The sequence below is a fragment of the Bubalus kerabau genome, chromosome 16 (assembly GCF_029407905.1).
Source record: "Bubalus kerabau isolate K-KA32 ecotype Philippines breed swamp buffalo chromosome 16, PCC_UOA_SB_1v2, whole genome shotgun sequence".
NCBI classification, from domain to species: domain Eukaryota; kingdom Metazoa; phylum Chordata; class Mammalia; order Artiodactyla; family Bovidae; genus Bubalus; species Bubalus kerabau.
Window position 1 is genome coordinate 13,614,526 of NC_073639.1, and position 1,088,491 is coordinate 14,703,016.

At 41.6% G+C, this 1,088,491-nt stretch overlaps 4 protein-coding genes, 2 long non-coding RNA genes and 1 other non-coding gene across 35 annotated transcripts; 3 read left to right on the forward strand and 4 right to left on the reverse strand.

Annotated features, from left to right (window-relative positions):
* The first annotated feature begins 67,431 nt into the window (after positions 1 to 67,431).
* NR3C2 (nuclear receptor subfamily 3 group C member 2) lies at positions 67,432 to 507,738 on the forward strand. Of its 12 annotated transcripts, none has more exons than XM_055550824.1 (9): positions 67,432 to 67,688; positions 74,005 to 75,769; positions 285,286 to 285,425; positions 369,640 to 369,756; positions 414,730 to 415,074; positions 417,327 to 417,471; positions 459,202 to 459,332; positions 469,805 to 469,962; positions 494,650 to 494,892. In XM_055550824.1, the coding sequence occupies exons 2-9, from the start codon at positions 74,007 to 74,009 to the stop codon at positions 494,845 to 494,847; spliced, it is 2,997 nt and encodes a 998-aa protein (XP_055406799.1). In that variant the 5' UTR covers positions 67,432 to 67,688; positions 74,005 to 74,006; the 3' UTR covers positions 494,848 to 494,892. The 12 variants fall into 12 exon arrangements, with proteins under 12 accessions (XP_055406799.1, XP_055406804.1, XP_055406802.1 ...); XM_055550829.1 differs by lacking the exons at positions 67,432 to 67,688; positions 494,650 to 494,892 and adding exons at positions 68,078 to 68,378; positions 502,016 to 502,123; XM_055550827.1 differs by lacking the exons at positions 67,432 to 67,688; positions 494,650 to 494,892 and adding exons at positions 68,078 to 68,378; positions 500,895 to 501,237.
* A 6,792-nt stretch (positions 507,739 to 514,530) lies between these two features.
* ARHGAP10 (Rho GTPase activating protein 10) lies at positions 514,531 to 905,313 on the reverse strand. Of its 16 annotated transcripts, none has more exons than XM_055550840.1 (23): positions 904,578 to 904,979; positions 806,265 to 806,360; positions 806,130 to 806,191; positions 777,489 to 777,560; positions 762,660 to 762,761; positions 753,741 to 753,851; positions 750,902 to 751,006; positions 741,628 to 741,757; positions 736,164 to 736,270; positions 733,319 to 733,413; positions 699,505 to 699,586; positions 697,538 to 697,583; positions 695,401 to 695,466; positions 669,791 to 669,865; positions 663,388 to 663,475; positions 653,828 to 653,886; positions 642,157 to 642,262; positions 640,632 to 640,791; positions 589,008 to 589,155; positions 553,572 to 553,731; positions 521,835 to 521,987; positions 520,430 to 520,521; positions 514,980 to 515,208 (listed from the first exon to the last, which is right to left on the reverse strand). In XM_055550840.1, exons 1-23 carry the CDS (start codon positions 904,729 to 904,731, stop codon positions 515,120 to 515,122), a joined length of 2,358 nt encoding a protein of 785 aa, XP_055406815.1. In that variant the 5' UTR covers positions 904,732 to 904,979; the 3' UTR covers positions 514,980 to 515,119. The 16 variants fall into 16 exon arrangements, with proteins under 16 accessions (XP_055406816.1, XP_055406815.1, XP_055406814.1 ...); XM_055550839.1 differs by lacking the exons at positions 514,980 to 515,208; positions 904,578 to 904,979 and adding exons at positions 519,958 to 520,109; positions 905,183 to 905,313; XM_055550838.1 differs by lacking the exon at positions 514,980 to 515,208 and adding an exon at positions 519,958 to 520,109.
* On the forward strand, positions 533,713 to 533,784 carry TRNAC-ACA (transfer RNA cysteine (anticodon ACA)). The gene has a single exon. It is a non-coding gene; the product is annotated as a tRNA-Cys (tRNA).
* A 1,083-nt stretch (positions 905,314 to 906,396) lies between the features above and the next one.
* LOC129630320 (uncharacterized) lies at positions 906,397 to 921,160 on the reverse strand. The gene is made up of 5 exons (XR_008703640.1): positions 920,694 to 921,160; positions 919,853 to 920,002; positions 917,868 to 917,918; positions 911,407 to 911,593; positions 906,397 to 906,510 (listed from the first exon to the last, which is right to left on the reverse strand). It is a non-coding gene; the product is annotated as an uncharacterized LOC129630320 (long non-coding RNA).
* A 23,962-nt stretch (positions 921,161 to 945,122) lies between these two features.
* On the reverse strand, positions 945,123 to 955,470 carry LOC129630319 (uncharacterized). Its single transcript, XR_008703639.1, has 3 exons — positions 955,212 to 955,470; positions 951,145 to 951,297; positions 945,123 to 945,328 (listed from the first exon to the last, which is right to left on the reverse strand). It is a non-coding gene; the product is annotated as an uncharacterized LOC129630319 (long non-coding RNA).
* On the forward strand, positions 953,926 to 987,663 carry PRMT9 (protein arginine methyltransferase 9). Of its 3 annotated transcripts, XM_055550836.1 has the most exons (12): positions 953,934 to 954,327; positions 956,628 to 956,776; positions 958,939 to 959,175; positions 959,682 to 959,849; positions 963,334 to 963,436; positions 964,442 to 964,548; positions 969,627 to 969,819; positions 972,221 to 972,404; positions 974,928 to 975,645; positions 981,334 to 981,487; positions 986,126 to 986,248; positions 986,537 to 987,663. In XM_055550836.1, the coding sequence occupies exons 1-12, from the start codon at positions 954,139 to 954,141 to the stop codon at positions 986,750 to 986,752; spliced, it is 2,541 nt and encodes an 846-aa protein (XP_055406811.1). In that variant the 5' UTR covers positions 953,934 to 954,138; the 3' UTR covers positions 986,753 to 987,663. The 3 variants fall into 3 exon arrangements, 2 of the variants coding, with proteins under 2 accessions (XP_055406811.1, XP_055406812.1); XR_008703638.1 differs by lacking the exon at positions 981,334 to 981,487 and having other exon boundaries at positions 953,926 to 954,327; positions 986,537 to 986,673; XM_055550837.1 differs by lacking the exons at positions 958,939 to 959,175; positions 959,682 to 959,849; positions 963,334 to 963,436; positions 964,442 to 964,548 and having other exon boundaries at positions 953,937 to 954,327.
* A 587-nt stretch (positions 987,664 to 988,250) lies between these two features.
* TMEM184C (transmembrane protein 184C) lies at positions 988,251 to 1,019,083 on the reverse strand. The gene is made up of 10 exons (XM_055550856.1): positions 1,018,358 to 1,019,083; positions 1,010,566 to 1,010,696; positions 1,010,406 to 1,010,442; positions 1,009,534 to 1,009,739; positions 995,786 to 995,860; positions 994,218 to 994,311; positions 991,218 to 991,330; positions 989,885 to 989,984; positions 989,204 to 989,375; positions 988,251 to 988,984 (listed from the first exon to the last, which is right to left on the reverse strand). Exons 1-10 carry the CDS (start codon positions 1,018,574 to 1,018,576, stop codon positions 988,719 to 988,721), a joined length of 1,413 nt encoding a protein of 470 aa, XP_055406831.1. The 5' UTR covers positions 1,018,577 to 1,019,083; the 3' UTR covers positions 988,251 to 988,718.
* Between the last annotated feature and the right edge of the window lie 69,408 nt (positions 1,019,084 to 1,088,491).

Here is a 1,088,491-nt window from a genome sequence, read left to right on the forward strand (position 1 = left end):
ATTTACAAGCAGACAGGATTCTAATCTAAGCCAATCATCAAACAAACTGCACCTCAGTTCCCCTTCATACAAAATGAGACTTTTACTACTCACTTGGCCTGGCTGTAGTGTAGATCATGGACAATACACATGTGCGTGCACACAGCTAGCATCCAGAAGAATATCTGATACATAGTACACGACCAATAAACCAAAACTATTTTTACCCATTTAGTACCTAGATTGTTCTATTAAGTAAGTTTAAATTAAATGCTAAGCCAAAGGCTACTGCAGTCTTTCATAAATGAGAAACAAATTGTCTAAAAAGAACAAGTGATTTGCTGAAGAATCAAAAATGAGTGCTCTTCAGAAGGATGGAGCCTGTACCAATACCTGCTGAAGGCAAGTTTCACGGGATCAGTCCTCTATTTTTAATGGCATAGCTATTTTTGGTAAATTCAGCCTATGTTTTCTAAGACCCTGCAAAGCTAAATATATGTGGATCAGTTTCTTTAATCTTCTTTGATATTAATCTTAACCCCTTATATTTTTATAACTTCTCTGTCTTTGAAACAAGGTAAGTAAGTTTAGCAACTTTACATGGAGTCAGTTCTCCCAATAGTTTTAGCATGTATCAATTCAGGTTGTCATAAATATATCACACATATTGGTTGAACTGATCACTTCAACTTTTTTTTTTTTGATCCAACACTTCAAGTTTTTAGTTTAATGAAGAGCTCAGTAATAATTGGTAAAACTCTCTCATCTTAGCAAAACACTAGAAGGACTTAGTCTATGCCTAACATGTGCTCTGATACTGTTGGATGGCATCTTGCCACTTTGCAGAGGCCTCAAATCACAGTATTCTTTTTAGCAAATTACAATAATCCTGGGTGGCTTGGTAACATCTGGAGAAGCTTCAGCTCCTGCTCTTCTGAGTTCCCTGCCCTGCAGCTGCCTCCTGTGCTTGCTTCCACCATGCTGCCATCGTAACTGTCTACTCCACCATCATTGTGTGTTTTATTCGTGCTTCTCCAATCACTTGAACCCTAATTTGCTGTGTGTAGTTAGGAGTCTGAACCCTCAGCATCTTCATCTAGTTGTTACTGTTTGTCACTAAGTCATGTCCTACTCTTTGAGACCCCATGGACTGTATGTAGCCTGCCAGGCTCCTCTGTCCATGGGGGAAATCTTTATCTTTTATAGAGGCAACTGCAAAATCCAGCAGTGAAACATTTAGAACAGTGAAAACATAGGACTTGGGGCAGATTCTCCTGGAGTCCTGTTATGCACAAGCAATAAGCCTTGACCATCCTTAGCTTCTTTGACTGAGGCTGCCTCATCCATGTATCAAGGGTGGCAAAAACATGGATAGTTGCAATTCCTTACTCAGAGGTTCTAAGTCTGTGAAAATACTCTGAAAACTGAAAGTGCTCTCCGAATACTGGTGGCTTTGGAAATTCTTACCAAAAGATCTCCTTCACCTTGGGTATACTTGCTACAATGAAATGGATGTTGATAACCACTAAATTGGTGAGTAATAACACCATTAGGAAACTTCAGTATGTAGATGTAAAGTGTATTAGTCAGCTTGGGCTGCTATAACCAAACACCATTAACTGGGTTACTAAAACAACAGTCATCTATTGCTCACAGTTGTGGAGGCTGAGAAATCCAAGACCAAGGTGCCACCAGATTTGGTACCTGGTAAGGATCTTCTTTCTGGTTTGCAGATGACTGCCTTCTCGTTGCATCCCCTCACATGATAAAGAGAACTCCAATCTCTTCTTCCTCTTATGGTGCTGGTGGTAATTTAGTCACTAAGTCACGTCTGACTCTTTGTGACCCTATGGACTGTAGCCCACCAGGCTCCTCTGTTCACAGGATTTCCCAGGCAAGAATAATACTGGAGCAGGTTGCCATTTCCTTCTCCAGGGATCTTCCTAACCCAGGGATCGAACCTGTGTATCTTGCATTGGCAGGTGGATTCTTTACCACTGAGCCACCAGGGAAGCCTTTTCTTCCTCTTATGAGGACAATAATTTCATCAAAGAGGCTCTACCCTCATGACTTTTCCTAAGCCTGATTACCTCCTAAAGTCCCCAACTTGTAAAAATCATCATTTTGGGGTTAAGGCTTCAGCACCTGAATTTGGTGAAGGGGAACACAAACATTCATCTTTAACATAAGAAGTCAAACTATTATGAAATATCCAAAACATCACATATATGAATGCACTGAGCTAGCAGCTAGGTGTAGAATTTTAATTCAGACTTTTTATCTTGCTCTATAAACTGGGAAAGCCACTAGGCATGTAGCACACGTGTACTATTTCTAATCTTAAAGTATTATAGCAAAGGAAATAGAATTTTCCTGTTTTGTAGTTGAGATTCCACGTGGCTTAGTAGCATGGCTAAGATTACAGATGTACTAAACAGAAACCCCAAGATTCAGACCTCATTCTGTTTCCAAAATCCCCTTCCTTCCCCACTTTATCATGTTGCCGATTTCTTCCTAGGTTGTCTTATCTGTGAATTTGATGGTCACTCCAAAGGTTTTCTTAGGTCCTGTTCAACTCTAAAATGTGACAATTGACTGCGGGTGATGGGTATCTAGACTGCTCAGATGAGTCAGTAAAGTAGCTCTAAATAGATCAACCAGGGTACCTACGAGTGGAATTTAAGTGTGCTAAAAGGTAAAGGCTCTTTGTTCTCCGGCTCATGGGAAGCAGGTTCGTGTCCAGCTCTACCTCTCTGAGCATCCTTCCCCTTGATTCCAGTCTGCTATGCAAATTAGGCGATTTGGGCATATCACAACCAAAAGTGTTTGGGAATCTCTGCAATAAATGAACCATCTGACTACATATAACAGAGAGAGTGCTTTGTGGCTTGAAACTATTGAACCGATATTATCAGAGTCATGCTGTAACTCTCAAAATGACTTGATTTCCCCAGGAAAAAGTCATAACATAATTTATGCATTCTCTAGCATGTACAGCTGAAGCAGCAAATAAATTGCAAAAGCAACTGGCAGAGCCGAAAAAAAAACTAACCAGTGATCTTTTGAGCATTCCTAAGTTACTGTACGTATGTGAAAGCTTCTTTAAACAAATAATCATGCTGCATTTTGAAGACTTTATTAGGTAAAGCAGGACATATTTTCACCTTCCACTGCTGACCAACACGTTCTGTGATGCAGTACAAAATTCTGCTTGTATGATTCTAATCTTTCCTTTCCATTGATTCTGTCATTTTCAAAGTACAAAGTCCTGGAGAACTATGCAAAGTAGTCACCACAGAATACACTCCTTGACCTAGGTGATGTTTAAAAGTTTATCAAGCATGCATATCTTTGAAATATTAAGATTAGAGTTACCTGCACCAATTGGAGAGCTGGTACTTCCTCTTGGTTTGTAGGTCAGCTTCTACATTTTACAGCCAGAAACTGACCTTGACCTTCTTCATAGAAACAAAACTCCGGAAGTACAGGCTGCTGTGTTTCCTACAATGCCCTCCTTTCCAAGCAGCCTTCCAGGAATGGGAAAGACACTAAGGGACAAGGAAGAAAGATGCAAAATGTAGCGTCCTGTGGGAAAACCATATCCATGCAATTCACTGAAAGCCACAACTTCTTAATGGGAAAGGTGCCCTAAAACCAGCTCTTTCAAGAAACAGTGAATCTTGCAAACTGGGTGTGACTGCACCATACTGCTTCAGTCTAGAACAAGTAGATATACTCCCCTCACATGCAAAAGAAGCCAAAGACCCATTACTTCTCTCTGTAGTCTTTTGCCATATTTGTGTTTGAGACATTATGGCTTCACATAAAAACACACTTCACATAAAAAACGTTCTGACTCATTCATGTTGAACGTTAAGAGGAAGGTGGACTTTTCTCTAATAGAGAATAATAAAATTATTGGCTTTAATTATGTCATGGAGCTTCCCAGGTGGAGCTAGTGGTAAAGAACCTGCCTGCCAATGTAGGAGACACAGGTTCAATCCCTAGGGTTAGGAAGATCCCCTGGAGGAGGAAATGGCAACCCACTCCAGTATTCTTTCCTGGAGAATCCCATGCAGAGGAGCCTGGCAGTCTACAGTCCAGAGGGTCACAAAGAGTCAGGCACAACTGAAGCAACTTCACACACACACAATTATGTCATAGATCACATTGCCTATTAAAAGCGGTTAGTGATTTAGGGTGTCCTTACTTAACAATTTAAAACTGGATGCTGTTAGTCCTGTGAGATTTTTAAAAACAGTAATTCATAGATACAACAATGGCAAAGATTTCCTTTTTTTTTTATTTTATTTTATTTTTAAACTTTACAATATTGTATTAGTTTTGCCGAATATCGAAATGAATCCGCCACAGGTATACCCGTGCTGCCCTTCCTGAACCCTCTTCCCTTCCCATACCCTCCCTCTGGGTCGTCGTCCCAGTGCACCAGCCCCAAGCATCCAGTATCGTGCATCAAACCTGGACTGGCGACTCATTTCATACATGATATTATACATGTTTCAATGCCATTCTCCCAAATCTTCCCACCCTCTCCCGCAGAGTCCATAAGACTGATCTATACATCAGTGTCTCTTTTGCTGTCTCGTACACAGGGTTATTGTTACCATCTTTCTAAATTCCATATATATGCATTAGTATATCACTTATATGTGGAATCTAAAAAATACAAGAAACTAGTGACTATAACATAAAAGAAACAAACTCACAGAGACCGAGAACAGACTAGTGGTTACGGGGGAGCAGAATAAGAGGGGAGTGGAGATACTGATTATGGCTCCAGGATGTACTGTAAAATGGGGGATGTGGCCAATATTGTAAAAATCAAATCCCTCATGACTATACATTGGAAGTGAGAAATAGATTTAAGGGACTAGATCTGATAGAGTGCCTGATGAACTATGGATGGAGGTTCATGACATTGTACAGGAGACAGGGATCAAGACCATCCCCAAGAAAAAGAAATGCAAAAAAGCAAAATGGCTGTCTGAGGAGGCCTTACAAATAGCTGTGAAAAGAAGAGAAGTGAAAAGCAAAAGAGAAAAGGAAAGATATAACCATCTGAATGCAGAGTTCCAAAGAATAGCAAGGAGAGATAAGAAAGCCTTCCTCAGCGATCAATGCAAAGAAATAGAGGAAAACAATAGAATGGGAAAGGCTGCTGCTGCTGCTAAGTCGCTTCAGTCCTGTCCTACTCTGTGCAATCCCAGAGACAGCAGCCTACCAGTCTCCCCCATCCTTGAGATTCTCCAGGCAAGAACACTGGAGTGGGTTGCCATTTCCTTCTCCAGTGAATGAAAATGAAAAGTGAAAGTAAAGTTGCTCAGTTGCGTCCGACTCTTCGCGACCCCATGGACTGCAGCCTACCAGGCTCCTCCATCCATGGGATTTTCCAGGCAAGAGTACTGGAGTGGGCTGCTATTGCCTTCTCCGTGGGAAAGACTAGAGAACTGTAAATGGGAAGTAACCTTTAAAAATTGTACACAAAATTTTAGAAAAAAAAATTTTAAGAGTTTACCAGACCAAGAAGAAAAATAATGGCTTTCTTTTTGTTTTAATATATGATATATACTAATAGTATAATTACATATACTAATCTATGATAAGCTATAAATCAGGTGGTTACATTACCAGATTGTTATGTTTAGGAAATTTAGATACTATTAATCTTCACTACTGATTATGGCTCCAGGATGTACTGTAAAACGGGGGATGTGGCCAATATTGTAAAAATCAAATCCCTTAACTACTGTTTGTTCTTAAACAAGGAAGAAAGTTTTTGATATCAAATATTTTTGCAAAAGGTAAACCAATAAACAAGTAAATATGTGAGGTGATGGGATATGTTAATTAATTTGGTGGGAGGACTCCTTTCCCAATGTATGTGTGTGTATACATATATATGTATATATAATCATCACATTGTACACTCTAACTATCTTACAATTTTATTTGTCAAGTATACAATAAAGCTGAAAAAAGTGAACCAAGTTACCAACTGGGGCAATCAATTAATTAGTTTTTCATTATATTTAATACCACAGATAACTTGGATATATCTAGAAATTCAGAAATACCTACATTTTTGTCATTATATTAGTTCAGTTAAAACCTACTTACATATTTTCACTCCTAAATAACATATAATTGTAAAGTGATAGAATTGATTTCACATGGCATATGCAAAATTTCATCTTTATTCTACAGTCATATTAGCTGTGTGCTTTTCTTTGTCTGGAGATGCAATTCAGTAAACTACTCATAAATGCCAACCATGTGGAAATGAGAGTGTTTGATGATCTCAAGGAGATAACGATAAATCCCTGACTTCTAGGAACTTATAGTTTAGCAATATGTAAACTATATTGTCTTTGTATTTTTCCTGTCTTCTCCCCCTCTTTTTTTTATTGAGAGTGCCCAGGAAATTTAACTAGCAATTTTAGAGGCCTATAAAATCAGAAGCAGATTGACTCTCAGTCTTTAAAGATTTTAAGCAGAATTATAATGGCAGCAAACAGGCGGATATGGCAGTAAGAAAGTAATTTTTATAATGTAACACTGTCTCCCCGATTCACTAGCGTAGATTCAGCACCTCCATGTTAACAAAGGTTAACATGATGCTAGACACGACTGAGCGACTTCACTTTGACTTTTCATTTTCACGCATTGGAGAAGGCAATGGCAACCCACTCCAGTGTTCTTGCCTGGAGAATCCCATGGATGGAGGAGCCTGGTAGGCTGCAGTCCATGGGGTCGCTAGGAGTTGGACACGACTGAGTGACTTCACTTTCACTTTTCACTCACATGCATTGGAGAAGGCAATGGCAGCCCACTCCAGTGTTCTTGCCTGGAGAATCCCAGGGACAGGGGAGCCTGGTGGGCTGCCGTCTCTGGGGTTGCACAGAGTCGGACATGACTGAAGTGACGCAGCAGCAGCAGCAGCAGCAGCATTACCACAATCTCTGGGGAAAGTTCTTCCTGTTTGTTTTCTGTTATTGGCGTTGATTTTTAAAGTATTTATTGAATTTGTTACAATATTGCTTCTGTTTTATGTTCTGGTTTTCTGGTCTTGAGTCATGGGGGATCTTGGCTCCCTGACCAGGGGTCCAACTCATTGGAAACCAGAGTCCTAACCACTGGACCACCATGGAAGTCCCTGCATTTCATGTTTTAACTTGTAGTAGTGGAGCCTTTCATCCTGCGTATACACTTATTCCCCTCATTAATTTTAGTCACTGTTGAACAGCAACCTTTTTGTGTGTATTCAGTCAATGGCAATCCAGGATGTCTTTGTGATGCTCTTTTCAGATTGTGAATCATTTTAGCCAATAGAGAATAAATCGACTCTACACAGTTCGACAGTTTCTACTAGAGGGCCATAATACAGATTTCCTATGAGAATAAAGACCCTTACATCAAAGTACTAAGTATGGTGTATTAGTTTGCCAGGGCTGCCGTAACAAAATACCACAGACTGGGTGACTTAAACAACAGAGATTCATTTTCTCGAGGTCCTGGGGGCTGGAAGCCGGAGATGGAGGCTTTGGCAGGGTGGGCTTCTCCTGAAGCCACTCTCCCTGGATTATAGTTGACTGCCTCCATGCCGTGCCCTGACACAACCTTTCCTCTGTGGACACACTGCTGGGACATACTCTTTTATAAGGACATCTGTCATAGTGGATGAGGGCCCCACCCTTTATGACCTCATTTAACTTTATCTCTTTATAGGCCCTATTTCTAAAATAGGGCCATCAAGGGGTTATGTGATTTTTTTTTTTTGGTGGGAGGAACACAATTCAGTTCCTAATGTACAACCCCCCAAAACCTTCAGTCTCATGAATATTATAATCCCATTGAAAGAAACTTTCCTTAATATTTAGGAGGATTATTTCAAAACCTCTGAAACAGTAAATTAGGCAGAATATAAAATGCAGCTGTCATTAATTTTACTCCACATCTCAAATTTAAGAAATGCCACATTTGTTATTTTTCTTAATGTTATTGAATCTGAACCATAGGCTCTTGGAAAATCAGTTGTGGTTATTACTGGGTCTCCATCACCCTGCCCCTTTCATCCAGGTTCAATGGAGATCAAGGAAGGCTTGATCTTGGAGAAGCTCACTGGTGACCACTACGCTGGTCATCATAGTGGGTAGGCTTCTCATTGCCCAACCCACATGGTGGCCCCAGAGCTGAGACACGGTACGGATGCTTGATGAGGGTGGGAGCTGAACGCCTATGGTCCTACCTCCCTAGGGAGCACAAGAGAGTTCTACTACTCTTCATGCTTGCAAACCACCAGCTTGCCCCCTTTCTCAGATTCAGAGACGATCCTCCACCTTCTCCCAGCCTGCTGCTAAGCTGCTAAGTCATGTCAGTCATGTCCGACTCTGGGCGACCCCATAGACGGCAGCCCACCAATCTCCTGTCCCTGGGATTCTCTAGGCAAGAACACTGGAGTGGGTTGCCATTTCCTTCTCCAGTGCATGAAAGTGAAGTCACTCATTCGTGTCCGACTCTTCGCAACCCCATGGACTGTAGCCTACCAGGCTCCTCCATCCATGGGATTTCCCAGGCAAGAGTACTGGAGTGGGTTGCCATTGCCTTCTCCCACTCCCAGCCTAGCACTTCTATTTCTCTCATCATTTACCCCTCTGCAGTGGGTCCTCCCCTCACCTGGGTTTAGAAATCCAGTCTTCTCTCTACAGCAGTCATTTTTTTTCTCACTAATACAAAAATAAAAAATAACAAAAAGCCTGAACTGAGCTGTCTTGTAGGCTGACTTATTCACTAGAGATGACAGCTGAAATCTACACAATCCCAGAAAATGAAAAGTTCCACATCTGTCTCCTCATAGCAACCAGGAGAACACGAATCCATTCTAAGAGACAATGAGACGTCATAAACTAAAAAGATAAAGAAATTGAATGAGTTTCATTATAGGCTCTTTAAATGTCTTTTCGACTGTCTATGTTTTACTTTCTTCAACCTGCCCTGCATTCTAAATTTGTGAGGCATGTCAAAATGAGCCTTCAGTCTCTTTCATGGCGAGAGGAAAACTGACATCAAGAGAAAGGTGATAGGGGAGCGATGTGATTTCTGCCACCAACACTGTTTTCCCCATCACATATGACTCTGTTGTTCTAACTGGATCCAAATTTCAGAGATGGCACTTGGGGAAATCTCAATGGCCCAGTGACCATTCTGGAATCAAACAAATTCCACAAATGTGTTGCTAAGGAAGTGGACTGATCGAACATGAATTAGGTAAACAGAGTTGAAAGTATTTTCCAGCTAAGACACCAAATCAGCATTTGTACTACTGGGTATCTTACTTATTCCTTCTAGCTAGCTTACAATAAATGAATAGGAAGAACCAAATTAATTTTTGTTCTCTTTGACATTACTCAGGATTTCTACATTCAGGATTTTTATAATAAGGAGATATTTTACATACCTATTTTTTTGAAAATTAAATCAAATATAATTTAAATGTCATAATTTTTAAAAAGAATTTGTCCTGTCAAAAGTATTATCACTAAATTTTCCCATATTAAGCTTCTTTTGTCAAAGACTTACTTTGTCATATTTTGAAGAGATGTAAAGGATGAAATAATATGATTTCTGGGATTTACTTCAAAATAATCTGGAACTAGCAGAGAAATGAAACACAATTGACCATGAGATGTTAATTTCAGAAGCTTTTTGATGATTACATGGTGGTTCATTATAGTACTCCCTCTACTTTTTGTATATAGTTCAGATGTTCTGCAATTGAAAAAGGTGAAAACAGGAAGTAAAACTTCAGAATTGAATTTAGTACTCCTTATGAAAAATAAAGACCAACAGTAAATCCAATAGAAGGGTAAATGTATAACTTTACTAGAGAACACTGGACACCTGTCAGGGTGATGCAGGGAATTTCAACTTCTTCTTCGAAGTGTTCAGAATCCCCAGGGAACCACGCTCTTTTGTCTTCTGTCATGATTGTGAAAGCTGATGGGTGTGTGGTCACCCCTGAGAGTAGTGCTTTGGGGAATAGCATCCTTATGCCAGCTACTGCCAACTGGTGCTTGTGTTGTTTCAATATTCTCTGAGGTCTTGTCAACCAGCAGCTGTACTTCTGGAAAGAATCTAAAACCTAACCCCAGTGGCAACTCTCCCTGCCCTCGTAATCTAATAATGGGATAGAGAAACAGCAAGAGGCAGTGCAGCTGACCCTTCTCCTGTATTTCCCCTTAATCTTGGGGTCCCACTGAAGAAAAATATACTCATTCTAGACTTATTCTTTAAATGATAGAGGGAGCCTTTCCAGGTGTTACAAGATACACACAAAACCGTCAATCATTTTCCCTCCCTCCAAAAAGCTTACAACCAAGTTAGAGTCAGAATACACAAGGATGAAATAAGTTAGAAATGCAAGGTTGTGTAGGATGCATGCCCACTGAATAAAACAGACACCAAATACCGTACTGTGGCAGGGTAGGGAAGACCCCATCGTGGAGGGAGTAAACTGGAAAAGTTTTCATGAGAGGATGGCATTTAAATGGAGGCTGTAACCACACCTAAATTCATACAAAGAGGGACTTAGCTGGTCATACAGTGGTTAGGAATCCACCTTCCAATGCAGGGGAAGCAGGTGTCATCCCTGGTCAAGGAGCTAAGACCCCACATGCCACGGGGCAACTAAACCTGTGCACCTCGAGCGTCATAACTAGAGACGCCCACGTGCCACAGCAAAGACCCAGAACAGCCAAATAGCTAAATACAATTCACACAGAGGGTGAAGGACTAAGCTAGTGACACATTATATAGTAGAAAGAGCAGAACTGAAGCCAGACAGATCCACCTCCGATCCCCACTGTCATCTCTGAACTCTGTCCACTCATTTGTGAATCACGCAAGGAGGTTGTAAGAACTGAAAACATTAACACTTGGCATTATTGTTGTTGTTCAGTCACTCAGTCATGTCCAACTCTTTGCGACCCCATGGAGTGCAGCACGCGAGGTTTCCCTGTCCTCACCATCTCCTGGAGCTTGCTCAAATTCATGTCCATTGAGTCAGTGATGCCATCCATCCATCTCATCCTCCGTCACTCTCTTCTCCTCCTGCCTTCAATCTTTCCCAGCATCAGAGTCTTTTCCAATAAGTCAGCTTTTTGTGTCAGGTGGCTGGTGTTTTGGGGGAAAGCCTATTACTAAGTAGGCTGCTAATAAATGATTGCTTTTTTCTCCATTGTGTAGGAAGCCATAGGAAAAACATTTCTAAATAAAAACTACAGCCAGATTGTAGAGACCCTGAACCTCAGACTAAGGGGTTTAGACTTTATAGGTGTCCAGTGGATTTCAGCAGAGAAAGTCATGGTGAAAGTTGTATGTGGAAAGATGATTACCCTTACAGTGATTAGGCAAGGTGGTTGAGAAGGGAAACTTGATCTAGAGAAGTTACGCTAGAAAGTTAATACCATGATCTGAACAGTAAGTATTAAGGGTGGGAATGGGGTTGTGGCCAAAGATGAATTTACTATGGAGCTAATGAAGCTTCATCTTTGGCCCCTTACTTTGAAGAACCTCATCTGGGGCCTCAGAAATGATATGAAGATGGCAACAGCTTTGCATAATCATGTCTGTGTTGTCAACTTTTGCAAAAATAAGGTATTAACTGGTGAAGGCTACTGTCTCTTCCTAACTATTAGTTTGGACTTCCATAACAAAATACCGTAGACTGGGGGTGCTTCAACAAAAGAGATCTATTTTCTCATAGTTCTAGAGGCTGGATGTCTGAGACCAGGGAGTCAGCATATGCAGGTCTGGTGAGAGACCTCTTCCTGCCTCTTCCTGCCTTGGAGAAGCTCACTGTGCACTCATAGGGCCCTTCCTCTGTGCTCAGGTGGAGAGAGAGAGTTCTCTTCCTGTTGTTGTTTACTCGCTAAGTTATGTCTGACTCTTTGTGACCCTATGGCCTAGAGCCCACCAGGCTCCTCTGTCCATGGAATTCTCCAGGCAAGAATACTGGAGTGGGTTGCCATTTCCTCCTCAGGAACTGAACCTGTATCTCCTGCACTGCAGGAAGATTCTTTACCACTGAGCCACTTGGGAAGCCCCTTCGTGCTCTTCAGTTCAGTCGCTCAGTCGTGTCCTACTCTTTGCAACCCCAGGAACCGCAGCACGCCAGACCTCCCTGTCCATCACCAACTCATGGAGTCCACCCAAACCCATGTCCATTGAGTTGGTGATGCCATCCAACCATCTCATGCTCTGTTGTCCCCTTCTCCTCCCCTCAATATTTCCCAGCATCAGGGTCTTTTCAAATGAGTAAGCTCTTTGCATCAGGTGGCCAAAGTATTGGAGTTTCAGCTTCAACATCAGTCCTTCCAATGAACACCCAGGACTGATCTCCTTTAAGATGACTGGTTGGATCTCCTTGCAGTCCATTGCACTCTCAAGAGTCTTCTCCAACACCACAATTCAAAAGCATCAATTCTTCAGCACTCAGCTTTCCTTATAGTCCAACTCTCACATCCATACATGACCACTGGAAAAATCATAGCCTTGACTAGACAAACTTTGTTGGCAAAGTAATGTCTCTGCTTTTTAATATGCTGTCTAGGTTGGTTATAACTTTCCTTCCAAGGAGTAAACATCTTTTAATTTCATGGCTGCAATCATCATCTGCAGTGATTTTTAAGCCCCCAAAAATAGCCACTGTTTCCACTGTTTCCCCATCTATTTGCCATGAGGTGATGGGACTGGATGCCATGATCTTAGTTTTCTGAATGTTGAGTTTTAAGCCAACTTTTTCACTCTTCTCTTTCACTTTTATCAACAGCCTCTTTAGTTCTTCACTTTCTGCCATAAGGGTGGTGTCATCTGCATATCTCAGGTTATTGATATTTCTCCCAGCAATCTTTATTGCAGCTTGTGCTTCCACCAGCCCAGTGTTTCTCATGATGTACTCTGCATATAAGTTAAATAAACAGGGTGACAATATACAGCCTTGACGTACTCCTTTTCCTATTTGGAACCAGTCTGTTGTTTCATGTCCAGTTCTAACTATTACTTCCTGACCTTCATACAGGTTTCTCAAGAGGCAGGTCAGGTGGTCTGGTATTCCCATATCTTTCAGAATTTTCCACAGTTTATTGTGATCCACACAGTCAAAGGCTTTGGCATAGTCAATAAAGCAGAAACAGATGTTTTTCTGGAACTCTCTTGCTTTTTCGATGTTCTTATAAGGACACAAATTAATCTGACCTTGAGGTCACCACCTTTATGCCTTCAGTTCAGTTCAGTCGCTCAGTCGTGTCTGACTCTTTGCGACACCATGAATTGCAGCACGCCAGACCTCCCTTTCCATCACCAACTCCCGGAGTTCACTCAAACTCACGTCCATCAAGTCAGTGATACCATCCAGCCATCTCATCCTCTGTTGTCCCCTTCTCCTCCTGCCCCCAATCCCTCCCAGCATCAGAGTCTTTTCCAGTGAGTCAACTCTTCACATGAGGTGGCCAAAGTACTAGAGTTTCAGCTTTAGCATCATTCCTTCCAAAGAACACCCAGGACTGACCTCCTTTAGGATGGACTGGTTGGATCTCCTTGCAGTCTAAGGGACTCTCAAGAGTCTTCTCCAACACCACAGTTCAAAACCATCAATTCTTCAGTGCTCAGCCTTCTTCACAGTCCAACTCTCACATCCATGCATGACCACTGGAAAAACCATAGCCTTGACTTGACAGACCTTTGTTGGCAAAGTAATGTCTCTGCTTTTGAATAAGCTATCTAGGTTGGTCATAACTTTCCTTCCAAGGAGTAAGCGTCTTTTAATTTCATGGCTGTAATCACCATCTGCAGTGATTTTGGAGCCCCAAAAAATAAAGTCTGACACTGTTTCCACTGTTTCCCCATCTATTTCCCATGAAGTGATGGGACCAGATGCCATGATCTTAGTTTTCTGAATGTTAAGCTTTAAGCCAACTTTTTCACTCTCCTCGTTCACTTTCATCAACAGCCTCTTTAGTTCCTCTTCACTTTCTGCCATAAGGGTGGTGTCATCTGCATATCTGAGGTTATTGATATTTCTCCTGGCAATCTTGATTCCAGCTGTGCTTCTTCCAGCCCAGCGTTTCTCATGATGTACTCTGCCTTTATGCCTTAATCTAATGCTAATCACTTCCAAAGCCCCCTCCTCCTACCTATCACATTTGGCATTAGGACCTCAGCACAGGAATATTGGAGGGACACAAACATTCAGTTCATGCACCCATACTTCCCTCCCTTGTCACTTTCCTCTTGTACTCTACAGAAACTGTAGGCATTTGGGGAATGAGAGTAGGGGGAATTTGAATTGAAGAAAAATTTAGTTTGGGTTTAGTGAGGCATATTTATGTGGTTTTCATTCACCCCCCATGTATGTAAGTTGTTAGTATCTTTCCCTATGCAGAAACAGTTTCAGAAGTCCTCCCATGCCTCAGTGCTAACTCAACGGAAGGTGCAGGACCACAGATTATAATATAACATAACATCCCTCGAGGCCCTTAGGATCTAAGGGTGCACGTGATGGAAGAAAACACATTTTGAAATGTACGGAGCCTGTAGAAAGTCAGTGAAAGATTCTTGCAACCATCAGGTGTAGAAAGTTGGAAGTAGATTATTTAGTTCTCATTGGTAACTAGTCATAATAGATGGTCTCTCCTATAGGGAATTTATTCAAGAATGCAGCATATACATTATAACTGTTTAACTGTATTATAACTGTAGACACATAATATTTTGTCTCTTTTTAAATCATAGTTGTACAAAGTAGAATTTCTCAAAATTCCTAGATTTATATAACACAAACCTTCAGTACCACCTTACAGAAAGTCTAAAACAGATCATTCATGGGACAAAAAATTGACAGTTTTTTCCTAAATTTGAGAACAACTTACAATTGAAAACAATTTACGTGACATTTCCCATAATGATCTGTGATGCTGAAGGATACATTTATAAACTATTAATTTTTTTAAATTTCAATCCATCAAGTTGGAAAAACGACCTACCTTTCTAGTCTCTCTCTAGTAAATGTTCCACAACCCTTGGCTTATAAAAGTTGATCAACAACAAGTATGCATCCAGGAAAAAATGGTTCTGGGGGCGGGGGTGGGATTGGGCTGCAGAGGATTATTTAAAATGTTTTGTGTCTTAATGGAGTTTGTAATGTTTGTTGTATTTATATCTGATCCTTTTTCTCAGTCTACATATTGGATTAGCCAAAAATTTTGTTCAAAAAAGCTTACGGAAAAACCCAAAGGAACTTTTTGGCCCACTCAATAAAAATTAACTTCCATTTCTAATTTTATGTTGATAGCCTCTTTTGTTTTTTTTTTCTAAAAGGGGATTCCTAAGCCTAGATCTACCCTCTGACTATAGCAATGAAAATAAAACAAAAAGCATGAATCCAGACATTGAAGACACTTCAAAACATCTCTGTGAGTTCTATTTGCTCTACAGGAAGGGACCTTATCACTCTGTGGCGTGTGTGCTCAGTCACTCAGCTGTGTCTGAATCTTTGCAGCCCATGGACTGTAGCCTGCCAGGCTCTTCTGTCTATGGGATTCTGCAGGCAGGAATACTGGAGTGGGTGGCCGTTTCCCGGGATCTTTCTGACCCACGTGTCCTATGTCTCCTGCATTGGCAGGTGGACTCTTTACTGCAGGGCCACCTGAGAAGCCATATTACTGTCGTAGAGTAGGCTATTTTATTGGCTACAAAAATATTTCCCACCCCCCTTCAGTGCTAGACTTTTCCGAAACATGCTCTAATGACACAGTTTGAAACACTCAAGTGGAAAATAAACAGAAATTCACCACATTTCCAATGTCTCACAACACATTCTTTCTCCCCTGCAGCAAGCTACAAACTCATCTTTCTCTCTGTGACCTTATCATCACCACCCCCAGACCATTTTCCAAACTCTGGACAAAGTTATTTTTCTAATATGCAAATCCGGTTATATTGCCATCTGATCAGAACTCTATTACTTTTAAGAAAAAAGCACCATCTTTAACAGAGAGACGTAGATATCGGGGGATCCTTTCTCACGTAATTGCTCCTGTGTCATGTATGGATGTGAGAGTTAGGCTGTGAAGAAAGCTGAGCGCCGAAGAATTGATGCTTTTGAACTGTGGTGTTGGAGAAGACTCTTGAGAGTCCCTTGGACTGCAAGGAGATCCAACCAGTCCATTCTGAAGGAGATCAGCCCTGGGATTTCTTTGGAAGGAATGATGCTAAAGCTGAAACTCCAGTACTTTGGCCACCTCATGCGAAGAGTTGATTCATTGGAAAAGACGCTGATGCTGGGAGGGATTGGGGGCAGGAGGAGAAGGGGACGACAGGGGATGAGATGGCTGGGTGGCATCACTGACTCGATGGATGTGGGTCTGGGAACTCCGGGAGTTGGTGATGGACAGGGAGGCCTGGCGTGCTGCAATTCATGGGGTCGCAAAGAGTCGGACACTACTGAGTGACTGATCTGATCCGATCTATTTGATTGACCAAAAAGTTTGTTTGGGTTTTCCCATAATATCTTACAGAAAAATCAAAACAAACTTTTTGGCCAACCTAATACATGACTTGCATGGGATCTTTCCTGGCTTCAAGTCTGAGTCATGTGCTGCTCACAGCTGCTGGTCTCCTGTGCAAAGACTTAGCTCGCTATATGTTGTTCCCTGTTCGTTTCCTCCACAGTGTACTTGTTCACCACAAACCCCTTTCGAAAAAAGGTGGTAACTATGACTGCTTTATTTGTGCTTCTCTTCTCCCTGACTCACACATGTCAGGCACATATGAGGCTCTCAATATATATTTGCTGAATAAGCAAGTAAATTAGTCACTCAGCATGGGCAAAATTGCAATAAATGAATGGAGGGTGGAATAAACATTCATGAAACCATCCCCCACCTTAACAGTAGAGCAGCGCTGGGACCTAGAAACTCCTCTGTCACCATTTCTTCACCTCAGCACCCAGAGTGCCCTGGAGTCACCACCCTTCCAAAGTTTGCTTTCCCTTTTCTCCCTGGCTTGCTTGCTCCTTAGGATCATATCATAGATGTAGGTAAACCAAAACAAGAAAAAAAATGTGTTGCTTACTTTTAATGATTTCGAACTTTGTAAAACTGGCAGCATACTGTAATATTCTGCAACTTGCACTCTTAATGACATGGTGTTTCTAAGCTTCATCCGTTAATAATGTGTGTAGCTGTAGTTCGCTCGTTTTCACTACTATATGGTACTGCAATGAGTAAACTTACTACTATCAACTTATCCATTTTGTTCATATTCTTCCAGCCACCCAACTCCCTAGATCCTGACCGATTTTATTTTCCAAAGATGGTACATCAGTATTCCTCATGCCGTATGTGACATCTCCTTTATCCATTCTATCAATGGACATTTAGATCATTTCCATGTCTTGGCTGTTGTAAATAGTGCTGCAATGGACATAGGGGTGCATATATCTTTTCTAATTATGATTTTCCCTGGATACATGCCAAGGAACAGGGTTTCTGGATCATATGGTAACTCTATTTTTAATTTTTTTAGGAAACTCCGTACTATTTCCTACACCGGCTGTACCAATTTACATTCCCACAAACAGTGCAGGAGGGTTCCCTTTCTCCATGCCCTCTCAAGCATTTGTTATTTGTAGATGTTTTTTAATGAAGATCATTCTAACTGGTATAAGGTGATACCTCGTTGTAGTTTCGATTTTCATTCCTCTAATAATTAGTGATGCTGAGCGTCCGTTCATGTGGCTCTTGGCCATCTGTATCATCTTCAGAGAAATGTCTGTTTAGGTCTTCTGCCCATTTTTCAATTCGTTCTTTTCTTTTTTGGTTAAGCCAAAAAGATTTTGGTGTAGTTTGTTTTATAGCAACTTGAATAACCTCTTTAGGAACTGTCCATTTTCTGGGCCCCCTGTCTTTCTGGGGAAATTTTCCCTTTGCCTTCAAGGCTCTTCTAATTCTAATCAACCAACGTCCATTTTTCCTGATACCCATCATAGCTCCATCTAACCAGATTAACTCATAATTGTTTATTAAAATTCTATATTAAAAATATTCTATAGAATGTTTCTGTTAAAATCATTTCTCCCTGCCCTCACCAATGTCCCAGGACTCCCTGCCTCCTGCTCGAGCTGGATCGCCATTTGTCCTTCAGTACAACATTCAGCTTCTTTAAAACTTCTTTACCTTTGAGTAAGTTTGGGCTAAACAAGATTTCTCACAGTGTGATCCACTGATGATCTGCCTCAGAGGCACCTGGGTCCTTATTGAAAACACAGACTCTGGACAGCACCCCAGAAAGGCTGAATCAGGATCTCTCCAATCGTATCGAGCACGCCAGGTGCGCCTTAAACACATTCAAGTTTAGCAATCCTCAATCTCCTGGGGACATTTAGCAGGGGGGATGGGAGTAGCACTTGGCATAAATTTGAGAAAAGAGACCTGGGAGAACTCAGGCAGAAATCCTTTTCTTTTTGCCAGTTAAAACAGTTAAGTCCAGTGCTCTATACCTCCAGAGCCTGCTTCTTTTCCCAGACAGTGTAAAACCATGGCCTCAAGTTATATAGCAGATGTGCAGAAAACATAGTAAATGTTGAACTTGATTAAATAAATAAGTAAATGAAAGGATCTAGAACTTATTGTCCACAAATCTTACAAAAGAGGTTCTGATTTTCAGATCATGGTGGGAGTTAGTGTAGAAGCCAGGGAATATATTAATAATTTTCAGTGATACTTAAAATTCATGATGCTGTTATCTATAAACATGCATGAGTAAATACTGTGTGACTTTACCCCAGGAATGGATATTTCCATTAAAGCTAACTAATCCCCTTGTAGACTTTCTCTCTCATTGTGTATCCTGTGGTAGACATTCTCTCAGTTGTTTTTCATTTCCTAAGTTGTTTATTGGGGATACTGAAGAAGATTCTTGGGAGGCCCTTGGATTGCAAGGAGATTAAACCAGTCAATCCCAAGGAAAATTAACCCTGAATATTCACTGGAAGGACTGATGCTGAAGCTGAAGCTCCAATACTTTGGCCACCTGATGTGAAGAGTTCTTCATTCAGAATAAGCTCATTGGAAAAGACCCTAATGCTGGAAAAGATTGAAGGCAGGAGGAGAAGGGGATGACAGAAGATGAGATAGTTGGATGACATCACTAATGCGATGGACATGAGTTTGAGCAAACTCCAGAAGATAGTAAAGGACAGGGAAGCTTGGTATGTTGCAGTTCAGGAGGTTGCAAAGAGTTGGACACGACTTTGGACACAATTTTGAAAACTCCATGTATGTATAGAAACAAAAATAGATGTCAAGGGTATTCCATACTCAGGCCAACTGTTCCCCAACATTAGAGAAGCAGAAGCAAGGAGCCAACTTCTCTGCATTCTTGTTTATCTGATAAAAGTATAAAATTTGCCTGTTGCTTAACTTGTCATGAAAATACCTATAATAGTGTTTGAATTGAACATTAAGAAATGCGTTCTTAGCGATATTCATGTGGTGCTGTAAGTTCCTCCTTCTTCAAAGTCAAAGTGAAGTCACTCAGTCGTGTCCGACTCTTTGTGGCCCCATGGACTGCAGCCTCCCAGGCTCCTCCGTCCATGGGATTTTCTAGGCAAGAGTACTGGAGTGGGTTGCCACTTCGTTCTCCAGGGGATCTTCCCGACTCAGGGATTGAACCCAGGTCTCCTCCTTATTGGCCACTATTTATCACTGTGTTCTTCTTGTGCCTTTATGTATGCTAAGTTGCTTCAGCCTTGTCCAGCTCTTTGCGACCCTGTGAACTGTAACCCTCCAGTCTCCTCTGTCTGTGGGATTTCCCAGGCCAGTATTCTTGCCATCTCTTCTTTCAGGGGATCTTCCCGACCCAAGGATTGAACTGGCATCTCACGCATCCCCGGCATTGACAGGCAGGTTCTTTACCACTAGTGCCACCTGGGAAGCCCATTCTTCCTGGAAGCCACCTCAAAACTTGTGTGCAAGAGGCAGATAAACAAGAAAGAAAGGAAAGAGAAGGAGAGAGAAAGACGGAAACCATGTAGAGAGAAGGATTCCTTAGCAGAGAAACCAATCTCAATATTGTAAGAATCAGTGAATTCTCAGATCCCAGAGATGATTCAGCAGACTGCTAACTGCTCCATCATCTGACCTTTGCCTTATTTCCTCTTATACTCTACTCTTCCTGCAGACTTCTAGTGTTTTATAAATTCTTTGAAGGTACAATATGCTTTCACTGTGAACCTCAAGATTATGGCACTTTTTACATGTCCTTTAAGCTTTCTGTCGGAGAAGTTCTCTCTTTTTATGAAACATAAAATAGTTTACTTTTTGACACAAATGAACGTACCTATAAAACAGAAACACACTCACAGACAAAAAGAACAGACGTGTGGTTGCCAAGGGGCAGGAGGCGGGGGGTGAGAGAAGGACTTGCAGTTTGGATTAGCAGATGCAAACTAGTGTATATAGGATGGATAAAGAACAATGTCCCACTGAATAGCACAGGGACTATATGCAATATTCTGTGACAAGCCATAGTGGAAAAAACATGAAAAAGAATATATATACATACATCCATATACGTGTATAACTGAGTCACGTGCTTGTGCAGCAGAAATTAGCACAGCATCGTAAATCAACTATACTTCAATGAAATTAAAAATAGTGCAACACTCAAAAAGAAATAGAAGAATAAATCTTATAGCACTGGCAATGCTAGTTCAAGAAGACAATAAATGATAGCTTTATATATGTATATAAATAGTTCATTTTGCAACAATAAACCATAAAAAATACTCGCTGTAACAGCACTGCAGATGGGTATAATACATAACAATATTCAGATCACATATATTACTTTCATTTGATGCTTATAACAGCCATGTAATGACGGTGGGAAAAAAGGCTATTTTTTTCCCCTCAAGCTTCTTATTTGTGTCCTGCCTTCTTCCTGCAACACTCTTTGCCCTGATAGACACATTGATTTCTCCCTCATTTCTTCCAAGTTTTATTTAGATGTCACCTATTCAGAACCATTCCTTGACTCCCCCAATAAAACTGCATCTTCTTCCCTAACGGCACTTTTTGTCATCTAACAGCATGTGGTTTCTGTCTGTCTTTCTGTACTTGAATGAAACCTCCATGCAGGTGGGAATTCATTTTGTTCTCTACTATTTCCCCAGTCCCCACACAGCACCCAGCGTACAGCGGATGCTCAGTAAATAAACAAATGAATGCATTATTCCCATTTCATAAATAATGAGTTAGGAATAGGAGGCTTAAAATAGTCGACCATGCTGGGGCACCTAATGAGTGACACATTAGGTTCTGGATCATAGATGGTCAAGCCAAGTCTTGTTATATATTTCTTTTCTATTATGGCTTATTGTAGGATGTTGACTCTAGTTCCCTGTGCTATACAGTAGGACCTGTTGTTTATCCATCCTATATATACTACTTTGCATCTGCTAGTCCCAGATTCCCCCGACTCTTGGCAACCGTAAGTCTGTTCTTCATGTCCATGAGTCTGTTTCTGTCATTACATTTTCAAGACCATTGCTGACACATTGTACTAGTCTACACTGCTGCTGCTGCTGCTAAGTCACTTCAGTCGTGTCCGACTCTGTGTGACCCCAGAGACAGCAGCCCACCAGGCTCCCCCATCCCTGGGATTCTCTAGGCAAGAACACTGGAGTGGGTTGCCATCTCCTTCTCCAATGCATGAAATTGAAAAGTGAAAGTGAAGTCGCTCAGTCATGTCCGACTCTTAGCAACCCCATGGACTGCAGCCTACCAGGCTCCGCCAACCATGGGATTTTCCAGGCAAGAGTACTGGAGTGGGGTGCCATTGCCTTCTCCACTACACTACACTAATCTACACTATTGACTTCACTGGCACGAATTTCTGGAACAAAGGAAAATCTGGACACTTCATTATCATTTCCTGAGTGTTATCTGGAGCAAAAATGAAATTAAAGCCATTACATTTCCTGACACTGGATGGTGAGAAGACCTCTAAGCTATGGGGGAGGGGACACCCCACTGAGAGCCCATGCATTTTCCTGATTGTTAGTCCTATTCGCGTGGTCCCTGAACAAACGCTTGGCAAACCATTCCGAAGCACTCTTTGTCAGTAAGCAGACAGTTATTTCAGCTAAAATCATAGCATCTTAAGAGATGATGTTATTAAGATAAAGAAAGGCACTGGCTACTCTCAGTGGTAGACCATTTAGCAGCCTCGCAGGTATGTGACGTCACATGAGCTGTGGAGAGGGGAACAGGCCTGGCACATGGGCCAAAGAATTGCAGTGCTACAGTCTGATTACATGCATAGCAATAGAGCAGACCGTACATAATTTTAGATAGCACTTTCCCCTTGCTATTAAGGATGATTAAACACTTCTGATACCAAGCACAACTTCATTTAGCAACTTGCTTAGAAATTGTAAGCTCCCCATTGACTGTCATTCTATTAGTCTATTAACCAGCCTATTTCCTGTTAACCAGCACTTTCAAATAGACCCTGGAAGCAAATGTTAAAATTGCAAGAGGCCTAAAAGATTATCCATTAAAAGTCCATGATTTTAAAAAGGAAGACATTTAGGCTGCTTAGACTTGTCAGTTATACCCAGCCAAGAAGCAGTATAGTCACGCCTTAAGTCCCCCCAAGCCTCTTTATACTGCACACAGTGGGCCCACACTTTGCACAGGATCTGGCCTGCCATTCCCAAACACATTGTTAAAGAGATAGAAACTGAAATGAAAAGCCTTGAAGCATAGCAACTTCATAAAGTAATTCTGAGTGATTTGTACATTGCTGTGCAGAATAAACATCAAATTCTTTCCATTACACTGTTAGTGTTCTTAGGACAGTGGTCTATCTCTGAACTTTTATAATGTCCATAAGAATTATATATAATGAATATGAATAAAGAAAATATTTGGCTAAGCTGTAAAATCAGTTTCCTTACCAGTGGTATAACTGGTCATATGGCATAATGTTTTTTCTTCAATTACAATGTTGGAAGCCAGTAAGAAATTTGAATGGTAGGATCATACATTGGCAGAGACTTAACCACAGCTAATGCCCATTCTGTAATAATCAAGTTGATTCATTATCACCTTCCAAATGTATATACTAATCATTTCCATGTGCCAGTGTGGAAAGACTTTCACTGGTAGCTCACTGGACCATTTCCCTTTTCCTCCTGGGCACAGTAAGATGACTGTTTTCAGCAGCCATGTGCCTGAGTCGTGGCCAATGGCTTGTCAACAGCAGTGATGTATGCCATCAAACCCTCATACATGTGTTCCTCCATTTACCTTCCTCATCTTCTAATCAGATGCATAAATCTAGTGGAACACTGAGCCGCAGGAGATGGCAGAGCTAAAAAGAGAAGGAGCCTGGGTCCCTGAGTCAGCATTTGAGGAGAGAAATAAGTGCTCGGGGGACACAGCAGAAATCCTTCGGAAAGACTACTCAGAAATCATATCAGAGAATAGCATTGAATTAAGGTTTAAGTTGGAAGGAAAGAAAGCAAAGTCACCTTGGATAGAAGAGGAAGCTTACACAGAGCTTCAGTTGTGAAATCTTGGGTTCAGTTGTATGAATTAACATTGACTAACATAACTGGTCCCATCAATTCATGGGAAATAGATGGGCAAACAGTGGAAACGGTGTCAGACTTTATTTTTGGGAGCTCCAAAATCACTGCAGATGGTGATTACAGCCATGAAATTAAAAGACGCTTACTCCTTGGAAGGAAAGTTATGACCAACCTAGATAGCATACTCAAAAGCAGAGACATTACTTTGCCAACAAAGGTCTGTCTAGTCAAGGCTATGGTTTTTCCAGTGGTGATGTATGGATGTGAGAGTTGGACTGTGAAAAAAGCTGAGTGCTGAAGAATTGATGCTTTTGAACTGTGGTGTTGGAGAAGACTCTTGAGAGTCCCTTGGACTGCAAGGAGATCCAACCAGTCCATCCTAAAGGAGATCAGTCCTGGGTGTTCATTGGAGAGACTGATGCTGAAGCTGAAACTCTAGTACTTTAGCCACCTGATGCAAAGAGTTGACTCATTGGAAAAGACCCTGATGCTGGGAGGGATTGGGGGCAGAAGGAGAAGGGGACGACAGAGGATGAGATGGCTGGATGGCATCACCGACTTGATGGACATGAGTTTGGGTAAGCTCTGGGAGTTGGTGATGGACAGGGAGGCCTGGCATGCTGTGATCCATGGGGTCGCAAACAGTCGAGCACGACTGAGCGACCGAACTGAACTGAACAGAACTAGAGCACAAAGGAGAAACAGGCAACTATGTGAGCATTGAGACCAAAATTGAGGAGGGGGTAAGATTATGAAGGAATATCAGTGCCCAACTAGAGGACAGCTTTTATGGTGTGCTGCTGCTGCTGCTGCTGCTGCTAAGTTGCTTCAGTCGGGTCCGACTCTGTGCGACCCCGTAGACGGCAGCCCACCAGGCTCCACTGTCCCTGGGATTCTTCAGGCAAGAACACTAGAGTGGGTTGCCATTTCCTTCCCCAATGCATGAAAGTGAAAAGTGAAAGTGAAGTTGCTCAGTCGTGTCCAACTCTGCAACCCCGTGGACTGAAGCCTACCAGTCTCCTCCATCCATAGGATTTTCCAGGCAAGAGTACTGCAGTGGGGTGCCATTGCCTTTTATGTTACAGGCAGCAGAATCCAGAAAAGGTTTTAAAGCTGCAGAGTGGCAAAAACAAAACTCTCCATTAGCAGGTATGCTCTGATGCAAAGTGGAAAATAACTTGGAAAGAGAAGCAATTGTGAGAGGAAGACTAGTTACCAGACTATTAGAAAAATCTGGGCAGGCAGATATTGCAAGATTTACTGCAAACTGATCTAAACTACAGTAGAAGAAACTGACCTGAAAACAAATACAAGAGACCAAGCAGAGGAGGCATTTCAAAAGTGTAAAGTTCAAGTAGCTGTTAGGTATAGAACTTAGAGTAATGTTAACTGAGATGGGAAGATGAGAGAAGATACAAGGTAGAAGGAAAAGATGATGAATCTGCTTTTAAATATGTTGGATTTGAAGTCCAAATTCAAGAAGCTATCCAGTGTGCCATTTGTATTACATATGCAGAACTCAAAATTGGAATTATAAATTTGGGAGTTGGCAACACAGGGATGATGGTTAAGCCATGGGAGTGGATGAAATCTGCCAAGAAATGTGTATAGAGTGAGATGAAAAGGAAGAAGAGATTTCACAGGATACTTGAAAGAGTGGTTAGGGTAGTATAAAAAGCATCAGGAGAGGAGAGTATCATGAAAATTAAGGGAGGAGAGGCTTTAAGATTCCTACCCACACAGGAGAGATCAGACCAGCAGAGAAACCAGGTATGCTAACGAGCCAGCAAGTGGGACTACGGTGCTTGAAGCTCTATCAGACTTTGCGGGCATGTTCTAAAAATTTGCCAGAGAATGCAAATCTGTTGTCAGATTCAAGTGATAAACATCAGCTGGAAATCAAAGATGGAGCAAGAGTGCAAACATCAAGTAAATGCAGACCGAGGGAGGTGAAGTATCAGGATGGGAAAAAGCCAAAAAGTTCCAGGATTTTTGATAGAGCTGCTTCTTATCAATTTCTGGCCAGGTGGTGGACTGGATCAGAACAAACACAAGAGATGTTCAATCATTTCCAGGAACAAGAGGCCTGAAGGGCCACTGAGGGGTTCCAGCAACTTGGTTAGTTTGAGAGGTCGATATCATGCTGCCCTGGAGTGAAGGAGAGATTGGTAAGTGAAGGCAATGAGTGGAGATGGAATGGAATTTATTGGAATTTTGTGATGGAAGCCTGAATAGCAGGCAGAGTTCAAAGAAAGCGTGTTTAGGATGTTTGTAAGCTGAGAGTAAGCATCTTTCTTGGGGAGGAGGAATGGGAGACTGAAGGAGCACATAAGTTAAGGAATCAAGGTGGAAGCCAGCAGTACCTACGGAGAAGTGCAGTGTGCCAATTACATCATATCTTGTTTCCTTTGTTGCTTTACAGAATATGAAGAAAGTACAGATGAAGGGTGAGGGGTATTGAGGCAGCTCATACCTGGTGAAGTGAGACCGAGCCATCCAGGAAGAGAGCACCCAGGTAAAGGCTTGAGAAAAGAGTAACATACTGGAATGGCAGCTGCAGAGAGACAAGGCTGTCTGGGGTGTGAGGGATTAGATTTTCCCTGAAGGCCCAGCTCAGGCAAGAGACAGATTTTTATCCAGCCACAATCGGAACCAGGTCTAAAATCAGAGACAATAAATAATAATAAAAATAGTACACAGGTATTTTCCAGGTGGAAACAAAGGAAAGCATAGAGGATAAAGAATCCAAAAGTGGTCAAGAGGGCAGACCAGGCTACCCTGAGTCATTTCAGGCCTAGGATAATGGTCTATCACATGTCCTACCATAGTGCCTGACACACAAAAGGCACTTAATAAATCTGGAATGATGCGCAAATGAACAATTAAATGAATGCATGAATGAATGAGTACATACTTGAAATTCAGGCTGTTTATGGAGGAAATGAAGTAAGACATTAATAGACTGAATGACTATAAAGGATTTGAGAAGCAGGATTGTGTGATGAGGCAGAAAGAACAGGTTTTGTGGGAGTCAAAGAGTTGGAGAAGAGAAAGAAATTATGGGCAGAAAGAGTTACTTCAAAATTCAGATTTTCAGAAGAGCAGTTCCACGTGATAAAAGGTCCAAAGTGTGCTTCTGCAAATGGGGCTGGTAAAGTGGAATGGAAGTGACTGTCAGTATGAGGGCAGGCTGTTAGAGGGCTCATCAGTACATAACATGAAGTCACTTAAGACGACAGCGGATGCTGGAGTGAAGAGAGAAGCTGTGAGCCAAGTTTCAAAGTCCTTGAAGACTGAGAAGAAATGCCCCAGAGGTAACACTAAAACGCACCTGTATCTTTCATCAAGATAATATTGGCTGTCCTTGCCACCCAGCTTCCTTGTGATCAAATAAAAGGATAATTATATGAAGTTTTTATTGTTAGGAACCAAGAGATAAAAGTGGGCAGCATATCCTTCAAATAAGGAGAGATTTTAAATGAAAACTACTCAAAACTGCCAGGAAGCTGCAGGGAGACAGGATAAAGTTGAGTCCTTTTCAAGAAGCCAAAATACAGGAGCAACCTGTAGAGTGTTCTGGGGGAAGCAGTGACACTGAGAGTCAATATGGGTCTCAATAAGAGGAAACAAGCAGAGAAAATCACTTGAGCTGCTAATTATGTGCTAACTTCTGAGAGCTTTATCTATATCATCCTGAATTCCCACAGCAACCATGCAAATTGGCTATCAGTACCTTCAGATTACAAATGAGGAAGCAGGGACTGTGGTTGAGTAAATTTCCCGAGACTACACAGTTATTAAAGAGTCGCAGAAGTTGAACCCAGCTCAGGTGGACCACATCCCATCCTATCTCCACTCTACTCCATTACATTAAAACTTAATGTGTTCAGAGCTTTATAGGGGAATTGAGAACATGACGGACAATGCACGAAGAACTAGTGGAGGACAGAGGGAAAGATATGGGAAAATGAGCTGGAGGAGATTGGAGTATGGTCAAGGGTCACTGACAAGAGCGACCTTCCGTTATTGATTAATAATGACTCTGGGTATATAGGAAGCTGGGAAGTGAACAGAAGAAGAGCAAACGAAACTAACCAACCTTGAGTTTCAAGTGGAACTTTGACATTCGGTGGTTGTAATGTCTGTGTAAAGTCCATTCCCATTGGTAGGGAAGTTAACTGACTGCTTTTTTAAACATTTATTTGAATAGTCAAACAACCATCTTGCCATTTAACAAGAACCCTTGAGGAATCAATTAAAAATTCCCATCTCAGAGGACTTACATATGTACACAACAGCTTGGGTTAATTTACTAATTCATCTAATCAGCCTGCCAAATTATTAGCCAATTTCCCTAATCTTGTAATAATTCACACTTTAAAAAGGCAAAGTCTTCCAATTATCATGCTACAAAATTAGAGAAAACATATAGATACATCCTTTTAGATCACCAGTAGTGACTTTAATGTGTTTTATGGAGGACAATTGATTAGACTGTGTTCCTAAAGTATTTAGGATGTTTAAAAATTGCTCTTTCAAGCATTTTGAGTGTCATTTTTATGATCTTGTTTGTGCAGTGTATTTCTTTGACAAATCTTTTATATATAGCACAGAGATATACATCAGCCAGGTCCCAAATGGCTCATCAAGAATTCTGAGTTAGAGAATTTAGGATGAAGAGAACTGTTGTTTGATATAAATGCCGTGAAGCAGGGGCTGCCTTTCTAGCCAGAGATTTTTAGATGTGCAAGGAATCTTATGTAACCCACACATGACTGGGCTTTTGGGGGGCAGAGCTTCTTTCCTCAGGTCTAGTATTGGTTTGGCCAAAAAGTTTGTTTGGGTTTTCTGTAAGCTGTTAAAAAACAACAACAACAAAAAAAACCCAATTGACATTTCTGGCCAGCCCAATACATGTGAGATCCCCTAGATACATTTGGTTATACTTCTCAGTCTGTTCCCTACCCCTTCCTAATCTGCCTCAACATTTACTCTAACTCTGAAAGTATTGGCAATATTTATGGGGAAACTCTCATAATATCCCAAAGAAGCATCTCCAAATTCCTCCATTAGACATCTTTTATCTGTCTATGGGATCTGTCCTCTCTCTTTTTCCCCTTCATCATCTCTCAATTCTTCTTCACCATCTTTTAGAATTCAGGGACGAATTATTATAATTGCCCTCTCACACAGAGAAGTCATGTATACCAAAACTCTCATTTTCTGATAAAAAACTATTGGCTAAAGAAGATCCATGTGACACAGCCATTAATAGAATAGGGTAGTACTCTTGCCTGGAAAATCCCATGGACGGGGGAGCCTGGTGGGCTGCAGTCCATGGGGTCGCTAAGAGTCAGACACGACTGAGCAACTTCACTTTCACTTTTCACTTTCATGCATTGGAGAAGGAAATGGCAACTCAGTCCAGTGTTCTTGCCTGGAGAATCCCAGGGACAGGGGAGCCTGGTGGGCTTCCGTCCATGGGGTTGCACAGAGTCAGACACGACTGAAGCGACTTAGCAGCAGCAGCAGCAACAGCATTCATATACTATTGCTTTTTCCACCACCACACTTAGAAACCTCCGAACTGCCTTCTAACTTTAAAATTCTACCATTTGCGCGCTCTGATGAATTTGGACATTGATCTATAATGGCTGAAATAAACGTGCAGTAATTTGAAAGTTTTGGCATGGTGGGAGAAGAGGACTTAATGTCTCTGCTTTGATAGCATGGTGCTTGACTGATCTGAAATGCCCAGATACAGAAGAACCGATGACGTTTCATAATGTTATGTACACACCTTTAGCCTTATTATTTGGTTTCCAATAGGCCTGTGGGGTTTGTTGATTTCATCTTTTTTTGGTTTTGTTTTCAACTTTATGTAATCTGTGGAACATGTTAATTAATCAAGCAAGAACACATTTTTAATAGTTCTACACAATGGAAGAAAGTAAAAAATATAAATATAAATGTTTTTTATATGGTAAACAATTTTTAGAAGTTACCAAAAGTTACTGACGATCAGTCTGACTTATGTATGGCTTTGCAAAACACAATGTCAAAGATAGTTTAAAGATAACAGTCCATACAGAGATGTGGCTTCACGTATTTGTATCCTGAATTATGTCTCAGTTTCAGGTGCCACAGCACTAATTGGGGACAATCGGTCATCATCAATTTACAACAAATTTGTCTTAGCTGGCCATTTATTTTTCTCATGGTGATTTACGCTGAGCTCAGCTGAGCTTCTCGATCAGCTATAACTTTGGGTCAGATCTGAAGCTTCAAATCAGATCTTGATCTTAGATGGCTTATCTCACCTGTCTAGGGCCTTGGCAGGGAGAACTAGGCTGACACAGCTCTGGTCTTTGAGGTTCCTCACTCCCTGGCTATAAAAACATGTCTTGCTTATTGGATGGAGGAAGGGGTCCCCAAAGAGACAAGTCAACAAAGTTTCTTAAGTCCAAGGTGGGAACTGGTACACCATTGCTTGGGCCACATTCGACAAGGTGAGTGCCAATTAAAGGAGTGGGGATATGGACTCTACCTCTTTTTTTTTATTAATTTATTTTTAATTGAAGGATAATTGCTTTACAGAACTTTGCTGTTTTCTGTCAAACCTCAACATGACTCAGCCATAGGTATACATATATCCCCTCCCTTTTGAACCTCCTCCCGTCTCCCACCCCACCCATCCCTCTAGGTTGATACAGAGCCCCTGTTTGAGCCATACAGCAAATTCCCCCTGGCTATCTATTTTACATATGGTGATGTAAGTTTCCATGTTACTCTCTCCATACATCTCACCCTCTCCTCCCCTCTCTCCATGTCCATAAGTCTGTTCTCTATGTCTGTTTCTCCACTGTTGCCCTGTAAATACATTCTTCAGTACCATTTTTCTAGATGCCGTATATATGCAATAGAATATGGTATTTATCTTTCTCTTTCTGACTCACTTCTTTCTGTATAATAGGAATAAAACCACCATATGACCCAGCAATCCCACGCCTAGGCATATACCCTGAGGAAACCAAAATTGGACTCTACCTCTTGATGAATAGAACTACAAAGCACATAGCTGAGAGCATAGATGTGGGAAGTCCCCTACGTATAAACAAGTTATGTTCTGAGAGCACGTTCTTAAGTCCAATTTGTTTGTAACTCCAACAAAGTTAGCCCAGGTACCCAACTAACACAACTGGCTATATAGTACTGTACTGTAATAAGTTTCTAATACTTTTCACACAAATAAAACATAAAAAACAAACACAAAAATAAACATTTTTAATCTCACAGTGCAGCACCTTGAAAAGTACAGTAGTACAGAATAACCACTGGCATACAGGGGCTGGCATCGAGTGAACAGGCAAGAAGATTTACTGACTGGAGGAGGGGGAGGAGGGGGGAGATGGTAGAGCTGAAGGGCTGTCAGCGATCAGAGAGGGAGGGCAAGCTGCAACTTCGCTCATGCCTGACGATGGCCCAGGTTCTGGTTGCTTGTTGGATTCAATTCTATCTTCCCTCTTGCAAAACCGATCCGGTGATGTCTGGATAGGAGCATGCTGGCATCTGTGAAAGTCTGCACCTTGAAGGTTCGTACGTTCCAGCATAGAGGCGAGTAGGAACAACGGTACAGGGAGACTGCTGTGAGTGACCTGCCCCACGGTGCTTGGCCTCACCAAAAAGTGTTTGAGTAGCTAATTGAATAAACATAAATGATCCTACTACCTTAGAGTTACTTAAATTAATCATGTGAATGAGACTGCGTTCTTCACTCCTATTAAATAATATTTCATAAACACACAATGCAGTGTTGAAATTTCAGACAAAATATATATATATAGAGAGAGAATATATATATATATATATATATATATATATATATATACATGGTTAAATATATATATATTTACATGGTTCTTTAAACTCCCATTTCCTCAGACACTGGGACTTGAGCATTCCCCAGTAACATGTGGAGTTGTTTTACGCTTTCCTGAAGGCAGGGCAGAGGAAGCAGCAGCATCGTCTGATATGATATGAATTTTGGTCCTAGAAATTTTTAAGTACACAGACTCCTGGAAACTCACCCGGCCTCCTCCCGGATGCTGGTCCAACCATCTTTATCAACTAGAGATGGAAAGGATTAAAGAACGTAGCTCCAAAAACACTTCATTGTACCAGGTAATGGGATCTCTGATTCTTCATCCTGGAGTTTATATCCTAAATGCTGTTTGAAAGCAGTATTTCGTTAAGTGCTCCATGATAAGTAGTTTGTTCAGATTAAGCTTCTGAATTATTTTCATTCACATTCATGTGATGAGCAAGATAACACTGGAACTCAATTTTGAAGAATCTTTCTCTGTACCATATAGCTTTATTCATCCTGTTTGTGCTGCACAGAGATGTTGAACTGATGATATAACAACACAAATGTCTATTTACCTGCAATTTGAAAACGCTGTATTGCTTTTTGCTGCACAAAAATGTGAAATGTACTTTTCTAAGTAGACCGTCTTATATCCTTGTCATTTTAAAAATCTCACTCTATGGAGCTTTTTGTTTGTTTGGTCAGTTGTTTTATAAGCTTATTCTTTATATCCTAATTTAGCATCTAATGAGAGTAGATTTAACAGTCAGATTTCTTTCAAGATATTCAGATGTAAGAAGACATGGTGTCCTTAATTTGATTTTTTTGATGGACACTGAATTATAAATCAGGAATGGAGAATAGCTGTTTACTGGGGTTTTAATTAGAATCTCACTCATCTCCTAGTTGTCTTAATAATTAAATGCTGTCTAATTTAATATAAGAAGTTTGCCAAACTGGCTGCTGATTTATGAATTTATAAATGTATTCAACTCTCACCTTTAATAGAGAACAACAAACTATATTTATTACATAGTAAAACTTTGATTCAGTTCAGTTCAGTCTCTCAGTCATGTCCAACTCTTTGCAACCCCATGAATCACAGCATGCCAGGCCTCCCTGTCCATCACCAACTCCCAGAGTTCACTCAGACTCATGTCCATCGAGTCAGTGATGCCATCCAGCCATCTCATCCTCTGTCGTCCCCTTCTCCTCCTGCCCCCAATCCCTCCCAGCATCAGAGTCTTTTCCAATGAGTCAACTCTTCACATGAGGTGGCCAAAGTACTAGAGTTTCAGCTTCAGCATCATTCCCTCCAAAGAAATCCCAGGGCTGATCTCCTTCAGAATGGACTGGTTGGATCTCCTTGCAGTCCAAGGGACTCTCAAGAGTCTTCTCCAACACCACACTTCAAAAGCATCAATTCTTCGGCGCTCAGCCTTCTTCACAGTCCAACTCTCACATCCATGCATGACCACAGGAAAAACCATAGCCTTGACTAGACGAACCTTTGTTGGCAAAGTAATGTCTCTGCTTTTGAATAAGCTATCTAGGTTGGTCATAACTTTCCTTCCAAGGAGTAAGTGTCTTTTAATCTCATGGCTGCAGTCACCATCTGCAGTGATTTTGGAGCCCAAAAAAAGAAAGTCTGACACTGTTTCCACTGTTTCCACTGTTTCCACTGTTTCCCCATCTATTTCCCATAAAGTGATGGGACTGGATGCCATGATCTTCGTTTTCTGAATGTTGAGTTTTAAGCCAACTTTTTCACTCTCCACTTTCACTTTCATCAAGAGGCTTTTTAGTTCCTCTTCACTTTCTGCCATAAGGGTAGTTACACCCTATCAGATATGAAATATTATATGAAAGAGACAATGAAAACTCAAATAGAAGACAAAACCCAGACTCAAGATTTAAATATTTATGAAGGGAAGTATCTATGATTCAGCTTTTAAAATACAGTTTAACTTTCCTTATCTAGTTACATAGTCTATTTTCAGAAAAATAAAGCAAGAAATTGATTTCAGAGTGATACTTTTCAATTAAATGTAGCACTGAAATTAATTTTTAATAGAAGAAACATGATTTTTCATCATTATAATTTTTTTTTAGAAAGAAGAGTCTCAGAATCAACTTGCGAATTTTCTAAGAATTGTGACTAATCTCCAACCAAAGTGATATGGAAAACTTTAGCTCAGCATAACCACTTGCTCTTTTTTCAAACTGGAAAGTGAGAGTGAAAATGTTAGTTGTTCAGTCCTGTCTGATTGTGACCCCATGGACTGTAGCCTGCCAGGCTCCTCTGTCCATGGGATTTCCCACACAAGAATACTGGAGTGGGTTGCCATTTCCTTCTCCAGGAGATCTTCGAAACCCAGGGACTGAACCCAGGTTTCTTGCATTGCAGGTAGACCAAATTGGAAAACTGGCCTACTAAGCAGACCCAAGACTTTTGGAAGCTGTTGGGTTGGCGGGGAGCACTGGAGAAAGGAAGAAAGAAGGTGTTAGAAATGGTAATTTAATGTAAGCACAGATAACCACACAAAGGCATTAATTACTTCAGTTTACAGATAATGGAGTTCAGGCTTTTTTATCCTGTGGAGGGTTTTTTTTACTCTACTTTGAAGGCAATAGAAATGATCAACTATAGTGATGAAAATAATGCCCACTCGAAATTTCAGCAGCCATCCCTCATTATTTAATTAAAACTCTATTGATAGGATTTTATTTTATATGTAGCTTAAAAGTAATTGAGCTTCCCTGGTGGCTCAGATGGTACAGAATCCGCCTGCCATGTGGGAAACCTGGGTTCTATCCCTGGGTTGGGAAGATCCCCTGGAGAAGGGAAAGGCTACCCACTCCAGTATTCTGGCCTGGAGAATTCCATGGACTGAATTGTCCATGGGGTTGCAAAGAGTCAGACACGACTGAGTGACTTTCACTAAAAGTAATTAGTATATTTATGATGATACCGTGAATTTTATTCTTGAAAGTTAACTCTTGGTTTTTATGACATGACAATCTTGCATGGTACACAACTTCAGGCTGACATAAAATATGCAGATTTCTCTATACTAAAGAAAAGCCAACTAAACAATCACAATGACTTTGAACTCTTCATCCCAAAGATGCATTGGGTGCATTTTTTATACATTGAAATAATAAATAATAGATTGGGTCTAAAAGTAATTTGTGTTTTTGCTGAGCCATCGACTCTCAAAATATCTGGGTTCTGAGTCTGTAAATCATTACATCGTGAATTTTAATCCTATCTCAATCTATCTGTGTGTAGGCAAAAGCAAGACTTTGGTAATTTGGTGTTTCTTTTAAAGTTTTTGTCTATTCTTCCTGTCTGCTAAAATAGTTTCCTTTTCATTCAGAACACATACAAAGGAAGAAGAGGAGGTTAGAAATTATGTAACATTCTGCTCCAGCCATTCCAGGTTGTCAACCACTCTAATTTATTAAAATATGGAGTTTTCATTCAAGAGAAGTAATTCCTTAACTTCTTTAAATTCTGTAAGAAAAAAAAAATTATAAAGGCACAGGCAGCCGTCTGCCCTGCCTCCTCATTCTGAGTGGGCCATTTTCTCAGCCAACAAGCTATCGTTCGCTGCATTGACAAGATAGGCAGGCATTTTTTGAACTTTGCCAGATTGGAAAACTGGCAAGAATTCTTTTGTTTTCTGACACCATGATGGAAATGTACAGAAATGCTAATCACTGTAATTGTTTGTGCCTAATTCTTTGATATCACACTTCAGGTAAGATATTCAGAATGTTATCAAAGAGTGAGTCTTCCATGACTCAGTGAATCCTTGATTCTTGGATCCAATACATGGTGTGTGGACCCCAAGTCTGGCCCTCATTCATGGTGTGATTTTTGACATCCTTAAGGCTCTGTCCATACCCACTCATTTGGCAGTGATTATGTTGTATATTGTTCTGCTTTCTACGTGTCTGCGTATTATTTTGCAAACATACTGTCAGCCTTAGGTGGTTTATGTGATAAAGGACTGCATATCACAGTCACATCACAAATAAACACATATTTGTGTTTTCCAGTCTATAGATATGATTTGTGTGTTAGCTGATCTTAAAGCCAAGTGAAAGTTTTGCTCTTTCTCTATTAGAGAGAAAGGCTTGTAGAAAGGCTTTCAGCTCTTGAACCCACTGTACATAAGTCCCAGCTCCTTTCTCTTCATTTCCAAGTAGACCCGCTGGATGTGTTTAATTTGGCATGGAAAGAAGGAAGATTGCTTAGGGCAGAGTTTCCAAAAATGTGTTCAGATGTTAATAGATTTTATTTTTAGGGTTCCATAGTCAAATGAGTTTGTGAAATGGAAGATTAAAATTAGTTAAAGCAGGTTTCTTTATGGAAAGACTGTTCTGGAAATGTAATATGCTAATGAGCAATTATAAGTCCCTGAGAGAGTGATGAAGTGTGTGGTTTCCCACCTAGTTGACCATCAAAACCATGATTTTGGAGAGCAGCTCACACAACCATGACAAGTTTTCTGAAGAACACTTTCATTTTGTGAAACCCTGATCTAGGAAACAACGCAAGGAAGACAATTAAGTAAATATGTGTAACAAGCAAAGGAGAGCTCAAAGATGGCAAGAGTGATAACTTGAAATCAAGAGACAGTATCAGTCAGGATACCTAGGTTATTGTACATCAGTGTCAAAAAACAAAACAAAACCCAATGTATTATTGATTAAGAACAGAGAGAGTGTATTTTTCATTTATGCCTACTGTCCGTCACATGACAGCTGAAGGCACCCCTCCACACAGGCAGCAACCCAGACACGCAGGTGGAAGGGCTTCCACAGATCTAAAATGTCCCAGATCGAATGAAAGAGGAAGGGACTCGGGAGAATCACATTGCACTCTCTTAGGAGTTTCCACTCAGAAGTTGTGCTCTCACAACTTCTGCTCATATTCCATTGGCCAAAGCACATTACATACCTAAGTCAAAGGACGTGTGGATGCACAGTGTTATAACACTTCTAAGAGAGGAAAATCAGAATATTCATGTGAACATTCTAATGACTGCACAGAGACTGAGGACATCTGCCCGCCCCAGGGTCATGCACCTTTCCCACATCCAGGGACTTGTCATTGCAGATGTGTAAAGGCCAGGGCCCTCACCCCAACTCAGGATAATTCTGGGGAGCAATCCCAGCTTCACAGGCTTTCCAAGGGGTTGACAGAGGCCATTATTAAGACCCCATCTTGGCCCCCCATCATGCCCAAACCCTCCCTCTGCCCAGTCCTGTATCCTTCACTTCCTTCCCAAAAGATGTTCCCAGGGACTTCCCTAGCAGTCCAGTGGTTACGGCTTTCCCTTCCAATGCAGGGACTTGGGTTTGATTTCTGATTGGGGAGATCCCACATTCCTTGTGGCCAAAAAACCAAAACCTAAAACAAAAATGATATTGTAGCGAATTCAATAAAGACTTTTAAAATGATCCACATAAAAAAAAAAATCTTAAAAAAATAAAAGTGTTCCCAAAGGCGCTCCCTAAAGAGCCTCCTGCTCGGTAATCACTATCTCAGAACCTGCTTTATGGGGAACCTGGTCCACTACACTATACAACATAGGTCTTGGAATAATAGCAAAAATTGTTCTGTGTATTTTTAAACTTTAGGTAAATGGTATTGCATTATATTCCATAATTTGCTTTTTCCTCTTCAGATTATGTTTTTAAGGTGTATTCACATTGACTCACATAGCCCTAATCTATTTATTTTAACAGATTTTTGGAAAATAACACATGTACTTGTTTATTCCCCTATAAATGAAAAATTTGGGCTTTTTTCTAATTTTTATAATTATAATTTTGCTGATATTCTTTATATATATACTTGTTCACATACATAAGAGCTTCATATATATAGATAATATGTATATGCATATATATATGTATATATATAGCTTCTCAGGTGGCTCAAATAGTAAAGAAGCTGCTTGCAATTCAGAAGACCCAGGTTTGATCCCTAGGTTGGAAAGATCCCCTGATGGAGGGCATGGCAACCCACTACAGTATTCTTGCCTGAAGAATTCCATGGACAGTGGAGCCTGGCGGGCTACATACAATCCATGGGGTCCCAAAGAGTTGGACACAACTGAGCAGCTAACACACAAATACACATATGTGTGTGTGTGTATGTATACACATATATATGGATATATATACCAAAAGAAGAATTACAATATAATAGAGTATGTGCCTTCTCAACAGTATTAGATGTTGTGTTTCCCTGAATATTAATAGAGTGAAACTTAGATGGCCATTATTTTTCTGTAATCACCTATCTCTTTGCCATCCTGATCTTTCTCTAATTGAGCTTTAAAATGTACATTCCTGATATCATTCTTTGTCAGATATATGACTTGAAATATCTTTTTCCAGTTTGTAACTTGCCTTTTAATTTCACCTTTTTTTTTTTTTTTTCATAAAAATGCCTCAAATTTGAATACAGTCAAATTTATTTATATTCTTTCCTTTATGACCTATGCATTATCTGTGTTATTTAGAAAAATTCTCCCATGTCACATCTGAAAAATATTCTGTATTTTTCTTGAAATTACTGTTGCTTTTGCTTTTGACATAGTGACCTGTTTATCCACATGGAATTTATTTCAGTTTTGATATCATGAATATACTTCTAGTTTCATATGGTCAATCAATTGTCCCAACATCATTGTTTCACAAATTGATATTTTCAGTAATTTGTAATGCCATTTCTGTGTATGAGTGTGTGTGTGTGTGTGTGTGTGTGTGTGTGGAAGGTGGGGACCCCTCTGTTCCATTTAGTCTGTTTGTCTATCCCTGGACTAACATCGTTCTGATTTCATTACTATGGTCTTACAACAAATCTTGATATCTGAAAAGTCTAGTCCCTTTCCTTTGCTCTTCTTTAAAATTACCTTTGCTATTCTCAGCCTTTTTCACCAAGTGAATTTTAGACTCAGCCTGCTAACTTTCACCAGAAAAAATTCTCTGTTGGGATTTTTATGGGAATTGCATCACATTTTAATTCATTAATTTGGGGATAAATGATATGTTTATGATGTTGAGTATTTCCATTATAAAAATTATGTACTTTGTGAATGGTATATCTTTAGAGAGATTCATTTTACCATATAAATGCTCAAGTCCCACTTTTTCAATACTGTGATACACGCAGAAGAGCATGGAAGTGAAGGAGCAAGCAATGCATATGCATTGCTGCCCTGTTTTCTCTTTCTGTATAAATAGATTAAATTTGGCACAAATGTGATTTGAAATAAATGCAGTGCTTTCAGAATGATGGATTCCATAATAAAGGAGCTAGGTAGCACCATGTGAAATTATCTAAAAGACTGAGAAATCCAACAAAAAAAAGTTATTAGATTCAAAAGAATTATGAAAAGTGAAAGTGAAGTTGCTCAGTCGTGTCCAACTCTTTGCGACCCCACGGACTGTAGCCCACCAGGCTCCTCCGTCCATGGGATGAGAAGGCCTTAAACATTAGGTGAGAAAGACAAAGTAAAAAGACTGGTCTTCCCTGCTGGAAGCCTTAAAGATTGGCAGACTGATATTCGTTCATTCATTAAACAAATATTCATTGAGTACCTACTATTTTCCAATGTTCTGACACTGGGGGAAGAATTTGTTGTTGTTCAAATGCTAAGTCCGACTCTTTGCAATCTCATAGACTGTAGCGCGCCAGGCTCCTCTGTTCTCCACTATCTCCCAAGAATTTTCTCAAATTCATGTCCATTGAGTCAGTGATGCTGTCTAACCATCTTATCCTCTGCCTCCCCCTTCTCCTTTTGCCTTCAATCTTTCCCAGCATTGGGGTTTTTTCCAATGAGTCAGCTTTTCGCATCAGGTGGCCTAAGTATTGGAGCTTCAGGGGAAAGAATAGGAAATCAAATAAAACTGCTGCCTTTTGTGAATCCACTTAGAGGAGGGGTATCTTAAATGCTTATTTAGTACTAAGCACCTGAGGGCTTCCCTTATAGCTAGCTCAGTTGGTAAAGAATCTACCTGCAATGCAAGAGACCCTGGTTTGATTCCTGGGTCAGGAAGATTCCCTGGAGAAGGGATAGGCTACCCACTTCAGTATTCTTGCCTAGAGAATTCCATGGACTTGTATAGTCCAATGGGTCACAAAGAGTCAGATACAACTGAGTGGCTTTCACTTTTCAAGCACCCATTGTATGAAAATGATAACCATTCTTTCAATACTTAAGGTGCTTGTGAGACGATTAACCATCGTAAGATCACTAGAGCATTAATCAGTGCTATGTGGCATGGTCCAAATTATCAATGCAGTTAATATGAGAAGAAAGATAACTGCAAATTGATTGAAAATCATAACAGGTTTCCTGAAGGAACTGGGTCTTGTGCTGGAATTTGAGGACAAGCAGGTCCTCAAAAAATAAAGACATGTGATATGAGTACACAGGAGTCCTCAACGTTTCTCAGAAAGAGAATCCTGCTGGATAAGAGAAGGTGAGTTTGGGCAAATCAGATGAGGCCAGATAAGGGAGGAGTTTGATCACCAGCAGAGAAGTTAAAAATGGATGCAGAGACCAATTATAGACGATCGTCCTCTTCCTCCTCCTTCTTTTCCTTCTTCTTTTTTCCTAGATCAGGAAGCCAATATGATAAAAGAAAAATTGTAAGAGTCATTAGCCTAACATTGCTATGGAGGAAGCATTGGAAAATGAAGAGAGGAATGATATAGAAACAGCTCTCTGAGCCTGACACAGTCTGACAGCATCTGAGGCAGGGAACAGCATGGTCCCTACTTATGAAACGTACAGTCATGATGTGGGAGGCGAGACTGATACATTTAACACTAAATTAATAAACAGTCATAGCCCAGATGTTGGCTGGGACCTTTTATCCCTTGGCTTGAACCCCCAAATCCAGACCAAGTTGGATGTCAAAACTGTTTTCCTTCTGCTTCTGTTCCCTACCCCTTGACAATCTACACCCAAAACCCATCCCGTCACTAATTTCCATCAACTATACTTGCTCTCTAAGCATTTGATGAGTTTATTTTAACTTCCTGAGCAACTGAGGATCATGGAGAATGATCACAGTGGACTATCCACAACCTTCTCTTCACTGCTAATGGCCCTTTCCTCCTGGTCTTCCCTCTCTGCCCCTCATTTCTCCTTTCCTGAATTGCTTGCTAGAGCCTCATATTCAGCACTCTTTTCATGTAGATCAATTCAATGCTCCCTCAATTCTTGCCCCAAAGTTTCGTACCCAAACAAATCAAAGTGCCAACAAACAAAGGGGAAGATAGCATGTCTGTGTGTGTGTGTGTGTGTGTGTGTGTGTGTGTTAATTTCTCAGTTGTGTCTGACTCTTTGTGACCCCATGGACTGTGGTCCACCAGACTCCTCTGTCCATGGGATTCTCCAGGCAAGAATACTGGAGTGGGTTGCCCCAACCCAGGGATCAAACCTGGGTCTCCTGCATCACAGGTAGATTCTTTACCATTGGAGCCACCAAGGAAGCCCTAACATTTCTTGTGTTTATGTGTTAGTCGCTCAGTCATGTCCGACTTCTTTGAAACCCCATGGACTGTAGCCCACTAGGCTCCTCTGTCCTTGGAATTCTCTAGGCAAGAATACTGGAGTGAGTAGCCATTCTCTTCTCCAGGGAATCTTCCTGACCCAGGAATCAAACCCGGGACTCCTGCATTGCAGGCAGATTCTTTACTATCTGAGTCACCAAATGAATAAGTAATAAACCAAACCAACAATCCTCTGACACAGAAAACACCAGAGAGAACAAGGCAGAGAAAGAAATATGTTTCAGACAGCATGGCAAAAGCTGGGTAAATAAGGGCTACAGTAGCTCAGAGAAGGGAAAGATCAATCAAGAAGGGTTTTAATGGAGGAGATAGATCTTGAAGTGGACCTTGAAGAGAGACCTGAATTAGTACTGCAGAGAGAGGAGGCAAGAGGTCATTCAAGGTAAGGAAATAACTGTAGGAAAACCACAGAGGGAAGAAAGAGCCTGGCATCTGGAAGAAGGCAGCTCTCAACTGAGAATTTAGAAAAAAGATAAGGCTGACTGGGTGCTGGAAATGCTGGATTGTCAGACTCAAGGGTTTGGCCTCTTTCCAATAAAAATCAAAAGACACTCTAACAAATGCTTTTTGGAAGGCAGACGATGAAGGAAACTTTGGGAGGGGGGACGTCTCAGAAACAAGAACCAAGGGTTCAAATGCTATCAGAATTCTCTTTGTGAGCTTTGCTTCTTTCTGGAGGTTGGCTTTAATTTCTTCTCTTGAAAATCAGCTTTCTCTACCCAGGGATTGTGGTGAATCAGCAAATTCCTGCCTTCCCATCCATGAAGAAAAGACTCTTACCTCTTGTTCCAGCTCCAGAAACCAAGAGAAGGATTCTATTTGGCTTGGCTTGAAATAATTACCCATGCCTAGTACCAGCCCTGTGGTCAGGAAGGTTAACTTGTGGAAGAAGATGGCAATTTCTAATGGAGGACATAACAAAGCATGGCCAGATGTGGCTGGCAGGCAGAGGTGGGGGAATGGGGAGTAAATATGGAGGATGAGGCACGGATATCACCACTGGGACAGTTTTGAGTGAAGAAGCAAATATAGTTTGTGTCTAAGGTTGAACTCACTGGCAAGTGTTACATAAAGAAAATTGATTTTTTTTTTTTTTTTTTTAGCCAGCATTGATTTAAAACCTACTAGTCTTGATTTTTTATTAAACCTTTCTTATTTTTTCTCATTTTCTTCTAATCTAAGTCATTAGCCAGTATTTTGTGTCCTTCTAAAATGGCACCCCACTCCAGTACTCTTGCCTAGAAAATCCCAAGGGCGGAGGAGCCTGGTAGGCTGCGGTCCATGGGGTCGCTAAGAGTCAGACATGACTGAGTGACTTCACTTTCACTTTTCACTTTCATGCACTGGAGAAGGAAACGGCAGCCCACTCCAGTGTTCTTGCCTGGAGAATCCCAGGGATGGAGGAGCCTGGTGGGCTGCAGTCCATGGGGTCTCACAGAGTCAGACACGACTGCAGCAACTTAGCAGCAGCAGCAGCAAGTCACCTTAAGTTTGGGGGGATGGGGGAATGGGAAAAAATAAAATCAATTACTGAACAGTGGTTATGAACCAACTGTTAAGATATAGTTGCTGTTTTCGAGGAACTTAGTCTAGGAATAAAGATATCATATATGCAAATAACTGTGGGTAGGAAATAATAAATGCCATTAAAGAGGTATAGATAAATTCTATGAGTTCGGAGTTTCATACTATAATAAACAGTATTGTTGAACTGATATTTTGAAGTAGAATGCAATAGATCAAATTAAGACCTGAAAATGTTGCAATGAAAGGCTTTCTATAGGGAGGAGCTGCTTGAGACTAGAAGAGCATTGAAGTAATAAAGAGCAGAATATCTGGTGAAAACAGTTTATATTTGACAGGATGGACTTGGACTTGACTCTAAAAGGAGACAGGACCACAAGGAGGGGAACACTTCCAAACCCATACCTACATAGTGAGATTGCCTTGGGAAGGAGACAAAGAGCTACACTGAAATTTGTTTAGAAAAAAATATATGGTGGGACTTCCCCGATTCTCCAGTGGTTAAGACCCCACCTTCCGATGTAATGGGTATTGGTTCAAACCCTAGTTCAGAGGCTAAGATCTCACATGACTCTTGGCCTAAAAACCAAAGCATTAAACAGAAGCAATGTTGTATCAAATTCAGTAAAGACTTTAAAAATGGTCCACATCAAAAAATTTTAAATTTGAAAAAATGTATGGGATATCATATCTTCCCTGGTGGCTCAGAGGTTAAAGCATCTGCCTCCAATGCGGGAGACCCCGGTTTGATCCCTGGGTTGGGAAGATCCCCTGGAGAAGGAAATGGTAACCCACTCCAGTATTCTTGGCTGGAGAATCCCATGGATGGAGAAGCCTGGTAGGCTACAGTCCACAGGGTCGCAAAGAGTTGGACACGACTGAGCAACTTCACTTACTTACTTACTTATGGAACATCATGGTAGGTTAATAGAGGAGCAGGTACAATGGAAAAACCAAACAGACTGAGATTTTGAGGATAAGGGAGAAGAGAAATTAGCAGTGTCCTGGGGCAGATTTACATAACATCATAAAGACCATCCTCATGATGAGAAGTGATCACCTTCCGTTTTGAATGGCCCTGGATTCTAATCCTAATCCTCTGAGACGCACAGGAGAGGAGAAGAGCACCTCATACCAACCTTTGGCAGAGCTGGTGGTGCCTCGGTGTAGTGTATGGAACCCACAGGTCATAAACCTTCAGAGTATCAGTAACGGTGCCACAGAGAAGTCCTTGCCACTTCGGATCCACACGTGTGTGTTAGTCGCTCAGTCATGTCCGACTCTTTGCAACCCCATAGACTGTAGCCCACCAGGCCCCTCCGTCCATGGGATTCTCCAGGCAAGAACACTGGAGTGGGTTGCCGTTTCCTTCTCCAAAAGGAACTACAGAAAGAAAGAGAAGTGGCTCAGTCATGTCCGACTCTTTGTCACCCCATGGACTGTATGTAGCCTACCAGGCTCCTCCATCTGTGGAATTTTCCAGCCAAGAGTACTCGAGTGGGTTGCCATTTCCTTCTCCACATGAGAGAGGTTCAAACCAACAATCTACTCCTTGTGGAAGTCCAGAGATTTTTGCACAATCCAGGTGAATACACTTACCTTGGTTCTAAGATGCCTTTTCCTCTGAATTAAGTAACCTTTCCACATGAACTGTCCCTGTTCTGCTGCATCAGCCCAGCTAAGGAACTCATTTTTTCTTTGAGGGCTCCAAGCTAACTGCCCTCACGAGGTGTTGATGTTCACGATCCATCTACTGAAGGTTTGGTGAAACAGAAGGGTGTTGTGTTCCTATAACAGAAAACAGATTCAAAGGAGATTTTAGACATGTCTGATTTTTAAAAGGCTTCAACCATCTGACAGCTAAGAATTTTTCAGAGGCCGTTTCACCTTATAGAGTGTCCAGTCTTGGACTATCTATAAGGCTGCTCCCACCCCCTAACCACCCATGTTTCCTGTTCACTTCTTCCCGGCAAGATTTCAAACCCTTCCCGTTTTATTATATAGAGTAACATTTCTCAGTCAAGGGTGGCTTTGCTCCTCAGGGATGATTTGGCAATGTCTGGAGACATTTTTGGTTTTCACTACTTGGTGGAGGGGGTGGTTACTAGAGACACCTAGTGGGTTGAGGATGGCCACACTGCTAAATATGGCCATACTCCTACATTGTGTGGGAAAGCCCCCCACAACAGAGAACTATCTGATCCAAAAGTGTTCATAGAGCCAAGGTTGGAAAACCACCATATAGAGCAAATCAGTTCTCTCCAGCCTCCATATCCCAGACTCCAAGTCTCCCCCATCTTTGAATGAACACAATTCATGAGACGGTCCCCTTCTTTTAATGAAGGAGCCCCCAATTCTCACTACGACACTCAAGAAAACAGAGACCCTGAAATCTTTAACATGAGCTGCCCTTCTCAGAAAAAGCTGTGGTTTTGAATAGAATTTTTCCTTAATACATATAAAGTTCTCATCCATACTCAACTCTACTTTCTCTGCCAGAAAGAGAAAGAGAGAAAGAGAAGAATGTAAATAGTGTGGGTGATTCTGTCCCACGTTCCACTCGAGCATATGCCCCAGAGGCGCGCAGGAAGGGAGATGTGAATCTGATGTTCCTTCAGTTGGTCTCAGTTCCTGAATCGCTCTCATAGTATGAGCAGCTCACCATACTGAGTGTGATTCAAGTGTTTAAAGATACATTTTTTTTTCATACAACATGGCCCCTAAATGCAAGCCAACTCCTTCATCAGGTGTTTAGCTGAGAAAACAGCAATCTGTTCTGACGCTGGAGGAAAAACTGGCTGAGTTGGATGCTATAGTAGCTTCGAATGCACATTAAAAGGGCCATATATGTTGTACTTTCCAAGTGAATTAAGAGATTTTTGAGATATAATTTTCCACCTTGATCATTGACTTTAGAACCAAATTCTATGTAAAAATGTAATTACCTGTTAGAAGAGTGGTAGTGAGGAAGCAGAGATCTTAGGGTAGAGATTTGAGGGAAATTAAAGGGTGGGAAGATGAAATGGTTAGATAGCATCACCAACTCAATGCACATGAATTTGAGCAAACTGTGGGAGATTGTAGAGGACAGAGGAGTCTGGCGTGAGGCAGTCCATGGGGTTCAAAAGAGTTGGACACTGCTTAGCATTTGAACATCAACAACATGATGAGAATAAAGAGAAAAGAAATTGTGAGCTAAGATCAGAAAAGCAAAGAAGTCTGAGAGACCAACGCCTTGTCTATCCATTTACAGGGCCATCTATTTGATAATTGAAAGGAAAAGCTTACTAATTTTATAAAAGGCAAGCTGCACCATAAAGGGCTTAGTTTGTTGCAATATTGATTTTTTAAAGACATTACTGCACAATGTGGGTTCAAAATTCTGTAAACTTCCAATGTAATAATGCCTGTTGAATTGTTAACTCTCTTGTCTATGGCGTCTAAGGTGAAATTTTGCCATATTGGTCTTTTAACATAATTTAATAAGTTATGTGTTAGCTTGTTTTTTAATTTAAAAGCTGCCAAATATATGCCATAAATTCCAAACCGTTTTAAAATTATTAAACAGCAGGGGCCAATGGCAGCTCTTGTGGGTGTACCTTTGAAGTCTGTTGATATTGTGTGTGCAAGTGGCTTTGTGTGAAAACAGGTTAAAAAACAAGTGGTTGCTAGTTATCTCTGTCTTTGCTGGTGTATGTTCTGCCAGTGGTCCACCCTCAGTAATTTGAATTAGAGAATATTTTTCCTGTTGTTAAGATGAGATTGGGAAAAAGGAAAATTAACTCATCAATATTGCATGGGTCAAGAATGCTGTTTGAGGTTTGGAAAGATAAATTCTATGGTATTTAGAATTCTATGGTATGGTATTCTATGGTAAGATAAAATCATGTTCAGAAATTCCCGTTTTAATTACAGACAGTATTTTCAGAATTGTGCTGTGGCACATGGCGCATGGCACAGGCATTCTCTGGCTTGGGGGCTTTCTGAATAACGCACCAAATACAGGGGAGATTGTTCTCTGCTAAGCACTGTTTTCAACACCAAAAAAAAAAAAAATGTAGTGCTTTCCTTTTATTTGGGCACACATTAAGAATATAGTTGGGCTTCCCTGATTGCTCAGTTGGTAAGGAATCTGCCTGCAATGCAGGAGAGCCCGGTTCAGTTTCTGGGTCAGGAAGATCCCCTGGAGAAGGGAAAGGCTACCCATTCCAGTATTCTGACCTGGAAAATTCCATGGACTGTGTAGTTCATGGGGTCTCAAAGAGATGGACATGACTGAGCAACTTTCACTTTCACTTAAATATATAGATACTTTGTTTGGACCTAAGTGTTACCACTTTTGTTGCTCCTGTAAAGTCAAATTTATGAAAATCAGTTTAGAATGGAGAATCACAGAAACTTAACATTGGACTGGAAATATTGGAATACTGAAAACGGATGAAAACAATTTCCGAATAGGGTTTAGTTTATTTATCCCATAATGCTACTAAAAAGAAAGCATCATTTGAATTCCAATGAAAGAACACATTATAGTCAAGGTAATAAGTATTTGAGACAGAATTTGAATCTGGTTCAGTGGGATTCCCTGGTGGCTCACACGGTAAAGAATCTGCCCGCAATGCAGGAGATCTGGGTTCAATCCCTGTGTTGGGAAGCTACCCTGGAGAAGGGAATGGCAACTCACTCCAATATTCTTGCCTGGAAAATTCCACGGACTTAGGAGCCTGGCAGGCTACAGTCCATGGGGTCTCAAAGAGTCAGACATGACTGAGCGACTAACACTTTCAGTGGGATTCCCATCCATATTCTTTTCTCTACAACATTCTGCTCAGCTAGCTAACTGAACTCCACGATGAATTCGGTAATCTTGAATATACGAACCATTAGGGTACAAACACATTCAAACTTACTACAATACTATTCACTATAGGCTTATACTCTGTACAAATATTCAGTACCTGCTGAGTTAATCAGGGCAATGTACCAAAATCTCATGAAGTACACAGAATAAAGATATATTTATCAGTTACATCACAGTCCAGTGCAGTTTGGCAACTCTCCTCAGTAGCTTTCCTCCACAAGATGATTCAGAGATCTAGTCTCCTTCCATTCTGTGATGTTGCCATCCCAGACTTGAGACCTCCCAGGCATTAATAGTAAGGGAAGTGAGAGCTGAGACAATCATTCATGAGTGTTATAACCAGTGAGTACATCAAACATTAGGACGCAGACCCAGGCATATGGACCCAACCTAAGTGCAAGGGAGCCTGTGCCATGTAGCCCTCCTGTCCACTTGGAAAGAGACAAATGAAACTGAATTTGGCAAGCTCATAGCACTGTCTCTTCCACACCATTTAAGGGAATTTATTTCTTCAAGTAGCAAAAACACCCAATGAACTTTATGGACAGGTCAAAGTTATGACGTGGACACTAGGTTACAGGTCACAAGAGTAACATGTTTTTCGATGCAAAGCTTGAAATATACGAGAAAATCTTCCTGGATGTTAATGGGAGGAGCTCAAGCAGTCAGTCCTGAAAATCAAATAGCCCAGGAAGGAAAATACCAAAAAAGAATTGATCAAATAAGGTCAGAAGCCAAGCTTGGAGAGTGCTAAAGAATATGGGTAGAAGAGTGAGTGGGTGTATATGGTTTAGGATTAAAGGGATGTAAAAATATCATAGCTAACGTTCATTGTTTACTATAAGCAAGAGTTAGGTTCTTAATCCCCATAACAACCATATAAGGTAAGTTGTATTATTTTATAGGTGATGAAACTGAAGTCCAGAGTTTATGTAATTTACCCATAATCCCACAGCTAGTTGAAAGCAGAGCTAGGATTCAACCCCAGGCTAAGTCTGGGTCCAGGGTCTACGCTTTTAACCTTTCTTCTTTATTGCCACTCTTAAAGACAAACACTGCTGGATTTCCTCTTTTATGTGATACCTGGTTTCTGACTGAGGGGCAACTTTTCTGAAGAAAACATAAAAGGCTGGATGTTGAAGTTCCAATGTACTTTATCACCCACTGATTCATCAGGCTATATTGTGTGTTTCTTTTTCCTGATCTCATTTCCTCTTTGCAAAGTAATTATTTATTTAAAAGGCTACACAAACCAATAGATAACCCTACTCCATCACCCCACTCACAGACCTCTGCCTTTGCCATTCCAGCTCAGAGGAAATCCTACTTCTAAGTTCATCCAGAGTAGAAAGTTCACAGCTTCCTTGGTAATCTGTCTCAATATTTTGTAATCTGTAGCCAGAGTAGATATACAGCATTTGGAATGTATAGGAAATCAGAAATTTTTCATCAAAATTCTGGGAAGGCCAGTAAATTCAGAATAGCATATGAACCAAAATGGCAAAATGTATGCTTTCTGCAGACCCTTCACACTCAAAGAGAAGTTGACAAATCGATCTGGGTGTTATCTTTTTCTTTCTCCATTTTAACTATTTCAAATGCAGCATTATTGCAGACTGGAGGAGAAAAACTACTGATTTTTTTTTTTTTTTTTTAACGAAACTTCTTCCTTGGCCCTTTGTGGTCTGAACATCTTTCAAGAAAATTTTGAATAGCCCCTGAAAGCAGGGGTAACATTGATAATATTTAATGACCTGTGTGGACTTTCCTGGTGGCTAAGCAGGTTTCAAGCTGGTTTTAGAAAAGGCCGAGGAACCAGAGATCAAATTGCCAACATCCACTGGATCATCGTAAAAGCAAGAGAGTTCCAGAAAAACATCTATTCCTGCTTTATTGACTATGCCAAAGCCTTTGACTGTATGGATCACAATAAACTGTGGAAAATTCTGAAAGAGATAGGAATACCAGACCACCTGACCTGCCTCTTGAGAAACCTCTATGCAGGTCAGAAAGCAACAGTTAGAACTGGACATGGAACAACAGACTGGTTCCAAATAGGAAAAGGAGTACGTCAAGGCTGTATATTGTCACCCTGCTTATTTAACTCATATGCAGAGTACATCATGAGAAATGCTGGACTAGAAGAAGCACAAGCTGGAATCAAGATTGCTGGGAGAAATATCAATAACCTCAGAAATGCAGATGACACCACCCTTATGGCAGAAAGTGAAGAGGAACTAAAAAGCCTCTTGATGAAAGTGAAAGAGGAGAGTGAAAAAGTTGGCTTAAAGCTCAACATTCAAAAAACTAAGATAATGGCATCCGGTCCCATCACTTCATGGGAAATAGATGGGGAGACAGTGGAAACAGTGTCAGTCTTTATTTTTTCGGGCTCCAAAATCACTGCAGATGGTGATTACAGCCATGAAATTAAAAGACGCTTGCTCCTTGGAAGGAAAGTTATGACCAACCTAGACAGCATGTTAAAAAGCAGAGACATTACTTTGCCAACAAAGGTCCGTCTAGTCTAGGCTATGGTTTTTCCAGTATGTATGGATGTGAGAGTTGGACTGTGAAGAAAGCTGAGTGCTGAAGAATTGATGCTTTTGAACTGTGGGGTTAGAGAAGACTCTTGAGAGTCCCATGGACTGCAAGGAGGTCCAACCAGTCCATTCTAAAGGAGATCAGTTCTGGGTATTCTTTGGAAGGACTGATGCTGAGGCTGAAACTCCAGTACTTTGGCCACCTCATGTGAAGAGTTGACTCATTGGAAGAGACCCTGATGCTGGGACGGATTGAGGGCAGGAGGAGAAGGGGACAACAGAGGATGAGATGGCTGGATGGCATCACCGACTCGATGGACATGAGTTTGAGTGAACTCCGGGAGATGGTGATGGACAGGGAGGCCTGGCGTGCTGTGATTCATGGGGTCACAAAGAGTTGGACACAACTGAGCGACTGAACCAAACTGAACTGACTGAAGCAGGTAAAGAATCTGCCTGCAATGCAGGAGATTGGTTTTGACCACTGGGTAGGGAAGAGTTCCGGGAGGTGGAAATGGCAGCCACTCCAGTATTCTTGCCTGAAAAAGCCCACAGAGAGAAGAGCCTGGTGGGTTATAGTTCATAGGGTCCCAAAGAGTTCTTTGAGCGACAGAGCACAGTACAGCAATGATCTGTACACTTGCACTGTCAATGGGTATCAGCCAATCAGAAGGAACTAGGGTGGGGACAAGAGCCCAGCTGTCCTGGTATTGGCCACCTGAACATCAGTCCTACCCTTTACCTTGCTCTGTAGTGTTCTGACAGGCAGGCTAACGGAGACTGTGGTCTCCTGCAGATTGCCCCTGTGCTAGCAAACCATGGGCTACATGCTAGCTCTCTGTCTCTCTCTCTGTCTCTGTGTCAGGCACAGGTCAAAATCTGAGCATTTCTGGCTTTCCGTGGAATAGTATAATTTGCTTTTTCAACCCTGCTGATTTATATTATACAGCTGAAATTCTTGTTATACGTCAATGATTTTTTTTGGAAATTGATTTATATTGGATACATTTCTTCCCACTCTAAAAAAATAATCATTAATTGGATCAAGGTGGTTCTGCAAACTTACCATGGGGCTCAGGGAAAGATGAGCCTATCTTCAGTAGATTATTTAGTTATCTGGTTCTGCTCTCTTGGTTTATAGCAAAAGACACCTTCCCCCACCCACCCCCCCACCCCCGCCAACCTTAATTTTGAGGGTATCACCTTTTGGTGATCACAGCATCTATATCCCCACCCAACATTTCTTGCACCCCTCCTTAACCATAACCTTAGGTCTTTGTGCCACAGTTAAAGCCCCATCCCATTTTCTCCTTAGGATTTCAAGGTGGTACTAGTGGTAAAAAATGGGCCTCCCAATGCAGGAGACACAAGAGACCTGACCCTTGGGTGGGGAAGATTCGCTGGAGGAAGGCATGGCAACCCATTTCAGTATTCTTGCCTGGAGAATCCCATGGACAGAGGAGCCTGGTGGGCTACAGTGCATAGAGTTGCGAAGAATCGGACATGACTGAAGAGACTTAGCTCGTATTTTCTACTCTGTTCATTGGAACTGGTTATCTCTTAACAAAGACTGTTAATTGGCCCCTCTATTTATTTACCCCTTCCTCCTTTTAGTAGAACTCCAGTTTTAGCAGGGAACACAACCAGTTAACCTTCTTGAAAATTGCTCTGGCATCAAGATGCAATGGCACCCCACTCCAGTACTCTTGCCTGGAAAATCCCATGGACGGAGGAGCCTGGTAGGCTGCAGTCCATGGGGTCGCTAAGAGTCGGACACGACTGAGCGACTTCACTTTCACTTTTCACTTTCATGCATTGGAGAAGGAAATGGCAACCCACTCCAGTGTTCTTGCCTGGAGAATCCCAGGGACGGGGGAGCCTGGTGAGCTGCCGTCTATGGGGTCACACAGAGCCGGACATGACTGAAGCGACTTAGCAGCAGCAGCAGCAGCAGCAGCAGCAAGATGTAAACATCTAGCTGTGGCAGGTGGGGAATGGTCTCTACGTGCTGGCTTCTTATTGTGGTGGCTTCTCTTACTGCAGAGCAAGGCCTCTAGGGCACACGGGCTTCAGTAGCTGTGGCTCCCAGGCTCTAGAGCACAGGTTCAGTAGTTGTGGTGCATGGGTTAAGTTGCTTGGTGGCATGTGGGATCCTGCTGAATCAGGCACCAAAGCTATGTCTCCTGCATTGGCAGGCAGATTTTCATCACTGAGTGACCAGGGAAGCCCCCAAAATGTTTGTTTTTTAATATAAAACTGTGGATACGATTCTAATGACACAGCCTCCACCATATAGATAAGGACAACACTCTGCAGAATTGGGGTGCCTCAAGGGATATGGGGGTCCTAAAGACCCCACACAGAAGAACCACCTGTCTGCCATGGATAGGTGGATCACATTCATTTTTCTCAATTTTATGTAAGATAGAATTAAATTTCTTTCTTATCTGAGCTACTGTATTGTGGGGGTGTCTTTCTACAGGAGCTTCATGTATACCTGACACCAGAATATATGATATACCCAAAGATTATTTCTAAGCTAAAGGTCAATATATTGACAAATGAAGTGAGCCAGATAATGGCTAAACACTAGATTCTTAAGCCCTCTCATTATGATCTGAAATTTCCTGTCCCCCTAGATTCATATCTTGAAACTTTAATCCCCAAATATGACGATACAACACACGAACCCCCTAGATACATGTGTTGAAACCTTAATCCCCAAATGTGATGATAATCCCCAACTGAGAATATTGAGCAAATGAGAATATTCCGTTCAATATTACGTAATAACCTAAATGGAGAAAGAATTTGAGAAAGAATAGATACATGTATATGAGAAGGCAATGGCACCCCACTCCAGTACTCTTGCCTGGAAAATCCCATGGATGGAGGAGCCTGGTAGGCTGCTGTCTATGGGGTCCGCACAGAGTCGGACATGACTGAAGTGACTTAGCAGTAGCAGCATATGTATAACTGAATCACTTTGCAGTACACCTGAAACTAACACAACATTGTTAATCAACTATACACACGTTAATATAAAAGACGTCTGTTCTTCAGAAGAGTCCTCATTCAACCAGACTGCATCCTGATCTTGGACGTCCATGTCCAGAATTGTGAAATGTAAATTTATGCTGTTTATAAATTACCCATTCTATAGTATTTTGTTATTGGAGCCCCAACAGACTAAGATAACCTGTCCAAATTGGACTGAACACTTGTCTCTAGGATTCGAGTCAAAATACTTAACAGCGCATACAACATGGGCCAATAGAACTAATCAGAAAAGTTCTGGTAATGACTTAAGATCAGCATGCAATGATTTATATCATCCCTGAATTTCATTGAGGCTATTAGAATTACTTGGGCTAGGAGGAAATATGATTGGAAAGTGACCCAAAAAGCAATACTATTGAAATGAACTGGACTTGAATTACTTCCATTGTTAGAAGGATCTAACACTCCTTTGCAAGGATCTGTAGTTTTCTAGGTGGGCAGTTCTCGTGGTGCTGAAGTCATCTTCATTCTTGAGAATCTCTGAGAGAATAGTTTGACTTTTCTTTTTTCATTTATTTATTGGCTGTGCTGGGTCTTCATTGCTGTGTGAAGGCCTTCTCTAGTTGCAGCGCTTGGACTTCTTTTTGCAGGGTTTTCTCTTGTTGCAGATCACGGACACTAGGGCGTGTGGTCTCAGTAACTGTGGCCCACAGGCTTGGTTGCCTTCTGACATGTGGAAGCGTCCCAGACTAGAGGTCAAATCTGTATACCCTGCTATGGCAGATTCCTAACCACAGAACCACCAGGGAAATTCTGAATTTTACATCCCTGCCCTCAGTGAAAACCATGAGTTGGGATTGGGATTATCCACCAGCCCCTCTTTGGATGTTGTTTGGAAATATTAAGAACTAATTCCCTCTCATTAAGATCTGTGTCTGAAAATGCAACACTCAGGGCTTCTAACAATGGAAGTACTACTTCCAGTTGATAAGAGACAACCCCTATATTCTTGTCTCCCCTCCCCTTCAACAATAACCCCATCAAGAAATAGGAATGTATCACACTCATGCAATATTTTATACTTCTGCAGCAAATATGACAAAATGTTCCCACTTTAAGGAGAGTGGTAGCTACATTAAAGCCTGTTGTTATTTTTGGTGTACTTGAAATATTTTATGAAACATTTGTAAGCTTATGAAATATGTTATGACTTATAATACTATAATTAAGTATTAATATAACAATATCAAAGAAGCAGTCAAATACTCTTAAGTGATTTTCACACTAGCAAAAAATAAAATGAACTCAATGGGCTACCGGATTTTTTATGAGGTCACTGTTTACTAGGTTAAGGAAATCTATTTTTTCATGTATCTCTTAGTTTGTAGAACTGTTAATGATGTTTGTCCTTCTTTCTGAACTGTTTTCACAACCTATGGATAAAGTAATGCTCCAATCAAGGTCTATTGCGAACTACTGGATTGGTTAAAAGTTTGTTCTGGATTTTCTGTAAGATGGCCAACCACCTTATATTTGGCCAACTGAATATAACAAGTTTCCTCACATGCGCTATATTCCACTCTTTTTTTTACAATCTCTCTCACCCAAGATCAAGTTCAATTTAAGTGACACTAGGAATGCAGTTTTATTATCTTCCTGTCAGCTTTCCTTGATTATTCTTCAAATTCATCTGTCTAAATTCAGGGGTTTCATCTATCTTGATTCAATTACATTTTTCAACTTCTTCAGTTCAGTTCAGTCACTCAGTCATGTCCAACTCTTTGTGACCCCATGGACTGCAGCAAGCCAGGTTTCTCTGTCCATAACTAACTCCCGAAGCTTACTCAAACTCACGTCCGTCGAGTCGGTGATGCCATCCAACCATCTCATCCTCTGTCGTCCCCTTCTCCTCCCAACTTCAATCCTTCCCAGCATCAGGGTCTTTTCAAATAAGTCAGCTCTTTGCATCAGGTGGCCAAAGTATTAGAGTTTCAGCTTCAGCATCAATCCTTCCAGTGAATATTCAGGACTGATTTCCTTTAGGATGGACTGGTTGGATCTCCTTGCAGTCCAAGGGACTCTCAAGAGTCTTCTCCAACACCACAGTTCAAAAGCATCAATTCTTGGGTGCTAAGTTTTCTTTATAGTCCAACTCTCTCATCCATACATGATTACTAGAAAAACCATAGCTTTGACTAGACAGACTTTTGTTGACAAAGTAATGTGTCTGCTTTTAAATATGCTGTCTAGGTTTGTCATAACTTTTCTTCCAAGGAGTAAGTGTATTTTAATTTCATGGCTGCAGTCACCATCTGCAGTGATTTTGGAGCCCAAGAAAAGAAATTCACTGTTTCCACTGCTTCCCCATCTATTTGCCATGAAGTGATGGGATGGGATGCCATGATCTTAGTTTTCTGAATGTTGAGTTTTAAGCCAACTTTTTTGCTCTCCTCTTTCACTTTCATCAAGAGGCTCTTTAGTTGTTCTCCACTTTCTGCCATAGGGGTGGTGTCATCTGCATATCTGAGGTTATTGATATTTCTCCCGGCAATCTTGATTTCAGCTTGTGCTTCATCCAGCCTTGCATTTCACAATATAAGTTAAATAAGTGGGGTGATAACATACATCCTTGACGTACTTCTTTACCAATTTGGAACCAGTCTGTTGTTCTATGTCCAGTTCTAACTATTGTTTCTTGACCTGCATAAGTCGTCTGGTATTCTCATCTCTTGAAGAGTTTTCCACAGTTTGTTGTGGTCCACACAGTCAAAAGCTTTGGCATAGTCAATAAAGCAGAAGTACATGTTTTTCTGGAACTTTCTTGCTTTTTCAATGATCCAATGAATGTTGGCAATTTGATCTCTGCTTCCTCTGCCTTTTCTAAATCCAGCTTGAACATCTGGAAGTTCACGGTTCACATACTGTTGAAGCCTGGCTTGGAGAATTTTGAGCATTACTTTGCTAGTGTGTGAGATGAGTGCAATTGTGCAGTAGTTTGAACATTCTTTGGCATTGCCTTTCTTTGGGATTGAATGAAAACTGACCTTTTCCAGTTCTGTGGCCACTGCTGAGTTTTCCAAATTTTTCTGGCATATTGAGTGCAGCACTTTCACAGCATCATCTTTCTGGATTTGAAATAGCTCAACTGGAATTCCATGACCTCCTCTAGCTTTTTTCATAGTGATGCTTCCTAAGGCTCACTTGACTTCACATTCCAGGATGTCTGGCTCTAGGTGAGTGATCACACCATCGTGGTTGCCTGGGTCATGATCTTTTTTTGTATAGTTCTTCAGTGTATTCTTGCCACCTCTTCTTAAGGAAATTAAATCATACAATGTTGACATCATTTCTTAATAAAGCAATGAAACTGTTATAGAAGTAAACAGGAAGACTGGCAAGGTAAGTGTTAGTCGCTCAGTCATGTCCAACTCTTTGTGACCCCATGAACTATAGCCTGCCAGCCTCCTCTGTCCATGGGATTTTCCAGGCAAGAATACTGGAGTGGGTAGCTGTTCTCTTCTCCATAGGAACTTCCTGACCCAGGGATTGAACTCTGGTCTTCCTATATTTCAGGCAGATTCTTTATCACTTGAACCGCCAGGGAAGCCCAGGAAGCCTGGACTCCTGACAAAAATATAGGAAATCTCCTCACATAATTGTTGGTTCAAAACTAGGAACAACCACTATGACTTTGTCAAAAGCTTATCACATCTGATTTAACTAATGTTCCCTTCTGATCTGATGAAACCTGAAAAAAAGAAAAAGCATCAGTTAAAATCTAACTCAAGAGTCAGGGGTTCATCTTCATGACACACTCAGAACAGAGGGAGAAAGCTGATCTGAACTTGACCATGGTGTACTATGTGCAAAGGTAATTGAAGGAATGTGCTTTGCCAATTCTGACTCCCCTCCCTTGCACTCCCAAATAACCAAAGTTAATGCCTTAAGATAATACAATAGTAAACTAATAGGTAATTTAAGAGCCTGAAAGTGGTAAAGTACTTCCCAAATACTTATTCAGAGGAAGAATTTAGACATCATGAAAAATCACTGTAGCACTATTTACAATAGCCAAACCATGGAAGCAACATAAATGTCCATCCGCAGAAGAATGGATAAAGAAGATGTGGTACATACATACAATGGAACATCACTCGGCAATTAAAAAAAAAAATGAAACTTGGTCATTTGTAGAGATGTGGCTAGACCTAGAGTCTGTCATACAGAGTGAAGTAAGTCAGAAAGAGAAAAACAAATATCGCATATTAATGCATGTACGTGGAATCTAGAAAAATGGTAGAGGTGAACCTATTTTCAGGGCAGGAATAGAGATGCAGATGTAAAGAACAGACATGAACATGAGGGGTAAAGGGGGATGTTGGGTGAAATAAGAGGTTGGGAATGACATGTATACACTACCATGTGTAAAATAGATAGCCAGTGGGAAGCTGCTGTATAGCACAGGGAGCTCAGCTCGGTGCTCTGTGATGACCTAGAGGGGTGGGATGGGGGTGTGGTGGAAGGGAGGTCCAAGAGGGCGGGGATATATGTGTAACTATAGCTGATTCACTTCATTGTACATCAGAAACCAACACAACATTGTAAAGCAACTATATCCCAATTAAAAAAAAAAAAAAAAAAGGAGGTCATGATAGATCAACATATAGTCCAAGGGGCTGTGGAGATAGAGTTCTCACTCAGCAACAGCTAGCCCGCCTCTGGATTCTAATGATGCCTGACTGTGAAGACCCATCCCTGCCCCTTTCAACAATTACTGACACTTCCTTTCTTTAGTCTCCTACTTCCTGCTTTTCATCTCTCCCTGGGGCCCACCCCCCTCTCCTCCCTGCCCCCACCATCAGCTGCTGCCAGCAGTAACTTAACCTTGCAAAGTAAGCAGCCTGGGGGCAATTGCTTCTTTTCCATATTCTAGGGTGTGTGTGCAACATGCTTAATTGCTTCAGTCTTGTCTGACTCTTTGTGATCCTGTGGATCTAAGGATCATAGCCCTCCAGGCTCCTCTGTTTATGGGATTCTCCAGGCAAGAATACCAGAGTGGGTAGCTATGCCCTCCTCCAGGGCATCTGCCTCACCAGGGATCAAACCTGCATCTCTTATGTCCCCTGCATTGACAGGTGGGTTCTTTACCACTAGCGCCATATCTGGTTCTCAAAGAGTAGTTCCTAGAGCAGCACCGGCATCATCTGCCTGGGAACTTGTTATAAATATAAATTCTCAGGTTCCACCCCATACCTACTGAACAGGAAACTCTAAGCATGGGGCCTAGCAAACTTTTAACAGACTCTCGCAGTGATTCAGATGCATGATAAAACTTGAGAATCACTGTTCTAGCGAAGAGAATTCTTAGAATTCTGAAGCCCTTGAAGACCTCAGGTTAAAGCTCTGATTCTTGCTGCTGCTGCTGCTAAGTCGCTTCAGTCGTGTCCAGCTCTGTGTGACCCCGTAGACGGCAGCCCACTAGGCTCCGCCGTTCCTGGGATTCTCCAGGCAAGAATACTGGAGTGCATTGCCATTGCCTTCTCCAATGCATGAAAGTGAAAAGTGAAAGTGAAGTCACTCAGTCCTGTCCAACTCTTAGTGACCCCATGGACTGCAGCCTACCAGGCTCCTCCATCCATCTTGAGGGACCTCAAAACCCATTTGAAGTGTAAGAAAGATTTTGAATCCTCAGAAGAATCAACTTTGAGTTTTCTATGACAAAACTCTGGAGGTACACATTTAACACTTTTGGGGAGCACTTACCACATCCAGGTACTGTGTCAAGTTCATATCCATTTATGGTATCAGTTGTCTCTTGTTACAAATAAGGAAACTAAATGTAGAAAGACTAAGTGATTTGCCCTGAGTCATATGGTTAGGAAGCCATGGATCCAGGATTCAAAGCCATGCAAGTGGATTTTACTGCACTGTTTGATTTGCTGTATCTTTGAAAAGGGGTAATGAAATACAGCTCCAGGCTGAAAGGCACTGATTAGACTTTTCATTTAAGGAGATTGAGCCTCAGAGCTCTTGCTTTTTCCCTGGGCTTTTTGAATTATCTGTAGAAGTTAGTGCTTGCTTTAATTTCTCCCTGTAGGTGAGAAATTGTGATTAATAATCTTGACTTCCCCACTGGATCCCTAGTTTGTTTATTAACATCCTAGTAGTTGTATCCTAGGAGGAAAATCATCTGGTACCATGGAAGTAACATAAAATCGATAAAAAGATACGTGTATATGATCTTACAGTTTGTTCCTTGGCAGTTGTTACTGAATTATAGCAATGTTTGTTTACAAATAAAGGTAATTAAAAAAAATTTATTTTCAACAAAACTTCAGTTCATGTCATATTCAAATTAGAAATAGAGCCATATAATTTATAAAAGAACAGAGTAATAGCATATATTGAATTGATGTAGTGATAAAAATAATTTTCCTGGATTTTTCTCTTTTGAGATAGATAATTATTATGAAAATATGTACTTTTTAAAAATCAAAACAACATAAAAGTTACATATATAAATGTGTTAGAAGAATCCCAAGACTTTATTTAGGTGCTTACTTGATCCTTTATGTAAGCTAGCAATCTGTACTGGCAAAAAGTGGCATTGTAAGTCTACACAGTTTTACTAAGACGACGTGGTTCCACCACATTTATAGTGAAGATCATTAAAAAGCTTTTTTTTTTTTTTAAAGTAATGAACTAGCTTAAATTTCCACTTACTTTGATAAAATATTAAAGTCTAGCTATAATTAGCAGTAAGCACTTCAAAATAGATTGTGGTTTAAATATTAATAATTGATGTGACCTGTACCTTCCATATAAAAGATGTCGATACATGTTTCATTTTTACACATGGGTATTTAATGTCCAAAATGTATGCACTAAGAAAACCATGTCATGCTCCTTGAAAGACAATCAACACTAAAAGATTTGCATCTGGCAGGGGTTTGTGCAGGGCGAGAAGAAAGGATATCTACTTCAATTTTTATGACAACTGCACGTTTTGTTGAAAAAAGTCCTACCAAGCAAGGGAGAGGTAGTGAACTGGTACCCCCACAAGGGTTAGGAAAAAAATGCAATATAATTGTCAGGCAAATGTATGCTCCTTGGTTCTGTCTCGTTACAACAAAGATTTGGAGCAACAGACATTTAAGCCCTCGGTGCATCACAGCTCTCGGGTCTTGGACAAACCGTGTTATAGCTCTTAGACCAATCAGTGGTACAGCTCTGTTTTATTTAGAAGACAGCAGGAGAATCCATCCTTGAAGCGTGAGGGCATGCCAACCCAAATTCGCGAAGAGAATGGAGGAGCGTGCCAGCAGGCATGGGAGACAGAGAGGGAGAGGGAGAGCGAGAGCCCGCGCCCTTTGGCTCCTCTTTTTATGTTTTTCCTCCCCCTGGGCCTGCCCTATGCAAATTGGGCTAGCCGGGAGTGCTGTTTGTTACACCTGAAGCCTTCACTCCAGTCCTCAGACCTTCCTTTGACCTCCTTTGTTTTATTTTTGTGGGCTTTTCCCTTCCTACTCTTTTAGCCACCGCCATTTTGGACTTCTGTTTCCTATTCTAACTACCTAACAATGATAAAAATATCATTTGATCTAAGAATGCCTTCATTCCCCACCGTGCCAGCTAGATGAAGTGGAAATACTCAGCTGCCTTAGTTGGGACAAACTCAAAACATGGATTAGGTCCTCGAAATGAGCAGATGACCTCTGGATAGGATGATTCAGTAGGCTGCTTTAATAATATACCATGACTTCCCTTAGAACAGAAACCACTCAGTTTGGGGAGATTGCAGGTGAAAGGGAAATTTGACACTTGCAGAGCTTAGTTTTAGTTTGCTTTGTAATACATTACCCACAGCAAATTTACCTCTATCTTTAGAAATAAAGATGACATCTGTCATGAAGCCTCTTACATTTTTTTCTATCTGCTATTTCCAGTGTCATATATCTGACATGTGATAACCTCCCTTTATAAACTCAAATGTTAGGGACAAGATTTTATTCATTTCGGGTGCCCACATGGCTATTCTTGACCTACTTGCAAATACATGACAAGATCCACTGCACATTCTCTTATACTGAGGTTTCCGTTTCTGACTCTGAACACACCTTTCAAGCCTAAAATCATCTTTATTATACGTACCTAGGAATCAGAAAATTAAACCTTAAAAATCCACTCGGCTTCATTTTAGGTAGATATCTTTCTGCCTGCCCTTGAGGCATTAACATTTTACGTCACAAGAAAGTATCTTTTTTGGTTTGTTTTTCAGAGCTGAACATTTAAATCTTGAAGCACTTTGTTTCTTTGCAAACATCTTTGTTAGAATTAAAAAAAAAAGTGTTGATCAAAATGTTGTCTTAGTTGTTACTGACAGCTGTTAAAATGCTGCTAAAAATACAGCGCCGACTACTGAAAAGCTAACTGCTCCTGTGAAGTCCTAATGAGAAATTCTAAATGAGTTTTTCATCAAGTTCAGCAGAGACTCTTATTTCCCACACCTGACCCACTGGATTGTTTCACTTTTCTGTGGTTGTTATTGCCCATAATATCAGAAAAGCAGCCGGATGCATAATTCTAATGAGCTCACAAACCATGCAGTTATTTATGTAAGATTAGCACAGTTATTTAAAGGTGATGAATTTCCTGCACTAAACCAAGAAAAAGAGAAGAGAAGGAATTGCAAATATCTTTATTTTTATTAAAATACATGGCTCTGAGTCCCCCTCCCCTTTTCAACCCCTGTACATTATTTCTAAATTTAGAACATCAGTGTATGCGCAGTGCAATCTGATTTGCCTCTAATAATGTGGCACGCTAATTGTGATGCATGTTCTGTTTGGTGCTCTGTCAGCTCAAAATCTGGTCATCGAGATGGATGAGGTTTGTGTGTTTTCTGTTTAAAATGACTGCAAATGAAATTAAGGTAGACAGATGAATAGTTAGGTAAACAAATATGGAAATTAATGAGTAAGCAAAGCTAATAAAAATATTCCAAGTAGTCCAGAAACTTGAATTGGGTCTATTTTGGGTATTAACAAACTCTGATATGTTTTGTATTTCTCTTCTGGTCCACAATTTCTTATTTGCTTGCAATGTTTATAAACTGTAACATGTGTGTTTTGCAATAAACAAAGAAGAAATTCTATTTTATATTATTCCCCTATTCATCTTTTCTCTCCAACACCGCCCGCCCTAGCCCCGCCTTTCTCTCTCTGACTCTCTCTGTCTTTCTCAACTCTTCCTAACAGCTGGTAAGAGGGGGAAAAAAAGCTCAGCTTTTTTGAAAGAAAAAAAAAAAAAGTGCCAGCATGACTAGGCTTATTAATGAAGTTATCTATGTCCAAATGCTTAGCCTTCAACTTTTTAAGATTATTGAATACAATTAAATTATATGCTACTTAACGGGCTTTACTTTCCTACCAGTAAATAAAGATCTAAAGGAGATCTAATACATTTCAAAATGTATTCATGGGGGCGGGGGCGGTGTTGCTTATCATTTCATGGCTTAAACAACTCCATGCGTTTTTGGTTTTTTTTTTTCTCCCCCCAGTGTCAGCTGTTGGATGAAGTGAGATTTGGATCAGAGATCTAAGGGGTTGCTCTGGTAAAGCTTAAATAAAGAGCAAGGGAGGATTTTTTCCCAACACAAACTTAGATGATATTAGGCTTTGTATCTGAAGTTATATAATAGAGGATGTGATGTCACATATGTAAATTGCAAACGCTGAGTCGTGCACTTTAGGTAGCAAACCTCAGGGAGCTTAACGCTAATGGGTTGAGGGAGGGAAGTGTCCTGAGGTACAGGACTGTGCAAGGAGGCTGAACAAGTGTCAAAAGGGAAGAGAACGGATGCTGCTTCGAGGTTTCAGACTATTTGGCAGCTGTAAGTAGTCTCCAATAATTTGGAGATGAAGTTAAGGTCCTTTTCTGTGCTTTTACTTCCTTAATACTCATTTTTCTTAAAAACACATTTCTATCCTTTTGCAAAGAAAAATATATCTAAAAGGATCAAAGAATAAAGTTTGTTATGAGCTTAAAAATCAGCAAGTAATGACATTTCCTAGATGTACGTTTTCAAAGTTGATAGGACTCTTTATTATCAAGCATTGGAAACCAAGAGTATTATGAATAACCAAAAAACCCTGCATCTCCATTTTTGATGGAGTCTCTCAGAGACATCATTTGTGGGGTGAGTCCCAGTAACGCCAGTGCCACCATCTCTTCAGATAAGGGAGCCGAAGATTTTATCTTGGAGCTGTTTTCCTTCTAGGGTGGCACAAGACCACCTCTTACAGCCAGCAAAAGAAAATAATTGTTAAAAAGTTTGGGCAGATACTCAAATATCCAAAAATAAAGGTTTGCCTAATAGTAATGGCAAGATCCCCTAATATCTCTGTTGACGGATAAGAGAAATTGATATACATGGATGTCCCCATAAGCGATTTTGGTGTGCAAAAGTTTCAAAAGAATATACGTCAATGCTTGAAAACTCAGTCTTAGTTTTATAATACCAAACTGCTTTAAAGCATGAAAGATTAAAATTTGAGATTGGACAGAAGGAAAACGCAGGAAGAAATCTTCTAGATTTCTAAAATGTTGCAGTTACAATAACCCCACTTTACATCAGAATCTGCTGCCTAATAAATTGTCCGTAATAAAATTAGTGATTAAAATAGTGGAGGAACACCTAGGTAAAGTTTAAGTAAAATCATTTTATAAAGGGGAAAGGAATAATCAAATGCCAGATTTATCAATTCTGTAAACTGAATTTGCATTATAAAGATTACCTTAAAGGAGAGTTTGTTTTCTCTTAATACTTCATTAGGAAAAATTTCAAACACAAAAAACCCACTACCAAGTTTCTACCACTAGTATACAATGCCTTAATCACATTAACTATCCATCCTTCTGTCTGTGAACTCATGACTGTCAATCCATCCTATTTTTGATGCAGTTCAGAATTCATTTTTTTCAGTCAGTATACTTCTACATGGTGATTCTTTTTAAAGTTCATTGAACAATTATTATGTTAATTTTCTTGATTTCACCTAAGCATAATACTTTAAGAATTTCACCTTCTCTACACCTAAGGAAACAAGCAAAAGGTTGTTCGCCACAGGCCAAATGCCACTTTAAGACCAGGGGAGTGCCAACACTGTGTGGGTGACTCCGCAATGGACAGCTAGAGACTGGGGCAGTGGGATTGTGGGGCTGTGATTGTTTTAACAGGGCAGTTCTGCGTTTAACACGGTGGGAAGGGATTACCAACTTCCACAGTTCCTTAGGAAGAAAACCGGGAAGGAGCACAGCAAAGGGCAGGGGGAGGGAGTCAATAAAACCTGTAGGAAAAGGAGTGTAAAGCCGGGACAGGGACCAGTGTGGTCAGTTTCTGGAGTTTAACTGAGTGATAAACGACAAGAACAGGGGAGCCTGTAAGTGGTCGTGATATTCACAGTGCGTCCCTCCTACCCAAAATCTTCCTCTAACAGTGAGATAGAAGAGTCTGGGGCTGACGCTCGTGGACACGCGCGCGCACACACACGCACACATTTGCCCTAATGGGGGTGATTTGTGTGGTTTGCCCGGGGGTGGGGGGCCGGAGATGTGGGACTTGGGGAGAATCCAGAGCCAGGAGGCGCAGGCGGCTCCACAAGGCAGCCGGAGCCGGAGGCTCCCGGGATCGAGGGTCGCAGCTCCATCCCCCGCCCCGTGCCGCGCTCCCGGGCGCCGCCGTCCGCCCTCCCGGCTCGGTCGCCCCCCTTTCCCTTTCGCGTCTGCGTAGGTGTCCGCCGGAGCGGCGGGAGGGCTCGGGGGCGCGCGGGGCGGCGCGGGGGCGCGCGGGGCTCGGTGCGCGGCTGGGGGAGGGGGCCTGGCGCCCGACCGCGTCCTAGGCTAGCTCGGCGGAGCGGGCGGCGGCGGCCCGGGCGCTGTCAGAGCGAGGGGACAGCCGGCGACCGCCGCTGCTTGCCAGTCTCCCCCGCGCGCAGACACCCGGTCCTTCCTCGGCGCCCCCCCCCCCCCACGGTGGGGGTGGGGCAGAGGCGCGGCGAGCCCGGGAGAAAAGCGGGGGGGCGGTGGAGAGACGAGCAGCCTCTCCGGGTGGGCAGCGGAGGAGCAGGAAAAGAAACTTTTCCCTCCCGCCCCCCGCGCATGGTCCCTAGCCCGCGTCTCCCCTCCCGGCGGCTGGGAACTGCACCTGAGGCCGGGGGCGCGAGGTCAGGGCTGGACTTTGGGGAGTCGTGGGGAGGGCTGTGGGGTGACGTGCACTGGGGTTCCGTTTGCCATCGGCCTCCTAGCAGCCAGTGGCCAGGCTGGGGAGGGGGCCACGGGCGCCCCCGGCCCGGTTTCCCCCCAGACGGTGGCCGGACGCTCGGCTGCCTGCTCCTTCTGCGGAGGGTGTGACCCGGGGAGGGGGCCGCGGCACAGAGGGCTCCCCCTACGGCCACCCCCCTCAAAACACACACACGCTCTGCCGCCCGAGCTGTCACCGGTCACCCCAGGCCTGGGGAGGGGGTGCGGAGAGCCCGCTGCGGGGCGGCCGGCGCGGGGTCAACCCCCCTAACTTCCCGGCTTCCAAGGCAGCCGCCGCCCGGGAGACCGGCAGCCCCCGCCCGGGAGACCGGCAGCCCCGAGAAAGGGCCCGCCGCCTAAGGCCGGGCCGCCGCCGCTGCTGGGGGCGGGCGGGCGCCCGCGTCCCCCTCTGCGCGATTTGGCGCCGCCGCCTCGTCTCCTCCTGCCGGGTAACAACACTACGGCTCTATTGCTCTACCCACCGTCAGTAGGACGACTGCCGGGAGTCTCTTCCTCTCCATCCTTACCGCCGATCTGCTAATATCGGACTTGCTGGCGGCGGCGGCGGCGGCGGGAGCGGGAGCCTGGTTGCCCCCACCCAACCCCCGCCCCGCGCCCCAGCCTTCCCACCATGTCCTAGAAAAGGTGAGTGTACAGCGACAGTCACTTGGCGCTGACAGCCGCGGGAGGGGTCCGGGGAGCGCAGGGCGGCCCCGGGGAAGGCATGTTCCGCGCACAGGGCGCGGGTTGGCAAGCCGAGGTGGGCTGCGGGCAGGAGACAAGGTTCCCACCCGGCCGCCTCCGGGCAGGGTTGTTGGGCGGCGGGCGAGCAATCGTGGCGGCCAGTCCCTGCAAGATTCTAACCTAGATTTTGCAAGAAACTGAGATCCAGGGCAAGACTGGCCCTCCGTAAAGGTGGTAAAAACTTAGTAAAAGAGACACGTCCATTCCTTTAATAATGAATAATTTGGCAGCGCAGGCGGAGCCGTCTTCTTCTCGGGTGCCCAGGCGCTAGGTCCGGGACTCCCCTCCTTCCTGCCGGCCGTCTGCGCTCGGGCCCGGCAGCTATCGATGCCCGGCTGCTTGCTTGGCCCGGAGAGCGCGCAAGACCTCGGGCCCCGCGGGAAAGTTGGGAGACTTGCGGGGACTCCCGGCTGCGGGGGCGCCGGGAGCCGCTCAGAGCGGGGACTGCTGAGCACAGGAGTCGGGGGGTCGCAACCAGTTCTTGTGCGCCGCCGCCGTCTCTCCCGCGGCCAGGGAGTTCCCTACCTGGAGCGATTGAGAGTTCGAGTCTTCCTCGGTTCGGGGTCTGGAATCCCGAAGCTTAATGAACTGTAAGGAGAGGAGGGGCCTTTGGGCACAGGGTGAACTCCCTCCCCCCCACCCCACTTCCGAGTTTGGCTGGTGCGGGGCACGGGTGAGGCGGGAGGACGCACAGCTGCCGCCGCCGGGCTGCGGGTCGCCAAGGGCCCGGGGACCGGATTTAGGTGTGTACGTCACCGGTGCTGACTCTGGACCAGCCAGGAATATAAAACGGAGCCTCATACTCCGAGCCTCAAAGTCCTTAGAAATCAAAGTTAAGAAGCCCATCCTTTTGCTTAGTAACTACAGCCTTGGGGTGGGCGGGAGGAGAGTCGAGGTGGAGGCGGCTGGAGGGAAACCGAAATTTCTTCTTGCAGACTCTTGATCCTTAGAAAACAGTTTTGTTTCCTTCCCCCCCTCCTGATTGTTTCTCCCAATGATGTGCACCCCCTCCCACCCATTATTAAAAAGTGACTATCCTCGATGGTCAGCTTTCTTTCAAATTGAACTACTGGAAAAATCCAATACGAAAGCAATAAATACAGCCATAAAATTGTAAGGAAGGAGTGCTGCAGCTCTTGACCCTGCCAAAGGTGGAAGGATGAGGGGGGGTGGGGGGATTGAGGGGGTGGGGGGGTGGGAGAGAAGCCGTGTTTAAAGGGCTTTGGCTGCACTGAAATCACTCGCTTTCCCCGCACGGTTAAAACAAGGAAATTCAAATCGAGTGGGAACGTGATCCTCTTGCTTGCTGGCAGCGGACGCTGCGGCTGCTGTGTTGAGAGGTAACTCGGCAGACTGACGAGTGGGGCGGAGAATGAACCTCCGGGGTCGGGAGAAGCCCACTGAGGGTCCCTCCCTGCGCGCGGACGCTGTGGGCGGTGCCTGGGCTAGGGCTGCCGCTCACCTGGCGCTGCAGGTGGAGAGCATCAGGGAGGACACCTTGACTGGTTTTCTAAAAACCGACTTCTTTAGCGTCCCTAGACTTTAAGCGTCTTTCCAGACATCCTGGGGTAGGCCAGGAGGAGAGCCAGGTGGGCGTGAGCAAGTTTGGGGTAGTGAAGCGAGGGGCGTGGGGGGGGGCAGCGAGTCGTGAGTACCTAGTGGCGTAGCCGCTGCCCTGCACCCCGAGCGGCCTCCGCTTCTGCGGCTTTAAGGGAGCTGCCGAGTCCAGGCTGTGTCGCAGCAACTTTGTATCAGTCATGTCGTCCTCCTGGTGACTGACAGCCTGGATTGTCCAATGAGAAGCCCGCCTGACCCGTGCAGCGTGGAGCCTTGCTTCCCCCCGGACCAATGGAAAGGGCCCAAGGGGGCGGGATAGCAACCTGAACTTTTTATCTGGACATGTGACCCGCTTTTAAAAGGGCCGGCCCTGAAGCTGGCCCACTCCCCCTCCGGGCTTTCGCCCGCCCTCTCCTTCTCTCTCCCTCCCAGCTTCCCCCGCCCTAGCCCTGCCCCTGCCCCTGCCCCCTCCTCTCCACCCCCCCGCGCCCGGGGTGTCATTGGACGGGTGAGACGCAAGCCAACTTCAGGCTGCTCCGAGGAAACCCGTGCAGTCACCTGGGTGCAAGAGCATTGCTGCCTCGGGCTCTCCCGCTGCAGGGAGAGCTGCACTCGCTGGCCTGGATGTGGTTGGATTTAGGGGGGCTCCGCAGCAGGGGTGTCGTGGCGTTGGCGAGCGCTGCAACAGGTAGACGCCGAGAGACGGACCCCGGCCGAGGCAGGTGTGTAGGGGTGTGCGGCTGGGCGCCGCTTGCCCGGCTCTGCGTGTGGCCGCGGCGCGGGAGCGTGCACTTTGCAGGGAGAAGTGGCTGCGTAATCCGGAGGCACTGTCAGTAGGGTGCTGTGTGCTTGTTGTTTTGTTTTGGTTTTCCACTTTCCCCCCCTTTGGCCGCCAGAGGACTATTTTGGGAAAGTTTGGCCACTTTGGATAAATGCCCTCTAACGAGCAGCTTTCTACCGCCTTTGGCAGTGGGAGGTCTGTCACCCTTCCCTTTCCCCAAAGATGAATTTCGGATCGTTTTTATTGTACAGTTTTTAAAGGACGTTTGAATAATATTTCTTTCCTTTATAAATTGCGGAAGCACCCAAATCTCAGCCAGAGGTGTAGTGGAAAAAGGGCAGTTGAAGGAGATACAAATCCCGACAGATTCTGTAGGAAAGGGGCTCTGGAAATTCGTGCATTTCCCGTGCCTTAGGATTCACGAAACTCCTGAAAGAGATTATGCTTTATGTGGCATCAGTTCGAATTCTAAAAGCAGGAGAGAAAGGATGAAGCTTCTTTCGGTGACATCCGTGCCCTGCTACTGAATTTAGGTGCACAGCTTTTCCTAATGAATTTTAGAAGACCAGGTTTAAATCGTAATGGTTTACGGCACCAAAAGGTTTAAGTATTTGTTATAACATAGAAGTTAGGAAAACTTTGATGCCAGACAAGTTTGGAAACCACTGAATTTCAAAGGCAGTAAATTGCATTTTCATATTTGAATTGGCATTTCTCTAGGTGCTGTTATTGATGATATTTACATAGTAATGCTAACAGCATTCTCCATTTGTGAAATTCTGGGAAGTTTTCATTTTAGATTTGACTTCATGACAGGCTATCATGGAAATGCTTGAGGAAAGAAGTTTTTTAAAATAATAAAAGGGGAGCTTTTTCCTTTAAGGGAGAAATAGTTTAGTTTGGGGCTTTTGGAACGATCAGGTGGCTCAGTGAATTAGGTGAGTGAATAGAAATCAGGTGTGTTCAGTTCTAACTGGTTCTCTGGCTCTCTTAGGTGACCTTGGGCTGATTTCTATCATTTATTTCATCTGTTAAAACAAGGAACATGGTTATAGTTAAGTAATAGGGATGACAGCAAAAGAGTTACAGTGAACTTTTACAACTATGCAACCAATACAAATTATAAAATTCTTAAGGTTCTGTCTTGAGGATGTAATATTAGAGTCAGATAACTATAGAAAATGATGTATTTGAAATGGAACTGTGTTTGGGAGGTTGTAAAAGTGAAACTGTTTTCGGATAAAATATAAATTTGCAAGATTCTTTGTTAATATTCCTGAAACAAACAAACAAAAAGAACTACTTCCTTATGGGAAACTGCAGTTTAACAGAGTCTGTAAGATATAAAAATTTAAAGTCAGGTTTTCCTTTTGCAAAAATAGTGTTTAAGAGCATATATATGACAAGGTAGAACTGTCAGTATTTGTCCTTCCTTTCCCTGTGTGAAAGTTCCTTCATTTTAAGAGGGGAGGCATTTGCCTGAATATTAAGGGACCTTCATGTTTTTTGTCTTTGCCCCAAAGGGAGTATCTGTTATAGTTTCCATTGTAAGAGAGACAAGCCTGATTTTACATAAGTAGATTTGTATATCAATATCTGTTTAATCTTATACTTTAGTAACAAAAACTTTACCTTTACCCTCTGGATATTAAGTTCTATGAAGATCATATTCATCAACTAATATTTTCAGTATTTACTAGTGATTGACTAAAAATCTGCTCAAGCCATGGAGCTTATGCCAGTTTCAAAAAGACAACCTGGATTTCCTGGACGACATAGGAAATTACTTCCTAACTGATCCATTTGTTTTATAGAGAAGATCAATTAAGATAATATAGGACAGAATAGTATGGAAACTTACACACTACCATATGTAAATAGATAGTGGGAATTTGCTGTGTGACTTAGCAAACTCAAACCAGGGCTTTTGTGGCAACCTAGAGGAGTGGGATGGGGTGGCAGGTGGGAGGTAGGTTCAGAAGGGAGGGGATATATGTGTACTTATGGCTGATTCATGTTGATATATGGCAGAAACCAACACAATATTGTAAAGCACTTATCTTTCAACTAAAAATAAGTACATTAAAAAAAAGAAAGGAAAAGATAATAGGGAGAATTCAGCATAAAATATTTCAATAATCATATTTTTTTAAAAAAAGCCTGATCCTTAAAAATATTTCCAGTGGAAGCCATGCAGGTGCTAGCCCTAGCCCTAGATATCTTCCGTTCTTTATTGTTGGTTGCCAGCCTTTATATTCTTTGTTGAGAGGTGTATTAGGTTGACAGATCAAAATGTCTTAAAGCTAATGTAGATTTCAGCAAAGCCTTTGCAAATTCTCTAATGATAGCCTTGTCAATAATGTGGTGAAATGCAGGCTGGTTTGTGTTATTGTCAAGAGAGTTCAAGGCTAGCCAAACAAGACTTGGAAAGTTGTGATCAGCTGCATGATATTAGCTGATAAGGTACTTCCTTGTACGAGTGCTTTAAGATGGTTCTTGCCTATCAGCGCTCTCATAAAGGTTCTCTTCAAATCTTCATATAGCCTTATGTATCTAAGACACGGCTCCTGGCTTGAGGCACAGTGATGAAAATTGTCCCTCAGCATATTAGTAGATGTTGTGTGAGAAAAAAGAAAACAGGTGCAGTGGCCAAATTATTTAGGGAACTCTGAATTAAAAAGGAAATGGGTTTCTGTACCTTAGAACTTCCAAGAGTTTTAGCATGTGAATTTCCACCATGAAGCTTCAAAACAGGCAGTGAGTGATTATCCTTTCCTAAAGACAGTTTGGAGAAAGAATTTTTGGAGAGAAGTCTGGATGACGATGATCCTTCAGACTCAAGGCAGATGGTCCTGTTGTCTGGGAGACTGTAGGTGTGGGAGTGGGGAGGGGTGAACTTGTGGAGACCTTTAGTAAGGGTGCCAAGGCAGGGGTGATTTCTGGGCATTTGAATAGATGGTGGTACAATTCACCAAGACAGGGAATGTGGGTTTAGGAATAGGATTGGGGTGTGGGGGGATGATACACAGAATGTGTTCAGTTTTAAACAGGAATAGACACATTTCTTGTGGTTTGATGAATTTGGGACTGAAGTATCTATCTGTACCTTATCTATACTGTTCCAGTTTGGTATGGGGAAGGCTGAATATTTTCAGAAGTAGAAGCAGCACATATTTACTGGTATTTTTCAACCCATGGCTATTACTAAATGGTTTTTCAGTAAGGTACAAAAGGCCAGTATTAGCTGTTTTGGTCCCATTTCTCTATATTCAGTTCTTGGCTTTCATCCACACTAATTTTTCCTGCTGGAATTATCAGATTACCTTCTCAAACTTCATAACTTGGCTTACTTTCTACTGTTTTGTGATTGGGAATTTATAGAATAATGTTCTTTAAGCAAAAACATGCTACATAATTGGGAGATTTCAATGTTCACAAATTACTGGGTATTGATTACTTTATAATAGTTTAACTTTTTTTATTTGTACTATGCTGTCATCTTGGGGTGCAGTGGTAAAGCTGATAAAGTTTCCTCCTCCTGGGAACTTAAAAGCCTAGTGTAGAATACAGAAAAGTAAGAGGTAATTATGATCTTCGGACAATTTGGGCATTAAATTTTGCCAGAGAGCCCTGTGATATCTGATGCCAATTTATTTAGTAGAGTCATTATATCATTTTTTCCATGTTAATATAATTTCTGGAGCAAAAAGTCTTCCTACTCTCTTTTTAATGAGAAGAGGGTAGGGTGGATGAAGATCATGAGTGGCAGAGTGGGGGGAAAGGACTGAGAGGTCTGAAGTAATATGTGTTCAGCACTGCAGAAACTGCAGCTTTTAGGTCAGGACCTTTATTTGGGTCAGAGATTGTTTATACACCTGAAAGGATTTGAAAAATGCATAGTTAAAGATTTTAAGAGTTCTACGCATGAAAATGGACAAATGAAATTTTATTGAGTGAATTAATTTTCTTTGAGAGATGTTTCTTTAGAGTGGTGCTTCTCAAGCCAGGGGTGGTTTTGGCCCCCCTCCCCACACCCCTAGGGGCTTTTGGCAAGGCTGGAGGCATTTGGGGCTGTCACAGAGGGGCAGGAGGAATGCTACTGGCATCTAGTGGGTAGGGGTCAGGGATACAGCTGTACATCTTACAATGCACAGGAGAGATCTCAACAAAGCATTATCAGTAGGGCCATGGTTGAGAGACCTTGGTGTAGACACCTGGGATCAAATTCCAGCTCTGCTGTGTGGCTTCTGCCTCGGTTTTCCCAGTTATATCATTTGGGACAGTACTTCTGCCAATCTTGTAGGGTAATTTATAAGGGTATGTACATTAATATCTGTGAAAGGCTTGTAATAGGTCATTGAACCATATCATGCATAAGAATTATATAAATACAGCCTGTTATGATTATCTATAGAATAAATTTATAGAGAGAGCCAGTAGATAAACTAGTATGTCTAAAACAATCCTGGGGACTCCTTGAGGATGGGAATTGAGGCTGTTTTGTTTATCACTGTAGATTCAGTGGCTAGTTGTAGGCCCAGGATGCAACACACACTTGGTGAATCTTTGTTGAATGAATGAACACATAAATTGTCAGGACCCATCTCAGACTTCCTCCATTAACTGTTGAGAATGAAACTGGCTGGCTGGAGTCTTTTCAGCAGAGCTACCACTAGGTCAGGCGCATGTCAGAGTCCTTGCCAGGACTGAAATACAGACTAGAGTCCTGACATTCTCAACTTGTCATTCAGCCTCTTTGAGTTATGGACTAGCTTAATTAATCAGGATATATGACTCTTCACTGTTCAGAATTGACATTAAATTATCTTCACCAAAATCTATTTTACGAAAATCTTACTGTTTTGAAAATAATCCTCAAGTTATCTTGCCTGTGGTCATTCACGGGATGACTTTACATTGGGAAATGGTAACATTAATTACATTTCCTCATTGTTTTTTAATCAAGTCACATATTAGCTATGAAAAGCAGCTTCCATATGCTGGAAAGACTCCAAAGACTTTGGCATTAGATTTAGTTTTAAACCTGACTTTGTCACTTACTGTGTCTTTGACCTTGGGCAAGTTGCCCACTTGGTTAAACCCTCAGTTTCCTCTTTGGATGCATCAGGAGTCCCCAAGATTACTTTGCATATTAAATAAGTTAACATTTGTAAATATTCTTTGGAAACTCTACAGGCTGTATTATAGCAAAGATGTTTTATATGTAAAATTTCCTCCAAACTCCAAAGGCTGTAGTATATAGTAAAGATGTTACTTGGATGCAAAATAGTTTTATTGCTTGCTCTGTTATAGCAAAGATGTTGCTTTTATTTAGATGGGAAATAGTTTTATTGCTGCTTATATTCCGGTTTCTGGACAAATTATAGTCAGGACTCTGTTGTATCAGCACCTAAAAAGGTAATAACATGAGTATAACGGGAAGTATTGCTTATCATCAGTAGAATATGTACTTATAGCTCAGTCAGTACAATTTCAGAATGTCTTTTAGAGTAACTGTGCTATCCACGACTCTAATTCGATTTTTTTAATATAAATTTTTATGTTAGCTATGGAGACCAAAGGCTACCACAGTCTCCCTGAAGGTCTAGAAATGGAAAGACGGTGGGGTCAACTTTCTCAGCCTGCAGAGCGTCCTGCCCTAGGACCCGTACCCACGGAGCAGCCAGATGAGAGTAACTACATGGAGATCGTCGACCTGCGCTGCGTCTCCGGTGCTATTCCAAACAGCAGTACTCAAGGAAGCAGCAAAGAAAAACACGAACTACTCCCTTGCCTCCAGCAAGACAACAGTCGGTCTGGGATTTTACCATCTGATATAAAAACCGAGCTGGAATCAAAGGAACTTTCGGCCACGGTGGCCGAGTCCATGGGCTTGTACATGGATTCTGTGAGAGAGGCCGACTACGCCTATGATCAGCAGAACCCACAGGGAAGCGGGAGTCCGGCAAAGATGTATCAAAACGTCGAACAGCTTGTGAAATTTTACAAAGAGAACGGCCACCGTCCTTCCACGCTGGGGGGTGCGAGCAGGCCCTTGAGGTCCTTCCTGCCCGACTCTGGGGGCTCTGTTAATGGCGGGGTCATGCGCAATGTGGTGAAGAGCCCCATCCTAGGGCACGAGAAGGGCCCGGCAGTTTGCAGCCCTCTGACCCTGTCATCCTCGGGTTGCAGCCCCGCCAGCATCAGCTGTGTGTCCTCCACTTCAGCCGGCTTCGGCAGTTTCCCAGTGCACAGCCCCATCGCCCAGGGCACCCCTCTGCCATGCTCCCCCAATGTGGAGACGCGGGGCTCCAGGTCACACAGCCCAGCGCATGCCAGCAACGTGGGCTCACCTCTCTCCAGTCCGTTGAGTAGCATGAAATCCCCGATTTCCAGCCCCCCGAGTCACTGCAGCGTGAAGTCTCCGGTCTCCAGTCCTAATAACGTCACTCTGCGATCCTGCGTATCCAGCCCTGCAAACATCAACAACTCAAGGTGCTCCGTTTCCAGCCCTTCCAACACAAACAACAGATCCACGCTGTCCAGCCCAGCCGCTAGTACTGTGGGGTCTATCTGTAGCCCTGGAAGCACCGCCTTCAGCTACACTGCTTCAGGCACCCCGTTGGGATCCAGTGCAGCCCGAGACGTGGTTCCCAGTCCAGACACCCAGGAGAAAGGTGCTCAAGAGGTCCCCTTTCCTAAGACTGAGGAGACAGAGAATGCCATCTCCCATGGTGTGGCTGGCCAGCTTAACATCATCCAGTACATAAAGCCGGAGCCCGACGGAGCTTTCAGCAGCTCGTGTCTAGGAGGAAACAGCAAAATAAATTCTGATTCCCCCTTCTCAGTACCAATAAAACAAGAGTCAACCAAGCATTCATGTTCTGGCCCTTCTTTTAAAGGGAATCCAGCAATCAACCCCTTTCCATTCATGGATGGCTCATACTTTTCCTTTATGGATGATAAAGACTATTATTCTCTATCAGGAATTTTAGGACCACCTGTGCCGGGCTTCGATGGTAACTGTGAAGGCAGCGGGTTCCCCATGGGGATAAAACAAGAACCGGATGATGGGAGCTTCTACCCAGAAGCCAGCATCCCTCCATCTGCCATCGTTGGCGTGAATTCAGGTGGACAGTCCTTTCACTATAGGATTGGTGCTCAAGGTACAATATCTTTATCACGATCAGCTCGAGACCAATCTTTCCAACACCTGAGTTCCTTCCCTCCCGTCAATACCTTGGTGGAGTCGTGGAAATCACACAGTGACCTGTCATCGAGAAGAAGTGATGGATATCCGGTCCTAGAATACATTCCAGAAAACGTATCAAGGTAAGTCGGCCTTTTTCACCAGTTTTGAAAAACCATGGCTGTGTGAAATGCTGAAGGTTAGCATTATCTTTGCTGTGGATAAATTCAAACACATTTCAGTCTCCTGTTTCCTTTTCAGCATGGTCATTGTATGCTTACCCTTTAGCTTGTTGGTGTGTTAGAAATGTATTGTTGAGTCACTGAGTTGTATCCGATTCTCTGCGACCCCATGGACTGCAGCACTCCAGGCTTCCCTGTCTTTCAGTATAGAGAAACCAAAAATTTTGAGTCTCAAATGTTTCCATCGATTTGGAAGGAGCACGTGTAGGTGTTGTACATAGGTCTTCTTTCCCTTTTGCATTGCTGCTGGTAGGTAGGTATTTAAGATAAGTTTGTTTCCTAATGCCTGCTATTATGTATGCTTTAGCAGACTAGTGCTAGGTTTTTTTTTTTCTTTAGCTGTATACTGGTTCACTAACATTGCTATAAATTGTTTGCTTTGTGGTCATAAGTCTTTTTTCCCTGGAGTTTTCTTTATTAATCACTTCATTGGTTGTGAAAAATGAAATGAAACCCCAAATCTGTTACCCACAAGCTCCCCACCCTTTTCATCTTTTTCTAGATTGGTTAATCGTATGTAAGTTGTGGTCTTCAGCACAAATAAATCATTTCCTTAACTCTGGAGAGCTTTTTAAAGACTCAGCACATCTAAAATTACTAAGTGGCCCGTTTTGCTTTCCTACTCTTTGGAAGTGAAGTATGTCACTGCAGTTTCAGATTGGTATATTTATAACTTTTAAGATCTGCAAGGAGACATACTTTACTTACTGTAAAATATCTTCTTGGCTTTCCTTCTTGTAGATAGCATATTGTATATATTTAGAAAAAACAAGGGAGAGGTTTCAGATAGGACTGTAAAGGGTGGTTCTAAGTAATACAGTGAATACTTATGTTGGACTTTGCTTCAGTACTGTTTTTATTACCTGGATATGGTCAATGATCCCTTTATTGAACATATAAAGAATAGATTTCCTAGATATAGTTCACAGAGGCTTCTAGGAAGATGTGGCTATTTTCCTTAAAAACTTGTTTGGTGGTGAAAATGTCCATTCCCATCAACAAAACGTAAGATTGACGTGCATTCTGTGTTCTTTCTCCTTTGGTTTTTTACTGAAGCAAAAGCAAAAACTTTTCATTTGTGCTTCCTTTTCCTCTTCATTGACTCATACCTCACTCCTCTTGCTTTTATGGAAGCAACACATTCCATAAAGGAGACTTACACGCTCTTACAGTTCTCAGTAGCATGACTAGTTAATCCTAGACTCACACTGTTGCTCTCTCCTAAATTCTAAACTCTCACAAATGCTGAAATGGCATAGCTTTCGTCAGAACCAAGCTCAGCAGGTGCTTTGCTTTCCTTTCTGAGAAGGATGGTTTGCATTAAGTGATGTTTGTAGTGGGTTAGTTGGAGGGAGTTTGGCCTGGTAGTTAAGAGCGTGGCTACCCTGGTTGAAATCCCCAGCTCTGCCCCTTAACTGCTTTGTGACCCTATGCACATCTCTTCACCTCTCTGGCCTTCAGTCTTCTCATCTGTAAAAAGGGAATTCAGTAGTCAAGACAATGAGTTAAATTATGAGAAGCCCTTTGACTATCATCTGGAATACAACATGCATCATAGAGTATTATATACATTTCAGCAATTACTCTTAGCATTTAATGGGATTGTTCATAACCTTTAGTTTCTATTTCTTTTAGTGTTCTCTTTTGTACATTAAATGAAATTCCATACAGTCTTTTAAAAAAATGTACAAAGTGTAAGGAAATAGTTGTTGATAAATTCCTGTGATTAATTTCTACCTTTTTATAGCTAGGCACTCGACGTCTCTATTTATGCTCTTTTAGTTTTGAAGACCATTGCTTTGGGTAATGATTTTTCTGGTAGAAACACTAGCCAGATGCTAGCTAAAATCATTAACTCTCTTCCGGTTGTTCTGTATCCTATTTATACTGTTTTGTTATTTCCGGACTCAACTCATGATGCCCCTCTTGGTGGTCTTGGGACCCCTATAGCCTTACACATTCCTATGAATCGGTGACTTTGAGCCTCCTCTGCCTTTGTGGGAAACTGGGGTATTGTAAAGTTTTAGATTACTGATTTAATTAGATTACTAATTCCTTACAGCTTTTCCTGGTGAATATTACCCAAGTCTATTTGTTTTGATCATTCTCAGAGGAAATACAGACTTTTTTTCTGGATTTCAGTCTACATTTTATAATATTTAATTTAATCTCATCCAAGCTTCATTATTGGTTTCTTGTTTTGTGATTTTTGGACCAAAATCCAACTTTTCTGCCTACTTTGTAATTTATGATGATGTTACCTCATTCCAGGTAATGTCAGATTAATGAAAGATTATAAAGGATCAAGGCAGGTTGTAACTGCTTCTAAGTTTCATAACATTCTTTATCTTTAGGTTGAACTCTGTTTTCTAGTAAATGTCAAAGTATGGTTTGGGGTTTCTGAGACCTTATCCAGGAGGGCCACAAACTCAAAAATTGTGCATTGGTAGACGAGCCATGCAAAATGGAGGAGAGACCAATGGTTTTTCTAAAATAGTGCATGAAAAGTTCACTGATACAGTTCCAGATTCCGTGTGGCAACTAAGCTTTAAGAAACCACTGACTGTCTGTTTCCACTGTACTGAAGGATCATATCTCCATTGATCTGAGATGACCATTAAAATGCTTCTCCTTTTTTCAACAACATATCAGTGTAAAGCCAGATTTTCTTCATATCCTTGAACCAAAACACATTAACCACAGAAGTAGAAATGAGAATCTGGCCGTCGTCTATTAGGTGAGACAATAGACTTACAAAAGTTTTTCGTTCTGGGAAACACAGGTTTTTTTTTTTTTTTTCCCCCACTTATGCATGTTTACGTTAAGGTGTGATGACTTATTCTAAGTGATTGAAAAGAAGTACTCGTTTTAATTTGTAATAAGGTAAATATCAGTAGATAGAATACACATAAACAAAAGATCTTGACCTCAACACATTTCCAAGAGTGGAAAGGTGTCCTCAGACTCAGAAGTTGAGAACCGTTGGTCTATCCTATAAAACTTTGGTGGTTCATGCAGAAAGAGGATATTATGTTATTTGCCTTAGCTTAATTGAATGTTATGCTGAAGAAGCGGTGCCTTGTCCCTGCAAGGACAGTGATTCTCATCCAGGTGAGTTTTTCAAGCTGATTGAAGTGAGTGATGGCCACAGAGAGTGTATCTACTGCAGCCTGTGAATGTTCTGTGAGAATGTGACCAGAGGCAGCTCTCAGAATTTCCAGCAGGTGGATTGTCTTGTGCGCCACACAGGGAAGGACAGGGTTGGCCAAAAAGTCTGTTCCAGTTTTTGTACCATCTTATAGGAAAAACTCAAACTAACATTTTGGCCATCCCAATATATGATGACGAAAGTTGACATAAAACTCTGTGGTAGACGCTGGACCCAGTTTGGTCATATAGATGGAGGGTCCTCTGCGCACTTGGACACAGACGGAGCTGTGCGCTTGAGTGAGTGGCAGTGTCTCTTAGCCTCCGTTTCTTCATCTGAGAGAAAGTAAGTTGACCGAGATGCTCTCCTCTGAGGACCGCCAGCCACCCTACTGAGTGTCTGTATAGTTTCCTTGGAGTCGTGTATGTTAAGAATGAAAATAGAAAAATCCCTTCACATATTTACTAGTCTGGTTTCAAGTTTATCTTAATCACCAGTTCAGCTCTGTAGTTTCCAGGGCAGTTGTAATAGAAAAATATCATTATCATTTAAAAGTAAGGATGAGTGAGGGTGACCTATCATTTTGCTTGGAAAAGCCATTTTATTTTCAAATCAGAACTTTTCCTTTCATAAAACTTGACACTTATATGATGAGTTTCCTGTTCTTTTAAATTTGCAATATTCCTTTTGGAAACAGGGTTAGTCTGTTGACATAACACTGGGTGTTTATGGCAATGGTCATAGTCACTTTGATAGCATCATAACACAGTGCTAACATTGACTTAAACGTTCGAATATAAAGTTCACTGTTTCAAAGGGCACATTCTCGTAGGTTTCAAGACACGTAATCAGGAATTTATCTTAATATAAACTACACTTTTTTTTCCATGATAGAAGGAAACAATTTCGTGATAACCTCCAGTTGGTTTTCTCTTTTTCCCAGTGATCCCTGAAGTTTTTCAATACCCATCTTCCGTAATAAGCTAAAAGCTTCAGAATCCAAGGAGTTTGTTACAGTTTGCCATGTCTGTCAGTAAACTTCTGTAAATAAACCATTGAGATAGAAGTATCTTCACACAATGCAAAGTTTGAAAAATGGTGGGTTTTGGAAGGGAGAGATTGATTATTGGTGCTTATTTCTATAATAAATCCATTACAGGATAACTTAGGTCATTTGGAAATGAAGGCATGGACACTTTCTTTTTCTTATTTGTCTCATAATGTTTTGATTTTGAAATTGCTAGTGTGCTTAGAATTTCTCCAGGTTAGTGTTCTAAATAGTATTTTTAGAAATGGTTTAAAAGGAGACTCGCTTCTTCTGATGATTCATTCACTTTCATTCATTTATGGTATTTCCGGTAGAAGTAGTGGTAATTTTATGGGGGAAAACCCCCTTATTCCTCTCTAATAAGCAAATCACTATGCAGTCTCCTTCCTTACATTTTGCTTTTCACAAGTATCCCAGATTTATATGTCAGTGCGTTCACCTTTTATCATCTAAAGTGTTATTCTATTTAAAACTGTTTACTTCCTATGTAAAGTGAAGATAAAAGCCCTGGTTTCAGTTAAATAAACTCAAATTATTCAACTTAAAGCAGTCCTCATACATAGCAGCGACATGCTGAATCTAGGACCTAGATATGTATCATTTATGGATTTGATTCCTTTCGCAATATTGAAATTCTGGGTGTGCCTGATCTTTCCTATCCTTGTAATGTTTAGAGTAAGAGCAGATGTTCTATTGATCACCAGTAATTTAGGCGTATTACTTCACTTCCCCTGATATCGTTAATTTTTTTCTCCAAAATAATGCTTGCTTTCCCAGACTTTCAACTGTTGCTGTACTTGCATACAACTGATAAAATTTCATCTCTGCTGCTAAGTAATTTATTTTCTTTCATTTACTAAATTCAGATTGAGAGAAAAAAATGTTGATTTCTTGAATCCATTTAAATCATTAAATTGTATATCTTTGTGGACTGCATTCCAAAATTTATTAGTATCCAGGAAATATAAGTGTGTTTAAATGGATAGTGTCTTAATCTTAAATTTTAAAATTTTGAGTTTTAAACTTGTCAAATATTGGCTTTGTTTTCAGTTTTAAGAGTTTTATGTTGTTTTTTATATAATAAGGCAATGATGAAGTTAAAATGTAAATATATGTATGAACATGTTACCTAATTAATACTCTGGAAACCTCTGGATTTACGATTGTCAGTGGTATGGCCAAGGCCAAAATTTCTATGTAGAAAATAGGGAGAAATTTTTATTTATGCAAGAAATAGAACACTCTAGTCCAAGGAAGGAAAAGAGGATAAACAAAAAGTAATTTGGATACTTACAAAGTTAACACCCAAGGGAGACTGATGTGAGCTGATGACTGGTCCTTTGAATTCACAGCTGTGACCATGACTTAGTTTATCAGTGATGGGTACTTTGATTGACATGTATTTCCACCTTAATATCTTTTTTGTTTTGTTTTTGTTTTTAATTTTATTTTATTTTTAAACTTTACATAATTGTATTAGTTTTGCCAAATATCAAAATGAATCCGCCACAGGTATACATGTGTTCCCCATCCTGAACCCTCCTCCCTCCTCCCTCCCCATTCCATCCCTCTGGGTCGTCCCAGTGCACCAGCCCCAAGCATCCAGTATCGTGCATCGAACCTGGACTGGCAACTCGTTTCATACATGATATTTTACATGTTTCAATGCCATTCTCCCAAATCTTCCCACCCTCTCCCTCTCTCACAGAGTCCATAAGACAGTTCTATACATCATCCACCTTAATATCTTAAAAATTGTTAATAAATATACAAAAATCATAACCTAAAATAGAATGAAATAAGGTTTGTAATGGACAAAACCAACTTTGAGTGTTCTAACAGGAAAGGATCTGGGCAAGATTTGGAAAATGGGGAGATGGGAGGATGAGAGTTAGTATTTATCGTTAGTCTTGAGAAATTTGCACGGTATTGAGCAGGGGGACACTTCCTGGTGAAGGGAGTTGTATGAGCAGAGCCCGGATGGGCAGAAAGCCCTGAGTGTGGCCCAGCTGTATGGCTGGCTGTGATATGGGGGACTGGGGGAAAGACGGCCCAGAAGAGCTCAGTTGGAACTAGAAGCCCGTGGAACTTGAAAGTCACATGAAGAAGTTTGTACTTAATTTGGCAGGTAATGAGGAGTTACTGAAATGTTGGCACAGGGAACGGCCTGAGCTGAAGTGCACTTGGGAAAAACCTTAATTAGGCAGTGGTTGTAGGGTGGATTGGAGCGTAAGGAGCCTTGTTAAGAAGTTACTGTAACAGTGCTGGAGGATGGGAACTGGGTCTCTGAAGTGAGGATGTCAGAGCTGATGGAAGAAAGGGGTATATGTGATGTACTATAGAAGACTTTGTAGCAGTTGATTTTTATGTAATGGTGTTTTTTTAAAATAGTTGCAGACACAGAAAAAAATCGGGAGGCCATTACAAAGAATGATGAACAAGGATAGTCTCGCACATAAGCACAATACAGCCACTGAAAGCCAGAAAGTAACATTAAGTTACTGATATCGGGGGGACTTCCCTGGTGGTCAGTGGCTAAGAGTCCAAGCTCCCAGTGCAGGGGGCCCAGGTTTGATCCCTGGTGAGAGAACTAGATCCCGCATGCCTCAACTCAAGGTCCCATGCAGCCAGATAAAGATACTTTAAAAATGAAAAAGTTACTGACATCTTGATTTCTAATATCTTTCCCAGTGAAAGGACCCTGGTACAGAATTGTGTTTTGTGCTTTCAGCTGTTAGGACTCTAGTCCCTCTCAGTCTAGGACAGTTCCCTGTCTTTTTCTAGATTTCATGACTTGACTTTAGGGGATGACAGGCCAGCCCTTAGTAGAAAGTCCCTCGATTTGGGTTTGTCCTTATTTCCTCAGGTTTCTGTTCTGGCGCTGCCCCCTAGGCAGGAGGACCACAGACAGCAGGCTGTATTCTCCTCCTGCTTCCTGCCACATGCCAAGCCATTTCCCTTCGTGCCTTTATTGCCCGTCTGCAGCGCTCCATCCAGGTGTTGTCTGACAGGCTTCCCCGCAGTCAAGTTATTCTTTGCCCTTTACAATTAGGAGCTATTTGGAGGAGCAGTACTTTGAAGTAGTATACACATCCCAATCCTCATTGCATTTTTGTATTTATTAAATTAGCCATAGGTGGCTCAGATGGTAAAGCATCTGCCTACAATGCGGAAGACCCAGGTTCGATCCCTGGGTTGGGAAGATCCACTGGAAAAGGAAATGGAAACCCACTCCAGTACTTTTGCCTGGGAAAATCCCATGGACGGAGAAGCCTGGTGGGCTACAGTCCACAGGGTCGCAGAGTCAGACACGACCGAGCGACTTCACTTTCACTTTCTTTTGTTGCTTCCCTGGTGGATCAGCTGGTAAAGAATCTGCCTGAAATGTGGGAGACCTGGGTTCAATCCCTGGGTTGGGAAGATTCCCTGGAGAAGGGAACAGCTACCCACTCCAGTATTCTGGCCTGGAGAATTCCATGGACTGCATAGTCCATGGGATCGCAGAGTCAGACAGGACTGAGCGGCTTTCACTTTGGGGCATCACTGTTTCTTCTTTTAAGCAGTGAATTATAACCTCGTACTGCCCTTATTTTTGATATTCAGTTTGTTCCTGATTTCGCCAGTGGGAACTCATCCATGCTGGTTTCTGTGACGATTTTGCGATGTTCCTGTCACTTCTCTGAGGGCTACCTTGCTTTAGGCCCACCTTGTCCTTTTACTTCCGCAGGCCTGGAGTCACCCCTTTCTTCAGGGAATTCCCCCATGCCCACAGACACCTTCCTGTCTGTGATTGGAATCTAACTCCACATTCAAGGTCACAGGGCCACACCCCCTCCACCCTCCCTGGATGCCCTTCTTCTAAACTCGGGCCTTGACTCCCCTTACTGGGATGTCCTTACACTCCTTGAGTTATAAGACCCTGCACTGGACCAGAGAGCTCGTGGTTTCCCCCTTCCTGCTGGGACTCTTGACTCTCTGCCTGGGGCTTGCTGCCCCACCGTGGGCCCCTACCCCCCACTGTAGGTCTCTGCTGTACTATGTATGGCCTAATGACATTAGAATTAAATCATTGAGGATGGATAGTAGAGGAGTTGAGGCTTCCCTGGTGGCTCAGACGTTAGAGAATCTGCCTGCAGTGTGGGATACCAGCTTCGATTCTTGGGTCAGGAAGATTCCTTGGACGAGGGCATGGCAACCCATTCCAGGAGAATTCCATGGACAGGGGATTCTGGAGGGCTACAGTCCATGGGGTCCCAAAGAGTCAGACATGACTGAGCGACTAACACACACTTTCAGTAAAGGAGTTGATATTTGAGTACAAGGGGAAAGATATGTGGAAGCTCAGTGAAAACTCACAAGTTATGAGCTTGACCATCATGGAGGATGATGAGCAGTTAAAGAGAAATGGAGAGGTCGAGAAGAAGTGATGAATTTATCTTGGTTCCCTGAGTTTTACATTCCAGACCACTTCTAACTGGAGGAGTTCTCTGTAGAGGTAGAAATGCTGGTGTGGGGTGTGCAGGGCCTCCTTATAGACATGGCCATGGAGGGGCAGCGCCAGTGCGATCCAAGGAGCAAAGGTATACGTGATTCAGTATAGCGTGAGGTGCCTTTGCTAGGAGTTTGGAGGAACTGAACGCCATGTAGGAGATGAGCAACAGATGCTAATAAAGGACACAGGCGTTGTTTTGACAATCAGATGCTGCATCATGGATACCAAAGGGAGGAATCATGGCAGCCTAGAACTTCCAAATTAGAAGGGCCCCAAGGCTGTCTCTAAATCCAGCCCTCTGCCGGCACGAATAATGAAACTAAGGCCCAGAGAGATTGTATACCTCTTGCAGTCTTATTCAAAGCAGTTAGTAACAGAGCTTTCCTTCCAGTGGGAGATGATGTTTCAAAACCCAGAGAGAGGGTGGAGACGACCAGGAGTTAGGCTGAATAGTTGGGGCTGGTGGGTTTTCAGGAAGGAATTCTATAGAAAGGTGGGGAATGGGACTCAGATTGATTGGCTGAGGAGTCGGTTAGGAATGAAGAGGAGCAGCCTGGAGGCGAGGGGACAGCGCTCACTCTTGGAAGCATCTGTCCAATGCTGGAGGCACAGGGGTCGAGGGGAGAGTTGGTGGCACAAAGAAACAGAAGGATCAGAATAAGGGTTTTGCTGGACGGGTAAGGTCTGAAGTGGGCAGTGGACCTGTGCTGAGATTGAGGTTGAAAACGTCAGAGGGAGGGAAGGTGCTTGATGGGGGCCATGTCCTGGAGAGAAGGTGAGGATAGGAATGAGACTGCGGTTAGCCAGGGAGTCAGATTTTAACTGCCAGCTTGAACCCACAGGTGGAGGCCGTCGATAGTATCTGGTGGCACCATTTTACAGACCTGGAAACTGAGACTCAGCCTGTAAACATGATCCGTCTAAGGCCACAGAGCTAAGGAGGATGAAGAAACAAGCCCTTGAGCTAGAGAAGACGAAAACGGAATGTCCTGGAGAAATAGGCAGATGGGTCCTTTACTAACATAGATCAGATTGGGTGGCAGATGTATAGCCCTCAGGCCCCATGTCATTAGAAGCAGCCTGAAGTAGAATAACTCAGGGTCTGCAAAGCACTGAGGTACCAGGCCCCTGACAACCTGATTTAAGATGCTTCCTCCTTGCTCATTTCCCACACTGACCTTTCTGGGGCTCAGTCACCCAAGCCCCTTTCTTCCTGGGGCCTCTGCTCGCTGGTCCCTCTGGCAAGAAGGCTCTGCCTCCAGATTTGGGTTTGCTGCCGTCTCTGATTGTCACTGAGGGGCTTCTCTGATGGCTTAGACGGTAAGGAATCTGCCGGCAGTGCTGAAGACCCGGTTTCGGTCCCTGGGTTGGAAAGATTCCCTGGAGAAGGTAATAGCTCAAATGTCACTCTCTCAAAGAGGCCCTTCCTGACCACTCTGTTTAAAGTGATGACCCCTGCTTCCTTCCTCACTCTCTTTCGTTGTCTTCAGAACACACACCTTTCAGAAATTATCTGTTTATTTCACTTCTCTAAGTAGAATGGCAGCTTCCTGCAAGCAGGGACCTTCCTTAGCTGCCCTGTTTTACGAGTACCTTTGCTACACTTGGGATTTCCTGATAGCTCAGTTGTCAAGGAATTTGCCTGCAGTGCAGGAGACCCTGATTTGATTCCTAGGTCAGGAAGATCTACTGGAGAAGGGATAGGCTACCCACTCCAATATTCCTGGGCTTCCCTTGTGGCTCAGCTGGTAAAGAATCTGCCTGCAAAGCGGGAGACCTGGGTTTGATCCCTGCGCTGGGAAGATCCCCTGGAGAAGGGAACAGTTAAAAGTCGGACGCGACTGAGCAACTTTTGCTTTCACTTTTGCTACCTGCACCAGGGCCAGGCATGCTGTGGATGCTCGGCAAAGCCTGATGGACTGGACTGAATGCCTTGATTAGCAGAGGGGCATGGGGTGACAAGATGAGTGTGGGCGATTGGATAAGATTATTGTTACATAACAGTGAATTCTACTGGGTTTAGCAAAAATTCTTGTGACCTCTCAGCATATTTTTAAGGACTTTCAGAAAATAATCAACAGATGCTGTTCTTATTTTTTCTAATCTCGGCATCATAGAGGAGTTGGTAAGGATGTATTCCAGGCTCTCTGGTGACATTCTTAGTCTTCTTTATGAGGTCATTTATTTAACTTTAATTTATGAACAGTAAAATTGTCTCTTTCGGGTGTACAGTTCTTTGAGTTATGCCAAATGCAGAATCCTGTAACCACCGCCCACTCAAGATACAAAATAGTTCTATCACCCTCCGAAATTCTCTTGTGTTGACCCCTTAGAACCCAGCCCCTCTCCTTACGTCAAACCCTAGTGACCATTTTTCTATGTTGCCCCTCTCTGTAGTTCATTTTTTCTGGATTGTCATATAAATGGAGTCATACTTTATACAGCATTTTAATTGTTGGTTCTTTCTTTTTGTTGTTTTTTTTTTTTTTGTACAATTAAAAAAATATTTAAGTATAGTTGATTTACCATGTTACATTATTTTCAGGTGTACAGCATAGTGACTCAGTATTTTTATAGATAATACTCTGATTAAAGCTATTACTAACTAATGGTTCTATTTGCCTGTGCTGTACAATATATCCTGTTGCTTATTATTTTTTCAACACATATTTAATATGTGTGTATGTATTTATTTTATAGTAAATCTTGTTGGAAAAAAAGAAATATCTTGGTCCTTTCATTTAGCTTAGTGCACTTAAAAGTTGGTGGAGTTGCAGGCACTGGTAATTAGTTTCCGTTCAGTGCTGAGTGATATTCCATCTATGGCCATACAGTTGTTTGCTCATCCATTCCCCTGTTGCTAGATACTTAGGTTGATTCTACTTTGGACTGTTAATAATAAAGCTGCTATACATGGTCACATACAAATCTCTGAAGGGACGTTTGCTGCATTTTTTTTTTCTTCAGTAAATACCTACAAGTAAAAATACCTAGGTCATGTAGTACATGGGGTTTTAATTTTTAAGAATGTATTAAACTGTTTCTCTCCAAAATGGTTGCACTGTTACATCCCCACCAGCTGCAGGCGAGTTCTGCTTGTATTACATCCTTGCCAACACTTGGGAGAGTCAGTATTCTTCATTTTAGACGTTATTAGAGTACCCATGACTCACTGTGGTTTGAATTGGCATTTCTCTAACGTCTGCATGATTCTGAACATCTTTTCATGTGCTTACTTCCCATTCATGTACCTTCCTTCCAGGCCTGTTAACTCTCTTGCCCATTTTTACTGGGTGGTTTTCTTCTTTTTGAGTTCTGTTGTCAGTATCTTTTTACAATAAGCTTTTCCATAGAAGACCTAAAACTAAGAGAAAAGTAGCTTTTAAAAATTTCTGTGTTGTCAGTGGAGAAAAGTAGTAGGCAACTCTCAAATTGTTCAGTATGTACTGTGTTCTTAACATGGGTGAGCAAACCAAAAGAATATGAAGCAAACCAGGTATCCCCCCTGTATTCCCATCTCATTGAGGGAGAGGACTCATGTGAGTTTATGCAGCCCTTCTTCCAGTGGTTCCCTAATTATGTGTTTGGTTATGTGATGCAGATAAGAAGTATTATTGATTCCAAACTCTAAATTGACATATGTATACTACTATATTTAAAATGACCAACAAGGACTTACTGTATACCACAGAGAACTCTACTCAGTACTCTGTGATAACGTGATTGGGAAAAGAATTTGAAAAAGAATAGACACGTGTATATGGATAACTGAATCTCTCTGCTATAGACCTGAAACTAACAAATGTGGTTAATCAGCTATACCCTCATGCAAAGTAAAAATTTTAAAAAAGAAATGTCACCAAAAATTAGAAAAGAAAGTGTCTTATGTGGGCTATAATTGATAAGGAGAGCCTCCTGTAGGAGGTGAGAGTTCAGTTGAAGTTTGATGATTGGTGGTCTTTGGTTAGGAGTAGAGAGGTGGCATGGGCTTCCCTGGTGGCTCAGATGATAAAGAATCCACCTGCAATGCAGGATACCTGAGTTTGATCCCTGGATTGGGAAGATCCCCTGGAGGAGGGCATGGCAACCCACTCCACTATTCTTGCCTGGAGAATCCCCATGGATAGAGGAGCCTGGCGGACTACAGTCCATGGGACTCAAAGAGTCAAACAGGGCTGAAGTGGCTTCAGCACCGCACAGAGAGATGTCATAGGAAGAAGTAAAAGCACAGGTCACATGTATGGGCACAGAGCAAACAAAGCCTGCTTGGAGGGTTTATTGGTAGCTGGGGGAAACTGACTACAGAAATCTGTGAGGATGAAAAATAAGTGCTTACTAGTTTTAATATAGTACTAGTAAACATTTTTTTTTTCAAACCTAGGAATAACATAAAAGGGTAGAAAGGTCCATCTGGAAAGGGGGATAGAAAATAGTGATAGAAACAAATTTTAGAAAGCAAGGGAGGGACTTCCCTAGTAGTCCAGTGGTTAAGATTTCACCTTCCAAAGCAGGGAGTACAAGTTCAATCCCAGGTCGGGGAACTAAGATCCTACATACGTTATAGTAAAAAAACCAAAAAAATGTAGAACAGAAGCAGTGTTAGACTCAATAAAGACTTTAAAAATGGTCCACATCAAAAGACAAGAAACGCAATGGAGAGGCTGTCATATTGGTAATTTAGACTGAGTTGTTGGAGTGGTGAACATGGGATAAATATTAGTCAGTTTATGTGAAGAAGTCATTGGAGATCACATTATCTGACCCAAAGCCTGTTTCTTCCACCTACTCCTCTCAAGCCACGTGTGTTAGCAGCCTGACAAAGAGTGGATTGCCAGAGATCCTAGGGAAGAAAGAAGCAGAGTTTATAGTAACGAGGAGAAATTTCTGCAGAATCGTAACTATTAAGAGCAAAGGAGCACCAGACAGCTTGGTTACTTGGGCTTTGTTTGTGCCCAGTCACTCGGTCGTGTCCGACTCTTTGCAGCCCATGGACTGTAGCCCGCCACACTCTCCTGTCCGTGGGGATTCTTCAGGCAAGAATACTGGAGTGGGCTGCCATGCCCTTGCTTACTTGGATGAAGGTAAAACCGATAATTTCCATACCAAACTAGAATACTTTTTTATTAGACTATGGAAAAGTACCCCCGGAGAATGGAGACAGGAAGAGCCAGCTCCTGGCTTGACAAAGTTGGAAAGCATACTGGTGACAGATTATGTAAATGAATTAGAAATAGTGACATATGGAAATCTGATATGCGTACAAAGATATAAAAGAACAGAAGACTCTCAGCTTGTTGGGAAGTCCATTTATTTTGTCCTCAAGTAACTGGTGTTTGAATTCACAGGGCTCTTTCCAAAAGTGGAAACATGCTGATTTTCCTCAATCACATGGTACAGTTTGTATTTACTTAAAAAATACTTTTCTGATAAGTTTGAGATGAGATTCCAAGTGCAAAGTTTGGGAGTGTAGGGATGTGATGGGAGCAGATATTCTTTTATTTACTCTGGTTTGTATTCTCACTGTAATTTTTGAAATGGAAATTGTGTTCAGAGAGGCTTTTGTCCTTGGAAACTTGAAGGTAGACTGAAGAACTTGTGGTTGTACAAAACAAAGTGATTTTTTCTCCATCTCTCTGTCATTTTCAGACTCAGGCGAGGTAAAAGTGTTCATGTGAAGTATTCCTTTGAGACCTCTGGAAGCATTTGAGTTTCTGTATGTGGCAGAAATATGATAATTTTGTTGACATATACCCTGTATTTTGGACTTGGTTGCTATGATTCAGGTGAAAACAGCACTTTTTTCCTCTTTTAAGTACTGTTTTTTAAGGAACTGAAGAAATTGACAGAGGCCTGAAGTGGGGGGAAAGAGGAGTTACAATCACAGCAACCTTTTCATGGTGAAAATCTGAAGCTGATAGCTCTTGCATTTACATGACTTCGGAAACATTTAGCTCCATGGGTGGTTCTTGAAAGTTCATCGGCGGGGATCCCCAATTTTAGAGCTAATGTTCATTTAAAAGCCAAAGATTTTTATAAGAGGGTATAATTGCCTGAACGGTGCATTTATTTTTTGAAGGATGGATTTGTCGCCAGTACCCGAGGATGGAAGAAGTAAAGAATAGAAATCTAAGTGTCGAATGCGATCTAGCCTCTAAAATTTCATAACACTGATGAAATCTGCTTTTTTAAGAAATTTGATTCTTGCCAATTCTACTCTAGCAGAAATAATCAAATTTAGTATCATGAGGGTTTTAAGGAAAGTAGACATAAAACAAATGTTAAGAATCAATGTTTTATTTAATGGGGAAAATGACTACATTTCCAAGACAGTATCAGAGTCCCTACATAGTAGGTCTCCTCCAGCCATGGAACTGATGCAGAGCATGCTAACCCCGAGTTATTTAAGGCTCTTAATCAATGAAGAATGACTACAGTGTCCTTGTCATACTATTCTTAGACAGTGTTGATATTTCGGCGGCTTGGCTTTAAAAGGGGGCGCCCTTCCCTGGTCCTTAGCCCAAGAGAGACTGTGCAAGTCAAAAAATATGGGGATTTTTTAAAGAGGCGTGCGCTGCTACCTTAAGTGACTAAATGAAATACCGATTCTGTTTACTGAACACCAAGGAGTCTGTAACAATAATGCACTTACTTGGAAGTCTATAAATAATAAAGCCTGGAGAGGTTATGGAGAAAGAGGAACCCTCCTCCACTGTTGGTGGGTATATAGGCTAGTGGTTAGTGAGCCACTGTAGAGAACAGTATGGAGTTTTCTTAAACTAAAAACAGAGCTACCATGAGATCTGGCGATCCCACTCCTGAGCATGTATACAAAGAAAACTCTAGTTGAAAAAGATACATGTACCCCAGTGTTCATAACAGCACCATTTACAGTAGCCAAAACACGTGCCTGTGTGTGTATGTGCTACGTCACTTCAGTCATGTCTGACTCATTGTGACCCTAGAGACTGTAGCCAACCAGGCTCCTCTGTCCATGGGACTTTCCAGGTAAGAATGATGGAGTGGGTTGTCGTGCCCTCCTCCAGGGCATCTTCCCCACCCAGACATCGAACCAGCATCTCTTACATCTCCTGCATTGGCAGGCAGGTTCTTTACCACTAGTACCACCAGGGAAGCCCCAGATAAGACATGGCAAAACCTAAATGTCCATGGACAGATGAATGGATAAAGAAGATGTACGTATATACAATGGAATATTACTCAGCCGTAAAAAATGAAATAATGCTGTTTGGAGCAACATGGTTGGATGGACCTAGAGATTATCATATTAAGTGAAATAAGTCAGATAAAGATGAATATCATGTATCACTTATATATGGAATCTAAACATAGATACAAATGAACCTATTTACAAAACACAAATAGACTCAGACATAGAAAACAGACCTACAGTTACTGAAGGGAAAGGTAGGGGGCAGAGAGGGCTCAATTGGGAGTTTGGGATTAACAGATACACGTGCGTGCATGGTGCGGGAAGTTGCTTCAGTCATGTCAGACTCTTTGTGACCCTATGGACTAGAGTTCAGCAGACTCCTCTGTCCATGGGATTCTCCAGACAAGAATACTGGAGTCGGTTGCCATGCCCATCTCCAGGGGCTCTTCCTGACCCAGGGATCAAACCCAGGTCTCCTGCACTGCAGGCAGATTCTTTACTGCTTAGCCACCAGGGAAGCCCCAACAGATACACACTACTATATATAAAATAGATAAATAACAAGAACTGTTATATAGAGGAACCTACTATATATTCAGTATCTTGTAGTAACTGGTAATGGAAAGAATCTGAAAAAAGTATAGATGTATTTAAAAAAAAAAAAAAGTACTTACTTGGCAAAAGTTCTGGTGATTGATGGTGGTAATGATTATTACATGAATGTACTTAATATACTTAAAAATGACCAAACTAGTAAATGTATGTATTTTATCACAACAAAAATAGCACCTTGTCCTAACAGAAATGGGGGTGCTTTGCTTTGATGAAATTTAGCACACAGTGAAAGAATTGAGGGTGCCCTGAAGGTCCAGTGTGGGACCTCCTTCAGGAGAGGAGGCAGGGACTCTGTCACACAAAGCTTTGACTTTTCTACACTTATATATGCAGTGCCATGTGCATGCTGTGTTCAGGACCAATTTCCACTCAACGAGCCTTTATTGAGCACGTGATTCTCTGAGGGCAGAGTCCTGGGTGTATGTATGGTCAGAGCAAGAATGGGAACTTCCTCAGCCTTTGGAACACCCCATCTGGACCCAGCCAAGATCCCATCTCCAAGTAGATTGTGGTGAGTCCTTTTCGGGACATACCAAGTAATGTTTTGAAAACGTGGGCAAGGAACATTTTGACAATATTCATTTCATTAATAAAATTACATGATGGCCACAAGCGAATTGAATGTGATTAGTCAGAACTCTTGGTTTGTAAACAGCACAGGAAACCATCTCATACTAATTTAAACAAAACGGCATCTCTTGGCTCACAAAATGGGAGAAGTTCAAGGGGTAAACCTCAGGCTTGGCTGGATCCCAGGTTTCAAATGGTGATGTCATGAAAATTCCTTTGTTTCTCCATCTATTGGAGTTTTTCTCTTTTCATTCAACTTTGTTTTGGGGAGCTGTTGCATTTTCGTTAGTTACTGATTGTGGTAGAAGGAACAGCCCCTTTCTTGATAGATTCTCGTTGGCCTGGCTGGGGTTTCGTGTCCAGCCTTGAGTAGAGGTGGTGCATGTGTACATGTGTGTGGGCAGCAGGGTGAAATGCTTGGCCTCGTGCAGCACTGAGGTCTGCATGAACACAGTAGAATGGGGCTCCAGAGTGTTCTGGGCTAACAGAGTGTGCTCTCGATCAGTACTTTCAGAAACTGATGATGTAGTCGGTTACTCGTGATCTCTTATTGAAACAGAAATGTTAAGCACAATGGTTGATTCTTTAAGCTTTATCATTGATGAAGCTTTACTGTATTGAAGTGAACTATTTAGTAATGTCGAGAACTTGTGGAAGATAGAAAAATAATGATTGGAAAGGGCCAATGCATTATTTTTTAGAGGGAGAGAAGATCCGATGGTCTCTTTCATGGAATATATTTACTTATGCTTTGATAATGAGAAAATGTAGCAGTAACAAGAATGTGTTCCAAAAGCAGTATACTGCAGATTCAATCCTACCCTCTGATACAGAGGGAAAATTGGCAGTAATATAACTCCAAAAAATTTATTAAGTTGACCCCACTAATAAATACAGTCCTAGACCATTCAGAACTAATTATCATCACCCACCTAGGATCACCTAAGAAGTGCCTTATATTGTGTTTTCTTTGGCTTGTTCATTGAGAGTGTCTGCCATTCTTGGTATAAATTATATATATATATATATATATTTTTTTTTTTAGTGTGGGAGGATTACTAATAAAATGGATTTATACCTGTTCACCAGTACAGTATGCGTGTGTACTTATACATGCAGTTTTGCATATGGCTTCAGAAGATTGATGGATCATCTCATGAACCTATGGACTGCAGGTTAAGAACCACTCCTCTTGGTCATTGTTAAAATATACTTGCATAACTACAGAATGAGGACTTTCGTGATCAACTACCAATCAGACCTCTACAGTTGAAAATGCAATTGGAATTGTGTGTTCAACATTAGTGCCAGGTTGTAACTTATGCACTAAATATTTATGCAAAATGGCTATCTGGGCCAAAGAATCCCACGAAATAGGGAATCCTAAGTGTCTGGTGTAAACAGGCCAGAGGTGTCAGTTGACCTGATTAGTTGACATCTGAAAAAAATGACAATCAATAAGCTTGCAGATATTGACAGGTAAAGATAGTATCATTTAGGAAAAATGCTCAGAAGCCAGAGTAATCTGGTTAAATGAGAGGAAATGTAGGAATTGAATATATAGGAGACAGACCAGCTTTGAGGTCACACTTCTACTTGCTTGGTGGGTGACCGTGGGCAGCTTACCTACCCTCTCTAACAGTGAGTTTCTACATCTTTAAAAGGATGACAATAGTCCTCACTATTAAGGACTGTGACTGTGGGAAATATATCTGAACGAGTCCATGTAAAGTGCTGGCATATAGCAAGTGCTCAATGGAAATCCTAGTTCTTACCATTATTGTTATTATTAATAGTTTCAGTTATAATGGAAGTTGAGGAATAGGAACAAATAGGAACCCCATGTGTAAATAATTGCTCATGTGAAAGTATGAGCTAAGAGATTCCATCATGAAAAGAATTAGCAATGTAGACTTAATAAATTCAACCACAAAACATTATTTTAGAGTGAGGAAATTCTTCCACTTCTTTGTACCCTCATGAGATCCTTAATTGAGAACTCTATTCTTCTCTGAATTCCAAAAATAGACGTTATTGTGAAGATAGTTTAGACTAGCGATTCTCAATGCTTTTTCAGAGCAATACAAATTAAGATTAATATTCACACATATCACATAGTCCATGGCAGATTTGATTTAAAAGCATTGTGTGGGTATGTGTGTGTGGGAAGCAAAGCAAATAGCACCATGAGCTTTTTGTTTTGTGGTATTCATAAAAATCAATACTCGGCATAAAAGTATTATTCACAAAGAGTTGCTTGCTGTGGGCTGTCGCATAGATCAGACAGGCTGCGTGGTGATATACTGGGACGGTTTTAACTTCCACCTCTTCCCACCTGTGAAAGCATTAGGATGCAAATGAATACACAGCTACATTGTAAGAAGAATTGTGGACCTGTTGTGTGTTTCTATTTTGAAAGTAAATAGTTCATAAACATCAGTTTCATTATTATTAACAAATTACTTGCCACACTGCTCACAGCTGATCATGCCCTATTGTATGGTACTCGGGTATAAAGGAGAGTCTGAGACATCAGTAAAACTGCTACAATCAGTCCCCCCTGCTGCCACACACACACAGTTAAAATCACTCACTAGAATAATGCTGTTCAAATCAGAACCATTCAATTGATGGAAGATATATAGTTGCTGTCTTCTTTGGACAACAGAATAAAACAAGAAGAAATCCTGTTAGGGATTGAAATCAACTATGAAAATCTGCTGACTTTATGTTACTGTTAAACATTGGGCTAGAATTACCGTTAGGAGAAGATCCATGACAGCTTTTACTCTGCCAGTATTTAAAGGTAAGGATCATTTTCATGTTTGAGATGATTTTGATGCGGCTGTAACCAGAATAGAAGTGTCTTAGATTATAACTTTTCCTCAGATTGAATAATTCTGCTGTAATAAGTCAGCATATGTTGCTGTCTAGTCTAAAAACTACATGAGGATAAAAACATGTTATGTAAAACCATCCATAGTATCAAGTCTCTCTCAATTCCACTCTGTTGAAGATTTAATGCCAGCATCACACACTAGATAATTTCCAGGTTCTCTGAAAGAGAGCCTCAATCGAGAAAAAATATTTGAACATATATCTGAATCCTGGAGGGAGAAGTTGTGTATTTAGTTTGATTTTAGTTTGACTTTAGGTTTCAGGTCTCAGAAAGATAGACTTTAATTTATGAATCATTTCTTATATTGAAAAATGCAGTTATGTTGGTGCAATAATCTCTGTTAATCCAGTAGATTACTGTTTTTAAGGGTGGGGGGTACAGTTTTATTAACATGTGCTTTGGTTTTTGCTGTTTGTATGCAGGTCTTATTTATTCTTTTTTTTTTTTAATTTTATAAGTATGTATGTATTACATGCATTTCCACAAATAAGCATACATATAAGCCAAATATATGAAAATGTCAAACTAATAGTGGTGTTAGTACCTGTTGAAATTATAGGTCATTTACTTTCATTTTCCACTTTTTTCAAAGAGAGTGCATTTTTTTGGGTAATACTGAAAAGGGTTACCACAGGAATTAATATGTATTAAACATAACAAGTAACTTTTGGAAATAGACCTGAAAATTTAAACTCTGCCCCTCACCAGCTGTAGGACTGGGTAAATTAAAGTGATCGAACCTCTCCAACCGGAGAAGGCAATGGCACCCCACTTCAGTACTCTTGCTTGGAAAATCCCATGGATGGAGGAGCCTGGTGGGCTGCAGTCCATGGGGTCGCTAGGAGTCGGACACGACTGAGCGACTTCACTTTCATTTTTTCACTTTCATGCATTGGAGAAGGAAATGGCAAGCCACTCCAGTGTTCTTGCCTGGAGAATCCCAGGGATGTGGAAGCCTGATGGGCTGCCGTCTCTGGGATCACACAGAGTCAGACACAACTGAAGCGACTTAGCAGCAGCAGCAGCAGCAACCTCTCCAACTGAGCTGGTTTTCTCACTTGATACAGGTGGACAGTAAATTTCTTCTTTGTGAGGACTGAATGATGCCACATGTAAGAACTCATTTTGGTTCAGTTCAGTCGCTCCGTCGTGTCCGACTCCCTGCGACCCCATGGACTGCAGCACGCCAGGTCTCCCTGTCCATCACCAACTCCTGGAGTTCACCCAAACTCATGTCCAATGAGTCAGTGATGCCATCGAACCATCTCATCCTCTGTTGTTCCCTTCTCCTCCCATCTTCAATCCTTCCCAGCATCAGAGTCTTTTCAAATGAGTCAGCCCTTCGCATCAGGTGGCCAAAGTATTGGAGTTTCAGCTTCAACATCAGTCCTTCCAATGAACACCCAGGACTGATCTCAGGTCTTATTTATTGACTGAGACTATATTTCACAAAACATATTGAACAAATAATGTTTTTGTACATATTTTTATTGAGGTATAATTGGCATAGCATTATAATTTTCAGATGTGTAACTATGTTTATATATATATCATAACTTTTGTAACTGAAAATACATAGCTTTTGACCCCCTTCACCCACTGCAGCCCCCACCACCCACCAAAAATTGATATTTTTGACTTTAACATTTCCTTATAATTGTCATTTATAAATACAAATTTAGACAAATCAGTTTATATACCTATGTAGCTTTAATTATTGCTATTCTAAGCAGATCTCAGTTGTGGACTTAGAGGAATTTCCAAGGTTAACGTGTTGATAATAAATGTAAATTTTTAAAAAAGACTAGAGAAATAGAAGAAAGCATACACATGTAAACTGAGCATTTTGATTATATAAAAATTCAAATTGCCTACGTACCAAATAAAATTAAGATAAAAATGAGAAATGGTGATTAGGTTAATTATCTCTATATTAGGAGCTAATACAGGGACTTCCCTGGTGATCCAGTGATTAAAACTTCCCCTCTCAATACAGAGGGTGGGATTTGACCCTGGTTGGGGAGCTAAAATCACATATGCCTTGTGGCCCCCAAAAAAAAAAAAAAAAAAAGAAAACAATATTGTAAACAATGAAGACTTACAAAATGACTCACATAAAAAAAGAATCTTAAAAAGAACTAATGCAAGCCAATAAAAAGACCATGGATACTTCCAGTAGGGATTGGAAAAAACAGACAAAGTACATGAACAGACAGCTCATAGAAACGCAAATAGGGAGTGTGTGAACTGCTAAACTGTCTAGTCATGCTAGAAAGTAGAGAGAGAAAGAAAGGAACAGTCATTTTTCATCTGTCAGATTTTCAGAGAGGAGAACAAATGATGGTAAATTGATACCTCTGTGAAGGATGTCAACAGGGAGTTAGTATAAAGAGACAAGTAATTTGGCAGCAGGTACCTGGTGGGCTACAGTCCATAGAGTTGCAAAGAGTCAGACAAGACTGAAGCGATTTAGCAGGCACACACTCATGCACGCACCATGGGAAGCAGTTTGATACAATTCCACAGCATCAGCTCTTCAGCCAGAAGGCCTTGTATGAATTTCAGCTTTACCACTTACTGGCTCTGTGGTCTTGGTTACTTAACCTTGGTTTTCCCACCTGTGAAATGGAGATAATTATAGAATTTATTAAATGGAATTGTTACAAGGGATCGATCATTGAGTTTGTATATGTAAAGGGCTTAGAAAAGTACTTGGCCTATAGTAAGCCCTATTTTTATGCTTTCAAACTGTGGTGCTAGAAAAGACTCTTGAGAGTCCCTTGGACTGCAAGGAGATCAAACCAGTCAATCCTAAAGGAGATCAATGCCTAACATTCATTGGAAGGACTGATGCAGAAGTTCCAATACTTTGGCCACTTGATGCGAAGAGCCGACTCATTGGAAAAGACCCTGAGGCTGGGAAAGATCAAAGGCCAAAGGAGACAGGAATGGTAGAGGATGGTTAAATAGGATCACTGACTCAGTGGACATGAATTTGAGCAAACTCTGGGAGACAGTGGAGGTTAGAGAAGCCTGGCATGCTGCATGGGGTCACAGAGTCGGACATGACTCAGCAACTGAACAAGCCCTATATAAGTATGTTTGCTTTAGTGTTCTTATCATCATTGCTTTTATATACCTAAGAAAGTCCAATTTCTAGGACTGTATCGTCAGGAAGTTATACATATGGACAAATATTAGTTTATAATGGTGCTCATTTTAGCATAATTTATACAAGTTTTAATAGCCCCCCCCCCCAGTTAATTGGGGATTAGCAGAATGATGGTAAATTTATTTTTACTATTATCATGTAATATATACAGTTATTTCTATGGAGCAAATTTAATAACTTGGAAAATCATTAACATCTAATTTTTTCATTTAATATATATGTAACTATTTACAGAATTTGTGCACATTTGTGTACATGCACATTTTCATTCCCAGTGGACATAAACGTGTATATCTCATCCTCAATGGAAGGAAAAGTCTCAAAATCAGAAGTGTTTATCACTGAATAATAGAATTTCTGTTTCACTAATTGGTATTTACCCAATTCTTTGCGATAAGAATGTATTATTTCTACAGCAAAGAGATTACTAAGAGAGCACCGGGAATGATCTTGAGAGTATTAATACATTTCTCACATGTAGAAACAAGGTCGTCTCTGCCTCCAGATGGCACTACCGTTTTCACAGAGAAGTAAACAGTCCTCGGCTGATGGGCATTTTGTTTCTTCATGCCCTGTGCTTGATGGATATGTGTGCCTTGCTCTCCAGACCAGCCTTAGAAGACCCAGTGGGTGCGGGAGGAAGGTTGGAGGGAGAGAGGTGGACAGGCCCTACACACGCCCATCAGAATGTTGCTCTGTTTCTTGCAGGTTTTACCTGCTTCCAGATTCTCTAAGGTTGTAGGACCATTTGTTGTAACATCCATTAAAACTACTTGAGAGTAAATTAAATTGTTACATTTATAATTATCTGAATAAGCAAGCATGATGAATAAAGTAAGTTTTCCACAACACAGTTTATTTCCTAAGCTAATAAAGGAACTAAGGAGCTATTAGGGCAGAATAAAAATGTTGCATAAAAAAAATCCATTATCCTCACATTTATTTCTCCTCTACCTTAATGATCTTCCCTCTTGTTCCACCATAGGGTCCCAGTTTTATCAGGCCTGAAATTCAACCCCCTTTATTTCCTTTGACTGTGTAAGAATGGTTCTTTAAGGGACTTAGATAAGCTGGATAGTCTTTTGATTTTTCTTGTCCTTTCCATTTTTGTAAAGTTGTGCTATTCTCACATAATGATCCTTGAGCTTAACAATATGAAGAAAAGTTACATGTGAATGAACAGGAAAAGTTATATTTATTAATTGGGATTAGGTGATCTGTGGAACTTTGCAAGCCTCATAGATTTGGGAGGGGTAGACTAATCAGTTGATAAACATTTTAAAGGTTGAATTTTATGTATAAGTATGAAATTCTTGTTTTAAAAACCCCTGAGATTAATAATGTCATGGTTTGGAGTTGTTCTGCCGAGTGGATGTTATATTCATGGAGGCTCTGATGACCATGGAAGTATTGACATGTCTAGATTTATATTTGTAGTTATTAAGCTGTTACTGTTAACTAGTGTTTTTTTGTAGTAAAAACTAGATTTTTAATGAGATAAATTACAGGAAATGTAATTTATACATAAATTTATTTTCAGAATCCTTCATGTTTAAGTATGTATGACAAATTATCTTCCAAAAGACCTTAATGTATTTGTTTGACCTACTGGTAATTTTGGGGTGTATTTTTCCAAAGTGGCATAAAGTTCAGAACCTAATTACTTAAGGTGGGCAATAATCAAGGTAGATCACAGTTACCTCCCTGGAAGTGAATTAGTTGACCCAAAAGCTAGATCATCTAGATGGGGATTAGGAATTTACACTTGATGCCTTATTTGTCCCTTTCTTTATTTTAAAAATTAAACCACCAAGGACAATAATAATATCCATATTTTACCACCGAGTTAATACATGTTCATTTGTCATTGTTTCAGATCTGTCTTTAAATTGTTAAACACAAAATGTCACGGTTGAAGTTCAAGTCCTATTTGAATCCCTCCCCCTCACCCGAGCTTTTGCAGACAGTTGAGTCAACGTCATATGTATTGTCTGCCCATATTTTTATCCTCTACACATATACATATGCATACATTTAACAATTTTATAGAAATGGAATCTCGCCCTTGCACAATATCTAACAATTTGTGAGCTCCACGTGTGACAATGCATTTGATTTAGTTCTTTCCACTTTCATTACTTTATGTATTTGTGGCTTATCTGGCTATTCCTGGGCATTGAGGTTGTTTGTGCTGCAAAGACCAGTTTTGTAAATGTCTCCTTACAAAGACATGTCTCCTTATATGAACAGAGATTTCTGTCGGATGGACAACTGGAAGTAGAATTTCTGGGTAATGGAGAATGTGTGAATCTTGAATTTTGCAAGTCTTTCATGATGTGGGGCAGTGTGTTTATACTGACTTACATTGTCAACAGTGTGTGTAAGGTCCTGGTCTCCTCACTTCCTTGTTGACACTTTGTGTTGTGAGTAGGAAATAGCGTCTCATTTGTAGTTTGTGAATCTCCCCATAACCAGCGAGGTTAGCATATTCTCCTAGGTATATCAGACTGAGTTTCCTCTTCTGTAATTGCTATTTGTTTCCTGTTTACCCAGATTTCCTTTGGCTAGTCTTCTGTATTTTGATTATAAAAGTGATTCTTCTGTACATTAACCCTTTGGTTATGTAAGTTGAAAATATAACTTGCAGTCGATGACCTGGGCTTTAATCATCTTATGGCATTCTTTTTTCATGCAAATGCTTTACATTTTGATGCAAAATTTCATTTTTTTCTCAAGGTTTGTGCTTTTTCTGTCTTACCCAAGAAATCCTTCCCTAACGTACATTCATAAAGATATTTTCTAATATGTGCTTTCTGCAATATTTCTGTTTTAAGTCTCAAAACTCTTCACGTAGTAGTAGACAAAAGGATTTATTTTTCAGAAATGTGGTTACTCTAGAAAATATTCCACGGCCACCACCATCCTCTAAAATAATTTTCACAGCAATAAGGATAATTTCCTACCATATTTAAGGAGCTCAGACCATAAAACACTTACTCACCGACTTACCAAGAGCAACAGCTACATAGCTATTTAGAAGTTTTTTCAATAAACACAAGGTAAAACAGAAGTCAGGACTGTGTTTATTTCTGATTTGGTTTGAAGGTTCAAATATTTGTGAAAATAATACATGGGTGTGGGAAGCTTAAATAGAGGAAACTTCTGCTTTTGATGATCCCAGTTCAGGGTAGATTTAGATCGTTATCTTAAATTACGTGGGAAATGAACATTAAGGCAACACAGACTGGAAAAGGACAAATGATGTAAATATGGGCTCTCTTCTCCCAATACTCTGTCACCAGATGGAGGGTAGAGGTGACCAGGAGCTCTTTGGGCGTGACCCCTAATTCAGACAACTTACATTCACAGTGGGGTGGCTTGGGTCAGAGAGGGGAGCTCTGTCACAGACTCACACTTGAAAAATTACTCATTTTTAGAAACCATAAGTAAAAGAGAGTTCATAAGACTGAAAAGCACTGGCAATTGAGTTTTCGAGGCTACAGTTGGTGTTGCTGTTATAAGGCTCTCAGACGAACCTGTTTTTCCTTCCTAATAAAGGAAGGAACATGTCTTTTTAAACCATCTTTCTCTAACTTCTCTTGTTTCTGCTTCTCTCTTCAATTTAAATTACCGATAGACACTGCCTGCATTATATCGTCGAAGGGCTAAATCTGAATCCCCAAACTGTGACTACTTAGCCAAGAAGCAAGTTAGAATTCCAGCTCGATCTTTTTTTTTTAATTTCACTTATATATTCTAGCACAAATGGAGCCTTCTGAAATTTAACTCAGTTGAACTACACTTTTAGGAAGAAGTCAGTCTCAAGAAATCAAATGGTTCCACATGAGGGATTCGTTGCTTCCTTAGCAGTACGAAGGGCGTCACGGCACCCGCCTGTCCACACTGCCTGCAGTCATCCCTGCCTTCAGGGTTGCCTGTGGACCTGTCCCATGCCTTGTGCGTGGGTCTCGGTGGCGACACCTAGAGACCGGTGTGCTGCGTCGCTGTCGAGAGATGCTTTTACCAGGCTGCGTAGACTGTGAGACTTGGATCACACAGTAAACATGGAATTGGGCTGATGACATGGCTCTGACAGACTCTTAAAAAACCCTTTCTTGTTTATACTGTCTTCTTAATTAAAATGAGCAGAGGTTTTAGAATTGTATGACTTTGTGCCTTGGCATGAGTGGCTTCTCCAATTCCTGCTTGGGAAGATGCAGAGTCGGAGAGCAAGAGCCTTGGGATTCTTGCTGTGTGCTTGCAGAGGAGGCAAGGTGAGGGAAAAGAGCTTATGTATTCCTGCAGCACTGAATACTCAGCGTTGCTTGTTTAGTCATTAATCTTAGAGCTTAGTTTGGATCTGGATGCAGATAGTAACCTCCATAAGTGTCTCATGTTGTTCAGTTCAGTTCAGTTGCTCAGTCGTGTCTCTTTGCGAACCCATGAATCACAGCACACCAGGCCTCCCTGTCCATCACCAACTCCTGGAGTTCACCCAGACTCACGTCCATTGAGTCAGTGATGCCATCCAGCCATCTCATCCTCTGTCGTCCCCTTCTCCTCCTGCCCCCAATCCCTCCCAGCATCAGAGTCTTTTCCAATGAGTCAACTCTTCGCATGAGGTGGCCAAAGTACTGGAGTTTCAGCTTCAGCATCATTCCTTCCAAAGAAATCCAGGGCTGATCTCCTTCAGAATGGACTGGTTGGATCTCCTTGCAGTCCAAGGGACTCTCAAGAGTCTTCTCCAACACCACAGTTCAAAAGCATCAATTCTTCGGCACTCAGCCTTCTTCACAGTCCAACTCTCACATCCATACATGACCACAGGAAAAACCATAGCCTTGACTAGACGGACCTTTGTTGGCAAAGTGATGTCTCTGCTTTTGAATATGCTATCTAGGTTGGACATAACTTTTCTTCCAAGGAGTAAGCGTCTTTTAATTTCATGGCTGCAGTCACCATCTGCAGTGATTTTGGAGCCCCCAAAAATAAAGTCTGACACTGTTTCCACTGTTTCCCCATCTATTTCCCATGAAGTGATAAAGACAACATAAGTAGGACTACACTGTCCAAGAGGTTGGAGGGTGGGTCTCAATGGCACTGTGTCGAGTTTTTTTTTTTTAAAAGGAAAAAACAAAAGTAGGTCATAGAGCAGTACACATGAAGCCATTTGTGTAAAAATTTTAGAGCATATAGGATCACACAGTAAATGTGGAATTGGGCTGACGACATCGCTCTGACAGACTCTTAAAAAAAACCCTTTCTTGTTTATACTGTCTTCCTAATTAAAATGAGCAGAGGTTTTAGAATTGTATGACTTTGTGCTTTGGCTTGAGTGGCTTCTCCAATTCCTGCTTGGGAAGATGCGGAGTCGGAGAGCAAGAGCCTTGGGATTCTTGCTGTGTGCTCGCAGAGGAGGCAAGGTGAGGGAAAAGAGCTTATGTATTCCTGCAACACTGAAGACTCAGCGTTGCTTGTTTAGTCATTAATTAGCCATTTATTATTCATATGTGTGTGTTTATAGCGAAGTACGAACATATGGGACAAAAACCAGCCTTTCATTATTGCTTGCTCCTGGAGAAAGAGGGACACACAGAGACATCACCCTTGTCTGTAATGTTTTCATTTTATATTTGGAAAAGATCCGAGATGGGTTTCATGAATGTTAACATCTTGAAGGTGGTAGGTCTATAAGCATTTTGTTACATGTTTATACTCTTGCTTCTACTTTTCTGTATTTGGATTTCCTTCCGCCATTAACCACCACCAGAAACGTGATGAGAAGCTACTGATAAATGTGCCCCTAAACAAAACTCTCTGGGACCTAGAACTAAAGAATTCTTTGATTCCTTGTTTGGGCTTTGGAAAAGAGACATCTGCTGTGACCAGCCGAAAGGAGAGATATTGAGCTCTTGCCAAAACTAAGAGTATGTAGTTGGGATGTGATAAGAAACTGTACTTCAAGCCCCCAGATTGTGTCAGGGTGGCGTTGACTTGAGAGCTGGTTACTGAAGATTATCCGAGGCATCGCTGCATGTGCTGGCTTGTGGCTCTGGTGGCTGTATCTGTTCTGTATCTCTGGGAACTCGGGCAGTGAGCTGCAGAGCACACCTTGTCACTGCTTCTGGCCGAATGGCACGTGACATCACTGTGCTCTGTGGACACAGAAGCGATAGAAGCACAACCTCCATTATTATGGCGAGAAGGAAACTTGGATGACCAGCCTGTAAGTACTCACTGCTTGGATTCAGTTTTCCCCTAGCGTCTGAGATGGTCACGTTTACTTCCAGATAGGCAAGAAAAATCATTTCTTTGAGAGAGAGCAAAAGGTCTCCAACCATGTAGGTAAGGTCACAAGACACTCATTTGTATTTTAATTTTATTTCTGTTATCTTAAATTTTTGTTTAAACTTCTGCAATTAAACTGCAATGTGATATTAAGAGTTCTCTGAATTTAAGTCTCTCAAAATTGGAAGCTCGTAAACTCCAGTTATTGCACCACTAAAGTGGGGGATGCTGTGAACTCCAGGATGTGAGAGAATCAGATTTATCTTGCAGAGGATGGTCTGGCTTCTTGGTGCGTTCTCTGTCCCTGGCCTCAATTTCACAATGGACTTTTATTGTAAATTTTATTAGTGGATCATTTAAGGACTTTCATTTATTGGAAGCACAGGTCACCTGATTTGGAATATCATGGGTGAGAAACAGCCAGTTGGTTTAAGATGAGCTTAGTTCCAGAAGCAATTCTTATTACTTATATTTAATAATAACAGGAAATTTACATATACAAGATTATTATATTTTCTAAGACCTCTGCCAAGGTTTTTGAAATGGACAACCCATAGATTGAGAAATGAATAAATATAAGTTGTTCTTTAAAGAGTTTTCTTTTCCTTTTTGTTAACAGTACGGTAGCCCCTTAAAAGTACCTAATTTTTTATTGTTTATTGGAGGACAGTCGCTTTACAGTTTTGCATTGGTTTCTGCCGTACGTCAACGTGTATCAGCCATAGGTATACATATGTCCCCTTCCTCTCGAAACTCCCTCCAAGCTCCCACCCCATCCCACCCTTCTGGGTTGTCACAGAGCACCGCGTTGAGCTCCCTGCATCATACAGCAAGTCCCCACTGGCTATCTGTTCTACATATGATGTATAAGTTTCAGTGCTTCTCTCTTCATTCATCCCACCCTCTCCTTTCCTCGTTGTGTCGACAAGTCTGTTCTCTTTGTCTGCATCTCTATTTCTTCCCTACAAATAGGTTTATCAGTACCGTTTTTCTAGATTCCATCTATATGTATTAATATGCAATACTTGTTTTTCTCTTTCTGACTTCACTCTGTGACAGGCTCTAGGTTCATCAGCTTCACTAGAACTGACTCGAATTTGTTTATTTTTGTGACTGAATAATATTTGATCATATATGTACTAAAACTTTTTTTGGTATTCGTTTCTTTTTTATTATTTTTAAAAAATTTTATTTTCTAATTAGAGGAAAATTGCTTTACAGTGTTGCATTGGTTTCTGCCGTACAACAATGTGAATCAGCCGTAGGTATACGTACATCCCTTCCCACTGGAGCCTCCCTCCCCTCCTACTTCAGATCATCACAGAGCACCGTGCTTGGCTTCCTGTGTTTATAGCAACTTCTCACCAGCTGTCTGTTTCACACGTGGCAGTGTATGTATGTTGATGCTGTATTCTGTATTCGTCCCACTGTCGCCTTCCCCCACTTTGTCCAAAAGTTTATCTGTATATCTCTGTCTCCATCCCTTCCCTGCAAATAGGTTTATGAATACCATTTTCTAGATTCCATATATATGTGTTAATATATGATGTTTGTTTTTCTTTCTCTGACTTACTTCACTCAGTGTAATAGGCTCTAGGTTTATCTACCTCACTAGAATGGACTCAAATTCATTCTTTTTTCTGGCTGATTAATATCCCATTATATATATATATATATATATATATATACCAGAATTTCTGTATCTGTTCATCTGCTGAGGGACATCTAGGTTAATTCCATGTCCTGGCTATTGTACATACTGCTGCAATGAACACTGGGGTTACATGTGTTTTTTTCAGTTAAACATAAATATGCCCAGGTTTTCTCATGGAATATGCCCAGCAGTGAGATTGCTGGGTCATATGGTAGTTTTATTCCTGCTTTATTGAGGAATCTCTCTACTGTTCTCCATAGTGGCTATAACAATTTAAATTCCCAGCATCACTGCAGTATAAGTCCCTTTTCTCCACATCCTCTCCAGCATTCACTGTTTGTGGTTTTGTGTTTTTTTTTTTTTTTGACGATGGCCATTCTTATTGGTGTGAGGTGATACCTCATTGTAGTTTTGATTTGCATTTTTCTAGTAATGAGCAATGTTGAGCATCTTTTCATTTGTTTGTCGGCCAGCTGTATGTCTTCTTTGAAGAAATGTCTGTCTAGGTCTTCTGCCCATCTTTTGATCGGTCCTTTTATGTGTTGTTGAATTCTGCTTGCTAGAATTTTGTTGAGGATTTTTGCATCTATGTTCATCAGTGATATCGGTCTGTAATTTTCTTTTTCTGTGGTTTCTTTGTCTGATTTTGGTGATGGTGGTCTCGTGGAATGAGTTTGAAAGTATTCCTTCCTCTGAAAATTTTTGGAAGAGTTTGAGAAGGGTAGCTATTAGCTCTTCTCTAAACATTTGGTGCAACTCATGTGTGAAGCCATTTGGCCCTGGGTTTTGTTTTTTGGGAGATTTTTGATCACAGTTTTGATTTCAGTGCCTGTGATTGACTTGTCCATAATTTCTGTTTCTTTCTGGTTCAGTCTTGGAAGGTTGAACTTTTCTAAGTATCTGTCCATTTGTTCCAGGTTGTCCATTTTACTGGCATGTAGTTGCTTGTAATAGTCTCTTGTGATCCTTTGTATTTCCATGTTGTGTGTTGTAACCTCTTTTTTTGTTTCTAATTTTGTTGATTTGAGTCTTCTCCCTTTTTGTCTTGATGCATCTGACAAATGGTTTGTCAATTTTGCTTATCTTCTCAAGGACACAGTTTTTAGTTTTATTGATCTTTGCTATTTCTTCCTTTATTTCGTTTTCATTTATTTCTTTTTTTTTTTTTCATTTATTTCTGATCTGATCTTTCTGATTTCTTTTATTCTACTAACTTTGGGACTTTCTTGTTCTTTTTCCAGTTGCTTTTGGGGTCAGGTTAGGTTGTCTACTCGATGTCTGTCTTGTTTCTTGAGATAGGATTTCATTGCTATAGATACCCCTCTTAGAACTGCTTCTGCTGCATCCCATAGGTTTTGAGTTGTATTTTCATTGTCATTTGTTTGTGTTTTTCGATTTCCCCTTTCCTTTCTTCAGTAATCTTTTGGTTATTTATAAACATATTGTTTAATCTTTTTGTGTTTATGGATTTTTTTTTTAACAGTTTTTTTCTTTCCCCTGTAACTGATATCTAATCTCATTGGATTGTGGTCAGAAAAGATACTTGATACAATTTCAAGTTTTTAAAATTTACTAAGGCTTGATTTGATTTGTGACCCAAGATGTGATCTATCCTGGAAAATATTCTGCATGCACCTGAGAATGTATTCTTCTGCATTTGTGTGGAATGTCCTGACAATAGCAGTTAGGCTCCTCTGGTCTAAGGTGTCATTTAAGGTTTGTGTTTCTTTATTAATTTTTTGTTTTGATTATCTGTCCATTGATGTGAGTGGGGTGTTAAAATCCCCTACTATTATTGTGTTACTGTCAATTTCCCCTTTTCTGTCTGTTAGTGTTTGCCTTATGTATTGAGGTGCTCCTATGTTGGGTGCATAAATATTTACAATTGTTATGTCTTCTTGGATTGAGTACTTGACCACTATGTACTGTCCTTTCTCGTATTTTGTAATATTCTGTATTTTAAGGTCTATTTTGTCTTATATGAAAATTGCTACTCTGACTTTTTTGAGTTTCCATTTGCATGGAGTATCTTTTCTCATCCTCTCACTTTCAGCCTGGATGTATCTCTAGGTCTGAAGTGGGTCTGTTGTAGACAGCACATATATGGGTCTTGTTTTTGGATCCATTCAGCCAGTCTGTGTCTTTTGGTTGGAGTGTTTATTTCATTTACATTTAAAGTAATTATTGATATGTATGTTCTTATTGGCAAAAAGTACCTACATTTTGATGTGACTTTTACTTGACAGGTTTATTAAAAAACATGTGAAATGCTAGTTTATGGACTTAATCTTCAAGTTTTTTAAAAGATAGGATAATTTAAAGGCTTTTATTTACATTGTTATTTAGAATCATAATATCCTCTTGTGATTGATTAGAGTATCCTTCTTAAACCCACTATTACATAAAGGAGAATTTTTAGCAAAGAGAAAGTATGTTTTCCTTAAATTCCGAAGGAAGATCACTGGTAAAAACAGACTATAGGAGGGTGGGAGTAGGTGAAATGGGTGAAAGAGGTCAAACGGCACAAACTCCCTGTCATAAAATAACTGAGTTCTGAGGATGTAATGTATAGCATGGAGTCTATAGTTGATAACACTGTAGTTATATTTGAAAGTTGCTAAGAGAGTAGATCTGAAAAGTTCTCATAAGAACAAGAATTTTGTGATTATGTAAGGTAATGGGTGTTAACTAGATTTCTTCTGGTGATCAGTTTGCAATGTTATAAATGTATTTTACACCTGAAACTAATTTAGTGTTTTTTGTCAGTCTATTTCTGTTTTAAAAAAAACAGGATTTAGGACTAAGTAAGTTACTTTCCTTAGAACATTTTACTGTGAACTTATTTAAGCTATGATAGTTGAAAGAACCACCTAGATAATCACATCTTTATATGAAGTTTCCATACAAGATTTCAATTTTACTAATATATATTTTTAGTTTCAACATTTTATCATCTTAATTTACAAAGAACCAAGCTAGAAACTGACTTATTGACTTAATAATCAGGGGCAATTTTTAGGTAATTCTTAGGAAGATAAAAATAGCAGTTAAAATATACTTACTAAAACTGGAGAAGTATTGGGTCTAAATGCTGGAGTCTTGGTTTAGAACTTTTGACAAAAATAACATTGTGGCAATGAAAACAAAGACTAAGGCTAGCAGATAAATACTTGGAAATGCATAGTTACCCTGAAGATGTCAACATATGGATTACTGAAATTAGGCTGTGAATAGTTTACAGTTCTGAACAGTTCATGGCTTATACTAAGGAAAAACACAATTTTTGTGCAGAAAGGGAAAATATAAATGGCTAATAAACACACTAAAAGTTGGTTTATCTCACTACTAGGGAAATATAAATTGAGATACTAAACATCTATTGCTTGCTTTCCATATTGCTAAAAATTTTAAATAAATTGTATTTTTTGAAATGAGTGATACACATATGCTTCTAATGAGATTACAAATTGGGATGTCTTTTCTGGAAAGCAGTTTGGCAATATGTTAATAGCCTTGTTTTGTTTACCCTTTGACTCATTATCCTCACTTCTAGGAAACTATCCTTAGGGAAAAATGTGAACAAATTTTTATAGTGATTTATTGCAGTATTAGCATGACCAAGAAAACAACAACTGATAGGGGAATTCGTCAACAAAGTTTGGTGCATTCCTATTATTTGGGACTTTATAGCTATAAATATTTTCCAATAACTTTCAAGAGAACAGAAAATAATGAAAAAGCAGAGTTTAAAATAATCTATATAGCATGACCTTTTCATGTATTCATATAGGTAAAATATACATTCTTAGTTTTATTCATAGATGAAATACAGTATTTCTCTGGGTGGTGATATATTATGGTTTCACTTTTCTTAACACTTTTTATATTCTCTATTATCTATAATTAGTGTATTATTTCTTTTTTTTTATAGGACAGGAATGTGCTCCTGTACATTTTATTTATTTATTTATTTTTAGAGTGATAACCTTTTAGAATTTTTTTGTCTATTTTATTTTTGGCTCTGCTGGGTCTTTGCTGTTGCGTGGGCTTTTCTGTAGTTGCAGCAAGGGGGGCCACGTTCCAGCTGCGGTACACGGGTCTTTCACTGCAGTGGGCTTTCCTGCTGCAGAGCACAGGCTGTAGGGCGCATGCGTCTCAGTAAGTGCAGCACATGGGCTCAGCCGTTGCAGCTCCTGGGCTCTGGAGCACAGGCTCAGTAATTGTGACACATGCGCCCGGCTACTTCACAGCATGTGGGATCTTCCTGGACCAGGGATCGGACCCTTGTCTCCTGCACTGTCAGGGGCATTCTTTACCACTGAGCCGCCAGGGAAGCTCCCGTCTATTGTTTTTATAATCAGAAAGTTAAAACAGCTTCCCTTTTATTTATTTAAAATTTTTTTCAATTGAGGTATGGTTGATTTACAGTGTTAATTTCTGGAGTACAGCAAAGTGATTTGGTTGTGTGTGTGTGTATATATATATATATCTCTATTTTCTCCTTATGGTTTATTATGCAATATAGAGTACAGGTCCCTGTGCTATACAGGAGGACCTTGTTGTTTATCTATTTTCTGTGTAGTCTGTTTCTCCTAATGCCATGCTCCTAATGTATCCCTGCCTCCGTCTTTCTTCTTTTGTAAACATAGATTTGTTTTCTGTGTCTCTGAGTCTGTTTCTGTTTTGTAAATAAGTTCATTTGTGTCATAGTTTAGATTCAACATATATATAAGTGATAGCACGTGGTATTTGTCTCTTGATTTACTTCACTTAATATGATAATATTTAGGTCTATCCATGTTGCTGCAAATGGCATTATTTCATTCTTTTTTATGGCTGAGTAGTATTCCATTGAATATTTGTAGCACATCTTCTTTATCCATTCATCTGCCAATGGGCATTTAGATTGCTTCCATGTCTTAGCTATTGTAAATAGTAACATCTGCCCTTTTATAAGCAAAGAAAAGCCATCTAGCATTTAGAAAAATATTCTTTGAATTGTAAACTTTTAATGGATGATTTGGTTATTTCACTTGAGTTTTAATTATTGAGTTTGATGCTATGGAGTATAAAGAGATATAGTATGATATCCATCTTCCAGGAGTTTAAAATATAAGAGAAGCAAGATAAACCTCTGCTGAAAATCCTACAGGTGCTCTGAGTTTTCAGAACCTACTTCTATATATATAGTTACATGAAATAAGAGTATTTATAACCACCTGATAACCAGCAGTGATTAATAGAAGTATTAATTTGATTATGTAATTAATTGAGGCCTGGTTTGGCCCACCTCTGATTACATGTTACACCCTGCCACTCTCCCCTTTCCATTTAGGTTAAAACATAAAATATCTTTTCCTTCAGGTGTTGGGTCCCTGCCAGTTCATGTGTGACTGATAATAAAGGAACCTTCTTATTTTTTAGCTAAGGATATTAATTTGGCCACATGTTGGTTTGCCTGCTACTCAGCACAATAGCAAAAGGAGGAAGGTGGGAGGGGGGATTCTTCTAAGTTTTTTTCTTATCTAAAAATTGTTGCCTTTTAATTTCCAGGAAGGCATTGCTGAGGGCCTGTCACCAAGTGGTTGGAATTCTCTTTATTTCAATTTGCTAGCCAGGTATCTCAGTGGGTAAAGAATCCGCCTGCAATGCAGGAGATGCGGGTTCAATCTCTGGGTTGGGAAGATCCCCTGGAGGAAGGCATGGCATCCCACTCCAGTAAGCTTGGCTGGAGAATCCCATGAACAAAGGAGCCTGGCAGGCTACGCACAGTCCATAGGGTTGCAAAGAGTCAGGCATGACTGAAGTGACTGAGCACACAAGCAACCTGCTATTCGTGTTAACATTCTAGATTGGACATTCTTCTAGTCATAAACAGTAATGGGGCAAAGGATACTGCTCTTTTGTTGAAAGAAGTGTGGCATTTTTAATACTAAAATAGTTGAAAGAGCTGCTAACTAATGTAAAAATGCGATGGTGAACTAATGTCTTTAGAAGGATGTATTCCTAATGAAGTGGGACTTCTGTTAGATTTGAGTGATTTACAATTCATTTAGATTCATTATGTGCATATGCTTGCAAATCATATTCTAGAACTATGAAAAAAGATATTTGGCGTGCTTGCCAGTCTGGTGAAATCCTGTCTATCAGTGGTAATTTATGCAGACTTTAACACTGTTTTCTTTGCAGAATAAACTGTTTAATGAATGGATCAATACAATTTCACAAAAGTAAACCATTCAATCAAAACTAATTATATGTTTGGGAGGCATGATAAAATCATTTTAATATGGGAAGCTATATGAAAAGAGAGCTTTTTTATGACCCCTCTATACAGTTTATAGCCATATACTTCGATTTGAAGACTTTGTTTGCTTAAATAAAATATAATTGAGTGAAGTCTGCATGTTACAGCGTTTTTGTTGTTGTTGCTAATGAGCTATACTTCTCTTCGATTATAGAGATCATCTTCCTAGCAGACATCTTTGACTTTGATTGCTGTGCAGTGTTGGGAATTGAAATTGCACTGCCTTGTATTTGCATTCTGGTTCTGGATGGCTATTTGGCTTCCCTGGTGGCTGAGTGGTAAAGATTCCACCTGCCAGGGCAGGAGTCATGGATTTAATCCCTGGGTTGGGAAGATCACTGGAGGAGGAAATGGCAACCCACTCCAGTGTTCTCGCCTGGGAAATCCCATCATCAGAGGAGCCTGATGGGCTATATATAGTCCATGAGGTCATGACTGAGCATGCATGTACTTTGGATGGTTGTTAGTGCTGTGACCTTGGGCAAGTCATTAATTTCTGTAAGTGTCAATTTCTTCAGTTGTGAGAATCTACTTAATTCGTTGGGATTGTGAGGAATAAATGAATAATACATACATGGTCCTTAGCACAATGCTTGGCACTGATGTCAGTGTTCACTCTGCAAACAGTTCCCATTATCAAGACACACATTTTTAACTACTTGGTATCACATTTTCTTAGACTAAAACATGTAAGTCCAATAATCATGCAACTTAAATTCGCATCTCTCTGAAATTGCCAACTGTCTGATTTCAACACTGAGATATATGTCTGTTTTGTGTTTTCCAGATCACGTATTCTGGTAGTCAAGAAATTGAAAAACAGTTTTTCCTTAACAATTATTTTGTCTGATAGTGAATTGTCTTATTTTAATGTTCTTAGAATTTAATATTTGAAAGGATCCTGTTGGTCAGAATCTCTCTTTCAGCCTTTTTGGTGGCATCATATTGCCATTCAGATAAAAAGTCCAGACTTTCTATCATGGCCTTTAAGATCCAGTCAAGCTCTCTTTTCTCCTGTTTTACTTTCTCTCTCACAGCTCAAGTGTCTCTGGGCTGAATTTCTTCCCAGTTTTCCAACAGTGGGCAGTTTTCTCTGCATGCCTCTCAACCCCACAGCTGCCTTGCCCCGTACCTCATAGGACTTCAGGGCTCAGCATACCATTTCTCCATCAAGAAGGCATTCCAGGGCACTTCCCTGGCGGTACAGTAATGAGGATTCTACGCTTCCACTGCAAAGGGTGTGGGTTCAGTCCCTGGTCAGGGAACTAAGATCCTGCATTCCGCCTGGCACAAGCATTCCAAATTCTATGATCTTAAATTCCCCTTCTATGTATTCTTACTATTCTTCGTACTTTTCTGTCAAGGATACATTAATGCATTATCAGTATTATGAATATTAGTGCTACTAATAACAAATGCTTTGTCATTTTGCATCACGTAACTGTCTTCCCGTGTAGAATGCATACCCACGTGAGGACAGTGCTGTGACTCTTTTCTTACTGTGTTTAGCATTTGAACGCTGGAAACCTCGGAAAATAGTAGCAAGAACTGCTGGCAGTGGATGGGGCACTCAGCCCCTGGCAGGCAGCTGCTGTGTGGGTGCTTGTGCACACAGGTGCCTTGCTACCGGCGCTTGTATGAAGCAGGAACTTCCCTTTAAAAACTTTCTCTAACTTACCATTAGAGAGACCTTGCATTTGTAAAATGGTTTGTAGTAGTATCAAAGGGCTCTCAAATTTTTATTAATACAGAGCATACAAACCTTGCTGGAAATAGGCAGACTCCTCATAAAATCTAGTTATAACTCATTCAAGGACTAGTCAATATTTTGTTGCAGTGGGAATTTTGTTAAAACTTGGTAACTTCCAAAAGTGAAATCCCTTTGAAGAGGGTGTGGTATATATTTACAATGGAATATTGCTGCTGCTTCTGCTAAGCCACTTCAGTCGTGTCCGACTCTGTGCAACCCCATGGACGGCAGCCCACCAGGCTCACCCGTCCCTGGGATTATTACGTGGCCATAAAAAAGAATGAAATCTTGCCATTTGTGACAACATAGATGGACCTAGAGAGTATTAAGATAAGGGAAGTAAGTCAGAGAAAAATAATGAATGATTTTACTAAAATCATTCAGTTCAGTTCAGTCGCTCGGTCGTGTCCGACTCTTTGCAACCCCATGAATCGCAGCACGCCAGGCCTCCCTGTCCATCACTAACTCCCAGAGTTCACTCAAACTCACGTCCATCGAGTCAGTGATGCCATCCAGCCATCTCATCCTCTGTCGTCCCCTTCTCCTCCTGCTCGCAATCCCTCCCAGCATCAGAGTCTTTTCCAATGAGTCAACTCTTCGCATGAGGTGGCCAAAGTACTGGAGTTTCAGCTTTAGCATCATTCCTTCCAAAGAAATCCCAGGGCTGATGTCCTTCAGAATGGACTGTTTGGATCTCCTTGAAGTCCAAGGGACTCGCAAGAGTCTTCTCCAACACCACAGTTCAAAAACATCAAAAGCAAATGGAAATGAACAAACAACAAGAGAAACAGAATTGTCGATACAGAGTAACAAGCTGGTGTTTATCAGAGGAGAAGAGGGTGGTAGTATAGGAGAAATGGTGAAGGGGATTAAGAGGTACAGACTTCAGCAATACAATTAGTTACGAGGATGTAATGCACAGCATAGAGGGTAACGTCAGTAATACCGTAATAACTTTGTATGGTGACAGGTGATAAGCAGACGTTGTGGTCATCATTTTGTAATGTGTAAAAATATCAAATCACTCTGTCGTACATCTGAAACTAATATGATATTTTAAGTCTTGATACTGCAATGAAAACTGTAAGTCCCTCACCAGTGAGAAGTGAGTGAAGTTTTTGTGCCTCTGTTGTGAATGTCTGTAAGAAGAGTCGATGATTCTGGGGGTTGAGAGATCTATCTTAACCTGCTCTCTTGGCTACTCCCAGTTGGAAAATATGAGACGGATTTGTGTGCTACACATGCGTGCAGTTGGTGAAAGATTTGCAAGGTATTTTCACTCGAGAGCTGGAGATAGAAAGGTGGTGGCTGTAAATGAAGCCCTTCCCATAAGCTTTTGGTGAGAACTGGGTATCGCTCTGTCAGAGGCATATTGCATATCAGATTGTCATAAATATGATTTGTTATTTCCATGTACTGAATTTTCTTTAAGCAAAATAAGTCTGGTCTGGGTTTGGATATTATATGAGCAGAAGACGGCTTCTAAACCATTACTATCTTATTAGAAATTAATCTTCAAGAATATAAAGTATTTGGAACTTAACAGTCCACTGACTTTGTACACTGAAGTAATTTGCTAAAAGATCCAATATATGAAGTTGGAACCATTTAGTTCCTCACATGCATTTTAGTTTTATAAGCTTAGAGTTTCTGATGCTTTTATTTCTTGTTATTTTAAGGCAGCTAAATTTGATTATAATTTTTTCCTTCAGGTAACATTCTGAGAAGCAAATATTACAAATAAATTGTGAATGTAAATGAAAAACATTACACAGACTTCCATCATTACTGAAAATATGCCCCTAAGTATATTTCCTCCTTTTTAATTATTTTTTTATGCTTTGGTGTTATGTTTTTAAATCATTTTATCATTTTCCTTCCAAAAATTCATCAAGATCCATGTATATTAGTTCGAATTTGAATTTCTAGATGAGCCGCTAGATCATCAGTGTTAGAAAATGATTCCTTGAAATTAGCAAGAGCATTACGATAGCATCATATTTATGCTGTGGCAAGAAATCTGAAATCTTTTCTGTTTGCTTTTTTGTGCGCATACGTTTCCCTCCACCCCACAACACACATACACAGCCTTGTACCAAACAAAAAAACGAAGGCTCTGGGAGCCTTGAGATAATCTTTGGCCATTAACAGAATTTTGACTGTTAAATATTAGTGTACACCATTTGATAAATGGGTTCTGATTCCTTTTTGTGAATTTAAGTTCCATATGTCGTATTTAAATTTTATTCAGAAGAATTTAATTTTTAAAATCTTTAAAATTGTATGCTAAAGAAAAATGTTATCTAAGATAAATAATCAGTGAATCATTTGTGATTCACTGATTTGTATAAATTTTTATAAACTTGTATTTTCCATTATTTTATGCAAGCATACCAGGTTTTTAAGCCTGAGCTATTAATTGAAGACAAATCAGACATAAATTTATACTTCACAAAATAATTGCAAGTCAAAAGCATCAGAGGCACAGATTTTAGGGATCAGATATATTGATTTTAAATTCTGACGCAGCCTGAGCAAAATATAAAACTGCTTTCACTCTTGTATGTCCATCCAAGAAATGAGGATATTACTTACCGAAAAGAGAAGACAAATAAATATGTAAGTTTGTTGAAGAATGTGAAACTTTATAAATTTAACAAATTATCACCGGTCTCTTCTTGGTAAACAGTTCCCCTGGTATATGAGAAATAGAAAGTATATAAAAGAGCATGTAAAAATATTTGGATTCCAAAAAGACTTCAGAAAATATACCTTCATTGGAAACATAAGCTAGTTATCAAAGGAAGGATGAAACGTGCTCCTAACTTTTAGAATCCTGAGCTTCTGCTGGTATTTATTTTCCACTCTGTATTATTTAGAGGGGATTCCCAGGAGGCATAGTGATGAAAAATACACCTGCTAATGCAGGAGACTTAAGAGATGGGGGTTTGATCCCTGGGTCAGGAAGATCCCTTGGAGAAGGAAATGGCAACCCACTCCAGCATCCTTGCCTGGAAAATTCCATGGACTGAGGAGCCTGGCAGGCTGCAGGCCACAGGGTTGCAAAGAGTCAGACACGACTGAGCATGCACACACCTGATTAAGCCTAGTAAAAGGGTTATCTTATTTTCATGGCCTCATTTTTCCACCAGTACCTGGCTCGGTAAAAAAGAAAAAAAAATGTGTTTCCTGAAGAGTGAGAGTAATTTGTAAAAATATTCTGAAATAAAATTGAGTAACATTATGTAGAGAGGGAAGGCATTGAAATCTGCTAGAAGTAGATATTTTTCTCCCAAGTCGTGAGAAAATAGAACGTCTCCCTAAATTTCTATTTTTCCTTTAGGCCTGATCACCTTCCTTTCAACAGTTGACTTCTTTCTAATGGAAGATTTCCTTCTAAAGCCAGGAGGGATTTAGTCTGTAATAATGATATTATTACCCAGTAAATGGAAAGCAGACCGTAACAATGAATAAAAAATTAAGAGCTAGTGAAATAGAGAGACCTCTTCCTATTTCCTTTTTAGCATCCAGTATCTTATTTGGATCTAAAACAGTTATTTATTAAAACATGCAATTGAAGCTTTATGGTAGTATGAGAGAGGAAATGTAAGGATTTCATATTATACACTTACTTTTTGTTTTTATTTCAATTTTGTGATTAAACTGAGTAATACCCATCTTTTCACTTAGATTCCTCAAATGATTAAAAACCTATTTTAAGTGCATTATTATCGAATACATTTTAAAAATATTTATATATGTTTATGAGCATATATATAGGTGTGGTTTGTTTAGTCACTAAGTCATGTCTGACTCTTTTGCAATCCTGTGGACTAAAGCCAGGCTTCTCTGTCCATGGGATTCCCCAGGCAAGAATACTGGAGTGAGGAGTCATTCTCTTCACCAGGGGGTCTTCCCAACCCAGGGATCAAACCTACATCTCCTGCATTGACAGTCAGATGTTTTACCACTCAGCCACCAGGGAATCCCTCTCTCTCTCTCTATATATATATATGAATTATATACAGTAGAAACTTCCTTATTGCTCCATACTAACAACAAAAAAAAATACCCTCAAAATCAAAAGAGCCCCTATTTGGTATTATATCCTTTCGGAGATTTGTCGGTCCATTTAACAGTTCCTTATTTTTCTGCAACTTCCATTTTTCGTTCAACAGTAAATTTTGGACTTTTTTCCATATCAGGAAAGCCTCATAAATTTCTTTCCCGTTGTTTTTACATCTCAGTCTTAAGGCATTTATTTCTTCGTAAAGTAAATATTTATTGACTACCTATTGTTTGCCTGGTACTATGGACATAGGAATGAAGATGTAGCTCCCTGGCCTCAAAACAGACTTACATAGTGAATTTTTGTGTCTGTACATGTAAATAGCATAAATATGGAAATAACTTTCTAACTGCCAGTTTAACAACCCTTAGACGTCCAGTGAGTCTAGAGCCGCTGTATTAGTCTCTGAGGTGCTTTGTTCCCAGATACTTCATGTGAAATTTATGTCTATCACAAAACCTGAAAGCTAGTGAATACAGCTTATTAATTGGAATATAGCAAATGATAACCTGGCGAGATAGTTCATGTTCATAAATCATCTGCTATAATACAGATTACTGATGATGTTTTCCATATCAGATAGATCGTTTTGTTATTATGAGCTTCGCCTTGATTAGCTCCTCCACTTGCTCCTATCTCAAGTTATTCCTGGCTCAGAATAATTCAGTTCAAGTTCAATTCAGTCGCTCAGTTGTGTCCGACTCTTTGCGACCCCATGGACTGCAGCATGCCAGGCCTCCCTGTCCATCACCAACTCCCGGGATTTACTCAGACTCACGTCCATTGAGTCGGTGATGCCATCCAACCATCTCATCCTCTGTTGTCCCCTTCTCCTCCCACCTTCAATCTTTCCCATCATCAGTGTCGTTTCAAATGAGTCAGTTCTTTGCATCAGGTGACCAAAGTATTAGAGTTTCAGCTTCAGCATCAGTCCTTCCAATGAACACCCAGGACTGATCTCCTTTAGGATGGACTGGTTGCATCTCCTTGCAGTCCAAGGGACTCTCAAGAGTCTTCTCCAACACCACAGTTCAAAAGCATCAATACTTGGGTGCTAAGTATTATTTACAGTCCAACTCTCACATCCATATATATATGTCTACTGGAAAAACCATAGCTTTGACTAGACAGACCTTTGTTGGCAAAGTAATGTCTCTGCTTTTTAATATGCTGTCTAGGTTTGTCATAGCTTTTCTTCCAAGGAGCAAGCATCTTTTAATTTCATGACTGCAGTCAGCATCTGCAGTGATTTTGGAGTCCCAGAGTATAGTCTCTCACTGTTCCATTGCTTCTCCATCTGTTTGCCATGAAGTGATGGGACCAGATGCCATGATCTTAATTTTCTGAATGTTGAGTTTTAAGCCAGCTTTTTCACTCTGCTCTTTCACTTTCATCAAGAGGCTCTTTAGTTCTTCTTCACTTTCTGCCATAAGGGTGGTGTCATCTGCATTTCTGAGGTTATTGATATTTCTCCTGGCAGTCTTGATTCCACCTTGTGCTTCAGCCAGCCTGGAGTTTCTCATGATGTACTCTGCATATAAGTTAATTATGCAGGGTGACAATATACAGCCTTAATGTACTCCTTTCCTGATTTGGAACCAGTTTGTTGTTCCATGTCCAGTTCTAACTGTTGCTTCCTGACCTGCACACAGATTTCTCAAGAGGCAGGTCAGGTGGTCTGTTATTCCCATCTCTTTCAGAATTTTCCAGTTTATTGTGATCCACACAAAGGCTTTGACATAGTCAATAAAGCAGAAGTAAATGTTATTCTGGAACTCTCAGAATAATTACTGAAACAAAATTTAGTCTGGCTGTTTATTGTGAAGAATTCAAAGACCAGAAGGTAATTGCATCTGTCTGCTGTTCATGAAGCTTATGACTATACATGTAACAATGACTGCTGCCCTGGTCTCAGATTAAACACCTGCAAGAGCCTGACACCTGTGCCCCATTTTGGATACTTCCACACTTGAAAAATGCAGGCTTAGGTATTAAAATGTAAGTGAATAATAATATGGTAAGTGATGGCATGGCATTCAGTGGAATGTCATGGTGACATTTGAACAGTCATGAAGCTCATACAAGTGTGATGAATGGTCACTGTGAATCACACGAAAGTACCTTATATGTCTTCTCAGTAAAAGTAGTCATACCAGGACACGTACACAAAGGCCAAGGGGAAGAGAAGGTGCGCTGTTTTAAGGGACTGAAAGTGGTTCTGAATGGAAGACTGAAACATTGACTTTGAGCTGCACAGTGTGGCAAGTATGACCCTGCAGAGATAAGCAGGAGTTGGTTGATAATGTCTTGTCTGTGCCATCCTAAACATGCATTTGTTTCTCTTCCTAGAAGGTTCTCCCCTGTCTTCTCCTATGACTGCTTCAGACTGTGGCTCAGCAGGCCCCTTCATAAAGGGGCTCCCCAGACACACCCTGAACTCATCACCCTCATGCAAACACCCACATACACACATTCAAAATTTCCCTCCCTCCCTCCTGCCATGGTGGGTATGTCTTTCTTCACTTATCATACTTGGTAATCATTGAGAATCTCTTAACTGCTTATCTCCCTGCTGCTGCTGCTGCTGCTAAGTCGCTTCAGTCGTGTCCGACTCTGTGCGACCCCAAACACGGCAGCCCACCAAGCTCTGCCATCCCTGGGATTCTCTAAGCAAGAACACTGGAGCGGGTTGCCATTTCCTTCTCAAATGCATGAAAGTGAAAAGTGAAAGTGAAGTTGCTCAGTTGTGTCCAACTCTTCGCGACCCCATGGACTGGAGCCCACCAGGCTCCTCTGTCCATGGGAGTTTCCAGTTTTCCACTCCAGGGAGTGGGGTGCCTTTGCCTCCTCCAGCTTATCTCCCTAATAGAATATAAACCCCATGAGAGCAGAGATTATCTCCATTTATAGATCGATGGCTGTTCCATATGGAGCATTTGGTAAATATTTCTGAATGAATGAATCAGGAGTTCCAAGTCTCTCCGCAGGCCATTCCTTATTTGCTGTGAGTCTCTCATGTACAGATTTGGAGTATACTTATACTTTAGGTCCTGGTCTCAGATGACATGATGTCAAAGTTTACATCATGTGACTGCCAGTGTGACAGTATGTCTTGGTAGCCTCTGTGAGATTGGAGCTCTGTGTATCCATGGCCCTGATGTCAGCTGACAGGCCCAGGCCACGTGGTTCTTCGGTGGCACGGCCAGGATGAGAACCCAGGGCACTCTGGCTCCAGGACTGTCCACATTTTCACTGCACAGTCCTGTCTTGAAAGGGATGGTGATGAAAGCGCATGACTCCCCAGGGTTGGGAGTGGGCCCCCTGACCGTGGGGGATACAGGGCCCAGCCCGGTGCTCAGAACAGCCCGTCAAGGACTGAGTGGGGAGGGAGGCTGGTCCGCTCTGGCGTTTCCTACTGTGGCTTCCAGGAGGTTCTGTGAAAAGCAGGGCTTTGTAACATGGTATATAATCCATGACATAAAATAACGAAGTAGCTGTTCAAACTGTAAACCTAAACAGGGTTCACGTGGGAAATTTTTATATTGGAACTTCCAGAGGACATTTGTAAATGACAGTTTATATTTAATACGTAAAAAACTTAGAATCTCTCAAAAAGAAACTCTTAAATGTCTAACATCTAAGAAGAAAATACTCATCACCTTCTCTAAGTTGAGTTGTCCTTTATATGGCGACATGAGGCTTGGAGAAAATCACTTCCTTTGTGTAATGCATTTATGTTGTAAGGAAAAGTTTAAAAAGTTAATGAAAAGATTAAAAATTGCTTCAAAATTATTCAAAGTTTACTAGAGTATATTAAGTTTTCAGCTAATCAAGAACAAGTTTTATTTCATGGAATGCGCTCAGATGAGCTATTGTGTACTTTCTAAATGAATTAAAAAATACCTTTTAGTGCCTACAGTGTTTTCTAAGGAGGTAATTTTATGCAAACCTGTTTCCAGGGACTTAGACTTTTCTGTCCCTGTATTATCATTTAGGTTGAAAAATATCAAATTCATGGTATGAAAATTGTGCTTATTCTTTATAGTTTAATGAAACTTTCTACCAACTTAGTTAACTATGGAAGGAAAATGATCTCTTTACTTTTTGTGCAATTAAATTCAAATAAGGCTTCAATTATTTTTCTCAAGCCTTTGTTAGTTAGAGGTGCTTAGTTATACGACGTTGAGGATAATTTAAATGTATACAGAATGGCTGGATATAAATTTTTCTCAAATTGCCTTGAACTCTTAATGGATAAAATGAAGAAACTCTGCCCCAGGGAAAGCATAACCATTTCAAGTTATATTACTCATAAGTACTAACATACGAATTTAGTCTCTGTTTATATATGTAATTTATTTTATGTGCTGCTTTATATTTATATGATGTATCGTGAAATATTGCATATGATATGTTCAGTACAACTTTGGCATTGGGATTGTTCCAGGGAGCTGAGAGTTTGCTTAAAATTCAACACTGTTTTGTTTTAGACATTTGGAAAAGAAGTCTGTCTAAAATAAATTGCCCGTTTTCCTGTCTTCTTAAATAGATTGCACTGAGCAAAAACCTTTCCTTAATGAATGATCAAACGATGGTTTATTTTGAGCTCCTTGGGAGCTTAGTTGCTGTCGCGGGGGTAGTAAGATGCCTTATCCTCATGTCTGCTGGACCTGTTCGTGTGTGTAGGTCCCTGAGGGTAAGATTAGCATTGTGACGGACAGACACCAAGCATGGCACACGGTCAGAGCTTTTAGTTGAATTAATGAAACTAATGCCGAAATACAGTGCCCTTCGTACCAACTGGTACATTTAGGGTACTCTGCCATAAAATAAATGACCTCGGCCTGCTCTCACTGCTTCCTGTTTGGGGGCTATAATCTTGTCTAGCTCATTCTAGATACCTTTTCCTTTTGGCATGAGTCTGGAAAATTTAACTGAGTATCCCTCAGTTGCTGTGAGAATCCATACGCTGTAAGTAGGTGTCCGTCACTCTGCATGAGTGCTTTTGGCACATGAATTCGCAGTCATCAGTTTTAACCACGGAGGTCTGCTTTTCTTAACTTTTCTACCATTTGCTTCCATCCTTTTCTTTTTTTTAATTGATTTAATTGCTCATCATTGCTGCTGCTGCTGCTGCTAAGTCGCTTCAGTCGTGTCCAACTCTGTGCGACCCCATAGACTGCAGGTCACCAGGCCCCGCCGTCCTTGGGATTCTCCAGGCAAGAACACTGGAGTGGGTTGCCATTTCCTCCTCCAGTGCATGAAAGTGAAAAGTGAAAGTGAAGGCGCGCAGTCGTGTCCGACTCTTAGCGACCCCATGGACTGCAGCCCGCCAGGCTCCTCCGTCCATGGGATTTTCCAGGCAAGAGTACTGGAGTGGGGTGCCATTGCCTTCTCCCTGCTCATCATTAGAGAAATGCAAATCAAAACTACAGTGCAGTATCACCTCACACCAATCAGAGTGGCCTCATAAAAAAAAAATCCACAGACACTAAATGCTGGAGAGGGTGTGGAGAAAAGGGAACCCTCTTGCGCTGTTGGTGTGAAGGTAAATTGGTACAGCATCTATAGACAGCAGTATGGAGATTCCTTAAAAACTAGCAATAAAACTACCGTATGACCCAATAATCCTATTACTGAGCATGTACCCTGAGGAGGCCATAATTGAAAAAGACACATGTACCCCAGGGTCCTTTTCTTTGGAGAAATGGATCTGTGAGGGTTGGTATACAGGCATATCCTTTGTATACCCTTGGGGCCAAGTTATCATCCCAGGGCTCCGTGTTGCTGTGCTCCCCACTTTGATGGGAACTTGAAACAGATGCCAAGTTTCTAAGATGGGAAGTGAGGTCTTGCCTGGGTGGCTTATCTCATTGCTGCCCCCTTTTCCACCTGGTACTCCTCATGTGGAAGAGGAATGCCCATCTTGGAAAATTTAATGGTGTATCCCAAACCACCAGCCACAAGAATAAAATTTATTTGCAGTCTTAACATTTACCTTAAAAAGTTGATGCCAATTTAGAATCTATACATAGTATATTCATATTTGTTTAATGTAAAGCACTATTTTAAATAAATAGTAAAAAAAACCTTTACATCTACATACACGTGTGTACACTTAAGTATGTGTTTTTTTAAGTATTACATGCCCACTCTGCCCTAGCACATGTGTACGCTCATGCACGCGCACACACACACACACATACACTGAGTCACAGAGGTTATCTACCACGCTGAAAACTTTGAAGATGAGAGGTTTATTTTCAGCCCACCAAATCCGAGCTCTTTTTCCCTTACATTCTGCTTGCAAACTGAACAATTCCTTATTTAGCTCCTCTTTTCTTTCCCCTGTGCCTTTATCAGCTACAGAAACCAAACTGTGTTTTCAGCATTCTTTCTAGAGATCTTCTTGGCCAGATCAACCAGTTCCTTAGGTAGGTTTTTATCTTCCACATTATCGCAGGCAAAAATGTCATCGGTTGTTTTGGCACAACAGGCCACTGTTTTTCCAACCTTTAATTACCTCTTTATGAGTTCCCCGGCTTCTGTCTACCACCCAGTCCAAAAACTGACTCCACATGTTTCCAGTGTAGATCATACATTTTCCCTATCCGGTTTTATTATGGCAGCACTCTGTTCTCAGTACAGCTTCTGTATCAGTTTTTGATTTTTGCTGATTCAGCCTCCCCAATGTGGCATGGCTAAAGCAATAGCTACTTGCTCATGATTCTGCCTTTTGGGTGGGCTTGGCTGGGCAGTTTTCTTATCTTAACTGGACCCATTCAGGAGGCTGTGGTCATCTGATGCCTTGCCTGGCTGGGCTGGATAGCTTCAGATGACCGCACCCATGTGGTGGGGCGAGTGGGCGGGGTGGGGGGGCCCTTGGTGCTGGGGGCTGAGCATGCTTCTCCCCAGGGTTCTCTCATTCACTGTCTCCTGTCCCAGGCGTCCTTACCTGGCAACAGGAACGTTCAAAGCAGGGAGAGGGGAAGGTTGCAAGGCTCCTTGAGGCCCTGGATCTGGAACACACACAGTATCACTTTGCTGTGTTCTAGTGGTAAAAATAAGTCACAAAGCCAGCCAGACTCAAGGGGTGGCGAATAGACCACTGTCACTTAATGGAAAGAGCTGCAAAGTACTGTGGCCATGTTTTTCCAGCCTCCTCCCCTCCACACCCTGCCATGACATCCCTTCAGAGTGCTCCAGCTGAGGAGCAAAACTTAATCAATACTGTAGATCTTCTGAACCTGAGATCAGACTGCCAGGGCCTCAGTGTGATCATTGGCATGTTTCAGCAGTTAAAATTCAAGACATTTTTCCATTCAACTGAATTTTTTAAATTTTTTAAAAATATTTTTATTGGAGTATCATTGCTTTACAATGTTGTATTAGTTTTTACTGTATAGCAAAGTGAATCAGCTGTAAGTATACATACATCTCCTTCCTACTGAGTCTCGCTCCCACATCTTTCCCCATCCCACCACTCTAGGTCATCACAGAGCACTGAGCTGAGCTCCCTGTTCCATACAGCATTCCCACTAGCTCTCTGTTTCTCACATGATAGTGTATATGTCACTGCTAATCTCTCAATTCGTCCCCATGCCCATTAACCACCCTGAGTCCACCTGTCCATTCTCTCTGTCTGTGTCTCTATTCCTGCCAGGGCTTCCATTTTGCTGAAGAGAAAATAGAATTCCATTGTATTATTCAACCAAAATCTTGCATTCTGTCTTCTCTTTAGTAAAACGGAAGCCCTGATTATACCAGGCTTGCATCTCGACATTCCCAGGGAGCCGGAGCTCAGTAGGTGGTATCTTGCACTTTGTCGCCGTCCCCACCACTGACCCGTCTGGTTGATGTGACCCACCCAGCGGCTGAGGCATCTGAACCTGTGACAGCTCATCATCAACCAGGGCTTCGTCAGAACCATCTGTGCAGCTTCTAAAACTTCAGAGTCCAGGGCACCACCTAACAGAATTGATGTTTTTGAACTGTAGTGCTGGAGAAGACTCTTGAGAGTCCCTTGGACTGCAAAGAGATCCAACCAGTCCATCCTAAAGATCAGTCCTGGGTATTCATTGGAAGGACTGGCATTGAAGCTGAAATTCCAATACTTTGGCCACGTGATGCAAAGAGCTGACTCATTAGAAAAGACGCTGATGCTGGGAAAGATTGAGGTCAGGAGGAGAAGGGGACAACAGAGGATGAGATGGTTGGATGGCATCACCGACTCGATGGACATGAGTCTGAGTGAACTTCAGGAGTTGATGGACAGGGAAGCCTGGCGTGCTGCGGTTCATGGGGTTGCAAAGAGTCAGGCACAGCTGAGCGACTGAACTCAACTACTAAAAAAAATGTCATGTGCTTTCACATTTATTTCATTTTTCCTCATAATTCCTCTGATGAACATAAGATAGGGAAATTAATTTGTGAATTGCTGGCAAATTTAATTTTGTCTCCCTTCTCTATATTAAAAAAAAAGTCAGCATTTATTGCAGCTTCAGGGCTATTCCACTTATAGGAAATTCAAATAAATAATAAGTTTTAGTAGTGATCTTTTTATTAATATTAGCACCTGAATCTCTACCTGTTGAGAAATATCTTTATAAACTCAGACCAAGAGAATGAACTTATGGTTACCTGGGAGGGAAGGGATAATTAGGGAATTTGGGATTGATATGTACACACTGCTATATTTAAAATATATAACTGTCAAGTACCTACTGTTAAAAAGAGGGGACAAGAGAATGATATAGATGAGAACAAGATGGGAGAGAGTTGCGAATACTAAACAGATTTTGATTACCTATAGAAGATGCTGGGGTGATAGTACCACTCACCTTGAAATGAAGGTAAAGCCTTAAATTATGTTAAAGGGATGAGCAGGCATGCAGACTTGGTTATCTCTGCTCTGTGTCTCAGAAGGCAGCAGCTTCTACGGCATTTTATGTTCATGAATTACTTTTCATCTACCATAGTAAAATTTTACAGTGTTTTGGATGTGGTCAGTGCTTATTTGAGATTCTTTCAAAAGAACCATGTTTTTTTTTTTTTTTCTTTTCATTTTTTAAACAATATGAAACACTTCATGAATTTGCATGGTATCCTTGTGCGGGGCCCATCGTCATTTTCTCTGCAAAGAGAACCAGGTTTTAAGGTTGGCTTTCGTTTTCTTTGAGCTGCCTTCTCATTTTGTCAGCCCCGTCCTCTCTGTGCCATACGTACCCATGGAGTCACCAGCAGGTGCTGGGCTAAATTCTAGGGACAGTGGCCAGATACGCTGCAAGAACAAGGGGAGCAGGAAGTTAGAGTGTGTTGTAAATACCCTAAGAGAGAGTCAACAGGAAAAACACAATTTACATCTCGCTGATAGCAAACATTTCAGAAACACATTAGTTCCCTAGAACTCGGTGCAATCTGAACCTTAAAAGGGGGTAAGCATAGAACTTTGTTTCGGCTTCACATTTTAAGGTGTTTATAGAAAATCGGAGTCGATAATATGACCTGAAAAGACTTATAAATTGTTTTCCTTAAAATTTCTACCAAAGTGCATCTCTTCTGATTGAAGTTTCTCTGTTAATATTTGGTGAACGATTCTAATTTGCCCTGTCCAGATCTTTGGAGCTGTGTGCATTCAGTATATTTGGCTAACTAGATCCTTTTGGAGCTTAGGAATATTGCTTCAAATTTCAGGTTTGGTACTCTGCTTAATCCAAGCACCTGATATTATAATCAGCTTTGCACTTAGAAAACTATTCACTGTTGTGAGACGTGCGAATTTCTTTTACTTCCCCAAAAGTTTTCTACCATTTTATTAATGATGATGATTTATTATTTAAAAAATTCTCAAATAGCTTGAAGACGTGTGACCTTTTATTTAAGTACTGGACATAATGCTTATTAGTATGTGGTTTCTCAGCATCCTGTTAAATTGGGATCAGGGCCATGAAATAGTCTCATCTCTTTGGGGAGAAGTCTCCATTTTACTTACACCCACTAAATGTTTACTGACACCAACTAACTGGTGGATGGACAAATTTAAATAAAATATCATTAAGGCCAAAGACAATATTTTATAAATTATACAACACGCTATTAAGATTTTTTCTAAAATTAAGAAAACCTTGATTTTTTTTTCCCTTACAGACTATTATAGCTCACTTTACATATGTAACTCCCCGACTGTGAATCAAAAGTAAGGAGGAGGACAAGAAAACCAATTGTGTTAGCTATTTCAGGTATTGTTACATGGCGTGGTTTTGTGAGAGAGATTTTGTGAGCCTTGGGATCTAACGAGAGGCCCAGGCCCTGTTTGGTTTATAAATACGTGTGGGATATTGTTTAGGTCTTCAGAAATAAAAGCAGAGAATGGTTTCCTTATGTTATCAGTTCCTCTATGGGAAAGCTTATTAAAATGTAGAAAATATAATAGTATATAATTTAGCAACATAATATACAATGTGGGTTGAGAGACGATTACAGTGTTTTATTTCCCTATATTTTCCATTTTAACTGAATGCATTTTAGCAACAATTGGTTTCTGGCTGTAACATTACTTTAGCTGTTTCATAAAGCTTTATAGCAAATTACTGTGTGTACCAGATAAAATAAATTCCTGACTTCACTCTTAAAAGTACTATTACGAGCAGGCATAGTCTTCTACTTTTCTAAGTAAGCATGTCTTTGCTAACAGGTTTTTTGTGTACTGTCAACATCTTAGTTTAAGATTGTTGTTTCTAACAATATTTTAGTAGTTTCCTCTGTGTTTGAGGTTTCATTTTATGTGACAAATGAGGCATCTTCCTGCTTGGTTCATAGTAAGCCGATGTAAACAATTCTAAAATCTGGGGTCACACAGCACCAGGTGAATAGCATCTTCTTGAATGGGGCCTTGTGTTTCCCACACACTGGGCCGGTAGTGCTCTGTCTCCCAATACAGTCCTACTCTGCCCTCTTTTCAGGTGAGACTAGCCCTGCTCTTCGATCCTTCTAAATACCCTTCCTGCCTCTCTCCTAAAACCTTTGAATCCTTCCTGTAGTCTGGCACTTCTCACCTACCCTCAGATGCCACTGGGTCGTGTTTTCACCTGAGAATATTGCAATTTCATCCCAAGATTTCTTTCCATACTGAAGAAACTAGAAACACACTCACAAAATTGTCCTTCCAGTTTGTCAACATTTTGCATATTTACTGCAGTTTCTTTTTTTTTTTAAAGGAGTGTATAATTGAAAGATGCCTAATCACGTTTCCTTTTCTTTTTCTCAGATGTTACCACTCAATTGGTGGTCCCCCTTTCTAGCACCGAGTTTATGCTTTAGCACAGTCCTGTATCCACAAGGACTTCCCAGGTGGCTCAGTGGTAAAGGATCCACCTGCCAATGCAGGAGACGTGGGTTTGGTCCCTGAGTTATGAAGATCCCCTGGAGAAGGGAATGGCAACCCACTCCAGTATTCTTGCCTGGGAAATTATATGGCTAGAGGAGCCTGGTGGGCAGGCTACAGTCAACGGGGTCCCAAAAGAGTCGGATATAGCTTAGCAACTAAACAAGAACAACAACATGTATACACCATGTGAACTGTTGCATTACATATTCATAATCTGACATAGGTAAAGATACTGATTTTTAAAATGGAGCCATTACATTACAGATGAACTTTTTTTTTTTTAAATTTTATTTTATTTTTAAACTTTACATAACTGTATTAGATTTGCCAAATATCAAAATGAATCCGCCACAGGTTTACATGTGTTCCCCATCCTGAACCCTCCTCCCTCCTCCCTCCCCGAACTTTTAAAGACTTTTTAAAAGAACAATTTTAGATTGACAGAAAAATTAAAAGGAAGGTGCAATGCTTTCCCATACATCCTGCTCCTCTTCACACACATAGTCTTCTCGATTACTAACATCCCCCACCAGCATAGACCTACATGGACACCTTTATCACCCACAGTTGGCAGTTTCCATTAGGGTTCACTCTTGTTGTTATATGTTCTGTGAATTTGGACAGATGTATAATGATGTGTTGGGACCATCATAGTATCATACAGAGTATTTTAATTGCCCTAAAAACCCTCTTTGTTCCACCCGTATCAGCCCGCCCCCAGCAACCACTGATCTTTTTCCTGTTTCCATTGTCTTGCCTTTCCCAGAATATCATAGTTGGAATCATATAGTATGTTGCCTTTTCATACTGGCTTCTTTTGCTTAGTTATATGCATTCCTGAGGTCCCTATATGTCTTTTCATGGGTTGATAGCTCCTTTCTTTTTCAGTTGAGTTCAGTTGCTCAGTCATGTCCGACTCTTTGTGACCCCATTTCTTTTTAGTGCTGGGTAATATTCTTTTGTCTGGATGTACCACTGTTTATTCATTCACCTACTAAAGGACGTATTGGTTGCTTTCAAGTTTTAGCGATTATGAGTAAAGATACGATAAATGTTTTCGTGAAAGGTTTTCTGTGGGCATGAATTTTCATTTGGGTCAGTACTAAAGGGTATGATTACTGAATCATAGGCTTAGAGTAGTTTAGTTTTGTAAGAAACTGCTTAACTTTTCTCCCAGAGTTGCGGTGCCTTTTGATTTACCATCAGCAGTGAATGAGAGTTCCTGTCGTTCCACTTTCTTGCCAGCATTTGATGTTGTCAGTGTTCTAAATTTTGGCGTTTCTAATAGTTCTGTAGTTTATCTCTTTGTTTTAATTTGCATTTTCCTGATGACGTATCATGTTCAGGTGAAAAAACTTGAATAATATGACTATTATTGCTTAGCACTTAAATTTCTTGTGTGTGTGCTGATTCTCTCAGTTGTGTTCAACTCTTTGCAACCCTATAGGCTGCAGCCTGCTAGGCTCCTCTGTCCATGAGTTTTTACCGGCAAGAATACTGGAGTGGGTTGCCATGCCCTCCCCCAGGGCATCTTCCTGACCTGGGGTTCGCACCCACATCTCCTGTGTAGCCTGTGTTGGCAAGCAGATTCTTTACCACCGCACCACCTGGGAAGGCCTTAAATTTCTTAATTCGTTTAAAATATGAAAAGTAGTTTGTGAACATAAGTTTTTAGCCTCAGCTGTACCCTTTATTCTTTAAAATATTTAATTTTTGCTCTTCAAGTTTTGTTATAGTTGATAACCAATAGCATGTCTTCTGTATATTTAAATGAAATAATATACAACTAAGACCTGATTATTCATATTATATTTATATAATGTAATCACTATAAAATGCACAAAGGATGCAAGATATTTATCTGTCAGTCCAAAGAATGTACTTTTTTGTGCAGTCAAGATTTTAAAATGCTTATCTATATAGATTGTCTTATTAAAAGTTAAACTGACACTCTCTAAATGAAGGATTTTTCCTGTAATTGGGAAGAGAGGAAAGCCTCATATTTTACAAAAGTAAGACTCAAGAGATAAATGGGGAAAGAAAAATGCAAAGGGCAAGAAGATTTCTAAAACTGTGAAAAAGTGTATTTTTAAAATACAGGTACATTTACAAAATTAATGTCCCGAAAATGGGGCATTTACAGTGGAAACACCCATTTTTGAATCCTGCAGCTGAGGCACTGTAGCTGTTCATTGTAGAATCACAGCAAAGCCCCTGCCACATTTCTTTTCAAGTATAGGTGAGCCAGGTTCTCTCTGCAGTGAGTTCTTTTTCACCGGGGGCTCCACTCTTTCTGTAGGATCTGGCCAGGCCCCTCAGTGCATTTAATTGCAAGTTGGGTGGCTTCAGAGACCTGGGGGTGTGGCTAAGAGAGGCTTTCCTGGTGTCTTAGGAAGAGCCACATGTGATGCTTTGGTAGATGAAAGTGGAACTCTTAGATAAAAGCTAAGTCTCAACATTGAACATTGAATCAGTTGAGATATAACATATGTCTTTAAAGTTATTGACCTGTAACCTACCTTAGTTATGATCTTAGCCAAGCAAAGCTTCCTCTGTAGGCCAGGGTGCTGGAGACTGCCTGCCAAGGCAATGCCTATGAGTCCATATGTCCCTTTCTAACCTGCTTGCCAGAGATATAAGCTGCCCAAGTCCTCTGCCTGAGGATGGCCAGGCTTCAAGGGAGTCAGAGAAACTGCACTTTCTCCTTTGAGTCTCCTACAAGCCCTGTGACTGCAGCTGTCCCTCCTGGCCCTTCCCCTTAAAATATTTAGGCAAGACAGCAACTAAATGAAGGGCTTCCCAGGTGGCACTAGTGGTAAAGAACTTGCTTGCCAATGCAGGAGACATAAGAGATGCGAGTTCCATTCCTGGGTCAGCAAGATCCCTGGAGGAGGGCATGGCAACCCACTCCAGTATTCTTGCCTGGAGAATCCCATGGACAGAGGACCCTCAGTTCAGTTCAGTTCAGTTGCTCAGTCGTGTCCGACTCTTTGTGATCCCATGAATTGCAGCACACCAGGCCTCCCTGTCCATCACCAACTCCCAGAGTTCACTCAGACTCACGTCCATCGAGTCAGTGATGCCATCCAGCCATCTCATCCTCTGTCGTCCCCTTCTCCTCCTGCCCCCAATCCCTCCCAGCATCAGAGTCTTTTCCAATGAGTCAACTCTTTGCATGAGGTGGCCAAAGTACTGGAGTTTCAGCTTTAGCATCATTCCTTCCAAAGAAATCTCAGGGCTGATCTCCTTCAGAATGGACTGGTTGGATCTCTTTGCAGTCCAAGGGACTCTCAAGAGTCTTCTCCAACACCACAGTTCAAAAGCATCAATTCTTCGGCACTCAGCCTTCTTCACAGTCCAACTCTCACATCCATACATGACCACGGGAAAAACCATAGCCTTGACTAGACGAACCTTTGTTGGCAAAGTAATGTCTCTGCTTTTGAATATGCTGTCTAGGTTGGTCATAACTTTCCTTCCAAGGAGTAAGCGTCTTTTAATTTCATGGCTGCAATGACCATCCGCAGTGATTTTGGAGCCCCAAAAAATAAAGTCTGACACTGTTTCCACTGTTTCCCCATCTATTTCCCATGAAGTGATGGAACCAGATGCCATGATCTTTGTTTTCTGAATGTTGAGAGGAGCCTAGCGGGCTGCAATTCATAGGGTCTCAAAGAGTCGAATGGCACCCCACTCCAGTACTTTGCCTGGAAAATCCCATGAATGGAGGAGCCTGGTAGGCTGCAGTCCATGGGGTCGCTAAGAGTCAGACACGACTGAGCAACTTCCCTTTCACTTTTCCCTTTCCTGCATTGGAGAAGGAAATGGCAACCCACTCCAGTGTTCTTGTCTGGAGAATCCCAGGGACGGTGGAGCCTGGTGGCTGCCGTCTGTGGGATCACACAGAGTCGGACACGACTGAAGTGACTTAGCAGCAGCAGCAGCAAAGAGTCGAACATGACTGAAGCGACTTAGCACAGCACACATGTGACTAAATGACATGCATTGTTAAATAATAGGGTTACTTATTTCCAGATAAATGAATGTTTAATATTTTCCTACTTACAGCTAGGCATTTTGTCACTTCCTATATGGTTTTTTTTTTTTCCTATATGGTTTTATACATTGAAATAGGGGCTGACACTTGATACATTTTTATGTGTAGTCATGATGTGATACAAGTACACTTTCTGAGGAGTAAAATTGGTATAATTTATACCTGTGGCAGAGTCATGTTGATATATGGCAAAACCAATACAACATTGTAAAGTTAAAAAAAAAATAAATAAATAAATAAAATTTAGAAGTGACTGTCTAAGGCTGAAGTAGCCTTGCAGGACCTTATCATTTTACCCTAATGTATTGGACTTTTATTTACTTACCTAATACTCTGAGAAGTAAACTACTGTAGCATATAAGTTATTTTCCGAAGCCATCTTCTCCTTTCAGCTTATTAGAATTTGCAAGTGAGACAAGAATTAAAATGCGTCTGGCAGATGCAGAGGTGGTAGCAGCTGAGAATTTTGGGGAGGTCTCAAGAAGGAATCTGGATGCAGAAAATGGTTTATTAAAAATGCAGTGCAGGGAGCAGGATGTTCAGGGGTATGTTCATATTCTGATTGTGTTTCTGGCTACACAGTATTTGATAAGATGTGGGTAACTGGCTGCTTGGATGTTCTTTGCACCATTGATAATACATTGCTTGCTTTAAATTTGAGAATTTAGATATTGAGAAATCGGCTCTTTAGAATAAAAACACATCCTTTTGAGAAAACAGCATCCCCAGTTCATATAGGGGATATTGTGTCCCTGTAAAAAATTCTTAGAGATTACCATAAGTTACTGACCCAGTTTACCTTGACTTTTCTCAGGAGACAACCATATTTAGCACTTTATGCATTCAGATGACTGCATTATTATTATTATTATTAACAGTGGGACACATTGAGAACTCTTCATGTTATTTCCAGTAAGTTAGATAGCACTCAGTGAGTGGTTGGTCTACATTCGATCATAAAAAGTTTTTTTGAACTATATAATTGAAAATACACAACTGTGATTGTTTTTCTTGTTCATGGTGACATCTATTCATCTGTGTGTAACTGAAAACTCAAGCCACAGTGGCTTAATCAAACAGAGGTCTTTTTCTTTGATTTAGAGAAAGGCAGCCCAGGGTAGGTTGATCTGAGGATCTTTGACTTTCTTTTTTTTTTTAATTTTTTTTTTTAAATTTTATTTTATTTTTAAACTTTACATAACTTTATTAGTTTTGCCAAATATCAAAATGAATCCGCCACAGGTATACATGCGTTCCCCATCCTGAGCCCTCCTCCCTCCCCATTCCATCCCTCTGGGTCGTCCCAGTGCACCAGCCTCAAGCATCTAGTATCGTGCATCGAACCTGGACTGGCAACTCGTTTCATACATGATATTTTACATGTTTCAATGCCATTCTCCCAAATCTTCCCACCCTCTCCCTCTCTCACAGAGTCCATAAGACTGTTCTATACATCAGTGTCTCTTTTGCTGTCTCGTACACAGGGTTATTGTTACCATCTTTTTAAATTCCATATATATGTGTTAGTATGCTGTATTGGTGTTTTTCTTTCTGGCTTACTTCAGTCTGTATAATAGGCTCCAGTTTCATCCACCTCATTAGAACTGATTCAAATGTATTCTTTTTAATGGCTGAGTAATACTCCATTGTGTATATGTACCACACCTTTCTTATCCATTCATCTGCTGATGGACATCTAGGTTGCTTCCATGTCCTGGCTATTATAAACAGTGCTGCGATGAACATTGGGGTACACGTGTCTCTTTCCCTTCTGGTTTCCTCAGTGTGTATGCCCAGCAGTGGGATTGCTGGATCATAAGGCAGGTCTATTTCCAGTTTTTTAAGGAATCTCCACACTGTTCTCCCTAGTGGCTGTACTAGTTTGTATTCCCACCAACAGTGTAAGAGGGTTCCCTTTTCTCCACACCCTCTCCAGCATTTATTACTTGTAGCTTTTGGATCGCAGCCATTCTGACTGGTGTGAAATGGTACCTCATAGTGGTTTTGATTTGCATTTCTCTGATAATGAGTGATGTTGAGCATCTTTTCATGTGTGTGTTAGCCATCTGTATGTCTTCTTTGGAGAAATGTCTATTTAGTTCTTTGGCCCATTTTTTGACTGGGTCATTTATTTTTCTGGAGTTGAGCTGTAGGAGTTGCTTGTATATTCTCGAGATTAGTTGTTTGTCAGTTGCTTCATTTGCTATTATCTTCTCCCATTCTGAAGGCTGTCTTTTCACCTTGCTAATAGTTTCCTTTGATGTGCAGAAGCTTTTAAGGTTAATTAGGTCCCATTTGTTTATTTTTGCTTTAATTTCCAATATTCTGGGAGGTGGGTCATAGAGGATCCTGCTGTGATGTATGTCAGAGAGTGTTTTGCCTATGTTTTCCTCTAGGAGTTTTATAGTTTCTGGTCTTACGTTTAGATCTTTAATCCATTTTGAGTTTATTTTTGTGTATGGTGTCAGAAAGTGTTCTAGTTTCATTCTTTTACAAGTGGTTGACCAGATTTTCCAGCACCACTTGTTAAAGAGATTGTCTTTAATCCATTGTATATTCTTGCCTCCTTTGTCAAAGATAAGGTGTCCATATGTGCGTGGATTTATCTCTGGGCTTTCTATTTTGTTCCATTGATCTATATTTCTGTCTTTGTGCCAGTACCATACTGTCTTGATAACTGTGGCTTTGTAGTAGAGCCTGAAGTCAGGTAGGTTGATTCCTCCAGTTCCATTCTTCTTTCTCAAGATAGCTTTGGCTAATCGAGGTTTTTTGTATTTCCATACAAATTGTGAAATTATTTGTTCTAGCTCTGTGAAGAATGCTGTTGGTAGCTTGATAGGGATTGCATTGAATCTATAGATTGCTTTGGGTAGTATACTCATTTTCACTATATTGATTCTTCCAATCCATGAACATGGTATATTTCTCCATCAGTTAGTGTCCTCTTTTCAGCCCTCCTTTCCATCATCCAGCTTTCACCCTCATGCTTGTTGCCTCATGGTGACAAAGTGGCTGCCATGCCTCCAGGGTCCTCCTAGAAATGAAGAAGTTGAAAGGAAAGGCGCAAAAGGCAGAAGCCAGTCAAATCTCCTCCTTTTTAAAGAACTTTCTTGCGAGCTCTCACTGGCAGCTTAAAGCAGCTCATTGGCCAGAGCTAGGTCTCTGCCATCTGTAGCTGAACCAAAGGTTGGGATATGTCATTTCTTATCTAGAAGTTGCTGCTCTGAATGTAACAGAGGTTGTGTCTCTAAAGAAAAAGAGTAGACTAGACAGGCGGGTGGAAGAGCTGCCCCCCACCACTTGTGTGCAGCAGTGTCATGGCAGAGAGGTCAAGACAAGACCCCAGAAAACGGCATGTAAGAGGGAACTACTTTTTTTTTAATCTTTCCTTTAGAAACAGGATAAAGCTCTAAAGAACACTAGAATAGAAGAAGTTAACATTCTGTAGTCTTTTCTTTTGAAATTGACTCCAGGAAGTTCTCGAATTCCAGCAATCTGTGGTGTAATAGCAATGCTTGTACTCATGTGCAGTCGTGTCCAACTCTTGGTGACCCCCTGGACTGTAGCCCAGCAGGCCCCTCTGTCCATGGGATCCTCCATGTAGGAATACTGCAGTGGGTTGCCATTTCCTCCTCCAGGAGAATCTTCCTGCTCCAGGAGAATCTTCCTGGACGAGGAGTCGAACCCATGTCTCTTGCCTCTCCTGTGTTGGCAGTTGGATGTTTTACCACTGCGCCACCTGGGAAGCCCCCAATAAAAATGCTACAGACCCAGGATTAGGGGAACATGGGGTCTGACCCTTTGAATGCCCATGTCTGACTTAGATCTACTCAGGAGGCTCTTCATTCTTAGCATAAGGGCTTCCTCCCTTTGGCCTCTAAAATGAGGGAGCGGAATGAATCGCTGTGATTCCCTCCAAGGTTAAAGATGCTTTGACTGTCTCAGTGTGTTGCTGATACCTTACTCAGTTTGACTCCAAATCTAGCTTGCTTTTACACCCCCCACGTGAGGTTGATGGTATAGTCCTGGTGGCCATTCTTAGGAAACATTGCCATCAGGTTGCTTGTTAAGGCTTTTGTTTGTGTGAAAAGCAAAGCCAAGGTGTGCTGTTGGCCCAGACTGTCACCCCTTTGAGACTCCTCTGGGGCTCAGACCTGGGTCCACACCAGGGAGTGGCCCTGTGTGTTTCAGTGTTAAGACTTGAATTTTCCTACTTAGATGCTCAGAGCCAGGGAGAGAGAGATGGGAAGTCCTCGATGTCACGTGAATGAGGGGACCTAATTCGCATGCATTCATCAGACTGGTATCAAGAGTGCAGACACCAGAGCAGAACCCCGGCCCCCCCACGCCACCGTGCCCTGTACCTCCATACCTCTGTCTGCTTCTCCAGCAGAGAACACCTTTGGCTCACCTGCATATCAGAAATAGGCAGATGATTAAACTGGTGATAATGGCTCTGTCTTTAGGGGCAAAATGTGCCCAGAAGCAACTCAAGGAGACAGTGGCATTATCACTGATGGGCAGCCACATGGAAGCTTCTGGAAAGTGCCTAGCAATGCTTCAGTTAGCCTTTGAGGCTGCAGAGGGCCCTGGACCCTGAGAACAGCATGGGCGCATGGAGAAGGCAAATGGGCTGGGAGCATGCACAGCCAAGGTGCAGAAGGAGAGGCCCCGGGGCAAAGTCTGGTCAAGAGGTTTGTGTGATTTTCAATGATGACATGACACATCTGTCTCTTCTCCTTTTCTCTCCTTTCTTTCCCCCCTCTTTTTCCACGTGTTTCTTTCGGGCTTTAATTTAGTATCTTATTCTGAACAAATAGATCTTTGTGTTCTGTTGAAAATCATAGAAATTTTGGTCTCTTAAGGCATTTGCCTTTGAATAAGGGGGGAAAAACAGGATTTCAGATAGAAATCTGAGCAACCTGAGGTTTCTATATGGAATGTAAGCAGAGTTGCGATGAATAATTAAACAAGTTATAGCTAATAAAATATACAGCACATTGCTTCAAACTAAAACATTCTAACTCTGCCTTGGGATGAATGCTTTTCATTATTTTTTAATTGTTGCCAGGGTTTGACCTTGAAGGTCTTTGCTGGCAGATAATTTGTTATGGTAAGAATGAGATCACTAAGCGTTTTAGCACAAGCCGCATGATGCATCGGGATTCTTCCTATTATATAACGCTGATGTGATAAGTCTGTTTTCCTCAGAATTTGTTTTTTCATTTCCGTGGTAGCTTCTTTCTTGGGCCCCTGTCCTTGGCCATCTGTGTTGCTGTACTAGAGGAGGATCTTTGTTCCTCCACGGCAGCCAAGTCATATCTGTGCTTAGAGGCCTGCTGGCTACTCTGATGGACCTGTGAACAACCAGAGGCATGACCCTCCACTTTGATAAAACAGACACAGGAAGATCTAGGATCTCCTTTCTACCCTCAGCATCCTGTTGTCCTGGGAGATCATTCTTCCAGGAATAGAGTTGTACAGACTTTTGCCCTGATGACTGCTGCTCACTCTTGGGCCTTCCTTTGCAGTTGCTATAGGACCTGTGATTGCAAAGGGCTTACCAGTATGCCTAGTTGCCAGTATTTTCAGAAATGTCTTTGAAAAGAAGTGGTTCAGTGTGATTAAATGTTTTATTATTAAATTAATTCACAGTTCTCCATTTATATGACATCTTAGGAAGAACAGGTAATAGTTGACTGTAGAATTGATTTACACATAGCAAAAATCTGTAGTTTTTACCAAATAGAGTAAGATGAACCTGTTGTATGCAGTTTGGGGAATTACCTTTAGCAGATAAGAGTTTCTTATTTGTTTAGAATGTGTACTGAGTTGTATAGGCTTGAGGAGTAAGTTCAAAACCATGTGGGGTTGGAGGACAAAATATTAGTAGGTTTTACCTAAGGTATTTGAATAAAAAGCTCAATTGATGGGGTCATATGTTATGTCTTTTTGTCAGTAACATTTAGGAAAAAATAAATTTGAACTAAATTTCTCATGATACTGTGAAAAAATTTAGCTTCAATTATTACAGGTTAAAAAAAAATTTGTTTTTATATTAATATTTTGGGTAATAGAAAACATGTATTATTTATCATGTGTGATCATCTGAATTCTATTTTGAATATGTTGAACAGTAGATGCCAAGTGTAGTCTACATAAAATTTATTTTGTTTCCTTCCCAGAAATTGCCAGTGAATCATGGTTCTTAAAAGACAAAAAAAAAAAAAAAAAACAAAAAAAACCCTATCATTTTACTAAGTGTGTAGTTCCTTATTGCTGTCATTCAGCTTTTAAAAGGTGCTTATTTATAGACCCTGTGAAGTCAAACTGTGTCCTTGGATTATGGCGTTAAAGTCATAAACGTAGACCCTTTGCACTGGTGATGTTCGTTTACATTGTGGTATGGCAAATCCCTAGTCAAACAGCTGTTGTTTAACATTTATAAAACTTCAAAAAATTGCGGCAGAGTTGTCATGTTTAATTTCAGACACATACAAAATATAGAAAACCCATAATTGTTAACCAAAGACTCAAGCATGAAATCATCCTAAAGGAAACAAAGATCTACTAGATTTCTCTGCTGCTGTATGCTGGAGCATAACAAAATTATAGCTACACTGTCTTGATTTACATGAAGGTAAAGTGCCTCTTAATACAGATTTATCTCCACCCCAATCGCCTAAGGCTTGGTTTGCTCAGCTCAGAAAGGAGAATGCTAAGAAAATCGTTGAAAAGGGCTACTTTAGTTCATATTAATGTAGCCACTTTTTATACAGTATTATGAAATATGCAGCGTGATAGTTCATGCTATTCTCCATGTTATCATGCATTAAAGTAATCAAGTTGTGAATATTTTAACTCTTGGCACAGATTAATTTTGAGAATATTCTGTTTGCTTATTATCTCATTTATAGACCTTCTTATTTACACTTTGGGTAAATTGTCTTTATCTTGTGGTGACAAGCTAGATTTGAAAATATTGCCTCTAGGGAAATGGAGACTTTACCATTTACATTTTTTTTTAAGGATATGGGTTGGGAGCAGGTCTTTTTCGTTGGGATAGAAGAGGTCATACTGTTTCACAGCTTTATGTGTAGTCCTACTTTAGTTACGAGATTCTAATTTTCTCCTTATTTTAATATTGGAGTGACTTTCAATTTTAATATTGGACTGTTTTTTCCCAAAACAGATCTCTTGATTGGCAGTAAGAAGTTAGTAACCTATAAATAGATGATGTTTTAAAAATTTTACTAATTACTGCCATTTGTAGTATATTTTTATAATTTTTCAAAAGATTGATCATTTTTATAAAGTATTTTATAAAAAAATTAGGTTATAATTTATAATATTAAAACTAGACTAGCATATTTATTGTATAATATGTTAATTATGGATACTAATTTATGTGCTATAAAATACATATGATTGCATCTATATCAGATGAGATCAGATCAGATCAGTCGCTCAGTTGTGTCCGACTCTTTGCGACCCCATGAATTGCAGCACGCCAGGCCTCCCTGTCCATCACCAACTCCCGAGTTCACTGAGGCTAACGTCCATCAAGTCAGTGATGCAATCCAGCCATCTCATCCTCTGTCGTCCCCTTCTCCTCCTGCCCCAAATCCCTCCCAGCATCAGAGTCTTTTCCAATGAGTCAACTCTTTGCATGAGGTGGCCAAAGTCATGGAGTTTCAGCTTTAGCATCATTGCTTCCAAAGAAATATCACCAGTCACATCCACAGCTTGGTATTCTTTTTGCTTTGGCTCCATCCCTTCATTCTTTCTGGAGTTATTTCTCCACTGATCTCCAGTAGCATATTGTGCACCTACTGACCTGGGGAGTTTCTCTTTCAGTATCCTATCATTTTGCCTTTTTGTACTGTTCATGGGGTTCTCAAGGCAAGAATACTGAAGTGGTTTGCCATTCCCTTCTCATAACATGTATTTTATACTTTAATACATTCCTCACTAATTGAGTTGCTTCAGACTGAGATTGAGTAACTTTGGAGTTAGACGGATTGTTTTTTTCCCCAGATTTGTCTTTTGATCTTGGCTTGAGTACTGGTTAGTTTTATGAGTTTGGACAATTTCACTTCTAAGGCTGTTTTTTCTCAGCAGTGGATAAAACAGTAGGGTCTTTTGTGAATATTAAAAATATAGGCGTACCTCTTTTTATTGCTCACTTTTATTGTGTTTTTTACAAATTGAAGGTTTGTGACACTCCTGCATTGTGGAAGTCTTTCAGCACCATTTTTCTGACAGCATTTCCTACTTCATTGTCTCTAGGTCACATTTTGGTAATTCTCACATTTCAGACTTTTTCATCATCATATTTGTTATGGTGATCTGTGGTCAACGATCTTAGTTATCACTAGTAATTAAGGGTTACTACCACACATATATGAGTTGGTGAACTTAATGTTGTATGTGTTCTGACTACTCCACAGACCAGCCATTCCCCTGTCTCTCAAATCCTCAGGCCTGTCTGTTCCCCAAGATACAATAGTATTGAAATCAGGCCAATTAATAATTGTGCAGCGGCCTGTCAGTGTTCAAGTGAAAGGAAGAGTCACATCTCTCGCTTTAAATCAAAAGCTGCAAATGAAGAAACTTAGTGAAGAAGGCATGTTAAAAGCCAAGGCAAGCCAAAAGTTAGGCCTCTTGTGCCCAGCAGCCAAGTGGTGAATGCAAAGTTCTTGAAGGAATTTAAAGATGCTCCTCCAGTGAACACATGCAGTAAGTGAAACAGCCCTATGGCTGATATGGAGAAAGTTCTAATGGTTTGGCTGGAAGAGCCGACGAGCCACAATATTCCCTGAAACCAAAGCCTAGTTCAGATCAAGGCCCTAATGCTCTTCCATTTTCTGAAAGCTGAGAGAGGTGAGGAAGTGCAGAGGAAAAGTTTGAAGCCCAGCAGAGTTGGTTTGTGAAGTTTAAGGAAAGAAGGAAGGCACTTCTCTAATATAAAAGTGCAAGGGGAAGCAACAGGTGCTGATGTAGAAGCTGCAGCAAGTTATCTGGAAGATCTAAGTAAGATAAGTAATGAAAGTAGTTACACTAGACTTCATATTTTGGGGAGATGAAACAGCCTTCTTTTGGGAGAAGATGCCATCTAGAACTTTCATAGCTAGAGAGGAGAAGTCAGTGCCTGGCTTTAAAGCCTAAGTGTATATTGACTCTTGTTAGGAGCTAATGCAGCTGGTGACTTTAGTTGAAACCAGTGTTCACTGACCATTCTAAAAATCCTAGAGCCCTTACGAATTATGCTAAATCTGTTCTGCCTTTGCTCTATAAATAGAACAGCAAAGTCAATGACAGCACATCTGTTTGCAGCATGGTTTACGGAGTATTTTAATCCCACTGTAGAGACCTAATGCTGGGAGAAAAAGATTGCTTTCACAATGTAACTGCTCACTGACAATGTACCTGGTCACCCAAGAACTCTGATGAAGGTGAGATGTAGGGAAAGATTAATATTTTCACATCTGCTAACACATTTAGAAAAGGCAGAGGAACCAGAGATCAAATTGCCAACATCTGTTGGATCATCGAAAAAGCAAGAGAGTTCCAGAAAACATCTACTTCTGCTTTATTGACTATGCCAAAGCCTTTGACTGTGTGGACCACAACAAACTGTGGAAAATTCTGAAAGAGATGGGTCAGGAAGCAACAGTTAGAACTGGACATGGAACAACAGACTTGGTTCCAATTTTGGAAAGGAGTCCATCAAGGCTTTATACTGTCACCCTGCTTATTTAACTTATATGCAGAATAAATCATGAGAAACGCTGGGCTGGATGAAGCACAAACTTGAATCTAGATTGCTGGGAGAAATGTTAATAACCTCAGATATGCAGATGACACCACACTTACGGCAGAAAGCAAAGAACTAAAGAGCCTGTTGATGAAAGTGAAAGAGGAGAGTGAAAAAGTGGGCTTAAAGCTCAACATTCAGAAAACTGAGATCATGTCATCTGGTCCCATCACTTCATGGCAAATAAATGGAGAAACAGTGGAAACAGTAAGAGACTTTATTTTGGGGTGGCTCCAAAATCACTGCAGATAGTGATTGCAGCCATGAAATTAAAAGATGCCTTCTCCTTGGAAGAAAAGTTATGACCAACCTAGACAGCATATTCAAAAGCAGAGACATTACTTTGCCAACAAAGGTCTGTCTAGTCAAAGCTTTGGTTTTTCCAATAGTCATGTATGGATGTGAGAGTTAGACTATAAAGAAAGCTGAGCACCGAAGAATTGATGCTTTTGATCTGTGGTGTTGGAGAAGACTCTTGAGAGTCCTGTGTTCTGCAGGGAGATCCAACCAGTCCGTCCTAAAGGAAATCAGTCCTGAATATCCATTGGAAGGACTGATGCTGAAGCTGAAACTCCAATACTTTGGCCACCTAATTTGAAGAACTGACTCATTTGAAAAGACCCTGATGCTGGGCAAGATTGAAGGAAGGAGGAGAAGGGGATGATAGAGGATGAGATGGTTGGATGGCGTCAGCGACTCAATGGACATGAGTTTGAGTAAGCTCTGGGAGTTGGTGATGGACAGGGAGGCCTAGTGAGCTGCAGTCAATAGGGTAGCAAAGTCGGACACGACTGAGTGACTGAACTGAACACATTTTTGTTCTGCAGCCCATGGATCAAGGAGCAGTTTTGTTGCCATAGATAATGATTCCTTCATGGATCTGGGCAAAGTCAGTTGAAAACCTTCTGGAAACAATTCACCATTATAGATGCCATTAAGAATGTTTGTGATTTGTGTGAAGAGTTCAGAATATCAACATTAACAGGAGTTGGGAAGAAGTTCATTCTGAATCCTCATGGATGACTTTGAGAGGTTCAAGACTTTGGTGAAGGAAGAAACTGCCGATGTTGTAGAAATTGCAGGAGAAATAGAAGTGGAGCCTGAAGAGTTGACTGAATTCTCATGGTAAAACTTTAATGGATGAGGAATTGCCTCATTCATGAGTAAAGAAAATGGTTTCTTGAGATGGGAGTCTATTCTTGGTGAAGATGCTGTGACGATTGTTGAAATGAGAACACTGAATTTAGAATATTACATAAACTTAGTTGATAAAACAGTGGTAAGGTTTGAAAGGATTGATTTCATTTCTTAACTGAAATATAGCAGACGTACTATGTTGGCTTGGTTCCAATTTTGAAAGAAGTTCTACTGTGAATAAATGCTATCAAACTACATTGCATGCTACCAAGAAATCGTTCATGAAAGGAAAAGTCACTTTGAGGCAGCATACTTCATTGTTGTATTATTTTAAGCAATTGTGACAGCCACCCCAACCTTGAGCAGCCGCAACACCGACCAATCAGCAGCCATTGACATTGAGGCAAAATCTGCCACTAACAAAAAGATTATGGCTCTCTGATAGCTCAGATGTTGGTTAGCATTTTTTAGCAGTAAAATATTCTAAAATTAAGAAGTGTACATATTTTTAGACAAAATGCTATTGCACACTTATAAACTCTAGTGTAAACATAACTTTTATATGCTCTGGGACACCCAGAAATTCATATGACTCACTTATTGGGTTATCTGAACTGAACCCAGAGTATATCCAAGGTACAACTGTAATAGTGGAGATGTGGAGCAACTGTTATATGGTAAGTTTTTGGCTAATATTAAATATTGATTAAATGTATATTCCATCTTGCTATCATTATCCTTGCATGCATGCATGCTCAGTCACTCAGTCATGTCTGATTCTTTGCAACCCCATGGACTTGTACCCCACCAGGCTCCTCTTGTCCATGGCATTTTCCAGGTAAGAATACTGGAATGGGTTGCCATTTCCTCCTCCAGGGAATTTTCCCAGCCCAGGGATGGAACCCACATCTCCTGTGTCTCCTGCATTGTAGGTGGATTCTTTAATCGCTGACCATCAGGGAAGCCCCATTTTTATCCTTAGGGTCCATTTAGGAAGAGGTGGAAAAAATGTTGAATAAATGAATGAATACATAAGAGCAAATTCATTCAGAGGTCCTGGAAAAGGACCTTGTCCAGGTCCTTTGTGCAGCTACCCTTGTGCCCTCTAATTTGGAGGCTGTTCTTTGTCCTGCTTCCAGCTTCATAAATGTTTATGGAAAAAGGGATGTGTCCTACATAGTCAAACAAATGAGAAATGTAGGAGTCATCCTTGGTTCTTCAAAACCCAGCTCCTCTTACCTACCTGTGAATTTAATTGCCCCAGCTGATATTTGGTATAGCTAACTGTTCAGTGGAGGAAATAGTTACACCAACAGCTTTATGTAAACTTTATGGAGTTTGTATTGGATGCAGTTAGATGGCAATGGTGTAGAAAAAGAAGACTGGAGAAAAGAAAATTCCAGACAGGGAAACTTACATGAACCGATGTATTAAGGCTAGAAACACAAGGTATATTAGGGGGGATTTAGTGGTTAGACCTAAACACCTGAAACATACACACGAAATACTAACAACATTCACTGAATGGGTGTGGTACTTTCACTGGGAAAAGCTATGGCATCATTTGCTGAATGATCAAGTGAGCATACCCTGAATGAGTTAAATATCATAGCTTGAATGAGTTACTTGTGACCATCAGCGGTACTTTGAGCTTTCAACTTCTCCTTTTAGATTTTGAAAAATCACAACAGTTTGATTTTAGCTTCCATGTTTTAAACATCAGTCTCCATCCTAGCTTTTATTGTACAGAGGTCTTAAATGTCATGAGTGTGGCCAGTAATGTATGGTGTCATATGGGGAAGTATGCCTTCCAGTACTTAAAATTCATACTGAGTGTTTCTGCATATAGTTTACATTAATGTTTTATTTTGGTCTAGCACATAGGTCACAGAAGTGATTTCAAAGCAATTTTAAAACTGATTCATTTCGATGTTTGGCGGAGCTAATACAGTATTGTAAAGTTTAAAAATAAAATTTAAGAAAAAAAACTGTTGCAAGTAATGAAACTTTTCATGATTGTTTAGAATCATAATTTTTCTACAGAAATAATAAATGGCATTTGAGCAACGAGGCTAGCTACTTACAACCATTTTCTACTTTGCGATACAACATATTAAACTGGTTTTTCCAAACTTTATTCTTACACTAGTGTTCCTTTGATCAACCGTTTTTGCTAAAGAATAACAAAGTGTATGCATGTTATAGTGTATACATGTATACACTTCATAAGTATATAAATGTTTAAAGTCTTATATCAGTATATGTACTTTTTAAAGATTTACTTTTTGATCTTCTAACAATTTCCTTACTCAGAAAAAATACTCATTGACTATATAAATATTAGTGAAGTCTAATTATGAAAGGAAACAGTGGAAACAGTGGCTGACTTTATTTTTTGGGGCTCCAAAATCACTGCAGATGGTGACCACAGCCATGAAATTAAAAGACGCTTACTTTTTGGAAGGAAAGTTATGACCAACCTAGATAGCATATTCAAAAGCAGAGACATTACTTTGTCAACAAAGGTCCATCTAGTCAAGGCTATGGTTTTTCCAGTAGTCATGTATGGATGTGAGAGTTGGACTGTGAAGAAAGCTGAGCACTGAAGAATTGATGCTTTTGAACTGTGGTGTGGGGTGGTTCTTGAGAGTCCCTTGGACTGCAAGGAGATCCAATCAGTCCATCCTAAAGTAGATCAGTCCTGGGTGTTCATTGGAAGGACTGATGTTGAAGCTGAAACTTCAGTACTTTGGCCACCTGATATGAAGAGCTGACTCATTGGAAAAGACCCTGATGCTGGGAGGGATTGAGGGCAGAAGGAGAAGGGGATGAAAGAGGATGAGATGGTTGCATGGCATCACCAACTCGATGGACATGAGTTTGGGTAGGCTCTGGGAATTGGTGATGGACAGGGAGGCCTGGCGTGCTGAGGTTCATGGGGTTGCAGAGAGTGAGATACGACTGAGCAACTGAACTGAATTATGAAGGAAACAGTTATATAAGAGTTAACTAATTTATTATTGTTAACAGCACTTGTTAAATCAATATAAGCTATATTATTCTTCTAAAAATCTTTGTGCTGAAAGATGCTCAATATTATTAGTAATTACCAGTTTGTGGCCACTAAGACAGCTACAGTTAAACAGAGGATAACAAGCGTTGCTGAGGATGTGGTAAACGGGAACTCTCATGCTTTGCTGGTAGGAATGGAAAATAGTGAAACTCTTGAAAAAAATCTGGCAGTCCTCAAAAGGTTAAACGTAGAATTATCGTATGACCCGGCAATTCCAAGAAAACTGAAAATATTTATGTTAACACAAAAACTTACAGATGAGTGTTCCTCGTAGTGTTATTTCATAAATACCAAGAAGTCCATTGGCTGAGAAATGAATAAACACGTGTTGTACAGTGATACCGTGGAATATTACAGAGTCATAAAAAGGAGTGGAAGTACTAATACTGCTACAACATGTGTGAGATTTGAAGTCTTTATGCCAAATGAAAGAAGCCAGGTACAAAGGCTGCATATTGTATGATTCCATTTATTTGAAGTGTTCAGAGTAGTCAGTTCCACTGACATAGAACATAGGTTAGTGGTTGTCAGGGGCTACAGATGGGTGGCAGAGAGGGAGTGGAAGGGTAGGGAAGGGAGTGTGGGAGGGACTGCTAATGTGTAGAGTATTTTGGAGGGTGTTAAAAATATTTTGGAATTAATTAGAGGCAGTGATTGTATCACTTCATGAATATACTCAAAATCACTGAATTGCATACTATAAAAACACAAGCTGTATGGCATATGAATTATATCTCAATAAAAACAAAGGAAAAAGTTTATGTGTGTACCGAGTAGCACTGGTCCTATATTTACCCTAAATCACTGTGTTTTAAAAAGATATCTAAATTTCCCATGTGCCGTTTCGAATAATATAAAAATCATCTAAATCTATTTTTATGAACTTTTTCATATAATCTTTAATTTTTGTTTTCTAAATTAGGTGAAAGGAGAGGATTAGTTGGTATTAAAGTGTATTCATCCTGAAATATGGGCTTAATAAGTGTGCATTTATGAGGAAGACTTAAGTACGGAGGCCCAGCTTAATGTTATCTTGCTTCTGAATATCCTCAAGCTTTTGAAATAGGTTTTTCCAATTATTCTTTGAACCCTTCATGGCATCTCATCTTTCTCTTTATCATTGGCATCCAGAGAAAATTGAAGTTGCTTGTCTAGTAGATAATATGGGAGAACGCTATACAATCCTGTTTTTCTTTTATTTCAGAATTGGCCTGTCATCTCTTGTCAACTCTTGTTTCTGAATAGAAGCCCAGATAGTTGTTCCAAAGGGATGGTTTCTTAGATCTTTTTACAGATTGCACCTAGGCATTCCGCTGCTGCTTCACTGGTACGGGACCTTGTTTTGCAGAGTAGAGACAGCCTGTCTCCAGTGGGAGGGTGAGCTTCCCGCGCACGTTGCTTTTATGCAGGAGGATCTGCTCTGCCCGTTGGCACTACCAGGATTGACTCCTTCCCTTCCTCATGCAGAGGTGGAGAGACCCCGTAAACTTGCCTGGTTTTCCTGATGAATTCTTGGCCACCCCTATCTGAGACTGGCATAAAGAAAACTTGATTTACATCGAATTTCTAAATAGAAATTATATAAAAATAATAATATGCATATTCCAAAAGAGAAATCTAGATTTTCTACAGTTAAATATAGACATATAATTAACTTATGAGGTAAAATTTAATTCCCAGTCCTTTTTCATTAGATGCTCACTCTCCCACTAGTGTTGTTTTCCAGCTCTTACTCTTTGTATTATACTGTGTGTTGTTATTATTTTTTTGGCTGCACCTCAGGTCATACAGGATCGTAGATCCACTACCAGGGATTAAACCCATGACCCCAGCAATGGAAGTATGGATTCTTAATCTCTGGACCACCAGGGAAGCCCATATTTATTTTTTAGGGTTTTTTTTTTTTTGTAACTTGCATTGTTTGTTCATCTTTTCTTCTTCTTCTTTTCTTTTCAGATTTTGCTGGTGCAGATTGATCCCATGAATTCGTTTTCATTGCTCTTTCATATCCTATTATATAAACATAATTTGTTTCTTTTGTTTCCTTTTGATGAAAATGCCTTGTAATTTTTCTTTAAACCATGATGCAATGCATGCTTTTATGCGTTTCTGTGTACAGAGACACAACCATTTTTCTGGATCTGTTCCTGTAAAGGAAATTGACACGGCATGGACTGTGCCTGTCTTCATTATATTCTAGTTGTTGCCAAGGTCTTTTACAATTTATAGCCCTACCAGCTGTCTATGAGGGTCCTTCCAGTTTCACATTCTTGCCCACACTGTTATTAATGAGTTTAGAATTTTTGCTACTATGATGGGTATGAATGTTTTCTTATTGTTGCCATAAAGTTACATTTTTCTTTCCCAAGAGCTCCTAAACAACCAGGTTGGAAGGAAATTGGATCCTCCTCGTTCATACTCATTATTATTCCTTTAACTTCCTCCATGGCTGATGTGAAAGACCCAGAGGTTTTACCGCTTAGGACATATGGGGAGGTCCTCCAGCTGTCAGTCTATGCTTTCCCCTCACGTATCTGGTGTGTCTTGTCCAGATCCACATCACCCCTTCAAGGTGACATGAGTATTTCCATGCCAGGTCAGCATAGTCTGCATCGCAGCACACACCCATTTATCTCTTGGGGCCTGCTATTTTCCTGGGTACTGGGAAGCCCAACAGCCTGTGTCCCAGAGAATTTCCTTCCCCCATCTGTCCCCACAAGGAAGGAAACAAAACAAAACACTGGAAACAGAACAAAAATAAAATCTCAGTAAACTACCCTGCTGTAGAAGTATCCCGGTGATTCCTCTTCGTAGCTACTCAGACTCTCCTGAGAAGCCTCTTCCAGGCTGCAAGAGTTTATACAGACTCTCTTTCCAAATGTCTAATGTCCAGCTATGCAACTGATTATTATCATTAATATTTAGGCCACTGCCTCAAAACCTTTTCTCTCCACATCATTCGCAGCTGTCCATGGCTTTTCCTCTCCCTTTTTCATCTGCTTTGTTTTCCTCTAAATTCCTTTGGTCCCTGCACGAGCTCCTTTGTCTCATTTTGGGAACAGCACTGTGTTTAAAGAAGAGGCTCTCTACTGTTCTCCCTCCTCCTTTTGGGAAGAGCTAGCTTCACAGTCTTCCAGAAGACTTGCTGATTCTTTCGGAAACCTCATTGTGTGCTGGTGATACCCAGAGGGTTGATTGCCTCTTACAACTCCAGACATACCTTCCCAGACACCGTCCCTAAAATTGCACCCGTCTTCTTCCTGCTCCACCAACTCGTGGCTCCCATTCCTTCTTTGTGTTTTCTCCTCAGCAGTTTGCATTACCTAATATCGGTCTATTACACTTATTCAACTTTCTCTTGTCTCCCTTCTCCACTTAGAATGTCAATAAGGAAACTAAAAGTTAAATCAGGCATGTAGTCCCATCACATTGATATTTAAAATAAATTTTTTTTTGGCTCAAGCAAATATGTAACCATCGACATAAAGAAATAGAAACTGGCTTCATCTTCATTTATTTACATTGTATTTGGGCATAGTTTCAAAAGAAGTGTCACTTCGGGGGAGAAGAGTTTTTGTTGATTTTTATGCTGGTCATAAAACTGTCACTTTAAATTTTTACTTCTGGAAACAAAGTAGGAATGCCCTCTATTAAAATAGATGTTGAGTCCCTAAATGTAATTTTCCTGGTGTCATTCCGTTCATTTTATCAGCTAAATATGTGTCATAATATAATGGAAAATATAGATACTCAATCTCACCAAGAAAATCATAGCTAAGTTTCATGTTTTAACTGTTCTCAAAAGACAAGAACCCGCCTATCTTGTTAAACATCATGTGCTTGTAAGCTTTGGAAATTTGAAAGTTCAACCTATTTATTTATTAGATATGCTATCTCGGCAAATAAAATAATTGGTTCTTTAAAGTTTCAGCAAAAACTCTTAGCCCAGGAAGCTTTCTCTTGCCCTTTTGGAGGCTCTTGTGACTATAATTTGAGAGTCATTGAGGAGAGAGAGCTGTAAAGAGGAGAGGGTCTGTTGCATGTGGGGAGACATTCCTTCCCTCCACAATATTTGAAGCACACAAACCCAGCAGCACTACACTGCGTCCTTTGTTCTTCCCTTTGGGCAAAACACTAGATAGCTTACTGTAAATATGGCCGGCTGCCAAGCTGTGGCGCAGATGCTTTTTTTTAAATACTGTAAACTGGCACCAGCTCAAGAATTACAGTTCTTCCTCTTATTTACTTTCCCCTTCTTTACTGAAGAGTTTCATCTATCGGGAGATAGAAAAATACTTGTTGTGGTCTGGTCTGGGGCGGGGGTGGGGGGGGGGTGCGGTGGAAATGCCCAAACAATCCTTTTTTTTTTTTTTCTACTGCCTTCCTCCTCCTCATGTCGGGTAGATTTCTGATGAAACAAGTAGAATCCTTTCATTGCTCTTAACTTTGAAAAGAACAGTGTCCTCTGATGACACATGGAAAGTGTGGAGCGGGGTGAGCTGAGTTGAAGGCAGACCACTGCTGAACATCATGCTGCTTTAAAAATGGATCCTGCGTCGCTGTTTCCCTGCTTCCTTGGCATCTTGGCTTTAGTTGTTGTTGTCCTGGGGTGTTTTTGGTTTTCGATTCTCGTTTTCAAGGGCCCTGCTATATTTCTGACGTTACGGAGTTGCCTTCCCTTGTGTTGGAATTTGTGTGGCTGCAGCTGAATTGAAACGAGGTGGAGGGAAGTGAAGGGTGGGGAGTTCTGCCTTTCAACTACAGGGTGTGCCCCTTTTGAAACTTTGTTTTTAATATAAGTAAAAGCTTGGGAATGTATTTTTGAAAGGATTATTTGCTATGATATTAAAATCAAGGTGCCAGAAAGAAGTGGATATCCTTTTTTTTTTCCTTTGATATAAATGTCATCTTGTCAAATGAAAATTTTGCAGCTTTCTTGATTTTGCACATAGAAACTTGTAGACCTAAGTAAAAATTAAATGTATATTGTGATAATTTTTTTGAAAAAAATCAAGCTAAGAGTGAATGTACTATCCTTGCCTACTTCACTGACAATAAAAATATTCAACATGTTTACTTTTTTCATTTTGTTCATTAGTCTTTGTTCCTTAAAAAAGGAGAAATTTCACTAGGATGTAATTGGAGGTTATTTGTCTTATTTCTAGATACAATTCACAGTGGAGGATATTATGTTGATAATCAGATTTTATGACATCTTTTTAGAACCTGTGAAAGACCCGAGAGTATAAACGATTGAGAGAGGAAAACTGCTTCTATGAAGAGACTCTCAGTTACTGTGATGAAGTTTCTGTATACCCCAGTATGTCACTGTTTGAGGGAGATCGTCATTGGAATGATTAAAAATAAATTTAAAATTTAGGCAAAATATATCGGTTTATTTGTGCATCAACTCTCTCATATGAAAATTTAGATCATTATTCTAAAGTGTAAGGATCCAGTTTCTTTGAGCTATTGACATATGTAATGAGTAATTCTTACTTTCAGTGTTCCTCTAGAAATGCGGTATATAATTATACCAGCGCAGTGTAATTATAGTATAACCAGTGGACAGAGTAATTGGGTTGGTGTTCAAAGGGTCCAGGTCTTCTCTGGGCCTTTATTAATAATAATATGACCCTGAGGCAGTTGGCTCATTCTGGGTCTGGTTTCATCATCTGTGAAATAATCGGGAGAACTAGTTGATCTTAGATGTGTCTTCTAACATGAAGAATCTAGATAACTCTCTGTGATCATTTTGCCTTCTTTATAGACTGGAATTTGTGAATAATGAGAACATGGTATTCTAATGTACAGAAAATTCACAGTCATAGAATGTAGGTGTATAATTTTGTCATGTATAATCTGAAGAAATTTTTCTTATCTCCTTAGTTCCTACTGATTTTAGGATCCCTTGTGTTTATGATAACCCTTTGTTGTTTGATGTCATTTATAGAGAGAATGTGAGCAAAATGGCTTACAGATGGGGGGTATCTGGTAGTTTTGGAAGAGCTCTAGTGCATGTTAATACTGCCAGATGGGGCATACCATTTCTTATCTTGAGCAGCAGCCTCAGAGCATCATGCCATGAGACTTTTGAGTCTGGACCCTACATTTGAATCCTGGTTTTGATTTTCAAAATTTGAGGCCCTGGCATAATTTATTAAAATACTCCAATTCTGAGATTTCCTTGTCTACAGTATGGGGATATCAATGACATTTCCATAGATACATTGTATTAACTGGTCTTAAATTAGATTGTGTGTGTGACTACCCTTAACTTCAATTTTAACATTTTTGAAATATCATCTTTCAGTTTAAGTCAGCAAAGTTTTGTTGAATATCTAAGTTACCACACTCAGGTGGAAGTGTGTTTGTGCCTAGATAAAAATATGGAAAAGTTTGTTGTAAAATGGTGAGTGAGAGTCAAGTACTGTAGAGTACATTCGTTTCAACTAAGATTGTGCAGCACTGCACGAGAAGGTCGATTTGGGCCAAATAGAAGTTGGTTCAGGAGGAAATCAACAGTAGCATAACTTTATGTCAGAAAACATCGTGTTTAAGCTCCTTAGGAATTGGAAACTTACATAAAGTGCTGGTTTACTCTAATGTCTTATGAAAGATATTTACCTTCTCTGGATAGTTTTGCCTATTATGTAACAAGGGTATATATTTAGAATCAGATATCATCAGGTATTGCTGAAAAATCTTTCAATTACAAGTGGTACATAAATTCTTCTTGTAGCAGGGGAGTGTTATACTCCTGATATTTTTTAACTAATTAGGATGAAAAAAGTGCTTTAAAGGGATGAAACCATCTGAAGCATATTCAGAAAGCAGAGGAAGGATTGGAGTATTTAATCTTGGTTATTATCACTTCAGCTATAACTGAATCACTTTATTTGGAATTGATCTAGTCACTGTCTGAGTTTACATGTTACTCATTTTGAAGAATTAAAAAGTTAGCAGCTTTTTCCTTCTGTATACCTTTTGGTAACAAACCATTCTTAATATAAAATATATAATAAACATATTATAAAATATATTCTTTAAAATAAGATACTCTAAATTAGATTGTAGATACATTGTATTACTAATTGCCCATATAAAATGTTTTTCTGAAACCTTGAGTTAGTTTATTTTCTTACATGTTAAGAAATTTTCTTTACTGTTTGATTACATCTGTTCAGCTTTTGGGAATGCTGAGATTATCAGTCACATCATCTTAAAGGATGTGAGTAGAATTACTGAGAAGAAGTGGTCAAAGCCAGGTCTTTTGTGTGAAGAATATATTAACAGAACATAAAAATAAAGGGAATGTAGCATATGCACATCTTAAAAACAGGAGATCACAGTTGTCATGTCTAGAATTCTATTTCTGCCATTGTCATTAACTCACTAGGATATTTTCAGAAAATGAGACATTTTTCTGCTTTGCTTTATTTATCCATAGAACACCTTTTAATGTGGCGTATGATATTAATGTTGTTTTATCAGAGGATAGATCTTAATTTATATGCCTTATGGTTGAAAAATTAGTTTTCATTTGCTAAAGCTTGATGCAGGTATATTTGCTTCTAGGTTTAGATACAGTGTATTAAAATTATAACCATGAATTTTTGGTACCTGAGCAGTGAAGTGAAGTCGCTCAGTCATGTCCAACTCTTTGTGACCCTGTGGAATGTAGCCCACCAGGCTTCTCCATCCATGGAATTTTCCAGGCATGAGTACTGGAGTGGGTTAAGTATTCATCCCTTATTTCTTTTCTGTCCAGGGCATCAACAGTAGTAGAATGTTTACAGAATGAATAAATGAAAAATCAAGGGCACAGAAATAACGATTTTCATAGAAAGAGTCGAAACGTTGACTTTCTCCACCTTGTTCTTTTAATCTTATCCTTTTTGGGCGCTATCACTCACTAGCTTATGACCATAAGCAGTGATCTTATTAATGTGTCTAATCTTGAGTTTCTCCTTTTGTGTACTCTCTGTCATAGTACCTGCCTCTCAGGTGGGTGAGGGTTAAGTTAGATCATGTTTTCATTTTAGCAAAATTTTAAGCAAAATGTTCCATATAAATTTGTTTGGCACCCTCCGAAGTTCTGAGTGCTTTAAATGCTTTTTGCCTTCATTTTTTTTTTTTTTCTGTCTGGTGAGTTGGAGACTACATTTAAAGGGACTATTAATACACAAGATTATTGCTATAAAATTTTCACTTGCTATAAGACAGGTTATATGCCGATATGGATTTAATTCTGTGCTGTAATAGTGTCTTTGAGAGCCTCTTTTGCCTCTGTTTATATTATTTATATAACTGTAGAATTATAAATGTTGTCAAACCAGTGGGTCCTTGGGCGTTTATCTAATACCCTCTGCAGACAGGTCCAGAGAAGTTCTTATCAGCTGTCCTTTTTCTCTTACGATTATAAGAATAAAGGTAATGAAGGGAACTTAACATTCATAACTTATTTTCTAAATAATACTTATTGGTAGGGTTGATTTTTGCGTTTTATTTTAAAGTAAACCTGGCTATGAGTGTGTCTTTTTTCCCAAATTTCAGCATCCGCTTCCCTTCATTCATTTATATTTCTTAAAAACTGCCTAGTTAGGGAGACTCTTACCTAGACTTCCTGATTTTTTAAAACATGCCATGTAATTTTACCCAAAAGCATACACATCTTTTTCTTTCACATGTAGGCTTACATGTAGGCTTACACTCGTACATACATGTTGAAACAAAGTTACATAACAAGGCTAATATTTGACTCTTCTAATGGTACCGCTTTCAGGATTACCTTCACATGAAAAATTTGAGCAAAATAAATTGAGTAGCAACCTTGGCATTGCTTAGTAGAGTTTGTTGTTGTTTTTTGTTTTTAACTGTTGAATTATTGGTTTGAATGAAGTGTATGTTGAGCCATAGGAAAATAAGTATTGAGTAGATGGAAAAACTGTCTTCTGAACTCTCAGGTCAGTTGCTGTGCTTCCTATCTGACCTGTTTGACCGGGTCAGTTCTGGAGTACGTGGGGTCCAGGTTTTCCTTCCAGAAGGAGCAGGAACTCTGCTTTGTTCTCTGGTCAGACTGCATGGCCCAGTCTGGCCAGTTGTCTTGCACCTGTCCCTGACCATCCATCCCCACGGGACAGATCTTCCCATCCATCACCAGTGCTAGCAAAACACTTCACAGCGCATGCCTCCCTGCGGACAGGCTGGCCGCACCATCTCAGGCTCTGGGAAAGTGGGCTGTGACTGATTTAGAAAGCTGCTGCTGGATTCCAGCCCTTCCATGCCATCAATCGCGTCTGATTCTGTGTGGCACGTGGAGACACCGACAGCCAGCACAGCTAACCCTGAGCTCAGAGGCATGCCTTGTTGCTTTTTGCGCTGTAACTCACCACGCCTTTCCTCCTCTGACATTGCTGTGCTTGTTTTGTCTTGTTCTCCTCATTAAGATCCTGCCAAGGCGGGGAAAAGATGTCTCTGGATAAGAATTTCTTTACTGACATTCAAGTGGGCACAATCCATTTGCGGTAAAGAAATGGCAGTTTACGCTTTAACATTTAGAGAAGCTGAAGGATTTAAGAGGAATGGTGATCATGGTCTGATTATACTTGTGCTGAGCAAATAATTCTCAGTTTTCAGATCTGTTACCAGTTAGGTTCTGTCTATCGATCTTTTTTTCTTTTTTTAGTCCAACTCTTAATTTTTCATGTTTCAAGTCTAGTGTATGTTTCTGATAATGCTGCCATTTGGGACATTTAAATTTCTATGGGCAAATGCTATAGTCGTGAAACATGGAGGGTGAATACAAATGAGGAGCATTAGATGGTGACTTGTAAATCTCAGTGTGAAATTGTATTGTAACTTATTTTTAATTCACATCGTGGGCACCTTAAACAAAATTACAAAATAGCTCTAGATTCTAGCCATTTATAGCCAACACTTTTAAACCACATAAACTCAGGAATGCAATGCCACATACAGAATCACAATTTCAATACTTGCTTTTGTAATCCATTCTGGATCATTTTTGTACAAACTCTTTTAAGGGAAGTGTTCCCCACCTGCCCCCAACCCCTGGATAACAGGTAATTGCCAAATGTGAACAGTCCCATGACTTGCAAGGAACTCTAAATTGCTGACTCCATTTTTACAGAAAGTGCTTAATGGCAGCAAGCAGTGAACGAGACATAGACCCAGAGAGAAGCTGAGTGTAACAAGCAGAGAAAAGACAGAGAAGGATATACCCAGAAGATATCCTGAGTATGGTGGGGAAAAAACTGTGCACAGGGCTGTGTCTTTGGGAAAATCACCCCAGACAGAGTGGAGCAGGAGACTTACGAATTGAGATGACCACTTCCCCAGGTCTCCCTGTAGACACACCTCCTAAATAGTCATTTGTATTTTTTATATGGCTTCCCTGGCAGCTCAGCTGGTAAAGAATCCGCCTGCAATGCAGGAGATCCTGGTTTGATTCCTGGGTTGGAAAGATACCCTGGAAGACGTATAGGCTACTCACTCCAGTATTCTTGGGCTTCCCTGGTCACTCAGATGGTAAAGAATCTGCCTGCAGTGCAGGAGATCTGTGTTTGATCCCTGGGTTGGGAAGATCGCCTGGAGGAGGACAGGGAAACCCACTCCAGTATTCTTGCCTAGAGAATCCCCATGGACAGAGAAGCCTGGTAGGCTAGTCCATGGGGTCGCAAAGAGTGGGACACAACTGAGTGACTAAGCACAACACAGCACATCTTTTATATTGTCCTGTGTTTTCTTTATTTTTTCTGGTGATGGCCTGGTTTAATTTGTTTTTCTTTATTAATTTTTATTGGAGTATAGTTACTTTACAATTTGTGTTAATTTCTAGTACACATTAAAGTGAGTCAGCTGTGAGTATACGTATATCCCCTCTTTTTTTGGATTTCCTTCCCATTTAGGTCATCACAGAGCACCGAGTAGAGTTCCCTGAACTACACAGTAGGTGCTCATTAGTCACCTGTTTTATATTTAGTATCTTTCTTGGGTATTAGTTATAGAAGGTCTTATAGGTCTTCATAGAACCTTTCAACTTCAGCTTCAGCATTACTGATCGGGGCATAGACTTGGATTACTCGATACTGAATGGTTTGCCTTGGAAACGAACACAGATCATTCTGTCATTTCTGAGATTGCATCCAAGTCCTGCATTTCAGACCCTTTTGTTGACTATGATGGCTACTCCATTTCTTCTAAGGGATTCTTGCTCACAGTACTAGATATAATGATCATCTGAGTTAAATTCACCCATTGCAGTCCATTTTAGTTCTCTGATTCCTAAAATGTTGATGTTCACTCTTGCCATCTCCTGTTTGACCACTTTTAATTTGCCTTGATTCATAGACCTAACATTCCAGGTTCCTATGCAGTATTGTTGCCTCCAGTAAAGTGATGGACTTTACTTCCATCACCAGTCACATCCGCAGCTGGGTATTGTTTTTGCTTTGGCTCTGTCTCTTCATTCCTTCTGGAGTTATTTCTCCAGTAGCATATTGAGCAGTTAGAACTGGACATGGAACAACAGACTGGTTCCAAATCAGGAAAGGAGTCTGACAAGGCTGTATATTGTCAGCCTGCTTCTTTAACTTATATGCAGAGTACATCATGAGAAATGCTGGGCTGGATGAAGCACAAGCTGGAATCAAGATGGCTGGGAAAAATATCAATAACCTCAGATATGCAGATGACACCACCCTTAACGGCAGAAAGCGAAGAGGAACTAAAGAGCCTCTTGATGAAAGTGAAAGAGGAGAGTGAAAAAGTTGGCTTAAAACTCAACATTCAGATCATGGCATCCGATCCCATCACTTCATAGCAAATATATGGGGAAACAGTGAGAGACTTCATTTTGGGGGGCTCCAAAATCACTGCAGATGGTGACTGCAGCCATGAAATTAAAAGGCACTTGCTCCTTGGAAGAAAAGTTATGACCAACCTAGACAGCATATTAAAATGCAGAGACATTACTTTGCCAACAAAGGTCTATCTAGTCAAGGCTATGGTTTTTCCAGTAGTCACACATGGATGTGAGAGTTGGACTATAAAGAAAGCCAAGTGCAGTCCATCTTAAAGGAAATGAGTCCTGAATATTCATTGGGAGGACTGATGCTGAAGCTGAAGCTCCAACGCTTTGGCCACCTGATGGGAAGAACTGACTCATGGGAAAAGACTCTGATGCTGGAAAAGATGGAAGGAGGGAGAAGGGGACGACAGAGGATGAGATGGTTGGGTGGCATCACCAACTCAATGGACATGAGTTTGAGTAGAATCCGGGAGCTGGCGATGGACAGGAAGGACTGGTGTGCCACAGTCCATGGGGTTGCAAAAAGTCAAGACAAGACTGAGCGACTGGACTGGACTAAACTGATACTTAGTATCAGTAGTGTATATATGTCAATGCCAATCTCCCAATTCATGCTGCTCCCCCCTCACCATTCAGTGTGGTATGCTCCTGCTGCTCCTGCTGAGTAACTTCAGTCATGTCTGACTCTGTGCGACCCTAAGGCCTTCAGCCTTTCAGACTCCTCTGTCCATGGGATTCTCCAGGCAAGAGTACTGCAGTGGGTTGCCATGCCCTTCTCCAGGGGATCTTCCCAACCCAGGGATCCAACCTGGGTCTCCCACATTGCAGGCAGATTCTCTACCACTGAGCCACCAGGGAAGCATGGTATAGATGATCTTATTTGCAAAACAGAAATAGAAACACAGAGGGAGAGAACAAACCTGTCTTTTCTTTCCCTCACACGCTTTGTTCCAATGCCGGCTACCATACCCATTCAAGTCTTCAGATCCCTTCTGCTGCTTCCTCCCTCCCCGGTGGTTAATGAACCATTCTCACTGATAGAATGTATAGGGTTCCTATTGTCCTCAGTGTAACCAGGACCAGGGAAAGATGCACTTTGTGACTGTGTATGTTAAAGTACCATATTAATTTTATGAATAATAAAAATACGCCACCATTGGTTACTTATGATTATCATCAAAAATGATGATGTAAGAATAACGATGTAACAGCCATAGCAGGGATGGCTGCTATGGGGTACACTGGGAGCTAAACCACCACGCCATTCAAAGTGTGACTGCGCAGTCCAGGGCTCCGCTCCCTCTCCTGGGGTTCTCCTCTTTGAGAGGTAGTAATTCCATTGAAAGCCTTTCTTCATATTAAAAGCACATCCCCATCTGAGGAGTTAGAGCTCTCCTGCCATCCACAGTAAGTGACTTTAAGGGGAAACTGGAAGTGTGCGGAGGCTTGGGGGTGAGAGAAGCTGCCGCCCTGAGCAAGGGTGGTAGTGATGAGGGAGAGTGGAGAAGACATGCCCGGGCTCACCTGGGCAGAGGCATGGCCACTGCTCTGGCAGGGCCCCAGGAGAGGTGGTGGATCTGGCGGACAGTGACATGGAGTCAACAGGGTTTGGTGAGTGGTTGATAGTGGAGGTCAGATGATACTCACACCAGTTTTGTATCTGGGTAGATGGCTCAGGAAATACAGGAGGAGAGCAGGTTTGGGACAAAGATGGCCAGTTGCTTTGGTGTGTCACTGGGTGGATACCTACTGGGTCATTTTCAGTTTGTTGTGTTTTTTTTTTTTTTTGGTTTTGTTTTTTTAAAGAAGGGTGTACTTCTGTTTTTCAGTATGTTGGCACTGAACATAAGAAAAACAGGTTTTTTAATGTTTTTTTTTTTTTTTCTTTTTTTAAGTTAGCTACTTCCTCAAAGGCTTTTCTGGGTTTCTCTTCACTGTCACTAAGGTAATACTGAACATAAATCCTTGTGATGTAGATAATAAAAAATTTGTGTAGTTCTCTACACTTAAGAGGTACGTTACATCTGCCTTTGTGCCTTTATGGATATTAGGTTGGGATTGCAGTTAAGCTAATGAACTGAAGAACTCAGCCTGATAGTCTCATCATTCAATCCAGCAATGTGTCTTAAATTTCAGGCTAATATCTATCTATACATGATTGCTTAGCTAGCGTTCTTTTGGAACGTTAACATTTTTCATATTAAACCCCAGTTGAATTTTAATAAACTTTTTTTTTTTCAGTTGGAGAGTGCCTTTAAACTTTTTAATATTTTATAGATTCCAGTTAAATGATAGCATTATTGATTTAATATTGTGATAGTATGTATGTAATATGATCTAGACCAACAGAACAATTACAGTATGTTGAAAGTGTTTGCCTAATATTTGGATTGCCACATCAGCTCAAACAATTGGAGTCATTGAAAATCACTTTTTAATTTTTAGGTAGCTTTTGAAATGTATGTATATATAGCAGAGTGACTCTCAAATGTAGAGGTGCTGGAACCTTTCTGCACTTTTCAGATATGCCCAGACTTGCCAGTGAGTGTCCAGGAGTCTCCAGCAGAGGCATGGGTGGGTGGTGGCCTGCTGCAGGGTCGTGGGCACTGAGTGTGTCAGTGTGTGCAAGGGATCTTGTGAGGAGGTCACCATTATCTTCATTATCTCCACCATAGTTTGGTCTCAGGTCAAGCAACAGGGAGGGAACAAGGCCTCACCCATCACCAGAAAATTGAATTAAAGATTTACTGAACATGACCCTGCCCATCAGAACAAGACCCAGTTTCCCCCATAGTCAGTCTCTCCTATCAGGAAGCTTCCATAAGCCTCTTATCCTTTTCCATCAGAGGGCAGACAGACTGAAAACCACAATTACAGAAAACTAACCAATCTGATCACATGGTCCACAACCTTGTCTAAGTCAATGAAACCATGAGCCATGCCATGTGGGGCCACCCAGGGTGGGCGGGTCATGGTGGAGAGTTCTGACAACACGTGGTCCCCTGGAGAGGGGAATGGCAAACCACTTCAGTATTCTTGCCTTGAGAACCCCATTAACAGTATGAAAAGGCAAAAAGATAGGATACTGAAAGAGGAACTCCCCAGGTCAGTAGGTGCCCAGTATGCTACTGGAGATCAATGGAGAAATAACTCCAGAAGGAATGAAGGGATGGAGCCAAAGTGAAAATAACGCCCAGTTGTGGATGTGACTGGTGATGGAAGTAAAGTCTGATGCTGTAAAGAGCAACATTGCATAGGAACCTGGAATTTTAGGTCTGGGAATCAAGGCAAATTGGAAGTGGTCAAACAGGAGATGGCAAGAGTGAACATTGACATTGTAGGACTCAGTGAACTAAAATGGACTGGAATGGGCAAATTTCACTCAGATGATCATTTTATCTACTACTGTGGGCAAGAATCCCTTAGAAGAAATGGAGTAGCACTCATGATCAACAAGAGAATCCAAAATGCAGTACTTGGATGCAATCTCAAAAATGACAGAATGATTTCTGTTCATTTCCAAGGCAAACCATTCAGTATCACAGTAACCCAAGTCTATGCCCTGACCAGTAATGCTGAAGAAGCTGAAGTTGAACAGTTCCATGAGTACCTACAAGACTTTCTAGAACTAACAGCTAAAAAAGATGTCCTTTTCATATAGTGGACTGGAATGCAAAAGTAGGAGTCAAGAGATACCTGGAACAGGCAAATTTGGCCTTGAGGTACAAAATGAAGCAAGCCAAAGGCTAACAGTTTTTCCAAGAGAACACTCTGGTTGTAGCAAACACCTTCTTCCAACAACACAAGAGAAGGCTCTACACATGGACATCACCAGATGGTCAATACCGAAATTGGATTGATATATTCTTTGCAGTCAAAGATGGGGAAGCTTTATACAGTCAGCAAAAACAAGACTGGGAGCTGACTGTGGCTCAGATCATGAACTCCTTATTGCCAAATTCAGAGTTAAATTGAGGAAAGTAGGGAAAACCACTAGACCATTCAGATACGACCTAAATCAAATCGCTTACGATTATACAGAAGCAACAATAGATTCAACTGATTAGATCTAATAGACAGAGTGCCTGAAGAACTATGGACTGAGGTTCATGACATTGTACAGGAGGCAGAGATCAAGACCATCCCCAAGAAAAAGAAATGTGAAAAGGCAACATGGTTGTCTGAGGAGGCCTTACAAATAGCTGAGTAAAGAAGAGAATCTAAAGGCAAAAGAGAAAAGGAAAGATATACCGATTTAAATGCAGAGTTCCAAAGAAAAGCAAGGAGAATTAAGAAAGCCTGCCTCAGTGATCAATGCAAAGAAATAGAGGAAAATAATAGAATGGGAAAGACTAGAGATCTCTTCAAGAAAATTAGAGATACCAAGGGAACATTATGCAAAGATGAGCACAATAAAGGGCAGAAATGGTATGGACCTAACAGAAGCAGAAGATACTTTTAAGAGGAGGCAGGAATACAAAGAAGAGCTATACAGAAAAGATCTTCATGACGCAGATAACCACAATGGTGTGATCCCTCACCTAGAGCCAGACATCCTGAAATGTAAAGTGGGCCATAAAAAGCATCACTACAAACAAAGCTAGTGGAGGTGATGGAATTCCAGGTGAGCTATTTCAAATCTTAAAAGATGATATTGGAAAAGTGCTGCCCTCAATATACCAGCAAATTTGCAAAACTCAGCAGTGGCCAGAGGACTGGAAAAGGTCAGTTTTCATTCCAATCCCAAAGAAAGGCAATGCCAAAGAATGTTCAGACTACTGCACAATTGCACTCATCTCACACGCTAGCTAAATAATGCTCAAAATTCTCCAAGCCAGGCTTCAACAGTACATGAATCGTGAAGTTCCAGATATTCAAGATGGATTTGGAAAAGGCAGAGGAACCAGAGATCAAATTGCCAACATCCATTGGATTATTGAAAAAACAGAAGAGTTCTAGAAAAACATCTACTACTGCTTTATTGACTACTCCAAAGCCTTTGGCTGTGTGGATCACAACAAACTGGAAAATTCATTAAGAGATGGAAATACCAGACCACCTTACCTACTTCCTGAGAAATCTGTGTGCAGGTCAAGAAGTAGTGTTTAGAACTGGACATGGAAAGTGGACTGGTTGAAAATTGGGAAAGGAGTACATCAAGGCTGTATATTTTCACCCTACTTATTTAACTTATATGCAGAGTACATCATGAGAAATGATGGGCTGGATGAAGCACAAGCTGGAATCAAGATTGCCGGGAGAAATATCAATAACCTCAGATATGCAGATGACACCACCCTTACGGCAGAAAGCAAAGAACTGAAGAGCCTTTTGGTGAAAGAGGAGAATGAAAAAGTTGACTTAAAACTCAACATTCAGAAAACTAAGATCATGGCATCCAGTCCCATCACTTCACAGCCGATAGATGGGGAAACAATGGAAATAGTGACACACTTTATTTTCTGGGGCTCCAAAATCACTGAAGATTGCATCCATGAAATTAAAAGGCACTTGTTCCTTAGAAGAAAAGCTATGACCAACCTAGACAGCATATTAAAAAGCAAAGACATTACTTTTCCTATAAAGGTCTGTCTAGTCAAGGCTATGTTTTTTCCAGTAGTCATGTATGGATGTGAGAGTTACACTGTAAATAAACCTGAGCACTGAAGAATTGATGCTTTCAAACTGTGGTATTGGAGAAGACTCTTGAGAGTTCCTTGGACTACAACGAGATCAAACCAGTCCATCCTAAAGGAAATCATTCCTGAATATTCATTGGAAGTACTTACTGATGCTGAAGCTGATGATTGGCCACCTGATGCGAACAGTCTCATTGGAAAAGACCCTGATGCTGGGAAAGATTGAAGGCAGGAGAAGGAGATGCCAGAGGGTGAGATGGTTGGTTGGCATCACTGACTTGATGGACATGAGTTTGAATAAGCTCTAGGAGTTGGTGATGGACAGGGAAGCCTGGCGTGCTGCAGTCCATGGGGTCACAAAGAGTCTGACACAACTGAGCTACTGAACTGAACACTTAAAATTCAAGACTGGGTTCATGGAATGTAGCATATTTTATGAACTTTTTAAGGACTATTTTTTCTTACTAACAGATCATGCAATATTAGCATGTGAGTGCTAGGTCACTTCAGTCCTGTCTGACTCTTTGTGACCCAAAGGACTAAAGCCGACCAAGCTCCTCTGTCCATGGGATTCTCCAGGCAAGAACACTAGAGTGGATTGCCATGCCCACCTCCAGGACTTCTTCGCAACCCAGGGCGAACCCACATCTCTTATGTCTTCATTGGCAGGTGGGTCTTACCACTAGCGCCACCTGGAAAGTCAGTGTTAGCCTAGCATTGTAGAAAATAAATCACCTTACATAAAATATTAGGACTTCCCTGAAAGCTCAGTTGGTAAAGAATCAACCTGCAATGCAGGAGACCCCAGTTTAATTCCTGAGTTGGGAAGATCCACTGGAGAAGTGATAGGCTACCTACTCCAGTATTCTTGGGCTTCCCTTGTGGCTCAGCTGGCAGAGAAACCTACCTGCAATGCAGGAGATTAGAGTGAAATTTTTTTTTTGTAGATTGGCATCATTAAATTACATTGCCAGTGTAATTGTACATCTGGCTATTGTTTTATTAATAAAATCCAAGAATGATCATTTCACTGATTTGATATTTTAGAAAATTCCATTTCTTTTATAGTTCTTGGAGAGTTTTTTGTTGTTGTAATTTTAGCTTTTGATATTAGGGTAGCTCGTGATCTCTCTGGATTTAAATTGTGTGGGAGAAAGAGGAAATCAGAATTTTTTTGATGGTTTGATAGGTCTTACCTTTGCCTTCTAGGTGAGGGGGGCTTGTGAACTGATGAAGAACAGAGACATCTGTTTGGTTTGAACTGTACAGTATGTAGAACAGGTGTATCTGCAGGTGTATGTACAGGAAGGTCACCCATTCTCTTTAGGAGGGAAAAGAACCTGCATGTGTGTGCACTGAATCATCCCTTAGGGGTTTTCCAGGAGCCTTTTTGGTCTAGTTGTCCCCACAGTTACACTTCTGCTGCTTATTTTGAGTTTTGAAGCTGTGGTCACTATATCGACAAGGAATGAGTCTGGGGCTATTGCGAGGCCTCTCTCCATGGATATCTTGGTAGAGTTGTACAGGATGATATTGAAATCAGCGAGTAAGCAATGTGTTACAGAAGTCTTGGGGAAAGATACAAACAGTGTGGGAGGGTCACAGTGGAGGGGACCTGGGAAAAGGCACAACACGAATACATCCTGCTTCATAATATTTAACGTCCTTGTGTTTAGATACACTTGCTCTGTTAACTTTTTCTTTGATTTGGAAACTCAAGGACATTTATCCAACTAGGTTTTCAGCACACTAGGTACGCTGAAATTCCATATTTCTTGAAATCTGTTTTAGAGATTTATGTAAAGTTTCAGAAAATTAAGATTGGGGAGGGTTAGAAAATAAAACTTGGAATTTATGAAACATAGAATTTTCTGGCTTTATTTTATTTTGGTTTGGACAGCTTTTCTGTCATGTATTGAAATGCTTTGAAACGCCTGTGGTCATATTATAAGCTGGTGAACTTTTTTGTGACAGTTGTCAAGGGTCCAAGTGGCACCAGTGGGTAGAATTTCCAAGAGTTTGTGAGTTTGGGTGAGGGAAAATAATTATGCTTTCATTTTCATTAATAAGTAAGTAAGGTTGCTCAGTTGTGCCCAACTCTTTGTGACCCCGTGAACTGTAGCCCACCAGGCTCCTCTGTCCATGGGATTCTCCAGGCAAGAATACTAGAGTGGGTTGCCATTTCCTTCTCCAGGGGAACTTCCCGACCCAGGGATCAAACCCAGGTCTCCCGCATTGCAGGCAGACGCTTTAACCTCTGAGCCACCAGGGATTGAGCATTTCCGTTAGTAAGGAACATGAGCAATAAACCATAGTTACATTGACAGCCAGTGACTTTGCCACTGAGAGAAGTCACAGATAGTTTCATATCACATTATAGTTGTTGCAGATATATCAAAATACCTAAGCTTGTTGCTACTTTAAAATTGCATATCAGAGCCACCCTTGTTATTTAATAGATTGATAAAGCAGTACATTACTTGATCCCATTTTAAAATATTTTGGTAACTGTCCATCTTTTTGGTTTTTTATGTAATCTAGTTATACACTCAACAACAGCAAAAAAAGTCCATTATTCTGAGAAGGGGGTCCATAGACTTTACCAGACTGCCAGGAGGATCCATGGTAGAAATAAAAGCCTCTGGGCAGGAGAGCCCAGCAGATTGATATTTTCGATCCAGTCTTACCAGCACCTCACTGTGTGATCTTTGCCAACTTTTCATATGTGCCCTATAATGACACCACCCATCAGCCAGGAGATTACTGTAGAGAAAGAAAAGGGAAATTGTTTTGAAAAATGTTAGTGTACGTGTATGGAAGATTTCTAAAATGGAATTGGGTATCTTTTCCTTTGTACATGTGCATATTATTATTGTTAAGAGCATAAATGAGGCATCTAATAGAATTTCTGCATTCAATCTCCCATTTCACAGTGTAGCTCAGCATCATTACGCTTTAGGGTGAACGGCTACAGGGACACACCAGTTTCACTACTGCTCCAAAAACATTACTGTTCATGGAAGCAAAGAGACTTACTTTTCCCTAAACATTTCTTTTTCAATTGATTCCTGTAGTCTCCATTCCTCTAATCCAAACCAGCGGGCTTCAGTGCTCCCCACTGTAGTGTGTCAGTCAAGCAGATCACGGGAGAAAAGGGCGTGCTTCGTCTCCAGCAAGCCAGAGGGTAGCAGCCCGGTGAAATTCCTCTATTGACTCAGTATTTACTTGGTATTATTAATCAAGAAATGTAAGACGTGGAAAGAGGAAAGAACAAAGGTATGGGAATGATATTTACTGTTTTATAAAAGTTTCATTTTTATGGTGACCAAATGAGCAAACGAATAGGTATCAGCTTATTAAATGGTCATGTTACTCAGAAGTTACCAAATTCAGCTTATTGTTCAAGACTAACTGTAAAGCTATTTAACTGAGTAAAACTAATTAGACATTAATTTTGAAATGTGAGATTTTTTTTTCCTTTTAGAATTTTCTTCCTCTAATATGCCATCCATTTTTTCACTGATGCCTGAGATTGATTACACAGTTTGAGAAGGAGGATATTTTGACCTCTTTGAAGTTATAGGGGAGATGATATATTACATTAACCGAAAAGTTCATTTGGGGGTTTCTATAATATAACATAACATCTTATGGAAAAACCCCAAATGAACTTTTTGGCCAACCCAATAGAGATATGTGAAGAGTTAACTTTAGTTATTATGATTAGTGCCACATTTTCATTTTTCAAACCCTGTCCTCTCATGCCTGTGACTTCGGTGCATAAAGAACATATTTGAAAGGTCTGGTAAGTGAATGAGTGACTGGAAGGAGGAAGATATGTTGTGTTGTGATGGTGGTTGACTTGGAGATATTTAAAATGTTTTTTCATTCAGAGAAAGCTAACATAGTGGAGAGACCACTAAAGATCAGAAGAAAAAAGAAGGAAAATGTAACGAGAGAGATAACTACACACAGTTAAGTAGCCCCGAGTCCCCAGGATCTCTGGCCTGTGTCACTTACACCCAGTCTCGTTCCCGGGGTCTCTGGAGTAGCCCCTCAGGCATCTGTCAGGTTTACAGGTGAGATGCAGAGCTGGGTCTCCTGATTGAGTCTGGCTGTGTGTAGACCTATCCACCTGCTGTGCTGTGAGAAGGGAGAGGGACTGTGGGGAGAATGGAAGGCGGTAGGAAGAAATACAGGAGCGGGTAGTAAAGAGACACACCACGGGAACCTTGCTGTGGGGACCGAGGGGGTCTCCTTCAGCCCTTGGCTGACTCGCACATTCCTATGAAATGCTTCCTGGTCTCCAAGGCTCCTCGGCCCTCCCCTCTGCTGGATCTGGTTTCTCTGGGAGGTGATGCAGTCCTGTACTCCCCAGCAGTTATCCCAGTTTGTAATTATTCATTTGAGTAATTGTTTCTTTTTTTTTTTCTGACATAATTTATTCCATTTTCTTTTTTTTAAATTTATTTATTTTAATTGGAGGCTAATTACTTTACAATATTGTATTGGTTTTGCCATACATCAACATGAATCCGCCACGGGTGTACACGTGTTCCCCATCCTGAACACCCCTCCCACCTCCCTCCCCATACCATCCCTCTGGGTCATCCCAGTGCACCAGCCCCAAGCATCCTGTATCCTACATCGAACCTGGACTGGTGATTCGCTTCTTACCTCTTTCCTCTGTGTGTGAGAGAGATGTCTCCTTTATCTAAAAATGAATGAATAGAACAAAAGAGAAACAGGCACACTGACAGGTCAAACCAAGGGTTAGCAGGGGTGAGAGGGAAAGGGGGCAAGATAGGGGTAGGGGACTAAGAACTACAAACCACAATATAGGAAATGATCAGCTACAAGGATGTGTTGTACAATAAGAGAGTATAGCCATTATTTAAAAAGTTTGAGTGAGTATAATCTGTGCAAGTGTTGACTCACTCTGTTGTACACCTGAAGCTCGTTTAATAGTATAAATCAACTATACTTCAAAAAAAAAAAAAAGCCTCTTTCTCCCTCAGGAGTCTAGATTGTAAATTCCATAACAGTGAGAATGGTAATCATCTCTTCCCTGCTGTAGTCTCACAGCATAATGTCTGGTATACTGAAACTTTTATGAAAGCAGAGATGGATATATAGGATAGTTTCAATGAGTGGAAATAAAAGAGTGGCCAATATGGAGATAAAGACTCGGAAGGACTTGTAATGAAAAGAAGTGCAGACAGCTTGCAATGCTGGGGAGTGCCCTGAACCCTGAGTTCTTTAGGAAATCCATCTTTTAAATATTAGTCTAGCTGTGTGGTTATGTACCCAAATTTGGGGTTCAGAAAGCATGTTTACCTCTGCATTAGTGCCTTGAAGGGAAGGTGCACCTTAAAAGGAAGGAGGAAAAGGAAGGGCCCTGAAGCTAGAATGAGTGCTCATTCAAGCTCTGCCATAGCCTTCGGTGGGTAGTTTATCACAAACTTGATAGTTTCAGAGATGGTAGACCAAAGAGATTGAACTTGTCTAAGATTCAGATGATTAGGTGTGAAAGCTGAGATGGAAACTGGAGTCCATGATTTCCCATAAATTGTATCGTATTTGAGGAGGATGGAGAACAGTGTAGGAGGCTTGCAGAGCTGCTGCTGGGTCAAGTTGCAGTGTGGTCCTCTCCTTCCTTGCCTGATGCTGTCCGTACTTAAAGCTGTCCCTAGTGAAAGTGAAAGTCACTCGGTCGTGTCCTACTCTTTGCAACCCCGTGGACTGTAGCCCACCAGGCTCCTCTATTCATGAATTCTCCAGGCAAGAATACTGGAGTGGGTTGCCATTCACGACTCCAGGGGATCATCCCGACCCAGGACTCGAACCTGGGTCTCCTGCATTGCACACAGATTCTTTACTATCTGAGCCATCAGGAAAACCCCTTGAGTTCTGTATAATAAGTGGTGTTCACAATAATTACTGGTCATTGGCAGAATGTTGAATTGTATTACATTTGAGAAAGAAAACTATATCATAGTGTAGGGATTTTTCTTCAAAGTGATTAAAGTTTTAGCACTTTAATTCTGTTACAGAAGAAACTCATGTAGAAATTGATCCTGTGTAACTGATGTGGGCTATCAATTTAGAGGTTCTTCCTTTTCATTTACGGAGAAGGCAATGACACCCCACTCCAGTACTCTTGCCTGGAAAATCCCATGGACAGAGGAACCTAGTAGGCTGCAGTCCATGGGGTCGCGAAGAGTCGGACACGACTGAGTGGCTTCAGTTTCACTTTTCGCTTACATGCATTGGAGAAGGAAATGGCAACCCACTCCAGTGTTCTTGCCTGGAGAATCCCAGGCACGAGGGAGCCTGGTGGGCTGCCGTCTATGGGTCGCACAGAGTCAGACTCGACTGAAGTGACTTAGCAGCAGCAGCAGCAGCAACTGATGTGGGCTATCAATTTAGAGGTTCTTCCTTTTCATTTAAAATTCATTCTTGATTTGTATTATCTTTGCATTTTTTAAATCCCCAACAGGTTATCTGTAAACAAACATTCCATTAAAAAAATCATCAGAGATTTATTATCAGGTACCAGTTAATATATGGCTTCTGCTTTGTAGGAACTTATATACCAGAGAGAGAGAGAAAGACATGTACATATTTACAGTCCTAGGGATTGAGTGGCATCCTAAGAGGCTTGTCTACAAAGGTGACAGCTGTGGGATCCCAAGACACATACTCCATTGTCCAGGGAGTCCCATACACTGTGGATTTAAAATGTAGTTTCTTGTCAGTCTGTATTCAGTATTGTGTTATGAAAGATGTTGTGTGCGTGAGTGTTCAGTCATGTCTGACTCTTTGCAACCCTATGGATTGTAGCCCACCAGGCTCCTCTGTCCATGGGGTTCTCCAGGCAAGAATACTAGAGTGGGTTGCCATTTCCTGCTTCAGGGGATCTTCCTGACCCAGGGATCGAACACGCATCTCATGTGTCTCCTGCATTACAGGCGGGTTCTTTACCTGCCAAGCCATTGGGAAAGCCCCCATGAAAGATGTTAGCGTTGTATAGTTAAAATGAAAACTTATGTGAAAGCTCCTATTGAAATAACTGGCACATAGCATTTCGACTTGTTAAAAAATCTCTCTTATAAACCCAGTCAGTTACTATGTGAATTGGAATATTCCAGAGTCTGAGACTATTCTACCAAACAGTGATTCAAAAGCATATTTCTGTTTATAGCCCAAACACATCCTAAAACCAAACAGGAATGATTAATCGTTAGTTAATATGTCAGATGCTTATAAATTTAAAAAGTTCTTTAGGGAAAAGTGGGTTTGTTACTGAAGAATGCATACTTCTAATTACAATAGAGTTTTTGTGATGCTTTTGGCTGAGCTGTTTGCCGTTCCTATGAGCCCACAATAAGATCCTTGAATACCCATAGCATACAGTAAGACATTAATGAGCATACTGACTGCAGTTACATAGCGTATGGATCTTGGCCTGTGTTACTATGATCCAGTTTCAGTTAAAGCTTATTTTTGGTTTTGTTTAAAGAAGAAAACACACACTGTCATGTGGAGAAAAACATGCGTACAGTCTACTTACGCGCATGTGTGTATAAATTAATAGTGTTAATTATATAATTAGTTTTATTTTTATAAACTTCTCCACAGTGCTTGGTGCTAAATAAGCAAAATGAGGACAAGCCAGGGGGAGATGAAAAATGCCTCTGTTTTGCCAAGATTTTTCTAAATGACTTGTGATATCCCTTCTATATTTCTGTGCTTGAACAGGCTGCCTGAGGAAGTTCCGTTTCTTCTTGTCCCTGTCACTGAACACTTCCTTTCCTTTTCACTTTGCCGCCTGTGCTTCCTGTGTGAGAGTGAGCAGTGTGAAGCCAGGCCCCGTGTGGGCCTCAAGTTCCCGTCCACACCTCCCTGCCGCGGTCCTTGTCCTGGGAGTTCAGTCTCGGCCCAGTAACCAAGTACACAGGATAATCCAATCGGTTGTGTGTGTGCAGAAACTTAGCTCCCCATATACATTTGTCACTGCCCTTTTTACAGTTTACAGATTGTTAATTTGGGGCCCTCTATGAGCTTCTTGAAATTATATCTGACATTCTGTGCTACCTGTGTGAGAGGAGTGGGTGTCTAGCTGTTCCTCAAAGGGCTGAGACCCCAAAAACATAGGGAAAAAATAGGAGCTGACTCTTAGGTCTCCTCCACCTCCACCAACACCACCATATTCTCTTTAAAAAAATAATAATAAGCTGTGGATCTTGAGCAAGTGTGAAAAGCTGTAGTGATGATTCATTTATTTTGGCACCTATCAATTTTATTGGTACTCGTTTGTTTTTCATCTAGTTTGATAGCTGTATTTGGCAATTTTCGAGTGGGAAAACTGAAGGTAACTAGAATCCTTTTGCTGGGAGGGGAGGGGAGGTACAGGTCTTACACATACCCGAAGGGGATGTGAGAAATTAGAGGCTATAAAATTGCTAAGTCCTATCGGGAATAGAAGAACCATGTGAGAACCATGTGGTGCAATAAATTCTGGTTGTGAGGTGCTCAAATTATTAGATTTTCTTTTCTTTTTTCTTTTAAATAGCTATGGTGAGGACAAGCCAGAGGACTCAACGCCTTTGCTCAGATGGTGAGCGCAGTTGCTCTAAGGGCACTGGCTTATCTTTTCGAATGATAGCCAAGTTGACTGGTCCAGAAAAGAAGATTAATAAAGTGAGAGAACTGTGTAAGGAAGTTGGTCCAAAATTACAGATTAGAAAAAGCAGTTCATTTATTCTTTCATTCTAGCATGACCTTTTCCTTTATGTAGCTCTCCTCTGGCATGATAATCCCAAGGAATGGAGCTTGAAAAATAGGTTACTTTTGTGACCCAGCAAGTGAATCACATATGTAGCATTTTGGATTGTTTTTTCAATCTGTGTTTTTTTGTGAGTTGTGGTTTAGCTTATTTTATCTGTTCTAGTTAGCATTTTTGTACCTGCTTCCCATTTTCCTAGACTAAACTTAGTTTATAGAAATACTGTTGTTAGTATGCTATTATCCTGTTTAAAGGAACTTGCCAATTAAATATTAACCTACTGGCCAAGTACTCTAATGGATTAGGATAAGCACAGCTATAAGTGTCTTGAAAATGGAAGCTTTCTTTTTTTTTTCCTTGAGATTCTGGAACCTACTACTTTTAGAAACCTCAGTGATTAAGCAGTTTCATATAATTTAAATTTAGGAAACAAAGAACTGAGGCATGGCATTTTAATAAGGGGTTTACCTTGTATTGAGAACACATAGTTGAATAAATATAGCCCTTTGGAAAGAGAGTACTTTCAGTGCATTTTCATAATTTCAGGATACTTGTTTTTGGTTTTCTCTTATAATAATACTCTATAAGCCGAGAAGCAAAAATTTCTGGCCTCTATGTGTTTATTCCCTTTTTTATATTTATTTATCTGTGTCTTTATCTGGCTGCATGGGGTCCTAGTTGTGGTAAGCAGGATCTTCGTTGCAGTGCATGGGCTTCTCTGTATTTGTGGGTCAAGGGATTAGTTGCCTCACCACGTGTGGGATCTGAGTTCTCTGACCAGGGACTGAACCCAGTACCCCAGCACTGGAACGTGAATTCTTAATCATGGGACCCTGTTTATCCCTTTTTTGACCCATCCCTCACCTTCATAGCCTTTGCCTTACTTTGGATTTTTACATGCCAGAAACTTGAGTGGGTTATACTCCTATTCCATTTTCTTTTTAAGTGAGAATTGAAAACAAAAGTATATCATGAGGATTGATAAACAGAGAAAAATTAACCATCAATATGCTTCAGTTTAACAGAGATAATTAATGTGAAATAAAAAAGAGCCATTGATAAAAGTTTTATCTTAGAAGTTTATCTTGTTAGCATTTTCCTATGTTCATCTAGAGAGAAATTAATTTTTTTCTAGATATTACAAAAATGCTTTATATTTGGAGCCATATGTGTATGACATTTGTTTAACTTTGATAAAGTTATGACTTGTGGGGCCCTTCCATGTTATAACTGCCATATAAAAAATACTTACAGTCTAGTCATTTAGAAAGGTACCTTAGAGTTCAGTCCCCTCACTATAGGGGAGGATGAGGAGGAAGGTTATGACATTTGAAAGCATAGGTACTTTGTCAGTAGGTAAATAGGCTTGTCTTTTATTATATATGCTAATTTTAAAGATTTACAGCTAAGATTCTCCCAGAATTATAAAGTTATGAGCAGAAAGTTGTGGGAAAGTGAAATTTAATTCGGGTCGCAAGACTTTTTTCTGTGACAGCATTCTTATAAATGTCTGTTCTTGGGATATGTCCTATACACACAAGGAAGAAGTGGTCTTCTACTTGAAGAAGTGGTCTTTTTGTCTTGAAATAATGTTACAGTACTATAGAGGTCCTAAGTATCTCTTTTGCATGCGTGCTAAGCTGCTTCAGTGGTGTCCAACTCTGCGACCCCATGGACAGTAGCCCACCAGGCTCCTCTGTCCAAGGGATTCTCCAGGCAAGAATGCTAGAGTGAATTGCCATGCCCTCCTCAAGTATCTCTTTTAGCAAATGCCAATTTAGAATGGATAGGTTTATATTACATTCCCGATGTATTCTATTTACATGTAGGAAATTATGGGTCAATAAGTTACAGCCTAGATCTACTTATGGATGAAACTACTGGGAAAAAAATATTCATTTTCTTACCGTGGGTGTCTGCTTCACAGGTGTCTGTCTTCAAATGAGACATTGCTGTTTCTACGTTCATATAGTTTTCTTCAGAATTATATAATGTACATGTAAATACAAGACACATACAGTTTAACACACACAGTTTAGCAAAACCATTTGTATACTTTTGAGAGAGTTTTATCAATATTTTAAGTACTTTGGATAGAATTTTTTCATGTACAGAGAGCATATTTTCCTCATTACAGCAACAGTAGCTTCCATTGTTTGATGAGTATAATATATAAAATACTTTAAAAGGTGTCTCTTTTCATGCTTTTACTAACTGGCATGATGAGAGTTTTATCCTGTGTGTCTGAGGATTGTGTGTGAACATTATGTGGTATCAGGGGCACTCAGGAAACACTAGCTTATGTTGGGTTCTATTCTAAGAACCTCATGCACAGGAGTCATGTAATAGACACTTAACCCCGTGTGTTGGGAATTTGCCCTGTCCCCATTTTAACACCAAGGAAATACAGGTGAATTCCAAAAGGTGAACTAACTTGGTCAGGTCAGGTAGCAGGACCAGGATTTGATCTCCAAAGCCGAAACTTTACTTTTCCTCTTTGGATTTCTGACAAGAAGCCTCTTCAATTCAAAGTGTTCTTCTTACCATTTGTTTTATTCACTGGTAGCTTGTCGGTCTCCTCCCGGTGATCACAGTGGGATGCCCACGCTTTAGAGAACTTTGTACCGTGTTTCTTGTTTGCCAGCTCCCGGTATGAATGCAGGGAGCTGGGAGGGTCCCTCCCTCCCCACTGGGAAGGATGCTGCCCTTAGGGGTGTGCTGCAGGTCACCAGGGGCTTCAGGAGTACTGCCCCAGATGGTGTGGGCATGTGCGTGCAAGTTCTGTCGCTAAGTCATGTCCAACTCTTGCGACACCGTGGACTGTAGTCTTCTAGGCTCCTCTGTCCATCAGATTCTTCAGGCAAGAATACTGGAATGGGTTGCCATTTCCTCCTCCAGGGGATCTTCCCAAACCAGGAGTCGAACTCACATCTCCTGCATTGGCAGGCAGATTCTTTACAACGGAGCCAGGTGGGAAGCCCTCCTAGATGGAGCACTGCCTGGGCAAGGCAGGAAAGCTGGCTTTACACCAGGGTGGAAGTTCACCGGTTATTGATCTGGGAAAGAATGGGGATGAGAGTTGAGAAAGGTGTTCTGGACAAAGGAAAGAATAAACAGATCAAGAGACAGAGCATTGTGGTGAATGCAGGGCCCATCAGCAGGTTGAGACTTTGGTCTGAGATGCTTTTCTTTGAAAATATTCTGCTCAAAAAGTAAAACAACCTAAGGTAACATGCTGTCAGTTAAATGGGACTTTAATCTCTGGCACCCCTCACACCCCAAGAGGTCTGTGGACCTCACCTTGAGAACGTTGATGTTAAGATACCTTACTGATAAATTGCTTAGGGAGTGGAACAGTGCGACAACTCATTAGTTTATGCAGAACAATGACGTCTAGACAATTTCTGACAAAAACAGCACGTGTTAAACTCTCTGTTATTGAAATAGGTAATAGTTTGTTTAGTTGCTGAGTCGTGTCCAACTCTTTGCGACCCCATGTACTGTATAGCCCGCCAGGCTCCTCTGTCCATGGGGTTTCCCACCAAGAATACTGGAGTTGATTTCCAGGGGATCTTCCCTACCCAGGGATCAAACCCCTGTCTCCTGCATTGCAGGTGGATTCTTTTACTGCTGACCTACTGGGGAAGCCCCAGGTGATAGTTTAATTGTATTCAGTTCCATTAAAAGCTGTTATTTGATTGACCCCTTCATTGAAATAATTAATGGTATTATGTGATGGAGGTATTTTTTTTTAATATAGTGTGAACTCAGTATCAAATCATGAAATCACTTCTTCATTTCCTTTGCTAATTTGAAGTTTAATGTTTTTGTTCTTGTTTTATATTTATCCTAGCTACAAAAGATTTGTTTAATTTTATACTGCTAAAGTGAAACTAACCTTGGTTGAGGCAAGCCTGTATCATTTTTAATTGGGTGTGGTGCAATTTTATGATATTTTCCTTAAAGACAGCTTCATGAACTGTATTTCTTTTGGAGATACTTTGTATACCCAAAGCACTGAAAAAAAAAAACTTTTATTATAATTATTAGCTTCGTATCATCATTTTTTGTCAGGATTTAAAAATTTTTTAAATACCAAGCATAAGTTTGAAAAGTAAATATGCCTTTATAATCATTTATCCTATAGAGTGGACTTCCCAGGTGGTTCAGTGGCAAAGAATCCACCTGCCGACGCAGGAGACATGGGTTTGATTCTGGGTGGGGAAGATCCCCTGGAGGAGGAAATGGCAACCCACTCCAGTATTCTTGCCTGGAAATTTCCAGAGGAGCCTGGCAGGCTACGTGCAGTACATGGGGTTGAAAAGAGCAGGACACGACTGAACGTGCATGCATCCTATAGAAAAATGTAATATGTTTTGTAATACATTCTACATACACTCTAAAAATGTATTTCATTTTTTTCTTCTTTTCAGTTATTTCTCCTCATTGGGTGAGTGGCTATTTGCATGGTTGATTAGGTTTAAAATAAATTTTACATGTCCAGAGGTATAACTGATAACTTGTGATTTGTGTAATAATTTTTCAAAGCTGTGTGATACTAATTTTAGCAGGGTGGGAAAAGGGGTTTTCATCCTTAAGTGAAAGAGCCATGAAGCTGAACCCTTTTATATATAGTGAAACATCACTAGGATGTGGTTCCTTATTTACAGGACATGGGTTGGCCGAGGGTGAAACACTGTCCTATAAAACAATAAAATCTTAATAAAGCATGTTAAGTCAGCAAGGAGACCGATACTATATCCTCTACTATACCTCATCTACAGGAAGTCTGTGGTTTTGAGTAGCAGAGGAATAGTATGCATTTTTCTGAAAAGTATAGTTTTCTGCTTTATAAAAATATATATTTTTGTAGGTTATTTTTGTGCAGTCTTTTCATTACCACTTGCATTTACTGTATCTCATGTAAGTTTTTCAGTGTTGTTATATATTCTAGAATATGTGTGGGAGATATATCTATACTTATCTTGGTATATTTTAAAAATCTCCTGTTGATAAATAAGCTGTTTCTTATGGTGATTTTGGCAAACTAAATTTAGCACTGACTCTGATATATTTCCATAATGTAAAATTATGATAGATTTGCATTAATAAGAATATATTGGTGCTTCAGTTGTATACTTTGCCAGGTTTTGTAATTAATTTAGGATTTTTATTGTAAGCCTCCTTACAATTTTTTGGAATAAAGCAGTATATAAATGATATAAATATATATATTAAAACACAGTATCTGGTTTAATTATATCTTGGGAGCATTTTGAGATTAATTTCACTTATTTAGGCAGAAGAGATCTCTCTGGTTTTTTGAAAATGGATACATGCCTTATAGTGAGTACTTCGCTTTTTTGCTACCTGAAATCTATGCAAAAACATCTTGAAGGAGTTTTTTTAAATGTTAAGACCTGCTTTGTCATCTCTGGGGATCTCATTAATGTTTATTCATTCACCATTTGACCTTATATTTTATGTTATTTCAGAAAATGTGTTAAGTAACTTGTTAGCTGCTCTATGTTTTTAAACCACATTTATATAAGAATATTTATTTTTCAGGCATTTATTTGTGTTTAGCATTCCCATTATTTATATATCTATACTTGCTGGGCATTTCCAAGATATTTGGTAAGATAAGATTTTTAAATAGGAAGAGTCTATAGTTGTTCGCTGTTGGATTCATTGTGAAGGGAGCTAGTTGCTGATTGCTTTTAGGAATGAGAGATCAAGGGCCACAGCTTCACATCCTTTCCTGATTGCCCAGAGATGCCAGGAGGGGACCATCTGCGATGCAGTATTGGGGTGAGGCCTTTCATTTCATCTGAGCAGCAGCCTACATGAGTCACTGGGTCATTGGCACCTGTGGCTGAAAGAATCTGAGATGCCAAGCAGCATTTTGGCCAGATGAACAACTATGTATATATTCATAGTTCTATGTAGAGTTAAGATTTATGATTTTAATTAACACAGACAAGAGAAATAAAATACTCTTAAGTGACCTCAAAAAAAAGTAGCATCCCATAAGAAGCACCCCATACATCACCCTTTCTCAAGATGACTTCCAAAAACTGAGAGAGAAATCTAGAAAAATATCTTCACATGTTTTACTGCTGGAATATGGGTAGGACTCTGTTGTCCCAGGATCAGTATTGCAGAATCCATTCTCGGTTTAAGGAACAGGTCTGATCTCTCGTCAGCCCTCCTCCCTCCAGCAAGGCAGGAAGAATAAGTAACTTCTGTCTCCGTTGGTCATTTAAGAAGATCCCATAATTTCTTCCTTTTTCAACAAAGATTATTCATCCTTGTGGTATCCCGAGTATAGGACACTGAGGAAACGCCTTATGGTACTTGAGCTGCTAAAGCTTTAAAACCAGAATGGAGACTGACATAGATGCAGAGGGTAGATTGTTGGTTACCAGAGGCGGGGGTGGGGGAGATGGGTGAAGGTGGTTCAAAGGTATGAATATCCAATTATAAATCCTGGGGATGTAATGGGCTTCCCTGATAGTTCAGTTGGTAAAGAATCTGCCTGCAATGCAGGAGATCATGGTTTGACTCCTGGTTGGGAAGATCCGCTGGAGAAAGGATAGGCTACCTACTCCAGTGTTCTTGGGATATAATGTACAGCTTGGTGACTGTGGTTAGCAATACTGTGCTGCACATTTGAAAGTTGCTAGAAGAGTACATCTTAAAAGTTCTCAACACAGGAAAAAAATATTTTGGAACTGCATGTGGAAATGAATGTATTTAAACTTAATTCAAACAATCATTTTGCAGTATATACATATGTCAAGTGGTTATATCATACATAAGCAAATACAATGTCATGTCAGTTATATCTCAATTAAAAAAAATAAAAAAACAGAGACTGAATTTTGAGAATGCTTCCTGAGGCAGTCATATCAATGATAATATCTAATATTATAGGCAGCCTTTATTACCTTTTTATGACTGAAGAAACCTGGACTCAGAACTGGTCACTGTGAGTCAATTCATTTGCTTTTGTTCATTCATTTACTCAACAAGCATCTGCTGATCACCTCCCAGCTGCCCTGGGAGTGAAATGCCTGCCACCTTGCCCTCAGGTGGCTGAAAGCCTTCCAAGCTTGTCACTAACAAGCGGGGCCTGTGTGGGGCTCTTGTCTCCATGGCATTTTAGCTAAGAAAGCAGAGGGAGGGGTAGCCACGGGCAAGGGCAGCGGTAGATGTCAGAAGATTGTTGCTGGTAGACAGAAATTACCTGGTAGAAAAGACAAATCAGCCCAGAATATGAAATTGCTGTTAAAACAGGAGACTTGAATTTCCTTTGCAGAATTTTTTAAATATTCAGGGAAAAAAAAATAAAAACATGAGTCTGGTAAGGGCATTATATTTATAATTACTTATTTTTCAAGTTGAGCACCAACTACTCATGCATTCAGAGATGTATACATGGTTTCTTATTCTCAGGATGGAAACAAAGGAATAAGACAAGAAAAAGAATAGTAGAATGATAAAAGAATATTTTGTGCCAAGCTTAAGGCTGCTGTCAGTAAACCTTTATTGATCTAATAAACCTTTTTTCTTGCCCTTGAGTTCACAGCCATTTTAAGACAGGTGAGTGATGAGTGCCCCCCAATAAGCACTCTATATCCCATGCCAAGGAGACAGAATTGTGTTCTGACTATGAGTTTAAGTTTAAAACGAGCTGTTCTTATTGACAGAAATTGTCTAGATGTAAATGTTCTTTCCTCTTTTAGGCAGACAAGAGGTAGTTTTTGAATTTGAATTTTAGTGTGGTGGCTATGAGGAAAAAAAAAGAGATCTTTTAGGAAACTAATCCAGTAATCTCATATAATAGCATGGCCTGAACAGGGGTGCAATTTGGAAATTGAATTTAAGAATGAAAAAAAAAAAGTCTGTTAGAGATATTTCTAAACCTTTGATTTTTTTTCTATTAAGGTATTAATGCCAGTTATTTGAAGAGTTAAGTGGGGGTGTGTAGTTGGTATTGTCTATTCAAATATATAGTATTTAAAGTCTTATTTGGCACCCCACTCCAGTACTCTTGCCTGGAAAATCCCATGGACGGAGGAGCCTGGTGGGCTGCAGTCCATGGGGTCGCTAAGAGTCGGACACGACTGGGAGACTTCACTTTCACTTTCACTTGCATGCTGTGGGTATGAACACAGAGTTTCAATCCCACCACATGAAACTTCCTGGAAATTCCCATGTTCAGCAGTGGGAGGTGAGAGTAGAGTGGTATCAGGATGGTCAGCATACAAGGGCAGTAACTTTGGAGTCAAACAGACCTTCCCTACTTGGCAGTTGTATTTCCTGGGCAATTTAGTCTTTCTCAGCCTCAATATTCTCCTCCATAAAATGGGCATAATGCTGTTTCCTGGTGTATAGAAGGAGTAAGTATTAAGATGATGATGAACACAGAGCATCTGGCACAATACTAGCTCACTTTCTAAGCAACAAGCAAGCGTTTCTTGGTTTTACTTATAATAAGGTACTTGTCTTTCAGGAAAGGCAACTGTGTTGTAATTTGGGGCCGCTGAGTTTATTTTGCCACTTGTATAATAGGACCCTTGTTTGCATATTTCCTCAATTTTATGTTTATACATCTTTTCTTCTTCCTGCAAATGTTTTCCTTCAGTCTCATAGCGTCGCCTTGGGAGCAGTACACTATAGTGTTACTTGATACCAACAGTATACACCATCAGCCTTTCCTTTACACTATTCTGGGGACTCAGAGAAATTTAGCAAATAATGAGAAATTGTCTAATGGGAAATGAAAGTCATGAAATTAGGATATTGCATGTCATACGTTAACATTGACAGCAAAAAATCAAATGCGTTGTAAATACTAAGGAAAGTGGTCATTATGAACTGTTTTCCCAAGCAACCAGTAGAGCCTTCATAAAAGGGAAATAATTCTCGTTTAAAAAAATTTTGCTCAGTTTTTAAACCAGGAAGCATCTGTGAACCCTTGTTTTTTTTGTTTTTTTGTTTTTGGTTTTTTTTTTTTGTAGGTACGCTTATGGGGTCACATGGGCTTCCCTGGTAGCTCAGCTGGTAAAGAATCTGCTTGCAATTCAGGAGACCCTGGTTCAAATCCTGGATGGGGAAGATCCACTAAAGAAGGGCTAGGTTACCCACTTCAGTATTCTTGGGCTTCCCTAGTGGCTCAGCTGGTAAAGAATTTGCCTGCAATGCAGGAGACCTGGGTTCGATCCATGGGTTGGATAGATCCCCTGGAGAATGGAACGGCTCCCACTCCAGTAATCCGGCCTGGAGAATACCATGGAGCGTATAGTCCATGGGGTCGCAAAGAGTCGGACACAACAGCAACTTTGACACTTATGGGGCCACATAAGAACATGCTAGACGTTTGTCATATGCCTTCCCTCCTCTGAGTTTAATTTCTTTTTTTTTTTTTTTTCCAGCCTGCTTTCTAGCTGACTTTAACAGCCTTTCCAACAGGCAAAATCGTGAGCTGTCCCTGGAACGTTGCTATATCTCAGATTCAAGTTATAGTACAAGTGAGACGTAATGAAACCAGAAAAAGTACTGTAGAGACAGCCAAACAAAATAATCAGTGAAAAGGAAAGGCTCTTGTGAGAGAGAACACTTTAATACCAGGAATATGATGACTTATTTTGCACAGTATGTAATGGAATTTTCTATATTGAAAGGTGACATGTTCTGAATTCATTGTTTTATCCAAGTCAGAGTCCAAGTTAGAAAGCATCTCCTTTATGCCTTTCAGAACTGTTGCCACATCTGTGTAATTAAGTGGATAAATTAACAGTACATGTTCAGCTATGCTGTTTTCTTTCAAGTTGCTTTTATTGTGTCTTTGGTAATACTGCTTTGAATGCAGCAAAAGTCAGGAAACGAGTTAACCTTAGGGCGTGAGAATGGTTGAAAAGTCAGAAGGAAAAAGGAAGAAAAATCATTCTAGTAGTTAAAATATATATCACAAAATCTCTGCACTATATTCCATGCCCTAGTGATAAGGCCAGTAAACATGTATTAGGTTTCTTGGATTATCATGTATTAGGAGCAGCAAATTAGGGCATGAGAACAGACATATCGAAAGTGGTAGGAAAGGACATTAAAGCCCATACAAGCACTTAGCACAGCAATTAGGGAGCCATTTGTTATCCAGGCAAACGACCCTGCAGACCTCATTAGCTCCTGATGGTATCACTGCATTTACAACCCAGAACAAAAATTAGAGCCCACAGTGATGACCCTGGGAAGATACAGTTGCATCCATTCTGCACAGTACATCAAGGCAGACACAGGTGAGAAAGTTTTCTTAGAATGGTAAAAATACAAGTTTAGGTCTATACATGAATAAATTTCCTAAATTTGGAAAATTTACTTTCATTCATTTAACTAATGGTTTCTGAGCACCTCCTATGTCCCAGGTGTGTGTTTTTTTTTTTTTTTTTTAAGTGATAAGGATATAAATCCTTGATTCAGATACAGTCCTTGACTTTGTGGACTGTGCAGAACAGTCAGCGAATCAGATGTAGATCACGTAGGATAAGTAATCACCGTGGTGGGTGCAGCTTTGGGCAGACAAAGCATGTTGTAACATCAAGTTTATGGCGAATATAGCTGGCTGGGGGATGTCACGTAGATCCCCAACCAAGAGGTAGAGTGTGGCTTGAGGGCTGGCTGCTCTGTCTTGACTGTTTCTTCATAGGCTCAAAGAGTGACCTAACTCATGAATTAATTGCAAGCATTAAATGAGTAATAGGTGTAAAGGGCTTAATGGTGCAGTTATTGCCAGTTGTAAGCCTTCTAAACCACTGCTGCTGTGAGAGTTCTTCATCTGCTGTTATGATTATTACTATGAAGCAGTGGTGTTTATTTTTTGTGCCACTAGATCATAAACTCAGTGAAGACGGGTACTCTGTTTTGTTCACTGCTGTGTCCCCATTGGGACACAGCATAGGTTCTCAAAAAAATATTGGCTGCATAAATACTTTGGGAATGCTAGTAGTAGCAGAGGTAGTAATAATAATAATAGTAACGACAACCAAAGGTCTTTGAATCCGTTCGCTCTTCATCGTCAAGGCCAGCTGCTTGGACCACAGAGCCATCATTTCCCATCTGGGCTTTCGTAACGGCCTCTGACCTGGTCTTCCTGCTGCAGTTCCCGCTGTGACGCCACGTTGCCCAGAGTTCCTGCCTGGTTCTAGCCATCCCTTCACCGTTTAAGGTCTTTCCATAGTTTCCCTTGCTCTTGGGATAAAATCCAAACATTTTTATTGTGTCTATCAAGGTCACTTCCTGCCTCCCTTTCCAGGCTTCGACACCTGCCCTCCCATTTCAGCCATGCTGACGTTTCTTCACTTCTCACTCACAGCTTTCTGCCTGGAGAATTCTGCTCTCTCGTCTTGGGCAGTTAACTCCAATTTGTCTTCAGTCGGTTTTGGTAGAGAAGTCTTTCCCTGCCCCGGGCCTAGGGTTCTTGTTAACATCCCGGTGGCCCTTGTGTTGTTAATAAATTCTTGTATTTAATCTTCCCTATTGGACTCTGAGCGCTAAGAAAGGAGGGACGGCGACTGTCCTTTGCTCTGCTGTATGTAAAGGGTGTAGTAAGTTACCTGACCTTTAGCTAGAAATTCATGAACCAAACAAATAAAACAGAAACAAACTCACAGAGAACAAAGGAGTGGTTACTAGCCCTAACTGGGTTAGGGGAAGTAAGATACACATACTACCAATTATAAGTTACAAGGATGTGATGTATAACCCAGAGAGTAGGGTCAGTAGTTTATAACTTTGTGTCTATATATTTTACAGTCACTTTGTGTAGTCTATAAAAATATCAGTCACTGTGTTGTACACCTGAAACTAATATCATATTGTAAGTCAACTATCCTTCAGTAATTTTTTTTAAAAAAATAAAATATTTGAAATGATGAATGAATGAGCAAATCCAAGAAGAATACGGTGTAGTAGTTTCCAGGTTTAGTTAAACTTTACCCTGTACATGCATTACCTTTGGGGCATCCCAGCCTCTGCTCGAATACTAGCAATGGAAATGTAACTAAACAGATGGGCATTTCTTCTTTTAAACAAGTCATTATTTAAACGTTGTTTCATTGTATAGAGAAAGAATTTGTCTTATATAAGTAAATTTTTTGTAAACTGTGAAACGTTCTACCCCTCCAAAGAAAACCCTGAGATAAAGTTTGTATTATCCTCAGTATTCTGTTTTGACTTACGTGCTATTGTTGAGTTTGGTTAAAAGTTGCATCATGAGTTTCATTTTCCATTGAAAAACAGAACAATGTATGTATGTATTTTTTATTCTTGCCAATTAATGTCTACAGTGAAGAGAAATGAAACACACATTAATTCATCTTCTGTCTTATTTACATGTCTCTGTCTATGTGTTCATATGTCTGTGTATGTATTGTCTGTTTCTCCCTGGAGGGGAAAAAAAAAAGTGATCGTTCTAACTATAAAGCATCCAGTGTTTTCCATTAGGTCTCATTTGTTACACATTTCTGCTTTTAAATTACTTCTGAACCACAGAATCTGGCAGGCCTCATTGGAAGGCATTTGAGGATAACTACTCTATCTGGAATCCAGCCATTTACAGTATTTGAAAGCAAAGAACAAAGCAAAGCAAATTGAGATTATTTCACTGAATGTTTAAAAGTTTTGGAAAGAACAATTAAAATTAAAAGGAAATCCTCCATTGGCACATGCTTTGGAAATGCCAACTTTTCTCAGTCTTTAACTTTGTGCATCTGAAAACCAATCTGAATTCATTCACCTTTAATCTTTTGCTAATCAGTGGAAAGGTTTACCTTCTGCCAGGTGATGGCAGAATTGCTGATCTTATATGGCCCTGGAACAATGTTAAAGAACCAAGTAGTTTATTGGGTTAATTGTCCTGCTCTGCACTCTTAGAATCAGATGCAAATCTAGCGGAGAAGCAAATCTTGGTCGTGTGTATATTACCCCAGTTCATCCTCAAGGGACTTCAAATTGCATCATTTGGTTTTAGAATTTCTAAACCTCTTAATAATGTTAAGCATGTTGAGCAATAGTAGCAGTGCTGACCTCAGACTAATAACAGAGAAGCAGTGGAAAAACTCAGGCTTTGAAGGTGGACAGATGCAGACTCTGCTGAGCGCGTCTAACATACGCCAAATGCCGAGGTGGTGCAGGGCACTGTGCTGGTGCCATAGGTGCGTTATCTCATTGAGGATGGGGGCATATATCCACTTCATAAATTACCAGGCTTCAGTCACTTGCCAGGTTTATGTAGCTCCAAGTGGAGTCTGACCTCCAATCCTGGTGTCTGGCTTTAAAGCCTAGGCTGTTTCCAGCCATACTGTCTGTGTTCAGATTTCTTGAGTTACTCACTTTGTCATCACTTACAATACCAAAGTTGTGTTTTAATTGAGCATAACATAAGGGACACGTTTGAGTATTATTCAAGAAGTTTAAAATCTGTAGTTGTTAATATTTCTGAAAATACTGACCTGCAAGGAGCCATTCCTTAAGAGAGAAATTGGATGGAAATTTCTTTTCCCTGTTGGAGTATAGGCAAAAGAATAAGGGCTTTAGAACTATTCTTTGTGGAGTTTTAAATAAACTTGAGTCTATTGTCCTTTCTCTAGATAAAGCTTATGCCTCTGTTGGCATTCAGCAACCAATTTAAAGCTATATCGGGAATTGTCAACAACTTTAGTCTTGCTTATCATTCTTGAGGCTTAGCAAACAAGAACGCAACCAGCCTTGTAATTTCTGTGGCTCAACCAGGAACCACTCTGCAACCTGCTTTTCTTTTTCTATTAAGATTTTTTGATGTGGACCTTGATTTGTTGGTTTATGGCCGCATGGGGTCTTAGCTGCGGCACTCTGAATCTCTTGTTGCGGCGTACAGGCTCTCTAGCGGTGGCATAAAGCTCAGTAGTTGTGGTGCATAGGCTTAGTTGCTCTGCGACATGTGGGATCTTAGTTTCACAACAAGAGATTGAAGCCACGTCCCTTGCTTTGGAAGGCAGGTTCTTAACCACGGGGCCACCAGGGAAGTCCCTGCAACCTGTTTTTCTATGAAGAAGTTATAATTTAATGCCCCCCCCCCCCAATTCTGAATGTCTTGATCTCTGAAGGCTAATAATTATTAGATTTTCTTTCTTTCTTTTTTTTTTTTTGAGTGTGTGTTTGTGTGTGGGAGAGGTTTATATTACTCAGGGACTTTTGTTTCCTCATCTGACTTTAACTTTTCTCAGAGATATCTTTAAAGTTCTTCTTTGGGGAGAATTTTCTCATTGATAGAAAGGTTTACTCGCTAGTTTCTGAACACTTTGGTGGAAATTGGCTACAAACACAATGAGAAATCAGGGCTTCATACCATCCAGTTCCATCCCAAATGCTGAGAATTCAAAAATGAACCTAGTAAAATCCCAGTGACTGAAAGCGTGCCAAACAGGGTGGGTATCGGTAGGGAGAAGGCAGCCCTGGAATGCCCTACTCCTGCCCTGATGCTTGAAACAGAGAGATGCAGAGAGGCTGAATTGCTCAAAATTCTCCAAGCCAGGCTTCAGCAATATGTGAACCATGAACTTCCTGATGTTCAAGCTGGTTTTAGAAAAGGCAGAGGAACCAGAGATCAAATTGCCAACATCCGCTGGATCATGGAAAAAGCAAGAGAGTTCCAGAAAAACATCTATTTCTGCTTTATTGACGATGCCAAAGCCTTTGACTGTGTGGATCACAGTAAACTGTGGAAAATTCTGAAAGACACGGGAATACCAGACCACCTGATCTGCCTCTTGAGAAATCTGTATGCAGGTCAGGAAGCAACAGTTAGAACTGGACATGGAACAACAGACTGGTTCCAAATAGGAAAAGGAGTTCGTCAAGGCTGTATATTGTCACGCTGCTTATTTAACTTATATGCAAAGTACATCATGAGAAACGCTGGACTGGAAGAAGCACAAGCTGGAATCAAGATTGGTGGGAGAAATATCAATAACCTCAGATATGCAGATGACACCACCCTTATGGCAGAAAGTGAAGAGGAACTCAAAAGCGTCTTGATGAAAGTGAAAGTGGAGAGTGAAAAAGTTGGCTTAAAGCTCAACATTCAGAAAATGAAGATCGTGGCATCTGGTCCCATCACTTCATGGCAAATAGATGGGGAAACAGTGGAAACAGTGTCAGACTTTATTTTTCTGGGCTCCAAAACCACTGCAGATGGTGACTGCAGCCATGAAATTAAAAGATGCTTACTCCTTGGAAGGAAAGTTAGGACCAACCTAGATAGTATATTCAAAAGCAGAGACATTACCTTGCCAACAAAGGTTCGTCTAGTCAAGGCTATGGTTTTTCCTGTGGTCATGTGTGGATGTGAGAGTTGGACTGTGAAGAAGGCTGAGCGCTGAAGAATTGATGCTTTTGAACTGTGGTGTTGGAGAAGACTCGTGAGAGTCCCTTGGACTGCAAGGAGATCCAACCAGTCCATTCTGAAGGACATCAGCCCTGGGATTTCTTTGGAAGGAATGATGCTGAAGCTGAAACTCCAGTACTTTGGCCACCTCATGCGAAGAGTTGACTCATTGGAAAAGACTCTGATGCTGGGAGGGATTGGGGGCAGGAGGAGAAGGGGACGACAGAGGATGAGATGGCTGGATGGCATCACTGACTTGATGGACATGAATCTGGGTGAACTCCGGGAGCTGGTGATGGACAGGGAGGCCTGGACATGGGGTCGCAAAGAGTCTGACATGACTGAGCAACTGAACTGAACTGAACTGAGAGGATTTAAAGTCTCTCGTTGCTTAGCAGTTGTCATTCAATAACATAGACACTGATGAAGGTGAAATAATTGAACCTGAGATAAAATAATAAGGATTTGATTTGCATACGGGGAGGGATGAGGGTTCAGGATGGGGAACACGCATATACCTGTGGCGGATTCATGTTGATATATGGCAAAATCAATACAATATTGTAAAGTTAAAAAATAAAAAAAATTTTTAAAAGTAATAATAAGGATTAACAGAACCAGAGATGGGGATGGGGTATAAGTACTTAGCCATGACAGTAAGGGGGCTCCAAGGTGGCTCAGTGGTAAGGAATCTGCCTGTAATGCAGGAGACGTGGGTTTGATCCCTGAGTCAAGAAGATCCCCCAGAGGAGGAAATGGCAACCCACTTCAACATTTTTACCTGGAGAACCCCATGGACAGAGGAGCCTGGCGGGCTGTATACAGTCCATGGGGTCGCAAAGAATTGGACACAACTTAGCAAATGAACAACACAACAGCTTGACAGTAAGGAGTGGAAACGCCATTTGTTTGGCCTTAGATCCTGCAGGTGCTGGCGTGGTGGATGTGTCTGCTGTACAGTTTCCAGAGATTGAGCTACTTAGGAGTCTTTCCTAAGTCTGATTAGGAAAAGAGCCATAATACTTATTTTAATAATTACCATGGGCTTCCCTTGTGGCTCAGCTGGTAAAGAATCCACCTGCAATACAGGAGACCTAGGTTCAGTCCCTGGGTTGGGAAGATCCCCTGGAGAAGGGGAAGACTACCCACTTAAGTACTCTGGCCTGGAGAATCCCATGGACTATATAGTCCATGGGGTCACAGAGTAATGGCACCCCACTCCAGTACTCTTGCCTGGAAAATCCCATGGACGGAGGGGCCTGGTTGGCTGCAGTCCATGGGGTCGCTAGGAGTTGGACACGACTGAGCGACTTCACTTTCACTTTTCACTTTCATGCATTGGAGAAGGAAGTGGCAACCCACTCCAGTGTTCTTGCCTGGAGAATCCCAGGGACAGGGGAGCCTGATGGGCTGCCGTCTACAGGGTTGCACAGAGTCGGACACGACTGAAGCGACTTAGCAGCAGCAGCAGCGGAGCGACTTTCACATGGAGTCAGATGAATGTCATTCTGTATCAAACTATCATATAAATCTCCAAATTGGGTTCTATTTTTTGTTTCAGGATATGGTGGCTCAGTTAGTGAGCCACCTCCTCCTGCAATGCAGGAGACCCAAGTCCAATCCTTAGGTGGGGAAGATTCCCTACAGTAACAAATGGCGACCCACGCCAGTTTTCTTGCCTGGAAAATGTCATGGACAGAGCAGCCTGACGGGCTACAGTCCTGGGGTTGCAAAGAGTCAGACACAACAGCAACTAAACCACTACCACCATATGAATCTCCAAATTGGGTTCTATTTTATGTTCCAGGAATGGGCTAAAAATCAACCCTTGTCTTTAGTAAACTCCAGAAAGATTACTTTGTATCTTAAGTAGTTGCATTAGTAATGGATTCATTCCAAGTTCTTTGAAGTTTTCTCAGAGCCTTTGAAAGATGTCAATTAACCTTACAGCCAAAGTAATTTATGGTAAAAATACAGACGAAATGACTGAAACAGGATTTCCGTGAAAATTGTACTGTGACTTCTTTGTTAAACAGTGAGATTTAGAAATAAGGTAAGGTTTTTGGCAGTTCTTTAATGCTACAGCATGATAATTGTATGTGTTAATAGTAAAGGTATAGCAGGGGATAAGAAGTTCTAGTCACTGCTAATAGCAGTTTAAAAAAATCCTGCAGCAGGTTCGGATACGTGGGGAAGGATTATCGTGAAAGCACAGCTTAGCTCATAAGGGGCTTATTACGGATCAGCAACCAGAGCCGCCTCAGGTATGAAGTACAGGTGCATTCTCAGAGCTGTTTTCCTTTGTGCCACTCGATACCCATTGCAGCACATGTTTGGAGTGCTGAATAAAGAAGTTTCTAATGTGTGTTTAATTGTTCAGTCTCTTGATGGTTGCTGCTTTTAGGTAGCCATGATGTTAGAGAGATAGTATGATAGCTTTTTTTATAAGCCTTTCTCTTTATGCACTTTCTCAGCTAATGTATCCTGTTTCGTTGAAACTTCTTCTCCTGAAAATGGACCCTCCTCCACTGTTGGTGGGGATGTGAAGTGGTGCAGCCACTATAGAGAAGGTTTCTTACAAAGCTAAAAATAGAGCTGCCATATGATCCAGCAATCCCACTTCTAGGCATGTATTTGGGAAACATGAAAACTCTAATTTGAAAAGATACATGCGCCCCAGTCTTCATAGCAACACTATTTACCATAGCCAAGACAGGGAATAACTCAAGTATCCATCAATAGATGATTGGTTTAAGAAGATGTGGTTTAAGAATATATATATACATATGAAAGTTCATTTGGATTTTCTCAGCATCTTATGGAAAAACACAGATGAACTTTTTGGCCAACCCAATATAATGGACTATTACTCAACCATTAATAAGAACAAAATGATGCCATTTACAGCAACATCAGTGGACCTAGAGAATAATTGCATACTAAGTGAAGTAGGGGCTTCCCTGTTGGCTCAGTTGGTAAAGAATCTACCTGCAATGTGGGAGACCGGGGTTCAGTCCCTGGGCTGGGAAGATCCCGTGGAGAAGGGAACGGCTATCCACTCCAGTATTCTTGCTTGGAGAATTCTATGGATTTTATAGTTATTGGGGTCACAAAGAGTTGAACACAACTGAGTGACTTTCACTTTAAGTGAAGTAAGTCAGAGAAAGACAGATATTGTATTTTTATCACTTGTATGTGGAATCTAAAAAAATAACACAAATGAATAATATAAGCTAAACAATAAGAGATTCATAAACATAGAAACCAAATTTATGGTTACCATAGGGAAAAGGTGGGAGTTAGGGATAAATTAGGAGTAATGGATTGACGGAGCCAAACTACTATACATAATATAAATAAGCAAGAAGGATTTACTGCACAGCATAGGGAACTGTATCTTGTAATGATAACCCAGAATGGAAAATAATCTGAAAAAATATATATAGAACTGAAACTTTGCTCTACACCTGAAACTAATACATTATTGTAAGTCAACTATACTTTAAAAAGAAAAAGGAAATTCCCCTCTTTGCTTTGGAGAAGGCAATGGCAACCCACTCCAGTACTCTTGCCTGAAAAATCCCATGGACAGAGGAGCCTGGTAGGCTACAGTCCATGGGGTCATGAAGAGTCAGACACGACTGAGCGACTTGACTTTCACTTTTCACTTTCATGCATTGGAGAAGGAAATGGCAACCCACTCCAGTGTTCTTGCCTGGAGAATCCCAGGGACGGGGGAGCCTGGTGGGTTGCCATCTATGGGGTCGCACAGAGTCGGACATGACTGACGCGACTTGGCAGCAGCCTCTTTGCTAATGTGAATTGCAGTCTTCTTTATTATTTCCCTTGATGGCTGCTATGTCACAGAGCTTGACTCTTTAGGAAAAACTATTTGGTATAAACTATAACCTTTGTTCTTATGCTTCTAAAAGTAAAATTTGGAGTTATTCTGATATGAGACATGCAGGCTTTCTCACCTTATTCAATGTATTTGAAATCTAAATCTTTGGAGTGAAAAAATAAAAAGATCCCAAATTTTTAAGTGAAACAGGATACTAAATAATGTTGAGAAGTGAAGATTTAGAAATAATTTCTTTAAAAACTCACTTAGTACTGTTTTGGGGGCTTCCCAGGTGTCACTAGTGGTAAAGAACATGCCTCTCAATGCAGGAGTTGTAAGAGACACAGGTTCCATTCCTGAGTCAGGAAGATCCCCTGGAGAAGGAAGTGGCAACCCACTACGGTATCCTTGCCTGGGAAATCCCGTGGACAGAGGAGCCTGCCAGGCTACAGTCCATAGGATCACACAAAGTCAGAGACACGACTTAAGCAGCTGAGCACACACAAAAATGTTTTATTTATTCAACATTTTCAGTATTCTTGTTTTCCCCACGCTTAGAAATTGTATATCTCAGAGAAATAAATAACTGTAGCCTAATAACAGCAAAATGGACGGCATCAGTTCTTAAATGCTAACTCACTGTGAGTTGAGGAGGACAACGCCGGGCCTGTCCGTCTGCGACTGTTCTTTGGGCGCTCTAGGCTGGAGGCTAATTGCTGCTGCTTCTTTCCCTGACCCTGTTAGCTAAGAGGGAAAGCCGAGCCCCGCCGCCTGCTCTCATCAGAATGTGGCCTCAGCAGTGGCAGAGGCAGCCTTAGAATCTGGCCTAGCCACAGCAAAGGTCTGATCGTAGTTACAGGGCAAACTTGGAGTGACGGCCTGATTGGAGCAGACTTGGTTTTTGATCCAGTCAGTGATAGCTAAAATCCTTAAACGTGACAGAGTCATAATTTTTTTTTTTTTATTTAACCTGGTATCTGTAGTCATGATTCTGATTGAAAACAAAACCAACCTCCTTATCGCTACCATTAGGAACTCTTACAGGTTCAAATCTGATTTTCTGGAAAGTTTGAGTGTTTAACTGCTTAGGAGAAAAGCACGGGCTGGTTTTGGAATTGTGAGGCCCTTCAGAGATGTAGTCTAACCTATAATGAAACATCAGCTTTTAAACTAATTCTTATCCAGTATTTATATAATGGCCCAGGGCCTTGCACATGATAGATTTCTTATAAATGTTTGTTGAGTTAAGCAGATATCTCTTGGAATGTAATGCTAACCATCATGCACCTGTGTCCTAAGACCCCAGGGCAGCGTGTGCACGCGTGCGTGTGCACAGCAGTGTATTATTTGCAGCACTGGTTTGAACTATTATGCGTGTAGAAGAGCCGTCAGGTTCCTTTGGTAAAATGCCTTACAGAACTTTGAGCTTTGTGGGTCCTGCTGGGCAGTGTGACCCTTCACCAAGGGTCCCAGGCTATGACTGCTGGTAGCTGTCACTCTCTGACGCTCTTCCCGTCGTTTTGGAGTCTTGAGCGTCAAGTCTGTTGTTAATCAGTGGGACTGCCTTCAGCAGGCCCGTTCCTTCCAGGTTGATTACAAAACATGTAAAACCAGAGTGAGAAAAATTAGCAGGGGGCATCCAAGATATCTGTGTAAGGTGTTAATTTAACCTGGTATAGCCCTTTTGTTTGTTGGTTGGCTTTTGACTGTGTTGCAAATAGGCGATGTTTGGGGGGTGTTTAGATTATAAATACATGATTTATTATTCTAGTTTTCAGGTACTTTTTTCCAGACTTAAAAAAAAAGTGTTTATATTAAAAGAGATGTGTACACACACAGTGCAACTTTTAAATATTAAAAATGTATATATTTTTCTATTTCAAGCACTCCACAAAGGATGTTACTGAAAATGTTTAAGGTGATTGGGATCACTCCGGGGCAGATGTCACAAAACTGGCACACTCACCAAATTTGGCCCTGCAACGTGTTTTGATTTGCCTCTGCATTGTAGAAATTAAATGAGTGCATAACTTTTAAAAATTGAGTTATTTCTGGTTCTCCACAGCAGGGATGGGGGAACAGCAGAGACCAGACTGTCTGGTGCTACTGGTGTTGAATTCTGCCTTGTCCAGGGCACCGCCTGCTTTTGATGGGACCCATGTCCCTAGGTCACTGCATTTGCCCTATTGCTCCTCTTGTTCCCTATTGTTCCTCCTTGCTAAGATCAGGGGTCGATCTGCTGTCATTCAGCAACAGGCTTGCCCTGCCCCAATCTCATACCTTTCCTCCTCTATTTTACCTAACTCCTATAGCCATTTGAATTTTGACCCCTGATTTTGACATGAATAAACCAATCCTAGATAAATCATGAAAAAGGTTTTTGTACCATGAGCAAAGGATAATTTATAGACAGGTCCATCATCAGATCAGATCACATCACATTAGTCGCTCAGTCGTGTCTGACTCTTTGCGACCCCATGAATCACAGCACGCCAGGCCTCCCTGTCCATCACCAACTCCTGGAGTTCACTCAGACTCATGTCCATCAAGTCAGTGATGCCATCCAGCCATCTCATCCTCTGTCGTCCCCTTCTCCTCTTGCCCCCAATCCCTCCCAGCATCACAGTCTTTTCCAATGAGTCAACTCTTCACATGGTAGCCAAAGTACTGGAGTTTCAGCTTTAGCATCATTCCTTCCAAAGAAATCCCAGGGCTGATGTCCTTCAGAATGGACTGGTTGGATCTCCTTGCAGTCCAAGGGTCTCTTCGAGAGTCTTCTCCAACACCACGGTTCAAAAGCATCAATTCTTGGGCGCTCAGCCTTCTTCACAGTCCAACTCTCACAGTCCAACATCTCACAAGAAAAACCATAGCCTTGACTAGATGGACCTTTGTTGGCAAAGTAATGTCTCTGCTTTTGAATATGCTATCTAGGTTGGTCATAACTTTCCTTCCAAGGAGTAAGCGTCTTTTAATTTCATGGCTGCAGTCACCATCTGTAGTAATTTTGGAGCCCAGAAAAATAAAGTCTGACACTGTTTCCACTGTTTCCCCATCTATTTCCCATGAAGTGGTGGGACCCGATGCCATGATCTTCCTTTTCTGAATGTTGAGCTTTAAGCCCACTTTTTCACTCTCCACTTTCACTTTCATCAAGAGGCTTTTTAGTTCCTCTTCACTTTCTGCCATAAGGGTGGTTTCATCTGCATATCTGAGGTTATTGATATTTCTCCCAGCAATCTTCATTCTAGCTTGTGTTTCTTCCAGTCCAGTGTTTCTCATGATGTATTCTGCATAGAAGTTAAATAAGCAGTGTGACAATATACAGCCTTGACGAACTCCTTTTCCTATTTGGAACCAGTCTGTTGTTCCATGTCCAGTTCTAACTGTTGCTTCCTGACCTGCATACAGATTTCTCAAGAGGCAGGTCAGGTGGTCTGGTATTCCCATCTCTTTCAGAATTTTCCACAGTTTATTGTGATCCACACAGTCAAAGGCTTTGGCATAGTCAATAAAGCAGGAATAGATGTTTTCCTGGAACTCTCTTGCTTCTTCCATGATGCAGCGGATGTTGGCAATTTGATCTCTGGTTTCTCTGCCTTTTCTAAAACCAGCTTGAACATCAGCAAGTTCACAGTTCACATATTGCTGAAGCCTGGCTTGGAGAATTTTAAGCATTACTTTACTAGCGTGTGAGATGAGTGCAACTGTGCGGTAGTTTGAGCATTCTTTGGCATTGCCTTTCTTTGGGATTGGAATGAAAACTGACCTTTTCCAGTCCTGTGGCCACTGCTGAGTTTTCCAAATGTGCTGGCATATTGAGTGCAGCACTTGCACAGCATCATCTTTCAGGATTTGGAATAGCTCAACTGGAATTCCATCACCTCCACTAGCTTTGTTCGTAGTGATGCTTTCTAAGGCCCACTTGACTTCATATTCCAGGATGTCTGGGTCTAGGTCAGTGATCACACCATCGTGATTATCTGGGTCGTGAGGATCTTTTTTGTACAGTTCTTCTGTGTATTCTTGCCATCTCTTCTTAATATCTTCTGCTTCTGTTAGGTCCATAACATTTCTGTCCTTTATCCAGACCATCTTTGCATGAAATGTTCCTTTGGTATCTCTGATTTTCTTGAAGAGATCCCTAGTCTTTCCCATTCTGTTGTTTTCCTCTATTTCTTTGCATTGATCACTGAAGAAGGCTTTCTTATCTCTTTTTGCTATTCTTTGGAATCTTCATTCAGATGTTTATATCTTTCCTTTTCTCCTTTGCTTTTTGCTTCTCTTCTTTTCACAGCTATTTGTAAGGCCTCCCCAGAAAGCCATTTTGCTTTTTTGCATTTCTTTTCCATGGGGATGGTCTTGATCCCTGTCTCCTGTACAGTGTCACAAACCTGAGTCCATAGTTCATCAGGCACTCTATCTATCAGATCTAGGCTCTTAAATCTATTTCTCACTTCCACTGTATAATCATAAGGGATTTGATTTAGGTCATACCTGAATGGTCTAGTGGTTTTCCCTACTTTCTTCAATTTCAGTCTGAATTTGTCAATAAGGAGTTCATGGTCTGAGCCACAGTCAGCTCCTGGTCTTGTTTTTGCTGACTATAGAGCTTCTCCATCTTTGGCTGCAAAGAATATAATCAATCTGATTTCGGTGTTGACCATCTGGTGATGTCCATCATATCACTAATACAATTATGTAAAGTTTAAAAATAAAATAAAATTAAAAAAAATAAAAATAAAACATTGAAATGATCTTTTTAAAACAACACTGTTCTAAAAATCATATTACATTTCACTCTTAGAGATCTTCTTTTTGATTTTTAGTCTGTAAATGCATTGTTTGAACTTAAAAGATTTTTGGTAGACCCAGATGCCTTAACTTTAGAGCACTGCTGCTGCTGCTGCTAAGTCGCTTCAGTCGTGTCCGACTCTGTGCGACCCCATAGAGGGCAGCCCACCAGGCCCTCCCGTCCCTGGGATTCTCCAGGCAAGAACACTGGAGTGGGTTGCCATTTCCTTCTCCAGTGCATGAAAGTGCAAAGTGAAAGTGAAGTCGCTCAGTCGTGTCCGACTCTTCACGACCCCACGGACTGTAGCCTACCAGGCTCCTCCATCTATGGGATTTTCCAGGCAAGAGTACTAGAGTGGGGTGCCATTGCCTTCTCCAACTTGAGAGCACAGAATCTACTTAATTTGTCATTTAAGTTTTCTTCCTTAATTAATTGGACTAATATTGTAGTACAATAAAAAGGAGTTTATACCTTAGTGTGTTTCCTTCTAAAGTAGTTACCAATACTATAAGAAAGAAATTTCTAAGGGAAAGTGACTTCTGTGAGTTTCACAGTAGTTTTGCTGTTCCCCATAATGAAGAGAGGCTTTCCTTTTTGAGAGCAAGTCCTCTTCCTAAAAATAGCAGTAACAGTGGAGTCATATTGATGCTCACCCTGTGCCCATGAACATTACATACAAAGATACTGTATTTATTGATTTAGATATTGTCTTTAATCCTGATAGTATCTCAGCGAAGGCAGTTCTTATTATTATCCCAACCCTACAGATGGGGGACAAATGAGATAAGGAAAGTTCAGAAAATGTATACCTGGTCACAAAGCTGATTAGAAATCCAAGATACAAATCTAGGTTTTTTGTCTTTGTGAGCATTGACCCACCATGATGTTTTTCAAAATTGACAAGAGAGTCACCCTTCCTTTGGCTCCTCTCCCACCAAAAACAAACAAACAAACAGAAGGTGGATTCCCACTTTGTGTGCTGAAATCCTTGCATCATAAGTGTATTCGTGAAAATACGGTTTATTTTCGGCCTGAAATGTTAACTTGATTTTGGCATGTGCCATATATGTCTTGTCTGAAAATCAATTTTTAACATTGATTTTCCTTTGCATTGTTTAAAACAAAGGTAGCATATATAAACATATACCAGTACTGAAACCAAAGCTTTTTCGATCAAATCAAATTCTTTATGAAAATGGATAAAGTATGTTTAGACTTGTTATCAATAGCAAATCCTAATTCTTAAATATATTTGAAAATTCACATAAGTTTATATAAAACTTTAATTAAAAGACCTTTCTTCTTAATGTTTCTACTTTACAGTGTACTGCTTAAACAATCACTTAACCAAACCAGCAAACTAACCACTAAACTATAATTTCTACATTAACAAGAGATACTACGAATGTTGGAGATCATAAAAATAATCAACAGAATGCCAAATGAACCAAAAATTTAAGTTTGAAAGGAAGGAGTATCCTAATTGTGTGTGTTTATCTTGAATGGTTTTTCCATTTTAAATGTAATATAACCATATTATAGGAGAAAAAAAAAGGAATATTCCCTCTCCCCAGGCCACTGAAAAAGAGGAAACAGCGGCTATTGGCATTTTGATATATTTCCTCACAGGCATTTTTCCTGTGTGTACGTCATCAGACTTTCACCTGTTTTTTTATTCTGCCTTTGTTTCCCATGATGTTTTACAACATTTCTTGGCATAATTATTGTTGTAGTAGTTGTGTTAGTCGCTCAGTCATGTCCGACTCTTTGTGACCCCATGGACTCGAGCCCGCCTGGCTCCTCTGTCTGTGGAATTCTCCAGGCAAGAATACTGGAGTGGGTAGCCATTCCCTTCTCCAGGGGATCTTCTTGACCCTGGGATGGAACCTGGGTCTCTTGCGTTGCAGGCACATTCTTTGCCATCTGAGCCACTAGGAAGATCCCATAATTAAATGTGCATTTGTGCCATTTAAACGGTTAAGTAACATAGAGGATTCTTCATCTGAGTCTAGAGTATAGAAGTCCCTTAGACATAATTTCTTTTAAATTGTGTAGACTCCGCTCTGACAGGTTGGAGAAGGGACATTCAGCTTGTCGCCTGCTGCTTTCTCCTCCCAGGTCCTGGCAGAGGCCCTGTGGTGTTTGGGTGTGGAGTCTCTCATAGTCCTGCGGAGGTCCCCCATCTAGGGGTCCTTACGCCCTCCCCACTCAAAGGCCTGTCATCCAAGCCACCATGCCCCTTCGACAGCTGACAGATCTACATCTTCACTGGGCATGGAAATCCCGGCAGGTCTGCACCCTCTGGATCTTGGACTTCTGCCCAAGTAGACCCCTCAAACTACCATTTCTCCTAGCAGATCGCCCTCTCCCAGAGGCCTACTCTGGCTTTCAGAGGTCTCTCTTATGACCTCACTGCTCTCAGAGTCATGCACCTCTCTTCCATTACCACCCCCAGGAGCACAGAGTCTAATCCCACTGAGGAGTGCAGGATTCCAGAAGATGTAAGGAAATCCCATTTTCTGCCAGCAACAACTGCCTCTGGCTCTGAGGCAAGGGAGGGACAGAAGATGCACTCAGGTGTTAGCCAGTCACAGTTGCAGGGTGTTACCTGGACCGTACTATACTTTGCTAACCATTCCCCTGTCTTAGACGGTTGTCATCCGTTCTGTTTCCAGTGCTGTAACACTGCAGGGCACTTTTTGTGCATATACTTACTTTGCTATTTGTGATTTCTTTGGGGTTAAATCCTCAGAAGGAGCATTTCTGGTTATGAAAAAAAATAATGACCTTTTAGATACTGTAGAGCCAAAAGTTTTTCCAGTGCTGATTTTGAAAACTGAGTAGAACATTCTGTAGGTTACAGCTCTGTAATGAGGAGAGCAGGTGTTCAAAGTCTTTCTTAAAGTTTTTCTAAAATGATGAATATTCGAGTAATTCTCATCCACTCACTTTCATCCAGCTGTTCCGGGAATGAATGAGAATGACCATAGCATCTTACCAGTGTTACAGGTCTGATTGTGTCCTGCTAAAACGCACATGCTGAAGCCTTAACCCCTCAGCACATCACAATGCGACTTTACATGGAAATAGTCCCCACAGATGGAGAAGGCAGTGGCACCCCACTCCAGTACTCTTGCCTGGAAAATCCCATGGGCAGAGGAGCCTGGTGGGCTGCAGTCCATGGGGTCGCTAAGAGTCAGACACGACTGAGCGACTTCACTTTCACTTTTCACTTTCCTGCATTGGAGAAGGAAATGGCAACCCACTCCAGTGTTCTTGCCTGGAGAATCCTAGGGACGGGGGAGCCTGGTGGCTGCCGTCTGTGGGGTCACACAGAGTCGGACACGACTAAAGTGACTTAGCAGCAGCAGCAGCAGTCCCCACAGATGTAATTAGTTAAGGTGGAGTAGGGTGGACCCTCTAATCCAGTATGACTAGCATCCTTATATACTGGGGTAATTGAGACATAGACTCTCACAGGAAAATGCCATGGGAGGATGGAGGCAGAAATCAGAGTGCTACAAAAGGGGCCAGGAACACTTGAGATTATCAGTAATGAGTTGAGGTCAGGGCAGAAGCTGGGACTGATGCCCTTCCGTGGCCCTCAGAAGAAGTCAACCCTGATGAAAGCTTGCTCTTATTTGTATATCCTCCAGAACTGTGAAGCAGTACATTTGTGTTGTTTAAGGCAATCCAGTTCATGGTTCCTGGTACAGCAGCCCTAGCAAACTAATACACCTGTTCAAGAATGTTTTACAATCATCTGTTTGATAACCATAGGTCATTTTTTCTCCTTTTAAGTTGGTCGCACCTGTTCTTTGTCATCTAGAACAAATTATGGTCACATCAATGATGAAGTTTCTAAAGTTTCTTTTTTTTGTACTATCCTCCCTATATGTCTATTCTGTTACCGTCCTTGAAGGATGCTTTAAACACATTTTTATGTGCTCTCTGCTTTCCCTAAAAAAAAAACAACTCTCTCATTTTAGCTATAAATGTCTCTAGTATTCATCATTTTCCTGAAGGCTTGTATGATCATTGTGGTTAGACCAGTTATGGCATTTCGTGACTTCCAGGTTTTGCCAACATATCTTACTGTTTTGCGTATTCTTCTGTTTCCACGTCACAATTTCTGTTTTCTAATTATCAAGCCAGAGTCCCAGGTAAAACCAAATTTAGAATTCTTTTGATTTTTAAAGTGTACAATCAAAAGTAGAAGCCAGTCACTGCTTTGTAGGCAGTTTTTCAAAGCTAGTTTCAAAGACAGCTGCCTGGGTGTCTTCAAATCAGTTCTGAAATCATTACTTCCAGCTTTTTGACTCCTTTGGCCCATTCCTAGGAGTGGGTCAGTGAGCAGGGTCCTGGGACAGTCTGTTCTTGTAGCAAAAATATCGGTTTCACTTTGAAACAACTCATATGAATACTGCCTTGCTTGTCCTGATTTTATATCAGCAGGGGTTAGGTTTAACTACACACACAAAAATAGTAGTTTAAATAAGGTTGCTTTCATGTAAAAGAATCTCGAGGGTGGCCGTCTGGAGAGATCATGTTGGTTGTACTTGGTTATCAAAGACTTGTGGTCCTCTCAACGCTTCCTTCTACCACTAGGGAGAGTTTAAGGAGCTCCACGAGCAGCTCAGCTAGTATCTCATTGGCTACAACTTACTCACATGGTCATGTCCGCTGCAGAGGAGACTGGAAAGTCTAGTCCTTTGGGAGGCAACAGTGTGCCCAAACTAAACTCAGAGTTATTTTACTAAGATGGGAGACCAGATATCGGATATCCACTGGTGGTGCAAAACACCACTCTTTGTAGCTGTTTACAGCATAGAATGGTTTTGTTAAACCCTGGGATTTATTTTTTTGCAAGCAATACACAAAAGTCATATGAAAAAATAAATTTCTATAAATTTTAGTTGTATTCTTATGTCCAGGAAATAAGACAAAACAAAATACCAAGAAGGAAGCTCTGGGGGAAAAAAAAAAAAAACCCACATACAAAACCAACCCTTAATTTGGAAAAGATTTAAAACTTCCTCTGAAACTGAATAAAATCAGTGTTCCATGAAGGCATACCACCATATCCCATGACTGTCTCAATGTTCCTCTTTGGGACACCGGCAGCCGCATGTGAGAAGCAAGGCTTTAAGGTCAGGTAGAAGGCAATGGCACCCCACTCCAGTACTCTTGCCTGGAAAGTCCCATGGACGGAGGAGCCTGGAAGGCTGCAGTCCATGGGATCGCTGAGGGTCGGACACGACTGAGCGACTTCACTTTCACTTTTCACTTTCATGCATTGGAGGAGGAAATGGCAACCCACTCCAGTGTTCTTGCCTGGAGAATCCCAGGGATGGTGGAGCCTGGTGGGCTGCCGTCTGTGGGATCACACAGAGTTGGACACAACTGAAGTGACTTAGCAGCAGCAGCAGCAACTTACTATAGAGGTGTGATGTTTTCACTGAGGTCAAATGCCAGACATTAGTGTACTGAGAACAGTCTGCTGACCATTTTTTTTTAATATTATAAAATTAGGTATTTTTAAATTTTATTTATTTTATTATTTCTCATAATATCTATCACTCTCTATTGTCACTGCTGTTTGATCTTACCTATGTTAATGTAAGCCATATATGTAGTGTATACTGCTGTACCCCAGTCTGCTGGTCATTTTAATATAGGACATTTTGACAAAATTCAGCAAAGCAAACAAATCTTTCAGTGATAGCTACTGCTAACAAGTATTTGTGTATAGTCTTCAAAGCTTGATAAATGGGGCGGTGTGTGTATATTCATATAGGTGAGTATATTCATTCATGTAAGAAAAAAAGACATTTCCAGTGGAATCCTGCCTTAAAAGTTATAATTATTTAAATAGTAAAGCATTTTAAAAAGTGGCCTTCTAAGAGATTGAATTAATTTACTTTACCAGTGGCAGTAGGCATTATAAATATTGTAATCTTGGGCAAAAGAAAAAGTGTTTATTTTTATTTGTGGTTTTTTCCTTGCCGTGATTATCTATTTACATAGATTTAGTAAGTGTCTTTCCCCATTCTCTCTTCCTTCCTTTTCTGCCTTCCTCCCTCCCCATTCCTCCCCTCCTTCCCTTTTCTCTCTCTGCAGAGTTTTGTTGAGATCTAATCTACATATCATATGATTTGCCTATTTAAGGTATATAATTCAATGTTTCTTAGTCTGTTCACAGACATCATCACAACATTTCTTTTTATAATTTTTTAACCTTTGTGTTTCTTGTTCAATATGATATGAAAGAGTTTGGAATTTAATTATCACAATATGTTGCATTTTTACTATTTTCAAGTTCGTAAGTTGTCGATATTTTTAAAGTGTTTTTTTTCTGAAATATAATAGGTGTCAACCTTCATGATTCCTGGTTTTAGTGACAGATTTGCAAAGTTCTTTCTAACCCCAAGTTCATAGAACAGTTCTCTTAAATTTTCTCTGACACTTTTATAAATCATCGAGCTTTCAGGTTTTTTTTTTTTTAAACAACTAATGTGTGAAGCAGATATTCTTACCCCAGCTCTCCTACCTCCTGAAATGGAGCTATGAGGAGGAATGGATGAGCCCCAGGGGAAGAGTTGACAGTTGAACTCATTACTTAGTAATAAAAGATGGTATTTATATGTGACAAGGTCAGATGTCCTCTGTGAGGTGCCATGCTTCATTTTCTCACACCTTTGTTCACTTGGGTGTGGGATATCAGAATACACAGATGATACACATTTAGTTTATAAACATTATTACCTAAAATATAGGTATTACTATATTTAAAAGATAGGTGTTTCTGAATCTAATGTACAGATGGTAGTATATCTAATATAGAGACATTATTATGTCTCTTTGCAAGTCACTGTTCCTCTTTCACTAGAAAACCTTTTGCCTTCTTTTGTTCTAAAATCAAAGTGTATCTCTGTGTTTATGATAAAGGCAGGTTTTCATTGGATTCATGGGACTTTTGCTGAAGTGTGGGAGAAAGCTTAGGTTTAAACTGTTGCTTAGAAAGCTTGTAGAAATGTCGTTTATGCAACTTCCATCCTGGACTTGCCTCTGATAGGTAAATGTTTTCTAATTGTCATGTGTGTATTTGTTGAATGAGAATTCCCTTGGATCTTAAATGTAACATTCCCAGTGGAAAGAGGCTACCATCTCTATGCTGCCCCCTCTTGCCGATGTGTGTTGTTGACTGAGGGGACTTTAAAGCCTTATTCAACTGATTTCTTTCCATGTTTGGGACAATCTTTTTTGTCAATCAATTGTTGTTGTCTTTTAACCCATCCTTTTTCCTGTAAGAAGAAAATTCCACTTCTAGGTATAAGTTTTGCTACTAGCAGAATGAACTTTTTTTTTCCCCTTTGCACCTGTCAAGAAATCTTTTAAGGGTCAAAGGCTAGGATTAGATTTACTTCTATTGACCAATTTTGGAGACTATATATATATCATTCATATACTACGAGTGAACTTCTGAAAATAGAGTCCAGTAGGAGAATAGGAGTATCCAGGTATGTCTCACAAAGGTATGTATGTACCTAAAGGTTGGAGTTTAAAAAGAAAAAAAAAAAGGTGTGTGGCTTATTTTCAAACTTTAATTGCCAGAATAAGAGAAAGAAAAATACTGTTAGTAAGGTACAAAAAGGTTAAGCACAATAAAAAAAGTTATACTTTGTGGTCTAAGTTGGATCACCTCTGCTTGTGACACATGAGTTATTTTCTGGGATGCTGTGTAATCAGTGGGGAGGGAATGGAATCTTTGTGAAACACTGGGTTATAAGTCAGTGAAGCTTGTTATTTTATCAGGACGTAGATGGGCCGGTTGTGAATCTAAGGCTATATTTCATAATGTTTTTGAGCTGAAGACCTCATAAATTTTGAAACCACAACTTGTCTAGTTTTTAAATGCCTGTTGAGAGTGAATTTGACCTTATGCATATTGTGGGGTTGATTAGTTAATATTGGCTAAGCTTTATGAAGTCGAAAAGCACATGTAGGTGCTCAGAGGTATACTGAGATCGTTGTTTTCCATTCTTCTGAGAGGTTAGCCTTAGAAACTCTCAGCTGAATTTCCAATTCAGTCACTCATTTCTTAAACTCGCTCTCAAACCAGTATTGTAGAAATCTTTACATTGTTGAAACACAGTCTTCCTGGATAGTCAAAAGTAGGTAAGAGGGACTTCTCTAGCAGTCCTCTGGTTAAGAATCTGCCTTCCAATGCAGGGGATATGGGTTCAATCCCTGGTTGGGGAACTAAGATCCCACATGCCGTGGGGACAACTAAGACCCAATGCAGCCAAATAAATAAATTTTAAACATTTAAAAAAAGATGCTCAGAGGCCAGGTATATAAAGGTAACAGGTGATCCCAGAGTGAAAATCTGTGACTTAGGTTTCAAGTGTTGCTGCTGCTAAGTTGCTTCAGTCGTGTCGGACTCTGTGTGACCCCATAGACGGCAGCCCACTAGGCTCCCCGTCCCTGGGATTCTCCAGGCAAGAACACTGGAGTGGATTGCCATTTCCTTCTCCAATGCATGAAAGGGAAAAGTGAAAGGGAAGTCACTCAGTCGTATCTGACTCTTCACGACCCCATGGACTGCAGCCTACCAGGCTCCTCCGCCCATAGGATTTTCCAGGCAAGAGTACTGGAGTGGGGTGCCATTGCCTTCTCCATCAAGTGTTGCTAACAGTTAAATAAAACTTTTTTCCAGTTAACAGATTCTAATTTCATGGGAGAATCACTCAATAGTTTTATCTGAATGAATTGTTGAGTTTAGAATTGGTCAGAATTCAATCCCAGTATCCACCACCTTGGCCAAGTTCCTTGAGCTTTCTCTACCTCAGTTAGCTTGCATGTAGAATGTAGAACATCCTACAGACTTTTGTAGCTCCCCCGGAGTTGCTTGAGGCTGTTGTATGTAAATCGACTTGTGGTGCCACCGGGAGCAAGGGAGATGTTCAGCAAACGCCAAGTTGTCTTTCTCCCTTCTTTTTTCTTAAAAGAAGTGCCATCTCACAGAGATAATCTCTTGTGATATCAAATTGGTATTGTGGGGAAAAGGAACTTGAAATTTTAGAAGAAAGAACCAAAAAGTACAGAATCTGTAAGCAGTGTTAATGAAAGAAATCCTCATCGTTCTTTGAAGAACTTGGAAAATGAAGATGTCCCATTTTAGATAATTCAAATAAAATGAGGAGTTGGGATTTAAGTATATTGAAAAATAGTTGATACGGAACATACACACCTCTATGAAAGTGAAAGTCCCTCAGTCATGCCCAACTCTTTGCGACCCCATGGACCGCAGTCCATGGAAATCTCCCGGCCAGAATACTGGAGTGAGTAGCCTTTCCCTTCTCCAGGAGATCTTCCCAACCCAGGGATCGAACTCAGGTCTCCCGCATTGCAGATGGATTCTTTACCAGCTCAGCCATGAGGGAAGCCCTGTGTATATAGATGAATATTGACTTCCTATCATACAGAATTTTCTAAGGGTGAATCATATTACAGTCAGTAGGGGAGGCAGAACAGAAAAGAGAGCAACATGAGAAAAGAGAAAGGAGTAAATGTACAGCACCCGAGAGTCCTTACAGTGGAAGGGATCTGTAGACCCGTGCCCATGGATGCTGAGAGGAAGGACCTGGCGCCTCTCCAGTGACCACAGGTCCCTATACCCTGGAGCATTATCCCTCAGTCCAGGGACCGCATTTGCTTGATGGGCCACCAGACCCCAGAAGGTGTTTGTACTTTACACCTTCATCCGATCATTCTGATGTGTAGTCTTTCACAAATTTAAAGGTCTACAATTTCTACAAGTATAGAGTATAAAAGGGAAGAATGGACAAACAGATTGTATCATCAAGAAATCTGGCAGGAGCATGGTCAGAGATTGGTTGAGAATGTGTGCCTCTCATAGATTCTGAAATAACTGAGAGTTCATCTGGAATCAGAAAACCCAGGGTTAGAATTTACACTCCCCCATTTATCAGTCACAGGGCCTTGGATAAACTCTTGGAGCCAGCACAGAGCCTGGCTCTGGGTGGCAGTGAACTTGTCATTGGTGTCTTCCCTTTGTTGATTAAGAATTGAATATAGTTCTGCACTGAGAACACTCTCTTTACAATTCAGACTAGAGGATACAAACAAGAATCTGGATTGACTGGGCAGGTAACTCCTGAAAAGTGAGAACAGATAGCTCCATTGCTCTTAGCGGGGTGAAGACTTTTTCTTTTATTGTCTCTTTCGGTAGTTGGAGGCCTACTCTCACCCCTTTAAATTGTGCAAAATTAGCCATCGTTTCTGTTTCTGTGCTAGAACATGACCAAGGAAGATGCTCTGACCTACCCTCAAGGCCCAGTTTTGGCTTTGTACCTTTTCTCCCCGTGGAAGTATGTGTCCACCTTACATAGAGGAAACTGCAGAGGGGGCGTGTCCAGTGTCACAGGGATGCTGCTCTCTCCTGGAGGTACACCGCCCCACCCACACACACACTGACTCTTGTGCCTTTAATTTCGCCTCCCTTTTTTACAGCGGGAACCAGGACCTTCCATCTACAACCCCTTCACGCCACCGCCCTGTGCAGGCTTTGAGTGCTACAGGCAAAAGGAAGGAAAGTAGAGCAGTTTGTTCCTCCTGCCACTGCCCCCTCTCTCCTCATCCCTCCAGTCCTTTCTACAGCCAGTGCAGCTCTGGCTACCAGTGGCGGAGCCTTGGCAGGAATCCAGTTTTAAAATAAATACCCATGGTTGATGGATCCCAATTCTGCCTTGGGTTTCCCTGATGGCTCAGACAGGAACGAATCTGCCTGCAATGCAAGAGAGCTGAGTTTGATCCGTGGGTCAGGAAGATCCCCTGGAGAAGGGAATGGCAACCCACTCCAGTATTCTGGAATGGAGAATCCCATGGACAGAGGAGCCTGGTGGACTACAGTCCAAGGGGTTGCAAAGAGTTGGACACAAATGAGCGACTAATCCTTTCACAGTTTCTCGATGTTGCCTCTATGAAAGGAGAAGCTGGGGCATGGGATTGAGGCAAGAAAGCTCAACTGCAGAGACTGAAAGCCCTCTACAAGAAGGAAGAGGCTGTAGGGAAAAGGGATATGAAAATACTTTGCCATTAATGGTTGGGCTCCCATGTGTCTGTCTTGCTAAGCTGTATAGCTGCAAGCAGGTAAGGATGTATATGTGAGGGGCAGACCCTAAGGAATGGAGAGAACAAGGTGAAGTCCAGCAAGTGCCACGGTGATGAGACCATAGAATCTCATCCCATTACCAAATCCTCGTTATCAAGAGAAATTACCAAGAAGTAATACTAAGTTGCCAAACCCCTAGCAAAAACAGCAGGTCTTGTTTGACTTCTGTAACAGAGCCTGCCCACCTTGTCCCATGGACCAAGCATATTCACTCCTACCCCTTGACTCTTTCCACTCACTTCAGTAAAATCATTAGGAGGGTGTCATAGGCAGGGTCTTGGGAGCTCCAGTGTACTCACATGTCAGCTGATTACTGACGGTGGAGAAGAACAGGTCTTCCAAAACCCATGATGATTGTATGTTTGGAGGTGCTCCATGCTGCAGATGTGTTTTTGCCACAATAATAGCCCCCAGGATCGATCCCATGATACTCTTAAGATGAGGGTCGCCAACCTCTGGGATCTAATGCCTGATAATCTGAGGTGGAGCTGATGTAATAATAATAGAAATGAAGTGCACAAAAAATGTAGGGTGCGTGAATCATCCCGAAACCATCCCACTCCCGCTCCATGGAAAAATTGTCTTCCACAAAACCAGTCCCTGGTGCCAAGAAGTTGGGGACTGCTGCCCTAAGGGGCCCCTGGGGTGAGTTTGAAGAGGATGTGGGCATGTCCATGATTAGCATGTTTGGTTTTTTGGTTTTAGATTGGGACTGTACATGATTGAGCTTGAATTTGAAGATTCATATATTTTCAACTAAGTTAGCTCCATATCCTTAATTTTTAAAGTATTCTTTTTCTCCCGTCCAGTTTTGAACTTTCAGAAATTGAGGTGTTTCTTTGAATCAATAGAAACATGTTGCATAGATTTCTTTCCAGATAAATCAGTGTTACATCTTACCATTGATAGTGACTTAGAATTGAGGAAATTTGATATTTTTATTTATATTCTTACTGCTGCTGCTAAGTCGCTTAAATCGTGTCCGACTCTGTGTGACCCCATAGACAGCAGCCCACCAGGCTCCCCCATCCCTGGGATTCTCCAGGCAAGAACACTGGAGTTGCCATTTCCTTTCCAGTGCATGAAAGTGAAAAGTGAAAGTGAAGTCGCTCAATTGTGTCCGACTCTTCGCGACCCCATGGACTGCAGCCTCCCAGGCTCCTCCACCCATGGGATTTTCCAGGCAAGAGTATTGGAGTGGGGTGCCATTGCCTTCTCCTATTCTTACTGAGCGACCCCTAATTCTTAAAGATCATTGTACAGTGTTTCAGGTTTAAAAATAAAATAAAATAAAATAAAAAAATAAAGATCATTGTCCTAACCCTACTGACATCTTTTTCCAGTTTAAATTTCATTTCTTCCCATTATGTAGCCTCTCCTTACATAGAAAATCTAGAACTGGGTTTATCAGACAAAATAATTCTTACTCAAGTATGGACTTATCTTACCTGGTGTATCTGTAAAGAAGTATTTAATAGGATTTAAGATGTATTTAAGTTGTGTTTTATAAATATAATGTATTCTTGATAGTATTACTGAGCTTTTATGTCTTCTGGTCATTTTTGTCTTTGTATTAATTTACAAAGCAGATATTCATTTAGAAGAAAAATTCAAATATTTACACTTGGTTGTAAACATTACACGCTTTCTCAGCAGTATGGCACAATTTCCTTTCATGAAAAGTAAATATTGTTAGTTGTGGTGAAGCCTCACTGTCCCAAAGGTTAAGTTTATCAGTCCTTGTTCTAAATGTATTGTTTAAATCTGTGTGTTATACAAACAGCTGGGGTCCAAATCTTTCAAGCCCTAAAATAAAAAGCCTTAGAAGCTCAAGTCTCAAAGACTGATAGCTTGCATGCTAAGACAATGAAAATAACGGATGATAATAAAACACTATTACCTAGATGGACTTTAGCTGTGTGTAGCCTTCTCTTTCGGAGAAGGCAGTGGCACCCCACTCCAGTACTTTTGCCTGGAGAATCCCATGGATGGAGGAGCCTGGTAGGCTGCAGTCCATGGGGTCGCTAGAGTCGGACACAACTGAAGCGATTTAGCAGCAGCAGCAGCAGCCTTCTCTTTAGTTCTTTTCCCTAAAGAACTCGTTCAGTTTGCAATCCTAACACTGGCAAACTTGAGGCTTTATCTAAAACTTATAAAAATGCTTTGAAAAATACATATTTTTAGAAATGAAACATAGTTATTATCACAATCTGAATTCAGTGATCTTGCTGTTTGGAGTTTACATCTAACCTTAATTGTAAATTACAGATTAAATGTATTTTGGAGGATCAAACTAATTCATCCATAGACTTGTTAATAGTGCTGCGATTCATGGAACAAAAGGAAAATAAAGCTTACAGAATCTGAATCAATGCAGCTAAAGTAGCACATGCATGTATATTTCCTACTTAACAGACAAAATAAGATCTTAGATTTTATATTGTAAACATCTTATATTGTAAGGATCTTGTTTTGAATATATTTAAGGAGATCAGTTGCTCACTCTGATTATTACATAATCAGGAAGCAAAAGGAAAATAAAGCTTAACAGAATCTGAATCAATGCAGGCAAAGTAGCACATGCATGTATATTTCCTACTTAACAGACAAAATAAGATCTTAGATCTTACATTGTAAGGATCCTATACTGTAAGAATCTCATTTTGAATATATTAAAGTTGCTCACTCTGATTATTACATAGGCAGGGGGAGGTGTTTTGATGACATAGTCATTGGGGGAAACCATTCACTACCCCCTTGCTTACTTAACAGCAACAGGGAATTCTGGGTTCTCTCTCCCTGATGAATAAATCTGCTTTGATCTTACCCATTTTGTGCTATAGCACACTTGGTAGATGACAGTCATGTGTGTGAAACGGCCCCCTCTACCTCTGTGAGAGAGAACAGCCATATTTCTTGCCGAGTTACTGTACTTTACATGTCATAACTTCCTGCTAATAACTAAGTCCAGTTATGTCTTTCTCAGTAATCTATAGCACAATGATGTGCTGTAACATCTCTGCTCTTACAGAGAAGGCCAACCACAGGGACAATATAGTGGAGAGAGAAAAGAGAGAAGGTAAAACACGCATACAGACGAAGACTGCTGTGTAATGTTACTCAGTTTTCTTTTCTCCCACCTCCTGTAATTTGGTGGTTCATCATATCTAGTCAGGGCAAGACATCATTTACAGATGAGGATTCCACGATGCAGGATGGCCTGCTGAGGGTTACCAGGCTCTTTGGTAGCAGAGCTGAGAGACTTGGGTGTGAAGAAGTGTACTCCTGGTGGTGCCCTCTCCCCGTGAGTGCACTCACCCCCATTCTCCTGGCTTAATCACAGCAGCAGACTTCATGATGCTTGTTTTAGAGAATTGTTTTGGTGAATGTATGCTTATACAAATGATCTAGTATTCTGAATCCTATTTTTATACTCATGATCTTATAGTCATTGTAATCATTGATCCTGTAATATGGTTCTGACTTTTTTTCTCATGCCCATTAAGTTTTGAAATAACACTTGGCTTTTGCCACAGATGTTTTGCCATGTATTTATTTATGTCTTTAATTTACCAACTTGTGAACAGTTTTGAAAAAGAGAGGCTTCCATATAGTTAAGGCACGTAGAATGTTCCTTTATTCAATTAAAGAGAGCTAGCCCTTCTTAGAGGTATGCTGTCTTCTCTGGTTGATAATGGAGCATATAGGAAGATTAATGCGACTGTTACCATGCTGCTCTCACCAGCTAGTTGTCATTCTGCACTGGGATTTATGTTTATCTTTGGTAGAACCATATAGAGGTTTGAAATGAGTAATTTGTGAAATGAAAACAAATGTAGGCATTTTAAAATTATATCATGTTTAGAAAAATCTCAGGATTGTAGACTTTTTTTTTTAAAAAATGAGACATAATTTTATTTTTTTTAACTTTTCCTATAGATCCATTATTTTTCATTTTTTACCATAACACTTCTTCATTTGTTCATATATTTAAAACAATGCCAAAATGATTTATGATCTCTATTTCAAGGAAAAATTAAAACAAAATACCTTTCTCTTAGAAATCATTTTCTGGTTTCTTAATTTTTTTTTTTTTGCTTGTTTGTATTAATATGTTTATCATCCTTAAACCCCCCTGTGCTTTCTCTGCAACTTTATTATAACCATACTCATTGTATTTTCTTTTATTTAGCTTCTAACCTTTTTATGAGTTACTCAAAATAAGTACAAAGCAACCTAGTTTAGTTATATTTAGTTGGGCTACCACAGTTACAAAGAAAACTGATAAGATGATACTGTCTCAATTTTTATAATTGGAAAATTTTGAAGTATTCTTTTTTCCACTCAGAAAAAGATCTTTCATGAAAATCTTTCTAATATATGAACTGAATTTCTAGTGTCTTAGGTCAATAAATTCCTAAGTATTCATAAGACTATGATTTTCCTTTTAAAAATGCTGATATAGAACATTTGACTTTTACGTTGTGGGTCAGGACTCAAAATGAACATTTTCTTAATATAATGTGAAGTGTAGATATATCAAATTGGAGTCACATCAGTAAATAAAAAGCCTATATAATTCTAAGCATAATTATAAATTTATCCTTCTTAAATCAAAAAGAATTTCACAAATACCTATTGATTTTTATTTCTTAAAAATTCTAATGAACACATTTATGTTAAATTATGCCAGTTTCTCCACTCTATCCTTTCTGTAAAAATGTGTAAGATATTTTTCTCTCATATTCCATATGAATTGGCACTTTTAATAAGTCAGTGCCTATAGAAATTTGTGCACAGCAAATTCAAGCCATATTTACAGGATTTCCCTGGTAGGGGAGCTGAGATCCCACATGCTGGGCAGCAGCTATGCCCATGCGACCGAACTGCTGAGCCTGAGCTCCAACTAGAGAATCCTGCACTGCAAGGAAAGATTCCGCATGACCCAACTAAGATCTGCTGCAACCAAATAAATAAACAAAAATAAATATTTTTTAAAAGCTACATTTACATGGATTGTAGTTCCCAGGAGGTAATTTCCCTTTTTAAAGAGGTAATAAATGCAATAGAAATTCAATATAAATATAGTTTTTAAAAATTGTTATATATAGTAACTCCTACTATATATATATAGATAGATAACTAAAGATAAGCACGCCAATATTATTCAGCCACACCAGAAACAACCACTAAAAATATTTTTAAAATTCCTTCCAGTTTCTTCTCCCTGTGTATGTGTGTTTTGTGTATTAACTTACATATATTGAATATAATTGTGATTGAGTTTTATATTTAGTCATTTTCTTCTTTTTTCCATTGCCACATCATAAGCATTTTCAATTTAAAAATATTTTTAGTGCTTGGAAAAAAAAAACTAATATAGCCTTTAGAATCTGCCTGCCAGTCCTGGAAACGCTGGTTTGATCCCTGGTCGGGAAGATCCCCTGGAGGAGGAAATGGCAGCCCACTCCAGTATTCGTGCCTGGAGAATCCCATGGACAGAGGAGCCTGGTGGGCTACAGTCCCTAGGGTCGCAGAGTCAGACGTGACTTAGCCACTGAGCATGTAGCATACGTGCATCCTGTATCATATTGTACTGAAGTTTTCACTTTTTGACCATTTAATTTCACATTTGGTTTTTTTCCTCATATAACTTGTGGAAAGTGCACATTTGTACTTCAGTCTTTCCTGAATTCTGACACTTGAAGATAAATTCCCAAAAGGGGTCTTGCCAGATCAAAGAGTGAGAATTTTTGAAGGTATGTGTCATAAAATTGTTTTTGTAAATGTAGTACAACTTACATTACCATCAGCATTACTTTTCAGAGTTCTATGAGAGCAAAACATCCCTATAAGAAGCTGCACCAAGAGTAAATATTCAGGAGGTGTTGCAGGATCTTACAACCTCAAAGCATCGTTGTGAAGAAACATTACTTACTAGTTATAGAGTAAGGGGTTCAGAGTTTTCCAGAAGAGTTTATTTGTAGCTCAGATTGTAGCTAGGTGTTGGGTAGTTGAGAATACTAACACCCAAACGTGGTGCTTGGGAATGATACTGCGGGTCACTTTGCACGACAGGCGGGCTTTGGCACCGTGACAGCTCCTCAGAGTGGCCGTGGCTTCCCGTGGAGCGGACATCACAGCGACTGGGAGCTGGGCACAGCCAACCCCGAGGGCACCCTGTCGGGCTTTGTAAGTAACTGGCTGATCAGAGTGAGTGAAGAGTGAGCCAGGATGTAGGAGGGGATCCAGCCCCGGCCCTAACTATTCCGGTCCTATGACATACTGCCAAAGCCATTTTGTAAAAATAAATTCTCACAGCAACTTTGATCCTGTCAAAACATTGGCTATTTAAAACTTTTCACTTGTCTGAGTTATAGATAATCAAGTTTTCCACATTAAAAAGTACATCATTGTCATTTATTGTTAGGATATTTGGAGCATGCTTGTTTTCAGTGTTAGAATTTTCCATAGTAGAGATTTTACATCCTTTTCATCGTATAAAGCACTCAAGGTATTTACCGTGTGCACTCAAGATTCTGTGTCACTATCTGATGTTTGTTTGCTTAGTTGTGAGAATATTGTGATTTATTTTGATGTCAGAAATAGGCATAGAGGGACTTCCCTGGCAGCCCAGTGGTTAAGACTTTGAGCTTCCACTGCAGGGAGACAGGTTCCATCCCTGATTAGGGAACGAAGATCCTACATGCCATTTGGTGTGGACAAAAAAAAAAGAAATAGGTATAGAATTTGCAATTGTTTTTACACATGAGTGGCAATAGATGGCTTTGGATTTAAATTTTTCTTTTAGAATCTCCTGGATTATTAAGAATTCAGAAACTAAGTTTTTGCTTTAGAACCAATGTGGACATTATCTCTAAAATCAGTTATCCTTTCTAGGAAATTACAGAACTGTTTACAAGTGATTATTAATAACCCCAAAATCATGTTTAAAATATATGGACATGTAGTTTTATAGTATTATACTTCTGTAAAATACTGTACAGAATGAAGGTTTTAGGTACTCAAGTGTCATTACTGTGTACATTTTAACCATAGATGTAAAATATAGTTTTATTTATAGGCCATTTGTGGGAAAACATGTAGAGCAATGTTCATTGTTGTTTTAGTCATGGGGTTTCCCAGGCAAGAATACTGGAATGGGTTGCCATTTTCTTTTCCAGGGGATCTTCCTGACTCAGGGGTTGAACCCATGTCTCCTGCATTGGGAGACAGATTCTTTATCACTGAGCCTCCAGGGAAGACCAAAACCATGTACGTGATGAGCCCATAATATCTTTTCCGTGACTGATACTGAAGCAAACTCTTAAATGTAAAATGGTCTCATATTTTAAGCCTGAAAACATCATAATAGTTTTTATGGAACTAAAAAATGGCCAAGTTTAATATCATGCTGAAAATTGTGCGCTTACATCTGAAAGCGTGTTGATTCCTGGTGACGTGTGCCAAGATGGATGCTTCATCTCCCTCCATAGTCTTGCTCTTTTCATCTCAAACTATGTGAGATTTCTTTGGAAGATCTTTCCCCCACGTGCTCCTTCAGTTCTTACTTTTAACTGAATCCACTCTGTTGCTCTCAGTAGAGTCTGCTTCCTAAGTCAGATTTGGAACTGCGATGCCAGGCACTTGCTCTTATAACAAAGTACTACATCTTTCAAGTAGAAGTCAGAATATTTGCAGCTTCTGTATGTGAGACCCTTCTGTCACCTGCTTTCCTCCTAGAAAAGATGGAAGATGCAGGGTATATTAGCCATTTCCATACAACCTAAACGAATGTGCTAGCAAAAAAAAAAAAAAAAAAAGCTAGCCATAGAATTTCAGGATCTGAGTTTTTACCATTGAGTTTAGCAAGAAAATTGCTTTGCCTGGGGGTGTGTTTACCATTTTGCACAACAGAGTACACAGAAGAAGGGGAAAGCCAGGCTGCAGCAAGGATGTCAAAGCAAATAAAGTTTAAAAACTGGAATATGAAAAACAGTTGAAAACTCAGCATAGCATAGTAGAAACAGCAAATAATTCAGGGCTCAAACTGTGTCCCATTTTCGTACCTTACTGTGTAGTCTTGGCCACGCCATTTACGTTCATTGTTCTTTCATTTCTAAAACCAAGAATAAACCCCAGGTCTGTCCTCAGATTTCAAAGGATTTTAGCTTTTAGCTAGATTTATGTTTTGCTGGTTCTTTTTAGTGCAAAATGTAAATTGAATGATTTTTTAATCAGTACAAAGTCTAGTAGGAGCCATACCCAAGTGTTTTATTATTGTCCCCTAGGTCAGTTTTCTTGCAAATGTAACATGTTGGATGGTTTAAAAATACTTTTATATATCAAAGCTTTCACTGAGTGAAATGGGCTTGTTATACATTTGGAGTTCTTTGGGACTAAGTATGGCTATGTTAAAAGTGACTGTGTTTTATAGGTTTTTTTTTTTAAACAGATCATAATAAATCTGCTTACTAATCACAAGATAAATGTCATTGGACTATAGCCCAAGGACTTTCTAAAGACTGAAATTTTTCCTTTTCTTGGTAACATATCCATCATATTTTGTCTTATTTTGGTATGGCTTATTCCTCGCAGTTGGTAGTAAAAGAAACTCCCAGGTCATTTAAACAGGTAATTAAGAGGGCCATTTACTATTTTTTGCCTTTGAAACATGTTAATTTTATTTGTTTTGGGTTGATGATGCACTTACTGTCTATGCTTATAGCTGCCAGTAGCTCAAAGGTGAATCATTCCAACAGTTAAAAAAAAAAAAAAAACTCTGTATATTTAATTATTATATATTTTTAACTAAAAACATGTGGTTTTCTTTGTAGAAAAGTTTCTTTATAAATTTGCTGAAATGCAAACTAAACAAAACTCGGAGGCAAGAATGTATTTCTTTTAAAAGTCTGATTATTTGTCTGGAAAAATGCCAACTGTAGCTAAGTTGAATCATCATTTTATGAGACATTTATTTGAATTAATGGGATGTTATTTAGTAGAGTACATATAAAACTGTATATAACTTGTCAAAGAGAAAAAATTGTAGTTTTGCAATTTATTTCTTCTTCTTATACTTTTGCAAATGACTTTCAGGGAAGCTCATTCTAGTAGCCCTTCCATGTTTTAATGCCTGCTGTGTTCCGAGCACTGTAGTGGCTGCTGAACTATTGTGTAGCAGAGTCAGGCAATTAGTGCAGAGCTCATCATGGTGAGTGTTTAACAGCTGGCTCTCTGGGGGTGAAGAAAGGCCTGATTTCTAGCATTTGCTGATTTCTGTGGTGTAAATACTCCCACCATAGCTGGTTTCAAGCAGTGAATGTGATGTTACTGAATTTCAGGTTAAGAAAAGGGGCTGAGTAGCACGTGGTTATGTAATATCTCCACCGGAAGAATGTAGAGAAAAATGGAGTAAAATAATTAGGAAGCAATGAGTTTTTTTTTTTCTTTTCTATGTTTATGTGTAAGATGTGCTTAAGTAAAAGCTTGCCATTTTAGTAGAGTAAGCATTGAAAAGATAGCACTTTTATCTTTGTGGCTTATTATAGTTTGTGGAAAGTTAATAGCTTTAAGATTCTTTGTAAACAGCTGATTCTAAGTTTTATATAGAAGTTTTATTTATAAATAGCAATATATAACTTGAAAGTGAAAGTATGTAAGAGTTAGTTGCTTAGGCGTGTCCAACTCTGTGCGACCCCATGGACTGTAGCCCATCAGGCTTCTTTCTGTGGAATTCTACAGGCAAGAATACAGGAGTGAGAAACTATTTCCTTCTCCAGTGGATTTTCCCAACCCAGGGATTGAACCCCAATCTCCTGCATTGCAGGTGGATTCTTTATTGTCTGAGCCACCAGGGAAGCTCATAACACTTGAAAGCTATTCTTTATTTTTGGTAACAGAAAAATGTTACATTTTTGTGATTGAAACTCTATTATTGAGAACTTGTGATGTTCCACACTGTGGGCTAGTTTCTGGGAATATAGAGTTGAACAGGACAGATAAGATTTCTTTTTTTTTTTTTTTTTGAATTCTTTTTTTTTTTTTTTTTAATTTTATTTTATTTTTAAACTTTACATAACTGTATTAGATTTGCCAAATATCAAAATGAATCCGCCACAGGTATACATGTGTTCCCCATCCTGAACCCTCCTCCCTCCTCCCTCCCCATTCCATCCCTCTGGGTCGTCCCAGTGCACCAGCCCCAAGCATCCAGTATCGTGCATCGAACCTGGACTGGCAACTCATTTCATACATGATATTTACATGTTTCAATGCCATTCTCCCAAATCTTCCCACCCTCTCCCTCTCCCACAGAGTCCATAAGACTGTTCTATACATCAGTGTCTCTTTTGCTGTCTCGTACACAGGGTTATTGTTACCATCTTTCTAAATTCCATATATATGCGTTAGTATACTGTATTGGTGTTTTTCTTTCTGGCTTACTTCACTCTGGATAATAGGCTCCAGTTTCATCCACCTCATTAGAACTGATTCAAATGTATTCTTTTTAATGGCTGAATAATACTCCATTGTGTATATGTACCAAAGCTTCAGATAAGATTTCTGTGCTTACTGTTTATAATAGCCAGGACATGGAAGCAACCTAGATGTCCATCAGCAGATGAATGGATAAGAAAGCTGTGGTACATATACACAATGGAGTATTATTCAGCCATTAAAAAGAATACATTTGAATCAGTTCTAATGAGGTGGATGAAACTGGAGCCTATTATCCAGAGTGAAGTAAGCCAGAAAGAAAAACACCAATACAGTATACTAACGCATATATATGGAATTTAGAAAGATGGTAACAATAACCCTGTGTACGAGACAGCAAAAGAGACACCGATGTATAGAACAGTCTTATGGACTCTGTGAGAGAGGGAGAGAGTGGGAAGATTTGGGAGAATGGCATTGAAACATGTGAAATATCATGTATGAAATGAGTTGCCAGTCCAGGTTCGATGCACGATACTGGATGCTTGGGGCTGGTGCACTGGGACGACCCAGAGGGATGGAATGGGGAGGGAGGAGGGAGGAGGGTTCAGGATGGGGAACACATGTATACCTGTGGCGGATTCATTTTGATATTTGGCAAATCTAATACAGTTATGTTAAGTTTAAAAATAAAATAAAATTTTAAAAAAAATAAAATAAAATAAAAAAAAAAAGATTTCTGTGCTTAATAAGAGTTTAGAAAGAAAATTATACAGTAAATACTTATCAACATCATTTAGTTTATCAGAGTTATAAAGCTGAGACTACTACAAAAATGTGCATTAGAAGAATTGTAGCCTCCTAATTGAAGCCTCCAAGGACGTATAGGAATTCTGTTCCTGAAGGACATGTATGAGTTAAGTACACAAAGGTGGTGTTAAGTTGGGAGGAGTTGTTTGCATCAGGACAGGGGAAAGATTGTGGTGGCTAAAGCCGCAAAGGGTGGTCCAGATTGTTGAATTTAGCAATGTATTTTAAAGACTTACAGTCCATAAAATTTACATTGTAATAAATATCTTGTGGGTGAGAGATATGTGTGTATGTGTAGGAAGCTCTTGTGTATGAATATGTACATATATGTGTGTGTGTGTGTAGAAAGCTCTTATATAGTGTGGGGGGAAAATGATGATAGCTAGAACTCATGATGGAAAGAAATTTTTTGATTCCAGAAATATTTAGGAGGTAGAATCTACTGCTTAGGAAGCAATGAGTTTTGAGTACTTATTACTTTTTTGTGCTTCCCTGGTGGCTCAGTGGTAAAGAATCTGCCTGCAGTGCAAGAGACCCAGGTTCGATACCTGGGTTAGGAAGATCCCCTGGAGAAGGACATGGCAACCCACTCCAGTATTCTTGCCTGGAGAATTACTTTTTTAAATGCAGTTAATTATTTCTAAGTTGATAGAAAGTAATTTTTAATAATAGCTGTCTGATAACAACCAATTGGCAGAATTCCTGAAAATTTACAATTTGGTTTCATGACCCAGGGAAAGCCGTCTCAATGCACTACGAAGGGACAAGCCAAATAAACGATGAAAACGTGGTATGTTCAAAGCAGTGATTGCCACACATGTGTGTGTGCACATGTGCCCACGTACTGCTTTAGGAAGTGTGGTCACTAGTGACTTTATCGAGAAATGGCCATTTCAGCAACTTCCCGAAGGAGGTGAAGGAGACAGTCACGTAACCTTTAGGGAAGGACACTCCAGACAGAGTGGACAGTGAGTCCAAAAGCCCTGGGCAGGAGTGACTTGGCACATAACACATTCATTATGGAGACCAGCGTGGCTGTTGCAGACTAAGTGATGGCCGATACATAGGCTCTTGTTGGCTGTTAGTAGGACTTGGACAGGTAATTGCAAGGAAGGAAAATATTGGGAACTTCTAAGCAAATGAATGATGGTGTCACAGGATGGCTCTGGCTGCTCCTGATTCTAGGGGATGAGGACTAGGTGTGAAAACCTGTTAGGACACTAATGCAGTAATCGCGCAGATGATCGTCTGGACGTGGTGCTATCGATGGAGGTGGTAAGAAGTGGCCAGATTCCAGATCTATTCTGATGGTACAGTTGATTGGATTTGCTGACAGTGGGGTGTGAGAGAGAAGACCACGACTCCGAGGCTTGTCCTTCAGCATCTGGAAGAATAAAGATACAGTTAATTGAGGTGGGGAAGGCTGCTGCAGATTTGGAGGGGAAAAGTGTTTTTTTTTTTATATATATGTTATGTTTGAAGTAGCTGTTAGGCATTTAAGTAGGTACATTGAGTGGGCAGTTGGATTTCAGGATCTTCGGAGAGATTGGCTTTGAATATAGAAGTCTGAGAGTCCTGAGAATAGAGATGGGTGAGGTTACTAAGAGAATAGAGAAAAGGTCAGGAGTAATCTAACAGAGTGGGAAGATGGGGAGGTGATGAAGTAGCCCAAGCTACATAGCCTGGCATTAGAAGGCAAATAAAGGACTTCCCTGGTGATACAGTGGCTCAGACTCCACGTTCCCAATGGAGAGGGTCCAGGTTTGATTTCTGCTCAAGGAACTAGATCCCACGTGCTGCAGCGAAGATCAGAGATGCCATGTGCTGCAACTAGGACCCAGTGCAGCCAAATAAATACGTAATAATAAGGGGGGAAAAGACAGTTAAAGGGCATGGTGTGGGAAAGCAGGTGAAGTGCACGTTTCAAGAAGAGAGTGATCAAATATGCTGCAGGTTATAGGTCGGATAAGGTAGGAATTGAGAATCCTCCGGCACACCTGGAATGTGAGGGTCATTGTTGATGATGGTGAGAGCATGACTGATCGTGTTCAGAGAGGTCACGAGAGTACGGGAGGAGAGAAATTGGAGACCCAGAGCACTGGGATTTTCTCCTTAGTTTTGCTGTGAAGGCAAGCAGAAACATGGGTGGTAGCTGGCTGGGGAAATGGAGTCGGAGTGTGTTTCTTTAAAAAGAAAAATGATTGCATCCTTGTATGCTAATGGCAGTGAACCTAAAGGTGCAAACTGAGGTTCAGATTCATTTCTGAGCAGGCATAAGGATATGAGGAGCTGGGACACCAGTGGACACTGACACTCGGCATTCACTAGAAGCATCATTGGGGCCTCTGTGGAAACACAAGGGAATGTGGAGTCCATGAATGCAGGTGGGCAGATGCCCTGGTAGACACCTACAAGAGGTCTCTTCCAAATGCCTGTGTCTTCTTAGTTAAAGGGAAAGTGTGAATTAGTCGTCTATGTCTACATAAGAGCAACTAGAGTAGGAAACTGCTCTGGGCATCCGAGGAGATTAGGGGGCTGCACTGAGGTTCACATGCATTTGTCAATCTTGAAATTAAAATGAAATCCACCTTCTTCGTGTTTTATCTAGCCATGTTCAGCAGCATGGATGCAGGGGTGGAATTGGTGGGTGGAGACTTGGATTATAGCTATAGCAGGGTTAGGGTTTTGCTAGGCAAGTATGATGAAATGAGATAGTAAGAGGAACTGAGGATTTATGCAATAGAAGAGATTAAAATGTGTATGGGAATGAAATAATATAATTCTGGCAGAAGTCTATGCTGGTATTTTAGGAGGTAGCTCAAAACAATTTTTGTTAAAAGAACCATTGCAGTTATTAATGTGGGTGAATCATATCGCATTTATTTATAGTTCTTAGAGGCAAAGACAGTATTTTTATAAGCCCTGTGATCCCTTTTCTAATTTTCTCCTTCACCCCACCTGCCACCCCACCAGGCAAAATCTTTATATCGGGTTGACCAAAATATTAGTTTGGTTTTTCAAAGGATGTATGGGAAAAACCCAAATGAGCTTTTTGGCCAACCTAATATATCTGTTTGCTCATTTCTGGCTCATTAAACTTGTATTGATTAAATGCCCATGATGGTCGAGGAGTGTCATCTAGGTGTTCACTTGACACATTCTATGAGTTTCATAATCATTGTGATAAGAGATCAATAGGGAGTCAAATTATTTAAATTCACATACCACATCACTACATGTGAAATTGAACAATTCCCATGGTCTTCCAAGGTCTTTTGAAGATTTCTGAAGTCTGTTCCTGCTTATAAAAACACTATACCCTTTCCCCCAAATTTCTTTATTGTGGTTAAGTACACAAACATAAAATTTATCATCTTTGCCATTTTTGCATGTACAGTTCAGTGGTATTAAACACATTCGCAGCATGCTTCTGTCACCACAATCCATCTTTGGAACTCTTTGCATCTTTTAAATCTGCAGTGTACCCATTAGACACTGTATCTTTTAAACACTGCATCTTTTTTTTTAATTTAAGTACAGTAGATTCACTGTGTTGTATTAGCTTTTGGTGTACAACAAAGTAATTCAGTTATACATATACATATAACAGATCAGATCAGTCACTCAGTCGTGTCCGACTCCTTGCAACCCCATGAATCACAGCACGCCAGGCCTCCCTGTCCATCACCAACTCCTGGAGTTCACTCAGACTCACGTCCATCAAGTCAGTGATGCCATCCAGCCATCTCATCCTCTGTCGTCCCCTTCTCCTCCTGCCCCCAATCCCTCCCAGCATCAGAGTCTTTTCCAATGAGTCAGCTCTTTGCATGAGGTGGCCAAAGTACTGGAGTTTCAGCTTCAGCATCATTCCTTCCAAAGAAATCCCAGGGCTGATCTCCTTCAGAATGGACTGCTTGGATCTCCTTGCAATCCAAGGGACTCTCAAGAGTCTTCTCCAACACCACAGTTCAAAAGCATCAATTCTTCGGCGCTCAGCCTTCTTCACAGTCCAACTCTCACATCCATACATGACCACAGGAAAAACCATAGCCTTGACTAGACGAACCTTTTTTGGCACAGTAACATCTCTGCTTTCGAATATGCTATCTAGGTTGGTTATAACTTTCCTTCCAAGGAGTAAGCATCTTTTAATTTCATGGCTGCAGTCACCATCTGTAGTGATTTTGGAGCCCCCAAAAATAAAGTCTGACACTGTTTCCACTGTTTCCCCATCTATTTCCCATGAAGTGGTGGGACAGGATGCCATGATCTTCGTTTTCTGAATGTTGAGCTTTAAGCCCACTTTTTCACTCTCCACTTTCACTTTCATCAAGAGGCTTTTGAGTTCCTCTTCACTTTCTGCCATAAGGGTGGTGTCATCTGCATATCTGAGGTTATTGATATTTCTCCCAGCAATCTTGATTCCAGCTTGTGTTTCTTCCAGTCCAGCGTTTCTCATGATGTACTCTGCATATAAGTTAAATAAGCAGGGTGACAATATACAGCCTTGACGAACTCCTTTTCCTATTTGGAACCAGACTGTTGTTCCATGTCCAGTTCTAACTGTTGCTTCCTGACCTGCATACAGATTTCTCAAGAGGCAGATCAGGTGGTCTGGTATTCCCATCTCTTTCAGAATTTTCCACAGTTTATTGTGATCCACACAGTCAAAGGCTTTGGCATAGTCAATAAAGCAGAAATAGATGTTTTTCTGGAACACTCTTGCTTTTTCGATGATCCAGCGGATGTTGGCAATTTGATCTCTGGTTCCTCTGCCTTTTCTAAAACCAGCTTGAACATCAGCAAGTTCATGGTTCACATATTGCTGAAGCCTGGCTTGGAGAATTTTGAGCATTACTTTACTAGCATGTGAGATGAGCTCAATTGTGCGGTAGTTTGAGCATTCTTTGGCATTGCCTTTCTTTGGGATTGGAATGAAAACTGACCTTTTCGAGTCCTGTGGCCACTGCTGAGTTTTCCAAATGTGCTGGCATATTGAGTGCAGCACTTGCACAGCATCATCTTTCAGGATTTGGAATAGCTCAACTGGAATTCCATCACCTCCACTAGCTTTGTTCTTAGTGATGCTTTCTAAGGCCCACTTGACTTCACATTCCATGATGTCTGGCTCTAGGTCAGTGATCACACCATCGTGATTATCTGGGTCGTGAAGATCTTTTTTGTACAGTTCTGCTGTGTATTCTTGCCATCTCTTCTTAATATCTTCTGCTTCTGTTAGGTCCATAACATTTCTGTCCTTTATCCAGACCATCTTTGCATGAAATGTTCCTTTGGTATCTCTGATTTTCTTGAAGAGATCCCTAGTCTTTCCCATTCTGTTGTTTCCTCTATTTCTTTGCATTGATCGCTGAAGAAGGCTTTCTTATCTCTTCTTGCTATTCTTTGGAACTCTGCATTCAGATGTTTATATCTTTCCTTTTCTCCTTTGCTTTTCGCTTCTCTTCTTTTCACAGCTATTTGTAAGGCCTCCCCAGAAAGCCATTTTGCTTTTTTGCATTTCTTTTCCATGGGGATGGTCTTGATCCCTGTCTCCTGTACAATGTCACAAACCTGAGTCCATAGTTCATCAGGCACTCTATCTATCAGATCTAGGCCCTTAAATCTATTTCTCACTTCCACTGTATAATCATAAGGGATTTGATTTAGGTCATACCTGAATGGTCTAGTGGTTTTCCCTACTTTCTTCAATTTCAGTCTGAATTTGTCAATAAGGAGTTCATGGTCTGAGCCACAGTCAGCTCCTGGTCTTGTTTTTGCTGACTATAGAGCTTCTCCATCTTTGGCTGCAAAGAATATAATCAATCTGATTTCATTGTTGACCATCTGGTGATGTCCATGTGTAGAGTCTTCTCTTGTGTTGTTGGAAGAGGGCGTTTGTTATGACCAGTGCATTTTCTTGGCAAAACTCTATCAGTCTTTGCCCTGCTTCATTCCGTATTCCAAGGCCAAATTTGCCTGTTACCCCAGGTGTTTCTTGACTTCCTACTTTTGCATTCCAGTCCCCTATAATGAAAAGAACATCTTTTTTGGGTGTTAGATCTAAAAGGTCTTGTAGGTCTTCATAGAACTGTTCAACTTCAGCTCTTTCAGTGTTACTGGTTGGGGCATAGACTTGGATTACTGTGATATTGAATGGTTTGCCTTGGAAACGAACAGAGATCATTCTGTCGTTTTTGAGATTGCATCCAAGTACTGCATTTCGGCCTCTTTTGTTGACCATGATGGCCACTCCATTTCTTCTGAGGGATTCCTGCCCGCAGTAGTAGATATAATGGTCATCTGAGTTAAATTCCCGCATTCCAGTCCCTTTCACTTCGCTGATTCCTAGAATGTCAACATTCACTCTTGCCATCTCTTGTTTGACCACTTCCAATTTGCCTTGAATCATGAACCTGACATTCCAGGTTCCTATGCAATATTGCTCTTTACAGCATTGGACCTTGTTTCTATCACCAGTTACTTCCACAGCTGGGTATTGTTTTTGCTTTGGCTCCATCCCTTCATTCTTTCTGGAGTTATTTCTCCACTGATCTCCAGTAGCATATTGGGTACCTACTGACCTGGGGAGTTTCTCTTTCAGTATCCTATCATTTTGCCTTTTCATACTGTTCATGGGGTTCTGAAGGTAAGAATACTAAAGTGGTTTGCCATTCCCTTCTCCAGTGGACCACATTCTGTCAAATCTCTCCACCATGACCCGCCCGTCTTGGGTTGCCCCACAGGCATGGCTTAGTTTCATTGAGTTAGACAAGGCTGTGGTCCATGTGATTAGATTGACTAGTTTTCTGTGAATATGGTTTCAGTGTGTTTGCCCTCTGATGCCCTCTTGCAACACCTACCATCTTACTTGGGTTTCTCTTACCTTGGGCGTGGGGTATCTCTTCACAGCTGCTCCAGCAAAGTGCAGCCATTGCTCCTTACCGTGGACAAGGGGTATCTCCTCACCACCGCCCTTCCTGACCTTCAACGTGGGATAGCTCCTCTAGGCCCTCCTGCGGCCGCGTAGCCATGGCTCCTATGTGTGTGCATATATATATATACACACACACACACACACACATTTGTTTTCATGTTCTTTTCCATTACGATTTACCACAGGATATTGAATATAGTTCCCTGTGCTATACAAGACCTTGCTGCTTATCCGTTCTGTATACAGTAGTTTGCAATTGCTGGTCCCCAACTCCTGATCAGCACCCCCACCCCCTGTCCTTGTTCTTTGTCAGCCTGCTTCTTTTTCATAGATGGGTTCATTTGTGCCGTATTTTAGATTCCATGTAAAAGTGATGAGCCACCTGGTAGCTTAGCAGTAATGACTCTGCCTGCCAGTGCAGGAGGTATGGGTTTGATCCCTGGGGCAAGAAGATCCCCTGGAGAAGGAAATGGCAACCCACTCCAGTATTCTTGCCTGGGAAATCCCATGGACAGAGGACTTGATGGGATGTAGTCCATGGGGTCGCGAAGAGTCGTATACAACTTAGCAACTAAACAACAACAAAATATAAGTGATCTCATATGGTATTAATATTTGTCTTTCTCTTTCTGACCTACTTCCTTAATATGGTAATCTATAGATCCATCTATGTAGCTCCAAATGGCATTCTTTCATTCTTGTTTATGGATGAGTAATCGTTCATTGTATATATGTACCATATCTTCTTTATCCATTTATGTGATTTTCGTGTAAAAGGTATTTTAGTAGTTGTTCTTTGTCATGCACAGATTTCACATGCTGAGTCTCTTCATTTGTCAGCTGTTACCTACCAGTCTCTTTTTCCATCCTCCTGTTAATCTGTAAGTTAAAACATCAGGCAATTATGTTGAAAATTATAAAGTATGATAGAAATATAATGCAGAATAATTGATTAATTTCTTCACTTGCTATTTAATTTTTACATTCTAGTAGAATACATTTTAACTGCAATCATAAGTTAGATCTGAGATTGTCAAAAATGCTGCAAGAGAGGATTCAACAGAAAAAACTATCTTAAGAAGGAAAATTCCTTCAAAGATAGTTGTCATTTGGCTTTGCCAAGTTTTATCTTGTTTTATTTTTTTACCTAATATAATACAATAATAAATTCTCCTAGTGTTTAAATATAACTTGGTTTCTTATTAGTGAGGGAGCAATATAAAAAATTTAAATTCAAAAACCCTAATCTGTCACAAAAATATTTGTTAAAAGGAAAATCTTTGCTCTTTTACTATGTTTGGAATAGAACTATGTCAAAAGCTATCACATTTAATCCACTCATTTTATTGAAAGGGACACATAGTTGTAAACAAATATTATCTCTTATGAGTTTATCTACTACAGAATTGCTTTTATCATTTCATTTGCCCCATAAGGCGTATGTGCTGTGATCTATTTTTAATGCTTTGCAGCGTATTTATAGGGTGAAATTATGCATTTAAAGCTATGGTATGTGTTCTGAAACCATCTGTTAGAACTTATTGGAAACCATAAACTTCTTTTATTAATGTGTTTCCTTATTTGGGGGGCTTAAACATTAGGCTTCCCTGGTGGCTCAGATGGTAAAGAATCTGCCTGCAGTGCAGGAGACCTGGGTTCAGTCCCAGGGTGGGGAAGATCGCCTGGAGAAGGGAATGGCTGCCCACTCCAGTATTCCTGCCTAGAGAATTCCAGGGACAGAGGAGCCTGGTGGGCTAAAGTCCATGAAGTCACAAAGAGTCGGACATGACTGAGTGACTAACATGTTCACACTCCTAGGCCAGAACTGAGAAAACGAGAAACACTAAAAATGAGTTATATTGTGTTCCCACAAGGGGATTCAAATTGCTCTGTGTTCAGTCATATTTCATAATCATTATTGTATAAAAAGAAACTCTTAAATGATTTCCCAAAGCAGGAAAAAAAAAAGTGTGGCTGGTTAATAGTAATTTGGTATTTAAAGTTCAGGACATGTTGGAGGGAATATTCACAATAGACTTGTCCTCAGATTTAGGAATGATACATCTATTTATTTGAAAATTCTCTTAGCTAAGTTAGAGAGGGTACAATAGGGGGTGGATTCACAAATGAATACAACAGAGTCCCTGATTTTAAGGAAGTTTAACTGAGCTATAAAATAGGCATAATACTTTATAACCAAGAGTTATGATGTCTCAAAAGACAGGTGTTAAGAATTTTCTACAAATTGATCATAGTTTGTTTCAACGTGATCAGTAAATATATAGGTAATGATGCTAAGAAAAGTATTCTACTTACCTTTTCTTGACTTTGATCCCTTTGGAAAAGATAAGATGTGTTCCCTTTTCTCTCAATTTTTCTTTTTTATTAACTGGGAAATTTTATCTCTGTTTTGAAAGTATATTAAATCCCTCCCTTCCCCCAGTTGTGGAAATGTTTATGGATGACTTTCAGTGTTAAAATAAATATACTCCCTCAAGAATTGCAAGTGCAAATATTTCATTGATTTACTGCAAAAAGTTAAGGATGAATGAGGAGAGAGGCCTCCAGGTACAGTTCTCATCATTGCTGTATAACAGCCAACAAGAGAAAGAGACAGACACCACTGATTCAAAATTCATCTTGGCACTCCTATTTCAAGTTCATATATAAATGTGTGTAAGTGAAACGCATGTGTGGAGGTGCTATGTAGAAAGTGATGACAGAACATACCTGGGCCAGCAGACCCGCTTCAGTTCACTAAAATCAAGAAGCTTATGTCTCAGAATCTTTCATTTAATAGTCATTTCATTTTCTTCTTCTCTTAGTATTTTTCCTGAAATTCTTCTGGATTTTCAAGTGTGAGCAGAAAGGAAGGTGAAATATAGAAATTCATTTTACTTGCATCAGAGTATGAAACAGCCATGTTGTTATTTTTAAAAAGTGAAAAACAAACAGAAAACCCATTGGCATCCTGAGAAAGAGATGGTTGGGCTTTAGTTTCCACTACAAAATTTAGTAAGCTCCATTTAGGAATCTTATTTCCCAAGAGATCTGGAATATAAAATTGTTCTTGAGCTTTGAAAAAAAAATCCAAACAACAAAAAACAAACAAAAACAAAGTAAGGATTGTACAGAAAACTAAAGAAGGGAAGTGACGGGTCTGGTTTTCTTTGAGTAGGAGTGTGACAGACTAACCTTGCTCCTGGTTCTTCCCCAACAATTACTTGAATAAGCAAGGCCTTTGAGGTGAATTATCTTTATCTGCAAATTTTTACTGTAAAGTCTGAAGATCTTTTTAATTTTGGGGGCATAGTTGATTTACAGTGCTATGTTAGTTTTAGGTGGATAGCAAAGTGATTCAGTCATGCCTTCCGTTATGCACAGATACACACATTCTTTTTCAGATTCTTTACCTTCCTTGGGGGCTTCCTAGGTGGCGCTAGTGGTACGAGAACCTGCCTGCCAGTGCAGGAGATGGAAGAGATGCATGGGTGGTCCCTGGGTGGGGAACATCCCCTGGAGGAGGGCATGGCAAGCCACTCCAGCACTCTTGCCTGGAGAAGCTCATGGACAGAGGAGCCTGGCGGGCTACAGTCCACGGGGTCACAGAGTCGGACATGACGAAAGCGACTTAGCTAGCACCCATATCTTAATCATGGGATCATGGCCTGCTGTTTCTGTAGGTTGTATGAAATGCAAGTTCCTTAGAAGTATTTGGTAAATAATTGTAGCAGAATCTGGACCAGAAGGTCTGTATACTTGGTATTGATTTTTTTGTTGTTGTTTAAAATTGTTAATGCTTATCGTCAGAGATGAAATAATCTGATATGTTTTATGTTTCCTGACATGACACAATAAAGAAGGCCCAGCATCACCTTATGTAGAATTCTCATAAAAAACAGCTTGTAGGCTGGATTTTGGACCCTGTTTACTAAGTCTGTTTCCTGAAAAAAGATGGCTTTTTCCAAATGCAGTGAATAGTCCTTGGTTGGGTCCTTAACAAAGCAAAGTACAAAAGACATTTTGGGGACAGCTGGGAGAACTGTAATATTAACTATATGTTAGATACTACTGAATTAAAGCCAGTTCTCTTAGGTATGATAATAGAATCATGTATATGTAGGGGAATGTTCTTAATCTTAGAAGATACATATTGATATATATGAGGTATGAATTTATTATGTTTGCATGTATTTTCACATTTCACCAGAGGGGAAAAGCTTTGTGTATTCATCAGGATTCTCTAGAGAAACAGATCCAATTGTGTGTGTGTTTGTGGACTGATTGGTTGGTTGATTTTAAGGAATTAGCTGTTATGATTACATATACTATTAAATCCAAAATCAGACTGGAAACCCAGGCAGAGCTAAGGTCACAGCTTTAAGTCCAAAGGCAGGCAGAATTCCCTCTTGCTCAAGGGAAGTCAGTCCTTTGTTGCATTCAGAATTTCAACTGATTGGATGAGACCCATCCATGATTCCCAAAATTTTCTTGTGATCTAGGCTCCCTGATACCCATGGCATCTTGTCACCCCAGTTCCAACTCTAGCAGGCAGAAAAGCTAAGGTGCCCCAGGTGTCTATCTTAAAAATAAACCAGAAAAAGGGAATTCCCTGGTGGTCCAGTCATTAGGACTCTGCCCTCTCATTGCCGAGCCCCTGGGTTCAATACCTGGTTGGGGAACTAAGATCCAAGTTGCAGGACATGGCCAAAACAAAAAATTTTTTTAAAAAAGTCGTTTCTTTAAAAAAAACATCAAAAGAATCATCTTCTCTCCTAAGTCCCAACATGTCAGCAAGAGGAACTTAAGAAATTAACAGAAGGAAAAACATTCTGAGTCAAATGCATTAGAATCCAGAAAAAGTCTATATGTCTCAGTCTCTAGTCTACCTCTTGCTTCTGGACATTCACTTAATTTATGTCCCCTTTTGGGGGAAAATGTAGGTGATACTGCCTAGAATAGTTGGTGATAGGCAGCAGAACAGTAACTCAGTTTGTGAAAATGTGCCTTAAACTGTAATGTGCTACACAGACAAATGCAAGGCAGTGATGTGGCAAGCACTGTGGGCCAGACGGCTCTCATGGACTTATTTCATTGTAAAATAGAGTCAGCTGCTGTCCTGTTCGGAGAAGGCAATGGCAACCCACTCCAGTACCCTTGCCTGGAGAATCCCAGGGACGGAGAGCCTGGTGGGCTGCCGTCTATGGGGTCGCACAGAGTCGGATACGACTGAAGCAACTTAGCAGCAGCAGCAGCTGTCCTGTTGTTAGTCGATCCTCAGAACCCCTTCCCTGGCCCTCCAGCTCCTGCAAATCTGTCTTTTCTAAGAACTCTGGGAGCAGTCACTCACTTAGCCTTATAAAGCATCTAGAATAGCCAGCACACATATTGAATCTATAACTTCCATGAATTTTTATAAAATATTCATAATCTTAAAAGAATGTTCACCTGTTTTCATAGTAGTAACTTGTCTTTAATTTCACATCCTCAAATTGAGTTAACCGCCTGTAAGCACCAGCTTTTTCCAAGCTCCGAGGCATACGTGCTCATGTATAAATAACGTGCTGTTTTGCTCCATTAGCAAGGAGCTCTTATGTGGACGATTATAGATCAAGGTTGTCCTAAAGTTCCTCCAAATAGCCTTTTCTTCATTTTGGAGATTTTCAGAGGAGTCTTGGAAGTTGTAACATGTTTAAAGAAAGAACGGGAGACCTGACAAAAGGATCAAGTGGACTCTGCATGGATCTGCAGCCTTACCCCTGACCACCCGTCCCAGTGTGCCCAGGCCTGGGAGTAGGGGCAACAGGTGGGACTCTGTCTAGAGCCCCTGGGAAAAGCTGCTCTTCAGCCTCTGCCAGCCTCTTTTGACTATGGCTTCTGTCTGTACTCACTGGCTGTAAAAGAAAATTGTGGAGTTTTTTGTGTTTTTTTTTTTTTTTCATTTTTATTTTATATTGGAGCACAATTGATTAATGTGGTGTTAGTTTCAGGGGTACAGCAAGGTGATTCAGTTATACATACACATGCATCTTTTCTTTTTCAAATTCTTTTCCCAATTAGGTTATTACAGAATACTGAGCAGAACTCCCTGTGCTATACAGAAAGTTCTTATTGGTTTTTATAATTGAGGGGATTGGAGGAGAAAACCTTTATTTCATTCTAGATTCCTTGAGACAAAGTTAAGCAAGAATCCAAATTAATTAGATGGAAAATGAATGACTTATTATTTCTCTTTTCAGTGTATATGTACCAGAATTTTAAATTATGCCAGTGACACCAAAAACACTTTGCACTTTTTTCACTGTTTTGTGAATGAGAACATTTTTCTTTTATCATTTCACTGACTGTCCAAGAACTGCAAGAAATGGTAAATTAATGGCAATATTATATTCAGATTGCTTAGTCATTATGGATTAATTCTAAATATGAAAGCCCTTATGGAGAAACACAACATATTGTAATAGCCTTTGTAATTTCTTTGCAGCAGAAAAACTGGAATGTCTGTGCCTTGCTGAACTGGGATAAGTTGACAGTGGGTGAGGAGAGACACATTTGTTCTAAGACATCTACACAAATCTTTTGATCATCTTGTCATATCTCAGTATCTCAAGTCTCTATTACTGATTTTTAAACTAGCTGTGTGATTGCCAGTAAAGAGAAAACTCAGTTAGCAATTAATTTATTCTTCTTTTATTCCATTTCTTAGTTTCAGTTAAAAAGAAAATCTATAAATTCTAAAAGTAACAAGCAGCATACATCACCTCCAATCATTCTTTCCCCTTATTCTCTTCCAGAGGCAATCCCTGCTCTGAGTTTTGTTTTGCTTCATTTTGTTTCACCATAGATAAGCTTTGTGTGTTCTAGAACTTCGTATCAGTGGAGTCCTATAGTATGTTCTTGGTCCACTAATCATAATTATGAATAATGAGATTTATTCATATTGTGTAAAAAAGTGGCTTTTTATGGCGACATAGTATGCCATTGACCAAGGGATTCACTGGTGATTCAGTGGTAAAGAATCTACCTGACGATGCAGGAGACATGAGTTCAATCCATGAATCATGAAGATCCACTGGAGGAGGAAATGGCAACCCACTCCAGTATTCTTGCCTAGAAATCCCATGGACAGAGGAGCCTGGCAGGCTACAGTCCATGGGGTCACAAAGAGTGAGACCCAACTTAACTAAACAACGCCATCATGAAAATATACCGATAGTTTACCTCTTCTGTTAATAGACACCTTGGCTGTTTCCAGTCTCTGTTGAGAATGAAGTGTCAGTCAGTGTCCTGTATAGGGCTTTCTGTAGACGTGTTTTCATTTTCTTGGATGAATAACTAGTAGGGGAGTGTCTTGCCTGGAGAATCCCAGGGACGGGGGAGCCTGGTGGGCTGCCATCTATGGGGTCGCACAGAGTTGGACACGACTGAAGCAACTTAGCACAGTAGCAGCAGCAGGGGAATTGTTGGGTGATAGGGCAGGTATGTGTTTAGTCCTCTAAGTAACTGCCAGACATTTTCCTAAGATAGATATAGCATTTTACACTCCCTCCAGCCTCAGAGTTGTTTTTTTTTTTTCCCCTTTACATCCTCACCAGCATTTTGTGTCATCTGACTTTTTAATTTCAGCTATTCTGGTGGATATAGACTGTGTAACTTTTTAATATATGTATAGGAATATTATTTTAAGTTATACTATCTACATATTTTTGTGAATTAGAAACTAAATGGACTCTTCTCAAATTGGCACAGATATTTTGTTAATTGGTTTGAGTTGAGATATTCAACAGAGATAATACATAATAATTAAGGATAAAAGATGTTGAAAGATAACTAGGCAATTATGAATCTTTAGCACATGAAATGTGGAAATTTATGTTTTTATAGGTTTGTTTGTTCATAAGCTAAGTCATTTATTCATTGACTCATTCATTCATAAATCACTTTTTATTTTTAATATTTTACATGATTCTGTGACAGTGCTGTCTGATAGAACTTTCTGTCCTGATGGATGGACATTTCATTCTGTGCTGTTATGGCAACATGTAACAACTGAATACTGGCTCATTAAGTGCTATTGAGCAGTGAATTTTTGTATTTTGTTTTAATCATGGCAAGTGGATACTATATTGGATAATGCATGTCCAAGCAAGTGTATTCAAGTATTATCTGGTCTTATATTGTAAAATAAAGAAAATGTCTTCCTTACTTATATACTTGGAAGTGCAAGCCTAGCTGTAATCATTGTTCCTAATGTCACTTACATTTTTATATTTGGAATTTTTAAAAATTATTTTTATTGACACTTTTATTGAGGTAATTATTGATTCACATGTAGTTGTAAAAATTAATAAAGGTCCTTTTTACCAAATATATAAAGAAGAAATAATACCTATCCTTCTCAAACTGTTCAAAAAAAATTGAAGAGGACAGAACACTCCCAAATTCATTCTACAAGACCATCATTATCCTGATACCAAAACCGGACAAAGACATTACAAAAAAAGAAAATTATAGGCGAATGCCTTTGATAAATATAGATGCAAAAATCTTCAAGACAATAGTAGCAAACCAAATCCAACGATATAAAAAGGGTCATACACCATGATAAGCTGGACTTTTTCTAGAACACAGGACAGTTCAACATTAGCAAATCAATTACTGTGAAACTTCACATTGACAAAAAGGAAGGATAAAAACCCATGATCATCTTAACAGACTCAGAAAAAGCATTTGACAAAATTTAAGTGGCGCTAGTGGTAAAGAGCCTGCCTGCCAAAGCAGGAGACTTCAGAGATGCAGGTTCAGTCCCTGGGTCAGGAAGATCCCTTGGAGGAGGGCATGGCAACCCATTCCAGTATTCTTACCAGAAGAATCCCGTGGACAGAGTAACATGGTGGGCTACAGCCCATAGGGTTGCAAAGAGTTGTACATGACTGAAGCAACCTGGCAGAGCACAGCAGCAACATCCATTCATGATTAAAAAAAAACTCTCAGCAAAGTGGGTAGAGAGAGAACATATCTCAACATCATAAAAGTTATTTATGAGAAGCCCGCAGCTAACATCATACAGTGAAAAGCCAAAAGCCTTTCCTCTCATGCCCACTCTTGCCACTTCTATTTAACATAGTATTAGATGTCCCAATCACAGTACTCAGACAAGAAAAATAAATAAAAGGCATTTAAGAAAGAAGTAAAATTGTCACTATTGCAGATGACATGACACTGTGTATAGAAAACCCTAAAGCTTCTTCCCAAAAACTATTAGAACTAATAAATTAATTCAGCAAAGTTGCAGGAGAAAAGATTAATATACAGAAATCTGTCACTTTTCTGTACACTAATAATGAAATATTAGAAAGAGAAAGTTAAGAATTCTGTTAAAAGTTTCATCAAAAAGAATAAAATACCTAAGAATACCCTTAATCAGAGAGATGAAAGACCTGTACTCCAAAAACTGTAAAACATTGATGAAGGAAATTGAAGATGATACAAAGGAATGGAAAGATACCCCATGCTCTTGCAGTCATGTTTAAAAACAGTTGGACTATATGATGATCTTTTACTTTTATGAAGTTTGTTTCACTTTTTCTATTCATATACAGTGCTTGTATTTCGTTTAATTTATGTTTTCCAATTACTCCATTGCTTCTTTTTCTTTTTTTTGATGCTTTTTTCCAAGGCTTTCTCAAGTGTAGTAGAAATGCCTTTGTGTGTGTGTGTGTGTGTGTGTGTGTGTATATATATACACACGTATAAAATATTTATTTTAAAAAACTTATGAATTTTTGCCCTGCTAAAAAAATTATGACAGTTTGTTTCTACTTGTTTGACTTAGTATGAATAGAATGCTAGATTTCTACTTTAATTTAAAAAAAAAATAGATACACAGTAAGCAACAGAGGTTTACTGTATAGCACAGGGAATTATAGTCAATATCTTGTAGTAACCTATAATGGAAAATAATCTGAAAAACAATATATGTGTATATATAACTGAATCACCTACCTGTGTACCTAAAACATTGTAAGTTAACTATGCTTCAATAATATATATATATATATATATATATATATATAAAGAAAAAAGATATCCTGTGCTCTTGGATTGGAAGAATTAATTTTGTTAAAATGGCCATATTACTCAAAGCAATCTATAGATTTAATGCAGTCCCTATTAGAATACCCATGGCATTTTCTACAGAACTAGAATAAGTAAGCCTAAAATTCACATGGAAAAAAATAAAATAAAATAAAATTCACATGGAGCCACAAAAGATTCTGAAATGCCAAAGAAATCCTGAAAAATAAGGACAAAGCTGGAGGTATCATGCTCCTAGATTTCAGACTGTGTTACAAAGCTACAGTGATCAAAACACCAGTGTCATATTGGCATGAAACCAGACACATAGATCAGTGGAATAGAATAGAGAGCCCAGAAATAAACTCACATACCTAGGTCAGTTGACAGAGGAGGCAAGAGTATACAACGAAGAAAAAATAGTCTCTTCAATAAGTAGTGCTGGGAATACTGAACAGCTACATGTAACCGAATGAAATTAGAACATTTTCTAACACCATAAACAAAAATTAACTCAAAGTGGATTAAAGACCTAAATGTAAGACCTGAAACCATAAAACTTCTAAAAGAGAACGTAGGCAGAACACTTACTTGACATAAATCATAGCAATTTTTTTTTTTGCATCTGTCTCCTAAGCCAGAAGTAATAAAAGCAAAACTAAATAGGACCTAATTAAACTTAAAAGGTTTTGCACAGCAAAGTAAATCATTAACAAAATGAAAGAGAACCTATGTACAAAATGGGAGAAGATATTTGCAAATGTTCTGATCAACAAAGGATTAATTTCCAAAATATATAAACACCTCTGCTGCTGCTGCTGCTGCTGCTAAGTCGCTTCAGTTGTGTCCAACTCTGTGCGACCCCATAGACGGCAGCCCACCAGGCTCCACCATCCCTGGGATTCTCCAGGCAAGAACACTGGAGTGGGTTGCCATTTCCTTCTCCAATGCATGAAAGTGAAAAGTGAAAGTGAACTTGCTCAGTTGTGTCTGACTCTTAGCAACCCCATGGATTGCAGCCTACCAGACTACTTAATTTCAAGAAAAAAAAAAAAAAAGTGGCTCAGATTTTAAACAATCTTCCTGCAATGCAGGAGACCCAGGTTCAGTCCCTGGGTTGAGAAGACCCCCTGGAGAAGGGAATGACAACCCATTCCAGTATTCTTGCCTGGAGAATTCTTTGTACACAGGAGCCTGATGGGCTACAATCCATAGTGTTGCAAAGTTGGACACGACTGAGTGACTAACACTTTCAACAGCAGTGAAGAAATGGAAAGAAGACCTGAATAGACATATTTCCAAAGAAGCTACATGAATGACCAACAGGCACATGAAAAGGTGTTCAACTTTGTTAGAGAAATACAAACGAAAAAAACTAGATATCTCCTCACAGCTGTCAGAATGGCCATCATCAGAAAGAAATCTACAAATAGCAAATGTAGGCAAGGATGTGGAGATGAGGGAACCCCTGTACATTGTCAGTGAGAATGTAAATTGATACAACCACTGTAGAAAACAGGATGGAGGCTTCTCAAAAAACTAAAAATAGAATTACCATTGTTGTGTAGTCACTGTCGTGTCTGACTGTGTGCAGCCCCGTGGACTGCAGCATGCCAGCCTCCTTGTCCTTCACCATCTCCTGCAGTTTTGCTCAGACTCATGTTCCAATCAGCTCATCCTCTCTCACCCCCTTCTCCTACCGTCAATCCTTCCCAGCATCAGGGTCTTTCCCAATGAGTTGGCTCTTTGTATCAGGTTGCCAAAGTATTGGACCTTCAGATTCAGCATCAATCCTTCTAATGAATATTCAGGGTTGATTACCCGTAGTATTTACTGGTTTGATCTCCTTGCAATCCAAGGGACTCTCAAGAGTCTTCTCCAGCACCTCAATTCAAAAGCGTCAGTTCTTTGGTGCTCAGCCTTCTTTATGGTCCAACTCTGACATCCGTACGTGACTACTGGAAAAACCATAGCTTTGACTCGACAGACCTTTGTCAACAAAGTGAGCTACCATATGATCTAGCAATTCACTCCTGAATATATATCTGGAAAAAGTGAAAACATTAACTTGAAAAGATATATGCACCCCGGTGTTCATAGTAGCATTATTTACAATAATCAGTATATGAAAGGAAGTAAACCAGTCGCCCATGAACAGATGAATGGATAAAGAAGATGTGTTGTATATGTATACAATGGAATATTAGCCAGCCATTAAAAAAGAATGAATTTCTGCATTTTCAGCAATGTAGATGGACCTAGAGAATATTATGCTTAGTGAAATAAGTCAGAGAAAGACAGATACTGTATGATATCTCTTATATGTGGAATCTAAAAAAAAATAAACAATTTATATGCAAAACGGAGGCAGACTCACAGATATAGAATACAAACTAGTGGTTACCAAATGGAAGAAGGAATGGAAAAGGGATAAATCAGGGAGGATATGAAATTAAAAGAGAAACTGCTGCTGCTGCTAAGTCGCTTCAGTCGTGTCCAACTCTGTGCGACCCCATAGATGGCAGCCCACCAGGCTTCTCCATCCCTGGGATTCTCCAGGCAAGAACACTGAAGTGGGCTGCCATTTACTTCTCCAACACATAAAAATGAAAAGTTAAAGGAAAGTCACTCAGTCATGTCTGACTCTGCGACCCCATGGACAGCAGCCTACCAGGCTCCTCCATCCATGGGATTTTCCAGGCAAGAGTACTGGAGTGGGGTGCCATCGCCTTCTCCGAAAAAAGATACTACTATTTAGGAAATAAGCAACATACAAGCTCTATTGTATACCACAAGGAATTATACCCATTATCTTATAATAACTTTTAATGGAGTATAATCTATAAAAATACTGAATCACAGTGCTGTACACCTGAAACTAATATAATATTGTAAATCAATAAATAAAAAGATCCTAAATGCCCTTCATCCACTTTCTCTCACATTTTGCAGAACTACAGTACAACAGAACATCAATACACAGATACAAACAAACCCCAAATTCCAAGTACTACAAAAGTATGTTTTATGTATATTTGATATAACTCAGTTTATTTAGAACAGTAACAGCCTATATAAGCATTCATTCTGCTGGTCAGTTGTTCCTGCATCTAAAATGAAATAGCTGATTCAGACCTCCTCCTGTTTATACTGTTAGAAGCTTTTCATATGTTCCTTTTATGTTTTAGACACATACGCTTTTTTAATTGGTTAGATCATTACTGAGCAGATTGAAGTCATAAAGACAATGAATTATTAAAAAAACAATCCAGTCTTCTTAAGAATGAAGTCATTTGGTTTCAGTGGTGATGTGTTTCTGAAAGGTATAATGTCTTGGTATGAAGAAAGAAAAAAAATAAAAAATCCTAATTGGTACTCTCTTTTACTATTGAATATAATGGGACAAAATAAAATATTACTTGTTTTTTTCCCCCAATCTAGATTCTTTTATAGATTTTAAGGAATACTACCTTTTTGGGTCAGTCCCCAGAAATGTGGTAACATTTTAAGCGATGCTGTAGTATAGATAAGTTGACAGTAAAAATATTACTTTTTCATACTTCAAAATAATCTTTTAAAATAAGAGATATTTGTTTTGATAATGGATTTAAGGAGGATGTGGGTCTAATATATTTTGCGACCTTCCTAAACACATCCTAGGTCTGCCTGTCCCTCTGTTCCTCCCTTTTCTCCCTCTCAGCTGATATTAACTATCTCTGTTTCAAGAAAAGTATTAACTTGAACAAGAGAGTCCTTGTTTTCCACACTTGCTGCATTTCCAGATGAAATGGCTTGATGCTGAGACTTAAAATGCACCTTTCCTAGCTCCTGTCAGCTCTGGTGTCTGTGCTCTGAGCTGCACGGAGGTGAGTGGCTGACCTGGGAAGGCAGGGCGACATCACCTGCCGTTGTTCAAACCCCTTCTGGGTGCCTCTGCTGGGGCTTTTGCTGGGGGATGTGGTGAAGTGAGGGTGAGTGGTTGAGAGGACTATTTCATGTCCTTATTCAGCTGAGGTTCAAACAGAATCAGACAGGTGGGGGTCAGATGAACCCCGGGTGGTGCCAGCAGTAAGGGTGGGAGGAAGAGACCCACCTGCACAGGCGCTGGCCTCTGGGCATAGCCTTGCAGGACGGGCAGGATGTTTGATGAGCAAAGATGGCAGGAGTAAGCGTTTTAGATGGAGTGCATGATACGGAAAATAGTTCAAAGGCTGGAAACATCAGAAAGGTCTGTCCTGGAGTAGAGGGTACAGGAATTAGCATGAGGATGGAGGGAGTTAGGAAAGCTGGAGTCTCATTGTGAGTTTCCAGTCAGGGCTGTGGCTTGGGGTGGGGACACAGGGCTTATTTTCGTACTTAAATGTACTTCTCAATTCATTTGGTTTTCTCACACTTTCTTCTCCACTTTTTTTCTGATTATATCAGCATTTTAAAAGTACTGGGTTCCAGAAAAAATGATCTTACAACCTATTTCAAAGAGAAACTTTCATTTGGTGGGATATTTAAAATCAAGTAGAATTTAATGATCTTTCCATTTTCTTTTATAGTTTTCATTTTCTAATGAATGTATTTAAATAGATTTCTGAATATTTTACCTTTTGTCAGTATTTAGATCACATGAGAATGCTATTTCTTTGTTATTTGATTAACAGTATTACAGAGCAACCTAGTTTTATGTCAGTGAGGAACTCTAAAAGGAATTCTTGAACGAGGATGAAGGTACAAGTGCTATAGTATTAGATTAAAATTCAGATTACCCACTGTTGAGGTACTTGCATTAAATTACAGTAGAAAACAGGGCTGTTTTGTGAAAGAGTGGGTCATGATAGGCTTAAAATATTTCCAGACAATTTAAATACAATATGGTCAAAAATAACTTTGCACAGGTTGTGTATGGAAAACAGAGTAGTTTTATGTATAATATAGCGGAAATCACCTGGAATTCATTAAAGGCTGGCACTAGTTCAAGCCTTGTTCAAGTTTAGGACATGTAATCGGAGATTAATACCAAGTGCCGACCACGTCTGTAGTCCTGCTCTAAGTGTCTGTCTCGGTTAGTCCTCCAAACTGTTAGGAGCTTGAGATGAACATATACATACTACTCTATATTAGATAACCAACAAGGACCTACTGTAGAGCACAGGGAACTCTGCTCAGTCCTCTGTGACGACCTAAATGGGAAAAGAATGTGAAAAAAGAATGACTGTGTGTACAACTGAATCACTTCGCTGTCCCTGACACTAACACAACACTGTAAATCAGCTATACGCCAATCAAATTTCTTAAAAACCGGTAAAGCAAGTAGTATCCCCATTCTCTGGGTGAGGAAACTGTGGCTCAGAGGCAGCACATGTTTAACTCACGATCTTCCGTGACTAGTGAGTGGGACGCTGCAGGGTGAACCCAGCTCTGTTGCCCACAGAGCTGGTATTGCTAACAATCAGTAATTCTCCTGGCTCATAAGAGTGTATAGGCTGGCCTCCAGCTGGTTTAGGACAAACGCAGAAAGCACTCATGGGTAGCTCAGATTTTGCGGCATGAAGAGCAATACCAATTGTGATTACACAGGGAAAACAAAATTCAAAATTTGAGTGTCAGCATATTAGGTGACTATATTGGGTTGGCCAAAAAGTTTGTTCCGATTTTTTCATATAATGTAACATAAAAACCCAAATGAACTTGGCCAACCCAATATTTATTATTAGGCATTTCTGATCAGTAATGGATTGGAGAAGGGACCAACACCAGCCGTGGCACCCCTGGCACTGCCAGTGCCTGGGAGTTTCTGAGCAGTCTTTGTCTCTAAATTTCCTAAATGTTCATAGCAGGGTCTGATAAGATGCCCTTCTCTCCAGTGAATTCTGATACCTGAATCTGGCCTGAGAACGACTATTAACAAAATTAGTCCCCTACACATACCCAAGCAAGGAATTTGATCTTCTAAATAAATGGTTATAAATTAGTTCAACTTTTGGGGGAAAATGTTTCTGTTCAATCTTCTCTATGGCCCGTGTTCTGGTATTAATATGTATTATAAGTGAATAATATTTATTAGAAATACGTATTGTATTTGTTGGAAAAGAGTATAGATTTTTACTTATTATAATTCTAAGTGAAACAACACAGAAATGATTGCTGTGAGTTCAGATGTTCTTATTTTGAGATTTTTCTCAAGGTCTACTAACCACGAAGTTAATTGTTAACCTTGTTTCATATCATGCATTCTTTCAAAAGCTCTAGATCAACATATATTTTAGTGTTCCGTACAGCTGTTACTCAACATCATCTCTGCATCCCTTTTACCTATCACAGCCCTGGTGCCTGGAAGGCAGTGAATATGCTGTGAATTGCTTGTTGAACAGAGTGTATAAAAATAAATACATTCTAAAAGGTTAGCTGTCGAATCCTATTTTTATAAACTTCAACTTGTCATATCAGAATTATGTTCCATTGCCTAGAGTCTGGCAACAGCCCTGACTGGTCTCAAGACCCGTGAGAGTCAGGGTTGGGAAAAAATTCAAGAACTCAGCTATTTGACTTTTGAAAAGTCCTTATTCAAATTCTCTATATTCTAATCCTTCATGCTCATTCAAACCACAATCTGAAGGAAGCCTCAGACCGTGGGCACCAACCTGAAATGGATTACTTTGGACAGCAACTATCGTAGGGCAGGGAAAGGAGAACTGCTGTGTTTTCATACATAGGTCTTTACTTTCCAGTTTTACAAATCAGTATAGCAAAATGTGTAAAATACTAGATTTTCTATTTTAGATCCTTCTACAATGCATTGTGTATTATAATCAGGATTTTAGCAATATCAACATGGCGTTTTATATCTATACATCAGTCTTCTTAAAGAAGGATATATAAAACAGCAACTATTTACTGGGCATTAATACATGCCAGACAGGATTTCAGTTAAGTAACTGTGAGATGTGTATCTAGAACGAGAGTGACAGTTCTTGCAGAGAATATCAGGGTAACAGCTGATTTTACATGAATCAAGCAAGTTTACCCTTTTGATGCTATGAATGACATCCAGAAATAATGGTGATAGAGTGTAATAAAGATCAAAGGAAGAAAGAAAGGGAGGTAATAGGAAAGTATGCAAAGACAATTAAGGCTATTTCAAATAAAGAAAAGTGATACGTAGGCATAAATACTACAAAGTAAAGCTGAGCTTGACAGTGCTACTGTTTGCTCAGTGGTGAGCTTGATTTCCAGGGTTGGGTCTCCTTGCAGTCCAAGGGACTCTCAAGAGTCTTCTCCAACATGCAGTTCAAAAGCATCAATTCTTCGTACTCAGCTTTCTTTATAGTCTACCTCTCACATCCATACATGACTACTGGGAAAACCATAGCTTTGACTACACGGACCTTTGTCAGCAAAGTAATGTCTCTGCTTTTTAATATGCTGTTTAGGTTGGTCATAGCTTTTCTTCCAAGGAGCAAGCGTCTTAATTTCATGGCTGCAGTCACCCTCAGCAGTGATTTTGGAGCCCAAGAAAATAAAGTCTGTCATTGTTTCCATTGTTTCCCCATCTGTTTGCCATGAAGTGATGGGACCAGATGCCATGATATTTGTTTTTTGAATGTTGAGTTTTAAGCCAACTTTTTTGCTCTCCTCTTTCACTTTCATCAAGAGGCTCTTTAGTTTCTGTTCTCTTTCTGCCATAAGGGTAATATCATCTGCATATTTGAGGCTATTGATGTTTCTCCCTGCAATCTTGATTCCAGGGAGAATCAAGCCTGTGCTTGATTTGTGCTTCATCCAGCCTGGCATTTCACATGGTGTACTCTGCACATAAGTTAAATAAGCAGGGTGACAATATACAGCCTTGATACTCTTTTCCTGATTTATAACCAGTCTGTTGTTCCATGTCAAGTTCTGACTGTTGCTTCTTGACCTGCATACAGATTTCTCAGGAGGTAGGTCAGGTAGTCTGGAATACCAGACTACCTGTATTCCAGACTACCTGGAATCTCTTGAAGAATTTTCCACAGTTTGTTGTGATCCACACAGTCAAAGGCTTTGGTGTAGTCAAGAAAGCAGAAATAGATGTTTTTTTGGGAACTGTCTTGCTTTTTCTATGATCCAACAGATGTTGAAAATTTGATCCCTGGTTCCTCTGCCTTTTCTGAGTCCAACTTGAACATCTGAAAGTTCACAGTTCACTTACTGTTGAAGGACATCAGGGTCAGGGGCACTGAATACAACAGCGTGGGCATAAGTCCTTTTGAAGGAAGTGGCCATACCATGGGTACAGTCAGTGCCCATACCATAGTTTGGCCTCAGGCCAAACAGCAGGGAGGGAACACAGCCCTGAGCATCAACAGAAAATGGGATTAAAGATTTACTGAACATGACCCTGCCCATCAGAACAAGACCCAATTTTCCCCACAGTCAGTTTCTCCCTTCAGGAAGCTTCCACGGGCCTCTTATTCTTATCCATCAGAGGGCAGACAGAATGAAAACCATGGTCACAGAAAACTAACCAAACTGACCACATGGATCACAGCCCTGTCTAACTCAGTGAAACTATAAGCCATGCCTCGTAGGGCTGCCCAAGATGGTGTCATGATGGACAGTTCTGACAAAACGTGGTCCACTGGAGAAGGGTATGGCAAACCACTTCAGTATTCTTGCCTTGAGAATACTATGGACAGTATGAAAAAGCAAAAAGATAGGACACTGAAAGATGAACTCCCAGGTCGGTAGGTGCCCATATGCTACTGGAGATCAGTGGAGAAATAACTCCAGAATCAATGACGAGATGGAGCCAAAGTGAAAACACCCAGTTTTATGGATGTAACTGATGATAGACGTATAGTCCAATGCTTTGAAGAACAATTTTGCATAGGAACCTGGAATGTTAGGTTCATGAATCAAGGTAAATTGAAAGTGGTCAAACAGGAGATGGCAAGAGTGAACATCGACAATTTAGGAATCAGTGAACTAAAATGGACTGGGATGGGTGAATTTCACTCAGATGACCATTATATCTACTACTGTGGGCAAAAATCCCTTAGAAGAAATGGAGTAGCCCTCATAGTCAACAAAAGAGTCCGAAATGCAATACTTGGATGCAATCTCAAAAATGACAGAATGATCTCTCTTTGTTTCCAAGGCAAACCATTCAATATCACAGTAATCCAAGTCTGTACCCCAACCAGTAACACTGAAGAAGCTGAGGTTGAACGGTTTCCATTATGACCTACAAGACCTTCTAGAACTAACCCCCTAAAAAGATGTCCTTTTCATTATAGGGTGCTGGAATGCAAAAATAGGAAGTTAAGAGATACCTGGAAAACAGGCAAGTTTGGCCTTCGAGTACAAAATGAAGTAGGGCAAAGGCTAACAGAGTTTTGCCAAGAGAATGCACTGGTCATAGCAAACACCATCTTCCAACAGCACAAGAGACAGCTCTACACGTGTCCAGCACCAGATGGTCAATACCAAAATCAGATTGATTATATTCTTTGCAGCTGAAGATGGAGAAGCTCTATACAGTCAGAAAAAACAAGACTGGGAGCTGACTGTGACTCAGATCATGAAGTCCTTATTGCAAAATTCAGACTGAAATTGAAGAAGGTAGGGAAAACCACTAGACAATTCAGGTATGATCTACATCAAATCCCTTACAAATACAGGTGAAAACTAAATAGAGGATGATGCTTGTAGACATGAATTGAATTTCATTGACTAGTAGCCTACTGAAATATTGGTAGTCACAGGAAAAGCAATAAATGCTTTTCAGACCCTCAAAAAAATCAATAAAAATAATACATATAAAAACTAGTATACAGAGCAGTCCTCTATGATAGATTTTATTGCCTAGAACTTAAGCACAGAGGCATTTTTGGAAAACACTCTGTCAAAGACTAAATTAAAGATATGATCCATAAGTCTTTCCTTGTAGCAGACTAGAAATTCCTGGCATAAAGGTTTAAAGGAATAAAGACTGTCTTGAAATCATTAGTTAAAAAAAAAAAATTCTAAGTCATAATCTAGTTACAGGCTTACAATTAGCAGGGGGAAAATTAAATTGGATTGAAGAGAATGTTTTCTTGGTCTTTAAGTAATGTTGACCATTCATTTTCATTAACAAACAGAATAAAGAGTGGATGTCAGTATAAAAACCTGATGTGTTAATTTGTACCATCTTGCAATAAAAACACTAATTTACTTGAGATGGTTTGTAAGTGGATAAGCATTGAAGGAAGTTTTTTTACACAAAATAGAATGAAAGGCAATTAATAATACACGGATGATAAAAATCATTTTATTGCTCATTCTGCTGGTCAGTACATTCTAATGGGTTATTATAAATCTAAAACTGAAAATATTTTGCAAAAACAGAGCAGAGAAAATGACTCTTCTCTCTTGAAACTGATGAAATTCAAACTTCTCAAAATATTGCATTTGATGGTGTAAGTGCAAGAAGTACTAGAAGTGATAATAAACTTGAACCTCTTAGAGAGGAATTTGAATCTGAAATTGGTGTTTACCAGATGGAAATGCTCCAGATTTGTGCATGACAATAGTTAAGCAGTTTTTTTGCCTTCAAAGGACATTTGTCATTTCAAATACATTTACCTTTAAAGCCAGGAAAATGTGAAATTAAAAATGGGAGTTTGTTAGCTTTACATTCATATGAAAAGTTTTAATGAAGTTGTTTTTTACTGGGCCCAGATGGCGAATGGTAATGATGCTAAAGCTGAAATTCCAGTACTTTGGCCACCTCATGCGAAGTGTTGACTCATTGGAAAAGACTCTGATGCTGGGAGGGATTGGGGGCAGGAGGAGAAGGGGACGACAGAGGATGAGATGGCTGGATGACATCACCGGCCCAATGGACGTGAGTTTGAGTGAACTCTGGGAGATGGTGATGGACAGGGAGGCCTGGTGCGCTGCGATTAATGGGGTCGCAGAGTCGGACACAACTGAGCGACTGAACTGAACTGAATAACTATTTTACCTAGTATATTGGTTATGTCACCACGTATCAAATAATTCCAAACATTTGTGGCTTGAAACATTTATTATCTCATGTTTTCTAGAGCTCAAGAATCTAAGAATAACTTAGTGAAGTCCTTTACTATAGGGTCTTATAGGCTGAATTGTGTCCCTCCCAAAATTTGTATGTGGAACCCCAAACCCTCAGTACCTCAGAATGTGACTGTATTTGGAGATGAGGTTTTTAAAGAGTAATTAAGTTTAAAATGGAGCAATTAGGGTGAGTTCTAATCCAATATGACTGATGAAGGGGAGAAAATTTGGACACAAATGTGTATGCAAAGAAAAAAGACCATGTGAAGATACAGAGAGAACACTGCCATATGGAAGCCAAGAAGAGGCCTCAGATTCAACCAGGCCTAGTTGAATCTGCATACTTGATTGCATACTCCTAGCCTTCATAACTGGAGAAGGCAATGGCACCCCACTCCAGTACGCTTGCTGGGAAAATCCCATGGGCGGAGGAGCCTGGTAGGCTGCAGTCCATGGGCTCACTAAGAGTCGGACATGACTGAGCGACTTCACTTTCCCTTTTCACTTTCATACATTGGAGAAGGAAATGGCAGCCCACTCCAGTGTTCTTTCCTGGAGAACTGCAGGGACGGGGAAGCCTGGTGGGCTGCCATCTATTGGGTCGCACAGAGTCGGACACGACTGAAGCGACTTAGCAGCAGCAGCAGCAGCCACCTTTGTAACTGTGAGCAAACACAGTGTTGTTTAAGTCACCCAGTCTGCGGTACTTCTATGACCATGGCCTAAAACAAACTAACCCAGAGTTTCACAGGCTACAGCCTTCCCAAAGTGTGGCTGTGGAGGGATCGCGTTTAGTGGTTGGCAGGATTTTAAACTGGGAGCCCCAGTTCCTCATAAGCTATTGTTCTGAGGGAATCGGTGGGAAGCCTCCAAGGGCGGCTCACTTACAACATAGCGGCCGCTATATCAGAGCCAGCAAAGGGGAAAGACCAAGCAAGGGAGGAGAGTCCACAGGCCCCAGTGTTTTATAATCCAGTCTCCAAAGTGAAGTCTCATTGCTTTTGCTGTATGCTGGGAGGGATTGGGGGCAGGAGGAGAAGGGGACGACAGAGGATGAGATGGCTGGATGGCATCACCGACTAGATGGACCTGAGTTTGAGTGAACTTCAGGAGATGGTGAGGGACAGGGAGGCCTGGCATGCTGTGATTCATGAGGTTGCAAAGAGTCAGACATGACTGAGCAACTGAACTGAACGGTTAGAATCCTGAATTCTGATGGTTTCAAATCCTGAAAGATGATGCTGTGAAAATGCTGCACTCAATATGCCAGCAAATTTGGAAAACTCACCAGTGGCCGCAGGACTGGAAAAGGTCAGTTTTCGTTCCAATCCCAAAGAAAGGCAATGCCAAAGAATGCTCAAACTACCGCACAGTTGCACGCATCTCACATGCTAGTAAAGTAATGCTCAAAATTCTCCAGGCCAGGCCTCAGCAATATGTGAACCGTGAACTTCCTGATGTTCAAGCTGGTTTTAGAAAAGGCAGAGGAACCAGAGATCAAATTGCCAACATCTGCTGGATCATCGAAAAAGCAAGAGTGTTCCAGAAAAACATCTATTTCTGCTTTACTGACTATGCCAAAGCCTTTGACTGTGTGGATCACAATCAACTGTGGAAAATTCTTCAAGAGATGGGAATACCAGACCACCTGACCTTCCTCTTGAAAAACCTGTATGAAGGTCAGGAAGTAATAGTTAGAACTGGACATGGAACAACAGACTGGTTCCAAATAGGAAAAGGAGTATGTCAAGGCTGTAAATTGTCACCCTGCTTATTTAACTTATATGCAGAGTACATCATGAGAAACGCTGGGCTGGAAGAAGCACAAGCTGGAATCAAGATTGCTGGCAGAAATATCAATAACCTCACATATGCAGATGACACCACCCTTATGGCAGAAAGTGAAAAGGAACTAAAAAACGTCTTGATGAAAGTGAAAGTGGAGAGTGAAAAAGTGGGCTTAAAGCTCAACATTCAGAAAACGAAGATCATGGCATCCGGTCCCATCACTTCATGGGAAATAGATGGGGAAACGGTGGAAACAGTGTCAGACTTTGTTTTTTTGGGCTCCAAAATCACTGCAGATGATGACTGCAGCCATGAAATTAAAGGATGCTTACTCCTTGGAAGGAAAGTTATGACCAACCTAGATAGCACATTGAAAAGCAGAGACATTGCTTTGCCAACAAAGGTTCGTCTAATCAAGGCTATGGTTTTTCCAGTGGTCATGTATGGATGTGAGAGTTGCACTGGGAGGAAAGCTGAGCGCCGAAGAATTGATGCTTTTGAACTGTGGTGTTGGAGAAGATTCTTGAGAGTCCCTTGGACTGCAAGGAGATCCAACCAGTCCATTCTGAAGGAGATCAGCCCTGGGATTTCTTTGGAAGGAATGATGCTGAAGCTGAAACTCTAGTACTTTGGCCACCTCATGCGAAGAGTTGACTCATTGGAAAAGACTCTGATGCTGGGAGGGATTGGGGGCAGGAGGAGAAGGGGACGACAGAGGATGAGATGGCTGGATGGCATCACCAACTCGATGGATGTGAGTTTGAGTGAACTCTGGGAGATGGTGAAGGACAGGGAGGCCTGGTGTGCTGTGATTCATGGGGTCACAAAGAATCGGACACGACTGAGCGAGTGAACTGAACTGAACTGAATGGTTAGAAGTTGTCTCCAGGTCCATCCCAGCACTCAAGTGGAGATGATTATACAACATTTGACCATCAGAAAATGGGCCTCATTGGGGCCGCCTGGTTGTCTGAGGGTTTTACAGCCCATATAAGTATACGTTTGCCATTAAGTTTATTCATAATCATAAAAAAAAATCAGAGCATGGTAGAGATCCTTCACATGGTAATAATTCTGTATAATTTGCAAACCGTCTATTCTTTATAGTGGTAAGTCATTTTGATATTTTTAAAATATGCTTTAATTGGATTATATAACTTTTACATACAAAACTAACAGCTTGTATATAGTGTTAACTCTTGTGTCTTCGAAGGAGGTTTAAGGCCTGTTAGGGTCAATAAATGCCAATAGGCTTTGCACATACTGTATATTTTGAAACTTTTTAATGAAATATATTAAATGTACAGAAAGGAGAAGTATACAGTGCATACTCATCACCAGGATTTAACAGTTGTTGACTGTCATGTTTATATTGCTTTCTTTTGGCTACAGCCAAAAAGAAGTAAAATTAGAAATAAAATTATATTATGGCATTTCATTTCTAAGTATTTCAGTAGTCCTCTGTTAAAAAGCGTGTTTTGAACATAGCATAGTATTGTAGTAATATATGACAAAATTATTACATACAGCTGACTTATTCAAAACCAGGAGTCAGTCAAGAACCATTATTCCATTTGGTATTTATGTCTCATAAATTTCTTTTAGTGCGTTAGAACCTTTGTCCCGTACTCATTTCTTTTTTCTGTACATCAACTTGATAAAGAATGGGATATGTTTTAAGTCAGTGCTGTTTCCTTTTTCCTAAGCCTGTATTCCTTTAGTGCCAAAGTTATTTATTAATACCAGAATCTTGCACCGGAAGTCTAGTATGTTAAGTAGAAACCATAAAGCAGATAAAATCTGTGCTTTTTGAGGCAGAGCAGAGAGACCTTTCCCCCTAGCTTCCCCATCCCTACTCCTGGCCACCTTCCTGGCTGAACTCCTGTGTTTGGCCCAGTCTGAGGCACTGTAGTTTAAATCATGGGTGGTTGAGACTGAAAGAGGAGGAAGAGTAGAAAGTAGCAGCCTGAGAGAACAAGAGCGAAAAAGTGAAGCAGCCGGCCCAGATTCAAATCTTCCAGCCTCCTGTCTACTCTCGAGCCATTGGCTGGTAGCCAGCAACCCTGTGGTGAATGGAGGGGTGAGGCCAAATTGACTGAGGGGCCACTTGTTGGCATTTATGCTGTTAATACAAGCTCGCATCTTCCCGATTAGTCCTGCTTTGGATGATGGCTCTGGGTGGGCACTGCTGAGAACAACGCCTGGCTCTTCAGCATGCTTAGTTAAAACTGGCTGCATAAATCTCACTGTAAATGAATTATGTGTGAACTGCCATTTACAGAGCTCACATTTTATATCAGTTATGAGGCTTCCCTAGTGGCTCAGTGGGTAAAGAATCTGCCTACAATGCAAGAGACACAGGAGACACAGGTTTAATTTCTGGGTTGGGAAGATTCCCTGGAGCAGGAAATGGCAACCCGTTCCAGTATTCTTGCCTGAGAAATCTTATTAACAGAGGAGTCTGGTGGGCTGCAGTCCATGGGGTCGCAAAAGGTCAGACACAACTGAGCACTCAGCACACACACACGCTTGATGCTGGTCACATAATTAGTAAGATTTTCATGTGTTACTAGATCTTTATCAGGTAGGTATTATTGTCACCAACTTTCATATAGAGAGAAATTTGTCTCAAGTTACCCAAAGTAAGGTCCAGCAGATTCTAACATATCTATTACTGGCTTTAGTGGAACTAGAAACAAGAGAATCAGATTTTAATTTCAGCATTTCTTCATGCTATTTACAGAGAGTTTTGTTTTATGGAAATAATTTTGATTTTTTGCTCTTCAATTCCTTTATGGAAAATATAGGTAACTAAATATGTTTTATGGATCAGTTATGAAGGTAAATTTGATATCAGGAAGCACAAAAGTAGTTTAGGGAGAAAAAACCTCACGCTCTTCTCTAAGGTATTATTGACTATGTATTACAATGTTTAATATGTGCTTGGCACTTAAATTTTTTGTCTGACATTAATAACTTCTGAATGACAGAGTGTATACGGGTCATTTTGTGCATGCTGTGTTTTTAGGGCTGTGTAACCAAAGCCATTACACTCTTTTCTGGGAGTTACTATGTAAAAATAATATTTGTGACACACATCCAAGGAACTGTGTGAAATATTTTATACTGGAACCTAGTTGAACTTGATAGTGAACTGAAATGCAAATAATATGGTACCTGATTACTTTATCACATAGTTTCCTTTTAATGGTATTTGCCTTCATAGAATTTCAATTTTTTAAGTATAGTAATTTTATAGGAAAAATTTGAGAGTTTAAGTTGGCAATTCCAAAGCAGCCCACTCATTGTGTTCACTAAAGTGTTCTTCCAAAAATAAATGAGTAGGCTGGCATTGTGTTTTAAACATCAAGCTAATTTTGGTTAATTATATAAATCTAAAAGCCATGGGCAAGGCAGCAATTCAGTCTTACTAGATGATGATCAGTGAAATTGTAAGACAGCTTGCTGAATGATGCCCATCAAGCTAATAACCTGAATGCATTGTGTCCAGAAGGACAGTGCCTGGCAGAGGATCAGATAGGAAGCCTTCCCAGTGCTTTAATAAGGGGCTTGTGAAAGCTTGCAAAAGAGGGTACAAAGTTAGAAACAGTAGTAACAGCTCTGATCGGAATTCAGAAACATTAGAGAAATAAAAAAACATGGTTACCATGCATAGCTAATAATTGTGTTAAATAATGGAAAGCTGGCTTGAGCAGTATGGTGGGCCATCCCTGCCTTGCTCCTTATCTCTAGTTTTTGTTTAAACAAAATGACATTCTACATTATGTGGGGCTCTCATTGAAATTAGTTGAAATTAGTATTCTGCCACAAGTGAGCAGGAAACACAGATGCAGAATAAGAATGCGGTTGAGGGCAGGGGAGTTTAGAGCACTTGATTCTCTAACAACTTTGCCATTCAGACAAGAATCATGACTCCTTTTGTACATGGTTGTAAAGTAATGATGAGCAGAAGTTGTTGCTCGATTTTTGCTGCACCCAAGCTCAATTGGTGGATTTATGTTGTATCTGTGAAATAAGAGGTTGGATTTATTAAAATGCTTTTATGATTAGACATAGACTAGCCCTCATTCCATCTTATCCCTAGAAAAGGCTTATTCTCTATTGAGAAAACTTCTGTGTATTTGTCTGTTGCATGATTTCTTTATCTCAGTTGGATAACCTGTGGTTGCCTCTCAGATTTATTTGGGAAAGAGCTATGTTTCTCCTTCATCAGGATTTCTTCAGTGACCCCAAGAATGACGTTTCAGGCTATTTTATTTCATGAAGTAATAGATTTGACTGAACTTTCTTTTTCCAGTGACCATATGGTCATTGGGAAGATCCATGACGTTATTTGTAGAAATGAATCACAGAGAAATTATGTTGCTGTAGAATCTCAACAGTTGATTCATATAATTAGGTTATTTTCCTCAGCTTTGGTACAACCTGGTTTTTACTAACCTATACATTCACCAGCAGTTAAGTGGAAGTGCTTAAGGAGACAGACAGACTTAAAAGCCATTCACAGTAACTGGGTTTTTAACAGTGATGCCTAGTTTACTCTGTAACTGTTATCAACCATCTGCCTAATGTTGTAATATCCTAACAGTTCAACATCTCCCAAGAAAATTGCATTCCTCTTCACTGTGATCTTTCATAGAGTTTGAACTGATGGCAAAAAATTAAATAAAAATTATTTGTGCCACTTACCCAGACTTATCCTGCAGTGTCACTTAAAGAAAAAAAGTCCCATGCAAACTATTATATAGAGAAGGGATAAACAACAAGGTCCTATGTAGCACAGGGGACTGTATTCAATATCCTGTGATAAACCATAAAGGAAAAGAAAATGACAAAGAATGTCTGTGTATGTATAACTGAATCCCTTTGCTGTACAGCAGAAATTAACAGAGCATTGGGATTCAACTCTAATAAATTTGTTTTAATTTCCCAGTTATCCCTATTTAACCCATTGCTTGCAGACTCTCCTAGTCATATTATTTATGAAACAAATGATATATAAAACTTCATTTACTTTTAATCTTCTTTTTAAACACATACTGTAAAATCATTCTTTGAGTAGAGTTAACATGTCAATATGTTCCTCTGGAATAAGTTCTGTGGAAGATAAATGTATTTTATAGCATACCACATGTGTGCAGTAGATGGATAGAGATTACATGAGAAAGCATCGTGCTTCTTAAGTGTCACTCAGTTTGACTGTGACTGAAGTTTATATAGGACTCTGGTACCTCGTCGTATCCCCACACGTAAGGGGCAGAAAGCAACTGTCGGATGCAGCCACGGAGGGCGTTTTTAATTCCAGAAGATGAAATGTGCTTCCTCTCCTGACTTCTCTGTAAAACCAATGTGTTGTTTCTCTCCTTGGCACCCCCAGAATCTGCCCAACCTCAGCCTCATTCTTCAAGGAGAGTCCATTGTTTTTTGTTTTTTTCCTTTGTCTTCTGTGATGTAAGTTACAGATCAGGAAGCCCTGAGCATTTTTTTTTTTTTTAATGCATTCGCCCCATGCAAAAGGCTGCAACAAAGGTAAAAGCACTACCTTCTTGGAGCAGGAAACATCCTGGACCCTGTTCCCTTCTGATATTCTCAATTCACTTTGGGGACTATGAAATAAACACACGACAGCCCTAGAGCAGGACTCTCAGGGCTGCCATAACTGAGATCAAGCAGTCTGGACTTTGGAAATGAGTTCTATGTTATACAGTCCAGAGAGATGTCAAGAGAGATGTGGCTTCTTAGTCTTACCCACCCGCATTCAACTCTGTCTCCTCCAGGTACTCACTCTGTAACCACAGAGTAGTTATATTTCACTTTTTCTGAGCCTGAGATTTTCATCTATAAAATGAGAACCACTGTCTATAGCAGAAAGACTTGTTTGTAGGATGAAAGTAAAAGACTGCGCTTTGACTCCAGCCCCTCGGTGCTTTTCAGTTCAGCATGTGTGAATTTCCTTCCTCCTCCCCTTGAAGGTCAGAAGGTTGAGGCAGTTGGGCTGGGATCACAGTGCGGTGGGCTAGTGTGCCATCTGATGGCAGCACATGCTCACTGGAGCCCTGTGTGTCAGTATCAAATGAAGCTTGGCTCACGAGACAGGAAGTCATGGCTACTTTCACCTTCCCAGCTGGTCGGAAAGCTGTCACAGTAAGATTCTGGACACCAAGACGAACCAGCAGGAATCCTTATGGAAATAACCTAAATGTACGTATTCACCTACCTGATGTTGTTACAAGAAGAAGCAAATTTAATATTCCTCTAGATAAAAGTAATGATCGTTTAGGCAGGAACCAGATTTGGTTTTGCCATGAAGATGTGAAGAGTGTTCATGATTCTTTGCTGCACTCGTTCATGCATTTATGTCGAAGAAACACGTACTGAGGATAAAGATACGTCAGACCTTTTACTGGGGCGCCAAAGATGAGAAAGTTAGCCTGTACTCTGAAGAAGTCATGAGGCTTCTGGGAGTCACATGTATGCAAAGAAGAACCCAGAGAAATAAGGATCAGTAGAGGGAAATATGGGTTCTTGATAGCTCCATTGGTAAAGAATCTTTCTGCAATGCAGGAGACCCCAGTTTGATTCCTGGGTCAAGAAGATCCACTGGAGAAGGGATAGGCTACTTACTCCAGTATTCTTGGGCTTCCCTTGTGGCTCAACTGGTAAAGAAACCACCTGCAATGGGAGAGACCTGGGTTGGGAAGATCCCCTGAAGAAAGGAAAGGCTACACACCGCAGCGTTCTGGCCTGGAGAATTCCATGGACTGTACAGTCCACGGGGTCACAGAGAGTCATCTTTGGGCTTTTCTCAAGCTCAGTCAGTAAAGAATCTGCCTGCAATGCAGGAGACCCAGGTTCAATTCCTAGGTCAGGAAGATCCCCTGGAGAAGGAAATGGCAACCCACTCCAGTATTCTTGGCTAGAGAATCCCCATGGACAGAGGGGCCTGGCAGGCTACAGTCCATGGGGTCGCAAGAGTCAGACACAACTTAGCGACTAAACCAACCGACCAACAGAGGGAGGTAGGTCCACGCTGAGCCCTCCTAGGGGCCCCTGTAGTGCTCCATCCCTGTGCGATTGCACTCTCCAGTCCTTTTCTACAACGTGGTTCCTCATATAGTAGAAGATCAGTAAAATAGTCCTTAAATGAATTGAATTGACATAGGAACACCTTGGAAGTCATAATTACTCACGTGGTTAGAGATGAGCTGGTAACCATTCTCACTGTTAGTGGTCTCGTGTGTGACCTGAAGAGGTTCACGGTGCTTTTGAATTTTTGTCCTGACTCACTGAATAATGATTTACCAGAAACTGATGTAATCAAATATGAATTAATGAACTAAGTTATTTGTTGTCCTGGCCACAGTTATGAATTAACCAAGAACTGAATTGTAAGTCGCTGGTTTTTTATTGCTATAGATGACATAAGTTTTAGCGCTTTTCTTCTATATTCTGAAAATGGAGGGAAATTAACAGTACCTTTTGCCAATTACGTTACAGAACAAGGTAGATAAGGAACTGAACCTGACTAGGTATGCAGTTCAACTGAAAAATTACAGTCATCTGTAGTTAAGGTTTTTAATACTCTTAAAATTTCTTGATAGTCTTTCAGGAATCCTAAAACGCTTGTCAGCATCGGTCACAATGAGGGCGAACACCCTGGGCTCTTGGGGTCATGGTCACACATGTGTTCCCCTTATTAATGGATTCTTTATAAAAATATCTCTTGACATAAAGGAAATGGTATTTATAAAACTGGCATCATATATTTAAAATTTAGTATTCTTTTGAAAAGCCTTACCCATTTTATGATGTTATGTCTATAAAATTGAGACTGACCTATGGTGTTTGTATTTTTCTGATCCTTCCAGTTGTACATGATGACTAAAATTGGCTTACCCGACCATATTCTGAAGCAATGTTATTTTAATTTTTATTCACTTATAGCTGTCTTCCTTCATATGCTCCTTCTTACCTTCAAAATGACCCACTTACTCTGTTTACTTCTTTCATATATTTCCACTTGTAGCACATAAAATATCTGATTTTTTTCTAAAAGATTGCCAGGTGTGATTTTTCTCTTTCTCAGCTCTGTTTCCTTTTCCTTTTAAGACTGTCTCTCTCTTCTTTGTTGTTTTCTATCCCTCACATTCCCTGCAGAGTCCTTAACGCTCATCCTTCCAGACCTTCCCCGTCTCTCTTCTCAGTCTTGTGAGTTCCACTCTTCCTCTGCCTGCCATCTTTTACTGTGTCTACCTTGTGTTTCTTCTTCGCTACTCTGTCCTTTCACCTACCCCAGTCTTTCCTTGCCTTTTCTTTTCCTTCCTTCATCTCCACTCCTGGAATTCTTTACTCTTGCCAAATGAGTTTTAGGCAGTTTCCTTGATATTTTTGTCCCTTTGGTTGTCTACACCTCTCTGCACGCATACACATACCCAGAGTTTAATTTGGGGCTTGCTCTTTGTTTCCCTGCTCCTTCCCTGCAGGGACTTTGTCACCATCCTCTGTATCCTGCTCACCTGTTCAGTGAATGTTTGTTGAAGGAATAACTTATTTGGCTTTTAGACTTGTGTCTCTACTGCCCATACTCTTACGCTGTTGTACATGGTAGACTTGCCTGCAGTATTTTGAAAATAACACACTTTCTTCTAATATTCCTGTTAAATAAAATGGTTCTGTTTTTAATTGTTGTGTGAATCGACCATGTAGTAAAAAAATAATCTAAGAGGGATATTCAGATTAATGAAAATGTATGCTTTAAGGCTCACTTCAGGTATTTCTGCTTCTAAATGAATTAATGTCTTCCTACTTTGTCTCTGTGATACAATTTCTGTAAATGATATAGCATTAATAAATATTGTTTATAATTACCTTTACACATATTTGTACTTCTGTTACTTGAAAAAATAATCATTTTTCCATCTCCCAAAACATTTACCACCATTCCCTGCATAGCATAGATGCTTGTTGAATATGTTAGACTGAATTGAGAGGTGTAGAGAGCAAAGAAGGTGAAAATTCAGAGAATGTTGATATTGACCAGATCTCTTCATAAGGCATAAAGCAGAAAGAAGCAGTGGATCTAAGGAAAAAATTGGAACTTAGTACATTGAGAAAGCACCAAGTATAGGAAGTAACTGAGGAAACACTGCTTTTTGAAGGTTGAAAATACACAAATATTTGAATGTTTTGCAGTGGAATTTTCTCAATCATGAAGAAGAAAATGTAAATAAAAATATTTGGTAATGACAGAAAGTACCCACATGTAAATAAAATGTTTATTTTTTTTTTTTTCATACATGATATTACACATGTTTCAATGCCATTCTCCCAAATCTTCCCACCCTCTCCCTCTCCAACAGAGTCCATAAGACTGGAAACAAAACAGAGTAATTACAATATATAGAATTATAGAATGTACTCAGTAATGTTTGACTGAATTGAAATTTTTGTTTCATTTACACACAGTTCACTGCAGTTCAGCAGTTACCCCTGCATTTTCATGTACTGAGGGGCTCTAGTTTTATAAAGGAAAATGAAATTTCTCTCATCTTTTCCCCACTTTTTCCCCATGGGGTTAATTAGGTAATGTCATCGTCTGTCTCCTCTCCTTTGAGGATCGTAATTAAACAAAGGGATAAAAGAAAAACAGATAATGTCAAAGCTGGGACAGTTTGGACTCAGAGAGCTGGGGAGCAGGAAAGGATGAAGTGTCGGTGGAGAGGAGGGGGAGCGTCAGGCTGCGTGGAGTTCCAAGGAGGTGGCTCCTGGGGCGCCTGCAGCTCTGGCCCAGCGAGCACGCTCAGTGTTTCCCCAACTGGCCTCGACTCATTGTCTCAAACACATTTTAACATAAAAAATCAGCATCTCTCTGTGTTAGTCACTCAGTCATGTCTGACTCTTTGCGATCCCATGGACTATAGCCCGCTGGGCTCCTCTGTCCATGGAATTCTCCAGGCCAGAATACTGGAGTGGGTTGCCATTTCCACCTCCACAAAATTATCATGAAAGGGGAATTAATGCATATGAATCTGTTTCTCTTCCCTTAAAATGGGTTTATCAGAGAAAATATCATACATATACCCTAAAACAGACGTAATTGTTTCTGGATATACTAGGCCTGAAAGCACGGTCTGTCCCATTCTTGGCATCTGTAAGTACACTGACTTTTTCTTTGCTATAACCGACATTCTTTTTGGTATTGTTCATAACTTTCTTCCCATGTTAACCCTTCTAGCTGAACAGATAACTATATTTATAAACTGAAAAATTGCAGAACACATCATTTTTATTTCTTTGGGGAGGTAGGATCATATTAACTCTTACAGTAGTTAGCAAAAAGTATACTTCAGAAAAACTGTGAGGATACCTTATGCTTTAAAATTTCTTTAAACAGTTGTTGAAAACCAGATTTATTCTCCCATAGGAACTCAGTGAAATTCTGTTAAAGGATACACTTATCTCCTGTTACTAAGTTTTCATTTTTTCTGATGTAGACCGATTGTTTTAAGGTGAAAATAAGATATTTTTGTCAGTTTGAAGCCAGCTAAAGCTGCTACTTTACAGAGTATGGTAGGTAATGGAGGCAATGCTTGATTTGACTCCAATTAAAGTCTTAGTTCATCCTATATCAAGGAAAATAGACACGTTTTATGTTTGTGCATATGGTTGTCAACATGTACATTACAATTTTGTAAACACTCTGCCCCCTTTACAGTTGATTGTCTGAGCTAGAAGATGTAGAGCCAGGCACTACTCATATTTTTTTTTTTTTTTTGATTGTTAGTCATGAGTCTTTAGACTGTATTGTTTCCTCTTTCCATAAGTCTGGCATAAAATGCACATTCTTGATCATTATAGTATTTGCAGTAATAGAAAGAAAAGAAATTAAAGATTGTGCTCATTTAGTGTTCTGTTCTTCACCAAGTTTTGGTCTAATGTAATCAATTTTTGTTTTAGCATAGCAATTTCTGAAACGTTTCCACCAACATGGTAGGGTACTTTACAAGCCAAGAAACCAGTCTTGATTTTTTTTTTTCCCTTTGACAGTTCAATTCAGTTCAGTCTCTCAGTTGTGTCCGACTCTTTGCGACCCCATGGACCGCAGCATGCCAGGCCTCCCTGTCCATCACCAACTCCGGAGTTCACCCAAACTCATGTCCATTGAGTCGGTGATGCCATCCAACCATGTCATCCTCTGTCGTCCCCTTCTCCTCCTGTCCCCAATCTTTCCCAGCATCAGGGTCTTTTTCAAATGAATCAACATCAGGTGATCAAAGTATTGGAGTTTCAGCTTCAACATCAGTCCTTCCAATGAACACTCAGGACTGATCTCCTTTAGGATGGACTGGTTGGATCTCCTTGCAGTCCAAGGGACTCTCAAGAGTCTTCTCCAACACCACAGTTCAGAAGCATTGATTCTTTGGTGCTCAGCTTTCTTCACAGTCCAACTCTCACATCTATACATGACCACTGAAAAAACCATAGCCTTGACTAGATGGACCTTTGTTGGCAAGGTAATGTCTCTGCTTTTTCTTTCTTTCCAAGGAGTAAGCATCTTTTAATTTCATGGCTGCAGACACCATCTGCAGTGATTTTGGAGCCCAAAAAAATAAAGTCAGCCACTGTTTCCCCTGTTTCCCCATCTATTTCCCATGAAGTGATGGGGCCAGATGCCATGATCTTAGTTTTCTGAATGTTGAGCTTTAAGCCAACTTTTTCACTCTCCTCTTTCACTTTCATCAAGAGGCTCTTTTGTTCTTCACTTTCTGCCATAAGGGTGCTGTCATCTGCATATCTGACAGTACTTGGGTTTAAAATTCAAGATAAAGCCATAATGTTTTAAATATATATAGTAGTTTTCATTTTAGAGAATACATATTTGTTTACATGGTAGCATGAAATATGGTAATCTACATGTGTTATATATGTGCATACATGTATTTTATGTTTAAAAATTCAGCGTAGTTCTCAATAGGTAAAGTTTCTTAAGGAGTTATTTCCTGACAGGGTCATAAGAAATACAGAGCTTTCTTGAAAAGTGAAGTGTTGGGGTGTGGTAGGAGAGAAGAGCCAGGTATTATCCAAAACTTAAAAAAAATATATGTTTTATTTATGTTCATGGGTGCATTTTCAGTCTTCCCAAGTTATCATCTGTAATCAGACCAGGATCTTCTGAAATTTTTATGCATTATTCAGCCAATCTGAATGCAAGCAGTTTTCAACTTATAAAATAAGTTTTATCTCAAAACTTGATTCCATACGTCTTTGGGAGCATGTCCTTAAAGATAGTTCCTTAACCACATAATGTTAATCCATAGCACAGAGTTCCATTCTGAGATGCTAGGAATTTTTTTTTTTTTCATTTCCTTTTAGAAAATATACCTGGGCTCCCAGGAAGGTGATTTAGAGAATGACTGAAGTTGTGGACTTTTCTTTTATGAGGTTCTATAGGTATAGAGGGGTTTCCTCACTTCTCAAGTCTTGACCTTCCCAGTAGGCTTTGGGTCACAAAGCTCATAGGATGTCTAGCCTGAGTGCTGGGATGGTAGGGAATGGCGGCAGGCTTCAGAGGTGGGGATTATTCTAAATTCGGCACCATTTGTAAAACTTCTATTTCCTGTTACTTGCTTGAACTTTATGGCATAAATAAAAAAGAACACATATGATTTTGATGTAGATTAGTTTGAGGCTGTTTAGATACTTTATTGTAATGTTTAAAATCATGTGGTATGCCTCATATGCCTACGAGGACGACCCATAGCCATGATGATTCCAGGACACATTATTTTCTTTATAGCGATGATTGATACTGTTTTAATAGTCTTTAAATGTCTTCTTTGGGTATTCATTATTTTGCTTAATATTGCAACATAACAGCCTAGAATTCTTTCAGAACTGAAATTTAAACTTTTAATATGAAAATATTCCATTTTGTAGGATTTTATGCTAATACTTATCAAAAATTGAGGTGAATACTGATCTTTAAGTTGCTAATATGTATCTAATTCCCCTAAAATGTTTGATTATTAAAGAACAATCCAAAAAGTATTATTTATGAGTATTTTCATTCCTTTTTGAAATTGGATATTTACTTTTAAAATCTATTAGATGGTATTATGAAGTCAGTCAACACACAGTAAATTACTATCAGTCTTTATCTTACTTGATATAATGTACAAACACATGTAATTAGTTATTTTAACTAGAGTTAAAATGGCTGTCAGAATCCTTGAAACTGTTTATAAAAGAAAAATTTATCACTGGGTTATGATATTAATGTTATAACTCAGCAGTAAACCATTTCATGACATGAAAAAAATAGAGTGCCTCTCTACAGTATTACCACTGTTTCTCTTGAACAAATAATAGGAAATTGTGGTACCCTTGTGAATGAATGGCATTTGTTTCTCAGGAGCAGCCTATGTTACTAATTGTGGGGAAGGGGGGGTGTCCATCCTTATCTATTTTATCCAGTCACACATGCTAAACAAATACCATAAGTAAGTGTTACCATAGGTGATCTTTGCTCTGGTTTGGGGTGAGGTTTGCTAGGGCTGTACCTATTGTTAGGAAGGGGAAGTCCTTGTCCCCGTGTTACTGTAATGCCCTTATTTGTTTAGCTCTCGAAAACTAGATCTTTAAAATTTTTGCAACTGTGAGTAATAAGTGTAAACTGCCCTCTCTGTGGTCTCTCATGACTAGATTCTGGGTCAACTTCAGGATCTGTGACATGCACGTCACAGGACCCATTACATCACAGTTGTGTGCATTTTAAAAACACCCCCAAAACACAGTTAGGTATATCCAAGTTAATCAGAGCCCCCCATTACTAATTTGTATGCAGAATTTCAGTAGTTAACAGGAAACCGCCAACCAAATAGCACCCCACCCCGGTGGCCTCCCCACTCCCTGTTCCCAGGTGAAACATGTTAAGACCCTCCTCAGGTGTTTACAGTAAGGATTGTAAGGTTCTGAGGGAGGTGAACATGTTCCATGGAGTTTGCTGCACTCTGTTTATTTTAGGATGGTTTTCATACTTGTTTAAGGAAAAAGAAGTTTATGAATAATAATCAAGTAGGACTATGAAATCCCACAAACCAAATTATCCCATGTCTATTACAATCAAATTTTATATTATTAATATATAATGGTTTGTTTAAATAAGCCTGTTGAAATACTTTTCCCTATTTCAGGAATTATAAATCAAATTAGAAATTTGTTCAGAGTTGCTTGCATTTTGTTGACTTTTAGAAAAATCCAGATTTTCTTCTTATTGTATGATTGGCTTCTGGTAATTATTTTCATTATAATTTTACATACATAAGTACATTTTATATACATACATTACTTCTTTACGTATTTTATATTTTTCATATGGTTTATAATATAAGGTTAGCATAATCCACCTTATAGCAAATTTAATCCCTCATACACTTCTGTGTACTTCTATAATTTAAATCTTGAAAATAAAAGTGAACCAAATTTTTAACTTTTATTTTAGAATTCACAAAATTATATTCTTATTTTACAAACATGGTGGAAAATTCTTCTGTCCTAACACATCCTTTTTTCTGCTTTTAACTTCTTACATTATCACTTTATCATGATCTTTCCATTTAGTATGGCTATAATTATTGCAATAAACAAATAGTCTTCTCTGCCCAGAAGATAAACAGTGAACTTGAACACATATTTCAGAATTATGTTTCCCTCTGTCTCAGATCAATGCCTACCATTATTTTCCTTGGAAATACAGGCTATGTCTAGGTAACTATCCTGACTAAACTTGTATATACCCACCCTTCCAGAACTCCAATAAATTATTTGCCCCTTGTCTCTTTGTCCATCTTGTCCATCTGTTCTTAACTGTAGTTCCCTTCAAACACTTAACATATTCGGAAAGTTCATGCTACGTGCTTTTGTTTTATTTTTTTAAAGCTTTTCTCTCCTGCCTTTCTCACCGGCATGAACTTGCCGTTTTTCCCGTGCACCGGCTTCCTCCTGCCTATTGAACATGGTGGCCTGTCTTTTGCTGCTTGTTGGTCTGGGCTGAGGGCAGGGCAGGCAGGGCTCCAGTGCCCCTGGGGAGGCTCCCTGGGTGAGGCAGACTCTGACACCACAAGGTTTACCTGTCCCAACACTGTGATGGGCTTCCCCAATGGCTCAGACAGGAAAGAATCTGCCTGCAATGGAGGAGACCCAGGTTCGATCCCTGTGTGGGGAAGATCCACTAGAGAAGGGAATGGCAACCCACTCCAGTATTCTTGCCTGGAGAATTCCATGGACAGAGAAGCCTGGAGGGCTACAGTCCATGCAGTTGCAAAGAGTCAGACTTAATAGAGTGACTAACACTTCCACTTTCAAACACATCTGTATTATGTTCCCTCTATTTGAAAATATTTTATATTAAACTTTACCAAAGAGATTGGTAGAGTATTTCAAGCTCTAGAAAGGGAATACTGATACAGATTTTTTTTTAATTTAAAAAGAAATTTTTATTCTTAAAAAACATGAATCTGCTATGGGTGTACACGTGTTCCCCATCCTGAACCCCCCAAACAGGTATTTATGGTACAGTTTTGAAAGAGGATATATGCAGTGTCCTTGAAATCAAGTTGGGACATCTAGCAATCCTAGTTCTACAGCACTGAGATAAAATATAGGAGGCTTGGTAAATCTTATTTTAGGGAATTCCCTGTAGTAGAGAAAGGCCACTCATTCCCTCAGGCCTCTGACATCAGTCGTCAAGGTGGTATCATGGCCATCCGTCTGTTTCTCCTCCTGCAGCAGTAGTTGACATGGAGACATTTTTGAAGCAAGATAGATCTAAGCGACTTGTCCACTGCTTCTTGCCTTGTTGCTGTTAAAACCAGAGGAACGCCCTTCCTCAACATCACCACCTTTCTTCACTATTTTTAGGCATTCTGAAATTTTTTTCACCAGCTCTGGTGGAACTACTTCTGACCACTAAACAATGGCACATTTGCTTTGATATCAATGCCATTTGCCTCATTTTAAAAACCTGCTACATCTTTTCTCAGATCCGTTCCAAAAGCAAAAGCCTAACTTGATTTTTTTAAACTTTTGGGAAATGCTTCTGTGATTGGTTTTAAGAACGTCAGGAAAATGATTAAAGTTATTTCGGTGCAAGTTAACAGTTGTCTTTCGTTAAGTACAGATTTTCACAACCTTGGAAGATAATTAAATGGAGTATTAATGCCAACTGTAAAAATATGAGTACCTTTTATTTGAAGGACAACCACATTTCACTGAAAGCAGGAAAGACTGGCATATTTACTTAAACAAATTCCAAAGGCATTTTCACACACACACGCACATACCATGACTAAACAGTGAAAGTGTGTATTTAAATCCTGATTCAGTACTCATGGGGGCACTTTGTTTAATCTCGCGTCTCTCATCTCAGTTTTAAGAAGTAGAAGTTACACTGAGTTAACTGAATCTAGACATTTCATTTTGATTTTTCTTGGTTTGAGGAAGCACTCTTTCAAGCAAGCTTGATATATTTTGTAAGAGTGAGGAAAATAATTTCACATGGACTCAGAAGTTAACACATATATCAGTATTCCTCTACTTTCCAGTAGAGATTTGTCCACTCCCCTGGCCACACCACCCTCATTCCTGTCCAAGAATATGACTTCAAACTGTGGGGATTTTAGTGGATTTTGATAACTGGTCAAGGACTTAGAACAATGCTGGCATATGCTCGGTACTTAGCAATGGTGTCGAGTAAGTGAAAGGAGGGACGGATCAGCTGTTCAGCACCTACTTATTGCCCACAGCCCGTGACCTCTGTGCTTGGAAAAAGACCTGGAGGTAATGAGAAAGGAAGTATAAGTGAGGTAGCTAGACGAAAAGGTGGCTCCCCTACTGGCAAACATCTAAATGCCCCTTTCAGTGTAAATATTTAAGCACGTTCAGTGTTTGCTCTGTTGTTGTTTAGCTGCGAAGTCCTGTCCGACACTTTTGTGATCCCATGGACTGTAACCCACCAGACTCCTTTGTCCTTGGGATTCTCCAGGCAAGAATACTGGAGTAGGTAGCCATTCCCTTCTCCAGGGGATCTTCCCAACCCAGGGATGAAATCCATGTCTCCTGCATTCCCACCAGGGAAGCGCTAACGTCTGTTCTATGAAGACCAAATATACTCTCATCTCTGATGATGATAGTAGCTTTTTTCTCAAAGCCAAAATATGTACGATAGTGGGGTTAGGCAGAGGAAGTGAGACAGAAGACAGAGCTGGAAAGGAAGAAGAAGCAAAGTATTTGGTAGATATTTTTTCCTTTATTATTTTTTTTCCTTAGGATTAAAGTAGGTTACAAGATACCTGAACAAAACGATTGCTCAGGAAATAAATAAATCATGCATTTTTATGTACCTTTGTTTTTTTATGTACCTCGTGGAGCAACATTGAGTCAGCACATGGGTGCGTATGATCTTTGCTAGCCAAAAGGCAGCCTTTCTGAAACCTTGGGCATCACTTATTTTTGGAGGGAGGCAATCAAAGAAACAGCCCCAAACATCAAACCCTAAGAATAATAAATCCCCAAAGAAAGTACACAGGATTCTGTCATTGTTCTGTTCATGTTAGGTCAGGAAATGAGCAGGCAGTTTTATTTATTAACTTTTTTAAACTAGCATTTCATCTGAAAAAACATAAAAGTGATGAAATTGATCAGAAAAAAAGTGAACAAAGTATGACACAACATTTTTTTTTTTAAATTATAGCCAAGATTGCTGGGTTATATGATAATGGAAGGAAACTCAGTGGTCTGGGTGTGGAATAAGCAATAAGGAATTGGAATAAGCAATATTAAAGTTCACTTCAATACTTGAGTGTGTTCCTTTGAAGACCTGCTTAATAGAATGCTGTTGCCCACCTAAGAGTAGATGATCATTTTGTTGATTTGGAAATGCTGTACTGTGATAGACCCTAGTTTTATCATTAAAGCCTGTGGCAGAAATGTGTTAAATGAAACTGTAAGAAATGCCTGAATTGCAGGTAAAAAGCACAGGAGCACAGCAATTTCACATGGCTTGATCCTGCAAACTGTGCTTGAGTGGGAGAAATTTGAAAGGGAGCCCTGTAGGCACTTCAAGGCAAGCACAGGCAACTTTTGATGGAACAGTATAGCATTGATCCCTGGTGCTGAAGACTATGGGGGCGGGGGCGGCGGGGCGCCTCTGAATTTCTTTGCAGACTCAGTCACCAAGCCTACTGACTAGTGCCCTGTGCTGGCTCCTACTTAAGCCTCTGTTATTTTCTTCCGAGGGCATTCCTAATGAAGAATACCTGCACAGCAGGATTCCTGCATGTTCGAGGGTATGTGTGCGTTCCTCTTGAGCTGTCTGTGCACACATGCCTTCTTTTCAGAGCTTATCAGTGAGGTCGGTCATGTTCTGGATCAGCATTTTGCAGCTCTGACCAAACCTCTCTTTGTGGTGCTGTCTACAGACAGGAGCAGCCCCTAGTCACCCTGCCTTCAAGCAGAATGAGGACAGAGTGGCTCTTTTTGTGTGTGGTTAGACTTAGGCTCCCATGAAGAAAACCCTCATAACTAGAAAAATTCCTTAGTGTTTTGAAAAGGGACACATTTTTTTTGCCTGTTAAAAGCTAAGGTATGAATGGGAAAGATTTTTTTTCCTGATAGATTCCGTATACCTTTATTGAAAGATCATTTCAGGTATTAAGCTTATCTGAATGCAGTGATGTCATTTCACAATTACAGAATTAACCCTAAGAAAATAAGCTTATTATTTGGGATTTATTTTTCATTTTTTCCCCCTAACTCTCAAATGATGATGCCTCATTGATTATTCAGACACTGAGATGATAAAGAATGAGTTTATTTGATTCAGTTAAAATAAGCATTTCTTCAGACGTTTGATGTTGTACTAAGATGCTGTTTTCGAAGTCATGATTACCAAAGGGGAAAGGTGGGTGGGAGGGATGAATTAGGAGGTGGGGATTAATATATACACATTACTGTATATAAAATAGATAATCACCAAGGACCTACTGTATAGCACAGGGAACTCGACTCAATATTCTATAATAACCTATATGGGAAAAGAGTCTGAAGAAGAATGGATATATAAATATGTATATCTGAATCAATTACCTTGCTCTACACCTGAAACTAACACAACATTGTAAATCAAAATAAAATAAAAATTGTAAATCATATAAAATAAAAATTAAATGTAAAAAAGATGCTATTTTTAATATTTCAAGGGTGATAACTCTGCTCAAAATCAGATATTGAGTAGATTTGAAGTAAATATGGCATGGTGCCCCATCAGGAAAAGTGCTAGAACATTGTCATTAATTTATAGATTTTGCAATGAGCTTCTCTAAATCTGTCACAAGTAAATTGTTGAAATAATGAAGGCTACCTCTCTATCCCATGTGAGAATCCTGAGCATGAGGCAGGTAGCATACAAGGTCGGAGAAGGCAATGGCACCCCACTCCAGTGCTCTTGCCTGCAAAATCCCATGGATGGAGGAGCCTGGTGGGCTGCAGTCCATGGGGTGGCTAGGAGTTGGACACGACTGAGCGACCTCACTTTCACTTTTCACTTTCATGCATTGGAGAAGAAAATGGCAACCCACTCCAGTGTTCTTGCCTGGAGAAGCCCAGGGATGGGGCAGCCTGGTGGGCTGCCGTCTATGGGGCCGCACAGAGTCGGACACGACTGAAGCGACTTAGCAGCAGCATACAAGGTGCCATTTGCGAAACCTCTGTGAACTTACAAATGAAGTCTTACATTGCAGCGGTCATAGCTGAATCAAGTTGGCAAATCAGAGAGCAATACCAGTGGTGATGAAAACGATTATTTCTAGAATTGAAGGCAACTCAGAGAAAAGCAGCTGGAGTTTTGGACTCATTACTTAAACTTGTAAAAAGAAGCCATATCCTGTTGCTCAGAGAGGCCACGATGAAGCATGTTTTTTCATCAACTTCTTGCAAATGTGATAAACAAAAGACATACGGAACTCAGTAATTTCTAAATAACTCAGGCTCAGGCCCCATAGCTCGGCCCAGTGCCCGGCAGCGCTCAGTGTCACAGACTCCTGCAATGGCATCGAAGTCCGTGTCTTAGCGTAACTCAGGGAAGAAAACTTAAATCGGGTTTAATACTTATAGTACGTTTGTTTTTTCACAATTTTCGTTTTTGTTTACTTTTCCAATTTAATTTCTATTTTATCTTGGAGGCTAGCTGAATTACAGTGTTGCATCCGTTTTGGGTGTACAGCAAAGTGATTCAGTTGTATGTATACATATATTCATTCTCTTTCAGATCCTTTTCCCATATAGATTGTTACAGAATATTGAATAGAGTTCCCTGTGCTATACAGTAGGTCCTTGTTGGTTATCTATTTTTATATATAGTACAGCATATAATTAATTCAAACCTCCTTATTTATCCCTCCCCTTTGGTAACCATAAGTTTGTTTTGTAAGTCTGCGAGTCTGTTTCTGTTTATAGTATGTTTCAAAAGCAAAGTCACTGTGATTAAAAAGTCAAGCAAGCAGTTTGTGATAATCTTCTTAAAATAATAACTTTATACACTCAAGCAAGTATTTGGAGGTAATCTCCTTCAAAAATACTTTATAAAGTACTGACCCACCGATTGTGTGATTAGCTCATGATTCCTTCTAAGGGGATTCTAAATACATTTGTTGCTGCTGCTGCTAAGTCGCTTCAGTCGTGTCCAACTCTGTGCGACCCCATAGACGGCAGCCTACCAGGCTCCTGCATCCTTGGGATTCTCCAGGCAAGAACACTGGAGTAGGTTGCCATTTCCTTCTCCAATGCATGAAAGTGAAAAGTGAAAGTGAAGTCGCTCAGTCATGTCCGACCCTCAGCGACCCCATGGACTGCAGCCCAGCAGGCTCCTCCATCCATGGGATTTTCCAGACAGGAGTGCTGGAGTGGGGTGCCATCACCTTCTCCACTAAATACATTTACTAACTTATAATATACATTTACTAATGTATGACACACATGCCAGTGATTACAGAGGCAAAATAAAATGTGGATGCATTTTTTAGCACATATACTTGGTCATTGTATTAGCAACCACTGATTGGCATATATATGCTCAATAAGTGTTTCTGGAGATGATTTGGTGTTAGAGCTTTAGAGACTTTTTATGTGCTCAAGTTACAAGGTAATAGTTTTATGAAAAAAACAATTGCCCTAAATGTGGAAGCTTCTTAGCAGAAAAGATGAAGATTCTTTTTCATAAGGCTTATGTGTGTATCTTACATATGCAGGAAAAAGCACCATCAGTAAGGCCAATAGTGACCACATCCCAGCTGTCCTCCTTTAGTCTTGTTCCCTTGATGGCATCAAACACTGTTGGTCTGCCATTCTTGAGCTCCTCCCTTTGATTCCAAGAAGCTGCATCCTCTGCCTTCTTGCCTCTTTGGTCTTCTTTCCTCAGGTTGGTTAGCAAATTCTTTCCCCACCTAACCAGAAATGTGTTTTCCGTAGATTTCCTTTTGTGACCTTCTTTTCTCCTAATTTCACCTTTTGCCTGGGTGACTTCATTCATTGTTCATGAATAAAATCTAGAGTTCCCAATCTCAAAGAGTCACTACCTCTTTAGTATGTCCCAACTTTTGTCTTCAACATGTTTTTCCTGCTTCCTCTTTTCAGTGGTCCTTAGTTTCCTTCCAATTTATCAGCTCTTTTTGCTGCCATTGTCTGTACTGTACGTATTAAAGTTGTCATCAGTCAGTTTGTGTCTGTCAGCGTGGTCGATCTTTGTACCCATCTCTCTTTATTTTCTGTGTCACTGTTTTAATTGTTTACCAGGTGTTTCAATTCATAATCCTAGAATCATCTCTAGCTACTGAATCTGGTCTTAGAGATTCATGAAGTGGGCCTTTCTCCATATTTGTCAGGGTATAACTCATCGAGTTCTGGATTCCAGTGCATTTGTCCTCGTCTGGACTTTTTTTCTTGGTCTAGCTCATTTTCACCTTGCCCAGTTTCTTCATGAAGTTTTCCTTCAACCCAACTGAAAGTCATTGGACTCTCTGTGGATTATGATTTCTTTTCAAGCCATGAAAAGTGAAAGTTGCTCAGTCATGTACGACTCTTTGCTACCCCATGGACAGTCCATGAAATTCTCTAGGCCACAGTACTGGAGTGGGTAGCCTTTCCATTGTCCAGGAGATCTTCCCAATCCAGGGATCAAACCAAGGCCTCCCACATTGCAGGCAGATTCTTTACCAACTGAGCCACAAGGGAAACCCAAGAATACTGGAGTGGGTAGCCTGTCCCTTCTCCAGTGGATCTTCCCAACCCACGGATCAAACCAGGGTCTCTGGCATTGCAGGTAGATTCTTTACCAACTGAGCTATCAGGGAAGCCCTTTTTAAGCTATGCTGCTGCTGCTGCTAAGTCGCTTCAGTTGTGTCCAACTCTGTGCGACCCCATAGACGGCAGCCCACCAGGGTCCTCTGTCCCTGGGATTTTCCAGGCAAAAATACTGGAGTGGGTTGCCATTTCCTTCTCCAATGCAGGAAAGTGAAAAGTGAAAGTGAAGTCGCTCAGTCATGTCGGACTCCTATCGACTCCATGGACTGCAGCCGACCAGGCCCCTCCGTCCATGGTATTTTCCAGGCAAGAGTACTGGAGTGAGTTGCCATTGCCTTCACCAATTTAAGCTATGGATGACTGCTTTTACACAGTGACTTTAATATTTACCCGTCTCCAGGTCTTACCTAGAGTGTAAATTCATTGAGAATAAAAGCCATTTGCTATCTTTGTGTTCTCAGAAGTACTTTCACATAGCTTTTGTTTAGTAAAAAAAATCATTTGAATAAAATGATTCATTAACTGCACAGTGGCCAGTAATTATATTTGATCATTTGTTTTGTTAGAAAATACATTTTCAGCTAGATTTTAATGTTTTCCCTATTTCCCAAAAAATAGACTTTGCATATTTTGATCAAATGTGAATTTGTTTAGCCATAGTTGAAGGATAAAAAGTCACTTGAATGCCCTTCTATCATAGATTCTTATCTTTAAAATGAAATTTTGCCCATATTAGGGTGGGCTTAAGCTTCCTGTAATCCAAAATATTCTTGCCTTTTTCTTCCTTTTAGATCTCTACCAAAATACTTCCCTGCTGTGCTGAAGCTACCCTCTGTTGATTATTATTTTAAATCTTTTACAGGAAAATTGCATTCACTTAAATGAAATTTAGTGTGTAGAAAATACTTACCTTATTAAACAGAGCCACTGTAATGAATATTATTAATGGTGTAAACTGTTGTGAAAACAAACAAAAGTAAATTGAAAAGACTAATCAGCCATTGTTGTGCTTTACATGTTCTTTTCCAAACTATTCATATCCTTGAGGTTTCCGTATCAGGTAGCTATATGGTAACTACCTGTAAATTTTATTTATGTACCTGAGATTGGAAGACGTGAACCAAGTATTTAATTCCTGTCTATGGTACACTTTATGGTACATTAAAAAGCAGAGACATTACTTTGTCAACAAAGGTCCGTCTAGTCAAGGCTATGGTTTTTCCAGTGGTCATGTATGGATGTGAGAGTTGGACTGTGAAGAAAGCTGAGAGCCAAAGAATTGATGCTTTTGAACTGTGGTGTTGGAGAAGACTCTTGAGAGTCCCTTGGACTGCAAGGAGATCCAACCAGTCCATCCTAAAGGAGATCAGTCCTGAGTGTTCATTGGAAGGACTGATGTTGAAGCTGCAACTCCAATATTTTGGCCACCTGATGTGAAGAGCTGAGTCATTGGAAAAGACCCTGATGCTGGGAGGGATTGGGGGCAGGAGGAGAAGGGGACAACAGAGGATGAGATGGCTTGATGGCATCACCAACTCAATGGACATGAGTTTGGGTGAACTCCGGGAGTTGGTGATGGACAGGGAGGCCTGGTGTGCTGTGGTTCATGGGGTTGCAAAAAGTCAGACATGGCTGAGCGACTGAACTAATATGGTATACTATGAATTGCATCTTAAGAGAAGGAATCTTATTTAGTGATGAATCATCTCCTGAGACATTAATGATCTTATTGTCAAAAATAATACCATTAAAGAAAATAGACCACAAGAATCACTCCCAAACATTCCTCCTAAATAATGGGAAAACTACAGTGAGATCAGATCAGATCAGATCAGTCGCTCAGTCGTGTCCGACTCTTTGCAACCCCATGAATCGCAGCATGCCAGGCCTCCCTGTCCATCACCAACTCCCGGAGTTCACTCAGACTCACGTCCATCGAGTCAGTGATGCCATCCAGCCATCTAATCCTCTGTCGTCCCCTTCTCCTCTTGCCCCTGATCCCTCCCAGCATCAGAGTCTTTTCCAGTGAGTCAACTCTTCGCATGAGGTGGCCAAAGTACTGGAGTTTCAGCTTTAGCATCATTCCTTCCAAAGAAATCCCAGGGCTGATCTCCTTCAGAATGGACTGGTTGGATCTCCTTACAGTCCAAGGGACTCTCAAGAGTCTTCTCCAACTCAGGTTAAAAATTGTGACTCAAAATATATGTTTATTAAAACGAAAGGAAATAGCAAAAAAGTGTTGTTTTTTTTTGCCTAATTTGTGTGTAGATGAAAATAAGCATTTTAGTAAACTAGTTATTAAGAGTTGATTTGTTTTTGAAATGTATTTTTTGTATACTGAGTGTTCTCCAGATTCTTAAATTTATTTTTCCTTATATAAAAAAGTATGTGTTTGAATCTCAATAATTGTTTATCCTAATGACCTTATGGGGCTGTTCCCAGTTGCATGTACAGAAAGAGAGGAACCAGAATTTTTAAAATGGATGCTTGAGTCTATATTCACACAGGACACTGCCTATACAGTAAATAATCAATATGGTTATTGTTGTACCATTCTCTTATACAGTATTTTTAAAAATCTTTTTTTTTTCCTGTCGCTAACCAATGTTATGCATGCTTGTATAAATTTACAGCACTACAGAAAAATATGATATAGAAAAGTAGAATTATCTGTAGTTCTGTTACTGTGCCAGTCAATAATCAGTTCAGTTCAGTTGCTCAGTCGTGTCCGACTGTTGCGACCCCATGGCCTGCAGCATGCCAGGCTTCCCTGTCCATCACTAACTCCCAGAGCTTACTCAAATTCATTCCATTGAGTCGGCGATGCCGTCCAACCATCTCATCCTCTGTCGTCCCCTTCTCCTCCTGCCCTCAATCTTTCCCAGCATCAGGGTCTTTTCCAATGAGTCAGCTCTTCACATCAGGTGGCCAAAATATTGGAGTTGCAGCTTCAACATCATTCCTTCCAATGAACACCCAGGACTGGTCTCCTTTAGGATGGACTGGTTGGATCTCCTTGCAGTCCAAGGCACTCTCAAGCGTCTTCTCCAACACCACAGGTCAAAAGCATCAATTCTTTGGTGCTCAGCTTTCTTTATAGTCCAACTCTCACATCCATGCATGACTACTGGAAAAACCATGGCTTTGACTAGATGGACCTTTATTGGTAAAGTAATAACATCTCTGTAATACCAATTCATACTGGCTGGAATTTAAATACCACTAAATGTGTGACAGTGTTGTAAGTGCTCTTGAGTATATTGATTAATTTAGCCATAGAGAAGAAAGAAATAATGCCATTTGCAGCAACATAGATAGATAGAGCTAGAGATTATCATACTAAGTGAAGTAAGTCAGAGAAAAACAAATACCATATGATATCATGTATATGTGGAATCTAAAATATGACACAGATGAACCGATTTATGAAACAGAAATAGACTCATAGACCTATAAAACAAATGTATCATTACCAGGGGAAAGGGAAGGATAAATTAGAAGTTTGGGATTCGCAGATACAAATGAGTATATACAAACTAAACAACAAGGTCCTAATGTATAGCACAAAGAACTAGATTCACTATCGTGTAATAAAAAACCATGATGGAAAAGAAAATACTTTGACAAAAATACTTGGTATTTTTTTACAATAAAAATCGGATTCCTAAAAAAATATGTGTATATACACACACATATATATGTTTGTTTTGATTCATTTAATCTATAAGAACCCTATCAGGTATGACTTGTTATCACTGCTTCTCAAATGACAGAACTGGCCCAGAATGGTTAAGTAACCTGATATACTTGTTCCCAGTTTTTTCTTTGGGTAGATTATCATTTGATATTATTGCTATTGTATTATTTACAAAAATAGGAACAGAACATACTGATGCTGTTTTAACACGGTCAGGTCCAAAACAAACTCCCCTGAACCACCAAAACTGCTCCTCACTCCGCTATGTAAATACAAATAGCCCCAGCATACAATTTTTCTGCAAGTCTGGTCAGTACTATCTACTTAAAGAATGAAAAGGCCCTTTCTCACTGTCTTCACTCCTTTAAGCGGAATCCAAGCTGTTATCATCTCCTGCCTGGATAATTGCCGGAGTCGTCATGGCTGGTCTCCCCACTTCCAACATCACCCACTCCTGTAGTCCATTCTCCAGGCAGCAGCCAAAGTCTGATTTTTAAATGTCACTCAGATCATGTTACCCTTCTGCTTAAAACATCTCAATATTCACATCCCTCGTGATGGTACTGAAAATAGCACCCTGAGTCATCGTCATAGCCCTGGAGACCCGTGTGGTCCCTCTCTGTCTTCTTGGGCCCCACCTCCCACCTCCTCCCATCTCCCTGCCTCCTTGCAGCCACATTTCCATCTCTGGACCACGTCATGCTCATTCCTACCTCCGGGACTTTGCACTTTCTCTTCCCTTCGTTGTCACTTTTGCACGGTCGGCTCCTGTGTCCTTTCAGTCTCCCCAAAGCAGCCTTCACAGGCGACCTTTCTAAAGAATCCTAACCCTCCAGTGCCCCATCCAATCTTGATCTCTGTCATTTTCTTCAAAGCACTTACCACTATCTGAGTTTATTTCCTTATTTCTGTATTGTCTTTTTCTCCTTCTGTGGGAAAAACTCCATGAGAATAGGAATTTTCTCATTCATCCGAGTGCCTAAAAAAGGCGGGGCATATCAGGCTTTCAATGAATAGCTCAATTAATGAACAATTTAGACACCAGCAATAGGAGGATGTTTCCTGAAGTATTATTTGCAGATGCCTCTGAATTCTCACTTTACTCTAGATTGCTGAATGAATGCTTGAATTGATTGCACAGGGAAAGAAACTTTTCAGCAGCTACGGATGTTGGTAAAAGCATCTCTGATTAAATTAAAGTACAAAAGACAGGTTTGCTTAATTCTTACTGAGTGGGCTTCAGAAATGACACAGAGTATTCTTGTTGTGTGAAGAATCCTGGTCACTGAATAGCGAACCAATCACTGCAGTGTTGTTAGGTAATTGTTATGAAGATGGGGAAACAACACAGTGATTCCTGGGAAAGCAGAACATGGTATATTAGCATTCACAGCCAGATCCTTCAGTTATATTTTGATCAGTAAAAGTTCCTTTTTCTTGCACAGCTTCTTATTGCTTCTCCCTAAACATCCAGCTGTTTTGAGAAGAAAGCTAGCCCAGTAAGTGCTTTTAATGATGGGTTAGTATAGCCCCTTCCAGTTGTCACAAAAATCAGTATGAACCTTTGATTAACCTCTTCAACTCTTCACTGAATCATTAGAACTATTCTATTTGATACTGAAAATACTTGCATCTTACTTGTATTTCCCAAAGAGAGACACTTGTCTTTACAAGTGGAAATACAATGCTCACTCATTGCTGCTTTAATGATATTTTAACGTTTATGTGTTAAGTCCTATGAACTACTTTGTCTGATTATAAAATTCTTTCTGAGAACAATATTTCTTTGATTACCAAGACCAAAAATGACCGGGTTGGGAAATTTTCCCCAATTCTTTCATATTAAAATGGTTTTTAGCAGGTAGAGTACCATTTGAGTGCATACATGTATGAAGAAATTTCAAGCAAAATCAGCATAGCACTCATATAGCTGCAAGTAAGGTTTTAAGTGCCATAGGATTAGCTATTCTAGAAAGAGTAAGTTTTTACATGTAGATGTTTTTCTGCTGAACCAGATCAAAGAATGGCTGTGTATAGGACACTGTCTGTAATTTGAACTTGAAGTCCATTTTTTGGATAAAACTTCATTATGACAGGCTGTTCCATTTATCTTTTGTACTCATCTTTATCTTAAAAGGATATCTTAAAAAAGATCTTAGAGATCACCTATTCAACCTTTTTTATTGGGAGAATTATAGCCCAGAGAGGAAAGGTGGCTTTGTTAAGGTTTTAGCAGTTAGTGGCTAAGCTAAACCGAGAACAGGAGGCTTTCTTGCTAAGTCCCTGTTCCTGCCTTTACCCCTGTATGTTTGGGACTCATATCCAATGAAGATGTTTAGCTGTAGTAAGATGTTAATGTCTTGTGCATGCTATAAAGAAATTCTGACATTCAGAGTCACTCAATGAGCTTTGTGTTCTGATAAAACTCAACATCTAAGAAAAGTTCAAGACCTGCTTCCCTCTCTTGCTCTTCCTCTCCTCCCTGCCCCCACTTACAAAATGTGCCAATGCATTTCCTAACACTGGATGGATACCCTCCCAACCATGTACCATCTTTCAGTTTCAGAGATATCACATCACAGGATGTCAGTGGAGACGGGAGTTTTCCTGACCTGTCCACCCATCATGGCCTGTCTTCTGTGTTAATAATGCACTTGGTTGTGGGATGGCTTGCTGAGCTTGTGAGGATAGTCTGTCTCCCTGGATGCCTTTCTCCCTGCTCTCTGCAAAGCTAAATGAACCATAGGGGAATTGAACCTATAACCTTGGCCTCATTAATTTACCTGCAGTAAAAATCTCCTTTTGGAAATGTATGTTCTGCTGTGATGAGATTAAGGGTGTGATTTCATTCATTCAGTAAATAGTCCCAGCATGACAGTAATGGCAGCATAGAGCACAGAGAGGCAGAGGACAGGGTCTTTGCCCTCGAGGGTTTGAGATGAGTGCTCCAATCAAGAGTGTCAGGGCAGAAGTGATGACCACGCAGGCAGCGGGATTAGCAAAATGCAAAAGTAAATCATGAGAACAGAGAGGGTTGTGTCCTGCCGGGAGAACCTCAGGGACCCTTGAAGGATGGACGGGTTTTCCAGGAGTTGGACTGGGGGTGGGTATACAGACGGTGGTGCCCAAGCCCGTGGACGGGGAGATTGCAGTGTGGTGAGCACAAGCGCAAGAGGACCTGCAGGAGAAGGCAGAGAAGGAGGAGGCACACAAACATTATCCTGATGGTGGTATTGGGCACAGGGATGATGGAATATTTCTAACCTGAAAAGTAATAGAATCAGAGCTCTGTCACAGGAAGTGTCTTTGTCAGCCACCGTAGAATGAATTGGAAGGGAGGCTAGGGTTGAGGGAGAACCCTGAGGAAGTGATGAGGGTCTGAAGCAGGCTTCCCAACAGGGTGAGGGGAAGTGATGGAAGTGGGTCAGGGCTGGACCAGCAGGGCTTGGTAACTGAGTAGATGTGATACTGAGTATTTGTACCTGGGTGCCTAGCAGATGGCACTATCCTTCCCAAAGCCAGGAGAAGACAGAGGCAGGGCAGTTTTGTAAAGGAAGTGAACACATAAAATTGGAACATCGGGGAGAGGTTGGAGTGGGATGTAAAGATTCAGAAAGTCGTTCAGCAGGAGAGCTGTCTGAGCTGGGATAAGTGGATGAGATCATCGAGATACACTGTAGAAATGAGAATTAAGATGTCCAAAGGTAGAATACTGAAGAAAATCTACACTGGCGATCAAGACCGTAAGAAAAGAGCCTCAGAAATAGAGTGAGCTCAGTAGACCATTACAGACACCGAAGAAGCAGAGCACTGCTGAGAGGTACGTGGAGGCGCTCTTGTAATTGAGAGATGTCAGCAAACAAGAAGGGAAAATAACCCAAGTTTGCTTTAATTCTGTCATTGGCCAAATCATTGTTTTAATTGGGATTTCATAATGCATCTTTTTGATGCTTCTCTTTGACTTTATCTTAATTCAGTTCCACCATATACTTTTCTCGAGAGAGAGAGGGTTAAGAACCAAGCACATTCTTGTATGTAAGGAGTGCAGTAGGAGTTCAGAATTGATGATGGTTGTGAAAAGGCCAGTCATCTTAGACCCCTCATTTATCCCAAGTGTTAACAGGAGCCTTATACGTACCAAGGACTGTGCCATGCCCTGCAGACACAGTGGCAAAGAACCACAGACACAGATCCAAGCCCCTGTTGAATTTACCTTCTTGTGTGAATGAAGCAAAATCAAGAGGAAAATAAAGAGACTAAAGAAGGAAAATAGACAACATGTTCAGTGGTGACATGTGCTAGGGAGAAAATAAAGCAGAAGAGGAAGGGGGTTCAGAAGAACGAGTTTTCAGTCGAGAGGTCAGGGAAGGACTGATTGAGGAAATAACATTTGGATGAAACCCTGAAGAAGCAGGGGACATACATATCTAGGTGAACAGAGGACACCACGTGCCAAGGCCCTGAGGTGGGTGCATGCCCAGTGTGTTTGAGGTCTGGCAAGGAGACCAGTGTTGCTGAAGGACAGCAGGCATGTGAGAAAGGTTAGTAAAGTTATAGGAACCATACTGGGGCCCTGTGGTCATAGGTTGACCCTGACTTTTCCTCTGAGTGTAAGGGAAAGCCCTTGGATGGTTTTGAGCAAAGAAATAAATAAGAATCATTCTGGCTGCAGGAGAAGGAAGAGGAGAAGGACAGACAGGAAGATCAGTGAGCAGGCTTCTGCACATCCTGGGAAGAGGTGTTGGTGGCATGGACTAGAGTGGTCCCAGAGGAACTATGGGAAGTGATCCAAATATGTATGCTTTCGGAGGGTAGAGGAAAGAGAAGTTAACAGATTGAGAAAGAAAACAGAGGCAAAGAGTCAGGGATGAGTCCAAGTTGCTGTATTGGTCTGCTAGGGCTGCGTAACAAAGCACCACAAACGGGTAGCTGAAATAAGAGGAATGTATCTTTTCATGGTTCTGTAGGCTTGGCCATGCTTAACGTGTCGGCTGAGTTGGTTCCTTCTGAAGGCTGTTGGGGAGAGTCTGTTTCATTCCTCCCTCCTAGCTTCTGGTGGTTCGTTGGCCTTCCTTGGCTTGTAAGAGGATCACTGCCTTCATCTTCACATAGCGTTCTGCCTGTGTGTGACTGTGCTCCAATGTCCTCTTTCTAACAAGAACATCAATCAAACTGGACTAGGGACCCACCCTTCTCCAGAAGGACCTCATCTCAACCAACTATGTCTGCTGTGGCCGTATTCCCAAATAAAAGTCCACTAAATCCAAATAAGATTTAGTTGTAGGTGAAAGACTAAAAATAAGATTACCATGCAATCTAACAGTCCCACTCCTGGGCATAAATCCAGACAAAACTGTAATTCAAAAGGTATTTTGTACCCTCATGTTCATAGCAGCACTATTTATGAAAGCCAAGACATGGAAACAGCAACCTGAATGCCAATTGAGAGATGAATGGATAAAGAAGACGTGGTACATATATGCAATGGAATACTACTCAGCCATAAAAGAACAAATTAATGCTATTTGTGGTAACATGGATGCAAGTAGGGATTATCATCCTAAATGAAGTAAGCCAGAAAGAGAAAGACAAATACCATATGATCTCACTTATATGTGTAACCTAAAATATGACAAAAATGAACCTATGTACAAAACACAGAAACCAGCTCACAAACATGGAGAATAGACTTGTGGTTTTGAGGGGGTAGGGAAAGGATGAATTGTTAATTTGGGGTTCGCAGGTGTCAATATCACGTGTAGAATGGGAAAACAACAAGGTCCTTCTGAATAGCACAGGGAATGGTATTCAATATCCTGAGAATAACCATAATGGAAAAGAATATATATACGTGAATAACTGAGTCTCTTTGGTGTTCAGCAGAAATTAACACAGCATTGTAAACTGACTATACTTCAATTTTTGAAAAAAGATTGCCCTCTGATGCCCTAGGGGCCAGGACTTCAATTTACGGATTTGGGGTGGGCAGGGAACACAATTCAGTCCATAAAAGTTGCCAAGAAAATGTGTTTGGAGAGAAGAGGAGAGTTCCAAAGACTAAAGTTAAGAGGCTTTTAAGTTTGAGGACCCAGATCAAAGTTCACAAAAATGTTCATTACAAATCCCATGTATGCTTGTAGTTGTGGAAAAGCACTTACATGTTAGTAATGACTTTTAAGCTATATTCTAATTGTTTATGGCTTCCTGGTACTTCCCTGTGCAGCATAGGAAAGTCAGACAGAGTATGGATTGAGTTTTACTGGCAAATATGCCAAAGAATTTATTGGTGCTGAAATGGAATGTTTTGAATGTCATAAAGAAGTCAAAGGACACTAATAAAAATAATAAAGAGCACTTTTCTCAGAAGGAGAAACAACTTTGGAGAACATCATTTCAGCCCTTGATTTAAGAAGTCATTTTCTAAAAAGTCAGTCATGCTACAGTGCTTGAGCAGTAGCTCCTTCATCTGTTTTTGATGAGAATGTAGTTAAAACATATAAAATCATTTAAAAAAATCATCAAGGCAATAGTACCACATTTTAGCTAATTCGAAAAATAGAGAAATCATCATGGTAACTTAACCATTCTAGCCTTTTGATAGGTTTTCTTTGAGTCTCTTTTTCATGTTCCTGCTGTTTAACATAGAGACAAAAGCTTGGATAGCAAGGTGATGGTAGAGACATACAACAAATCTACCCGACATTTCCTCAGCACGTCCAGCTCAAATTTCTCTTGCCTTCCAGCTCATATTGCTCATTCTGCCTCCTCTGCCCCATCTTTGTCTGGCTAAGGTCTAATTATCCTTCAAAACTCAGAAGGCTTTGGGGAAGCCTTCTGACTGGTGTATTCCCACCCTTACTGGTATGGAAAGCTATGCCGCCATATTACCCCACACCTAAGCACATACCGTAATACTCCACGCCTTCACCAGCTTTGATGAAAGGAGCTGGGCAGTTATTTCCTCAGGACCTTTTGCAGGACCTGTGGGTAGATATTCAATAAATGCATGTAGACTAGGAAAGAAAAAATTATTTGCCTGGTCCACATCTGCCTCTGAACCATGAGACCTTATTAGAATTTAAAATCGTTTTGTTCAGATTGTGCCATAAACCAATACAGGAATATGTAATATGTCTTGAGAACAGTCTCCTTAAAAAGTGTTCCATGTATATTGTTGCTTCAGGGGTTAAATGTATCCCTCAAAACGGAATCCTTCAGTTTGTAGCCGTGAAAGTCACCTTAGATAGTTATATGTGGCTTGTTATTAGTGTTGACTATGTCCCTTCTCAGGTGGCGCTAGTGGTAAAGAACCCGCCTGCCAATGCAGGAGATGCAAGAGATGGGGGTTCAATCCCTGGGTCAGGAAGATCCTCTGGAGGAGCACATGGCAACCACTCCAGTATTCTTGCCTGGAGAATCCCATGGATGGAGGAATCTGGGGGGGTCTACAGTCCATAGGGTCGTAAAGAATCGGGCACAACTGAAGTGACTTTAGCACACACACATGTCTCTTTAAATTAGTAAACACAATGAACTGAATTGAACATGCCTAGGTAAGTTAACGTGGAAAAAATGCAGGAGCTTAGAGGTGAAATTGCTGGCAAAAGAGACAAGAATTAATTTTAATTTGTGCATTGCTTTGGAGAGGGGAGAGTTTTTCACCTGGCATAATTGAGATACAATCTGAGTCCAAGTGAAGAGAATTGAGAAGTATTGCAATAGCCCTTTGATGCCAAAAATACTTTCGTGATGACTTGGCTCAAGATTTCTCTCCTCCCTGTTCACCTAGAATGCAAATAATATTTTTGGTACGCAGTCTCAAAATTAGGAAAAGGAAGAAAAAGTTTACATGAGATTGTTTATAGTTTCCTAGTACTGAGAAGAGGCTTTGCTATAGGGGATTCTTGATACATTACTCCTCTTATGAAGGTTTGGCCTTCATTTCCTACATGAGATGGGACCTTATTGAATTGATTTATGGAACCAGGATGAATGACAGATATTGAGCTAAGCTGTACAGCATGTCAAATGTGCCACTGCAGTGTAGTTACTTAAATCTTGATTTCTTTCCCCAGCTCTACTTTACGAAGTGTTTCTACTGGATCCTCAAGACCTTCCAAAATATGTTTGGTGTGTGGGGATGAGGCTTCAGGATGTCATTATGGGGTGGTAACCTGTGGCAGCTGCAAAGTGTTCTTCAAAAGAGCAGTGGAAGGTAAATGTTCATGTGGGTGTCCTTTACACATTTTTTCCTCGTGTATAGTTTACTCGCACAGTTAACTCTATAGCATTATTGAGAAATAATCAAAAAGTGTTTTTAGATATAATCTGTCAGTGAAAAAGAATAATAATGCCTTGCCTAAAAATCACTTGGAGATTTTTCACTGAACCATATTTAATGGCCAAAATTTGAAATTGTGGATTGGGAACAACAGTCAAAAACACTGGTTTTTTGGTTGTTGATTTATCTCAGTTTGTTTTTCACTGAGACTTAGAGAAATAATTATATGTCACCAGAATTTAATTTGCATGATCTAAAAGGGCGTTTTTTAAACAGGATGTCTGCCTAGTCTGTGTTTCTATATAAATATATGTGTTTGTGGCAAGTTAAAACATATCAGGATCATGTGTGTAATTTAAGTTGTATTCCTCACGGAATTATGTCATTTAATAGCTGCTTGAGATTCCGTGTCTCCATCTGAGTCCTAGTTTTGTTCTTACTGAAAGTTTTCAAACCATTATATTAAATGAAAAATTGTACTGAGATTCAAGTATACGCAGGATATCTTTTGCTTCTGTCCAAGTAATCGTACTTCCTGAAAAGAAATGGTCTTTTGGTTTGTTTCTGCCTTACTCCAGCCTCACATCCAAGCAATTAATTAACATCATATTCAGGCCAGATGGTTTAATTAATGATGAGCACTAAGATTGGTCAAAGTGTAGAATTTTTTGTTATCAGGAGAAGTATTGTGTTATAAGTATTATCAACACTTATTCTCACTAAAGAGTTCAGCTTCAAGATATCTGCAGGTATATTGCTCAGAATATTTTTCTGAGAGATGAATTGGTGCTTTAGAGACTTTTAAGCATACATGATTTGAATGTTTCATCTTTATTTTGCTGATTCTTTAGAGACTTTTAAGCATAAAGGATTGGAATGTTTCATCTTTATTTTGCTGATGACCACAAGAAATGTCCTTAGTTCTCAGATGAAAAACGCTGACTGAGTAGTTATGTCTGTGCTTCTGAGATTGATTCTGCATTATTTAATTGATAGCACATGATTCATGTTATTTACACAATTAATTATTTAATAGTCCCCAAACCCAGCATTGAATTGATAATAGGAGTTCTGTATCTATTTCTCAGGAGATGCACTCTTGTTACAGGTGACAGAAAATTCCACAGAAACTGGGTTAAGAACAAATGGAAATTCATTGGCTCACATAAGTGGAAAGTACTCTTATGGGTGTGGCTTTGGGCAAGCCATGGTCTTAATCCGGGTCATTCACACGCAATCTCATTCTCTCCATCGCTTGACTTTGCTCTGGCTCTCTTTTCATGTATTTTCTCTCATGATGATGAGACAGCCACCAGACCTCCTTTAAAAAGGGGTTTGAAGTTCCCAGGAGTTATTATAAAACCCCCCAATTGAATCTCCACAGTCTGACTTGACTCACACGGCCCCCTCCAAATCAGTCACCATGGCAGGGGAGGGCAGCAATCTGATAGGCTGGTTCTGGCCAACCTGAACCACTTAGACCAACTGTGGAGATGAGCGTTTCCTGGAGAAGAAGGTGGGGTCTATTATGAGAAGGCTGATTTCTTCTTCTGAAAACAGGGGAAAGAAGTATGTATAAAACTGAAATCAATATAATTTTTTAAGACTGTCTACCTGCCACCCTCTTCTTTCTTAACTCTGTGATTGACTCAGTAATAGAAAAATAAATAAGGTTTGACTCTGACATCTTTCTTATGCCACTATATACCTTCCAATATAAGGGTTCCCCCCCAGGCTCATTAATGTGTGAACAAAGGTGATAAGTAAAAATAAAGCAGTGAGAGAAGGGCGTTTAGAGTGTCCTGTATTACCCTACCTTCAGGTCAGCTTTCATATCAGAGCCCACATTTTGGCTATTTACAAAAGCTGCCCTTCTCTGCGAAAAGGTTTTCTAGATGTTTTTGCTTAGTTATTGTTGTTTTAAGTAGTTTCTCTAGAAGTAGCTAAGGAAGGAATTGTTTTTATAACTGAGGAACATATAAATATGGAAAAGCCTAAACGTGGATACGCTTTTGTTTCATTGGAGTGCCAATCAATAATAATGGATAATGAACTTTGATGAGTGCCTTTTAAAACTTTTATTAATATAGCATATTTACTCTTTATTTGGTAATTAGAATTTATCACTCAAATATAAACTTCATGAGAGTAATGACTTGTTTTTGTTTTGTAATTTGTACTTGCTTACTCTTATCTCTTATCATGGGTGCCTGTGAAAGAAATAGGACCACCTTTGAATCAGAATTTTTTGGTTTAATAAGAAATTATTTTTAAAATATTTTATCTAATTCAGGGGATTAATTTCACAAACCTATGGTATATGAGAAGGCAATGGCACCCCACTCCAGTACTCTTGCCTGGAAAATCCCATGGACGGAGGAGCCTGGTGGGCTGCAGTCCATGGGGTCGTGAAGAGTTGGACATGATTGAGTGACTTTGCTTTCACTTTTCACTTTCATGCATTGGAGAAGGAAATGGCAACCCACTCCAGTGTTCTTGCCTGGAGAATCCCAGGGTCGGGGGAGCCTGGTGGGTTGCCGTCTATGGGGTCGCACAGAGTCGGACACGACTGAAGCGACTTAGTAGCAGCAGCATGGTATATGAGTGTTATTCTTATTCATGTTTTTACAGATGAAGACATTTGGGATCAGACCCAGTCAACTAACCTGTTCAGAATCATAAGATCAAACTTAAACCCATATTAGAGTCATAAGACTCCAAAGCTAGATCCAACCAAACGCCTCATAACTAAATCTCATAATCTGTTGTTTCCATTTTTCGTAATTATCAAGTTTGTGAAAACCCTACTCTATATGTCATGCTTTATGCCTGCTCGGTGACCGTGGTGGCAGTGATGTAAACACTGAGAAACTGTCCCAGTGTGTGTGCACACACACGTACACAAGTGTGTATATATGTGCTTTTATATTTGAATATTTACTAAGGTTGTTTTCTGGTTTTAACCTTAAGCTCCTCCTTAGAATATAAAAACAGGGTTCTAAGCACTTGAGCATAGAGGGAGCTGAGAGAAGGGGAATCTGCTGAAAGTCGAAAGGAACTGCCAATACTGGGGCCACTTGAGAGAGAATGGGGGAAAAGCCAACAGTGTGAGTTTTGAGCTTGTCGGCTTAAGACCTTATGCCCTAGAACATGCCTCTCAGAAGCTTGGTCTGACAGTGTACTGGTGACTACATAGGGGACTGCACACCGTTTAAGTGTAAGTTATGTTCTCTGTGTTCTGTCTAGTGGGGTATATAGATGTGCTTTTTTTTTTTTTATTCATAAACATTTAGTATAAACCCCCCCAAAAAAAAATAAAAAATAAATAAAAACCTTGAGAAGCCTCATCTGGAATACCTTTTTTTTTTGGCCAGTAATGTCACTTCAGAGTCATATTACTTTACCTTTCAATGGAAATGTACCATTTTATTTTTTCATTTGAATTGCTTTTTTGCCTTGAATGTTTGTTAGGACCTTTCCTCTCTGACAAAAGAGAAAGAACAAGCGTGCGTGCGTGCGCACATACACACACACACTCTCTCTCTCTCTCTCATGATTACCCACCCCAACACATATATTTTAAACAGGGTTCTCCCTAGTGGTGGAAAGTGGAGCTGGCTTTAGGGTCAAAAGACTTGGTTTAGTTTGCGGATTTGCCACTCAATAGATGTGAGATTATTGCAAATTATATAGCTTACCTGCGGAGAAGACAATGGCAACCCACTCCAGTACTCTTGCCTGGAAAATCCCATGGACAGAGGGGCCTGGTGGGCTGCAGTCCATGGGGTCGCTAGGAGTCGGACACGACTGAGCGACTTCACTTTATTTTTTCACTTTCATGCATTAGAGAAGGAAATGTGTTCTTGCCTGGAGAATCCCAGGGACGGGGGAGCCTGGTGGGCTGCCGTCTATGGGGTCGCACAGAGTCGGACACGACTGAAGCGACTTAGCAGCAGCAGCAGCAGCAGCTTACCTGGGCCTCAGTTTCTTTATATACACAAGGAAAAGGTAACATTGCCCTACTTAATGCTTTGAAAAATTACATGAAAACAAGATCTTTTTGCAGATTTTATAAATCATAAAGTGGCATCAAGCTATTAGATCTTGACTCTTCTTTAAAAACAAAATGCTGAAGTTCTTTGGCCATGTCTGTACACAGGGACCATGTAAATGATTCAGTAACGTTGCATGGTTAGGTCTGCATTTTTTTGTCATTGCAGCTTCATTTTTCCCATAGTACTTTATTTTGCCCATAGAACTGGGCTTTGCAATTGTAAGATCTTTCTAGACTAGCAGTTCTCAAAGAATGTAGGGGCCAAGGGTCAAGCGTGCGGGAATGGAGGGTCTTTCAAATTTCCCTTTAGGGACTTTTCCACATTTTCCAACATGGACTGAACTACCAACATTCACCCCCATAACGAACCTTCAGAGCTGACTGGGTCAGCGCCACCTGGGAGGGCTGCACAGTAGAGAAAATATTGAGAGATACCAAGTGAAATTTCAGCGTCCCTGTTTGATGTCTTTAGGACAGGAAAGGACCTTATCTCTGGAACCTAGCAACACTGCAGATGTTTATTAGCCGCTAAAAGGATGTTTGAATGTACCCATGAATGGACCTATATGACATAGAGCATTCCAGGTTAAATGACTCCTCTCCTCCCTGCAAATCAGTAAATTAGCAGTAAACCTGGCCCAAGAATTTACACAGGCCTTTTGACATCTAATCTGCAACTTCTAATTCTACTCTGGAGTTTTTACTGTCTTTGTCTCTTTTCAACTGTAAATTGCCATTGGTTTCATCACATGTGTATTTTACTTCTCGATCCCTCAATGAATAGAGCTGACTACATTCAGCAGTCTATTTTATAACCTAATTTTGTTTCTGGATGCTCAGTATACAGGTAGTGTCTGAAAGACACAGCCACCACAAATCACTGCAGTGTTGTAAGAGAAGAAGAGAGCTCATTATTATGTAAAGTCAGCTGGACTTGTATTTTTGTAAGCAGACCTGTTAGGCTAAAGAGTCCATATCTTGGTATGGCCAGTCAAATCATATGATGCCTGTTTCAACACTCAGACCTTTCCCTTTAAGTTAAGAGACTTATAAATCTATTTCCTGAAATGACACGGCTTTGAAAGACCTAGTTGCAGATTAATCTCTGGAGTCCTTGGATTTGCAGTATTTAAGGTATACAAATCTGGACATATACTCCTCATCCTCCTCCTGTGTACTTCACAGCATATAGATGAGAAATCTTGCATATCATCAACAGTATCCTTTGGGGTGAAAATGTTTTTAAGGATCTGTAATGGTTGCCTGAGAGTTAATTTTCTTCACTTTTCTAAACTTGAATGAGTAAACTGAACAGAGGGAAGTATGTCTCGCTGTTTCATGGACCCAAGTTATGCCCGTCAGGCTGTGTACTCTTGAGCGAAAGGACCAGCAAGTGAGAGTGTGAGCAAATGTGAGGTCTTGGGGGCTGGACGATTGATTGACAGTGAGATTATCCTGCAAAATAGAGCACTTAAATTGAGTTCGACACAGGATTAGGATGGTACTACACAGTAATTAATACAGCTATTGCCTTATAATTGGCAACATAAAATTAAGGAAATAACACATACTTTATTAGATGTCTTCGGTCATGGTGTGATATATTCCTCCGTGTGCCACATACGGGAATCTAGTGCACACCAGAGGCCATGAGCCTCCTGTGAAACTGCTGTCAGAGGTCGCAAACCAGAGACTGTTCTGACTTAGAGTTTTCTCATGAAACACTTTAAAGATTAAGTCTTTCTTTTTCCTTGTACCAGAAATTAGGAACCAGGTAACCTGATTCTAGCTACTTAAGCACTTAAATAAATACCTACCTGGTTGAACATATCTAGGACTTTTATAGACACTTCTTTCCTCCTGACCTAAGCCCAAGGCTTTAGTGGTTTTTTGTTTGTTTGTTTTTAATTTTTATTGGAGTAGAGTCAATTTACAATGTTGTGTTAGTTTCAGGTGTACAGCAAAGTGAATGTTGCACATACACATATATCCACTCTTTTTTAGATTATTTTCCCATATGGGCCAAGGCTTTAGTGTTAATTGCAAATGTTTGCCCAGATTTTTTTTTTTTAAATATCCTTTCAGTTGGTTGCCATGGGAACAGCCATGACATTTAGGCCAACCTGGAAGGTCAGGGAAGCTTCTTAAAGAGTTGACCCCCAAACTGAATCTTGAAGGATTGAGATTGGCAGTGCTGAGGGGGAGAAAGGACAGGCTGTCTGCACAGGGCACCAGAAGCAGTTCCGTGTTACCCCTGGGAATGTGTGAGATGCAAGGAGATAGGAGGCGAGACTAAGGTGCGGGTTGGACCCAGGCCCTGGACTCTAAGGAGGGACCTGCATTTATTCCTGGAAAAAACAGACCCTCTCAGTGTTTCCATGCAGCAGAATGGTGAGCGCAGGTTCACATGTAAGATCTGGCTGTAGGGAGGTATGCTTATTTAAACAGGGTAAGCTTCAGTGGCTCTTTCAAGTCATTTTCATGAGAGATGACGAGAGATAGAACAGTGTTAGGGGTAGAGAAGAGCGGACAGCATGTGAGGACTGTCGGGAAGTAACATTGGTGGGTCTGTATTGGACGTAAAGAAGCAAAGCTTTGGGATGTTTCCTCAAGCTTCACTGCTTCTGCCCTCTGCTGAGATTGGGGACCTGGAGTGGGAGCAGCTTTGGGGTTATGGGAGGCAAAGGTCATTCATTCAACAAATATATATTCTGTATTCACTGAACGGCAGGCACTATTCTAGACAAGGTCTTCTCAGGTGGTGCTAGTGGTAAAGAACCCACCTGCCAATGCAGGAGATGTAAAAGATTCAGGTTCAATCCCTGAGTTGGGAAGATCTCCTGGAGGAGGGCATGGCAACCCACTCCAGTATTTTCGCCTGGAGAATTCCATGAACAGAGGAGCCTGGCAGGCTATGGTCCATGGGGTTGCAAAAGAATCGGACACAACTGAAGCAACTTAGCAGCAGCAGAATTCTAGACAAACCTATGGACTTCTTGGATGAAGATCAGGTGAACAAAATAGACCAAGATCCTTGCCACGGTGGAGCTTACATTCCAGTGAGAGGTAGTGGAGAGATTAAACATAATAAATGAGTTATTTGTGTAGCATGTGAAAAGGTGATAGCTGCTCAGGAAAATAAGCACTGCCAGAATTAAGGGGGTTGGAATGAGATTCTGTTCAGGACAGTGAGTTTGAAATGTCAGTAAACCTTCAGACGTGTCTAACAGGAAGTTGAATTTGTGATTTGGAAGCTTGGGGAATAGGGCAGGATGGAGAATAAAGGTTTATAGAATCATCACCCATGAAAATAGATGCATTTGCCCAAGACATAGACAAGGAATAAGGCAAGATTAGAACCTTAGAGAACGTAAATCTAGTGCATTGTGTTTGTGTGTGTTACACATGTGTGAATAATGTCCTCCAAGTTGTACACAGAAAATTTTTAGTTACTTTGTCTCTGGTTCTTCCAGGTTGAGCTGAACTTCAGATAATTGCAGCTGTGGAACTTTCAATTCCAGTTTTTGCTCTTTATTTATCATTAAGCTTGATTCTTTTTGAATCTCAGCCAGTCCAAAGCCCCCAACCAAACATGGTAGCAAGGAAATTTGATTTGCCAACCCTGGACAGAAATAATGCCACATATGTGGCAGATGCTCAAGCCACATTTGTTGATCAGTGATCACCATAGTGTGTGTGTGTAGGATTCCCCTTGATTCTTTCACAGTTTCTCTGAAATCAAAACTATGTTGAAGTGATTTATTTGAAAATGATTTTGAGTAGGGACATGTAAACCAAAAGTAAAGTAGTATTCCAAAGAGAAGTTCTTGTTGTTTAAAATTTTAAATGAAGAACTTCCCTGGTGGTCCAGTGGCTAAGACTCCAAGCTTCCAATGAAGGGGGCATGGATTTGAACCCTGGTTAGGGAACTAAGATCCCACATGCCCTGTGCTGTGGCCAAAAAATTTTAAAAATGAATAAATAAATTTAAAAAATGTAAATGAAGGTGCACTTCACGTAGCAAATTTGAAAAGTCTAAATTGGAAGCACAGTAATTTTCAGGTATTTCCCGTGCCTTGGTGTTTGTTTGCAACCCATCTGTCTAGTTCTAAAGCAACTCACAGGTTTCCATGAGACAAAATGAAATTTCTTCTAAGTGAAATGAAAAGCAGGACAAAGGGAAGATGAGAACAAGAGAAAGGAGAGTGAACCAAGAATTGGGATAGAGAAAGTATGCCCTTTGACCTTGGCAGAGATCAGCCACATACTGAGCTTCCTCATCCCAAGCCCACAGACATTGGTGACTTACCTGACTTACAGTGTTCTTAAAAACTAGATTAGGAAAGCACCTATTTAGAAGAACGTTTTCATGAGCTGCTTTGGTTGTAATGTGCCTCTACTTTTCATGTGAATTATAACCCTGATGCTGGGAAAGATGGAAGGCAAAAGGAGAAGAGGGTGGCAGAGGACGAGATGGTTAGATAGCATCACAAACTCAACGGACATGAGTTTGAGCAAACTCTGGGAGATAGTGGAGGACAGGGAAGCCTGGTGTGCTGCAGTCCATGGGGTTGCAAAGAGCTGGACATGACTTCGGGACTGAAGAACAGCAATAACTTGAATTTTTTTTTTTTAAAGCAACTCTCCCATTGGTATTAATGGAATTGTTTGGCTTATCTTAAGGTACACTGCTAGAAACATGCTTTATTCTGTCAACTTCCTGCACCTATAGTAATCACTGTTATTCGTGGAGCAGTTACTCAACCTAGGCAGGAACTGTGCTAAGTCCTCCATATTTTGTTTCATTTTTTCCTTGTAACCACCTTGTTCAGTGTGAATGTTTTGCACGGTACGATCTTTAAAACTGAGCCCTTTAAGTATCTTTATGACAAGGAAGACAGTGACTATTTTTTAGCAAGTCTTAATGGTATGATCCTTCAATTCTTAAAATTAATAGCCACAGTAGTAAATATTTGAGTACTTCTTTTGTGCCTATTACACTAAGAACTTTATTACACATTATCATTTTAATCCTCATGATAATCCTATTAAATAGGTATGATTATTATCTCCCTCATGTTAGTAGTTAGTCATCTGAGGCAGGTGAGAGGCGAGTAAGTTAGTCCGAGGTCACCCAGATCAAATGAAGTGGTGGAACTGGGATTTGAACCCTGGAAGCCCAGGCCTGCTGACTCTGTCCACTTAGCACACAAGCTGTACTGCCCCACACAGAGGCATATCAGAGCCCAACTATTTTTACCCTTCGAAAAGTAGGGCAACGTTTCTGGCTTTAGAACACTTACGAAGAGCACATTATAATTTAACAGTTACCTCGCTATACCCTAAATAATTAACTCCTAGCCATTCCAAGTTGAAACTTTCATTTGAATTTCTGTTGCCCTAATGGGAAAGAAATTGGGTAGTCTCTATTTTTCTTCTTAAGGAAAGAACTCCCTATTTTTTAAAAAATTACCATTACCACCCTAAAGTACTTCTTTAACATCTTAATCTGAAGCCTTATGGAAAAGTTTTATCTTCCTGTGGTTCATTTCCTGTGTGTGATAAAAATTAGATGTAGCCTATCGGGCTCAGAGAACCACTGCCGGAAGAACCTTTCTTCCCGAAAGCTGAAAGCCCCAAACCCTTCAGCCCTGCTGTCCACTTGATGCCTGGCGGCTCAGAAACTGACCCAAGAGCCGGAGGACGCAGGGCTGCTCTCGCAGAACCCACACCCAGGACGTGATTAGGATCATACTGCTTCTGTGATTCCCTCCTGAGAATGATTTGACATCGAAAATGAAAATTGCTCAATTGACTGCAGTCAACATAGCTCTGGAAGATGGGAAGGATGAGGAGGCATTTAGGCTTTAAAGTGGAGGCCAGTGGTGGAGGGATGGGAAGATGGGGGCTTGAACTTGAGTCTGATCAGTAAGGCAGTTCAGTGAGGGCCTGACCAGTGCCCAGAAATGGAGAAGGTGGCTGAACAAAGACACAGGGGCCAGGTGAAGGCTGTCATGGTGCAGTGAGAAGTCTCAGTCCTTCTTAAACCCCGTGAGTCTTCTATCAGGAAAAAAATCATTGCAGGAGTCCCTTGGACAGCAAGGAGATCAAACCAGTCAATCCTAAAAGAAATCAACCCTGAATTTTCATTGGAAGGACTGATGCTGAAGCTGAAACTCCAATACTTTGGCCACCTGATGTGAAAAGCCAACTCATTGGAAAAGACCCTGATGCTGGGAAAGACTGAAGGCAAAAGGAGAAGGTGGTGGCAGAGGATGAGATGGTTGGATGGTATCATTGACTCTTTGGACATAAGTTTGAGCAAACTCTGGGAGATTGTGAACAGGGAAGCCTGGAGTGCTGCAGGCCATGGGGTCGCAAAGAGCGGGACACAACTGAGTGACTGAACAGCAATAATACAGCATAGGCAGGGTTGCCCCTTGGTGTCTATGCAGCGGCTCATGGCAGGTACTGCCTGGAGGAAGAGATGACTGGGATGGGATTGTGGCTGATGGAAAGTGGAAAGGGCCTAGCTTGGGATGGAATTGGGGCAACTGAACAGAAGGCCTGATGGGAGAGGTGAGAAGGAAGAAGGGGCAGGACCTCATGATGGGTTAGTTCTGAGCAATGTTGGAGGTCTCTGATGGAGATTTGGGAAGAAAACACTTGGGGAATGGAGAGAATGAGAAGCATTTAAAACTGTTGAGATTGAATCACCCAAAGAGATAAAGCAGTCGGTATGGAAAAGCAGAGACAAAATTCTAAAGCAGTTCAATTTTTACCTGGAGATATTTCCTTGTGCATTTTAAAGTGCCCAACTAGGTATCGGTTAGTTTGGCAGATTGGCTTAATTTTAGGCAACAGATGTCAGCGACTGCTTAATTTGGTGCAGAACATGGGAAGTTAGGCAGTGGAACTGAAAGCCTGGTGAAGGTGCTGGGTGCTCAGCACTGGTGAAACAGGCCTGCGGGGTATGATGATCGTCGGGTGGACTTGTGCGACTGTTACTGCCCATATCAGAGGCACTAAATGATGATTTTAGCAGCTCATGACGTCACAGGAAAATACAACATGAGATACTAATGATAAGGAAGGCAGAAACATTCTGTAGCCAAAACAAAATGCCCATGTTTCAGGTCTCCAAAAGCTTTGCTCTAATTTTTTTGCTCTTTAAAGACAGACATATTCAGCATAGTGACTTTTTTTTTTTCCTTTTACCCTTATTCCTTGGGTATTTTTGTTCACTGCCCATCCTGACTTCTTAGGGCAGGAAGAGAGTGAGACTTATGATTTCTGGAGAGATGAGATACCTGTAAAAAAGAGTGTATATGTTTAACTGATTTACTTTGCTGAACACCTGATACTAACACAGCGTTGTAAATCACTCCACTCCAATAAAATCTTTTTTAGAAAGATGCCTGTAACATGTACACGTGCAAGCACGCAGTGTGTTCAGAGCTCTGCCCCACCTCACCCTGTCACCCTGTGAGAGGCATGCTCAGCGGAGGGGGAAAGCGCGAACACCAGCAGGAAGACTCCAGAACCACCTGAAATGATCACAAAAGCATCTGTGCACATGGTCATCTCCTCTGAATCTCTCATAATTATGTACCTCCTCCCTCCGATATCTGAGACCAAATCCACTTCTAGGGAGGTCACCCTCAAGAAATGAAGCTCACCCCTCTCAGAGCAGAGCAGCTTATTGCCCGTGGCCCTCGGGTTGGCCCTATTTGAAGCTCTTTTCCATCAGTGTCAGCACTTGGAATGTGTTGATTATGACATTAGATTTACAGAAGCATCGCCTTCCTGTCCTTGCCATGTTGCTGATTAATAGTGAACTCTTCCACCATGTAGAAGAAAGCCCGATCCCTCCGGAAGAGTGAGAAGTGTGTTGGGTTGGCCAAAAAGTTTGTTTGGGTTTTTTCATAACATCTTACAAAAAAACCCAAACAAACATTTTGGCCAACATATTTTCTCCTTATAAGTATCAGGCTAAAGGCTCTGTGAGAGCACTGGCCTTTGACAACCTGATTCAGCTTCACAGAGAGGTTCTGTTTACTTGTTTAATGGTAAGGCCAAACCTGGGCCTCCCACATCGCAGGCAGGTTCTTTACTGTCCGAGCCACCAGGGAAGCCCTAGACCACAAAATCAAGCAAATGAAATAAAAGATTAAAGAATAAAACTCTAGGGGGTCATCATAAATGTGAACAAGAGTTGAAAAGTCACTTGTGGCAACTTAGGGGGCATAAGTGGGATGAAGTTTTTAGAAAGTTGAATTGAAATTCACACACATAGCACTGTAGATGAGTGAAAGTGAAAATGATTGTGGCTGTCGTGTCCAGCTCTTTGCAACCCCATGGACTGGAGCCCACCAGGCTCCTCTGTCCACAGGATTTGCCACGCAAGAATACTGCAGTGGGTTTCCATTTTCTTCTCCAGGGGATCTTCCCGACCCAGGGATTGAACCTGGATCTCCTGCATTGCAGGCAGATTCTTTATCATCTAAGCAAATATATAGGCTCAATAAATTATATTTGTTTCAAAGGAGTCAAAACTGTGTAACTGGCAGGGGCACACAATTACCTCTTCCCTCCGAATCCCTTCTTTTATTTTCTTCTACAGTTCTGAAGGAAGAACCAGGGCTTAAGTTTGGAGATTCACACCATCCTTTTAGAAGCCATAATGACCACTTAATGTCTTAGTGAAAGGCTCCCTGGCTATTATCCAGCAGTTGAAACCCTGCAGGAGTTCTCCAGTTGTTGTTGTTCAGCCGCTAAGTCAAGTCCGACTCTGCAACCCCATGGACTGCAGCATGCCAGATTCCCCTGTCTGTGTGATAATACATCACCAGCACAGGCTCTAGGGTCATCTTTATATTAAGTTATAGCGTGAGTAGAGAGAGAATAGACCCTGGGGTCAGACAATCTGCTTTGAGTCTGGAATGATTTGAGCAAATATGAACTTCTGTTTCCACTTCTGTAATCAAGAGAAAATAAATCTTGAAAGCATCTGTCCTACCCATGTCTCAGAGTGAGGAGGATAATAGTTAGTTCACCTGTATTGAAACTGCTTTAGAAACAATTTTTGTAAAGGGTTTGTAAAGGGTTACTTTACAAACACTGCATTTAAAAATCAGTATGCCCTTCTGAAGTCATTAAATTAGTATGCCTTGGTTCTCAATAAATTATAGAATATTTAATTCCAGCTACTTTTTGCATATGTTAAATATTTGCTTTGAAGGGGTAAAAACAGTAAAAATTAAAAGAAAAGCATATTTCACTTTAGGTAAGACTTAGGCAGGTCCATATTGCTCATGGACTGAAGGGTAATACTGGGAAAACCTTTGTATTTAAATCAGGGTTTTTTTTAACTTTTTATATTATGTAGGAGTATCTGGTGATGCTGGCGGTAAAGAATCCTCCTGCCAATGCAGAAGACGTAAAAGACACAGATTCTATCCCCGGGTCAGGAAGATCCCCTGGAGGAGGGTATGGCAACCCACTCCAGGATTCTTGCCTAGAGAATCCCTTGAACAGAGTAGCCTGGCAGGCTATAGTCCATGGGGTCCAACACAATTGAAGCAACTTAGCATAGTTGATTAACGATGTTGTGTTAGTTTTAGGTGAACAGCAGAGTGATCCAGTTGTATTTATTCTTTTTCAAATTCTTAGTTCATTGTAAGACCAGGATTTAAATTTAATCTGCCTAAATACAGGATCAGACAAAGAACAGAGAGAGTTTTCACACTCTTTTTACATCTTAAACAATTTTGGAGATCACAACTACTTTTTACTTTCTTCCTATTTTAATTAATTGCACCAGGATTTCTAAAACACGCTGCATTCTCCTGCCCTCCCACCCATGCTGACCAGCTTAATTGGAAAACCAGTACAGAATTAGTCTAGGTTGATTGTTTTTCATCCGGCCTGTACCAAGCATTTTCCCAGTTGAACCAGGCTCAGCAATTTGATATTGCTAACATTACATGAGCACTAATTGTCCTGTTTTTTTATTATCCAGTTTGAATTGAAGTTGCATTCAGAAAGAGAATAGGAATGAAGATTATTAGTAGCTATTAATTAGAAATCTTAAATAAAAATCACCGTTTTTATTTTATTTATTTCTTGAGGTTAATTTGTGCCAGTATAACTACAGTGGACTACATACAAACTTTTTAAATCTAAAAAACATTTTTCATCATAATACAAAAACATGTATATAATATTGTATATTATATAATATATAATTATAATATATAATTATATTTTATTTTATTAAATTACAATTATATTAATATATAATCAATATATGATTATATGTTATATAATATTTTATACATAATATGGTCTATATTTTGTATGTTTATATGTAATATATAAAAATAAAGTAATGTATTTATATGTTATTACATACAAAATATTATATAAAATATTATGCATATAATATATATACATATTTATAAGTGAAACAAAATTTTAACCAAAAATGTCTACCCTAAGTGTTAATTCTTCTTTGAGACTTCTTTTAAAAGCAGTTTTAAGTTTACAACAAAATGGACAGGAAGGTACAGAAATTCCCCATGTACTCCCTCCGCTCACATTCATAGTCATTATTAACAGAGTGATACATGATACCTTTTTTTTTTCTGAGTTGAAGATGAGCTGCATTGGCACATCATAATCGAGAGTCCACAGTTCACCTTAGAGTTCACTTTAATAAAATAATAGAAAAATCACTGTTTTTCAAGGAGAATAGTGGGTAAACCATTACTGAAATGTCATTAAATGATAATAGATGAAAAGGTCCTTCAAACAACCTTTGATTTCAGTATTTAAAATTAATTGTTGACACAGGGGAGGAAGGAGAGGGTGGGACAGACTGAGAAAGTAGCAATGAAATATACACATGACCATGTGTGAAACAGATAGCTGGCGGGGGGTCTCTGTGTAACACAGGGAGCTCAGCCTGGTGCTCTGTGATCACCTAGACGAGTGGGATGGGGTGTGGAATGGGAGGGAGGTGAAAGGCCGTGTATATGCTTATGGCTGATTCACCTTGTTTTTATAGGCAGAAGCCAGAACAACATTGCAAAGCAATTATCCTCCAATTAAAAAATAAAAATTAAATGTTCTTCAGACACATCTGATTAAGGTGTATTTGAAGACCGTTAGTTGCTATCACTGGTGATACTTAAAATTCAAATTATTCATATGACATCACCCAAATATTGAGATAGCTGACCTGCACCTAATTTAACTAGCATTTCACAGAACAGAGCTGTAATCATGGCTAAGGTCAGATGTCAGTGAAACATGAAGAACTTGGTTCAGAACTTGAAGAATCAAACCAGGAGCAGGTGCTCAGAAGACAGTGGAGGAACTTCTGTGGTGGTCTGGTGATTAAGACTTCGCCTTCTAAAGCAGGGGATGTGGGTTTGAGCCCTAGTTGGGGAGCCAAGATCCCACATGCCTTGTGACCAAAAAAAATCAAAAAGCATGAAACAGAAACAGTATTGTAACAAATTCAATAAAAAATGGTCCACATCCAGAAAATAATAATGAAAAAAGAAGTAGACAATGAAGAGCATGGGAACCAACAGGGCCAGGGCCAGTGTGGGGTAGAGCAGTCATTGAAAATGGAAAGGAAAATGCCATATATGTGCCCACAGTGTAGACTCAGAAATCAGGCACTTTCCTTCAATTCAACCAGCATCTGGTGGATACTTAAAACTAGGTATTGGGCTGGGTATGGGCTACCGTCCATTTTTTTTTTAACAGAAAGGCATGGAATGCTAGATACCACACTTTTTTGTCTAAGCAGCGTATCTCCTTAGCCTCTGGTGGTGGTGGTTTAGTCACCAAGTCGTGTCCGACTCTTGCGACCCCATGGACTGTAGCCCGCCAGGCTCCTCTGTCCATGAGATTCTCCAGGCAAGAATACTGGAGTGGGTTGCCGTTTCCTTCTCCAGTTGTTATCCTCTACCATATCTCAAAAATTATCTATAAAGCAAAAATAATCCTATAAAGCCTTAGGAATTAACCTTGTCTTTTTCTGTGAAGCAGTGCAAACTGTGCACAAGGGAACCAGAACTAGGAACGATTTCCCTTTTTACAAAGTTTCTCACTGTCAAACTGTTTTCTAGGCAGAAAATTGGTGTTTTCAGGTACTGATAGCTATTTTCTTTAATAGGCTGAGTGAGTTATAATTTACAGTCATGACCCACAGGGAGAGGATGGGAACAAAAAAAATTATTTTAGTAGTGAAAATTAACCTCTATTGAGCCATTACACATCCTTTGTCACACAAGCCAGGAAATTAAAGTGATTTTTAAATTACTTGAAAAATCAAGCAAATTGTCTTTCCTCTAGTGAGGAGAGACTGTTATGAATGTAACTAAAAATTGTATTTCTTCATTTATGTAATAAAACAGACTAGGCTGTCTCTCTTGTCTTTAACTTTCCATTACATAAGTACTAATTCTCCCCCCCCCCTTTTTTTTTACTATCCAATATGACCTGAAATTATAGCTTATAAAAGAATAGTAATCTAAAAGGGTATTCAGTAGATGTTAATCAACATATCTGATTATGATCTTTTGAAAATCATCAGTTGCTGGCTGGATTACAGGAAGAATTTTGTAATTCTTCTGGTTTTAGATAATCACAAGTATCCATTTTAGATACTTGTGATTACTGCTTTCAGTAAAGATTTTTAAAAAATCAACTCTGTATTAAATACTTTAACAGCTACTGAAATATGTTTAAGATTTAAGTTGAAACATTAGTAACCTTTCTTCACATGTAGGTAGTTTTTCCTTTAGGAATTGCATTAGGACATCATTCTGCTATATGTTCTATGAGATTTGTTTTGGGAAAAACAGTTACCAAGAGCAACAGAGGTGCAGAGAGGTGTGTACCTGTGTTGCATTCATGCTACTACCATAGACCAGGTCTTTTATTTTTTTTTTTTTAATTTTATTTTATTTTTAAACTTTACATAACTGTATCAGTTTTGCCAAATATCAAAAGACCAGGTCTTTTAAAATAGAAAATGCTGTGTCTAGAATCACAGAAAGGGCCCTCTGCCTTCTTTCATCACATCTGATAAGGCGATGCTGACCATTTTGTTACCTACAAGTTTCTAGAACACATTGCAGGGGCCCACTTATTGTTATTAAATAGCTAATTAAGAAATCAGTTGGAAATTAATCCCAGGGAGTTATTTATTTATTTATGTATTCATATTATACAGGTAAATCATAGGATAAATAGTCTTCCCACTGTTTAAGATTCTACTAAGATCTCATAATAAAACAATTCTGTTATATTTAAAATAGATCGTAATTCCATTTCCTTGTATAAAATTTCCAGCAAAGACCGTGCTTCCAGATTCGGTCTCATAAAGCTTAATGTTTAATTTTGGCTTTAACTGTGGTAAAACACACACACAACCTAAAAGTGTACATCTTACCATTTTTTAAATGTACAGTTCAGCAGGAGCAAATGCATTGACATGCTTGTGCAGCTGTAACCACCTCTCATCCTCATAACTCTTGTCGTCTTGTGACACTGAAACCCTGAATCCGTTAAACCATCATCCCCCAGGCTCCCCTCCCCCAGCCTCTGTCAACCACGATTTTACTTTGTCTGCATAGGTTTTGTTTTTCTAACATCTGCTTTTTCTTAATTTTAATTGTAACTGAAATTACGTTGATGGTATCTCATTTTCCAGATTCAGTGTAGACATCCCATGCTAGAGCTGGAATCCTAACCTTAGGAATCTGTGTTCAAAGTCCAATGTCACTGTCTCTAGTATTCATCATGGTGAACATGTATGAAAGGCAGCTATGATCTGGGCACTGAAATGGACAGTCTCTGATTTCATTTCTGTAGTGTCTGTAGGTGTGAAGTGGTATCCTTGTGTTTTGATGAGAAAGTTAATCAGAGGAATTAAATCATGCATCCACAGTCACACAGCGAAAGACAGAGGTACGAATGGCAGTTGGGTATTCCTGTCCCCGACTCTATGTTCTCCAGCTTCACCACGTGCTGGGCAAGTTCTCCCTGATTCCCTGCTGTAGAATGGAGATGGGGAAGCACCTTGCGTATCGTGATGTTTTGGCAGTGGGAGGTGGTAGGTGTATGCCGATTGCCTGGCACATTGTCAACGTTAAAGAAATGATACCTGTTCACAGTACTTTTATTACTTGTCAGGCTGAACACATCCTGCAGAGTAGGCAGAGCTCCCTAAGTGGTTACTTGATGGAATTGTATCTAGACGTCAGGGGGCCCGTAATTTTATATGTCCGATGCCAAAACCCCCTGCACACATGTTAAATACAAAGTGTGTGTTTGAAACCAGTAAAGGGGCTGCTCTGAATCCTGGTGAGAATAAATGCCACTGAAATTGGATGTAGACCGAGGGTGAGCAGCTTTTCCAATTGTTAAAATAGCTCTGTTTTATTATCAAGTCAGTGATTGATGACATTAAAAGCTGTAATACTGTTTTGTAGAAGAGATTCACTGCATGATATGAGGTGTGGGCACAGATCAGAAGTCCTAAACTGTTAGATTTCTCAAAGGAGTAACCTAAATCCTAACTTGAAACAAAAGTTTACTAAAACTCTGCCCACGTACATCTAACGGGGAAGTATCCATTAAAAATCTTTTAGAAGAAAAAGCAAGGAATGCAGTAAGTTGATGAAAATGCTAGGCAGTTTCTCTCCATTCAAGACCAGATCTCCAGAAACCAAAATACAGTGGCAGCCAAAGTTAAGATCCTGGAGGCTCTGCTCCTGAGAAGAAATATACAGGGAGGTTCACCTCCGTTTGGTTGTGTACCATTGAGATAATAGCAGTGTGTTTGTGCACATCATCACACGGGCAGACACTTGCCATTGAGCAGCTTCAGCAAGTGGCAGAGCTAATCAGTGACAGAGGCTGTGTGTGTGCTCAGTCGCTCAGGCCTGTCCGACTCTTTGCAACCCCATGGACTGTAGCCTGCCAGGCTCCTCTGTCCATGGGATTTTCCAGACAAGAATACTGGAGTGGGTAGCCATTTCCTTCTCCAGGGGATCTTCCCGAGCCAAGGTTATCTCTAGCATCTCCTGCGTTGGCAGGTGGATTCTTTATTACTGAGCCACATCAGTGACAAAGCTGAGACTCAAACCCAACTCTGACCTCAAAGCCCTAAGTAGCTAACTCTGTAAGCATGGTTTATGGAGAAAAGTGGAAAGAGGAGGGGTGTTCTTGGTTAAAATTTTCAAGCTGGAGTTGATTTCCATTGTCCCCAAATGCTTTCATAAACTTCTGATGGTTTTCCCTGAAAACAACCTGAGACGCCCACCATTCTCAGCCTAAACCTATACTGACCATTTAGAAACAAATATATAAACGGAGATTGAGAGCTCTGTTAGCTGAGGATGCGGTTTGTGTCGCTGACCTCTCATGGGAGTCAGTAAATGTCTCAGAACATCTACCGAGGTTGGTGGTTTGTCAGGTCTGCCTCTACATGTGGCTCAGTCTCCTGGTACATGTTAGCAAGAATTTATTGTGCTATAAACTCGATCTCTTATGTCAGCGACTGTCCTGGAAACTAACCCATCTTAAGAACTTTGTCCATAGTGCCAGTTGTAAAGGATGTAACCGCAGGAAACGTTTCTGTTGCAGAAGTTACAGCAGTAATCATTCAGCACTCTTCAGTGAACTGGTACCGACGTCAAAATTGGCACCCAGTTAAGAGCAACAGATGATTTGCTTTCCAAGATGTCCCAGTGCTCTGCATCATCGTAAGGAGTTAGAATGGCTTTAATTGTAACTATGTCACTGTAGATTTGGGGGATGATACTTAGGGCAACAACTGGTCAGGATTACTTTTCTCAACTGTTCAAGTGTATTCCGTTTCAAGAAAGCCCAATCTGTAGAAGTCTGTATTTGTTGACATGGAAATGATAGAAATGATCAGTGAGTCTTCAGTTGGTATATTCCATTTATGAGTGTTGTAAGGAGGTGGGTAGAGCCTTTGGAAATTCAAGGAGACAGGTCTAGTCTCAAACAGAACTCAGGACATTAAGTGCATACTAGAAATCCTTCTTAAAATTAACCATTGAGGCAGGGAAATGAAGTAAAAGTAACTTTGCTCTGAGTTTTCTTTTTTTATAATCGTAATCAGCTGATGAGCGGTACTTGAGGAGATTGTATTTATCATGGGATCATCTTTCTCAGAGTTTTTTTAAAAAAGCCTGTATAGGAAGAAAGAGCCAACTACCTATTTTAAATGAATAAAAATCCAGAGAAATCATGCTACCTATATGGTAACCTTCTTGTGACCAGTTAATGTTCCTACTTTTATTAGGATCATTTTAATAGTATTTCATTTTGCCTTAAGTTAGTCTCATTGAGGAGACATAAAATTTTTGATTTGACACGATATTTTGGAAAATTAAATGTTTGAAGCTTAATGTGGTTCACTCACCCTCATTTCTCAGCTTCTTATATGTTCTCACTATTTCTCTTACTTTGTAATAGACTTTTAAACTTCTCATCCTTAAGAAGTCGATTTGATGATAAAATTGCATTGGTTAGACAGCTTTTTAGTAAGTAGTCTTTTCTTCTGCTTATGTAAGAGAATATTTTCTGTAAAATTTTAGAAGGAAAAGAATGAGAAAGACAGAAAGCATTTATGCTTTGAGCTTGGCAGGGAATTCGATGAGAGTCAGTTGGTGTTGTGATGTCTGCTTTCCTGCCCAGTAAATGCATGGCCCACAGGAATGCAAAGAAATACATGTGCTCTCAACTCTTCTCACATGGAGGGAGAATGTTTCCACGAAGATGTTTCCTATAGATGTCCTTATATATTTTTTATATTTGATAGGCTTTCAGAATAAGATTTCTGAGTCAAATGAGGATTTTAAATTTTAAGAAATGTTGCCAGATTGCTTTCCAAAAAGCTAAAATCATTCACATGTCCACACATAGTTTATTCGAGTACCCTTCCTTCATCCCCACCAACAACAGATACTGCCACACTTTTTGTTTGGACTTTTTCACTTTTTACTGCTAGTTTGATGAGTAGGTATCACTGTTTTTTTTTTTTAATTGTGGTAAAATACATGTAATATGAAATTTACCACCTTAACCATTTTAAGTGTACAGTTCAGCAGCCATCCCTACCTTGCATCTCCTGAACTCTTTTCATCTTTCCCAACTGAAATGCTACCCAAGAAAGCCTAACTCCTCACCTCCCTCCCCGTAACCCCTGGCAACCACCATTCTGCTTTCTGTTTCTAGGCATTTGATTTGTCCTTTTGTGACAGGCTTATTATTTCACCTAGCAAAATGTTTTCAATAAAAATATATTTTCTACGATGAAAGAGAACTCCTCAAGACCTGAGCAGCACTTCCCGACAACTAACGAGTTGCCATCCCCTGCATTTGGGTGGTTGTCATGGTACCCCCCTTTTTAAAAAGATTTTTTTGATGTGGACCATGTTTTTAAGTCTTTATTGGACTTGCTACAATATTGCTTCTGTTTTATGTTTTGGTTTTTTGGCCCCAAATCATGTGGGATCATAGCTCCCTGACCAAGGATCGAACCCACACCCCTAGCGTTGGAAAACAAAGTGTTAACCACAGGGCCGCCAGGGAAGTCCTGGTGCTCTTCACATATGAGGAACTTGGAGATCACTCTCTGCTCACTTGTGATGCTGCTCCCAAAAGTCTAAACCAGAGGCAGACTCAGAAGTCCTCAGCGGTGGGTAGATAAGGAATGTCAGTAGCCAGGTAAAGGAACAAATGGGACCCATGGGCGAACCAAAGACCCCGTGCCTTGCAGAAGGCCTACAAGTCCCACGTGCTGTGAACTGTGTTGACCAAACTCATCTGGCCAGGCTGAGAGTCTGGCCTTAGTTTGAAAGATCTGTTATATTTAGTAATGCGGCAGAAGCACCCCTTTGGCTCCCTGGGTGGGAAGGGGGCACTGGGGAGAGGGAACAGGGAGAGCAGACGAGCCTGCCTGGCATGCAGTCATCTATATGGCTTGACTTTGCAAGAGTCCTCAGAATTCCTCAACGTTGTACTTGCGCTTCGCAGCCTGCCTCTCTCTGTAGCTGGGTCACTTCCTGCTTATGCCTCAGAATCTGTTGCATACCTGTGCTTGGAGTCTGAAGGCCTCTGTCCCTCCTGTGGGTGTGACGGGCTGCCCGTCCCACCCCGCAGGCTTTGCGTGTGTAGTTCCATCTGTTTGATCACCCCTTCATCCTCCCTGTCTCTGATCTGTGCCAGCCGGCTTCTCCCCAGGCTTCAGTTCTCAGACGAGAGGTGGCTGCCTCTGGGAGGCTTCCCTGACTCCTGGGTGTCTCTTCACACTGAGCTCCCCCCATGACAGATCTGAAAGTGGCCTGCATATGTCTTCCCACTGTAACCCAAAGAGCATGGATGCACCTGGTTTCATCTTTTATTTCTATAAGTAACGCAGTATCTAGTGCATTGGTTGGATGGCATCACGGACTCAGTGGCCATGAGTTTGAGCAAGCTCCGGGAGTTGGTGATGGACAGGGAAGCCTGGTGTGCTGCAGTCCGTGGGGTTGCAAAGAGTCGGACATGACTGAGTGACAGAACACCCACCACCTAGTGCTTTGCAGGAGAATAAATTAATAGGCTGAAAACTCAGACGTCAGGGTCTCCTCACAGTCATGTGTAGTTTTTGAACGTGTGTCTTAGATCTTGGAAAATGCAATATTTAAAAATTTAACTGTGGTAGAAAAACGAAAGCTGATTTTCTTGAATAGGGTCTCTGCAGTCAGTATTTCACGGCGATTATTTGATGTAGTTGATATCTGTTACTATCTTTCAGTTGTTCTCACACTTTGGATGGCTTTCTTCAGTTCCTTTTCTATGTTGGTTTCTCCTTTGTCTAGCAAAATGACTTTTTTTTGTTGCCAGCGTTAGAGGATTTTCTCCAATTTCTCACATTCTTACAAATGATATTAAGAAACTAACTCCCTTTTGACTTACAGGATCAGTCCAGTGGTAGAATTCAGCTGAGGGGAAACATAGTTTTGGCTTAGGGAAACAAAGGTAAATCTTAAGTGTCATTTCCACCTGTGACTAGGTAGCCCTTCCTGCTGAGAGGCTTTTTAAGTGAATCGCAGTTGCCTTTCTCTCATCTTGACCCATGTACTGGGCATACCAAGTTCAGTTCAGTTCAGTTCAGTTGCTCAGTCATGTCCGACTCCTTGCGACCCCATGAATCGCAGCACGCCAGGCCTCCCTGTCCATCACCAACTCCCAGAGTTCACTCAGACTCACGTCCATCGAGTCAGTGATGCCATCCAGCCATCTCATCCTCTGTCGTCCCCTTCTCCTCCTGCCCGCAATCCCTGCCAGCATCAGAGTCTTTTCCAATGAGTCAGCTCTTCGAATGAGGTGGCCAAAGTACTGGAGTTTCAGCTTTAGCATCATTCCTTCCAGAGAAATCCCAGGGCTGATCTCCTTCAGAATGGACTGGTTGGATCTCCTTGCAGTCCAGTCTTCTCCAACACCACCAAGAGAGGATGCCTAACAGTTGATACTTTTGCAAATAGCGTTTGTCATTTTAAACAGAAGTATAAAATAATGCTAGCAGTAATTATCGTGATCAGTTAGGGAAAGGAAAATATATTCAATGGTGTCCTCAGATGGTCTCATTTAAATATTAGTCAAAAAGTGACATTGAGGTTTCTCATTTGGGGTCCTCAGAGTGTATCTCCATTTCTCCTTGTGATGTCTTGTAGGGATGGAATAAACTGTCAGAATCCATATCTAAACTGCTGTCATCTTACTATCAAGAATATTTAAATGAATGATAGTAATACTTTCGGACATTCATTTGGAAATAGTTTTAGCATGTATGTTGCTTTTTTCTTGACAGGAAAATTCACATTGCTATTACTCATCTATGAGAAGTAATTTTAGCATCACAAGAAACGTAGCACACTATTCTACTCTATAAAATGCATCAACTTCACACAGTGGTATTCTTCACTTGATGTTTTTAATGCCATGTATTTTCTTTTGTAATTGAATTTTTTAATGTTAATGATTTTGATTTCTACATAAAAAAGCAACAAGAAAAAACTTTCTCATTTTGTTTTTGGGCAGTGCTCCAACTTATAAAGTTATTGAAGTGCTGCAGAAAGTAAATTCACTTAATTGGACTAATAAGTTCATAAAATTGTGTCACACTTCATTATAATCTCTTTACCAAAGTGGAAAAACCTTTAGGTTTGTAAATTCCAGCTGTTTTTAATTTTGTATTTTGATTTTGATTTTAACATTCATGGATACAAGTACTGCTGAGAATTTTAATTATGACACTTGTAGGGTGAGGTGACCTCAAAAGAAATTGAAATGTTATTCAAATTCTAGGATTATCGAAATGAGATATATGTAAGGAACACCTCCAAGTTCATTCTTTTTTTGTGTTGGATTTCTAATTTAGGCATACACTCTGAATCTCTAAATTGTTGTTGGTATTTTATAGTCCTACTGGGTTTTGGCAGGATTTCTTAAATAATTAAATTGTCTGATTGGGAAGTGAAAGTATTCTTCCTGGAATTGGATGTTGTTCTCAAAATATTACAATTAGGTGGTTGTCATAATTCTCATTTGATAAATTATATTTTACTATATTCAGTAAGATACATTAAAGTTCATAGTTCAGTGACATATAAATATAAAGATAAGGATGTTAATGGTACAGATATAAAATATCAGAATCAAGGGATAAGATAAAAAAAGAAATCCTTTTACTTTCTCCCTTTTAAGGGCTTCCCTTGTGGTTCAGCTGGTAAAGAATCCACCTGCAATGCCAGAGACCTGGGTTCAATCCTGGGTTGGGAAGATCCCCTGGAGAAGGGAAAGGCTACCCACTCCAGTATTATGGCCTGGAGAATTCCATGGACTGTATAGTCCATGGGGTTTCACAGAGTCTGACATGACTGAGTGACTTTCACTTCACTTCTGATGGCTAAGCTTTCCAAAGGTAGAAACTTGAGAATAACTATTGGAGACTTCATTATAACCCACAAATTATTGAGAGCTGTAGATGAGTCTCATTAATCTTAAATGTTTCTGTGTTGAATTGGTAATAACTAGGATGATCATAGGTCCCAGTTTGCCTGGAGTAGTTTTGAATTAAGCCTGTCTTCCTGGTGTAATTTTTAAGAGCATCTCCTTTCACACTCAGTCGTGTTTGGACAATAAATGATGTGGTTATTCTGTGTACGATGCATGTGATTGTGACTATGAGGGTCTGTGTACCACCCTCCCCCCAAGTAATTTCATTTTCTTAAATGCTCAGAACAATGAAAAATGAGTATTATTGTTGTTGTTGAGGTGCTAAGTCATGTCCAGCTCTTTGCAACCCCATGGACTATAGCCTGCCTTGCTCCTCTGTCCATGGGATTTCCCAGGCAAGAATACTGGAGTGGGTTGCCATGTCCTCCTCTAGTGGATCTTCCCAAAAGGGACAGAACCCACATCTGCTTGGCAGGCAAATTCTTTACCACTGAGGCACCTCAGAAGCCCATGAGTGTTATTACTCATAGTAGAATCTTATATATTTTATTTATGGTGTTTCCTAAACCTTCAAATAAAAGTCTTCTGAAGTTTTATTTTTAATTTACAGAATATCTATCGTGAGTTTTGTATATTAACAATATATGTCCAAAGTGAATTGTCCTAATACTACTAAGATTAATAAGTTATCTTTTCACCTATATGAAAAGCCAGTAGGATTTCATTAGACAAACCAACCATTGTTTTTCAGTTGAGACTGGAAATTTGAAGGTGGGAGCACAAATGCCAATTTCTAGAATGGATACTAAGACAGAACTGTTTGCATAGAAATGGCTGTTAGAAACCATTGTTTCCTAGGTGGTAATTTACCTCATCCTTTACAACGTGAGTGGGAATGATGGTGGAGAAGTAATGGTACCATTATAGTCAGACCTACTTTAGTGTATTCAGCTTTTTCCCGCTTCTTGAGAAGTGGGAAAGATAAATTATATTCTGCTCTTCGCAAGAGAACCTTAGACGGGAGTGTGGGAACCCTAGTCTAGCTTTACAACACAGGAGTCAATTCACATCTCTTGTTTGCCCACTGCTACTGGCCATGGCCATCTGCCAACAGAGAAGTTACATAGAAAAGGGAGAAATGTGTATTTCTTCCTCATAACTTGGCCAGGAGGAAATATATCAGTAAAGACAGAGGAAGGAAAAGATAGCTGTAGTCGTAGTCTCAAAATGTAATTGCTGATAAATTCTGTTTTTATACTAGTATTTCAAGCTCAGTTGGAAAGAATCTGCCCGCAATGCAGGAGACCCCGATTTGATTCCTGGGTCGGGAAGATCCGGTGGAGAAGGGATAGGCTACCCACGCCAGTATTCTTGGGCTTCCCTTGTGGTTCAGCTGGTAAAGAATCTCCCTGCAATGCGGGAGACCTGGGTTCGATCCCTGGGTCGGAAAGATCCCCTGGAGAAGGGAAAGGCTACCCACTCCAGTATTCTGCCTGGAGAATTCCATGGACTGTAAAGTCCACGGGGTCGCAAAGAGTCAGACACGACTGAGCGGCTTTCATCATCATCATCATCATCATCAGTATTTCAAGACTAGGAAAACAGGCAGGGTTCTAAAGCATAACTAAGCTGTTATGCCAAGCATCATTCAAGTAGAACTTTTTCTCAACAAAAAAAATACTCAAATTTTTCTCAAAAATAAAAAATTGTAAAAATTAAAAAAAAAAACAAAAAAAGCAAAAACATTTCTCTTGTTTGAAATTAGATCATTGTTCTGGTGATTGTACAACTGTAAAACCAAATGAAAATCAGTGAACTGTGTACTTACAGTGGGAGAATTGTATGGATATCGATTGTACCTCAATAAAGCAGTTAAAAGTGAAAAAAAAATCCAATTTCAGGATGGTTTTATTGTGTCTTAAAAAATCCTCTGAACCATTCTGCTCTTAATTGCTCATATTTTAAAATAAATGTTTTTTAACTTCATTATGGAGAATTTTTTTAAATATACAAAGGTATATAAAATAGGGTAATGAACCACGAGGTTCAACCATTATCCGTATATTCCCTTTGTTGCCTTTCTGGATTATTTTAAAGCATGTCCTGGTGTCCATAAGTTCTTCAATTTGTATCTTTAAGAGATAGGATTCTTTTAAACATAGAACTAAAATTTAATTGTCACTTAAACTGTGAAATGTAATTATCACTAAAAGAACAGTCATTGAAAATTTCCTTAGTTTTTTTTGGCAAGGAGGAAATAATTTTTTTTTTTATAATTGTTGAAATCAAGAATCAAACAAGCTACACAGATTTTAACATCCTGAACAGCATTTAACTAGGAATTTATCAGCTGCTGCTGGTAAGTCACTTCAGTCATGTCCGACTCTGTGTGACCCCATAGATGGCAGCCCACCAGGATCCCCTGTCCCTGGGATTCTCCAGGCAAGAGCACTGGAGTTGGTTGCCATTTCCTTCTCCAATGCATGAAAGTGAAAAGTGAAAATGAAGTCGCTCAGTCATGTCCAACTCTTCACGACCCCATAGACTTCAGTGTACCAGGCTCCTCCATCCAAGGGATTTTCCAGGCAAGAGTACTGGAGTGGGTTGCCATTGCCTTTTCCAAGGATTTTAGAAGCTAGGAGCTATAATTTTAAATGTGATTTAGGAACCACACCAAAGGTCTTGCACGTATTTTCATCATTTTGTAAAACAGCAGATGTAGTTTAGCCTAAATATCCTGTGAAAATATTTTCATGTAGAGCAGATCTAACTTGTTTTAAAAGTCATTATAACATCACCTTCCTAAAATCTAATGTGGAGAGACCATACATATTGATAAAGTGTATTCAGCGTGCAGATGATTCACCATATATGACAGAAACCAAGCTTGCATATGGAGGTTGCTTCTGGTGACTTGCTTGTGGATGGTGGTCAGCCTCATAATTATTGAGTGAATATGGGCCATTTATCTCAAGTGATTTGTCAGTATGTTATTTTATCCTCATAATAAGTGAATATTTATTGGTTGTTGTAGCAAGTGTTGTTTACTTTGGGGATGGGGAGGGGGCAAAAAAGCTGAGTTCAGAAAGTTTTAATTAGTCGTACAAAATCATTATTAGTTGTTTTCCTAGGCCTAGAATCTAGGTTTTTCTTGCCATAGAGAATTATGTTTCTTAGAACATGGTCCTTCCAGTCATCACTTCAAGGCACTGTGCTTCTAACTGAATACTGTCTAATACCTGAGATGATTCATTTGTCTAGGAATTGGAATTCTTACCAAAGGGTGAAAATCAGCTTGACAAATAGCTTCTAAGATCTTTTACATGGTCCTAAAAATAAAAATGTGTCTTATTTTTTAAGCATATACACAAGACCACCCCTGTGCCTGCCTGCCCATTTACAAATTTCACATCTTAGAATTTTTATTTTGAGTTTATATTGCAAAAGCTTATTTTCAGTAACTGATATTTAAATGTTGAAAATTCGCTGAGCACATCTTTCTCATTCTCTAGCTTTTGTTAAACGTTACTGCGATCCTAGGAACCACCTGATCTGTTGAATTTAGGACTAAGACTTATAGCATAATTATATTCTCACATTTTTCCTGTGGAACTTGTGCTCACTGCTGTCCCAGCCTATTGCGTGGTTAGGACTGAGCAGGGAAGCTTAAGTGAAATGCCGGAAGAAAGTCCTTAACTGAGGCAAAAGTATTGGATATTAAGTAGCATATTCTATTATTTAGAATGCTTTTGCTGCTGCTGCTAAGTTGCTTCAGTCGTGTCCAACTCTGTGTGACCCCAGAGACGGAAGCCCACCCGTCCCTGTGATTCTCCAGGCAAGAACACTGGAGTGGGTTGCCATTTCCTTCTCCAGTGCATGAAAGTGAAAAGTGAAAGTGAAGTCGCTCAGTCATGTCCAACTCTAGCGACCCCATGGACTGCAGCCTACCAGGCTCCTCCGTCCATGGAATTTTCTAGGCAAGAGTACTGGAGTGGGGTGCCATCGCCTTCTCTGAGAATGCTTTTGGCTGTAATTAATTTTCAAAAGTCCAACACACACAGACTTTGATAATGCAAAATACTACTTGTTCACATTCTTGCAAATTCAGAGGGAAGGAAGGCGTCAGGATTGGTGAATAGAGAGTAACAAGATCAGGATCCATGCTATCATCCAACCTTCGTTCTCCCCACTAAGTGAGGGAAGTGAAGTTGCTCAGTCGTGTCCTACTCTTTGCAACCCCATGGACTATAGCCCACCAGGCTCCTCTGTCCATGGGATTCTCCAGGCAAGAATACTGGATTGGGTTGCCATTTCCTTCTCCAGGGGATCTTCCCGACCCAGGGATCAAACCCGGATCTCCCGCATTGCAAGCAGATGCTTAGTGCCTGTTTTGCCCCCAGAAGCAACTGGAGCTGTGTGCTTTTCATTTCTGTACAAAGGGAGATAGAACTCATTAAGAAAATAAGTAAGTGCTTTGTTTTCCCCAAAGTCCTCAGCAAACCTTTGGCCTTAGAGTTGCACACTCAACTGATGAGTCATTCTCGACATGGGAATTGGTATAACCTGTAGGATTAAGAATTTTCCTGGGGCTGAGATGGGAGTTGGATATCTTGAAGTACAAATCTGGGTGGGAAGGGGTGGAAAGGGGGCATATTTAGAGATAGGAAGGGAAAAGGAGATGCGGGAGGCTGTGTGGGCAACAGTAGTGACCCCTACAAGGTCTTTTCAGTTTCAAACAGCTTATGGAGAAGTCCACTTTCTTCTGTTTGCTTCTTTTCATTGAAGTATAGTTGATGTATGGTGTTGTGTTAATTTTTGCTGTGTAGCAAAGTGCTTATATGTATATATTCTTTTCCATTATCCCAGGATATTGAATATGGTTCCCTGTGCTGTACAGTAGGAGCTCACAGTTTATCCATGCTGTATATTAAAGTTTGCATCTGCTAACCCCAACCTTCCAGTCCATGTCTCTCAACACCCTCCCCCTGGCAAGCCCCAGTCTGTTCTGTATGTCCTTGATTCTGTTTCTGTTTCATTGATAGGTTCATTTGTGGCGTATTTTAAATTCCGCAGATAAGTGATATCATATGGTATTTATCTTGCTCTTTTTGACTTACTTCCCCTAGTATAATGATCTCTAGTTGCTCTTCTAACTGTTTAAATTGGGACCTGTGGCCAGGGGTCACCCTGGTGATTTCCCTTTGGTGTCTTTTCTCTTTGCTGTAGCAGATTGTAGGATGGGGAGACCTGGGTAGGATAGGAGTGTCTGCAACCTGTCACAACACGCATTTATGAGTGGAGAATGTCAATAGTCTCTAACCAGGCCTCATCCCTTTCTGCCAGGAGAGCCACAGGCCAGATAGCATTTCTTTCTTTAGAATCAGGTTCTTGGGATCCCCTCCAGCCCCAGAACTGGCGTGTATACGGGTCTCTAATCTAACTTAATTTGGTCTACTTTCAGCAAAAAGCTGAGAGGTGGATTCTCAGCCTAGACTTTGTCTCTTTGTCAGGAGTCTGTTTTCATGGAGTCTGGACCACATGTTTCTCTTAGTACTCAGATCTTTCACTGCAATTGTTCATCTCTTCTGTGCTTGCCAACCCTTTTATTGGTGTTACGCAGAGGTTTGGACTATGTCCTTGCCTTTCTCTCCTGCCAGCAGTCTGGCTGCAATGGAAAGATTCTGTTTCTCTGAATGCTGTTATTATATAGGCTTGAATATAAGGTTTCTTAAGCTGTATATTTACAATGTGTATAGCTGACCCATTTTTTAAAAATAGGTATTTAGATTTCAGTAACTCTGCAGACTTAAAACTTTCTTCTGCTTTACTGTCTTTTCATAAAAAATTGGGGCCTCATCAAAATTTTAACTCTGTTCATCAAAAGATACTGTTAAGAAAATGTAAAGGAAATAGAGGTTGAAGAAAATATTTACAACATATATCTTACACATCTGACAAAGGGCTTGTTTATATAAGATATATGTATATTTTTAAGAAAAAAAATGTTTAAATGCAAAAATTAATTGCAACTTTGCATATTGTAACAAAATGTTGGAAACAACCTACATGTCCATACATAGGCTGCTGCTGCTGCTGCTGAGTCGCTTCAGTCGTGTCCGACTCTGTGCGGCCCCATAGACGGCAGCCCACCAGGCTCCCCCGTCCCTGGGATTCTCCAGGCAAGAACACTGGAGTGGGTTGCCATTTCCTTCTCCAATGCATGAAAGTGAAAAGTGAAAGTCAAGTCGCTCAGTCGTGTCTGACTCTTAGCGACCCCATGGACTGCAGCCCGCCAGGCTCCTCCGTCCATGGGATTTTCCAGGCAAGAGTATTGGAATGGGGTGCCATTGCCTTCTCTGCCATACATAGGAGAGTAGCTAAATCAGTCATGGTACATCATCAATACAGTGGAGTATTATACAGTTTCATGAAAGAATGAGAAAGATCTCAGAATTGACATGGAGGACATTTTGATGAGTGGAAAAAGCAGGGTACAAAAGTGCATCTATGTAATGCTACTGTTTATTTGAGAAAAATGAAAATACAAGATTTAATATAAAAGTATCTGCATATTTGTACTGGAAGCATAAACCAGAAACTAATGAAAGTGGTTTCAAATAAGGGATGAACCCTAGACTGTTGGATTGGAACAGAAAATAGTATGAACTCATGATTTTTAATCTTTATACAGATATATTTGTCTTTTTTATATACACATACATGCTATTTTGTTCTATCTCCTGAGAAGCCCCAAAGCAATGACACCAGTAGCAATGAGCACACCATCCAGATCTTGATTCTAATAAATACCATTCTCCCACAAAAAGGTCAGAATCTTTGGAGGAATGGTTGAAATTAGGCTGGGGTCAAAGCACACAAGATAATCCTGGAACACTGTGTGGCACCAAGAAGTAAGTGAAGTGAAGTGAAAGTTACTCAGCCTGTCCAACTCTTTGCGACCCCGTGGACTATATAGTCCATGGAATTCTCCAGGCCAAAGTACTGGAGTGGGTAGCCTTTCTGCTCTCCAGGGGATCTTCCCAACCTAGGGATTGAACCCAGGTCACCCGCATTGCATCAGGATTCTTTACCAGCTGAGCTACTAAGAAGTAAGGAAGTCTTTAAAAAAATATGATGCTGTTGGTGTTCAGTTGCTCAGTCACGTCCAACTCTTTGCAACCCCGAGGACGGAAGCATGCCAGGCTTCCCTGTCCTTCACCATCTCCTGGAGTTTGCTTAAACTCATGTCCATCGAGTTGGTGATGCCGTCCAACCATCTCATCCTTGTTGTCCCCTTGTCCTCCTGCTTTCCATCTTTCCCTGCATCAGGGCCTTTTCTAATGAAACTCTTTGCATCAGGTGGCCAAAGTATTGGAGCTTCATCATTAGTCCTTCCAGTGAATATTCAGGACTGATTTCCTTTAGGATTAACTGGTTTGATTTCCTTACTGTTCAAGAGACTCTCAAGAATCTTCTCCAGAACCATGGTTTGAATGGATCCAAAAAAAAAAAAAAGTGATGGGAGCATGTCAAAAACACACAAGAGCCAATTTGAAGGAGCTCCCGGTGGCAAATTATTATAGACTTGAGCAAAAAATGACTGATAGTAATGGGTTATAACCCATGGCATAAGTAAAATTTCCATATCCCATATATACTATATGGAAATGAGGTGAAATAAATACTTCTTCTTGACAGTAAAATTCCATTAATTCATGTAGAAGAAAGGAGGGAAATAGAGAATCACCTCTATTACTGCCGACACTGCTGCTGTTGCTGCTGCTAAGTTGCTTCAGTTGTGTCCGACTCCTTGCACCCCATGGACTGTAGCCCACCAGGCTCCTCTGTCCATGGGGATTCTCCAGGCAAGAATACTGGAGTCAGTTGCCATACCCTCCTCCAAAGGATCTTCCCAACCCAGAGATCAAACCCACATCTCTTATATCTCCTGCATTGGCAAGAGGGTTCTTTACCACTAGCACCACCTGGAAGCTGACACTGCAGTAATAATTATTGCAAGTTAAAGATGCTAAATTAGTGGATGAAGCTATAAAAAACAGGATACAGTGGTCCATCAGTATCTGCAGGAGATTGCTTCCAGGACCCCCCTACAGATCATGGTATCCGGTCCCATTGCTTCATGGCAAATAGATGGGGAAACAGTGGCTGACTTTATTTTTCTGGGCTCCAAAATCACTGCAGATGGTGATTGCAGCCATGAAATTAAAAGACGCTTACTCCTTGGAAGGAAAGTTATGACCAACCTAGATAGAATATTCAAAAGCAGAGACATTACTTTGTCAACAAAGGTCCGTCTAGTCAAGGCTATGGTTTTGCCAGTAGTTATGTATGGATGTGAGAGTTGGACTGTGAAGAAAGCTGAGTGCAGAAGAATTGATGCTTTTGAACTGTGGTGTTGGAGAAGACTCTTGAGAGTCCCTTGGACTGCAAGGAGATCCAACCAGTCCATCCTAAAGGAGACCAGTCCTGGGTGTTCATTGGAAGGACTGATGTCGAATCCGAAACTCCAATCCTTCGGCCACCTGATGTGAAGAGCTGACTCATTTGAAAAGACCCTGATGCTGGGGAAGATTGAGGGCAGGAGGAGAAGGGGATGACAGAAGGTGAGATGGCTGGATGGCATCACCAACTCGATGGACGTGAGTGTGAGGAACTCTGGGAGTTGGTGATGGACAGGGAGGCCTGGCGTGCTGCGGTTCATGGGGTTGCAAAGAGTCAGACACGACTGAGTGACTGAACTGAACTGATGTACATTCTCCTCTGTGCTTTAAATCACCTCTGCTGCTGCTGCTAAGTCGCTTCAGTCATCCCTAGATTACTTCAAATACCTGACACAATATAAACAGTTGTAAATTCACTGTAAATACTATGTAAATAATTGCTAACATATGGAAAATTCAAGTTTTGCTTTTTCGAGCTTTCTGAAATTTTTTTTTCCCCAAGAATTTTTGATTTATGGCTAGTTGAATCCGTAGATGTAGAGTCCGTGGGTATGGAGGGCCAACTGCAATTTTTTCAACATTTTTATAAGTCTGAAAGCATTTCAAAATTAAAAGTTAAAAATACTAGCAGAAAGACTTGAACACACAACCCCACCAAAGATGCTGGCCAATAAACACATGAAAAGATGTTAACATCATTAACAGTCAGAGAAATACAAATTGCAAAGACCTTAAGTCACTATTTTACGCCTATAAGATTTGATGATAAAGATGAACATCATCAGATATCATCAAGGGTATACATTAGCTGGAACCCTTGTGATTCAGACGGTAAAGAATCTGCCTGCAATGCAGGAGACCAGGGTTCAATCCCTGGGTCAGGAAGATCCCCTGGAGAAAGGAATGGCAACCCACTCCAGTATTCTTGTGTGGAGAATTCCATGGAGAGGAGCCTGGTGGGCTACAGTCCATGGGGTCACAAAGAGTTGGACACGACTGAGTAAGTAACACTTTCACTTTCACTTTTCATATTTGCTGGTGGGAATATAAAATAGTATAACTGTTTTAGAAAGCAGTGTTTTAGATTCCTATAAAATTTACATGTACCCTATGCCTACCATATTTATTCAAAGCAATGAAGACACATATACGCACAAATATGTGCATCAATATCGATAGCATTTTTGTTCATAATATGATAGACTATGTTCATGTAATGAACTACTACTCAGCAGTGAGAAAGAGTGAGCTAGTGATACATACAACACTGTGGGTGAATCTGAACAGTTTATGTTGAGGAAGTCAGACACAAAAGAATATTGACTGTGCAGTTCCATTTACATGAAATTGAAAAAAGGCAAAAACCCAGCTATGGTGATTGAAATCAGAATTGTTACTGTCCAGTGGTAGGTGGGGATTGGCTGGAAGAGGGCGCAGAGGAATTTTCTGGGATAATGAAAATATTCTGTATCTGATTTGATGGGTGTATGTTTTTACCCAAATTTATTAACTTGTACAGTCAATTTTAGCTCAGTTAAACCCAAAGCACAGAATGAAACAAAATGCCTGATGTTGAATAAGCTCTTAAGTGAAATTTGCAAGGAATGATAACTTTAGCAAGAATGGCATGTATAAAACTGGAACCTTAAGTTAATATTCATGTAGGTAAAGCTTTCAGTAACTGTTCTGTGCTAGATACTGTAGGAAATTTTATTCTATATTATTTTTTATTGATATATCTTAGGAGAGCATCAAGACAGTATATCTAAATTTTATTCATCTATTTTACATTATGGATTGCAAACATCTGAAAATATTCTCACTTCAGTAAACTTCTGTATAAAGCTAGGACATTTATTAGTAAGTCAAAAACAATCCATTTTGAAAGAGGTAAAATGGCCCAATGAATAATAGACTAGAATGCCAGATGTCTGAGTTCGACTTAAGGAAGAGTATAAGAATGTTAGATTTATAATCTTCCAGATGAGTCTGCTGTTAAATTCTTTGCATCCACTTTATTTCCTCAGGAGGTTGATTTTTGTTAATAAAAATGTTTTTCATGTTATTTCAGTGGCATTTTTCTGGAACTGAGTCAATCTGTTAATAGTATAGAAGTGATACCGAAATTCTCTTTTCAGAAGAGCTCTAATTATTTCAAAATTAGTCAAGTTTTAATATTCACAAATTACATGTAATTCATTAGGAGCTGATGGGAATGAATATTTTCTAAATGAATATTTGTGTCAGTTTCAGCAGAGAAGAAAATTAAAACTCCTACAGAATTCATAAAATTATTATGTATAAACTTTGGAAAACAAAGTTCTAAAGATGAGGGAATTTATATTTTTCTATTTTTTGAGGCATGATTTGATGTGTTTCATAATGAATTGTATTTGCAAACATTAACTCATATTTTCTAATATGTAGATGAATAAGATTTGCTAGAAACTCACATAGCATTTGTATAGACTGCTGTTTTATTGATCATTCAGCAGAAGGTGTCTGTCAGCTGCCAAGCTTCAGTGTGTTTCCTGTCGTCCACCAGAACCCTATGTATTTGGTGATAGAATTTTCTAGAATCTTGTGTTAGCTGGGGTAGTGGGTTAAGATTGGATTCCAGTTAGAAGAGAAGCCCTTCATGGGAGAGAAAATCAATCGATGTTTTGTCAACAACATACTATATATCATCATATTTTCTTTTCTTCCCAGTGAAGATTGAAGGTTCCAATTTTATACGTGACATTCTTACTCAAGTTATAATTCCTTAATATTTAATTCCTAGTAATATGTTCCTCTTTGTTCATCAGTTTTGCCTTGATTCAGCAGAGGGAGGAAAAATTTGATTAAAATGGAAATGAGATGCTGGAACCTCAACTCTAGGAGGTTTTGTTGTTTTTGTTTTTGTTTTTTTCTGCAGGTAACTTTACTCAGATGAGAGGGAAATAAACTAATTTCCTTCCTTTAGCCAGGTCCTCCCACTTATTTTATCTCTTTTACTTCTCATAACAATCCTTTTAAATATTATTACCATTTTTAAATGAGGACATTGAAGTTGTTACTTCCAGAAGCTTAAGTTTTCAAATAAATGGCAGAGCTGGGGACTGACCCATTCTGTTCACCTCCCAAATGGAAGTAGTTTCCCGCATGCCACATTATGGCTTGAAGTGTGGAGTATGTTGACATCCGAAAAGTGTGATGACACTTAAAATGTTCTGCAGCTATGGAATAGAAATACCGAGTTTTTGCTGCTGCATATGCTTTTCTCTAGTTGCAGCGAGCAGGGCTTCTCCCGGGTTGCAGTGTGTGGGCTTCTCATTGCAGAGGCTCCTCTTGTTGGAGAGCACAGACCCCAGAGCACAGGCTCAGTAGCTGTGGTGCAGGGGCTTAGTGCTCCACACCACCTGGGATCTTCCCAGACCAGGGATCAACCCTGTATCTCCTGCATCGACAGATGGATTCTCATCCGCTGAGCCATCAGGGGAGGCCCCAATCATAACTTCTTGACTATAACAGTTCGTTATGTTGATTGCAAGATAACCTACTTCTTGAGTATAGGCTCTTTCAGGCTGTCTCTGCTAGTTCCCTCTTTTTCTTCCACTATTTTTGGGGGGGAGTTCCATTCTTTCTCCAGTACATATTCCTCCCACCTAACTTGAGGTTCAGACTCTGTGGTCTTACCCTTTTTTCACTTAATCCCTTTGGTAAATCCAGTCAGTGTATGTTTATAAAACTATTTCTCTCTCCAGTTTCAGTTCTCAGTTATGTTTTTTTAAGTTCCTGTGCTTGTAGAATTTTCCTATGCCTACATTTCTCAAATGGTTATGATATATATAAGTTGCTAATATGTATATAAGCATAAGCTATAGATGTAAGCATCTTATGTATATCTTATACATTTGTTGTTGTTCAGCCACTAAGTTGTATCCAACTCTTTGTGACCCCATGGACCGAAGCATGCCAGACTTCCCTATCTTATACATTGGGTTGACCAAAAAGTTCATTCAGGTTTTTCATAACATCTTATGGAAAGATGCTTAAGCATCTTATATCAGAGGAAATTTTAACTTCTGAACTCTCCTGCAAAAGTGGCAGTTTTTTTCCAACTTCCACATTACTATTAATGAAAACACCATTATTATTCCAGACACCAAGGTTTATAACCTTGAAGTTGTTTGGATTTGTCTCTTGCTTTTGTTCTTCCTATAGAACCAGTCTCCAAGTCTCAATTACTCTTCCTTCACAATGTCTCTGCTCTCCCTCCTCCATTTATCCAGGTATTTCTCCTCCATCACTTGGAAGAGTCCACCCTGTCCCCAGACTAAGTGGACCACTGCTCAACTAGTATTTCTCCAATGCTGATTCCTTTGAGCCTTCCTTCAATAAGAGCTTATCGTAGCTCAGTAAGAGTCTGACTTTTCTCCTAAACCAGATTCTACCTTAGTCAACTACCAGATATTTATTGAAAGCCTGCCAAGCACTGTGGGGAATACACAGATTTACCTAATACACAGGCCATGTGCTCAAGCAGTCTTATGGTCTAGGTGGAGAATTAAAACATAACGTGTGAAAACGACATTAACAACTACATGGGAGGGTGTACTGAGGACCAGAGTAGGGGCTTCCTTATGAGGCTTAAGCTGAGCCCTGGAGAATAAGAGCAGGCAAGGAAGTGGGAATGCATTTGAGACTGGGGCAAGAGAATCAGTAGAAATTGCAAGGACTGTTAGGAGCTGAATGCACAGCTCTGGAACATTGCCTCAGGGGAGTCTTGGTGTAGCATGGAGTGGATGATCAGGTTAGAAAGTGGGGCTGGAACCAGAATGCCTTTGGCTTCTCTCACCATTCAGTTTCTACTCCCTTTTTAATATGCTTTCTTAAGTCTTTCTAAAGAATTCCAGTTCACTTATTTTTGTTCCCTTTTACCCAGATGCCCATGTGAATCTACTGTACATTTTTACCCTCTATAGCTTTTTTCTTCCTGCCCACCCACTTTCTTTTTCTTCCCCTCCCACATGTTGAGGTATAGTAAATCCCCTTTATATAAGGGACTTGAGCCTCTGTGGATTTTGTTTTCTGAGGGGAGTCCTGGAACCAGTCCCCTGTGGGTGTGTGTAGATCGTGACACGTCCAGTCTATTCTACAAACTCCAAAGGTGTAATATGCTGTCTGAAATATCTTTATATTCCCATAGCATCCACAAAGCTGGTAGACACAAAGTACATGATCAGTAAACACTTACTTTAACGAATTGTGGCAAAGGAAATACCAAAATTTCTACCTTCTCTGCTTCTTCCTAGTGAGTGTTTCAAATGGCAAGCTATAAAATTATCTGAATTAAATTAAGGACTCTCAGTCAAACAGAGGGTAAGAGGGTATGTCCTGGATTTGAAATTGTACTGCTCTTTCTTATGTTGTCTTAATTTCCTAAATGCTGCCATTTGTCATGGAAAAGCACTGCACTGGGAATTTTCAGTCTTTCAGTGGTCAGTAAATCAGAGTCTACCCTACTAGGTACATTGCTTCTCTTTCAACTATTACACTTAAAACTTTTTTTAATTACTGCCCCTTTTTTAGAGAAAGAGAGCAGAGCTGCTATTGAAGGTAATAAGATCTTTTGTCTTTTTGTGACTTTTAATTCCTTATTTTATTTTTTTAAGTTTTTATTTGAGTATTGCTTTACAGTGTCATATTACTTTCTACTGTGCAGCTCAGGTAATAGGAATTTGTCCAGCTTCTTAGTAGCATTGGGTAACCAGAGTGAATTTCTTCCAGGTAAACATTGTGGGCTAAAGTGGCATCGGGGTTCATTGACTAAATCAACAAGCTTTTATGTACTTACTTAGCACCTGACACCTTCCTAAGAAATAAGAATCTATTGGGGAATTTTAATTGTTCATGCTCTCCTTATTGCTCATAACTACAAAGAATAGAAAATCTGTCACTTTAGATGATGTTTTATGGCACTTCATAAGATATGTCCTGATTCCAATGACATTTTGTTTCATTTCAAGGCAATATAATGGTGTTCCACAGATTAAATAAACAAAAATCCTATTTGGTATCCTATTTGGTATCAGTGAGTTTTCTTTTGTATCAATAACAACAATGATAATAGTGAACACTTACTGATTGCCTACTTAATTAGTGATTGAGTAGTCAAGTAAGCTTCGTGATTGCCAAACATGGTTCTAGCTCTTTATATATTAATTCATTTAATCCTCACAAACATGTTCACATACATGCAAATCTGTAAGTTAGGTTACTATAATTATTCCATTTTAGAGTATAAGATTATAATACTATTTTTTTAAACATCAGAATATGATTTTTATTTCCATTTTCTTCTACTCTCTTAGGCAGTTTTATTTATTTTTTTTAATTTTTTTTTAAACTTTACAATATTGTATTGGTTTTGCCAAATATCGAAATGAATCTGCCACAGGTATACATGTGTTCCCCATCCTGAACCCTCCTCCCTCCTCCTTCCTCATACCATCCCTCTGGGTCGTCCCAGTGCACCAGCCCCAAGCATCCAGTATCGTGCATTGAATCTGGACTGGTGACTCATTTCATACATGATATTTTACATGTTTCAATGCCATTCTCCCGGATCTTCCCACGCTCTCCCTCTCCCACAGAGTCCATAAGACTGTTCTACATCAGTGTCTCTTTTGCTGTCTTGTATACAGGGTTATTGTTACCATCTTTCTAAATTCCATATATATGCGTTAGTATACTGTATTGGTGTTTTTCTTTCTGGCTTACTTCACTCTGCATAATAGGCTCCAGTTTCATCCACCTCATTAGAACTGATTCAAATGTATTCTTTTTAATGGCTGAGTAATACTCCATTGTGTATATGTACCATAGCTTTCTTATCCATTCATCTGCTGATGGACATCTAGGTTGCTTCCATGTCCTGGCTATTATAAACAGTGCTGCAATGAACATTGGGGTACACATGTCTCTTTCCCTTCTGGTTTCCTCAGTGTGTATGCCCAGCAGTGGGATTGTTGGATCATAAGGCAGTTCTATTTCCAGTTTTTAAGGAATCTCCGCACTGTTCTCCACAGTGGCTGTACTAGTTTGCATTCCCACCAACAGTGTAAGAGGGTTCCCTTTTCTCCACACTCTCTCCAGCATTTATTCCTTGTAGACTTTTGGATCGCAGCCATTCTGACTGGCGTGAAGACTGGCTGAATGGATACAAAAACAAGACCCCTACATATGTTGTCTACAAGAGACCCACCTCAAAACAGGGGACACATACAGACTGAAAGTGAAGGGCTGGAAAAAGATTTTCCATGCGAATAGGGACCAAAAGAAAGCAGGAGTAGCAATACTCATATCAGATAAAATAGCCTTTAAAACAAAAGCTGTAAAAAGAGACAAAGACGGTCACTACATAATGATCAAAGGATCAATCCAAGAAGAAGATATAACAATTATAAATATATATGCACCCAACATGGGAGCACTGCAATATGTAAGACAAATGCTAACAAGTATGAAAGGAGAAATTAACAATAACACAATAATAGTGGGAGACTTTAATACCCCACTCACGCCTATGGATAGATCAACTAAACAGAAAATTAACAAGGAAACACAAACTTTAAATGATAAAATAGACCAGTTAGACCTAATTGATATCTATAGGACATTTCATCCCAAAACAATGAATTTCACCTTTTTCTGAAGCACACATGGAACCTTCTCCAGGATAGATCACATCCTGGGCCATAAAGCTAGCCTTGGTAAATTCAAAAAAACAGAAATCATTCCAAGCATCTTTTCTGACCACAATGCAGTAAGATTAGATCTCAATTACAGAAGAAAAACTATTAAAAATTCTAGCATATGGAGGCTGAACAACACACTGTTGAATAACCAACAAATCACAGAAGAAATCAAAAAAGAAATCAAAATTTGCATAGAAATGAATGAAAATGAAAACACAACAACCCAAAACCTGTGGGACACTGTAAAAGCAGTCCTAAGGGGAAAGTTCATAGCAATACAGGCATACCTCAAGAAACAAGAAAAAAGTCCAATAAATAACCTAACTCTACACCTAAAGCAAGTAGAAAAGGAAGAAATGAAGAACCCCAGGGTTAGTAGAAGGAAAGAAATCTTAAAAATTAGGGCAGAAATAAATGCAAAAGAAACAAAAGAGACCATAGCAAAAATCAACAAAGCCAAAAGCTGGTTCTTTGAAAGGATAAATAAAATTGACAAACCATTAGCCAGACTCATCAAGAAACAAAGGGAGAAAAATCAAATCAATAAAATTAGAAATGAAAATGGAGAGATCACAACAGACAACACAGAAATACAAAGGATCATAAGAGACTACTATCAACAATTATATGCCAATAAAATGGACAACTTGGAAGAAATGGACAAATTCTTATAAAGGTACAACTTTTCAAAACTGGACCAGGAAGAAATAGAAAATCTTAACAGACCCATCACAAGCACAGAAATTGAAACTGTAATCAAAAATCTTCCAGCAAACAAAAGCCCAGGTCCAGACGGCTTCACAGCTGAATTCTACCAAAAATTTAGAGAAGAGCTAACACCTATCCTGCTCAAACTCTTCCAGAAAATTGCAGAGGATGGTAAACTTCCAAACTCATTCTATGAGGCCACCATCACCCTAATACCAAAACCTGACAAAGATCCCACAGAAAAAGAAAACTACAGGCCAATATCACTGATGAACATAGATGCAAAAATCCTTAACAAAATTCTAGCAATCAGAATCCAACAACACATTTAAAAGATCATACACCATGACCAAGTGGGCTTTATCCCAGGGATGCAAGGATTCTTCAATATCCGCAAATCAATCAATGTAACACAATACATTAACAAATTGAAAAATAAAAACCATATGATTATCTCAATAGATGCAGTGAAAGCCTTTGACAAAATTCAACATCCATTCATGATAAAAACTCTCCAGAAAGCAGGAATAGAAGGAACATACCTCAACATAATAAAAGCTATATATGACAAACCCACAGCAAACATTATCCTCAATGGTGAAAAATTGAAAGCATTTCCTCTAAAGTCAGGAACAAGACAAGGGTGCCCACTTTCACCATTACTATTCAACATAGTTTTGGAAGGTTTGGCCACAGCAATCAGAGCAGAAAAAGAAATAAAAGGAATCCAAATTGGAAAAGAAGAAGTAAAACTCTCACTATTTGCAGATGACATGATCCTCTACATAGAAAACCCTAAAGACTCCACCAGAAAATTACTAGAACTAATCAATGACTATAGTAAAGCTGCAGGATATAAAATCAACACACAGAAATCCCTTGCATTCCTATACACTAATAATGAGGAAACAGAAAGAGAAATTAAGGAAACAATTCCATTCACCATTGCAACGAAAAGAATAAAATACTTAGGAATATATCTACCTAAAGAAACTAAAGACCTATATATAGAAAACTATAAAATACTGGTGAAAGAAATCAACGAGGACACTAATAAATGGAGAAATATACCATGTTCATGGATTGGAAGAATCAATATAGTGAAAATGAGTATACTACCCAAAGCAATTTATAGATTCAATGCAATCCCTATCAAGCTACCAACGATATTCTTCACAGAGCTAGAACAAATAATTTCACAATTTGTATGGAAATATAAAAAACCTTGAATAGCCAAAGCGATCTTGAGAAAGAAGAATGGAACTGGAAGAATCAACCTACCTGACTTCAGGCTCTACTACAAAGCCACAGTCATCAAGACAGTATGGTACTGGCAGAAAGACAGAAATATAGATCAATGGAACAAAATAGAAAGCCCAGAGATAAATCCACGCACATATGGACACCTTATCTTTGACAAAGGAGGCAAGAATATACAATGGATTAAAGACAATCTCTTTAACAAGTGATGCTGGGAAAACTGGTCAACCACTTGTAAAAGAATGAAACTAGAGCACTTTCTAACACCATATACAAAAATAAACTCAAAATGGATTAAAGATCTCAACATAAGACCAGAAACTATAAAACTCCTAGAGGAGAACATAAGCAAAACACTCTCTGACATACATCACAGCAGGATCCTCTATGACCCGCTGTCCCAGAATATTGCAAATAAAAGCAAAAATAAACAAATGGGACCTAATTAAACTTAAAAGCTTCTGCATAACAAAGGAAACTATTAGCAATGTGAAAAGACAGCCTTCAGAATGGGAGAAAATAATAGCAAATGAAGCAACTGACAAACGACTAATCTCAAAAATATACAAGCAACTCCTACAGCTCAATTCCAGAAAAATAAATGACCCAATCAAAAAATGGGCCAAAGAACTAAATAGACATTTCTCCAAAGAAGACATACAGAAGGCTAACAAACACATGAAAAGATGCTCAACATCACTCATTATCAGAGAAATGCAAATCAAAACCACTATAATACTATTTTTAAACTGACCTTGCTGCTGCTACTAAGTCGCTTCAGTCGTGTCCGATTCTGTGCGACCCCATAGACGGCAGCCCACCAGGCTATCCCGTCCCTGGGATTCTCCAGGCAAGAACACTGAAGTGGGTTGCCATTTCCTTCTCCAAAACTGGCCTTACAACCTAATAAATATATGGTTTGCGTTAGACTTCAATCTGTAATTATTGGAGGTTTTTTCTAGTCTCAATAAAGAGGAAAAATGATAAACTTTCATCGATTTGTTTAGAAGAAGCTTATCTAATTTCCTCTTCCAATTTTCTTCATTATTTACTTTTTCACTGATAATACTTCATGACATATGATGACCAGCAATTAAACAGATAATCCCCTTCGAACTTAAGGATGTATGAGAATAAAGTGTGGTGATTGAGAAAGACTTAACTCTTAAGACTTGTACATCTATGTCATATGACTGCATAGTGTTACTACACTGTTGGGAAAGCTTGTTTGAGATTTAGCAGATGTATTAAAAAAAAAATATGATCGGTAGATTCAAATAATAATATAGATTTACAATTTACCTTTCAAACTCCTCAGTCACTGTCTTCTGACAGGAGTGTCCCAGGAGGTAGATGGGACCAACATCACATTAACAGGTTTCAACAGTAATCTCATCAGAAATTGGGCTCACCTTCAGATAGTCTTTCTCTGTATTTTGTTGTTTGCCAGCTTCTTTATTCTCCTCCTCAGCATGTAATGGCAAACCCCTCAGAGCCTTCAGAAACGTTAGTTGAATCTGAAGTAGAGAAGCAGACGTAAAAACCTGGGATTAACCAGGGTCCACTCTGTATGTTTTCCCTCAACGCACTGCTCTGTGCCCACAGCCCTGCATCCCGCCCACCCTGGTCCAGGTGAGGAGCCAGAGCAGAGAACCTTAGCACCAGCCCCCACCTAGCACTCACCATCTCCAGAGTTGTGCCTTTCTGGTCTGCTGCACCTTCCGCTCGACTCCATGAGGAAATTTTCCTTTGATTATAGGTTTAACCAAAATGCTTTCTGGTAGTTGCTAAGTTCACAGGCCACTCCAGTATTTCCTTCACTTAATGGTTTTTATACCTCAGTGATTCTCAAGTCTTGGTTGCAGAGTTCCTTGATACACTCAAAAATGTGGAAGAGCTTTTGTTTATGTAAGTTATAGCTATTTATAGTTTTCATGTTAGAAATTAAAACAGACATTTCAAAAATGTTAATTATTTTAACAATAAAACCCATTCCACATTAACATTAATTATATATTTAATTATATATTTTATCAAAAATAACTTCTGGAAAAAGCGAGAAGGATGGCATTGATTTACATTTTTGTGAATCTCTACTGTCTGATTTAGTAGAAGACAGCTGGATTACCACGCTGTTTTGTTTGCAGTATATAAAGGCAGTGTGGCCTTACCCAGATATATAGTTGAAAAAAGGAACAGTATTTAAGAACCTTATCAGATAATTGTAGGTACTTCTAGTCTCTAAAAAACTTCATTGCATAATTATAAAAGAATGAGAATGAAAAAGCCAAATAATGTCTCAGTGTAGTTATGAGAATACTTGGAACCTAGAACCCCACTTAGAACAACCACCCCTAGTTGTTTGTAAGATGACAAATAGCTTTTTTTTTTTAATGAACAAAAATTTGGAATGGATATACATTAAAGAAGACACATGGGTGGTTAACAATTCCATGGAGAGGTGTTCAACATCATTAATCATCAAGGAAATGTGAGAGTTCACTTCACACACACTAGAATGGCTGTAATAAAAGTGCAAAATGAAACAGATGATATTAAGTTTAGTGAGGATGTACAGAAACTAGAACCTGGTTGTATGTTGGTAGTAGAAATGTAAAATGGTGTTTGAAAAACAATTTGCCAGTTTCTTAAAAAAGAAAAATAAACAGAAACTTACCTTAAAAGAATCCCAAAATTCTACTCCTAATTTTCTAAGAAAAGTGAAATTTTATGCCCACACAGTTTTATATACAAATGTTCATATAAGCATTATTCAGTACCACAGTAATGTAGAAACCCTCCAGTGCAGAAACCACCCAGTCAGTGAAGGAACACACTGTGGGGTATATCCATATAATGGAATACTCTTAAGCAACAAAAAGAAATTAACTTCTCTTGCATGCTGCAACACAGATGAACCTCTAAAGTGTGCTAAGTAAAAAACACCGAAAACATCTATTATATGATTCCATTATACTTGCTTTAGACAATTCTAAAGAGACATAAAACAGATTAATGATTTATGGGGGTAGGAGAGATGAGAATTAACTGCAAGTGAGCATAAGACACCTTTTTGGAGTGGTGGAAATGTTCTAAAACTGGATTGTGGTGATGGTCGCTCCAGTCTATCAATCAACTCATAAACATTTGAGTCATACACTTAAAATGGGTGAGAAAAAACCTATTGGTATTAAATGTGTACTTGAAAAATACGACAAGGGAAATATGCCAACATTTTAACCAAAATAAAACAGTAGAACTACTATAGACTAATATGAAATCTTTTTACCTGTGAGAGAGTATGTGATTACATCCTCTAACCTTTTGGATCCGCTAGAATAGGAACATTTCCTATGATTCTGTCCAGTTGTGCTTTAGTGTAATGGACGGTACTACTGTGTGCTTTTTGCCTGAAGATTCTCTTTGAGCCACACTCTCAAGATATTATCTTGTTTTCAAGATACCAATTTCCAGTGATGCCATGCACTCTTATCATTAACATCTTCTCTTGTTTCCATTTTTTCAATGGCATTATTAATAGGCATCATTGCAATACAACATTTACCATTGTTTTTGTACTTAAGCTTATAGCAAATTCACAGCCTTGACACACTTCAGACATCGGGTTCCTAGTACCTTAAGAAGTTAAGATCAAATATTGGTAATATTTTCTTTTGTACCACTCTGCTGAAGTTACAGGGTTCGGTTCAGTCACTCAGTCATGTCCAACTCTCTGTGACCCTATGGACTGCAGCACACCAGGCTTCTGTATTTATCACCAACTCCCAGAGCTTGCTCAAACTCATGTCCATTGAGTCGGTGATGCCATCCAACCATCTCATCCTCTGTCTTCCCCTTCTCCTCCTGCCTTCAGTCTTTTTCAGCATCAGGGTCTTTTACCCCTTAGAAAATTAAAACAAGACAGCAAAACTACCTATCTGATTGAGTAAACCCTCCCAGCAAGGAAAAACATGTAGCTGCAGTAGATTTGCTCTGGTTTTCAGAGGTTTTCATTGTCCTGTCTATTCAGTGGTGCCATTGTTGAAGTTTCTTGCTGATGGCAACAGATGTTCATTATAAGAGCCACAGTTCATTATACATGGAGTCTGTCTGCCCCTTTAGATATATAGTTATTCTCCGTATCTGTCTTCTCTGTTTATTGCTCTTAGCTTCTTGAGTACTTGATAAGCAGGAGCACACAATCCCAGGTTTCCCTTCTGGCTCAGCTGGTAAAGAATCCACCTGCAATGCAGGAGACCTGGGTTCAGTCCCTGGGTTGGGAAGATCCCCTGGAGAAGGGAAGGGCTACCCACTCCAGGATTCTGGGCTGGAGAATCCCATGGACTATACAGTCCATGGGATTGCAAAGAGTCAGACACAACTGAGCAACGTTCACTTTCACACAATCTCAGTGAGAAGGTGAAAAAGTTAAAACTACTCTGGGTCCCAAGGCCCTGAATCTATATTTGGGGCCAGAGACTTGTTAATAGGAAGAGTGACTGACTGGTGTCAACAGAGACAGTGGCCGGCGTATCAGCACAAGTCATCAGGAAGAAAAGATGGAAGGAGGCAGAAACTCCATCACAGTAGGAGTGTGGATCCGCCCCAGGAAGGCTTCAGTAAAGACAGTCACATCATTTGTGTGCGTTGCAAAAAATCCATTGCATGAATGACGTCTGATAAAGGGCAGTTCAGGAAGACATGACTGGCCCTGACCCCAGGTTGAAAAATCTCTGAGGTGTATAGTACCAGACTGGATTCTGTGGACCATGAGGGATTTTTTGTGCATGTCCTGGAAGCTTTATGTATTTTTATCCTGGGTAGAAATCTATTCCCTGAGCTGACTGTTTTCTTTTGTGATTTCCATTGGGTTAAATCTAGCACGGATATCACAAGAGCTTCTTGAGGTGTGTTTCTTGCTGAGCCAGAGACTTTATTACTTCCCAGAGGCAAGAGGAAATTCTGACCATTGGGAACCCACGGCAGTCATGCAAATAAGCATTTATCTATGATCTGTTTCTCTGTCCATACGATTATCCTGTTGAAATGTATTATTTAACATTCTTGCGTGATTTGTATTGCCTTTTCTAGACGTATTGCTACTTTTTGCTATTGATATGGTTCAGGCATCCCAGTTTTAGTTCAGCTTTGGCTCATCCCCACATCCATGGTAGCAGTTTTCAGCAAATAGGTCTTTGGCAAGAAGACTCCAGGCCCACAAGAATCTGACACTTAGCTTCTTGTGAACCTGACCTGTACCTTTAAAGAACTTGCCTATGATTGTGAATGTGAATTAAGTAACAGGTCCAAATAGCAGTGACATCCATTCAAGATGTATTAGATATAAACTCTTTATTAGGAAGAACATGGTTGATAATACTTGGTGCCACAAAGCAAGTGTCTAGGCAGATAGTCATCCTCTTTATAATTCCAGAAATACTAGTGGGAAACTAAGAAAAGAAAAAAAAATCAAGATGTCTGACTCCCATGTCCCGTGATTCTATTAAATCCAATGATTTAACACATTGGGGGAATTCGGGTATCTGCATTTTTGAAAATTCTCCAGTAAGGTTGCTCAGCCAGGGTTGAGAACCACTGTGAGCATATGCAGCTCCAGTGTGTAGCATGGAGCCCACAACCAGTGTGTTTGGGTTCACATCATGTCCCTATACACTTAGGCAAGTTACTTGACTGTGCCAAGGCTTAGCACTCTTTATGTAAAATAGAATGAGAGTGCTTCATAGGGTTGTTGTCATAGTTAAATGATTTATGGTAATTGACCACAAAATGCTGTTTCCTCTTGTTTGTTTTATTCCTCTGGATGAGTGGCCAGATCCGGTTCACTAATGGGTCCTGTATGGTCTTTGAGCTAAGAATGGAAAGGAGAGGGGAATTAAAAGAAAAATATTTTGTGATACATTAAAAATACATGAAATTCACACGTTGATGTCCACAAACAAAATTTTCCTCGAACCCACAGTCATGTTCATTCATTTACATGACTGAATTGGACTCATTTACATCCTTTATGATTGCTTTCCTACTATAGTGGCTTCGTCCCACAAGGCCTAAAGTGTTTACAATTTGGCCCCTTTACAGAAAACGTGTCTACCCCTGCTCTGGATCTTTGCAGTGCTCGGAGCCCAGTTGGGTTAATCATCAGATCAGATCAGTCGCTCAGTCGTGTCCGACTCTTTGCGACCCCATGAATCGCAGCACTCCAGGCCTCCCTGTCCATCACCAACTCCCGGAGTTCACTCAGACTCATGTCCATAGAGTCAGTGATGCCATCCAGCCATCTCATTCTCTGTCGTCCCCTTCTCCTCCTGCCCCCAATCCCTCCCAGCGTCAGAGTCTTTTCCAATGAGTCAACTCTTCGCATGAGGTGGCCAAAGTACTGGACTTTCAGCTTTAGTATCATTCCTTTCAAAGAAATCCCAGGGCTGATCTCCTTCAGGATGGACTGGTTGGATCTCCTTGCAGTCCAAGGGACTCTCACGAGTCTTCTCCAACACCACAGTTCAAAAGCATCAATTCTTCGGCGCTCAGCCTTCTTCACAGTCCAACTCTCACATCCATACATGACCACGGAAAAAACTATAGCCTTGACTAGACGAACCTTTGTTGGCAAAGTAATGTCTCAGCTTTTGAATATGCTATCTAGGTTGGTCATAACTTTCCTTCCAAGGAGTAAGCGTCTTTTAATTTCATGGCTGCAGTCACCATCTAGAGTGATTTACCCTCTATCTAATAGGACAGAGAGTGAGGAAGCCTTTTTGCCTTGATGGTCTTGTGGTTTTGAAGCCCCATGTTACTTACCAGAGTGGGTTGAAGGAATAACAGATTCAACAGCTACTTGGATCCTGAGGTTACAGGTGCATATCTTGGGTCACGTGTGGCAGTGCTGTGATCTGAGTTAATAAATTGCCTCCACCTCCCATCTTGTTTACCCACAGCATTTGCTGTCTCGCAGGGAAGGCCTGGCTCAGCTTCCAGAAGCATGCCACGCACAGTCACCACCAGCACACAGCAGTCCAGGGGTAAACAGCTCAAGGGCATTTCATAACATTTGCAGCTTAGTGAACTGGAATGGTTTTCCAGAGAACCGAGATTCAATTTGAATGTTTTTCCCAATACTCCGTGAAGCACCAGAGGCATATAGCAGTGGATCCCAAGGACGTAAGGCTAACAAAATTCGGGGACATGCCGATGTTGTAGATACCCTGTTTTCCCTTCTCATACGCTGAACAGGGCTTATGTTATCTACCCTAATACCAATTTCCAGGGTTTACTCTGAATTCTTCGCCAGGAAAATACAAATCCAAGTACAGAAGGCCAGTGCCCTGCAGTGCTTCAGCAGAGAATCCACTCCTCTCTCCAAGTTCCCATCTGGTTGTTAAAGGCTGCAGGCAGCCCTGGCCCCCACACCTGGATATGCCTGTCCTTTCAAGGCTTGCCTTGAATGTGACTGAAATCCAGCCTGCCGAGGTGTGATTTGGCCTATATAAATTCTTTTTTTGAATTAGTTGCCAGCATTTAAAAATCAGGAAATTTCATGTGAAATCCAGATACCTAGCCTCTCTCAAAGCAGTGCTGGTCTGGCATCACCACCCCTGTGTTCTACATGCCAGCAGTTGGCATGCCCTGAGTAGCAGCTGTAGCCGCTGCTCTCTGCTTGGCCGAGGCCTGCCATCCCCCGGGTGCTGCCTCCTCGCAACTTGCTGGGCCACACCTTTCCTAGATGTGGTTCAGGGAGCTCTTTGCAGAGTCCTTGATTCCTGGAATTTTCAGTTGTCACCTAACATGCTAAAGAGTCATGAAGCCAAATCATTCATTTTGACCTAAACTGTCATGTGGGAAACGTTTTTGTTTTATTTGGTTCCTCAGTTTGAAAAAACAACTCAACTTGTAGGTAGTGGGTACATGGTTATATTACACAGTAGGTTTTTGTTTTTGTTTTTGTTTTTTTTTAACTTCTCAAAAGAAGAGCAGGATAAAAACAGCCCAGACAGTTTGGTGAACTGAAGCTAGGAGATCTTGGTTGGTTCTGGCCTCAACTTTATAATCCATATTAATGCTATGCTATGCTAAGTCACTTCAGTCATGTCCGACTCTGTGTGACCCCATAGACGGCAACCCACCAGGCTTTCCCGTCCCTGGGATTCTCCAGGCAAGAACACTGGAGTGGGTTGCTATTTCCTTCTCCAGTGCATGAAAGTGAAAAGAGAAAGTGAAGTCGCTCAGTCGTGTCTGACTCTTAGCGACCCCATGGACTGCAGCCTACCAGGCTCCTCCATCCATGGGATTTTCTAGGCAAGAGTACTGGAGTGGGCTGCCATTGCCTTCTCCGTCCATGTTAATAGCTATGCCGTTTGCAAACTTATTGCTAAGTACTAGACTTGACACCTTAAATATGCTTTTTCCCCCTGTCCTTTGTAGTAGCAAAATAGATTGTATATTTACAGTTGTACAGATAAAGAAACTAGCCGTTAAGGAGTGAAGTAATTTGTTTCAAGTCACATAGCTAGTGACCAGATGAATTTGATTTCAAATTCAGGTCTTTGGATTTAAAGTCTAGCATCTTAGACATATGCTTGCATTATAGCATTGCAACCTTATGAAGTTAGCGTTACTATCCTTTTTTTTTTTTTTTTAAACTGGTGAATAAAATGAGACTAATGCAGTTAAATCAATGGAGGAAGCTGAGTTATTTTTTTAAAAAAAGCAAGTCCAGCATGGGTTTCCCTGGTGGCACAGATGGTAAAAAAATCTACCTGCAATGTGGGAGACCTGAGTTCGATCCCTGGGTCAGGAAGGTGCCCTGGAGAAGGGGATGGTTACCCACTCCAGTATTCTTGCCTGGAGAATCCCAGGGACAGAAGAGCCTGGCGGGCTACAGTCCATGGGGTCACAAAGTCATGGACACGACTGAGCGACACACACACACACACACACATCTCGTTATCTCTGTGACTTGGGTAAGCCCTCGGTTGGAGTGAACTATTTCCCTCCGGCTCTAAAATGATATAATTTTCTAAAATAAAGAGACCAAAGCTCTCTATTTTCTTCAATAAGAAACAAAACTTTCAATTCAACAATTGAATGTGGTATCTGGGACTCAAGCTTCAATGAGAGCCATTTGTACCATTTTCTCCTGCCTTCTAAGAGTTCAAGAACAAGAAGGCTAAGTGAGTTGACAAGTATTCCACAGTCAGTGACTGTGGCTTAGCTTCATAGCATATTCATTCTATGGTTTTACTGGGTGAAACAGAATCAGATTACAAAGATCCCATTTGCAAAAATTCTGAGACCCTTGCATGCCCTATTGAAGAAAATTTTATTTTATCTTTAATCAGAATTCAATTTAAATAATTTAGAGTATTTTTAGGCAGAATGGCTGTCTGAAATGTAATGTCTTCTGTAAGCATTAGATTGTATTGACTTAAAGGTTGAGTACATGTGAAAGACCATATTCTTCAGAACTGCTGCATAATAATGCTCAGCTTTAATTTCATATGAGAGAAACATATTCAGTTCAGAGTACTATAAATATTAACGTGGAAGACTGGTTCTTCAGTAAGTTATCCTGTAATTCCAGACCTACCAGGAGTGCCATCAGCTTAGGGGTTCGGTGTCTCACCTTCTCTTTGACTTCCTAAGACTTAAGAATCATGTCAGTGACAATTTCTGTTTTCCCTTGGATTTGGCAATATGACTGTCTCCATATACTCACATCTTGTGGATATCTTTATGATACTGATGTTAAAGTTAATCCCATGATGCCATTGAATGTCACCATCCAGTTATTTTACTGATTCATTCCAAGTCCCGGGTAGAGGGCATTGTACCTGTCCTGTGGGACCATGTCAAAGCCCCTGTGATCCTGTCTAGGGAGATATGATCTTGTCTGAAAGAAAGCGTCACCCTCTCCCTTCCCAGCCTGGGGAAACTGCATTTCTTCTTTAAGGTCTAGATAAAAAATGACCTCTTCATCAAGCCTCTCTGCCCCCATATTGCTGTATCTCCTCCCTTCTCTCATTAAGTTCTTCCTCCTCTGTGATCTCCTAATATTTTTTTTTAGCTTCATTGAGGTACTACTGACAAATGAATTTGTAATATATTTAAAACTATTTAAAATGAACAGCATGATGATTTGTTGGATATATACATTATAAGAGAACTCCCACCATTGAGTTAACTGACGCCTGCATCACTTTGTTTTTTTTTGTTTGTTTTTTTTTTTAGTCATAACAAAAGCTAACATTTATTGAAGGAGTCCTTGTCATGTAATATCCAGTATTCTAAGTACTTGGCGTGTGTTAATTCATTTAATTCTTTTTTTTTTATTTTATTTTTAAACTTTACTTACCCTTTTAAGAATTTTTTTTCTTTTCTTAGGTTCTGCTCTCAGCAGATTTCATTTATGCAATACAGTCTTATCAGCTATAATCACCATGTGCTTAGTCGCTCAGTCAAGTCCCATGGACAGTAACCCACCAGGCTCTTCTGTCCATGCAGATTCTCCAGGCAAGAATACTGGAGTGGGTTGCCATGCCCTCCTCTATAATCTCCATACTATATATTAAATCCTTAGGCCTTATTCAGCTTATAACTGAACCTTTGTACTCTTTTACCAGACTCTCCCTATTTTCCTATCTCCTAGCCCCTGGCCACTATCATTCTACTTTCTGTATCTATGAGTTTGTTTTTTCTGTAATTCCATGTATAAGTGATAGCATGCAATAACTGTCTTTTTCTGATAGTTCTCTCATAGTATAGTGATACAATGCACTCTAGGTTCATATATGTTGTTGAAAATGGCAGAATTTCCTTCTTTCATACGACTGAATAATATTCCATTGTGTTTAGGTTGTTTCCATACCTTGGCTTGTAACTAATGCTGCAGTGAACATAGGAGTACAGATATTTCTTCAAGATAGTGATTTTATTTCCTGTGGATAAATACCTGGAAGTGGAATTGCTGATCGTGTGGTACTTCTATTTTAATTTCTTGAGGAAACTCCACAGTTTTCCATAGTGGCTGTACCAATTGCAATCCCATCAAGAGAGCACAAGGGTCCCCTTTTCTCTGCTCCTCATTATCTCTCATCTTTTTGATGATAGCCATTCTAACAGGTATGAGATTCATAGCACCTTTTATACCTTTTTTTTTTTTTACCTTTTATACCTTAATCGTAAGTGTACTGTGAACACCTTGTGAGTAGGTACTTTTCCTTACAACCATTGTGTGCTTGATACAGATGACATCTGTCACACAGTAGGTGCATATAAAGAGAGAGAGGCTAAAACCAAGCAATTAGAAAATACTTCTGTTATATGAGAAATCATTTTGTATCCTAAGATTAAACTTTGGTTAAATGAGAATCTTTTTTTTTTTCCATCTTGTTGCACACCACTGAAAATAGTCAAAATGTACTTAAAAAATTTTTTTTTCGTTTCATTCAAATGAAGTTCTTCAGTTTCAGATATTTTCTTGCCTTCCTGTGTGTATTAGCCTTATTATATGGTGATATGATAACTAATGACTCCTCCAGGGCAGGGTTTTAAACATTAGCTCTTACTACTCTGCCAGCCTGGGCGTTGCAAGGTTTGGGAGGCAACAGCAGTTCACAGCACAGGGTTGGTGCATTAGCTGGGAAGAGGGGGCATTCCTGCCCCAGATACGAGCCCCTTGCTAAACAGAACCACACGTGCTCCTCCAGAGGGTGAGGATGTAAACTCACCATGTACCAGGCTTCCCTTGTAGCTCAGTCGGTAAAGGATCTGCCTGCAGTGCAGGAGACCTGGGTTCGATCCCTGGGTTGGGAAGATCCCCTGGAGAAGGAAATGGCAACCCACTCCAGTATCCTTGCCTGGAAAATCTCATGGACAGAGGAGCCTGGTGGGCTGCAGTCCATGGGGTCACAGAGAGTCGGACACAACTGAGTGACTAACACTTACTTGTGTACTACGCAGGGGCTTCCCAGGTGACTCAGTGGTAAAGAATCTACCTGCCAGTGCAGGAGATGCAGGAGACGTGGGTTCAAACCCTGGATCAGGAAGTTTCCTTGGAGGAAGAAATGGCAACCCACTCCAATATTCTTGCCTGAAAAACTCCATGGACAGAGGAGCCTGGCAGGCTATAGCCCATGGTGTTGCAAAGAGTCAAGTACGACTGAGCAGCTGAGCACACAGACACACACACATGTTCTAGGCACTGTGGCCCTGGCCTCTCTTGATACATACGGCATGCTCCCTCCTTGAAGGTATTTTGATACAGGTATCACGAAAGGTGGTCCTGGTGATAAGGAATCTGCCTGCCAATGCAAGAGACGCGGGTTCAATCCCTGGGTTGGGAAGATCCCCAAGAGGAGGAAATGGCAACCCACTCCAGTATTCTTGCCTGGAGAATCCCCATGGACAGAGGAGCCTGGCAGCTACAGCCCACGGGGTCACAAAAAGTTGGACATGACTGAGCACACACACAAAGAGATGAAGAAATGATGTACAAACACTCAACCTTTAAGTAAGGAAAAAGCAACAACTAGTAAGAACTTTCCAGAGAAATAAGAACAACATGAAATGGGAGGTAAGTTTAACAGTGTACAATGTTCTTGAAAAGCTTAATCAAGGTAATATGATGCCATAGGGCCTGACTCATAATAGTTATCAGCCGATTAGCTGGGTCCTTGAGGTTAAAAAGCTTCTTGATAAAAGTGAAAGAGGAGAGTGAAAAAGTTGGCTTAAAGCTCATCATTCAGAAAACTAAGATCATGGCATCTGGTCCCATCACTTCATGGGAAATAGTTGGGAAACAGTGGAAACAGTGTCAGACTTTATTTTGGGGTGCTGCAAAATCACTGCAGATGGTGATTGTAGCCATGAAATTAAAAGATGCTTACTCCTTGGAAGGAAAGTTATGACCAACCTAGATAGCATATTCAAAAGCAGAGACATTACTTTGCCAACAAAGGTCCATCTAGTCAAGGCTATGGTTTTTCCAGTGGTCATTTATGGATGTGAGAGTTGGACTGTGAAGAAAGCTGAGCACCAAAGAATTGATGCTTTTGAACTGTGGTGTTGGAGAAGACTCTTGAGAGTCCCTTGGACTGCAAGGAGATCCAACCAGTCCATCCTAAAGGAGATCAGTCCTGGGTGTTCTTTGGAAGGAATGATGCTGAAGCTGAAACTCCAGTACTTTGTCCACCTCATGCGAGGAGTTGATTCATTGGAAAAGATCCTGAAGCTGGGAGGGATTGGGGGCAGAAGGAGAAGGGGACGACAGAGGATGAGATGACTGGATGGCATCACTGACTCAATGGACATGAGTTTGGGTAAGCTCCAGGAGTTGGTAATGGACAGGGAGACCTGACGTGCTGCAGTTCATGGGGTTGCAAACAGTTGGACACGACTGAGCGACTGAACTGAACTGAGGTTGAAATGAAGTGTGGAAGTGTTTTAGAAAGAGGAGGTATATCTGTCCAAGGTCAGTGAAGGTTTCGGGCAAAGTTCAGGGTTAATCAGTCATGTATAGAAAGGAGGTGAAAGCGTTCTGACCTTAGTCTCTAGAAAAGGAGAAAGAATGAGTTGATATTAATGGCCAAAGTCTCCTTTGCATAAACATTTATATTAATACAAATTCCATATTTTTTTTAATGAAAGTGAAAGTCTCCCAGTCGTGTCCAACTCTTTGCGACCCCATATACAGACCATGAAATTCTCCAGGCCAGAATCCTGGAGTGGGTAGCTGTTCCCTTCTCCAGGGGATCTTCCCAACCCAGGGATCGAACCAAGGTCTCCCACATTGCAGGCAGTTTCTTTACCAGCTGAGCCATCAGGGAAGCCCCGGAATACTGGAGTGGGGACCTATCCCTTCTCCAGCGGATCTTCCCGAACCTAGGAATCAAACCAGGGTCTCCTGCATTGCAAGTGGATTCTTTACCACCTGATGATGGTTGATTCTTATTATGGATAATGAACTAAGTCCCCCAGAAGATTGAATCAGTCCAGCTACATTCACACTGCTGGTATCTGGTGAATGCCATCCACCTTATTTTGACAGATGGAATTCAGAGCTGGGAAAAAGTAGGCTATTTTTGGCCTGCAAGCTATATTTTGTTTATCACCATCCTGATTCTTAGAGGCACATTATCTCACAGAACTTGATTTCAGGTGTTAACCACAGCACCTTTTTCTTTAATATTCTTGCAGCAAAGCCACAGCTCATCAAGTATAACAATCTCTCATTTTTCTTTAACTTGAAATAGTACTGCTGGACTTCTTAACACTTCTTTTTAATCAATTTTTGTAATTATAATATAAGATAAAGAAACTAAAGCACATAGATGTATATATAAATACATAAACAAATATCCTCCTTAAAAATTTCTAGGACTTCAGCAAGCAGAGAAGAAAAGGGAACTGAACCTTCCATTTCTGTATTTTTCTTTTCATCATGGAATACCTAATAAAAATGTTTAGCTTTTTTTTTTTTTTTTTTTTTTTTTAAGAACAGAGCTTCAAGTCTGTAGTTTGATGTCTTTTTAACGTTCAACCCTGTTGCAGTTACTTAAAATATATGTATGAATAGATACCTGTACTCGACTGTCTACAACCTTGTTGGTTTTTTTTATCTCCTGGAGTACTTTCCTTACAAGTTATTTTCGAAAAATAGAAGTAACTTCCCGTATCTTTGACTGCCTTTCTCATCAAAGGCCATAGTGACTGCTTTTGAATTCTTTTCGCTCATTTGCAATTCTGAGACTCTTATTGGGATAAGGATGCTGACTGCAGCTCCCTCTCCTGTCTTTAGCAGCTCCCTGTTCGTCCGCTCTGCCTGCTACTCTCTGTATTTACAGGGGCCACCGGGTGTGACTCCGTTGCCCTGTTTACTGCCTGTTCATTCTAATGCTGACATTCTATCTTTCCCTCAGCAGTTCTTCTTTTGGACCATAGAAGCCAAGAGAGAGAGGGACAGAGACCATGGAAACCATCTAATGCCATGTCCACACTTTACAGAGAAGAGAAGGGATGTAGAAAGGCTATAACTGGACCAGGGTAACCAGCATGGTAGTGATTTACAGATATTGCAGAGGAACTTATGTATGAAAACTCTGAACATAGTAGCACCATAATTTTTTGGTACTTGTGGATAATAAAGGCTTAAAAACCACATCATAATTGCTTTGCCCTTATAGCTTAGAGTTTCTTCATCCTCACAGCATGACCGCATGCTTCTAACACATCTTAGGAAAGATTGAAAAGGTTGAGAGTGGAGGGGTATGCAGTCCCCAGGCTCAGTCCAGGAGAATGGATGATGTGATGCTTTGGAGATTGCAGAGCAGATGAGCAGGGCTTAAGAGGAAGAATCCAGGTAGACAGCTTAAGCCACATGCAGGATACAGGGGTAAGCAGTGGGGACCACTAAGGGCACAAGAGCCACGACAGACAGATCTCAGGGAAAGTGGCTCAGATGGGCACTACCACCAAGGCTCAACCTTGCCTCAGACCCTAGTTCTTTTTCTCCTATTAGGAGTATGCACAGGGACACTGACCAGTGGGGAAGCAAATTACCTTGCTTTTTGTTTTTTGTGTGTTTTTTTGGCCACAAGGCATATGGGATCTTCCCTGACCAGGAATTGAACTCATGTCCCCCGTGTTGGAAGCGCAGAATCTTAACCACTGGACCACCAGGGAAGTCCCGCAAATTACCTTGCTATGATGCACTGGGCTTGGATCCAAACACTGCTGGAGAAAATTCTTTTAAGAGAGTCAGGATTAGTCAGGCATCCCCCCACCAAAGCAGTCCTCTCTGTGCCCACTTTCATTCTCTACTAGCAAAAAAGGTACCATCCTCTAGACTGACTACCAGACCCTCCTCTGAGGAGAAGAGGATGGGAAACAGAGAGGCCATGCTGACTTAGGACATGAGGCCCAGTAGGGAAACCAAGGCCTGGGAAACTTGTCCAGTGAGACAATGATGCAAAAAAAACTCAGCCTCTGTGCTCAGATGCCAAATTGAATTTTACAGACAGGGTTTTGTGTGATGTGGAAAAGAATAGGTTTATTGCTTTGCCAGGCAGAGGGAGACACAGTAGCCTCATGGCTCCAAATCTGTGTGTCCCATTGTGGGAGGGTTTGGTGAAGAGTCTTATAGCAAATGGTTCAAGGGTAGGCTTGCTAATAAGGTTAGGGTGTGTGCAGGACTTGCTCTCCTTTGGCCTCCAGTGGTCTCCTGATAAGCTTCTTGAGGTTATCAAACTCGGATCTTCTCTGGAATGAAGAATGCTAGCATCTTACACTGGTGGGCAGTTTTAGTTCTGTAAGTTCAGTGCGGGTCCGTCGCTTAGTCGTGTCCTACTCTTTGCAACCCTATGGACGGCAGCACACCAGGCTCCGGGAGCTCACTCAAACTCAAGTCCATCAAGTCAGTGATGCCATCCAACCATCTCATCCTCTGTTGTCCCCTTCTCCTCCCACCTTCGGTCTTTCCCAGCATCAGGGTCTTGTTCAGTGAGTCACTTCTTCACATCAGGTGACCAAATATTGGAGCTTCAGTTTCAACATCAGTCCTTCCAATGAATATTCAGGACTGATTTCCTTTACGATTAACTGGTTGGATCTCCTTGCAGGCCAAAGGACTCTGAAGAGTCTTCTCCAACACCACAGTTCAAAAGCATCAATTATTCGGCACTCAGCTTTCTTTATTATCCAACTCTCACATTCATACATGACTACTGGAAAAACCATAACTTTGACTAGACGGGCTTTGTTGGCAAAGTAATGTCTCTACTTTTTAATATGCTGTCTAGGTTGGTCATAGCTTTTCTTCCCAGGAGCAAGCGTCTCTTAATTTCATGGTTGCAGTCACTATCTGCAGTGATTTTGGAGCCCCAAAAAATAAAGTCTCTTACTGTTTCCATTGTTTCCCCATCTATTTGCCATGGAGTGATGGGACTGCATACCATAAATGTTTAGTTGTAAGCCAACTTTTTCACTCTCCTCTTTCACTTTAATTGTGAGGCTCTTTAGTTCTTTTTTGCTCTCTGCCATAAGGGTGGTGTCATCTGCATATCTGAGGTTATTGATATTTCTTCCAGCATTCTTGATTCCAGCTTGTGTTTCATCCAGCCCAGCATTTCACATGATGTACTCTACATATAAGTTAAATAAGCAGGGTGACAATATACAGCCTTGACGTACTCCTTTCCCAATTTTGAACCAGTCTGTTGTTCCATATCTAGTTTTCACTGTTGCTTCTTGATCTGCATAGAGATTTCTCAGGAGGCAGGTAAGGTAGCCTGGTATTCCCCTCTCTTAAAGAATTTTCCACAGTTTGTTGTGATCCACACAGTCAAAGGCTTTGGCGTAGTCAATAAAGCAGAAGTAGATGTTTTTCTGGAACTCTCTTGCTTTTTCAATGATACAGCGGATGTTGGCAATTTGATCTCTGGTTCCTCTGCCTTTTCTAAATCCAGCTTGAACATCTGGAAGTCACGGTTCATGTACTGTTGAAGCCTGGCTTGGAGAATTTTGAGGATTACTTTGCTAGCATGTGAGATGAGTGCAAGTTGTGTGGTAGTTTGAGCATTCTTTGGCATTGCCTTTCTTTGGGATTGTAATGAAAACTGACCTTTTCCAGTCCGGTGGCCACTGCTGAGTTTTGCAAATTTGCTGGCATATTGAGTGCAGCACTTTCACAGCATCATCTTTCAGGATTTGAAATAGCTCAACTGGAATTCCATCCTCTCTATTAGCTTTGTTTGTAGTGATGCTTCCTAAAGCCCACTTGACTTTGCATTCCAGGATGTCTGGCTCTAGGTGAGTGAACACACCATCATGGTTATCTGGGTCATGAAGATCTTTTTTGTACAGTTCTTCTGTGTATTCCTGCCACTTCTTCTTAATATCTTCTGCTTCTGTTAGGTCCATACCGTTTCTGTCCTTTATTGTGCCCATCTTTGCATGAAATGTTCCCTTGGTATCTCTAATTTTCTTGAAAAGATCTCTGGTCTTTCCTTTTCTATTGTTTTCCTCTATTTCTTTGCATCGATCACTGAAAAAGGCTTTCTTAATTCTCCTTGCTATTCTTTGGAACGCTGCATTCAAATGGATATATCTTTCCTTTTCTCCTTTGCCTTTCACTTCTCTTCTTTTCTCAGCTCTTTGTAAGGCCTCCTCAGACAATCATTTTGCCTTTTTGCATTTCTTTTTCTTGGAATAGACTTGATAACTGCCTCCTGTACAGCGTCACGAACCTCTGTCCATAGTTTTTCAGGCACTCTATCAGATCTAATCCCTTGAATCTATTTGTCACTTCTACTGTGTTATCATAAGGGATTTTATTTAGGTCATATGTGAATGTTCTAGTGGTTTCCCTACTTTCTTCAATTTAAGTCTGAATTTGGCAATCAGGTGTTCATGGTCTGAGCCACAGTCAGCTCCTGGTCTTGTTTTTGCTGACATATTGAGTGCAGCACTTTAATTGCATCATCTTTTAGGATTTGAAATAGTTCAACTGGATTTCCATCACCTCCACTGGCTTTGTAGTGATGCCTCCTAAGGCCCACTTGAGGTCTTGTTTTGGTTCTGTAAAGGTATTTAGTTTTGGGGGCTCCAAAATCACTGCAGATGGTGACTGAATCCATTAAATTAAAAAGTGCTTGCTCCTTGGAAGAAAAGTTATGACCAACCTAGACAGCATATTAAAAAGCAGAGACATTACTTTGCCAATAAAGGTCCATCTGACTTTGTCAGCTATGGTTTTTCCAGTAGTCATGTATGGATGCGAGAGTTAGACCATAAAGAAAGCTGAGCGCCAAACAATTTGATGCTGTTAAACTGTGGGGTTGGAGAAGACTCTTGAGAGTTTGTTGGACAGCAAGGAGATCCATCCAGTCCATCCTAAAGGAAATCAGAAGACTCTTGAGAGTTTGTTGGACAGCAAGGAGATCCATCCAGTCCATCCTAAAGGAAATCATTGGAAGGACTGATGCTGATTCTGAAACTCCAATACTTCGGCCACCTGATGCAAAGAGCTGACTCATCTGAAAGGGCCCTGATTGAAGGTGGGAGGAGAAGGGGACGACAGAGGATGAGATTGTTGGATGGCATCACCAACTCAATGGATATGAGTTTGAGTAAACTCCGTGAGTTGGTGTTGGACAGAGAGGCCTGGTATGCTGCAGTCCTTGGGGTTGCAAAGAGTCCAACAGGAATGAGTGACTAAACTGAATTGAAAGGTATTGTTGTATGTATTCCTTGAGGAGAAACCAAGACCCTGCCCCAAGGCTGCACTATTGTTTCTCGGCTGCTCCTCTTTTGCCTCCACCTCTCCTCCCTTCCCTGATTAGCAACTTTTTGAATCCTTTGGAACTCAGGGAAGGTCATGGAGGCTGGAGTCTTTGCCCAACAAACAAGAAACGGGTCAGAAAGCCTTCCTTGTCCAGGAACCCCACAGGGTCCTGGTCACTTTAAGAAGAGTATACAGCAGTGCTTCCCACATGGCACTAGTAGTAAAGAACCCGCCTGCCAATGCAGGAAACACGAGAGATGTGGGTTCAATCCCTGGGTCAGGAACCCCCTGGAGGAGGACATGGCAACCCACTCTAGTGTTTTTGCCTGGAGAATCCCATGAACAGAGGAGCCTGGAGGGCTGCAGTCCACAGGGTCACCAAGAGTCGGACGCAGCTAAACCAACTTAGCATGCATGCACGCACATGCAACGGTGCAGCTCAGAGCAAACCCAGGGGGCCAGCAGCATGGATTGGGAAGCAGGAGTAGGGAAGGGCAGAAATGTTCTAGAAACTTCTCGCCTTAAGCAGGATCAATCCAGGACCTAAAGCTTCAGGAGACCTGGAAGTAGGAGTCCAGGAGGATCAGGGGAAGACCCAGACAGTCCTGGAAATAGAGACAATCATCCAAGGCCTCTTTACGTTCCCTCAATGAGCTAAAAGTCAGCTGACATTTTCCAGTGACCTAGGCTACTAAGATGAATGTGTGTCTCATTTACAGGTGACGGCAGCGATGGCTATCAGCTTGTGAATCTATACACTGTCTTTATGATTGAGTAAAGCAATTTGGTATCTTCCTCATGACAGTTTTGGTCTGTTCCTCATGATGAGCTCTTGTTTTTGAGAGAGAAAAAAGATAAACTAAATATTGTTATATATTTCTATATATGTTTTATCTCTTCTGTGTAAGAGAAATGGTAATGAGAATTAGAGGAAGTACATATATCCTTTGAAATTAACTAAGGAAATAATGGAGCAGACTGGAAAGTCCTGGGCTTTGAAACCATGCCTGCCCCCCATGGTAGGACAGTGATGGGACCTGGGAAGCACAGGAAGGTGCTGCAAGGAAGCACAGTCCAGAGGCAGAGCTCAGAGGCCCCTGTGATCTGGATGAGAGAGGCATCGATGGTGGTCTTAGGGATCATCAAGGGACAGGTAGACTCTTGAGAAAGGCAAGTGTCAGAGCCCCAGTCTTCAGCTGGACTTCAGAGGGAACCAGGTTATAGGAATTTGAAAGTGTTAGTCACTGAGTCATGTCCAACTCTTTGCACCCCCATGGGCTGTAAATCATCAGGCTCCTCTGTCCATGGGCTTCTCCAGCAAGAATACTGGAGTGGGTAGTCCTTCCCTTCTCCAGGGGATCTTCCTGACTCAGGGATGGAACCCAGGTTGCATTGCAGACAGATTCTTTATCACCTCAGCCACCAGGGAAGCCCTGCAGGAATGTGAGTGTGTAAGAGCTCGGAGTACAGCAGACTCCAGAATAGGCAGTGGGACATATGGGAAGGAGGCATAAACCCAGGTAACAGAAAGCAAACCTGAGGCACAAGCATAGTTAGAAGAAAAGCGACTTAACTCCGAAATCCCAGTTTAGAGTAGAGGGACTGGATCCTTGCTGCCCAAAGTCTAATTTGGAGTGGACAGGGCTGAATGCAGCTGGAAGAGAGAGGCTTTGTTACTGCCCCCGTTGTATAGATGGGGAGGCTTAACACTTCATGAGGCTGGCTAACCCCGGGTCTTGCAGTCAGGGTTTGGGAAGACCAGCTGGACCCAGCAGTCTGCTCCAAGAGCAGTACTCCACTTCCTGATCTCCATCCCTAAAGGCATGACCTTGGGGAAGACCAGAACCTTTGTTCAGGCATGGCACTAGGCTTTTTAAATACACCACCACATTTATTCTTGATAATCCCCAGGGAGATCAGTTTTGTTCCTCTCCCTTTATGGATGAGAAAATACAAGACTGAATGGCTGGCTCAGTGTCACACAGCTGATAAGTGGCAGAGTCTGGATTTTCGCCACATGTTTCTGACTCCAAACCCCATTACTACATTAGGAACTGTTAATACAGTTAACAAGCTTCCCTGTCCAGAATTTTGGCTGTAAGTAAGGACTAAGCTGTCCTCTAAATGGGAAATTCTTTGATTTTAAGCAATTTATTCAAATGAGGAAATGTACAAAGTTATAATGTATAAGTCCAAAGCTTTCTCAGAAAGCAAATTGAGATATTTTTGTGCATGTTGAAATTGCCAGATTGCTTCTGCCCGATTTGCCAGATGAGCACGGGTTCTTGTAAGACCTGGGTTTGAATCCTGGGATCACCTCTGGCCACATGAAGCCCTGAAGACAGCTGCTTAACTTATTTCCTTGTCCAGGACAGGAGGATAGTATTACCTGTTAGGAAGGTTATCATAAACATTAAATAAGGAGAGCATATAACTTTCCCAGCCTGGGAGCTTGGAACATATAGACACAAAACAAGCATTAGTCTTCTTCAATTCTGTCTCATGCTGTCTGCCATATTTCTTGGCTGCTGCTCACTCTTAGGATTGGCTTCATCATCCTGCCCTGCCTTTCTTATTCTCAGCCAACAGAGTGAATGAAATCTGATCACGAAAAACCTAGCACACAGGAGTTTTCACTGCCACAGGGCTGGGCACGTGTATGCTTTGAAGTCTGGGGTCTAGAGGTATGTTTGGATCCGGCAAAAAGAGGTGGATTACGCAGTATGGAAGTTTGCCGTCCTTAGCACACTTCAGCTGAGGCTTGGACTTGCAGGTACAACTATCTTCAGGCAGTTTTTTGTCCATCTGTCAGAGTGGTTAGTGATGTTTCCATGTAAGACTTACGCATTACAAGGCAGTGTTTTCCACTGCAGAGATCCTGTTTCTGTTCTGTATGACCCTCTAGGTATAAATACCTAAGGATGCTTCTAATATGTCTGAAGCCATAGAAAGAACAAGTGCTGTAACAAAAGAATTCCAAGTATGAATCCCAGCTAAGCTAGTCACGTGATTTAAATTATTTTTTTTATTTATTATTATTTAGTTCTGGCTGTGTTGTTGCTGTGTGTGGGCTTCCTCTAGTTGCAGCAAGTGGGGTCCACCTGCTTGTTAGGGTCCGTGGGCTTCTCATTGCGGTGGTTTCTCTTGCTGTGGAGCATGGGCTCTGGGGCACAGGCTTAGTCGCCCCACAGCATTTTGCATCTTCCCGGACCAGGGATCTAACTGGTGTCCCCTGCATTGGCAGGCTGTTCATAACCACTGGGCAGCCAGGGAAGCCCCTAGTCACATGACTTAACCTTTCTGTGTGTCTATTGACCAAATGGAGATAACAGGACCAATCTCACAAGGCCTCCTCCCCATAGGATTTTAAATCGCAGATTAAATTATATGATTGGGAAAGCACCTGTCACATAATAGGAATTCAGCAAATGTTAGTTCCCTGCCCACTGCCCTGAATAGCGTATTAGTTTATCTAGATAACAGATGTTTTTGCATAGTCAAATACAACTAGGTTAAATTCCTACTATTAAATGTGTAGGATGCAAGTCATGCCTCCTGAAAAAAAAATGTTCCTTGTTCCATGGTGATAAGTTACTTGTCTTTTCTTATTACGCATCATAATAACATGTTTCTCAGGGTTAAAAGCATATAGCACTTGGCTTCTGTTGTACAGTATTTTCTTTGATTATCTTTTACTAAAATAGGCAGCAGGCCTAAAATTTAAATCAGTATAATTAGAAGTTTTATATATATTTTTTCTTTTTTTTAATGAAAAACTAACACCTTTCACACTGAGAAAAATGTTTATCTGGGAATCTTGTGCTGACCCACATGGGAAGAACTCTTATAATACCACAGGGAAAAAAATATATGTCCATTTTGACTTCTAAATTAAAATCTTAGACTCCCCAGATCACAGCTTCAAAAGATCTGCGTTTAAAGGTGGCAGAGGCAACCTGTACTTACTTCTCAAGTGAGTTTTTTCCCCCCCTCTGGCGTTTTAAAGCCTGTTAATCCAGGCTCCCTCATAAAGCTCAGCAGTGGGGGATCATTGTTCATTGGTTTATTATGGGCAGACCAGACTGGTTTCAACTGAGCAGAGGAAGTTAATTATCAAATGTTTTAGCTGGCTCGAACAATGAGTAACCAGTTCTTGTTGGACACCCTCTGGCTCACCAGGCAACATTATAAGATGGGGGTGGGGCTGGGGGGGGGATGAGAACTCACCCATCAGAATCTGCTATGCGGGAATTTGCTGGGACTGCCCTAATCTGTTTCCCAGGTTGTTCCAACCAGTTCAAGAGCAGTTAAACAAGGTTATGTAAGTGTCATGTGATGTAGCCCAAAATAGTGACTGCAAACACAGGCTGCTGTTGCTGGGCAGTTGTCGAATGCTTTAAAAAAAAGAAGTCCTCCAGCTGGACAACAAATGGACCTCTGAACGTGAAAAGGAGATTTTTTTAATTTTTATTTTTAATTGAAGGATGTTTGCTTTACAATGTTGATTTCTGCTATACATCAGTATGAATCAGCCATAGGTGTGCCTACGTCCCCTCCCTCTTGAGCCTTGCTCTACCCTTTCCCACCCCTCCAGGTTATCACTGAGCCCCAGTTAGAGCTCCCTGAGTCATCCAGCAAATACATATGGTACTGGATATGCTTCCATGCTACTCTCTCCATTCATCTCACCCTCTCCTTCCTGCCCCCGCCCTTGTCCATAAGTCTGTTCTCTATGTCTGCATCTCCATTGCTTCCCTGAAAATAGGTTCATCATCTATCTAGAGTCCATATATATGCTTTAATATACAATATTTGTTTTTCTCTTTCTGACTTCTAAATGTGAAACGGAGATTTAAGCAAGAAGTTCATTTTAAAAGGAATTTGGTCAAAGTGCCTTTCTGAGGCTGAAAATGCATGACATGTTTGGAAAAGCATATGATGCTGCTGCTGCTAAGTCGCTTCAGTCGTGTCCAACTCTGTGCAATCCCATAGACGGCAGCCCACCAGGCTCCCCCATCCCTGGGACTGTCCAGGCAAGAACACTGGAGTGGGTTGCCATTTCAAGATCTGGTTATTTTAAAGCATCCATCAGGGGTAGTTCAGTGAAAAGGATTCTTTAAAAGTTTGGTTTGCCATTAAAATGCTTATGTTCTAACGATTTAAGGAATGGCAACAACAAAACTGTCAGGTTTGCTCACGGCTTCGGGCGTATAACAAAGTTATTGAGCAATATTTCACTCAGAGACTGATAAATATTAAACTATTTCATGTTACTGTCCCTCTTAGTTAAATTCTGTGGTAGCTTCAAGGTGTGAAAAAGAAAATTACATTTCACGTAGCACAGTAGGCATGAAAATAGGTTTTAAAGGAAAACAAGATTCTGTGGTGAAATGTAGTTGACAGTTTTTTTTTTTAAAGGGAAACAAAAACAACAGAAGAAAGTTTAAAATCTGCCTTAACTGTCATCAAGAATTTGCACCCTAAGATGTGGATTCCCACAGTGATCGCATCCACTGGGTTGCCTGCCTTTTAAGAAGCTGTGGATTCGGGGAGGGGGTGGTCGGAGATCCTGAAGCAGGCTTCCCAGGAGGTTGGCGGAGGGGACCATGGAATCCTGGGCACAGAATTTGCACTTGGGAGGCCACCGGGTATCTGTCCCTGTGGTTGAGATCTGGGTCTCAGAGCCTTGGTTCTTTCGTCATCTGGAAGGGACCTGCGAAATAGCCCTGCTTTTTCCCCACCTGGATTCTGAACAAACCGAAAATTAAAGAAGTGGTGGGTGGAAAGGAAAATAGAAACTTTTTTGTTGTTTGGTAAATAAGTTGAAGGATATGGCTTAATGGTAAGAGCGGAAAAAAAAACCCAAAAACCGAGGGAGGGCCCTCCTGCCTGTGTCCCAGATTTAGATGCAGGGACAGGCAGCGGCACTGGGTCATGGCAGGGCCCCCAGGACTAGAGGCCGTGCCTGCTCCCCGAGGGAGTCCTCCCGGATGAGGAGGAGAATGGCGCTGAATCAGGCAAGTCAGACCTTCTTAGACGCACTAGTCAAGGCAGAGAGAGTAAGGCAGACAGAGAGGGGCCCTAGGTGTGGCTCCCACGGAGCTGCCTTTGCCTAGAAGGAAGCACTGGGCTGGGGATGGGGGCAGAGGCCATCCCCTCTGGGATGCCCAGTCTAATCCCCAGGCATGGCTTTTCTGGGAGGATGGGAAACGACCTGGCATGCTAGGCAGGGCCAGATATCAATATTCAGTGCGATGAGAAGTCATTTTGTTTTTCAAGATGTAGAATTTGGGGCATCCTGTTCAGTTGAAAATCACTTTTATTCCCTGCCTGGTGAAATGCCTGCTCCTAAGATTGAGTTCAACCACCTCCTCCGTGCCTCTTTGTTTAAAGATTCTAAAAGGTATTCATGGGCTTTCCTGGTGGCTCAGTGGTCAAGAATCTGCCTGCCAAGCAGGAGATGCAGCTTTGATCCCTGGGTTGGGAAGATCCCCTGGAGAAGGGCATGGCAACCATGGTATTCTTGCCTGGAGAATCCCATGGAGGAGCCTAATAGGGCTACAGTCCATGGGGTCATAAAGAGTTGGACACGACTGAGTGACTAAACAACACCACCACCAAAAGATATTTTGTTGTCTTTCAGGCTTCTAGATCGTGGTTCTTTCCATATCTAATCTGACCTGAGAACTTCAGTATTTTACTTGGTAAAAGGGGGCAGTCTTGATCATCAGCCTTGCGTAGCTCCCAGGTGGAAGAAAAGGAGATGGAGTATTTCCTAGATGATGTGGTTAGAGGCACAGATCGTTGCTAAGGACCTGAAAGAGGTGTGCGTGTCCATAGACGGTGCTAAATATGAGATTAGTGAAGCCAGAGAAGAGCAAAGATAGGACTCCTTCCTGAGGCCAGAAAGAGCTGGGAGGGGGATGACGATTCACAGGTGCTGTCCCAAACTAGGGCTGAACGTCCGCCTCGGTCAGCCAGCCTTAGGATGCCTGCAGCCTTAGGATCTCTCTAAGGATGGTGCTTGTGATACAGACTGACCTACATGTCTGTACATATGAAGTGGAATACAGATATGCACAGTGACCGATCTTCTGACTTTTTCCACTTTCTTAAAATAAGCCTCAAAATACATTGTTGTTAACCCCAATAATAGTAGTAAAACACCAATAGTAAAAACACCAGCGAAGATAATGATCCAGGGTTACTGTATCAGATGCCCCTGATGCACACTGGGCTTGCATTTCCCCAAATGGCAGTCAGTTTTGTTCAGCACATCCTTGAGCCCTGTCTCCCTACCTCTCTCCCCTCTCCGAGCTCCAGAGGCTCAGTGTCACTTTGAATATGTAAGAGTTTGGACTTAAGAGTTTAAGTAGTGAAGGGCCCGAAAAGGCCTTTAATCAGAAGGATGAGCTAATCAGATGTGTGATTCAGAAGGCTCACTGTCCAGACTGGGCTCATGGCCCCGAGTGGCTGCTTAGAGGAGACCTGGGTGTCCAGGGGGTGCCTCCTGGATCACTGCTGGGTACAAAGTGGAGGACTGCACCAGGGAGCCTCCCTGGCATTCATTTCAACCACAATAGCTCTGCTTTTCTGGTTTTAACAAATTGAGGTCTGAGTAAGAGTTAATTTTTTTTTTTTTTTTAGAAAGCTTTTGAAGGTTAAGACTTCTTTGATTTAGAAATGGGGCAATAGTAGAGGCAGGTAGACTTGTTACTAGTCCCTTGATATAATAAAGATAATATGGAATAATGGATGAAGACAGCAGTAACACGTGACAATAGCAATCGTACAGGGATAACAACTGTGACCAACCTGGACAGCATATTCAAAAGCAGAGACTTTACTTTGCCAACACAGGTATGCCTAGTCAAGGCTATGGTTTTTCCAGTGGTCATGTATGGATATGAGAGTTGGGCTATAAAGAAAGCTGAGCACCGAAGAATGATGCTTTTGAACTGTAGTGTTGGAGAAGACTCTTGAGAGTCTGTTGGACTGCAAGGAGATCCAGCCAGGCCATTCTAAAGGAGATCAGTCCTGGGTGTTCATTGGAAGGACTGATGTTGAAGCTGAAACTCCAATACTTTGGCCACCTGATGCGAAGAGCTGACTCATTTGAAAAGACCCTGATGCTGGGAAAGATTGAAGGCAGGAGGAGAAGGGGACGACAGAGGATGAGATGGTTGGATGGCTTCACTGACTCAATGGACATGAGTTTGAGCAAACTCCAGGAGTTGGTGATGGACAGGGAGGCCTGGCGTGCTGCCGTTCATGGGGTCGCAAAGAGTCGGACATGACTGAGCGACTGAACTGAACTGAACAACTACCACCAGTCATTGCACCCTTACTGGGGGCCTGTGACCGTTCCCAGTGCCATGTGTGGTGTACTCGTCCTCAGGGGAACTCATGAGGTAGACACCTGGATGATTCCCATTTAACAAAGGAGGAAACTGATGGACAGAAAGGTTGCATCACTCGTCTGAGGTCATACAAATAGTAAGCAAGACTCCAAACTCCAGAAGTTTAACCAAAAGAGCCTGAGAAAAAGAGCAAAGGTCCTGGTGAACATGGAGAGGATTCAAGGCAAGCTTGAGGGAAAGATTGTGGGGATCTTGTGAGGATCTCAGGGAGCGGGGTGTAAACCAGGCGGCTCCTGATTGGGACCACTGGTCGAAGCTTTAAGGATAAGGAGAAGCTTTAAGGTTAAGGAGAAGCTTTAAGGATAAGGATTTGAGGAGGCTGGAAGGGGGCTGTGTGAGTCGTAGGGTTGTGAGGCTTAAAGTGTCGGGCGTTCAGGTGGGGAATTCCACAGGTACGTGCTTATGTGGGTCTGAACCCCAGAAGGCAAGAGAGGGCCCAGGAGCCCGAGGGGCACTGCCAGCCCTGGGTCGTCCTCTCGTCACCAGCGTGTGTAGATGCCCCTGGCTCCTCCTCTGAGCCCCTGCCCTCCTGGGCGTCCACCCGCCAGAGCAGTTGCTCACTGAACATGAAGCCGTGTCTCTGCCTTCCCTGTGCTCATCCTTTGCTGGGGGTGCCTGATGTCTGTCCTCTCCATGTTTCAGACCCACAACATTCTTCAAGGCTTATGTCAGATGCGTTCTCCTTCTATAAACCTTCCTCATCTCCCCATTCAGGTATAATCTTTTCTGCCTTTAAAGTCACAAGAGTACCATATGATTCCTCTTAATCCTTTAAAATTTCCCAGCCTTTAGAAAGTAAGGTCTTGGAAGAAACGGACCATGTGTTGTTTCTTTATATCTTGGTTTAGCTATCTCTGCTGAATGGAATTAAATCATGGTCTGGGAACTCACTTTAAATCAAGACATAGAAAACAAACTTACAGTCTCCAAAGGGGAGTTTGGGATTAACATATACACACTACTATATATAAAGCAGATAACTAACAAGGACCTACTGTATAGCACAGGGAACTATATTCAGTATTTTGCAATAACCAACAAGGGGAAAGAATCTCAAAAATAAATATGTGTATGTATAACTGAATCATTTTGCTGTATACCTGAAACTGACACGACATTGGAAATCAACTGTACTCCAATAAAATCAATCAATCCCAGAACCTCTTTTTGTTCTTTGCAAGGGTCTTTATTTTTTTGGGCTCCAAAATAACTGCAAATGGTGACTGTAGCCATGAAATTAAAAGACGCTTACTCCTTGGAAGGAAAGTTACGACCAACCTAGACAGCATATTAAAAAGCAGAGACGTTACTTTGCCAACAAAGGTCCATCTAGTCTAGGCTATGGTTTTTCCTGTGGTCATGTATAGATGTGAGAGTTGGACTGTGAAGAAGGCTGAGCACCGAAGAATTGATGATTTTGAACTGTGGTGTTGGAGAATACTCTTGAGAGTCCCTTGGACTACAAGGAGATCCAACCAGTCCATCCTAAAGGAGATCAGTCCTGGGTGTTCATTGGAAGGACTGTTGCTAAAGCTGAAACTCCAGTCCTTCGGCCACCTTATGTGAAGAGCTGACTCATTTGAAAAGACCATGATGCTGGGAAAGATTGAGGGCAGGAGGAGAAGGGGACGACAGAGGATGAGATGGTTGGATGGCATCACTGACTCAGTGGATACGAGTTTGAGTAAACTCCGGGAGTTGGTGATGGACAGGGGCTGCTGCAGTTCATGGGGTGGCCAAGAGTCGGACACGACTGAGCGACTGAACTGAACTGAACTGGAGGGTCTTCTGTTCTCAGTTTGCTTGCTGCTAAGTATCTGCTATCCTTACCAGGCACAATGGAGTTCAGTCTCGCAGATTCACCTTTTGCCTGTCCCCGAATATGTGTGCCTGCTGTTTGGGTATTAAGTTTGGGTATTAAGTTGTAACAGGAAACAGGCAGGGGAGATGAGGAACAATAATTCAAGGGAGCTATAGCTTTCCAGCATCTTATACAGCTCTTACAGTTTGAAGCACTACTCTAGAATTCTTAGCTGAGTTGCAGACAGCTCAGAAAGTCCTGGCTTTTTGTCCTGTGCTGACCTTAAAGGACACGACTGAGTGACTGAACTGAACTGAACTAACCTTAAAGGATATAGTTCTCCATTCTCACACCCTTGCCAGCCTTTAGAAAACTTTCAGGCTTGAAGATGAGATCAGAGCTGAGTAGTATTTGTCCAGTCTCAAGTGGACACTTTTCATCTAGAAGCCTTCCTAATTCAGTGGTCATATTTGCTTCCAACAGGAAATCCTTTTCTTATATTTAATTAAGGTTTGACTGTGTTTGTTCTTTGGAATTTCTCATACCATTTTTTTTTTTTTGAAAGACTGAACTAACCAAATGAATGATGGATGATAACTATCACGTTTTTATTCTGAGTCCTTAGCTCAGGCCAGGCATTGCACTTCTTGTTTATGTATATTAATTTGAATCCATCTAGCAACCTAGTAGGGCTTCCCAGGTGGTGCTGGTGGTAAAGAATCTGCCTGCCAGTGCTGGAGAGGTAAGAGACGCAGGAGATCACCTAGAGGAGGAAATGGCAGCCTATTCCAGTATTCTTACCTGGAGAATTCCATGGACAGAGGAGCCTAATGGGCTGTTACAGTCCATGGGGTTGCAAAAGAATTGGACACAACTGAGTGGCTTAGCACAACAATGTATAAAGTAGGCATTACTGTGCCCATTTCATAGATCAGGAAACTGAGGTTCAGAGCCATTCAACGGTTTTTGGCAAAGAAGCTCATAGTTCCGTATTGACTGAGGTGGGATTGGTATCCAGGGGTATCTGATTACAAAGTCATCCCTTCCCCCTGGGTCTTTTCCTTGCTGCCTTCCATGTTTCCACCTTTTCCATTCTAGCATTATTGATGCTTTGAGACAAGATCCCTATGTTATACAATCTGTATTTTCTCATAGGGGATCATCCCAAGTATAACAAAAATTTGTTTCTTGATTTCAAAGTAATTGACAGTTTTAAAAGACACTGTATTGGGTTCGGTAACTTTTTAAAGAATAAAATTTAAACTGTTAAAAGCAATATCATTGTTGAAAAAAGCAGAATTATTCTACAATTAAAAGCAATATCATAGTTGAAAAAACAGGAAAATTGATACTTTTTTAAATTTTTGAATTCAACTTTGGTTGTTTGGGATTTTGGTTTTTTTAAGTCTGTATTTCCCCTTTGATATGAGTACTTGTTTCCCTATAAATTAATATTGTACTAACTAATCTTCCTGGTGCCCCATCCAAATTTACTCTAACCTTGGCAGCTTTCTATTTTCAAGAATGGCTTCCTTTTCTCCTAAAAGTAACCACTCCCTCAGGCAGGAGGTACCTTGAACTAGTACAACAGATGGATGAGTGACTGAAGTTCCCTGAGCCCTGCTGGACAGAATCGTTTTCTTATACAAGATGCTTTTACATCTAACTAACTCTGCAATGGCTATAATTTAAGGCAACCTAACCAATGTCAGGATGGGGGGCAGGCGGAGAAAGGGACGACAGAGGATGAGATGGCTGGATGGCATCACTGACTCGATGGACGTGAGTCTGAGTGAACTCCGGGAGTTGGTGATGGACAGGGAGACCTGGCGTGCTGCAATTCATGGGGTCGCAGAGTCGGACACGACTGAGCAACTGAACTGAACTGAACCAATGTCAGTGGACAGTGATGTGAGCCTTACAGTAAAAGTATTTAAGACTAGGACACCAAGAAGGCACATGTATCTGGCTTGGGATTATGACCCTGCTTTAAGCTGTTTCTGCCTTTCACAGAATCCTCCACTGCCTTCTTGCGAGCCCTCCGAGGTCTTTTTCTAAACTCTTACATGTGTAGACTTCCCCTCTAAATTGTTATATGTGAAGGTATGGTGCTGGAGATGGGACAGAAATGATTTGTGTATTATATGGGTCTTTTGTAAACCAGTGCGTTATAAGCCAGTAGGTCATTACTGCAGGTTTGTGTCTGTATACAACATTCCAAATGAATGTAAAAGTTCTGTTTGTCAAGCAGGATACTGTTTGTACCATATCTCTGCTTTCTCAATTAGTTTGTGGACTAATACTCCATAGTGTTTCTCCGAGAGTGCTTTAGTGCCTGCGGATGGATACTTGGCCCGTTTGTGTAAAAGTTTTACTTTAAAGGAATATTTTGAAATTTTTCAATCATATCCCATTTATTTTAAGCTTTTATTTCTCTCTATGTTGTGAAAATATGCATTTTTTTCCCTTTGGAGTATCTGTTACAGTGCTTGCTACCAGGTAGCTAGACCAAACTTTCTCTAAATTTTTATGAGGAAAAATGATCCCCTCTAAGCTTTAATTTATTTACCTTCCATTTATGGGGGTACTGGAGAAGGCGATGGCACCCCACTCCAGTACTCTTGCCTGGAAAATCCCATGGATGGAGGAGCCCGATAGTCTGCTGTCCATGGTGTCGCTCAGAGTCAGACAGGACTGAGCGACTTCACTTTCACTTTTCACCTTCATGCATTGGAGAAGGAAATGGCAACCCACTCCAGTGTTCTTGCCTGGACAATCCCAGGGACAGGGGAGCCTGGTGGGCTGCCATCTATGGGGTCACACAGAGTCGGACACAACTGAAGCGACTTAGCAGCAGCAGCAGCAGTAGTATGGGGGTACGGATTCTTGAGTATGTATGCGTATTATTAGGGTACTGACATTGACAAAATAGGTTATGGGTTTCGGGGATTAGGGGTGGAGTGGTCACTGGATTATATTCTTTATTAAAATAGCCAGAGATGTTGATTTCTTTCCTAAAAAATATAGTAGTTGCTGGTAGCTTCTCAATAATGTTTTGAAAAGTTTAGCTATTTATAGAAAGGGCCCTCACCTTCATCCATTAAAATTTGTCCCTCAAAAAGCAATAATGTAAGTAGTTTAATACTTCTGAGAGGAAGTAATAGAAAGTTGAATCTTATGTTCTCATCTCCCTTAATGGAGGTAGTCTTCAGTGAGGTTCCTCATTTGTTTCTAGCTCTTTGAGTTCTGACAAGAGGTAAGCTTACAATTCTAGTCTCCCTTGTGCTTGAGTCGGGTCATTGGACTAAATCTGAGCAGTGAAGGGTGAGTTGCCCACTCTAGGCTGGAGCGGTGGGTTTCCTAAGTCAGACTCGGCAGCTCCTCTGCCCTGACTCCCAGCACTCGCTGTGCTGGCTGTTCCCGTCAGCCTGGGGCCACAGGGAACGGAATTCCCAGCCTGTCTGCTGATGCCTGATTAATCTGTACCAAAACCCAACTTTTAGCTTGGTTTATTTTTCTCTCTTGCTTTTTTTCTTTCTCACTGATCTCTACACTATAATTTCACTCCTATTTGATTTGCTTTTAGTTTTTATTTTTTCTAGTTTTTTAAGCTAGAATCTTCAGTCATCAATTTTAAACCCTTCTCCTTTCCTAGACTAAGTATATGAAGCTAAAAGTTCTACAAGGACTGCTTAAATGTATTTAATAAGTTTTATGTTTTCATTATCATTCATTTGGAAATCTTTGCTAATTTCACTTGTGATTTCTTCATTGACCCATAAATTTTTTGAAGTATGTTGCTTAATTATCAAATATGGGACTTGTCTATATATCATTTTGTTGTGTGATTTCTAATTTGGTTCCTTTGTGGCCAGCAAATATATTGTACATGATTTCAATCCTTTCAGAATTTTAAATTTGTTTTATAGCTTAGACTATGTCTGCCTCAGTGAATACTTCTTGTATACTTGAAAAAAACATGTGTATTGTTCCGTTATGTGCCTAAGTGTTAATTGATCCAAGATGTTTGAAAATCTCCTGTATCATCACTAATTTTCTGCATAGTGGTTATTCTATCAATTGCTGAGAGAGGGGTTTTTAAACCTCCAACTATGATTTTGGACTAACCTTTACTTGCCTTAATCCTGACAATTTTCTTGTGTGTGTGTGTGTATGTGTGTAATAAAGTTTTATTAAAGTATAAAGGAGATGGAGAAAGCTTCTGACATAGACATCAGAAGGGGGCAGAAAGAATACCTGCCTGCCAGTCTTTAGCTGGATGTTATATAGTTTAAAAAGTAAAAGTAAAAAGTCGCTCAGTTGTGTCCGACTCTTTGCAACCCCGTGGACTACAGCCTACCAGGCTCCTCCATCCATGGGATTCTCCAGGCAAGGATACTGGCATGGGTTGCCATTTCCTTCTCCAGGTGACAATTTTCACCTGATGAATTTTGAAACTCTGTGGTTAAGTGCATTGATATTAGGGCTGCTTGTATCCCAGCCTAATAACTATGAGTGGTAGTTTTTATCTTTTGTGATACTTTTCTCTCGAAGTCTACTTTGTCTGACTTTAATGTAGCCACATCAGCTTTCTTATGCTTACATTTTTTCATTGTATATATATTTTCCTTTTTTTAACATTCACCCTATATGTACCTTTCTATTTAAAATGCATCATAACACATGCTTAAGTACTGTCTTTTTTAAAAAATTCAGTCTCCCATCTTTGACTTTTAACTAGAGTGTTTAAACCACTTACATTTAGTATAACTGTTTCTATACTTGAACTTCTCTCTCTTACCCTAGTGTTTCTTTGTGTTTCCTCCTTTACTTGTTCCTCTGTTTTTTCTTTTCTGTCCTTTCTGGTTTGAGTACTTTTAGTATGCCATTTTTTATCTTTATTGTCCCTTAAACTACACTCAGTGTTTTTATTCTGCTGGCTGCTTATGGTAGTATTTCTCAAACATTAATATACATCAGAATCACATGAAGCGTTGCATAAAACACATATTTCTCTGTCCCACTGCAAAATTTCTGAACTAGTGGGTCTGAAATTGGGTTTATGGATTTTAATTTCTGATAAATTATTAGGTAATGCTGATGCTGCTTGCCCAGAGCAAGAAAATCATTGCTTGAGGGATTACAAGATGTACTCTTAACTTATCATAGTCTACCCTGAATAACTTAGGCCATTTCAAGTACGATGTAAGAAACTTAGAGCAGTAAAATTTCATGTATATCTTTTCCTATACTCTGTGCTATGCTTTTAGATATTTCACTTATATATATTTTATAAATCCCATAATACACATTTACTTTGTTTTAAACAGTCATTTGACTTTCGAATTTAAGAAAAGAAAGAAAATTTCTCTAAAATTTAGCTGTCTGTCATTTGTAGTTCTTCTCTGTACATCCAGATTTCAAATTTCTCTCTGATATCATTTCCCTTTAGCATAGAACTTTCTTTTTTATTTCTTATAATGTGATTCTATTATCAGCCAATTCTCTTCACTTCAGTTTATCCAAAAATGTCTTTATTTTACCTTCATTTTGAGAAAAGTTTTCACTGGTGCTACTGAATTTAAAAATAATTGTATGTTGTTATCTGGCCTTGATTGTTATAAAGAATCAGTTTTTACTCTTACCTTTATTACCCCTTTACATACTGTAATTGTTTTTTTGTTGTTGTTGTTTGTTTTTTGTGTTTTTTTTTTGCTTCTGGCTGCTTTTAAAATTTTTTTATATTTGTTTTCAGCAATTTAACTATGTTGTACCGTAGCAGTTTTCTTTGTATTTATCTCTTGGGGCATTTGCTAAAATTGTTGTTTTAGTCAATTTGGAAATTTCTATATATTATTTTCTGATGTATTCTCTTTCTGGGACTGCTACCACAAGTATGTTAAATTATTTAATGCCACCGCATAGGCCACAAGTACCTTGTTCTTTTAGCTTTTAATTCTTTTCTCTTTGTGCTTTAGTTTTTATGATTCTATTTATATTTCTTTAATTTCACTGATTTTTGTGTCCAATATATTGTTAATTTCAACCCCAAATGTTTTGTCCTCAATAGTATATTTTACAGTTCTTTGATTTCAATTTGTTTTTATAGTGTCCAGATCTCTTCTGAGAGTTCCCCTTTTTTTCATAGTTTCTTGTGCTGTCTAAAATATCAAATTAAAAATCCTTATCTGCTAGTTTCACACTCTGGATCATCTGTGAGTCTGTTTCTACTGACTCAGTTTTCTTCTGACTCTGGTTTGTATTTTTCTAGTAATTATTATTGTATTCTAGACATTCTGGAGACTCCAGGTTCTGTTATATTTCTCTGAAGAATATTGCGTTTTATTCTAGTAGTCAAATTACTGACAGATCATTTTGAACTTACAGGGCCTTTGCTCCATGATTTTTTAGGGATGATCTGTTTTTGTTATACCTTTAACCCTAAAATTAATGCCTTAATCCTGGGATACATTATTTCCTCCTAAGGCAGGGACCTTCTAGAATTTCAATGGAAAGCCTAAGGAAATGGAAAGATTGAGTCCTTCTAATTTAGTGAGATTCAAACTCTTTCTCCTTGTGATTGATAGTAACTAAAATACCCTGCTTAACTGTTTCAAGCATTAAATTATTTCACCCTTTGACTCTTTGGAGTCTCATGCTCAATTCAGAGGTCAGCTGAAAATTTGAGAGGAATTAATATATCTATTCTTTATGATATCCCCTCCTTTCTGGACTATCTATCGTTCTTTAATTTTTGTGGTTTGGTTGCTAAGTCATGTGTGACTCTTTGCAACCCCATGGACTGTAGCCCTACTAGGCTCCTCTGCCCATGGGATTTCCCAAGCAAGAATACTAGAGTGGGTTGCCATTTCCTTCTCCAGGGGATCTTCCCGACCCAGGGATCAAACCCACGTCTCCTTCTTGGCAAGCAGATTCTTCACCACTGAGCCACCTGGCAAGCCCTTGTCAGTTTCTGGCTGTTCCTACAGTCCCAAAGGGGCTTCCCTGGTGACTCAGCAGTAAAGAGTCTGCCTATAATTCAGGAGACGCAGGAGATGTGGGTTTGATCCCTGGGTCAAGAAGATCCGTGGAGGAGGGAATGGCAACCCACTCCAGTATTCTTGCCTGGAGAATCCCATGGACAGATGAGCCTGGCAGGCTACAGTCCATAGGTCACAGTCAAACTTGACTGAAGCGACTGAGCAAGCATGCACATATTTACAACATCCCAAAGCCTGTTCTCTGCCTTCTCTGGCAATTAGGACTTAGGATTTTGCTTGGTTTCCATTCAGCCTCCCCTGAAGGACCTGAGAGTCCAAGACCCTCAGGAAGAAAATCCATTCAAACATGAGTCAGTCTATGGTGTTCTCTTTGTTCTACAGTCTTCTTCCAGCTTCTGCTTGCTTTTGGTTGCTCCCCAGGGCCTTCACATCTTTTTTCTCCCCTTTTGTGGACAGTTATAATTGTCCTCTATAGGAGGTTTATCTGATTCAAGTTATTCTACTACTAAAACTGAAATTCTCCCCCTAATGGACATATAAGTGGAATGAGAAATCTTTGTTTCCTTTACCACTAACATTTTTTATCCATAGGATTATTCCTGTGGCTATATATTCTGACTCAAATAGAGCTATTAACTTGCACAGAGGCCATCTCAGAGAACCTCCAGTTGAAAGTGGTAGTGTCTGCTACTTCTGTTCTACCTCCTTAAGACATAACCTTCAGATTAATATTTGTAAAATACACCTGTGGACTTCACATCCTGTAAGCAAGAATCTCATCATCTGCTGAATAAAATGAGTTTCTTAACTTGTCATTCAAAGCCTCTACTGTCCAGCCCATGTTAACATTGTAGTAGAAAATTACTTACCTTCAAAAGCCTGGGTTATGACTTATTCTGGATTAGCTATTTTTATACCCGGAGAGCACAGTGTTTTTTTAAAGACATGATCAAAAGTTTTTTAAGTCTTCTAAATGCATCCTCTTATTTTCATTGTGGTTTTTTGGTTGTTTATTTTATCAATATAGATTACTGGACGGGATACATATTGCCTATTTGTGTAGGTGTGATTCAAATCTTTCATGTTTACAGATTTAAAAACACAAATGACAGATAAAACTAGTATGGCATCCCCCCCAGCTGGCCTTTGAACTCTCCCATCCTGTTTGGATGGAAGATGGATTGGTGATTGTGACCAATTGCTGGTTTCTACTAACTGGTAGAAACCAGATACAATAATTCAGTGTATGTGGAAGGACGTTTTTTGCAGCTCTTACAGTAACATGAATTTTTAAAAGGTGTTCATTAAAAAGAAATCCCCGTAGTACAATCCTAACTCTTAGAAGTCTGTTTTTGAACACCCAGAAAGGGAAGTTTTCTAGTGTGTGTGTTGGAGAGTGGGCATTTCTTATGCATTATTGTATGCTTACCGCTAAGACACTTTGTCATATTTTATCATGGATTCTCAGAAATGGAAGGAACCATAGACCACCCCAGCCCGTTATGCAAATGTTTTATGGCCTTGCACACGTAATAGGTTCCCAATAAATAACTGTTGAATTGAAACCAAAGTTACATTTAGTTATTTTTGGGGGCATTGAAGTTTATTCAATTCAATGTACATTAGAGGTGAAATTTCTGAGTTTGTCTTTAATTTCACACCACGAAAAAAGGCACATAATGCTGATTGCCAGTGAAAATACTGGGTGACAAAATAAAGTATGCCTCATTCAAATAATGTTCCTTTGCTTATTCTTTCCAAAGAGCATTCAGCATCCTGTTGGGCCACCAGTAAATTATATTTCAAAATCGGCATTTAGAAAAGACTCTGACCTTGAGACACAGCAGCATTGCCCGAATTCTGCTTCCAATTCCACCTTTTGGGGAGGTCACCTGATCAGTTCTAGTATGAGTTTCTTCTTGTGAACAATAGCAGTAATAACTGCCTTACCTATGTCGTAGGGTTGTTATACGACAAATAAAATAGTGCTATAATAGGCCTTAAAATTTTATTTTTATGGTAACTTCTTAAGATAGTGTGCAGCATTGTGAAATGTTATATTAATTGGTTCTAGTCTTTCCTGTGGGTATTGATTGCCTTTTTGTAATTATCTACACCTACCTATAGTGACTAAGAGCCTTTCAGTTTTTTAAGAAGTCATTAGATTATTGTAATGATGGAGTTTCATTTCTTCCCTTTGATAGATTTCCCTATTCTATTACTGTTCTTTTATTGTGATCGTCATTACTAAAATTTACCATAATGTTACCGAGAATGAGCTCTAGATTAAATTATTTTAATACCATTAGCAATACACATTATATTTATTGAGTACTTCCTGTAATTTACTTAGTAATTATCAACCAAGGGAATGTGATGGTACTGGGTTGAAGAAGGGGTTTTGGAACCTGTTTCCTGCTTCACAGTTATCACTGAGACTCCGTTTGCTTAGTCTGCATGTTTTCAGAGACCCATGACTCAGTCCTCACACCTCTTCCCTTTACAGTCTCCATATGATCTCATCCAGTCTCATGGCTTAAAATAATGACCACAAGCTGATTACATCTGCATCCCAGACCGCTCCTGAGCTCCAGGTCTCTGTATCTAACTGTCCCCTACCCCGCCCCATACTTCCATTGACATACCTCTTAGCATGTCCAAGACCAAGCCAGAGTAATTCCCCCTAAGCCATGGCTCTTTACTGTCTGCCTCATTTGAATTTACAGCAGTTCCATTTTTCTGTTTGTGCAGCCCAAGAGTCTTACTGCCTCTTTAGATCCCCTTGTTCTCAGACCTCTCAGCAGATTCCAGCAGCCCTGCCTTCAGAGTCTATCTTGGACCTGAGCACTTCTCATCGCTACTCCCCCATCATCTTCCCCTGAAGTACAGGGACAGCCTGCTACCCATTCCCTCTGATCCTGTGCTCAGTCCACTTCAGTCGGCTTCTTACACAGTAGCCAGAACAGTCCTATTAAACATGAGTCACATCAAGTCTCATCTCATCTCAAAGCCCTGGAAACCCGTGGTTTCCCATCTCACTGAGTCGACGTCTTGAACATGATTGATAAGGCCTTACATGGGCTGACTGAGGTTAGCTCTTTTTCCTCATCCCCTCGTAATGTTCACTGACTCTGTCCACTTTCACACTTGGCTGTTCCTTAAACCTGCCAGGCGCCCTCGCACCCCTGTCAACCCTCGTTTGCTTTTCGCTCCACCCTACTGTATTTTCTCCCCAAGATGTCCACACAGGTAGCACCTTCCTTTGCTTTAGACCTTTATTTTAAAGTTGCTTTCCAGTGGGGTTTTCCCTCCATTCTTTCTAAAATGTCAACACCCTCCTCACCTCCACCGCATTCTATGCCCTCGTTTTTCTCCTGAGCACCTGTTACTGTCCAGCAGTAGACCATTGTCCCCAATTACTTTGTCTGTTGACTCTCTTTCCTTCATTAAAAGGTCATAAGAGCGGAAACTTTGGTCTTTTGCATTGCTGCCTCTAACAGAGCTGATCTCTAGTGGAGGTTCAGTTAATACGGTATGTTAATTTAGATATGTAAATGAATAATAGAGCTAGGGTACAGTTTAGCATTTTTCCAGTAGATGCCACCCTCTAAGCATATTCCACATCTGAATTATTTTGGTGCCAGTTTGACTTGCAAAATGAAGTTGTTCTGCATTTCTAGTTAAATGATTTGAAAGTCTTCCCGTTGGAATGACATGTACAAATGGGAGCAGGCAGAGCAGCTGAAACAGCAGCAGCAGCTGGGAGTTTGGGCTGAGCAAATGTAAACTGGTCTATGTAGGAAGGATGAACAACAAGGTCTGCTGCATGGCACAGAGAGCTATATTCGGTATCCGGCGATAAACCATAATGGAAAAGACGGGGACAAGAATGTATATAGATTTATAGCTGAATCACTTTGCTGTACACTTAAAACTAACACAACATTGTAATCAACTATACTTCAATAAAGTACACTTTTTAAAAAAGCTGAAGCAAGGCCTTTGTTTAGTTTGGTGCTGGGTGATGTCTGGATGAAATGTGCACCATTTCCTGAAAGGAAGCATGCCAATAAAGTCAAACAGTGGGGAGTGCAGCTCTATTTCTTTGGAAACCTGTTGGAAGTAAACATAGTTTTAAGCTTATCATCTGCAACCTGAAGTCTCACCTGTATTCAGCTGACCATTCCTGTGCCTGTAGTATTTGCAGATCATGTTTCTCTTCTACTTTTTTTGACAAAGACATTTTAAGGCGGGAAAGAGGATGTTTCATTACCTGATTATACATATTAGTATTTTATATTAATATTGTAGTCTTTATTTTAACAATTACTCCTTATTATTTTATTCAGGGCAACACAACTATTTGTGTGCGGGAAGAAATGACTGCATAATTGATAAGATTCGGCGGAAGAATTGTCCTGCGTGCAGACTTCAGAAGTGTCTTCAAGCTGGAATGAATTTAGGAGGTAAGGTCTGTGGGTATTAGTTTAATAAGAACTGTTAATATGCAATGTAACACTACTAGACTCTATGTACTCCCAAAATTGAAGGTGAAGCTAACGTGAAGCAAAGATTTTTAAAAATCTAGTAAGTTCTATATTCATGCTAAAACATTTTAGGAGAAAAATATTTCTTAGAAAGAGTTAAAAACAAGTCTGTTATGTGGCTATGGTCATAGTGAAGTTTTCTTTTCTTTCTTTTATTTTTTAATTTTATTTTATTTTTAAACTTTACATAATTGAATTAGTTTTGCCAAACATCAAAATGAATCTGCCACAGGTATACATCAACTCTTGAGTTTGCTGAGATTTCAAGAACTGGGTGCATAAACAAAGCCAAAACAAAAATGAATGACATTTTGTACAAAACTGTAGCTAATAGTTTTCATTACCATGTGTGTTTAGAAATAAGACATATTTGTGCTGCCGTTAGCCAGATAGGAATATATTGCTAACTCTAGGAGTAAATGTAGTAAAAGAAGGCCTGTATGAAAAAAATGTTTAATGTTCTAGAAGTTCAGCAAAAGAGTGGAGGAGGTAAAGACTTGTAGCACAGAAGTATACAACATCCATGGATGGGAAGATTCAACATCCTGAAGGTGTCAGTTTCCTCTAAGTTAATTTATGAATATAACAGAAGTCTAACAAAAATACCACTTGGTGATTCTAAATTCTTAAAGAACAGCCAGCAAAATTCTGGAAATGGGGTATATAATGAGGACAACTAGCTCTGCCCCATAGTAAAGCATGTGACAGCTACAGAAATTAAAATGATCCGTGTATTTGTTTATTGATTGTCAGATCAGCAGAAAGTCAAGCAATGAATTCAAATAATGTGAGAAGTTTGTTTATAATAAAGTTGGCATTTCAGATCAGTGGGGAAAGGATAGATTAGTTGATAGGAATTATTGTGACAACTAGGAAACAAGAAAGTTAAATCCGAATTCTTATGATCCTCCAAGATAAATTCTGCTCTTTCAAAGATTTAAACTTTGAAATATAACACAGAAGTACTAAAGGATTTTTTTTAATATTCTGCAAGTGGAATATTATTTTATACTTTTTAATTATGAAATAAACCCAGAACCTATAAGAGAAAAGAATTGAGAAAATAAACCCTACTTATAAACCAAATGTCATCACAAAGACAAATAAAAAAAACTGGGGGGAAATACTTGCAGCTTATAGACAAAGGGTTTATTTCTCACGTAGATAAAGCACTTCTGTAATTTCATAAGATAAAGAAACCAACTCATTAGAAAAATGAGGCTGAATAAGAATATGAATAAAATATTCATAGGTAAAAGAATAATAAAAGAAATGCAGTTGGTTCTTGAAGCACATGAAAAGATTCTCAATCTAAACCCAGTAAGAGAAATGTAAATTTAAAACGTGAGATATAATTTCTTACAAATGGCAAAGAGAAAACATTTTTCTAATATATTGTTTGAGTATAGAAATAAAAGTGAAAATAAATGTTAATCTCGTGCATTTTAGGTGGAAGTAGAAATTTATATAACCCCTATGGAGAGCAATTTAGCTATTTCAATTAAATGTTAAAAAGTCACATATCCTTTGACTCACCAATTCCACTTTTAGGAATTTATCCTAAGTATGTTCTGGCAATGTAAGAAGTGATATGCATAATATGTCCAGCGTAGCCTTGTTAAATTTCAGGCATACACTAACTATTTATCTGTTCAAAATTGATTAAATAAATTTCAGAATACTCTTCAGACACTAATAACAATAAAGGGAGCTCTATATGGACTGATTATCAAAACTACTCGAGTGAAAAAATCAGGTTGCAAAATAGTATGATTTGTATATTACACGTAGTATATCTGCTTTCAAAAAAGAATACATATATATTGTATACCACATTTCTGGAATGATATACAAGAAGCCAGAAATGGTGGTTAGCTTAGTAGAAAGGAGCAGATAGCTGGGAGACAAGGATAGGAAGGAAAATTGTCACTGTCTATTCTTCTGCGCTTTTGAATTTTGCATTGGATTAATGTGTCTTTTGTGTATTCCAGTTACCTACTTAAAAGAAAGTAATCCAAAAAAGAAGCACATTTTTCTAGATTCCATAGATATGCGTTAGTATATGATATTTGTTTTTCTCCTTCTGACTTCTCTCTATATGACAGACTCTAGGTCCATCCACATCACAACAAATGACCCAATTTCATTCCTTTTTGTGGCTGAGTAATATCCTATTATAAATATGTACCAAGTCTTTTTTATCCGTTCATCTGTTGATGGACATTTAACTTGCTTCCATGTCCTGGCTTTAATAGTGCTGCAGTGAACGTCAGGGTACTTATGTCTTTTTGGTACAGATGAACCTATTTGCAGGGCAGGAATAGAGATGCAGATATGAATAACAGACGTGTGGACACAGGGAAAAGGGGAGGGTGGGACAAATTGGGAGATTAGGATTGACCTATATACATGATCTCCATATAGTCAAGGTCCATATAGTCAAGGCTATGGTCTTCCCAGTGGTCATGTATGTTTCTGAGAGCTGGACCATAAAGAAGGCAGAGTGCCAAAGAATTGATGCCTTCGAACTGTGGTGCTGGAGAAGACTCCTGAGAGTCCCTTGGACTGCAAGATCAAACCAGTCAATCTTAAAAGAAATCAACCCTGAATACTCATTGGAAAGACTGATGCTGAAGCTGAAGCTCCAGTATTTTGGTCACGTGATGCAAACAGTTGACTCATTGGAAAAGTCCCGGATGCTGTGAAAGATTAAGGACAGAAGAAGAAGAGGGCATCAGAGGATGAGATGGCTGGATGGCATTACTGATGCAATGGACATGAACTTGAGCAAACTTTGGGAGATGGTGAGAGAGAGGGCAGCCTGGCGTGCTATAGTCCATGGGATCGCAAGAGTCGGACACAACTGGGCGACTGAACAACAATAACATATACACTATTGTGTACGAAATAGGTAGCTAGTGGGAACATGTTGTATAGCACAGGAAGCTCAATTCAGTGCTCTGTGATGACACAGATGGGTAGGATGGCAAGGATGGTGGACGGGAGGCTCAGGAGGGAGGGGACATATGGATACATATAGCTGATTCACTCCACTGTACAGGATATCAATACAACATTGTAAAGCAGTTATATTCCAGTAAATAAAAGACAAAGAGACTTCATTCTCTGATGAATGAACCAACTGGCTGATGAGTTAGGCCTGGGGAGGAACGTGGCTACACGTAGAGCAGAGCAACCCTTGGGAATCAAGAGGAGGATGAGCTGTGGCCAACCAGAACTGCTCCTGTGAGAGCCTCCTGGGTGTCCTGACCTCAGTCAGAGCAGCCCATGCTGGTCCAGAGGGTAGGCTCTGGAGCCACAGTGCACGGTGAGACCCCTTGATCTGCCACTTCCTGGCCTGTAACCTCAAAGGCAGGCTGCCACCTTTCCATGCCCCTGTTTCCTTCAACTCTCCTTGATCAGCATACCTACCTCCCAGGCTGTAGTGAGAAGTAAATAAGTCAGTGTAGAGTGACCACTCAGTACATGTCTCTGGAGTGATCACTCACTGCACGTTCCATAGTACTTTTCACACATGATTTGAGGGACGTGACTGCCCCACATGTCGGTGATGTCCAGGGGAATTAAGAAACATGCCCCAAGATGCCACAGCCAGTGAAACGAAGATACATCTTGGATCTCTGGACTCCTGGTCTGAGTTTCTTCTCTCTTGTCTGACATCCAATCAATGCAAATGTGGTGCAAAAGATCACCTTCTGAAGCCTGTGAGTGAAAATCTGGCAAGATATCAGCAACTTAAAATCTAAGTGGCACCAGGGTACAGCTATGGGTCAGAAAATGAGTTTTAAGTGCACAAACTGCTGAAGTATGTGTATCCCTATGTAATTTTTGTATAACTATATAAATCTTATATATTATTATTTACATATTCTATATATGTATGCATATGGGGCTTCCCAGGTGGCGCTAGGGGTAAAGAACCCTCCTGCTGATGCAGGAGACATAAGAGATGCAGGTCAATCCCTGGGTCTGGAAGATTCCCTGGAGGAGGGCATGGAAACCCTCTCCAGTATTCTTGTCTGGAGAATCCCATGGACAGAGGAGCCTGGCAGGCTATGTAGTCCATAGGGTTGCAAAGTGAGTCAGACACAACTGAAGTGATTTAGCATGCGCTACATGTGTGTGTGTGTACACACACACACACACACACACACACTTTAGTATAAATACTGTATCATCACACTTTATATAAAGTACCATTACTGGGACTTCCCTGGTGGTCCAGTGGTTTAAACTTCGCCTTCCAATGCTGGGTGTGCAGGTTAGATCCCTGGTTGGGGAGCTAAGATCCTATATGCCTTGGGGCCAAAAAAACAAAATATAAAACTGAAGCAGTATTGTAACAAACTCAATAAAGACTTTAAAAATGGTCCACATCAAAAAAGTCTTTTAAAAAATACCATTACCATTGGTTACCATAAAATGCTATGAAATAGTGATACTTATAATCCATGTCTTATAGGGCTGTGTTAAGAATTAACTGAGTCCGTACATAACCTCTAGAACAGAGTTTCTGAATCTCTACTCTGTTGACATTTGAGGCCAGATAGATCTTTGTTGGGCTTCCCTGATACCTCCACCTGCAATGCAGGAGACCCCGGTTGGATTCCTGGGTTGAGAAGACCCCCTGAAGAAGGGATAGGCTACCCACTCCAGTATTCTTGGGCTTCCTTGGTGGCTCAGGTGGTAAAGAATTTGCTTTCAGTGCAGGGGACCCGGGTTCCATCCCTGGGTTGGGAAGATCCCCTGGAGGAGGACATGGCAGCCCACTCCAGTATTCTTGCCTGGAGAATTCCCAGGGACAGAGGAGTCTAGCAGGCTACAGTCCATGGGGTTGCAAAGAGTTGGACACAACTGAGTGACTTAGCACAGCACATCACAGATCTTTGTTGTGGGGCCCATCTGTGTGCTGTAGGATGTTTATCAGTATCCTTCATCACTACCTATTAGGTGCCAGTCCAGCTGTCCCTGCTCCCTCAGTGTGACAACCATAAACATTTCCAAACTTTGCTAATTATCCCCTGGGTGGCATTGGAATCCAGTGGTTTGCCAGTAGTAGTAAATAATTGTAAACTACTTAAGTGTGAGATAGTTCCTGCTAGAATACATGTTCCATCAGAAGGAGAATTTTGGTCTGTTTTGTCCATTGCTTTATCGCCAGTGACTAGAACAGTGCCTGGCACGAAGTAGGTGTTCAGTAGTTGTTTGTTGAGGGAATGCATGATTAACTGGCCCTTTTAAGGGTTCTGTATTGTGAGCCTTCTTCTAAGCCCTTTATATGTGTCAAACCTCACATAACGTTGTGTGATCATACTATTAATCTGCCCATTTTATTTTTAAATCGATTTCCATTGCAGTATAGTTGCTTTACAATGTCGAGTTAGTTTTTACAGTACAAGATGAATCCGCCATATGTATACACATCTCCCCTCCTTTTTGGACTTCCTAAGAAGTGAGTTCATGGAGGTTCACAGAAGTTGAAGAGCTGGCCCAAGGCCCCAGCCCAGGGAGTAGCAGCGCCAGAACTGAAATCTCTGTTCCTGGCACAAAAGCTCATCCCCAGCGTCACTCTTCTGCATGACACGGGTCCACTGTTTATAGACTGACATTTAAAAATAGGCCTGCCTATCTGTTAATGGCAGCTGTGGCAGCAGGCTCCTCACTTGTGTCCATGCTGGTCTCTGAGTGAGGCTTGGCCCAGTACACAGTTCAGGTTCACCTAACTTTGTTGTTGGTTTCTCTGTGTATGCAGGATAGGTTTTATGGATTTCGGTAAAACATTTTCCTAGAGAAAAAGCTACCTTGAATCCCGAGGTCATTGAAAGTCGTGAGTGGAAAATAGGTAGAGTGGAAATTAATATTCATAACAGTAGTACTTTCTTTAGGTTCAAGTTACAATATAACTCCTTCTGGTTCCTGGGTTAAATAATTAACTTGTATTAATTATCCAGTTGATGTAACATACATTGTCGTTTTTCTTTTATTACTTATTTAGAAGCCTTGCTTTCTGTTTCAATGTGGGCAAAAAGAAATGCAAACAATTTTATTATTTTAAAAGAGATAATACTATAAAATAGTAGTAAATAGATAAATAGATTAAAAAGTTTAATAGATAAATAATAAAATAGATTCAAAAGTTTAATCTTTTAGTATGAAGCAGTTTTTTAAATGAAATATGTGAATTAAATAAAAACCTATTATACATGTACCAATCCCACCCCTGTTTTCCTAGCAGAGCAGGCCTGCTGGGTCTCCCTTTATTCACCCTTCTTTCCTGTTACCTCTCTTGGGAGAAAAGGCAGGTGCAACCTCATATAATACTTGGAAGACATTTTCTTTAGTAGATGATCTTGACCTCAGGAACAAAATTTGTCATTCCCCTTCTAAAGACAGGGCTTCCCTGTGGCTCAGATGGTAAAGAATCTGCTTGCAATGCAGAAGACCGGGGTTCTATTCCTGGGTCAGAAAGATCCCCTGGGGAAGGGCGTGGCTACCCACTCCAGTACTCTTGCCTAGAGAATTCCATGGACAGAGGAGGCTGGTGGGCTACAGTTGATGGGGTCGCAAAGAGTCGGACACGATTGAGCGACTAACACTTTCTAACACACTTCTAAAGACATTGACAGTTCAAAATATCTCAGAATTTCTTTTTCCTGTATCCTATCCACTGGTTAGCGTATAATCCTAACCATGTCCCCAAACAGCCTCTCTGTTAGAAAGTGGAAGGAAGGAGGAGGAAAGAGTAGGTTTATATTTATCAGAAACCAAAGCCATTAAATGTGCCTCTTCCCCTTTCTCTGGATCCACTTCCTTCCTCTTATTACAAGCTCTATCCCTTTTCTTTAAAATCCTGCTGATGTATAACCAATAACATTATATTATATCTAATTGTTTTGCTCTCCTCCTCTGAATAAGTTTTGGGGTTATGGATAAAATAATTGCTTAATTAACTCTTCAAAAAAATAAAACCAAAACCAAATACCTTCTTTAAAAAAAAAATCCTGCTGATGTTTACGCGGCATGCAAAGGAGAATAGAACAGAAGATGCAAGAATATCACCAGAGACATGGAAAGGAAAATAACCGTTTTTCTGCCCCCACGCTGGGCCACACACTCTTCTATAACCCCTAAGAGTAGATCTAAAAAAGGTGTGGTTCTGGTTCCATGAGAAATTACTATTTTGCATAGACTCCTCCTAAGAAATCCATCACTTTGCTTTTACTGCTAGTGATCTAAAGAGGATGATTTATGTATGTGTTTTTGAGCTGCCCCTAAAATATATAAAGCACGGCATTAAGGCTCCGTGGCCCTCAGACCAGGAATGAATCCTTTGGGTGTTTCTAACTTGACTGTACTCTGGCTGTAGAAGATAGGATCTTGGAGGTTTTCCTGTCCCGGTCCTCCACTCACAGATGAGGAACTTGGAATCTAAGATGATATCATCAGAGACCTGAGAAATGCAACCTAAGGATTCTAATGCAGTTGTCTTTCCTCTTTTTCAAGCCACCACCCTGATTCATTTTTCATCATCTATGCTAAAGCCCAGTTTCATATTCCTTTAATGAAGACTCTAAAATATTCAAATCTTGCTTCCTGGAGCTTTAAAAATGTAAATTTCACAGATCATGGAATAGTCCCATTTCTGTTTTCAATTTACTTCCAAGGCTCCCTGCATCCATCATTTTACTTTGTTGAGCAGGAGCCTTTAAAGGGTTGCTGTCTCAGGTCCACCTTTTCCTCTTGGAATGGAGCATGTCATGTGAAAAGAGAAAAGACCCTCAGACACAGGGAGCAGTAGCAACAGCAGATCTCATGGTTGCTTTTTTGAAGGCTGGAAAGAAAGCAGCTAGGTGAGAAAGGGAGACATGAGGTTAATTCTGGAAACTATTCAAAGAAACAGATAGTCTTATATTCCTGATGAGAATGGAACCAGAGAGAGAGGAAAATATTTAAATTAAAATCCATCCACGTAATGCAATATTAATCAGGCAATAAAATTATGGTTATGAAAATTCATAACAAAATAGAATACTTTCTGCACAAAAGTAATAATGAAAAATGAGTATGCAAAATGATTTAGGTTCCTATTATGTGATTACAGCTCTATAGGAAAAGATTTGCATGAGTCAGGAGACTAGGAAGAAATGGAAGGATACGAAAAGCGCTTATATTTGTAAAGTAAAGTGACAGATAAGGTTTTTCTTGCCTCTTTTCTAGTTTATCAATCCTGATGAACATGTTCTGCAATAAAATGTTTTAAAAATAGCATTCACAATTTTGAACTAGAAAGGAGGGAAACAAGATTAATTGTGCTACTGAGCAGAAGAGGTAAAGAATTTGACGTACAGAGGGACAATCAGGAGGGAGGTAAAAAGGAGAGAGGGAAAAAAAAAATACCTAGAGGCATCTGTAATTCTTCGGCTGGGAAATGCTTTGAAAACTGAAAGGGAAAATGAGTGAAAAACAAAAGACCCAGAGAGCAAAGAATGACAGTGCTGTGACTGACGTGGGAAGTCCTGAGAGAGAGATCTTTTTACTTGAGGAAAATTGGCTTTATCTGCCAGCAGCTTCCTCCAACTAGCTCATCTGGTCACCTGCAAAATTCACACACAGTGAGGTCTGGGGAGAGAAATCACAGGATCAATGCCAGTGAGAGAGAAGGTTTAATATCTGAAATCCAATAAGAAAAACAATTTTTGTATCTTTAAGGGTCTCCTGAGGCCGGATAGGCAGTAGTCTGTAGAAGTTTAGAAAACCCAAGTGTACCGAGTTTGATGAAGAAATACCATTCCTTGGGTTTTTTTCCCCTTTCTGTTCCTCTTGCTTGTAAACAGTAAGAATTTCAATGGGACTTCTGAGCAGGAAAGTGGAGCGGAAAATGACACATTTCTATAAATCAGTGAAAGTATGGATTCTGAACCTTCATATATAAGTTAAGCCTTATTTATTGTCATAGTAATACAACTTGAACTAAACAACTGGTATTTTTACCTTGTGAAATTTCCAAAGGAGAGTTTAGGATCAGTTCTGAAACAGGCAGCATTTCAGAGTTTACTATATTTCTTCAACTCTAAGGCATTTTTTTTTCTTGTAGGTTTTTAACTGTTGTGGTTACAATTTGTAACCAATATGTACATTTAATTTTTATTAATTCCCTTCAAAACTCTAATTAAATTGGAATCTGAAAAAGAATAGACTTATGTATAACTAAATCACTTTGCTGTGTACTTGAAACTAGCACAACATTGGAAATCCAATATAAAATAAAAAATTTTTTAAAGGAAAGAAAAACATCAAAGCTAAGCAAAAGGAGGGGGGAATTAATGTCTTATTTTGTTACGGATAGTGTCTTAGAATGGAAGCAATACAGACATTCAATGTAAATGCTCTTCTCTCCTGAGAATATATATACTTGTAGATGCTCACGTGAGCCTTGTTGAGCTTACCCAAATAGGTTGCTTATTTTGGGTCTTTTTAAATATAAAATCCAGGGATGTTGGAAACCTTCCACTGGGTATACATGCGTGCTCAGTCACTTCCGTCACATCTGACTCTCTTGAGACTCCATGGACTATAGCCCGCTGTCCATGGGATTCTCCAAGCAAGAATACTGGCATGGGTTGCCACGTCCTTCTCCAGGGTATCTCCCCAACCCAGGAGCTTAGCCCTTGTCTCTTGTGTCTCCTGCATTGGCAGGTGGCTTCTCTACCATTAGTACCACTTGGGAAGCCCAGATGCCCATTTTTGCTTTCATTTCCTTTTTTCATTTGCAGTCTGTCCTGGTAGGTCATCATCCCAGTCATGCTTAACTGGCCAGTGGGCCTCAGCGCTTAACCTGTCTACCTTTGGGGTCCAGGGTATCTTACATTTGTGGTTTCAATAGGGCTGAGTCAGAACTGTCCTTCCGAGAAGCGTCTCAGAGGTTCAGGTCTCTGTAATCTGGTCTGCAGCAGCCCTACAGTCTACACACACTCACCCATATTTTCTGTAATACACAGTTGTTTTCCTAACTCTCTGGTAAAATAGTGGAGATTTTGTTTTGTTTAGGTTTTGTTCATGGTGTTTTATATTATTGTTATGCTCTTTCGAGTTACCTCAGATGATGGAGTTTTATTATAAAAATATTGCTAGTTTCACGTTTAGTCTTTGGGAAATATGAGGATGTCATTTAGGAGACAGTAGGTTTCCAGTTTTTAGAGCTTTTTCTCTTTGATTTTTTTCCCTTTTTTTACCAGCTTCTTTCTGCCACGCTCTCTCCTCCCTCCCTCGTTTGCTTCTTTTTATTTCACTACACCTGTTTCTACTTACTGCCTCCTCTCTGTCAGCGTCATTGTCACCTGAGTATCCTGGATTCAAAATTCCCCAAAGAAGGCCCGGCCAACTGGTTGGTCACCGTGCGGAACAGAGCTTCTCACTGGGTTGAGATGAAGACAAATGGCTGCCTTTGACTCTGCTGCCCCACCTTACCCAGCCCGGCATGGCCAGTTACAGGTCACTATGGTCCAAAGCATGACAACCTGTGACAAGGAGCCTTTTGATCCCATTTTTCAAAAAGGAACTGTTAAGTGTAGCTAGCGATCCAAGTACTGTGAATGCCATACAGACTCCCAGCCATTACAATGATCTCTTCATTGTGGAGCATCTCTTAAACCATAGCACGTTTTCCAACACCCTGAATTTATTCTGAGCTATCTGTATGTTTAGAAGTAAAAAGTGTCCATTTTTAGAAAACTGATGGACAAAAGGAAATAATAGCTTTGTATGCTTCTTGGAACAGAACTGCTAGGGCCTTATTTTGGAGTTTAAGATTTTTTGACATGGCTTTTTTGAAAACACACAAACCAAGACATAACACAAAAAGCATAAATAAAACAAATCTTAATTTTTTTTAATCATTCAATGTGTAAGATGGGTATTGTCTTATAGAATACCTCTGTAAATCTGAGCTATTCTCTGCCCCTAAATGCCAGGCTGTAGAATTTTGGGTGAGCTCTGGGCTCATGGGAGAGGTAATTTGGAAAGAGGGACAATCCACTTAAAACCAAGTGTCATAGGTTGTCTGCACTCAGTCATCTTAGAAAGAGCTGAACTATCATGCCAGGTAAAGTCCCACCTATTCTGTAGGTATCATCAACCTCACAGGCTCTGATTTCTCAAAGTTACAATCATTTATTTCATTTACTTTCAATTTACAGGTATGCACTTTAGGGAATATAACTTAGTCTTTTTTCTTGCATTGGAAAAATCTTAGAGACCAGTGATCTGAAACTTGTTCACTCTTGATAAATATCCTCTTCTCCCCTCTTCACCTATCTATATTCCAGTAAAGTCTCTGTTCTTACCTCTAAGATATACAGAAAGCCATTCAACTGCTTAATATGTAACTATTAGAAAACAATCCTTCATATCTTGTGATAAACCATAAAGGAAGAGAACATGAAAAAGAATGTATATATGTGTGTATAACTGAATCACTCTGTTACACAGCAGAAATTAACACAACACTGTCAATCAACTATACTTCAATAAATTAAAAAACAGAAATCAGACCCCTAGTCTTCAGGAATAAGTAAGTATGATATTTAATATCATAGATGATGATTTTTCTGGGACAGATAGCATACCTTTTAACAGCTAATGCAATTCTAACAGATTTTGAAAATATTTTTATTATCAAGTCATAAAATACATAATCATTACAGTGATTAATAAGGGAAAGGGAAAGTTGTTTGTATTAAATTGGGGGAATGAAGGTGGAAGAAGAGCCAAGACTTGCTAATTAAAAAATAATGATTTACATTTTGATGAAGAGACTCTTAAAACCTGAACTAGCAGAGCTAATAAAAAGTTTCTTCTGAAAGTGGTGCTTCATTATTTTGAAAAGGAGATCTGTCAATAACAGTGTAAAGCCAGTTGCTGAGTTAGGTCATGAAAACAAGAAACTCCAAAATATAATTGTTCTGTATTCCTCCTTCAAGGGTTTTATACAATATTTGTTTTGAGAGCATAATGATGTAAAGTATGTTTAATAGTGATGCAGATAAGCAGTTATTCTGCTATCACTTAATTATTTTTATATTAAAATTAATCTAGCCTATTATAGGAGGGGATCATAGTATTCAAAAAGTGTACCTCTGGGACTTCCCTGGCTCCAGTGGTTAAGGCTCCATACTCCCAGTGCACGGGGCACAGGTTCGATCCCTGGTCAGGGAACTAAGATCCCGCTTGCTACATGGCCAAAGCAAAGTGCATCTCTGATGAAGCCATCCATTGATTCTTCATCCAGCAAATATCCATTGCATGCCTCCTAAATTCCATATGTTCCCCCATGATGTTGCCAGTGTAGCTAGGTGAAGGCAGGCACCGGCCTTTTTTGAAAGGGCTAATCTCTAAGAAAGAGGAAACTTATTATGGGCCAGATAAACATTAGAAATGTACAGCACTGTACTTAAGAGCACCCTCTGTGTTGATGATAGCCTGCATCAGATCTTTCTCCTTGCTGTAGAGTAGTGTCAGCCTCCTGACTTCTATCTATCAGTTAAAGTAGTGGCATGTCAGGATGCCTTTCTCTGACTCTGTCCCTCAATATTTGGAGAGGAGGGCATTTATCCTGGTTGCATGCTGTGTGCATCAAAATGATCAAATGGTCCTATGGCACGAACTGATGCTTGTGTGGGATGTCATCTGGAAAGGAGCAGTTCTGCATCGTGAAATCAGAAGACCCACGCTTCTCCCTACCTGCAGACCACCTCCATTCTGACCTCAGCATCCATCCATAGACAACATTCTTCATTTGATGTTGGTGCTCTGAACTAGGACTATGAAAATCAACCCTTCCCATTCTTACCAAAAATTGAAGACAACTTGACTTAAAGTTTCTGGCCATCTTAGAGATTTTTAGGGCTTACCAGGAAGCTCCAGTGGTAAAGAATCAGCCTGCAGGAGATGCAAGAGATGCAGGTTTGATGCGTGAGTCTGGAAGATCCCCTGGGGAATGAAATGGCAACCCACTCCAGTATTCTTGCCTGGAGAATCCTATGGACAGGGGAGCATAGCAGGCTACAGTCCGTGGGGTTGCAAACAATCAGACACAACTGAACGCACAAACACAAGAGATTTTTAAATCATTTCTAGCCTGGGGATCATTGAGGCAGTTCTGGTTGGTGTCTTTGGAATGCGTGCCTTGTCTGTCTTTTGCATCTCTTGTCAGTCAGTCAGTTCAGTCGCTCAGTCATGTCCGACTCTTTGCAACCCCATGAATCGCAGCATGCCAGGCTTCCCTGTCCATCACCAACTCCCAGAGTTCACCCAAACTCATGTCCATCAAGTCAGTGATGTCATCCAGCCATCTCATCCTCTGTCGTCCCCTTCTCCTCCTGCCCCCAATCCCTCCCAGCATCAGAGTCTTTTCCAACGAGTCAACTCTTCGCATAAGGTGGCCAAAGTACTGGAGTTTCAGCTTTAGCATCAGTCCTTCCAATGAACCCCCAGGACTGATCTCCTTTAGGATGGACTGGTTGGTTCTCCTTGCAATCCAAATAGGAAAAGGAGTATGTCAAGGCTGTATATTGTCACCTTGCTTAATTAACTTATATGCAGAGTACATCATGAGAAACGCTGGACTGGAAGAAACACAAGCTGAAACCAAGACTGCCAGGAGAAATATCAATAGCCTCAGATATGTAGATGACACCACCCTTATGGCAGAAAGTGAAGAGGAACTAAAAAGCCTCTTGATGAAAGTGAAAGAGGAGAGTGAAAAAGTTGGCTTAAAGCTCAACATTCAGAAAACTAAGATCATGGCATCCAGTCCCATGGGAAATAGATGGGTAAACAGTGGAAACAGTGTCAGAATAAATAAAAAATAAACAGTGTTTATTTTGGGGGGCTCCAAAATCACTGCAGATGGTGATTGCAGCCATGAAATTAAAAGACGCTTACTCCTTGGAAGGAAAGTTATGACCAACCTAGATAGCACATTAAAAAGCAGAGACATTACTTTGCCAACAAAGGTCCGTCTGGTCAAGGCTATGGTTTTTCCTGTGGTCATGTATGGATGTGAGAGTTGGACTGTGAAGAAAGCTGAGCGCTGAAGAACTGATGTATCTCTTGTAACAGACGCTAAGAAACACCTGTAAAGATAGGCTGTGACTCTTGGGAGCCATTTGGTGCCAGCCGACCTCCTGACATCTCCTTTCAGTTCTTGACCCACCCCAACACCTCTCTGTGCCTCTGGAAACTCTTCAAAACTCACTTCAGTACCACCAGAGAAACTGAGAGACACCTTGATGAGGAATTTTGTAAAATTTTTATAATTGAAGATTTCTTTCAACACAGTTTACTTAGTCTATCAATCCTTAGAGCAAGCCGTTCTTCATTCTAAAATTAGACTAATTCACCAGTGAAACTTCCAACAGTTACATCTTCATTTGCCATGTAAGTGACAGGAGTTTCATGTTAATTACTTAGAAACATTTGCATATGTTAATTAGCTCAGTTTTTACATTTTTAAAGCCAAAATTTAAATCCCATAAAGTAAAAACACTTTTACATTTGTAAATACTCATATTTTTAGACAAAGTTGAGTCAGATGAGAAATTTTAGGCCAGTTTCTAAAGGTGACTTGTAAGAATGATGGGAATTAGGAGGACTGTACAATTAGCTGTCTTGTGGGGCTGCTGTTCCTCAGTTCTCACTGCCTCTCCAACTCATCTTCAAATCTTTGTTTTATTTTTTAAAAATTATTTTATTGAAGTATAGTTGATCTGCAGTGTTGTGTTTCTGCCGTATAGCAAAGTGATTCAGTTATATACATATATACATTGTTGCATATTCTTTTTCATTATGATTTGTCACAGGAGATTGAGTATACTTTGTGTGTGTGTGTGTGCGTGTGCGCGCGCACTCAGTCACACCCAACTCTTTATGACCCTATGGGCTGTAACCCACCAGGCCCCTCAGTCCATGGGATTCTCCAGGCAAGAATACTGGAGTGGATTGCCATGCCCTTCCCCAGAGGATCTTCCTGACCCAGAGATCGAACCTGTGTCCCTTGCGTCTCCTGCATTGGCAGGCGGCTTCTTTACCTGGGAAGCTAAGGTGGCACTCGTGGTAAAGAACCCAGCTGCCAGTGCAGGAGACATAAGAGATATGGGTTCAATCCCTGGATCGGGAAGATACCCTGTAGGAGGGCATGACAACCCACTGCAGTATTCTTGGCCTGGAGAATCCCATGGAGAGAGGAGCCTGGTGGGCTACAGTCCAGGGGATCACAAAGAGTTGGACACGACTGAAGCACCTGAGCACAGCACACACGCTGAGTATAGTTCCCTGTGCTATCCAGTAGGACCTTGTTGTTTTTCTGTTCTATATATAATAGTTTGCGTCTGTTAACCCCAAAGTCTTGATCCTTCCCTCCCCAACTACCGCCTGCCCCTTGGCAACCACAAGTCTATTTTCTGTGTCTATGAGTCTGTTTCTGTTTTAGAGGTAAGTTCATTTGTGCCATATTTTAGATTCTGTGTATAAGTGATATTGTATGGTATTTGTCTTTTTCTGACTTACTTCACTTAGTATGATAATCTGTAGGTCTATCCATGTTGCTACAAATGGCATTATTTCATTCTCTTTATGGCAGAGTAATATTCCATTGTATATATGTGTGTGTGTGTGTGTGCATGTGTATGTGTGTGTACCGCATCTCCTTCATCTATTCTTGTGTCAGATATTCAGGTTGCTTCCATGTCTTGACTACTGTAGACAGTGCTGCTATGAACATAAATGTGCATGCATTTTTTTGAATTAGAGTTTTGGTTTAGATGGACCCAATCCCAGGAATGGCATTGCTGGATCATATGGCAACTGTTTTTAATTTTTTGAGAAAACTCCATACTGTTTCCACAGTGGCTGCACCAACGCACAGTCCCCCCAACAGTGTAAGAGGGTTCCCTTTTCTCTGCACCCTCTCTAGCCCGTCAAGTCCTTGTTGTAAACACACTCAGCCATGCCCTGTGCCTGGAGACTCTCATGTGGTAAATCTAGATGGAGCAGAGGCAACATCTTTCCTTTATAAAACTCTAGACAGTGCACATCATCTCACCGGAGCTGAGAACGACTATTCGAGAGCTTGCTATAACATTGGGAGCATTTTTCTTAGGATAAGAAAACCCTTCAATTGGTTTCATTTTTTAAACCCTTTATTTTTTTTTTCCTATTTAATGTTATTTCTATTTTTCTCAAGTAAATCTGGTAAATATTTCCTCACCAGGAGAAGGCCCCTAAAAATATCTTAAGTTAGTATATTTGAATTTTCTTGCAAAAAAAAAAAAAAACTTACAAAGGGCCATGTTAGCTTTTAGTCCACTAACTTGACTAGTTTTATGTCTTACCAAGCAGTAACTTTAAACATATTTGATAAGCTGCACATTTAAATGCTGCACATCCCTGGGGCAGATTGTTCAGAACTCAAAGATGAAGGTAGGTTCCTTATCCCCAGAGAGTTGTGTGTGTGCTCAGTTGCTCAGTTGTGTGTGACCCCATCGACTGTAGCTCACCAGGCTCCTCTGTCCATGGAATTTTCCAGGCAAGAATACTGAAGCGGGTTGCCATTTCCTATTCCAGCAGATCTTCCCAAGCCAGGGATTGAACCCTCGTCTCTTGTGTCTCTGGCATAGGCAGGCAGATTCTTCACCATTATCACCACCTGGGAAGCCCTCCCCCGCACCACCCCCAGAGAGAAAGTTACTGAAACAGTGATTCTGACTTTCCATATTGGGGAGACATAAGTGAGGTAAGAAAGAGAAGGTGGGAATAATCCCAGGAAGGAAATAGAGGGGGGAAGAGCGGTCCCTGGTGAGGTTTATGATTTGTTACAAGAGAAGAAACAAATTTAGAAATGCCACCCCGTGTCGCCACACTTCTGCTTATGTGCTCCCACCTGGGCACACCCTCGACGTGTGCAGACATCTGTATCCGTTGTGGAGAGGCAGGAGAGGAGAGAAGGAAGCTGGGTGGCAGCTCATCCCCCGCATGCATAGTTCTCAGGCCCCACCATGGTGGTCTTCTCTCACGCTTATGGGCAGTGGGTTAGAAGGGAACCCCTGTGTATCTGGTGTCTTCTGAGCCCTCAGGAGAGTCTCTGCCCAACGTTTGTTCTTCACAGTAAGTAACCTCTTGACCCACGTCCCTGTCTTTACTCGGTAGAGTTAGTTTGGGCCACATCATTAAACTTTTTCAGATAATATTAGTGATGGCACTATTGTTGGCTTTCCAGCTGTTTTGTGGTTAAAGAAATGTTCTTATCAGGCTCAGGATATGATATAAAAGCTTTATTGCAATACTCTTATTGCAAGACTTGTATTGCAATTGAAAACAGGTTCAAAATAAAAGTTAAAAGAGCTTAGCTTTACTTGATTCATTTACTCTAAGGCTCACTAACCGCTGTGTTCCCAAACAGGCTTTCTTTTCCAGTAGATCGATTTTTTTCAATATATTTGACTTATTTAAAAAGAAAGAAATCTACATCTCCTCAGGCTATTTGAAATTCAGAAGTAACGAGATCCTGTGACTCCTCATAAAGCAGTGTGCACAATGCTGATTTGCCTCGACTCCCCCCGACACGCATCCCTCTCTGCTGCTACCGGCTCCCCTGCTCTTTGGAAGGTTCTGAGCCACTTCTGGGCATCGTCCTGTGTGACTCGTCCTGCCACCTGCTCTGCTGTGCCCACCCATGGTCAGTGACTTCTCCACCCTGACTCCTCTTTCTGGTTCAGTGCTGTGGACAGTTTCTGCCAACTCCCTCTTGGTGGTTTTTTCAGCTCCCTTTTTCAGGCCTAACAAAGGCCTCTCATTTGCACCAAACATAGGAAGGCTAAGAGAGTTTTCCCTTGCTGCTGTGGCAAAGCAACGCAAGCTTAAAATAAGGCAAATTTGTTACCTGACAGTTCTGAAGGTCAGAGGTCCAAAATGGGTCACATTGAGTGAAAATCACTGTGTCAGCGGCCAGTGTTCCTTGGTGGAGGCTCAAGGAGAGAATTCGCATCCTTGCCTCTTCGAGCTTCTGGAGGCTGTCCTCAAAGCCGTATCATGTGCATTCTGCCTCTGCTTCTGTTGTCACATCTCTGCCTGTCCTCCCTCCATCTCTCACTTAAAAGGACCCTTGTGATTATATTCGGCCCATGTCAACAATTCAGAGTAATTACTTTATCTTAAAATCCTTAGTTCAGTTAAGCCTGCAGGGTCCTTTTGCCTGTAAGGTTACATGTTCATAGGTTCTGGGGATGAGGACGTGAACATCTTTGGGAGACTTTTATTTTGCCCATCACCTATGTTATGGTCTATGTCCAACAAAACTCTGGAATTTTTTATTTTTATTGAAGTGTATTTGACTTACAATATTATGTTAGTTTCAAGTGTACAGCTAAGAGATTCGGCTATATGTACTCTTTTCTAGATTCTAACCATCATAGGTAAGATATATATTACAAGATACTGACTATAGTTCCCTGTGCTATACAGTAAATCTTTGTTGTTTGTCTATTTTGGGTATAGTTGTGTGTATCAGTTAATCCCATCCCCCTAGTTTATTCCTCCCTCTGCCCATTTCTCTTTGGTAACCAGAAGTTTGTTTTCTATCCTTGTGAGTCTATTTCTGTTTTGCATATACATTTGTTTATATTACTGGGCTTTCCTGGTGGCTCAGAGGGTAAAGCGTCTGCCTACAATGCGGGAGACCCAGGTTCGATCCCTGGGTTGGGAAGATCCCCTGGAGAAGGAAATGGCAACCCACTCCAGTATTCATGCCTGGAAAATCTCATGGACTGAGAAGCCTGGTAGGCTACAGTCCACGGAGTCGCAAAGAGTCGGACACAACTGAGCGACTTCACTTTGTTTATATTAGTTTTTAGATTCCACATATAAGTAACACCATATAATATTTGTCTTTCTCTATCTGACTGCACTCAGTATGATGATCTCTGGGTCTCCCCATGTTGCTGAAAATGGCATTATTTCACTCCTTTTTATGGCCCAGTAATATTCCACTGCATACATGTACCACATCCTCTTCATGCATTGATCTGTCTCTGGAAGCTCAAGTTGCGTCCCTGTCTTGGTAAGCAGTGCTACTATGCACATTGAGGTGTAGGTGTCTTTTTGAATTAGAGTTTCTGTATTTTCCAGATATGTGCCCATCACTCTGGGATTTTTGCATGCCTTGCTGATTTTGGGCCTCTACATACTCACCCACCTCATCCCTGCCTCTTCTTACTCCCTGACACTCCCCTTCCTTGTTGAAAAGCCACTCGCATCACTGGTTCACAACCTTCTGGTTGTGCCTTTGTCTGCACAGTTCTTACATGGCCTGCATATCCCTCCCTTGTGCTGATCAGTCCCTGTTACCCATTCCAGACTGAACTCAAAAAATTCATCACTTCCACCTCTACTTAAATTGTACCCTGCACAGTTCTAAGATGTTATGTATGTATATACATTTGCTTTTCAATGTTTATTTATATTCATTTATTTGACTGTGCCGGGTCTTAGTTGCAGCACTAGGGTTCTTTAGTTGTGGCATGTGGGGTCTAGTTCCCTAACCAGGAATTGAACCCAGGCCTGGGAGCATGGAGTCTTAGCCACTGGACTGCCAGGGAAGCCCTGTACGTATATACTGTATTAACATGTCTCCTGTAAAGCTTTTTATGACTTGTTAAGGTCACATTCATTAATGCCTCCTCTGTGCTTCCAAAGTTTCTATTGTAACACTTCATATATTTTATTGTACTTATTGTTTATAGGTATTTCTTGCCAAATAGTCTTTGAGTTTCTCAGGAACAGAGTTATCCTTTTGTTTTCATATCCAGGGCATTTAGCATGTAGATTCTTAATAAATGCTTATTGAATGAATGAATGAATACATGAGTAGGAAGTCAAACCTTGTTCATACATTCAGTTCAGTTCATTTGCTCAGTCATGTCCAACTGTTTGTGACCCCATGGACTGCAGCTCACCAGGTCTCCCTGTCCATCACCAACTCCCAGAGTTCACTCAAACTCATGTCCATTGAGTCGGTGATGCCATCCAACCATCTCACCTCTGTCATCCCCTTCTCCTCCCACCTTCAATCTTTCCCAGCATCAGGGTCTTTTCAAATGAGTCAGTTCTTCACATCAGGTGGCCATACATTAGTAAGCTGAATTTAGAAAAAAAAAAAAAACAAAAACCCTTGTTTGGTTATACTATTATTAAAGGCACAGTGGATTTCATTTTAAAACAAACTTATGACTATAACAAAGATTCCAAGGATGGTATTTTAAGAAAGTTCTGTATAAATACTATTTTTCCATTTTTGTACCAGGAAGGTGCAGTTTACATCTTGAGCTTATATTGACTTATATACCTTAACTCGGCAACTTCTTAAATAAGAAAAAGTCTTGGCAAATCTCTTCATTCCCTGATGAGAATTTTAAAGTGATGTCTTGATTATTCTCGTTGAACCACAGTTTTTGTCATGAGCATGGGAGGGTGGCATTTGGGCACAGCTGTTGTTGTTGTTAAGGTGGGCATTCTAGCTCTGATCCAATAGTTCATAGTGACATATTAAATTCAAAGTCAAGGCGAGGTAGGATGAAAAAGCTAGGGTAAAAGAGCTAGAGGACTGAGCCTCCAAAATAAATGAAAACACAAGAATGAGAAGGAATGGAAAGAAGAGAAGACAAAAAAAAAGAGTGAGGCAAACCCAAGAAGAGTAGGTTAAGACAAAGATTTGACTGAGGAGGTTAGTGGAGTATATTCCAAGGATCATTAACTGAATCAGTGGAATGAATTCAAGTGTAATACAAGGTCAGCATCAGGGCGAAGTGCTGGTTTCAGAAGAGAAGAATTTGTCTCCCCAAGAACTTAGCCAAGATTAACAGAAATGCTTCACCCATATTTGAAGGGCCAGTTGAATAAAGTGGAAATGAGCAATGCTGTGTCCATGGCCATAAATACAGAGACAGTCTTTCAACCCCGCTTCTGGGAAATAAGTCTATCATCTAAAGAAAGACAGTGTTATCAGGGAGGATTCATAAGACCTTCATTCTTGAGATAGATGTGTGTGTGCTAAGTTGCTTCAGTCATGTTTGACTCTCTGTGACCCTGTAGCCTGCCAGGCTCCTCTGTCCATGGGATTCTCCAGGCAAGAATACTGGAGTGGGTTGCCATGCCCTCCTCCTGAGAAAGAGGAGTGCCTACATAACTGAACGGCATGAAACTTCACAGGTGATTGAAGACACTCTTGGCAGGCCATACCTAAAAATCCCTTTACACTGTAGTCGTGTTTAATTCTGCACTTAAGTTGGTGGGTACAGGGCTACCATTCCTGGGTAACATGCAACTGGAAAAGGTGCAACTTCCAAGATGAGAAACAAGCTGTAAACCTGGGGATGTGGACCTTTTTCCCTCCAGGTGGTATCAGCAGGAAGTCATCCATGGGGAACAGTGCCAGCCACACAGCTGAAGGAAGACTGTTTGGGGAGGGCGTTTCATTCCAGGAACACATATTCTTTTTAATGGATGGTTAGTAAGGATACCTATTGTAGGAAGCCCAGCTTGAACTTTAATGTAAGAATGTCGAAATCGCTGAGCCATTACTCATTTATTTTTTGAATGAGTGCAATAACATACAGGTTGTGTGCTTGTCAGTCAGTGGACACACGCAAGTGGTGTGGCCATGCCTGTGAATCCTAAACCCGTTGGCTGTGATTACATCAGACTGCAGGAACCTCTCTGGCGTGCTGTAGCTGGGTGCCTGTATTGCTTGTAAATTACGTTTGTAGTTTAAAAGTGTGGCGCTGATCCTAAAATTTGTATTTCTAAGAAACTAAATGTAATTTTAACCATATGGATAGGTTCTCATCTTTTACAAACCCCATAACCTATATCAGAAATTTTATGCAGAATTTACCTCTGTAAAGTGTAAGGGGAAAACTTGAGTGCTCCATTCAAAGGGAATGGCCAGCTATCTGTTTCAGCTATTTGTTGTTATAGGGGAGATCAGGCAGATATGGCAAGTTTCCTTTCTTTTTGAGATACCAGAAATACAAACTTTTGTGCAAAATATGCCAAATTCTGTATTAGTTTTGCCAAACATCAAAACGAATCCACCACATACAACTAATACAGTGTTTCAGGTTTAAAAATAAAATAAAATTAAATTAAAAATTAAAAAAAAAAAGTCACAAAAGGAGGTACTGGGAACTTGCTGATCACTCTACCACCAAAGTGAATATTTACTGTTCCTCAGCATTTCTCTATCAAAGTCAGCCCAAGGAAAGGACCAAAGTCAACTTTTATTCTTCTTATTTTGTTTCCTATAGTACAATATGTTCATTATATTAATTTTAAATATTGCTAAATTTGGAGATGAAATAAAAGACAAATGTAAATTAAAAAAAACTATGCCAAATTCTGAAAGATAAAAAGGAGTTTTGAAATTAACTTCAGCTCACTTTCTGGTTTATGACTTCTGCTAGCAAGGAAACTAACATGCAGAGTGTAATGAATTAGCATGCTTCTCATCTCAGCGCTCACTTGATTGTTTTTGGTTTTGTTTTTTTTTAATATAGTCTAGGGATTTAATTATCTTTCTAGCTTACTGTTCTTGTTTTTATCAATTTCCTTAGTGCAGACCAGTGGTTTTCAATCAGGGGCAATTATACCCCCGGGGGGATATTTGGAAAAGTCGGAAAATATTTTTGGTTGTCACAATTTGCAGTGGGAGGATGCTGCTGGCATCTAGGGATTAGAGGGCCTGGCATGCAGCTAAATATTCTATATTTGCACAAGACAGAACCTAACAACAAAGAATTATGTGGTCCATAGTATGCATAGTCATGAGGTTGAGAACTCTGATATAGGCTGTATTTTTATCCCTGTTTATCCTTCCCTTCCTCCCTCCCTTCTGTATTTCTTCTAAAGAATCTTTTCGCAGATTCTGTTTTTCCGTCTTTCTCTAATCTTATTCAGGTTGGTAGTTCTCATTTTCAGAATGCAGAAATACACTCACATGGGAGTATTTAAAAATGAAGAGTCCCAGCCCCAACTTGTAGGCATGCTGACATGCAGATCTGGGATGGCTCAAGATTTTGCACCTTGAGAAAGCGCCCAGGTGATTCTAAGAAAGACCGTCCTTGGACCATAGAGAAGTAGTAAGATAATCTTTGTTTTCATAATCTCTGGCCCTACTCTTTTCTTCATTTTTTTAAATCCTTTAGTAGTTGAAGTTCTCAATTACACCCTGTTGCTTTGATTAAGCCCTTAAGATATACATAGCTTTTAACACTTCAACTTTGGGAAATAAGTAAATTTAAATGTGTTTATTGATAAAGAGTTGAAAGTATAATTTATTTGGCTTCTCAGTAGTATAGAATCTTCCCACCAATGCAGGAGATGCAGGTTCGATCCCTGAGTTGGGAAGATCCCGTGGAGAAGGAAATGGCAACCTGCTCCAGTATTCTTGCCTGCACAATTCCATGGGCAGAGGAGCCTGGCAGGCTCCAGAGTCAGACAGGACTTAGTACACACACATGCATAATCATATTTGGTCCTTACAAGTTATCCAAGTAGTTAGGTAATATATCTTAGAGTTTTTCCCCAAATTTCTAATCTCTTCCCTATTTTTGTCTAATACCATATGTTTTCCCCGTAAGATGCTCATTGATAGTGGTTCCCTAAAAATTTGTTTGGGGACTTCGCTGGTAGTCCAGTGGTTAGGAATTTGCTTTGTAATGCAGGGGATGCAGTTTCAATCCCTGGTCAGGGAACTAAGATCCCACATGGTGGGGAGCAACTAAGCCCCCATATGAGACAACTACTGAACTCCATGTGCTCTGGAGCCTACATGTCATAACTAGAGTCCATGCACCACAAGGAAAGATCCTGCACGCATCAGCTCAGACCAACGCAGCAGATTAGGAAGATCCCCTGGGGAAGGAAATGGCAACCCACTCCAGTATTCTTGCCTGGGAAATCCTATGGACAGAGGAGTCTGGTGGGCTACAGTCCTTGGGGGTGCAAAAGAGTTGGACACAACTTAGCAACTAAACAACAACAACAAAAATAAATATTTTAAAAATAAAATTAAAAAAATATTTTTAAACACGAACTAGTCAAAGCATGGACATTATGGCTGAAAATGTTGAAAATAGTTCATGTTAGTGACTTCTTAACCTCACTTATGCATACAAAATGTTACAAAAGATTGACTCCCAGGAAGAATTAGTTTATTCTATGTGCTTTTTCCATGAAGGCAAAAATGGTGAGGGCAGTTGTAAGTTCCGTAAGAGCTTTTCCTCTAAATCCTGATTGGCATTTAGGAAGACTGCATGTTTATGTCCCTGTAGGTCTCTTCCTTCAGAGGCTTCGACTCATGTCTGACATTCTATGTGTTTTAATGTATTGAATTCAAATCACAGGGCTTTGATAGTCAGGAATTCAATGTCTTCTTGAAATTTACAGCTAGAATGATACATGGCAATGACTGGGTCATTCATTAAGGACCGTCCTCTGGTATGTGATTCATTATTGTTCTTGTTTAGTCACATGCCCAGTGGCATAGGAATAGTCAAATAGGAGAATATTAAGTTAGAAACTTATCCAAGTGCATATGAATTTTAAATATAATAAATATGACTCTATAATATATGGGATAAAGTGCACTTTATTCAATTACTGGCCATCTGGAAAAAATAAATTATATCATATTTAATACTGTACAATAAATAAATCATACATTTTAAAAACTAAATGCCAAAAAAAAAGTCTAATAGTAGAACATTTGAGATATATGTTTAACTATGAGAACAGAAGATAATTTAAGAACATTGTGAGGAAACACAGACACGAAGAACAGACTTTTGGACTCAGAGAAGAGGAGGGTGGGATGGTTTGAGAGAATAGCATTGAACATTCCATGTGTATATTACCATATGTAAAATAGACAGCCAGTGTGAGTTCGACGCATGAAACAGGGCACCCAAAGCAGTGCTCTGGGACAACATAGAGAGATTGGGTGGAGAGGGAGGTGCCGGGGGTTCAGTATGGGGGGACACATGTATACCTATGGTCAATTCATGTTGCTGCTGCTGCTACGTCACTTCAGTTGTGTCCAACTCGGTGCGACCCCATAGACAAAAACCATCACAATATTGTAATTATCCTCCAATTAAAATAAATTAATTAATTTTAAAAAACATTGTGAAGCCCAGAGTCCATAAAGAGAAGTATCAACAGATTTGAGTACATACAAATTAAAACTTTCCATCAAAATTCAAAAAATAGGCTGGGAGAAAATATTTTCTATATATGACAAAGCTTATTATAAAAGAAAACGGCTGAATAAATCACATTTTAAAACTTAACATTATACAGCTTCTTAAAAAAATGTTATGAGATCTGTACATATTAACCTAGAAAATGGCCATATCTTTTAAGAAGGAAAAAATGTGATTTCTGTCAAGATGAAGGCAGGAGTAGAGCTTTCAGATCTAGAGCACAGCTTTTTGTTATTGCTGTTGTTTGTGGCGAAGTCATCTCTGACTCTGTGAACCCGTGGACGGTAGCCCGCCAGGCTCCTGTATCCATGGGGATTTCCAGGCAAGAATACTGGAGTGGATTACCATTTCCTTCTCCTGGGGATCTTTCCCCACAGGGATCGAACCCACGTCTCCTTCGTTGGCAAGCTATCCTTTACCCCTGGGAAAGCCCATAGGCTTGTGTCATCTTTGGCAATTGCAGAAGTGAAAAGTCATTATGGGGGTTAAAAACTGCGTTTTACCTAATATGTGACTTAGAACCACATCATCCATTTGAAAATCTTAGCATAAAACTGGCCTTAACCCAAGTCAGCAGTGAAGAACTGACTGCTGGTCAAGGCATCTGCTCGGGGTGACAGCCGTGGGCCACCCTGTGACTCCAGAAGAGGATGTTCTAACACTAGCAAAGCCATCAATGAAATCCCTCAATGGCAGCATCCATTCTCCAGAGCTACGTATGGGGCGCTGACATCACACCATGCTAACAGACTGTTTTAAAGGAACCGCAACCTATCTTTGCAACAGAAGCAGAATTTTAATAGGAAAAGGGGAATCCATTTGTGAGAATAAACAACTAAGTGCTTTGTTAAATCTCTCTATTGTAAATATGATGTTACCTTAAAAATTACTAACAGTGAAAGTCTCTCAGTCGTGTCCGACTCTCTGCGACCCCATGGGCTATACAGTCCATGGAATTCTCCAGGCCAGAATACTGAAGTGGGTAGCCGTTTCTTTCTCCACAGGATCTTCCCAACGCAGGTCTCCCGCATCACAGGCAGATTCTTTACTAGTTTGATCCCTGGGTTGAGAAGATCCCCTGGAGAAGGGAAAGGCTACCCACTCCAGTATTCTGGCCTGGAAAATTCCATGGACTGTATAGACAATGAGGTCACGAAGAGTCAGACATGACTGAGCGACTCAGAGTGACTTAGATGTTAATTGCGGCCTCAGGGGAAAATCTTGCAGAAATGGCCCGGTTATCCCTCCTTCTTGAACTGCTTCTATCATCTCCAGAAGACAGCTCATCTTCCAGCTTTGATGGAGAAGAGCTCACTTGCTCCCATCCGGTCTGTGGTTCAGTCTTATATGTGAAGGAAAAATATCACTGAAAGTAAAAGGACATTTAAGATTTCCTTCTCCTAAAAGTTTCTTTTTAACGAGTTAGCTTCATATTCAGAACTTAAAGTCTTGGACTCTTTTTTTTAAGCACAGCTAAATGCTGTAAATTTAAAGAGTCCTTTGAAACCTAAATGGAAGACATATTCTTTTAAAAAATGCTTTTTCTCAGCCTGCTGAGCTAGGTTTGAGAGAGTCACCAGAAGCTTTGGAATTTACACTGTGGCAGAATACCAAGTGAAAAAAGAGAGCAGTGTGTCTTCTCAACAGAGCTAAGAGGTCAGACCTGGGCATCGGCCCTACCCTGGCACCACCCCGCTCAACACCAGGCAGCTGAGAGGGCTCCTCCCCAGCAGTGACCTGCACCTGCCAACACCAGACATCATCAAAGGGCCTCTGGGTGCTCCAGCGCAAGCTCCGTGTGCACAGAGAAGCTGGAAGGAAAACACGAGAAGCGAATGCAAAAGAATCACTTATTCACAAAAGGCCATTTGGTTTGGCTCAGCTTTCTCTGGGAGTTTCCAAACCAATTCTGCCTGTATCCTGAAGAGATCCTAGCCTAGAAAAATAATTTTCTTCCAAGCCTGCGCATCATTGGCGACTATTAATTCTTAAATTCAATGCATTCTGATAATGTCAGGGGAATAGAATGTGGAGTAATATTTACTGAAAATGCATAAGAACTAGCAACATTGGCGTTTGTTTTCTTTTTCCTCAGGCCTATTTAATTTTTCCCCCAAACTTAAGTGGCAGCCTGTTAACTCATTAACATGTCCTCATTCTACTCATTCTTTTTTATATTAGTGTTTAACATGAGGATTTTTTTCTGACTCTGCTGACCTGCTTTGTCTTGCATTTGTAAAATGTTCTTAATACTAGAGTGATAATATTTAGAAATACAGAATATTTTCTGTGTTATACCAGCTGTGAAAAATGTTTTTGTATCAATTCATGGGATTACTATTTTACATTTGCTTCACTTGTTCTTCTGAGGCAGTTTTAATCATTTTTAATCATTCAGTTATGATCTCAGCATTAGTAGTCTCAACTAAAATTCATCCGTTTACTTTTCAGTTAAATAAGGTAAGGCATTACTTATAATTTGATTTAAAAACTGAAGGTGATTTTTATGTAGAACATGCTGTTAAATAATAGTTTTTGAAAGAATACTTGTAATGTGGCTCTTAGTAATTATTTTATAGTAAGAATATTGAGCTAAGAGGGATGAAATATTTTGAAAAAAATTGGTCCTGGAAATAGAACTGTTTGACCTCTATATATTTTTTCATTCCACTTCATGGTTTTTTATGTCTCATATACACAAATACTAATTATTTTAAAAATCCTGAAACTGAATTTAGGCAACTTCCTTGGTTGCATTAGAATTCTTGGACACTTCCACATTGTAAGATCAATCGTAAGGCTACAATTAAGGGGACCAAGGTGAGGAAACCACTGCAGTGAAGTAGCAGCAAATGCCAAGAGAGAAGAACAAGATAATTTATGACAACCTAGAGGGGTGAGACGGAGAAGGCAATGGCACCCCACTCCAGTACTCTTGCCTAGAAAATCCCATGGAAGGAGGAGCCTGGTAGGCTGCAGTCCATGGGGTCGCTAGGGTTGGACACGACTGAGCGACTTCACTTTCACTTTTCACTTTCGTGCATTGGAGGAGGAAATGGCAACCCACTCCAGTGTTCTTGCCTGGAGAATCCCAGGGTCGGGGGAGCCTGGTGGGCTGCCGTCTATGGGGTCGCACAGAGTCAGACACGACTGAAGCGACTTAGCAGCAGCAGCAGCAGCAGAGGGGTGAGATGGGGTGGGAGATGGGAGGGAGGTTCAAGAGGGAGGTCACATATGTATACCTGTGGCTAATTCATGCTGATGTATGGCGGAGACCAAAACAATATTGTAAAGCAACTATTCTCCAATTAAAAATAAATAAATTTTTAAAAATACCTAAAAATGATGTGCAAACAAACATTCATGCATTATATTTTATATGTTCTTTGAGAGCTTATGGGAGGAGTCTTCCATTGATACTTTTATAAAGGAAAATGGCATTACCCAGTGTAAATATCCTCCTAATATATCTGTTGGGTAAACCCTTATTTTTCTATATATAATTTTGCTTAAGGTAGATCTGCTTAGCCAACTTGCCAGGTGAGACGGCTTGCTTGGAACCATCCGTGTGGGTTTTCTGCATGGCATGTGCTCCAGTTTCTGACCACTTCTTTTAGGTCTGAGCTTATGGAGGGTCACGCCAGGCCTGGGGGAAAGCACAGTAAATTAAGCTGGGTGCCATCGTTCGTTTCCGGGTCACTGCTTTTTGCCTCTTTCTCATACCTTGCTCACCCTTTGACCTTGTTAGAGCAGTCACGTTTCTTCATAAAACATTCTTAATGAGACTATTTACCGTGCATACCCAGTGAGCTCGTACTTCATGTAATAAATTTTCTGTTCAAACACATGCCAAGAAGGCAACTCTTGGACCTATTAAAGTATTAACTTTTTAACCAAGAGACGGCCCTTTGGCTGGGTGGCCACAGCTATCAGAGTGCTCTTTTTCTCATTTTAAGTAGATTGTAAAACTAGAGGGAGATTTTCTCTCTTCTTTTTTGCTTATTTGCTTGTGTTGTTTTTTTTTAAACACACATATTTCAGTCTTGAGTGTGGCATCATTATTCCCAATTCATTTGACTTTAAAAAATATATTTGTTCAAACTCAGAACTCAGATATCAGTTGCAGTGGCGTGTAGGAAATTTATTTTTTACCTAAGAATTCTATTTTTTTGATATTGCAGAAATAAGATGATGTGTGAAGTTTAGCTAAACTCATCCTTATAAAAGGTGACATTTTGATTTGTACATTGATTAATTCATCTCTACTAACCATTTCAATATTCCTGAACATAGGAACTTTATTTTTAATCAGAAGTAGTAAGTCCTTCTCACACAGGTCCTGTTTTTTAATATGGATTGGTTTGATTTCTGCCTTTGATTTCTCCTCCCATCAGAGTTAAGGTGTCCATACCAGATGCAAAAGCAAAAAGACGGGCTTATCTGCTATGGCAACAGCCCCCAAGTACACAGAAGTTGACTGTCCTGCCCAGGGGATTAGGACAGAAAGCACCTGCGTATTGGTACAGGTTGTCCTGTGCCGTCTGTTGAAAAGTCTGATCTCTTTACTAGAGATGCTACAGTGGCTAGCTTGCTGATCAGCTAAAAAGCCGCTTGGGCTCTCGGTCCTTTTCACACCCCTTTGACCTGTCGAGTTGATGCTGTCTGCACATGTGATGGGATTTCTCTATTCTTGTTTCCTATGCCATTACAATAACTCACCTTCTCCTACCCTGCCACCCTAACCACATACCATCCTTGTGACCCTGTACAAACTGTTTACACCTGTGTACAATGGTACTGACAACAGTACCTACCTCGAAGGGCACTTATGAGGATTAAGCAAGATTTTTTAAAAGATTCTGTTTATTCTAGACATACAGATTCTCAATTAATGAGAGCTCTTTACCATGAACTCTTCTCCCCACTTTAAAAAAATTAGTTAATCTCAGGATTAGGAGAAACCACAGAGCCCATTTTAAATACAGACTTGAGCAAATAGTTTTGTACCTTAGATGGTAAAACTGAAAAAAAAAAACACACACAAAAAAACGTGTGAATGTAGAGTAGAAGGGAGTGTATAGAACTTTAGGGGGTTTCCCATGGGTCTGGCTGTCCTTCCAAGCCTTGTTCAGAGATCATAGTATTTGCCCTGAAAGTATACTTTGGAAAAATATTTCTAAAATTATGTCTCACCACACTTACAAGTGTAAAGCATTTAGTCCTGTTTTTTAGACACAGATGAGACAGAGAAGTTCCATTCAGACACAGGGAGGCTGGAAGGTACATGGGAAGTCGTATTTCCTTCCACTGTAGGGCCACGGCGTCTCAGTAACTCATTCTATCATCCTTCCCCCGCAGGGCAGAGCTGCACTCAGGCAAGTAGAGAACCTGCCTACCTGTTTGTTACTTTAAGAGTTTTTAGAAAAGAATATTACATGTTCTTGCCCGTCATGCATTCCAGGCTCTCTCCATAACACATTCCAGAAAACTTGAAGGAAATTCTCCTACTGTCTCATCTAAATCCCTGCTTCTGCCCTTTAAGCCCTTTAGATCTTATCTTGACCCCAGCAGAAATAGAAAATAGATGCTCACCATGATTTGGCAAATGTCAAGTTTTTGAAGTTGCTACTTGGTTTTTCGTATTTCTTACTTTCTCCTCTAGGATAACTTAATCCCCGTCTTTTCTCACATTGTTTTTCCATAAGCATTTTTTGCCCAAAATTTTTGTGCATGGAGACTTTGTTGTTCTGTCAGTCCCTTCTGATACTTCCTGGTAGTATATATCAACACAGCAGTAACAAGGCCCAGGTAGGAGGTGTTCTATGTAATAAGCCCATTGTCCACCTGACCTGGCCATGGGGCGCTGGCTACCTCCCTTCCCCACTACTGCCTGCAGTTCTTTAGAACTGTGCTCAAAGGAGTTTTGGAATTACAGTGGCCCAGCACCCTGGCACTCAGTCCAGTGGCATTCTCTCTCATTTTAGTACCAAACCAGCAAAGGTTTCAGCAGAAGAAAGTACTGGAAATTTTCTCCATTATTTAGAAGCTATCACCAAGAGGCCACTTCTCAGACCTTCTATCTCATCTTCTTCTGAGATATTTGCTTGGTTTCATGCAGTCCCTGGTGGCTCAGACAGTAAAGCGTCTGTCTACAATGCTGGAGACCTGGGTTCGATCCCTGGGTTGGGAAGTTCCCTGGAGAAGGAAAAGGCAACCCACTCCAGTACTCTTGCCTAGAAAATCCCACGGACAGAGGAGCCTGGTGTCCATGGGGTCGCAAAGAGTCGGACACGACTGAGCGACTTCACTCTGCAGTCCCGGCCTTGCCAGCCTCAGACACATGTTGCCTCACCTTCAGAACCCTGGCCAGAGATGGAACCCACCCCTGGCACATCCTCTCATGTGCAGGCATTCCTGGTTCTGATTGGCAGTAGAAGGAAAAATGGGAGGTAAAAAATGTTTCTAAGTATTAAAGGAGAAAAAAAGAATATAGTCACAGAAAATATGAATGCCATAAAAACAATCATGTTAATCATCCGTCTAGCCCAGGGAGTATCCCACAGGCAGCTGCTGGCTTTGCCCCTTTCTGAATCCCTGTCTCCAGCAGGGAAGGTATCAGAATATGTCTGTTTTCTATAACCTTGTCACTGTGTCTGTGAAATCAGCGGCCCCTTACTCAGTCTCCCTCAGGTTCCTTGCGTCTCTGCTCGGATCTGGCTTCTGGTCTGAGGGCCTCTCCTCTGAGAGTGTGTCAGCCGTGCTTAACGTGGAATGGAGCGGGCCCTCAGTGTCCTGTGAATCACACCCAAAGCGCACCAAGGCACAGTGGGAATTAACACAGAGGGATGCAGGAAAGTAGGAATGCTCGTAGAAACGTAAAGCAACATCGCCCTGCCATTGTCTGACTCAACACATGTATAAATCAGGAACACTGACCCCAGACTTATCATAGCCTGCTTTATAAACATAACTACTTTCTTATGTATTGATCCAGCTTCCCCAAGATGGTAAGCGATTGTCTGGGCTTAGATTTTGTTATTTTTGTTATTCATCATCACATTTTCACAAAACCAGGGCACTTTCTACACAATGGGTGAATATTAGTTACTCATGAAGTGATGGATAAATGTATGCTACAACCATAGTGACAAAATTATGTTTATTATAGAGCTAGCTATGGTTATCTTTATATACACAATAAAAGGTAATATATGGGGATCCTACATATACCTATTGGAGAAGGCAATGGCACCCCACTCCAGTCCTCTTGCCTGGAAAATCCCATGGACGGAGGAGCCTGGTAGGCTGCAGTCCATGGGGTCGCTAAGAGTCTGACACGACTGAGCAACTTCACTTTCACTTTTCACTTTCATGCGTTGGAGAAGGAAATGGCAACCCACTCCAGTGTTCTTGCCTGGAGAATCTATACCTTCTGGGCTTCCCTGGTGGTTCAGATGGTAAAGTGTCTGCCTGCAATGCAGGAGACCTGGGTTCGATCCCTGGGTTGGGAAGATCCCCTGGAGAAGGAAAAGGCAACCCACTCCAGTACTCTTGCCTGGAAAATTCCATGGATGGAGGAGCCTGGTAGGTTACAGTCCATGGGATTGGAAAGAGTTGGACACGACTGAGCAACTTCACTCACTCATTCATATGGAGATCCATTAATCTGGATGCCTCTGCTCCAGATTTAGTGAGGTTATGATTGACAAAAGTTATATATATTTAACATGGACAGTGTGGTATTGTAGCAGCAATATACCTGAGTAATGAATCCTACAATTGAGCTAATTAATGTGCCCATCACCTCGCATAGTTACCACTGGTGTGTGTGTATGGTGGTCCAAGGTTGGGTTTGAGTTTGCCTTAGCATGTTTTTTATACTAATAAAGATCAATAATGCCTGTGATATACATGATTTGTTAAATTATGTATATTAATGTGAGCATATCTAGGGATACTTTTAAGAACACTCGGTTTTCAGGTTCCTTAACCACTCAAAGAGATTTACAAGCAACTGGAATGCCACTTCCTTATTATCACTTGAGCAGCTAATGATTTATTCATAAAGCAACGTGCCCCGGACCCTTACACCAGTTCTGTTCATGTGTGTGGCTTTGAGAAACATAGATGCTCTTTTTTCTGTTAGTAAAAACCAGAGAAGTTTTCCTGCCAAACAGTTAAATCTGTTGGAAGATGACATTCCTTCATTTGGTGTCAGACATAAAAATACCTAGTTTTTTTTCCCTTTAACTCGGAGCATCTTCCTCCACTCAAGGGAGAAAGGGAGAAAACATGTGGATAAAGAGGATGAGGAAAATAGGTAAGCACGATTAGGAGGAAAGTAGCAAGAAACACGGTCTGTGAAAGAGAGAAGACGGGCTGGATGCTGGTATTGTCCTGTGGGTTTAAACGAGTAATTGCATTTGGCCTGTGAACAGAAAAATACATGTTTTCATATAACCTCAATATATACTCTCTAATATTTACTGCCAAGACCTAAAATTTCAAGACATGACATGAGGCATTTCTAAAATGACACAATTCTCCCTTGAAATCTTTCCAGGGCAATGTTGTGATTGAAAAAGCTCCCCATCAGTCTTTTATTCTACATCAGATTGGAGGGGGACAAAAAAAAAAAAATGTCCTGATGACCCCTCTAGACGTCTATAGAGAATCTGTAATTGAACACACTTGACAAAGATCATGATGAAAGTACCATGATAGTCCTGTGTATCTCATCATTTTACTGGGAGATGCAGAAGCTGTCTGTATCATTCCTAGCCGGCCATTGTTCTGCACACTGAACATTGGTCAAAAGGATGTGTAGCAGGCCAGGTGGGCCTCAGGAGGCAGAGCAAACCAGAAAGGAAGTCAGGGCATGTTTCAGGACCTTTGTGCATCTTGAGACCCCATCGGGAACTTTTCACAATTTTGTAGGGTCCTACCAGCTGCTTCCTGCCTGCTGTTCAGCTTATCAGTCTGGATAAGAAGCAGGGCCTCCATTTCACAGCTCCTGAGGGAATAGTTCCCGGGCAGTCTATAGTATTCTGTCCCCCAGCCATGCCAGGAGAAAGTGGCCCCCAAGATTCTGCTAATAATTAAGGACTTGGTAGTGGGGGCAATTGCTAAGTATATAACATTACTGTGACATCCAGGTAAACAAGTGAAAATTCCTCTAGGCCCATGTGGGACTAGAGATGTTCACAGTCATATTAATACTCACCCACCCAGCCTGCAACTGTTGCTGGCAGTTGACAAATGAAGTGTGTCTGTGGGCCACCTGGGAACATGAGTTCCCAAGCCCAGAGGTCATTAACTCCATGTTAATTTAGTAAGGTGGTAGGTAGTGATAAGACCCCAAATTTATGTTCATGGATGCTCTGGATAATAGAAACATGCCCATTAAGTATCTTTGGCCAAAAATGTTCCTGTTTAATTAGCATACATCTTAATTATACACTTGGATTTGAAGCTGATGCTAATCTTTAAGTGTTAAAAAAAAATTAGATAAAGAGAAAGGATTAGGAGACTGCTTATCTTAGAGGTTAAGAATGTGGGCTCTGGCTTTATCCCAGGGATGCAAGGATTCTTCAATATTTGCAAATCAGTCAGTGTGATACACTACATTAACAAATTGAAAGATAAAAACCATATGATTATCTCAATAGATGAAGAGAAAACCTTTGACAAAATTCAACATTCATTTATGATTAAAAAAAAAACTCTCCAGAAATCAGGCATAGAAGGAACATACCTCAACATAGTAAAAGCCATATATGATAAACCCACAGCAGACATTATCCTCAGTGGCAAAACATTGAAAGCATTTCCTCTAAAGTCAGGAACAAGACAAGGGTGCCCACTCTCACCACTACTATTCAACATAGTTTTGGAAGGTTTAGCCAGTGAAATCAGAGAATAAAAAGAAATAAAAGGAATCCAGATTGGAAAAGAAGTAAAACTCTCACTGTTTGCAGATGACATGATCCTCTACATAGAAAACCCTAAAGACTCCACCAGAAAATTACTGCTGCTGCTGCTAAGTCACTTCAGTCGTGTCCGACTCTGTGCGACCCCATAGATGGCAGCCCACCAGGCTCCCCCGTCCCTGGGATTCTCTAGGCAAGAACACTGGAGTGGGTTGCCATTTCCCTCTCCAATGCATGAAAGTGAAAAGTGAAAGTAAAGTCACTCAGTCGTGTCCGACTCCTAGCAACTGCATGGACTGCAGCCTACCAGGCTCCTCTGTCCATGGGATTCTCCAGGCAAGAGTACTGGAGTGGGGTGCCATTGCCTTCTCCAAAGAAAATTACTAGAGCTAATCAATGAATATAGTAAAATTGCGGAGTATAAAATTAATACACAGAAATCCCTTGCATACCTATACACTAACAATGAAAAAACAGAGAAATTAAGGAAACAATCACATTTACCATTGCAATGAAAAGAATAAAATATTTAGGAATAAATTTACCTAAAGAAACAGAAGACCTATATATAGAAAACTATAAAACACTGGTGAAAGAAATCAAAGATCCCACAAATAGATGGAGAAATATACCATGTTCGTGGATCAGAAGACTCAATATACTGAAAATGAGTATACTACCCAAAGCAATCTATAGATTCAGTGCAATCTCTATCAAGCTACCAATGGTATTTTTTGCAGAACTAGAACAAATAATTTCACAATTTTTATGGAAATGCAAGAAACCTTGAATAGCCAAAGCAGTCTTGAGAAAGAAGAACAGAATTGGGGGAATCAACCTGCCTGGCTTCAGACTATACTACAAAGCTACAGTCATCAAGACAGTATGGTACTGGCACAAAGACAGAAATATAGATCAATGGAACAAAATAGAAAGCCCAGAGATAAATCCATGTACCTATGGACACTTTATCTTTGACAAGGGAGGCAAAAATATACAATGGAGAAAAAACAATCTCTTTAACAAGTGATGCTGGGAAAACTGGTAAACCACCTGTAAAAGAATGAAATTAGAACACTTTCTAACACCATACACAAAAATAAACTCAAAATGGATTAAAGATCTAAATGTAAGACCAGAAACTATAAAACTCCTAGAGGAAAACATAGGCAAAACACTCTCTGACATAAATCACAGCAAGATCCTTCATGACCCACTTCCCAGAGTAATGGAAATAAAAGCAAAAATAAACAAATGGGACCTAATTAAACTTAAAAGCTTTTGCACAACATAGGAAACTATAAGCAAGGTGAAAAGACAGCCTCCAGAATGGGAGAAAATAATAGCAAAAAAAGCAACTGACAAAGAATTAATCTCAAAAATACACAAGCAGCTCATGCAGCCCAATACCAGAAAACCAAATGACCCAATCAAAAAATGGGCCAAAGAACTAAATAGACATTTCTCCAAAGAAGACATACAGATGGCTAACAAACACATGAAAAGATGTTCAACATCACTCATCCTAAGAGAAATGCAAATCAAAACCATAGTCAGGTATCATCTCATGCTGGTCATAATCGCTGCTATCAAAAAATCTACAAATAATAAATGCTGGAGAGGGTGTAGAGAAAAGGGAACCCTCTTCCACTGTTGGTGGGAATGCAAACTAGTACAGCCACTATGGAGAACAGTGTGGAGATTGCTTAAAAAACTGGAAATAGAACTGCCATACGACCCAGCAATCCCATTGCTGGGCATACACACCAAGAAAACTAGAGTTGAAAGAAACACATGTACCCCAGTGTTCATCGCAGCACTGTTTACAATAACCGGGACATGGAAGCAACCTAGATGTCCATCAGCAGATGAATGGATAAGAAAGCTGTGGTACATATACACAATGGAATAAAAACACCAATACAGTATACTAATGCATATATATGGAATTTAGAAAGATGGTAATGATGACCCTATATAAAAGACAGCAAAAGAGACACAGATATAAAGAACAGACTTTTGGACTCTCCGGGAAGAGGTGAAGGTGGGATGGAATAGCACTGAAACATGTATATTCAGTTCAGTCGCTCAGTCGTGTCCGACTTTTTGCAACCCCATGAACTGCAGCACGCCAGGCTTCCCTATCCATCACCAACTCCCAGAGTGCACCCAAACTCATGTCCATCAAGTTGGTGATGCGATCCAGCCATCTCATCCTCTGTCGTCCCCTTCTCTTCCTGCCCCCAATCCCTCCCAGCATCAGAGTCTTTTCCAATGAGTCAGCTCTTCACATGAGGTGGCCAAAGTATTGGAGTTTCAGCTTTAGCATCCGTCCTTCCAGTGAACACCCAGGACTGATCTCCTTCAGAATGGACTGGTTGGATCTCCTTGCAGTCCATCGGACTCTCAAGAGTCTTCTCCAGCATGTGAAATAGATGACCAATCCAAGTTTGATTGTGCATGAAACAGGGCACTCAAAGCCAGTGCACTGGGACATCCCAGAGGGATGGGGAGGGATGTGGTAGGGGTTTTGGGACAGGGGGACACATGTACCCACATGGCTGATTCATGTCAATGTATGGCAAAAACCACCACAATATTGTAAAGTAATTAGCCTCCAATTAAAATAAATAAATTAATTAAAAAAAAAAGTCTGTGGGCTCTGAGCTATGACCAGATTCCAAACCTAGCCCTGCTGTTCAGCAGCCCTGCAACCTTAAAGAAACACTATCTCTGTGCATCAGTTTTTCCACCTGTAAAATGAAACTAATAATTGCCTAACCGTAGGGTCCTGGTTTGCATTGGAATGCTTAAGACCATTAGAAGTTGTTTTGAACTGTGCTTGGTACATAAGTGCTCAGTAAATTGAGTTTATTATTATTTTAGTTGTGAGATTTTCAGAGTAATAACTTGATAGATTGAAAAGGAATAATAACAATTTAGGAATTTTATCCCAAAATCTCAGAAACTTGTCTGCATTTCCTGCACAGAAGTAAATTAATACATTATATATATAATAGCTTATTCAAATGTGTTATAATGTGAAGATGAAATAAATTTAGTCAACAAACATATTATCGAGTACCCACAAGCATCACAGAAAGTGATGTTATAGAAATACATGAGACATTAACAACTTTCAGGAACTTTAATTTTAGAAGACAGCATGTGTTGAAGAACAGTATAAAATTTTCAAGCATTTTAGAAGGGCTACTTTGAGTAATATGATTATTATGTAACTATACTCTTTTAGAAAAAGATATTGGCTGAAACACTTGGCTGAAAAATCTACACACTGAAAATATTTATTTTCTTGAACTATTTAAGGAAATAGAGGTAATTACTCAATTACAGGTGTCCCACATATAAGATTATAACATAAAATTAAATGTAGCTGAAATGCTAAGCAATCTATAGATAATCTCAGTAGGCCCTGCTACAGGCCACAACCTTGTGTATAAATGCTAGAGAAAATATTAAGCATTCTTCTTCATGTTTCATAGCATTGACCTTAAATCAGTCATGAAAATAGATGCAGCATTATAGATTGAACGCCTAAAACAAGTATGAATCTCATAATTAATTTGCAAGCAAATATAACTTTTAATAAAATTTGAGAATACCACCCTTAGCTATTTGTCAATCAAATGATAGCTATCATTAGATGTAGTCTTCTAAAGAGTAAGGACATTTTAATGAACTGGAATAGTTTTAATATCTGTGAAATTATGTAAAAGAATGAAAGTAATGTTGAAGCACTCTTTCAGATGTTAATAATAATTTTCAGCATTGTTTTAGTTTTCTTATCCATGTAGCCCTCTGTGAAATCAGGGATAGAAACACTATCATTCTCATTTTTTGGATGAATCAGTTGAGGCTTAGAGAGAACTTTATGTGACACAGAAGCAGTTAGTTCCAAATGTCTGACTCCTCAAATGGCTAATCTGTGCAATCGAGGATTTTCTCAAGCTCTTATAGAGTCATCCATTGACCAGCATTTGGGATTATCTGCATGTTTAATTCTTTTCTTCTCCTTCTCTGTTTGGCCTAGTTTTTGAGGCATTTAGTGATGATTTTTTCTTCAGTTCATTCACTCATTCCTGGGCAATCCACTCCAGCACTCTTGCCTGGAAAATTCCATGGACAGAGGAGCCTGATAGGCTTCAGTCCGTGGGGTCACAAAGAGTCGGACATGACTGAGCGACTTTCACTTTCACTTTCATCAGAAGCATCTTGGTTCCCTGCTGTACACTCAGAACTGCTGGGCAGTACTTTGTCAGCAGCTCTCCTTTAACATATGTAAATAGACTGCATCTGCTGCTCATTCAGACAGTTCTAAAACTCAGATTTTCCTGCCTCTTTTATTGAAGGAGACAGTCCATGAGAAATGAAATGACCTGAAATAATTGAAAATTTTAAACTGTTAATTGTTAATTTCAAACTCCTTAAAGATAGGAATGACATTTTGTTCATCTCTTAAGCCCAGCTTCAACATTTAATGAATGGGTGGCAGATATGTCTGTGGTTGGATAGTGACTTGTCTTTTATCTGTATCAGTAAGTGCTTTTGTGATGAAAGTGGTATTAATGACAAACATGAATGGTTATTTTGAAAATCAAGTTAATCGGTGTGGCATCGGTCTCAGCTCAGTTCAGTTCAGTCTTTCAGTCGTGTCCAACTCTTTGCAACCCCATGGACTGCAGCTCGCCAGGCCTCCCTATCCATCACCAACTCCCAGAGTTTACTGAAACCCATGTCCATTGAGTCGGTGATACCATCCAACCATCTCATCCTCTGTCATCCCCTTCTCCTCTCGCCTTCAATATTTCCCAGCATCAGGGTCTTTCCAGTGAGTCAGCTCTTCGCATCAGGTGGCCAAAGTACTGGAGTTTTAGCTTCAGCATCAGTCCTGCAATGAATATTCAGGACAGATTTCCTTTAGGATGGACTGGTTGCATCTCCTTGCAGTCCAAGAGACTCTCAAGAGTCTTCTCCAACACCACAGTTCAAAAGCATCAATTCTTCTGCACTCAGCTTTCTTTATAGTCCAACTCTCACATCCATACATAACTAATGGAAAAACCATAGCTGTGACTAGACAGACCTTCGTTGGCAAAGTAATGTATCTGCTTTTTAATATGCTTTCTAGGTTGCAAAGCTCTACTTTATGTTAAATTTGTATCCTGTAAGTTCCTCATTCATGTTAGAACTAAGTTGAAGATGTCTGGTACTTCAGGAGTTTGAAAATAAACTACTTAAAAAAATGGAAAAGCTTACAGTTGCAAATCTAGTTATTACCAGAGTTCTAAACTCATTTGGATGTGAGAGTTGGACCATAAAGAAAGCCGAGCACTTAAGAATTGATGCTTTTGAAATGTGGTGTTGGAAAAGACTCTTGAGAGTCCTCTGGACTGCAAGGAGATCAAACTAGTCTATCCTAAAGGAAATCAGTCCTGAATATTCATTGGAAGGACTGATGCTGGAGCTGAATGCAAAGAACTGATGCAAAGAACTGACTCATTGGAAAAGACCCTGATGCTGGGAAAGATTAAAGGCAGGAGGAGAAGGGGATAACAGAGGATGAAATGGTCGGATGGCATCACTGACTTGATGGACATGAGTTTGAGCAAGCTCTGGGAGATGGTGATGGACAGGGAAACCTGGTGTGGTGCAGTCCATGGGGTCACAATGAGTCAGACATGATTGAGCAACTGAACTGAATTGAAATGAAACTCATTTGGCATTTCTGAGCTTTCTCTATTATTCATTTATTCACTCATTCACCCATCTTTCCCCTTATCTAGTAAACTCTTCATCAACACCACCCACCTGCCATCCACCCACCAATCCTCCCATCTACCTTCCAGTTCTCCTACCCCACCCCCATCTTTCTTTTACCATCTCTATCATTGTTGCTCTTGTTTAGTTGCTAAGTTGTGTCCAGCTCTTTTGCGGACCAGGCTCCTCTGTCCATTGGACTTCTTAGGCAAGAATATTGGAGTAGGTTGCCATTTCCTTCCCCAGGAGATCTTCCCAATCCAGGAATCGAACCTTCATCTCTTACGCCTTCTGCATTGGCAGGCAGATTCTTTAGCACCACCTGGGAAGCCCAAAGTTGTTCAATACAAAACCAGAAATCCACATTAACATCACATTGATCACAGAAGAAAAAAATCCACTCAAACAAAGATAGACTTCTGTTATTAAATCGGTACCTTTTCCTGGACAGAACTGGAGTACCCCCATGGAAAGCAGAGAGAAGACTCACTTGTCAAGCAAAGAGGGGTCTCTTCTGCATGACTGAGCCATCAAGAGAAATGTGAATGAAAAGCAGTTGCTATTGCACCATTTACAATCGCCAAGACATGGAAACAACCTAAATGTCCATCGAGAGATGAGTGGATAAAGAAGTGCTACATATATATGGTGGAATATTACCAGTCATTAAAAAGAACAAAATAATGCTATTTGCAGCAACATGGGTGGAACTTGAGATTAACATACTAAGCAAACTAAGTCAGAGAGTGAAAGACAGATACCATATGATACCACTTACATGTGGAATGTAAAATACAGCACAAATGAACCTATCTATGAAACAGAAACAGACTCATAGACATAGAGAACAGATGCGTGGTTGCCAAGGGGGCAGGGTTGGGGAGAGGGAAGTTTTGGGAGTTTGGGATTAGCGGATGCAAAGTACTGTATATAGACTGGATACATAAAAGTCCTATATAGCACAGGGAAATATATTCAATGTCCTGTGATAAACCATAATGGAAAAGAATATGAAATATGTATGTGTATACCTGAGACACTTTGCTGTACTGTGGAAATTAACACAACACTGTTAACATCAATCAACTATACTTCAAAAAAAAATTTGTAAGCAGTTGCTTAAAGTTAATACTGATTCTTTGGTTTTAATTAAGATGAACGCATTATTTGTTGTCCAAAATGTGGTACTTGTAGGAGTAAAAGGGGGCACTTACTAATAATCATGCTGGAAAACAAGCATAAACCAAATTGATCTAAACCAGGACTGTTCTAGATAAATTAGAACATGGTCTCTTGTATATATATTCTCCTGGAACTCTAAAGTAGTATTCCTGTACAGTATTTTGTGATCTTTTTAAATTATAGACCATGTGATATGTGTATTATTTATTGATAGTAAAAAAAATAGAGATTTTTAAAGATTGTGTAGTGGTATAACTCACACCTGCCTTTTTTAATAGCATTAATTTCCTGTACGTTTAGTAGTTAGCACTCCAATTTGGAATCGTCTAGATACTTCATTTCTTCTCTTCTGTTGTCTTGCTTTGGGGTTGATTGCAACCCCATTCATTCAGTGGAAATGTGTAAATTATTTGTGCAGGCGTAACATTTACCAAGGTGATATGGCGGCTGTCAAAGAGGAGGAACACTCAACCCTTATGTCTCAGCAGTTCACAGTATAGCTGGGGATCTTGGTCTAACAGCATTTGCACAAAATAACTACTCCGAGTAAGCAATTGGTTACATGTCAGATCAGATCAGATCAGATCAGTCCAGTCGCTCAGTCGTGTCCGACTCTTCGCGACCCGATGAATCACAGCACGCCAGGCCTCCCTGTCCATCACCAACTCCTGGAGTTCACTGAGACTCACGTCCATCGAGTCAGTGATGCCATCCAGCCATCTCATCCTCTGTCGTCCTCCTGCCTCCAATCCCTCCCAGCATCAGAGTCCTTTCCAATGAGTCAACTCTTCACATGAGGTGGCCAAAGTATTGGAGTTTCAGCTTCAGCATCAGTCCTTACAGTCCTGGAGATCCCAGGACTGATCTCCTTTAGGATGAACTGGTTGGATCTCCTTGCAGTCCAAGGGACGTTCAAGAGTCTTCTCCAACACCACAGTTCAAAAGCATCAATTCTTTGGCTCTCAGCCTTCTTCACAGTCCAACTCTCACATCCATACATGACCACAGGAAAAACCATAGCCTTGACTAGACGAACCTTTGTTGGCAAAGTAATGTCTCTGCTTTTGAATATGCTATCTAGGTTGGTCATAACTTTCCTTCCAAGGAGTAAGCGTCTTTTAATTTCATGGCTGCAGTCACCATCTGCAGTGATTTTGGAGCCCAGAAAAATAAAGTCTGACACTGTTTCCATTGTTTCCCCATCTATTTCCCATGAAGTGATGGGACCAGATGCCATGATCTTTGTTTTCTGAATGTTGCGCTTTAAGCCAACTTTTTCACTCTCCACTTTCACTTTCATCAAGAGGCTTTTTAGTTCCTCTTCACTTTCTGCCATAAGGGTGGTGTCATCTGCATATCTGAGGTTATTGATATTTCTCCCAGCAATCTTGATTCCAGCTTGTGTTTCTTCCAGTCCAGCGTTTCTTATGATGTACTCTGCATATAAGTTAAATAAACAGGGTGACAATATACAGTCTTGACGTACTCCTCTTCCTATTTGGAACCACAGCAAGAAGATTAGTGGACTGAGAATCACCAAAGGGGAACAAGTCAAGGGCCAGGGAAAGCTAATTAGAGGGAGCAGAGACAGGGCTCAGACAATAAGTTCACTCAGGTCAGACTAGCTCTTGTTGCCAACTCTGGTGGATAATAGGTGGGAATTTTTTATTTATAAAAGATTTGGTTGTGGCATATATAACTTGATAGCATCTGAAGTAACTTATCCTTCCTCTGAGCTCTTACATCTATTTTACATATGCTAGCTGTGTGATCTTGGACAGACTTCTCAGCCCTCCTGGTCTCAGCGTCCTCATTATAAAATGAGAATTTTAATAGTACCTAGTCATAAAACTGACTAAGTTGTTAAAGTGGTTAATTTATAGAAAGCGTATAGGACAATGCCTGGTATCATAAAAATGTTGGAAAAGGACTGTTCCTTCCAATATAGCAAGACATCTTTAGAGAAAAAATATGTTTTCATCAATATAAGTCAATATTTGATTGCAATTTACCTCATGGGCAGTATCCCCAAGATAACCTTTTATTTAACTCTCTTTTTTTGGTACTGTTTATTTCATTTCATTTTTATTGAGGTAATAATTGACATATAGCACTGTGGCAGGTCACTCCAGTATTCTTGCCTGCAGAATCCCATGGACAGAGGAGCCCAGTGGGCTGTAGTCCAGGGTCACAAAGAGTGGGACACTACCATAGCGACCTGAAAGAAAGAAAGTGAAAGTCGCTCAGTCCTGTCAGACTCTTTGCTGCCCCATGCTATGGAATTCTCCAGGCCAGAATACTGGAGTGGGTAGCCTTTACTTCTCCAGGGGATCTTCCCAACCCAGGGATAGAATCCATGTCTCCTGCATCACAGGTGGATTCTTTACTCGCTGAGCCACCAGGGAAGCCCAACATGCACTATATATACGTTTACAGTGTGGAGCTTAATGATTTTAATGACTTTACATTATGAAATGATTATCCCAGTTTAGTGAACAGTCAGACCCTCATATAGACAAAATGAAAAAATAAAATTTTTTCTTGTAATAGCTTTTTCTTGTAACTATTAACAAGATTCATTTATCTGTAACATACGGAAATGCTGTACTTGACATATCAGGCCAAACATAATCTTAACTTGCCCTTATTGTTTATCACTTTGTTTTTTTCAGCTCGAAAGTCCAAGAAGTTGGGGAAGTTAAAAGGGCTTCACGAGGAGCAGGCGCAGCAGCCTCCACCCCCACCCCCGCCCCCCCAGAGCCCGGAGGAAGGCACTACATACATCGCGCCTGCACAGGAGCCCTCGGTCAACTCGGCGCTGGTCCCGCAGCTCTCCACAATCTCGCGAGCGCTCACACCTTCGCCTTCTATGATCCTTGAAACCATCGAGCCCGAGATTGTATATGCAGGCTATGACGGCTCCAAACCAGATACAGCCGAAAACCTGCTCTCCACCCTCAACCGCTTAGCTGGCAAGCAGATGATCCAAGTTGTGAAGTGGGCGAAGGTACTTCCAGGTAAGGACGGGCTGTCCTTTCTGGGTCTGCATCCTGGACTGGGCGCCTCAGGACCACAGAGGGCGCCATATGCAACGGTGCGATTGCGTTAGCGTTCGTCTCAATCCTGGGACCCAGTTTTTTGTTTTTAACTCGATGTCAAATTCAGGGTGTAGAAAAAGTCTGGTGAGTGTGCTCATCTCTCTTGAGAAGTTAGAGTTAAGTATTCTAGTGTTCATATAATGTATGCATTTCTTATGTTGGGGATTGAAATGGAACATTTCATCCCAGTAATACTAATAAGGTAAAACATATTCTAGTTGTCAAAGCCCAAAATAAGCCCATTATTAGCAGCTCATAACAAGAGCTAATCTAAGCCTAAACCAGGTTAATTAAGACATACACGCTACCGTATATAAAGTAGTTATATATACTATATATGGGCTTTTCAGGTGGTGCTAGTGGTAAAGAACCCACCTGCCAGTGCAGGAGATGTAAGAGACCTGGTTTTAATTCCTGAATTGGGAAGATTCTCTGGAGAAGGACATGGCAACCCACTCTAGTATTCTAGCCTGGAGAATCCCATGCATTGAGGAGCCTGATGGACTATGGTCCACAGGGTCACAAAGAGATATGAATGAAGCAACTGAACATGCACGCACATACTATATTTATCTATATATAAAATATATATAGCACAGGGAACTCTACTCAATACTCTGTAATGACCTCTATGGGAAAAGAATCTTGAAAAGAGTGGAGATATATAGATAGATAGATAGATAGATAGATATCCTGATTATAACTATATATATATATATATCTCCTGTATATAAACTGATTCACTTTGCTATACACCTGAAACTAACACAATATTGTAAATCAATTATGCTCCAATAAATATTAATTTTTTAAAAAGACCTGTCAAGTAGGCTTTAGGGGACTCTGCATCTTGCTGAAAATATCGTCTTACCTCCAGCACCCTTTAAATTGTCCTTGAAATTCCTAATTTAGTTATTTTTTATGCTGTAGAATTTTATTGATAAGGTCCCTGTTAATCTATGGAAACATCACTTAGAATTGCAATCACATTGTCCCAGTTCATTAATCCAAAGCCATTTCTTAGATGACCTATGGTCACCTAGCAGCCATAAAACAAAAGATAATCAGAAGCCCTAATTCTTTGAAGGGAGGCTTGCCCAGGTGAAACTACATGAACAGAAGAATACCCTGGTGCCCCTTGGAGTACAGAGGGTGGAAAAAGAAACGAATGAAGGATTTGAGGCCCAGAAAGGGAGACTGTGAGTGAGGCAGGACCAGCACCAAGGATGCTTGAGGACATGCGTGCTCAGTCATTCAGTCGTGTCTGACTCTTAGACCGCCATAGATTGTAGCCTGCCAGACTCTTCTGTGTTTGGGATTCTCCAGGCAAGAATACTGGAGAGGGTTGCCATTTCCTCCTCCAGGGCATCTTTCTGACCCTGGAATTGAACCCTCATCTCCTGAGTCTCCTGCATTGCAGGCAGATTCTTTACCATGGAGCTATTGAGGAAGCCCTGCCAAGGATGCGTATTCTGCCTCAAAAGTCTGGTTATTCCCAACTAGGGGGAAGCAAGGAATAAGACTTTTTAAATGTCTGCAAACTCATGAAAATTAACCAGGAAATCAGGCTTCCTTGATGGTTCAGACAGTAAAGAGTCTGCTGCAATGTGGGAGACCTGGGTTTGATCCCTGGGTTGGGAAGATCCCCTGGAAAAGGAAGTGGCAACCCACTCCAGTATTCTTTCCTGGAGAATTCCATGGACAAAAAAGGCCATGAGGTCACAGAGTCAGACTTGACTGAGTGACTAACTTTCACATCACTTCATGAAAACTAACATCTTCCACCACTGTTTCAGGTATGCAGTAGTAGACAGTCATTAAATTATCTTTGGTTTTGAGAATACCAGTTGTGAGTAGGCTGAAGCAAGTGGTGCAGGTTAACACAAATTCTTTCAGTCTCACTAAGGGTGGTAGACCACCGTCCACAGTGAAACGTCCAGGACATCTTAGTTTTCTTTGCCCTGGCAGTTGATGCTTCTTGAGAATTTAGAGTGAATTTAACATAAAATGTTAAACAAGGCCAGGTCCATGATAGGTACTCTGGAAGGAACTGTGGAATTGCTTTGAGTCGATGAGAAGAGAGGGGGCAATGGGGGTGGACTTAAGAAGCTTCTTCCTGGGATGTACTTAAATGCTAAGTGTTTTCTGTGGTAAATTGTTCTGTTCTTCAGGATTTAAAAACCTGCCTCTTGAGGACCAAATAACCCTCATCCAGTATTCTTGGATGTGTCTGTCGTCATTTGCCTTGAGCTGGAGATCATACAAACATACGAACAGCCAGTATCTCTATTTTGCACCAGACTTAGTCTTTAATGAGTAAGTACCTATTCATTAGCCTTCATAAAATAAACTGAAGAGTTTTTCATTATGCTTTTTTATGATTTCTTTCTTTTTTTTAAGTGAAGCAAATGTTTTATTGAAATCAGTTGTCAAATCACAGTTTATCCAAATGAACATAATGCTACATTGTTCTTTTTTTTTTTTTTGCTACATTGTTCTTAAAAGAGTAAGCACAAATATGGCACAGATAACAATCCAGCATCTATCAAAATACCATTTGTAAAGACCCTGACTTATTTTGTGCTGTGTGTGAATGGGGGTCCAGCATGTAAGGTCAACTCAAAAGCAGTCGATTCTTTTCTTGATAACGTGAAAACATTTCACTACTTTGCCTCAAAATGAAAGCACACGCATCCGTCCAAACAACCATAGCAATTAGGAGAAAAGACTCCAAATGATTTCTGAACAGATGTGCCTTTATGAAAGAATACCCTGCTATGTGTGTGTGGTTTGGTTGCGCTGGGTCTTCATTGCCGCACGCAGGCTTTCTCTAGTTGCGGTGAGCAGCACCTGGACTTTCTCTGTTTGCACTGCATGGCCTTCTTGCAGTGACTCCTCTGATTATAGAGCTTGGGTTCTAGGGCATGTGGGCCTCAGCAGTTGTAGCACATGGGCCCCATAGTTGCGACTCACAGGCTCTAGAGTGCAGGCTTCAGTAGTTGTGGCGTATGGGCTTTAGTTCCTCCATGGCATGTGGAATCTTCCTGGACCAGGAATCGAACCCCTATCGCCCGCATTGGCAGGTGGACTCCTATCCACTGTAGGGAAGTCCCACCAATATTTTCCAAGAGTTAAAAAGCTATCAGGACTTTCCTGGTGGCCCAGTGGTTAAGACTCCCCATGTTTCTTTGCAGTAGGTATGGGTTTGATCCTTTATTGGGGAACTAAGATCACACATGCCATGCAGCAAGGCCAAAAAATTTTAAAAATTAAAAAAAGCAAATAGAAAAGGCTATCATTTGAGAACTTAAAAATTACTTTTTATAAAATTATAATGCACATGTCTGAGTATGTGTAAGAAATTGTCCCAAAGAAAGACAATCCAATTGGCTCCCAAAACTTGATTGGTACAAAGCCACAATTAATAGAAAGGCGTCTCTTTTGCTGTCTGCTCCAGTTGGGAAGACTGTCTAATTTCTAGGAAATGTGAGCATACAAAGTGCCAGTTTTTGAGCACGTTCATAGAATGATTCTTTTGTTAACAGTATACAGCTGCTCAATGTGTTTTCATGACAATCATAATTACCCTTCTTTGCAATCGTAAGAGAAGCCAAAATGTTATTCTGTAGTGAAACATTTTTAGTTTTATGATGCATTTTAAAAAGATTGAAAGAACTGTAATAGACTTTTCTTTGGCCATGAATTCCTCCCTATGTTAAGTTTAACATTTTAATATTGTTTGCATTCTACATTAGCACATTCCGTTTATGTTTATATCTAGCCATGCTTCTTTGTAATTGTTGGGTCAAGAAATACTTAAAATAAAAAGGAACATGTGAATGATGATGGTAACCACAGCCATATTCTAACAGATGGCTGTCTCTAGAGATATGAAAATAGGGGAGGAAGCAGATGAGAATTAGATTGGTGAGGTAAGAGAGAGAAGGGACATGAAAGATTCACAGTGGATACATAGTGCCTAAATACCTAAATTGTACTGGTGGTAGTTTTCCTGAGAAAATCACTTCACCCGAATATAGTGGACCAGAGAGGCAGTTTTAGTTCAAGATAAATTAGTATCAGTTGTTGGTTCCTGGGGTGACCTTTCTTTTGGCAATCAGAACAAATCATTCTATGAGTACATAAATTTTTACCAAAAGCATGAGGTGCACATTTTAAATTGTTTGTTTTCCTCAATAATCATCTGATATTATTAAATAGGAAGCTTGTTTTTCAATGTGGTCTATAAACCGAACGGAAAACATTTTGGGGTTCCCCGAGGGTCCACTGGTTAGGCCACTGTGCTTCCACTGCTGGGAGCCCGGGTTTGATCCCTGGCTGGGGAACTGAGATCCTGTAAGCTGCTCAGTGGGACCAAGGAAAAAAAAAAGCATATTAAGGAGGGTCTTTGCTTTAAGAGGACATGTGGGTAAATTAGAATCTCTTAGTTCCATCCAGATGTTTCCTTTAGGTTTTAACAGAAGATTCACATAATCCATTTAATCTTATTCAGCGACTCTTTTGATTCTTTATTGTAAAATGTGTTTAATATAAAATGTTCCTCTTTAACCATTCATGGTGCAACACTAGCATTCATTACATTGACTTCATTGTGCTCCCATCACCACCCATCTCCAGTACTTTTTTCATCATCCCAAACAGAAACTCTAGACCCATTGAGCAATAACTCAGCATCCTCCTTTCCTCCAAAGCCCTGATAACTTGCCTATTCTAGATATTTCGTATAAATGGAACCATGTAATATGTGTCCCTTTTTTTGGGGTCTGGTTTATTTCACTTAGCATAAAGTTTTCAAGGTTCATCTTTACTGTGGCAGGTATCAGAATTTCATTTCACGGCTGGATAATACTCCATTGTATGTGTGTAGACTTTATCTCATTATTTGCAGCTTCTGTATTTGTGCATTGGACTTCTGGCACGTTTATCTGTAAACCCAAAGTCAATATTTGCCGCACAGAGAGGCAGTAAGCTTGAGGTGCCTGGCATGTGCATTTCAGCTGAGACTTTGCCTTCTTGTTTCAGTTCTCATACGGTAAACAAGTATCTTTTACGTGGTCTATTTGGTACCAGTTTTTGCATTGTTGTGCTTTTTTCTGATGATTTCACTGTTTAAAATGACCCATGAACAGAATGCTGTAGCACTTTCTGGTGTTCCTAAGTGCAAGAAGGCTGTGATGTGTGTGATGTATTTTTTAGGGAAAAAAGACAGATGTTCGATAAGCTTCTATCAGGCATGAGTAACGGTACTGTTGGCTGTGAGCTCAGTATTAATGAATCAACAATATATGTTAGTAGGGTATCTTTTAAACAGAAATACACACAAAGCAAGATTAGGTGTAGATCAGTTGGTGAAAATGTTATGAGCGATAGCTCCCAGGAACCTCACCCTGTATGTCCCCTTGAAGGAGACAGCTCAGTATTAGCTATTTTTGTGTCTACTGTAACTTTATAGAACATAATTACCATATTTGTTTCTTTTGTTTTTACCAAATAGAATTGACCACATTTTATCCATTCACTGGACACTGATAAAATTAACGTCATTGAAGGTTTTTTAGAAGTAGACAAGAAACCGAAAACAAAAGAAAAGGTCATATAAGCTCTATGCATTTATTTGTTCTAGAAAATATTAATAGAAATAAAATGGAAATAACCAAAAAATTCCATTCTAATATTATAAGTTATTAAATAATATGACATTGTATAATTACTAGAATTAACATTTTGTTCCCTGTTCTTAAAACCTCTGACCTCAACTGCAGCCTAGACTTACTACGTTTTCTCTCAAGTAGAAAGAGCAGGGCAGGAAAAAAAAAAAACTTTGCATTTTTCAAAGCAGTGAGGAAAACCTACTCCCAGGAAACATTTGGAAATGGCATAAAGCCTTTTGGTCAAATCCCATCAACAAATAGAGTTGTTGTGGTAACTCAATCACAAGGTGCTCTCACAGACCCTATATATTTTAGGGAAATTAATAAGTTGCAGAGTATGGGGTACAGCTGAAGTTTATATATACGTACTTCATCCTGCATTTGTTGAGGAAATATTTACTAACACTCATCAATCTTCTAAACAGTGATTTTCGAATTGTGAAATATATGAATATACCCTGTCTCATGGAATATATAGTCTAGTGGAAGAGACAGACATTATCAAAAAATTCTAAGATCATAATTGTGATAAGTACTGAAAGAAGAGTACTTTGAGAGCAGTTAAGGAGAGGTATTGGTCTAGACAGGAAGGATTCTGCGGGATTGATGAAGCTAGTGTCATCCAGGGGCAGGAAGTACAGGAGGAGGAAAGTTGATTTAGGCTGAGGGGCCAGCACTGAATGCAAGGCAGCATCACAGTGGACCTGGATACAATGCAGAGATGCCCAACGGCAGAATCAGCTTGAGTTGTGGGCGGTTGGATTCTGAAAGAAATCGGAGAGGAGGAGGAGGAAGTAGGTGTGTAAGATGACTTTCAGGCCTCGGCCATAAGTACCGGGGAAGACATGGCACCACTCACTGGGTTAAAGAGCTGGATTAGAGGACCAGGGTTTGGGAGGGAAGAGCATGAGGCCAGTTTTAAATGTGTTAAGATTGAATTGCCTTTGACTCATAGTCTAAGAGGAGATACCAAACGGGCAGTTAACTGTACAGATCAGAAGCCTAAAGAGAGGTCCTGCTGGAGAGAGAAATTTTCAAATACATTTTAGAGGTGGGGGTTAAAAGAAGAAAGATAGGAGAGTGTTATCTCACAGATTGCAGTGAAAGAGAGAACTTTGGAAAAGGAGCTGTGGTGACCAGTGTTAAATGCTATCACAGTCCCAGTAAAATGGGGGCTGGGAGGCTTGAACATGCTTCTCCCAGGCCTGCCAACAGCTTACATATTCATGTCTTCTGAACATGCCCCCGTGTTCCCCCCAGTCAGTGCCCATACCTCATACCTTTCACCAAAGAGGAGACAAGGTGCCTTTTTGTGCCAGGGAGTAATGCATGCCATTCAGCGGAGGGTAGAATGCACTGATGGGGCCCACCCTTGCTCGCCCACGCACCCTCAACTGTCTGGGACCCCTTCTCACCCTGGCAGCTCTTTGTAGGTGTCCGTATCCCTCCCCTGTTTGATAGCACCTTCCTCCTTGAAATCACAGACTCTGTCTTAATCATTTGTTAATTTCCAGCCCTTGGCATTGTGTCCAAGGCATAGCAGGTTCTCCATAAATATTTGTGGAATATATGAAGTATTGAGCAAATGCAGCAAACAATCTATTCATCAAGAGAGATTTCTAATTATCATTGCTATTTATGAGGTTGAAGTTTATGACCAAGAACTATGATGCAGAAATGATTTGTTTTCACCAAAAGAGGTGTAGCTATATTTAAAATGGAGAAGAAAACTTGAATAGTTGATTGTGTGTTTGCCTTCAACTGTGAAATGATTCTGAGAGTTCCCAAAGATCTTATCCTTCAGCTGTTATTGGAGCTAAAGGAAAGAAGCGAAGTAGGGAATAATAAGGAGAACATTATTTTTAAGTTTTTATTAAACTTTGGGGTGAAGATATGCGTTAATACTTTAAATTAGAATACTAGAATTTTTATTATAAACTCAAAACTTTCAAATATGTATTAAATGATTCATTATTCAATTTTGCCTTGAAACAGCTTATCAAATATGGCTTCAGATCACTGCAAGTATTCAAATTTCTTATCAATTTCAATACACATATTAAAACTCCCATTTAAGCCTGTAATGAAATTTCTTCAAATTTTTTTAATTTCTGAAATGAAAGTTCAGTGTTTTGTTCTCTTTTAAGTCTAGCCAATAACACAGATGGGTCATGGTAGAGAGTTCTGACAAAATGTGGTCCACTGGAGAAGGGAATGGCAAACCACTTTAGTATTTTTGCCTTGAGAACCCCATAAATAGTATGAAAAGGCAAAAAGATAGGACACTGAAAGATGAACTCCCCAGGTCAGTAGGTGCCCAGTATGCTTGGGCTGTAGAGATCAGTAGAGAAATAACTCCAGAAAGAATGAAGAGACATAGCCAAAGCAAAAACAACACCCAGTTGTGGATGTGACTGGTAATGGAAGCAAGGTCTGATGCTATAAAGAGCAATATTGCATAAGAACCTGGAATGTTAGGTCCATGGATCAGGGCAAATTGGAAGTGGTCAAACAGGAGATGGCAAGAGTGAACATCGACACTCTAGGAATCAGTAAACTAAAATGGACTGCAATGGGTGAATTTAACTCAGATGACCATTATATCTACTATTGTGAGCAAGAATCCCTTAGAAGAAATGGAGTAGCCATCATAGTCAACAAAAGAGTCCAAAATGTAATACTTGGATGCAATCTCAAAAATGACAGAATGATCTCTGTTCGTTTCCAAGGCAAACCATTCAATATCACAACAATCCAAGTCTATGCCCCGATCAGTAATGCTGAAGAAACTGAAGTTGAACGGGTCTATGAAGACCTACAAGACCTTTTAGAACTAACACCCAAAAAAGATGTCCTTTTCATTATAGGAGACTGGAATGCAAAAGTAGAAAGTCAAGAAACAGCTGGAGTAACAGGCAAATTTGGCCTTGGAGTACAGAATGAAGCAGGGCAAAGGCTAACAGAGTTTTGCCAAGAGAATGCATTGGTCATAGCAAACACCCTCTTCCAACAACACAAGAGAAGACTTTACACATGGACATCACCAGATGGTCAACACCAAAATCAGATTGATTATATTCTTTGCAGCCAAAGATGGAGAAGCTCTATACAGTCAGCAAAAACAAGACCAGGAGCTGACTGTGGCTCAGATCATGAACTCCTTATTGCCAAATTCAGACTGAAGTTGAAGAAAGTAGGGAAAACCACTAGACCATTCAGGTATGACCTAAATCAAATCCCTTATGACTATACAGTGGAAGTGAGAAATAGATTTAAGGGCCTAGATCTGATAGATAGAGTGCTGATGAACTATGGATGGAGGTTCATGACATTGTACAGGAGACAGGAATCAAGACCATCCCCAAGAAAAAGAAATGCAAAAAGCAAAATGGCTGTCTGAGGAGGTCTTACAAACAGCTGTGAAAAGCAAAGGAGAAAAGGAAAGATATAGCCATTTGAATGCAGAGTTCCAAAGAATAGCAAGGAGAGATAAGAAAGCCTTCCTTAGTGATCAATGCAAAGTAATAGAGGAAAACAATAGAATAGGAAAGACTAGAGATCTCTTCAAGAAAATTAGAGATACCAAGGGAACATTTCATGCAAAGATGGGCTCAATAAAGGACAGAAATGGTATGGACTAACAGAAGCAGAAGATATTAAGAAGGGGTGGGAAGAATACACAGAAGAACTGTACAAAAAAGATCTTCACGACCCAGATGATCACGATGGTGTGATCACTTACCTAGAGCCAGACATCATGGAATGTGAAGTCAAGTGGGCCTTAGGAAGCATCACTACAAACAAAGCTCGTGGAGGTGATGGAATTCCATTTGAGCTATTTCAAATTCTAAAAGATGATGCTGTTAAAGTCCTGCACTCCATATGCCAGCAAATTTGGAAAACTCACCAGTGGCCACAGGACTGGAAAAGGTCAGTTTTCATTCCAATCCCAAAGAAAGGCAATGCCAAAGAATGTTCAAACTACCACACAATTGCACTCATCTCACATACTAGTAAAGTAATGCTTAAAATTCTCCAAGCCAGGCTTCAGCAATACGTGAACCGTGAACTTCCAGATGTTCAAGCTGATTTTAGAAAAGTCAGAAGAACCAGAGATCAGATTGCCAACATCTGCTGGATCATTGAAAAAGCAAAAGAGTTCCAGAAAAATATCTACTTCTGCTTTATTGACTATGCCAAAGCCTTTGACTGTGTGGATCACAATCAACTGTGGAAAATTCTGAAAGAGATAGGCATACCAGACCACCTGACCTGCCTCCTGAGAAATCTGTATTCAGGTCAGGAAGCAACAGTTAGAATTGGCCATGAAACAACAGACTGGTTCCAAACAGAAAAAGGAGTACATCAAGGCTGTATATTGTCACTCTGCTTATTTAACTTCATGAGAAACGCTGGGCTGGGTGAAGCACAAGCTGGAATCAAGATTGCCAGGAGAAATATCAGTAACCTCAGATATGCAGATGACCTCACCCTTATGGCAGAAAGTGAAGAACTAAAGAGCCTTTTGATGAAAGTGCAAGAGGAGAGTGAAAAAGTTGGCTTAAACTCAACATTCAGAAAACTATGATCATGGCATCTGGTCCCATCACTTCATGGCAAATGGATGGGGAAACAGTTGAAACAGTGGCAGACTTTACTTTTTGGGGCTTCAGAATCACTGCAGATGGTGATTGCAGCCATGAAATTAAAAGATGCTTACTCCTTGGAAGGAAGGTTATGACCAACCTAGACAGCATATTAAAAAGCAGAGACATTACCTTGCCAACAAAAGTCTGTCTAGTTAAGGCTGTGGTTTTTCTAGTAGTCATGTATGGATGTGAGAGTTGGACTATAAAGAACACTGAGCACTGAAGAATTGATGCTTTTGAACTGTGGTGTTGGAGAAGACTTGAGAGTCCCTTGGACTGCAAGGAGATCCATCCAGTCCATCCTAAAGATCAGTCCTGGGTGTTCATTGGAAGGACTGATGTTGAAGCTGAAACTCCAATACTTTGGCCACCTGATGTGAAGAACTGATTCATTGGAAAAGACCCTGATGCTGGGAGGGATTGATGGCAGGTGGAGAAGGGGACGACAGAGGAGTTGGTTGGATGGCATCACAGACTCAATGGACATGAGTTTGGGTAAACTCCAGAAGTTGATGATAGGGAGGCCTGGCGTGCTTTAGTCCATGGTGTTGCAGAGTCGGACACGACTGAGCAACTGAACTGAATATTTTATAATTAAAAGTATATATGTATTTATTAATTTTATTGAGGTATGGTTGATTTACGGTGTTATGTTAATTTCTGCTCTACTGCAGTGACTTAGTTATACAACTATATTGATATATTTTTTTCATATTGTTTCCCATTGTATTTATCATAGGATATTGAATATGATTCCTGTGCTATACAGTAGGAGGTTGTATCTCCCTCCTATATATACTAGTTTGCATCCACTAGTCCCAAACTCCCAATCCATCCCTTCTCGCTCACTCTCCCCCTTGGCAATCACAAGTCCGTTCACTGTGTCTAATCAATACTTTAGATTTCACATATATATATATATATATATATATATATATATATATCGTATAGTACTTGTCTTTTTCTGTCCAAGTTAGTTCACTTAGTATGATAATTTCTAGGCCATCCGTGTTGCTACAGATGGAATTGTTTCAGTCTTTTTAATGGTTGAGTAATAGAGAACAAAAAGTGTTATTTAAAAAGCATGTTTGTATCGTTTCAAGTCAGAGCCCAATTTCTTTTTAAATGTATTTTGGTTGATTTTTCACTGACTTTGTAGCTCTGAACCTTTGATTGTTTGGGTTCAGAGACTGTTGGTAAGAGAGAGTTTAAGCCTCCTTGCCCCTTTCTGAGTCTCTCAGATAAGAGCTGAGTGTGACTACACGGGGGACCTTGTTTGACCAGCTTGTGAGCTCAGCCCACCCTGCCCTCTTGGCTCAGAGCTGCTCGTCTGACGGCAGTGCCAGTGGAGAAGTGCAGGAGGCAGTTATCAGCCGCTTCAGACCATGGAGGTCTGCCTGCCCTTGGTTTGTCCCCACTGAGGGCCGCCATAGTCCAGCTGACTTCAGTGAGGGGCTCTCCCCAGGCTGCTCTGCCCAATGAACCATCCCTTCAAGATCCCTCTGCACCTAAAGTCCTAAAGGTCCAGGAGGCTTGCCTGAGAGGGGCTGCATCTTCCAGGCCGGTCCAGGTTGTTTAGGCTGGAATCTGTGCCCCCATGGGGGCCGGAGGGTTGGAGTGAGACTGAGACATGCCCCACCCTTGCTTCCCGAGGGGCTAATCAATATTCCTGAGCCACAGGAGGTAACTTCAGTGCCTAGGCTTTGATCCAGCCAGGCTGGGGCAGGTGACTGAGAGGGGCAAGGTGTGGGGTGTGCCTGGCTCACACCCCCAGCACTGGCTCCCTCTGCTTCCCTCTCTGCCCAGCCTCTCCTCCCCTCCCCTATTCCCTTACTCCTGCTTTCAGGTCTGATTTCTTCCCTCCTTCTGTTACACTGAACTATTGTGGTAGTTTCTAGCTTCTGACCACCTCCGTTTCCCCCTCTCCTCCCCACTTTCTCATCTCTTCCCTCCTCACCTCCCCACCTCTTCCTGCTTCCTCGTCTTTCCTTCCTTCCTCTCTTTGTCTGTCTGTCTGTCTCTCTCTCTCTCACACACACACACACACACACACACACACTCCTACCCCTTTTTTCTTGCACTTAAAAATCAGCAGTCTTCTGAGATTTCCACTGTTTCATTTTTCACTTCTGGGGCAATATAGGGGAATAAACTGTATAAGAGAAAAGTCCTCCTTCTGTCTCCATTAGCCCCTCCCATGCCCCAGGCCCTGGACCAGAAGCTGGAGGGCCAAGGCCCTCGGTAGAGCGATCTGAGCGCTTGGCTTGCCAAGCAGGACTCGGAGCCTGCACTTAGATAGAACAAAAGCTGCTCATCTCATCACATGTCTCACCTCCACGTGCCCTTCTGCCCTCCTCACCCAGGCCCAGCCTCTGTAGATGGTTGAGTGCGAGACTCCTGAACGAAGAAAAACAATTTCACAAATAGTAAGTGATAATTCCTTGTCTGCAAGGGACAGAAACATTGCAGAATGGAACTAGCTTGCTTTTGCACAAAAGTGGGCATAAAGGTTTGACATAGTTACTCTTCCAAGGAGCAAGAGTCACTTAATTTCATGGCTGCAGTCACCATCTTGCATTTACTTTGGAGCCCAGGAAATTGAAATCTGACACTGTTTCCACATTTTCTCCATCTCTTCGCCATGAAGAAATAGGACTCTTGAAAGTCCTTTGGACTGCAGGGAGATCAAACAAATCAATCCTAAAGGAAATCAACCCTGAATATTCATTGGAAGAACTAATGCTGAAACTCCAATACTTTGGCCACCTGATGCAAAGAGCCGACTCATTGGAAAAGACCCTGATGTTCAGAAAAATTGAGGGCAAGAGAAGGAGGGGGTGACAGAGGATGAGACAGTTGGATGGCATCACTGACTCAACTGACATGAGTTTGAGGAAACTCAGGGAGATATTGAAGGACAGAGAAGCCTGGCGTGCTGCAGTTCATGGAGTTGCAAAGAGTCAGACACAACTTAGTGACATCAAGGCATAAAGGACATCTTGCCATTGGAAGGGGAACAGGCAGAGGGAGCTGCAAGGAAGGTGTAGTGGAGTCTTGTTTGTAAGCAACAAGCAAGAAATAGTTAAGTTAGGGGACTTCTCTGGTGGTCCAGTGGTTACCACTGCAGGGGCCGCAGTCATCCCTGGTCTGGGAACTAAGATCCCACAGGAAGCTTAGTGTGGCAAAAAAAAAAAAAAAAAATGCTGGAGGAGGCATGACATAACTTCTGTTTTTGACATATTTAAATACTGTTCTCCCCCTCCCACATTTGTATAGATTGGTATAATATAGTTAATAAGCTTTATTTAATAATTGAACTTTATACCCACCAAATAAAAGAGACTCATTTAAAAAAATGCTCAGTTATATATGAGGGCAGGGGAAATGTAGGGAAAGTTCCAAAACAGAAGGGACTGTATTCTTTTTTAAAAAACAATATTTCTTCTTTATTTCTCTTCTTTTTTAAAAAGTATTTCTTCCCCTTTATCAACCAAGCAGGGTGATGAGAGGTACAGTTGCAATCAAAAGTTACTTTCAGATATTTCAGCGGAGGAAGCGAAGGAAGGAAGGTTCTTGATGGAATGGATAAGCTGCTCACATCAAGAAAAGTTCATCATGGGGAATTACAAGCAATATCCTGTCATGAATAACAGTATGAAACCACAATGGAAAAGAATATGAAAAAGAACAGAAAGATGTGTATGACTGAATCACTTCTGTATAGCAGAAAGGAACACAACATTATAAATCAACTCTGCTTCAATAAAAAAGAAAAGTTCCTATGGAACTGGAGGAATAAACCAGCCTGATTTCAGGCTCTACTACAAAGCCACAGTCATCAAGACAGTATGGTACTGGCACAAAGACAGAAATATAGATCAATGAATGGGACAAAATAGAAAGCCCAGAGATAAACCCACGCACCTATGGACACCTTATCTTTGACAAAGGAGGCAAGAATATACAATGGAGAAAAGACAATCTCTTTAACAAGTGGTGCTGGGAAATCTGGTCAACCCCTTGTAAAAGAATGAAACTAGAACACTTTCTAACACCATACACAAAAATAAACTCAAAATGGATTAAAGATCTCAACGTAAGACCAGAAACTATAAAACTCCTAGAGGAGAACATAGGCAAAACACTCTCTGACATACATCACAGCAGGATCCTCTATGACCCACCTCCCAGAATATTGGAAATAAAAGCAAAAATAAATGGGATCTAATTAAACTTAAAAGCTTCTGCACAACAAAGGAAACTGTTAGCAAGGTGAAAAGGCAGCCTTCAGAATGGGAGAAAATAATAGCAAATGAAGCAACTGACAAACAACTAATCTCAAAAATATACAAGCAACTCCTACAGCTCAACTCCAGAAAAATAAATGACCCAATCAAAAAATGGGCCAAAGAACTAAATAGACATTTCTCCAAAGAAGACATACAGATGGCTAACAAACACATGAAAAGATGCTCAATATCACTCATTATCAGAGAAATGCAAATCAAAACCACTATGAGGTACCATTTCACGCCAGTCAGAATGGCTGTGATCCAAAAGTCTACAAGCAATAAATGCTGGAGAGGGTGTGGAGAAAAGGGAACCCTCTTACACTGTTGGTGGGAATGCAAACTAGTACAGCCACTAGGGAGAACAGTGTGGAGATTCCTTAAAAAATAGAACTAGAAATAGAACTGCCATAAGACGAGCAATCCCACTGCTGGGCATACACACCGAGGAAACCAGAATTGAAAGAGACTCATGTACCCCAGTGTTCGTCGCAGCACTGTTTATAATAGCCAGGACATCCATGTCCATCAGGAGATGAATGGATAAGAAAGCTGTGGTACATATACACAATGGAGTATTACTCAGCCATTAAAAAGAATTCATTTGAATCATTTCTAATGAGGTGGATGAAACTGGAGCCTATTATACAGAGTGAAGTAAGCCAGAAAGAAAAACACCAATACAGTATACTAACACATATATATGGAATTTAGAAAGATGGTAACGACAACCCTGTATGCGAGACAGCAAAAGAGACAGACACAGGTGTATAGAACAGTCTTTTGGACTCTGTGGGAGAGGGAGAGGGTGGGATGATTTGGGAGAATGGCATTGAAACATGTATAATATCATATGTGAAACGAATCGCCAGTCCAGGTTTGATACAGGATACAGGAAGCTCGGGGCTGGTAAACTGGGATGACCCAGAGGGATGGTACGGGGAGGGAGATGGGTGGGGGATTCAGGATGGGGAACACGTGTACACCTGTGGCGGATTCATGTTGATGTATGGCAAAACCAATACAATATTGTAAAGTAATTAGCCTTTAATTAAAATAAATAAATTTAAATTTAAAAAAAAGTTCCTGAGAGGAATGTGCAAGGGCCAGGGACCCCCTCACCTGAGAAGGATGAGTACATTGAGGTTAACAGCCTATGTTTTACTTTGTAAAGTTTTTGTTGGGATATAGTTGCTTTGCAGTGTTCTTTCAGTTTGTGCTGTATAGCCCAGGGAATCAGCTACACGTGTACACACATTCCCTCCTTTTTGAATTTCCTTTAGAAAAAACACCACATTTTCTTTCCCTCCCGTTCAGGTCACCATAGAGCACTGAGTAGAGGTCCCTGAGCTATACAGCAGGTTCTCGTTAGTTACTTGTTTTATATATGGTATCAATAATGCATATATGCCAATCCCAGTCTCCTAATTCATTCCACTCCCCCTTTCTTCCTTGGTATCCATACATATTTTTTCTCTACACCTGTTTCTATTTCTACTTTGTAAATAAGGTCGTCTACCAATTTTTTCAGGTTCCACATAAATGCGTTCCATATTAATACGATACTTGTTTTTCTCTTTCTGACTTACTTCAGTCCATACGACCGTCTCCAGGTCCATCCATGTCTCTACAAAAATGACCCAACTTTGTTCCTTTGTATGGCTAAGTAATATTTCATTGTATAAATATACCACACCTTCTTTATCCATTCCTCAACTAGAACTGAAGGTAGGCATTCTGATTCACTTCTTGTCCCATCTTGTCTTTCCTTCTCCCTGCCTCTCATTTTGGACCACTCTGAGGAGGAGAAGTGATACTCACTCAGTGCATTCATTCCACAAGCACTTCGTGAGCAACTTGAATACACCGAGCATTGTTCTAGACACTGGGAATTCAACAGTGGGCAAAACATGGGGCTCCCTTACTAGTGCCAGGTGGGTGGAACTGTGGAGAAAATGAAGGCGATGTCAGGCAGAAATCCCACCTGCCATATCCCCAGGGAATATGGCTTAGCTAACATACCATCATCCTCATGGAAGACCATGAAAAAGTGGTTCTGAAAATAGGGGTGATTTGAAGGAATTCTCTCAGAGGATTTGCTAGTACCTTTGGTTAGCCCCATCGATGACCTTTGGGTGCTTTGAAAGATCCAAGGTCATTCCTGACTCAGGCCCTCTGTGCCGGCTGTCCCCTCTGTGAAGGACGGTGGTGGTTTCTTACCTTGTCTTAGCTCAAAGTATTCCTCTTCAGACAGATTTTCCCTTAACCCCAGATTTGGGTAGACACCCACCCTGCCTAACCCCTCCCGTCACGTCCCACGTTTATTTTCTCCAGAGTGGGTCCCCTGACCCCATGAGGCAGGCTCAGGGAGGGAGGAGTCTGACCTGTGTCGTTCACCATGGCCAGCACCTTGGATGCTGTCTGGCATTAGTAAGTGCTTGATGAGCTAATTAATTTTATTTTTTTCTGTGGTTTTTTATTTTTTATTGGAATGTAATTGATGTATAATATATCAGTATCAGGTGTACAGCAAAGTGAATCAGTTATACATATACATATATCCATTCTTTTTTAAAAATTCTTCTCCCATATAGGTCATTACTGAGTATTGAATTCAGTTCCCTGTACTATACAGTATGTCCTTAGTAGCTATGGTTACTGGAGTAGGGGAAGGAGAGAGGATAAATTGGGAGGTTGGGATTGACATATACACACTGCACTATATGAAATCACAGGAATTAGTTTTTAAATACTATTTGCAGCATTATTTCCCCACGGAAACTCTGTAGCGGCCAAATGACCCTTCCTTCCACATCCCTTCATCCTGTCTTGCCACTGCTGTGCCTTTGGTTCTGTTTTCCTTGCCCCTCTGCCCCAAGCCCAAGCCAGAGGGTGCTTCCTTGGATCACTTCTCTTACCATCAAACTCAAGAGTGACTTTTCCCAAAAACCTCTTTTCTTCTATCAGTTTTTTCTATATCAGTCCTTTGGTGCTTCCTTTGTCTTACATACACACACTTTTACTCCAAGTATACTGTAAACTCCTAGAGTACAGGAATTGTTTTTAAATTTTTTCTTCAACGTCTAGCAAAATGCTTTCTATATAATTGACACACAGTGGTGATTTTTAGGTTCGTAATGAATCTTATTTCCAATACAAGGGTCAGAAGCAAGAATCCTGATGTGGGTTGACCCTACAGGGCTTTAAGGGCTTAGCGTGTGAATTTCATGAAAAGGCTCTTTCAGGATTGACTTCAAGAACGTACATGCTGTAATTTATTATTTCTTGCCTAATGTTTCTTGTAGTGTACTTGAGAAATTTCCTAAGTAGTTAATGAAGCTGAGTAATTGTCAGTATAGTATGAAATTAAAGTAAAACAAATAGACTGCAAATGAAATGAACTGTTTAAGCTATTTTTAACTATATTGAAATCACAGAGTAGTGATGATGCAAGAAATATGTCCCAGCTTTCCTGTGGCTAACTAGAGGGAGCTATTTTTCATTTTGAATAAAAGTCAGAACCACTTTAAGATCATATGTTATGTTTAAAAGGCTTAGTGTGGCTAATATTAGCATGTTGTCCTTTATTCCAGTTAATGTGCTCAAGGACTGTGGTCTCTTTGGCTAAAAATACTCTCCTTTTCCACACAAAATAATAGCACTGGAATTAATTTCTTTATTGAAAAAATAAAAGAGAAAAGTTAGTTTTGATGCAGTGATTCTATTGCAAGATGGGGCAGATGACAAGGAATGGATTAATTAATTAACACAATTAAAGAGGGCTCCTGGCTTCCTCCCTTGACACAGGTCATAAGATACAAAGATGGTACTTTGATGGTGCACCTTTCATTGAAGGAAAACAATCTTGTCTTGATATATAAAGTATTTTCTGAACTTGTGTCTCTAGACACTTTTAAAACCCAAGCCAAGCCATGTGATTAGCTATTTTTATTGTGTCACACTGAGAGATGATCTTGGTTTTAGATCCCTCACTTTCACCCATAAAGTCATGAACTAATTTAATAGAGTTGTTTATAGAGGGCTCTGGAGAAGTTATTTAATTTGTCTTAAGTTTTGAGATTGATACTTTTCTGAAACAAACAAGTGGAGAAGGAAGAAAAGTCAAAAAACCCCGTATGTGGAGACCCTCTGCCTCCTTATTTAAAGCTCAGCCGTGTATCTGGGTCACATGTACCTGCGCTGCAGCAAGAACGTCGTCTCAGACAACATACACGGTTACAGGTGTCACAGGCTTCGTCCAACTGGGCCCATCTCGGTCCGTCCACCTTGGAAAAGATGCTGTCTATTCCATAGTCAGTGTGCTGAGCAGTTATAAACTCTTAATTCCCTTCCTGCTACAGGCATGGTATCCCTCTCTGTCTTGGCACCTCAGGTTGCTATTTAAAAAAAAAAAAAAAAGGTGTGGTGGTTTACACAGCAGGCATTTATTTCTCACAGTTCTGGAGGCTGGAAGTCCAAGATCAGGATGTCTGCGTGGTCAGGCCTGGTAAAGACCTTCTTCCTAGCCTTCTTATTGCCCTCATATAGTGCAGAGAGGAGGCTCTTGGGTCTCCACTGCCCCCATCCTGGGGGCTCTACCCACATGACCTCACCCAACCTTAATTACCTCCCCTGAACCCCACCTACCGATACCATCACATCCAGGATTAGAGCATCATCAACATATGAAGGGGGAGGACACAAACATTCAGTCCATAACACTACCCATTTACAAGGACACTAGAGTGCAAAAGTTATTAATAATCAAGTAGTTTAGAAGGTGGAGAAGGCAATGGTACCCCACTCCAGTACTCTTGCCTGAAAAATCCCGTGGATGGAGGAGCCTGGTAGGCTGCAGTCCCTGGGGTCGCTAAGTGTCGGACATGACTGAGCGACTTCACTTTCACGCATTAGAGAAGGAAATGGCAACCCACTCCAGTGTTCTTGCCTGGAGAATCCCAGGGATGGGGGAACCTGGTGGGCTGCTGTCTCTGGGGTCGCACAGAGTTGGACACGACTGTAGTGACTTAGCAGTTTAGAAGGTGAATTTGAAGGATGATAAGCTGATGCCGAGAGCTGGTTAAAGGCTTTATGCTATAATGTACACCATCTCCCACACGTTATCCTATTTCATCTTTACAGCCATGACATGGGAATTTATTACCCTTTTTTCAAAGATGAGACAGAGGCTCAATGTTTCAAGCCCAGATGTCTCTCAGTCCAAATCTCAGAATTTTTCAGCTACATCAAGGCTTATATCTTGACCATGGAACTTGATTTCTCAGGCAAGACTTTTGGCGTTAATATTGGTTTTGTTAGATGGTTTCAGAGACTGTGTATATTTGGAAACTTGACTGACCAAACATGTATCATCTTTCATAAGAGTTTCTCTCTAAAATAGATGAGACCATGCCAAAGGTATAAAAACACAAATGGGAAATAAAATATTCTTAGAAAAACTGGAACTGTGATTTGGAGTGTGACTCAGTCCTCCAAATCTGTCTCCTTGCTCTCTGACATCGCCACAGTATTCAGGAGCTCCATTGTTGACAACCTGGAGCTCAGTCCCTGACTTTGCTGAGTCCTGCCGTGTTGTCAGGTGAGAGATTCACTTCACGAGACCCTCTTCTCCCATCGACAGAAGGAGGGGATTGGATCAGATCAGTGGCTCACACACTTTTTGTTCTCAGGACCCCCTTTACGCTCTTAAAATCATCAAGGACCCCAAAGACCTTTTGTTTATGTAAGTTATAGCTGTTGGTGTTCACCTGTATCAGAAATTAAAATAAATGTTTTTAAAATGTTGATTCATTCACTTTAAAATAACATTGACATATTACATAAATAACAGCATAAACATCCAGCGATACATATTTTATGAAAGATAACTTTTTCCTAAAACCAAAGAAATTAGAGTGACACTCTTTTGCCTTTTTGCAAATTCCTTCAATCTGACTTAAAGGAAGATAGTTCACCCTCTTACCTGTTGTGATAGGTTGTTTGGCCAAAGTGTAGGAAAAATATTTGGCTCCACCCAGATGTGTAGTCAGAACAGGAACACACAGGGAAGGAACTTCACAGACTCCTGGGAAAGGTCCTGGGGGTACTCCTGGGTCCTCAGACCTCACTTTGAGAACCCATGCTGGAGAAGACTCTTGAAAGTCCCTTGGATAGCAAGGAGATCAAACCAGTCAATCATAAAGGAAATCAACCCTGAATATTCCTTGGAAGAACTGAACCTCCAGTACTTTGGCTACATGATGTGAGGAGCCAACTCATTCCCAACCTTGGCTGGGAAAGATTGAGGACAGAAGTAGAAGGGGGCAACAGAGGATGAGATGGTTGGATGGCATCATCAACTCAATGGATGTGAGTTTGAGCAGACTCTGGGAGATAGTGAAGGACCAGAGAGCCTGGCGTGCTGCAGTCCATGGGGTCGCAAAGAGTCACACATGACTGAGTGAAAAAACAAAAGTCTAGGTGATGTTTAAAACCCAGCCCAGACTCTGATTTTCCTTGTCTTTCAGGACCCTTCATTCAAAGTCTGCCTCCTCCAGAGAACCCAGGGCACTAACACCTGTGAAATACGAGCTGTAACTCTCTTTGCTCCTAGGTGATGAACACAAAACCCCAATGAATCATTTGTTTGTCAGTAAAGAGAGATTCCGTGGCCCTTCATTTTGATTTAGGGGAAGTTCAGAAGTTCACAGAATTTCTGAGTGAAAGAGGTTAGAAAATGTTAGCTATGGTCCTTGGCTGTCTTGACTGGCAGCTTTCTACAAGCAGATTAAAAAAGAAGAGAACTGTGAGGCTCCCCGTTGAATAAGCGTTGCGCGGCTTTCACTCCGCGTCTGTGTGTGTATGTCCTGGTGTTGACATTGTGCTGCCGGTGTGCTGGCCTGGGGTGGGATGCTGACCCCACCCCGTCCTGAATGATGCAGGTGTTCACAGTGTCCTGAACAAAACCTGCCTGGTGACAGATGTTCAGAATCGGTAATAAGAAAGGACGCATGGCTCATCTCCACTAAATTAATCAAGTTGAACATGTTTTGTTTTTTAATTTCGGCAGAATAAAAAAAGAATGACATAATGCCATTTACAGCAACATGGATGGACCTAGTGATGATCATATTATGTAACTCAGGGAAAGACAAAGATCATATGATATCGCGCATATGTGGAATCTATAAAAAATGCTACAAATGAACTTATTTACAAAATAGCAAGAGACTCACAGACATAGAAAAGAAACTGATGAAGACAAGAAATGGGTAAAGGTGGTAGAAGAGGGATAAATTAAAAATTAGGGAGTAACAGATACATGCTATTAACACAGTATTTGTGTGTGTGCACGTGTGCTCAGTCTGTCGTGTCTGACTCTTTGTGACCCCATGGACTGCAGCCCACCAGGCTCCTATGACCATGGGATTTCCCAGTCAAGAATAGTAGAGTGGGTTGCCATTTCCTCCTCCTGGGAATATTTCCCACCCAGGGATCAAACTTGTGTCTCCTTTATCTCTTGCGTTGGCAGGCAGATTCTTTACCACTGAGCCACCTGGGAAACCCATGCCACGATATATGTATAATAGATCATTTATAAAGACCTACTGTATGGCACAGGGAACTCTACTCAGTATTCTGTAATAACCTATATGGGAAAAGAATCTGGGAAAGATATATGTATACATATAACTGAATCACATTACTGTATGCCAGAAACTAAACATTGTAATTCCACTATACTTCGATAAAAAGTTAATTTAAAAATAAATAAATTTAGGCAAATGGATTTATTGGCTTTTAGAATGAGTCGAACAAGAAACTGCCATTCCCCCAGAATTATGGCATTATGGAAAATGTTTTCTAGGTCCCTGTTTGGTTAATGAGTTGAAGAGGGTCTGTAATAACGATCACTGGAGGTTTCAGTTCAGTCACTCAGTCGTGTCCGACTCTTTGTGACCCCATGAATCGCAGCACGCCAGGCCTCCCTGTCCATCACCAACTCCCGGAGTTCACTCAGACTCACGGCCATAGAGTCAGTGATGCCATCCAGCCATCTCATCCTCTGTCGTCCCCTTCTCCTCCTGCCCCCAATCCCTCCCAGCATCAGAGTCTTTTCCAGTGAGTCAACTCTTCGCGTGAGGTGGCCAAAGTACTGGAGTTTCAGCTTCAGAATCAGTCCTTCCAAAGAACACCCAGGACTGATCTCCTTTAGAATGGACTGGTTGATCTCCTTGCAGTCCAAGGGACTCTGAAGAGTCTTCTCCAACACCACAGTTCAAAAGCATCAATTCTTCGGTGCTCAGCTTTCTTCATAGTTCAACTCTTGAATCTGTACATGACCACTGGAAAAACCATAGCCTTGACTAGATGGACCTTTGTTGGCAAAGTAATGTCTCTGCTTTTGAAAATGCTATCTAGGTTGGCACTGGAGGTTTAGCTGCTTTCTTTTTTCCAAAGCAAGACTCTGAAGGTAGAAGAAGGACTCAGTGATCCAGTGGCTCCCCACCTCCTACACGTGCATCCCCATCCTAGCACACACATTGCTAAGGCCACCTCTGCAATGGTGAGCTGCTCAACTATTGCCTTGGAAGCACAGCTGCACACCTAGGCTTCATCAGAGTGAAAGACCTTCTTTATAACCCAAGACTGGTTCTGGTTCTAGAAGACTGTGGCTTTTGCCTCAGGAAGAAAATAACTCCAGAAGTTGCAGTTTAATACATAACTTTTATCAAACTAGGAAGAAAATGATTTGCTGTCACCCTTTACTCAAGTAATAGTCCAGTGACATTCTAAATTCATCAATTCACGTTGTTTACCTTCTTGAAATTCAATAGTTCGCAAGCAAGTCAGGAAATGCTGGTCATTTATTGAAATGAAGCAGTGTCTTTAAGTATGTACCTGAAATGCCCCCGTTTGAGGCACTAGCTCATTGTAGGTTTTCTGCCTTCTGTTGAACCACCTGTCATCTTCATACTGTTGCATTTCCAGAACTTTACTATTAAAATCTACAGCCTACAAAGTGAAAGTGAAAAGTGAAATCACTCAGTCGTGTCCAACTCTTTGTGACAGCCTACAAAAATGAGGCTTAATAATTAAAAAAAAAATTTCAGAAGTAAATATTTTTCTTCTGTATCCATTCTGCATGCAGAGCAATTCTTGTGATAACTCTTAACATGGTTAACCCTGATGAAGTCTCATAAGGTTCAAAGCACACTGTTGGGTGTTTTAACCTGAATGTAACAGTCGAATGCAGGCTCTGAGACCCAACTGCTTGGATCCGAGTCCTAGAATACAATTTTCAGTGAGGGTTGCCTTTCTCGTTTATACTTAGAATTTTATGTGGTCAAGAACTAGAGCCTGCTCCTTTGTTAAAGACACATACACTTCGTTACCAAAATCCAGAATCTAAACATTTGTGGGACTTCCCTGTCAGCCCAGTGATTGAGACTCTGCCCTTCCACTGCAGGGGACATGTTTGATCCTTGGTCAGGGAACTGACATCCCACATGTGCCATGGTGCAGAAAAAAAAAATCAAAATATTTGATTTCACTAGGTCGTAAAGTGTCCGGGAAATAATCAGGCCACTTTCTGCCCCTGGTAGAGTGGCTGCTGTCAGGAGGAACACACGGCCTGCAGTATTCACCTGTTTGCCTGTGCCAAGTTCAGTTGCACACTCAGTCGTGTCCAACTCTGTGACCCTATGGACTGCAGCATGCCAGGCTTCCCTGTCCACCACCAACTCCTGGAGCTTGCTCAAACTCATGTCCGTCGAGTCGATGATGCCATCCAACCATCTCATCCTCTGTCTTCCCCTTGTCCTCCTGCCTTCAATCTTTCCCAGCATCAGGGTCTTCTCCAATGAGTCAGTTAATCAATCAGGTGGCCAAAGTATTGGAACTTCAGTATCAGTCCTTCCAATGAATATTCAGGACTGATTTCCTTTAGGATTGGCAGGTTTGATCTCCTTACAGTCCAAGGGACTTTCAAGAGTCTTCTCTAGCATCCAGTTCAAAAGCATCAATTTTCAGCACTCAGCTTTCTTTATAGTACAACTCTCACATCCATACTCAACTACTGGAAAAAACATAGCTATCACTGGATGGACCTTTGTCAGCAAAGTAATGTCTCTGCTTTTTAATATGCTGTCTAGGTTGGTCATAGCTTTTCTTCCACGGAGCAGGCATCTTTTAATTTCATGGCTGCAATCACCATCTGCAGTGATTTTGAAGCCCCCAAAAATAAAGTCTTTCATTGTTTGCCCATCTATTTCCCATGAAGTGATGGGACCAGATGCCATGATCTTGGTTTTTTGAATGTTCAGTTTTACAACAGCTTTTTCACTCTTCTCTTTCACTTTCATCAAGAGGCTCTTTAGTTGTTTGCTTTCTGCCATAAGGGTGGCACCATCTGCGTATCTGAGATAATTGGTATTTCTCCTGGAAATCTTGATTCCAGCTTGTGCTTCATCCAGCCCAACATTTCACATGATGTATTCTGCATATGCAAAGTTAAATAAACAAGGTGACAATATACAGCCTTGATGTACTCCTTTCCCAATTTGAAACCAGTCTGTTCCGTATCTGATTCTGACTGTTGCTTCCTGACCTGCATACAGGTTTCTCAAGAGGCAGGTAAGGTAGTCTGATATTCCCATCTCTTTAAAATTTTCCACAGTTTATTCTGATCCACATAGTCAAAGGCTTTAGTGTAGTCAGTAAAGCAGAAGTAGATGTTTTTCTGGAATTCTGTTGCTTTTTCAGCTATTCAGTAGATGTTGGCAAGTTGATCTTGGTTCCTCTACCTTTTCTAAATCCAGCTTGAACATCTGGAAGTTCACAGTTCACAGACTGTTGAAGCCTGGCTTGGAGAAATTTGAGCATTTACTAGCATGTGAGATGAGTGCAATTGTGTGGTAGTTTCAATATTCTTTTGTGTTGCCTTTCTTTGGGATTGGAATGAAAACTGACCTTTTCCAGTCCTGGGGCCACTGCTGAGTTTTCCAAATTTGCTGGCATATTGAGTGCAGCACTTTGACAGCATCATCTTTTAGGACTTGAAATAGCTCAACTGGAATTCCATCACCTCCACTAGCTTTGTTTGTAGTGATGCTTCCTAAGGCCCACTTGACTTTGCATTCCAGGATCTCTGGCTCCTGGTGAGTGGTCACACCATTGTGGTTATCTGGGTCATGAAGATCTTTTTGTATAGTTCCGTGTATTCTTGCCACCTCTTCTTAATATCTTCTGCTTCTGTTAGGTCCCTACCATTTCTGACCTTTATTGAGCCCATCTTTGCATGAAATGTTCCCTTGGTATCTCTAATTTTCTTGAGGAGATCTCTAGTCTTTCCTATTCTATTGTTTTCCTCTGTTTCTTTGCATTGATCACTGAGGAAGGCATGTGGTCTCTCCTTGCTATTCTTTGGAACTCTGCATTCAGATGGGTATATCTTTCCTTTTATCCTTTGCCTTTAACTTCTGTTCTTTTCTCAGCTATTTTTAAGGCCTCTTCAGACAATCATTTTGGCTTTTTGCATTTCTTTTCTTCAAAATGGTCTTGATCACTGCCTCCTGTACAATGTCACAAACCTCCATCCATAGTTCTTCAGACACTCTATCAGATTTAATCCTTTGAATCTACTTGTCACTTCCACTGTATAATTGTAAGGGATTTGATTTACGTCATACCTGAATGGTCTAGTGTTTTTCCCTACTTTCTTCATTTTCAGGCTGAATTTGGCAATAAGGAGTTCATGATCTGAGCCACAGTCAGCTCCCGGTCTTTTTTTTTTTTTTTTCTTTCCCGCTGTCTGTATAGAGCTTCTCCATCTTTGGCTGCAAAGAGTATAATCAGTCCGATTCCTGTATTGACCATTTTGGTGATGTCTATGTGTCGAGTCTTCTCATGTGTTGTTGGAAGAGGGCGTTTGCTATGACCAATGTGTTCTCTTGGCAAAACTCTGTTAACCTTTGCCCTGTTTCATTCTGTACTCGAAGGCCAAATTTGCCTGTTACTCCAGGTATCTCTTGACTTCCTACTTTTGCATTCCAGTCCCCTATGATGTCAGGAGGAAGACAGTGCCTGCACCTGTTTGCCTGTGCCACAGTTTATAGGTAATACATAGAGAGCCATAATTCTTGTAAATATTCTGCAGTTTGCTGTGTTCCTGACTTTCCTCTAGTGTGAAGTATTAGTCACACATCTCAGGGACAAATATGTCATGAAAAGTTGCTTCAAAATCACTTTTTTAGTTTTACTTATTTTTTATTGAGGTATAGTTGATTTACAATGTTGTGTTCATTTCTGGTGTATTGCAGAGTGACCCAGTTATACACATATGTACATTCTTTTTTATATTCTTTTCCATGATGGTTTATCCTAGGAGACTGGATACAGTTCCCTGTGCTATGCAGTAGGACTTTTTAAATGAATTATATCATAACTGGGCTGTGGAAATTCATAATGCAGTGAATACTAAGATTGACTTGGTCAGTCCAAAACATTTTTGTTATGCAGGTAGCCGTAATTAACTTGCTCTAGAATGCAACCTTTTCACAGTGGATTATGGCTACATGTTTCTTTCTCTACCAAAAAACATGGTCCTGTACGCAAAAGAAATGGTCCTGTATAAGTATTTAAAAATATAAGGCACAGGGTTATTGTTACCATCTTTCTAAATTCCATATATATGCGTTAGTATACTGTATTGGTGTTTTTCTTTCTGGCTTACTTCACTCTGCATAATAGGCTCCAGTTTCATCCATCTCATTAGAACTGATTCAAATGAATTCTTTTTAATGGCTGAGTAATACTCCATTGTGTATATGTACCACAGCTTTCTTATCCATTCATCTGCTGACGGACATCTAGGTTGCTTCCATGTCCTGGCTATTATAAACAGTGCTGCGATGAACATTGGGGTACACGTGTCTCTTTCCCTTCTGGTTTCCTCAGTGTGTATGCCCAGCAGTGGGATTGCTGGATCATAAGGCAGGTCTATTTCCAGTTTTTTAAGGAATCTCCACACTGTTCTCCATAGTGGCTGTACTAGTTTGCATTCCCACCAACAGTGTAAGAGGGTTCCCTTTTCTCCACACCCTCTCCAACATTTATTGCTTGTAGACTTTTGGATCACAGCCATTCTGACTGGCGTGAAATGGTACCTCATAGTGGTTTTGATTTGCATTTCTCTGATAATGAGTGATGTTGAGCATCTTTTCATGTGTTTGTTAGCCATCTGTATGTCTTCTTTGGAGAAACGTCTATTTAGGTCTTTGGCCCATTTTTTGATTGGGTCATTTATTTTTCTGGAGTTGAGCTGTAGGAGTTGCTTGTATATTTTTGAGATTAGTTGTTTGTCAGTTGCTTCATTTGCTATTATTTTCTCCCATTCTGAAGGCTGCCTTTTCACCTTGCTAATAGTTTCCTTGGTTGTGCAGAAGCTTTTAAGTTTAATTAGGTCCCATTTGTTTATTTTTGCTTTTATTTCCAGTATTCTGGGAGGTGGGTCATAGACGATCCTGCTGATGTATGTCGGAGAGTGTTTTGCCTATGTTCTCCTCTAGGAGTTTTATAGTTTCTAGTCTTATGTTGAGATCTTTAAACCATTTTGAGTTTATTTTTGTGTATGGTGTAGAAAGTGTTCTAGTTTCATTCTTTTACAAGGGGTTGACCAGATTTCCCAGCACCACTTGTTAAAGAGATTGTCTTTAATCCATTGTATATTCTTGCCTCCTTTGTCAAAGATAAGGTGTCCGTATGTGCGTGGATTTATCTCTGGGCTTTCTATTTTGTTCCATTGATCTATATTTCTGTCTTTGTGCCAGTACCATACTGTCTTGATGACTGTGGCTTTGTAGTAGAGCCTGAAGTCAGGTAGGTTGATTCCTCCAGTCCATTCTTCTTTCTCAAGATAGCTTTGGCTAATCGAGGTTTTTTGTATTTCCATACAAATTGTGAAATTATTTGTTCTAGCTCTGTGAAGAATACCATTGGTAGCTTGATAGGGATTGCATTGAATCTATAAATTGCTTTGGGTAGTATACTCATTTTCACTATATTGATTCTTCCAATCCATGAACATGCAAAAGAGACATTGATGTATAGAACAGTCTTACGGACTCTGTGGGAGAGGGAGAGGGTGGGAAGATTTGGGAGAATGGCATTGAAACATGCACACTATCATGTATGAAACGAGTCGCCAGTCCAGGTTCAATGCACGATACTGGATGCTTGGGGCTGGTGCACTGGGACGACCCAGAGGGATGGTATGGGGAGGGAGGAGGGTTCAGGATGGGGAACACGTGTATACCTGTGGCAGATTCATTTCGATATTTGGCAAAACCAATACAATATTGTAAAGTTTAAAAATAAAATAAAATTAAAAAAAAAAAATATATATATAAGGCACAGAAGAGTTTTACTAAAAACTATCTATAGAATGTATGGTTAAAAATAAAACATCTGTAGATTTCTAAGACCGTTGCTGGTCAATTACAGTTACCATCGTATAACCATGCCCCTTCTAGATTTTTTTGATGGGCACATATTCTTTTGATCTGTGTAACATTCATTAAAGTCAGTGAAATTGTATGGTTAAGTCAAGGTCAGTTCTGTGAAACACATCTCTTCTGGAACATAAATTAAGGTAACAAGAAAAACACTGAACCAGCTTTTAACTGTTTCTGAGCTTTCACCATGTAAAATTAATGGGGAATACATGAATGTTATGGAGATGGTGGGGAGACCACTCCCTTGGGCACACCTGTCCAGGAAAGCAAACCACAAGCAACATTCTCCAGCAATTCTTGAGCAGCTGAGTTCTGCCCTGGCTGTTAATAGATGATGTCAATACTGTAAAAACGAACAGACATCAAAACTGCAACTAGCAAAATGGTCCTCCTACAGATATATTTTGTTTGTCCATTAGGGAAAAATCTAGTAAGACTATGAAAAAAATAAAAACCATAAACTGGCATCATTTGAATGCTCAAATTGAGGTCATTTTTATTCTAATTAAGATTTGAAAAAGAAGAACTGTTTCTGCATGCTGTTTTTAGGAAAATAACAAGCTGGAGACAGGGACCATCTGTTAGACTGACCATGTAACAAGATGTTAGATTTATTCAGACATAATGATGTGGTTTGCAGTATCAGATATAAGGTCTGGTCCTTCAGATCTGCTGTAATTATCTGTGTGCACTACCCCACTCAAATTATTTAACTCTCTGCTGTAAGATTGGCACTACTGATGAGTTCATTCCAACATAGCACTCAGCATACACATACACACGCGTGCATACAGCTGGAGCAATTGATAGAAGTAATAGTATGTTAGCAAGCAGGTTTATTAAGAAACTTCTTCTTGAGATTTCAGAGACTTAAAGGAGTTCAGCCCTGAGTGAGCACTAACTTTGTATCTATATTTGAGGAGCAAGCAAAGTCTGTGAAATTTGTTGGCTTCACCTGTTCTCTGTAGCTATCAGATGTTTATTTAGCACTCATGTAATTTTGGACCTGTGCACTGTACAAAAGATATAAAGGCACACTCATATAAAGATTTGTGCTTCAATCAATCTCCACAATATATCAGCAGCAATACCAGAAAAGCAACCCAATCAAAAAGTGGGCAGCAGACATAAACAGGCATTTCTCCAAAGAAGACATACACATGGCAACCATCACACAAAAAGACGCTCAGCATTGCTCATTATCGGGGAAACGCAAATCAGAACTACAATGAAGTGTCACCTCACACTGGTCAGAATGGCCGTCGTCAAAACATCTGCAAGCAGTAAATGCTGGAGAAGGTGTGGAGAAGAGAGAACCTCTTGCACTGTCGGTGGGAATGTAAACTGAAACAGCTTCTATGGAGAACAATATGGAGAGTCCTTTAAAAACTAGGAATAAACTTACCGTATGACCCAGGCAGATACCCTGAGAAACTATAATTGCAAAAACACATGTATCCCAGTGTTCATAGTAGCACTATTAACAATAGCCAGGACATGAAAGTAACTTAGATGAACATCAACAGATGAATGGATAAAGAAACTGTGTTACAAATGTACAATGGAATATTACTCAGCCATAAAAAGGAACACATTTGAGTCAGTTGTAATGAGGTGAATGAACCTAAAGCCTGCTATACAGAGTGAAGTAAGTCAGAAAAACAAATTTCATATACTAGTGCATATATATGGAATCTAGAAACATAGTACTGAGTACTGCTGACCCTGTTTGCAGGGCAGGGACAGAGACCCAGACATAGAGTACAGACTTGGAACACAGTAGGGGATGCAGAGAGTAGGAAGAATTGAGACAGTAGCATTGAAACATCTGCATTACCTTATGTAAGTGGATAGCTGATGGGATGTTGCTGTATAACACAGGGAGCCCAACCCCGGGCTCTGTGGCATCCTAGAAGTGTGGGATGGGGTCAGAGGTGTTAGGGGGATTTAAGAGAAAAGGGACACATGTACTTACGGCTGATTCACACTGTTGTATGGCAGAAGCCAACAGAATGCTGTAAATCAATTATCCTCCAACTAAAAATATATTTAAAAAAATGATATGTGCCTTAGTATCCAGAAGAAGGATACAGACTTTCCAGGTGATGAGAGTTGCTTGTTGTTTGATTAAACAAAAGGATTCAGTTGGGTTCAGGGGTTAAAGTGAAATATTTCAAAGACTTAGTTTTCTAGTTTCTTACTAAGTAAAGTGACGTCTACACACTGAAAAGGTGTTTGGGTGATGAAGGTACAGTTTGCCGCAATATTGCTAAAGGATATTAAGTTTTAAAATATCACTGTAGTGTCCATAGGCTCCCATAGGTGGAAGGGCTAGGAACTTCTGCTTTGGCATTTATGAAATCAGCCAGTGTAAAACAATTACGTGTATCAACTGTGAGTTCTTGGAAAGAGAAAGGAGTGATAAAGGTAGCTGTATTTCCTGTTCCTCCTTGGGTACAAAAACAACAGCAGACAGGCCTTTTGAGAACATTTCTAATTTTTAAAACTATGGCTTTTGAAAGAATTTTCACTCGTCCTGCTTTCAAAAAGCATTTAGTGCAGCTTATAATAAAAACACCAATACAGTAAGACTAAAAATGCAGCAAAACACAAAAGGCAAATAGTAAAAATGGAGGAAGATTATTTATATATTATAAAAGAAGAATAAATAAAAAGCCTAAACTGTAAGAGAAGTTACACAATTAAACACAGATCTTAATTTCTAATCTCCATCAAAGCATAGCAGATAGGATGATGAGTTGCAGATTTTGTTGTTGTAGTTGTATAGATAATGTGGGCTTCCCAGGTGGCTCCGTGGTAAAGAATCTGTCTGTCAGTGCAGGAGACACAGAAGACGATTTGATCTCTGGGTCAGGAAGATCCCCTGGAGGAGGAAATGGCAGCCCACTCTAGTAATCTTGCCTGGGAAATCCCATGGACAGAGGAGCCTGGCAGGCTACAGTCCGTGGGGTTGCAAAGAGTTGGCCACGACTGAGCACACACGTGCTTAGTTAATGCACAGCATTACATAACTTTCAGTGTACACCACAGGGATTCACAATTTTTAAAGGTTTCACTTCATTTATAGTTTTTATGAAACACTGGCTTTATTCCCTGTTGTACAGTGTATCCTTGTACCTTACCTATTTTATACAGATAGTTTGTGCCTCTTAACTCCCCTAACCGTATCCTGCCCCTCCTCATTTCCCTCTCCCCGCTGGTAATCACTAGTTTATTCTCTATATCTGTGAATCTGTTTCTTTTTTGTTATGTTCACTAATTTGTTTTTTGTTTTTTTTAGATTCCACATTTAAATAGTATCATATAGTATAGTTTCTTCTCTAATGTATTTCGCTAAGTATAATACCTTCCAGGTCCACCGTTGGCTGTTGGAAATGGCAAAACTTCATTCTTTTTTATGGCTGAGTACTATTTCATTGTATGTATACGTACCCCATCTCCTCTACTCACTCGTCTTTTGACAGACACTTAAGTTGCTTCCATAGCTTGACTGTTGTCAACTGTGCCTCTGTGAACATGAGGGTGCATGTTTCTTTTCAAATTAATGTTTTCACTTTCTTCAGGTATATATGCCCAGGGGTGGAATGGCCAGGTCTTGTGGTGGTTCTGTTTTTAGTTTTTTGAGAACCCTCTATACTGCCTTCCACTGTGGCTGCACCAATTTATATTCCCACCAGGGTTCTCATTTTTCCCACGTCCTCACCAGCATTTGTTATTTGTGGTCTTTTTGATGATAGCCATTCTGCCTGGTGTAAGGTGATATCTCATTGTAGTTTTAATTTGCATTTCTCTGATGATTATCAGTGTTGAACATCTTTTCTTGTACATAATGGCCTGATGGTCTCCTTTGGAAAAATGTTTATTCGGGTCTTCTGCCCACTTTTTAATTGTGTTGTTTGTTTTTGATATTGAGTTACATGAACTATTTATATATTTTAGACATTAACCCCTTATGAGTCATAATTTGCAAATATTCTTTTTTAATTAACAGTCTGAGTTCTTGGAAAGAGAAATATTGTTTTAATTAACAATTTTAATTGTGATAAAATACTTGTACCATACAATTTATTATCTTAACCATTTTCAACTGTATAGTTCAATAATGTTAAATACATCGACACATTGTTATATAAACAAGTCCCTGCTGCTGCTACTGCTGCTAAGTCGCTTCAGTCGTGTCCGACTCTGTTCGACCCCATAGACGGCGGCCCACCAGGCTCCCCCATCCCTGGGATTCTCCAGGCAAGAACACTGGAGTGGGTTGCCATTTCCCTCTCCAATGCATGAAAGGGAAAAGTGAAAGTGAAGTCGCTCAGTCGTGTCCGACTCTTCGCGACCCCATGGTCTGCAGCCCACCAGGCTCCTCCGTCCATGGGATTCTCCAGGCAAGAGTACTGGAGTGGGGTGCCACTGCCTTCTCCAAACAAGTCCCTACTCCCCGCTATTTCCAGCCCTGATAACAACCATTCTGAACGCTTCCTATCTCTTTGAATTTGACTACTCTAGGTACCTCAGAGAAGTGGACTCACATGGTATTTGTCTTTTTGTGACTGCCTTATTTCACTTTGCATGATGCAATCAAGTTTCATCCATGTTGTAGCACATGTCAGAATATCCTTCCTTTTTAAGCCTAAATAATACTTCAACATATGTATGTGGCACACTTTATCATTCATCTGTCAATGCACATTGGATTGCTTCCACTTTCTGGGTATTTTCAGTAGTGCTGTTATGAACATGGGTGTACCAGTATCTCTTCAAGACCCTGCCTGCTTTTGATTCTTGCAGAGATTCTGTAAGCTGAAGCTAGCTTGCATTCTCCTTGTAGATGGTCACAGCATGAGGAATACCTGTAGCTGTTCAGGCTAAAACTTAGAGCTTCTGAGTCCTGTGGTACCTGTAGCCTGGAATATTTTGTGGTTTGGGCTTATCAACTGTCTGTTTCTATCAGAGCAGAACATAAATGTGATTCCAGGAATGTATTTAGTTAGGACAATAATTTCCTAAGTCAGCTGTGTCCAGTATGGACCTCCAGATAATTGAATAAGATTTTCAAGCACATCTTTAGTAATATTTTAGTAGACCAGTACTTGAATACCAAAACAAGAGTGTTCCTTCTGACAGCCATTGGACAGTAGGTTAAATAGGCTATTCTCATAATGTGAAATAGGGCAAAACCATTATCATATAATAATGGCAAGAACACATGGATCCCGTAGACACACAGTGGTTCACATCATTTAGCCTCTAAGTTAAAAGCAGGCGACTACCATGCAAATCATTTAAATTGTGAAGCCCTTCCCACTCTGGCTTAAATGGGCCTTTTTCTAAATCCCACTCTTTTTTAAAGTATGTATTTATTTGGCTGCATCGGGTCCTGGTTGTGGCACACGAGCGCTTCATTGTGGCGCGCAGACTCCTCTCCAGCTGCAGCTTGCAGGCTCGGCACCTGCGGCACGAGAGCTCAGGTGCTCCAAGGTTTGTGGGGTCTTAGTTCACTGACCAGGGATTGAACCCAAGTCGCCTGCACTGGAAGGCAGATGCTTCACCACTGGACGAGCAGAGAAGGCCTCCAATTCCCACTTTTATTACAAGAGTAAATTCCATATCCTACTCAGAATTCTTTCCAAAGGAAAAAAAAAAAAAAGTATTTTCTCATTCTTTGATTCTTCACTTTTGTTCCAAGTAAATCAAGTTTAGAGACTTTTAGATTATTTTAATATACTATCTTAAAACTATTTCCAAATGATCATATGATTTCAATTTAGTGTAATAGGTGTCCTAAGAAAGGACCAGATAAAGTTATAGCTGTGAATAAAATTGGTTTCCTAGTTGGCGAAAATGATAAGACAATTGAAATGTTTCTTTCTCTTTCTCTTTTTTAAGAGTTTCTTTGAGAATATTTTAGAACTGTCATTCTCATGGATTTAAGCCTAAGGTCTTTACATTGAAACTGGGTCTCTGTGACCATTTTGTTATTGTGTTTATTTAAAATTGGAGTTTGTGCTATTCCTATAAATGAAACGATGTTTATAAACGATGTTGTATCCACGTTTAGAAGTAGAGACAAATGAGTGTCAGGTCCGATGTTCACCTTAATACAGGGCTGTTTCCTACATCAAAAATCTCCTACTGGCTCTATATCAACCCCACTGTTCACAGGTAACTTTTGCATTTACTTTTATTTTTTGTACAAATTTATACAAATGTCATCTCTTTCCCAAAGTAGTCTGTGTATTTTTACTTTTTTTTTTTTTTTAGTCAAAATGAGGTAAGATTATCTAATGAATAAAAGCAGGTAGCAGAGATAACTTTTATGTTGTTGTAAAATTAATCCCTGTATCATGCTGAAAAGATTGTCCTTGTTTCAACTTCTTTGGATGTACATTAAATTTCTGTGCATTTAATCTAATTGTGCAAAAAATGATGTGATGTAAAATGCATCTTTAAGATGGCCTATTTCCTTGAAATTTCAAGCTATATTGAGTACACAGTACTCTTCATTTAGAGAACTCAATTTCATGCGGTGGCAGCAGCAGTGGAATTGGAAAAACACAAAATCTTACCACATAATGGGGAGCAAAATATAAACAAGGGAGCAAATGTAACAGCAAAACATTTGAGGTACCAAATACCTCTTTACAGTTGTAAAGAGACACTCTGAAGGAGAGAGCTGTAAACGACTAAGCCAGCAACGTGGAGAGAGGAAAGGCCTGAGGGATTTTTTCCCCTTTTTATTTATGTATGGCCGCACTGGGTCTTCGTTGCTGCATGCAGGCTTTCTCTAGTTGTGACGAATGGGGCGACTCTTTGCTGTGGTGCCGGGGCTTCTCATTGTGGGGGCTTCTCTTACTGCAGAGCGTGGGCTCAGCAGTTGAGGCTCACAGGCTTAGCTGGGGAGCCGTGTTTCTGATGGAGGTAGTTGAAACGGTCAGCCATAAGTCTCTGAATTGGAACTACAGAGTGAAGAAGAGTGAAGTCAGTGCGACTGGGATGTTAACTTGGCTGAAAACAGCTTCAGGTGGTTCTCTTGAGTCAGGAGCCTGAAAGCAGTCCAGTTCCCACCATCTCATGGCGTGGACTTAAACAGAGTGGAGAGGATATGTCTGTCAGAAAGGAGTCCATCTCTTGGAGGTCTATTTTAAGAACATCCTAGCCTCATCAGTGCTTCCCTTGTGGCTCTGCTGGTGAGGAATCCGCCTGCAATGCCAGAGACCTGGGTTCAGTCCCTGGGTTGGAAAGTTCCCCAGGAGAAGTGAAAGGCTACTAATTCCAGTATACTGGCCTAGAGAATTCCATGGACAGTATAGTCCATGGGGTCACAAAGAGTTGGACACAGCTGAGCGACTTTCATTTCACTTCAGTAGCCTCGTCAAGTTGTCTTTTGAGGAACACTGTTCATAATCTAGGATCATTTTGGCTTTATCTCTTAATTCCAGTCACTGCTGTGGCGACCAATTCAGTACAGATTTCCCCCAGTTTCATGGATACAACTCTTACGAGAGTGCTGTGCTCTTCACTGCAAGTCTTTTCCACTTTCTGCATCATGGGGGAGGGGGTCGGGGGGGTCCTTCAGGAATTGCTTGGCTCACAGGCAGAGGCCTGTGTTTTGAAGAAAAAAACCTGGGTTTAAGTCCAAGGCTCCATTGTGTACCTAAATTATTTCCTTGTCACGAACATGAGAATGAGTCTCCACAAGGCATTATGAGAACTAACAAGACGAAATTTTGGTATGGTAGGCATTCCATAAGTGATAGCTCTGAAACGATGGGGATTATTCAGGTAATAATGCCTCAAGAAAGAGTTAAAGAGATGCTTTTCCCATACAGGTGGCAAAAAAGTGGCTTTTTTTAGGTGTGTTGTTACACGTTCTAATCTGTTTTTCAAGTAGAATCTGAGGTCTGTCTGTACACAGTCTTTAATCTGTGTGTGGACGTTTTGCTAACACTTCTGGTAACAGAAACACTTTGACATGAGACCTTTCATCCTCCTGTTCTACCCTGGGCAAGTCACATCTACCTTCTTGAAAATCTGCATCCTCTCTGGTTTTTCTCTTGATTTATTTACCATGATGTGTGTAGAAATAACAAGAATGCAGTCTTATTTTCCTGAAAAGTAATTTTAAGAATTTGATTCTTTCTTGGTCTGTTTAACCAAAATGATCATTGGTCTCTCAAGAAGCATTTTGTTCTCCCCATGACATCAACAGCAAAAGCTAATGTTCATAGAGGGCTTTATAATTTAAGAACTTCCATACAGTTGGTCCCTACATCTCTGCACAGTGGGATTTAGTGTTAAATCCCAGTTTTACATATGATAAGCCTAGATCTCAGAAGTGACATGATGCCAGGCTCATAAAACCGGCACACTCAGGGGCCCATGGTCCATGCATTCCTACCCCCTACTGGGGCAAAGCCAAGGATGTCTGTTCTGCCTCCTGCGCAGGGAAGCTGAAGGGATCAAGTGCTTAGGAGTGCACTTTTAAACTGCGTGTCATCAAATATGTGTTGTATTATATTCCACAGACATCCAGATTTGCTATCCGCTTCATCCCGTTTTACAACCTATTATCTCTCCTTTTGTTCTTAGAAACTTTTCAAGAACTTAACAAAAGCAGTATCTAGTTTATCAGCCACTTGATCTTTCTGTGAATTTTCAGTGTTACCTTTCTCTGATCATCACTGTCACATGTACATCTGTGTGTCTGTCATTCATTTGGTTGTCTTCGCCTGTCCTCTTTCCTTTTGGCTTTCCTTCTCTCTCATTCATTCATGAAACACTTTTGCATAAAGATGGACACAGGGCACTTGCCTATCAGACTCTCTTTGACCTTCACAAAGGTCAATCGGACATGGATCTTGCCTTTAAGAAGCTTAAAGATAGCAATTGGAATGGTGAAAGGGAATTGAGCTTTCCCCCCCCCCCATGTACAAAATACATAGAAATTTTGTATTTTAAAAGATCTTAAATATATAACCAAGCTCAAAAGAAAAAAAGAACAGGTGTAAGAACAGAGAATTCACAGCCAGAGTAGTTCAACTTGGAGTTAAAGCTAGCTACACATGGCCCTCCGACTTTTGGATGCAGAAAAGCACCTTAGGGATGGGTATTAGAAGATGAACAGGAACAGGACAGGAGGATGTACACTCCTGCAAGACTGGGCCTGCAATGGAGCCCCCAGGCTCTAAAAAGATGTCACTGTCCACTCACAGGGACAGTAAACCCAGCAAGCCAGCCAGCCCAGGGACGTGGCAAGGAAGCCGAAAGAAAGAAGAGCCACAAGCCTGCATCACATCAAGTGTGGAGTCTAAATTTAAACTACACGAGTCTTGCAAAAAGCAATTAAGCTGAAAATTTAGCATGAAAACTGGTCCAGATCAAGTGAAATGCTTGTACCCCTGATAGCTATAAATGCTAAAACTTCCCGTAGAGTCCCTTCCACAAGACAGTGCCCCTGGGATTCACCTAGAAAACAGTATATGCCTTAATAAAACATGCTGGACAGGCTTATGAACATCCTCCCAAAATGAATTTAAAACATTTTAAACCAACTATAAACATGTTGAAAGTATTTAGAGATATAATAGATAAGGTATGATTTAGAGAAAGGACATATAATAACCATCAAGTAAGAAGTATCTCATGGAAAATAACAGAAATGTTTGAGGAAAAACTAAGTCAAGCGTTTCTAGGCACCTAGCCTGCCATTTCCGAAGGAGGAAATGGCAATGTGCTCTAATATTCTTGCCTGGGAAATCCCTTGGACTGAGCAGCCTGGCAGGCTCCAGTCCGTGGGGTCGCAGAGTCAGACACGATTCAGCAGACAAGCACAAGACATGAAAAACATTAAAATCAAAACGCTGTAGACATTAAACAGATTACACCGAAACAGAAAAAAAATATTAGAAAATAGATGAGAAAGTCACCTAGAATGCCGTGCAGGTGTGCGTGCTAAATCGCTTCAGTTACGTCGACTCTTTGTGACCCTATGGTCCATTGCCTGCCAGGCCCCTCTGCCCATGGGGTTCTCCAGGCAAGAACACGTGAGTGGGTTTTCATGCCCTCCTCCAGGGGATCTTCCCGACCCAAGGGTCAAACCCACATCTCTTTTGTGTTCTGTATTGGCACGCAGGTTCTTCACCGCTGAGCCACCTGAGACGCAGTACAAAGAGATGAGAAGATAGAAAATATGAAACAGTGGTTAATGCAGAAGATTCAGTGAAAAGGTCTAACCCACGAGTAGGAGTTCAAAAAGGAAAATAGGTGGGGTGGGGGTGATATTTGAAGAAACAATGTCAAAGAACATTTCAGAACTGAAGAAATAACTGCATCTTCAAATCAAATAAGGACACTGAATCCTGACCAACAGGAATAAAAATAAGTGCATAATTGAGTTCCTCGTATTGAAACTGCAAGCATCAAAAACAAACAGAGCAAGTTTTTATTAAGCTACCAAGGAAAGTACTAGTTCTCTACCTATAAGGGAAAGACAGACCGACAAGAAAGAGAGACAGTCTTTTGGACTCTGTGGGAGAGGGAGAGGGTGGGATGATTTGGGAGAATGGCATTGAAACATGTATAATATCATATACGAAACGGGTCGCCAGCTCAGGTTCGATCGATGCACGATACTGGAAGCTTGGGGCTGGTGCACTGGGACGACCCAGAGGGAGGGTATGGGGAGGGAGGAGGGAGGAGGGTTCAGGATGGGGAACACGTGTATACCTGTGGCGGATTCATGTTGATATATGGCAAAACCAATACAATATTGTAAAGTTAAAAAAAAAAAAAAAATCCCAGAAGTGGTGGTGAAGATCCAGGTGTCGTGGAATCCTATCTTCAAAGTACTGAAGGAGGTTGCTACTGCTACTGCTGCTAAGTCGCTTCAGTCGTGTCTGACTCTGTGCGACCCCATAGACGGCAGCCCGCCAGGCTCCCCCGTCCCTGGGAATCTCCCGTCAAGAACCCTGGAGTGGGTTGCCGTTTCCTTCTCCAATGCATGAATGTGAAAAGTGAAAGTGAAGTTGCTTAGTCATGACTGACTCTTAGCGACCCCATGGACTGCAGCTTACCAGGCTCCTCCGTCCATGGGATTTTCCAGGCAAGAGTACTGGAGTGGGGTGCCTTTGCCTTCTCTGCTGAAGGAGGTTACCACACTAGAAATCTATAACGTGTTAAACTGTCATTCCAGAATGCAGGTGAAATAAAAACACTTTCAGGCATAGCAAGACTGAAAGATTTCAACATTCAGTGACTGACTGCTGCAGAATTTTAATTATATATGTATGTATATGTATATTCTTCAGTAGGAAATTGAACCCAGTAGTAAGGAGTGAAGCGCAGTTGACAGCAGTGATCAAAGAAATACATCTGTAACTCTAAACAGACGCCAGGTGTGGATGTGCGAGAGAGGGAGAGACTTGGGCAGTAATTTGAAAGCAAGTGGAAGTTTAAATACTGAAGAGGACACGGTGAAAATGGGAGGCAGTAGGCCAAAGATAAAGCACTCTACATTTTTTCTGTTCCTCGTGGAAAAGCTGCTGATTAACTTTAGATTTTTAAATATGCAAGTTCATAACTTAATTATTTTAAGAGTAAAAATAGAATGTGAACCTTCTAAATCCAGTAGATGAGCAAAGAAACTTTTTTTTTTTTAAGCTGGACCCATTTAATGAAACGAAGTAGAAAGGAGGAAAGGAAGTTAAAATGGTAGGAAAAAAATTCCAAATAAATCAATAATTATGATAAATGAAAACAGATTAAACCAAGCTATTATAATACAGAGACTCTCAGACTTTTTAAATTCAGCTTTTTGCTGTTTGTAAGCAACATGTGTGAAATATAATTATGTGGGGACTTTGTAAACAAGGGATATTTTTTAAAGGGCATTCCAGGCAAATTCTCCCCCCCCGCCCCCCTTTGACTGCAACCACGTGGCCTGTGGAATCCTAGTTCCCTGATCAGGGATGGAGCCTGGGCCCTTGCAGTGAGAGCACAGAGTCCTTACCACTGGACCACTAGAGAAGTCCCTAGGCTAATTCTAAAAAGAGAGCAAAAGAAAGAGACAGGAGGGAAGAAAGAGCCAGAGGGAATGAAGAAGAAACAATATTAATATCAGACAAAAATTATAAGGCAAAAAAATTATGAATAAAGATTGGTGATAGAAGGAGGCAAAAAGCTTAAAGTATTTAAAGATATGAAAAGACAAATCACAAAACAAGAAACTCAAATGGTCAAAAAAACATTTGAAAAATGTTCAGCCTGCTGGTGATCATGACCATGCAAATAAAGGTAATAGTGGGGCTAACCTTTCAGCCCTCATCAAGAAGCGAAAACAATTCAAATGGGTTAATGATGAGTGTTGGCCGGACTTGGAACAAAAGGACATTGCATCTCCTCCTGGTTGGAATGAAAGCAGCAGCTGTGCACACATCCATGACTCAGCAGTTCTGTTTTCATCCTATATCCTAGAGAAACACCCACGGATGTCCCTGGGGCCTCATCTGTAATAGCCATAAAGCGGAAGCAACCCCAGTGTCCATCCGGAGTGGAAGGGATTAGTAAACTGTGGTGGGTTCAGACAAACGAAAGGCGCTGCAGAGAAAACGACTTCACTTTGAGTTACCTGTGTTAAAACAGACACATCACAGATCACAACGCTGAATAAAAATAAGTTGCAGAAGGATGTGCATATCTAATTTCAAATTTACATAAAACAAAGTGGTACTGGGTGCTGTTTTCATGAATACATACATGTGTGTAAAGTGTACATATCTGAGAGGAAATGGGAATCTCCCGTGGTGGGTGGTTCCCTTCTTGAATGAGGAAGATGAATGGGGACAAGGAGGGAGGCAGAACAGGACTTAACTAGGCCTTGTTCACTTTTTAAAGATCTGAAGCAAGTATGGCAAAGATATTAGCATATATTTGCATTCTTAATTCTTCATGGTGGATCCGTAGTCTCCCGCTGTTTTTCTGTGTGTGTGTGTGTGTGTGTTTGGGTTTGGATGTGTGTGCAAGTGTTTTGAAAATATTTCCTTATTTAGAGATAGCTCCCTGAAAGATGAATACCAAGTGATATCACTTATATACGGAATCTAAAATATGACGCAAGTGAACCTACCTATGAAACAAAAACAGACTCACAGATACAGAGAATAGACTTGTAGTTGCCAAGGCGGGTGGGTGGGGAAGGATTGGAAGTTTGGGATTAGCAGATGCAAAGCATTATATATAGAATGGATAAACCACAAGGTCCTACTGTAGCGCAGGGAACTGTACTCGATATCCCACAATGAACCATAATGGAAAACAATATGAAAAAGAATGTGTGTGTGTATATATATGTATAACTGAATCACTTTGTGGCAGAGCAGAAATTAGCACAGCATTATAAATCAACTATATTTCAATTAAAAGGATTTCCCCGGCAGTCCAGTGGTTAAGACTCTGTGCTCCCAATGCAGGGGTCACAGGTTTGATCCCCAGTAGGGAAAATAAGATCCAACATGCTGCATTTTTTTGTTAAAATTTTTAATTAAATTTAAAATTTCATACATTAAAAAAATTGTTCTAATTTTTAATGGTTAAAAATATCTCCTAGCTTATTATGGGGAAAGAAAAACATATAGCAATAATACCAAGAAAAATGCAACGTGTTCTATGATGAGTTTTTTACAAATGGCTTTTAGAGAGAATTTTGCCATTGGAATCCAAGAGTGCACCCTGGAAGAGGAATCCCAGGGTGGCTTTGCCACAGACACTCCCCTGCGTTCAGTCACTCATAGAAGTGGATCAGCCATCATCAACTCCTCTGTGTCTATGGCCTGAGTCAACAGGCCTGTTTCTCACTAGTAGTCTCTTTTTCACTCATTTCTTTCTGGTTATCATAACTTGGTACTTACCCAGGGCCTCCCAGAGGATTTATCACTTTGAGGAAAAACATCTGAACAATTAAATAATACCTGCCTTCCTTCTCACGGAAAGAGATAATCATGGCTTGTGTTGTAATATCTTGTGGATTTTTTATGGAAACACTTGGATTTTGGCATAGAGAGTGGCTCTGTTGGTTGGTTGAATGGACATATATGTTTCACACAGATTCCCAAATCATCTTCTCCTGGACCAGAGAGGTTCCATTTGAGGAATCTTTTTAAATGTTGTCTGATTTCCCTTCACTTTTCAAAATTCATTTTCTCTTTCTTTTTTTAAGTCTTTATTGGATTTGTTATAATATTGCTTCTGTTTTATGTTTTGGCTTTTTGGCCACAAGGCATGTGGGATCTTAGCTTTCTGACCAGGGATTGTACCCACATACACTGCCTTGGAACGTTAAGTCTTAACCACTGAACTTCAGGGAAGTGCCTGGTTTGTCTTGTTAAATGTGTTGCTGCAAAGCATTAGTAGGCACATTTCACAACCTCTATGGGAGGGCAATGGAGGTCTCATGTGGAAATGAGACTGGTCATCCTTGTCATGTGTCCATAGCATCTAACACAGCTCTTCCAAACAGTAAGGGCTTCGAATCTCTGGGCTTCACCCCACATGCTGCTTCACAGCAGCATCTCCACTCCATGGATGATCTCAGGATCACACACAGCACCATCACACATTATCACCCTTGATGTAAAGTGGAGTCATGGCACACTTTGAAAAAGGTTGGTTTTGGTGCCTCTGACATTCTCCCAGGGGACGAATAAACAGCCTGGCTAGGTTGGTCGAGAGGCAGTTTACCAGTCACCGTGCTAGGCAGCTGACTTCTCTTTTGCAAATACACACCTACTCTGCATTGAAGCCAAAGGCATAACTCAGACTCGGATTTCTTCATGGGCTCCCTGGGGCTGCTGGTCTGGGTCTGGTCCTGGACCTTCCAATCTCAGACATCTTTGCTTTTCCTTTGCAGAGAGAAGATGCACCAGTCTGCCATGTATGAGCTCTGCCAGGGGATGCACCAGATCAGCCTTCAGTTTGTCCGGCTGCAGCTCACCTTCGAGGAATACACCGTAATGAAAGTGTTGCTGCTGCTGAGCACAAGTAAATTGATGTCCAACTGGCACTTTTTTATACTGTCACATCATCTTCCCTTTCGGAGACTAGCCTGTTTCTAGGGCCAGATAGTCAGTATTAAAAAGTAAGAGGAGGTGGGCAGAGGGCTTTGGTGCAGGATGAATTAAGTTACTTGCAGAGTTAGAAGCTTTGGGTGACGCACCTGCCTTGATCCCTTCATCCATCCAGCCACTAAGGATTCGTTAAGTGTCTGTTATGTATATGGTGGGACTGGGCAGTTCAGGAACTACCAGAATGAATGAGGCACAGTCTCAACCCTCGGGGAGTTTTGTTTTTGTTGTTCAGTCACTGAGTCATGTCAGATTCTTTGCGACCCCATAAACTGCAGCATGCCAGTCTTCCCTGTCCTTCACTGTCTCCCGTAGGATAAATTCAAGATCATTTTAATACACTGTGGAAAGTGATTGTCTGCCATGATAAAGACTGTCCTGGGGGCTCAGAGGAGGGAAGCACATTCTTGCTTCTTGGCATCAGAGGATTCTTGATGAAGCTTCATCTCAGAGAGCTTTGCCAGGGTGAGGGATTGAGTCCGAGGCATGAGCTGACCTCCCTGCTGGGGAGCGTGAGAGAGCATGGTGGTGTGGGAAGCAGACGCACATAATAGTGCTTAGCTCTGCGGAGTTGTTTTGCCTGTTTATGATTTTTGTTTTTTTATCTCATTTATGTATCCACCAATTTTTCAAGGCATATCAGGTACTATTGGACTGGGGAGGCATGGTTGCCCTGTAGATTGAACCGGAAGATTCCCACCTGTTGAGGACATCTGCTGTCTATTAGGCAAGCAGGGGAGTGTGGTCCAGAAGGCTCTGAGCGGTGGGCTGACATGGCCAAAGGGGTCCTTTATGGCTTCATGAAGATGTGTCTGGCAGTAGATAGACTGAAGGAAAGGGGATGGGATGAGGATAGAGAGAGGCCAAGTCAGACAGAGAATTGAGCCAGACTGGAAGCCCAGAGACCTGCTGTGAAGCTGTTGAAATAACAGCCTGAATAATGGTGTATTCTTGCCTGGGAAATCCCACGGACAGAGGAGTCTGGCGGGCTACAGTCCACAGGGTCACGAAGAGTCAGACATGATGAAGCGACTACACTTTCACTTTCTTAGTGGTGGTGGGCAGCTTGCTGACAGCACCAGATGCATTCAAGACACACTGCAAAGTCAGCCTTGACGAGAAGGGGTGCAAAATAGTCTGGATCAGAAGCAACTTGGGTTTTGAGGGCACAGATGATTGTGAGGTGGTAGTGATACTGTGAGGAGAAGTGCATTCTTGTTGGGACTGGAGCAGATTTTATGGAGTATAAAATGACTTCTCCAGGTGGCTGAGTGGTAAAGAACCCACCTGCCAATGCAGGAGGTACAGGAGATGTGGGTTCCATCCCTGGGTCAGGAAGATCCCCTGCGGGATGTGATGGCAACCCACTCAAGTCTACTTGCCTGGAGAATCCGATGGACAGAGGAGCCTGGCGGGCTTCAGTCCATGGGGTCGCAAAGAGTCGGACATGACTGAGTGACTGAGCACGCGTAGCCTCAGAGAGAGGCCTAAAGAGGGGGAAACTGGAGGACTTGAACTCAGAAAACAAATTTGGATATTGACATATAAGCTTGACATGATCCTTGTAGAACAGGAAAGTCCAATGGCAAGTGAGGGTGCCGAGGCACAGGAAGAAGAGGGAAGACCCACTGAGGTGCATGAAAGGAGGAACGCAGTGCTGAGGGACAGGGAGAACCATCAGGGAGGCAGAGGAGCTGGCAGAGGGCCAAGAGGTCAAGGTTTCCCAGAGGTGTGACTTATGGCAGAGCTTCCAGTGGAAGCCAGGAATGCTGACAGAAGCCTACTGGGGTTGACCATGCGGCATCAGGCAGGTGCCAGACAGCCAGGGACTTGCAGATTGATGGGAAGCTGCTTCGGGCATCTGGAACCAAGCATGAGAGGAGAGAAGTCGATGGCAGAAGGAGCCAGGAGAGACAAGGGAGGCAGGATTAGCCTTGGCAAGGATGCTAAACACTTCTTCCCCAGACAGCGGCCCAAGCCTTTCCAAACAGAGGGGAAGGAATTTGAGGAAGCTCTCATCAGATGAAGGTGAGGCTGGGATGATGGCAGGAGACAGGATAGAGAGGAAATCTCAGAACTGAGTGCCGTGACCACTGAGGAAAAGGAGAAATGTTCTGGGTGCCAGGACACCAGGGCAAGTGGTGCCAACTTCATAGGAGGAGAGGCTGTTGAGTGACCCCCTGGAAGCTGAAAAGAGCATCTGAGACATGCCCAGCCCTCCCCTTGGCCCAGGAATCAGTGGCTGCGGTGAAGGGTTTTCAGTAGAGCCATTTGGAAGTGAGTAGCGTGAGCAGCCAAGCATTGAGGATAGAATGGGTAAGAAAAGCTGCTGATCCCAGCATGGAGGAATTGGGTCTGGGGAAGAGTGAAGCCTGCACCTGGTAGGGCAGGGAGGGGAAGGCAGGGGCTGGTGTGTCTGCATCTGCCCTACACACATCTGGCCTCTCTCAGGTTTCCAAAGAGTTTTTCCATCTATCATCTGATTTAATGCTGCAAGACTGCTAACTTGTCTAAAGTGGACAAAACAGAGGCATGCAGGTGTGACTTGTGCAGCCTCCTTGGTGAATTAGGACTCAGACCCAGGGCTTTGGCCTTTCCTTCCAGCTGGATGCAAGGGTGGAAGGCAGGCTGGCAGCAGGGGACCCCCAGCCGCAGGAAGAAGGGAGGGTGAGCCGGCTGGGCTGGACTCCAGCAGCGAAGACAGACCAGCAGCCTGGGAGGGCGGTGGGGTCAGCGTGTCTCAGCTGTGTTTGGCTTGGCCAGCAAGGCTTTTCAGGTTGCTTTCGGCCTTTTGTCGTGTTTGATTTCCACGGACTTTGATTGCATAGGGAGCCCACGCTCTCCCCAGTTTACTGCAGGCCCCACCATCCTCGGTACCCACCCCTCCTCACTGTACACTCAGCCCACATTCAGGAGCTTGTGTTTGCAGTCCTCCGTCCACAGGCTCAGTAGAACCAGGCTCTTCTCCCTGCTCCATTGTTCTTCAAGGTTTCTGAGGCTCCCAGCTTATCCTTTCTAGAACATAACTTGGGAAATGTACTTTTAGTTCCCTACCCAGGGATTGAACCTGCACCCTCAGCTGTGAAAGCAGAGTCCTAACCTCCGGACTGCCAAGGAATTCCCTGGAAATGTACTCTTTAAATTCAGCAACAGTGATTTTAGTCCTCTTTCCAAGCTGTATCATTAACCGTTAGAAGAAATTTAAAAAAAGAAAAAAGGAAAAAAATATCAAATGGGTGATAGAATTTAAATTTTTTTCTAAAAATGTTCATGATAATAATCCTTTATAAACATTGGCCACTCAATTGTTATTGGTGTCTTGTCCTTTTACATCCATTTAATCAGTCAACCTTATAATCAATTCTGATATCATTTAGCTCCCTAAATTAATTTATTAGCTTCCAGGTAATTCAGTACATTCAAGGCTGATTTTTATTGATGCAGGAAAAGCAAAATAAAAAAACAGGAGAACAGAAGTAAAGAATTGTATAAATCATGAAAACTTCAGGCTTTAGTAAGCTTATTTTGCTAATCTCTGATAGAATGTGTGAAAATTTTTCTTCTTATTTAGAAGGTTACATTACACACCTGATGTCCGGTGTATGAGGAAAGTTAGGCTGTGACATGAAGAAGATCATGTTGTTTTTGCTCACACAGGAAAGCAAACCAGCTTCCCACCCAGCTGTCTTTTTGCTCTTCTCCAGCCCATAGATTCTGGATGATTTCCAGGAGCCCTGCTGCATTTAATAAGTAAATTCAGAAAATCTAGGCAGACCTCCAAAATTTGAGGTTTTGCCTAAGTTCTCTTTTATTTGTGGGTCTGTTTCAACTTCTAAAATATCTGGCTGGGAAAATGGTACAATATATTTCCATCACAGCAGTAAAACACAAGTAATATTTGACACAAGTTGTTCTTCATCTTGAGAATTTTTGATAACACAACTGTCAGAAGTATGAAAGCGTTTGGTTAATCTCAGTAGCTACACCAAACAGCACTGAAATACAGTCATGAAATGTGCTCACTCCATTCTCATTTTAGGTAATGTTTTAAATGTGTAATATCCGTAAGTATCTGTATTGAAAAATGAAAGGTTTACTCCATAACATTTTGAAACTTTAAAAAAAAAAGTGTCTCAATAGGTGGGCTGTGAAAGCGTGTATATATAAACTCTCAGTTTATTTTATAAAGTTTTGGGTTAACCTGAAGATTTTGGTAGAAAGCGCATCTGTAGTTTCACAGTTAACATTCTACCTATTACCATCCTTCTTTATGTTTTTGTATACTTTTAAAACAAGGGTTTAATTTGAAAGAAAAAAACTGTTACATAATGAAGGCCATCTAATTCTGAGTGTGAATGTCAAATATTTGAAACCACAACTAATATTGTGCAGCCTCAGGAATGTGTGCGATGCCTACAGGGATTTATGTTTTCCCCAGAAAAATAGAGTTAAGATAAACCACAAACCAAAAGCCTCAACAATTAAAACTCAAGGAAGTCATTACATCATGTGTGAAGTTAATTTGCAAGATAATCCATATCTTTATATAGGACAACAGGGTTTATTTGGGAGCAGTGGTATTCTTGACTCCCGGGGTTACATGTAGCACTCAAAAACATACTTCGCTGTTCTAAAGAGCTGATGACCCAAGTGAATTTTTATTGATACCAGTTATAAATGAGCAAGGCAAATCGGAAGTGGTCAAACAAGAGATGGCAAGAGTGAATGTCTACATTCTAGGAATCAGCGAACTGAAATGGACTGGAATGGGTGAATTTTACTCAGATGACCATTATATCTACTACTGCGGGCAGGAATCCCTCAGAAGAAATGGAGTAGCCATCATGGTCAACAAAAGAGTCCGAAATGCAGTACTTGGATGCAATCTCAACAACAGAATGATCTCTGTTTGTTTCCAAGGCAAACCATTCAATATCACAGTAATCCAAGTCTGTGCCCCAACCAGTAACGCTGAAGAAGCTAAAGTTGAATGGTTCTATGAAGACCTATAAGACCTTTTAGAACTAACACCCAAAAAAGATGTCCTTTTCATTATAGGGGACTGGAATGCAAAAGTAGGAAGTCAAGAAACACCTGCAGTAACAGGCAAATTTGGCCTTGGAATACGAAATGAAGCAGGGCAAAGACTAATAGAGTTTTGCCAAGAAAATGCACTGGTCATAACAAACACCCTCTTCCAACAACAGAAGAGAAGACTCTATACATGGACATCACCAGATGGTCAACACCGAAATCAGATTGATTATATTCTTTGCAGCCAAAGATGGAGAAGCTCTATACAGTCAGCAAAAACAAGACCAGGAGCTGACTGTGGCTCAGATCATGAACTCCTTATTGCCAAATTCAGACTGAAATTGAAGAAAGTAGGGAAAACCACTAGACCATTCAGGTATGACCTAAATCAAATCCCTTATGATTATACAGTGGAAGTGAGAAATAGATTTAAGGGCCTAGATCTGATAGATAGAGTGCCTGATGAACTATGGAAGGAGGTTTGTGACATTGTACAGGAGACAGGGGTCAAAACCATCCCCATGGAAAAGAAATGCAAAAAAGCAAAATGGCTGTCTGGGGAGGCCTTACAAATAGCTGTGAAAAGAAGAGAAGCGAAAAGAAAGGAGAAAAGGAAAGATATAAGCATCTGAATGCAGAGTTCCAAAGAATAGCAAGAAGAGATAAGAAAGGTTTCCTCAGCAATCAATACAAAGAAATAGAGGAAAACAACAGAATGGGAAAGACTAGAGATCTCTGCAAGGAAATTAGAGATACCAAGGGAACATTTCATGCAAAGATGGGCTCGATAAAGGACAGAAATGGTATGGACCTAACAGAAGCAGAAGATATAAGAGGAGGTGGCAAGAATACACAGAAGAACTGTACAAAAAAGATCTTCACGACCCAGATAATCACGATGGTGTGATCACTGACCTAGAGCCAGACATCATGGAATGTGAAGTCAAGTGGGCCTTAGAAAGCATCACTACGAACAAAGCTAGTGGAGGTGATGGAATTCCAGTTGAGCTATTTCAAATCCTGAAAGATGATGCTGTGAAAGTGCTGCACTCAATATGCCAGCAAATTTGGAAAACTCAGCAGTGACCACAGGACTGGAAAAGGTCAGTTTTCATTCCAATCCCAAAGAAAGGCAACACAAAAGAATATTGAAACTACCACACAATTGCACTCATCTCACACGCTAGTAAAGTAATGCTCAAAATTCTCCAAGCCAGGCTTCAGCAATATGTGAACCGTGAACTTCCAGATGTTCAATCTGGTTTTAGAAAAGGCAGAGGAACCAGAGATCAAATTGCCAACATCCGCTGGATCATGGAAAAAGCAAGAGAGTTCCAGAAAAACATCTATTTCTGCTTTATTGACTATGCCAAAGCCTTTGACTGTGTGGATCATAATCAACTGTGGAAAATTCTGAAAGAGATGGGAATACCAGACCACCTGATCTGCCTCTTGAGAAATTTGTATGCAGGTCAGGAAGCAACAGTTAGAGCTGGACATGGAACAACAGACTGGTTCCAAATAGGAAAAGGAGTACGTCAAGGCTGTATATTGTCACCCTGCTTATTTAACTCATATGCAGAGTACATCATGAGAAATGCTGGACTAGAAGAAGCACAAGCTGGAATCAAGATTGCCGGGAGAAATACCAATAACCTCAGATATGCAGATGACACCACCCTTATGGCAGAAAGTGAAGAGGAACTAAAAAGCCTCTTGATGAAAGTGAAAGAGGAGAGTGAAAAAGTTGGCTTAAAGCTCAACATTCAGAAAACGAAGATCATGGCATCTGGTCCCATCGCTTCATGGCAAATAGATGGGGAAACAGTGGAAACAGTGTCAGACTTTATTTTTCTGGGCTTCAAAATCACTGCAGATCGTGACTGAAGCCATGAAATTAAAAGATGCTTACTCCTTGGAAGAAAAGTTATGACCAACCTAGATAGCATATTCAAAAGCAGAGACATTACTTTGCCAACAAAGGTTCGTCTAGTCAAGGCTATGGTTTTTCCAGTGGTCATGTATGGATGTGAGAGTTGGACTGTGAAGAAGGCTGAGCACCAAAGAGTTGATGCTTTTGAACTGTGGTGTTGGAGAAGACTCTTGAGAGTCCCTTGGACTGCAAGGAGATCCAACCAGTCCATTCTGAAGGAGATCAGCCCTGGGATTTCTTTGGAAGGACTGATGCTAAAGCTGAAACTCCAGTACTTTGGCCACCTCATGCGAAGAGCTGACTCATTGGAAAAGACTCTGATGCTGGGAGGGATTGGGGGCAGGAGGAGAAGGGGACGACAGAGGATGAGATGGCTGGATGGCATCACCGACTCAGTGGACTTGAGTCTCAGTGAACTCTGGGAGTTGGTGATGGACAGGGAGGCCTGGCATGCTGCGATTCATGGGGTCGCAAAGAGTCGGACACTACTGAGCGACTGATCTGATCTGATAAATGAGCAAATAGCATGTGCAATTGAGAAATGAAAGGAAGAGCAATTTCAGACTCAGACTATTAATATCACAAGATGAATTTTTCTCATCTTCATCTTCCAAAAATGAAAGTTCTCAGTGACTTTTTCTTTTTTTTTAATTTTATTTTATTTAACTTTACAATATTTTATTGGTTTTGCCATATATGAAAATGAATCTGCCACAGGTATACACGTGTTTCCCATCCTGAACCCTCCTCCCTCCTCCCTCCCCATACCATCCCTCTGGGTCGTCCCAGTGCACCAGCCCCAAGCATCCATTATCGTGCATCGAACCTGGACTGGCGACTCATTTCGTATATGATATTTTACATATTTCAATGCCGTTCTCGCAAATCATCCCACCCTTTCCCTCTCCCACAGAGTCAAAAAGACTGTTCTATACATCAGTGTCTCTTTTGCTGTCTCGTATACAGGGTTATTGTTACCATCTTTCTAAATTCCATATGTATGCATTAGTATACTGTATTGGTGTTTTTCTTTCTGGCTTACTTCACTCTGTATAATATCAGGGAAATGCAAATCAAAACCACTATGAGGTACCATTTCACGCCAGTCAGAATGGCTGCTATCCAAAAGTCTACAAGCAATAAATGCTGGAGAGGGTGTGGAGAAAAGGGAACCCGCTTACACTGTTGGTGGGAATGCAAACTAGTACAGCCACTATGGAGAACAGTGTGGAGATTCCTTAAAAAACTGGAAATAGACCTGCCTTATGATCCAGCAATCCCACTGCTGGGCATACACACTGAGGAAACCAGAAGGGAAAGAGACACGAGTACCCCAATGTTCATCGCAGCACTGTTTATAATAGCCAGGACATGGAAGCAACCTAGATGTCCATCAGCAGATGAATGGATAAGAAAGCTATGGTACATATACACAATTATTACTCAGCCATTAAAAAGAATACATTTGAGTCAGTTCTAATGAGGTGGACGAAACTGGAGCCTATTATACAGAGTGACTTTATTTTTCAGAGTTAAAGCATCAGTACTTATTGGCTGTAGTGAACAAAAGCAACCATGTAAGTGGATTTTCAAAGGGAGGATCTGTAGTTTACGCTCTGCCCTCCATCTCCTCGCAGAATGCAGGCACAGGTTGCTCCCTGTCTGCATAAACTGTGTTCACATGTGTCCTGGGAAAGATCACCTCCTTTGCGGTCCCAGAATCACTTATTATGCTTACAGTTGCTGAATTTCAAAGTATTATTTTCAGTGAGATGTTTTTCATTTAATTAGAAAAAACTAGCAACTCTATAGGGCTTCCCTGGTGGCTCAGATGGTTCATAAGAATCTGCCTGCAATGCAGGAGACCCAGGTTCAGTCCCTGGGTTGGGAAGATCCCCTGGAGAAGGAAATGGCACCCTACTCCAATAGTCTTGCCTGAGAATTCCATGCATGGAGGAGCCTGGCGGGCTACACTCCATGGGGTCTCAAAAGTCTGACGTGACTGTGTGTGCGCGCACACACACAGGGATGCTCTATACAAGGAAAGAAGAAAACATACTTCTTAATTTTCTCTTATTGAAGATAAAGGTGAATGTGATTTCTTCCCTTCGGAAGGTTGTGATCTTGTTTTGTATGTACACACTGTCCTCTTACCCATCACACACACAAATCCGGGCTACAGACCTGCTAGCAGGCTGTCTGGGTGGTCATGTGACAGTGCCTCAGTGGTCATGTGATCTTAGAGCAGGGAGAATAGGAAGTGCTTCTTTGCAGCATGTCCTCCCCCTGATAGACAGCTGGTTTCCCCAAGTGTCTTTGACATTTGAACTTGAATTTCTAATTCCAGCCCCAGCTTAGATTGTCTATGTTTCTTCCAGTTGTCCTGAAAAATCAAAGTATATTTTCCTACATCAGAGGTATTGGCAAGTTAGGGTTCATAAAATCTTTGATGACAGGCCACAGGATAGTGTAGCATTGAGGTTAAGAGACAGGCATTGGAAGCAGACCTAGGTTTCTACTCTTTCTCTGCCATGTATTCATTGTGTCCTTGGGCTAGTGATTAAACCTCCAATCTTCAGTCTCCACATCTGTGAAATGAGGATAATATAATGATTATGTCATAAGATGTCATAAGATTGATGTGAAGATGAAGCAAGTTAATATAAGCAAAGTGCATTCTAACATACACCTGCTAAGCCAGTTACTCTCTTGTATATGTGTGTATACAGAGGTTAACCATTATGTAACTGCCATATTTGGAGAAGGCAATGGCACCCCACTCCAGTACTCTTGCCTGGCAAATCCCATGGACGGAGGAGCCTGGTAGGCTGCAGTCCATGGGTTCGCTAGGAGTCGGACACAACTGAGCGACTTCACTTTCATTTTTCACTTTCCTGCATTGGAGAAGGAAATGGCAACCCACTCCAGTGTTCTTGCCTGGAGAATCCCAGGGACGGGGAAGCCTGGTGGGCTGCTGTCTCTGGGGTTGCACAGAGTCGGGCACGACTGAAGCAACTTAGCAGCAGCAGCAGCAGCAGCTGCTGCCATATTTACTCATAAGGGATTCCCCAGTGGCTCAGTGGTAAAGAACTCTCCTGCAATACAGGAGATGCAGGAAACGCAGGTTCAATCCCTGGGTCAGGAAGATTCCCCAGAGAAGGAATTGGCAGCCCATTCCAGTATTCTGGCTGGAAAAATCCCATGGACAAAGGAACAGGGGCCTGGCAGGCTGCAGTCTGTGGGGTCACACAGAGTCAGACACAACTGAACACACACACATTCATCAATGCAGTAAGCAAGATGCAGTGTCAGTCTCAAAGTGTGACCTCGTGACCTCAAAATAGCCTATGCCATTTAACCACGAAGATGCTAAAGCTGATTTCCATTTTGAGAACTTACATGTCTGTATTCCTTCACCACAGTTCCAAAGGATGGCCTCAAAAGCCAGGCTGCGTTTGAAGAAATGAGGACAAATTACATCAAGGAGCTGAGAAAGATGGTAACAAAGTGTCCCAGCAACTCTGGGCAGAGTTGGCAGAGGTTCTACCAACTGACCAAGCTTCTGGACTCCATGCATGACGTAAGTAGAGCCTGTTGGTGTCTGTCACCCACACACTGTGGACCCAGAGAAACCAGAGAGCTGAGAAAGTTCTTGAGGCTTTGGGAAGAACAGGGGTATATCATCCACAGGAGGCAACGAGAGGTTAAAAACTGACCAGGGGACTTCCCCTTCAATCCAGTGATTAAGACTCTATACTTCCAATACAATTCCATTCCTGGTCAGGGACTAGGATCCCAACATTTTTAATTAAAAAAAACTGATTAGGAAGAAAATTATTTTTTTCAGAATACCTTTGAAACAAACTTCATTTAAAGTGCAAGGTGTGGCTCTTTCCCCTCCTGAGCAGAGTGTAAGAGAAATGTGCGCCATCGTGGCAAAACCCTGAGCGCGGGGCCAGAGAAGGAAGGGCCTCAGATTTGCTGCAGGTGTCAGGTCAGGTTTCTCATTTCTGCTGGCAACTTAGGAAATGTTTGGTTAATGGGAATGTTTGCTTTAGCATTGCATAAATAATGTCCATCTTCTACAACTGTTCATCTAATAACCCAATCTTTCAAAAACATTATTAGTGGTCCAGGGCCAGCTGGGATCATCGCATTCTTTGCCAGATTTGGAATCTTATATTCACTGTTCTTCACAGGAGTCACCTTTCTTGTCTTGTGTAAATATGCAAAGTAAACTCTTGAGCTTGTTTCTAATTTACTGAGTTACAGATGTAGTCAAGGTGTTAGCACTTTCTACAAAATACTGATTCGGATAACTTGGTTTGTCATGCCACTTAAAATGTGCTTCTCATTTCATTTTGCAAGCAGTTTCTTCAGTTCTGGTTCAAAAAAAGTTGTACACGGTCATGCTAATTTAACATTTTTATATTTGCTTTCTTTTGGAACATTTATGGCCCAAGTTCAGCCCATGCGATTTGGATAAGAAATCCTTTTTCAACTATTTCCTTGTTGCTGAGGACAATGTTGACAGGCTTGATGACCAATATTATAATCGTGTTGCTACTGAAATAATGGGTCATCCTTTAGAGATTTGTCTATGCCACTGGAATGATATGTCTTTTGAGGTTGGTTGATAAAAGAATGTCGCTTTCCAGGGTTTTACACTGAAGACCCAGTGCATATCATACTGGCCTTTACTTTCTCTGAACATTTCACATGATAAGAGTCAAATTCCCATAAGGTGAATTCAGTGATAGATAGTTGGGCTAGTTATCAGTGGCCTCAAAGCACGACTTACAGGAAAATCTCAGTGATAATAAATGATGGGCTACAAGGCTTTGGGGAACACAGCCAACAGTGCTCTCCACAACTCTCACAAAAGGAAGTAAAGGAAAGTAGAGCATGAGGCAGGGTCATCCACCCAAGAATCAGGAGCACTGTTAACTCTCTCTTGTTGGTTTTGTTGAAAGCCTTTCTTAGTGGAGCTGTTGCAGAAAGGGGGGCTCCTTCCAGGATCGAGGGGCTTCCCTTGTACCTCAGTCGATAAAGAATCTGCCTGCAGTGCAGGAGACCTGGGTTCCATCCCTGGGTTGGGAAGATCCCCTGGAGGATGAAATGGCAACCCACTCCAGTATCCTTGCCTAGAAAATCTCATGGACAGAGGAGCCTCGTGGGCTGCAGCCCATGGGGTCGCAAAGAGTCAGACATGACTGAGCGACTAACACTTCCTTCTTCCTGGATCGAGAGTGGGCTCTTGTCTGACACTCAGAAATGAATTATCCAAAGACACACACATGCTGACAAAGCCAGAGACTTTATTGGGAAGGGGTGCCTGGGTGGAGAGCAGGAGGGTAAGGGAACCCAGGAGGACTCTTCTGCCACGTTGCTTGAAGTCTTGGGTTTTATAGTAATGGGGTTAGTTCCCAGGTTGTCTCTGGCCAGTTATTCTTTATTCTGACTCAGGGTCCTTCTTGGTGGCGTGCACCTCATTCAGCCAAGATGGATTCCAGTGAGGAGGATTCTGGAAGGTTGTTAGGACGTGTGGCATCTCCTTTTGACCTTTCCCAAACGCTTCCAGTTGGTGGTGGCTTGTTAGTTCCGTGTTCCTTAACAGGCCCTCCTGTTGTAAAATAACTCATGCACATAGTTACCATGGTGGCTTGCCAGGGTGGGCCGTTTCAGTCAGCGTTTCTCCTAACAGACCTGGGTTGGAGCAGGGGCCAGGGAGCAGAAGGTGTGATTCTTTCTTGATGAGTTATGTTATTCATGCAGATGATTGGCAGGTACAAGTGCAGTTGTAAAATGAATGTGTAATTGGCATCAGGTAATCTCATGAAAAAGATGATACACTTTGAAGTACTTGGCATATAATGAGACTCAACAACAGAAGTTAAAACTTGTTTATCTACAGCCTTAAGGAATCTCAATGCCTTTGGGAATCTCAGTGCACAGTGGGATGGTGAAAACCCCCAGAGGCCACACCAGTAGTCAGAGTGTCAAACTGTCCTCCGCTGGCTTGTTTTTAGCACCAGCTCAGTGAGCTGCTTGCCAGTGGCTACTCAGTAAGCAACTGTCAAATGTCTAAATCATAAATGATGATTTTCTGCCAGATCCCCCCAGAGCAAATCATTGTCTTGTTGTTCAGTCGCTAAGTCATGTCTGACTCTTTGCCGCCCCATGGGCTGCAGCATGCTAGGCTCCTCTGGCCTTCACTGCCTCCCAGAGTTTGCTCAGATTCGTGACCTTTGAGTCGGTGATGCTATCTGACCATCTTATCCTCTGCTCCTCCCTTTCCCTTTTGCCTTCCCAGCATCAAGATCTTTTCCAGTGAATCGGCTCTTCATATCAGGTGACCAAAGTAATGGAACTTTGGCATCAGTCCTTCCTATGAATATGTTTTCAGTATTTTTTTATTACAGTGAAATTGATACAAAATAAGCCGAACATAACTTAAAGCGTACCATTTGGGATGTTTGAGACATGTATACACCCATGAAACAATTATTGAAATCAAGAGAGCAGACATCCCCATCACTCCAGAAGTTTTCTTGCGCCCTTTTAAAAAATCAGAAGTATACTTGATTTACACTGTTGTTGATTTCTGCTGTACAGCAAAGTGCCTCAGTTATGCATATATATATATATATATTCATTTCCACTATCTTTTATCGCAGACTGTTGAACACAGTTCCCTGTGCTGTACAGTAGACTTCGTTGTTCATCCATCAGCTGTTCTGCTGCCTCCTCCTCCCCAGTTGCTTTCTGGCAGTGTAGATTGGTTGATACATGTTAGTGTTTCATACCCATGGAATCACAGTATTATAGTATGTAGTCTGCTGTATCTGGCTTCCTTCACTTGACGTAATATTTGGGGACTCATCCATGCTGTTGCCGTATAGCAGTACTTCATTCCTACTTACTGCTGACTGACCTCTCATTGTGAAGATATTCCACAGTTTGGTGGTCCCATCACCCATTGATGGACATTTGGATTGTTTCCAGGTTAGGGACAGTTTCAGAGTAAGTTGGGCTTCCTTAGTAGCTCAGCTGGTAAAGAATCTACCTGCAGTGCAGGAGACTCCGGTTCGATTCTTGGGTTGGGAAGATCCCCTGAAGAAGAGATAGGCTACCCACTCCAGTATTCTCAAGCTTCCCTGGTGGCTCAGACAGTAAAGAATCCTCCTGCAATGCAGGAGACCTGTGTTCGATTCCTGGGTTAGGAGGATCCCCCTGGAGGAGGGCATGGCAACCCACTCCAGTATTCTTGCCTGGAAAATCCCCATGGACAAAGGAGCCTGGCGGGCTACAGTCCATTGGGTTTCAAAGAGTCGGGCACGACTGAGCGACTAAGCACACACACGAAGTTGTGCATCATGTATATGTCTATATATGGACACTGCTTTCTTTTTCTTGAGTGAATAACTGGCGGCCATGGAAGACCTGGGTCATGTGGTAGGTGTGTAACTATTTTCCAAAGTGACTGCATAGTTGTACAATCCCTCAAGAAGTGTGTGTGAATACAGATTGCCCCACATCCTTGCTGACATGCAGTATCATTAGTCTTTTTAGTTTTAGCCATTCTAATAGCTATGTGGTGATGTCTCCCTGGAAAGTAACTGTTAGTCGCTCAGTCGTGTGTCTGACAATCTTTACGACCCGTCTTTGTGACTGTAGCCCTCCAGGCTCCTCCCTCCATGGAGTTTTATGGGCAAGAATCCTGCAGTGGGTTACCATTTTCTATTCCAGGATAGAGTTGTTGAGAAGATAACAATAGTGGTTGGTTAGTCACCAAGTCATGTCCGCCTCTCTGCGACCCCGTGGACTGTAGCCCGCCAGGCTCCTCTATCCATGGGATTTCCCAGGCAAGAATACTGGAGTGGATAGACATTTCCTTCTCCAGGGGATCTTCTGACCCAGAGAGATCAAACCCTGAGTCTCCTGCATTGCAGCAGATTCTTTATTGTCTGAGCCACCAAGGAAGCCCCAAAGTCTCCCTATGGTTTTAATTTGCATTTCCCTCATGATTAATGGTCTTTTCTTATGCTTCTTTACCATCTCTATATCCTCTTTGCTGAAATATCTGTCCAACTATTTCTCATTTTTAAAAACTAGGATGTTTGCTTGTAATTGGATTGTTGAGTTTTGAGAGTTCTTTGTATATTCTGGATACAATTCCTTTATAAGACATATAACTTGCAAGTATTTTCTCTCTGTGGCTTATCTTATCATTCTTTTATCAATGTCTTTTGAAGAGCAGGGATTTTCAGTTCTAAGAAAGTTCAGTTGATTATTTTTTCTTTCATGAGTCATGTTTTTGGTGTTGTAGCTAAGAATTCCTTGTCAATGCCAACATCACAAAGCTTTTCTGTTTTGTTCTAGAGGTCATTGTCCTTCATTGACTGATATGCAGTATCTCAAAAACCATTTTTGTGTTGTTTTTGGTGGAAGGGTAGATTTAATCCACCTGACTCCACTTTTGCTGGGTGGAGAACATTCTTTGGGGAACCACTGGAATCATTTTAAGCCTGAAACCTTTCTTTTTAAACAATCAGAGATGTTTGCCCTCAGAAGTAGCTTAACAGAAGCATCTTCAACGCTCTATTTATTAATATATTCCCATCCCAGACAGAACATTGAAAAACGCATTGTAAGTCTGGAGGGACCTTTCTAACATTCACGCTTACTCAGACTTGAGACTGCCTACAGCTTTTTCATTAGAGTAAATTAGTGAGTCAACATTTGTGGAATTTTCTTCCAGGGAACAAAGAGCCACAGGAGGACTGGCTCTGTATGCAGAGCCTTGTTCTGGTCACTTGATGGAAAAAGAGCATGTGTTCCTGAGAATCACACAGACAAGAACCTTGTGCCTGTAAATCCAAGTTCTGTTTAAATAGCATGCCTAGTATGCCCAGCCTCGGGACGCACATATCTGGGGACATGTGTACACGATTCTCAGGACATATGGTTTTCTCCCACATGGTGCACACGTGTGTTGGCAGAACAGGGCCAGGGTGAGTGAAGGAACAGTGTCTGAAAGATCAGGTTGGCAGTCAAGTATTTGAACTGGTCAGCAACTTGAATGAATCCCAAACCCTCCGAACACCAGTCTCCCTCCCAAAAAAGGCTCAAAGAAAGCAGTTGTGGCCAGGCTTCTAGGGATGGGTGTGTTTTTGCATTCTAAATGGGTGTTATATGTAAAGCACACAAATTCCTTATTCTTCCAGAGAGAATTGAAAATTACTAGTCACTTTCTTCCCCAATGGCTCAGCAGGTAAAGATCTCCTGCAATGCAGGAGACAAAGGAGATGCGGGTTTGATCCCTGGGTTTGGACAATCACCTGGAGGAATACTGGAAATGGCATCCCACTCCACTATTCTTGCCTGGAAAATCCCATGGACAGAGGAGCCTCGTGGGCTACAGTCCATGTGGTCACAGAGTTAGACATGGCTGAGTGACATGGCTGAGCAACTCGGTACACACAGTTACTTTCTAGATATTGCTAGGAGTGGCAGTTAATTTCCTATTAGTGAAGAAGGCACATTTCTCATGAATTTATTGGTAGCGTCTATTCATTCATGGAGATCAAGGCCTATTTATGCTATGATCAGGGTGTAGAACAGCTAGTAAAGGTTAAAGGGTGATATTAATAGTATTTCTCAGAAGCAAAAATGTTACCCTTTCTCTGTTAAGTAAAATCAAGGCCATACTATTGTAATTGACTTTATTTCCGTGTACATAATAGGTTGCCTCATGCCTAGCAAACCTGTGACTACAGAGGATACAAAATAACTATAGGACACCAACCTACCCCTCAAACTGCTTAGAGTCTAAAATGAGGCAGCTAGAACACTCCACAGGGCAGAAGGTAACTGTGGACAGAGCGATCTTTGAGAGCACACATGCCGTGCATTCATTCACGTGTCTGCGAGCCCCTCCTGTGTTCCAGGACGAGAGGTACAGATAGGGACAGAATACCTGTCTTTAGGTACCACTTGCTCTTAAGGGAGAGCATCCTGTTCAAAAGGGGAAGCAGGGGGATCTGTTCAGATGCCTCAGTACCTGTGTTATTTCATGCCCTTCTAAAAACTCCCTGTAAGATAGGTATTATTCTCATTATTCCCATTCCTGTCCTTAGGATTCCCACTTGCTCTGATAGAGGAAGAGGTTCATCTAATTCAACAAATACATTAGCGTCTAAAAGCGTCAGGCATTGCAATGGAGGGAGAGACTCAAATCTGGCCTCGGGGAGCTTTCCGCGTGCTCAGAACCACCAACAGCACCGTCCAGGGCAGGGGCTGGGAGCTCTGCAGACATGAGCACACTGGGCGTTGTGTGCTCACGGATGTTTATTCTGAGTTGCTGGAAAATCTTGTCGGATAGGTCTAGGAGCCAGTCGTGCTGGGCAGGGGTCATGGAAGGCTTCTGGAAGTGGAATAAGGGTGTCTCAGAGAATCTTTATTTCGTGGAAGATGAGGCAGAGATCCAGAGAGTGACTTCTTGGGGTCCCTAGGGAGCCAGTGACAGCTGGAACCCTCTGACTGTCTGGTGCTCCCCATACCCCACGTGCGATGCAGGAGGGTCTCAGACTGCTGGCTGCCACTGGGTCCCAGGCTGGGCTGCGTCTCCCGAGCTCAGAGAACGAGCAGCAGGAGTACTACAAACGGCAGCTGCACTGCTCTCTGACTCTTCAGATGCATTTGGCGCTTCCCTGGCAGCTTCTGGAATGCATCGTTTTGTGAGGCACGGGGTTGCATCTGAAGGCAGTGAACCTGGTGTTATACTAAAACATCATATATTTAGCAGTTCCCAAAACCACATGTAGGGTCTGCCTCACCGTAGGCTGAGCTGGTTTCAGGGCGGAGGGGAGGTTTTCACCTCTGCTAATGATCATTAAACAGTAAACCAGGCTAAGAACCTACCCATTGCTGGGGTGGGCACCGGCGAGTCCCTGGGTGGGACCAGAAGGTCCTCTCCCTCTGTGATTGCTTTCTGTGGTGGCAGAAGGAAGGCTGCACAGCCCAGGTGGCTCTCAGAGCTAAGCTGCTCTTCTGCACGTGGGAGACGGGCACAATGGGAGCAGACACAGCGATACAGGACCCACCCCACGGGCACACCGGGAGACTCCCTTCTTTATGTGGAGAGGGTGTGAATTTCAGTTTCATGATCATCAGCAGAAGAGATCGCTGCAAGCAGCCATGTGTATTAAATTATTCTGAGTCCCCCGTTGCGCCTTTAATGAGCGGGTGCTTTCATGTCAGGCAGCGATAGTGGCCATTTCCACCGTGACTGCACTCGAGGTGGTTTTGAGAGCGATTCAGATCCGCTGCTTCCCGCACGCTGGAGCATGCCAGCCCTGAGCCGGCTGGACCCACCATGTGAGCTGCCTGCCGCTTTCCTGCTGGTTCTGTTCCACATCTTCACGGTCAGTGTCCCCTCCAGAAAGGTTCTGAGGCCCACATCAGAATCTGCCACAAAATGATGACTGCTGCGTTCAACAGTAGAGTGTAGCCTCTGCTCCTCCACCAGCATTTCTCTTGGGCACTCCACTTACATTTCTTGGTCCTCGGTTTCTTCAGCTGTAAAATGGGAATAATACCTATCGTACTATACGGGAATTTTTGAAGCGTGTGAAATAACACAGCCACAAGGTAACAAGCGCCAAACAAATGTTCATCGTTTTGCTTCCGCTTTTCCAGATTGGGTTTGCATTTCCCCAAACCATGTCTCTCGGAGAAGGCAATGGCAACCCACTCCAGTACTCTTGCCTGGAAAATCCCATGGAAGGAGGAGCCTGGTAGGCTGCAGTCCATGGGGTCGCTAAGAGTCAGACACGACTGAGCGACTTCACTTTCACTTTCACTTTTCACTTTCATGCATTGGAGAAGGAAATGGCAACCCACTCCAGTGTTCTTGCCTGGAGAATCCCAGGGACAGTGGCTGATCTAGAGGGTCTATTGGAGGAGAAGCAGAGGGCCAGTAAGGATGCCGATCTGGTGGTCCAGGTAAGAGATGGAGACTGGGCGCTAAGGTAGAGCAGGGGCAGGGGGACCGCGGACATATTCAGGTAGCGGAATGGACGGTTCTTGGTGGTGGATAGGACAGAGGGGTTGAGAGAAGAGGGCAGGGGTCTAAGATGACCCAGGATTTGAACATAGGTTGTTGTGGGGCGGCAACGGGGCTGAGTGAGGAGATGCGGAGGAGGAGCTTTGTGAGGAAAGGCGATGGGCATATTTTGGACGTGCTGAGTTGAAGTGCCCTGAGGAATCCCAGGAGAGATGTCAGGTGAGCTCAGGGCTCTGTGGAGATGAGGATGAGTGCTGATATAGCCTCCGGAGGTACAGCACATGGCTGTCCATGCAGCCCGGGGGTCAGGGGAGCTGCCCAGGCATCAGTGTGGCTGTGTGGTGGACAGAACCGAACCTCGAGGAAGAGACCCACCAAGGGACCAAAACCAGGAGGGCGCCTGCGGAGAGTCTGGGCAGGAGCTGCTGCCAAAGTGAGATAAGGAGGCAAAGATACCGACAGGAGCCGGAAGAGAGTGAGTCTCACTGTGCAAACTCGGGGGTGGGGCAGAAGGTGCCTACGGGCCAGTCAGCAAACAGACTGAAAGCTGTGCAGTAGCCATAGCAACAAGGAGGTTATTGTGAGGAATAGCTGATTGATTCAACTAGGTTTCCAGTAACTCACCTCTCAGAAACCACAGAGTAAACAGGGACTCCGGGAAACTCGGGAAAAGGTCAAGGTGACATCCGGTAAAGCTCTTTAATAAAAACCGCTTTAAGAAGACGGAACTCTGAGTCTTTCTGTGATGTGATGGCATGGATGTAAGATAAGCATTTCTGAATGTGGTTGAGAGAACTTGCAAAGGCTGTGTTTATGTGTTTAAATACAACAAAGAAATCACAGTAGCTTAGCAAACTTTATAAAAAGCCCCCAAACAAATGATTATGGACCTAGACCCATGTTTGAATAATTTTTAATCAGTGAAGGTTTATTATGTATTACATACATACATATATATATATATGTATATATATGTATATAATCACAATAAACTGGAAAATTCTGAAAGATATGGGAATACCAGACCACCTGACCTACCTCTTGAGAAACCTGTATGCAGGTCAGGAAGCAACAGTTAGAACTGGACATGGAACAACAGACTGGTTCCAAATAGGAAAAGGAGTATGTCAAGGCTGTATATTGTCACCCTGCTTATTTAACTTATATGCAGAGTACATCATGAAAACGCTGGGCTGGAAGAAGCACAAGCTGGAATCAAGATTGCCAGGAGAAATATCAGTAACCTCAGATATGCAGAAGACACCACCCTTATGGCAGAAAGTGAAAAGCCTCTTGATGAAAGTGAAAGAGGAGAGTGAAAAACTTGGCTTAAAGCTCAACATTCAGAAAACTTAAATCATGGCATCTGGTCTCATCACTTGGGAAATAGATGGGGAAACAGTGGAAACAGTGTCAGACTTTATTTTGGGGGGCTCCAAAATCACTGCAGATGGTGACTGCAGCCATGAAATTAAAAGACGCTTACTCCTTGGAAGGCAAGTTATGACCAACCTAGATAGCATATTCAAAAGCAGAGACATTACTTTGCCAACAAAGGTCCGTCTAGTCAAGGCTATGGTTTTTCCAGTGGTCATGTATGGATGTGAGAGTTGGACTGTGAAGAAAGCTGAGCGCCGAAGAATTGATGCTTTTGAACTGTGGTGTTGGAGAAGACTCTTGAGAGTCCCATGGACTGCAAGGAGATCCAACCAGTCCATTCTGAAGGAGATCAGTCCTGGGTATTCTTTGGAAGGAATGATGCTACAGCTGAAACTCCCAATACTTTGGCCACCTCATGTAAAGAGTTGACTCATTGGAAAAGACTCTGATGCTGGGAGGGATTGGGGGCAGGAGGAGAAGGGGACAACAGAGGATGAGATGGCTGGATGGCATCACCGACTCGATGGATGTGAGTCTGAGTGAACTCCGGGAGTTGGTGATGGACAGGGAGGCCTGGCATGCTGCGATTCATGGGGTCGCAAGAGTTGGACACGACTGAGCGACTGAACTGAACTGATACATATCTAATGTACCATATGCATGTGTGTGTACCGTTTATACACATTGATGGTGACAGACTAACAGGTAGGTAGGTGGTAGATGGTTGGATGAGTGTTCAGCCCTGAAGAGCTATAGATACACATGTGAGAATTTGGCCTCTAAGGCATCCATGATGCTTTGGAGCTGGTCTTGTGCTTCAAGTCATGATTTTATCATAAGGTTAGTCCTGAATCCTTTCTCACCATCACTTTCACATCTCAACATAATTACAATAACAGTAAATTTCCACTTGCAGTCACATAACTTTATCTCCTTTGGTCATTTGTGTTTGCTCATGGCTTTCTATGGCTAACTTAATGCAAAATCTGAGTTATCTCCAAATAATGTGAAATGATTTAATGATGTGAATGTTTTAATTTAATGATGTGAAATGTTTAAATATTTTTAGTGGCTAAGTTTAGACTATTTCAGACAGTGCTTACCAACTGCCGATCAATCGCCTGGCAACATTTTGATGCAGTTGAACTTGACTTTAGAGAAATGAGGAAAAAATCTTCAATATAAGAGCTTGTCATTCCTGTTTTTTTAAATTATGGCAAAATACGCAAACATAAAATTTACTGCTTTGGCCATTCCTAGCTATCGGGCCGAGTAATGTTAAGCGCATTCACGTTGTTGTGTAGCCAGTTTCCAGAACTCTTCATCTTGCAGAACTGAAGCTCTGTGCCTGTTAACTCCTGTCTCCCCTCCCCACCCCAGAACAGCCACCATTCCACTTCCTCTCTGCACCTGACTAGGCGCCTCATCTATGTGGATGCACACAGTCTTTGTCTTTTTGAGACTGGTTTATTTCACTTAGTATTAATGTTATATCCTCCCTTGTCATACATGTTGTAGCATGTGTCAGAATTTCCATTTTAAGGTAAATAATAATCTGCTCTGTATATAAACCATATTTTGTCCGTTCATCCACCAATGACAACTTGACTTGCTTTACCTCTTGGATATTATGAATAATGCCACCATAGACATGGGTGTGCAAGTATCTCTTTGATACTCTTTTGGAGGTGTAGATCTAGAAATAGAATTGCTGGTCATATGATGGTTCTGTGTTTAATTTGTTGAGGAATTGCCACAGTATAATGTAGTTTCTTATCTTCCCATTAACTGGGCACAGGGTTCCAGCTTCTGTACTTCCTCACCAGCACTTTTTATTTGTTGGGGGGTTTTTTTGGGTTTTTTTTTTTTTTGATAGTGGCCATCCTAACAGGTTTTCATGTAGTATCTCATTGTAGTATTAGTTTGCATTTCTCTAATGGTTAGTGATAATTGAGCATCTTTCCGTGTGCTTATTGGCCATTTGTATGTCTTCTTTGGTAAATTGCCCTTTTTTTATGCATTTTTTTAAAACTGGTTGCTTTTCTGTTGTTGTAGGATTCTTTATATATTGTGCATCAGTTCAGTTCAGTTGCTCAGTTGTTTCCGACTCTATGACCCCATGGACTGCAGCACGCCAGGCTTTCTTGTCCATCACCAACTCCCAGACCTTACTCAAACTCATGTCCATCAAGTCAATGATGCCATCCAACCATCTCATCCTCTGGTGTCCCCTTCTCCCGCCTTCAGTCTTTCCCAGCATCAGGGTCTTTTCAAATGAGTCAGTTATTCACATCAGGTGGCCAAAGTATTGGAGTTTCAGCTTCAGCAACAGTCCTTCCAGTGAATATTCAGGACTGATTTCCTTTAGGATGGACTGGTTGGATCTCCTTGCAGTCCAGTGGACTCTCAAGACTCTTCTCCAAAGAAAAAGAGTCTTCTCCAACACCACAGTTCAAAAGCATCAATTCTTTGGCGCTCAGCTTTCTTTATGGTCCAACTCTCATATCCATACATGACTACCGGAAAAACCATAGCTTTGACTAGACGGACCTTTGTTGGCAAAGTAATGTCTGCTTTTTATTATGCTGTCTAGGTTGGTCATAGCTTTTCTTCGAAGGAGCAAGTGTCTTAATTTCTTTGCTGCACTCACCATCTGCAGTGATTTTGGAGCCCAAGAAAATAAAGTCTCTTGCTGCTTTCATTGTTTCTCCATCTATTTGCCATGAAGTGATGGGACTGGGTGCCATGATCTTAGTTTTCTGAATGTTGAGTTTTAAGCCAACTTTTTCGCTCTCCTCTTTCACTTTCATCAAGAGGCTCTTTAGTTCTTCTTTACTTTCTGCCATAAGTGTGGTGTCATCTGCATATCTGAGGTTATTGATATTTCTCCCAGCAGTTTCAGTTACACCTTGTTTTGCAAATGTTTTCTACAATTCCATGGGGGTTTTGTCTTGGTGTCAGAAATCTTTCTCCTATAAATTTATAATGATAACAGACAGTAGTTTGCTTATTAATCCTTGGCGGGCAGAATTAAAGGTTATGTCTGATACCAATTTATTTAAAGGGGTGGGGAAGCACTTTTCTTACGATAACCATTTCTTTGGCTTCATTTTTCATTTCATACATTTCCTAAGTCTACCCACAGAACATGCGCCCTTGTTCACAGCTAGTTTTGAAACTCCATAAGAGAAGAACATCCTGTAGGAATGCTGGGGATAAGTACAGACCTTGCCTTGTTTAGAGAGGTTAGGGGAATTGTGCATTCCATTTCCACCTGACCCCGTGAGATTTATGATGCTATAGGGTAGCTTTCAGGGGAAAAAAACCTCAGCTAGAAAGAGCCACTGAGGGTCTGGGAAAATGTCCTCATAGAAAATCACATCTGACATACAGGAATCTTGTACTAATCCAAAATCTACCTAGGGAAGCTTTTGGAAAACTATGTCATTGTCTAACACCTGTGTCCATAAATCCCCCCCTCTTAGGCAACCTAAATCCCTCTTCTTACATATAAAATAATTCTATAATGCCTGGGATTTACCTAGTGCCTTTTTTCCTCAGTCTTGTCTATAAATCCTTCTAATAACTTCATGAGGCAAGGATGTGTAAATATTACTATTTACACTTAATTACCTCATCTTAACTCCTTTCTCTATGAAAGGAGAATAATAGTAATATTTACTCAATCTTTTTTACCCTTTTTATAGAGAAAAGAAGGCAAGGAGTGATTAAGTGGGTTTTCACTGGTTCATGAGAGAGGCAGGCCCAGAAGGCAGGAAAGAAGGGAGGAGAAGCCCCTGCGGGGGACAGGAGTGCAGAGCCAGCCCTGCACCTGGCTTAGCCCTGCCGCCCCCTGTAGCTTCACTCTCCCTGCGGGGCCCTCACACAAAAAAGGGCCTCCATCCTGGCTTAATGGTCTACTGTTGCCATCTTGAAATTCTTAGCAAACTTTGAACAAGGGGCCCCGTGTTTTCTGGCACTGGCTCCACAAACAGTGCAGCCTGTCCCGGGCATAATAGAATCTGTTTAAGATCCTGTTGATCAGAGGAGATGCTGAGTGTGAAGAAAATTTTGCAGCCTGTGGTGAACTGTGCATGTGTGCCTATGAAGGAAGCAGGGGTCAGGGAGGCAGAAAGCGTCAGTAAAGCAGGGCATGAGCACTGAAGGGAGTGAGTGAAACCAATGCACGGGAAAGGAACCTTAAAACTAAGATCATTTTAGGAACCTCTGCCTGCAGTGTGAGACAACTTAGGTTCTCACGGATCCCTGGGTTGGGAAGATCCCCTGGAGAGGGGAATGACTACCCACTCCAGTATTCATGCGGTCGCAAAGAGTCGGACATAATTGAGTGACTTTCACTGGTGGTCCAGTGGTTAAGACTTTACCTTCCAACGCAGGGAGTGCAGGTTCAACCCCTGGTCAGGGAACAAAGATCCCACATGCCGAGGGGCGTGGTCAAAAAGTAAAACAAACAAAACACCTGAGATCATTTTAAAAGCTGGGAGGATGCCACTGGATCACTTTTATTTATGAAGGTCATGGTTCGTGGGACTAGAAAGTGTATAGTGTTTCACACACACAGCCGGTCATCCTTACTTGCAGATTCTGTATTTACGAATTTGCCTGCTAATTAAAATGTATTTTTACCCCTCAAATCAGTAATTCTCAGGGCACTTTCACAGTCATTCACAGACATGCACAGAGCAGTGGAAACTTCAGGTCACCCCCAAGGAGCATGCTCCCAACAAGGCCAAATAACGTGACGTTCTGCCGTCTTATCTCAGCTCTTGGTACAGTGAGTGAGTGTCCTTTGGGTGGACTGTTCAATGCCACTATATTTTTGCATTTTGGTTGGTGATCTTGCTGTCTACAGTTGCCCCCAGATGTACTGCTCACACACCGTCTTGTGCGGCTCCGTGCAAGGAGTCTGCGATATGCCTTATGGAGATGATAAGTGTGTTCACCAAGCTTTGTTCAGGTGTGAGTTATAATAATGCTCTTGACCATGAGTTTAATGTGAAGGAATCAGCAATATACATGGAATAAGTTGTCTTTAAACAGTTATGTGGCTTCCCAGGTGGCACAGTGTTAAAGAATCCACCTGCTAATGCAGGAGATGCAAGAGACAAAAGTTCAATCCCTGGGTCGGGAAGATCCCCTGGAGAAGGAAATGGTAACCCACTTCAATATTCTTGCCTGGGAAATCCCATGGACAGAGGAGCCTGTTGGGCTGCAGTCCATGGGGTCTCAAAGGGTCAGATACAACTGAATGTACACACAGAGACATAATAAAACAAGATTATGTATTGATAGTTTAATGTTGTGACCAGTAGCTCATGGGAACCTGATCCTCTATATCCCTGGGAGCAAAGGGTCTGTAGTCACTGATTCACTCCTGACATTGATTTTATAGGATATAACTACTGAGAACAATTAGAATCAACTGTAAATGTGTGTAACCCACATGACATGAGTGATGGGACCTCTCCACTTAAATGAAAAATTCTGGATCCTTTAAGCTGGGCCATGTCTTCGGTTCCCTAGTTTATCCCCTTTATGGACAAGGATTCTTCCTAAAGCATTTCTTAAAGGCTTAGAGAATCTGTATAATACTTGGAACACCAGATCCAGCCAGAACCATATCACTTGATTCACAGACTTTTCCCCCCACATTTAATGTTTCTGAAATCAGGAAACATTTTATACTGGATTTATTTAACTAACAACCAAAGCCCTTTCTCCCAGAGCCATTAGTGAATCCCTGGTGCTCCTTCCAGTCCAGAGCCGGCAGACTTTTTTCCATAAAGGACCAGGTAATAAATGCCACAGTCTTTGTGGGTCCCGTGGCCTTTGCCATAGTTAGTGAGCCACAGATAATATCTAAATGAAGGAGCATGGCTGGGTTCCAGTAAACTTTCTCATATAAATTTCACATGTCACAAATATTCTTTAGGTTTTTTTTTTTCTCCAACTGTTTAAAAGTATAAAAAACAAAATGAAAAATTCTTACAGACACCATTATTAGGTCAGATTTACCCTGGAGGCCATAATTACCGACCTCGCATTCATTCAGTGGCCTCATAGAATTAAAGGGATAAATTCAGCCACCTTGGTGTCTACTCGAGAGTGCCTGTTTGGATTAGAAGAAGCCTTTGGTCCTTAGCCAGTAGTGTCTGCCTCTTGTTACTCAGTGATCCTTTGCTTTCAGAGACTGAAATAAGGATTTAACTGCTTCATCTTGATGTAACCAGATATTAAAGTTGGTAACTTATAAATATGAATTGGTTTAGATTTTTACACTGCTCCATGGAGCCTGTATTTCCAAAAGGGATCTAGGAAATATTGAAAACAAAAGTAGCAAAAGTTCATACTTCTATATACAGTAACATGCCAATGCATTTCACACACAACCCTTTCATTACATTTCCTTTGTTCAGCAATGTTCTAATTACCCCTTTATCTTTAAGCTCTACTTTCTGCTTTTCCATTGTGTCATTTTTCTTTGTGGTTTTCACACGTACAATAGACCTTATTCACAAGAAGGCGGAGCTGCGATCTAGAACGAGGCTAGTAATACAAGGAAAGTTAAACAGGGTGGAAATTAAATAAATTTAAGGACAAAAAAAAAAAATCAGGAGGAAATTGAACCCATCTTGTTTTAGCACAGCATCCAAATAACATATTTTGAAGATTGAATATTCATCACTGACCAGAGATGGATGCCTGGTGTTGAATTTATTATAAAAACGGTGATGAGAAATGAATTCAGATGTAGCCTCAGATAACAGTCAGATACTAATGGATGGGGGCAGTGGAGGGTGCTCAGAAATGCCCTTGGCTTTTCACGACCTCCTTCTGACCCCCGCAGCCAGCCATTCCTGGGCACCTGGTGTGGCCCAGCTGCTCGAGCCCATACCAGCCTAGACTCGGGAGCCGGCCCTCTGAGGCCACACGGGACAACCCTGCCTCTCTCCCTCATCAGGCAGCTGGGCCTCTGGAAGCAGAGCCAGAGGTGCCCATTTGGCCTGAAGTCACCCTCACAGGGAGTCCGCTTGTCTAGAATTTGCAGGCAGAGCTGACCACATGAGCAAGCAGCCGCATAGAGGCTTATCTCCTGCTTCCGGGACACAAGTGAACCCAGATGCCTGTGTCCATGCAGGCTGGCCCTTGGCAGAGGAAGGCAGTTTTTTAAAATAGGGAATCCAGATACCCCTCTTGCAGATGGCAGCTTTCCTGCCAGTGGTAACTCAGAACCCCAGAACGTCCTGCTAAGTTCCCCAAATGCCTCCCGTAGGCCGAGAATTTAGTTGATATGCTCGGTATATTCACTTCTAAACTGGCCAGGAAATGCCTTTTGGTGAGTGTTTAAAAAATAGCCTTTCTAGATATTTTTCTGACCATACCTTTTTTTTTTTTTAAGTGTAGTTGATTTACAGTGTGTGTTTATTACTGCTATACAGCAGAGTGATTCAGCTATATATATATATATATACACACACACACACACACATTCTTTTTTATTCTTTTCCATCATAGTTTATCTTAGAATATCAAATAGAATTCTCTATGCTACAGAGTAGGACCTTGTTGTTTATACACACACACACACACACACAAATAAGTTTACATCCACTAACCCCAACTTCCAACTCCATTCCAACCCCCACCCCTCTGGAGACCATCAGTCTGTTCTCTGTGTCTCTGTTTTTGTTTCATAGACAGATCCATTCGTGTCATATTTTAGATTCCACATGTAAGTGATCATATGGTATTTGTCTTTCTCTCTGATTTAATTTCATCTGATAACCTCTAGTTGCATCCACGTTGCTGCAGATGACAATATTTTGCCCTTTTTATGACTGATACTGCATTGTGTATATGCACCACATCTTCCTGATCCATTCATCTGTTGAACATTCAGGTTGTTTTCATGTCATTGTGAATAGTGCTGCTATAACATAGGCGTATATTTATCTTTTTGAAGTCTAGTTTTCTCTGAATATATGCCCAGGAGTGGGATTGCTGAATCATACAGTGATTCTGTTTTTAATTTTCTGAGGAACCTCCATACTGTTTTCAGCAGTGGCTGCACCAACTTAAATTCCCACTAGTCATGTAGGAGGGTTCCCTTTTCTCCACCCACTCTCCAGCATTTGTTATTTGTAGACTTTTTAGTGATCACCATTCTCACCAGTGTGAGGAGGTACTGACTACCCTCACTGTAGTCTAGATTTGCATTTCTCTGATAATTAGAGATGTTAAACAGCTTTCCTTATGCCTAATGGCTGTCTGTATTTCTTCTGTGGGAAATGTTTATTTAGGTCTTCTGCCCATTTTTTTTTATTGGGTTGTTAGTTTTTTGTTGTTTAGTTGTATGAGCTGTTTGTATGTTTTGGAAATGCAAGTCTTTGTCAGTTGCATCATGTGCAAATATTTTCTCCCATCCTGTATGTTGTCTTTTCATTTTGTTTATGGTTTCACTTGCTGTGCAAATCTTGTAAGTTTTATTAAATCCCACTTGTTTGTTTTTATTTCTGTTGCCTTGGGAGACTGACCTATGGTATGATTTATTTCAGAAAACGTTTTGCCAATGATCTCTTTTAGGAGTTTTATGGTGTCAGATCTTATGTTTAAGCCCTTAAGCCATTTAGAGTTTTTGTGTGTGTGTATGGTGGGAGGGTGTGTTCTAACTTCATTGGTTTATATCCAACAGTCCAACTTTTCCAGATCCACTTGGTGAACAGCCTTTTTCCCATTGTCTATTTTTCTCTTCATTGAAGATTAATTGATCAAAGGTGTGTGTTTATTTCTGGACTCTGTCTTCTGTACCATTGATCCATATGTTTGTTTTTGTGCCAATACAACGTTTTTTTGATTACTGTAGCCTTGTCATATTGCTTGAAGTCTGGGAGAGTTATGTCTCTTTACTTTGTTTTTTTTTCTTCAGGGTTCCTTTGGCAATTCTAGATCTTTTATGATTCCATATGAATTTTAGGATTATTCTAGTTCTGTGAACAATGTCATAGGTAATTTTTCAGGGATCACATTAAATCTGTAGAGTGCTTTGGGTAATATGTTCATTTTAACAATATTAATTCTTCCAAACCAAGAGCATCGCATATCTTTCCATTTCTTTGAATCATCTTCAGTTTCCTGTATCAGTTTTATGGTTCTCAGCATATAAGTCATTCACTTCCTTGGTCAGGTTTTTTATTTTGGGTGGTTTGATTTTAAAAGTTATTGTTTTTATTTTTACATTCCCTTTATGATATTTTATTGTTGGTGTAAAGAAGTTTCTGTATATTAATCATATATCCTACCACCTTGCTGATTTTCTTTATCAGCTCTAGTTTTTGTTGGAATCTGGGAAGCACCTAAGGGTTTTCTCTATATCATATCATCTTCATATGACAATTTTACCTCTTTCCTTCCAATTTGGATATGTTTTATTTCTTTTTCTTATCTGATTGCTGTGGCTAGGACTTCTAGTACTGTGTTGAATAGAAGAGATGATAGTGGGCGTCCTTGACTTGTTCCAGATTTTAGCATGAAGGCTTTTCCCTTCAATACCACTGAGTATTATACTGGCTGTGGATTTGTCATAAATAGATTTTATTGTCTTGAGTATATGTTCCCTCTAAACCCACTTAGGTGAGAGTTTTTATCATAAATGCATCCTTGAATTTTTTCAAATGTACCCTTTAACAACATCTGTTTGTCTAAGTCCCTCATCCCCCTGGTAACCAGTCTTCTACTCTTAGTTTTTAAGAGTTTGGCTTATTTAGATTCCACGTTTAAACAAGGTCATACAGTATTTGTCTCTCCCTGGCTCATCTGACTTAACATAATGCCCTTGCAGTCATCAGAGTTATTGCACATTTCCTTCTTTCTCATGGCTGAAAAATGTCTCTTATGTGTGTGTGTGTGTGTATCACATCTTCTTCATCCATTCATCTGTTGACTCTTAGGTTATTTCCATATCTTGACTATTTTGAATAATGCTGCACAAGAGTGGATATATCTCTTTGATACCCCGTTTTCCTTCCCTTCAGCTACATAACCAGGAGTGGGGTTGCTGGATTGTAGGGTAGTTCTAATGTTTTGAGGAACCGCTGTACTGTTTTCCATAGTGGCTGAACCACTTTGCATTCCCACCAGCAACAGTGTGCAGGGTCTCATTTTCTTCACATCCTCACTAACACATATCTCTTCTCTTCTTGGTGACAGCGATTCTAACAGGTGTCGTTATCTGGTATCAGTGGAGTTGGTATCTCATTGTGGTTTTGATTTACATTTCCCTGATTAGTGAGGTGGAGCATCTTTTTCATGTACTTTTGGCCATTTGGATGTCTTCTTTAGAAAGAAAAAGTATATTAAGTTCCTCTACCCATTGTTCAATTAAATTGCTTCTTATTGAGTTATGAATTTTTAATATATTTTGGATATTAACCCCTTATCTTCTATATGATTTGAAGATACTGTCTCCTAGCCTGTCGTTTCCCTTTTCATTTTTTGATTGTTTCTTTTGCTCTGCAGAAGCTTGATAGCTTGATGCAGTTGTACTTGTTAAACTTTGCTTTTGTTACTTGTGTTTTTGGTGTCAATGGACATGAATTTGAGCAATCCAGAAGATAGTGAAGGACAGGGGAGCCTGGAATGCTGCAGTCCGGGGGCCACAAAGAGTCACACGTGACTTAGCAACGGAACATCAGCAACTGTTGTCCTGGATAGGATTTCTAGTACTATACTGATTAAGAGGGGTGAGAGTGGGCACCCTTGCCTTGCTCCTGATAATAGAAGAAAAACTTTCAATCTTTCTCCATTGAGTATAACAGTAGCTCCGAGTTTGTCGTATGTGGCCTTTATTTTGTTCAGGTATGCTCCCTTAATACCCAGTTTGCTGAGAGATTCTTCATGAAGGTGTCAGGGGTGTTCGTAATTTCCTCGGTTCTGTCTCATTGCAACAAAAATTGAAGCGATGGACAGAGCAGTGTTACAGCCCCGTGTAATTTTCTCGGACAGACCAGTGTTACAGCTCTGTGTTATAGCTTAGTTTTATTTAGAAAGCAAAGGCAAATACATCCTTGAGGTGTGAGGGTGTGCCAACCCAAAAGCCACAAAGGGAAGAGAAGCCCCCAGGTCAGTTTTGGCTCCTCTTATATGTTTTTTTCTCCTCCCCCTGGGTCTGCACTATGTAAATTGGGCTAGCCAGGAGGGCTGTTTGTTTTACCTGAGGTCCTCACTCCGGTCCTCGGACCTTCCCTAGTTCTGTTTTCATGGGCTTTTCCCTTCTTTGTCTTTTAGTCACTGACATTCTGGACTCTTTTTTCCTATTCTAACTACCTAACAAAGGGATGTTGTATTTTATGAGATGGTTTTTCTGCATTTATTGAGATGATTATATAAGTTTTAATTCTGTTAATGTAGTGTACTACATTCCCAGGTGGCACTAGCAGCAAAGAACCTGCCAGTGCAGGAGACTTAAGAGATGAGGGTTCAATTCCCAGGTTTGGAAGATCCCTAGAAAGGGAAATGGGGACCCACTCAAATATTCTTGCCTGGAGAATCCCATGGACAGAGCAGCCTGGTGGGCTACAATCCATAGGTTCACAAAGACTCAAACTTGACTGAAGCGACTTAGGATGTACGGACCACATTTATTGATTTGTTTATGTTGAACTATCTTTAATCCCAGAGATAAATCCCAATTTGTTGTGATACTCCTTTTACTGTTACGTTGAATTCTATTTGTTAATATTCTGCTGAGAATTTTTGCATCTATATTCATCAGGGATATAGGTGCATAGTTTTGTTTTCTTGTAGTATCTTTGGCTTTCATGTTAGTAATGCTGGCCTGGCAAAAGGAATTTGGAAGTATTCCCTCTTCTTCAGTTTTTAGGAAGAGTTTGAGGAAGACTGGCATTAATCTTTAAATGTTTGGTAGAATTTGCCAGTGAAACCATCTGGTCCAGAGTTGTCTGTATTTGGAGATTTTTGATTACTGTTTCAATCTCTTTACCTGTTATTGATTAATTTAGATTGTGTATTTCTAGGAATGTGTCCATCTCTTTCAAGTTATCCCATTCATTAGCATATTATTTTTCACAGTAGTCTCTTATAATCCATTGTATTTTTGTAGTATCAGTTGTCATGTCTCCTCTTTCAGGTTTTGAGCCCCCCCCTTTTTTTTTGACTCTAGCTAAAGTTTTGCCAGTTTATTGTTTCAAAATACTAGCTCTTAGTTTCATTAGGGTTTTTTTTCTTACTGTTTTTCTGAGCTCTATTTCATTTATTTCCATTGTGATCTTTGTCATTTCTTTCATTCTGCTGAACTTTGTTTTTCTTCCCGTTTTCTTGAAGTGTAAAGTTAGGCTACTGATTTGAAATCTGTCTTCTTAATATATGCATTTATCACCATAAAGTCTTCCCAGAACTGCTCTTGCAGCATCCCATAGGTCTTGGTATACTGTTTCCATTTTCATTTGTTTCAAGATATATTTTAATTTCCCTTTTAATTTCTTCTTTAACACATTTGTAGTTAGGAATGTGCTGTTTAATTTCTACAGATTTGTAGATCTTCTGACCTTCCTTGTACTGATTTCTAGTTTATATGGTCAGAAATGATACTTTGTATGATTTCACTCTTCTTAAATTTGCCCAGACTTGTTTTGTGACTGTCATATGGTCAATCCTGGAGAATGTCCCATGTCCCCCAGAGATGAATGTATATTCTACTTGTGTTGGAGGGAATGTTCTCTTAGGTCTGTATGGATTAGTGTATGGTTCAAGTCCAGTGTTTTCTTAGGGATTTTCAGTTTGGATGATCTCTTCATTGCTGAAAGTAGGGTGTTTAAGTCCTTTACTGTTATTGGATTGTTGTATATGTCGCCCCTCAGATATGTTACTATTTGTTTAATATATTTAGGTGCTCTGATATTGCATATGTAAGTATATACATACACAGTGGTTATGTTTTCTTGATGAATTTACCACATTACCATTATATATTGACCTTCTTTGATTCTTGTTACCATTTTTGACTTAAAGTCTATTTTTTCTATCATGAGAATAGTTGCTCTCGCTTTCATTTGGATTCTGCTTGCGTGGAACATCTCTTTCCTTCCTTTCACTCTGAGCCTGTGTGAGTGCTGCCTTAAAGCTGAAGGAAGTCTCTTGTAGGAGGCATATAGCTGGGTCTAAATTTTTTATTCATCTAGCCACTGTGTCTTTTGATGGTAAATTCAGTCCATTTATACTTAGAGTTGTTGTTGGTAATGTAAGGACTTAGTAATGCCCGTCCTGTTCATTGTTTTCCGGTTGCTTTGTATTTCCATGGTTTCTTTTACTCTGCTTCTGCCTATCTTTGTAAATTGGTAATTTTCCATTTTGGTATGCTGTTTCCCTTTTATCTCTTGTGCATCTGCTGTAGGTTTTTTGGTTTGTGGTTACCATGAGGCTTACATAAGACATTGCATAGATTAAACAGTTCAAGTTCATAGCAACCTAACTCCACTTGTATATTTTTATGTCATTATCTGCCTCTTCTTATATTGTGTCTTTAGCACATTGTAGTCACTATAATGATTACTTTTAATATTCTTTTCCTTTGACCTTTATAGTAAAGTGGTTGACATTCCATCCTATTACAGAATTGGGATTTTCTAAATTTGACTGTATATTAACCTTTTACCAGCGTGTTGTATAGTCATGTGTTTTCATGTCACTGATTAGCATCTGTTCATTTCAGCTTAAAGTAATCCTTTCAGCATTTCTTGCAGGGTGGGTCTTGTGGTGATGAACTCTCTCAGTTTTTGTCTGTCTTGGAAAGTCTTTTTCTCCTGCATATTTGAAAAATAATTTTGCTGGGTAGGTCTTGGCTGGTAATTCTTTTCTCTCAACAGTTTGAGTATGTGATTCCACTCTCTCCTGACCTGTAGGGTTTCTACTGACAAATCTTCTGAGAGCCTAATGGCTATTTTTAGAATTCATTATTTTGGATGTTTGACAGTTTCATTATAATGTGTCTTAGAGTAACCTTGTGAACTTGGACATCCATTTTTCTCTCCAGGTTTGGGAAGTTCTCAGCTATTTCTTTAAATAAATTTTCTGCCCCATATCCCTCTCTCTTCCTTCTGGAACCCCCTGATTTTTCTAACGTTAGGTTTTTTGATGGAATCCCAATCCCATAGGCTTTCTTCAGTGTTTTTCATTCTTTTTCCTTTGTTTTCCTTTTACATGGGTATTTGAAATCTTCTGACTCACTTGTTATTTCTTCCTTAATTCTGCTCAACTGCTGATGCTCTCTATAGCATTTTTTTATTTCATTCCATGAGCTCCTCAGCTCCAGAATTTCTGCTTGGTTCTTTTTTTATGATTTATGTTTCTTTGGTAAATTACTCACTTTTAACCTGTATTTTTTCATAATCTTGTTAAATTGTCTGAGTTCTCTTATAGCTCACTGAGTTTGTTCAAAACAGCTCTTCTTGAATTTAGCTAGATTGCAAAAGCCCATGCTTTTGATCTCAGTTTTTAGGGAATTACTGTCTTTTAGTGATGACACGTTTCTCGATTTTTCATGTTTCTTGCAGTTCTGCATTGCATTTTTTTGCACTTGAAATGGCAGATACTGCCGTAAACTACTGCCGGTTGCCTTCAGATGGGATATTCTGTTCTTTGGTGCTCTTACTTGGAATCTGTCTGCCTTTGTGTGGGTACATCTTTCCACACCTTTTGCTTCCTGTGGTGGCAGAATTCTTCAGCTTTTCTGTCCTGTTCTTACAGCGCCACAGGCTGACTACTCGACCCTTCTTTTGTTTCCAGAAGGTGGTGCTGCTAGAGAAGCTTGTGGTTTCTCCCTTGCCCACAGATCCGGGCCTGTTTCTGAGCACGCTTCCTGTCTACTGGAGCTTCCTCCTGCCGCACCACATTTGGGACTGTGCACGAGATGCCAGCCGCAGAGTCAGGGGGAGTTGCGAGTTTAGCACTTGGGGATTTGGGGGGTACTTGTGGACTCTCTAGGGAGATCTCCAGGTGTAGTATTCACAGAAGCTCGTGAGTGGACTTTAAAGAATGTGTGCCTTTAATGTCCTTTGATATTCCTACCTGTCTCTTTCCCAATCTCCTCCCTCCTCCTTCCGGTCATGGAGGTCCACCTCAGTTCTCTGGGTGTTACTGTAAAGAAACAGGTTTCTCCAGCTGGGACCTGCAACAGCAGGGTAGCCAGGCACTCACTCACCTTTTCCCCTAGGGATGGGTCGCTGCCACCTGATAATTTGACCCCATGCGGTGTTGCCCGGGGTTGGAGGCACACTAGTGAACTTCTTTCCATCTCCAGTACTTACAGACTTGCTTGGGTTTATTGCTGCAGCGGTATGCTGGCATCTCCCCTTGGGAAGGCTGGTTTTCTGCAGTTCCTCCCTTGTCGGTGGGTATCTGGCCAGCTCAGCAGTCTCCGGGTATTTTCTCAACCATGGCAGGAGGGCTCCAGGCAGGCCCACTGCTCCTCTGGTTCCGTAGTCCTTGCCAAAATACGCCTGCCTGCTATCAGACACACAGGTGGGCAAGACTTCTCCCAAGGATCCCAGAGTTCCACAAAGGAGCTTTTGTTCACAGATGGATGACTAATTCTTTGCTGCAAAGGGGAGACAAAAAGGAGGATGCATGATGTTGATAGTACTCTGTGATGGTCTCTTTCTGATACTTCTCTCGGTTGCATCTAGGAGGCCCTTTAGGACTCTCCTACACGCAGCCTCTAGGAGACCCTGCCAGGAACACTCAGTAGGGTAGCCTCACTGCAGGGCCTGGGTTTTCCATGGGAACCCACAAATAAAGAGTCTAACCTTGTTGTTACAGGTTATATTTTCTTCTGGGTGTAGAAGCAAATGCTACTAAATCAGGGCAGGAGGGGGCTTTGTTAACCATCGCATTTTGCTGAGACACCACTGGCCAGAGAGAAGCAGCCCTGCCTGGCCACAGAGGCCCCACCTGTGTACACCCTGGCATCTCCCACACTAGCCCACGCTGGGTGGAGGTTGGGGGGTTTTGAACAAAGGCCAGACTCCTTGCATCGTTGTCCAGCACTCACAAGGCTCTTGCTGGAACAGCGAGGGTAAACAGTTGCTGATTGTTTCTATTACTGCTGCAATATTGAGAGCCAAAGCTGTGTATCTTTTGCCCCCTATCAGTATATCTGGCTAGAATTCTGATCTTCCCAAATAAAGCTTAACCACCCACCCCGCCCCCCACCCTACCCAATGCTCAATTCAAGCAAAAGCTCCATCCTAATTAGGTGAAAGTTCTGGAGTCAGCAGCTAATTTATTTGCCGTTGAAAACGCAGGGGACCCTTCTGCAGAGAAGCTGTATCTTTCAGGTGCTCCATCACTGCTCACTGGTTGTAACCTTAGAACAGCAGGGCTGGACCCTCCTTGTGTCCCCCCCACAAACGACCTCAGTTCATGGTGGGAACAGGGCCCAGCTATCAGCCTGCCACAGGCAACGATGACTCATTGGAGAGAGTGGGGAAAAGGCACTGACCAAGCCCAGTAGCATCCAAGGCGAGCAAGCAGAGCCACTAGTCCCCGTGACCTTGCCAGGCTTCTCTGCGCCTCCCTCCCCTGACAGCTGTGGCCCTGACGTGGGCTCTCAGTCAGTCATGCTGAGCAGGCAGCTAAACTTCTGTGCCCCAACCAGATGCATTTTGTACACAATGAAAAGTCAACACAGAGGGCTTTCTTTGATTCCTAATAATATGGACTCTTTTTAAAAAATAAATTTATTTATTTATTGAAGGATAATTGCTTTACAGAATTCTGTTGTTTTCTCTCAAACCTCAGTATGAATTAGCCATAGGTATACATATGTCCCCTTCCTTTGGAACCTCCCTCCCATCTCCTGCCCCATCCCACCCCTCTAGATTGATACAGAGCCCCTGTTTGAGTTTCCTGAGGCATACAGCAAATTCCCCCTGGCTATCTATTTTACATATCGTAATGTAAGTTTCCATGTTACTCTTTCCATACATCTCACCCTCTCCTCATGTCCATAAGTTTATTCTGTTTCTCCATTGCTGCCCTGTAAATACATTCTTCAGTACCATTTTTCTAGATTCTGTATGTATGTGTTAGAATACAATATCTTTCTCTTTCTGACTCACTTCATTCTATATAATAGGTTCTTGGTTCATCCACCTCATTAGAACTGACTCAAACGTGTACCTTTTTTATGGCTGAGTAATATTCCATCGTGTGTATGTACCACAGCTTCTTTATCCACCCATCTGTCGATGGGCATCTAGGTGCTTCCACGTTCTAGCTATTGTAAATAGTGCTGCAGTGAACAGTGGGATACATGTGTCTGTTTCAATTTTGGTTTCCTCATGATATATGCCTTGGAGTGGGATTGCTGGGTCATATGGTGGTTTTATTCCTAGTTTTTTAAGGAATCTCCATACACTCTTCCATAATGGCTGTATCAATTTACATTCCCACCAACAATGCAAGAGCATTCCCTTTTCTCCACACCCTCTCCAGCGTTTATTGTTTATAGATTTTTGATGATGGCCATTCTGACTGGTGTGAGGTGATATTGTAGTTTTGATTTCTCTAATAATGAGCAATGTTGACCATCTTTTCATGTGTTTGTTAGCCATCAGTATGTCGTCTTTGGAGAAATGTCTGTTTAGGTCTTGTTCCACTTTTGTTTGTTTTTCTGGTATTGAGTTGCATGAGCTGCTTGTATATTTTGAAAATTAATCCTTTGTCAGTTGTTTCATTTGCTATTATTTTTTCCCATTCCGAGGGTTGTCTTTTCACCTTGCTTATAGTTTCCTTTGCTGTGCAAAAACTTTTAAGTTTAATCAGGTCCCATATGTTTACTTTTGTTTTTATTTCCATTACTCTAGGAGGTGGGTCATAGAGAGATCTTGCTTTGATTTATGTCATCGAGTTTTTCTATGTCTGTCTTTTCCTCCAAGGGTTTTAAAAGTTTCTGGTCTTACATTTAGGTCTTTAATCCATTTTGAGTTTATCTTTGTGTATGATGTTAGGAAGTGTTCTAATTTCATTCTTTTACTTGTAGCTGTCCAGTTTTCCCAGCACCATTTATTGAAGAGGCTGTCTTTGCCCCATTGTATACTCTTGCCTCCTTTGTCAAAAATAAGGGAACCATAAGTGCATGGGTTTATTTCTGAGCTTTCTATCTTGTTCCATTGGTCTATATTTCTGTCTTTGTGCCAGTACCATACTGTCTTGATGACTGTAGCTTTGTAGTATCATCTGGAGTCAGGAAGGTTGATTTCTCCAGCTTCATTCTTTCTCAAGACTGCTTTGGCTATTCAGGGTCTTTTGTGTTCCCATATGAATTGTGAAATTTTTTGTTCTAGTTCTGTGAAAAATGCCATTGGTAATTTGATAGGGATCGCATTTGATCTGTAGCTTGCATTTGGTAATATAGTCATTTTCACAATGATTCTTCCTACTCAGGAACAAGGAATATCTCTCCGTTTGTTGTTTTTAATTTCTTTTATTAGTGTCTTATACTTTTCTGTGTACAGTTCTTTTGTATCCTTAGGTAAGTTTATTCCTAGATACTTCTTTTTGTTGCAGTGATGAATGGGATTGATTCCTTAATTTCTTTCTGATTTTTCATTGTTAGTATATAAAATGCAAATGATTTCTGTGTATTGATTTTGTATCCTGCAACTTTGCTAAATTCACTGATTAGCTCTAGTCATTTTCTGACACTATCTTAAGGGTTTTCTATGTTCAGTATCATGTCATCTGCAAACAGTGAGAGCTTTACTTCTTTTTTTTGATCTGGATTCCTTTTATTTCTTTTTCTTCTCTGATTGCTGTAGCTAGGACTTCCAGAACTGTGTTGACTAGTAGTGGTGAAAGTGGACACCCTTGTCTTCTTCCTGATCTTAGGGGGAATGTTTTCACTGTTTCACCATTGAGAATAATGTTTGCTGTAGGCTTATCATATATGGCCTTTACTGTGTTGAGGTAGGTTCCTTCTATGCCCATTTTTTGAAGAGTTTTGATCATAAATGGATGCTTAATTTTGTCGAAGGCTTTTTCTGCATATATTGAGGTTATCATATGGTTTTTATCTTTCAATTTGTTAATATTGTGTATAACATTTATTGATTTGCATATATTGAAGAATCCTTGCATTCCTGGAATAAACCCAACTTGATCATGGTGTATGAGTTTTTTGATGTGTTGCTGAATTCTGTTTACTAAAGTTTTGTTGAGGATTTTTGCATCTATGTTCATCAGTGATATTGGCCTATAGTTTTCTTTTTTGTGTGTTGTTTTTGTCTGGTTTTAGTATCAGGGTGATGGTGGCCTCGTAGAATGAGTTTGGAAGTGTTCCTTCCTCTGCAGTTTTTTGAAAGAGTTTTAGAAGGATAGGCAAATGTTTGATAGAATTCTCCTATGAAGCCATCTGGTCCTGGGCTTTTGTATTTTGGGAGATTATTGATCACAGCTTCAATTTCCATGCTTGTAATTGGGTTGTTCATAATTTCTATTTCTTCCTGGTTCAGTCTTGGAAGGTTGAACTTTTCAAAGAATCTGTCCATTTCTTGCAGGTTATCCATTTTATTGCCATATAGTTGTTCATAATAGTCTCTTATTATCCTTTGTATTTCTGTATTGTCTGTTGTAACCTCTCCTTTTTCATTTCTAATTTTGTTGATTTGATTCTTTTTTTCTTGTTGAGTTTGGCTAAAGGTTTGTCAATTTGTTTATCTTCTGAAAGAACCAGCTTTTAGTTTTATTAATCTTTACTATTTTTTTTTCATTTCTTTTTCATTTATTTCTGCTCTGATCTTTATGATTTCTTTCCTTCTACTAATTTTGGGGGATTTTTATTCTTTTTTTCCCATTTGTTTTAGGTGTAAAGTTAGGTTGTGTTCAATGTTTTTCTTGTTTCTTGAGGTAGGATTGTATTGCTGTAAACTTCCCTCTTAGAACTGCTTTTGCTGCATCCCATAGGTTTTGAGTTGTGTTTTCATTGTCATTTGTTTCTAGAAATTTTTCATTTACCTTTTGATTTCTTCAGTAACCTGTTGGTTATTTAGAAACATTATTTAATCTCCATGCGTTCATGTATTTACAGGTTTTTTTTCTTGTAATTGATATCTAATCTCATAGTATTGTGGTCAGAGAAGATGCTTGATATGATTTCAGTTTTCTTAAATTTACTGAGGCTTGATTTGTGACCTAAGATGTGGTCTATCCTGGAGAATGTTCCATGTGCATTTGAGAAGAAGGTGTATTTTTCTACATTTGGATGGAATGTCCTGAAGATATCAATGAGTTCTATCTCATCTAATGTATCACTTAAGACTTGTGTTTCCTTATTAATTTTCTGTTCAGATGATCTGTCCATTGGTGTAAGTGAGGGGTTAAAGTCTCCTATTAATGTGTTACTCTAAGTTTCTCCTGTTATGTCTGTCTTATGTATTGAGGTGCTCCTGTGTTGGGTGCATAGATGTTTACAATTCTTATATTTTCCTCTTAGATTGATCCCTTGATCATTATGTACTGTCCTTCCTTATCTCTTGTAATATCCTTTAAGGTCTATTTTGTCTGATATGAGGATTGATAATCCAGCTTTCTTTTGCTTCCCATTTGCATGGAATATATTTTTCTATCCTCTCACTTTCAGTCTATATGTGTCTTTAGGTCTGAAGTGGGTTTCTTGTAGACAACATATATATGGGTCTTGTTTTTGTATCCATTCAGCCAATTTGTGTCTTTCGGTTGGAGCATTTAATCTGTTTACATTTAAATTATTGATATATATGTTCCTATTGCCATTTTCTTAATTGTTTGGGGTTGATTTTGTATATCTTTTTCTTCTCGTATCTCTTGACTATATAAGTCCCTTTTTATTTCTCCATCAATTTTGAATGAGATCCTTGTTGGGTACAATAATCTTGATGGTAGATTTTTCCCTTTCAGTACTTTAAATATATCCTGCCGTTCCCTTCTGGCCGGCAGAGTTTGTGTGGACTCTTATTGCTTATTATAATTAGGCTTCATGACTCTCCTTCTAGCCTTGTACTTACCGACCTTCCAGGTTGTTGACTGTGGCCTGCCCACCACCACCAACTCTCTGTGCCTGGGGCAGAAGACAGGACGGTGCCTCGTGAGGGACGTACATCACACATAACTTCGTTGTCCCTGTGTTTCCTGGCTCCTCTGGCCTTGGACAGAGAAGCCACCTGCTGCACGTGAGCGCTGACACCCAGGAAACTCATGCTTGTGTGCAGCATGACCAGTAGATGTGTCTCCATGATACAGCAGTTTGTCTCAGGAACTGGTGTACATTCTGTTGGGTCAGCATTCCTGCTGATGCAACAAAATGTAAATCCCAGCTCTCAGGATCTAGTCCCCACCTCATGCTCTGACCATCTGCAGCCTCGCTCTTCCTGTGCCTTGCTTTTCTCTAGGAGGGACGGTTCCCTTGTACCTACTGCAGCAGCAGGCGCCTCAGCATCTTTGAAGGGCCAGGGACACCTGGTGCTCTGGCTGTGGGTCAGCAGGTGTCTGGCAGGCAGGTCCTACAGCCTGGACCAGGGGCTCCTGGCTTTTATTCTCAGATGTTCTCTGACCCCACCAACTGCAACCACCAGCCCAGGTTCTGCTGGGTTGGGGTCTTCAGAGCTTTGCAGCCCTCTGAGGGCAGTAAGTCAGGCAGGCTTGTGAGGCAGCTAGCACCTTCTGGTAGCTCCTGGGGGCTTCTGGGCATCTTGGCCACCCCAACAGCAAGCAGTGAACCCTTTCCTAAGAGTAGTTAGTGCTAATGGGGCCCCCCCTCCAGGTGTTTTCAGGGTCAGAGGTTACCCCACGTGAGACCCCTCCCTCGGCAGCTGACATCTCTTTTCAACAGAAGCCCTGGGTATAGCTCATGACTGGAATCAAGCTGCTTTCCTTGCCCATGGTCCAGAGGTGGGCAGGAAATGTCAGCCCCTAGTTATAATATGCAGGGTCATAGTAGCACCTAGGACACTTGCCCCCAGCCAACCTGTCAAGAAGGCCCGCCAAGCCCCGGGCCTGCTGTCCTCCCATCTGGTCCATGCTCCGCATCTCCTAGGTGATGCTCATGTGGCTGGTAAAGACGGGGCCTGTCCCCATTCACAGACTCACAGAGGTGCTCCCCTGCGTGCTACTTCAGGTTCATGGACTGGCTGCCTCTGCTTCCTCCTCTCTCATCGCATACAGAGGTCAGCAGTGCTGGCGCCCATTTGCAACATAAACCCTAAGTGGCCCTGGCCCTCAGCTGACGCACCAGGGATGGTAGTCTGTCAGCCAGCAGCTGCCGCCCACAAGCTTCCTGCTGCTCTGAGTCTGCCGAGAGACCCCACTCCACTGTCCTCAGGCCACGTACCAACGTCCCCTTTTCACTCGGGCCACTGTCCACACCTGACCTCCTGCACTGACGTCTCCTCCCAGTAGAACAGGACTCTGTCATGTCCACTGAGGGTCCAAGCGCCTGGTCTGGGGTAGGTGCCCTCGTTGGGATGGATGGATGGATTAGAGGTGGGTAAGACCTCAGCCCTCCCCAGACACTCTGAGCCACGGGGAGCCTTTCTCTCTGGATGTGAGCCCATCCCATCCCCAAAGACATGTAGGGTGTGGCAGAGCTCTGCTGTCTTGCTCAGGAGCAGCAGGGGCGGAGACCAGGGTGAACCTAAACTGGGTCCCAGGTGCCCTTGGCCGGCACCACTGACAGGCATGCTTTGCCGCCCACGGTGAGACTTCTTTGTGGCACCAAGTCTGGTGAGCAAGACCCAGCGTGGCTTTTAGTTCTCGCAGCCACTGGACCACCACCTGAAACAATCAAGCAACTTGCCATTGCAGATCTCGTTCAAGAGTCTCTTTCCAGAAAAGGCCAAACGTAAAGTTCCCACATCTCACGTTTTATAGAAGAGGGGGCCTGAGAACCAAGTTACACAAAGATGCTCCAGAGCAGGTCTTGCAAACTGTGTCCTAGTTTGCAAAGTGATGGTGGAAGGAGTTTGGGAAGAGGGAAAGGATGATTGCGAATTGGGACCTGTTCAGTGCTTATTACTCCATGCTGGTTCACAGATTCAGTCACTCCTGCAGCCTCATGCAGCAGATAGTTAGTTATTTTGGCTGTGCCACACGGCATGTGGGCTCTCAGTCCCCTGACCAGGGATCAAACCCGTGCCCCCTGCATTGGAAGCATGGGGGGGTCTTAACCACTGGACCAGGAGGGATGTCCCAATAGCAGCAGGATACTCTTCTTGCCCCCATTTTACAGATGGGGAAGTTGAAGCCTATCATTCACTAAGCAAGCACGTGTGTGCCTGAACAAGCCAGAGCAGAGACTGCCTCACACTGTCTCACAGCCTGTGAGGCCTCAACTTTCTGTGGGTACAGAGAGTTCAGTCCTTGGACCTGCACTGAGGGCATATTCAGGCACAAACAGAAGCATCAGATATTGCTCCCCATGGGTTTTCTGAGATTCCTGGTTTGTTTTGAACTCCCTTACCACACAGTCATTTACTACCTGACTCAATATAAGCCTGCAGATTGCCTTTTTTTTTTTTTTTTTTTTTAATCTTGAGGGAAAGTTACAGGTTTTCACTTTATTAAGTGAAAACCACTTTATTAAGATGACAATTATTTTAGACGTTTTGTTAATATTACATACTTTAATACAGTGGGAAATGACCAAAAGTCATTTTTCCCATAATAGGATATGGAATTAACTCAAGAAAAATTAGAATATATACTTTCTGATTTGAAATTATATTCCTAGTAAGCAACCAGTAATGCTATACTGCATTTGTGGGTTTGTCTTTTCCTTAACTTACAGAATTGGGAGTAGTTCAGCTCCAGGAGGATAGCAAAGTCCTTGGGTCACAGAGGAGGGAAGATGGCTGGACAGGCGGCAAGACAGTTTTCCTTGATGTTTTCATGTTCTCAGAGTGACTGAGAATGGATGAATGGATAAAGATAATATTACATATATATATATGTAAAGTACATCAGTGTATACTACACACACACACACAGGAACATTGTCCAGCCATGAGAAACAAGGAAACGCCACTCTTTGCAACAACACGGTGCGCTGAGGGAAGACTGTGCCGTGTGCTTAGTCACTCAGTCGCGTCTGACTCTTTGCAACTCCATGGACTGTAGCCCACAGACTCCCCTCTCCATGGGGATTCTCCAGGCAAGAATACTGGAGTGTGTTGCCATGCTCTCCTCCAGGGGATCTTCCCAACCCAGGGATCAAACCCCGGTCTCCAGCATTGCAGGTGGATTCTTTACCTAATCTGAGCCACCAGGGAAGCCCAGGGAGGATTATGCTCAGTGAGATAAATCAGACAGAAAACTCCTCCTGTACAACTTCACTTACATGTGGAACCTAAAATAGCAAATGAATAGAAACAGTAGAATGGTGGTTACCAGAAGGTGGGGAAAATGAGATATTGGTAAAAGAGTACAAATTTCCAGTTATAAGAGGAACAAGTTCTGGGGGTCTAGTATACAGCATGGTGGCTATAGTAATAATGCTGTATTATACACTGGAAGGCTGCTAAGTGAGATCTAAAAGTTCTCACCATAAAAAAGAAATGGTTAACGATGTACCTTAATAGAGGTGTTCATGTTGCAGTATTATAAGTGTGTCAAATCTACCCCTGTACACCTTAAACTCCCACCAAGTTATATGTCAATTCCACCTTAAGAAAGACTTCTCAGCCCTCAGCTCAGGACTGGGGTCCTGAAGGAAGGAGTCTGGCCCCCCAGCAGCCACAGCTCCACTGGCAGGGCCCGGTCAGGCCTTACGGGCTGGGGAAGGCTCAGTGCCAGGGTCCAGAGCTACACATGTGTACTGATACCTGCCCCACCCAACTCCACACTTACAAATGAGTCAGTGATGTCTGCTGCCACTCTGGGCTTTGTTACTGGCCCTGAGCCTCTGGAATCCGTTTTGCACAAAAGGCATATTCCACACAGCAGGTACATCCTCCTTCCTCCCCCAGGATGGATGACTTAGCCATGTGAGCTAGGTGGCTTCATAGACACGGTCGGGTTTATGAATGTTGCCCCCGCTGCAGGCCAGAGTGGGAATCGGGCTTCGCCCTCACGGCCCTCTGTCTGTCTGTTGCAGCTGGTGAGCGACTTGTTGGAATTTTGCTTCTATACCTTCCGGGAGTCCCAGGCCCTGAAAGTGGAGTTCCCAGCGATGCTGGTGGAGATCATCAGTGACCAGCTGCCAAAGGTGGAGTCCGGGAATGCCAAGACCCTTTACTTTCACAGGAAGTGACGGGAGACGTCTCACAAGAAGAACTTTGCCTTAAGTTTCCCCGTGTTGTTCCACACCCATGAAGGACCCAAGAAAAATCCTATTTTTGACACACATGATGGTTTATTCCACTTGTTCAGCAGTTTCTCAAGTTGAAAATCATGTCAAGGGTTGGGAGGCGGGCAGGCAGGGTGACGTGGCTTTGGCGAGACCTGCACAGTCTGGAAGGTTCTTCCTTCTCCAACCCCCAGCGCTTAGAAACATGTTCCTGTTCCTCCGGATGAAAAGCCATATCTAGTCAATAACTTTCTGATTTTGATATTTTAACAGATGGAAGTTTTAACTATGCCATGTCGTTTCTGGGATCGTTCGCTTGTGTTAAAAGGGTTCAAGAACTAACGAACTTTTTCAAGCTCACCCTTGGTTTGCACATAAAAACGTATAGTCAATATGGGGCATTAATATTCTTTTGTTATTTAAAAAAAACACAAAAAAAATATATACAGATTCCTGTTGTGTAATAACGGAGCACGTGGAGTGGCCTGGCAGCTCCCACAGGGGTGCGTCTTCACCCACGTCTTTCTGCATCACTGGTATCCACACCCTCTCCACTTATTATTTAATTAGAATGGATAAGATGTTCAGAAAAATGCCTTGGTTTCAATTTCTAGTATCTATTGTGTTGGCTTTACAGATAATTTTTGCAGTCTTTTGCTGTGCTGTACATTATTGTATGTATAAATTGTGAAGGACCTAAAATAAGGTATAAGGAACTTTTGTAAATGAGACACATACAAAAAAAAAAAAAAATCTTTAATGGTTAATAGGATGAATGGGAAAGTATTTTTGAAAGAATTCTATTTTGCTGGAGACTATTTAAGTACTATCTTTGTCTAAACCAACAAGGTAAAAAAAATTTTTTTTTTGTAAAGTGAAATGTTCTGCATGCACCATGAACCGTTTACAGTGTATTTAAGAAAGGGAAAGCTGTGCCTTTTTTAGCTTCATATCTAATTTACCGTTTTACAGTCTCTGTTGTAAATAACCACACTTAAACCTCTTCGGTTGTCTCTAAGCCTTTCTACTTCTGTACTTTCGTTTCGTCCTTGGTCTCCCGCTTGGGGTGTTCATGGGACTCGAGTGCATTTTCTGGCTTCGGCTCCATCCTCCTTCCAGTGGGGACAGCGCAGCGTGGTGTCTGCAGCTCCGTGAAGGTGTCCTTCGACGACACCCCTGTGAGAGGATGTCCCAGGAGTGCTGTGGCTTTAGGAGAGCTGCCTCTTCCCCCTCAAGCAGCAGAATCCACGTTAGGAGAGAGACTGGAAAGGCTGTGGCTCAGAGTGCTCATCTTCATCCCATTTTAGAAATTGAATTTTCTCCTTTCGGGGGGCAGGGGGGCGGGGAAAAATTCCATGCACTATGTCTGCAAAAGGTGAAATGTTCACTTCCGGTCACAGAAGGGGGTGTTGCACTCCTGGAACTGGTCACAGGAACACGTAGATCATGGCAGGAAGCCCTTGGAAGATGCTCCTGGGCACAGTTCAGTCAGAACAGCGTGGAGACCGCACGATAATTAGAGGGTTTTTAGATTTTTAAAAGGTAGGATTTAAAAATAAAATTTTATATGTAAACAGTTTTGGGGGAAAAAAAAAAAAACACTACAGATCATAAAAGCAAGACAGTGGCACTAAAATTTTTCATTTACTAATCTGTTTGGCACTGAGGCAATTTATGGCTTTTTCTCTTGCCCCAAATCACAAACAGATATATATATCTTTGGGGAAACTTAATATGATTGCACTAAATAAACTACTTTGAATAGAGGCCAAATTAATCTTGGGAAAGTGATGATAATCTTCAGGTACTCAGTGAAATCTTACTCTTTTCCAAAACCTAAAAAGCTAGAGCTGGGGAACCCCAAGGCCGGGAGATGGCAGCGCTGGGATCGACCCTTTTCTCCAGGGTTCACCATGCAGGCAACATTACCCTGTCTCTCAGAAGACACCTGCCTTATGCAAGGGGGAACCTGTGAAAGCTGCACTCAGACAGAGGAGTGTTTTCTTACATAATTTGCAATTTCAGGAATTTAATTTATAGGCAGATCTTTCAATACAGTCAACTTACATGCACAGCAATATGAAAGGCACACTTGGAAGTTGATAAATACGCCGCATGCGGACTGGGGGTTTCTGGGAAAGAAATGGCTTCATAAGAGCAGCTTTTAACTCAGACTGACTTTTTATGAAATCAGAATTTCGACGTAACCGGGTTTGGGATGGAGACAGTCTGCATCAGCTTTTTGTATTAACAAAGTTACTGACTCTCTGTGTGTCTCCGGGTAACTTTGCTTGAGTAAACAGCAAAGCCATATTCTAAATCCACTGTTGAATGCCTGTCCCAGTCCAGATTGTCTGTCTGCTCTTATTTTTGTACCATATTGCTCTTTAAAATCTTGGTTTGGTACAATTCATAATTCACCAAAACTTCTTCATATAATTAAAAAAAAAACCACACTAAATTAGTTTAAAATGAAGCAATTTATATCTTTATGCAAAAACATATGTCTGTCTTTGCAAAGGACTGTAAGCAGATTACAATAAATCCTTTACTTTAATCACCTGTTGTTTTGGAAACAGTTCATTTAAATGTCTATAGGAACACGTGGATTTTGTGGCCTTTTAAATCTGGATCGTATGCCCCTCTGCCTACATCCAAGATGGAATCACCATGCCCACCCCCTAGCCATGTTAGGAAGCCCTGTGTTATCCACATATTAATTACTGTATTGGGGGACTGGTTAAATGTTTTGTTTCTTAGTGCTAATATCTGGTTCACTGAAATATACCCCATGACAATTTTATAACAATAATTACTGCTGATGTAGCCACTAAATTCGATACGTACATGGCCTCATTTATCTTCACAACCGCATGCAAGCTTGTTTACAGACTTTGAGACTCACCTGAGTAGACCAGACGCCCCATCTCATTCCCAGGTCCTCCTCCACACAGTGGAGTCTTACTCTTACCCCAGATCCGCTTGGGCTGTCAAGAGACTCCATTACCATCAGTCATAATGCTCCTCACATTCCTTACAGGCTGCTCCTCTGGACCTCATTCAGCAATACAGACTACAAAAGAGCAGTCAGGAATTGTCAGCTCATCTGAAAACTAGAAAACATGCATTTCCCACAAGAGAAACTCATGTACATTTTTAACGTGTCATTTAAGTGACGATCAGTCAAACTAGAAGACTGACGGTTAAACACAACTTTGCTTTAATACAACTGATCTATTTCTGAAACACAACGTTAGCCATGAAACACAACACAGGAAAAAAAATGGAGCTTTGTGCACAGATTTGTTTGTAAAAAATTATTGAAAACGAAGGTAATTTTATATCTTAAAATGTGTGCATTCTGACCTATGAGGGAACAGGGTTTCTCACAGCCTCTAACTTTAAACAAAAACCATCATGGTCTATGAGTCTGCGTGGCTAGATATGGGGCCCCGTGGATGTGCACCCCTGGTTAAAGTGCGTGGTCTTTCTTCATAGAGCAGGCGTATTCCTGGGTCAATGAGTCAGGAACCTTCCTGTATTTCTAGGAAGGTATTAAAGTGCTTTCAGACCCAAAGGATCCACCTGCACATTTAGGAATCATTAGCTAAGAACTAAGTTTCTGCCACTGAGCGAGCCAGCCAGCCACTGTACGCCAAAGCAGTAGAAATTACGCATGCTGCTGCTGCTGCTGCTAAGTCGCGTCAGTCGTGTCTGACTCTGTGCGACCCCATAGATGGCAGCCCAACAGGCTCCTCTGTCCCTGGGATTCTCCAGGCAAGAACACTGGAGTGGGTTGCCATTTCCTTGTCCAATCATGAAAGTGGAAAGTGAAGTCGCTCAGTCATGTCCAACTCTTAGCGACCCCACAGACTGCAGCCCACCAGGCTCCTCCATCCATGGGATTTTCCAGGCGAGAGTACTGGGGTGGGGTGCCATTGCCTTCTCCAAAAATTATGTATAGTGATGCATATATAGTTAGGGGTTTGTTATAAGTGTCCCTCAAACAAATAGAAAACATTGTTCCCTTATTTTAAAGTCAGCTTCACATGTGTGTTAGTCTCTCAGTTGTGTCTGGACTCTTTGCGACCCCATGGACTGCAGCCCGCCAGGCTCCTCCATCCACGGGATTTTCCAGGCAAGAATACTGGAGTGGGTGCCATTTCCTTCTCTAGGGCAGCTCCACATACTTTTTGATAAACTTCAAATGTCCACAGACTAAAATGACTTGATTACAAGTATCTCCAGCACCTTAATTTCAAATCATCCAATTGCTGTTGCAGCAATTTTCTTGGAAATAAGGCAGCGGCTTCCCAAACAACATTGGATAAGAAAAGAGTAAAATAGGGTTTTAACATTCAACACAGACCAAACCTGTTGTTAGTTGCTAAGTCGTGTCCGACTCATTGCAACACCATGGACTGTAGCACTCCAGGTTTCCCTGTCCTTCACTACTTTCCGAAGTTTGCTCAAACTCATGTCCATTGAGTTGGTGATGCCATTCAACCATCCCACCCTCTGTCACCTGCTTCTCCTCTTGCCCTCAGTCTTTCCCAGCATCAGGATCTTTTCCAATGAGTTGACTCTTCGCATCAGATAGCCAAAGTTCAGCTTCAGCATCAGTCCTTCCAATGAACATTCAGGACTGATTTTCTTTAGGAATGACTGGTTTGATCTCTTGCTGGCCAAGGGACTCTTAGACCAAACCTGAATCCAAAGCAAAGTGAGTGAAGGCGTACAGTAGCAGTTTGCTACAAACCACCCAGACACTGAGTGGTTTAAAGCAACCATCATTTATTATTCTCCTAAGTTAGCCAGCAGGGGAAGTTCTGCTGGGCTGGGCCCTGCTGGGCTTGGCTGGGCTGGTCATGTAGCCAGCTGGTCTGAGCTAGTTTTGCTCCACGTGACCTGTCCTCTGGCAGGCCAGTCTGGGCGTATTTTCATGGTATATATAAGCAAGGCTCTAGGACAGTGGAAATGTATAGCACTCTTCAAGCTTCTAATTGCATCAAGTTTGCCTCTGTTTCGTTGGCCAAAGCAAATTACAAAGTCAAGCCCATAGTTCACATGGGAGGGTTACCCATAAGGGCATGCATCCAGTGAGGGGTGAAATTTGGGATAATTCAACCAATGTACCATGCACAATTTAGGTATTTTTTCATAGAATTTATGTTGCCAAACAGTGATTTTCAAGTTTTCCATTTCTTTGGATCTTCGTGCCCTGGTCCAGCCTGATCCAGAGAGGGTTGTGGTGAAAACTTGCTTGAGCTGAGTCAGATTGTGTTCTGCCCACACTCCGAGCTGCTCCACCTGCAGCTGTTAAACCATCAAAGGAAGGAGAAATCCAGAAACTATAATGCATGGTATTGAGCAGCCTCAATGAAACCCATGCACTTAACTGCCGAAGTCCAAAGTGCAAGTCTCTTGGTGGGCAAAAACTAAAACTCTTCTTTCCAATCAAGTTGATCTTCTGATAGGAAAGAATTCTCCAAGGTATTCTGCTCAGCAGATTGAGACACTTTTAGCCAGACATCAAGGCATCAGGAGAATGTGCCAGCTTACCCAGACAGGGTAGCGATAAATTACCACCCAGGCCAGTCAAGGATAAAGAGTGCTGACAAGCATCGGAGAAGATGTTCTCAGAGCTCAAGCCAGGAAGCTGTTTGAGGACACGCTACTGGAATAACTTCCTCCCACAGGAGGGAGGGAAGAAAGTCGGGTGGCTCCGGAAGACTCAGAGTCACGCAGAACATGTGGCTGGGTGGTGAGAGTCTTGAGGGGACAACCAGTGAGCAGGTGACAAGGGGCCCAGTGGGAAAGGGAACGGGGGACTTCCCTGGTAGTCCAGTGGTTGAAAATCGGCCTTCCAATGCAGGGAACATGGGTTCGATTCCTGGTGGGGGAACTAATATCCCACATACCTTGGGGCAGCTAAGCCTCCACACCACAACTAATAACAGCCTCAACTACGCCAAATGAATTACTTAAAAAATAAAGGCATGGAGTGCCCTTGGGAAGGCAGGGGAAGGCTGGATGAGGTAGGGCAGAGCGAGAGAGCAAGGCATGGCCTCGGAGCGCGCAGGCTAGAGGGAAGTAGGGCATGGCTGTGAGAGGAGAAGGGGCAGAGACCAGCCCCCAGGGCCCCTGGGGGTGCCTTCTCCTATCTTCCCCATTTACTAAACCCCATTTCTTGTTGGGTGCCCTCCAGACGCTTCACATCATCATTTGTCACAGTCCTCCAAGGAGGCTGGTACCACTCTCTCCATTTCATGGCTGCAAACTGACACATAAGAGGTCAAGGGAACACATTCAAGATCAGCAAGGTACAAAACAGGGAAAATAGAATTTCAAAATAGGTATATATGTATATTTTTTCAACTCAAAACATGCAGTTTTAGCCACCATATTTGTTTCCTAGAAACGTCACAAGGGAGGCTGGAACTCTGAGATCACGAGGTCACCAGGGTTGGGTCCCTCTAAGGGAGGATTTGGCCTCTCCCTGGCTTGGACGTGGCCATTGTCTCCGTGTGTCTTGACACTGTTTTCCCTTACACTTGTCCAAATTGCCCCTTTCTCTAAGGACACCAGTCCAGCCCCACCAGCCTCACCTAAGTTGATGACATCTGCCACGATCCTGTTGCCCAATGAGGTCACATTCAGGTACTGGGGTTAGGACTTCAGCATACGAATATTGGAAGGGGGTACACAACTCAACTCCTAACAGCCCTTACCCTCTACCAGCCCCCAGAAGCAGGACAGTTGAGGAGAAAGAGTGTGACCAGCTTACTGAACTTGAACCAAGCTCTCTGCTCTTGACAGCATTCGTTAAATAACTTCCCCTGGCTGAGTCAGTCTGGGTAAAGTATGAATGGGTTGAACGTCCACCACCAGCACAAACAATCCAGCTCCCCCACAACCCCGCCACCCCCTACTCCCAACTACAGATGCTTCTGTTGCTACAAAGAAAGAGGGGCTTATAACCCACTAAGGCCATCTGGCTCTGTTCTTATCTGGCGTGTCCTTTCTGGGTTCAGGGACCCCCAGACCCAGCCTTTTAGTGACCCCATAGAATGCAAGCTCCACTGAAAGTAAGCAATCTGAGTGCCCTCTTTTGCTCAAAGCCTGCCCCCCCACCCCCATCATGCTTCTGAATGAACAGGGATGACAGCTGGAGGAGGTGGCTGGTGCTGAACGAGGTGGGCTGAGGGGCCTGGGTCCTGAGGGAGGCAGGGCCGCTGCTCAGCCAGCCTTCAGTAGATGCTCAGGGAACTACACCCACACACCACCACACTCCTGTCTCTTCTGGGGAAATGGAGATCTGCAGGTGGAAGAGAGCACCTCCTGGTCCCGAATTTAAGCATACTCTGGGCCAGGCCCAGAGGAAAGCTCCCCGGCCGGGGGCCGCCTGGCACCACCTATTCCCAGAGGAGGACACCCCGACACTCCAGCTCCCCTTTGGCGTAACCCTGTTCCTGGAACAACCAGAGAGGAGGCTGCAGGGCTGGGGGAGCCCTTGCAGCCAGCACTATCCTGAGGCTTCACTTCTGTTACACTGTCATCCTACAGAATACAGATGCCCCGACAACAAAGATGCAAGTGACTCTCACATCAGTAACATCAGTACGGGGAGCAGCAGTGACCAGATGGTGGCCCCTGGCAACGGGGACCGGAAGCAAGTGACTCTCACATCAGTACAGGGACTAGCATTGCCCGCTGAGCATATACTATCACTTCAACCCCAAATCTCGGAGTATCCTTGGCTTTTTAGGAGGGAGGAACAGAATCAGAGTCGATTTAATTTGCCCTACCACACAGGTAGCCAGAGTGTGTGCTAAGTCACTTCAGTCGTGTCTGACTCTGTGACTCGATGGACTGTAGCCCACCAGGATCCTCTGTCCATGGGATTCTCCAGGCAAGAATACTGGAGTGTGTTGCCATGCGCCTCAGTTTCTTTACTAGTGCCATCTGGAAAGCCCACACCGGTAGCCAGAACTTACAGCAATTTCCACTACCAATCTTCTGTCCATTGCCAATGGGTGGACTCCAGTGAAGAACACAGCTAGGAAATTGCTCCAGTGCTAATCTGAGTCCACTCACCCTAACTGCCCACAAGCTTGCACTTTCCCACAGAAATGGGGACATTTGCTCCAGGCCAAGCTTCTCTCCTGTACCTCTAAGCAGCAGGCAGGAGCAGGAAGGGAGAACTCAAAACAGGCGCCACCCCCACCCTCTTGCCAGCCTGGCCCGCAGCCCCAGGGCTAGGCATTGTCTGGGTCCTGGGCCCCTGGCAGCCCCAGTACTCTCCACTGGGCCCACAGTTCAGCATTTTTAATTACATTGCACTAATGGCAACATGCTCCAGTATTTCTTCCTGGACAACCCCATGGACAGAAGAGCCTAGTGGGCTACAGTCCGTGAGGTTGCCAAGTCGGACATGACTGAGCGACTTAACACATTAGTCAGAAAATGGATACTTCTCAATGGGCCTGCCTCTCTACACACACCTGACCCCAAACTTGACACCTTACATGGTCCAGGGGAGGCGAGCTCCAAACTGATAACCAGCACTCTGGGATCATCTCACCTGGGGAAGAGGCGACAGACACATCCTTCCAGGGACAATCTGAGGGGAGAACTGGGACAGACCAGGAAGCCTCTGTGGAAAAAGATGCCAGGCCCTGAGCAGCCCCTGGAGCAGGGCTGGCTTCACAGTCCTGAGGCCCCTACAAATGAGCTGCACACTCCAGGGACTCCAGGTCAGGGGGCAGAGAGGTCCCCTCTTCCCGGAGAGGTTGGTTTAGGCTGCGCCTGGGAGTCAGAGGCTGAGGAGACCACAGAAGCAGCACTTGGAGCGCCCTGTGTGCAGGGATGTGGCAGAAGTTCCTCCAAGCAGGGTCTGGGTCCATGTAGCCCAGACAGCCCTAGAGCCCAGCTTAATCCAGATGGAGAGATGGGCACTGCAGTCTGGAAAACAGAGGAGGGGGATTGGGAGGGGGAGGTTGGAGGGGGGTCGTGATATAGGGCTGTACACAGAAGCTCGTCAGGAGGTCACCCTCACACACAAACCTCTGGGGAAAGTACCCCAGCTCCGTCCTGTTTGGGCTCCCCCAAGACCCTCTGAGGTAGCTGGAGGGGACCCGCCAGGATCTCACCTGTCAGAGAGGGGACCCCTGTCCCCGGAAACACGCCCCATTCCAAAGCAGCCAGGCTCCCGGTTAATCCATCCTACCTGTGAGCATGTGCATGCCAACACCGAGGGAGAGTGCAAGCCCACCCACCAGCCACACCAGGAGATGTTACAGAGCGAGTGAGTTCCACCACCTCTTCCCCACGTGAGGACACAAATCCCATAGTAAATTAGATTTTATTTCATATACAGGAAACTCGGGGCGGACAGGGGATGTCGGGGAAACAGCACGCCGGTGAGCAGCACAGAGAAGCTTGTCGTGAGTCCGCAGGCGCCCTAAGTCAGTGAGCGTGGGTCCCCAGGGAGGGTGGCCAGCCGTCCGGGCAGAAGCCTCGGTCTGCTGCCCTGGGTGCAGACCAACGCAGCCTGCGCCAGCCTGCTGCAATCCCTCAATGACACCAGCATTAGGGGCACGGCTCCCTTTCAGGTGTGAGGGGAGGTGTCCTGTGAGGGGGCCACCAGTGGGGCAGGTGGGCCAGCAGAAGGTCGCCCTCCCCCTTGCCCTGGAGACCAGATAATTTAAAACCACAAGTCCCAAGGCGTGCCAGATGCAGAGTCTCTCCTGTCCATCTGGACAGCCTTCTCCCGCTGCTCGGATCCGCACCTCCCAACGCGGTTCTCCCCCTGCCTCAAGTCGTCTGTCCCCGCTCCCCACCCTGGAGTGTCCAGGTGGCCGTGGACTCCGGCCGGGAGGTGGACGGGGCTCGCTGCTCCCAGGAAGGTGCTCTGGGGCCAGGGTCTGCGGCCGAGCACTACAGCAGCTTGACGTAATTCTGTGGAATCAGCCCCCTCTTGCCATTCAAAGTCCCCTCCAGCCAGCCAGGTTCCCTTGAGGTTTGCACTGCAAAGGAAGAGACACCACTCGTTACCAAACGCCCCAGGCACTTGCCACCAGTGAGCTCCCTGCCCCACTGCGCGTCAACCAAGCCCAACGGGGGCCACTCCCGGGCCGTCTGGTTACAAGTCTGCACGAGAGTTATTTACAGGGGCCCTCCTCCCACCAGTCACCCCAGCCTCCACTTCTCCTCCCTACAGAAGCCTTCTAAACCATCCCCTCAGCGTCCGGTCGGGCTCCTCCTAAACCACGGTGCACCAGGGAGCTCAGTGAACTTTCCAGAACACCTGGCTGATCACAGCACAGCCCTCCACGGTCCAGAGGAACAAACCCAAGCTTCCATAGGCACCTGGCCTGGCCACCTCCCCACCCGTCCCGACTCTGCCCACAAGCAGGTCACCCTCAAGGAATCGCCCCCAAGTGAGTCTAGGCCTCTGCATGCGCAGTGCTTTCCGCTGAAGTCTTTTCCCCCCACTTCTTCATGGGGGATTCTTCCTCTTCAGAGACCCCCAGACACCCTCTCCTCTGGGGAGTCTTCCTCGGCCATTCTCAGCAGTGGCCAGGCCTCACCAGCTTCCTCTGCATACCCCGTCTGACTGGCACCTGCGTGGGGTGTTCCTGAGGGCAGGGGGAGGCCTTCCACACCTGGGCCAGTGTCGGGTGACTCCAGGTCCCACAGAGAGTCCTAACGATATGCAGGACAACAACCACAGGCTGGACAGCAACAGGCACAGGGTCTAAGCACTCATCACCAGGGTCTGGAAGCATCTGGACCCCCACAGCCATGGGGCGATCCCAGCTCAGGCCACACCAGGCAGGAGCAGACATGGAGCCATGTCCACAGAAGGAAGGGGAGGTGTGTCCCGGCCCAGCAGACCAGGTCAGGAACTGGCCAAGCACAGCAGCCGTGACCACAGCCCATCAGAAGATGGCTACTATAGCTGAAATCCAGCACACACGGACATGTGCCCAACACACAAAAGCTTCATGGGATAATACTTCTCACTATGTTCAATAATACTTCTCACTATGTTCAATGGACTTTTTTTTTTTTTAATGCACTCTCCTATTTTTCAATGCTGACTGCAACTCAGCAAATGGAGTTTGTAACCCACTCCTGTGTAGCCAGCCACAGTCTGAGCTTTACATGGCTGGCCCTCTGCTCTCGCTCCCATTTATGCCTGGACAACCTTCAGATATTGGCACCCCACCCGCCCCCCAAGACCACTCTCAGACCAGGTCAGAGTCCTCATAAATAACCCCTACACATGCCTTGTGTATGTGTGTGTGTGCACGCACATGCGTGTACATGTGTGTATTGTGGGGGAGACGGGGTGCCTCGTGAGAAGAACATCTGCCCGGAGACCTTACACACACAGCGCCCCCTATAGGATATGGGAGGCACTGCCCCAGAATAACAGCTAAGCATTAGGCATCTCAACACTTCATGGCAAATAGATGGGAAGAAAGTAGAAGCAGTGACAGATTTTATTTCCTTGGGACTCCAAAATCACTACAGACAGTGACTGCAGCTGTGAAATTAAAAGATGCTTGCTCCTTGGAAGGAAAGCTATGACAAACCTAGACAGCATATTAAAAAGCAAAGACATCACTTTGATGAGGAAAGTCCGTATAGTCAAAGCTATGGTTTTTCCAGTAGTCATGCAGATGTGAGAGGTGGATCATAAAGAAGGCTGAGCCCTGAAGAATTGATGTTTTCGTACCATGGTGCTGAAGAAGACTCTTGAGAGTCCCTTGGACTGCAAGGAGATCAATCAGTCAATCCTAAAGGAAATCAACCCTGAATATTCACTGGAAGGACTGATACTGAAGTTGAAGCTCCAAGACTTTAGCCACCTGATGCAAAAAGCCGACTCACTGGAAAAGACCCCAATGCTGGGAAAGATTGAGGGCAGGAGAAGAGGGCAGCAGAGGATGAGATGGTTAGAGAGCATCACCAACGCAATGGACATGAATTTAAGCAAACTCCGGGAGATAGTGAAGGACAGAGGAGCCTAGCACGCTGCAGTCCATGAGGTCACAAAGAGTGGGACATGATTTAGCGACTGAACAGCAAAGATAAGGGTCTTCCACTGTCTGTGACCTTTAAGAACCTCCTTAAGAAACAGTCAGTCTGGGGCATGGGTTCTGAGCATGGTCCCCGAGTGTATTTGCTGCTGTAAAAGGAGGGGGCAGAGCTGCAAGGCATGGTGTTCACATCAAATGACAGGCAAGTATGCTCGTGGAGAGGGAGGGTGTCAACCCATCAGTAAGTATCTCTGGGGTAGCTGGCCTGGGGGAAGGCCTGAGGAACACCCAATACTCCCTGGGTGCCCCAGCCAGCCATCCAGACCAGCATCACAGACCCCCCCCCAATCTGAGGGCTCTGTGCCTTGGCTCAAATTGGAGCTGGGTCCACAGGGCACCAAGCGAAGCTCTGTGGTCAGCAACAGCCTCCTCCGATGTCTGTGCTGCACTCGTGGCCCCAAATGCTGCCCTGACACATCACCACCCATGAGACCACCCTTGTGGGTCAGGATGGGGAACCTGAGGCAGAGAGAACGTAAGGAACTTGTCCAGGTCACACAGAAAGTGGAAAAGCCAACTGACCTCGGGCAGTAAGTGCAGGGTTGACAATCCTTAGTTCTCTGCTCTCAATCACTCTCCTGTTCCCAAAACACACTGAGATGCATGTGTGTGTGCATGTATGTATGTACATGTATACATGGATGTGTTTGTGTATACACACACACACACACACACACAGAGAAAGAGACACACACACCTGTGCACACACTATTTTTCTTAGAAGGACTCCTGCAAGCCACCGAGGGACTTTAGAAGTGGAGGTCTTCAATCTCCGGCATCAGACTTCTGCTGACCTTTCCCTATATCATCCATGCTGGCAGAACTAGATTTGACTGAAACTCTGACTCCCCCTTCCTATGTCTTTGTGCCCAGAGGAGGAATTTCTGGACCAAGTGTGGTCTGAAGTCTTGGCCAGCAGTGGGTTTAAGGTGAGCATCTGACCTCATTCTGGCTATTGAGACTTGAGAACAGATAACCCAGGAAGGAAGCTGGGAGAGGTTTTCTCATAGTTAAAAACCAGAACATAAGGATGAGGCACAGCCTCTCTGCTGTGGCTGAGCATGGCCATGACGCCCAGAACTGGGGCAGCCTTCCCACCTGCCTGGGGAAGCAGCCAGGGCCCCCGTGTTCAGCCTGAGATGGACACGCTGTGGGCTTTGGTGACACCCTCGAGGCTGAGGCTGACCAACCCTGGGGATCCCCACCTGCAGACTTCTTACTGTGTGAGGGAACCCATCTTCATGACTGCTTCCACCAGCTCTATCCGTTTTTGTTACCTGCAGCCAAAGGCACCTACTAGACACATCTTCCACCAAGGTAAACATCACATGAACCATGCTGTGTTCAGGGGCTCCCAAACAAATCTAATCACACAGCGTCAAAGGCGGTCCAGTGGTTAAGCCTCCATGATTCCACTGCAGGGGGAGTGGGTTCAATCCCTGGTGAGGAACTAAGCTCCCACACGCTGCACATGTTGTTGCTGACTCACCAAGTGTCTGACTTTTTGCAACCACATGGACTGTAGCCTGCCAGGCTCTTCTGTCCATGGAATTCTCCAAGCAAGAATACTAGAGTGGGTCATTTCCTTCTCCAGGGGAACTTTCCAACCCAGAGATGGAAGCCACATCTGCATTGCAGGCAGATTCTTTACTATCTGAGCCCCTGGGAAACTCCATGCCATACATGCAGCTGCTGCTAAGTCACTCCAGTCATGGCCGACTCTGTGTGACCCCATAGACGGCAGCCCACCAGGCTCCCCCATCCCTGGGATTCTCCAGGCAAGAACACTGGAGCGGGTTGCCATTTCCTTCCCCAGTGCATGAAAGTGAAAAGTGAGGTCGCTCAGTCCTATAGGACTCTTAGCGACCCCATGGACTGCAGCCTACCAGGCTCCTTCATCCACGGGATTTTCCGGGCAAGAGTACTGGAGTGGGATGACATTGCCTTCTCTGATGCCATACATGAGGGTACAGCAAAAAAAAAAAATTCATCTTCATGTCTTAAATGACACGTTTCAACACTCTCAGCTTTCCCTTCTGCTCTATGGGTGTCAATATACGACAGGCCTGGAGCAGCGCAGCTAACCGACCACCGTCTCCTAGCAAAACCGTGTGCGTGTATGTTACCGCGGCAGAAGCTTCTACTCTTAAGAACGAAACTTCTCCACGGAGTTTAATTCTGTCACATGTGGGGTTTTCTGTTGTTGTTTGTTTGCTGACACTGTCTGCAGTCTCTGGCTCTCCAGAGTACGTATCCCACAGATACAGAAATCTCCTCTAAATGAGGCAGCTTGCTTTCTAAACCACAATCATCGGCACATGCCACATCACTGACAATACAGCACCAGGCGCTGTGTTGATGCACTCCATATATTCCAAACATTCTGGCTAATCAACCATTCCAAGCATCAAAGGTTCTCGCTGCTTCCCCAGAACTCTTTTGGGCAGCCACACCCCCACACAACATCGCTGTTTCCATAGCAACCAATGAGTTTCATAATGAGGAGGACTGGGAAGGAAGGAATCAAGGGGGAGGGAAGAGATACACATGGAACCACAGGAGGAATTTGTGAAATCTGAAACCGGGAATAGATCCTAAAACGCTTACGTGTGACTATTAAACACACAAATAAAATCTATACCCTGGTTTCAATATGCAAAGTCAATACCCACATTGAGAGATTCAGACACAATTCCAAGGAGCAAAAATCATGTCAAGCCTCTGAATGTAAGGGAACAATAAAGCAAAATCGGTTGACAACAGCACTTGCCTGTAACTCAGGGCTGACAAACTTGAAGCGTTTAAGAGAGATGGGGACTCTGGGAGGAAAACAGAGGGTGCAAATTGGAAACGTTTCTTGATTTCACTTTGCACCCGCTTCTCTACATCGGGACAAAAATGTCCTGAATGAAGGACCTTGAGAGTTACAAAGTTTGGAGAAAAACCAAGATTAAAGCAGAAGTGGGCATGCACAGGCCCTGGTGTTCAGTTCCTGGGAGCCACGTGGGCTGGCCCTCACCCATCCAAAGCAGCAAGCTCCTGACAACCCCACAGCCAGGGACCACCTGCCTGCTCTGGGCTGCAGACCCTCTGTGAGGGCAGAAGGCAACCTCCCGCAAAGCTCCCATGGGACACTTACCATCCTCAAAAATCGCTCCAATTTCGAAGGACAATTCCGAGCTGTGTTCTGCTTCACAGGGGTACACCGCCCGGGCCTTCCGACTGATGATGCTGAAGAGGGAACACGTGAGACGCACAGATCGAAGCATCAGAAACCTCACCTCTCCCCCACCCTCATTTCCCAAATCTCATTTCTATGACACCCGCGCAGCAGTGCCTTCCAGAAGAGAGATTAGCGGGAAAGTGAACATCAGGCGAAACCATAGCGCTTGACAAGTAACTGACGAGTTTCAAATTCAGATCTTCCTTTTAGGGAGCCTCTCTGAAAAGCTTACCCTGAACCTCTTCACTTGATTCTCCTCTGCGCTCAGTGGGATGCCCTTTCCTCTCATTCAGCCTTACTAGAACCACGGGGCATGTTTATTTCCAACGCATCAGTTTATCGATTAAGGAAAAGCACCAGTGTCTTGAGACAGAGGTGAGTCAGTAAAGGGCTGAGGCACACAGGTACTCAGTGGCTCCAGCCATGCGCCGAGGACACGATCCTCCACTGACAGTCTGCCTCCACGCCCCGGCCGGAAAGGCCTTGTTGTTCTCAGCTGGGTCTTCTATATTTGACCCCCTCACTCTCGCCCCCAAAAGGCACATCAGGCTCAACTTCTCTCCGTTTGTCAAAACATCCTGTGTGTTCTCGTGGGAAAAGAACTCAGTGGGGAAGGATGGAAACCAGGCTGCCAGCCAGCTGCACACCAGGGCAGAAGGCAGCGTCCCATCTCTCGGCAGGAGGGGGGGCCACTGATGGGGATGGCCAGTCTGCTGGCCCAGAGGATGGGCTTTGCTAAAGCACTCTGGCCTCTGCATCACTAGTGCATCAAAGGGCCATATTAATTACAGTTTCCAGTGCCCCGTTTATACGTGATGCAAACAGCTGACTCATTGGAAAAGTCCCTGATGCTGGGAAAGATTGAAGGCAGGAGAAGAAGGGGATGACAGAACATGAGAAGGTTGGATGGCATCACTGACTCAACGGGCATGAGTTTGAGACAGTAGAGGACAGGGAAGCCTGGGGTGCTGCAGTCCATGGGGTTGCAAAGAGTCAGACACGACTGAGCTGCTGAACAACATTTCCTTCTGGAAAACAAAGCATGTGTGCTTTCTATTTATGTATAAGGAGCTCTTCCAAAAAATATGGTTTCATAAATGCACGACCAGAACAAAAAGGGCAGGTTCAAGCAGGTCTCACATAAGGCAAATTTCTCCCAAGAATGTACTTGCTCTTGAACCTTTAAGATAAGGTTATAAATGTCCACAGAGTCCAGGAGACGGGAAGCCTTTTCCATGCAGGGAGCACAAGAACCCGCTCAGGTTGATCAAGCCCCTCTGCACGCCACCCCCATATTCTACATCACATGAAAACCACATACCTTTCAGGTGGCTTGTCCACTACAGTGGCAGGAAGAGAGAGGGGGACAGGTGACAGCTTGGGTGAAGGAGGTGTAACAGCTGGGCTGCAGCTCGGTGTGGTTGGAGATTGAGGGTTAAGCCACTGGACTGTGGATGATCGGGCCTGACTTGGGCTAAGGGTGGAAGTTTGAAGAATAGAATTAATAGTATAAAGGCCATAGGACACCAAATACATGACACTCCATTCCTCAACAGCTAGGATGAGAGCTTCTTTCTCTCTCCGGATGATCCAAAGGGACAGAATCCTCCCCACACCCTCCCAGGTCTGTAGCCCCAAGAGCCACACCTCAGAACTAGAGATGTCTTACTGAACTTCTCCAGGTTTGTGGAGAAGATCTAGTCTTGTCCAACCTAGCATCATACTGATTCACTAATTAGAACACCAGAATCCAATGGCCAAAACAAATTGCTTGGACTTGCGAAGTATTCGTGTTTTCTGCTTAGAAGGAAAGTCACAAGAATCTATAGTTAAGCCCGTGACCTATACCTCTAAAAATTCAACAGTGGCCTTTTCATGTCTAAAGTTCTTTCACCTGGTCCTATACATGTGGAAACTCAAAATGCCACTGGGAGTTGAGATTCCTTTAGAGTAGACAAAAATCTAGCATTTAAGGGAGAAACCAGGGAATAGCAAACCCCTAGTAACCTGAACAGTCCCTAGTATTTGCCAATTTTGAAAATAAGTTAATGTAAACAGATCAGTAAACCAGATCATGTAATCCAGATCATGGAGGGTCCTCTAAACATGGACAGTTCAATAAATATATGTGGATCTGAATTAAATTATTCTTCAATGGTCTCAAAACTGGAGGCTTGAGACTATGGTCAACAAAACTTGCTTTAAAAGTAATGTGCTGGGGAGGAGCCAAGATGGCGGAGGAGTAGGACGGGGAGAACACTTTCTCCCCCACAAATTCATCAAAAGAGCATTTAAACATCGAGTAAATTCCACAAAACAACTTCCGAATGCCGGCAGAGGACATCAGGCACCCAGAAAAGCAGCCCAACTCTTCGAAAGGAGGTAGGAAAAAATATAAAAGACAAAAAAAGAGACAAAAGAGGGAGGGACGGAGTTCCGTCCCGGGAAGGGAGTCTTAAAAAGAGAGAAGTTTCCAAACACCAGGAAACCCTCTCACTGCCGAATCTGTGCCGAGCTTTGGAAGCACAGAGGGCAACATAAAAGGGAGGGGGAAAAAAAAAAAAATAAACAATTAAAAATCGCGGATTGTGAGCCCTACGGGAACTCCCCCAGCAGAGAAGCAGCGCAGACGCCTGCACACGGCATTAGCAAGCGGGGGCTGGGCAGGGAAGTGCGGCACGGGCTGTGTCCCTTAGAGTAAGAATCGGGCCGAATGTCCTGAGCGCTATCTGAGCGAAATAATTTGGGCTAGCAAACCAGACTGTGGGATATCTACCACGCGAAAAGCCAGCCCTAACCTAAGACACCACCAGGCCCGCGCACAGAACAAAGGACTGAACAGAGATAGCCGGCTGCAGACCTCCCCCTCCGGTGACAGGCAACCAGAGCCGGAAGGGGGCAATCGCAGCCCCAGAGAGACACTATCTATAAAACTGTAAGCAGGCTTCTTTGCTAACTAAAACTTCTTGGGGGTCTGGACGGTCAACATCTGCCTGAGAAGGTGTGCCGGTTTTACACCCAGATAACCGAGTGGCGGGGAGGCGATAAGTCGCAGCATTGGCGCCCGCCAAGCACCTCATCGCCTGAGCTGCTCGACCTGGGAAGAACACAAAACGCAGGCCCAACCGAGTCTGCGCCTCTGAGGCCTACCCGAGTGCCTGAACCTGAGCGGCTTGGACCTGGGAGCTCAGTACAGGGCCGGCCTCTGATTGTTCCCGGCGGAACAACCTAGAGCCCAAGCAGTGTGGGCAGGGAGGTTACACGCGCCGTGAGCGGGGGCAGACCCAGTGTGGCCGAGGCACTTCGAGCGCACGCCAGTGTTATCTGTTTGCAGCATCCCTCCCTCCCTCCCCACAGCGCGGCTGAACAAGTGAGCCTAAATTAAAAAAAAAAAAAAAAAAAAAAAATAGGGTCCTCCACCGTCCCCTTTGTGTCAGGGTGGGAACCAGACACTGAAGAGACCAGCAAACAGAAGAAGCTATAACAGAGGGAAACGCCTTGGAAGCTACAGGCCATAGATTAAAACCCTGTGGTTACTACGGATTACATAGGAAGGGGCCTATAGATCTTGAGAAATATAAGTCGGACTAAGGAACTGCCAAAAATGAACTGAACCCACAATACTCACAACAAAACCAGAGAAAGACCTAGATATATTTTTACTATTTTTACGATCAATCTTTCTTTCTTTCTTTTTTTTTTAATTAAAAAAAAATTTTTTTTTAAGTCCTCTATTGTCCTTTAATTTTCACTTTTATAACTATTACTTTGCAAAAAAAAAAAAAAAAAAAGACCCTATTTTTTTTTTTTTCTTCTTCAGCAAACTTCATATATATATTTTATAATTTTTGGACCGTGGTTTTTTTTTTTTTTTTCTTTTTTTCTTTTTTCTTTTTCTTCTTTTCTTTAACATTGCATTTTTGAAATTCCAAACTCTACTCTAGATTTTTAATTTTAGCCTTTTGATATATGTTATCAATTTTGTACCTATAGTTTTTTTTCATAATTGCTGTGACTTTTTTTTTTCTCCTCTGTTTCTTTCTCTTCTTCTTTTATATAACATCGTATATCTGCAATTCCAAACTCTACTCAAGATTTTTAATTTATGCTTTTTGGTATTTGATATCAATTTTGTACCTGTATTTTCTTTATAATTTTTGCGACATTGTTTTTGTTGGTTTGTTTGTTTTCTCTCTTTATTTTTCTTCTTCTTCTTTTTTTTTTTTTTTTTTTTAACGTTGTATTTTTGAAATTCCAAACTCTACTCTGGGTTTTTAATTTTTGCTGTTTGGTATTAGTTATCAATTTTGTACCTGTAGTTTCTTTATTACTTTCACGACCTTGTTTGTTTTTCTTTGTTCGTTTTTTCTCTCTTTCTTTTCCTTCTCCTTTTCATTAACATCGCATTTTTGAAATTCCAAACTCTACTCTAATTTCTAATTTTTGTTTTTATGTATTTGTTACCAATTTTGTACCTTTAAGAACCCAATCTTCAGGACCCATTTTTCACTAGTGTACGAGATTACTGGCTTGACTGCTCTCTCTCCCTTTGGACTCTCCATTTTCTCCACCAGGTCACCTGTATCCCCTCCCTAACCCCTCTCTACTCTACCCAACTCTGTGAATTTCTGTGTGTTCCAGACGGTGGAGAACACTTAAGGAACTGATTACTGGCTGGATCTGTCTCCCGCCTTTTCATTTCCCCCTTTTATCCTTCTGGCCACCTCTGTCTCCTGCCTCCTTCTTCTCTTCCCTGTATAACTCCGTGAACATCTCTGAGTGGTCCAGTTGTGGAGTGCACATAAGGAAGTGACTACTGGCTAGCCCACTCTCTCCACTATTGATTCCACCTCATCTCATTTGGGTCACCTCTAACTCCCTCCTCCCTCTTCTCTTCTCCATGTAATGCTGTGAACCTCTCTGAGTGACCCTCACAGTAGAGAAACTTTTCATCTTTAACGTAGATGTTTTATCAGTGGTGCTGTATAGAAGGAGAAGTTTTGAAACTACTGTAAAATTAAGACCGATAACTGGAAGTAGGAGGCTTAAGTCCAATCCCTGACTCCAGGGAACTCCTGACTCCAAGGAACATTAATTGACAGGAGCTCATCAAACGCCTCCATACCGACACTGAAACCAAGCACCACACAAGGGCCAACAAGTTCCAGGGAAAGACATAACAAGCAAATTCTCCAGCAACAAAGGAACACAGCCCTGAGCTTCAAGATACAGGCTGCCCAAAGTCACCCCAAAACCATAGACATCTCATAACTCATTACTGGACATTTCATTACACTCCAGAGAGAAGAAATACAGCTCCATCAACCAGAACATCGACACAAGCTTCCCTAACCAGGAAACCTTGACAAGCCACCTGTACAAACCCACACACAGCGAGGAAACGCCACAATAAAGAGAACTCCACAAACTGCCAGAATACAGAAAGGACACCGCAAACTCAGCAATTTAAACAAGATGAAGAGACAGAGGAATAGCCAGCAGATAAAGGAACAGGATAAATGCCCACCAAACCAAACCAAAGAGGAAGAGATAGGGAATCTACCTGATAAAGAATTCCGAATAATGATAGTGAAATTGATCCAAAATCTTGAAATTAAAATGGAATCACAGATAAATAGCCTGGAGGCAAGGATTGAGAAGATGCAAGAAAGGTTTAACAAGGACTTAGAAGAAATAAAAAAGAGTCAATATATAATGAATAATGCAATAAGTGAAATTAAAAACACTCTGGAGGCAACAAATAGTAGAATAACAGAGGCAGAAGATAGGATTAGTGAATTAGAAGATAGAATGGTAGAAATAAATGAATCAGAGAGGATAAAAGAAAAACGAATTAAAAGAAATGAGGACAATCTCAGAGACCTCCAGGACAATATTAAACGCTACAACATTCGAATCATAGGGGTCCCAGAAGAAGAAGACAAAAAGAAAGACCATGAGAAAATACTTGAGGAGATAATAGTTGAAAACTTCCCTAAAATGGGGAAGGAAATAATCACCCAAGTCCAAGAAACCCAGAGAGTCCCAAATAGGATAAACCCAAGGCGAAACACCCCAAGACACATAGTAATCAAATTAACAAAGATCAAACACAAAGAACAAATATTAAAAGCAGCAAGGGAAAAACAACAAATAACACACAAGGGAATTCCCATAAGGATAACAGCTGATCTTTCAATAGAAACTCTTCAAGCCAGGAGGGAATGGCAAGACATACTTAAAATGATGAAAGAAAATAATCTACAGCCCAGATTATTGTACCCAGCAAGGATCTCATTCAAGTATGAAGGAGAAATCAAAAGCTTTTCAGACAAGCAAAAGCTGAGAGAATTCTGCACCACCAAACCAGCTCTCCAACAAATACTAAAGGATATTCTCTAGACAGGAAACACAAAAACGGTGTATAAATTCGAACCCAAAACAATAAAGTAAATGGCAACGGGGTCATACTTATCAGTAATTACCTTAAACGTAAATGGGTTGAATGCCCCAACCAAAAGACAAAGACTGGCTGAATGGATACAAAAACAAGACCCCTACATATGTTGTCTACAAGAGACCCACCTCAAAACAGGGGACACATACAGACTGAAAGTGAAGGGCTGGAAAAAGATTTTCCATGCGAATAGGGACCAAAAGAAAGCAGGAGTAGCAATACTCATATCAGATAAAATAGACTTTAAAACAAAGACTGTGAAAAGAGACAAAGATGGTCACTACATAATGATCAAAGGATCAATCCAAGAAGAAGATATAACAATTATAAATATATATGCACCCAACACGGGAGCACCGCAGTATGTAAGACAAATGCTAACAAGTATGAAAGAAGAAATTAACAATAACACAATAATAGTGGGAGACTTTAATACCCCACTCACACCTATGGATAGATCAACTAAACAGAAAATTAACAAGGAAACACAAACTTTAAACGATACAATAGACCAGTTAGACCTAATTGATATCTATAGGACATTTCATCCCAAAACAATGAATTTCACCTTCTTCTCAAGCGCACATGGAACCTTCTCCAGGATAGATCACATCCTGGGCCATAAAGCTAGCCTTGGTAAATTCAAAAAAATAGAAATCATTCCAAGCATCTTTTCTGACCACAATGCAGTAAGATTAGATCTCAATTACAGGAGAAAAACTATTAAAAAATCCAACATATGGAGGCTGAACAACACGCTGCTGAATAACCAACAAATCACAGAAGAAATCAAAAAAGAAATCAAAATTTGCATAGAAACGAATGCAAATGAAAACACAACAACCCAAAACCTGTGGGACACGGTAAAAGCAGTCCTAAGGGGAAAGTTCATAGCAATACAGGCACACCTCAAGAAACAAGAAAAAAGTCAAATAAATAACCTAACTCTACACCTAAAGCAACTAGAAAAGGAAGAAATGAAGAACCCCAGGGTTAGTAGAAGGAAAGAAATCTTAAAAATTAGAGCAGAAATAAATGCAAAAGAAACAAAAGAGACCATAGCAAAAATCAACAAAACCAAAAGCTGGTTCTTTGAAAGGATAAATAAAATTGACAAACCATTAGCCAGACTCATCAAGAAACAAAGGGAGAAAAATCAAATCAATAAAATTAGAAATGAAAATGGAGAGATCACAACAGACAACACAGAAATACAAAGGATCATAAGAGACTACTATCAACAATTATATGCCAATAAAATGGACAACGTGGAAGAAATGGACAAATTCTTAGAAAAGTACAACTTTCCAAAACTCGATCAGGAAGAAATAGAAAATCTTAACAGACCCATCACAAGCACAGAAATTGAAACTGTAATCAAAAATCTTCCAGCAAACAAAAGCCCAGGTCCAGACGGCTTCACAGCTGAATTCTACCAAAAATTTAGAGAAGAGCTAACACCTATCCTGCTCAAACTCTTCCAGAAAATTGCAGAGGATGGTAAACTTCCAAACTCATTCTATGAGGCCACCATCACCCTAATACCAAAACCTGACAAAGATCCCACAAAAAAAGAAAACTACAGGCCAATATCACTGATGAACATAGATGCAAAAATCCTTAACAAAATTCTAGCAATCAGAATCCAACAACACATTAAAAAGATCATACACCATGACCAAGTGGGCTTTATCCCAGGGATGCAAGGATTCTTCAATATCCGCAAATCAATCAATGTAATACACCACATTAACAAATTGAAAAATAAAAACCATATGATTATCTCAATAGATGCAGAGAAAGCCTTTGACAAAATTCAACATCCATTTATGATCAAAACTCTCCAGAAAGCAGGAATAGAAGGAACCTACCTCAACATAATCAAAGCTATATATGACAAACCCACAGCAAACATTATCCTCAATGGTGAAAAATTGAAAGCATTTCCTCTAAAGTCAGGAACAAGACAAGGGTGCCCACTTTCACCATTACTATTCAACATAGTTTTGGAAGTTTTGGCCACAGCAATCAGAGCAGAAAAAGAAATAAAAGGAATCCAAATTGGAAAAGAAGAAGTAAAGCTCTCACTGTTTGCAGATGACATGATCCTCTACATAGAAAACCCTAAAGACTCCACCAGAAAATTACTAGAACTAATCAATGACTATAGTAAAGTTGCAGGATATAAAATCAACACACAGAAATCCCTTGCATTCCTATACACTAATAATGAGAAAACAGAAAGAGAAATTAAGGAAACAATTCCATTCACCATTGCAACGGAAAGAATAAAATACTTAGGAATATATCTACCTAAAGAATCTAAAAACCTATATATAGAAAACTATAAAACACTGGTGAAAGAAATTAAAGAGGACACTAACAGATGGAGAAATATACCATGTTCATGGATTGGAAGAATCAATATAGTGAAAATGAGTATACTACCCAAAGCAATCTATAGATTCAATGCAATCCCTATCAAGCTACCAACAGCATTCTTCACAGAGCTAGAACAAATAATTTCACAATTTGTATGGAAAAACAAAAAACCTCGAATAGCCAAAGCGATCTTGAGAAAGAAGAATGGAACTGGAGGAATCAACCTACCTGACTTCAGGCTCTACTACAAAGCCACAGTTATCAAGACAGTATGGTACTGGCACAAAGACAGAAATATAGATCAATGGAACAAAATAGAAAGCCCAGAGATAAATCCACGCACATATGGACACCTTATCTTCGACAAAGGAGGCAAGAATATACAATGGATTAAAGACAATCTCTTTAACAAGTGGTGCTGGGAACTCTGGTCAACCACTTGTAAAAGAATGAAACTAGAACACTTTCTAACACCATACACAAAAATAAACTCAAAATGGATTAAAGATCTCAATGTAAGACCAGAAACTATAAAACTCCTAGAGGAGAACATAGGCAAAACACTCTCTGACATACATCACAGCAGGATCCTCTATGACCCACCTCCCAGAATATTGGAAATAAAAGCAAAAATAAACAAATGGGACCTAATTAACCTTAAAAGCTTCTGCACATCAAAGGAAACTATTAGCAAGGTGAAAAGACAGACTTCAGAATGGGAGAAGATAATAGCAAATGAAGCAACTGACAAACAACTAATCTCGAGAATATACAAGCAACTCCTACAGCTCAACTCCAGAAAAATAAATGACCCAATCAAAAAATGGGCCAAAGAACTAAATAGACATTTCTCCAAAGAAGACATACAGATGGCTAACAAACACATGAAAAGATGCTCAACATCACTCATTATCAGAGAAATGCAAATCAAAACCACTATGAGGTACCATTTCACACCAGTCAGAATGGCTGCGATCCAAAAGTCTACAAGTAATAAATGCTGGAGAGGGTGTGGAGAAAAGGGAACCCTCTTACACTGTTGGTGGGAATGCAAACTAGTGCAGCCACTATGGAGAACAGTGTGGAGATTCCTTAAAAAACTGGAAATAGACATGCCTTATGATCCAGCAATCCCACTGCTGGGCATACACACTGAGAAAACCAGAAGGGAAAGAGACACGAGTACCCCAATGTTCATTGCAGCACTGTTTATAATAGCCAGGACATGGAAGCAACCTAGATGTCCATCAGCAGATGAATGGATAAGAAAGCTGTGGTACATATACACAATGGAGTATTATTCAGCCATTAAAAAGAATACATTTGAATCAGTTCTAATGAGGTGGATGAAACTGGAGCCTATTATACAGAGTGAAGTAAGCCAGAAAGAAAAACACCAATACAGTATACTAACGCATATATATGGAATTTAGAAAGATGGTAACAATAACCCTGTGTACGAGACAGCAAAAGAGACACTGATGTATAGAACAGTCTTATGGACTCTCTGGGAGAGGGAGAGGGTGGGAAGATTTGGGAGAATGGCATTGAAACATGTAAATATCATGTATGAAATGAGTTGCCAGTCCAGGTTCGATGCACGATACTGGATGCTTGGGGCTGGTGCACTGGGACGACCCAGAGGGATGGAATGGGGAGGGAGGAGGGAGGAGGGTTCAGGATGGGGAACACATGTAAACCTGTGGCGGATTCATTTTGATATTTGGCAAATCTAATACAGTTATGTAAAGTTTAAAAATAAAATAAAATTAATAAAAAAAAAAAAAAGTAATGTGCTGACCCGTGGTGGATCCAGGTTGATGTATGGCAAAACCAAAACAATATTGTAAAGTAATTAACCTCCAATTAAAATAAATAAATTTATATTTAAAAAAATAAAATAAAAGTAATGCTCTGAAAGCTGCTCGTTTCATTCAAGGACATTTTCAACACATGAGTATTCAGCGCAGCTACACCCAGATGCTCTTCACCTCAATTTCACCCTCTTTGGCTAAAACCAGTTTCGACAAGCAGCTTCTGTCCTTTCGCATCCCAGAGCCTTCTCTTTGATTTCTCCTGTAGACGAGAATGCACCTCACGTTCTGTCCATCTTTTCTGCAAAAGCTCCCAGGCTGTTCCTTTCTGTACCCTCTAGTCATAAACAGGAAGCAATCCCATTCTCCCTGCTCATGCCTGCCTTGCTGCTGTGGTCTCCGAGCCCCCAGCCCCATGCTTCCCACTCAGCGAGCTCCATCAGCCAACCGGGTAAGACCCAGTCTACCTCATCTGCCTCCCCTAAGAGCTGGTGCACGCCCCCACCTGCCCTCCAGCAGCTCCCCCAGCAGCCTGGCCATTCTGCCCATGGTCTGGCCCCCCGACGTTCCCCTCCGCCCCACTGTCTCTCCCGCTCCTCTGCCTGTTCCAATCTAGCCCGTCCCCCGGCTCAGCTCCAGCTGCCACCCCCGCCCCGCCTCACGCCCCACCAACTACTCCTCCTCTGGCCTAAGTCACAGAATTCCTCTACAAGCCCATCACACCAATAAACGGGAGGGGAGATGAGCACGGGTCATTCTGTGATAGTTTCAGGGATTTCTTTAGCCTCTGGATAACAGCAGGTTTATAATCCTTTCTACAGATTGCATAAAGCCAGGCAGAATGCTCGGCACAGTAAGTCTTCAAGCCACATCTGGGAACTCAGTCCAGATGTTCTAACACTACACCTGGCTTTTATCCATCAAGTACATGAAATGTTGCATGACTGACTTGATAAGGCTTTTAGTACAGAAAAGATTCCTATCCTCTTCATCAGGAAAAAAAAGAAAAGAAAGGGGAGGGATGCATGTTTTAAAAACTTTATACTTTGAGGGTCTTCCCCAGCAGTCTGGTGGTTAAGACTCCACCCTGCCAATGCAGGGAACTAAGATCCCACATGCAGCACAGCCAAAAGATTACAAGTTATTCTTTGAACAACTTCTTTACAATCCCCCTATCCAGCCACTCATTTGGAAGTCATCAAATCTATTTCATACGAAGCTATAAATATATACCATTCTATAAATCCCAAGGGGGTCTGTATATCCAACAGCAAAAGTCACTCCATTCTTTAGCAGAAAAGGAACCTATAATGGTGTCTTACTAATCAGGAAAGGACAGCGGGAGTGAAGCTCTGACAGAGAATTTAAGACCACACTTAGCCAAACAATTGCCATTTTATCTCCCAGCAATTACTCAAGGTGCTCAGGGGTGGTGGTGGCGGAGAATGAAGTGTACTACCCCACCCCCATCAACTCTTCCTGGTCATAAATAGTCAAGCGATAAAATGATGGCCATCCATCCGCTGACAGGAAGGACAGTCACGAGATGAAGACAGAGTAACAATGTGTGTATTTATAAGGCTCTTTCAAAGTGAAAGTCATAAATTTTATAGCTATTATCTATTTCATCCTTTTTTTTTTTTTTTAAAGAAAACTGTTTTGTTTTCTTGTAAAGGGAAAATACGCCTTCTAGAAAGTCAAAGAATTGTTGGAATAGCAGATGCAGAAGGCAAGGTTATATCCCTAGCTTGGCTTCTCCACCTTGTCCAGAGTAAGCCCTCAACATGAGCCTTTTTTTGCTTCTTGGTTTATTCTCTGTGATTTTTCTACTGTCTTTCAACACAGAGATGTGCTGGCAATCCTGCACTCAATGATTCATAAAGAGAGCCTTCCAGACTTCCCACTGAGACCTAAACTTCTTTATTTGTGTGCTGTATGTTCAGTAGCTAAGTCGTGTCTGACTCTCTGCGACCCCAAGGGTTGCCATTTCCTCCTCCGGGGGATCTTCCCAACCCAGGGATCGAACCCCCATCTCCTGTGTCTCCTGCATTGGCAGGTGGATTCTTTATGACTAGTGCCACCTGGGAAGTCCTTCTTTATTTGAGTCCCTGGGTTTCTCCACAACATCTCAGAAGCCTCAGCTGAGGACTTCTCTGTGGGCACGATCTTTGCAGGCTGGAGTATTTGTAAGAGGTCAGAAGACACAAGTCTGGGAACAGCCTCCACGGTAGGGAGGCAGCATCGTCGTATGGAGAAAGGAAGTCCTGTGAGACTGGCCCAGCAAAACAAAGTTCGGGAAACAGCGAGTGGTCTCAAGGATAGGAGAAACTTTCCACTGTCTTTCCTGCTGGGAAGGAGCCGGGACGAGGCAGGAAGCAGTTATATAAATATACTCAAGACTGAAGACCTGACTTCTCACCTCAGCCAGCAAAGGCTAGAAGATGCTTCACAGTTGTCTCCAAAGCAATCTTCCCCCAATTTTTTTAAGACAAGAAATAGTAAACGTGAGCTTTTTTATATAAACCATTCCCTACTTTTCAGGGACTTCCTGGGTGGCTCAGATGGTAAAGCATCTGCCTACAACGCGGGAGACCCAGGTTCAATCCCTGGGTCAGGAAGATCCCCTGGAGAAGGAAATGGCAACCCACTTCAGTACTCTTGCCTGGAAAATCCCATGAACACAGGAGCATGGTAGGCTACAGTCCATGGGGTCGCAGAGAGTCGTGGGGACACGACTGAGCGCCTTCACTTTGACTACTTTTCAGAATTTGGGTTTGGTTTTGTTTTGGCAATAAGCATCAAAAAATATTTTTAAGTATTTAAATCTTTAAATATAATACTTATATTTTCTCAAAAAGCAGTAAAGTATTACTTTTAATACATTATGGACCAGGGGATTTTTGCAGAAACAAACACCTATGGCATTAATATGTCTCCAGTTGATAAAGTGTTAAGATAGAATGTCTGATATTCTCTTTCTCTTCTTTGACTTAAACATTTTAGAGGAACCCTAGGCATTTGGGGCAGGGTGGAGTCTGTCCTGGTAGCTCAGATAGTAATGAATCTGCCTGCAATGCAGGAAAACCAGGTTTAATCCCTGGGTCAGGAAGATCCCCTGTAGAAGGGAATGGCAACCCACTCCAGTAGAATTCCATGGACAGATGAGCCTCACAGACGATAGTCCATGGGGTGGCAAAGAGTTGGACATGACTAAAGCGACTAACACTTTCACTTTGACTTCAAGCACTTGGCAAAGGGTACCCATAGCAAAGGTCTGGCAGTTTTTCTCAGCCAGCACTGTAGGAAAGAAGGAAGCCCTAAGGCACCCATGTACCTAATGAATGAACATCTCTCCTGCATGTCCAGAAGTGCTCTAGCTACGTACACGTTGGGAGACAATTCTACATGAATCTCTGCTGTTTATGCACTTCTAGTGAGCAGAGGCTGGGTTATCTTTTCAAAAGTGTTTATAGAACATAGAGCCTTGGAAGATAAAGTTTGTGTCTTCTCCTGGAGTGAAGAACAGGCTTTACCGCCATCATAAAAGATCTGGTTTGCCAGAGCTCTGGATTCTCTCTTGCAGCACTCCACAGGCAGGTGTTATCTGGCCCACAGGGCATCACCCTATGAGAAATGGGACTCAAAGGAATCCTCTGAGGACTGCTATATCTGTGTTGAATACAGTCTTTTAACTCTGACCAGGCATCCCATGTCCCGTGCCAGCATTCTCGGAATCATGGCGGGCCAATGTGGGAGCTTGCAAAGCAGAGTCAGATTTCCGACGTCACAGTTCATGCCAGCATCCCTGAGAGCGCTGAGAAAATACTCAGGTCATTTCCTATATTCTGTGGTTCACACGAGAACTCTGGCTAAAAATGCCCTCAGGTAAAAGATCAAAACTGATAGTTGATCCAAGAATAAAAAATACTAACATAATAAATATGCTAGAATATAATGAAATATTTTGAATGTTCTCTCTTCACTTCCCAAAGTTTCAGCACTTCAGGTTTAAAAATAAAATAAAATTAAATTAAAATAAAAATAAATAAAAATAAAAAACAAAACAAAATCCTATTAAATTCCTTCTTCCTGCTACCCCTTTAACTATGGATTTTTGATGAACAAGACTGAAGTGATCACAAACCACTGATTTTATTGAGTAAGAAGCCCCTGGCCAATTATAAAAGAGCATCTCAAGTGCCCTGTTTCCTGAAAGCCAAGTTGTGGTCTGCAAAAACGGGAGGCAGAAGTCAACTCTTCCTGAAAAGCTCAGAAACCACATTTACCAAAAGAGAAATAAATTACAGAGAAAGATGAATGTGCGTCTCTGCTTTCTTCCCAACTTCTCACACGAAACTGAAAGCGTGGTGACTCGTCTCCATTTTCAGGGCAGAAGAGCCAACCTTCCTTTGAAGAGGAATGTTTCCTTCTCAGAGAAAAGGAAGAAATGAAAATAAGAAGGTTTCCCCAAAAAACACAGAGGTTTCTCCCTGCTAACTTAGAAACTCATGCTGGAAAACTTTCTGACACTGAAAGGCGACAGGGATGTCTCCTGCTTTGGGGAGGGGAAGGGGGTAGGGACTGGAACTCACGTTTGTGAAAGTAACAAGAAAATTCTATCCAGTAACAAAAATCAACATCTTTGCTTTGGCAAAACAGGTCTGTACTCCAGGGAAAGACCCTGTGGCTCTCACCATGCAGAGGAATAAACCCTGAAGACAAAATTATGACCGTAGCTATATATGCGTACACTTTGCAGAGCTTATTTTTCTGAAAACGTAACAAATCAGCAGTAGATGCTGCTTGGGATTCAAACGGCGACCCAATCTCCAATACCAGACTCCACGCACCATGCATATTAAGAAACTTTTTGGCAGCAAAACAGCATAAACATTTCAGAAATAGGGAAGGGGACTTAGGCTTTTAACTGTTGAAATTCGACAACAGCTGCACCGGTCACCAGAGCCTGTCTATCTCTAACAAATATTTCTTGCATAGCTGAGGCAGGTCAGGCCTTGGCCAATGCTGAGTACAAGTACCCGGTTCCAAACTCTGGGAGCACAGGGCGTCAGGTAACATGCAAGGGGGAATACATTTCAAGGAAAGAAATGACTGCTTTTCTAAAGTGATTAAATCCCCCAAGCACCAAGATGTCTGAAGATGGCCTTTGTTGTGTCGGCATCAAATCAGAAGTTTGCACTGGAAGGAAAGATTTTAAAAGCTCATTTGCAAGGTCTCCGAGCAGAAGCTAACTCATTAGTGGAATGATCTTTCATTCCAGTCCGGGAAGCGTACAGCATAAGTCTAGAACAGCTGTCCTGGGCAAGAGTGTTTGAAAATGTTAATGAAGACAGGAGGAAATATTGTCGATCTGTATATTATGGGAAATCTCTGTTCAAATAAATGCCACTGCTCTTCCTGAAGTGCTCGAGAAGGAGAACTCCCCAGCCAGCACCCTGCTGGCTCCAAGTGAGGGCACGGCAGTGGGGAGAGGCACTGTGACAAGTCACCAGAAACCACAGTGGGGGGCCGGGAGGTCAGCGCTGGCCACTAGGAGGGCTCAAACCACACCCTGTTCACTCATCATTCAGGATCTGAGAACCACCAGTCAGGCCCCTCGCCTGCCCTGGGGACACCCCGGGAACTACGACATCTGTTTCCTACAAGCACCCAGTCCGGTGAGAGGAGAAGGATACACTGATGATGACGATGCAGCATGATGAGGGCCATTCGGAGAGGTGCCCAGGGTCCCGCAGGAGAACAGAGGTGCGGAGAGGTGCCCAGGGTCCCGCAGGAGAACAGAGGTGGAGACAGCTGTCACGTGGGCATCGGGAGAGACCTCCAGCCCCGCATCGATGCCTCGCTCATCAGGATCCTCACCCCATCCCTACACCCTGGCCCTCGGCACTCTGCCAGACACAACGCACACACGTTACTGCACTCATTCCGACGTGACTCATGACAAGCCAGTAGCAAAAAGGCGAAGGTGGCTTACTCAAGGTCATATTGGGTCGAAGCTGCGCTCTCACAAGACTGCAAGACCTCACAGTTGCAGGTCCCTACCAGCGAGTGGCTGGAATGAAACATGAGCTGAATGGAGAGAGAGAGGGGAGGCAGAGGTACCCAGGGGACAAGACCATGGAGTCAAATGCTCACAGGCAGGGCAACTGAAGGATTTTATTCACACCATGACACGCTGCTACTCTACAGAGACACCTGGGTTCCAAGACAGCTCTGGCTGGGTGCCCATCTGCAATTTCGTAATCTCCCTAAGCTTCTTCCTCTTTTTGTTAAAAAAAAAAAAAAAAAATGAGGCCGGGTTGGGAACAGAGGAGGACACTTCTCACTCTCTCAGAGGCTGGGAGACAGCTGGCATTATCAGCCCTGGCTGAGGGTCAGCCACAACTCAAACAGGCGGCTAACAATCTCCTTGGTCTCAGCTTCCCTGGCTAAAGTGAGAGTAATTGTTAAGAGGCTGGCTGGCAGTAAGATATGAATAACATTACAGGCAGAAAGCATCCGGGAGTGACTGGAGCCCCAGGTTCACTTCTTATGACCATTAGGTATTCTCGCCTCTGCTTTTCAGACTTGTTTCTTCACTAATGAATCATCTTCTTTACCTAAAGAAATGAACTATGTTAAAGAAAGAAAACTCTAAACATTAAGGAAATGTCATCACTGGGGAAGAAATGTTGCTAAATGCAATATGACTATATATGATCTAGGGCTGGTTCCTAGAACAAAAGGACATGAGTTAAAAATATATATACAGTGAAATACAAATACATCCTGTATGTGTTGTACCAACGTGAATTTCCTAATTTTAACCAAAGTAAGTTTAGTTAAAAGTAAAACTGTCTGAGAGTGATAATTCCAACCGATTTCTTAGTTTTAACCAAAGTGGTTCAGTGTAAGATGTTAACAGTAGGAGAAGCTGAATGAAGGGTCTCAGGAACCCTCTATACTATCTTTGCATATTTTCTATAAATCTAAAACTATTTCAAAATAAAATGTTTATTTTTAACAATAGGTTTTAAAAGGAATAACCCCAAATAATTTTTTAAATCATTGAAACACTAAAAGCCTTTTGAAATTATGATCACACTCTTGCAGGAAACCTTTTGGTTAATTGAATAATAAGAAAAAATTCATAAGGGTTCTATTTAAAAATCACTCAGACCACCCATCTGAAAGGTGGCGATTAACCACAATTGTTGAAACTGGTTTTTAAGGAATGTGGGCTTTTCCAAAAAGATTGGTTTTGTTTATATGATAGACTGAGGTTGGCTTTTTCTGCAAAGGGCCAGAGAGTAAATGCTTTGGGATTTGCAGGCTGTAGATCTTGCACCCTCTTAACCCAGATGTTATCACAGCCGCACAAAAGCAGTCACAGACAGAATGTCAGTGTCTGGGTGGCTGTGTTTCAATAAAACTTTATTTATATATTAAAAACAGGCAGCAGTGGGATGCAGTTTGCAGACTCCTGAATGAGATGGATTAGATGTGAATCTATTTTGTAGTGGAGAGTTGGAAGACATGAAGACACTGATGGAAAACTCCCCAGGGCTCAAGAAGCCACTCCCCTTCCTCCATCTTCCTGGGCTTTGCGGCATGGGGCTCCTGTGTGTGTTAGAAGCCAATGTGCAAATACCCTGGGCTCTCCTGCAGCAGCAGCTCTCTTGACAAATTGCTCAAGATCACCTGCCACGTAGGAAGGAGACAGCCCATAGATCAAGCCAGCACTTGAAAGCCAGAACTTGCTCCCCCTTGAGATAAAAAGTCTTCTACAGGAGGGAGGTGAGCAGTGAGAGAAGGAAGGGAATGGGAGGAAAGCTCTCAAATGCAGGAAAGACAGAACCCTTTGAGGCTGGACACAACCACTCTGAACACTCAGTTCCCACCCTGAAGGATGCTAAGGCAGCTGGTGGCTTTCCTCCCTTGACAACAAAGGACATCACCACTGAGTCAGCCAGTATCTTACGAAGTTCACTCCTAGGAGGATCATTTACTTGGGTTTCACTATAAAAGAAATATCTGAGAGTGGTAACTCCAAGAACTATCTGAGAGTGATTAATTCTAACCAATCTTTTGCTCAAAGTGTTCCTTGAATCGCATTTCTCTTCTTTCTAGATGATCTGTGGAATCAGGGACAGGGCTTGCTAGCTCAATGGAAAAGGAGCTGCAGCTGCATTTCAGAGAATTACGGGGCTGGAGGGGTCTCAGAGCTGTGGTCCTGCAGGGCAACTGACAGGAATATTTCTACAAGTGCAATTTGTATGGGGAAGACGCGCCATCCAACACGAGAGTGGAACGTATAGAACAGGGGAGCTCCCAAGCACAGCTTGAAAGGGGCATACCACTTCTCTGCTATGAAGAGCCTCTGGTTACTCCCCAAGCTGTTTTACAGGTTACCTGTCATGATGGGTGAGCTTCCCAAACTTCTCAGAACAGTTGAGGGAGTTCACTGGCCATGGGAACCCCATGCCCTGGTCACGCAATACCCAAGGGCCATTTTCTCAGAAGTTTCTCCAGAGGAGGTTCCTGTACAGCGAGGTTAGGAAGGGAGCCCCGGGTCCTCCTGGAATAACTACTGTAACTGGAAAGAACACAACTTCGGGTCAACGCCAAAGGTTCCTGCAGGACTAGAGAGGTCATTTTTCCTAAGCCATTTGGTGAGGAAATTATATAACTGATGAACCAAGAAGTCGGGTCAGGTTCAACTAAGACTATCAAGTTAGGTTCTCAGAGGAAAGGAAAATGCAAGCAGGTGGCCACCCAGGGCTCCCAGAGGAGCAGTGGGGTCTTATTTCACGTGGCACCCAGAAACCTCACAACAATTCAGAGGGGCAGGTGCTCGCACTCCCCCTTTGCAGATAATCTCACTAAGTCTTAGTTTGTTCGAGTAATTTATATAAGGCCTCCAAGGTTTGAAGTGGCAGGAAAAGAACGCAAAGCTAGGCTTGTTTGACTCTAAAATCAGTGCTTTGGGGAGCTCAGCTCAGTGCTCAGTAATGAACTAGAGAGATTGAATGGGAGAGGGGGGTGGGAGGGACGTTCATGAAGGAGAGGGTATATGTATGCAGGCTAAGTCACTTCAGTTGTGTCCAGCTCTCTGTGACCCTATGGACTGTAGCCCATCAGCTGTATATCAGCATGTATACATACAGCTGATTCACATTGTTGTACTGCAGAAAGCAACACAATGTTGTAGAGCAATTATTGGAGAAGGCAATGGCACCCCACTCCAGTACTCTTGCCTGGAAAATCCCACGAATGGAGGAGCCTGGTAGGCTGAAGTCCATGGGGTCGCTAAGAGTCGGACACGACTGAGCAACTTCCCTTTCACTTTTCACTTTCATGCACTGGAGAAGAAAATGGCAACTCACTCCAGTATTCTTGCCTGGAGAATCCCAAGGACGGGGGAGCCCGGTGGGCTTCTGTCTATGGGGTCGCACAGAGTCGGACACAACTGAAGCAACTTAGCAATAGCAGAGCAATTATACTCCAATTAAAAAATTTTTTTCAAAAAGGAAGAAAAAAATTCTTTGATAAGTTAAATAAATGATAAAAGTCAGTGGTTTACCAGTCTACACCAGAGTCTCTCAACTCACAGAAAGCTCACAAGGCCCTGCCTACATTTCAGTACTGAGATACAGCCAACCAATCCATGAACAGCCGATGACCAATTACAACAAAAACTGATAAAATGAAAATGAAAAACAAAATAAGACTCATGAGAAGACAATTTTTTTTTGAGCCTTAAGCAGTAGAGAAGCTACTATAAAAATTCAGACAAGTGTCTTTATTTTGGAAAGTCAACTTTTCATTATGAGGCTTTAAAGTTACAAGAATGACCAACAATCTGGCTTGAAATGAAATCCCTGAACTTCAGAACCTGTAGTTACAGCACTGGAAAGGAAGAAATGAATCAGGCCACAGCAAGTGCCAAGTACACGATACAAATACCAAAAACACCTAGCAACACACAAGGGACATGCATGGAAGGCTGCGAGGAAGCTAGGAGGTCAGGGCAGCATCATGTCTGTACCAAGTGAGAAAAAAGATCCAAGAAAATAGACAGGACAAAAATTATTATATTACCCCACCCTCTCCACCAGTGAACATGCAGACACTGATGGTTGAAGGCCAAGAATGTGGGCCCTGAGATTAGCTTCAAGAGCTTTACCAGATATCCTATTACTCATAAAAAGATTATGGATGCTGCTCTGTTGCAAAATATCAAATTTTCAAGTCCCCCAGCTCTGCTGTGGGGTGTGGTGGGGGAAAATGGCCTCCCCCCTCCCAGATTTCAGCCAAAGGTGTTGGCCGGTGAATGTGCCGAAATTCAGATTCAAGTGTTTACGCCCCATAGATAATTATAAACCGCAGCCACATGACCTAACACTGGGTCAGCGCTCCCACTTCAAAACAAGGGCAGAGGCAGCGGACAGCCACCCTTCGTCAGTTCACCGGGTCTCAGAATCAGGGGAAAGCTGCAATCGACAGTGGCCCCATCTACAAACAGACAATCTCTATACTGATGGTAAAACATGGCAAGGGAACCACAGATCCCAGGGACAGACAGATCAGGGTCGAAAACAACCGCTGCCCTTCCTAGTCAAGTGACTTGGGGCAGGTTTCCAACCATCTTTGTGCCTCCATTTCCCTATGTTTTAAAACGAATATATCGGGATTTCCCTGGTGATTAACACTTTGTCTTCCAAGGCAGGGGGTGCAGGTTCGATCATTGGTTGGGAAGCAAATATTCCAAATGCCTCATGGCCAAGCCAAAAAAACCCCCATAAAACAGAAGCAATATTGTAACAAATTCAATAAGGACTTTTTCAAAAAAACGAATACGTCCGGACTTCCCTGGTGGTCCAGTGGCTAAGACTCCTTGCTCCCAATGCAGGGGCCCGGGTTCAATCCCTAGTCAGGGAACTAGATCCCACTTGCCTCAATAAAGACCCAGAGAAACCAAATACATACATACATGTATTTTTTAAAAGAATATATCTCTGCCTTACCAGGTTTGATGTGAGGCTCAACATGAAATATTTATAAAGAATCTATAACAAAGTCTGTGGCCCTTGAGAGTCAATGCTCTACAGTCTTTGATTCTGAGAAATGCAAGAGGTGATTTATTGCATCAAACCTTCCCTGCAGCCTCTCACCACCAGTCCCTGCTAAAGCATAAGCCTCCTCCCCCTCTAAGTCCCCAGCCCACACAGGTCCAGAAGGGTTCAACCTCTGAGCAGACGTCACAAGACTGCTGGGGCTCGCAGCAAGGAAGCTCTCTCCTCTTGCTCACTGCCCTGTGTTTCCTTGTGGGCTACCTGACACGTCGATCTTTCTGAACCCACCAGGTACTTTGCTGCTCACTTAGGTACGGGACACTGGCTTCCAATTCACTCCCCATAGGACTGGGGGGTACGTCCTCCCACATACACTACTGCTCCCAGCACGAGCTCTACTAGAGATCACGGTCAATGGGGCCCACCGCTTTCTGTACTGAGGGCCCACCTAGAGGTAAGCAGAGAAGACAAGGTGCTTTTATTATAAGGATGTGATCACCTGATTAGCCAATAAAGAGTCTGGAAATTTCTGTGATGGGCAATTCATTTGGGGGAGTTAAAGACTTCTCTCTCTTAATCTCTTTTTCAAATCTGCATCAGTTTCCTCCCCTTGTTACAAAAGCCATCTGTGTTCATCTTAGTCAAGTTTAACAAAATACAGATATGCAAAAACAAAGAAAGAGAGAGAGAGAGGGAGAACGTTTAAAAGATAAATTCCCATGACTTCCGTGGCGGCCCAGTGGCTGGCACTTTGCCTTCCTGGGGTATGGGTTCTATCCCCGGTCGGGGAGCGAAGATCCTACATGCCTCAAGACCAAAAAACCAAAACATAAAACAGAAGCAATACTGTAGCAAATTTCATAAAGATTTTTAAAATGGTCTACGTAAAAAAAAAAAGAATTTAAAAAAAAGAGATATATTCCCTATTTTCTTTTGAAACAATCATCATAATAGAGATAAAAATTTAAGACATCAACTTCTAGGGTGAACTGACTGCCCCCGGCAGGGTTGAGAGCAGTAAAATCAAGAGGGGTGGGGTTGAAGAAGCCCTCCCTGAAGGGGTGAAGGAGGGAGAAGGGGAAAGAGAGAGAGAGGAAGGGAAGAAGTGGAGACAAAGTCTGCTATAACAGCCACCTGATCACTTCTAAGTGTGCACCCAATTTCACCAAATCTGGTTAAAAATTGTTTAAGAGGATTATTTTTCTGATTCAGACAAATCACTGTTGTGGTAGACACAAATACAGTTGAAGGAGTACTTTGCTGCTAAGTCGCTTCAGTCGTGTCCGACTCTGTGCGACCCCATAGACGGCCTCCAACCAGGCTCCCCCATCCCTGGGAGTCTCCAGGCAAGAACCCTGGAGTGGGTTGCCATTTCCTTCTCTAATGCATGAAAGTGAAAAGTGAAAGTGAAGTCACTCAGTCATGTCAGACCCTCAGTGACCCCATGGATTGCAGCCCACCAGGCTCCTCCATCCATGGGATTTTCCAGGCAAGAGTACTGACTGGAGTGGGGTGTCATTGCCTTCTCCAGGGTACTTTTCTATCTTCCAGCAAAGTTTACCAACTCCCTGAAAAGCAATCGAGTAACCAAAAGTCAAGGAATTTCAAATGCCATGTAACTGTCTATGGGAAAATTCTATTTGTCAGCCCACATTAAAAGAGGCAAGTTATTTCATTAATAAGAATAAAGATGGTCACCAGTGAGCGCACACAGAGTCTGCAATGGGCACGGGAGTCTACCATGTGACGACTTTAACTAACAAGCACCAGGACTGGGGAGGCATGAACCTCTGATGAAGTTCAAGGCAGCTCTGAGGACAGATGTGCTAGGAACACCTTTCACACTAGGATAGGTATGCTAGGAACTTTCACACTCAGGATAAACCAAACCGAGAGCCTCACAGTGCGCGGAAGGAAGAGCAGCAGCTATTGCCCTCCCAGCCTGCCAGAACACAGACTGAGATACACCTCAGGGTATCAACATCCCCAGTTATGAAGAGCTATTCTACGATGCAGCAATCTTTTTTTTTTTTTTTTATTGTGTGATTTTATTTACAGGATTCATAAGCAAATCCATTTAGACAGAAAGTAGATTACTGTTTGTCTACAGATGAGGAGAATGTTGAAGAGAAACAGAGGCTGACCACACAGGAATGAATGGGTACAGGGGGTGACAATGTTCTCAAAACGCCTCTGCTGCTGTTGTTCAGTCGTGTCCGACTCTTTGCGACCCCATGGAAAGCGCTGCGCCAGACCTCCCTGTCCTCCGCCATCTCCTGGAGCTTGCTCAAACTCATCCATTGAGTCAGTGATCAATGAGCCATCCAACCATTTCATCCTGTCGCCCCCTTCTCCTCCTGCCCTCAGTCTTTCCCAGCATCAGGGTCTTTTCCACTGAATCGACTCTCCACAGCAGGTGGCCAAACTATTGGAGCTTTAGCTTTGCCTTTCGGTGATGAAAATCTTTCAAAATTGATTGTGGCTATGGTCACACCTCTCTGTGACGACGCCACAACCAATTCTTTTCAATGGGTGAATTACATATCAATAAAGTCCTTCTAACAAACGCTATGGTCCACGGTAAATGAAGCACTGGTGCCAGAAGCACCACAGTGGCTGCACAGGAAGACACGAAAAAGCGTGGAGAACTGGGCATGTCGGTAATAAAACAAAACTGGACAAAAAACCAAAACCCAGGTAACTACTTCCTAAAGGAAAGTGTATATGAGGCGATAATAAATGAACAGAGAATTAACCTCACTGTGTCTGTCCTTTGTAGTGGCGGCTGACCTAGGAGATAATATTATAACAGTAACAAGGATAATAGGATTCCAGAAAGCTGGGGGGACAGGTGACAGGGAGGCAGAAGCAAGAGCTAAATTTTTTAACTCCCTAACAATGTCAGAATGGAAGCAGGAAATTCTGACTGTGAAGGGGCTTCTGGAAATGTCTAATAGATCACGGTATTTCTAGAGGCAAGGCAGATGGACAGCCAACAAAGAGTGTTGCTTAGTGTCATAATTAACAGATCAAGAATGACTGAGTTGAGGGCTGAGATTCGTTGCCTAATAGAAAGCTGCCTAAAAGAAATACCATCCCTTATTAAGCGTCCAGACCTGAGCCAATCCTCAGACCCAGAACTCACTGGCCAAAGAGAACTGAGGTCCCCTGAGGACGTTCCATGCAATAAATGCCATGGTAACTGTGTACACTACTAATTTCCCACATCATTGCAACGTGGGTACCAATGGATGCTGCCATCTTGAGTGTGGACAAGTACTGGAAGGAGGTGCTCCTTTTCATTGGAAATCTGTAAAGGAAGCAGAGAGCAATGCCTGGTATTTCTGACAAGAGATTTTCAATTGCGGCAGGGAACCTAAAAAAAAAATTACTTGTCAAAGACCTGCTCCATCATTTAAAACTGAAGAGAAAACTACTTTACGGGGGAAAAATGACCTCGGAACATTTGAAATACCTTGGCCTGTGATGTAATGTCTCCAAGGAGACTGAGCGTGCAATTCTTCACCGGCAACGAGGTCGCCCGTCACCTTCCTGAGTGCACAGGTAAGTCATAGCTCCAGGTTGATGGGCTGCGATGAATACGACCCACCATTCACACCATCAGCAGAAACCCAAGAAATCCAATTCTGCTGGGTTGTTTTCTCCCTGTCAGAGGCTGCAGTTGTGTTTACACACTGCCTATACCAGAATATCAGCTGTAGGTTTTCCCGTGTAAAGTTGCTTTCTGGTGACGAGGGTCACGGCACTGCTCTACAATAGAGCCACTGGGGTCCCATGTGAACTCCATACATTTGGCTTCATTTTACAAGATCTCAGATAAGGTGAGTATAACTTGAAACACAGAGTCACCACTCTAGATTAAAATCAGGCAGACCAGGCTGTGCCTCTTCTTTCAGGCTCTGAGTAGAGTTTTAATCGCCCCACAACAGCTTTGGTTTTATTAAAAGGGATCTTAGTCATCAAATTTACTCAGATCCTACTATAACCAATACTGTACAGCTAGTATATATAGGTAATTTTTTTAAAGAAACAAAAAGGAAAGCACATACATATGAAAACTAAATTTATAAATGCTGAGAAAATGAAGAAAAATGCTACAAAGAGAAAATGGTGAGATGAATTCTGTTGAATTCCCAGAGGAAGAGTTTTAAATCTTAAGGAAGAAAGAGGATGGAAACCAAATCAAACATAGCTGCCTGAGAGACATTCAATGATATAGAGAAAGAAGAGAGACTGATGCAAGGAAAGCGTTTTTATAAATATGAAGTAATTAAAATGGAAAATAAAATATCTATTAATAACTATCTCAATATCACTTGGGCTTCCCTGGTGGCTCAGAGAGTAAAGAATCTGCCTGCAATGCAGGAGACTTGGGTTTGATCCCTGGGCCGGGAAGATCACCTGGAGTAGGGAATGGCTACCCATTCCAGTATCCTTGCCTGAAAAATCCCATGGATGAAAGAGCCTGGTGGGCAGTCCAATGGATTGTCAAAGAGTCAGACACAACCAAGCACATACACGCAATATCACTAAAAAGTCCTAAGACCCAATTGCTACTATCAAGAATTTTATTATTGACCTTGGAGTGAGGGAAGGATTGGATAGTATTATGAACCTGATGTTTGTGTCCCCTCAAAATTTACATGTTGAAACCCTACTCCCTAAAATGAGATGGCATTAGGAGTTGGGGCCTTTAGGAGGAAATCAGGATGAGATGAGAGTAGAATCCTCATGAAAGGGATTAGTGTCTCTCTAAGCCAAAGACGGAGAAGCTCTATACAGTCAGCAAAAACAAGACTGGGAGCTGACTGTGGCTCAGATCATGAACTCCTTATTGCCAAATTCAGACTTAAATTGAAGAAAGTAGGAAAAACCACTAGACCATTCAGGTATGACTTAAATCAAATCCCTTATGATTATACAGTGGAAGTGAGAAATAGATTTAACAGACTAGATCTGAGAGATAGAGTGTCTGATGAACTATGGAAGGAGGTTTGTGACATTGTACAGGAGACAGGGATCAAGACCATCCCCATGAAAAAGAAATGCAAAAAAGCAAAATGGCTGTCTGAGGAGGCCTTACAAATAGCTGTGAAAAGAAGAGAAGTGAAAAGCAAAGGAGAAAAGGAAAGATATAAGCATCTGAATGCAGAGTTTCAAAGAATAGCAAGAAGAGATAAGAAAGCCTTCCTCAGCAATCAATACAAAGAAATAGAGGAAAACAACAGAATGGGAAAGACTAGAGATCTCTGCAAGAAAATTAGAGATACCAAGGGGACATTTCATGCAAAGACGGGCTCGATAAAAGACAGAAATAGTATGGACCTAACGGAAGCAGAAGATATTAAGAAGAGGTGGCAAGAATACACAGAAGAACTGTACAAAAAAGATCTTCATGACCAAGATAATCACGATGGTGTGATCACTCACCTGGAGCCAGACATCCTGGAATGTGAAGTCAAGTGGGCCCTAGAAAGCATCACTATGAACAAAGCTAGTGGAGGTGATGGAATTCCAGTTGAGCTATTTCAAATCCTGAAAGATGATGCTGTGAAAGTGCTGCACTCCATATGCCAGCAAATTGGAAAACTCAGCAGTGGCCACAGGACTGGAAAAGGTCAGTTTTCATTCCAATCCCAAAGAAAGGCAATGCCAAAGAATGCTCAAACTACCACACAATTGCACTCATCTCACACGCTAGTAAAGTAATGCTCAAAATTCTCCAAGCCAGGTTTCAGCAATACGTGAACCATGAACTTCCAGATGTTCAAGCTGGTTTTAGAAAAGGCAGAGGAACCAGAGATCAAATTGCCAACATCCGCTGGATCATGGAAAAAGCAAGAGCGTTCCAGAAAAACATCTATTTCTGCTTTATTGACGATGCCAAAGCCTTTGACTGTGTGGATCACAATAAACTGTGGAAAATTCTGAAAGAGATGGGAATACCAGACCACCTGACCTGTCTCTTAAGAAATCTGTATGCAAGTCAGGAAGCAACAGTTAGAACTGGACATGGTACAACAGACTGGTTCCAAACAGGAAAAGGAGTATGTCAAGGCTGTATACTGTCACCCTGATTATTTAACTTCTATGCAGAGTACATCATGAGAAACGCTGGGCTGGAAGAAGCACAAGCTGGAATCAAGATTGTCAGGAGAAATATCAATAACCTGAGATATGCCGATGACACCACCCTTATGGCAGAAAGTGAAAAGGAACTCAAAAGCCTCTTGATGAAAGTGAAAGATGAGAGTGGAAAAAGTTGGCTTGAAGCTCAACATTCAGAAAACTAAGATCATGGCATCTGGTCCCATCACTTCATGGAAAATAGATGGGGAAGCAGTGGAAACAGTGTCAGACTATATTTGGGGGCTCCAAAATCACTGCAGATGGCGACTGCAGCCATGAAATTAAAAGATGCTTACTCCTTGGAAGGAAAGTTATGACCAACCTAGATAGCATATTCAAAAGCAGAGGCATTACTTTGCCAACAAAGGTTCATCTAGTCAAGGCTATGGTTTTTCCTGTGGTCATGTATGGATGTGAGAGTTGGACTGTGAAGAAGGCTGAGCGCCGAAGAATTGATGCTTTTGAACTGTGGTGTTGGAGAAGACTCTTGAGAGTCCCTTGGACTGCAAGGAGATCCAACCAGTCCATTCTAAAGGAGATCAGCGCTGGGATTTCTTTGGAAGGAATGATGCTGAAGCTGAAACTCCAGTACTTTGGCCACCTCATGCGAAGAGTTGACTCATTGGAAAAGACTCTGATGCTGAGAGGGATTGGGGGCAGGAGGAGAAGGGGATGACAGAGGACGAGATGGCTGGATGGCATCACTGACTCGATGGATGTGAGTTTGAGTGAACTCTGGGAGTTGGTGATGGACAGGGAGGCCTGGCGTGCTGTGATTCATGGGGTTGCAAGAGTTGGACACGACTGAGCGACTGAACTAAACTGAAGATCCATGAGAATCCGTTCTGTTCTCTGCTCTCCATCACATGCAAATACAAGATAAGTGAGCACTCTGCTCACCGGAAGCAGTCTCCCACTGGGGCCCAGCCAGACTGACACCCTGAACTTGGACTTCCAGCCTCCAAAACTGTGGTAATTAAGCTCCTGCTGTTCATAAAGCCACTCAAAGTAATTTTGTTACAGCAGCTGGAACTGAGTGAGACAGATAAGCAGGCAGGTACATGGAGTTACTGACACAGACACACACACATACTACTATCAGACAAGAAGGAAAGTTAAGGGTTAACTGGAGAACTATCGAGGGAACACTTCATGCAAGGATGGGCATGATGAAGGACAGAAATGGGAAGGATCCAACCGAAGAGGTGACAAGAATACACTGAAGAACTGTACAGTAGAGCTCTTAATGACCCAGATAACCACGATGAGGTGGTCACTCACCTAGAGCTGGATACCCTGGAGTGTGAAGTCAAGTGGGCCTCAGGAAGCATTACTATGAATAAAGCTAGTGGAAGTGATGGAATTCCAGCTGAGCTCTTTCAAATCCTGAAAGATGATGCTGTTAATGTGCTGCACTCAATATGCCAGCAAATTTGGAAAACTCAGCAGTGGTCCTAAGACTGGAAAAGGTCAGTTTTCATTCGAATCCCAAAGAAGGGCAATGCCAAAGAACGTTCACTTCCACACAATTGCTCTCATTTCACATGCTAGCAAGGTAATGCTCAAAATCCTCCAAGCTAGTCTTCAACAGTACATGAACCGAGAACTTACAGATGCCCAAGCTGGATTTGGAAAAGGCAGAGGAACCAGAGATCAAACTGCCAACATCCACCAGATCATAGAGAAAGCAAGGGAATTTCAGAAAAATATCTACTTCTGCTTCACTGAGTATGCAAAAGCCTTTGACTGTGTGGATCAAAACAAACTGTGGAAAATTCTTAAAGAGCTGGGAATACCAGACCACCTGACCTGCCTCCTGAGAAACCCGTATGTAGGTCAAGAAGCAACAGTTAGAACTGGACATGGAAAAACTGACTGGTTCAAAACTGGAAAAGGAGTATGGCAAGGCTGTATATTGTCACCCTGCTTATTTAACTTCTATGCAGAGTACATAATGCAAAACGGCAGAAACCACTCTAATGGCAGAAAGTGAAGAGGAACTTAGGAGCCTCTTGATAAGGGTGGAAGTGGAAAGTGAAAAAGCTGGCTTAACACTCAACATTCAAAAAAAACTAAGGTCATGGCATCCGGTCCCATCACTTCATGGTAAATAGGTGGGGAAAAAGTGGAAGCAGTGACAGACCATTTTGTTGGGTTCCAAAATCACTGCTGATGGTAACTGCAGCCATGAAATAAAAAGACACTGCTCTTTGGAAGGAAGGCTGTGACAAACATAGACAGCATATTTAAAAGTAGAGACATCACTTTGCCAACAAAGATCTACATAGTCAAAGCTATGGTTTTTCAAAGCAGTCATGTATGGATGTGAGAGATGGACCATAAAGAAAGCTGAGCACTAAAGAATTGATGCTTTTGAATTGTGGTGCTGGAGAAGACCCTGGAGAGTCCCTTGAACTGCTAGGAGATCAAACCAGTCAATCTTTAAGGAAATAAACCCTGAATATTTTTTGGAAGGACTGTTGCTGAAGCTGAAGCTCCGATACTTAGCCACCTGATTCGAAAAACTGACTCATTGGAAAAGATCCTGATGCTGGGAAAGATTGAAGGCAAAAGGAGAAATGGACATGAATCTGAGCAAACTCTGGGAGACAGTGCAGGGCAGAGGAGCCTGATGGCATGACGTCCATGACTTAGTGACTGAACAACAACATTAATTAGGGAATCATTTCCTAACATCAAGTATTGGGCACAGACAGAGAAAGGTATAATTCTGAATCCTCCAGGAGACGAGAATACTCGAGAAAGCTTCCCAAAAGTGAAAACTAAATTACACCCTGAAGACAGGTCAGGATTGTCTTGAGCAAAAAGGAAGGGAGACATTTCAGGCAGAGGGAATCAACATTTGCAGTGAGCACCCAGGGGCTGCTTGAAGAGAGCAAACACACAATCCTAGGAAGAGAAAAGAAAAGCAAAAAAAAGGGAAGCACTATGCACCGTCACTTCTCTTAACTATAATCCTCGGAGATGTACATCAGCACGTGCCTGGAACCGTGGGGGGAGGGGCAGGCAGGAGAGTATATCAGGGTTTGCCAACATCGTCAGGAAATACATTAGAAATGCACTTCTTCCGGCTCCCCTCTAACCCTAAGCATCACTCTTGGGTGGGGTCCAGCACTGTGGGCTTCACAAGTCCTGCAAAGGGTCCTCATTGGCTCAAGTATGAGAAGCACTCCCCAACTTAATGAGTAATCTAGACTGAAGCATGCTTACAATAAATCCTTTAAAAGATTTTAAACAGGAAACATTCTACATATGTAAGAGGGAGACGAGTTTTGTCTAGCACCCAGGGAAAAAGATAAGTTCTTCAAATAGCAGGAAGTGTCCATTGTAACAAAAATCTCCTTTCCAGACTGGATTCAACTACTTACTTTGCCCTGTTTTTTTCAGGCCTCTCAAGGTTGGAGTACTTTCTGTGACATTTTAAGACGTGTATGGGGACTTCCCTGGTGGTCCAGGGGTTAAGGCTCTGTGCTCCCTATACTCGGAGCAAAGGTTGGGGAAATCAGATCCCACATGCTGAGCAGGGCCTGGCCTGAGAGATAAAGCAGATAAATAAAGACTGAAGTGTTTTTTTTTTTTAATCTGTATGAATAAGAAGCTGGGGGATTCACTCCGCATTTGATTGACAACCAAAAATATCAAGCTTTTCATGTTTCAGCAGTGGATGTGCTATGAATCGAGCACAGGCTGCATCGTGGCTCAGAATGCCACTGCTCCACAGAACCACCACGAAGAAGAACTGACTGAACTGCTGTGCGCTGACCGAGACAGTTAGTGACAAGACTGGAGGCTTGGTCTGTGCTTTAAAACACACACACACACACACACACACACACACACACTAATGCACCTCAAGTCCCACGGCTCGAGTGCCCTGCATTACAGCTTCTGGGTTCCCATGTAGCCACTGTTCCTTTTGCTTCTGGCACAGAAGTGAAAAATTATTCTTACTTTTAAAAGAGAACAGTAAAAATGATAGGCCCATTTGAGTAACATGTAATTTAAATCCACAATACAGTCTTCAGCATTTAAATACATATATGTGACAATCTTTGGGGGGGAAAAACTCCTCTGGAGAACGTGTACCCATATTTTGAGTTCCACTTGGATTTTCAGCTAGATTTTGCAAAGTCTTTAGGTCACCCCCAAATTTCAGGATAACATACCAGATTTGTCCTTGCCTCTTTTAATACTTAATAAGTTCATAATGATTTCATGTGAATCCAGCAGTAACTATAAAAAGCCAAGTACTGTGAGGAACAGTTTTCAATTCCATTTAAAGTCCCAAGAATGCTCAGCTAGGGTCAAATGACATCATTATCTATGACTTATTTTAAGTAACTTTGATTTTTTTTTTCCCCCACTTTAAAGGCAGGACACCCAGATACTCTCAGGTTGAATTACACATGTATTTTTGGATGTCATTTGATTGACTAATCAAGTAATGTCATGTAATTATTAGTGGAGATGTTTTCTTTTCCCTTCTCTGAGCATTTGTTTAAAATCTGATGTTGCACACCACCACCGATGTGCATTTACTCCACAACTTCAGGCAGTAGAGAAAGACACACCCTCAAGTAGTCAAACCAAGCCCACGCACGGTATTTTGTTTGTATTGGAATTATTTACCCTAATACACATGAGCATCTGCATATGCCTGGCACTCAACCAAACTGAGAAGACAAAATCAGATATTTCATCCATCAGTTGTCAATTATACATGATCACACAGAGTAAACAGAGTAAGACATTAGCATGAAGCTCATAAAAACTCCTATCATTAAGATATCATCCTATAGAAAACTTAAAAGTCTACTGATCACAAGGCAAGCATTTTCGTCTTTCTAAAAGTCTGTGGTAACTAATGAGAAAACCTCCCAAGCAGGACAATAACAAACTTCCTTTGTGCAACCCCAAACTTCCACAAATTGAACTTAAAACAGATTTGAAATAGCATCCACCCACCCCTTCCATACTGGGAACACACAGACCCTATTCCCTTTGGTTTATGGACCCTCTCCTCTGTGGCATCCCCACAGATTAAGAGCACAAAGGTCCTGAGGTCTAAGGCTATAGGACTGACCTGGCACATAAAACTTCAAAATAAAAATCACCGCCCCTCTTCCCTCAGCACCCAACAGAAGAGCACAGCTACTTACGCAGTGGGTGCCCAGTCCCCAAAGCTGCCCCCATCTGTAAGCAGGTGGTTCCGGTCTGGTCCAGGGGGCCCAAGGGCAGTGGCAGTTGTGGGAGACGGAGAGGAAAGCGAGTCCAGGCTGCTGGGAGGGGTGTCCTCCTTAGGAAGACTGGGACGGTCACCTAGGGAGGAGAAAAAGGCATTAACTTTCAAACAAATGCTCAGAGGAGAGAAAAACAACTCCACTAATAACTACATGGCCTCACTTGATGAGTCGGTCCAATTATATCCAAAATTACATTTACAATGCAGTCTGAGAGTATTTTGGTGCCCTGTCTTCAGGGATTTTCTTGTTTGTTTGTTTGTTTTTTTATCAAAGATGCTTAAAATAAATCATAGATAACACAAAATGAGGAGTGTTTTCCCCACAAGAAAAAAAGCAATAATCAAAATCAGATCAAGACGGAAGATGAAAGCCTTAATGGAAGCCACGATGACTTCCTGGTCTCTAAGGACCACAGTCATAAATCAGCAATAACCTCAAGAGGAATGCAGAGCAGCACATCAGCCCTGCCGGGTCCAGCCTCTTTCTTTCCAGCCACATGGTGACTCTTCAAGCTACTGCCAATCGCCACCTACCACATAAATTCAACAACTTGCAAGGGATCTTGTTTTCTGAGCTGAAATCTTAGATTACAATTTAGCAGCCCAACTGATTAAACTGTGGACAAGGAGAAACTTCATTTGCTGGTGAACATGAAGATGTTCTACAAGAACTAGGCCCAGGAAGTGACTGCAGGGGATGACTTTTTTTTTTAAGATTTATTTATTTATTTGGCTGCACTGAGTCTTTGTTGCTACAGGCTTTCTCGAGCTGCAGAAAGCAGAGGGCCTCTTCATTCATGGGCTCCTAGCTGAGGTGGCTTCTCTGGCTGTGAAGCGCTGGCTCCAGGTGCTTCAGCAGCGGCAGCACATGGGCTCAGGAGCACAGGCTCAAGAGTCGTGATGCTCAGGCCTAGTGGCTCTGCAGAACATGGGATCCTCCGGACCAGGGATCAAACCCATATCTTTTGCATTGGCAGGCAGATTCTTAACCACTCGACCACCAGACCATGGAAGTCCCCGGAGATGAACTTACACTCAAACAGAAGAAGCGTTTCTTAAATGGGTTCCATGATTCATTCACTCAGAGAGGACCATTTGGTGAAATACATCTAGTATCATTTGTACACATGATGAGCTTGGGCGGAAAATGCAGAAGATGGGCAGGAGCTCAGAAGAGCTTCTGTCTCTCCCAACTGGTCTGCTCACTTCCTTGGTACTGTCAGCCCACACCACAGCTTGGCCCGTATGGCCAAAGTTACGGACCCCATTAAATCGTAACCACTCAAGGGTGTCTTCCAGAGGCAGCAACTTTCTATTAAGATGGCAATGACTCGGCCTTGATTTTTATAAATAATGGGTCACGAGAGTTGCTCAACAAACTGCCATGGCAGCAGTTAACACACAATGTGGACGGTCACACCCTAGCCACAAACAGCTTCCAGCTGATTAAAGCTTCCTTCTTCCTCAGGCCTAAGTCCCAGAAATAGAGGATGTATGAACGCCAGGAACCCACTCTCAGAAGAGCATCTTAGACAGACTTCAGCTCTACTCATTACAGAGCACAAGCGAAATCCCTAGCCTCTGATTAGGCTCACTCCCAAAATACTAATCTTGAAAACTGACTGTGTGAAAAATTTTTACTTAACTCTGACCCAGCTTGCAACTAAGGCTAAAAGGATCGGAGGAGCAAAGATCTGGAAAAGCAGAATTCAGGCAAGAAGGAATTAGAGATGGTGGTGGCTGGAAGAAGGGATCCCTTAAGGAAGCACTGAGGGGGATGCATGGTCCTGTGCAGAAGACTCTGGTGAGGGAGGGTTTTCTGAGCTTTTGTCTTTTTCAAATGCATGGTTGGAGAAGGAGATATAATGAGCAAGAGGTGAACATCACGTGATCCCTGTGGGCAGGTCTTCTCCCTGAGCAAAGTCTCTCTATAAAAGCCTTGTTCTCTCTCCCCATTCACAGACACACGGTCCAGAATACTGCATGGACATAGAGAATACACATATGGATACTGAGGGGGAAGGGGGAGTGGGATGAATTGGGAGACCTAGGTACATGATTGATACTGTGTATAAAATAGATAATTAAAGAGGACTACTGCACAGCCCAGGGAACCCTACTCAACACTCTGTGATGACCTAGACGGGAAGGAAATCCAAAAAAAGAGGGGAGGGGATATATGCACAGCTTCCGGCTCTGCTGTACAGCAGAAACTAACACAATGTAAAGCAACCATACTCCAATAAAATTAAAAAAAATAAACAAAAAATAGAATACCATATGCTTCCTCTTCCAGTGAGCTTCCTTTTCCTACAGCCCTTCACCACAAACACATTTAGCTAATTGGGATAATTCAGCCCTGAAGAGAAGGGCTCATTTTCAGGCCAATGAACCGAAACCCACTGCTAGATTTCTGTGATTTCCTTTGGGTTTATTTTCGTTCTGGGATACAGTCCACTCTGCAGCAAAGGCTGCCTCCCTCTGTGCCCGGACAGCTCCATCCGTCCAGTTCTCTGCAAATGAGACCTGGAGCTCCAGCTTTTCCCGGGCCCTTCCGGGTATCGCTCAGTCATTCTGGGCAACCACTCCCTTTAAAACTAGGACGGCCTCTTGTGTAACCACAGCACACCGTCTAAAGCAAACTCTGAAATGTTTTCTGGCACGACAGCTGCCAATTCGGGGTTTGGCTAGAAGGTGCAAACGCGGACCAGTTCTGCAGTAGGACAGGGTAACCTCCACAGTGGGTCGCACGCCAGCAGCTTCCTGGCGGCAGGAGGCTGGACGCTGGCCCTCTGCTCGCTGGGCCACGGGCCCTGTCTCCAGGGCAGGGCCTGACCCAGCAAAAGCAGCAAGCGGGCCTATTACTCCCTGCCTCATTCCTACAAGGAGAAAGCTGACATTGAGAAGTAGCTTGAGGAAGTGGAGCCCAAGGTCCCAAATTCCTTTCCAAAGGTACATGCCTGAAACACTCGCACAACCACAGACACTAACTCATGGCCAGCCCCTCCGATTCTGTCCCCAGGCAGACTGACACAGCACACACTGTCACTCAACATATTAAATCACATGCCGGTAAGAGAATTTCTCCCTTCCTTCCTGCCAAAGGGTGGCAATCTGAACCCTCAAGTGAAAAAAAAAATATTGATACAAGGGCACAGGTGTACACAAACTGATCAAAGAGCTCCCTCAAAATTCCCTTCTCTCCCACTGTTTAGGAAAGTGCTTTTCTACTTAAGAATCACGGAATTCGAGGAAACATTAATATCAGGCATGGAAAGTTAAATATTCTAAAAGTTTAGTTTACCAACACCAAATGACTTCTTTGTAACTATTAACAGGAGGAAAATAATAAAGCTTTAAAAAATTCTACGTTCGACAATATCGGGAATAAAGACGATAAATTAAGACGTTAAATCCTGTGAAGCTCACAGGCATAAAGACGATAAATAAAGACGTCAAATCCTGTGAAGCTCACTTGTACTTGAGAATCAAAGTCAGACACCCGCATCGCTTTTCACCTTGCATTTCTTCAGTGTCACACAACCTCTTTGTTTAGGTGCTACCCGTCAACAGGCATCTCCAGACAGACACACGTCACCTACGAGTAACAAGGCTGAGCTGGGTACATGAGCAAGAATGGTGCTGAAGGGCTTTCGTGAGCAACAGACTCCAAGAGGAGAAAGGCTCTAGAAGAGAACCACCAGCATCTCGGAGAGAGAATGACGTCCTCACAATTAACCCCGGATTAATTCCCGCCTTCTCCATTAGCTCTTGCCCACCACATTTTCTGCCTGTTCTCTCCTCTCTCACAACAGCAAGCCGCAGTCAAGTCCACACTGCGCTGTCAACGCTTCCACGACCTGATTTTAGCTCTCCACCACTGCTACACATCCTCTGAGGGTGGAGTCCGCCTCTCATCTTGGTAACCCTTAGAACACAGGGCACTGCTAGGCAGATCAGGAGGCTTCAGGAAATACCGACTGTGGACTCACTGCCAGGGAAGAGATCGTGATATTGCAAAGCCAGTACCTCCAGGAATTAACAAGGAAAAAACCCTACAGACCTCAAGGGAGTCCTGTTATGAAATCTGCACACAGTTTCTGAGGATTGTCCTCTCCCCTTTGAAGCCACAGTCATCCTCTTTCTTCAATTTGCTGAGGTTCTGCTTACATACAGTAAGTCCCGGACATACGACCCATCAAGTTGCGAATTTTCAAAGATGCAAATATGAGCTCCATCCACGTCAGGCATGAGAGAGAGCACAGCTTGCCCCCTGGCTCTGATTGCTGACAGTCCACCAGCTCTACCATCTCCCACCTCCTCTCCCTCCTCCAGTCAGTAACTCTTGATGCCAGCCCCTGTGTACCAGCGGTTGCACTGTACTACTGGACTTTTCAAGGTACTCTACTGTAAGATTAAAAATGTTCTATTTTTGTGTTCACTTTTTAATGTGTTATTTGTGTGAAAGATATGATAAACCTATTGCATCACTGTACTATATAGGCAATTGTGGTGGTTGAGAACCTAGGCTAACTTTGTTGGACTCACAAATGTGTTCTCGGAACACAACTCATTCATATGTAGAGGACGTACTGTACAAGGCACACGACCCTCAAGTTCTTGCCTTAGATAACTGGGTGAATGGAGAGTTATCGATTGAAATGGGGAATGAAAAGCAAGGAGCAAGTGAGCTGGGTGTGGGACATAAACCAGCTGTGGACATGTTAGGTTTGAGGGATGAGCAACAGATCCAGGGGATCTGGTTAAACAGCTCCAGGGCCCTGCAGAGAGGTCTGGGACAGTTTCATTGATGTGAGAGGCATGTGGGTAGAGTGAAGTCATGGCAATGGATGGAGAGAGCAGTGGAGAAGATGTAAAAATGGAAGCGAACCCTGGAGGAACTTTAGTGTAAGGAGCAGGCTTCTCCTTACTGGTGGTGGTGGTGGTTATTGCTGTCATTCTGGTAGAGAGAGAAGTGTTATAAATATTTAGGACTCCCCCCTAGACAGAGACTCAAATTAAAAAATGGACCAAAAGAAATATTCACGAGGACATGCCTTTCACGCCAGCTACTGGGATGGCCAAAAAGTTCATTTGAGTTTTTCCGTTATGGCTTCTGGAAAAACTCGAACAAACTTTTTGACCAAGCCAATAGATTCATTACTTATTCTGATTCCTTTATGACCCTGAGCATGTGCAGAAGTGCTTTGTTCTCATGAGCGACTAAAACAATCTTCAATAACTGGCAGAGAACTGAGGAGGAAGAGGGAAGAAGAACTCTATAATTCTACCATAGTTAACACAAAGGATGTTTATCTCCTATATTCTAATATACTAACCAACTTTTACTCTAGTCAACTGAACTTTCTTGGTCTGATGATGACAAGGTGAAACTCTCCACTCACCTTCTGCTAATTTCACTTAAACAGAACTGCTGTTGCATTGTTGGAGGGAATGAGGCTCACAGTTATCCTTCCTATTTCATTGATTTCTTCTTTGTCCGCCTCTCAAATACACTTCCTAAGTATTAAAAAGTCAGAGATGGTTCCCTTTGAATCCCTCTCCAACTGTTTTCTACTTAGCCTAGAATGTCTGGGCATGAGCTGAAACTGTAGAAGGTTTCTGTTATTCCTCAGGGACAGGCTATCTGCACTAGTAAGGCTGGTCCATGTCCCCACACCTCTCAAAAATCCTGGCTGATGAATTAGCAGAAGAAAGAAAGAAAAGGAAAATGGACAGAAAAGAGGAAAGAAAGAAAGAAAAAAAAAAAAGAGCTAATGCATTAGTTGAACTTAACTCTTGACAAACCCCCCAGTTACACGTTTGGTTAATTGGAAGACAACAGCAGATTCCCTCTGTAGTTCCCCTGGCACACAAACACCCCTTCCATCAGATCAGAATAAACTTAGATGCTCCTAAATATCGAGCAGCTAGTGGTCACAAGAACCAAAGATTTATTGAGAACAAAGTAACTATACTTACAACAACACAGTTAACACTTTTACAACACAGATCAGAATAAACTTAGATGCTCCTAAATATCAAGCAGCTAGTCACTAGAATCAAAGAAAGATTTATTGAGAACAAAGTAACTGTACTTATAGCAACACTAACTGTCCTTATAGCAACAGTAACACTGTAATAATAAAGATCAGTCAGGAAATTTTCAGTCAAGAAGACAATGAAATTTTAAAAGGACACCCACATTTTTTCCCACATATACCCAGAACAACAAAAATGAAATGATCTCTTTTTTATTTTTTAAAAATAAACTTGTAGTTGAAAAACTTGCTTCACATTTCTGTGAAATAGAAATAAAAAGAAAATAGTTTCAGAAGTCAGTGGGAGCTCAAGCCAGAAGTCTACTGGCTCCAGGACTCATCAATACCAGCAGAACCAGTTGACATTTCAATCCTGCAGTGTCCTCAGACCCATATACCTACAATACACCAGGCATGATTCAGGGGTAGAACCAGCCTCCCTGTTGTGAAATTAGGGGTTGGGAGACACCACACTAAATGAAGGTCAAAAATCTATGATTAAGTGCCCTGCTTGCCTATGAAATGGGTTTAGTAAGCTTGTGTGCTCCCCTCCCCGGAATGAGAGTTATGTACGGGAATAATCGCTGGTTCTGAACCAAAACACCTGGTTCAACCCGGTGAACCCGATAAAGGCAAAGCCAGAAATGGAATAGAAAGAAAGAAAGAAAGAAGAGAAGGACCAAAACAGGGGACACATACAGACTGAAAGTGAAGGGCTGGAAAAAGATTTTCCATGCAAATAGGGACCAAAAGAAAGCAGGAGTAGCAATACTCATATCAGATAAAATAGACATTAAAACAAAGGCTGTGAAAAGAGACAAAGAAGGTCACTACATAATGATCAAAGGATCAATCCAAGAAGAAGATATAACAATTATAAATATATATGCACCCAACACGGGAGCACCGCAGTATGTAAGACAAATGCTAACAAGTATGAAAGAAGAAATTAACAATAACACAATAATAGTGGGAGACTTTAATACCCCACTCACACCTATGGATAGATCAACTAAACAGAAAATTAACAAGGAAACACAAACTTTAAATGATACAATAGACCAGTTAGACCTAATTGATATTTATAGGACATTTCATCCCAAAACAAGGAATTTCACCTTTTTCTCAAGCGCACATGGAACCTTCTCCAGGATAGATCACATCCTGGGCCATAAAGCTAGCCTTGGTAAATTCAAAAAAATAGAAATCATTCCAAGCATCTTTTCTGACCACAATGCAGTAAGATTAGATCTCAATTACAGGAGAAAAACTATTAAAAATTCCAACATACGGAGGCTGAACAACACGCTGCTGAATAACCAACAAATCACAGAAGAAATCAAAAAAGAAATCAAAATTTGCATAGAAATGAATGAAAATGAAAACACAACAACCCAAAACCTGTGGGACACGGTAAAAGCAGTGCTAAGGGGAAAGTTCATAGCAATACAGGCACACCTCAAGAAACAAGAAAAAAGTCAAATAAATAACCTAACTCTACACCTAAAGCAACTAGAAAAGGAAGAAATGAAGAACCCCAGGGTTAGTAGAAGGAAAGAAATCTTAAAACTTAGAGCGGAAATAAATGCAAAAGAAACAAAAGAGATCATAGCAAAAATCAACAAAACCAAAAGCTGGTTTTTTGAAAGGATAAATAAAATTGACAAACCATTAGCCAGACTCATCAAGAAACAAAGGGAGAAAAATCAAATCAATAAAATTAGAAATGAAAATGGAGAGATCACAACAGACAACACAGAATACAAAGGATCATAAGAGACTACTATCAACAATTATATGCCAATAAAATGGACAACGTGGAAGAAATGGACAAATTCTTAGAAAAGTACAACTTTCCAAAACTCGACCAGGAAGAAATAGAAAATCTTAACAGACCCATCACAAGCACGGAAATTGAAACTGTAATCAAAAATCTTCCAGCAAACAAAAGCCCAGGTCCAGACGGCTTCACAGCTGAATTCTACCAAAAATTTAGAGAAGAGCTAACACCTATCCTGCTCAAACTCTTCCAGAAAATTGCAGAGGATGGTAAACTTCCAAACTCATTCTATGAGGCCACCATCACCCTAATACCAAAACCTGACAAAGATGCCACAAAAAAAGAAAACTGCAGGCCAATATCACTGATGAACATAGATGCAAAAATCCTTAACAAAATTCTAGCAATCAGAATCCAACAACACATTTAAAAGATCATACACCATGACCAAGTGGGCTTTATCCCAGGGATGCAAGGATTCTTCAATATCCGCAAATCAATCAATGTAATACACCACATTAACAAATTGAAAAATAAAAACCATATGATTATCTCAATAGATGCAGAGAAAGCCTTTGACAAAATTCAACATCCATTTATGATCAAAACTCTCCAGAAAGCAGGAATAGAAGGAACCTACCTCAACATAATCAAAGCTATATATGACAAACCCACAGCAAACATTATCCTCAATGGTGAAAAATTGAAAGCATTTCCTCTAAAGTCAGGAACAAGACAAGGTTGCCCACTTTCACCATTACTATTCAACACAGTGTTGGAAGTTTTGGCCACAGCAATCAGAGCAGAAAAAGAAATAAAAGGAATCCAAATTGGAAAAGAAGAAGTAAAGCTCTCACTGTTTGCAGATGACATGATCCTCTACATAGAAAACCCTAAAGACTCCACCAGAAAATTACCAGAACTAATCAATGACTATAGTAAAGTTGCAGGATATAAAATCAACACACAGAAATCCCTTGCATTCCTATACACTAATAATGAGAAAACAGAGAAATTAAGGAAACAATTCCATTCACCATTGCAACGGAAAGAATAAAACACTTAGGAATATATCTACCTAAAGAATCTAAAGACCTATATATAGAAAACTATAAAACACTGGTGAAAGAAATCAAAGAGGACACTAACAAATGGAGAAATATACCATGTTCATGGATTGGAAGAATCAATATAGTGAAAATGAGTATACTACCCAAAGCAATCTATAGATTCAATGCAATCCCTATCAAGCTACCAACAGTATTCTTCACAGAGCTAGAACAAATAATTTCACAATTTGTATGGAAATACAAAAAACCTCGAATAGCCAAAGCGATCTTGAGAAAGAAGAATGGAACTGGAGGAATCAACCTGCCTGACTTCAGGCTCTACTACAAAGCCACAGTCATCAAGACAGTATGGTACTGGCACAAAGACAGAAATATAGATCAATGGAACAAAATAGAAAGCCCAGAGATAAATCCACGCACATATGGACACCTTATCTTTGACAAAGGAGGCAAGAATATACAATGGATTAAAGACAATCTCTTTAACAAGTGGTGCTGGGAAATCTGGTCAACCCCTTGTAAAAGAATGAAACTAGAACACTTTCTGACACCATACACAAAAATAAACTCAAAATGGATTAAAGATCTCAATGTAAGACCAGAAACTATAAAACTCCTAGAGGAGAACATAGGCAAAACACTCTCTGACATACATCACAGCAGGATCCTCTATGACCCACCTCACAGAATATTGGAAATAAAAGCAAAAATAAACAAATGGGACCTAATTAACCTTAAAAGCTTCTGCACATCAAAGGAAACTATTAGCAAGGTGAAAAGACAGCCTTCAGAATGGGAGAAGATAATAGCAAATGAAGCAACTGACAAACAACTCATCTCGAGAATATACAAGCAACTCCTACAGCTCAACTCCAGAAAAATAAATGACCCAATCAAAAAATGGGCCAAAGAACTAAATAGACATTTCTCCAAAGAAGACATACAGATGGCTAACAAACACATGAAAAGATGCTCAACATCACTCATTATCAGAGAAATGCAAATCAAAACCACTATGAGGTACCATTTCACACCAGTCAGAATGGCTGTGATCCAAAAGTCTACAAGTAATAAATGCTGGAGAGGGTATGGAGAAAAGGGAACCCTCTTACATTGTTGGTGGGAATGCAAACTAGTACAGCCACTATGGAGAACAGTGTGGAGACTCCTTAAAAAACTGGAAATAGAACTGCCTTATGATCCAGCAATCCCACTGCTGGGCATACACACTGAGGAAACCAGAAGGGAAAGAGACACGTGTACCCCAATGTTCATCGCAGCACTGTTTATAATAGCCAGGACATGGAAGTAACCTAGATGTCCATCAGCAGATGAATGGATAAGAAAGCTATGGTACATATACACAATGGAGAAAGAATACATTTGAATCAGTTCTAATGAGGTGGATGAAACTGGAGCCTATTATACAGAGTGAAGTAAGCCAGAAAGAAAAACACCAATACAGTATACTAACGCATATATATGGAATTTAGAAAGATGGTAACAATAACCCTGTGTACGAGACAGCAAAAGAGACACTGATGTATAGAACAGTCTTATGGACTCGGTGGGAGAGGGAGAGGGTGGGAAGATTTGGGAGAATGGCATTGAAACATGTAAAATATCATGTATGAAATGAGTTGCCAGTCCAGGTTCGATGCACGATACTGGATGCTTGGGGCTGGTGCACTGGGACGACCCAGAGGGATGGAATGGGGAGGGAGGAGGGAGGAGGGTTCAGGATGGGGAACACATGTATACCTGTGGCGGATTCATTTTGATATTTGGCAAAAGTAATACAATTATGTAAAATTTAAAAATAAAATAAAATTAAAAAAAAAAAAGAAGAGAAGGAGACTCCAAACCATCCTAAGCACAGGCACACACACAACCCTCCTGAACAAGGGACTTGTACCTACGATGTCTAAGAACACAAGGAAAACTAGGATAGCAAACTCAACAAAAATTCAGCATTTAGAGATCTGTAACATAAAACAGAAGTGAAATTGCCAACATCCAGACCCCAGAAAAAGAACTACACTGAGAAGACATATTTAAAGAGATAATGACCAATTCCTCAAAATGAAAGAATCTGAAAGACCTCGAAAGACTTCAGTCTATTTAATAAAGAACTCAGAGTACCAAATAGGGAAATAAAGAAAATGGTGCTCATAAGATATGTTATTGAGGAATCTGAGAATATCAAATATGGAGAAGAAAATAAAAAGCATCCTGACAGGGAAGATATTTTTTAAAAAGACCCAGAATGACATCAGAGTTCTCAACAGTAAAACTGAATTCACAGCAATATGTTTTAAGTACTGAAGGAGAATTTTGAGCATACAACTGTATACTCAAACTGCCATTCAAATGTGAGGGCATAATAAACATATTAGACATACAAACACCCAAACTTTGGCACATAAAAAACTATAGCGATAACAGTCTTAAAAGACAATTTTCAAATATTTAAATAAACGAAGCACTATGAGATTTTCAATGTCTACTGTTGTCTTCTGAAAACTTTAAGATAAAAGAAAAAAGGAAAAAATAACCAAATTGATCCAAAACCTAGAATCATATCAACATGATGGGGGTGGGCAGCCCAGAAAGGAAATGTAGAGTTCATTACTTATTTATCTTATTAGAGATGGAGAAATAAACATGGTTGAGTTTAAGAAAAGTGAAAGTTGCTCAGTCATGTCCAACTCTTTGAGACCATGGACTGTAGTCTGCCAGGCTCCTCTATCCATGGAATTCTCCAGGCAAGAATACGGGAGTGCATAGCCATTTCCTTCTGAAGGGGATCTCCCAACCCAGGGATTGAATCTGGGTCTCCTGCATTGTGGGCAGATTCTTTACCACCTCAGCCATCAAGTTTAAGAAGCCAATAGATAAATGAGATCACAAATCTCAAAGCTACCTTAAAAACAAAGACAGAATATACATTAGTGGAAAGAGCAGAAGAACACTTGCTTAGTAGAGAGAAAAGAGGAAAGGAAAAAAATTAAAAAGCAAACGGTATCAAAAATAATTAAGTAAAAACTGTAAAATCACAGAAATCCTAACATAATGGTAACTGCAGTATATTATATATAAATGGATTAAACTCACAAATTAAAAGGCAGTGATTCTCCAATGTATTTTTTTTAATCCAATAATGTGTTGACTACAAGACACTTAAAGCAAAAAGACAAAGGTTGAAAATAAAAAAATAAAGCTATCCTGGGCAAATATAAATCAAAATAAAGTTAATGACCTTAGTAAACACATGAAACACAAAGAGGGTCATTTTACATTGATAAAGGGATAAGATTATGGAACAAGAAGATAAATACCTAATAATATGCCTCAAGCAACATATAGAACTGTACAGAAAAGATAAAAAATCAACTACTGCAATTGGAGATTTTAACATACTCTTCTCAGGCAGTGCTATCAGACAGGACAAAAAGAGAGAGAAATTAAGGTATCTGTAATCAATAATGCCAAGCATTCTGTTTTATACACACATACTTTGAAAGAAACAGAGGATAAATATTTTATAAGAACAAACTGTTTTTGAAGGAAATATTTTGAAGGATGAAATTATACATACTCTCTTCTCATGCCAAAATTGTAAAATATTTAGAACTTAATAAAAGGATAGATTTTTATGATTTCAATATGCTGTTAAACTAAATATGGTTAAAAAGAGAATCATAATCGAAATTTAAAAAGATTTAGAACTCAATGATAAAGATATTTCATATCAAAATTTGTGAAACACAGCACAATAACACCAAGAAGAAGAATTTTAGAGCTCTAAAATATTTATTAGGAAAAAAAGAAGATTCAGAACATTTTCTATGCCATATTTAAATTGGCAATTTTCCTAAATAGTGATAGTGAAAGGGTCATCATGATTGAATATTGAAGTTAAATTCAATCACAGTAAACCCTAAAAACTAGAATTTATTAAAATCTATTTGATGTATTTTATATTTTAGTGTACTCACTCAAGAAGGATTACCTGTATACTATAATTAATATACACAGGCTATTCCTTAAAGTAAAAAACTAATATTCTTAACTGCTATTTTTATTACTGATTGGTATGTACGACTTCCTTAGGGGGGAAAAAAAATCTCTAAAATCACAATGGAAATTGACTAGAAAATATAATCAGACATATAAAAATTCACTACCTAAGTATAGAGAAATAAACCTCAAGGCTAAAATAACCTGTTTTATTTTTGAGTGTACACGTATGAGTGCTGCATGCTCAGTCAATTCTGACTCTCTGTGACCCCACAGACTGTATTCCCGGCAGGCTCCTCTGTCGAGTGGCTTCTACCAAAACCAGGTGTACTCCTTCCCCAGCAGGGGCTGGAAAGCTGATGTGGTAACAGACACCTCAAATCCCTCTCCCCTTGTGCGTGCATTCATTCTGTCATTCTGCATTCTCTATCTGTTAAACAGGGCTTCCCAATAATAACCAATAATGTCTTGCTTAGCGCGTCAACATCTTCTTTGTCCATTTGGTATGTGTGTTCTCATGATGCTGCTCCCAAGGAAGACTCAGGTGTCAAACATTTAGGCTTTATGTCTGAAGCTGAAGAGCACGCAGCATCTGCAACTTCAGAGCAGACTGAGAAAGGCTATCCCCAAGGAAAGACATGTCTGGGTACAAGTCACAGGAGCAGACAAATGGTTGTAATGAAGCTAAATGCAAAGAGGCTGAAACTGGGAGGGGATGATGAAATGCTGCAGGAGGAGAGTTTTGTTTGTTTTGCTAACTTATATAAGCCTGTTCAAAACACAACCTTTGAACTAAGCAGAAAATAGTCATGCTGCCCTAGTTTCCATCATGTGGTAGATATTATGACATCAATAAAATGTCCTTCGAGCCACAGTGGTCGTTCCTCCTAAGGTCACCCGGGACATGCAGTGTAATGAAAAGGAGAGGGGTGCCTGGTATCAGGAACAGTATTCCCAAACTCATTTCACAGATACTCTGACTAAATAATTCTTACTCTGCTAAAATGAAGTCTGAGTTGCCGTATTTCATCATGTCAAAAACTAGTTTCTAAAACTGCACTGACTAGTGTAAAGCAGAATAAACCAAACCCTCCCCTTTACCCAATATGCGGTGGACTTGACCTTGTAAACAAAACCTGCTGCTGCGAAGTCGCTTCAGTAGTGTCCGACTCTGTGTGACCCCATAGACGGCAGCCCACCAGGCTCCCCTGTCCCTGGGATTCTCCAGGCAAGAACACTGGAGTGGGCTGCCATTTCCTTCTCCAATGCATGAAAGTGAAGTCGCTCAGTAGTGTCCAACTCTTAGTGACCCCATGGACTGCAGCCTACCAGGCTCCTCCGTCCATGGGATTTTCCAGGCAAGAGTACTGAAGTGGGTTGCCATTGCCTTCTCCAGTAAACAAAAGCTAATGCTGAACAAATATGGAAGTGACCTCCATACATAAAGCTAAACCTGTCTAGGAGCCAGTGTGAAGCTTCAGCTATATGAGACTGGTGGCACAGTGGATGGGAGTCCGCCTACCAATGCAGGGGCTACAGGTTTGAGCCCTGGTCTGGGAGGTTTCCACGTGCTGCAGAACAGCCAATCCTGAGCACCACAAACACAACTACAGAGCCCACGAGCCACAACTATTGAACCCATGTGCCTCTACATGAAGCCCATGCACCTAGAGCCTGCGCTCCGCAACAAGAGGAGCCACCGCAAGGACAAGCCTAGGCACTGCAACAAGGAGCAGCCCCTGCTCGCCGCAACCACAGAAAGCCCATGCAGAGCGGTGAAGACCCAACACTGTCCAAGAAAAAAAAAAACGCCCCCATCAACCTTCATAAGGCCAATATAGCAGATGGGATGTGGGATGTGGACTGACAATGCGCTTTTAAGGCCGACAGACATCAAAGGATTCAGCCACAATTCGTCCTCTAATGACTTCGTGCACAGGGAGAGCAGCATGCACCGAGCAGTGCTAGTCCCTGACATGCAGCTGTGAATGTGTGTTAGTTGCTCAGTCGTGTCCAACTCTTTGGGACCTCATGGACTGTAGACTGCCAGGCTCCTCTGTCCATGGAGTTCTCCAGGCAAGAATACTGGAGTGGGCTGCCATTTCCTTCTCCAGCAGATCTTCCTGATCCAGGGATCGAACCTGGGTCTCCCACATTGCAGGCAGAATCTTTACCGTCTGAGCCACCACAGAAGCCCTGAAATGTGGTTAATAAAAGTCAAAGTATACTACTTAACTCATGAGGAATGAGACCTCATAGAATTATGTTGGATCAGAATACTCACCTACTTAGGATAGCACTCTACTTTTAACAAGGACACTCAAGAACACTTGAGTCATTCACGGCCTTACTCTACCCACCTAAGTCTTGAAAGTACAGCATAATGTCTTCTTGCTTTCAAATTACTGGGTGAGACTGCTGTAAACAATGGAACATTCAAGGGTTCCAACTCTGAGTAAAGGAGCACGACTTTCACAACAGAAGCTGGAGCACAACTCCTGCTTCAAAGGGAGGATTACAGTTTTGTCCAGCATTTTGATTTTGCATCTGGTCCTTAGCGCTAGCATCACCATAACAACTAACATGCAGATACGAGGGTGACCAGATAGTCAAATTTACTGTGAGACTGAGGGAAATGGGAAAAGCCTACATACACTCCAATAACATAGAACAGCCTGTCTTACCTAACTGGGCTATCTAGGCCTGGTTTTATCAAGTGGTCCACTCTGGTGGTGAGAAAAAGTGAACAGGCTTGTTTCTTCATAACCTACTTGAACACTCACCCAGGGCCTCATGGAGTTCCATGAGCTTCTAGAACTGAAAGCCGCAGCATACACACAGAATGACCAGTGTACAGCAGAGGAGTCTGTGAGTGGCATGGCTGAGAAGTGACAGGATCAGGTCCCAAACCCCATTAACACCTAAGAGCCAAAGAAAACCCAGCACTGCCTTCACAGCTGTGCATATGCTGGTCCATATCAACTAAAATGGCCAAGGAATTAAGAGAACTGGCCTTATGAGAGCTGTCGATAGCGGCATTAAACAGGTAAGATCAACAGAGAGGAAAAGACGTCCAAAGCAAGACAAAAATTAAAGCTGATATAGTTTCCAGGCCAGGTATTCTTATCCTTCTCAAAACACAGGCCAAAAGAGTTACATCTTAAACATCAGCTTTAATTAACTGAAAAAGTGTACACACACATGCACACAACTCCATGTGTACCTGCCCATACGTGCAATTTCTGTCTTAAACTAATTAGAATACTAAAGATAGGTTAGGAAACTCAAAGTTTGAATTTAAAATTAAACTTTTATAATCGCTAATATGATGGGGAACGTTTCTTTAAAAAGAGCAAATCCCACCCTCCCATGCAAAGGGAATTCTCCTTTGCTATCCATAGATTAGTAGGTAGTAAATGATTACTATGAGAAAACAAGTCTGGATTCTCTGATTAGAAAATCTATCCTAAGTCCTCCATCAGGGAAAGAGAGGGGAGGGGACTATAAGAAATTAACTCAGCCAACTGTCCATTATGGAAAGAACACTAATTTACTTCTCAGCAGTGAAAGGTGCACTGAGAGACCAGTTCTAGTTGTCAAGTGGAAAGAAAGGTTCCTAAAGTCCCAGTGACCCCAATTCTTGGCTCTGCTGCAAGTCAATGCAATGCCATGCTGAGTGGGGGGCAAGATGTCTCAGTTCCTCTCATTTCATTTGGCCTCATGGAACAAAACAAACCACAATGGGAACCATGATGAAGTTAATAACATGCAAATTAATGACACTCAGGGTCTAGCTAAGAAAAATTCACTTCGGCAATATACTTTCTTTATCTGAAATAGTGTCTAAAAAAGCAAAATGTGACTCTAATGGAATAGCCTCCCACCCTCAGTCCCCAAAGTCAAAAAAACAAAAGTACACACAGAGACGCATCCTCCCCACCGACACACAAAGCAAATCAGAATAAAAGTAAACTCCTGTCACATTAAGGCACAAAAAGATGTAATGAAATTTCCATACAATTATAAAGCAGATTTTATTTTCTACGGCCTGAAGATGTTAAAAATGGAACATAATGCTTGCCTGAAAAGCTACTGAATGGCTAAGATATGCCAAAAGTGTAAGCTGGGAAAAGCTGATGAGAGAATCAGCTGTGTTCTAATCACATGACATAAAACACAGACCCAATTATAATGTTAGAGCAGCAGCTAATAGGCATTAGGTTACCACTCCAGGAACCACCTCTGCTACTTACAAAGGTCAATGGAAGTCTGCAGCAATTCAATTACAAAGTGAGTAAGACCAGTTCAGTTGCAATGTCAACAGAAGTCAAAGCAAATTGCTTTACTCTGTAAAGCAGAGAACGTTTTTATATCATAATCACAGTCCTCAGGCATTATTTACAGATTGAGATTTCTGCCTATATAAACAAACAAAAAATATGACTGCCATCTATTATTGTCCTTAGGAACCAAAAAGTAATCAGATACTGAATCAAGCTGTCTTCCATAAACTTCTGAGGAAGCCTGACATTTTGACAGCTCAGGAAATTTAGAGCACTGTGCTCAGAACACCTTCCAGTCCAGCTGAGAAAGGAGGGTTGTTGGATTCCTAGCTATTTACCTGTTCTCCTCCCTTCCATTCTTCTCCCCTGAACAACATAAATTATCTTTTGCCAGATGAAGACCTTAAGTAGCAACCTATAAGTCTCCTTACTAAGCTGGACAAAAATAACCAAAAACAAATGACTAAGTTATATTTTCTTGGAAACTTACATAGAAAGTACAAATAGTTCCTCTATTTGTCCTCAGGAAAATGTAAGCTAAAATTCTTGCTGCTGCTGCTGCTGCCGCTAAGTCACTTCAGTTGTGTCTGACTCTGTGCGACCCCATAGACGGCAGCCCACCAGGCTCCCCCATCCCTGGGATTCTCCAGGCAAGAACACTGGACTGGGTTGCCATTTCCTTCTCCAATGCATGAAAGTGAAAAGTGAAAGGGAAGCTGCTCAGTCGTGTCTGACTCTTAGCGACCCCATGGACTGCAGCCTACCAGGCTCCTCCGTCCATGGGATTTTCCAGGCAAGAGTGAGTATGTCCTAAATGTTGGGTGCTTACAGCCATTAACTCATTTGTTCTTGGCAAAAGCCATGTGAAAGTTTACTAACCCAAACTCATGAGGCCTGGAGGGGAATTTGCCTAGGTCATAAAAGAAAAGAAGAAGAGGACAGGGACTGAAATCCAGGTTAGGTTACATCCAAACTTAACCACAAATACTGCTCCATTCAATAAAACTCATTGCTGTCTTAAGTATTTCCACAAATACGCTGCGCTCAGTCACTGTGTCCAGCTCTTCTGTGACGCCATGGACTGTAGCCTGCCAGGCTCCTCTATGCATAGGATTTCCCAGGCAAGAACACTGGAGTGGGTTGCCATTTCCTTCTGCAGGGATTTCCAGTAATACTGATCCCCAAAATGCCAGGGCAAGGAGACCGTGAGAGCAGCCCAGTGGGGAGAGGAAAGATGCATTAAACCCAACATGAAAACACCAAGCAGGGAGGGCTCCCCATTCTCAGTGTGCGGCCACGGAAGTTTCTCCAGGTCAGCTCAGGCTGGTGGGACTCCATATGTTTCTCCTTGGGCTTTGCTTCGTGTTTTCTACTTCAAAATCTTCAACTTACACCCAAGACACCAAATAGTAAGCACAGCTTACATCAGTTAGGCTGAAACTATTATAACTTAACTACACATACCTGTATGCATGTTGTATGTGTATGCGCATTTATGTATGTATGTAATGACAAGGAAAAAAAGGTATGTTTAAAGATAAAAATCAGACTCTCACTTTCTAAGGATAACTACTGTCATAGCTGACTAATACTCTTCCAGATTTATTTCTATGCTTATACACTTATTCACTTAGTTTTCCTTTTAGAAGGGAGGTGATTCTGAAATTCTGTTTTAGAACTTACTTTAGCCACTCAAAAACACACTATGTGTATTATTTCTGTGGACACATGTGTGTGTGTGTGTGTCTCATCCTTGGAAGGTGAGAAGCCGGTGTGTGGTTAGTACGGGACCTACATTGCTTGTGTTTGGCTGTAGAACACAAGGCTTCTAGGAGCACACCACACAAGAGAACACAAGGAATGATACGCAGCAATATAAAAGGAGAGAGCTCTATACGGGCATGAAAAGCAACACCAGATATACTGTAGTTCTTTTTTTAAATAAAGGACAAAACTATATGCTTATATATATATATATATATATATATATATATATATATATATGAAAGATTCTAGAAGAAAAAAATAAACTACAGGTTGAACCATGTCAAACGGCTGCTATTCAATCATTTTTGACACGGACAAACAGCAGGGCAGTTTCACATGGAACGACCCTACTCATAACAGTGGCTAGCGATCCAATCTGGAATTTCAACTTTGAAAGGACTTAGAGGTTAAAGCGTCTGCCTGCAATGCGGGAGACCTGGGTTCAATCCTTGGGTCGGGAAGATCCTCTGGAGAAGGAAATGGCAATCCACTCCAGTACTCTTGCCTGGAGAATCCCATGGACGGAGGAGCCTGGTGGGCTACAGTCCACAGGGTCGCAAAGAGTCGGACACGACTGAGCGACTTCACTTTCACGAAACTATAGGCTGAAATGACATGAAATTAATGTTGCTTTACTATTTTGAAGCACTAAATGAAAAAACAAATTGAAATTGCTGATACTAGATAACTTCAGAACTGAGAGATGGCACTAGGCATGGCTCAACCTGTTAATGGCAGTGGTTACAGATCTGGTTTGCAGGTGCACCTGGGGGGCTGGGACTGAAGCAATGGAATTGAATGCAGACTTTTCACTTTATTACAACTAACATAAGTCCAGACACTTGTTCACTGAGGTAAATGGGTACAAACATCACGATAAAACACATATAATACTGAAATAAAATTACTATTTTCCCTCCTCCTTGCCCATAAAAATGAGCATCCCTCTTTTCCTTGGGGGTCCATTTTTGTAGCAGTGTATTGTATCCTGGATTTAAAACCATCCTCACTTCAGTTCAGTTCAGTCCCTCAGTCGTGTCCGACTCTTTGCCACCCCACGAACTACAGCACGCCAGGCCTCCCTGTCCATCACCAATTCCCAGAGTTCACCCAAACCCATGTCCATCGAGTCGGTGATGCCATCCAACCATCTCATCCTCTGTCATCCCCTTCTCCTCCTGCCCTCAATCTTTCCCAGCATCAGGGTCTTTTCAAATGAGTCAACTCTTCGCCATCAGGTGGCCAAAGTAATGGAATTTCAGCTTCACAATATCAGCCCTCCCAATGAACACCCTGGAATGATCTCCTTTAGGATGGGCTGGTTGGATCTCCTTGCAGTCCAAGGGACTCTCAAGAGTCTTCTCCAACACCACAGTTCAAAAGCATCAATTCTTCGGCACTCAGCCTTCTTCACAGTCCAACTCTCACATTCAAACATGACTACGGGAAAAACCATAGCCTTGACTAGATGAACTTTTGTTGGCAAAGTAATGTCTCTGCTTTTGAATATGCTGTCTAGGTTGGTCATAACTTTCCTTCCAAGGAGTAAGCGTCTTTTAATTTCATGGCCGCAATCACCAGCTGCAGTGATTTTGGAGCCCAGAAAAAGAAAGTCTAAACACTGTTTCCCCATCTATTTGCCATGAAGTGATGGGACCGGATGCCATGATCTTAGTTTTCTGAATGTTGAGCTTTAAGCCAACTTTTTCACTCTCCTCTTTCACTTGCATCAAGAGGCTCTTTAGTTCTTCTTCACTTTCTGCCATAAGGGTGGTGTCATCTGCATATCTGAGGTTATTGATATTTCTCCCACCAATCTTGATTCCAGCTTGTGCTTCCTCCAGCCCAGCATTTCTCATGATGTACTCTGCATATAAGTTAAATAAGCAGGGTGACAATATACAGCCATGACATACTCCTTTTCCTATTTGGAACCAGTCTGTTGTTCCATGTCCAGTTCTAACTGTTGCTTCCTGACCTGTAGACAGGTTTCTCAAGAGGCAGGTCAAGTGGTCTGGTATTCCCATCTCTTTCAGAATTTTCCACAGTTTATTGTGATCTGCAGAGTCAAAGGCTTTGGCATAGTCAATAAAGCAGAAATAGATGTTTTTCTGGCCCTTTCTTCTCCATCTCTTTCAATCATCACTCTGATTTCTTTATAACTTTGTTTCTAATGAAAAAACTAAGAATTATTCTTAAAATTAAAAAAGTAAACCAACATAGTGCTTGAAAGGCACATGATAGCTCAGAAAAGATTGGTCGTGGAAAACTCCAGAGAAGAGAAGACCCCGTGTTGAGGCACTTGGGTTTGTATTTGAGCAGAGTGGTAAGGAGCCCAGACTGTGGGATCTGACTGGTCAATCTTGGGTTTGTCCCTCACCAGCTGGGAGACCTAAGTAAGCTACTGAACCTTCTCTGAGTCTCAGTTTCCTCAATTATAAAATACCAATAGTAGTACCACCTAAAGGATTGTTATAAGGACTACGTAAGTTTAACAAATATTGCTAACAACAGTAGCTGGCATGTAATATGCTATCTGTACCTCTGCAGTAGTGTTACCCTCTCAATTGTATATTCTATTCTCACAGTAAGCATTAAAAATGTTAAGAGTCCACCTTTGAAATGATTAAGGTAATAACCAGAGAATTACAGAGTCACTATTTCTATTTTGACCCAAAGAGAAAAATAAAACCATGACCATCATCACATTTCAAGCTCAAAAACTCATGCTGCTGAGTTCAGAGAACAAATATTAGTACCCGCAAAATATTAGACGTATAATTCACTGTAAAAATCTTCACTGAAGATTTTTTTTTCCCCTATCCAACAGTGACACTGGACTTCCAAATACTGGCTCAGAAGACACACAGGAATGCCATGTGAAGTAGAATGAGCATTTAGGAGGAGCCAGGCTGCTAAGTTGCAACCCCGGGTTCATGAAAAGATACAAGAAGACAACTGGTTATAGGAGTAGTCTCCACAGTTGAGTCAACCCCAAGTCATTTTTTTTCTTCAATAGCTGGGAAGGATTTAGTAAGTACAAATTAACTGGCCACAGGTTTGTTTGGTTATAGTAATTGTATATGGCACTCTTTACTCCGGGTAAAATTTTTCTTTTGCTCCTCTGCACACCTTGGGGATCTTAGTTCCCTGACCACCAATTGAACCTGGAACCCAGCAGTCAAAGTGCAGAGTCTTAACCACTAGACCATCAGGGAAGTCCTGGGTGCCTGGTAATTTTTATCAGGGTCCATAAGAGTTTTCTGAGCAATCAAAGTCACTTGGACTCGGCCACATTGAGATAATACCTTTCCCTTCAAGATTTCTCTTCATCTTCCTGGCTACCAAAGGAAATGTTTCAAATCAGTCACTCCTGACAGCCTTAAAAAATCTATTTCATTCAGGATAAACAATACTTTGGTTGGTTTGAAAAGATGTTTCTTAGACAGCCCAGCTACCTCCTACGCTGTAAGCATTTCAAAGGGGGCTATAAAGAGAGTGACAGCTGCTTGAATTCAGAACTAGAAATTAAAATAAAAGCTATTAGAAGTGAAGAAAAAAACCCACACCACAGGGAGACAAGCTTGAAAGACTTCTTCTCTCTTCTATAAATTCAAGTTACCTGCCATGAACTTATTTTCACCACAGAAGCAGCTATATATTTTTTTAAGGCATTAAATAAGCCTTTTTTCCCCCCTCCAGAGAAAGGGGGAAATGTTCATCCCACACAGAAGCACAGTTAAGATTATAGAGGAAGTCATATAAGAAGCTGCCTCGTGCTTTGCCGCTAATACGCCGGGGGCAGAGCTTCAGGGAGGCATCTGGGGAGACACCCATGCAGAGGAGGCTGCGTGCATGATTTATGGGCAGGCCACAATTCAGTCACAGCCCTGACATTCCGGCTGCCTTTTCCAACCCACTGATCTAATCACTGTAATAGTGAGACATAATCTGTCTACATAGGCTGTCACTGAGCCAAGCGCGGGCTTAGATTTAACTTCACAATGCGGTAATTCCATGCTACGGAACCGTGACTTTGCTCTGAGAAGGTGACAAGAGGTCTTGACCCTCGGGAAGTTATTATCCAGGGTCCACCCCTGAAGGGTCATGCAAAAAATAAAAATGTCAAGAATCAAGAGAAGATGACCAAGCCTAAGACAAAGACCATCTGGGACCAGTTACTTGGGTTGGTTATCCTTCTATGCAAACTGAACAGATATGTCTACAAGGAAATGCCAATAGCTCTGAAAATCCACATCAACCAAGGTTTTACATCAGTTCTTCTCTCACATAAGGGCCCTGGTACAATTTGAGAGAGTATGGGGTAGTAACAATTTACTTACAAAAGCATGCTTTCATGAAGGTCATTTTTTTTTTTTAAATATCAGAGTATAGTTGATTAAGCCCATATAGATGGGCTTCCCTGGTGGTGCAGGGGTAATGAATCTGCCTGTTAATGCAAGAGATGCAAGAAGCTCAGATTCAATCCTGGGTCGGGAAGATGGCCTGGAGAAGGAAATGGCAACCTGCTCCAGTAATCTTGCCTGGAGAAGTCCATGGACAGAGGAGCCTGGTGGGCTACAGTCCATGGGGTGACAAAGAGGCAGACACGACTGAGCACACACATGGTTGATTAACAATGCCGTGTTAGTTTCAAGTGTACAGCAAAGTGGTTCAGTTGTACACACACAGGTATCTGTTCTTTCTCAAATTCCTTTTCCATTTAAGTTATTGCAGAGTACTGAGTAGAGTCCCCTGTGTGATACAGTAGGTCCTTGTTGATTATTTTAACTCTAGCAGTTGTACACGTCAATCCCAAACTCCTCCTTTATTCCTCTAAAGATACTCTGTTGGGCCTGAGATTGGGGAGTGCATAGCTGCCATGACTGTCAGCCTTCTATCCTTGACTTCTACTGAAATAACCATCTTTGAGTGTGGTGGGTGCTGCCTGTCCTTTACAAAAGCCTATGAATGAATGGATATGTCTGTGAGGCAAAGTAGGAGAGAACTGAGTTCTATAATACACTGTTCATAATTTATGACACTATACTTTCTCTAGGAAGACAACATTTTAGTCATTATGTAATATTTCTCTATCCACTGGTTTTTATATACACTACTTATACCAAACCTATTTTCTAAAGCAGTTATACATAACAATATGTACTGATGGCACTAACAAAATGAGATGATTTCTTCCTTTTGATGAGAAGATGGTCCAAATATTTTTATTTTAAAAAAGCCTCCAGACCAGACTAAAACATAAACACAAGGAATAGATTTACCTACGAGCCTAAACTGCTGTTGATGACGTCTGTTTTAATGACCTGCCTTCATCTTCCACATCTGATCAGCGCAGAAGTCGCAAACCTGCTTAAACATCTCTACCAGACAACTATTTATTTTCAATTCCTACTGCTGACTCAAGCCCAAGCAACCTAAGCTTAAATTATCAACCCAGCCTTTTTCAAAAGCCTTCTTGATTCCTACTGACAGATGTGTTCTCATCTGATTTTAGAGACCAACGCGTATCAGGAGAGGTTCCCTCCTTTAAGAAAGGAGAGAAATGGTCCCGATTCATTGTTAATCCATCTCCACTTCGACAGTTGTGTCTTCGCATTTTTGCTTACAACGCTCTGCATTGCCATCATGTTCTCCACCACACTGCAGGACTATGATACATGTTCAACAAAATGTGCTGCAGTTAACACACTGGGGATCCAAGTGGGAAAGCGCCAACCTAACGATACCCAAGCAAGAACTACTCTAAAATAATATCAAATCTTGCCAATTGGCTTGCAAGATGATTTTGTTTTCAACTCATTATAAGTCATATTTTTTATGTTGTCTAAACAAACAAACTGCTATATCATGTACAAAAGAAGATAGGCATAGAATACCTAATTACCCAAGAAGATACAAATAAAAACTAGTCCTGTGAATGTCTAGTTCTGTTTAAAATTAGAGCTAGCAAACAGGAAGAATTGGAGAGCTTAGTCAAAATTCAGATGATAATCTTCTCACTCACTCCCAACCTCCTTTTAAAATGTTTCTTCTGCCTTGAATAGAAAATAGCAAAGAATATACTTCATATAGCCTCATGAACTTTCCTTTTATATGAGGACATTAAAACAAACAAAAGTCTCTCTTTATATGAAAGGGTACTAAGGGTTGAGGGGCCAGCCCCATCCACCAGACACCGCAGCGGGAGCCACAGTCCCGCCGTAAGAGAGCACACGCTGCCCACGCCGTGAATCTTCCCTGAGTACCCAGCCCTGGTGGGCCAGTCAGGAAAACACTTCTGAGCCCCACAGGGAATCTCCTAAATGAGGCCATTCCTTCAATTCAGGGAGAGAGAGCTGATTTACCTAATGCATGTCAACTACAAATTGACACCTGCCATCCAACTCTACAAGGATTAAATCATGAGCTGCTGCAGTTGCTGATTTTCAGTACCCCCTGGAAGGAATTCACGGTGTGGAGAGCAGAAACGAGGCACTCTGTGCTCTGGGAAACTGACAGGACAGGTGTTTAGAGAGCTAGATATTCTCAGGAGCTGATTTTATGAGCACAATTCTTATATCTACTCATATCTAGGAAAGCACTAAACTCCTTCATGGTGACAATGGCTCCTTGTGATTAGTAGAAACCTTCTGAAAAGAAGAATATGTGCTTTACTGCATGTACTCCCCCTCTACTGAAATCACATATATACTGACCTTCCCCCCACACCATACCCCCAACCTCTTTGGAGCAGTTTCTCAGAGCTGGCTGAAATTTTGTCTCCCAGGCTATAGTCCTCATTTTGCCCCAGATAAAACTCACAACTTTCACATTGTGCATTTTTTTAAGTCAGTAATAGAAACAAACACAAAATGAGACAAAATGAAGAGACAATGGAATATGTTCCAACTAAAGAAAAAGACAAAGCCTCAGAAAAAGAACAAAAGAAAGCAAAGATAAGCAATTTACCTGTCAAGAGTTCAAAGTAATAGTCAAGAAGGTACTCACTGAACTTGGGAGAAGAACAGATGAATACAATGAGAACTTCAACAAAGAGACATTAAAATAAGAAAGTACCAAACATAAGTTATCACTAAACTGAAAAATATACTACAAGGACTCAACAGGAGACTAAATGAGGCTAGAGAATGAATCGGCAAGCTGGAAGACAAAACAATGGGACTCACCCAGACAGAGCAGCAAAAAGAAAAAAAAAAAAAGAATTTAAGTGAAGATAAGCTAAGGGACCTTTGGGACAACATCAAGCAGAATATATTCATATACAGGGGTGCCAGAAGGAGAAGAGGGAGAGAAAGGGGCAGAAAAGTTACTTGAAGAAATAGTGGTTGCAAAACCTCCCTAGTCTGTGGAAGGAAACAGACTTTCCAAGGGTCCAGGAAGCCCGAGAGTTCCAAACAAGATGAAACCAAAAGGACACACACCAAGACATACAGTTAAAATGGTAAAAGTTAAGGATAAAGAGAGAATTCTAAAAGCAGCAAGAGAAAAACAATTTGTTGTATACAAGCAAAGCCCCATAAGGCTATTAGCAAATTTTTCAGCAGAAACTTCGGCCAGAAGGGAGTGATACAACATATTCAAAGTGCTGAAAGAAAAAAGCTTCCAACCAAGAATTCTGTACTCACAAAGTTATCATTCAGAATTGAAGTAGAGATTAAGAGTTTCCCAGATAAGTTAAAGCTAAAGGAGTTTATCACCACTAAATCAGCCCTATAAGAAATGCTAAAATGAATTTTTCAAGCTGAAAAGAAATGGCACTAATAATGAGATAACATATAACAGTAAAATGATCACTGGAAAAGGTAAACATATAATAATGAATCAACCACTTAAAACACAAATATGAAGGTTAAAAGACAAAAGTAGTAAAATTAACTAAAATTAAAATAATTAGTTAAAAGATGCACAAAATAAAAAGATGTAAAATGTGTCATCAAAAGTATAAAATGTGGGGACTTCCCTGGTCCAGTGGTTAAGATTCTGTGTCCCAGTGCAGGGAATATGGGTTCGATCGCTGGCTAGGGCATTAGGATCCCACATGATGTGCAGTGTGGCCAAAATTAAATCAATTAATTAAAAGTTACTAAAATAACTTTTTTTCAAAGGTATAAAATGTGATGGGGGAGTAAAAAGATAAATTTGGACACATTCCAAAACTTTAAGCAGCTATCAACTTAAAATAGGCTGTGGCTATCAACTTAAAATGGGCTACTATGAAAATGTTATACATGAATCTCATTGAAACCATGAGAAAAAGCTTACAGTGAACACACAAAAGAAAATGATGAAGAAATGTCAATATACCACACACACACAACACAAAACCACCAAGACAAAAGAAGCTATTAATAGAGAAAAGGAACAGAGAAGAACTACAATAACAGCCAGAAAACAATTAACATAAAGGCAATAAGTACATTCCTATCAATAATTGCTTTAAATGTAAAAAGACTAAATTTTACAATCAAAAGAGAGAAGGACTGAATGGAGACAGACTTCAGAAGACAGGGTACATATAAACTCAAAGTGAAAGGACATAAAAAAGACATTTCAATGGAAATAAAAGGAAGCTGAAGGAAACTCTACTCATATCAGACAAAATGTTCTTTAAAACAAAGACTGTAATAAAAGACAAAGAAGGGCATTATATAATGACAAAGGTGTTAATACAGCAAGAAGAGATAAGATTTATAAACGTATAAGCACCCAGTAGAGGAGCACAAGATATACAAAAGCAAGTATTAATGGGCATACAAAGAGATTAATAAAGGCAATACAATTATAGTGGGGGACTTTAACACCTCACTTACATCAGTGGGTAGATCATCCAGACAGAAAATCAATAAGGAAACACTGAATTTAAACAATGCATTAGATCAGATGGACTTAATACAAATACAGAACATTCCAACCAAAAGCAGAATATACACTCCTTTAAGGTGCACGTGGAACATTCTCCAAGAAGGTTACATGTTATTTCACTAGTTTCAAGGCTGAAATTACACATCAAGCATTTACTCCAACCACAGGGGCATGAAACTAGAAATCAATCACAAGGGGGAAAAAAAAAAGTAAAATCCACAAAATCATGATGGTAAGTAGGCTACTGAGGAACCAATGCATCAAAGAAATCAAAGGAGAGAGAAAAAATATTTAGAGATAAAAAGAGAAATACAACATGCCAAAATCAATGAGTTGCAGCAAAGAAAGTTCACAGCAAAACAGGCCTACCTTAAGAAATAAGAAAATTTCCAATTAGACAACCTAATTTCACATCTAAAGAAACTAGAAAAAGAAAAAAGTCCAAAGTCAGTAGAAGGAAGGGAATAATAGAGTGAATATAATCAAACAGAGATGAAAAAAAACAATAGAAAAGATCAGTGAAACTACAAGCTGGTTTTCTGAAAAGACAAACAAAAACTGACAAGCCTTTAGTTAGACTTACTGAGAAAAAAAGAGAGGACTCAACTAAATAAAATCAGAGATGAAAGATGGGAAGTAACAACTAGAGAAACACCAAGAATTGTGAAAACCTACTACAAACAATTATAAACTAACAAACTGTGGACAACCTAAAATAAATGGATCAATTCCTAGAAACATGCAATTTTCTAACACTAAATCATGAAAAAAGAGAGTATCTAAACTAGATCAATTACTAGTAAGGAGGTTGAAACAGTAATCAAAAATCTCTCAACAAACAAAAACCCAGGCAGATGGCTTCACTAGCAAATTCTACAAGACACTCAAAGATTTAAAACCCAGCCTGCTCAAGCATTTCCAAAAAAAAAAAAATGAAAAGGAGAGAAATCTTTCATGTACTTTTTATGAAGCCAGAATTACCCTGATGCCAAAACCAAATAAGAACACCACAAAAAAGAGAAAATTACAGGCCAATACCTGATGAATATACATGAAAAAAATTCTCAACAAAATCTTAGCAAATGAAAGTCAACAACAGATTAAAAGGATCTTACATCATTATCAATTAGGATTTATTCCAGGGATGTAAGATTGGTTCCAAACCCATAAATCAATCAATATGATACATCACATTAACAAAGCTAAAGAATAAAAACCATATGATCATCTCAATAGATGACAAAAAAAGCATTTCACAAAATTCAACATCCATTTATGGTAACAACTCTCAACAAAGTGCATGTAAAGGGCATGAACCTTTACATAACTGAGGCCATATGTGACAAATTCACAGCTAACATCATATTCTAACAGTGGAAATCTGAAAGTTTCTTCTGAAGATTAGGAGCAAGACTAGGATGCCCACTCTCACCTTACTTTTATTGAACACAGTACTGAAAGTCCTAGTCACAATAATTATGTAAGAAAAGAAATAAAAGACATCAAAACTAGAAAGGAAGAAATAAAACTGTCACTATCCACAGATGACATAATACCATATATAGAAAACTCTAAAGCTTCCATCAAAAAAAAGACTGTTAGAATAAATGAATTCATTAAAGTTGCAATACAAAATCAATATATAGAATTTTGTGGCTTTTATATACACTAACACCAAACTACCAGAAACAGAAATTAAGAAAACAATCCCATTTAAAACTGCATTAAAAATAATGAAATACCTGGTAATTAATTTAACCAAGGAGGTGAAAGACCTGTAAACTGAAAACTATAAGACACTGGAAAGAAATCAAAGGAGACACAAATAAATGGAAAGATATTCCATGCTCACAGATTAGAAAAATATTGCTAAAATATCCATGCTATCTACAGATTCGATGAAATTCCTATCAAAATGCCAATGGCATATTCCACAGAATAGGAACAAATACTTCTTAAAATTGTATGGAACCCAAATAGACAAAACAATCTTGAGATGGAATGGGGAGGGAGGAGGGAGGAGGGTTCAGGATGGGGAACACATGTATACCTGTGGCGGATTCATTTTGATATTTGGCAAAACTAATACAATTATGTAAAGTTTAAAAATAAAATAAAATAAAAAGAAAATTTTACAAAAAAAAAAAACCAATCTTGAGAAAGAACAACAAAGCTGGAGGTGTTATACTCCCTTTATTCCAAGTATACTACAAAGCTATAGGAATCCAAACAGTATGGTACTGGAACAAAAACAGACACACAGGTCAAAAAAAAACAGAACTGAGATTCCAGAAATAAACTTTCACACACATGGACAATTAAGTTATGGAACAACATAATTGTAAATGTAACATAAAATGTAGAAATGACAGTCTCTTCAATAAACAGCACTGGGAAAACGAGACAGCCACATGCAAAAGAATGACCAGACACAAAAATTAACTCAAAATGGATTAAACACTTGAATGTAAGAGCTGAAACCATAAAATACCTTGATGAAAACATAGGCAGTAAACTCACTGACATTGGTCATAGCTAATTTTTTTGTGGATCTGACTCCAAAGGCAAGGGAAACAGAAGCAAAACAAACAAAGGAGACTATATCAATCCTGCACAGCAAAAGAAACTATCAACAGAATGACAAGGCAACCTACAGAATGGAAGGAGATATGAGCAAACCACATACACAATGAGGCTTTAAAATGTCAAAATATATAAAGAACTCATACAAATTAACAATAAAAACAAAAAATAAATAAAACGACCCATGTTAAAAATGGGCTGAGGGCTTCCCTGGTGGTCCAGTGGTTTAAAGCCGCCTTGCAAGGCAGGGGACACAGATTCGATCCCTGGTCTGAGAAGACCCTACATGCCGTGGGGCAACTAAGCCCATGAGCCACAACCCCTGAAGCCCACACGCCCTAGAGCCTGTGCTCCTCCAGAGAAGCCGCCACGATGACAAGCCCATGGACCGCAAAGAGGAGGAACCCCAAGTCACTGCAACTACAGAAAGCTCATGGGCAACAGCGAAGATCTAGGGCAGCCAAAAGTAAGGCAATAAATCAACACAACTTTAAAACGGGCAGGGAATACGAACACTTCCCAAAGAAGACATAGGAATGGCCAAAAGACACATGAAAAGATGTTCAACATCATCCATTATGAGGAAAATGCAAATCAAAATCATAATGAGATATCACCACACACCTGTTAGAATGACTATTATCAAAGATAAGAAAATGCTGGAGAGGCTGTGGAGAAGAGAGAACCCTGGAGCACTGCTGGTGGGAAAGTAACTTGCTACAGCCATTAGGGAAAAGAAACAGTTCCTCAAGAGACGAATGGAACTGCCACGGGACCCAGCTATTCCACTTCTGAGTATTCACCTGAGAACACAAAAACATTAATTCAACAAGACACATGCACCCCAATTTTCACTGCAGCATTATTTATAATAGCCAAGATATGGAAAACAACCTGTGTCCACTGACAGATAAATAGATATATCTATATATGTACCATGTATATTGCATATGTATATATGTAACTCAGCCATGAAAAAGAATGGAATCCTGATATCTGTGACAACAAAGAAGGACCTTGGAAGTATTTTGCTATATGAACTAAGCCAGAGAGAAAAAGACAAATACTATATTATTTCACTCACATGTGGGATCTTAAAAAAACAAAACAAATGAACAAAATAAAACAAATACACAGATACAGAGAACAGATTAGTGGTTCTCAGAGGGAAAGAGGGTTGGGAAGTGGATGAAACGGTTGAAGGTCAACTGTATGGTGATGGATGATAACTGACTTATGGTGGTGATTAACCTCTAGTGTGTACAGATGTCAAATTATAATGTACATCTGAAATCCATATAATTAAAAAAGAGGTAGTAAGGACATAAATTTGGAGTGGGCAGATGAAAACAAAAACACAACATACATTAACTTTTTTAAAGTTACTTTACTACCAACTTCTGAGGAAATAAAAACACAGGAACATAAGTAGAGAATAAAATAAAAGGGAGCCTTTGATTTTTTTCATCTACTTTTTAGCATTGAGCAGCCTACCTTGTATTTCACTATTTCACTGACTTAGCTAAAGCTACTCAGCTTTAAGGTTTTGAGACTATAAAATGCCATATTAAAGTGAACAATATGGCTTCTACAAAATAATAAGATAAGAATTTCAGAATAGATTTAACAGTTGCTCTAGAAATCTAGCTAGATACTATATCCATTTCAGTTCATATTAATCATCAACAGCGATCCTTAGGAAACTAAATTGTAAAGTTTTCTGCAAATAACAAGTCTAATACCATTAAATCACATATTAACAAAGGAAAATAATGAGCCTGCGTATGCAGTATGGCTAAATGTGCCAATGCCAATTAAACCTTTGCTAAAGTAAAGATACTAAGTATCTGTAATTAAATTTGCAGGGGCGGGTATTAAAAAAAAAAACATAATAAGAACCACGTGTAACAGCAGAGGGTGTCTCTCCCAGTTCACACAGGTGAAGCCAGGACTCTCCGCCTTTCAAGCCTACCCTACTTCCGCTCATGCCATCAGGCTTGCTGACTGGTAATAATGACTTTCTGATTTGCTACATGCTAAACTGAAACCAATCTTAAGTGTTTTCCAGGGTTGGCTGTTCCGTACATCACATATTATATTTTCACACCCTACTGCATGCAGAAGAAGAAATAACATACTACAAACCACTTCACTCAAATACCAAACCTGTGACCAAAAAAGCTTAAGAAAATCCTCAAAGAACACAACACTGCAAAGCAACTATACTCCAGTAAAAAGTTAAAAAAAAAAAAAAAAAAAGAAAGAAAGAAAGAAAAAGAAAATCTCTAGTCATCCAAACTAATTCCTTGAATCTTGGCAAATAAATTACCTAACTTTAAACAAAAATAATTTGTACTGGACTTCATTAAATCTAACTTGTACTACAGTGAATAAATGGGGTGGGGGGGAGGGTAGAAACACACTTGCATTTAAATTTTCTATTAGACTCAAACCAAATAATTTGGAAAAATAAATCAACCAAAGGTGGCTATAACGCATACTTTAACCAAAACTAGACAAACATGAGAAGTGACCCAATGACCATGAATAAGAAAAAATGCATAAAAATATTAAACTTTTGAAAATTCCAAATAGAGCTGACAATTAGATGACTCAAACTACTGAAAAACATTTAGTTCTGATGATAAGAGATTTTTTTTTGAAAGGGTAGAGTTTTCAGTACGCTAAGTAATCAATAACAAAGCTCTTTAGTATTCTTTTTCTGTATGCTTCCTTTCAAAAGCATTTTCACCACCTCTTCATTTATTTCCTTTTTTAGAATATGCGGAATATGGCTCCTACTTTGTTCTCTCTGAAACAATCCTTTTTTACACAACTTGAGTTTCACTAAAGCTGAGCTACAAATAGTTGGGGTGAGGGGAGAAGATAAATAACAGTTTTTAATTGCTTTATCTTATGACCTGTGAGATAAAATCACTCCATGACCAAAATCATGAACTTTTGTGATTATAACAACATTCAAAAAAAAAAAAACAAAGGCTGAAATCAAGAATTAACATAAAGTTTATAAAAAGACAAAATGTAGATTAAAACATCATATAAGTAGTGAATATAAAGACAGACTAAAGGAATAAATATCTTTCAATCTTTTTTCCTTATAATTAAAAATTTTAAACAATTATTATGTAGCCTAAAAATTAGAAAAGCTATGATTGTACACCATTTTGAATATATCCATAAAAAATATGCTAAATACCACTTCAGCAGTTTCTTACCCATTAATAATAATCACTCAGCAACCCAATGACCAAGAGATTAGTAAACTATATCCACATGACTGGATACTCGGATTCAATTGCTAAAAATACCTGCCCCCCAAGTAGATGCAACTCTAAAACCAAAGGTCCCTCCTTGGTCATTTCTTTTATGAAATGAGAGTCAATTCGATTTTGCTCAAAGTTGATGAGCCTGTGTAGGTACTGTTTCATGTCACCTTGATTTCTTTCCCCCGCCTACTTTCCAACATTTGCCTCATTCACTGATCTTTTAACACTTCCACCAGAGGACAAGTGAGATAGAAGTCAAGGTGCAATTCAAACCAGTCAGCTTTACTCCTTATTAGCAACTCTGTAGAAACAGTGAATGTGAGGGGAAAAACAAAAAAAAGAGGAGAGGATAAAAAGTTAGCTGGACTCAGAAGCTGAAACTAAGGACTAAAAGGCAGCTCTGAAACTAGAGGTTGCTTTAAATCAGAGGGCTTCCCTGGTGACTCAGATGGTAAATAATCCGCCTGCAATGTGGGAGACCTGGGTTCAATCCCAGGATCAGGAAGATTTCCTGGAGAAGGGAATGGCTACCCACTCCAGTATTCTTGCCTGGAGAATTCCATGGACAGAGGAGACTGGCAGGCTACAGTCCATAGGGTCACAAAGAGTTGGACATGACTAAGGGAATAACACAACAAATCATGCCCTTACTCTGCAAAATGTGGATGTGATTGTAAAACTAACACTTGTATCACATGCACGGATGTCTTAAATACTTTAAAAGAATATTGGAAAGCCTTAGTCCTCCTGCACAGACCCCCTGGGAGTTAAAGACACATGTCACTCGCTGGCTTGGATCTTTGGATAGCAGCTATACAGCTGCTTATGATGGAGGTACTGGATTTGTTTCTATCTTCATTTCTTCCCTCCCTTTGACAATCACTTCATACCTCCAAGCCAATAAAACCTTGGTAGTTGCAATCTTATTCTGCACACCAATGACCACATGGTTACAAATCAGCAACTGGGTGTGTCCAATGAGCTCACAGCCTTGTTTTGTAAGGATCACTGTTTAAAATTCCAATTTGAGACAGGTGGCAATACTGAGACAGGTGGCAACCACAGAGCAGCAGTGAGCTGGAACAGGGTGGTTTGGATGGAAAGTGAGGGCTTCCACTGATCAGAGTCCCGGTGCAGCCTGGTCCGCTCAGTCGAGCCCCGCCCGTGGCCAGTTTGCCACCTCTGCCACAGGATAAGACACCTGCCTCAGGAGAAAGTCAGAAACCTGGGCCAAGGATGGTGCGGAAGCACAGACCCAGTGCAAGCGTGGCCCTGCGCCTTTGATCTCAACGCACTGAGCATCAGACTGGATCTGCTCCTCTCGCAAAAGAGCTGCTTTCACTTTAGCTCCTCTTCCATTCGTCTCAGGGTTATGTAACCTCACAGGAGGTCACACAAGCCTCCCAAAAAAGAAACGTAAGCTGTCTTTTTCAAAGTAGAAAAAGATCCATGCATAACAAAGACAAACACAAACTGAAACTTTGCATGCTCTCCCTGACACAAAAGCTTTACCCTCCCTGTTAATCTAAAAAAATTATAATCTTAAGGGTAGAAGGAAGCTAAAAACACAAAGGATGGGAAATGATGGCCTGCCCTGGGGACAAAGGATAGAAGAAAAATGTAACGAACATCTTACCATCTTCCAGTTCAAGACAGAGATTATATACGGCCACGGGTCTCTTAGTCCTCTGGCCCTGCCTCTTTGATTGTCTCGGCGGAGCATTTGGGGGTGCTGACAGGGGGCCTGGCTCAGGCAATGTGGCATCAGGCGGGGTCCTAAAAATCTGCCATTGGAACACAAAGGACATTAATTGTTTTCCATGAACAGAAACTTGGGTTTTGCAACAGTATACCAATCCCAAACAACATTTGATTTGGAGTCCATCCAAAATGGGCTGCTGGAGCCAAAAATCCATGCCTTTAAATTTTGGGCATAAGTCATAAATCTTGTATTTATTTTTTAACAGAAGATTTCAAAATAAAATTTCTCATTAACAGTAAGTAAAAGCAACATCAAATCATTATATTTCAAAATAGAGTCATGCCCAAACTAAACAAGTCTAATTATCTCCACCAGATGTAGACAATACCATAGCTCTTCATCCACAAAGGAAGTAACCAGGATAAAACACTAAAAACAAATATCTCATTCAATTTCACACAGGGTTATATTTATGCCAAAATGCTAGTTTCAATTTTTTTTTTCAAACTACATAAACAGAAACATACGACTGCAAATATTTTTTACACATTTAAAAATAGCCTGTGCTTATGAAATTACCTTTCGGAGTCCACATACATTTTTCATAAAATGCTCTGTATGTTTAATCAATTTGTTTAATACCCTCCAACCTCTCTTAAATATTTCCCCTCTATTTTTGAAACCTAGAATATCAGCACCTTCATTATCTACAGTGTCATTCATCTGTCAGCAACAACAACATTAATTAAAATGTGCTGATTCTTTTCTTAGCAAATTTTTTTTCTTTGAGAATCGCAAGCTGCACCATGCGTGCATCCTAAATCGTTTGTCTGACTCTGTGACCCTATGGACTGTATATAGCCCGCCAGGTTCCTCTGTCCGTGAGATTCTCCAGACTACTGGAGTGGGTTGCCCTGCCCTCCTCCAGGGCATCTTCCCTACCCAGGGATCAAACCCATATCTCTTAGTCTCCTGCGCTGGCAAGAGGGTTCTTTAGCATTAGTGCCACTTGGGAAGTTCCAAACTGTGCCATAAAGGGAAGCATATCATAGAGGTGATTTATAATAAAATTTCCATTGCTGCCAAGACCTGAGTTCAGAAGCTTCCCATCCCCAACACTGGAGTCCTTTCAGCCTTCAATGAAGTCCTAATATAAAACATTTAGACATCACCCTAACAGACACTGTATCTCCAGAGCACTGACGTTCTAAATGTAGATACTTGGAGAAAGTCAGCTAGCATCAAATAAACCATAAATATAAAACTCACAATAAAAGGCACTCAGTGAAAGCCCCCTTGTTGCACGGAGATTATTATTTATGCATGTGAATAAAAATAGGTGTATGACCTGTGTATACAAGTGAGGTACCACATATATGTATCACATTGAATAGCTAACCAACATGTCAGAGTTATACTCACACTCTACAAGTTCTCATCTAAAAGCTATCATATACCAACAGAAATAAACAATTTCAACAGAGCTTTTGCTTTATAGTACCATACTGCCCCCTCATGTGTAAACGGAATAAAAAATGGTTTAAATTACTATGGACAAATATTTGCTTGGGAAAATTTAATTCTGTGCTCCAACTGGTAACCTGCTAATACCATATTTCCACAGACTCTGTGCTCCAATAGGGTGCTCTGGCAAACAGCAACTACTTATCTGCCTTAAAACCCCCTTCTGTGTACACGGTCGTGCTCAGCTGGCTCTACTGCCACGTGTCGTCACCGCAATCGAGGAAGGCTGCAGAGTGACGGGAACAGGAGAGAATGTAGGTGGTGGAGAGGATGACAGCAGTGAAAGGGGGAAGCAAAGATGGGGAAACTTGATCCCATGAAAAGAAACTAGCACCTGCGTGTGACCAACGTTGGGAAGAGCCTGCGGTCTTGTGTTCAATCTTTACAAACATGGCACCTGCCTCTGGGATGTTACTGGAACAGGAAATCAAACAACACAGAGCCAGTGTCCCCAAAGTATCAACAGTGGAAAGGGTATATACGAAGAAACAGTGCTGGAGACCTGATAACCGTCTAAGCAGACCTTCCTGGAAGATCACACTGATTGGAATGATGTGGATGCTGACCCCCGTTTCGCATCCCCTACCTCCCCCACCACACAGGGTGAGGGTGTGGGGAGTACGGTGTGAGAGCAGTCCCAGTCTGCAGAGCCAGACAACCAAGCAAATCAGGACCCAGGGGTGTGACTCCTAGATTCCTGGGGGGGCTGATCCAAGACATCCCAGGGCTCGGCATCCAGAAGATACGAAACAGTTCAGTTTACATCAGAGCATCCAGGAGAATATTCAGTTAGTTAAGTGGCTCAGTCCTTTCCGACTCTGCGACCCCATGCACTGCAGCATGCCAGGCTTCCCTGTCCATCACCAACTCTCAGAGCTTGCTCAAACTCATGTCTATAGAGTCGACAATACCATCCAACCATCTCATCCTCTGTCGTCCCCTTCTCCTCCCACCTTCAATCTTTCCCAGCATCGGGGTCTTTTCTAATGAGTCAGTTCTTTGCATCAGGTGGCCAAACTACTGGAGCTTCAGCATCAGTCCTTCCAAGGAGAATATTACTCAGCCATAAAAAAGAAGAAAGCCTGCTACAAGCAACAATGTGGATGAGGGCACTGTGCTCAATGAAATAAGTCAGACAAAGACACATATGATCTCACTTACATTGGACTCTTAGAAAGAAAGAAAGCTCAGAAAAAAACAAATTCATAGAAACAAAGAACAGATTGGTGGCTGCCAGAGGCAGCTCCGGGAATGGGTGAACGTAGTCAAGATGTACAAACTTCTTTGAGTTATAAAATAAATAGGTTCTGGTGGTGTCAAGTCCACATAGTGACCACAGTTACCAGGACTATATCATATACTTGCAAGTTGCTAAGAGAGTAGTCTTAAAAGTTCCCATCACAGGAAAAAAAAATTGTGTGACTATGTGACGTGTGTAACTAAACTTACTGGGGTAATTTTCACAATATATACTCGTATTAAATTAGTTGTACATGGTCAACTAAAACAACATTATATGTCAATTATAAAAATGAAGGAGGGAGTATATCTAAGAATGGGTTTTGGGCTTTGGTGGGGGGAGGGTGGGAGTGGTTCTGTTTTTCTGTGATTTGCATTTTAAAGCTACCCAGGTGGTTCTTTTGTGTAGTCAAGGCTGAGAAACAATGATAGTCATTCCACAGTCATTCCACTTTTCTTGGATGGACTAAATCTATACTGAAACACCAGAAAAGTTGTTTCAGAAAAACTGGGCCTGGACATATGCAATCAGTTCCTTGGATCTTCCCAAATCCTAATCAGGTGTGAAATATTTCAAAGATTCTAATGACCCACCATTCTCTCAATAAACTCTATGCGAATTAGCTTTCAAAGAGCTAACCTATTAGCAGATTGGTGGTGGTGGTGGTTTGCTCAAAATTCTCCAAGCAAGGCTTCAAACAAACAGTACCTGAATTGTGAACTTCCAGATGTTCAAGTTGGATTTAGAAAAGGCAGAGGAACCAGAGATCAAATTGCCAATATCACTGGATCATAAAAAAGCAAGAGATGTTCCAGAAAAACATCTATTTCTGCTTTAATGACTATGCCAAAGCCTTTGACTGTGGGGATCACAACAAACTGTGGAAAATTCTTAAAGAGATGCGAATACCAGACCACCTGATTTGCCTCCTGAGAAATCTGTATGCAAGTGAAGAAGCAACAGTTAGAACCGGACGTGGAACAATGGACTGGTTCAAAATTGGTAAAGAAGTATGTCACGGCTGCATACTGTCACCCTGCTTATTTAACTTAATGCAGAGTACATCATGCGAAATGCCAGACTGGGTGAAGCACAAGCCGGAATCAAGACTGACAGGAGAAATATCAATAACCTCAGATATGCAGATGACACCACCCTTATGGCAGAAAATGAAGAGGAACTGCAGAGCCTCTTCATGAAAGTGAAAGAGGAGAGTGAAAAAGCTGGCTTCAAACTTAACATTCAAAAACTAAGATCATGGCATCCAGGGCCATCACTTCATGGCAAATAGACGGGGAAACAATGGAAACAATGACAGACTTTCTTTTCTTGGGCTCCAAAATCACTGCAGATGGCAACTGCAGCCATGAAATTAAAAGACGCTTGCTCCTTGGAAGGCAAGCTATGACAAACCTAGACAGCATATTAAAAAGCAGACATATTACTTTGCCAACAAACATCCGTCTAGTCAAAGCAATGGTTTTTCCAGTTAGTCATGTATGGATGTGAGAGTTGGACTATAAAGAAAGCTGAGTGCAGAAGAATTGATGCTTTTGAACTGTGGTGTTGGAGAAGACTCTTGAGAGTCCCTTGGACTGCAAGGAAATCAAACCAGGCAGTCCTAAAGGAAATCAGTCCTGAATATTCATTGGAAGGACTGGTGCTGAAGCTGAAACTCCATTACTTTGGCCACCTGATGCAAAGAACTGACTCCTTGGAAAAGACTCTGACACTGGGAAAGATTGAAGGCAGGAGAAGAAGGGGACAACAGAGGATGAGATGGTTCGATGGCATCACTGACTTGATGGACATGAGTTTGAGCAAGCTCCGGGAGGTGGTGATGGACAGGGAAGCTTGGCATTCTGCAGTCCATGGGGTCGAAAAGAGTCAGACTAGACTGAGCAACTGAACTGAACTGGTGGTGGTTTAGTTACTAAGTTGTGTGCAACTCTTTGCAACCCCATGGACTATAGAGTACCAGGTCATTTCTTTCTCCAAAGGATCTTCCGGAGTCAGGGATCAAACCTGTGTCTCTTGCTTGGCAGGCAGACTCATTACCATTGAGCCACCTGGGAAGCCCATCATCAGATTAGGTGGTTCCAAAGCACAGATGATAACTTGAAAAGGTACTATCCTGGTTTTTAAGTCTTCCCAGTTATGGAGGTTTAGACATATTATTAAGAGTGTTTTCTCATCTTTTCATTTACATAGTAAGAGCCATAATATGTACATCTCAAGTTATTATAGGGATTTAATGAGATATTTATAAAGCATTTGGTACAGTACTTGGCACCATTAAGACACAGAAATAAATAGTAACTACTGTGTTATAATGGGATCACATCCAGTAAATAATAATAAAAATGAAGGCAGATCCTTATTGCCCTACTCAACTGCCATTTTAAGAGGTTGTTAATTCTTTGAGGTATTGAATATCCCTTAAATTCACTGTTTAGTTAGTTGAAAGTGTTTGTAGAAAAGCTCATCAAGCAACGGACTAAAAGGAAGCAATGAACAGCACCTCCTCAAAACTGCCAAGTCACCTAGAATCACACAATGGTTTCATATATTTACTTCTGTATTTTCACACTGAAATTTAGAATTTAAATTACTTCCTCTATCATTCAATACATTTCACATTAATAAACACCTACTAGGTGGGAGGCTCTCTCTGAAACAGTTTAACATTCTCAAGGACCTTTGAGGGAAGTATTACTCCTCATGGTTTTTTAAAATGATAAAAGCTGAAAGATTAGTCAGCTCAGAAGGCAGAGTTGGTATCGTAACTCTCAACTCTGATTTCAAAGCTCCTGTTGCACATTTAAAAAACAAACAAACTTAATTCTTAAGGAAAAAACCACCAATTATACTGTCCTATATCTATTCAGGAAAGTACATCTGGAGATTATCTATACAGAGTTACCATCATTGTGTTTCGGTCTCCTAGACATTTCAAAAATACGTTACCTTTCATATGCATTTAACCTTGTTTGCCAATGCACTGACCACAGTTCCCAATTCTTTTTTTTTTTTTTTTTTAGGCTGCAAATCTATGCTCTCATGGTTCTCTCTGAAACTTCAGAAATTATTTTAAAAGATACTTTTTTTTTTTTTTAGTTTTAAAAGATATCTTTTTAAATTCAAAAGAGGAGGAAAGAGTAAATTATTTACTTTAAAGTGCTGTCTTCTTTCCTGGCAATCTGATTCTAACAGTTAAAATTTAGCTTATCTTGTTCTATATAGTCAAGACGTTTGTCTGCTTTAAATATAACATTGATTTTCCAATTCCAGAACCACTATGCTATGCTATGCTAAGTCACTTCAGTCGTGTCCGACTCTGTGTGACCCCATAGACAGCAGCCCACCAGGCTCCCCCATCCCTGGGATTCTCCAGGCAAGAACACTGGAGTGGGTTGCCATTTCCTTCTCCAGTGCATTAAAGTGAAAAGTGCAAGTGAAGTTACTCAGTCGTGTCCGACTCTCAGCAACCCCATGGACTGCAGCATACCAGGCTCCTCCGTCCATGGGATTTTCCAAGCAAGAGTACTGGAGTGGGGTGCCATTGCCTTCTCCGTCCAGAATCACTGCATGAATGCAAATTCCTCTACCTCCCAAGTCTCATTCCAAAATCATGCGACTCTCCCAACTTCCCCACATCATGACATCTTGGCTCTAGGGCAAAAGATGAACTCAAATCAAGCCTAGTCAAAATCTGTTTTTTCCAGGGTAGAAAATTTCTCCACAGTACCTATGTGTTTACGACATAAGAAAAACTCAAACCACACAATCCAATGACAAAAAACAAACATCCACACGCAGGCATGTCAGGTGAAGAAGTGCTTACTCGGGCCTCTGAAGAGTGCTAGCATAGGCAGACGTCTGGCACTGCTGCTCAGTCACAGATTCCTCAGACTTAACAAACCGGATGCTTATGCCCATGGGATGCAGCCACACACATAAATACCTCCCTGGGTCGTTCAGGCTCTGCTACCAGGGGCCTGAGTGGAAACAACCAGGTGACCTCTGCCGGAAATACCTTGCAGAGAATAGGAAACAAGAATGGGCTTCTGCAAATGTCACTTCAGTATCCAACTCAAGCCTAGAGCATTTGGTTCAGCTGAAATCTCATGGACAGAAGAGCCTGGGGGGGCTACAGTCCATGGGGTCACACAGAGTTGGACATGACTTGGCGACTAAACAACATCATCATGGATAAAGGAAGCTAAAGGGAATGAGGTCATTCTTTTTTAAAAAGCTCTTTCTCTAGAAGAGTTCAGTGGTCTTTCCTGTGATAGGGAGATTACTAATATGTTTGTACATTCCTGGCACCTTGAATAGTAGCAGTTGCAACTACTGGGTACTTGGAGTGTGACTGACACTTTGCCCGGTGCTTAACTCACAAAGAGCTGAGCCCCGATTTCCTGGCTCCAGCATGCCCGTCTTCATCACCGTGCCCGTCCACCTCCAACACTACCCAGTTATATCAGGCCCCATTCATCTTATGTCCTTCCTGGTGATGTCATATCTCATATAACTACATCTATCCGTAAACAGGTTCAATAAGAAGACATTGGAAATCCGTGCATATTCTCCTTAGTAAACCTTTAATATAGAAAGGAGGGACAAATAAAATATCCAATCTCTTTTTTTTTTCATACAAAACTACATTGGTATATACCTGAAACTAACACAACATTGCAAATCAACTATACTCCAGTGAAAATTTAAAAAAATAAAAAATACAACAGACTAGGGAAAATAAGTAACAGAAAGGAAGCAGACTCACAGATACAGGGAAGAAACTAGTGGTTACCAGAGGGGAGAGGGAATGGGGGGAGGGACAACACAGGGGTAAAGAATTAAGAGGCACAAAATATTAGGTGTAAAATAAGTTACAAAGACATGCTGTACAACGTAGGGAATACAGTCAGTATTCTGGAATAACTGTAAAGGGAGGTTCATCTTTGAAAATTGTACTGTTTGGTGGATGAGTTGTGTACGACTCTCTGTGACCCCATGAACTGCAGCAGGCTTCCCTGCCCTTTACTATTTCTCTGAGTTTGCTCAAACTCATGTCCATTGATGCCATCCAATCATCTCATTCTCTGTCGACCCCCTCTCCTCTTGCTCTCAATCTTTCCCAGCAAAAACAATCACATAAAAAATAAAAAATTTTAAATAAAACACATAACTACAAAATGGCCAAATATTTCTTTCAGTTCAGAGTCTCCAGTGTCTCTAGACAAACACTTGTTACCTGGGGGCAGTGTAACTCTAACCCTGATTGATCCATCTACAACATACTTGCAGAGTTAAGCCAGGGAGTGAATAGCACACCGAGAGCTGGAAAACATCCTACTGTCTGTTCTGGAATCAACATTACCCCAAGACTAAATGTGCGTTTTACAGAAAATTTAACTAGCACTGATCATAGCAACTGACAGTAAGACTAGACCTTGGAAAGAATCTAAGGCTTCATGCTTTATTCTGGTTGGAGAATAAACTCAGAATCAGCGAGCTGCAAAGGCTCCTAGTTATCGCTTCCCTCACCCCTGCATCTCAGTGGAACAGACTGAGGCCCTGTGGCTAAAGATTCCCTCATATTCTATTCACACCACCAGAGAAGGGCAGATTCGTTCCCAGATGAAGGTCTCAGTGTTCACTGCTCTCTCTCATCACGCTGGCACCGACCCTTTCTTTCCAACGGACTATCCTTTATGCATGCACTTCCTCATAGGGGAGATTTTTGCTCAGTAGCTGAAACTCTTGAAAGTGCTTTCACATACATTATTGGACACAAGCCTCAACACACGGACCCAGGAGGCTGACACAGGAGCACAGTGCAGGGGCTTGCTCCCACTTCTGCTGACACCCACCAGCACGACAGAGGAGAGGGAGGGGGGCATCCAGGAAGATGGAGCAGGAGGAAGGAGCGGGAGACACGACAAGCCCCAGGGCGTCCATTCCCCAGACCCCGGCTCTGACAGTGGCCCTGACTCACTGTGAATGTTTGAAGAGCAACCATTTTGGTTTAAATCCCCCCTAAAAGAAAAGAAAGGCAAAAAGTGTATTGGGTGGGGGTGGGGCGGGGGGTCCTTGCATGCACGTTAAGTTACTTCAGTCATGTCTGACTCTTTGTGACCCCATGGACTGTAGCCCACCAGGCTCCTGTGTCCATGGGATTCTCCAGACAAGAATACTGGAGTGGGCTGCCATGCCCTCCTCCAGGGGATCCTCCCCACCCAGGGATTAAGGTGGGTTTTTTACCACTAGTGCCACCCGGGAAGCCCCACTCCGGGGTGGGGAGGGATCCATCAAATTGGTAGAGCTGTTTTTCTTTCTAAGATTCCAACTGTGGGGACTTCCCTGGCGATCCCGTAGCATTTTTCCAACCTCTTCCCAAGTCCTAGGGCAATGTATACTTTGATTTCTGCAGCTCTCTGTGCTCCAAATAGGAGAATACATAACTGACTCTGGCTCTTGCCTTCAAGATTTCAGTAAATGACGACCTTGATCAACAGGCTTTATAAAATGGAACGTACCCCAAAACAACCCATCTCAAACCACAGGCATTTTTTCAGTGACAAAAACTGCAGATGCAACATCAGTGCTTTGGTCTTCCTGCTGCTGCTACTGCTGCTAAATCGCTTCAGTCGTGTCCAACTCTGTGCGACCCCATAGACGGCAGCCCACCAGGCTCCCCCGTCCCTGGGATTCTCCAGGCAAGAACACTGGAGTGGGTTTGGTCTTCCTAGTGATCCACAAAGACCAAAAGAGGTAAGAAGAAGAAAAACTGATAACATACTGGAACCAACTGGCATTAAAGAAATTCACATGTGCTCACCAAATAACTTTCTCCCTGATCAGTTCATGAGGTGAACCTCTCCTGATTAAGCCAAAACTGCATCGTTCTTACATTCACAGTGCAAACACATATTCCCAGTTCTAAAATGTTGTTTTCTGGTTTACAAACCTTTAAAAACACTCCAAGTGCATTTTTTTTTAATCAATCTGCACCTGCAAACATTTGGGAAATGCAAGCACACACTTTCTGAAGTCAGAAGAAAACACTTTCCCAAACACAGCTGTAACCTGACTTTCATAACCCAAATGTCTACAAATATTCTTAACTGAATAAAGAGCCAGTGGTTAGCTAGAATTTTTTTCTGATCCATATGTCCTTGGCTCACATGCAAACAGAAAGCTTATACTTTTCCTACAGAAGCCTAGAATAACACTGAAGAAACACCATGTCAACAATACAGCGTATTCCACACATGATATTCCTTTGTTTTTCTCTTCCTCCTCCTTCAATTTAGGTGTACAACTTCTCCTGAGGTTCTTTTACTTCTCTGTTACTCTAGCCTCTTTCCAGGATTCAAGCCTGCCTTAGAAATCACATGGTCCTAACCATGGCACAGAAGGTCAGGACACAGGAAGCCTAGTGTCTGCAAAAAGAGATCTCTGCCAGCCAGGGATAGCTCTGGCTATGACAAAAGCAGGACTTGTCCTCAATGTTAAACTTTAAACTGTGAAACTTTAAACTGAATATAAGTAAATGCATTTAGAACTGACTCATCAAGGTAAATGACATTTTTTCCTTTGGGCATGTAAACCAGGACTCCTACTCATTTGGGTAGACAGGAATGACCATTTCTCTGAAAAGAAAAATAAGCCCTGGACCTACTAATTCTACAAAAGGAAATGCGTGAGTTTTCATCAGTGAAGAAAGCATCTCCTGAAGACCTGCATATGATTACATTTAACAGAATCATCTGAAATCTTTTTCCAAATATGCACACCCCCAGGCATGGCCCACATATTTAAGAGATAATGCAACACACTTTTTTTTTTTCCATTTTAGCTATCAGAATAAAATGCCTAAAACGCCTAAAGCAAAACCATGTTCTGTATGCGATCAATGGTGGGATTTTATGAGAAGTTGCATAAGGGGAGAGGTGAGGTGTGATTTCAGCCTTTATATTTTATCACTGCTTCTAAAATTTATGGGACTAGGTTGTCAGTTTTTAAGAGCAAGTTTCTTTCAAATTACAATTTATTTGTTACAGAAGTGATAACTAATACACATTATATTCCTTGCAGAAATCCTGATAAACACTCAAAAAAAAAAAAATCTCTTTAAAGATGAAACCACCCATCAGCCCACACACAAAACCATTTCTGTTAAAATGCTAATGACTATTCTTCAGAGCCTTTTCTTCCCATGCAACACCTGTCTCTTTAAAGAATCAACCCATCAGGACAACTGTATGTGGAGCCCAGGTTCCTAGAGTTTACCAGAACACAGTCCCTAGCTGTACTTGAGAGGTGACCTCTGCTGTATGCATCGGTTAGAAACAAAGCTTTGGGCAAGATTCGATTTCTCAACACATTAGGGCCCAGCTAGATTTTAACCTCCCAAGCGAAACGTGTTTCTAACTAAGGGTTTAGAAATCAGGCATACATATTTTTAAGAACATTCCAAACAGCCCAATGTTTTAGACCCTCATCTCTGCCAGCTCAAGGCTGCATGAAGGGCATACGTACTGGAGACCAAAAGTAGCCTTTCCTTCAGTGCGGATGCACGATTCATCTTCTTAAGCCTTAACTGTGATGAAAGCATCAACTCTACCTAGTTCCTGTATCTTACAGGGAGCATCTCAGGAGGTTAATGCTTAGATTCCAGCTCAGTTTGGAACTTGTGCATCCTCCATCTTTAGTAGCTGTGCTTTTAGTGAAAAAGGGAAGATTTCCCTCCACTGAGCTCACGTCACCGAGGACCAGCTTTGACATACATGTTTCCAATAATGACAAAGGGTGCGAGGATGCATTAAGTGTACTCCTTTAACTGGAAGGAGAGAGAACGTTCAGGATAACACAGCCAGCGAATCACACACTGAAGACAGCAGAGCCCCTTCCTGTTTTGCTGTCGATATTCTAATTATCAAGTATCACTTAACATCAGTATGAAATGTTTTTATTTGTTCTGTCTCTCAGTCATGTCCAACTCTTTGACACCCCATAGACTACAGTACGCCAGGATTCCCTGTCCTTCACCACCAACTCCCAGAGTTTGCCCAAACTCATGTCCATGGAGTCAGTGATACCTTCCAACCATCTCATCCTCTGTCATCCCCTTCTCCTCCTGCCTTCAATCTTTCCCAGCATCAGGGTCTTTTCCAGTGAGTCAGCTCTTTGCATCAGGTGGCCAAAGTACTGGAGCTTCGCATCAGGTAGCCAAAGTATTGGAGATTCTGTTTTGGCATCAATCCTTCCGATGAATATTCAGGGTCGATTTCCTTTAGGATTGACTGGTCTGATCTCCTTGCTGTCCAAGGGACTCTAAAGAGTCTTCTCCAGCACCACAGTTCGAAAGCATAAATCCTTCAGTGTTCAGCCCTTTTTATTGTCCAACTCTCACATCCATACATGACTACTGGAAAAACCATAGTTTTGACTATACAGATCTTTGTCAACAAAGTAATGTCTCTGCTTTTTAATACACTGTCTAGGTTTGTCATAGCTTTTCTTCCAAGGAGCAAGAGTCTTTTAATTTCATGGCTGCAGTCATTGTCCACAGTTATTTTGGAGCCCAAGAAAATAAAGTCTGTCTCTGTTTCCATTGTTTCCCCATCTATTTGCCACCATATGTTTAGAACCTGTCAAATTGGGTCATGCATGATTATCCTTATCACAAAAGATTCCAACACTGTATCATTATGTATATGCTTATTTACTGAGAGAGGAGCACCTTATGTTTAAGACTTTTATGTAACATAAATCTCAACATCAGTGAATATTAACTTAAAAGGGTAAAAACCTGCTGGAGGGAATGGATTCTTAACTATTCTGGGGTATCTCCTAATGGATCAATTATCATCAATTACAAAGAGATAGGTGCATTTATGATTGAGAAAGCTGGCAGTTACCATCCATAGCATGGGTTTTTTGTTGTTGTTTATTTATTTTAAATTGGAGGATAATTGCTTCACAATACTGGACTGGTTTCTGCCATACATCAATATCAATCAGTCATAGGTGTACATATGGCACCCCACTCTTAAAACATGGCTACAAATCCCTTGACACTCTTCCCAACAACAAGCGGTGTCCACGTCCCCTCCCCTTGAGCCTGGGCAGGCTCCCCACTGAGTCGGTCAACAGCACACACTCAGTGATGCTCTGTGGTCTCTGATGCTAAATCACAAAAGGCCCTTTGGTCTCTGCCCTGTTGGCTGAAATCCTTGCTTGGAGCCCCGAGGCTGCCACACTCTACAAGGAAGCTCAAAATACAGGAAGAGGCTCGTGTGCATGTCCTCTGCTGAACAGACCCAGAGGAGCCCACTCTCAGGTCACCCCAGCCCAGGCATCAGAGGTGAGTTACAGAAGCCTCCAGATGATTCCAGTCCCCAGCCATTCAAGACTCTCCAGGGGAAGGATTCTGAAGAATAAACATCATTTGTCTATTGCCCCAAAATATATAACCAGAATCTAATTGTGAAGAAAAAGTCAAAACAGATCATTCTGAAAAATAACTGGCCCACATACTTTGAAAAGTACCAGTATCAGGCTTCCCTGATGGTCCAGTGGTTAAAAATCCACCTGCCAATTCCGGGGACATGGGTTTGATCCCACGTGGCAGCTGAGCTTGTGTGCCACGACTCCTGAAGCCTGTGCGCCTAGAGTCTGTGCTCAACCACGAGAGAAGCCTGTGCACCACAGCTAGAGAGGCGCCCCCACTCACTGCAACTAGAGAAAGCCCACCAGCAGTGAAGACCCAGCACAGCCAAAAATGTATAAATCTTAAAAAAAAGTGCAAGTATCATTAAAAACAAAGACTGAGAAACCAGTTCCAAATGAAAGGAGATGAAAGAGACATGACAATTGTCAAATACACTGCACGACACTGGACTGGATCCTGGACTGAGGGCAATTTTCCTGTAAATGATCATCTGACAACTGGTGAAGCCTGAATATGGATAGCCCATACGTTAGTGCTTCTCAAACAATGATGCGTGTACACTCACTTGGAGGTCTTGTGAAAACACAGATTCTAATTCGCAGGCTGGGGTGGGGGCCCAAATTCTAATTTCTAAGAAATTCCCAATTTGTATTGACATGCTAGACTATGGCCACACTTTGAATCACAATATATTCAATACAGTGTCCATGAGAAACTTCCTGAACTTGTCCTTGTTTTTGTAAGACAAAGACATGAGGGGTCATGATGTAAGGGAACTTAGTCTCAAAGGGTTCCACAACAATAGCTACAGTAATTACACTGTGTGGGGCTTACAAACCTTTATTGTACTTTGGTTGCAACCTTGCTATGGGTCTGAAAATTTTCAAAGGACAATTTTGGAACAGAAAGGGTATTATGTAAATAGGTAGATATCAACAACCCTATAAGGTTGCTAGTTTGATTTCAATGGTATACCTGAGGAAACAGATGTTTGGAGAGATTAAATAATTTGCGTGTAATCATGTTACTAATAAAGGGCCCCAAGGCCATAAAGGTTAAATAATGACCTCCCTTATTTGACAAGTACTGTTAATAACTTGCCATTTGATTGTCACAACTTGCAGAGTAACTCAGACCTTGCAGAGTAACTCAACCTTCTAAGCCTCAGTTTCCTGATTTGAATGGCTGCACCAGACCAAGTGACTTCAAGCAACTCCAACACCACGTTATTAACACAAGTCAATGCACTGTTCACTCTATTCCTCCCACACTTCACTATGGCAGAACTTCATTCTTCTTCCACCTTCATGGCAGACGGAAAGGGTAAAAGCAAACATTACTGGAAACCTTATCTATCTAAGCTAGACCAAATCACAGATCTCTATGAAGTCTTGAATTAGTTAACCAGAGTAGCCATGATTTCAAACACTAACAAAAGTTCAAGAATTAAGCCCCATTTTTACTCTATGAAAGAGTATTATCGCTTATTCAGATGCCAGACTTAGTTTTCATGCGAGCAGATTTCAAAATATTCTGCATGAGGTTAAGGATGCTTCCAACGCTTTAGGGCCTCAAAGGAAAGCCTGCTCAAAGGGCCAAAGTGAAAGTGAAAGTCTCTCAGTCATGTCCAACTCTTTGAGACCCCATGGACTATACAGTCCATGGAATTCTCCAGGCCAGAACACTGGAGTAGGTAGCCTATCCTTCTCCAGGGGTTCTTTCCGACCCAGGAATCAAAGGGCCAGAGATATTTTCAAAAATTTAATCTTAACTCTGCCCTTTTTTGGCATGCTGCAGTCCATGGGGTCACGAAGAGTCTGACACAACTTAGTGACTGAATAACAACAACCTTACCTGTGCAACCAAGAGATGGTACACGAGAATGGGGCCAGGGACCTGAAACTGACAATTCTGAAAAATGGAGATTCCAACTTAGGTGCTGGACTGATTTCTAAAGGAATGGTGAGCAGCTGGAAAAGCAGAAAGAATATCCAGGACTGTGCAGGTTAACTAGGAAGCTGCCAATTAATTTCCTTCAGTCCAGGGCTTTCAGATATGCAGATGACACCACCCTTATGGTAGAAAGTGAAGAAGAAAGCCTCTTGATGAAAGTGAAAGAGGACAGTGAAAAAGTTGGTTTAAAGCTCAACATTCAGAAAACGAAGATCATGGCATCTGGTCCTATCATTTCATGGGAAATAGATGGGGAAACAGTGTCAGACTTTAATTTGGGGGGCTCCAAAATCACTGCAGATGGTGACTGCAGCCATGAAATTAAAAGACGCTTACTCCTTGGAAGGAAAGTTATGACCAACCTAGATAGCATATTCAAAAGCAGAGACATTCCTTTGCCAACAAAGGTTCAACTAGTCAAGGCTGTGGTTTTTCCAGTGGTCATGTATGGATGTGAGAGTTGGACTGTGAAGAAGGCTGAGCACCGAAGAATTGATGCTTTTGAACTGTGGTGTTGGAGAAGCCTCTTGAGAGTCCCTTGGACTGCAACGAGATCCAACCAGTCCATTCTGAAGGAGATCAGCCCTGGGATTTCTTTGGAGGGAATGATGCTAAAGCTGAAACTCCAGTACTTTGGCCACCTTATGCAAGGAGTTGACTCACTGGAAAAGACTCTGATGCTGGGAGGGATTGGGGGCAGGAGGAGAAGGGGACGCCAGAGGATGAGATGGCTGGATGGCATCACTGACTCGATGGACGTGAGTCTGAGTGAACTCCGGGAGTTGGTGATGGACAGGGAGGCCTGGCGTGCTGCGATTCATGGGTTCACAAAGAGTCAGACACGACTGAGCGACTGAACTTAACTGAACTGAACTGAGGGCTTTTAGGCTGGGAAACAGATCAACATTTTGTACATCTACGTTCTTTTTCTTCCCTATTTTTTGAACTCACTTTCTAAAACTATGTTTATTTCATATTGGAGTATAGTTGATTCGCAATCTCATGTTAGTTTCAGGTGTACAACAAAGTGAATCAGTTACAAACATATAGCCACTCATTTTTAGATTCTTTCCCCATGTAGATCATTACAGACTATTGAGGAGAATTCCCTGTGCTAAACAGTAGGTCCTTGTTAGTTATCTATGTTATATATAGTAGTGTGCATATCCCAGCTTCCCAATTCATCCTCCCTTCAACTCCCCTTGTCAACCGCAAGCCCACCCTCTTAAGTCTGTGAGTCTGTATCTACATTCTAATAAGGCCTTAGAAACTGTTGCTCATGACAGGGTATCCCTGCACAGAAAATGAAGAAATACAGACCAGTCAAAGGCACTTAAAATCTGTCATCTCAGCACCTATTTATACTCTTAAAAATTATTAGGTTCCAAAGAACTTTTCTTTGTGTGGATTCTCACTTAATGATATTCCCAGTGTTAGACATAGGAAATAAAATTTTAAATTTTTCAAAGACATATTAGCTGATTAAACAACCATTACATAATTACATACTATCTTACAAAAAATAACTATTTCCCAAAACAAAAATAATGCAGTGAAAAAAATGGCAGTGTTTTATATTTTGTAAGTCTATTTCTTGTCAGATTTAGATGAAGACAGCAGGATTCTCATATCTGCTTCTGCATTCAATCTGTTTTGACACCTGATGTCACATCACCCCTGGAAAACTCCACTCGACAGTTGTAAAAGAATAAGTGAAAAAGGCAGTCACCTCACAGACCTCTGAAAGGGTCTCAGGGGACCCCAGTCCACACTTTGAGAATCTCTGTCTTACATGCTGATACAGTAAGTGTGGCTTAACTAAATTAAAAATATCATCCCCACCAGACACTCTGTAGGAAAATTACATCAGTCCAGAGAGTTTCTCACCCTCAGAAACACAGATATTTTGGGTCTGATCATTCTCTTTTTTTTTCTTGGTCACTCAGCATGTGGAATCTTAGTTCCCTAAACAGGGATCGAACCTGCTCCCCCTGAATTGGAAGCACAGAGTCTTAACCAGCAGACAACCAGAGAAGTCCCAGATCACTTTTTTAGGAGGAGCTATTCTGTGCCTGTTAGCAGCATCCCAGACTCTACTCCACCCCAGACGTAACAATCAAAAATGTCTCCACACTTTGCTAAACATCCCCTGAGGATTGAGAACCACCGCTGTAAACCCAGACAAACATTTCTAGTGGTATGCCTCAGAGCGCTAGTTCAATATTTGTTATCCATGACTTGGTCTTCATCAGCAGACAACACAAAATCGGGAGAGGTACTGAATAATTTTCGGAGCAAGAAACGTGCCCCAAACTTTCAGCAGTTTGGAAACAAACCGACAAGCAAGGCAGGATCTAAAGGGAAAAACTATTGAGCAGTACCTACACGTCTACAAAGCAGTCCCACAGTTATAGTACAGAGACTAGCTACTTCAGCAACCACCAGGAAAAAGCCAGCTCTGTGGACAGTAAGGGCAGGATGAGGCTACCACAGGGCATGGCTGGCAAGCTGATGACATCACAGACTCGATTACTTGACACAGAATACAGCTAGACAGGAAGGATGCTCATCCCGACTGTACTCCTTACTGCCTGGACCAGGAGAGGGCATTACACTCTGTCCCGTGGTAAGAGACACTGAGCAAAAGAAGTGTCCCCAGTGGGGTGCAAGCATTCCAGTCATCAATTCCAGAAAGTAGTGAAGGTTTCCCCCCACCAATAAGCAATTTCCTGATACTCACCAGATATCCTACAATCTGACACAATTCTGACCCCATCTACGTGAAGACAGGATCAGCCCCCACAGGTTGAAATTTCAGTCCCACAAAACTAACCCCTACTTCAGATGCCAATCACAAGTCCAGGTTGTTACCTATGATTCTGATCAGTAAAGTTCAGTTGCTCAGCGTATCTGACTCTTGGTGACCCCAGGGACTGCAGAATGCCAGGCTTCCCTGTCCATCACCAACACCCAGAGCTTGCTCAAACTCATCTCCATCGAGTCAGTGATGCCATCAAACCATCTCATCCTCTGTCATCCCCTTCTCCTCCTGCCTTCAATCTTACCCAGCATCAGGGTCTTTTCAAATGAGTCAGCTCTTCGCATCAGGTGGCTAAAGTATTGGAGTTTCCGCTTCAACATCAGTCCTTCCAATGAATATTCACGACTGATTTCCTTTAGGATTAACTGGTTGGATCTCCTTGCAGTCCAAGGGACTCTCAAGAGTCTTCTCCAACACCACAGTTCAAAAGCATCAATTCTTTGGCACTCAGCTTTCTTTACAGTCCAACTCTCACATCCATACATGACCCCTGGAAAAACCATAGCCTTGACTAGACGGACCTTTGTTGGCAAAGTAACGTCTCTGCTTTTTAATATGTTGTCTAGCTTTGTCATTGCTTTTCTTTCAAGGAGTAATCATCTTTTAATCTCATGGCTGCAGTCACCATCTGCAGTGATTTTGGAACCCAAGAAAAGAAAGTCTGTCACTATTTCCATTGTTTCCCCATCTATTTGCCATGACGTGATGGGACCAAATATCATGATCTTAGTTTTCTGAATGTTGAGTGGTTTTTTGTTGTTGTTGTTGTTCTACCCTTTTGAAGACCTTCTTTATTTAAACTCTTGTTGAAATTTCTTTTTTGACATAGCTCCTCATTATTGTTTGGAATGAGTTTTAAGCCACTTTTTTCTTTCTCCTCTTTCACTTTCATCAAGAAACTCTTTAGTTCTTCTTCACTTTCTGCCATAAGGGTGGTGTCATCTGCATATTTGAGGTTATTGCTATTTCTCCCAGCAATCTTGATTCCAGCTTGTGCTTCATCCAGCCCAGAATTTCACATCACGTACTCTGCATTAAGTTAAATAAGCAGGGTGACAATATTCAGCCTTGACGTACTCCCTTCCTGATTTGGAACCAGTCTGTTGTTCCATGTCCAGTTCTAACTGTTGCTTCTTGACCTACATATAGATTTCTCAAGAGGCAGGTCAGGTGGTCTGGTATTTCCATCTCTTTAAGAATTTTCCACGGTTTGTTGTGACCCACACAGTCAAAGACTTTAGTGTAGTCAATAAAGCAGAAGTAGATGTTTTTCTGGAACTCTCTTGCTTTTTCTATGATCCAGCGGATGTTGGCAATTTGATCTCTGGTTCCTCTGCCTTTTCTAAATACAGCTTGAACATCTGGAACCAGAACATCTGGTTCTGATAGACTGGCTATAAACTAGAGGTTCCTAGACCCACTTGGGTTCAATTAATCTTCTAGAGTGGCTCAGAGAATTCGGGAAACCCACACACTCACTAGTTCAGCAATTTATCACAAAGGACGTTGAAGGGTATGAATCAACAGCCAAATGAAGAGATACATGCGGGAGGTTCTAAAGGGGCTTCTACCCTCCAGGAGTTTGCGAATGGGCAGAGTAGCATGCAGAAGCTTTCTGGTTCCCCAACCTGAAAGTTCTCTGAAGTCCTTCCTTTCGGGTTTTCACAGAGGCTCCAATACACAGGCACCATCGCCCCCTGGCGACTGATTCAACCTCCAGCCCCTCCCCCTCCCCACAAATCAAGGCGTGGGACTGAAAGTTCCAATCCTTTATCCATGGTTGGTTCTCTGGCAATCTGCCCTCACACCTAGGAACTTTCCAAAAGCCACCTAATTAACATAGGCTCAGTCATGGTGCAAAGAGAATTCTCATGAAAGGAAGATACCCATTTCATCTTCATGACCCTGAAGCAACTTGGGGAACTGTGGATGAGAAATAAAATATAACAAAGATGCCCCCTAGCACTCTTATTACCCAGGAAATTCCAAGTGTTTGGGGAGCTGTGTGCCAGGTACTATGGATGAAAGCGAAACATATATTTCTTATTATAAAGTACATCAAAGCAAATAATGGATACTAGCTTAAAATTCTGTGAAATTGGAACATAACCTGACTTTAGTTAATAATACTCTATCACTTGTTACATGCAACAAATTCTGGTAGATTTTCTTTTCATTTTTAATTACAAATATTTTCTAATTTTCCTTGTTATGGCTTCTTAGATATACTCATCATTTAAAGGGGGACATTTAATTTCCAAATACGTGCGATTCTGTTTAAAGTATTTTTAATTTCTCATTTTGACACTAATTTCTCATTTAAATGCTTTCTTCTCTGCAGTCAGCCTCTGTTTTTTTTAGTCTAACTTTAAAAAAAACTTAATTTACTTTAATTGGAGTCTAATTACTTTACAATATTGTGGTGGGTTTTGCCATACATCGACATTAATCAGTCTAACTTTTTTGAGGCTTTCAATGGCTAAGTCAAAGATCTCTTGGTAAATGTCACACTATACTAGAAAATATGTGGATTATTTTCAAGTTCTTTTGATATTGATTTCTAACATAATTCCACCGTGATAATACACTCTGTATGATTTCAATACCTTTAGACCATGAAACTTTGGCACCTTGTTTTATGTCCTAGGATATGCTCTAGTGTCTGCTAGTTTACAGTCTATGGGAACTTGGACAGAATTTGTACCTTACGGTTCTGTGAAAATTGTTTTCATAAAATTGTATGTAAAATCAACATAAAATTATGTTGAATTGGTTCACAGTGCTTTTCAGGTCTACTATATCCTTCTACTTCTCTGTATATTCATTCCATTAATTTTTAAGAATTTGATTTTGAAATTCCAATTAAAAATCTTAATTTATCTACTTAAAAAATAACTGTAATATGTAGTGGAACTATATATAACTTTGTTCTGTATTTTCCAAGTCTTCTATAAATGTGTTAGCATACTTTTATAACTTAAAAAAATTTTTTTTAATTAAAATAAAGTACATTACAGAATGTAACCAGGAAGGTAAGAAATTCAAACTGAAGTTATAGAAGTGAAGGACCCAGAAAGAAACTCAACAGGTCGCTGTACCAATTCTCAGATTCTGAAACCAGTCCTATGTGGAAGAGGGATTCACCTTGTACTTGACCCAGAGGTTTAACCAGGGCTAATGGGCTGAGAAAATAAAAAGGCACATGTCAGCTGAGTATGAAGGGAAACAACTTTCTGGGTTGGTGAAGTTACACAACTGTTGGGCAGGTCAATTCGGGAGACACTGAGTTCATGTCACAAAAGTTTTATAAGATAAGACTGGGGCATTCCAAAAGAGGTTCAAATATTACACGCAGGGCTCAAATAGCTGACCCATGCATCTGTAGGCAAGAAAATACATGCCTATCCCCTAAAGACAGTCTCACTCACCAAGTTCTTTGAGCCAATTGACTCACTCTTCTCAATACAGAAGCCAGCCTGTCAAGCTGACCTGTCACCCTTTTCTGCAGGACAGGGCAACCTTACCAGATCCTTGATAAACACAGGTTGTGCCATGCCAGGACTTGAAGTTTCTTTCTGTACTCCAAGTTGGTCACGTTCAGGGTTATGATTTCATCTGCAGTGCATGGATACCAGTATGCCAAAGGGCTGACCCAGACCCATCTTAATATTCCTTTTAATCTGATTTTCTCTTTCCCAAAGAAGAACATGCCAGATATTAACAAGCAAATGCTAAGGCTTTGTAAACGGTTATCATTCATAAATATATTCATCATCAATAAAGTCACTCTTATTTGGCCCGTGAAATGCTAACTTTATAATTCTTCCACAGACATGTCCAAGAGTATAATAATTAGCATCTGAGAAGTTTCCTAAGAGCCACAGCACCTGTTGGCATTCTAACCTGATTTTCCTGTATCATAGTACACAAAAATATGCAGAAACACACACAAAATCATGCATGTGTTACAGTCCCACTGTTACTATTCCCCCAAAGACTTGAGAGTTCAACTGAGAACAAGGTCAAGTACGTGTGTAGGGAAAGGATGAAAGAGAGAAGGGCAGAGGAGGTGGACATCTTAGCCAGGTAGCCAGAGCTCTAAAAGTGCTGCTAATATGGGGAGAATGGCATGCGAAGAAGCTATGTAACATGCAGAACTTGCACTGCATTTTCAAGAACTTCTATTGAATGAAAAGATGTAGACAATATGTTGGTCTATAAATATATAACCTTTAAAAATATTGCCTTTTCTGAACCCTCCTACACTGTTGGTGGGAATGTAAACTGGTGTAGCCACTATGGAGAATAGTACTGCTGCTGCTGCTAAGGCGCTTCAGTCGTGTCCAACTCTGTGCAACCCCATAGACGGCAGCCACCAGGCTCCCCCATCCCTGGGATTCTCCAGGCAAGAACACTGGAGTGGGTTGCCATTTCTTTCTCCAATGCATGCAAGTGAAAAGTGAAAGTGAAGTTGCTCAGTCATGTCTGACTCTTAGCGACCCCATGGACTGCAGCCTACCAGGCTCCTCCGTCCATGGGATTTTCCAGGCAAGAGTACTGGAGTGGGGTGCCATGGCCTTCTCCAGAGAATGGTATAGAGGTTCCTCAAAAGACTAAAAGAAGAACTATAATAGGACTCAGCAATATCACTACTGGGCATACACCCAGAGAAAACCTTAATTCAAAAAGGTACGTGCTACTAGAGAAATGCAAATCAAAACTACAATGAGATATCACCCCTCACTGGTCAGAATGGCCCTCATCAAAAAGTCTACTAACAGTAAGTGCTGGAGAGGATGTGGGGAAAAGGGAACGCTCTTGCACTGGTGGTAGGAATGTAAACTGATACAGCCACTATGGAAGATGATATGGAGATTCCTTTAAAAACTAGGGATAAAACCACCATATGACCCAGCAATCCCACTTCTAGCCATATACGCCAAGGAAACCAAAATTGAAACAGACACATGTATCCCACTGTTCACTGCAGCACTATTTACAATAGCTAGAACATGGAAGAAACCTAGTTGCTCATCAACAGATGAATGGATAAAGAAGTTGTGGCACATACACACGATGGAATATTACTCAGCCATAAAAAAGAACACACTTGAGTCAGTTCTGATGAGGCGGATGAACATAGAACCTATAGTACAGAGTGAAGTGAGTCAGAAAGAGAAAGATAAATATTGTATTCTAACGCATGTATACAGAATCTAGAAAAATGGTATTGAAGAATTTATTTATAGGACAGCAGTGGAGAAACAGGCATAGAGAATAGACTTACAGACATGGGGAGAGGGGAGGAGAGGGTGAGATGTATGGAAAGAGTAACATGGAAACTTACATTACCATATGTAAAATAGATAGCCAATGGGAATTTGCTGTATGGCTCAGGAAACTGAAACAGGGGCTCTGTATCAACCTAGAGGGATGGGATGGGGCAGGAGATGGAAAGGAGGTTCAAAAGGGAGGGCATATGTGTATACCTATGGCTGATTCATACTGAGGTTTGACAGAAAACAACAAAATTCTGTAAAGCAATTATCCTTCAATTAAAAAAAATTCAAAAAAGCAGCACAGGCAGAAATAAATAAATAAATTTAGCAAAATGTACATCAATGCTCACCGCAGCAATATTTACAACAGCCAGGACATAGAAGCAACCTAAGTATCCATCAACAGAGGAATGGATAAAGAAGATGTGGTACATATATACAATGGAATATTACTCAGCCATGAAAGGGAATGAAATAGCGCCATTTGCAGAGATGTGGGTAACCTAGAGACTGTCATACTGAGTGAAGTCAGAAAGAGAATAACAAATATTATATACAAATGCACGTAGGTGAAATCTAGAAGAATGGTCCGGATGAACTTACTTGCAAAGCAGAAAAAAGACAGATACAGAACAAACTTATGGATATCAAGAAGGGAATGGGGAGTGGCATGCATTGGTAGATTGACGTATATACATCACTATGTATAAATGGATAACTAATAAGAACCTAGTCTATAGCCCAGGGAATTCTATTCAATGATCTTTAATGACCTAAATAGGAAGGAAATCTAAAAAAGAGGGGAAATATATACATATATATAACTGATTCACTTTGCCATACCGCAGAAATTAACATGACACTGTAAAGCAACTATACACCAATAAAAAAAATTCTTAAAAAAAAAAAAAAAAAACACTCCATTTTCCATCTAGAAGCACACGGCTCTGGAAGGCAACAGGGAAAGATATTCACTAAACAAAAATTCATTTTCACCAAAGTAGTGGGATACTGCTATTTATCACAACATAACAGGCTCTCCAAAGTGAATGGTTTCCAACAACCTCTATTTAATTACACTCCTAATTCTCTGGCCCAGGGACCTGGGCATGGCACAGCAGGCCCAATCAGCCTTGTAGGGATCTGGCAAAGGGCTGGACATGGCTAGGACCGGGACTGGGCCCAGAGTCTAAAAGCTCAGTTTTGGCCGTCAGTGGGGTTCCTCAGTGTGGTCTGCTGGAGTCTGGGATAATGCCTAGGATGGACAGGCTGGAGGGGCTGGGGCTGGCCGGGCCTCTCTCTCTCTCTCAGCTACACAGCCTCTGCCCGAGGCAAGCAGGAGCCTCCTCACAGCTCGCCATTCTCAGGGAGGCCGGATGTCCTCCACGCAGAGGACTTCCGGGTGAGCAAGTGGAAGGAAGGGCTCGGTCTCTCCCAACCACAGTTCTGAGTCACTTCTGCCACAGTCTAATGCTCAAGGTCATTTCAGAGTCCACTGAGGTTTAACAGAAGGAGACCCAGACTCTCCTGTCTCTACAAAAACAGTGAGGAAGAATGTGATAGGGCACCACGAGACACATTTATTCCAGGTTTCATGTGGTATCATGTGCAGGCCCAGATACAAGATGAGCAAAATAACCATCCCCAAGGTAACTTCAAGACAGACGCACTTTACAATAAATATAATGTGCTAAATAGGTCATAAATACCAATACTTCTCTCACGACTGCTTCAAGTCTTTGTCATCTGAGGACAAGACAGCCACACAAGAGCTCCATTTATCACAAAGGATATGGAAGACTGTAAGGAGCTCAAACTCAAAGAAGATTCAGACTTATTTTTTTTTTTAAAGGTTCTTCAAACTGAAACCTGATCCCTCTAGTGATTTCCAATTTTATGCAATAGATTAGTCAAACTGATAGATATTCTTGCACTGAGATTGAGGGCTAGTGTATTTATTTACCTTGTAATGTAAATTTAAGTCTCTGGTACTTAGCTTGCTACTTTTTTCTCTACATTCTTTCTATGGGAATATAATTGCTTTACAATCTTGTGTTAGCTTCTGTGTATAATGTGAGTCAGTCACATGTATACATATATCACCCCTCTCTCTCTCTCTTTTAATTTTTTAAAAACTTTTTATTTTGTATTGGGGTATAGTCGATTAACAATGTCACGTTAGTTTCAAGTGAACAGCGAAGAGACTCAGCCATACATGTACACGTATCCATTCTCCCCCAAACTTCCTTCCCAGCCAGGCTGCCACATACCATTAAGCAGACTTCCTTGGCTTATTATTTAAGTCTAAGAAGAAAACTACAAATGAGTCATAATCTCCCCCATCACTGTAATGATAATATTGACAAAGAACATTGGAAAAATACAAAGTCCCTTTCTCCCCACCAAGGTAATCGTTGTCAATAGTTTCTTTGATTTTTTTTTCTAAGAAAATTTTAAAAGTTGCCTATGCATCTGCCTGCTTACATGAGTCATTTCTATGTATGTATTTGAACACACAAAGGATCATAATAGAGATACAGTACATCACTTTAATTTTTAATTATCCATTCAAATACTAACTGAACGCCTGCTACGGGACATGCAACACTCTGGACGTTGGAGATAAAGGAATAAGTACAAAGGCCCTGATGTAGAAACATATCTTATATGTTCCAAGGAAACCAAAGAGGCCAGGTGACCTGAATGCAGTACATGAGGCTACGAAAGGGAAGCTGCATCAGTAAACAGCAGGAGTTTTTTTGTTTTGTTTTTAATTCACAGTGAGACAGGATGTCAGAATTTTGGAGACCATTCAATTTCAGCATATTCATTTACTATTACTAACAAAAGACTATAAATTTATAGGCTGAAAATTATACAGCTACTATTATTGTGTTTTCTAATTCTTGTGCTATATAACAAAGTTAAATATACATTTTATAACTTTGCTACATATAACAAGAACTAGAAAAGAACTATCTCAAAGTTTCCAAGTGTCAGGCTTCCAGGCACATCTTAACTGGGGCCCCTGCCCAGGTCCTCAGCTTACAAGGCTGTCATCAAGGGGTCCACCAACCTGAATTATCGAGGCTCCACTGGGGATGAGTCTGCTTCCAAGCCCATTTGGGCCACTGGCGGAATTCACTTCCTTGCAGTCAGAGGACTGAGTCCTGACTTCTTGCTGACTATGGGCTGGAGGCTGCCTGCAGTTCCCTGACATGTGCGCCTCTCCATAGGCAGTTCACAACAAGGCTATTTGCTTCTTTCAGGCCAGCAGGGGAACCTCTCTCCAGTCTGATCCACTTGAGTCTTACATAACCAAACATTCTTGGAAAAGAATCCATCAGCTTGGGTCCAACTGGTTAGAATCAAGCAGGTCCCATCAGTGCTCAAGGGCCTTAAACACTGGGTCACCTTAGAATGTGTCCACCACAAACAGTATCAGCATTTACAAATCCACCTCATTTTTTAATGAGTTACCCATGTTTCTTCTTAAGAGCATATACTTTAATTTTCTCCCCTGTCATTGAAGACTATCTGTTTCTGACTTTTTCCACTGAGATATACACATGGCAGTGAACATGTTGGACATATTTGCAAAATTTTGAGAGAATATATGTAGAGCATTTTGTAGCAGAGATTGCCTTCAAACTAGGAGTGAATTTTAATCTTTGCTGGACGCTGCCAAACCATTTCAGAAAGGCTGCACCAACTCACACTTATATCAGCCACAGAAAAGACCACTTATGTCAACACTAAATAGTCATTGGAAGGACTGATGCTGAAGCTCCAATACTTTGGCCACCTGAGGCCAAGAGCCAACTCATTAGAAAAGGTCCTGATGCTGAGAAAGACTGAAGGCAAAAGGAGAAGGGGGCAGCACCGGACGAGATGGTTAGATAGCAACACCAACTCAATGCACATGAATTTTAGCAAACTCCGGGAGATAGCAGAGGACGAGATGGTTAGATAGCATCACCAACTCAGTGCACATGAATTTTAGCAAACTCCAGGACAGAAGAGCCTGGCATGCTGCAATCCATGAGGTCAAAAAAATCAGACATGACTTAGCAACTGAACAATAATAATGAGATTTACTTCTCTCACATTCCTTAGTGGAACCTTAAAATTTTTATCAAGTAGGTGTTCTTCATCTCTTGATTTACGCTTACAACTGGGTGATTTATCTTTTCTTGAGTTAGGTTTACGCTCAGGTAATGTATCTTTGTGAAGGACATCAATGATACAGCCTGTTCTCTCACTGTATTTTCTGATTTTTGTTGTATATAAGGAAGTTATCAATGGGATGATTACTTTTAATCCTTCATATCAAAGAATCATTTGATGTACCTAATAGTTCTTCAATCTGTTTTCTTGGGCCACCCATGTACCCAATCTAATTTGCAAATAATCTAACATTTTCCCCTTCCAGTTTTCATACCAACTCCTTTTTTTTCCTCTTTTCTTGTTTAGTAATCCTAGGAAAATAGTTAATTAAATAGCATGTCAAGTCAGAATTTCAACATTTTGAGCATTTTAATGATGAAAACTCTACCTTTTGGATTAAAATACACATTTTATATCATTTTAAGGAAGTATCCAAAATTTCTACTTTATTAAAGTGTTTTACTAGAATTCAAATGGGCCTTAGGAAGCATCACTACAAACAAAGCTAGTGGAGGTGATGGAATTCCAGTTGAGCTATTTCAAACCCTAAAAGATGATGCTGTGCAAGTGCTGCACTCAATAAGTCAGCAAATTTGGAAAACTCAGCAGTGGCCACAGGACTGGAAAAGGTCAGTTTTCATTCCAATCCCAAAGAAAGGCAATGCCAAAGAATGCTCAAACTACTGCACAATTGCACTCATCTCACACGCTAGTAAAGTAATGCTCAAAATTCTCCAAGCCAGGCTTCAGCAATACGTGAACCGTGAACTTCCTGATGATCAAGCTGGTTTTAGATAAGGCAAAGGAACCCGAGATCAAATTGCCAACATCCACTGGATCATTGAAAAAGCAACAGTTCCATAAAAATATCTATTTCTGCTTTATTGACTATGCCAAAGCCTTTGACTGTGTGGATCACAATAAACTGTGGAAAATTCTTCAAGAGATGGGAATACCAGAACACCTTACCTGCCTCCTGAGAAATCTGTATGCAGGTCAGGAAGCAACAGTTAGAACTGGACATGGAACAACAGACTGGTTCCAAATAGGAAAAGAAGTACATCAAGGCTATATATTGTCACCTGCTTATTTAACTTATATACAGAGTACGTCATGAGAAACTCTGGGCTGGAGGAAGCACAAGCTGGAATCAAGATTGCCGGGAGAAATATCAGTAAGCTCAGATATGCAGATGACACCACCCTTATGGCAGAAAGTGAGAAGAACTAAAGAGCCTCTTGATGAAAGTGAAAAAGAGGAGAGTGAAAAGTTGGCTTAAAACTCGACATTCAGAAAACTAAGATGATGGCATCAGGTCCCATCATTTCATGGCAAATAGATGGGGAAACAGTGGCTGACTTTATTTTGGGGGGCTCCAAAATCACTGCAGATGGTGATTGCAGCCATGAAATTAAAAGACGTTTACTCCTTGGAAGGAAAGTTATGACCAATCTAGACAGCATATTAAAAAGCAGAGGCATTGCTTTGTCAACAAAAGTCCGTCTAGTCAAAGCTATGGTTTTTCCAGCAGTCATGTATAGATGTGCGAGTGGGGCTATAAATAAAGCTGAGTGCAGAAGAATTGATGCTTTTGAACTGTGGTGTTGGAGAAGACTCTTGAGAGTCCCTTGGACTGCAAAGAGATCTAACCAGTCCATCCTAAAGGAGATCAGTCCTGGGTGTTCATTGGAAGGACTGATGTTGAAGCTGAAACTCCAATACTTTGGCTACCTGATGCAAAGAGCTGACTCACTGGAAAAGACCCTGATGCTGGGAAAGAGATTAGGGGCAAGCGGAGAAGGGGACGACAGAGGATGATATGGTTGGATGTCATCACCGACTCAATGGACATGAGTTTAGGTAAATTCCGGGGGTTGGTGATCAATAGGAAGGCCTGGTGTGCTGTGGTCCATGGGGTTGCAAAGAGTCGGACACGACTGAGCAACTGAACTGAACTTATTAGGAATTATGAAAATTTTTTCAAGTACTTATAGGCATCTGCTGAAAGATTTTCTCCTTTGCCTTAGCAATATGCTATATTATATTAATGTAGTCCCCAATATTGAGCCGCCCTTGCATTTCAGGGATGAACTCAGCTTAGACTGAAATATTACACTGTTAAAGTGCTGCTGTTATTTGCTGGTGTATTATTTAAGATCTCTGCATAAATATTCATATGTAAAATTGATCTACAACTTTATCTTTGACAGGGTTTGTTAATGCCCTCCTCACATCACAGAAAGAATTTGAAGTTTTTCTTCACTATGCTGTGGACCAGTTCAAATGCCAATAACTGTTTGTTGCAAGTTTAAATGCATTCACCTGTGAAAATGTCTAAGCCTGGTACTTCTTAGAGAATGTATGGTAGCTCATTGAAAAATGTCTCAGTTTATCATTAGCTCACTAATTTCACTCAGGTCTTCAAAATTCTGTACACTGTGTAGCTGTGGTCATTTCCACCTGTTTCTACTTATATATCCAAAGAGCTCTCTCATCCTTTTTTCTTGACTAACCTAGCCCATGGTTTACTTGTTTTATTTCATGCTCTGTAATCCCTCCACAAAGTAGGAGACACTTATAAAAGCCACATTTTTTCTATTAATTTTATCTTTTATATTTATTATTTTCTTCAAATTTAGGGGGAGGTGGGTGAGTGGAAAGCTATGGTTTTTCCAGTAGTCATGTATGGATCTGAGAGTTGAACCATAAAGAAAGCTGAGCGCCGAGGAATTGATGCTTTTGAACTGTGGTGTTAGAGAAGACTCTTGAGAGTCCCTTGGACTGCAAGGAAATCCAACCAGTCCATCCTAAAGGAGATCACTCCTGAGTGTTCATTGGAAGGACTGATGCTAATGCTGAAACTCCAATACTTTGGCCACCTGATGGGAAGAGCTGACTCATTGGAAAAAACCCTGATGCTGGGAAAGATTGAGGGCAGGAGGAGAAGGGGACAACAGAGGATGAGATGGTTGGATGGCATCACCGACACAATGAACACGGGTTTGAGTAGGCTCCAGGAGTTGGTGCTGGACAGGGAGGCCTGGCGTGCTGCAGTCCATTGGGTCGCAAAGAGTCAGACATGACTGAGTGACGAAACTGAACTGAACTGAACTGGCTGAGTGGAAGCTTTTGGCATATTTCATTCCTTCTATCTTATGTGGTTATTTAAAGTTATAATTTCCCTCAGAACATAATTTGTGCCTTATCTGCCAAGTTCTAATGCACTCGTCTTCATAATAGTTTTCTAGGCATTGTATGATTTTTAAAAATTTCTATTTTGATCCAAGAATCATGAAAGTTTCTAAATTTCCAAATGACCAGAGACTTTTTTTTGCTTCTATAATTATTAATGTTAAAATTTTTCTGGATTGAGCCTGATATGGATCAGAAAAAGCAATATTTTTTTCTGCCTTCTGAAATTTATACTTTTTCTTTGTTGCCAAAAATAGATACTCAAGACTTATAAACATTACTTTATTACCTTCTGAGTTGGTATAGAAAAATATGCGGCAACCAGATGTATAATCCCCACTGGAATTTTGATTTTTCCTCAAAAATCCAATAACTGAGCCATACTCTATCGCTATACGAATAATTCTGAATGACTTAAAATTCAGAATTGGTTTCTTCCAATTCAGTGACACTTTGAGCAGATAAAGGTTTCACTTTGATTCAGGAAAAAAGACTCTTATTTTTATCAGCAAAATTATTTTTATCTGTGTATGTGGTTCTGTACCTCTGGGACCACATCTTACCCTGGGTCATCTCCACCTTGTTTCCCGTTCTGACTGCTTCCATTTGTCTTTCTCCTTTCACTGAATGCATCTGCTTCATCGATGTTGATCCTTTCTTTCTTTAACTTTTGATTTATTCATTTCCATTTTAAATTTGTTCATTTGTTTTGAAATATCACTGGAGGTGTCAGTCTGTTTTCTTAAATTCTCATCACTATTTCCAAACTCCCATTTTACTGAATATTTAGTTCTCCCAGAGAGATAAATGGTAGTAAGTTCACTGCTCTTCCTTAGATCAAAATAAATCCCTCATCCAGTTTGTATTTCTTCCCCTCTTGCTGCAAGAGATTCACATAGACTGGGTATTTGGGGTTTTGATTTCAATTATATGAATGTTCTAAATGGGCAGCTCGACCAACACTTTCTCTTCACACACTACATTTGGGGTGACATCGCCCTGAATCTTGCCCCATGTTTTGGATGTCGATGTCCTTCTTCCATGCTCTAGTTTTGCCTGCCCAGGTGTCTGCAGCCTGAGAATGGTGGATTTCTCTACAAGAGTTGCCACAGCAGAATACCACAGCTAGGTGGTTTAAACAGCAGTTCTGGTGGCCGGAAGTCCAAGATCAAGGTGCTGCGAGGGCTGGCTTCTTCCAAGGCCTGTCTCCTTAGCTTGTACATGGTTCTTTCTGGGTCCTCACGCTTGCTTTCTGCTGTACACGCACATCCTGGGTGCCTCTTCCTCTTTTTATAAAGACAGCAGTCCTATTGAACTAGGGCCCCTCATTTTGACATCATTTTAATGTTAATTCTCTCCTTAAAGATCCCCATCGAATAGAGTCACACTGGAGGCTAGAACTTCAATATATCAATTTTGAGGGGATATAATTTCCTGGTGGCTCAGACAGTAAAGAATCTGCCTGCAACACAGGAGACCCAGGTTCTACCCTTGGGTTGGGAAGATTCCCCTGGAAAGGGTAATGGCAACCCACTCCAGTATTCTTGCCTGGAGAATTCCATGGACAGAGGAGCCTGGCGGGCTACAATCCATGGGGTTGCAAAAAGTCTGACACGACTGACTGACTAACACACACACACATACACACACAATTCAGTCCATAACAACAGGCATGGAGAGGACAGGGATTCAGCCAGGACTGGATGCAGTAGTCTCTGACCTCACTTTTGCGGTTTGGCCAAAACGCCCACATATGTGTTCACTCCTGTCTGGGCTGCACACGATTCCTGCAGAGGGCATCGTCTTTCAGCCCCTACCAGGAGTATCAGTCTAACTTAGGTGGCCAGTTTGTCGAATACTTCCTGTCATTCTGCAGGCACTAGGTGGACCACATAAGAGATGATGACTTCTAGGTGTTCATGCTAGAAGTTCTCAGAGTGGGAAGCGACACTCCTCCACTCTCAGGGTCCCCTCTCTTCCTTTTGCAGAAGCTCTTTTCCTTTTGAAGTTTTCTTTCTGTCTTTCTGTTTCTTGCTGGAGATTACTGATCCAGGAGTATATCTGAGATGGGAGTATGATCTGCCAAAGCCCCAGCTAGTTTAGCAGAAGAGTTGGATGCTCAGGAGGAGCTTCAGCCTCTGTGGAAATTGCACATCTTGACCCAAAGCTGCCTGAACAATTTACCCCTTTCCTTCAAAGGGATGTGTCTTTGAGGACTGCATACATCTGTGCCCCATGCCGTGGTCTGTGGAAGGTTAAGTTAGGATAAAAATGAAGATGGCTCCCACCAATGTTTGGACACTCCATTTGGTGGTCTCTAGGCCTGGGAGGGATTGGGGGCAGGAGGAGAAGGGGACGACAGAGGATGAGATGGCTGGATGGCATCACCGACTGGATGGGCATGAGTTTGGGTAAACTCCGGGAGTTGGTGATGGATAGGGAGGCCTGGCGTGCTGCAATTCATGGGGTCACAAAGAGTAGGATACAACTGAGCGACTGAACTGAACTGAGGTCTTTCCATTTGCCTGATACCAAGGTTTTTCTCTCTTTTTAACCTTTTTTTTTTTTATTTATATGGCAAGATTATGAGACCTGTCTTCGCTCTTAAAGACCAGTCTTTACTTTTATGCCATGAGGAAGCATATGTTTGAGATACCTATTTTAGATAATAAATGGATGACAAATAATACTGGTAAATACATTAGTAAAAAGTAATATACCATCTCATGTGGAAACCTATAACTTCACTTTCTCAACTCTGCACATTGTCTAAATGAGTCACATGCTTTTATTAAATTATTTCAATATCAGTCAAGTTCATCTCACCTAGAGCAGGGGTTCCTTAACTGAGGTCTCTCCAGTGTTAGCACATGCCCTAAAGTCCCATGCACGTGGCACATATGCAGTTGTATTTTTTCAGAAAGTGGGTCTGTGACCCTTCAATGTCTCAAAGGGGTATGAAACAAAAAAACTAGCTAAGACTCACTGACCTGGAGGAATGAACAGGAAAGCTGCCAAGAATGGGAAACAATGGAAAATTAGAGACAATTTACAAAAGGTTGAATTCATCTGAAAAATAAAGGCAACTAAAAGAATTTTCTTTTAAGATACATGGAATTTGGCTAAAGCCACAGCAGACTTCCAAAAAAGTTTAACTGCTGAGTATGTGTTTGTGGCCCTGGACACTGCAGGAAACAGTCTTGCAGGAATCATGGAATAAAATGGTTATACACATGAAATAATTCTCTCTCCAAGGACCTTTCCACATCAATCTGTCCATAAGCACAGCTGACTCTGAGCTTATAAGCACATTAATCACAAATGACTTAATTCCTTCATTAAGTTTTGGGAATGACAACTAATCCTCTTAGTGGTCATTCCCTTCATTTCCACCTAAGGAGAACTGACATTCCAGAAAAACCAAGTGTTTGAAGCCTTCCCTGGAGGAAGAATGTCTCCACTTTTACTTACTGCTGAGGTAGACGGAAAAAAATTACAAAAAAAAAAAAAAGCATAGCCTGTAAATAAGTTCCATTTTAAATACACAAAAAAAGAAAGCGAAGTTGATTCCTCGACAAATAAAAGAATGGGAGGCAGATGTAGAGAATAATAATATACTTGAGATTTCAGTCCAGATTTTGAGTGACTTTCTGATGTGCACTCTTTCTTTCCATGAACATACACAGAATTACTATCATTTACAAAGGATTATAAATCTTCCCCCAAACCTATTAATCCAACCACTTCAGAGGTTTAGTTTGGCACGATCAACAGTCTGCAGCCCGTGTGCACTTTGGTAATTAAGAATAAGGAATAACGATGACAAACGACAGCCCAGCTGTACCGTGATGAATAAGAACTTTCTCGTGCGTACAACCAGGCGCTGGCATGTGCGGCTCAGGCGACTATGAAAAGCTCATGACTTTATGAAACCAAATACAGAGACTTCCTTTCTGAGTCCCACACATTCCAATAGAGACATACATAAGCACTTTTGCACAATTTAAACTTGGAGCTATCCGTGCAGTAACATTGACTGAAACACTATGCATCATTTAAGCTCAAAAAGGAAAAAAAAATATAGCCTTGTTTTTCTTGGGATGGTCGAAGGACCACAAGGAACTTTCTAACTGTGTGGCTTCACGGCTTGAAATCCTTTTTGGAACGACGCAGGCTGTAAATGAATAAAGCAAGCTGTGTGACCTTGGGTTGGTTACTTTCAACTCCCCAAGCTTCAGATTCTTGCCCAAGTCTATAAACTGCAGACAAATCCACACTCCCTGCCCTTTCAGCATTAGCCGGTTGATTTCTGCTCTGACCTAGAGCCAGACTAGTGTCTAGAGCACCAGGGGCTCGGGAAGCCCTCAGAGCCCAGCCTCTCACAAACATTCTAGTCTGCTAAGGAACCTGACATTTCATAATTACACACACTATGGCCCCTACAGGTCTCGCTTGCTGCTGAAAATGGAAGGCGTGAATACTTTCTGGAGAAACAATAAGGGATGCCCAGTACAAAGAATTCAAGTGCAGAAACGGTCTCAACCTGGCTTTGGACCAAGAAAGTAACTAGCTTCTCATTGGTCCAAACTCAAACATACAATCCTGAGGCCAGGGAACTAGACTTCAGCTGTGTCCAAGTTAGTCCCACTGCTGTCTTTCTCACTAAAATGCTGGACTTCTGGAAAGTAAGACGTGTGTGTGTGTGTGTGTGTGTGTGTGTGTGTGTGTGTGTGTGTGTACGCCTGTCCATACAGTACAAGGCAAGGAGCAGCTTAACAACTGATTGAACGGATAATGAACTGCAATAAAAGAAATGATGTCAGCACTAAATATCAGATCATTTAACTTTTATCATCAATCATTTCTGATGCTGAAGCTCTAAAACTCTGGCCACCTGATGCAAAGAGCCACCTCATTAGGAAAGACCTTGATGCTGGGAAAGACTGAAGGCAAAAGGAGAAGGGGACGACAGAGGATGAGATGGTTGTATGGCATCACCAACTCAATAGACATGAGACTCAGCAAACCCCAGGAGATGAAAAAGGACAGGGAGGCCTAGCGTGCTACAGTCCATGGGGTTGCAGAGAGTCAGACATGACTGAGCAAACAACAACAAATTTCAGATATATACACAAGTATATAAGTAAAAAGAAAACTATAACAAATTCCTCTGTCCACCTCACTGAGCTACACCAAGTCACGAACTGATGACCAATCTTAGTTCATCCATATCCCCAGATTGTTTTGAAGAGGATTCTAGGCTAAGGATTGTACGTACAGGTCTTTAAGTAGCTTTAGGGGATTAAATTTTGCTTAACTCTAGAATTCTAGATACTAGTATCTCGAGAGTAAAAAGAAACATACACTATTGCACCAAGATCAGTAGAATTCACCACTGCATGGTCAAGAAGTAAAAATCAAACCATCCCCCTAAACTGCTACGGGTCAGTGTGTGCATGAGTGCTAAGTCACTTCAGTCGTGTCCAAGATTCTGTGTGATCCCATAAACTGTAGCCTGCTAGGCTACTCTGTCCATGGGATTTCCCAGACAGGAATACTGGAGTGGGATGCCATGCCCTCCTCCAGGAGATCTTCCTGACCCAGGGATCAAACCCATGTCTCTAAGGTCTTCTACATTGGCAGGAGGGTTCTTTACCACTAGCACCCCCTGGGAAGCTCCGCTATGGATAGGGGGTACTTACAATATGGATATGATTAAGACATCCTCCCCCAAAAGAGTTGGATAATAATTTTACAAATATCTGCATGAAAAGAAACAGTGACCTTGAGACATGTCATGGGAGGAGGAAAACAGTGTTAATATCGGATGGGAAGCTCACTGAGGAATATGACGCAAGGCTGCAGGGATTTCATCAAAGTTTGCAATAAGAAGGCTTCTTGGAGAAAAATCCAGAAGATTAAACAGAGGGAGGAGCATACTGAGGAAGGTCAGGCTGAGACAAGAAGCGGGGGTTGACCAGATGCAGAGGGAGGGGGGCAGGAGAGACATGGCAGCACCTTGATCCTTGAGGACACGGGGGGCCCCAAAGTCCCGACTCCATAGAACTTAAGGGTGAAAACAAACACGCCTAACGAAGCTGGCGCCTGCCTTCTGGGGTCACTCTCAAGGAGAAATCAACCAACCTGAAAGTTAAAACAGAGAGATTCTGAGGGACATTTCATCCTGGGCCAAATTCATCCAATGACATCAGGAGCCATGGCTTACCCCGTACTGACCACACCCCTCCTCTGCTCCTCGGCAGAGCGAGCCCCGCACTTTCAGTAGGGCTGACCACAGGGCACTTCCCCGCTTCAATGGGGAAGACGCTTTCCAAGCAAAAGAGGAAGGGTTCTGAATCCTGACGACAGAGAGCATCCTTACAGACGAGACAGGAATTCACCCTAACAGCTGCCCTGCAAGTTCCTCACCGTGGCCGGTCAAAGATTCCCAGTGAACAGAAAAGCTGTGCTGGCCATCCTGAGAAAGCCCTGTCTACGAGGCTGGCCACTGGTTGGCATCTAGAAACCTGGCAAATTAACAGTTCTCTACATTGCTATAAAACATTCCCGAGGGAATCCCCTGGCCGTCCAGTGGTTACAGCTCCACACTCTTACTGCTGACAGCCCAGGTTTGAGCCCTGGTCGGGCAACTAACATCCCACAAGCTGTGAGGTGCCCCGCCCCGCCCCGCCCCGCCCCGCCCCGCCCCTGCCCCTGCCAAATCCCTGAAATGATGCAGCCAAAAGAAAAAAATTCCAAAACGGTCAGGATGGCCCACCATGCCTCAACTGTCTACCCGTAAATATGCACATGCAGGTGTGATGCGGAACACCGGCTTTTCTTCTGGGAGTCTGGAATTTGGTACCCGCTTGGCAAAGGATGCCGATGTGACTACCTCCCGACAGGCCCCGAGTCTCTAAGGTGCTTCCCTGAACAGACACATTCTATGCTTGCGGCTGCATTTTCAGGGCTGGGAGAAAGTCTGCTGTGTGTGACCCCTCTGGGAGGTGAGACCACACGGAGGATTCCATGTGATTCTTCCAGACGCCTCTGGTGTCATCTTCTCCGCTGTACGCCCTCACTGCATCACTGTGAGTACAACCACAGGCTGAGTCCCATGAGTCCCTCTGACTCAATGGGAAGGCCTCGATTTGGAGGACCCCCCATGGCAGCCTGCTTCCTTAAACAGTCTACCCACTGTGACCTGTAGTCCCCGGAGAAATTGGAGGAGGATCGGAAGTCTGGCAGAAAGACAACAGTTATGCCCCGGGAATCCATGAGCTAAGACCGTCAGTCCTTCGTTTAGCCATTTCCTGGCTACCATTCATTATCAGTTCGGTAAGATGTCACCATTTGCCATTCTAAAGATGCAGAAGCTGAGACCCTAGCATGCGCTCAGTTATCACTGACTAAATGCAGCAGTGGGGTTTCAGAGCAGGCTTAACTTCAAGGAAATGTGGGAGAATTCAAATGCGATGAAAGGGCTTGCCCTGGGAAGTCCTGATGTGGACAGTGGCCTTTTTCGACCTGTCTCCTATTTCCTCCCTGCACCCGCAGTGGCAGAAGTCTGAGCACCAGCACACCTCAAAATGATGCAGAGGGGGCTCTCATTACTGAAGCAAAACGCCTCTCGCTGGGGGTCCCTACTGTCTGTGGCCCACCTGAGCAATCAGTATCTTCAGGAAAGGTTCCCTCAGTGGCTGGCCCCAGGCAGAGGACAGAACAACCAAGCGTCACTGACAAAATAAAGTATGAATCCTTACCTACCCACACCCTGCCCCCACCTCGGTTTCTTAGCAGCAGCAGAGAAAATAGGTCACCAGCAAAAGAGGAGAAAGGCTGAACCTGAAGAAATGCTCTGGACCCTAGTTCTTCAGGGATCATCCTGTAGCTCTTGCTTTCCCTATGGTTCTAGGTTCTTGATCTGGGTGTCTCCAAAATTCCTAAACCTGTATATACGTCTCTTTCACGTATAGATACTATACTACTTTCTGGAGAAAGGACCCAAAGCTTTCCTTAAATTTTCAAAGTGGGTCTTAATGTAATATGTCTTCAAAACTACTTCTCTGGATAGAGAGAATGGAGAAGGAAATGGCAACCCACTCCAGTGTTCTTGCTTGGAGAATCCCAGGGACGGGGGAGCCTGGTGGGCTGCCGTCTATGGGGTCGCACAGAGTCAGACAAGACTGAAGCGACTTAGCAGCAGCAGCAGATAGAGGAAAAGGATGTCAGAGACATGAGTAGACTTGAAGATGCCAACTGGCTGCCTCAAGATAGACGAGAGGCCCATCGTGCTGGAAGACATATAAGAATGCAGTGGCGAATGCAAAGAAGAATGGGTACATGATACTGGAGAGCAAGCCCTAGGAAATCAATTACCTGCCAAAAAGACCTTATGTGAGATTTGAGAGGAAAATCACTTCTGGTTTCTACTTTGGTCCAAGATGAGAAAACTAAAGAAGAAAGTTAAAGAAGGTCTAGTCATAAAATTCTGGGAAGAGACCAACAGGTTCCAATCTGGGTGACTTCAAAGTACCAGTTTCTACCTAAAGCTACATGGACCAGACCCACTTGATCTGTTTTCATAAGGACTGGGCCCAAGGAGCAGCTGGACTCAGGGACATGCAGGGACGACCTGAAATTACCAAAACATAAATTGAGCCAAATCAAAGCTAATGAATAAACGACCTGGGAATTCATCAAACTGCCAGCACTTTGCACTACGTATTTTCTCACACCATCCCAAGATGACTTGGCTGCAACCAAAATGCCACCAAGTTGACATAAGTAAAAAGGGATTTACTCCAGATCTGCTGGTTCTGAGCATCAGAATATCGTGGTTCTGCTCGTTAGTGGCCCTGAACACGTTCTGTAAATGACTTCCACTGGAAGCCTTCCACTGGAAGCGATTTTAAACAGGAGGAGCTGCGGCAGAGTAGAAGACGGGACAGCTCCGCCTCCCGAGCCAGCCAGTCCTCAATTCAAACCCCAGCGCTGCCATTCCCATAAGTCACAAGTGAAACCTGAGTAAACTCTGGTGATGACAATGTGTCCAGGTGGGTTCCGCACTTCTAACCATGGACCGCTCGGGTGGCAGGTGTTGATAATGGGGGAGGCTGTGCATGCATGGGAATGGTGTGGGGGTGGTGGTTGGGGAACAAGTACGGGAAACCTTTGTTACCTTCCTCTCAATTTCATGGTGATGAAGAGGAGGAAGAGAATGACCTCCAGGGCTTACCTAGAGCTTTTATCAGCAGTGAAGCTGAGAGGCCTGACCCTGTCCACTGGGGTGTATGTCACAGGAAAGCCATCTTAGGGGTGGGAAGGAGGTCAGGGAAGAGGAGTCCTTACCCACTGGTTGTAAGAGTCATTTACAGAACAATCATCCTGGTTCTCTCAAACTACAAACAAGTCAGCACTAAAAAGAAATGAGCTACCAAGCCATGAAAAGACTTGGGGGAGCCTTAAACACACAGTACTAAGTGAAAGAAACCGATCTGGAAAGGCTCATCCTGTAGGAGTCTAACTACATGACATTCTGAAAAAGGCAGCATTGTGAAGACAATGAAAGATCAGTGATGCTGGGCCAGGGGTGGAGGGTGGAGGGGAGGGAAGGGATGAACAGGCTGAGCACAGGATATCCAGGACCATGAAAACATGCCGATGATTATGATGAATAAAGCTCGTAACGTGTTTGGCCAAACCCAAGAAGGTACAGTCCTGAATATTCGTTGAAAGCACTGATACTGAAGCTCCAGTGCTTTAGCCACCTGATGTGAAGAAGACTCACCGGAAAAGATCCTGATGCTGGAAAAGACTGAAGGCGGGAGGAGAAGGGGATGACAGAGAATAAGATGGTTGGATGGCATCACCAACTTGATGGACATAAATTTGAGCACTCTCCAGGAGTTGGTGATGGACGGGGGGCCTGGAGTGCTGCAGTCCATAGGGTCGCAAAGAGTCAGACACGCCTGAGGAACTGGACTGAAGAAGGAACACCACCATGAGAGGACCCTGAGTAAACTCTGGTGACAATGACGTGTCCAGATGGGTGCCTCAGTTCTAACAGATGGACCCCTCGGGTGGCGGGTGTCGACAATGGAGGAAGCTGTGCGTGCGTCGGGGAGGCTGTGTATGTGTGGGGACAGGGTGGGGGAGGGACAGGTAGGAGAACTCTTTGCACCTTCTTCTCAACTTTGTTATAAACCTAAAACTGTTCTAAAAAATGCAAAGTCTGTTCAAAAATACAAATAAGTCACTACAGCTGTTTGACATAAAATGTACAGAGTTATGCACACTTCATCAGTCAGCTACAGCACAGATGTTAGGAGAAGACTTTGGAAGCAGAAAGACTGTGTTCAAACCCCAGCTCAGCCCCTTGAGCAAGTTACTGAGCCTCACTTTCTTCATCTGTGAAATAGCTCCCAACATCCTCGCGTAGGTCTCGACTGGATAGATACTTTAGCTTTTCTTCTTTCACGGACGAGAAAATTGACAATGAGGGTCAGTGGGGGGCCCTGAGGCCCCAAAGTCACACACCTGGTGGAGCTAAGATTCCAACCCAAGGAATTTTGTGCTCAAGCCCACTCTGCTGCATTCTGTGATCCCGTCTGCAGACTACCGCAATAAAATGTCATGTCAGGAGCAGAGCCTGGTACCAGCACATCATCACCCCTCTGTTAATACTGGCTACTGGAATTATTACTGTTCTCCATTTGAGCTTGGGGTTTCACTGGTGGCTCAGCTGGTAAAGAATCCACCTGTAATGCAGGAGATCCAGGTTCGATCCTGCAGGAAGACCCCCTGGAGAAGAAAACAGCAACCCGGTCCACTATTCTGGCCTGGAAAATCCCATGGACAGAGGAGCTTGGCAGGCTACAGTTCATGGGGTCACAAGAGACATGACTTCTCAACCAAACCAAATTTGAGCTTGAGAGATACAGAAGAGCCAGCTCTGAAAGCTGGTTTCTTGATTTTACAAAGAAAATTTAAAGGAGGGAGGGGGAGATTTGTCCATGCAAAAGCCAGTGAACACCCCACACTCTGCTGCCCCCTAAGAAAAGGCATTGATGGTGGTTTCTCCAGCGCCCTCCCACACAAACCCAGCTCTTGGGTCCTTATCTTCCCTTCCAAGACCTCTGGATGATGCTGGGAACATAGACAACATAAAAGGGAGGTGAACAAAAGGATCAGAATCCTCCTTGCTATTTTTAACTATTTCAATACTGACTGAGTGCCAAGCTCCAAGCACTGAGACAAACTCTGAGGACCTGTCTTCGCAGCTCTGCGTCTCCCGAGTCTCTGGCCAAGACTTCCAGATGGAGCCAGACCTCAGCCATCTGCCAGCTTTTCTTCAACTCCTCAGACCCATCTCTACCAGGAACACAGTCTCATCATTAAAAATATTATGGGGCTTCCCTGGTAGTCTAAGGGTTAAGAATCTGCTGCCACTCTGGGGCACATGGGTTCGATCCCTGGTCTGGGAAGATCCCACATGCTGAGGAGCAGCTAAGCCCACGTGCCACAACTCCTGAGCTCTCGCACCCTGGGGCCCGTGCTTCCACAACAAGAGAAGCCACCCCAGTGAGAAGCCTGCACATCACGACGAAGAGCAGCCCCCACTCACCGCAACCAGAGAAAACCCCACGACGAGGAAGACCCAGCACAGCCCAAAGAGATAAATACGTAAATCGCAAAAACTATGGAGTTCTTCCTTCTACTAAATTAAAAACTCATCTTCCTGCAAGTTCCACTCACTTGTACTGGGCATGCTTTCTTAGACAAGAGAGAATCATCTCCCCCATCTCCCTCTTCTGTGCTGAAGCTCTTCCATCCTCCTGAGACAGTCCCAGCACCTCATCTCTACTGGACACAAAAATGCTCCAGAAGGAAAGGCCCCCATCTCCCAAATTTTCTCACATCAAGCCACTCTACAGTCCCCTGGGGAAATACTGCCTACCATCTACACAGTTACAACACAGCAGAGATGCCTCATGCTGGAGCCAAAGGAAAAGAACAGAAGACAACGTCATTATTATTTTCCAACTCACCTTAAAGGAAGGAAGAAGCAAGTTTCCTGTGCTTCTAAGGCTCCTTTCTTCAAAAAGAGAAAAATAAATATCGTATATCCATGCATATATATTGAATCTAGAAAACCAGTACTGATGAACCTATTTACAGAGAAGAAAGAGAGACGCAGACAGAGAAGAGACTTATGGACACGGTGGGGAAGGAGAAGGTGGGACAAATTTAGAAAGTAACGTTGACATATATACACTGCTGCTGCTGCTAAGTCACTTCAGTCATGTCCGACTCTGTGCGACCCCATAGACGACAGCCCACCAGGCTCCCCCGTCCCTGGGATTCTCCAGGCAAGAACACTGGAGTGGGTTGTCATTTCCTTCTCCAATGCAGAAAGGTGAAAAGTGAAAGTGAAGTCGCTCAGTCGTGTCCAACTCTTCGCGACCCCATGGACTGCAGCCCACCAGGCTCCTCCGTCCATGGGATTTTCCAGGCAAGAGTCCTGGAGTGGGGTGCCATATATACACTACCATGTGCAGAATAGGGAGCTGCTGGGGAGCTGCTGTGCAGCACAGGGAACTCAGCTCAGTGCCCTGTGATGACCTAGTGGGTGGGCTGGTGGGGAGGGGGTGTTCAAGAAGGGAGATATTATATATATATATGGTGGCTCAGACGGTAAAGAATCTGCCTGAAATGGAGGATACCCGGGTTCAATCGCTGGGTTGGGAAGATCCCCTGGAGAAGGAAATGGCTACCCCCTCCAGTATTCTTGCCTGGAAAATCCCATGGACAGAGGAGCCTGGTGGGCTACAGTCCATGGTGTTGCAAAGGTTCAGACACAACTGAGCGACTTCTTTCTCTTGAATATATATTTATATGCAGAAACCAACACAATATTGTAAAGCAATTATCCTCCTATTAAAAAGAATAATAAAGCTTCTTTCTAAACACTCCAGAAAATGCATTGCCCTGTCGAGAGAAAAAAAAATAAATCCAACAGTATGTTTTCACGGCTATGCCAAGGAGGTCAACATTTATGAAAACTGGAAAGAAAAAAAAAAAAACCTTTGAAAAGTTCTCAAAATAGCCTTGCCACAGAGTTTGACCTCTACACTGAGTGATCACAACTCAGGCAGACTCAACTTTCAGAAACTTAGGAGTTTTATTGTTGTTGCTGGGGTTTCAGACATTTCTTTTTCTCACACATGAAAACTGGTGCTGCCTAGCAACCCAGTGCCAGCAAAGCTAAATCAAGATGCATTTTAGGTTGGGTTCTTTTTGAAAAAGAATCTTTCTCCCATTAAACAACAAGCATGTGCTAAGACTGGAAGGTTCCTCATACTCCGTGAAAAATGGTTTGCATGCTGCTCACTTGGGTCTCACTGGCATTAAAGGATGACAAGAGATCAGGAGACGGCCAGGCTGGGTGTATGGTTTCTGTATCCGCAGGAATGGAGGAATGGGCTCCCCGTACCCCAAACAGAACTCACATGGCTGCTGCTGGCCTGCAGGTGGGGCCCAAACAGGGAATCCATCCCACCATCCATCCCACCAGTCACAGACAGACTCTTCTAGCTTTGGGAAAATCCACTGGATGCAAGGTCAGACAGTCAGTCCCAAGGTTAGCAGAAGTGAATCATCCCCGCCCCCACCCCCGTCGGATACCCTTCTCCACAGGGTATAATTTAACATCTGGGGATTGCGCTACACACCTGAGGGGAAACATGTACGCCCGTCTCACCTTTATTCCTACTAAATGCTCTGTGATAAACAGCAAGCATGCTCTGTTACTCAGCCCCATCCAACTCTTTGCAACCCATGGACTATAGCCCACCAGGCTCCTCTCTCTGTCCATGGAATTCTCCAGGCAAGAATACTGGCGTGGGTTGCCATTCCATTTCTCAAGGGGATCTTCCCAACCCAGGGACTGAACCTGCATCCCCTGCACTGGCAGGCAAATTCTTTACCACAAGCCACCTGGGAGGTTCCTGTGATGGGGATACAGGCTAGTGAAGAACTTTGCAACCCATGTTACAAAAAAAGAAGGCTAAAGGAAGTCTACTGAAGAAACTCATGAACAGGAACGTCACATCAGCCTTTACCACAGCACATGACCATCTCCAACAGCTTCTGTTTTCTCAGCAAGAAAAAAAGACACAGGGATTTCCCTGGTGATCCAGTAGTTGGGACTCCACGCTTTCACTGCCGGGGTACAGGTTCAACCCCTGGTCAGGGAACTAAGACCTTGCATGCCACACAGCACAATCAAAAAGAAAAAAATGACACAGGCTGACTCTGAGCCTATTTCAAAGGCAAAAATGCTTCTTTTAGCAAAGTTACAGGAATCCTCATAAAGGAAAAGATTTATGTAAACAAAACGTGATTGTCAGCACCTTGAGGTCCCCAGAAATTGTACTGCACACAAGCTAAAACCAGGAAAAAACCGCATCACCTACTGTCCCTCAGAATCAATGACCTTGAGAGCAAACCCATCACACTGAAAATCCAACCAAAATCCTTAATGAGATAAATATAACTTAGATTATAACTATAGTATGATACATACTTTGTGAAGTGATTTTCTTGAGAGTAACTTTATATACCTCACTTGATATAAATTGCCACTTTCAATAAGAACATAAAATGAAGCAGACAATAAAAGAAAACCACTGTGATATAGGATTTTTGCTTTTTTTTTTTTTTTGATGATCCTCAAAGGCTCTTCTGAAAGTTCAAGCGCCCTGGGGGAACAGATCAGGGCAGAGGCATGGAGGGAGTCACATTATAAACATAAATTTATTTTATGACATTAGAAATATATAAAATAACAGAACATGCTCAACTGAAATAGACCCTATAACTCAAGAGGGTTCTTTACACTTAGTTTAGCTAAGCTTCTCTGAGGATCATCCCCGCCCCAGCTGTAAGCTAACAGAAGATCAGGTATGAGAATGATGACTAAGCCATGGACAATGCAGGTGCAGGAGTCCACACCATCCTTCCCTTCCCTGTCAAGAATGCTCTGACTTTTCCTCCTGTACGTCCTTCTGTGACACGGGAAACACCGAAAGTAGATCTAGACTAATTACCCACTCCTGAACATTCATGCACTTACGGCCTTAAAAGCTGCTCTCAACAGACATCTCACTCTTGGAGAAAACATGTCTTCCATTAGCCCTCAAGCTTGCCTGTCTCCTGAGAGCAACTCGCATCACTGAATAAAGCCCAACTGCCTGCTGGGCTTTGTTGTTCAGTCGCTAAGTTGTATCCGACTCTTTGCAACCCAATGGACTGCAGCAGTCCAGGCTTCCCTGTCCTTCTTGAGTTTGCTCAAACCCATGTCCATTGAGTCAGTGATTCCATTCAACCATCTCATCCTCTGCCGCCCCCTTCTCCTCCTGCCTTCAGTCTTTCCCAGAATCAGGGTCTTTTCCAATGCTGGGCTGATCTTGTTAGATATCCAGACAACCACTAAAATCCCGCATGTTATAAACTAAACTCAATCTTACTCCTGCCCCAAACACATTCTTGCCTTCTTTCATTAATAACACCAATATTCTCCTGAGATGGAGTACCCAGCATCATTTATAACCCCTTCCTCTGAGGCGCCCCACAAATCCGGCACCTGGATTTTGTCTCTTCCACCTCACAAACTGATGCTCTCCCCTGGAAATGCCCCATTCTCACCAGCGTTCCACGAGACCTCTCACCTGGCCCTTCACTCCTCTGCTTTCATGGCAAACCTTGCTGCCAGATTAAGCAGCTCACTTCAAAACGATGAGAGGCCCTGGTACCTCCAAAATTAAACCCCAAGTCCTGTGGTGGCAGTCTCAACCTCCCCACACCTGGTCTGAATCTCTTTCCAATCTCATCTAGTGCCACTCGCCCACGTTCCAACAAGAGGTGCGTTCCCAGAACACACACTGACTCGCTGCTTCTCTGATTACATGATGCCTCATACCTGAAATGCCCCCTTAAAACACCTCCACCTGTTCAAACTCCATGCTACAACCTATTCAAGTCACCTTTTCAGGAAGCCTTCCAGATTCCCCGCAGCTGGACATAAACTCTGCTCATAAACTCCCGGCAGCTTTCTCTCTTCTGTCTGAGCACACTTACCCTCCACCACTTCATTTCTTCTTTTCCCTACAGGATTGTCTTCACTTCTCTCAAATCTCACACTGTGTCTGATGCAGAGCAGGCACTTGTGACAGATGTACTGAATTAATCCTCAACTAGTTGGTCCTCCGTGGGTTCCCCATTAGCAGATTCAGCCCACAGCAGATCAAAACTATTCAGAAAAAAATTCCAGAAAGTTCCAAAAAGCAAAACTTACATTTGCCCCACACTGGCAACTATTTACACAGCATTTACATTGTATTAGGTATTATCAATACAAGTAATCTAGAGATGATGTAAAGAATACAGGAAAATGTGTATAGTGAAGTTGCTCAGTCTGACTCTTTGTGACCCCATGGACTATAGCCCACCAGGCTCCTCTGTCCATGGGATTTTCCAGGCTAAAATACTGGAGTGGGTTGCCATTTCCTTCTCTAGGAGATCTTTACAGCCTAGAGATTGAACCCGGGTCTCCCGCACTGTAGGCAGATGCTTTACCATCTGAGCCACCAGAGAAGTCTCACAGGAAAATGTGCATAGGATATGTGCAAATACTATGCCATTTTATATAAGGGACTAGAAAATCTGTGGATTTTGGTGTCTGCAGGGGATCCTGGAACCAACTCCCCACAGATACCAAGGGAACAACTGTATACTTTAAGAACAAAACAAATGCAAAACTCACACATTCTAAGGTGTAACCCCTATTTGAAAATCCCTGGGAAATTCACAGTACCCTTTCCATCTGGGAAATGCAATTTTCTGGTTTGCAAAGGAAAAAAGACCTTGGTAATATTTTTGGCTCATGAACACTTCTTTTAAAACAACATCTTAATGTATTGAGTGGAAGTGAAGCCAAAACATATGGATTAGGTTTCCTATAAAGTACATATGGATTTTATGAAAACAGCAAAGAGGCTTGGATAAAATGTAATCTCCAAAGATTAACCAGGGGTCCTTTTCCAACTCCAAAATTAATCTGGAGCTTTCTTGCTTTAATTATCTGTTGAAAGTTTCCTTTTCTGACTTAGCAACTTTCCTGGTCAGAGTTAACATATTTCACATTCCTAGGGAAGAAAAATAAGTGACTAAGGAAAAGAAAACATTTTCCTTCCATTGTCATTTTGGCCGTTTCATTTCACTGCTCGTTTCCCCTCTTTTTTGAATTATAATTTTTTTTCCTTCCTCACGAGACTATTCTTTCTCACATTTCCTATCCTTTCTCATTTTTCTCTTTGCTCTCAAACATGAAAAGGAACTATCAACATATCCCTCTTTCACCACATTCAAGACAAACATCAGCCTCTTTAGGTGGTACATGGAGATCAGTTGTCAAGGAAACGTATGGCTCAGGTGGGGCCAGACGTCCACAGAAGTGTTTCCACAAAACCACCCTTGTCGGCAGAAATAGCCTTCCTCATAGCTGAGCACAGACTCTTACGTGAAGCCCGAACAGAAACGAAAAGCTGGGAGTGAGAGTGAAAGTGGACAAGGGTGGGACGTCCCAGGTGGTCCAGTGGTTAGGACTCCGTGATTTCAATGTGGGGCTGCAGTTCAATCCCTGGTGAAGGAGACAAGATCCCACATGCCTCAGGGCCCAAAAAACAAAACATAAAACAAAATATCTTAACAAATTCAATAAAGACTTTTTAAAAAATGGTACACATTAAAAAAAATCTTCAAAAAAAAAAGTGCACAAAGATGAAATTGAAGGGGGGAAAAAGAGAGAATAGAGAAATTAAGCTCTCAAAAATGTTCATTAATCCAAGCTAACCGCCCTTGGACTGCAAGGCGATCCAACCAGTCCATCCTAAAGGAGATCAGTCCTGGGTGTTCATTGGAAGGACTGATGTTTAAGCTGAAAATCCAATACTTTGGCCACCTGATGCAAAGAGCTAACTCAGTTGAAAAGACCCCGATGCTGGGAAAGATTGAGGGCAGGAGGAAAAGGGGAAGACAGAGGATGAGATGGTTGGATGGCATAACCGACTCGATGGACATGGGTTTGGGTGGACTCCGGGAGCTGATGATGGACAGGGAGGCCTGGCGTGCTGCGGTTCGTGGGGTAGCAAAGAGTCAGACACGACTGAGCGACTGAACTGAACTGAACCTCCCCACCCCATGCAACCCTTAGGGTGCCCCAAACATGAGCCCACACATTCAGGGAACAATCTGAAACTCAGTATCTCATCTGCTCTTGGTAGGAGACCTCAGGACTTCAGGGAGTATCGGCTGTGCATTCACAGCACCACCTAGCTTGGCCACAGCAAAGGGGAGAGCACAGACCAGAAGCCCTCCACTTAATTCTATAAAACTCCAGCTCCGCGCATGGTCCAGTCCCATCTGCGGTAACTATTGTAATTGGCTCGACAATGCCGCTTGGAAGCTCCTGTAAGATTTGTTAACAGGCTGAAAGTAGCCCTCACTACTCCCCAGAAGAACAGAATCAGGTACTTATCTCCCCAGCACCAAATAAGAGAACAAAATGGGAGCTGCAGCATTAGGTGGGGGGAGCCTTTTATCCCAGAGCAAGACCCAGAGTCGGTATTTTCACAACTAAATTGAATAAAAGTTCTCTAATTGGGATTTAACCTTATGACAGCTGTGCTCCTAAACACTTTCTTGAAGCTTAGAGTCTAATTATTTCTTTTCCACAAAACGAGTAGTAGCCATTGTGCCATGAAGCTGTCTTACTGGATAGCTCACTGTACACGCTAACAAGGTTTAATGACTGTTTGACGGGACCATAAAAGGAGGCATAAATGCACCACTAGCTGCCGAAAAACAAAACAAAACAAAACAACCAAAAAAACCCACCAATGCACCACTAGCTGCTGAAAAACAAAACAAAACAAAACAAAAAACCCACCAATGTCTGACACCCATAAGCAAGCTGCTTTTGCCACCTCATAAAGTGAATCTCTAACTAGGTTTCAAGCCTCACTTTTCAGTGGGAAGTGATATTCTCGTAAGCTAGAATTGCTCCAGCCAGCAGAAGACACAACAAGAATCCAAGGAACATTCTCCCCACACTTTGCCAAAGGGACTACACCTCTCTCTGTCTCCTTCCCACTTCTTTGACCTCCATATATTTTACTGAATCCATTAATTCACCAAATAAATATTATCAGAGTGCCTAAGGAGTACCAGGATTTATTCTAAATGTGCAAAAAGATCTCTGTCCTCAGAGATCTAGAAGAGAGAAACGGGTAACAACTAGAAAAGTAAGCACGCTTGCACCAGATGTTAGGGATGTGAGCTGTGGGATACAGTTCCCAAAACACGACTCCAACCCCCCAGATGCTGACGTACTTTCCATCAGGGGTTGTAATGCTTGTCTTCACCTCCCAGCACCTAATACATGCTTACCATATAACGCAATCCCAATGTTTTAGAAAATTTAGTAAGCAATTAAAGTTGTTGACCAATCATCTTAACTGTTTTCCAATTCCCTGTCTTAGAAGTAAGAAAACCATAACTCAAAAAACACCTAAGCAGCCTAATGTTCCCTGCAGCACTGTCTACAATAGTCAGACACGGAAGCAATCTAAGTGTCTATCAATGAGGAATGGATAAAGAAGATGTACGTATATACAATGGAATATTACTCAGCCATAAAATGGAACGAAATTGGATCATTTGTAGAGACACGGGTGGACCTACAGCCTGTGATACAGAGTGAAGTAAGTCAGAAAGAGAAAAACAAGTATCATATATTGACACATATATGTAGAATCTAGAAAAATGGTATAGATGAAATGTATTTGCAAAACAAACATAGAGACACAGATGGAGAGAACAAACTTATGGAAACCAAGTGGGGAAGAGGGATGGGGTGAACTGGCAGATTGGGACTGACATATATACACTACTGACAGGATGAATAAAGTACGTAAGTAGTGAGAGCACACTGTGCAGTTCAGACACTCTGCACAGTGCTCTGTGGCGACCCAAATGGGAAAGAACACCAAAAAAGAGGGGACATATGTATGTGCATATCTGCTGCACAGCTGTATGTCTGTATACATATGTATGCGTATCTACTGCACAGCTGCATGTCTGTATACATATGTGTATCTCCTCTACAGCTGGGTCATTATGCTGTAGGGTAGAAAATAACACAACACTGTAAGGCAATTATACCTCAATAAAAATTATTAAAAAAAAAAAAAAGAAGAATGAGGAAAGTTAGGTCCTGCTCTATATGAACAGAAGAGGAGGAAAAAAATCCTAAAAGATCTTGAAAGAGTCCATTTATTCTGAAAACTCATGTATTCCTCTGAACACAAACAAACAATAGGATATGTTACGCAAGACATTATTCATTTTAAGCCAGAGATTCTCAACCTGGAGGTCCCAGGTTCAAGAATGCATGTGGATCTCCTGAAATTGTTGGCATAGCTGTGAGGAGAGGGGGCAGTTGTGTGTGGTTTTCTGGGGAGAGTGTGAAACGGACCAACAACACATGTTTTCCCTGTGTTACAGAAAACAGAATCTGCGTGAGAAATCCAAGGCGAGGACCAAGGCCGCAAGAAACAGTCTACAACATCTGGAATAAATGATGCTTCCTTAAACCAGTGGAATAGCAGAAGCCTAGGAAAGCTTCAGATTTATAGAACTCCACCAAAGACACAAACTCCGTGAGGACTTCTCAGAACCAGGCTTGCCATCATGATAATAAAATCATTACACAAAAAACTAAGAGGACAGGCGTACCTCACATGGAAATAAGCCCCCAACAGGAATTACCCTAAGGAAAGGAGAAAAAAGGCACTTTTACCTTTTCATGGTTTTCAATTAAAATTTCCACAACGATGTTCTGAAACTTCAAATCCATGAGGGCAGCAACAGTCTCTTCCTGCGGCCTCATGAGAGTTGGTCCAAACACCACTCCTAAATTTGCCACGGTCATGAGGTTCTGCTTGGAGTGATTTGAAACACTAATAAGATGAAAGGGGGTAGAAAGGTCTCTGGTTAAAAGAAGGGGCAGTGGCCGTGGGATGTCTGCAACTCTGCCTTTCCCTACAGGCAAGAAGCCAGACTCAACTGGCCTCAGTGTCCGCCACTGTAAGAGCCACGCCTGGCAGGGCATCACAGGTGGGGACCCTACCTGCCTTCCCACTTCCTTCCTTTTCTTTGATGCTCTGTTTAACCACAGCACCATTCTTAATAATTCTATGTCTATGCTAAGCCTGTGTCCCTGAAGGCCTTCATTTACTGTCTGTTCCTTTCTGCTAAGAACACTCCTTCTTTCCCCTGGTCGTTATACACTTGTTTCCAGAGACTCCCAGACCACTTGGCACCTTTGTAAGAAGCATCGTCACGAGCACACAGAGCTTGGTCAGAACACCCATACTCCACTGTGCAGCCAACAACCTGGGCGACTGTTCTCAGCAGCCCTGCCACCCAATTCAAGTCTCCACTCAAAGGTCTTATCCTCGAAAAGACCCTCCATCACAACTCTTTATAGTCCCAAACCCAATACATATTCTTTATCCCTCACTCTTACTGAGCCTTTTTACCACTTACCACCTGACATGATTTTTATTTGTAGTCTGTTCATTATCTTTTCCCTCCTAGAAAGAAGGTACTTCACGAAGACAGGGACTTTATCTTGTTCAACTATGTGCTCAACCAACACCTCAGAAGGCTCATGAATGAATGGCTCTACGGCAGTAGAACCCCTGGAAGCACACAATATTTTCCCACCTTCAGTTTCTTTTGTGTGTGTGTGAAATACAGGTTATAAAACACAGTGTTCCTCAGCTTCCTCTCACCTCTAAAATTCTACACTTACAGTGACTAGGAGTCATTTATATATGAAGAAAGAGCTAATTTCCCCACTGAATTATTAGATTTTGCTTACTTTATAAAGACGAAGTGAAAAAAAAAATGGAATGGATTGAATGAAATAACTGCCTATTACTGGATTAAACAAACTTCAAGGATATATCCATGCAGACTCAGAGTTAGGAAGGTGTGAAACCAAGCTAAATTTGCTAACAGACTTATAATCACATGGCCAGAATCAGTGTGTAGGGAAATGTTTAAGATTCTCTTTTCTTACTTCTAATCAAACCCTGAGTTGCTGGGAGTGAAGCTAAGCAAATAATTATAGGACTTCATGAGCATCACATTTCATCACTCTTGTCCAAAACACACACAGCGAGGCAAGCGTCCAGCCTGCCCTTGCAGGTGTGGCCCTGGTATTGGGTCCGCATCCCCAGTTCAAAGCCTTACAGACCCACACCACGACATGGCACCCAGAGCAAAATAAAGCAAGTCAAGAAGAAAAAGAGGCTTACTTAGTTAAGTGTTTCACCAAAATATCCAACATTTCTTTATTTTTTTCTGGCAGTTTGTGTACCAAGAAATGGATGGCATTAACACGAGATTCCGGGCTGCCGCTCTCTTTAAAAAAAAAAAAGAAAGAAAAACAGAGAAGTTAGCAGAGAATTCATAATGAAATATAGGCCTGAAAACAAACAATTGCAACAGCTCATCCATTAAATCTTCAAGCACAGAATTTACACGCATTTTGCCACCGTTCAAAGGAAAAGAAAATCCATCTTTCTCCCTATTATGAATCGTCTATGCCTCCCCTATGATGTAATTTCAGTGCAGCGGCAAATAACGCCTTTCCCCCTGCTGGATTTAAGAACAGAAAGGCACCACGGCTTCTCACTCTGGCACGCTGCTCCTCAAGTCTGCTCCTCACTTACCTGTTGACTCTAGTCATGGGTCACCACCTCACAGAGGAATGCAAATAAAATCTCACCAAGTGGCTTCTTTCCTTTGATGCATTAAATTTTATCCCCCAAAATGATGTGCTGAAATTCTAACTCCCGTTATCACAGAATGTGAATGTTTTTAAATGTACCATCTCATTTTCATCAGGTGTGGTAAGACACACAGACATGAAAACTGTCATGAAGGAAGAAGCTGATCCTCACAGATCCCTAGAAATAAGGGGAAATGCAATGCCAGGCAGGGCCATGTGGTGAAGCACCAGGGGCGGTCAGGAGGTGAGGGCAAGATGCTTTTCTGTGCTCTCTTTCTGAAGGAACAAGGCAGGGGAAGCAGGCTTAGGATTGGTTGGTCCAAATCTTTCAACAGGCTCAGGGATATAAAGACTCTTCCTGATTATCTGGCACCTGGTCCTGGAGTGACTAAGGCAGGAGAATGTTGGCCTGGAATGTTAGAACCTGAAAGATGGGGTCAGGGAGGCAACGTGGGCTCTGGATTGGTTAGTTTGCACATGGAAAGTGTGCAAAGGTTAAATATCTCTAAGAATTGGTTAGCCCTGGAAAGGACAGTCTCCCCAGGGTCAGTCAGGCCCCAGATGTCAAAACATTGGGATCACACGCTGTGCCTGACTCAGTGCTTATTTAGAACAGGTCACTGAAGATGTCATTAGTGAAGATGAGACAACAGTGGAGAAATGTGGTGCTGCCCACCAGGCTCCTCTGTCCGTGGAATTTTCCAGGCAAGAATACTGGAGCTCGTTGCCATCTCCTTCTCCAAGGAATCTTCCCAACCCAGGGATTGAACCCGGGTCTCTTGCGTCTCCTGCACTAGCAGGCAGGTTCTTTACCGGCTGAGCCACCAGGGAAGCCCCAATTCCAATATGACTGCTGCCCTTATAAGAAAACAAAAGCACGGGGGACGACGACCACTGTGAAGGCAGACCCAGGAGAGACTCCATGTGTCAATGGAGTGATGAAGCTACAAGCCAAGGGTCCCCAAGAACTGCCAGGAAACGTCAGAAGGTGGAGGAGGCAACGAAGGACCCTACCCTAGAGTCTTCCAAGGGAGCAGGCCCTGCTGACGCCTTGATTTGGGACCTCACCTCTTGAACTGTAAGAGAATAAACTTCTCCTGTTATAAGCCATTCAGTTTGTGGTTCTTTGTCATAGCAGCTTAAGGGAACAAATATAGTCCCTTAATGCCTTAGACTTTGGTCTTATGATCCATGGCTCTTATGAACAATGTGCCCAAATTCCTTTTATTGTGTTGATGGAAAATCATGGAACGCATCAAAAAAAAAAAAAAAAAAAAAAAACCACTTAATATCGAAAATTATGCTTGAGTTTTCAGAGGTGTCAAAGAAGTGGCTAACGAGAATTAGCTGCTCAGGTTACCACATCAGGAAGGAAGGTTGCAAAGTGCTGTGCAAGTTCACAGAGAGCTGGCAGGGACGCGCAGGAAGGCTTCACATAAGGGAGAGCACTGAAGCAGGGGCTTGAAAAACAGGAAAGGTTTCAGGGACAGGCGGAACTGGGAGGTGAGGGGTACATTCTGCATTCGGCAAACAGTGTGAGAAAGTACACAGCCTCCTCACAGAAGGCAGCTTCAACTCATAGAAAGGTGGTCAGAACAGAACTTTGGTCTGTAAAGACCAATATTACTCAACCATAAGAACAAAATAAGGCCACCGGCAGTGACACAGATGGACCCAGAGATGGTCACACTGAGTGAAGTCAGACAAATATATATTGCTTATACGCAGAATCTTTTTTAAAAGCGGTACAAATGAACTTATTTACAAAACAAAAATTGAGTGACAGATGTAGAAAACAAATGAGTAGTTATCAAAGGTAACAGGGAGGATAAATTGGAGGCTGGGATTGACATATACACACTATACACAAATCAGTTAACTAATAAGAACCTACTCTGTAGCACAGGGAACTCTACTTAATACTCTGTAATGGCCTATATGAGCTAGAATCTAATGAAGAGTAAATATATATATATATACATGTGTGTGTATGTATGTGTGTAACTGATTCACTTTGCTGTACACATGAAACTAACACATCACTGTGAATCAACTACACTCTAATAAAAATTTTTTTAAGAAAGAACTGTCTTTACTGATGCCTTCTAAATTAGTCACTGAAAGTAAAGCAAGAAAGAATATGAGCAGAGGGGAAGATACACCTGAAATTTTTGGAGGATGAATTTGAATTGGGAAAAGAACAAATTAAGAGGGAAATGCTATCTGGGCAAGAAGTAGCGAGGCAGGAAGGGGCAGGCAGATGGGGAAAACAGTTGTGTTAGTCACTCAGTTGTGTCCAGCTCTTTGTAACCCCACGGACTATAGCCCGCCAGGCTCCTCTGTCCATGGGATTCTCCAGGCAAGAACACTGGAGTGGGTTGCCATTTCCTCCACCGGGGGATCTTCCTGATCTAAGGATCGAACCTGGGTCTCCCACATTACAGGCAGATTCTTTACCATCTGAACCACCAGGGAAGTCTGGAAAGGGGTTGAACTACAAATAAGAAAACAGAGCAAAGAAGTGTAGTCTGCAGTTAAGACAGTAGAATCACTTCTCCCAACTAACAGCAAAGTGGCCTTAGGCAAGTTGCCTAAGCTCTCTAGGCCTGTTTCCTCACCTGCAAAATGACGTGAACAGCACTATCTAAGCAGGCCACTCAGATTCAGTGAGGTGACCAGTGTCAAGCACTGAGCCCCAGTGGCTGGCAGAGAGAGGCACTCAAACTGTTAGCAAACATTACTGATGTCATCTGTGTTACTGTTGCGGTCTGTGTTCCTCTAATGTGAGAGCTATTACAGAAGAGGCAGAATTCACAGGATCTAGCCTCAGCTTGGCTGTAAGTCAAAGGAAGAGGCAGAGATGAAGACGTTTCTCGGCTGGGTTATCTGGCAGTAGAGTTAGTTCTATGGACAGACAGGAACCCAGGAGGCAAAGCATGTTTGAGGAGGAAGACAATGGTGAGTGATGGAGAAAGTGACATTCAAGGGCTGGCACTCTTAACAGGTATCTGTAAAGGGGAAGATGCTTTAGAGCCGAAGACTAGCCACACTCTCCAAAGCGTGTGACCTCTGGCACATGCCCAATGCTGCCCAACTACTCCAGAGGCCAACAAAGGACATGGTAGGGAAAAGAGCTCCAAAGACCTACAGGGGAGAGGCCAACAGGGAGCCAAGCAAAACACAGGAGGAGGAAGAGACCAGAAGACCAGGGAGGCTGTGTCGTCAGACAGTCAGATGAGAAGAAACCTGTGAAGACTGGGTAGCTCGTACCATCATATCATCGGGAGTTAAGGAGAGACTGGGGAATCGAAACACAAAGGAGCAGCCCCAGATATGGCAAAGTCTACCTAACAGAAGCAGGAGGTTAAAGAGTGAGGTGCTGAAGGGGACAGGGAGGGTGGGGTTTCAACCAGCTCTTCAAAATAGGAGAGGATTTCCCTGGTGCTCCAGTGGTTAAGACTCTGCGTTTCCACTGCAGGGGGCACGAGATTGATCCGTGGTCGGAGAAGTGCCGTATGCCAAAAGGCTCAGCCAAAAAGGAAAAAAAGGCAGGGCAGGAGGGTGGTGGGAGAAAGGACAGAGACGGGAAAAGAAAGGCAAAGCCGATTAAGAAAGGGGAATTTAGTGTGTTTTTTTATTTTTTTTAACTTTTTAATAATTGGCATGTAACATTATATTAGTTTCAGGTGTACAACACTGTAATTCAATATTTGGATACACTGCAAAATGAAAAATGATCACCGTAACAAGTTAACATCTGTCACCACAAATAGTTACAGATTTTTTTCCTGGTGATGAGAACTTCTAAGATCTACTCTCTTAAAAACATACAATACAGTGTTATCACCTATAGCCATCAAGCTGTACATTACATCCTCAAGACTCGTTTATGTTACAACTGGACGTCTGTACCACTTACCCCTGTTCACCCATTTTCCCCACCCCATTGCCTCCCACCTCTGTCAACTACTCATCCGATCCCAGTGTCTGTGAACTTGAAGGTTTTTTGTTTGTTTTTAAGTTCACAAATAAGTGAGATCATGCAGTATTTGTCTTTCTCTGCTTGACTTAGGGAATATGCTTTTTCAAAATAACAGTTTCACCGCCTTATCACTGTTAAAAAAAAAAAGTCTGTTCTGCTAAAATTTTAGAAAACAGATAAAGTAAAAATTCAGTAAAAAAAAAAAATCACTAAAAATTGGAAATACATATAGTTTAAAAAGAACATGCAATCAGAGTACATAGAATTCCTACAATCAAAAGAGAGAGAGACAACCCAAAAGAAAAATGGGAAAGCGTAGAGCAAAAATATAAGAAAGACGACAGTTAAATGACCCATACATGTATGGGTCATTTAACAAAAGCACCAAACCTCATTAGTTATCAGGAAAATAGAAATTAAAACCACAATAAAAACTCCTATACACCTATCAGGATGGCTCTAAGTGAATAATAAGCTTTGACAAGGACATGAAGCACATGGAACTGTCATGCATTAACTAGGTGGGAATAACTGAATGTACAACCAATTTGGAGGACGGTTAGGCAAAATCCACCGATCTTGAACACACATATTCCCGATGATCCCAACATGCCATAGGACCACTCACTAAAGGACACACACTGGAATGTTCTTGGCAGCAGCACTTTAGGTAACAGTCCAAAATTGAGGCAACTCAAGTATGCATCAAGCCCAGAAAGGTGGATGACGGTATATTCACACAATGGGGTGCTGCACTGCCGTGAGAGTGACGTGCCGCTTCCCTCCACAGGAAGACATCTTGTTAGATGAACTTAAGCCAGACACGTCAGTGTGTCCTGTATGATTCCATTCACATACAGGTCAAACGCAGCAACCTCACCCACGATGTCAGAAGTCAGGAGCATGGGGGAGGGGGGATAGTAACCGGGGGCGGCTGTCTCACCTCGGTGGTGAAGGCAGAGTCCTAACCAGGAAATTCCTCGATGTTCGGTTTCATGACCTGAGGGCTAACTGCACAGCTATCTCCACTTCACCGAAAATCATTAACTGCACACTGATTATTTGTGCACATTTCTATTATGTTTCAAAGAAAAGTCCAAGCCACTCATAAAACTTATCTCACCCTAAGATAAAATCTTAATTTTTAAAACTTTTTCATTTTAGGTCATTACAAGATGCTAAATATAGTTCCCTGTGCTATACAGTAGGTCCTCGTTGTTAATCTATTTTATATATAGCAGTGTGTAAATGGGCTTCCCTGGTGGCTCAGTGGGAAAGAATCCTCCTGCCGATGCAGGAGACTCGGGATCTATCCCTCGGGGGGAGTATCCCCTGGAGAAGGAAATGGCAACACACTCCTGTATTATTGCCTGGAGAATCCCATGGACAGCAGGCTACAGTCCACGGGGTCACAAAAGAGTCAGACACAACTTACTGACTAAACAACAACAAGTGTGTATATGTTGCTCCCAAAATCCTAATTTATCCCACCTTACCCCTTTTCCCCTTGGGTAACCATAAATTTGTTTTCTATGTCTGTGAGTCTATTTCTATTTTGTAAATAAGTTCATTTGTATCATTTTTTTTTTAGATTCCACGTAGAAGTGATATCATATGGTATTTGTCTTTGTCTGATTTACTTCACTTAGTATGATAATCTCTAGGTTCATCCATGTCACTACTAATGGCATTATGTCATTCTTTCCATGGCTAATACTCCATCGTGTGTGTATACACAAAAATCACATTTTTATCCATTCATCTCTTGATGAACATTTAGGCTGCTTCCACGTCCTGGCTATAGTAAATAATACCACTATGAACACTGGTGTACATACAAGTTTCTGAGTGAGAGTTTTCACCGTTTCCAGCTATATGCCCAAGAGTGGGATTGCAGGACCATATGTAACTAGTTTTAGATTTTTTTAGGTCCCTCCATACTGTTCTCCACAGTGGCTGTGTTAGTAACGTTTAAATTTAATCCTTTCAGATTCTTCCTTCTTTTTCTCAATGAGATATTCAAATACTCTGTTTCCTTTAATATATAACAGACATCTCTTGGTCATTAAATGGACTGCATAACCATAATTTTATGAACATTTAGGTTGCTTCCAATGTTTGTAAAGTTGAGTTTGTTCCATTTGACACTTTCGGTAGTACTGTTTGAGAAGAAGAATGAGATTTTAAAACACAGGACATGTTGTTGATAAAGCAAGAGGAAGGAAAAAAGGCTAAGAAATGAAAAGGCACATGATAAAGGATAAAGGAGTATTAATCAAATACTATTAAATAATAAAAGACTCTTAGATACAGACTACATTTGTCATCAAAAGTAAAAGTACAACTCTCTAAAGAGTTAGGTGATAAATTATAATCAAGTTTCTAGTCTGGAGTTAAAACCAAGATAACACCTTACTACATCAAAGCTGGAAGGAAATGAAAGCAATAAAAATATAATAGCATTTTTCAATTCACAGCTTTGATTTTAAAAATGAAATTAAAGCAGGGACGCTCAAAAACAGTAAAAAAAATTCCCAGGGAAAGAAAGGAAGTTTGCCTGCAATAAGAATTTCATACTTTCAAAAACTAAAAATTTTTGAAAACTCTGTGCTACTTCTAATTCATGTGTGTATCTTGTCAATAATCATCTTCTTCAAAGAAAATCTAATTTTAATATTTTTGATTTATCACTTCTTCAGAAATACAAGATAGGAAAAGAGTTTTCCTGCCTTCTAAGGATAAGGTTCTTCATTTCTAAAAGTACTATAATCAGTTTTGAAAAACAGAATCAAAACCTTCCATGACCTTTCCTGAGTCCCTCTCCTACCAGCTCACACCCATCTCATTTGAAGTCACACACACATTTTTTTCCTGAGTTTGATTTTCCTTCTTCCAAAAAAGAAGATTTTGTGGATACAAAGTTTTTAAAGTGAAACTACTTTTTCTCCGTTTTGTTCCATTTTTATATTAATCAAAGCTTTATATTAATGGGCATTTTCATGCGGCTACAACATAATAATAACTTTCAGGTACTCAAAAGGAGTTTTCTAAGATAAATTGTCCTTAGCTGCCTATGCCATGTGCATTTCATTATATTTTAACTAATATAAACTGACAAAGAATGCAAGACATAACTTTTTAAAAAATCTAAGATACTGAATTCACCCTAACACCAAATTCCTGCCACTTGCCAGGGACAGGAGTTTACTGTAATAGCAAAAGCATTTTAAATTGTGGAACTACAAATCAGCATCTGCAACACTTAATGTCAATCTGCTTACGTTGCTGTGCCAACTAACAGAGACTGGAAAAGATACGAACGTAGCTTACTGGGGCTTATCGAAGATACACAGACAGATAAACTTAAATTCAATATTTAAATGTCATAAATCAATTATACTGTAACTTTAGGAAACCATTAGCAGTAACCATTCAAGTACTTTCCACGGGACAAAGGTCTTCAATTAACAGACATCAAGGAATCCAGTTCTTCTGGGAGAGACCCTATCTACCAGATATTGAATACATCAGGCTCAGATAGCTTGATGTCATTAAGCATCCAATTTCTTTAATTTCCAGATTTCTGAGTCCCTCTTCACCAAGACAACATGACTTTGTCTTGTTTCCCCTACAAGAAACAAGGACAGAACAATCTAGCTAGGCAGACACTCGTGCCTTTCCTGTAATCGTTTCCTTTTCATTACAAATGACTACAGAACTTTTGTGATTTATGATTTTGCTTCCCAGGTAACTTGACTACAGGAAGAACACATACTGAACTGAAGAACACAGACTAAAGAAGAAAAATTTCTGATTTGGGAGACGGGAAGTTTTAGAGTAATGCCGTGTTAGGCATCCAGGCTTCAGTTTTCATTCTCAAATGAAGTTTAGCATGAGTACAACCCTGAAGCCTGGGTCCAATTCTTACTAATATGATCTATCAAAGACTGTGAGCCTGAAAGGCTGAGACACACACTGAGGACTACATTCTCAAAGGAAATACACCCCATGTGCAGTAACAGATCCAGGTAAATGCCTACCAGTCTCCCCCAGCTGGGTAAGCTTCTGATTCCAGCAGGACCAAACCAACTGTATTTTCACCTTACAAATTCCTATACTAAAATCCCATTATATTCTCTCATAAGATGGATGGTATGAAGTAGTAAGAAATATACATATATTGGTCTCTGTGCCTGTGAGTTCCTGATATAGTTCCTGATGCTGAGCTCCTAAAACCCTTGTCTTTGGGGAGTGCTCAGAGAGTCTTATGTTCTAATATTTCTAGTTCCTGACACAGAACTCCTAGGAGCGCTGCAATTTCCTGAGTGATGAGAACATCTAACACCAAGCTCCCAAGTCCCTCTGAACCTGGGGGTGATCAGAATGCCTTTTGTTTTAATGAGGTGCCTTTTGGTGGGCTTCTACGTGGCGGGTAGAAAGAAGCTTGAATTTTCAGGTCCATCCACCATTCTCTGGAGAGGGCCAAGAAATGGAGTTAATAATCCATCATGCCTTCAGGATGAAGACTTCATACAAAGTGCCTCTAGCACAGGGTATAGAGAGACAGCTTCCAAGTGAATGAACGTATCTAAATGCCAGGAGGGTGGCACATCCCAGCTTCATGGGTCTAACACTCCTACTCGGGAGACATCTGGACTTTGCCCTATGAGCCTGACCATGTATCTGCATCCTTCATCATATCTTTTATACAATGCATTACCATAAGCTGGTAAATAAATGGACACTTGCATTTCCACAAGTTCTATGAACTACTCTAACAAATTCTCATGTCCAGGACGGGGGTTATGAGAAAGTGAACTCCTAGCTGGTCAGTCAAAAGTACCAGGAATAACCTGGGACTTGGGACTGGTATCTTAATGGGAAGGCAGTCTTGTAGGACCAAGTCCTTAAGTTGTGGGATCAGAGGTCAGCTCCAGGTAGACAGAATCAGAACTGAATCTAACTGCAGGCCGCTCAGCTGGCATCACAGAATTGGTTGGTATGGGGGGAAACCCACACATTTGGTGACCAGAAGTGAAGTATTGTGTGTGTGCAGGAGACACACAGGAGTGATTTTCCTACACAGATGGTTTCCAGTTTCTTTAGCAATTTTAAGTAAACTCCATCAGCTGAAATGCTCTTAATTTTACTAAGAAAAAAAAATTTTTTTTAATTTCTTGATGCATTCAACATGGATCAGTAGGGGGTTTTTTGTTTGTTTTTTGTTTTTTTAAGAATGAAGAAGAAAAAAATTCTTTTCTGTGATGACAACAGAGAGAGAAATTTTTATTTGTATTATATACTCCAGAAATGAACTCACAGGTTCTCAACAGACCTCTACAGGAAAGAAACTGACAAGGAAAAAAAATGAAGGGAAGGATTTTTCTGGCAGTCCAGTGGTTAGGACTTTGAGCTTCCACAGCAGAGGGTACGGGTTCGATTACTGGTCAGGAACTGAGAGCCCGCTGTGTGGGATCCTCACAAAGTCCGGAAGCCAAAAATAAGGCTCTGGTCTAGAAGGTGACGCTACCTTTTGTACTTATACAATCCCTTCCTCCACAGTGTGAAAGGACAGCCTCAACAACTCTTGAAACTCACCTCCTAGGACTTAGCAACCACTTGTGAGCTCCCACCTCTACATCTGGTAAAAATACAGTGATGTTAGAATTTCAAACATACTGGCTTCAGTTACAAGGCGCGATAACGATACTAACTTATGGTAACTGAAACCTTTATCCCATAATCACTTTATCTTTCTCCAATTCTCAAAGGATTTTAGATTAAAACTGGCACTCTTCTGCTTTTTCCAGTCTCGGAGGCAAACAACATGAAACAATTGTCCTCCAACGAGAGTTTAATTCTCTTTCCCCGGTTTGCCAGAAATGCCACAGGCAAGAATTCAAAACAACTAAGCATTTGCTTGAGTTTTTGCCAAGAAAACTTTCCCCTACTTCCTTGATCATACTGATTCCCTTTTTTAAAAAAATCCTCTTCCATGTGAAAACAAGTGAATAGAACCATATTTTTGCAAACGCCTGTTTTATATGTAGAATCTAACTGGGTTGACCCATTACTTCTTTCTGCGACCTCCCAGGAACCTTCATGCTGGCTGGAGCAGGGACCTCACAAGGAGATAACATTTAAAGCAATGTTTGGGCAGCAGTAACATGGGACCCAAAGGGATTGCTCTAAGGTTTTCAACAGATTAAACTATGGAATACATCCAAGGGAAAAAAATAAACGGAAATGAAAATACAATTACAGCTACCGTCAGTGCACCTGTGAAAACCAATACTGCAGGTTTCAGCCAATAGAACTGGGGTTTTGAATTTTAAATAAAGATCTCTATAACCTGGCAAGGTACTTAACATATCCCAACCTTGCTTTCCTTAACTATTAAATACCTAACACCAGAATATTTAGGAGGACTATGATGATTAAACACCATGTGTCAAATATAAAAATTGAGTGTGTATAACACAGTATAATTGAGTGTATAATAGAAAGAAAACAAGAAATGAGTTATGACTCACAAAAAAATGTAATCACAAATTAAAATTCTACCAACTATAAGCCTTTTTCATTTAACGTTTTATCACACAGAATTCACTCTCTACCAAATATTGTGTGGGTTTCTGGCATGAGCTCACAATATTCCTTCTGCCTGCAGTTTCCATCTAAATATCTTTCTATGTGAAGTCATTTCCAACCTGCTAATCTCTCCAAATCTGCTAATCTCCCCAACCTTCTGCAAGTTAAATATGTCTGTGTTCCCATCACATTGTGCTCATGACATTATTATACATATTATGGTTTAGGGAGAAGTGTGTGAACCCCAATATTTGCTACAGAATTCACTCCTGGGAGCAGAAATCCTTTCACAGCTCAATATATTCATTATCTACCAGGGACCAGTGCACGGTAGGCAATAAATAAACATCTGTGAATGTATGAATGCATGTATTAATTGTTCCTTTTTTCATCTTCTAAAAGGGGGGGAAATGTCAAACACCTCCTAAAGTGATTTCCATTTTTAATACAGATTATAACAAAAACAAATCTCTCATTTTAGTGGAAATGAGATTTAGTGGAAATTTAAATGGAAATTAAATTAGGGAGATTTAAATCAAAATTCAGTTTCCATTTAGTGGAAATTTTAGCGTATACACAGTTAACCACAGAACTGCTTCTATCACCTCGACACAATACTTACTGGCTGGAACAATGAAATCTCCATGTAACTCATAGGTCATCAGCGGCTCTGGAAGACTCCTACATGGAAAAGACAGCTCAGAATTACCAAACAGGTCAACTCTCTTTGCACTTTTTATAAAAAGGATATTCAATATGTCATGCATTTCTTTATGTGCAAAACTCTCCAAGAAATATTTTACATATCAAAAAAGATACATCATTCAAATGGATTCCTTTATTAAGTGTTATCTGCACCAGGCATTATCAAAAGCTCAAGCAGTCACAAATCCCTATCGGATCTAAGCACATAGTATTTCACATTTAATGTAGGAAAGTACCTTTATAAACATCTGATTTCATATATAAAACTTCCTTCCACAGACTAATTTATTTAAGGTCAAACATTTTATCCAACCAAATATAAACATAATATTGGCAATCACCCTAGGGCATTCATTGAAGATGCCACAAAAACTATATGGAGAAGATTAAACAAACTTAAAGAAATCAAGCCCCCTCCTCTTACATCTCTTATAAAAATATAATGTTTAATTTTGATATATGCCTATGAAACAAAGACATAAAATAAAATTGAGAACAACTTTAAAAAAATCATTTTAATTTTCTACAAAGCAGATTACATAAATAGTAGATTTCATACTGTGGTCAACAGAATGTTAGTTCAACCAACATTTATATGTATCTTAAACTTTAAAAGACCAGATCTTCAAACTCTATAAACACTTAAAGAACACTAAGATGAGTTATCAATCTGCACTCGCTTTCTGGAGGGCAATCTGGCAACATAAAAGATAAAAACTTCTTAAAACACTTAGATCATGAAGCCCAGAAATTCTTCTTCAAATGTTTTTTAAAAAATTAAAGACATATATACACACAGAAAAAAAATTTAAAACACATTCAAATCACATTCAAAATGCCAGGGATAAAGAAGGTCATTTCACACTGACAAAGAGGTCAATTCATCAAGAAGACATAACAATCCTAATTTTTTAAACAATCCTAAATGAGTTTTTTAAATTTATTAATTTATTTTGGCTGTGCCCCCATGACTTGCAGGTTCTTAGGGTTCAATCCCTGCCCTCAGTCTCGGCAATGAAAGCACAGAATCCTAATGGACTGCCAGGGAATTTGCAATAATCATAAATGTTAATGGGTCTAATAACAGGATCTTCAAAATCCATGAAGCAAAAACTGATGGAACCACAAGGAGGAAAAAGACAAGTCCACAAATGTGACCAGAGATTTAAACATCTCTCTGTTTCAGTAACTGATAAAAACAAGTAGGCAAAAATAAGATAATAAATAACAAGCAGACAAAATCAATTAGGATACAGATTTGACCAAAGCTACCAACCATCAATGTACCTAATTGGTATCAAAGCGAAAGTGAGTCGCTCAGTCGTGTCCAACTCTTTGCAATCCCATGGACTACACAGTCCATGGAATTCTCTAGGCCAGTATACTGGAGTAGGGTAGCCTTTCCCTTCTCTAGGGGATCTTCCCAACCCAGGGATCAAACCCAGGTCTTCTGCATTGCAGGCAGATTCTTTACCAGCTAAGCTGCAAGGGAAGCCCACCTAATTGGTATTCCTGTCACCTAAATGACACTGTATCCAAAATCAACAGAAAACACATTCTTTCCTAGTGCATATGGAGGACTCATCATGATAAAGATATCCTGGACCATGAAACAAATCTCAATAAATTTAAAGGGTTCAATTTATACAGGGTATTTCTGTTTACAATTAAAAACTGAATTAGACATCAGTTGCGGGGAGCCGGTGGGAGGCACTCCGCCCGTGGCAAAGGTCATGAGGAAGGAGGCTCGACATACGCAAAGGTGGGATCGAGCCTCAGGAGTCCCCCTGGAAATCCTCGACCATCTACCCCCATAACCAGAGCCTGCCTACTTTACAACTTTGTGCTGTCACCTACACCTCTGACTTTACGGGGGGCTGTCCCCCACCACCTCTTTTGGAGGAGTTAACTTAGAGCTCCAGTTAATAATAATTCCTGGGTGTGACAGGAGTGTTTCAACCTACAAACTCCTCTGAAGGTTCTCTAGCCTGCCTGACAGGCTTGTCCAGCCACGTGTGATTGCTCACAGCCTCCCAACCGTTAGAGGCACGAGATGCTTTAAACCTTCTAAAACAGGTTCTTTAGAGAAGTTAGAAAACTATTAGTGTAAGTATAGTGGGCTGATTAGAAATTGTATTGGTGAAGGGTTTTTCATTTGTTGAGCCAATGTTTACGCTAAGTCTCCACATCCCCTGCCCTTATACACATTAATGAATATATAGAAGAAATAAGTATTAACCTTTGATATTAATCATGTTGGACCTTAGGCTAAGTAAATTCTTTCCTTAACTAAAACCCACTACACCCTCACCCTATAGGAATGTAACTTTATTTGGGTGGCGTCTGTTTTAAGAATAATCACCCCTGGAAAAATAAGTGTCCTGGTTGACTGACCTCTGTCACAAGGAGAGGGTCATAAATTGTCAGCAGGCCCCCTGGCCAGAAGATGATGTAACACCCCTAAGACCTCTGTATACATTTGTATGAAGCACCTGACTTTGATAAAAGTCAGGACTGCTGACCCCGCGTGACTTTTGCATAACATCTCAGTGTATAAAAGAAGACCATGGAAAATAAGAATTGGGATCAGTTTCTCGAAATACTGGTCTCCCCATGTCACTCTCTCTCTCAAACTCTGGCTGAGTCTTCATCTGGAGCGCAGAACCCGCCATGCTTACTAATTATGCCTGGGCTTCTAAGATCCGACGGGGGAGGCCTCAGTGTCTCCTCTCCTTCGGGAGAACAGAAGGACACCTGTGGCCTACGTAAGTGGTGCAAACTTCTTGTCTTGAAGTTTTATTGGTCTCCCGTGCAAACCAAGCTACTCAGCCTCTTTTCTCCACTGAATTTTCCTATTGAGCTATCCTCATTCTATTACTCTTTACATCTCTAATTAATATCTAATTGAAGCTATTGTATCCTGATCCTCACGGATGCCATCCCCGCTTCGAATACCCTGGATCAGCAGGGGCTGGACCCCGGCAATCAGTAACAGAGATATCTTTTCCAGTCCTGTGGCCACTGCTGAGTTTTCCAAATTTGCTGGCTCATTGAGTGCAGCACTTTCACAGCATCATCTTTCAGGATTTGGAATAGCTCAACTGGAATTCCATCACCTCCACTAGCTTTGTTCGTAGTGATGTTTTCTAAGGCCCACTTGACTTCACATTCCAGGATGTCTGGCTTTAGGTCAGTACACCATCGTGATTATCTGGGTCATGAAGATCTTTTTTGTACAGTTCTTCTGTGTATTCTTGCCATCTCTTCTTAATATCTTCTGCTTCTGTTAGGTCCATACCATTTCTGTCCTTTATTGAGCCCATCTTTGATGAAATGTTCCTTTGGTATCTCTGATTTTCTTGAAAAGATCTCTAGTCTTTCCCATTCTGTTGTTTTCCTCTATTTCTTTGCATTGATCGCTGAAGAAGGCTTTCTTATCTCTTCTTGCTACTCTTTGTAACTCTACGTTCAGATGTTTATATCTTTCCTTTTCTCCTTTGCTTTTCACTTCTCTTCTTTTCATAGCTATTTGTAAGGCCTCCCCAGACAGCCATTTTGCTTTTTTGCATTTCTTTTCTGATCCCTGTCTCCTGTACAATGTCACGAACCTCATTCCATAGTTCATCAGGCACTCTATCTATCAGATCTAGGCCCTTAAATCTATTTCTCACTTCCACTGTATAATCATAAGGGATTTGATTTAGGTCATACCTGAATGGTCTAGTGATTTTCCCTACTTTCTTCAATTTAAGTCTGCATTTATTTTTATTTTTCTGGGCTCCAAAATCACTGCAGATGGTGACTGCAGCCATGAAATTAAAAGACACTTACTCCTTGGAAGGAAAGTTATGACCAATCTAGATAGCATATTCAAAAGCAGAGACATTACTTTGCCAATAGTCTGTCTAGTCAAGGCTATGGTTTTTCCTGTGGTCATGTATGGATGTGAGAGTTGGACTGTGAAGAAGGCTGAGCGCTGAAGAATTGATGCTTTTGAACTGTGGTGTTGGAGAAGACTCTTGAGAGTCCCTTGGACTGCAAGGAGATCCAACCAGTCCATTCTGAAGGAGATCAGCCCTGGGATTTCTTTGGAAGGAATGATGCTAAAGCTGAAACTCCAGTACTTTGGCCACCTCATGCAAAGAGTTGACTCATTGGAAAAGACTGTGATGCTGGGAGGGATTGGGGGCAGGAGGAGAAGGGGACGACAGAGGATGAGATGGCTGGATGGCATCACTGACTCAATGGACGTGAGTCTGAGTGAACTCCAGGAGTTGGTGTTGGACAGGGAGGCCTGGCGTGCTGCGATTCATGGGGTCGCAAAGAGTCGGACACAACTGAATGACTGATCTGATCTGATCTGAACAGAGATATCTAGAAAACCTCAAAGAAAGGAAAACTAGGAAGTACTGTGAATTAAAATGAAAATAAGACGTATCAGAATTTAAGGGATATTGGTAAAACAGTATTTGGGGGAAATTTTATACCACTAAGTACTTACGTTAGAAAAACGTCTTAAACTTTCTACCCTGAACAGCCAAAAAAAAAAAAAAAAAGTAAATTAAACTGAAAATAAGCAGAAAAACAGAAACAAAGATCAGAGCAGAAGTCAATCAAACAGAAAACAAAACACAACAGAGAAAATAAGTGAATACAAAAACCGGTTCTAAATAATCCATAAAGTTGGTAAGTCTGCGGCTGCTCAGTACTCAGTTGTGTCCAATTCTTTTGTGACCCCATGGACTACAGCCTGCCAGCTCCTCTGTCCATGGGATTCTCTACGCAAGAATACTGGAGTGGGTTGCCATTTCCTTCTCCATGGGATCTTCCCCACCCAGGGATCGAACCCAGGGTTCTTACATCTCCTGCACCGGCAGATGGGTTCTTTACCACTAGCGCCACCTGGGAAGCCTAGCCATAATAATTAGGAAATAAAAGACAGAAAACACAAATCACCAGTCACAAGTAACAGAGGTGACTGAAGAATCACTGCTGGCTCTAAAGAAAATAAAATATTATGAAACTATTCATGCCCACAAATTCAACAGTTTAGATGAAATGGACAAATGTCTTAACAGACATAAACTATCAAAGCTCACTCCATAAGAAGTACTTACTCTAAGAAACAGCTATCCCACATCTGTTAGAGAAAATGAATTTGTAAACATCATGCCAGTAAGAAAACTCTAGACCCAGACGACTCACTGATAAATTCTACCAAACAATTAAAGAAGAAATACTACCAATTCTATGTAAATCCTTCCAGAAAGTATAAGAGGGAATACTTTCTAAGTCATTCCTTGATATCAGCATTTACCTTAGTATTAATACCAAAATTAAAGACAAAAAGACTATAGATATTACTGATATTACTCATGAATGTAGATGCAACTATTCTACATAAAGTGTTAACAACTGGAATTCAGTAAGATAAATAAAAGGATAATACATCATGACTAAGTTGGGTTTATCACAGAAATTATTGGTTTTTTAGTCGCTAAGTCATGCCCGACTCCTCTGTGACCCCATGGACTGTGGCCTGCCAGATTCCACCATCCGTGGGATTTTCCTGGCAAGAATACTGGAATGGGTTGCCGTTTCCTCCTTCAGGGGATCTTCCCAACCCAGGGATTGAACCCACATTTCCTGCATCGGCAGGCAAGATTCTTTACCACTGAACCACCAAGAAAGCCCATCACAGAAACGTAACTGCCTTAATATTAAAATAAAATTAATGCAACTCACAACCACCACCACCACTCTAGCAAACTAAAGAAGAAAAACTGTAAGTTCATCTCAATAGACAATTTAGAGGAGAAAGGATAGTTTTTCCCACAAATGGTACTGAAGCAACTGGATATCCACATTCAAAAGTGAACTCAGATCCATACTCTGTATCTTATAAAACAACTAACTTAAAATAGATCATAGACCTACGTGTAAAACTTAAAACTATAAAACTCCTGGAAGAAAACAAAATCTTTGTGACTTTGCATTAGGCAAAAGTACAGTCCATAGCAACTAATAAATAAATGCAACATCATCAAAAGTTTTAAACGCTCTTTGAAGGACACTTTGAAGGGAATAAAAAGACAAGCCACAAAGGTTGGAAGAAAACATTTGCAAAGCAGATATCTAAGGATCTGTATCCAAAATAACAAGATCTGGCAAGGATATAAAGGAAATGGGACTTTTGTATATCATAAGTGGGAATGTAAAAAAAACATAGCCACTCTGGAAAGAAGCTTGTCCGTTTCCCCAAAAGTTAAATATATACCTGTCATAAGACCCAGGCACTATACTCTTAGGATTCACGCAAGAGAAATGAAAGCCTCGGTGCTCAGTTGTGTCTGGTTCTTTGTGACCCCATGGACTGTAGCCTGCCAGGCTCCTCTGTGCCTGGAATTTTCCAGGCAAGAATATTGAACTGAATTGCCATTTCCTTCTCCAGGAGATCTTCCCACCCAGGGATCAAACACCAGTTTCTTGTATCCCCTGCACTGGCAGGAGGATCCTTTACCACTGGCGCCACCTGGGAAGCCTAAGTTCACTCAAAAGATTTATACACAAAGGTGTTTAGCAGCTTTATTTCTAACAGCCAAAAGCAACAAATAATGCAAGTATCTATTGACAGGTAAATGGATAAAAGAAGAAATTTGTGGTATATCCATAAAAAGCAACACCAGTTAGCAATTGGTGCTTGCTACAACATAGGTGAATCTCAAATTATACCAAGTGAAAGAACCCAGATTTTTTTTTTTACTTTTTTGGCCATGCAGCATGTGGGATCCCAGAACCCTGACCAGGGATGGAACCAGTGCCCCCTGCGTTGGAAGAGCCTCGTCTTACCCTCTGGACCACCAGGGAAGTCCAAGAACCCAGATTTTTTAAAGTATATGCTGTATGACTCCATTTATATGAAATTACAGGAAATGTCAATTAATGTATAGTGACAGAAAACAAGCCAAGTGGTTTGCCCAGGGATGAGGGAATGAGAAGAAAAGAGTCAGAGAGAGGGAATTCAAAGGGGTTTGAGGAACCCCTGATGGCAGGTTCACCATCCAGACTTTGCTGACGGCATCACAGATGTACATGCACATCAAACTTGTCAAAAGATATTCTACGAATATATGCAGTTTATTGTACATCAATTACACTTCAATAAAACTGCTTTGCAAAACAGATGCAAAAATATATTTACAGACTATGCTCCCCCTACATTTAATTTTTTACTGAATAAATTTCACTTAGAACATTAGATAAGTGGAAGGTGTACAGTGTGTTATTTTGATAATTCATATATTGTGATGTGATAACTGATTTAGCAGTATTTATCACATCACCTAATTATAGTCCACTGTTGTTGTCTACAGTCGTTATACTGTGCATTACATCTCTGTGGCCTGTTTACCACCCTTTACAGGTCTGTCCCCTTTAACACCAGTCTCATCCTTCCACCAGGCCCCTCCAGCCACTATTTATCTTACATACAATGTACAATGCTGCAACACACACACACACACCGACAACTGGAGACAGTGGAACTAAACCTGAAAAGCACTAGTGAAGAAAAGCTGTTCTCTGGCTTCCTCTCTCTCCCCTTCATCCCCTATACTCAAAGAAGAAAAATAAAACGAATTACACCACAGACTAAATAAAGAAAAAGACGACGCAATCAAAACGCAAAGCTCTGGTTTTGCTTCAAAACGGGATCAAGGAGGAAGGAGGGATAAAGGAAACTGTTTATCTGTCAGAGAATGAAAGTTAAAGGGTTCCAAAAAGAAAAGAAAAGGGGGTGGGGGATGAGATCGCTTAGAAGTCCCATAGAGAGTGTTTCATTTCCAATAAAAATGAATTTGTATCTAAATATCTTCATGCTACTTACATCATTGCTGTATGTCTAGCCAAGCTATGCGGCATAAAAAAAATAATTAAGTATTGGTTTTTTTTAGGTTTTTTTTTTTTAATTTTGGCTGCTCTAGGTCTTCCTTGTGGCTCGTGGGCTATTTCCGGTGGCACACGGGCTCAGTAATCACCATTCATGGGCTTGGATGCCCTGCAGCATGTGGGATCCTAGCTCCCTGACCAGAGATTGAATCCAGAGATTGGCCCGCATCGGAAGGCGGATTCTTCACCACTAGACCACCTCGGAAACCCCTTAACTATTGTTTTATTACTGTTAACGCTGGGGAAGCAGTAATAAAAATGACAAGATTCCCACATACAACGCACTATACCGAGTCACCACATCGGTCAGCTTCTCACCCAACGTGAGACATTTTGGACACCTGGGGGCAGGGGAGGCCCTCTCGTTGTCCCAGCACTTGGGGAATTACTGGAACTCCCTGGAGGAGGAAATGGCAACCCACTCCAGTATGCTTACCTGGAGAATCCCACGGACAGAGGAGCCTGGCGGGCTACAGTCCAAGGGGTTGCAAAGAGTTGGACATGACTTGAGCGCACAAGCATGATACATTTTGTCTTTTCTATTTGGCCCCTTTTTTAAAGTCCTTATCTTTTCTGAGATACACTCAAATATTTATGAGTGCAGCAATATGATGGTTTAGAAAATCTCTAAAGTATTATCTCTAAAACGTGGCAGTAGGGAGACTGATGAAACAAGAAGTGTCGGATGTTGAAAACTGAAGAAGCACGATACTGGGACGATGAGAAGTCATTATATTCATCTTCAAGCCTATATGTTTGAAATTTTTTAAATATAAAATACGTACTATCAGTTGACTTTAACGTGCTGTTGGAACCCAAATAGCATTTCCCTGAAAAATAATCCTGTGTGTTGGTTAAAAAGAACTCGTGCTGGGGAGGCAGTGCCATTTGACTGCCAGACAAAAATCAAAGTCCCCAGCAGACCCACAGCCGAGGGGCTGCAGCTGCGGCTATTTCCCATTCCTTTGCTCCAAGTACTTGTCCTTCCTCTAACCTCCAGCTTTGTGATCATTCAGTTCCTTTATTTTTTCAAGGAAGGTGAATGCTCATAGAAATGTTGAACCTTCTTTGCACTCTATAGCAAATATGTGAAACTCAAAGTTCATCTTTAAAAAACACCTCATCAATTAAACGTCTTTTCAAATAGCTTTGTATCTTTGTGTCATTATCATAAGTGTTTAACTTCACAGGGTTTACATTTAAATTAAGATATCTTCACTTTAGCCTACAACACAAAGAAAAGATTCAATGAATGTTAATAAATAGCCTTCTTCCTCACTGTTTCAGAGCATTTAATTCCGAAAACTCACATCCGCATTTCAAAACCCAAGTCTCTTCCAATTCTCTTCAGTTGAAATTGATCTGTCAGCTGATGTTCAGTATGGACCACATTTCCTGGAGCATCACATTAGGTACCTCATAGTTTATACTTGCATATAAACTTTCACTTTTGAGTTGCACATGCAGAGTCAACATTGGCTGTGTGTTAGACACAGTCTGCTCTTCCCCCTGCTACCAAGAGAAGCTCACCTCAAATACTGTTTCAGGGCACTTGTTATTGTCTTCACTTCCCAATCGACGGAATTCTCCAGGTCTACCTCGTTGCAGGTCTTCACATCTAGTGAGCAAGCAAGGAAGAAACAAATATTAAAACCTGACCATTCAGAGGCCCTCTTGACTGCCTGACAATGCTTCGATTCTTAAACAGCCAAACCACAAATATTGAGTTCTGCGGTTTCCTATAAAAAACATTACATACAATTTCTTATCATATTACAAGCCATGTTCTATTCTCAGACATTTCTAGCACTTCAGAAAATCTGTAGTGGAGATCAAAGTAAAAGGGTAAGGGTTGGGCTAGGAGTATGGAAGATCTTAAAAAAGCATTTCAGTATTCACAACTGCAAAGCATAGATCGCTATTACTACTACTATTATAAGATGCTACTCAGCAGCCATGGCTTATAGCATGTGACATACGAAGTGCCTACATATCTGAACTTGCTTCGGGTGGCATTATTGTTATCACACTGTGTTATGACAGGGGAAACAGCACCCTTAATGTTAAAATTACTATGAGAAGATCAACAACTCAGTGGAGAAGAAGGAAGCTAAGTCTGGTCCCACACGTCTAAGGTTTGCACACATCATACTATCTCTCCAAAGACTAATATATGATCAACCAAAACAGAAATACGATGACACACAAATTTAAAAAGCCTTTTATGAGTAATCTTTCCTATTAACGTTACAATTTATACTCTCATCCAGGAGGTATTTATTAGAAGCCACTACAAAACATTTCTGACATTCATGCTAAATTGGTTTTCTTTGTCCTGAAATTAATTAATAATGTGTTTCTTCCAAATGCCCTTTCAAATACCTAGTAAGCTCTAAAGACATAAAACATGCACTAAAAAAAAAAACAAGAAGAGTTGAAGGCGAAGGGGCAGGAGAGGGAGGAGGAGATTGATTTTGATTGGAAAAGGAAAGTCAGTTCTGAAATTTAAAAAAAAGGATGGTGGGAAAAGCAAGCATTCTGAGTGTGGTGGCATCTCTGAGCCCCGGAAGGATGTGACCCAGTAGCAGGGAAGAGAGTGCATCAAAGGATCACATGCCTAGGCTTAAGTCCCGCTGCAAACCTGACCAGCTTCATCACTCCAAGTCAGTTCTAACCTATCTGAAGGTCAGCTCTTCCTGCGCTCAATGGAGGTGACATAAACACTCTATTGAGAGCATCAAAGTCAATCAGGGCTGTATGCAGACTTCCATGAATCATTAAATGTGCAGGTAATCACCACAGCTGAGTCACCAAAAGTATAAGCATTCTACCCAAAGAGAGAAGCAGTAAATGGGTTATGATGAATGACATCAGTCAATCAACAGAAACTGGTTTGAGTTTCTATACTCCGACCATGCAAAGGAGAAAATAAGAGATTTGTGAAAGAGACTTATTTCTCCCTCACTCCAGAATGTTTCAACTAAGATTCCCCAAAAAACTAGTTGTTTCAGGGTTTTTTTCCTTTATTGTACTATATTTGTCTAAATATGCAAGGCAACACTTTGTTGGTATACCCTTTCCAAATTAAAGCTCAAAAAAGAAAATCCTGTTCAAACGGAACAGTGCATTAAGTCACGCATGCCACTTAAAAGAAAAAGGATGCGTGACAACACAATGCTATGCTCAAATTTTTTGAAAATAAAGTAAAACAGGAAGTGATGGTTATTTCACAGCCGTAACATCAGATATATGAAGTCAATTACTCAAAAGTCTAGAGACTTTTTAAAGCACTTCAACAGCTCTTGATTACAGCAACTGACAGCAAGATGCAATAAACTACAACAATGGCAATTGACACTGATCACATTTTGATCGGTTCCTACAATTCAGAACTCATTTGTTACTGCGCTTGTCAGACAAGCCACAGATACATTCAAGAAATCAAATTAAGCACCCTGATTAAAGGTGCAATCCTTTATAACTAGGACTAAATAATTCTGCTCTAAAGGCTCTGCCAACCAATTACTGCAGTAACTGAATATTCTCTCTCTCATTAAATCAATTATTTAAATCTCATACAAGTCAGATAACATTTTCAATTAACTTGCTACCAGCAAATCACCATTTTAAAATCCAGGAGGCTTCGAAAGGAAATCTTTCACTTTCAGCTTTTGACGATTATTCTATATTTTGAGACTCATAGTCTTTCTATGGGAAAATAAGCCACCTTTTGCATTTATGGAATAAAAAGGAGCTGTCACAATAGAAACCAATGACTACGTGGTGTCCATGGTATTACTCCTCCATTAAATTTTCACTGTTTTCAAATAACTCAATCACCCATCCCTAGCAGCTCTTGACAATCTGTGGATGCACTGGGACTAGATAAATTTGTTAGTAACTTATTTGGAATTCAAACTTAAAAATGAATTTAGAGGGTTCAATTAGAATATATGTTCTACTATAAATAAGGTAGAAATTCTGTTTCTTCTCTGGCCAAGGAATATTGCACCACATGGATTAGTTTAAAACCTAGACTAGTAAGCAGAGACACAACGAGTTGACTTTTTATTTGGATAGACGTTTCGTAATTACATAACCAGTGGTCATTTTTCTTTTTGAAACTGGAAACTTGCAGCCCAGCCCGAAGTGCTGACATCTTACTGGACACTGACTTGGGTCCTAAAGTATTTGAAGATGCACAGTGACTGAATGAGTTTTGAGAATATTCTTTATAACCCAAAACCAGAATCTTTTTCAGCTCCATTAGTTTGCTTTTCCCCTCAACCTATGTGAAAAGTTGTCCTACAAACAAAGTAAGCAACACAATAGGCTTATGGTAAAAACAACTCCAAATCAGTTTGATTTCTGGCTTTCTGTGGTTCTGTGTCTTAAATAAATAAAATCACCCAGCCATTTCTGCAAATTAAATTTAGAAACAGAAGATTCACCAGCACACACAAGCTATCACTGATTTCCCCAGCACCGCTGCTCTCACTCCACCGTGGAGAAGGAAGCCCACGAGACAACTGTAACTCAGCTCGGTTCCAGCCTCCCGATAGCGACCGCAGCTCATCTGTTACATCCTCACCCCACTTACTAAAACACCATGACTCACCCAAAGACACCTCATCTGCTGTTTCTCCTTGCCTTTCCCAACTGCCTCAAGTTTCTCATAAAAAACAAACCAACCAAAAAACTAACAGACTATGTGTGCCCCCTCTATTAGAGAAAAAAGAAGAGGAAGAAGGAGGAAAAGAAAAACACGTGTAAGGTGAAGGCAGGCACGTGTTTGTGGAACCTGAAGAAGCGTGGTCTGAGGGGACGCTGGGAGGCTGCTGCAAAACTCAGCAGCCTGCAACCTTCTGCCCCGGGAAGGACCAAGACAAACAACTCTCCTCAAGGGGAGAGCGGGGGGGGGGGGGGGGGGGGGGGGAGCTTCCCCCTCCCTACCTCACCTGGAGGAGTAAAACAATGTATCTGTTTAGAGGGCCTTCTATGGTCAACTGCCATCAGGATTTCATGGGTGGTGGAGGGAGGAGAAGGAAGGGAAGAGGCAAACAGGAATGGGGAGGGGAGGATGGAGAGGAAGAGGAGGAGGAGGAAGAAGAGAGAAATACTTCCCTCTGTTGCAATCTTAAATGTGAAGACTGCAAACATACCCAAGAGAGACAAGCAGAGAAATACATGCAAGATATTAAGCATGCACCCTTAGAAATCATCACAAACGTTTATTAGCACAGGAATATTTAAAAAGTGCAGAAAATATTTTAAACACAAAAGTATTTTATGTAAAAATGGAAATAATAGAAAAATAATAGCAAAGTATATGACTGGTTCTTAAGAATGACAAAGAACCAGGACAAAGGAAAAAAAAAAAAAACCCACAGAAATTCCTGTCAGAAAATATAAAACTTAGGACTTTTTCTCAGATTCTTAAGAAGTTATATTAGTCTTCATTTCTGCAAAGAAAAAATGCATTATGAACAAAAACACTTTGAAAACAATCAAATTTGAAATAAATATTATCTAGAGGAACAGAAATTTAAAAAAATAACTGCCTAAAAATGTTAAAACTTAGTAAATCTGAGGAAGAGTTATCATGGGACTCCGTTGTACGATAGCTGCAATTTTTCTGTAGGCTTGAGATTATTTCAAAATAAAAAAAAAATTGTTTTTTAAAAATAATCGGATACATATTTTTAAAAAATAACTACCTAATATCACAAACAGACAAAATTAACAATTAATAAGTTATACGAGGGAAAAACAGATTGGTACGATAGAGCAAAGTTAAAAATCTGGCAGACTCACCCAATTTTTTCTCTTTAACACATATAACTTTGAAACAGTGTAGAGAGGTTGGGAAAAGTTGTAAAGAAAAAAACATCTATGGGATAGAATGTACACAACTATTCAGAAATTCTAAAATTCTTTTTCTGAAAAAGCATAAATTAGTTCAATTTTTACACTTGCTGAATCAGCAAGAAAGGAAAGAAACATCATAAGGCCATCTTGAAATTCATTTGAAAACAGTGAATGAATCTAAGAACTAAAGTTTGAGTTGGTAACACAAAGTAACAAAAAATGATGTTAATGCTAATAAAAATCCAAAGTTTGTGACTGACCAACTTAAAATTCATACTGGGAATTATTTAGAGATGAAGTAAAATAAATTTATCCAGTACTGTTCCTTTAAATGCTTTACTTAATATGAAAAATAACAAGTCAGTATCTTTCTCTTGTGTTAATTCTCTGATTTTCTCTGATGGCAGAATAATATTACTGAAAACACAGCATTTCTTTTGCCAGCAACTTAAATGTGGTGGTGTCACGCTTGTGTCCTGGACTTCTCTACCCTGAGTCTCATGGAAAGTGAAAACAGTTTTCCAGGTCATGAATTTTTAAGGGTTTAGATATTTTAAACACCTTGCAAGTTAAGGGCTGTCTTGGGACATTTCCCACAAGCACAGCAAAGTGCCACCCAGGTCTAGGGGTGCTGATGATCATGTGGGCTTTTATGAGATTAAGAACAAATTTGGAGGCAGCTTAACACCTCAGGGTGACCACAGGGACACGCACTTGTTCGAGCTGCCCTTGAACATGAACAAGAAGATAGTAAAATGACCCTAGGATCCTTATGACCCATTCACTGCCAAGTGGGCCTTTCAGCCAAATCTCCCTTTCTGATACCAACAAAGTCTTCCAGTTCTAATCACTATAACACCATCTTGGAAATGAGAGAAGTGTTTCTAATTTTAAAATTAACTAAAAGCAGATGCTGTTGTCCCATTAAACTCTGCCAGCTGCTACTGAACCACTGGCAACCTGAGTCTATTTAATTTGGAGCCCACTAATGGTAAAAAGGAAAATCTGACTGCCAAAACTGCACACCCAAGTTAAACCAGAGAGGCAGAAAATGAAAACAGCTCATGAAAAGCGAATGTATTCTAATAAGGCTCTTCCAAGTGATGACGAGCCATTTTTCCTGTGGTTAATATCTAAAAAAAGGGTTGTTGCTTATTAAATCCTGAATTCAAACACAGCCAAACGAGCAATGCTATCTGTAACACCCCAGTTGATTTTATGCAGCTCGGTTCAAGCTTCCTCAAAGTGAGCCTTTGCAACACTTTAAGAGGCAGACAGGTTTAAATGCATTGATAAAACACCTGAGGGTACTGTTAATATTGATTAAAGTGAGATAGCAAATTAATTAATATTTAGCAAGGTCATAATGACAGATGGGTTTGACACATGGGCCCTGAAGCCTGATGAGTTCTCATCACCCCCCAGGAGGTAGCCTGCTTGGGGCCGGGGTGAGGGAGAAGTGGGGCCTTTTACAGGTGGCACCGAGCTGACAGCAGAGTGTAATGTAAAAGCACTTTGTCATTCGCATAATGTCTGGGGTAATGAAATGAATTCACTTTCTGGCTTCCTCTTGTCTGCGGTGCCAAAGAACACTGTGTTATCAGCACAGATGGAGAAGGCATGGTTCTGGAGAAGAGCCTGATACAAACAAGCCAGTGTGAATACCAATGAATCCCTGAGAATCAGACCCTCGCTGTCGAGTGACAGCTGGGGAGCTCCAGAAAAACGAACGCGTCCCTGTGGTCTTGTCCAACCAAATGTACTGTCAAGACTGCACAGGCAATTTGGAAGCCAGGCGAATCAGAAGCCTGGCTTTTCCTTCCCTGGGAGAAGCAAGCAGAAGACATTCACCCGTGAGCTGTCTTCTTTTCTTCCTCCCTTTCTTAGTAAGAGAGGCCTGAGCAAACACTAATCGACTTATCTGAGCCAACTCTGCTCAGGAGAAAACTCCTGGAGGCAGTAGAACAGAATGGATTTCTGAGTTATGTTACTATGAAACATTAAGTTATAAAGTCAACGAACATCAACAAGTAATGCATGGAAAATGATTAGAAAAGAGGCATACCCATCAACATACTCAGAAGTCTCTGGACCTTTGAACTCACCCCCACAACTCTATACAATCCTTGGTCGTTTATACCTATTGGAAGAGAAAAAATATTAGCAAAATACAGACATTCAAATCTGAAAAGCTGTCGACACACAGTTGCACACAGAATTCTTGCTAGCTCACGTTCACAGCATTCCTGCTGCCTATAAAAATAATGTTTGACAAGAGTGTTTACCAACTTGTCTTAGCAGCTTGGTATGCAAGAGTTACAGCTGGAAAAAAATAAAACAAAGTTCCATGTGGACAAAATGTAAGGAGTAAGCAGTAAGTGAAAAAACACTGGCTAAGCGGTCGTCACACACACCAATGCAATTTGTAAAGATGCACTGTATCTCTCGCATTTCCCGTGTTTAGGTATTCTTGAGATTGTTCTTGACAAGTATTTAGCCTTTATAAAAATAATATGGTGCTGACTGGTACACAGAAAGAAATGGTTTGGATGATTCTTGAAGACCAAGGAAATCACTTAATCCAAAGTAAGGCAAAATTTGTTTTCTTTTGTGTTTCCTTTAGGGCAGTACATGCATTGTCCAGAGAAACGGGCAGTACATGCATTGTCCAGAGAAACACTAAAACTCCAAATGAGGATCACATCAAAATTATATATCAAAATGAAACAAATCACTGCATTCTCCCTCTGTGGAGACCTGGAAACAAAGTATCTCCAAGTACAACAGACAAGAAATAAAGGCAAGAAAATGTATCAGCAAATGAACTCAGTATGTTGGACACATGATTGTTTGAATTCTGATGTGAACAAGGCAATTGAAAAAGGACATTTTTTAAGCAATCAGGAAACGTGGAGTGGCATTAGGGTTATGTAACAAAATGTCTTTATTGTTCATGTTGCATATTGAAAGGAGTAAGAGTAATCTATCTTAGTTTTGCTTGAAGGAGGAGGAAGGGAAAGATGAGGAGACTAGTAAAATCTTGAAAATTTTTGAGTCTGCACAAGAATGCAGGAGTTCATTGTACCCTCTACCTTTTCTGGGCTTGAAATTTCCATAATAAAATCACGACTTCCAAAAAATGTGATTTAATATCTTTATTTCTTAAAAGAGGTGAAACTCTGTGTGTTTATTTTCTGTACCACAAATGCTAAAACTAACAAGAACTGGACTGGCTGGCCAGGAGATCACGGCTCTAATCCACCAAGTTTCCAAAACAAAACACCGTACCAAAAAGGCCAAGGGACCCAAGGGAACTTTCTCTTTTTTTTTTTGGCCCCCCTGTATGGTGACAAGTGTACCAGCCAGAGTCTAAAGAACTGGATTCAAGTCACAGCCCAGTCACTCCTGAGTTCTGAGACCCAGGGCAGGCCAGGAACCTTCTCTGAGTCTCGACGCTGCCTCCGAGGTCAGGAGAGTGTCTCTCCCCATGTACTAACTAGCATGGTGGTACAGGCCAGGTCTCTTGGCCTTCCTTAATTAATAGAAATTGACTAAGGCCAGACAAGAAATTCAGGCAAGGCTTTACTGGGGCCCCTGCTGTAGTATGGGGGAGCAAGAACAAGTAACAGGTTCCCCAGCTCACTGCCCGAGGTGGGGGGAGAACTGGTTCCTTACACAGGCGCGGGCCCAGAGGTTGGGTTGGGGGGTGGCTTAGGTGGTCTGCCCACCCTTTTGGTGGCCATGTGTGCAGAGGGGCGTGTGCTTTTGCTTCCTGGCTCTTCAGAAGTGGCAGTTGGATTTTTTTGGTCTTTCTGTATCTTGTTGCCCATGATTTGTGCCAACTGAGCATGCATGCAGTTATTTTTAGTCCCTTACAGTTTCTTTGAGCTGAAGCTCCAATACTTTGGCCACCTGATACAGAGCCGACTCATTGCAAAAGACCCTGAAGATTGAAGGCAGGAGGAGAAGGGGACAACTGAGGATGAGATGGTTGGACGGCATCACCGGCTCGATAGACATGAGTTTCAGCAAGCTCCTGGAGACGGTGAAGGACAGGGAAGCCTGGCATGCTGCGGTCCAGGGGGTCACAAAGAGTTGGACACGATTGAGTGACTGAACAACAACAGTTTCCTTGTATTTGACAAAGACAAATACAATGTTTCTTTGTCTCAAGGAGACATTTGTCCAGGTACAAGCATTGCAGCAAAGGGTCCCAGGTCCCAGTCTGTCTTACTGGGAGAACACAAATGATACCTACATGTGCCCTGCTTATTATAACACACTGCATACATCATGCTCCACTAGTCCTTACAAAAATGAGGATTTCTGTTCCTTCTGTTTCACTTTTTGGCCTTTATTTCTCCTTGTGTGCATGCTCAGTTGATCAGTCATATCCAACTCGTTGTAACCCTAAGAACTGTAGCCCGCCGGGCTCCTCTGTCCTTGAGATTCTCCAGGCAAGAATACTAGAGTGGGTTGCCATTTCCTCCTCTGGAATATCTTCCCAACCCAGGGATCGTACCTGAGTCTCCTGCATCTCCTACATTAGCAGGCGGATTCTTTTACCACTGAGCCACCTGGGAAACCCTTACGTCTCCTCACTCTGCTTCAAACTTCTGAATGTCCTGTTTGTCTGTTACGTGTCCCCTGAAATTCATATGTTGAAGTCCTAAACCTCAGTATCCCAGAATGTGACAGTTTTGGTAACTAAAGTCTTTAAAAGAGGTGGTTAAGTTAAAACAAGGTCACGAAGGCGAGTCCTGATCCAATAAGACTGGTGTCCTTATAAGCAGAGGTCAAGCCTCAGACACACAGAAGGAAGACAATGTGGAAACGGAGGGAGAAGACAGCCGTCTGCAAGCCCAGAGGAGGGGCTCTCAGGAGAAACCAGCATGACAACACGCCGTCCCGGATCTCCAGCCCCGAGAACGATGAAAAAAGAAATTTCTGTGGCTTAAGACCCCCAGTCTGTGGTCCTTGAGTATGGCAGCCCCAGTAAACAGACACACCTTCTTTCTGGATTTCCTCTAGAGCTCGAAGAACCAGGGTGGCCAAGGCTGGCCCTTCAGTCTCTACACAGATGTTCAGAAGGCTCAAGAATCAGAGTAGCCAAGAGGCACCTTTGTGATAGGAAATGCTGAGAGTGGAGAAAAATGCACATCAGCCCTGCCAAGAGTTAGGAACACTGTCAAAAAACACAAAAATCAGAGCTTGAGCCTGCCAGAGGAAAAAAGACCAGGCCTCACTCCTTCCTTCTCCTAGAGGCTAGAAGGCTATGTCCAGAGAGTTTGAAATACCAGAGCATTTTTTTTTTCAACACTCCTCTATTTAAGAAACCTAAAATAGTTTGGCCTCAAAGCCAGAAGCCAAAAGAGCAAGTCATATTCTGCAGACTAACATGCCCCTCTGAGAAGTGCCTGACAAACGTAGAGAAATAAAGTAAGAATGTTATTTCAGCAACAGTCATCACTCTGTGCTGCTAATTATGATCAGATAATTGATCAAGTTCACATTCATCAACCCAAGAGAAGGAGAGTTAATTTGCTAATGCATAATGAAAGGTGCATGGGGGAATTAATCCTACTCAACATTTTTTTTACTTTTTTAAAATAAATTTAAATAAACCCTGTACAAAAGCAACTTGGAAACAGCACATGGACCATGTATACTCCAGTCATGCAGAATTTTCTGTTTCTTGTCACATTGTCCTTAAAAGCTCTGGACTAAATAATCAGAAAAACTATACCTATGAGCACACGCATGATGTACAAAACACATCGTATAAATAAATTCAAAGACTATCAGTTCAGTTCAGTCGTGTCCAACTCTTTGCAACCCCATTAATTGCAGCACACAAGGCCTCCCTGTCCATCACCAACTCCCAGAGTTCACCCAAACTCATGTCCATTGAGTCGGTGATGCCATCCAGCCATCTCATCCTCTGTCGTCCCTTTCTCCTCCTGCCCCCAATCCCTCCCAGCATCAGAGTCTTTTCCAATGAGTCAACTCTTCCCATGAAGTGGCCAAAGTACTGGAGTTTCAGCTTTAGCATCATTCCTTCCAAAGAAATCCCAGGGCTGATCTCCTTCAGAATGGACTGGTTGGATCTCCTTGCAGTCCAAGGGACTCTTAAGAGTCTTGTCCAACACCACAGTTCAAAAGCATCAATTCTTCGGCGCTCAGCCTTCTTCACAGTCCAACTCTCACATCCATACGTGACCACAGGAAAAACCATAGCCTTGACTAGACGGACCTTTGTTGGCAAGGTAATGTCTCTGCTTTTGAATATGCTATCTAGGTTGGTCATAACTTTCCTTCCAAGGAGTAAGCGTCTTTTAATTTCATGGCTGCAGTCACCACCTGCAGTGATTTTGGAGCCCAAAAAAAATAAAGTCTGACACTGTTTCCACTGTTTCCCCATCTATTTCCCATGAAGTGATGGAACCAGATGCCATGATCTTCATTTTCTGAATGTTGAGCTTTAAGCCAACTTTTTCACTCTCCTCTTTCATCAAGAGGCTTTTTACCAATCCAAATGTCAAGTCATAGGATTTTTACAACCTCTGCAACTTCTTTCCAAATTTCTCTCTTCCAGCCAGAGGGATCACTATTTCTCATCACTAAGTATTAGAATTTTGAAAATTTTCTTTAACTTCTTCCCTTTCACTTTCCGAATTCAACAGACCAATGTCTGCATTTTCTTCACACTTCGGACTAACCTCTGTTTCTTCAACATGGCCTTGAATTTGATGACTGTATGTTGAGCACCCCTAATAGGGACACACATAACCATAATCCATTCTGAACACCATCATTTTTTTCTTTTTATTTTTCAAGTGACTTTGATTATTTTAGGTCTTTCCCATCAACACTTAAGAGTAAGTCATCAAATCAAGTCCAAATTCCTCAGCTGAACAAGCATGTAAGGCATAGACACATAACTCTTCATAACGAGCCTCACCTCACCAACCCACAATTTATTGTAGAATATTCATCTGTATCAGAATAGACCCCTGACTATAACCCACAAAAAAACAAATTCATCCCCTCCTCAGGCCCAAGTCCCCTCTGAGGGAGAAGTTCTTCCCTTTCTCTTCATTAATGACTCATCTGCCAAATATGTATTCATCAAATACACAGTGGGTGAAATTCTAGCTGCCCAAGAGTCAACAGGGAGCAAGATAAAGTCCCATCCAGAACTTCAAACTAGAAAAAAAAAAAAAAAAAAAAAACCCACCTTTTTTCTGTCACTGGCACATAGTGATATTTCCTTGAATTAAAAATGTTATCTGTTTTGAACTTATGTATTCTTTTTCCATCATTTTTTCCTATTGTTCTATAGTTCACTTGTAATGTTGTATTTGTTTCAACCATACAGCAAATTCACTCAGTTATGTGTATGTATGTGTGTGTGTGTATGTATTCTTTTTCAGATTATTTTCCATTCTAGGTTATTACCAGATACTGACTATAGTTCCCCGTTCCATACGGTAGGTCCTTGTTGCTTATCTAATTTATATACAGCGGTGTGTATCTGTTAACCCCAAACTCCTAATTCATCTCCCCCACCACCACCATCTCCTTTGATAACTATTAAGTTTGTTTCTATGTCTATGAATTTTTTTCTGTTTTGTAAATAAGTTCATTTGTATATTTTGGACTCCATATACAAGTGGTATTAGATGATAGTCGTCTTTCTCCAACTGACCTGCTTCACTTAGTATGATAATCTCTAGGTCTCTCCACGGGGCTGCAGACGGCATCACATTTTATGGCTGAGTGATATTCCACTCTACATATGAACCATGTCCTCTTTATCCATTCATCTGTCAACGGGCACTAGGGTTGTTTCCATGAGTCAGCCATTATAAACTGTGTTGCTATGAACACTGGGGTCCAGGCGTCTTTTCTGAATTAGTTTCATCTTTTCTAGACGTATCCCCAGGAGTGAGACTGATGGGTCATATGGCAGCTCTAATTCTAGTCACAGTTTTCTTTAAGGACCCTCCATACTGTTCTCCATAGTGGGTGCACTAATTTAGATTCCTAACAACAGTGTACGAGGCTTCCTTTTTCTCCACACCCTCTGACAGTCCCTTTTTCTGAATTTGACTTATAATTAATTCCTTCTAACATTTGATTACATTTAAAATAAGCCCAAATTCTCCCATTCACAATTCCCAAAATCAAACATCTGAATGCCTGACATCAGGTTATTTTGGTCTGCTTTTTCCCCAGTCAGTATGAATATTCATATGTCACTATGTTAAAAGTAGTTTCTACACCAAACCTGCCTAAAGATGCTATATGCTCAACAATGTATGCCCCATACCACCTTTTCTCAAACACATCCACCTCAGAATTCTCAGATTAAGAACTGTGGACCTGTGTTCCTCCATCTCTCCCCAAATATGTAGACATATTACCTTGAAAAATAGTAGGTTAGCTTTGGTTTGGGGTTTTTTGGTGTGTTTGCTTTCAATAGCCTTCACGGTGCCTTGCATAGACTAGTTGAGGATGGAATAGTATACCTAGGTTGAATTGACTTGAAATTAATTTAGAATTACAGATATAGATTGGACTTGGCCTAAAATAGACATTACACCTAGGAACTAAAAATTCAAATATCCAAGGTATTAATAAACAAAACAACTCTCAGAATGGAAGTAAATATTTGCAAATGAAGTGACTCAAAAGGGATTAATCTCCAAAATATATAAACAGCTCATGAAGCTTAATATCAAAAAAGCATCAAAAAATAGGTGGAAGATTTAAACAGACACTTCTCCAAAGAAGACATACAGACTGCTAAAAAGTGAAAAGATGCCCAACTTCACTAATTATTAGACAAGAGCAAATCAAAACTACAATGAGTATCACCTCACACAGTCAGAATGGCCATCTTCCAAAAAAAAAAAATCTACAAACAATAAATGCTGGAGAAGGTATGGAGAAAAGTACAACCTCCCACACTTGGTGGGATGGAAACTGTTAGAGCAGCTATGGAAAACGGTATGGAGGTTCCTTCAAAAACGAAACTTAGAGCTACCATATGATCCAGCAATCCCACTTCCGGGCATATATCCCTAGAAAATCATAATTCAAAAAGATGCATGTGCCCTGATGCTCACTGCAGCACTGTTTACAATAGTCAAACATGGAAGCAACCTAAATGTCAGGGAAGAGATATAGAGGAACAGATATAGATGTGGTACACATATACAATGGAACGCTACTCAGCCATAAAAAGGACAAAATAATGCCATCTGCAGCAACATGGATGGACCTAGAGATTGTCATACTGAGTGAAGTGAGGCAGAAGAAGACAAATTTCATTATGATACTGCTTACATGTGGAATCTTTAAAAAGGGTACAAATGAATTTACAAAACAGCTACAGGTGTAGAAAACAAATTAATGGTCACGAGGGGTGAGTGAGAGGAGGGATAAATTGAAAGATTGGGACTGACATATACATAGTACTATATATAAAATAAATATCAATAATAATAAGGACCTACTGTACACCACCGAGAACTCTACTCAACACTCTGTAATGACCTATAAGGGAAAAGAATCTAAAAAAGTGTGACTCTACATATATACATAACGGATTCACTTTGCTATACACCCGAATTGAACACAACATCGTAAATCAACTATACTCCAGTAAAAAATCTTAAGAAAAACCCGAGGTATTCCAACTTTTCCAGCATATCAAAGCTCATTGACAGCTGTCATTACCACAATCCTTTCTAACGTTTAACAAAAACCTGGAATCTCATCAGAGTATTTACAGGCCAACAGCTTTTTTTTTTTTTTTTAATAAATCAGATTGGTTCTGACCAGTAGCAAAGACAAGGGGAGTGCTCTCCAGTTCACTGACGAGCAGCCGATGACAGCTGTCCCCGGGTACAGAGGCCGAGGTGAAATCTCACTCGTCTCCCTTCCCGCACCTGCCGCCGCCAATCTCACACAGCGCTGTCAGCGAGCACTGCCCACGCCTTCCTGAAGGAGAGGGGCAAGCAGCAGCAATGAGTCAGGCCTCATCATCCCCTCTGTCTCACTGCTTCCCTCTCCAAATGGTCAGCTCCAGCAAACACTCACACGGCACTCAGGAACCCCAGAGGGCAACCCAGAGGCCCTGGAGGTGGGCTGGAGAATCACAGGAGAAAAGAAGATGCTTCACTTGACAACCAAAAGAAAAGTACATGCAAAAGGGGAAAAAGGAAACTGTCAAGGCTTGGTAAATTCCATTAAAAAACAGAGGTTAGCAGTAAAGGCTGGAAGGAGTGACCTGACAAGTCATCATGGTAAGAATAAAACACAGTGGTGTCTGGAGTCATGGAAGCAGAAGAGAGAAGACAGGTAATCAAAGCACGCACACAGGAAAGGCAAACAGGGAGAAGACGACTATAAAATGAATGGAAGGAGAAGCTGGGAAGAAATGAGAGGATCATGGGCTAGAAATTATATCACATTTAGTTTCCTGTTGATTTCATAACCACTGTTGAGGACTTACTATACTTCAGGCACTGAGGTAGAATACAGTGATGACATAGGTAACATTTAAAAGGCATTCAAATTAAAAGAGAGAGAAACTTGGGACCCACACAGTCATAAAGTCTTTTCTTTTGAAAAGCACTTCTCTGGCTTCAGCAGCAGAGGCTGTGCCTGAGAGCACATGGCATACCTTTAACAAAGAAACAGAGTCAATTAATACACTGAACCAGTGAGTGATAACTTGATGAGTGGCTAGTAAAAAGACATGGAGAGAAAGAGACAAAAAAGATTATAATGAGAAAAAAACAACACAACACTGTAAATCACCTATACTCCAATGTAAAACAAAAAAATTTTAAGGAAAGAAAAGATAGATGTAATTGTAAAAAGAAGTAAGGCTCAAACTGAAACATCAACACTTTTGATGGTTAACAGGCAAAAAATTATTGAAAAGACCTTTCCAGGTGTATGACTCTACGATCAGGTTCCATGGGTCTACAAAGTAACATTCATTCAGTTCTCACCTATTGAGAGTAACAAGCAGAGTGCTTGGAGTGAACTGAGAGAGTTGATCAATATTTACAGAGGAAGTGAAACATTTATTTGCATTTGTGCATGCTGACAACAAGGGTGAAAGGTCAATTATGTTCATGTTCCCATTCACATCAGAAGTCTAAAGTGTGCCGTTATTAACAAGGCGCATGTGCATATACATGTACGGACACGCATAAATACAGATATACACGTACATATCCCACCAGCACTGCAAAGACAAATGTCCCTGTGGGCTATGTACTGAATAAGCATAAATATTCATGCATATATGTTTTATATCTTATGTATCTTCAAGATTCTGGAAAATAAAAGGGAAAGAGCACCATAGGTGAAACGATTAGGAAAAATTTGTGAGGAAAGACCTAGCAATGAAGCTTAAGAATGATAGCTACATCACAAATTATTAGAGAAATGCAAATCAAACTAATACAATTATGTAAAGTTTAAAAATAAAATAAAATTTAAAAAAAAGAAATGAAATGCAAATCAAAACTACAATGAGGCATCACCTCACACTGATCAAAATGGCCATCATCAAAGAGGCTACAAATAATAAACACTGAGGAGGGTGCAGAGAACAGGCAGCCCTCCCACACCGCCGGCGCAATGTGAATTTGTGCAGCCAGTACGGAGAACAGTATGGAAATTTCTCAAAAAATTAAAAATAGAGTTGCCATATGATCCAGCAGTCCCACTCCCTGACATATATCACAGAAAAACTCTAATTCAAAAAGATACATGCACTCCAGTGTTCACAGCAACAATATTTACAATAGCCAAGATGTGGAAGCAACCTAAGTATCCATCAACAGGTGAATGGATAAAGAAGATGTGATACACACACCCCCAGTGGAATATTATTTAGCCATAAAATGAATGAAATAATATCATCTGCAGCAACAAGGATGGACCTAGAGATTCACGTACTAAGTGAAGTAAGTCAGACAAAGACAAATATCATGTGATATCGCTTACATGTGAAATCTAAAAAAGTGATACAAATGAATTTATTTACAAAACATAAATAGACTTACAGACACAGAAAACAAATTTATGGTTACCAAAGGGGAAAGGAGGGGAAGGGACAATTTAGGAGTATAGGATTAATAAAATAAACAGCAAGGATCTACTGTGTAGCACAGGGAACTATAGTCAATATCTTTTAATAATCTATAGTGGAAAAGATTCTGAAAAAGTATACGTATACACATTGCATGTGTATGTGTTTAAGTATACAGTATATACATATACACACACACACAACTATGTGTGTGTGTGTGTGTGTGTGTGTGTGTGTGTGTGCACGCACGAGCGCATTCAGCTGTGTCTGACTCTCTGCGACCCAGTGAACTGTAGCCCACCAGGTTCCTCTGTCCATGGGATTTTCAGGCAAGAATACTGGAATGGGTTGCCATTTCCTCCTAAAGGGTATCTTCCCAACCCAGGGATTGAACCTATGTCTCCTGCATCTCCTGCATCGGCAGGCAAACTCTTTACCACTGACTCACCTGGGAAGCCCTATATACTATATATATAATCAAATCACTTTGCTGTACACCTAAAATAATACAACACTGTAAATTAACTATACTTCAATTCTAAAAATAAATATATAAATAAGATGTTATTAAAGTCATTCAAAGAAAAGCAATGAAAAGGCTCGTGAACGTTGTTTTGGGTCACAGGTGAATTGACAAAAATTTGGCAATGTATTTCTTACATACATTTATCATTAAGTAAACACTCTGTTCCAATGTCTGTGTCCGTATAGTAAACGCTTCTCAAGCCATCCACTACACTGAGTTACATAAACAAGTTCATACAGACACCCTTCCCAGATACAGTGTCATTCATAGTACTTTAAGGTTCTGTCAAGAACACGTGTCTATATTAAATTAGTTTTAAATATAAGTATATAAAACCAAGAATGCTTCACTCTTCCATCAAAGGAACATATGCATTCAACATCATAAATTTAAAATGCTCTATGTATAAAATTGAAGAATTCTAAAACTTTAGGAGACGAATGCATTATTTTAACACTAGGTAGCAAATACTGCAAAAACCAGGCAGGGTAGGAGACCATTCCTAAGCACTGGGACAGTTAGAGGATTAACTACAGCTTTACAAAGATGAGAAGCTCAAAATGATACTGAGTAACATCTTCATTCTAGATCTTGGTTCCCTCATTTAAAAAAAAAAAAATACAACCATCTGGGAAACAAACTTCTTAGGGTTACAGATACAAATTATTACAAATTAATGTTATAGAGATTCTGAAAGCTTCCAGCTCTCCCCTCTCCCAGCTGTATAACCTGGCAAGTTATTCAATCTCTGTCTCAAATTCTTTATCTGAAAACGAGGTTAATGATGGGATGGAGTTGCTGCGAAAATAAGAGATGATGTTTATAAAGCATTTGCATAAGCCTTACATAACAGTCATGAAAATCTCTTACTGTAACATAAAATTCAAGATTAATATCAAAATAGTTTGGCACAATGCATATAAATAGTCACCCTAACGAAGGCTTATAGTCTGCAGCCCACTGTCATAAAATAAAGCATATGCTGGGAAGAGAGTCAAAGTTTATTTAATATGAATGACTCATGGAAAATATAAAATTCCTGTTCACCAATAACATTTGGAATTTCTCCCTTGGATGCTAATTATTTGGGCGGCAGATAGAGAACCATTACAGACAGCTACTACCTGCCAGGAGCTGATCTGCATTTTCCTTTCCTGTGAAGCCTTGCTTTTGCTTTCATGTCACCTTTCCCACACTCTTTCCACATAAATCCACTTCTAGACTGGGATCAAGGTGCCTCCCTATCCGCAGGCACCTGGAGGAGAGGTCTCAGGATTTCACTCACATGTTCTTTTCACACCCAGACCAACCCAAGGCTGAGCTCAGAACCCCGCCAGCCTGGCACGCCTGAGGCTAGCCGTCACATGCACACCCATTCCAGCAGGAGTGAGACATGTTCAAAAAAACTACAAGGCAAATATCCAATTCCAGGTCCAAGCCAGCTTCTTTGGAAGTACTGATAATTTCTGGACTCTGCAGCACATCGAGGTCTGACCATGAGTCATCCTCTCAAATCCAAGTCTCGAATATAAAGAGTGTTTGGTTTATTAAGGCCTAACTTTGTATTAGGGCCCAAATGGACTACAAAATATTCCCAATACTCCAGGTAACTGGCCTCAGCTCGAGTCTGTAGCGAGAACAAGAGAAAGAATTTTTGTTTCAGACAAGAAAACCCCTAGACTTGTTGCATTCCTTGTACAACCACCCAAACCAGCAGGCAGAATGTCTGGAGGGGGCAGGAGAAAGCTGCAAAGTAACAGGAAGTTTCTTATTTCATTAGAAACTCTCAGGGAGACAGCATTTCCCAGGTGGCCCAGTGATTAAGACTCTAACAGGTAATGTCAGTGGTAAAGAATCCACCTACCAATGCAGGAGACCTAAGAAGTGCAGGTTCAATTCCTGGGTTGGGAAGATCCCCTAGAAGAGGGCATGGCAACCCACTCCAGTATTCTTGCCTGGAGAATCCCATGGACAGAGAAGCCTGGTGGGCTACAGTCTATGGGGTTGCACAGAGTCGGCTAAAGCAACTTAGCCCACAGCACATGCTTCTACTGCAGGGGGCACAGGCTTGCTCCCTGATCAGGGAATAAAGAGAACACAAGCCATAAGGTGTGGCCAGGAAAACTGCTCAGGGTCACACACTCTCCAGCTGTCCCAGACCTAAGGGATCTAGCTTCAACTCATTCAAGACACCCTTCTGCCTTTCCTCACAGTGTGAACCTTGGGAAAAGCAGCATGGCACAGTCTCTGGACCTCGTGGCAGAATTCAGCATCCCTCCCACCACTAAGATGCTCCGTCACCCAACTCTTCCTCTCACTTTACTTTACACCACACAGCATTTCTAAGAAGCACAGACCAGGATCAGATCAGAGACCAAGATCTGAATTCCAGCTCTGCCACTTTCAACTTGTCTCCTGAACTACGCACCTGAGCCTAAGAAAGAAGATATATCTGGTCAACTACCTACTGAGTTCTATAGGGATTGGGTGAAGTAGTGTAGCAGCATATTTGAAACACCTAGAAAATGTAAACTGCTGTTTATTAGGATTTTAAACATTGTCAGATGCAGCTTCTACACTGACATGATGTCTGCCACTAAGAGACTTTCTGAGACACTGCAGAGAGTCTCAGCAAAGGGGACATATCTTTCTTGGGCTGATGATAAACCTCAGGGGTCCATGATGGAGCTGATCTGGAAAGAGGGCAGGTGTAACTTCAGAATGGCTTTATCTCAAATCGAGATGAGCACTTCATAGATAATCAAATCTTCTCTCCCCACTTCCCTTTCCTAATGTCTAGTTTCAAACTTCCTCTGTTCCTTAAAAATTTGTCTTCTGAAAAGATGCTCAACATCACTAGCTGTTGTTGTTGTTTAGTCACTAAGTCATGTCCAACTCTTCTGCAGCCCCTTGGATTGTATCCCACCAGGCTCCTCCATCCACAGGATTCTCCAGGCAAGGATACCAGAGTGAGCTGCCAAACCCTTCTCCAAGGAATCTTCCCAACCCAGGGATCAAACCCAGGTCTCCTGTGTCCCCTGCACTGCAGATGGATTCTTTACCATTGAGCCACCAGGAAGAAACATAAAACTATGATGAGAGGTTATTTCATACCAGTCAGAATAGTCATCATCAAAAAGTCTACAAACAATAAATGCTGGAGAAGGTGTGGAGAAAAGGAAACCTTCGTACACTGTGAGTGGGAATGTAAACTGGTGCATCCACTACGGAGGTTTCTTAAAAAACTGAAACTAGAACTACCATACGATCCAGCAATCTCACTCCTGAGCATATGTCCAGAGAAAACCATAATCTGAAAGGATGCATACACCCCAGTGCTCACTGCAGCACTGTTTACAACAGCCAAGACACAGAAGCAACCTGAAAGCCCATCAACTTTTATGGACTCCAGGGGAATGGATAATGGGAAAGACGAGAGATCTCTTCAAGAAAACAGAGATACCAAGGGAACATTTCATGCAAAGATGGGCTCGATAAAGGACAGAAATGGTATGGACCTAACAGAAGCAGAAGATATTAAGAAGAAGTGGCAAGAATACACAGAAGAACTGTACAAAAAAGATCTTCACAACCCAGATAATCATGATGGTGTGATCACTCACCTAGAGCCAGACATCCTGGAATGTGAAGTCAAGTGGGTCTTCTTAGAAAGCATCACTATGAACAAAGCCAGTGGAGGTGATGGAATTCCAGTTGAGCTATTTCAAATCCTAAAAGATGATGCTGTGAAAGTGCTGCACTCAATATGCCAGCAGATTTGGAAAACTCAGCAGTGGCCACAGGACTGGATAAGGTCAGTTTTCATTCCAATCCCAAAGAAAGGCAATGCCAAAGAATGCTCAAACTACCGCACAATTGCACTCATCTCACATGCTAGTAAAGTACTGCTCAAAATTCTCCAAGCCAGGCTTCAGCAATACGTGAACTGTGAACTTCCAGATGTTCAAACTGGTTCTAGAAAAGGCAGAGGAACCAGAGATGAAATTGCAAACATCCGCTGGATCATGGAAAAAGCAAGAGAGTTCCAGAAAAACATCTATTTCTGCTTTATTGACTATGCCAAAGACTTCGACTGTGTGGATCACAATAAACTGGAAAATTCTTCAAGAGATGGGAATACCAAAACACCTGACCTGCCTCTTGAGAAACCTATATGCAGATCAGGAAGCAACAGATAGAACTGGACGTAGAACAACAGACTGGTTCCAAATAGGAAAAGGAGTACATCACGGCTGTATATTGTCACCCTGCTTATTTAACTTATATGCAGAGTACATCATGAGAAACGCTGGGCTGGAAGAAGCACAAGCTGGAATCAAGATTGCCGGGAGAAATATCAATAACCTCAGATATGCAGATGACATCACCCTTATGGCAGAAAGTGAAGAGGCCTCTTGATGAAAGTGAAAGTGGAGAGTGAAAAAGTTGGCTTAAAGCTCAACATTCAGAAAACGAAGATCATGGCATCTGGTCCCATCACTTCATGGGAAATAGATGGGGAAACAGTGGAAACAGTGTCGGACTTTATTTTGGGGCTCCGAAATCACTACAGATGGTGATTGCAGCCATGAAATTAAAAGATGCTTACTCCTTGGAAGGAAAGTTATGAGCAACCTAGATAGCATATTGAAAAGCAGAGACATTACTTTGTCAACAAAGGTCCGTCTAGTCAAGGCTATGGTTTTTCCAGTGGTCATGTATGGATGTGAGAATTGGACTGTGAAGAAAGCTGAGCACCAAAGAATTGATGCTTTTGAACTGTGGTGTTGGAGAAGACTCTTGAGAGTCCCTTGGACTGCAAGGAGATCCAACCAGTCCATTCTGAAGGAGATCAGCCCTGGGATTTCTTTGGAAGGAATGATGCTAAAGCTGAAACTCCAGTACTTTGGCCACCTTGTGCGAAGAGTTGACTCACTGGAAAAAGACTCTGATGCTTGGAGGGATTGGGGGCAGGAGGAGAAGGGGACGACAGAGGATGAGATGGCTGGATGGCATCACTGACTCGATGGACGTGAGTCTGAGTGAACTCCGGGAGTTGGTGATGGACAGGGAGGCCTGGTGTGCTGCGATTCATGGGGTCACAAAGAGTCGGACACGACTGAGCGACTGAACTGAACTGAAACCAATTCATATTCCCTCAAAAGTTACTACTTCTCTTGCATTCTCTGTCTTGGCTGAAGATGTCTTCATCTACCAGGGTGGAAACCTTAGAGTCAAGTTTTTGTTTATCTGTTTTACTTTTCACTTTTATCTCCCAGTCCTGAATATTCATCAGAAGGACTGATACTGAAGTTGAAGCTCCAATACTTTGGCCACCTGATTCGAAGAACTGACTCACTGGAATAGACCCTGATGCTGGGAAAGATTGAAGGCAGGAGGAGAAGGGGATAACAGAGGATGAGATGGTTGGATGGCATCACCAACTTGATGGACATGAGTTTGAGCAAGCTCCAGGAGTTGGTGATGGACACGGAAGCCTGGCGTGCTGCAGTCCATGGGGTCGCAGAGTCAGACATGACTGAGCGACTGAACTGAACACATCCAAAAGGTCACCAGATCCTATTTTTCTCTTGAGTCTCTCTTCCATTACCTCTTTCCCTTTGCCAATGGAAACTTTAAACCTCCATCATCTCTCACCTGGATTATTTCTAAAATCCAACCAGCCATCTTTGCTTCTGTGCCCCTCCCCACATCAACTCTCAGTTCAGTTCAGTCACTCAGTCGTGTCCGACTCTTTGTGACCCCATGGACTGCAGCACGCCAGGCCTCCCTGTCCATCACCAACTCCTGGAGCTTACCCAAACTCACGTCCATGAAGTTGGTCATGGCATCCAACCATCTCCTCCTCGGGCGTTCCCTTCTGCTCCATCTGTCACTGTCTTACAGTGCTTGCAGAACGGAGGCAAATACACAGCCCAACACCCAGGATCTACCACACGCTGGCCTCAACTGCTTGCAGAGCATCTTCTCAAGTCATCCCCACCCACTCACCTCCGCCAGCAACACCCCAGGGTGCGTGAACACCAACTGTGCCAGCACCTTCCTCTGACACAAAGAACAGGTTTGTTTGCAGCCTTGGAAAATAAGAGCTAGTGTCCGTCTAGAGCAAACAGCAGGCACATGTGCCAGTCATTTCAAAACAGTCGAGTTTCCGAAGTTCAGAGTTCGTCTCCTACAACACAATGCACAATGTAGCGTGTGCAGATATGTTTCACCCTCTTTGCCATGCCCTTGGGAACTGGGGCTCAGGACACCAACGCAAAATGTAGAACGCTGCCTACTGAGAGTAAGGAACTGTCCTTGATCCCTGATCCAGGAGTCTTGAGTTTTCTACTGGCATCCATGAAACTCTACAGGGGAACCTGTTCACATGAAACTTAGATAAAATCTCAGAGCCTTCAGTGCCTTAAACTAAAGGCAATAATTAAGAACAGGAACCATATCTCTACCATCTAACTACCCCCCCTCCCCGATATCTTCCCTTTAAGAAACAGTCAAAAAGTGCTGAGTAAAGTCCATCTAACTTGTGCACACTCAGGAGTGGATAAGTAGTACAGCAAGCCAGAATGGATGGGCTGCCAAGTAAGAGTCATTTTCTTTTCAAACTCAGCACTCATGTAGCTCAAGTTTAAGTAGCTACAAATTTTTACTTACATAAATTAAAAAAGAGACTCAGATTTAAAGCAAAAGTTGGCAGTTGCTCTTTTCAAGACACTTGTTTTTTTTAGGCTGTGCCATGCAGCATGCAGGATATTAGTTCCCCCACTAGGGACTGAACCTGTGCCCCCTGCATTGTGAGCTCAGAGTCTTAACCACTGGGCCACTGGGAAAGTTCTAGGAAGGCTCTTTTTTTTCATCAGTCCTCTACAGAGATCAGAATATTATTGGAAAAGGTCTAGTGGTGTCTCTCTGCTGCCACCTGCCTCACCACCTCAGAGCAGCTGTGGCATCAGGGACAAGTCAAAAATCATCACAATTTTATATCCATATTTCTGTGGGTTTATTCTCACGTATGGGCTTCCCTGGTGTCTAATGGGTAAAAAAAAGAAAATCCGCCAATGCAGGAGACGTAGGTTCAATTCCTGGGTCAGGAAGGTCCATGGAGAAGGAAATGGTGATCCACTCCAGTATTCTTGCCTGCAGAATATCATGGACAGAGGAGTCTGGCAGGCTACAGTCCGTGGTGTTGCAAATAAGTAGGACACAACTTAGCAACTGAACAACAATGTTAGGCTACCCTGAACAGTCTCTCTTTTCTTTCTTTTTTGGAAAGCTTGAGATAGTCTAAAGCCATCTTCTTCTTTTTCCATATGCAAGGTCTTTTCCTTGCATTCGAGCCATTTAACTGCTCAAGTGTCCATTATAAGGCACTAAGAGACAGAGGTTGAAAGTCAAGCCAGTTAATTTTGCTGCTTCTTACAAAAGTCACAGAGCATTACATGACAAGCTGAACTCAGGTGATTTCTTTCCCTATATAAATGACCATTAAAAAAACAAAGTTCCTTAGTGTTCCCAGAGCCTTGCATCAATGATGGGACCACTTAATGATGACTGGCTTCAAGTAATAGATTTATTTCTAAGCAACTCACATTTACTAAGCGCTCAATGTATGCCAATATCCCAAGAATCCCCATTGCTAATTTTCACAACCGCACTACGAGGGAGTTGCTCCTGTTAGCCTGTCTTACTCATGATAAAATTGAGACAGGTTAACAAGCTCACTTACAGGGCTGCAGAGCTAAAGAGAAAAGTGGAGAAAGAGATTCTAATCAGGGTTGACTTCTGAGCCCCTGGTCTCCAGCGTGATGCTCCAAGTGCCAAGACAGGCTCACAAGAAAATGCCCACGGACCTCATCCAACTGTGAGCCAAACACACAAAACCTCACGTGCCAACTCAGGAACAAGATGGTTTAACCATTTGTCCCTATTAATTTTACAGAACAACTCATTTGGAAGCTAATAGCTTTGGAAACGTACTTGTTCTTAAAACAATTAAGATTACTAATTGAGAAAATGAAAAGTCAGTCCTGACTCGCCTGGAGTTAGTATTTCAGCTCTGTATTTGCATTATGCAGACACCACAAGACTCCAGCTCCCTCCCACAGAAAACCGTCCTCTCTCTCCACCCACACGCATCTCACACCCATTCTGATTAAAAAAGAGACAGTGAGCGAGAAAGGCTAGTTAACTTGCTGTAAATTTTCCAGGGACAGCTGTTCTTTATTTCTTCATTTTGCACGTAAATGGCCCTTGTCAATTTAAGATTAATGTGCAACGCTGGTAAAATATGTTCCAAGTTCACTTTGGGCATCTTCCCTCCCACAAAGATTAATACTGAAATTGTACATCATCATCTTCTACCAGGTCCATTCTAAGGCTCCATACAGCTCTAGAAGTGCTCTGGAAGCAGAAAAGTCCTCAAGCCAATTTCAGGATATTTTTCCAAAGACCTAAAACTTTGCTTTCGAAAGGAAGAGAAATTCACTTTTACGTGAGACAATTCAAAGACTGTCATATCTTAGATGTGGCTTCCTACTTCTATCCCATGAATTCACAGCTTGTTACAAAGCTGAATTTGATAACTGACAGCTTGCCTAGACTGACGTCTTAATGCCATGCTCTAGAAATTAAAGTGAATATTCAAATTATCCACATATGGAAGAATTTTTTAAGAGAAACTTCATAAACCAAAGTGGCATTCGAATTTAGTTTTAAATTATGACTATTTAAAAAAAAGCAACTGAAAGAAGTTTTTCAGCAAGCGTTATACTTTGGTTTTGCATATTTTATAGTGCATGCACCTGAAAAATGTGGTATCATCCAACTCCAAAAAAAAAAAAAAAAAAACAGGTACTGGGCATGGGAGGCAGTTTCTTAAGTTATTTACAAAAGAAAATTATTCTCCACGTTCTGAAACAAAATAAGTATGTAATTAACAATACCACGCAACAGAAGTGCCAAAGGAAGGAACACGGACATCTCAGGATTCAAACAATCCAAAGGTTGAACGGGAGGGGAGTTTGGGGGAGAACGGACAGACGTGCATACGTACGGCTGAGTCCCTTTGCTGCCCGCCCGAAACTATCACAACACTGCTAACTGGCTATACTCCAATGCAAAATAAACAGTTTAAAAAAGAAATAAAACAACCCAGGGGAAGGACAGAAAGAGGAAACAGATACACTTAATGAGCAGTAAAATCTACTGTGTAAAAAAATTAGCTCTCTGACCTTCACAGACGGGGCGGGAGTAGACAGGATGAATGCACTTCCTAGTGACAGTCTTTTAGACACTAAGAGCCTGAAAGGGTTAAAAAAAAAAAAGTTGTACCTACCTGTAACTTTCTGAAAGGCCTCTCTTTATTGCACCACTTTGGAACCTACATCTCATCATTCACAGAAAGCAACTCTTTCCCAGAGTAACCTGAGCTCACCCCTCCCTCCCACGTGCCTCTTCAGCCCCTCTATCCCACATATGGTCACTAATACTAGCTTTTATATTTATCTCTCTAAGCCTGCTATTCTGCTATCCACCACCCTCTAGTGCTTATTCAGGTTCTTCTCAGTTAAATGCAAACACCTGAGTATTGCTTTTATTCTACTTCTTCATGCTTCCTTTCCATTTGGCTATTTTCTGTCTCCACATCTTTGGTGAGGTCTCTCTAAATGCTAAAATATACTTTTCTACTCCTTCAAATCCAAAGAAGGCTGTTTCAAAACACAGACTTCAATTAAGATGAAAACTCAACAATCAAAAAATTGAGATCATGACATCTGATCCCATCACTTCATGGTAAACAGAAGGGAAAAAAAATCCAAAGCAGTGACAGATTTTACATTCCTGGGCTCCAAAATCACTATGGACAGTGACTACAGCCATGAAATTTAAAAAGACGCTTGCTCTTTGGAAGGAAGACTGTGACAAACCTTGACAGCATATTAAAAAGCAGAGACGTCACTTTGCCAACAAAGGTCCATCTAGTCAAAGCTATGGCTTTTCCAGTAGTCATGTATGGATTGTGAGAGTGGGACTATAAAGAAAGCTGAGCACCAAAGAATTGATGCTTTCAAATTGTGGTGCTGGAAAAAGCTCTTGAGGGTTCCTTGGACTGCAAGGAGATCAAACCAGTCAATCCTAAAGGAACTCAATCCTGAATATTCACTGGAAGGACTGATGCTAAAGTTCCAATACTTTGGCCGCCTGATGCAAAGAGCTGAATCGCTGGGAAAAACTGAAGGCAAAAGAGGGAGGCAGAGGATGAGATGGCTTATAGCATCAAAACTGGTTGGACATCAGTTTGAGCAAACTCCAGGAGATAATGAAGGACAGGAAAGCCTGGCGTGCTGCAGTCCATGGGGTCGTAAGAGTCGAACAAGATTTAGCAACTGAGCATACACCAAAGACACACAGCAATCTATCTGTATATTCAAATTCTCTTCATCCACACAATCTGGTAACAGTTTTATTTTAGTATCTGAAATCCTTAAATTACTTACAAATATCTATGTTTTGTCTACCATTCATGGATTGAGCATTACATGTAACCAACTTTTAATATGAATCCCAAAAGCCTAGAGCAAGGCTATATTCACCCCATGAATGCTCTATAAATACTGGCTTCAAATGAGAACTACAATTTAACTATGACAAATCACTTGTCACTGAGGGAAGGAAACAAACATGGAGCTATTTTCTTTGGAAGTTTTCTATTGTTTGTCTGGGTTTAGGTTGGGTTATTTTAAAAAAGAAGTTGAAATGTTCAGTTCAGTTCAGTTCAGTCGCTCAGTCGTGTCCAACTCTTTGCGACCCCATGAATCACAGCACGCCAGGCCTCCCTGTCCATCACCAACTCCCGGAGTTCACTCAGACTCACGTCCATCGAGTCGGTGATGCCATCCAGCCATCTCATCCTCTGTTGTCCCCTTCTCCTCCTGCCCCCAATCCCTCCCAGCAGGACACTATAAAGATAACAACTGTGTATCCCGTTGCTCCAATACATAAGAAACTCTTCCATTAAGACTCCTAAATTTTACTACATATTAGCATCACCTGGGGAACATTGAAAACGCCAGCTTCCTAGTTCACACCCAACAGCAATGAAATCAGACTGACTGGGGGTGAGAGCTAGGCAGCAGCATTATTTAAAGATCTCAGGCGATTCCATGGCACAGCAGTGTTTGAAAACAGATGCTTCAGGAAGTCCTTCAACTTGGAAAACATAAGCAATATGCTCCCAGCGGTGGTCAGATGACCTGGAACCACTAAGAGCCGGTACAAGATCATTAACAAATACTCAGTAAATGGATGAAGGACCCCTTGATCTGACTCTCTCGTGTGCCTTAGCTTCATGAACAACTCTACCGAAATGAAGAGTAGGATCTGTTAACTGATGCTGACATTACAGTGAAATGGGGGTTGTTAGGATGCCGAAAGCACAGCAAATGCTAAATGCTAACAGTCCCCTCTAGGACAACATATATTACAGTACATATGTGTCACATAGTACATATGTTATCTACATCACTATGTGTTGTACATATATCAGTAAAAATGGTACCTTTCCTCAGGGGGCTGAGGACTACAGTAAGTTTTAGGCATTTATCTGATGTTTTGTACGTATTTAAATGATAACACAAAGTCGATGCCACTTCCCTGTGGTTCAGATGGTAAAGAATCATCCAGTAACCCAGTAGACCTGAGTTCAATACTTGGATCAGAAGGATTCTCCAGGAGAAGGGAATGGCTACCCATTCCTGTATTTTTGCCTGGAGAATCCCAGGGACAGAGGAGCCCGGCGGGCCACAGTCCATGGGGTTGCAAAGAGTGACTTTCAAAAGTTGATAAAAATGCCAGGTGTCATTTTCACAAGACATGTTAGGTAAAAGGCACGCTAACTGCTTTAACCAAAACATATGAAACAGTAGTTTTCAGAGAAAATGGTAGTCTTCGTTTAAAATGCTGAAAAACGTGAATGGAAATAATTCTTCATACAGATCTCATTAAATGCCTCTGGATCGTAGGCATGGAGATCCACAGAGCACGCCCAGCGGCCATTAATGCCACCACCAGGTACTCCTGGCTCTCTGCCTGCTTTCCAGGCTCCTGGTAGGGGTGTGCTATGTAGACTCATTGGGGTTGAGCGAGGCCATGTGGTCATTTCTAACCAATCAGCTGTGAGCAAATGAAACTTGCATCAAAGCCAGAGTATTCACCTGATGGTCCAAAGTCCTCCAGGCAAGGCAACCAGGAACCTGGAAGCCAACTATCTGAGTGAGAAATAAGTCTTGTTGTCTTAACCCGCAGAGAATTTCCAGCTTCCTGTTATAGGAACATAAACTAGCTTTATCCTGACTATTGAAAAAAAGTGATGCAACAACATTGGTAGCAAGAAAAAAAAAAAAATCAATAGCCGTGATCGCTGATTTAGGGGAAATCATTCAGAGAATATTCCCTGAGGGAACTTCCAAATTTAGGATAAAAACCTCAGCGATTCCACAAGGTTCCTCATCATACTGGTAACATGATCTGACAGTTGATCCTTTTAACTCTATTTTTAGCCTATTACTCTACTAAAAACAAAAGGCTTTAGTTATGAAAGACCTTGAGGGACAACAGATTTGAAAAGAATATTATATGCATTTTTGTTTTTCATTGTAAATGGGAAAAATCTAACTTAAAAGATACAGACTCATTCTTCTATAAAAAAATTTACATGTTTATAATAAAATACATTCAATACATGCAGATTCTATTATACATATTCCATTCAATGAACATGTGCATGCGTGCCAAGTCACTTCAGTCGTATCTAACTCTGTGCGACCCTATGGACTGTAGCCCGCCAGGCTCGTCTGTCCATCGGATTCTCCAGGCAAGAATACTGGAGTGGACTGACATGCCCTCCTCCAGGGGATCTTCCCCACCCAGGGATCAATCCCATGACTCTTACATCTCCTGCACTGGCAGTCACTTTCTTTACCACTAGCGCCACCTGGGAAGCCAATGAACATAACCCTCCATAAAACTACAGATTCATCAGAAAGCATTCTAGATAGATTTTTATCTGCCCAGGCAGAGACAAGTAGATATAAATTATATCCTTTGTGGAAAGAATTGTATTTACAAAAAAAAAAAAAAAAAAAAACCCACCACGCAAGTGATACCATAAAGGCTCTTAAGAAGCTCAGGAAAAAGAGAAACATGAATGATGAAGTGAGAGATATGAAAAAATCACAGTATCCCCATTTTGGAAATTTTTGAACCATTAGGAAAAAGAACAAATTTGTCAGCTCAACCTCAGTGCAGGTTGAAATGAATGAAAATGTTGTTACTGCCTGAATTGCCACTGTAAGGGAGAATGGAAGAAAAGCTTTCTGTGGCTTGGGTTTTTATTATCGATGGGCAAATCCCCAAATCATAAAACAGCTCGTATTCATCTGTTAGCCAACACTCTCATTTCACAGGCGGCAGTCCTGGCTTTATAACAAAGACCTTGTTTTGACAGAAAACGTGAGTGCAATGCTTCACTCCACTAAGTCATTCAGAGTAGGACTGGGATAAACAATATATGAGAGGGAATTAAATATTCAATTTATCCATACTTCACTAGACTCTAAACAAAGAGAAATCCAGCCCCCAGACACAGCTTGTTTTGCAAATTTATTGTATTTAGTTTCTCCAAAGCCTGCCACAATGGCTGCAAAGCACCAAGGCCCTGTTTTTTCTTAAGGACTAGAAAGAAAAGACCCTTGAGCTTTTAAGTCAGGGAACCAAAATGGGGAGGGATTATCTTCCCTGAAGTTTAAAGTGGAAACAATTCAAAAATTACCAACAGGTGGATGAATAAACAAAATGCAGTATATCCATAAAATGAAATGCTGCTGCTGCTGCTGCTAAGTCACTTCAGTCGTGTCCGACTCTGTGCGACCCCACAGATGGCAGCCCATCAGGCTCCCCTGTCCCTGGGATTCTCCAGGCAAGAACACTGGAGTGGGCTGCCATTTCCTTCTCCAATGCGTGAAAGTGAAGAGTGAAAGTGAAGTCACTCAGTCGTCTCCGACTCTTAGTGACCCCATGGACTGCAGCCTTCCAGGCTCCTCCGTCCATGGATTTTCTGCCTAGCAATAGGTGTTGCTAGTGGTGAAGAACCCACTGGCCAACGCAGGAGATGTAAGAGATGTGGGTTCAACTCCTGGGTTGCAAAGATCCCCTGGAGAAGGAAATGGCAACCCACTCCGTTATTCTTGCCTGGAGAATCCTATGGACAGAGGAGCCTAGCTGGCTACAGTCCATAGGGTCGCAAAGAGTTGGACATGACTAAAGCAACTTAGAGCACACAAGAGTACACCCAAAAAGATGAATCTCAAAAGCATTATGCTAAACAAAAGAGGCCAGACTCAAAAGAGTATATAATGCATAATTCCATTCATAGAAAAAGCTTTTTTAAAAAATAAAAAGAACAAAAGTGATAAAAAGCAGTTCAGTAGCTGCCAAGGGCCAAGGATGGCGGGCAGGCTGAGAAGGGGCACAAAGGAATTTGGGGGGGAGACAGAAATCTTCTATAACAGTGGTGGTAGCTACACAACTATAACACATTCATCAAAAGTTATCAATTTACAGCTAAAATCAGTGAATTTTACCATACATAAAAGATATCTCAATGATGCTGATTTTTAAACTGGAAGCTAATAAGACAAGTGAAGATGGAAATACCTTACTAGCGTGTAAACAATAAGTGATTAACACTGATTGTCCAAGTCCAGCGCTGCCGATTCTTCTACCGACTTCAGGTTTCGACACAAGGAAGAAACGTGTAAATAAAAAGGAACCCCCGCCACCCTCCTCCCTTACCCGGCTCAGAGTAAATGAACAACTGAATCTCTGATGCCTAGAAGGTGCGTTTTGCATTAAAATATTTCATTCTACTTAACCAAGCAAAAAGCATTTGAAACAACCCTAAGATTTTACATACCTATAACCTCTCATGAATAAAATGATTCAATCATGTTACCTCGTGTTTCAACTGCACGGATGCATTTTCTAAGAATTGTGAATCCCATCTTATCCAACTGTGCGCCTAAAAGAAATACAGTTGTAAAATATCAAAGGTGCAAATACTCACATTTTTCTTGCTGACAAAAATAAGACAAAATTATTTAGGTCCAATATACTTTTTATTTCCCTCTTCAAAAAAAAGAAAACTAAAGGCCATGAACTCCCTGTTTAAATAACATAAATCAGAATTTCATAGAAAAGGAGCATTTATAGTATCAGGACCTTCATTAACAACAGATACTTCTTTGGTGGCTCAGACAGTAAAGAATCCACCTACAGAAAGGAGACCTGGGTTCGATCCCTGGGTTGGGAAGATTCCCTGGAAGGGCATGGGAACCCATTCCAGTATTCTTGCCTGGAGAATCCCCATGGACAGTGGAGCCTGGCAAGCTACAGTCCATGGGGTCGCAAAGAGTTGGACACGACTAACATTACCAATATATGACTAACATTACCAACATATATAAATAAATTTATTATTTAAACTAGCTGTTAACAAAAATAATATTTTAAATAGTGAAAAAGAAAGTGATTACAATTAATCTTTAGAGGAAGCTATCCAGAAATAGTTAATGTTTTGCCCAAATTCCAACAACTCAGGTTTGTTTTTTTAATTATAGACATGAGTGAAAGTTCTTAAATTACTTGACAAGCTGGGGAAATAACACAAAACTTTTCTTTTTTAACCTAGGAGGAAAAAATTCTTGGACACTCTTAAAAATAGTATTTGAATGATGAACTAGAAACTTTTTTCACATTTTATACCATGCTCTAAATGTTTAATATTTTATTATTTTCATACTGAATTTAAAAGATGATTCATGTAGCAAAAAAATATTATTTTGAAAATACAATTTTATATTTTTTCAAATATGAATACTTTGCCATTGATTAGGCTGATGTATTTGAGGACCCTAATAAAAGACAATTCTTGTTTCAAAAATGCACTCAGGGAAAGTGAATGCTTTATTCCGCATTTAGAACCCAGAAGCAGGAATACTAACCGTTGGTTCTCAGAAGGGATAGCATGGAATAATTTATGAACAAAAACTTTGCAGGTTTAAAGCTAAGCTTGGAGAGCACTTTAATGAGGAAAAGTGGGCAGTGGTGTACTTTTTTACGGATCTACTATTCACAACATTTATATAAAATCTAAGTGTTTCTTTCTGCTTAGCAAAACTACTTTTCCAAAATGTTGTTTTCATTTCTCAGGTAAAAACAAGAAAAGAAAGGAAGAGAGGAGAGAAAGAGGGAATAAGAGAAAGGAGGAGGAGAAAGGACAACAGAAGAGAAGACAAGAGGGAGGGAAGTCTTAAGCAGGTGCCTCCGTGGCTGACAACCTTGCGAGGCACCTGGTGAATTTCCAGAGCCAGGTTAAGTGATGCACACACCATAATCACTTGGGAATCGTGGCTCATTTAACAATGTCTCCAAACTGTGGACACCTGACAAATGTGGCTTCATTCTTCCAAAGATATGAAAAGTAGATTCATAAAGAATCCAGCAAATTTCATCACATCTTCATCTTATCTCAGTTAAAATCAAGAGTACAAGAGCCAGAGATTATTTCCTTTTCCTCTAGGACATACAAGGCAAGGGAAGATCATTGTCCTAGAAAATCTGAACGCATTTGGTTGCTGTTTGTTAACTATTTGTACACCCCACACCCGAGAGACTGGAAGGATAAAGGATACCACGTGTGGAGGTGAGAGGGGTTGGGAGCCGAGGAACCGGTGGGGAGTTCCCACCCACAGGAGTTTATAACTTAGGAAGCTTACAGATGCATGCCTGAAACTCTTTTGTATTCGTTTATGGCCATAAAAACAAATACCAAAGTCAATGATCGAGTATTTTGGTTTTCGTAGAGGAAGACTAGAAAGAAAAAAGCTCAGAGATGGGAAAGATCAAGGCTAGTTTCAGCAGTCAAGAAAAGTCTGAAGAGGTCCTCAGTGGATAAGACACCCACCACTTAGCGGACTGACACAGACAGAGTACAGAGAGCAAGCACCCGGCAACAGTTTGACATCAGTAATAAAAACAGAGTAACTCATGAGGAAGGGAGACGACAGTCATTTTTACACATCAGCACTTACCTCCTTCTGGTCTTGGGATGATGGCTCTATTAAAACCAGGGAAGAGCTAGTCAAAGAGAAAAAGGGGAAACAGCATTTTCAGCAAATCCATAAAAATGACTCTACTGTAGTAGGCACACCTAGGGACTGTCCAAAAAACACACTGCCGTTGCTTAATCACTCTCATGGGCTCAAAGGCAAAGACAGGTAACAGAAAGGAGAGCCTGAGTCTCCCTGGCCTCTCACCAAGGCATTGCCAAAGTAGCAAAAATAATATGAAGGGCCAGGACTGAAAGTTCATGTAAATTTGTAATGCTCAAACTCCTGCATTCTAATTAGGAAGATGAAGCTCATTTATTCACCATTGCTAAAATCTGCTGTTTACTTAAAGACATGACTCCTGCCGTAATCTCAATAACCACATCTGAAACATCAAGGCGATGATCCCAGGCTGCCTCTGAGAATTCCAGTGCTGCCCCATTATCTTAGGCACATACGTCACCTGAAAAAAATTATGAAATGCCTTCAGTGCCCTTACCTAAGTACATAGCTGAATATTTATTTTCTTTATGCAGACTTGCATTTATCTGTATATCTCAAATTAATTACCTGGCTTTTTTACTCTAAAGGAGAGGATGTATGTGTCAAGGTTACACTGCCTTCGGCAATAGACTTATTTCCTCATGACTTAGCCATATGACCATTTTGCTATGCAAATAGGCAAACTCACTCTCCAAAGCATTTCTTGAATCTCTGGGGGGACAAGTCTAGGTCAGTGCCTTTACTAGAGAGGATTAGGATAAACTGTTTTGGATCTCAGCAGCTACCAATGTTGCAAGTACTCTTGACTCCTAGCTAAAAATTTCAAGGACAAATTAAGAATAAACAGAACTAAAATCACAGAAGCTAAATGTAGATCAAGTATAAAAATGATACACAAATCTGATCACTGCTTTTTTCCTCCAAGGATGATGCATTTTCTTATACAGGATCTATTTTTAAAGAATGCAATTTGGGCTTCCATGTTTCAAACACCATGTCAAGACTGCTAAATGTGTTGCTGCCCATCCTTTTTGCCCTATTATATTCTCAGGGACTGCCCACTGCCGTCAGATAACATTATCTTCTGCCCATCTCGCGAGATCTATGCTGACACCTCTCTTTTTACTATATATGACCCCTTTTCTACTGTACTCTATCCCTCTTTTTAAGTCCTGCTGAAACGCCAAATGCTTGCCAGATAAGCCCACAGGTACCTGCATTGGCAGCTGGTTATGAGTCATAATACTTTAAGTAGAGTTGATTTAAACCACTTCTATGGTGTTTTCTATAATTATCCTTGCGAAGTCCCCCATTCAATATATGACCTACCCAGTTCTCAACTCCCAGACGCCACCAGTCCTCTGAGAGGAAGGCAGTGCTTGAATAAAGTGGCAAAAGGACTGAAGTCCCATGCCTCTGGACTGCTATCACTGCCTTTAATTTATTCCTCAAACCAATCTGAACACAGAGGCCTATTCACTCAGGCTACCTAGCACTGCACACTGTGGCTCATTAGGCTAAACCAGAAATTGTTAAATCAAGCAAATAAGTACAGCAGTCACTTGTAATATTGCCTGCACAGCCTCATATTTATCGTTCCATCTCCACTGAGATCAAAATGAATTGCAAGCATTTATCGTGTTCATCACCCAAAGTACTTTCACAGGTAGGGAAGAAGAAATTGAGAATTTAGATGACTTCCTCAAGCAAAGCGAACCTGAGCAACAAACTCAAGAAAAATAAAAAATAACGATATGCCAGTCTCAAGGGTGCCACTGCTGTCTCAAACCAAATTTCCCGACTACCAAATGCTTCCAAGAGGAATTCAGACACCAGCTTCAGCAGGGAACTTTTTTCATATACTATAAAGCAAAAATAACATGAAAATGAACAGAAGTCAACTCTAAAGGATTCGAAATAAAACTCAACCACTGGTTATATCTTACAGCTTCTTTTCCACCCAGAACTTCCAACCACTGCTTCCTCTCTTCTTCCGAAAACGCCTGCATGGTCAAGGAAACACCAGGCCTGCAAGACACCAGAAACAGTTCAGGTTATTCCTTGACTGCTAAAAAAAACAAACCTCCTTTTCCACTTTCTAATGTTTCATCGTGGTCATTGTTTCTTTTAAATTTTCGATTGAGATAAAATACACAGAACATAAAATTTACATCGATACCATTTTTAACGACACGGTTCAGCAGTATTGAGTCCAGACTCCAGAACTCTTCATCTTGTAAAACTAAAATTCTGTACCCATTAAACAACAAGTCCCCACTCCCCTCCCTCCCAGCTCCTGACAACCACCCTTCTACCTGTTGTCTCAAGGAACTTGATTATTCTAGGCAGCTCTTACAAGCAGACTCATCCAGTATTTGTCTTTTTGTGACTTGCTTATCTCACCTGGTAAAGTATCCTCCATTTTCATCCATGCTGTAGCGTGTGGCAGAATGTCCTCCCCTTTTAAGGCTGAATAGTACTCCACTGTATGAATATACCACATTTTTCTATCCATGCACCCATCAGTGAATGCATGGCTTGTTTCCACCTGGTTACTGTAAACAATGCTGCTACTAGATCCTGCTTTCAATTCTTTTGGGTATATACTCAAAAGTGGAGTTATAGGATGTGATATAATAAATATATGTTTAATTTCTGACCCCATTTTCCAGCACACAGCTCCAAAACCCCTTAGAGGGACTACCCTGAAGGTCTGAAGCCAGGGGCACTGGTTCAATCCCAGATTGGGGAACTAAGATCCCGCATGACGCGTGGTGCAGAAGGAAGGGAGGAAGAGAGAAAGGGGGTAGGCAGGAAGGACAAACTTGGAATCTTTAAAATGATGTGTCATTTTGTATACTAATGAGCTGAGGCTCCTGGAAAGCCTCAGGATGTGGGCTGGTTGCCTGGGGAACCAACCATGTGATTAGGGGATTAGAATTTTCAGCTCCATCTCATCCATACACCTCCCAGGAGTTGGGAGGGACTGGAGGTTGACTTCCAACACCAACAGCCAATGATTTAATCAATCATTCCTGCATAATGAAGCCCGCATAAAAATCCCTGGGGTTCAAGAAAGTTGGCAGGGTGATGAGCCCATGGAGATCTGAAGGGAGAGTACCCCAACAGCAGAAACGGAAGCTCCAAGTCCCTTCCTCCATACTTTGCCCTGTATTATCTCTTCATGGGTTTTTTTCATCTGTTCTCATTAAAATATCCTTTATTGTAAACTGGGAAGATCCCCTGGAGGAAGAAATAGTAATCCACTCCAGTATTCTTGCCTGGGAAATCCCACGGACAGAGGGGCCTGGCGGGCGACAGTCTGCAGGGTCACAGACAGACAGACATGACTGAGCACACACACAGATAAATCAACAACAGTCAGTAAACTATTTTCCTGAGTTCTGTGAGCCATTCTAACAAATTATCAAACTCAAGGACAGTGGTAGGGGGCAGCCTTGAGGCCTTCATCTGTGGGGTCTTCCTGCACCCCACCTAGTGCCAAAGCTGAGTTAATCTTAGCACACTTGCTCTCCACAGAGAAGTAGAGAATTGCTTAGAGACACTCACACATTTGGAGTACAGGTGTGTTCTGTAATTAGGGAGAAACCTTTTTGTCTCACAAGGGGGGAGGGGGTCAAATGGTAATTTTATTTTTATTCTTTTTAATATTGTGCATTCCTACTAACACTGCACAGGGTTCCAATTTCTCCATATCTTCACCAACACTTAATTTTCTTCCTCTCTCCTTCTCTTTGAAAGTAGCCATCCAGTGGATGTGGGGTGGTAGTGAGGATTGCATTTTTATTTATCAAGATACGCATGTTGGTTGGCTTCCCCGGTGGCTCCAGTGGTCCTGTCTGCCAATGCAGGAGACATACGCAGGGCCAACTCCTGGGTGGGGAAGACCCCTTGGAGGAAGAAATGGCAACCCACTCCAGTATTCTTGCCTGGGAAATCCCACGGACAGAAAAGCCTGGTGGGCTACAGCCCATGGGGTCACAGAGAGTCGGACACGACTGAAGCGACTTGGCACAAGTTTACTGTTACCCAGGCGTGGGCAGAATGAAACCAGAAAGTCATTTTTCATCCCATACCAGCACTGTCAACCGTTTCGGGGGTTTCCTCAGTGTTTTCTCAGAGCCAAAGGCTGATCTTTCTTAGTTCAGTTTATTTGGATATTTAGACAATCTGCCTGAAAACTCTTCATGCTGGGAAGGAGTGCTAGGTAGAAAAGCTATTAATAATTTCTCTTAAACTTTGGTGGTTTCTCCAATGAAACAACTTTTGTATGTTTGATAAAAAGTATTAAAAATAAACTTTTGGGAAAGGGATAAAAAGGTAGAATACTCCAAACCACAGACAACTGGAAATGAAAATAGATGGTTGAAATGGAAAGCAAATATCCATTCCCATTTAATACTGAATATACAATATTTTTTAAAGTTATCACTCCTGGAACAGTATTTCACCTCATTTTCAAGAGTTGGATAATCTTTTACAAGTAAAGCAAGTGGCAAGAATCAAATGTAACTCAAGAACCACTACAATTTTTATAAAGTACTTAAAGCATGCAATACTCCAAAAGCACCATACCCAAGGCATATACACTGTGTTCCCAAAACTCACACCCACAGGTGTTAGGCTTTCTCCCCACATGAGGGCTACAAAGCCTGAGCAGTAATCTGCTTTAACTTCACTACCAAGTCTCTACAATTGATGGGTCCGCCTCTTCAACCACTTTCTCCAGGCTATGAGTTTTGTGGACAAAAATAACTTGTGGATGTGTCTAGTGGTCCAGAGGTTAAGACTTCACCTTCCAATACAAGAGGTGGGGGTTCAATCTCTGGTCGGGAAACTAAGATCCCAGATGCTACACGGCCCCCCAAATACGTACATACACACACACACAGACACACACACACACACGTAACAAATTTTGAAGGACTTTAAAAATGGTCCACGTCAAAAAAAAAAAAAAATCCTAAAAATTAAAAATCAATTCTCAACCCCCAAGTGCACTCCTGAACAGCAACACGACTCTTGACTGGTCTACCCTAAACATTTCAGCAATGGCCCAGGGTTGCCATCACCCTGGCACTACGGAGCTCACAACCAAGATCCCACCTCCTCTCACTCTGCTATGCACAGCATCCTTCTGCAGCAAGAATCGAGGCAAGATGCCCAGAAAACCAGGCTGTTTTAAGAAGTGCCTTGACTGGGATGTGGGGATTCTGGCCCTTATTCTTAGTAACCCACACTGGGCTCAGGGGAGTTAATTAAAATTGTGAGGGAAAACTTCAGATGGCAGGCGTGTTTTTCTTTACATCGGTTAAGTGATAAAACAATATTTACACACGGGGGGGGTCTCAGGTCTACATGAATGCTCCATTCTTGCAAAGCAGAAAAAATATCAAAAGACCTCTCCCAAAAGTATATGGATTCAAACACTTAATATGTAACTAAAAGAAATAAATATAAAATGGACGGGGAGGGGCTACAGCAAATACACAGTAGAAAGCTAACAGATTTTCTAATCCAGGAATGACAAAACCAGCAGAGAAAATGGGACTCCAGGCCAAAAATGGCAAAGTCTGACATGGGATACAAAGACAGAGTTTACAACCACTTAGTCCTTTCAACAATCACCAGATGATGAGCTATTCTGCTTTGTCTTATCCCAGGAGGTCAGGAATTATTAAATACCTTACTGTGTGCTAGGTACTGGGCTGAGCATACTGTTTAGCAGAGAAAGCAGAAGATAAACAAATCATAAACAATCCATTAACTATAAGTACACAGAATGCTGGGCTTCCCAGGGGGCACTAGTGGTAAAGAACTTGTCTGCCAATGCTAGAGATGCAAGAGATGAGGGCTCCATCCCTGGGTCAGAGAGATCCCATGGAGGAGGGCACAGCAACCCACTCCACAATTCTTGCCCGGAGAATCCCATGGACAAAGGAGCCTGGCTGGCTACAGTCCACAGGGTTGCAAAGAGTCGGACACGACTGAAGCGACTTAGCACACACAAAGACTGTTGCAAGGGAGTCAGGTGAGTATAAATGAGCAAAGCCAGCTGCCTAGAAGGAAAAGAGGAAGGAGGACATCAGGAGATATGTGCCCAAATAGAAAACCTTTCCATTTCAATCATGCTAAATCACTGTGGTCTAGGAGACTTGTCCGTGAACCTGCCAATCTCTTTGGGCAACTTCAGGATTTTTAAGGTGATCTGGGAGTAAGAAAGGAAGTGAAGAAAGTTAAAGTGTTAGTTGCTCAGTTGTGTCCAACTCTTGTAACCCCATGGACTACAGTCCACCAGGCTCCTCTGTCCATTGGGATTCTCTTCTCAGGCAAGAATACTGGGAGTGGGTTGGCATTTCCTTCTCCAGGATATCTTCCTGACCCAGGGATCGAATCCAGGTGTCCTGCATTTCAGGCAAATTCTTTACCGTCTGAGCCACCAGGGAAGCCCCATAAGAAAGGAAAGCCTGTCCTAACCCTAGAGGTTAGGCTTTCCTGGGGAAGGGACATTTAATCTGAAACTTTAAGGATAAATGAGCTATGTACGAATAGAAGCAAGAGGGTCATGGCGTTCCCTAGGCTGAGAAGGCACAGAGCAGGACAGAGCACTCTCTGGAGGAGTTGGGAGCAATCTCATCATGGGTCCCACAAACCAGCTGCAGAGCAACTCCATGGGAAGACGGGGTCCCACCACGCAGGGCCTCCTTGGTCATGCTGAGGGTTTACGAATCCAAAATCACTGCAGATGGTGACTGTAGCCATGAAATTAGAAGACGCTTGTGCCTTGGAAGGAAAGCTGTGACAAACCTAGACAAGAGTACTAAAAAGCAAAGACATCACTTTGCCGACAAAGATCCATATAGTGAAAGCTATGGTCTTTCCAGTAGTCAGGGATGGATGTGAGAGTCAGACCATAAAGAAGGCTGAGCACCAAAGAACTGATGCTTTCGAACTGTGGTGCTAGAGAAGACTCTTGAGAGCCCCTTGGACTGCAAGGAGATCAAACCAGTCAATCCTAAAGGAAATCAATCCTGAATATTCATTCGAAGGACTGATGCTGAAGCTCCAATACTTTGGCCACCTGGTATGAAGAGCTGATTCATTGGAAAAAGATTCTGATGCTGAGAAAGATTGAAAGCAAAAGAAGAAGAGGGCAGCAGAGGATAAGATGGTTGGATAGCATCAGCGATTCAATGAACATGAATTTGGGCAAACTCCGGGAAACAGTGAGGGACGAGGAGGCCTGGCGTGCTGCAGTCCATAGAGCTGGACACAACTAAAAGTGACTTAACAACATAAACAAATCCTACATGTCACTGAAGGTTTTTAGTAGGGGGTCAACATGATCAGATTAAACATGTACATGTCTCTGTAAATGGCACAATTTCGTTCCCTCTCATGGCTGAGTAATATTCTACTATAATATGTACCACATCTTCTTTTATCCATTCTTCTGTTGATAGACAACTAGGCTGCTTCCACGTCCTACAGACTGACATACAGAGTGAAGTAAGTCAGAAAGAGAAAAGCAAATATTATATATGAACACATATATGTGGAATCTAGAAAAATGGTACATATGAACTTATTTATTTGCAAAGCACAAACAGAGGCACAGATGTAGAGAACAAACATATGGGAGATTGGGATTGGTATACACACACTTTATCATCTGAGCCATCAGGGAAACCCCATATACACATTACTATGTATAAAATAGATAACTAATGAGAACCTATTGTATAGCACAAGGAACTCTACTCAGGGCTCTGTGGTGATGTAAATGAGAAGGGAATTCAAGGAAAAGAGGATATATGTATACCTGTGGCTGATTCACTTTGCTCTAAAGCAAAAAGTAACAACACTGTAAAGCAACTATACTCCAATTTAAAAACTTACGGTAAAGTAAAAAAAAAAAATGTGTACGTGAACAATGGCTACTCAGTAACAAACGGACTGAAGCTGAGCAGGGGTGGTTAAAAAAAATGTGTTAGACAATTCGGAGGATAAGACAGAATGACCAAAATAAAGAGAAATAAATGAATGGATCTGAGAAAATACTCAAGAGGCACTTCCATATGCTATGGGCAACAAAATAATGAGTAAGAAAGCTATCACTCCAAGAATAAAGAATGAAAGACAGATTATTTACAATATACCATTAATAACTAGTTAAGTGATTCAGTGAAAGCCAAAACAGCCATAGCAAATAAAGACATTCTATACTTAGCAAACAGTTGGACACGACTGAGCAACTGAACTGAACTGATACTTAGAATACTTGAAGCACAAGCTGGAATCAAGATTGCAGGGAGAAAAATCAATAACCTCAGATATGCAGATGACACCACCCTTATGGCAGAAAGTGAAGAACTAAAGAGCCTCTTGATGAAAGTGAAAGAAGAGAGTGGAAAAGTTGGCTTAAAGCTCAACATTCAGAAAACGAAGATCATGGCATCTGGTCCCATCACTTCATGGCAAATAGAGAAACAGTGGAAACAGTGGCTGAGTTTATTTTGGGGGGCTACAAAATCATTGCAGATGGTGACTGTAGCTGTGAAATTAAAACATGCTTGCTCCTTGGAAGGAAAGTTATGACCAACCTAGACAGCATATTAAAAAGCAGAGACATTACTCTGCCAACAATGGTCCATCTAGTCAAAGCTATGGTTTTTCCAGTAGTCATGTATGGATGTGAGAGTTGGACTATAAAGAAAGCTGAGTGTCAAAGAATGGATGTTTTTGAACTGTGGTGTTGGAGAAGACTCTTGAGAGTCCCTTGGACTGCAAGGAGATCCAACCAGTCCATCCTAAAGGAAACCAGTCCTGAATATTCATTGGAAGGACTGATGATAAAGTTGAAACTCCAATACTCTGGCCATCTAATGCAAAGAACTGACTCATTTGACAAGACCCTGATGCTGGGAAAGACTGGAGGCAGGAGAAGGGGACGACAGAAGATGAGATGGTTGGATAGCATCACTGACTCGATGGACATGAGTTTGAGCAAGCTCCAGGAGCTGGTGATAGACAGGGAAGAGTCAGACACGATTTACCTGAACCAATACTTAGAATGGTCTTTCTAGGTGGCACAATTCAGAACCCGCCTGCCAATGCAAGAGATGCGGGAGACATGGGTTCGATCTCTGGGTCAGGAAGATCTCCTGGAGAAGGAAATGGCAACCCACTCCGGTATTTCTGCCTGGAAAACTCCATGGACAGAGGAGCCTGGAGGGCTAATATCCACAGGGTCTCAGAGAGTCGGACATGACTGAGAGACCAAGCATGCGTGCACAGCACGCACTCATACTTCGAATACTCAAAATCAGCCCTGAATCGTGATGAAATGTCCTGTACTTGCTAGTTTCTTTTTGCTCTCCCCTAAGGTTCTCCATTCAGACGTGAGGGAAGATAACATTTACTACCAGTAGACAGTTGAATATTCTTAACCAAACTGTACAAGAGCAACAAATAAGAGAGACAATGACTGGTTCTGATAACTTGAAGACAAAAGTGTTGAATGATGAAGAGTTATGAAACTAGAATTACAGATATTAAAGTAAATAAAAAAGCAATTGTCAGGCTTCAGATCGAACAGTCGCATTATGTCTGGATAAAATCCAATGTGGCATAAAAATGAAAATACTATTGTACTCCTTGTCTCCAAGGCATGATGATCCAGACTTGAGCCCCTGGCTCGCTGAAGAATACAGCGGAGAACAAAGCAACCTATCTGCTGAAAGACGAGAGATTAAGTAGAGATCTATTACCTACAAGAACAGAATTCTCTTTTTGTTTCCATTTTGACAAATAATAACACAGTAACTCACAACAACTCCACTTCAGAGAATCAATCCTTCACACTGCAGTGATTCCCCAGAACACTTCACACTCGTCACATGCTTCTTACAGGGAACAGTCACCAGATTTATAGAAAGCAGCCCCATCTTACCACACAAGCAGCCCAAAGCCATCCACTACAGCTCCTACCTCCAAATAAAACGTTAGGCACTAAAATACGTTTCAACCATTTAAAATTTCTCAAGTTTCTTCCTTTTATTTGTAATAATCCATTGCTATGAAATCATTAAGCAAAACTGAGACTTAAGGACACATTTTAAACTACAGTATTAACAGAATCTCATCACTGAAACAAAATATAAAAATTCTCCAGTTTTCAAAAATAAGACATCTTTTATTGATAAAACATGCTTTTCTAATAAAATTTAGTGGGTACAAAGAACAACTTGGTGACCATAAGGCTAGTGAAGAACAGAAAATTCTACAACAAAATTCTGGACTGTTCACATTTACATAAAGAGAGAAACAATGAATTCTCCAGGCAAGAATGCCAGAGTGGGTAGCCATTCCCGTCTCCAGGGGATCTTCCCGACCCAGGGATCGAACCCAGCTCTCTTGCATTGCAGGCAGCTTCTATATCATCTGAGCCACCAGGAAAGCCCACATAAAGACAGAAATAGCAATTATCTCTTCATTTCATGGACAAGCTAAGGGAAGAACATTAGCGACTTCCCGGAGCCAGAAACCAGGATTGAGAATGTTCTAACTTGGTTTTCTAGAACAGATGTTGCTGTTGTGTTTCCCGGGGAGGACATAGCCTCCTCTTCTTCCTTCATCAAATAATCAATTCAACCAAATTAACATTTGGTATGTACTATGTGCCAGACAGTATCCTAAGCTCTGCAGATTACTCCATGCCCAGCAAGGCAAAGCAGATTCCAGGTGAACACAAAGGCAACAGGATAAACTTCATGAAGGAAAACTGAACCAGACGAAAGAGAGCCCTTGGCTGGGATAGTCTGTCTTTACTTAAAACCAAAATTGTTATACAGCGAAGGTTGAGAACTGAAACTTGAAGAAAGAAACACTCAGGTTAAACACGTTCTTATTCTTAAATCACCATCTCAATCTCTTTTTATTCATTCATTCATTCATTCAAAAAAAATATGGACTATCAGGTATCAGACACAACCCAAGACTGATGCATGAGAAACGGCCTTACAAAGCTAGTATCTATATTCTCCATTTGACCTTCTATCTATCAATCCTCTTTCAACTGCATTTTTTATTGTTCTGTCAAAGCATGTGGAAGACACGGGTTTTTCTTAGATTCTATAAGACAGATCAATGAGCCTGTAAATTAAGAAAATATAAAATAACATAAGTGCGGAGAGAAACATTCATGTTTATGAGATGTCAATTAATGAGATATTATCGTAAACGGAGATGTTAAGAGGGAAAAAAACTAAGCGGCAGCTACCAAAACTTATGATGGAAATAAATCAGGAATATTCTAATGCTTTTGTAGGAGGAATGTTGAAAAGGAAGAGGGGGGAAAAAAAATCCCAGCGTATTACAAGTCCTGCACTAAATTCTACTCTAAGAGGAAAGTGCCAAAGCCAAGTAAAACACTTTTAAAAGTTTTAGAAATGTAGCAGTCATAATCGGCTTCTCACAAGAGATGCTGGGGGAAAAAATTTAAATATAAATCTATGAATTTTTCCAGAGACGGTTAAAGCATGTAACCTGAGTTTACTAAGGGGGAGGACTTAATGACAACTTTCTTCGGTCCACCAAAAAGGTGTTTCAAACACAGCAAATACACAATGATATAGTCACAAGTAGGATTATTTTCTCCAGTAGAAGTGAATTCAACCCATTCTCATTAGAGAATGGCTGCTTCTGCTCCAACTGCAGAAGTTATAGAAAACATCATTTTTACCTTAACGACTTGAACAAGATGGAGAACCTATAAAATCCCTACAAAATCACAGTAGTTTGGTTTTTTAAAATAAACATCTGAGAACTGAAGATGCCCAAAAAAAAAAAAAAAAAAAAAAAAAAAAAACCAGGCTAAAACACAGGAAGTAAAGAGTCCTTTCCCAGAGGGGATACACATGCACACATATACAGCTGTTTTCATCCTTCGGGAAGAGCAGGACGAAGAGGAAGCTATATGAGAGGAGGAAAACTGGATTTCAACAAAGTTTTAAAGGTAGAGTATGAGCTGGTGGGGGGCTTCCCAGATGGCTCAGTGGGTAAGAACCTGCCTGCAATGCAGGAGACACAGGAGACATGGGTTTAATTCCTGGGTCGGGAAGATCCCCTGGAGGAGGGCATGGCAACCCCTCCAGTGTTCTTGCCTAGAGAATCCCATGGACAGAGGAGCCTGCCGGGCTACAGACCATGGGTGGCAGAGAGTCAGACACGACTGAAGTGACTGAGCGCAGGAGCTGGTGTGATGGCTTAAACCTCTACAATAGTGGTCCCCGACTCTTTTGGCATCAGGGACCGGTTTCATGGAAGACAATTTTTCCATGGATGGGGGCAGACAAGGGCTTCAGGATGATTCAAGTGCATTCCGTTTATTGACATTTATTGTGCACTTTATTTCTATTATTATTACATCAGCTCCACCTCAGATCATTAGGCATTAGAACCCAGAGGTTAAAGACCCTGTCCCTGAAAGACATAGATAAGGGAAGAATGAGGGTCCACCTTCTCCCTCCTTCCCACAGGGTGTCCCCAGATGCTCAGGGGCAGCTGGAGGGCAGAGGTAAAAGAGGTATGTGCCATAAGAATAAGGAACAGGGCGGGCAAGCTTCCGCACAGGCTTCTGACAGCATCCTCAAATCACAGGAAGCCTGTGACTAACAACCATGCCCAATCTCAGCTCAACTGCTAACCACCCTGACAGTCCTACATACTTGTAGCTTGACGGAAAAATGGGTGTGCCCTTCACCAGGTATGGATAGTACTTCCTTTAGTCTCTACTGCTCTCTTACACACAATCTCTGGTATTCCATCAAAAAATTACAAGGCATGCAAAGAAGCAAGGAAAAGTAACTCAAAATCATGAAGAAAGAGACCCAGAAATAGCCCAGGTATTCAGGCGGTGGGGGCTAGGGGAGACTGTCAAACTTAAACCTAAAAACCAATCTGAATATGTTCAAGTATCCAGTGTCAAAGGTGGCCAAAGGACTTCCCTGGCAGTTCAGTGGCCAAGACTCTGCATTCCCAATGCAGGGGACCCGAGTTCAATCCCTGGTCAGGGAACATAAGATCCCACATGTCTCAACTAAAGACCTTGATGCCACAATGAAGCTAAACAAATAAATAAATGAAATTTTTTTTAAAAAGCTGGCCAACATGCATAAATTGATAGGAATTTTACCAAAGGGATCAGATCAGATCAGTCACTCAGTCAGGTCTGACTCTTTGCAACCCCATGAAGCGCAGCATGCCAGGGCTCCCTGTCCATCACCAACTCCCGGAGTTCACTCAGACTCACATCCATCGAGTCAGTGATGCCATCCAGCCATCTCATCCTCTGTCGTCCCCTTCTCCTCCTGCCCCCAATCCCTCCCAGCATCAGAGTCTTTTCCAATGAGTCAACTCTTCGCATGAGGTGGCCAAAGTACTGGAGTTTCAGCTTTAGCATCATTCCTTCCAAAGAAATCCCAGGGCTGATCTCCTTCAGAATGGACTGGTTGGATCTCGTTGCAGTCCAAGGGACTCTCAAGAGTCTTCTCCAACACCACAGTACAAAAGCATCAATTCTTCGGCGCTCAGCCTTCTTCACAGTCCAACTCTCACATCCATACATGACCACAGGAAAAACCATAGCCTTGACTAGACGAACCTTTGTTGGCAAAGTAATGTCTCTGCTTTTGAATATGCTATCTAGGCATAGAAACTATTAAAAAGAAACAAGTGGATATGCAAGAAACAGAAAATAAAACCACACAGTAGTGAAGAGTGGACTTCCAAAGGCAAAGCAACAAGTTCAAGTCTATATCCCTAATTCTCACACGCCCAGCCAGAATTTCTCTTGCCCTAAGTCACCCCCAGGCCAGACAACTGAAAATCACCTCTACAGCTTAGAGCCCACCAACATCACTCAAAGCAGTCAATCCTATGCTTTTCCCTTTTTTCTGCCTTGCCCTTCCCTTGGAAACCTCAGTAAAGAGGGTCTAGGATTTTTCCCTTGCTCCTCCAGACTCCTGACCAAACCCTGGCATTTCCCCATGTGCCCCTACACAGTATGTCTGCTCTCTGCCCTTGGAAACTGTAGGTATAAAATTCTCTTCAGTGGCATTAGCCTCTCCACGTCAGCCCTCAGCCACCTTTGTAAATTAAAATCCCGCAGGTACAATTGAAATCAGTCTCAAATGGTCTAACATAATGCAATCAGAATCCCAGAGAGTGAAGGAGGAGAAAGGGGGGCAGAAGAAGTCTTTGAGGAGCTAATGGGTAAGATTTTCTAAAACTGAGAATAATTATCAACTCCCATATCCAATAACTTCAAAGAACACCAAGCAGGATAAAACAAAGAAAAACACATCTAGGCACGTCATAAAAAGAAAATCTTGAAAGCAGCAAGAGAAAAAGACAACATACAAGAGAACAGTAAGAAAGATAACTTGCCATGAGGGAAAAAAAAAAATGGAAGCTAAAGAAAATAAAATGACTTCTTAGAAGTGCTGGGGGTAAAACATGATGAATCCAGAATTCTACATTCATCAAAAGTGAAGGCAAAATAAAGACAGTTTCAGATAAACAAAACGTGAAAGAAGTCTCCAGCACATCTGCATTATAAGTAATGTTCAAATTAAATGACCCTAAGGGACTTGAAGGAAATAGCACAAGACAGAAACTTAGTTCTGCAGAAAAGAATGAAGAAAATCAGAATGGATAAATACACTGACACTAAAAGACAAGAAAACACACACACACACACACACACCCTTATATATGTAAATGAAACATTGAATTTTTTTCAAAAGATTACTTATCATTGATCTCATAAAGTGAAAGCAGTAACATATAACTAGGCTCCGATGTAAAACTGTAAAATATGTAAAATTAAAATACATAAAACAAGGGTACAGAGGGCAAAAGGGTGGTCATTAGAAGTCTACTGTTGCAAGGTTCCTATACTGCGTATGAAAAGGTAAAAAATAGGTTAACTATAAAATGCACTTCATATTCAAATAAAGGTACAAAGAGCTATAACTAAAAATCATATAATAGAGGAGATAAAATGGAATATTAAAAATGACTCAGTTCCACAAAAGAAGGCAGCAGAGGAGGAACAGAAAAACAGAGCAAAAAGGACAAATAGAAAACAAAACCAAGATGGTGGGCTTAAACCTATGCATATCCAAAACTATACTATTATATACACATTAGCTAAAACCCTGGTTAAAAAGCAAAGGCTAATACACTGGACTTTTTAAAGAGCAGGACTCAATTATATGTTGCTTACAAAAAAAATAATAAAATAATAAGCATAAAGACACAAATGGATAAAAGAAAAAGGATGAAAAAAATACGCCAAGTAACACTAGGAAAGTTAGTGCAGCTATAATTAACATCAAACAAGGTAGATTCCACAGTAAAAATTATCCCAGAACAGACATTTCATAATGATAAAATGGTCACTCGAAGAAGACAATCATAAATGTGCATACACAAAGAAAAAGATCACGAATATTCAGTATAGGAAACAAAAATTACAAAATCAAAGGAAAACAAGCAAGTCCTCATAATAGTTAGAAGTTTCAACATCACTAGTTTAGTCATTGATAGAACATTATCAAAAATCAAGACAGTACCAAAGATTTGAGCAACAGCAACAACCAACTTGATCTAATTGACATTTACGGGACATTACACCCAGCAACAGCAGAAAAATCATTGTTCTCACATACACATGAATCGTTTACTAATAGGCCACACTTAAGACAATGAAACAAGTCTAGTAAACTTCAACTCATTAATAAAATACAGACTATGTTATCAGACCAAAAGAGAAGTAGAAAAAAAAATAAATAAATAACATGTACACAGAAATTCCCCATCCATTGGGAATTTCTAAAACATCATTCTAAATAACATCTGAGTTAAAACTCAATGCCTATATTCTAATCACAAAAAATCTGAATTCTTTGGAACTGGATTACAATGAAAACACTATACATCAAAGTTCGTGCAATGCAAGCTAAAGTAGTTTTAGAAGGAAATTTAGATTTAAATGTCTGTATTCAAAATAAAACAGTAAAGTCATGCTTCCATCTTAAATGTTTAAAAGAAAAAGAAAATCCAAAGGAAATAAAAATAGAAGCAAAAACCAATGACATATTGACAATATGGGTCATCTGAAAAAAGTAACAAATTAATAAAGTTCTAGGCAAGACTTATTGAGAAAAAAATAAGTCTTCAGTACCAAGCATTAAAAAAGAGGTATCATTATAGATCCTCTTTGAAAATAGTGGATATCATGAAGAAGGCCATGCCAATAAAGTCAACAGCTTAGAGGAAATTAACAAATTCCTTGAAGAACAAATTATCAAAAATGACACACAAAAATAGGATATCAGAGTCTGGGGGGTGGGGGGCACGGCACGCTACAGCCCATAGGGTTGCAAAGAGTCAGACGTGACTGAGCAACTAACACTTTTATTTTCCTTATCAACCAAATATTAGCATAAAAATTATTAGCAATATCCAAAGAAGTTAATACATCACTACCAAGTAGAGTTCATCTCAGAAATGCAAGGTTAGTTCAACTTCGAAATTTCAATGCAATTCACCTACTAACAGATTCGAGAAAAATATTTCATGATCATTTCAACAGATACCGACATTTTTTTCAAAAGTCAACATCTATTTATGATTAAAACTAGGGACAGACAAAAAAAAAAAAATCTCCTCAGTATAAAAGGCATCTACAGCCTTAAACCAAATTTAATAGTTTACAGTGAATAATGAATGCTTTTCCCCTTAATATGAGAACAGGACAAGATGCCCAATTATCACCACTTCTATTCAACATATTGTTGGAGGTCTTGGCAGTGCAGAAAGACAAGTAAAAGACATAAAAGGCATTCGGACTGGAAAGAAAGAAAGAAAGCTGTCTTTTTCACACATGATACCACTGTATACAAAAGAAAAATCCTTAAAGAAACTATAGGAAGCAATAAATCAACTCAGCAATATTATAGGGCACGAAAACCAACTGCATTTTTATATACCAACAGTTTATTGGGAAAATAAAATGAAAAATAAAACACACTTAAGAATAGCACCCAGACGCATAAAATACTTAGGGAAATTTAACAAAAGATATCCATGATCCGATAATAAAAACTACAAAACACTGCTGAAATTTAAGACTAAATAAATAGAAAGTCAGACTTGTGAATTATTATGGTTCTATATTGATAATACTGGCCTGTAGGTTTTTGGATGAAGGATTCTGATGAAGGCTTAGTATCCAGAATACTTAAAATAATTCCTACAAATTTATACTGATTGCAACATTTATATGAAAGGATCTAGAATGGCAAAAACAAATTTGGAAAAAGACCAGAGGAATCATACCACTTGGCTTCAAGACTTACTATAAAGCTACAGTAATAATAGTACTACAGAACTGGCAAAAAGGACAGACAAACCAAAGGATGAGACTAAGCGAGAAACTGATAAATTAACTTCATCAAAATAAGAATGTTTTTCTCATCAAAGGACACTGTTAAAATGAAGAGGCAAACCATAGAGCCCAGAAAATATTCACATTAATATATTCACAATATGGTTGATTAGTATCCAGAAAACTTAAAATCCTACAATTCAATAACAAAAAGACCAACAACATATTTTACATGGAAAAGAAAAAAAAAGATTATAATAGGCACTGCACAATGTTATAAATATAAATGGCCAGAAACGATATGGAACAGCATTCAATCAACATCACTAGTCATGACTAGCTTAAAGGAAAAACACGTTTGGGGCCCCTGGATAAGGTATCCTCAATATAAGGATTAGGAGAATATGTTGCCTCACCAATTTAGGGACAACGCCCCTTGTCAGCTCGGAAGTAGTTATAGAATGAGAACGACGCCCCTTTTCCCTAGGCAACATAATTCTCCTAAAAGAAAAGGGGGGAATGAGAGAGTTAGTTCCTAGGCAGGTTGATAGGGAGTCTAGGGGTCCCCAAGAAGAGAGGGGTCTGGAATTCACAAGGAGGAAGAAAGGACAAACTTTTTTCTTTCTCCACATTCCTTAAGATTATATAACAATAATGTATCCTGCCTAAGGACAGTCTTTGGATTCAACCTTCTGTTATCTTAAAATGTAAATTATGGGAGTAGGTCTGATGAGGTCTTTACAACCTCCAGACATTCTTTGGATTATATAACCTCATTGTTAACACTAGCAAGCGGGTACTCTTTCTGCCCCCTTCTGATGCCTATGTCAGAAGCTTTCTCTATCACCTTTATACTTTAATAAAACTTTATTACACACACACAAAAAAAAAAATTAAAGGAAAAACACGAACAATCAAAGGTTGGTAAGAGGATAGAGAGACTGGAATTCTCATACATGGCTGGTAGGAAGAAACTCTCAGTTTTCTTAAGTCATACACACACACACACACAGCCCAGAGACCCAGCAATCCCACTCAGAGATATCTATCCAAGGGAAATGAAAACACGTGTCTACAAAAACCCTTGTATACAATTGTTCTTTACAACTTTATTTACAAACCTAAAAACCTTTTCAATGATCCACACTCCAGTGTCCTTCAGCATGCATTTCCATGAATAAATTCAGATGAATGTCAATTCAGATTTCCATTTAAATATTGGAACCAATACAAAATGTAGCTTTCAGCATGCCACTATTAACAATACCATCCTTAGGGTAAAAAAAAAAATCTTACATTCTATGAAAAACACTGAAGCCTATACACAAGAAATGCTGCTTATAATTCTGCCCACTCCATTTTCTACCAATTCTACCAAAATTCTTTAAAAGTCACTTCCATTCCTCTTCTCTCTACCCTGGTATCTGAGCAGAATTACTAAATGATGCACAATGCCTGAAACGCATAGTGTCTTTATGCATCCCCTGCACTATAACCAATTATGCTGTTACACTTTTTGTAATTGAAATGTACACCTCATGAATACACACTCCTGTAAACATGTCAAGGAAAACAGAACAACTCCATTCAATTCCACCAACTCTTGGCACTGTCTTTTCAGATGCTTTAAAACAGGGCTTCTCAACAGTGACCATACTGACAGGCTAGATCAGACAGTGCTCTCTTGGGGAGGGCTGCCCTGGGCTGGACATTTAACATCACTTCTGGCCTCCATTCTCCAAAGAGTAGAAGCAACAGCCTGTACCCCTGCTGCCTTTCTCATTCCACCGGCAACAATCAAAATGTCCCCAGATACAAAGTCACTCACTGTTGAGAACCTCAGACTCCAAGGCTTATCTTAACATGTTCTCCCAAGATTTCTATGATTCCTTTTATCTTGGGTCTCTTTTCCTTCGAGTTTCCAAACTGACCAAATCTTTAAGATGAAATTTAACAATCAATTTTTCTAGTACACACTTTTGCAGACAGCCCTATCCCCTACTGCCTCTCAGCTCCCTAAGCACCTTGGACAGAGCTCTAAACTGCTTTTTGTTTGCAAACACTCCCAGGCTATGAGATCCCTTAAGGTTAGATCTTTCAGTCTCTGGTTGTCCCTCCCACCCTCAGCATCAAACACAGTCAAAGTCTGTTTAGTTCCCTGAGGGACACACACTAGAAAAATACTTGCAAACATTATGCCAACTGATGTGCTACAGAAACATCTCTATTATTATTCAGTCCAATGGGCTTCTGGAAGCAGTATGTTCCTAACTCCCTCGTTTGAAGTGATAAAGAGTACATTACCATGCACACAGATGCTAAATAAAGTCTCTGGTATAAATGCATATTGCTTCAGATACAGGGGTGATTTCATCTTATCATCATCATGAAAATATAAGTGGGTGAATTATAAAAACAAGAAGTATCTTGCCTGCATCCTCTCAGGTGCCATACACCAAGAATGAGGCAACATCAAACCAAATATACATATATATCTGAAATGTTAGATTAATGACAGCAAAACAGCAAGTGCTTTCTTTAAGTGCTGCCTGAATGCGACGTGGGGGAGGATGGCACAGAATGGCAATTGTTTACCAAGCAAGGGTATGGGGTCACAGCACAATGAAGCATATGGCAAGCATGCCAGTGAAAATGAAAAGCACATTATATAACAAAATTGTGTGTGGGCGGGAGGTGATATTTCACCCTCCAGGAAGGAAAGCTGTCTCTCCTGATAGGCTAGAGCTTGCCACGGGGGAGGTAACTTCTCCAACCTAAAATCAGTGACGTTACCATTTCACAGCCGATGAGAGTCGATGTGTGGCTGGGCGTGAAGCAGTGAATGTTTATAGCCGTTTAAAAGCCTGATTTTAGTTACAGTATTTATTTTCAGCATTGTTCGTTTTTAAGCTTTACTGAGATATAATTCACGCCATAAGATTTACCTAGAGAATACAGTTTAATAGCTTTTCATACAGTCACAGAGATGTACGACAATCACGAAAATCAATTTTAGAATATTTCATCACCACCTACAAAAAAAAAAAAAAACCCACACCCATTATCCACTCATCTTTATTTCCCTCCAAATACTCAGCCCTGGACAATGACTACTCTACTTTCTACCAATACAGATTTCGCTGTTCCCGACGTGTCATATAAATGGAATCATCCGGTATCCAGTCTTTCATGACTGGCTGGTTTCACTCAGCAGACTGCTTTCAAGGTTCATCCACATGGTAGTGGTTCGGTATAATTTCAAAACTTCTTGTTCATGAAAAAATAAAGTTTTTAAGAGTGAAGTTGGGAGATATACTGCTCTGGGAGAGACCCCTGGTGTGGTGTTGATTCACTTTGTTAAACAGCAGAAGCCAACACAACATTGTAAAGCAATTATCCTCCAATTAAAAATTTAAATTAAAATAGATAACTAAGAAGAACCTATTGTACAGCACAGAAAACACTCACTACTCAATACTCTGTAATGATGTATATGGGAAAAGAATCTTACAAAGAGTGGATACATGTAATACATGTATAACAGATTCATTTTGCTGTACAGCAGAAACTAACAAGAGTGCATATCAATTATACTCCAAGAAAAATTTTTTTAATTAAAGAAAAAGTGAAATTGTGAATCTGGAGGGCATCAACCACATCTGTGGATACCAAAAGCACTCAGTAGTTCAAGTAGTGAAGGGCACTGCTGGGGGGTTGTCAGTAAGAATACATGAAGAAGGAACCGTGGGATGGTGGGGATTCGAACTCAACACGCGGTTTGTGAGGTCTGGGCAAGGCTACCCTCCACTGACCTAAGCAGCTCTCTGAAGCCCCTGGGGCATTAACACCAGCAGTGGTGAAGGGGACTCTGACCAGCAGCCCCGCAAAGAAGATCTCGCCCATCCACACCAGCACCTTCGTTCCCTAGGAACCAAGTACTTTCCACATTTGCTCTCAACGGGTCAAGCTGTCTCCTTCCAAGAGCCGACCTGTAAAAAGGTACCCCTCAACTACATGTATTCCCTTCATCCCCTTGCCTGGAATGATAGTTGAGTTAATCTGTCACTGGTTTGGATTATGTGATTTCTGTATTAACTTGCTAAGAGACAACATGTACGCTATTAGAGACAGTATGTGTAAAGAGACATTGTGCGTCCTACATGCTGCTGCTAAGTCGCTTCAGTCGTGTCCAACTCTGTGCGACCCCATAGACGGCAGCCCACCAGGCTCCCCCGCCCCTGGGGTTCTCCAGGCAAGAATACTGGAGTGGGTTACCATGTCCTACATGCTACTGCCTTGCGAAATTATGCCCACAATGAACCTGTGTTAAATAAAATATAAGCAAAGACAGTCTCAGGCTCTAGATTAAATTTGCCTAAAAACAAAACACAGCATGTATTAGCTCCTCATTTCTGTTTACTGTCAAACCATATTTTATCACATGGCTATACCACCTTTATCTATCAATCAGTTGATGGATATTTCTATCATTTCTACTTTTTGGCTATTATGAATAATGTTTCTATGAATATTCATGTGCAAGTTTTTAGTTAGACATTAGGTTTTCATTTCTCTTTTTTATATTGCTAGGAAAAGAATTTTCTGGGTCATGTAACTTTAATTTTTGAAAGAATTGACAAATAAGTTTCAAAACAACTATTTGTTGTTGTTCTACAGTTTACTCAGTCATGCCCGATTCTTGGTGACCCCATGGACTGCAGCACACCAGGCTTCGCTGTCCTTCACCAACTCATGTCCATTGAGTCAGTGATGCCATCTAACCATCTCATCCTCTGTCGCCCCCTTTTCCTCCTGTCTTCAATCATTCCTAGCATCAGGGTCTTTTCCAATTAGTAGGCTCTTAGCATCAGGTGACCAAAGTTTTGGATCTTCAGCTTCACCATCTGTCCTTCCAAAGAATATTCAGGACTGATTTCCTTTACGAATGACTGGTTTGATCTCCTTGCAGTCCAAAGGACTCTCAAGAGTCTTCTCCAGCACCACAGTTTGAAGGCCTCAATTCTTCGGGGCTTAGCCTTTTCTATTGTCCGGCCCTCACATCCATACATGACAACTGGAAAAACCAGAGGTTTGACTACACAGAACTTTGGAGGCAAAGTAATGTCTCTGCTTTTTAATAGGCTGTCTAGGTTGGTCATAGCTTTTCTTCCAAGGAGCAAGCATCTTTTAATTTCATGGCTGCAGTCACCAACTGCAGTGATTTTGGAGCCCAAGACAAGAAAGTCTGTCACTGTTTCCATTGCTTCCCCATCTATTTGCCATGAAGTGATGGGACCAAATGCCATGATCTTCATTATCTGAGTGTTGAGTTTTAAGCCACTTTTTCCCTCTCCTCTTTCACCTCAACAAGAGGCTCTTCAGTTCTTCTTCTCTTTCTCCCATAAGAGTAGAATCATCTGCATACATGAGGTTATTGATATTTCTCCTGGCAATCTTGATTCCAGTTTGTGCTTCATCCAGTCCAGCATTTCTCATGATGTACTCTGCATAGAATTTAAATAAGCAGGGTGACACTATACAGACTTGATGTACTCCTTTCCCGATTCTGAACCAGTCCATTGTTCTACATCCGGTTCTAACTGTTGCTTCTGGACTTGCACACAGGTTCTCAGGAGGCAGTTAAGGTGGTCTGGTATTCCCATCTCTTTAAGAATTTTCCAGTTTCTTATGATCCACACAGTCAAAGGCTTTAGCATAGTCAATGAAGCAGATGTTTTTCTGGAATTCCCTGGCCTTTTTTATGATCCAACAGATGTTGGCAATACAATCTCTGGTTCCTCTGCCTTTTCTAAATCCAGCTTGTACATCGGGAAGTGCTCGGTTCACACACTGTTGAAGCCTAGCCTGAAGGATTGTGAGCATTACTTTGCTAGCATGTGAAATGAGTACAATTGTGCGGTAGTTTGAACATTCTTTGACATTGCCTTTCTTTGGGACTGGAATGCAAACTGACCTTCTCCAGACCTGTGGCCACTGCTAAGTCTTCCAAATTTGCTGGCATATTCAGAGCAGCACACTAACAGCATTATCTTTTAGGATTTTAAATAGTTCAGCTGGGATTCCACCACCTCCACTAGCTTTGTTCACAATGATGCTTCCTAAGGCCCACCTGACTTCACACTCCAGGATGTCTGGCTCTAGGTGAGTGATCACACCATTTTGGTTATCCGGGTCATTAAGATGTTTTTGTATAGTTCTGTGTATTCTTGCCACCTCTTCTCAGTACTTCTATTTCTGTTAGGTCCATACCATTTCTGTCCTGCATTGTGCCTGCACTGAAAGATGAACTTCCCAGGTCAGTAGGTGTCCAATATGCTACTGGAGAAGAGCGTAGAAATGGCTCCAGAAGAAATGAAGAGGCTGAGACAAAGTGGAAACAACACCCAGTTGTGAATGTGACTGGTGGTGAAAGTAAAGTTCGATGCTGTAAAGAACAGTATTGTGTAGAAATCTGGAAAGTTAGGTCCATGAATCAAGGTAAATTGGAAGTGGTCAAACAGGAGATGGCAAGAGTGAACATGGACATTTTAGGAATCAATGAACTAAAATAGACAGGAAAGCATGAATTTAATTGATGACCATCACTTCATGGGAAATAGATGGGGAAACAGTGGAAACAGTGTCAGACTTTATTTTTCTGGGCTCCAAAATCACTGCAGATGGTGACTGCAGCCATGAAATTAAAAGACGCTTACTCCTTGGAAGGAAAGTTATGACCAACCTAGGTAGCATATTCAAAAGCAGAGACATCACTTTGCCAACAAAGGTCCGTCTAGTCAAGGCTATGGTTTTTCCAGTGGTCATGTATGGATGTGAGAGTTGGACTGTGAAGAAGGCTGAGCACTGAAGAATTGATGCTTTTGAACTGTGGTGTTGGAGAAGACTCTTGCGAGTCCCTTGGACTGCAAGGAGATCCAACCAGTCTACTCTGAAAGAAATCAGCCCTGGGATTTCTTTGGAAGAAATGATTCTAAAGCTGAAACTCCAGTACTTTGGCCACCTCATGCAAAGAGCTGACTCATTGGAAAAGACTCTGATGCTGGGAGGGATTGGGGGCAGGAGGAGAAGGGGACGAGAGAGGATGAGATGGCTGGATGGCATCACTGACTCGATGGATGTGAGTCTGAGTGAACTCCAGGAGTTGGTGATGGACAGGGAGGCCTGGTGTGCTGCGATTCATGGGGTCGCAAAGAGTCGGACACGACTGAGCGACTGATCTGATCTGATCTGATTACATCTACTATTGTGGGCAAGAACTCCTTAGAAGAAATGGAGTAGCCCTCATAGTCAACAAGAGAGTCCAGAATGCAGTACTTGGTTTCAGTCTCAGTGAAATGAGAGGATGGAAATGACAGGATGATCTCTGTTCATTTCCAAGGCAAATCATTCAATATCACAGTAATCCAAGTCTATGCCGCAACCACTAATGCCAAAGAAGCCGAAGTTGAATGGTTCTATGAAGACTTACAAGACCTTCTAGCAGTAATACCAAAAAAAGGATGTCTTTTTCATCGTAGGGGACTGGAATGCAAAAGTAGGAGGGCAAGAGATATCTGGAGTAACAGGCAAGCTTGGCCTTGGTGTACAAAATGAAGCAGGACAAAGGCTAACAGAGTTTTGCCAAAAGAATGCACTGGTCATAGCAAACACTCTTACAACAACACAAGAGACAACTCTACACGTGGACATCACCAGATAGTCAATACCAAAATCAGATTCATTATATTCTTTGCAGCCAAAGATGGAGAAGCTCTATACCATCAGCAAAAAAAAAAAAAAAAGACCAGGAGTTGACTGTGGCTCAGATTATGAACTCCTTATTACAAAATTCAGACTTAAATTGAAGAAAGTAAGGAAAACTATTAGGCCATTCAGGCATAACCTAAATCAAATCCCTTATGATTATACAGTGGAAGTGACAAAACAGCTATACCATTTCAAATATCCACCATCAGTATGTAAGAGTTCCTATTTCTCCACATCATCACCAATACTTGTTATTATTTGACTTTTCACTTATAGTTGGGAGAAGGCAATGGCAACCCACTCCAGTACTCTTGCCTGAAAAATCCCCTGGACGGAGGAGCCTGGTAGGCTGCAGTCCATGAGGTCGCTAAGAGTCGAACACGACTGAGCGACTTCACTTTCACTTTCCACTTTCATGCGTTGCAGAAGGAAATGACAACCAAGCCCAGTGTTCTTGCCTGGAAAATCCCAGGGATGGGGGGAGCCTGGTGGGCTGCCGTCTATGGGGCCGCACAGAGTCGGACACAACTGAAGCGACTTAGCAGCAGCAGCAGTTATACTTACCCTAGTGGGTGATATCTTACTCTGGTTTAGGTTTGCATTTCCCTACTAGCTAATGATGTTAAGCATCTTTTGATGTACTTATTAATAAAAGTCGCTCAGACATGTCCAATTGTGACCCCATGGACTATACAGTCCATGGAATTCTCCAGGTGAGAATACTGGAGTGGATAGCCTTTCCCTTCTCCAGGGGATCTTCCCCACCCAGGGATCGAACCCAGGTCTCCCACATTGCAGGTGAATTCTTTACCAGCTGAGCCACAGGGAAGCCCAACAATACTGGAGTGGGTAGCCTATCCCTTCTCCAGCAGATCTTTCCAACCCAGGAACTGAACTGGGTCTCCTGCATTGCAGGTGGATTCTTTACCAGCTGAGCTACCAGGGAAGCCCATGCTTATCAACCACCTGTATATTTTCTTTGAAGAAATGTCTCATTTAGAACTTTTACCCATTTTAATTGGGTTATTTGTTCTTTATTATTGAGTTACGAGTTCTTTATATATTCTGGATACAAGTCTCTTATTGCAGGAGATTCCAACTTCTGGGCTGTGGACCGGTACTCTTGCCAGATCAGCAGCAGCATTAGATTAGAAATAAAGTGCACAATAAATGTAATGGGTATGAATCATCCTGAAACCATCCTCACAATCCCCAGCTCATAGAAAAAGTGTCTTCCACAAAACCAGTCCCTGGTGGGGACCACTGCTTTTACAGATATGTCATTCGCAAGAATTTTCTCCCATTCTGTGGGTTGTCTTTTCACTTGGCTAATATTGTTCTTAACATATGTGTTCTTAACTACCTCTTATCTAAAGTAGTTAAAGTAAGCTTTCAGTGAACAGAGGGGAAAAAAATGAACCACACACCCTCCTAACCACTGATAACCAAAGCAGTAACAGCCAAGTGGAAACCAACCCACCAGCTATTCTCCCCTTCATTCTTAGCAAGAGATTTCCCAAGTATTAATATTAGAACAACACATGGATTGCTCTTTTCTTTTTATATAATCATTTTTCTTATTTTCAGCAAATGCAGTGTTGATCTTTTTCTTTTTCTTTGCCACAGCACACAGCATGTGGGATCTTAGCTCTCTGACCAGGGATCGAACTCACTCCCTTCACTGCAAGGCAGATTCTTGACCACGGAACCACCACGTAAGTCCAGGATTGCTCTCTTTTGTTCCCAGACATTTCCTTGTCTCAGTACCTCCCAACTCCCCTTGCAGCTAGATATAACCACACAACTCCATCAAGGCCAATGGTATGTGAGCAAAACCAGCGTGTGCTTCCTCTGGAAAGCGTTCCTACTACAAGAGACAAGGCTACATAACACATGTGAGTCAGCAGATTGCCTTCAGGTGACTAGCAAGGTAAATGCACAAGAGGGGGCATGACTGACACCAGGAAGTGTATCAGCTCTGACCTGATCACCTTCAGGCTTGCTAACAAAGAGAAGAAACTCATCTTCTACACTGTTTAACGTATGCTATTATATTTTGAGTTTTTCTGTTATATGCAATCAAATCTGATCTGAACTCATGTGACAGTGAAGTGCATGCTCTTGATTTACACGTACACAGGTCAGATGCAAGGCCAGGCTCCATTCTGCAGTTTAAGAAGTATTTCCTATTGTCACAGTGTTAACCTGACTGCTTTTCCAACATAAGGAATAAAAAATTAGCAAAGACTGAAACCAGGAAAGACAACAAGATAACGTCACATGAAACATGCAATCGGTGGTGAAATGCTGTATATGAAGGTCCACAATAGGTGTACACCCCATTAGAAACCTGTCTGCAATACCCATACACTCCAAAACGGGTGAAGTGTATTTTCTTTGAGCAGAATGCAAACACGGGCACTCACAGTGCTGCAGCGTGAACAGAAGAAAAGGACGGTTCACCGACTGTTGCCTGACCAAATCTAATCCCGGTCCTGTCACTGCTAAGCAACAGTTCAATTTCATTTAATCCAGCACAAATGTGGTGAATGCCCACCACACATAAAGCACTGCATTGGGTACTGCAGTTCATGAGCTGAGACTCTTATCCTCAAGGAATTCCTAATCTAATAGACAAGGAAGAAATTACTTCTAATTCCCAATAGTCTGCTTGGCCGCAAATCAGGGAAAGAGACAAAATAAGAGCCAATCCCATTCACACTTTTTGCTAAATTATGCCTTAAAAATCCCCAGAATTAGGGTAGTGACTCTCTCTCCCTCCTTCCTGATTTTGTTCTAGAAGACCAACAGCCACACACTGCCAGTAGTGGGTAAAAGGAAAGTGAGGGCCCCACAAATACACTATCCAACCTGAACAGACTGAGGTTGCTCAAGAATGAGGAAATAAACCAAAGACAACAGAACTCTACAATACAACAGAAGAGTCACGTGACCCCAGAGACTCAAGGAGATACACACGGGAAAGCTTTCTAAGTCAAACCAAAAGCTTTAGAGAAAAAGACTACAATGAGAATACACTACTTGAAAAAAACAAAGATTTATATATTATTAGTATTTATATGATAAGGTTGAATTATCATACCTATATAAAATGCTGGGCCCATAAAGAGTATATACCTTGTTTCCCCCATGAATTCTTGGAAACCTTACAAAAACCAATCACTCCCACTTTGGCACTGTTTGAAATGCCTAGCACACACCCGAGAAGCAACTATAAAAACGGCTATTAAAAACCTGGAGTTCACAAAGGAGATCTGGGTATAGACAATAAATTGGGAAGTTTTTACGGACATATAGATAGCATGTAAAGTCCTGAGGCTGGACAAGATGGTTAGAGAGAGGAGATCTAAAGATTGAGCTCCGTGGAACCTAAAATATGACACAAGCGAACATATTTAAGAGACAGAAATAGACTTGCTGAAACAGAGAACAAACCTGTGGTTGCCAAACGGGAGGGAAGGACTGGGAGCTTGGGATTCACAGATGTAAACCAGTAGTGATATATATATAGGATAGACAAAACAACAAAGTACTACTACATAGAACAGGGAATTATATTCAATATCCTGTGATAAACCAGAACGGAAGAGGATATAAAAAAGAATATATACAGATATGTGTATATGGGGCTTATAGAAATATATATGCTGCTGTTCAGTTGCTCAGTTGCATCCGAATCTTTGGAACCCCACGGACTGCAGCACGCCAGGCTTCCCTGTCCTTCACCACCTACTGGAGCTTGCTCAAACTCATGTCCATCCAGTCAGTGATGCCATCCAGCCATCTCATCCTCTGTCGTCCCCTTCTCCTGCCTTCAATCCTTCCCAGCATCAGGGTCTTTTCCAATGAGTCAACTCTTTGCATCACATGGCCAAAGTATCGGAGCTTCAGCATCAGTCCTTCCAATGAACATTCAGGACTGATTTCCTTTAGGATGGACTGGTTGGATCTCCTTGCAGTCGAGGGACTCTCGAGAGTCTTCACCAGCACCGCAGTTCAAAAGCATCAATTCTTCAGTGCTCAGCCTTCTTTATAATCCAAATATCATATCCACACATGACTACTGGAGAAATTATAGCCTCAACTATATGGACTTTGTTGGTAAAGTAATGTCTCTATTTTTTAATGCACCATCTAGGTTTGTCATAGCTTTTCTTCCAAGGAGCAAGCATCTTTTAATTTCATGGCTGCAGTCACTGTCCACAGTGATTTTGGTTTCCACTGTTTCCCCACCTATTTACCATGAAGTGATGGGACCAGATGCCATGATATTCCTTTTTTGAATGTTGAGTTTTAAGCCAGCTTTTTCATTCTCCTCTTTCACCCCATCAAGAGCCTCTTTTAATTCCGCTTCTCTTTATGCCATAAGGGTGGTTTCATCCGCATATCTGAGTTTATTGATATTGCTCCCCACCATCTTGATTCCAGCTTGTGCTTCTTCCAGCCCAGCGTTTCTCATGATGTACTCTGCAGAGAAGTTAAATAAGCAGGGTGACACAATACAGCCTTGATGTACTCCTTTCCCAATTTTGAACTAGTCTGTTGTTCCACGTCCAGTTCTAACTGTTGCTTCTTGACCTGCATATAGGTTTCTCAGGAGGCAGGTCAGGTGGTCTGGTATTCCCATCTCTTTCAGGATTTTCCACAGTTTATTGTGATCCACACAGTCAAAGGCTTTAGCATACTCATGAAGCAGAAGTAGATGCTTTTTCTATGACACAATGAATGTTGGCAATTTGATCTCTGATTCCTCTGCCTTTTCTAAATCCAGCTTGAACATCTGGAAGTTCTCGGTTCACATATTGCTGAAGGCTAGCTTAGAGGATTGGAGGATTTTGAACAATACTTTGTTAGCATGTGAAATGAGTGCAATTGTGTGGTAGTTTGAACATTCTTTGGCATTGCCTTTCTTTGGGATTGGAATGAAAGCTGACCTTTTCCAGTCCTATGGCCACTGATGACTTTTCCAAATCTGCTGGCATAGTGAGTGCAGCACTTTGACAGCATCATCTTTTAGGATTTGAAATAGCTCAACTGGAATTCCATCACCTCCACTAGCTTTGTTCATACTGATGCTTCCTAATGCCCACTTGACTTTGCACTCCAGAATGTCTGACTCTAAGTGAGTGATCACACCGTTGTGGTTATCTGGGTCATGAAGATCTTGATAGATAGATAGATACAGATACATACATACATATATATGGGGCTTCCCTAGTGGCTCAGATAGCAAAGAATTTGCCTACAATGCAGGAGGATCTGGGTTCAACCCCTAGGTCAGGAAAATACCCTGGAGAAGGAAATGATAACCCACTCCAGTATTCTTGGCTGGAGAATTCCATGGACAGAGGAACTATATACATATACACACACACATGTATAGCTGAGTCACTTTGTTGTACAGCAGAAATTAACACAACACTGTAAATCAAATTAAATAAATTTATGCTTTGGTAAAAAAAGAAAATTTTTAAGGAAAAAAAGAAAATACTGAGCTCCAGAGAACTCTAACAACAAAAAGTCCAGGAAATGAGGAAATCTGGCAAAGGAAGCTAAAAATGGAAAAGCCAGTGGGGTGGGAGAAAAAGCAAGCAGGTGTGAGGTTATTGAGCCAAGTACAGCTAGGGTATCACAGAGGGGAAGGTGAACGGCCACATCAGACGCTGCCGCCAGCAAAGAACAGGAAGACTGAGAACTGACGCTGGAGGCGGCGCTCTGAGACCATGACCCTCACAGAACATGCAGCGGAGGGTGGAGGGGAGGGCCCGCCGAGAAACGGCGCGCAGAGAGCAGGAGGAAGGAGACGGGGCCCTGAATATGCGGGAGGCCCGAATATAGGAGCTTCTTAAAGAATTTCTGCTACGTATGAGAAATGAAACATGGGCAGCAGACTAAAGGGAAGACAGGGTGCTTTCACTGGTGATGGCGGCGGTATTTTTTTAATATGGATGAAATTAAGAGTGTTCTGTACACTGAGGGGAGTCGTCCAGTAGAAAGGGAAAAACAGGTGTCAATGAGAAAGCAAAAGACGAACTACTTGTGTGACATCCGGGAGAAGTAACGAGGGAAGGCGAAGAGGGGATGGAAACAGCTGGACAGAGGCTGGCCGCTGCGGTCCGCAGGGCAGCGGAGGGAAGGCGGGGCACTGGCGCTGAGGAAGGGGCGGGCATCCATTTCAGTGGAAGAGCTCTTCAAAGGAGTTCTAAGGTCACAGAGTCCACAGCAAAACGGGACACAAAATCATCAGGAAAGGGAGGCAGTCCCAGAAGCTTAGAGAGAGGGGAAAATATAAAATATTCATCAACCAGGAGAATGAAGGAACCAAGAAAATGGAAGATGCTTTGTGATCAGGATTAATGGCCTATCTGAGGCCAGTGGTCATGACTCTGAAGTCAGCCCAGTGAACTTGACTGAATACACCTTTCCAGGAAGAGCTGCACAAACAAGTCTAATCAAGGCAGAGAAGGGCAATGGAGTTGAGTGTAGTGAAAAGAGTGACTTTAACAAATGACAAATTCACACACTGAAATTCCATTCACACATGGAAAGAAGTGAGGGTGTGAGGGGCTGAGAAAAGTAGGATCAGTTGATTGTAAGCAAAGACTACTTACTAGGGAAGGGTAAGCAGGGAAGAAGAGAAGGCGGTGTTGGAAGGAGGAAGCCTCACAATTGAGATGGCGGACGGGGTACCCATCCTGGTGACAAGATCTAAGCAGTGAGCATGACAGGAAATGGCTGAGGGAAGGGGAGGAACAGAGGCCTGAAGGAGAGGAATCCAGGGAGAAAGCAGCAAAGTCCTACGAATTACCTGAGGTGACACTGAAATCACCCAGGAAAGTGTAAAAGGAAGGCACACCGATATAAGGAACTTAAGAAGTCTGCATGCAGTTCCAAACACGGAAACAAATGAGAAGAGAACAGACTGTAGAGAGAGAGACTTTGAGGGTGAAACCATGTGAATGGATGGAGAAACAAAAGCCACAGTGGGAAATAGCTCTGTAAGGTGCAACGGCTGAAAGCGGACAGGTTGCCCCAACTGGGGGAAGACCAGCCTGCTTCCCTGCGGTGACAGTCACGGGATGGAGGAGGTCCAAGGTCAGCTCGAGTCCAGTGCTGCTGAAGCTGCCGAGGGCTACACCCAATTGCCTACTACGTGTACCACTGAACGGCCCACAGCAAGCTAACCTCACAGGCCCACAACTGAAGGCACCATCTTCCTCCATCCTTGTGCCTTCTGCTTCTCCCATCGTAGTAAACGGCACCACCTAGTTGCACAAGCCAGAAACCTTCTCCTCCTTCACCCCGGAATCTAACATCCAATGTTTCTATAAATTTCTCTCTACAAGTCTTCCTCAGACAGACACTCTGGCCTCCATTTCTGCCACCACCACACCAAACCATAACCCTTCCAACCATTCCTGCCATTTCTAAACTTTCTCTACTCTGCCACAGTGGGTTTTGAAAAACAGGAACCTACCACTCAATGCCCTGCTTAAAACCATTTAATACATTAAGCTCAAAACCTCAGGGTCAGGCCCTGACCCCCACTGTCGAGCTTTACCTCCATCCTCCCCGGCTCTCTGCTCCAGTGGTGCTGGGTGTCCATCCCCAGGGGGACCTCACATGGACCACGCTCTCTTGTCTCCAGAACTTTACACATATTAATCACTCTGCCTGGAATGTGTCTCAATCAATCCCAGCTGACTCCAAATACACCTTCAGTTATCATTATAGACGTTAGATCCTCTATGCCTTTCTTGAATCACGTAAACTAGATTACTGGTCTGCCTCCACCCAGTTCCCAGAAAGCAGCTCTGGGCATCAACGGAAGTAAATCAGTGATTTCTTCAAGAAGAAGGCAGCTGAGAGGGTAAGGATCCAGGTCCCCAGCATGCGTGCATGCTAAGTCACTCCAGTCGTGTCTGACTCTTTGTGATCCCATGGACTGCAGCCTGCCAGACTCCTCTCTGTCCATGGGATTCTCCAGGCAAGAATACTGGCATGAGTTGCCATGCCCTCCTCCAGGGAACCTCCCCAATCCAGGGATTGAACCCAACTATCTATGTCTTCTGCACTGGCAGGTGGATTCTTTACCATTAATGCCACCTAGGAAGCCCTCCAGGCCCCCTACCTCACTTTAATAAGGGAACTCTCTTTTTTTCTGATTTATATATGCCTAAAAGTGTAAAGTTTTTATTTGAAAAGACATCCCTATAGAGCAGTTTGAAAATGACTAAAATCAGTTCAGTTCAATCACTCAGTCGTGTCTGACTCTTTGTGACCCCATGAACCACAGCACGCCAGGCCTCCCTGTCCATCACCAACTCCCGGAGTTTACCCAAACTCATGTCCATTGAGTTGGTGATACCATCTAATCATCTCATTCTCTGTCTTCCCCTTCTCCTCCTGCCTTCAATCTTTCCCAACATCAGGGTCTTTTCAAATGAGCCAGCTCTTCGCATCAGGTGGCCAAAGTACTGGAGTTTCAGCTTCAACATCAGTCCTTCCAATGAACACCCAGGACTGATCTCCTTTAGGATGGACTGGTTGGATCTCCTTGCAGTCCAAGGGGCTCTCAAGAGTCTTCTCCAACACCACAGTTCAAAAGCAACAATTCTTCTGCACTCAGCTTTCTTTATAGTCCAACTCTCACATCCATACATGACTACTGGAAAAACCATAGCCTTGACTAGACAGACCTTTGTTGACAAAGTAACGTCTCTGCTTTAGAATAGATCACCTCTAACGTCTTCCCCAGTTCTGAGGGTCTCCATTCAAAATACCATCATTATGAAAGTAACTCCACAGTAACCACTCATCAACCTTTGTGAGGGGTGGAAAGTACTGGGTTGGTCAAAAAGTTTGTTCAGGTTTTTCCATAACATCTTGCAGAAAAACCCAAACAAACTTTTTGGTCAATTCAATAGTTATTGCAATAAGGATCTCAATGAAGAAGAGCATTTGGCATGATCAAGGTCTTAGAGAAAACACAGGACTGGGAAAAATCAATACAAAATTAAAATAAAATTAAAACAATAAATGGAAGTACTAGAATTACCCTTTCAAAGAAATGCAGATTAACCTCATTTGACACATTTTCTGATAAGACATCACTGCTGACTCACCTCTGTCAACTATTTCAGAGGCAACACACTTACACAGTTATACTCTGATGCCTGCAGCAGAGCAGTTAAGAGCCTGGGCTCCAGGGGCAAATGCAACAATTCAAATCTCAGCTCTTCCACTTACTAGCTACATGACCTTAGGAGAACCACATAAGGCTCGGTTTTTCATCATGAAATGAGAAGCATAATGTCTACCCTGACAGAGCTGGGCTGAGGATAAAATGAGGTAAAGAAGAGAAGAATTCATAACACTATCTGGTACGTACAGAAAACTCAGTCAATGCTTACAGCATACATATTTACGCTCAAGTTGTATTATACAGCCCGAATCTCTTCTTAAAATTTTTTAACTTATCCTTACTGGCTTGAAATTTAACCTCTTTTACAATGACATTCTCTTTTTTTACAGTCTTGGCAAAAGGCTTATTAAACCATTTGTCCTTTTCATTGTATTACCATATTATCATGATACATAAACACACATTTTTATGTACCTGGTCTTCAATATATTTATTGAATGAACCCCATAGACTCAGTTATATCATCTGAGGGAAGAGGAAACATTATTTTTGTATTCTTGGGTCCTGATCTGAAATGAACTTGTGTTTAAAAAAATCTCATATTGTAAACTTTTATTATACAAACATGAAACATCATTATCTAGAGACCATTGCTGCCCATAACTAGGGCTGGCAAGAAACCTTCATACCATCATCAGTCATTAAAAAAGAACTATTCTATGAGCACCATGATTTTCCTTAGTACTATGGAAGGACACAGAAATAAATGCCAGACAGGTAGTAATATTGACAAATGAGCTTTGTTTTTCTTTTTTTCACTTCTTTCCCTCCAGCAAAGATTCTTTTCTAACTAAAAGAATCTCTATAACTAAAAGTCATATCACGAGAAAAAAAAAAGATAACTAGTCTTTGAATAAACAGAGTTTGCCTGTGACCTTCTATTACCTTTCCATATACACATGGAAAATTCCCACACACAAAAATGAATACTACTGTGTGTGAACAGCCACAACCACCTCTTTCTAGCTCCATCACCTACTTCCTCATCTTCACGCCTCACACTTTTAATGTCAGAAAAGGAGGCTTGGATCAACAATGAAACCCTCCAAGGTCACTGTTTAAGCAACAACACTAGTTAAAGTGACTGCAAACCTCGGCCAAGACTAAGCTATATCATTCCACAGCCAAACGCGGTGACCAACACAGAACAGCCCACAGTGAATACACAGCTTGGAAAAACAGAAAGATAACCGTCTCCCAGGCCACAGAAATCCAAGCTGCAATTACCTATTTTTTAAATGATTTTCTTAAACGACTCCTTCCATGAAGTCCAGAAATTCCAATAACTTACCGGTCAGCAGCTTCCACGTCAAAGCAAAACCTTCTGTCAATGGAGTCAGTATGTCTCCTGGTACATTCTTTCAAAAAGAAGATCTCTCCATCCCCCTGCAAAGAATCATTTTAAGCATTTTCAAACACTACAGTATACACATACACAGAGTTACGTATCCTATACTTGAAGCGGGGAGGGGAGGCAAGGTTCAGATTTTAGGTTCCTCTATTCTGTTCTCTTTGGAACCAGTTTATTTCGAACTGTAGCCATTTCTGTCACTGACCTTTTCTTAAGATTTTTTAGACGCTGCTTCAATTACAGTAACCTTAAACCAGACCTTATGAGTGCTAATTTTAAAAGGTGGATTAACAATATAGTTTCCACATGTCTATATTTGTTATTCTTATTGCCCTCTTGTTAAAAAAAAAAATAATAATGTGTTTGCATTTCACATTACATTATACCACATGAAACAGCCCACAGGTAACCATTTCTGACCTACGAAAACTTTAATTCCATAGGAATCTACCTAAAAGTACACGAAGGACCTTGGATCAGCCATTGTGATCATCTCAAGCTAGAGCCATTCCATTTATGTGGGTGTGTGCTCAGCTGTGCCCAGGTCTTTGCAACCCCATGGACTGCAGCCCACTAGGCTCCTCTGTCTAGGGGATCATGCATGGCAGGAATACTGGAGTGGGTTGCCATTTCCTTCTCCTGGGGATCTTCTCAACACATCTATGGGCTTTGCTGTTTCCTCAGTGAATCACCTTGAATTTACCTTTACTGAGTGTTCAGTTAAATATGGTACCATTTTATCTCAGTTAACCACCCTCTCCAAGAGCTTTAAAAAGCAGCAGAAAACAGGAGACAGAAGCAATGCAAAAACAGGTTCTCAGTAAGAAACTGTAAGAAACTCAGTAAGAGTCTGAAAAACACTTCTGGAATATTTTAGTATTTTCTGGAATGTGAAGATCTCTAATATTAAACCAGCATTCAGATGTAAAAAACACTCAAAATATCAGTCATCGTATTTTAAATATATTTGTTGTTTGGGGCTAAAACAGAAAGACACCACTAAGCAGATGTGTCCTGGGACTTGAGTCGGCTCTGATGGGAAACTCGCACTCCAACCCCATGCTCGGTTTGTCATTAAAGAGTATAGGAGTTAGTGTTCAAGAGGGAGGGTTCACATGTTTATCTATGGCTGATTCACGTTGATGTATGGCAGAAACCAACACAACATTGTAAAGCAATTATCCTCCCATTAAATATAAAATTTGTAAAAACTGGAAAAAGTGTACAGAGATACAGAAGCTAATCCATATTTATCCTCTCACTGCAACTTCTGATCATATCAGTGGCCCTCAGAGGTATAAAGTAATCATGAGCATTTGGTTAATGAGTTGCGCACAGTTGCTGATCATTCCTGGAGTTTGCTCTTTTATTAGATTTGATGCTTCACTTACCAACAAATTTTGCCTTCTCTGTGTCTGATATGTTCTTAACAAATTATTCCTGACTGTATCCATTAAACTTTAGTTACATTTGACAAAAATAAATGAATGTGATCTTTAAAAAAAAAAAAAGGGGGGGGGGCACACAAAAACAACAAAAGCCATCCCCCTCCAGGGGTGACATCCTGGCTTCCTCTTCTTTACCATGGCCACGATTTTCCATGTGTATTTTGATATCACAAAAATGTGCTTCTATTATAAGCAGCTTAAAATAGTTTTCAGGAATATGCAAAGTACGTGTAAACAGAAGTGAACTTGGGTTAATTCTGTATTCACAGAAGCAAAATTATGCTCATCCACCCAGCAAGCAGTGAATTAACCTTAAAATGTGTCACCAGTTACAGTCAATGTTAGTGAGAGGAGCTCTGTGTTGACTATTGTTGTTGCTAAGAGCTACAGCTTCTGCTTTAAAACAAAGACCACCTTTTCCACCCAGACAGCTCCTGTGGGCTTCTCGCATACATTTCCTGTATCACGAGTTGCTGTGGAGTTTATTTCTACAGGAGGTGTAAACTAAATGGTGAGTGTCTAAGTGAGAAGGTTCAAGTCAATGAAAAGCAGCAAACTTCGTTACAGATCATCTACTCTGTAATCTTTTCATTTATGTGAATTTATGTGTGCACATGGCTCAGTCAATAAAGAATCTGTGAGAGACATGGGTTCAATCTCTGGGTTGGGAAGATTCCCCTGGAGGAGGAAAATGACAACCCACTCCAGCCTTCTTGCCTGGGAAATCCCATGGACAGAGGAGCCTGGAGGGCTATCCCCATGGCAGGGATAGCAAGATTGGACACGACCTAGCAACTAAACCACCACCACCACGTACAACGTCAGGCCTCCCCCATAAATCCTGAGCAGTCAGCCCCCTGAGTCAGGAAAGCATGCTGAAGGTATTAACTGTATCTTCCAGTAACAGGGACATCAAATAATTCTTTCTTAAAAAAAAAAAAAAAAAAAAAAAAACCTGACCATAAAAATCCATGCCAACAGGACATCCCTGGTGGTCCAATAGCTAAGACTCTGCATTTCCAAGGCAGGGGGCCTGGGTTCAATTCCTGGTCAGGGAACTAGAGCCCACATCCCACACATAAGAGACCTGCATGCCAGAACTAAGACCTGGGGCAGCCAAATAAACATTTTTAAAATATTTTTTTTAAACCACATGCCAGCAATTGAGAAAATACAGGAATTATTTTCTGGCCAATTTTATTTAGGGAAAAAAACAATCTTTTCATTCTAAAAGCAAAATGGAAGGTATTTATCATTAATGAATGGACACACCATTAAAATGATGCCCTCAAAGACCACCTCACAGCCAGTATAAAGCATAAAAAGGAAACACTTACAAGTTTCCCCCCGGATCTGTGCTCAAACGGGATCATGGTGAACTTCTTGGCCGCTTTTCGATACATGCAGTAGTGTTTGACCCAGCTGGAACCGAATGGAGGAGGCCCTTCAACAAGAAACAGAACTTTACATGTTTCCTTATAAACAAACAGGTATGCAAAACTCTACATTGCTAAAGAGAAAAAAGCCAGAAATGGCAACTTATACAGCTCAAGGAAACAAATCAGCAACACAGCTCATCTAAGACAAGGGAAAAGCTAGGGGAAATAAGAGGGCTCATATAGACAGTTTGAGAAAAGGTCCTAACAGTTCTCAGCAACAAATAAATAATTTAAAGACATATTTTTCACATAATCTGCTAGACTGCTATCTCATACATGAAAATCTCCTAATTGTAAACTACACATTTTTTTATTTTTGTCTATGTATGAATAGCTCATGAGAATTCCAAGAATGCCACCAGATATATGTGATGGTTTTGGATTCAATTCTGGCCTCTCAAAATAATAGAATTGTAGAATCACAGTGCAGAAAAGCATGTAGACTATAAATCTATCTAGTGCTTTAAGCCCACTAAAGCACCTTGTAAGCAGCTATCCTTACTAACGATGTCGAAGGTAAACTTTAAAATGAAGTATGAGACCTCCCTGATGGTCCATCGGTTAAGAATCTGCCCGCTAATGCAGGGGACAAGAGCTTGATCCCCGGTCCGGGAACGAAGATCCCACATGCCTCAGAGCAACTAAGTCCACGTTCTGTAACAGAAGCCTGCGTACCACAGCTAAAGAGCAGCCCCCACTTGCCATCGTTAGAGAAAGCCCGCTCGCAGCAACAAAGACCCAGAGCAGCCAAAAGTACAGCTAAATTTAAATGACGTGTTTAGAACAGAAGAGTGAGTTGTCCACATGTGCACCAGAACATTTTTGGAACCACTTTTTACCTCTTGCTTGGCCAGTTCTACAACCATCAGAGCTCTTAAAAGAAAATGGTCCCAAGTCGGGAGACCTAGAACGGTTCCATCACAGCAAAGGAAAAGCGAGGTCCCATTCAGTTTGATAATTTTTTCTTTTATCAAGAAAGGACATTAAAATAAAAAAAAAAAGTCAACACCTATTATCAACATCATCGCAGCTGAAAATATAAATAAAGCCTAAAAATATAGATTTTTTATACCTAAAAATCAAAAAGAACAAACTTAGGAGTTGGGGAAAGGACTCATTTAAAAGAAATGCATTTAGCTTTAGGAAAAATGAATTATACCACCTTGGGTGGAGGGGAGATGAAAGGGCTTACTAGACCACAATAAACCTCACCTCAAAACATCCTTAGTGCTGGGCCAGAGTTTGGGAACCCTCAGTGTGTGTGTGTGTGTGAGATCAATAGCAAGCATGTGTACTCTGTTCTATGGTTCATAAAAATACTGCATAGGTATTTCATTCAACACCAAGAAAAATACCTCAAGAGATGATAAGTATATTACTGTCTTTTTAATCTAAAAAAATCTTAGGCTTAGACCAAATGGCAAAGCCAAACCTCAGAATCTCTTGCCCAGATATCAAGGTGCTTCACTGATTAAGCTGCCATCCCCTCCTGACTCCACCGGACCCCCACTTAACCAGCCCTAAGCACAGAGATTAGTGATGGCTTTTCACACCATCCAAGTTTCGGGCAATATGACAGAGAGAGTTCAACACAGACTCGTGTGTGTGGTGTGTGTGTGTAAGTCGCTCAGTCGTGTCCAACTCTTTGCGACTCCATGAACTGCAGCCTGCAGTTCCTCTGTCCATGGAATTCTCCAGGCCAGAATACTGGAGTGGATAGCTGTTCCCTCCTCCAGGGCATCTTCCCAACCCAGGGATCGAACCCAGGTCTCCCGCATTGCAGGCGGATTCTTCACCAGCTGAGCCACAAGGGAAACCCAACACAGACTCTATCCTCGGACAGTTCCAGCACTGAGGAGGTGCATGATTGAAGGAGTGTTGTTAACCCCTCAGTGCTTCTGTGTTCTCACTGGTAAATGGGGTGATAACAGAACAATTCATAAGGGTTCTTAATGCAGTAAATAAAACAAGATGGATAAAGAGTTTAGCACAGCACCTGGCATACAGCTAATAAGTGAAGAGTTCTGTCACTGTGGTTTTTTCGGTCCAATTTCAGCCCCATCTCTCTCAAAGTCAGTAAGTTAACCAACAATTGTAAGTCTAAAAAAAGATTCTTGTGACATTTTTCACTTGACTGTTAAAAAGATTAAAAAAATTAGAGGGGGAGGAAAGCGTTGAGAACTTGACATTAGCAAACTAGTAATACATAGGATGGATAAACAAGGTCCCATTCACTGCATAGCACAGGGAACTGTATTCAGTGTCCTATGATAAATCACAATGGAAAAGAATATGAAAAAGAAAACAAATATATGTATAACTGACTCACTTGGCTGTAAAATAACACATTATAAATCAACTATACTGCAGTAAAATTTTTTTTTAATGAAATATTCACTCTATACACAGCTCAATAGCTGTTGTTCCTAACAGCACCTTTAGAAATGACATGATTTTGCCATTCAACCAAAATTTGTAAAAATAAATTGCCTTTCAGTTTTTTGGGGGGAGGAAAAAGACGACTAAAAAAAATTAAATTTTTACAGTTCTGCCATGCCAGTAACTGTCCTTCATGAGACACTAAGACTAAGCCCACATTAAAGAAGGGCAAATGGAAAAAGGTCCACCACTCTTCCCACTGCATGTAACAGGAACACCCAGTCACATGGCTGTTCCCCGAGTCTCTCTGCTACAAAACTGGTCAGTTTGGAAATCCGGTTCCAAGAGTCACACTTGGCAAATGAAATGAAAACTCTAAAGCTGCCTAACTACAGTCAAGGGTAGAGGGGAGGGAAACAGGAAATACAGGAACATTCTCACACACCACTCCTGCGTGTGCACACGCAGTCCCCAAGTCACGGCTGACTTTTCAGCCCCATGCACTGTAGCCCGCCAGGCTCTTCTGGCCATCGGATTATCCAAGCAAGAACACTGAAGTGGGTTGCCAAGCCCTGCTCCAGGGGATCTTCCTGATCCAAGAATCGAAGCCTAGTCTCTTCCGTCTCCTGCGTTGGCAGGAGGGGATTCTTTACCACTAGCACCACTGCGAAGCCCACCACTCCTGCTGCTGCTGCTGCTGCCAAGTCGCGTCAGTCGTGTCCGACTCTGTGCGACCCCATAGAGGGCAGCCGACCAGGCTCCCCCGTCCCTGGGATTCTCCAGGCAAGAACACTGGAGTGGGTTGTCATTTCCTTCTCCAATGCATAAAAGTGAAAAGTGAAAGGGAAGTCACTCAGTCATGTCTGACTGTTCGTGACCCCATGGACTGCAGCCCACCAGGCTCCTCCGCCCATGGGATTTTCCAGGCAAGAGTACTGGAGTGGGTTGCCATTGCCTTCTCCACGACTCCTCCTCCTAACTAGCAATCAGGCTTCACAGTTGAAGAGGTAAACCGCAACAGCCTCATCATTAAAGTAAGACCAAACTGTCGAAAGTCTGAAAGCATTGTGGGGTGCTTTAATTTCAAAATAAGTATACTCTACAATTGCACTCATCCCACACGCTAGTAAAGTAATGCTCAAAATTCTCCAAGCCAGGCTTCAGCAGTACATGAACTGTGAACTTCCTGATGTTCAAGCTAGTTTTAGAAGAGGCAGAGGAACCAGAGATCAAATTGCCAACATCTGCTGGATCATCGAAAAAGCAAGAGCATTCCAGAAAAACATCTATTTCTGCTTTATTGACTATGCCAAAGTCTTTGACTGTGTGGATCACAATAAACTGTGGAAAATTCTGAAATAGATGGGAATACCAGACCACCTGACCTGCCTCTTGAGAAACCTATATGCAGGTCAGGAAGCAACAGTTAGAACTGGACATGGAACAACAGACTGGTTCCAAATAGGAAAAGGAGTACGTCAAGGCTGTATATTGTCACCCTGCTTATTCAAGTTATATGCAGAGTACATCATGAGAAACGCTGGGCTGGAAGAAGCACAAGCTGGAATCAAGACTGCCGGGAGAAATATCAATAACCTCAGATATGCAGATGACACCACACTTATGGCAGAAAGTGAAGAAGAACTAAAGAGCCTCTTGATGAAAGTGAAAGAAGAGAGTGAAAAAGTTGGCTTAAAGCTCAACATTCAGAAAACGAAGATCATGTCATCCAGTCCCATCACTTCATGGCAAATAGATGGGGAAACAGTGGAAACAGTGTCAGACTTTATTTTTTGGGGCTCCAAAATCACTGCAGATGGTGACTGCAGCCATGAAATTAGAAGACACTTATTCCTTGGAAGGAAAGTTATGACCAACCTTCATAGCATATTCAAAAGCAGAGACATTGGTTTGCTAACAAAGGTCCGTCTAGTCAAGGCTATGGTTTTTCCAGTGGTCACGTATGGATGTGAGAGTTGGACTGTGAAGAAATCTGAGCATCAAAGAATTGATGCTTTTGAACTGTGGTGCTGGAGAAGACTCTTGAGAGTCCCTTGGACTGCAAGGAGATCCAACCAGTCCATTCTGAAGGAGATCAGCCCTGGGATTTCTTTGGAAGGAATGATGCTAAAGCTGAAACTCCAGTACTTTGGCCACCTCATGCGAGTGTTGATTCATTGGAAAAGACCCTGATGCTGGGAGGGATGGGGGCAGGAGGAGAAGGGGAGACAGAGGATGAGATGGCTGGATGGCATCACTGACTCGATGGACGTGAGTCTGAGTGAACTCTGGGAGTTGGGATGGACAAGGAGGCCTGGCGTGCTGCGATTCATGGGGTTGCAAAGAGTCGGACAAGACTGAGCGACTGGACTGACTGACTGACTGACTGGCACACAGCGTGTTCATTAAGAGAACAGTGCTGAAAATTCAGGGAGGTCAGTCAGCATATCTTCTAGGAATTTTTTTTTCATAGTCATATGCAATTGCCATGATAATTTTAACAAGGACAAAAAACGATCTCAGACAAATCATACAAGAAGTGATGTAAAAGCAGGAGAGACATACGCCCTTCTTGACTTCAACACGGAAGAACAGGGCTCTGGGGAGGCGGTGCGGTTGCATATGAGTATGTGGGTGGCTGGGTATTGGTGTTAATGGTGAGGATGAGAAGAAAAGAGGAAAAAGCTAATACCCACCTCACTTTCAGATGTTACCAAGTCATTCCTCCCTTGCAAGCAAATTTTAACAAAGTGTGACAGAGAATCGGTGGGTTGTGGCTGGAAAGCAGGCTGCTCACAGAGTTCCTAATCTCACCATTCTTTCCCTAGGGAAGCAATGTGTTTTCCCCCCACAACTGCAACTTACACCTTCAGACAGCAAAGAAAGTGGTAAGAAAAATTACTCCCAAAATATCAGAGTGATTACAGTGAGAGTTTTTAATAATTTTTAACGGGTTAGTCGCTACCGCGGGAGAGTCTCTTACTTTTTTCCTGCACATACAGGTAGCCTTCTGCCGTGAATTGACTTGCTCGTTTGTGGTCCTTGGGATTCTGTCTGATCTTGTTCATAAGTTCTTCCACTTCTGACCTTGTTCCTTCAAAACGATTCCGTGTCTGAAATGGATTTAAGAAACACATATAAGTTTTAAGTTCATTTTTAAGTCCTTTTAAGTACATTTTCAAGTCTCTGGATAGCTATAATTAAATCTGCAGCATTTTTCTACCAACTTCTCAAAATGTGTCCATCCTTTCCACTGTCTCTTCTTTGTTGAGATTATTGTGCAAAGAAAAAAATTAGTGGTTAAGTAGTTAATAGACATATAGGAACAAAGGTTACTAGAGGTTATTTACTTTAACGATTTCTAACACCAAGAGTAATTCCATTTTTCAACATAAGAATTCATGTCTGCATGTCTCACAATATTATTAAATCTTAGGTTTTAAAAAATATATATATATTGGCCATAAAAGGAAGTCTTTCGTTTGCAACAATCAATCTGACTCATTACCAGCAATATATCTAAGTATTCAGAATCTGAAAAACTTAATTCTCCTTTGCAAACTACTAAAACTCAGTGTCATTTTTCCCAGGCTGTGGTAATTGCACTTGAAAATGACATTTCTTCACAGAGTAAAGAAGAGGGGAAAGAAATCTCACCTACGAATAATGTCTTTGATATCTAAAGAGGCAAATCACATTTGTGAAGCCCTGGAGACGGGATGTCAATATCGCTGTCAGATGGCTAGACTGCCAACGGGCATGCAAGGTGAAGTGGCAAAATTACCAGGCAAACCTGCCGAGTCAGCACCACCAAGTCTCCGGACATTTCTTTCATCTACACTCAAAAATAATTGTATTAATACCGAAAAACTGCTGATGTGAAACTGTGGAGGAGCTGAGATGACAAATTATTATTGAAATTCCTCCTCTCTCCTCCCTACAATGAAAGGGGTTACCAAGGGTTCTAAATGCAGAAAAATGTTAGAATGGTCCATTTTTGGAGGGGGGTGGGAAGTCTGATAAATGAAGATTGTAAAGGAGAAACTTAACAGAGGCTTATTTTAAACACAAGCTGAGAGGTTGTTTTTCATTCATTTATGTACTCTAAAAACGTACGGGGCTGCAGAGAGGATGGGACTCACCTGCTGGTGGCCATCTCTCGCCTTCCCGTTTCTTATGCTCTGGGGTTTCCTGTCCGCATCTTAAAGCTAATTATACCCTAATTTTAGTCACCTTCTTTGTCACTTTACAGAGATTCTCCCCATCTCTCACTTCTTTCCATCTCTGTGTCTAATATATACACATGTACACACACATGTGCATGCTATATATATGCAAATGCTGGCACACACGTGTGTGCACAGACACACACACTGCTATTAACCTAACAAGTTGTATCCAAAACTCTCATTATTTAAGTTAATGCTCAAACTGTCCTAGATTTGACCGGCAGGGACCCCTTCCAGCCGCCTCCTGTTTCATTTTCATGTGTGCTATGCTCCGTTGCTCAGTCGTGTCCAACTCTTTGCGACCCCAGGGACTGTAGCCCGCCAGGCTCCTCTGTCCACGGGGATGCTCCAGGCAAGACTGTTGGAGTGGGCTGCCAATTCCTATTCCAGGGGACCTTCCTGACCCAGGAACCGAACTCACGTCTCTGGCATCTCCTGCATTGGTAGGCAGATTCTTTACCACTGGGAAGCCCCCTTTCCAACTCTGCGCATTTCTTTTCAGACAGTAAGAAACCTGGCTCTCAGTATTCCCCATGCTGCTGCTGCTGCTAAGTCACTTCAGTTGTGTCCGACTCTGTGTGACCCCATAGATGGCAGCCCACCAGGCTCCGCCATCCCTGGGATTCTCCAGGCAAGAACACTGGAGTGGGTTGCCATTTCCTTCTCCAGTGCATGAAAGTGAAAAGTGAAAGTGAAGTCGCTCAGTCGTGCCCGACCCTCAGCGACCCCATGGACTGCAGCCTTCCAGGCTCCTCCGTCCATGGGATTTTCCAGGCAAGAGTACTGGAGTGGGGTGCCATTGCCTTCTCCACAGTATTCCCGATACATTTCCTTATTTGCTCAACAAACACACCCACCTGATGTCGCCAATCCTCTCAGTCTTCCAGCCCCTCCTCTGCATTCTGCCTCTGTACCTCCCACCCTCACTGCCCTCCTGCCTCTGTACCTCCCACCCTCACTACCCTCCTGCCTCCGAGGCCGGTGACTCTGCACCGGGAAGGGAAAAGGTTAGCTATATTTTTAATGTATCATTTTAGGTAAATTATGAATGAGGGCAAAATTTACATTTTTAAAAATCAGAGCCCAAGTAATAGAATGGCTGGGCTTCCCTGGAGGTTCAATGGGAAAGAACCCACCTGGCAATGCAGGAGATGTGGGTTCGATTCCTGGGTCAGGAAGATCCCCTGGAGAAGGAAGTGGCAACCCACTCCAGTGCTCTAGCCTAGGAAATCCCATGGACAGAGCAGCCTGGTGGGCTATGGTCCATGGGGTCACAAAAGAGCTGGACACAACTTAGCAACTAAACAGCAACAGAACAGTGCCTGGAATCTAGCAATTTCTGGTTCTAAATTCCAGGTGTACAGGAAGAGATAATCAAATAATAACAATGTTAGACTATAAATGTTACTAGGTCACATGAGAGGGTTTACACTGAGATTTTGGTCGTTCAGTTCTAAGTCGTTTCCGTCGCTTTGCGGCTCCGTGAACTACAGCACAGCAGGCTGCGAAATCAGTTTACAGTGCTTTAATCTTCACAATAACCTATGAGATGGCATCCCACTCCAGCACTCTTGCCTGGAAAATCCCATGGACGGAGGAGCCTGGTGGGCCGCAGTCCATGGGGTCGCTAAGAGTCGGACACGACTAAGCGACTTCACTTTCACTTTTCACTTTCATGCATTGGAGAAAGAAATGGCAACCCACTCCAGTGTTCTTGCCTGGAGAATCCCAGGGATGGGGGAGCCTGGTGGGCTGCCGTCTATGAGGTCGCACGGAGTCGGACACGACTGAAGCGACTTAGCAGCAGCAGCAGCAGCAGCATCTCTAATCTTATAAAACACCACTGCTGTATTTCCTTTCCTTGCATGCTTTGGTTAAAACACACACACACACACACACACTTCCAAACCGGTGAGTCTTAAGTCTCATAATAAATATATTATTACATTACCTGTTGGGGGGAGGAGGATTCAAAGCGGGGATTGAGCAGGAATTCAAATACATCAGAGTATTTACAAAACTGGCAGGGAGGGGAGAGAGGGCACTGCTCACAGCAAGTCTGACCCAGAAATAAAGCTTAACAGGCAGACAGCAAGGCTTCCCAGATGGCACTAGAGGTAAAGAATCTGCCTGCCAATGCAGGAGATAGAAGAAACTCGGGTTCAATCCCTGGGTCGGGTAGATCCCCTGGAGGAGGAGATGGCAACCCACTCCAGTATTCTTGCCTGGGAAATCCCATGGACAGAGCTCTGAGCCTGGTGGGGTACAGCCCTTGGGGTCGCAAAAGAATCAGAAGTAGCTGACCACGCACAAAGCACACACAGGCAGATAGCGAAGACCGATTTCAAGTTCAGATTGCCATTTTTCATTCAAGCTTTCTCATCCTGGCCCTATGACCTCATCCAGGGAGCAAAAGAAGACAGAGGATAATTAAAAATACGTGGAGGGTTTCATGAAGGAGCTGTAAAACATCAGGGGTAGGTCCCCCACAGCCTGCCTTAGCAACCTCCCCAAACAGTAAAACAGAAAAGAAGGGGCAGGGCTCGCCACACACACCCCTCACCGCATCCCCCAACTCACCCCACCTCAAGAGCCTTATGAAGGGGCAGATGGCCAGGTAAGGAGGGGCATGCGATGGAAGCCAGGCCAACAGGTGATCAAGTCTAAACACCTGAAGGACAGCTTCCACGGGGACAAGGGGAATGCAGGTTAGAACTGCTGAGAGGCAGGCATGAGCTGAGGCTTCCCACCCGTACCCAAGTGTGAGCTCTTACCATTAAAGGGATGCCCATGTCAGCCAGAAACTGTTAAGGTCCAAGGAAGCCAAATGGCCAGGGCAAGATGTCCCCCAACTCCCGTATTTACTGACCCCAGATGTTCCATGAGTGAACCTATTTCTAGCCCAACATTAAATCTGAAATCAGTGACCTTGGGCCCTGGAATAAGCCTGCCCAAGTTCCAATGCCACCCGGCCTTAAAGCAGTATGACTTGAGGAAGTTATTTTTCCTCCTTTTCCTCACCTGCCAAAGTAGGAATTTGAAAATCTACATCACAGGACATTTCTGAAGACTAAATGTTACGACACATTTGTATTGTAAACAAATTGCACGTAGGTAACACGTGGCATGTGGTAACAAAATAAGCGTTATTATTATTTTCATTGCAATTAAGCCTCTCAATAGTGACAATCAGTCTCTAACAAAGGAAAGAAGAGAATCTTCAGTATAAAACTAAAATTGTATTATTTTACATCTGAGTGAAAGAGAAAGTGCATTTTTAATTTTTTTGGGGGGGGGATTATAAAAGCTAATCATGACACTATAAACAGAGGGGAGCACAGCAGTGCTGTCTGGAGGTGAGAAGAGGGGCAAACAGGATTACAAGGTGACCACAGACGGGCTCACCCTCAGAAACCATCACGTCCATGTTTCACACAACCACTTCCAATCTCTCTCCTTGTCACACAGTTTATTTTGGTGTTCTACTCTTCTCACAAAACTGTAACAAACACGTGTGTGTGTATCCATAAATTCTTATTAACCGTTCTTAGTATCTTCTAGGGCCTCCAGAACCCTAAAATTTCCCCGGTTCTACTTCTTCCGGAAGAATTGTATTCTAGTCTCTCTGGGGATAGAGATCAGAAAATATAATTAATTTTTTTAAATATCCTTTAATTTCGACCCAATTTACATTCTTCTGGAAAAAAATGTAATTTTTAAAAGCCATCTTGCTCTTTTTTGCTGCCCATCAATTACTCTAGATTATGGGACATGGAAAAAGACTAGTCTCTCTCAAAAAAAGGTCTAACCATTTTTACAACAGAAACGGTGAAACCAGGTGGGGAAAAACAGGTTGTTCTACTTTTAAGTAACTCTTCCTGTTTTTCTGATTATAAAACTGTATTTCCATTTTTTACTCCAGGGAAATACCTAAAAGTTGACCAAAATTATCTCTAACATTATAGAACAGAGACAGTTAACTCTACGATTTGGTGTCAACACCTGGGCATGTTTCCTTCAATACATAAATACACACCGTATAAAAGTATCACAAAGACGTAAGGCCGAGAAAGACAGCTGTCAGCTTATCACCTACATGTGCAATCGTGAAGAATAATACAAATGAACTTACTTATAAAACTGACTCACAGACATAGAAAAGAAACTTATGCCTACCAAAGAGGAAGTGGGGAGGGATGAATTAGGAATTTGGGATTAATAGATACACATCACTTCCCAGGTGGCACTAGGGGTAAAGAACCCGCCTGCCAGTGCAGGAGATGTGGGTTTGATCCCTGGGTCAGGAAGATCCGCTGAGGAGGACATGGCAACCCACTCCAGTATTCTTGCCCAGGGAATTCCAGGGACAGAGGAGCCTGGCAGGCTTCAGTCCATGGGTTGCGTAAGACACGACTCAAACGACTTAGCGTGCACACGTGAAACAGGAGAACAGGGACCTACTGTACAGCATGAGGAACTACATTCAATGTCGTGCAATAACGTACAAAGGAAAAGAATCTGAACAAGAATGTACCTGTATCTATGTATGAATCACTTTGCTGTACACGGAAAACTAACACTACATTTTAAATCCGCTATACATCAAGAGAAGGAAAATGGCAACTCACTCCAGTGTCCTTGCCTGGAAAATGCCATGGACAGAGGAGCCTGGCAGGCTGCAGTTCACGGGGTCGCAAAGAGTCAGACTCGACTGAGTGAGTGAGCACAGCTCACACATCGATTAAAACAAAACAGGGACTTCCCTGGTGGTACAGGCGGATAAGAATCCGCCTACCAGTGCAGGGGACACGGGTTCAACTCCTGGTCCGTGAAGATCCCACCTGCCATGGGGCATCTAAGCCTGTGCACCAAGACTCCTGAGCCTGAGTTCCAGAGCCCGGGACCCACAGCGAGAAGAATCACTGCAACGGGAAGGCCACGAACGGCAAGCAGAGAAAGTGTGTGCAGCAGTGAAGTCAGAGCAGCCAAAAACAGATTCTTAAACAAACAAAACGAGGCATACACAGCTGGGGTTATTTTTTAGTGGAGGGTAACTGCTTTACGATCTTGCGTTGGCTTCTGTGGTCCAAAGCGAATCCCTCATAACCACGTATGAATCCCCTCCCTCTGGAGCCTCCCTGCCCTGTGCCCCCACCCCACTCCTCCAGTCACAGGGCACCAGGCTGGGCTCTCGTGTGATGTAAGCGATTCCCACCAGCCACCTATTTTCCACGTGGCGGCGTGCACAGCCAGTGCCACTCCCTCACGCTGCCCCACCGTCCTCTGCCCTTGCCCAGCTGGGACTTTTGTATCGTGTCGTCTCCAGTACACTGTAAGCTGGCATCATCAGGGGATGGGACAACTGGCTAAGAACAGTACCTTACTGAGGTGCCGCAGGTGAGGCGGAGTGAGTGGCATGCGTTTCCAGGGCGCTGGTCTTGCTGAAGGGAAAAGAATGAGCTAGAAGCACAAGTGCAGAGCACGGCGGCTCCCGGGGTCAGGTGTCCCCACGCTGAAGGGGAGGCGGAGGCAGAGCAGCCTCGGGAAGAGCCCGAACAGAAGGCAGAGGAGCACTCACAGGGACGGTGGGGCTCTCGGGCAGCTGGCGGAGGACGATCCTGACACTCCGGGGACACAGGAAAAGGCTTCTTCCCAGTAACTTATTCTCTGCCCATTTCTTTGTGGGAAATCAAGGTTACCAAGTATGTGCGCCAAGTTCTAAATAGACTTAGGCTACTAGCCAGGTGAACCATTTCAACCGGCAGCCTGTCTTCAAGTTCTGCTTACACTGGTTCATGTCTCGTACTGTTCAATCCCACTGAAATCCCGACTCTCTCTCCAACTATTCTGGGGTATGTAAGGTAGGCCATGGCGTCGCAAAGAGTCAGACGCTGCTTAGCGCCTACACAGCAACAAGCTAATTATAGCCCCCTGACCCCGGGGGTCCACATAAGCGAGCCACGCAGGGACGGCTCCTCCAGAGACCCCAGGAGAGGCCGACGTGCCCCCATACCTCGCCCCAGACCCGGAGGGCAGGCGGTTCCTCAGGCACGCGCCTGAGCTGTCACCCAGGCCCGCACGCAGATGGCTGGGCGCTGGATTTAATGCTCTGCCGTGGCCGCCTTGAAATTCTTCATTCTTGAGTAAGGGGGCCTGCCTCCTCATTTTACACAAATTACGGGTTAGTTCTGCCTGAAGGTTCTCATCCAGACCAGCCCTGCCCTTGACAGGTGAGCTACAGACACAGTTACACAGTCAGGTAGTGGAGAAAAAACAAACAAAAAAATCAAGATAATCACCTCATCTTCTAAACTAACTATGGAACGTGCTTTTCACAACACTGTGTTCCGCCGTCTGCAGGAGTCTTCTGATACATCACAGCACCGTTAGACTAAGTGTTCTACCGACAGAGGTGGCTTTGAAGTTAGGACTAACCCACACACAGACACGGGGACATATTTTTAAACTGTGTTATGTTATGTCACTGATATTGGGGCGGGGCGGGGGTTGTATAGGGAGGAATCGACTCTTAGCCATATGACTCAGCAGAATGTACAATCTTCAAATACAAACTGACACATGAATTACAAAACATGAGAGATTTCATTATCTGTATTCCCAAGTGTAGGGAACTATACCAAAATAACTTAGAAACAAGATCTACACAAAAACCCCTCCTTCTCAATTTCGAAGATTATAAGAAGTTGAAGGTCAGGTAGCAAACAGTACAGAGATTCCCATCTTTCTCCTGGTATGTCTTTCAGGATGCGCTAGGAGTTTGTCCCCAAAATCACTCACTATACTCTCAACAACATTTGAAATTATACTAAACATAACTTGAATAGCTTTTCAAGGAAGAGACTTCCAACTTCCAAAATCAACTAAAGTTTTGAAATGAAAAATATCTACTACCTTCTGATCAAAACCACATACTATACTGTTTAAAAGATTATGCTGTGCTGTGCTAAGTCATTTCAATCGTGTCCAGCTCTTTGCAACCCTGTGAACTAACTGTAGCCCACCAGACTCCTCTGTCCATGTGATTCTCCAGGCAAGAATACTGGCGTGAGTTGCCACGCCCTCCTCCAGGGGATGTTCCTGACCCAGGGATCAAGTCCAAGTGTCTTAAGCCTCGTGCACTGGCAGGCAGGCTCCTTACCACTGGAGCCACCTGGGAAACCCATTTAACAGATTAGGTTCTTTAAAAATCTCTCTTCAAGACCTAACAGACAGTATACCTTTTCCAGGAAAATAAAGGACCAACAGCAACTACGAACACCAATATATTAGTGAATATGCACAAAACACAGGAAAGAAATTCCACTGGAACTGTGAGCCTATGTGGGAATAAAAGTCAAATAAGTCATACAGAGAAGAAGAAATTTATATTACAACTGAAATGCCTTAAATCAAAACTGGAGGACAGTTTTGTCTTTCATACAGATCAAACTTAGAATTACACAAAAAAGTTATCCTTAGAACCATCTTACAAAATAAAATGTAGAATGACTAGGTCACATCACCATACGGCATGTTTCAAAGTTGCCAAGAGAGTAGGCATTCAATGTTATCGTCACAAGGAAAAAAAGAAAAAATTTGACTACAGGAGGTGACTGATGTTAACTAAAGTGGAAATAATTTTGCAATTAGTAAGTTGTTAAGCTGTACCGCTTATACAGTGCTGTGTGTCAATTATATCTTAAGAAAATTGGGGAGGGAATTAGGCAAATTATGTGAAATTTTATTATAACAACATACTTCATGACTTCTTGGAAAATAAGAGAGGAAAATTAATTACAGAAAATGAATCCGTCTTTTTAAAAAGCAGCCGCTAGGTGGCAGTGTCCTGAGCCTCCATTAGCTGGCGAGCAGCTGTTATACTGAGAACTGACCAGAAGGTGGCAGCGTAGCCTCGGTTTCCCAGTACCAACAGCTCAGCCGGCTCGTAAGGCTTTTCATACACCAAAGAAATCACAACTACACCTCTCAAACGTCTTTTTTTTAAAGCGAGAGCTTTCGTTTCCTTACGTTCTGAATGTTGATCTGTAGTTCCATTTTGTAGTGATTGAAGTCTTTGGCAAGTTCATGGCCCTGATGATAGAAAGTAAACATTCCCTGAAAAAATGACAGCATCTAAAACAAAGGAGAAAAGGCAACATTAGCGCACGTGCACGCGCGCACACACACACACCCTCCGGGGAAAAAATTAAACCGCCACATGTCTCCCCACATCTCATTATGATTCTATTAATGGAAAATAATTCAAAGCAAGTCACTAGAATTCAACTAAACCTAACTGCATTTTGTTCATTAATTGCTCCCTATAAAAAAAGAATGAAGGAACTGCGATTTCTCCCTCAACAGCAGAGCCATTAGATAGCTTTTATAGTGTGCTGTAAGAAGAAATGGAATTCTACATCACCCCTTTGTCCTTTTTCTTTAAAAAAAAAAAAATCTTTATTTATTTATGTCTGGCCATACTGGTTCTTTGTTGCTGTGTGGGCTTTTCTCTGGTTGCGATGAGCGTGGGCCACTCTCTGGTTGTGGGGTGCAGGCTTCCCTCGCCGCAGGGCACAGGCTCTAGGGTGCACGGGCTTCAGTACTGGCAGCACGTGGGCTCAGTAGTTGCGGACCCCGGGCTCTGGAGCACAGGCTCAACAGTTGTGGCCCCCGGGCTTCACTACTCCACAGCATGTAGCATCTTCCCATTCCAGGGATTGAACCCACATCTCCTGCATTGGCAGGTGGATTCTTGAGCTCTGAGCCACCAGGAAAGCCCTCATTTGCCCTTTTTAATCAAGAGAATCCCTATGCTCATTTAAAATGAAACCTCTTCCCTACAGGCCAATAGAACCTATAAGGAAAGTGAAATACAGATCAGAGTCAAAAGCTCTTTCAAAGGGCACCCAGTGTAGGGTGTTGTTGTTGACAAAGATGCTCCATGACTGAGGCAGAGAGTGCAGAGGCAGGGCAGTCATCAAACCCCGAGCTTCCTACAAACCCCCGACCCTCTTGACCAGAGGGCAGCTGCCTCTGCTCCACATGTGAGCAAATCTACAGTGAGAATGATCAGAGGTGAGAGCTCAGGAAATCCCGAGATCCACCATCTTCAGAATCACATCGTGTAGTGCTGAGGAATTTGGGACTCTGACGTCCAGTGGCCAGCAGAGGTCAATTCCCCACTGGGGCCAATTGCTGACATTTCTCTACTTCTATGTCTACATTTGCTAAGTGGCATAATTATAGTATCTCCTTAATAGAGTACTGTGTGGAATCCACACTCGATCACAGAAAAGTGCTTAGAATGACCTAAACAATGGCAGAGCACTGTAAATGTTCACACACACAAAAAAATTAGGTTATTATTATGATTTCTCATAAGAAGAAAGCTTGAAGGAGGTTTTCTCTGTTTAACTTAGGGTAATTCCATTACTCCACTGGAACACAGCTTCTACCAATGCTAATTTTTCATTAACAATTACTTGGTTCTTTAGTTTGTTTCTCAACATCATACATACAATAGTTAAACTGTACGGCATGTGAATTATACCTCAGTAAAGCTTTTTTATTTTAATCACATGCAATATAGCCTATATTAAAATAAAAGTGACTCTTCAGAATCATGGATCTCAGTGTATATCTGGTGTTTTTTTTTTTGCTAAAACCCACAGTATGAAATACACCTACATAAGCACCAATGAAAATCATGTGTTTCTAAAATAAGTGTAAAGAATGTCAGAGTAACTCACAAAGTAGTTTCAAATGTTGTGCATGCTGCTGCTGCTGCTGCTAAGTCGCTTCAGTCGTGTCCGACTCGGTGCGACCCCATAGACGGCAGCCCAGCAGGCTCCCCCATCCCTGGGATTCTCCAGGCAAGAACACTGGAGTGGGTTGCCATTTCCCTCTCCAATGCATGAAAGTGAAAAGTGAAAGTGAAGTTGCTCAGTCGTGTCCGACTCCTACCAACCCCATGGACTGCAGCCCACCAGGCCCCTCCGTCCCTGGGATTCTCCAGGCGAGACTACCGGAGTGGGGTGCCATCGCCTTCTCCAGATGTTGTGCATACTGGTTCTTAATTTAGGTTGCATGAAGTGAAAGTGAAAGTCACTCAGTCATGTCTGATTCTTTGCAACCCCATGGACTATACATATGCAGTCCATGGAATTCCCCAGGTGAGAATACTGGAGTGGGTAGCCTCTCCATTCTCCAGGGGATCTTCCCAACCCAGGGATCAAACCCAGGTCTCCCACACTGCAGGCCGATTCTTTACCAGCTGAGCCCCACGGGAAGCGCAAGAACACTGAGTGGTAGCCTATCCCTTCTCCAGGGGCTCTTCCCAACCCAGGAATTGAACTGGAATTGTACATTGCAGGCAGATTCTTTACCAACTGAGCTATTGCATAAGTAGTGTGAATTGTATTAGAAATAACTTGTTACCGGTCATTGTTGAAAGTACCAAGGTTTGGATGGATGCACCTGCCTTAGAAACAAATTTAGGTAGAATAAAGATTATCCCATAAACACCCCCACACTCACTCATATTCCAGTAACTTCATGGGAATTCTTGCTAAGGGTGGAGTCACAACTAGGATGGGAGAAGCTGCACCTGACGGCAGGGCCCTTGCGGCCATGTAGCAAAAGGGATAATCCTCATTCCACTGCTGCGCAAATAAGGACGAGAACCGCTACTCAGTGGTGGGATTTCGACTCCACAGCGACCTGGGCGCTCTGTGCACAGTTTACGACATCCTGTTTCTTATTTATGCATCACAGCCTGTAGCAACCGTAAATGAGACCTTGAAAGAAACAGACTCCTATTCTCTATCACGGCATTCGACTCACAGAGAAGCTTGCTGTTTATACTTACGGGTTCCACAAACTCAAACTTCTTCCTTTCTTGGATTTCCTGAAGCTTACACACATATTCAAGAGACAGTTCATAAAAGTGTTGCCGGTTCTGTTCCACTTGGATATCTGCCTGTGTTAAAACAAAGGAGGCGGTCAGATTAGAGATGGTGTGATGTGAAACTCTTTATCCGAGGTCTGCAAAGCTCCCATCTGTGGGCCAAATATGGCCAGCTGTCTTCCTAAAGGAGGTTGTGCTGGACACAGCCATGAACACTCCGTCACGTATCTTCTATGTAGACTTCCCTGCTACGACAGCTGAACTGAGTTGTCCCAAGAGGGACCTCATGGTCTTCAAATATGTAGAATACTTATTAGTATCTGACTGTCTGCAGAAGTAGTTTGCCAACCCCTGCTCATGTCTGTGATGAGGTTGACTCCTAAGGACCGAACATCATGCAGTCTCGCTCTTCACAAGAAACCTACCCCAACCACAACTGACACGCAAGTTGGAACCATACACACAGACTCCGAACTACACAAACAGTGTTTCCATTAACAAATCGCCTAAGCATGAAGTGGCCTGGGAAGGAGGACTGAACAAATTGAAGTCGCCACGGCACTCCTGAGTGAAAACAGCAGGTGAAGAAGTGGCAACAGCCCCTCTGCAAGAACTTGGCTCCCAGGCAAGGCTGGGCTTGACGCCCATCCGCAGGTAGTCACGCTCCTACGCCCTCAACACGCCCATCCCTTGGAAGCGAGCAGGCACCAGATGGCCGGGAGACTATTCCAAAAAGAGGTTCCCTGTTCTCTTGTCTAACTAGAAAGGCACTGGGAGAGGCGATGGCTCCACAGAGGAACAGTGGAGAAAACTCTGGCCCTCAGAACATTTCCTATACAGCATCATGAAGGGTTCACCAGGACATTTCTCCAAAGAGGCCATATCTAAACACATGGAAAGATGCTCAGCATCACTCACCATCAGGGAAATACAAATCAAAACCACAGGTTACACTGTGGTGTACACACTCACCGCACGCTTATCGAAAACAAAACAGACAAAAACAGACCTATCCCCAGAACAAAACAGAAAACGAAAAGTACTGGTGAAGACGTAGAGAAACAGCTTTGTACGCTGCCGACGTGAATGCAAAATGACTCAGCTGCCATGGGAAACAGTATGGCCATTCTCTACAAAAAAATTAAAGACAGAATGACCACACGAACTTAACAGTTCATTTCGGGGTATACACTCACAGGAACTGTGAGCAGGGACTCAGACAGATACTTGCTCACCCACACTGACAGCAGCGAAGCGGGAGAAATAACCAACGTGCCGCTGACAGGTGAAGGGATAGTCAAAATCTGGTCTACACAGACAATGGAGTATTATTCAGCCTCAGCCTGGAAGGAAATTCCGGCACCTGGCTTAACATGGAAGAAGCCTCAGGGCATTAAGATGTCAACTACATGTTGGCACTTGCCTTGTACCTCTACAAGCACTAAATCATGAGCTGCTATAGCTACTGACCATCAAAACCCCCTGAAAAGGAGTTCAGGGTGGAGAGCAGAAATGAAGCGCTCTGTGCTCTGGGAAAAACTGCCAGGACAGGTCTTCAGATAGCTACGTGTTTTCAGGAGCTGATTTTATGAGCCCAATTCTTGTATCTCTTCCTATCTAGAAAAGCACTAAAATCCTTCACGGAGATGTCTGCTCCTCGTGACTAGCACTCACCCTCACAAAACTACCAGAAACCTTCCACACAAAAAAACACATGCTTCAAGGCACACACACCCCCTTCAACAAAATCACATATGTACTGACCTTCCCTCCACCACTGTGGAGCAGTTTCTTAGAGCTATCTGAAATGCTGTCTCCCAGGCTATAGTTCTCATTTAGCCCCAAATAAAATTTCCTCATTTTGCCCCAAATAAAACTTCCTCACAACTCTCAACTCACAATGTTTTACATTTATTTTAGTCAACAATGCCAAATGAAATGAGCCGATCACAAAAGGACAGGTGCCACACGACTGCTCTTCCGTGAGGTACTTGGGAGAGTGAAATTGATAAAGACAAGAAGTAGAATGACGGTTAGGAGCTGGAGGGAAGGGGGCTGGGGAGTCACAGTTGAGTGGGAAGCACAGAGTTTCCATTTCTAAGCCTTTAGGAGTTGGAATGTGGGGGTGACTGCATTTAATGACACTGCACAAACGATATCCTTGAACATAGTTAAAATCGTATCTTGCTATATTTTGGGCTTCCCTTGTGGCTCAGCTGGAAAAGAATCCGCCTGCAATGCAGAAGACCCAGGTTCGATCCCTGGATTGGGAAGATCCCCTGGACAAGGGAAAGGCCACCCTCTGGCCTGGAGTATTCCATGGACTGTGTAGTCCATGGGGTCGCAAAGAGTCAGACATGACCGAACAACTTTCACTTCACCTGCTATATTTTACAACAACAAAATTTTAAGTTTTGGGGGAAAAAAAAGGTAACAGGCAATCATTTTTTGGCATCATATGATTTTTTATTTAATGTTTAAATATAATAAATGCGTCTTTCTTTGAAATGAAATATTTTCTGCTGTATGTGTAAACATCAGCCTTTCAAACGTAAATTTCTGAGCCCAAGAAAACAATACCAGCTATGAACCAGCCATCAGCTAAGTATGCTGAGGGGCTTGGGGGGATGCCAAGAAAGCATAGGAGGCAGCCATCCATCACATTCTCCACCTGTTATGGTAAACATTCCCTGGAGAATCCCACCCCAGTATTCTTGCCTGGAGAATTCCATGGATAGAGGAGCCTGGTGGGCTACAGTTCGTGGGGTCGCAAAGAGTTGGACACGACTGAGTGACTAACACACACACATACGGTAAACACTAAGGGTATGAACAATCAAGAAGCAGGATTCGGCCCCAGACAGCTGAGAGGCGCATGAAAGGAATGAATTAAATGGGTGCAGACACTTGCATCTTCCCACCCACAGAAGACAAGGCTGTGATCCATGCGATCTGTGGTGCTGGAGAAGGCTCTTGAGAGTCCCTTGGACTGCAAGGAGATCAAACCAGTCCATCCTAAAGGAAATCAACCCTGAATATTCATTGGGAGGATTGCTGCTGAAGCTGAAACTCCAATACTTTGGCCACCTGATGGGAAGAGCTGACTCATTTGAAAAGACCCTGATGCTGGGAAAAATTGAAGACAGGAGGAGAAGGGGACGACAGATGACGAGCCGGCTGGATAGCATCACCAACTCAATGGACACGAGTTTGAACAAGCTCTGGGAGATGGTGAAGGACAGGGAAACCTGGCTTGCTGCATTCCATAGGGTTGCAAAGAATCAGACACAACTTAGCAGCTGAAAAACAACATACATATAAGAATGCTAAATTCCTTGAGATATCTGGCTTTCCTTAATTAAGAAACTGCCTCCCGCCACCCCCACCTTGCTACAAACTTCTATATATCCTGACTCCCTTCCCTGCCTCCTTGGAGCAGTCTCTTGGGATCACTTTGAGATGCTCTCTCCTTCTGGAAATCCTCATTTCCAGTGAAAAAAGAACTCTACTTTCAGATTGTGACTACTTGTTTAGCCAACATGACTAAGTCAAAATGTTTCTTATTCAGCCAAATTTTCTACCTAATACTCATAGAAATTATGATTTTTTTACGTCTCTAATGACCAGAGATTGAGCTCAGCCACCAGCAGTTAACAGGCACAACTCCCAGGAAAAACAATGCAAGTGTGTTGAGTATTTACTAAAATGGAGCTATGGGGGATTTAAGGGTGAATCTTTCATGTTATTGTTAATGGGAGATGCCTTTTAAGAAAATTTCACCAGGATCAGATTTACCAAGGTCGTTTTCTTTTTTTTTTTTTTTTTGAGTGGATTCTCTCTCCTGGTTGTGCTCCTGTATTGCTGCTCAGCTTCTATTCACAGCCTCCTAATGTTCTGAGTGTTCAGAACTGCTGTGCCAGGCACAGAGAGATCTTATCACCAGAATCCCTGGGATTGTAGATAACCCATCATTTACGCCACCACCACAGACATTCAAATTATACCCAGCAGCACAGTCCTTTACTGACTCCATCTAAAAGGCAATCACTATATGAGTGGTATAAGAAGAAATGTATTTGGTCTTTGTCCCAGGTTCCTGGCACAAATCTCCTAAAACCCTTGGAATTTCCTGACTGAGGGAAGTGCCTGCTGTCATTTGTAAGGAGCCCTGAGTGAGAACACTCCTGGTTTGTGCTAATAAGGTGACTTTGGGGGGCCCCAAGGCTGCACTGATCAGAAGGTTAGAACCTTGGCCCCACCCACTGGCCCTCAGGAAGGGAGAAGCACTACAGATTAAGTTCTGTAGCAACTCTTGAACACGGGTTCATAAGCTTCCAGGTTAGCAATGTAAAAAATCAGTAAACAGAAAACTCAATTAAACAGAGCTGGGTCACCAGAGTGGGAGCACTCATGGCTTCCAACGACAACAGAGCCCAAGAGAAAGAAGGAAGATGACTCTTCTCGCCTGGCCAGGACTCAGCCCAAGAAAAGCCATGGCCTCTGTTTACTATAGCCTCTCAACTCCCTGTCCCTCACAATCAAGGGGGTCTCCTTCATGCATCAGGTGGGAATGTGCCCTCGGCTCACCATGGCTGCGAGGCCCCAAACAGCAACTCTCTTCTGATCCTGAATAAACCCATCTTTACTGGAGAAATATCTGGCAGACTATTCATTTCAGGTCATGAGTAAATCCATCCACTTGCCTGAACAGTGACACACCCCAGCTCCACACGGTCAGAAGTTTCTGCACCTGGGACCCTTCTGGACCCAGTCCTGTGCACCTCTTCCTCTTGGCTGCTCATCTGAATCCCCTAGATTACCTTTTATAATAAGCTGGTAAACTTAAGTAAATGTTGCCTAGTTCTGTGAGTTGCCCTAGCAAATCAATCAAACACAAGGAAGAGGGGGTCACAGGAACCTTTTCTTTGTAGTCAGTTAATCAGAAGCACACCAGGATTTGGTGTTAGAATTGGGGCAGTCTTTTTTTTTAATTGAAGTACAGTTGATTTACAATGTGTCAGCTTCTGCTGTACAACAAAGTGATTTGGTTACACATATAAATTCTTTTCCATTATGGTTTATTACTGGATACTGAATAGGGCCTTGTTGTTTACCCATTCTATATATAATAGCTGGCATCTGCCAGTCATCAGTAGGGCAGTCTTGTAGGATTGAGCCTTTAACCTGCAGGATCTGATGCTATTTCCAGGTAGTGCCAGAACTGAGATCATTGCTTGGTGGCAACTGAAAAACACACAACTGGACTATACTTTTTACTATACCAAGCAAAAGTCATTTTTTTAAACATATAACTTCAAATAGATTATCAATTTCACTTCTGACCATGCCTGCTGTAAATACACATAGCAGGAATAGATCCCTCACACAAACATCTTCAGGGGATCTATTTCTCTGGTCATACTTATGGAAATATAATTATCTGAGTACTCAACTGAAAAAAAAAATGCACGATGTGAGAGTTGTGAGTCAAGTTTTAATGGGGGCACAATGTGGAATATAGCCTGGGAGCAGGTCCTCAGAGGTGGCCTAGTGAATTTAATCTAAAGAGGCAGATGGCAAGTGCTAATTTTTAGCTGCCATAAGGAAACAAAAATATAGTTCAAATATCAGCAGTCGAAGAGTTTTCTCAAATATCCAATTACTGTTCTAGTACAGACAGTAATATTGAGAATTTGGGGGTGTGATGGAGCAGAAGCTAGTGTCTGTTCAATACAGAGCGAGAATAAACCAAAATAAATAAACCAAAACTGCCAGCCTGCTGTCGGCCACAATTTTCTCCTGTGATTTTCACTGGAAACCAGAGGAAAGAATAGCTGATAACAAGGACATACGCCTTTGTTCAGTACCACTCTCAGCAACCTTTATTAATCTCTCAAGCACCTCAACTCAATTTACTGAAGATCAGCAACGCATTAGCCACTGCCAGAAGTGGCCAAAGCCACATCTAACCTTCTTTCCTTTAAGGAGCATCCCCATCCTGAAGGAATTCACTCTTGCAACAGAAAGCTCGGTCAAGTGGGGTTCTGTACATTTGAAAGGAGCACACAAATCAAAACAGCAAAGAAAATGTAATTTTTTTTAATCTTTCGGTCATGCCACTCAGCATGTGGGATCTTAGATGCCCAACCAGGGATCGAACCCATGCCCCCTCCATGGAAAGCATAGAGTCTTTTAACCATGGAGCACCAGAGAAGACCCAAGAATATATAATTTAAGTGAAAACTAAAATGATTCATCTTGAGGGTCTCTTCAAATTTCCAATGTAATGTTTAATTATCTTTGGGAAGGATGAAATTGTTGAATGTCTAGCTCATAATCTGCACACTAGTTCATTCAGTAAGTATTTATTAGTGCCTGCTCCCCGACAGGTCTTATTCTAGGCACTGTGGACAGAGTGCTGAAGAGAACTAGGCTGTTGCCTGCAAGGAGCGGACATCCCAGGGAAAGAAGCCATGAGACCCGAATGTACCGTGTGTGCTCAGTCGGGTCCAGCCCTTTGTGACCCCATGGACTGTGGCCCCCCAGGCTCCTCTGTCCATGGAATTTTCTAGGCAAGAATATGGGAGGTGGTTGCCACTTCCTACGCCAGGGGATCTTCCTGATCCAGGGATCGAACCTGAATCTCTCATGCCTCTTGCATTTACAGGTAGATTCTTTACCACTGAACCACCTGGAAAGCCCACACCTGAATACGTAATGAGTCAAATGGTTGTAAGAGCAAGAAAAAAACAAACAAACAAAAAAAAGGCAGAGTAAGGAAGGCACCCTAAATAAGATAAAACATCTCCACTCAGGGAAGTCTGAGAGGAGACTATCTGGAAGACTATTTGCAGAAGTAAGTCATGCGGATCTGGCAGAAGGACGAACACTGAGGCCCTAAGCCATGGAGCCAAGCCAGAATGAGGCCGCCATGTGGGGTGAGAGAAGGCGGAGTGGACTGGGGGCCTCTGACGGAGCTTCTAGGAGCATTTGGAGAAGAAGAGCAAGACAAAGGCTGACTCTGCTGCCATATAGAAAATAAACTGTAAGAGGACTTCCCTGGCAGTCTAGGGCTTGGGAGTCCATGTTCCCAATGCAGGGGACATGGGTTCGATCGCTGTGTTGTCATTACAGAGTAACATGCATGCACATATGCATAAAGAAAGAGTGAAAGTGTTAGTCACTCAGTCATGTCTGACTCCTTGAGTCAGTCCCAGGACTGTAGTCCACCCAGGCTCCTCTGTCCATGGGATTTCCCAGGCAAGAATACTGGACTGGGGAGCCATTCCCTTCTGCAGGGGATCTTCAAGACCCAGGGATCCAACCAGGGTCTCCTGCACTGCAGGCAGATTCTTTACAGTCTGAGCCACAGAGAAAGCTGCATGCATATACGCATAAATGAATGCAAAATGACTTGAAAACGAAAATAAACTGTAGGGATCCCTGAGTAAAAAGCAGGGAGGCTTCTATAGTCATCTATGTGAGAAATGCCCACCACCTGAGCCAGAGTGACAGGTTTGCAGGCTAGGAGAACTGGCCACATTCTGAGAATATCCTGAAGTTGAAGAAGACCTAGGCTGAGTAGATGGGCTGAGAGAGAAAAGGCCAAGGATGACGTTACAGATTTTGCCCTAGCAACAGGTAGAATGATATCTAATTAGAGAGTGAGGTGGAGATGGAAATTGACTTGGGGCATGGAAATCCCATCAGGATACCTGGAAACAGAGATCAAGTAGAACAGGAAGTGGAAAACTGCTGACATAAAGAGAGCCTCCACGAGCAACAGCTGTCCCTTCAAAACTGCCAGAGGGCAGGAGGTGAGGGAGCACGTGTAGCAACTGCATGGCTTTCTGCACAATATGGAAAACGAGAGAATGCAGGCCCGCCTGCAAACAGTACTGTAGTCAGGATTAGACGGTACAAAAGGGCCTTTCACTTCTACAGACCACCAAACACCATGTAAACATCGGCCAATCACATTACAGAGACAAAAGAAGATGCGACATGTGGTTCATGTCAACATAACCACACACATACACACAGCATTTGCAACTAAATCTGTAACATTTCAACACAACCCAGGTTTCCTCTACAACACTGTCATTTTGATGATACTTCACCAAGTGTCTATTGTAGTGGTACCTTACGCCTGGATCCCTTATGTGTTTAAAAATAAACAAATGCACGGGGAAGAAGTCACACTTCTGCAGGATGAGTCAAGATCTTTACAACTGAAAACAGCATTATGTTTAAGGAGAGCATATGTTCCAAATTGTAAACAACTGAATTACCATTCAAGGGTGTGAGTGAGGAAAAACAAGTGGCAGGGAATTTAGAAAAAAACAGAAAGCGACAACGAGACAGAAGATATAAATTCCTTTCTCCTTACATATGGCTCCCTCCAAAAGAAACAAGTCTATTAACACAAGTAAAACAGATGCTCTCTTTCCAAAGAAGCTGAAAAACTCCTGAATCTTCAGTGTTAGGTAAGATTAATTCTGCCTTCACATAAAAGCCAAATGGTATAGGAGCTTATTCAATTCACTTTTTCAACACATCTTGAAAGTTAATTAATAACCTATTCCTGAAAATAATGTATCTTTTCTCAGTTATCCTAGTTAAAATGGTTGTTCCTGGGAAAATATACTCAGAACCAAAATTTCTAATACTCTGAACCCACACTGCATTAATCACTCTATGAGATCTTATTATGTCTTATTCCAAAAGAGCTTTTTTTTAAATTTATGGTGATACCTAGTCATTTTTTCCATCTCTAATAAACCTAGATGAAACATTTTCAAAAGAAAAGCTCATGTAAAAAAAGACATGCACTGATTATTAAATCTTACAAACAAGTTAAAAGAAAAATAAAAACAATACCTCTTGTAAATGTGAGTCTTTCTTTTTTGCCGATAAATTCAAATGTTTATCAATTAGGCTATAGTTCCTTTCAGTCTCTTTGTCAAACTTCTTTTTTTCTTCCTACAAATAAGAAAAACATAGACAAGTATGATTAGACAGAGGGGGGGAAAGGTATACAGTCAATCTACTAGGAAGATCAAAATATGGAAAATATCCAAAAAGAAAGTACCATGAAGTGTGAAAAAGTTATCTGGAAAATCTATCTGCAGCCAGGCCACTGTTTATTAATCATCAAGACAGCGTTAGGACTGAAGAGTCACTTAACCTTTTCGCTTTTTCCTTTAATGAACTTTTTTCCTAGCCTGTTAGTTTCAATCCCTCATACCTATCAGTGTTTGGAATTAATGCCATTCACTTGTCCATTTAAAAAAAAAAAAATTTTAGGATGAAAACATAATAAGACCATAAAGCTTAAAAAAGCAAACTTGCTACAGATTTTGGCATATAAATGGAATTCACATAAAACTGAGTAAGTTTTGATCTACGTTTAAAAATTATTTACAATCACCATTAGGAGGAGGGGGGAAAAAAAACACATATCTTGGGGAAAAAAATCTTCCCTAATTGTCTAGTATAAATATAACAATAAAATCCTCTGATCAGAAATGTCAACTACTTAGCCAAATTTCAGCAGTGATTTCTATAACACTGTCTAGAATATTTATCAATAGGTCCACAGGGCCTAAAATAATACTGACATACTTCTACTGAGATCCTTTGGTTAACATTACAAACATTTCTCAAGCACTGCCAAGAAATAGTATTTGTTTTCCTTTTGCTAGAGTAGCTTTTAGAGAAAACAAGGAACCAATTTTTTTTTAATATGGCGGAGACAACCTCCCCTAAAACTGCCTGCCAACATAAGTAGATTTTTCATAAACATTTCTGAGCACCAATAAGCTCACGTGATGTTCTCCTGCTGTCAAAATGTTTCTGTTAACGTCAGACTCTCCCAACTCTCCAAGGCCTCCTAGAAAGGAACGTTCCCTTCCCTATTTTCCAGCTTCTATTTTATGAAGTCAAAAATAATGAACTGTCCCGGCTTTTTCTGGCATGATCTTCCTATTAAGCAAAAAGGGTAAATAAAGCACAAAAATTGTATTTCTCTGCATTTATCATCATTTTTTTCACTCCACGGGACTACAGACCGTGTGAGACACTGGGAATGAAGCTCTGCCCGCTCACCCAAAGGCTGAATTAACCCCCACGCTGACGAAGGCACAAGACTCAGAACTGACACTTCTTCCCATTTCTACCTCAAGTTTAATTACCAACTAGCCGCACATCTTCAAGGGCAAAAACAAAACAGAACACTTAACAGTATAAAACCTTAGTTGTTCTGTTTAAAAGATCAGGGTACTTCCTTGGTGGTCCAGTGGCTAGGTAGGACTCCACACTTGTGAGGCTTCCATCCCCAGTCTGGGAACTAACACCTCACACAGCCCCCACATGCCCTTGTGTGGTGTGGCCAAAAAAAAAAAATACTGTCATACAACCTAAAATATTAGAAAAAAAAAAAAAAATCAGGAATTCAGTTTTGTCCTAGTTCATTCTTAGAACCAGTCCTAAAATTCTGTAATCCTACCGTACATGAGAATGGTCAAACTTTCACTAAAATGGAAGCATTTTTTTCCTGTATGCCCTAGGTTTAATTTACAACTTTTTTTTTTTACACTTAAGGCATTAATATTACATGGTTACTCTCTCTTTTCTGCTTTTTATTATGACGCACTTACTGAACGATCTTAATGACTATCAGAAAATAAACTAAATGGAACATATGGCCACCACTTTAAAACCTCCACTATTTTTACAAGTTCATACGGTAGAGTGTGCACTGGATTAGGTGTCAGAAGACGCAGGTTCCAGTGGCCACTATGACCCTGTGGCTCTGCCCCCGGGGTCACAGCCTTCTCTGAGCATCAGTTTCTCAGGTTTAAAACCAGACGGGAATGGAGGTAACACAGCTGCCTTTACCACAAGTTTACGGCAACACAACATCGTGTGGTTAAAAATGCTTACTATCTTTGCAGATGAATATTCAGAGAATACTGAAAACGTGTTTACTCCTTTGATTTCATCTGAATCACAGAAGGGGACAAAGGAAGCAACGATGCCACAGTCAGCAGTCAAAACACCCAGCACATGCGGAAATAGTGGGGTATGTAAATGAGGACGTGGGTTAAGTCCGGAATGAAAGAAAATGGTGCTATCAAGCCTCTGTGAAGAAAGAATCTAGCCAAGAAACAACATCACGCCCACCAATTTGAGTGAAAATACACTTGTTCATCTTTGGTATGATACTATACAAATGCTGCTGTGTTTTGTTTTGAATCTGAAGACTCAGATAATTGTCTCTCCTTGCATTTTTTTCTCAGTGTCTCTATAGAATATTCTGTTTCTCTGTACTCATATGACTTTGGGCACTTAATTCTGAAGTTTAAAAGGGGCTGTGTTTAAGTAGCATTCAATAAAGAACAGAGTCTTTTCTTCAACATTGCAATATAGGATACACATACACATATGGATGTATACATATATATATATGTACATGTATATATATACATATACACACACACACACACACAAATATAAAATAAATGAGCCATAAAAGGGAACAAAATTGAGTCAGTTGAAGTGATACAGACTGAAGTAAGTCAGAAAAACAAATATTGGATATTAACACATATATGTGGAATCTAGAAAAATAAATATTGATGAACCTGTTTGCAGGTCAGGAATAGAGGTGCAGACATAGAGAAAAGACTTGTGGAGACAGATAAGGAAGGAGAGGGTGGGACAAATTAAGAAAGTAGCACTGAAATGTATGCACTACCATATATAAAACAGACAGCTTGTGGGAGCTGCCGTATAACTCAGGGAGCCCAGCCTGGCGCTCTGTGATGACCTAGAGAGGGGAGGGAGGGGCACCAGAAAGGGGATATGTGTATACATATAGCTGATTCATAATGCTGTACAGCAGAAACAAACAAAACACTGTAAAGCAATCATACTCCAATAAAAAACTAAAATAGAGTAATATGACACAAAAGGCTCTATCAAGGATCAAATTATTACAATGAAAACTGTTTTTGAAACAGCATTACTCCAGTGAGTCTGGGTCAAGCTGGAAGTAAAGTAAGGAAAAGTGGAGGCAAGGGCTCGCCAGCCAGCCCACATCTGTATTACAGAGAGAGGCAGGCAGCCATGACAGACCCCCAGCAGACTTTTGCCATGTGGAACTATAAGCCCAGTATTTAGGCCGCTCCACTGATTTTTCTAGAACGGCTGAAAGACTCAATGATTTTTAAACGGTGACAAAAAAAAAAACTTATGTTTTAGGTTTAACAAGAGTCAGTTAAGTCGCTCAGTCCTGTCCAACTCTTTGCAACCCCATGGACTGCAGCACGTGAAGCTTCCCAGTTCTTCACCAACTCCCAGAGATTGTTCAAACTCTTGTCCAACAAGTCGGTAATGCCATCCAACCAGCTCATCCTCTGTCATCCCCTTCTCCTCCTGCCTTTAATCTTTCCCAAAATCAGGGTCTTTTCCAATGAGCCAGTTCTTCACATCAGGTGGCCGAAGTATTGGAGTATCAGTATCAATCCTTCCAATGATTATTCAGGACTGATTTCCTTTAGGATTGACTGGTTTATCTCCCTGCAGCACAAGGGACTCTCAAGAGTCTTCTACAACACATTTCAAAAGCATCAATTCTGTGGTGTTCAGCTTTCTTTATGGTCCAGCTCTCACATTCACACATGACTACTGGAAAAAGCATAGCTTTGACTAGACAGGCCTTTGTCAGCAAAGTAACATCTCTGCTTTTTAATATGCTGTCTAGGTTGGTCATAGCTTTTCTTCCAATGAGCAAGCATCTTTTAATTTAATGGCAGCAGTCACCATCTGCAGAGATTTTGGAGCTCAAGAAAATAAAGTCTGTCACCATTGTTTCCCATCTATTTGCCATGAAGTGATGGGATTGGATGCCATGATCTCAGTATTCTTAATGTTGAGCTTTAAGCCAACTTTTTCACTCTCCTCTTTCACTTTCATCAAGAGGGTCTTCAGTTCCTCTTCACTTTCTGCCATAAGAGTGGTGTCATCTGCATATCTGAGGTTATTGATATTTCTCCCGGCAATCTTGATTCCAGCTTGTGCTTCTTCCAGCCCAGCGTTTCTCATGATGTACTCAGAGATTAAATAAGTTAAATGAGCAGTGTGACAATATACAGCATTGATGTACTCCTTTCCTGATTTGGAACCAGTCTGCTGTTCCATGTCCAGCTCTAACTGTTTCTTCTTGACCTGCATACAGATTTCTCAGGAGGCAGGTAAGGTGGTCTGGTATTCCCATCTCTTTCAGAATTTTCTCATTTGTTGTGATCTACACAAAGGCTTTCACATAATCAAACAGCAGAAGTAGATGTTTTTCTGAAATTCTCTTGTTTTTCAATGATCCAACCAATGTTGGCAATTTGATCTCTGGTTCCTCTGCCTTTTCTAAAACCAGCTTGTTTATTTAGTGACACTACTTGCTTTCAGAGAACTTTACAATAACATTAATAAACATTTAAAATTAAAAAAACAAATAAATAAATAAAATAAAACCAGCTTGAACATCTGGAAGCTTACAGTTCACGTAATATTGAAGCCTGGCTTGGACAATTTTGAGCATTACTTTGCTAGCATGTGAGATGAGTGCAATTGTGTGGTAGTTTGAGCATTCTCTGGCATTGCCCTTCTTTGGGAATGGAATGAAAACTGACCTTTTCCAGTCCTGTGGCCACTGATGAGTTTTCCAAATTTGCTGGCATATTGAGTGTAGCTCTTTCACAGCATCATCTTTCAGGATTTGAAATAGCTCAACTAGAATTCCATCACCTCCACTAGCTTTGTTCACAGTGATGCTTCCTAAGGCCCACTTGACTTCGCATTCCAGGATGCCTGGCTCTAGGTGAGTGATTACACAATCATGGTTATCTGGGTCATGAAGATCTTTTTTGCATAGTTCTTCTGTGTATTCTTGCCACATCTTCTTAATATCTTCTGCTTCTGTTAGGTCCATACTATACCTGTCCTTTATTGAGCCCATCTTTGCATGAAATGTTCCCTTGGTATCTCTAGTTTTCTTGAAGAGATCTCTAGTCTTTCCCATTCTATTGTTTTCTTCTATTTCTTTGCACTGACCACTGAGGAAGGCTCTCTTATCTCTCCTCGCTATTCTTTGGAACTCTGCATTCAGATGTTTATATCTTTCCTTCTCTCCTTTGCCTTTCACTTTTCTTCTTTTCTCAGCTATTTGTAAGCCCTCCTCAGACAATCATTTTGCCTTTTCCATTTCTTTTTCTTGGGGATGGTCCTGATCACTGCCTCCTGTACAATGTCAGGAACCTCCATCCATAGTTCTTCAGGTACTCCATCAGATCTAATCCCTTGAATCTATTTGTCACTTCCACTGTATAATCATAAGGGATTTGATTTAGGTCATACCTGAATGGTCTAGTTGTTTTCCCTACTTTCTTCAATTTCAGTCTGAATTTGACAATAAGGTGTTCATGATTTGAGCCACTGTCAGCTCCCGGTCTTGTTTTTGCTGACTGTATAGAGCTTCTCCATCTTTTGCTGCAAAGAATATAATCAATCTGATTTCGGTGTTGACCATCTGGTGATGTCCATGTGTAGAGTCTTCTCTTGTGTTGTTGGAAGAGGGTGTTTTCTATGACCAGTGCTTCTCTTGGAAAAACTCTGTTAGCCTTTGCCCTGCTTCATTTTGTACTCCAAGACCAGATCTGCCTGTTACTCCAGGTATTTCTTAACTTCCTACTTTTGCATTCCAGTCCCCTATGATGAAGAGGACATCTTTTTTGGGTGGTAGTTCTAGAAGGTTTTATAGGTCTTCATAGAAGCATTCAACTTCAGTAAGCCAAACATGAGTAAGCCAAACAAAATGTTTACAAGTTAAAGATGGCTCATGGGAAGTCAGTTTGTAATCTGTTATAAAATCACACGTGCAAAAAATAAAAAACAGTGAAGAACTGCTGCTACTTACAACAGAATAACCAGTCAAATAAGATGTACACTATGTAAATGGAAGAGAAATTTTTAAATCTAAGAAACAAAACACTCAGGTTTTTTTTAATATATTAGAAATAAACATATATATGAAAGAAAAGAAAAGTCAAAGCATTAATCGCTCAGTCCTGTCTGAGTCTTTGTGACCCCATGGACTGTAGCCCACCAGGCTCCTCTGTGCATGGGATTCTCCAGGCAAAGGATCCTGGAGTGGGTTGCCATGCCCTCCTCCAGATCTTCCTGACCCAGGGATCAAATCTGGGTCTCCCACATTGCAGGCAGATTCTTTACCACTTGAGCTACCAGGGAAGCCAAAAACATATATATAGTATATATATTTAAAGGTGTCGTAACAAATCATGGAATAAAAAACTATTATTCAACTAATGGGGTGGTATAACTGGTTAAGTAGTTGGAAATAAAAAGAGAACCATGTCTCAAATCAAAATTAATTCCAGATGGACTGAGAGAGTCACAAGTAAAAAACGAAACCAAAAAAGAGCATTTCGTCAGATCTCAGAACAGAGAGGGAATTTATGAGGAAAAGGGAAACGGAAGAAGCCATAAGAACTTTAAGATATCAAAACTATACAATAAATAAGGCAAAAAGCCAACAACTGGCAGGGAAAAGATACAATTAATATGGAAGAAAGGGAGTTAACATTCCTAACACATAAAATATTCTTTATGAAGCAATTTTTTTGCTCAAAGCATACATTACACTTCCACAGAAAAATTAGTAAAGAAAACAGAAAATTCACAAAAGTTTGCAAATACTTGTAAACTATCCACATTTACTAGAATATTTTGTTTCATCTTAGAAAAAGGGGAAATTTTTAAATTACCAGGTAACTTTCCATTTTATGTATTTCTGGTATTTTACAAATTTTCTAGGATGAGGAAATGAAAAGACTTTTATTCAGACTATGAACAGCAACCAGTAAGGCCCAACTAGTCGAGACAAGAGCTGACATACGTTCCTAGAGATTCCAATTCTCTTTTTATTTAAATAAAAAGGAGGGGGAATGCCCACACATGGGTTTCCCTGGTGGTTCAGATGGTAAAGAACCCACCTGCAGAGCAGGAGACCTGGGTTCAATCCCTGGGTTGAGAAGATCCTCTGGACAAGGCAATGACTACCCACTCCAGTAGTCTGGTCTGGAAAATCCCATGAACAGAGGAACCTGGCAGGTTACAGTCCATGGGATCACAAAGAGTCGGACACACCTGAAGCGACTTAGCACAACGGAAATGCCCACACTTACAAGAAATGCAACTCATAGCACATGAAACACACTTGGCAGGAGCACTTCTTCCTGCATATCCAGGCCAACCAGAGTTCTGAAATCCCCACTCTTCTCCACTGGTCCACCAACACCTCACAACCCAGGTGAAATGCCACCTCTTCCATGAAGCGCTCCTTGACTTCTCCAGTGGGGAAACAGCCCTTCCCTCAACTCCTGCACCAATGTCACCTCTCCTCCTCGACATTCATTTGCCCTATCCAACCCACACCCTCTCCTGCCTTTAAGCTCTTGCAGCCTCTCCAAAGCGTTGAGAAGTCAGCCTTTATCCCCGCACCTGGTAGATGCCCAGGGGACATGGCCAGAGAACACAGGAAGGTGGAAGCCTATGGCTGCAGAGGCACCGACACTGAAAACCTGCCCCTGCTGGCTCCTCAGCACGTGCTCCCAAGTCACCAATCCACCAGCTGAGCACGGTCTGACCAGGAGGGTCACAAGCCACAGTGCTTGAACCTGGTGGGCAAAGAGTGGAGTAAAACCTAAGAAGTTGTTGTTAGCAAGCCGATACAAAGCAAGTCACAAAGGGGATCATAAAACAACTGCAACCGTGTATATGCCAGGCCCTGCACTAGACCCCAGAAATATGCCATCAAAGACTCCGAAGCCTTGCAATAACCTTCGGGGACAGCTGTGATGGGTCCCATTTTAAAGATCAGGAAACTGAGCCTTGGAGGCCTTAAGTAACTTGCCCCAAATCACAGAGATACTCAAGGGGCAGAAAGCCAATTCAAAACAAGGGACAATCAGGCCCCAAACTGAGATGACAGGCCACCCATACAGAGCACTGATGCTTTCTCTTGTTAGAGCACTTTTTTTTCATTGTATTTATTAGCACTGATTTATGTTTGGCTGTTCTGGGTCTTCTCTGCTACACGGGTTTTTCTGTAGTTGTCGCGAGTGGGGGCTACTCTCCAGTTGCGGCACACAGGCTTCTCACTGTGGCGGCCTGTCTTGTGGAGCAAGGGCTCTAGAGCATTCAGGCTTCGGCAGTTCTGGCTCCCGGGCTGGAGAGCACAGGCTCGTTAGCTGTGGCCCATGGGCTTGGCTGCTCCACGGCAAGTGGGATCCTTCCTGATCAGGCATCGAAACCCAGGTCTCCTACACTGGCAGGCAGACTCCCCACCACGGAGCCGCCAGGGAAGTCCTAGGGCACTTTTCACAGTGCATTTTTATTTATTTATTTTTTAACATCTTCCCCACAGACCTGCCGATTTCTTGAAGCCTGGACAGTGTTTTAATTCACAGCTGTACAGTAAGTCCCCTACAAACAAATGAGCTGTTATCCAAGAACATGCTCCTAAGTCCAATTTGTCCCTAAGTCTAACAAAGTTAGCCTAGATACCCAACTAACACAACCAGCTAAACAGTACTGTACTGTAATAAGTTTGTAATACTTGTCACAAAAAAATATGTAGAAAACAAACACAGAAATAAAAAAAAACATTTTTAATCTTACAGTGCAGTATCTTGAAAAGCACAGAAGTACAGGACACTGGCTGGTATACGGGGGCTGGCATGGAGTGAACAGGCAAGAACTGTTACTGACCAGAGGAGACAGAGGAGGTGGGAGATGGTAGTGCTGAAGGATCGTCAGCAATATGAGATGGAGGGCAAGCTGCAAGTTCACTCACGCCTCATGCTGATGGAACGCACGTTCACATTTTGGAAAGTTTCCAACTTAAAGGTTCATAAGTAGGGGACTTAATGTATATCCCAGATATGCTTACCGTATATCTCATACTGTGCCACTGAAATAGGCCGATAAGCGGTTTTATTATTGTAATACTAAAATGAAAGAAGTGTGATTAAGTCACACTTTTTCTCCTCTATCAAACATAATTGAGAAATTATTCAGATTTGTTTTCTTACCTATATTTTGCAGTCATTTACAGAATCTCAGGAGGTCTATTTCTAGTCAATGTTTATTCCCTAAACACAGCCTTGAAAAGAGGTGCTGCTGCTAAATCGCTTCAGTGGTGTCCGACTCTGTGCAACCCCACAGACAGCAGCCCACCAGGCTGTCCCGTCCCTGGGATTCTCCAGGCAAAAACACTGGAGTGGGTTGCCATTTCCTTCTCCAATGCATGAAAGTGAAAAGTGAAAGTGAAGTCGCTCAGCCATGTCTGACTCTTAAGAGACCCCATGGACTGCAGCCCACCACGCTCCCCCGCCCATGGGATTTTCCAAGCAAGAGTACTGGAGTAGGGTGCCATTCCCTTCTCCATGAAAAAAGGTGAGAGTCTGGTAATGGCTGGGCTGCTAAGTTTTAATTTATGATATAAACATTTTTTAACTCTTGAGGTTAATTTTTTTATTCTATTGAATAAAACAGGAAATTTTTCATGCTAAGTCATTTCAGTCGAGTCTGTTTCTTTGCGACCCCATGGACTGTAGCTCACCAGGCTCGTCCGTCTTTGGGATTCTCCGGGAAAGAATACTGGAGTGGGTAGCCATTTCCTTCTCCAGGGGGCCTTCCTGACCCAGGGATCGAATACGGGTCTCCTGCATTGGCAGGCAGATTCTTTACCAACTGAGCCACCAGGAAGCCCCAGAGTTTGAATAGGCTCTATAAATTATCCATAGCATTCTGTTGTATCCATTTGATACTTGCATGCTGCCACGTTCAGAAAAAGAGCACCTTTAAGTTCTCCCCACTGATACTGCCCCACGTAACCCTTAGCAAGCTCTAGTGTTTCTTGGAGTTTGTACACAATGCACTTGGCTCTGATGCTGTCTGGGGCCTGTATTAGCTGTGGATAAACCAACAGTTAATGAGCAATGGTTATCGACAAAGTGTATGCAGACGCTTGGAATAAGTGACAAGCTTCTAGGGAAGGGAGAAGAGTTCCAGAGGACGTAAAGCTGAGGGATGCCAACAGGAAAACTCCGAACTGATGGGACACAGCACAGAACCACCTGCATCCTGCAGTGGGAATTGGGTCTCTTTACACGGAGGTGAGAACCTGGCAAGCACATGAGAAAAAGTGGCAGAACCTACAGGATGGAAGTTGAAGCTCAAACAGACACGACTGATGGAGAACATATCCAAACAGAAGAGAAAACAGCAGAAAAGAAAGGTCCAGTGACTCCTAAAAAATCCCATTTATAAAAGCCACCTGGCAGTTTCGATTACATTAAAACCACAAGTTCCCATGTCATTGGGATTCTGGAAACTGGAGATGGAAGCACAGGGAACTGAAAGAGCTTCCATGCAAAGTCAAAGGGTAGCACCCTTTCCAGATAGGGAGGAGAAGATGAACATTTTTGACAAGGACATCCAAAAACTTCTGCTGCAGCCAGCTTTTAAAGACTTTTGTTTTTTCTCCCCCACATGAAAACTGCTTCACAGTACTTTCTAAAAAGATCTTCATGCTAAGAGAATAAAGTTATTTTTTAAGTATCCCAAGTAAGTAAACAAACCAATGGAGCAAGAACATGTGATTGCTCTTGATTGGTGTTTAGGAAGCACAGATGGAGAAAATCAAATATCCAGATTATAAACCCTTCCCTGGTTCTTCTAGAATAAAGGGTGAAAGTGAAAGTGTTAGTCGATCATTCGCGTCCACCTTTTGTGTCCATGTGATTTCACAGGCAAGAATACTGGAGTGGGCTGCCATTTCCTTCTCCAGAGGATGTTCCCGACCCAGGGATTGAACCCACGTCTCCTGCATCTCCTGCATTGCTGGGCGGATTCTTTATCACTAAGCCACCTGAGAAGCCAAGAATTAAGGGTAGAATTGGTTTATTTATTAGATAACTTAAAGTCAGTCAGAGTGGAGATTGGTAGAAAACAAAGGAATCATTGTTATTCAGTTGCTAAGTTGTGTCCAACTCTGCGACTCCATGAACTGCAGCACGCCAGGCTTCCTGTCCTTCACTGTCTCCCCGGCTTGCTCAGATTCATGTTCATTGAGTTGGTAATGCCATCCAACCATCTCATTCTCTCCTCCTCTTGTCCTCTTTCTTTCCCAGCATTAAGGTCTTTTCCACTGAGTCAGATCTTCGGATCAGGTGGCCAAAGTATTGGAGCTTCAACATTAGTCCTTCAAATGAATATTCAAGGTTGATTTCCTTTAGGATTAACTAGTTTGAGCTCCTTACTGTCCAAGGGACTCTCAAAAGTCTCCTCAAGCACCACAATTCAAAAGCATCCATTCTTCAGCACCCAGCCTTCTTTAGGGTCCAACTCTCACATCCATACATGACTACTGGAAAAACCATAGCTTCAACTATGGTCGGCAAAGTGATGTCTCTGCTTTTTAAAATGGGTGTCTAGGTTTGTCATAGCTTTCCTTCCATGGAGCAAGCATCTTTTAACTTCATGGCTGCAGTCACCATCTACAGTGATTTTAGAGTCCAAGAAAATAAAATCTGCCATTGTTTCCACTTTTTCCCCATCTATTTGCCATGAACTGATGGGACCAGATGCCATGATCTTAGTTCATTTCACATGCTAGCAAGGTAATGCTCAAAATTCTTCAAGCTAGGCTTCAACAGAACATGAACTAAGAACTTCCAGATATACAAGCTGGATTTAGAAAAGGCAGAGGAACCAGAGATCAAATTGCCAACATCTGCCAGATCATAGAAAAAGCAAGGGAATTCCAAAAAAAACTCATCTACTTCTGCTTTATTGACTAGGTGGAAGCCTTTGACTGTGCGGATCAAACAAACTGAGGAAAATGCCTAAAGACATAGGAATACCACATACCTTACTTGCCTCCTGAGAAACCTTGCAGGTTAAGAAGCAACCTTTAGAACCAGTCATGGAACAACGGCCTGGTTCAAAACTGGGAAACACATTAAGACTGTAATATTGTCACACTGCTTATTTAACTTATACGCAGAGTACATTGTGCGAAACGCCAGGCTGGATGAGTCCCAAGCTGGAATCAAGATTGCTGGGAGAAATATCAACAACCTCAGATATGCAGATGATACCTCTCTAATGGCAGAAAGTGAAAAGAAACTAAAGAATCTCTTGATGAGGGTGAATGAGGAGAGTGAAAAAGCTGGCTTAAAACTCAACATTCAGAAAACTAAGATCACGGCATCTGGCCCCATCACTTCATGGAAAATAGATGGGGGGAAGTGGAAAATAAATAAATAAGCATAGTCTTTTCTCTTAAAGATTTAACAACATGATGAAAAAGACAGATGTGTATACGTCACTATATAACCTAGAAAGTTATCTTTCCCTTTTTACTATAATAAGCAGAGAAGGCAATGGCACCCCACTCCAGTACTCTTGCCTGGAAAACCCCATGGACGGAGAGGCCTGGTAGGCTGCAGTCCAAGGGGTCACTAAGAGTCGGACAGGACTGAGCGACTTCACTTTCACTTTTCACTTTCATGCATTGGAGAAGGAAATGGCAACCTACTCCAGTGTTCTTGCCTGGAGAATCCCAGGGACGAAGGAGCCTGGTGGGCTGCCGTCTATGGGGTCGCACAGGGTTGGACACAACTGAAGTGACTCACAATGATGGGGCCTCCATCACTGACAGCCAACACACACACTGTACTGAACAAGAGTGTAGGGTACACCCTTCATAAACCTGAAGCCAGGAACACAGAAAGAAAGAAATGGGATTTCAGGGTAGATTTTGGCCACTAAATAGCTCAAAACGTAGACTAAAGCATTAAAATAATTAAATCATTTAATATGGCAATTTATTTTTGCAAACTGCTTTGCAGACTATACAACTGAGACTTGAGCAACTCGGAGGTCAGGGACATCAACACGGGAGCAGCCAAAATTCCAAGTGTAACTTATAGCTGGTCCTCAATATACAAGGTTACACATTCGTGGATTCAACCAACTGCAAATCCTGTAGCACTATAGTATTTACTAGTGAAAACTATCCAAGTAGAACCACACAGTCCACACCTGAGCTGTTCAAGGGTCAACCACACCTTGAATGACCGCAGCATGAGAAGCTGGGCAGGTTTGTGGAGGAGAAGGAATCAAGAGAAATTCTGAGGCTAGAAATTTCTAAAAATCTGATCGGTAAATAAATGGAAAGGAAATATATTTATTAATAAAGTTACATCCATTTTTCATTTCCATAATATAATATCTGTCCACCACCACCCAATGTTTACATTCAGTGCCTGCCAATGAAATGTTCAAAGAGAAAGTACCAAGACATTCAAGTTTCAAAATAGTCTAAGAAGACTGGAGAAAACAGAATCATTAAACTGCAAAGCAGAGCAGTCAGATCCCTGGTCTGTCATTTTACAAGTAAGAAACTAAAGCCAATTACTTGCCCAAGGACAGAAATGTGAAGCCAGACCCCCAGAGTCCTGCTACAAGTGAGCAGCTTTGTGCAGCTCAGCAAACAATCCTAGGTTGAGAATTTTGGGGGTATCCCTACCGACCTCCACTCAACACACAAAGCCCTTCATTGAAAACTATGCCGAAAAGCAGTGTCTAGTATGTTAACAGGTCACTTAAAGAACTGAATCCATAAAAAGCTGGCCCTTTCTGGGCCCATTTGTATAGCTATGGCCATGGAGACCACAATGTTTATTTACAGAAAAGGATTTTAATAGTATGTTTTCGAAGGGGAAAAAAAAAAAAACCTCACATCCCCAAGGTATGAGGGAAAAAACAATACAAACATAAAAACTCTCTTTTCTACTTAAAACCGATGTTATTTATTCCCTTCTCCTTGGGCCAAGCCAAAAATGGTCAACAACACACAGATGCTACTTTTTCCTCCCTCAGGTACATGCACAACCTTCAGGAGAGGCTGGTGGATATTATTTCTCTGAACTAATTTCAAAGCTCAGTTCACAAACCTTACAAGTTGCTAAATACATCCCAGGCTCCTGGTGGCAAAATTGCTGCAGTACTCCCAGAAATCCTGGCTACATCTCAGCGCTTCTGAGAGCTGAGTCTGTGGTTCACTCAGACTTTTAAATCCCCAGCACCCATAACAACACGAGCACGTAACAGAAGCACAAGGAAAGTATATCAGAATAACCAAGTAGTCTCTTTCTAGTTTCAATGGCAGGCCAGGGTAGCAGCACCTCTAACCTTAAACCCTCGTATGATGCTACACTCTGACACCCAACTGAGGCGGGCACGGAAATCAGTGCCCTCTTGACAGAGATAAGACGCTTGGCACAGCATAAATGTGCTGCTTGGTGAAAGGTATTTTTAAAACTCTATACGAAAAGGTGTAGCCAAAGACAAGTACGAGAGGTTTTACCATCTGGTCCAGGTGTTTTTGCTTTGTTTTCACTTTCCAATTCCCCCAAAGGGGATACAACACATTTGAAACATTCAACAGACATTCGTCTCCAACAGCCCCTTCTCGGCTGTCGAGTGTGAAGCGAGTGTGTGCTCCAGCGGCAGAAGTGTCTACGCTGGCTGTTTACAAGTGTGCTCAGATTAGACACCGACCTTGACAGCTCCGAGTTGCTCTTTTCTGAATTTTTCCAAGGGTTTAATCAGGGTTTCGGTGACACTTAATGCCTAGAGAACAAGAGCGATAACAAGAGAGCAGAGCATTAGGTTTCCAAAAGGGAAAAAGTGAGCTTTCCATTCCCCTCTTGCACCCCGCCCAGAAACAAAGCAAATAACACACTGAACAGCTTTATCTCACCCTGCCAATGCGGCCATTAAATCACTTCTAAATTTATTAACACACCAGATCTCCATAAATATTTTCAGGGAAGAGGAGGTGGGGCAAAGCGCCAGGGAAATGTGCAACCCAGCCCCAACACAGCCCTTTCTTCAGAGACACAGCAAGAGGGCTGGCTTCAAACAACAAAGGGGTCTATCACATTCATTAACAGAACACTTCTGTTTGAGGGTTTGTTTTTTTTTTAATCCCTCAGCTCAGAAATTTAAAAGTCAATGACGTTCCTTTATTAGTGATCAGACTACATTACACAGAGGGCTAGGTTTGTGGCTACAAGTTTAAATGTACTCAGACTGCCCTTCATCACTGAAAATTTCTCATAAGGATTTAGGCTGTGCCAGCAAAACAGAGTCACTTGGAGCTCAGGACAGTCAGTCATCCAAATATTAGGGGAGTTGGCAAGGTCACGGTGACAGGAACCACACATAAATGCTACCCACAACCTCACTCATTCTTGTATTGGCTGATTTGGGGCTTGTTGTTTTAATACAGAACCTACACAACACTTATATGTGGAATCAAAAAAGACAATAAACTAGTGAATAAATAAAAAAGCAGCAGACTCACAGATACAAAGAACAAACCAGCAGTTACCAGTGGGGCGAGGGAAAGGGGTAGGGCAACAAAGGGCTAGAGGATTAAGAGGTGCAAACCGTTAGGTTTAAAATAAGCTACAAGGACATATTATACAATATGGGGGAATACAGTCAGTACTTTTTAATAACTATAAATGAAACATAACCTTAAAATTGTAAATTACAATACTATACACCTGTAACATATAATATCACTGCACATCAACTATATTTCAATTTTTAAAATTTCAATAAAAATTTTAAAAAATCTACAACAATGCTGAAAATGCACAAGGGAATATTTACCTAAGGAGAATGTACTTAACCACAACATGCTAGTGAATAGTGTTCTCACCATTTCCAGAAAGGTCCAGAATAGAATCTCAGTAGAACCTCAAGACACTTTACAACAATGTATCACCCCCTCTTATTACAATAAAGGTCCCCAGAAATCCAAACTTAAGATTACAGAAAAAAAAATAAGTGACTTAGAACAGGAAACCAATCTTCATTTAACCCCCTACGCTCCTTTGCATTGTTTCATTATGTAAGGGTTTCTCCCAGAGACGATTCATCCAGTGAAAAGCCATTTTAATACAGAATCTACACATCACTTATTCATGGAATCAAAAAAGACAAGAACACTGGAGTGGGTTGCCATTCCCTTCTCAAGGGGATCCTCCTCACCCAGGGATCGAACCCAGATCTCCTGCATTGCAGGTAGATTCTTTACTGTCTGAGCCACTAGGGAAGCCCCCTAGAGAATCCTCAAAAAAATGATCCTGTCCACACTCGAGATGCCTAGAGCTTGCTTGAACTCTCTTCCCCAGGCCAGCTACTGGGCTCCACTCACTCCCAACCTGACAATTTGTTACTTAGGTATTGAAGAGTTTAGGCAAAAGACAGAATTAAGAGCAATCACAAATCAAGGGAAAGGGATCACCTTCAAAACACGATAATCTCATCCTGTCCACATTGTAGGCCAGGTGACCCACAAGAAGACCAAACCAAAGAACAGAAGAGGGAAAGAGCAGGTCATGCCAGGAACCCTGATGACTCTAAACAATATGGAAGCCCCAAGTCCATTGGGAAAGCAGATCAGAGGCTCTGCCGTACATTTTCAAGGTAATTCAACTGACATACAACAGCTCAAAAATCATTCACTCATTCACTTAGTTATTTGGCTGAGCCAGCTCTTAGTTGTACCACATGAACTCTTAGTTGGGATCTAGTTCCCTGACCAGGGATCAAACCGCAGACCCAGCATGGGAGCATGGAATCTTAGCCACTGGACCACCAGGGAAGTCCCATCTCAAAAATAATTTAAGGCTCACTTCTCTTAGCACAAATACCATCTCCTAGGCTTTCACATCTGGACCTAGCCTACTAGTGGTCCTAAGTAAACCCAGATATGATACATCACCCTTGGAGGTTTGGTCAACTCAAGAAAGAAGTCAGTGCAGAATTTCATGCTGGGATCACAGGGGCTCATAACTGCTCAAGTTCACAGAGGAACAAGGAAGCAAAATCAAGCAAGCATGAGCCTAGCCTGGCCTTAACTACCATACAATACTGCAACACAAGTACCAAATGCACACCTCCCCATTCCAAGCTGCCATATCAATAACTATCTCATGAGACACATACGTGCTGAGCACTCAGTGCCAAGTACCATGTATGAAAGACACAACTATGAACAACATAGCCCAAGTGCAGCCCCTGCCCTTGTGGAACTTACTGTCTAGGTGGGGAGATAGACAGTGGACACATGAACACATGAGCAAATGTGCAGAAGGAGGTCCAGTAATTCCTTCCAACAGAGAAATGTAGGCCCATGGTTGACAAATCTATTAGAGGAGATAGAGGGAGAAATGAGCTCTGGGAGGGCTTCCTCAAAGAAGTGATATTTAAGCTTGAGGTCTGGACGATGAGACAGAATTAGTGGTGCAAAGAACAAGGCTGGAACTGCAGCCTGAAGCCAGCAGAGGCAAAGGACTGAGGTGAGGATCTCAGGAAACAGCAAAAGACCAGTGAGTCTGAAGCACAGAGAACAAGCAAGCAAACAGAGAGATGAGAAAAGGCAGGGGGCCAGGACAAGCTGTGCCTGGGGGTCCAGCGAAAGGGCTATTTTATTTTGGGAGTAATAGGAACTCACTATTACTCTCACATTGGGAGAAGGCAATGGCACCCCACTCCAGTACTCTTGCCTGGAAAATCCCATGGATGGAGGAGCCTGGTAGGCTGCAGTCCATGGGATGGCTAAGAGTCGGACACAACTGAGCGACTTCACTTTCACTTTTCACTTTCATGCATTGGAGAAGGAAATGGCAACCCATTCCAGTGTTCTTGCCTGGAGAATCCCAGGGATGGGGAAGCCTGGTGGGCTGCCATCTATAGGGTCGCACAGAGTTGGACACGACTGAAGTGACTTAGCATAGCATTAGCACAGGAACTCGCTTAAGGGTCTTAAGCTCAGAATTATTACAATGATCTTTCAAAAATGACTCCGATTTAAGTTTGTTTTTGTTTTTTTTTTAAATATGGACCACTTCTGAAGTCTTAATATTGAGTTTTTTACAATATTGCTTCTGTTTTATGTTTAGGTTTTTTGGCCACGAGGCTTGTGAGATCTTAGCTCCCCAACAAGTGATTGAACCACAACACCGCCATTGGAAGGTAAAGTCTTACAGATTCTGGCTCTTTCTGGCTCTCTGAGAAAGAGAGATTAGAAGTGAGGAAAACTGGAAGGAGAAAGATTTGTTAGGAGGCTTCCAGAACAACACGGGCAAGAGAGGATGATGGCTTGAAGGCAGTGACAACAAAACTAGAGAGAAGTAGATAGACTGCAGAGATATTTACAGGCAGAATTAAAGTAACTGGTGATGGACTGAATGTGGAAAGGGTAGGGGTTTCCAAGATGACTCTTAGATTTCTGCCATGTGCAATTGAATGGACAACAATAGTATTCATTTATTTATTGAAATAGGAAGCTTCTGAGGAAAGGCAATTGGGAGGAAGCAGTACAGGGTTATGTTACACTGGAGATGCTGAGAGGCAATCAAAAGATGAGTAAAACAGGCTGCCAGAGACATTGGTGCAACGTCCAGGAAAGACATCTAGATCAAAAATATACATCTGGCAAGAGTCGTTTACAAGTAGGTGGTATTGGAAGCCACAGAACTGAAGAGGGATGTGGTAGGGGATTGAAACAAGAGGTCTCAGACTAGGCACTTAGGATGCTCAGAAAGGGACAAACAGAGGAGGGGACGACAACGGACACCGGAAAGAAGCTGCTGGGGCACCGATGATGAAGACAGGGCTTTAGCTGCGTGGGCCGCGGGGAAAGTAAACAAGGAACAAGGCCTCAGCAGTACCCAAGGCAAGGAGCGAGAAAAGGCCAGACTGGAGCTGGCTTATGACTAAGAAGCGAGGACATCTGTGGGAACAGCCCTTCTCCACAAGGATGGCCACGAAGGACAGAGATGAGAGGAGGGCGGCCGAAAGGGAGCACGACATAAAGCAAAGGCGTGTGTGTTTGTTTTCTTAGTAAGGTCGACATTTCAAAGGTGAAAGCAGGGGCTTCTCTGGTGCTGCAGAGGTTAAGACGCTGAACTCCCAAAGCAGAAGGCCTGGGTTCCATCCCTGGTCAGGGAACTAGATCCTGCATGTCACAACGAGGAGCAAAGGTCCCGTGCGCTACAACTAAGACCCGGCACAGCCAAAGAAATACATTAAAAAGATTAAAGCACACCCTGTTAAGAATACAGAAAAGATGGTCTAAAGTCTCTAATGGGGGTGGAGACAGGATGCAAGGAACAAGCAATGGCTCAAACAAATGGGTGTGTGGATTTCATGAACAGTAGCTGAGGGATTTGCTACCAGAGAGTTATTTTTTCCATACAAGGCAAAGTCAGTTATCAAGATTTCGGTTGCGGAGAAAAGTGTGAATAAAGAGGAGCATGAACGAAGGAATCATTACAAACAGTGGGGACAGGGCTTCCTGGCTGAGAAGTAAGCAGGAGTTTATGGGACCTCCACTGGGCCTTGTGCGACTGTCTCCAGTGAGGCATGAAGAAGGTGAGCAGTTGGGTTCAGCCTAGTAAGACCATTTCCGAGAGCCCATCAGCGTAAGATGATATAATGCAGTGTGTGCAGTATGGGTGAGGCCCAGAACAGGTGCTTAGGAGAGAGAGGACTTCCTGAAGGGATAATACAGAACTGAGCCTGAAACAGGCATGGGAGTTCTCAGGTCAAAGGATAAGAATAAAAGAAAGAGGGGAAACCAGTGATTCTACACATGGAACCACCAGCAATTCAGCATCACTAAAGCCCCTAAAGAAATCAGAAATCAGGGGAGGAGGCTGGAGAAGTCTAACAGGCTCCAGGAGTCACCAGGATGGGACCTAGAGATGCTGAATCAACACTAAATGTGGCAACGATGATGTAGCTATGTGAAGACCCTTTAAAATCAGAACCCCGAAACCCCATACTCTGTGGAGTAAGCACTGTCCTTCACAAAAGGACCATGCCACAAAGATTCCACGTGAGCAATTTTATATCCATCCTTCACCAAGAGAATGTGATACAATATCTAACTTCCAAGGCCTAGCACTAGTATAGACAAAAATTATAAGGGGCTTCCACCTTACTGTTGGCAGGTCAACAAGCGTACTTCCAAAATAACAGAAATAGTAGTTACGGCAGGCATCATTGCAACCCAATTCTTTGATAAAAGTGTTTTGATCAAAATTTTTTAACTTAAACGCCACTATCATTTTTCTTCTTTAATAAAAGTCTGGACTTCCCTGGTGGTGCAGTGGTTAAGAATCCACCTGCCGATGCCAGGGACAAAGGTTTGATCCCTGGCGCAGGAAGATTCCACGTGCCATGGAGCAACGAAGCCTGTGCTCTGGAGCCTTCGAGGTGCAACCGCTGACGCCCACGTGCCAAGAGCCTGTGCTCTGCAAGAAGAGACGTCCACGCACCACAACGAAGGGAGCCTCTGCTCACCACAACCGGAGGAAGCCCACAAAGAGCAACGAAGATCCAGCAAAGCCAAAAATAAATAAACTTTAAAAAAAAAAAAAAAAAGCCTGATTATGTAACTTCTGAACTGAACAATTCTTTTCAAAGACAAAATCCTAAAGTAGCTGCTAAATGCTTCGGAGTAAGGCAATGTGGGTTGAACAACAAAGATGGTTTTCTTCTTTTTCTAAAAATAGAGACTCCATGAAATCTCTCTGTTCCTTCTATAATTTCACAAAAATACTATATAATATTTGTGAGTAATAAATGTTAATGGAAGTTTTCTAATGCCAAAGTGAGTCTTCTTCCCTAGAGATAAATGTATACCAATTCCAGGGACTGTGCCTAAAACTGAGGCAATTCCTAATGGGGAAATTACCCAATTTGAAAGAAACAGCTGAAGTAATAGTATGGAGAAGAGTTTTCAAATCCTAAAAAATTAAAAATCAATCAGATAATATAAAAACAGAGAAAGCAAATTTAGAATGTGATTTTATAACCATGTATATAAAACTGTATTTTTCGCATAAAATACTTGAAGCAGATACACAAAAAATGTCATAAGAAGCCTTGCTAATGAGCCATGGAAAGAGTTTGAGATAGTCTTGCTTAGAAACAGAATGTATCTATGTGAACATAAAGTATGTTAATAAATCCGTTGGTCTCCTCTTACAGCAGGGGTCAGACAACTCTTTCTATAGAAGGTCAGGTAGTAAATAATCCAGGTTTTGAGCTGTGCGGCCTCAGATGCAACTACTCAACTTTGCCCCAAGCAGTAAAAACGCAGCCATACACAGTATACTAATGAACGAGTGTAGCTGTAATCTGACAAAATTTCATTTACAAAACAAGAGGCAAGTTGTGTTGGGCCTATGGACCCCGGGTGACTCAACCCTGCCTCAGAGAATCACCTTGAGCGTACGCTGTTCTTCTTACTCTTATCTGATTATATATTTTTTAAATATCCATTTGTCATATTTGCAGGGCACCAAAGTTGGGAGGGAAGGTTGAATGCTGGATAAGGAAATCACAGCTCAAGAAGCTCTCAGGCTGAAAAGGACTCAGAAGCGCTGCTGCAGTATTTGCCTGAGATAAGCAACCAACCAGGCAATCTTGAAAGCCAAATGCTCAAGTGTGAAAGGTGTCTTAACAACAGCTCATGTAAATTTAATAGTGGACTTTAACAGGCGTTGTGGCTCCTAAAAGTTTGAGTGAACTAAAAGTTCAGCATGAACTGAAGTTGTCATAAAGCACCCTAGAAGATAATGAACACATATGTAGGCTACATATATTGTTCAAATCCAAATAAGATAATCATTCAATTGTGCCTTGTAAGATCAGAAACTATCTCAACAGCAGGTTCACCACATTTGAAGAGAGACATTCTCGTAAAATAGATTTGCTGTATGTCTCAGGAAATTGAAACAGGGGCTCTGTATCAACCTAAAGGGGTGGGATGGGGAGGAAGGTAGGAGGGAGGTTCAAAAGGGAGGGGATATATGTATACCTGTGGCTGATTCATGTTGAGGTTTGACAGAAAACAACAAAATTCTGTAAAGCAATTATCATTCAATTAAAAAATAAATTTAAAAAAAGGAGAGAGAGACATTCTCGAATGGGCGCATAGTAGGAATCTTGAGATGAGAAGGCTAAAAATGTTTAGAAGAACAGGCTAAAAAAAAAAAGTGTTTAATGTGATTAGGGAGAAAAAGAACATTTCGAGGGAACAAGATGTAAGCTGTTTTCAAATATTTAAAGGGGTACAATATGAGAGAAGGAAAAATCATTTTGATATGCTCAAAGAGGACAAAACGAGGTCTAACGAGGAAAAGCTGTAGGGCAGATTTGGGTTGGCCCCCAAGAGGAACTCAATACGAACTACGATGGACCCAACCAGGTAGTGTGACACCCAGGCTCCTTCCTCATCAACAAGTACTCACTGAAGCAAGATGGCCTGTCTCCTAAGACACTACCGCAGATTCAGCCAAGGAGACCTCGAGGTCCCACCATCTCTCTCCTGGGATTCAGCATGAGATGCAAGAGGCAGACGCGCACACGACATCTCACTGTTGTGTCATGATGGCAAACCACAGACCATCAGAACTCCACAGTCCAAAGTCGGAGAACCAGGTTATCAGGCAACAGTGTGGAGGATTCAATTCTTCTCACAAGTAAGCCTGAAATCCCTTTTTGTAAGCCATTTGGATCTGAGAGCTTAAACGTCTAAAAAGGCAAGGGACGATGGGACTTCCCTGGTGGTCCGAGCTGAGAGTCTGGGCTCCCGGTGCAGGGGGGGAGCCAGGATTCAATCTCTGTCTGGTCAGAGAAGGAGATCCTATATGCCACAGCTAACAGTTCAAATGCCACAACTAAAGATCCCCTGTGCTGCAACTAAGACCCAGCACAGCCAAATAAATAAATATTTTTTAAAAAGGAATGATAGGGTGGTATCTTATCTCCCTCTGCAGTTTAAGCCAGAGCTGAGATCTCGTGACAATACCAGCCGACCTGAAGAGATCAGGCTCTACTGGGGAAGAACCACTGCCACGGCTTTAAATTTCCCTCACGTATGACGTCAAACGTGAAGTTCATTTTTTTTTTAACTTTTTATTTTCTTTTGGAGTATGGCCAATTAACAATGTTGTGACAGCCTCAGGCAAAGAGCAAAGGGACCCAGCCATACATACACATGCATCCATTCTCCCCCAGACTCCCCCCATCTGGGCTACCATGTAACACTGAGCAGAGCTTCATGTGCTAAACAGCAAGTCCTTGTTGGTTATCCATTTCACATAGAGCAGCATTCACATATCCATCCCCAACTCCCTAACTATCCCTTCTCAAGGCGAAGTTCTGATATACATTCTAAAGAGAAGGGGGTTTACGACCAGAAACCCATATTCAGTAAAAAGGCAACAAAGGCAGAACTGCATCCCAGGATATCTTTAGTAGTTTCTTTTTTTTTTTTTTTTAAGTCTCAGTCCAGGTCAAACAATGAATCAGCCAGTAGTCTCACTACGCCCTGCCTTCCTAATCACTCAACTCTAACAAGGACAGACTGATTCTAATGAAACAGAAGGAATTATGACCATTCCCCATGGCTCTCGTTATTTTAAGCCTGGATTCCAAGTGTTCTTGACCCCAGAGGAATGCATAATCTGAAAGCAAGGGAGAATTTCCACTATTTTTCTCCCATGACCTTCCAGAGACTTGCATTTCATTAGACTGAAGCAAAAACTCGACTTTCCAACTCCAGTGTCAAGAACAGCAGCAGAGAAACCTTTTGGCAAAGACATATTATTTTTCCTTGAACAGAACCTTGAGAAAAGGTGTCAAGGAACTCTCATATATATCTGAACATAAGGACTGTGTTTCTCAAACTTCCCCTCAGGAAAAAAAGAGACTTAGCCCTATATAAGAATTCTTAGCCTCCCAAAGGAGTGCACTTTCCAACATTTTGATGAACAAAGAATTATTTCAAGAATCTTAGCCTAAAACAGCCCTGAACACCCCTAGTTTCAGCTGCTTAGAGATCAGAAACAGGTTTGACTTACAAGCACAAGGGGAAGCTAAGAAATTGAAGAGGTTTATTTATCATTCAGGAGATGTTCAGTAATTTCATAAAAACCACTCTAGAAGAACAAGCTAAGTGATTACATTAAGAAAGTCATGAATGTACATATATGTATAACTGAATGACTCTGCTGTAAAGCAGAAATTATCACAACATTGTAAATCACCTACACCTCAATAAAGTAAATTTTTAAAAACAGAAAGCCATGAAAATTCATCTCAGAGATAATTTTTTTTTAATGAGACTGTCCAAACGTGCTGTAAGATAAAATTGTAGCTTGAGATAAAATTTCCAGTGAAAGCATCAGAAAAGACATTTTAAAGAGGTCTGTATCTTAAAGAACTCAGACTGACGTGGCCACAAGGAAAGCTGTGCTGAAAAATTCAGAATGCATCATAATACTTACATTAATGGCAAAGGAATAACCTGGAATAACTTCTTCATGAAATATGGGAAATATTCCTAAATTATACACTGGTAATTTAATTTTTAAATACAGACACACATTTAATCAACTAAATCATGATAATATACATCTGATTATCTGGCAGACACATACATGCATACTTAAAAAGTATGTAAGTTCAAGCTATACAAAGATTTCTCATTTAATCTTTTCATGGGAAAATGGTATTGCATTACCATCAGGCATAAACATTATAGGTAGTAGATATCTGTCCTTTTCAGCTACTGGATACTTGAAACCCCCTTTCTATGTTTGAGAAATTCTCCTCCCAAATAGGACAAAACCCATCTTTCACTGTAAAGATCCCATTTTCACTGAAAATGACAGACACTTGCTTTCCCAGCTATCTTGCGTGAGGTTCTCGCACCCGGGCAGAGTTCCACTACTCAGTGACCCCCACTCAAGAATTTGATTTGGAAACTAGCACGATCCCTGGGTTGGGAAGATCCCCTGAAGGAAGAAATGGCAACCCACTCCAGTATTCTTGCCTGGAGAATCCCCTGGACAGAGGAGCCTGGCGGGCTACAGTCCATGGGATCGCAAAGAGTCAGACACGAATGAGCATCTGAGCAACAGTACTTGAGAAACCAAGTCCTGGAGGTGGGAGCAACTCCTCTTTCCCAGGCGCAGCAGTTCCACCAACAGCCACCAGGGGCAGTGGTTTTGCTGGTGCACTCGTATAGTCGACACACGTGGTGGCAACAGCAGCCGTCGTCAAGCCCAATTCTGTGGTACAACCCTCAGCATCATTCCCAGTTCCCAAAAAGATACTGCAAGCTACTACTATTCTTTAATAAACTCCCTTTCTGGTGGTCTACTGGATAAGAAGTCACCTTGCAATGCAAGGAATGAGGGTTCAATCCCTGGTCAGGGAACTAAGAGAACTAAGATCCCACAGGTCATGGAGCAACTAAGGGCTGCACAGCACAACTACTCAGCCCGAACGCCCCAACTAGAGAGTGCAAGTGCTGCAACGGAGGATCCCTCGTGATGCAATGAAGACCCCATGTGCCACAGCTAAGGCCCAAGGCAGCCAAATAAATAAACAATGAACCTCCTTTCTGTTCAGAAAAGCCAGACCAAGAAAGTGAGAATCTAGACTAATATTTTTTTAAAGTTCAGAACCTGAAACCATCTTGTCCAACTGCTTTCAGTGCTATCCTTCTCCATATTCCAAAACAAGATTTTTCTCCTGATTAAACCAATTCTCTTTTAATTAATTAGATTACTCCCCATCCACATGCTCCTTTGCTACCTCTTTCTCCCTCTAGCCAGTCTCTCCCTGTACTGTACCTTCCCCCTATCAATCAAGGCTCAAATCTTAAAGGGAAAATTTAAATGAACACTAAAGTCCTCCCCCACCCCCGCCCTTTTTTTTTTAAGGCTCTAATGTTGGCAAAAAATGACAAAGTTTCACAGCTAGTTTTGCTAAGAGTCCTGCCACAGAGATAAATACGAGGCCAGCATTTCCTCACTTAGGCTCTGAGCTAACTGGTTCTGTTTTTCAGTTCAGTTCAGTCGCTCAGTCGTGTCCAACTCTTTGTGACTCCATGAATCACAGCACCCCACCAACTCCTGGAGCTCACCCAAACTCACATCCATCAAGTCAGTGATGCCATCCAGCCATCTCATCCTCTATCATCCCCTTCTCCTTCTGCCCCCCAATCCCTCCCAGCATCAGGGTCTTTTCAAATGAGTCAACTCTTTGCATGAGGTGGCCAAAGTACTGGAGTTTCAGCTTCAACATCAGTCCTTCCAATGAATATTCAGGACTGATTTCCTTTAGGATGGACTGGTTGGACCTCCTTGCAGTCCAAGGGACTCCAAGAGTCTTCTCCAACACCACAGTTCAAAAGCATCAATTCTTCGGCGCTCAGCTTTCTTCAGAGTCCAATTCTCACATCCATACATGACCACTGGAAAAACCATAGCCTTGACTAGAAGGACCTTTGTTGGCAAAGTAATATCTCTGGTTTTTAATATGCTATCTAGTTCTGTTTTTAGACCACAGGAAAAACAATTTTCTTTTGTTGCCTGTGTATTCTCAACAATACAGAAGGACATTACTTGCTCTTTGCCTACTTAATACTGTTAAGTAAAAAGAGGAAGAGGATATCATGCTAGAAGCAATTTTAACTTCAAAATAAATAAATCCTTGGATGTTATTTTATTTCTAAGCACAGTACAAGCTAACTTAATCCCTCCTGGTCAGAAAAAAGAATTAATGGAAAAATATGAAATTAAATTTTCTAGTGGTAATAGCTCAAACTCACCAGCTAAGAATTGGAGAGCATTTTAATGGACCTGTAAAATAAGCTCTAACTGGGACACAGGTGCAGAGGGTCTGCACATTAATTCTGCAGGGTTTGCGCCTGAAAATGAGAAGCCAATTAATATGAGATGGTTCCTTCAATGTCTGATTCTTTCAGACCATGGCAATTTCAGTTAAAAGCCTAGGAACCATAATTTGTAAAATATTGATATATATTCCAAATGCATGACTTTAGTTACCACGCTTGTGCTTTTATTCAGACAATTCAAGAATAAAAGTTCTTTGACTTTCAGTCCTAATTCTAAACAGCTTGAAACTTAACAAAGCTAGAGGGTTTGAGCTCAAGGTCTGACCACTTCTGCTCTGAGTTAGTGCCCCTGATGTTTGGCCACCTTACCCTCGAAAGGGGCTTCCCTGAGAGCTCAGTTAGTACAGAATACGCCTGCAATAGGGGAGACCTAGGTTCAATTCCTGGGTTGGGAAGATTCCCTGGAGAAGGGAAAGGCTACTCACTCCAGTATTCTTGCCTAGAGAATTCCATGGACTGCATAGTCCATGGGGTCGCAAAGAGTTGGACACGATAGAGTGACTTTCACTTTTGCTCTCAAAAAAGAAGTTGAGTCATTTTATGACAAAATTTTAAGATGCACTTAATGACTACTTTCTAAAAACAAATATCTTAAGTGTTTGTTTGGGGACTGCTTGGGGGTGGGGGGAGGAAGGCATCAATTTTGAAGGGCATTAGCCAAAATAAAAGTACCAATTTTATTCAGATTATTTAAGTCAAACAGGAAAAGTTTTTTAGTGTTTATTTTTCATTTGCTTTTTATACTTAGGAAAAATCAAGAATCTTCTAACAAAAGCTATTGGGTTTTACCTAATTAAGGGGCTACTCCAGTGGCATAGCAGTAAAAAAAATTCGCCTGCAAAGCAGGATACACAGGGGACGCGTGTTCGATCCCTGGGTCTGGAAAGAGCCTCTGGAGGAGGAAATGGCAACCCGCTCCAGTGTCCCTGCCTGGAAAATTCCGTGGATAGAGGAGCCTGGCGGGCTGTAGCCCAGGAGGTCTCAAAGGGCAGGACACGACTCAGCAACTGAGCACAACCTAATAGGGGTGTGTGGATGTTTAGCCTTGAACCTCACATTCCCTCTGTGCCTGAGGGACCACAAAAACCTGGCTTCTATTTTTCAGACAAAATAAATACTTGGGCAGAACATCATGAGAGGGAATAAAATGCCACAGGAGTCAAAGTTAAACCTGTCAGAAAGCTGTAAAAGTATCTTGAGAAAATTAGAGGGATTTTTTTTTTAACTGTAAATAAGAAAATGTTAATTTCTGAAATAAACAGTATAACTCAGTGGCATAGCTAGAAATGGAACGTCATGAACAAGGAAACAATAAATTGCTGAATAAAGAAAATATGACAGAGAGAGAGAGAAGTAGAAAGGAGAACTAGTCAGAAAAGAGCACCTACACTTTTGACCAATGACAAAGAGGTGAGCTGTCCACCCCTTCTGTGAGGCCTGGGGCAGCAGGGCCCTTGACAACTCATTCTCTGCTGCGTAACCACGAGCTAAGCACCTCATCCTGGAATAGGGCCTAGGTTCTGTCTGTATCCTCAGGTGCTAGAACTCTGCCCAGCTCATAATGGCATTCAAACATGCTTGTTTTACGAAGCAGGAGTCTCTCACAAAATTATATAATATAGAGAACAGCATTTCTGGATCAATTTCCTGCTGCTGGTGATAAAGTCGCCACGAATGACTAAGTTGAGTTTCCTATATATGTTAGGGGAAACGCTGACTGAAGCCGCCCACCCTGGCCAAGCACCATAGTGACCATTTGCGACAGGAGTTTCTGGTAAGGAACGTGGAATTAACAAGCCCCCACCAGCTGGAAGAGTTCAGGAAAGGTAAAAAGATATAGGAGATGCCAGTCCGCATGTCCTCCCAGAATCTTCCTCTTTGGAACCCATCTTGCCTGAGTGAAGCCCGCAGCACCAGGAAGGACCCTGCATCAGAATGATTGACCGGAGACAACTTGGAAACTAATCCCATCACTATAAAACCCAAGACTGGGAGCCACGTGGCAGCCATCCTCTTGGGTTCCTTGACCTTGCTGCTCTCCACCCGGGCGCCCCTTGCCAATAAAGTCTCTTGCTTTGCCAGTATGGGTGTCTTCAATAATTCACTTCTGAGTGTTAAACATGAACCCATTCTCAGGTCCTGGATGGGGCCCCCCTTCTTGCAACATATGGACACATTCTCTCTCCTTCAGAACAGTCTGTGTCTGTATTAGACCAGGTCTTTAAAAAGCAGACACCAAGACAGGATTAGAAAGACAAGATATTTGAGAAATGTTCATGAAAGAAAAGGGGGAAGGAGACAGGGGAGGCTGGAAGTCATCAGATATCCATGAACGTCTGGCCCCAGGGAAAGGAGTCAAGGAAGGAAGGAACATGGGGTGGATGCATGTTCGACCGCAGTGCAGTTCTAGAAGTTCGACTAGACCATCAGGGACTCCTCAAGCCCTGGCTGCCTGCCAGAGGACTCCAGTCTCCAGGAATAAGCCTGCTTTCGTACCTCTGCTCTGCTCATTCACAGGATGGGGGCAGACGTGGGAACCCTGGTCTCCAAACTAATGCAGCAATGGAACCTCGCAGCAATGAGGCCCAGTGGAGGATTCCACTTCCTGCAACGGGAAATCATGTCTTCCACTGCTTCCAATTCCATATTCCTTCCACTACACTTTTCAGAGGTTCTCCCCTGGGCCTCTAACAGTCCCCACCACCACGGTACTACTGTGTTTCATTAAATCTAACAAGCCACTAAAACTAAGACACTCCATATTTTCCTATACTATTAAAAAAATGCTGCTAATAACATCATTCACTATCAACCCTAAGAACTTTTATATTTACTGAAAATGATCTTTGGGAGTCAAATATGTTTTTATAATACGTCTTTTTTTAAGATTTTTTTTTGACGTGGCCCATTTTTAAAGTCTCTATTCAGTTTGTTATAATATTGCTTCTGTTTTATGTTTTTTTGGCTGTGAGGCATACGGGAGCTTAATTCCCCAACCAGGGGTCGAACCTGCACCTTCTACATGGAAGTCTTAACCACTGAACCACAGGGAAGCCCCTCATGTTCCCTTCTTGGGCATACATTTTTAAAACATTAAAAATATTTTAAAAAAAATATATCACAGATATTTCTAAAGCTTCTTCAGAGTCCAACTCTTCTCAGTCAGTTTCAGTTCAGTCACCAATATCTGGTTTTCCCCATGTATTTTTTTTCCTTCTGTGCCATCAAGAGTCTCACAGCTGAATCATTTCTTTAAGGAGTGCTCCACTATGGTACCCAGATTTTCTTTCAAAATGATGGCACGTGATCTTTAGGTAATAATACTGGCACTTGCCTGACCCACCCAGAAGGCCTCAATGGTGTTCCAACCACCAGCAGAATTTATATTTTTTTCTTTCAGCGGTCCTTAAGTGGTCTGTTGACTGAAATAGTGAGAGGTTACTATTGTCCAAAGAGGCCAGGTAACAACCAAATTCATGTTTCTTCCTGACTGCTGCCTGGCGGGGGCAGCAGCTGTAAGAATACACATACATCTGACCCATATTCAAAGGTGGAGGTGGGGGTATTCAATCTTATGAGGAGCTAAAGGCAAGGAATACCGTCACTGGACGACCAAAAGATAGGATAAAGATTCTCTTCGCATCTCTGTCACCAACTTACTTTGTGATATAAGTCAAGTCATTCCATGGAATTCTCCAGGCAAGAATACTGGAGTGGGTTGCCATTCCCTTCTCCAGGGGAAACCTTTCTGACCCTGGGATCGAACCTGAGTCTGCGGCATTGCAGGCGAATTCTTAACCGTGTGAGCCACCAGGAAGCCCAAGTCAAATCATTCCACCTCTTCCAGTTTTCGTTTCCTTTCCTTTTTTGGAATGATGGGTTAACACCTAAGTTTCCCTAAGCTCTCCCTCATCTCTGTTGTAGGAGCCAAAGCCATACTGAGGAAGTGCTACACGACAGGACCTGAATCAAAGTCTTTCCCTCAGGAAACTGTGGCTGCAGCTGAACTGATTCCCACTAATGTGGATGAGACGGCTGACTGAGCAGGCTGGTTACCTTCTGGTCCTGCTGGGGGTAAATGTGTGTAGCGAGTGTGAGTGTGTGTGTGTGTGTGTGTGTGTGTGTCTGTCTGTCTGTCGGGGATGAATGTGTGTAGCAAGTGTGTGTGTGTCTGTGTCTGTCGGGGGTGAATGTGTGTAGCGAGTGTGTGTGTGTGTGTGTGTGCCTGTCTGTCTGCTGGGGGTGAATGTGTGTAGCGAGTGTGTGTGTGTGTGTGTGTGTGTGTGTGTGTGTGTATGTGGGGGCCGGGGGCAAGTGGAAGGGTCCATGCCTGCTTTTTACTCCTTCACATCAGTACTAACTGGTTTATCCCAAGAGCTGGCTGATTCCTCAGAAGCAGAGGAGAAGCCCAAGGAGCTGAAATTCAGGAACCGCAAGTTTCAAGAGGGAAGCAGCATCTGACGATGACAGGGCTGCGCGACCACAGATGACCCTGAGTCACCAGGAGTGAGGACACTGAGTCAGGAGGCCAGGCTTCCCGCGAGAAGGCCAGGGAGGAGCCCAGGCCACCCGCCCGGGGTGTCCACACGCAAGTCGCAGGGGCTCCCACGAGAGGGCCAGAGAGGAGCCCAGGCCCCGCCCGGGGTGTCCACACGCAAGTCGCAGGGGCCGTTTCAGAATGGTTCAAGCGCATTACATTCACTGTGCACTTTGTTCTATTTTGACTATGACTTCAGCTCCACCTCAGACCATCAGCATTAGATCCGGAGGTTGGGGACCCCGGCTCTACAGGATTCTACGTCAGAAAAAAATCCAAGCCTCAAAAGGTGCATTCCAGAAGAACAAGCTTCACCATGACATCTGCGTCTGGCTGAATTATAGCAGATTTCCCAGAAAAACAGTGTTGTCAAGTTGTAAAGGTCAGTTATGAGAAAAATTCTTCATAAATATAGATCACTGACAGTTTTTACACGGAGCTGAGAAAAGCTTTCATAAATTTTTAAGTTGAAGGTGGATTCTCTCCCACCTGAATTGTGCCTGCCAAGGGAATTCTGCATAAAAATGTGTCATTTATCTGTAATAGAACTAATTAAATTAGGTTTGATATACTGTATAAAATATAAATAGATGACACAAAAGGCAGTTTTCCTAATGGCATGTAATGTCTTTACAGGAATTCGGAAGCAATTACTAAACACAAACTAAAGAACACTGTAATTCCTAACAGCAGAGGGACTTCCCTGTTGGTCCAGTGGTTAAGAACCCACCTTGCACTCCAGGAGACTTGAGTTCGATCCCTGCTCAGGGAACCAGATCCTACATGCCGAGGGGCAATTAAGCCCCTGCACCACGACGAAGCCCACGTGCCTCAACAGAAGATCCCACAAGACGCAACAGAGATCTCGCGAGCTGCAACTAAGACCTGATGCAAATAAAGAAATACGTAAACTGTCTAACAGCAGAAATCTGCTCCATTAAAATCAACACGATATAGTTCAAAATACTTTGGAAGTGACAAGTGAAAATTTGGGGGCGTAAAGACTACTTTAACCTCCCGAGAGGCACCAAGTCACCAAAAAGCAATTCACAGTGGCTCCAACTTTCAGACCGTGGTACTGGAGAAGACTCTGGAGAGTCCCATGGACAGCAAGGAGATCAAACCAGTTAATCATAAAGGAAATCAGTCCTGAATATTCAATGGAAGGGCTGATGCTCAAACTCCAATACTTTGGCCATCTGATGTGAAGAGCCGACTCACTGGAAAAGACCCTGATGCTGGGAAAGATCAAAGACCAGAGGAGAAGTGGGTGACAGAGGATGAGATGGTTGGATGGCACCACCGACTCAGTGGACATAAGTTTGAGCAAGCTCCAGGAGATAGTGAAGGGCAGGGAAGCCTGGCTTGCTGCAGTTCATCGGGTCACAAAGAGTGGGACACAACTGAGAAACTCAACAACAAAAACTTTCAGACAGATCTAGCCCCAAGACTAAGAAGGCCAGTGGAGCTTTCACGAGCACCCGAGGCCAGTGGTGCAGATGTAGAAATGTTGCACAACCTGGAGGGGTTATTAAAACAGAGCCTGACGTGTCCCACCCCAGAGTTCCTGATTCAGTAGGTCTGGACAGGCGCCCAGAAGTTTGCATTTCCAAACAAGTTCCCAGTTCCGCTACTGGTCCACGGACCCAGCTTGGAGAACCACCACCCAAGGTGGTACTAAAGACAGAATGTCACGGAAGTTTCTCCCCAGTGGTAAAAGCTACTTAGTTCATGTTAACACACATAGGCTTCTCTAGTGGCTCAATCAGTAAAGAGTCTGCCTGCAACGCGGAAGACCCAGGTTTGATTCCTGGGTCAGGAAAATCTCCTGGAGAAGGAAATGGCAACCCACTCTAGTATTCTTGCCTGGAAAATTCCATGGACAGAGGAGCCTGATGGGCTACAACCTGTGGGGTCACAGAGAACTCAGACACGACTGAGTGACTAACACACACACACAACCAACATGTATTATTTTAATAACGCCATGAAGCATTTTTGAAACTTTAAAATTGTCATAGAAAGTTTGAAACAAAAATCAGTGTCAAAACCCCCAAAAGATACAGAAATCACATAACCAAATGCTTCCAGAAGATCCTTGAGACAAGGTAAGAATGACGAGAAAGGAGTGAAGCAAATCAGAATGAGTTGAGGGAACACCCATCCTGCCTTGCCTGGAAGCATCCAAACTACTGGGTCAGACAAAAAGTCCACTGGGTCTGTAAGAGCGTACAGAAAAACCCAAACTAACTTTTTGGCCAACCCAATAGTAACTAAAGCCTTCAAGACTCAACCCAGTGCTTTCTGTATCAGGACATAAGCTCAGGGTCCAGCACCCAGCAAGTTGTTTCCTGGCCCAGTGTGTTCACAAGAGTAAAATCTGTGGTGGGGAAGAACATGGAGAAGAAAAAACAGAAAGGAAAGAAGGAAGAGGTCTCAAAAGCCTGAAGATTCTGTGTACACAGAGACAGCTCAAGGGGGTAAAGGATGCAACCGAGGGACAAGATGCCCGCCTATGTCTGGACACCACTGGGCAAGCTCTCACTTCTCTCTCCAGACACGCCCGCCTCCCCCAAGCTTCCCTGCACCTCTGGGCCTCAGGCAACTGCCCTGATGTACCAGAACTCCCATATACTCAGCGTCACTGAAAACTCCCCGATTTACAGCAACAGACAAAAATTAAACACGCAGGATGACAGGACTCACGCAGAGAAGTAAATACAACATGAAGGGCTTTCAAAAGAACATCATCAACACAACAGCACTATTTTAAATGTCCCTAAATTCCTGGCCAGCTGCCCACTGCAGATAAGTACGGCATGTCCTGCCCCACCAGGGAGAACATGTCCGGAATTCTGGCAGGGGAACACCACACAGGACTTTTCTCGGGGGACATGCACGGAAGTGACACAGGCATCCTGTGGACTTGGCTCTCCACCTCAACAGTTGGCAACATGATCAGGAAAAAACTACTCACTTGGAAACACTGTCCTGAAAAAGGGCAATATTGACCTTTTCAAGGACATGGCACATCCGTTCATAGAAATTTGACTTTCATGCATGGAGGGAACCACTGACTTCCTAGACTGGCATTCTCTCCACTTTCTAACACTTCATTTTAATGGCTACAGAGCTGGACACCATTGGTCGGGGGAGGATATGCAAACACAGCTTCCCTCTTCCCCACATTCAATCCATTTTCCCTTAAGGAAGAAACTGAGGATTTCCCTGGTGGTCCAACGGCTAATACTCTGCGCTCCCAATGCAGGGCGCCCGGGTTCAATCCTTGGTCAGGGAACTAGATCCCACATGCCGCAACTAAAGATCCCGTATGCCACAACTGAGACCCACTGCAGCCAAATAAGTAAGTGTTAAAAAAAAAAAAAAGAAAAGAAAAGAAACTGAGGCTTCATTTCCATCTTTCCGTCCCAGGCTAACTCCAATATATCAACTCAGACCAGAAACAATGTCTCTAAGCACCTTCCCTGAATTCCCCAGTAACTTTCCACAATGCACACTTGAGGAAATCTCCCCAGTGCAGCACTAACCACTCAAGGCTCAAAACTACGCCTTTGTCTTGATGGCACTTGACACAGTGCTTGCCGAACTACATATATGTATCCAGCCCACTGTGGCATACATGAGGCATGTGATCATACATACCTGGCGCCTCAAAACAGAGAAGCATGTATTCCTGATTGCTGAGCATCCAGTCTCATGCCTTTATCCCTTAAAGCCCCAAAACATATTTTAACATTTATTTCGGAGATGGAAAGCTTTTTAAAAAATATGTGCCACCAGTCTTTGCCTTCTAAAACACAGATTATATTAATGACTTAATTGTAAATATCTACGTATTATGCTACACCATCATTTAATTTAGGACTTCGGGAAATATTCATCACTTTTTAAAAAATTGAAGTACAATTGGTTTACACCATTAATTTCTGAACAGAAAAGTAATTCAGTTATACATACATATTCTTTTTTATAGTCTTCTCCATTATGGCTTATCTCAGGATATTGAATATAGTTCCTGTGCTACAGAGTAGGATCTTGTGGTTTATGCAGTCTATATGTAAGAGTTTGCATCTGCTAATGCCAAACTCCCAGTCTATCCTTCCCCCCAGCTCCCCTCAGCAACCACAAGCCTGGTGTCCATGAGTCTGTTTCTGCTTCATAGACAGGTTCATTTGTGTCCTGTTTTACATTCCACACATAAGTGATAATCATACGATATTTGTCTCTTTCTGACTTACTTCGTTTAGCATGATACCCTCTATTTCCATCCGTGTTGCCACAAATGGCATTATTTTGTTCTTCTTTATGGCTGAGTTTTATTCCAGTGTATGGGTGTGTGTGTGTGTGTGTGTGTTTGTGTACACACCACATCTTCTTTATCCATTCATTCATCAATGGACATTTAGGTTGCTTCCATGTCTTGTCTATTGCAAACAGTGCTGTGTGAACACAGGGGTTCATATATCTTTCTGAATCATAGCTGTGTCCAGATAGATGCTCAGGAGTAGGATCTCTGGATCTTATTGGAACTCTCTTTTTATTTGTTTGAGGAACCATGATATTGCTCTCTATAGTGGCTACACCATTTTACATTCTCACCAACCATGCAGGATGGCTCCTTTTACTCCACACCCTCTCCAACATTGATTTGTAGGTATCGTGGTGATGACCATTCTGCTCAGTATGAGATGATGCCTCACTGTACTTTTGATTTGCATTTCTCTACTAATTAGTGATGTTGAGCGTCTTTTCCACATATCTACTGACTAATCACGTTTAAAGATTAAGTGACATGAAGATTTCATTAAACTCTTGGAACCAATTTCAGAGTATGTCTACCTCTATTTTACAGCAGTCATTTTCCATGCTCTTTTTTTTTTAATATGTGACTTTTAACATGCTGCTGTTTTGTAACAATTTTAAGAAAAACAAGAGTTTTCCAAAGTTCTCAGAAAGTACTGGCATCCATTTTAGCTCCTGAAAGAATTTCCTTGTCACTGTGTTTGCGGGTATGAGTTAATTAAACTATACAAAGAGCCCCACCCCCAAGTCTCTACCCCCACAAACTCCAGTTCAAATGCCACTTCTTTCATAAAGCCCTTCCCAGCAAGCACAGGCTCCACTCCTCGCCTCTCCAGGCAACCACACCCTGTATTTCTGTTTAGCACTTAGTATGATATATTTTAATTCACTTTTTAACAGTTACCCAAGACCACATTGGACTCTTGTTGAGGGAGCTATCCTTTCTTACTCAAAAGTTTCAGGCTGGAGTCTGGTAAAGCATCCAAGTTTTTTTGTTGACTAAACAATCAAAGGTTATGTAACGAAAGTAGCCATAATGATGCCATGCAATTTTCATGGTTAAAAAAACAAGTAATCACGGACTATAAAGATTAGACAGAAACACCAAATAATGTCAACATGGGTTAAATGCCATTTTTTTTAACATTCATTCATTTTATTATTATAACTCACTGATAGCTCAGGTAATAGTGCTATTAACAAATGGAACAATATCAGGAATTCCAATCAAGAGGGAAAGAGGGGAAGAAAAATCTATATATTAAATGGCACTTAGAAATTTATCAATAAAATACAGTGTCTTTGGATCCAGATTCCAACAAATCCAACTGTTATGGGAAGGAGGTAATAGGAGAGACAAAATGTAAATGAATATCAGGGGGAAAAATGAATATGGCCTAATTCTTTGTACTCTCAAGGAACTACTATTTATTTTTAGGTGTGATAAGGATTCAGTTCAGTTCAGTCGCTCATTCGTGTCCGACTCTTTGTGACCCCATGAATCGCAGCACGCCAGGCCTCCCTGTCCACCACCAACTCCCGGAGTCCACCCAAATCCATGTCCATTGAGTCGGTGATGCCATCCAGCCATCTCATCCTCTGTCATCCCCTTCTCCTCCTGCCCTCAATCTTTCCCAGCACCAGGGTCTTTTCAAATGAGTCAGTTCTTTGCATCAGGTAGCCAAAGTATTGGAGTTTCAGCTTCAACATCAATCCTTCCAATGAACACCCAGGACTAATCTCCTTTAGGATGGACTGGTTGGATCTCCTTGCAGTCCAAGGGACTCTCAAGAGTCTTCTCCAGCACCACAGTTCAAAAGCATCAGTTCTTTGGCACTCAGCTTTCTTTATAGTTCAACTCTCACATCCATACATGCAACTGGAAAAACCATAGACTAGACTAGACGGACCTTTCTTGGCAAAGTAATGTCTCTGCTTTTTAATATGCTGTCTAGGTTGGTCATAACTTTCCTTCCAAAGAGCAAGCGTCTTTTAATTTCATGGCTGCAATCACCAGCTGCAGTGATTTTGGAGCCCCCAAAAATAAAGTCAGCCACTATTTCCACTATTTCCCCATCTATTTGCCATGAAGTGATGGGACTGGATGACATGATCTTAGTTTTCTGAATGTTGAGCTTTAAGCCAACTTTTTCACTCTCCACTTTCACTTTCATCAAGAGGCTCTTTAGTTCTTCTTCACTTTCTGCCTAAGGGTGGTGTCATCTGCATATCTGAGGTTATTGATATTTCTCTCGGCAATCTTGATTCCAGCTTGTGCTTCTTCCAGCCCAGCATTTCTCATGATGTACTCTGCATAGAAGTTAAATAAGCAGGGTGACAATATACAGCCTTGACGTACTCCTTTTCCTATTTGGAACCAGTCTCTTGTTCCATGTCCAGTTCTAACTGTTGCTTCCTGACCTACATACAGGTTTCTCAAGAGTCAGGTCAGGTGGTCTGGTATTCCCATCTCTTTCAGAATTTTCCAGTTTATCGTGATCCACACAGTCAAAGGCTTTGGCATAGTCAATAAAGCAGAAATAGATGTTTTTCTGGAACTCTCTTGGTCTTTCCATGATCCAGCGGATGTTGGCAATTTGATCTCTCGTTCCTCTGCCTTTTCTAAAACCAGCTTGAACATCTGGAAGTTCACGGTTCAAGTATTGCTGAAGCCTGGCTTGGAGAATTCTGAGCATCACTTTACTAGCGTGTGAGATGAGTACAATTGTGCGGTAGTTTGAGCATTCTTTGGCATTGCCTTTCTTTGGGACTGGAATGAAAACTGACCTCTTCCAGTCCTGTGGCCACTGCTGAGTTTTCCAAATTTGCTGGCATATTGAGTGCAGCACTTTCACAGCATCATCTTTCAGGATTTGAAATAGCTCAACTGGAATTCCATCACCTCCACTAGCTTTGTTCATAGTGATGCTTCCTAAGGCCTACTTGACTTCACATTCCAGGATGTCTGGCTCTAGGTGCGTGATCACACCATCGTGATTATCTGGGTTGTGAAGATCTTTTTTGTACAGTTCTTCTGTGTATTCCTGCCACTGCTTCTTATCTTCTCCTTCTGTCATGTCCATACCATTTCTGTCCTTTATCGAGCCCATCTTTGACCAAGGATATTGTGGTTCAAAAGAGTATTATCTTTGAGAGTTATGATAAAACAATATAATACTGGACTCTCGGTCAAAATACTGGGGTGGGGTGGTGAGGAGTTCAGGAGAAACAGGCCTGGCTGTGTGGCTGTGCCCACTGAAGGCAAACACTGAGGATGTGTAGTTTAATTCTAGTTCTCCGTCTGCACATGCTCACAATTTTCCAGACTAAACAGTTTAGATACTAACTTTAAGGAAGCACTAGGTGCCCGCTGCACCCCGTGGCCGGTGGCAGCCGCCCTCCACTGCTTCCTGGCTGTGGTTCGTTTCTTGCCGTCTGGGAGCTGCTATCCCCACACATGGGTTGTGACATGCTGTCCCATTCCTTTCTGAGATTCATGGCCTTATACAGACACCATCTCATTCTTACTTCTACCCTGCACTGGAAACCCAGCCCTGTCACCCTCATTCTGCCTGAGACAGAGGCCCAAGCAACCCCCGGCACCGCTGAAGATTCAATCAACAGGTCAGCTTCCCAACAGCTCTGAGAACCACACTTTCTTTATCAGACAGCCTGGAGCTAAGACCACAGTCCAGCCAATTCATCTCAAGGCACAGAAACCAGAGATACAGTTGTCCCTCAGAATCCAGTGAGGACTGTTCAAGGATGGCCATGGACACCAAAATCCAATGATGCTGAAGTCCCTTACATAAAAATGGCATAATATTTGCATATAACCTATACATATCCTCCTATATACTTGAAATCATCTCTAGATGACTTGCAATACATAATACAAGCAGACAGACGTTAGAGGTTCAATTTTAGAAGACTGGAATTGCAGGCTCAATTCCAGATAACTGTAATAAAGCAAATGTTGCAATAAAGCAAGCCACACATATTTTGTGATTTCCCAGTATACACAGCTATGTTTTTAATGTGAAGTAAAAGTGTTAGTTGCTCAGTCATGTACAACTCTTTGTGACCCCATGGACTGTAGCCCCCCAGGCTCCTCTATCCATGGGATTCTCCAGGCAAGAACACTTGGGCAGGTTGCCATTTCCTTCTCCAGGAATCTTCCCAACCCAGGGATCAAACCTGTCATCCACATTGTAAGCAGATTCTTTACCATCTGAGCCACCAGTTCACTGAGTGTGCAATAGCATTATATCTTTAAAAAGCAATGTACATACCTTAATTTAGAAATATCTTACTGCTATAAAATGCTAACCATCATCTGAGCCTTCAGTGAGTCGTGATCTCTTTGCCGTAGTGCCATCAAAGATCACTGATCACAGACCGCCACAACAAATGTATTAACAATGAAAAAGTTTGAACTTTAACAAGAACCATCAAAATGTGACCGAGTCAAAAAGGGAGCAAATGTCATTGGGAAGATGGGACCTAAAGACTTGCTTAACTTAAGGTCGCCACAAACATGCAATAAAAACACAATATCTGAAAAGCACAATAAGGCCTAATGAAAATGCTATGTAAATAGCTATGACTACAATGTATATGGTAGACAAAGAGTTTCAGCATGTAGAAAATGCAAGTTTTACTTTTTGGAACTTGCCGGAATGTTTTTTCAAATATTTTTGATCTGCAAAGGCAAACTCCACGAATACAGAGCACCAGCTACAGAATATCACCCTGTGTTTCTGTAGAGGTAAACTCCAGCACCGTTCTGCCTAAAGTTCTCCTCCCCCAGGTACCAAGATGCTGTCATAGTTCTCCACTGCAAAGACTTCCCTCCCACGCCACTCTAGAGGTAATGGTGCCCCGACCTGCTCCCTGGCTCCTTGCCCTTCTCAATTTTGTTTTTCTTTTCTTTTTTTTTTTTTTGCCTCATCAGGTGGCTTGTGGGCTCTTAGTTCCCAGACCAGGAATTGAACCCAGGCCCTCAGCAGTGAGCACAGAGTCCTAAACACTGGACTGCCAGGGAATTCCCTCAATTTTATTTTGTAGCACTTATTGCTACTTGACAATAAGTTTGTCTATCACCTCTCCTTTCCAAAATGTAACCTTCCTGAGGGCAGGGACTTGGCTTGGTTTGCCTCTGTGTGCTCAGACTCTCAACAGTACCTGAAGCATAAAAGCAGAACAAACACGTATGCAGAATGCTCAGGATCCCAGGAAAATAGGACTAAAGGTCAAAGAGGGTTGAGAACAAAAAACTGATACTATTAACGTTAACTAAGAATGCACTTTCCCCACCCACACGCCCACACCCACTTCATGCCCTAACAGGGTGATTTCATGGCACTACTTTTATCCACTCTGACATTTAGACTGTTCTAAAGAGCTGAAAAATCAGTGACTACAGGGGCATATTAATAATAGCTGAATATGTCAGTTTGTGCCAGAAAAGAACCCAGTGCAAACACAGTACCTTCTCGTGCCCGCTTCAGTATTTACAACAGACACAAATCATCTCGGAATTCAGGGTGCAGTGGGAATTACATTAAAGCCTTTAGAGGCCATGGGTGTTATTTTAAGTAAAAAATTAGTGCTTTCTACTGTATATGAAATAGATTAATAAGGACCTCCCATATAGCAAGCACCGAAAACTCTACTCAATACTCTGTAATGGCCTATATGGGAGAAGAATCTTAAAAAGAGTAGATATATTTGTGTATGTATAACTGATTGGCTTTGGTGTACACTTGAAATTAATACCATATTGTAAATTAACTATACACCAATAAAAAATTTTAATAAAAATAGGTTTTAAAAATAAACAACATTTGGTTGTACAACTTGGGGTAAAAACAATCAGCGCTTTGCTCCTCCTTTTCTTTTTTTTTTTTGCTCCTCCTTTTCCTACTACAATCCTACCAGCTAAAAATCCTGACCAGCAATTGGCCTGGTGACAGCAACATCTAGGAAGCTGGCAGGCAGTTCAGAGTGTCTGGTTCTACCCTGACCTGACTCCAGCCCTCAGCCGCCACGTGATCCTGGGCAAGGTGCCGCACCTGCTTCCTCATCTGTGAATCAGGGGGCAATCACAGGGTCTATATCACAAGGCTGATATGAGAATCAAAGGACTGAGTAACAGGTATACAGCCTAGACCAGTACCAGGCACAGGGTAAAGGTCAATTCTCTTAGCTGTCATGTTCAGGAGTATTACCACCACAGCTGAACTCACTCATACACTGACGTGTGCGTGCCCAGTCACTCAGTCCCATCTGACTCTGCAACCCCCAGGACTGCAGCCTGCCAGGCTCCTCCGTCCATGGGATTCTCCAGGCAAGAATACTGCAGTGGGTTGCCACTTCCTCCTCCAGCTTATATGCTTACCCTTTAACATAATTCTAGGAAGTACTCATTCTCAAGAACACAGAAAAAATAGACTGTCTTTTTTTTAAGGCCTGAAAAAACTGGTGACAGTATAGTGTATCAAAATCCAGTGGGGATTCTGCTGTAAATCTCTGCTGAGTGAATGAATGTCAGGAGACAAATGCAAGTGTTTAAGAAATGTTGGTAAATACTATTCAACGCCCTCAGAACTCACGTGAAGTAAGATCATGCACACAATGCGCTCAGCACAGCACTGGGCACGTGGAGAGCACTCCACGGAGGGGAGCTATTACTGCTCCTGTTGGGACAGTGTATTTCAAGGCAAAGTGGGACTTTAAAGTCTCGCAGGCTCAAGTTCTCTTCCTCTGCACACAGCCTAGAAACCCACCGAATGAGGCAAGTTCCAACACTGGCCTGCTATCCCCCTGCCTCTCCATAAGCTGCTGTTGTTTTTGTTGTTTTTTTTAAGAAAAGACATTTTTGGCTGTACTGGCTCTCTGTTGCTGCACATGAGCTTTCTCTAGCTGGCGTAAGGAGGGGCCACTCTCTAGTTGCAGCATGTGGGTTTCTCACTGCAGTGGTTTCTCTTGTTGCAGCACGCAGGGTCTAGGGTATGCAAGCTCAGGAGTTGTGGCGTGGGCTCAGCAGTTGCAGCTCAAAGGCTTAGATGCCCCGAGACACGTAGGATCTTAGTTCCCAGACCAGGGATCAAAGCCACGGTGTCCTGCATTAGCAGATGGATTCTTAACCACCAAACCGCCAGGGAAGTCCTTCCATAAGTTTCCTGCTTTTGTCTTCTTGATATGTTAAGATGATTCTTCATGAGACTTGATTTCAATGCAACTGCTCCAGGGCTAAGAAAAATCTAGGAAGTGTTGATACAGTTCAAAGCACCTTTTTACAGATGAAGACACAGAGCGTTGGTCAAGAGGTTCAGAAATTTGTCCAAGATATCCCCATGAGTGGCACCACTGGGGTACTAGAAATCCAGGCTCTCTAAACCTCACCCAGGCTTCTTTCCATTACCAGGTTCTACTCATCCACAGATAAATGCACCAAAACCTCCACCAGAGCCAGCTTCTACACCCAGATTTCCCCCCATCTAAAGACGGATGTGTTCATGAACACCCCACCACTCACCATGATCTCCCTCTGCTCTTCCAGATTCTTCAAAAAATTAGAAAATTCACGCAAGGAAGCATCTGTAAGGAGAAATGCATCATTATTTTGTGGCCAAAGCAAAGGAAAGCCAACGAAAACCTCGTCTTGACGTACCTATGCAGCGTTCATCGTCAGTCTCTGCATCACCGATAAACTCAAATTTGAAGTCTCTTAGGGAGTGCGCAAACTTCCGCTGGGCTGCCGAGAGACCTGGAAAGACAGATGGAGTGACCACGGGCGTTCTTGCTTCCAGTCAAAGTTTAGCATGAACTGATTCCTCCTCAGATGGCAGAGCTGTGGAGCTGTCCTCCACATAAGCTGTGACGAGACACAACCCAGCTCCTCAGCCAAGGGGCCCGGCATCCCACTTGGGCACTCCCTGGGAGTTTGTCTGCTATGTTCTAGGATGGAGCAGTTGCTGGAGAAATATTTATATTGCTCCCAAAAGCACTCTCCCGTTCTCTACTCACTCAGGTCAGACCGTGGGCCAAGTCAACTTCCAGCCGTCATTAGGGGCACACTACACCTGAGAGCACCTCCCGAGGCTTGGGGATATCCAACTAGGCGCCAAGATTTCAAATACAGACATGTCAAAGCCCAGTCAGCCCACCAGATGCCCTGAACCGATGCTCCAGCTCTGGCTGGAGAAACCCAGAGGATTCAAAGAGCTTTCAAAGCAAACAGCAGCAGCCAGGTAAGCCAAAGGCCAAGCTTAAATGGCAGAAAGAATTCATTCTCCAAAGACCTCTAGGGCCTCATCTATTTTTTCTTTTTAAACTGGTGATTCATTGAAAATAGTAGAAAATTCTTCTGTAACAGGCTAACAGTTTGGCTCAGAGGTTAAAGAGTCTGCCTGCAATGCGGGAGACCTGGGTTCAATCCCTGGGTCGGGAAGATCCCCTGGAGAAGGAAATGGCAACCCACTCCAGTATTCTTGCCTGGAGAATCCCATGGACGGAGGAGCCTGGAGGGCTATAGTCCATGGGGTCGCAAAGAGTCGGACACGACTGAGCAACTTCACTTTCACTTACTTTCAACAGTTATGTTACAGGCCACACACGATACTACAGGATACATATTTCTTTAAACCTCTCTCAATGCTCTAAAGAGAGAAATAAAGGTTATCCCCATTTTACCATGGAGATGTTAGCACTAAGTCACACAGCTACTACAACAGCAAAGGTTTGAGTGCTTCCAAAGTCGTTTGTACAAAACCCATGCCCCTGCCAGGGTACAATCCTGTTTCTAAAGCACTTTAAAAGCTGCTGCTCCCTGATGCCTGAACCCTGTACGGCTCCTGGCTCACTACAATGAATACTGACAGATTGGGTTAAGGTAAAACTTCCTGTCAAGCAAACAGAAAAGTTGAAAAAGCAAAACACCAGTCCGTAACTGTTGATCAGAGCGCTTACACAAAAAACAAATACGGACAAGAAATCGAAGCACTGGACGTGAACACTGAGGGCTGTTTTTAATAAGACGGTGTAAGATGGTAGCAGCAAAAAGCTTCTCTTTTTTAGTCACTGTATTACAGCTAACAAGCAAGGAGTGAAAGAAAAAAATTCTTATTTTTGCACTAGGAAAAAAAACTTTTTAACCAACTCTTTACCTCCACTCATTAAGCACGATGGTTCCCCAATGCCCTCCTTGACAAGCTGCTGCTTCTCACTTCTTAAACTTCCTAAGAACTCTCCCCAGTTCTCCCAGCTGCTCTCATGGTCTGGCTGTTTATTTTTTTTCTGGCGGCGCTGAGTCTTCACTGTGGCACATGGCCTTTCTCTAGCTGTGGCTCACGGGCTTAGGTGCCCCTTGGCATGTGGAATCTTCTCAGACCAGGGACGGAACCCACGTCCCCTGCATTGGCAGGTGGATTCTTAACCACCGGACCACCAGGGAAGACCTCTTAATTTTTTCTTAACAGATTCTATTTTAGGGTGGTTTCAGGTTCACAGCAGATTGTGGAGAAGGTAGAAAGGTTTTCCCTAGAACCCCTGCCCTGATATGCATAGCTTCCCTCATTATCAACAACGTCCGCTATGACGGATTTGGAAACCTCATTCTTCCAAAGCTAAACCAGAAACGTTTTAGAAGGTGACACAGGATCGTAATTTCTTACCCCTGGAGTACAGGACAAAAGCACAACCATCATGTAAAACATGATGGGTGCAAGCATGTCTCCTTCTCCACCCCTCCTTTGTAGGAGGCTTCTCTTTTCAATGGGACTCTTCAGTTCCTTTGGCAATAGGGAGTTTTACCCCACCCCCTGAATCTGGGCTGGTCTTGTGGCCAACAGAACGTGATGGAAGTGACACTGCTAATTTGGAGCCTCCAGCTTCAGAACTTCGCGCAGCCCTGCTCCACTCCACTGAAAGCTTCTGACCGCCATGTGATCAAGCCCCAGCTAGCCTCCTGAATGGTAACAGATGTGTGGCCCAGGCCCCCCACTTACTGCCCCATCGGTCAGACATCCCACCCATAGAAGCAGAGCTTCCCACCTTAAAGGAGGCAGCCCAGATGAGATCACACTGCCCAATGGGCAGAGTCCAAACTGAAATAAAGACTGCTGCTTAGGCCACTAGACACGGGGTGATTTGTTACTAAGTAATAAATAGACTAATATAGAAAGGTTAATGAAATTTGACTGTATTAAAATTTTAAAGACATTAAAGAGTAAAGAAAAAGCACACACCGCAAAGGTACAAACAGCAGCTATGAATCACTGAGGTAAGGCAGAAAGTCCCATAAAAAATTGGGCAAAACATTTGAATAGGCTCTTTGCAAAACAAAATGAAGGAAATCCAAATGGCCCAAAACCACATGAAAAGGTGCTCAAACTCATTAGTGATTATAAAAGTGAAAAGAAAACCTCAACATACCTCAGTACACTCATCGGATTGGCAAAAATCAGTAAGTCTGGCAACCTCAAGAGTTGGTGTATGTGGAGCAACAAAAATTTTCACTTACTGCCAGCAAGGGTAAGAATGGGTACGTGCTGGTGGTGATTTAGTCGCCAAGTCCTATCCGACTCTTTGTGACCCCAAGGACTGCAGCCCGCCAGGCTCCTCTGTCCATGGGATTTCCCAGGCAAGGATACTGGAGTGGGTTGCCATTTCCTTCTCCAGGGGATCTTCCTGACCCTGGGACAGAACACGCATCTCCTGTTTGGCAGGCAGATGCTTTATCACTGAGCCACCTGGGAAGCCCAAAAATTGATACAATCACCTTTCAAGTACTCTGGCATTATCTAATAAGTTCGATAAGAACCTAGAACCTAAAACTGTCCTTCCAGGCAAATTCCTAAGATAAACTTCAGCACACGTGCACTTACAGATGTGTACTTTCTACAACATACATTCACGCATCAACACAGATTAACCTCACAATGTGGAGAGAAGGAAGGAAGTCCCGAAAGAATCCACACAGTATGGCTGTTTCACATGAAGTTCAAAGCAAGCTCCACTAAACCCTATGTTTACGTTGCATACACAGGTCACAAAATTACAGAACAACTAAGAATGGTACGTGAATTATTCTCTCAAAAGTCACACGATCTTCACCACCTGGGACAAGGGCAGAGGACGCAACAGACGGCTACAAGGGGAGTCAAAGGTCATTTTAGTTCATAACCTAGTGGTGAGTCTGCGGATATTTGCTTTCTCATTCTCTTTAAAGCATATACCTGGTTCCCATATTTCTGTATTTCCACCAAAATTTCACAACTAAACAATAAAAGTATTTAAATCATAAAAATGTAAAGCCTAGGGACTTCCCTGGTAGTCCAGTGGTTAAGCTCTGCACTCCAACGGCAGGGGGGCACACGGGTTTGATCCCTGGTCAGGGAACTAATATGCCACATGCCAAGGGGCATGATAAATAAAATAATAAAGGTATATATCTTCTAAAGAAAATATAAACCCTGACTATCAAGGCCACTCCAGAGTTAATCCAGGCAAACATACGATTATTCCCTAGGATTGGTCATGCCAGCCTGTTCTTGGTTTACACAAGCCAAATCACTCCAGACTACCAGGCTTCAAAGTGCTGTCCCATCCTGGAAGGGCTCCTTCCCCGCCCTCACCCCCGTCTGGCTGGCTCCTTCGCAGAAACCTGCCCCTCGCACCACCCTCCCCAAAATCATCGCCCCTGTGCCCTATGCCCCGCTCTGTTCCACAGTGCGTGACCTTCACAGCGCTGCTCACCTGAAACTGCCCCATTTAGTCAGTATTTCCTCGGGGTTCTCTCCTCTCCCGCCTCAGCTTATCTGGCACCCTTGTGCTTCCCTCTATCCTTGAAACAGGGACCACACAGTTTTTGCTTTTTAGTTCATGCAGCTATTTCCAAATAGTGAGTGTGTGGGCTTATTATCATTTTTAATAACTTTATCGTATTCCATTTTGCTAATGTTTGCCAGTTCTCAACAGGGGCATGTAATTGGTTCCATTTGTGTGTTTATCTATGTAAATCTCTATGTACTTATTTATATATGCCATATATAAACAACATATAAATGTTTATATTATACATATAGAACCATGTTAGTCACTCGCTCGTGTCAGAGGCTCTTTATGACCCCATGGACTCTAGCCTGCCAGGCTCCTCTGTCCAAAGAATTCTCCAGGCAAGAACAGTTGAGTGGGTTGCCATTCCCTTCTCCAGGATATCTTCCCCACCCAGGGATTGAACCCGGTCTCCTGGATTGCAGGCAGATTCTTGACCATCTGAGCCACCAGAGAAGCCCACAGAACCATAAATGCTGGTATAAAATCTATTTTTCCCCTCTGGAGTCTCTTCCTTTATTTTATCCAAAACTACCATGTCAAAAAATACTTCAAGAATCATGCTTTCCTAATGTCAGGGCAAGATACTCTCCAGAAAGCTATAATTTAAATGCATCCATTTCTCAACATTTATTTCAATTCCTAATCTCATTAGTTGAAACTATTTATAACAGCAGAATTGAACTGAATCATATTTGCACAGCTAATATGATACATTTCTTCCTATGTAAATACCATACTTTTCTCTCTTACCTCTGTGCTAGGTATTATAGTTACATCTATTTTTATTTTAGAATATAATCATTTTTCCCCTCCACTGACTTCTTTCTAGTGTTATTAAGAGTTCATTTAAAAAACTTCTTATTGCTTAAAAATTTCACCACTCTAAACTCCAGTTCCATTTAATCATCACAAATTTATCACCTTTTCTGTTATGTAGTACATTTTTTAAAATATTTGTTTTTGGCTGCATGAGGTCTTAGTTGTGGCTCCCAGGCACTGCTGCCCTGAGGCATGTGGGGTCTTAGCTCCCCGACCATGTCCCCTGCATTGGAAGATGGATTCTTAACCACTGGACCACGAGGGAAGTCCCTATAGTACATTTTAAATCCCTGGTGGCTCAGACAGTAAAGAATCCACCTGCAACGCGGAAGACCTGGGTTTGAACCTTTGCTTGCAAAGATCCCCTGGAGGAGGGCATGGAAACCCACTCCAGTATTCTTGCCTGGAGAATCCCCATGGACAGAGGAGCCTGGTGGGCTACAGTCCATGACGTTGCCAAGAGTGGACACAACTGAGTGACCAAGCACAGCACCCTTTCCCATGTAGTTTATACTCTGAGAGATCTCTGCTGCCTTTTCAGACATAACAAAATCATAAGACACTTTACTACATTTACACAGTTCATTAAAAAAGTACAAAGATGCTCTGTGCCAAAGATAAAGGTTTATCATAGCACATGAAACTCAACCAGTCTCAGTTACAATGGCTGGCAGTACTCCTCTGCTGGGGGAAGCTAATGAAGGGCCCACTAGGTGCGACTGCCTTTGTTGAGTGCCTACTCTGGGCTAATGGACTTACTAATAATATTTCACTTATTTCTTATAACCAGCCTGTAGGGTGAGTGTTGATGTTACCTTATGTTACAGATGGGTTAAGTAGGTTGAGAGAGAGATTCGTGACTTGATCAAGCTCACAGGCCTCTTTAGACTGCTCATATTATGTCCTGGAGGCAAAGGGTCAACTCCTTGGTCTCTCAAGCTTCTACTGATGTCTTCTCCATCACACTGTTCTGACTTTTCGGGAGATTTGACATGACTCCCAGGGCCTTTACACAGATCTCAACTAGTTCTCTTGAATGGCTCAAACTAAATGGATAATAAACTGTGGGAAATCCTGAAAGAGATGGGAATACCAGACCACCTGACCTGCCTCTTGAGAAACCTGTATGCAGGTCAGGAAGCAACAGTTAGAACTGGACATGGAACAACAGACTGGTTCCCAATAGAAAAAGAAGCACGTCAAGGCTGTATATTGTCACCCTGCTTATTTAACTTATATGCAGAGTACATCATGAGAAACGCTGGGCTGGAGGAAGCACAAGCTGGAATCAAGATTGCCGGGAGAAATATCAATAACCTCAGATATGCAGATGACACCACCCTTATGGCAGAAAGTGAAGAAGAACTAAAGAGCCTCTTGATGAAAATGAAAGAGGAGAGTAAAAAAGTTGGCTTAAAGCTCAACATTCAGAAAACTAAGATAATGGCATCCGGTCCCATCTTTTCATGGCAAATAGATGGGAAAACAGTGGAAACAGTGGCTGACTTTATTTTGGGGGGCTCCAAAATCACTGCAGATGGTGATTTCAGCCATGAAATTAAAAGACGCTTACTCCTTGGAAGGAAAGTTATGACCAACCTAGACAGCACATTAAAAAGCAGAGACATTACTTTGGCAACAAAGGTCCATCTTGTCAAGGCTATGGTTTTTCCAGTGGTCATGTATGGATGTGAGAGTTGGACTATAAAGAAAACTGAGAGCAGAAGAACTGATGCTTTTGAACTGTGGTATTGGAGAAGACTCTTGAGAGTCCCTTGGACTGCAAGGAGATCCAACCAGTCCATCCTAATGGAGATTAGTCCTGGGTGTTCATGGGAGGGACTGATGTTGAAGCTGAAACTCCAATACTTGGGCCACCTGATGCAGAGAGCTGATTCATTTGAAAAGACCCTGACGCTGGGAAAGATTGAGGGCAGGAGGAGAAGGGGACGACAGAGGATGAGATGGTTGGATGGCATCACCGACACAATGGACGTGGGTTTGGGTGGACTCCGGGAGTTGGTGATGGACAGGGAGGCCTGGCGTGCTGCAGTTCATGGGGTCGCAAAGAGTCGGACACGACTGAGTGACTGAACTGAACTGAACTAAATGGAAAATTCATATACCATATGCTTCCATGTCCCTCATCCTCTCCTGCATGCTGATTCCCAAGGATGGTAAATTAGCACTACTCTCTAGGAACACCTTCAGGGCTGGCACATACGACTGGATAAGACAAAGCCTTTGTTGTCGGTGGTGTTATTTAGTCGCTAAGTTAGGTCTGACTCTTGTGACCCCAGGGACTACAGCCCACCAGGCTCCTCTGTCCATGGTATTTCCCAGGCAAGAATACTGCATGGGTTGCCATTTCCTTCTCCAGGGGATCTTCCCGACCCAGGGATCAAACTCACATCTCTTGTGTCTCCCTGCCTTGGCAGGTGGATTCTTTACCACTGAGCCACCTGGAAAGCCCAATACAATGCCTGTGTGTGCACAAAAAGCACAGCTGACTTAAAAGAATTAAAGGGATCTGCACTCTTTCAACTGAACTTGCCGCTTCCAGAGTCTCCCAGAGTGGAACTTTTAGGTCTTCAATCTTCAGACAAATGGAAGAGAAAAATACAGGCGCTAAAACTCTCCCCAGGGTTGGAAGAAGTTTGAGAGATGAGGAGTTGTATTTGAGACCTACTCAGTCTAAGGGCAGAACTCCACATGGAGCGATCCAACCACACTTTATTTGTAGCATGTAGGATCTAGTTCCCTGACCAGGGATCGAACCTGAGTCCCCTGCATTGGGAGTGCAATGTCTTAGCCACTGGACCACCGAGGAAGTTCCCAACCACAGTTTAAATCCAGGTTTGGAGAGCCTCCAGACGCTGGCTGGAATTGCCCCACTCATCCTTGATGGTTTGACAAACAAGATTATTTCTTACAGCATAGCCACCTATGCACCTAATAGTTTTGAACTATTAAGACACATACGGACACTTGGAAGGAAGGGAAACCTCTCTGTTCAGATTGTTCTACGTCACTGCCAGGTAGCCCTCTGGGTACATGAGAGCCCCTGAAGTGACAAGACTGGCCCTGGGAATAACGTTGTAACCACAGGATCTCTCTGCAACTTCCCATCCCATCAACCAAACCACTAAATGGCACACTTGAGGAACCGTGGTATGCTCTCTAATTCCGGGTTTGAGATGGAAAATGAAGCAGCCAATAAATGTACCTTTCTCACTCTCGAAATTTGAAACTCAGGATTCTTCACCATATCAAATCCTAAACTCTTTTTCCAAATGGACAAACTGCACCTAGAAGCTCACATTCCTCGGCATGTAGAGACTGAAATCGCTAGATTATCAAATATGCACCGGCTCTGCCAAGGGAAATGCCACCACCCATTCTGCACATCAAAACACGTCCCCAAATTCCTCTGCGTTTTATTTAGAGAAGGACAGGGTGCAGACTCTAAGAACTTTATTTCTTTCATGTCAGATGCATGCCAAGGAAATAATGCTGATGTTAATCCAAGGAACTTGGAAGTGAAACAAAATTCCTCCAGGACTGTGGACTGGCTTCTCATTTTCCTTCGTGTTTTTCCAGATTTACAGAACTGACTGCAGCACCATGTACAAGAATAGCCGTCTGGCCTCTCTATATTAGTCAAAAAAGAAAGAAAACAACTCATCTGGATAGAGTTTTTAAGGGGTGCAAATGTCTCTCGAGCCCAAAATGCCTTACTGGGCTAGTCCTGGCCTGAGGCCACATCACAGGCTCTACTTCAAGCAGCTCAGGGCCAGCACCGTCTGTGCAGCTCGTACCTTAAAGCCCTCCTGGCCCTAACTCTCCAATTCCAACCCAGTTAGAGTGCTTGTGTCGAGTTCTTCTTAATCACAGAATAAACCCCACCTCAAGTCACTAGTAATAGAATGGCCTGAACTGACAAACGCTGGGGGTAAAGGAACACAAGCTGAGTCCACAAAGATGCAGATGCCTCAAAACAAATGCATAAACCAGGGCTCGAGACCCAATACGGAAGGGCTTCCCTGGTGGCTCAGCGGTAAACAATCTGCCCGCCGATGCAGGAGACATGGGTTCAATCCCTGATCTGGAAAGATCCCACATACTTCGGGGCAACTAAGCCTGTGCTGTGCTTAGTCGCTCAGTCGTGTCCGACTCTTTGTGACCGCATGGACGGTAGCCCACCAGGCTCCTCTGTCCATGGGGATTCTCCAGGCAAGAATACTGGAGCGGGTTGCCATGCCCTCCTCCAGGGGATCTTCCCCACCCAGGGATCGAAGCCAGGTCTGCCGCACTGCAGGCAGATTCTTTACCATCTGAGCCACCAGGGAAGCCCAAATAAGCCTGTGGGCCACAACGACTGAGCCTGTGCTCTCGAGTCCAGGAGCTGCCACTACTGAAGCCCATGTGCCCTAGAGCCCACGCTCCACAAGAGGGCCCACTGCTATAAGAAGCCTGCACACCTGTAACTAGAGAGCAGCCCCCACTTGCTGCCAACTAGAGAAGAGCCAACACAGCAGCAAAAAACCCTGCATCGCCAAAAACAAATAAACAAAAACTAGAAAAAGAGACCCAATATGCAGCATGACAGACAACCAGATACTGTTGACCAAAGCGATCACGTCATTACGAAAAACACTTCAGAGGGGAATGATGTGAGCAATGCAGAGAATCCCACAGGGCAGGCACACTTCGGAGACCACCACCCAATCCTCACCGCCCTACCCGGCCTCATTCCAGACCTCAGCCACGCTGAGCACCTCTGCACACACGGGGAGTCTTCTCGGGTGAGAGCGTGTGTACAGAGAGAGGAGTTGCCACCGCAGGCTGTCAGATGAGCACGACATTCATTCAAACTTTGGCCACACACCTAAACAGCTAACACTTCTATATTTGTTTCCTGCTGCTGCTCTAAGGTAAACTACCACCAAGTGAGTGGCTTAAACAATACCAACTTACTATCTTCTATTTCTGGAGGTCAGAAGTCCAGATGGGTTCCTCAGGGCTGTATTCCTTCTGGGGCCCTAGGGGAGGATACATTTGCAGGCTTTTTCAAGCTCCTAAAGGGTGCCCACAATCCTTGGCTCATGCCCCCCAGCCATCAATCACATTCCTCCAACCTCTGCTTCTGTCATTACATCTCCTCCTCTTACTGTCTTAAGGACCACCAAGACACAATGGGATCACCATGACAACCCGGGATAATCTCACCGCCTCAGGATCCTTAATCCCAACTGCGGAGTCTCTTCTGCCACCCAAATTAACATTCACAGGTTATCCGGTAATTAGGAAGGGACATCTTTGGAGAGTCATTACACTGCCTACCATACCTGATAATGTCGGGTACTCTCCTAACCACCTTGCGTTCATTGATTCATCTGGGTATCACCACAACTCCGAGAGGCAGGTTCTGTCATCATGCCCACTTTACAGAGGAGGAAACTGAGACACACAGGTCAGGCAACTCACCCAAGATCACACAACTAGCCAACAGTGGAACCAAGAGATACGCACGACTGCCCAGGTGGAGGCAGGATGAAGAACCCTGCCCGATGCGCCCCCATCTCCCACTGAGCGCTCCCCAGTGAGACCAGATCCCATGGGAGTCAATCTGAAAATCACAGACAGTCTTCCCCTCACTCTACAGGCAGGGAAGAAAGCACAGCGGTGGACAACTAGCTCAATTTCACACACCTAATTCAAGGACAGCACTAGCTAGAATCCAGATTTTAGTACAGAATCCAGCCTTGGTATAGCCTGGTGAGGCAAAGAGTGGCAGTGACAGGTACACTCTTAGTGGGGGACACATGGTCCACCAGCTGAATAGCACGTCCCGGAGAGAAGCCGCAAAGGACGTGCACACACACACACGTGTGTGCACACATACACATGCTATGGGATAGGCGAAGTGCTTAAGTATGAGAAAGAACAACCAGGCTAACACCCGCTCAACTTCTACCTTCTCTAATCACATGAGAAAACAAGAAATGCTGATGGACCAACAAAGCTAAATAACAAGAATGTATGGTGAAAACTATGGCAGCCCACTCCAGTCCTCCTGCCTGGAGAGTCCCATGGACGGAGGAGCCTGGTGGGCTGCAGTCCATGGGGACGCTAAGAGTCGGACACGACTGAGCGACTTCACTTTCACTTTTCACTTTCATGCACTGGAGAAGGAAATGGCAACCCACTCCAGTGTTCTTGCCTGGAGAATCCCAGGGACGGGGGAGCCTGATGGGCTGCCGTCCATGGGGTCGCACAGAGTCGGACACAACTGAAGCGACTTAGCAGCAGCAGCAGCAGCAGCAGCAGGATCGTTGACACATCCAGAGAAGTACCTAAATCTGAGCAACAAAAACCGGTGGTCCTCAAAGTTTTAGAACAGCAAAGGAAACCATTGACAAAACAAAAAGACAACCTACTAAATGGGAGAAAATATTTACAAATCTTATGACCCATAAGGAGTTAATATCCAACATATATAAACAGCTCATACAACTCAATATTTTTAAAGTGATTAAAAAAATGGGCAGAACTAAATAGACATTTTTCCAAAGATATATAGATGGCCAGACATATAAAAAGATGCTCAACATCATTAATCAGAGAAATGTAAATTAAAACCACAATGAGATATCACTTCACACCTGTCAGAATGGTTATTATCAGAAAGATCACAAATAACAAATGTTGGCCAGGATGTGGGGGAAAGGGAACCCTCATAAATTGTTGGTAGGAATGAAAATTGGTGCATCCACTGTGGAAAACAGTATGGAGGCTTCTCAAAAAACTAAAAATAGAACTATCATATGACCCAGCAATTCCACTCCTGGGTAGATATCTTAAAAATAAAATGAAAACACTAATTCAAAATGATACACATAGCCCAATGTAAACAGCAGCATTATTTACAACTGCCAAAATAGGGAAGCAACCTAAGTACCCATCAACAGATGAAGGAATAAAGGAGGTGTGGTAGAAATATACAATGGATTACTACTCAGACATTAAAATGAATGACATTTTTGCCATTTGTGACAACATGGATGGACCTGCAGGTATTATTATACTAAGTGAAGTAAGTCTGACAGAGAAAGACAACTACTGTACGATACCACTTGCATGTGGAATCTAAAAACACACAACAAGCAAGAATAATGGAGTGGGTTGCCATGCCCCCCTCCAGGGGATATTCTTGACCCAGGGATGGAACCTGAGTTTCTTAAGTCTCCTGCACTGGCAGGCAGGTCCTTTACCAATAGTGCCGTGTGGGGAGTCCCAAGGTCATTATGACGGGTCCTAGTTCAATGATGGGTGTCCTTTAAAAAAAAAAAAAAAAAAAGGACACGGAAACATGCAAAGAGAGAAGACAAGGTGAAGAGACACAAGGAGACGAGGTCCATCTACCGCCAAGGAGCAAGGCCTGGGCCAAGCTCTTCCCTCTCAGCCCCGGGAATGAACCACCTCTGCTGACACCTTGATCTTGGACTTCTAACCTCCAAGACTATGCAACAGTACATTTCCATTGCTTCAGCCACCCCATCTGCGGGATTTCTGCTACGGCAGCCCTAGGAAACAAATACACCATGATAGTTTTTTCTTAAGAAAAATAGGTAACCTTGAGGTTCAAGGTAATACACAGAAGACAAGAACACTATTTGCGAGTACTGTTTTCTCAGATCGAGGATTTAAGCTCAATGACAAAACATAATATTATTCAAACAATTCGGAACTGAATATAGTAACTTGGCAAACAAAGCAGTTTCCAAAATATCTTAAGGAAGGGGAGACAGAAAAGAAAAATAAAACCACATACAGGGAATAATGTCAAGATAAGCTGCCTTGTTAACCACAGCATATGCTTAAGGTCCAAAATAAATATCAGCCAGGATTTAGATGCCAGAGTGTTCACCTGACGGAAAGAATATAAGCTTTCCCACCCTTCACCACTGTGTCAGCATTTCACGGCGCGGACTAGATCCTCAGCTGCTGACCAAAGCCAAGAGTTGCAGTTTAAGTCTTCCATTTCTCACAAACAAATACTCATTTCCTTTAATATCTTTCACCTTTTTTAACTTTTGGCCATGCCACACAGCATGTCAAATCTTATTTCCCCAACCAGGAACTGAACCCACACCCCTGAACTGGAAGCCAGAGCCTTAACCACTGGACCATCAAGGAAGTCTCTCATTTCCTTTAAAATAAAATTATTTGAATCAAACATGACTCACTCTAAGGAAGGGCTAACACCTCCCCGTCTGAACCCCAAATTAAGCATTTCACAAGAAATGCCCGATGACTTGCACTGCCCATTCACTCGGCACGGCCCAGGGCGTGGGATAAAATAAGAAGAGGATGTGACCACCGACCAAGGGAGTCACGGCCCCCACTGGATGGACGATCACCACCCACTCTGCAAAGAGTCAAAATGACACATTCCAGTGGAGTTCAGCAGAAGACAAACTAAAAAAAATTAAAGTCATCAGAAAAACACAGCATAGAATGGGGTGGGGGGGTGAACAGTGTTCCCCAAAAATGAGTTAAATGCATATCATAAACCACAGGGGAGACAGTGAGGTACCATGAACAAAAGGAGGTGAGTCCTCGCGATGGAAAGAGGACTCCATCTATTCTGTGCCCTATGTAAGTTAGGGCCTTTGAATGCAAGCAATAAAGTCACGAGAACATAACTGCAAAGAGCCAGGGGGAAAAAATAGGGAACTTGTCCTAAGAACTTGCAGTACAGCCTGCCCTGGGACCCTCTCTCTGCCGTTAACACCATGCGGCTGCTCTCCAAGTGTTTACTTTCCTCCCACTTGAAATGGGGTGTTTTCTTCTATTTCACGACAACTCCTCTTGTCGGAATTGCTGCTGCCTCAGAGGGTCCGCGGCCTGGCCATTCCTGGAAGGCCGGGGCCTTTCCAGCATCCTCACATCAGCTCAGATGCATTCTTTCAACTTCAGCTCTCACTGCTTTTCCCATCTTCATTCCCAAAGTGAAATTCTCAGGAGACTCTAAACGGCCCTGCTCATTTCTTTCCCACGGAAGGACGTGACACGCGCAGCTGTCTAGGGCCCCTGCCCAGCGACATTAGCCAGCCCAGGACAGGAGAGGAGGGAGAGCCCAAGGTCCTCAGAGAGACACGCCCTCCCAGAGGCGAAGCCCCTCTCCCTGCTAAGAGCCATGCGGTAGTTGGCAGAGGACATGAGTGAGACTCACATGCAAGGCCAGTGAGTACAAAACATTTCCTTTAAAAATCCTCCTATACTGCTGGGGGAAATGTTAATTGGTGCAGCTATTATGGAGAACAGTATGGAGGTTCCTTAAAAAACTAAAAACTAGAGGTGCCATATGATCCTTCAAACCCACTCCTGGACATAGACCCAAGGAAAAAAACTTAATTCAGAGAAAAACATACACCCCTATGTTCATGGCAGCACTATTTATAATAGTCAAGACACGGAAGAAGCAAACATAATGTCCATCAATAAATGAATGGATAAGATGTGGTACACACACACACACACACACACACACACACACACTGGAATATTACTAAGCCATTAAAAAAGATGTAATAATGCCATTTGCAACAACAGGGACACAACTAGAGATTATCATACTAAGTGAAGTCAGAGAAAGACAAATATCATCTACCACTTATATGTGGAATCTGGAAAAAAATACGCAAATGAACTTATTTGCAAAACAGAAATAGACTAACAGAAAACAAACTTATCATTACCAAAGGGCAAAGGGGATGGGGGAGGATTCAGTTCAGTTCAGTTGCTGAGTCCTGTCCAACTCTTTGCGACCCCATGAACCGCAGCATCCCAGGCCTCCCTATTCACCAACTCCCGGAGTCAACCCAAACCCATGTCCATCGAGTCGATGATGCCATCCAACCATCTCATCCTCTGTTGTCCCCTTCTCCTCCTGCCCTCAATCTTTCCCAGCATCAGGGTCTTTTCAAATGAGTCAGCTCTCCGCATCAGGTGGCCAAAGTACTGGAGCTTAAGCTTCAACATCAGTCCACCAATGAACACCCAGGACTGATCTCCTTTAGGATGGACTGGTTGGATCTCCTGCAGTCCAAGGAACTCTCAAGAGTCTTCTCCAACACCACAGTTCAAAACCATCAATTCTTCAGCACTCAGCCTTCTTCACAGTCCAACTCTCACATCCATACATGACCACTGGAAAAACCATAGCCTTGATTAGACGGACCTTTGTTGGCAACATAATGTCTCTGCTTTTGAATGTGCAATCTAGGTTGGTCATAACTTTCCTTCTAAGGAGTAAGCGTCTTTTAATTTCATGGCTGCAATCACCATCTGAGTGATTTTGGAGCGCAAAAAAATAAAGTCTGACACTGTTTCCACTGTTTCCCCATGTATCTGCCATGAAGAGATGGGACTGGATGCCATAATCTTAGTTTTCTGAAAGTTGAGCTTTAAGCCAACTTTTTCACTCTCCTTTTTCACTTTTATCAATAGGCTTTTTAGTTCCTCTTCACTTTCTGCCATAAGGGTGTCATCTGCATATCTGAGGTTATTGATATTTCTCCCGGCAGTCTTGATTCCGGCTTGTGCTTCCTCCAGCCCAGCATTTCTCATGATGTACTCTGCATATAAGTTAAATAAGCAGGGTGACAATATACAGCCTTGACGTACTCCTTTTCCTATTTGGAACCAGTCTCTTGTTCCATGTCCAGTTCTAACTATTGCTTCCTGACCTGCATACAGGTTTCTCAAGAGGCAAGTCAGGTGGTCTGGTATTTCCATCTCTTTCAGAATTTTCCACAGTTTATTGTGATCCACACAGTCAAAGGCTTTGGCATAGTCAATAAAACAGAAATAGATGTTTTTCTGGAACTCTCTTGCTCTTTCCATGATCCAGCAGATGTTGGCAATTTGATCTCTCATTCCTCTGCCTTTTCTAAAACCAGTTTGAACATCAGAAAGTTCACAGTTCATGTATTGCTGAAGCCTGGCTTGGAGAATTTTGAGCATTACTTTACTAGAATGAGAGATGAGTGCAATTGTGCGGTAGTTTGAGCATTCTTTGGCATTGTCTGTCTTTGGGACTGTAATGAAAACTGACCTTTTCCAGTCCTGTGGCCACTGTTGAGTTTTCCATATTTGCTGGCATATTGAGTGCAGGCACTTTCACAGCATCATCTTTCAGGATTTGGAATAGCTCAACTGGAATTCCATCACCTCCACTAGCTTTGTTCATAATGATGCTTCCTAAGACCCAATTGAGTTCACATTCCAGGATGTCTGGCTCTAGGTCAGTGATCACACCATCGTGATTATCTGGGTCGTGAAGATCTTTTTTGTACAGTTCTTCTGTGTATTCTTGCCACCTCTTCTTAATATCTTCTGCTTCTGTTAGGTCCATACCATTTCTGTCCTTTATCGAGCCCATCTTTGCATGAAATGTTCCTTTGGTATCTCTGATTTTCTTGAAGAGATCTCTAGTCTTTCCCATTCTGTTGTTTTCCTCTATTTCTTTGCATTGATCGCTGAGGAAGGCTTTCTTATCTCTCCTTGCTATTCTTTGGAACTCTACATTCAAATGCGTTTATCTTTCCTTTTCTCCTTTGCTTTTCGTGTCCCTTCTTTTCACAGCTTTTTGAAAGGCTTCCTCAGACAGCCATTTTGCTTTTTTGCATTTCTTTTTCTTGGGGATGGTCTTGATTCCCGTCTCCTGTACAATGTCGTGAACCTCCAGGAGTTTGGAATTAGGAGATACACACTATTATATATGAAATTGATAAACAACAAGGTCCTATAGGATAGCAGAGGGAACTATATTCAATATCTTATAGAAAACTATAATGGAAAAGAATATGAAAAAGAATGTATATGTATATACAACTGAATCATTTTGCAGTACACCAGAAACTAACACAACACTGTAAATGAACAAAAATTCAATTTTTTTTGAAAAAATAATTTTTAAAAAAAACCACATCTTTGGGACTTCCCTGGCAGTCCAGCGTTAAAACTCATGCTCGCACTGCAAGGCTAGGCATTCAGTCTTTGGGGTGGGGAACACAGACCCTGCATGTCACATGGTACAACCATAAACAAACCAAACAAACAAAAAACAGAAAAAACAGCACATCTTTAAAGGCCAAAATTAATTCTGAAGGTTATTCTACGTTATCATATAAAATTCCACCAAAAAAAGTCCCTAAAGGCAGAAACCAGCCCACTGAAACAACTGTTAATAGTCAGGGCCTCAGTCCATAAATAGGCAATTTTAATGTAAGGGACTATGCTCAACATACAGAAATGTCAACACTCATTACTGACTAGAAAAGCATTTGCAATTCAGCATGCCCAAATGGTCTAGGTGTGTGCCTCACCATCAAGTATTTATCGAGCACTTCAGATGTGCTGGTCACTGCTCCAAGGAAAGACTTTGCATGTTATTAGCTCCTTCAGTCCTCCCTACACCCAGGTTGGTAAGCATTTCCCACGGCATTTTATGGACAAGCGCAAGAAGACAGAGTGTTAAGTCATGGAGCCAGGATTTGAACGCAGGAGCCAGCTTTCATTTTAAACCATCACAATCTGCTGCCTTGGGACTTCCCTGGTGGTCCAGTGGTTAAGAATCTGTGCTTCCAATGCAGGGGGCACAGGTTCAATCCCTGGTTGGCACGGCAGCAGGTACAGCCAAAAACTTTTTTAAAAACTGGGAAAAGAAAACACACACACACCATCTGCTACCTCACCACAGGAAACACAAACTATAGAGGCCACCACAACGTGGACACGAGCTGCTTTCCTCACAATGCCCTTACAACACACACACAGATAATCAAAGAGCCTTTCTAGATGGTGTTGAAATGTTGAGGAGAGGTCGGGAATTTTCAGCAAAGGTTTTGGGGCCAGCCCCCAGGAGAGGAAAGCTTCCTGGGATGAGAACGAGCTCTGCGGAGGAAGCCCCAGCCAACAGGAAGGAGGAAACAGCAAACGTGGAAAAGCTGTGCAGGCTGGGCGGCGAGGCCTGTGAGGGCTGCCTTTCGGCTCAGGCTTCCTCAAGGAGGGCCAGCAGACGCGCCAGGACCCTGGGCAGCAGACCCCACACAAGCCAGGGCTCTAGGGCCACCCTGCCACACACAGGGACCTCCCACAAACGCCCTGCTCACAGAGGGAGGTTACAGGAAGAAGACACATGGTCAACCCGTGAAGCTGCTTAAAGCCTGAGGAAGGTACCCACCTGCCCACAAAACAGTTTAGAAGGTAAGCTCCCCACCAAAATCATAACCAGTTTCAAAATAATCTTCATTTAGCAATACTTAAATTTATGATCAGAAAAAAGCAAGCTGAAGTCAAACAAAACCAAAGAACAGTTGACAGCTGATCATCAGGATGGGCAGAGATCTCAACGTGCCTGTCTGTGACAGTTTATTTTACGTGTGACCTGGGCTGGGCCTGGGGGTGCCTAGTTAGCACATTAAGTCTCACTTCTAGGCTTCGTTGTAAAGTGTTTCCAGAAGAACTTACATTCCAGTTGGCAGCCTGAGCAAAGCAGATGGCTTTCCCCCATGTGGGTGGACATCATCCATCCACAAATAAACACACACACACACACACACACAAATTCAATGTCACCAGTGATGAAAGGAAATTTTAAGTCACAGCTTTTACACTTGATGGCCAACACTATTTTAAACCATAAAATTCAATCTCTGCAAGTATATGGATGAGCCCTTTCATATATTCGTAGAAAGAAAGAAATGAAGAACCTACACCCCACTACTGCCACGTCTCCCTTGCTGCTGCTGCTGCTGCTAAGTCACTTTAGTCATGTCCAACTCTGTGTGACCCCATAGATGGTAGCCCACCAGGCTCCCCCGTCCCTGGGGTTCTCCCTTATTCCCCCCAAAAGAGAATGTAAATAATCTGGCATTGCAAAATGACAAATTTCTTTTGCATCCACAAAAGAGATATCATATGAGCAGCATTTCCAGAGCAAACACTCAGATAGCCAGTATAAGTAGTATTGACAGCAGATATGCCAACCTCTGAACATTTGACACAGTCCACAAAGTACAGTTAGTTGTTCTTTGAAAAAGTCCGGTCACAAAGCTCCTTGGAGACAGGAAAGCACAGTGACTGGGAGCGTGACTTCTGGTGTCAGACAGACTGGGGCTCACGCACTAGCTTCAGTGGTGACCAGCTGGGTGAACCTGGGCAAGTGACCACCCACTCAACCCTCAGTTTCAACACTGACAACTTGGGGGTAATACTGGATTTTCTATAACAAATGGCAGCAAAGGAAATTATTCAATCAAAGATTACTAAGTTATCCTGTCTGGGTGACACAACAAAAAGGGAAGTTGAGAGGGGAAGTAAATTTTTTTTAATTGAAGTATGGTTGATTTGCAATGCCACATCGGTCTCTGGTGTACGGCAAAGTGATTCAGGAAGTAAGTCCACTTGTATCATTTCTTTTTAGATTCCACATGCCATACAATATTTCTCCTTCTCTGACTTACTTCACTCAGTATAACAATCTCTAGGTCCATTCACGCTGCTGCCAACAGCATGATTTCATTCTTTTTTGGCTGAATAATACTCCATTGTATATGTGAACCACATCTTTATCCATGTATCTGTCAATGGACACTTAGTTTGGCTATTGTAAATAGCGCTGCTATAAACACTGGGGTGCATGTGTCTTTCTGAATTAAGAGTTTTCTCTGGATATATGCCCAGGAGTGGGAGGTTTTAAGAAGTAATATCCCCTGCCTCAGTAAGAAAACTTTGGGGCACTGTGCTTTGATTGGACCACATTTGAAGGGGACACTGGCAAAACCAAACATCCAGAAAAAAGTTAAGAGGATGATGAGTCCAAAAACCTCACTGATTAAGACTCGCTGTTAGAAAGGTAGACTCACAACTTCTGTTTCGCAATTGTGAAGGTGTGCTGTTGCTCAGTGGCGTCCAACTCTCTGCGACCCCAAAGACTGCAGCCCGCCAGGTTTCTCTGCCCATGGAATTTCCCAGGCAAGAATATTAAGAGTGGGTTGCCATTTCCTTCTCCAGGGGATCTTCCCATTCCAAGAATTTAACCCATGTCTCCTGCATTGGCAGGTAGATTCTTTACCACTGAACCACCTGGGGGCCCCCTCCTGAATTGTGGGGGATGTTAATTAAGAATTCTTCGATTCACCCTACATGATCTAGAAAACCCAATATAGGAAGAAGCTAAAGGAGGCAGATCTGGTTTAGGATAAAGCAGAACCTGCCAACTGTAATGCAATGGGCTTCCTCACTGAAAACAATTACGAGATCTCTTCACTGTTTGTATCATGGAGATACTGCTGAGGGTAGGAGGTCAGAACAGTGGTCCAAAAGGGTCCCTGTCCAATGCTAACATTTTCTGATTCTAAGTCAATCAACAGTGAACTATTAGCATCCATACTACTATCTCACCAGTGGCATCAGAGCTCGACTATTAATACAGCACATGCATCATGGATCAGAGAAGCAGGTTTGAAAAACTAACCATTATATTGCATAGGCTTTTTTTTATGATTATGGTATATGGAATTTTTAATGAAATTTTACTCCAAATTCCCAGCAAATGATTTTAGCACAGGGATTGCCGAGGCAAGTGTTTTATCATAAGTGATTGGAAAAATTCTACAAAGCACAATATATTTAATTCTTTCTTCAGTAGGGATCATAGATTTTACCTTTTCAGCAAAAATCCATAAGTAGGAAAGAGGAAGAAAAAAGCAGAAAAAGAGAAACAAGTACACGGGTACAAGCGAGCGTCGCCCTTTCTTCAGGCTTCTACGGTCATTACTACCCAAGCAGCACTAAACAGAGCCAGCATTTAACCCTGTTTATCATATCTCATTCTTGTGGAGCCTCAGGGAAAGTCTTAGGGGAAAAAGTAAATGCTTCCCTTCTCAGATCTCCAAAGAGTTTTGGCATCAGTTCATCTCTGACCCTGTATTATACAGATTATAATCTGTAAAACCTTGGAGACTTAAAAAAAAAAAAAAATACACCCAACCAGAGTTAACGTCTGAATTGACCCATTTCTCCAACTCTGCCATACAGGAAAAAGCTTCCCAGGGAAACCCTAGAAGTATCTAATGTCGATGGAGGATACAGAGATTACACGTTAACAAGCCACACAGAATGCTAAGCTATAATATTAATTTGTTTGGGCAGCACCTTCGATCTTTGTTCCATTCTCCACTTTCTATGAAGTAGAATATGAATGGTGATAACTAGCAGAAGACTTTTCTTTTGCAAGAAGGAACATTTTGTAAGGTTACTCAGATGCTTTATAGTAAAAATAGAAGGTATACCCAGGAATCAAACCGGGGTCTTCTACACTGCAGGCGAATTCTTTACCAGCTGAGCTACCAGGGAAGCCCATGGTTATCTTGGACTTTATAAGAAATGATCACTATTAAAATGGGGACAAATACACAGCATGGCATTCAACTTCAACGTAATGTAATGTAAGACTAGATTATTTTCCTCTTGTATTCAGATAGGTTTTTCATTTGGGCAATAAATTCTTTGGTGGGTTAATGTTCTAAAGCCCAGAGCCCTGCAGCACTGCCAAGGTCACTTCTCTTCCAGACAGCTCTCTGATTTGCTACAAGGAAACACATAATGGCTTTCTCATTAAGAACCTGAGTCAAATCTGGATTATGCAATTAACTAGGAACAGCAACCCTGAAATCAGTCCCCTAACCTGACTGGGTCTCAAGTTTCCTGATCTATTATTAATATAAAATGAGAGCGCTCAATGATATGTTGTGGCCAATGCAGGAAAAGCAATGCTAATTTTCCTGACATTTTTTAAATCCTTTGAAAAAAATCCAACACTTAACGATGGATGCTTAGGGATAAAAATAGCATAGACTTATTTCCCCTGATCCTCCCAGCTAAATCCTAAAAACCCTAGAGGACTTCCCTGGTGGTCCAGTGGATTAGAATCTGCCTGCCAATGCAGGAGACACGGGTTTGATCCCTGGTCCTGGAAGATCCCACAAGCCATGGAGTAACCAAGCCTGCACACCACTGCTGAGCCCACGAGCTGCAACTGCTGAAGCATGCACACCCTGGAGCGTGTGGTCCACAACAAGAGAACCGCCTTGAAGAGAGGCCCACGCACCACAACTAGTGAGTAACCCCCCGCTCTCCACAACGAGAGAAAGCCTGAGCAGCGATGAAGACCCAGTGCAACCAATAAACAAACAAAAATAAAAACCCTGGAAATAACAGAAGAAAAGCCAGAGGAGAACTCTGAAAGGTGGCAGGAAGAAAGCAAATCAGTTTGCGACTCCAAGACTCAAGGAGCCACACAGCAAAGGACTGAAGAAGGTGGCCACTCGGACCCTCCAGATCCCAACCCAGATTCTAACAAGAGCAGGCCACACACGGAGGCTCAGTCCTACCCCAAAGGAAGGAGACCCTACAGCAACATCAGGCAGGTCCCACACCATCCAAAAGGGGGTCCATCTGAAGCCCCACCAGCAATAAGCAACTCGGGGAGCCAAGACCCAGAAACTACAAGAGGCAGACACACAACGAACCCAGCCACACACGGCCCAGCGCAGGAAGCCTCTTTGGCTCCACAGACACCCCACTTCCCCTGCCCAGAGACCTCAGAGGGGCCACGCAGCACCTGCAGATGTCTCACCTCAACAAGCCACCAGATCAAGAAAAGCTATCTATCCCCCTACACCCACAGGCAGGGGAGATCCACTACCTTCAGGGAAGCTTCTCGTCCCCAGACACCTGAGTCTACCTTCCTCCATCAAGAGATGCTCAGTGGCCCTTCTGCCCCCTCAACCAGTAAGAGCAAGGAGCTCCAGTGATACCTGGTGAACCAAGGAGATTAAATTAACACTGAAAAGGCTCTGAAAATTAACCGATCATTGGAACCACAGCCCACAAATGTGCTAAAACTAAAGAGGGTGACTGCTGGCTAAAATACACAAGTGGGACCCAGAATATTCTAATCTGTCCAGGCAAAATGGATGGACACAACAGAAAAATCACCCATCAGACCAAGAACCAGGAAAGCCACAAGCTGAATGACAAAAGCCAATCCACTGATCCCAATCCAGAGATAAATGAGCCGCTGGAAGCACCTAATAAGGATTTAAAGCATAAAAGTCATAAAAGTGCTTCAAGAATCTATTACAACTTCTGTTATAACAAATTTAATAATAGAAATTCTTGGCAAAGAAACAGGAGATAGAAACATAACGAAATAGAGACTATATAACTGGGAAATATAGTAATAAAAGTAAAAGCTCACAGGATAGGCTCAATAGTAGAGTGGAGATGAAAGAGAACAGAATCTATGAACTTGAGGAAAAAACAAACAGGATTAACGCAATCTGAAAAACAGCAAAAAATATGCTGAAAAGATGAACACAGTCTCAGGGAACAACAAAAGAGCTAACTAACATCTGTATCATCAGAGTCCCAGAGAGGAGAGGAGAAATGGGGTGAGGCTGAAAGAGTATTCAAAGAAATGATGACTGAAAACCTCCCAAATTTGGTAAAAGTCACAGACATACAGATTTAAGAAAGCTGGGCAAATTCTTGAATGAGGATAAATCCAAAGAAACCTAGGCAGAAGCTGGGGTCAATGGTAAAATATTATAACATACTACATAAACATTTGAAAACTAAGGACAAAAAATCCGGAAGGCAGGCAGAGAGAAATGACACGCTATCAGGAAGGGAACACCAATTCAAATGACAATGAACTTTCCATCTGAAACCATGGAGGTTAAAGGAAGTAGCACATTTTTTAAGTGCTGAAACAAAAGATTTTTCAACTGAAAATTCTATGCCCAACAAAAGTATCCTTCAGGGACGAACGGCAAATAGACAGTCTCAAAGGTAACTAAAAGAATGTGTCACTAACAGACCTACTTTTAAACAACAAATAAGTATTAATTAAGGAATTCTATTTTTCTACAGAGATGACTCAAAATTATTTATAAGACCACCTCTTACCTTCAGAGTTTATAATCTAACTAGGGAGAGATGACCCATACACAACAGAAGTGTCAATAATAATTTAAGATGTTCTATAAATGCCACAGCCAATGGCTAACACACACACACAGTTCAGAGGTAGTTGCCAATATTCTGGGCTTCCATAATGACAGAAAAATTTCACAGCCAAGGGATGAGAAGATGGCCCTTGAACAATGCATTACATTTAAATAGAGCTAATGAAAGGGTGTGTCCCTCATTAAAAAATCACCCAAGCAAAACTAAAGAGGTGGGAAGTGGCAAGTGTGTTTACAGGGAGTATCTATTTGCTGACATGTAACAAGAGCCTGACCAAGGGACAGAAGAATTAGGCACAATTCCTGGTCCTCAGTGTAATGGGAGCGATGCAGAGGGAAACAGAGAGTAGAAGAAGCACTACAAGAGTACTGACTGGACAGTCATCAGCAAACCCAGCAGAGGGTACAACCTTCCTGGGAAAGGTAGGGAAGGTTTTGCAGGGGTGGTGACAGCTGAACTGGATCTTAATACCTGACACAGAAATGACACATCAGAAAAAAAATGAGAGTAAGTACATGGGGCCAGGAAATGACTAAGATCTTGAGGTGTGCTCTTATATGCAGTATGGTGGGGCAGTGGGAGGATGAGGCATGCCTCATGCAGCCTGGGTCAGTGGTAAGGACCTGGGCCAGGAAACTGGATTTCCATCTTGAGGGTGAGAAGGAGTCACAGAAGAATTTTAAGCAGAAGAATAATACTGGGGAGGGGTGGGTATATTAATTTTGAGGACCCTATATGGAATCAAAGGGAAGGAAAAGAGACAAGAGGAAGGAAGATCAGTTAAGATCACTCAGTTCATTCTGATCCAACAGAAGTTTGGATGCACGATGTGCAAGGCTCCAGGTGAGATGCTTAAAACACAATGACAACTGATTTCTCTCTCTTGTCTTCCAAACCCAGAGCATCCATGGTAGGACAGAAAGGACAAGAAGGCAGAAACCACATTCTAAACTCATTTCAAAGCGAGAATCAGCATAACCCTGTTGAGAGAAGAGCCAGATGATGTGAAGGAAAAGACAAGATTAAGGTTTTTACATTAAGAAGGGTAAAAAGTGGGCAGTATCTCCACTCTTGAAATAGAGGGGGCAAGAGGTAGAGTAGGGTTTGGGTGGAAGGTTAAGTAGGAACAGATTCCCTAAGAATCCGTTCTGGCAGCATCTCTTCCAAGAGGACCCTTGAGACAGCCTCGCCACTCACTAGGCTGAGGTCTCCCTTTCCACCATGTTCAGAAACCAAAATCTACTCACAGCTATACTGACTGATTTTATCACACTGTATTACATTAATGTACGTGTCAGTCTCTCCTAGTAGGTTCCCCAAAAGCATAATTTATATGTACCTTTGTATGTCTACTGCATGCCAGTCAGTAGGTAGGGCTTCAATAAACATCAAAAAATGGAGAAAATATAGGAAACTCCATATTGTAGCAAAACCACTGTATATTTACTTTCTAGTGCATTCTTAAATCACTCCTCCTCTACTATCAGAATAGAGAAAAATATTTAAATAAACAGCTCCGGGTATCCTATCTATGACTGAAAAGTCTGAGAAAATTAATCATGTTCCCGCATAACATAAAGGACGGCATTATAACCTTCAATCAAAAAAATACAAGCCTGAGGTTCCAGCAGGTTTTCCACGAGCCATTTATCAAGCATCAGCTACATCCAAGGTGCCATGGTGACTGCCTCACAGCTCCCACCTTCCAGGAGCTCACAGTCCGGAAGCTCCCTGTCAATTGCAGTAGTAAACACCGCTTCACAGAGAAATGTCTGTAATAAGCACATGCAAAGAAACAACACTGCTAATTAGAAGAGAAACGAAAATCAGAACTACAAGGAAGGATCACCTCACACCAGGAAGAACGGCCATCATCAAATATCTACAATCAATCAATACTGGAGAAGGGTGAAACAAGGAGGACCCTCCTACACTGCTGGTAGAAATGGAAACTGGTACAGCCACTAAAGAAGGAAAATAGTATGGAGGTGTCCTAAAAAAAACTCAAAATAAGAGTTACCACATGATCCAGCAGCCCCACTCCTGGGCATATACCCCCACAAAACTCTTAACTTGGAAAGATACAGACCCCAGTGTCCACTGCAGCACTGTTTACAACAGCCAGGACATGGAAGCCCCCTAAACATCCATCAACAAATGAATGAATATATAATACAATGGAATATCATTCAGCCATAAAGAAGAATGAAATAATGTCATCTGCAGCAACATGGAGGAACCCAGAGATTATTATACTAAGTGAAGTCAGAGAGTAAGTCATATGATATTATAGATGGAATTTTAAAATAGGATACAAATGAACTTACTGACAAAACAGACAGACTCACAGACAGAAAACAAACTTAAAGTTACCAAAAGGGGAAGGGTTGGCGGAGATAAATTAGGAGTTAAGGATTAGCAGATACAAACTATTACCTATGAAATAGATAAACAAGATAGAAACTAATACATCAGATCAGATCAGATCAGTCGCTCAGTCGTGTCCGACTCTTTGTGACCCCATGAATCGCAGCACACCAGGCCTCCCTGTCCATCACCAACTCCCGGAGTTCACCCAGACTCACGTCCATCGAGTCAGTGATGCCATCCAGCCATCTCATCCTCTGTCGTCCCCTTCTCCTCCTGCCCCCAATCCCTCCCAGCATCACAGTCTTTTCCAATGAGTCAACTCTTCGCATGAGGTGGCCAAAGTACTGGAATTTCAGCTTTAGCATCATTGCTTCCAAAAGATAAACAAGGTCCAACTGTATGGAAAAGGAATTATACTCAATATCTCGTAATAAAGTGGGAAAACTACAAAGTACAGTATACATATTATATATGTATGTATACCTGTATATATATATGAATACTATACTTCAATAAAAAAGAAAAAGAAAAGTCTATGTCCTCTGAAGACCCATAACCCCTGGAAAGCCCCCTGAAGGTCTCATGAGCAGGCCAAGCGCCAGCCCTCAGGCAAAGGAATTTGGGGCTACCGCAGAACTGAGATGATCTAATAAGTTTTAAAGGGAAAATAATGGGAGTAGGAAGAAAACATAACTAGGCTAAAAGGAAAAAAGCAAGGACACTACATCCTTTTAAAAGGTACTTTCGAAAGAAAAGTAGACCACAAAAACTGCAAACACCACCCGACTGGCAGCTGCTACCTCACAAAGGAGGCCATGGGGGAAATCAACGCTTTTTTAGCTCTGCACTTAATGGACCTGACTGTCGATGGCTACATGGCTGGATACTTAGAATACTGAAATGCATACTTCCTTTCATGGTTCAGTATCAGTGATGATGGTTTCCCCGATGAATGGCTCAGCGGTAAAGAATCCACCTGCAATGCAGGAGACACGGGTTCAATCCCCGGGTCAGGAAGATCCCCTGGAAAAGGAAATGGCAGTCCACTCCAGTATTCTTGCCTGGAAAATCCCGTGGACAGAGGTGGCTGGCGGGCTACAGTCCAGGGGGTCGCAAAGAGTTGGACACGACCGAGCACCCATGACACACAAAGATGACCTGCTGGAGAGAACCCACACAGTCATCAGAAGCATCGATTCACTGGGGCCAAATTTACCATGGTAACTTACATGACAGAAATGCAACAGTGCGAAAACGAACGTTCATGTTTCACACACACACTTAAGGGCACTGTAACACACTGGTTACTACTTGCAGGACCTTGGGGTACTCTGACCTCTCAGCCTTGTCTCCTCATCTGGAATATGGGGCTAATGGAATACTCGGCACAAATGGGAATAAATCATCTAAAATTACATACGCTAGAACAACACAACACAAGAATACACACTACATTATTTCATTTCTAGAAAATACAGAAAGAGGGAAAAATTGCTGGTGGAAGTCAAGCAGGCACAGAGGGGCTTCTGAAGCGTCTGTAACGTGTGGTTTGTTCTCACTCTGGGTGCTGCTTACCCAGATGTGTACAATTCATGAACATCCACCCTGGTGTATACAGATGAAAGTATACTCTCAGGACTTCCCCAGTGGTCCAGTGGTTAAGACTCCTGGCTTTCACTGCAGGGGATGCAGGTTCAATTCCTGGTCCAGAAACAAAGATCTTGCATGCCGTACCATGCAGCCAAAAAAAAAAAAAGTGTATTTCTCTCCATATATGCTAAACTTCAATTAAAAGTTTTTAAAATGAAGATAATTATAGGCTCCTCTTCAAGAGGATGTTGTGAGAATTTAACTATGTTGTAAACATTAACTGTATAGAAAGTGCTTGTGACCTAATCCATGGGTGAGAGCACATTAAATCTTAGGTACTCCTGTAATCTTCCCAGTGCTGACCTCATGAGAAGCTCCGGTAAATGTTCACTGAATGAACAAATCCCTAAGGGGAAATGAAACACTGCCAACCTCTGCCATCCCAAAACTACAGTAAAAATTTACTATGGCACTTATTCTGCACTTTGCACATAACAATTTACGTTTAAGCTTGTCACTGCCTACACTTATAACTCCCTAAGGGCAGAGCACACGGTCATCTGTGTATCCTTCACAACGCACAGAACAGCACAGATGCTCAATACATGTCTGCTGATTCTGGGATCTGAAGACAATTCTAAGAATGGAAGAATTATTTAAAAATTGTTAAAAAAAAAAAAAACTGCAAAATACCACCCCTTCTAAGTTTTATTTAAAAAAAATTATTTTCTATTGGAATATAGCTGATTAACAATGTTGTGACAGTTTCAGGTGAACAATAAAGGGACTCAGTCATACGCATACATGTATCCATTCTCCACATACTCCCCTCCCGCCAGGCTGCCACATAACACTGAGCAGAGCTCCATATGCCATATAGTAGGTCCTTGTTGGTTATCCATTTTAAACACAGCTGTGTGTACATGTCCATCCCAAACTCCCTAACCATCCCTTCTCCCCAGCAACCATAAATTCCTTCTCTACGTCTGTGAATCTCTTTGTGAATCTCTTTCTGCTTTGCAAGTAAGTTCATTTGTATCATTCCTTTTTAGATTCCACATGTCATACAATATTTCCCCTCTGTCTGACTTCACTCAGTATGACAATCTCAAGGTCCATCCATGTAGTTGCAAATGTCATTATTTTGGCTTTTTAATGGCTGAGTAATATTCCATTGTATATATGTACCACATCTTCTGCATCCACTCCTCTTTCGATGGACTTGTAGGCTGCTTCCCTGTCTTGGCTACTGTAAACAGTGCTGCAATAAACAATGGGGTGCATGCATCCTTTCGGATGTTTTTCTCCAGATACATGTCCAGGAGTGGGACTGTAGGGTCACATGGTAGCTAAGCTTTATTTTTTAACATATTGAAAACCTACCTACTAGGTAAATCTTAAGTAGGTTTAATCATGTCCACGTTTCCACTTGTTCACTCATTCATTCATTCCACAAACACACTGATGTACACGGGTACACAGGCTCCTGTGTCCACATTCCAAGAAGCTTACTGCTCAGGAAGATGTGTAAACAGGCATAATTTGTTTCTGGGAGGTACCTCTGCAGAGGGATTTTAGACTAAATCCCTGAGTTGGTGACTCCTTGGATTTTATGTTAATTCTCTGAATTGGTGACTCCTAGAAAACCTGGGCAGCATACCTGTGAACTCTAAGAGCTGCGGGAACCACCTAGGCTTTCTAACTTGAGGAAGAGACCAGAGCACGTGGGGCTCCTACCCAGAATCCGGGCTGAGATGGATAAACTTCTAACTTCTGTGCTGGCAGGCAGGGGTTTTCAGTCCATTCCTTCACGAAGGCTGCAGCCACAGGACAGTCCTGACAAACCAGACCGGGAGGAGACCACAGCTCCCACTCCTGGCCCAAAGCATCCTTCTCTTTTCTTGTGTTGGTGTGAAGTTATCAAGCATCTTGCTTCTGACTCTGCTGAAAGTTCAGTATATATATACTGTCTGGAATCATCTTTTCCTCATTGTCAGACTCAAGGGATCTTCCCATACTTTTTTAAGCAATCACAGCTATGCATTAAAGGTTGTTTATTATTGCTTGCCCAACACTGTGAAGTATTTTGTCAATCAAACCCCTCCTCTATATTTGTAATACACCTTAGTCCTAGCTCTCCTAGGACTCTCACAGAGAAAACTCAACCAAAACGGACCTCACAATCCAAAACTAAAACACACACAAGGAAAAAAACCCACCATGAACAAAACAGAGCAAATACTACAAAACAGCAGGGATTCAGACTTCTCTGGTGGTCCAGTGGTTAATAATCCACCTGCCAATGCAGGGGACACAGGTTCGATCCCTGGTCCGGGAAGATCCCACATGTCTTGGGTCAAGGAAGCCCATGCCCCACAGCTACTGAGGCTGTGCCCTAGAGCCTGTGCCCTGCAACAAGAGAAGCCACCACAATGAGAAGCCCAGGCACCACCAGCAGAGAAAGCCCCCGCGCAGCACAACCATAAGTAAATAACTGCAGGGATTCAATCTGCTTCAACTTTAAATAACAGACCTACCTATGAGATAGGAAAAGAAATATTGCGAATGACCTAAGTCCACTTGGCCACCCAACATCAGGTTCTTTTCACAAATAACAGGAGACCCCAGCAGTGAGCCAAGGAGGTCGATGGGTTCCTCCTCTGCCTGCTTCACAGCAGCTGGTGTGTCACAAGGAAATCAAATCTTACTACCAATTCTACCAAACCAACAGATGTCTGTTCAAGAGAATTACACACACCAAAAGAACTGCAAGTTGAGAAGAAGCTCTAGAACAACCTTATTCACTGCTTGTGGGAACAAGAATGGTACATCGTGGCGTGGCGGCAGGGGACGGGGGGCAGAATTGGAATTTGCTAAGCAAGTTAGAATATCTAATCCAGCATTTCCTGTCCCAGATAGTATTCAAGAGGCCTTCTTGATCACAGCCGGCAAGACTCACATAAATGAAAAATCATAAAAGAATAGTTCATAACAACAAAACTGGAAATAACCCAAATGCTACTCGAAGGTGAAATGACAGAAAAATAGTCACATTGGGGAATGTTACAGGACAGTGAAAATGAATGGACCAAAGTCAAGGCAACAGCCAGGATAAACCATCCTAATAACAAGGAATGAGAAAAGCAAGGCCCAGAGCAAAGAGCATTCCCAGAATTAGATAAGAAGCAATCACAGAGCTCAGGATAGTATATTAAAAAAAAAAAAAAAAAAAAAAAAAAAAAAAAACTGGAGGGAAAGGAGAGGCAGAGGAATGAAGCAGGGAGAAACGCAGGGAGATGGAAATTGTAGGTAATGTTTCAGACGCTGATGCGTTCACAGGTATCCATTACATTAAAAATATGAATAAACAACAAAGTCACAGAAAGCCCAATGATCATCATGTGTCATGATAAAGATTATGGTTGATCTGCTTCTCTGCACCCAAGTCCCATCACCAATAAAGAAAAGGGAGTGCCTTATGAACAGACAATTAAGAGAAGCAGCAGCCTGAAAGGTCAACAGATGTGTCACAGGGGATAATCAACCTCACCACCATCATGGAAAGGCAGTGTGAAAGCTAGAAACAGGACGGTATCACTTTACACCCCACAGATGAGCAAAAATTCCGAAGTCTAATGATATCAAGTACTGGAGAAGATGCGGTTCAACAAGATCACAGAGGCACTGAGGGGAACGGTAAATTGGCTCCTGTGGACGGCAAGGTGATGTTCTCTGGCGAGGCTGGAGACAAGCTCCACTCAGCAACTCTACAATCGCATGCGTCCCCAGGAACACACACACGCAAACAGCAGGACACATCAGAAAGAATGTCCACAGCAACGATGTTTAAAACACTGAAAATTCGGAAACATTCCAAACATATCTGGCAACAGGAGAACAGACTACTATAATACAGACTAAACATCATACAAAGGAATACCGTATACATCAGTTTTTGAAAAGAACTAGAGCTATGTTTCATAAAAAATAAAACTCAAAAATAACTTTATGGTTATTTTTTCTCTCAAAGCACAGAAAAATTTCTACAAGTTTGCTATCTTTTTCATAAAGTTTTAAAAAATGGCATTTTATATTGCTCCTAAACTCATATGTGCATAATAAAAGCATAAATTCAGGCACAGTAATGATATACGGAAAATGCAGCAGAGTAGTTGCTTCTAGAAGAGGACAGAGACACACAGGACAGGGAGGGGCACACAGGGGTCTTGAGTTCCTGGTGATATTCATTTCTCATATTAACAAATATTTTCACATGTTTCCTTCAAATATTAAGATCTGGCAAAGCCAGGTGTGAGTACTAGGTATTCATTATATTATCAACATATTATAATGGGCTTCCCTGGTGGCTCAGACAATCTGCCTGCAGTGCAGAAGACCCGGGTTCGATCCCCAGGTAGGGAAGATCCCCCTGGAGAAGGAGATGGCTACTACTCCAGTATTCTCACCTGGAGAATTCCATGGACAGAGGAGCCTGGTGGGCTACAGTCCATGGGGTCACAAAGAGTCAGACACAACTGAGTGACTAACATTTTCACTTTCATATATTATTAATATGTATGTTCACAATTTTACACAGAAAAGAAAAAACAGGACAAGACTACAATTTAATAAAATTTACTTGAAAGAAGACTGGATGAAAATAACTCTTTGTAAACACCTTTAATCAGATCAGATCAGTCACTCAGTCGTGTCCGACTCTTTGAGACCCCATGAATCACAGCACGCCAGGCCTCCCTGTCCATCACCAACTCCCGGAGTTCACTCAGACTCACATCCATCGAGTCAGTGATGCCATCCAGCCATCTCATCCTCTGTCATCCCCTTCTCCTCCTGCCCTCAATCCCTCCCAGCATCAGAGTCTTTTCCAATGAGTCAACTCTTCCCATGAGGTGGCCAAAGTACTGGAGTTTCAGCTTTAGCATCATTCCTTCCAAAGAAATCCCAGGGCTGATGTCCTTCAGAATGGACTGGTTGGATCTCCTTACAGTCCAATGGACTCTCAAGAGTCTTCTCCAACACCACAGTTCAAAAGCATCAATTCTTCGATGCTCATCCTTTTTCACAGTCCAACTTTCACATCCATACATGACCACAGGAAAAACCATAGTCTTGACTAGATGAACCTTTGTTGGCAAAGTAATGTCTCTGCTTTTCAATATGCTGTCTAGGTTGGTCATAACTTTCCTTCCAAGGAGTAAGAGTCTTTTAATTTCATGGCTGCAGTCACCATCTGTAGTGATTTTGGAGCCCAGAAAAATAAAGTCTGGCACTGTTTCCACTGTTTCCCCATCTATTTCCCATAAAGTGGTGGGACCAGATGCCATGATCTTCGTTTTCTGAATGTTGAGCTTTAAGCCCACTTTTTCACTCTCCACTTTCACTTTCATCAAGAGGCTTTTGAGTTCCTCTTCACTTTCTGCCATAAGGGTGGTATCATCTGCATATCTGAGGTTATTGATATTTCTCCCGGCAATCTTGATTCCAGCTTGTGTTTCTTCCAGTCCAGCGTTTCTCATGATGTACTCTGCATAGAAGTTAAATAAGCAGGGTGACAATATACAGCCTTGACGAACTCCTTTTCCTATTTGGAACCAGTCTGTTGTTCCATGTCCAGTTCTAACTGTTGCTTCCTGACCTGCATACAAATTTCTCAAGAGGCAGATCAGGTGGTCTGGTATTCCCATCTCTTTCAGAATTTTCCACTGTTTATTGTGATCCACACAAAGGCTTTGGCATAGTCAATAAAGCAGAAATAGATGTTTTTCTGGAACTCTCTTGCTTTTTCCATGATCCAGCAGATGTTAGCAATTTGATCTCTGGTTCCTCTGCCTTTTCTAAAACCAGCTTGAACATCAGGAAGTTCACGGTTCACATATTGCTGAAGCCTGGCTTGGAGAATTTTGAGCATCACTTTACTAGCGTGTGAGATGAGTGCAATTGTACGGTAGTTTGAGCATTCTTTGGCATTGCCTTTCTTTGGGAATGGAATGAAAACTGATCTTTTCCAGTCCTGTGGGCACTGCTGAGTTTTCTAAATTTGCTGGCATATTGAGTGCAGCACTTTCACAGCATAATCTTTCAGGATTTGGAATAGCTCAACTGGAATTCCATCACCTCCACTAGCTTTGTTCGTAGTGATGCTTTCTAAGGCCCACTTGACTTTACATTTCAGGATGTCTGGCTCTAGGTAGTGATCACACCATTGTGATTATCTGGGTCATGAAGATCTTTTTTGTACAGTTCTTCTGTGTATTCTTGCCATCTCTTCTAAATATCTTCTGCTTCTGTTAGGTCCATACCATTTCTGTCCTTTATCGAGCCCATCTTTGCATGAAATGTTCCCTTGGTATCTCTGATTTTCTTGAAGAGATCCCTAGTCTTTCCCATTCTGTTGTTTTCCTCTATTTCTTTGCATTGATCGCTGAAGAAGGCTTTCTTATCTCTTCTTGCTATTCTTTGGAACTCTGCATTCAGATGTTTATAGTTTTCCTTTTCTCCTTTGCTTTTCGCTTCTCTTCTTTTCACAGCTATTTGTAAGGCCTCCTCAGACAGCCATTTTGCTTTTTTGCATTTCTTTTCCATGGGGATGGTCTTGATCCCTGTCTCCTGTACAATGTCACGAACCTCATTCCATAGTTCATCAGGCACTCTATCTATCAGATCTAGGCCCTTAAATCTATTTCTCACTTCCACTGTATAATCAGAAGGGATTTGATTTAGGTCATACCTGAATGGTCTAGTGGTTTTCCCTACATTCTTCAATTTAAGTCTGAATTTGGCAATAAGGAGTTCATGGTCTGAGCCACAGTCAGCTCCTGGTCTTGTTTTTGCTGACTGTATACAGCTTCTCCATCTTTGGCTGCAAAGAATGTAATCAATCTGATATCAGTGTTGACCATCTGGTGATGTCCATGTATAGAGTCTTCTCTTGTGTTGTTGGAAGAGGGTGTTATGACCAGTGCATTTTCTTGGCAAAACTCTATTCGTCTTTGCCCTGCTTCATTCCGTATTCCAAGGCCAAATTTGCCTGTTACTACAGGTGTTTCTTGACTTCCTACTTTTGCATTCCAGTCCCCTATAATGAAAAGGACATCTTTTTTGGATGTTAGTTCTAAAAGGTCTTGTAGGTCTTCACAGAACCGTTCGACTTCAGCTTCTTCAGTGTTGGGGCATAGACTTGGATTACTGTGATACTGAATGGTTTGCCTTGGAAACGACCAGAGATCATTCTGTCGTTTTTGAGATTGCATCCAAGTACTGCATTTCAGACTCTTTTGTTGACCATGATGGCCATTCCATTTCTTCTGAGGGATTCCTGCCCACAGTAGTAGATATAATGGTCATTTGAGTTAAATTCACCTTTAATACCAGCTACCAAATGTGGGCTCCCCTATCTACAGCTTTCTTATCCTTTCGGCCTAGAAACAAGCCCAGGGCCTGAATCATAAAATGTGCTCAAATATTTGCTCAATAACTAGACCAGCAAGCAGAAAAAAAGGTCAAACTATTAATCAAGTCATCTCTGAAGATTTTCAAATACAGTGTATCTAATTGCTGAATACTTATGAGTCTGAATAATAATTACTGATACACTGCATCTCCTCTAGAACACATATCTTCTACCAGATAGCTTATTTTAAAAACAGTATCACTATGTGTTATGGACCCAATGTTTCTGTCTACCTTAAATTCATATGGTAAAGCCCTAACGTCCCAAGTGATGGTATTTGGAGAAAGGGCCTTCAGGAGGTCATTAGGTTGAGATGAGGTCATGAGGGTAGGGCCCTTAATGGGATTAGTGCCCTTATAAGAGGAAGAGACCTTATAAGAGGAAGACACCAGAGCTTAAGTGCTCAGGAAGAGAGTTCTCACCATGTATAAATCTGCTGGCACCGCAATTTTGGACTTCCCAGCCTCCAGAACTGAAAAACAAATGTCTGTTGTTTAAGCCAATCAGCCTATGGCATTTTGTTACAGCAACCCAAGCTAAGACAGTAGGATTAAAAACAAACAAACAACAACAACAAAAAAAAACCGTCTCTGCTCATGAAGAACACACCTTCTGAACTGCTAATAGAAGAGCATCAAATCTCTACCAAGGGGAGCTGATAAGATGCCCACACTTCATGTGGGTCCCATCTCCCTGAACCAACAAGAATGCTCTGACTTTAAACGATTCCCATCACCGTTTTACAAAGCAAAACAGGAGTTTATTGGAGAAAGCCCTGACTAGGAAGTGAAAATATGTGAGGTCTGAGGTCTGACACCACCTCCCTGCATGACACTGGGCAACTCGGTTCATCTCTATGTACCGGACACACTCATCTAAAGCACCAGAGTGGTCCAAAGGACCAGAGTCTCTTCAGGTTCAGAGTTAGGATGTTACACTAATTAGGAATTTCTGACTCTCTTGCTTAAAATGTGGCAATCGAGTGGCATTCAATCCACACACAGACATATACCTGAACAAAATACTGCTTAGATTTACCAAGCTGAATTCAGATTATTGTTAAACTGACTTCCACAAATGGAACACAGGTAACGTTTATCCCAGGAGCCTCTTTTTCCAAGGCTCAACCTCAGAGACAGCTGGGGCTGCTAAGAGGGAAATCGGCTCTCACCAGCATAGCCACCCCTTTGCACTTAGGTCAGCAGGTCAGAGAAAATTTCAAGTAGCTGAGCAAACCTGCAGCTACAAGAATCAAATCAATTTATGACATTGGCATCATATTGATGATCACAACATTAACTGAAATTCTAACCTATTTCAGCTTTAGTCCATTTGAGGGATTTTCCAGATGTTGTTTCATAGCTTATAAATACCAATGATGCATGAAATATCAATGACACATGAATATTCTCTTGAGCGTAAGATTAAGTACCTCACATTCCTGGTGTCGCAGGAATCCACCAAAACACTTATAATCACAGTTCATCAATATCTCAGAATGACACTGTTTTGTTTTTTCTTGTATTTACCCGGCAGAAAGACCTAACATAGATTACACTTACTGAGATAAGACAGGCAGGCTAGAAGACCTAACATAGATTACACTTACTGAGATAAGGCAGGGAGGCTGCTGGCCACTCGCTGTTCAAGTCCTGCGCACAGAACACTCCCATGCACACAGGGAGAGAGAGGCTGGTGGTGAAGAAGAGGGGAAAACCTGTCCTTCCCAGCCCAAGGCATAGGCCACTCCACCTTTGGTCATGGCCCCCATGTACGCCAAGGTTTGGACAAAATGAAGGGCTTTCTACATGTTTCCTTCACACTTCCACTTACCCTCAGAAGTACTTACTCCTTTAAAGGAAAGAAAAACCAAGTTACTGTGATGTCAACATGATGTTTGAGGGAAGGTGTGTTTGGTTTGTGGGGAAGGAATCCTGCAGAGGAAGAGCGGAAAGTCAATTCCCTGTCTGTGTGTGTGTGTTCAGCCATGTCCAACTCTTTGCAACCACACGGACAGGAGCCCGCCAGGCTCCTCTGTCCATAGGACTCTCCAGGCAAGAATATGGGAGTAGGTTGCCATTTCTTTCTCCAGGGAGTTTTCCCAACCCAGGGATCGAACCTGTGTCTCCTACATTGGCAGGTGGAGTCCTCATCCCTGAGCCAACTGGGAATCCCATTTATTTACTAATTAGGGTTTTAAGCCCAACACTGAGGCCTGCTTTCACCCCATGCCCCTTATCCCTACTCCCATCCAAGGCACCCAGCTCACAGGGCCCACGCCCTTCACACGCTCTTTCCTACATCACTGACCCTCTTCCACTGACACCCTGCTGTATTTCCCCCCGGGCACCAAGACTGCTCCTAGGGTTACTGCATTAGTGTTCCAGTTAAGGCCATTAGTACTTGATATGCTTGGCACAAGGCGATAGGAAGTCAATGGGCATGGGACAGGTGGCTCAGGCGCACTGACCAAAGGACGAGAGGACTGAGCCGGGGCAGCAGGAAGGCAGCGGCTGGACAGGACCCCTCTGAAGCAACATGCCTCAGAAGAGTCCAGACGTGAGAAACCAAAATGCGGTTTTCCTCATCCTAACCCCCTCCAACGCACTGCTGCAGAATTAATCTACCCAAGGCCTCCAGCCGCTCCAGCTCAGAGTCCTTCCCCTCCACCCACTGCCTTAGGAGCACAACCCGGAACTCCCTGGCTGGCATCCGAAGCCTTGCCCTCCCCCTGCCCTGTCCCCTCCCAGCGCCTCACCTCCAGCCAAGAGTGATTCATTTTCACCTTCACAGACTTCATAGTCTCCCCCACCTGACTGTTTCACTCATGTCGTTTCCTACACTGAAACTACTCTTCCCAGATCCAATCTGTTTGTTTAAACCCTGCCTTCATTCATTCAAATACTGAGCCCCCACAGTGCCAAGTGCCTCTCAAAGCCCACTTAAACAAGAGGGGAAAAAATGCAATACTGCTTCTACCAGGAATTCATACCTAGTCCCCAGTTTCCCTCCTGTCTTATAAAGGCTGACAACACCTTATATGTGTATACTCCAATCTCGTAGCTTCCACCTGGAGTATGTGTCGGGGCGATAAGACTAGTGAACAAGAGATAAACTTTTCTACAAAAGGACTGAGCGGTCCTTCCAAAGAGGGCAGGGAGTACTTCAAGAACAAAGAAGTGACTTTCAACACAGCACGTGCTGCCAACGGGTGAAGATAAGAAGTAAAAAGTATCCGTTTATGCCAAGTCCAAGGAGATCAGAGGCATGACCTTGGAGAGGACAACCATCACTAGAGTGGGGACAGCAAAGCACACACCATGAGTTGAGCAAAGAGAGTAAGCAGAGAAGGAAATGGGGACTGAATGTAGATTCATTATCATCCCAGCTTTCCACCATCCACACCCCCAGATAGCTTCAAGAGGTCTTATGTGTAAAGAGATAGTGGTTATTGGGACTTCCCTGGTGATCCAGTGGTTAGCAATCCACCTTCCAATGCAGGGTACACAGGTTCAATCCCTGGTAGGGGAGCTGAGATCCCACATGCAACGAGTCACAGCTGGAGCCCACCTGCCCCAGCTACAGTGAAGACCCAGCACGGTCACAATGAAAGGAACAGTAATTATTGCTATAAACTAATTCAAACACAAAAACTAACTTGTGCCACCCGGTACACCAGACCTGCAGCAGAGTTTCCACTTTATCCTCAGCTGTCTTTTGAAATATTAGTGTTTTTCCTATCATCCCACAAACCAAAACATTTTCACGGAATGTTTTCTCCCTTCTGTTCCCACAGATGGGACAGCATCTAGGTTAAGGAAAATGCACTGATGGGAAAGAGGAAAAAAAAAATCTTTCCTATATATTTTGAGATGCCCTTTTCCCTGTCACAGGTAGGGACAGAGTTTCACTTTCTGGATCCCTCAGTGGGGTGCTACATATCCCACGCCCACAGTGCAATTATTCAGGGGGTCACACAACTTTAACGTTGCTATTGCCAGATTCAAAAAACAAATACATTGAAACACCCTACTCAGTCTGCCTTTGGTACTAACATCAATGCAAATCAGTTATTTAATATGTTGCAGCTGTTTAAGAAAGGCCTCGAGGCTCTCCAGTCACCTTAAGGCTGTGCTGTGCTGTGCTCAGCTGCTTCAGTCATATCTGACTCTTTGCAGCCCCACGGACTGCAGCCCCACCAGGCTCCCCTGTCCACAGTTTTCTCCAGGCAAGATACTGGAGTCGGTTGCCATTTCCTCCTCCAGGGGACCTTCCCCACCCAGAGATCAAACCAATGTCTCTCATGCCTCCTGCCTTGGCAGGTGGGTTCTTGACCACTAGCGCCACTTGAGAAGCCCTAGTCTCACTAACATCCGACTCGCAGGTAGTTTAAACTGTCACAGTTCCTTTGCCTAGGGTCTCCCTCTGCCTTATCTTTCATCAAAATCAACCTCGCACACAGAAAATCTGGAAACCAACAATTTTTAAATAACCCAGCCCCCATAAAATTCTTATCAATAAACATCAACAGACCAACTTCAATTTTCTGAAGATCAGAAATAAGTTTATCCTATATAGGGAATTCAAAGGTTCTGTTTCTCACTACTAATTTGGGACTTTGAAAAAAAAAATGTATTCCGTGATCAGATTATGAAAATAGGGAGTGGTTTGCATACCTAAAGGATTAAGTACATGAGTGTCAGCTAACAGTCATCTATGAGCCAAGCCTTTATAGATATTTTTAAGCCTAGTGTAACAAAATTTCAGAGTCCAATCTTCCTTATATGAAGTGACTGCTAAAAACCCACAGTAATTGACCAAAGTCACAAGTAGCAAAGATACTGCATGCAGGCTCAGCCACTCAGGCGTGTCTGACTCTCTGCAACACTATGGACTGTACACTGCCAGGATCCTCTGTCTGTGCAATTTTCCAGGCAAGAGTACGGGAGTGGGTTGCCATTTCCTTCTCCAGGTGTTCTTTCCAACCCAGGGATCAAACCCGAATCTCCTGCATTAGCAGGCAGATTCTTTGCCACTGAGCCACCTGGAAAGCCCATCAATGATAGTTCTGTTTAGTTGTTATATTATGTCTGACTCTTTGTGACCCCACAGACTGCAGCACGCCAGGCTTCCCTATCCTTCACTACCCGCCAGAGTTTGCCCAAAGTCATGTCCATTGAGTCAATGATGCTATATAACCATCTCATCCTCTGTCACCCCCTTCTCCTCTTGTCTTTGATCTTTCCCAGGATCAGGGTCTTTTCCAATGAGTCAGTTCTTTGCATCAGGTGGCCAAAGTATTAGAGCTTCTGCTTCAGCATCAGTCCTTCCAATGAATATTCAGGACTGATTTCCTTTAGGATGGACTGGTTGGATCTCCTTGCAGTCCAAGGGACTCTCAAGAGTCTTCTCCAACACAAGTCAAAAGCACCAATTCTTCGGCACTTGCCTTTCTTTCTAGTCCAACTCTTACATCCATGCATGACTACTGGAAAAACCATAGCTCTGACTAAACAGACCTTCGTTGGCAAAGTAATGTCTCTGCTTTTGAATATGCTGTCTAGGTTGGTCATAGCTTTTCTTTCAAGGAGCAAGTGTCTTTTACTTTCATGGCTGCAGTCACCATCTGCAGTGATTTTGGAGCCCAAAAAAATAAAGTCTCTCCCTGTTTCCATTGTTTCCCCATCTATTTGCCATGAAGTGATGGGACCGGATACCATGATCTTAGTTTTCTGAATGTTGAGTTTTAAGCCAGCTTTTCCACTCTCCTCTTTCGCTTTCATCAAGAGGTTCTTTAGTTCCTCTTTACTTTCTGCCATAAGGGTGGTGTCATTTGAATAAAATTCAAAGTCATTTGACCCCTTTAACTTGGGCGGTATTATCCGAGTGTCATACACACAGTAACATTTTATTTTCTGGACTGTTAGCACATAATCACCTGCACACTTCATCATTCTGGAATGGACCACAGTCTCTCATATTTAAAATTGAAGGACATCTTTCCTGGGTCTTTTGACTCTTTACAGACTAGTTGAGCTGGGAACAACTCAGGAATGCTTTCAAACTAACCAGGATATCTTCACATTTGAACTCTGCAGATGCTTCTTCTTTCCTGTTTGTAAACTGATCTGACTCCTCTGAGCAAGCTGTAATATAGTCAGTAATGTGCACCCCAGACACAGGCTGGTGGGCTGCACAGAGATAGAAGCAGTGACTGAACCAGCTACCATGCAGCCTCCACAAATCGCCTTCACTTTATCCAACCCCATGACCGGCATGCATGGTTCTCTCAAACCCAACTTTCCAGCATTAGTTCTCGCTGAGGTCAGGCAGACTCAGTTGGTTTTTTTTGTTTTTGTTTTTTGTTGGTTTTTTTTTCTGACCACCATTATTCTATAACTAGTAGCTGACTAGTCAGCTGCATGGCTGATTTACAATGGAAGAACCCATTGCTGAAAATGTGCTACTTTCATACTGGTATGATCCACGTGCCACACAGGATATGTCACTGGCATCCCCATGATGTTCTGAAATTGTCGTCATGTGTGTGCGTGCTCAGGCTATCTGACTCTTTGTGACCTTTGGACTGCAGCCCACCAGGCTCCTCTGTCCATGGGATTTCCCAGGCAAGAATACTACAGTCAGTTGCCATTTCCTTCTCCAACGGGATCTTTCTGACCCAGGGATCAAACCTGCATCCCTTGTCTTCTGCATTGCAGGCAGATTCTTTACCCACTGAGCAGATACAATCATGTTCCTCCTGAAAACTATACAGAGCTCAACACAGCCAGTACTTGATCTTTCAACCATGGTTTGCCAACTGTCAATAAAGCAAGGAGGGATTTTTCACCGGAAAATATGTTTTTGCCCACACCCCCCCGACACACACATCACAGTTAAATTCAGAATAATCCAGTCTCTCTAAGACTTCTGTTTCATGGCAATGTGAAAAGAGGTTGTGTTAGCAATAAAAGTGGGAGTGGGAGGTATTTTGTTCTACAATGTGAAAAAAATGTTTACTTTTGTCCACAGAAATGTCTTCCCCCAAAACAACATTTTTGAAGCATAACTGATTTAAAACGCTATGTTAGCTTTGGTGTATGTAAAAGAGTGTCACTTATATATATATATATATATATATATATCAGTTCAGTCGCTCAGTCGTGTCCGACTCTTCGTGACCCCATGAATCGCAGCACGCCAGGCCTCCCTGTCCATCACCAACTCCCGGAGTTCACTCAGACTCACGTCCATCGAGTCAGTGATGCCATCCAGCCATCTCATCCTCTGTCATCCCCTTCTCCTCCTGCCCCCAATCCCTCCCAGCATCAGAGTCTTCTCCAATGAGTCAACTCTTCGCATGAGGTGGCCAAAGTACTGGAGTTTCAGCTTTAGTATCATTCCTTCCAAAGAAATCCCAGGGCTGATCTCCTTCAGAATGGACTGGTTGGATCTCCTTGCAGTCCAAGGGACTCTCAAGAGTCTTCTCCAACACCACAGTTCAAAAGCATCAATTCTTCGGCACTCAGTTTTCTTCACAGTCCAACTCTCACAGCCATACATGACCAGTGGAAAAACCATAGCCTTGACTAGACAGACCTTTGTTGCCAAAGTAATGTCTCTGCTTTTCAATATGCTATCTAGGTTGGTCTTAACTTTCCTTCCAGGGAGTAAGTGTCTTTTAATTTCATGGCTGCAGTCACCATCTGCAGTGATTTTGGAGCCCAGAAAATAAAGTCTGACACTGTTTCCCCATCTATTTCCCATGAAGTGATGGGACCAGATGCCATGATCTTAGTTTTCTGAATGTTGAGCTTTAAGCAAACTTTTTCACTCTCCTCTTTCACTCTCATCAGGAGGCTTTTTAGTTCCTCTTCACTTTCTGCCATAAGGGTGGTGTCATCTGCATATCTGAGGTTATTGATATTTCTCCCGCCAATCTTGATTCCAGCTTGTGCTTCATCGAGTCCAGCGTTTCTCATGATGTACTCTGCATATAAGTTAAATAAACAGGGTGACAACATACAGCCTTGACGAACTCCTTTTCCTATTTGGAACCAGTCTGTTGTTCCATGTCCAGTTCTAACTGTTGCTTCCTGACCTGCATACAGGTTTCTCAAGAGGCAGGTCAGGTGGTCTGGCATTCCCATCTCTTTACGAATTTATATATTCTTTTTCAGATTCTTTTCCATTATAGGTTATTCCAAGATACTGAATATACTTCCCTGTGCCATATAATAGACCCTTGTTCTTTATTTATTTTATATGTAGTAACATGTATCTGTTAATCCCAAACTCCTAATTTATCCAGCCCCCTCCCCACAAATGTGTTTTCCCCCTTTTTCTTCAGCCATACCACTAGGTTTGCAGGATCTTATTTCCCCAATGTTAACTACAAATTGGCACTTGCCACCTACTGCTATAGGGCTTCCCCGATAGCTCAGCGGTCAAGAATCCTCCTGCCAGCGCAGGAGATGCAGAAGATGCGGTTTCAATCGCTGTGTCAGAAGATCCCCTGGAGAAGGAAATGCCAACCCACTCCAGTACACCTGCCTGGGAAATCCCATGGACAGAGGAGCCTGGCAGGCTACATTCCATAGGGACACGACTGAGTGACTGAGTACTCACACACCAGCCTCTGTGAGGATTAAATCGAGTGCTGCTGCCACTGCTGACTTAGTGGGGGGAGAGGGCACAGGGTGGCAGGCGGCTGCGCTGCGTCTTTGTGGGGGTGCAGTCGCAGTGTGGGAGCTTAGCTGCCCTGTGGCGTGTGGAATCTCAGCTCCCCAACCAGGGATCCAACCCCCATCCCTTGCGTCGGAAAGCAGATTCTTAACCACTGGACCACTAGGGAAGGCCCTGCAGCTGCTGATTTTCAACACCCCCTGAAAGGAGTTCCGAGTGGAGAGTAGCAATGAGGCGCTCTGCTCTGGGAAAAACAGGCAGAAGAGGTCTTCGCAGAGCTAGATATCTTCAAGAGACAAGTTCATGAGTCCAATTCTTGCATCTCCTCAATCTAGAAAAGCTCTAAAATCCTTCTTGGTGACAACCGCTCCTCGTGACTAGCAGCAACCTTCAGCAAAAAAAAATACCTGCTTGAATACATGTACTTCCGCATCACCAAAATCACATCTACACTGACCTTAGCTTTTTGGAGCAATTTCTCAGAGCTATCTTAAATGCTGTTTCCTGGACCATAGTCCTCATGTTTGCCCCAAATAAAACAACTCACACACAACTCTCACATTGTGCTTTTTTTTTTTTTTTAAGTCAGCACCAACCAGAGACTGAACCTGGGCACTGGTAGTGAAAGTGCTGGGTCCTAACCACCGGACCACCAGGGAATTTCCCAAAAATGTTTTCTTTCTTTAAGCTGTTTCTTCCCTGAATTACCCCTTAGTAGCTCTCTTATGACTCTGGACTACAAAGTGGTAAAAATTATTTAATGACTTTTTGTAAAAATCATGTATTTCATAGTGTTTCCAAGTCCTGGTGGCTCAACCATCAGAACTTTTCAACTGAAAAATTCAGATTTAACATAAATGCCTAGAAGGGGCAACACCTATCAAGAACTGTACAATCGGATCCAGCTGTTCTAAGAATTTCACTTCTGAGGAAATATTCAGACATATACAAAGAGTTGTTTATTTTGCTATCATTCAGAGTAGCAAACAACTGGAATGGATTAATAGCATGATAAAATTAATAAAATTGTGATACATTTATGAAACAAAACCCAACTAGCCATTACAATATTTTTGGTAAGATATTTAGTACAGCAAAATAGTTCTAATAAAGTACTGCTATCCTTATTTTTTTTAAGACATAACAAAAAAGCCAACATATGAAAATAGTTCAGGGCCCTGGGAAGGAGGTACTTAAGCTATAGAAACAGTTCCTACATGCCTCTGACTGTGTCAGTGTGACCTGAATAGCCCTGACATCTAGGGTGATCCCAGCCTACCAGTCCCAATGAAAATATTAACAGTGTCCCAGTTTGGTCAACAGATTAAATGGTCACCACACCCAAGCCCCAGCAGCTTCTGGGCCCTAAGTCAGGTCACTCTCAGGCATTCCCTACGTCTGCAGGGTCAATGGCTCCTACAACCAAACAAAGACTTGAGCCCTTCGTCCTCCTTTTTCTCTGGAGCTCCCAAAGGCAGAGGTGGAGAGGACGGGACTCACCCTCGTGAAGCCAGGCTGCTGACTCGGCCCTGGGTCCCCTCTCGGAGTGCTTCCAGCACGCCATCTGGGCATGGTTCACCCAGCTGCGCCTTCAGCTCTGTCACTACCTACCTTTACTGTCACCTGTGCTGTTCCACATGCGGCCGCTGTCCTGCCAGAGCCACCCCGGGCCGGGGCTGGCCTGTCATGCACGCTTGCTAAGCCGCCTCAGTCGTGTCCAACTCTTTGCTACCCCATGGACTATAGCCCGCCAGGCTCCTCTGTCCATGGGAGATTCTCCAGGCAACAATATGGAGTGGGTTGCCACTCCCTCCTCCGGGGGATCTTCCCAACCCAGGGACTGAACCCATGTTTCCTGCACTGCAGTTGAATTCTTTCCTGTCAGAACCAGCAGGGAAGCCAAGGATGGCCGGTCACCGACCCCTAATGTTTCCTTCTCTCTTTGCATGATCAGTAAGGGACTTTCCCTTCTTAGATCCCTCTCTGTGGACAAGGTGGGGGAATCCTGCTGCGACAGTCTCTTGAGTCTGATTTTCCCCGGCCCCATCAGAGCCCCAAGCACGGCCCTCTTTACTTCCAGCCCTGCTCCCCAGACCCCTTTCTTGTCCAGGTCAGCATCTGGCTTCCTACTGTCGCTCCCTGTCATGTGGCTCCAGGCAAAACGCAGGGGTCGCCAGGTCATTGGGTAGAGGAGGGGCAGGAGAACACAGGTCACAATGGCTGCCATGCACACACAGCCATGGAGAGACTGGGATGGACAAGTGCAAAGGCATGACTTAAGAATTCACGGCTGATTCTTCTTTAATTAAACTCTTACTAATACGGATGTGAGAACTGGACTATAAAGAAAGCTGAGTGCCGAAGAATTGATGCTTTTGAACTGTGGTGTTGGAGAAGACTCTTTTGAGAATCCCTTTGCAACTGCAAGGAGATCCAAGCAGTCCATCCTAAAGGAAATCAATCCTGAATATTCATTGGAAGGACTGATGCTGAAGCCCTAATACTTTGGCCACCTGATGCGAAGAACTGACTCCTCGGAAAAGACCCTGATGCTGGGAAGGATTGAAGGCAGGAGGAAAAGGAGACACCAAGGATGAGACAGTTGGATGATGGCATCACTGACTCGATGAACATGAGTTTGTGCAAGCTCTGGGAGTTGGTGATGGACAGGGAAGCCTGGTGTGCTGCAGTTCATGGGGTTGCAAAGAGTCAGACATGATTGAACAACTGAACTGAACTATGTTCCAAAAATTCTCCAATTTGGAAGATGACTGAAAAAAGGAAAGATCCAAAAGTAACATCCTGTCTGTGTGTTCACAAGGATCACAGAAGATCTCAAGGATCACAAGAAATTGGTAGCTTACAGAAAAATAAAACAGACACAATGCAACCCAAGGTAATCAGGGCTCTACTGCTAATAACACAAGTGACTTTTAGCAATACTATTTTACTTATATTTGAGGCAAGACTGTGTGTGTGCGTGTGTGCTCAGTTGTACCCAACTCTTTGCAGCCCCATGGACTATAGCCCGCCAAGCTCTGCTGTCCACAGGATTTCTCAGGCAAGAATACTGGAGTAGGTTGCCCTGCCCTCCTCCAGGGGATCTTCCCAACCCAGGGATCAAACCCATGTCTTTGGCATCTCCTGCACTGGTAGGAGGATTCTTTACCAGCTGAGCCACCAGGGAAGCCCACAAGCAAGACTATAAGGGTATAAAAATCGAAAAAAACTATACTGGAATGGCACAGATATTTTTAAACAATTTTCCATTTAAACCTTGGTATAGGAGGAAATTGTTCCAGGAGACAAGTGACTGCATGTTCAGCTCATGGAATGCTTGGACAATCAAGATAAAAACAATTGGAAGCCACAGAACAAGACAAAGACCTTTCATTTTGAAAACTGAATAGACAACAATCTTCCTGGAAGAAAAGATGAGCAATTTCAACTCAGTTTTAAAATAGCTGAGACGTTCCCTCCAAAGCAGCCCAGGCTCTGATTTCCCCTTTATGCCAATGTGAGCACCATTCGCCAGGCTCCCAAGCTGAAGGAAACATTGGGTCACCTTTGCAGTCTTCCTCTTTCTTTCCTTCCAGATCGTCCTCTCAAGTCTACTGCTGAAATGACCCACCCACTGGACATGGCACTGTCCTTCAGCTTGTCTAAACATCTTTGGCCACTTCCCCGTCTGCCACCAAATTAACGAAAGGCTAATGCCAATAATGAGATCCTGATAAAATCCTCCCCTGGCTTCTCATAACCGACACTTAGGCTCGCTCCAGACCACAACACAGCTGCTGCCCAGGGCCACCCCGGAACAGAGCACACGTGGGCATGATGCTCCCTGGAGTTGGGAGCGGTGCGGCCCCAGTCACCACCACCACCCGAAGGTGCCTCCTCCAGCAGCAGCTGATCTCCCCGGATGCTGCGGAGCACCCACAGCACCACCATCACCTGGAAACATGTTAGAAATACAAACTCACGGGCCCTCCTGCAGATCCTACTAAACCAGAAACTCTGGGGATGGGGCCCGGAGGTGACTGATACACTGAAACCAAGAACCACCGCCCCACAGAAACCCTCTCAAACTCTCAAACTGACTGCTTCACCATCTCCAGTTTAGCAGTTGTTCTTCCTTCCGGCTCTTGTCCCGATGTTCACAGGACAACTTCCTCCCCACTATCCATCCATCTCAACCCTCTCTGTCCTTCAAGGCACAGATCCAGCCCTTCTTCCACCAGCAGCTCTTTCCTGATCACCCTAACATGCGATCCTAACATGTGACTCTGTCATCTCACTCAACACAGCCAAAAGATGAGGCCACCTCCAGCCTCTAGGGTAGGGATTACAGGCGTCGTAAAATGTGCCAATGTTAAGCCAAACTGGAAGTTGCAGCCAGGAATCACATGTGCTGAAAGACTCTGATGCTCTACCCAGGTAGGAAAACGCTATTTCGAAGAGCAACATGCCAGTTTCTTTGGGAGGGCTGGAGGAGAGCAATAGCGTATTTACTGACCTCTCTTTCCTGTTCTAGGGTTTGAACCCAAGCTGAGATGGGGGAAAGGGCTGTCAAAGACTCAGAGACAAAACAGACTGCAGTAAGCAGCGCTCAGGGGGCACAGTCCACTGCCTGCGCACGTAACAGACAGGTCTGCCTCTGATACCTCTGCGAGAGAGCAGCCCAGGAGGGCCTGAGGACCTAGCATGTGACACCCCAGGTTAAAGCACACGGTAAACACCACGCATATCTAAATTTTCTCCAGAATTCCACAGGCATGCTACCCTGGGTGACGTGAGGAACAAAAAAAAAAAAAAGAAATTTCCTATCAATAATAGTAACATCTGTCATTGGCAGATGACACCAACTTCCCTCTGCTTAACAAATCCACACAGGGACTTCCCTGGAGGTCTGGTGGCTAAGAATCCACACTCCTAATGCAGGGGGCCAGGGTTATATCCCTGGTCTGGGAATCAGATCCCATATACCACAACTAGAGATCCTGCATGCCACCACTAAGATCTGGAACAGCCAAATAAATCTTTTTTTTTTTTTTTTTTAAAGAAAGCCACACAAAAATACCATGTCTAAGTCAGGCTCAGAGGTAACAGTTCCATCTATTTCAAACCATTTGTTCCTCTTGGTGCCAATGTTAACAAACATTTCTAACCAAGTCTTCCCTGTTACAAATCTATGTTGTTTTCAACCTCACTTACATGTCCTCCGAGGGGGGCTTCCCCGGGGGCTCAGCAGTAAAGAATCTGCCTGCTCATGCAGGAGACACAGGAGATGCGGGTTACATCCCCAGGTCGGGAAGATCCCACACGCCTCGGAGCCGCTAAGCCCATGAGCCACAAGTCCAGAAGCCCGCACAGATAGAGTTTATGCTCTGTAACAAGAGAACCCACCACAATGAGAAGCCTGTGCACCGCAACTCGAGAGCAGCCCCTGCTCACCACCACCAGAGAAAAGCCTGAGCAGCAACAAAGACCCAGCACAGCCAAAAAAATTAAAAAAAAAAAAAAAAAAAAGAAACTTAGGTCATCATATTACTATTCTTGTACTGTTTATGGAACAAGAATTCCACTGTATAACTTCATGTGTGTCACTCAGATAATCAAAAGCAGAAAACACTCTCCCCTTGCTCCCCATTCACCATTTACAGAAGCAAAACATCCCTACCTGGGGTGTAGTAAAGACCCAGTTGGGGATGACAGGCTCATGAATCACCCTGCAGCCCAGCCAGTGTGATTCACAGATCTGCCTGTCTGACAGGAAGGTTCCATCTCTAAGCTGTAGGTTCAGCACAAGGCCAAGTTTGAACAACACACCCTAGCCAGACAACTCTTTCCAGCCACACAAACCTTCATTCAATTGGCCAAAGGCAAGAAAATCCAATTTCCTAATGGTGTGGGAACAGACACGGATACGGAGTTGAGACTCAGACCATCCAACAGTTTGACATAAACACACACTTGGGTCTGGAAGAAGAGAACCGACTAGGACAGCTTTCAAGCCCTCTGCAGGGCTTGGCGCTGCCAGATTCAAGCCCAGCCAGTGTTTTCCCAGACTGGCCGGGGATGAAGAGAGCCAAACGTCTTCCTCTAAAGCCTGGGGAAGGAACTAGGAGAGAGAGAGGACACTGGCTCTCACACACAGAGGAAGCACCCTAGGGCTATCACCAGGCCTTGGCAAAAGTCCCCCCAATGCTGAGCAGGAGCAGAACAAACCACACGTCATCCGAGCCTCACAGGAGATAAGAAACCGTCCAGGCCCCAGGGCACAGCCCCGGACCAGCTGCTCCCCGTCAAGCCGCACCTCCAAGCAGCGGCGGAGCCCCAAGACATCCTGGATGAAGCACAGATGCCCAGGGAAGCCAGAAGGCTCTGGAGACTCATCAGAAGTTCAAGGGCAATGGCTCCCAGCCTGTGTGTCATCCATGGCGGGGCGGGGGGCACTCCCCTCGGTCTCTGAGGGGAGGAGAATGCTTCCCATCGAACAGGGACAGCCTTTCAGCCACACCCGTCAGCTCTGCCACAGGCCGTTTTCTCATCAGTGGGCGTCTCTGTGGCCCTCGGGGGGTCTCCAGGAGGTGAACGTAGCAGCCAAGGAAGTGTTATCTGGTGACCGAGAATTGAGAAGTCACTCTAGTTTCTAATATCAAAATTATTTGAGGACTTCCCTGGGGGGTCCATTGGTTAAGACTCTGTGCTCCCAATGCAGGGGGCCCAGGTTTGACCCCTGGTCAGGGAACTAGATCCCACACACCTCAACTAGGAGTTCACATGCCACAAGTAAAGATCCCTCATGCAGGAACTAAGCCCTGACACAGCCAAATAAATGCTTTAAAAGAAAAAAAAAACCTTCAGAATAATCAAAATGTTATACATCTGGGGGCTTTCTTTGTGGTCCAGAATTCCCCTTCCAATGCAGGGGACACGGGTTTGATCCCTGGTTGGGGAACTAAGATTCTACATGCCGCGGGACAATCAAACCCACATGCCACAACTAAAGCGCCCCCTTGCTGCAACAAAGACAGCCAAAAATAAACTTAAAAAAGAAGTTATACACCTGGACGATGGCAGGAGCAAACTTTTGAGGACCCGGAATAAATAAATCCGGTTCTCAGTTCCAATGTGCTGTGTTCATTTTCTGTGCCTTAGGGCCTTGATACACAAAGTGGAGGTGCGGTTTTGGTGGCGCTCAAGTGATAAAACACGTTACATCTGAAGACGATACCTGGAACAAAGCAAGCCCTCCATCAACATCCACAAAACCACCAGTATCGCTGTCTGCCACTACCCAAGTGGGCTGCACATTCCAGATGTTTCTACAACATACACATGAGAAAAATGAGAAACCTGCCTTCTGCTCCAGAGGAGAAAACGGGCTCAGTATGAGTTATTATTTGTCTCTATTTAATTCAAACCCACGTCTGCCTGTCGTCTTCCCATATTCCCACTCTGCCTCCTGGCCAAATAGAAACGAGCCAGAAGCCATGGGAACTGACCAGGGGGTCCTCAGTGCCCTGGTCGTGGACTGTTACCAGTCTGTGCCCTGTTAGGAAGCAGTAGGTGAACAACAGGGAAGAAAGCAAAGCTTCACCTGTATTTACAGCCGCTCTCCATCATTCCCATCACCGCCTAAGCTCTGCCTCCCATCAGGTCAGCGGCGGCATTAGATTTTCACACGGGCACAATAAATGTGATGCACTTTAATCACTCTGAAACGACAGCCTGCTGCCATCCGTGGAAAAAACAGCCTTCCTTTAAACCGGTCCCTGGTGCCGAGAAGGCTGGGGATCGCTGAAATCGATGCTAATCATTGTTCTTCTCCATTAGGCCAGGTCACATTATAACATGCTGATTCAGTTCACATGAAAACAAGGTTTAGACCAGAACTCTGACACAGCTCTGAGAAAAGGTCTTAACCATCACTGGCCCTCACACAGGTCAAGACAACAGGCGGTGCTTTCTTCCAGAAAGCTCCCACCTGCCAGCTCAGTCTCTGCAGAAAAGCCATCTCTGTCGGCCTGAGATGGAGTTGGAGCAGCCCAAAGCAGGCCCATCTATTTCTGTAGGGCTCAGGACTGGCTGGGAGGATGTATGGAAGATTTGCACTTGACCTCCATGAAGAAATGAGGACTCAGAGGGCAGTTAAGGACCATCGAGGAGGAAAGAACCACAGTATTACCATGGAGAAGCCCCACGGGCTGCAGCTGACATCAACTCTGAGTCCTGCTGGGGCTCAGACAATGCCAAAATGTTTATCTTAGCTCTGCCTCTTCACACAAGTCCAAGTAAAGAAAGAAAACACACACAAGTGGCAAGCTAAAAGCATTATCTGAATGTTATACAAGCTGTTCTACACAAACCCCAAGCTTTCAAACTCCCAGATGGTCACTGTCCCACAAAATAAAGTCATAGGAAAAAAAAGAGGCTGAGCCTTGAAGGTTAAAAAAAAAAAAAAAAAACAAGTATGTCATAGAAGAGAGAACACTGGAAGGAAAAAGCTTAAAAAAAAAAAAAAAACTTTAATCTCAAAATCGCCCTAATATCCCTCATGCTAAAGACATACTTTACACCCTACAGCACAGACCCAGGGCTGGCTCTCCACTTAACACCCATCCCCACGAACCAAACTTGTCAAACGACCTCAGATATCTGCAGAAACAAATAATGCCAGAGAGATTCCACTGAGAAGAAGACAATACTTGCCTAGCCTGGGGATCTTAGATTTCAGTGGAGAACCCAAGACAAATTAGGTCAGGAATGGAGAATCGACCTGATGTGATGAGCCTCAACTATGGGAGATGCGTACCTAACTCGCCCCAGGCCGCAGAGCAGAAAGAAGCAGGTATGCACTAGCCCGGCTAGCAGGTTCTCCAGCCTGTGCTCCTAACCAGAGGTGCTGCTTCATCAACAGCTTCAAGACCTATCTCATGCCATGCTCTAGAAGTGAGCAGAGAGGGGAGGACTGAGAAAAGGAACCAATCCCACAAAGGGGCTTTCAATCCTACAGTCTCTAAAACGTGCCTGTTTCAGAGTTGCCCAGGTTCTTAACGTGCTCAGATCCTGAAGACTCGGGGTGGGGAAGCAAGAACCCTCTCTCCTCGTGAGCCCCCAGGGATTCCCCAACATTCTACTGGGTTGGCCCAAAAGTTCATCTAGGTTTCTCTGTAAGATGGGACCAAAAACCTGAACGAACTTTTGGCCAATGCAATACTTTTGACGGACGGCTTGTATTGCACAGAGCACATGCTTCTGAATACACTGTTCTAAACTTTGCCTGTGAAAAACAGATCTGTTTTTAAAGCCTTACTGATGACATCAGAGCAACCCTGGAAACCACACACTAGAAAACACTACAATGTCAGTTTATGTTGTAACTCAGAAAGTAATCTTCCAGCCCACATATGGTTTTGAGTTGATTCCGAATGCAAACTTTAAAAAATAACACTGCTTCCCAAGCTGTCCCTGGCCAGCTGGAGCCCTCCATTCTGAAGCCTTCTGCAGCCCTGTCTCTATTATTCTGGATAACGGTCCAGAAGGATGTTTATACTAGCCAGCTCCACAGTTACTTTCCACCCCATAAATATAACTTCTCTTTTCAAGTAGTACTTGGGAAAGAGCAAAATTCAAACCTGGGATAAGCGGGGTAGAATAACTATAAAAGCTCTGTATTTAAAAGAAAAAATGAGAATGCTTTGTATGTACACAGGATCATTCATGAAAACAAGGTCATACTAATCCACAATAACCCGCTTTCCTGGTGGTTCACTTGATAAAGAATCCGCCTACAATGCAGGAGACTCGGGTTCAATCCATGTGTCGGGAAGATCCCCTGGAGAAGGAAATGGCAACCCACTGCAGTTTTCTTGCTGGGGAAACTCCACAGACAGAGAAGCCTCGTGGGCTACAGTCCATGGGATTGCAAGAGTTGGACACAACTTAGCAACTAAACCACCACCAACAACCCACAATAAATAAGCCTATTTTAGGAAGGGAAACATTATTGTCAATAATTTCAAGGAATGTTTTCTTTTATTTAATAATACAAACTCTTCTATTTTATTTTTTATTATTTGGAGGCAGGAGGCCACATTGTGCAATTTGTGGGACCTCAGATCCCTGGCCAGGGATCACATCTGTGCCCCTCTGCAGTGACTGCACAGAGTCCTAACCAGTGGACCACCGGAAAGTCCCAGAGAACACTTCTTGACAACGTATTTTAACAGTTCCTTAATATACAAAGAAAAGTTTCCCACCAATCTAAGAAGAAAACCAAGGCAAAATGCAAAAGACACCTCCTCAGATAATTTGCACAGAAAGTCTTCTTTTGACCACGTAACTAATTTCAGAATGTAGGGGTTCCCTCAAAAATCTCTCCAAGTATATTCCCAGAGAGTTCCACTAACTGCCTGCGTCTATTGCTTTGGAATTCTAATCACTTCCGCCCACCCAAAGACTCAAAGTGAAATATTAAGAGATGTGAACAGCTGCTCTTGGACACCACACCAAGAATAGCTTTCAGGAAACCAAGCTCCAGTTGGAAAACGACACTGAGTACTAACCCTTCTCAACTTGAGAGGAGCACAGCATGGAAACTCCCTTTAGGTAATAGTGAAAATGCCCGCAAAAGCTTTTTAAGTGACATTTATAAAATACATTTTCTCTCCTAGAAGTAAATGGTTTATAAAATTTGGGGACCATTTATACCCTGGGATTTTAAACTCCTGTGTGTTTACCGAGAATTCCTGGGATGATGATGGTTTGCTAATGCCTGGTCAAACATTATCCTCCAAGGGAACATTCCCAGAGGGATTACCGCTCACTCACCATGAGGCCCGGGCCACGGGATGCAGGTCTGAACTAAAACAGTAAGTTATCCGGAGCCCGGGGCTCATTTTCCTTTCCACTCCACGCCTCGCCTTAAACTTCCAATCTGTGTGCAGAAATAAGATGAGGGGGTAAAGAATACAGTCGCGTGAAGTAGAGGGAATCAGAGTAGGGTCCAAAAAACACAAACCACGAGATCCGAAAAGTGTCCACTGGCAGATACACACTATTGCCAGGAGGAAATGGTGAAAGAATCCAGGGAGAGAAGGAACTAAAGTCCAGTGCTGAGTACCAGAAAAGTCTCGGACACGCCTGCCAACTTGCAAGGAAAGAAGAGCCCAGCTTGGTGTGAAAGTGGAAGCAATGCTGCCCAGGTGGACAGGGAGCAGAACTAATTAGGTAGAGAGAACTAACGTCCGAGGAGAGACTAGAGGGGCTTCCCAGGTGGCGCTAGAGGTGAAGAACCCATCTGCCAATGCAGGAGATGAAAAAGAGGCTGGTGCAAGCCCTGGATTGGGAAGATCCCCTGGGTCGGGAAGATCCCCTGAAGAAGGGCATGGCAATGCACTCCAGTATTCTTGCCTGGAGAACTCCATGGACAGAGGAGTCCGGCAGGCTACAGTCCACGGAGCTGCAAAGAGTCGGACGTGACTGAAGCGAATTAGAACACACACACAAACACAGGAGAGACAAAAAGCAAAAGCAGCCATGGAGCACAACACCAATTTGACTTCATGAATGGAAGGAAAAGAAAAAGAATCCAATGAAAAAAAGCCAGGAGGTATTCAAACCACAACCTCAGCAATGTGTACGGTTCACACTTGGATGGAATTTAAAGAAAGCAGGATTCCACCCCCACCTCGAGCAAAAAAGTTAATAGTGAGTGGACACTAAGCTGCTGGGCCAGGCCTCTGCATATATTGTTTCATTTAATCCTCACAACAATACCTCCATACTCGCACATAAATACTTTCACTGCTGCTGTGGTCCGCTGAATTGTGTCCCCCAAAATGCATGTCAATGACTTAAATCCCAGTACCCCAGAAAGTGACCACTCTCTATTTGCAGACAGGAGCTTTTAAAAGGATATTAAGTTAAAACAGGATCATCAGGGTGAGCCCCAATCCAACAGTATGATTGGGGTCTTTAGACAACTGTCCTTAAGACACACAGAGAAAGAAGAGACTTGAAGACACGAGGAGAAGGCAGCCACGCACGAGCCAAGGAGAGACAACTGCGCAGGCACTTTGACCCTGAACTTTCCCCAGATCTGGGGGAAAACAAACCTGTGCTTCTTCAGCCAGGCAGTCCATGGTGCTTCGTTGTGGCAGCCCAAGTAAACCAACACAACTGCTATCCAGAAAGTGGCAGCAGAGCTCAGAGAGGCCGAGTCCCTGGATCAGGACACAGAGCAAAGCTGGAATCTGAATCCAGGTCAAAACTCAGACCACTCTTTCCAAGTTGAGCACTTCGCCTGGCACAAAGCAAGTGCTCCATAAATACTGGCCACTTTTTTTTTTTTTTTTTTTTTACAATGTTGTATTAGTTTCAGGTATATAGCACCCCACTCCAGTACTCTTGCCTGGAAAATCCTATGGACGGAGGAGCCTGGTAGGCTGCAGTCCATGGGGTCGCTAAGAGTCGGACACAACTGAGCGACTTCACTTTCAGTTTTCACTTTCATGCATTGGAGGAGGAAATGGCAACCCACTCCAGTGTTCTTGCCTGGAGAATCCCAGGGATGGCAGGGCCTGGTGGGCTGCCGTCTATAGGGTCGCACAGAGTCGGACACAACTGAAGCGACTTAGCAGCAGCAGCAGCATACAGCAAAATGATTTCATTATTCACATGTACAGTAAGTCCCCTACATATGAATGACATCTGATCTTAGAGTGTGTTCTTTAGTCCAATTTGTTCTTAAGTCTGAAGTTAGCCTACATACCCAACTAACACAACAGGCTATTTAGTAAGGTACTGTACTAGCTTTATAATACTTTTTACACAAATAATACATAAAAAACAAAAAATACAGAAAACATTTTTAATATTCCAGTACAGTATCTTGAAAAGAATCTGCCTGCAATGCAGGAAGACCCAGGTTTGATGCAAGAGATGCAGGTTCAATCCCTGGGTCAGGAAGATCTCTTGGAGGAGGGCATGGCAACCCACTCCAATATTCTTGCCTGGAGAATCTCTGTCTCTTGCCTGGGACAAAAGAGCTTGGCGGGCTACAGTCCATGGGGTCACAAGAGAGTCCCACACAACTTGCAATTAAATAACAACAACAACTGCATCCGTGATTCTATTGTTTGAAGTTAAGTTCAGAACTGAGGGAGATGCCCCATCACATGATTGATGAGGTGACATGGGTGAGACCCAGCGCATGAGGTGAGCAGAGAGGACACAGTGAGCACACGCTGCTGCGTGCCTCCATCTCCGTGCAATCAAAGGTGACAGCCACACAATAATTTTCCCTGCTTTCTTCGGGACCTCGTGATCTGGAATCTGTGCACAAAAGACAGGTTCCACTCCCCTTCATTTCAATCACTCTTAGTCCAAAGCTGTACTCCACAAACCACGGTCAGGGAGAGGTGGGAGGCACTTCAGGCTCCTCATTTCCTCATGTTTTCTTACCTCACAACAGTTCTTAATTCCAGCCACTGCTTTTTTGAAACCAGGATAACGAAGGAACACCAGTTCCACCAGAGGCATCCATCCTATGGTTTCTTATGTGAGCACATGGGGCATTTCAACCAGGAAAAAAAATATCACAAACAGATTTTCGATTTTCAAACCATTAGAAGGCATTAAATGTGTGTCATGACAGCTAGGACTGAATACAACTTAATCTTTGATGACTCAAAGAGGTTTTCACGGATCCTCGGGGTAATTATTATAAGTATTAATCATCACTACAGAAAGAACCTCAACTCAGGGAAATTCCAGGGTAACAGAGTGCCAGCTAACAGGGACTTTACTATACAAAGCAAAGCTCTGTGGCTTGCATTTAAAAGAAAAGACTTGATGCGTGGTTTGTTTTTAATGTTTGTCTCATGGACTGTATAGTCCATAGGGCCGCAGAGTGTCGAACATGACTAAGCAACCTTCATTTTCACTTTTATGATTAAAACAATACAGAATACGGGCATATATAAAGACTTAGATCCATATAAAATGTATACTTAATTTCTAATTAGGGATTTACCTTAACCTTAAAATTATGAGCCATGATGGGTAACTTTCATTTTCCCTTTCTTCCTCAAGCACATTTACTGCGTAATTCCCCTGAAGACCAGAACTACTATCCTGGTGAGAAAAACGCCTCATCACTGAAACAGATCAGTGCCTTAAGCTACTCTGCAGTTTCTGAGAGCAATGATGGTATCACCACTGCATAATTTACTTTCCCCTATTTTTAAGTACTTAAGTACTGATACAATATTTAAATCAAAATGTTCACAACACATAAAAGTTGACATCTCAGTCTTTCAGTCTCCACAGTTTCCATCACCCATTTCAACTCAAAAATGGCAAACGTATGTTTGGGGAAAGAAAAAAAAACAGAAAACTTGGCAGAGAAGATTCCTGGAATGAACACTTTCATAATGAGAATATGCTCAAGTTTCTTCTTCCTTAGAAAACTTAGTAAGCAAAATTCATTAAATCCAAAACTGGGAAGACTTTTTCCTAAATAGGGAGACTGCTGTGATAGGAATCCACGGTAGGTCACTGACACGTCCGTACACTGATGTTAAAACAGAGGACCGTTAGGATTATTTGGCCATATCACAATGTTTTCAGACACTGAAAACCATCAAGAAGTGTTGGACAATACAAGAATGCAAAAATACTGCCACGCTCCTCTCTATATAACCCGCTCAGCCTGAAATCAGGCTGGCAACAGCTGTGAGCAATAGTCGTGTGGCGGGCAGAGGGCAGGCAGTTAGGAGGGGTTTGAAGGAGAGAGTGCCTGGAGAGGAAAAAGACACCACCCGGAGGAACACTGCATGGAGAAAGCAACTTCCACCAAAATGATGAGCCTCTCGGGGGCAGGAGCCAGATCCTACCCTTCCCTGAATATTCAGCAGCACAATTACAGATGTTTATCCAAGGTTTGATATGTGATCTAATCCATTAGATGTTTGAAAATCATCCTGAAATAGTTGATAAATAAACTATTAAGAAGAAATAATCTGGGACTTCCCTGTTGATCCAGTGGTCAATAATCCACCTTCCAATGCAGGGGTCGCACAGGTTCAACCTCTGGCAGGAAGCTAAGATTGCACATGCCATGTAGCAACTAAGCCTGAGAGCCACAGTCATGGAATCCATGCACCACAAGGAAAAATCCCATACGACACAACTCAGACCCTGCACAGCCAAACATTAAAAAATAATAATAATAATAATAAAGGAATAATCCACTAATTACACTGTAATTTTCATGCCTTAAGACTTACACCATTTTGGGGGGAGGAGTCATACCCCAGTATATTCATAAATAACACACTTCATGATTCTATCATCATTTATCTGGGCTTCTTCATAAATAAAATAATTTATTGGTCTTATTATTTAAGACCAGTTCTCTTGAGCATGCAAATATGTTATTCTCCGTTCCCCTACCCCCATTATGACTGCTTCCAAATTTGCAATTCATGCTGGGGAAAGAAGCGACTCCAGCTGAGCAGAAGCCACAGGTTAGAAGGAGAGAACTGTCAAGTTTTTCATTTTATCTTTAACACGATTCTTGATAACTTCTTGAAATATTCTGTCTTCTTTACAGAAAGAAGTACAGCTCTTTTTTTTTTAAGTAGTGATAGGCAGATCTCAGTCATCTCACAACATTACTCAAAATTCTGACACTAGATTTGCAGAGAGACAAAGTTATCATCCAGACTGTCTACATAATTCCTTCCATGTAGGGTTAGAAAACAAATGCAGCTCACACAATGTTAAGGCTTCATGTGTATTTCATGCAGTCAACTTTAATTATAATAAGTTAAAATAATATTCTGCAATATTTATCTTTGAGAAGTTAGACAGGTTTGAGAAGAGAGGTCCTAGTTAAATAAAGTTAAGAATCAATAAGCTTAAACCACACTAAACAGGCTTTTTTACTGCCAGACTTCCTTTAATATAATCACATCTACTATGTATCCCCAAGACAGGACACCATGAGTCATGAGTTACAGAACACGTCATGGGTTACAGGACGATGTTTACTTCAGATGCTGATTTCAAGCAGTTTCTTTCTATCAGCACTAGCATTCCCCCGTCCCACCCCCGAAAACACACTGGGAATTGCTGGATTAGCTCCTATCCTCGTGTGTTACTTCAAAAGGCCTAACAAAAGACACGCCCATTCCTCTGCAGCCTGTCAGTGAAAATGGATGTGGCATAAATCACACACACACCCCCCGATGTTCTGACATGTACTTAATTATAGTACTAAAATATGAAAACACTTAGCTGTGGCTTATGCCAGCTTCATCAAAAAACTATTTGTTAAATAGGTATTGAATTACTCATAGATCGTGATGAATTATGGCTAAATAATCAAAGAAAAGAAAATGACTGGGACAGCCGTACCTCTCCACTCCCCTAAGACGTAAGTGACATCACAGTTACTCCACAGTCTACTCCAAGCCTTACCTTGGAGTCTATGAGACCTTCAGGGGTTACGAACTAATTTCAGAACATTTAGAAGCCCTAAAATTATAAGCAAGATTACATGTCTCCATGCGTTTTTGTAGAAAGCAGCTCTGGCTCTTACTAGCTATTCAAAGGATTCATGGGCCTAAATATATTTTTAAAACATTCCCAATAGGCCAGCAGTCTTCCAGCTTTCTTCTAGTCATATTGTATTGTACTGACACAATTTTATGTGTCAAGATCCTCAAACCACTGTGAAATGTCCTGAGTAAAGCATTTCCAATGAGCCATGACCATGACATTAGAATGGGGTCTGATGAGTCTGCAGGAATTAATATATAAATATGCTACCAACAAAGCATTCCAGCATGCTTTCAGAAAACAACTTAGAGCGCTTCAGCATATCTGCTGTACAAAAGGCACTTGATAAATGCTTGTTGAAGGACTCCCTTGGTGGTGCAGTGGTTAAGACCCCATACTTCCAGTGCTGGGGGTGTGGGTTTGATTCCTGGTCAGAGAACCAAGATCCTACATGCCACATGGCATGGCCAAAACTTGTTTAAAAAATTAAAAAATACTCCCATTAAAAAAAAATTTTTTTAATGCTTAATTTATTTCAAATTTAGAGAGTTTTAGCTCAAGTGTCACCATTTTATGACATCCTGGGAGCTAATGTGAAATAAGACCGTACTTTCCAAAGTCACCTACCATATTACCACTACTTCCTGTGTCAAGGACACCTACCCTCTAGGCATGTTTACTGACCTGGCTTGCTCAGGCCAGGCCCTCCAAACTCAAGTCTCCCCAAGCCTAACAATGTAAAACCTAAGCTGCCAAAAATAGCGCTGAAGGTCCTCTACCTTCCCAACCTCATCTCACATGACTCCTCCACCGAAACCAACTCTCTCAGTGCCCTAAACATACCTTCTCCTCTCCCACCCACTCTCCTGGATTCTACACATTACTCAGACACTTGTTCATGCCCCACTTTTCATGAAACCTGTCCAACCCCATTCAGTGCCCAGTGACTTCATAACCCAACAGTCTACACCTACCAGAGGGTTTCTCAAACAGAGAAGACCCAGGACAGAATTTGAACAAAGACCAGGAAACTGCATTCTCAGTGTTTCCAATTCCCTAAATGTCAAGAACCACATTCTATATAAGGCTTCCACTCAAGACCCATCCCAGTTATTCTCAACCCTATTCTCAATTACCTCGGGGGCTCTCAAAAATGCCCAGCCTTCATCCCAAAACAAGTTGAATACAATCGCTCAATCTTTTTTTTTTTTTAAGTTTTCCATTTGATTCTAATGCAGTGAAGGCTGAAAGCCACTGTTCTATAATATTCATCTTGCAATAAATCTTATACATCCTCATATGCATCTTCTTTTATATATGGATCTTTTTATATAATATCATTGACTGGTTAACTCTAATTTTACTTTCTTTGTGCTTGTGTCCTGTCAAGGTTTTTGTTAAAAGTTATTGTTATTCTTTAGCATTCCCAGGGAATGCAACAGGGAATAGATGAGTAGCCCAGATCGGTTCTTTGATTAGTAACAATACCCTCTATTCCCCACCCTAGTTCACTTACTGAAGAAATGAAAAAATCATTCATCTTTGGGGCAGTCTCACCAACCCCACTGACATTCCTTTTCCATTTTCATTGGAAGGACTGATGATGAAGCTGAAACTCCAATACTTTGGCCGCCTGCTGCAAAGAACTGACTCATTGGAAAAGACCCTGACGCTGGGAAAGATTGAAGGCAGGAGGAGAAGGGGACAACAGAGCATGAGATGGTTGGATGGCATCACCGACTCAATGGACATGAGTTTGAGCAAGCTCCAGGAGTTGTGATGGACAGGGAAGCCTGGCGTGCTGCAGTCCATGGGGTCACAGAGTTGGACACGACTGAGCAACTGAACTGACATGACACCCTTATCAGGTTACCATCCTGCTTCACTTGAAGCAGATACATATAATATAAAAATATTATATAATATATACTATATTATATAAAATATTGTTATATAATATTTTATATTAAAATATTGTGTTTTATATAATAAAATGTATCAATTCAGAGGGGGGGATCCTTCATAATGTACACATGTATCAAATCATTGTGTTGCACACTTTCAATATCTTACAATATTATTTGTCAATTACAGTTGACCGTTGAACAGCATGGGGAGTTTGGGGTGCTAACCACCATGCAGTTAAAACCTTCATGTAGCTTTAGTCAACTCTCCACACAGGTGACTCTTCATCCCCAGATTCAGAACCAATCACAGACCATTCAGTACTGTAGTAAATATTTATTAGAAAAAATCTGTGTGTAAGTGGATTCATGCAGTCGGACTGGTTGCTCAATATTGTCTACCTCAATGAAGTTGAAAAAGAAAAAACACCATCACTAAAAAGTGTAATTTGTTACAAGATAACTGCATTAATTGGTACCATTTTCTATTTCAAAAGGAATGAATTTCTCAAAGGGGAGAATCTGGCAGTTTCCCATCTAAGCATCAGCATGAAAATCAGAGTCAAGAGAATGGACCCAAGAAAAGAGGCTGCTGCTTAAATGATGGAAGCCAATGCAACTTACAAGTGAACTCACTCAGCTTTGTTCCTTCTGTCCTAGGAAACTGCTTAAAACCACCTTAAAATCAGCACTAATCAGCACAAAATCTTAGTAAGAGCCCCGTATTACATAAGGCAAACTAATCCACACATCCTAAATGGACCGATTTCCCAATTCATGCTGCTTGCTTTTATATGCTCCAGAAATCCATGCAATTCCATTTTATAGTGGATTAATTCAAAAGTCTGATGCAATGACTAACCCCCTATCCAAAGTGTTCCTTCCATTCATGAAAGACTGCTGCTTCTCCAATGCAGAGAAGGTGGAATAAATCCAAACACCAAGTTTTCAATCAGAGAGGAACTACTAGGTCATGCTGCAGATTCATGTGGTTTGAATTAAATGCTATTGCCCCTCCCACCCCAGCCACAAACACAAAACTCATCTGAGGTCAGTGAAGAAACTACTTATTAAAAGGGAAAATCCAAGAGAAGACCTAAACTGTGCTCAACAAATTTAACTCCAGGATACTGGAAAGAGGAAACCTCAACGTGTCAAACACTCTGCCTCTCAGACACAATCACCCACAGGCAGCTCTTTGCCAGCTCTCAGCTCAGGGTTCTTAACTTTACACCCAGCCTTTTGTTCCAATCCACATAGTTTCCACAAGCCTGGCAAGAATTGCCAGCTCTCAACCCCTGAAACTCCACCCAGCACCCACACAGCTGCAGGCTCGCCCCTCCTGCCCAGAAGACATCCACCGAGCCCCCTCCAGCAGGGAAGGCAGGGAACCAGCCGCAAAGGAGAAATCTTTCTTTCACCTAGTTCTGTGCTGCCAACTAATGAACCGGCCCTCAGAGAGTCAAGTCCGCAAATTAACATATCTTTTTCTCAAAAGACTGTTTGAACTTATTTGTCATGAAAGGGACAGGACAGGGAACTTCCAGGGGAGAATTTGGGGAAATAAGAAAGCCTTACCAGGAACCCAGTCTGAAAAAAGAAATCCAACAAGTGGATTAGAGTAGAGAAGGAGGGACTGTTCAAACAAGAGATGTCGACTTCCCTGGAGGTCCACTGGTTAAGGCTCTGCGCTCCTAATGCAGGGGGCCCTGGGTTCAATCCCTGGTTGGTATTCTTGCCTGGAAAATTCCATGGACAGCGGGGCCTGGCGGGCTACAGTCTATGGGATCGCGAAGTCAGATACGACTGAGCACTCATGCATAGAACTAGATCCCACATGCCGCAACTCTACTGACTGGACAAAATCTGGAACCTGACATACTGACCCCCTTGAGTTCTTCTGAAAATCACAGGCATTAATAAGCACATGCCCGAAACCATCTGCATGAGGTCAGCCTCGAGAAACGTCAGGTGTGGGTCCTGCTGTCCTCTTCCCAAACTGGAAAGGAGTGTCAGCTTGAACACTGGGAAGCAGCAAGGGACGGAGGCAGGACCATGAGATTTGACGTCAGTTAGAGCTGGGGTCCCAACAGAAAAGTCATTACTCAGGTGCAACTCTTCAGCCCCAGAAATGTGTCTCCATGGATAGTTACCATAAGCATAAAATACACAACGGCTTACAAAGATTTGCTTTGAAAAAAAAGCAGAAGACCATTTTTATACTGATTACAAGGTTTATGCTGAGATGATAATACTCTGAATGTCCTAGATTAATGAAATCTATACATTCCACCTGTTTCTTTTAACTTTTTAATTATGTTACTAACAAAATGTAAATTATATGCCTGGCTTGCATGTGTGTGGAGTGCATGAGCAGTGATCAGCTGTGATCAACTCTTTCCGACCCCAGGGACTGTAGCCTGCCAGGCTCCTCTGTGCATGGAATTTTCCTGGCAAGAATACTGGAGTGGGTTGCCACGCCCTCCTCCAGGGGATCTTCCCGACCCAGGGATAGAACCTGTGTCTCTTTGTCTCTTTCATCTCCTGCACTGGCGGGCATATTCTTTACCACTGAGCCACCTGGGAAGCCCCATGGGTGGCTGACATTACATCGTCACTAGACAGCAATGAGCTAAACTTTGATTCACCAATCTGCTCTGCCAGTTACCTACTTGGGGCAAGTTATTTCACCTCTGAGCTGAAATTCTTATGGGAATAAAATAAAGCCAGTAGCTCTCAAGCAAGTTCTTAGCACAAATTAATAAACTGATCACTCATCATTCATTCAGCAAATACCTGAATCCTTATGGTATTCCAGATATTTTAAGACAAAAAACTATCTAAATGGGACCTAGACAGGGGACCTTTTGAAGGAGGTCACAATTATCTTCATTACCTCCAACATAGTTTGGCCTCAGGTCAAGCAGGGAGGGAACACAGCCCCGCCCATCAATAGGAAATTGGATTAAAGATTTTCTGAGCATGGCCCTGCCCATCAGAACAAGACCCAGTTTCCCCCTCAGTCAGTCTCTCCCATCAGGAAGCTTCCATAAGCCTTTTAGCCTTATCCATCAGAGGGCAGACAGACTGAAAATGACAATCACAGAAAACTAATCAAACTGATCACATGGACCACAGACTTGTCTAACTCAATGAAACTATGAGCCATGTCGTGTAGGGCCACCCAAGACAGATGGGTCATGCTGGAGAGTTCTGACAAAATGTGGTCCACTGGAGAGGGAAATGGCAAACCACTTCAGTATTCTTGCCTTGAAAACCCCATGAAGAGTATGAAAAGGCAAAAAGATAGGACACTGAAAGATGAACTCCCCAGGTAAGTATATGCCCAATATGCTACTGGAGATCAGTGGAGAAATAACTCCAGAAAGAATGAAGAGACTGAGCCAAAGCAAAAACAACACCCAGCTGTGGATGTGACTGGTGATGGAAGTAAAGCCCAAAGCTGTAAATAGCAATACTGCATAGGAATCTGGAATGTTAGGTCCATGAATCAAGGCAAATTGGAAGTGATCAAACAGGAGATGGCAAGAGTAAACATCAACATTTTAAGAGACAGTGAACTGAAATGGACTGGGATGAGTGAATTTAACTCCGATGACCATTATATCTACTACTGTGGGCAAGAACAGTAAGCAAAGAAGAACTAAAGAGCCTCTTGATGAAAGTGAAAGAGGAGAGTGAAAAAGATGGCTTAAAACTCAACATTCAGAAAACTAAGATCATGGCATCCAGTCCCATCACTTCATGGCAAATAGATGGGGAAATAATGGAAACAGTTGACAGACTTAATTTGGGGGGGGGGGGCTCCAAAATCAGTGCAGATAGTGATTGCAGCCAAGAAATTAAAAGATACTTGCTTCCTGGAAGAAAAGCTATGACCAACCTAGAAAGCATATGAAAAAGCAGAGACGTTACTTTGCCAACAAAGGCCCATCTAGTCAAGGCTATGGTTTTTCCAGTAGTCATGTATGGATGTGAGAGTTGGACTGTGAAGAAAGCTGAGCACTGAAGAATTGATGCTTTTGAACTGTGGTGTTGGAGAAAACTCTAGAGAGTCCCTTGGACTGCAAGGAGATCCAACCAGTCCATCCTAAAGGAAACCAGTCCTGAATATTCACTGGAAGGAAAGATGCTAAACCTGAAACTCCAATAATTTGACCACCTGATGCGAAGATCTGACTCATTTGAAAAGACCCTGATGCTGGGAAAGACTGAAGGCGGGAGGAGAAGGGGACGAAGGAGGATGAGATGATTGGATGGCATCACCAACTCAACGTTGGTGTCTTGAGTTTGAGAAAGTTCCAGGAGTTGATGATGGACAGGGAAGCCGAGCATGCCGCAGTCCATGGAGTAGCAAAGAGTTGGACAGGACTAAGTGACTGAACTGAACCAAGACAAAAATCCCTGCCTCCATAAAGCTTACCTTCTGAGAAAAACAAACATTAAAACAGAAATGTAAAGGGCTTCCCTGGTGGCCCAGTGGTAAAGAATCCGCCTCCCACTGCCAAAGACATGGGTTCAAACCCTGGTCCAGGAAGATCCCACATGCCGCAACTACTGAAACACAGGGCCCTAGAGCCTGTGCTCCACAAGAGGAGCTACCGAGATGAGAAGCCCGAGTACCACGAGGAAGAGTCGCTCTGCTCACTGCAACTAGAGGAAACCTGCACACAGCAATGAAGGTCCAGCATCACCAAAGATAAAAAAATTAAAAGTAATAGAATTAACAGTGGTTTTTAAAAAAAGACTTTTCAGGTTATATTTAAAAAAAAAAAAGAAATGTAAAAACACACAAAGTGCTAAGTACGATGGTACATAACAGTCAGCAAGAGGGAGGAAGAACAAGGAAGGGAGAAGACGGAAAGTCAGAGGCCTCGTTAGAACAGCATGGCAGTAGACAAGCATGGTACCCGTTATCAGCATCAAAAAATATTATGCCAAGGGATACAGGGCTTCTTTTCAGGGCGATGAATATTTTCTAAAACTGGCGTGGGATGGCTACACAAATCTGTGAGCATAGAAACTGAACAATGAATTGTACACTTTTTTTTTAGTATTCACTTATTTACTTATTGGCCAAGCTGCACAGCATGTGGGATCTTAGTTCCCCAGTCAGGGATTGAACCTGTGACCCTGCAATGGAAGGGCAGAGTCCAAATCACTGGACCACCAGGGAAGTCCCTGAAGTGTACACTTTAAGTGAGTGAATCATATGGTGTGTGAATTATGTCCCAGTAAAGCTGTTAAAAAATACCAAAAAAAAAAGATTAGTCAAAGCTTATTCATATGTAACCGCACCACACTCTGTATAGTGTGAGAAGGAAAACAGCTCCCTCTGATAAAGAAATGATTACAAAACACCAAGCCAGCTCTGGCACACGGACTAGGTTCATACTTGCACGGTGCGAGCCCCTAGCCAGCCCAGTCCTCCTCTCCCAGGCCTGGGTGAGGCAGGCAGTCTTGGGCAAACCTGTTCTCTATGACAGCTAACAACTGGCCAGACAGGGATTGGCACAGATCTAAGAGCAGCCAAGCAGTCAGTCTGGCCAGACAGACACAGGAAAAGATGCTCAACATCACTAATTACCAGCAAAATCAACTCAAAACTACAACGAGGTACCACCTTACACTGGTCAGATCAGTTCAGTTCAGTCGCTCAGTCGTGTCCGACACTGGTCAGGATGGCCATTGTTAAAAACTCTACAAATAACAAATGCTGGAGAGGGTGTGTAGAAAAGGGAACCCTTCTACACTGTTAGAAGGAACGTAAATTGGTGCAGCTGCTATGGGAAATAGGATGGAAGTTCCCAGAAAACTAAAAATAGAATTATTGTGTGATCAGGCACTTCCACTCCTGGGCATATATCCAGACAAAACTCTTAATTCAAAAAAATACACGCATCCCTATGTTCATAACAGCACTGTCCTCAAGAGCCAAGACTTGAAAGCCACCTAAGTGTCCATCAACAGAGGAACAGGTAACAAAGATGTGGCACACACCCAAGGGAACACTCAGTCATAACAAGAATGAAATAACGCCATTTGCAGCAACATGTATGCAACCAGAGATCATCATCCTAAGCGAAGGGAGTCAGAAAGAGAAAAACAAATACCATATATATCACTTATATGTGGAATCTGGACACAGATGAACCTACCAATGAATCAGAATTATAGAGAACAGACTTGTCATTGCAAAAGGGTCCTCCTTTTGCAATGGGGGAAGGATGGAATGGGAGCTTGGGCTTGGCAGATTTAAGCTGTTATATAGACAATGGATCCCCTCTTCACAGATCACTGCCCTGTTGTAGCAAAGGGGCTCGCTTAACTCAATGAAGCCATGAGCCATGCCGTGTAGGGCCACCCCAGACAGACGGGTCATAGTGGAGATTTCTGACAGAACGTGATCCACTGGAGGAGGGAATGGCAAGCCACCCCAGTATGCTTTCCATGAGAACCTCGTGAACTGTATTAAAGGACAAGAAGATATGACATCAAAAGATGAGTTCCCCAGGTCAGAGGGTGTCCAATATGCTCTGGGGAAGAACAGAGGATGACTACTAATAGCCCCAGAAAGAAAGAAGCGGCTGGACCAAAGCAGAAACGATGCTCAGTTATGGATGTGTCTAGTGACGAAAGTAAAATCTGATGCAAAGAACAGTACTGCATAGGAACCTGGAATGCTAGGTCCACGAATCGAGGTAAACTTGACACGGTCAAGCAGGAGACAGTAAGAAGAAACATCAACATCTTAGGAACCAGTGAACTAAGATGGACAGGAATGGGTGAATTTAATTCAGATGACCACTATATCTACTACTGTGGGCAAGAATCTCATAGAAGAAATGGAATAGTCCTCAGAGTCAACAAAAGAGTCTGAAATGTAGTATGTGGGTGCAACCTCAAAATGACAGAATGATCTCGGTGCGTTTCCAAGGCCAGCCATTCAACATCACAGTAATTCAAGCCTATGCCCCTACCATGCATGTCAAAGAAGCTGAAGTTGATCAGTTCTATGAAGACCTAGAAGACCTGTTAGAAATAACACCAAAACAGATGTTCTATTCATCGTTGGGGACTGGAACACAAAAAGCAGGAAGTCAAGAGATACCTGGAGTTAGTAGGCAAGTCTGGCCTTGGAAAACAAAATGAAGCAGGGTAAAGGGTAACTGAATTCTGCCAAGAGAATGCACTGGTCATAGCAAACACCCTTTTTCAACAACACAAGAGATGACTTTACACATGGACTCCACCAAAGGGTCAATACCGAAATCAAACTGATGACATTCGTTGTAGCTGAAGATGGAGAAGCTGTATACAGTCAGCAAAAACAAGACCTGGAGCTGACTATGGCTCAGAGCATCAACTCCTCATAGCAAGATTCAGGCTTAAGCTAAAGACAGTGGGGAAAACCACTAGGCCAGTCAGGTATGACTTAAATCAAATCCCCTACGAATACGCAAAGAGGTAACGAACAGATTCAAAGGATTATCATCTAGTCAGCAGTGTGCTGCATCCATGGGGTCGCAGAAAGTCAGACACAACTGGGCAACTGAACAGCAAAAGCCGCATACAGGATGGATTCACAAGGTCCTACTGTAGAGCACACAGAACTACACTCAATACCCTATGGTAAACCATATTGGAAAACAGCATTTTTTTTTTAAAATGTATATATGTGTAACTGAATCACTTTGCTGTATACCTGAAACTAACAGAACATGGTTTATCAATTATACTTCAATTTTAAAAAGAAAGAAAAAATTTTTTATTTGGAAGATAACTGCTTTCCAATATGGTATTGGTTTCTGATGTACATCAACATGAATCAGCCGTAAGTACAGGCACGTTCTCTCCCTCTTGAGCCTCCCACCCATCTAGGCTGTCACAGAGCACCGGTGAGCTCCCTGTACCATCCTGGCCATCCATCTTACATATGGCAAAGTATATGTTTCAATGCCATGCTCCCAATTCGTCCCACCATCTCCTTAACCAACTGTGACCACAAGTCTGTTCTCTCTGTCTGCATCTCCACTGCTGCCCTGCAAATAGGCTCATCAGTACCACCCTTCTGGACTCAATATATACGCATTTTAAAAAGAGATTATTTTAAAAAGACATACTATAAACCAAGGACAAAATACCCAGCAAGCAGTCACAGAGGCTAACTCACCATATACTACACATACACCCCCACACAGCCCTACCTTCTTCAGTGACAGTCTAGTTTCTAAAGAGACAGAGAAAAATATCCCCTGTTCTTTAATAAGGGCAAGAGACCCACACAAGAGGGCGGCCTCTTTCTCCTCTGTCTATGTGAGCAAACGGAGAGCCACTCCCTACAATATTTTACCAGCAGCTTACCAAGGAAAAGGCCAGTGATGTCACTGTTTCCAAAAAGAGCCCTCTCTCTTTAGGATAACATGGTCCTGGGGTCCCTTCCTACAGCCAGAGTCCCTGCCCGCTGAGACCAGAGGCCATGCCCCTGTTTGACACCAGTCTCGACGCTAAGCTATCACCATGTACAAAGCAGCAGGAGGAATGGAAGGCATCCTAATTTTCTAGGAGAAATCAAATGGAAAGTGATGCCATGAACACAGAACATCCAGACCAAGTTTATCATAAGAGTTCGCTATGTAACAAAAAAAAAATTAGTAAGGAAAAATATGACATTGTGCTCTACTTAAAATAACAAGGACTTCTAATATCACAGTTCAATAGTATAACTGCTTGTATTTTATCATGACTGCTTGGGAACGTTTTAAAGCTATCACTTTGAACGGATTTTAACATTCCTTCAGGGACTTGTTCTGTTAAATCTAACAAAAGAATGTACAACTGGACTGTGTAGCAAAATCACTATCTTTGTGTTTTTCCCTTTTATTTAACTTGATGTGAAACAACTGAAACATTAACACCCTATTTCACTCGTGTGCAACAGTGAAAATTTACCAATGCTGTTTATCTCTATACAGAGACAGGCTAAAGAATAACTTGTATACAATATACAACTTGCATCATATTAAATATAAACAGCTATTAAGGAATGACAATACAAAGTCAGCCAAAAGAAATAAAGCACTAACCACACTCTGAGCTTTTCTGTCCATCTGGAGGCAGTTTGGAACCTTGAATGCTGTCCCAAACTATGCCCTAACTCCTTCTAGACCTGTCTTCATACTCTGAAGATTTATCAGTTCAACTCAGACCAAAACAACTTTCTAACTCTCGCCACCTTAGAGTTCTGATTTTGACTGTATTCATCAGAGGTAAAGAATCTTGGCAGGCATCTGTGGAGGAGCTGAGATGGGAGATGGTGACATTTGGTCCAAAGTTACAGAAGGCTGTTTCCACTTTCATCTGTGGCTCAGGAACAGGCCTGCCATCAGAGGCCCCTGATTCTCATCTCCTCTGCGTCTTTCCTGATATCATCCAACCTCTGAACCTCAAAGGCTTCCGATATGCAAGGAGCCAGACAGAAATCTACTCAGCAAGTATGAATCCAAGACCTCAGAGCCAGATAGAGCTCTCGACACTAGTGAGGGACCAAAATCAGATGCTGCCCTCAAGGGGCTCACCATCCTGGAACAGGAGCAAGGTGAGTGACAGGACATCTTCAGGAATGTCTGGGCTTTATTAGCACCGGTCACAGCAGGTGAATGGAAGCCCCAAGCACAAAACAATGTCAACGTTACACCATCTCTGTCCAACTCATTCATTTCTCTACTTCAACTTCAAAGGAGGTGTCAAAAGGAAGGGCTCTCACTCATAGGAATAATTCAGTGGTGGAAGGTTGAGGATTCCTTTTGAAGGTCTTTATGAACCTCAGATTAAAAACAGCATATATTATTGGACTAGGCTTAATGCTTGGGACTAAGGTAGTTTATGCAGTCCTATAGATAAGAGAATTGGGATCAGTATCTCTTATCTCAATAGAAGGAGACGTAAGTATAATTAATATTTGCATAATATCTGATAGTGATAGTCAGGTCAAGAGCTTTTATGAGACCCTGAGAGATGAGATGGCAACCCACTCCAGTATTCTTGCCTGGAAAATTCCACGGACAGGGGAGCCTGGTGGGCTGCAGTCGATGGGGTCACAGAGAGAGATGAGAGGCTTTACTCCAAACCTCCTTCTTAGTAGGAACCGTACTGGCATGCCGTAACCATCCTCTTGACCTTGTATTTTCTCTCCTCCAGATTTAATTTTTTTTTTTTAATTTATTTGGGGGCACCGGGTCTTAGCTGCAGCATGCAGAGTCTAGCTCCCCAAACAGGGATCAAACCCGGACCCCCTGCATGGGGAGCACGGAGTCTTAGCCACTGGACCGCCACGGAGGTCCCCATATCTAAATTTCTGATGAACATGAATACAATGTGAGCATCATGGAAATAATCTGTTTCCAAAGGGGGCAGGAAACACCCTTTAAATAGGATTTCCTCACTATTTGTTCACTAATACTGCAAATACACAGAGAAGAAAAATGAGCTCAATGGAGACTCAACACTACAAAAGAGCTTCATGAAACCAGTAGACTATCCGAGTGGGCACGTGGGTCATGTCTCCTCGTCTGTAGAGGAAGAGGACTGAGCACTCCTTCCCACTCCACAAGAGTCAGGAGAGCAGGACTCGCCCTCAGCATTCTACAGGGAAACTGAGATTCACTAAACCGAAGATCAGACAAACCCCGAAACTCTTAAAATCAATTACAATGTCTTCATCAACATTGTCTCCGACTTTGCCATCTGGCTTTGGGCAAAATTCTTAATCTTCTGGGCAGGAAGTTCCTCCCTAGTGAACCAGGAGAAAATTTATTTCAGGATAAACACATGCAGAACACCAGCACCAAAAAGAATGAACATGCATCTAGAAAGAAAGGGAACAGCTATTTGTGAAGAAAATTAAATAGCAGTACAGTTTGGGAGCGTAAGATAAGCAGCAAATTTTAACAAGGGTCCAAACTGGCATTGACAGTAAAGCATGCATTTCACAAAACAAGCAAAGTTTTTCCTTTGAGGAGAGAAACGCTTTGTCAATCATCGATAAGACATGGAAGCTGAAAATGGCAACATCAGTCTGTCAACACCGTTCAAACCCAGTGCGCCCTTTGGATCATGAACAATGGCATTACTCTCTAGATTCTGCTTTGTCTAAAAAGCAAACAATAGCAAAATCCTTTTCATTTTATGCAATACAAAGTGAATCCCACAGCCACTATTTCAGATCATCTGAAAATGACTTCCTTTCCTGTGACTTTAAATAGCTTAAAGGAAGCTTTTATCACCTTCATGGGAAATTTTTAAATTTCCTAAAGTGTGCTTTGCAGATATAACCCCCTCCCCCAAGGCTTTATACAAGATAGCACCACAAATAAGGCTTGTGAAATACATACTATACCCATGGCAATAATGTTTGCTCTTCTAGAAAACTAAAGGTCTCAGAGACAGTGTGAAACTGGAGGCCACATGGCTTTCCAGGCTAGGGCCCTGGGGAAAGAAACTTGTTAACACATCCAAACCCAGGTTCCTGTACTGCAAAATAGTATCTACTGTAAGAATAACCACCAAACAGGACTGTTGTGAGAAGGAAATGCTAATTAACGTAAAGGTCTGTCCCCTTACACTGGGGTTAAAAATAAAATTTAAATAAATGTTAAAACCCTACTGACTGCTGCCACAACTACAACCCGCACCACTATCATCATCAAGACTTCTAGGAAACTTAAACTTGGTGTCAGTACATCTCAGATGTTTACCAAGAGCTAAACTTATAAACAGATTATAAGGCAAATGAAAATAAAATCTAATACTTCTAGTTTGAGAGACTGTAGTAATCTACCCATTGCTGTTTCAAACTTTAGATATTTTATATGCACCTTCATCTAACCAACTAAGATATACAAAGGGCTTCCCAGGTGGCTCAGTGGTAAAAAAAAATCCATCCGCCAAGCAAGTTCAATCCCTGGGTCAGGAAGATCCTCTGGAGAAGGAAACGGCAACCCCCTCCAGTATTCTTCCCTGGAAAATCCCATGGACACAGGAGCCTGTTAGGCTACGGTTGATGGGGTAGCAAAGAGTCAGACACGATTGAGCAACTGAAGAGCAGCAGCAGTGGATAAAAATGCATTATCACACGTTATTTACAGGAGCCAAGACATGGAACAACCTAAATGTCTATCGACAGATACAGACGGATAAAGATGCAGCACATTTACACTATAGAATATCACTCAGATGCTAAAAAAAAATAAAGAATGCCATTTACAGCAACATGGATGGACCGAGAGATTATCATGTAAATGAAGCCTAACTGAGAAAGACAAATATATCACTTATACATGGAACCAAAAAGACAAAAAGATACGAATTTATTCACAAAACAGAAACAGACTTAAAAACACAGAAAACAAAGTTATGGTTACCAACGAAGAAGGGGATGGCATAAATTAGCAGTATGGGATTAATAGATACATACTACTATACACAAAATAGAAAACCAACAAAGGTTTACTGTATGGTACTCAATATCCTATAATAAACCATCATGGAAAAGAATCTGATATAATTGAATCACTTTGCTGTGTACCTGAAACACGCTGTAAAACTGTATTTCAATTTTAAAAATTTAATGGATATTCACATACACACAAAAAATAGGTTGGGAGTGAATAAATGAATCATCTCTGATCCCTCTTGTTTAGTTACATCTAAAGAGTGATTAGATTACACACACACACCATGTAAGCCCACAGAGCTGGATGTGCATTCATTCCACTCCATTCCATCTTTTCTTCCTAATATAAACTGGGTTTGGATTCACAGGCATTAACCATGCCACAGTCTAGCAGGCTTTGCTCCAACATGCCCTCCCACACCTTCCAAAGGTCAAATGCTCACCAGTGCACTAGCTCCCACCATGGAACCCAGTCCTCTCCACTCTCCCCACCACCACCCCAGCCAGCTATGCTCTCACCAGACATTACACTGAGGAAGTGCCTTTAACTCGAAACTCTACTTAGAGCTTTAAAGCTTTGGGAAATGAGAGCTTCGGGAAATGAAAGCTTCGAAGTCACAAAATGTGAAGGTCTTTACAAAATTGCCTCTTTGTCTCTGGACAGAAGAGCACTTTTAAAAACCTCTTTGTTTGACGAGTATCAAGATAAATCAGTCCCCGAGACACTGTCAAAAGGCACTGGACCATCCCAGAGCAACAAAAACCTGTTAACTCTGGTTAAGTGATAGATCTGGTGTGTGGATGCGGGACTGCTCCTTACCAGGTTAATTTGCAAGCCTTTCAGCCATTAAGACAGAGCAGTCAATTCTACAAGATTTCAGAGTTCACATCATAAACATTTAACCATCTCAACTCCCCTAGACTACTAAGAAAACAGTCCAAATAGGTCACTTACCTACTTTCAAATTCTTGTTTTAGATACTAAACAACACACACAATAAAACAGAGACAAGGAAAGTATTTCCAGAGACCATCACACAATTTCAAAAGAAAATAATTTGGACAACTTTTCTAGGTGTTTACAGGATTTCTCAAATGGTTTCAAAGTTAAAATTAAGCCAGGAATACAGAAAATCAGAAGTTTTTAAAATCTGCCCTCGATTCTCTTCAAGAATTTTCTTTGTTTAAAAAGAAAAAAAAATTATTCAATCCTTCTGCCAGATGAATTACACTCACAAAGATCAGTTGTGTTTTTTTTAATAATACCTTCTCCAAAACTAAACAAGAACACTATGAGCATCAGAAATCTAAACAACGCCAGAAAAATCACTATTTAACTTGCAAAACGTTTCCTTGGACTCTAACAAGATGTTATAAACGTTAACTACTTTCAGCTTTCCCGCAGGGACGGCAAGTGTCTGAGCTACTCCAGAGCTCAGAGATTAAATGCTGCTCAGCACAGACACGCAGCACAGCAGAGAATCAACAACTTTGATTTTGTATCCAGAGGAGCTGCACAGACCAGAGTCTTTGCTTCCACCCTTTCATCTCTCCCATCCTTCTCTATTTTGGTTAAAATGAATCAACCAAGCAATGGGAAAAAAAAGAGAAGCCACTCTTATCTTGACTCGATAATCTCACAGAGCCCTTTGCCACAAACCCTTCAATTCAGTTCAGTCGCTCAGTCGTGTCCGACTCTGCGACGCCATGAATCACAGCACACCAGGCCTCCCTGTCCATCATCAACTCCTGGAGTTCACCCAAACTCATGTATATCAAGTCGGTGATGCCATCCAGCCATCTCATCCTCTGTCATCCCCTTCTCCTCCTGCCCGCAATCCCTCCCAGCATCAGGGTCTTTTCCAATGAGTCAACTCTTCACATGAGGTGGCCAAAGTATTGGAGCTTCAGCCTCAGCATCAGTCCTTCCAATGAACACCCAGGACTGATCTCCTTTAGGATGGATTGGTTGGATCTCCTTGCAGTCCAAGGGACTCTCAAGAGTCTTCTCCAACATCACAGTTCAAAAGCATCAATTCTTCGGCGCTCAGCTTTCTTCAAGTCCAAACTCTCACATCCATACATGACCACTGGAAAAACCGTAGTCTTGACTAGACGGACCTTTGTTGGCAAAGTAATGTCTCTGCTTTTCAATGTGCTATCTAGGTTGGTCATAACTTTCCTTCCAAGGAGTAAGCATCTTTTAATTTCATGGCTACAATCACCATACATACCCTTAGGCCCAGAAAAATCAGATCTAGTAAAGATACTTTCCAAGATGCATGTTCCCAACAAGAACCTACTGTAATAGCACAGGGAACTATACTCAGTATTCTTTAATAACCTATGAGGGAAAAGAATCTAATTCTCCCCACTGGTAGGCATGGGATTCAGGCTGGCCAAGGTGTCCCACCCACCACACTGAGTGACGGCTCCAGGCTGGACAAGTGACCAAGGAGAGACAGGGCCTTCAGGGAAGGAAACCACATGTTCAGGTTCACCTAGGACAAGATCAGTTTATGCCTGTTGGACTGGCAGAACTTTATGCCCAAAAGCATCCTGATAGAGACAATACATAGTCTCTCTCAACCTCAGTGCAAGTAGCTCTGAGCTAGAAAGCTCTTGGGGCGGGGCAGGGAGAGCAGGGGCAGTAGCCCCTTTGCATCAAAGGCTATTCCAGCCTCAGGGCATTGTTGGCCTCTACATATTAGATGCCAGCAGCCATCTATGCCAATTATGACAACAAAAATGTCTCCAGGACATCACAAAACCATCTGTTTGAGAACAACCGCCCTAAGGAAAAGGAGGCATTGTTCTCTGGAACCCCGGGAGCAATGAGAAAGACAAGCAGGGGCTTCCCTGGTGGCCCAGTGATTAAGAATTCACCCCGCCTTGCAATGCAAGGGACATGGGTTCTATCCCTGGCCCCAGAAGATGCCACAGGGCAGCTAAGCCCATGCAACATAGCTACTGAACCCACATGCTCCAACTACTGAAGCCATGAACCTACAGCCTGTGCTCCGCAACAAGAGAAGCCACCACAAGAAGCCTGCGCACTCCAAGAAGAGTGGCCTGCACTCGCCTCACCCAGAGAAAGCCTGCGTGCAACCATCAAGACTGATCACAGCCAACAAGGAAAGAAAGCTCTTTCAAAAAGTAACCTTAAGTAAGGAGCAAGTAACCCTAAGCTAACACCACTTTAGGGAAAGAGCGCCCACTGGGGTCAAGCCAACTGCAGCAAGTGCCAGGATGCAAATAGAGAGACCAGATGACATTGCTTGAACCCTTGGCTGCCTATGTATGTAAAGCAGCCCCACTCCTGAGACTTGGCTCACATGAGCCAGAAAGTCTTTTTTTTGCCTCAACTAGTTTTAGTTGGATTTCTCTCACTTGCTACTGAAGGCAACGCATGAGGATACACAGCATGTTTTATGCCAAAATTCTGAACTGTCAAGAAGAGGAAAAAAAATTAACGGGAACCCTATCCTACTGCTTTCCACAAGAACAGGCCACCAACTCTAGCTCTAGCACATTGCCTCTAGCACAGGCCATGAACTTCACCAAGTCCTAGAAGCCCTCCCACTGAAGAACCTGAAAGTCTCCACGTTTCCCAACCTTGATGGTACCCGGTGCCCAGTCTATTCATCTGGGGCCTGAGGGAAGGGGATGGCCATGAATTGTTTCTTAAACTAGCTAGAACCTAACTAAGCAGTTAAGTACAAAAGAAATGTTCTGATCACGGATACTGACTAAAACCTTTAATTCTTACAGGTTCTCTTCTGAACCTGAAATCCTAGAATCTCTTCTCCAGTGTTGCCAAGAGAAATTTCTTCTCTGCAGACATTCAAAGAGAACCAGCATGACTCCACTGCGATCACACCGAAACATCGGCAGTGGTCCTCAGTGAAAAAGAAAAAAGTCAGTGGCGTCTCCACTGACTGCTTACATCTTTTGTCACCCGAACGTTATTGACCAGAGATATATCAATAGTCACTTACATAACAAATCACCAGCCCCAGGCATTCGTTTCTGCAACAATTTTCCATCATACCCAGTTCAAAGAGACAAAACTTTTACAAGTTGTCTATTATTGATTAAGCAGAAAAAGAATGTGCTGGGGAAAAATTAACACAATTCATTACCGAAACCATCTTGCTGTCTACCTCAGAGAACATAAATCCATCAGGTCATCATTTCCTCAATGCCCTGACACAAACCTACAAACGGAGCTGGGTCTGCACCCATCATTTCCACCCCTTCTGTTACTGAAGTAGATGCATTTCCCCCTTCACCTGGAATCTGAATCCCAACCTCTATACTGTTCAGAAGCACTGTACTTGCTGGACTATTCCCTGAACCTTCCATCTCCTCTTCTCTGTTGAACACTTAAATTGGCATGTTCAAATCCCATCCATGGGAACTTCCTTGGTAGTCCAGTGGCTAAGACTCCACGCTCCAAATTCAGAGGGTCTAGGTTTGGTTCCTGGTCAGGGAACTAGACCCCATATGCCATAACTAAAAAGATTCTGCATGCTGCAACTAAGACGCAGCATAGCAAAAATAAAAATAAACCTAAAAAAAAAAAAATGCTGTTGTTTTCTTAAAAGTTTTTATTGGAGTACAGTTGTTGATTTACAGTGTTGTGCTGGTTTGAGAAAAGTGAATCAGCTATACATGTATCTACTCTTTTTCAGATTCTATTTCCATACAGGTGATTACAGAGTTCCCCACGCTATCCTGCAGTCATTGTTACTTAGCCATCTCATATACAGGAGCGTCAATGACCGCTGTTCTTGCTAACACAGTGTCACCTGGGCCCCTGGGACCTGACCTCTCCGCAGCATGGCCCTGTCTACTCCCTCCTACTTTCTAAAACTATCTTTCTGCTCATGCAATCCTGTCTGGGTTTTTCCACCCGCTGCCTCGCTCTCAATAGCTACTATTCACAAATGTCTTTCTCAGCCTCTTCTACCCACTCCTTAGAAATTCCATTCTCAGGACTTCCCTGGTGGTCCAGTGGCTAAGACTCCGAGCTCCCAATGCAGGGCGTCTGGGTTCAATCCCTGGTCAGGGAACTAGATCCCACATGCCACAACCAAGACCTAACACAGCCAAACAAAAATTTTTTTTTAAGTTCCATTCTCCAGGACCTGCCCTGAGCCACCCTGCCTCTTCCTCCACATTTTCTCTCCAGCAGGTTGGTGATCCAGTTGCCCAGTGTCATTTCCTATCTGGATGCTATGTCTTCGGTCTCTTCAGCTGTGAACCCTGTTCTGCAATCAGTTCAGTCACTCAGTCATGTCCGATGCTTTGTGACCCTATGGCTTGCAGCACGCCAGGCATCCTGTCCATCACCAACTCCCGGAGTTCACTCAAACTCATGTCCATCAAGTCAGTGAAGCCATCCAACCATCTCATCCTCTGTCGTCTCCTTCTTCTCCCGCCTTGAATCTTTCCCAGCATCAGGATCTTCTCCAATGAGTCAGTTTCTCACATCAGGTGACCAAAGTATTGGAGTTTTAGCTTCAACATCAGTCCTTCCAATGAATATTCATGACTGATTTCCTTTAGGATGGACTGGCTGGATAGCCTTGCAGTCCAAGGGACTCTTCAATAGTCTTCTCCAACACCACAGTTCAAAAGCATCAATTCTTCGGCGTTCAGCTTTCCTTATAGCCCAACTCTAACATGACTACTGGAAAAACCATAGCTTTGACTAAACGGACCTTTGTTGGCAGAGTAATGTCTGTGCTTTTTAATATGCTGTCTAGGTTGGTCATAACTTTTCTTCCAAGGAGTAAGTGTCTTTTAATTTCAAGGCTGCAGTCACCATCTACAGTGATTTTGGAGCACAAAAAAGTATAAGTCTCTCACTGTTTCCACTGTTTCCCCATCTATTTGCCATGAAGTGATGGGACAGGATGCCATGATCTTAGTTTTCTGAATGTTGAGTTTTAAGCCAACTTTTTCACTCTCTTCTTTCACTTTCATCAAGAGGCTCTTTAGCTCTTCTTCACTTTCTGCCGTAAGGGTGGTGTCATCTGCATATCTGAGGTTATTGATATTTGTCACCTTGCCCAGAAATCTTGATTCCAGCTTGTGCTTCATCGAGTCCAGCGTTTCTCATGATGTACTCTGCATATAAGTTATATAATCAGGGTGACAATATACAGCCTTGTTGATCTCCTTTCCCAATTTGCAACCAGTCTGTTGTTCCATGTCCAGTTCTAACTGTTGCTTCCTGACCTGCATACAAATTTCTCAAGAGGCAGATCAGGTGGTCTGGTATTCCCATCCCTTTCAGAATTTTCCAGAGTTCATTGCGGTCCACACAGTCAAAGGCTTTGGCATAGTCAATAAAGCAGAAGTAGATGTTCTGCAATACGCACTCATAAAAGAAATAAATACGTCCCAAGCACAGCCAGAGGAGAACCCTGAAGCACCTCCGCCTCCGCAGCCCGAATCACGAACACGTCCTCGTTCCCACCAAACCCGTTCCTCTGGCTGGCCCACTTCAGCACACGGCCCTCACTGCCCAGGCCAGGCACCCAGGAGTCATCTCCAATGCATCCTCCCTCAGCCCCCCCACCCAAGCACCCACCAAAGCCCCAGAATCCTGGCTCCTTAACAGCCTGCCTCGTCCACCAAAGTCTCCCGCCTGGATGAGTAAGCGCCCACCCTCCAGGCCTGCAGTCCTCAAATCCATGCTCCTGGTTGCAGGCTTCCTAAACCTTTCTAAGACGCAACTCAGATGTCGCCAATCCCCTGCTCAAAATATCACCATAGCTGTCCACCGTCCTCTGGATAAGGGGTCTGAAGTCCCCAACCTGCTTCACCAGACCCTTCCCGCCCTTGCCCCTGCACCATAGCCCCCTCTTCCTGCTCCCCAGCCCACATTGGACCTCCCCCAGCCCCACCTCCAGGCCCCATCCATCCGTGCTGGTCCTGTAGCCACACCCATGTGCTCCTGTTGCCTCCAGGCCACCCGCCTGCATTTCACTACCCGGGAACATCCTTCTTCCCTACCCACAGCATAGACCTCCTTCTGGTCTCAGCGTAGAAGTTACCAACTTCTTTCTTGTTTGTTTTTTTATAGGCTGCACCTTGCATATGTAGGATCTTAGCTCTCCAAGCAGGGACCAACGTCATATCCCCCTGCAGTGGAAGACCAGAGTCTTAACCACTGGACCGCTAAGGAAGTCTCTGAGAAGTTTCTAATTTCTTGAAGTCTTCCTTGACCCCCTCAACCAGTTAGTCCTATTAACTATGGCTACAGCACCCCATTCTCCATTCTCACTTAACAGTGTGAACGATACTGCTAAATTAATCTATCTCCCCCATGAGAAGGCTAACTTCTACACAGATATACCAGGTCTCTTTATTGCTAAGAAAGTGAAAGTGAAGTCGCTCAGTCGTGTCCAACTCTGCAACCGGTGGACTGTAGCCTACCAGGCTCCTCCATCCATGGGATTCTCCAGGCAAGAATACTGGAGTGGGTTGCCATTTCCTTCTCCAGGGGATCTTCGCCACCCAGAGATCGAACTCCGGTCTCGCGCATTGCAGGCAGACGCTTTACCCTCTGAGCCACCAAGGAAGCCCCTAACCCTCTAGCAACTAACCCCACAACAGGTTGAGTTCAGTGGCTTCAGATGACACCTCTCTTCCACTGTCATAAATGAGATTATTACAGTGATAACTAAATAGTAAACAGATTTTTAAATTTTTTTCCTAGACTTAGAAAACACATATAGGGCTCACTATGGACCAGGCCGTCTTTTTAAGCGCTTTACAAATAATTAATTTAATCTTAGCAACATTCAGGGAGATAAAATTACTATCCACATTTGACAGAGGAGGAAATTAAGGCACAAAGAAGTTAAGCAAAGTCACCCAAGGTCACACAGTAAATGGATCTGACTTCACACATCATGATTGTTAACATTTTGGCTGGGCTGCCTTTGACCTGCATTTCACAAAAGAAAAACACAACTATCTGTCAGAGTGACAGAAGTACTATCTGCCAGGTTCTCAAATATAAGAAATGTCGTGTCGATGACACTCCACTCCCTTGTACTTTGTTGGCTTTGTTTCTAGAACTTTCAAGCCAAGATCTTCAGTAATATGCTGGATTTCAACAACCTGTTACAGAAGGTTTCTCCTGCTTAATAAATGAGAGGCCTGTATCAGCCCTGCCTTTCAAAGTATCGTGAGCCTCAAAGACAGAAAAGAACATGTGTTCACAGACGATTTCCACTGTTACTACGGGTAAAGCCACAACCGCATTCAAGTTCAACCAAAGAGAGTCACCTTCCAACAATGATAATGATGGTGGGGAGCAGAGGGACGATGGAGATGACGACAGGGCAGAGTTCTAAGACCTTTCATAAGTAACATGAGGATTAAATATCATTATCCCTTGAGGTCGAGTTCTTGGTATCTCCATTTTACTAACAAACAGAAAATTAGCCACTGAGGGTTTCACTAACTTGCCCAAGGCCACCTAATCAGTGATGGAGCTAACTTTATAGTCAGAATTTTTTTAAAAGCACATTCTTAATGAGAATCCAAAATATATCCAGTATTCAGGCCAGAGGTGACCTGACTCACTCTGGCCAAACTGATTCTTCCTCCAGTCACATACCCAATCGTGACTCGACCGCTACCAGAAGGTGATGGAACCTCGGAGCAAAGGGCAGACAGTGCCAGCGGGTGAACCAGGCGACAAGGAAGGAAAACTCACACTCCCCGTTGAAATATTAAGTGGCACAAGACTAACATCTTCCTCAGAAAGCACAGGAAGGAAATTCTAGTCTGACCAGGGAGGCAGGCCTAGCAGCAGCATTGCAGCAGCAAGCCCAGCAGATCTTGGGGCTTAAAGAGATGCCTGCTCTTAAAATGTCAAGTGTCAGGGGTTTTTTTCAGTGTGCCTGTTTATTTAAAGAGAAGGATGTCAAAGCTTTCTAATTAGAAAAGCATCCCCCTGGCAAGTCTATAAATTATGTCCCTACATTTCCTACATTAGGGTAATTAAATAAAAGGCTGTTTGCACAGAGGCCTATCAAAATACTAACCAATCCCTGCCTTAAAAATCATGTTCATCTGACCTAACCAGACTGACAGTTTCCAGAGTGCTTTAAAGAGCATTGTGTTTATGAAGATGATCATTTTTTTTTTACATGCTAATACTGAAAATCTAATTTCAGTGAGGCAAAAAGGCCCTTGAAGATTTTGTGTGACTCAGGCCAGTTATTTTTTCCAATCCTGAAATTTAAACTGATTTGTTCCGATTGCCCATGCCAAGCTGGTAACATTAAATATCAAAGAGAAATTTTATTAAATATCTTTAAAATTCATGAATTCTGTATCTACTGGTTATTAGAGTTAGTGTTTGGATTGTCTTAGTTTATTTGGCTGCACTGGGTCTTAGTCACGGCATGCAGGATCTTTAGTTGCGGCATGTGGGATCTTAGTTCCCTGACCAGGGATTGAACCCAGGCCCCCTGCATTAGGAGCACAGAGTCCCACCACCAGAGTAAGGAAGTCCCCAGAGATAGTGTTTCAAAGTTTATAAAACTAACAACAGGGCTTTCATACTGAATAAATTCTCCAAATATATTGTCTCACAATCCAAAAACTGCATGTAAATAAGGTACACCATAAAACACCTTAGAGTATCTGCTGCTGCTGCTAAGTCGCTTCAGTCGTGTCCGACTCTGTGCGACCCCAGAGACGGCAGCCCATCAGGCTCCACCATCCCTGAGATTCTCCAGGCAAGAACACTGGAGTGGGTTGCCATTTCCTTCTCCAATGCAGGAAAGTGAAAAGTGAGAGTGAAGTCGCTCAGTCGTGTCCGACTCTTAGCGACCCCATGGACTGCAGCCTACCAGGCTCCTCCGTCCATGGGATTTTCCAGGCAAGAGTACTGGAGGGGGGTGCCATTGCCTTCTCCGTAGAGTATCTACATAACATCAATTAACCAAGTCTTTTTAAATGCCACTTGTAGGAAAAAGGCCAAACTCAATGAAATGGAGCTACATGTATCCACATGGATAAATCTCACAAATAGGATGTCAAGGGGAAAAAAGTTGCAGAAGAACCTATGTGGGCTTCCTGGATGGTGCAGTGGTAAAGAATTCACCTGCCAAGGTAGGAGATGAAAAAGACACAGGTTCAATTCCTGGGTCAGGAAGATCCCTGGAGAAGGAAACAGCAACTCACTTCAGTATTCTTGCTGGGAGAATTCCATGGACAGAGGAGCCTGGCGGGCTACAGTCCACAGGGTTGCAAAGAGTCGGCCACAACTGAGCACACGTGAACACATGTCGTATGAATCCATTATATGATGTCTAAAAACACGCAAAACATACTGCCTTTTATTTAGGAATGTGTGCAAATGTATTAACACATTATTAACAGGAAACATATTAATACATCTTTGTTACCAGAATATTATTGATCGGAAACATACCAATATCACTTGTATAACAAATCAATGGCCACAGGCATTAGTTTCCGCAAAAATCCTCCAGTCAATAATGAGTTAAAATACCTGGGAATAATGTATGCCAGATTTGAGATAGCTGCACTTCTGCAGGGAAAGGGTGCAACTGGGAAGAGGCAGACAGGAAGCTTTTATTTCAAAGCTAAAAGGCAAATACAGAGAGGTTTAGGATGAGACTCTCTGTATCATTTTACAGTTCTAAACTGACTCAACATTTTTGCAAAGGAAGAAGCCTAATACTAAAATATGAGAACAAAGGACTTCCCTGACAGTCCAGTGGACTCCACGCTTCCAACTGCTGAGGGTTCAATCCCTGGTCAGGGAACTAAGATCCCGCAAGCCCACTGGTGTAGCCAAACAATATATATACACACACATAAATACATATATGTATATACATATATGTGTGCTGTGCTTAGTTGCTCAGTTGTGTCCAACTCTTTTCAACGCCATGGACAGCAGCCCACCAGGATCCTCTGTCCATGGGGATTCTCCAGGCAAGAATACTAGAGGGGGTTGCCATGCCCTCCTCCAGGGGATCTTCCTAACCCAGGGATCAAACCCAGGTCTCTCACATTGCAGGAGATTCTTTACCATCTGAGCTACCAGGGAAACCAATATACGTATATACACACATATATATACGTATATACATATAAATGTAACAAAATTAAAATTTACTCTTCTAAAAGCTGGGGTGAGAAATGGAGAGGAAAAGAGACACTAAGAGAAGGGAAGACATGGAGATTAAGAGGCAGGAAGAGAGACACGTGCAACTAGCAACTGATCCTAAATCAACCCCATCTCTGAATATCTACACTTACTACAAAAATTAACAATCAGTTTTACTTACAGTAGCCATCCCAGGTGGCCTTAAATTTTAAATCATGGTCCTTGAGCTGAGCTAATAAGCATAGTCTCCTAACTGGATCATGAAATGTATAACACTTGCCAGATAAGCAGGTCTTACTGTAGTAACTTCTCTTAACAGAAGACCACAGTTACACTCCTTTAGAGAGACAGCTTACTATTGTGGTTAAGGGTTTTGGAGTCCGACAAATGTGGGTTCACATTCCAGCTCCACCACTGACGAACTGCGTGGCTGGAACAAGCTGCTAAGCCCGCCAAATGCAGTTTCCAAATCTGTAACGGGGGTAAATAACAACATACCTCATTGAGGAAGTTTTCACAATAATTAAGAGGATTTACCACAAAGTAAACCAAACTGTTTAAGAAAGCCTTCCTCAGCGATCAATGCAAAGAAATAGAGGAGAACAACAGAATGGGAAAGTCTCGAGATCTCTTCAAGAAAATTAGAGATACCAAGGGGACATTTCATGCAAAGATGGGCTCGATAAAGGACAGAAATGGTATGGACCTAACAGAAGCAGATTATATTAAGAAGAGGTGGCAAGAATACACAGAAGAACTGCACAGAAAAGATCTTCAGGACCCAGATAATCACGATGGTGTGATCATTGACCTAGAGCCAGACATCCTGGAATGCGAATTCAAGTGGGCCTCAGGAAGCATCACTGTGAACAAAGCTAGTGGAGGTGATGGAATTCCAGTTGAGCTATTCCAAATCCTGAAAGATGATGCTGTGAAAGTGCTGCACTTAATATGCCAGCAAATATGGAAAACTCAGCAGTGGCCACAGGACTGGAAAAGGTCAGTTTTTTTCCAATCCCAAAGAAAGGCAATGCCAAAGAATGCTCAGACTACTGCACAATTGCACTCATCTCACATGCTAGTAAAGTAATGCTCAAAATTCTCCAAGCCAGGCTTCAGCAATTCGTGAACCGTAAACTTCCAGATGTTCAAGCTGGTTTTAGAAAAGGCAGAGGAACGAGAGATCAAATTGCTAACATCCACTGGATCATGGAAAAAGCAAGAGAGTTCCAGAAAAACATCTATTTCTGCTTTATTGACTATGCCAAAGCCTTTGACTGTGTGGATCACAATAAACTGTGGAAAATTCTGAAAGAGATGGGAATACCAGACCACCTGACCTGCCTCTTGAGAAATCTGTATGCAGGTCAGGAAGCAACAGTTACAACTGGACATGGAACAACAGACTGGTTCCAAATAGAAAAAGGAGTACGTCAAGGCTGTAGATTGTCACCCTGCTTATTTAACTTATATGCAGAGTACACCATGAGAAACGGTGGGCTGGAGGAAGCACAAGCTGGAATCCAGATTGCCGGGAGAAATATCAATAACCTCAGATATGCAGATGACACCACCCTTATGGCAGAAAGTGAAGAGGAACTCAAAAGCCTCTCGATGAAAGTGAAAGAGGAGAGTGAAAAAGTTGGCTTAAAGCTCAACACTCAGAAAACTAAGATCATGGCATCTGGTCCCATCACTTCATGGCAAATAGATGGGGAAACAGTGGAAACAGTGTCAGACTTTATTTTGGGGGACTCTAAAATCACTGCAGATGGTGCCTGCAGCCATGAAATTAAAAGATGCTTACTCCTTGGAAGGAAAGTTATGACCAACCTAGACAGCACATTCAAAAGTAGAGACATTACTTTGCCAACAAAGGTCCGTCTAATCAAGGCTATGGTTTTTCCAGTGGTCATGTATGGATGTGAGAGTTGGACTGTGAAGAAAGCTGAGCGCCGAAGAATTGATGCTTTTGAACTGTGGTGTTGGAGAAGACTCTTGAGAGTCCCTTGGACTGCAAGGAGATCCAACCAGTCCATTCTAAAGGAAATCAGTCCTGGATGTTCTTTGGAAGGAATGATGCTGAAGCTGAAACTCCAGTACTTTGGCCACTTCATGCGAAGAGTTGACTCATTGGAAAAGACTCTGATGCTGGGAGGGACTGGGAGCAGGAGAAGAAGGGGACGACAGAGGATGAGATGGCTGGATGGCATCACTGACTTGACGGACGTGAGTCTGAGTGAACTCCGGGATCTGGTGATGGACAGGGAGGCCTAGCGTGCTGCGATTCATGGGGTCACAAAGAGTCAGACACAACTGAGCAACTGAACTGAAACCAAACTGTAAATGGTTAATAAAGGTTAGCTACCATTGTTAAAATCATTTAAATGACATTCATTTCAAATAACGGGTTTTGATTGAAGTTGTAAACTGCCTGTTAGTCTCTTTTATGTAATTCCGCTCAAATAACCCAGTAACCACAACTACTGGAGCTGGCGCGCCTGCAGTCTGGGCTCCACAGTAAGAGAAGCCAGCGCCATAAGCCCACGCGTCGCAACAGAGAAACTGTGCAGAAACGAAGACCCAGCGCAGGCAAAAATAAACAATCTTAAAGAAAAAAAGAGGAACCAAGCGAAAAACATCCAAGACAGTCAATCAGAATCATAATCTACAAATATCTAAACACTCTCCTACAGTTCCTGAAGAAAGCCAACTTGACAAGTTTTCTCTAAACAAGTTGTAGAAAAATCAAAGGCAATACAAGATAATACTGAATCCCATAAAGCAGTGCATTCATAGCTATGTTTCTAACATTAAACTTTTAAAAAGTGACAACAGACACCACATGATATTAACTATGGTCAGACGTAAAGTGACACTGTGAGTCACTTAGTCATGTCTGACTCTTTGTGACCCTACGGACTGTGTAGCCCACCAGCCTCCTCTATCCATGGAATTCTCTAGGCAAGAATACTGGAGTGGGTAGCCATTCCCTTCTCCAGGGGAATCTTCCTGACCCAGGGATTGAACCTGGGTCTCCTGCATTGCAGGCAGATTCTTCACACTCGGAGCCACCAGGGAAGCCCCACGGTCAGAGGTAAACACTCGGACCTATTCACGACCACACACAGTCAGCAATCATTTAAGCACAATGTACAGTACCTAGAGGACTACACAATACTTGTATCTCCTTCATAATTCTTGCCTCTCAACCTCTTCCCCAAAAAATAAAATCAAAAGGTGATAAATAGCTATTGGAGTCAGAATTCAAAACAGCTTCTTTCGAAATCTGTCCAGGGGACTTGGAGTATCGTTTAGCAGAAAATAGGTTATGTAACAACTCCTCCAGACTGTCTCTGGCTGCCCTGTATAATCCTGGTGGATTTCCCACAGCAAACACAAACACTAGCCACTAAATTGTTAGGGTTTCCTGCATGTTAGACACTAAGATGAATATCCTCTAAAAACACCGTTGGGATTTTCTAGAATCTGCAGGCTCCAACCTCTGACGATGTTATCCTGTCTTCTCAAGCAGAGCTCTTCCTGCCCTCTTGGGCTCTGTCTTATCAATCCCCTGGATGGCAGGCCTGGGGCTGCCTGCCTGAGCGTTAGTTGCAGACAACTGGGCTAGATCGCCAACATTCTTAGTGACACCTTCCACATCACCCTCAGGCCTTTCTTATTGCTGCTAAGTCACTTCAGTCGTTTCCAACTCTGTGCGACCCCATAGATGGCAGCCGACCAGGTTCCCCCGTCCTTGGGATTCTCCAGGCAAGAACACTGGAGTGGGTTGCCATCTCCTTCTCCAGTGCATCAAAGTGAAAAGTGAAAGTGAAGTCGCTCAGTCATGTCCGACCCTCAGGGACCCCATGGACTGCAGCCTTCCAGGCTCCTCCATCCATGGGATTTTCCAGGCAAGAGTACTGGAGTGGGGTGCCTTTGCCTTCTCTGAGGCCTTTCTGAATCAGAAGCAAATTCTGGGACATACTCTCCCAAGACACCGCTTAGCTTTGATTCATCCACTCACAACCTGTCAGATTTCTTAGCATCCTGAGCTCATTCAAACTTTGGAAGCCTTACCAGCCTTAGACCACTTAGTCTTTCTTCTTGGTCACTGGTCACAATGATTTGGACGAATACCTTCTTAGGGATAACAGGCACTAAAGATTCGACCCTCATCTTTGGGCCAGAGCAGCCATTTTGTGGGGCAAGAAAACAGCCTGCATACTAAAATGAATACCTGCACCCATGCACCTATGGACACCTTATCTTTGACAAAGGAGGCAAGAATATACAATGGAGAAAAGACGATCTTAAACAAGTGGTGCTGGGAAAACTGGTCAACCACTTGTAAAAGAATGAAACTAGAACACTTTCTAACACCACACACAAAAATAAACTCAAAATGGATTAAAGATCTAAACGTAAGACCAGAAACTATAAAACTCCTCAAGGAACTCTCCGATATAGATCACAGCAGTATCCTCTATGACCCACCTCCAAGAATATTGGAAATAAAAGCAAAAATAAACAAATGGGACCTAATTAAAGTTAAAAGCTTCTGCACAACAAAGGATACTATAAGCAAAGTGAAAAGACAGCCCTCAGAATGGGAGAAAATAATAGCAAATGAAGCAACGGACAAACAACTAATCTCAAAAATATACAACAACTCCTGCAGCTCAATTCCAGAAAAATAAATGACCCAGTTAAAAAATGGGCCAAAGAACTAAACAGACATTTCTCCAAAGAAGACATACAGATGGCTAACAAACACATGAAAAGATGTTCAACATCACTCATTATCAGAGAAATGCAAATCAAAACCACAATGAGGTACCATTTCACGCCAGTCAGAATGGCTGCGATCCAAAAGTCTACAAGCAATAAATGCTGGAGAGGGTGTGGAGAAAAGGGAACCCTCTTACACTGTTGGTGGGAATGCAAACTAGTACAGCCACTAGGGAGAACAGTGTGGAGATTCCTTAAAAAACTGGAAATAGAACTGCCTTATGATCCAGCAATCCCACTGCTGGGCATACACACTGAGGACACCAGAAGGGAAAGAGACACGTGTACCCCAATGTTCATCGCAGCACTGTTTATAATAGCCAGGACATGGAAGCAACCTAGATGTCCATCAGCAGATGAATGGATAAGAAACAGTGGTACATATACACAATGGAGTATTACTCGGCCATTAAAAAGAATACATTTGAATCAGTTCTAATGAGGTGGATGAAACTGGAGCCTATTATACAGAGTGAAGTAAGCCAGAAAGAAAAACACCAATACAGTATACTAACACATATATATGGAATTTAGAAAGATGGTAACGATAACCCTGTATGCGAGACAGCAAAAGAGACATAGATGTATAGAACAGTCTTTTGGACTCTGTGGGAGAGGGAGAGGGTGGGATGATTTGGGAAAATGGCATTGAAACATGTATATTATCATATGTTAAACGAATCGCCAGTCCAGGTTTGATGCATGATACAGGATGCTTGAGGCTGGTGCACTGGGATGACCCAGAGGGATGGTACGGGGAGGGAGGTGGGAGGGGGGTTCAGGATGGGGAACACGTGTACACCCGTGGCAGATTCATGTCAATGTATGGCAAAACCAATACAATATTGTAAAGTAATTAGCCTCCGATTAAATAAATTTATATTTTAAAAAATGTATACCTGCAAATTAGACAATACATCGTAATTGTTCACGTTTGAGCGCTTGTTTGAAACACTCCATTTTCTTTTTCCTCTTCACTTTCTGACCATAGCTTGCAGCATGTGGGATCCTGGTGCACCGACCAGGGGTTGAAGCTGAGCCCCGGCAGTGTAAGCGCGGAGTCTTAACCACTGGGCTGCCGGGGGAGTCTCATCATCTCCATTTTATGGATGACAACACAGATACAGAAAAGCTAACCAACACGACTAAGGTCCCAGGGTGAATGAGTGGCAGCGCCTTGGCCGTGCTCTTAATCTCCTATACTATACTCTCTCACCAGCTATATTAAAAATTAAAACACAAAAATGTCCTCCTCTGCCTTCTGCCTCTTCCAGAAGTCAACGATGCTCTCTGGTCCCCCCACCAAAAAGCAGAGTGAAGAGGAGGTGGTCAAAGAAAGCTCAGGAGAAGGCAGCAAATGGGAGGGCAGGGGAAAAGCAGTTGGGCAGGAAGACCCAGAGCAGCAGATGACTCACTGAGCAGGCAGACATTCCACACAAGCAGGGCTGGCTGGTGGGGGGCGCTGAGTATTAATAGGGATGGAGACAAGGACCACCTTCGCAGTGAGTCAAGTATTGAAAGCCTTTAAAGCCAGTCTGGGTCCACATTCCAGGTCAAGATTGATAGGAATTTTTTTCATGGCAAGTCTACCCTAGCACTAGAGACCAGGTCAGTAGTAAAATCCCAAGTGAGAGTTTAAGACTTACCCTCAAGTGATGCCCTGAACTGTAGGGGATCCACAGTAGTTCCTTTGGGGCAAAGAATACAGATGAATATCCTCCGTTCAGGGTAAAATTATATTTAATTTATTAATTTCTTAAATAGCATTTTACTTCCAGGCCTCTCTAAATTCCACCTAATCAGAGCATCAGCCCACCATTTACAGTTATCCCACTTCATCAAAATCAGGATGTTGGAAATTCCCTAGTGGTCCAGCAGTTAGGAGTCCACACTTTCAAACTCAGTTAGGATCCAGGTTCAATCGCTGGTTGGGGAACTAAAATTCTGCAAGACATGTACTCTGCTGTGCTTAGTCACTCAGTTGTATCTGATTCTTTGCAACCCCATGGACTGTAGCCCGCCAGGCTCCTCGGTCCATGGGGAGTCTCCAGGTAAGAATACTGGACTGGGTTGCCATGCCCTCCTCCAGGGGATCTTCCAAACCCAGGAATTGAACTGAGATCTCCTGCATTGCAGGCGGATTTTTTACCAGCTGAGCCACCAGGGAAGCCCATAAGCCATGAGGAACGGCCAAAAAAAAACAAAAAAAAAAAAAAACAAAAAAAGTTAGAGTGTTAAGTAGCAGAAAACCCAACTGAAACTGGCTTGTCATTTTGTTGGACTTCCCCTGTAGCTTAGTCAGTAAAGAATCTGCCTGCAGTCCAGGAGACCCAGGTTCAATCCCTGGGTTGGGAAGATCCTCTGGAGAAGGAAATGGCAACCCACTTCAGTATTCTTGCCTGGAGAATCCCATGGACAGAGGAGCCTGGCAGCCTCAGTGCATGTGATCGCAAGAGTCAGACACGACTTAGCAACTAAAGAGCCAGAGAGCCAGGCACAGAACCATCTGTGGCTCTCATTACAGCATCAAAACTCCAGATTCAGTTACCACTCCTTATCTTAGTTCTACTTGCCCTCCCGAGATGGCGGGAACAGCTCCAGGCAATACAGACACACGTCACAGAAGGCAAGAACCCTTCATATGAGTCTCCTCTCTCAAAAAAGAAAATCTTTTCCAGTGTCTGCAGCAGACTTCCTATCAGGTCTCCCCGGTCAGAAGTGAGATACCAATCACTCATTCATCTAATTACCAGCCCAGAAAACAGATGGACCATGCTGAGTTGTTACGAGTTCAGCACTTCTCAACCCTAACCACGTGTGTTTACAGCTCCCTGCTGCTGCTGCTGCTGCTAAGTCACCTCAGTCGTGTACGACTCTGTGTGACCCCATAGACAGCAGCCCACCAGGCTCCCCCATCCCTGGATACTCCAGGCAAGAACACTAGAGCGGGTTGCCATTTCCTTCTCCAATGCATGAAAGTGAAAAGTGAAAGTGAAGTCACTCAGTCGCGTCTGACTCTTAGCGACCCCATGGACTGCAGCCCACCAGGTGATCCTAATGGTCAACCAGGATTAGGATCGGGAACCACTGAGTCAGGCTAACCAGAATCATCCCTAAGCACCTTTCTATAAGTCATTTGGGAAACAGCGTAGACATCTGAACAAAATTTGGCTTGTCAGAGGAAAAAAACGTTAGCTGGGCAAACAATAACACCTACACAACCGCTTCACACTTGTGTTTTCAAAACACTTGCAGATGTGGTCCAAGCTCAAGGCCACAGGCAACAGCCCCGTCTTACAAATGAGACTAAGGCTCAAGTTTACTAAATGAAATTCTTTTAAGTCCTCCAAATCTCCCTATGCTTCCATGCAATAGCAATCTGAGAAACTTCCCCAAAAGGAATTACCACATGAACCGTGTCTCTGGAACAAGAAACACAAAGACAGCAAAAGGGGACTTTTATGCTCCTAAGAAAACCAAAGTAAAATCATCAAAATATCAAGGCCTAAAAGAAGTACCAAAACCAAGACTTGAAAGACTTGAGTTCTAGTTCTGGCCACCAGTAACACGATTCCCCAGGTCTGTGATGAAAGAAGGCTAATGAGGGCCCCTCCAGCTCACACACACACACACACCCACCTCGACAGTCTGAGTTTACTAAAGAGCCTGCTACTCAGCTATGTAAGTGCTTAAGGACTATAAGGATTATCTGTTTAAAACATACATGGCTTCCTCTAGCACAGAACATATTCTCTCAGGAATGCCTAATTATAAACTTAACAGCAAAAGCAATATAAGGCTTATTGCCATTTCTGGTAAATACACATCACTAGGAAACATAAGCATCTGAAACTACACAGACATCACAGGAAAGGCTTACAAAAGTTTAAACTGTATTGAAAGAAGACACTGATTATTCTAGAAAGGAGTGAAAAAAAGGAAAAGGGCTAAAAAAGCCATCTAAACAAAGAGTCCATTGAGCTCAATGAAAGATCTCCAAATCCATTACATAAATCAATGATCCCAGACTCTCCTCTCTTCTGCTCTTCCCCACCCCCACTGCTATCTCCAAAATTACCCCCCATACGTAGACAGACACCAAACCGTCCCTCTAAAGCAGGTCTTTCCCATTATGTAAGGCTTCTGCTGCAAAACCCTCAGTGATTCGCCACAGGATAAAGCCCACATTCCAAGCCCACTTTTACGGCTTCAATCATTGGAAACTGACCTTTCCACCAATCTCATCTACTCCTGCAAATGAAATCGCCATTCCGGCCAAACTGGTCTCCTCATCCTACTCAAACCCAGCTGTTTCCAATCTGACCAGGTTCTACTCCTTCCTTGAAATACCAAAGAGTTCCCAAACTTTCACTCTAACTTGCAACATGCTCTTGTTTCTGTCCAAGTTAGAAAACCTGTCACTGAATCCTCTGAATCTTTTAACCTGTGTGTCTGTGTACCCTTTGTTTCTTCAAGAACTAGGCACAATGCGTACAGGAGTTCAAATGCGTTTCCTAGATTGACCTGAACTTTAGCCTGGACAGTAACCTCAGGGACAAGGGCCTCCGCTTGGATTCCTCTCTGTGTCTCCAGCCTGATACTCAAGCTGTAGATGAGAAGTACTTGTTGATTGGCTATATAACTAAACTCAGGAGTAAACATTCAGGCCCTACAGAACTCAACTCCAACTTCTTTAATCATCTGTGGATTATTCAAAGCCTCAATACATTCTTCACAGAAGTAACAATTTGGTCGTCAGCTTTGTATTTAGAAACGTATTGGCAATAGGGGTGTTTTCATAATTTTCAGAGATTACGCATTCACAAATGACCAAGACATTTAAAAAAAAAAAAGCAAAAACAAAGTTACATAAACCCGACAAGTATTCAGTGAATGCAGGAGGCATCACACAGGGCAATTAAAAGCAGAAACCCCTTAAAGGCACAATTCTGAAAATGCCATTTTTGCAAAATAAAGCCTCAAGTGTCAGAAAACACAATCAGTCTGAGCTAGTTGACTGTTCCCCTTTCCGTACCTCCTCCCTCTGTCTCAGGTCTCTCCTCAACCTCTTCACTCAGATGTTCCAGAAAAGCTCAACTGATTATGCCAATGATTGACCTCGACTGTAATTTCTAATTACCTAATCAAGTCACTGCTGAACACTGCAGAATCTTACTGATGCTTCTTAGAAGTAGAACAAGAGAAACAGAACACAAAAGTGACCTGCCTCATTTTCCTGCAGCCAGGCCCTAACAGCGAAGCAACTTACACTCAGGTGTCCTAACTTACATCCTGCGATCTTAGTCTTGATATGAACTCCATGTGAACTTTATGCGGCAAGCTGGACAAAGGCCAGGTCCCTCCTAACTTGCCAAAGGCATGTGAGCTAAACGCTGTGTTCCTGTCCTTCTCTGGAAAAGGAGAAAAAAGAAACTTTGGTTGATCTCTAGAGCATAAGTTATGGTTCTTACAGTAAAGGATAAGAATCAAAAGGAGTAGGGAGTCAATTCACAAATGCCAGAAAGTCTACATTCTGGAGAGGAGGGCTGACAGCTGGGCCCCCAGATGCACTGGCTGCTGCTGGAACACAGGCGTGTGTCCTGTTGGCAGAAGAGCGAATATGCAGTCACATAAATAGCTTTCTGCCAGTGGCCAAACTGGCTTTGCCATCTGCCTCTCTCCACACCAAAGCCTCCCTCCTCATACCCCTCAAGCCAGAGGGAGCTGCTAGAGCCAGTGAGAAAGGACACTCCCCCAGCCAGCGATACTAGTTAAGACCAAGCTACAAAAGGAAAGAGTCCTTCTCATGTCCACTGCACACACACACACACACACCCCACGTCCTTTTCGTCTCCTCCTCTCTCCGTTTACACCTACATATTTACAGCCCCTCCCCACCCTCATCCCAACACACACACAATGCCAAGACACTGGAGAGCCACCAACCCAACAGCCCACCAGCCACATGTTCCAAAGTGATTCCCAATCCTCATTTTGCAACACCACAGAGGTCACAGAACCAAAATGAACCCTGGTCATCACCCAGAGAAGTTGAGTGACTTGCTTCTAAAATTAGAGATGGCTCACTCACTGAATTCTTCCCATGAAATCATATTTCTTTCAACTCATTCATTCATTGAATTTGCACTGTTCCAGGCTCTGGGCCGGGTACCTGAGACAATTCAATCAGTAGGTTTCCATCTTCCTTAATGCAAAATGGGGAACGGGGGGCGGGGTGCGGTGACATGGGATATTTTTCCCAGTCTGCTGCACGGATAGGTCTTCTTAAGAGGGAAGAGCCAACATTCATCCGGCATCCTCAGAATGGGGTATAGGTTACATGTGTGCTCAGGCTGCCCGGCTCCTCACTCAAGCTAACTTTTTCCTATTTCCACCTGCATCACCAACTCAGTGTTTCAGCATGCATTTCAGGACACCTCCCTCCTAGACTCTTTTCAGACGCTATATGCGGACACATCTCTTATTTTCCTGTGGCCACTTCTGAGTTGCTCAAAAGATAGAGACGAACAGGGTTGGAAGGCATCAAGCTCGGCCGGGGTGGAATTCCCTATTTGCAGGCAGGGCTCGCCGCGGCTAGAGGGCAGGCTGTCTGCTCAGCCTCACAAGCCCCAATCTTTGAACCTCCTCGGCGCAGGAGGAGGGAAGGAATTTGCACAACGCCAGGTGGACTTTCGGGTTTAGCATAGTAAGGCGCCTGAGACGAGACTGTCGCAGGGGATCCGAAATGACACAGAAAGGGTACGGCTCAAGGGACTTCTGACCAACTCAGCAGGTTTGCAAAGAATCCTCAGGCAAGTTCTTCTGAAGGATCACGAGACAAGACCCGTGAAATTGATGTGTTTCAGACGAGACAGATCAGCTCTAGGGGGCAAGAGAACCTGCCCTCCGGCGGGTCCGGCGGAGAACGCAGGCACCGAGGGCGCCCGGCCGGAGCTGCGGGGTCTGGCGGGCGGCAAGCTTACGCGCATGGCTCCCGGCTCGGGCCGCCGCGCGGGGGCAGGGGCAGGAAAGGGACTCGCCCCCGGCTGCCCGGGGAGCCGAGGAGGAAGGACCCCGGGGCCTCGCGGTGCCGGATGAATCCCCTGATCCTCCGGCTGCCGGCCCCAGGAACGGGATGGTCGGTGTCCCTCCGGCAGAGGCTCCTGCTGGCCGCGCCCCAGGGCCCCGCTTACTTTTGGTCGCGGCGATGAGGTTCTTGCCGTCCTTGATGAGCTCTTTGATGAACTTGTTGGTCCTCTCCAGCTCCGCTTCGTGGGCACGGATCCTCTCCCGGAACCACGGGCTGTCGAGGTAGCAGTCGCTGAACTCCAGGGGCTGCAGCCCCATGACGGCGGCGGTCCGCGCGCACAACCCGAGCAGGGCGCCGGGGCCAGGTGAGGGGCCGCAAGCGTAGCAAGCGCCGGAGAAGCTAGGAGCCCCGGGCGTGCGGCGAGAGCAGCGCGGACATGCCCCGAGGAGGTGAGCCGGACCGCACACAGCAGCACGGCGGCGGCGAGCGAGAGCGCGGCGCCGGGATCCCGGCAGCCCCCGCCGAAGCTCGGGCGCCGCGGCCCCGCCCCGCCCAGCCCCGCGCCGCACGCCCTCTCGGAGGCCCAGGCCCGCCCCGCCCGGCCCCGCCCCGCGCGCGCCCCTGTCTTGTTCCTCCGCCTTCCTCCTTCCTCCTCTCCCTGCCTTCCCCGAACGTCTCTTCCTTCTTTTCCTTCTCTTCCCCAAGCGCAGTGGCCCCTCCTCTTCCTTCCGAGGCTTCCTTGGTGTATAATTTCGCCCTGCGGCTCACCTCCAGCCCCAGGCGCGAGCGCCTCCCCTTTTCTTGGCTCCCCTCTTCCGAGTGACTCACTGTCGGCTCCCCGATGCGGGGGAACCTGACCGGGACCAGGAAGGGGCATCTTCAGAGCATCTGTAATACTCCTCAGCGGGCGGCTTGACTCTGAGGTCTGGCTTGCTGGGTTTGACGATTTGACTTCTAGGTTTCATCCTCTCGGGACGGACCCTGAACTGTGAATGGACGCACACGAAGGGCTCTTTTTTTCCCCATTCTCGGCCCTCGTCTAAAGTAAAATGCCTGTAAATCTCCACCTTAGACTGAAAGCTTTCTAAGGGCAAGGAACATTTTCTTGCGGGGCGGGCAGCTGCTCTTACACTCTTCTGTGTAATCACACCGAACGACTTGGTGTAGGGGAGAGGGTGTCAGATCACGGTAGAGTCGTTTCTGCTGTAATCAGCAGATTAAATTTGCCAGGGTTGATTGAGTCGATCTTTATCATACCAAAAATGAGCACCTGAGAACAATTGCCAGGTTCTCTGTGGTTTTCACCAGGTGGGCGTAACGATCAAATGAGAATTTGTCAGTACACCCTGAAAAGGGGTACTTTTCAATGTGTCCTCAAACAATTCAATATGCCCTCAAAATGTTAATAAGACGTTCTGAATGATTGAAATCCTTACCTCAAAGAAACCGATTGTTCATTAGAGTAACTTTTAATAATAGCAGCTAACAGTTTATTAGGGGGCCCCTGGTAGCTCAGTTGCTACAGAATCCGCCTGCAATGCAGGAGACCGAGGTTCGATCCCTGGGTTGGGGAGAGCCCCTGAAGAAGGAAATGGCAACCCGCTCCGGTATTCTTGCCTGGAAAATCCCATAGACAGAGGTCCATGGGGTCGCCAAGAGTCGGACACAATTTAGTGACTAAACAACAGCAACAACAGTTTATTAAGCAATTATTATCTGCCAGGCACACAACAGGAACTCTGTATACATTTTTACAAGCTCAGGAACAACATATGTTTACATATATAGGTTCACTTGTGATGTTAATATCACCAAGGGACTTCAAAGTGGTTCTTTAAAAGGCACAGATTGCTAGCTGGGTAGTTGAGACTCTGAGCAGTTGTAGGAGTGTTACTCTTAGGAACTAGTTTAAAAAGCCTCCTACTCAATATGCTCTTTTTGTTACAAAACACCCTGCAAGTGGCTAGCCCACAGATTAAACAGATAAACATTATTACTTTTAATGTCCAGCCTCCAGAGAGTTCAAAATGTTTTACAAATAAATTTTACCCCTTGAAAATCCGGGTGCTGGCTACAATCTGCAGGGGAGCTGGAATCTACAGAAAAGAAAAGAGGCAAATAAAACAGGGAAAGACAAGAACAGGAGGGATGTAAACAGTTGGCTGTTAACCAAACAGCCAAACACTGACAGGCACTGGATCATTTGGACAAAATCCTAAACCTTTCCTCATAAAAAGGGGCTGCTGACACCTCCAAGTTAACATCTGAGTCAGCAACTCCATTCCCTCGGCATATAACCAAGAGAAATGAAAACATATGCTAATGCTAAGTCACTTGTCCACGCAAATGCTTGTTCTTGGTAACAGTGTTCATAATAGGCAAAAAGTGGGCTCAACCCAAATGTCCACCAGCTGACGAGTGGATAAATCTGTATCTATACAATGGAATGGACTTCCCTGGTGGCTCAGATGGTAAAGAATCTGCCTGCAAGGCAGGAGACCTGGGTTCCATCCCTGGGTGGGGAAGATCCCCTGGAGAAGGGAATGGCTACCCACTCCAGTATTCTTGCCTGGAAAATTCCATGGACAGAGGAGCCTGGTGGGCTGCAGTCCATAGGGTCGCAAAGAATCGAACTGAACAATTAACACTTTCACATACACTTTGACATACAATGAAATGGGCTTTCCAGGTGGCGCTAGTGGTAAAGAACTCTCTTGCCAATGCAGGAGGCTAAGAGACACAGGTTCGATCCCTAGGTTGGGAAGATCCACTCCAGTATTGTTGATGGAGAAGCCCATGAACAGAGGAGCCTGGCAGGCTATGTTCCATGGGGTCGTAAAGAGTCAGACAAGGCTGAAGCGACTTAGCATGCATGGAATAATTCATCTACAATGAAAAGGAGTGAAGTACTGAGGCATGCTGCAACAGGATGAGCCTTGAAAACACCATGCTAAGTGAAAGAAGCCAGCCACAAAACTCAACATGTAATATTATTCAGTATGAAGTGTCCGGATATAAATCGGGAGTGGGGTCAAGGTCTTATGGAAGGAGTCATTAAACAGTGAAGAGAAGAACCAGTAGGGGTTGGCTGCAAAATAGCAAATGGGAACAGAGGAATCCAGACAAGAAAGCAGCCTGTGCAAGCCCCTGGGTTGGGAGTCTGGTACATTCTGGAGACTGAAAGAGAAGATCAGGCATCAAGCTCAGTAAGTGAGAGAAACCAGCTCAAGACAATGCTGGGTGTTAGAGGGTGCGCAGGGGTCAGACCTAGCAAAGGCTCACAGGCCGTATACAGTGATGAAATTGCTCCATACTGAGGTATGGGGGAGTCATACTGGCTTTTACATGAATTAACTCAAATTTTATGCTAAAACAGCCTGTTTGTGGCCTATCAAACACACACTGTTCATCTGCTTGAATTTTTAAAGAAAAGGGTGCATTCACCAGAAGTGAAGAATGTCCATGTTAAACATAAAGATTCAGGAGGTTCCCCTGGTGGTCCAGTGGTTAAGACTGTGCTTCCAACTGAAGGATGCAGGTATGATACCTGGTCGAGAAACTAAGATCCAACATGCCTGGGCGGCACAGCCAAAAAAAAAAATCAATATTGAACGCCTCCCTTTCCGGGACGCCTGTGCTAGTACTCCTTCGATGATAAGACTCCCTTCCCAGGCCAGGGCTGCACTGAGCCACTGAGTTCCTGCTGACCTGGTTTGTTTCATTTTTCTTGAGACCTTGAAAGAATGTATCCCTGACTTATTTGATGTTCTTTGTTCTGACAAGACATAAAACTGTGCTGAACATCATGCTTCTTTGGAGCAGTTCCTCAGGGCTATCTGAGAGGCTGTCTTCTGGGCTATAATTTTCAGTTTGGCTCAAATAAAACTCTTTTCTTTTCCTACTGTAGATCGTGTATTGATTATAGGATTCGGGATTATATCCTAATGCTATGGGGAGACTATGAAGAGTTTTCATGGTGGTAAGGTGATCTGGTTTGGGTTTCCTCTCCGGGTGCTATGTGGGGAATGGGAATCCAGAGGGAAGGCTTTTGGAGTTGTCTGGGCAAGAAATGGTAAAGCTGTCACCCAAGTGACAGTGGAGACAGAGAGTAGTGGATCAAAATGTATTTTAGAGGGAGATTCTGAGATTTCATAGGGCTTTCCAGGTGGCGCTTGTGGTAAAGACCCGCCTGCCAATGCAGCAGACCTAAGAGACTCAGGGTCAGGAAGATCCCCTGGAGGAGGGCATGACAACCCACTCCAGTATTCTTGCCTGGAGAATCCCATGGACAGAGGAGCCTGGCGGGCTACAGTCCTTGCAAAGAGTTGGACACGACTGAAGCGACTTAGCACACAGCACACTGGGACTTGACCGCAGCCTGGATAAAGAAATGAGGAAGAAAGCGACAAAGACGGACCCAGGCTCCTGGCATAAGTTAGGTGGACAACTATGAACGCTACTGAACATCGACTGCAAAGAAAACCAGAGATAGAAGTTCATGTGGTGGTGGTTAACTGAGATGGGCAAAATCAGTTTCAATTTCAGACTCATTAGGTGCCTGAGAGAGAAGCAAGTATATATGTCAGGTGGGCACTTGTATGCTTCACTCAGTGCCTGGAAGAATTAATAATTTTATCTTTTTTTTAATTTTTTAAAAAAATTATTTATTTATTTTGATGATGCTAGGTCTAAATTGTAACATGTGGGATCTTTAGTTGTGGTGTATGGGATCTAGTTCCATTACCAAGGATCGAACCGAGGCCCCCTACAATGGGAGCAGAGTCTTAGCCACTGGGCCACCAGGGAAGTCTTATTTATTTATTTAACTGCCCTATGTCTTAGTTGCCACATGCGGGATCTTTCATTGTGGCATCTGAACTCAGTTGCGGCATGTGGGATCTAGCCTCTGCATTGGGAATGTGGAGTCTAACCACTGGACCACCAGGGAAGTCCTGAGTTAAGGATTTGAATCAATGAAAGTTGGTCAGGTTCCTCTGTCTAGATAAAACAGACGTTAACTCAGATGAAACCTTCTCTTTATGCAGGTTCCCTAGGTTCCGCTACATACAGTAGTGTCTCCCTGATGAGTCACAAAGTTGCTACCTGTACAGTCAAGTGTGGCTTCTCCTGAATCTTTGAATATATTTCAGGCAGTGAGTCAGTTAGGTTCAGATTATAACAGAAAATCCAAAGTAACACTGATTTAAATAATAAGAAATTTATGTCTCTCTTTCATCCATGAGTAAATAATCTAACCTGATTCCATAGTCCCCAGTCTCCTAGAGTTCCTGTTGTGAAGGAGGAAGGGAAAAGATAAACTGCCCACCACCTCCCCAAGCTGAATCAGCATCTTTTCTCAGCCTTCCTGCAGGTCTTAGACAACATTTTGCTTTTTATCTCACTGGCCAGAACTTAATCACATGACTACACTTCCCTGCAAGGGAAAATGGAAAGTGTGGTCTTTTGTCCAGGTACACTGCCACCCTAAATGAAATCTGAATTTTCTTACAAAGAGACAATCAATTTTGAGCCGGAACCTGGGAGCCTCTGGCTCAGGCTGACACTTTCGTCAGTGAGGTACATAGATTATAGCTATGGCAAAACATAAATGATATGATGAGAAGAAACAGAATATTAATCTTTTGAGTATCTTCCAACCTGTATTAGGCTGGTTTCTCTCACAAGTATTAAAGAGGGAAAATGCCAAAATAAACAAGAAATTATTGGATCATAACACTGAAAACCTCCCTGGAGAAGTAGGGTATAGGCTTCTGAAGTTGTCACCACTCCAGCTTTATTTTTGTATGATTCTCTCAGCTCTTCCCCCTTGTTGGTGTTACCTTCAGTCTCCAGAAAGCTTCCTTCATGAGAACCAAATGGCCTCAAAGTTTCCAGATTTACCTATAAAATAGTATCCCTTCCAGTGCTAGAAAGATGCTGCCTATCGTAATTACTTCACTCTGGACATCGAACGAGTTTAGGAGCCTGCCAAGCCTCACTCACTTAAACCTGTAGGCCAAGAGACTTGTTGGTGGTCCAGTGGTTAAGCGTCTGCCTTGCCATGCAGGGGACAAGGGTTCGATCCCGGGTAGGGGAACTGGGATCCCACATGTCCCAGCAAGGGGGTTGGGGTGGCGTGGCAGAACTAGGCGCATGCGCCAGCTATTGCGCCTGCGCACCACAACTGGAGAGTCTGTGTGCACAAGGAAAGATCCCACAGGACGCAGCAAAGATCCCGCGTGCCACAGCTAAGACCTGACAAAGCCAAAAAAATAAATGTTTTTAAAAAGCAAACCTGGAGGCTTGTCCTTCAACTAACCACTGGGGCAAATGCAGTAATTCCAAGTAGCTTCAGACAACCCAGAGGCCACCCTTTGAGTTGGGGGTGGGTTAACTCACCAAGATATGAGGATAGTACACAGTGAATTTTGTGAACTAGTAATCTACAAAATATAATGGCAATGGCTGCCCAATAATATGAAAATGCTTACTCTATTGACATGTACCCTGAAATGTACACTTAAAAATGGCTAAAATGGTAAATTTTGTAATGTGCATTCTCCACAATAAAAAAAGAAAAAGAAACAATAAAGCATAATGAAGGAAAAGTGAAAGACCCCCTTCCCATTCGTAACCAATGTTAGCAGTTTGGAGTGTATGTTTTCTTAAAGAGAAGTTATCACAGAATAATAGCTGTCTAAATGTGCTTGGTATTTTCATTACATCTGTATTTTTAAAAGAACTATTTTCTTCACAGAACCCTGTTGAGAGTTCGTGAACCAGCAATGTGGCTAATGCAATTTGAGAAATTCTATTCTGAGAGCAGCACATTGCACAAGCTCTGCTGAGAGTCCAGCCAGGATCTCTGTGTGATGGTTATCCTGTGTGTCAGTTTGACTGGGCTGAGAGCTTCCCAGAGAGCTGGTAAACATTACTTCTGGGTGTGTCAATACATTTGAATCAGTGGACTGAGTGAGAAAGATGGCTCTTACCAGTACAGGTGGGCATTATCCAACTCATTGAGGGGCTGAACACAAAAGGCAGAGGAAGGCTAAATACCCTCTCTTCCTTCTCGAGCTGAGACCTCCATCCTCCTCTGTCCTCGGACACTGATGCTCCTTGTTTTCTGGCTTCACACTTGGACTGGGGTTCACACCAAGGCTTTCCTGGATCTTCAGCCTGCAAATGGCAGATTGTGAGATTTCTTGACCTCCATAATTACTGCATGAGCCAATTCCTATAGTAAACCACAGCCAATCAATGCGCCTTCCTCTCCCTCTCCCTTTCTCCATATGTATCTATGTCTGTACCGAGCAGTGCTCAGTCACTTCAGTCGTTTCTGACTCTTTGCAACTCTATGGACTGTAGCCCATCAGGCGCCTCTGTCCATGGGATTCTCCAGGCAAGAATACTGGACTGGGTTGCCATGCCCTCCTCCAGGGGATCTTCCCAACCCAGAAATCAAACCCATGTCTTCTGCGTCTCCTGCATTACAAGGGCATATTTACCACTGAACCCCTGGGGAAGCCTATCTATACCAATACATTGATATTAATATAGTGATATCTATTGATACACAGATATTTGTTGTTTAGTTGCTAAGTCTTGTTCGACTCTGCAACCCCATGGACTGTAACCCTCCAGGCTCCTCTGTCCATGGAGATTTTCCAGGCAAGAATATTGGGGTGGGTAGCCATTTTGTCCTCCAGGGGCTCTTTCTGACCCAGAGATGGAACCGGTGACTCCTGCATTGGCGGACAGATTCTTTACTGCTGAGCCACCAGAGAAGCCTGTATATAGACATAGATATATCGTATCTTCTATTAGTTGATTATGCTTCTCTAGAGAACCCTGACTAATAAACTCTGTATCTTCCAGGACTGCAGCTGGTAAACCCACGTGGTATAGAGAAATTGTTACTCCTGCCTCTAGTAGTAACTGTCCTTCCATTATATGCTGGAAAATATGCTAGAACCAGGAAGACAACAGTGAACACAAGAAGTACAATTCATGCCCTCATGGAGCAGCAGTCTCCAGTCAGAGAGAAAGTGTGGATCAAATAATTACAAACACAAATATAAACATTTCGTGAAAATCCTGGTAAGTGCTGAGGAAGAGATGCACAGGTGTTAAACAGGGTAACTTGGCCTATCCTGAGACGGTACTGAGGAACTAACGATTGAACTGACAACTGCGGATGAGGAGTTATGGGTGGACATGAAATGGATGAGACCTGCAGAGGGAAGAAGCACCCCCAGGGAAAGGTATTCAGTCAGCAAATATTGATTTGAACTGTGGTGCTGGAGAAGACCCTTGAGAGTCCCGTGGACTGCAAGGAGATCAAACCAAACAGTCCTAAAGAAAATCAACTCAGAATACTCATTGCAAGGACTGATGCTGAAGCTGAAGCTCCAATACTTTGGCCACAGGAAACTGAAAGAGGCCCTGGGGCTAAAGCACCACGGGCTGAGCTACAGCCGCCCCAAGATGGCGCGAAGGCCCTTCCCCTCAGCTCCTGCACCAGGCTCTCTTCTTCACTCAACGACATTAAGCCTGGGTTTCAGAACCCCTCCAGGGTTCCCTGATTGCTTCTAGGAGGAGCTCACTTTTCCCAACACTCCTAGACATCATAACTTGGAAGAGTTTGGAATCCCAAGGAAGTTCTAGAACGACTCTACTTAACTAAGGATATTCAGTCAGCAAATATTGATTTGAACTGTGGTGTTGGAGAAGACTCTTGAGAGTCCCTTGGACTGCAAGGAGATCAAACCAGTCAGTCCTAAAGAAAATCAACCCTGAATATTCATTGCAAGGACTAATGCTGAAGCTGAAGTGCCACTACCTTGGCCACCTGATGTGAAGAGCCGACTCATTGGAAAAAGAGCCCAATGCTTTTGGAGAAAGCATCTTTCCTCATTGGAAAGACTGAGGGCAGGAGGAGAAGGGGGTGGCAGAGAATGAGATGGTTGGATGGCATTGCCGACTCAGTGGGCATGAGTTTGAGCCAAACTCTGGGAGCTAGTGAAGGACAGGGAAGCCTGGGGTGCTGCAGTCCATGGAGTTGCAGAGAGTTGGACACGACTGAGAAACTGAACAGCAACCTGGAGTGGGCAATGTGCTGTGGAGAGTCCTGCAAGGAATACTAAAGCCAGACAGCCTCCAATCTCAACATGTTTACAATCTAACGTGCTCGATCTCACCCGCGGGTCATTACCAAAAAAAGCACCTTGCTGCTTGGCCCAGGCAGCATGGTGGTCTGGCTGAGAAATGGATGTTCCCAGTGAAGCTGGGATGGGGGAATTGGAAATTAGTGTGTTGGCAGGGAAGGGAGAGAGATTTTCCAATTCTGTCACATGTGAGTTAAAATCCTCTGAAGAAATCTGGGACAATTATCTTTTCAAGATTGGAGTTAGAAGAACCGGGCCGGCTCAGAGACCCGGGTCAAGCACACAGGCAGGACCCTCCCCAGGTGGCATGCCCTGCCCTTGTGTAATCCTTGTTTCCCCTGCCCCAGCTTCTGGAGAGGCCTGCTGTGGAGAAAAGGGAGCTGGGTATGCCATCTTGCATTTGCTGATGCAATATCAGCAGGCACTCCCACTGCCCTTGGGCCCCTCAGGCAAATGCTGCCCTATTACCTATAACATATGGGTTAAACAACCCAAGCCAGTGGCCTTGCAGTATCTTTTATCCAGAGAGTAATTGTTTTAAAAAAAAAATGTGGAGGAAGAAGAAGAGCTCTAAAGAGTATGTTTCTCCCCACTAGCCCAAGTGATCCTGGCATGACCCAGAGAGAGCTTTCCTCAGGGTGACCTTCAACCAGGCAGTTACTCTGTCACTAGAAAGCTGATCTGCCATGAATAGGGGCATATTCTCAGAGTCCATGGGCACTTCAGTAAAATAAAAAATGAGAACATATAAATACTCATGTCTTCTGATGCAATGATTCCAGACCTAGCAATTTGTCCCAAGGGGAAAAAAGATTTATTTTGGCTCCGCCATGTGGCATGCAGGATCTTAGTTCCCTGACCAGAGATTGAACCTGTGCCCCCTGCAGTGGAAGCAAAGAGTAAACCTACTGGACTGCCAGGGAAGTCTCAAAATAACTTTTTTAGATATACACACTTAAGGCTATTTGTTGCAGAGGAAAATAAGGAATCAATCTAATAATAGAAAATATTAAATCAGCAGATATCAGCTCAGCAGACTCACGTGTTCATGGGCTTTGATGCCACTGATATGATCATGTTTTTGCTCTCGGTAGTGGATACTGGAAGGCTGCCTTCACGCCCACTTCCCCAGAGCACTCTGATTTCCACCTGGGTGATCATTTTCCCACAAAACACAGTGTCTTGGTAGAATGCTTGTGCCTACTTCATACCAGGAAACCCAAAGAGAGCTGTGGAGGCTCCTTCTGCTAATCCCTCCTCTCAGGCCTGCCACTGCCAAAGGCTGGGCATGTGACTGCCCTCAGCCAACCACACTCTCTTTCCCAGGACTTTGACTCTTGAGCCTAGGAAAACACAGACCGGCTTTACTGTCTGTCCAGCCAAGTGTGTCGAAAGAGACCTGCTGCCTGGCAGGCTACCCACATTCTTATTCCCAGGATGGTTCTTCAGTCTTCCTTTAGCACCCCACATACTTCGCTTAAGTTGCCAAAATCAGGGGGTGTTTTTTTCGCAACCCAGGAAGAATGGTATTTACCTACATCGGCAGTAGAAGACAATGGACCTTTAGGGACATTGTAGGGCACTTGGAATTGGTTATCTGGCTGAGCTAGAGTAGAAAACTGTTTGTTGTTTACTTGCTAAGTTGTGTCTTTTTGCAACCCCATGGACTGTAGCCTCCCAGGCTCCTCTGTCCATGGGGTATTTCCAGCAAGAATACTGGAGTGGGTTGCCATTTCCTCCTCCAGGGGATTGTCCTGACACAGGGATAGAATTCTGGTCTCCTGCATTGCAGGCGAATCCTTTACCGACTGAGCCACCAGGGAAGCCCAGTTATCTGTTGGAGCATCTAATTCCTGGCGCAAGGCTCCACTGCACTTTCTTGTTCTGCCTTGTCAACCACGAAGTCCTCATATTCCAAAATGTGAAGCAATGAGATGACTGGGCCTCCACGAGCCTGAACCTTGAGAGACTATGAGAAGCAGATACACTCATTGACTTGCATAGATTAGGTAACTTGAGTAAGAAATAAACTCTTGTGGGGAGTTGACTGTTACCATGGTATAGCCGCTCCTATTCTAACACAGAAGATTTCCAAGACCTTAGGAAGGGGGAAGAATGTCGCTAATAGGATTGAATAATACATGCAAGAGAAGGCCAATTTTCAAAAAATTTCAAGTTTTCTTTATTTAATGGGTACAGAGATTTGTTTAGGATGATGACAGAATTCTGGAAATAGTGATGATGGTTGAGCAACATTGTGAATGCTCTGAATGCTACTGAGTTGTACACTTAAAAATGGTTTCAGTGATAAATTTTATGTTTTGTATATTTTGCCACAATTAGAAAATAACCCCAAGTTTTTTCTATCAAAATCTTCCAGTAATGCTATGGGTTGGAAATATAGGCATTCATATATTGTTGTCGAGAAAATAAATAGGTACTTCTTTCTGGATGAAATTTTGGTGATAAAAACAAGGCCTTTGATAGGAAGCCCTTTGATTCATTTATTCCTCTTCTGGAAATGTGACCTAAAATTAAAAAAATAACTTACAAAGTTTTATATAAAATTATAATGACTCCAGCACAGTTTTTAAAAACTAAAAATGTGAAACAGTGGGCCACAGGGGATTGGTCATATAATTTAAGGTATATTCATATAATTGAACATCTATTTCTGCTTTATTGACTATGCCAAAGCCTTTGACTGTGTGGATCACAATAAACTATGGAAAATTATGAAAGAGATGGGAATACCAGAGCACCTGACCTGCCTCTTGAGAAACCTGTATGCAGGTCAGGAAGCAACAGTTAGAACTGGACATGGAACAACAGACTGGTTCCAAATAGAAAAAGGAGTACGTCAAGGCTGTATATTGTCACCCTGTTTATTTAACTTATATGCAGAGTACATCATGAGAAATGCTGGACTGGAAGAACCACAAGCTTGAATCAAGATTGTCGGGAGAAATATCAATAACCTCAGATATGCAGATGACACCACCCTTATGGCAGAAAGTGAGGAGGAACTAAAAAGCCTCTTGATGAAAGTGAAAGAGGAGACTGAAAAAGTTGGTCTAAAGCTCAACATTCAGAAAACTAAGATTGTGGCATCTGCTCCCATCACTTCATGGGAAATAGATGGGGAAACAGTGGAAACAGTGTCAGACTTTATTTTTGGGGGCTCCAAAATCACTGCAGATGGTGATTACAGCCATGAAATTAAAAGACGCTTACTCCTTGGAAGGAAAGTTATGACCAACCTAGATAGCATATTGAAAAGCAGAGACATTACTTTGCCAACAAAGGTCCGTCTAGTCAAGGCTATGGTTTTTCCAGTGGTCATGTATGGATGTGAGAGTTGGACTGTGAAGAAGGCTGAGTGCCAAAGAATTGATGGTTTTGAACTGTGGTGTTGGAGAAGACTCTTGAGAGTCCCTTGGACTGCAAGGAGATCCAACCAGTCCATTCTGAAGGAGATCAGCCCTGGGATTTCTTTGGAAGGACTGATGCTAAAGCTGAAACTCCAATACTTTGGCCACCTCATGCAAAGAGTTGACTCATTGGAAAAGACCCTGATGCTGGGAGGGATTGGGGGCAGGAGGAGAAGGGGATGACAGAGGATGAAATGGCTGGATGGCTTCACCAACACGATGGACATGAGTTTGAGTAAATTCCAGGAGTTGGTGATGGACAGGGAGGCCTGGCGTGCTGTGATTCATGGGATCGCAGAGTCGGACACAACTGAGCGACTGAACTGAACTGATGAACCTATTTATAACTGTAGTACAGACGAATGTTTAATGAGGAATACTGGAGAACTGCTCCAATATAATCTTAAGTGAAAAAAATACAAACCTTTGTTCTTGAGCAGTGAGTTCCTAGATATAAGTTTGGTTTGACAGTATTGATTTTTGTTTGTTTGTTTGTTTGAATTGTATTTATGTATGTGGTTGTCTAGGGTCTCAGTTGTGGCATGCGGGCTTCCATAATTACATGAAAACTCTTAGTTGTGGCATGTGGAATCTTAGTTCCCCAACGTGGGACTGAACCTGAGTTCCCTCCGTTGCACGGCAATTCCTAGCCAGTGAACCATCAGGGAAGTCCCAGTATTTATTCTTAATGAATGTATGCTGACTTTCTGTTCATGAAATTATTTTCTAAGATTGTTAACCATGGTTGCATGATTACAATTAAAAGTTCTCTAAATATCTCAGGATACAACTTTTCTGGGAATAAAAACAAACTCATTAAAATAAATTTCAAGAAGATCTCCTCCTGTTTCTTACCTTTCTTGCATTTTGGTTCTGTCCTGCCATAACTCGTTTTCCTCTTTCCATCTGAAGGTAATTATTGAGAGAAGAATGGAGAAAAAGAGAGTTTCATTAGTTCTGCTTCTCTGTTATCTTTTTCACATTACATCATCTTTCCCCAGAGTCTTTGTGTTTTTGTTCTTGCTATGAACATGACCTTAAAAGGACCCTTTTTGTCTTTCTGCTATTTTTCACATCTCTAAGCTCATTCTGGATCTGCTTTTTCAGATATTGCTAGTTAAGGGTCGTGCTTAAATAACATACTGCTCACTGGTATTTAGATAAATGTACACATCTATCCATTATCTCATGTTTTTGGCACAGTAGAGGAATGCGTCTGCAGCCACTCCTGGTTTTTTGAAGATATTGCTCTTTCTTTCTTGTTGGAGTTATTATGTTTTACAGGTTTCATTTATTTGGTCGTGCCCAGTCTTAATTGTGGCATGGGAACTCTAAGTTTTGTCATATGGGGACTGGTTCCCTGACCAGGGATGGAACCCAGGCTCCCTGCACTGGGAGTGCAGAGTCTTAGCCATGCGTCCACCAGAGAAATCCCCCTACTGGAATTATTTAAGACAATCATCTTCAACTTGACTTACACGGACCCCAAGAGTATGTAAAAATTTCCCCAAAATTACTTTTGGCAGGGAAAATTTTATTTCCAGATCCCCAGTTTCCATTTGGTCTTTTGCCTAAAATTGATCTGTTTGAAAAGCTATCTTACAAGTTCTCCTGCCCACCTCCCCATTCACAATAACCCTTTTCCCAAAGAAGAGGAGAAGGCAGAAAATCATACTGCAAGTTCGTTCATCTGCGTCCTTGTTCTGAGATGTAAGATTCTCCAGGATAGCTGGGGGAAATTTCAAATATTTTTTCTGGAAGCCTTCTGTAATGATTAACCCACCAAAGTGCTTTTGTCTTTCCCTGTCTTTTGCACATTTCTGTTAAAAGTAACAATGGCCTTAGCAAGTGTCCCATTGAGGTATTCTGAATATGTTAAGGTGAGGTGGTAGGAATGATGACAGTTTTCCTTTATCAACTTGCCTCTCCCATCTTCAAATATAATTAGGGAATGCATGATCCTTGAGGGAGAAACACATGAAAGCAAAGAAAATATCCTTAAGAAATATTGAACACTGGGACTTCCCTGGTGGTCTAGTGGTTGGGACTCTACTCCACTGCAAGAGGCGTGAGTTTGATGCCTGGTGGGAGAACTAGGATCCTGTACGCTACAAGGTGCAGCCAAAAACTAATAACAAAACAAAAACAGAGAAAGAAATATTGAACATTAAAAATGATTCTCCTCTTTGAACAGAAGCTTTTTTTTTTTCTCCTTTCGGTCTCTCCTCAATATTCCACTCTAGAATGTGTTGTCAGCTGTAAAGAATGGAAAGAAAAGCACCTTTGAACAGAGTAGTCATGCTGATTCTTTAAAGTATAACTGGAATGTATAATTGCTAAGATTTTTGAGACATGATGAACAAACCCTGTGCAGAAAAAGTTCACGTGATTTATTTCAAAGTGTTTGCATTATTTAAAAAGGTAGTTAAAACTTATTAAATCAGTTCATAATGGGAAATATTGATTTACTGACTCAATCTTTCTGGACCTCAAGATTCCTCTGTAAAATGGGGATAATAATTGTACCCCTTCACTGAGGTTTCTTTTGAGATTAAATGAGTCACCCTGTAATCTCTGCAAAACATGTAGAAGAGTGCCCGGTGCAGAAGAAGGGCTGCCCTACTGCCCTGCTCCCCTTCACCAGTCTGTATTTCCTCTTCTCTTGGTCCATACTCACTCCCTTGATCATCTCACCCACCCTCCTGGCTTTTAATATCATCTATGTGCCAATGATTCCCAATATATACTTTCAGCATCTGCTCAACCTAGAACTCCAGATTCATACTCAACAGCCTCCTGGACCTCTCCACATGGCTATGTACTAGACATCTCAAACTCACTCTCTGCAAATGGACTCCTGTTCTTGCCTCTCCGCAAGCGTTTCCCGTCACTCGACGTCTACACCATCCTTCCAAGTGTTCAAGCCACCAGAACGTGGAGTTAATCTGCACTGCTTTCTTTCTCTCCTCCTCCACATACTGTCTGTGTTCCTGCAGAGATCCAGAATCTGACCACCATTCACTCCCCCAGCACTGCCCTCTGCTGCAAGCCACTGTGGCCTCTCTTCGGGGTCACTGCCACAGACTCCACCTGGGTTCTGCCTCTGCTTTGGCTCGCTGATAGTCTGTCTTCAACAGGTCAGCCAGATTGCTTCTTCTAAAGAGAAAACCAGGAATTCCCTGGTGGTCCAGTGGTTAGGTCTCACAGCTTTCACTGCCAGGGCTGGGGTTCAATCAGGGTCGGAGAATTAAGATTCTGCAACCCACATGGAGTGGCCAAAAGAAAAAAAAATCAAGTTGTATCTTTCTCCTGCTTAAAATTCTTCAGTAGGTGCCCTCCCATACAGAACACAATAACAACTTTTCAAAAACTACATATGTATTCCCGCACATACATATTCATTTTTTAAAAGACTGTATAAATATGCATCAAATTGTTGGCAGGGGTTATCTTAGGGTCGTAATATTACATGTGATTATTTAAAACTATTTGCCTTTTGACCCAACAATATTACTCTTAGTAATTTGTCTACAGGAAAGAATAGGATATGCCCAAAGATATATGTTCAAGAATGCTAGTCACAACAATATTTACACTAGGTAAAAATTGGAAATAGTTTAAGTGGTTAACAATAGGAAAGTACAGTTGACCTTGACTAATTATGGGGCTAGGGTTGCTGACCCTCCTTGAAGTAGAAAATCCGAATAAAACTTCCTGTCGACCCAGCTCTCACGTGGTTCCTCCACATCCACGGTTCCTCTGTATCCACAGTTCGGTATCCTCAGAGTCAGCCAACAGTGGATGAGGTAGTACTGTGGTTCTTCCTGTTTGAAAAATTCTGCACGTAAGTGAACCTGCGCCATTCAAATCTGTGTTAGTCAAGGGTCAAGTGTAGCCTAATCAGTTACATTACAGCAAATGATGGATTAGCTGGCATGGTTGACCTTATCTTTTAAATTTTTAAATTTATCTATTTATTATGTATTTGGCTGTGTCAGGTCGTAGTTGAGGAACAGGGGGTCTCTGCTGCATTATGTGGGATCTTTCGCTGCAGGGTCTTTCGTCGTGGCACCCGGGCTCAGTAGTCAAGGTGTGATCTCAATTAGTTCCTCCAAAGCAGGTGGGATCTGAGTTCTCCGACTAGGGATTGAACCTCCGTCACTTACATTTCAGGGTGGACTCTTAACTTCAGGACCACCAGGAAATCCCTGACCGTATATATATATTTTTAATTAGTAACACACTTTTAATGAAAAAAGATTATGAACTAACAGTACAGTCTGATATTAACTTTGCAAATTAAAAAATGTATATGAAAAGAGAGAAAAAGACAGTAAGGATATGCACCAAAATATCAAAGGACGTCATCCATAGGAAACAGACACAGGTGGTGGCCGTGGCCTATTAGCAAACCTGCTTGGAATTCACAAACTCAGAGCAAATGTGCAAATTCTAATGAGCACTTCCTGCACATTCTACTATATCAGCTTAAGCAACCGTCTCTTTTATAGCCTCTAGATGCATTCAGACAGTATATCACATAAATAAGAAGATATTTAAAACTGAATTTATGGTAACAAAAATGATTCTTATACTACATACTTAGCAAGTAGAAAAAATAAATACATCCCCTAATACTTCAAGGAATTTAGGCCTTTTAAGTCTTGCCAGATCAGAACAGGTTAAGTTTTTTTTTTTTGCAATGACTGATAAGAGTTTCCTAAGCTTCTTATCAGTTTTTAAACTGTTTGAAAAGAGTAGCTACAAGTGCAGGAAATAAGATGCTTGGCAAGCTCGGTGACTAATATCCAGTTTCTAATTTACAGTTTGATTTTTAAACGTTGAGCTTAAAAGTTAGTTCTTAGAATTTTACGTTTCATGGGTTTCTTGTTACTTATGGAATGAAGTGATCAAAGGAAAAGAAATTCTATATTCAAAACTGCATTTCTTTTCTATTCGGCCTCAGAGATCTTCATCCAAGAACACACTGATACGATTCAGAAGTTTAAGAAGTCATCTCTCTTTCTTCTTTACATAACTGAAGCATAGGTACTATTCAAGTTACCAACTCATTTTCACTGACAAGGAAAACAAACAAGTGAAAAACAGAATACGAAGTTCCTAAGTAGCAGAAGAAACCACAAGGCAATCAGAAATGACCCAAAAGCCAAGCTTGCAATTTTTTTCATGAATTTAGTAATAAGGTCAACCACAAAAGGTGTCAGGTATGCAATAAATAGGCTGGCTTCAGCACATTCCTTTGTTTTACCACTTGCTTTTGACATTAAGGCAAGGAGACTGCCCTTAAAAACCCACATATTGAATACTGAGAACATGACATTTCACCAGACTTTGTTGCAAAACTAGAATTGTGTGAGAACATTGCCACTTTGTTCTTTTGGAACATAAAGCAGAATTTACCAAACAACGGTCCGCATGAAAGGCAGGAAGATCTGATTATGTGCTTATGAGCTTACGGCTTTCTTCTTTATTTTTTTCACCTGGCATTCTTTGAGAACAAACTAAAATTCTCTTGTTTTCTGGAGAGAAAGAGAGAGAGGTAGAAATTACCTAATGTAGAACATGAGCTTCTATCAGTATCAAAACAAGGAAATCAGCTCCAGGCTTAGTTGGAGTGAATGTATGCAGAAGGCTAAGGGTGCCCATTTGGTTTGTCTGCATAGGTGGGTTGAGTCTATATACCACACTTGTTGTTTTTGCTGTTGTTTAGTCACTCAGTCATGGCCGACTCTTTGCGACTCCGTGGACTGTCGCCCACCAGGGTCCTCTGTCCATGGGATTTCCCAGGCAAGAATGCTGGAGTGGGTTGTTAGTGCCTTCTCCAGGGGGTCTTCCCGACCCAGGGACTGAACCCCGTTTGCTGCATTGCAGGTGGATTCTTTAATGCTGAGCCACCTGGGTGTATCTAGCAAATAAAAAAATCAAAATGGTAATGACATCAGTAAAAAACCTCTCTAAGAGAGAGAACAAAGAGAAAATCATTTGCTCCTAGATATTTAGTCAAATCTAAGGTGGAATTTCTCTCCCTGAATTTACTATGGTTCTCCATTAGGAATTATAATGCTTTGGAGGGTGTTACAAGAAAACTATCCTAAAGTCTAAGTTGCTTGTTTTCTTCATGACAGTTAATTTTATTTACTTTTAAAATTTAAAGGGTATTTACTTGTTGAATTTACCTGTGCCAAGTATTTTGTTCTGACATTTGAATTCTTAGCTGTGGCATGGGGGATCTAATTCCCTGACCAGGGACTGAACCTAGACACTGGAAGCTCAGAGTCTTAGCCACTGGACCACCAGGGAAGTCCCAATGCTTAATTTTAAAATTAAGCTTTGCACAAAATAGAGAATAAATATTTCACTGATTGAAAAATGAACAAATTCCAGCTCAAGTCTCTCATCCATCAATAATGCAAAATTAACAGATCTGCACCCTCTGTGTAGGTAGGGGCTACTTCAGTGATATTTGCAATCACAGAGGAGTGAAAGGAGCACCTGTTTGCCAATATACAATCATCAAAGGCACACAAATAATTAACCCTAAACAAACTGAATAACTCTTATTTGGCCCCTAGATACATCCTGAAATTAAAAAGGCTTACTATTGTCAAGTCACTAAGTTGTGTCTGACTCTTTGCCATCCCATGGACTGCAGCACCCTAGGCTCCTCTGTCCTCCACTATCTTCTGGAGTTTTCTCAAATTCATGTTCACTGATGCATGGACATGAATGGATAGAATCAGTGATGCTATCTAACCATCTCATCCTCTGCCACTCCCTTCTCCTTTTGCCTTCAATCTTTCCCAGCATCCCCTTTTCCAATAAGTACGCTCTTCGAATCAGGTGGCCAAAATATTGGAGCTTCACCTTCATCATCAGTCCTTTCAATGAACACCCAGGACTGATTTCCTTTAGGATTGACTGGTTTGTGCTCTGTGCAGTCCAAGGGACTCTCAAGAGTCTTCTCCAGCACCACAATTCTAAAGCATCAATTCTTTAGTGCTCAGCCTTTTTTATGATCCAACTCTCACATCTGTACAGGACTACTGGAAGAACCATAGCTTTGACTATATGGACCTTTGTCGGCAAAGTGATGTTTCTACTTTTAATACAATGTCTAGGTTTGTCATAGCTTTCCTTCCACAGAGCACTATAGCAGCAGCATCTTTTAGGATTTTAAGTAACTCAGCTGGAATTCCATCACCTTCACCAGCTTTGATCATAGTAAATGATTCCTAAGGCCAACTTGACTTCACACCCCAGGATGTCCTGCCCTAGGTGAGTGACCACATCATTGTGGTTATCCAGGTCATTAAGACATTTTTGTTAGATGAAAAATGAAGGAAGGAAATGGCACCCCACTCCAGTATTCTTGCCTGGAGAATCCCATGGATGGAGGAGCTTGGTGGGCTACAGTCCACGGGTCGCAAAGAGTCGGACACGACTGAGCAACTTTACTTTCACTTTCACTTTGGTGTATTCTTGCCACCTCTTCTTAATCTCTTTTGCTTCTGTTAGGCCCTTGCCGTTTCTTTCCTTTATTGTGCCCATCTTTGCATGAAATGTTCCCTTGATATCTCCAGTTTTCTTGAAGAGATCGCTAGTCTTTCTCATTCTGTTGTTTTCCTCAATATCTTTGCATTGTTTATTTAAGAAGGCCTTCTTATCTCTCCTTGCTAGTCTCTGGAATATTCATTAATGTATTGAAAAGAAATTTCTTGGCGGGGGGGGGGGGGGTGGGGGGGCGCTTCACTGGCATGTCAGTCATTAGGGCTCTGCGCTTCCACTGCAGGGGGTATGGATTCCATTCCTGATTGGGGAATTAAGATCCTGCATGCCACACTGGCAAAGAAAATAGAGAGAGAGAGAGAATTTCTTGGATTCTGTCCTTATTACTGCACTTAGTTGCTGAGTCCCCTTTCCACTTAAAAGCCTAAAACTTAACCTTTTGTGTGAACTTTGCAATTTACAGATTAAACTCAGTCAATCCAGGGCTTCTCCCCCTCTCCATTTTCCTTCTCTTTTCCAGGGATTTACATGTTGTTCTGACCTCAGAGGCCCCTGGTCCAGGATCTGCTGAGCTGGGTGATTCCCTGGTCTGGTTGCCAGCTCCCATGCTTTGCTGCCCCATGTCTCCATCCACCTCTGCCAAGTTTGCCCTGAGCACAGGGCCCCTCCCGTTCTGCCATCCCTCTCTCAGCCACTCCTGGGTGCTTTGGGGAGCTCAGGAAACTGCTGGATGCTCACTGTCCTGCAAGGTGCAGGGAAATGTCTTAGTCATCCACGGAGGCCTGCTAGAAGCAAGCTGAGGATCCTCTCTACCCTCAAGTTCTGCAGGGACTTTCTCATCTTCTCAGTTGACTGAGGAGAGTAGACAGAGGGTACAATCTTTTCTTAGGCACCTAAGTATAAGTGTTAGTCGCTTCAGTTGTGCCCCCATGGACTGTAGCCCATCAGGCTCCTCTGTCCATGGGGATTCTTCAGGCAAGAATGCTGGGTTGACATTTCCTTCTCCAGGGGATCTTCCTGACCCAGGGATTGAACCCGGGACTTCTGCCTTGCAGGCAGATTCTTTACCATCTGAGCCACTAGGGAAGCCCCTTAGGCACCTATCAGCTTCTAAATTCTAGTCACCTGCCCTCAGATTTTCTTCTTTTTGTTTCCTTTCTATAGCCAACTTTATACTTCCTCTTTGGTTTACGATGTAAACATCCTGAGTCCTCCCAAGTGTTTATTCATGTAGAACTCAAACAAACATGTCTCCTCTTTCAAGAAACCTGCCCTATAAGAAAAGCCTACTATTTCAGCTTTGATGTTAAAATCCTATTCGGAAACTTAGTTGTCTTCTTCGTTCTGGGCTATGCGCACTCATTCTAGAGTGATGCCTGCTATTGATTAAGTAAAGGGGGAAACGGTAATCGGGGGTGATAGGAGCCCCCTAGTGGGCACTTGGAAACGTGCAGGACATTTTTAAGGGTCACAGTGACTTAGGGATTTGGTGGGTGAGGGTAAGGACGGTAAATATCCTGCAATTGCAGGAGAATGCCATGCAAAATACCAATAGTTCCCTACTGAAAAACGCCAAAGACATTCTTTGGGGGCTGTTCCAGGCTCTGGCCCCATCTCTCTTACTATACAGGAAAGCTCTAGGGCCCTCTTTGCTCACCTCTGAGAGCCTGACTCCTTTCCTGCCCACAATCCATGGGACTAGCTTGAGTCCTCAGGTAGTCCTTGCATCTCTCCGACCTGAGCTGTTTCGGGGAGGAGCAAGATGCTGGATCGGGAGGTACATTTAGCTATTCCACCCTGTAATTTCCCGTTCCTCTTCTACCCGTGTAGTGCTTTGAGTTTTTGCCTCTGAGCTTGCTTGACCAGTCTCCTACACATTAAATTTACCAAAGTTCTTCTCTTGTTTCTCATCCCCACTCCTATTATTGCTATGTGCAAGAGAAAATGTGAAACAGCCTATATTTTAGTCCTGTCGCTAACCATGATTTTGGGCCAGTCTTTTAACCCCACGGTCAGCTTAGTTTAATCCAAGCATGAGGCTAAATGATCTCTAACGGCATGTCAGCTCTGTGCTTCCACAGGAAAAAAAAATAGCATTTGTTCTGTGTTTTGGACACACTTTACATTTCTTTCTCGACAAAGATCCTTTAGTCTCTTGTTAATAATTTAGAAGTAAGTGGACTCTTCAGAGGAAATGGCACTAATGAAACTAGATTACCATATCATTTTGTGGCAAATGTTGGTTAATTATTGAGCTATATATTGTAAAATATATATACATATATTTTGTTATTCTATTCTTCACAAAGGATCAATCTCTCATCCTTCCTTGCTTTATTAATACATTCAGGAAATATTTATAATCATCTATTGTGTGTCAGGCGTTATTCTAGATATAACAGTGTTGAAAACATAACAGTGAACAAAATAAACTCAATGTTTTCACAGAGCTCACATTCTAGGTTATCAGTTCTCAAAGTGTGGTCCCTGAAAAATATCTCAGAGTATCCAAAAGGTCAAAACATTTTATTAATAATACTAATTTGACTTTTTCAGTGTGTTCACATTTGCACTGATGGTACCCAAAAAAATGGTGGGTTAAATTAAGTGCCTTAGCATGAATCAAAGTTGTGGTGCCAATTGCTAGAAGTTACTGTATTCTCCCCCACTGCACACTTGAAAGAAAAAAAAAATCCAGTTTCCTTTAAGCAGTCATTTACAGAGCAATACAAATTATTAACTTTTATGTTCAATGATTGTCTTGAGGAAATCACATGTGATATTTGAATTGTATGCTAAACTAGTCAATTTTTTAAATGAAATCTCATCTTTCCTTGAAATAACAGCTGAACGATGAACTATGGTTTCCTAGACTTGAAAACGGGCAGAGTTTTTTTTGGAAATGAGCCAAGTAATTCTGATACTTCCAGGAAAATAACTGGCAGTATTTGTTGCCAATGATACAATTCAAACTTTCAAGCCAAAAATAGAATTTTGAAAAAATCTGTATCTACCACTGTTAGTTTGCTAGCTTCCCAAAACACAAAAATTCTGAGGAGCTTGGTGGCAATATTAGCAAATATGATTTTTCAATGTTGTGTAATGAAGTGTGCCAACATTTGGAAGATCTACATAGCTCAGTGAACTATCTTCCAAATGACCAATGTATGATGCTACAAAATCGTGCATATGTTAAAGATCCATTAAAGTTGTGAGACAGACATGAAATTTTAATGTAACAGTATGAAAAGAACTTTTCAACATGTTTCAAATGTTCCAGTTACATGGCCTGGTTTTCTTTCAGAAAATAAATTTAGTAGTTCTCAGCCAAATAAACAAACACATCCCCAGTTCTCATCTTTGGTAATTATAACATTTTTAGTGAATAAGAATACTAAGGTTTGTGTTACGAGAAGAGAAGTGTTTCCTCTATTTTAAAATGTATTTGGTTAAGTGAAAATCAGTAAGCTTGTGCTTACCTGAATTTTTTTGGAATGCAGAATATTAAGAAGCAATGTCAAGTGACATAGAGACCGGAGAGGAGTAAAGCATCAACTGCAGACTTTCTTCAAATACTTAGAATGTAGTACTGGAGAAAGCACAAGCTGGAATCAAGATTGCTGGCAGAAATACCAACAACCTCAAATATGCAGATGATACCACTCTAATGGCAGGCAGAAAGTAAAGAGGAACTAAAAAGCCTCTTGATGAGGGTGAAAGAGGAGGGTAAAAAAGCTGGCTTAAAACTCAACATTCAAAAACTAAGATCATGGCATCCACTCCCACCACTTCATGGCAAATAGAAGGGGAAAAAGTGGAAACGGAGGCAAATTCTATTTTCTTAGACTCCAAAATCACTGTGAATTGTGACTACAGCCATGAAATTATAAGACATTTGCTCCTTGGAGGGAGCAAAACCTATGACAAACCTAGACAGCGTATTAAAAAGCAGACATCACCTTGCCAACAAAGGTCCGTATAGTCAAAGCTATGACTTTTCTGGGCTTCCCTGGTGACTTAGATGGTAAAGAATGCACCTGCAGTACAGGACACCCGGGGTTGATCCCTGGGTCGGGAGGATCCCCCAGAGAAGGGAATGGCTACCCACTCCAGTATTCTTGCCTGGAGAATGCCATGGACAGAGGAGCCTGGTGGGCTACAGTCCATGGGATAGCAAAGAGTCGGACACGACTGAGTGACTAACACTTTCACTTTCATGTATTTTCCAGTAGTCATGTACAGATGTGAGTGTGGACCATAAAGAAGGCTGAGCACTGAAGAATTAGATGCTTTTGAATTGTGGTGCTGGAGAAGACTCTTGAGAGTCTCTTGGACTGTAAGGAGATCAAACCAGTCAATCCTAAAGAAAATCAACCCTGAATATTCATTGGAAGGACTGATGCTGACGCTCCAGTACACTGGCTACCTGATGCAAAAAGCAGACTCATTGGAAAAGACCCTGACGCTGATTGAGGGCAGGGGGAGAAGGGTGCAACAGAGGATGAGATGGCTGGACAGCATCACCGACTCAACAGGAATGAACTTAAGCAAACTCCTGGAGATACTGAAGGACAGGGAAGCCTGGCGTGCTGCAGTCCAGAGTCAGACACAGCTTAGTGACCGAACAACAACTTGTATAACTATGGTTAGCCAGTGAGAGGGGCCTGGCTGTCTGGAAACAAAAAAGTCATTGCTCTTTTTACATTTGTCCCCTGAACTTACCAAAAGCATTGAGCAGAAAACACAGACATAGGTGACTCATTCTTCCAGTGCTCCTTCTCAGTGCTTTTTTTTATAATAAAGATGTGGTCATGTTTGATTTCTCATTGTTTGACATTGTTTGGACAGTCCAGAATGTTAATCATGTGGAGAATTCCTGATGTACATAATATATCCATAGTCCTGGATACATAATATATATTATATGTGTGTAAATTTTATTTTTGAATCTTCTAGAACAAAATAGTCAAAACTTTTCTCAGGATAAATATTCAAAACATGAAAATTGTATTTTCAAGTATACAAATAGTGTGTTTATAATTGCTGAATTTTTGGAAATACTTTATAGAATACATACTTGTCTTTCTCCTCTCTTTAAGCTTTGAAGTTTTTATCAAAGAGCCTGTCTGTGGGACCTCCTTGGTGGTCCAGTCGTGAAGACTCTGTGTTCCCAGTGCAGGGGGCCCAGGTTCAATCCTGGTCAGGAAACGAGATCCCACATGTTAGTAACTAAGATCTGGCACAGCCAAATAAGTAAATAAATAAAAATAAATATAAAAAAGCCTATTTGTGGCTTACATTTGAGATTTTGAAAGCAGCTCTTAATTCTAAGAATTAGTTTCTTGTGTTCCTTCTCAGACTAAGCACCAAAGTGTTAGTTGCTCATCATGGCTACCTACTCCAGTATTCCTGCCTGGAGAATCCCAGGGACAGAGGAGCCTGGCAGGCTATAGTCCCTAGAGTTGCACAGAGTTGGACACGACGGAAACCACTTGACACGCACGCACACAAGTACACGCACATCCAGCTCTTTGTGACCCTGTGGACTGTAGTCCATCAGGCTCCTCTGTCCATGGGATTCTACAGGCAAGAATACTGGAGTGGGTTGCCATTCCCTTCTCCAGCAGTTCTTGACCCAGGTACTGAACCCAGGTCTCCTGCATTGTTGGCAGATTCTTTACCATGTGAGCAACCAGGGAAGCCTAAAAAGGAAGGAAAAACTAGGCTTTCTCCATCAACTATACCAATAAAAAATGTAATGGGGAAAAAAATTTCTTAAGAGTTTTCCTTGGCAGAATTTCCCTTTTCTCCTGTGTAGACCATTACTTAAGTCTCTTGTGACATTTGTAAGTTTTTTGATATAGAAGAATTATTTGTGTAAGTTCTTGATGAATAAAATAAATGTGTATGATTATTGAGATGATGACTGTTGTTTCTGACAGATATTTGTTATAGTAATCCAGATATAACTATGCTGCTGCTACTGCTGCTTCTGCTGCTAAGGCGCTTCAGTCATGTCCAACTCTGTGCGAGCCCACAGATGGCAGCCCACCAGACTCCCCCGTCCCTGGGATTCTCCAGGCAAGAACACTGGAGTGGGTTGCCATTTCCTTCTCCAATAACTATGCTAGTCACCTCAAATTACATAGGATGCTTATTTCTGAAATGATAATGGTTCTAGCCAGATGATTTTTTTTTTAAAGTTCATTGATCTATTTTCAGACTTCATGCTGTAACTAGTCTTTAAGAAACTATTCCTTGTTGAATGCTCTTTCAAATAAAAATATCCTCAAATATACAAAAATGTTATTACTCTTCACTTTTACAGCGACATATTTGTGTCAGACTGGGTTTTCTTTATAAAACTCTACTAAAGCAACATATTGCATTCATAAAATAGGAAGATATGAGAATGTTTGATTATGTTAGATATTAATAAGATTTGAAAATGTGAAACAGGGACTTCCTTGGCAGTCCAGTGGTTAAACTCTGCCCTTCTACTGTAGGGAGTGTGGGTTTGATCCTTGGTGGGGGAGCTAAGATTTTGCATACTTCACAGCAAAGCCAAAAATTAGGGGAAAAAAAACTAAAACAATGCCACTCTTTTTGCAATTTTTTTTGAAAATACAATTATTTTTCATAAAAATATGTTATACATGGTGATATTTAATGAATTTATGATTGTTATCTTAAATGCATTAATAAGTAACAGCATTTAATCCTGTATACATATATATATATATGTATATATAATCTGATTTCTTTGGTTTCATCCATTTTACTAAAAATTTTATTATGGAATATAAATACTACTCTTTATACTTTAAAATATTTACTGTTTTTAGGAGCAAAATGGACATGATGGGTTATCAAACAAAGCTCTATACTTTTTTTTTAATTTTTATTTTTAAAAAATTATTTTTTTTAATTGGCAGATAATTGCTTTGTAATATTGTATTGGTTTCTGCCACATATCAACATAAATCAGCCATAGGTATACGTATGTTCCTTCCCTCTTGAACCTCCCTCCCACTTTCCACCTCACCCCACCCCTATAGATTTTTTTTTTAATCATCTCTATCAGAGGGACAATTGTTATAGCTCTGTTAATATATATTTATATTGTTTTAATATTTTTCTAAAATATTATTTGTATACCACATTCATGCTCGAAGGTAATTTGATAGTTTATACATTTGAACATCCAATAAGAATTTCAGATTCATATATATTAATATATTTATTATATGCCATTGGAGAAGGAAATGTCAATCCACTCTAGTGTTCTTGCATGGGAAATCCCATGGACAGAGGAGCCTGGACAGCAGCAGTCCATGGGGGTCACAAAAGAGTCATACACGACTCAGGGACTAAACAACAAAAAACAAATATGCCATAGAGAAAGACAAAGACTTGCTATTAAATTATTCTTCTTACTATATTTCCATTTGCTTCTAAGAACAGTCTGGAATCTCTACTCCTTCCTTCTGTCAGTGTCATTAAACATATGGCTTGAAACCAAACATGTTGGACTAAGAAGGAAACTTTTAAACCAAAATTAAACATAAGTGATTCCTCTATCTTTTCCTTCTCTTCTTTTATCAAAAAGCTAGATAAAGAATCCCATGAAGTTGTATCCCATCCCCTAGTCTTTCTCTCTATCCCTTGGGACAGCACTAAGTGGTCTCATTATTTTTCACTGGGATAAAAACCACTCTAGAATTATCTCACCCTACACCACTAAATTATACAATTAAAACGGCTCAAAAGGGGGAAAAAACCACTAAAATAATATAAAATAATAATCACTTTCTATGTGCCAGGTGCTTTATATATAGTATTGTTAATCTCACAAGAACATACAAAGTGGGATTTATTATATTATCCATTTGTCAGATGAGGAAAGTGTTAGTTGCTCAGTCGTGTCTGACTCTTTGAGATCCTGTGGACTACAGCCCACCAGGCTCCTCTGTCCATGAAATTCTCCAGGCAAGAATACTGGAGTGGGTTGCCATTCCCTTCTCCAGGGAATCTGGAAACCAAGTTTCAAAATTCTGCTTGAGTTCAGATTACTAATAAGTGGTAGACCTGGAATTCAAGCCCAGGACTCTGTACCTCAGAGGGAATAAATGTGAACAGAATTTGAAATCAAGTACCCTGCTCTTCCCATTGCACTGTGTACTTCACAGGTAACTGATGTTACTGCAAGTAATAATAATAGTTACGATATCAACAGAGTAAAAAGGCAACCACACAGTGGTTTGCAAATATCCACAAAGTAACTTACTAAGATCTTATTAGAATTGCATTGACTTTATAGATCAATGTTTGCAAAAGAAATATTTTTCAAATCATATATCAGGTAAGGGATTAATATTCAGAATATATAAAGAACTCCTAAAATTCATCAAAAAATCCCCCCAAACAATCCAATACAATAATCAGCAAAGGACTTTTGGAGAAAATAGATATTTCTCCAAAGAAGATAAATAAATGGCCAATAAGCACATTAAAAAAAGATCAACAACATTAATCATTAGGGAAGTGCAAATTAAAACTAAAATGAGATACCATTTCCCACCCGATAGAACAGTTACTATCAAAAAACTAGAAAATAAAAAGTGCTGGGAAGGATTTGGAGAGACTGGAACTCTTGGGTGCTGTTGGTGACAAAGTAAAGTGGTACAGCTGCTGTGGAAAAAGTACGGTAGTTCCCCCAAAAATTAAAAATAGAATTACCATATGATCCAGCACTTTCATTTCTGGTTATGTACGCAGAAGAATCGCAAGCAGGGTCTCAAAGAGATGTTTTGTATCCATTTTCATAGCAGCATTATTCAAAACAGCTAAAACATGAAAGAAACCCAAGTGTCCAGTAATGGATGAATACATTCTATGTGAAATATACATACAATAGAGTATTACTCAGCCCTAACAGGGAAGAAAATTCTGACATATCCTACAACATGGATTAATCTGGACATTATGCTAAAAACACACACAAAACAAATACTGTATGATTCTACTTCCATGAGGTACTTAGAGCAGTCGAACTCAGAGAAGCAGAGAGAGAACAGTGGTCGCCAGCAACTGAGGGGAGAGTGGAATTGGGAGTTATAGAGTTTAAAGAAGAAACAGAACTTTCTTTGTTCACCGATGACATGATTGTTTATACAGAGGATCTGAAATAACTGCAAAAAACATCTTTCTGAGACTAATAAGCAATTGTAGTAAAGCTGCAGGATATAAAGTTAACATACAGAAGTGTATATGTACCAACAATGAACAACTGGAATTTAAAACTTATAAAAATAGCACATACATTAGCATACCTCTAAAATGAAATACTTAGGTATGAATCTAACAAAATATGTGCAACATCTAGTTAAAAAAACTACAAATCTTTGATGAAAGAACTCAAAGACCTAAATACATGGAGAGATATTCTATATACATGGACAGGAAGACTCAACATTGATCTATAGAGTCAATGCAATCCTAATAAGATTTAGGAAGTTACTTTGTGGATATCAACAATTGATTATAAATCTACGCAGAGGCCACCCATGGTGGTCCAGTGGATAAGAATCCTCCTGCCAGTGCAGGGGGTCTCTGCTGCCGGAAGATTCCACATGCTACAGGGCTGCTAAGCCCTGTGTGCTGCGCGGCCACCTGTGTGCTGCACGGCCGCCTGTGTGTCGAGAGCTTGTGCTCTGCAACAAGAAAGGCCACCACAATGAGAAGCCCATGTACCACAGCTAGAGAGTGTGGTACCCCTGCTCCCCAAAACTAGAGAAGGCCTCTAGTTCCACTCCCCCCTGCAGCAATGAAGACCCAGTGCAGCCAAAATAAATAAATGAAACAAAATTTAAGAAACTTAAATAAGTAAATAAATGTACACAGATAAAAGATCCAGAATAGCCAACACAATATTGAAGGAAAAGAAAAAAAAAATCAGAGGGCTGACACAACCTGAACTTAAAACTTACTATAAACTACAGTAATCAAGACAGTGTGGTGTTGGCAAAAGGAAAGATGTGTAGGTTGATGGAAGAGCCGAGAGAGCTCAGAATTATATCCGTATAAATGTGAGCAACTGATCTGTGACAAAGACGCAAAGACAGCACAATGGAGTAAAGATTAACTTTTCCACAGATGGTGCTGAAACAACGGACATCGATATATAAAAATATGAATATAGACACAGACATTATACATTTTATGGAAATTAACTAAAGTATATATATCACAGACCTAACAGTAAAACTCAAAACTGCAAAACTCCTAGAAGATAACACTGGAAAACATCTGTGTTACCTTAGGTATGGTGAGGACTTTTTAGTTATAACACCTAAGGCAAAATCCATGAAAGAACTGATAAGCTGGCCTTCATTAAAATTAAAAGCTTCTCCTCCACAAAAAACAGTGTGAAGAGAGGAGGAGACAAGCCATTGAGAGGGAGAAAATATTTGTAGACGGCAACTCTGTTAAACGTCTTTTATCCAAAATATACGAAGAACTCTTACAACCCAACAACAATACAAAACTTGATTATAAATAGGCCAAAGATATGAATAGATACCTTACTAAAGAAGATATACGGTTACCAAACAATCATATGAAAAGATGCTCAACATCATATTTCATTGAGAACTTGAAATTAAAACAAGATATCACTATACATCTATTTAACTATTCTAATGAATAGTTAAAATTCAAAATACTGAGAACAACAAAACTTATCGAGGATATGGAGCAACAAGAACTCTCATATATTGCTTGCATGTGTGCTAAGTCACTTCAATCGTGTCCAACTCTTTGCAAGCCCATGAAGCCCATCAGGATGCTCTGTCCATGGGATTATCCTGACAAGCATATTGGAGTGGGTCGCCATTTCCTCTTCCAGGGGATCTTCCTGACCCAGGGATTGAACCCACGTCTCTTATGCCTCCTGCATTGGCAGATGGGTTCTTTACCACTAGTGCCACCTAGAAAGTCCCATACAATACTTGCATGAATGAAAAATAGTACAGGCACTCTGGAAACATTTGGTGGCTTCTTAAAAACTAAACATAATTTTACCACAAAATCTAGCAATCATGCTTTTGATATTTAGCCAAAGGAGTTAAAAACTCATGTTAACACAAAACCTGCATAGGGATTTTTATATCAACTTTATTCATAATTGCCAAAACTTGGGAGCATCCAATATGCCCTTTAGTTGGTGAACAAGTAAACTGGTACATCCAGAAAATGGAATATTATTTAGCACTGAAAAGGAGTTATCAAACCAGGATAAGACAGAGAGGAAACTTTATCACATATTACTAAGTGAGAAAAGCTAATCTGGAACAGCTATATCTTATATGATTTCAACTATATGGCCTTCTAGAAAAGGCAAAACTATGGGGACAGTAAAGAGATGAGCGACTGCCTGGGGTTAGAGGGAGGAAAGTTTGGACAGGCAAAGCACAGAGGAATTTTAGGGCCATTCTGTACAATACTGTAATTTCAGATACATGTCACTATACATTATTCAAAACTTATAGAATGTGCAACACCAGGAATGAATCTTACTGTAAATTATATACTTTGGATGATAATAATTGTGTTAATTCTCCATTCCCTAGGATTTGTTGCTGTTGCTGCTTATTGTAGTTGCTATTGGTTAGTGACTTTTCTAAACATACTAATTCTATAGTCTGTTCTTTGCTTTATGTGGCCCCTGGAGTCTCCGTTATATTATCTTAGTGGTCAGCTAATGATTGGGCAGAGCTTCCTTGAATATACACACACCTTAAAGATATTGCAGCTTTGATTCCAGATCACTGCAATAAAGCAGATATCTCAAAAGAACGAGTCACAGATTTTTTGATTTCCAGTATATATAAAAGTCATGTTTACACTACCCTGTAGTCTATTAATTAGGCCATAGCATTATGTCTAAAAAAACAAAAATATACATACCTTAATTAAAAGCCTTTATTGCTAAAAAATGCTAACCATCATCTAAGCCTTCAGGAAGTTGTCATATTTTTGCTGGTGGAGGGTCTTACCTCAATGTTGGTGGCTGCTGACCTTTCGGAGAGGTGGTTGCTGAAGGCTGAGGTGGCTGTGGCAAAGTCTTAAAATAGGACAACAATGAAGTTTGCTACATTGATTGACTCTTCCTTTCATGAACAATTTCTCTGTAGCATGTAACGCTGTTTTACAGGATTTTACCCACCGCAGAACTTAAAAAATGAATCAAGCTTCTCAAACCCTGCTATTGCCTTATCAATGAAGTTTATATAATATTCTAAATCCTGTTGTTCAACAAACTTCATAGTTTGTTGTTCAAACAACATTTTCACTTGAAGTAGATTCCATCTCAAGAAAACACTTTCTTTGTACATCTTTAGGAAGCAACTCTTCATTAAAGTTTTATTGTGAGTTTGCAGTATTCAGTCACATCTTCAGGCTCCACTTCTAATTCTAATTCTTTTGCTGTTTCTACCACATTTGCAGTTACTTTCTCCACTGAAGTCTTGAATCCCTCAGAGTTACCCATGAGGACAGGAATCAACTTCTTTTATCTTCCTGTTAATGTTGGCATTAAGACCTCTTCCCATGAATCACAAATGTTCTTAACGGCATCTAGAACTGTGAATCCTTCCAAAAGTTTTCCAATTTACTTTGCCCAGAGGAATCAGTATCTATGACAGCTATAGCCTTACAAAATGTATTTCTAAAATAAGACTTAAAAGTCAAAATTAATCCTTGATTCATGGACAGCAGAATAAATGTGTTAGTAAGCACAATATTGTTGAAATCAATAAGAATCTTCCCTGGTGGCCCAGTAGTTAAGACGTTTTACTCCTTATGCAGGGAGCCTGGGTTTGATCTCTGGTCAGGGAACTAGATCCCACATGGCACAACTAAAGATTCTAAGTGCCAACTGAGAACCATCACAGCCAAATAAATAATGGGTGGTGGTGCTCAGTCATGTCCAACTCTTTGCGACCCTGTGGACTGTAGCCCGAAAGCTCATCTGTCCATGGGATTTCCCAGGCAAAAATATTGGGGTGGGTTGCCATGTCCTTCTCTAGGGGACTTTCCCTACCCAGGGATCGTACCCGAGTCTCTTGCATCTCTTGCATTGGCAAGCAGATTCTTTACCACTGCACCACCTGGGAAGCTCATAAAAATAAATTTAAATAAATAATTTTAAGAATTTGTTGAAAAAGAAAGAAAATAACATTAATCTCACTGTAAATCCATACCAGAGACTCTTGGATGACCAGGTTCATTGTCAATGAATGGAATATTTTCAAAGGAAACTCTTTTCTGAGCAGTAGCTCTTAACATTGGGCTTAAAATATTCAGTAAACCATGTTGTAAACAGTAGGCTGTCATCTAGGCTTCGTTGTTCCATTTACAGAGTACAGGCGGAGTAGATTTAACATAATTCTTAAAGGTCCTAGGAGTTTCAGAATAGTAAGTGAGCATTGGCTTCAACTTAAAGTCACCAGCTGTGCTGGCCCCAGCAAGAGTCAGCCTGTCCTTTGAAGTTTTGAAGGCAGACATTGACTTCTCTCTAGCTATGATAGTCCTCGATGGCATCTTCCTCCAATATACGGTTGTTTCATCTACTTTGAAAACCTGTTGTTTAGTGTAACCACCTTCATTAATTATCTTAGATCTTGATGACTTGCTCTAGCTTCTAGAATAGTCCTTGCTACTTCACCTTGCACTTTTATGTTATAGAGATGGCTTCTTTTTTTAAACCTTATGAACCAACCTCGGCTAGCTTCAAACTTTTCTTCTGCAGCTTCCGTGCCCCTCTCAACCTTCATAGAGCTGAAGAGTTAGTTAGGGCTGTGCTCTGCAGTAGGCTTTGGCTTAAGGGGACGTTGTGGATGGTTTGATTCACTAAAACTTTCTCCATATCAGCAACAAGGCTGTTTTGCTTTCTCATCATTCATGTATTTGCTGGAGTAGCACTTTTAATTTCCTTATAATAACTTTTCCTTTGTATTCACAACTTGGGCAACTGGTTCAAGAGGCCTCGCTTTCAGCCTGGCAGGATTTCCTCACTAAGCTTAATCATTTCTAATTTTTTATTTAAATTGAGAAACATGTGAGGCTTCCTAGGTGGTGCAGTAGTAAAGAATCTGCCTACCGATGCAGGAGCTGCAGAAGACATGTGTTCAATCCTGGGTTGGGAACATCCCCTGAAGAAGGGAATGGCACCCCGATCCCTTATTCTTACCTGGGAAATCCCATGGTCAGAGGAGCCTGGTGGGCTACAGTCCATGGGGTTGCAAAGAGTTGGACATGACTTAGTGACAGTCTTCCTTTCACCTGAAAACTTAGATGCCATTAACTGTCCTAATTTTAAAATTGTTGTGTCTCAGGGTAAAGGGAGGCCCTAGAAAAGGGAGAAGGATAGGGAACAGATGGCTGATGGAACAGCCAAAACACACATAGCATTTGATTATGTTCTCTGTCTTATATGGGCATGGTTCATGGAGCCCCAAAACAATTAAAATAGTAACATCAAAGATCTCTGGTCACAGCTCATTATAAGAAGCATAATAATAATGAGACAGTTTGAAAAATGGTGAGATTACTAAAATGTGACATCAGGGTGCCTTGGCTCAGTCATGTCCAACTCTTTGTGACCCCATGAACTGTAACCTGTCAGGCTCCTCTGTCCACAGGATTTCTCAGACAAGAGTACTGGAGTGGGTTGCCATTCCCTTCTCCAGGGGATCTTCCTGACACACAGAGACATGAAATGAGCTAATGTTATTGGAAAAATGTTGCTGGTAGACTTGCTTGATGGAGGGTTGCCACAAACCTTCCATTTGTAAAGAATGTAATGTCTGCAAAGTGCAATAAATTGAAACATAATAAGGTATATCTGTACCTGGAACCCAGAGAAGGCAATGGCACCCCACTCCAGTACTTGCCTAGAAAATCCCATGGACGGAGGAGCCTGGTAGGCTTCAGTCCATGGGGTCACTAAGAGTCGGACACGACTGAGCAACTTCACTTTCACTTTTCACTTTCATGCATTGGAGAAGGAAATGGCAACCCACTCCAGTGTTATTGCCTGGAGAATCCCAGGGATGGGGAAGCTTGGTGGGCCGCCGTCTATGGGGTCGCACAGAGTCGGACACGACTGAAGCGACTTAGCAGAAGCAGCAGCAGTACCTGGAACCAAACAATCTTCCAGTCTTTGCAGAGGCCCCATATGTGTTTATTGTGGCTTACTTTCAACACTAGCCTTAGAGCTGTAAAGTCAGTAGAAGGTGAGAGTTTCAGACTTTTTTTTTGGTTTTCCTGAACATGCATACAATCTTATGCATGCATTTGGCCTTTGACCTTCTCAAGACCTTGTCAAAGCTTTGCAAGTCCTTACAGGACACTCATTTTCCTCACAAGCTTTTTGTTTGGTCTCCTGTTTGCCCCAGTTATTAATGGCCACCTTGGCAGCAGCAACCTAAGACAGTAGACTATAAAGATTTTCAACAAATAACCCTGGGAAGGAGCTTTAGTACTAGGCTAGTTGCTGTTGTTCTTGTTTAGTCACTAAGTTGTGTCTGACTCTTTTGCAACCCCATGGACTGTACCCCACCAGGCTCCTCTGTCTGTGGAATTTCCCAGGCAAGAATACTAGAATGGGTTGCCATTTTCTTTTCCAAGGGATCTTTCTGACCCAGGGATCAAACCTGTGTCTACTGCATTGGCAGGTGGATTCTTTACCACTGAGCCACCAGGGAAGTTGGAGTCAGGCAAAATAGATATATGCCTTTGAGTTACCATTCTAGGGAGCCACCAGGCATATCAGAACAAATAACTAATAACAATTCTTTACTCACTCTGGTACCAGAAATGCAGGCTGTTATTTTCCCAGCTACTGCTGATATAAGGAGTGAGAGATGGGACTGGAATCCCATTAGTACTTACTAAGAACCAGCTATTTTCCTTGAAAAAATATTTTTGCCAGGTTGTTGCAGGCCTTTGGCTAACTTCCAGAGTTCAAAGAAAGTTGATTCTGACAGTCTTTTGTCTAGTTTTCGTTACTCTTATGGAGGGGTGGAATTTGGAGTTCCTCATTTTACTATTTTTACTGATGTCACCTCAGCCCATTTGAAACCTTAATAATAGCTAATCTTGAGACAAAAAGTACTGTAGGAAACTAATAATTAAAAAAAAAATCTTTGTTGCGATACAACTGACTAGAGAGTTCAATTTTGTGGCCAGGACTCAATTGTTGATGGAACCTCTATCTTTGACATCTTGAGGAATCTTAGTTTATGGCAGCTGTGCAGCTAAGATGTCCAGAAAGAGTTTGTACAAGTGTTCTAGGCAAAACCAGTCCCTAAGAAGGTTTAGTCTAATATGACCCTCAACTTTTCAGATTCTTAAACTCTAAAGCATTATGTCCAGTTCTCAGAAATGATTCATACTAACCACACTCATAATAACCTAATTTAAAAATAATAATACCAGCAAATTATTTCATAATGTGAACTGTTACTGGCAAGACAATCAACATCCGATCATTTTGGAGTCAGTGTTTCCCAGTGTGTGTGTACCTTTGGAAGAGAGCAAGCTGAAAAATTGCTTGGCAAGCAGGGTAGGTAGAATAATGTTGTTGTTGTTGTTTAGTTGCTAAGTTGTGTCTGACTCTTTGCAACCCCATGGACTGAGGCACGCCAGGCTTCCCTGTCCTTCACCATCTCCTGGAGTTTGCTCAGACTCATGTCCATTGAGTTGGCTATGCCATCCAACCATCTCATCCTCTGCTGCCCCTTCTCTTTTTGCCTTCAATCTTTCCCAGCAACAGGGTCTTTTCCAAAGTGTTGGCTCCACATCAGGTGGCCAAAGTATTGGGACTTCAGCTTCAGTTTCATCGTTAGTCCTTCCAATGAACATTCAGGATTGATTCCCTTTAGGATTGATTGGTTTGATTTCTTTGCAGTCCACGGGGCTCTCAAGCATCTTCTCCAGCACCACAATTTGAAAGCATCAATTCTTTGGCACTCAGCCTTCCCTGGTGGCTCAGAGAGTAGAGAATCTGCCTGCAATGTGGGAGACCTGGGGTTGATCCCTGGGTCAGGAAGATCCCCTGGAGAAGGGAATGGCAGTCCATTCCCATACTCTTGCCTAGAGAATTCTATGGACAGAGGAGCCTGATGGGCTACAGTCCAGGGGGCTGCAAAGAGTTGGACATGACTGAGTGACTACATTTTTTTTTCAGCCTTCTTTATGGTCCAACTCTCACATCTGTACAGGACTACTGGAAAAACCATAGCTTTGACTATATGCACGTTTGTCAGCAAAGTGATGTTTCTGCTTTTTATTTATAATATGCTATCTAAGTTTGTCATAGCTTTCCTTCTAAGGAACAAGCGTCTTTTAATTTCATGGCTATAGTCACTGCCCACAGTGATTCTGGAGCCCAAGAAAAATGTCTGTCACTGCTTCTACTTTTTCCTCTTCTAACTGCTTAAAGTTATGGGACTGCATGCCATGATCTTAGTTTGTTGAATGTTGAGTTTCAAATCAGCATTTTCACTCTCCTCTTTCACCCTCATCAAAAGTCTCTTTAGTTCTTCTTCACTTTCTGCCATTAGAGTAGTATCATATGCATATCTGAGGTTATTGATATTTCTCCCAGCAATCTTGATTCCAGCTTGTCATTCATCCAGCCCAGCAATTCACATGATGTGCTCTGCACAGAAGTTAAATAAGAAGGGTGACAATATATACCCTTGTCATACTCCTTTCCCAATTTGGAACCAGTCAGTAGTTCCATGTCTGGTTCTAATTGTTGCTTCTTGACTTGCATACAGATTTCTCGGGAGACAGGTAAGGTGTTCTGGTATTCCTATCTCTTTGGGAATTTTCCACAGTTTTCTATAATCCACACAGTCAAAAGGCTTTAGCATAGCCAATGAAGCAGAAGTAGATATTTTTCTGGAATTTCCTTGCTTTCTCCATGATCCAACAAATGTTGGCCACTTAATCTCTTGTTCCTCTGCCTTTTTCTAAACCCAGCTTACACATCTGGAAGTTGTCGGTTCGTGTGCTATCGAAGCCTAACTTGAAGGATTTTGAGCATAATCTTACCAGCATGTGAAATAAGTATAACTGCATGCCAGTCTGAACAATCTTTGGCATTGCCCCTCTTTGGAACTGGAATGAAAACTGACCTTTTCCAGTCCTGTGGCCACTGCTGAGTTTTCCATATTTGTTGACATATTGAGTGAAGCACTTTAACAGGATTGTCTTTTAGGATTTTAAATAGCTCGGCTGGAATTCCATCACCTCCCCTAACTTTATTCATAGTAATGCTTTCTGAGGCCCATTTGACACCACATCCCAGAATGTCTGGCTCTAGGTGAGTGACCACCACACCATCGTGGTTATTCAGGTCGACAAGACCTCTTTTGTACAGTTCTTCTGTGTATTCTTGCCACCTCTTCTTAATCTCTTCTACTGTTAGGTCCTTACCATTTCTGTCCTTTATCATGCCCATTCTTGCATGAAATATTCCCTTGATATCTCCAATTTTCTTGAAGAGATCTCTAGTTATTCCTATTCTATTGTTTTCCTCTATTCCTTTCACCATTTATTTAAGAAGCCCTTATCTCTCCTTGCTATTCTCTGGAACCCTTTATTCAGTTGGGTATATCTTTCCCTTTCTCCTTTGTCTCTTACTTTCTCAGCTATTTGTAAAGGCTCCTGAGACAACCACTTTAGCTTCTTGCGTTACTTTTCTTTGGGATGGTTTTGGTCACTGCTTCCTGTACACTGTCATGAACCTCCGCTAAAAGTTCTTTAGGCACTCTGTCTACCAGACCTAAGCCCTTGAATCTATTTGTCACCTCTACTGTATAATCATATGGGATTTGATTTAGGTCATACCTGAATGGCAACCCATTCCAGTATTCTTGCTGGAAAAATCCCATGGACAGAGGAGACTGACAGGCTGTAGTCCATGGGGTCACAAAGAGTTGGACATGACTGAGCATGCACGTTGTTGTTGTTGTTGAATAGCCTAGTGGTTTCCTCTTTCTTAAACTTTAGCATGAATTTTGCAATAAGGAGCTGATGGTCTGAGAATAATGTAGTTGGGTGTTACTGTAAAATATTTCTTCAAGATAGGGTACCAGGGAGAACGTCCATCTCTAACTCTGGGACTCATTTGTAAAATGTTAATTACGGTCACTACTTAAAAGTATTGGTGTTAGGATTAAGTGGAATTACACAGGTGCATGAATCATCATTTCATTACAAATAACAGAAACAAATTCAGCTTTAGCTTAGACACAGAGGAAAACTTCATGATTCACAGAATCCAAGGAGTGACTGAACAACCAACCCATAATACTTTCCTCTTTGTCCCTGTTCAGCTTTACTCTGTTAGCTCTCTCCCCTGCAACTGTAGGCTAGTTTCCTCACATGATGAGGAACATGGTCATTGAAAACTCCCAGGTTTTACATTTTAGAAGTTGGCTATTGGAGAGTCTACTTTTTCCCCCTTTCATTCTTACTTCCTATTAGAAAATATTTGGGTTATACCCTCAAGCCTGAAGAAATCAATTGTGGCCAAAGGATTGGGAACTTGAAAAAACATGCAATTTTCCCACAGGATCTACAGGGCTTAAGACAATAGAATAAAGTGAAAGTCGCTCAGTTGTGTCCAACTCATTGCGACATGAATTCTCCAGGCCACAATACTGGAAAGATTCCCTTTCCCTTCTCCAGGGGATCTTCCCAACCCAGGGATCAAACCCAGATCTCCCACATTGCAGGTGGATTCTTTACCAGCTGAGCTACCAGGGAAGCAGGACAATAGAAGAAAAGTGTGGTAAATTGTATTGTTGTTGTCGTTTAGTCACTAACTTGTGTCCAAGTCTTTTGAAACCCCATGGACTGTAGCCCGCCAGGCTCCTCTGTCCATGGAACTCTCCAGGCAAGAATACTGGAGTGGAGTGCCATGCCCTCCTCTGGGGGATCTTCTCTACTGAGGAACTGAACCTGAGTCTCTTGCATCTCCAAGATTGGCAGGCAGATTCTTTACCACTGAGCCACCTGGGAAACGCAATAACCTGGTGAAAGCTAACACAGGTCCCAGAAAAAGAGAGGGAAGATGCTGATTGGTGAAACATTAAATTATTTAAAACAGTCCCTACAATATAGAATGCATTCAATACATACACCCCTGAGAAACATCAATAAATCCTAACTTTCTGGACTTCCCTGGTGATCCAGTGGTTAAGAATCCACCTGCTAATGCAGGGGACACAGGTTTAATCCCCGGTCTGGGAAGATCCCACTCACCATGGTCAAAAGCCCATGCACCATGACCCTTGAGCTCAAGGTCTAGAACCTGTGCTCTGCAACAAGAGAAATCATCACAATGAGAAGCCCTCACACCACAAGGAAGAGTAGCTCCCATTCACTGAAACTAGATAAAGTCCACATAGCAATAAAGACCCAGTGTGGCTAGGAAAAAAAATTCTAACTGTCCAACTCCCACTTTCAGTGAGTCACAAAAATTTCTCATTATAAAGGTGAATTACAATATACTGAGAAAACATAATTTATTCATCTTCCTCAGGTTCTATTTATTCTGTATGCTGCTACCCTAACTGGATTTAGGTGAGTCTCTGGCAGATAGGGTAGAACCAACACTTTCTGGTCCAGGTATCTTTTCAGAGAAAACTCAGCTGCCTGCCAGCTCTTCCTGTGCTGTGTTTCTGCGCTGCTTTATTTGAGGTTGCAAGTACCTGGAAAAGAGAAGCAGATGTTTTTCAAGAATGTTTATGAAACTTCTGTTTTTAAGGTGCACATTAACGGGACCCAAACTCTCTTGCATTTGGAGCTCACTTCTTGAAATTATGTACATGTCCTCTAGAATTTGCTTGGGCAAATCTTTATCTATGGGCATTGGAAACCCCTTGGTTTCTGCACTGAAGCCATTCCAGTTTTGTCAATGGCACCCCACTCCAGTACTCTTGCCTGGAAAATCCCATGGATGGAGGAACCTGGTAGGCTGCAGTCCATGGGGTCGCTAAGAGTCAGACACGACTGAGTGACTTCACTTTCATTTTTCACTTTCATGCATTGGAGAAGGAAATGGCAACCCACTCCAGTGTTCTTGCCTGGAGAATCCCAGGGATGGCAGAGCCTGGTGGGCTGCCGTCTATGGGGTCGCACAGAGTCAGACATGACTGAAGCAACTTAGCAGTAGCAGCTGGTCATGGCAACTCATTGGAAGTGCAGTCTTAGCCACTGGGCCACCAGGATAGTCCCCATCAGACATTTAATGACTTCATTAAGTCTACCTGTTATTCAGAATGCTTCAGATAAAGGATGAATAAGGCATACTTCCTGAGTCCCAGGAACTCACTTTCTAGTCAAGAGGATAAACACATTACTTCATTTATACAACTGGGGCTTCCCTGGTGGCTCAGTGGTAAAGAATCTGGCTGCCAATGCAGAAGATGCAGGAGATTGGGAAGAGCTCCTGGTGAAGGGAATGGCAACCCACTCCAGTATTCTTGCCTGGAAAATCCCATGGACAGAGGAGCCTGGAAGGCTACAGTCCATGGGGTTGCAGAAGAATTGGACACAAGAGGGCAATGGCACCACTCCAGTACTTTTGCCTGGAAAACCTCATGGACGGGAAGGCTGCAGTCCATGGGGTCACTAAAAGTCGGATATGACTGAGCATCTTCACTTTCACTTTTCACTTTCATGCATTGGAGAAGGAAATGGCAACCCACTCCAGTGTTCTTGCCTAGAGAATCCCAGGGGCGGGGGAGCCTGGTGGGCTGCCGTCTATGGGGTCACACAGAGTCGGACACGACTGAGGTGACTTAGTAGCAGCAGTAGCAGTGACTAAAATCAAAACCAAATGTGCTAAAATGGAGTTATGGATAGGTGACTATGAGAAATCAGAGAAAGAATACTTTGCCTGAATTAGCAATTTGGAGAAGTGGGGAATTTTGAACTAAGTAAAGATGATATGGAGTGAGCAGAGCATACTAAGATGGAACACATTATATAAAGGCGGGGAGAACTACCTTAGCAAAAATGTGAATGAGGACAGTGAAGCAGGAAATGTTGGAGACTGAGGCTAGAGGGGTTAATCGGGAGCCAAATCATGTAGCCTGGGCTTACTTAAGGAGCTTAGACTTAATCTTATAGGGGAGTGGCTTCAAACTGGGCTCAACAAAGCCCCTCAGGCTTTGGAAGAGGGCATGGAAGGCCAACTGGGCGTCATAGCTTTGGTTCTGACGTCTATTTCAATGGGACCAGCTCAGTTAAGCTTTATCCCTCTGCTGCTCTGCTCAGTTACTAAGTCGTGTCTGACTCTTTATGACTCCTCTGTCCATGGGATTTTACAGGCAAGAATACTGGAGTGGACTGCCATTCCCTTCAGGCAATCTTCCTGACCCAGGGACGGAAGTCGAGTCTCTTGAGTCTCCTGCATTGGCAGGCAGAGTCTTTACCACTAGCACCACATGGGAAGCCTCCTAACCATTATCCCATCATATGCAAAATAGTTCCCTGACCTAAAGGTATTGGGTATTGATCAAAATCTTACACGTAAGGGGGATGGAGAGGGTATCTTTGGCTTGGAAAGCATGAGTCCTGAATAGTTTAAGCCAACTGCTCTGAAGACAGATCACAAGATGAGTTACTGTTTCCCCAGAGCCTGTAATAATCTGGTTCATATCCAGTGAGTACCTTGCACAAAGACTACGTCACTGGAATCTTCTGTGATCATTACTTTCCACCAAGTTCAAAAAACCTGTGGGTTTGTCACCACAATTTAAGATCTATCCTTTATATTGCACCAAGAAAAACACTGTATTTGCTTCCTTTCCTTAACTCAATCATGGGAGAAAACTGAGTTAAGAACTTACAGCTCTTAAGGCAGATGTCAGTTTATTTGGGAGGCAGTAGGAAGAGGAGGAAAGACTTCCTGTCTCCTTTCCCTTCTCCCCCCGCCCCCCACCCCCGTTATAGGTCTCCAGGTCCAAGTAAGACTCAGGTAACTGGCAGGTGCTACAGCTCCTCTTGGGTGGGAGCCTCGCTCCTCTGAGAATCATGAGTTCCCCTCCAGAGGAAGCTAGAGTAAGAACAAGTAACTCTGACTGAGGGCTTAACATGATCTGGGTACTATAACCGTGGGCTTCCCTGGTGGCTCAGAGAGTAAAGAATCTGCCCGTGATGGGGAGACTCGGGTTCGACCCCTGAGTCAGGAAGATTCCCCTGGACAAGGGAATGGCTATCCACTCCAGTATTCTTGCCTAGAGAATTCCATGGACAGAGGAGCCTGGTGGGCTACAGTCCGTGGGGTCACAAAGAGTCAGGCCTGACTTAGAGACTAACAGTACTACTACTACACCAAAGCTACTACTACAATCGTTACAACAAAGCTAAGAGATAGGTACCATATGATCCTCATCTTATGCATAAGGAAATTCAGGTCTAGAAGTTAAGTAACTTAACTTGTTCAAGATGCCTCAGTGGCAAATGGCAGGGCTAGGATTCAGATTCAGACAGCAGCCTCCTGCCACGTGCCCTGACAATCACTGAGCTAAAACATCTCCTTACAGAGAGCCCTTTGATGTAAAAGGTGTAAAAAGCCAACACCAGAAAGCCTAGCCTGGGACCTGGGGTTGGCCTTTTCTTTTGGCTGCTCTGGGCCTTCTTGCGGCATGGGCTTTTCTCTAGTTGTGGTGAGTGGAGGCTACTCTCTAGCTGCAGTGCACGGGCTTTTCATTGTGGTGCCTTCTCTCGTTCAGTCAGCGGTTGCAGCTCCCCGGCTCTAGAAGAAGTGAAGAGAAGTCACTCAGTCGTGTTCAACTCTTTGTGACCCCGTGGACTGTAGCCTCCCAGGCTCTTCTGTCCATGGCATTCTCCAGGCAAGAATACTTGAGTGGGTTTCCATTTTCTTCTCCAAGGTTGCTACAAAAAGAAGTCAAAACTGTGCCCTTATCAACTCATTTACTTCCACAGGTCTAAACTCTAATTGGGTCAACTATTTTATTTTGCTCAGGGAGGACACAATAAGTAGACGTTCTTGGGCCTTTTAGCTACTAAAGAACCCCAGATCTTTAATGCATTCTCAAATAGTACATTCTGAGTGTGGAATGTACAATCCACACTTAGTACAATCTAGTACAATCTCAGTGTGGAAAGTTACACACTCAACATGACTCTTGCCTTTCCTCTCCTGAGGGAAACCTTTGATTAGGATTTAGAATTATTCTCCACACAACTTATTTTCTTAAGAAGTTTATAACACACAGCTCTAGGTGTTGGGGAGCCAATGAATTGTGAAATTTGCTTTTTAGATAATTTCAGTTACAGCAATGAAGATGAAGGATGAATTTAAGAGGTGCATGACTGAAGCCTGGGGGAGGAGAGGCCATTGTAACAGACAAGGGGAAAGATGAAAAAGATGAATGCAGGCAGGGGCAGCAAGCAATCAGAGGAGGGGGAAGGTTTTTTTTTAAATTTAGGAAGTCAAGAGGTAAAACTTGGTGATTTCACTGATTATCCTCCATTTGCTACAGAACCATTTCCTACCTTTCTTTGTCCTGCTCTGTGCCCTGGAGGGTGACTGACTCTCTGGACTGTGTCATCTAAGATTCTATACTAGCTCGCTTTGGATTGGGTTCTGCTAGTAGGAGCCATCACTAAGAGACTGGTAGGTAGGGGGAGAAAAAGGTCAGAGAATTCTCTCCTCTGCCGGCGGCGATACTTCCAGTTAGGGGGCCTCTCTTCCATACTTACAACTCTTTCTGGGTTCTGGTAATGCAGTCCTCTCCTTCTGCTTCTTCAGGACAAAGGATGGTAGTAGCTTCCGGGTGTTGCTGGTGTCTGGACACCTCACAAGCTTTGCTGATTCCCTGAACCTCCCTGACCTCTGTCAGCAGTCCTTTAATTAAACTCTCTTTAATTGATAAGCCCTCTGAGTTTGCTCCTGCTGGGACCTGGACTAGTCATGATGGATGGGGAACAGGGAGAGGAGTGCAAAGAGTTGAGGTGACTCCCAGGTTTAGATTTTTTCCTCTAAGTGGATTTTTAGCATTTTTCTGAATGCTTTGTCAGGACATGCTCTATTCAGATTACTTGGAATCCATCTCTGGCACCAACATTTTGGTTGGTATTTCCAGCAGGAGACTCAGGCAGGTTCTCCAGAACCAAGCACGGTTGCTACTTGGATTTTCTCTTTCATTGCCTGTGAACACTGTTGTCACACTACCATAGGCCCCTGTACACTCAGATTTTCAAGTCAGCATTGGTTTTGCCGCTGTTAGTTTTACATCTAACTTTGAATTCTAGATTTTGAAATGTACAGGGAACAATTAGAAAGGGTTATGTAAAACAACAGCAACAAGAATCCTAATTACAGTAAAAGCTTTTTTAAAAATGGAAGAAACTGGGAATGTTTAGTGAAAATCCATTAATGCAAATTTTAATAGCCAAGCAGTTGTACTATGGCTGTAGTGTTTTGTTGATTCAATTATAAAATTCTCTCCAACAAATAATTCAATATGATGAACATTTTATTTTTCATCATACAACAATCACTTCAACTCCAAAGAATTTAGTTGGCTCTTCACAATTCTTGTTAAGCCATAAACAAATTATATTCCCACTCCCCAAACTGCCTTTATGCCTATACTGCCTACACTACGTACTTCAAACACACCAGCAACCCTATAGAAGCCTTCCCCAAGGAACGGGAGAGTGAGATGAACTGGGAGATTAAGACTGACATCTATACACTGCTGCTGCTGCTGCCGCTAAGTCGCTTCAGTCGTGTCCGACTCTGTGCAATCCTATAGACGGCAGCCCACCAGGCTCCGCCGTCCCTGGGATTCTTCAGGCAAGAACACTGCAGTGGGTTTCCATTTCCTTCTCCAATGGATGAAAGTGAAAAGTGAAAGTGAAGTCGCTCAGTCGTGTCTGACTCTTTGCGACCCTGTGGACTGTAGCCCACCAGGCTCCTCCGTCCATGGGATTTTCCAGGCAAGAGTACTGGAGTGGGGTGCCATTGCCTTCTCCGATCTATACACTACCATATGTAAAACAGATAGCTTGCGGGAAGCCAGTGCACAGCACAAGGAGCTCAGTTAGGTGCCCTGTCTCAGAGACGTGGGATGGGGGTGGTTGGGAGGGAGGTTCAAGAGGGAGTGGATATATGTGTATGTGTGTATATATATATATATATATATATATATATAGTTGATTCACTTCGGTGTACAGCAGAAACTAACACAACATTGTAAAGCAATTATACTCCAATTAAAAAAAAGAAAACAACCTGCCCCATACCCTGCATTCCTGGTATGCACATTAGCGTCTCCAGGGAGCTCTTAAAAAGACTCATTCCCAGACTCTACTCCAGGCCAATTAAATCAGCATCTTTGGAAATGAGGCCCAGGTGCGGATATTGTTTAAAAGCTGCCAAAATGACCCTAAAATGCGCAGAGCTGAGAACAAGACTCCAAACCATAGAACATACAAGATCGCGAGGAAAAACATACGAGTCTCCTTTGAAGATATAAACCCAAGATACCTTGTGTCCAGTAAACTGTTTAATCCCTTGTTAATGAAGTTCCTGTAAGCTTTCTTCCCCTGTTAACCTTCAACTTTTGCACACTGGAAAGCTGAGACCCCTTCAGTTGGTTTTGCTTCCTTGTTTGGCATATGTGGTTTGTTGACAAGCTGCCTAGAACACAGTGAAAGATAACCACAATTAAACCTGCTTCTGAGTCAGCAGTGGTTTTCCCCATCAGTGAGGTTTTTCTTAGAATCTTAAGAGAGGGTGAAAAAAAAAACATATAAATGAAGGAATCAGACTCTTAAGAGTCGTTAAAGATTACAGTTTTGGTTGGAGAGGAGGAAGGCTATTGCGAACAAAGGAATGATGCTTTCAATATTTTCAAAGAAACCTTTGACTAAGGACCAAGAAGTAAAATGTACATTGTGCATCTGCTTCGCATCATACTTCAGGGTTCTTTGTGATCAAACAGTTCTTTCAGTTCTTTCAAAACAACTGAAAAGTAATGTCAATAAATATAATTAGCCTTCAATAAACGTATATAGTCTTGAGGAATTCTAAGTCTCATGAATGAGGTAATAAAGGAAGAAAAAATAGTACTTAAAATATGTTTTCTATCTCAGTTTCTTGTGGTGAGCAAATGTCCCATGCTACTTGTGTCAGTTCCATTTTTTTTCAAGTGACTTTCCCTAGTGTCTAAGAGAGTGTCTAAGTTAAACCACAAAGAAATGCAAATAACCTGTGATTTCTCTATCTAGAACATTCAGTTTAAGTTAGACTTAGTAGCTCACAAAGTTATCTTAAGTTTTTCAGAAAGGACAGGAAGCATCCTTAGCATTTTTTTTTTTAGCAGTAGTCACTGCCCACAGGTTGATACTAGAGATGACGAAACAAATGAAGTTGGCTTCTTTTCTTTTCTGCCCTGTCTCACTTCCTGTCAAGTTTTCCCTCCATCTCAGCCTATATTGACTTGGTAATAACATGTCCACTTTGGGTTTCATGTGGTCTAAATGTTTTAAGTAGTTTGGTTATTTTAACAAACCAAACAGACCAAAAAACCAAAACAAGGCAAAACAAGAGAAAAGAAACCTTGCCCTGTGGAATGGGAAAGCATACCCTAAGGTACAAGATCATCTGTAAAATGAAGTACTGCATGATTCAGCAGAAGCAGGGACTCACAGAGGTGACAGAATGATAAAGTCTAAAGTGATTCCCCCAAACCAAAATCTCTGGAGAGAACGATTAGGAGGTCTCCCTCTGCTTTCTGGAGAGAGAGTCCAGCCAATTACATTTGACTTTTTTTTTTTTTTTCCTGTGACACTTTGCTTAGTTTTAGCAATCATTTTTAAGCTTCAAGTGCTCTTTTTTAAAATTAATTTTTAGGCCGGGCTGGGTCTTTGTTGCTGCAAGTGGGCTTTCTCTAGTTGTGGTGAGTGGGGGTTACTCTGTAGTGGTGGTGCAAGGGCTTCTCATCGTGATGGCTTCTCCTGTTGCAGAGCACAGGCTCTAGAGCGCGGTCCCAGTAGTCTATTAGAATGGTCTCTTAAAAGATATGAGTTGTCTAGACTTCTGATCAAATGCTTAAAGGTGTTAGTGATCTAATTTTTAATAACCCAGCTATGTTTTAAAAGAGTCTATATGAGTAATAATGCATAGCATTAAATGTATATTATATACATAATGCTGATACATAAACCATCTCATTTGATAGTCCAGTCCATCTTGTGTCCAAAGTAGAAGCAGCTTTGTTAGGTCTTTTTTCAAATACTCTTAAGGAATGGTTCTTGAATGGGCCATGAAGGACCAAGCTTGGACTAGAATGTACTTTTTATTTTCAGTGAAGTAGTCTTTCCATCTTCTACTACATCTTATTGGGACAAAAGAGCCCTTAGCATTTCAGTTGCATGAAGTGATGAAGGAAGAAATTCTCACATACTGAGGTATGGGGAAGTCATTCTTGCTTATACATGATTTAACTTAAACTTTGTGCTAACCAGAACAGCCTGCTTTCTGGCCTATTTAAACATACATTTGCTATATAGTCCATGGGGTCGCAGAGTCGGACACGACTGAGCGAATGAACTGAAGTGAACTGACCCCCTCGGGTTTAAAAGTTCTGAATTTACCCCTTAGGGTCCACACTTGAATGCAGAAAAACTTCTAAAATGTAATAACGTACCCAGTATACAGTAGTGATAACCCCGAAGAGTTGAGATAAATCCTAAGTTCGTTTTAGAGAAAACTGAACAGGAAGCCAGGGACTCGAATTTGAGCCCTGCCTGTGTGTGCTTTTCTTGGGCAAGTACCGTCTCAGGATATCCCTCCCAGTCTGTAAGATGAGAATAATAAAGAGGTACACTTCACAAAGTTCTGTGAGGATGATTTTAAAAACGTCGGTGAAAGCATTTCTTCTACCCCATTTGGGGTGCTTTTGCTATTTCCGAGTTCTTTTCACTTTCGCCACTTCGAGATGTGGTGATTACGACTCAAAGGTCTTACACATCACCATAAACGCCTGACCGTCTCTCCTCATACGTATCACCTCCCTCGCGGGAGGGTGCAGCTTCGGCTTGGTTGGGTCGGCCGAGTTTAGGCGTCCCATCTGAAGTCACACACTCCTGAAGTCAGGAAAGAAGGAGAAAGCTATTATTGTTTCTCGTCAGACGCCGGAACAAGAAAGAAGTTATTAACGAAGGTCCCCTACGCGCACGCGCGGTGGACGCCTCGCGCCTTATCGCCTAAACGGGGGAGGGGGGGCGACGTGCTCACGTCGGGCGTGCTGACGTTCGCGCAGCGTGCGCCGCCAGCCAATGGGACCCGGCCCTCCTGGGCTTCTGCCTGGCGAAGGTGGGCGAGCTTGCGGTGGCCATGGAATAGGTTACCTGCGCAGGTTCTGGCGCTCCGGTTAGTTACGTGGAAGTGGTGTCACCGAGACTGTTTGCTCCTTCCGTTTACCAGAGCATCTTCCCTTTGGTGATACTGGCGCAGGTTTCGGTCGGTGACTCTGCCATGCCGAACTCGCGGCCCAGGCCCCGCCGGAGCGCCGGGAGTGGCGCCGGGGCACCTGGGCGGGACGAGCTGGTGTCGCGGTCCTTGCAGAGCGCAGAGCATTGCCTGGGTTCCCAGGACTTCGGCACCGCCTATGCCCACTACCTCCTCGTGCTCAGCCTGGCGCCCGAGCTGAAAGACGATGTAAAGGTGAGGAGGGCCCTTCTCTCGCAGGTCGATCCTCTGTTCTTGTATAAGTAAATCAATACGTAGGTAGTTGGAGGAGGGAGTGTGGACTCTAAGTGCCTGGTGGTGGTTATTATTGTTTGCGGTTCACCGTTGACTCTTTTATTCGCAACCACAACCAGCCTATTAGAAAATATTGTTTGCTGACCCTCGAAATTTACATCCACAATCGTATTTCTTTTCACCACCTTTTCTACTACCCTGATTCAAGCCTCAATCATCTGTTGACTTTTGCAGTGCGCTTTGGCTCGGAAAACTAGACTGTCTTCTCCAACACAGCCAACGTGAGCTTTTCATAACAAAAGCCGGATGGTGTCATTCCTCTATTACAAAACTTTCACTTCATTCAAATTCCAAAGGTTGTATTGCACACAAGGCCTTCAGTGATCTTCAGTCATCTCCTGTATCTAATTCTAGCAAGTTCCTGCCCCAGGGCATTTGCACTTGTCTGTCCTCTCCACTGTTGGGTGGAGAGAATGCTGAATTAAATTTGGAATTAGCCTGAAGTAATCATGTGGTGATGCATTCTTTTAAGTTTCAATTATTAGATTATTTGTGAGAATTACTCTGTTGAAGTTCTGTATGTTTTTTTTTTTCCTTCCCCAGGTTATTTTATAAAAATTAAAAAAAATGATTTAGCTTAATTTTGCATTCAGTTTTCAACCTGATGCTACTTCGCTTTATTTCATGCAAGGTTTCTCAACCTCAAGACTGTTGATATTTTGGATAGGATCCTAGAATCCCCAACTTACTCCCAATAGATGTCAATTTTATATAGACATTTATAGTTCACAAAAACTTAGTGTAAATTTCAGGACCAGCTAGCCTCAAGGAGGAGAAAATGTTACCTTGAGATTGAGTTTGCTCTTCTAGGTAGGCAGATGTAAAATAATGGATCCATCCAAGTGCTTTTTCCTCAGTTCTTTGTTCCTTAGTTTCCTCTTGTAAAACAGGGACAGTGTGTATTAAAAATATATATAAAGTTTGTATTTCAATTCCTGATGTTCAGTAGGGTTAAGTAACTAGCTCTGTTTTCTGCAAAACAAAGCCCCATATTTCTTTTCATGGGCCTCTGTGAAAGATCTATTTCTTCAGTCTTATTTCCTTCTACTTCCCATCCTCACACTTCAGCCACACCAAGCTCCTTACCTATAAATTCCCTAATCCGTTTAGTATAATCTGTTTTTTTTTTTTTCTCCCACACCCTAGAGTCGTCATCCTATCCTCGTCTCTCTAGTGAATTCCATTAAAATTCTGTTTCAGGTTTAACTCTCCTGTAGAAAATATGTGAAGATGATATAAATGTTGTCAGTGATAAAGCTGGAATGACTGCAGGCTTCTCTGTCTACACTGGGTTGCAGTGTGGAGAATGTTGGGAGGGAGATGCGACTGGAGTGAGGGTGTCTGTGGGAAGGCGATTGCTGTTGTTTCGCAAGTGGTCACAAGGCCCACATTGTATTGGGTGCAAAGGGGCATGAAGTATGAGTGAAAGGCCCCCACAGTGGGGGGAGAGGTGGCGACAGATTTAAAGATAATGAGAGACAATTGGCTGGGTTTGAAATTAATTGTTTTGGAGTTAAGGTAGCATTATAAGGTGACTTCATGGTCTGAGGTTGGGTGGTACCTTAACCTTTGTGAGAAGAATGTTATGGGTTCAGTTTAGAACATTTTGAATTTTTTTCAAGATTGTATGTTGAATTTCTCTCTGGGAGGCCTCTGTCGGTATAGGAACAGGATTGATGTTCAGTGCTCTTCTCTGCGCACTGGTCAGGAAATGTTTGGGTTGAGCTGAGTTTGAGATTGGGTAGGGCTGCAGCCCCTGGTTGAGATGACCACTAGGGAGCAGTATCTGTGGGCCTGAGGTTCAGAAGAGAGGGTCTTGATTTGAGATGTAGATGTGGCATCCATCAACATGTAGGTGATGCCTTGGGGATGAATGAGAAGAACAGAGGGTCAAGGCCTTACTCCTAAACACAGGAATCCGCAAAGAAAGGGGTCAGTGGAGAATGTGATGAGGAGGCCAAGTACGGAGAGTTTGGAGAGTGGTCAAACTGTCTTAATTTTGCCTTTAACTACCATGTAGGTGATAAAATTTACTCATTTATGCATTTGTTTATTCAGCAAACAGGGTCTATTAAAGCCAAATAAGACTTAAGGTGATTTTCAATTGTCATTAAGTTTTATTTTCTGTGGACTCTTCAACCCATGTTGAATATTCTTTCATCATTTATGTTGTTGACTAATTTATGTTCTCTTTTGTGAAGGAAACTTTTCAGTATACACTCTTCAGGTGGGCTGAAGAACTTGATGCTCTCAGTCGAACACAAGACCTATTTGGCTGCTATGAGCAAGCCTTGGAACTGTTTCCTGATGATGAAGTGATTTGCAACAGTATGGGGGAGCATCTCTTCAGGTATGCAGTGGTTTCAGTATTACAAGTTCAGAACTACTCTGGATCCGTCTGGATTGGATAAATGTGTAGTACAGTAATTTGAGCAGGGAAAGTTTACTCCAAAGAATGATTAACTTTAAAGGGATCAGACTAGAGAGTTGGCTAGTGAGAAGTAAAGAGAACTCAAAAGCATATAGGAGTAGTAGATACAGTATATAATAATTTTACATCATATACTGAGTAATAGCTGCTGCCCTTGGGGCTCAGATCAGGTATCCATGAAAGAGTTCCTTTCTCTGGGCTGAGATATATAGACCTTGTTGGAGAGGACATAGCCTGATTCCCAGGGTGGCAGAGAAGTCACTGTGGTCCCTTGCTGGGGAAGCTTCTGTTCTCCAGAACTTCCTGGAAACTTGCCATTTCCTTTCGTAAGAGTGCAATTCACTGTTTGGGTTCTAGAATGGTTTTTTTGCTTATACTATACCCAAAATGAATAGTCTGATTCCGTTTCTTTAAAATTGGTGGAATGCTTAGAGGTGCTTGCAAAGAAGTATGAGTATGAAAGGGTTCTACTAACTGAGTTCTCTTCATCATGTGGACCACACACTAGTGTGGTGCATAAATTACCAGTCAGCTCAACATTCAGAAAACTAAGATCATGGCATCCCGTCCCATCACTTCATGGCAAATAGATGGGGAAACGGTGGAAACAGTGTCAGACTTTATTTTTTTGAGCTCCAAAATCACTGCAGATGGTGATTGCAGCCATGAAATTAAAAGACGCTTACTCCTTGGAAGGAAGGTTATGACCAACCTAGACAGCATATTAAAAAGCAGAGACATTACTTTGTCAACAAAGGTCCGTCTAGTCAAGGCTATGGTTTTTCCTGTGGTCATGTATGGATGTGAGAGTTGGACCATAAAGAAAGCTGAGTGCTGAGGAGTTGATGCTTTTGAACTGTGGTGTTGGAGAAGACTCTTGTAGAGTCCCTTGGACTGCAAGGAGATCCAACCAGTCCATCCTAAAGGAGATCAGTCCTGGGTGTTCACTGGAAGGACTGATGTTGAAGCGGAAACTAGTACTTTGGCCACCTGATGAGGAGAGCTGACTCATTTGAAAAGACCCTGATGCTGGGAAAGATTGAGGGCAGGAGGAGAAGGGGATGACAGAGGATGAGATGGTTGGATGGCATCACCGACTCAATGGACATGGGTTTGGGTGGACTCTGGGAGTTGGTGATGGACAGGGACGCCTGGCGTGCTGTGGTTCATGGGGTCGCAAAGAGTCAGACACAGCTGAGCGACTGAACTGAACAGAGAGGTATAGAAATAGAAATTGTGAGTAAACATTTAGAAATTTGAATAGCAGTTTGCCGTAAATCCAAGCACGTGGTCAGGTAACTCACTTGTTGAGGAGAGTACGGGCCACTCTGAAATCTGTTGTGGGAGCTACACAGCAGCTAACTCTGTGCAGTGTGTTGGTCTACAGGTGGGGAGCTATTTTACAAAGAGAGGGAGTTTTTGGATGGTTTAAGAAGTACGGTGGTTTGATAGTTTTTTCCTTCCGTCTTTTATTGTTGATTTGCTCACATATAATTCAGTAGTAATTTTTGGGTGCCTAACCTTTGGTTTTTTTTCCTTCGGACACAGTGACTCTCTTTGCAGTCATATTCACTTGGTTTCTGTTATTTTTAATTAAAATATATAATTTTAGTAACAAGTACAACAAAATATATAATTTTAGTAACAAGTGTAAATTGGTCTGGCTGCAAATATGGCTAACTCTTGAGGACCATTCTGCTCAGTTGAAAGCACTGTAGAGAGGCACCTGCTAACCATAAGCATTAGTGTCTTTTACAGTGGAAGTGATTTTTAGAATCCTGGTGTTCTAGAAAGTTGTTTAAATGGAAGATGACCAGGAGAGCTTCTACTCCACGACAGTAAAGCAGTATTTCATAGTCAGGTCCTTGTTAGTGTCCTGGAATGCATAAATATAATAGGGATTCAGAAAGGAAAGAAGTAAATGAGACTCTCAGTCCTCACCGAAGGCTTCCCAAGGAGACGACACTTGCGTTGGGTAGGATTTGGGGTGCTGGAGAGGGGTTCTCAGGCTAGATGAGTGACATGAACCAAGGCATTGATAGTGTATAGTTGAATGTTTCATTTGTCATTTCTCATTCTAGAATGGGCTTTAGAGATGAAGCAGCTGGGTATTTTCATAAAGCAGTGAAGCTAAACCCTGATTTCAATGATGCAAAGGAGAATTTTTATCGTGTTGCAAACTGGTTGGTGGAACGCTGGCACTTTATCATGCTTAATGACACCAAAAGGAATACGATTTATAACGCAGCAATCCAAAAGGCAGTGTGTTCGGGCTCCAAAAGTGTTTTGGATATTGGAGCAGGAACTGGAATACTAAGGTTTGTTGGAATTGTGTTTTAATTACATATAGATGTATACTAATGTAAATTAAAGATTTTATCACGTGGAAAATTTTGACAGTGAAATTTAATAATAGAGATTAATTTATTTCTCATAATCTTGTTATGATTATTCATGCAACTATTATTATTGTCATTTTCGCTATAACTTTTACTTTATTAAGAACTTGACATAGCCACCAAGAAACATTTGGAGTTATTGAAATTTTGCATAATGCTTTTACGAGTAGGTTTTACATTAACATTCTGGTTGAGTCTAGTTTTTAAAAGTCTAATTAGCATTCTGCATGACAGTTGTCTTAATAAGGTGGATGTTATGGTTTATTGTCTGATTTGTTTCTTGGTGAGAATATTAGTTCATTTTTTTCAAATGCAGAGTGAATAATGGTTGTGAAGAATAAAAGGAAAACTCCATGTTTCATAATTTCACTGAAATTTGAAAACAGTAGATTATTTTTTTGATGGAACACTTTTTCCCCTTGTAGCATGTTTGCCAGGAAAGCTGGAGCACATTCTGTGTACGCCTGTGAGTTATCCAAGACCATGTATGAACTGGCCTGTGATGTAGTGGCAGCAAATGAGATGGAAGAAGGGATCAAACTCTTGCACATGAAGTCGCTTGACATAAAAATTCCAAAACACATTCCTGAAAGGTATTACGCCATGCACTAATTTTACTATTTATAATCCACTATTTTATTTCTTAAGAATTAAGATATTCACATTTCTAGCTTCTAGTCCAAATAGAAATGCTGAAACCTTTTTATTGTGAAGGTACAGATATAGGATAGTTCAGCATAAGATGGGTTTTCATAATAAGGTCATATTCTTGACAAAGAAGATTTAAAGATCTTGAGAAAAATATGCAGCAAGGGATTCAATCAATAAACTTCAGCTGTAGCAAGTTGCTTTATCTTTGTTCATTCTAGTATTTCATTTGTGAAAATGGATCATACCTCCTATGCGGTCCATAGCTGTTTAAAAATTGTAAACGTAATGCAAGAGTAGATTAAGCTTGATGGACTTAATCACATTTGGTGTTAATATTCTTGGCTAAAATGAAAACTTTGTAAGCATCAGCTGTCGACGTATTTTGACTTCCCCTCTTCAAATGCTTTGACTATTATGTCATAAGTCTCAGCTTTTTAGTGTTATTTCGTTTTGATCCATATCACAAGGGGATGGAATTTTAGAGCTAGAGGGGATTTAAAAATCTGGTCTGGTCCAACCAACTATCATTCTTAGATACAGTTTTCTCTGTGCAGCACTTGCGTTACTACCTCCCCTGGGTCGTCTCTCTTTTCATCTTACTGAAATTCAGTTCACGTTGAAACAGGGCTTGTTTGTACTGTGTCATACATGGGACTCTGATTTTGAAAAGTCTTCTTCCGTATATGTATAAGAATATTTAAATTTACATGATAGTTGTGCTTTTCAGTTGTCTCTATTTGTTTTCATGAAGTCCTGTTGGATTGTTTAGGCAGATATTAAACACATTTTATAGAATCAGCGTCCTCAATTGTCCTAGACTGATCAGGCTGCCGTTAACAGAATACCACAGCCTAGGTGGCTGGAACTACAGACGTTTATCTTCTCACAGCTCTGGAGGCTGAAAGTCCATGATCGTGGGTGCTGGCAAATTTGGTTTATGGCAGGAGCTCTCTTCCTGGCTTTGCAGATGGCCATCCTGCTCTGTCCTTACGTGGCCTTTCCTCTGTGGCCGTGAGGAGAGAGAGATCACTGCTGTGATCACCTCCACTTTTATTAGGACACAGGTCCCATCGGATTAGGACTTCACTCTTATGACCTCATTGAGCCTTAATTAACCTCGTAAAGATCTATCTCCAAATATAGTCATACTGGGGGTTAGAGCTTCAATGTGACTTTTGGTTGGTACCCAATTCAGTACATAGTATGAATCAAAGTTACATTACCTTAATCCACTTTTTTCTCACACATAGTATTATAGAAAGGATGTATTGGCTTTGAATGAAGAGATATGTTTATAATAACAATATTATTATATTGTTTGTAATATATTGAGATTGTTTATAATAACAATAATAATTTGTTGTTGTTTAGGCACTAAGTCATGCCCAACTCTTTGCAACCCTGTGGACTGTAGCCTGCCAGGGCCCTCTCTCCTTGGGGTTTCTTAGGCAAAAATACTGGAGCGGGTTGCCATTTCCTTTTCCAGAGGCTTTGCCGACCCAGATCGAACTCATGTCTCCTGCACTGCAGGCAGATTCTTTACTGCTGAGCCACCAGTGAAGCCCAATAATAATAATTAATAATGATTTATTTTTATCTTGAGCAAATCTAGAGACTTGAAGATATCAGATGATTTGAGATGCCTTTTGCATTCTAAATATATGCGGTCATAAATACTGAAAATGTTGTGTATGTGTATAAAATAGAGAATCCCAGGGACAGGGAAGCCTGGTGGGCTGCTGTCTATGGCGTCACACAGAGGCAGACACGACTGAAGCGACTTGGCAGCAGCAGGCACAGCGCCACACTGTGCTTCAGTCATGTCCAGCTGAAGTCATGGCCCCATGGACCACAGCCCATCAGACTCCTCTGTCCATGGGATTCTCCAGGCAAGAATACTGGAGTGGGTTGCCATTTCCTTCTCCAGAGACTCTGCTGACCCAGTGATTGAACTCATGTCTCCTGCATTGCAGGCGGATTCTTTACTGCTGAGCCACCAGTGAAGCCCAATAATAATAATTAATAATGATTTATTTTTACCTTGGGCAAATCTAGAGACTTGTAGATATCAGATGATTTGAGATGCCTTTTGCATTCTAAATATATGCAGTCATAAATACTGAAAATCTTGTGTATGTGTATACACTCCTGGGTTTAGGCACAGTGCCATACTGTGCTTCAGTCGTGTCCAACTGAAGTCGTGGTCCCATGGACCACAGCCCGCCAGACTCCTCTGTCCATGGGGTTCTCCAGGCAAGAATACTGGAATGGGCCTTCTCCAGGGGATCTTCCCGACCCAGGGATTGAACCCACGTGTCTTAAGTCTAACCTGCATTGGCAAGTGGTTCTTAACCACTAGTGCCACCTGGGAAGCCCACGGGCGCAGTAGAAGATACTCACGTTGCTTTCTGTTATCAAGGCAGCTGTAGTCAAGATAGGAAGATAAGGATTATTCTTGAAAATACCTTTTTCTTGTAACTACAGAAATGAATGATACTGGCAATGAGTACTAAAGAAGTTCGATGAAGGGAGAGATTTTTTTGGGGTGTGTTTTTGAGTGAGATTTTCTAGAAAGAATGGACAGAGACCAGAACTCTGTGGGTTAGGCTTTGGTGAAAAGTCCATGTGTGGGTAAAGCACGAGCGGTGACAGGAAAGGGGCTATGAACATATAAGAGATACACATGGATAATGGAAGTGGAGGAACGATTTGGGAGGTAAGCTTTCTCACTGCACTGCCTGTTGTCTGTAGGGAGTCATTGATGGTAGAAAGTATTTTTACAGAATATTGGGGATAGATGTCCAGTTACTCAGGGTTAAGGAGGGGGACTGGTAAAAGTAATGGATATGAACCAATCCTTAGGGTTTAGGCAATGAAGGAATAACCCAGGAGGCAGCAAGTCAAGTGAAGGTTGTCTGTGACCTTCCCAGCCAGGAAGCTGTCAGTGGAAAACAGAGGAGCTTTAGAGGAACATTAGAGTTCCTTAGGATTCAAGGGTAGATGTTCAGAGAAGGCAATGGCACCCCACTCCAGTACTCTTGCCTGGAAAATCCCATGGACGGAGGAGCCTGGAAGGCTGCAGTCCATGGGGTCGCTAGGAGTCGGACACGACTGAGCGACTTCACTTTCACTTTTCACTTTCATGCGTTGGAGAAGGAAATGGCAACTCACTCCAGCATTCTTGCCTGGAGAATCCCAGGGACGGGGGAGCCTGGTGGGCTGCCGTCTATGGGGTGGCACAGAGTTGGACACGACTGACGTGACTTAGTAGTAGGAGCAAGGGTAGATATTAAACATGAAATGTATGAGAAAATTTTATATTTGTACTGTGTCTATAATATATTCTTCCTTCTCTCAGCTTTGACATCTTTTACATAAATAGCATGATATTTTACTTACATATATCTTTAAAAAATCATTCTATAGAGTGTCCCTAGTTGTAACAGAAACTGTCGATGCAGGTTTATTTGGAGAAGGAATTGTGGAGAGTTTGATTCATGCATGGGAGCATTTACTTTTGCAGCCAAAGGTAAGCAGCATGAAAACACTTAAATTTGATTAAGAATTATTATTCAGTAGATGGTTCATTGAGCCCCTAGCATAGTTGCAAAGCAATAGGAGGTGCGTCTCACTATTGAGGTATATACTGTATAGCTGGCAAGAAATCCGTGTGAACAAAAAACATTTAATAACATAGTGCAGTGTATTCTTGTGTGCCCAAATGGGGTATGCAGGCAAAAAATACTCCAGGAAGGAGTTCTTAGGAATTGAGGTTATGTGATGAAGGGATTGACTCTGGAATTCTTGAGTGAGGTTGAGAAATGGAAGTATTTTGAGCTTTACAGCTTCACTGCTCATATTGTATGTTTGGCAAATTTACCAAAAGAGAATGTAGTGGGTAACTTGTGTGGTATGATTTTAAGGTACCACTTGGACCTAGGCTGGACAGAATTGACTCTTACAATTGCCAGGTTGTATTTTACATTGAAATCCTCTACTGTGGCCCATAAATGTAGCTTTTGTGTATATATTGATATATGTATTATGAAAGAAAGGATTTTAACATGTAATAAGAATTGACTGCTTACAGAAAATCATTTGGATTTAAAATAGCTAGTGAAAGGTTGAAAGAAGAGCAGTTTGTTTTTCAAGGAGGTAATGGTGATTTTGGCCTCTTCATTAAAGTCATTCCCAAAGATCTTTCTTGTGTACAAACTTAGAGGCTTCTAGCTCCCACCTCCCTCCCTCCCTTTCTTCCTACTAGTACTTAAAAAAAGAAAAAAATTTATACGTATATATACACACATGTGTATATATGATATATGTATACTTACACATATACATTCATATATATATATAAAAAAATGGAAATAAACTTTTTAAAGAAAAAAAACCCTTAATCTGCTTATCATTAACTATTGTTTTTCTAAGCTTTCTTATAAATTTTCATAGCTTGCCATCATACACACATATTTTGACAAAAATATTTTGACATCAATGTAGCAGAATATAATTTTTACTGTTATATTTTTAGACCAAAGGTGAAAATGGTAATTGTGAAAAATATGGGAAAGTTATACCAGCAAGTGCTGTTATATTTGGGATGGCAGTAGAATGTGCAGAGATAAGAAGACATCATAGGTAAGTGATTATTTAAATAGTAAATATTAAAAAATATTTCAGTAATTTTGAGGAGTTGCCTGTACTTAAAAGGTTATTTAGTGGACATTCGGATGAGAATGCATCATCTTCTGACTTTTAAATTCATGATATTTATTCCAGTCTTAATTTTATTTTTACCTTTTTTTTTTTTTTTCTTTTTGCGTCTTTAAAACTTTCTTCAAAACTAAGACTCTTGGATTAACAATCAGCTTTCAATTTTCTAGGGGAAAATTTAATTTTGAAACAACATAGTATCCTTTTGATGTGTGATAGATTCCTGAGAAATATACTAAGTTCAAACTAATTTTAGAGTGAAATTTCCATGCGAAAATAATTTTATTTCTCCCAGTTTTCTGTTCTTAATAACTGTATTATAATGTTTTGTTGGTGGATGGGATGAAATTTCAGGATCTTTGTACCCTTGAGATTCTGAGATTTATGCAGTGTGATACAGGTGAAAACTTTTTTTAGTTATTAAAAACTTCTTGGTTACTTCTTTTCTTGAACATTAATGAATTTTTTATTTTGCTAAAGTATTGATCCATATTGTTTCAGGACTTTTTAAGGAGGCCCTCCATCTGATAACTCAGTAGTAGTAAATGTAACACATAAATATTTTAGGAAATACTGGTGATTGAAAGAAGAAAATAAAAATCATCCTGAATGCCTCACTGGTAGAAAACTACTGTTCATCTTTATAGTATATTTTTCCTTACACTCCTCAATGCATGTTACGGGATGATAAGTAAAAGTAGTTAGTGATTGGTAGGGCACAGGCACTAACCAAAAAGTGGCCTTTGCCAGCAGATTGGCTGAGTTAGAGTTAGATAATTGGTTGTCAGCTCTGTATAAGTAAATGTGTGTGTGTATAAATTTAATTTTGCTTCAGTAAAAATGATCAGTATCAGTAAATATTTTAAAATATCAGTAAATATATTAGCTTTAGTGAGCCTCTTCATGTTAATAGATTTGCTTTATGATTTCTTAAAGTCAGTTTCCTAGTGTTACAGTTCCCAGAGTTTAGAGGTTTTAAGTTTTAAGAAACTTGGTTCTTTAGATTAAAAACTAGAAATAAAAAACAGTAATTTATTGATGCAGAAATAGAAAAAAATAGATCAATATAACACAATAAAGACTCTAGATACACCTTTGAATTTATAGGGATTTGGTGTGTGATACAGATGAGGTATTTCAGATGAGTGGAGAAAGGATAAGCTATTTGGTAAGTGGAGATGAAGCACTTCACTTGAGCTCAGTCGTGTCTGACTCTTTGCAACCCCATGGACTGCAGCACGCCAGCCTCCCTATCCTTCAAATGGTAAAGTTAGATCTTTACTTTTAATTCCAAAATGAATTAAGTATCTAAGTGTAAAAAATACATTAAGTGGTGAAGGGTTTCCAAAACAAAACAGAGGGAGGATCTAGAAGCCATAAAAGATTGACAAATTTAACACATTAAAAAACAAATTGAATATCTGGTGAAAGACAGTATAAAGTTAAAAGGCAGATGACAAGCTGAGGTAAAATTTCCAACTTTTAGAATAAAGCTAAGTTGGAGAAGACTCTTGAGAGTCCCTTGGACAGCAAGGAGATCCAACCAGTCCATCCTAAAGGGGATCAGTCCTGAGTGTTCACTGGAAGGACTGATGTTGAAGCTGAAACTCCAATACTTTGGCCACCTGATGCGAAGAGCTGACTCATTTGAAAAGACCCTGATGCTGGGAGGGATTAGGGGCAGGAGGAGAAGGGGACGACAGAGGATGAGATGGTTGGATGGCATCACCGACTCAATGGACATGGGTTTGGGTGGACTCCAGGAGCTGGTGATGGACAGGGAGGCCTGGTGTGCTGGAGTCCATGGGGTTGCAAAGAGTTGGACACGACTGAGCGACTGAACTGAACTGAAACGTGTTTGTAATTGTCTATTAATGAGAGAAATGGAAATTAAATCAACAGGATAACATTTTTAACTGTTTACATTCTGAAACATTAAAAATGATTGATAAGGGGAATTCCCTGGTGGTCCAGTGGTTGGGACTCCACACTTTCACTGCCAAGGCCCCAGGTTTGATCCCTGGTTGGGAAAGTGAGATCCTGCAAGCCCCACAGTGTGGCCCAAAAAAGAGATAAGATCCTACTTTCTCATGTTGTTGTTTAGTCGCTGAGTTGTGTCTGACTTTTTTGAGACCCCATGAACTGTAGCCCACCAGGTTCCTTGTTCATGGGATTTCCCAGGCAAGAATACTGGAGTGGGTTGCCATTCCCTTCTCTGGGGATCTTCCTGGCCCACACATTGAACCTGGGTCTCCTGCATTGGCAGATGGATTCTGTACCACTGAGCCACCAGGGAAGCCTGTTTTCTCTTAGATGTGGGAGACTGTATACCCTGTTGGTGCAACATTTTAGTAGCTCAGTTGGCATTATCTAACAAAACTAAAGGTGTGTATAGTCTTTTACGTGATGTTTCTACTTCTGATAATTTGTCCTAATAAATAAACATGTGTACAGGGATGCTTAGTATAACACTGTAATTGGAAAAACCAAAACAAAAAACTATCTGCATACTTACTGCACTCTGATAAAACATTCACCTGTTGCAGTACTTTGCAGGTGAGAAAAGGAAACAGTTAAGGTGCATATGTAGAGAGGGAAAGAAGTTAATGATGGTTAGTGAAAAGACAAGCCATAATTCTAGGAGCAGTGAGCATGCGTAGCCCTCAAACCTTGGCTTTTACATACCATGCCTCACCACGGGGAACTGTAACTCTGGAGAAATGGCTGCTTCCCAGACTGGGGCAGAACAGACTGAAAGTGACTGTGAAATAACTTGGGTCAGAAATTTAAGGAAATGCCGAAGAAAATGATGTGGGTCGTTAAAGGTCACAGGAGCATGTTTGGAAGTGTCTCCCACTGGCCAAATCTTGGACATTTTAAGCACCAAGATATATAAGGGCAGTTCCATTGAATAAAGTAAGAATCCATAAATCCCTATTTATAACAAATAGGTTAATAAATGGAACTAAGATCCTGCAAGCAACATGGTATGGCCGAAACAAAATAAAATTGTCAGAGGATAGGACAGCTAAATTGAAATCATGATCCTGTATTGGGACTGGTGGGGGGGAGTTAGTTTTGATTTATTGATTCAGTTAATAAATACAGAATATGAAATATATTCTAATATGAAGATGAAATAATACTGCATTTGATAACTTTATGATTAAGAAAATATCCTTGTTTATAATAAAGATACACGGAAGTATATCTATGAAAGGATAAATGGGTATGATGAATGCAATTTTCTCTCAAATGGTTCAGAAGAAAGAATATATGTGGAGAGAGAGAGAATATGATAAAAATAATGTGGTAGACTATTAAAAACTTGATGACTGTGGTTAAAGGATGTGAGAGTTCTTTAGACGACACTGGAAGCCTTTCTATCAATTTGAAATCATTTTCAAAATAAAGAGTTAAGAGCAGAGGAAGATAAGTGCAGTGGGTCTGAGGCAGTATACACAGGTATTATTACACACGTAAAGAAAAGGTGGGGGGCATACACAGCACACTTCTAACGGAGGAAATGGATACTGCGAAGGTGGACTTTCACTTTTTACTACATTGTTTGAAGTTTTGACAATAAGTTTATATTCATGTATTTGGTAAGAAATTGAAAGGGAACTTGTCACATTCTTTTTGTTTTTGTAACTTGTGATTTCTCATTTAGTTATTGTTAAACTCATTAATACTTCCATTTGACAATCCATCTTTTTAGAATATAACAAAATAATTTCTAGTAGTAGACTGTTTCAAGCCCTGTAAAGACAGGCTAATAAATGAGTGTGTGAGAGGAGGTCGAAGTGTTTCCTGTTGCAAGATGGTGTTTCTAAAATGCTCATGAAGTGGTTTTTTTTTTCTGTGTAAATTTTTACTGACATCAAACATTGTTAGAGCAAGACATAAACCATACATTTATGATGGATTCATGAAGTTGATACACTGTGTACCAGTGCTCAGATCAAGGTCCAGAACACCACCCCCACCCCAACAGGTCCTTAGGAAGAAACCCCTTCCAGTTACCAGCGCCCCACACCCCCAAGAGTATCTACTGTCTTGACTTCTGACACCATAGATTATTTTGCCTGTTTTGAATTCCATACAGATGGTATCCTACAGTATGAATGCTCATGCTTGCCTTCCTTATTTCAGCACGTCTGTGTTCTTGTGTGTGGTTTGTTGGTTCTCATTGCTGTGGAGTATGCCTGTTGTACGAATACTTGCATTCCTCCATTCTGCTGGTGATGGATGTTTAGGTCATATCCAGCTTGGGGAGTATTGTGTTTATAGCACAGCTGTAAACATTCTTAAACATTCTTTTGGTGGTTGTGTGTATGAATTTCCCTTGGTCATGTTTCTGGAAGTGCAAATGTCAGACACCTTGAGGTTCCCATATTAAGACTGAATCTAAAATAATGGTCACGTTCCGCTTGAACAGGAACTATGAAACTCTTCCAGAGTGGTCTTTTTAATTTTATATTCCTACCAGTAGTATATAAGACTGTATTCTTATCAATACTTGATATGGACTGTTCATTTTCCCCGTTCTGTTCATTGGGTAGCATGGCTTTAACTTCATTTCCCTCATGACTGACTCTTCATATTGGCTATTTGTTCTTTTGTGAAGTGTCCGAGTCTTTTGCTCATTTTTGGATTTCTTTTATTGTGGGGATTAAAAAATATATTTTGGATATTTGTCCTTTGTTGAGTAGATGTATTACAAATCTCTTCTACTCAGTGGCTTGCCTTTAACATTCTTCCTGGGTATCTTTTGATGAGTGGAGTTCTTAATTTTAATGTACACCTATTATTTGTTTTCGTTTATAGTTAGTGATTGTGTATGTCAATGTGTTCAAGAAACCTTTGTCTATGATGTTTTATTGTATTTTTATGCTTACTTTTGCTGGATTCAGTATTAGACGGTGTTACTTGATTCTTTAAAAAGAAAAAAAAAAAAAAAACTCATCTTTTTCCCTTTCCTCTCTCATTCCCCTTCTCACCAGGGTGGGTGTTAAGGACGTTGCTGGAATCTGTTTGCCAACCAATGTGAAATTTCAGAGCCCAGCTTATTCTTCTGTAGATGGAGAAGAAACAATTGAACCTTATACAACCGAAAAGATGAGTCGAGTTCCTGGAGGATATTTGGCTCTGACAGAATGCTTTGAAATTATGACAGTAGATTTCAATAATCTTCAGGTAAAAATAAAAATTTAGTTACTGGTTTTAAGCGTTAAATTTCATGCATTGTTTAAAATAGTTAATACATGGGACAGTCTTGTGAGTATGCATGGGATTCCACTTACTGTATGTAAGGAAAATGATCATTTGCTTTACTTTTAAATACAGAGGGAAACAATCCCTAAGGTTTTTGGGACCGTACAATGTACCTGGCCCTTTCACCTGTATTCCTAGGAGGCTCGCTTGTCTATTTATGTATTTTTTGGTTGTTCCGGGCCTTCGTTGCTGCGCGTGGACTTCTAGTTGTGGCGAGTGGAGGCTCCTCTCTGTTGCAGAGCATGGGCTTCTCATTGCGGTGTCTTCTCTCGTTGCAGAGCACAGGCCCGAGGACTTGCAGGCTTCAGTAGGTGCCGCGTGAGAGCTTAGTTGTCCCGCGGCATGTGGGATCTTCCCGCACCAGGGATCAAATCTGTTTCCCCTGCGTTGGCAGGCGGATTCTTATCCACTGTAACATCAAGGAAGTCCTGAGGTTGCTCTTAAAACAGCATTGCGACAGTTACAGTTATCCTTGTGCTGTTACGTCAATTCCCCGCCTCAGATATAAATGCAGGGGCAGGGATCATAACCCAAGTCTTCCAGCCTTGCTCTGTGTCTTTCATTTCAGATTAGCAGTGTTCCTTGACGTGAAGCATACCTCAGATCTCTAGGTTGTCTGTGTGGTAGGGTGACCAGCCACCTTGGCTTGTGCAGGACTGAGCGGCTCCTGAGAAACGGTCTTGGGCAAACCAGGACAAGCTGGTATCATCCTGATGTGTCTATGTGTGTGTGAGGGCCCTGCGCTGAGCAAAGAAAGAGCCCAGGGAGTTGGAGAAAGTTACATCAAGTCCTTCTCGGGTGATCTTTAAGTAAGGCTAAATGTTTAAGTATATTAACCTTAAGTACATTAAGATTTTGAGGTGAAACTTGCCAGGGGACAGAAGACTTGGTGTCATTTTCGCCTAAGATCTTTATAATTTAATAAAAGCTTTCCCCTATTAATTGTTAATAGGTTTTTTTGTTTTGTTTTGAGGTGATCTGGAACTTAAATTAATACTTTGGCATTGCTGAGGCTGAGCTTTGTCAGCATTTCTTTTCTGATATAACAGTGTTACAATTTTTTTTGTTGTTGTTCTTTTAAGTCCTCATCCCTGCATGACTACACACCTCCCTTCCTCAGTCCTTACCCCTCCTCCCATCCCACCTCAGTCTCCAGACACAAACCCAGGTTAACATCTGTGCTTCAGAGTGAGTGAAAGTCAGTCATGTCTGACTCTTTGTGACCCCATGGACTATGCGGTCCATGGAATTCTCTAGGCCAGAATACCGGAGTGGGTAGTCCTTCCCTTTTCCAGGGGATCTTCCCAACCTAGGGATCAAACCCAGGTCTCCCACATTGCAGGTGGATTCTTTACCAGCTGAGCCACAAGGGAAGCCCAAGAACACTGGAGTGGGTAGCTTATCCCTTCTCCGGTGGATCTCCCCAACCCAGGAATTGACCTCTCCCCAACCGGGGTCTTCTGCATTGCAGGTGGATTCTTTACTAAGTGATAGTCCATAAATTGTTAAGTTCCAATGATCTGAGTTCTATTGATTTATTAGAGTGGTTACAGAATCAGGGAAGCATTTTACTTATTAGGCTCTTAAGCATTACTTATTACTTATTACTCATTTTACTTAGTAGGCTTATTAGACAAGGATGTAACTTGGGAACAGTCACATAGAGGAGATGCATAGGCATAGGGGTGAGCGAAGGCGAGCAGGGCTCCCGTGCCGTCCCCAAAAGCATCATGCTCCTCGAATCTCCACATGTTCACCAAGTGTTCCAATATTTTAATGTTTCTTCTCTGCAACAGCCCCCACCCCCAAAAAAACCACCTTATTAAGACCTTAAATTTGAAAGTAATATCTGCCTGTTTAACATTTTCAAGTAATGCATTAAAAAGGAAGAAGAAAAAAGTATGTATCTTCCTTTTTAAAATCTAGGTCCTTCTTTCCCCAGGTCACCAGCTTGAAATATCTCTTTTCAGACTTGCTTTTCTAATCTGCACACACACACGCACACGCACGAATGCATGCACACATTTTTTAGGATAGAATAATCCCAACTACTTCAGCACTTGCTGACTTCATTCAGCAGTACGTTGTGGACGTTTTCTGCATCAGTAATATGTATATGCCTCATGGTAGTAACTCGCGGTGCTCACTGCCGTATACTGTATATCACGCTTTCCCATCCAGCGTGCTTAGCTGGTTGTAGTTGTGCTGTGGTACTGATCCCCTGAGGGTTCTGGGCAGGGCTGATGGGACCTGGGCTGATGACACTGGGACATGCATGTATTAAACGTCTAAAATCCTCTTGTTCCTTCTACATTTTTGTCAGGAATTAAAAAGCCTTGCAACTAAAAAACCTGATAAAATTGGCGTCCCTGTTATTAAAGAAGGCGTACTTGATGCTATCGTGGTTTGGTTTGTACTCCAGCTTGATGACGAACACAGTCTATCCACAAGTCCTAGTGAGGAAACGTGCTGGGAACAGGCTGTATACCCTGTTCATGATCTTGAAGGTATATCTTGTCTAATTTTTTGTTGTTTTTCTCTTTTAAAAAAACATGTTGTCTTAATCGTCTAAGCATTTGAGTCAGTGTCAAAAATTCACTTTGAAGTTTCTAGTCAAGGAAGATTGGTTAAATCTTTTAGAATTTGCTCTTTATTTTTTAAAAGTAGTTTTAAGTAATATGTATAGTTAAGAAGAGAGACTAAAATCGACATGTACACACTGCTATATTTAAACTAGATAACTGACAAGGGTCCACTGCAGTGCACAGGGAACTCTGCTGCATGCTCTATAATAACCTAAATGGGAAAAGAATTTGAAAAAGAACAGATGCGTGTACACTTGAAAATAACACAGCGTTATTAATCAACTATACTCCAATATTTTAAATAAAAAAAGGTGAAAACACAAATCTGCTGCATACCACTCAAAAACATCTATCATTAAATCATTTCTCAGCTCTTATTACTCTTGATAGGAGTAGATGAGAGAAATGCTAGTCCACTTTTTTGGAACACAGTGGAGAAATATTACTTACAGAGCAGAAGGTCTTATCGCTCACAGAATCTGACGGCATCTGTGGAGCCCCAGGCCCTAAAAATAGGCACACTCACATAAATACAAAATCTTGCAGTTTAGAGCTCATGAATCCATGGACTTACCTAGGGAAGTCTTATGTTAAAGATACCTTTTATTTACTTATTTTTTAAAAAATATATTTATTTTTTATCATGTAGGGTCTCCTAGTTGTGGCATATGGGATCTAGTTCTCTGAACAGGAATTGAACCTGGGCCCCCTGCATTGGGAGCATGGAGTCTTAGCCACTGGACCACCAGGCGAAGTCCCAAAGATAACTTTTTTATAAAGAAAGTTTTTAGTAGTAATTTGATGTGGTTCAGTATAGTTTACAGTAGCTGTATTACATAGAAAAATTCTACTGTTTTATAACTGGAAGGTAATATTTACTTCTGTATAGTCTCTCAATCAAGGATCTAATTTGGCAAGGCCATTAAGTCATGGAATCAGTATAGTATTGTGGCAGAATATGGTTCTAGAGTCAATGAGGTAAATTTGAAATCGGATCTTTGCTAATACTGACTCGTTGGCTGGTCTTGCTGGTTATTTCTTAGAGCTTTTGTTATGTGATTTATAAAAATGGAAGGGTGCTGGGAATTCCCTGGTGGTCCAGGGGTTAGGACTCCCAGCGTTTGTCGTGGGGGCGCCGGTTTCAGTCCCTGGTCAGGGAGCTGGGATCCTGTAGGCGGTGTTGCAGTCGTGCTGAAAAGAAACGTGAGGGGCTGACAGTGCTGTCTACTTCGCAGGACTGTTGTGGGAGTTATTAGACACACCAGGGGTGAAAGGCCTACCGTAGTGACTAGCGCTGAATAAGCAGCGTTTAAAAATTTTGTTTATTTATTCTAACTCTCACTAACTTAGATGGCATTGAAAAAAAAATCCTTAGGGAAAGGATATTTTAAGTGTGTAAACACAAGAAAGGTAACTTGTATTTTCAGCTGGCTCTATGGCTGAGAAGGAGGAGCAATTACATGTTTACACTTTAAAGTTTTACCACCTGTGAAAGCTCATCAATACAGTCTTTTTATTATTGTTACTTTTATGTATTTATTTTTGGTGGCACTGGGTCCACGTTGCTAGTTGTGATGAGAGGGGGCTACTCTATTTTGCAGTGCCCAGGCTTCTCTTTCAAGTGGCTGCTTTTGTACGGAGCACAGGCTCTAGACGCACGGGCTTCAGGAGTTGCATCTGTGGGCTTAGTGGTTGCAGTTCACAGGCTCCAGAGCGTGGGCTCAGTAGTCGTGGACTTTAGAGCCGATGGCATGTGGGATCTTCCCGGTTCAGGAATCGAACCTGTGTCCCCTGCATGGGCAGGCAGATTCCTAACCACTGTACCACCAGGGAAGTCCACGATGTAGTTTTTATTGTAGGACTCAGTCCTTCCTTACATTTTCAAATTTATAAACATTCAAGGATATCTAAATACAGTTAAGAAATATTACTGATAAGGTGCTATTGAACGCTGCCTTGTTCTTTCAGAAATTTCTCTAGAGAAAAGAATGTCCCTTTAAGCTAAAGTGAGGTTTGGTATTGATTTCTGAATTTCATTTACCTTTGTGATTGCTGGCTTCATTTACAAAGGAGATTGGGAGTCTCCTGTAGTGCTCCCCAGCCTCTCTTTTGGGGTCACTGACGGCACGTAGTGAGGACAGTAAGAGCACTGTAACGCTGTTAGTCAGGGTCCAGTAACGAGCTGTTGAGTCGGTTTTGCTGTAAGTTAACTGGCTCTTCAAACCTCATTTTTTCCTTATGTAAAGCTGAAGGCGTTTCCCTAGTTTTTTTTTTTTTTTAAACATAGATTAATTCACTTAATTGTAATTAAGTCCGTAAATGTAGTCTTTCCTGTAGTTGTTTAAAAAATGGAGGGAGGACCGAGGTGTTTGTGTGATCCTCGGGCTTATAAACACTCATAGTCATGGATTACATTTTTTTTTCCTTTCTTCCTGTTTTACAAAGACTACTGGATAAAGCCTGGGGACGAGGTGATGATGGAAGTGTCTTGTCAAGATTGTTACTTAAGAATCCAGAGTATCAGTGTCTTCCATTCAGAACATGAGATGGAGGTCGGGAAAAGTTTTACCAGGAATAAAGACTTGCTGTCTTTCGGAAATGAGGCTGAACTCTGTAGCGCTCTGGCCAACCTTCAGACCAGTAAGCCAGATGTTGTGGAGCAGCTATGTGTATTGGAATCCACAGAAATTGCTTTGCTTAATAACATCCCATACCACGAAGGCTTTAAAATGGCAATGAAGAAAGTGTTGTCTTCATTGACTCCTGAGAAACTGGGTCAGGCCATGGATACTCAGTGTCAGAATAACGAGATGAGCTGTGAAAGTGGACCGAGTAATTCTGACCAGAGCACCCCTGAGCCTTTGTATGTGTTAGATGTGTCTGAGGGCTTCTCTGTTCTGCCTGTAATTGCTGGCACCCTCGGGCAGGTTAAACCTTACAGTTCTGTGGAGAAAGACCAGCATCGTGCAACTCTGGACCTCATATGTGAAGCCAATCACTTTCCTAAAGACACACTTGAGTTTTGGTTGAGACACGTGGAAGATGAGTCTGCTGTGTTGCAAAGGCCAAAATCAGACAAGTTGTGGAGTATAATTATATTGGATGTCATTGAGCCATCTGGACTCATTCAGCAGGAAATAATGGAAAAGGCTGCAATATCCAGGTAAAACACCAAAATACAACCTGTGGATTATGTGAGCTCAGACTTCTTGTAAACTCTTTTAGTTCCTTAATAGTGTAACTGCATGAATGAGTCATGATTATTGTGTGTTCCTCAAGCTTGGCTTTTCAGGACCTGTGACTTCATGTCTTTCTTTTTCCATACATGTTACTATTGAGTTGTTTCCCGCCCCCCCCCTCAAAAGAATCCCCCCTGAATTTATAGGTTTTAACTTTTGTTATGCAAACAGTATAGGAGCACTGGTGAGAATACAGACCTAATTGTGGCAGCAGAAGGCAGATTGTTGGGGAAAAAGCATTTGCTTCTATAGTTAACTATATTTTAGGTTTCATATGCATTTTCTTTCGTTAACCACATTTACCCTTTCATATGATGTGTCAGGTGTCAAAATCACTACCATTTTCTATTCTTTAAAACAAACTTGTACATACCCTAGATTATGGGGATATAGAGGTCTGACATACATGGCATACGTAGAAATATACACTCATTCTCTCTCTCAAAATTTTAAACAGGTGTACTTTAGATAGATTGTAGAACAAGGAGCTGAAAGGGTTAGAATCTAGTCTCGAATTTGTCCCTGAATTCCTAAAGTAGTAAAATTTTCTGTAAGCCATTTAATACCTCTTGTCTTCAGTTATGAAATGAGGGGTACTGGACTTTGAAGGCAGTTTAGCTCTCCGAATTTGTCATATAAATGAGGTTTGACTTATTTGGCAGAATCACCGTGGAAAGATGTACTATTTTCCTAACAGTTTAGTTTTGATTTAATTCTTTTTCTGATTTTTTTTTATTGTGGTAAAATGAACATAACATGAAATTTTTCATCTTAGCCATCTCTAAGTTCAGTGGTATTATTATAAATATTTTAGTAATATTGTGCAATCATTACCTCCAACCATTCTCATAACTTTTCATCTTGTAAAACTGAAACTTTATACCCATTAAACAGTAATCCTTCACCCCACCCTCCCCCCAGCTGCTTACAACCACCATTCTACTCTCTGCTTCTGTGAGTTCGACTATTCTACATCATATGACTGGAATCATGCGGTTTTTGGGGTTTGTGTGTGACTGTCTTATTTCACTTAGCATATTATTCTCCAGGTTCATCCGTGTTGTAGTACATGTAAGAATTTCCTTCCTTGTTAAGGTGGAATAATGTTCCTTTGTATGTATTATGTTGTCGCATTTTGCTTATCCTCGCATAGATGGACTGATGAGTTATTTTAGTGGGAAACAACTTACATGCTGCCCACAATTCCTCTTCCGTATGTCTCTGAGTGGAGGGAGGGTCCTCCCAGTGGTTTGGGCGGGACGGCTTTTAGGGAGAGGTGGGAGGGGGACAGTGTGTCGCAGGACGTTTGGCACCTTTGGGAGCTGAATGCTAGTAGCGAGCGTCCCTGGTGTTCAGTGGCCGGGAATCCACCTGCTAGTGCAGGGACATGGGTTCAGTCCCTGGTCAGGGAAGATCCCACATGCAGCAGAGCATCTGGGCCCGTGCACCACGACTGCTGAATCTGTGCTCTAGAGCCCGAGAGCTCGTCCTTGGCAAAAAGAGAAGTTGCTGCAGTGAGAAGCCCGCTCTCTGCAACTAGAGAGAAGCCTGTGCCGAAGACCCAGCACAGCCAAGAATAAATAAATCAATTAAAAAAAAAGGCTTGTAGCCCTTTGATCAGCGTGTTAGCCAGTGTTCCCGCTCTTCCCTCGGACACCTCCTGAGTAATGGGAGAGAACCAGCGTCCGTCCCTTCAGCCGAAGCTTGTGCATGGGCTCCTTACCAGCTCCTCTGGAGGTGGACACGGCCTCCCTTGGTCGTGGGGCCAGTGGTGTGCAGACTCTCACCCAGGCCTTTCATCATCATCTTTAGTTACTGACAGCAGAGAGGCCTCAGGACCGGTCAAAGAGGATGAAGTTCAGGGTTGGGAGGAGAGATTGTTTTTAGGATAAGGATAAAAGGCGTCTGTTACATCACTGGATACCAACCCTCCTAAAGAAAGGTCAAGGGAAAAACCAGCCATTTCACAAACTATTAAGTTCCTTTGTTGTTACTGTTTTAAATGTTTATTCTTTTTTTTTTTTTCAGTCCCACTACATTAAAATACAGGAGACAGTTTAAAAGCTTGGTGAACTTTTTAAAATTTAAACCCGTTTTAAAACACTTGTGTTGGATCACAAGGAAACAGTGAAGAGTTTCTTCAGAATTTTTGCCATTTATGGTTAGACTTTTGAGTTGGAACAATTTTTATTTTTTTCCTTGAAGGCACAGATGGTTCAGAAATATTATTGGCTTTGCAGAGGATTCCACTGAGGAGTCTGGCAGCTGCCTTGGTGTGACAACACAACAGTGTCAGTAAAGCCAAGCAGAGCTTCAGGGAGTTACTGTTTTATCTACACATAACTAAGACACATTCCAGTTAGTAATGGTTAACACTGAGGAAGAAGGATTTGTACAAGATTGTAGATTAAAATAGTGTGAACATGGCCTTTTAAAATACTTTGCATACTTGCTTTCGTGGAGTCTTCATCTCTGGCATGGCTTTTAGTACATGATCCAGCCTTTCTTTTTAGGTATTGCCTGATGTATTTTTCAGTTTGTTTGGCCTGATTTTCTGGTTGCTCCCTAAGTGATTTACCTGTATTACCCGCCCTCCTGTTCTCTCTCCTAGGTTGTACGGCAGCAGGCTGGCTGTTACTGACCTGTGTGCTTTTTGTTTACTGATTTCATGGAACACTACCCTCTTGTGGCGGTATAGGGGTGGGTGGAATTAGTCAGGCATCATGCAACGCTGCAGCTTAGTATCTCATCTGAGACTTGGTGATCTTAAGAAAAATTAGATCTGGTTTCCTTTAAATGGATCACGATTAGCAGAGAACTTCAGTTCAGAAAATTTAGTACCGTGAGTTGTCAGGATTAAACTTGATCCATTTGAGGGAAATGGGTAAGTTTTTTCAGTTCTTCAGGGAGATGTTAAAATTGTATATGATTTGGTAAAGGCATAGATTGGAATTTTGTTAAGAGCTGTGTGATTGTGAGTTGTGTGATTTTGTTGAGGTATGTACTTTTACTGATTGTGTGGAGATTCAGTTTCTACTAGACTTTACCCAAAATGCTAAAAAAAAAGTTGGTAGGACAGGAATAATGAAAATGAGTAAAGCATTGGGGTCAGTGGGGGCCCCTTTTAGGCTAATTTATGTAAGAACTTATCACAACTTAAATGATCATGTATTTATGTTTCGTGAAGACAGATTTCTGATTTCTGATGAAGACTTGTCTCAGTCAGTCTGATGCCATTACACTTAGTATTCCTCTCTCTCTTTGCAGATTCTTTGCTCATGAAATGACCTAGTTATGATTTGGCTCCCTATCAGCTAGTCTTTAGGGAAAGTTGTTATGAGAGCAGCCTGTTTAACTTTTGTAAACTTCTCTGTCAATTTTTTACTTTGAAAAATTTCAAACATGAGAAAAATTGCAAGAAAAGGAGCAGCAAACACGAGACTGTTTTCTCTGCTGAACCATATGATGGTTGTTGGCCTCCTTACCTTCCCCCTTAACAGTTCAGCACATGTCTCCTTAGAACAAGGGCTTTCCCCTGCATATCGTAGTAAGATGACCACACTCAGGAAGCTTAACACTGATCAAATACTATTATTTAACAGATAGTCTGTATTAAAATTTCCCCTGCTTATGCCAGTAATACTCTTTATTGCTTTTTTCCTTCCCAGTCGAGTTCTAATCAAGGGGTCTGTATTACATTTAGTTGCCATGTCTTTTGACTGTTATTCAGTTGATATTCTGCTTTTAGATCATTTTAAATCATTGAGATAATCAGTTTAGTAAAAACAGAATTAATATTAAAATAATTTTAAACTAAGAGCTGAAGTGCCAAAGTGGTTTTGAGGAATGTGATGTTTTATAGTTTGTCAAGATTTTAATGATCTATTCAGGAAAACTGCATAGCAAACAATTTTAGAAACTTATAGGAACTAATTTTTTAGGTATGCACAAATGTATTGGTCAGAAACTTTGTCCTGTATTTTTATAAATAGATCCTTACTGACTAGAAATATTTAAGAGTAAAAGCTTACTATGAAAGGTATATATGAGAGTATGCAGTCCAGCTGTCTAGGAGTTCAAGTGGAAACCGATTTGGATTGTTCAGTAAGGATGAGGGATTTAACATTTGATTTCAAATGTGGCAAATGATTAAAGTACCTTAGAGTATCCTCCACGTCTGGTTCACTTGATGGCAGCAGGAGACCCCCCGCCCCCCGCCCCGGACCCCACCCCGCACTGCTCTCACACCTCCCACAGAGCTCAGGGCTGCGGAAACAAGACTGTATATGTGGGCGTGGGCACTGCCTTGGCCTAAGAGCCTCATATTTCAGATGGGAACTTCTCCCATAGGCATAGCTTCCAAGCTCTAGCAATAGGAACACGTGGTTACAAGTTACCCCCACTCAGGGAAGCCCAGAGGTGGTGTACCTTCCCATCAGGCGTCTCTAGTTTATAGTTTTCTTAGTCCACGTGCATCTACCCATTAAGAAACATGGAAAAACTTTTCTTTTGTCATCATAAGCAGTGTTGTTGATAACTCAGCTGACATTCCACCTTTATAGAATTTCCAGGGAAACAGAAAGTGAATCCAGGATAATGTAGGAAGAGAAGCTGTTTTGTTAGCCCTTTATTCATATACTTTAGAGTATTTGGATTTTTAATCACTTTTTTTTTCCTTTCAGAGTATTTAACTTTTTATTCTGAAATAATTTCAAGTTTACAGAGACGTTAGAGAATAGTACAAAAAATCACACATGAACCCTACATCCAGGGTCACAGATTGTTACTATATTGCCACATATGCTTTAGTATTCTCTCTGAACACTTTAAGCTTCAGATACCATATTCCTGTACCCCTCAATACTTCGGTGTGTATTTTGTAAGAAAAAGGACATTACAATCATCACACACTTATCAAAATGAGGAAATCTCTATGGTTATAGTACTGATATCTAAGGGAAACAGTCTCACTCAGATATTTCACCGTTTGTGGCAGGAATGCCCTTCATAGGTCCAGAATTCAGTCCAGGGTCACACACTGCATTTAGTCTCAGTCTCCTTTGTTCTGCAACAGCTCCTCAGTCTTTCATGACATTCACAGTTTTGAAAAGTGGAGGCCTTTTATTTTGTAAAAGGTTCCTCATGTTTCTTACTAGAGTCAGACTATTCATTTTAGAGACCACACAAGTTTGGTCACATTAGGAGGCATATATGTTGCTTTATCCTAGATCTGTGGGTGTGAATTTAGATCAGTTGGTTTAAGTTGTATCCATCAGGTTTTTCCACTCTTTAGTTGCTATTTTCCCTTTGTAATAAGTCATTTATGGGGGTGAAACTTTGAGACTTTTAAATATCCTTGTCCTAATTAAACTTTCAGCCTCTAGTTTTAATAGTCACTGATGACTCTTCCTGAACCTGAAAACTTGTACTCATGCAGCTCACTGGTTACTTTTCAGGGGGGTCTACGAGTCTGCCATTGTGAACTACCAGCCAGCTACCAGTCTAAAGACCATTACACTGTATACTGTCTTAGATCCCCAATGATTTAGTTACTGATATTTATAAAATGTAGGGCATCAAGATGCTTTTTAAAGCATTTGTCCTTCCTCCAGGTGTTTGCTACAGTCTGGAGGCAAGATCTTTCCCCAGTACGTGCTGATGTTTGGGTTGCTCGTGGAATCGCAGACTCTGATGGAGGAGAGTGCCGTGCAGGGTTCAGAACGAACTCTTGGCTTCAACATAGCGCCTTTTATTAACCAGTTTCAGGTGAGCGTTTCCAACAGAAGTTCAGCCCGGTGGCCGTCACCCACAGTCTCTCTCTCTCTCTAGGTTTATAGTCACTGTGTTTAACTGGATTGCTCTGGTACTGTTTTCTAGAGCCAAGGAACTTACTAGTGGTAAAAATCAAACCTTGGGGTTAGTATAGCCAACAATTCTGTTGTTCCTGACAGAAGCCTACAACTCTTGTTCTGAACCAATGTTGTAAATGAAAATAGGGTACTGGGTTTATGAAAAATTATGATCCTTGCCTTAAAAAAGCAGCCACCAGGAGACCTCTGTTCTCAACATGAGCCCTTAATCACACTGAGACTGGAGGCTGGCAGGGGAAGGCGGGAGCAGCTCATGTCCGGGCATTCAGATCGCAGGGAGCAGGAGTGAGTGTAGGAGCTCAAGGAAAAGGGGCGCGGAAAACAAGGATAAAGTGCTGGCAAAAGTACCAGCAGCAAAGTAGAATTTGTCAGTTGTAATTGTGGAGTGGATGGAATGTCTAGGGAAGAGGCTTGGGGTTGGGAAGAGGTGGAATCTTCTGAGTAAGCCAGAACAGCACTTTGGGAAGTGGGGTGTTGAGTACTGAATTAAAGGAGTGATATCTAAAGCCTATAGGTGGTAGTGAGCTCTTGAACATGCATTGTTAGATCTTGCATGAACAGTATTTGCTCAACAAATATAATTTTTTTGAGGAAATGATTTTTTTCAGAGCAGGCTAAAGTTTTGGAGTTTATTTAATCTCAGTTTTTTGGAGAGTTTAATAAAGAAAACGTACTTACCAGAAGACATAAGTTTAAGTTTGTAGTCCAAAAATACCACCTTCTACTGTCTAAGTGTAAGTTTGTAGTCCAAAAATACCACCTTCTACTGTCAAGCTTTTCTTTGATCCTGATGTCAACAGTTCTTTGATTCCATCAGAATCTACAATATTTTAATCCTGCCATCTTTTCACCCTGCCTCCCACCTCAAATCCTCAACAGCTTATATTCCACAGTCGATACATTTTTCATGTATCTTTTCCCTGCCATTTTTCTGCTGGCCTGGGGCAGTCCCACCTTGGTTAAACCCAACTTTCTGCCTTCTCTACACCGGTACCCCCGGAGCTGAGCATGTTGACTGTGGCCTCAACGTATGACCAGTCACCTCAGGAGGCTCCATAAACTCGCTGGGCAGTTTTACCTTTCCTAGTCCGCTCACTCATTTTCTGAGCTATTGTCTCGTCTCCTCCTCTGTGGTGTGCTCAGTCACTCAGGCTTTCCCCATTCTCTGCAACCCCATGGACTGTAGCCCATCAGACTCCTCTGTCTATGGGATTTTCCCAGCAAGAGTTCTGGAGTGCGTTGCCATTTCCTCCACCAGGGGATCTTCCCGACCCAAGGATCGAATCCACATCTCTTGCACTGGCAGGTGGATTCTTTTCCATGAGCCACCTGTAAGCCCCACTTACTGTATGAATGTGTTAGTCACTCAGTCGTGTCTGACTCTGTGACCCCATGGACAGTAGTCCGCCAGGCTCCTCTGCCCATGGAATTCTCCAGGCAAGAACTGGAGTGGGTTGCCCTGCCCTTCTCCCATCTAACGTGATGATGAGCTGACTACTACGCTGACAACCGAGTGAACCAACAAGACAGAATGAGAGGTTAAAAAAAAGTGATACAGAAAACAGCAGAAATTTATTCATTCAACAAATGTCTAAGACTCCATGTGCTCTTTTAGGTTTGGGGAATATAGTTATGAAATTAGAAGTTTCTTCCCTCATGGAGCTGGTATTCAAATTGATTGTAAATAAACGAGACAGACAATAAACAAAGGAGTGAAAAGATTAGTATGATAGGTAATGAGAAGTGAGGTTAGAGGATAATGGAGTTGGAGGTATGGGATATTCTATTTTATTTAGGTAATGCCTATGGAAAGGACTCATGGATAATTAGTGATATTTAAGCAGAGATCAGAGAGAAATCAGGAAACAAACCATATAAAAGTCCAAAGATCAGCGAGTGCAAAGATCTGCGGACAGAGCATGATTGGAGTTCTCAAAAATGGCAGAAACCATGAGGAAGAGTCAGGTGAAGGATGTGGTAAGAAAAGTATCAGGAGCCAGATCCTGTGGAGCCTCCTATAGGGATCGTGGGGTTTTGGCTTCTACTCTGAAAGGGGTGGGGAAAAACTGGAGGGTATTGGCCAGAGGAGGGATAAGGTGTGACTTGTTTTGAAAGGCTTGCTGTGGTTGCTGTGTTGGAGACCACTGTAGCCACCAGGCAAAGGCATGAGGTTATTGCCATAATCCAGGGGAGAGGTGAGAGTGGCTTAGACTTGAGTGGTAGCAATGGACGTGGTGCACAGTTCAGACTGCTGGCGTATTCTGAAGGTAGGTTTTGTGACAGATTGGACCTGGGGTATGAGGAAGCGCCTGGAAGGACAGTTACCATATACTGATAAGGGGAAAATAGCAGGAGGGTCAGGCTGTGCTTGTGTTTTTATGGGCTCATTAAACAGTTGGATAAGAATTCAGAGAAATAGCTAGCCTAGAGATATAAATTCGGCAGTCAGATTTGGCAGATGTTTAAAGCATAAGACTGGGATGAAAGCACTTTGGGGATGTGTAGAAAGAGAATATAGAGTCGAGAACTAAGTTCTAGAGAACTCACAAAGTGATGAGCTCTGGATTGGAAATCTAGGAAGATTGGCAACGATGACAGGAGAAGCCAGTAGGCTGCTGGAGAAACAGAAATGAGGACAGATGATGAGGGATGGATGCAGCTTGTGAGGGTTAGCGTGCAGGTTATGAGAGTGACACAGGGCAGGAGTCCTGGCAAGAGCATGGCAGTGCTGTTTTACGGGTAGGGAAGGTGGGATGCCCAGGGAGAGGTGGATGGATCTGTGTCCTGTTTCCCTGCAAACAGCTGTTCTCTACTCTATTACTCAAAGCACACAGGGCACTTTTATTGATTTGGCTGTACTGGATCTTCATTGCTGTGCGGGAGAGTAGGGGCCACCCTGTAGTTGCAGGGTGTGGGATTCTCATTGCGGTGGCTTCTCTGGTTGTAGAGCATGGGCTCCAGGGTGCCTGGACTTCAACAGCTGCTGCATGTAGGCTTAATGGTTGTGGCACACGGGCTCTAGAGCAAAGGCTCAGTAGTTGGGGCACACAGGCTTAGTTGCTTCACAGCATGTGTGATCTTCCCAGATCAGGGATTGAACCTGTGTTCCCTATATTGGCAGGTGGATTCCTTACCACTGAGCCACCAGGGAACCCCTAAGAGGGCACTTTTAAAACAAGTTTCCTTTCTATTTCAAGTGCTGCTGCTGCTGCTAAGTCGCTTCAGTCGTGTCCGACTCTGTGCAACCCCTTAGATGGCAGCCCACTAGCCGTCCTGGGATTCTCCAGGCAAGAACACTGGAGTGGGTTGCCAGTTCCTTCTCCAGTGCATGAAAGTGAAAAGTGAAAGTTAAGTTGCTCAGTCAGGCCCGACTGTTAGTGACCCCATGGACTGCAGCCCACAAGGCTCCTCTGTCCATGGGATTTTCCAGGCAAGAGTACTGGAGTGGGGTGCCATCACCTTCTCCTCTATTTCAAATGAGAAGGCTAAAAGTTAATAGGAAGGTTTCATTGTTACTAAGGGCTTCCCTGATAGCTCAGTTGGTAAAGAATCTGCCTGCAATGCAGGAGACCCTGCTTCGATTCCTGTGTCGGGAAGATCCACTGGAGAAGGGGTAGACTACCCACTCCAGTATTCTTGGGCTTCCCTTGTGGCTCAGCTGGTAAAGAATCCACCTGCAGTGCAGGAGACTTGGGTTCGATTCCTGGGTTGGGAAGATCCCCTGGAGAAGGGAAAGGCTACCCACTCAGTATTCTGGCCTAGAGAATTCATGGATTGTATAGCCCATAGGGTCACAAAGAGTCGGATACGACTGAGCAACTTTCACTTTCTCAGTTGTTACTAAAACTGATGCAACAGATTTCATCATAGTGTTAGCTGCTCAGTCATGTCCCACTATTTGTGATCCCATGGACTGTAGCCTGCCAGACTTCTCTGTCCATAGAATTTCTAGGCAAGAATACTGGAGTGGGTTGCCATTCCCTCCTCTAGGGGATCTTGACTCAGGGATAGACCCCAGGTCTCCTGCATTATGGGCAGATTCTTTACTGTCTGAGCCACTAAGGAAGTGATTGATTTTTTTTTTTTTAAATCATAATTTGCAAAGTTGAGAACCACTGTCTTCTAGATAATAAACAATTTTCAAAATGAAATCTACTATTGTTCAGTAGAATTTGGCATATTTTCTTAAATAGTATAATAATTAATGTTGTGCTGTTTGCTTATTAGTTCATCTTTACACATAAGCACATCCCTGTTTAACAGTTTTGGGAGCTGTTTAATCTGCTTTTATCCAAGCAAAGAATCTACAGATAATTGAAATCATAGAAAATTATTTAACAAACCTAGAACTTGGTTTGTTCATTCTTCTTATACAACTGGAATCGTGGAAGTCTTTCTTTTTTTGCTTTAAGGTTGATGTGGCAAATGAGGTTATTGATATAAAAAGCACCATATCATTGAGCTAAGTACAAAACAAGAAACTTGGGTCACAAAAAGGACTGAATTAAAAGCAAAAATTTTATACTTTGTTTAGGTACCTGTACGTGTATTTTTGGACCTGTCCTCATTGCCTTGTATACCTTTAAGTAAACCAGTGGAACTCTTAAGACTAGACTTAATGACGCCATATCTGAACACCTCTAACAGAGAAGTAAAGGTAAAATGGTTATTCTTGTCATATTCAGAACTATCTTAAATTATGTAATACCTTACATACTTAAAATAGCTTTAGCCACTTTCTTTGAATTTAAATGTTACTTTCTAAACAGTATGCAGACCTGAGTTTGGGTAAATATCAGTGACTAGAATAGGTTGGTATTAATTTGAATTGGGTGATTAAATGTATTTCTTTATAAAATTTGGATCTAAATCTTACTAAAAAGACAAAGACTTATCCAAGTCTACTCCATCTGATGAAATTCTTGCGATTTCTTAATTTTCATAGGTACGCATTTGTAAATCTGGACAAGTGACCGCCATTCCATTTTGGTATCATATGTACCTCGACAATGAGATTAGGTTAGATACTTCGAGTGAAGCCTCTCACTGGAAGCAGGCCGCAGTTGTTTTAGATAATCCCATCCAAGTGGAAATGGGAGACGAACTTGTACTCAGCATCCAGCACCACAAAAGCAACGTCAGCATCACCATAAAGCAATGAAGAGCAGACGTCTAATGAAAAAGTGTGGAAGTAGAGCAGTGGGTTTCCAGTTCTAGTCTGAATTAGTAGTGGGATTGTAACCATAAAATGCAGGTGTATTTTAGTCCTTGAAATGGTCAAATATTTTTAAAACATTGACATTAATAAAGTGTATTTAAAGACCCTAACTAAAGAGTAGCATTATTACAAAAATCTTACTGCAGACTTCCTTTCTGGCAAAGGCTGTCATTAATTTTTCAAATTAAGAACTTTTTATTGCTTGGTTTTACTTATTATAATTAAAATTTGCCAAACTTGTTAGTCTGTACTCTAAAGCTGTAAAGATAAGGAATTTTGAGTCTCTTATCCATTTTTTAGACATCTTGGCTATTTTCCTTAAATCTGAACTTTTGGTGAGGATACCTCAAAAAGTTGGTTTCCACTGAAGATTGAGGGTTTATGTTTACCTGTAAATTCTCAGCTTGCTTCTTGTAAATGTTGAAATACTTCTGAGCCACCTTCTCAGTTTTGTGTTAAGACTTTTAAGCTACAGCCTAAATGTAATTACAGGGTAAAAGAAGGACAAAAGAAATCTTAGGAGGCAGCATTTTTCCTGGTCTGCCTTTGGCAAAGAAAAATTTTAAAGCTGATAAATTCAGAAAGGGTTAAACCTAAACCAGTATTTTTAAAGGTTTTGATGTGAATACACAGTAGAAAAAAAAAAATTAGTCCAGACCCGAAATAGGGAGATTAATAAAGATTATCGTGCTTTGTATATACTGTGTGCTCTGTAGGTGAGCCACGCAGAAAATAAGATGTACCTTCCTTCTCTCCACACTGCCTGTTCTCCTTGCCTTTAGGGTTATACTGCCCAACTTAACTTTCAGTAGAAATGTTTCGTTTATAATAGACAATAAAAACTTTGTACCTAATTACTGTGTACCTGTGTGTGTGCTTAAATATATAAAGCATAGATTTTGAGAAATAAATACTTGCCCTTGCTATTTGCAACATACTGCTCTGGCACTTTCTATATTTATTTTCAGTGTAAAATGTTAGGCGCAAGGGGTTGTGATTAACAATTAGAGGAACTCTATCCAACCTAAGTAGTAAATTTCTCCCAGAGAGGATGTGCAAGTCTTGTGACTGTGGTTTGATAAACAGTTAGGACCACCCAGCCCAGATTTACATTTGCTGACACCTTTAGTAGCCCTAAAGAAAAGCAGGCTCTGTTTATCTGTCCCAAGTTTCTTATTCTTCCACTCTTTCGTCCAGTTTATTCTTTTCATCTCCAAGTCCTAGATAACCTATTAATCTGTTCGCCTTGGTGCAGATAATGATTTTTTAGACAGTAGTTGTTTTAAGATTAATAGATTAGGTCCTAGACATTTCTCCTAGTAGGAATGTAAGACACAGGCATCTCTCATTGTAGATAAATGATTTTCAACCCTTTAATTTTGGGGGCTTAAGTTTTTCTGCTGTGCCTCTAATCACAAGAGACATAAAAGGTTGCAGAAAATAAATGATAAATTCTCATTTATTGAAAGACATTCATTTGAGAAATAGAGAAATAATTGTTAGGTAAGCATATATGGCACATGATTATGATTGAGGTCCACTAACTCGCATTTCTGAATTATACTTTCTGCTAGTTCCAGAGCATTGTATTCATGCAGCAGTGGTAGGAAGCACAGATTTCTTAAAATGTCCTCCTCTTGATAAAGTAACGTCAGGAATGGTTAGTAGTCATTGTCTACCAGTTGAGTATGTGATACTCTGTAGTGTTAAGTCTAAGTCTAGGACATTTAGACTGATTATTTGTGATATACAAAACCTAGTTGTATAAATCCGGTGGCTGTACCTGGTTTTTGCCGTTGTGTTCAAATTTTCCATCATTAATGGCTTGTCCTAAGCACAAGATCCTGAGCAACGGGACACCAGGTAGTGAAGTAACACGGTAGTAGCACAGTCTGCTGCTGCACACTGCTCAGGAGGCCACGGGCTTCTCTGACGACTCTTCTCTCGCTCCTGCAGCATCGTTACCTGTGTCGTCAGATGCGTTAGCTGTGGTTGGTGTAGTCTGGGGGGTCACGGTGTGTCCAAACCCTTGATAGTGACCCACGGGTGAGGGCGGCACTGAAGAGGCAACGGAGAGTGCATCTTGTGATGATGATGATAACAAGCTTGTATGTTCATTTTGATCTTGATCCTCAGGAAAAAACTTTTTCCTAGGATGTCCCATGACTGTCCTTCCTTTAAAGTAAAATAAAAGTGTCCGAGTTAGCCAATAGTTAGGTTATTTTTAAATCCACTAAGATGTTGCCATGCTAAACGTTAAGCTCCTTTCCCCCCCTCCCAATTTGGAGAGCCTTATTGTGGTACCCATTTACACAAAGGCTTTTCAAAAACTTCTTCTACAGACTGGACAGGAGAACTCCAATAGCCTATTCGAATAAAATGGCTGGTACTTACCAACATGCCTTACTTGTTCAGAAATATCATCCCTAATATCTGAAACGTCCCACATAGCAAGAAAGGAATCAAAGCATGAGCCCTCTTCTGCTTCTTGGACATACGGTTTATATGAGAAAGTGTAGTGATGAGCGATAGCAGCAAGGAACATCTCAATACAGATAATAAAGTCCTGCAACAACAGCAACATCATCATCAGCCATACTGGATTTTAAATCTAGTTTTGCAGGCAAAAAGCACTATGTCTCTTTTCAAAAATGTATCAACAGCTGTTTTTTCCCTCACAAGACTGTCCTCATATTTTCATTTTCCAAAATAACGATTTTTGACCTCTTCATAAAAACACAAAATGCCAGAAGTTTAACTCAATTTTGTACTACTTCAATCACCACAGGTATTTCTTGGCCAAGTACAATGTATTCTCTTCCACTATCCAAGGACTTGGAGAAATGCAGAAAAAAGAAATTGAGTAGGAATAACAAAATCTAGGTTCTGTTACTAATTTGTAGAAGAACCAGGAAGTAGGGCCAATTTTTGTGGGGTTCCCCGTTCCCTCATGTGTAAAGTGAGGTAACTCTAGCCCCACAGCCTGCATACGTGCATGCTGCCAGGTTCAGGAGAGAATATGTAAAAACACGCAACAAAGCAAAGTTCTGCTGGGAGTCAGAGGGCACTGCTTACCTGGAGTCCTGTGGCCACAGCTTCTACCGTCTGCCATTCCCATGTATGCTTTTCAGAAATAACGCCAACTTTTACCAACAAAGCAATAACTACTGCTTGCCTATATGTTAGGAAAAGGTAAACGCCAAATCTATATCAAGCATAAAACCAGCAGTTGTTTAAAAAATACGCCATTTAAAAAGTGAAACCCCAGCACAACCTGTGGCCCACGACCACCCTGCCTTTCAGCATATTCCCGAAGACACTGTATAACTGCATTAGATACATCTGCTTTACACACTGACTCGTCCAGTACAGTTTCATTATATGAATTTTGATTTTGTATTCTTAGAACTTCGGGACTTGGTTTATAGTCTTTTTTTGTTTTGAAAGTGTGCATAAGTCGTCATATTTTAAGTTGGTCCTATACACAGACCATGCCTAACACCTTACACAATAGGAATTTAAAATGAAATAAAGGAAAGATACTTAAATGTTAATTTATGCACACATAAATTGGTTATTTAGATTATTTTAAAGAACATTTTGGAACCAGTCTTTTTTTTTTTGGAACCAGTCTTGTTAAACAGCTAAAATGAGATAAGGTTTCATATATCTATATGCAAGAATATTCACTTCCATATTACTTGTAATGGTAAAAAAATAAATTAGGAACAATCTAAATGTCAATAAGAAACTAATTAAAAAATTGTATCCATACATTAGAATACTGTGCATGGCAAAAGCAAAAAACCCAGTAACAACAAAACTATATTCTCACTGTATTTACAAAGAACTATAACTACAGTATACTAAACATTGAGTTCTACAGGTTTTTATAGTATGACGCTCTTTCTGTGGTTTTATAAATGATGTGGAGCACAGTGTCATTCATTCTGGGTGGTGGGATTGCAAGGATTTTTCTTCCCCCCACTTTGTATTATTTGTATATTGTTACATTTGGTATATTTGTTTCCAGGCCCCTATCACCCACCCCCCTTTACTAAACTGGGACCATGAACAGTTTTGTCTGTTTTAAAATTTTTACTAATGAATATTTTCTCACATTATTAAGTATTCTATATCATGGGTATCTTCCAAACTCTACTATATGAAAAAACCATGACTTATTTTAATGATTCCCTTAGTGTTGACATTTAGTGTCTCAAATTATTTTCTTCTTATAAATGTTAGGTGACCATTTGATTATTTATGAAAAAGCAAGGGCGGCTAAAAGAATGAACTTTTAAAAAGGCAAGTAGACATTTTAATTCCTCTTCCATATTAAGACTTACAAATTCTCATTAAACTGCCCTTTAGAAAATGGCAACATGCAAGAAAAAGCAACACTTACCAAAAAGAAACAAAAACCACCAGCTTTACACAAAGAAATTTGCCAACAGGTTGGATTGGACTCAGCTCTTCCTTCAGCACTTTATAAAAGAGCAGGAGACAATACATGGCGAACTAGAAACAATCAAACATATTCAATAAGAATAAATAAATTCGGTATTAGAAATACCAAAATCACAGACCAGACCTGGCACAGAGTAATTTTTCAGGCAAAATTTTCTAGGCTTTATTATGCTCCTTTTAGATTAACAAGAGGCTTTTAAATAGTTTACTATGGATGCAAATATCCAATATGAAATTTCTCAGAAGAGACGTGTAACATCATCTCTGAAAATGATTTTAATTGTTCATTTACAGGGCCCACAAAAAAACACAGTAAGAAGTGACTGCCGTGAATGGAAGAAAAGGCTCTCATTTAACCAAAATAAAAACACTGTCTGCTTATTAACAGCTTTTATATACAAGTTACCATTCATTTTATAAGGGTTGAGCTTACCACTAACTGTACATAGATTATTTGTAAGTGAACACGTTAAATAAGTACTATTTCAGTAAAACTATGCCCGTGAAATCAAAAAGTAAGGAATCAGGGAGACCATTTTTCTTGAGGGCAGTGTGTTAATCCTGCTGAATTTACTTTTTAAAGGTAATTAGCAGCTCAAGAGAGTAATTATTTAAAAAAATCAGTTGTAATTAGCATTGCACAGCAATAAACATTTTTCTAAAAGTTTACTTTCCCCATTATAAAATGCTTATTTATAATATTTTAGAATATGAAAGCAGTTAAGTATAAAGTTGTTCATAGTCCCATCATCCAACCATTCCTTTCTACACATAATATGGTTTTTAACAGGTATCATAAGTATAAAATTTTGTTGCTTTATGTTTTTCCACTTAAAGTACCCCTTTCCGTATATTTGATTAAATAACTGCCTAATGTTTTGACCAATGGAAGGACACAGAATATTTAACCAGTTCTCATCACTAGACTTTGGACTGTTTCCAGGCTTTTGTAAACAATAGGCCTTCTATACAAACATATTGAAAGCAAAAGTACTTCTGGCCATTTCTTGAGGCATTCCCCAAAATGGAATTGTTGGTTCCAGAAAATACAAACATGTGGAAAAGCTCTGAATACACAAGCATTTAATTTTTATTATAAATCTCTAATAACTCACATGCATGCCACTGTACCTAAACTATTATTTTGGAGAAAGCACTAAAGATTTTCAGCACACCTCACACCAATCAGAATGCTGCTGCTAAGTCATTTCAGTCATGTCCGACTCTGTGTGACCCCATAGACATCAGCCCACCAGGTTCCCCTGCCCCTGGGATTCTCCAGGCAAGAACACTGGAGTGGGTTGCCATTTCCTTCTCCAATGCAGGAAAGTGAAAAGTGAAAGTGAAGTCACTCAGTCGTGTCTCTTAGCGACCCCATGGACTGCAGCCCACCAGGCTCCTCCATCCATGGGATTCTCCAGGCAAGAGTACTGGAGTGGGATGCCACTGCCTTCTCCCCCAGTCAGAATGGCCATCATCAAAAAAACTACAGGCAATATATGCTGGAAAGGATGTGGAGAAACGGGAATCCTACTGCACTGTTGGTGGGAATGTAAATTGATACAGCCACTATGGAGAACAGTATAGAGAATGCTTAACAAACTAGGAATAAAACTACCATATGACCCAGCAAATCCCACTCCTGGGCATACCCTGAGAAAAACCACAATTCAAAAAGGCACGTGTATCCCAATGGTCACTGCAGCACTATCTACAATAGCCAGGACATGGAAGCGACTTAGACATCCATCGACAGATTAAATGGATAAAGATGTGATACATATATACAATGGAATATAACTCAACCATAAAAAGGGAAGAATTAAAGTCAGTTGTAATGAGCTGAATGAACCCACAGTTGGTTATACAGAGTGAAGTAAGTCAGAGAAAAATGAATATCCTATATTAATGCATATATATGGAATCTAGAAAAAGTATTGATGAACCTATTTGTAGGGAAGGAACAGAGACTCAGATGTAGAGAACTGACTTGTGGACACAGCAGGGGAAGGAGCGGGTAGGACGAACTGAGAAAGTAGCACTGACATATATACATAATCATGTGTAAAATAATTAGCAAGTGGGAAGCTGCTGTGTAACACAGGGAGCACAGTATGGTGTTCTGTGATGACCTAGAGGGATGGGATAGGAGGGGAACGGAGGCTCTAGAGAGAGGGAAGATGTGTGTGTGTCTGTGTGTATTATGGCTGATTTGTGTTGTTGTATGGAAGAAACCAACACAACATTGTAAAGCAATTATCTTACAATTTAAAAAATCGCAACATTTACATTAAAAGATTTTCAATAAAGTGCACCTTAAGTTGAAAGGATTCATTTCAGTTTCTATAACATTTTTTAAAACTTGGCATTCTCAATTTTTAATTCCAAATATATGAGAGAATTTTACTCTCCCACTTTTATTAAAACCCTACACTGTCATATACCAGTAAGACATTTTTTTATTGAATATACCTAGGATTTTTGTTTTAAGGAGAGGCATTATGCTTTTATTAATGACATATCCATAGAACTATGCAATAAATACCAGAACCAATGAAAAAATACAATCAACAATTCAGTGCAGTTCGGGGGAGAATGTATACATGCATGTGTATGGCTGAGTCCCTTCTCTATTCACCTGAAACCATCACAAGATTGTTAACTGACTATACCCCAATACAAAATGGTTTTGGTGTTTAAAAAAAAAACACTGTGCCCCTGAGCCACATTACATAAAAATTCAATGTATAAGTCACAAGATAATTAACAGATATGATATCTTTGCATATGTATAAAGACTTAAAGTTTCTTCAAGTTCTTCCTACAAATCAAGTTCAATATTAAAGTCACAATTAAGCTTTATTCCAGAAGAAACTTTCCCTAAAAAATTTTAGTTATAGATGTAAATTAAGTACAATTAAGATGAATATTTACTTACCAACTGAGACATATTGTTTATGATAACCAAGTAAGTCCAAGCATTTGAAAAGCTAAAGTTCCCTTCATCATATATACCAAGTAACTCACAGACTCTAAAAAAGATGGTAAAAATCAGACTTTATGAATAACTAAGTCAAAAATATATTTTAAAATACAACATTGATAGCAATACTTTAATTAATTAATTTGGCTGTACCACATGGCTGCTGCTAAGTTGCTGAAGTCATGTCTGACTCTGTGCGACCCCATAGACGGCAGCCCACTAGGCTCTGCTGTCCCTGGGATTCTCCAGGCAAGAACACTGGAGTGGGTTGCCATTTCCTTCTCCAATGCATGAAAGTGAAAAGGGAAAGTGAAGTCGCTCAGTCGTGTCCGACTCTTCGCGACCCCATGGACTGCAGCCTACCAGGCTCCTCCGCCCATGGGATTTTCCAGGCAAGAGTACCAAGTAGGGAGCCATCGCCTTCTCCTACCATATGGCATGAGGGATCTTAGTTTCCTGACCAGGGATTGAACCCATGTCCCTTGCAGTAGGAGTGCAGAGTCTTAACCACTGGCCCGCTTAGGGAAGCCCCAATACTTAAATTTAGAAGTAAGATTATTTCAAAGTTTCTGTAGATAATCACTTGATTTTGGCCATAGAGGTGGTTCAAAAATTAAAAACATTTTTCTAGAGATGTACCATATGATTATCCCTCCAATCTGAAATAAATCCAAAAGACAAAAACATTGAATTAGAAAGGGTAATTATTAGATTAAAAAAAATGATGCTGCCTAATTTTAAAAACATGTAATGCAGGTTTATAACTAAACTATATTTTTTTCTGCCAAATTGTTTTGCAGGCAACTTTTATGATAACCCAGATCTGAGTATTTACTTGTTTGGTTACCCAATTTCTAAACAGCAGAGAAATAAAGTAGCCTTAAAAAAAGGTAAATTAATCTTAATTCCAAGGCAAATGCTGCTAAAGAACTGCTAGCACAAAAGCAGAATAAAGAGCTGGATGCTTCCTTCAGCTTTCTTCCCATTCTTGTGAGCAGACAGCAGGCTAGCGTGACAAGCAGATGAGACACACAGTCTATCTGATGCTCTTACATTCTTAGGGAATAGTTTTTACCAGGCAGCTTAATGACGCCCCGTTTTACCTCAAATGCTAAGACTTGACAGAATTTTTAAAAAGGAAAGATATGTTTTCTTCTTTAAAATACAGTATTCATTTAGAAAATCAAGCCATGTAATGAATCTCAAGTGGCATACTTCAACTTCATGTACTAGATGTTTCTGTAAAGCTGTGTGCATACTTGAAAAAGACTATTTTGAAAATGCTTTCTAGAAATCTCTACAGGGAATATTATTTAAAAAAAATTATATGGTGATTCCTTGGACCATTCCTATGGTCACCTTATTTATTCTAACATAGTAGGGTTTATACATACTGTTTTTATAAAAGACTAGATGTGTTATAAACAAGCAACAAGTTTTATGTGCTTTCTACTCAGTTGTTTCACTTAGGTAAGAGCGTGAGAATTAAAAAAAACAAAATAATGTGCGTTCTGTGTACTCACAAAGCAATGATGGTGGTGAATGGTCTGACGACTGTATATTGTAAGACACCCAGTTTGCATCTAAACAGCAATACTCTGTCAAAGAAAAATAATTCACCATTTGAATTACTCATTTCATACTATCAGGTTTTCTCCAAAGCCCGCAAATTAAAATCAGTTTGACAAATGATGCCATATTTATGTTTAATTTTTAAAAATTATTTTTTATCGTAGTATAGTTGATTTACAATGTTGTGTTAGTTTCAGTTGTACAGCAAAGTGATTCAATTATACATATACATACATCTACTCCTTTTAGAATAATTCTTTTAATTTAGTCATTCTAAATGGCTACTGGGGAAGAATGTGGATGGAAGCAAACACATTACTTAAATACTGTTTTTTAAATTATGTAACAACGACATCTGAAAGATTTCCCTTTTTATGTCTAATTTCAAATTCCTGAGTAGTGCAGCACAGAACAGAAACAAAAAGAATGGAAGTGGGTCCCTGTGTGTTTCTGGAAGAAAAACCAAGTAACAAATAAATTACATGTAGGCTTGCATATATGGAAGTGTATTGAGAAAATAATATTTACATTTAGGATTCAGTTTCCTTTCAAGCTTGGCCATTATATATCATTCCAGACAGTATCACTGACTAGATACTCTGCAAGAACAAAACAAAGATCCTGCATAAAACAGTTTTTAATCACTGAGCTCACTTAATGTAGGGGAAAATCTACAAACAAAAACAAAACAAAAAAGTCCCCAAACAGCTACCACCAAAAAAAAAAAAGGCCCTCTACCTGAGAGCCTTGTGGAACTTTCTTAAAAAGACCAAGATGCTCTGAAGGCAAATGTTTATTTAACACTCCTTCATCAATTCTATGTATTATAAATGCCCTAGTTTAAGAATTACATCTAGACTGAGAAGAATGAGTCTGACACACACATCTTGAGGCCTGGAGTTACCAGGACTGAATTAAAAGCTGATGGGGTTCCACATGCTGAGAGCCTTCTCTGTGCCGGGGTCGTTCACTCCCACTGATAACCGAGTGCCCCTGGGGAGGTGGTCCGGGAGCTGCACTTGGGGGCGCAGCAAGAACTCCTGATGACAATGTCTGGGCCACACACGCTGTGCTCCCACCTGTAGTGCTCTGTGAACTGATTGTCAAAACAAACTTTAGACCACTAGGAAACTAAGCAAATGCATTGGTCAATTAGATACCTTTGAAGGCTGTGGAGAATTAATGAGCTGGAAGATGGACCTGAAGACATTTTCCAGAGTGCAACAATGCTGGCACAAAGAAGAGCAGACGCAGAAGGCCTAACACACACGCCAAGTGAGGGAAGAGCAGAGAAGAGCAGACTCAGAAGGCCCAACACACACGCCAAGTGAGGGAAGAGCAGAGAAGAGCAGACTCAGAAGGCCCAACACACACGCCAAGTGAGGGAAGAGCAGAGAAGAGCAGACTCAGAAGGCCTAACACACACGCCAAATGAGGGAAGAGCAGAGAAGAGCAGACTCAGAAGGCCTAACACACATGCCAAGTGAGGGAAGAGCAGAGAAGAGCAAGCTCAGAAGGCCCAACACACACGCCAAGTGAGGGAAGAGCAGAGAAGAGCAGGCTCAGAAGGCCTAACACACACGCCAAGTGAGGGAAGAGCAGAGAAGAGCAGGCTCAGAAGGCCCAACACACACGCCAAGTGAGGGAAGAGCAGAGAAAAGCAGACTCAGAAGGCCTAACACACATGCCAAGTGAGGGAAGAGCAGAGAAGAGCAGACTCAGAAGGCCCAACACACACGCCAAGTGCAGGAAGAGCAGAGAAGAGCAGGCTCAGAAGGCCTAACACACATGCCAACTGAGGGAAGAGCAGAGAAGAGCAGACTCAGAAGGCCTAACACACATGCCAAGTGAGGGAAGAGCAGAGAAGAGCAGACTCAGAAGGCCCAACACACACGCCAAGTGCAGGAAGAGCAGAGAAGAGCAGGCTCAGAAGGCCTAACACACATGCCGAGTGAGGGAAGAGCAGAGAAGAGCAGACTCAGAAGGCCCAACACACACGCCAAGTGCAGGAAGAGCAGAGAAGAGCAGGCTCAGAAGGCCTAACACACATGCCAACTGAGGGAAGAGCAGAGAAGAGCAGACTCAGAAGGCCTAACACACATGCCAAGTGAGGGAAGAGCAGAGAAGAGCAGACTCAGAAGGCCCAACACACACGCCAAGTGCAGGAAGAGCAGAGAACAGCAGGCTCAGAAGGCCTAACACACATGCCAACTGAGGGAAGAGCAGAGAAGAGCAGACTCAGAAGGCCTAACACACATGCCGAGTGAGGGAAGAGCAGAGAAGAGCAGACTCAGAAGGCCCAACACACACGCCAAGTGAGGGAAGAGCAGAGAAGAGCAAGCTCAGAAGGCCCAACACACACGCCAAGTGAGGGAAGAGCAGAGAAGAGCAGACTCAGAAGGCCTAACACACATGCCAAGTGCGGGAAGAGCAGAGAAGAGCAGACTCAAAAGGCCTAACACACATGCCGAGTGAGGGAAGAGCAGAGAAGAGCAGACTCAGAAGGCCCAACACACACGCCAAGTGAGGGAAGAGCAGAGAAGAGCAGACTCAGAAGGCCTAACACACATACCGAGTGAGGGAAGAGCAGAGAAGAGCAGACTCAGAAGGCCCAACACACACGCCAAGTGCAGGAAGAGCAGAGAAGAGCAGGCTCAGAAGGCCTAACACACATGCCAACTGAGGGAAGAGCAGAGAAGAGCAGACTCAGAAGGCCTAACACACATGCCAAGTGAGGGAAGAGCGGAGAAGAGCAGACTCAGAAGGCCTAACACACATGCCAAGTGAGGGAAGAGCAGAGAAGAGCAAGCTCAGAAGGCCTAACACACACGCCAAGTGCGGGAAGAGCAGAGAAGAGCAGACTCAGAAGGCCTAACACACATGCCGAGTAAGGGAAGAGCAGAGAAGAGCAGACTCAGAAGGCCCAACACACACGCCAAGTGAGGGAAGAGCAGAGAAGAGCAGACTCAGAAGGCCTAACACACATGCCGAGTGAGGGAAGAGCAGAGAAGAGCAGACTCAGAAGGCCCAACACACACGCCAAGTGCGGGAAGATCAGAGAAGAGCAGGCTCAGAAGGCCTAACACACATGCCAAGTGAGGGAGGAGCAGAGAAGAGCAGACTCAGAAGGCCTAACACACATGCCGAGTGAGGGAAGAGCAGAGAAGAGCAGACTCAGAAGGCCTAACACACATGCCGAGTGAGGGAAGAGCAGAGAAGAGCAGACTCAGAAGGCCTAACACACATGCCAAGTGAGGGAAGAGCAGAGAAGAGCAAGCTCAGAAGGCCTAACACACATGCCAAGTGAGGGAAGAGCAGAGAAGAGCAGACTCAGAAGGCCTAACACACATGCCGAGTGAGGGAAGAGCAGAGAAGAGCAGACTCAGAAGGCCTAACACACATGCCAAGTGAGGGAAGAGCAGAGAAGAGCAAGCTCAGAAGGCCTAACACACATGCCAAGTGAGGGAAGAGCAGAGAAGAGCAGACTCAGAAGAGACTATGGCTGAGAACTTTTCCAAACCGATCAGAAACGCAAAGCTACAGACTGAGGCACCCTGTACATTAAATAGGACTAAAACCAAAAAACCCCTAGATATTCCATAGTGAAACTGCAAAATATCAAAGACAGGGTCTTAAAAATGCAGCTGAAGACAGGTCACCTACTAATATAATGGAATGACAACTAGATTGAAAGTAAAGGCTTAACAGTAACAACTGATGCCAGTATAGGGTGGAATAAAATCTCCACAATGTTTGTGGAAAATTCTTGTCAACAAGGAATTACATCCAGCAAAACAATCTTTCAAGAATGAAGGCAAAATAAAGACACTTTTGGATTAAGTGTATCTGAGAACATCTGCCACTGCTATGCTGACGCTGCAAGAAATTTTAAGAACCATACATTAGAGAGAAGGAAATGATCCCAGATAGAATATCTGAGATGCGAGGAGTAATGAACTAACTGTTACACTGTAGTTAAATCTATAAAAGCATTACAAAAACATTCTATACAAACTGATATCTATTTTTTTAAGATTAAAGACTAGAAACAGAAAGTATAACTTCCAAACTAGTAATGAGGGCAAAAAAAAACAGCATAAGAAAAACATCAACAGAAACAGGTAAACAACTAGCAGGGACATTTGGAGCAGCACCTGTACCCCAAGCACAGGTAAGAGCCACATTCAAACTACAAATACTCAAAGACTATAAAGTTTTAACATTGGAGAAGCTATGAGAAAGCTTTGGTTTTTAAGGATATATATATATAATATCCCAGGTGCAGGAGACATGAGACCCAGGTTCAATCCCTGGGTGGGGAAGGTCCCTTGGAGGAGGGCATGGCAACCCACTCCAGTATTCTTGCTTGGAGAATCCCATGGACAGAGGAGCCTGGCAGGCTATAGTCCATGGGGTCACAAAGAGCTGGACACAACTGAAGTGAAGTGACACAACTGAAGTGACTTAGAGTGGTGGTATCCACATATCTGAGGTTGTTGATATTGCTCCCGCCTATCTGGATTCCAGTTTGTAACTCATCCAGCCCAGCATTTCTCATGATGTGCTCAGCTTACAGGTTAAACAAACAGGGTGACAGCAGACAGCCCTCTCGTACTCCCTTTTCAATCTTGAACCAGTCAGTTGTTCCATACAGGGTTCTAACTGTTGCTTCTTGACCCGCATACAGATTTCTCAAGAGACAGGTAAGATGTTCTGGTATTCCCACCTCTCTTAAGGGCTTTCCACAGTTTATTATGGTCCACACAGTCAAAGGCTTTAGCACAGTCAATGAAACAGAGGTAGATGTTCTTCTGAAATTCCCTAGCTTTCTCTAAGATCCAGTGAATGCTGGCAATTTGACCTCTGGTTTCTTTTCCTTTTCTAAACCCAGCTTGGGTATCTACAAGTTCTTGGTTTGCATAATGCCTAGCATGCAAGATTTTAAGCATGACCTTACTAACATGGGCTGCTGCTGCTTAGTCGCTTCAGTCATGTCTGACTCTGTGCAACCCTACAGACTACAGCCTGCCAGGCTCCTCTGTCCATGGGATTCTCTAAGTAAGAGTACTAGAGTGGGTTGCCATGCCCTCCTCCAGGGGATCCTCCCTACTCAGGGATCAAACCCAGGTCTCCTGCACTGGAGACAGATTCATTACTGCTGAGCCACCAGGGAAACCCTGACTAGCATAGGAAATGAGTGAAACTGTCTGATGTTTACAACATTCTTTAGTACTACCCTTCCTAGGAGTTGGGATGAGGACTGACCTTTTCTAGTCCTGTGACCACTGCTGGGTAGTCCAGATTTGCTGACATATTGAATACAACACCTAGATGGCATCATCCTTTAGGGGTTTGAATAGTTCTATCAAAATTCCACAGCATCCCTTTGCTTTATTAAAAGCAGTACTTCCGATCCATGGATCGGAAGAATCAATATAGTGAAAATGAGTATGCTACCCAAAGCAATCTATAGATTCAATGCAATCCCTATCAGGCTACCAACGGTATTTTTCACACAGCTAGAACAAATAATTTCACAATTTGTATGGAAATACAAAAAACCTCAAATAGCCAAAGCAATCTTGAGAAAGAAGAATGGAACTGGAGGAATCAACCTGCCTGACTTCAGGCTCTACTACAAAGCTACAGTCATCAAGACAGTATGGTACTGGCACAAAGACAGAAATATAGATCAATGGAACAAAATGGAAAGCTTAGAGATAAATCCACGTACCTATAGACACCTTATCTTTGACAAAGGAGGCAAGAATATACAATGAAGAAAAGACAATCTCTTTAACAAGTAGTGCTGGGAAAACTGGTCAACCACCTGTAAAAGAATGAAACTAGAACACTTTCTAACACCATTCACAAAAACAAACTCAAAATGGATTAAAGATCTAAACGTAAGACCAGAAACTATAAGACTTCTAGAGGAGAACATAGGCAGAACACTCTCTGACATAAATCACAGCAGGATCCTCTATGACCCACCTCCCAGGATCCTGGGAATAAAAGCAAAAATAAACAAATGGGACCTAATTAAACTTAAAAGCTTCTGCACAACAAAGGAAACTTTAAGTAAGGTGAAAAGACAGCCTTCAGAATGGAAGAAAATAATAGCAAATGAAGCAACTGACAAAGAATTAATCTCAAAAATATACAAGCAACCCCTGCAGCTCAATTCCAGAATAAATGACCCAATCAAAAAATGGGCCAAAGAACTAAACAGACATTTCTCCAAAGACGACATACAGATGGCTAAAAAACACACGAAAAGATGCTCAACGTCACTCATTATCAGAGAAATGCAAATCAAAACCACAATGAGGTACCATTTCACGCCAGTCAGAATGGCTGCTATCCAAAAGTCTACAAGCAATAAATGCTGGAGAGGGTGTGGAGAAAAGGGAACCCTCTTACACCACTGGTAGGAATGCAAACTAATACAGCCACTATGGAGAACAGTGTGGAGATTCCTTAAAAAACTGGAAATAGAACTGCCATCAGTTCAGTTCAGTTCAGCCGCTCAGTCGTGTCTGACTTTTTGCAGCCCCATGAATCGCAGCACACCAGGCCTCCCTGTCCATCACCAACTCCCGGAGTTCACTCAGACTCAAGTCCTTCGAGTCGGTGATGCCATCCAGCCATCTCATCCTCTGTCATCCCCTTCTCCTCCTGCTCCCAATCCCTCCCAGCATCAGAGTCTTTACCAATGAGTCAACTCTTCACATGAGGTGGCCAAAGTACTGGAGTTTCAGCTTTAGCATCAGTCCTTCCAAAGAAATCCCAGGGCTGATCTCCTTCAGAATGGACTGGCTGGATCTCCTTGCAGTCCAAGGGGCTCTCAAGAGTCTTCTCCAACACCACAGTTCAAAAGCATCAATTCTTTGGCACTCAGCTTTCTTCACAGTCCAACTCTCACATCCATACATGACTACTGGAAAAACCATAACCTTGACTAGATGGACCTTTGTTGGCAAAGTAAGGTCTCTGCTTTTCAATATGCTATCTAGGTTGGTCATAACTTTTCTTCCAAGGAGTAAGTGTCTTTTAATTTCATGGCTGCAGTGATTTTGGAGCCCCAAAAAATAAAGTCTGACACTGTTTCCCCATCTATTTGCCATGAAGAGATGGGACCAGATGCCATGATCTTCATTTTCTGAATGTTGAGCTTTAAGCCAACTTTTTCACTCTCTTCTTTCACTTTCATCAAGAGGCTCTTTAGTTCCTCTTCACTTTCTGCCATAAGGGTGGTGTCATCTGCGTATCTGAGGTTATTGATATTTCTCCCTGCAATCTTGATTCCAGCTTGTGCTTCTTCCAGCCCAGCATCTCTCATGATGTACTCTGCATGTAAGTTAAATAAGCAGAACTGCCATACGACCCAGCAATCCCACTGCTAGGCATACACACAGAGGAAACCAGAATTGAAAGAGACATGTGTACCCCAATGTTCATCACAGCACTGTTTATAATAGTCAGGACATGGAAGCAACCTAGATGTCCATCAGCAGATGAATGGATAAGAAAGCTGTGGTACATATACACAATGGAGTATTACTCGGCCAATAAAAACAATACATTTGAATCAGTTCTAATGAGGTGGATGAAACTGGAGCCTATTATACAGAGTGAAGTAACCCAGAAAGAAAAACACCAATACAGTATGCTAACACATATATATGGAATTTAGAAAGATGGTAATGATAACCCTGTATGCGAGACAGCAAAAGAGACATAGATGTATACAACAGTCTTTTGGACTCTGTGGGAGAGGGTGAGGGTGGGATGATCTGGGAGAATGACATTGAAACGTATAATATATGAAACAAATCACCAGTCCAGGTTCAATGCATGATACAGGATGCTTGGGGTTGGTGCACTGGGATGACCCAGAGGGATGGTATGGGGTGGGAGGGGGGTTCAGGATGGGGAACACATGTACACCCGTGGTGGATTCATGTCAATGTATGGCAAAACCAATACAATATTGTAAAGTAATTAGCCTCCAATTAAAATAAATAAATTTATATTAAAATAAAATAAAAGCAGTGCTTCCTTTTGCACACTTGATTTCACTCTCCAGAATATCTGGCTCTGGGTGACTGATCACACCATCCTATTAATCCAGTATATTAAGATTTTTTTGTACAAGTTCTTAAGTGTATTCCTTCCAGTTCTTCTTGATCTCTTCAGCATCTACTAGGTCTCTACCATTTTTGTCCTTTATTGTGCTCATCTTTGGACAGAATATTCCCTTGATTTTCCAATTTTCCTGAAGAGATCTCTAGTCTTTCCCTTCTGTTGTTTTCTTCCAGTTTTATGCACTGTTCATTGAAGAAGGCCTTCTTGTCTCTCTATGCTGTTCTTTGACACTCTGTATTTAGTGGGATGTACCTTTCCCTTTCTCGCTTGCTTTCGCTTTTTTCTTTAGCTATGTGTAAGGGCTCCTCAGATAAGCACTTTGCCTTCTTGCTTTTCTTTTTCTTTGGGATGGTTTTGTTCGCTGCCTCTTGTAGAGTATTACAGACCTCCGACCATAGTTCTTCAGGCACACTCTTTACTAGATCTAATCTCTTGAATCTCTTTATAACCTCTACTAATATTCATAGGGGATTTAAGTCGTACCTGGTTGGCCTAGTGGTTTTCCCCACTTTTAGTTTAAGCCTGAATTTTGCTATGACAAGGTGATGATCTGAACTATAGTCAGCTCCAGGTCTTGTTTTTGCTGACTGTATACAGCTTCTCCATCTTCGGCTACAAGGAATGTAATCAATTTGATTGCGGTATTGACCATCTGGTGATGTCTTTGTGTAAATCGTCTCTTGTGTTGTTGAAAAAGAGTGTTTGCTATGACCAGTACATTTTCTTGGCAGAATTAAGTTAGCCTTTTCCCTGCTTCATTTTGTCCTCCAAGGCCAAACTTGCCTGTTACTCCAGGTACCTCTTGACTTCCTACTTTTGCATTCCAATCCCCAATGATGAGTAGAACATCTATTTTTGGTGTGAGTTCTAGGAGTTCTTCTAGGTCTTCATAGAACTGATCAGCTTCTTCAGAATTGGTGGTAGGGGCACAGACTTGAACTACTATTATGTTGAATGGCGTGCCTTGGACATGAACCAAGATCATGTTCATTTGCTTTAAAATAAAGTCTATGTTCAAACATATGTCCATACATTTAAAAACTTCATTTAGTCTGCCTAATTCCTAAATGGTGTAATTAAGAAAATTTTTGTTCTAGAAACAACAGGAAGCCAAAATAGTTCTATACTTGTCCTCCTAGAAAGAAAAGTCCAGGGCATATCTTTCAAGGTATATAGTACCCCATCTCTTTCTGTAATATGTAAGTAAAGGCAGTAACTCTTACGTAGGCAGTAAAACTTGGACATGAAGACAGTGACAGTATAAGAAAGGGAAATCATAACTTCATTTTGTTCATGAACAAAGATCTAAAAATTCTAAAATATTAGCGATCCAACACTTATAATGTAGAAAAGTTGATGATACACCACAACCACTTAAAATTTGTCTTTCAAATGCCAAGTGGATTATAACGTTAGAAAAGTCATTAATCTAATTCACTATATTAACAGGTCAAAAGCAAAAAATTATGATCATCTCAACAGGGATAGAAAAAGCATTTGATGATATTCAATACTTAGGTATGATTAAAAACTCTTAACTAGGGATAAAAAAGAGTTTATTTAAGCTAATAAAGGATGCCTACAAAACATCTTTAGAAACATTATATTCAAATGTGAGATTTTATAAGAATTCCCATTAAAACCAGGAATGATACAATAAAGTCTAAAGGTACTGAGCACAGTGAGAAGAGAAACATGTATAAAAACTAGAAACAAATTCTTTTGAAGGTGACTGGTTACACAGAGAATTTAAGATCTACAGAATAAGAAAAATTAACAAGATTTTTGGATATAGGCTCCATATGCAAAAACCAATTGCCTTTCTATACACTGGTAGTTATTAAACTAATTTTTAAAAAAGATGTTATTTACAATAGAAATATAATATAAGACATTTAAAAAGTCATAAAAGATGTACAACACTTTTATGAGAAAACTATACTGAAAGATAAATGAAGAGCTAGATAAGCAGAAAGTAGACCATATTCATAGATAAGAAGATTCAAATAACCATAAAGATTTCAATAAATTGAAGACTGAATTCAGTAAATTGAAGACTGAATTCAATTCCAATCAAAAAGTCCCAATAGGATTTTTCAAGTAACCTAACAAGCTGAATCAGAAATTTATACATAAGAGCACCAAATTAAGAATAGCCCATTTAAGACTTATTAATAAAATATAGTAGTCAATGAATGGAAATGGTCCAGGGATTGAAAAGTTAATCAATAAAACAAAAAAAGGGAAGATCACAAATAGACCCACATATATGGAACCTTTATATGACAGAGATGGCAACATAACCAGTGAGGCAGGAGAGAGAATGGTGCTAGCACAGCCAGTCAATCACATAAAGTGAAAGTGCATTCCTACTTCATATAACATATGAGAAAGGAATCAATATATGTTTATAAGTCTTAATGGAAAAGTAAAATGTTTAGGAAGAAAGCACAGGAGAGTTGTTTTTATAATGCTGGGGTCAGGAAGAATTTTTTTAACCAGACAAAAAGTACTTGAAATAAGACTGATAAATTCAACAATATAAACATCCTCAATAAAGTGCCAAAACATGCCAAAAACTAGAAGAAGGTATTTTTAACATGCATTAAATAATTAGTATCTTAATCTATAAAGATCCCCTACGGATAAGACAACCCATTAAAAAATGAGGAACAGAAACAATCACTTCTCAGAAGGAAAACACAAATGGCTGATAAACATATGAAAACTTGCTTAACCTCACTACTAATCAGTAAAACCTTTATGACCTCTTGAGAGGCAAACATTAAGAAGTATGGGTAATTCTAAAATCTTTTCTACTGGTAATGGGAGAGTAACTTGATACTGTCACTTCAGCAAATAATTTATCACAAAATCACACAAAAGCCAAAGATGTAGCATATCCACTCCAAGGTATACACCCTAGAGCAAATTTTTTCAAAGTGTGGCAAATTCAACATGGTGGGCTATGATCCAATTTTAAAAACAAGAGGGTGGAAGGGAATACACAGTAAGAGTGAGTACCGTTTCATGAAAACATTTGTTTCCTAACAGTATTAAATGACTAGGTAAAATGTTCCCCTCCTCTCATAAACTCACATGCATAAAATCTAACATTCATTAAAAGGAAACTCACTGTGCTCACTGCATGTCACAGAAATCACAGTCTAAAAAGGAGATGCAGTTTTACATCTAAAGACTGCAAACTTGCATCTTAAATTCAGTATAATGCTTAAAACCAAAGCATCATATTGATTTATCCTCAACAGCAACAGGCTGATTAATGATCAGACATATATCACCAGTTATCCAATAGAAGGAGACTGGTAACCTAAACTGTATTTATATACAAGAAAATGAGAAGTTTTGTATTACTAAAACCATATCCCCAAACTGCATGGCTTTGGTAATGTTTAAAGTCTTCAAAGGAAAGAAAACCTGGTTTATGGTTATGGACGCACTGCTGATAACATTCAGGTAGTAGCTGTCAGAACTCAAGAGTCTCAGGAACTTTTAATATAGTTTTTTAAAAAGAGAAAATGTGATTAAAAAAAATTAAAGTTTTGATGTAAAATTATCCCTGAATAAAAGTGATGCTTAGAAAAATGTAAACAAGCATGAATGTAACTGCTTGTGTAGTTAGGAACAAATAAATTGCACAAGCACAGAAAAGGGGAATTTTGGTCTACAGCCTTGAAACCTTGAAAAAGGTTCTGGGTTTTAGCTGACCACCTACTAACTGGGATGAGCCAGCCTGAAGAGGCAGCCAGAACCGCATCTCAGGTTCTGTATTAACAGAGGAGTCCTGATCAAAGCCAAGCTGCCATTGCCACCTCCACTATCGTCATCATATTTACTAGACCACTGCAATCTCTTGCATTTTTGCCCACTTCCAGTTCAGTACACAGAGTACAGTAATCTCTGAAAATGAAACCTGGATATCAGCCCTTTGCTTAACATCCTATAATGGCTTCTCAATTGACAATCTCTCTCCTAGACCAAACTTTAGACAGGGTTCCTCTTAGCCTTCTTGTCAACTAGGCATCAGCTAGGCCCTGTCCTTGGCCTGGGAAACCAGTCTGAGCAAAAAATCCTGCTAAGACACCTATTACCACTGCCGCTCCATCATCTCACACTACCCCCCAATATGTGATTACTCTTGATATCGAATCCAGCTCCTCATCCGTCACTCTTGATGTCTTCTTGGTCCGCCTTAAGTAACATTCTTTTTAGGGCAATTGTGAGAGAATTCTCCTACCCTAATGTCTCCTCTTAGTAATTTTCCACCCAGTGACCACCCCAATCTCTTTGGTTATAAATCCCTGTTTGTTCTTATTGTATTTGGAGTTGAGTACAATATCCTTCCACCCCCAACTGTTATTCTCACTATCCTCTTCATAGGCTCCTGTTGTTTTGCCTTCATAGTGTTTCCTGAAGTAACTAACTATATATTTGTGTCTTCATTTAATTGCTAACCAAGCTGTAAGTTCCATGAGTTCTACATCTGTTATATGTATTATGATATACCTATATACTAGCACATACTAGGTGTTCAATACATATTTGTCAAATAAACACCTTAGGAGTTTATTATTTCAAATAGCCAGGCAGCTCCCTGTCATTGCAAGGGTGTTAAGGAGAGACACTTACGTTTGGTGCTGATGTCGTCGAAGTGGTTCTGTATTGCATGGAAGGCAATGTAGCTATTAGGGCGTATATCTACACTGATTCCTCCAAGTCATTCCACCCACCTTGGCTTGAAAATTTCACCTACATCTCCATCTATCAGTAATCAAGTCTTGTTGATTCTCTGTTGGATTCTCTTATTATCTTTCCTTTCTATTTCAATTCCACGCCCCTCTTTTTCAGCTTATCTCACAAATGAACTATTCTAATAACATAATTTATTTCCCTTTCTGGACTCTTCTCCTCCTAATGAATCTTGCATTGTATTTTAAAATTAATCTTTCTAAAATGCTAGTCTTCAAATGTTTCCTGCTGAAAAACATCCAGTGGTTCATTCATAGAATAAATGAAATCTTAGGTTCAACTTAACTTTGCAGGCTTTATTTCCTTTCTGTCCTACATGAATGAATAACAAGGCCAACTAACTTACATATAACTAGAATAAGATCACCATTTGTTGCTCTTATCTCATGTCCAATGCCGTTTTCCCACCTAGACTATCTTCTCCTTGAGTCTTAAACCTGATTTTGCCATTAACTTGCTATGTGATTTGAGGAAGTCTCTGCAGACTCTGGTTTCCAATCTTTAAAGAATGTTGGTTAAATGATGTCTAAGTTTCCCACCCCCCCCCCCCCAACTTTGTCAGTTTTCTATTTAGGGTAAATAACATAAAAGAAACTAACTCATGTTTGGATTACAAAAATGTGTTTTTAAGTATTCAGACTTGACTGTGAACTACATGAGGGGAGGGACTCTGTCTTACACTTTTTGTCCTGCACAGAGCACTTAACACACTGCAGAGAAATGACACTTACATCTGTATAAGTAAAACCAAACTTAAAGAATTAAAACCAAACATACTTACTCTCCCATAGTCCACGGTGGACAGCAACACAAAGGAGGGAAATGTTTCTGCTGATCTTTGGCTTCAATGATTAATACCAGATTTGGATAGCGGTTAGTTAGATAATTGGTAAGGAATCCCATAAAGTTGTAAATGACATAAGCTTCATAACATTCTCTGCAGGTATCCACATATATTGCAATGCTGGGATACTTCAAAGCTATCCACTATGAAGAAGCATAGATATTGTTTTAACAGACGTTAGAAACAATAAAAGGAATTACCACTGCAATTCATGGCACTCGCAATAGGCCTATTTTAAAACTTGAGTTGTCTTGTCACATACTTACATCAAACTTGCTAAATTTTATCAGTATGAGGGCTACCAGGTAATCTGTGAAATTAAAGATCTTGCATATTGGTAAACAAAAACATTTCTGTTGGGGGTAAACAATGAATATGAAGAGAAAAGTTATATTATGTACTTGAGTTCTTCAATATTAATATAATCCAAAACTTCTTGACATGACCATATAGAAAATGATGTTAAAGACATTTTCTTTATATTTAATCAAATTAAAGCAGTTATTTGTAACAATTACATATACTAGGATCCACTGGGGAAGATTTCTGCTTTGGTCCAAATAAATATTTTAATAAATAAAAAGGATATAAGGTTATTTTAAGTATTACAATCTTTAGAGGAATAAGAACAACTCATTTGAAATTTTAAAACATCTGCCTTTTCTATGGTTATACTTTATCTTCTTTATTAACATTAAAAACACTTATAAACCTAACTCCTTATTGCCAAATAACATTACTTTTATTACCTTAATTATAGTATCATAAAACAAGCTTTTAGTTAATGAGTTAAAATGAAGCATACTTACACTATCCAAACTGTATATGGGTACCATCCAAAGAATCCTATTTAGAAAGCAAAAACATACATTTAAAACATTTTACATGATTAAAAAAATTTTACATTTTACATAACATTTACATTTTATGAGATAAGCCAACACAACACTAGTAGAATCAACATGTTACCTTATTATGGGTTTCTGTAGTTCAGGTTGTGTATAATGCACTAAATGTTGCAGTATCACCCAAAGCGAGATCGGTATAGTCAACAGCAAAAAGATTCCTGCAATAAACCAAGCTTTGGTGTGTATTCCAACCTTTAAGAAGCAAAGAACATATTAGTATAATTCTCTGATATTAGAACAGGTAAATATGCTTTTTGTATTTTTTTTTATTTTAATTTATTTATTACCGAGGCTCAGTATTTTCCAAATAACTAGTGACTATGTTTATTTCTTCTTCAATAACAGCCTATTTGTGCTTTTATAGGAGGAAGGGGTGGATTTTCCCTCATATGGTCTTTAGTTATAGCACTGCATACATTAAGCATATTAATCCCATGTCATTTCCCTCAGATTGTTATTGGCCTTTTATATTTGATTTTTCTGATTAAGGATGTATAGAAATTTTAGAATTTTCTATAAGTCAAATCTAAAAATCTTCTGGTTTATTCCTCTGCTTCTACGTTGGGATAAAATTTACCAAAGTTTTCTGCAAATTGTACTGTTACTCAAAATATGAACAGAAGACTTACTGAGTGCTGTTTGCCTGATAACTTTGCTAAGTTCTTTACATGCATCATGTTCTTTTAATCCTCCCATTGGCTAATGAGCACTGCCAGTGTCCAAGGGACCTGTCCAGAGGACCCATGCTAGTACAGATTGCCCCTGTAAGAGCACACCGGGCTTCCCAGGTGGCTCGGTGGTAAAGAATCTGCCTGCCAATACAGGAGATTTATGATACGCAGGTTTGATGCCTGAACTGGGAGAATCCCCTGGAGGAGGAAATGGCAACCCACTCCAGTATTCTTGCTTGGAAAATTCCATGGACAGAGGAGCCTGGCAGGCTACAGTCCACATGGGGTCGCAGAGTTGGACACGACCAAGCACACATGCGTGTCTCTTATACACAATATTATAAACTCAGGACAAGACATTTTCACAAGATCTAATTTCTTTTTAAGGTCAATATCTGATCAATATTTTTTTCCTTTAAAAGCTCAATTTCTAAAAATATAATTTGAACTGCTTCATCCTAAGGCAGAGCTAAAGTAATCCACTCATTTTCTGGTAAAAAAAAATTTATTTGAACCTCTGTTCTATCTGAGGAGCCCTCCAGATTAAATTTTATTCCTTGTACTCCTGAATGTGAATCCTTCTAATTAAAAAAAAAAAGCAAATGTTAGCTTTTTAAAGTGAAAAAGCTGGGAATTTATTTTTAGTATTTGAGGAGTTTGAGCAGTTAATGGAAATAGAACTGAAGTCCACAACCTCTATCTTTTGCTGTTTTGAACAAGATTTTTTTTTCATCAAGAGTCAAAGATTACAGAAGTAGAAAACAAAAGTATAGAGAACAAATGTATTTTTATAACAATGAATTTCTACATTCAACTGTATGGAAAACTTCAAAAGCAGATTAAAAAGTCTTGCTGAATGCTGGAAATTAATAAAGCAGTAAGTCAAAAGTGAATATGCAGAGGTGAATATTCTAAAAAGAATGTCTAAGCAATAATTTTCCAGAGATTTTTGCTTGGCTCAATTGCATTTAAAATTCAATACTGAGCTTCCCTGGTGGCTCAGTGGTAAAGAATCTGCCTCCCAATGCAGGAGACTCCTGTTCGATCCCTGAGTCAAGGAGACACCCTTGAGAAGGAAATGGCAACTCACTCCAGTATTCTTGCCTGGGAAATCCCATGGACAGAGGAGACTGGAGAGCTACAGTCCATGGGGTCACAAAAGAGTTGGATATGACTTAGCAATTAAACAACAACTCATTTTAATGACGGCAATAATAGTAACATACCCTAGATTTTCTTTATTATAAGGTGATCATTAAGAACAGTATTGCCAAGTACTTTTAATGCCTACATTTGTTTTTATGACTGCTTTAGTGCTAAAAGGTAGAACTTGGTGGCAGACTTGAGAGAAAACTGATGTGCTCATGACTAAAGAAAGCCAAGCATCTTCAGTATGCTGTAAAGAAGAAAGTTCTTTTTCAAATGATCATAAAACAAGTGACTGGAGAATTGACTCATTTCAGTATGGTGATTCCAAATTTTAGAAATCCTGCATAGGAGAGTTAGTACTAGTTTTACATTGCAAGTGGTAATTTCGGTTTAGAAAAGCATCATCCAGCCACATTAATGCTACTAATTTGTATCACTGGTCTTATAACTGTTTTGGTTTTTGAGCTATTTAAAAAGCTGTATGCCTAAGAAATTGAACCTATCGTATGTGTGTACATGTTTATGTAATGTTATAATAAAATATAATAAAATTATATATGTTCTACTAAAGTAGTATTATAAAATAAGATCTTACTCTAGGTATCTGCACAAATTGTTAATATGATTATTACATTTATTTTATTTTTTTACATTTTAATTTCTATTTCTCTGTAAATTATTCACACTTGAGACACACTGATAGAAGGATGCGATTAATATTAAACTTATCAGCCACTTTTGGGCTTAGAAAAAAGGAGACAAGTAGTGTAGATTTTTTCCCTAAGGTAATCTGAAGAACGCAGACAGGAAAGAAAAAACCAATAAAGACCAGCATCCAGAAGTGAGTCAGCTGTCCCTCAGCCAGCGGCTTTCGGAGCAGAGTAGAGGGACACAGGAGAGTGCCTTCTGGGCTCACTTCTCAGGGAGAGTGGCTACTCGGGACACAGGGCTAGCAGGGCACCACGGCATCCCGGGGGCGTGTCCCTTACTGACCTCTATGTATGTAAACACATGCTCAGCCCAGTAAGAGTGCGACAGATGGCGGCACAGATGGTCGCCTGGCCGCTCCAGGCCTGAGTGTATTCCTCATGCGCATGGGACGGGCTAGCCAGACCTCCAGTTTTCTACAACTTCAGTTCCCACTGACTTCTCACAGCATGAGCACTGTGACCGTAGTGTTTAAAAGAGAAGTATTTTTTTTCATACAATACTGGCTCTAAACATGTCAACTACTTTTTCCAGTGCTTGCTGCTGCTGCTAAGTCGCTTCAGTCGTGTCCAACTCTGTGCGACCCCATAGACGGCAGCCCACCAGGCTCCCCCGTCCCTGGGATTCTCCAGGCAAGAACACTGGAGTGGGTTGCCATTTCCTTCTCCAATGCATGAAAGTGAAAAGTGAAAGTGAAGTCGCTCAGTCGTGTCCGACTCTTCTCGACCCCATGGACTGTAGCCCACCAGGCTCCTCCGCCCATGGGGTTTTCCAGGCAAGAGTACTGGAGTGGGTGTGCCATCGCCTTCTCCGTTCCAGTGCTTAATCAGATGCAATAACTGTGCTTTACGTGCTCAGTTGTGAACCTAATCCCAATGAAAATGCTATCCAAAAATGCTATCACATTGCTACCCCACTATAACAATAACAACAGCAAATAAATAGCAAATAAACAGCAATAACAACAGTGCTATTTTAAAAGCAACAGTGGTAATTAGAGGCTTACTGAGTACCTACTATGTGCTGGGGACACTGCTAAGCATTTTAAAGACATAAACTCATCCAGTAAATAATGAGAATGACTAAGTACTTAGCACAGTGTCACTTTAGCCACTTATTAGTCTCAGTGTTCACATCTGTAAAGTGGGGATAATTCCTGTTTCAGGGCTTTAAAGAAGATTAAAGAAAATTACACCTTATCTTAGGGACATGCTGTAGTTAGTGTCTCTAACATCTTAACAACAAAACACCCTCCCTTAATCCACACTCCTTTCTATCTGCTGTGCCATGCATTCCCGAGTGAAAAAAATACTCAAAACAAACAAAATGAACAAAAACCTGTTTTCATATACTGATACCACTTCTTCACTCTACATTTATTTTTAGCTTTTGCCCGGATGCCTCCAGGGTTTCCCTCATAGCTCAGTCGGTAATCTACTGGCAATGCAAGAGACCCGGGTTCAATCTGTGTGTCGGGAAAATCCCCTGAGAAGGAGGTGGCAACCCACTCCAGTATTCTTGCCTGGAGAATCCCACGGACAGAGGAGCCTGGCGAGCTACAGTCCATGGGGATCACAAGAGTTGGACACGACTTAGCAGCTAAACCACCACCACCACCGATGCTTCCATCGAAACCATGACGAGGCTCACAAAGGACCCTCTTACTTGTGAAGACCAATGGACAGTGCAGCAGCACCAGACTTCTCACTGTTTTGTCCTTCTGGAAGAGGGCACGGCAACCCACTCCAGTACTCTTGCCTGGAGAACCCCCATGGACAGAGGAGACTGGCAGGCTGCAGCCCAGGGGGTCGCAGAGAGTCAGACACGACTGAAACAACTTAGCACATGCATCTCTGACGAGCCCATGTGAATGTCTCTCACACACCTTAACTATGTGTCCCAGGCAGAACTCAAGTGCTTTCAAATCTGAGTTTCCATCGAGTTTCCATCTTGAGAACTGGCATCACCATTGTTCAAGACTGAAACCTCAGAGTGGTTCTTGACGTCCCCCTTTCTCTCACTGCCTCTCTTCCCCGATCATATCCCCCGTCAAGCTCTGTTTCTTCAATTTCCATGCTGCTTAAAATTCACTTTTCCATCTCTATTTCTGCTATCCTGACTTGGGTCATAAGTCATCATAGCCTGGGTACCCACTACTTCTGAACCACCTTGAAGAGCTTTCTAACTTCTTTCTACTTCCACTTAATTTTCCACAGGCTGGTAGAGTTGTTTTTGGAAGATGTGAACAATGCTGCCCTGCTTGTTCACTTTTTAGATCTTTTTTTAATTTCCTCATAGCATTTCACATCATTTATTGATCTGTTTGTGCTGGTTGTGTTTGCCTCTATCACTAAGTTCCATGAAGGCAGGGGCCATGTTTCTCTCTAACTATACAGAATACAGCAGCACTGGGACTCAAACGATCATTTACTAAGTATCAGACATTTGGGCAAAAGGAGAAAACAAGTAAAATATAAATCGTGTTAGATGCTGGTGAGTCCTAAGAAATGTAAAGAAGGGAAGAGGATATGAAGAGTTGAGGAAAAGAAGCTGGGTGACACTGAAATAAAAACCCGAAGGACACAAAGGAATGGAAATACCATCTAGGGAAAGGCATATTATGACATGCCAAGGCCCTAAGGAGGGAGCATGCCCTACACGTTTGAGCAAAGCAAGTGTGGAGGCGGCTCAGGAACTAAGGAGAGAAAGTCAGAGTGAGATGGGGTGGGGGTGGGTTCAGATCATGCTGGGGCTTGGCACCACAGTCAGGGACATGTTGGCTTTTAATCCGGGACTAGCAGTGACTGGAAAACTTTACGAGGATACCCATAACGTGACTTATGTCTTCACTAGCTGTTTGGCTGGTGTGCTCAGGATAGTCCAGCCAATACATGATGAGAATCTGGCTCAGGGTGTTAGCAGTGGAGATTGTAGATTAAAATATTCCTTAAAAGCTGGTACAGTTTGAGTTGACATCAATGATGAAATAAAAATTTACATTTTAAAGCAAAACAAGAAACACTTTCACACAGAACTTCTCTGCCTTCTGGCGTCCCCCCGCCCCTCTGGGGTGCACTGTGCGTCTGCACTGTGTTCACCAGACCTCTCCAGCGGCAGCAGTACTTGCTCAAACATAAAGATCACTTTCTCTCCTCTGGCCTCTACTTAGAAGACAGCATTCCTTTCTCGATTCTGAAAGGGGTCACGACGACCCACCACTTGACTTGTAAGCGCAGACATCTCTGGTGAGCTCTACTGTAGTTGTTCAGTCGCCAAGTCGTGTCTGACTCTTCGCGACCCCATGGACTGCAGCACACCAGGCCTCCCTGTCTCTCACCATCTTCTGAAGTTTGCCCAAGTTCATGTCCATTGCTGAGCTTTATGTACAATGCCAACGTTATCACTCCCCTTAAAGATGATGACTGGAGCTGAAGAGTGGTCAGACCTGGGGAGATGCTGGGCTGTAACGAAGTTCAAACTTAAATACTTACTTATAACCTTAGTAATGTTACTAACTATATTACTTGCATTCATGCCTGTTTATGGTTATTGGTTCTGGCACTACCAAATGTGTCCGAATGATTAGGCCACTTGAAATGATTGACCCAATACATAGTTATATAAGATCCAAGACTGTAACAGTGTAGCTTTTTCTTCCTGGGAAGAAGTAACAAGAGGGAACCATTTCCTGGACATAAGACAGAGGTCCAGAGGCTTTCGGTTACTGTTGACAGGGCTTAGTTCAGTAACAGTACATTGAATGGCTAAACTTGAAAATCCTCATTTGACCTGAGAACAAGCATTCCTAGTCCCGTGGGATAAATTGGTAGCAAAATGCTTCCCAAACTTTGGTCTAAATTAAGAGCGAAAGGGAAAGGATTGTAAAATAACAAATACTACCCATTCAGTTCTTTGAGAATTAAGTCACTAGCCACTGTGGGTGCTGACCTACAATACAATACACCCTGGAAGGAATTCGGGGTGGGGGGTGAGGGGCAGGGCAGACTCTGCGAAAACTGGCAAAACTGGCCTTCAGACAGTCGGCTGTTTTCAGGAGGAATTTTTTATGAACCTGGATTCTTGCATCTTTCCATACTTAGAAACTCACTAAATTCACACCTGTTCCTTGTGACTAGCGATCTTCTACCAAGTACTTGACTGCATGTGCCTCCTTAGCCAGAATCACATATACACCGGCTTCCCCCATATCTCTTCAGGACAGTGCTCAGAGCTCTTTGAGAGGCTGTCTACCAGACTATAATTCTCAGTTTGTCTTGAATAAAATTTTCCATCTCTTTCTTAGATTGACTACTATTTGTCACTGACACCAACTAAGAGAAGTCTTAAATTAGGTTATGATACACAGAATTAATCTTTAAAATAGTTCCTTTATTTCAGAGTAAGAAATACTCTAGAGAAATACTTAATAGTAAGGAATCTCTATTAGTATTAAGATGTCTATACGTGGTTTGATAGACAAATTATGGAAATAACCTATATTTCTAACGGATGAGAAATACTTAATGTAGTGTAATAGTCTAGTAACATTAAATATAACTATATGGACTATGCTAGTATGGGAAAGTGAACAAAAAAATTGAGTGAACATACAGTAAACAAACACATACTGAATACAATTTGTTTAATTATATAAAAATATTTTCACACAAAAGGCCCCAAATTGCTATGGTCTTGCCATAACTCTTGTGAAACAGTTGTTTCTAAGTAAAAATAGTCCCTTGGGTTTTATTAACGTCAAACTTGAAAGTTCAACTTTTTTACAAAGTGCTTGGTTAAGTATTTACTTTGGGGTCTTTCAGCTTATAGTACTTTCCTGATGTCATAATAAGAATATGACATCAAAAAACATACAAGGCATTTTCCCTGAAAACTTTGTGGGCTAAGAGTTCAATTTTAAAGTAGAACAAGGTCGAACCAACTCAATCCTTTAATTCAGGAAGCTAGTTAAATGCTAATAAAATTCTACACCTGGTCCTTAAGGTAGACCTAACTAAGTTCAGTATTTGAACAGATCAGATTTCAGGAATAAAGTTATCTTACTTTCCGGAAATGGATGACTGCCTGCAAAACAGTGCTCTCCGAAGCTGCTATAGTAATATATTTTATTTTCTCAGTCCTAACTCCACCAGTAGCATGCTCTGAAAAACCGTGAACAACCAGAAGCCACACGTCGGTTCTGCTATGGGTTCATTACATGACTTGTTTTTCAGGATATCAAGCCTGGAGCATCCGGGTAAAAACAGGCTACCTTAGGACAGGAGGTTGAAGAAAGGGTAGGAGGCTGATGGTGCGGGACCCTCTTACCTCCAGTTTCTGTAGTTCCCACACGCAGAGGGGAACCGCAACCACTATGGACAACAGGTAGAGAACCACCGCCAAAGGTCGAATCCACTGTCTCCAGTTCCTCCAGGTACAAGTGCAAGGCATGTTTCCGCATAAATCAGCTCCGAGTAGGAAGGAAAAGAAGCTCGAAGTAGATGGTAACGCGGAGCCCTGTTCTTGGGCTGTTTTTTCGTCTCGCATATTACGGTAAAAGAGCCGACGAGCGACTCTACCAGCAGCTTGAACCGCCTCCTCGGCCCACGCTGTGCTTACTGTTGCTGCTGCCACAAACGCGGCCGCTCACGGGGCTACCGGGGAGCAGTGCGGGCAACATTCTTTCTTCCCCACAAAGCATCGACCCAGTTCTTCCGCGGTGGAATCCCCGGCAGAGCCGCTGCCCTCACCTGGGGATCGCCCAGAGTTCTGCCGGCACCATGGCCTCGAGGGGAGCGGCGCCGAACGGGACCAGCCTGTAAAGACCCTGCACTCAGTTCGTTTCTGCCCCGCGGCTGCCGGCCTGCTCGCTCTTTTCTTGGGTGGTGGCGTCCCTTTCCTGCGGCGGCTGCAGGCGTCACTGACGATTCCGCGGACAGATAACAGACGAGAAATCCAACCCAGCAGCCTCAGGATTTCTTCACTTGTTCTTTCGGGACAGTCCCCCAAGGCGGAACCCAAGGCCCAACCAGGGCTTCCGTTTCCGCCCTCGCTGTCTGAGGTTGGTGATTCGAGGACTGAGCAAAATAGGCCCGCCCCATCCGGCTCACTTCTCGCTCTGTGATTGGTCATTTTTCGGGGGCGGGGCTTCTAGGTGCGTTCCAAGCTACCAGGGTGGAGGAATTCGAAATGATCGGAAGTTGTGGAGTTGCTCCCGGCGGCTCAGTGGCCCAGGAAGATTCTGCAAGCTGTACAAGTCTTTTGAAAACATTTGAGGAACTCCTACTACACTGTTACGCTGACTGTATTCCAGCTTTAAGAAAGGCTGTGTAAGAAGCCATTATCTTAGAGCGGAACCTTTCTCTGACCCAAAGATCTGCGATTCTGCCTGGAAGTGGATAGGGGAGTCCGCTGGAGTAAGAGGAAATGGGAAACGTCCGCCTAGTTTTGTGTCAATTGCTAAAATCTAGGGGTGGAGCCCGGAGAAGGCAACGGCACCCCACTCCGGTACTCTTGCTTGGAAAATCCCATGGACGGAGGAGCCTGGTAGGCTGCAGTCCATGGGGTCGCTAAGAGTCAGACACGACTGAGCGACTTCACTTTCACCTTTCACTTTCGTGCATTGGAGAAGGAAATGGCAACCCACTCCGGTGTTCTTGCCTGGAGAATCTCAGGGATGGCTGAGCCTGGCGGGCTGCCGTCTATGGGGTCGCACAGAGTCGGACACGACTGAAGCGACTTAGCAGCAGCAGGGGTGAAGCCACTTAGTTATTTCGGGATGCTCCGAAAGAACATTCTGCTATGCTAAGTCACTTCAGTCGTGTCCGACTCTCTGTGACCCCAGAGATGGCAGCACCCCAGGCTCCCCCGTCCCTGGGATTCTCCAGGCAAGAACACTGGAGTGGGTTGCCATTTCCTTCTCCAATGCATGAAAGTGAAAAGTGAAAGTGAAGTCGCTCAGTCGTGTCCGACTCCTAGCGACCCCATGGACTGCAGCCCACCAGGCTCCTCCGTCCATGGGATTTTCCAGGCAAGTGTACTGGAGTGGGGTGCCATTTGCCTTCTCCGGAAAGAACATTATAGGGATAGCTTAATTTTAGAAGCAGTACTGAATATGTTTTCCGCATTTGGAACTTGGTAAAAACTGGCATATATTTAAGTTTCAAAAGGTTTACGTTACTACTGACAAAGAAGTTTTACGTACTCAAAGCTTTTGAGGCAAACAATGGTGGTATCTTAAAGCCTTTTTAAACCAATAGAGCAAATAAATTATCTACTTCTCAATTGATACTCAAATATGTATTGTATCTGTTATTTTCTGAGAGTCAGGCACTGTACTAAGCACTTTTCTTACATTATATCAGTTGATCTGTGCAAAATTCCTAAAAGGTAGGCAGTCTTCCATGTCACAGACGAGAAAACAGATTCAAGTATTTAAGGATAAAGTTTGAGGAACTCATTGAACTTGTCACTGGTAGAGCCAGGATTCTAACCTTGGTATCTAACTCAAGCATTGGATCTGTCCATACCTACCACCTGAGAGCTTTGGAGAAGCTAATGGCACCCCACTCCAGTACTCTTGCCTGGAAAATCCCATGGACAGAGGAGCCTGCTAGGCTGCAGTCCATGGGGTCACGAAGAGTCGGACACGACTGAGCGACTTCATTTTCACTTCCCACTTTCATGCATTGGAGAAGGAAATGGCAACCCACTCCAGTGTTCTTGCCTGGAGAATCCCAGGGACAGGGGAGCCTGGTGGGCTGCCGTCCACTGGGTCGCACAGAGTTGGACACGACTGAAGCGACTTAGCAGCAGCAGCAGCATGGACAAGAAGGCCTACGGTACTGAATATACCCAGCGTAGGATTCTGACAGAGGCACTGACAGAATGTCGTCTTCCCTATTGTCATCTGTCCTAGCTAGAGCCTACAGCTTGATAACATCTCCTTTTTACAACCTGGCCTCTTTTAAATACAGACTGCTTTTTTAAGTGGAAGTGGGCCTTTTGTTTGTTCTTCCTAAGCTAACCTATAAAATTGAAATCATTATTTTTAAATTTTCTGATCATCAAATTAATGCATGCTCCATTTTTAAATTTTGGAAAATAGAAAAATAAAAGAAAAGTAACCTTTATTCTACAACCAAATATAATCACTACTTACTTTTTTGGTACACAGTATGGTTGCCTTGGATACATAGATTGTCCCTGTGCCTTTTAGCTACAGTCATTGGCATCCGTAGTAATCTTCCCCATTCTTTCTCTTGGACAAATCTTTTTCACATAATTTGTGGAACTTTCCTTGATTCCCCCTTGCTCCCCATATGCTTATAGCACTTGTTGTGTGTTATAAATCATTTCCTTATTTGCCTTTTAGATTGAATTTCTAGGAGCATGCTGAAGTTCTAGAACTATAGAATAAAGCAAGGGAGGGAAGGGACCGGAATGTCAGATACACAGGTGGTTTCCCACCCCAGTATGTGAACTGAGGTTCATCCACGGTGAAGTTTCTGCAGCTCAGCAGAGAAATGAGGAAAAAAAAAATTATGTAGTTTTTAATTTAGTCTAATCTATTCTTTCTAAAAGATTATGCTTTATTTTGAAATTGTTCATTCTATTTTTCTTTCATGTGAGGATAGTAATAGAATAGTTGCTTTCTAAATATTTTTACTTTGGAAAATAAGAAGTTAGTAACTTAATTTGCTCCCATTTAGTTTACTTCTGAAATTATTCTTGGCCCATGAAATCAGTGAGACAGGGAATGGCCTCTGATTTCAGCAACCACAGTGTTGGCCTGATCCTCATCTCCTTGCTTTATTTGGTATGTTTAGTTGCTCAGTCGTGTCTGACTCTTTGCAACCCCATGCGCTGTAGCCCGCCAGGCTCCTGTGTCCATGGGATTCTCCAGGCAAGAATACTGGAGTGGGCTGGCAGTTTCTTCTCCTGACATGCTATAGGTATTCTCTGTATTCTTTCTGGATATGATTTAGCCTAAGTTTGAGGGTGAATCTGAGCTTGATCGTGTTTGAATAGTAAATGGTTATGACTAGCAGGTGGTTCTAGGGTCAAAAGCAAGCTGTTAGTCATTCTTGATGCAGTGTACATAGAGAAAATGAATTTCTGCTGATATGTTACTGTGTCATATGAGAATAAGTAGGTGAAATTTTGCCATCCATGGAGGGTATGTTTGGATCAGTCTGACTTAAAATAATAGGTTAACAAAATTCGCTGTGAGGAATTCTGAGAGGTGCACATTGTTAAGCCCTTGGCCTGTATCCTCCCATTTCTCTATGTAAATATGTCTGTGATGGTTTTAAAATGTAGCTGCAATTTCTTTACTTGTCCCATAAAGGTATAGACTCTGTATCCCATCCCTTAAATATAGGTGGGGCATGGCTGATTGGACCACTAGAGTATAGTGAAAAGTGATCATAGTTACCATTTGACTTCAGAGGCTAGGTCACTCCACCTTGTCTGTTGGAACAACTTGCTTTCCAAACTCTCAGCCATCATGTAGAAGTCTGACTGCCAGAGGCTGATGTGCTCTGAAGAGCCAAATATACATCAGAAGGTCCCTTGAAAGTATGCTGAGTGACAGTCACAGCTGAGCCCAGCCCTCCAGGTAGCCAGCCCAGGTGCCTGCCCCACGAGTGGAGAAGCTGATTCTGGCTCCCAGAACTGGAGTCACCCATCAGCGTTTTGCATCTTTCAAGCTGAGGTGCTAAACCTGTGGACCAAAGGAAGCCATTCCAGCTCTGCCTTACCCTGATTCCTGGCCTGAAGAACCCATGAGCTCAAGAGAACTAGGAGAAAGGCACAGACTTGGAGAAAAATTTGGAAAAGGCACATCTGTTAAAAGGACTGTGCTCCAAAAATGTACAAAGAACTCTTAAAATGCAGCAGTAAGGAAACAAAAGCTTAATTAAAACATGAGCCAACCGCCTTAACAGAACTCACCCAAGAAGATATCCAGATGTCAAATAAGCATAGTGGGAAGATGCTCCACATCATATGTTATCTGAGAAATGCAAGTTAAAACAACAATGACATACTACCACATCCCTATTAAAGTGGCCAGAATCTGGAACTGACAACACCAAATGCTGGTGAGGACTTCACCAGTGTGTGAACTCTCACGCACTGCTAGTGGGAGTGAGGAATGGTACAGCTACTTTGGAAGACAGTTTGGTGGTTTTTCACAAAATGAAATACTCTCTTACTATACAATCCACCAATCACACTCCTTATTGGTTATCCAAAGATAGTTGAAACTTATCTCCACACAAAAAAAATATGCACATAGATGTTTATAGCACCTTTGTTCATAATTGCCCAAATTTGGAAGCAACCAAGATGTCTTTCAGGAGATAAACAGGTTAATAAACAGTGATACATTCAGACAATGGAATATTATTCAGCACTAAAAATAGAACTGAGCTATCAAGCAATGAAAAGACATGGAGGAATCTTAAATTCATATTTCCAAGTGAAAGAAGCCAATCTGAAAAGCCTACATACTATATGATTCCAAGTGTATGACGTTCTGGAGAAGGCAAAACTATGGAAACAATAAAAGATGAATAATTGTCGGATGGGATCAGTAATTGCCAGATGAATAGGCAGAGCCCAGAGGGTTTTTAGGGCAGTGAAAATATTCTATATGATATGATAATGATGAATATATGTCATTATAATTTTGTCCAAACACAGAATGTACAAAAACCAAGAGTGAACCCTAAGGTAGACTGTGGACTCTGGATGGTTAACTATTGTCTTTGGGTGATTATGATGTATCAGTTTAGATTCATCCTTGATGAAAAATGTGCCATTCAGGTGAATGATGCTGATGATGGGGGGAGGCCATGCATGTGTGGGAGTGGAGGGGATGTGGAAATTCTCTCTGTACATTTATTTCCATTTTATTGTAAACCTAAAACTGCTCTAAAAAATTGAAGTTAAAAAAAGTCCACGAGTAAAATGAAATGGTTTTCCATCACTGAGTTTAGGGTTCTTTGTTGGATTTGTTCCAGTGAATCGATAACTGAAACAATATCTTTTGTCGATGTATGTATATACTCTCTACCTAGTCTGAAAGTGATTATTGATTTTTTTTTTTTTTTTTTTTTGCTTTGAGCTGACTTGAAGACTAGAGAAATTGCCTCAGGCTTTTCTCCTTTAGGAATATGTTGCCTTCACAGTCTGAGATTGTGCCAACCAATCAAAGAATTAAGTGAGTTTTAGGTTTAAATGTTGCAAGAATGCAGGGGGGAGCTGGGGCAGATCTCCGGCAGTATGCTTAATTTTGTAATATGTCACTTCCCCCGCCCCCCTCCCCTCCCCTGGCCAGATGGAAGGAAAATGGTTTACTCTGCACCAGGTGAGTGGGGAAGAAGGTAAAAGTGGTATAGGCTGTAATACCAGGCTTTGAAATCTGAACTTTGAGACTGCGTATTTTCACCCATTGTTTCAGCTTTACCCACCACATCTTTCAGGCTAAGTTTTATGCTTTGTTGCAGACACCATGATTAATTCATCTCTACCTCTCCTGTACCTCCCTACATCTCTTAACAGGTAAAGCTGTGGATACTTGTGTGTATCACCCTGTCTTTATACCCTGTCTTTACATATATTCTGCTGCTGCTGCTGTTGCTAAGTTGCTTCAGTCGTGTCCGACTCTGTGTGACCCCATAGACGGCAGCCCACCAGGCTCCCCCGTCCCTGGGATTCTCCAGGCAAGAACACTGGAGTGGCTTGCCATTTCCTTCTCCAATGCATGAAAGTGAAAAGTGAAAGTAAAGTCTCGCTCAGTCGTGTCCGACCCTCAGCGACCCCGTGGACTGCAGCCTACCAGGCTCCTCCGTCATATATTCTACTTCATCTTAAAGAGACTCAAGTATTTTTTGATCCATAAATACTGTAGCTGCATTTATAAATTTTGGTAAGTACAAGTATATTAAATATGAAATTGTAACATGTTCATGTTGAAATAAAAATGAATTATAATTTAAAAAATTATTTTATGTCATTTTGTTCATTTCATTGAGTGGCTTCATTTCATTCGATGACTTAGAGTAAACTATATAGCATGGGACCCAGTTGCGGCCAGCAGTCTGCTTCTGTATGACTCTGACCTAGAACAGTGTTTATGTTTCTTTTTTTTTTTATTGTGGTAAAATACACATAACATAAAATTTAGCATTTTGACTCTTTTTAAGTAGCTACGATTCAGTGGTGATAAGTTACATTCACACTGTTGTGCATCCGTCAGCACTGCCCACCTCTGGACTTGTTCATCATGCAGCTGAAGTTCTGTGCTCATTAAACACCAAGTCTCCATTCCCCTTTGCCCCAGTCCCTGTGCTACTAATAGTGACCACTATTCTACTTTCTGCCTCTTTGAATTTGACTCCTCTAGGTATTGATACTGTATAGAAGTGGAGGCATAGAATATTTGTCCTTTTGTGTCTGACTTACTTCACTTAGCATAGTTTTCAGGGTTCATCCATGTTGTAGCATGTTGGGAGCCGGCGTGAGGCACTCCGCCCGTGGCAAAGGTCATGAGGAAGGGGCTCGACATACGCAAAGGCGGGATCGAGCCTCAGGAGTCCCCCTGGAAATCCTCGAGCATCTACCCCCATAACCAGAGCCTGCCTACTTTACTACTTTGTGCTCTCACCTACACCTCTGGCTTTACGGGGGGCTGTCCCCCACCACCTCTTTCGGAGAAGGAGTTAACTTAGAGCTCCAGTTTATAATAATTCCTGGGCGTGATAGGAGTGTTTTAACCTACAAACTCCTCTGAAGGTTCTCTAGCCTGCCTGACAGGCTTGTCCGGCCACATGTGATTGCTCACAGCCTCCCAACTGTGAGAGGCACGAGATGCTTTAAACCTTCTAAAAACAGGTTCTTTAGAAAAGTTAGAAAATTATTAGTATAAGTGTAATGGGCTGATTAGAAATTGTATTGGTGAAGGGTTTTTCATTTGTTGAGCCAATGTTTACTGCTAAGTCTCCACATCCCCTGCCCTTACACACATTAATGAATATATAGAAGAAATAAGTATTAACCTTTGATATAAATCATGTTAGACCTTAGGCTAAGTAAATTCTTTCCTTAACTAAAACCCAATACACCCTCACCCTATAGGAATGTAACTTTATTTGGGTGGCGTCTGTTTTAAGAATAATCACCCCTGGAGAAATAAGTGTCCTGGTTGACTGACTGCTGTCACAAGGAGAGGGTCGTAAATTGTCAGCAGGCCCCCTGGCCAGAAGATGATGTAACACCCCTAAGACCTCTGTATACATTTGTATGAAGCACCTGACTTTGATAAAAGTCAGGACTGCTGACCCCACGTGACTTTTGCATAACATCTCAGTGTATAAAAGTAGACCATGGAAAATAAAGAATTGGGATCAGTTCCTCGAAAGACTGGTCTCCCCATGTCTCTCTCTCTCTCACTCTGGTTGAGTCTCCATCTGGAGCGCGGAACCCACCATGCTTACTAATTATGCCTGGGCTTCTAAGATCCTACCGGGGAGGCCTCAGTGTCTCCTCTCCTTCTGGAGAACGGAAGGACGCCTGCGGCCTACGTAAGTGGTGCAAGCTTCTTGTCTTGAAGTTTTATTGGTCCCCCGCGTAAACCAAGCTACTCAGCCTCTTTTCTCCACTGAATTTTCCTACTGAGCTATCCTCATTCTATTACTCTTTATATCCTTAATTAACGTTTAATTAAGCAGTTGTTCCCTGACCCTCGCCTACGCCGTCTCTCCTTCGAATACCCTGGATCAGCTGGGGCTGGACCCCGGCAGTAGCACCTATCAGGATTTCCATCGTTTTAAAGTCTGAATGATATTCCATTCCCCAGTGTTCACAGAAGCATTATTCACAACAAGCAAGAAGTGGAAACCAGTGTTCACAGCCGCATTATTCAAAATCGGCAAAAAATGGAAAGAATCCAGTTGTCCGTCAGCAGATGAATGGACAAAGTGTGGTTTATACATACAATGGAATATTGGTTTTGTTCTCAAAGAGTTGGACACGGCTGAGCAGCTGAGCACTATTGCAGTATTGCACTGTATGTATAAACCACATTTTGTATATCCATTCATTTGTCGAAGGACAATCGGGTTCTTTCCATTTTTTGCGCATTTTGAATAATGCTGCTGTGAACACTGGTGTATGTACCTGGAGGAGGAGGTATGGATATGACCCTTTTCTGCTGCTTTTGACCTTGATCAGAGACTCCTCCTTCCTATCCACTAACAGTGTCCAATACTGCTTATACATTGGGGTACAGGGGAAATGGGGGATTGTCAGTTCAGTGGGGACAGAATTTAAGTTTTGCAAGATGTAAAGCGATCTGGAGACTGGCTGGATAATGTGAATATACTCACTTCTTTTTGGCTTTTACATTTTTAAAGTTGTTAAAAAAAAAGAAAATATTTAGAAATATTTACTATCTGGCCTTTTATAGTAATAGTCTTCCAACTCCTAATTTAGAATAAATTTCAAAAAGTTTATAATGGGCTGTTATGAAGTTGCTGAATGAATCTCAACATAAAGTTCTGCCATTTCTTCACGAGGAGTATATTTAAATTTCAGAAGACTTTCTCACACTTATTTAGGGAACTCTATAGTGTCCAAATCAACACTGAAAAATCATGTTTTTGTTGTTGTTGCTATTAGGACTTGTTTTTGTGTCTAAGTAAGTCCAGGACACAAGGTTTTTGGGGTTTTTTTTTTGCCACACCATGTGGCTTGTGAGATCTTAAGCCACAAAATCTCACAAGTGGTTGTGAGTTCCCCAACAGGGATAGAATCTGGGCCCCTGCAGTGAAAGTGGAAGTCCTAACCCTGGACTGCCAGGAAGTCCCAAAGGTCCTTTTCTTTAGAGTCGGGTCACATGAAAGAGAAAGCCCCACCATGTATAATTAGGTAGAAACGAACCCTGACCCTAAGCCTGAGACTGGATGATGGATACTTTTCTGATTCTACTCTGAGCAGGCTCTCAATGTCCTTTAAACCTCAGTTTGTCCCTAAATCTTGTTTCATTGCACCCTTAGAACTTAGTAATTTTTTCATGGTGTTCTTACGGCCAGTGAAATTTCTAGTAGCTCCATTTATTAAGGAATTAAAGTCCAAACAACCTAATTGTAGACATTCATATAGTGTCTGACCAGATGTCTCTCAAAAATTTAAACTCCCCCATCACTCTCCCAACTTTTTATTTTTGTATTTGTTGTTGTTTTTTGTTTTGCTTTATGATCACCCAGCATTGGCAAGTTCCCTGATCAGGGATCGAACCTGTGCACCCTGCATAGCAGGTGTGGAGTCTTAACCACTAGACTGCCAGGGAAGTTGCTAATTTTCATCTTCTTGATTTAGGTTTATTCTATCAGTACATTAACTTTTATGTTGGCTTTTCTTTATAAAGGCTCTTTATTTAAACTACTGAAATATTTAAATAGCACATTTGCTGCCTTCTTCAAAAGCATGTTACTGGAATTACTGGATTAATGACTGTCAGGATCTCCAATTACCTCACAAGAAAGGCGATAAAGTATCTTAAGCCACCTGATAATCCTTAGTGTGGTATATGTTGTTGTTGCTCAAGCGAAGAAGACGCTGTAAATGGTGCAAACGACTTACTTGGTAAATAATACATTACCTTGTCTATAAATTATTACTCATGAGATGAACTTTCCAGTAGCTCTATCTGATGGGGAAGTTTTCCTTTTTAATTGATTTTTTATTTTCAGACTGGTTTAAGTGACACTTGAATATCAAGTCACAGGATAAAAGCAGTGTGAAAAGTTTTAACAATTTTGAGATTCACGGCTAGATACTTTAGGAGATTTGGGAGGAGAAAAGGTGTGTTTGGTTAGGAAAAAGATTCTGTGCATTAGAGAGAAAACATTTTTTATGGAGATAGATTCTTTTAGGATTTAAGCAAAAGTCCCAGTGTCATTTAGTGTACTTTAGATGCTCGACTGTGGTGATCCCCACAGAAAGAAGGCTTTCTTTGTGAAGTAAGGAGAATTCACGGGAGGATTTTGCCCTAGTGGGAGAAGTTTCCTTTTTCACATGTGAGCAGAGCTCTCTGTGGAGCTTTAGTTTTACCTCTTACTTTTTTCATGCATTTCAGGCTATATTGGTTGCCCTGAGTAAACTCACGAGCACCTGTTCTACATGGTTTTACATGGGTCGAACATAGGGGATGGGGCGAGGATTGATTCCTCTTCTGCCCTGTAGAGTGATACTCTATGCATATTAGTCACTCAGTTGTGTCCAACTCTTTGAGACCCCATGGACTGTAGCCCGCCAGACTTACTGGAGTGGGTAGTCATTCCCTTCTCCAGAGGATCTTCCCAACCCAGGAATTGCACCTGGGTGTCCTGTGGTGCGGGCCAATTCTTTACCATCTGAGCCACCAGGGAAGCCCTTATTCTGTGCACGCATAGCTCTGTGTGGAGTTCACCAGGCCAGGGCCTGTGTAATTGGTGCTTCTATTGATATTTTTGTATCCTCTTTACTTTGTGGATGTAGAACTAGACTTTTTTTCTTTTATTCCTAGATGTGTAAACCTTATGATTTGTACTTTTCAATTTTCTCACTTGAAGAGGAGAGGAAAACAGGGGCGCAGTGTCTGTTTTCTCCCTTCTTCCTTGATGCTCTTCCTAGGATCCTTGCTAAGTCAGGATATAAGAGTCAGGCAAGTGTCCCAGAACTAAACTTTTCAATTTTCCTTATTCTCAGGAACCCTGGGTGTGTGGTCAGTGCCCCCAGGAAGGAAGACTTGGTACAAAAATACCTTGCCTGATATATTTTCTGTTGCTGCCATAACAAATGACCACAAAATTAGTGACTGATGTAGAAACACATGGCTTCAGGATGCTGGGTCATCGGGTTAGGAGTCCTTGGACTGTTAACAACTGTGAAAGGTCTGAGATTTGTACCTATTTGCAAGTGAATAGGTCTGCCTACTACAGTTTCATAGATACTGACAAGACCTGAGTTATCTGGACCAGAGACAAAGGACTCTTATGAACAGTGCAGCAGGCTGTAAGAGCTTCGGGTTTCATTGGTTCCTCTTGCCTCCCAAGTCACCCAGAGGTGTGCTGTGCTGGAAGGAGTTTGCAGCTGAGGAACTCGGAGCTTAGTAAACCCCCATCTTTTATAATGACCTGAAAGTAAACCTGTCAACCTTTGCCCTGGAGAGAGACACTGTCTTATCCTCCTAGTCGGAAAACACATGTTTTCTTTGCCCTAAAAGGGAATGCTATCTCTGCCTCCCAAGGCTGTTTCAAAGTAGAAGTGTTAATCGTTCAGTCATGTCTGACTCTTTGCAACCCCATGGACTTACAGGAGACTGTAGCCCGCCAGTCTCCTCTGTCCATGAGATTCTCCAGGCAAGAATACTGGAGTGGGTTGTCATTCCCTTCTCCAGGGGATCTTCCCATCCCAAGGACCAAACCTGGGTCTCCAGCATTGCAGGTAGATTCTTTACCATTTGAGCCACCAGGGAAGAAAAAAAAAGTATATACATATATTGTTAGATTTCACTGGGACCCGAAATATGGTGAACTATCCTCGGGCAGGGAGAAGCCAGAGGAAACTCCGGTGGAGGTCCATAGTATTCCTAGTGTGCAAGCCTGTTTGCTATATGAATATCCTTGAAAAGCTATTCCAGAACAAAAGCATACAGAAATGCCATGGAGAATTGTTCCCCAGTAAAGATTAAAGTGTTCTTTGGAAGGATTGATGGTAAAGCTGAAACTCCAGTACTTTGGCCACCTCACGTGAAGAGTTGACTCATTGGAAAAGACTCAGATGCTGAGAGGGATTGGGGGCAGGAGGAAAAGGGGACGACAGAGGATGAGATGGCTGGATGGCATTACTGACTTGATGGACGTGAGTTTGAGTGAACTGTGGGAGATGGTGTTGGACAGGGAGGCCTGGCATGCTGCGATTCATAGGGTCACAAAGAGTCGGACACGACTGAGCAACTAATCTGATCTGATCTGATCTGAAAGATTAAACTTGGAGAAGGCAATGGCACCTCACTCTAGTACTCTTGCCTGGAAAATCCCATGGACAGAGGAGTCTGGTAGGCTGCAGTCCATGGGGTCGCTGAGGGTCGGACGCGACTGAGCGACTTCCCTTTCACTTTTCACTTTCATGCATTGGAGAAGGAAATGGCAACCCACTCCAGTGTTCTTGCCTGGAGAATCCCAGGGACAGGGGAGCCTAGTGGGCTGCCGTCTGTGGGGTCACACAGAGTCAGACACAACTGAAGTGACTTAGCAGCAGCAGCAGCAAAGATTAAATTGGATGACCAGGTGATTTGTATCACCAAAATTACACATTTGGTAATGGTAGCCTGACTTGAGTAGACCTGATGGAATTACTTGCTTTCCCTCCCCAAGGCAGTTTTTAGACCTAGAACCATTTTAATAAAAGTGAGGCCACATACCCCTGAGGAAGGTCTGAGATAATATTGAAGATACATTCCATGAATCTTGTCTCAGATTTATCAACGGAAGTATACACAAGGTAGAGGGAAACAGCCACACCTTTTATTATTATCAAACAGTTGTTTTGAATTAATACTAGTTGGCAAATAATTCTAAATAATGATTACTGTTGTGCAATTCAGTCATGGTTGGTCAAACTAGGTGATTTGAAGAGCGTTCAATGGAGGGACTTAAAAAAATTTTTTTATTGGAGTATAGTTTATTTTTATGGACGTCCCTGGTGGTTCAGATGGTAAAGTGTCTGACTATAATGTGGGAGACCTGGGTTCGATCCCTGGGTTGGGAAGATCCTCTGGAGAAGGAAATGGCAACCCACTTGAATACTCTTGCCTGGAAAATCCCATGGACGGAGGAGCGTGGTAGGTTATAGTCCATGGGATCGCAAAGATTTGGACACAACTGAGCAACTTCACTTTCCCTATATAGTTGATTTACAATGTTGCATTAGTTTTAGGTGTATAGCAAAGTGAATCAGTTATGCATATTATGTATTCACTCTTTTTTAGATTCTTTTCCCATGTAAGCTGTGACAGAGTATTGAGTTCCTTGTTCTATTCAGTGGGTCCATATTAGTTGTCTGTTACATATATAGCACTGTGTATATGACAGTCCCAATCTCCCATTGTGTCCCTCACCTTCTCTCATCCTTTGGTAACCATAAGTTTGTTTTCTACATTTGTTACTCCATTCCTGTTTTGTAGGTAAGGTCATTTGAGCCTGTTTTGTAGATTCCACATCTAAGTGATATTATATGATACTTGTCTTTCTGTGTCTCACTTCACTCAGTGTGACAATCACTAGGTCCATGTTGCTGCAAATGGCATTATTTCTTTCTTTTTCTTTTTTTTTTTATAGCCCTAGTGTGTTCTCAGTCATGTCTGACTCTTTGCAACCCCGTGGACTGTAGCCTTTCAGGCTCCTCTGCCTATGGGATTTTCCAGGCAAGAATATTGGAGTGGGTTGCCATTTCCTCCTCCAGGGGATCTTCCTGACCCAGGGATCAAACTCACATCTCCTGTGTCTCCTGTGTTACAGACAGATTCTTTACCACTTGAACCACTGGGGAAGCCAGGCCAGAGTACTAGAGTCAGTCGCCATTCCCTTCTCCAGGGGATCTTGCCAACCCAGGAATTGAACCCAGGTCTCCCATATTGGGGGTGGATTCTTTACCAGCTGAGACACCAGGGAAGCTCAAGAATGCTAGAGTGGGTAGCCTATCCCTTCTCCAGCAGATCTTCCTGACCCAGGAATCAAACCAGGGTCTCCTGCACTGCAGGTAGATTCTTTATCATATGAGCTACTAGGGAAGCCCTTCTTTTTTATAGCTGAGTATTATTCCATTGTATACATGTTCCACATCTTTTTTATCCATTCCCACTCCAGGGACTATTTACAAAGATTTGTTCAAGGAGCATAGAAACCACTTGAGATGGTGCAGTAATAGCAAAGAGGAGGATGCAGTTACTGGAACACAAAGGTGGGAAGGCTGTGTGGAAGGAATGGGTCATCTAAAAAGAGCTATGAGATATGTATGATATGTATGTACCATATGTATATGATACATATGTATATCTAACTGAACGACTTTGCTGTACATCTGAAGCTAACACAACATTGTAAATCAACTATAAATCATTTAAAAAAAGATTGACCAAAAAAGATATGACAATAATGAAGTGATGTCAGCTGTGGCTCTCATAATATCACTTTTGGAGTATGAAATAATTCAATTATTTTGAAAAAGTAGTTGTTCCTTCTAAAATTACTTACAATGTTTTACTTCCTTATAAAACTATAACCTAGCAAGTATTAGGATTTTATCCAAGAACGAAGAAGACATATTCAAAAAGAAACAGAAACATATGTTGGCAGATACATAGATAAATGATTGTGATATACTAGGAATCAGATCAGATCAGATCAGTCACTCAGTCGTGTCCAACTCTTTGCGACCCCATGAATCACAGCACGCCAGGCCTCCCTGTCCATCACCAACTCCCAGAGTTCACTGAGACTCACATCCATTGAGTCAGTGATGCCATCCAGCCATCTCATCCTCTTTCATCCCCTTCTCCTCTTGCCCCCAATCCCTCCCAGCATCAGAGTCTTTTCCAATGAGTCAACTCTTCGCATGAAGTGGCCAAAGTACTGGAGTTTCAGCTTTAGCATCATTCCTTCCAAAGAAATCCCAGGGCTGATCTCCTTCAGAATGGACTGGTTGGATCTCCTTGCAGTCCAAGGGACTCTTAAGAGTCTTGTCCAACACCACAGTTCAAAAGCATCAATTCTTCGGCGCTCAGCCTTCTTCACAGTCCAACTCTCACATCCATACGTGACCACAGGAAAAACCATAGCCTTGACTAGACGGACCTTTGTTGGCAAAGTAATGTCTCTGCTTTTGAATATGCTATCTAGGTTGGTCATAACTTTCCTTCCAAGGAGTAAGCGTCTTTTAATTTCATGGCTGCAGTCACCATCTGTAGTGATTTTGGAGCCCAGAAAAATAAAGTCTGGCACTGTTTCCACTGTTTCCCCATCTATTTCCCATGAAGTGATGGGACCGGATGCCATGATCTTCTTTTTCTGAATGTTCAGCTTTAAGCCAACTTTTTCACTCTCCACTTTTACTTTCATCAAGAGGCTTTTGAGTTCCTCTTCACTTTCTGCCATAACGGTGGTGTCATCTGCATATCTGAGGTTGTTGATATTTCTCCCGGCAATCTGGATTCCAGCTTGTGCTTCTTCCAGTCCAGCGTTTCTCAGGATGTACTCTGCATATAAGTTAAATAAGCAGGGTGACAATATACAGCCTTGACGAACTCCTTTTCCTATTTGGAACCAGTCTGTTGTTCCGTGTCCAGTTCTAACTGTTGCTTCCTGACCTGCATATAGATTTCTCAAAAGGCAGATCAGGTGGTCTGGTATTCCCATCTCTTTCAGAATTTTCCACAGTTTATTGTGATCCACACAGTCAAAGGCTTTGGCATAGTCAATAAAGCAGAAATAGATGCTTTTCTGGAACTCTCTTGCTTTTTCCATGATCCAGCAGATGTTGGCAATTTGATCTCTGGTTCCTCTGCCTTTTCTAAAACCAGCTTGAACATCAGGAAGTTCATGGTTCACATATTGCTGAAGCCTGGCTTGGAGAATTTTGAGCATTACTTTACTAGCGTGTGAGATGAGTGCAATTGTGCGGTAGTTTGAGTATTCTTTGGCATTGCCTTTCTTTGGGATTGGAATGAAAACTGACCTTTTCTAGTCCTGTGGCCACTGCTGAGTTTTCCAAATTTGCTGGCATATTGAGTGCAGCACTTTCACAGCATCATCTTTCAGGATTTGGAATAGCTCAACTGAAATTCCATCACCTCCACTCGCTTTGTTCGTAGTGATGCTTTCTAAGGCCCACTTGACTTCACATTCCAGGATGTCTGGCTCTAGGTCAGTGATCACACCATCGTGATTATCTGGGTCCTGAAGATCTTTTTTGTGCAGTTCTTCTGTGTATTCTTGCTATCTCTTCTTAATATCTTATGCTTCTGTTAGGTCCATACCATTTCTGTCCTTTATCAAGCCCATCTTTGCATGAAATGTTCATTTGGTATCTCCAATTTTCTTGAAGAGATCCCTAGTCTTTCCCATTCTGTTGTTTTCCTCTATTTCTTTGCATTGATCACTGAAGAAGGCTTTCTTATCTCTTCTTGCTATTCTTTGGAACTCTGCATTCAGATGTTTATATCTTTCCTTTTCTCCTTTGCTTTTTGCTTCTTCTTTTCACAGCTATTTGTAAGGCCTCCCCAGACAGCCATTTTGCTTTTTTGCATTTCTTTTCCATGGGGATGGTCTTGATCCCTGTCTCCTGTACAATGTCACGAACCTCATTCCATTGCTCATCAGGCACTCTATCGATCAGATCTAGGCCCTTAAATCTATTTCTCACTTCCGCTGTATAATCATAAGGGATTTGATTTAGGTCATACCTGAATGGTCTAGTGGTTTTCCCTACTTTCTTCAATTTAAGTCTGAATTTGGCAATAAGGAGTTCATGGTCTGAGCCACAGTCAGCTCCTGGTCTTGTTTTTGCTGACTGTATAGAGCTTCTCCATCTTTGGCTGCAAAGAATATAATCAATCTGATTTCTGTGTTGACTATCTGGTGATGTCCATGTATAGAGTCTTCTTTTGTGTTGTTGGAAGAGGGTGTTTGTTATGACCAATGTATTCTCTTGGCAAAACTCTATTAGTCTTTGCCCTGCTTCATTCTGTATTCCAAGGCCAAATTTGCCTGTTACTCCAGGTGTTTCTTGACTTCCAACTTTTGCATTCCAGTCCCCTATAATGAAAAGGACATCTTTTTTGGGTGTTAGTTCTAAAAGGTCTTGTAGGTCTTCATAGAACCGCTCAACTTCAGCTTCTTCAGCATTACTGGTTGGGGCATAGACTTGGATTACTGTGATATTGAATGGTTTGCCCTGGAAATGAACAGAGATCATTCCGTCATTTTTTGAGATTGCATCCAAGTACTGCATTTCGGACTCTTTTGTTGACCATGATGGCTACTCCATTTCTTCTGAGGGATTCCTGCCCGAAGTAGTAGATATAATGGTCATCTGAGTTAAATTCACCCATTCCAGTCCATTTCAGTTCGCTGATTCCTAGAATGTTGACATTCACTCTTGTCATCTCTTATTTGACCACTTCCAATTTGCCTTGATTCATGGACCTGACATTCCAGGTTCCTATGCAATATTGCTCTTTACAGCATTGGACCTTGCTTCTATCACCAGTCACATCCACAGCTGGGTATTGTTTTTGCTTTGGCTCCATCCCTTCATTCTTTCTGGAGTTATTTCTCCACTGATCTCCAGTAGCATATTGGGCACCTACTGACCTGGGGAGTTTCTCTTTCAGTATCCTATCATTTTGCCTTTTCATACTGTTCATGGGGTTTTCAAGGCAAGAATACTGAAGTGGTTTGCCATTCCCTTCTCCAGTGGACCACATTCTGTCAGATCTCTCCACCATGACCCGCCCGTCTTGGGTTGCCCCAAGGGCATGGCTTAGTTTCATTGAGTTAGACAAGGCTGTGGTCCTAGTGTGATTAGATTGACTAGTTTTCTGTGAGTATGGTTTCAGTGTGTTTGCCCTCTGATGCCCTCTCGCAACACCTACCGTCTTACTTGGGTTTCTCTTACCTTGGGCGTGGGGTATCCCTTCACGGCTGCTCCAGCAAAGCGCAGCCATTGCTCCTTACCTTGGACGAGGGATATCTTCTCACCGCTTCCCTTCCTGACCTTCAAGGTGGGATAGCTCCTCTAGGCCCTCCTGCACCCCCGCAGCCACGGCTCCTTGGATGTGGGGTTGGTCCTCCCGGCCACCGCCCCTGGCCTCAGGCGTGGGGTTGCTCCTCCCGGCTGCCGCCCCTGGCCTTGGACGAGGGGTAACTCCTCTTGTCGCTGCCCCTGACCTCGGACAGGGGGTAGCTCCTCTAGGCCATTCCTGCACCGTCGAAGTCTGGTACTCTCGGCCACTGCCCCTGACCTCGGATGTGGGGTAACTCCTCTTGGCCGCAGCCCTTTGGGCATGGGGTCCTCCCAGCTTCTGCCCCTGACCTCGGACGTGGGGTGGCTCCTCTCAGCTGCGCTTAGTGCGCCCGTCGCAACCGCCTGTGCTTTAGCGCGCCTGTAGGAATACATGTAGAATTAAAAAAAAGAGCAAATTCCGAATCCACCTTAAATGAATCTCGAAAATGTTGTCCTAGTGAGACCGGAAGAGGGCAGGGCACAACCTTTAAAAGAATGACATAGCCCCAGGACATGACGTAAACTGATTAGAACCAATGAGGTCCAAGGTGGTGAACTCAGCTTCCACTTGACCTCGAGCCTCAGTATACACTCACTGTAACACACCCTGGGTGCCATGATTCTAGTTGTTGTTGTTCAGCTGCTGAGTCATATGCAACCCCGTGGACTGCTTCACACCAGGCTCCTCTGTCCTCTACTATCTCCTGGAGTTTGCTCAAATTCATGTCCTTTGAGTCAGTGATGCTATCTAACCATCTCATCCTCTCCCACCCCCTTCTCCTATTGCCTTCAATCTTTCCCAGCATCAGAGTCTTTTCCCATGATTCAGCTCTTCACATCAGGTGGCCAGAGTACCGGAGCTTCAGCATCAGTCCTTCCAATTTGTATTTGGGGTTGATTTCCTTTAGGATTGACTGGTTTGATCTTCTTACAGTCTAAGGGACTCTCAAGAGTCTTCTGTAGCACCACAATTTGAAAGCATCAATTCTTTGGTGCTCAGCTTTCTTTATGGACAAACTCTCACATCTGTATATGACTACTGGAAAAACCATAGCTTTGACTATATGGATGATGACCACGGTTGTGGCTAAGTCACGTCAGTCGTGTCCAACTCTGTGCAACCCCATAGATGGCAGCCCACCAGGCTCCCCTGTCCCTGGGATTCTCCAGGCAAGAATACTGGAGTGTGTTGCCATTTCCTTCTCCAATGCATGAAAGTGAAAAGTGAAAGTGAAGTCGCTCAGTTGTGTGTCACTCATCGCAACTCCATGGACTGTAGCCTACCAGGCTCCTCTGTCCATGGGATTTTCCAGGCAAGAGTACTGGAGTGGGTTGCCATTGCCTTCTCCGACGATGACCGCAAGGGTCATAAAGTGATCACACGGTAGATGGCCCAATTCCTGGAAATCCCCACCCCATCCCCAAAATAGCTAGAATACTCCTCCCGCTCATTAGCCTAAGTAATTACCCATGTCCATAAAATCTGACAACCGCATACCCTGGGGCCTCTTTCCTTCCAAGATGGCCCACACTCTGTCTATGGAGTGTGCTTCCTTCATGAATTGACCTTCTTTCTCTTTGCTATGGCTTGCTGTTGAATTCTTCCCTGTGCGAAGCCAAAAATCCACACTTGGGGGCTGTCCCAGAGACTTGGACATTACCTGGAATCTGACCATCCTCTTGCATCTCCCTCTTTTTCCTGCAACATCAGAAGGAGGTTAACATCTGAATGATAAGAGTAATGGCTGTCCCAAACCTGTTCCTCCATAAAAGCGATAAAAGCACTGGCCAACACTTGCCAAAATTACCTTTTCAGAATTCTGGATATTAACTAAAGGTTTGCAACAATCCTAGGAGTGTTTATTCAAGTAAAAATGTCAGAATCTTGCTAAGAATTAAAAAAAAAAAAGAGTTATGACTGTCTGTGGAGGGATGGTCCCTCCAAGGGGAGCAGAAACCATTAGTGCTGGACCCCACCCTCCTGCCTTCCCTGATCTCACATTCATGTCTCTTATTGACCCAACCCAACTGAGAACCAGAGGACAAAGGAGCGTGTTGATGTAGTCCAAGCACATGAGCCTCCCAGGGCACAGAATGCAGCAAAGAAGGTTAGTGGATGGATTTGGAGTGACACAGCCAACCCAGTGTAACATAACCTGGGGTCTCCTACTTCCGGGATCTAATGCCTGATGCTCTGAGGTAGAGCTGATGTAATAATAATAGAAGTAGAGTGCACAATAAGGGTAACACCCTTGAATCATCCTGAAACCATCGCCTCTCCCCCCTGGTCCGCTGAAAAGTTGTCTTCCACGAAATCAGTCACTGGTGCCAAAAATGTTGGGGACTGCAGCAGAGAAGGCATGTGAAATAATAGCTTAAAATATCCTGACTCCCCAACGTTTCCATTACTTGACTAACTTTTTTATTATGAGCGGGAATGAACTGGAAATCAGGTGTTTGGGACATAAGTCTGCCTACATCCCTTTGATAATCAACAGTGATGTTTATTTTCATTCCACTCCTATGTAAGTGCATCGTTTACATCATTTTATGTGCTAGTGTCCTTCCAAAATGGGCTGATACTTCACCAGCATCACTCCTCTTTTACCTGCAGAGAGTGATTTGTTATAATTGTTTAATATGCCCTCAATTTTATGTGACCACTGAATTGGCCTGCTGCAGGGTTGACCCAATTATTTCAGCCGTCTTCACGTTTGGTTCTCATCACTGCGGGTTGAATGGACTGTGTGGCCATCTATCTCGATAACGAAGGGACTTGCAGGCAAATGATAGGATCAGCGGTGCCATAGCCTGGTCGTGCTGCACGGAAACAGTCTTCTCAAGAATCACTTTTAAAAAATCAGCAGAAGGAAAGATGCTGACCCTCTCCAATTCTTTTCCACTTGAATTTTCAACTACACTGTCACCAGCATTTTTTTTTTACAGCTAATACAGTAGGACAGGTGTCCTGAAATAAGTGCCTGTCTTTGGAAAGAGCAAATGGGTGACAATATCTAGATCTGAAGTTAACAGCAACACTGAACTGGCCATACTGGTTATCCTCAGGGAGCCCAGAACTACGTGACATATATTTTCTGAAAAGAGGTTGAAAACAAGCAGAGTGAGAGCAAAATTTGCAACTGAAGACTAGTTAAAAGTTTATGCAAAAATATATAATACCGAAATGAGGCATGGTGGTTTGGTTTTCTTTACAATTATAGTTAACCCTTAAAATCTCTAAAAAGAAATATCGTGGTATATTACAACAGTTATATCCTTGTCATCATCACTAATGGCCTTATAAAAAATTTCAGCTTTAAGGGGGGAGCTATAGTTTCTTAATCAGATTATTTTGATTTTAGGAGATTTGTGTGTGTGTGTGTATGTGTGTGTACAGTTACAAATTGTTATATAGAGCAGGATTTTATTTTTGCTTTTTCCCCAAAGATGGTTTGTAAAGTTAGACACTGTCTTATGGAAACCTACTGATATGAACTCATATTTCTAATATTCATATTATTTATTTATTGCAAATATGTTATATATTATTGTTGTTTAGTTTTGAAGTCATGTCCAACTCTTTTGAAACCCCATGGACTATAGCCCGCTTTTGTCCATGGAGCTCTTTGGACAAGAACCCTGGAGTGGGTTGCCCTGTCCTTCTCCAGGGGGTCTTCCTGACCCAGCAATCAAACCTGCATCTCTTGCATTGGCAGGCGATTCTTTACCACTGATCCACCTGGGAAATTCTCATATTATGTATTACATATAAGTAATATAGAATAATATTTATTGAGGAGACCACATCATCCAGTTTAGTGCTGACTGAAAGAAGAGGATTTCTTTGGTCTTAACTGGCAACACTTTCAAGAAGAGTTATCAGTGTTACAACTTATTACCTCTCAGCTGCTTTTCTCATTACTTTTTTTTTTAACTTTTGCTCAAGGGGAATCTGTAAGCAGATAGAGCAAGGAGTCCCCGGGGTGGGGTCGGGGGAGGAGGACAAGACATAGTTTTCTTAACATAAGGGAAGCTATTTTAGGCCGAAGTCATTTTGTGATCTAAGACAATTCTTGCCATTGTAGAATAGACCTTAGGAATTAAAAGATTTTAAGGGAACCAAAGAAAGTAAAAACAAACAGTTAATAGCAGGCTAGGGAGACAACGGTACCAGGAGACAATATATCAGTTGTAAAGACTCCCAATTCTGTTCCAAAAGTAGAGATTGGCATGGAGCACTTTCCTGAGCTGTTTCGCAGAATTCAAACCACTCAAGCACCAGATTAACTGGAACCTAAGGAATGATGCTGCTGACCTTTCTGACCCTCGTGACTCCAGTGAACCCACGCCTGGACTCTGTCAACCTGTTGCTGCTGCTGTTACTGCTGCTAAGTCGCTTCAGTCGTGTCCAACTCTGTACGACCCCATAGACGGCAGCCCACCAGGCTCCCCCGTCCCTGGGATTCTCCAGGCAAGAACACTGGAGTGGGTTGCCATTTCCTTCTCCAATGCATGAAAGTGTCAAGTGAAAGGGAAGTTGCTCAGTCGTGTCCAACTCTTAGCGACCCCATAGACTGCAGCCCCCCAGGCTCCTCCGTCCATGGGACTCTCCAGGCAAGAGTACTGGAGTGGGGTGCCATTGCCTTCTCTGCTGTCAACCTGTTACCCTAGTTCTATACAGAATTTTCCTCTGCTTAAGCCCCTTGATGAATATGCATATATCACCCACACCCCTCATGAGTATTCATGTATCCTTAGCTTAAAACCTCCTTCTAAATCTTGTAAGAGACCATGATGACCCATAACCTACTGCTCACTAGATTGTATAAACTGTGAATAATACATCTTTTAGAATATTTGTTTATTTATTAATTGAAGGATAATTGCTTTACAGAATTTTGTTGTTTTTTGTCAAACATCAGCATGACTCAGCCATAGGTATATGTATATTCCCTCCTTTTGGAACCTCCCTCCCATCTCCCTCCCCATCCCACCCTTCTAGGTTGATAGAGAGCCCTTGTTTGAGTTTCCTGAGGAAACTTTTAAAACTTTTTAAAAGATGAGCATATCTTTTAATGGACAGCCCTCTGTCTCAAAAACTTATATAATTGCTTTGACCTCTGATAGACAGAGGCTGTTCCCAGGTTATAATCCTCAAATTGGTTCAAATAAAATCTTCCATCTCTTTCTTTGATCACCTGATTAATTTTTGTTGACAAGTGGAATAATATCTCTTATGATTCTCTGATACCTCTTATCCAGCTGCACACTGTTGCTATTTACTCTTATTGAAGTATAGTTGATTTACAGTGTTGTGTTAGTTACAGGTATACAGCAAAAGGATTCAGATATACATAGTACCTTTATTTTTTTTGGCATGTAGCATAGAGTTCCCTGACCAGGGACTGAAGCTGTACCCACTGCATTGGAAGTGTGGAGTCCTAACCACTGGACCACCAGGGAAGTCCCTATAGTATCTTTCCTGACTATTTGGGCCTCTTGATTATTCTTTATTCTGTATCTTTCATTTAGTAGTTAGAATATGCTGTCATAAAGAGTTGGTTATATTCTGTGTTTGTATTCTAAACACTCAATCAAATTTTAAAAGGCTAGGACTGTGTTTTATACACCGACTTTTTCTATTATGCCTGGTACAGTGCCTTATAATAGCATGCTCAATAGATATTAGTTGTTGTTGAAATTCTGGAAGGAAAAGAAACAATAAACTCCCAAGCCATTGTTCCACTTTGCTTTGACCTTTCTTTCTAGTTGAAGGTTCTTAAGTCTGAAACAGTGTCAATAGCAGTTTGCATGATTTTATCAAGTGTGGGTGTTTGTTTTGATTTGGTGCTGTTGTTTAGTCGCTAAGTCACGTTCAACTCTTTTGGTGACCCAGTGGATGGTAGCCTGTCAGGCTCCCCTGCCCATGGGATTTCCCAGGCAAAAATACTGGAGTGGGTTGCCATTTCCTTCTCCAGTGGATCTTCCCAATCCGGGGATGGAACCCACATCTCCTGCATTGCAGGCAAATTCTTTATCACTTGCTAAACCAAATGTACTTAAGAGTGAACACAGACTCTTGCTACGTGTAAGAAATTAGAAGGAGCTTTGATCATATTTACTGCAGTGGATGATCAAGGGCCAGTATTGAACAGGGAGGAGAGCTCTGCACCAGCAGTCAGGGTGGGCTCTTCTCCAGATGTGTAGACTTGGTCATCATTTTGTGTGTTTTCTAAGGTCTAGTCATTTAGGACATGCCAAGGCATCCCTCTTAAGGTGAAGGGCAAGTTGTTGCATCTACTCTGTATCTGTTTTCTTTTGCTAGGTAACACATTACCAGAAACTTAGTGGCTTACAACAATCCAAACTGATTATCTCATGATTGACGTCAAAAGTCGGCCACTGTGCACCAACACTGAATTGAATCTGGGAGCCAGAGTTTTGGGTGAAGTAGAAAAGCACGGGTGTACTGCTTTGCCAGACAAAGGGGAGCACAGTGGGCTAATGCCCTCAAATAAATACATGTGTCCCACCATGGAGGCAGGTGGTGGGGCTTGGTGAGGAGTTTTATAGATATGGTTCAAGGGGAGGGGAGGTTGCTGATAAGGATCAGGGTGTGTGCAGGGCCAGCACTCCTTTAATCTGGCCTCAGATGGTCTGATGAGCTTCTGTGATTCTCAAGGTTATCAAACTGTGACCTTGTGTCTGGAATGAAGAATGCATCATCATGTTTCCCACTTGTTGAGGGTTTTAGTTCTTCAGGTTTCCCTGGTGGCTCAGAGGTTAAAGCGTCTGCCTCCAATGCGGGTGACCTGGGTTCGATTCCTGGGTTGGGAAGATCCCCTGGAGAAGGAAATGGTAACCCACTCCAGTATTCTTGCCTGGACAGTCCTGTCAATGGAGGAGCCTGGTGGGCTATACAGTCCATGGGGTCACAAAGAGTCAGACACGACTGAGCGACTTCACTTTCACTTTTCAGAGGGCTTCCCTGGTGGCTCAGAGGTTAAAGCCTCTGCCTGCAATGCAGGAGACCTGGGTTCAATCCCTGGGTCGGGAAGATTCCCTGGAGAAGGAAATGGAAACCCACTCCAGTATTCTTGCCTGGAGAATCCTGTGGATTGAGGAGCCTGATGGGCTACAGTCCATGGGGTCGCAAAGAGTCAGACATGACTTCACTTTCACTTAGTTCTCAGAAGAGCTCAAAGATACTGTTCTGTGTATCCCTTGCCAGGGGACCAGGACCCCGCCCCAAGGCTGCTCTATTGTCTCTTGGCTGCTCCTCCCTTGTCTCTGCATCTCCTCCCTTCCCTGATCAGCAACTGTTTGAACTTGCCCTTTAGAACTCAGGGAAGGTCATGGAGGCTAAAGCCTATTTATTCCCTACACACAAGAAATGGCCAGGTGTGGGAGAGGGATCTTGGAGACATAGAAAGGCTTCAGTGCACAGGAGCCCCACAGGGTCCTGCTGGATTTCATGATTTCAGTAGGTCAGGTGGCAGTTTCTCTGCTGAGCATTCACTGGGCTGAAATCAAGGTCTGGCTCGGACTTCACTTGTCATCTGGGCCTCTTTATTTGCTGCTCTCCTCTTTTTGGAGGTCCTCCTTTGTTAGTGGCCACATAAGGGAGGGTGTGCTCCTAGGGCCAATTTTAGATTTTTTTTTTTTTAAAGTAAATCAAATAAACTGGATGTGGGAGGCAGATAGAGGGGAGGACCGGGTGGCCAAGTATCAGGAGAGTGTGTAATTTCCTTGGTTCTGTCTCGTGGCAGCAAAGATTTGAAACCGCAGACCAGTGTAACAGTTCAGTTACAGCCCAGAGTTTTATTTGGCAAACAAAGGATAGTATACCTTGGAGGCGTGAGGGTGGACTGACCCCAAAGGAGAGGCCTCAGTCTGTCTTGGCTTCCTCTTTTTATATGTTTTGTCTCCTCCCTACTGATCCTGCCCTATGCAAATTGGGCTAGCCAAGAAGGGGGCATGTTTGTTTCACCTGAGGTTCTCACACTAGTCTGTGGATTTTCTTTGGTTCCACTTTTGCAGGCTTTTCCCTTTCTTTGTCTTTTAACCACCGCCATTTTGGACTCCTTTTTTACTATTTCTAACTACCAAACACAAGGAAGGTAAAATAATTTTTAACATTGTGTGGGCTGTTGGTGCAGACAGAACTCATTTTAATAAACAGCTAATAAAATTCAGTTCAGTTCAGTTCAGTCAGTCGTGTCTGACTCTTTGCGACCCCGTGGACTGCAGCACGCCAGGCTTCCCCCTGTCCTTCACCAACTCCCAGAGCTTGCTCAAACTCATATCTATCCAACCATCTCATCCTCTGTTGTCCCCTTCTCCTCCTGCCTTCAATCTTTCTCACCATCAGGGCCTTTTCCAATGAGTCAGTTCTTCGCATCAGGTGCCCAATGTATTGGAGTTTCAGTTTCAGCATCAGACTTTCTAATGACTATTCAAGACTGATTTCCTTTAGGATGGACTGGTTGGATTTCCTTGCAGTCCAAGGAACTCTCAAGAGTCTTCTCCAACACCACAGTTCAAAAACGTCAATTCTTTGGTGCTGAACTTTCTTTATAGTCCAACTCCCATATCCATTCATGACTACTGAAAAAACCATAGCTTTGACTGTACAGACCTTTGTTGGCAAAGTAATGTCTCTGCTTTTGAATATGCTGTCTAGGTTGGTCATAGCTTTGCTTCCAAGGAGCAAGCATCTTTTAATTTCATGGCTGCATTCACCATCTGCAGTGATTTTGGAGCCCAAGAAAATAGTCTGTCAGTGTTTCCATTGTTTCCCCATCTATTTGCCATGAAGTGATGGGACTGGATGCCATGATCTTAGTTTTCTGAAGGTTGAGTTTTGAGCCAGCTTTTTCACTCTCCTTTTTCACTTTCACCAAGAGACTCTTTAGCTCTTCTTCACTTTCTGCCATAAGGGCGGTGTCACCTGCATATCTGAGGTTATTGATATTCCTCCTGGTAATCTTGATTCCAGCCTGTGCTTCATCCAGCCTGGCATTTCACATGAGGTACCCTGCATATAAGTTAAATAAGCAGGGTGACAATATACAGCCTTGACACACTCCTTTCCCAATTTGGAACCAGGTGTTACACAAGCTTATTTTTGGAGTTTTGCTGTTGTTCGGTTGCTAAGTCACGTCTGCCTCTTTGTGACCTCATGGACTGCAGCATGGCAGGCTTCCCGGTTCTCCACTGTCTCCAGAATTTGCTCAGCTTCGTGTCTGCTGAGTCAGTGATGCTATGTAACCAGAGCCTTGCCTCACATTGGATCATTCATATTGAAGTGAATATTTCACGTGAGAATCAATGGATTTTATGTATATGATATATATATTTGCTGTGGGCATTTTTGAATTAAATTCTGTTTTATAATTTAGTTTTTGAAAAGATTTATCTATAAGTAATTCACTTCAATTGATTTTTTAATTTAAGAGGGTGAGGGGGCCATGAACTTTGATGAGAAGAAATTTTTATTTTCATTAATTTCATAGTGACTGAAATTTGGTATTTTGATTACTTATGGATATAAGTCAGATATTAACATTAACTGTATCTCTGTTAACAATAGAAATCAAAGATATATTGGAATCACATTATAAGGGTTACAGGTATCTCAAAATATCATTCATACTCATTGTTGCTTTAAGAATAGTTATTAAATCTACTGCTACATCTCATTTAATCCATTAATAAATGAGCACATATGTTGCAAATTAGTTTTTTAAAAAATATTTTGAAAACTTTATTTTTAAAAGGTTGACTCCCTTGTAATATATTTAAAAAGATTTTTTTGTAATGGGTTCTAGAAACTTCACCAGACATCCAAAGGGATCTATGGCGTAAAAGTTGTAAAGATGCCCTGAGAGTGCCTCATGGGTGGCACAGCTTCGGCTTGAGGCACAGGTGACTCCTGCCTGATTTTACTTCTTTGTTCTTTTACGGAAACTAAGGGACACTTAGCAGGCTCAGAAGAGTATAATTGCATGCAGAAGCAAGAGAAAGTCAAAGTACGTCTAAACCTTGATGGAAAAATTGCTGGGTGTAGAGTCGAAGGACTTCGGATCCGGTCCAAATGTACCTTTACCATCCCTGCAACAAGTGCATTTTCCACTGTCAACAATGATTTAATGAGGGCTGCCCATACACCAGAGTCAGCATGGGCTTTGGAGAAGGGTCCAGCCCCTCTGTCACTCACCAGCTGAGTGACTTTGAATAAGTTATTTCATATCCCTACACCTCAGTTTTCTAATCTGTAAAATGGGCACACTGATCCTTAATTTATAGGGTTGTTGACATGATTAGATAAGAGAATGAGTATAAAGTACCATAAATACAAAAAAGATGACAGATACTGAGTCACCATTTTGTGTATCAGGTCCTGCCTCACTGGTGTTGCTAGATGTGAAAGAGAAGAGAGGAAAAGTGTCTTCTCTTTTAGGGAAAAATTATCAAAAAATACATGTTCTTTTTAAGAATGAAGATGAACTTAATTAACTAAATTTTTGTTAGCTGAAATTTCAAGGCTGGAGAAAAAGTCTTATGACAAATGCATCTTTTTTTTTCTTCTAAACGTGCTTATTGTATCCAAGGCACAAAGGGGAAAAGAATCCTCAAAAGGCTGATAAACTATTTAATTTACTTTCCTTTATCACTCACTGAAGATATTTAGCCTCTTAAATGCTTTAGAAGTGTTGTTCATATAATTTCAAAAATGATGAGGATTATTGTGAACATAAAAGTGTGTTAAATTTTGGGTCACTCATCCACAACCTTATGAACTACTTAAAAGTGTATTATATTAAAAAAAATTAAAAGCTCTACTCATAATTATGATTTAAGAGAGACATTCCACTGTTCTTTTTCTTGGTAGTTTATTTTCTAAAAGCCTAGATATAAGGTATTTTTAAATTTCTGTTCGTCATTTTTGCCATTCACAGGCGTAAACTATGGTAATATCGACAATCACCACCAGGTTGCGCTGTAGTTCCACAATGGAAGCAGTCTGTGGTCTGAGGATTTCTCGAGTTCTTTAAACCGTATTATTTCTGTTTTTTGAAGCAAAGAAGGGTAGAGATAAATACTTAAAATGAAAAAGAAAAGATTTTGCTGAATATAAAAAATTCCAAATTCACTCTGATTGAAAACCGTGATGTTCAACAACAACAACAAAAAAAGAAAGTTCTGAAGACATTGTTATAACCCTTTTTAGAAAAGATTGAATTCAACTAATAAAACTCAGTTTTATTAGTTAAAACAATTTTCCTGATGGCAAACAAAGCAAAGCAAAACAAAACAAAACTCTGTCAAAAGTTTTGTTTTCTATTTTCTCTAGTTGGTGATGGATAAGACTATTTTTTAACATACCAAGATAAGGTATACCTAATTTAAAATCATAGTGATATCTTGGATATAAATCAGGCTTTGGAAAATATATGAACATTCCAACTTGAAACAACTTAAAAAAAAAAAAAAGCACCTCCTCCTCCTCCTCCTTTTTTTCTTTTCTGCTCTTGTTTTTCCCAAATGTCAATATTTATGAGTCAGGGGTTATGGGAACGCTACCTAGAGCTGCAAGGGGCCAGAGCTTGCCCTCTTGTTTCCCCGGGGAGTTGAGTATGAGTGCCAGAGGGCAGCGTTTGGCTGGAAGGACCCAATCTTTTCTTTCTTTGCGCCCTGTGGTATGTCCTTTGAAGTGACGGAAAATTCTGTACTCAGCTGTGCTTCGTAAGATGTCAACTCAAGCTGAGCAATGCATACAGGTTTCTGTATAGCCTTTTGGTATAAACCAGATGCAGACTTACTGAAAACAAAAAAGCCAGAATTATGCAAGCAATTTTGAGATTTTTGCGAACTCCTCAGATAACATATTTACAAGTCTAAATTTCTGAATATTGCTTGTCAAATTTATTCAGTTAAAAAAATTTTTTTTTTCTGGGTAAGAGTTTTTTTGCCCTGTCACTGTCAAAACATCAGTCACTTTAGGTTTAACTCCTTTTAGGATTTGGGTGGCGTTAGTTTTAGACAGAAGGCAATGACAATGAAATCCTCACAGAAATAAGAATCTCAGAAAACATTAGGAAACTGGAGCTTATATTTATTTTAAAGTTGAGTTGCCATCCATCAAGATGATGAAAACAATTCGTTATTTAGTCCAATGCCTTCTTTTAGTTTGCTTCCTTTCAAATCGTCAGTCATTAGGGGCTGAACAAGAAAATAAAGCTGAAAGTGAACAAGCTTTACTAGGCAGGATAAACTGGGGAATAAGCTGGAAAATTGGGGTCATTAACAAATGAAAAAAAAAAAACAATCAGAAACATTTTAAAAACAAAAAAGTCACCAGTAAAATATGTCTCTAAGGTCAGTTGAAATGCCCTGACACTGATTCCCAACTTCCTCTTTGTTTTATTTGAAGGGTCATCTCTTTATTTATTTTTTTTCTAATTTAAATCTTTAACCTGTTACTTCCATAGGTGGTTAAGTCTCTTAATATCTTTTAACTAGGGTTCATGGTTTTTTTTTTTCCCCCTTTAATCTATTTATTTCAACAGTTCTTTATTTAGCTTGCTTTATTTTTCTATGTCCCACCCAAACACTTAATTGGTTCAAGCACTTAACTGGTATCCAAAGACTCCTGTATAAATAACAAGATAAAAACTCATAATACGTTTTATTTTCCCAGATTGGGAGATAACTGCACTTTCATTTTGGGGAAAATTATGGCCAAAAGAATACTGAGATTAATGAAAAAAATCATTAGGGGATATGCTAACATCAGTTTTTTTCGGGAAAAAAAAAAAATGGCTCTCTGTGGGAAGATAATTGCATTTCATTTTCCAAAAGTCTTTGACTTTTTTCTCAGTGATTGGGAAATTCTGAATGCATTGCCCCCACCTGCCAGTGGTGTGCCAGTTGCTTAAATTTCCCATATCTCAGTTTCTTCATCCATAAATGGGGATGAGCTGTTTAGCTCAGAGATGTTGAGAGAATTAAATCAGTACCGTGTTCAGTTTTTCGTGCACAGTGGGAGCCCAGTGTGTGATGACTTCCCTTTGCCTTTCATCACCAACAGGAACACAAAGAGCAGAACATGTTTATCCGCATATTGAACATCTCTAAGGGGGTCAAATACAAAACTTATTTAAACTAATTTGCACAGTACCTGACATTCCAGGATGTGCCGTTCTGCAATCTAGTCATAGACATGTTTAAAATTAGCTTTGGAAACAGGACTTTGAAACCAAAAGTATAAATTCTAGTAGGTAGATTTAGTATTTTAACATTTTGTTAATATTTATATGTACATAAGCCTGGTGGGCTGCCATCTATGGGGTCACACAGAGTCAGACACGACTGAAGCGACTTAGCAGCAGCATAGCATGTGTTTATCTGTTGTGCATAGTATTCATGTTACTGAACTTAGGTTTGGCTGCTCACTGGTCAAAAGCCAGTAGAAGAGGGATAAGTGCTGGTAGGAATGGAAAGTTTGCTTTGTTCAGAAGGCTGGCAACCTTAGTGTGAGGAGAAAGGCAGGTCCTAACTGGAGTCCCAAAGCTACTTCAAGCAATAGCAAAGTCCTTGGAATATTGCTACCTATTTGAGGGGAAAGCGTTTATTTGTATGGATAAATTCAGGAGTGTTTGTTAAAATCCAGTGGCCTTGTCTGTAGTCAAGTCTTTTGAATGTAAATATATATGGACTCAAACAGGGATCATTTTGGGTTAATGGACCTTGCATAGACAAAGGCTATTATTTAAAAAGGAAGCATTGTGGATTTTTAACCAGAGTCTGTGTTCAGCTGTAGACTTCAGAGGCTTCTGAAAAGGGGAGTAATATAAAGGCTTTTGTGCCCAGTCCAGCGTATGGTCTTTCTTTTACCCTCATGTGGATTTGTTTATCGAGTTGCTGAAGCTCTGTGTATATGATTAAATCTAAGCTGGTCACCAGGGAATAAAATGATGAAGATGTGTGGTCCATATTTTGAAACAGAAGCTGAAAAACAACTTGAACTCATTTTAGGATGACTATAGACTTTAGTCCTAGCAAAAATATTAATAGTAACAGGATAGAAAGACTAAAAATATTTATAATCTCTTTGTGTTTGTTTATTAATAAAAATGCGAGATTGGTTAAAAAAAAAAGGAAGAGCTGAAAAGGAAAAGTAAAGCTTCAGCATAAGTACTTAGGAATGTCAGATCATATAAACCCGGAGAGCCTACAGCACGTAAAACATGTACCTCAGGCTGAAGCACTTGAGGGGGACCTCCAGTGTTTGGAAGTTTTCATTTAAAAAAAATATATATTTATTTATGATAAAATTTTGCCAGCACCTTGCAGCCCTATCAGGGATTGAACCTGGGCCCTTAGGAGTGGAGGCTCGGAGTTCTAACCACTGGACAGTCAGGGAATTCTCAGGTTTAGGCATTTTGAACCGACTTCCCTAGTGGCCTGGTGGTTAAGACTGAGCTTCCACTGCAGGGGTCGTGGGTTCAACCCTTGGTCGCACGCTGCCCTATATGGCCAAAACAGAGAAAAGCACCAGGGGACACAGATGTTTGGAAGTGGGCCCTTGTGCCCTTCTGGCTGTCATTTTCAGACCCTTTAGACTGAAGCCTGCCGAGTTGCTCCTTTCCCACAAGCAGGATCACAGCCTGGACTGGCTGTCTGAGCAGGACAGTCACCCACACGGTAGAAACCAGCATCTCGGCAAACCTGGGGCCCTTCCACAGCTCCGTAGTTGTGCTGTGTGCTCTGGGGGTGGAGAAAGCCCATAAACGGTATACCTTGCTGCCAGACACATGCTTGCTTTTATTTTCCTCAAGACCTACAGCGCCGGGAGACATTTTTGTGCCCCTCAGGGATGAATGATCTTCTGACCCCATGGTCCTGCCAGGTCACTTTCAGGCAAAGAATAGGCTGATGGGGTGGGCTTGGGGTTGGGGAGTGGGCCCCCTGAAGTGTCTTCGCATTTGCCACCCTGTCCCGATGCCTCCGACCCCCATGGAAAGAAGGAATGAATAACATGAAGCAGAATGTCTAGGATACAGGCATCACAGATGAGTTTCCCAAATCTTAGTAAAACAACTAAATAGGGAGTTAATGTGATTTTAAAGATACTTCAAAGTGTTAACCTCACAAAAGATATTCTCCTTTCCCTTTTTTTTCACCTTCCCTTAGCGAAGGAGGGAAGCCAGGCACAAAAGGCCACGTAGTGTGTGCGTCCATTTGTATAAACTATCAGAAAAGGCAACTCCACAGACAGGAAGCAGTTTGGAGGTTGCCAGGGACTGGGGGAGGGGGAGAGGGGAGGGGGCTGACTGCTCAAGGGGTATGGGGTTTCCTTTCCGGGCATTGAAAAAGTTCTGGCACTAAATAGCGGTAATGGTTGTGCAACATTGTGGAGGTACCGAATGTGAATTCCACTGAACTCTATGCTTTAAAATGGTTAAAATGGCAAATTTTGTGCTCTATGTATCTTATCACGATAAAATTTTTTTCTTCCTTAATTAAAGGTCAGGTCAAAGGCACTAGTGAGGATAATCGCTAAGTCATTTGCTCTCACCAATGTCTTTGTAGTAATTTTTAAAGCAATCAAAGCAGTGTCTTAAAAAGATTCTGATTATCGGACAAAATCAGAAAATTGTGATCAACAGCTGAGCTGAGCTGAGGGTTAAACATGTGAGCAAAAAACAAGGAAGTGGGTCAAGGGAGATTCCACCTGGTGTAATGGTCAGTTTGATGTGTCAGAGTGACCAGACTGTGAGGTACCCAGATATTTGGTTAAATATTATTTTGGGGCACGTCTGTGAGGATGTTTCTGAAGCAGATTAACGTTTGAATCAGTAGGCTGAGTAAAGCAGATTGCTCTCCCCCGCCCACCCCCCTGTGAATGGCCTCATCAACCCACTGAAGGCCTGAATAGAATAAGAAGGCTGAGTAAAATAGAATTCTCTCTGCCTGACTGTCTTTAGCTGGGACATGGGTCTTCTCCTGCCTTTGAACTTGGACTCCAGTGGCTTTCCTGGGCCTACACCTTGCTGACTATAGATCTTGAGACTTCTCAGCCTCCATAATTGTGTGAGTCAATGCCTTATTATATGTATACAAACATATATATACATATATATAGAATATATATATTCTATTTCTCTGGAGAACTCAGACAAAGTGAGATTTTGGTACCAGTACTGAGAAGTGGGGTGCTCTTGTAAGAAAAACCTAAAAAGTTGAACTGGGTGATGGGCAGAGGCTGTAAGGCTGGAGTGCACACTGGAAATATGGACATTAAGGGCAATTCTGGTGACATCTCAGATGGAAATGAAGAACATATTATTAGAAACTGGAGGGAAGGTGATCTTGGTTATAAAGTGACAAAGAACTTGACTTGAACGGTGTTCTGGTGTTCTGTGGAAGGTAGAATTTGTGACTGATGAAACTGGATGTTTAGCTGAGGAGATGTCTAAGCAAAGTGTTGAAGGAGTGTCTTGATTCCTTCTGACTGAGGTAGAGAGAAGAGAGAGAGGAACTGAGGAAGAAATTGTTGAGTAAAAAGAGACCTGAACTTGAAGACTTGGAAAATTCTCATCCTGCCCATATTGAAAAAAGGGAGAAAGCTTGTCCTGAAGAGAATGCCAAGGGTGTGGTTGCCCTACCACTCAATAGAGGAAAGTCTGTGGGATTACAGGAGCAGGGACAGTGCCAGTTGAGCTGAAGGGGACAGGGATGGGACAAAATGAAGGAAGGCTGTTGGGCTTCTTGGATTCCACAGGACAGGACCATGGACCTACATGGCTGTGAGCTTGTGCTGTTCCTAAAGGAAAGGGAAGAATGATACCAAATGGGATTCTGAGTTCTTGAGGACTGCGCTCCCACTCCTGGGGGCAAGGCTGTTTCTTCCTCAGTTACCAAGGGTAGGACCACTTCTCCTATTTCTGCGGGTCAAGAAGGTCTCACCCAGTGCCTTAGGAGTAGAGTTGCCTGGTGGAAGCTTAGGGGCCAAGTTTCCTAGAGTCTTGAGGGGGTAACTCCTGTCTGTCAAGGCATTGGAGCTGGAACCCCAGCAGGTCTCAAAGGCAGAGCATCAAACCACAGAGGATGTTTCTCAAGCTCTAATATCTGACAGAGTCTGCCTTGCTGGGTTTTGGACTTGCTTAGGACCTGCTGCCTTTTCCTTTTTTCCTGTCTCTCCCTCGAAGAGGGCTTCCCTCATAGCTCACTTGGTAAAGAGTCTGACTGCCATGCAGAAGACCTGGGTTTGATCTCTGGGTCAGGAAGATCCCCTGGAGAAGGAAATGACAAACCACTCCAGTATTCTTGCCTGGAGTATCCCATAGACAGAGGAGCATAGCAGGCTATAGTCTATGGGGTTGTAAGAATTGGATACGACTGAGCAGCTAAGCACACCCTCTCAGATGGGATTTCTGTCTTCTGTTTGTCCTACCATTGTATCTTGGTAGCACATGATTTTTCTGTTTTTGTAGGTTCATAGCTGAAGAGGAATTTGCCTCAGAACAAATCATCTCTCAAGCTTCCCCTGTATCTGATATAGATGATGTTTAAATGAGCCTTTGACTTTTAGAGTTAATACTGGAATGAGTTAGGACTGACAGGATTTTTTGGATAGAATGAAAACATTTTGCATGTGAAAAGGACATGAATTAGTGGGAAGTGGCCAGGGGCAGAATGTTATAGTTTAAATGTTTGTCCCTCCCATTTATATGTTAAAGCCTTAACCTCCAGTGAGATGGTATTTGGAGATGGGGTGGTTGGAAGGCAGTTAAGATTAGATAAAATCATGAGGGTGGGGCCTTCATGATGGGATTAGTGCCCTTATAAAGAGAAAGGGAGAGGAGAGGGAGAGAACAACAGACAGTGAATCTCTCTCTGTGCAAGCACAGAGGAAAGGCCATATGAAGATGCAGCAGAGGCAGCTGTCTGCAACCCACAGAGAGAGAACTATCCTCAGACAGTGACCCTGCTGGCACCTTGATCCTGGCTTTCCAGCCTCCAGAACTGTGAGAAAGTTAAGCCATCCAGTCTTATTTGGTTACGGCAGTCTGGCCTGCCTAAGACACTCAGTGAGTCTCAGTGGAAAAGAAAAAGGCCAAAAATAAGGTGGGAACATACTGAAGACAGACCTGCTCTATTGTGTTTGTTCCAGGCTGGTTGCACCTTGGAGCAGGAGATCTTAGATTCAGGCACCTGGGTGAGCTTTTCAAAACAGCAGTCCTTACCAGCCTTGTTCTCATCATAAGTTCGCCAGGCTTGGGGAGGCATGCCCCAGAAGAGAGCCCAGTACAGGCTGTTAAACAAGGTATCTGAAGTACTACCTGTCCATATGTCCCTCAGGAGACCAAAATCAAAGTGAACATGTACTTGAAATTCTTTGATGAAGAACGGTCATGTTCTCTGACCCAAATTCCCAAGTCATGAACACTCCATAAAATATTTGGAGTTACTGCAACTATGCATGTTTACTTCGACTGATGATTGCTCAACGACTTCTTGATGCTGGGGGGAGGGTGGGCGTAGGGAGGGAAAGATCATCACCCGCATGTGTTTGCATGGAGAAAAACAAAGGTCTCAACTACACATCATTTTTCATAGTTGTACTTTTCAGCAAACATGAGGGTCCAATGACTTCTTGGTATTGTGTATGGGGAAACGTTTTTAGTTTGAATAAGTACCCGAAAGTGGAAGCTTCCAAAGTCACATCTCCATGTTTTGTTGGATTATAAGGAAATTGATCTGAGGGAGGTCTCCTTTTGTGAGCTCCCTGGCAGTGCGGAGGCAGTTTGGCCCTTGCAGTCTGGTTCTCACTTATCTTTGAAGACTTACCTTCTCATAGGGCTCAGTGGTAAACAATCTGCCTACCAATGCAGGAGACGTGGGTTTGATCCCTGGGTCAGGAAGATTGTCTGGAGAAGGAAATGGCAACCCATTCTAGTATTCTTGCCTGGGAAATCCCATGGACAGAGGAGCCTGGCGGGCTACAGTCCATGGGGTAGTAAAGAATCGGACATGATTGAGCGACTAAATGATAACAACAAATCTCCCTTTCTTTCTCCCCTGCCCCATAGTGCTCCTTGCTGCAGCCAAACTGAACTGCTTGCTTGCATGCCCAGAGCACTGGGAACCTCGAAGAGTCCATGCTTTGCATATGCATATCCTTGGCCTAGCCATTCCTCTTGCCTTCTTTGTTTGGTGCAAATCCTCCAACCTCCAAACACCCCATGATATTTTATGAGCTATGAGAAACCTTAGATATCACATCACACTGGCCTGCAATTAAATGTTAGAAACATCTCTTGGGAGAATCCAATCTGGCTTTCCTCTTGTGTCTTTTCTTTTAGATAAAAGATACCATCTGAATTCTTAACTGAACTCGGTAGAAAAATCTACATGAAAGCATTTTGTAAGAGCAGATATTCCCTGAGGGTGGTTGACCTTGAGGACTCTTGGTCTGTTGTGTGAAATGCAGGAGAAGAATCGAGAACTCCCGAGTCTTTGCCATATGGGGCCTGAGTCAGCTACAAAGAGATCCGCAGGGTGAGCTTTCTCCTGACCCAGCTGGGAAAGAGAAATGGTGGAGAAGAAAAAAATTAATTACGGGTGCTATTATTCATCTACCTCTGGGTTAAACTGAACAGTGAGATCAAAATGGTTTGTTTGTTCAATTTGTTTTTTAGTGAAGTACTTGTTTGTTTTGTTTTGGGGTAGTTTCTTTGGGGGGATTTAGGGCAAAGCAGAGTGGAAATGACTTGTTTCTTCCATGTAATCCTGTAATAACTACAAGTTTGTTATAGTCTTTTGGTTCCCACAAAGAGGTCTGTATTCTGTGTGTGTGTGTGTGTGTATGTTGGGAGTAGGGACACAGGAAGTGAAAACAGGGGAACTGAGCCTTGAGAAAGTGCAAGAAGGAAAACAAGGCATGCTGTGGTGGAAAGTGAAATAGAAATAAATATAGCAGAACCTGGGAAAGGGACGAGGAACTCACAAAGGACACTGGGAAGAAAGCATAAAGGTATGTAACACAGTCAATCAGAAGGAGTTAGAGCTGAGCTCAATCTTCAAAAATATCGATCCATCCCCTTTATATCAAAGATGAGGGAACAATTAGTAAATTGTCAAGGTCAGAGCTAAAACCAGTACCTTGGTCTCCTGTCCTATGAAGTACATGGCTATGTGCAATGAATGGAGGTCAGGGGGTGGGGGAGAGTTCTGAGCTAAGACAGGAGAGTGATATGATTTTCCTGTTCACTATTGTTAGAGAATAGTATTTTTAAGTGGCAAAATCATGCCTCTGATACAAATATAAGATGAATATGCATCGCTGATTTTAACTCATTAATTGTTGAGGGAACCAGCATGTTATAGGTTGCAAGAATTCAAAGTAACACACATATACATATGTATAACATACATACACAGACAAGGAATCCTGAAATGAATTAAATAAATGCAACATGACATAGATTTTATTGAACTCATTAATTATTAAGGGAACTTGATAAGAAGTTACAACTGGTTGAAAGGAGAATTCAAAGAACCATACAGTTACATAGGGACATAAGGAATGCTGAAATGAATTTTAACCTTAAAAGCACATGCAATATGAATCTATGCACAGGCAATAATCAATTGCTTCTATCTGACACGACTAATTTGCATTTGTATGGACAAGAATCATTTGCATTGTTTTCAGCTGTCTACAAATTATAGCATTGTAAAATAGCTCAGAAACAATAAAGGGCAGATACGATCAGGAAGGGTATGCTGAAGAGGATACACAATAATCTTATTTATTTTCTAGTCCAAAAAGTCTTGCATAATTTCTCCCAACGGAAGTGCATAATTGGAGCTGAAAAAGACACTCCTTCATCTCTTTTGGCTCACGAAAGGGATGAAACGCAGCTGATGAAATGGGAGGAGTCAGCGGCACAGTGAAGGGCCTCCTGCAGGCACCTGTGGCCAGGGTGCTGCTTGCTGCCACCCCCTCTGACAGACACGTGTCCCCAGCATTGCTCTGGGTCCCATATTGGGCTACCCCCTCCCTATTCAAAGTCTAGGGCAGGGGCACCAAGTTGGCTCAAGTCCCATACTCTCAGTCCAGCTGTCTTGGGCTAGGAAAAAGGACTATCTGGTCATTTGGTTTTACTCTGGCAAGCCAAGACTCACACTTTGGGGCTCCAAATAGGAAGGATATGTGGTATGTTGAGTAGTAAAAAAAAGGCAAATATTTACTGCAGTTACTTTACTAGGGATACACAAAACAATTGAAGAGGCGCTAAACTTTTTCTGGAGAAAGATAACGCAATGAAGTGGCAAGAGTAAGGGCATTAGACCCAGATGCACCTTCAGTCTATGCTGAGCGCCACCATTTACTAGCTAAGTTATTGTGAAAAAGTTACCAACCACTCTGAATTCCAGCTATTTCATTTACATTACTGTTACTATATTTAAGACCCTGCAGGATCTGGTCCGTTGTTTCCATGACCTTATCTGCTTCTGCTCTTCCTTGTTTACTCTGCTCCAGCCCTCCTGGCTTCCTTGTTCTTTGAGTACACAAACACCGTCCTGCCTCAGGTCCTTTGCACATGCTGACTTAAGATGTCTTATTAAAGACACTTATTTCCTGTTAAAGACCCTCATCATTTCTTTCCTCACCTCTTCATTCAGCACTATTCTCAAATGTCACCTTGGCTTTGGTCATGTCTTCTCTGATGACACTATTGAAAATTATAATTCCTTCCACCTAGTACTACCTCTCCCTTCTTCCTGCTTCCTTTTTCTGCATAACATTTGTTACTTGTCTGTCTCCCTTCTCTAAACTGTAAGATCTTCAAGAGCAGGAAGACAAGTCTGTGTTTACACAGCCCTATCCCCAGCACCTGGAGCAACGTCTGGCATGTAAAAAAGGGCTCAGTGTACTTCCCTGGAGGTCCAGTGGTTAAGAGTCCACCTGCCAATGCAGGGGACACGGGTTCAATCCCTGCTAGACGATTCCATGTGCTGCAGAGCAAGTAAACCTGCCAGCCAAAACTACTGAGCCCATGCACCTAGAGCCTGTGGTCTACCACAAAAGAAGCCACCACAATGAGAAGCCCGAGCACTAAAATGAATGGGAGCTCCCACCTTGCCTCAACTAGAGAAAGCCCATGCAACAAAGAAGACCCAGAGCAGCCAAAAATTAAGAAGTTAAAAAACATTAAAAAGTTATTTTAAAAGCGCTCAGTAATATCTGTTGGATGTACGAATGATTGCAAACCACGTGACATATAGTAGGCACCAAATACATGCTAGTTATTGCTAGTTTTTAGTCAGGCTTTTCTTTTCTCTTTCCCTGGCCAGCTCCCTGCAAGCTGACCTGCTTTTCCAGAGGACTTTTGATCTAATAATAGCATTTTTACCAGTCCAGAAACTTCACCTCCAAATTTCCCAGCTAATCAACAGAAGATAGCCAAAATATTATAGTACTCACGTTAGGAGTAACATTTGGAAGTTCATATTTATTCTGCTTCTTTGTCCATTAATGTATCTCAACTATGGTGTGGGGGTACCAGATGGTTTCTATGGAAGCTGGGCAAAAGCTTGCAGAATTACCTAGAAAGCATGTTTTAAGGCACCAGAGAAACATAACATCTGGATATTAGGAAAGCTCCCTTTTTAGGATTTCCCAGAGAAACAGATTATTTATGTGTTTATTATAAGAAATCGGTTCTCATGTTTATGGAGGCTGATGAATCCCCAGATCTGCAGGGTGAGTTGACGATGGGAAGGCCCAGGAGAGCCAACGGTGTAGTTTTCCAGTCTGAGGGCTGGCAGGCTGGAGACCCAGACAGGCTGATGTTTAAGTTGAAGTCTACAGGCAGGGAAAAAGGCAATGTCCCTGCTAAAAGGCTCCAGACAGGGATTATTTTCTTACTTGGGGTATGGTCGGCCTTTTTGGTCTATTCAGGACTTCAACTGATTGGGTAAGGCCCACCCACATTAGGGACACCCACACGAGGGAGGACCATGTATTCTATTCGGCCTACTGGTCTAAATGTTCATCTCATCCACAGCCCTCCCACAGAAACCCCCAGAATAATGTTTGACCAAATATCAGGGCACCCTAGAGCCCAATCAGGTTGACATAAGATTAGCCATCAAAGTCACTCTTTTATAGCCACCATTAATTCTTTTCTGTTGTAAAGAAAATAGTGGGCAACAAAATCTTGAGTAAAAACAGATGTAGGTCAGCTACTTTAGAAAAAAGAAAAATAGTCACTCAGTCATGTCCAACTCTCTGCAGCCCCAAGGACTGTAACCTACCAGGCTCCCCTGTCCATGGAATTCTCCAGGCAAGAATACTGGGGTGGGTAGCCATTCCCTTCTCCAAGGGATCTTCCCAACCTAGGGATCAAACCCAAGTCTCCTGCATTTTAGGCAGATTCTTTACCATCTGAGCCACCAGGGAAGCCCATTTTTTGTAGGTAAATCCTATTTAGTGTATGTGTGAAGGCTCAGCACTGAAATTAGCAAGAGAGACTATAAGCAAAATAAAATCAAGACTGTGAAACTGCATTCTAGTTACTAATTAGAGATTTGGTCTTTAGCAATTTATCTTTTGAGAATTTTCTGTTTTCTTTTGAAAGCTAGATGATTTTTATTTTTTTTACTCCTCATTTTATCAATTTATTTTTTATTTAAAATTATTTTGTTTTTAAAAAATTTTTTATTGAAGTATAGTTGATTTACAATATTGTGTAAGTTTCAGGTAGGATTCAGTTATATATATATGTATATATATTCATTGGAGAAGGCAATGGCACCCCACTCCAGTACTCTTGCCTGGAAAATCCCATGGGCGGAGGAGCCTGGTGGGCTGCAATCTGTGGGGTTGCGAAGAGTCGGACACGACTGAATGACTTCACTTTCACTTTTCACTTTCATGCATTGGAGAAGGAAATGGCAACCCATTCCAGTGTTCTTGCCTGAAGAATCCCAGGGACAGGGGAGCCTGGTGGGCTGCCGTCTATGGGGTCGCACAGAGTCGGACATGACTGAAGTGACTTAGCAGCATATATATTCATATATATTCTTTTTCCTTTAGAGATTATTACATAATATTGAGTAGAGGTCCTTGTGCTATACAGTAGGTCCTTGTTGGCTATCCACACATAGTAGTGAGTATGTGTTAATCCCATCCTCCTAATTTATGCCTCCCTTCAAGCCCATGGGCTTCCGTGGTGGTACAGTGGTGAAGAATCCACCTGCCAATGCAGGAGATGCAGGAAATGTGGGCTGGATCCCTGGGTTGGGATGATCCCTTGGAGAAGGAAATGGTGACCTTCTCTAGTCCTCTTGCCTGGGAAATTCCATAGACAGAGAAGTCTGGCGGGCTACAGTCCATGATGTTACAAAAGAGTCGGACACGATTTAGCGACTAAACCACAATAACCCAAGCCCCTCGATAATTTTAAAAAATCACTGGCCGCCCCAGGATCTTGGGTTCTTGATGAATGAATAAACTGCAAGGGAAGTCCTGTGTGCCAGCCGACAATGTCACATACACACCCTCAAAGCTGTGTGTGTGGTATTGCCCATGTTTGCAACCCAATGACAAAAATAGTTCCTCCTGACCTTTATTTGCTCCCAGTGGAAAGTAAACACAGTTTATTCTAGGAAATATCACGTCTTCTTCATGAATGCCCTCAGGCCAACTCTCTTCCTGCCCAGGTTAATCTGCCCGCATCTGAAATGGCTTCACACCTCACCTGATTAGCTTTGATTAAAGCAAATTATGTCACAGTATTACCTCAGCCAGACTATGGGAATTTAATCTTGTCATTTCCTTTTTTGAAGACTCAGCCAGCCCTGGTCTTTAAAAGAAATGCCAGTATTAGCAAACTGGTGAGAAAATGTGGAACACTGGAGTCTCCAGAATTCACATTTTATTGAAATCAGTGGATCAAGAAGACCCGAATACTGGTTATACGTTGCAGAATGAGAATAAGGAAGGTCAGAAGGAAAGGGGCATAGCTTTCCCCCTGCTTTCCGCAGCCCCACAGTGAGGCTGGGATCGGATGGGTGAGGAGCCAGGTCCAGTCTGCTGGTGGGAACGCCAGAGCACTACCTGCAGGCCCCAGGGAGCCACGCCCCGCGGAGGGGGGGCCATGCCCTGGAGAGGGGGAGAGCCACGCCCCCCGAGGGGGGAGCCACGCCCCATGGAGGGGGGAGCCACGCCGCGGAGGCGGGGAGAATCACGCCCCGGAGGGGTGGAGAGTCACGCCCCGGTGGGGGGGAGAGCCACGCCCCCGGTGTGGGGGGGAGCCACGCCCCCGGTGGGGGGGGAGCCACGTCCCTGGTGGGAGGAGCCACGGGGCAAGTGAACCTCCTCTTTTAACCTACTCTATCCTCTCCTACCTCTCCCCAAGGTCCTCAGATATTCTTTGTGTTTTCTGATAGAACAACATTCCTTTAGTTTGAATTTTAGATGCGGAATTAACTTAAAAAAATAGATCCAAGGCTCTCCTATATTATTAAACCACTGCCGCACTGTTGGGTCATTGGAATGAATTCCCTTTATTAGGAAAGATGTTTATGCCCATATATAGAAAGTCAGTGCTGCTAAATCTGCTAAAGGAAGCCTGATTGCCAAAAGGAGTCAGAGTTCAGAAAAGAATATTGAATTTATTGAAAAGTTTACACTGTATTAGTAATGGTTGTCTTTGGTATTTTAATTTTCATCTACATTTATCTGCCCCCCCCCAATAATGAGCAAGTGTTATTTTTGTAAACAGGAAAAAACAATATTAAAACATTTACAAAACAAGCCATTTTATTTTAAGCAAATGCACATCAGTGAACACCAGCACAGTGAAATCTTCTGGGAAACAAAATCAAAGCAAGTTTCAGCTGAGAAGATATTGAGTGTCTGTTTTCACAGAACTTCAGCCCAAGAATTGCAGAAAATTCTGCCTCCTTAGGTAAAGCTTACATCTCACTTATTGTTGAGTAAGAGATTTCCTTATCACAGTTAGACTGTTATTAATTTTATTACTTTGTTTTGCTTTCCATAACGTCTTAGAAGCTAAATATTGTATTAAGTGAGACTTGGTTTGCAAATTATTTTCCTTATTAGAAAAGACCCAATTTCCTTGAATAATAAAGTGATTATCAGGAAAAAGCAGCATATATTATTTCCCTCATTACTGTGACATAATCTTCCTTGCCTTGGCCCATCTACTGTAGAATTGTCTAGATGCCCAGGATTTCTGGTGAGCTCAGTTTTACTGTATACCAAATTTATGAAGATGATAATGATAATACTAACAACAGTGACATGTGATTACAACAGCAGTAGCATGTGCTTAGCGTTTTACAGTTTACAGAGCGCTTGTGTACATATTCTCAAATGATCCACAAGAGCTTTATGTCCAGATAAGGCAACTGATTCTGAACGATCAAGAGGTCAGCCCAGAGTCAGCAAGACATGATGGACTCAAAAAAGATCCTACACGTTAGAATTAGACAGACTTGGATTCAAAACCAAGGCCAAGTATGTACTAGCTGGCAAACAACCATTTCTGTACTTAGAGACCCGTTTTCTTCCCCTTTCCTAAGGATGTCTTGAGATAATGAATGTTAAGTGCCTGCAGTAGATTGCCAGGTACAGAGCGGGTTCTCAATAGACCTTAGTTCTCCTCCTTCTCTCCTTCTACCACCTGTATCCTGGTTTCCAAGCATCATTTGGGAAATGGAGCTCTTGGTCATGGCCTGTGTGGCCTCTCTGTGCTTTCTTGCTAATCATACTGATAAACTCTTGGGCACATTCACAGTCTGGTAGATCAGGACGCCAGGAGAACCAGGGTGCTCACTGTTGGCACCTTGCACAGTGCCTAGCCCACAGGTCCTCGATACACATTTGTTATGTGAATTATTGAGCCAATGCACATTTGGTTCCTGGACACAGCACTTGGAACATCCTAGGGTGCCTGACCCATGTAGGAGTGTGCTCTGGTTGGTTAGTTGCACAATGGCCCGTGAAGCACCCCTACTCGCTTTCTGCCCGCTTTCTGCTTTTCCAGTAGAGATCAGATTTCCCTTTCTATTAATTGAATGTCTGATGCTGGTGACAACAGCCCTCTTTCCCATACCCCAGGAGTGGTAGCCCCTTGACATGGTGGCAGAGGTGGGATAGATATGAACGTCCTCCATTTGAACAGCCATGAGCAGGATCTGAAAGATGAGGGGTTTCTAAGGGTATGTTTCTTCATCCAGGCTTGTTGCCCCTTGTGAGCCCTGAGGAAAGTAGAATGCTTTTTTATTTTTTTTTCCAGTTCATTCATTTTTAAATTTTTTAAAAATTCATTTGCCAGTAATTGCTTCCCATTTTCTACTCCTGGACCATTTTCATCAGTTTTGAGATCTCTAATTGAATTGAGTCTGCTTTCAGCACAGGGCAAAAAGAATTAGCACAAATACTGATGAAGTATTTGTGCTAATTTGTCAGTATATATACTGACATCAGTATATAAGGACAGCCTAAGAGACCGACCACTAAAGAAGACAGGCTTTATATCATGTGTTGCAAGATCCTTCTGTCGATGTCTTGAATCCTGCTTCTCTATTTTAAAAAATTCACTGGCTCTTTAAAAAAATATTTATTTTATTGATTTACTTGACTGTTCTGGGTCTTAACTGTGACATGCAGGATCTTTAGTTGCTACAATCAAACTCTTAGTTGCGGCATGTGGGATCTAGTTCCCTGACCAGGGATGGAACCAGGGCCCCATCAATTGGGAGCTTGGAGCCTTAGCCACTGGACCACCAGGGAAGTCCCATTATTGTGACTTTTGGAACCACTTTTCAGGATTTTGTATTTAAATATCTATCATAATAACAGATTTATAGAACACATTATAATTTATAGTGTACTTTCAGATACAGTGTCTTGCTTATTTTTTCACAGCAACCTTATGTTCAGATAAAGCAAGTGTTACGGAATCTTTACATCATAGGTGAATAATCTGAGTTTCAGAAAAGTTCAGGTATTACCCAAGCTCACTCAACTGTTTTGTGGTAGACCTTAAATTTGAGTTGAGGTATTTTGCTTCTAGAACCAGGATTATATATCACATCTCATGTAGTATTTATGTATTCATGACGTTTTGTCTGTGCTGTTTTGAGATGGTCACCCCTCCTGGTCTTTCTGCCCCAAGTAAAGCTACAGAAAACTGGTAGAACTTTTGAAATCAAAGAGAAACTTGTGCACTTCTGAATCTGGGGGGCTGAGTGTGTGAATGGGAAAAAAACTGCAATTTTATAGTCACTCACTTCCAACTGGACAATTACAATTCCTTCAATTATGAACATAGGCAACACACCTCAGTAGTTAGCAAAAAAGCAAAATGGCTGTCTGGGGAGGCCTTACAAATAGCTGTGAAAAGAAGAGAGGAGGAGGAGCCAAGATGGCGGAGGAGTAGGACGGGGAGAACACTTTCTCCCCCACAAATTCATCAAAAGAGCATTTAAACGTCGAGTAAATTCCACAAAACAACTTCTGAATGCCGGCAGAGGACATCAGGCACCTAGAAAAGCAACCCAACTCTTTGAAAGGAGGTAGGAAAAAATATAAAAGACAAAAAAAGAGACAAAAGAGGGAGGGACGGAGTTCCGTCCCGGGAAGGGAGTCTTAAAAAGAGAGAAGTTTCCAAACACCAGGAAACCTTCTCACTGCCGAATCTGTGCCGAGCTTTGGAAGCACAGAGGGCAACATAACAGGGAGAAAAAAATAAATAAACAATTAAAAATCGCAGATTGCGAGCCCTACGGTAACTCCCCCAGCAGAGAAGCAGCACAGACGCCTGCACACGGCATTAGCAAGTGGGGGCTGGGCAGGGAAGCGTGGTGCGGGCTGCGTCGTTTAGAGTAAGAATCTGGCCCGAATGTCCTGAGCGCTATCTGAGTGAAATAATTTGGGCTAGCAAACCAGACTGTGGGATATCTACCACGCGAAAAGCCAGCCCTAACCTAAGACACCGCCAGGCCCGCGCACAGAACAAAGGACTGAACAGAGATAGCCGGCTGCAGACCTTCCCCCTCCGGTGACAGGCAGCCAGAGCCGGAAGGGGGCAATTGCAGCCCCAGAGAGACACTATCTATAAAACTGTAAGCAGGCTTCTTTGCTAACTAAAACTTCTTGGGGGTCTGGACGGTCAACAGCTGCCTGAGAAGGTGCGCAGGTTTTACACCCAGATAACCCAGTGGCGGGGAGGCGATAAGTCGTAGCATTGGCGCCCGCCAAACACCTCATCACCTGAGCTGCTCGGACCTGGGAAAAGTACAAAACGCAGGCCCAACCGAGTCTGCGCCTCTGAGGACTACCCGAGTGCCTGAACCTGAGCGGCTTGGACCTGGGAGGTCAGCCCAGGGCCGGCCTCTGATTGTTCCCGGCGGAACAATCTAGAGCCCGAGCAGTGTGGGCAGGGAGGCTACACGCGCCGTGAGCGGGGGCAGACCCAGTGTGGCTGAGGCACTGCGAGCGCACGCCAGTGTTATCTGTTTGCAGCATCCCTCCCTCCCTCCCCACAGCGCGGCTGAACAAGTGAGCCTAAATAAAATAAAAAAAATAGTGTCCTCCACCGTCCCCTTTGTGTCAGGGCGGGAACCAGACACTGAAGAGACCAGCAAACAGAAGAAGCTATAACAGAGGGAAACGCCTTGGAAGCTACAGGCCATAGATTAAAACCCTGTGGTTACTACGGATTACATAGGAAGGGGCCTATAGATCTTGAGAAATATAAGTCGGACCAAGGAACTAGCCAAAAATGGACTGAACCCACAATACTCACAACAAAACCAGAGAAAGACCTAGATATATTTTTACTATTTTTATGATCAATCTTTCTTTCTTTTTTTTTAATTTAAAAAAAAATTTTTAAGTCCTCTATTGTCCTTTAATTTCCACTTTTATAACCTATTACTTTGCAAAAAAAAAAAAGACCCTATTTTTTTTTCTTCTTCAGCAAACTTCATATATATATTTTATAATTTTTTGACTGTGTTTTGTTTTTTTTTTCTTTTTCTTCTTTTCTTTAACATTGTATTTTTGAAATTCCAAACTCTACTCTAGATTTTTAATTTTAGCCTTTTGGTATATGTTATCAATTTTGTACCTATAGTTTTTTTTATAATTTCTGTGACTTTTTTTTTTCCTCTGTTTCTTTCTCTTCTTCTTTTATATAACATCGTATATCTGCAATTCCAAACTCTACTCAAGATTTTTAATTTATGCTTTTTGGTATTTGATATCAATTTTGTACCTGTATTTTCTTTATAATTTTTGCGACATTGTTTTTGTTGGTTTGTTTGTTTTCTCTCTTTATTTTTCTTCTTCTTTCTTTTAACATTGTATTTTTGAAATTCCAAACTCTACTCAAGATTTTTAATTTATGCTTTTTGGTATTTGATATCAATTTTGTATCTGTATTTTCTTTATAATTTTTGCGACATTGTTTTTGTTGGTTTGTTTGTTTTCTCTCTTTATTTTTCTTCTTCTTTCTTTTAACATTGTATTTTTGAAATTCCAAACTCTACTCTAGATTTTTAATTTTTGCTTTTTGGTATTAGTTATCAATTTTGTACCTGTAGTTTCTTGATGATTTTCGCGACCTTGTTTGTTTTTCTTTGTTCGTTTTTTCTCTCTTTCTTTTCCTTCTTCTTTTCTTTAACATCATATTTTTCAAATTCCAAACTCTGCTCTAGATTTTTAATTTTAGCCTTTTGGTATATGTTATCATTTTGTACCTATAGTCTTTTTTATAATTTCTGTGACTTTTTTTTCTTTTATTTTCCCTCTGTTTCTTTCTCTTCTTCTTTTATATAACATCGTATATCTGCAATTCCAAACTCTACTCAAGATTTTTAATTTATGCTTTTTGGTATTTGATATCAATTTTGTACCTGTATTTTCTTTATAATTTTTGCAACATTGTTTGTGTTGGTTTGTTTGTTTTCTCTCTTTATTTTTCTTCTTCTTTTTTTTAACATTGTATTTTTGAAATTCCAAACTCTACTTTAGATTTTTAATTTTTGCTTTTTGGTATTAGTTATCAATTTTGTACCTGTAGTTTCTTTATGATTTTCGCAACCTTGTTTGTTTTTCTTTGTTCGTTTTTTCTCTCTTTCTTTTCCTTCTTCTTTTCATTAACATCGTATTTTTGAAATTCCAAACTCTAGATTTTTAATTTTTGCTTTTATGTATTTGTTACCAATTTTGTACCTTTAAGAACCCAATCTTCAGGACCCATTTTTCACTAGGGAGCGAGATTACTGGCTTGACTACTCTCTCTCCCTTTGGACTCTCTGTTTTCTCCACCAGGTCACCTGTATCTCCTCCCTAACCCCTCTCTACTCTACCCAACTCTGTGAATTTCTGTGTGTTCCAGATGGTGGAGAACACCTAGGGAACTGATTACTGGCTGGATCTGTCTCCCTCCTTTTCATTTCCCCCTTTTATCCTTCTGGCCACCTCTGTCTCCTTCCTCCTTCTTCTCTTCTCTGTATAACTCCGTGAACATCTCTGAGCGGTCCAGTTGTGGAGTGCACATAAGGAAGTGACTACTGGCTAGCCCACTCTCTCCACTATTGATTCCACCTCATCTCATTTGGGTCACCTCTAACTCCCTCCTCCCTCTTCTTTTCTCCATGTAACGCTGTGAACCTCTCTGAGTGACCCTCACAGTAGAGAAACTTCTCAACTTTAATGTAGATGTTTTATCAATGGTGCTGTATAGAAGGAGAAGTTTTGAAACTACTGTAAAAATAAGACCGATAACTGGAAGTAGGAGGCTTAAGTCCAAACCCTGACTCCAGGGAACTCCTGACTCCAAGGAACATTAATTGACAGGAGCTCATCAAACGCCTCCATACCAACACTGAAATCAAGCACCACACAAGGGCCAACAAGTTCCAGGGCAAGACATACCAAGCAAACTCTCCAGCAACAAAGGAACACAGCCCTGAGCCTCAAGATACAGGCTGCCCAAAGTCACCCCAAAACCATAGACATCTCATAACTCATTACTGGATATTTCATTACACTCCAGAGAGAAGAAATACAGCTCCATCCACCAGAACATCGACACAAGCTTCCCTAACCAGAAAACCTTGACAAGCCACCTGTACAAACCCACACACAGTGAGGAAACCCCACAATAAAGAGAACTCCACAAACTGCCAGAATACAGAAAGGACACCCCAAATTCAGCAATTTAAACAAGATGAAGAGACAGAGGAATAGCCAGCAGATAAAGGAACAGGATAAATGCCCACCAAACCAAACAAAAGAGGAAGAGATAGGGAATCTACCTGATAAAGAATTCCGAATAATGATAGTGAAATTGATCCAAAATCTTGAAATTAAAATGGAATCACAGATAAATAGCCTGGAGGCAAGGATTGAGAAGATGCAAGAAAGGTTTAACAAGGACTTATAAGAAATAAAAAAGAGTCAATATATAATGAATAATGCAATAAGTGAAATTAAAAACACTCTGGAGGCAACAAATAGTAGAGTAACAGAGGCAGAAGATAGGATTAGTGAATTAGAAGATAGAATGGTAGAAATAAATGAATCAGAGAGGATAAAAGAAAAACGAATTAAAAGAAATGAGAACAATCCCAGAGACCTCCAGGACAATATTAAACGCTACAACATTCGAATCATAGGGGTCCCAGAAGAAGAAGACAAAAAGAAAGACCATGAGAAAATACTTGAGGAGATAATAGTTGAAAACTTCCCTAAAATGGGGAAGGAAATAATCACCCAAGTCCAAGAAACCCAGAGAGTCCCAAACAGGATAAACCCAAGGCAAAACACCCCAAGACACATATTAATCAAATTAACAAAGATCAAACACAAAGAACAACTATTAAAAGCAGCAAGGGGAAAACAACAAATAACACACAAGGGAATACCCATAAGGATAACAGCTGATCTTTCAATAGAAACTCTTCAAGCCAGGAGGGAATGGCAAGACATACTTAAAATGATGCAAGAAAATAACCTACAGCCCAGATTATTGTACCCAGCAAGGATCTCATTCAAGTATGAAGGAGAAATCAAAAGCTTTACAGACAAGCAAAAGCTGAGAGAATTCAGCACCACCAAACCAGCTCTCCAACAAATACTAAAGGATATTCTCTAGACAGGAAACACAAAAACGGTGTATAAATTCGAACCCAAAACAATAAAGTAAATGGCAACGGGATCATACTTATCAGTAATTACCTTAAACGTAAATGGATTGAATGCCCCAACCAAAAGACAAAGACTGGCTGAATGGATACAAAAACAAGACCCCTACATATGTTGTCTACAAGAGACCCACCTCAAAACAGGGGACACATACAGACTGAAAGTGAAGGGCTGGAAAAAGATTTTCCATGCAAATAGGGACCAAAAGAAAGCAGGAGTAGCAATACTCATATCAGATAAAATAGACTTTAAAACAAAGGCTGTGAAAAGAGACAAAGAAGGTCACTACATAATGATCAAAGGATCAATCCAAGAAGAAGATATAACAATTATAAATATATATGCACCCAACACGGGAGCACCGCAGTATGTAAGACAAATGCTAACAAGTATGAAAGGAGAAATTAACAATAACACAATAATAGTGGGAGACTTTAATACCCCACTCACACCTATGGATAGATCAACTAAACAGAAAATTAACAAGGAAACACAAACTTTAAATGATACAATAGACCAGTTAGACCTAATTGATATCTATAGGACATTTCATCCCAAAACAATGAATTTCACCTTTTTCTGAAGCACACATGGAACCTTCTCCAGGATAGATCACATCCTGGGCCATAAAGCTAGCCTTGGTAAATTCAAAAAAATAGAAATCATTCCAAGCATCTTTTCTGACCACAATGCAGAAAAACTATTAAAAATTCCAATATATGGAGGCTGAACAACACGCTGCTGAATAACCAACAAATCACAGAAGAAATCAAAAAAGAAATCAAAATTTGCATAGAAACGAATGAAAATGAAAACACAACAACCCAAAACCTGTGGGACATGGTAAAAGCGGTCCTAAGGGGAAAGTTCATAGCAATACAGGCATACCTCAAGAAACAAGAAAAAAGTCAAATAAATAACCTAACTCGACACCTAAAGCAACTAGAAAAGGAAGAAATGAAGAACCCCAGGGTTAGTAGAAGGAAAGAAATCTTAAAACTTAGAGCAGAAATAAATGCAAAAGAAACAAAAGAGATCACAGCAAAAATCAACAAAACCAAAAGCTGGTTTTTTGAAAGGATAAATAAAATTGACAAACCATTAGCCAGACTCATCAAGAAACAAAGGGAGAAAAATCAAATCAATAAAATTAGAAATGAAAATGGAGAGATCACAACAGACAACACAGAAATACAAAGGATCATAAGAGAGTACTATCAACAATTATATGCCAATAAAATGGACAACATGGAAGAAATGGGCAAATTCTTAGAAAAGTACAACTTTCCAAAACTCGACCAGGAAGAAATAGAAAATCTTAACATGGAAATTGAAACTGTAATCAAAAATCTTCCAGCAAACAAAAGCCCAGGTCCAGACGGCTTCACAGCTGAATTCTACCAAAAATTTAGAGAAGAGCTAACACCTATCCTGCTCAAACTCTTCCAGAAAATTGCAGAGGATGGTAAACTTCCAAACTCATTCTATGAGGCCACCATCACCCTAATACCAAAACCTGACAAAGATCCCACAAAAAAAGAAAACTATAGGCCAATATCACTGATGAACATAGATGCAAAAATCCTTAACAAAATTCTAGCAATCAGAATCCAACAACACATTAAAAAGATCATACACCATGACCAAGTGGGCTGTATCCCAGGGATGCAAGGATTCTTCAATATCCGCAAATCAATCAATGTAATACACCACATTAACAAATTGTAAAAAAAAAACCATATGATTATCTCAATAGATGCAGAGAAAGCCTTTGACAAAATTCAACATCCATTTATGATCAAAACTCTCCAGAAAGCAGGAATAGAAGGAACATACCTCAACATAATAAAAGCTATATATGACAAACCCACAGCAAACATTATCCTCAATGGTGAAAAATTGAAAGCATTTCCTGTAAAGTCAGGAACAAGGCAAGGGTGCCCACTTTCACCATTACTATTCAACATAGTTTTGGAAGTTTTGGCCACAGCAATCAGAGCAGAAAAAGAAATAAAAGGAATCCAAATTGGAAAAGAAGAAGTAAAGCTCTCACTGTTTGCAGATGACATGATCCTCTACATAGAAAACCCTAAAGACTCCACCAGAAAATTACTAGAACTAATCAATGACTATAGTAAAGTGGCAGGATATAAAATCAACACACAGAAATCACTTGCATTCCTATACACTAATAATGAGAAAACAGAAAGAGAAATTAAGGAAACAATTCCATTCACCATTGCAACAGAAAGAATAAAATACTTAGGAATATATCTACCTAAAGAAACTAAAGACCTATATATAGAAAACTATAAAACACTGGTGAAAGAAATCAAAGAGGACACTAACAGATGGAGAAATATACCATGTTCATGGATTGGAAGAATCAATATAGTGAAAATGAGTATACTACCCAAAGCAATCTATAGATTCAATGCAATCCCTATCAAGCTACCAACAGCATTCTTCACAGAGCTAGAACAAATAATTTCACAATTTGTATGGAAATACAAAAAACCTCGAATAGCCAAAGCGATCTTGAGAAAGAAGAATGGAACTGGAGGAATAAACCTACCTGACTTCAGGCTCTACTACAAAGCCACAGTTATCAAGACAGTATGGTACTGGCACAAAGACAGAAATATAGATCAATGGAACAAAATAGAAAGCCCAGAGATAAATCCACGCACATATGGACACCTTATCTTTGACAAAGGAGGCAAGAATATACAATAGATTAAAGACAATCTCTTTAACAAGTGGTGCTGGGAAATCTGGTCAACCACTTGTAAAAGAATGAAACTAGAACACTTTCTAACACCATACACAAAAATAAACTCAAAATGGATTAAAGATCTCAACATAAGACCAGAAACTAGAAAACTCCTAGAGGAGAACATAGGCAAAACACTCTCTGACATACATCACAGCAGGATCCTCTATGACCCACCTCCCAGAATATTGGAAATAAAAGCAAAAATAAACAAATGGGACCTAATTAACCTTAAAAGCTTCTGCACATCAAAGGAAACTATTAGCAAGGTGAAAAGACAGCCTTCAGAATGGGAGAAGATAATAGCAAATGAAGCAACTGACAAACAACTAATCTCAAAAATATACAAGCAACTCCTACAGCTCAACTCCAGAAAAATAAATGACCCAATCAAAAAATGGGCCAAAGAACTAAATAGACATTTCTCCAAAGAAGACATACAGATGGCTAACAAACACATGAAAAGATGCTCAACATCACTCATTATCAGAGAAGTGCAAATCAAAACCACTATGAGGTACCATTTCACACCAGTCAGAATGGCTGCGATCCAAAAGTCTACAAGCAATAAATGCTGGAGAGGGTGTGGAGAAAAGGGAACCCTCTTACACTGTTGGTGGGAATGCAAACTAGTACAGCCACTATGGAGAACAGTGTGGAGATTCCTTAAAAAACTGGAAATAGAACTGCCTTATGATCCAGCAATCCCACTGCTGGGCATACACACTGAGGAAACCAGAAGGGAAAGAGACACGTGTACCCCAATGTTCATCGCAGCACTGTTTATAATAGCCAGGACATGGAAGCAACCTAGATGTCCATCAGCAGATGAATGGATAAGAAACAGTGGTACATATACACAATGGAGTATTACTCAGCCATTAAAAAGAATACATTTGAATCAGTTCTAATGAGGTGGATGAAACTGGAGCCTATTATACAGAGTGAAGTAAGCCAGAAAGAAAAACACCAATACAGTATACTAACGCATATATATGGAATTTAGAAAGATGGTAACAATAACCCTGTGTACGAGACAGCAAAAGAGACACTGATGTATAGAACAGTCTTATGGACTCTGTGGGAGAGGGAGAGGGTGGGAAGATTTGGGAGAATGGCATTGAAACATGTAAAATATCATGTATGAAACGAGTTGCCAGTCCAGGTTCGATGCACGATACTGGATGCTTGGGGCTGGTGCACTGGGACGACCCAGAGGGATGGTATGGGGAGGGAGGAGGGAGGAGGGTTCAGGATGGGGAACACATGTATGCCTGTGGCGGATTCATTTTGATATTTGGCAAAACTAATACAATTATGTAAAATTTAAAAATAAAATAAAATTAAAAAAAATAAACAAATAAAAATAAAAAAAAAAAAAAGAAAAGAAGAGAAGTGAAAAGCAAAGGAGAAAAGGAAAGACATAAACATCTGAATGCAGAGTTCCAAAGAATAGCAAGAAGAGATAAGAAAGCCTTCTTCAGCGATCACTGCAAAGAAATAGAGGAAAACAACAGAATGGGAAAGACTAGGGATCTCTTCAAGAAAATCAGAGTTACCAAAGGAACATTTCATGCAAAGATGAGCTCGATAAAGGACAGAAATGGTATGGACCTAACAGAAGCAGAAGATATTAAGAAGAGATGGCAAGAATGCACAGAAGAACTGTACAAAAAAGATCTTCACGACCCAGATAATCACGATGGTGTGATCACTCACCTAGAGCCAGACATCCTAGAATGTGAAGTCAAGTGGGCCTTAGAAAGCATCACTGTGAACAAAGCTAGTTGGAGGTGATGGAATTCCAGTTGAGCTATTCCAAATCCTGAAAGATTATGCTGTGAAAGTGCTGCCCTCAATATGCCAGCAAATTTGGAAAACTCAGCAGTGGCCACAGGACTGGAAAAGGTCAGTTTTCATTCCAATCCCAAAGAAAGGCAATGCCAAAGAGTGCTCAAACTACCGCATAATTGCACTCATCTAACATGCTAGTAAAGTAATGCTCAAAATTCTCCAAGCCAGGCTTCAGCAATATGTGAACCATGAACTTCCTGATGTTCAAGGTGGTTTTAGAAAAAGCAGAGGAACCAGAGATCAAATTGCCAACATCCGCTGGATCATGGAAAAAGCAAGAGAGTTCCAGAAAAGCATCTATTTCTGCTTTATTGACTATGCCAAAGCCTTTGACTGTGTGGATCACAATAAACTGTGGAAAATTCTGAAAGAGATGGGAATACCAGACCGCCTGATCTGCCTCTTGAGAAATTTGTATGCAGGTCAGGAAGCAACAGTTAGAACTGGACATGGAACAACAGCCTGGTTCCAAATAGGAAAAGGAGTTCATCAAGGCTGTATATTGTCACCCTGTTTATTTAACTTATATGCAGAGTACATCATGAGAAACGCTGGACTGGAAGAAACACAAGCTGGAATCAAGATTGCCTAGAGAAATATCAATCACCTCAAGATATGCAGATGACACCACCCTTATGGCAGAAAGTGAAGAGGAACTCAAAAGCCTCTTGATGAAAGTGCAAGAGGAGAGTGAAAAAGTTGGCTTAAAGCTCAACATTCAGAAAACAAAGATCATGGCATCCGGTCCCATCACTTCATGGCAAATAGATGGGGAAACTGTGGAAACAGTGCCAGACTTTATTTTTCTGGGCTCCAAAATCACTACAGATGGTGACTGCAGCCATGAAATTAAAAGACGCTTACTCCTTGGAAGGAAAGTTATGATCAATCTAGATAGCATATTCAAAAGCAGAGACATTACTTTGCCAACAAAGGTCTGTCTAGTCAAGGCTATGGTTTTTCCTGTGGTCATGTATGGATGTGAGAGTTGGACTGTGAAGAAGGCTGAGTGCCGAAGAATTGATGCTTTTGAACTGTGGTGTAGGAGAAGACTGTTGAGAGTCCCTTGGACTGCAAGGAGATCCAACCAGTCCATTCTGAAGGAGATCAGCCCTGGGATTTCTTTGGAAGGAAATGATGCTGAAGCTGAAACTCCAGTACTTTGGCCACCTCATGCGAAGAGTCGACTCATTGGAAAAGACTCTGATGCTGGGAGGGATTGGGGGCAAGAGGTGAAGGGGACGACAGAGGATGGACGTGAGTCTCAGTGAACTCTGTGAGTTGGTAATGGACAGGGAGGCCTGGCGTGCTGTGATTCATGGGGTCGCAAAGAGTCAAACATGACTGTGCGATTGATCTGATCTGATCTGATGATTTTGTGATCAGTAGAAATCACGAGTATTTCCATGTCCTATTACAGTTATTGCTAGGTCTCTCAAACTATCACCTCTACTCATCACTACCTTGAAATGTTGATAGTTACTTGACCTGCCACTAGATCTTATTATTTAATGTGCTAATACAGAAGACATATATTGCCATATCACAAATTCATTTTTTAAAAAATTCTTTTTTTCTGAGTATCTTTATTTTTAAAAAATTATTAAAAATTTTTAATTGGAGTATAGGAGACTGGGATTGACATATACATGTTACTATATATAAAATACATAACTAATACACTCCTATATATAAAATAGATAACTACTTATTAGTAGTTATCTACAGCATAGCATAGGGAACTCTACTCAATACCCTGCCTGTATGGGAGAAGAATCTTAAAAAGAGTGGCTATATATATAAAATATATGTATAACATTCACTTGGCTGTACACCTGAAATGAACACAACATTGTAAATCGATTAAATATTCTGGGGCTTCCCTGGTGGCTCAGTGGTAAAGGGTCCGCTTGCCAATGCAGGAGACACAGATTCAATTCTTGGTCCAGGAAGAACCCACGTGCCCTGGAGTAGCTAAGCCCGTGCACCACAACTATTGAGAGTGTGTTCTAGAGCCCAGGAACTGCAACCGCTGAGCCCACACAGCCTAGAGGCTGTGCTCAGCAACAAGAGAAGCCACCACAAGGAGCCTGCGGCCAAACCTAGAGAAAGCCCACATGTGGCACAGACAAAAATAAATAAAATTATTTAAAAATATTCCGATAAATGTATTTTAATGTAATTGGTATTCTTATATTATACTATGGTATTCTACATATTATATGTAATTGGTATTCTATGTGTTATACTATTGTTTTTCTTTTTAGAGAGTGCAGAGTTGATCCCTAAAGCAGAATTCTACCCCAAGTAATGTTTAGTGTCATACATGTAGGTGAGGATATACGTGTGCATACAGATACACAGGCATGTCTATTGGAGTTTTTATATTTTCCCTAGAAATACATTCCATACGTTTTCAAAAATGCATTTAAGAATACTCTTCACTGGCTTTCCAAAAGGGTGCATGACCCCTAAAATATTAAGAGTCCCTGCTGAAGTCTGAATGTTTGTGTGGCCCTCCAAATTCCTGTGTTGAAGCCCTAAACCCCAATGTGATGGCCTGCGGAGGTACAGCTTCTGGGAAGTAACTAGGTTTAGAGGAGGCATGGAGAGTCCAGCCCCGTGATGGAATTAATGCATTTACAAGAAAAGGAGGATGGCTCTGTCTCTCCACCAGGTGAGGAAACAGCAAGCAGATAGATGGCCGTCAGCAAGCTGGGAAGTGACTCTTACCAGACACTCAGTCTGCAAGTACCTTGATCTTAGCCTTCTCAGCTCTAGAACCATGAGAAATAGTTTGTTTTTTTTTAACCATTAAGCCTATGGTATCCTGTAGGAACTCAGAGAGAGACAGCCCCTCGTACCAAGAACTAGTCAAGTTGGAGCTGTTGGCAGTGTCCATTGGGTGAAATATCCCGTGTTCAGTTCTCACAAAAATGTTTGTAACACCACTTAGCAATATTTTGATATTAAAGTTGTTTACAACTAGCTATTTGCCCTATATCAGACTCAGCAAGTTCTAAGATATGAGAATTAATACATTAAACTCTTCAACTATCTAGGACGACAAACTGAAGTGCTTTCTTGGGAGCAGGACTTCAGAAAAACTTAGCTGACCCGTTGCCTCATAGGCCTTGGCGTCTCGACAGATAATTCCTCCCTTTGGTAAAGATTCTAAAGACGTATCGAATGGCTTAGTGTCTCACTTTTTTTTTTAATGTTCTGTGGGTTTGTGTGGAGGGATGTTTCTTCCTTTAAATGTCATTTTATTTATTTTTTCTCCACATATAAACATTTCTCCTTGGAGAGATCAAAAGATATAAATTGTTATTGATTTATTTATCTTGAATGCTTTTATTTGGCCTTGTATGCATGCTGAGTGCTCACAGAAGGTATTAGATTAATGAGTCTGGAGACTGAAGTCTTTTGTTTATCTACTTATTTGGGAAACTGAAGCTCTCTAAGTCATTTAGTATAAACTTGCCTGCACTATGTAGTTAATTGCCTCAAACTTGACCCAGGAAACTCTAGAGCTTCATCTATGAGTCCATGTTAGGGCCATAAAAACACTAGCTACTACTCTAAATCATTGTATGAAAAGGGCCATCCTTCCTTTTCTCTTCATCTTTTTACTCTCTCTCCTGGTATTTCCAGGAGGCTACAGATTGGTTATTTTGTGACCTTCCATCTCCTAAATACTGAAGATGGCCATAACCATTCCTCTTCAGCCCTTCAAAAATTCACTTTTTTCTTCCTTTACCTCTTAGCCCTTATGCACCTATTTTCTCTGTGTTCCTGGTACTTATCAATTACTTCCTGAATTAAACAGAAAAGAAGATAAGGAGATTTCTAGTAATATTCTGTGAAGCTCCTATCCTTATAATAGGAAGGGGAGACCTTGGTCCTTCTGGCTCCATTTCTACAAGAGAAGCTTTTATCCATTATATTTTTGTCTGAACACTTCCAGTATAACTTCACTTGAGCAAAGGGTTCTGTGGGTAAAGGAGTTTAAAAACTGTTGAACTAGAGAAAGATCTTGCTCTGTCCATTGAAAATAGTGTTATTTCTAGAAATAATTGGATATTGTTATGTCTTGCTTTCCTTGTCAATTTTCATTTCTGAATTTGCCAGAAAAAAAACTTGGGAAATCAGTGGTTTGTTTGAAAAGTCACGAAGTAGGAGTGACTTTAAATAATGGTCCTCACGTCATGTTTCATTAGTCAAATCCACTTCTCACTAATTGACACAGTATACCAAGAGAGAGCTAAATATAGTTGTCCTTCACAAAAGAAAATTCTCAGAAAAAAATATGTTCATGTACAAGAAAGTCCTAGGACTCTGAACACCTTCTGATAAGTCATTTCAATAAAATTGCTGCGTATGTTAGAGAAACAAATGGAAGTCTCTTCTCCCTTAAGGGCTTTGTTGTTGTTCAGTAGCTTCAGTCATGTCTGACTCTTGCAACCCCATGGACTGTAGCCCAGCAGGCTCCTCTGTCCATGGGATCTCCTAGACAAGAATACTGGAGTAGGTCACCATTCCCTTCTCCAGGGGAACTTCCTGACCCAGGGATCGAACCTAAGTCTCCTGCATTGACAGATGGCTTCTTTACCACTTAAGGGCTTTACCAGCTAATAAAGTATCACCTAAACTTTTTGTCTTTTTGATGGGGGTGGAGTTTATGAAGATGTACAGATAGAAAGCAAAAAATAATAAGCTTAATCAGAAAATTACTTTCTCCCCCCTCAGATTTATAGTGTTCATTTATCTTTCACTATATAAACCACATCCTTTGGCTCAAGAAAAATAGACCTTAAAAATAGTTGACTTTCCTGGTAAGTGATATTCATCTGTGCAATGGGAAACTTCACTAACTTTGAAGACTCAGAACTTAATTGATACCAAAGTTTGTTTTTAAAATAAGTTCACATAAGAAATATTGTGGAATATTAAAGGAGAAGTTCACAAGTGCACCAGAAATGTATTATTTTAGGGTTTAACTTAAGCTCTGGGGGCTAGAAGGTAAGCAAATTATAACAGACTGGGTTGTTTTGAAGTCAGTATACTACTCACAGGGTTTCCCTGGTGGCTCAGATGACAAAGAATCTGCCTGCAATGCAGGAGACCTGGCTTTGATCCCTGGGTCAAGAACACCCCCTGGAGAAGGAAATGACAACATGCTCCAGTATTCTTACCTGGAAGATCCCATGGAGAGAGGAGCCTGGTGAGCTACAGTCCATGGGGTCACAGAGTCAGAAGAACGGAGCCACTAACACTTTCACTTTCACACAGCTCACATATTTTATTTAAACATTTGTGATGAAAATAAACCAGATTTTGGCTGAAATAGACATCTGTTTCCTCTTCTTCTCAAAGTCCCAAAATAATAAAAAATACATTTTATAAAAGAATAAGACCAAAAGAAAAAAATCACTGGAAGGTGAAGAGGACTATCAGCAGCAAACCAGAAGATCTGGAGAGTTTCAGACTGATAGAAGGCAGAAGGCATAGTATTGATGGAAAAAGCACAGCAGTAGAAAAACATAAGAATGTAATGGCAAGAAATTTAAGGATATTTAATGGCACCCCACTCCAGTACTCTTGCCTGGAAAATCCCATGGATGGAGGAGCCTGGAAGGCTGCAGTCCATGGGGTCGCTGAGGGTTGGACACAACTGAGCAACTTCACTTTCACTTTTCACTTTCATGATTGGAGAAGGAAATGGCAACCCACTCCAGTGTTCTTGCCTGGAGAATCCCAGGGACGGGGGAGCCTGGTGGGCTGCCGTCTATGGGGTCGCACAGAGTCGGACACGACTGAAGCAACTTAGCAGCAGTATTGGTAGAAAAGGGCTTCCTTTGTGACTCAGCTAGTAAAGAATCCGCCTGCAATGCGGGAGACCTGTGTTCGATCCCTGGGCTGGGAAGATCCTCCAGAGAAGGAAAAGGCTACCCACTCCAGTATTCTGGTCTGGAGAATTCCATGGACTGTATAGTCCGTGGGGTTCCAAAGAGTCAGACATGACTGAGCGACTTTCACTGGTAGAAAAACATGCTGAAATGCCCAATGGGAAGCCAGGGCTGTTTCCATGGGTATGTGATCTGTATAGTGGTGAAGTCCCTGTGCTTAGAAGCAGCCTCAACTTGGTTTAATGCTCTGTTGTTGTCTTGAAATTCTTAATTTTAAAATGAAGAATCTTGCATTTTTATTTTGCACCAAGACCTGCAAATTATATACTGAGTCCTTACATGGAACAACAGACTGGTTCCAAATAGGAAAAGGAGTTCATCAAGGCTATATATTGTCACCCTGTTTATTTAACTTATATGCAGAGTACATCATGAGAAATGCTGGACTGGAAGAAACACAAGCTGGAATCAAGATGCCAGAAGAAATATCAATAACCTCAGATATGCAGATGACACCACCCTTATGGCAGAAAGTGAAGAGGAACTCAAAAGCCTCTTGATGAAAAAGAGGAGAGTGAAAAAGTTGGCTTAAAGCTCAACATTCAGAAAACGAAGATCATGGCATCTGGTCCCATCACTTCATGGCAAATAGATGGGAAAACAGTGGAAACAGTGTCAGACTTTATTTTTTTGGGCTCCAAAATCACTGCAGATGGTGACTGCAGCCATGAAATTAAAAGACGCTTACTCCTTGGTTGGACTTCAAGGAGTCCATTCTACAGGAGATTAGTCCTGGGTGTTCATTGGAAGGACTGATGCTCAAGCTGAAACTACAATACTTTGGCCACCTCATGCGAAGAGTTGACTCATTGGAAAAGACTCTGATGCTGGGAGGAATTGGGGGCAGGAGGAGAAGGGGACAACAGAGAATGAGATGGCTGGATGGCATCACTGACTCGATGGACGTGAGTCTGAGTGAACTCCGGGAGTTGGTGATGGACAGGGAGGCCTGGCGTGCTGCAATTCATGGGGTCGCAAAGAGTCGGACAAGACTGAGCAACTGAACTGAACTGAACTGAATCTTAAAATGGAAAGGGCTCACAGAGGTCTGAGCAAATAACAATAAAAACTAAAACAAAACAGAAAAGAGCATTAATTTGTTTTGTTCACAGCTCTGCCACTTGCACTTATATCACTTGTTCAGTAAAAACTTGCTGAATGAACAGATGGAAATATTCCCATGAAGCCTCAAAACCAAGGAAAAAGAGAAAAATCTCAAATGTGACCAGAGAGAACAAAAGAACAGCATACTTCAAAAGAATAAGCATTTGATTGTTAGTAAATGTCTCTTTCCTGTTGGCTCAGATGGTAAAGATCTGCCCGCAGTGCAGGAGACCTGGGTTCAATCCCTGGGCTGGGAAAATCCCTGGAGAAGGATATGACTGCCCACTTCAGTATTCCTGCCTGGAGAATCCTGTGGACAGAGGATCCTGGTGAGCTACAATCCTTGGGGGTCGCAAAGAGTCGTACATGAGTAAGTGATAATATTGATGGAAATTGAAACATCTCTTCAACATCTGTGGATCCTGATGACACAAGCAATACCTTCAAAATTTTAAGGGAAAATGATTTTGTACCTTGTTCATTATGCAGCAAAATTATAATTTCCATTTAAAGAAAAAAAAATAAAAGCATTTTCAATACTTTCAAAAGGAAGACATTTTCTCCCATCTGAAAAAATTGCCTGAGGATACTCACCAGGAAAAAAACCCAAAACAAAACAAAACAAAACCCACAAAAAACCTTAAGAGGATGACACTGAATCCAGAGGCAGTACCAGCCAGAAGTTCAATGCAAAGTGGCTGCAGGATGGCAGTTCTATAGAGGCTCAGAAAGCAATGCCCATAATAGAACAGGAAGACAGCGGCTCTGTAAAGAGTGTCTTTAAGAAGCAAACTATTTCCAACCACAGCTGGTGTGATTAAGAACACAGAGCATCTTCATATCATGAAAGCATATTTCTCTTCAGTTGTCAAAAAAATAAATGGAAGACAGGAAGTTAAATGCTTTGTCCCATCAGTTCAGTTCAGTTCAGTCGCTCAGTCGTGTCTGACTCTTTGCGACCCCATGAATCACAGCATGCCAGGCCTCCCTGTCCATCACCAACTCCTGGAGTTCACTCAGACCCATGTCCATCGAGTCAGTGATGCCATCCAGCCATCTCATCCTCTGTCGTCCCCTTCTCCTCCTGCCCCCAATCCCTCCCAGCATCAGAGTCTTTTCCAATGAGTCAACTCTTTGCATGAGGTGGCCAAAGTACTGGAGTTTCAGCTTTAGCATCAGTCCTTCCAAAGAAATCCAGGGCTGATCTCCTTCAGAATGGACTGGTTGGATCTCCTTGCAGTCCAAGGGACTCTCAAGAGTCTTCTCCAACACCACAGTTCAAAAGCATCAATTCTTCGGCACTCAGCCTTCTTCACAGTCCAACTCTCACATCCATACATGACCACAGGAAAAACCATAGCCTTGACTAGATGAACCTTTGTTGGCAAAGTAAGGTCTCTGCTTTTGAATATGCTATCTAGGTTGGTCATAACTTTCCTTCCAAGGAGTAAGCGTCTTTTAATTTCATGGCTCCCATACATAGTCCAAATACATACCAAAGCAACTTTTACTTCCCTTTTGGTTTGTAGAGCAATTTCTAGGTAGTTCTGCCTGGTCCCATCTTGGCTGGAAGATGAGGCTTTCTCATTATGTTACTGCCATTCCACAAAGTGTTAAACTCTCCAAAGGTTGATGAGCATTATTGCAACTGGATACTCATCGATGATGAGTGGAGAATCCTCCTTGATTCACAGCCTAAGTGAATTGATTTTGCTACTATTTGTTGAAAAGTTTTGTGTCTATAGTCATCAGGAATATTGATCTGTAGCTTTCTTTTCTTGTAGTGTCCTTGTCTGGCATTGGTATCAAGGTTTTGCTGGCCTCATAAAGTGAGTTTGGAAGTTTTCCCCACTCTTCAAATTTTTTGGAGGAGTTTGAGAAGAAATAGTGTTGATTCCTTAAATGTTTAGTAGAATTTCACCAGTGAAACCATCTGATCCTGAATTTTCCTTTGTTAGTAGGTTTTTGATTATTGATTGAAGCTCCTTACACAGTATTGATCTGTTCAAATTTCCTATTTCTTCATGTTTCATTCATGGTAAGTTGTATGTTTCTAGGAATTTATTCATTTCTTCTAGGTTATCCAGTTTCTTGGTATATAATTCTTCACATTCATCTGTGATGATCCCTCACAGTACTGTTGTATTGGTTGTGATGTCTCCTCTTCTGTTTCTGATTTTATCTATTTGAATCTGCCAAAGCTCACTCTCACAACGTGCTCACCATGTTGTGAGCATGCAAGGCAGCTGGCCAGGGGTGGAGCATGTGTGGGTGAGGCGTGTGGCATGGGGCATGGTGTCTGAGGGCCACTTGGGGACATCTGAGGCGAGTTGTCCCCAGGGCCTTGTGAACCGGCTGTTCGAAGGAAATCTGAGACATGTGCAGTTGGAGCTGCTTCCCTTTCATGCCCTCTGAGAGTCTCATCTGCCTCTCTCTCCATCATTCTCTACTGCCCCCAGTCTTGCCTCTGAGGATTCAGTACTCTGTTGGTGTGAGAGGGAAGTGGGCCTCTTTGGTAGCATCCTGCATAGCTGGAGAAGCCAGGTGCTCACTCACATGTTCCCTCCCCATGCACCATCCATCACCTCCCCCCATGGGAGGAGTCACAGCTGAGAAGGGCTCTCCTGGCCCTAGACTCTGCTGTCTCAGGAAGGGTTGTGTAGGTAAAGTCAGGCTGTTCCACTTACCCTCTCCCATGTGTCCAGACATGGATTTTTTTTTCTTCCCCTTCAGGGCTGTGCTAGAACTTCTCTGCTGAAAACTTGGACTTCCATGAGCACTCTGTCATCTGTGGATGGCATGGGGTCATCACTGTCTAAGACAGTGTTCCCCAGGGGCTCCCAGTCCATGGCTGAGAGTAATTGGAGCTGGTTCATGGGCCACTTCAGGTCCAAGATCTGCAAGCCTATTACCCCATGCACAGAATGGGAGGCAGGCCAAGACTTTTCCTGGGTCTCTCGGCATGCGATGCGGAACCCCATGGCTCCCACAAAAGCACTTTTGTCTGTGGGTGAATGCCACATTGTCTTTGAGGGAGGCAGTATGAGCAGGGGATGTCTTATTTGGCCATCTTGCTGATGTCACTCCTAGTATGACTCATTTTGGAGAGCTCTGAAACTTAGGGGCTGTTCCAAGTTGTTTGGTACTTGGTTCTTTGGTGATTAGAGCAAGGGATTAGTATCCCTGAGTGTGACAGCCATGTAAAGATGGTGTGGGCTCTAGGTTAGCTGGTTTTCATACGAAAGGTGAGCTTTGCAGGTCAGTTGTTTTCTATCTTAGGAATTAGCTAATCCTAAAAAGGGGCAGTTGGGGCTTCATTGGTGGATAAGTGGTAAAGAATCTAGCTGCAATTCAGGAGAAGTGAGTTCAATCCCCAGGTCAGAAAGATCTCCTGGAGGGGGAAATGGCTACCCACTCCAGTATTCTTGCTTGGAGAATTCTATGGGCAGAGGAGCCTGGAGGGCTACAGTACATGGGGTCATGAAACGGTTGGACATGACTTAGTGATTAAACAACAACAAAAGGGGCAGTAGGAGAAGAATAAAAATATATTTCTTTTATTTTACATAATTGGGTTCATCCTGTTTAGTAAACTGATGCATTCATATGGTGTCACTTGAGTAATGGGCCTGAGTTGCAGAGGAAAGATAGACTTTAATTTTTCCTTTTATAATTTTATAATTATTATCGTGTTCATGTATTCCTTTCTAAATTAACAAGTATCATTTCATGGAAAAGATAATCTTGCAAATGAAAAAAAAAGAGAACAAAGAAAAAGTTTGTAGAATCCATATTTTTGGGTTTCTCAATGCAAAAGACTTCATAAAAATTGCTACTGTCTGTCTTTGAGGAAAACTTTGCATCTGATCTTTTGATGCTATTAAGCATTGATCAAGATCTCAGAGTGGGAACAAGTCCCTTCCTTCCTTTCTCTCTTTCCCTCTCTCTCCTCCCTCCCTCCCTCCTTCCTTCCTTCCTTAAATTCTCTGCTGTTTTTCCCTTAAGCAGATTTTCAGTGACCTGAGTACCACTGGAAGTAGATCTAGCATAACTACAGTGATAGCTGAGGGTTGTCATCTTAAGGAGGACACATTTATTTGAATGTGAAGATGAGCACTATTAATTAATAATTATCCTGGGACAACAGGCATAAACTGGAATAGTTTTGGTTGAATGGGGACATCTGTTCACTCTAAGCAAAGCTCTTCTTCACTGAATTGCGCGTAGTTGAGGAATAAACGTCAAACTCCTCAGAAAGGCACACAGCCCAGTGTGATAGCCCCTAGGTAGGGCGTCCTCTTGGGTCACTCCATGCTTCCAGTGCCTACTTGGGCATCATGTAACTGCTCGTAGAGCCATCCCTGACCAGGTACCGGCCCCACTTGCAAGCTGTACTCAACCCAGTGCTTGCTTTGGGGCTGCCCATGCTCCTCCCTTCCTGGAATGACCTCTTTCTACCCAACAATGATGCCTTTTCCTACTTTGAGATTGTGTTGAGACTTCTCTGGTGGTCCAGTGTTAAGACTCCATGCTCCCAATGCAGGGATCACAGGTTTGTTTTCTGTTCGGGGAACTAAGATCTCACATGTCATAGGGCTTGGCCTTAAAAAAAAAAAAAAATTGTTAATTTCCTTCATAGAGGCCTTGGGTGCCCTCCTATGTAACCCCATGCTACACTGTGCTTATTTTTTGTAACTTTTCATTTTGTTTTGGCAGTCACTTAACAGTGTTGTGATAGTTTCAGTTTCGGGTGAATAGCCCACATATACATGTATCTATTCTCCCCCACTCCCCTCCCATCCGGGCTGCCACATAAGTACAAGGTGCTTATTATTCCTATTCTTCTCTGCCACACTGTTTATACTCATCTATCTAATTCTTTGTCCCTCCACTAGCCTATGAGGTCCTCCAGGGCAACAGGTGACTTTGTCTGCTTCTGACACACTATTAGGCTCTTAAATATTTGTTGAATGAATGAGTGAATAATACACCTCAGATACACTTTCTTAAAAGCACAGAGAGTCTTTAAAAGGCAGCATGAGTTATTCTTGCCCAGAAAGCCATGGGTGTATCCACCTAGAACATCCTTTCTACTTTTCTTTAGATCTTAACAATGTCATTAACATAAAACATGCTAATCAGATTAAATAATTATTTGGGGAGGATGAGTATTGGAAACACTGATATTTGAGACCTAGTTTTCAAGATCAGTTCTTTCCTGGTTTCATTTTTTTTCTGAAACCCCTTCAAATGCAGAGTGACTCAGGGCTCAGGTTTTGAGTTTTAATTATTGTGCTTTTTTCCAGACATCTAGCAGTTTGAGTTGCAATTTGCTAGCCAGAAGCTGAGCTAGTTATACATATATATATATATATATATATATAGACATTTCCTGGATTTAAAAGGATTAATGATTCTATAATTGTGGAAGATATCTAGATAAGAAAGGAATTATTGTAAGAAGTATAGAAGTAAGCGCCTTCAGTTTAGAGTAGGGTGAATATTGCCATATTTCCCAGCCTCTGATTTTGTAACTCAAAGGGAACTTAAAATTCTGATCTGTTAGAGTATGTTGTCGCTAGAAAGAGAAATAACTTAAATATCCATCAGTAAATTGCTAGCTAACTAACTTTCAGTAAATCCACACAGTGGAATATTATGCAGTCACTTAAATTAATAAACTATATCTTTAAATGCTGGACTGGAAATAGGTATAAAATGTATTAAATGGAAAAATGTAGATGATATGTAAAGTATGACATGCTTTTTGTTAAAAATATATAAATGTGACAAGATATAAACATTCAAACTTGTTATTTTTTAAGCTTTTCATTTTTAGAGAACTGTAGAGTCTCGTGCAGTTGTGAAAAATAGCGACCTCCTACATCCTTCCTCTGTCTCCCCGGATGGTAACAGGCTGTATAACTACAGCACAATGTTGAAACCATGACACTGACATCAATCCGGTATATTGACCTTATTCAGAGCAAACGAACCTTAAAATTTTATTTATTTCTTTGTTTTTGGCTGTGCTGGGTCTCCGTGGCTGTGCCTGGGCCTCCTCTGGTTTCAGCGAGTGGGGACTGCTCTTCCTTGCGACACATATGCTTCTCATCACAGTGGCTTCTCTTGTGGAGCTCTCTTACTGTGGGCTTCAGCAGTCATGGTGCACAGGCTTGGTTGCCCCTAGGCATGTGGAATCTTCCCAGACCAGGGATCAAACTTGTGTCCCCTGCATTGGCAGGCGGATTCTTAATCACTGGACCACCAGGAAAGTCGCCAAAGTATTTCAAATTAATTTCTGTTTTAATGAAAATGACTCATGTACATTTAAAAGATTAGTACTAAAAACTTACTACTCAAGTATCAATATGAAAAGACTTAGGTTCTAGTTATCTATCGATGTACAACAAAGTACTCCAATATGTAAATGGTTAAACCAACTGTGATTTTATTGTCTCATGATTTGCAGATGAGGAATTGAAGCAGGGCTTGTCTGGGTGAGTCTTCAGTTCCACGTGGTATTGGCCGGTGGTGATCAGCCTGTGTCTGGTCCGGTCTGGCTGTTTGAAGACTGTCTTGTTCAGATGTTTGGTGTCTTGGTGGAGTGACTAGAAGGTTGGGCTTGGCTGGTTATTTCTCTCTCAATGCTGTCTCAGGGCCTC

What these genes read in the sequence shown, in the direction of transcription:
- NR3C2 (XM_055550824.1), top strand. Translation starts at nt 74,007, where the DNA reads ATGGAGACCAAAGGCTACCACAGTCTCCCTGAAGGTCTAGAAATGGAA. An exon ending in AGCTGGAATGAATTTAGGAG is followed by an intron (nt 369,757 to 414,729) that starts GTAAGGTCTGTG and finishes TGTTTTTTTCAG; the next exon opens with CTCGAAAGTCCAAGAAGTTG. An exon ending in CCAGACTTAGTCTTTAATGA is followed by an intron (nt 417,472 to 459,201) that starts GTAAGTACCTAT and finishes TTTCCTTTGCAG; the next exon opens with AGAGAAGATGCACCAGTCTG.
- ARHGAP10 (XM_055550838.1), bottom strand. Translation starts at nt 904,731, where the DNA reads ATGGGGCTGCAGCCCCTGGAGTTCAGCGACTGCTACCTCGACAGCCCG. An exon ending in TGACGATGAACGCTGCATAG is followed by an intron (nt 806,192 to 806,264) that starts GTACGTCAAGAC and finishes TTCTCCTTACAG; the next exon opens with ATGCTTCCTTGCGTGAATTT. An exon ending in AGATTTCATTGTTCCAGCCA is followed by an intron (nt 642,263 to 653,827) that starts GTAAGTATTGTG and finishes TTTTTTTTAAAG; the next exon opens with AGAGCGGCAGCCCGGAATCT.
- PRMT9 (XM_055550836.1), top strand. Translation starts at nt 954,139, where the DNA reads ATGCCGAACTCGCGGCCCAGGCCCCGCCGGAGCGCCGGGAGTGGCGCC. An exon ending in AGCTGAAAGACGATGTAAAG is followed by an intron (nt 954,328 to 956,627) that starts GTGAGGAGGGCC and finishes TCTTTTGTGAAG; the next exon opens with GAAACTTTTCAGTATACACT. An exon ending in CCCTGTTCATGATCTTGAAG is followed by an intron (nt 972,405 to 974,927) that starts GTATATCTTGTC and finishes TGTTTTACAAAG; the next exon opens with ACTACTGGATAAAGCCTGGG.
- TMEM184C (XM_055550856.1), bottom strand. Translation starts at nt 1,018,576, where the DNA reads ATGCGAGACGAAAAAACAGCCCAAGAACAGGGCTCCGCGTTACCATCT. An exon ending in CCATATACAGTTTGGATAGT is followed by an intron (nt 1,009,740 to 1,010,405) that starts GTAAGTATGCTT and finishes GCTTCTTCATAG; the next exon opens with TGGATAGCTTTGAAGTATCC. An exon ending in CTGTGGCCACAGGACTCCAG is followed by an intron (nt 989,376 to 989,884) that starts GTAAGCAGTGCC and finishes CTGTTGTTGCAG; the next exon opens with GACTTTATTATCTGTATTGA.